This window comes from Anabrus simplex, chromosome 7 (assembly GCF_040414725.1).
Source record: "Anabrus simplex isolate iqAnaSimp1 chromosome 7, ASM4041472v1, whole genome shotgun sequence".
In the NCBI taxonomy this organism is placed as follows: domain Eukaryota; kingdom Metazoa; phylum Arthropoda; class Insecta; order Orthoptera; family Tettigoniidae; genus Anabrus; species Anabrus simplex.
This window is the reverse complement of record NC_090271.1, coordinates 71,727,899-72,881,331: the sequence shown is the minus strand read 5'-3', so window position 1 is coordinate 72,881,331 and position 1,153,433 is coordinate 71,727,899. Positions and strand designations below refer to the sequence as shown.

The window sequence follows — 1,153,433 nt, the reverse complement described above, 5'->3', positions numbered from 1 at the left end:
AGTCTATTCGCATTCATTGATCTTCAACCCTATAATACAGTGCTATAGATGTGTGAATGAAACAGTTGATATATCTTCAATAGATTAGTCTTTTGATGTCTTGCGAGTGATCTTAATACAAGTAGGGATTTTAGATTGGGCAAAATTGTAAGAGCCCATAACTACCAATAAGAAGAAGAATGAGTGTTGCGGAGTGTTGTAACTATAATCCTACTTCACGAGAAGCACGTCGTTAGCGTCGTTTGGCTACCTATTTTCATGGAAACAGCACGGAAGTTGCCGACATCTCAAGAACAACGAATTGGCTTGACATGTTTTCTACTTGGAGCGGTAAACACGCCAACATATTAAAAGTGTTGACCTCAACAATCTGAGTTAACATGAAAAGTCAATTGGAAGACACAATCACAATATACATGTCAATTGTAACATGTTAAATTGAACATGTTGGTGTTAAATATTAATCAGTGGAGTCCGGCCTTTAGGCCAGCAAGTCTAGCAATGCCTGCAGCAAATGCCTCAAAGCAGTGTACAGAAAAAGTGCACGAAAAATAGTTGTATGTGCAAAATGTGTTTAGGCTGTTTTTATATTTTCTTAAGATATTTCGGAAAATGTATCATTGTTGCAATGTGGACGACTGACTAACAACAGGTGTTCAATTGGTTAATTTTGTGAAAAATTATTAGAGGAACAGATTCACGATGCATTATTCCTTGTAGACGTATTATCGCGATTACGGCTACATCATTTACACAAGTGTAACACGAATTTTATGTACATTATTTACATTATTTACATGTCCTTCAGTAATAAAAAGGTCCAAACACTAAAATCAGGTCTTTGTATGTACGATAAATTTGTAAAAGCACAGTAGAACAAAATACATCTCTTACCGAGATCTAATTTGAACATTTCCGAGCATTACTTACGATGGGTCAAAATGGCCCCTTATCGCTGTTCTAGGAATGTAAGGTTCATAGCAGTTCTAGTGCTAAAGAAATCTTAACGGATAAGGTTATGTGTGATAGGAAATAGAATGAAAAATGATAAATGCTTGTTAGTAGAGATAATGATCTATGCATAGGGTATAGTGAAAGGAAAAAGAAGTAAAGATGCTAGATAGAAAAGAAATGCTTGGAAAGCTGTGACAGAAAAATTCAGTGCTTGCTAATGATGGAAAACGCAGTGAAGGGCAACTTACAATTCTGTGGAAGGACTTACAAGCGAGGGCTAAAGAGCAGAAAGCCATGGACACCCGGTAAAAAAATTAAACTGGTGGTGATCCACAGGCAACGCACGTTGATGATGTATCAAAAATAATCATTGAAATATTGCTCCACGTGTTTGCTGGTATTAATTCATTTTACGACGATGACGCGATAGCAGCAAATCACATCGAAGGAAAGGTCAGTAGCATACAAGGAGCTGATGACACGAATGTTGGTATCCTAAAGGTGCTCTGTACAAGGATAATTATCTTAAATGTTGTGTTCCCCTTTCTTCCGTGTATAGCCTTCTGACTATATAATATTGCTTAAATTTTATTCCTTCTGACAGTATTAAGTCACTTAAATGTTACGCCATGAAATTTGTACATTATGTGAGATGTTCCGTCTTAAAGTTACATAAAGTAACCTAACTGAATTCGAACCGTTTTGTTATTATTGTTTGAATAATTTCTGATTTTAAAAGTGTAATTTGGTTGGTCATTTGCGCGTTTATTTCCATCTAATTTTTTTGTAAATGTATACTAAGTTTGAATCACCATTGATTTCGCTTCTTCAGCATTGCCAATACCCTCCACCACATGGACATGGTTCCTAGCCGCTTCCCTCTAATCCTTCCTTAGCCGTCATATTGCTTAACCTGACCGTTTCTGTTTGTTGTTTTAGTGTTTTTTTTTTTTTTGCTACGGGCTTTACGTCGCACCGACACACGTGCGTGTGTTTTTAATATCTTTAACTGGGTATAACATTTCTAACCTGCATTATTATTATTATTATTATTATTATTATTATTATTATTATTATTATTATTATTATTATTATTATTATTATTATTATTATTATCATGTATCGCTGCGTTCATTTATGTTTGAGTGCAACGACTGAGGTTACAAATGGTAGCATGTATTATTGTTATTATACCTTGTAGATGTATTATCCCGATTACGGCTACATCATTTACATAAGTGTAACACGAATTCTATGTACATTATTTACGTAGGAATCCTGACTTAATTAGTTATTCCATTATTTTTAAACATGGTCGGGTCAGTAAGCAGTCTAGGAAGCCAAGAATAACGGCCGAAAATATTCGTCGTGCTGACCAAAACACCTCGTAATCTGCAGGCGTTCGGGCTGAGCACCGGTCGCTTGGCAAGCCAAGGCCTTTCAAGGGCTGTAGTGCATTGGGGTTTGGTTTTGGTTCGGGTCAGTAAGATTAGGTAGATGACTAATGTACATTAGCATAATCAACTTAATTAGTGACCAGTAAGCGAATTGGAGTTATCACTTTCGTTGAAACAATCATTTGAGAACGACGAAAATCCATGTAAATTCCAGAAAATTATTCGAAGTTTCAAATAGAATTAAACATTCATTACCATCATTTGGGTTATTAAGTCGCAAATGCATAGTTCGTGAGCCTCAATTAATTTATTGTTATTCCCTACACTTATGAAATACATTCAACATGTGCTCAACATTTATTACAACTCACTGTGTTCCAAAGAGACAAGCAGCAAATTATTCAAATTATATCCCTCAGGATCACCAGTATTTCAGGCGCAATTGGTTAACAGAGCACATCAAATATCCTATTCGACAATGTCTAATTCATTTTATGGGTAAAAACCATGAAATTACCTTTTAGCCCGGTCTCATACTTGAATAATTATTATTATTAATATCATTATTGTCAATGATTATTAAGTCTGTCAGTCCTCCTGAATTGTCATGAAAATGGATGACACGACCCTAAAGAATTGTAAGTAAGCATGGATGACACCCAAGTCGACTCTACTTCTCAAAATTAATGTACTAATCCATATCACGATATTTCAAATATCACGTGTAAATCAGGTAAAGTTTAACGCGAGGTCAATAAACTTTTACCCATAAAAAATCCCACACTTTAGAAACCATTCAAAGATCAACTACAGAAACTACTCTAATAGAGTTCAAAATTTTCATTCACACAGGTAACTCATCTACCTCGCCACCTTTAAGAATGGAAAATGGAAATAAATCACACTACATCAAATACTAATAGACTTCGATCTAGGGAAGAAAAATCTCCTAGTTATTACATAGAAGAGAAAGATATTATACAATAAATGGCTACTCAAATGTTAGCTGGTATTGGACTCCTGGCTGAGGTCCAATTCATTCCGGCATCTCCCTGTCGTTCACCTCCCCCATGCCAGAATCGCCTTACATAATTAGCCGCTCATCGAGACATATCGGTTGACGTCCCTCGATGAAGTTGCGGTGATTCTTGAAGAAAGAAAATTCATTTTGAGGTGTCGACGATCTGTTGAGCTGGGTCTTCGCCACGTGAACGAACAATTAAGCTGTAACTGACACAACAGGCATTAAAATATGCACACACCAGTCGAAATGTTCACTAATCGCGTGGAGAAATAGACTTAACTGGTATCCTCTAAATTTTCAGTACCACTCAGTGAAGTTATTTAAAATTATTACAGTCACAAGTAGCGTAGAAAGTATCGTCCGTAGGATTTAATTAAGCTCCTCGTAGTTCGGCGAACAGCAAGTACGTAACATCAGCAGCGCAGAGCAGAATAATTCAGTAAGAGTAAGTAAGAGAAAGATTTAATGTGCGCACGAAGTTTTATACCTTCGGGCTCGAGGGTGTGTCTTTTTCCAAGACGACTATTAGTTCGCCAGTGTCTCTTTTAATTGCATACAGCTATTCCAGAAATTAGTAGATTGACTTGCTTGCTGGTCGGCATGCGCGCTCTAGCCTCGAGGAACCTGTCCGTCACGTGATCTCCCCCTCACTCGATGGAAGACAGATCAGTACTTGCACCTTTTGAACCGGTAAAAACCAACCTGACACACTAACACGGCTCGCTGAATGACAAAATCCCAGGTTTTGGTAAACAATAAAATTTTCCAATGCAGGCCCGTAGCAAATATTCTAATTATGACCAAATTTGATGGGGAAATTTCTCCCTTGGTTGGAGAATAAATTCTTTAGTAGATGAAGTTATTTAATAATGTCCACTTAATGTTGTTCACGAAAATGTGTAATACAGGTTGTATTGAATTAACACCCTTGAGCTCACAACAGCTGTCCAATCTTCATGAGACTCGAAGTTCTCGGTTCCGCTCCTTGCATATGGTAGCCTAGGACTTCCACACAGGAAGTTCCGTAAGCTTGACGTTCCTCCGGTGACCAAATTTTCTTCAACAGATGATTATCTGGATATTACTTCACTGTTTAGGGGTTCGATATACCCTCAAATCAGCTGCATTGTGGACCGCTTCATAAGATTTATCTAAACTTTGAATTTTGTAAGAGTTGTTGCCAAACACTTTGATAATGTTGTAGGGTCCTACAAACAACGATGCAAACTTAGCGCAGAATTTGCTGGTCGGTTCAGACACGGCGGGTTTCTTTAGTAGCACACATTCATTAAGTCTGAGAGGTCGGTGGAACTTCCTCATTTGAACTCTTTTATGTCGTCTTTCGGCATGCCACCTTAAAAACTTAGCTGCTTTCTCGATGTTTTCCTGCGAAGTAGGCTTCAGAATGCCGGGGCATTGGATAATGTTATCCCACGGTCTTACAGCATACTGATTGAAGTGGAGTACTGATGGAATCTGGGAAGTAGCCTCATGGATAGTGCCATTGGAACATTCCATGGTAATGAGGAGTACATCTACCCATTTCCAGTGTGCATTTCCACAGAATGTTCTACAGAACTTAGCCAGTTCTTGCATTACACATTCCGCTGGATTGCTGGATGGATTTCTTACTGAGTTCCTAATATATTTAATATCTAGTTGGATCATTGCTTGCTTGAATTCTACGGGGGTAAACTGTGGTCCGTGATCCGTTAGAATAGCCTTAGGTTTTCTCATATGAGGAATTATGTTCCGAGTTTTTCTCCATAGAACAGACTTTGAATTAGCCTTCTGAATTGGGTATAGTGTTACATACCTAGAGAACACATCAATGGTCACGATCACATGACGGTTGCCTCTCCTTGAGGTCGTAATTTGGCCGAATAGGTCCATCGCATACATTTCTTTAGGACCGGAGGGAAAAATAGGAATGGGACGTTGTTTCAATAAGTAGGAACTTTGTTTGACCCTCTGACATGTGTCACAGGTCCTTGTAACATTATTTACAAAGATCCTCAATCCTTCCCACGTGAATGATTCTTGGATAGTGGCAAGAGTTTTATCCACACCACCATGATCCGTAATTCGATGTGCGTGCCAACTAAGAGGTTCCTGCACTTTAAGTCGGATGACAGCTCTTAATTTTGTTTTAGCCGAGTCTACAAAATTGTACAGAATTGCACTGACATATCGGAAATTCTTGGCTTGCCTCCTTACTTTCCTAAACTCTGGCTCGTCTGGAGTAAGCTTGTTTTCGAGACAGTTGATGATGGGTCGCAACATAAAGTCTCTTTTCTGTGCTTGTTGAAGATCACCAAGCCTGCGTACAAATTCGTGGTCTTCGAGTGCTAATACGATCTGATTCACTTCATGAGTTTCAGGGTTAGGGTTTCTGCTCAGACAGTCTGCTAGTAGATTACTCTTCCCTGAACAATGTTCAAGTCGAAGAATGAACTGCTACACCAAACGTGTCCATCTGAAGACACGTTCAGAAGCCATTGTGGTCTTTAACATGAAAGTTAAGGCACGGTGGTCATTTCTGACGATGATGGTGATCCCATAAATCAATTTCTGCCAATACTTGAGAGCGTAAATTAACGACTATATCTCCAACTCTGTAACAGGGTAATGTTTCTCGTGTTTCCTGGTTTTTCTACTGACGAAAGCCAAACATGTCCTATTCTCTGGGTTTTTCGTTTCTTCTTGGAAAAGTATTGCCCCAATTTCGATGTTAGATGAATCAGTCTGTAGAATGAAGGGTTTGGTGAAGTCAGGGTATCGTAGCTTGATGTTGTCCAGCAGCATTTATTTCAGTTTTACGAAGGCCTGATCACACTAAGAGTTCCATTTCCATCCTCAGAAGATCTTGCAACGGGGTAACTGTCTGAGAATATTGCGGACAGTCATTTGAAAAGAATTGAAACATTTCCAAGAATTTCCTCACTTGTTTGAATCTGACTGGCTTGGAGAAGCTGCTGATGGCTTCGATTTTAACTGGATTAGGTTTCACTCTATCGCCATCTATGATGTCTCGTAAGAAAAGTATCTCCGGCTTACGGAAATGTGATTTCTTCAGATTGACATGGAAACCAGCATCAGATAAGTTTTTTCAAAAGTTTCTCCAGTATTACCATGTGTTCCTCTAAAGTTTCTGTTGCTAGGAGCAAATCATCTATGTACCTCGTAGTAAAAGGTTTTACCTCATCAGTTTGGCATCGATCAAGAGCTGTGATGAGTGCGGCTCCAGCGTTACGGAGTCCGAAAGACAGCCGACAAAAATCATACGTCTGTTGGTCATATATGATTCCTGTCAGTAACCTAGATTTTCCCCGAGCACAATATGGTAGTGTGAGGACGTGAAGTCAACCGAGTAGAAGTGTCTCATATCCTTGAATTTTCGGGTGATGTAGTTGATCGTTGGAGCTTTATCATTCTCTGGAATTAGCTTCTCATTTACGGCACTTCCATTTAGGCACACGCGTAATGATCCATCCGGTTTAGAAACCACCACAAAGGGTTAATGAAAAGACTTCGGGCCTCCATGATGATCCCGTCTCTCTCCACCTCTTCTGTAATTTTGCCTACCCTGGAATGGAATTTTCGGGTATCGGATATGGCTTTATCTTAAACGGTAGCCAGTCCGTCACAAGAAGTGAGTATTTAAAATCTGGAATAAGGCCAGGTTTAGAATCGAACAAGTTCTTGTATTTTAATAATAAATTCTGAAGTCGAATCTGATCCTCTTCTGTTACCATGGCTTGCCTTGACTTTATTGAGATTAGATCCAAAGTGTGTGTATTATTCTCGCCTTCTTCTAATATTTTGTCCATGGACATAAGAATTTCTTCGGAAGCCTCCTGGTCTTGGTAGTGAATATTGAATTTTCACGACCGCATTGTAATGGAAATAGACTTTCAACCTATTAGGTCGTGTTACGTACATAAAGCACGTGTTGAAGAGATGTTAATTACAGAAAAAATGTCCAACCAGACACCAATAGGTTCATTCTCACATATAGGAACCGAGGGGGACACCGCTGGGTAGCCATTATGATGGATTCCCAAAAGGCATGCGATTCAGTAGGTGTACAGAACCTCTTCTCTACCCTGCGGGAACTAGGCCTAGATGAGAAGACCACCAGACTGGTCCAAAGTGCCTTGACGAACACCACCTCCAAAGTCAAGTTAAGGGAGAGATCTCTGAGAGCTTTCTTATCCAGACAGGAGTCAGACAGGGAGATGGTCCCTCTTGCACCTTCTTCAACTGTGTACTAGAGAAGATCATCAGGGAATGCACCGCCACATTGTCATCAGAAACAGGACTGAAGCTTGAGTACAAGAAAGACCTACGGAGCCTCTACAGTATTGCAGCAAAAACCGGATTGAACGTCAACCTACAGAAGACGGTGTTTATCACTAATTTAAAGCAGGCACCTTCTACAATCCCACTAGGAAACAACACCGTAAAAAAGTTCTTGCTGTAAAGTACTTAGGAGAATGGATCTCAGCAACAAACGAGAGCGAAACTTGGCCGTAGACACCAGGTTCACCAAGTTAGAGAGGGCCTATCATTCCTGTAAAAGCATCTACACCTCCGAGTACCTCTGAAAGAACCTAAAGTTGAAGCACTAGAACTCTGTAGTCCCTCAGTACTCTATGCTTCTGAGTGCCTGTTGATGAATGCAAAGGACCCACCCACTCAGGAAACTAGAATTTAAAGGTAGGGAGATCTTGAAGAGGATACTAGGAACCGTAAGAGGGGAGGATGGCACCTACAGGATCAGGCACAACAAAGAGCTCCACGAACATCAGGAAGACATAGTCACATGTGTGATGAAAAGACGACTGATTTTCTACGGCCACATGGGCAGCCTGAAACTCTGTAAGCTCACCAACAGAATCCTCACAGTGAACAGAAAGGGAAAGGCTTCCGTGACCAAGTGGATTGCCTCAGTAAAATCAGTCCTAGAGGAACTACAGATCCCATTAGAGACCATACAGAACCGATCTCAGTACCGACAGGCCATCCTACGGGAGTCTTCCCACTGTTCCTCACGAGCAAAAAGGAGTATAGGGACCACCATACCTAAGTGGACGAATGGAAGGAAGCAGGCACACAGCCAGAAAATGAAAGCATACTGGGCCAAGGAAAAGCAGAGTTAAGGCGAGCCCCGTCGTCCAGTAGGCCAAAGGGAACCAAAAAATACATGTTTGAGAAATTAATAACTGGTTCGATAGAAGGCAGTTCGAGTTTATGAAAGGTTATTCCACCGAATTTCAACTTGTAGGATTCCAGAAAGGTATGGCAGATATCTTGGAATATATCGCTGCAGACCTATCTATGGCATTTGATGGGGTAGATCATGGGAGACTGCTGGGGAAAATGAGTGCAATTGGACTAGATAAAACAGTGACCGAATGGGTGGCTATATTTCTAGAAAATTGATCTCAGAAAATTATAGTAGGTGAAGCTTAAACTGACCTTGTAATAATTAAGAGGGGGATTCCTCAACGCAGTATCAATGGACCTTTGTGTTTACTTATACTTAGCGTATATAAATTATATGAGTAAAGAAGTGGAAATAGGGATAAGACTTTTTGCAGATGATGTTATTCTGTATCGAGGTCCACTCAGCCTACGTGATAACATATGAGGAGCTATCTGACTGTGAGTTAGGCGCCCTGGTTTAGAAGCCAAGAATAATGGCCGAGAGGATACGTCGTGCTGACTACACAACACCTCGTCATCTATAAGCCTTTGGGCAGAGCAGCGGTCGCTTCGTAAGCCTTGGTCTTTCGAGGCTCTTGTGCCATGTTTTTGTTATTCTGTGTAGTGTAATGAATAAGTTACAAAGTTGTAGGAAAATGCAAAATGTCCTCGGTAATGCTGTGAGATGTACGGAAGGCAATGGTGTGATGATAAACAGGGTTAAAAGCGAGGTTGTGAGTTTCATAAATAGGAAAAAGTAGTCTCAGTTTTAATTACTGCATTAACGGGCTGAAAGTTCATTTTGGGGATCATGGTAAGTACCCAGGTGTTAATATAAGAAAAGATCTTCATTGGGGAAATCACATAAATGGGATTGTAAATAAAGGTTTCAGACCTGTGCACATGTTTGTGAGGGTACTTAGGGATGTAGAAAGCGTGTAAATGGAGGGCATATAAGTCTCTGGTAGACCCCAACTGGAGTATGGTTTCAGTGTATGGGACCCTCGCGAGCATTACTTGATTCAAGAACTGAAAAAAAGTCCAAAGAAAGCAGCTCGATTTGTTCTGGATGATTTCCGACAAACAAGTAGCGTTACAACAATGTTGCAAAGTTTGGCCTGGGAAGTCTTGGGAAAAAGGAAACGAGCTGCTCGGATAAGTGGTATGATCCGAGCTAACAGTGGAGAGATGGCGTGGAATGAAATTAGTAGGCGAATATGTTTGAGTGGTGTCTTTACAGTAGGGAAGATATCAATATGAAGATAAATTTGGAATTCAAGAGGACAAATTGCGTCAAATATTCGTTTATAGGAAGGGGAATTAGGGAATGGAAAACCTTAACAAAGGAGATGTTGAATAAATATCCAATTTCTTTGCAATCATTTAAGAAAAGTCTAGGAAAACAACAGACAAGGAATCTACCACCTGGGCGACTGCCCTAAATGCAGATCAGTAGTTGGTCATTGATTGAGTATTGGTTAATTGATTTATATATTTATTGATTGATTAGTTAATGGATTGATTGATTGATTGATTGATTGATTGATTGATTGATTGATTGATTGATTGATTGATTGATTGATTGATTGATTGATTGATTGATTGATTGATTGATTGATTGATTGATTGATTGATTGATTGATTGATTGATTGATTGATTGATTGATTGATTGATAATTTACTTTAATACTATAATTCTTTTAGAATTATGAACACTGGAACTTTAAGGTCTGCCGCTATAATTGGACGTACATCGAGGCGCACAGCACATACGATCCATCTACTTAAACTATAAACATACTCGTAGGAAAGTGAAAAAATAAAGAAAACATATTCTGAGAAGAAAATGAGCACAATCACATCATCACGGCCGGAACTGTTCGAATACATAAGCTTTTTATGAACAAACAGCTTCTTACTGCATTGAAAGAGGCTTTCCTGTCGTGCGAGCCTAATACGATGTCATCTGCGTAGATGTACACTTTCACCGAGTCCTTTTGTAGGATGTCTGTGACGTCTGACATGACGATGTTGAATAAGGTTGGGCTAATCGGGTCTCCTTGTAAAACGCCGTTGGTCTGTACTATGTTTTCTGAGGTCGTCACGCCATCTTTGATTATGATTTTGTTGTAGGTGAGCTGGGTTTTGATAGCAGCTGTTGTTGGATTATCCTTTCCTGTCATACTTTCAAGTTTCATAAGTATTTGTCTGTTCAGCAGGCTTTTGTGAAATCTACGAAGACTGTGTAGAATTTCCTCGACGGGTGTCTTAGTGCGTCATGTTTATCTTCTAGGAGGTTAGCAACTGCGTGAAAGGTTCCTCTTCCCTTCCTGAATCCGAACTGTGTTTCCGGCATTAAGGCGTCTGTTAGCGAGTAGAGTCTGTTTGTCAGGATTTTGGAGAATATCTTGAAGATATTGTTCTCATGTGCAATTCCTCTTCATGCCTTTAGGTCTTCTACGTCACCTTTGCTCTTGTATAACAAGATGATGTTCGACTTCCTCCAACCCTCTGGTATTTTTCCTGATGTCCACAGCTTGGCGAGTTGTTCAAGAGTTTCTATGGGGTTTTTGTTGAACACCTCATCTGGTCCTGCTGCTTTTCTTTTTTTTTTGATTCTGGGATGGCTTTCCTTACTTCATCTTCGGTTATTGGTTCAGATTCTATAGTGTGTGTCTCTTCGGTTTCGTATGCTTGTTCTAAGTTGTTCTTGTTGTAAAGCTGAATGAATAGCTATTCCCAAAAGTTCATCGGGATTCCTGCCACCTCTGCTCCGCTTTTCTTCTTGAACGCTATAAAGGGATACTTTAGGGCTTCGTCTGCTTGTCTTTGTGCATCTGGTTCCGTGTGATTTGCTATTTTGAGCAGGTTTAGCTTCTTGTATTCTTTCCTCTTTTGTGCATATGCGTTCAGGTTGTCTAATGTATTTGTGTGTTTCGCTCTGTGGAGGAGGGGTAGGGCTTCTTTTCTGGTGCGGTAGCATTCTGCGTCAAACCAGGGCTGTGCTATTCTTGTTTTCTTCAGTAATTGTGCACTATGTATATACAACAGAATGGAGTCCAGTGCGGGTTGGAGCAGTCCATCTTCTATTTGGCTTGGAACATTTCCTAGGAGTTCCTTTCTTTTTTCTAATGCGTCATTGTTCAGTTCCCTTGAGATCTTCTGTGTATGAGACGTTTTCGGCAATGCGGACGCTTCTGATATAGCAGATATGGTGCAGACTGGTAGGTGCTTTTTCAGTGGGGCGACTGCTAATCTTTCCATCACTTGTGTTTTTATTTTAATTTTCTTCCTCTGTAGGTATCAGGTCTATTGTACTGGATCCGTTAGGCGCAAGGTATGTCTTTTCTTCCTTTTTATTGACCAGTGTGAACCCTTCTTCCTGTAGTAATTCCAAAACCAGAGCTGTTTTTTGGTGAGGCTTGTCCGGGTATGATTCGCAAAGGTATCACCCAAATATCACTATAAAATTTGTCACAAATGGAACATAATAATTGCTTTTACACATATCAAGTGAAAAATCCCTGGCAAATTAAGAAATACCGTCGTTATTTGAGAAATATGAAAACATACTTAAGGCTTGTAGACAGGACTGGTTTATGTCGTACTACGCTGCTGGTGCCGTCTTTTGTTACTTTCTTCAGTTCCAGGGCTAGCACCGTGGAATGGGAGGGCTATGTCTGTAGATTCTCATTATGTTTGTCCATTCGCTGCTGGTGCCGTCTTTTGTTACTTTATTCAGGTCCAGGGCTAGCACCGTGGAATGGGAGTGCTATGTCTGTAGATTCTTATTATCTTTGGCCAGTACAAACAGCAAAATGGAGGTCAAAAGAAAAATAGCATGATCCCTGGACCAATAAATATTTTTATTTCTGTTCGAACGAAATCACTAGTCCACTGAGTTTTTCTTATGTGCATTGGCCATATCATTTTGTCGCCTATTAAATATTGCATATCGCGATACAATTCATGAAATGATGTCATTGACAAGTGAAGAATGAAACAAAAGCAAAGAACTTCAGTGAACACAGATATCACACACGAAATTGTTCAAAGTGTAAGACAAAAGACATACGTGTGTCACCGTGAGCGCAACACCAAATGTACTTGTAAAGTAGTAAAGTACGTATTCATATTCTCCAAAAAACATATATTTCTTAATTTGCCAGGGATTTTTCACTTGATATGTGTAAAAGTAATTATTATGTTCCATTTGTGACAAATTTTATAGTGATATTTAGGTGATACCAATGCCCACTACTGTTTAATCTGTACATCTCTGATCTTCCAGAAACAATATCCAGAAAGTTCTGCTATGCTGATGACTTGACCCTGGCCACACAACACAAGATCTTTGAGAAAACTGAAGACATTTTGACTCAGGACTTATCCACATTGGCAGAATATTTCAGGAAATGGAGACTCAGACCCAGTACAACCAAAACGGAGGTTTCTTGCTTCCATTTGAGCAACCGGCTCGCTAACTTAAAACTAAATATTACCTTCTCCAATCGAGTACTTAATCACAATAGGTATCCAAAATATCTCGGTGTTACCTTGGACCGGACTTTATCATTCAGACAACATCTTTTGAACTTGTCGAAGAAACTGAAAACCCGAAACAATATTATTCAGAAGCTAACTGGTACTACTTGGGGATCTACTGCAAACATCCTACGCTCTTCAGCCTTAGCACTGGTTTTCTCTGCTGCTGACTACTGTGCTCCAGTGTGGATTAATAGTCCGTATACAAAGTATATTGACCCACAATTGAATACCAGCATGCGTCTTATATCTGGCACCATCAGATCAACTCCAGTTCACTGGCTCCCACTGTTGTCAGGAATAATGCCACCTGACTTACGAAGATCCAGAGCTCTTGTTCGAGAGTACAACAAGATCTGCAAGAATCCTCTGCTACCTGTTCTAAATGACATACCAGCTCTTAGTCTCAAAAGACTGAAATCACGACATCCACCCCTTTGTGATGCTGCTCTGAAGACGTCCACCAACTTCAATGCTTCGGAGGAGTGGAAAAGCCGCTGGAATAACTCTCCCGACGTGCTCCTGCATAACATCTTCAGAGGGGAAAATATTGTAAATGGATCCCAACTGCCACGTGCAACTTGGTCCAGACTGAACAGGATCAGGACAGGTCATGGAAGGTGCAAGGATTCTCTCTACAAGTGGAATTTTGTACCATCTCCAGAATGTGACTGTGGAGCCCCTCGCCAGACTATTCCCCACATTGTAAGCGAGTGTCAACTACGGGCATATCCAGGTAGTTTGGAAGACTTCCTATCTCCAACAGCGGAAGCACTACAGTGGATTGATAAGCTGGACATTCAGATATAAGAGATAACACTAATGCCTGAAGTGAATCAATGTTTTTTGTTATTGTGTATATATTGTATATTATGTATATAATTTCTTTGCCATACGCTAATAATAATAATGATACCAATGCGCACTATACCCGGCTTTTCCAATCTACAGTTTAGGTCTCCTCCCAGAATCACATTTTCTTCTTCCTTTGTCATTGAGATTGCATTAATTATCTGTTCTACTGTATCGTTGACTGATTGCGCTGGACTTGTGTAGAGTCCTATGATAGTTAGTCTGTCAGCTTTTATGATGAATGTTTTCTTCTGTGTGTTTTGCTTTGAGTTTTCCTATGGTGTTGTTATACATGACGGTTACGCCTCCTTCTGGTCTACCGCGTTCTTTTGTTTTTGCCAGTGCATGTGTACTGTAGAAGAAGGGTTCGTCGATGGGCACTGAGAGGAAAGTTTCAGTGGCTATTATTGCGTCGAATTTGTTCCAAAAGTAGGTAGGTGTTGCTGCTTTTAGATTCTTTAGGCCTTCTACTTTCTATAGGAATAGTTTTAGTGTATTTTTGTCTTGTTGGTTCGTTTGGGTTGAGGTCTTTCTAGTCAAGTCTCGCTCCTGTGGACCGACGAAGACGAAAACGTCTGACCGTAACTCCTCTTGGCCAGAAGTTTGTGTCGGTCGCTTTTTCTAGATCTTCTATTGGTATTCCTACGCGAAAGGCCTTTAGATGGCCAACTGTCGACAGCGCTTTCATTTCGGTAACGCCTTGTTTTTGTAAATGCCTTTCAATTTTTTCTTTCGAGGTTTTACGATGTAGTTCCCAATGTACAGCCATGCATATCGAGGGCCTGTGTGTAGTTCTCCTTCTATTGGTTCATGTATTCCTACTGTTTTATGGGGTTCTTTAGGTTTTTGTGGGCTTCTGGCAGCACTTGCGTATGTCCCGTTTCTGCTTTCCCGCGCGGGTTTTTGCTCTGGGCGAGATGCTGGTATTTCGTTGCCATCCATTTTTGTGATTCTTCCTGTTGTGATATTTCAGAGGTTTGCGTCTGTTGGGGCACTGGTGAGCCTGCCTCTTATTGGATTCCTTGATCACGGTTGGCCTTTCATCGAGTTAGAGCGCCTTCTCGACTGTTTTCGTGATCATGATAGTCATGTCTTTTGCCAGAAGTTGATGATATTTTCCACTTTCTCGTTTAGTCCCTTCAGGTCATTTCTTTCTTTCGGCTTTAAAATTTTTGGTTTGCATGAGTCGCAGAGCCAAGTGAGTTTACATTTGTATCTATTCATTATGTCGAATTCTCCGTTTGTAAGTTTCGAGCATGTTTTGTGTGTCCATGAGCTACATGGTCCTTCGCATTCAATTGCGTCACAATACTTATCAAAGACGTTTTTGCTTTTTCCGCACAATTCTTCTTTCCCTGACGAAGGGTTATTTGGAGATGTTGAATTACTGTTGGCAGCCATGTTGTCTGTGTTCGTTCCTGTTTTCTCTATGAGAGCCATCTTGCCAGTTCTCTCGTATGCAAGACACTGCAGATGTGATTTCCGGAAATAACCACGAACTTACAGAATTATTACACTTATAAAATGGTCCTAATCGGAGATGAGAATTAAGACGTTTGAAAAAAATTGAACACGATATAAGTTAATTAATAATTAATTAATTAGTTAATTAAATGTTAGACCACTGAACATTGTCCCATTCACATCTGTATCTTTCCAAGCTGAGTAATGCCGCACTGTTATTTCTCTTTGGTTTGATAAATTGAAACGGAGAAAGTTTATTCCTTGATATTTAGTATGCTGTTATTCACAAGCGGGTATTCTCAATGCTGTTATTCTCTTTGGTTGATTATCTTCTTGAAAAGAGTTGAGTTTATTCCTTGATATTTAACAGGCTGTTATTCACCTGCAGAAAATTTCAATAATACGCAAAACATCGACAGATAACTAGTTTCTGACCAGAATTGAGTATTAATAACTTATCACACGTATTAGTACGTTTATACACTTCACAATAACGCAACTGCACCTCACTCGCATAGGTATATATCACCACAATGGTGTCCGACTCGTTGGCTGAACGGTCAGCGTACTGGCCTTTGGTTCAGAGGGTCCCGGGTTCGATTCCCAGCAGGGTCGGGGATTTTAACCTTAATTGGTTAATTACAATGGCCCGGGGGCTGGGTGTATGTGTTGTCTTCATCATCATTTCATCCTCATCTCGACGTGCAGGTCGCCTACATGTGTCAAATAGAAAGACCTGCACCTGGCGAGCCGAACCCGGGATATCCCGGCACTAAAAGCCATACGACATTTCATTTCATTACCACAATGGTATTCAGTTTGCACATACATTATAGGCAAGTATCGATGACTTTTTGAGTGTAGTGGCCCCTTGAATTCTATATTTAGACGACCGAATTGTGATGTTGCTTTAATAAGCCAGTCTACTGTTTTGTAGAAGCGAGGTTTAATGTCTGCACACACCGGGCACGATGCCGTCATTTTCTTGACATCTTCCAAAGAGTGTGGGGAATTTCTACAGTGAATGAATTGTGCCACTCGCGTTACACCCGGATGGCAGAGCGACCGATGAAGCTAATAAAGCGGACGAATTCTAGCAGATGAACAGATTCTGGGCAATGTATCGGCTACAGTATTATCTTTCTCGGGGCGATAGACGACATCAAATTTGAAACTTGATCATTGCAAGCTCCAGCGTCCGATCTCCTCATTTTTAATTGTTCCGCGTTTGCATTTAAGGTAAATAATAATGATTATTGATCAGTCAATAGTAAAAGTCCTATAGATAATGCCTCCATTTGTGTAGAGATTAAACCAGGTTATTTTCAGGGGAACGTGGTGGTACGCGTGCCCCTTAAAGAAAAAAATGTTGGTACATTTCTATCCAATCCGGGAAATATTACTTCCGATCAGCTAGCAAAAACGTGCAGTTCACAACAGCTCGAGCTTCATTTATGTGATTGATCCTCGACTTCTTCACGTTTTTGGGAACCTTCAACACGCAGTGCTAATTCCTAAAGTGTTATATAGTGCTTAATTAACAGCAACTGGTGAAAGATTTGCATTGTTTTTAATATTTTAAGTGATCGGCTGATGATGACTCGGAACAGTGTTCGAAACCGGTACCGCTTGTATTCAACTAGGGATGTAACATTAAATTTATATTCCACTTGTATTCAAAAGTTTGAAACACTATATATCTTATTTCAATGTAATTGTGAGCATATAATGTAGTCTAGAACAATTAAGCCTTCCACGATTTCCAAACTGAAATTGACGTGGAGGAGTTGGATGGCGATGATATGGGCCGCATTTTTCATTCAACTAACTCATGCATGAATGTTGTATCTCTTATCGCACAGAAATGAGACATAAGGTAGCAAACGTGATAGTGCATGGGAATAGTAAAACTGCCCTCCTTATAGGTGAAAGTACCACACTCAATCAGTTGTCATCACTGATAGTGTACTTGAGGACGACACTTCCAGATAAGGATCAGCCAACCAGCATTTTTTAGAATTATCGAATCACGAGATGTCACTGCTGAAGGTGTATTTATTACATTGAAGATTTAATTGGGAGCACAGGGGTTCAATTGTGAGTTTCTGAAACAGAAACTTGTCACAGTCTCTACTGATATGGCTGCAGTAATAGTGGGAAAGAAGAAGGATGTAATTACTTGAATAAAGCAACGGTTTCCCAATGTTTAGTTCTGTGCATTGTTTCTGTAGGTGATGTTGGGAACAAGATTTCCCCTCACCTGTAAACCACTTCAGATCTTTCCTTGATAAACTGTATACAGTTTACCTCCAGGCACCAAAAATGACAGGGAATTTAAAGTCCTTGCAGAGGAATTTGAAACCATATTCCTAAAAACTGGAAGGATTCTAGAAACAAGATGCGTTTCTTCTAGTTTTAGAGCAGTCTAAGCTATGTGGAAAATTTATGAAGTTTTAGTTCTATACTTCAGAAGTTCCAAAAACAATCCCAAAAAGACAAAACTGAGCAAGGCATGTATGAAGGATCCCTTAAACGCATAATCGAAGTCAACTTTATTTTAGAACTTGCATTGATGTGTGATGCTCTTCAGGAGTTGGCAATACTTATTGTTGACTTGCTATCCTCATTTCATCCAGTCAACCTAGCACTTCTTTTACTCCTGACTTACCTGATGCGTCATCACCAACCAGAAGGTACACAACACGGTCAGGACGAAGAGTTCGCTTTGCCCGTCCATTTGATTTGTGAAATGTCCTTCTCGGTGGGGGGAGGGGAGTCGTGTGGGGGCATCGGGAAGAACGAACTCGCCCCACATACAGAACGCACCCTTGTTCACGATCCAACGTTGCATCAGGGTGTAGCTTCTTGAACTAGCGTCATTCGGCGGCGTCGAGTGCATATGAGCTTGAGCATCACGTCTCTTTGTGTCTCGGTTTAGTCAATGTATTTTATGTGCAAAAGTGTAAAATTGTATACGGTGTTTGTATAAATAAACCTGTTATCCATGAGGGCTGATGTATTTATGGAAACGATGTGGAGCCGCCTTCAACCTAGACACAATAGTACCAAAGGGCTAATAATCGTACTTAAAGTAAGTAATGTGTCATGACGCTAATACTTCCTGGGATCATGGATCTAACTTCGCTTTTTTACCAGTACCACACGTGGCCTTAAATCAAACATGACAAATTCAGCACCGTGGTTATTTTGAAAATCGGAAAATTACTCCTGGAACCCAGACCGAGCGCACGTTGTATGTATACTCCCTGCTATAGCAGTCAGCCCAACTTAAGTCGCGCGCGGCAGGCCAGCTTTAAGCGTGTATACAATCTTATATGAAATCTTACCTGATAAAAATGCTGTGTCAACCTTCATTATGATGAACTTCATAAACACCGTCAGGATTTTCCCCTCACCAATAGCGAGAGTTATGATTTTCACACGAGCGTTAAGATGAAACCGCGCATAATGCGAAAAGAACATATAAGCTGTGGTTCGAATAAACGAACATTCAGTGATGTAAGATACCAATCACGACGTCTCACTCTTGTGGTTGGATCATCAGGTGTTAAATAATGGGCCCGTGTAAACCTGTACGGTTTGCTGTGTAACAGGTTTGAAGCTCTGTGTGCGGAAGAAACCGAAATCCCTACTTGTGTTAATTTTATGAGTGATTTATTTGGTGACTGTTCAAGATTCGCACCAAAGTCATCTAGGTTTTCTTGTGTTAAAACTTTTGGTGTGCGCGATGATTTTTATTAAGCACTGAAGTTGTTTGGAATTTATTCACAATTACGTGAATCTGTACTCGTGAAGGTGGAAATTCGCCTGCAAAATGCTGAACAAATGCATCGCGTACCTGTCGAACCGAATCGAACTTAAAATTTTACATATAAAAGTACGGCGTTGTAATGTTAATTGTCTCACCATGTTTACAGCTGGGACTCAGACTGTCTACTGATGCTCGGTCGAACACGTGCACGCTACTTACAAGGTCAAGAACTACGCGCGCGATTCCCATACAGCTGCGTAAGCCTCCGAGAGTAAAAACGCAGCTGGATGGTCTGTGTTAATAAGAGAGGCCCTGTGTAATAGCAGTACTGCTACCTCTTACATAAGAAACAAGAGCTGGCGATGTCATTGATAGCTGTGCATTGATATACTGTTCATTACTTACCACTGCACACTTTTAAATTTGAAATTTTGTCACACATTTTATGGAATTTATGTAAATATTATAGTCAATAGCCATATGTTAGAAGAAATACAGAATAAATAGCTCTTCGCATAATTATTTCAAAGACTTCCTCTTCGTATCGAGATGGTATCGATCACAAGTATTATCGAAGAGAGAGCATACACAGTTCACGGTAGGTGTATGAAACTTTGCTGTGCGGCAGATGTTATGCTGAAAACCATGTACCGTAAACCTAGTAACAAGATGTACGCGTACTTGGAAACTGATCATTCTCTGCTGATCATAGCGTCAGTAGAGTGAAAGTCACTCAACATCTCTGGGTTTTTTTTCGATAATGCTCTGGCTGTAGTTCCTGATGTCGTAGATGGCAGACACACCTGAATCTCAGGTCTTCCAAGAACATTGGTTCTCGACATAATTCATAGACAAGTCTGGATGGTGTCTACCCTTTTCAGAAACGTAGCCATAAGCATCTCGATATTTTTCAAATTTGATTTCGATTGTTGCGCCTGGACAAGCAATGTTATTGTGAATCGAAAAGGAGGTGAACTTGTAAGTTAAGTTTTAAAAATGAAGACGAGAGCCCCTTGTTGTGCTATGTGATTGATGTAAAAATTAGCTGAATCTCTAAATATACGGTTGAAAATTTAGAAGAGTGAAACGGGTATTTTCATTGCTGTTTCAAAATAATATGGTGATCCCTACTGTTCTTTATTCTCGTTCCAGTGCAAAAGAGACGTAGAACCCGTGCAATAATTATCCTCCAGGTGTAACGATTCGAGACTCTTCTTGACCTGTAAGGCCAGTTGAACCACAATGCAACATGCCATTAATTCTAATCTTGGAATTGTCGTGTTCTTCAGAGGAGCAATTCTTGATTTTCATTTCAGCAGTTGAACTATTATATTGGCACTATATTTAGAGCGTAGGAATGCCGCAGCTACATACGAAAACTATGAAGCATCGTAGAAAATTTGTACAGAGCATGAATAATTTTCTTCAAAGGAGATCCATCTAGGCACTCTTAACGTTATTAACTTTGCAGCTCTTCAACCGACTTGATGAATTCCCTGTGCAACTCCACCGGAATCTCATTTTCCAATCCAAAATTGGATTTCCCACTTTCCTGTAAGAGCAGCTTCGGACAAAGTGTAACTGGTAAGTTGAAACCTATGGGGTCAAACATATGTGAAGCCAGCGCTACATAGATTATAACCACAAATACTTTAGAAGAGCGAAGTTCTGTTTCAGAGGTTTACCCGAGAGAGAGCGCGATTCAGCCACTGCCATTTGGCCCAGCAGTCGCTATTCACAATTCATCAATCAACACAGCTTCAACAGTACCTACTCCATCACCAGCACAGCTTCAATAGTACCTACTCCATCAACCAGCACCAGTTGCGTAGCCAGGATCGGCCAATGGGGGGGGTTGCAGTTACAAAATTAAGATATAACATAATGAAAGTGCTTGTGCTTGTGCGTCTCTGGTACGCGCATGCATGACTGTCATAAGGATACTGATACAAGAGTGAATTACTGTATGTGATATTCAGATTGCAATACACTACAAAATTCTTACTTTAAAATACAGAACAAGAACAATATGATCGAGGTCAGCAGTTTTATCTCAAACGGTATGTTCAGTTTACAATCTAAAATCTAATTTTCGAGGCTTCCTAGAAAATACATCTGTTGGTTTTACAACTATGTCTCTGTGAATGTTCAAGGGAGCCAACCCGTTGAGTCGACTTTCACTTGTGGTATTTCTGAGGTAGGTTTTAAGGCGTCTTAATGTTGAAAATGATCTCTCACTGGCTGCAGTGGTGACAGGTAGGGTGGCAAACACTCTCAACAAGCAGTAGATTGCAGGGAGTTTATCTTGATCACATAAAATAAGTTTATTGTTTACTGTCAGTTTCTATTTATTTTCTTTTTGTGAAAGTTCAATGGGGGGGGGTTCTAACCCCCAGTAACCCCCCCCCCTGGCTGCGCCCCTGACCAGCACAACGTCGACAGAAGTGCAAAAAGCCTGTCAGGTAAAGCCACGGTTATGTCAAAGTTCAATTGCAACATGCATACCAAGAAAAATGACCCTCTCATAAAAGGAACTGAATGAACTCCTTGCACAAATGGTAATACACTGACTGACAGAGCAAATGCAACACCAAGAAGGAGTGGTTCGAAAGGGATGAAAGTTCGGGGAAAAACAGAGACGGCACGGACGAATAATTGATGTTTATTTCAAACCGATATGCAGGTTACACAATGCGCACGGCATCGACTCAGTAGGGTGTAGGACCACCGCGAGCGGCTATGCACGCAGAAACACGTCGAGGTACAGAGTTAATAAGAGTGCGGATGGTGTCCTGAGGGATGGTTCTTCATTCTCTGTCAACCATTTGCCACAGTTGGTCGTCCGTACGAGGCTGGGGCAGAGTTTGCAAACGGCGTCCAATGAGATCCCACACGTGTTCGATTGGTGAGAGATCCGGAGAGTACGCTGGCCACGGAAGCATCTGTACACCTCGTAGAGCCTGTTGGGAGATGCGAGCAGTGTGTGGGCGGGCATTATCCTGCTGAAACAGAGCATTGGGCAGCCCCTGAAGGTACGGGAGTGCCACCGGCCGCAGCACATGCTGCACGTAGCGGTGGGCATTTAACGTGACGTGGAATCATACGCAATAGCGCCCCAAACCATGATGCCGCGTTGTCTAGCGGTAGGGCGCTCCACAGTTACTGCCGGATTTGACCTTTCTCCACGCTGACGCCACACTCGTCTGCGGTGACTATCACTGACAGAACAGAAGTGTGACTCATCGGAGAACACGACGTTCCGCCATTCTCTCATCCAAGTCGCTCTAGCCCGGCACCATGCCAGGCGTGCACGTCTATGCTGTGGAGTCAATGGTAGTTTTCTTAGTGGACGCCGGGAGTGCAGGCCTCCTTCAACCAATCGACGGGAAATTGTTCTGGTCGATATTGGAACAGCCAGGGTGTCTTGCACATGCTGAAGAATGGCGGTTGACGTGGCGTGCGGGGCTGCCACCGCTTGGCGGCGGTTGCGCCGATCCTCGCCTGCTGACGTCACTCGGGCTGCGCCTGGACCCCTCGCACGTGCCACATGTCCCTGCGCCAACCATCTTCGCCACAGGCGCTGCACCGTGGACACATCCCTATGGGTATCGGCTGCGATTTGACGAAGCGACCAACCTGCCCTTCTCAGCCCGATCACCATACCCATCGTTAAGTCGTCTGTCTGCTGGAAATGCCTCCGTTGACGGCGGCCTGGCATTCTTAGCTATACACGTGTCCTGTGGCACATGACAACACGTTCTACAATGACTGTCGGCTGAGAAATCACGGTACGAAGTGGGCCATTCGCCAACGCCGTGTCCCATTTATCGTTCGCTACGTGCGCAGCACAGCGGCGCATTTCACATCATGAGCATACCTCAGTGACGTCAGTCTACCCTGCAATTGGCATAAAGTTCTGACCACTCCTTCTTGGTGTTGCATTTGCTCTGTCAGTCAGTGTATATGAACTTTAGCCTTTTCAAATAGTTGAAAACAAGGGTTTTAAGGTATTTGTCGCAGCACTTAATCCAGGATATGTACTACCAAATCGACGGATGATATCAAAAACTTAGATATCAGCGTTACTTGAACAGTGTTTGAATAAGATAAAAAATATGATGGAAAATGTTAAGAAGGTGTGTATTACGACTGATTATTGGACTTCCAAAGCAATTAAAGTTTTCTGGCCATTACTGTTCATTTCTTGACGGATAATTTTGAGGTGAACTCTGTCCTCCTAGAATGTTGTGTTTTAGAAGGAAGCCATACAAGTGAGAATTTATCACAGCAATTACAAAAGATTATTCAAGAATACAAATTAGAAAGTAGAATCGTGCTTGCAGTATCAGACAACGCAGCCAAATAAAAAGAACTATTACAGACCTTCTTCACTGGAACCATTTAGGCTGTTTTGCTCACCAGCTCAAGGCTATCCACTTAATCGATGGGCTCCTGAACAAAATAAAAGTGATAGTGGATTTTTAAAATTAGTTCTCAAGCAGCTGAAAAATTACTGAATTTCCAGAGAAACTGTGGTGTCACTTAAGTAAAGAAGTTAATTTCTGATGCACCAGTAAGATGGAACTCCACAATCTATATATTAGAACGGTCTTGTGAGTTAGAAGATGCCATCAAAATGACTACAGCACTCATTGACGAAGATCGACGTGTTCTGAACTCCCAGGAGTGGAAATTTATCAATGAAATGTGTAAAATATTAAAACCTCTTGAAATTGTGACAAAATCAGCTAGTGGTGAAAAGTACGTATCTGGATCACTTGTCATAGTTTTAGCTAATGGGCTACAGTCAATTTATGAAAAATTTAGTACTGAAAATTTTACTGCCTTGTCAGAAAATATACAAACACTGAACTCTGGGGTCAAGGAGAGATTTGGCCATGCTGAATCCAACAAAACCGGGTGAATGCATCTATACAGACAAAGATGTGTTTCCTAGAGAAGACCGAGGGAGGAAACCTACGAAATCGATGAACAGCATTTCCATTGGACGGGAGGCTTGTGACGATGACAACAAAGCCACACGGTGAATTAAATTAGGTTTGCTGATGGCACAGTGTTTACAGGATTTTATCATGTTTCGGATGTCACTGTCCGTTTTCTTCCAGACAAAGAAATGACTAATTTTCTGTCTGGCTTTGAAGTTACCTAAATGACCTCAATGAGAGAGCAGTGTTAATACCTAAAGATGACTCGTAACAGAACTTTTGGGACAACATTTTTGAAGTTGTGGTCCTTGTGATACTTACAACAGAAAATGCCCTTGGATAAGAGGTAAGGTTTTACTTCGGACCCACTATTAATTGTGTCGATGTTGCTTTTCAATTTCGGATCAGATTTTTGATGTTCCCCAAATTCATGGCACAACAAAGGAAGATGGGTAAGGTTGGCACTAACACCAACGGCATTTACTGGAAGCTCATCGACATCCGCGTTCACGTCAGCACAATAATTACCGTCAAACATCCTGCTCAAACTATCGGCATTGACATTCTCGGAACCACGGATATGCCTACATTGACATTAAAAGATCAGATGTGAAGAGCCCATCGTGTTATCCTTACGGACTTTTGGGCCGATTTAACACCCAAGAAAGTGCCTGATTGTCGGCCTCCATGTCAAAGTTCACATGTTCGATAAAATGCCTAAACTTTCTTTGGAAATATTACAGCTAGACACTCCAGGTTCTAGATGGAGTATTTACTCTCCAGATTAATGAGGACCCTGGATACATAAGCTACCCGCCTACGTCCATCTTCATGTTCCTGTAGGAGAACACCAGATATAGCTGGCCCAGAGGCATCAGCTTGAACAATGAAGCGCTCCTTAAAATCTGGAATTTCTAACACTGGGGCATTGGTCAATGCGACTTTCAACGAATTAAACGCTCCCTGCTGGGCACTATCTCAAGTGAACTTAACACCTTTCCGCCTAAAATAGTTCAAAGGAGCTGCAAACTTTGCACAGTTAGAGAGAAATTTTCTGAAGAAGTTCACCATACCGATGAAGCGGGTGACACCTTTAACATCCTTAGGTGGTGGGAAATCCCTGATTGACTGAGTTCAAGAATAATCAATTGAATCACCTTCAGAGGAAACTATATGCTCCAGGAAGGACATGCTGGGTCTAGCGATCGCAAACTTTGATAACTTCAACGTCAATCCGGCCTTCTTTAGCCGTTGCAACACTTCCTTAACGTGGTCCATATGTTCCTCAAAGGTATAGGAAAAGGTAACTAAATCTTCCAAATAATTGAATACAAACTTAAATTTTATGTCCGAGAGAATGGAATTTAACAGTCTAGTTAAAACTTCGGCACCGCAAGATAGGTCAAAGGACAGTCTCAGAAATTCATACAGGTTCCAATCCGTTATGAAAGCAGTAAGGGGCATGGATTTCTTGGATAAGGTTACTTGGTAGTACGCTTGGTTCACTCTAGCACAGTGAAAATTTTTCTCCTGAAAACCATGCAAAACAAGTATGTAGATCGGGTAACGGGATAGACTGTAACACAATCTTGCTGTTCAGGACTCGATAATCTGTAACAGCGTGAAAGCCGCCAGTAGGCTTGGGTACCAAGAACACTGGGGACGCGGAAGGTGAAATAGAAGATCTAATTATGCCACCTCTCCCAATTTACTCAATAATATTCTTCAATTCCAACATGCGAGGTGGAGAAAACAGTAAGGAGGAGATCGAACAGGTTGATTGATTACGACAACTCAATATCGTATTCCAGAATATTGGTCAAGCCTAACTTGCTCGTGAAAACTTCCGGAAACTCCTTACATAGAGCGCGGACTTGGCAGGCTTCAGCATCCCCTGAATGATTCAAGTTAAGGCGATCAGTGTCCCTAGGATCATCACACTGAGTGTAACCCACATACGCACCAATAGGGATATTCAATGGAACATTAATCAAGTCAAATTTTATATTAAGTGAAAATTTGAAAAATAAATTTCGACTTTGTAAATCCAAGACAAGTCCGGCCCTAGACATAAAATTGGCACCAAGAATCAAGTACAGGAAAAGTTAGGTGTTAACAAGCACTTGATTTTCCAAGTAAATTTACCTACTCTTAACTTGAACTTCACCGAACCCAAGATTTCCAAGAACTGGCAATTGGCGGAAGCACATTTTACGTTAGTAGGTTCCAACTCAGGTAACTTACATGAGGTTTTCTTCCGATGGTACCAAGCAGAATTATTTAAACATACCACACTACCAGAATCGAGCAGAGCATCTACCGGTTCATTATTAACCTCAACAAAAAGCGCAAGTACCAGTAGAGGGGACCATGATCTGGTATCTTATTTCACAAGGGCGGATAGACAGACTTTTCAGAAGATTCAGAATTTACAGGTTTAGAAAGCTCAAACACCCTCTTTGGCCTGTAGTCATTGACCATTACTTTAAATTGACAAGGAGCAGTTCTTTTTAAGATGTTGTTTCGAGCCACAGGTATAGCAACCACCAGAATTAAGTTTTGAAGTCGGTCAATTGTTTTTCACATGATTCTTGGACACACAATTGAAGCACTTACGACGATTCTTCTCTTTAGAGGTTGGAGAAACAACAGGATAAACGGGCATAGTAGGAAGGGGAACACTGGTAGGTCTCGAAGCATCCTCGTGTTTCACATCTTCCCCAAACGAGCACGCTTCTTCTAACTCTTGGAAGTATTTAGGACACCTGGATAATGAGAGATATGAGCGGTATTGACAGATACCATTTAGGATTCTAGCTACCATTTCCTTTTCGCGAATAGAAATTTTAAAAATTTTGCAGTGGAACATTAAATCCAGAACATGAGTAAGCAAGTTTTCATTGAGAAAATGCGTTCTAAAACAGTGCTGTGTAACTAAACTTTGAAGAGCAAGGGAGGGGATGAATTTGGATGAGGGAAGCTCATGAAATGAATTTATAGTCAAATTTCTAGATATGGCTTCCGAAATTTCCCCATTTAAGAATCCCTTCACAATGAGGCAAGACGGCACGGAAAATCCCCAAGTCATCAACAGAATAGACGTTTCCAGTGTCGGTTAAATCTACAAGGAATCGTAAGAACCTAATCCTTTCGTCGATTGAATTAACCGAAAAGCTTTTCACTCCACGAAAAACTTCCTTTAAGCAGTTTGGGGAAGAAACAGAATTTAACCTAGACACTAAATGTTCCAAGAAGGGAGCTGTTACACAGCATGGACCTTGGCTCTGGGAAGAGGACACAATGTGGTTTGAGGGAATATTGGAGGTTGGTACAACAGGATTATGACCCACTGAAAGAGAGCAATTCCCCATATCCCTGCTGACTAAAAATAGGTCCAGGTCAGCAGTAATACCTGAGACAACAGTCAACAATCGAGGACATTCAGAGATAAATTCAGCATCGGGCTTGATTGATAGTAGGTCCTGAATTCGGCCCGCTCTGGCCATCAGGCGGTTTACTTGTGCCTTCGATGGAGGCATCTCGATAAACTCTTGCCTAATTATATTTATCTCATTTAAAGCATCGCTAATTTGATTCATGTAGTCACCAACTCGGCTCCTGTTAATTACCGATAGATTAATGAGGAGCTGGGAGTTAGCTGATAGCAAGGCAGCACACTCGGCAACAGTACATGCAGGTTCAAGGCCGCAAATACATAGTTCGTATTCCAACTCGGCACGACGTAGATAGCTTGCAAAAGGGGCAGGGCCCGGTGTGGTAGTGGGCATGAAACAAAATTAAGGAAAGAATTACACAAGATACTTGCACTTCCTTTCACAATTATAACACTACAACACTTTTGTTGTTTATTTCCATTCACCTTCAAATCAACAAAGTACTGCACTGTACATATCAAGGGGGATGCGGAGGGGTATTTCGCTGCACACAGCGTAAACAACTGTTAGAAGAGCAGAACAGCAGATAAACAAAAAACAACCGCTCTGTGGCCACTCAAACCAGCACCATCCTCAAGGCCACACGAATAATCCTTCGGATAATGGGCTTTATAACCTTACACACTTAGAGGTGAGACCACCAAGTGAGAAGGTTTGTAGCGTATTCGCCCCAAAAAGGTAGTTAAAGCGAACACAAGGGAGAGGCCGAAAACAGTCAGGAAAAATGCAAACATAAAAATAAAATCCCCAAGATAGGAAGAAAATACACACTTACCAAAAAGGTGGAAGGAAGCAGCTAAAGGACGTGGTCAAAATTTCGAAAAGGAACAGTCACAGTGCTTCATTGATTGAGTGAAATGACAATCCACGTTTTGTTACACAAATGACTTTAATTCATAAGAAAAATATTTTGCAACAATTTAAAAGAGAAAATAAAAATTCTAATGGAAATTAAAATTCTTTGAAAGCTTCTAAAACCTTGTGGATAATTTTTAGGAACATTAAAACGTCATTTAGTTTTGGATTGCTTTAAAAAGAACAATAAATTGAAAACCAATTAAACTTTGTTAAAATAAAGTAAAATGTTATTTACGCTTACTAGCTTTAAAGGAACAATAAAATATAAATCAATTAGAGTTGGTTGAAAGAAAATAAAATGCTGACCTCGGTAAGGATACCAATAATAACAGGAAGGATTAAAGTTTACTAACGTGACCGGTCATCTACCTTAGAATTAACTAAACTTAACATCTAGAAAATTATTAGCCCTAGGTTGCAGTAAAATTTCACAATTAATAATCCCTTTCACATCAAGGCGAGCCGACGCAATGATAGTATTTGCACCAGACAACACCACAGATCCCGTTTCATAATTACGAAACCGAGGAAAATAGATGGCAGAATAAAATGTAGGATCACATCACATTTAGTGCACACGAAAATCAAAACATATCCAAAATCCAAGGAATCCCAACAATCGAATCAACAACACGTTGCTAAGGCAACACAACAAACATGTCCCCCAAAGACGAAACGACACAGAAACAACCCAAAAAGAATAATACATTGTAAGTGCCAAAATAAGCAGAACAGAGTAAGATTAAATAAACCCAAAAGCCCAACAAGAATAAAATTTATAAAGGTTAACCAGAATTAAATATGTCCTTGTGCGAGCTCCCGATTCACAGAGAATTCTGGGAATATTTCCGGGCAAAAAATCATAGTAGAACTTAAAATTAACTTTGAAAAACTGCACACCGCGCTTTTCTCTTAAAACACCAAGATGAAACTTCTTTTGTTGAACCCGTGGTAATGTAACGAACGTGCAGTCATTATAAGAGTCGAAGATTATTATTAATTTCATTACTCCGGACATAAATCACTTTTGAAACACATAACCAAAATAATTCCTTGGAATTTTTTCTTAGCAGAGTTCTTCTGAAGGTAGAAATCTCATGAGTAATGAAAATATGGAACTTACAGTTTTGAATCCATCAACAACGCTCAGGCCACATAATGTTACCTTTCACAACTAGTCCAAAAAGAGAAGAAAATGCAGATTAAATGTTCGTAGCGCGCATGAAGCAATTATCGAGGCCAACTACCAGGTTAAAAGGCTCAAAATGCTCACAGAGGCCTGATTTTATCCTGGGTCAAAGCAGCCGACCCACGCCATATCGCAGCTCAACCACATACACCCTTCTCTCATGGCCTTTCAACTCGCACTATAGGCATCCGAAGCCAAGAAGCATTGACTACCCTTGCTGCAGCCAGCACGCGCGCAGATTGCCTCAGGCGGTCTCGAAAGTCACCAACCACGACAATGAGTGCTTCGGTCTCCATTGTCTCCTCAGTTGAGGGCAACTTGGAGACTGAACTCTCCACAGATGGTGAACACTCAGTTTTGCAGCGGTGGGCCTTCTTTCTGAGAGAACTTGGTTTCCCAGAAAGGGATCGAAGCGGAAGTCGTCCGGGCCTCTAACTCCTCCCACCGTTTCTTTAATCTTCGAAGGAGAGCCAGCAGATGGATTGCCGGCCTTCTTAGGAGATCCTGCGACCGCCAGTGAGGTTGGAGAAGGCTTCTTCTACAACTTTTTAGGGGAGCGCTGGCGCTTCCCCTTCTACTCCATTATGAATATCTGGGCTTTGGTAGGAGGGCTTGAATTTTCGAAGGAGAGCCAGAAGATAGACTGCCGGCCTTCTTAGGGGATCCTGCGACCGCCAGTGGGGTTGGAGAAGACTTCTTCTCCAACTTTATAGGGGAGCGCTGGCGCTTCCCCTTCTCCATTATGATAATCTGGGCTTTGGTAGGAGGGCTGGAATGACAGCCCTATTTGGGAAAGTCTTTTCTCCCGCCCTGGTAGGGTAAGTCTTACCAGCTGAAGGTGCCTGGGAAGGGCCCTTCCCAAGCAACGTTGGCAATGACGCTCTTGGTTTCCCAGAAGGTACGAGAACCTTCTTGGGAGCTTCTGTACTTGTCGTGGCAACACTTTTTTCTTGGCTCGTTGATGGAGCTTGTCTTTATAAACTAGTTATTTCAGGATTAAGGCCTTGTGGTGTGATCCGTACATTCGCGAACTTTTCAGCGAATGAGATGGAGAACTCCGGAGCAGCCATAATTTTAATCTTTCTCCGGGCATCTGGATAGGAAAGCTTATCCAATATTTTTATCTCCCTGATCTTCTTCTCCTTCCTGAACGTTGAGCATTCTTTGGATATCGGAGCATGCACGCCAGTGCAATTGACGCACATTGGCGGTGGTGTACAATCAAAACCAGCATGCTCACATTATCCACACATAGCACAGGTTGACGAACCACGGCAACACAATGAGGTGTGGCCAAACTTTTGACAGTTATAGCACCTATTGGTGCTGGAACGTATGGGCGTACAGTTAAACGGTACATCGAAATTAATACGTTCAGGCAGTGACTTGGCGCCAATGGTCAAGATGAAAGCGCACGTATCGAGCAGCTTAGCACGGACACACCTCTTTAATCTCCGCTCATCGATAACGCCCCGACGTGCAAGATTTCGAATGATAACGGCATCGGCGTCCTTATCAAATCCCTGTGGAAAATAACCCCTTTTCTGGAGTTAAGAGATGTGTGTTTCTCAATTTTAACTGCCACATTGCCGAACATTTTAGGGTCAAGTAGCCGTCGACTCTGTTCACCCGTCGTGTCTTTGTTAGCACGGAGCCATCACGAAGCTTACGCATTTCATCATCTTCACCACGAACAATATCTGCAAATGCATTGCTAATCATGAAAGGACATTCTTTTAAGAAACTCTGACCATCGATCCTGGAAGCGACCAGGAATCGAGGGAGCCGTTCGTCACATTCATATTCTAATACCAGAGGCGTATATAGTTTCCTCTTTCGCACTTTACTAGACCCAGATTTTTGGAGGGTACCAAAACCAAAATAAAAAGCCATGCATTGTCGCACGAGTACCCGGGATATAAAACGTCGACTTTCGGCAGAGCGCTGATGTCCCAAAGGCAAGTCTATATAAAACAGAGGGCGCGCGGTATCTGGAGGTGGTCCCTAACAACTACTCTCCCAGTAGCCATGCATCATTTCGCTACGCTACGACTCGAAGCTTGTGATTGGGGTGGTCCGCTAACAACTACTATCCCAGTAGCCATGCATCACCTCACCACGACCCGAAACTTGTGATTGGGGGAGGACAAAACCACCGGACTAACCTATTCTACCTGAGGCAGAGAGGTTGTCTAGACAGGAAGAGGAATGAAATTTAAGAAGGTGAGAATAAAAGGTTAGAAATAGTTATGAAAACTAAAGAGCACAGACACCTCTCAGAAAACTCGGACCTTGTTAGTATGACTTTACACCGAGGCCAATCCAGCATCGGAAAACCTGAGCTGGCTCAGCCGTAGGGATCGACAAGCACACAAACCCCCTCATCGACGTCAAGATCTTGATGTCCCTAGAGGGAGAAGAAATTGAAACGTCTAAAAGTGAACCATACAGTTTACTCAGACCAAGAATACCGGAATTCTCTCGTGACATTCCAATGGAAACCTGGGCTGAACAGTTCTCTAAGGTCCTCCGAGATAACGATACAATACCTGCTAAGAGATTTGACAAGATATTGGAATTTTAGAACTCTCTCCTAGTCACACAAGACGAAGTAAAAGATATAATCGACATGCTGGATTTGAAGAAAGCTTGCGGACCAGATAACAATTACTGTGGACACATAACGAGTGCAGCTCCTGTTCTTCTGGAATCGTGGACTTCTCTTCAGTGAAAGCTTACGACAGGGTTGTATTCCGGATCGTTGGAGAACCTCTAATCTAAAGCCCTTTTACAAAGGGAAAGGGGATCCTCGTGATCCTAATGCTTACAGGTGTATCTCCTTGGAATGCACTCTTTTGAAATTACTAACCAAACTTATAACAGGAAGGCTAAATATTCTATTAGAACCTTTTCTTCCTGAGGAGCATTTAGACTTCGGAGAAGGTCGATCGTCTGTTCATGCAATTTAGTGTTTAAAAATGATATTCACGAGGCTCTCCTTTCTAAAAGAGGGAAGTTGACTACGGTGTTTGTGGCTTTCGACTCAATTACCCGGGTAAAACTGATGAGTAGTTAAATTAACAAATGTATTGGGTGAGAACAACTCTTTAGTTCGTTTAATCAATAACATTTTGACAGAAAACAGACTTCATATTAACGACTCTGTATTCATATTTTCAAGAATTGATCAGTTAATTGGGGTATTACAAGGGGATACCTTGAGTCCTATATTATTCAACACTGCGACCCACGATGTGATGTAAGCAGTTAAGACGAATGGAATTGCATACCTATACTGTATATAGGCTGATGATATGGTTCTCGCATCAGCTTCTAGAGATTCACTTCAAGAAGTCTTCGAAAAGTTACTATTTTGGGCTCCAATCAACGAATTGAATATTAACAAAAGGACAACCGTAATAATGACTTGCAAACGAAGTGGGAGACGCAGTGGAGTCTAAGATCATTATGTACGAGGGTGAAGAGCTGGAAACAGTAAACAAATTTAAATATCTAGGCATTACGTTTCAAATTCACGGAAGAACATTCACTATCCATGTTAAGGAGAGGATTTCGGCAGCGATTCTTACTATTCATGATATTCAGCACCTGTGTCACATCTTTTAATGTCCCAGTTTGGGATACTATTGAGTGTGACTTTTGCTCCATGCCCTTAGGTAACAGTTTTTTTTTTTTTTGCCACCTTTGCAACGTTTGCTCAATTATATCACGGGATGTCTTTAATTGGTAATATTGGACCATTTGACAGTTCGGAAGAAACTTGGTCAACCTACTTGGAACGCTTTGAACTTTACGTACAGTGTAATGACATTCCGAATGCTAAAAAGGTCAGTACATACCTAAAAGTGGTCGGTGTTAAAACCTACGATTTACAATTTTACACCTGATAAATCTTCTGACAAACATTTTGATACTATTGTTCAAATTGTAAAGACCATCTCCATCCTAAACCTTTCTTTATAGTTGAACGATATAAATTCAGCAGGCGAGATCAATTGGAACATGAGACTGTGTCAGATTATATTGTTCAACTAAGGCAGTTGTCCAAGCATTGCGAGTTCGAAAACAAACTTCCTGATTATTTACGGGAAAGATTAGTCAGTGGCATCCGTGACGAATCCATCAAGAAGCGACTGTTGTCGGAGGAGAACTTCACATTCCAGAAGGCGGAACATCTGGCGATATCGCTGGAGGCAACTGACAAGGATGCAGTGTCCTTAGCCTTAGCACGGCATTCTCCACGCAGCAATGTACCTAATGTGTTGTCACGTGTTGTGAAAGTGCCTCAGTGTTTTTGTTGTGGTCATGAAGGTGGGCATCCTATCGCTAAGTGCCGATATTGTGAATAATTTTGCAATTTTTGTCGGAAGAAGGGTCATTTAGAGAGGGTTTGCAAGTCAAAAATAAGAGCAAGTCTCAATTCCATGTAAAACCAAACATGCTTACAAACAATCCTTCTTTTTCTAAGGTAATTAATAATCAGCAGGGAAACAGACTTAGACCCAACCAGCACTATGTAAACTTACATGAACCCAATGTTAGTTAAGAAAAATTGTGTGATGAAGTTTATGATATTTCTAACACTTTTCAGTGTGATGAATATAAGCAAATCATTCAGCCTGAGTTAGGTAAAATAACAAAAATTGAGCCCATTAGCGTAAATTTAATTGTTAACCCTGGAACCGGCAAGCAGTTTACCTTCAAGCGGCAAGCATTTAGGCGAGTTTTGCAAGCAACTTTTAAAAAATTCATAAAAATGTTGTTTTTCAATTTATTTTTACGTATAACAAGTATTTTTATTCAGAAAAGGACGAAGATTACTATAGTAGGAAATTAAACTTACCAATTTAGTATCCTGAAGCAGTATAGACGAAGTATCCAACACACGCTAAATATTCCAAAATAATCCGAAAGTTCTGGGCAACGTGTACGTAAAAAGTAATATTATATGACAGTTTTACTATATACAAGATTTTCACAATTTTATGCTTATTAAAAATATGTGCAAAAGGTTTCACTACATTGAAGTATTGTAAGGTAAAGTAGAACTGAAGTAACACAGCCACATCGCACCAAGACGTGAGTCTACTTAGTCAGATTCATCCTCGCTACCTTCGAAGTGGCTCATCTTTCTTCCTGCTTTCATAAGCCTCCAAAAATGTTCTAATGTATGGTAGTACTGTTGATGGACATTACATCCTGGGCACAAGAAGTGGGTGCGTGACTTTTTTTCTGCAGTCGAACAGACAGTTTCTTTCCTGGGAGGAGTACCAGCTGATATCACTTTTCTCCTGAAGGTCCAGGTGGAATGTTTTGAAGAGTTTCTTCATCTACAAGACCTTCGACAATACTAACCATAAATTCCTCCTGTTCAAGTGGTTTGTCGATGTTCAAACTATAGAGTATGTAGGCATCAAAAATTACCATTACCAACAGGTAATAAGAATTTCGTGTGGCTTTTTCTAGCCGAGTGCAACCCTTGTAAGGCTGACCCTCCGATGAGGGTGGGCGGCATCTGCGATGTGTAGGTAACTGCGTGTTATTGTGATGGAGGATAGTGTTATGTGTGGTGTGTGAGTTGCAGGTATGTTGGGGACAGCACAAACACCCAGCCCCCGGGCCACTGGAATTAACCAATTACGGTTAAAATCCCCGACCCGGCCGGGAATCGAACCCGGGACCCTCTGAACCGAAGGCCAGTACGCTGACCATTCAGCCAACGAGTCGGACACCAACAGGTTATAGAATATTTCTTTGCAGTCGAAACGTTTGAATGACATGACTTTAGAAAAATGGAAATAAGTTATTTGCGATTTTGGAATGTATCACTATTTTTCAATGTTGTTATTAGGGTTCAGACCCATATTTATAACTAGAGAAATTATTTTTTTCATTTCTTATACTGTAACGTCAACCCATCTTTGCAGACGTGAATACGGACCCATATTTTCGGAATTCGTTTTATTTCGTACAATTTCCTGTGCGTATGTATTTATTAGTTTGTCACTAAAAGATTCCGGATAGCATTGGAGGGAAACAAATAGAAATATGTTAGAGGAGGACTGCTCCTCGGAGGGCAATTTCATATACCTGCGTTTCGAACATTGAACTTCTCTTCCAATTCTGGCTCTGGAGGATAAACTCTTGTCAACTTCGGTTCTGTTTTGTCAACTGCATTACCGTCATTAACATTATCATCATCAGTGGCTGGTTCATTGTGTTCCACATCATCGTCAATAACAGTGTCGAAATCATTTAGCTTAGGCTCATATAACTTGCCACTACCTGACGAGTTATTGTCAACATCATCGTCAATTCCTTCTAAAAGTACGCCACTATCACCTTCGCCGTCCAGATCAAATAAACAACTACGAATTTCACAACTTCCCTGCCAATTCACTCATTTTTCGCCACGAAAGCTAATGCACATCGGACAACCACATCAAGCAAAACACAATGACCGTCTGCAAAGCGTTCTCGTTTTTCCACGTGTATACAGCACACTCTGTCACACTAAACTACTTCAGAATTGTGGTGTATTTATAGAGAAGAGTTTCCTCTTCAATATGATGCAAGATATGTCATAAGGATGTTGAGTGTCAAGGCGCTATCTCAAAATTAGTCAGTGGTGGCGTAATGCATCTCGATAGCGACTCTGCCGGTTGAGTAACAGGGAAATAAGTCGCGATCGCGACGATTGCCGGTTCCAGGTTTAAAGGAAAGCCAATTAATTTTGAAGTAGACCCTGGTGCTTGTTTGTCTGTGGTTTGTGAACATTTTTATAAGGCTAACTTAAGTCATGTAACATTGATTCCCACAGACTTATTTTTAAATTCTTACACCAACCAGAAAATCAAGCCTGTGGAGAAGTTAGAAGTAAATGTTAAATATCAGTCCCTGGAAAAGAGTTTAGATGTCTATGTTATTAGCATTGGATCTAATCCTCTCATGGGGCGTGATTGGATAAAAGAGCTCCAAGTTGTTATAAGCATTCCCAGCAGTGTAAACAACGTAAACTTAACGAAACTAAAAATTAATACAGAGTCTAAATTAATGCAAGACTTATTTAATTAATTTCCAGAGGTATTCACTAGTAAATTAGGTTGCTTTAAAGGAGACCCAGTAAAACTAAACCTGAAGCCAAATGCAATACCTAAGTACCATAAACCTAGGTCAATACCATATTCTTTAAGAGAAAAGGTAGAACTAGAGCTGAAAAGTTTAGTGGATGAGGAAATTATTTCCCCAGTATCTTCAAGTGAATTGTTCCAGTATTAAAAAAGAATGTTAAAATCCGTATTTGCGGAGATTTTAAGGTCACTTTAAACCCCTTTCTAGAAGTAGATAGACACCCAATACCTACAACTGAAGACATCTTTGTTGTCTTACAAAAGGGAATTCAGTTTTCTAAAATAGATTCGTCATCAGCTTACATGCAGATGAGGTTAGAGGAAGAAAGTAAAAAACTATGTACTATAAGTACATATAAAGGGTTATTTGCTTACAACCGTTTTTGTTATAGAATATCGTCAGCACCGGGTATTTTTCAAAGAGTTATTGAACAAATACTACAAGGTATACCAGGTGTGGCCTCATTCATTGATGATATTATTGTGACTGGAGCAGATACAGCAGAACAATTGTCAAGATTACGAGAAGTTTGTAAACGCCTAAGTAGTAATGGGTTGACTGATGGTAGAGATAAGTGCAAGTTTTTCTGTGACAGTCTAGAATATTTAGGCTATGTCTTAAGTAAAGATGGTTTAGCTACAGCCAATGATAAGGTCAAAGCAGTTGTTGAGGCTCCAGTTCCCAAAGATGTTACACAGCTTAAAGGATTTCTCGGTCTTGTGAACTACTATGCTAAATTTATCCCCAATGTAGCCACTGTTCTTACACCCTTGTACCAGCTTCTTAGAAAAGATGCGGATTTTCACTGGAATTTAGCTTGTCAAAAATCTTTTGAATTAGTCAAAGAAAAATTAGTTTCGGCTAAGGTTAGATTTATTATTTTTTTTTCTTTAGATCTACAGTAATAATACCCATTTGATCCGTTATAAAGAAAAATAACAATGTCCAGCCTAAGCCAAATTACATACTACTAACTTGGTGGACCCTACACAGGCGGAATACCGGGCAACCATGCAAGGTTCCACCCCTAGCTAAATCTGTTAAGCTGCCTCTAACATGGACGGATGACCGGCTCACATGCTAGGGCACCCCCTATCTCTAAATTAAGCCTATAACTAATTACAACATTAAATCTATACTAATCTATCTTAAGCTGCCTCTAACATGGACGGATGACCAGCTCACATGCTAGGGCACCCCCTACGTCTAAATTAAGCCTATAACTAATTACAACATTAAATCTGTACTAGTTCTAAATCTATACTAATCTATCCTAAGCTGCCTCTAACATGGACGGATGACCAGCTCACATGCTAGGGCACCCCCTACATCTGAATTAAGCCTATAACTAATTACAACATTAAATCTATACTAATTCTATCCTAGTACCTCTTATCATTAACTAATAAATCAAAACCAATACTGTCTCAATACACATAAATACACCTTCACTTGCATAAATACCCTCTAAACTTCGCTATCTTTCCTAATATCCATAAATACACCTTCACTTGAAAAAAATACCCTCTAAACTTCGCTATCTCTTTTAATATCCATCCATCGAACTCAACAATCATTCACTTCATTTCCATGCCACATATCATTACATATCTACCTCTTATCATAAAGACACCTTTACTAGAATAAATACCCACTAAACTTCGCTATCTTTCTTATCATCCATTCGCCACCATGCCCCTGCTGAACATACACACAAACCTTTGCACATTCCATTCCTCCTACATTTCCTCTACTTGTCTCTCTCAGGGTTGCTGATTCCATGCTTCAGCGGTATTATGAATGTCACAGACCCCATACACGCTAACCTTAGCACATTCCATTCCTACTACATTTCCTCTACTTGACTCCCTCGTGGTTGCTGATTCCATACTTCCGTTACACTCACATTCTGCTAATACGTACTTTAACCATTACAATGCCCTTCGAACTCAACAATCCATCCATCTTATATCTCAAGACACCATTATATGAATAAGTGCCATACAATTACAGTACACTTAAAAACACCTTATCACCTCGCTACCTCTCTTATCATTCATCCATCATATATCTATTATCATCACCTTTCATATTTAACACTTCAATTCCAGTAGATACCATCCAACCTCCTTTATATCTCCAAACTCGTAACAATTACACTACACATATAGACATCATTACTTGAGTAAGTACCATCTAAACTTCGCTACCTCTCTTATCATCCATCCATCTAAACTCTGATCCAACTTCTAAACATCAATACATATCTACCTCTTATCATTCTTCACTTGAATAAATTCCCTCTAAGCTTCACTACCTCTCTTATCATCCATCCATCGCACTCCACAATCATTCTCTTCAATTCCATACCACATATCCTTACATATATACCTCTTATCATTAACTAATAAATCACTCACCAATACGATCTCCGTCATGCCATCACTTGAATAAATACCATACACTTGGTCTATCCATCTTCTACCTAAAGACACCATCACTTCAATTACAATTATACTACACATACAGGCACCATTACTTGAGTAAATACACACATACAAACACCACCATAACTACGCTTCTGTCCTCCATCATAGGCAAACTATGTTACTTACTACTGTTACTTGACTTTTTACTTCTCGTAATTATTCCTTCCATTTTTCCTTTTTTGTCCCATAGGTCCTTCAAACTCAAGCTTCTCCCTTTGATCACGGCACTTCTTACTTCTGCTTCCTCCCTCAATCCATTATTCTCGCTCCGATTCTGTCCGCTTGTCTTCCCCTGTGGTTCTTTTTCTTCCCTCGCGCAGACTTCCGACACTAATTCGTCCATTAAATTCCTAACTACTTCCATCCTTCTTGCATTTACTTTTTCTTCAGCTCTTTTCATGATCTCTTCCCAGGAACCCCATCTACTCAGTGTTCCTTCATTTACAGTATGTACATCAGCCCTGGTAGTTTCTTCTTGCCTCGAACTGTCAGCCCTGCTAGTTTCTTCTTGCCTCAAACTCTCATCCATTAATTTCAGTTTCGATATTGTCCACTTACGGGTCCAATTCCTGTCGCTCACCACGAGTATCTGACCACTAATATACGCTTTCAATCCCTGAATTTTTGCTTTCACAAGATGTTTTTTAAGAATTTTAAAATTTCTACTCTCTTCTCTTCCGAAATCTCTCTTAATTCTAATGTTCTCACACTGTAGATTACCAGCGTTCCTTATCACTATGTCTGCCATCAATGAAGATAGCAGCGACACTTTTATGGGCCTGTGCCCTCCCACCTTGCCAACTCTCTCCACATTGTCTATATCTACCTCACTGAAATTTATTTTCATTTTTTTTTGTATAACATCTACCACTTTGTAAATAATGTCCACTTTAGATTCTGCCTTGTCTTCCTCCACCCCATAAATAAATATGGATTTCTTCTTGCGCTCCTGTCTGCAAAATTCGATTTCTTTCTTCAGGTTTACCATCTCTTCATCCATATTTTTTTATTTTCTCTCTTAGTGACACCAGTTCTTTCTCGCTGCCTTCTATCATCGCCTTCGTATTCTTCATATAATCCTGGATCCACTGTCTCGTCTTTTCTTGCTCCTGGCCTTGTTCTTGAAGCATTTTCTTTAATTGTTCAAACGGACATACCTCCTGTATTACTTCTCTTACTACTTTCCTCATAACCTCTACGTCTACCCAATTCATCGTATCTATCTCCTTGCCGACCGCTTGACCTTACCGCTTCCTCACTCTTAATCCACTCCACTCAGCAGGCGCACGCCACACGACACGTCCGTCCTCCTCACTGGCTTAAGCTAGACTGTGTTCGGCTAAGGTACTAGCACATTACAACCCTGACTTACCAATTAAGTTGTCATGTGACGCGTCACCTTACGGCATTGCGAGTGTTTTTAAGTATAAGAGAAAAAGGTGGTGCCGAGAGACCAATTTCTTTCGCAAGTAGAGTCTTAAACTCAGCTGAAAAGCTACTCTCAAACTGATAAAGAAGCCTTGAGCATTGTTTATGGTGTAGAGGAGTTCAATCAGTATTTATGGGGAAGACATTTTACTCTGTGTACAGATCACAAGCCGCTTCTAACCATTTTTGGTCCAAAAAAGGGTTTACCAGCCTTTGCAGCAGGTAGATTGCAACGCTACGCGTTGTTTCTGTCAGGTTCTGACTATGATATTCAGTGTGTTAAATCTCAATGCCATGGCAATGCAGTTGGCTTATCTAGGCTACCTTTATCAGCTAATAATTTTGAGGATGTTGATGTTACTTTAGAGTACGTAGGTAGTTACTTACAATGCATAATGGAATCTGATGTTCCCATAAACTTTAACGATATACGTATTGAGACCCAAAAATAACAGGAGTTAAAGAAAATCATAGGTAATGTGTTGTACGGATGGCCTACTACGCCAGATCCAACTTTAAGCAACTTTGTTAAAAGGCAAGCTGAGCTAACTGTTGAACAAGGAATTTTGATGTGGGGCTACAGAGTCGTAATTCCAAAGTCCTTGAGAAAGTCCTTATTAAATGAATTACACATTGGACACCTTGGGGAGGTTAAAATGAAATCATTAGCTAGATCGTACTTATGGTGACCTTCAATTGTTAAGGATATCGAGGCAGTAGCCAGCAGTTTCTCAGCGTGTCTTTCCCAGCGAGAAAGCCCTAATAGAAGTACACTTCATATATGGAAAATTTCCAACCAATGTATGGCAAAGAATTCACGTAGATTTTTTAGGACATTTCAAAGGAAAACTGCATTTAACTGTAATGGTCGCTCGTAGCAAATGGTTGGAAATTGAAACAGTTAACTCAACTTCAGCTAAGCAAGTCACTGAGAAATTGCATCCTATGTCTTGTAGATTTGGTCTTCCCGAACTCATTGTTAGTGATAATGGTTCTCCCTTTTTCTCTGAAGAATTTTCTCAATTTTTGAAACAAACAGGATAAGGTAAACATTGATAGTACCATGCCATACTGCTTCTAACGGGCAGGCTGATAATGCAGTTAAAATTGTTTAAAAAAGTTTAAAAAGTGCAATTTTTTAAAATGAAGATGTACATTAATCTTCGAGTAGATTTTTAATAGCTTATCGTAACACTGTACATAGCACTACTAATGAACCTCCTGCTAAGCTAAAGTTCAATCGTCCTTTGAGAACTAAGTTGGATTTGATCAGACCTGATTTGCAGAAAGCTGTAGCAAATAAGCAGGACGAACATATAACTAATGCAGGAGGTATTTGCACTAGGCAATTAACTATAGGACAACCGGTATTAGCTAAAGACTACAGAGGAATAGATAAGTGGGCAGAAAGTAGGATTATATATAGACTAGGCCCAATTACGTATTTAATTCATCTCGAGTCTGGGTGGACTTGGAAAAGACATATTGACCAGCTAATAGGGTTACAGTCAGAGCCCTTTGTTTTTAGCACTGACCGCTGTAGGGCTAATCCTTTACAGCGAGCGACGTCACAGTTAGTTGACTCTCACTCACTGACCACTCCTCTGTTGACACCAGCCTCTGAATGCCAACAGAGTTCTCCTAATTCTCGCTCCTCGCCTCCTCCATCACAACCTGCATCACCAACACGTCATAGTCCAGTTGCATCTAGCAGACGATCTCTGCAACCCTCACAGCTAACTGTCACGTCACCTGTCGCAACTAGACGCTATCCAATTCGAGACAGGAGACCTATTATAAGGTTAGATTCAGAATAGGTCACTCTTTTGTATTGTATAGTACTGTATAGCAAGATAGTATGCTAATTTTAAAAGACGTGATTTTTCAAATTGTATGGTTGTTTATGAATCATACACAGATATTTAGTTACATAATCACTTTTTGTATTTAGTATATATTGGCGTGTTTTCTGTGTTTTCTAATGAATGCGTATGATACTACATTGGCCTGATCTGTTATAGTCAAGATCTTAAGGAGGAAGGAATGTAATATATTCTGTTACAATTTTCAGATTTATTTCTAGAACTAACGATTGTAAACCATGCGGTTAAAATCAGTTGTATTAGATTGTATTGTATTACGTCAGGATTGGACGATGTGGCCGTTCAAATAAAGCTCCCTCATTGTCTACTCCCATCTCGCCTATCCACAGCCTAAGCTTTCCCCTGACCTCGAGTCTGTCGTCATGTAGCTTGCACCTGTTTCATTCCGACTCCTTAGCTGATGTGGTACTTTGAAAATAACGTGTTGTTACCACTACTGATTATCTACCTCTAGATGTTTCATGCGTAAAACTACTGTAGGCGATATTGGTTTTAGGCACCCGCAACTTTATGAGGAAGTGCTGAATAGGGATTTGAAGGACTCAAACATGAAGTCATTCAGTTGATCAACAGGGTTCCACTATGCTTAGCTAATATTTCTTTTTGATGCAACTGAACACCGAGGGGGAATCCGACAAAACCAGAATAATTTATTGTTATGCATAATACGCGTACGGTACCTAATTGGATACGCAAGCAAAGGCACATCAAAGAAATATTTTCAGCAGTCTTTAGCAAATATTGAGGAGTTGTAATTTGTTGATACAGTTTCACTGGGGTTTGGTGAATATTTAATTTATTTTGTGAAAGCTGGAGATGTTAAATTTAGACTTACGTTCCTCGACAAGGGGTACACGGAAATAAAAAAATTAAGACGCTTTTAGTATTTGCTTAGAACGCGATTATCACCAATATTATTTAACTTACGATTATGTTTAATGGCTCAATTCACAGATCTTGGCAATCTGTTGGAAAAAATTAGATTGAAAATCTGATATTTTTTACGAAATAGCGTTTCAAAATAAGGCAACATTTGTGCTAAGGTCACATCATCAAACACATCATCATCATCATCTTCTTCTTCTTCTTCTTCTCCTTCTCCTTTATAATTTAATGGGCTTCACGTAATAGCGGTTTACCCAGTCACTGGCCGTATAAATAACACTAAATTATGGAATAGACGAACACACAAGGGATAAAGTTAGGAATAGAGGATAATAAATCTAATACGAATATATAACACACAACGTACAAAGCGTGTTGGTTTCGGAATGGAAGTTACATAAAGCCACCACCGTACTGAGCGTGGGATTTATTATCCAACATTATAGTTGAGTGGGTAAAGTGAATTGTTGCCTAAAGGGCGCCTGCAACCCTACTGATATTTTTTTCTTCAAAGCATTCCGTACTCAGTTTCCGTTAGGAGGCCTTCATGTAGGTTGTTGATAGCAAATATAGTAGAGATAATACCCGACACTCTGCGACATATCGAGGGACAGCGATTAGAGCTCTGTCTAGTGGAGTGATCTGGAGTTAATCTTTCCACCATAAGAGCACGTGTATTTGTTTGTGAGAATTTTTGGCGATATTTATGCGTTTGCAGTAAGTTGACATAAGTAAACAGTAGCGTGTGTTATTTCTTTATATCTCCTCTCAACATCGTTCCCTCGTGACAAAAAATGTAAGTATATATTGTGTTTGTATATATATTCTTCAAGTGACACGAGATTTTTGTAGTACTTCCTTAACTTCTGACCTGCGCGACCCATAATTTAACAGCCTACAAATATAATACGTTTATTTTATTGTATAGTGCAGCAGTTAACCTTCAATACCGATGTGTTGTTGTAGGAGCGATCTATGGGTTTCGATTTAATTCAGGAAAATGCATTGTCAAGCACTGAAGAAAATATGGGTGACGTAAGAAATGTACATATTTTGTTGAAACAAAGTGATGCAAATTTGTTTTACCCTAATGTAATAGCAAGTATTGCTTATAGGAAAATTCTGAATGTTTTTGAGGCAAAAGTTTGTAGATTTTCTTTCTGTTAGTAGGCTTCAAGTTAAGAGGAAAATTGTCCAGCTCATTGAATCATGTGTGTAAGGAATGTGCCGATATTTCTATTGACGAGTGTCTTAATGTGATGACACAATGTTTTTAAATGAGGTAAAAGACAAATCTAGCCATAAAAGTTCAGGCATGAATGCTAAAGTTGAAAATGTAATGCAAAAATGAAAGATCAAACCCTTTCACTGCAGGCCATTTCACATCTTGATTATATGTCTAATTTCAGTCTTTAAATAATAAACTGTTTAATAATTCTTCACTCGTTTATAAAGAATTGCTTTACCAAATTTGAAGTTACTATCTTAATGATACTTTCTTTCTAGAGTAATTTATTTATCCATTTCCGTATATGCATATGAATGCATATGAATTGCGTTGTTGGATGCGCTTGTGAACGGTTGGCTGTTGAGAAAGCTCTTGCATTATTCTAGTGAAAAACTAATTAAAACCTATTAAAATTATTTAAATTTTGTGTGTGCGTGTTCCATTCAGTGCTATTTATATATTGGTGTTTAGTGCTTGTTGGTAGAAATTGGGAGTAGTATTATTTATTTGAATTTTATAACAAGTAATTCAATTGGTGTTCAGTAGATTACGCTTTCTAGGTTAAGTAGGCTAACTAGGTGTACTTTATTTCGAATTTAGGTTTAGGAAATTCTTTAGGTAATAATATTAACTTTTAAAACAATATTTTTAAATATCTGTAGGTTCTTTGGTATAATATTTACAAAGGCAGATTATTAGAGATGGGCACTATCGACTGAAGACCACTATCGACTAGTCGGGCGATAGTCCCTTCGAACTATCGACTGACTAGTCGAATGTTTTCAGTCGAACAAAAGTATTCATTGCCTCCTGTCGAGAAGCCTGAGCAGTCGAATGATTTCAGTCGAATGAAAGTATTCATATAACGCAAGGAGTCAGTCCATGAAAAATATTCGAAAGTTTCCAGTCGAAACTTTCCGTATCAAAAGAGGAGAGTCGTACTTTTACGAATTCGACTCATTTTAACGCAATTCACCAATAATTAGAAATCACTTGTATAGACACCCATTAGAACAAAATTAATGTTATATTGAGTGACTTACAAATTTATTCACGTTCGTAACCGAGGAGTCCACTCCGCTCCACATTAGGAATAAGAAGCTGCACCACCTGGATATCCCAGGTTCGTATTCCATTTACTGACAGCGGAAACCATATCCTTAATGCAGTTTTCCACGGGGTTTTCTACATTCATTCCTGGCAAATGCCACAATAGTACTGTACCTTGGGCGCATAACCCAATCCCGGATTATATAATCACACTATCGAGGAATTCACAGTTGCGCAGGTTAAAATCCGATTTACGCACTCGTCCGTACACGGGGCGAATAAATAAAGAGATGCCCTTAATACGAACCAACATAATACGAATGGCCTTTCTTGGTGCTAAATGGACAGTGAAACGTAGAAAGACGACAACGAGGCTCTATTCCCGAACAATACTAACAATACTAACAATAACTATGAACTCATGTATTAGATTTATCTTTTCCTTACGCTATGATATTCATGTTACCCCTTATTATCGACAACTTTCCCTTCTAAAATTTGAACAATATAGAAACCTACACGTGGCAGTATTAATCTTTCGAGTATTAAAAGAGAATATCCCATACTACTTATCTTCACAACTCAATTTCCTATCCTCTTTCCACCAGCATAACACACGCTCCGGCAGTATACTTGCTATCCCTCTCAGCAGGTCAGCAGCATTTAGCAGTTCCTTTGTTGCAAATGGAGCTAGAATATGGAATTTTCTCCCCCACAACATTAGAGCCATAAATTCCTTAAATTTCTTCAATTTGTCTTGCCGTGAGCATCTCCTCGATGTGTGCCGCCAGGCTGAATGAATCTGGTAGAGTGAATCTGTGTATGAATGTACGTTTACTGTGCTTATGGTATTTTGTGTCATTCAACTTTTAATTTGTAACGATGGTTTTAAGACATGACTAAGAATATTTATAGAGTTTATGTTATTTTGTTTCATACTTTGTTTCTAGTTTGGAATGGTAGTTGTAAGATAAGATTTTGAATATTGCTCTCAGATGTACATTGTTAATGAAGTGTGGTTAAGTGTAAGAGAGGACAATGAGTCCTAACTTCGCCACTACAAATAAAGGCAAATATAATATAATATAATATAATATAATATAATATAATATAATATAATATAATATAATATAATATAATATAATATAATATAATATAATATAATATAATATAATATAATATAATATAATATAATATAATATAATATAATATAATATGTACAACTTGTTGCTGTAGTACACAATCAAGATATATATGAAAATAGCCAAACACACTACTACTGTATTTTCTAGATTATTATAGTTATGCAGATTATTTTATAGTTATGCCTTATTTTCGAATAACGTAATTAATATAAACAAATATATAACGAAATAAAGAGCACATAAACGACAAGAGAAAAGCGCCATATTAAGTAGGTACATATAAAGTTAACATTATAAAATTATTACATATCCGATGTGACCATAAACCGATAGTTCCATTCGCCTCCGCGTCGCTGTGACGGGAGTGCTACTAAACTGTCAGAGTGTAGTAAATAAACAATTAAAATTCGGTACATTGATGGAATCTTATGAGACTGATGAGGTGATAGGAGTAGAATCATGGTTGAGAGAAGGGGTGGGTAATAGAGAAGTATTTCCAGAAGGGTACACAGTCTATCGTAGAGACCGAGGAGATAAAAAGGGAGGGGGGTGTTTATTCTGGTGAAGGAAACTTATTGTTCACATGAATGGTTTACCGATGAAAGGGATGAAATATTAGGGATAAAATTAGTTTGTCATAATATGAAGGAGGTGGGAATTGTAGGAACATACAGGCCTGGAAGAGAGGAAAGAGACATGGAAATATTTGAGAAAATAATAGATTATACTCATAAAAACAATAATAATGATATGGTAATAATTGGGGGAGATCTAAACTTGCCTGAAGTTGAATGGAATGGAGCTGCAAGTGAAGCCCATGAACAGAAACTGGCAAATAAGTTAATTTGGGAGGGAGGATTTACACAAGTAGTACAAGAACCGACTCGTCTCAATAACTTACTAGATGTATTCTTGGTTAAACCATGGGAAATTGTTGATAAAACTGAGGTAATTGAAGGAATAGGTGACCATAAGGCTGTAATAATGGATGTAGGACTGGTACCAAAAAGGCTTAATAAGAGGGTCACACAAGACAAGAAATTATACAGAAAAACTAAAGTTGATGAATTTGGGACTTACCTTAAATCACAATTCAGTTGTTGGATAAGTGAAGGGAGTAATGTGGATACACTTTGGGCTAAATTTAAAGGAATCATTTGGGAAGGAGAGAAGAGATTTGTACCTGTTAAGAAGGGTAAAATGACCTCAGACCCTGTTTATTATACAAGGGAAATAAGAAAATTAAAAAGAAAATGTAGAATACTAAACAGGAAAATCAAAGAGGGTAGGGAGAATAGAGAAACTAGAAAACAGCTAATGAGGGAACTGAATAGAGTGAAAAAGGAAGCAAAAGAGAATTATATGAATGACATTCTTCAAGAGGGTAATGACCACAAGGGGAAATGGAAAAAGCTGTATTCATATATTAGGAATCAAAAAGGAAAAGGAATCCAAATTCCTACAATGGTGGGAGAAGGGGGTGAACACTATTTAACAGATACTGAGAAAGCAAACCTCTTCAGTAGGGAATTCAGAGATTCAGTAGAAGATTGTCAGGACTTGGAAACCATAACAGAAGAAAGAGAGGGAGAGACACATAGGGAAACAAGAAGCTTCTCATTCACAAATGAAGATATTTTCAGAGAAATCCAACTGCTTCAGCAAGGAAAAGCAGCAGGAAGTGATCAAATTACTGGGGAGGTATTAAAGACGATGGGGTGGTATATAGTGCCTTATTTAAAATTTCTCTTTGACTATGTCATCAATAATAGTGTAATACCAAAGGAATGGAAAGAATCTATAATAATACCAATTTATAAAGGAAAGGATGATAAAAGGAAACCAGAGAACTACAGACCAATCAGCCTGACCAGTATAGTTTGTAAAATACTGGAGAGTTTAATAGCAAAGTACATCAGAGGGATATGTGATGATAAAAATTGGTTCATGAGGAGCAAGTATGGATTTAGAAAGAAATTTTCTTGTGAGGCACAACTGGTGGGTTTTCAGCAGGACATATCAGATCAGTTGGATTCAGGAGGCCAGTTAGATTACATAGCCATAGATCTTTCCAAAGCCTTTGATAGAGTGGAACATGGAATATTATTAAAGAAATTGGAGGGAATAGGACTGGACGTAAGGGTTATACGTTGGATAAGAACGGAACATTTCTAAATTCAAGGGTTCAGAAAGTCAAAGTAGGAAACTATATATCACAGGAAGAGAAAGTTTGGAAGGGAATTGCACAGGGTGATATAATCGGTCCGTTACTTTTCTTAATATACGCAAATGATTTAGGGAACAATATAACATCGAAAATAAGATTGTATGCAGATGACATAATTGTTTATAGAGAAATAAATAACATTGAGGATTGCTCAGAATTACAAAGGGACATTGAGAGTATCCAAGAATGGGTTGAAGAGAATAATATGAAGGTTAATGGAGGCAAATCAACTGTTACAACATTTACAAACTGGAGCTTTAAAACTGAATTTGAATATACTTTGGATGAGGTAGTTATCCCTAAAGATGGCAAGTGCAAATAATTAGGTGTGAGATTTGAAAGTAATTTGCACTGGAAGGGTCATGTTGATGACATTGTTGGGAAAGCATACAGATCGTTACATGTCATAATGTGGCTACTTAAAGGATGCAACAAAGAATTAAAAGAGAAAAGTTACTTAAGTATGGTTCGTCCATTATTGGAATATGCAAACAGTGTTTGGGATCCTCACCAAGAATACCTAATAAAAGAACTAGATGGTGTGCAGAGGAAAGCAGCAAGGTTTGTAACAGGGGATTTCAGGAGAAAGAGTAGTGTATCAGAAATGTTAAAGGAACTTGGTTGGGAACCTTTAAGTAAGAGAAGGGAGAAAACTAGACTTATAGGATTATATAGAGCCTATACAGGAGAAGAAGCATGGGGAGATATCCGTGAGAGGCTTCAGTTGGAAAATAATTATATTGGTAGAACTGACCACAAGAACAAAATTAGAAGGAATTTTAGCAGAAGCGATTGGGGTAAATTTTCATTCATTGGGAAGGGCGTGAAGGAGTGGAACAGTTTACCAGGCGTAGTGTTTGATCCTTTTCCAAAATCTGTACAGATATTCAAGAAGAGAATAAACAACAACAGAGAAAATAAATGAAATGTTAGAGGGCATTCGACCAGTGCAGGATATTGTAAATAAAAATGTGTGTGATTAAATTAATTCCATCCCCTGGTCTATGGAGTTTGGACAGCCCAAGTAGGGGACTGCCTGTAGGGGTGAAGTACAGTGGGGACATCGAGGGCCCTGGGACCGCTACGGTAGCTGTGAAGGCCCTTCAGGAACTCTGAAAAGTGGTAACAAAAGGGGCTCTGGTTAAGACGCAGCAGGTCGTTATGCTACTTATGTTCCAAAATGGGTAAAATATAAATATGTAAATAAATTCAATGTTAATTTTAATCTTATACCAGTTGTATATTATTTTAGAAGTAATTTCACATACTGTATATGAGTTGACTATGTTTGTCAGATATTATAAGTAGAATTTTGTAAACAATATAAATTTATTAAGGATGATGTATGTGTTTAATAGAACAAATTATTAGCGTAAATTGCATAATATTGTATTCTAGGAAAATTTTCTTTGTCTCTTGTTAATTTAAAATTTAGTGCTTGACAATAATGTATTTTAGTGTACCATTTGCCACCGAGGTAGACACCTCATTTGCAAATAAAGAGATTTTTTTTATTTTTTTATTTTTTGAATTCAGTCGACTTGTTTTGTGCTGACTGGACAGTCAAACGTGGAGAGATCCGTGACGGGAATGCGACTGAATTCAGCCGACTTGTTTTGTGCTGACTGGACAGTCAAACGTGGAGAGATCCGTGACGGGAATGCGACTGAATTCAGCCGACTTGTTTTGTGCTGACTGGACAGTGAAACGTGGAGAGATCCGTGACGGGAATGCGATTGAATTCAGTCGACTTGTTTTGTGCTGACTGGACAGTGAAACGTGGAGTGATGTGTGACGGGGACTGAGACTGAATTCAGTAGACTTGTTTTTGAAAGTAGTCGTCTGTTACGATAGTTTAAACTATCAACTAGTTCGATAGTTATCAGTCGATAGTGCCCATCTCTACAGATTATCATAAGGAGTTGCAACTCATTGTAATTTCCGCCGCTACTTTTCCGGTATTTCGTACGGATATCCGGTCAAACTGTCGCGAAGGTGATAGTTTGTTGCATTGAATAACACGATAAGCCTGTAAACATCGATTTAAAGAGAAGTTAAAGATTATTCACGGTAATTTCTCTGGATAATTACTGTACTTAACAGTTTTTTGGATTGTTGACGATTGTTGCTACATGCACATGATAGTTGTGTAAATAAATACAAAGTCAGCTGATTCATTATTCCCATAATTTGTAGTCTTAGTTCCCTGCATACTTTGTACTTTCCACCTTCGTTTATTCATCGAGTAAAAGTTAATGATCAAATTCCTATATCCCAACAATACTGCATTTCAAGCCCCCGGCGTGGTTTTGACAGAAATTATAGTAGGCAACCTCTTATTCTCAGCATTTAAGGGCACTTTTAATCTCCGTCCTGCGTAGCAGGGAAAATAATACTAATCCACCAGCGGTAAAAGTACATATAACCACACTTCAGCTGAAAATTGTAGTGTAGATACATTGTAGTGTAGCCTAGATACAGTATATTTAGATAGTGCCGTGTCTTGCCTGCTATATTCCTTTGTTATCTTTCGTGTGTATCTATTAGAGCGTAGTTCTAATTGGTTCTAATAATAATTTGTCTAAGCATTTAGCTTTGTTGGTAAACTTTTAGCAGAGTTGTTCTTGCAAATTTCATTTCTGTTTGTGCTTAGTAGTGACATATGGTACCGGTATTGTAACTAGAATACGTCTAAAAGTAGTTTAAAATGACTTTAGTGTACTGTACAGTACTATACGAGTAGGCTAATATCCTATCAGAATTTAGTGTGCTTATTGTATTATTGTAAAATATTTGTGTAGTACTGGTGTAGCAGAGGTATCCGTAGAAACTCTTACTAAAATTCTGCTGTTGTAATTGGGATAGGCTTAATTGCAGTTTGGAATTGTGTAGTTCTTGCGTATTCCTTTAGATATTCAGTAATTAACAGCAGTTTTTATCCTGTTAGGTGTTGTAGGATAAAAAATAAAGTAGTATTGTAGTGTAGTCGTATATTAATTACCTTATTGTAGTGTGATCTTTGTGTACTATCCCAGACAATATATCCCTCCGTTCATTTATTTTTTGCAAATAAGTTATTTTATTTTTATTTTCAAATTTTCCATAAAGAATGGCCAAGGAGCGCGAGTGTACGAACTGTGGGTGTGGCGAGGTATTGAGGGGTATGAGGGAGGAGTTGGGCAGTTTGAGGGAGATAATTAGGATTCTCATAGAAGACAGGAAGGAAGATAGGACTCCCTCAAACAATGTACAGTTTACTGTATATGTTCAAGAGGAAGGGGAAGGAAAGGGGGGAGTTGTAGAAGACAGGTGGTCTAATGTTCTAAGGGGAAGGAGATTGCAGGCTAAGGGCTCTATTCAGGATCAGAATTCAGGACAGGTGTCTGTGCGGAATCGGTACGAGTCACTCCAGGTAGAACAACAGAGGGAAGATGAGGGACAGGGAACTGTTGCTGGGATGTGTGGAAGTAGGAGGAAGGGAAAAGGTAGGAAGGGGAAAAGTAGAGTAGAGGATAGGAAAAGACAGGTGGAACAGGGTCATGGGAAGGAGAAAAGGGAGGAGGAAGTAGCTTCTGCAGCTATCAGGAAAGATAGGGCTGACCAGGAGTGGAGGGGATCAAATGAAGTGGGTAGGGTTGAGGCTTTGGTCATGGGGGATTCCATCGTTAGACACGTGGGGAAAGCTAAAATACCACCCCTAAGCATGAGTGCAGAATTCAATACAGCTGTACTCATGTATAAAATAAAACATAAATTTATACAACACAACACTACATATACTCTGAATTCTGACAACCATCCATATAGTACTAGGCATGCAAATGACTTTGCCTTATACAATGTTTGCTCTTATAAATATGGTATAAACAGCTTGAAGTTCTCTGCGATCCAGTTATTTAATAACATCCCTGTGGAGATAAAAACAGCACCAACTTTGTCAAAATTCAAACAAAGAGTCAAGCATTATTTTTGGGAAAGGTACAGTCCTGTTTAAATCAAAATATCAGTTGTCATTTAAGGCATTCTCCCAAACAATCTTGCAAACTGTCCGGAACTATTCTTGAACCTCTACAACTTTCATGTTATGTAAATGTAAATACTCTGTAATCTGTTCTTGTACCTCTGCAACTCTGTGTTATGTATATATACTGTAAATACTCTGTAATCAATTCCTGTACGTCTGCAACTTTTATGTTATGTAATTGTAAATAATCTGAAATCTATTCTTGTACCTCAGCAACTCTTATGTAAATGAAAATACTCCATAATCCATTCTTGTACCTTTGCAACTTTCATGTTATGTAAATGTAAATACAGTCAGAAATAATTCTCTGTAATCCTCATATTGATGATGTACATATTTTATATATTGTATGTGTTTATATGTTCAACCATTTACTAATTATCTTATATACACAAACTATATTTTGATGTGTAAGTGCTCGCCAGTATGTAATGTCCTGTACAATTCCTATGTATGAGCCTGCAGGCTCGTTGGAATTAATTGAAATAAATGAATGAATGAATGAATGTATGAATGAAGTGTGTGGAGGAAAGGGAACCAGGATAGACTGTTATCCAGGAATTAGGTTGAGGCAGATGTTGAGGAAAGTAGAAGAGAGGGAGGAGGGGAAGGAGAAGGTGGTAGTGTTTCACGCTGGTACCAACAACGTAAGGTAAGCTGATATAAGAACCAACATAGTTGGAGATGTGTGGGATCTGGTAAATACAGCACGGGTGAAGTATAAGAAAGCGGAGATTGTTATTAGTGGAATACTGTGTAGGAGGGATACTGACTGGAGGGTGAGTGGGGAATTAAATGTGACTACGGAGTGAGTATGTGGGAAACTGGGAGTGTAGTTTCTAGATCCTAATGGGTGGGTAGGAGATAGGGATCTGCGCTCAGATGGCCTTCACTTCAACCGCAGTGGTACGTATAAGTTAGGAAATTAGTTTAGAAGGGTAATAGGGAGGTACATTCAGGGAAAAGGGGTGGCCTAGGGAGCGGTGGTAAGGGAACAGCGAACTGGAAATCAAGTAGGGATGACATAAAATTGTTAGTGTTGAACTGTAGAAGTATTGTAAATAAAGGAATAGAATTGAGTAATTTAATAGATATATATTTACCGGATATTGTAATAGGAGGTGTATCATGGCTGAGAAATTATATAATGGATGCAGAAATTTTCTCACGGAACTGGAGTGTGTATCGTAGAGATAGGATAGGAATAGTGGGAGGGGGAGTATACATTCTGGTGAAAGAAGAATTTGTAAGCTACGAAAAAGTTGAGACACATGAAATTCTAGGTGTAAGGCTCATTTCTAAAGATAATAGGCAACTTGATATATTTGGAGTGTACAGACCGGGAAAGGGTAGCACTGACACGGACTTAGAATTATTTAATAATATAATGTGCTATATACGAAACGACAAGGAAAGAAATGTGATTGTAGCGGGAGATCTGAATTTACCAGATGTCAATTGGGAAGGTAATGCGAACGCCAGGAAGCATGAACAAATGGCAAATAAGTTAATATCGGAAGGACACCTGATTCAGAAAGTGATGGAACCAACCAGAGGGAAAACTATTCTGGATGTGGTGCTGATAAAACCAGATGAGCTCTATAGAGAAACTGGAGTAATAGATGGTATTAGTGATCATGAAGCTGTTTTTGTCATAGTTAAAAATAAATGTGATAGAAAGTAAGGTTTTAAAAGTAGGAGTATTCGGCAGTACCATATGGCTGATAAAGTAGGCATGAGGCAGTTTCTAAATAGTAACTATGATCGGTGGAAAACGGTAAATGAAAATGTAAACAGGCTCTGGGATGGGTTTAAAGAAATTGTTGAGGAATGCGAAAACAGGTTTGTACATTTAAGGGAGGTAAGGAATGGTAAAGACCCACATTATTATAATAGAGAAATAAAGAGACTAAGAAGGTGGTTCAGACTGGAAAGAAATAGAGTTAGAAATGGCTCTGGAAGTAGGGAGAAATTGAAGGAAGTTACTAGAAAATTGAATCTAGCAAAGAAGGCAGCTAAGGATGACATGATGGCAAGCAGGCAAGCATAATTGGCAGTCATGCAAATTTTAGTGAAAAATGGAAGGGTATCTAAAGGTATTTTAAGGCAGGAACAGGCTCCAAGGAGGACATTCCAGGAATAATTAATGAACAAGGGGAGTGTGTATGTGAGCATCTTCAAAAAGCAGAAGTATTGTCAGCAGTATGTAAAGATTGTTGGTTACAATGATAATGTCCAGATAGAGGAGGAGACTAAGGCTGAAGAAGTATTAACATTTACATATGATAACAATGACATCTACAATAAGATACAAAAAATGAAAACTAGAAAAGCGGCTGGAATGTATAAGATTTCTGGGGATATACTAAAGACAATGGGTTGGGATATAGTACCATATCTGAAGTACTTATTTGATTATTGTTTGTTCGGAGGAGCTATACCAGATGAATGGGGAGTTGCTATAGTAGCCCCTGTATATAAAGGAAAGGGCGATAGACATAAAGCTGAAAATTACAGGCCAGTAAGTTTGACATGCATTGTATGTGTTGTTGTGTTATGTTTCAGTCATCAGTCCATAGGCTGGTTTGATGCAGCTCTCCTTGTCACCCTATCCTGTGCTAACCTTTTCATTTCTACGTAACTATTGCATCCTACATCTGCTCTAATCTGTTTTTCATATTCATACCTTCGTCTACCCCTACCGTTCATACCACCTACACTTCCTTCAAAAACCAACTGAACAAGTCCTGGGTGTCTTAAGATGTGTCCTATCATCCCATCTCTTCTTCTCGTCAAATGTAGCCAAATCGTCCTCCTCTCACCAATTCGATTCAGTATCTCTTCATTCGTGATTCGATCTATCCATCTCATTTTCAGCATTCTTCTGTAACACCACATTTCAAAAGCTTCTATTCTCTTTCTTTCTGAGCTAGTTATCGTCCATGTTTCACTTCCATACAATACCACGCTCCACACAAATGTCTTCAAAACATCTTTCTAATTCCGATATCAATGTTTGAAGTGAGCAAATTTATTTTCCTAAGAAAGCTGTTCCTTGCTTGTGCTAGTCTGCATTTTATGTCCTCCTTACTTCTGCCATCATTAGTTATTTTACTACCCAAGTAACAATATTCATCTACTTCCTTTAAGACTTCATTTCCTAATCTAATATTTCCTACATCATCTGCCTTCGTTCGACTGCACACCATTACTTTTGTTTTGGACTTATTTATTTTCATCTTGTACTCCTTACCCAAGACTTCATCCATACCATTCAGCAACTTCTCGAGATCTTCTGCAATCTCAGATAAAATAACAATATCATCGGCAAATCTCAAGGTTTTGGTTTCCTCTCCTTGGACTGTGATTCCCTTTCCAAATTTCTCTTTGATTTCCTTTACTGCCTGTTCTATGTAAACATTGAAAAGGAGAGGGGACAAACTGCAGCCTTGTCTCACTCCTTTCTGGATTGCTGCTTCTTTTTCAAAGCCTTCGATTCTTATCACTGCAGACTGATTTTTATACAGATTGTAGATAATTCTTCGTTCTCGGTATCTGATCCCTATCATCTTCAGAATCATAAATAGCTTGGTTCAATCAACATTATCGAATGCCTTTTCTAGATCTACGAATGCCATGTACGTGGGCTTGTCCTTCTTGATTCGATCCTCTAAGATCAGACGTAAAGTCAGGATTGCTTCACCTGTTCCTACATTTCTTCTGAAGCCAAATTGATCTTCTCCCAACTCAGCTTCAATTTGCTTTTCCATTCTTCTGTAAATAATACGTGTTAAAAATTTGCAGGAATGATATACTAAACTAATGGTGCAGTAGTTTTCACACCTTTCAGCACCGGCTTTCTTGGGAATATGTATAACAACATTCTGCCGAAAATCGGATGGGACTTCTCCTGTCTCATACATCTTGCACACTAAATGAAATAACCTTGCCATGCTGGTTTCTCCTAAGGCAGTCAGTAATTCAGAGGGAATGTCATCAATTCCAGGTGCCTTGTTCCTATTTAGGTCACTCACAGCTCTGTCAAACTCTGACCTCAAAGTTGGGTCTCCCATTTCATCAGCATCAACAGCCTCGTCATGTTCCAGAACCAAATTATCTACTTCTTTACCTTGATACAACTGTTGGATATGCTCCTGCCATCTTTCTGCTTTGTCTTCTTTCCCTAGAAATGGCTTTCTATCTGAGTTCTTAATATTCATACACCTAGATTTCCTTTCTCCAAGGGTTTCCTTGATTTTCCTGTATGCAGCATCTACCTTTCCCAGGACCATACAGCCTTCGACATTCTTGCACTTCTCCTTCAGCCATTCTTCCTTAGCTACCTAGCACTTTCTATCCACTTGATTCTTTAATCGCATTGTATTCCTTTCTGCCCTCTTCATTTCTAGCATTCTTGTATTTTCGTCTTTCATCAATCAGGTCTAGTATCTCCTGATTTATCCACTGATTCTTAGCTGATCTTTTCTTCCTTCCTAACATTTCTTCAGCAGCCCTACTGACTTCATTTTTCATGACTCTCCACTCTTACTCTATAGTGTTTCCTTCAGCCTTTTCATTTAGTCATTGTGCAACATGTTCCTTGAAACCAACCCTCACACTCTTTTCTTTCAACTTGTCTAGATCCCATCCTTTTGCATTCTTTCCTTTCTTCAATTTCTTCAGCTTTAGATGGCATTTCATGACCAGCAAGTTGTGGTCAGAGTCCACGTCTGCTTCTGGGAAAGTTTTGCAATCCAACACCTGGTTTCTGAATCTCTGCCTAATCATAATGAAGTCTATTTGTTACCTCCAGTGTCTTCAGGTCTCGTCCACGTATACATCCGTCGTTTGTGGTGTTTGAACCAAGTATTGGCAAGGACTAAATTATGATCAGTGCAGAATTCAACCAGCCGACTTCCTCTTTCGTTCCCTTGTCCCAATCCAAATTCTCCTACTGTACTACCTTCTCTTCTTGGCCTACCACCGCATTCCAGTCTCCCATCACAATTAGATTCTCGTCACCTTTTACATATTGTATTAGATCTTCTATCTCCTCATATATTCTTTCGATTTCTTCATCATCCGCTGAACTAGTAGGCATATAGACCTGCACTATTGTGGTGGGCATTGGTTTGGTGTCTATCTTGACGACAATAATTATTTCACTATGCTGGTCGTAGTAGCTTACCCGTTGCCCTATTTTCTTATTCATTATTAAACCAACTCCTGCATTTCCCCTTTTTGGTTTTGTGTTGATAATTCGATAGTCGCCTGACCAAAAATCTTGTTCTTCCTGCCAACGTACTTCACTTATATCAACTACATCTAACTTTAGCCTATTCATGTCCCTTTTCAGATTCTCTAACCTACCACAACGATTCAAGCTTGTAACATTCCACGCTCCGACTCGCAGAATGTCAGTATCTATCTTCCTGATGATCGCCCCCTCTCGTGTAGTCCCCACCCGGAGATCCGAATGGGGGACCAGTTTACCTCCGGAATATTTTATCCGGGAGGAAGCCATCATCAGCACATCATTGATACAGAGAGAGCTGCATCTCCTCGGGAGGTGGTTACGGCTGTAGTTTCCCGTTGCTTTCAGTCGTGTAGCAGTATCAACACAGCTAAACCATGTTGAGTATTATTACAAGGCGTATCAGTCAAACATCTATACTGCCGCCCTTGCAACTACCGAAAGGCTGCTACCCCCCTTTCGATGAACCATTCGTTAGTCTGGTCTCTCAACAGATACCCATCCGATATGGTTGCACCTGCTGCTCGGCTATCTGCATCATTGGGACCCGCAAGCCTCCCCACCGCGGCAAGGTCACAAGGTTCGCCGAGGAGGGCATTGTATGTAAGCTTTGGGAAAGCATTCTTTCTGATTATATTAGACATGTTTGTGAAATTAATAAATGGTTCGATAGAAGGCTGTTCGTTTCTAGGAAAGGTTATTCTACTGAAGCTCAACTTGTAGGATTCCAGCAAGATATAGCAGATATCTTGGATTCAGGAGGTCAAATGGACTGTATCGCGATGGATCTGTCTAAAGCTTTTGATAGGGTGGATCATGGGAGACTACTGGCAAAAATGAGTGCAATTGGACTAGACAAAAGTGTGACTGAATGGGTTGCTATATTTCTAGAAAATAGATCTCAGATAATTAGAGTAGGTGAAGCTTTATGTGACCCTGTAATAATTAAGAGGGGAATTCCTCAAGGCAGTATTATCGGACCTTTATATTTTCTTATATGAGTAAAGGAGTGGACTCAGAGGTAAGACATTTTGCGGATGATGTTATTCTCTATAGAGTAATAAATATAGTTACAAGATTGTGAGCAACTGCAACGTGACCTCGAAAATGTTGTGAGATGGACAGCAGGCAATGGTATGTTGATAAACGGGGTTAAAAGTCAGGTTGTGAGTTTCACAAATAGGAAAAGTCCTCTCAGTTTTAATTACTGCGTTTATAGGATGAAAGTTCCTTTTGGGGATCATTGTAAGTATCTAGGCGTTAATATAAGGAAATATCTTCATTGGGTTAATCACATAAATGGGATTGTAAATAAAGGATACAGATCTCTGCACTTGGTTATGAGGGTGTTTAGGGGTTGTAGTAAGGATGTAAAGGAGAGGGCATATCAGTCTATGGTAAGACCCCAACTAGAGTATGGTTCCAGTGTATGCAGTGATGTAGTTGGAACAAAATATTTACAGGAACTCACCTTATTAATTCAGAAATTTCCAAATGGTCTAGTAATAGGTGTCAAAATCAGCGGCCTTATGTTTCCGACAAGTTGTTTCATCAGCTGAACGTTTCCCCTTTCGTAACCATGACTTGACATATGGTTGTGGGTTAAATATATGCACAGGGGTCCAACGCTGCTTATGAAAATAAGTCCGCTTGATCTTGCAACCAGCAGCCTATTTCTCTTTTCGACGTGGATCTCATTGTACACTCATGACGTTTCAGCGCTATGTATAGATTATAAGATGTTCTTACTGAATGTAAAACTTTTACCTCATTCTAAAGCGGCAAAATATTTTCCGGAACGGCGTTCCGGCCCGTTCCGGTCCAACTAAACCACTGTGTATGGGACACCAGCATTACGTGATTCAAGAACTGGAAAAAATCCAAAGAAATCAGCTCGATTTGTTCTGGGTGATTTCCGACAAAAAAGTAGCGTTACAATAATGTTGCAAAGTTTGGGCTGGGAAGAATTGAGAGAAAGAAGGAGAGCTGCTCGACTAAGTGGTATGTTTCGAGCTGTCAGCGGAGAGATGGCGTGGAATGACATTAGTAGACGAATAAGTTTGAGTGGCGTTTATAAAAGTAGGAAAGATCACAATATGAAGATAAAATTGGAATTCAAGAGGACAAACTGGGGCAAATATTAATTTATAGGAGGGGGAGTTTGTGACTGGAATATCTTACCAAGGGAGATGTTCAATAGATTTCCAATTTCTTTGAAATCATTTAGGAGAAAGCTAGTAAAACAACAGACATGGAATCTACCACCTGGGCGACTGCCCTAAATGCAGATCAGTATTGATTGATTGATTGATTGATTGATTGATTGATTGATTGATTGATTGATTGATTGATATGCATTTCCATTGATATTTAAATTTAGCGCGAATTTCCAGGTCACGCCACTAGGAGCGCCACTTTTGAATTGTCTCCCATTTTAAGAAGGTTAAATCCGGGAGTGTCGCGTATTGTCTCTAGCTCTGCTGTATTTGATGATAGGGAGCATAAATCGTTAGGACTGTATCTTGGCAAATACAGTAGAGATAATACGCGACACTGAGCGAGATATCGAGGGACAGCTACTGGATCTCACTCTAGCGGATAGACCTGAACTGTACTGATTCTCTCATAAGAGCACGTGTATTTTTGTGTGAAGTTTTTGGTGTTATTTATGCGTTTTCATTGAGTTGACATAAATAAATAGTAGTGTGTGTCATTCCTTGATATCTCCTCTCAACATGAGGGGAAAGGTATGTGTGTGTTTGGCAGTTGTTACTATGAAGTAGAGAAGAATGCGCGGTCGTTCTTCAGGTTCCCTCGTGACAAGAAAATGTAAGTAATATTGTGTTTGCATGTACAGTATATTCGTCCAGTGACAGAGATCTTTATAGTACTTCATAATCTTCTGACCTGCTCGACCCATATTTTAACTGGCTTAAAATATAATACGCATATTTTATTGTATAGTGCAGTAGTTGACCTTCAATACCGATGTGTCGTTGTAGGTGTGATCTGTGGGTTTTGAAATGTCACAGAAGTGATTTGGATAAGGTGTACAAGAAAGAAGGGACGTTACGCTTATATAAGAATTATAAGGTCTGTTCAGATCATTTCCAGGCCAGTGACTTTAAAAATACTCGACTATACAGCCAAGGGTATGTTACATTTTTATTCTAATTGTACGTAAAAATTCCTCAAAGCATCACTATCGACAAGATTTTCATACTTTTCTTCCTTTTATCCCTCTTCTCAGATTAAAACAGGGATTTTATAGATTTTCTTTCTGTTAGTAGGCTTCATGTTAAGAGGAAAATTGTCCAGCTATTAAATGTTAATTCATTGCATCATATGTGTAAGGAATGTGCCGATATTTTTATTGACAAGTGTCTTAATGTGATGATACAATTTTTTAAATGAGAAAAAAGACAAATCGAACCGTAAGAGTTCAGGCAGGAATGCTAAAGCTAAAAAAGTAATGCATAAATGAATGATCCAGCCTTTTCACACCAGTCCATTTCACTTCTTGTTTATATGTCTAATTTCAGTCTTTGAATAATAACCTTTTGAATAATTCTTCATTCATTTATCCAGAATTGCTTTAGCAACTTCGAAGTTAATATCTCAATAACACTTTCTTTCTATATGTAATTTATTTATCCATATCCGTATATACATTTCCATTGATATTTGAATTTAGCGCGATTTGTTTAGGCCAAGTCACTAGGAGCGCCACCGTCGAATTGTCTCCCATTTTAACAAGGCGGAATCTGTAAGTGTCGCGTATTATCTCTACTGTATTTGATTTTGGCTAGCGGCGCTTGTGAATTGATGTTATTCCGAAGTAATTCAACGTTATCTTGTAATTCAAGAAATCATTTTCTCTGCGTTTCGTTCTCATCGTTCATTACTCTGGTCACAGAGTATTTTGCACGCTCCGTCTTCAAAATATAAACACAGATGATTATTTTATTCATTGGCAGAAGCTACTCTGAGTGCTCATGAAGGAAGGTCAATTACTTGGCTAGTATTTGTAGTTATAACAGCGGTGTCATTTATAGTGGAGTGGTAGCATTTTCTTCGTATAGTGGTAGTTTAATACTGAATGTGATGGCGAAAGATAGTGCAGAAATAGATGGAAAACTGGCCGACTTGCACTGTGCTTTGAGTATGCTGGTAAAACCAGCTGATGAAAGTGAGTACTCTTACGTTCATGATGTATAATTGAAGCATCTAGCGAGTTCTCCCAAAAGTGCCTAAGTACAAAGTATTTTGAACTACCGGTATGAAAATGAATTCTTTAGTTCACACATCATTCTCATTAGAAATGTTCTGTATATGAACACCCAGCATACTACCTTGGTAACATGGACATCGAGTTCTTGGCTGGATGAAGCCTATTTACTTACCTGTGGGGAAGAATCTGATGTAGAGCCATAAGATATGTTTTTCTATATCTTCGTGTAATTTTTCAACCTGTGTTGCAGATTTAAATAATATAATTATTTGCAAAGTAGTTTTAAGGGCCAAGTTATGGAAGATATTTTTGAGAAAATTGTTCCAGAGGGTGTAATAGAAATACTACTGATAGGAAAGCAAAGAGAGATCTTTGTGAGCAAAGGAGATGCAGAACATTTCTTAATATGTTAATTTCTTGATTGAATTTTCTTCAGCTATTTCTGGGGTTGCTGGAGTTGCCCAGGCTCATTTTAGTTTTTGCTGGGGTTTAATGCTGTATGCCCTACCTGACCCCACGCGGATTTTGAGATGAACCGTGGGTCAACCGGTATTCGAACCTTGGCCTTCTTGGAGGGAAGTCGACAACAAAGCCTCTGAACTAATTATGTTCTCCCCTGTCAACTTCTTGATTGGCTGTTCATTTCTTAAATTAACAGTATCTGCTTGGCATTACACTCAAGTGACCGAGCTCGATAACTGCAGTCGCTTAAGTGCGGCCAGTATCCAGTATTCGGGAACCCCACTGTCGGCAGCCCTGAAGATGGTTTTCCGTGGTTTCCCATTTTCACACTAGGCAAATGCTGGGGCTGTACGTTAAGGCCACGTCTGCTTCCTTCCCACTCCTAGCCCTTTCCTATCCCATCGTCGCCATAAGAACTATCTGTGTCGATGCGACGTAAAGCAGCTTGCAAATACACTCGTGATTCAATGTCTTGTAGATTATTTTAAGCCTTTCAGTTGTTTAGATTAGTATTGAGAGGTGTTTTGACATCCTCTAAGCTATCAAGGACAACTTTCTAGCGAGTATTCTCAACAAATCATAGGCAATAGACCATCCGGTGTAGGCCTAATCATTGAAATAAGTTTGTCATGCATCTGTCACTATAGGCCTGCCTCTTGCCATGCAGGTGTATCTGCCTGTTGTAATTTTCCTTTCAGAACTTGCATTCAATCTTTTCAATACCCAGGCTGTTAGTTGTAGGCATTGAAGTGCCTTTATTGAATCAGATTTCCTCAATTGGATGCCTTTCATGGTGATAAAACCCCCCAAAATTCTTACCTATCCCACTTTCTAAGGCCCGGAAGGAGGCATTTGTAGGAGTGCCATTGTTTAATAGGCTGTTTGTTTAGAGTGCTCCTGATATGTTGCATCTAATTCATAACGCATTCCAGTATTGGTATTGTAATATCTTTCATAGTTGTTCATGATGAGAATAGATTTAATCTGTATGAAGGAAAAATAGAATATTCCAGATTACCGGTAACTTAATATCTTTTATGTCCTAAATAATTATGTAGATAGGATTTGACTTTTCTTAAGGAAGTCTACATTTTTCAACTTGACACTTCTAAGATGTCTAGCCAACTAGTAAGTGCTAGGCTACAGATAATATTTCCTTGTGCATACTGTGTTTGCATTGCCTTACCGAAATCCTGTGTAACCTATAGGCTACAAACACACTTGGCAAATCTGAGAAGCAGTTCCTTGCATCATTAGTGTTTTTGATGTAGAGAAAGCATATTATTGAGATGTAACTTGCACAAACTCCAACACTTCCTCTTAAGTTTAATTTCTAAGATCCACAATCTATTGATCTGTACATACTAGGATAGATAAAACCCTTTTAAGAAATTTGTTTGGACTTTGTGAGTTGGCTACACGGTTTGGGACACGTAGCCGTACGCTTGCTTGCGGGAAATGCTGGGTTCAAACCCCGCTGTTGGCATCCCTGAAGGTCCATTTTCACACCAGTCAAATGCTGAGGTTGTACATTAATGAAGGCAACGGTTGCTTGACTCCTAGTCCTTTCTTATCCCATTGTAGTCATAAGACTTGTCTCTGCCAGTGTGATGTAAAATAAATAAATTTATTAAGGGATAATTTGATACAAGTTCTATTTGTTTGGGATTGTTAGCCACTCTGAGAAATGAATCTCTAGTATCGTCCGCGCACCTATTAGTGATATTACTTTGTACAGGGGTGAGGAATAAGGAGGGAGCTCTCCCGGTTCTGGTTATACTGCCAACTGAATGGAATTGAAATCTGAATTGAATCGATAATATGATCGTTCGATATGAATTTTCTGAACATTTATTATCTTACGCCAACAACTGTGTCACACATACATTATTTAACATTATATAACATTTCTTGATGCGAATCTTGTTCCTAGCATGAATTCTATAGTTTGGCTTTGCTGTGTAAACAACAGTACTAGTACTAAAGTGTACGCCAGGTGTCGCACAGCGACGCATAAGTGATTCATAGTTTGTGTTTCAAAGGTTGGCAATACGAATCTCAAAGATAACCGAGGTCGACCGATTCAGCACTAGGGTGTGCATGTATCACTAAAAGGTGTGTGTACTACATATTTTCTTTTCTATCTAATGGCATATTCATGTGGGTAGTATATTTCCACAGTAACGATGTTACGCAAAATTCTGATAAAGACTCTTACTATTGTGTTTTCCTTTTCACAACCTGTACACCACTTTTTAAAGGGTTTTGAAAATGTAAGAAAATACATAATTGACTCAAAATGCAAAATTTATACTAAACTCAAAACATAATATATATTATATAAACTCAAAACATGATTTTTTTTCAAGTAAAACTTACAGTATATCATTTTATATGTAAGTTTAGAGTTCGAATGATAGAACAGGATATTCATGTATGTTGTAAGATTTCCTTCAGCAGTGTCACTAATTCATGAAAATGACTTTAAGGTACATTTTTTACATTTTCCTATTCTGTTTTTGCATCTGTATCACTTTATAAGAAATATGCATTTAGATATTTTTATTTTACGAATAGTGCTGTGTGAATGTAATTTTAATTTCAAATTAATATTACTAAAAGGACATTGCCTATTAATCAGAATTAACTCAAATTCTTTCTTATTCAAAATGCTATAAAATGCTAAATGTACAAATAAAAACCAAATCTCTGATTTCAAAATGCTAAAGATCAGTGCTGCCACATATTAGCCATAATTCTCAAAACAGTGAATATATGCTTGAAATTATTTTGGCCCTGTGATCAATTTAAATTTGTAACATGAAGATAGCTCCAACATTTTGCACAGCTTTGCCTGTATACATCATGTGATAAACCTTGCTTGTGGATACTGGTATGTATCATTGTGTTATATCTCCTAGTGCTAGTTAGGGGGATGCTTGGTAGATTTGGAATGGGGTGATAGTGGTATTATCCCACATACTTACAGCTAATGTCATACATTGATGTCTTGTGATAAGCGCTGGCACTTACTCCCAGGATCGTAACCTCTACTCCATTCTCGATATGTGTGGGCAGTAATTAGGATAAAGAATGCTATTCTTGCTTACACAATAGAAAACAATGTATACAAACAGTTTGTACAATAATCTGTTTTGTTAAATTTGCAGCTGTATTACCTAACTGGATATTCTTAGGCGTGATAGGCCTACTGTAAGGATAATTTTGAATTTGAGTAAACTCCTTTTTGGATCTGTCACCATCATGCTGTCTTCCAAGATAACTTAGGCATGTTAATTTGTCTATTGTTGCTTCCGTATAAGCTGTGGTACTGCCACGCCTACCCCATGCCCCAGAACCAAATATTTATCTTGCATTTTCAGTGAAGTGGAAAGAAATTTTTATAATTTTTCCTTAATTTGATTATTATAGGAGATTTTTATTACGACTTAGTGGTATTTATAACTTAGCCCATCAGTAAAAGGATACAAAGTGCCATATTTAAAAAATCTTACGATTTTCTCCTAGAAAGGTGCAAAGGGCTGAAGAGCATTAGATATCATCAGGGATAGCTCCAGAAAAGACGCAATGGTTTGTAAGACCAAGACAGGGCAGTGGTGCCGAGTCCCCAAGTTCTCACATATGAAAGGTGCAATTGGGTTATTTGAAAGTATAGAACAACCGTTTGTTGTTAGTGGGCATAGTTTCCTTCCTTGTAATTTTGATTTTGCTCTTGTATAGACAAGTAAAGTAGTCACAAAGTATAATATGTTCCCAGTGATCTTCATGAAATAGTGTAAGAAGCCAGTTCAAAGTAGTTCCCATGAGTGGTGCAAATTTCTTTAACATTGAAACTGTGGTATATAAAATTGTCACTGCAAGAACCCAATGAACATTCCCAAATTTATCAGCTAAGACTCGTCAAAATTAGCATGTTTCCGTCTGAAAGAATCATACAGTGAGATTGAGACGGGCGGTAAGGTAAAAGTTCTGAAAAAAAAAAAAAAAAGGGAAACTTGTAAAAGATATACAATCAGCAATGTTAGAAGTTGTCTTCTGTGAATGTTTGTGCACTCAGAAAAGAAAAAACAAAGAACTATTTCAATGTCATAATTTCCTAATTGGCCAAGGAAGAATGTAAAGGATATTATTTGCAGGTCTGTGAATAATAAATATAACAAATCCTATATTAAATGTCTGCAAGACATAGCATCTTCCATGTAAAAAAAAAAAAAGATGACATGACTATCATGATCATGAAAAGTCAAGAAGGCGCTGCAACTCAAAGAAAGGCCGACATTGATCAAGGAATCCAATAAGAGGCAGGCTCGCCCAGTGCCCCAACAAGCGCAACCTCTGAAGCATCACAACAGGAAGAATCACAAGAAATAAGTGACAACGAAATACCAACATCTCGCCCAGATCAAGAACCCGAGCCGGAAAGCATAAACGGGACATATGCAGGTGCAGCCAGGAGCCCACAAAAACCAAGAGAACCCCAGAAAACAGTAGGAATACAGGAACCAATAGAAGGAGAACTTCAAGCAGGCCCTCGATATGCATGCCTGTACATTGGGAAACTACACCGTGAAGCCACAAAAGAAAAAGTTGAAAGGCATTTACAAAACCAAGGTGTTACCGAAATGAAAGAGTGCGTGGAGCTCTCAACAATCGGCCATCTAAAGGCCTTTCGTGTAGGAATACTAGTAGATCTAGAAAAAGCGACCGACGCAAAATTCTGGGCAAGAGGGTTTTCGTCGGTCCAGAGGAGCGAGACTTGACTAGAAAGACCTCAGTCCAAACTAACAAAAAATGATTAAAACACACTAAAACAACTACTATGGAACGTAGAAGGCCTAAAGAATCTAAAACCATCAACCCCTACCTACTTTTGGAACAATTTCAACGCAGTAATAGCCACTGAAACTTTCCTCACAGAGCCCATCGACGAACCCCTCTTCTATAGTGCACACACACTAGCAAAAACAAAAGAACGTGGTAGACAGATGGAGGCGTAACCGCCATATATAACAACTCAAAGCAAAACACACAGAAGAAAACACAGTCATCATAAAAGCTGACAGACTATCATAGGACTCTACACAAGTCCAGCTCAAACAGTTGACGATACAGTAGAACAAATAATTAATGCAATCTCAATAACAAGGGAAGAAGAAAATGTGATTTTGGGAGGAGACCTAAACTGCAGACTGGAGAAGCCTGACCAAAAAACAGCTCTGGTATTGGAAATATTACAGGAAGAAGGGTTCACACTGGTCAGTAAAAAGGAAGAAAAGACATACCTGCGCTTAACAGATCCCGTACAATAGACCTGGTCTTCTACAGAGGAAAACATTAAAATAAAATCAGAAGAAGTGCTGGAACGATCAACAGTCGCCCCACTGAAAAAACACCTACCAGTCTGCACCATATTTGCCATATCAGGAGCATCTGCATTGCAGAAAACCTCCCACACACAAAGATATCAAGGAAACTGAACAATGGCACATTAAAAAATGAGAAATGAACTCCTAGGAAATGTTCCAAGCCTAATAGAAGAAGGACTGCTCCAACCCGCACTGGACTCTATTCTGTTGTATATACATAGTGCACAGTTACTGAAGAAAACAAGAATAGCACAGCCCTGGTTTGACGCAGAATGCTACCGCACCGGAAAAGAAGCCCTACACGTCCTCCACAGAGCGAAACATAAAAATACACCAGACAACCTGAAAGCATATCCACAAAAGAGAAAAGAATATGAGAAACTAAACCTGCTCAAAATAGCAAATCACACGGAAGCAGATGCACAAAGACAAGCGGAAGAAGCCGTAAAGGACCCCTTTATAGCGATCAAGAAGAGAAGCAGAGCAGAAGTGACAGGAATCCCGATGAATGTTTGGGAACAGCACTTCATCCAGCTTTACAACAAGAACAACTTAGAACAAGCATACAAAACCGAAGAGACATACACCATAGAATCTGAACCAATAACTGAGGACCAAGTAAGACAGGCCATCCTAGAAACTAAAAAAGGAAAAGCAACAGGACCAGATGAGGTGTTCAACGAAAACCTCATAGAAACTCTTGAACAACTCCCCCAGTTGTGGACGATGTTTAACAAATGCCTTACATCAGGAAAAATAGCGGAGGATTGGAGAAAGTCAAACGTTATCTTGTTAAACAAGGGCAATGGCTACATAGAGGACCTTAACGCATATGGAGGAATTGCACTTGAGAACAACATCTTCAAGATATTCTCCAAAATCCCGACGAACAGACTCTACTCACTAACAGACGCCTTTATGCTGGAAACACAGTTCGGATTCAGGAAGGGAAGAGGAATCCTCCATGCAGTTGGTAACCTTCTAGAAGATATACATAATGCACTAAGACACCCGTCGAGGAAATTCTACGCAGTCTTCTTAGATTTCGCAAAAGCCTTTGACCTGCTGAACAGACACTCATAAAGAAACTGGAAAGTATGGCAGGAAAGGATAACCCAACAACAGCTGCCATCAAAAACCTGCCCACCTACAACAAAATCATAATCAAAGATGGCATGACAACCTCAGAAAACATAGTACAGACCAACTGTGTTTTACAAGGAGACCCGATTAGCCCGACCCCATTCAACGTCGTCATGTCAGATGTCGCAGACATCCTACAAAAAGACTCGGTGAAAGTGTACATCTACGCAGATGACATCGTATTAGGCTCGCACGACAGGAAAGCCCGGCAGGACAAGGTAGATTGGTTCCAGGAATGGGTTGAAAACAAACTACAGCTGAATACCAACAAGACAGTGCAAATGATCTTCAGGAGGGGAGGAAGAACCTCTGCACAAGACGAAATATACTACGGAGCGGAAGAGTTAAAGATTGTAAACCCTTTCAAGTACTTGGGCATCACCCTACAACTATCGGGATCATCTTACAAAATTCGTATAGAGGAGAGGGCAGCCGTTGCCATAAAAGCCATTTGTGTATGTATTTATGCAAAGATAATGCCTGTTCTGACCTATGGCATTGAGCTCTTATAGAACATCCTGACAACTAGAGACCTCTCGACCCTTGAGTGTGTGAAAGCAAGATACCTAAAGAGAACTTTGGGAATATTAAAATACGCCCCTTCGAGACTGGCTTACGAATTTGCAAAAACGTGCTTTCTCATAGAAGACTTGAGGTTCAGACAACAGCTGCCGGCGACGAAACAAGAGCCTCGGGACAGACAAAGCAAGAGAGTGGATATCTGGCCCGAATTGTATGCAATGGATGCAATGCTAGATCGGAACTGGATGGGACCAAACAAGGACTTACGAAGCGCCATAACTAGGCTCGCGGTGCACAGTTTCCACCACAAGCTATGCACAAGAAACAGTTTCCATGAACCCTCACCAGAGTGTGTATGTAGCCTCTGCGGGAAGGCCTGCAAGCGCTACCACTTCAGCGAGTGTCACAAGCGCACTAAATCACTAACGGAATATAGCAAAGAACAATTAACTTTAACTCTTCGCATGTTTGTGCGCTGTTCTTATTAATAATAATAAATTGTAATTTTTGTTTTACTTATTTTAACTTTATCATCAATCTATTGTTGAAGATTGATCAAAAGTTGTCATTTGTTCCTTTGGTTTAATAAAATAAATCCCTTAAGTTGTTTTTCAGAGACAATTTTTTATCAGTAACTTTCTGTTCATAAGTTTGGCACTTTGCACCTTTCTACTGATAAGTATCGAATTATCTTCCTCGAGCATTGGCAGTCCTGTATATATTAAGAGCGCCTCTAGTGGACATGCCATAACAAGTAGATCAAGGCGGTCATGATACTAGTAAGCTTCTCTTTATTATTTGTGGTTTTATTTAGTAGTAATAGCAAGTAACTTTTAAAACTTAACCATTAGCCAAAAATAAGAAAACTTTATTTGACTTAAATATTTATAAACAGGCAGGAACTAGCGCTAAGTTAGTACTGATAATTCTGACAGTTAATCCGTATCGACTGCACTTACCTTTATGGTTGGTGAAAGTGTAGTAGCGTTGCCTACTAATGTAACTAATGACGTTAGACGGTTGAATCACATTATTTTGACCACCACCTAGAAGTGGCATCTGCGTGTATAGCCCATGATGTATGGTTCATGATGTGGGTTGGTGAAGTGGTATGTAAGACATTTGCTTTTCCTGCTGTCATGGGTACACGAGGAAAGCGATATAACAGAGTTGCAAAAAGGGATGATAATCGGCATTAGGACCAAAGGGGGTAGCATTTTGGACAGGGTTATGTTTATGAATTGTTAATGTGTCTCTTATGTTTATGAAGTAATAATAATAATCGTATGGCCTCAGCTACCATGTGCAGACATTTCAATTTGACGCCATCTGGCTGTCTGCTCGTCAATTTCGACGTTCCGTTTTACTCTAGGCCCCCACTAGATGGCAGACCGAGTAAACCAAAGCTCTCTTGGGCGTCTATGGCTGAGATTTTAATGAATTTTGTCGGGTAAACACCAAATGTGTCACCAGAGATCTTTTGCATGCCGACATCGTACGACATGGAGTGTCGAATGGACTTTTTTCCGCCCTTCAAAAATCCGACTGCCTCTGCCGGGTTTGAACCCGCTATCTTGGGATCTGGAGGCCGACACTCTATCGCTGATCCACAGAGGCAGCTATGTTTATGAACTGTTCATGTGTGTCTGTGGTAAAGGTGTATCATGAGTGGACGAATGGTATGGACGAACGGTACCATTGGGAATAACTGTCGCGAAAACTGTGCAGCTCCACATACCATTGATGTCTGAGGTGAATGTTGACTATAACGGAGCATTAAGGCCAACCGAGAGGCTACAGTGGAACGGCTCATCCGAATGAACCCTGAGGCACCCAGACATGTTTCTACCTTAACAGTTCAGCAAATCCTTCTGCGAATGGAGTTCCAGAGTAGACAGAGGATGACTGCACTCTTGCTAACACAGGTGTATTGTTGAAAACAACTGGAATTTGGTAGACAGTATGGCGACTGACCACTGCTGATAGTGACTGGTAGCCTTTTTGGATGAGTCACGTTTTCATTTGCATAAAATGGATACGGACATCACTGTGTCTGGTGAGAAACATCCGAGAATCAGCAAGCACCCTGTAACTATTGTTGGATGAACACAAGGCGGTGGAGGCAGTATTGTGGTCTGGGGAATGTTCTCGTGGTGTTCTCTAGGTCCCATCATCTGCGTGGAAGGCACTTTTAATTGACTTCATTATGAATCCACCCACGGCAGTTTCATCCATTCCATTCATACATGCTTGTCTTTCCTCGGCAGGATGGAATCTTCCAGCATGTTAATGCACCTTGCCACGTGGCTAGAAGTGTCTGCATGTGGCTGGAAGAACATAAGCTTTGTTTTTTCCCTGGTTTCCAACAGTCCCAGTCTCGATTGAGTTTAACATCTGTGGGAACACCTCGATAGTCATGTTCGTGGTCTGTCTCCTCTGCTGCGCACTCTTCAATAGTTTTGGGATGCATTGTAGACAGCGTGGCTAGATACCTGTAGAGACCTATCATCACCTGACTGAGTCACTGCCAGTACGTCTAAGGCAGTTACTTGGATACTAACAGGTGTTTAGTTTATTCACAAATACACTCGTACGTGACTATGAGATACTTAATGTGTTGAATAATGTTTGAGTGTCTTCAGAAACTTCCAATTTTCCTTCCAAAGAATGTGGGAAACAAAGTAGGAGTTTATGCATCATTGGTTTGGGAAGTTTAGGCATCTGAGTTAATTGAAAACAGTTCAGTGTTCTCCCCAGAAATTTTCATCAGCTGGGTGGCAGGTATGAGTAGCCGGGCGGGGAATACTACGTAAAAAATGAATGTGATAAAATTTCAATTTAGCCCCTCAGAGCATTAACCAGGGGCATAGCTGAGGGGGCGGGGGGTGTTACTCCCCTCATGGAATTTTCACAAAAGGAATAAATATAGTTACGACAGTTTTTCAGTATGTACCTCTACAAATTCACAAAACCTAAAAATGTTCATAGAACATACTGAAGGAGCTTATGCATGTGTGGTGCGCACATGCATGAATGTCATTATAAGGACACGGATACAAGTGAATTATGTTAATATTCAGATGGCATTACTGGTACACTACAAAATATTACATCAAAATACAGAACAAAAACAAAATGAAGATGGATATTTTTACAGTGAATGGTAGCTGATGTTAACATTACAATCTAAAATACAACTTTAGTGGCTTATTAGGAAATAGATTCAAGAGATCTGTTCATTTTACAATAATGTTTCCATGAATGGTCCATAATCCGTTAGAGGAGAGATCCTCACTTGGACTATGTGCAAGTAGGGTAGCATCCTGCTTCATGACTTTACAGAGCTCAGAACACTTTAAGCAAGCCTCGGACCTATGGGAGTATCGGAGTCCTACTCCCATTCGACAGGCGAGGGACTCCTTGGAAACAACTTGGCGAACGAAATGGAATTCGATGGGGAGCTATCAATATTAATGGGGCTTATGGAAGAAAGTAGAACTGGCTGAGTCAGCAAAGAGGCTGCATTTGGATGTGCTAGGAGTAAGTGATATTCGGGTATGGGGAGATAACGAGGAAGAGAGAGGAGATTATAAAGTGTACTTGACGGGTGTTAGAAAGGGAAGGGCAGAGTCTGGGGTAGGGCTCTTTATCAGGAATACCATTGCACGCAACATAGTTTCTGTTAGGCACGTAAATGAGCGAATGATTTGGGTAGATTTGTCAGTTGCAGGAATTAGGACTAGAATTGTGTCGTGTATTCACCATGTGAGGGTGCAGATGAGGATGAAGTGGACAAGTTTTATGAAGCATTGAGTGACATCGTGGTTAGGGTTAACAGCAAGGATAGAATAGTGCTAATGGGCGATTTCAATGCGAGAGTTGGGAATAGAACTGAAGGATACGAAAGGGTGATTGGTAAATGTGGGGAAGATATGGAAGCTAATGGGAATGGGAAGCGTTTGCTAGACTTCTGTGCTAGTATGGGTTTAGCTGTTACGAATACATTCTTCAAGCATAAGGCTATTCACCGCTACACATGGGAGGCTAGAGGTACCAGATCCATAATAGACTATATCTTAACAGACTTCGAATTCAGGAAATCTGTTAGGAATGTACGAGTTTTCCGTGGATTTTTTGATGACACAGACCACTATCTGATCTGTAGTGAACTAAGTATCCCTAGGCCTAGGGTAGAGAAAGTGAAATCTGTCTGCAAACGAATAAGGGTAGAAAATCTCCAGGACAAGGAAATTAGACAGAAGTACATGGATATGATTAGTGAGAAGTTTCAAACAATAGACAGTAAGGAGGTTCAGGATATAGAAAGTGAATGGGTGGCATACAGGGATGCTGTAGTAGAAACAACAAGGGAATGCCTAGGAACAACTGTGTGTAAAGATGGGAAAAGTTGAACATCTTGGTGGAATGATGAAGTGAGAACAGCTTGTAAACGTAAAAAGAAGGCTTATCAGAAATGGCTCCAAACAAGGGCCGAGGCAGACAGAGATTTGTACGTAGATGAAAGAAACAGAGCGAAACAAATAGTTGTTGAATCCAAAAAGAACTCGTGGGAAGATTTTGGTAACAACCTGGAAAGGCTAGGTCAAGCAGCAGGGAAACCTTTCTGGACAGTAATAAAGAATCTTAGGAAGGGAGGGAAAAAGGAAATGAACAGTGTTTTGAGTAATTCAGGTGAAATAATAGATCCCAGGGAATCACTGGAGAGGTGGAGGGAATATTTTGAACATCTTCTCAATGTAAAAGGAAATCATCCTTGTGGTGTTGCGAACAACCAAGCTCATGAGGAGGAGGAAAATGATGTTGGTGAAATTATGCTGGAGGAAGTGGAAAGGATGGTCAATAAACTCCATTGTCATAAAGCAGCAGGAATAGATGAAATTAGACCTGAAATGCTGAAGTATAGTGGGAAGGCAGGGATGAAATGGCTTCATAGAGTAGTAAAATTAGCATGGAGTGTTGGTAAGGTACCTTCAGATTGGACAAAAGCAGTAATTGCACCTATCTATAAGCAAGGGAACAGGAAGGATTGCAACAACTATCGAGGTATCTCATTGATTAGTATACCAGGCAAAGTATTCACTGGCATCTTGGAAGGGAGGGTGCGATCAGTCGTTGAGAGGAAGTTGGATGAAACCCAGTGTGGTTTCAGACCACAGAGAGGCTGTCAGGATCAAATTTTCAGTATGCGCCAGGTAATTGAAAAATGCTACGAGAGGAATAGGCAGTTGTGTTTATTTTTCGTAGATCTAGAGAAAGCATACGACAGGGTACCAAGGGAGAAGATGTTCGCTATACTGGGGGACTATGGAATTAAAGGTAAATTATTAAAATCAATCAAAGGTATTTATGTTGACAATTGGGCTTCAGTGAGAATTGATGGTAGAATGAGTTCTTGGTTCAGGGTACTTACAGGGGTTAGACAAGGCTGTAATCTTTCACCTTTGCTGTTCGTAGTTTACATGGATCATCTGCTGAAAGGTATAAAATGGCAGGGAGGGATTCAGTTAGGTGGAAATGTAATAAGCAGTCTGGCCTATGCTGACGACTTGGTCTTAATGGCAGATTGTGCCGAAAGCCTGCAGTGTAATATCTTGGAACTTGAAAATAGGTTCAATGAGTATGGTATGAAAATTAGCCTCTCGAAGATTAAATTGATGTCCGTAGGTAAGAAATTCAACAGAATTGAATGTCAGATTGGTGATACAAAGCTAGAACAGGTCGATAATTTCAAGTATTTAGGTTGTGTATTCTCCCAGGATGGTAATATAGTAGGTGAGATTGAATCAAGGTGTCGTAAAGCTAATGCAGTGAGCTCGCAGTTGCGATCAACAGTATTCTTTAAGAAGGAACTCAGCTCCCAGACGAAACTATCGTTACATCGGTCTGTTTTCAGACCAACTTTGCTTTACGGGAGCGAAAGCTGGGTGGACTCAGGATATCTTATTCATAATTTAGAAGTAACAGACATGAAAGTAGCAAGAATGATTGCTGGTACAAAGGTGGGAACAATGGCAGGATGGTACTCGGAATGAGGAGATAAAGGCTAATTTAGGAATGAACTCGATGGATGAAGCTGTACGCATAAACCGGCTTTGGTGGTGGGGTCATGCGAGGCGAATGGAGGATAGGTTACCTAGGAGAATAATGGACTCTGCTATGGAGGGTAAGAGAAGTAGAGGTAGACCAAGACGACGATGGTTAGACTCGGTTTCTAACGATTTAAAGATAAGAGGTATAGAACTAAATGAGGCCACAACACTAGTTGAAAATCGAGGATTGTGGGGACGTTTAGTAAATTCACAGAGGCTTGCAGACTGAATGCTGAAAGGCATACTGTTTTATTCCTTTTGTGAAAATTCCATGAGGGGGGGGGGGGGGGGGGTCTAACCCACTATAAGTTGATCCTGGGTATGCTACTGGCATTAACAATAATATTAAAGCCAAAATTGAGCTATTTTAGTGTTATCATGAACAAGACATAACCGAGTATTTTAAACTTCTGGTGTTCTACTGTTCGTTCATAATCATGTAACACCGGGGCTTGCCACTTGCTTGCTGTGGAATGCCTTACCAAGACCAATTACAATATTAGGTTGTAGTTGGTCATGGCCATACGGGTTTGTGACGTCGGGCGGAGTAGAGTGCTCGCATGCGATTCCACGCTAATACAGACACTGCTCGCTCACAACACTACGTGATTATCAAGCTAAACATTGAAACTGCAATGTAATTGATGCAATTATGCTGACAATAATGAAGATTTATCATTTTAATAAACAGTTTTACAGTATTTACATTTTCATTTGGAACACTTGATGATTCAAATATATATTATGTAACTAGCACATATCTATGGTAGGTTATGTTAGCCGGGTGGTCTGTAAACACGGCAGGGCAGTGCACCCATTAAAAAGGTCCTAGGGAGAACAGTGCAATTCATACTGTACCATTTGTGTGTGTGTGTGTGTGTGTGTGTGTGTGTGTGTGTCTTTCTCCTGGCGAAGTTGAAATATAGTCCTCACAAAAAACGTGCAGTTTGGTGAAAGTACACTTCATTGGATGGAAAATAACTCTGGAATGTTTTGAACCTTCATCAATGGATTTATCAACAGATAATTTCTCTCTTTCAAAGTGACATGATGCAATACTGTGATTTCTCAAGGTTGAAGAGAATTCAAGCCTTAGAAAATAGCAAATAACTCAAGCCAATCATTGAAACAGTTATACTAAGCAGATGATAAGGTGTGCCATTACGTTGCCATAGGTACTATGGTGGGTTTGATATAAATAAGCCCCCAGTTGAGAATGAAGCAACCTTTAGAACTGTTCAAAGAGCACATTTTGATATAGGAGAAAGTGTGTTTAAGGACCGTTTCTCAAGTTGTAGTAGGAATGGTAGTTATGTAAGTTGGAATAAAGCAAATTCATCTCCGTACAGGCCATGAAGGCCCTGGGAGGGATCGAAGATAAAGGCTTCCACTATCCGTAACCTTGGCACTTGGTGGGATAGAGTGGTTAGCTCTACGCCCGGTTGCCTTTGTCGTCAGGAATTAACCTGGAACTCATTTTTGATATAGGATGAGTGAAGTTCAGGACCATTTGCACATCCGGCTGGTGAAATCTTGTTTCTTAAATTTTTTGATTTCCTGATGGGGAATCGAACCACGTCCTGTACTGAATACACCTTTATCTCCCTCAGCTAGGCAGTCCTTGTAAGTAGAATAACTGAAACCAAATCATAGAATCAAAGAATCATATGATACTGTGATGAAAAGAAAAATTTCAGCTTCCCAGCTTCATCAGCAAGATGGGCATCAACACTCATTGGGAGGCCATTTTGAATAATCATGTCTTTATGCAGGAAGTGTAGGATAAGAAGGCTGGATAAAAACAAGAAAAGGGAAGAAACATAAGGTAAGGATAAATACAGATAGTAATAGATTAGAAGGTGTCAGGGTAGCGTGCCTGCTTCTTACCCGGAGGCCCCGGGTTCGATTCCTGGCCAGGTCAGGGATTGTTACCTTGATTACAATTGAGGAGCTGTCTGACGGTGAGATGGCAGCCCAGGTTGAGAAAGCCAAGAATAACGGCCAAGAGGATCGTCGTGCTAACCACACGACACCTCATAATCTGCAGGCCTCTGGGCTGAGCACCAGTTGCTTGGTAGGCCAAGGCCTTTTGGGGCTGTTGCGCCATGGGGTTTGGTTTGGAAAAGATCAGAAACAGGACAAACACAAAAAGAGAAAAGGATCCAAACGAGATAATATTGCACCCTCTGAACGAGACTGTCGTAACTCCCAAAAGTTGAATTTTGAGTTACGAACACATTAAAAACTGATATTTTGTCCTCTATTGAACAGTAAAACTGTTGTAACTGTAAGTCATACCATACCATTCAAAACACGCAAACAACAATTTTTAGGTTTTGTGAATTTGTAGAGGTACATACTGAAAAACTGTCGTAACTATATTACAACAGTCTTCCTGTAGAACATTTTATACATGTACAGGCATACTGAGGTACATAGGTCATTGTGTGTGGGGCACATTATTATTGTCTGTATAGTGTTGATGGTGTTATGGTTTCTATAGAAAGTATTGTACCAAGGCACTGGCAAGTTGTGATTGTGTAGGGAGTAAAATTTCACCAAGTGATATAGATGCAATGATGTCCTGTCGAGATTGCAAACATGTATTCCCAAGTAGAGGGTCATTACTATGTAATATTTCTTCTGGCGAATGTTATATTGGTGTCATTGAATGAGCAGAAGAAGTGAATGCTTCAAACTCGCATCGGATGCATGTTGACACCGATAATTTGCCATCTCAAAGAACATACATAGATCTACTGCCGTGTCCACTAGAGGCCAAGAGAAATGCTGATTTAGAAAAAGCACTTGAAGGTAACGATATTAAAGTATGCGATTTTGATCTACAGTCTGTCCTTCAGGCACCGTGTGGTGACCTATCAGTGTTTTATTATAAACGACGGCTAAATGTGCACATTTTCACCATTTTTGAATATGCAACCAAAAAAGGTTATTTCTACCGTTGGAATGAAGCATCTGGTAAGAAAGGAGCAATGTTTAAGAATATCCCAAATCCATTGAGTGTAAAGACGTTATATTTTACAGTGATAATTGCCCTGCACAGAACCAGAATAAGTTCCTGGCAACAATGTGTCTGTATGCAGTGGACACCATTCCAAACCTACAATCCATAACCCACAAATATTTAATTTAGGAGATACACAGAATGCTGGTGATTTTATGCATTCCTGCATAGAGAAGCAAAAGAAAAGAGCTTTAAAGGGTGGTCCAGTGTATGTGCCTACGCAGTGGACTGGAATCATAGAGTGTGCCACGAAAAGAGGGACAGAATATCAGGTCAGAGAGATGAATTACAATTATTTCCATTACTTCAAGAGATTAACTGAAGAAATGGGTAGCAACTACACAGTGCATGGTAAAGGAGAATCAGTCAAATGGAATGAAATTAGAGTGTTGAAAGTTGAAAAGGGGCAGAAGTATACTCTATGCTACAAGACAGACTTAGAGTGTGAAGAGTTCAATTACATTAATATTAGGGGCCGTCACAGGGGAAGAAGGTCAACTCGAACACATCCAATTACTCCTGCCTACACACGAAAACCGTGTATCTCCGCTGAAAAGAAGAAAGACCTAATGTCACTGTGATGGAAATATAATACCAAGAGTGTATCATGCTTTTTACCAAACATTGCCAATTTCACAAACTAAATTTTATAATACCATTTATTCTTTGTATTTTAAGCATTTATAGCCCATTTAATATTAGGACATATGAATTGTAATATTATTCACTTTTATAACACTGTATTTAAATCCTCATGATGTCTCAACTCACTTCTGTGCATTTCCTACTGTATCATACGACTGATGTAACTATTTCATTTCAACAACGTACCAACACATAAACTGTCGTAACTATAGTTTGTTGTTTATTTTATGCCTATTTTTATTCATTGAAGGTAAACAGTTACATTTCTGGGTGCCAGATTGGTATATAACTGTGAGTAAAAAAATTCTGGTGTCTATCTTAAAATTAAGGGTTTTGAACTGTTTAGGATCCAGACTTTTCTCTAACGCCCTCAACCAGCACAGGGCGCTGCTTTACAAGATTCAACGTAGCAATTTGCGTTCTTGTAGAACTACCAGTATGCAACTTGTTACCACATTTTTTGACAAGGACATTCAAGAAAGTGTATAAATTACGTCTATTTGTATGTAAGACTTTATTAAGACTTTATTTTTAAGAATATCTTAACTATTTCCTACATCATCCTCACATTCATTTGTAATTTATTTTTTAAAAATCAACCACAATTAAGAACAATCAGGATCCTGATTTTTTATCTTTCAGATTGAGATTTAGGCTGAATTTGCCCTTAAATAAAGGGCGAAACATGTCCCTATAATTTAAAATCACTTTTTATGTATCGAATAGGTGGAATAAATAAACATTACTATTTCTTTGACTTTATAATAAAATACCTCTCGCGGACTAAACACACTACCCCCTGTGGGTGGGGGATGCAGACAAAGAATACACCCATGGTATTCCCTGCCTGTCGTAAGAGGCAACTAAAAGGGGCGACCAAGGGATGATTGAATTCGAACCATACAACTACTTGTGATTAATACCACCACGCGGGAAATACCATGGGCCGCTTTTACTTACGCATAGTACCACTGTGTTAGGTACCAAATGGGTTTGTGATTAGTAGCAAAAGAGTATGATGCTGGCTTTTACGGTGCCTGTGATTAGTACCACTATATGAGCGACACCATGGTTCTGGCTTGCCTATGATTAGTACCCACTATATGAGGAAAACCACGGGATAGCGCGAGTCCCTGTGGTTAGTACACTTACGTGATGAACACCATAGGTTTGCGTTGTCTGTAAATGGTGCCGCAATGTGCAAAACACCATAGGTCTGTATTACATGTGCGAATTTCATTACCTGTGAGTAGTACCATACTGTGTGTAATACCACGAGTCTACACTATTTTTGATTAGTACCGCTACATGACAAATAACATGGTTCTACTGTCATAGTGATGAGTACCATTATGAGGGTCCGATGACTTGGATTTTGGACCCCTTTAGACTAAAAGCCTCATTGATTCAGTATTATGCTATAGACGTCCCTTGGTCAGTAATACTATTATTTCACATCAGTTTCTGTGAATGCGAGACATTGCCTGTCGGATCCAATGATTGTTTTAAATTCATATCCATCCATTCATTCTTCGTCCTCACGTTTTGAATTCTGGTCAGTGGAGGATTTTGGAGTTTTAATTTGTCATTCCATTTCGTCTCATTTCGTACCATTAGGGGTCAATGACCTAGATGTTAGGCCCTTTAAACAACAAGCACCATCATCATCATCGTACCTTAATTAAGGCCACGGCCGCTTCCTTCCCACTCCTAGCTCTTTCCTGTCAATCAATCACTACTGATCTGCATTTAGGGCAGTCGCCCAGGTGGCAGATTCCCTATCTGTTTTCCTAGCCGTTTTTTAAATGATTTAAAGAAATTGGAAATTTATTGAACATCTCCTTTGGTAAGCTATTCCAATCCCTAACTCCCCTTCCTATCAAGGAATATTTTCCCCAATCGGTCCTCTTGAATTCCAGCTTTATCTTCATATTGTGATCTTTCCTACTTTTAAAGACACCACTCAAACTTATTTGTCTACCGACGTCATTCCACGCCATCTCTCCACTGACAGCTCGGAACATTCCACTTACACTTAAAATTTAAAAGTACGGTAGTTCCACCTTTTCAATACAAATTCAAGAATTAAAAGTCTCAAGATTCTTCGACACCCAAATTGATCATTTGAGTTCTTCCTTCAACGAAAGCTAAGCGCATTATTTTATGTATTATCTGAAACTTTTATCACAATTGTGACTATTTATTCATCTTTATAGTGTCAAATCCACTATGTTGTGACTATTTTACAATTTCTATGGACTAATTGATACATTGTACAACTCGTGCTTTTGGCTGATGATGAACCTGATAATGGGTCGAAACTAGTACCTAATAATGTTTCTTCTGTAAAGTAACCCACTTTACTTGAACTATTGTACTTTTAATTTTAATTGTAATCGCAGTTCAATACGGACCATTCACAATGTAATTTAATCCCTCAACATACCACTTAGTCGAGCAGATCGTCTCCTTTCTCCCAAGTCTTCCCTGCCCAAACTTTGCTACATTTTTGTAACGCTACTCTTTTGTTGGAAATCGCCCAGAACAAATTGAGCTGCTTTTCTTTGGTTTTTTTTTTTTTCCAGTTTTTGAATAAGGTAATCCTATCCCATCATCGCCATAAGACCTATCTGTGTTGGTGCGACATAAAGCTAATTGTAAAAGAAAAAAAAACTGGTTGTGCTGAGAGAGATCCTTCTCTATAAAAGAATACAATACCGGGTGAGTTGGCCGTGCGGTTAGGAGTGCGCAGCTGTGAGCTCGCATCCGGGAGATAGTGGGTTCGAACTCCACTGTCAGCAGCCCTGTAGATGGTTTTCCGTGGTTTGTCATTTTCACACCAGGCAAATGCTGGGGCTGTACCTTAATTAAGGCCACGGCCGCTTCCTTCCCATTCCTAGGCCTTTCCCGTCCTGTCATCACCATAAGACCTGTCTGTGTCGGTGCGACGTAAAGCAAAAAAAAAGGAGAGAGAGAATACAATATGCCGGATCAAGACCGTTGGGATACTTCCTTGTATTTAGTTATTGAAAATTAGGTGATTTTAATGGTAGATAACTAAATATATAAGGTTCCAGCTGGGAGCTGTAACAAAATATAGGCTACTGGACTATAATAATAATAATTATAATAATAATAATAGCTTGTGGTCTCTTTTCGAGTTGACGCCTTATAGGCGACCTGCGCTTCTGTGAGGATAGAGCCCTACCTGTGATGAATTATAATGCTGAAGACAGCACACACATCCAGCCCCCGAGCCATTGAAATTAACCAATGAATGTTAAAATCCTCAGCCCAGCCAGGTGTCGAACCTGGGACTTTGTGGGCCAAAGGCCAGCATGTCGACCATTTAGCTATGCAGCTGTATGACTACTGGACTGTTGGCTTGGATTAATCCCAGACCACATTGATAATAAATTATATGAGTAACTTCTCAAAGGATAATTTTTTTCTGTTTCAGGCAGCAAAGGAGAGCTCCATGACATTTTAAAACTCAACATCCAAGATGCATTATCCAAGTTAGGAATTGAGGACTGGTCAAAGTTGCAAACACTTCAGAGCATCAAGTGTTCTGTTACAGCTAACAGTAGTGTCAGGTAAGACCTTATTCTATTTCATGTTCTTACAAGAACATTATAAAAAGTAATTGGATCCCTTAATGGATTAAACATTTGCAATTTATGTTTTCAGTGTCATTGCACAGATTTTGATCCTATCGATGACTGCAATGAGACTATTTCACTTATGTTTCTGTTAAGTAATATATTTGGAATATTGTACATGAGGTGAACAAGCTGCGTGTTATAATTTTGGGAAATAAGTAATCCAGTAATACGTGTTAGTCATGATGGTCTATATTCTACTGCATGCCTCCCATAAGGGAACAACTTGCTGCAGGCATATCCTGCAAAGCACACTGGATTCTTTTAACCTTTTGCACCATGAGAAGACCACCATTCCAAAGATATGACATTCTTTAAATCAGTTGTACATTAATAAACAGTGTTTCAGGTGATGCAAAGTGATTCGGTACCAGATGTCCTATTAACATGTTCGTTGCTATTGTTGCACTTTCGACATTAATTGTACGTGTGTCACTAGTCATCAGTGTCTTGCACCATACTTCGCTGGTGTGCGTCACGAGGCACGTGTGACTCCTGGTACGGAAGTAGTTCTGCAGGCTGCCGGTGGATGGTGAAAGTGTATTACTTCCAAACAATGAGATTGGCAGCTGCAAGCCATGTCAAATTCTTACATTTCTCAGCATGGAGATCCACCAGCATTCGGTTTAGCGGAAATAATCATCAAAGTCCACGAGTCACCCGTGCCTTGCATAGCATAGAACAGTGCATTAACATCCCTTTCTACATGTTGGTAAAGGTAGATTTACATGAGTATAAATGCATATTTAGGCAATGAATGAACATATTTACTTGCTCTGTAATAAAGGCACTGCATTTAAAATTTAAAGTAATATTTTTAAAAATACTGTTCTCTATTTGACTCCAGTTGTCTATTTTCTTCACTGATCTCGAAATTCTATAAAATATTTTGCACTCATGATTTCACTAATTTTATTATTAAACAGCAATTTTTATTTTGAACACAGTAGGTTCAATTTCAGCATGTATGAACTTAAAACATCCAATGCTCATGAACGGTTTGTTTGGGCATTCCTCACAGTACATTGTCATCTGCTTTGTTTTCTTGTCAGCGTCTTTCTATATGCCACATTCTCGCTGAGCTTTATAGTAAACTACACATTGTCTTCAAATTTTTCTGGCCTTCATTCGTACACAGTTTATACGCCTTAACTCCATATTTGTGGGTTTTGTTAGAAAACTATATGGCCTCTCCAAGGAACCATTGTTTCATCTATAACTATTTCTTTCCCTATTGTCAAGGCATTCTCAAAATTCTGGTTTAATTTATCAAGGAGGAGTTGAATTCGATAGAGATGATGGCCTGGTTGATGGTTAACTTCGTTGTCAGTGATGTGCCAGAATCTCAAGAGAAGAAGGAAACTATCCCGTCTAATAAGTTGCACATATGTCATTCTTGGACTAGTATGAGTTGATAGTTAGGCGAGGAACAAGACCCATATACACAATAATTCCTAGAAACTGTTTAATTTCTTCGATATTAGCTTCCTTCCATTTCAAACTTTTGGACTTGCTTTTCTCATTATGATTTTGCTTCAATTGTATGGCACTTCTTTTGGTTTCCTGAACCGTCATTTCTAGTAGACTGTCATCCACGAAGTGAGAGTATATATCAATGGGCTGTCCCTCTTCTAACTGCAACTGAACCTTTACTTCGCTAGGAAAAACAGTGAGGCCTAAATCATTCTTCTTTATATCACCCCAATTGCAGTCTGATTTTCCTGGATGTGTTTCAGCTTTTTCACTTTCACTGTGGCTATCATTTACCTCTTGATTAACTTGAAAATAAAAGATTGGGATCCTCAATATTACTGCATTCGATATCCTTATATCCTAAAAGATTTTCAATATCAAACTCCTCTAATGGTTTTTCTAAACAAGATCTCCTGGTTTGTCGTGAAGAGTCTGAACTGGAACATACTCTGCGTAGCTGGCAGTCTGATAATCTACTTTTCATATGAAACAATTCTCTCTCTCTCTCTCTCTCTCTCTCTCTCCATAACTTTCTGTATTTATAGTTGAGAATAAGATGAAATCTATATATGAGTAAAATTTTTACCGTGATGCTGCATAGAGAAGATGCCCAGTTGTAAATCTTTTATGTACTTCACACTCTGACTAGGGCTACAGTATTGACACTGTCACAACAGATAATGGAAAAACCTCTGGAAAGGAACAAGGAAATTGTCTTTGTATTTTTTAATTTGGAAAAAGCTTATGATACAGTTAAGAGAAAACATGTATGTGAATGCCTACTGAAAAAGGAATGTACCAAAATCATGAATTAACAAGATAAAAATGTTATATCATGAGATTAAAAGCAGTGTACAAGTGGGGAGTGGTGACTGAAACATTTTATACAAAAAATGGTCTCAAGCAAGGAAGTGCACTGTTGCCATTATTGTTTATTATATTGGTGGCTGAAATCATGAAACTTGTAAAACAGAGTATCACTAGTGATGAAGTGAATGCTTTGGTATTTGCAAATGATGATGTGATTTGGGGAAAGGGAGAAAAGAAAGTACAAAGGAGACTTTACATTTGGAATGAAAATCTGAACAAATTTGGAATGGTAATTAGTAAAAAGAAAACTGTAGTCATGCACTGTGGAAAAGACAAAAAGAGAGGCCAAGACGGAGAACTGCTAGAGAATGTAGAACAGTTTACATATCTGGGTAGCAATATTAATGGAAGTAATGAAATCAACCCTGAAATTAATAAGAGACTAAGTAAAGGTACAACATTTTATCAAGTCAGAGAGCTTTTATGGGATGACAAAGTACCCAAGAGAACGAAATTAACATTATATAAACAGTATTTCATACCAAATGTAACATACGAATTAGAAACGCTGGTAACTAATAAGAGACAAGATAGTAAGATCCAAGCAGTAGAAATGAAATTTTTAAGAACATCGGTTAAAAAGACAAGAAGAGATAGAATTCAAAATATTAAAATCAGAGAAGAGCTAAACATTGAACCATTAGTACTGCACCCGCCCCCTACCCTATGGTCTCCGGCGTTAAATCTTCAGGGTCGCTTACGGGTTAAAATCAAGTGGGCATCAAATATAAAATAACTTAGCGGCATAAAGGGTACGAAAAGATGGGTATCATATCTATATTGGAATGAGACATTTTTATAAAGTTTAAATTAAATCAAAGGGGTTTATTAAATCCTGATGATTATGAGGAATGATACACATACACAAGTGATTTACAATAATTGATTCTAAGTCATTGTGGATTGTTTTAAAATCTGATATTGAGGGATAAGTCCGAGTACCCACCATTCATAAAGCAACTATGTCACAACTTGACGTGTACGGAAACATTCAACATAAATCACTGAAGCTATTCCCACATTACTGGGCAATTAAACACTCAATGCAGACAAGTCTGAGTGACACCTATCCTACCACAAATTGGTTTCCCAATGGAATAACTTGACATAATGCGATACCAACTACACAGGCATCACAAGTCTTGGGTTCGGCCGAACCCTCACTTGAATACACAATTTTGTCGCACCAATGGAGAACAACCATTGTCGGTGCTGAATGAACAACACAAGCAAAACCCGAAACACACACAAAAAAAAAAAAATAACACATGAGAAACACACATTTAAATGTACACAAAGCATATGAGATGCACATCATTTATCCCAACACTGTGAGATAGCTGTTCACAAGCCCAGGACCGAACACAGGTCCACGATGTCTCCAGGGATCCTGAAACCTTACTAGCTATTTAATATGCAAGAAAACTATAATAAAGAAAATAATAAGTACAGAACACTGGGTCGCTTATTTCTGAAGTTTATCTAAATCAGCTGAGGCAATAAATCAATCGAATCGTTCGCAAGAACAAAATGCCAGTCAGCCTAGAGGTTCACGTTGGGGTCGAAGCTCACACAAAAAAATACTGCACAAGAGTGTTGCACAAAAAAAAAATTGGTTTCCCTCTGGATCAGCCACCCCTCGCAGCGGGCGGGGCTTAGGGATATCCAGTCGCTCGTTAAAAGAAGAACAAATATCGTCCTTTTAAAGTACCACATCACATCAAATCGCAATATATCATAACTTTGTCATTACCACGAGGTAATTCCTCGTTCATCTCTCAAATCATAGGCATCTACATGTACCATTACAATCTGACAATATCTCACACCATGAGTCCTGACTTCGAGTCATCCTAACTTCGTAAACCACATCTCCGCACGTAATCTTACGCATAGCTGGTCAGATGGTAATCAAATGCGTAATCTGAACATCAAAACACCGGCTTCTAATAATATTATTATGGTTATTATTATTATTATTATTATTATTATTATTATTATTATTATTATTATTATTATTATTATTATTATTATTGATCCCTTCAAAATTGGTCTACTCTCCATCTAACGTGCCTATGTGATTTACATATCACACACACGTTAATCAAACAACACACACGGTAATTAAAACAACACATGCGTTCATAAAACAACGAAAACAAGCACAATGATTGTTTCACATGGTTCAAAGCGTAATATCAAACACATGTTAAGTGAACACAATAAAATTAAATAGTCCCTAGCTCAATATCTCATTGGAGGTCAGGTGATTCTCACAGTTGAATTTCTTCTTTCACACAACTTATTCTACCACAATACCACTAAGCATACATACTAACTCTGCTGGTTATATACCAGCTTCCCATACATCATCAAGCCCAGAATCTATCAAAACTACTCATCATATCCCTTTCAGACCTGAAAGAAAACTGGCGGTGTGAATTTTTGTTTGTACGTCAAAAACTGACTAAAATGCTCTTAAATACATTTTGTTCTACAAAATAAAAATTAACATCTGAGAAAAAAAAAGCACCCACACAATTGTGCATATCAGGACTTAATTCACTACTTACAAAAAAGAAAAAGTTACCTCTGTCCATGTGTTTGTGTGTGTATATATATATATATATATACACATGATAAAATGTTCTATTTTACAGCGTGAAATAAGTTAAAACAATTAAAATGTTTGTTCAAACACAAGTATACATTACATTTTCTACACTGAGGAAGAGTTTTGCTTTTACAGTCCTTTTGGCGGCAGCACTTTGTCGTTAGACCTGAAAGAAAACAGGAGGTGTGAATTTTTGTTTGTAGTTCAAAATCTTACTAAAATGCTCTTAAATACATGTATTTACTGTTTATTTTACAAAATAAGAACTATCGTCTGAAAAACAGCAGCCACACAATTGTGCATGTCAGGACGTAATTCACTACTTACAAAAAAGAAAAATTACCTCTGTCCATGTGAATATATGTATGTACATGATCAAATGTTCTATTTTACAGTGTGGAACAATTTTAAACAATTAAAATATTATACATTACATTTCTCACGTAGAGTACGAGTTCAGCTTTCACAGTCCTTTCGGTCACAGGACCCAGCACTCCCGCATGCATTGCCTGTAGGGAAACCTAGTCCGCACAATTGTGGATATCATTTTCAAAACCTCATGGTATTACGTACGATATTGTAAGTTCACAATTTATATTCGCTAAACAGTTTACACACTGCATTGATTACATTCTGATATTCAGTAAAGCTTCTAGATTAATGTGAATGCAATAAATAAATAAATAAATAAATACTTTAGTCATTACTGCTTTCCGCCATCTTGCCGATGAACTGTATATTTAAACTCTTCTTCCTGCCCCCTGGTGGTCAAGCGTTAAATAAAAACAACTGAAGTACATGCTACGTGTCCTGCACAAGCACTGCAGTCCGGTCTAGAGCCAAGAACATGTCAAATAAGCTCAGACATAAATGAAATATGAATCCGCACAATTCTGTGTACACGGTCTGAAAGGGATATATAATGCTTAGCGAAACGTAAAAATCCCCAAATAAAATAGAAAGTAAACCGCATTTCCCCACAAATAAATTTACCCATATTTACAATTAAAACCATTCAGACGTGTTACAAAGGAAAAACTCTGCTCTGCTTAGTCACATTTAATTTATAGAAAATTGTATCCCTGACATTTTATAGCTAGAGTTTAAAAAGAAATGCCTGTACCCCAATGTCATGCATAAAGAATGGTGCTACTCAGCCTTATATCCCTGGATACACCTTTGTCAGCTCAGATGGCCCACCTAGTAGGTTTAACGCCGGCTCATCTCCGTTGTGGCTGTCGCTGATTCCACATGTTGACTGCTGGAGTTAATCTCTGTTGTCCTTGGCGAATGGAAACTCTTCAGTTATCTAAATACAGAATATGCACTGGTTTAATCCATGTTACGCACGTCTGTTTCACCACGCACAACCCGACACGATCTTTGATTAGCAAGTCCCCGAAACAAAGATTACTGATACAGGGTATTATGATACGACCCGCACGAAAGTATATACGACTCAACCCTGAGTTAACCCTGTATCGTAAATCGGAACAGTGCCTTTATTTTTACGCGTCCCCTGTGTTATCTTGGGTAAGCATTGAAGTTATAATAATGATAATTAAAAAAAGTTTACAAGTTTACACAATATGTTCAAACTCGACACTGTTTGATCACTCACTTATTTAAGTCTCGCGTATTAATTCAGCACACATTTCACTTGAATTTAGCAGTGTTTCAAATTCAACAATTCACTAGACAAAGAAAAACTGGGAGTTCTCCTGGACATAGGTCCGCCCCTCGCGAGAAGAAAGAACCAAGTGTGTGGGGTGACGCTTCTACAGCCTTATAACAACTAAGAAACTATCCCCTCTCAAAACTCGCATACAGCCTGTTCTTGGCCTAACAGAGGCAAAATAGTGCGATAATTAGGTGACCAGTGACCTCCTAATGTAAATGAGACATATTCGTACGAAATCAGACTGTGGGATCTCTAGTAATCGATACGTATCTTTCCTCAATTTCTCCCATCCTCGTGGGAATCCCCTTGTAGATTAGGTGTGAACAGATAAACCAGATGGCCCCCGGTAACTTTCCGTCATTACGTAACCAACTATTCCTCCTTTTAGCAGCAGATTATTACTAAAAAAGACATCACACACTTTAAATAAATTCTCTAATTAAGACCAGCTCTTTTGGATCAAAAGGCAATGCAGTAATATGAATTTCATTAATTCTTTCAGCGTAGATGATCAAGTTGGTCATGCTGATTTAAAGATAGCTCCCATATTTCGATTTGAAAAAATTTACCTCTCCCACTCGGCTACAGCATGACGTGGGGGTAACTTCTCCTAATGTTCATCTTGGTGCTTCCCTGGCGCAGGCCACACCCATAGCGTCACAAGTTTCGAACTCCTGCGAGCTCGCTGCTAGACAAAAAAATGCTTGCCTAACTAGATCATAAAGATTTTGGATAAAATTTATAGGATTAATTTACATACCTGCCAACACTTCTGATTTTCTGCTTTATTTTTACTTCTTCCTATTTTTGATAAATATAACCTCCAGTCCGGTCAATACTCTTCCTCTAAGATAAATTATTGTGTGCTTATGTAATTTATGCAACCTTATTTTCAGCTGTATTTGTTTGATGCTTTATTTGGCGAGTGTATCGTTCGTCGCCTTCGTGTGTCGTGTTTCCCGCTCACTACAGCAGCGTATGTTTTAAAGCTGGGAATTCGGGATGCAATCGTCCTACAAAGTGAGATGCTAGAGCGTGCTGGCGACTCCGTTAATCGGGACGAAAGATTGAGTTTCTTATTGTGTGGTTCGCGCGCTGTGCGTAATTTCGCTGGAGTTGTAGACCACGTGATTTTCTTGCGATTCTGTGCTTTTCCCCATGTCGAAGTTGTATGTTAATAATGTATGAGATATATTCATCTGTTTTGTATTTGGTAGTTTTTTGTATTGGTAGTTTTGCGCATTTCAATGCATTTGTGTACATTCTTGGTTCATAATTTTAATGACTTAAATGTATTTCAGAGAGTTGTGTCGGTGACAGTTTCTGGTATTTTCTTTTCACATTATTTTCACGAAACATAAAAAAAGTTATCTGCAAGTTTTCAGATATACCTATAAAATTGAATATCCGTTGATATTACAGTCTAATAAAGAAAACAAATGCATTTTGTTCCATGTTTGTTACATTTTGTTGTAACCACTCTTATGTTTTCTTAGTTTAAGATTTTAATATTAATGATCAGTTCGCCTTGTGACTATAGGTATGTATGCCTTTTATGTTGTCCTTTTTTCATCGAGACCATGGCGCAATGTACGTAATGAAATCCAAGAATTAAAAAATATTTTTATTTCTGAACGTTGGCAGGTATGAATTTATCTCTTGCCAGGATGTTGGGAGCTTTTTATTTTAAGTTTCTCTTCTCAAAATAGCATTACATCTGTGACTTATATGATTAATCTCGACCATAGGTCCTCGGTTCGTGTCCCTGTCGTTTAGAGTACAGAACGTACTGAAAGCAAGACTGAGATGGTTCGGACATGTAAAAAGAATGGGAAACGAACGGGTAGGAAGAAGGGAATTAGAAAGAGAAGTTAAGGGAAAGAGACCAGTTGGAAGACCGAGTAGAAGGTGGATGGATCAGATTTGGAATGACATTGGAGAAGGTAGATTGGATGTGGTGGAAGGACTGAAAGTAGTGGAGGAGGCTTGTTAACCACACCTGGGCGACTGGAGTGGGACACATGATGATGATGATGATGATGATGATGATAACAGATGTCCGCAAGCCTGTAATGTTGGCTACAGCACGATAATACTCAATCAACAATGTATAGCTGCTATTGTCCACCACATTTGAGCGAGTAAAAATGAGAGGCACTGGTGACCCGTTTAGCAAATAGTAAAAGCTGTTACACTCATGCGTCATGAGTCACCAGTGCCTCGTGGTATAAGGTGGTAGTTAAACGTACACCTATGCTATAGATCATCATAGATACAACCTGTGACTCTGTCATACTGTTATGCAAAGTTATCACTCTAGCAACATTGGAATAAAACGTGTGTTTTTTCCACCACCACATTTTAGTGCTGTATGAATCATAAGTGACTAGCAAAGCAGTGAACGTGTTAATGCTTAAAACCATGTACCATTTACATGACAGTTATGAAACACCCAGGGGGAATTGCATATTAGATAACCTTAACACTAGCTCCATGCACATCTGTTCCATAATTGAATGAGATGAGTATCGGAATGCTAGTCAGACCACAGTAGGCTTTGGTAGTTCGTCCCAAATTGCATAAATATTTTTACTTGTACATGGAGCTTTAGTTTTCAAACACAGGCTAGTTAATGCCACGTTTGACCTGTAAAACACCATTGTTACTTTTGTATGCTATACGTTGTAGGAAATCTTGGCACAGGCCGAGTGATACGTTTGCTATAGGTTGTAGGAAACCTCTAACATCTGTACAGGCTGATGTAATTTCACCGCGCTTGGTGAACCACAGCCTTTCAGTACGACAGCTATCGCCTTCAAAGGAATTAACATGTGCCATTATGCTCACTGCTTATTAACACTATGGTTACATTCTGCTTGATCCTAGGTTTGAAGACAGGAAAAAATACTGAAATTAGACACATTACTATGTCCTTGACAGAGTTTCTTTAACATTCATTTTGTATTATTTGTGTACCTATAGGAACCAAAATTCTCAGGTAGTTTGTCAACAGCAGGTAATGTAAAACTATATTATAAAAAGTAGCTGGTTCACCCTGTATACATTTTGATAGTACTGTCTTAATGATGTTAATAGTACTTCTTATGTCCTATAATAAATGAAAGAATGCAAATTTTGGAAAGGGAACTTAAGCATTGTTGAGATGCAATAGTTTGCTATTCTTTAATATCTAAACTGGTATGAGGATTATGAGGGTGGTGATAATGGTGTGTTTTTAGTCATTTGTTTGTGTACCATTGGTCAGGAGATCTCGAGAGGCAGTCTGACCGCCAAGTGCTGATGTTCATTTCAGTAATGGAAATTTAATTCCAACTACCTTAGCAGGGGCACCACGGGCTGGAATCGGCTTCACCATGAATCATAAGTGTAAACCAGAGTTAACACTTTCCTGGCCAAATTTTTTAAGAAATGAGTTTTTGCAAACTAAACATGTTTTTGTAGTGATGGAATGTCAAGGAATGACAGACTATTTAAAAAAAATTCAAAACACTGGAAGTGTGAAAAAAAAAAAAAAAAAAAAGTGGGAACTATATATCCCAATGGCTGTCGGTATGCCTAAGGGCCTGTACTACGACTGTCAGGTAAACAGCCAGATACGTAGGCTGCAGTTTTGCAAAATAGAAGTTAAAATATTTTCTTGTGTACTACCAACGGATTTTAACGATGGTATTGTAATGCGGAAGATGTAGTAACATTTTTATTGGGTTGGTAATAAGGTTACTGAAAATATAATGAAATTTAGCGCGGTGGTAGACGTGTTCCCTGGTGTTTTCGTTTGTTCAGCTCTATTCCTTTTGAAATTGTATTCTAGAATCCAATATTAGACTCTTCTTAAACTATAATGTGGAAGATCAGGTCAAAAACAGAATTAGGACTGAAATCTACACATACGAAGAAATGCTAAAATTAACTGTATAACGCAACTGAAAGTGTTATAGAAAATAAAAAGACTGAAAATGTAATAAAATGTAACCTGGGCGCAAAAGTTAAGATTCAGGTTATGTATCTTTTTTCTAGTACTATTTACGAGTAAGCGCGTTACGGCAAAAGTAAAGTTTCTATTCGTAATTAATGCCACTGATGCAGCGTAGGATCATCAATTTTATTATTAATTCAATTTATTGTTTGCTCATTGAATAAGTAGTTAGTTTCTTTCTTTTCAATACAGTGTGAGAATAGTAACTGGCAAGCATTTATCTCACTTTAGTGTAAATACTTAATAGCAAGTTGTTATGAAGTCAAAGAAATATAACCTCCATAACATCCTCATTCGACGGATGAATCGTCATGAACAGCGTCGTGTAACTTCACTCCATATGTGCATCACGGATAGATTTGGAAAAGAACCCACGCTTTTGACTTACATTCTAATGATTAGGAAATGTGTACTATCACCTCTAGTACCCTACCGACTAACATTTAGAAGGTAAAAAAAAAATGTAAGACAGTTGGGGCTCAAACCCACGAAGAACTGTATAGCAGCAAGCAGTGTTGCCCTAATGACCACAGCTACCCATGAAGCTTGCTGTAGACTTGCTTGTGTGCAACTCATATACTCAGTAGCAACAACTTGCTAGCTTGGAAAATCTTTAAGAATTTGGTGATAGCTGGACAGGAAGCATGCCATACTTTATAAATATATACGTAGATTACATTGTAACAACTTAATTCCATACAGCATCATGCAGATGTAGATTCATCTTGATGTGTAGCCATCTTGATTCTTACAATAGCGTCCCCGATAGGAGTGAAGTCCCAGATAAGAGCGTTAACTGCCTCTACAACTTCGGCATAGCTATCCTCGAGAATATTCTCCCAGATTGCACTTAAACGGAAGTCGTAGTATGCGTTTTCAACTGAACTTGCAGTTAATGTGCAAACTGCCAGATAAATTTAAATCGTACTTTTATCTGGCTGTCGTAGTACAGGCCCTAAGTGACACAAATGTGGTAACTATACTTCCCAATAACCAAACGCTAGCACACACAAATCATTATATAGAATGTGAATATGTGCATTCATCTTATACCACACAAAGTATAAATAATTTACACTGAATACAGCTGTAACCATCATTTCAGGTAGAATAAGGGGTGAACAAAGTGAAAGCCTAATGATTAATACATCCACAATTATATATTGGAAAGGTAATCTGAAATCATTTGTCATGAAACAAGCTACTAATACGTTACATTTTAATTTTCATGGGATTTCTGGAACTCGGTAACATAATAAAATTAAAAAAAAGAATTCTGGAGATGAATAATCATGGCAAGATGAAGAACTTATGTTCCTGTGTTTGACCTTTACATAAATCCTATTTATTTACCCATACTGAGACAGAAAATATGCACAATCTGTCTGAAGCACTACAGACTAATTTATGATAACGTAAATAGCTTAGAATTATTAAGATCCATCTTTCTGGTGCAGAAAATCACTTCCCAAAAATGCATGGTCATGGCAGCCTTTACACTACATACATGTGAACAAACATGTCCACCAATTTAGAAACTGCAAATATGCCAGAGCAGAATTTTTTTCTAGATTTTCTGATGTCCACACCAGATAGCAGCGCAAATTAAATGTGGGAATCAGGTTACCTAGTGGCCCAGTAGTGGAAAAAATTTAGTGGGAATTATATCGCCCACTGTGCCAGGAAAGGGTGAAGAGATTTATCTGGGAAGTTCTTATACTTACTTTTTAATCTTATCTATGAATTACCAGTCTTCTTTGAGTTGTCTAATCAGCATCCTTGGAATATGTCTGCATTAAACATTGCTGGAGTTTGTCTAAGAAGAGAGCATTTGTAACATCATTTTAGTTAATGAAGATGTATTTATCAGATAAATTGTAAAAGAACTTGAAGTAGAATTGATTGTTTTCTTATGTAACAATCAGTGTAGTAGGTTTGTTGATGTTGACACATTTTTTTCCAGGATTAATGGAGCTTCTATAAATCATTTAAATTTAAATACCTATTCTCTACAGCATTAGTTTTGAGATATTATGTTTGCTGCTCCACAGACACAGTGGCTGGGCTCTTAATTCTTGGCCCATAAAATTTCTTCTTCTTCTACTTCAGTGTTTGTCCCTCCTGATGGCAGAGTCTGCTACATGCATTTGCTTATTTAATTCTGTCCAGGGCCATGACAGAGGGGAGTTTGGCGCTCTTCAGATCTCTGTGAAGAGTATCGGCACGTCGCTTTTTAGGTCACCCCTTTGGTCTCCTACCGACGACTTCAAAGGTGTAACCTGTTTTTGCAACAGTATCAGTCGCTTTCCTTAGTACATGTCCAAACCATCGTAGATGGCTGTTTCGCATTTTCTTGAATTGGTGCAACACCTAGTCTTTTCCTGATGGTTTCATTGGAGATGCATTCCAATTTTGGGGCGCCAGCTGTCCACTGCAGCATCTTTGTTTCCATGACCATGAAATTCATTTGCTGTAATCCATGACCCCTAATCGGCGTTCCGCCTGTAAACTTAAAAAAAGAGAGAATTTACTTCAAGTTCAAAAATGGATGAAGAGGGGCAAGCCAATTATTAGATGAATGAAGCCCAATGATGCTACCTATACTGGGTGGTCCGCCAGTCCCTTGTGACCTAGTTTTATGCATCCTGCCGCTTTTTCTAGAATTCTGAAATAGATCTCCCTAAACCACGGTAATAAGAGGAGATGTGTGGTTACAGGCTAGAAGAGAGCAGAAATTGTGAATGCCACTATTCATTCATTATGGGTACCATGAATGAACCTGTAAAACAAGCACAGATACAGAGAACATGGACCTTACATCAGGTGGTATCCATATAACCGAGCTCAATAGCTGCAGTCGCTTAAGTATTCGGGAGATAGTAGGTTCGAGTTCCACTGTCGGCAGCCCTGAAAGTGGTTTTCCGTGGTTTCCCATTTTCACACCAGGCAAATGCTGGGGCTGTACTTTAATTAAGGCCACGGCCGCTTCCTTCCCACTCCTAGCCCTTTCCTGTCCCATCATTGCCATAAGACCTATCTGTGTCAGTGCGACGTAAAGCAACTAGAAAAAAAAGACCATGAGCAGGTATTGTATAGGTTGGGAACTGCGCACTGCATGTTATGCCTCGCACTAGCTCATATGGCAAGGGTATGGTGGGAGATCTTATAGTAGACAGTGCTCGAAGGTTCGAATCAATCACTACTAATCTGCATTTAGGGCAGTTGCTCAGTTGGCAGATTCCCTATCTATTGTTTTCCTAGCCTTATCGTAAATGACTGAAAATAAATTAGAAATTTATTGAACATCTCCCTTGGTAAGTTATTCCAATCCTTAACTTCCCTTCCTATCAACGAATATTTGCCCCAATTGGTCCTCTTGAATTCCAGCTTTATCTTCATATTGTGATCTTTCCTACCCTTAAAGACACCACTCAAAAACTTATTTGTCTACTGACGTCATTCTACGCCATCTCTCCCCTGACAGCTCGGAACATACCACTTATACCCAGTTTCATCAACGTAGTTTAAATATACTCTAACCCTGGGTTTGTTAACTAAGGGTTAATATTTTAACTCATTCTTGCGAGTCACGCATTTCACCAAGCTATTTCGGCAGAGGGTTAACTAACACCACATTAACCCTCGCTGGAAACAGCTGCCGTACTAATCAAGGAGGCAGTGGCTAAAAATCGAAGATTATGAACACACTTCTTGTGTGGTTCTTTTGTAGATTTCTTGCACGGTATTTTGTTTTCTTCCTCAGATCCATGGTAGATATTATTCTTTCGTGATCGTGATCGAAAAATGGAAGAAGTGTAGAAGAGAAATAGTGGCACGAATATTTCTGCTTTAGAAAAAGCATTACTTATTGAATTAGCCACCGAGTACCAAAGCTTTATAGAATGCAAGAAGACTGACGGTGTAAAATTAAAAGAAAAGGAGGACACATGGGAAAGAATTACAGGGGAATTTATTAGTATTGCCCATGTTACAGTGTGATCTACGAAACAACTAAAACAGTTCTATAAAAATTTTAGCTTCTCTGTGCTAAGAGTTGTTTTTTGAAAGTTTCACCACCTTCACAGCAATAACACACATGAAAGTAAATGCACAGTTTAGTTTCAAAGTGCATTTATGTATAACCACTACCTAATACACAGTATAATGGTCATAATTGTTGTACTATTGAAGTGGTGTTGTGCAACTGCATTCCTGTATGCCACTGCAGTGATGTTATCAGTGTGAAGAATGATGTCATTCTCAATTCCAACAATCCTGTTCCTTCTCCTTCCTGTGAGATACTGATGCAGATTAAAGTTCTTTGGTGGAAGTTCATCTCGGGTCTCCACAGCAATATTGTGTAATATTGCTGTTGCTACTATTACGGTCAACGTAGTTTCTAGTTTAGTTCACAAGCCCATGTTTGTTTCGATCAGCTGTGTATTCTAACCTCTTGCGAACTTCAGTGACAAATTTACTGTCAATGGTTTTTGACAGTATATCTCTTCAGAAATTTTCAAAGTCTTTCCTTCTTATTATAGGCCTATTTCCATTAGGAACACCGTTTAACAAATCTTAATAAAGCAACTCTGCATCAAATGCATGATTTATGGTGGCCATTTTGCTTTTAACCTCGAATGAACCGTTTAACCCAAGTGAAAGGAGGGGTTAACTTAACTCCGGTCTTAACCTAAAGTTAAAAATAACCCTCCCTGATGAAACAGAATGAATAGTCAAATTCAGAGTTAAAACTGTATAACTCGGAGTTAAGGTTTAACCCACGTTGATGAAACCGACCCTTATAATACCAATATAGTTGGTCCATTTATTGGACATTATAACTTTTCCAGCTACCTCATTCCTGGTTGCCAGCGTTTCGCCCCAGTGTGCTAAGTAGGGCTCATCAGTTGGTAAATAGCATGCCTACCAAGACGCATGGCTAGTGCATACCGTGGAACCTACGCATTTGATTTGTGAACCAAAATGCAGTGGCCTCCACGGTATGCACTTAGCCATGATCTTGGTAGGTGTGCTATTTACCAACTGATGAGCCCAACTTAGCACACTGGGGCAAAATACTAGCAACCAGGAATGAGTTAGCTGGAAAATTTATAATATCCAATAATGGACCAACTATATTGGTATTATAAATTTATTCATTCGGGGAACAAATATTTCAGGTTCCCTATGGGAATCAATATCTATCACATACCACTTAGTTGAGCAGCTCGTCCCATTTCTCCCAAGTCTTCCCAGCCCAAACTTTGCAGCATTTTTGTAACGCTACTCTTTTGTCGAAAATCACCCAGAACAAATCGATTGGATTTTTCCCAGTTCTTGAATCGAGTAATCCTAGTGAGTGTCCCATACACTGGAACCATACTCTAGTTGGGGTCTTACCAGAGACTTATATGCCCTCTTCTTTACATCCTTACTACAACCCCTAAATACCCTCCTAACCATGTGCAGAGATCTGTACCCTTTACAATAATATTTATGTGATTTCCCCAATGAAGATCTTTCCTTATATTAACACCTAGGTACTTACAATGATCCCCAAAAGAAACTTTCAACCCATCAATGCAGTAATTAAAACTGAGAGGACTTTTCCTATTTGTGAAACTCACAACCTTACTTTTAACCCCGTTTATCATCATATTGCCTACTGTCCATATAACAACATTGAGGTCATTCTGCAGTTGGTTACAATCTGGTGACTTATTTACTGTATTACTCTACAGAATAACATCATCTGCAAAAAAGCCTTATCTCTGATTCCACTTCTTTACTCATATCATGTATGTACACTTATGTTTATAAAAAACACAACACCTTGAAAAACTAAAGATAGGAAGTTCATATTCACAGGACATGTTCATTATTATGTTCTGCATGAACGATTAGCATTTCAGTCACCTATGTTCAGCATGTGTCCTGTTGCGTAGTAGGAACTTGGTCCTCCATGGGCACTGATAACTTGTTCCATGCGTGATGGCATTGACGCGTATAAGGCGCGAATGGTGTCCTCGGGTATAACCATCCATGCTGCATTCACCTGGTTCCACAGTACATTTTTGGTGGTTGGCATTGGGTCACAGCGCCTCACCAGTTGTTTCACCATGTCCCACTCATTTTCGATTGACGGCAAGTCCGGCGATCGGGCGGGCCCGTGTAACAGTCTGACAGTGTGGGACAACAAGAAGGCACGTGTTTGTGCGGCAACATGTGGTCGCGCATTGTCCTATTGAAATATGGTGTCTGGGTGTCGTGCAGAAAGGGTGTGGCTATGGCTGGCAGGATGTCATTCACGTAGGTCAAACTGGTCACAGTGCTCTGGACACGCAGCAACTGTGATTTGTGGTTGTACCCAATAGCACCCCACACCATAAGGCCTTGAGTTGGCGCTGTATGTCTTGTGCGAATGCAGTCAATGTGATGCCTCTCTCCCGTCTGCGGCAAACCAAAATGCGGCCATCATTTTCAAACAAAACTTGGATTCATCCGAAAACACTATCTGCTGCCATTGCTGTCCCCAGTGACAGCGTTCCATGCACCATTGCAATCTAGCATATTTATGCACATTAGTCAAAGGTAAGCGGAGAACTGGATGACGTGTCGGTAACCCAGACCGTAATAAACGGCGATGGGCTGTCACTCCTGATAGTGTACGATGTGTTACACTGTTCCACTGTTGCCCCAGAGCCAAGGAGGATGCAGATCTGTCCTGCAAAGCTATTCGGATGAGGTGTCGATCTTCTCGGCGGGTGGTCTGGGTAATGCGACCAGACCCATCTCGTACATTTTACAAACTGCATCGTATAGATCTGTATTAATACAGTTAAAACTCTGAAATAATGTTAGGTTTCGGTCCACCCAATCAACATACATCACTTTACAAGTGAAAAACTATTTAATTAAAAAACATATTAAATACCGTATTTACGTGAATAATCCCCACGTTTTTTAATGTTGAGGCACGAAATTGAGGTGCGTGTTTTATTTGCGTCAAGGTTGCCAACATGCTTCTGGCTCACCTAGTTTTCGATGCTGGGTGTACAGTTATGCTTTGTGCAACCGTAGATGGAAGAAAACTGTCCCAATATGTTATATTTAAACGGAAAACAATTTAGACTTTTATTTCTAAACTGACTTTAAATTTTTTTTAAATAGTACCGTATTTTTTGGAGTCATTTTAATTAGAAATTTCTACGCGTCACGAGAGAACGCGTCTTTCGGAATGTGCAGGGGTAGCTTTCTGCACTTTCACTCACTTTGGTGTGTGTATAGTGTGTTTTGTAGTTGAAAATAGAGTGAAATCGTAATTCGTTTGTGTTCAGCGTTTTAAGGAATGCCACAATATCTCATAGCAGGCAGTACACGGAAAAGCAGAATCCGTGAAAACTGGCGAGGGTTGGCATTTCTAAATTACAAGATGGCTGTTAATTCGAAATCATGTAATTGGAAGTCCGATTTCTGTATTACAAAGACTTTGAATTAACGAGGTTTTACTGTATCGCAAAACTAACATCACAAGTGTTTACATTGTACGAAAAGAATTATCCACCACCGGTCGTGTTACTGTCCAGTAAAAAGAGACCACATGTGAGAAGTGTTTTAGACGTAGAGTGCGACGAACTTGTAAATAATTTAGAAGAGGATTCTAGTGAAGCAAGGGACGACGAATCTTCCCATGTACAGGGAATCGAGCCTATTGCAACTTCAGATTAATGACATGCCTGTCACGTAAGTAGGCCTACTCGCTCATTTTCATTTTACATGTTCATATTTGTGTAAAGACCACGTGGACCGCGCGGAGTGATACGAAATGTTTGTTTATGCCTATGTTACTCTTTCGATGAAAGGAATTTTAGTTCATTTCATTTTTTTTTTCAAAATGTCCCTCCTAAAATGAGGGTGCGGGGATTATTCGGGTAAATATGGTATTATGGTATATGGTATGCAGTTATTTTTTTAAATAGCTCTCTTTTTCAATAATTACTTGTGATGAAAGAAGTCTCATCATAGGTTACAACTTTTTTCACGTTTGGTAATAATATATAGTGTGTTTTTGATCTACTGTCCTTACTCTCCTTGTACCGGTACTTGAAGAATGAATTTGCAATTACCTATTAACCTCATATATGCACAGAAACCCAGTGAATGCATCCCATTCCTATGTGCTTCCATATCTTTCCTTCATTTATCCTTCACCTCCTGATGTCTTTCAGTTCTTTTTCCGATTCCTACTTTAACACTGTCCTGTCCTTGCCGTCAACCCTGACTATGATATCACACAGTTCTTCATAAAACTTGTCTGCTTCATCCTCATATGGTGAATACACTGAGACAGTTCTGCTTTCTTATGCTGATACCCTCATTCTTCGAAGGGTCAGGGCTCTTCTAATTTTTCCTCTGAGTAGTGTTTTGTGAGTTAATGTAGTTTTACTTACCCTTAAACATTAATCCTACTACAACATATTTTATCTCACTTTGAAGCGCTTTTAAGAGCTAAGTACCGGTACCCATGATATGATTCCTTCCTGTAACCTTAACCGTAGAAGACAACTATCTTGCCACCTGTGGTATATAACTGGTCTTAAACGAAAGAAAACTTGTTTGATGGAGCGATGGAGAGCATTAATCTTGTTAAACATACAGCAAACTCTCAATGTTCAGGGTTCATGTGGATCAGAGACTGCACGGATAAATGAAAAACATGGATAATCCAAAATATACGTTCTCTTACATGAAACTTACATTTACTGCATTTACAAAACATGCTACTTATTCCATTTACTGTTTATAGATGATTTCTTATTTTCCACCTTGTCGACATGGTGGAAAAATAAAATAGTTGTGAACCCAGGTAATTAGGAGTTTGCTGAACCTAAAACGTGTTTAACTGATTAGCATGCTGGCCTTAGGTCCTATGGGTTCCCATTTGTTTGTGCCATTTTTAACTTTCTAATTCATCCTAGGTAGGACTGCATCTTCACTGACACGCAAGATGTCCATGGGTATCAACTTGCAAGATCTGCACCAGGAGGTCTCTGAAGGTTATAAGCCTGTAGATTGCTAAAATGAATTTTTTTTATAACCTCACTTAACCTTTCAGTGTCATGATTAGGGCTCAGAAGTTGAAGACCTATAAATTGCCTAAAAAGACCCAAAATATCTAAAAAGGGACCTAAAAACTGGCAAAAAGAACATAAAAATGTGATCCAAGTTCATTCATAATTTTAGTTTTAATTATTAGGGTACTTACAGGGGTTAGACAAGGCTGCAATCATTTATCTTTGCTGTTCGCAGTTTACATGGATCATCTGTTGAAAGTTATAAAATGGTAGGGAGGGATTCACTTAGATGGAAATGTAGTAAGCAGTCTGGCCTACGCTGACGACTTGGTCTTAATGGCAGATTGTGCCGAAAGCCTGCAGTCTAATATCTTGGAACTTGAAAATAGGTGCAATGAGTATAGTATAAAAATTAGCCTCTCGAAGACTAGATTGATGTCAGTAGGTAAGAAATTCAACAGAATTGATACAAAGCTAGAACAGGTCATTAATTTCAAGTATTTAGGTTGTTCGTTCTCCCAGGATGGTAATATAGTAAGTGAGATTGAATGAAGGTGTTGTAAAGCTAATGCAGTGAGCTCGCAGTTGTGATCAACAGTATTCTGTAAGAAGGAAGTCGGCTCCAAGACGAAACTATTTTTACATTGGTCTGTTTTTAGACCAACTTTGCTTTATGGGAGCGAAAGCTGGGTGGACTCGGGATATCTTATAAGTTAGAAGTAACAGACATGACAGTAGCAAGAATGATTGCTGGTACAAACAGGTGGGAACAATGGCAGGAGGGTACTCGGAATGAAATAAAGGCTAATTTAGGAATGAACTAGATGGATGAAGCTGTACCCATAAAGCGGCTTCGGTGGTGGGGTCATGTGAGGCGAATGGAGGAGGATAGGTTATCTAGGAGAATAATGGACTCTGTTATGGAGGGTAAGAGAAGTAGAGGTAGACCATGATGACAATGGTTAGACTCAGTTTCTAATGAAAGATAAGAGGTATAGAACTAAATGAGGCCACAACACTAGTTGCAAATCGAGGATTGTGTAAATTCAGGCGCAACAGTCTATAATGATTATGTATGTATGTATGAAAATAATGCTTTAAAATGCAACATTCTGATGGTATGCAAATGCAGTGCAAAAATATGAGTGAAATGCTTCTCCTTTCAGACATCTATTTTTAGATTAACATCATATTAAAAAAGGATTTTTTTGTTAAAAAGGAGTACTTATAGATTTTAGAATGAAATGCTTTCTTCCACCTAGAATGAATTCAGCGAACCCACAATTGACGCCCTGTAGAAAGAAATTGAAATTTGTGCAACTAGAATCATATTTGGCTTAACCTCACTGCGGTTGCAGAAATTGTAATTCGGAAACCTTACCTCGGTGGGCTTTGCAACATATCACAATAGTAATCTTCAGGTTTTTAGGTGTAAAGGATAATCGGTTTTCAGTCAGCATGTTGCAAAATATCGAGAAACTTCTCTCCATATCAGTGGATGATAAGGGTTCATACTGGAAGCAAGTAAGATCTTCTTCAGAAACTCACAACAAGATTTTTCTTCTTTCAATATTTCACTTATCTTGCGCATAATTTGATACCCCTGGATTTTTTCAGGCATGTTACCTATTTCATTTCATTTTCTCCCTTACTACGAAAAAGAGAGAAAAGATGTTTAAGATGTGATGGATGAACCAACTAATGATGATTCGAATTGGGAATGGGCAGTACAAATGTAGTTGAAAGAAGGTGAACTTGCAAAAAAAAGCCATTAAGACCTAAAATGGCTAAAAAGAACCCATAAGCCAAAAAAGCCTGAAAAGGCTAAAAGAACAAATAAAACTCACCATTTTCTGGCCCACAGTGACCCAGAATGAACATATATTACGTTGGGCACTCGAGAAAAAAAATGATTTTTCCTCAATTTCCGAGCCCTAATCATGATCAGTGAACATTTAAACAATGATTATAAGTGCTCTTTGAAATTCGTTATGTCCTCATCAAATTTTTTTTCAGTGAGTTGTATCAAACCTAAATACATTTGTCCTCTGCATCCTTTGGTTGCACTTTCAGCAATTTTATATTTCCTTTTGCAGGACAGAAAATTGTAACACATCGTCAGTACCTTCTTGGCACTGTTTATTACTTTCCCTGTAAACATTAGTTTTTTCCTTGTTATAATAATGTTAAGTATCAAGATCTGTTCAATTGCTATGAATTTTGTGAAATCCTGGAGTGTTGGGTATATTTTCTCCTGGAGGATTTAACCTGCTGAATGCCAACAGTTCAAGGCTATCCCATAAAAATTCTCAGATGCCACCCACCTCCTTTGTTGCAAAGAAGATAACATCTAACATACTGTGCTACCAAGGTCGGTCCTGATCATAGTTCGTAGTTATCAGGAAAACTGTTTTATGTTTGAACCAAAGTTCCAACTCCTTCCATTGGGACATTTTTGACAAATATACAAGACTAGCTGATATACCCGTCCTTCGCTATGGAATTCTACATTGTGTACAGAATTCTAGGTTATATAGTGTACACGTTGTGAGTAAGATTGTAATAAATTGCATAGCTCCACTTGTCTTTTTACATCCCAGAAAACAGCCTTAGTGGTTTTTCCAACTGAAATTAACTTAGGTCATTACAACGACGCAAATAGGAATGTCGCGATTAAAAGCAACGCTATCATATGAAACACTCGATCAAATGAATAACCACACATTTTCTCACTTTTAACGAACAGTAGTACGCTAGGCATAGATATCAAGGATAATTTAATAAAAAACCACCTATTCAATACTTTCCACGTTTAATGTGGTTATTATCTACATGATTTTATGTAGACTTATTTAGGTCAGGTACATGTTTCACCCATTATTTTGGGCATCTTCAGCCTGTATACAACCTTTAGGTCAAGGTTTGGGACCTTTTTAACCAGTATAAACATACCAATATATACAATATGTTCAAAAATTGATGAACTCTTAAGACGGGTAACATAAGTAGGGCCCGGATTTATATGCACTAAAAAACCTGAAAATATGCGTGCAAATGTGCACTAAAAAGTAACAATATATGCACGGAAAATAAGGAAATATGCTCTTAAAAACATGCAATTTTATTCACTTACCTATTTACAGGTATCATTTATTGCAAAAAGAAGCATCACAATAGGTAACTAGTAGTCTTTCAATGTTTTCTGGAGACAAACTGTCTGTTGTCCGTCAAAATGAGTTTATAGACTGAAAATGATCGTTCTACATCAACTGACGTAATTGGACAGTACTTATACATGGGCACCAACGTTTCGGAGCATACATCTGGCAAGGATACCCTAGTTCCACTCAAGTATTGACTAATTAACTTAATCTTCTTCAGTCCTGGGTTTGAATTCAACACCTTTTCTAACTTGCATTTAATCTTCTCTCCAATTTCGCCTGGAGCGTAATTCAACGAAGATGCAGCTTTTTCAATGAGATCAAGTGATTCATGGAGGGGAGTACCAGAAGATTCTAAGCTCTCAATGGCTTTTGGAAGTTTAGAAAAATGTGCATGAATGAAATTCACATCTTGATAAACAGTAGCGGTTTCAAACACACCTTTTGCATCACGGACACACGCAATATGTTCATCTTCAAGTTTTGTAACCACTTCTTTCACTTCATTAAAATGTTCCTGATAAAATGATACTGCAGATAACCATGTCCCCCACCTAGTCAGGACAGGTTCAGGTGGCAAAGGAACTTCAGGTAGACAATCTTTGTAGAACTGGACACGAGCTGGTGCTTTCAGAAACAGTTTCTTCCCACATCCAGTTAAATTGTTAACAGCTGGAAACTGTGCGCGTATTTCTTCTGCAATGCGGTGTAATCCGTGCGCTAAACAGGTTACGTGTATGAGTTTTGGATAAAATACTTGGAGGGCCTTTGCTGCTTTCACCATATACGAAGCTGCATCTGTGAGCATTAGAAGCACTTTACAACAATTAGTCTCAATTTCAGATGGCCACAATAGTCGCAGAGAATCATTTACAAATCTTGCTATTGTGCTATGGTTGGTTTTCTCTAGTACTTTACAAGCAAGAAGATGTGGCTTACCGGGTTCGTCTGGATATAATTTACCAACCACGAAATTTGCTATGTAACGGCCACACGAATCCGTTGTCTCATCCACCGATATCCAGACACTGTTCCTTCCGTTATCAGAATGGATCAATTCCAGGGTAGATTCATATAGCGGAGGTAGGTAATTTTTCTTAAGAGTTGATTCATCTGGTAGTTTTTGATTTACGCAATATTTCTCGAGAAATGATCGCAGAACTGGATTGTTTAATTTATTCCATGGAATGTTGCTGCATACGAAAGCCCTACAAAGATCATTTGAAAATGTATTAAGACTACAGGACTTGGGCTTTACCTGTGTAAGAAGTAGTTGTTGTGGTGTGCTGTTCTCCTCCTCCTTTGCTTTAATATGTGCAGTTGTTTTTGAATGCTGTTCAAGCTGAAATTTCTTTACACATTTCACTTCCTTTGAGCAAAATTGACAGTACACGATGACACCATCTGTTGAATAGTCCCTATTACCCGACACCCACTGATTTAGTAAATCTCTTCTGCTGCTCTTTTCCTTAGGCATTTTTTAAAAACTAACACTTTTAGAAATGAGATGCAGGGCATTAAAATGGAAGGTAACTAGTGAACTGAAGATACTTCTGTCCTGACCAAGTGCCCAGCCCCCTGAGATTATTATCTGCTGTGGTAGAGAAATTTGTTAAAAATGAAGCCATGTTGTGGTAGAGAAAGGAATTCAGGGAAGTCCAGGCTGCCTACCCACACCTAAGCTATCTGTTGCCATTGTCAGTTGTGAAAGTAAAGTGCCGTTACACAGACAGTCGAATATACCAACTAGCGAGGGATGCACATAAAATAGGCAACTAGCTAGGGATGTACAAAACAGATTTATTTTACTAGTTCTTGTAATTATCCTTAAATTCAGACATTATATACCAGAATATGCTGTTACGTCTAGAATATGCACTAACCCTCAAAATATGCAATTGCATATGCACATATGCATTTTTTTTAAATCCGGGCCCTAAACATAAGTTAATACAGTTAAGTTTTTTGGTCCTAATCTATCTAATTTGAAAAATGTCCAAAACTAAAATGGATCTTCTTTTTGGTAAAGAGTATTACATACCGGGATTTATGTGACCCCTATATCATGTTCTTGACGTACCGTGTCTGTTGACAGGATGTGTCGTCAACAATAAGTGGAGATTTGAACTGATTGTTGATTGTAGGTTGGTCAAGATTGAATATATAAATTTAAATTAAACGTGTTTTAACTTGGCAGTTCTATTCTGGTTAACTTAAAATGTTCAGAAATAAAATGAAATGGATCTTCTTTTTTATCATAAGTCTTGAGAAAGGATGATATTAAAACTGGGGCTTATTTGACCCATGATTTTCATTTTCATGTTCTTGACGTAACTAATATTTAAATGTGTTGTCATGCACAAGTGGAGATTTAAAAAACCGATTGTTATAGGTAGACTGGTCAAGAACGTTGTTGTGAATAAAACTGTTAGCGTCTTGACTTTGGGTCTCATGTATCGTCAAGGAATTGACAAGAGTACAATATTAAGCTGTTTGTTAGTTTTAGGCTGCTGCTTAATTGAGAAGGAACATCCTAGACACTTGATACAGTCTAGTATGAATATTGTTCCCGTTGATGTGTTGCTTGGTCTTTGGGAGGGATCTTAAGAATATCTGTAATGAAGTCGAAAAGTAATATTGAATTAAGAATTTAGAGCATGCGTTGTGATAAAATGTATTAAACTAACACCTCTTAACTGTAAAATGACTTACTTGTTCAATTCATACTAGATGGACCTGTCTGTTCCAGCAGCGCCTGTCTTATCAATATCTCTACTCCTGGTGTTGTACTGGTGTGGTAATGGAGGGGCGGGGCATGGAGAGAGGGTGGGGGTAGGCTGGTCTATGGGCGTATGTGCTATTGCTGGAGGGGAGTTTCTAGAAGCGAGATGGGCGGGTTTAATTTTTGGCATGGTGGATGAAACATTTGAGTATGGAGACTTAAAAAATTGAGGGATTTTGTTTTGATTTGAATTCACGATATTAATTAATCTAGGTGTTAATTTGTACAAAGGATTTTTAATTTCATTGACATCGTTGAGATTTTTATTTTTATTGTAGGTTTGGTCTAAAAAGATGTGTAGATTTTCCAGTTCATTCATTAATTTCCCTTTACCTATGCTTCTAATGATGGTAAGATCTTTCTCTATGGATGTAAAGTGATGGCCCGTTTCTCTCATATGATGGCTCATCGCTGAGTACTTATTGTGTTTTTGGGCGTTATATTGTTCCAGATATCTCATGTTGAAGCTCCGGCCAGTTTGTCTGATATAAGAAAAAATCACATTGTGTACATGTTAGTTTATATATGCCGGACCTTGAATAATGGTTGCTATTGTGATTGACCTTGTTGTGGTTAAAAAATATGTTTCGATTGGTGTTAACTGTCCTGAAGGCTATATTAATATTGTGCTTCTTTAAAGTATTTGCGATCTGATGGACGGCTGGGTTGTTATATGTAAATGTGGTGAAACTAGTTTTTTAGGTTTTTCTGGGACGAGATTAGTGGACAATTTAATTTTGATTTTATTAATCAAACGTTTGACCATATCTATTTTGAACCCGTTGAGTTGAGCAAGATTCCTTATGTACTTCAGTTCAATTTTTAAATTGTTGGGAGAAAGAGGAATTTTAAAAGCTCTATAAATTAAATTATAGAAAGAGGCTTGTTTTTGGGACTTGGGGTGTAGGGATGAATTCATAATAGTTAAGCGAGAGTGTGTAGGTTTCCTGTATATTCGAAAATCGAAGGTATTATGTCTGCATGTAACTGTTAAGTCCAAAAAGTTTGAGTTCCTAACCTCATCCTCTTTAGTAAACTTAACACTGGGATCAATTTTGTTTAGGGACTCCAAGATCTCGTCACTATTAGTGAAATTTTTGTCGAAAATTACGAAAGTATCGTCTACAAATCTGAGCCATAAACATACACCTTTTATTTGTGTTATAATTTTTGTGTGTTCTATTGTGTCCATATAAATGTCTGCTAAGATGCCAGAACGAGGGTCGCCCATCGCTAAGCCTTTTTGTTGGTAAAACTTTCCATTGAAAGAAAAAAAATTATTGCTTAAGATAAAATTTAATATCTTCATGAATTCTTCAATTTCCATCTTACTAAGGCTGCTGTGTTTATTGATATTATCATTAATGATTCTTACAGTTTCTTTGGTAGGGATGTTTGAGTACATATTTACGACATCATAGGAGCACATTCAGTGATTGGGTCGCAGCTTAAACTTGTTTAGAATTTCGCAAAAAGTGACTGAATTTTTTAAAGGATGTTTATTATTGAATATGTAATGTTTTTTTTAGGAAGCCGTGAATGAATTTTGATACTTTATAGGTGGGGTTGTTTCTACTGTTTATGATAGGGCGTATTGGGATGTCCTTTTTGTGAATCTTTGGTAAGGCTCTGGCTGTCGGAGTACTAGGGTTCATGTTAAAAAGTTTTTGTTGTTCTTGTTCATTGAAAAGAAAGTTAGAACTTCTTATTAAAGCTTTTAGATTTTGCTGAATTCTCGTGGTTGGATCTTTGTTGACTAATGTGTATATTTTGTCCTTAAAAAAGTCTTCTGTTTTTTGAATGTATGTGTTTTGATCTAGGAGAACTGTGGATCCTCCTTTGTCTGCTTTTGTGACAATAATGTTGTTGTCGTCTATTTTCTTTTTTACGTTCTGGATCAATTTTTTGTGGTTGAAATTTGAATTTGCGTTTTCTTCCGCTAATTTTGATAGTTTCTTTTTTTACCTCAAATCTGGTATCATTTTGTGTTTCCAAAGGGAGTTTAGAAATGTTAGCCTTGATCTCAGCTACTGTATTGATAATATCCGTTTCTTTTTTCTTGCTAGGCCAGTTATGTTTTAAGCCCTTATTCAAGATCCCCATTTCTTCTTCAGAGAACTGTACGTCTGTCAAATTAACTACTGTGGGTGTATTGTTCTGTGAGGGAGCCGCTTTTTGCGTGTCTGAACTACGTTTTGGTAACCGTGATTGGGATGCTTTTAATTGAGATAGTTTCTTGTTGAGAGTAACTTGCTTTCTATCCAACAAAACAATCAATTTATTGTCCACATGTAGTTGGAAAGAGTTCCATTCTAACGGATGTAAAGCCTGAGCTAACGCTAAATGAACTTTATGTAACTGCAGATTTAAAAGTGACTTCTTTTTGTATGACGCTTTAATTTCATTTCTTAACCAAATGTCGTTGACCTTGTTTTGAACTCTATTCAAACTTTGGTTAGTTAAGTTTTTTCGCTGTGTAGGCTTCAAAAATTTTGGGATCAATTTTAGTTCTAGACACTGTGCATGACAACACATTTAAATATTAGTTACGTCAAGAAAATGAAAATGAAAATCATGGGTCAAATAAGCCCCAGTTTTAATATCATCCTTTCTCAAGACTTATGATAAAAAAGAAGAGCCATTTCATTTTATTTCTGAACATTTTAAGTTAACCAGAATAGAACTGCCAAGTTAAAACACATTTAATTTAAATTTATATTTTCAATCTTGACCAACCTACAATCAACAATCAGTTCAAATCTCCACTTATTGTTGATGACACATCCTGTCAACAGACACGGTACGTCAAGAACATGATATGATATAGGGGTCACATAAACCCCGGTATGTAATACTCTTTACCAAAAAGAAGATCCATTTTAGTTTTGGACATTTTTCAAATTAGATAGATTAGGACCAAAAAACTTAACTGTATTAACTTATGTTACCCGTCTTAAGAGTTCATCAATGTTTGAATATATTGTATATATTGTATATATTGGTATGTTTATATTGGTTAAAAAGGTCCCAAACCTTGACCTAAAGGTTGTATACAGGCTGAAGATGCCCAAAATAATGGGTGAAACATGTACCTGACCTAAATAAGTCTACATAAAATCATGTAGATAATAACCACATTAAACGTGGAAAGTATTGAATAGGTGGTTTTTTATTAAATTATCCTTGATCTATGCCTAACGTCATCTTCAATACGGAACAATAATGAGAGTTGTTACTTGTAACAGTAGTACACTGTCGATCGAACAGTCCAAAGTTCCAGAGCTGGAATAACCAGGCCGCAGACAGCCTTGAGCCGTGAACACTCTTATTTTCGGGGGGGGGGGTGAAGAGTGGAGAGTCCCAGGGCAAAAACTATACCCTTTTACTCTCTGTTTCCTAGGAGTACCTGATGAGTTGGAACATCGCAATTTACTACACTGGCGGGGGAAAATCTGACTTGGAGGTAAATTTTTCTTCCATGCCAGAGGAGAAACCCCCACTTGTTTGCTAATTTGGAATAAAATGATTGTATAATTTAATAAAGTGAGGAGGAAGCAGCTTTTCTTAAGAAACGGCTCATTTAAGGGTTGAATTTTGAGTTATGTAGAGAATTGTGGTGCTATAATTTGGAATAGGCCGAAATTGTAATTCTAGACCAGGACATAAGTGAGCCTCAACCATTACTCTGTTTATTGTGCACACTGATAGTTTCCCAGAGTAGGGATCGAATAGCTGGAATACTATGATGAACCAGCGTGTTGCGTACCAGCATTATCGGAAAATGTATGAATCGGAGTAATTGGTAGGCTAGAGAAGGAAGTTATCCAACTCCCCTGCTGTTTCCCGCCAGTATTCAAGTGTACTTGGTACGCAACAGTAATCCCATCTATCGGAGATGAGTGGCAGCTAAGAGACAAAGAACATCACAACAAACAACGGTCAACGTGATGTTTGATCAATTTTGAGCTTTCGATATTGTAGGCCTTCACATTTAGTTTTCTTCAGACTATCAAATACCACTCTTATAGTCAGTACGGTAAAACTGTATAAAACATAATCAGAAAATGTATTCTCTATAAATTGTTATGTAGTACTTTTCAATAGGACGAACAACATAGGTATTTAAGAATTAAATTTTAGGTGGCTTCCCCTAAACTAATAATTTCATCCAAGGTGAATAAAGTTATTTATAGCTTAGACTATAGTTTCTTATTCCCCGACTCTGTATATCGATTTTAATTAAATTCTGTTGATATGCACTTAGCAACAAAAACACAAATTCATTAATATCTCTGTTATCATAGCCGGTACGGGAAAAATGTATAAGACATAAATGATCGGAAATTTAATTCTATATAACTTTAGTTATGCAGTATTTATCGATAGGACCACTAACAACATAAATATTTGAGAATTAAATTTTAGGCCTTCTCCCAAACCACAATTTCGCTCAGCATGAATAAAATGATTTATAACCTAAATTGTAGTGCTTCATTCCCCAACTTTATATACTGATTTTCATTAAATTCACTTCAGCCGTTTTCTCATGATGCGTGTGCTTACACACAGACAGACAGAAATTACGGAAAAGTAAAAAGTACATTTCCTTGTTACTGTGGACATGACCAATATAGAAATACCATTCTTTTTAAATTCTGGGCAATGTACAGACAAAACTCTTATTACCAGCCTAAATACACTTTGTGTCAATGTTGAGAGATTGTATATCCATTCAAATGTGCATCCCAAGTGCAATGGATTCTACAGCTTCCAAACTGTGTGACAGGGACATATCTGAATTTATGATTTATAATGCTATTGGTATGTATACTTGCGAGCAAATTATCTTGTCCATATAGAAACTCGATTAATAGGTTGGTAACGAAAAGTCTCACAGCCCTGCCTTCTTTAGCGTCAGCCTCCTTTTCCCTCTTGATGCTTGATCACTATTTGACAAGTTACCTCCTTTCGAAGAAAAAGTAGAGGGCAACACATGCCCCTCCCTTTACAAGGTTAAATCTGTAACATTTTATCTTGGTCTTGCAGCAAATTTTGTTAAGGGGGACTATTTCTGACCACTCTTCATTTTGCACCAAATGTAACATTGTTCATTGGTTCATATTTGTATCTCCAGATTTATTTCAAACCAGTCAGCAGTAAGGGCTAGGGGGAGGTAAATTTATAAAACTTACTGAAGGAAGAATGCTATTGTGATCTATGGGTATGGGTGTACAAAATTGTAACCTCTGTGTTTGTTTGCAATAGGTGGCAGTTTGTGTGCATAACCTTGCACATCTTGCTGTCCATGAAACACTATTTGAAGGAGAAGAATGCCCAGGCAGACAATAAGAATAAGGATGAGACTAAAGCTCCTCCTGATATCCTCAGTGTGAATCAGCAGAAAACTATCAGGACTTGTCTACAATTTGTGGTTTCCATGGGCTTATTGCCGAGTCTTTTACCAGGAGTGGGAATCTCTCTGGCTGCACGCTGCACCAATGCTCACAACCTTAAAGACGAAGATCTTCTGCTCCTGGAGGTGAAGTATGAATATGAACAACTAGGAGACCAGTCTTCTATAAATCTGTTCAGTGTCTTTAACTCTTTTACTACTAATATTGCTATCACCATAAGTTATTTAACTTACCATTAAATAAAATCATAACATACAATATGCCAAGGTATCAGTATCGATACTTCAGTTAGTACATGCAATACAATCTGTTGAGACTAAGGTAGGAACATGTATTAACATGAATGCAATGACAGGATAGTGTGGGAAGTATAAGCAACAGAAAGAGGAGATGAGGACAAACATGAAAACACAAAAAGTCAACGACATTCTCTACCTCTTCGTACACTGATGGACTCTCTCCTCTACATTGCTCTGGTTTCAAGTAAACTTTTCTGTACAGGAGTGCTACTGCTTGGAATCAGGATATCTTTATCACTGGGTTGAGTTGGAAGTAAGTTACATGAAACTTTCAAGAATCATTTATATAATCAGATGGAGACTACTTGAAACTTGAAGCTAATTTAACCCCTTCAGTCCTGAATTATCTTCTGGCGTCGAAAAAAAATATTTTTGTTGCCTAGCAGACCCATATTAGAACAAAAATCATTTTTGTTGCCATTGCTTCAAAACATATTTTCTTGTCCAATATATTGGACACTGGGTCTGGGAGGTTGTAAGATCATGAAATCTTAAGTGACTAAAATGCAGGTGTAAAAATAACTTTATTGCAAAATATGACTATACATCGTTAATATCAATTCTATGTATAAATAAATCGCAAAATAATAAAGACTGGCTTTCTACTTCAAAAGAAATACTCCCGAGAAACGAAATAACTTGTATTGACTTCACATTTTTACATTTCTTCCTAGAAATTAAACCTGTTTGCTGTCTGTATACCTGTAAAAATGAGGTACTGGTATTTCTCTTTGGGAAAATCGAATGATCATAAATATGTCTTTCAATAACATGTGTAATGCGATGTAACCTAGCAACCGTGCAGGCTGTGATGTGACGTTTTAGTGGATGGCCATGACATAGAGATCTATGGACTGTGCAGCTTCCTTTATACAGGTCCATGACTTATTTCCTACAGCTCAGTGTAGGCAAATCAGTGCTTTAATTTTACTGTCATTGGTACTTTTGAGATTTGTTTTACCGGACTGTAGGGCATAAATATTTGTGTATTTTGCAAAATTTTCAAAATCATCATCTGTGATATACTTGATGAAGAAATTAATAGAATAATCTTAAAAACCTTGAATGTCACTGAAATCATGTTGGAAACGCCTGGCTTGATTTTCAGTGGGGGTTTTTTTTTTTTTGTAGTTTTTCAGCGAGATAATCCTACAGGTGGTCATAGTTTGTTATAGTTGTCTCACCAGTCCGTAACTGTATAAGTAAACCTACAGCTTCTTCCCCACCTTCTGCCATTAGTTGATCTGTCACAATACGTTCACATCCAATATCATCTGCCAGTCCTGTGAATCCCATTTAGGTTTCATGTCTTCCTTGACTGACAGATTTGTACATCCTATCCTGACGCCTTGGCCAACAGCAATTGGAATATCTTCGAAATTATCCCTTTCATCTGACATATCAATATCAAACAGATCTCCGTCTTTGAGCAAGTCCAGTATTCCCTTGGCATGCGTTTCATTCAGAACACTGATGTTTTCCTGCATCCTAGAAGTAAAACAAAATATTACATAATTTCTAAAAATAACCTCACATTTTTATTGTTGAAGGGCAAAACCTAATTATTATACATTTTGGAAGAATTATTGTATAATTTAAGCCTGTAATACTTTGTAAAAATTCACAAGTTGCGAACAGTCATCAGCATCCAGGTCATGAACTTCAGAAGAAGTACTACCATTGTGACCTGATGTCCAAAATTTTGGACATTGAATTCCATCGCTCAGGAAGCTCAAGTAAACTTGTTTTTTCAGTTATCATATTATAAAGCTGAAGCTTATGTTACTCTCTTCCACACACATAATTTTCTGAAGTCATATGAAGCAAATTGCTCAAGTAATTAATACAGAAATGTGACTTACCTGATGATCCTGACAATGAGTCTGCCATCTTGCATGTTTTGATGTTTACTTCATAACTCTATCAACAGAAGGCAGAGATATTCTATGCCTTGCACTAGCCAAACGTCCAAAATAATGATCATGAGGTTTGAATGGTAATTGAGACAGTTTACTGCATTTAAAATAGGATAAAAGTTAGTGTCCAATATATTGGACACCAGGTCTGAAAGGGTTAAGGAATGACCATTTTGGATGGAGCTGTTCTTGCAAACTGGCTCTGTTAGTAGGATCGTGTGAGGGAAATGGAATTTGCATTTGTCCCTTTGCAAACTGGCGCTAGATTCCTTCCTTGATATACATACCCATAAATTACAATTATACAAGTTTGATATTCAAAATTTGCAGTATGCTGCATTGAACTGGTTACCATATATTATACACGAATAATCCCTGCACCCTAATTTTAAGAAGAGAAAGTTTGAGAAGTTTGTATTTGTATAGTTTTATTAAATATTCACCATAATCATTTCCCGTGTCTTTCCATTCTGTTTTTTTCAGTCGTTCTACCACTCCTCATTTGCTACTGTGGTTCAGTACAACTTGCATTTTCTGAGGCTGTTCTTCAGTAATTCTGTGCATGTTCTTGTCATCCTTTCATTGCTCATCCCTTTGGTGTGTTCCAACCATCTCAACCCGTTGCTCGCTGTCTTATCATTCATCATCATCATCATCGGTTTGCCCTTCCAGCGAGCCAGGTAGGGTGTTTGAAAACAAGCGTCTTCCAAAGTTGCCTATTCAAAAAGATTTTGTTGTCCATGACAGATTTCCAATTCCATCCTCTTCTCTCCACGTCTTCCCTCAGTTGGTCCATTCATCTTCTTGGTCTTCTAGCTGGTCTTCTACCTCTTATTCTCTTTTCAAAATAAGTACATGGTAACCTTGTGCTATTCATTCGTTTAACATGCCCAAACCATTTAAGTCTAGATGCCCTAAGCCTTTCCTCCATCGATTCATTTAGACCTAGGTTAGATCGGATCTCACCATTTTTCACGTGATCAAGTTGTGTCTTTTGGAGGGCAGTTCTAAGAAATTTTGTTTCACGGGCTTGAATCCTACTACAATCCTTTGATGTTAGTGTGCAGGTTTCCAGAGAATATGTAAGGAGGGAAATGAAATATGACTTCTACTCAGTCATGTAAAATACCCAGGTAAATACCTGGGTATTTTAGATTTTCATTAAAAATGCTGTGTCGTGGTAAGTTGAAACTTAGAAAAGGGTACCGGTATGCAAACTATTCTACATTAACTATTTAGAAATGTAACAACATTAGATATTTAGTAAAATTAAATTTAATTAGAATTGGGACTTAAAAACGGAATTAGAATTGGGAATTAGATCAAGAGATAACATTCAATAGTTATAACCTGAAAAACTCAGAATTGAATTAGGCCTTTTGCAAACATTGAGATGAAAGTTGGGGGAAATTTACTCAGAGCATTGGCCAAGTTCTACAGAAGGTGTAATATACAGTTTTCAACACACTGTATATGTTTTTCAGAACAGTTTGTAATATCATTCATATATAAAGTAAATAATCAAATAACCAAAAAGAAATAGAAAATTAACAGTTACACTAAAAATGTTCTAAAAAAATAAGTTTAGGTTTAATGAAGCTTAACAAGTGTATTAGGCTATTCATAATCATACATAATGAATCTCTTTAGGCTTAGGCCTGTATTCCAGTTTACAATGAAAAATATCAGTTGAGTAGTACAACTAATCTGAGTTTTCATCACGCTCAGTCTGAGATGTACTCTTCATCTGAGAGCGGAATGTGGCCATCATCGCTGTCCTCTCTATCATCGCTACAGGAAACTTGCATTTGATCATTATTGGTGTTTTCAACTTCCTTTTTGCTGCACCTGCCTTGTTTCCTTGGATTCTTTTCTTTTCTTGGTTTTGAAGTTTTGTTTAGCAGATTCCAGTTTGTGTCAAGTAAGCTATCTGTCTAGCCCTTTCAATTGTAAGTCGGTTTCTTTTCTTACAGTGGATCCAGCTGAAGGTGCTGAACGTTTCTTCGTCTAAAATTCTCATAGCAACATCAGCTAGCACACATGTTCCTTTCAAGCCCCTCCACTATAACATAGGGCTAATTGCTTTCTGTTTGTTTTAGTATCTTTTAATCCTTCCCAAAGAAAGGGCCGCTGCCACAGCCCCCCTTTTTTTCTTTAGTCCACAATGTTTTGCCGAAGTTCAACTACTTTTGTTTCCATGCTACTGCAGACTTCACAGACAAACTAAATAGCATCAAGCAGTTCCACAGGTTTCAAATTGCAACCTTGAAATGAAGGGTTCACTAAGTCGGCAGCCAGGTGAATTTGGCCGACACCAAATTTCACACGTTTCTCCGGTTTGATTAGCACAGTTTTCCTTTCAGATTTTTGAAGAGGCTATTCTGGAATATTTTGCTTGAGTGTTGTGTAGTTTGTGAAACTTTGTGAAAACATTGTAGATTATAGGAGTGTTGGACTCAAAGGCAGTAATAAGTTCAATGATTGGATCAAAATAGTTCACCAGCTTTTGAACTCGAACCCAAAACGCTCCATCAAGTAGCTGCCTTTTCATTTCTGGTGTGATTTCAGCTTCCTCACTAACAGCAAGCTTTTGAAGCACAGATTTTTTTTTTTTTCCTAGTAAACTTTGTAAACAAAACAAGTTGCTTCCCCACCTAGTGTGGCCGGGAAGTTTCAAAGATATTCTGTCTTCAAACTTTTTGTCCAATTGAAGTCGGTCAAATAATGCTTTCAGGATGTGGCTATTCTTGTTACTTTTGACTATGCTAATAACAGTTGCCATGAAAGATTTCACGGTGTTACATTTAAAAATATCTTCGCGTAAAAGATGCAAGAGGTGAGCAAGGCAACCAAGTAGTATGATTGATGGATATTTCTCCTTAACCAAGGCCATAGCAGCTCTCATGTTGGAAGCATTATCTCCAGTTACTACCAGAAACTTCTCAGACCATATCTTTCAATTACATTGATCATCAACTCAGCTAAGTAATGTGCATTGTCTGTTTTCCTTTGTTGCTACAAACTCTACAAAAAGCTGTTCTGGTTTTGTGATGACAGAGTTTACTATTGACTCATTTTTCATATTACTCTAACCGTCACACTGTAAATGTAATTTTTCAAGTCATTTAGCTGGCTTGCGACTTCATTTTGCATTTCTGCATACTGAGCTTTGAGATATGAAGAAGTTAGATGATACCTGGATGGTGGTTTGTAAGATGGACGAAGTTTTTTCAAGAATTCTAACCACAGTGGATGTTCAACCATAGATAACGGAGCTCGCTTATGAAGACTGCTTTCACCAAACTTTGGTTGAAGCTTTCCTATAAAAAAAACCAAATAAATTAAAATTAGGCATGCTATATTGTTCTTATAGCCTACAACAAAACAAGTGTTCTTGAGTAAACATTCCTTTTACAAGACTAGTTACTATTTACTTTCTGATATAAAAAGAGAAGCAAAAACAACAAAATTAGGTATCCCAAACGTGTATCGACATGCCTGAAAGTCCGATAAGGAAATTATTGTCCGCGAGCCTTTATCGCTGAACTGTCCAGCGCTAAACCGCTACAACGTCGTATAGCCCTTGCAGAAGCAACTGCCTCGACAGGCAGTTAGTATCCTTTGCGACAGCTAATTTTACTGTTTTTGGCTTATATTTTCATTACAGAAAGTAAATATGAAAGTATGAAAAAAAATCAAAGGTGATACAGTAATTTTAAACAATTACCCAAATTTGTTACTTAGGCAAATTGATTATGTTCAAGAAGATACTGCAGTTAAATGGGTACCGGTCACCGGACCTAATGTTTATACTGTAACTGAACTGCAGTATATAGTATAAACAAAAGTTTATTTTACTTACATTTGACTGTCCATGTGGTCCAAAAAGGTCAGTAAGTCTCCTCCGCTGGCGCTTGATGACAGTCGAGGTCGACTAAAGGTGGAATGGTCACTGCTTCCAGATAGGCTACATACATTGTCCGGGGATATTAAATTAAAAATTTGGCTGCTACTTGAACTCGGCCCTAGATTTGATTCTTTTTGTTCAAAAGACACATCTGCTTTCAATTCCTCTTTCTGTTGACGATATCCAGGTGTTTTCTTTGTGCTGGATTTATGAATGGAATGGCCTACTTTTGTATTTACAGTGTTTGACTGGACAAGAATTTTCTTCATTTCTTCAGGACATTTAAAGGATTTTCTGATATGATTGGTCATTTTATTAACATTAGCATGTTTGTATACAACATTACAATACTTGCAGACAACACTGCCTTTGTTATTGTATTTAAATAACTGCCAAGGTGGACCCATTTTTCTCACACTAATAGATCACAAAAATGATGTTATCAAGTGTTTTGACATAAAACATCAACTTACGATAAAGATACAAGTTTAGATAAAAGACTGAAATGAAAATCTCTTGCCACTATAAACTAACAACTTCACTACACTGAAAAAGTTTGGTTAAGTACAGTAGGCATCAAACAAAGAATAGAAAATCAGAGGGAAGTACAGTGTCAGTTTGAATTCTGGGTAGGATGAGCTAAGCAATGTTGCCAATCCACATTCTTGCTGGCATACATGTTCACCCATTATAGAGCCCACATACAAAAACTTCCTGACATGCATTTATATTATTTAGAGTATGATTTTCAAAAAAATATTTTTTTAATATTTAAAATTGAATGAAAAATAACTACTAAGCATTTTAAAAAAATGTCCTTTCTATTGAATATATTTTGTTACCTTTTGAGTTTTGGTATACACATATTTCAATTAATATGCACATAGTACTCTTACTACAAAAGTAGCTTTTCCCTCCCACATCTTGTTGCTCATTTCCAGTACCTAATAAAACTCAACCTTCTCAATATCTTGGTATTTATTAAAAATTTTAAACACAAAACAACCAAAAGGTTTTATCCAATATTTTACTTTATTTTAAGGAAAAAAAACCACTTTTAGAACTAAGAAAGATAATGTCACAGTGCCAAAACGTGTAAATACCAAAAAATTACCCAGACGTCCATTTTCCTTTTTTTAGGTTTGGAGGATCAGTATTGTTCCTGAGTTCAATTAAAGGCATCAGATACCTTTGTTTCAGTCCTTGTTTGTCCAACACTTCATCAACACATCAAAAAGTGTTGTACAAAGCTCAAAAACTGAAAATACCCTCATTTTTTGTATGTAAATGACTACTGGGTATATATCCAGATAAATACCCAATTTATATTCACCTTCCCACTGGGTATTTGCCTGGCCCACATTGCTACTTGTACTGGGTCATGTTTGTTCTTTGTGGGACCTTCTCATCATTCATCATTCATATTCTCTACTTAAATTGCTTTATCTCCTTTTTTTGACATGGTCCTGTCTTCTGATTTATACTCCTCAGAAACTTATTTTAGCTGCCTGGATATGGCTTTCTTCTCTTTTTTGATATTGGCCAAGTCTCTGCCCAATATGTTGTTATAGGGAAGAAATGGAGTTAGGAAGTAATTGAGTAAAAGTAATCAAATTACTTGCAACGAATACATTTTAGTAATTCTTGCTTATAATCGTTACTTTTTACAAGATTTTTTTAACTCTTATTTTACTTCTTGAAATAAAATTTATAATTTTTACATTCTAGTAATCGATACAAATCGTTTGGAAGCAGAAATGAGAAAAACTTGTCTTGAAGAAGGTAACTTTTCCAGTTTGAGTATAGCAGAATCAGTAGCTTCACAAGTGCTGGATGAGGTACTTTCTTACCTCTCCAGTACTTCCAGACATCAAGCTTATCCTGCAATATCCATCACTGCTGGGGATGTTCTTAAAATTTAACTCAGTTAATCCTTCAAGTTCCCCTGTAGTGTGTTTTTGTCAGCAACTGCATATATAGTGTGTACTTTTCCTTAAGAGGTCGAATATTTGCTATGAGAATTTTAAGAACCAAGTGGTACTTAATTTAAATGTGAAAAGTGACTGACTAAAAAATTGTATGGAAATATAATTTTGAAATGAATATTGAATTTTCACGACCACATTGTAATTAAAATAGACTTTCAATCTATTAGGTTGTGTAACGAACATTTAGTACTTGTTGAAGAGATGTTACCTACAGAACAAAAATGCCCAACCGGACACCAGTGGGATTCGAAACCACAACCTCCCGATTTCGTGTCGGTTGCTCTATCAATTGAGCTTTGGTGGCCTAGGCCATCCTTGTTCTGTTGGAAAGGATCTAGCTACAGGTCTGGTATTACTGCCATCACACTGTAGAGTGCGTTCAAGTGTATGTGAATCATCTTCTAAAAGATAATATAAGTAACAACATTCCTTTTGTGTTGTTCTTGGGGGAGATTTCAGACAGAATTTTACCAAGTGAGTTGGCCATGCGGTTTGGGGCGTGCAGCTGTGAGCTTGCATTTGGGAGATAGTGGGTTCAAACCCCACTGTCGGCAGCCGTGGAGATGGTTTTCTGTGGTTTCCCATTTTCTCACCAGTCAAATGCTGGGAATGTACCTTAATTAAGGTCACGGCTGCCTCCTTCCCATCCTAGGCTGTTCCTATTCCATCGTTGCCATAAGACCTATCTCTGCCGGTGCGATGTAAAGCAACTTGTAAAAAAATATACCGTTAATGTATATATAAGAACATTAAGGTCTAGTAATGCTACCTTGTGGGGGGACACCCTCCCCTTCCCCCTGTTAATCATTACAGGATCAGGTAATGCTTCACATATTTTAATTGTCTGAGTTCTATTTTGTAGAAATTTAGCCACCCATTCAACGACTCTTTAGTCTAGTCTAACAGTCCTCATTTCATCATTAGTCTCCCATGATCTACCCTATTAAATAGTCACAGGTCTGGCACTACTACCATCACAACTGTAGAGTAGCCACCATAGATCATTTCAAAAGAGCATCTGCTGCAGAATTGGAAGGTTGTAGGTTCAGATTCCTTCGGTGTCTGCATTGGCCAGTTTTGTTCTATACTTAACCCTTTCCACTCATGTGTCGACCTCATCACTTAGCGTTATAGCTTGTGTGTCGACCCTGAGTTGACACAATGTTTCACCGCTTGTGGGCTTTTGTACTTCGTTTAGTAAGTGCTGCTCCTTGTAACATCAGCAAAAATGCACACACACCATAAATGCAGTAACTAAAGCCTGGCTGGAACAGTTGACGATCGCAGCGCCACTCTTCGTGCTGAGCCTCCTGGCGCATCATTGTTACAGTAGTAAACAAGAGGAAGTGCCCACACTTATTCTTCTACATGCTATGGCGCGATCAATTTGTTCTGCCTCTTCAATAATGTGGAGCTTTTCTTTACCCATTAATGACCTATGACGAGTACTCGCACCAGTCATTCTGAGCATGTACTATTACGTAAAATGATACTATATGTGCGTGCACACTTCTCTCTTGGGCCATGGTGTGGGCAGAAAAATACTGACTTCCAGATTTCTGTACATCAAGAGCACTGTATTAACATTACCTCAAATAATAGCTGCACCCCAACTTTTTGTTGTCAGATTTCAAGGAAAAGAATAGAGAATATGCTTGGATTATTTATGTTTATGGACATATCAAAAGAATGAACCCTGAGAGATTGGCAACAGGATACTTCTTCTGCAGGAAAAGTGGAAAAAACAACCGGTATGGCTTACACAGGTGCACAGTGACTCGACAGACATACAGTAGGTATCGAGGAGGAGGATATAAAAGAAAGGACATCATTTAGGAAGAAATTTGCGGAAATGAGGGATGCATCTGAAGAGCAACATGCAAAGCCAAGGAACATCTCGGTGGAAGAGCAAGCAAGAAGAAGTCAAAGACTCAAGAATCTTTGGCGAGAGTGTAAAGAGAAGGGTATCGGTCTGCGTGACAGAAGGAAGATTGTGTAAACGTGGCCCATAGGTGGCTGTATCGATAAATAATAATAATAATAATAATTTATGTATATACAATATATTTCTCTCTCATTGATCTGCTTCATATTCTAATACTTTGTGACACTCTCTGAATTCTTCTCTGTGTACATATTACATCTTCTTGCTCCTATCCACTGAATATATTTAATCATGCAAGGACTAATGGATTAGAGGCATAAGGGTTTAGATCTTAAATGTCATTACTTCTGCAAATAGGCATCTGATTTCTGATTTGATTATAAATTACTGTAGACATTTCTTGAATGCTGTGAAAGCAACATCACTTGTGATTTTAAAAAATACTGTAGAGAAATTATTTGAAAATTTGGCCGCACAACATTCATGAGGAGACATGGCAGTTGCATTAGTCTGCTACATTCCAGATAACACATACTATTGAATTTGATAGGGTTTATTAGTTGATTTCATAACTTGGGGCCAAGAATAGGCACTCTTGTTAGTCTATAACCTTCTTGATATCCTTTCGGTTATGGCCTATGAATTCTGTGTGGTCATCACAATGGTTCCCTCTTTAATATTTTTATTAAATATGTTTTCTAACTAATGGAGTATGCATGTTTTTATTCTGCAGATTGATTTAATGTTCCATATTGATGGTGTTCCAGAAGTATGAACGTTTGGCTGGTGTTACTCGTGGTCTACTTGTGTGCTGTGAACAACAGACACTTCGCAATTTGATCATCGCCAATCATCTTGGGGACCTGATGGCAGCTCTGTCACAGATCAGCTTTGTGCCCCTCAAGAAACCTGTTGGTTCCAAGGGTGGCACTTCTGACTCAGGTTCTGGTGATGAGTTTGTGATGACTCCAGAATTATGGGACAGATTACAGCAGGATAGATCATATTTCAAGAATTATTACATCACCTTCATCTGGCAGGTCTATCAACCTTTGGTGATCAGAGAATTACTTCTGCTTCATGGAGCTGCTGGGTTGAAAAGGGTAATTGTTACTATGTTCAATGTAGATTATTCAACATTAAAAACTTCATATTTGGTCCATATTGAAAGGAGATCACATATAGTAAAGGGAAATTTGATCGATCCACCTTTTTTCAATACATAATATGTTGTTAATATAATCACAACATTTTTTATTCAGTACCGATTTCGATGTCTATGGACACAATCATCAGCTGAAACAGGTTGCATGAACAAAGATATACAAGTAAGTAGTACATATAATAGACCCTTAGTAATAAGTGACATTAATAGGATGAAGTAAAGATACAAAGCTTAAAAGAATATAAACAAGTTATGTGCTTGTTGGTCAAAGTATAAAATGAAAGGGAAGATATTAACAAATGTTTAAAGACTTGATCACTTTGTAATGGTTAAAAAATCTCAAGCGTAGCACTGCTAAACCCTAGGTGAAAATAAAACACGGACATCTAAAAACTGACATAGGATGCAGTCTTTCCACAGAGTATTGATAATAAAGTAACATAAATAGGTTTGATGGTGACTTGTAACATCAACTCATAAAAAGAAGCCACCATTTATGAGGTACTCAAAGAAGTGGATCATATTGCAGGCAAAGAGAAAGTGATAATATGGCCTGAAAGTTCTTGATCGAAGCACGTGCTCCTTGCCACTCTCCACGCATACATCAGGCCGTTTGAGGTTCCGAATTGGATTGAGAACTTTCTGGCCATATCACTTTCTCTTTGCCTGCAATATGATCCACTTCTTTGAGTACCTCATAAATGATGGCTTCTTATTATGAGTATGTTACAAGCCACCATCAAACCTATTTGTTACTTTATTATCAATACTCTGTGGAAGGACTGCATCCTATGTCAGTTTTTAGATGTCCGTGTGTTATTTTCACCTAGTGTTTACCAGTGCTACGCTTGAGACTTTTTAACCATTCCAAAGTGATCAGGATTTTAACATTTGTTAATATCTTCCCTTTCATTTTATACTTTGACCAACAAGCACATAACTTGTTTATATTCCTTTAAGCATTGTATTTTTACTTCATCCTATTAATGTCACTTATTACTAAGGGTCTATTATATGTACAGTCGAACCTGCCCTAACGGACACGCTTATTCAGCGGACACCTCCCTATACGGACAATTTTCCTCGGAACCAATTTTATTTTACCTAAGACAAGTGTAATATTGGCCTAATTTTAGCGGACACCTCAAACTCCGGACAGCGGACATCGTAATTTGTCCTGTCCACTTGACTTAAGCGGACACTTCACACGTTGCCGGACAATTTATTACGCCGGACCACATGTCATCCTTTCTTTTAAAACCATTCTTCAGACATAAGGAAATACCTTTTGAATGTTTGTACTATTTCGCGAGCAAGGGGAGAGGAGGTACATCGGAATGCAGTTCTACCTAGTGGTGTACAGACCTATTCCGAGAATTCTAATTGCCCAGAAATGCTGCCAGAGACTGTTGACTCACAAGTTACCTGGGGATTTTCTTCCCTTCTTGCATCATTCTATTCATAACTCGGATTGTCACTGATAAGGTCGAGCTCAGATAGTCAACTTGAGAAGGAAATGACAGTACAGGCGCTAATTAGTGAGACAGACATACCGTAGCATTTCAGTTGTCTGTTAAACATGAGTAACAGTGGATTACTTCACGAAGCTGTAATGTTTGTCAATGATGTAAAATCACTTACAATAACTCTCTATTAAATACTAACACTGTACACTTATTTATAATTGTTAAAATTGATGAGGTAAAACATTCCAATTTGTCTATTTGTAATTTGGCTCCAACCAAAATAATTCACCCTAGGATTCATGAGGTAGTACAGTAATTATAAATTGTATTTTATTTTGCCAACATTTGTATATACTACGTAGAAATACCATCGAACTCAAGACTTTGATTACTTTCATTGTTATACTGTACATATGATGGCCTCATTTTAATATTAAGAAACCACTAGCGTATTTTACTATGTGTAACTACTCTATTGTTATTTCGTTTAGGATAGGACCTTGTACGTGTTTTTTAATGTATTCTTTCTTACATATTATGTTCATAATTTCCAACCAGACGTCTGGTTTAATTTTGAGGTGCTTTGATATGACTGATGATGCCCCACATGGAGGGTGTAACATGTCTCCATTTTAACGATGTTTAACTAAAAATGTTAACATCCTGTAATGTATTGAATAGGTTGGAGTCCAATAAATTCTCTTATATTATTATTAAATGGGGTAATGCCGATCATTTTTTTCTTTTCTTCTTTTCGTATACATCCTGTGTTTTTAAGTAGTACTTTTGAAATTAAATATATATGATTTATCATTCGTTAGCATTTATTTGATGTAACAATGAATGTGAAGTAATTGAAAATATTGCAAAAAGAAAAAAAGAAAATTGGATGATCGGTGTTACGCCATGGAGTGGGGTGATTCCGGTCAGTCATTTGTTTTGCTTGTTTATCGGTATTTGATTAGCATATCTATAGTGCTGATCATAGTTTTACTTTTTTTAAAGATTTAACATATAAACCTAAAACAAAAATGATCATGTAAAATATTAAAAATAATAAAATTGATACTATTGCACAGAGGATTAAAATGTCTGTACACATATTTTCCAACTAATTTAGTAAGACTGTTCTAACCAAGTTATGGACTATTATAGTTCCGTTTCTATGAGTTTTGACTTGACACTTAACTGGAAGTCAGACATTGGTGCCAAATTGTTATGAGTACAAAAAAGGTGATTCACGACACACAACATGAACGAAAATATATGCAGTACAACCTTGTTAAGACGTTTCTGCAAGGGACAAGAAAAATGAACATTTTAAGCAAGAAAACTTACTACTGAATATACGAATAAAAACTAGCCATCAGAGAGATGGGAACACTAGATACGATTTTTTTCGACATGAGGGCATTTACGTCATGTATCGTCATGTACAGTGAAAACTATATATACTGTAACATTTCTTAAAATGAGAGGAAAGTATTAAAATATGTGAAAAACATGAGAGATCAAATATGAAAATCTTTTCTGCTGGGGCTTATCAAATAAGTGCACTGAAAGGTTTTGAAAAATATCAAACAACAAATATGAAAACAATGCACGGGGGCCAATAAAAATATCCAAGTATTATTGCTGATCTCACACTCTCTTTCTAAAACAAATGTTAGTAGAAGCCTTTTGTTTTGGAGCAGTGGGCTATTAAACATTATTTTCTGGTCGCACTCTTAGACAATGAATTGGAGGTTACACTCGTCCATGTGCGACCAGGAGGAAGCAGGAGGATTGACGTTGACCACCATTTTGAAAACTTCGACCTATAGTCGAATGATCGAGCCTAAACTCGAAGGTGCGAGTTCAACATTCGCGACCTCTCCGTGCTTGAAGATGCGGATGCCAGTCCACTTTCTGGAAGATTTTAACTTTGCCTTCATTAGTTTTTCCGTATCCGTAAGTAAGCTATCTCAAGATTAATATGCACCACGCTAGTCAATTTCATGCGATTATGTTCCTAATCCAGACAGAGGCTACCGTATCACACGACAAAACTTCACAGGACGAAAAGGGTCTTCAGAAGGTGATGGCAAAATATTTTGAAAAACGTTATAATGAGGATGGATGACTCCTCGAAGGAAGGAAAAGATAAGAAAATGGAAATAATAGATGGAGAAAAAGAAGAGAACCTGATAACATGGTTGGAACTTGAAAGGGCTGTGAAAGCAATGACCAAAAGTAAAGCCAGTGGAAAAGACGAATTCAATGCTGATATGATTCAGGCAGCAGGAAGCATTGGACTACAGTGGCTACACAGAGCCCTCAATGCCATATGGAAGGATGAAAGGATACCTGAAGATTGGCAACAAGGAAGCATTGTACCACTGTTCAAAAAAGGAAATTGGAAGAAATGTGAAAATTATAGAGGTATAACCCTATTATCACATGGGCTAAAAATAATGGAGAAAGTCATAGACAAAAGACTGAGGGATATATTTATAATTCTAAAAAAAGATGCATCGGGAAGGCGTTGTCCGATTGTAAGGAAATTAGGTATGCAAAGACATTCAGACCGAACATGCAAATAATTCAAGTTTCGTGTCCAATGAATGAATAGCGGGAACTCCCACGCATCCGAACTGCGCGTGCATCAGGTGTATGTAGGGCACGATTCTGAAGCGTATGCTCAAAGTAGCTGTTGCATTCGACTGCGATATCTTAACGTCGGCTGTAAGAATGCCACACCGAATGATTCGTGCTCATTACGAGCAGATGTCAGAGTTTGAAAGAGGTCGTGTGATCGGATTGAAAGAAGCTGGTTGGTCGAATCGAGCTGTCGCTGGACATTTGGGTCAAAGTGATGCGGCGATGAGACGCTGCTGGCAAATGTGGGTCAGCAACGGCAGGCGTCAGGACAGCAGTGGTCGACCGAGGGCCACAACACATGGGCAGACAGAGCGATTGTCAGAACAGCTATCACAGCACCGTAGTCGTCATTATCAACGATGCCTGAGCGAGAGGAATTTGCGCACGCGCCACCCGTTCCGCCGCTTACCAGGCACACCTGTTCACCGTCAAGCCACATTACAGTGGTGCCGCGCTTGAGCAACGTAGAACTGCGCTGACTCGCGACATATAGTCTTTAGTGACGAGTCCCATTTCCAACGGTGCCCTGGCGACAACCACAGACTTGTTTGGTGACGTCCAGGCCAGCGTGGAGATCCTGCCTTGACTATCGCACGCCACACAGCCCCACAATAGGGGGTGATGGTCTGGGGTGCCATCTCCTCTGCTAGCCGGACCCCTCTGGTAGTCATTCCTGGCACACTGACAGCACAGCGGTATGTTGATGACATTCTATGGCCGGTTGTGTTACCGTGTTGCTATGAACTGTCTTCAAGCTTGCCTATCCTTCCTTGGCCAGCTCGGTCGCCGGATCTCTTCCCCATAGAGCACATTTGGGATGTCATAGGAAGGCAATTGCGCATATTCCGGAATGCTGCCGATTTAGCCCAACAGTTGGAAACCATTTGGCATGAAATTCCGCAGGATACCATCCGGGAACTTTATCAGTCTATGCCACGTCGAATGACAACTTGCGTCCAGGCCAGGGTTGGACCAACACCTTATTGATGTCCTCAATTTGTAATGCTCTAACTCTGCAATAAATCATTCGATTGTTCTGCACTTTTGATTGTTTGTTTTTCTATGTCTGTTCCTCACATCCACGGATTTTTGCCATCAGACAATTACTTCCTGGCAAGTCTTTTTTGTTGTTGTTATACAGTGTAATAGAAACACAGAGGAAGAACAATATGGCTTTAGACCAAATAGATCAACAATAGACTTGATATTTACAGTGCGAACGATAGTGAAAAAACATCTGGAAAGGAACAAGGACATCATATTTGTATTTTTGGATTTGGAAAAAGCTTATGATACAGTTAAGAGAAAACATGTATGGGAATGCCTACTGAAAAGGAATGTACCAAAATCATTAACAAGATAAAAATGTTGTATTATGAGAGTAAAAGCAGTGTACAAGTGGGAAGTGGTGACTCTGTGAAACATTTTATATACAAAAAAAGGTCTCAGGCAAGGAAGTGCACTGTTGCCATTATTGTTTATTATATTGGTGGATGAAATCATGAAACTTGTAAAACAGAGTATCACTAGTGATGAAGTGAATGCTTTGGTATTTGCAAATGATGTGGTGATTTGGGGAAAGGGAGAAAAGGAAGTACAAAGGAGACTTGACATTTGGAATGAAAATCTGAACGAATTTGGAATGGTAATTAGTAAAAAGAAAACTGTAGTCATGCACTGTGGAAAAGAGGAAAAGAGAGGCCAAGTGAACATAGACGGAGAACTGTTAGAGAATGTAGAACAGTTTACATATCTGGGTAGCAATATTAATGGAAGTAATGAAATCAACCCTGAAGTTAATAAGAGACTAAGTAAAGGTACAACATTTTATCAAGTCAGAGAGCTTTTATGGGATGACAACGTACCCAAGAGAACGAAATTAACATTATATAAACAGTATTTCATGCCAAATGTAACGTACGAACTAGAAATGCTGGTAACTATTAAGAGACAAGATAGTAAGATCCAAGCAGTAGAAATGAAATTTTTAAGAACATCGGTTAAGAAGACAAGAAGAGATAGAATTCAAAATATTAAAATCAGAGAAGAGCTAAATATAGAACTGTTAGTACAGAACATACAGAAAGCAAGACTGAGATGGGTTCAGACATGTAAAACGAATAGGAAAGGAACGGGTAGCAAGAAGGGAATTGGAAAGAGAATTTAAGGGAAAGAGACCAGTTGGAAGACCGAGAAGAAGGTGGATTGTTCAGATTTTGAAGGACATTAGAGAAGCTGGATTGGATGTGGCGGAAATAATGGAGCAGGAAAAGTGGAAGGACAGAAAGGAGTGGAGGAGGCTTGTTAACCACACCCGGGTGACTGGAGTGGGACATTGATGATGATGATATAAGCCTATATCGTGTAACAGCTGCGCTTGGTCTTTTGGTGTTCTCCCCCATTCTAACCGTGAGTTTGTGATTCCTCTTTAGGAACCCACTAATCCATTCTACCCCACAGTTGTTACCCGCAAACCTTTTCTCAACATTACCAGCATGATTCAAATGGCTCAGGTTGATATTATGCATATTGTTACTTCTCAGCAGGAAAACCTCATCTAGCACATAGCAGCATCCCTTTGACAAGAGTGTTTTCCTCCTCCCTGGTTAATACTGTCGGTGCACCCACCTTGTGTGAATATCTATTCTTTAATTTATCATTAAGTGTTGTGTATGGTATAGCACACTGTTCACATGCTTTCCGGATACTCAGTTTACCCTGATGGACAGCTTTTACTGCACTCTTTAAGGAGATAGGGTTATATCTACACCTTGCTTCAGGTCCGAGTTTCTTCACATTTCCTCACCAGGATTGGTATTACCCCACAACAAGACAACTTCATTTATAAACAGCTGTAAATTTGAAGCAGTATAATTTAGAAACTAGCGCAAAAGCTTTATATGATACCAAATGGTCGTTGATAGGATTACAGTATCAATTTACAGATTGTGTTTGGTATGTGATGTTCTGAAACTTAAGTTTCTGATGACAACGATGATTTAATTAATTCACTTCTTTAACACCTCACCTAGTGAATTGTAGACAAAGAACTGTACACATTCTTAGCACTCATTCAGCTAGCCTATAATGTTCCCTTTGTTTATACGCCACACTGTGGATTCATTGCTGTCACAGTTTCGTGGGAAGACTGAATGATCGATGCTGCCCAGTTGTATCTGTATTGCCCCACGTTATGGTACATCAGGAAGCAGGCTTTCTTCTCCTTCTGCTGGCTGCTGAGAGTCAGGATGATTCCTGAAGAATCCTGTTTTCAAGAAACAGTTTGAGATGGTACTCTGCTTTACAGCCTTCCAAAGACTTCACATTGAAGTGAAGCGCATCCAAGATTGAAACCTTAAATGATGATGGGTCCTTTCCAACATCCATAAGGAATCAAATACGCTGCACCAGGCTCTTCCTATACAGTAGAGTGTGTGACACCCTAAATCCCTGCTTTGTTATGGAGTTACCAGGCAGAAATTATAACTGAAATTCCTCAAATAAACATCCATGGGATGTGCAGGGCTGTTGTCGATGAAAGGAAGGATCTTGCTGTTTTGTGCACCCATTTTTGCATCCATAGCAGCCAACTGCTGTCGAAAAAGATCTGAGGCCATTCAAGTTTTAAGGTTGGCATTATAGACAGTTGATAATGATTGTACATGCTTGAAGCAACGAGGTGTTTTAAGTTTTCCTATCACAAAGGGGTGGAGCTTCTCAGAGCTGTCAGGATTGGCTCCACTGCGAGCCTCATTTTGCTGTGTTTCCCACCAAGGCATTTATCCCCTTTGAATGTCAAAATCTTGCTGGAAAACACACCCAAAAAAACAGTCCAGTTTCTTCTAGGTTAAAATGCTCCTGGATTTGTATTTGTCAGGTCCTGCAGTCTTCCATTGATCCACTATTCCACAGTTTCATGACAAACTGCATTTGTTTCCCCACAAACAGTTTTATAGGTTATGTTATACCTTTTCCTAAATCTGTCGATCCGGCCATTGGACGCTTTGAAATTTACAATGCCTTCAATGTTTGCCACATTACATGCCTTTTCCCTTAACCCATATGCACCCACCTGCCCTGTGCGCTGACATTGCTAGGAATCCGCCAACTTTTTAGTATGCAACCTTGGTGTTGAAAGTTTCGGTTAAAACAGTATAGTGGGTGATCGACTTCATATATTATCACAGGACCTGCTTTATATTATTGAGAAATTCCACTCTATTGTTCATGACACAAAAAACAGAACAATACAGAAATATAACACATAAAATATCCCTTTGAAAACTTAAATTTTTCATTATCTTGCCTTAGGAAGTTCTTTAGTGTGTGGTATGGCCTTAATTAAACGACTCGAGCCTAACATTTGCCTGATTTGGAAATAATGGGAAACCATTCACGAGGCAGCGAATGATGAGATTCAAACCTACTATCTCCCAAATACGAACTTACAGCTGTATGTCTCACTCGGTATATTATTATTATTATTATTGTTATTATTATTAAGATTCAGTCTGAGGATCAGTGGGAAAGTGTTCGCATCCAGGTATGAAGATCGTAGGTTCAAATCCGGCAGTTGTAATCGGATCTTGAAGCGCGGGAGAAAGTCCATTCGGAATTCCATGTCGTACGATATTACTACATGAAAGATCTCTGGTGTTACATTTCGTGTTCATTAATGCACAGGTTCACTAATAACTTCTTCCTCACTATCACTGCTGAAATCAGAGCCTAAAACATCAAGTAAGCTTTGAATTGCACTATAACTGAGCATATAATACCAATATAAATGGTCTGTTATTGGACATTATAAATTTTCCAGCTAACTCATTCCTGGTTGCCAGCGTTTCGCTCCCGTGTGCTAGGTTGGGCTCATCAGTTGGTACCTAGCACACCTACCAAGACGCTGGCTAGTGCATACCGTGGAGGCCACTGCGTAGGCTACTTAGAGCCACCAGCAGTGCCAGTGCACTATGAGAAACTTTATCTCATTACCAAAAATTGATGCCTGCTTGGCCATCAGATGATACAGATGTTGAATCCCATAGGGAATCTGAAATATTTGTCCCGAATGCGTAAATTTATAATACCAATAAAATTGGTCCATTATTGGACATAATAAATTTTTCTCCAGGGAATGAGTTAGCTGGAAAATTTATAATGTCCAATAACGGACCATTTATGTTGGTATTATAAATTTACTCATTCGGGACAAATATTTCAGATTCCCTATGGGAATCACCATCTGTATCATTACTGAGCAGAACGCGCGAGCTAGCAACTTTCTCCCCAGCCATCTTGTCAACAACAGAATACTGATTTCTCGATCAATATTTTAATCAATTCTCTTTGCCAAAGAGGCATATCAGAGCACTCTGGTGATACTTTGAGACACCAAGAACAGATTTCAAGTAGAAATGTTTCCAAAAAAGGCCAACAGATGTCACAAACTTCTCCAATATGCGACCTTGCACCCCGGCGTATCAGGCCGCTTGTGGAGTCCTGGCACAGCCGCTCGAGCGCATATGAGTCTGCTTATGGGTACGTAGGAGTTAAGAGCACACCATCAGTTGGAATGCCTGCGACTCTTGAAGTTTCAGACCAACATCTTAGTAATTTTCTTTTCCAATTCCTCGTATTTGGAGCACAATGCATATTTGTTTTTTTTGTATTTTTGCTCTCATTTTGAAGCACTTGATGTTTTTCCTTTATTATCCAGAAAAGCAAACACCGGCAAGAAAGCAATGACAAAGAAGGATTAACAACTATATATGAACATAAACAACGCTATAACGGGATTGCAGCAAATGACTTTGGCTGCTCGACTCTGACACCGAATAAAAATAAATGCGACAAATCAGAAACAATAACTTTAACAGCTGTTTACTCAAAGCATTTTAGGTTAGTTGCTACACTGTTATTTCGAGTTTTCCCCCTCACAAACAGCCTGATGTGGCGTAAATGGCAGTAGCATAAAATGTTGCAGACGTAAATTTGATGATTTTAATACACTGTAAAGATGGGAATTCTGAGGAGACCAATAAAAAAAATGTTGTAAATGATGGGGAAAATGTTCTACATGGGAATGTAAAAGTGGGGTGATACTGTATAGCATTCAGTAGGAGTTTTCTTTCTTGTATTGCTCCTCGTTTGGACTTTGCTTTTGATTGGTTGTTTTATTTTACCGTACTGTCCCGGTATATGAAATTATGTTCTTCCAGCCTTATTCTCTTGTCCTTTCTTCTGTGTGAACTGACATCACCACTTTTTTGGAATGGCTTATTTTTACATTGAGTTCTTTGAACTTCTTATTCCAGATGTTTAACTTCTACTACTTTTCAGCTTGTGTGTTCTCCCATACTACCACACATCTGTGAAGACAAGGGGTTTCGACTTTATCTTTGGATACTTTTAATAGTCTTCATTATTATGTACATCTTAGTGAAATTAACAGCAAACCTTTTGTAAGGGAAGCTATTGGAAGAATGACAAGTAAAACGTTTCATTGTAATTTCAGCTGCAGAGTTGCTCTCGAGCTAGCCCCCCAGCATGGCTGAAGAAAGCCTGTATTCAGCTTCTGATCCACTGCCTTATGAGGCCGAGGGGAGTGAGTGCCCTGGTGCGGGCAATCTGTGATTCAAGTCATGACTCTGGCAAAGACTGGACCAAACTGGAGACTGTGGTAAATCTCATTACCACAGTCCATACATCTAACCCTGACCAGTATAACAAGAACATTTGTACTCAGGTAGGGCAGGGCTTATCATGAGTTCCTAAGTGTTGTTGTTGTTGTTGTTGTTGTTTACTACTCTCATTGTATGTTTTATTTCAGATCATGGAGATTCTGTTGATGGGTGAGAATACTTACACACAGCTACAAGTCCAGGTTGCAGTGAAGTGCATTGAGGTGCTTTACAAGCGAGATCCTCTTCTTGTGACCCACTTTGTAGCAGATGTACTCATGAGTTCTCTCCGTAACTGTTGTTATTTGCCCAACAAGCAGGATGCAGACTCGGGCTCTATTATTGTGTCAGAAGAGGAACTGTCATTGTGTATCATCAATATGCATAGGCTGTTTGTAGGACTCAATGGCAAGGAGCCTGCTCTTCCATCCGTTTTGTTCCTGGCCGTCACACCAGTGTTGTTCAACCTTTATTATAAAATTTGTAATAGTGTGTCACACCTCAAGATCAAAGTTGAAGATTTATTGATGAAATTCCTCAGCAGTTTACAACCTGATATTATGGGCTATGCTTTCAAAACATTTCTCTTTGGTGACATGACTCAGGGAATGTTGACTATGAGTGACAAGGTTGAGTTTGTGTTTGGAGAGAGTGGTGGTGTTCAAGCCCAATTGAGGAAGGAAATGGATCCTCCTCCTCTGTCAAGGCTACAGAATTCAGAAGAGGCAGGTAGTTGTTTGTTACAATTGTTGAAGGCTGGCGATAAAGATGGAACTGTAACTACCAACCTCTTTATGACTCTCCTACATGTTCTCTGTGGAGATCCTAAAGAAGGGGAAGCAAAACAAATGTCGAGTGATGAACTCTTAGAGCTGGAGGAAGAACCAACTATCGCAGGATGTAAACTGCGACACTTCGTGTCTGTGAAGCTGCTCAGTGCACTCTCAGAGAGCCCCTACGTTGTTGAACGCATCAACTCGGACCCTAACTATCTCATGGATTATTTTCTCTATGTCCTAGAGAGAGACTTCAAGTTTCTGTCTGGTCATAATATGGATGTTAGTCGGGGGGGAGAGGTGATGCAGAACCTCATCATGGTAGTGATGACTCTGGGTGCTGCTCTCAATGATCCTGGTCTAAAAGGTAAGCCTATTGACTGGAAGAAATTTGAGGGCATATTGGAGCCCCTGAAAATGATCCGTGACAACGTGGCTCATGAGGAACTGCAGATGTTGGCCAGTCAGGTGTACAACACCATTGTGACGCGAGGCTTGATTCGTGAGAGTACTGTTGGAGAAGAGGAGAAGAAGAAGCCTGTTAAAAGTAAGAAGAGGGAAAAAAAGAAAAAAGGTGGTGCTACACCTGTAGTGAGTGAAGACTATCCTATGGAGGATGAAGAACTGAACAAAACTGTTAAGGAGTATTTCAAGGATTTGAACCCATATAAACAAGCTGTACTGGATGTGTGTGATCCACTTGTTCCTGTCCATGGTCATGGCCTTGTTGAATTGGCCAGGCTCATCATGAGTGGTGATGAGGAAGCAAAAGCGAACAAAAATCTTATTTTTAAGATTTTTCAGGTAAGCTAATTTAAAGTCTATAAATTCCTTAAGGTAATTACAAAGTAAGGCAGATTACTGTCAAATATGAAGGTAACCAATTAGGTAGGGAGAATGATACTAAGTCACTCTTCCACTCCTCTCTCCCTCGACTTCCTTATCCAGTTAAGTTCCCTTTCAACTGTTGTTCAAGATTCATGCATTAGGGCTCTAATTACTAGATACCAGAGATCCTATTGGTTTTTACATGATAATAATTTTAAAAATATTAATAGATTTCAAGGCCAAGGAAAGCAAATGGGAAGGGAGAGAGATTAATGTGGTCCATCCCTAATTACTTACAGATCCAACTCTTCTCACATTTCTACTTAAAACCCATAGGGTGTGTTCCACTTATCATTGCATACTAGTGTATACTACAGAGTGGATGAAAAGTTCTACAACATCATTCTTTTATCTTTTTCAAAAGAAACATTTGCATGATAATTATGCAGGTAATACTCGGATTCCTGCTGATGGCAAATAACAACGCACATGGCTTGTCAATAATAATTCGAAGTGGAGGAAAGACATGTTGCTACAGTATGGGTCTACGGGTGGCCATGTACTGGCAAATGCTTGAGGGACATCATGGACGATTTTCGGGCTCCTGTTTTTGTAAGGCACCATCGATGAGAGGTAATTTGTTGAAGTGTGTGGGGAAGCTTTCAGCACTGGAGCTGTTAAACTTGCAACAAAGTGGGAGACCTTCAGCTCAACAGGAAACTGTAGCTGCCATCACTCTGTCTCTGGCGAGATTGGGTATGAAATTGGTAAGGAAACATTGAAAGTTCTAGATCAACTATCGCAACCATGTGAAAAGGACGACTTGAAATTGAAACCTTTCCAGCCTGCGACTGTGAATTATTAGATAAGGATTCGGGCAAGCACCAGACAGAATGTTCTTTGTTATTACAAACATTTCCAACACTGGCAAGGCGGAAGGACATCCCCTTTATTGACAGATGTCCCATTTACTGCTATTCAAGAAGATAAAGATGTTGATTCCCATAGGGAACCTGAAATATTTGTTCTGAATGAGAAAATTTATAATACCAATATAGTTGGTCCATTATTGGACATTACAAATTTTCCAGCTTACTCATTCCTGGTATGCACGGTATGCTAGAGCCATGTGTCTTGGTAGGTGTGCTTTTTACCTGCTGATGAGCCCAACTTAGCACACTGGGGCGAAATGCTGGCAACCAAGAATGAGTTAGCTGGAAAATTTGTAACGTCCAATAACGGACCAACTATATTGGTATTACGTTGTTCAAGAAATTGGATCATCTTCGGGGTTGCAGAAAATCCCCACGTTTATAAAGAAATGGAACATAATCCTCCACATGTGATGTAGGGATGCTTTAATTCAGACCATCTGTTTTTCCCTTATTCCTTTAATGGACCGGTAAATCAAGTGTCCGATCTCGGCATTTTGAATAACTGATTACATACTCAGCTGCAAGTGGCTGGTATTCTCAACACTGCCTGGCTGCAACAAGATGGTGTGCTTACACACTTTACAGTTGCCATCTGTTATTGGCTCAATGAAACATTTCCACTTTATTGGATTGAATGTGGAGATGAAAACCACCTGCACTGTTGCCTTGGTCCCCACACAGCCCAGACTGCACCACTCCAGATAATGCATTGTGGAGCTTCATTAAGGAGAAGGTATGGCAGTGCCGATATATTTCGAATGACGACTTACTGATGCTTATGATGCTCCACAAAATGCATTTGGGCAGGTGTACTGGGACTTTCTGGCCACTCTGTATTTTAAGGAGCTGGTACTCTACCATGTACAGAACTTGATAATTCGAAATCGGTTAATTCCAAGAAGGTCTCCTTCCCGGAAATGTGAGGTACGGTTTTGCATGTTATTTGGTTGTTTAATTCGAAATATGGATAATTCGTATTTTGAAGTACAATGTCGGCCCTATTACCGAAATTCAGACTTTTAATTCGAAACTGCCTTTATATTTTAAAACAATAGTATGTTACAGAGTAATTTAAATCCAAAATTTATCCGCGTCATGATAAAACGCGTTTCGGAACGTGGAGGAGTAGCTTTCCGCACTTCCACTCACTTAGGTGTGTGTACAGTGTGCTTCATAATTGTTAAGTTCAATGAAATCTGAATTCTTTTGAATTCACCCTTTTAAGGAACGCCGTAATATCGCGCAGCAGGCAGTGTGCGGAAGAACAGAATCCGCGAACACTGGCGGTGCCGACAGTTGACGAAAAAGCATGGCTCATATAATCAATTCGTAGGCACCGAACAATATTGTCATTGCCGATGAAACTGCATTGCTTTCTTTTAATGCCGAGCCCAAACGGTCTTATGGTTTTAAAGGAGAAAGTGCCAGCCAGGGAATCGTACAAGGGTGGGGCTCGTACTGTGTTGCAATGCACACAAAATCAAGAAACTTTATCCCCTCGTCTTAGGAAAGTTTGATAAGCCACAATGTTTTAAGGGCGTCAGGCACTTTCCGTACAAGTATGAGGCATCTCAAAATGCAAACAGTACAGTAATTAAAAAAATAATGCTTTTGCACAGGGGAACCAGCATAATTTATCCTCGTCTTTGAATTGTGATTTTTTTTTTTTTCCTTTCGTTGCTTGAGGTTATGTTTGTCAGTGCTTTATCCAAGTGCATTATTTGAACATTGTAAATGCACCTTGTTGGATACATTTTGGAAATAGTTTTTTCCATGGCATTTGAAAGGTTTCAACTGTGAATTCAGGTGATTGCATGCATTAATGGGTCTTAGAATACTTTGTGATGCGGCAAGTTTGTGCATTTCTGAAGTACGAGAGAAGTGCCATGGCGGGAAATCGTATAAGGATAGAGTCATAAGAAAGTTCGATTAGCCACAATGTTTTAAGGGCATTGGGTACTTTCTGTGTAAGTACAAGGCATCTAAGATGCATACAGTACAGTAATCCAATGAATAAAGCACTTGCACATGAGAGCCAGCATAGATTTCTCCTCGCCTTTGAATAGTGCTTTTTTTGTTTTCTTTCTTTCGTTGTGTGAGGTTATGTTCGTCAGTGAGTTATCCAAGTGCATTATTTGAATACTGTAAATGCACCCTCTTGTATACATTTTGGAAATACAGTAGTGTTTTTTTCCATGGCATTTGAAAGGTTTAAATCTGTGAATCAAGGTTAACTGCCTGCAGTAACGGGCTTAGAATATTTTGTAATGTGGCAAGGGTTGGCACTTCTGAATTAGGAATTGGCGGTTAATTCAAAATCACGTAATTCGAAGTCCGATGTTTTAGTCCCAACGACTTGGAATTAACGAGGTTTTACTGTACTTTGGGGGAATATGATTGAAGAACTAGATAAACCGCTTGACATTGCACAGTATCTCTGAATTTTATTTTTCTTCTAATCGGCAAACTCGTATTTGTGATGCCTGCCCCTTTTGTGTCATCTTCTGTTCATTTGTTCGTTACGTTACACAAATTTTCAGATGACCTCGAGCTGTAAGACATGTTTATGTCATATATATAAGACCACTGTGTTTGTTATGAACTGATATAGTAATCAAACCTAGCATGAAACTGGTTATGCAGTGTAAATAGGAACACACATTTATGAGATGTATAATGTTGCCACATTATTTGTTATTAGTAAACTTCAGTACCAGAATATACATACTTATAATTTTGCAACAGAAGTTGGCACTATAAGATCACCCTTTTTCCTTCTTAGAAATATTGTTTCTATTTCAATTTTTTTTTGACTACTGTTGTAGTGTGGGCTATGGCATGCATTTTGTATGTGTGGAGTTTATAGTCTAAAGTTAAATGAGCCCGAAGTGACAGTTATCCTACTTGAGCTGGGACTGATTACAGGAGAATCATTGATGTGGAAAGCTGCATGCATAGGCACTATGGCAGGATTGCATATAGCATCTGCATGGTGCCTTGAAGCTCTGTGGCAGAAACTGCAGCCCTTAATAAACAGCTCAAATGTTTTTTAAAATCGACATAACCGCCTTTGCCGCTGGGGCATTAAGTTCCTAGAACAAGGAAGCCAGCAATCTCACTTTAGTGATTGAGAAGAAATTGCATGTTGTAACGGCAGAGCAATGGAATATATTTAGGGCAAAGTGCTGGAATCACCAATCGGCTTGATAGCATTTTGGGGATGATGACAGATTTCTTGTCTGTGGATAATGCATTTTTTCTGTAATGTGTAATGTTTCCATTGTATTCTTGAAAAAACAGAAACTTTCCATTTGGAAAAAGCTAATGATCATGTATTTTAGGAAATGAAACTCAACGTTATATCAAGGAGAATGAATACTCTATACATCAAAGGAGCTTAACTTGTAGCCACAGCATCTTCAACAACCAAGGCGTACGGTAATGACTAATGTAAAATAAGTGAGTTATTCCACCTTTTCAATACAAATTAAATAGTGTTTATTAAATAAACATTTAATGGGACTAGTTTTGACCTATTTAAAGGTCATCTTCAGCTGTATCGCGTGTAGAACAAAGTATTTGAAACACAATTGTTTTAAAGATGGTCTTAAAACCTATAAGTTTGACACTATGAAAAATTGTTTATAGAATTTCCTGAAAACACATTTGTTGTAAGAAATTAGTTCACTTGGCAATGGGAATATACAAGAAGAAGAAGAAGAAGAAGTCTTAAAATATTCTTCCTAGTGTTCAAGAAAGTACATACAATTCAAAATTCACAGTCTTGATGAGATGTGGAAATGGGCATATATGCATAGTGTTGTTGTGGTAGAGGAGAAGTAGTCTTATGATATTCTTCTTATCACTGCAATGCGTAGATACACTCTAAAATCATTCGTAATCTTGATGAGATGTAGAATTGAGCACATATGCAAAGTATCGCCTTAGTATATGTACTCTATGTACTACGAAAAAGCACTGAAAGGGGGATACACAGAAGTAGTACAGGGACACAAGGTACAAATCTTCACGCCAGAGTGATCAGTCCCGGCGACTTCCTACTTGACAAACAGAACCGGATCAACATATAAGGGATATAACAAGTATAGGAGGAACAAACACAAGTGGGATAGATTCTAAAGGGAAGATATCAAACCATGGTGGAGCCATGAAGCGCTACCAATACAAGGAGAATTATGGAGCGACAACGAAGAAATGAAACGACAAGCTATGCATGACCGGCGTCTGTAAAACAATTGAAAGAAGATCGAGGACCTAATTATTGGGAATATTCAACGGAATATCAAAGTGACTGCAGACAAATGGATCTATGAAAAAACGCTATGACGGAAAGCAACCTATTTTTTCTGCGTCGTATTCGTAGCAGGGATCTTACTAAACGATAAAGCTTAGCTTGGTCAAGAAAGCGATTAATTACATTAATGATAGACGTAGACAGTTGATATAGCAAACATGATATACTGGTTGGAAACGGAATGTGTAATTTTTGCAAAATTTTTTGCGAGGGACATCAAAAAATTTACAGCGAAAAAAATATTTGCATCACTCGCATCTTCACCACACAGACACGTAGCGGATGTTTGGAGATGAAATGTGTGTTTATATTGTAGCGTGAGTGCGTGATTAAATCTTAATCGGATAGTATTTGTTATGTCGATGGGTATAATGTCCTGTGAAATACAGAGGTTTAGTGCGTACAGAGGATTGAATTTCATGATAATATCGTCCCTTGTGTTTGGAAGTGGATTGCCAAAGATCATTCCGCTGCGTATTACTGTCTTGTTTAAGTAAGGTTAGTAAATCACTAGACGGGTGGGTGATATAAATTACTACATCTGTACCTAAGGCCTCTTCTTTTGCCAATTGATGTACAGTAGTATTACCGAAAATACCTTTATGCCGAGGGATCCAAACTAATGTAATATATTACCCAGCCATTTTCAAGTCATAAATTAATTTTTTAACATTATAAACATACTAAATGAGAGATGTATTAAAAGAAGTTAATGACTGGAGGGCGCTTATAGTGTCAGTGTAAATAGTAAACTTTTTGTGATGGGAATCCTTAAGAAATAAGAGAGCCTACCAAATAGCAAAAATTTCTGCTTTAAAAATAGACAGTGTCGATGGTAATGACAATTTATGCGAGATTGCAAGTTGGGGAATGTAAAAGGCAGATCCTACTCCTGTCCTAGTTTTAGATCCATCAGTATAAATGTCAAGTCCAATATCCAAATTGGATAATCGAAGACGCTTAATAGTTACCAAGGCATTTTGATGCATAGTTATACCATTATTGAAGCAATTTATACAAGGGATAGTGATTTGTGGTTTGTAATATATCTAGTGGAAAAGCTAGATGGGGTAGGGTGATACTTTGAATAACCGAATTTCTATAGGGCAAAATTTGCTTATATGCCGTAACCAAGGCGGGCTGTGACGTAGTTCGCTTGATATGTCGTTGGAAATATTCATATAAGAGCTGGATTTTGGGGATGATCACACTTCGTGCCATGGATATTTTCCTTTAGAAAGTATTTTTTTGCTAATAATAATCTTCGTATATGCAATGGTTGCTCGCCAGCTTCTACTAGTAACGCATTTGTTGGAGTTGTTTTTAGGGCACCCAGACAAGGGCGGAGGGCACTGTATTGGATGAGATCAAAGGTTCGTAGCTGAGTCCTGGAAGAAGTGTCAAAAAATGAGCACCGTAATCTAATCATGCTCGAACCGTAGCTTTATAGAATGATAAAGCGACAACTTGGTCAACTCCCCATTGCCGCCTAACGACTGATTTAAGAATATTGACAAAATTATTTTTGTTGTTTTAGCTTTTGAAAATGAGATTTCCAAGATAATTTATGTTCAATAAGTATGCCTAAATAACGATGAACGTTGGGAATAGGGATTGCAAGTGAATCCATCATAACAAGGGAGGTATCATACCATCTGTGATGTGTAAAGATCATGGCTGATCATTTTTCAGGGGAAAGTTGAAAACCATTATATATTATCCAACATTATGGGCAACCTGAGTAGGCCTACTTCGGCCTGGAATGAAGGCGTTTTGGTATTTAGGTAAAAGATTATGAGACGATTTAAAAGTATTTTCAAAAAGACTTTTCGAAGACAGGATCCCAGAACAATGCCTCGATAATTGCGTGAAGTCATGGGATGAATGTTAGTTTTTTGGATTGGGAGTAAGAAAAAGTCATACCATTCCGGAGGGTCAGAGTTGTAAGCAATACATTATTGAAAAAGGCAATAAGAATTTGTTTAGCTGGTGAGGGCAGGGCACGTATCGTGGAGTAAGTGATGTAATCGGGTCCAGGGGACGTAGATTTTTTCTTGTTAATACAAAATTCCAGTTCCCTTAAATGGATGGGCTGCATTAATGTGCTAAAATGAGGACTATGTCTGATTAATTAATGGGGAGGCTGGGAGAACGGTATCTGGCGTTAACTGATTATAAAATTCCTGGAGTGTTTCTTGATCCATAATAGCCGCTCCATTGTTATGATTGACATTAGTCAATGATTTTATGGCCTGCCATATAACCTTGGAATTTGTAGTCGCTGTTAAGTCGGAAATGAAAGGTCCATGCTTCTCTTCGTTTATTATTAAAAATTTGTCTCATGGTGGCAGTATGCTTTTTAAGAGTGAAATAATTTTGTGGTGTTAAGGCACGACGATATACCTTAAAAAGATGCTTTCTCATCATATGCAATTGGTGGCATTGATTATCCCACCAATGTATTTTAGCTACAGTATGAACAAATTTAGGGATAGTCACTAATAAAGGATGAAACGTATCTAAATATTGTTTTATTAGGGCCATTAATTGGAGATATGTTAGCAGGGCAGCATGAGATGCATGTGGGGTCAAAATATAATTATGAAAAGTGTTGGTTAAAATTTTTAAGTGTTCGATGGGAGGATTTGTACGTTTGACACACCTGAATCCGGTTTGGTTTACTGACTCCAACTGTGAGAAAGATCGGGAAATGGTCACTCGGGTGTGTGTCCTTGATGATTTGCCAAGTCATTTTATGAGCTAATGATATACTACACAAGGATAAGTCTACTGCACTTGGAGAAGCTCCCGGAGCAGTTAACCTAGTGGGTGACCCATCATTCAAAATTAATAATTGATGCTTGTAGGCAGCATGAATTATGTTGTTACCCTTAGAGGAGTTGAAGTCGCAACCCCAGGAGGTATGGTGAGAATTTAAGTCGCCTGCTATGATTAAAAATGGATATTCTGCAGATTGGTGAAGAAGTGTAGTCTACTGTAGTCTGGTTATATAAAAGTCAGGTGGACAATATCTATTGACTAAACACACATTTAAAAAGTTGACAGTGAGGACATACAAATTGGGAATATTATGATGGACTGGAGCTAGCTGATATGACAAATTAGAGGCAAGCAAAATGGCTACATCAAGCGATTCCAACTGAGGTGCTCACACGGCCCCGGCAGCAGCCCCGGTGCAGTGCTCTAGCACCGTTGATGTGGTGGGGGAAGGAGGGGAAGTGGCAGAGGCAGAACCACAGGTCGTCAAGTCAGCGCGCAGCTTATGAAAACAATATTATTTATGATAGTTCTGTGAACACACAAACACACAATTTATTCTGTACATACATTGCGTTTGCCTTAATGTACATTTAGCGTTTAAGTCGATTGTTGACATTGTTTTTCGGCAACTAATTTACCAATATTGGGTACAATCGATTTGGCAGTAGAAATTCTAATTACAGCCTCTAACTCAGCATCAGACAGAGAAGTTCTAGTTCTCCATTTATTTAAATTCAGAACTGTAAACCTCTGTTCGCATGCATACATTATACGGAACATCATCATCATCATCATCATCATCATCATCATCATCAGTTTTCCACTCCAGTTGCCTGGGTGTTGTTTACGAGCTCTCTCCACTTCTGTCTGTCCATGTACCACTCTTCTCTCAAGACGACATCCCAGCTGATTCCTCTTGTTCCTATGTCCTCTTTCACTTGGTCCAGCCACCTCTTCCTAGGTCTTCCTACTGGTCGTTTTCCGGCCACGACTGTGTGTAGCCATTGTTTTGCTGTCCTTCCATCGTCCATTCGTTTGACATGGCCAAACCATTTCAAACGGGCCCTTGTCACTTTTTCATTCAGGGATGGGTACACACCAGCTTGCTCCCTTATTCTTTCATTCCTTACCCTGTCCCTTTTTGTCTTCTGTACCATAGTTCGTAGGAACTTCATTTCTGCGGCTTGTAATTTGCTGTCCACTTGTTGGGTTGTTGTGCAGGTTTCTAGGCCATATGTTATTATGGGGGTGAAGTATGATTGGAATAGAATCTGCTTTGATCTTAAGGGAACTTGTTCGTTCCAGAGGAGGTTCCGAACTTGATGGTAAAACTGAGCTGATTTTTTAATGCGGTTGTTAATCTCATGCTGTATTCTGTTATCACTTGAAATGATGCACCCAAGATATTTATATTGGTCTACTGTTTCCAGTTGTGTACCTTCCAGCATTATTTTTCCTTCTTCTGCCTGTTGACAGACATAGTAACAGTTTTCGATTTATTTATTGTTAATCCGTGTGCTTTCAAATGTTCATTCCAGGTGTTCAGCCTCTCTTGGACTTCCTTCTCTGTATTTCCCCAAATTACTACATCATCTGCAAATGCAAATGCATTGATGTCCATATTGTTCTTCTGCTTAATTTCTTTCATGACTTCATTCATGACAGTGATAAAAAGTAATGGTGAAATGGTACTGCCTTGTTGCACTCTTTTAGTGGTTTGGAACCAATCAGAATTACCGTTTCCTATCTGTACGCAACTGCAGCAGTCTTCGTAAAGCATTTTAACTTTCTGGATAAGCCCTTTGGGTACATTCTTCTTTCTTAAACATTCCCATATAGTCTTCCTTGGAACACTATCAAATGCTTTTTCGAGATCCAACAACACTAGTGTTAAGTCTTTGCCCTTCTCCCAGTGCTTTTCTAACAGTATTCTAAGTGCAAATATGAGATCGGTAGTTGATCGGTGTTCTCTGAATCCATATTGTTCTTCCTGTAGTTGTGGTTCTATTATTTTCCTTAGCCTTTTTTCAAGTATTTTCTCAAGTATTTTCAAACCATGAGACAATAAAGTGATCTCTCTATAATTGCTACATTTCTTCCGGCTTCCTTTTGTGAAGAGAGGTATTATTATTCACTTTTCCAATCCTCTGGGACTTTCCTATCCTTCCATATTGCATTAATTACTCTATGAAGCCACTGTATTCCTATTGCACCAGTTGCTTTGATCATACCTGCACTGACTTCATCAAATCCTGTAGATCTTTCTTTGGGCATACTATTAAGGGCCGTCTCTACTTCCTTCCATGTTGGCGGACTCTCTTGGTCAGGCTCATCATTGCAGCTTAAACTGACCTGCGTGGTTACATCATTGGAGTCTTTCCCAGTACTGTTGTATAAATTATCAAAATAGGATTTCATGATCTTCCTTATTTCTGTCTCCTCCCTAACTATGTTACCATCTGGTTCCTCTATTGCTGTTATGTATTCATTGTCTCTTCTTATATTTCGTATTGTTCGGTAAAGTAGTTTAGAATTAGCTTTGCTGTCTTGCTCTAGTTTATCTGTGAAATCAGTCCAAGCTTTCTGTTTTTCTTCGGCCACAATTTTCTTTACTTGTAACTTCTGATCTCTGTGTTTCTGCTGCAGTTCGTTTACTCGAGATTCGTTCCTTTGACTTCCTTTTTGCATTTCTTTGTCTCTGGCTTTCCTGGTTTCATTTTTCACTTTCACAGCAATCTTCACCCGATCGTTCCACCAAGGAGTTTCTTTTCCCTTCATTTTGCTATTAGTTTTACCACAAACTTCTAATGCAGCTCCGACAATGCTTTCTTTGAATCTAGTCCACTCGATGTTGCCTTCTTGTAATGCATCTGATGGTAATTTATTGGTCACTTTTTTTGTGTATTCAACTTGTTTCTCTGTCTTCTTTAGCTCCCATGTCTTAATTTTTGGTTTCCTGTATTTCTGAGGTCTATAAATTTCAATGTGCTTTATTGTTGCGAGGAGAAGTCTGTGGTCACTGTCCAGGCTTTCACTTGGTATAACTCTGACATCACATATGGTCTTTCCTGCTTCATTGTCAGATATAATCTATCAGAGTTTTAGTATCTCCATTCCAACTGTATCTTGTTAGTTTATGACTTAGCTGCTTCTGAAACCAACTGTTGTTTATTCTCAAGCCATTCCTTACACATAGATCTAGAAGACTTTCTCCTTCTGGGTTCCTGTCTCCATAACCATGTGGACCTAGTACATCTTCATATCCACGCCTGTCTGATCCAACTTGAGCATTTAGATCTCCCATTATTATATTTTCCTCTCTTTCTATAGCTTCTTCTAAATCAGTTCGGAATTGTTCTTTTTCCTCTTCGTTACAGCCAGTCTGTGGGGCATACACCTGGACTACTGTCAGCACACTCTTGTTAAGAGAGATGTTCAACTTAATAATTCTTTCATTAACATATATTACCTCACTGATGACATCAATGTCCTCTCTTAATATAAAACCAACACCATTTTTGGCTTCTGTTTTATTTCCATTCCAATGTAGTTTGTATCCTTTTCTTAGCTTTTTTGTTCCTCTTCCCTTCCACTTTGCCTCACTCAGGCCAAGAATACAGAGGTTCCTCCTTTCCATCATATCTATCAGCTCCTCGCTTCTGCCAGTCAGGGTCAGGATATTTAATGTTCCAATTCTGTGTTTAGGACTCTTTCTTTTGGGCTTCTTCTCAGAACATCGTACTTGAACATCAGCCTTACGGTCATCATACGTTGCAGATGTTTGAGAAGACGTGTCTATCCGGTATTTTCTTTGCGTTCCGAGGCTCGTTTTGTAGTTCAAAGCAATCGATATAACCCTTCAGTTGACTTGCTAAGCCTAACACTGCTGGGGATTTTCTGTCAGGGGTATTCTCCCTTAGCCTTTGGCAGTCCCCTACCTCACTGCAAGGCAGCAGCTGATGAATTTGTGTCATTTCCTACACAAGGGTCTCATCAAACCTTCTAGGGGAAAACTCCTCCACCCGTAGCTGTTGGTCTTCCCCTAGTTTGTTGGGTTTGGTGTCGGCCGCCCAACCCTCGGCCAGACAGTCGCAGGTAGTACCGTCTACTGTCGGATACGGTAAATTCTTGTGGATGAATACCTTTGTAAAAGGAAATTAAATCACCGCTTTAGTTGTAGTACCTGTCCTTTAGGATTGCGTCACACTGTAGTCTTATCAGGTCTGTTTGGAAATATGATGGTGATTTTTCAAAATGCGCTGAAAATGGGGTCATAAATATTTCAAATTGAGGTGACATATCATTCATTTCTTTGAATCGGGCACTGAATTCAGAGTGAAAAATCTGTAACAATGTCTAATAGTCTCCAAGATTTTCATAAGTAGACAAATGTAATGATTTTATGAAGGAAAATTGTCAAAATTTCCAGCTTCAAGCTGACTTTTCAATAACAAACTCTGCATTTTGAAAGCCTTAATTTTATCACACATGGTGCTAATCAATTTGTTTCTTCCTTGCAATGAAATATTTAAATCAATCAAATAAGACGTTACGTCTGCCAAGAAAGCGAGGTCATCTACCCATTGTTCATTCCGCAAAGTTGATAAGGAGAACCTTTCATCTCCATGAACAGAGCAATTGCTTCAGTTATTACAAAGAAGGTTGCTAGCACTTCGCACAATACAATAAAAGGGAATGACGCTACATTTTGCCTCGAGATCTTTTAAAATTTCTTTGAACTGCTGATGGTTCAAACATTGCTTTCTGCAGAAATTTATACATTTTGACACAGTATGCATAACAGGTTTAAAGTTGCAAAAGTTCTTTGCTCATAATTGTTTTTGATGTAAAACACAATGTACCGGTACCGATAATATTGGAGGTAATCCAGCATCGCTCACCTTCGTTTTGATGAGGCCTGTAAAACCTTGCCCACCCGACTACTTCGCTGGTGCTCCTTCATTAGCGACATTAGACAGATTTCTGAGTGATAAGCCCATATCGTTCATTGCATCTTGAACAGCTGCAAATATATCTGCGCCGGTGGTAGTATCTTTGAGGGGAATGATGTCCAGTAGTTCCTCAGTTATAGCAAAATCTTTTTCGACACCCCTGACGAAAATAGATAGCTGTGCCGTGTCATTTTTATATAAGTAATAATAATAACAACATAAACGTTTCCACCTTTTCAATACTAAAATATATTCACAAAATTATAAATTACACGGTACTAGTTTTGACCCATCTAGGGGTCATCATCAGCCGTATTGGAGCAAAGATCACTTTTGGCGAAATCCTAAGAAAATGTTATTTTAAAGAATAACAAGTGAAATGAGATGTTATTATGGTAATAGTTAATAATACAAGGAATATACATACTAAGAGGTTTTTAACAAAGAATAAATTATAAATGGGGTGTTGTAAAAATTATAATCATGGAAATCAGTAAGTTCTTGTATTGAAATGACATATATAATTTTATATTATGGCTTAGGAAGAGGGCTTAAGGTGGGGCTGAAGGGTGCGGGAGAAAGTGTAATTGTCTTGGAAAAGTACCTTTTATTAAATTTAGGATTGAGTTTAGGTTGGCTGCATTATTGTTTCTGAGGAAAGTGATAAATAGATCGAAGAGTATGTTGGGTTTCTCTGAGATTTCATTGAGATTGTGACTGGCATTAAAGTATTGGTCTAGGTGTATGTAGTAATTTTCCATTATGTTGAGTAAAGGGCCCTTGTTTGCTAATACGAGGATGTCCATGTCTTGTTCAATATTGGTGAAATTATGGTTATAATCTTGCATGTGTTGGCCGATGGCTGAAAACCTGTTGTATTTTATTGCGTTAGTGTGCTCGTGGTATCTGATAATGAAGTTTCTCCCGGTTTGCCCGATGTAGGTTTTTTTACAGGTGGTACATTTGATCCTATAAACTCCTGATTTTAAAAAACTGCTGGTCTTGTTGATGTGTAAAGTATTGTATAAAACGTTCATGTTCTTATTGTTGGTTTTGAAGGCTATTTTAACACCTTGTTTCTTAAAGATGTTGGTTAACTTGTAGATATCATTGTTGAACGTGAAGGTGGAAAATGTTAGAGGTTTGGTTATTTCTTTTTTGAGGGTAGTTTTTGGGCGATGTTTGTGTTTATTGATTATCCTTTCTATAAAATGATTGCTGAAGCCGTTGAATTTTGCGATTCCGCGGATTGTGTTGAGTTCGTTTTTTAGATCTTTATTGGACATAGGTATGCTGAAGGCTCGGTGAACTAGGCTGTTGTATGTGGCTCGTTTGTGGGACTGGGGGTGCACTGAATCTTGGCGAATGGTGGAGGCTGTTTGAGTGGGTTTTCTGAAAATTTTATAACTGAAAGAATCTGAGTTTCTAGTGATGGTTAAATCTAGAAAGTTGATTTTTTGATTTGATTCGGATTCTAGTGTGAATTTGATATGAGAATCAATATTGTTGAGTCTTAAGAGGGTGGTGGGTGCGTTAATTGATTTCTCATTCATGATTACAAAGACATCGTCGACATATCTGGCCCAAAAGAGAATGTTTTCGAATTCGTTGTCAATTTTGGTGTATTCGAGGAAGTCCAGGTATATTTCTGCTAAGATACCTGAGGCCGGTGACCCCATTGCCAAACCATTTTGTTGATATATGACATTGTCAAAAGTGAAGAAGTTATTGTCGATGACAAGTTTTAATATTGTGATAAAGTCTTGTATCTCTAGTTTGCTTAAGTGGCTGTTTTTGTTTAAATTGTTTATAATTATCGGAATTAATTTTGATACTTGTATGCTTGGGTACATGCTTACAATATCGAAAGAGTGAATGGAGTGATCCGGTTGAAAATTGAACTTGTTTAGTTTTTCTACTAGCTCAGATGTGTTTTTAATAGACTTTTTGTCAGTAGTCTCATGGAAAGCAATCGAGTACTTCTGGAAAGTGCCTCATCTGTTCCGCAATTCTATTTCTAGTCGGCACCAAGTTCCTGTACACAACGAGGGGTCTTTTTTTTTTTTTTTTTTTTTTTACAGGCTTATCGCCTCGAAGTGGGCCACAGCACGTGGACATATTTCCGAGCACTCTATTAAACATTATTTTACAAATTCACCACCAGTAAAGGGTCACCCACTTTTTGCAGGTTTCAGAGCAACAATAGCCCATAACTTGCTCGAACTGCGCATCCTAAAGTGTTGGGTTCAAGTATCTGTAGGACAGGGAGATAAAATAATTATCTTTGTGTTTTCTTAGCAGCACATCTAAGTCTAATTCTAAACAGTTCTGAATAATACAAACCCCAAAACGGAAACAAATCCCCTAAATTGGATGTAAAACAATTTTTAATGAGTAAGTTATTACTTATCTCTGAAGAACTTGGCAATTCCGATTTTAACTTAGCAATTTATTCGGTTCTTGCTGCGCCAACAATGCCATCATAGGTTGGAACATGTTTATTGTGGTAGTGTAGTCGAACGTTTGAAGACTTTACGCATAAAATAACATGACAAATTAAACATTGAGCTTGTCCTGCGGTACTGAGAACAAAATATGAATCCACCTATGAAGGATTAAACGACATTTTTAACGAAGGTGAAACCAAATGCTCCGCTATCTGTTCTGTCGAATAGATTCCACTGAGAATGACACACACAAAGAGAAAATGAGAATGAATGAATGTATTGTCACTTACGCACACATGCACCGACCACTGTGTGGGGTAGGTGGGGAAGGAGGGGAACGGTGCTGCTGAGGGCAGCGCTGGTGCGCCCCAGCACTAAGTGCTCAAGTTGGAAAGGCCTGGGCTATACCATCATAGCCATCTCCATCAAGTCTTTCAATGAATTTGATTTAAATGAAAATGAGATGTATGTTTAAACCATGTTTCTTGAAGGATGATTATATGTAGCAGATATTCTTGTATTAGTAAGAGTAATTCATGTCTCTTGAGTATACTACTCCTATTCCACTGCAGGATTCTTATCGTATAATTTGAGGAAACTGGTTACATTTTCCCTTAACTTATATACCATGTGGGACCATTGAGCATTGGGCCCTAAAATTTGTATCAGTTGTGTGACGTTATTAGAAATTTATGTTTGAAGTTGGTTCTTTTGCACCAAAAAATGAGGGTGATTGCACACTATTGGATGATGGAACAGGTTGAGAGGAAGAAAAAGGCTCTCTAGGAGGTGTGGGATTCAGTTCATTTACGGGTGACGCAAGGATAGTAGCAGTTTGTGTATGTACAGTGTGGCTTCAAAGGATGTTGAGATACCCCTCTCGATCATAACCTGGTAAGTGTGTGGGACCTGGGTCCCGTAAGGTGACCGAAGTAAATTTCCTTTATCTAGGGGTTTCAGGCAATGACTGTGGGTCAGGTACTGAAAGTGGAGGGAAGTGTTGTGGATGGAGTTGGGGGTTATACGGAGGAGGGTTTAATTTCTCGCTGGCCTCCTTAAAGGAAGTATTATCCGTATACATAAGTTTCTTGACATTCACTTGATATTCATGCATAGAACAATTGGAGAGCCCACTTTATGATTACCCTGACAGTGAAGACATAGGAGTAATACCTGTTGACACTCTTTAGTGAGGAACATCTCCTACAGCAAGGGATTCGTTATCTGCAATACACAGCTAAGTCCATAACGCTGGCAAGTTTGACATATGATCGGGTTAAAAATGAATGGCTGGACGTCCAATACTACACTGAAAAGTGAAATCTGGTGGGGCAATTTTTGGGAGCGAAAAGTCACTCTAACTGAACCCGTAGCAAATATTCTATGCCATTTTCAGTGACAGCCCTCCTATTTAATCGTTGCGCACTTTTAACGGGGAAAATAGACTCATTGTGATCCTGAATTTCTTTGATGGTTAATGATTTATCTACACCTCTTATTAATCCAACTTGCAAGACATTCGTTGTTGGAATGAAGGCCTTCAGATTGTTGGCGCATAGGATTGGGCGAGTTAGGAACTCATTAGCATGAAGAGCGTATTTAAAGATGACCTGTTCTCTATTCCGGCCTTTCTGTACAATAGATTTAATTCTGGGAATTTCGGTGTAGTAAAATGGTAATGAGGGAATGGTTTAGAAAATGTCCCCCCAAAATAAAGATTGGCCGAAAAATCAAAACAAATTGCCTGGGTTTTGCTGACGATTTAGCATTACTAGCAGTGGACATAAAAGAAGCAAAAACCCAGATATCAGAACTTCAAAACATTGCAGATAAAATTGGCCTCAAAATATCATTTGAAAAAACAGAAATTATGCCCCAAAAACCAACACAGCTAAAAGAAGTCACCATAAATGGTAATAAAATCAAAATAGTAACTCAGTTTAAATATCTTGGAGAAGTAATAACACATAACTTAAATGAAAAAATCTCAATCCAAGTAAGAACAAATAGATTAGCTAAAGCACAAAAATTAACATGGGATATCTACAAAAAGAAATGTCTATCAATAAATACAAAAATAAAACACTACAACACAGTTATAAAACCGGAAGCTACATATGCAGCAGAAACACTCTTTTACCTGAATAAACAATCAAAGACTGACAGACTTCAGAAAATTGAAAGGAGGATTGGAAGAACCTGTATCAACAAAAAATATCAGAAAGATGGACAGTGGCGGTTAATACCTAACAAAGTCGTGTACAAAGAGCTAGAACCCATTACAGATACTATGCGTAAGAGGAGACTGGGATTCTTTGGACATATCATGAGGATGCAGGACTCGAGACTTCTGAAACAACTAGTACAACACAATCTCGTCTCAAAAAATACCACAACAGGATGTAAATGGATCAGAGAAGTAAGAGAGGATCTGAAGGAAATAGGCCTTACAACAGAAGACACCAAAAATAAGATAAAATTGAATACAAAACTCAAGAATACAAACCTCCGCTTTACCCTTACACAAAACAAACCAACAACACGCACATTTTCAACTGAGGAAAGGGCACGAAGATCGGAGCGTCTGAAGAAGTACTGGGAGGACCGCAAAGCCCGAACAATCCCTTCAAAGAGACCTGAACGACGGACTGACTAAAGTGATCCTGTGGGGTCATAAAATAAGAAGAAGAAGAAAATGTTTTCCTAAGGCCATAGGATGTAGGCTGGCAACGTGTTTGTTAGCCATGGATTCCACATTGACCAAGAAAGGACCAAAATGCGTGCGTGGATAGAGTTCTGATTCTACAATGGGAGGAGTGATCTGTTCCATACTGGTAGATTGATCAGTACTGCTCAGATCGTTAGTAGAAGGCAGGGTAGGGTTATTAAGGTTTAAACTGGTATTCACTACTTCTTCCCGTTCAACTTCGAGATTTGGTGGTCTATTTAACCCTCCTCCTCCACTTTCGGAGTCCATCTTCTAAAGCATAGCAAAGAAAGGCTCTGTCACATGAAAACGACTGCAAGGAAAGAAAAGTACATTAGTATGCGGCGAAACTCCACTACACACACACTCGCGCGCGCGAGAGAACCGTTCTCTTCCAAAGCACTCGAAGAACTGAAGGTAGAAACATAATACATTGTGTAATTTCTGATCCCTATGGGTATATTTACTATTAATTAAATATGTACAAAGTCCTTCCAGAGGATACAGTGCAAACTTGAAAACAAGTAAGAATGTTCTTATAAAATTATGCCAAGGTTGGCAACAGTAATGACAATTACATTGGTAGTTATGAAAGACTGTCAGGTATGAATTAAAAAGATTTAAATACTCCCCCCTAAAACTGCAGCACTATATTGATTTGTTACCAATATTAACTAGCCTCACAGAATTTCTGAGGGAAACCAGTTTCCAGATAGGTGAACAATAGAATATTACATGGGAATAGCTAATCCTTAAAACTCAAAGGTGCAGAGGGGCCCTTAGAACTGAACATTACACAATTTCATAATATTTAACTAATAACACCGAGCTCGATAGCTGCAGTCGCTTAAGTGCGGCCAGTATCCAGTATTCGGGAGATAGTAGGTTCGAACCCCACTGTCGGCAGCCCTGAAAATGGTTTTCCGTGGTTTCCATTTTCACACCAGACAAATGCTGGGGCTGTACCTTAATCAAGGCCACGGCCGCTATCTGTGTCGGTGCGATGTAAAGCAACTAGCAAAAATAACTAATAACAAGAGTACCATAAATAAGCAAAGAAATGGTTGCCATTTAGATAAACTCCTAGCAGTTATTATTTGATAACACAAGCCCCACTTCATTGCTGAGGGCTGAATGAACTTGTTTAGTAACAGGTACAAATTGTTTCTGAACTATTTTTACAATGGAACAATTCAAATTACATAGATAAAATATAAATAAGGAATTACACTGAACTGCTAACAATAAGGTTTAATTTGCAGGATATTCACAACGGTAAAAGGGTTTTACAAAGTAGCTATCCAAAGTTCATAGGCATATCCAAACTTTACAAAAACAGAATGCAATCCTAGAGAAGATAGTAGGGGAGAGGGAAGGAGGAGGAGGAGGATTCCCTAATTTTCTCTGGGAAAAGTCTCTAGCAGACTTCACAATCTGTGAAGTAGTGCAGAAAGTTTCATAATTTGGAAAGTAAATCCTCAGTTAAATGCCACATGGAAGATCATGAAGAGGTAGTCCAAGATACGAAATACCTTCACTTGCTCCCACACTTTGTGTCCATAATGTCAACATTGATTCCATGAATTTCAAAGAAACATAGAAAAAAGGTCTCTCAATCTCTCCCTCCTTGGCTTGATGATAATGAGGCGAAGTTCATAAATAAATAAATACCAAAAAAAAAAAACACCAGCTCTCTCCTTTAGTTATGCCCACAGTGCAAGATCTTCCATTACATTCGTGTAAGTCCTGGCAAGTAAAGGTGATGTCTGGTATTTATAGTGAAAAGAGGGGACGAGGTAGTTTTCGAGAACACACCATGCGGCCAATAGTGTACGAAATCATAGGTAATAAATTTCATATTATTCCATATTTATGAGCAATAAAACAAAAGCTAAAGGTTTCCACCTATTCAGTACTATTTATTGGAACCTTTAAAATCGTTACATACATTTTATGAAATTATTTTCGGTTTTGCTAGAGACTATAATCAGTTGAAATAAACAAAGTTAAGGCAAGATGGGAATTATAGATAAAATTTATGAAGCAAGCGCGTGTTCAGTGCAAGACAAGTAAAGATTTGGATGTTTAACACTAATCACAGTCACACGTCTTGTGTAAGTTCTCCGTTTTCTTGCAAATTGAAGAATGCACTTCACAGAAGCCCAGGTGAAACACTTAAAATACTAGCACTTGAAGAATCTTCTGGAATTCAGTTCAGCTGAAACAAGTGTGAACATAATAATGTAAAATACAGTATGGACAATACATGACACTTCCGGCTTTAGCCTTATTAAAACAGGAGACAGTTCGCAAATGGCGTGACCTGGAAATTCACACTAAATTCAAATATCAATGGAAATTCATATACGGAAATGGATAAATAAATTAAGTCTAGAAAGTGTTATCAAGGTATTAACTTCAAAGTTGCGAAAGCAATTCTGGATAAATGAAACAATTATTTAACAGGTTATTATTTAAAGACTGAAAATAGACATAATCAAGATGTGAAATGCACTGCTTTGAAAGAGCTTGTATGTCACACTACAATCTGCTTTAATTTCAAGCATTACCGTTCACTGTAATGTTTCAGTTCTCTGTAGTTTTCACAAGTACATTTGAAGCTCCCTTAGTGTTAATAGTTGAATGTCACGGCATATCAAAATAAATCAGTGTTTGATATGAGTTTCATATCTGTGGTAGGAGATACTGGTATTCTTGCTGCTCCTGAGACACGAACCCGTGAAATTCTAGTGTTCAGTGATGCTAACTGCAATACATATTCATACTTGGATTGCTTACTTTGCATGAAGTGTACAGCCAAACCTCTGCTTGCTTTAAACTCATTTTTACCAGTTCATTTATTTATTTATTTATTTATTTATTTCTGTATTTGTAACATTTTTATTTTACAGTTTGTTTTACGTAGCACCATCACAGATAGGTCTTATGGCAATGGTGGGATAAGAAAGAGCTAGGAATGGAAGGGAAGCAACCATGGCTTTAATTAAGGTTCAACTGCTGCCAACAGTGGGGTTCGAACCTACTATCTCCTGAATGCAACCTCATAGCTACGTCACCCAAACCATGCAGCCACTTACTCGGAAAATCCCTTATTCCTTGTGATTTCTTGAGTCTTCATTTGTAGCATTTCATAGGACACGCTGTTGCTGTTGTTCCTGGTTTCCTTACCCCTTACCGGCACTTCCTTATCCACTTCAGAACATTAACCTGTTTGCAACCTGAAGGAAGATAAATTCTTTTTGCGACCATTATATTTTCTTTTTGATTTTGGCAATATGTTATTTGGTTATACAGCGAATTCCCATCCTGTGGCCCTTATCCCATTCTTATTGGCAAATGTAAGAACATTTAGTTTAAAACATGCAGAAAAATTAAACACATTTATTGCTGTCAGTACCTATGGCAACACACAGTGATTGAAGGTTGCTTTGCAACTAACTGTTGCTGTTAACAGCTGTGCTACTTGATAGGAATATTGACAAGAACAACAGGGAAATTGATGGTGTGAGTCACTAGCTAGGAATGTGGCCTAGGGTTAGGGGAAGGGGAAAAGTAGTTCTACTGGCAAGTGTTCTCCAACTCAATCTTTCAGCATGAACCAAGGAATGAAGCTTCTTATGTTATAGTACAGAAATGATAGCTTGCACAGTACTGTGACAGCAAAATAGTACATTCACCATATTTCATGGTAATTAATGCAGGAATTTACATGGATTATTGAACCAGAGTCCTGCAGTGAGGCTCACCAAACAGCCCTCCACATCCATGGATTTCAGTAGCCCAGCCTGTGCAGTATCGTTCTCTTCCGATGCGGCTACTTACTGAGCCACGGAGCACTTGTCTCGTACTCTCCACTGCAGTCCATCACACTCAATGGGCTGAGTAGACTAACCTTGACTACTTCTCCCTCAATAACGCGTGCGCCATGCACAACGAAATGTTCCTTCCTTCTATTCAGATTGCTCACTATACGAATTCCCGTATGCTAATGGCAAGTTTGAAAGGAGGCTTATTGAAGTTTGAAATAATACTATAGAGATCTCTCCTGCACTGAAATAATCTTCTTTTTCTTCATTCATTCCCTTTTCCAGATTCTCTCTGGGTAGGGTACCAAAGCCCTCCACCTCACTCGATCTTTCCACCATTCCTCTTCTAGTACGTTATTGCTTTCGACTTCTGTATTTGCAATACAATCCACAACAGAGCTCCTCCATCTCATTGTAGGCCGTCCCTTAGGCCTCTTTGCAGTCTCTGTATCCATGAATGTTCTCTCTGGTATTCTTTCTCCTGGCATTCTCATCATGTGTCCAAACCATTTTAGCTTTGCTATATCAATCTCTTCTTGAAGTTTACACATTCCCACGCTTCTTATTTCCTCATTTCTTATTCTATCTCGCCTTATCTTTCCCTGTATGCTCCTCAAGAACCTCATTTCAGCTGCTTGTTATCTTACTGTGGTTCTGCTTAGTCAAAGTCCAGGCTGCTGAAGCATAGGTCAGTATAGGTTTATAATAGGACGAGTATAAAACCTTCTTGCTCTTCATTGGCCCATCTTTGTTCCATACAATGTTTCTCACACACTGGTAGAAACTTGCAGACTGCTGCATTCTTAAATCAATTTCTCTATCCAAATTTCCATCTTGTGACATTATGCTGCCCAAATATTTAAAAATTTTCACTACTTCAAGAGGTTCATTTCCTATTTTTATCACTTCCCTGGGTGTTCTGTTACCTCTCATCATGATCAAAGTCTTGCTTTTTGCAGTACTAATCTTAATTCCAAAATTTATCACCTCATTCCATAAATTAATAATAATTTAATAACAATAATTAGACCACTGCAGCATGGATTAAGGAAATGAAGACGGATATGGAAAGGTTAAGCATCTCGGAAGTCCATCTGTTAGAAAGGAATAAGTTTAGGAATGCACTGAAGAATTTGGAAGGGGTTCAAACCGCAAGAAGAACTAAGAAGACCGGAAGAGCCTGGACAGATGAACTACGAAAGCAAGCCAGCGAACGCATGAAGTAGTATTGGACACAGAAACTACGCATGAAGAGAAAGAAGTAAAGTTGTTGCATGATCCTTAGTGGTCCATTCGCTTGTAAAAAGGTATAATTAGAGGACATGTAGTGCTCCACAGTATTCATTATGAATAGGTGAATTAATGTGTCTTCATATGAAATTGCTCCATGTGTTGCCCTGGTACTTCCTTGAATGTTTATTTTTAGGATTTATATTTCCTGTTGATTTTGTGTCAAGTGAATTTTTGTAGATTCCTTTATTGTGACAATTTTGTCGTTTTAGAGTTATTGTGTGTTTAATTAAGTTTTAGTTTTTGGTTATTTTGTTTTACATGGAAGTTTGTCTTTGTTGAAGCTCATATTGTCTGGGTAGTAGCCAGTCTTTTCAAACAGGTAATAAAAATAAGCGCTAATTCTATGTATTTATGCATCTTGCTATAGATATTATATTCCAGCTGTCATTGGGACTGTCACCAGTTAGCCTAGCGAATCGAGAACTGTGGATTCAGCACTAATCTCTATCATTTTGGACTTTTTCAAATAGTCTGATTCCCAAGCTGATGGAGGCTGAACTTCGACTTAAATGGCATCCAGAGTGAACCATCTCAGAAATCCCGAAAAGCATGGATCTGACTCTAATATTTTTCAATGAATTTTACATGTCACTCTTTCCCAACCCTCAACTGTAAGGGGTGTTGGGGGTGTCTTAAGGTAATCGCCCACTGCAGGGAACCGCGCTGCGCGGAACAAGCTTGTGGAACATTCCACGGGCCATTTTCCGAGACTTGGCCCATACAGCACATCTCACCGCGCCGTGCCGCCCCTCTTCAGTTGGGGAAATGCAGCTCACACAGCTATATGAGTTCCATTTCCGAGGAAGACTTATTATTTGCGGTTGCGATACTTGCAAATGAGGAAGAAGAAAAACACGAAAGAAAAGTTTGGGCCCACAACATTTATGAGAAAATGGAAACAAACGGAGAGTTTCACCATTTATTTCCTTATCTACTAAAGGACCGAAGTAAATTTTCCCACTGCTTTCGTATGTCCCAAGAAAAATTCTATGAACTATTGAACCTAGTTAAGCCGTGTGTACCGAGCTGGGGAGCTGCAGTCGCTTAAGTGCGGCCAGTATCTAGTGTTCGGGAGATAGTAGGTTCGAACCCCACTGTCGGCAGCCCTGAAAATGGTTTTCCATGGTTTCCCATTTTCACACCAGGCAAATGCTGGGGCTGTACCTTAATTAAGGCCACGGCCGCTTCCTTCCCACTCCTAGCCCTTTCCTGTCCCATCGTCGCCATAAGACCTATCTGTGTCGGTGCGACGTAAAGCAACTAGCAAATAAAAAAGCCGTGTGTAGAGCGAGAAAATATCACCTTTCGCCGAGAAAGGCGTACAGTGCACAATACCACTAACCGCGTGAAGGTACGAGCGTGCTGGCACTAGTCGAGGACTCACGAAGACTGCCGAAACGGCACGAAACCACATTCTTTCCGTTAATCCTTCCTTCTGCCCTCGCCCATACAAGCGCGCCGAAAGGAAAAAGTTCCGTTCCAGAAATCTGGGGGCTTCTGGTGCGGAAATTCCACAATCTTGTTCCGCGCGGCGCGGCTCCCTGCAGTGGGTGTTAAGCCATTTCATTTCACAAGAAGCAGACCATGGAAATTTCTTCTCGGCTGCGCGGCGCGGCGTAGTGGGCGATTGCCTTTACTTCCACAGTATTTTTCTCCAGATAGTAAGTCATATGTGTACAAAGTATGGTTGAGAGCTAAGCTGAGAAACACACACATCCATGTTGGTCATTTTGGACATTTTATTCTTCGTCCCTTTTCATCCCCAATGCTGATAGACTTAAACAGCATCCGGAGTGTCACTGTTCATCTCTGCTGTCCCGAATCTATGGATTCGACGCTAATTTTGGTCATTTTCAATGATTTTTGTCATGTTGCTCCTTCCTAACACCCAACTGTAGGGTACTTGGTGTGTCTTACCTCCACAGTATTTTTCTCCAGATAGTAAGTCATATGGGTACAAAGTTTGGTTGAAATTGCAGATTTGCCTATAGACGCCTGTCATTTTTAATCATTTAGCTTCGTCGACATCTTTCCTTGTAAAGATGTTAGTCCTTAACTCTATGAAACCCGCTAAGTACAGAATAATATATTGTGGGGTAGGGCAATTATTGGAGTGGTTATTAGGGAACGGGAATGTCATTTAAGTCCAAGTTCATGGATGGGTGGATGGACGGACGGACTTTATTTCATTAGTCTATGTTAGTTTAGATTATCAGTAATAGCCAATACGGAAAAAGAAGAGTAAACGGTAACACCAAATTTTAGTATGTTTAAAACTGAAATGCTCGCTGACTTGCATTACTTCTTGGCAAAACAGGATTATTTCCATGAGTAGGGAACTCGAGTCGGTCACCTATTAATTGTAACAAGGATGCTGCAGTCTCTTTCTCTTTGTTAATCATCCTCAAGATACTGTAGATATACGATATGTGATGCTAAATACATTTTAATAATAATGTGAGTTTATATCGCTCACTCACAACTGGTAAGCTTTTAAATTAGATCACAACATTTTTTTATGTATGTAATATACAACTTACTTGTGAGGTTGTATAGCGTACGTTGGCCTTAAAGCCTCGGTTAGCTGCTTAACTGCTCGCTCATGACCAGTTAACCATGTGGTAAAACTTTACAAATTTTAGCACCGGGCTTGATGCAACAGAAATTCAACTTAACCCTCTATTCACTACCTGGAAACCAGTTACGTATACACCTACCCTGAATCCCACGGACTCACTTTTTGAAAGTATCAAAATTAAAATGTAAATGAAAATGCCGTTTACTTCCTTCCGCCTTTTGTCAGCATGTCTTCAGTCTTCTTTCCAAGTCGATCCAACACCTCAGAATTCCGGATTCTGTCTGTCCACAAAATGCGAAGCATCCATCTGTATACCTACATTTCAAATGCTTCAAGTCTTTTACAGAGGGCTTGTGTAAGTGTCCAGCCTTCCATTCCATAAAGTAACATGGGGAAAATGTAGGCACGGACCAGTAAAGTGCACTTATTTACGAATGGAATAATATTGAAATAATTAAAAGTAATGCGATATTTTCCTAATGCACCCTTGTAACATCAAACTATCACTTCTATACACCGTTTTCATAAAAATGATATTTTAGAAAATTCAAAAGCTACAAATGTCAACAGCGTCTTTTATAAAACAACTATTACTTGCTTTAATCAACACAAACAAAATATTGCATGTTATCCTATGAAAACAAGAACCAGCAAAATGTTCAACTACTTCCCTGTAACACAACATTTGCATATTTTCTTCGAGCAAGACAAGCATACAGGTTTCAAACACGAGCAGCAAAGATAGGCAGTCTTTTTTCTTTCCTTATCATATAAATAGCAATACTTTCTCTCATTTCTGAGTAATTTTTGTTCTACTTCTGGATGTTCACTGTGCAGGAATAAATAATTTGACAATTGACAATACCATTGAGCGAATCTGACGTGGCAAATTGGTGTTATATAAACGTGTCGTCAAATTATTCTTGTTGAGATTTTCAGCAACAGCTTTCAAAAATTGCAGTCTGGTAAGCTTAGGTACATTTGATTGTCTTTCATAAATTACTTGGGCGTTTATTACTGATAAATCTACAATTCTGAAGAATACAGCCAAAGGCCATCGAATCATCCGACGATTGCATGAATAAACTGAGCTTTTCTGGTCAACAGTATCAACGCCTCCTTTGGATCTGTTGTAGTATTGAGTGATCATAGGTTTTTCCAGAAATCAAACTGATGTCGCCATCATGATGCATAGAAGAGTACAATATCACTGCTCGATTTTTCCGTGGAACAGAACTAACCAGTGTAAAATCTTTAGTAAAGCCAAACTGAGAAGATCCATCGGTTCTACTCTTGTCTGGAAGAAATTCTTTTGGTATTTCCTGTTTATTTTTTCTGAGAGTTCCACCTGTTGTCAAGCCCTTCTTCAGTTCTTCCAGAAGCTCCATTGACGAGTACCAATTGTCGATTGTAACATTGATGTTCGTATTGAAAATGGGCCTGCATAAACGAAGCACAGCCTGGTTGGAACTGATTTCTTTCATTCCTCTTCATCCAGTCCAGATCCATGAGATCCCCTTTTTGTCTATAAATACATATTGTACATATAAGAAGTTGCCGAATCTACCATGCACTGCATTTTCAATCTGTATTTGCTCGGTTTATTTGGCATAAACATTTTGAATTTCAACCGTCCTCCGAATGGAATCGGCGTTTCATCGACAGTCATGTTGGCTCCCGGTGAATAGTTTTGCTGACTGTTTTGCACAAACATTTCTAAAATCTCAGAAATATGGCAGGATAGATCGGATTCTTTAAGAGCGTCACAATCAGTAAAATTGTCAAACCCTAGTGCCAATAGTAAAGCCATAAATCTGTTTTTTGACATGGATGCTCTAAATAATTCTCTGCCTGAACAATCTGTTGGAAATATTGATAACACACTTTCCCTATTGGATTTAAAAATTGCAGTATATAACAGTAGTGACAAGAAACCTTTCAACTCCACTTGATTTGTATCTCTAAAGTCTGCATCGTTTGGATACTTGCTACGCATGTCCTCAAGTTTTTTGTTTGTCCATGTTAGCCCTAACTGCAACATACGATTATTAAAAATGGTTTGAAATGAATCTATGGGAGTAAGATAATCATTTCCAGCTGGTGCTTGTCTGATTCTGGGCAGGCGTAGCAGGTTGTGTGCAGGTGTACAAACATTTCGAAGAGGAGGTCTATTTGACCAATTGTACCGATTTTTACCGTAATAGTAGTTCTGATCCCTTGCAGATGGTTCATTGTTGCTTTCATCGGATGACATCTCGGAGCATTCAGAGTTAGTGTCATGTTCACTAGGAATATAATCACCATCTTCATCATCTGAATCTATTTCAGGTAAGCCTCGCTGAACTGAACTGGTAAAATATTTCATTTTCTGTTTCATTTCCTTCTTCTTGAAGCCATAAATTCACAACTGATTCTAAATTAGGATCAGTGATATTTACTGAAGAATGTCCTGCTCGATTGTGATTCATATTGAAATTCTGAAACCAAAAATAAGCAAAATTAAAGTTATGAATAAAACTACGAGTTAAAACATAAACATCTACCATGGGTCCCAGGGACTCACTCGGGTTGATTACCCACCTTCAGGACGCCGCTTGCGCACATTCTCTTGGCAACATATTTCAATGCTCGACTGAAAGAAGGTATAGAGTGGCGGGAAAAATTTGACGCGAAAACATGGCGTGCACAAAGATCGAAAAAATATATGCGAGTCCCAGGGACTCGGGTAGTGAATTGAGGGTTAACCATGTTAAACTATCCAGTTTACCATGGTTAAGCCGTAACCTAGGTTGATGCACCCAGTTATAAATATCTAGATGATGATGATAACTGAACATAAACTTTATTAGAAACTCTAATATTCATTTGCAAATGACATAAAGTTAACGGAAAATGAATCTAAATAACACGAAGCATATATCTATTGCAGAAACTATTTAAAATAGTTTGTTGGGTCCACCTTGTCAGTACACGTTTAATGATTCATTATGCACATTATTATGGTGACTGTGGCGATGTAAAATTATTCAATCATGCCAGATAGTTGTGCAATGCCAGGGTGCGTAAGCAACTATGATATGGCTGTTGTTTTCAATTGCCAAAGAATCCTGATCTTCACAGTAAATGGACTCGTTTGGTCTTGAGCATGGGCTGAAATAAACATATCGACAGTGTGTATGGAACATTTTCATGACAGTGACTTGAGTTTTATTGAAAAATAGATCAATAGGCCGGAAAGATGTGTTTATGTGAATGTGGTCAAATCATGTTTGATTAAACCATGGTTTTAGTGAATGTGAACTATGGCTGCCTACCAAATAAAGATTTTATGAACCAATAGTTCAAGCTTGCCAATCTGTAGACATTCTTTAGTTACAGTATGGAGTCAGGAATGAAAGGATAAGAGAAGTAGAATCTGCCGTGCTTTAAAGGTACATTGGTAAGAGACAGTGAGCATGGTTTACGATTTGCTTTACGTTGCACCAAGAAGATAATTTCAAAACACCCAACAGATTAAGATTTTGATTAGTGGGATTTACAACATAACCACCATTTTTCACCGTTTCTTTTATGTTTACGGCAACTTATATTTACAAGAGGGTCATTATGGAACCTTTCACTGCTTTTAGACTTTTAAGTTTCTTGAACACTCTTCTTCTGTAACCATACATTATTTATAGTAATATAGTTCTAGAATTTATTTAGAGAGAATCTGGAGCTCAAGTTGTATTTATTTTGAATATTTAGTGAATAATCACAGAATTAAAGAACTAAAAAGTAATAAGTGTGTAAGTATAAAACAAATGCATAAATATTCACAACCTAAATAAGGAACAAAACTTTCATCAAAGATATATTTTTCCATTTAAACTCTTTGGTCCAGTCTCCCAATATGTCGGCTTTGTTAGAATAACACAGTTATGCCCTGTTCATTGTGGTCAAATGTATTGCTGAAGATGTTTCAGAGCGCTATTCTCGTGAATTTATATTTGTTTAAAAACTGCACTTGGAAGTGATAATACAAAAATGATAGAAAGGAGGTGAGAAGTAGGAACAAACTAGGAGGAATAGATGCAAAAGAAGTGGGATTGATGAGGAGAGACCCAATCAGTTTGAAAATGACAATTCATGAATATTCTGAGTTTATCCTTGTCCTGTTGTGTTGTCTTTCTATTGTTTGCTCTTCCCACACTGACCTGTCATTTTGTTCACCCTATTGTGTGTATCTTTTCTTGTTCATCCCCCTTCCTCCTCCTTCTCTCCCTCCCCCCTCCCCCCACATCTCAGTATGACTTGAATTCAAGCATTGAGTATACTATGCTTATTTCAGTCTGTCATCTGTTGTGGTACAAGGAATTGTTTGTTTCAGGATGACCTCAAGTGTGAAGACTCTTATATCTACCTGTTAGCTATTAATGGCTTGGCTGCAATGGCTAATATCTTCCCTGCCACAGTAATTAGGTTACTTGTGGATGAGTACAGAGATGTTAAGGATAAGGAGCATGAAGATTCCACACAGTTGAGGTTAAAGATTGGAGAAGTTCTGGTCAGGATATCCAAGTCATTAGGTAAGTTGCATCTGAAATAAAGCTGTTTGTGTCTACAGCAAAAGATGGCAACTAGAGCTTGGAACAGAGTGGTGAACACAACATCCTATCCTGTCTTACCATTACCTCATAGGGGCATTTATTTCCATCTCAGCTTCAGCTTTCAGTTTCTGGTGGTCAGAGTTTCTAGGAGAAATAAATTTCTTTGTAAAGCCACATAGGCCTGTCATAGCAAAAGCATACTTGATAATGATACTAAATCTTTCTTATTTAGCAAATAAGTATGTATTAGGTATAGTTTTTATGTATGTCAGGTCTTTAAAAACGTTATCATTCATTCATAATCCGTAGTTTTCAGACTTTTCTAGTGGCATGTTTGCCTTTGTTAACATCTTAACTGTTCTTTTTGAAGAGAGATTTGTCATCCTTTACAGCTGTTTTCACCATCAGAATATTGGCAGACAAGGTAGGAGAGGTAGTAGTATACAATTTCTAATCACTAGATTGCGTGCCAAAAGCCTGGATTCGATTTCGGAAACCTCTCTGAAGTGTTCATATGGAGTGAGGGCATGATGCTGTTGTTGGCCATTTGTCCATCGGATGGAGATGTTAAGCCTTGAGCAGATGTGCAGGTTGCTCATGGGAGTCAAGTAGAAAGACATGCACCAGACAAGCTGAACATGTCCTTTGACACTCCTGGCACTAAAAGCCACATGTTTAAAAAAAATGTTTATCACAGAGGGTTGTTTTGGCCAAGTAGGACCTATGGTAGAAAGATTGTGGCACTTATTTTTTGGACTTCTTGGTAAATCCAACTTCGGGCCGGTTCTACCACCTGCGGGTAAAGTAGCGCGTAACTTGCCCTCCGCGTAAAAGGATACTTCTGTTCGACCACTCAGTGCTATCGGCAGCATAAATCGTAATTTATCGGCCACTTCCGAGTGCCTGATAAGACTTTACCTGCTGGGCAAGTTTTGAGAGCTGAACATTATTAGCTGTATTTCTGGTGACATATAGCTTAAATTAGCTTAGTATATTGATAAAAGCATGATACCATAACAGTGATCGATATTGTATTGCAGGATTTTGAACATTAACGCTTCTCTTGAGTTGCAACGGTCACAGCAGCCTCTTGATCAACAGGATTGGGGACACATTTTTGATGTTAAGCTTTCGCAAAGAAAATCTACAAGGATATAAAATCAAAACCTATTTGGAAATCATCTCAAATGGACTTTAATTTTCTAATTTTAATTTTTCAGTTTTCAGACACCAGGTATAAGTCAGTATATGTATCCCAGGTGTTCTTGTAGAATAATGGCTAACACGCTCGGTTTGTAATATGAGGTATGCAGGTTCGAGTCTTCATTATGCTGAATATTTATTATTAGTATTGTATTAATCTGTATGCCTCTTCATGCGCTCTTTTTTAATAATGTAATTCATTGAAATGTTTTATCACAATATTAAGTCTACTGGGAAAATACTTTATATGTGTGCTACTTATATAGAAAGTGATGTTCTGATTAATTCCAGTCATCATTATGGTAGTAAAGAATATAGCATATAGGACTGTCGCCCGGGTAGCAGATTCCCTATCAGTTTACCTATGTCTTTTCATAAATGATTTCAAATAATTTGGAAACTATTCCATTCCCGAATTCCTCTTCCTATGAATGGATATTTACCCTGATTAGTTCCTTAAATTTACTGTATCTTCCAACTTTATCTTCATAAAGTTAAACATAGAATGAAATGCATTATCAGTAAATGGAAGCATGTGGAACTAAACGAGGTCACAGAACTAGTTGCAAATAAAGGATCGTGGAGATACTTAATCAATTCACAGAAGCCTGCAGATAGAGTGCTCACAGGCAGTAAGTCCAGAAGGGTGTGTGTGTGTTTTTTTTTTTTAAGAACATTGGCAGGGAATGAAAATAAATTTTTTAATGTAAATGAGAAAGACGATGAGAATCTGCGTACCTTCTATTACGGAGCGAGTGACTTGGCCAATCTACAACGAGAATACTTTCCAAAACACTGCCTTACATGACAGGTTATAACTGGTGTAAGGAAATGTAATCTAGAGATTTTAATCCCAATTTGGTATTGATTTTGAAGCTCATAGATTAAAATCACGAAAGTTTGACATAAATCGTTGTCCATAACTCTTAAGATTCCCCTTATTAGGCTTTTTGGTGATAATTAGCAGATGTAAGCAATTAGCAGGTTGTGTTAGGAATATTTACATATTTTTCTGTTCAAACACAGGTTTTTTTGCAAATTAAATAGGGAATTTTAAATAGCGTGTGCCATAAAGTTAGTGAGTTCACATTTTGCATTTCATTGTCATCAGTTAAGGTAACATGTTGTTTCTCTTGATTTGGTCTGCTCTTCTTCTTCCTGTTTTCGAATGGGTCTACTATGGACCACGTTAAGCATCATTCATTTACGGTTCTTCCTCTTTCGATCGGCCCAGTACTTCTTCATCCTTTCGGAGTGGGCTTCTTTACGTTCTCGTGGCCAGTTGTTGCCGGACCGTTTTTTGCTACTTTGATCTTGGAATCCCTTAATTTTGTTGATGATTTTTCTGTATTCCTGTCTGTTGTATACTATCTGCTGTGATATATTATTTTCCTCGATATCCTCCTTGACACCTTTAAGCCAGCTAGTTTGTGTCTTCCTGTTCTCCATGTATTCCAGAATTCGCTTGGCTGTTCTCTCTGGTGGCATTCTTTTAATGTGTCCGTAGAAGCAGAGTCTTCTCTTCTTGAAGGATGTTGTAATTTTTTCGGTCCTTTTGTATAGTTCCTCATTTGGTCGCAGTCTAAATTCTTGACCCACTTTCCTGGGCCCTAGTATCTTCCTCAAGATCTTCCTTTCTGTCTTTTCAATGTTTTCTAGTAAGCCCTTCCTGTTCAGTGAAATACATTCGATCGCATATAGACTTTCTGGTTTGATGACAGTGTTGTAATGTCTGATTTTTGCAGTGAATGAAACTGATTTTTTATTGTAGACATTTCGACATAACTGGTATGCTGCTTCCATCTTTCTTGCCCTTTCCTGTAATGCTATTCCTGGTAGTCCTGTTGGGGTTATCCATTCCCCCAGATATTTAAACTTCTGTACTCTTTTAATTGTTCCATACTTGGTGACTATTTTGGATCGGATCCTTTTTGTCCTGAATCATTAGTTCCGTCTTTTCGAAGGATATCTGAAGTCCCGTCTTTACAGCAGTCTCTTGAAGTGTTTCAATTTGTACCTTGGCTGTTTCAGTGTCTTCTGCCAGTATTGCCATATCATCTGCAAATGCTAGACAGTCAATTTTGACTCCAGATCTTCCCAGTGATATTCCATTTTCCACCCCTAATTCCGTCAGTCTCTTTCTCCACTCTCTGACCACTTTTTCAAGTATAACATTAAACAGGAGTGGTGACATCCCGTCCCCTTGTCGGACACCTGTTTCGATCTTGAATGGTTTTGACAACATACCCATAAACTTAACCTGTGATGTAGTGTCAGTGATGGTTTCTTTGATTAAGTTTCTAGTTTTTTTATCTATCCCAAACTCTTCTAACGTGCTTATCAAGGTTGCTCTGTCGACTGAATCATAGGCCTTCTTAAAATCCACAAATACAATCACTAGATTTTTGGCTGTGAGTGCACGTAGTTGTATTATGGAGATTAGGTTGAAAATTTGCTCGCTGCATGATCACCCTTTCCGGAATCCTGCCTGGTATTCACCAAGTTCTTTTTCTATTATCCCTTCAGTCCTGTTTTGTAGTGCCTTGGATAGAATTTTGGAGGCAACTGGTGGCAATGATAATCCTCTGTAATTGTTAACGTTTGTTCTGTCTCCTTTTTTGTGCAGCGGGTGTATTAATGATGTCTTCCATTCCTTTGGGATGCTCTCTGTCTGCCAAATCTCCTCAAACAGTGCTTCTAGCTGAGTCACTAAGTGTTCTCCGGCATATTTCAATAACTCTGCAACTATTGAATTTTCACCTGACGTCTTATTGTTCTTCAGTCCTGTTATTATTCCCCTGATTTCTTCTTTATTAGGTGGTTCTGAGTCCGGTGTCTGGTTCTTGGGTTTCTCAAACATTAGAGTTTCCTCAGGCTTTTTACAGTTCAGTAGTTTCTGGAAATAATTTGCAAGGTGTTGGCAATTCTGTTCATTTCCAGTGATTAGATTTCCTTCGTCATCTTTGAAGCATAGGGTATCTTGTTAAGTTCCTCCTGAATGTCTGGTAGAAATTACGTGTATTGTTTTTCACGAAATCTTCTTCTAGTTTCTTTAGTTGCTGTGTGTCATAATGTTTCCGTTCACCGCTTATGGTTTTAGCTGTTGTTTTCCTTTGTGCTTTGAATGCCTCCCAGTCTTCTGGTTTCTTAGTTGAGTTCCATTTCTTCCATGTCTGAGCCCTTCTTTGTAGTGCTTCTTCGCAAATTTCATTCCACCACGGATGTTTCTTCTTTTTACTTCGTAGGATTGTTTGTTCTGCTGCTTGTTGTATTGATGTTGCCATCTCAGTCCAACTGTGACTTTGAATCTTATTTATCCTGTTCTGGTATTCATTCACAGTCTGCTGATTGAACTTCAGATCTTCTATTCTGTATCTTGTAATTTTTGTACCACTACTTTTTCTCCTTTCTGGTGTTAATTTCATCTTAATTTTTGTCAGATAGTGGTCAGAGTCAAAGTTTGCTCCTCTAGTTACATGTACATCTTGAATTTCTCTGGAGTTTTCATAACTGATTGCAACATGGTCAATCTGAAATTCGCCCAATAATTTGTTAGGTGATATCCATGTTGTTTGTTTCTTTGGCTTCTTCTGGAACTTGGTGGTCATGATGTTCAAATTGAATTTTTCACACAACTCTATCAACCTCTTTCCATTCATGTTTGTCTTGCTGTGAGCCATGAATTTTCCTGTGGTTCTTGATGGTTCCTTCCAATTTGTGCATTGAAGTCTCCTACCAGAATTACAACATTTTTCTCTGGCGTATTTCCTAGGATTTCTTCCAGACCTTCCCAAAATGTTTCTACTTTGTGTGGATTTTGTTGGTTGTCCTTATTTATTGGTGCATGTGCATTTATTATTGTGTATTTCTTGTTCTTGTTTTTGAAAGTTAGTGTTGACATCCTTGGTGAGGTGGATTTGAATTCCGTTATCTTGTCTGCCTGTGAATTGTGTACTACAAATGCTGTTCCAAACATCCACTTCAGACGAGTGGAGATGTCTATGACCTTCACATAAAAGAACGAACCATCGCAGCAAAGACGGCAATTAATAGCATAAAGAACCTAAGACAACTATCCTTGCCCACAGCTACCACACTGTTTCGCTTAAAAATTGCTCCCATCATAACATATGGACTGGAAACCATCTGGACACACCTAAAGAAGAAAAACTTCGAAGACATAGAAAAGGTCAAAGCCAACTTCCTCAAAAGAGCACTGTGTCTGTCAAAGTACACATTATCCCGACTTACATATGTACTAGCAAGAGAGCAATTTTTCATCGAAGACCTCCGCCTCGACCTGCTTCTACCAGCTACCAAAGCCTACTTGGATGTACTGCAGGAACTCAATAAGAAGAGACAAGAGATATGGCCAGAGTTTTATTCAACGGATGCGATGATATATAGGGAATGGACACAAGCCAGTTATGATCTACGTCATGTATTGACAAGATATGCCGTACACGGTTTCCATCATCGAATATGCCTTACAGATAAATTCCATGACCCGGACGATAACTGCAAGTGTAAATTATGCGGAGCCTACTGTGACCGATATCATCTGATGTTGTGCAACAAAAGACAAAACTCTTTGACAAGTTTCTGTAACAACTAAATGCACATTGTGCGAAATTTATCATATTAAACATCCAAAGACCTTTAGTGTTTTTTATTTTCTCTGCTGGTTTACCTTTATAAATCCTGTAGTTGTGTGTTTGTACCGTATTTTCGCCTCGGTATCTTGTTTCTTGTATAGCTAATATTTTCATCTCTTGTTCATCCATCATTTTAGTCAGTTCCATTTGTTTCCCTATTTTCAACATCGATTTTACATTCAGTGTCCCTATGAACGTTCTCTGTTTACATTTGTGATTTGTCTTTGGGATTCTAAGACCCTCCGACTGGTCTTGACTTGCGCAATGCTGCTGGACCCCCGGATCCGAATGCCCAGCTTCGGTAGCTTCGCCACCACGAGGATATGAGTTACTCGTTGCACCTTTCATGACTGATACTTGTTTAGAGCTTGTGCTTCTAGAAATTTGCATTTCCATCTGCTACGACTTGGTTCGCTGCACCAAGAAGTTTTCAAGGCCGCCCCTAACATGGGGAACAGACGCCACGGGAATGGCAGAGTGCTTTTTAGGCGGCACTCACTCGCCTTGTCACATTGCCGTCACTATTTATGTGGCATTTTTTAGAGACTATAGTGCCCTCCATATCCCACCACATCCTGGTGGCAATGCCTGGGACTGGTTATTTGTCAGGTTTCCCTGCTTATATCGCAGCTGCCCTCCATATCTGGAGGGATGCCCACTATCCGCCACCTGTGGACCCGCCTGGTCGCAGTCAGCTCTGCGTCCCATACACTGGGCAGGATTTGGTCTGCTCTGTTTTTAGTTAGAATTTAAACAATTGTGTACATAGTTCATGCAGAATTTTCTGGTCCCAGGTGATAGTGTTACTGTATATGACCACCATGAAATGACATTTGATTTTAAAATGGAAGACACTTCCTGTTATTTAAAACAGGGGATTTCCATCTGCTGGCCACGAGGCCTTTCTTGTGACAGGAGAAGACATTTTGAAAGTATATTAATGTAATTTTTACTTTTTTACTAAAATGTAAGCCTATTGTTGCTGAAGAACATTTAGCTCTGGTTTAACGCTGAGGAGAAAGGATTATTACAGGTTGGTTTGATTTTACACTGGGTAAGAAAATAAACAGAATTCTGTTTTTGGATTGTGCATTATTCTTCGCTAACTGGAATGAAGTTTCAAAAAACATTACAAAGGTTGTTTAACCAATCAAAACTATTTAAGTACAATATCAGTATTGAATATTTGAGTACCAGTCTTCAGCTCAACATACATGACATTACAGAACGCATTTGACAAACACACTCTGCATGCGTCCTATGACGGTTTCACTTGAAACTTGCTCAAGCCAAGAAACTTTTTTTTTTTTTTTTTTTTCCCCTGATGGAAACAATTAAAATATGCCCAATTGAAATGGCAAATATGTTCAGGGACACTGGTTTTGCTAGAAAATTTGAATCAGTGTTGCTTTCTATCCAAATTATACAAAGACAGTGAGCCCATCCCGCGTCCAGGTATGACACAGCTATCACTCCGACTAGTCAGATGTAGTCTCAGGGTATCATCAAGTAAGAAAAATATTTAATTTTTCTATAGGTTAGGTTTTACGTGAATTCCAAGAAAGACGCAACGACAGTACGCGATACTTTCCGATGAACGTCTCCATCTTACCGCATAAAATCGTAAATTCATAATCGTCCACAATTTCTTATTGCAAATCATACGAAAATCACCTTACAAACTAAGTCAATCTACTAACTACTACTATAAATTATCACTCACTGAATTATGAAATAATGAAGAAACATATTTATTAAACTAATAAATTGTCGAAAGAAATGAGAATTAGTATTATTATGAACTTCCAGAATTGTTGTTTCAAATAAATAATATTCCGTGAAATCCAATATCAATTAATAAAATATTATGATATTATGAATCAATCTTTCTGAAATGAGATCAAATTATCTTTAATTATCCTTGAAAAATTAAATTAATCATTCACATGTATCAATGTGACACAATTACATTAGCATTAGGAAAATTTAGAATTCCTCCTCATAATTTATACACTTGTATGCATTGAAATCTGAATTTGTTAACGTAGAATATCATTCTGAAGAAGCATGTTACGACTGACGTGCTGAGGTTTTCGACCCTACTGCCTATTAAATCACGGCTCCTAACTTACTATCTTCATATTTAAAATTCTATCGTAAATTATAAAACAATACTCAACATATACAATAATCTATTTCCCTATTCTATCTACATAATTCTTAATTTATTGCAATTTGGCTCGATATACCTTCATTCATTGCGTTTAACTCAAATATATCGCGTGTGCAAGTAATTTCAACAAGACGTATCTGCGGTATGATATCTCAATATTATATTTATACGTCGGCTTCACTGTATATAATGCCATGCCTACCTCACATTTCATATATTTTGAGAATACGTCACCAAGCTCATATATCTATATATTAACAGCTGTATTTATTACTATACCACTTCCTAAATCTCAAACATATACGAGTATTCACCATCCATACCTTATTTCAAGTCACTCCCATGGCGTATTTCCTTTCCAGTACTTGCATCGTCTAACTGATTCAATACCATTCATATTTAACGTCTATCATCGATATATATGTCTCATAATTACTACGACGCACATTATAATACTCAAATTAACTCGCATAACTTCTTATTATCTTAGCATTATCTTAGCAATAATGGAAAGGATACTGGAAAGTAGAATAAGGTTGAGGGTTGAGAATCAGATACAGGAAAATCAGTTTGGTTTCAGAAGTGGAAGGTCAACAATAGAGCCCATTTGCAATATGAGACAACTAATGGAAAAGCATTGGGAGTACAGGAATGATATGGTGATGACATTCATTGATATTGAAAAGGCATATGACAGTGTCCGCAGGACAAAAGTTTGGGACAGTCTGGTGCAAAAAAGGAATTGGACAGGGATTAATAAAAATGATCATGGCATTGTACAAGGAATGTTGTAGTTGCGTGCAAACACAAGTTGGCAGGACAAGTTGGTTCAAAATAACTAGTGGGCTGAGACAGGGAAGTGTTCTATCACCAATCCTGTTTACAATAGTAATGGATGACATCATGAGAACAGCAAAAGCAGCATATGGAGGAAGAGAAATGAACATGATGTTATTTGCAGATGATATTGTGATTTGGGGAGTAGACGGCAGGAAGGTTCAAGATCAGTTGAATGTGGTGTATGGGAAGATTGAAGAATGTGGATTGAAAATAAGTGTAGAAAAGAGTAAAACTCTTGTTATGACTAGAGGGGAGAAAGAAGGGAAAGGTCAAATTAGACTTACAGACAAGCTCCTGGAAGTAATGGAAACGTTTAAATACCTGGGGAGTGAATTAATGGAGAATGCTCGACTGGATGCTGAGATTAGTAAGAGGATTCAAGCTGGAAGTTGTTTCTATCATAGTGCAAGAAACATGTTATGGGACAAAGATGTGCCAATGGAAGCAAAGGATACTATGTACAAGATGTATTACGTACCCATAACAACTTACGGAGCAGAAACTTGGACAATGACAAAGAAGGATGAGAGTCGAATACAGGCAGCCGAAATGAAGTTCTTGAGGAGTATGATACAGAAGAGTAGAAGAGACAAAATAAGGAATGAGAAAATCCGGGAAGAAATTGAAGTGGAAAAAATGAATGATAGAATAGAGAAGAGCCGACTGAGATGGTTTGGGCACATAAAGTGAATGAGCGACGAATGCCAAAAAAGGTGATGGAAATGCAAATCCAAGGAAGGAGAGGTCGTGGACGACCATGATTGAGATGGAAGGATACCATCCAATGCAGCATTATAGAAAGAAACCTGGACTGGGACACAGTGTTGGAGGAGGAGTGGTGGAAAGGCCGAAGAAAGTGGAGAGGAACCATATTTGCCCCTACCCGGCTACAGCTGGATAAAGGGAAATGATGATGATGATGATGATGAACTTATTATCTTATACAACCTTCAATTATTTCCATCTCAACTTTCTCAATATCTATTCCCATAACCTTCATATTCTTTGCAACTACTGAGACATAATATTCTTCTCCACGTAAATATTCCTTTACATTGATCAATTCTCTTCTAAAAATTACGATGCATAACCTTAAAATACCGTATTTGTGCACCTAAGAATATTGCTTTACAAGGAATAACTCGATTCTATCTAATCACTTCTCGCACGCGATCCACCTGTGACGTAATCTTTCACTGAATGGCTTCGCGAGATTCATTACTTATATTCATTACATTATATTACTTTCCTTCCTAATCGTATTCTCAACTACCTCGTTGAATCACCTGTTCATACATAATCATACTTGAGATATCTAATTCTACACTGACTTAACATACCCTTAGCAGTTTAAATGTAATGCACTTCACTTCACTTCACTGTTTCACTCCTCTCGAGTTCAGTTTTTCAAGTATATTTTTACAATCTATTCTATTTACTTTTTTTTTTTTGAAACAACTCATTTGACCATGTTCTGTTCTGCACTGCCTTCGAACTGTAGTGGTTTCAAGTAAGTCATGGCCTCCTATTGTGTTTAAATGTTAAGACTTCGTTGTGTACTCTTTTTAGTTTGAGTGGTCTATACCTTCCGTAGGCGCCATTTTGGAACACGTCCGAAAATGCAACGGGCACAACAGATTACTGATATGGAAGAACAAGTTGTCTCGTATGGTTCAAAATAGTTGATATTTTTGTCACATTTGGATGAGAGTATGGATCAATCAGATGTGAGTCGGCTCTTGACACCAAAGAATTATTTGACCTCTGCTTACTTCAGGGATCCAGATAATGGAAGGACATATGATGCAGTAAAAAAAAAAAAAAATCAGTAGATAAGGTTGATATGTTAAGTGTTCTTGTATTGTTACAGATGGAGCGAAAGCGATAACAAAAGGGAAAATCTGGATTTGTAGGGTTGCTTAGAGAAAGTTGAGTAAATTATCAAACTTATTACATTATTCACCGAATGGCTTTATGCAGGAAATTGGTGAAAGTTAGTGAAGTAAGTCCGTAATCCAGAAAACAAACAAGATTCAAGGGGGAACATCGACAATTGAAAGAGATTTTGGAAGCTATGGAGACCAAATAGGATGACTTGCTTCATTTTAGTCGTGTTAGATGGCTGAGTGCAGGGAAGTGCCTACAGAGATTCTTTGGAATTGGACATTAAATTCATGCCTTTGTTAAGCAGTATGCTTCATCAGGTGCAAGACAGCTAGAACAGTTTAAAAGTGTGGACTTTCTTATACAACTAGCATTCCTAACTGATATCTCTATTGACCTGAACGAACTGAACCTGAAACTTCAGGGAAGAAACCAGCAGTTCGAATTAGTGGTATACATAAAAGGCTTTCAATAAATTGAGGATTTTCAAAGTTACTTCAGAAAGAAATGATCTTGCTCATTTTTCGAGCTCTCTGTATCCAGCAGATGATATTAAGAATGGAAAAATTCTCGCATTTTCTGAATTTAGAACCAATATTCAAGACATTATGGATGAGTTTAATACCAGATTTAACGTATTTGAGTAACTATTATGCTGCATCCAGGTATTAAGCAAACCTCTTCATCCCAATGTTGAAGAACAGTAACCTCAATTTCAACTTTAATTGTGCGATGTGCAAAGTGATTAGATAAGAAAAGAGACAAGGGTTTTTCAAACTACTTTCAAATGAATGCTTTCAAAATCTTAGTGGTGGTTTTGGGCTGAAAATGACATTGATGTTTGGCAGTACATACACATGTTGTTTTATTTTCTACAATGACAGATTCTTCACTGCTTCACCTCCTGAGACTTGGAACTACAAATACTGAAGTGGACCTATCATCTTCGGTAAATGTAGCAGTTCGGCCCATCCCACCCAGAAGCGACCATACTCACCAGGCAAGACGTGTTTCCACATCTCAACAAGACATGGATGGAAATGCTATGACCCATTCAATAAATGAAGAGGTCGGGATCACAAGAAACAAAGAAGGAGCAAGGGAACTAGGGCTACACTTCATAAATGTTTCACTAATGCAAATATATGTATTAAATAAACCGAACTGAATTATACATTTACAATAAAATAGAGGTAAAAAAATAAATTAAAATCAATCAACAGCCAACGGCCGTAGCCGTGTTGAAACACTGGATGCCGTGAGATCTCCGAAGTTAAGCAACATTGGGCGTGGTCAGGATTTGGATGGGTTGCCATGCGCTGTTGATGGGGGTAAGGGAATGGAGGAGTGGAAAGGGACTGGCCACCCTACCGTACATAAACTGTGGTCAGGCACACTTCTGCGGAGGTTCAGACCTACCTTCGGGCAGAATACACCCTTACCTTAATGAATTAACAAGCTGGTTCATCAACTTAAATGAGAATTTAAACCTTGTTGTAGCTACCTTTAAACTTATCATTACCTCTCAAACTCGAAAACGTAATTGACAAACAATTTAATAATAAATTTAAATGATATAATTGCAGCATAGAATCTCAGTGTGTCTTCATATAAATGATATAATAAAAACAATATCAGAAAATGGAAGTGACACCAAGACAATTACATTGAGATGCTATACAGATCATAACACGTGAATCTTATAAACAATAGTAGAGACAATTAGCAAAAGCTTCAGGAATTTTAATTGGTCGAAATAAGACAAGAAATTATAGTAGTGAACGTTCTACAGTTGAAGTGGAGTATAGTAAAGGTTGCTCAACAGTGAAAACAAAGATGACTATTAATATATACGGTGTCTCATGTCATAAAGAATACTTTCAACATAATACCATTAGAATCCAAAAGCAATTACTTAAAATATTAGGTGGCCATTACATTTTCAAAGTGCCGGCCCCGTGGTGTAGGGATAGCGTTCCTGACTCTCGACCTGAGGGCTGATTCGAGGTCCACTCAGCCTACGTGATTAGAATTGAGGAGCTATCTGACGATGAGATGGCGACCCCGGTCTTGAAAGCCTAGAATAACGGTCGAGAGGATGCGTCGTGCTCACCACACGACCCCTCGTAATCTGCAGGCCTTCGGGCTGAGCAGCGGTCGCTGGGCAGGCCAAGGCCCTTTCAAGGACGTTTGGTGCCATGGGTGTTTGGTTTGGTTTTACATTTTCAAAACTTCATTATTTCATGTGTAGAGTTCAGTTTTCATTGACAGTTGCTTTTAGTAACAAATATATTATGAACACTTTCCAGAATAAAACAAGTTGGGTAGACTTAGATGTAATCCTGGTTGTAGACTTCAATTTCACGTCTGTAATGTCAGTTGGATGGCATACCAGAACTACCAACGCCTAGAATATCGGTAATCGGTGAGTTCACAATGAGAATTTAGTACATTGATGACACCTTACATGAGATTGTACACAGAATGTATGCTTTAAGAATGAGCATTTACTTCAAAGATAAACATACAATTTCACTGACTACATATTTAACCTTGAAAGAACTAAATGGACCATAAAGAGGTCTCTAAACAAAAACTTCTCTTCATCACATTATGTGGTAAACGTTATCCATTTTCATAGTTCGAGGCAACGGTACCAAACAAGTTTAAAACCATAGTTGGCAAACAGTGAGCTTTGCGCTTCAACATGTCTCGCTCCTCCACTCTGCAACTCACTAGGCGAAGAGCTCCTTCTTCCGTCGGCGATATGCAAGACTCGCTCTCAAGAGGCTGGCATGTAGGCTTACCTACTACACTTCCTTTGCCGAGCTTGATAGCTGCAGTCGCTTAAGTGCGGCCAGTATCCAGTAATTGGGAGATAGTGGGTTCGAACCCCACTGTCGGCAGCCCTGAAGATGGTTTTCCGTGTTTTCCCATTTTCACACCTGGCAAATGCTTGGGCTGTACCTTAATTAAGGCCATGGCCGCTTCCTTCCCATTCCTAGGCCTTTCCCATTGCCTCATCGCCGTAAGACCTATCAGTGTCGGCGTGACGTAAAGCAAATAGCAAATAGACTTCTTTTATACTTGGATACTTGGAACGCGAAAGGCACAGGATGACTTAATGTAAATAGTTCCTCAAGAAGTTCAGTACACAGCCACAGAATAGACGTATTTTGGGAACAAAGTTCCACTTGAGTCACAATTTGAGAATATTATTACCAAATGAAGTCGAATTAAAGCGGTTATATGTTATGTCACAGACCCCAGTTTGCACACTGAACGTACTGTGAAGAATTTTAAAGTTTATGCTGTTTTTTTTTTTTACATTATTCACTAATGCATGTGATTTTAGTGAGAAATGTTAAATGTCCAATTTTAATCTGAAATGCAATTGTTTTTCCTACTTATTAATTTTAGGGATTTAATCATAATTTTCATTTCCCCTTGTCAAGCTCCTGCCAGGTCGCAGTGTTGATGGCACTTCTCCACTGTTGCGTCTCCTTCCACCACTCGTCTTCAGTAATTGTATTCCATTCCAGTCTTTTTCTTATACTGTTCTTGTTAAGAGTCTATCCATCTTTCTGTGGCCCTCATTCTTTCCCTCTATCTTAACCTCTAAGACTTGTTTTGATATCCTTCCCTCCTGCATCCTCATATTATGTCCAGACCGTCTCAGTTTATTCTTCTCCATCCTTTCACTCAGTTGTCCTATCTCTTTTCTGACTTCATAATCTCTCTCTCTCGCTCTCTCTCTCTCTCTCTCTCTCGCTCTCTCTCTCTCTCTCTCTCTCTCTCTCTCTTCCCCCCTGCCATACTTATCAGGAACTTAATCTCACTGGCCTGAATTTTACTTTAAAATCTTGCTGTCAAAGTCCAAGTGTCTGATGAATACATTTATATAGGGGTATAGTACATCTTCTACATTATCTCTTTACATTACATAGGAACTTCTCTGTTCCACACCAGGTTCCTTACATACTGGTAGAACGTATTTTGCACTTGCACCCTAATGCTGATCTCCTTATCCAACCTTGCATCTTGCATTATTTCACTTCCCAAATATTTGAAGTATTCAAACAACCTCAAGGTTTTGTCCGCTGATACTAATGATTCCTTTTCCTTCTCTTTCTCCTCTTGTCATCACCACTGTTTTGCTCTTCTTCACACTGATTTTCATGCCATATTTCTCAGTGTTGTCACTTAAAACCTCTAGTTGGATTTGCACTTCTGTATTGTTAACTCCCCAGATTACTGTCGTCTGCAAACAACAATATTTCCAAATTCCCTCCATGTCTTGCCTTTCTTTCCTTTAGAATTTCACCCATAACCCTTATAAACATAAGTGGACAAAATACACTTCCCTATCTTAGTCCAGTTTGGTTTCTAAACCAATCTGTAGTCCCCACTGGAATAATTCTTATACATTGCTTTCACTAGTTCCCTTCATTGCTTACCATATCCTTTTCTTTCCAGGGTTTCTCACACCTTTTCACTCGTATGCCTTTCCTAGTGCAAGCTGTTCACTTCATGACCGTATCGATGAGTTAAACCAACATATTAGATTAAATTACCACCTAATCGATACTTTATTACATGCACTGTGATAATGTTTTTATAATCTTGGCAAAGGCTAATAAGTTGCCTTTTCTAGATCAAGGAATATCATCACCAGATCATCTCCATATTCTCACTGTTTTTCCATCCCTGGTAAATATAGGGTCTATTGTCCGGCTCCATGGCTAAATGGTTAGTGTGCTGGCCTTTGGTCACAGGGGTCCTGGGTTTGATTTCCGGCAGGGTCGGGAATTTTAACCATCAGCGGTTGATTTCTCTGGCACAGGGGCTAGGTGTATGTGTTTTCACCATCATTTCATCCACATCATGACGTGCAGGTCGCCTACGGCTGTCAAATCAAAAGACCTGCACCTGGCGAGCCAAACTTGTAACCAAACATGTCCTCCGATACTCCTGGCACTAAAATCCATACGCCATTTCCACATAGCGTCTATCATTGACCTACCTTGTCCAGATCCAAACTACCGGGTGAATTGGCCATGCGGTTAGGTTCGCGCAGCTGTGAGCTTGCATCCAGGATATAGTGGGTTCAAACCCCACTGTCGGCAGCCCTGAAGATGGTTTTCCGTGGTTTCCCATTTTCACACCAGGCAAATGCTGGGCCTGTGCCTCAATTAAGGCGACGGCTGCTTCCTTCCCACCCTTAGGCCTTTCCTGTCCCATCGTCGCCATAAGACCTATCTTTGTCAGTGCGACGTAAAACAAACAGAGGGTAAAAAAAAAAGCAGCAGATCCAAACTGCTCTTCTAAATTTCTTTCCACCCTTCCTCTGATTGTCTTTTCTGTTATTCTTTCCATATTTTGGCTACTTGTGACAACAGTGTAATTCCTTAATAACTGTCACATACCTTCCTGTCACCTTTCTTAAATACTGGTATTATTACACCTTTACACCAATTTTCAGGTACTTGCTTTTTCTTCCATATACAACTTAGCAGCCTATATAACCAATATAGACCAGTACATCCTGCTGCCTTTATCATTTCCACACACATTTCATCCATCCCCGCTGCTTTTCCACTTTAAATTTTTTTAACAGCCATTTCCACATCTGCCACCGCAATATCACTCTCCATTTCTGGATCATCCTCATTCTTCACTTATTCTTTATCTCCACTGGGTCTGATATTACATTTCCACTCTGTTCCTTCACTTGTTTTGTGTAGTTTTTTTCTTTTCTCTTCCTTTTTATCAATCCATACAACATCCTTTTTCCATCATTTATATCTTTTTCCAGCTCTTGTGTGAATATCTCCCAACATTTTTTTTCCCCCCTCATTCTTAATTTTAATTTCCTGATACTTAATCTTACCTGCTTCTTTCTTTCCTATCTCTACTCCATTCTTGCCAAGTTTTCTTCTTTTGTTTAACAACCTCCTTCACCTTTTCATTCCACCAAGGAGTCTCCCTTTTCTTCACTCTTGCCGAGGTTCTGCCATAAATCTCCTTCACAGCTTACAAACGTGTTGAAGCTGAGTTGGGAGAAGATCAGTTTGGCTTCACAAGAAATGTAGGAACACATGAAGCAATCCTGGCTTTACGTCTGATCTCAGAGGATCGAATCAAGAAAGACAAGCCCACGTACATAGCATTCGTAGATCTAGAAAAGGCATTTGATAATGTTGATTGGACCAAGCTATTTAAGATTCTTAAGGTGATTGGTATCAGATACTGAGAGCGAAGAATTATCTACAATCTGTATAAAAATCAGTCTGCAGTGATAAGAATCGAGGGCTTTGAAAAAGAAGCAGCAATCCAGAAAGGACTGAGGCACGGCTGCAGTTTGTCCCCCCTCCTTTTCAGTGTTTACATAGAGCAGGCAGTAAAGGAAATCAAAGAGGAATTTGGAAAGGGAATCACAATCCAAGGAGAGGAAATCAAAACCTTGAAATTTGCAGATGATATTATTTTATCTGAGACTGCAGAAGATCTTGAGAAGCTGCTGAATGGTATGGATGAAGTTTTGGGTAAGGAGTACAAGATGAAAATAAATACTGTAAGTCCAAAACAAAAGTAATGGAGTGCAATCGAATGAAGGCAGGTGATGCAGGAAATACTAAATTAGGAAATGAAGTTCTAAAGGAAGTAGATGAATATTGTTACTTGGGTAGTAAAATAACTAATGATGGCAGAAGTAAGGAGGACATAAAATGCAGATTAGCATAGGCAAGGAAGAGCTTTCTTAAGAAAAATATTTGCTCACTTCAAACATTGGTATAGAAATTGGAAAGATGTTTTTGAAGAAGTTTGTGTGGAGCGTGGCATTGTATGGAAGTGAAACATGGACAATAACTAGCTCAGAAAGAAAGAGAATAGAAGCTTTTGAAATGTGGTGTTACAGAAGAATGCTGAAGGTGAGGTGGATAGATCGAATCACAGATGAAGAGATACTGAATCGAATTGGCGAGAAGAGATTGATTTGGCTAAATTTGACGAGAAGAAGAGATAGAATGATAGGACACATCTTAAGACACCCAGGACTTGTTCAGTTGGATTTTGAAGGATGTGTAGGTGGTAAGAACGGTAGGGGTAGACCAAGGTATGAATATGACAAGCAGATTAGAGCAGATGTAGGATGCAGTAGTTACGTAGAAATGAAAAGGCTAGCACAGGATAGGGTGGCATGGAGAGTTGCATCAAACCAGTCTATGGACTGATGACTCAACAACTATTCTTCTTCTACACTTGGTTCCCGAGATAGGGATGTCCTGTTTTAATTCCTCCTGACATTTCTCCTGAGGTCTTTTATCTTTTAATTTCCATACTTTTCTTTGTCCATATCCAAATGGACCAATCACCCCTTCTTTACCAATTCTGTCATTTCCAACCTGCGCATTGAGATCTCCCATGGCTATCACTTCCACATTGATGATTACTTCCTCAAATGTGTCCAAGAATTCCTCTATATTTTCCTCACAGTTTCCAGTTTGGGATGTATAAACTTCGATGAAATCTTTCACTCCCTCTTCCACGAGGAACCATTTTTGAGGATGGCCAACCGGGTGTTCAAACCCAGCAACCTACCGAGGTAGCTGTACCTAGTCGTGCTGCAGCGCACTGACCTAACCTGCTTGTGGTACCTTCTCCCAGACATAGAAACGCAGCTCCATATATGGATATATTTTAGGAAAAGACTTAAACGCATCACCATATTTCATGTTGTAAGACGAGTTTCCCCCAGAAGTTTTACATAAAGTAGGGGCAGCAGCTGCTTATAGGACTTGTTGAAATGACATTGCACTCCGTACTAGTATACTTCATAGGAAAGTTCTTGAAAAGCAACTGAAGATGATGCTGCTCTGTCATATCTGTTTCCCGAAAATCCAGGGACTGGTCCTGATGATCTCCAAGAGCCGTACTTTCAGATCAGTTAATCGTAAAACAAATAATCCTTGTTAAAATGTAACCAAACTTGTGTTACTCTAGTATTCAGCAGAAGATTACCCGGTTGTACATTTCCCCCAAATTTTTAGGATTTTGTCCTTGAAATATCTCTTGCGTTATGCCTATTTATGACCCATCTATGTTTCCTTTGGGGAAGGAATACCTCGGTTTATGGCATTCCAAATTATACATTACACTGGCATATTTCAACGAGTTCTTGAATTGGGTTTAGATATTACGCGCGCGAGCGTGTGTGAAGTAATGTATGTTTTATTTAAACTTTCGTAAGAAATGTACTCATTCATACTCTGATTATTCTATCGGTACCCCTTCTAGGGACACCAAGACCTTGTCATCGGTGTGGGGGCTTGTGCGCTTGTTGATCCCGAGGGCTGTGCCAGCTCAGGTTTAGTCATGCTGGATTGGCCTCGATATAGGGTCAGACTAACAAGATGTCCCTCGAGTTGCCTGAGAGGTGTCTCTGCTCTTTATTTTTCATTACTATTTCCACCCATCTGTTCTAACCTTCTTAAATTTCATTCCTCTTCCTGCCTAGCCAACCTCTCTGCCTCAGGTAGTGAAGTTCTATGGAGGTTTAACCTTCCCCCAATCACAAGTTTCGGATCTTGGTGAGGTGATGCATGACTGCTGAGAGAGTAGTTCTTAGCGACCTTCCTCCAGATACTGGGCGCCGTCTGGAGTATATAGCCTTGCCTTCGGTACGCGAGGGCTCTGCCGAAGGTCAACCTTTTATATCCCGGGTACAAGTGGGACCATGCATGGATTTTGAGTTAGGTTTTGATTCTTCAAAGGCTGCAGGCCTTAAAACTGCATCCTTTAATTGTTCAGTTAGGAAACGTAAGAGTTTCAATCGTGTTGATTTGTCTAGTAAGGAAGTTTCTGAAGGGCGTCTGCCACAATTTCTGGTTACGATCAGAATCAATGGTTAGAGCTTTCTTCAGGAGAACACATTCCTGATAATCAGTGCTGTGGAAGGTCTTGTTGGTGAAGTAGATGAAATGAGGAAATTGCGTGATGGTAGCATACTCATTAAGACCAGTACGCTCATGCAGAGTAAAATGTTATTGGAAGCCACAATGTTCGGGCCAGTACTAGTTAAGATTGTGAGCCACAAGTCCCTTAATTCCTGCAAAGGAGTTATTCTTCATAGGAACTTGATTAAGGCCTCCGATGATGACCTTATCTAGAGCCTTACTCATAGAGGTGTGTCTGACGTTAAACGTCTTAAGAAACGTGTCGGTGACAACCTCTATGACACGGACGCTTTCATCTTAACTATCGATCTTGAGAAACTGCCCGAACATATTAAGCTATCCATATACACACTTACTGTTCGGCCATATTTTCCTTTTCGTATGAGGTGCTACAATTGCCAGTGGTTTGGTCACACCTACCATGCTGCCAGAGATCAGCGATACGCGGGGCATGTGGGTGCGGAGTGCGCACCCCCACCAGTGCACTTACTGCACTGGAGAACACACCCCTTGGTCCAAGGAATGCCCTACATTTAAGCAGGAGAAAAAGATTCAGGAGATTAAGACTCTGGATAAACTCTCCTATCCAGAGGCACGGAAGAAGTATAAATCAATGGGTCTTCTGGAATTCTCCCCCTTCTTTGCAGAGAAGGCCGCTAGCGTATGCATATCCGCCATATGTTTTGTACCCTCTGTCCCACCATCAATTCCGCAAGCAACATAAAGTACCCAGCAAGCAATCGTCAAACCACAGGTAAAACAGTCAGCAAGTGCGTCATTGCCGAAGATGTCTGGGAAGGAAGTCCTCCCTCACAAGGGCAGGGTAAAAGACTTCCTCAACAAAGGCTGGAAAATCACCTTCCAGCCATCCTTCAACTGGCCCGAAAAAGGAGGAGAAAGGGAAGCATTAGGAAGCCTAAATGCTTCCCTACATGTTTGAAAGAAAAAAAAAACCTTCTCCAACGAGATTGGGGGTCCCAGGATCACCCAAAAAAAGCCTGGCAAGTCATCTGCCAGCCCTCCTCCAAAATGTTCGAAAATGGTGGGCAGGTGTGAGGAAACACGATGTCCCTCTACTCAGTCACTTTCTGGGGAACAAAGTTCTCCCAGGAAGGGCGTCCACCGTCGCGATCAATGAGATCACTGTCCGCGGAGTGCCCAACCACAGCGTCTCCCCCTTTTGAGGAGAATGGAGATTGAACCACTCATTGTCGTGGACGGTGACGACAATCCCGACAAGAAGAGCGGAAACTGGCAGGTAGTGAACTGAGCAAAGGGCAAGCAATTGTCCTAATTTTGTTGCGCTACACACAGTGGAACTGCAATAGTTATCACTGTCGCCTAGCTGAGTTACGTCAATTGATATCCATCTCTGCAGCCTCCATAGTCTGTCTACAGGAATCTAGATTGAGACAGAACACGACGATGAGAGGATATCATCTATATTCTGAAGAGAGAGTAGCTGTAGATGGCATTGCGACTGGGGGGCTTTGTACCCTAATCCGCTCCGACATCTTCAGCGACAAAGTACCGCTCAGTACTCAGCTAGATGCAGTTGCTGCTCGTGCTCCGTTGCTAGTAATAACAATGGTATGCAGCGTACACATTCCACCAGACTGCAGTCTTCAAATGCGCGCACTACAAGATCTGATTACTCGGTTACGCCCCTCTTTTCTCATACTGGGAGACATGAACGCTCGTAATTCATTCTGGGGTTCTCAGTCTTCCTGTGCTAGGGGGAGGATGCTTGAGCAATTGATCAACCAGTTCCATCTTTGTGTGCTAAACACAAGGGAACCGACACATTTCAGCAACAAGTATAAAAATCGATACGGTCATGAAGTGGACAACTTGCAATACATTTCAGCAATGCGCATGGCACATTTTCACACCTGGATGTCACTTTGTGCAGCCGTGCGCTAGTTCCCCTGCTACGGTGGCAAGTACACGAAAACCTCTGTGATAGTGACCACTTCCCGATAATTCTATCTCTCTTGAATCAGAGACAGTCTGAAGTACTTAAGCACTGGTTACTTTGGCAGGCAAATTGGCCAGAATTTTCCAAACACGCAGTAATGGTCGATGATATGCAGGAGTCTGTTGACCCCCATGTTTCTTCCATTACTACTGGAATTTTGGCTGCTGCTGAGGGGAAAATTCCTTCCTCGTCCGGTATTCCTTGCTGGAAACAGGTCCCATGGTGGACCGACTAGATTGCAGCAGCCATACGTGAGCACCGATTGGCTTTTAAGCATTATCGTCAGAATCCTATGATAGCCAATCATGTCACATTTAAGCGTCTGCGCACGAAGGTCCTTTTTTTGATTTGAGAAAGTAAGAAAGCAATGTGGGGAAAAGTAAGTGGCTTCCATGACGGCACATACTCAGTCATCACAAGTGTGGACGAAACTCCGCCGTATTGTCGGAGTACTGAATGTGTCCTCAGTCCCCGGAATCTCCATTAATGGAGACATAGCTATGATTCCTTCAGTCATTGCAGGCCCCATCGTGTCACATTTCACAGATACGTCCAGCTCTGGGACATATGACTCTGCATTTCTACCAATTAAGCGCGAAGCAAAGGCACCATCTCTCTTTCTCCTGTAGTGCTTCCCATCCCTACAATGTGCCTTTCACGGAGTGGGAGTTGTGGAGTGCACTCGCACTATGCAGACACACTGCTCCAAGACCAGACAAAATCCACAATCAAATGCTTAAGCAGAAGCATTTGAGTGACAGATGTCTGAAGGATATCCTCAGCCTATTCAACAGAATATGGAGTGAGAGTGTTTCCATCTCAATGGTGTGAGGGAATTGTGATACCAATTCCCAAACCAGGTAAAGATCCAAAACTTCTGGATAGTTATAGGCCAATATGCCTTACAAATGGTTTTTGTAAGCTATTTGAAAGGATGATTAACCAGCATCGTGTGTGGGCCATGGAAAAGGAAGGTCTCTTGTCTAACTACCACTGTGGTTTCCGCTCTCATCGGTCTGCCACTGATCATCTAGTCGGACTGGAGAGCGCCATTCAGGAGGCCATTCTCTAGAAGGAACACCTAGTCGCCGTGTTTTTGGACCTGGAATAAGCTTGCAATACTACCTGGCTATATAGGATTCTCTCCACACTACACCAGTGGGGATTTCGGGAAAATTTGCCAACGTTTATTGAGAACTTCATGTACCTCCAGCTCTTTCGAGTCCGAGAAGGGAATGCATTTTCTCAGTATTATGTTCAGGAAAAAGGAGTACTACAGGGATCTGTAATGAGTGTGGTCCTGTTCGCAATCTCCATCAACGGCATTGTTGCCGCTGCTGGGCCCGCGGTCATTCCATCGCTGTATGTAGACGATTTAGCTCTACATTACAGCTGCGGAAGGGTGGCTGTTTGCTGAGAGACGGCTACAGCAGGCTCTTAACTGAGTCGACAGGTGGGCCCTGCAATATGGTTTCAGATTTTTAGCGGCGAAAACTTCAGTGTACACTTTTGTCGACGTCGGCTTGTGCGGCCATCAAAATCAACGCTGAACCTTTTAGACAGTATTCCCCAGGTGGAGTTAGGCTGGCAATGGGGGCTTTCCGTACTAGTCCCATTCCCAGCCTACTCGGTGAAGCGGGAGTTCCATCTTTATGGATAAGGAGACAGCAGTTACTCCTCACGTGCGCTGCCAAAATTCGTGAAAATGGCCATCGGTCAGGGGCATGCGGCTGTGAGCCTGCATCTGGGAGATAGTGGATTCGAATCCCACTCTCGGCAGCCACGGCCGCTTCCTTCCAGCTCCTAGCCCTTTCCTATCCCATCGTCGCCATAAGACCTATCTGTGTCAGTGTGACGTAAAGAGACTTAAAAAAAAAAAAAAAAATTGTGAAATGCCACTACATCCAAGCTATCAATGATCTTTAGTACCCAGTACCACCAGAGGTACCAAGACCGGCCGAATGCCACACAGCCAATCGGGGTTCGAATTGATAGCTTGTCATGATTTAAATATAGATTTAAATCTAAGAATTTCATTTTTGTCCGTATTGAACTGAGAATGGAAGATAGGAAACTTATAAAAGGGTTCATCTTTTCAATACAAAAATGTTATAGTTTATTTACAACATATATTTACACTTGGAACTAGTTTCGACGCTGTTTGGCGTCATCCTCAGCCAAAATGTGGGAAATAGGCTAGCATGTAGACATTTATATTACACAAGGCGTTATATTAAACAGTACACATCTTACAAGGAGATAAAAACAGGGACGAATATAGAAACAAATGAATCGTTGAGAAAGCAAAAGTTATACATATTAAAAATAACCTTAACCACACATCTTGCAGTGCGAAAATATTTGCCTTGAATGATTCCTGAATACAAAACGCACGCGTACACACTTCTGAAGAGCCAGCAGGCAGGAAAAAGTAAGATGAAACCTTAAGAGTTCTTCTGAGAAGAGTTCATCATTTTCTTTATGTTCGGACTAACTAATGAAGTCTCCCTTGAGTTCCTGATAAACATACACAACAGGAAAATCTCCTTCACTCTCAACAATAGCTATAAAGACCAACGGTAAATTGTATTTTAAATACTGTGCAGAGACGTGAAAGCATGATCTTGAACATGATATAACTTCTTCATTTAACCACCTTTGAAAGTCTCTCTCTATATTACATAGCTTCATTAACACCACCCTTCTGTAGATGCACAAAATAATCTTGTAATCTTCACAGGTCCGGTATTCAGCTCGACAGGAATATAAAATTGGTATTAAGGAATACGTTTTCTGAGAGTCTGGAGGTTGACTGTGCCAGTATTTGTGGTGTATTGTTGCAGCGTTACGTGTAGGGTGGGGGCAGGTTTCTATGATGTTTATTGCGGTACATAAGGCGGTAAAGCTATGGCGCGAGATGAAGAGGAACAGGGCGTGTTGGATAGTTTAGGTCTGGGGAGCGGCCATTGTTGGATTAGGAGGGGAGAGGGAAGGAGCGGTAGGGGAGGAGGAGTGGAAGGAGGGGAAATATGGAGGGTGATGTGGTGAAAGTGTGTGGCGTGACAAAGTATTATGCATAATGTGAAAGACAGATCTGTTTTTCGGGATATTAATGTTTTTGAAAAATTCAATGAGAAAGTCGAATAGGATCTTTGGTTTCTCTGAGATATCATTTAAGTTTAGGTTGGGATTGAAATATTGGTCTAAATGAATATAGAGGTTTTCAGTGACGTCTAGGAAAGAACCTTTGTTTAGAATATCTAATACCTCAAGATCTTGATTTATTTCAGTAAAGTTGTGCTTAAATTCTTTTATATGTAGGCCGACCGCGGAAAAACGGTTGTGTTTTATGGCATTGACATGTTCTGCATATCTGATTTTAAAGCTGCGTCCTGTTTGCCCTAGGTAAGAACTTTTGCAGTCTTGGCAAGAAAACCTATATACACCTGATTTAGAAAAAGGACTACTTTTATTTATTGATGAAGAGTTATGTAGGATCTCTGTGCTTCTATTTGTTAGTACGAAAGGCTATTTTAACTATCCAACACGCCCTGTTCCTCTTCATCTCGCGCCATAGCTTTACCGCCTTATGTCCCGCAATAAACATCATAGAAACCTGCCCCCACCCTACACGTAACGCTGCAACAATACACCACAAATACTGGCACAGTCAACCTCCAGACTCTCAGAAAACGTATTCCTTAATACCAATTTTATATTCTTGTCGAGCTGAATACCGGACCTGTGAAGATTACAAGATTATTTTGTGCATCTACAGAAGGGTGGTGTTAATGAAGCTATGTAATATAGAGAGAGACTTTCAAAGGTGGTTAAATGAAGAAGTTATATCATGTTCAAGATCATGCTTTCACGTCTCTGCACAGTATTTAAAATACAATTTACCGTTGGTCTTTATAGCTATTGTTGAGAGTGAAGGAGATTTTCCTGTTGTGTATGTTTATCAGGAACTCAAGGGAGACTTCATTAGTTAGTCCGAACATAAAGAAAATGATGAACTCTTCTCAGAAGAACTCTTAAGGTTTCATCTTACTTTTACCTGCCTGCTGGCTCTTCAGAAGTGTGTACGCGTGCGTTTTGTATTCAGGAATCATTCAAGGCAAATATTTTCGCACTGCAAGATGTGTGGTTAAGGTTATTTTTAATATGTATAACTTTTGCTTTCTCAACGATTCATTTGTTTCTATATTCGTCCCTGTTTTTATCTCCTTGTAAGATGTGTACTGTTTAATATAACGCCTTGTGTAATATAAATGTCTACATGCTAGCCTATTTCCCACATTTTGGCTGAGGATGACGCCAAACAGCGTCGAAACTAGTTCCAAGTGTAAATATATGTTGTAAATAAACTATAACATTTTTGTATTGAAAAGGTGGACCCTTTTAAGTTTCCTAAATATAGATATCGGAGGTTGTCTTGAACAGACTTTTAGCAAGGTACCTCCGTGGTTAGTTCCGCCACCAGATATACGTCTAGATCTACTCCTTAGACCCAAGGTTAACACAAATTCCTCCATTTATTGAAGATATTTTTAGGACTTCGTTCACCAGTATCCAGCCGCGAGACATATCTTCACGGATGGTTCTAAAGTCTGAGAAAATGTTGGTTGCTCTTTCGTCGCTGATGATATGAGCATGAAGATCTTGCTTCCTAGTGTATGTAGCGTCTATACTGCTGAGCTTTACACCATCTTAGAAACTCTGCAGTTTGCACTGGTTGACGAAAGAAACCATTTTCTTATGGGTACTGTGGCGAATTTCACAACATAAGTTATTTCTGCATAGTATATTTTCATCGCCGCTGTTAGGAAAACAGGATGATTCAAAAGCAATGGTAATAATATATCACCAATTCTTCTAACAAGGTTGATCGCACCAAGATTTTACGTAAACAAAATGGCAACGAGCAGAGTGGCAGGAAGCAACACTGGGGAAATAGAGGGAGAAGTTCCGTGGTAGGTACCCAAAAAAAGACAAGGACCACCATCCGATTGCTCAGATAAACAGTTGCATTTAGAATAATAAGTTTGTACATTACACGCAGATTAATATAGGATCTAAAAAGGTCAGAGATAAACATGGATGAAGACCATTAATGCAATTTCTACTTTCATTAAAGAGAAGAAAGTTCGACAATTCACAAATAAGAGGGGAGTAAAAAGAACTACTAGCCAGGATTTCTTACAATTTTCAAAATAGTTGACACATTATCATGTCATATAACATTCATTTCAGAAAAACAGATGTAAACTTTTCAAAGAACAACATTTTACCATGACATCAATAATATTTGGCCACAATCTAAATAGAACACCTCCAGGGTATTTACAAAAGTCCAACAACCCAAATGAAAGGAGGAGGGAAGGGAAAAAGGAAAACAATAATAGCAAGGATAAGAGAGGAAAAATAAAGTAGGAATCTGACTGTGCAAGCTTGAGAGAGTTCATCTACCCGTTAACTGTCCTTATTAAAAGCTTGAGTAAATTATGTTGACGTTGGTCACCCTTGGTCCACATTAAAACTTTTCATGGCGTAAAATCTTAAACCAGGAGAAAATAGTAAGAGTTAAGGCACAGGTCAAGGCCTTGAATAACTAGAGTGAATAAACGCCTAAAGGGCCTAGCTTAGAGTTCCAATAATCAGCATGTGGAATTTTTAGCTCACCCAGATCCGACGATGTTACGTTTCCAGTTGGACGGAGAGAAATCCGCATCGCACGGCAAGCCGCACGAAGTCAGTGGCCCCTCCACACACACTCACACATACTCACACACACACACACACACTCACTGTACACAAGTCAATGCCAGGCTGGTTAGACGAGCGAGGCTGTCCATTATACGTACGCAAGGAAGCGAAGACTAATCTTTTCAAGTAGGTATAAGTGACGTAGCAGATGACGTAGGTAGTAGAAGGTAGATACAGAGCGACAGTCGGTATGCAGTGAGTTACGGGAGCGGGGTGACGGGTGAGCACAAAATATGATTAAACCAGTAATACGTGTAAGGGTAGATGGCAAAAGCAGGTTAAAATATTTAAAGTAGAAAGTACATGATCCAGTAGAAGCGTAGATACGAAGATATTGCCGGAGTATGTAGAGATGTAGATGCGAAGATCATTCCAGAAACTTGTAGAAACGTAGATTCAGAGGTTATGGCAGTAGCATGTTACAGTACAGGCTCAAGTTCTCTGCAGTCTGTTGAAACCTGTTTCTCGCAACACCCACAGGTGCAGAAGATTCATAACCTTCTAGCCAAGTTAAGTTATGCTGGCACCAGAATCACTTTCGCGTGGCTTCCAAGCCACGTTGGGATAGTGGGAAATGAACTTGCGGATGAAGCTGCAAAGAAAGCGGTACTTTACCTCCAAGACCTATCAATGTACCTGCTGAAAATATTTCTCAGCTATGTCGAACCATCTTGGCGTCCTAGGAATCGAGTGGCTAGCTATCCGAACTCCCAATAAGCTGAGAGCAATTAAGAAGACAACCACTGTGTGGCGGTCCTCTTTCCGGCCTTCACGAAGAGAGGCCATAGTATTGTGTAGGCTGAGGGTAGGTCATGGACGATCTATGCACTCTTATCTCCTAAAGAGGGAAGATCTCTCCCTCCCCTCCCCAGTGTGTTCTTGTGGTGCTAACTTCACCGTGGTTCACATCCTCGCATAGCGTGCCGATCTCTCTGGCCTAAGTCGGAGCCTTGGCCTGCAGGAAACACTCGAACGCATACTAGCCGATGACGCGACTGCTGCTGATCTCGTCATCCGCTTTATGTGCGACAGTGGATTAACCCTTTCCCACGGACTATCTTTCACTCACTGTCTGGCAAAACCTACAGTAATAATTTGCTTGTCAGGTATAATTTTGGAGTACCTTCACCAAATAATTTATTCTGTAAAACCCAAGAAAATATTAAATAAAAATTCATGTAAAATTTTTAAGAAATTTACTAAAACGTGAAAATATGCCTAAATATACCACATACCTTGTTTGGGGGTGGAAATCCAAATTTGAAGCGGTGTGAAGACAAAATAAGTCATAAAATCATTTTTTCATTGGAAGAATGGCACAAGGCACACTCCACTTTATGATGGGACAGTGGTTAACTTGAAGTACACTGTAGTCCGCTATTATGAAATATATGTACAAAAAACTGCTTTCAACGATATTTTGTTTCAATTTTTTGTCTTTGTCTATCAAAAAGTGAAAAAAAACTGCCAAAAAATAGTCATAGCAGTTGAACCTACGCTGTACACAAATAATACCCTGAATTTGTGTCAAGGTGATGGATTCTCAAAACTCATGTTGAGCGATGTATACCTTGAGGCACTTATCTGGATGCAGATAAGGCTTTGAAGCACTAGTTTCGCAAAAATATTATACAACGCTGTTTGTATTATACTATTGGCATGTAATTAGTTTCACTGAGAATATCATCAAATATTTCATCATCAAAAAATAGATGAAAATATTCTACAGGGGGCATATCAGTATCAAAGTGTGATTGTAATATTGGCCCTTGATCAGTATTACGAACAGGAATAATATTTTTTGGCCCAGGGTTGCTATTACTCGCATCCAGTCTGTAGCTATCTATGTCAGTATCACTTGTGTTGTTGTTGCACTCAGACGAGCTGGAGAAAGAATTTTCATCCTCAGACTCACATTCGCTAAAATCAGACACTTTTTTGACCGTATCCTCCAATATTGACACTATGTCTGTGTCACTGATCCATTTTTGCTATGCCATTTTGACAGAAAACTGCCAAAATACGTAAGACGTACACACACGAGAAAACTGCGTCACGCAACGTATGTATTATGTTACTCCCAAAAACAGGAGAACAAACTCGGCAAGATACTGCAGGGATTTTCCTCACCGGAAGAGTTCAGAGAACAGTTCCTACCATCTCTGAGCATTTTTGGGTACCTCCTCGGCCAATAAACCCGTGATTTTCCAACTGAATCCATATATATGTTTCAGCCCAAAGTGTATGAACAGTCGACCACATTTATGTTTCCGCCCGCGAGGAGTTGAGATATTGCAAGCTGTCCACTTCATGACCGTATAGAGGAGTTAAATCAGCTTATTAGATTAAATTACCACCTAATTGATACTTTAACGTGCCTTTGGCAAAATGATAAAAACCTTAACAATCACAGTATACATTTCATCCCTTTGTGGTCATCTTCAACTATGTCCAAAAAAAACCTTAGATGATAATACATGAATAGTAAGCACATTAAAAACCTTGATCTTTTTCCCCATGGGAACTTTATAAAACAATAAAAAAACTATTAACATTTGATATTGAAATAGGAAAGGAAGGGGGGTTGTTGGGGAGGTTTTAAGAGTTGGGTAAGAAAGGATAGATAGAGTATACTTAAAATTAAAATCCGTGTCTACAATACGTTAAAACATATTCTTCCATTAAACATTTTTGAAAACGTCTTTTAAAAATCTATTGTGTAGCTCTTCTCTATGATCACCGAGTGACTTGATCTTGTATACAATAAAAGTAGATTCATATTACAGTCTTCAAGTGTTTAGTGTTTGTATGGTGTGTTGAAAATCTTCCTTGAAGCCTTCATTTAAACTGTACTAGAAGGCTGTGAGAAGCTGTTTGATTTACTGTTGGTTCAAGGTAATTTCATTGTTGTGTTAGGTGGAATAACGTTCTTCTAATTGGGCAGCTTGCCTCTTGATCTGCAACCAGCAGAGGATACGAAAAAATTGTTAAAGTATGTCAACAAACATACAGTAATTTCAAATTAATGTGTGTCATGGAAGGGATGAAAATTAAAATATGTAATCTTAACTCTCCTCTTTCTAGAATGGTGTATTTTATTCCCCGCTACCTTGAGTATGTGTCTGTATACTCGACCTGGTGTAATAGCGAAGTGTCGCGGCCTGTTTATGCACACAGTTCAGCGGAGACTTGGCCCTCTCAAGGGGAGACAAGGCTGTGTCATTTATTGCGTCTTGTGAGGATGAAAGGGGTTCTAGCTGTGCTTCCGTGATGTTATAGTAGAGCCTTATACTTGTAGAGTTTAGAATTTTCCTGTTTACCCATTCCATATATTTACGTATATGCTCATATAGGGGGTTTCCTTACTCATTCATTTAATTCAAATTCCGATCTTTGTTCTCTAGTTTATCGAGAAGAATATAAATGTTTTCTAGATTGTTTATAAGCCTTCCTTTATTAATCCTGGTAATGATTTGAAGGTCCTGTTATTGGTAAATTTACAAAGGGCACTAGGAAAGTTTTGCAATACGCAAGAACAGTTGGCTGGACACCCCTGTTATGATGAGGGATGAAAAGAGAGGTGAAAACTGGTCTACAAGACAGCAGGGCGCGGCCTTCACACCAGTTGTTACCAAGCAGTGGGATTGAAAGCAAGTAAAGATGTCAGTGTGGTCAAAAGTGAATATCGCGCAATTATCCGCTACAATTTTGCTTGTGGATAAACTATTAACCAGCGCCTGGAGGAAATGACTCCTGTGCTGGGTAAAGACTGTCCACATCAGACAACAATTTTCCGCTGGTACAAAAAGTTCCAGAGGGGAAATTTGGGAGTTGAAGACGATCCTCGTTCTGGGCGACCGTCTGAATCAGTGACTGAGGAAAACATTGAAGCTGTGAGGAAAATGTTGCAACAAGAGAGGTGGTTGACATATCAGCAGGTAGAAGAGACCCTCCACATCCCTCAGTCAGCTATTCATTCAATTCTACACGACCATCTCCATGTTAGAAAGGTTTGTTTCCTTTGGGTGTCCCATTCACTTTCAGAGCAACAAAGGGCACATTGAGTAAAAGAGTGCCGAGAAATGCTAAAACATTTTGAAAATGGGACTTCGCGTAACATTAATAGCATCGTTTCAGGTGACAAAACTTGGCTTTATTATTACGATGTCCCAACAAAATCCCGGAACAAGGTGTGGCTGTTTGAAGATGAGGGTACTCCTGTGACTGTGCGAAAGTCATGATCAGTGAAGAAAAGGATGATTGCCAGATCAGGGTTGACTGCTTGATCACCCTCCATACAGTCCTGATCTTGCCCCATGTGACCTTGCACTCTTCCCAGAAGTGAAGATAAAGCTCAAAGGGCAGCATTTTGCATCCAACGAGGAGCTTCTGGCAGCATGGGATCAAGAGTGTAAAAACGTAACCGAAGAAAAGAGGCAAGAGTTGGTTCAGTGACTGGTTTCGATGTATGGAGAAGTGTATTGAGTGTGGTGGAAATTATTTTGAAAAAGTCTAAAGCGTTCACTCACATTGCAAAAGTTTCCTAGTACCCTTTGTATGATCTGCCTCTTTCATATGAGCTCCCATAGCAGAGAACCTCCTATACTTCTCTGCATTGACGTGCTTGTGATATCTTATTAATAAACTCCTCCCAGATTGTCCCACGTATATGTATTTGCATTGAATGCGGGTCAGCCTATAGATGCCTGATTTCTGAAATTCATCATCCTTAATTTTATTAACTTTATTATGATTAAAAAACGACTTGTTACTAAAGTTTTAAAAGGTACCCAAAGGAACAATATTTGCTCAATATTCCAATTTACAACACAAAGAACAGTTAACCGTCTTTGGATCAAAAAAGAAATCAAATTTATGTATAGAAAGAAATCTTTCCTTAATCGTGAGCTTTACTTAGCATACCTCTCAGCTTCAATAACCCTAGTACCGTTAGAATCGGACTCTGTGTTAAAATATAGTAGAGATAAAGTAGAGTGTCTAATGGAAAAGAAACAGATAACCTTGAATAAGAAATTAGAAAACCTAAAAATCAATACCCCAATAAAAGAAAATAAGCCACAATTTAAAGCAACCTTCAACCACGAAAGATTCCTACCTCCTGTTAAAAACTTGTCGAACATGACTTTTACAGGACAAGAGTTAATACTAACTTTAGCAGAAACTGAAGCGGCCATACAGACCCTTCCAGCCGATATTCAAAATTACCTTAGGTACGAAGCTAGGAAAAAAATTCCCTCCTTAATTAAAGGATTAAAATCAAACTTCGACAACACAAAGGTAAATGAAAAACTCCAGTGTAAAATTAGGCAAAGAAACGTAGTTGTAACAAAAGCAGATAAAGGTAGAACAGTAGGAATACTAAGCAAAACCGAATATGTCGGAAACACAAACTTTTTTAACAAGAAGTTGAAGGTCATTGAGAAAGATCCATCCTCAAAAATACAAAGGAATTTGAAGGGGATACTAAAGTAAAGCGCCTTCCCCTTAAACAAACAAGAAACACAAACTCATAAATAAGAACCCAGGACTTCCAAAGGCAAGGGCTGTGCCCAAACTACATAAAAAGGACGTACCTATCAGACCTGTAATTAATTTTCGCGAAAGTCCTACAGATAAAACCTCTCATTTTACTCATAGTTTTTTAATCAAAATTATGTTTTTTTACACCAAAATTTGATAAAAACTCTAGTGAATTTTGCAAGGTAATTAAAGATTTTAAATTAACTTCTCATGTAACATGTTCCCTTGATGTTAAAGATATGTATACTAATATTCCTATAAAAGACACCATCAAGATTATTAAAACAAATCTATTAGATCACAAACGTATCAGTACACCGGAAATAGAAGACTTCAGGACTGTCCTGAAGTTCGTGCTCAATCACAATTCCTTTTCTTTCAGTAATAAAATATACCAACAATACGGGCTCCCAATGGGAGCTCCGGCTTCAGGGATTTTAGCGAACATATACCTAGATCATCTAGAACATATTTGAATATTAGGTGATATCAAAGGACTGAACATTTGGTTACACTATGTTGACGATACTTATGCCATAATAAATGAGGAACTCAATGACAGCCACAATATTCTGAACTTCCTAAATGATTTGGACCCTAATATTAAATTTATAGTAGAATAGTGATGGGACATTCGATTCATTTTACTGAATCGATTCATTTCATTCCGTTCACGTTACTGAATCGATACAGTGATCAGATTCACGGCACATTAGTCACCGCTCCTACTGCATCTGTGGACTATGTGCTGGTAAGACAGCAGCAACAGCATTCAGTGCTCGCAGCTGCCATCTGGTCTTCATACTATGAACTCCTTTCTTAGAAAAAAATTCTAGTGACTCTAATACATCGAAGGTTTCCGAGACGCAGGATGGGAAAGGTCTAGTATTAGGAAGGTAGCAGTCATGGCGTGAATTAAGGTACATTATTAATAATCTTGACCATACAATATCAGGTGCCTTCACATCTATCCAACACAGGCATGCCACACGTAATATTTACATCACACTGACCATTTTAACCTATTTTCAACCTGGCTGCATAATACATCAGCCGAAGATAATGGCAGGACTCCAAGTTCTAAAGCAACTTCATTTAATCTTGTACAAATCCAATTGAACTTCCGCAAGATAGTATTACAATTCCAAGAACACCGTAAATCCACATTGTTATGACGCTGTGTCCAATATTTAAATTTAAATAGACATCATTTTACCACCCATTAACGGTGGATATCGGCAGGACTTCAAGTTTTAATGCAATTTCATTCATTCCTAACTCAACTTTTTTGAACTACGCAAGGCAACTTCAAGGATACTGTGAATTCATATCATCACAAGACATTGTATTTATTTAGACATTACTATATTGTATTTTTAATTTGTACTTGACAAAATGGGATTTTAATTCTATGTTTGTACCATCCAAATTTTTAAGTGTTACATTGTAATACTCATTGTTTTGAATTTTTAATGGGGGCCCCCCTATTTTAGTAAGGTCTTATTGTATACTGAATTTTAATCCACTAGCTGAGGAAGAGAATGCATAATATTCTCGAAACATGTACTAGATGTTAAGGTGAAAGGTAAATAAATAAATAGTATTGACTAGGCGGACCATTTTCCAACATATTTACAATTAAGGTACAGTCGCAGTATTTCCTGGTTTGAAAATGGGGAAACTACCTAAAACCATCTTAACGGCTGCCAACAGTGGGATTCAAACCCACCATCCCCCGAATGCAAGCGCATAGCTACGCGATACTAACCGCACGACAACTCGCTCTGTCATTTTTGAAAATATGTATTTTTCTATCAGCTGAGGATTTTTTTTAAATCGTCATATTTTGTATAGGCTACCCGAGATGTACAGTAGCCCGCTGGTTTTCTGATTCAACATACTGTTGGTTAAGTTATTGCGTCTGTCCACATGTGATTGAAGTCTTGTGCAACGATGTGACATATGAACTGAGAGAATACTGAGCCGTTCTTCCCAATATAAAACGGGTACTTTTCAGTGGTCATGAGCATGACTCTCATAGGGAAGGCTAGAGAAGAGTTTAATTGTCAAATGTCAACTAAGTTATAATACTAAGATTTATTAAACTAATAAATAGTATAACCTAATAGCCTACCTACTTACTAGCTACTTCAGAATTAAGTTTTGACTACCTAACACTGCAAATAACACCATATATTATTTAAACCTCCCTGTAAGAAGACAGTGAATGCAAATGGGTATTATTTTCAAATGAGCTGAGCTCGAGAATCCATTATAGCATACGATTCTTTCAGTGTACTGTACCATAGCTCACTGTATGTCTCGCTGCAGCGGAAGCTCCGCTCCCCGTCAACGTCCAGTGAGTGCGCCACTCAGCACTGTCCGCTGGGAGTAAGCTGAATCGTGTGCCGTGAGCTCGCCGTTCCTGTGAATAGATTCACTCGGACACTTGAATGAATCGATACACCGCTTCGATTCATGCATTCAGTAGCCAACACTACAGTAGAAGTCCGACTCGTTGGCTGAACGGTCAGCGTACTGGCCTTCGGTTCAGAGGGTCCCGGGTTCGATTCCCGGCTGAGTCGGGGATTTTAACCTTAATTGGTTAATTCCAATGGCACGGGGGCTGGGTGTATGTGTTGTCTTCATCATCATTTCATCCTCATCACGACGCGCAGGTCGCCTACGGGAGTCATATAGAAAGACCTGCACCTGGCGAGCCGAACCCGTCCTGGGATATCCCGGCACTAAAAAGCCATACGACATTTTATTTTCTACAGTAGAAGAAGAAGATTCGCTCAATGTTTTAGATATTAAAACAATTCGGAAAAGCAACCAGTTCCAATTTAGAATACATAGAAAACCTACTTTTACATCGACTATGATAAAAAGTTACTCTCTACATCCCATTTCACAGAAGAAATCCGCATACCATAGTTTTGTTATCAGGGCCTTTAAAATTCCATTGACAGAAACAGACAGAAAAAGGAACTAACTTACATTCGCCTTCTTCAACGGTTTCACTTTGAAATTTATCAATAAAATTTTCACAAAATGCAAATATAAACAACAAATGAATTCAATACAACAGTCGGAGAAAGTAAAGAAGTATGTTAAGTTGACATTCAATAACCCGAGAATTCACGAAATTACAAATCTGTTCAAGAAGCACAACACCAAAATAGCTTTCTCAACAAATAATAACACTAAACACAGATTTTTTAAAAATCATAATAAAATTAATATAATTAAGGATGATGAATTTCAGGAATCAAGCATCTGTAGGCTGACCTGCACTCATTGCAAATACACATACGTGGGAAATCTGGGAGGAGTTAATTAATAAGATATCAGGAGCACGTCAATGCAGAGAAGTATAGGAGGTTCTTTGCTATGGGAGCTCATATGAAAGAGGCAGATCATAAATTTACCAATATCAAACATGACCTTCAAATCATTAGCAGAATTAATAAAGGAAGGCTTGTGAATAATCTAGAAATCATTTATATTCTTCTCGATAAACTAGAGAACAAGATCAGAATTTGAATGAAATGAATGAGCATATACGTAAATATATGGAATGGGTAAACAGGAAAATTCTAAACTCTACAAGTAAAAGGCTCAAATATGACGTCACGGAAGCACAGCTAGAACCCCCTCCCTCCTCACAAGACGCAATAAATGACGACACAGCCTTGCCTCCCCTTGAGAAGGCCAAGTCTCCCCTGAACCGTGCACATAAACAGGCCGCAACACACCGCTATTACACCAGGTCGAGTACACGGACACATCCTCAAGGTAGTGGGAAATAAAAGACACCATTCCAGAAAGAGGTGAGTTAAGATTACATAAGCTTTTAATTTTCATCCCTTCTGTGACACAGATTAATTTGAAATCACTGTACGTTTGGTGGCATACTTTAACAATTTTTTTCGTATCCTCTGCTGGTTGCAGTTAGAGAAGCAAGCTGCCCAATTAGAAGAACGTTATTCCACCTAACACAACAATGAAGTTACCTTGAGACAACAGTTACTCAAACAGCTTCTTACAGCCTTCTAGTTCAGTTTAAATGAAGCCTTCAAGGAAGATTTTCAACACTCCATACAAACACTAAACACTTGAAGACTGTAATATGGATTGACTTTTATTGTATAAAAGATCAGGTCACTCAGTGATCATATAGAAGAGCAAGTGTACACTCTTTATCCTTTCTCACCCAACTCTTAAACCCTTCCCAACACCCCCCCCCCCCCCCTCTTTCCTCCTTCAATATGAAATACTAATAGTTTTTTATCGTTTTTTAAAGTTCCCATGTGGAAAAAGTGAAGATTTTTAATGTACTTTTAATGTATTATCATCTAAGGTTTTTTTGGACACAGCTGAAGATGACCACTAAGTGGTCGAAACATGTTCTGTGATTGTTAATGTTTTTATAATTTTGCCAAAGGCATGTAATAAAGTATCGATTAGGTGGTAATTTAATCTAATAAGTTGAAGAGTTAAGATATCGGTTTCAAAGTTTGTAACAAAGGAAAATAGAACATAGTTATTCTAAAATGATTCAATATGATCACCTAATTAGTCACAGGAACCTACCTCCCCCCCGCAGTTCGGAATGATACATCAAGAAGCATCCAACGTGGTGCGAGTTATTGTTAAATTGCTTGTTCTTAAAGTAAGTCTGAATTGCTCGACCTGATGGGGGCTCTTATTTTGTTGGTAATGCAGAGAACACAGGACTTCACCCTGAGTCTCCAAATTTATTTCATTTTCGGGATCCGTTGGATGAAGATATTTAGATAGCAAATCGTATTGCCTCTGGGACATACAAATTATAAACTATTTTTCACTGCATGCGATTGGAAGTTAAACTGATATTAGTTGGAATATTATTTAAATATGTAGAGGCCCATGGTTGAAAACAGAATTAAGTGGGGGATTAAAACTGATAATTATTTTTTGTCCAAGTAGGTCTAATATTTTTAAGGGAGATGGTACCTGAATGAGCATTTCCTGTCCTGTGCAATGTGCCGTATTTTGATTTCCCTCAGGTTCATATTCTGTCCCAACTGCTTCCCACACCATTTTTATTATCACACCTACAACTTCAAACTTGCTACCATTGCATTTGTCAACATATTAATCTGATTTGTAAGAAATGTCCTCTTCACTCAAATGGTTACGTGCAGCTTTGTTGCTGCAGTATGTTTACGTTCAGTCATTTCTCTGTTCTGTCTAAGGAGAAGTATATGAAAACACAATATTTTAGCATTCCATGCTTGTCATTTGCATCTAGAAAGTATAGGGAATTCACCGATTCCAAGAAGTTATATGTTTACCAAACGGATGGCAGAGGAAGTCACTTTGAAAGTCGAATACGCTCTTCTATTGAAAGATAAGAATTTCATTTTGGTCCGTATTAACTGAGATTACAATTAAATTAATAATACTTTGTGGTTTCACCTATTCAGTACAATAACACTTAGTAATGCGAGGTTACATTACAAGTCGATTGACTTGTAATTTAATTGTAATCCCAGTTCAGTACGGACCAAAATGAAATTCTTATTTTTCAATGAACTAGCCAACCAGGCAAAACGTAAAGCCTAGTATTAAGATCGCCAAATTGGGAAAGAACATTGACTTTTTAAAGCAATGCATTACACATAACCTAATTCCTAAATTTCTCGAAGGCGGTGTCAAAAAACATCAATCTTCTCCCCATTCCCTTAAAATCCAAAGAAAAATAACCAACAAAATTTGGTTAAAAAGTGAGATCCATTTTTTATATAAGAAAAAATTGTTTTTAAATAACAGATTATACGAAACTCGCCTTGAAATAGCTAACCTACTCCCGAGTGTCCAATGGAACCTTTTCCAAGCCCAAATCGACAATAGATTATTTAACGAGTTATCAAAAAACAACTAATATTGAGAAAAAATGAACACCGTAAAAAACAATTCCTCGCTATCTAAAAATCTTCTCAAAGAGAATAAAATATCCGACACAACAGCTGAACAATTCCATCCCCAAGTTGTTAATTCAAGACAGTTTTGAATGATGAAGAAAACTGGATTCTATCTAAAGGCCTCAAGCACATTTGGCCTAACCTCTTAACATTGTCACCAACTTAGTAATTGAATCAGAGATGGCTATGAATAAAATGCTGTCAGAACAGCAAGACGAACTAAGGATTGATGTAAAAAGAAAGCTTGACAAGATTTTCACTACTTTAAACAAAAACATTCCTCCCAAGGACTTAATCACTGATCAAAAAAGTATCTTTGATCTTAAAAAGAAAATTAAAGATTATGTTGCAAAAACAAAAGATTTCTTTAAGAATAATATTTTTTCTATAGTTAAAACAGACCCCACCCAAAAAATCTAACATCTACTTTGTTGTTGTTGTTGTTGTTGTTGTTGTTTGAGTCATCAGTCCATAGACTGGTTTGATGCAGCCTTCCTGCCACCCTATCCTATGCTAACCTTTTCATTTCTATGTAACTATTGCATCCTACATCTGCTCTAATCTGCTTGTCATATTCATACCTTGGTCTACCCCTACCGTTCTTACCACCTACACTTCCTTCAAAATCCAACTGAACAAGTCCTGGGTGTCTTAAGATGTGTCCTATCATTCTATCTCTTCTTCTCGTCAAATTTAGCCAAATCAATCTCTTCTCGCCAATTCGATTCAGTATCTCTTCATCTGTGATTCGATCTATCCACCTCACCTTCAGCATTCTTCTGTAACACCACATTTCAAAAGCTTCTATTCTCTTTCTTTCTGAGCTAGTTATCGTCCATGTTTCACTTCCATACAATGCCACGCTCCACACGAAAGTCTTCAAAAAATCTTTCTAATTCCGATATCAATGTTTTAAGTGAGCAAATTTCTTTTCTCAAGAAAGCTCTTCCTTGCTTGTGCTAGTCTGCATTTTATGTCCTCCTTACTTCTGCCATCGTTATTTTACTACCCAAGTAACAATATTCAACAAACTTTTAAAAAATACTTCTTTTCTCTTCACAGATCAAGAAAAAAAGAAAACCTTTAAACTTGAACCTAGGTCTGCCCACTGCTAAAGCCCTCCCCAAGATTCATAAGGCCGACATTTCCATTCGCCCAATAACCAATTACAGACCCAGTCCTTTATACAATACATCCAAATTCATCCATACATTTTTAACAAAAAATTGCAAATTTTTAGCCAACAAATCTATCAGACACCACAGAATTAATTGAAAAACTGAAGAACTTTCACATCCAACCAAATCATTCTCTCCATTCATTTGATATTTCAAATATGCACCCCAGTATACAGACATCAAAGTTATTCCCCATCATCAAAAATAACTTAAATAAATACAGTCACCTAAGTAAACTAGAATTTCAAGACTTTATCTCTGTTTTAAAATTGGTCATTAATAACTTTTTCACCTTTGAGAATACTATATATCAGCAAAATGTTTTAGCTATGGGCTCACAGGCCTCAGTCATTTTTAATACCAATATAAATGGTCCGTTATTGGACACCATAAATTTTCCAGCTAACTCATTCCTTGTTGCCACCGTTTCGCCCCAGTGTGCTAAGTTGGGCTCATCAGTTGGTAAATAGCACACCCACCAAGACGCATGGCTAGTGCATACTGTGGAGGACATGAAATGAGTTAGCTGGAAAATTTATAATGTCCAATAACGGACCATTCATATTGGTATTATAAATTTACTCATTCGGGGCAAATATTTCGGTTTCCTTATGGGAATAAACATCTGTCATCTCAGGCATTTTAGCGGAGATCTGTCTTGATTTCTTAGAATACAGAAAAATTGATAGTAATAATTTTACTAATATCCTCTTTTAAGCCAGATATGTTGATGATACGCTAGTTATGAGTGAAGGAATTACTAACGCAGCTTCTACACTACTTCTTCTTCTCAACAACAATGACTCTCGTATTAAATTTACTCTTGAATCGGAAACTAACAAAGCTATAAATTTTTTGGATTTAACCATTAACAGACATTCTTCCTCTTTATCCTACAAAATTTTTAGAAAACCCACGCAAACAGCAACCACCATTCGACAAGACTCGTCGCATCTGCAAGCACACAAATGTGCAACTTACAACAGAGTGGTCTTTTGTGCCTTTAATATTCCTATGTCTAATAAAGATTTAAGAAATGAATTTAATACTATCCGCGCCATTGCTGAATTCAACGGCTATAACTACTTTTTCATAGATCAAATAATTAACCAATTCAAGCACCATCCCAAAACCACTGTAACGAATGAAAAATTCAACGCCTCCGCATTTTCCACTTTTACTTTTAATAAAGATGTCTATAAAGTCACCAACATTTTCAAAAAGCACAATGTTAAAATAACTTTTAGACCTAACGAGGAATATCTTACATAAAATCCAAATGTTTTTTCAAAATCCGGAGTTTACAGATTTGAAATTTAACAAATGCAGTTCTTCGTATGTGGGGCAGACCGGGCATAATTTTACTATTAGATATTCAGATCACGTTTTTCACCAACATAGAACAGGACATGCAAATACTTGAAATAATAAACAAAGGCCCTCTACTTAGCACAACCGGAAATTGTTACATTCATCTTGACCAGTATTTGAATCGTAAGTTCAATTCAATCGACATTTCAGAGAAACCAAATAATATTTTCGTATTTCTTTTCATGTTTAAAAATGTTAAATCTTTAAACTCAAAAATGATTTTCCACGCCTTGCATAGTACCCATCCATGTCTTTTACCCCCCATTATCTCATCCACCTGCCCTGCCTTAAATTCACTCCCCTTTCCTCCTTTCCTTCTTCCCCACCTTCTCCTTCCCCTCTCCCTTTCTCCACTTTCCCTTCCTGCTCTCTCACAAATTTCCAAATTCAGGCCCTCACTGTTTCACGCTGTGTAATGTGAATTATATATTTTTCTCCATCAGTTCATTGCCTTTAACCCCTCAGTGTCGCAGCCATTTAAAGAGCTTCCTACCCTGCGGCCGGAAGAGATTTCAACTACGCACTACTGAAATACATTGATACACTTAAAGCGTTACTACAAGTATAAGAGTAGCCTGATATTCACGAAATTTGAAATTCCTTGTGGTACAACTATGTACGTGCACATAATTAGATAATTGTTTCACATTACCTTAGTAATTTACTGTAGTTTCGTGTGATAGAGTTCGAGACCCATGTCACGCTCCTGACAGCAGTACCCCGACGTCTTGTTTGTGCCGTGTTTTGAACACACGATAAAACATCTCTGAGGTTTGGATTTCACACATTTGGGTGCTAATTTCCTGATAAAATGTCTTCCCTGCGACCTTGGAACTGTATTATCTGATGCATGCCGGCCTTGAATATTTCGTTCCCCACCCGAGTGAGCGTATTTTGTAAACAAACTTTCCACCAGATGAACCCGATAAGATAACTGTTCAATTTTTGTTCCTGTGCGTTTTCTGAATATTATTAGAGAATTTATGAATCTGAATTCGCTGTTGAAAATTTCCCTTTGACCTCTATAATTATCCATATCCTCCCACCCAAAATTTCCAAGTACTGGTTCCTCTTCATCATTTACCATATCATCTATTTCATTATCACTGTTCCTCATACTGTCACTACTATTTCCGACTAAACTCTCATCTGAATTATACAGTATTTCAAGCATGTTACCGTCAAACCACGGCTGGAGCTAGCCATTGAGCGTGGTGCGTCACATGGACTGATGAAACTGCAGTGAGACCAAAATTAGCAGGACGAAACTGAACGAGGGGAATAACGTTTATGATGAAACAAACCAACTCGATACATATTTCAGATGAAAGGTCGAGACATCGTCTTTCAAACGAGATATACCATGAACAACTGGTTCTCGTATTGTATGACAGAAAGCAGCACTAACTGATGCCTACATAGAGCGCTCGTGGAGAGTTACGAAAATATTACAAGGCGATAAATAAAGATAAATATAATAAATAAACCGCACTCTCAATGCACAAATAGAGCAAAGAACATCACATGTGAAGACAAATTTCTCAGATGAAGCAAACTGACTTTCACAAACAAACAAACAAAAAAACCCAGATTAGTGCTCAGACTTACTTGACAAATATTTCTCCTTGCAAAAACAACTACAATTTAACGATCTTCAGTTCTTACTCTACAACATTGATAAACCCCATAATTTCTTCTTGGAAACAAACAATTGTCATATCAATAACTCAAAAACTCTTCACGCTATAGCCGTAAATACAAAACCATGTATGGGTCTATACCACGTATAGAGATTGGCAGCTACGGAAGAAAAGAGGGTCTATACCACATATAGAGGTCGGCGCTGAGGGGTTAAAATCTATCCCTCACCTAAATTGACCTTTATTACTCTCATTATGTCTTTCTGTTTCTGCATCGAACTGGAAATTAAAATCAACCATGGTTCAAAACAATATGATCTTCAGATTGATCTCTTCGCCGCCTCAAGAATTAGGATGATGATGATGATGATTGGTACCTCAAGAAGTACTCAAGCATTTCTCTTAAACATACCTTCGTTTGTCAACTGTGATTCTCAATTGTTCTAATACTGCACTCTGTTTTACTTGTTTTACTTATTTCTCTTCACAATGGTGTTTAATTTCAACTTCTCTGCATAAGACAACGAGCTATTTGCATCTTAATATATCAAACATACGATTATAAGATTTAACATCGAGCTATTTATTCATCTTCACATCAAGATTTTAAAGACAAAACCTTGTGCTTTATACTCAAGTGTTATATAGCTTCACTTGAACTTTCGTATTGAAAAAATCTTTATATCTTCTACGTTGCTTGTTATTCATCTGTGCATTGCTTTTATCTTGTACCTTTTGTACGATCGGCTGATGATGACCGAGATCTGGGGTCAAAATCGGTACCATTTGTGATCGACTTGTGATGTAACCTCGCATTACTAAGTGTTATTGTATTGAATAGGTGGAACCATAATATATTATTTATTTAATTGTATGCTCTGCTATGCAACCTATGGGAGACAATGTGCGACTCTAGTACACTTTACTACGCAATCTGCGGAAAGAGTTAATCAAGGGTGTATAAATTACAAGTGTACTGTTACTCAGGGAACGCACGTTCCCTTCTGATTCGTTAGTAATTTTTCGGCCTATTTCAATCATTTTTTTTTGTTTTATTTTGTACTGTGTTTCCAAATTCCTTCATTGAATAAATATATTTTTTTTAGAATTTCTTTTCCTCTAATTTGTTCAGAGAGGATGATTACCTAGTTGTACTTCCTCTTAAAACAAAAATCACCACCACCACCAGCACTATTCTGTCAATAATGTAGTAAGCCCTGACCCCATTTTCATCAGGATTTTGTTAACAATCACTCTTATTCCATTCTTTGCCTCACCTCCACTTCAGTCTAGGGTGTACCATCTACTAATCCTTTCCACTCCCTTTTCCCTCCACTAGACCTCACTCAGTCCCATCATTGCAACATTCTCCCTCTCCATAAAATCAGAAAACTCTTCTGATTTTCCTGTCAGGGTCATAACATTTATTATTCCCACCTTCATAATATTAAATGCCGGTTGCCCATTTTTCACAGCTCGCCCAGCAAAAGGTCTGTGCATCGCTTTTAGCAGGGTACGCCATAACCTTTTCCGAGGTTGATAATTACCACCACTCATTTTAGGCTATTGTTACGGTGTTGTCAAGGGATTTAATCCGAGCAAAAATGGCTACACCTTTTTTTCTCTGTTGAAATACTGGTACAATTTAGAAAAAAAAAATTGACTATACCTATCATGATAGTACTATAAATTTTAAATATGTTTTCTGTTCATAATTTAGCATACCAGATTAAGTTCAAACAATTGATGCAGCTATCTGCTTGGTACCAGAATGCTGCTGTAGCCTTCTGGCCTTGAGAAGTTGGAAATCCCCGAATATGATCCATATCAACAAAAATAATGTTCCCCCCTTACACTTAATATATATTTTTAAAAGACATTGCTGTTATAGGCAGTAGCTATCTTTCACAGGATTAAGGTTTAGTTTCATAATTACTATTCACACAGAGCATTTCACCTCAACTGTTTTAGTCCTGTTTGTGAACCATAAATGCTTTTCAGAAGATGACATATTTTTGAAAAGATTTTGTTTGTTCACTTAGTGCTCATAGAACTGATCTGTTGTTGGTAGTTGTCAGGCTTGATTGTGTATACTGTCAATTTATACTTCAGAATTGATGTGTAGTCCTCTGTAAAAGTGATGTTTTTTAAAAAATATTTGTTGCAGATAGTAATATTTCATCCTACAGTGCCATTCTTTTGAACACATTTCTTAATGGGGCCAAAGATCCAGATTCTTTGATCAGAGCATCTAGCATGTCCAATCTAGGTCAAGTTTGTCAGGCAGCTGGCTTCAGAGTGGGTTCCATGATAAATGAGGTGAGTGAAGCTGTGTGTTTATTAATATCTGTCTGTCCTAATATTTCAAACCGCCCTTACCAGCATCTTTCTGTAATTGCAGATCTTGCTTTGTGTCGAGAGCATTGTTAAATCTGATCCTTCTGTTGAGGTTCGAAGGTCTGCAGTTATGGTTCTTACCTTGCTGCTTCGTGGACTTGGATCTGATACATTTAAGGTAATTAACCAGTATTTTAAAATAATATTAGCTTCATTTTGTTACTTGTGATGCAAGTGTAATAAACTAATATAACTTGAAAACAATATTCTTTAACTCATGGGTAAATAATGGAAGTATCGAACTCGAATTATTTATTATTATTATTATGTCATATGTACCAAAGATACGGTCATATTATTTGTGAGATTGTCATGAAACGTGTTGTATACAGTAGAACCTCGATTATACGTTCCCGGGAAATGCATTTTCCTGTATCATCATCATCAATGTCCCACTCCAGTTGCCTAGGTGTGGTTAACAAGCCTCCTCAACTACTTTCTGTCCTTCCACTTTTCCTGGTCCATTACTGCTGCCACATCCAATCCAGCTTCTCTAATGTCCTTCCAAATCTGATCCATCCACCTTCTTCCTGGTCTTCCAACTGGTCTCTTTCCCTTAACTTCTCTTTTCCTTAACTTCTCTTTCCAATTCCCTTCTTGCTACCCATTCCTTTCCCATTCTTTTTACATGTCCGAACCATCTCAGTCTTGCTTTCTGTTTGCTCTGTACTAATGGTTCTATATTTAGCTCTTCTCTGATTTTAATATTTTAAATTCTATCTCTTGTCTCTTTAACCGATGTTCTTAAAAATTTCATTTCTACTGCTTGGATCTTACTATCTTGTCTCTCATTAGTTACCAGCGTTTGTAGTCCGTATGTTTCAATTACCGAGCTCGATAGCTGCAGTTGCTTAAGTGCAGCCAGTATCCAGTATTTGGGGAGATAGTGGGTCCGAACCCCACTGTCGGCAGCCCTGAAGATGGTTTTCCGTGGTTTCCCATTTTCACACCAGGCAAATGATGTGGTTGTACCTTACTTCAGGGAATGGCCGCTTCCTTCCCACACCTAGCCCTTTCCTGTCCCATTGTCGCCATAAGACCTATCTGTGTCAGTGCGGTGTAAAGCAACTTGTAAAAAAAAAATGTTTAAGTATGTTACAGTTAGTATGAAATACTGTTTATATAATGTTAATTTCGTTCTCTTGGGTACTTTATCACATAAAAGCCCTCAGACTTGATGATAAAATCTTGTACCTGTACTTAGTCTGTTATTAATTTCAGGGTTGATTTCATTGCTTCCATTAATAATGCTTACCCAGATATGTAAACTGTTCTACATTCTCTAACCTTTCCTTGTCTTATGTTCGCTTGGCATCTCCTTTTCTCTTTTCCACAGTGCATGACTACAGTTTTCTTTTTTACTTACCATTCCAAACTCCTTCAGATTTTCATTCCAAGCGTCCAGTCTTCCTTGTACTTCCTTTTCTCCCTTTCCCCAAATCACATCATCTGCAAATACCAATGCATTCACTTTGTCACTACTGATATTCTGTTCTACATGTTTTATGATTTCATCCATCAATATAATAAACAACAAAAATGGTGACAGTGCACTTCCTTGTTTGAGACTTTTTTTTTTTGTATAAAAATTTCAGAGTAACCACTCCCCACTTGTACACTGCTTTTACTGTCATGATACAACATTTTTATCTTGTTAATTAATAATTTTGGCACATTTCTTTCCAGTAGGCATTCCCAAACATGTTTTCTCTTAACTATCTCATAAGCTTTTTCCAAATCCAAAAATATGGATATGATTTTCTTGTTCTTTTCCAGAAGTTTTTCCAGTATCGTTCGCACTGTAAATATCAAGTCTATTGTTGATCTATTCGGTTTAAAGCCATATTGTTCTTCCTCTGTGTTTCTATTATATCCCTCAGTCTTTTGTCTATGACTTTCTCCAATATTTTTAACCCGTGTGATAATAGGGTTATACCTCTGTAGTTTTCATGTTTCTTCCTATTTCCTTTTTTGAACAATGGTACAATGCTTCCTTGTTGTCAATCTTCAGGTATCCATTCATTCTTCCATATGGCATTGAGGGCTCGGCATAGCCACTGTAGTCCAATGCTTCCTGCTGCCTTAATCATATCAGCATTGAATTTGTTTTTTTCCACTTGCTTTACGTTTGGTCATTGCTTTCACTGCCCCTTTGAAGTTCCAACCATGTTATCGGGTTCTCCTCTTTTTCTCCATTTATTATTTCCATTTTGTTATCTCTTTCTTCCTCCGAGCAGTCATCCTCATTATAAAGTGTTTTCAAAGTACTTTGCCATCACCTCCTGAAGACCCTTTTTGTCATGTATTGTCGATCCATATTCTCTTCCTAATACCTTGATTTTTCCCTTGATTTATTTTACCGGGCGAGTTGGCCGTGCGGTTAGGACCGCGCAGCTATGAGCTTGCATCCGGGAGATAGTGGGTTCGAACTGCACTGTCGGCAGCCCTGAAGATGGTTTTCCGTGGTTTCCCATTTTCACACCAGGCAAATGCTGGGGCTGTAACTTAAGTCCACGGCAGCTTCCTTCCCACTCCTAGGCCTTTCCTGTCCCATTGTCACCATAAGACCGATCTGTGTCAGTGTGACGTAAAGCAAATAGCAAAAAAAAAATTATTGATTTATTCTTTTCGATTTTATTATTCTGTATAATAGTTTCGGATTTCCTCGATTGTCTTGCTCAATTTTGTTGGTAAACTCTCCCCAACATTTCTCCTTTTCTTCCTTGATACTCCTCTTTACTTGTAGTTTCAATCTTTTGTATTCTACATGTAACCTTTCTATCTTATTCTCATCCCTCTGATATGTTTTTTTGCTTTTCCTTATGCATTTCTCTCTTCACCTTGTTCCTTTCTTTTATTTCTTTATTTATTTTGTCTGTCCACCACCTTGTCTCCTTTCCCTTAACCTTTGCGTTCGTTTTTCTGCATACCTCAATTGCTGCTACCACAAATGTTTGTTTTAAATTGTCCCACTCTTCTTCTCCACTTTGTATTTCTGTGTTAGGCAACTTCATTTTTACACAATATTCGAATGCCATTCTTTCATCCTCCTCCTCCGATTCCAAAATCCTGATCTTTGGTTTCTTCTTTAATACTATTTTAAGGATTCTTGCTTGTTTTAATTCCACAATTAATAATCTATGAATACCTTCCATACTTTCACTGGGGACCTTACCAACACTCCATGCTCATTTCATTATTCTGTGAAATCATTTCTTCCCTGCCTTCCCACTGTACTTCACCATTTCAGGTCTAATTTAATCTATTTCTGCTGCTTTATGACATTGGAGTTTATTTACCATCTTTGCCGCTTCCTGAAGCATAATTTCACCAACACCATTTTCCTCTTCCCCATGAGTTCTGTTGTTCGCAACACCACCAGGAAGATTTCCGTTTACATTGGGAAGATTTTCCAGATATTCCCTCCACCTGTCCAGTGATTCCCTGGGATCTATTATGAGTTCACCTGAATTACCCAAAACACTGTTCATTTCCTTCCTAAGATTCTTTATTACTGTCAAGAAAGGTTTCCCTTGCTGCCTGACCTAGCCTTTCCAGGTTATTACCAAAATCTTCCCACGACTTCTTTTTGGATTCAACAACTATTTGTTTCCCTCTGTTTCTTTCATCTACGTTCACTTCCCTGTCTGCATCAGCCCTTGTTTGGAGCCATTTCTGATAAGCCTTCTTTTTACGTTTACAAGCTGCTCTCACTTCATCATTCCACCAAGATGTTCGCATTTTCCTATCTTTACACACAGTTGTTTCTAGGCATTTCCTTGCTGTTTCTACTACACCATCCCTGTATACCACCCATTCTCTTTCTATATCCTGAACCTGCTTACTGTCCTCTGTTCAGAACTTGTCTTATTCCTATCCATGTACTTCTAATTTCCTCGTCCTGTAGATTTTCTATCCTTATTCGTTTGCAGACAGATTTCACTTTCTCTGTCCTAGGCCTAGAGGTACTTAGTTCACTGCAGATCATATAGTGGTCTGTATAATCGAAAAATCCTTGGAAAACCCATACATTCCTAACAGATTTCCTGAATTCAAAGTTGGTTAAAATATAGATATTATGGATCTGATACCTCTACCCTCCCATATGTACGGTGAATAGCCTTATGCTTGAAGAATGTATTCGTAACTGCTAAACCCATACTAGCACAGAAGTCCAGCAAACGCTTCCCATTCCTATTAGCTTCCATATCTTCCCCGCATTTACCAATCACCCTTTCGTATCCTTGAGGTCTACTTCCAACTCTCGCATTAAAATCGCCCATTAGCACTATTCTGGCCTTGCTGTTGACACTAAGTACGATGTCACTTAATGCTTCATAAAACTTGTCAACTTCATCCTCATGTGCACCCTGATCTGGCGAATACACTGAGACAGTTCTCGTCCTAATTCCTCCAACTGCGAAATCTACCTCATCATTGGCTCATTTACGTGCCTACTAGAAACTATGTTGTGTGGAATAGTATTCCTGATGAACATCCCTACCCCACACTCTGCCCTCCGTTTTTAACATCCGCAAGTACACTTTATAATCTCTTATCTCTTCCTCATTCTCCCCCCTTACCTGAATAGCATTAACTCCTAGCAGATCCAGATGCATCCTCTTAGGTGACTCGGCCAGTTGTTTCTTTCTTTCTTTTTCTTTCTTTCTTCCGTAACCCCCATTAATATCGATAGCTCCCCATCGAATTCCATTTTGGTCACCAAGTTGTTTCCAAGGAGTACCTCGCCTGTCAAATGGGAGTGAGAGTCCTTTACTCCCATAGGTCCCAGGCTTGCTTAAAATGTTCTGATCTCGGTAAATTCATGAAGCAGGATGCTACCCTACTTACACATAGTCCAAGTGAGGATCTTTCCTCTAACGGGTTAGGGGCCACAGTGGCTTGTGTAGTCCTAGCCGCCTGAGCACGTGGAGGGCCATGACTCAGAATATGTCAGAGATGCCCACTCCCATTCTATAGCAACTGGTATCCCGACTCTCAGGACCACTTACTAGGCCACTCGTCGTTGCCCATGGTTCTCGAACCAGGATGCGCCTACAGTAACCCACACCATGAACCATCAGAACAAAGAAACTGTACATAAATGTATTTATCTTGATAAAGTCCATCTTGAAGACAAGCTCATTATGCACCAACACATGCATTTAATATTAAATTGACGGGGCTTGGGATTTCACTCTAATTTCTGGCAGAATGTTTAAATCATATTTGACTTTGAAATCGGTTACTCATCCCATTTCTGCGCACAACATCGCAGTGGAAATGCTAACCTTAAACCTAATTGCTTTGGGGCAAATCCTACAGTAACTATACACAATAGCCTGAGTGGGGTGGCAAGTACAAATACACTAGATTCCCACTGGAGTAAACAAACGACGACGAATCACTCGTGGATTGATACCACATACAGCAAAATCAAATATAAACAAAACTCGCATGTCAAATTTATCCATTCAATAAAAAATGCAACTTGCATTCCAACAAAGATCTCAAATTCTGTGGGAGGAAATAGTCAGATGCAATCCTTGTAATAGAGTACATGACACTCAAGATGTGCCAGATATTTGGACATTAATTCAACCACAATTTCGACGTTGTTCCTGAAATAAAATATACGACACAAAAATATATCGCACTGTGGACATTAACCCATATGTACCCACCCGCCCTTTGCTCTGACATTGCTAGGAATCCACCAACTTTTTAGTATGAAGCCCGGCTGTTCCAAACTTTCGGTTAAAACAGTATAGTGGGTGATCAACTGCGCGTATTATCACAGGACCTGTTTTATATTATTGAGAAATTCCACACTTTTGCTCATGACACGAAAAACAGAACAATACAGAAATATTACACATAAAAAAATCCCTTTGAAATCTTAAATTTTTCATTAACTTATCTCACCTCGTAAGTTCTTTAGTGTGTGTTATGGCCTTAATTATACGACATGAGCCTAACATTTGCCTGATTTTGAAATAAGGAAATAATAGGAAACCAATACGACATGAGCCCAACATTTGCCTGATTTGGAAATAAGGAACTAATGGGAATCAAATCACGAGTAAGTGAATGACGAGATTCGAACCTGTATCCCAAATACGAACTTACAGCCGTATGTCTCACTCGGTGTATTATTATTATTATTATTATTATTATTATTATTATTATTATTATTATTATTATTATTATTATTATTATTATTATTATTATTAAGTCTGAGGATCAGTGGTAAAGTGTTCACATCCAGGTACCAAGATCGTTGGTTCAAATCCGGCAGTCGCAATCGGATCTTGACAGCCGGGAGAAAGTTCATTCGGCATTCCAAGTCATTCGATTTTACTATGCGAAAGATCTCTGGTGATATATTTCGTGTTCATTCATGCACAGGATCACTAATAACTTCTTCCTCACTAACACTGCTGAAATCAGAGCCTAAAACATCAAATATGCTTTGAATTTCGCTATTGCTGAGCATTTCGCACGAGCAAGCAACTTCCTTCTCAGCCATCGTGTCAACAACAGAATACAGATTTCTCGATCGATATTTTAATCAATTCTCTTTGCCAAAGAAGCATACCAGGGCACTCTGGTGACACTTTGAGACACCAAGAACAGATTTCAATTAGAAATGTTTCCGGAAAAAGCCAACAGATGTCACAAATGTCGCCAATATGCGACCTTGCATCCCAGCGTACCAGTCCGCTTGTGGAATCCTGGCCCAGCCGCTCGAGCGCGTACCAGTCCGCTTGCGGGTGCATGGGGGTTAATTCAACCATAGATTCAATGTTGTTCCTCTGAAATAAATGCCATGACACATAACTAACACATTACACTAATCCTCGCTGAATTGGGACGGATCAAATATGATCATGAATACTACTCTAATGAATCATCGAACATAACATCTGTGAACATGAGTGAAAATATACAATTGGTTGCTTAAACACCCACACAAAAAAACCTTGGTATATTACCCTTGCCAGACATTGACGGAATAACAGCTCGGTGATCAACGCTCCTAATGCAGCTAAATAAAACTGGGATTCCAATCTCGTTAATGAATAAATGACACACTGTCCACAACAGCTCCAGGCTCATACAAATATGCTGCAAATCAAAATTATACCGAAGGCAGGTCTAACACAAATATATTTGCATACTCGCATTTATTAAATATTATACAGTATCGTTCAGCTGCCCCTTCTAATGTAGTTTTATGCAACCTGCAGTATTAATTCCGTCCTGAAAACCTGTGCCCTGCCGGTATGTTCAGACAACACAACCGGATATCTTGTTATTTACCGCCTTACATGGGTGGGCGCCGTAATATTATACTCGTATTAAACACTGGATGGCATTGCTTGTGCCTTCTAATGAACCTGACACGCCGGCGAAACACTGAATTGATATTGTGACCCTTGTAAACCTAATTCATGCTGTAAGCTGCACAGTGTGCCATACGGAACCGTAGCGTAGTTGGTAAGGTGTGCCGAGAGGGCTAGCGTGTGACGTAGGAGGTTCGAGTCTGAGGCGAAAATTCCCACCCTAAACTACCCCTCCTTCATTTCCCTATCTTATCCTTCCTCATTACCATCTAACTTCAATTTCTTTCATTCTTTCTCTTATTTCACTATCACTCTTCCTCGTTTAATTTATTCTTCCTTCTCTATTAAAAAAAAAAAAACCCACGACCTTCATTACGGTTCTCCTCTTTCAAATTTTAACTCTTGTCTTGCACCAACTTCGACTACTTCAATCATAACCTAAAAATTTTTCATTTAAAAATAGCGCACTGTGCATATAAGTTTTCATTTGTTTTCCGATATTGCGCTTTTTACTACATTTTTTCTTCTCTCTACAATTGTTTTTTCAATGTCAACTGTTTTCCAAGAACTTAGCAGGAGTACAAGTACTCACTCAATTATTCTGATTTGCGTCGTATATTTTTATATACGTACTTAACTTCCCGCAACCGTGACAAATTCTAGACCTTCAAAAACATTCTCCACTCTACTTTGGCGTTCGACCGCAGCGCATGACCTTGAATGTGCCACGCTGATCACCAGGAGCTGGCGGCTTCTACTACAAATCTATTCGTCTGCGATTTCTAGTTATTTTTGAACTTCGTATATTAGTTGATAGTGTTGTGACTTTGTGCATACAGAATGTGGTGTTGTGTCTTTGTGCCTATCAAAGTGTGAAACTGACCTCCAATATTCATAAACATTGTACATCTTTTTACGGCTGATGATGACCTGGACTAAGGTCGAAACCGGTCCCATTTAAATAGGAATGTGATTACTGCATTTCCTTCTTTTAAGTATTGAATAGGTTGAACCTCCTTTTCAATTATTTAATTTTTAACATCAATAATTTCAATACGGAACAATGAAGTTTTTATCTTTAAATGCACAAGCTAACCAAGTTAAACAAAAAGCCTTCTCTTACATGGGCCTTAAGATCAAGATCGCTAAATTAGGAAAAGACATCGACTTCTTGAAACAATGCATATTCTACAATCTTACCCCCAAATTTCTTCAAAGCTGTACCAGAAAAAACATTTCTTCTCCTCACATGTTAAAAACCCAAAAAATAACCAACAAAATTTGGTTAAAAAACTAAATTCGTTTCTAATACAAGAAAAAATCATTTTTAAACAACAGATTATACGAAACACATCTAGAAATTGCTAATCTTCTCCCGAGTGCACAATGGAACCTCTTCCTAACTAAAGTAGACAATAAATTATTTCAAGTACTGTCAATCAAACAACAAACCCTAGAGAAAAAACTCATAATTCTTAAGAACAACTCTTCTTCACATAAATTCCAGTTTAAGAACCGTAACACATCCTCCAAAACTATTGAACAATTCCACCCTCCCATCGTAAATCTATCTAAAACAACTCTGAGTGATGATGAAAACTCAATTCTTTCGAAGGGCTTCAAACACAATTGGCCCAATCTCAACACTTTCAATGTAGCCACCAATTTAATTATTGAATCTGAAATAGCCATTAACAAAATGCCAACAGATGAACAAGATGAAATCAGATATGAAGTAAAAAGGAAACTTGAAAAAATCTTCATTAACAATAACAAAAACACTTCTCTTAATAATAATAATAATAATAATAATAATAATGATAATAATAATAATAATAATAATAATAATAATAATAATAATATTAATTTAATTAAAGATAATAAAACCATTTCAGATCTTAAAAAGAAAATCAATGACAATAACCTCATTATCACCAAATCTGATAAAGGCAACACTACTGTCATAATGGATAAAACTGACTACTTAGATAAAACCAAAAACTTTTTCAGTGACCCTTCTTTTTCTATAATAAAAAAAAAGACCCAACCACAAAAATCCAACGCCTACTCAAACATACTTTAAAAAATGCTTCCTTTCTCCTCACAGATCAAGAAAAAACTAAACTAATAAACATGAACCCTGGACTACCCACTGCCAAAGCCCTCCCTAAAATTCACAAAACTAATATTCCTATCCGTCCAATTATCAATTACAGACCCAGTCCCCTATACAACACTTCTAAACTCATCCAAACATTTTTACTAAAAAATTATTGATTTTTATCCAACAAATCTATCAAAAACACTTCTGATCTAATCAACAAATTAAAGAATTTTGAAATCCAACCAAATTTTTCTCTCCATTCTTTTGACATTGTCAACATGTACCCTAGTATTTCAATTCCAAAATTATTCCCCATTATAAACAACAACCTAAACAAATTCAGTAACCTAAGTAAACTTGAAATTCAAGACTTCATGTCTATTTTAAAATTAGTTCTTAACAATAATTATTTTACCTTTGACAACACCATTTATCAACAAGATGGCTTGGCTATGGGCTCACCTGCTTCTGGCATTCTTGCTGAAATTTACCTCGACTTCTTAGAAAACACAAGAATTAATAATAATAATAATAATTTCTCCAACATCCTCTTTTGGGCGAGATATGTCGATGACACCTTAGTAATATTAAATGAGGAATCAACCAACTCAGCCTCTACACTTCTTCATCTCAACAACTTAGACTCTAACATTAAATTCACCCTCGAATCAGAACACAACCAAACTCTTAATTTTCTAGACCTAACTATTACTAGACATCCTTCTTCTTTATCTTACAAAATTTTCAGAAAACCAACCCAAACAGCAACTACAACAAGACAAGATTCTTCGCACCCCCAAGCTCATAAACGTGCTACTTATAACAGCTTAATTTTTCGTGCTTTCAACACCCCTATGTCCAAAAAAGATTTAAATTATGAATTAAACACCATCCGCAACATTGCTAAATTTAATGGCTTTAACAACTCCTTCATTAACCGCATCATCAACAAATTCAAACACCGTCCAAAAACCACTTTATCTAAAGACACACCTTTTTCCACCTTCACTTCCACTCAGGATGCTTATAAAATAACTAATATTTTTTAAAAACATAATATGAAAATTTCTTTTAGAACTAACAATAGAAGTCTTGATATCTTACACAACTCTAAATCTCTAAATAAGTCTAATGCTTTTTCTAAATCTGGTGTATACAGATTTAAATGCAACAACTGCAATTCCTCCTACGTCGGACAAACTGGCCGCAACTTCAATATCAGGTACTCTGAACATGTCAACGCCATTAAATACAACAGATTCTCTGCCATAGGACAGCACATACAAGACTCCAAGCATAGTTTCACCAGTATTGACAATGACTTAAATATACTTAAAATCATTAACAAAGGCCCCCTCTTAAACATTACTGAAAATTGCTTTATCCACCTTGACCAGTACTTCAACCCTAATTTCAATTTAAACGACATTTCTGAAAAACCCAATATCCTTTTTGACTTCCTAATTCTTCTTCTCAAAAATTCCAAATTCCAAAACCCCAATTCTATTTTCCATACCTTACATAGTTCCCACCGACATTTTCTACCTCCAATAACCCACCCTCCTAACCCACCCTAAACTACCCCTCCTTCATTTCCCTATCTTATCCTTCCTCATTACCATCTAACTTCAATTTCTTTCATTCTTTCTCTTATTTCACTATCACTCTTCCTCATTTAATTTATTCTTCCTTCTCTCTATAAAAAAAAAAAAAAAAACCACGACCTTCATTTCGGTTCTCCTCTTTCAAATTTTAACTCTTGTCTTGCACCAACTTCGACTACTTCAATCATAACCTAAAAATTTTTCATTTAAAAATAGCGCACTGTGCATATAAGTTTTCATTTGTTTTCTGATATTGCGCTTTTTACTACATTTTTTCTTCTCTCTACAATTGTTTTTTCAATGTCAACTGTTTTCCAAGAACTTAGCAGGAGTACAAGTACTCACTCAATTATTCTGATTTGCGTCGTATATTTTTATATACGTACTTAACTTCCCGCAACCGTGACAAATTCTAGACCTTCAAAAACATTCTCCACTCTACTTTGGCGTTCGACCGCAGCGCATGACCTTGAATGTGCCGCGCTGATCACCAGGAGCTGGCGGCTTTCTACTACAAATCTATTCGTCTGCGATTTCTAGTTATTTTTGAACTTCGTATATTAGTTGATAGTGTTGTGACTTTGTGCATACAAAATGTGGTGTCGTGTCTTTGTGCCTATCAAAGTGTGAAACTGACCTCCAATATTCATAAACATTGTACATCTTTTTACGGCTGATGACGACCTGGACTAAGGTCGAAACCGGTCCCATTTAAATAGGAATGTGATTACTGCATTTCCTTCTTTTAAGTATTGAATAGGTTGAACCTCCTTTTCAATTATTTAATTTTTAACATATTTCTTTAATACGTACCTATTTCTTTAATACGTACCACACGTAATGTAAGTTCAGTACCCACTTTCATGCAAATTGTGTGTGAATGAATGTGTTTGTGGCCCTAAGAAGGGCCGATTAGTTAGCAGGCCAGGCACATGTGGACTGGAAATAATAGGAACACAACTGCCCTAAACATGTTTTATCGCAGCAAATGCTCGATGTGATGACCGTTCGGGTTTATGCACATTTGGGCCCGGTGTCCAATAGAGATCGTCTTGCGCGCTGAAGCGTCCAGGTGTAATTGCTCGGAAGGCGTCCATGAACAGTTACTGGAGCTGATTGTGGTTTTCCAACGTTTGAGTATAAATGACGTTCTTTAAATGCCCCCACCAGAAGAAGTTTAACGGCATTAAATCCGGTGATCTGGCAGTTCAAGAAACAGGGCCTCCTCATCCTATCAATTTCCCTGGCAGTTCGTCGTTCAGATGGTTACGAATGGTTAAAGTCGAATGTGGCGGAGCTCCATCCTGTTGCAACCACATTGTCAAACAATCGCGCAAGGGCACATCCTCCAGCAGCAGTGGGAGTTCCTCACGCAGAAGGTGCAGGTAGCGTATGCCCGTCCAATAGCCCTCAAAGAAATACGGTCCAGTCGGGTGATCCCCCTAGATTCTACACCACACATTCACTCTCCATTATACTTGATGGGCCACCTGTCACACCCAGTGAGAATTATCCGGACTTCAATAGTGCATGTTGTGGTGATTGACGTTCCCATTATTGTGGAAGCGCGATTTGTCTGAGGAAAAGATGTGCGATACAAATGCTGCATCATTGTCCAGCCTGCCTAATAGCCACCGAACGAATTCTATTTGAGCTGCAAAACCCCTCCCATGGAGCTCTTGATGTAGCTCAAGATGGTATGGGTGAAATTTATGTTCCTGCAGTATTCGCCTGACGGACGGCTGGCTGGTGTTCGCCTGTTGTGCAATTGCCCTTGTACTGATATGTGGATTATTATGAGGTGCCTCCAGAATGGCCTCTTCTGTTTCATCCGATGTAACGGGGCTATTGCAGACTGGTGGCTGCTTGGAAGTCACGCTGGTTGTCCTTAGGCGTCTTTCAGCATGGCAGAATGTCATAGCACCTGGGTGTCGAATGTCGGGATACCGTTCCTGGTGCCTCACACACGTTTTGTCTTGACTTCCCCATAAATTAGGAACATGTCAATATATTCCTCTGTGGAAAACATGCCAAATGACAGCAGAGATTACATTCAGGCCCTAACCAGCAGAGTATGCGCAGGGCAAGTCCGATCCTGCGGTGTAGGGGGCAACGTGTCCGCCTGTCACCCGGCGGCCCCGAGTTCGATTTCCGGTCAGGTCAGGGGTTTTAATTGTAAATGATTAATATCCCTGCCCTGGGGACTGGGTGTTTGTGTCGTCCTTAACGTTCCTTTCCTCACATTCAACACTTTACACTTCCATCATTTACAAAATACACGCAGGTTCCTTACATATGGTGCAAGTAGGGGCAAAAGATCTTTGTAGGTCGACGCCCCGAACAAATAGCAAAAAAAAAAAAAAAAAAGTGCAGGGCACAAGATGAATAACAGTGTTCTGCTGTTTGAGTGTGGCAAATGTTTATATGTGTTTACGTATTTGAACATTATACTGATGCAAAAATATTTGAATGATGCAGGATTTGAACCGACAATAACACATTCCGTCGATAGAAAGGCTAACGCTATGCTACACTGCTGGGAACACGCTGGTAGTACGACGAGTGTAGAGTACTTGCGCCATCCGGTTTGGTGTTCAAGACATCAATTACTGCACTGTTACCTAGGTTTGTGCATTGATTCCGCTCTTTGTTACACCCGTTTGTGAAGCACAACACATTAACATAGTTACATGGTCCAAGAACATCGCTATATGATTTCAAGGAGTTGTGTTTTGCGAGCAGATGGTACAACCTGTCGGTAGGGTTTAGAATCATGTGCAAAATGTGCTCTCTGGACATTAGTACCATACAGTAAACCTGCAGGGGAATAGCCACCTGTTAACCATGCCGCATGTTAGTTGGATTGCATAAAACTACATTGGAAGGAATGGCTGAATCACACGGTTTAACATTGTCAATTAACCCACATTAATTAAGTCTTGATAAATGAAATCTACCATACTTAACTCAAACTCATGAATAATGTCACCCCAAAATGGGCAACATTAATGAAAAAAACACATTTAAATCAGTAATAACAAGGATAAAGGGAAATATATCAATGACGAGACAACAGTTGTAACCATTGCAAGTTTCGGAGACACACATGGTTAGATACAAGAAACAAACAGGATTACCAACATGACAACTAGTGAAGGATGTGAGAAAGCGGGCTGGGATCCTTAAGAGGATGGAATATTACTTGAAGTTGTAGGGAAAGAAACGTTAACGCGGTTACCCTTCAGTCCGCATTTTGTTAACAAATTAAAAGAAGGCTTAACATGAGACCAGAACAACAGTGAATTAAAACAAAGGCAACATTGGCGATAAAGATGTAACAAAGAATACTGTAAGTGAACCACGAGGTTCGTATCCATGACTTTCAGAATACACAAATTTAACATTACAAGAATCAATTACTAAAAAAATTCTACCTTACTTTTCTTTAAAGGGGTATTTAACCAGAAAACACAAAACTCTTCACACAAGTGCATGATGAAACGAAATCGGCGGCATCCTCATTACAAACGGTAATCTTTTAAAGTTACATTGTAGAAAATGAAATCAACTTTACAATTTGGTTTACAAGGAAAACGAAGAGAAAAACGAGAATTTAAAACTTGATGCTGAGGCCTTTGGAACTGCTTCAGTGAAAAATGCATAGCTCCAACATGCATACATTAAATCAGAACGGAATTACGGGAGACAATCCCGGAGGAAAATGAGTTTTACATATAAACAACCAAATATGTTAAGTAAAAGAAAAGGCGATTGCCTCCAAAATCAAAAGGATATGCCAAGCTGTAAGAGCTAATGCATTACAAGAAAGGTGGCTAATGCCAAGGTCTAAGGGAAACTACGCATGTAAAAGAAATGTACATTTTATTTTAAAGTTCGATAGGAGAGAACATGCTTACCCCGAGGTACCTGGAACCCGCTGACGGGACGACAACCAAAGTGCGTCCGGCTGCTAGGCCGTAGAAAAACCAAACATTCAGACAAGAGCCCTGCTCCCACCAAGGAGCCAAAGGCCGGAAATTGAGAAACACGCAAGAAGTCAATCAGGGAAGCTCACTATAATTCAGACAAATTTCACCAATAGGTGAGGTCGTTATTCTGACCTATCAAAAGGCTGTTTGAGCAACATCCTTCTGATCAGCCAGAAAGGACAGGAAATGACAAGAAAAATACTCCTAGAAATGTCGCATGCCCGTACACCCTGTCATAAAAGTTAGGTACTGCACACGGTTTTATCCAAGGCCCTACATCGCTGGCTGCGCAGTAACGTGTGACTGCGGAAGAGCTGTCCATGTGCATATCGCCATGTTGCGGGCACTACACTGCTCGCCGTGGAGATCGTAGTGTAACCGTGAATTTCGAGCGTGTACATAAATAAAAAAAAAAATAATAGAGATAGTAAATAACACAGTGGCGGAGTATTGACATCAGAACATGGAAACGTGACAAGTACGCAAAATTAAAGCAAATATAGAAAACACTTACAGGCCTAAAGTGACAACTAAGACAGGATGTGGAACGTGCAGGAAGCCCTTATCGAGGTACATGGAACGTATGACGTTATGGGGGAGGAAAGACTTACATGAAACACCCTCTAGCTCAATTATATTAAAAATAACAAATAACCAAAATTACAAGAGATTAAATTACATAACAGAGCTGCAGATACTTTACACACTTGACTAACGGAATGATTACAAAACCAAAACACAAATGAAAGGATAGTTGATTAAAAGACAGGAGAAAGACTTTAAATTACGAAAGCGAGAATCTAGGGCAAACTCAAGACACGTTGAATATTAAAACTTTGAAAATCACATTAACCAAGAAAATGCCGAAACGTAAAGGAACTAAATTAAATTAAATCAGAAAACATAGATAATAACATGAAAATAGCACTGAAATAACGCTTACCTCGGAAAGGCAGGAGTTCCTGAGGGTAGCCCTCGAGCGCGAACGCTCGCTAGGGCGGTCGGATGAAAAATGACGCCGACCATACGCATAATTTTTCCAAAGCCGTCAAGGAGACCAGATATGGCCCGATTACAATCAACCAATAAGAAACAATTTCCACTAGATTCTCGTTTGCCAATACATTCGCATAACCATATATGGTCATTTCCTGTCTACAGACGCTAGATAAATTACATCAGTATTTCAACATCCCTAACCGCGCGTGCGGTATAGGCTGTTCCAAATTAAGTGTTACCAAATTACATCATGATATACGAATCACTTTATCACTCTTGCAATGTTAACAATCCGATCTTGAAGGTTTCTTAATTTACATTTTACTATTGCCTGAAAGAAAATTATTACACATATATTTCAGCTACATAAACAAATATTCCAGCAAAGTCCAGAGTTCTTTTTTCTTCATTTCTCAAAATATTACGAGCAAAATAAAATCCTTCAGTTATGTTAAATAAAAAAATTTTACATTTTCAAACTCTAACTTCTTGCAACACACAACATCCAGTTCCAGTTCACTGTCCCACCACAGCTTACAGTAGTATGGAATTCATGCATTAACTTCAATTATGCACGTATGAAAACACCTGTCAACAGGTTATTTTTGTTCCTGCGGTACAGGATAACACAGTAAGAAAATATGTTCATTAGATACATCCAAAATAAAATGTTAATTAAAAAGGAGCCACTTTAGAAAGCAGAAGATCCGTACGGAAATGTTGCATTCCCAGCATCAGGGAAACTTAGCTATTCCCAGGTCCTAATTCATTAATAATAAATGGCGCAGCCTACACCGACTAATGTGAATACAATGGAAATTCTTAGTTCCCATGGAGGGAATTAGATATTTTTCCACCAATAGAGCACAAAGGGAACTTAGAATTTCCATTCGGAATTGCTAGGCGGGCATTAATTCCATTGTGGAGTTTTATCTCCCGTGTGCAGTTATCAGAATGTGCCTGTTAAATAGGCTTCTGATAAGTTCACCTGCATGCACCCCAGTGTCAGTGGGTAGGGTCTGACACATCCCACTCTGAAGAGTCTAGTGTCAGACCTAAGACGAAACGCTGGTTAATAGAGCAAACGCCTGAAAAGCCATACATCTAATTTTTAATATATAATGTGAATACACGCAATAAATATACAAGAATCAAGACAGTAATAACACGAAAATGATACTTATGCATACAAACTGAACACATTTGCATTGTTATTGAACAAATCTCCACAAATCATTTGCATAGCTAGTCTATAAGTAACAGGCGTAATAAAACAACATTTAGAAAACTGGATAAGAAGACTTCAAAATACACTACTGTTGATAGTAAATATATACCTACATAGATACACATGTCTTAAATTTAGAGAACACACTCCGGAAACAGAAAAACATTGTATACCAGTACATTAAATAAATAATCTTCAAGAAAGAATATGTAGCTCACATTAGGCCTACTATAATGATCATGTTTGTAACTGATTTGTTTGCATATTCAGAATAGGCACATGTAATTAATTCATAGGCTTGGCAATACCAACACATTTTCAAATCACAGCAGTTTACAACTTCAGTATGATTTACAGATCATGAGAAGAAAAACAATCTTTTACCTATGACTTAGGAGACTGGAGAACATCAATAATCCATCAGTTCTTTCAATATTTACAGTATTTACAAACAGTTGTATCAAAAGCAAGAATCTGTAACATTGGCAAGAATAAAACCTGTGAAATAAAATGGTTTGTATGAAAGTTACATGGCATATAGTTTCTTTCTAATGAGTAATCACAGCAGGTATTATTCAGTACTATGAACAGATTGTTGAAAAGGTACATGACTGCAGAAATCTGTAAAAAAAGAATAGAGCTATGCCCAATTTTCACCACAAGTAACTTTACTTACTTTACTAATTCCCATCTGGCCGGGCTGAGTGGCTCAGACGGTTGAGGCGCTGGCCTTCTGACCTCAACTTGGCAGGTTCGATCCTGGCTCAGTCCAGTGGTATTTGAAGGTGCTCAAATACGACAGCCTCGTGTCGGTAGATTTACTGGCACGTAAAAAACTCCTGCGGGACTAAATTCCGGCACCTCGGCGTCTCCGAAAACCGTGAAAGTAGTTAGTGGGACGTAAAGCAAATAGCATTATTATTATTAATTCCCATCTAAACGAAAGTTTTCTTTATTATTTCCAGGATATGAATTAGTATATCAGGATGAGTATACCTTCAATTATGATTTCTATATGCTTTGAAAAAATCGCTATCTAAAATCTATTGAGAAATACTGAGATTTTTATATGTTTTTTGGTGCTTTCTGCACTAAAATAATTATGCTCAGATGAAAGCCACTGTGTAACAGTACTGACTAAACTGCTACATCGACTGGGATCTATCATGTTGTGTTGATTTGTCCCTCCAAAATCTAACTTCCTTTTTAAAATCCTACAGGGAACCTTTTCAGTCTGAAAAAATAAAAATATATAGGCCTATTGGGTCTACCATAAGCAAAACCTTATCATTGATAAAACAAAAATAAAATGAAGTATTACAATATCTAATCCAATTTACTTGACCTACAAATACCTTTTTTAGATGACTTGGAAATTCAAACAGTGTTGGCACTGCCTCATCTTTCAGAATTTTGTTGCCTTCAGATTTCCAAAAACTTGCTTCTGTGAAGTGAATTGAACATAGTCTGTGGGAATAAGTTGGAACAAACTCATCTCTTATAACAGCAACAAGCCACTTCGACAGAAGATCAGGTTTATTCAATGAAAACCTGTTAGCAATATGTCTAAAAATAATAGCCCTGTATTCCAAATCAAAGAAATGTATTTATTTCTATCTCCTCCTTTTTTTCTCAACCATTCCTGGTTCAATGGCTGAAAATTCTCCCATTGATTTATGACAAAATATTCTTCTGCTTCATAAATAGACCCTCATGTGATATATTTAAGAACAGAGTGGTGGAGCCAGCAATCATATCATATTTCACTACATTATTGAACATTTTGAAAATATTCTTCCTGAAAAAACTCTTTACACTAGTGCTACTCTACCTCATAATTCTAAATGTATCTAACAATGAAAAGAATACCTAGCTTAGTTTAAGTTTCTCTGAATTAAATATATTTTTACCAGTTGGTTAAATTTCAGGGGAAAAATATATCATTTAGGATGCAAAATTCCCTCTCATACTATTCTCATCTTAAATACCAAATAGGCCTACTGATTTTATAAACTCGAACTGAAAGGAGATTTTCTGAGCACAAATTAAAATTGAAAATATGTTCTAACTTTTCTATTACAGGAACATTTTGATTCACATAAGGAAGAAGGTAAAGGAGCTTGAATATTAAGCATGTATGAAAATAACAGTTAAACAGGTAGTTTGATTAGTGTTTTTTAGTGCAAAGTAGGAGTCAGCCTAGTAAAACTTCTCTGGAACAGCATATAAGCCATAATTTGACCAAAAAATAGATGGGTTTACTAAGCTTTATCAATCATATTTTTTGGATTCTAGGCCTGTGTTTATTGAAATTTTAATACTGGTACACAATCTGTAAGAACAAAATGTGCACTTTATCAGAATAGCTGTTTAGTTCTTAAGAATTGTCCCTAATGAAAAACGCCAAGAAGAAGAAGGAGCCTAAACTTTGAGAATGCCACGTCCATACATCCCTGAATCCACCACTCTGTAGCCTTTTCTCGATTATGGTAATTTTATAACATTTCAATTTCTACTCTCTTGTGAAAAAAAATACAAGATCCTTTCTGATACCGATTTGTGCAATTGAAAGCCGCACAAGAGGTCACCATCGTGAATAGTTCTCCACTCCGCACTTACGGCTTAACTTAGGCCTACTCTTCTTTAATATTGCCGATCAATGGAAGTTTGCACTTATCACTAAATAGTTGCCAATACTATAAATTATCACTTTATCACAGATCCACTAACAGATAGGAATCACCATGAAAAACACACAAGAAACTCTAAACATCACCTCGTGTTAACCATGCATTCAAAACTGAAAAGCCGCAACATGGCGATGCGCGAAGATATTTGATTTTCCGCATAGCACTAACGCGCTCTGCGAGTCTAGATAAGTAATATTAAAGTCTTTGGTTTTATCATGTTACCATAATACACAATTAGTTCAAACATCGAACAAACACCACTTCAAAAAAAAATTAGTTCAAACATCAAACAAACACCACTTCAAAAAAAATTAGTTCAGACATCAAACAAACACCACTTCAAAAAAATGTAGTTCAGACATCAAACAAACACCACTTAAAATAAAATTTTACATTCTTCCAAGATCAAAACTTCTTCATAATGTCTCTCTTGATGTTTCAGAATTAAATATTTTAAAAATATATATATATTATGTAACTTTTTTGATGATAATAATAAAATCATAAATAAAAATATATAAATAAAATTACTCAAAAACTTAATAAAATTAATAAGCATAATTAACCGAAATGTCCGTAGTATGGGCGCCAGAGTTCACCAGAATGGATCCCTCGAATTTAGATAAGAGCATGATAAACTGTATATCCCAGGGCGTGTACATAATGCTGCGTACTGGTACATCTGCTGCAGGCCTTACCTAACCTCCTGAAAACGACTAATTAGGTTGGAACTGCACCTAGGTTCATCAATAACACTGATTCTAAAATAGCTAACTATATTCTTAACAAATTCCGTGCATGAGCACCTCATCAACATACAACATTATACATATAATACACACATAAAATATTGCTGGAAGACTCCATATTTACAACATCAACAATAATGAAAATCATGGGAAAACGAAAGCGAGAACTAAGCTACCATTTGTAGATGGTCCGATGAACAATGTACATGTATGAAGATAAATACCCTTCAGTATCTCTATATCAATTCAACTTACCGATCCTCAAAATCAGCAGTTATCACATCACACAGATACTGTACCTTGTAATACTGTGTTCACGTATTTTAACACTTGTTGTAAAGATATATACACACGTCTGTCGATCCTCAACATAAATTATGGAAAGTCTGAGATAGCTTTCACCAACATATAAGGCCAGACCTCCACAAGTACTAACAACACTTAATGCGTACGCCCTCCACAATTTGTTGATCAGCCACTTTCCACGAACATAACCAGACTACGCTCCACGAACGTTTGAAGTCCAGTCCATTGCAGCCGTGTCACTCGAGTACCGTCTATCAGCACCACTTCCTTCCTGTACAGTGTGTCAGTTGTCGTTCCTTCATACAGTGTTCCTGCTTGTAGTTGTAGTAGTTACCTTACCATGTCCTCTGTTGCCGCCGTATCATCAACCTTTATAGACATCAACATCCCCCTCCTCTCAGATGATATGTCTGGATTGGTGCTTGCCAGCCAATCATCAGTGAACCTCTTGTCAAGACCTTGCTCCCAAGAGATAAACAAACTCTGGGGGTTTGCCTCGGATGAGTCAACGAACTTCCCTAATACAACAACAAGCTCATCTCATCAGGCTGGGATATATACATGACTCACGGAATATCCCGACACAAGTACATCACAACAAACACTGGGGTAGGCACATGACTCAACCAAATTACCAGAGTTGTTAAAGCAATATTTTCCCACTCGTGCAAAACAAATTACTCATACGTACATATGTGGATATCTTCCAGCTTACCAATATAAATGGCAAAATATACAAATGAAATACTGATAATTATAATAATAATAATAATAATAATAATTAATAACAAATCGAATACTGACAATAATATCTCTAACTTCTACATATAATTCGGGGGTGTGATATGTGTACTATCACAATTACAATAAATTTTAGAACACACATAAATTTCTCCGTCCTTTCTTGGCGTAAATAAATTTCTTTGTCCTTTCTTGACTGTCACAGGTAACATCTTCCCCTTCTTTAAATTTGAGCTATGCTTGAAACAAATACTTTAATTTCACTGGGAGGGGGGTTGACCACATGCCCTATCAGACACAATAACACTTCTCTTCTACGCATTCTCCCCAGGAATGTCTATCTGGATCAGTGTGTTCCAAGTTTGACCACTGGTTTTGCTGTTTATAGGGTCGCTGGCACCGGCCTGCTGCCAACAACTGTATCCACATTCAGTCCTACCATGGCCTCCAGCGAAGCTTAATTTCAGCTCACCCGTGTAGTGAACTAATAAGCAAGTAGTGAAGCATGGCACAGTACAGAGCAACTGCCACCACCAGGAACTTTTGGTCACAACTCCAGTGTCGGATGCTAATCAGCCAGGAAATTCATAGCGCCCTTCCCATAGACACGGCAGGTTCTCCTTTGGATGGACCCGGTTATCGCTGTCACTGTAACAGAGATCAATCTGCAGCAGAGAAAAGAAGACATAAGGAAAAGCCATCGTCCGGCCATCCAGAAGATATTTTCAAAATAAACAAAGGGTTGAAGGGTGGGTTTTCTATTTTTCTTCACTCAAGGCACCAAACCGGTGGCTCAGTAAGTCGGTGTGGGGAGAATCCTCGGACACTACGATTTCGGGATCTCCAACCCCCTCTCCCTCCCCCCCCCCCCCCCCCCCTCCAGGGCAAGCACATTTAATAAATTTGAAAATATGAAAAATAAAAGATAAGAGAAAGGGATGTTTACCGGAGTTTACCTTAATTCTGAAATTTACACATAAAATCCCTACTTATGAACCTGAATGCAAACCTTACATAACCTAATCTTATAACAAAGTACATTATACTAAAGGAAATAAATACCTAAGAACACCTAGTATGGTCACAAACGACCATTCTCATTCCCGAACAACTAAAACAACTCGTAATTAAAATATAGGGATATCCAAATGTTCGCTGGCCAGCATTTAAAAAAAAAATGCTTACAACTAAGATTTTCTTGTCACTACCAAATTCCTTATAACTAAAACACATACTAAAGGATCAACTCATAACTAAGGGATCTTTACTTGGGACACATGGACTCTGCTGATCCTCTCTCTCTCAGGATCACTGACCAGTAATGAATGACACAGGGGTTAAGAATTCTAAAATTGTGCAGTGACCTTGAAATTTGGGGGCTAACTTGCTAATGACATGGTCCGCAGCACGACTGGATAGGATGCATCTTAATATAAACCTGGTCACCCCCAGACAGATTGTGCGGTCTTCGCCCGTGATTGGTACGTTGAACTTTAGCGTAATATACCTTCAAATTTTTACGCGCATGATGCCAAGCAGCACAGATCTTTTCTGGATTTGCGACATCTGGAAGAAGATAGTAAATGGACCATAGATTTGAAAGTGGAGAATTGGGGGTGAATGCTAGCATTGATGAAGCAGGAGTTTGCTTATGACTTTCATGAACGGCGGTATTGAAAGCAAATGACAGCCAATTGAGCAATGAATCCCACTTTGAGTGGTCAGCCGAGTGGTAGGCAGTAAGAGCAGATGTAAGATTTCGATTGACTCTTTCAGCATAATTTGGCCTCAGGTAATAAGGGGTAGTGGTTACATAAGAAATTGACAAACCAAAACAGAAATTATGAAATTGTACAGAGGTATAAGGTAATTACAGCAGCATAGTAACCTTGATTCAAGCGCCCCTTGAGAAAAGGATGGAGTACTGAAAATGAGGTTAGGACTAGCATTAGACTGCAATGAAACATTCTCACAGCTTTGAGAAACCACCGGTGCATTGACCACTTGTTTAGGGATCGAACAACATAAAGGAATACTTAATACAGGTGGCACTTGGACAAAGGGATGTTTTTGCATAATCGCATGAGAAACAGATTGTGTAGCAACAGTAGGCTGACCCTGAGACACAGTAGAGTTATGAAGTGTCATACGAAAATTAGAAGACATACCAACATGCGTAGAAGACCCATTACATGAATTACTTACACGCAATAAAGCACTTGTAAAGGGAGCAGAAGCAGATCCCAGGGATCCATTATCACTAGTGACCACAGTCCAAGTTGAGAAACAGTAGATATGGAAATACCGGGCAAATTGGCCATGCGGTTAAAGGCGCGCGGCTGTGAGCTTGCATCTGGGAGATAGTGGGTTCGAATCCCACTGTCGGCAGCCCTGAATATGGTTTTCCATGGTTTCCCATTTTCACACCAGGCAAATGCTGGGGCTGTACCTTAATTAAGGCCACGGCCGCTTCCTTCCACCTCCTAGGCCTTTCCTATCCCATCGTCGCCATAAAACCTATCTGTGTCGGTGCGACGTAAAGCCACTAGCAATAAAAAATTTTAAAAAATACGGAAATTGGAGTAACACTTCCACTTTCACCCAACTCAGAAGGGGTAGACTCTTGAACATCAGAACTTGAATTAGGCAATTCATTCCCTTTGAGCAAGGCTATGATTTTATTAAATATCCAAGAAAACTATGTTAATAAAGATTCACACTCCTGCCGCTCATTTACTGGCAAATTGAGAGACGACAAATCACGAAACCGATCCATATAATATTGTAATTGGGCTTTCACAATTACTAAACAATAGTTACAACCATCGCAAGTTTCGGAGACACACGTTGTTAGATACAAAAAACAAACAGGATACCAATATGACAACTAGTGAAGGATATGGGAAAGCAGGCTAGGATCCCTAAACGGATGGAATATTACTTGACGCTGTAGGGAAAGAAACGTTAACGCGGTTACCCTTCAGTCCACATTTACTGACAAATTAAAAGAAGGCTTAACATGAGAATAGAACAACAGCAAATTAAAACAAAGGTAACATTGGCAATAAAGGTGTAGCAAAGAATACTGTATATGAACCATGAGGTTTGTATCCAAGACTTTAAGAATACACAAATTTAACATTACAGGAATATGTGCTACTGCACATCAATTATTAAAACATTTCTACCTTACTTTTCTTTAAAGGCATATTTAACCTGACAACACAAAACTCTTCACTCAAGTGCATGATGAAACTGAACCGGCGGCATCCTCATTACAGACGGTAATCTTTTAAAGTTACATTGTAGAAAATGAAATCAACTTTACAATTTGATTTACAAGGAAAATGAAAAAAAAAAAAAAAAAAAAAAAAAACGAGAATTTAATACTTGATGCAGAGACCTTTGGAGTTGCTACCTTTCCTAAACCGATTCAATGAAAGAAGCATAGCTCCAACATGCATGCATTAAATCGCAATGGAATTACGAGAGGCAATCCCGAAGGAAAATGAGTTTTACATATAAACAACCAAATATGTTAATTAAAAGAAACGGGGATTGCCTCCAAAATCAAAAGGATATGCTTTAGCTGTAAGAACTAATGCATTACAAGAAAGGTGGCTAATGCCATGGTCTAAGGAAAACTACGCGTGTAAAAGAAATGTACTTTTTAATTTAAAGTTCGAGAGGAGAAAACATGTTTACCCTGAGGTAGCTGGAGCCCGCTGACGGGACGACACCCGAAGTGCATCCGGCTGCTAGGCCGTAGAAAAACCAAAGCCGTAGACAAGAGCCTCGCTCCCACCTAGGAGCCAAAGGCCGGAAATTTGGAAACATGCAAAAAGCCAATCAGGGAAGCACGCTACAATTCAGACATAAATTTCACCATTAGGCGAGGTCGTTATTCTGACCTATCAGAAGGTTGTTTGAGCCAGCAAAGACCAGGAAACAACAAAAATACTCCTAGAAATGCCACATGCCCGTACACCCTGTCACAAATGTTAGGTACCGCACACGGTTTGATCATGTTACCAAAATACGCAATTAATTCAAACATCAAACGCCCCTTCAAATAAAATTTTACATTCTTCCAAGATCAAAACTTCTTTATAATAATGTCTCTCTTGATGTCTCAGAATTATATATTTAAATATATATATTACAATAAATTTAAATTTAAATTGTGGCTCAGTCTGGTGGTAATTGAAGGTGCTTAAAAATGTCAACCTCATGTTGGTAGATTTACTGGCACATAAAAGAACTGCTGAGAGACTAAATTCTGGCACCTCAGCATTTCTGAAAGCCTTAAAAGTAGTTAGTGGGACATAAAGAAAATTGTTAAAACAAGGAAATAAAATTAAACAAATAAATCACGCTAACCCACTTGGCTTAAAAATGAAATGACAGACACAATGGCTTCATTCTATAGTCATTATTTACTGTACAATATTTACAGTTTACTTAGAAAATTGACTTTACATTTTAAATAAACAACTAGTACATTGTCCTGTTACATCAGCCTATTTCCTCGGTGATTAGGCAGGGTGCACGCATCATAAAATCATCTAAATTGAGTACTTGTCTTTTGTTGCTTGCCGCTCTGCCTTGGGTCTGGCTATCCCATTGTTTTGGTGACTACACGTCACCACTGAAGCGTCAGCAAACAAGATGAAATACCTCCTCTCCAGCTGCATATCTGCAAGTCTAGTCTCCAACGATCGTACTATTTATTTATTTATTTATTTATTTATTTATTTATTTATTTAGCGTATGACATACAAATACATTATTACAAATGAACAACAATAATCAATGAATTAAACTATAAACATTTAGAACTTGTATGTACTCAATACATTTTGGTGTTGCTAACAAGAAGTCTTCATATGGCCCTCCATGTGCTCTGATGCTGCAGTCCTCCCTAATGTGTTCAATAGTTTGTCACGGTGCACCACAGTTGCATACCGGTGAGGACAGTATTCACCATTTAATAAGTTAATCCTAACATATCCCGTGTTCCATCCTAAGGCGGTATAGCATTGACCATACCTTGCGAGGTTGTCAAATCTTGGAACTGTCTTGCTGGCATTGCCTGGCATGTAGTTCGAGCATTTTGCATCCATTCTCCCCTCCAGGAATCTGTGATGTTGAACCCAGTGTGACGAACGGAGTCGGTTTATTCTGAGGTCCGAGATGTCGGTGTGTACCGGTAGTCCAGGATTTGCTAGGATCTTGTTGTATTCTCTGAGCAAAGCCACTTTCCTTTGCAGGTTAGTGGGTGGTATGTTACTTAGAACAGGCAGCCAGATGGTGGGAGTAGACCTGATTGTTCCTGTAATAATGCGCATAGTACTATTAAGTTGGACATCAACTTTGTTAGTATGGGCGCTGTTGAACCATACACTGGTGCACAGTACTCAGCCGCAGAGTATACCAAGCTCACTGCAGACACCCGCAGAGTTGTGGCAGATGATCCCCATGTGGTTCCACAAAGCTTTTGTGTGATGTTTCTTGTTTTCCGTTTCGCAGCAGTTTTTGTGAGATGTAATTTAAACGACAGGGTCCTGTCTAGTGTGTCTCCCAGATATGTCCAATCCTTACTGTGGGTAAGTTGTGTCCCATCAAAGTAGACTTCCAGAGTCCTATTGGATTGTCTGTCGTTGAAATGGAAGCAAGTCACCTCTGTTTTTGATGCATTTGGTCAAAGCCTCCATTTTCGAAAATACTCTCCAAGCACAGACAAATCAGATGTTAGAGTTTCTTCCATGGGTTCAAAGTGAATGTAGCCTAGTTGCAATGGCCCAATCATAAGCATATCCAAATTTTCTGCTGACAGTCTCTGGCATATCAGCAATGTAAAGGCTGAAGAGCAGTGGGGCTAGAACAGAACCTTGAGGGAGGCCATTTTGGAGGCTTTTCTGGCTGCTGGTTTTGTTTCCCATAATGACCTGAAATCCTCTGCTTCCAATCATGTTATCAATAAGCTTTGTAACTTCTTGGCTTGGAATGATCCTTATCAGCTTGTAGAGGAGGCCTTGCCACCAGACTGTATCATAGGCTGCTGATAAATCAATGAAAGCCACAAATGTTTTCATCTTAACACCTGCTTCAATATGTGACGCAAGTGCCAAAACTTGATCTGCTCAACTTCAATTGGGACGAAAGCCAGCTTGTGTTACAGGGATCGCTGAAAGTATTCTTTGGCCAGTCCTATTAAACAATACTCTTTCCTAGAGTTTATATATCACACTAAGCAATGCAATGGGACGGTGGCTTTGCACATCTGCACGTTTTCCTGGTGTAAGGAGAGCAATTATCTTGGTACGTTTAAGCTCTTGAGGCATATTTTCTGTTTTTAGCATTGAGGTGAAGAATTTTGCTAGCCATGTCCTCATATATTTTCCAGTTTTGATGAGAAACTCGGGGAGTATGCCATCAAAGCCAGGAGCTTTACCAGGTTTTATATCCTTTATTGCTGCTGCAACTGGGGGGGTGATGTCTGAATATTCTGTCGTAGAGCCAGCTGTTGCTTTTAGTTTTTTGAGTTCCTGTTTAATATTGGTTGTAGTCGCACGATGATTTATTCCTTTAGAAGGTTTAACAATGTGTGAAGCAATATTGTTCGGTGTTACGAGATTATCTTCTCATACGATACAACTAGCTCCTCCTAATTTTCGTAGCAGAGACCATGCTTTTCGGCTGGATACTTTGAAATCGATTTTCTGAGTAGTTTCTATCCACTTCTGTCGGCGTGCGGCATCTAAGTCATGTATCAGTTCATCTGCTATTTCTCCCTCACCACTACTTTGAAAATCGTTATTAGAGTTCTTCGCATTTCTTGCCTCAGCCTGGAATATATTCTTTACGGTATCCTCTGGATATATGCTTTTTTGCTGTACTGACAACGGCTCCAACAAATCTGTCATAATTATCTACAGATGGTGGGATCTAGCCTAGACATTTATCAAGGTTTTCAGAGAAGGCATTCCAATTAGCTTTTTGTAAATTCCATCTGGGTCGTGGGATTGAGGTTATCAATGAGATATTTATACCAATTTCTACTATAGCTGGGCGGTGTTTGCTATGAGGGAAGTCTGGTAGAATGTTGCGGGTAGTGCTGACTAGATGATGTTTATAATCAGCTGTGACAAAGCATAAGTCTGGGTCGTATTCCTGTTTCCAACGTCCTGACCGGAAGGAACTACGGTCTGTAGCATAAAAAATAAGATGGATATTATTTTCATCTGCCCAGTTTACTAAGGCCTCACCGTTGGTATCAGATATTCAATATCGCCATTGCATGTGGTGACTGTTAATGTCCTCTACAAAGACTGCAGGATGTTGGTACGTCTGAAGAACGTGAATTGGCCAAGGGGAGCTTGGTGGTTTGTATATATTACATATGATTAGTTCCCCAATTTTGATTGTCACTGAGTGAATATTGTCATTCGTAGAACTTGATAGCAGATGGGCATTTTCAATATCATTCCAGACGTATGTGGCTACTTCATAGGCATGATGGTATTTTGCGCCAATGATGTCATATCCTCGTATTTTCCCCTCTAGAACAAAGTTGATCTTCACTATCTGCACGAGTTTCCTGTAAAGCAACCACATCAATATTATGCTTTACCAACATCTTTTGTAAGATTTTACATTTGGTTCTTCTAATGCCCTCAATATTTAGTTGACATATTTTAATATTTGGTCCTGGTTTTCTAGATGTTTGGCCCTGCAAAAGGCTTTTTATATAGTGTTGTGTCATGTTCTTATTCAGTTGGTATGTATTTGTCGTGTAGCCAGGAGATCTGGAAAGATTGTCTAGCAGCCAGGTATGTTGCCTTCTTAACACCACCCGGGGGACACGTGTAGGGCACTTCAAGGTTAAAACCTATGGACGTGAAGCAACATCGACCCCGCCCTAACGATGACTAAGTAAGAGATGGTTTACTTAGATAGGACATAGATGTAATTAAACAATACAGATTCTGTGATCTAGGCAAGACCAAATATGTAGAGTAGAGTACCTATATGAATCGTGGTTTCTATGGCAATTATGTTAAATCAGATAAGATGGCTGACACTTAGGGCAAGAATTTATAGAGATATATAATAAATTGCCTTTCTATCTAGTGTCATCTCTGGAACCATTATAGTAAATTCAAAATGGCTGCCGCTTCGGGTGTAAAAACTTTCACAAATATAACACCAATAACAGCAAATAAAGACCATAAAACTACTAGACAACACCAATACTAGGTCAGTACATCAAAATAAGCCACAAACACCCACCAGAAACCACAACAGAGACAATTCTTGCATATAGATCGATATATTATGCAGCACAACTTCACTGCAAGTGGATTGTTTCTTGAGTCTCGTCAACTCTGACACTGCCTAGACCACATGGCACTGATAATTTCACGTAATGCACAACCTGTGTGACGTAATAAGAGTTGAATTGCTCTTCCCCATTTATCTGCTAACCTACTAATGAAGTTCCTTCTTATCTGCCCAAACAAGTTCTCGCTTACATAACCTGAGTCAGGTAATTAGCTGTCTATTTCCCAAGTTCATGACCAACTTGTGTCGCATCTATCTGGCGTATCACTGCACCATAATATTTACAAAGTTCCACCTGTATGAAATTATCAAACTCCTTCCCCCTGTCATGCTTACTAATGTCTAAGCAAAGTCAACTGTTTGTTCATAGCTGACTAACCATCTCACTGACAAATACTTTATAAAAACTGTACTCTCTTAACAGGGTCATTAGTTTTCTTCCATAGTTAAATTTTCCTCTCCGAGTTAAATGTTCTCTAACTCCCATGATAATGATTGTCTTAAAATCAAGTTCCCGCATCCAGCTTCAGTTATTAAAACAAAGACCCGTCTCTATCTCCACGACATAAAAGACTTGCGTACACACGTAGACTTGGCACAATAGACACAATTAGACTAAATATTTCCTCTCTTAACTAGTGTTCTAGTATTTATTAATTCATATTCTCTTTTCATCTCATCCTTGTTTGGGGCACTCAAGTCCCACTTGCTCTAATCACCTTTAAATGTTAGAATGATGCCAGCATTTCATCGGGTTGATTTTGCACGTCTGTTTCGTTCACTTCAAAATTTAGACATCAGAGTTCTGCATCAATCAGCTTAGGTTAAGCCCACTTTAGCTTTACGTCGGGCGTCCAGTATTGCATCCGTTAACATTTCTATCATTCTGCCGGGTTTATCCCTGATCTCAAATATAACTTTGTCAAGGTCGTCCTGGCTTGAAACCAATGGCTGCACTCCCTTTCCCTCACAACACAAAGGTCTTAGCCTAACAATCCTGCCATACAGCTGGCGCCATGAGCATCCGGTCAAGTTACCAGATTTCTTACTGAATGAAATATAAAATTATGAGGGCTGTCGTTTCAGTATATTTGGAATTTAGCCATTAATTTGTCATGTTAATCAGCCTGAGCATGGAATAGGGGCTCAGTATCTGCACTCATTTTGATTTTATTACCAAATGGAACTTTCTGGATGTGCTATGCATACCTCAAAAATTTCTCCCCAATCTTGTCAATCCGTGCTGCTTTTCTAGTTTTCAAATACTGTATATTTTAGTAAATATCTTTGTAAGAATAGAAACATTTCAGTATAATGTACTCCATATCGCCATTGCCATATTCCTTTATCTTGAAGTAGTTATAGTGAGAATTCATAACTGAAAAATTGTACTCGCTAGAGCAGATTGTCGTTACATCCAATTTTTTGTAAGGTGGGGGGGGGCACAGATTAATATCAGTATGAAACGACAATTAGTTTGTTCTGGACTCTCATTTTCATGGAAGATATCCACACTATAATTCTTAAGTTAACCATATATGTATCATGAAAACATTTTTCAAGCGCCAGTAGAGAAATGATAAATTTTTTGGTATGAATTTACATCGGAATAGCCTTTCTGAAATTTAACCAGACGCAAAAATATATAAATTTATTTTACGTCACACTGACACACATAGGTCATACAGCAATGATGGGATAGAAATGGGGTAGGAGTGGGAGGAAAGGACCGTAGCCTTAATTAAGGTCCAGCCCAAGCATTTGCCTAATGTGAAAATAGGAAACCACGAAAAACCATCTTCAGGGCTGCCATCAGTGGGGTTTGAATCCACAATCTCCCCGATAGCTACGCGACCCAAAATATAAACTAACCTTTGAAATCAATGATGCTCTGTACCATGTCTCGAGGTGTATCACATTATCGCTTATAGCATTAAAATTAAATGATCGTTTAGTTCAGCCTTTATTTCTAACGAGTTAACAACTGCTATCGGCCATGTTATTTATCCATTTATTACCAAAAACACATTCTCTTTCATTTGGAAATTTTCTGTACAGAACAGCAGTCACCAGGTGTTACTAATAGATTCAAACATTGCCTTTGAATGTCGACGACAGAGCTCACTAGCACACACAGCGAGAAAAGTATGCAAGGATGATTCATCGCATTCTGTGGCAAACTTTTCAGTTTTCTTATTCAAACAGCGTCACCTAACCTATGAAAACAGCGCTAGTAGAGAAAGGACGACTTTTGGCTATAAATTTAAATGGAAATAGCCTTTCAGAAATTTAACTGGACGAGAGAAAATATAAACTGACCTCTGAAATCAGTGATGCACTCTGCCATACATCGAGATGTATCACATTTTTGCTTAATTTTGGTGTATAGCATTAAAATAAAGCAGCCTTTATTTCAAACAAGTTAACAACTGCCATCGGCTACGCAATTTACGCATTTATTATGAAAACATTCTCCTTCATTTCGAATTTTCTTTACAGAATAGCAGTTCATGGATAATACTAATTAATTCTGACGTCGCCCATGAACATCGATGAGAAAGGTTGCTAGTGCACGTAGCGAGAAAACGATACCGAAGTTGATTGAACACATTATGTGGCAAATGTTTCAGTTTTATTATTCAAACAGCGTTGCTTAACCTAACTTAACCATATATGTATCATGAAAACAGCACCAGTAGAGAAATGATCACCTTCTCGCTATCAATTTACATGGGAACAGCCGTTGCAAAATTTAACCAGGTGCGATAAAATATGAACTATCCTCTGAAATTGGTGATGCAGTATGCCATATCTTGAGGTGTCATGTTCTTATAAGCGATCGTTTACTTCAGCCTTTATTTCCAACTAGTTAACTGCTATCGGTCATGTTATTTGCGCATTTATTACCAAAGAAAGTTCTCGTCTTTCATTTTGAATTTTCTTTACAGAACAGCAATTGATAGGTATTATTAATCGACCCCGACATTGCCTTTGAATGTCAACGAGGGAACTCGCTAGTGCACATCGCAAGAAAACTATACCAAAGATGATTGATCGCATTCAGTATAATCGCTGGAGTACATAATAACGGAAAAAATAGCGCGTGCTTAATCGCTCGTAGTAATGGGTGCATCAGTGATACGATTCTCACTGCAACCAAAGGATAATACACAGTCTAATATACAAATAAGAATTTTCAAGGGACAGGAAAAAACTGTCGTTATAACAGGGTTCTTGCTATATGCCGAACTCAGTATAGCGGACTTCTACTATATTTGACTGGTATGTCACCTTCTGTACCTAGATAGTGTCCTTATATCAAACTCTCTTCACATACAACTAGATAATTCTGTTTTCTGTAAATCCTCAAATATATACTCCCCTTTTTCATTAACAATTCCTGGAATGTCCTTCCTGGATTTCTGCCTTAAAGTACCTATACATTGCTTTTCATTTTGTGCTAAAATTCGTGCAGCTGCCAATTATGCTAGCCATCATGTTACACTTATTCTCCCGTCACCGAGAGAACCAAACCTGATGTAAACAAAGAAAAATGTGTATCCGTAAGTATCCATCCGCGGTCTAAACGCTGATTGGAGAATCACTGGGCTACTCCCGGATACATGGCAGTAACCACGTGGGCAGTTTTGAAACTGTCATTACTTCGCTTGATTGCGGCGATTACATCAGGATTACCTCTACATAGACTGTTGCCGGATACCACTGACGTCAACATGTAGTTGACACGCAATTGTGATGCGGATTACGGCACAAATTATATTCACTGTCTACGAGAAATAAACAACAATGAATGATAAATACCATCTCGATATTTAACATATCAGAAAAGAAAGGTAAATTTGAATTTTTGGCCGAAATGTAAATATGTAATAAATCAATCATAACAGTGCATATAAGTAAAACACACATTTAATATTCTAATCAAATAAAATTCTAGCGAGGAACTTATAGAATAGAAAAGGCAATATTAAAACAATAAAATGTACAGTACTTTACCTAATCAGGATATGAGAAAGGACGAACGCCTTCCAAGTCGGCGCTTCTTCGATTTCCCTGTTGTTCTTACCAATCCTTGGTGCAGTCGTTCGCTGCGTGCGGTGTTAATGCTCCACTTCGAAACACAAGTGAACTCAGATGTCAGCTTCGCAAATCCTTTAAAGCTAAAGTCGGGTATTTCTTACAAAATTTATGAAACACATTCAATGCAATTGCCTTCTCGCCACTTTTCAAAGTTTTCCCTTTGCGATGCTTAATGAACTCAACTCGGTGATCCATATTGCACAAGAACAAGTAATGTTCCACTCACTCGCTGTATCTGCTTGCTTCCCAAGCTCACAGCTTAACAAAATGGCGGGTGAAGCATGAGCGCATGCGTCCCTGGTGCTCTTCAATTTGAAATGCTTGTTTATATTAAATAAGATTGAATACACATAGTTTTTTTGTATATTTCTCTGGCTTAAATTATTTGTGGAATTATATTTTGGACATTTTGCATCTAGGATCGCACTAGCCATGATGTGGCTAACGAACTAGTTTCATGTCTCTGCGTAGGTGTCCCGCGGCAGCACTAACCAATAAACATTAACCCAAGCACGTGCTTATGTTTACATCGCGACTGGTTCTCTGGGTGAAATCTGTATAGCTGAATTCATTGCTAAATTCAGTTTCCTGATAAGTTTGTTCAATCCGTCCTACTTCAACAACCATTTGTATTTCTTTCTAACCTCCACCTCTTTAATATGTCTATTTCGTTGTTATAATATAGAGGATCATTACCATTCCTCACCACCTTTAAAAGTACATACCTTTTTATATATATAATGTATGTATTACCTTTCTGTACCATTCTGTCTTGAACTTTGACTTGGTGAATACAGTGGTTGTAGGACTTTCCTTCATGAAAGTCATAGAAATACCCCGTATTCCTAACACTCTTGCATAGTTCCATATGGGCTTCACTATTGATCTTCCACATCTGAAACCAAAAGTTAGTCGTGTCCATGTTTCCATATTCTTTGTAGTATTTTTTCTGTTGTTTTGACCACTTTAAATATGTTTGTGATTCTTATGGAATTAATATGTATCTTATCTCCTTTCTTGAAAATTATTATAGTTCTTTTGGATAATCATCTGAGAACAATTTCTCTGTTATACTCTTGTGCAAGTTGTAATCCTACAATAGCAAAAATCCTGCAGCTTTTATAATTTCTACTACAGTTCATCTGTTCCCACATTATTTCCAAATTTCATCTTTGTAACTACCAGTTCTACCTCTGCTTTATCGGTGCCTGCTTTTATTTTATTTTTTATTTTCTCGTTAATTAATTAATTAATTAATTAAGATCTTTGGAAAATATTCTTTCAAGACCAAGTTGAAGAAGGCTATGTTTATATGGGATTTTTTTTCTTCTCGAATTAAGTTTGGGTCAGGTTTTTGATCAGTGACTTCCATCTGCTTCTATCCTTCCACCACTCCTGTTAAAACACTCCTTCCACATCTTTCACTCTTCTTCCCAGATCTGTATTACTCTGATCCAGCCATCTTCTTGTGGTCTTCCCCTGGGTCTTTTGCCTTTTACCTTTTACTTTCATATCAAAATTTTTATGGAATTAAGATCCTTTGAGGTCCTCTGCTAGCACAATGTAAAAACCTTGTTTGGCACTGTCACTAAAATTGCTCACAGTTTAGGTAATAAAAGCAAGGATAAATTGTCCCCATTATTACACCCTAGGGTGTATAAAATTCCCTGTTCTTGGGGCAAGGTGTACATTGGCTGAACATGCTGGTCCATTGGGACTTGCATCAAGGAACAGCAAAGAAATATCCATCTCGACCAGCCAGACAAGTCGGCAAAAGCTGTGCATGCCCTATCGTCAGATCATGTCGTCGTGTTCCAAGATGTTCAAACTCTTACCCACACTAAACACTACAATTTTAGGATTATCCGGGAAGCTGTGGTAATACGTAAAGATACTAACAATTTCAACAGGGACACTGGCTACCAGTTAAGTAATACGTGGTTGCCAGCCGTTAAAGATTTTCGTAGGTAGTTCTCTTCCCCGTCCTGTGTTATTCCGTTTCAGTGTATTCTAAATTTGTACGTTCGTCATCAGCAGAAGGTTCATTCCAAGCTGTGTGCAGTGTGTTAAGTGTCATACTTGCATAACATGTGTACAATCATTATGCCCACCTCCCACACCATCTCGCATCATTATCATCCTCTGGTTTTCTCCACATATTGTTTTTCCATTCTTCAGCTCTGTTCTATACTATTCTGGTGTCTTTTGTGGCATCTTCTTTTATTAGTTTCGATCCAATTCTACCACATTAGTCCCTGATTTGTCTGATGTCCTCTCTGTTACTTCTCACGCACACACGATGTGATAGAACATCTTAATTGGAGTTTAAATGTTGTTGTCAACTCCCACTTAGAGCACTGTGCCAGCATACAGCTAGCCACGTGGTGACAAATGAGCATACCCCTACAGCTCCAACGGTAAAGCATTCTTAAATTCAAACCCTCATTACTGTAGAAGTCTTTCTTGTGAACAGTCGAAATTTTCTTCTGAAGACACGGAGCAAAGTTTTCTGTAAAACTTGACATGGCATAAGCTCAAAAGCCCATATTGGGATGTCTACAAGCATGCTGTTACCACTGTTGTTCATAATGGTTATGGAGACCTGCCAATCTTTTCAGTGGGAAATCAATCAGGGTAATCACGCAATAAAGAGTAAAAAAATACGATGGATGCCTCAGATTTTCACTTTTATATTATACCTAACCTAAAAGAAATGTTTGTGTTTAAATACCTGTTCCGGTTTATATATAGTGTGTAGTATGTTTCACGGCTTATAACTGCTTCTCTGTGAATATTTTCTTGAAACGTACAGTACTATCTGTTGCCATCTTCAGTTTCTCAATGAGGAGAGATGGCAATTTATTTCTATTTAGTAAGAACCTAAATTCAGTTTGATTTTTAAATTTATTTATTTATTTTTACAGTGTTCAAGATTCTTTCTGTTTGTGCATTATTGTGTGGCAATGATAAATCATCATCTTACTGAGTGTGATATACCTCATTTGACCACTTTCATTCTTTAACCCATTGACATACTCATTTTAATGTACTGAGCATGCACATGTATACCATTTTTTCATGCATAAGATACAGTTTTACTGTTAAGATTCATACATGTAATCCATAACATACTGAATTTTAATCATGCCCTTGTTTTATGTGATGAAGTGGAGCACCCAGAAGAACAATTTGTAAATTTTAATGGTGTGAAACACCCTAAAACACTCATGGAAATGCAAAGCCACCAAATACTTTCACAGTCATATCTCATTACACTTTCTTCGCCGGTTTTGCTTTCCAACACAGTCATGGCATGGTTTAGGGTTATAAGTCTTGTGAAATGTTCCCAGTGAACTCATACAGAGTGAGTTGGGATTTCTTTCTGTGAATAACCGATCGGCAAAACTGTTTCTTTCAGTAGCTATCTCATCCCGTAAAGAGTTGTGAATCACATGTTGAAATATGTGTAGAGGGGAGGGATTTGGAGGCAGGGTCCTGTTTATGATGGGTTTTATTCCATTCCCAGCCATTCTCCTTTGTCTTTTTGTAGGCAGAATTGACTTCATTATCATCACTTTCAAACGCGTCATCACTTTCACTGGAAATTTTTTTGTTGTGCATGTATAATTTTCACTGCTAGTAAATAAAGTTGATTAATTTTCTAAAACTACATCACTGCCCAATTCACTCCCATGATATGTTAAGAATGAAGCCATATTTTTCAGTGTCGACTTAGTTAAATGTAACAAACTGTTCAGTCTGTCAAACACACAGCAATTACAATATAAATTATAATACTATAAACATACCTATAAAAATACACACTATGATACACAGAATGACATGTTTCGTTCTTGGAATATACACTATTGTACAAAGAATGACATGTTTCGTTCTACAAGAACATCCTCAGATTCTATCAAATCGCTTAAAACATGCTTATATATGTACAGTATTATTTACGATGCGTAAACTTGTCAATGATAGTGTTTTTAGTGATAACATGAACCAGTAATGACAAAAAATAAATTTACAAGTATTGATATAATGAAAGCAGACCCAGCCAACAGCTGGAAACTACAGATGATGATGATGATGATGATATCATGAAAATCATACGTACTTATCTAGACTGCCGATGCTAAGTCCATTGTCATCAAACACTATTTCAGGATTGTGGTCATGGAAAATTTTGGGTAAAGCACACTGCTTGCAGAGAGGGGAGGGGAAGCATAACCTAATGATTAAACAGAAAAATCCAGAAAACAATAACCACAACAAGCTTGCTGATTTTCACCCTAGATCAACAGATCAGACACTACCTTTTCAAAGAATGAAATAAATATCCTAGAGAAAGGTCTCAAATTCAGTTGCCAGGAACGTCATAATGAAAACAACTTAAAACAGCTCACGAAAACAACATAAAACAGCTCATCACTGACGTAGAAATTGCTTGCAACGAATTACCCTCTCCACAAGGAGAAATAATTAAAAACGTAGCCACCAACTATGCCCTAAAAATAATCGCACAAGAAAATTCCACCAAACAACCGAATTGTGCCACTCGGTACTCGGCATTAAAAACAGTTGAGAACAAACGACAACCTTATCATCACGAAAACGGATAAAGGTAACACAACAGTCATAATAAAGAGGAGTACATAGAAAAAACAATAGAATTTATCAACAACAATGGTATTCAAGAATTACAATGTGACTCTACAAATAAATTTCAAAACGAAATAAAACACGTTATCAAGGAAACAGACTTTATTTTCACAAAACAAGAAAAAGAAAGCCTCACCATCAAAGATCCCAAACTCCCCATACTGAGACCTCTCCCCAAAATACACAAACATTCGTGTCCCATTAGACCAATAGTAAATTTTAAAGATGCACCAAGTTACGAGTAAAACAAATAACAGCCTAATTCTAAAAGAGAAAATTTCACTTAAAGAAGACAGATCAATTAAAAACAGCCTAGAACTAATTAAAGAACTAAATAAACTTTAAATAAGAGAGCACACGTATGATAACCTTTGGCATCACTAACATGTTCATCAACATACCAATAGATGAATCCATTAAAATTATCGAAAATCTTCTTAAAGAAAATACTTCTCTACAAGAAACCAAAGAAATTATTAGTCTTCGTAGAGCAACACTACATAAATTGCTTTGCATTCAATGACAAAATCTATTGCCAAAAAGAAGGATTAGCCATGAGCTCACCATTATCGGGTATAATAGCAAACTTTTTTCTGAAGAACTGTGAAAACATCTTCTTAATGGGCCAGCATTCAAAAGGAATCTTACACTGGAGCAGATACGTGTATGATGTCATATGCATATATGATAATGGCATCACTAATGCACACCAGTTATTAAACACACTAAATTCTTTACACAAGTCCATCAGTTTCACAATGGAGCCAGAAACTAACAAGAAAATAAACTATTTAGACATCACAATCAACAAGAATAATGACAACCGATCTTACAAAAAGTATACAGAAAGTCCACTCAGACGTCGCACACTATTGGCGAATCTATTACAGAACTTGATAGTTTTCTTTCATTATAAGGTGTATTGACAAGGCGGACTCAAGTAAAACTATTTTAAATAGTTCTGTAGTAGATTCAGACAAGTCAATACGGATCAAACAACCATGCTAACCTATCATGGTTAAGTTTATCAACACCATGGACGAGTCAAACCACCCATACATGCACAAAATAGCAGGATTGAATACAATGATACACAGAACTATTTCCATACCAATGAGCACAACGGATTTCAATGAAGAGATACAAATCATTAAACAAATCGTGAAAGAAAACAACCACCCTCCAGGCACTGGGTAAAGCACACTGCGTCACTGCACGCACGGCCGCCTGGCAGGCGGCAAAGTATGCCAATGAGTTAAGTTTGCTACTTTACTGCAAGCAACATCAGTCCTAGTACAATTAAATATGTCATCAGAGGAAAATATTGCATTAAGACGTAATATCTGAAGCCATTCCTTTTCTCTTTTGACTCAGTTAATTTATAACTGTTAGGTTCTTGAGTCTGCCAAAACTAATTTTGAGTAATAAATTTATAAACTGCCTGAAAAAGGAAATGTATGGTAACAGTATTATACTTGCAAAAGAAACCACTTAATTAAAATAGAATGACCTGTTTCGTTGTTGAAAGAACATCAGATTCTGTCATATCACTCTCAGATATTTAGAATTGTATAAATATTTAAGTTTATTTCTGTTTAAATACTTAGGAACTTGAAATCTGGAACTTATCTTAATGAAGTCCTTTCTCTCCACCCAAGCGTAGAATGCAATGTGTTGAAAAACTGTTGCTGACATGAGTCGAGCTAGCTAGCCAAGCTATCGACATTTCATCGGAAGCAACAGCTGTACAATTTTCCCAAGGAATATTTAGAGAAGAAAATTCATTGTTAACAAGCAACAAAATACGTGCACCTTTATTTTCAGCATTCTCTAACGATAAAAGTAAAATGCATGCCTAGATTATAAAACAAAACAACCCAAGGATAAAGTTTGACATCATTGGGATCATTAGTAGCATCAGTAGCTAAGGAAAATGACGTGCTTCAAATATTGAACTATGTCTTGGTTTGTGTTACTGGCCATAAAATTTACTAGTGCAGAAATTTTTGTTCTGACACAACCATACTTTTGGGCATTTTCTGAATCTGCAAATGTTGCTTTGAACAAATTTCCTGCATGGTTAGAAACTGCAATAGGAACATTATGTTGTATAAGAAATGATGTAAGAATTAACTGCATTTGTAATGCTTTTATGAACTATTGACAGAGACATTTATTGTTGGTTTATTATTTGCCTTATTTTCCCCTTGTGATGAGTGTTTCACAGATTCAATGTGCTTTATACAATTGTCTCTACCGTCATGGGCCACAGAAAAATCACAACACCATAGACTACAGAACACGTGGTTAACACTTTTTTTTAAATATTAAGCATGACCATACTTTTGCAGCACAGTATTTTCATTTCTGCAGCACAAAATAATTAGAATAAGAAAGCCAGGACGAGAATCATGCAAGATCACTGACTGAATGAATATGGCATATTGCAAAGCCGCTAAAGGTAAGAACAGAGACAAACCAAGATGACCAGAATGAGGTACGATGGGAATGCGCATATGCTCTTTGCGCATTGTGATGTCACAATATCACCTTTTTTAATTTTATAACATTCAAAACTGAAAAGAGATGGCTTCAGATATTACAAACAATATCACCTGGTGCTTCATTTAATATTAAACCATTTTTGATCATTTTTCTTTCATTTGAAAAGTAAAAAAAAAAACATTCATTTTCTGTAATAAATTTGCTCTTAACTATAATACTGTAATATTAGCATAAAATCTGTACAAATTATGGAAAATCTATAATTTTTGTCAGGTCTAGTTATGGATGAAATTGTGAAGGAGATAAAGGAAAAGTATGGGGACATGGAACTGAAGGTAATGCTGTTCGCAGATGGTATTATTTTGTGGGGAGCAAACAGAGAGGAAGTACAAGGGCAGCGTGATATGTTGAGTGAGATTATTGAAAATTGCGGAATGAAAATCAATGTGGAAAAGAGTAGGACAATGGTGTTAACTAGAGGAGAAAGGGAAGGGAATTACAAAAATTAGGGGATAAAACCATGAAATTGTGGAAGGTTCAAGTACTTCGGAAGCGAACTGGTGCAGGTTGGGGGATTGGACATGTAGGTGAGTAAAAGGGTTAACAGGGAAATGCAATCTGAGTGTGAGAAACCTTATGTAGAGTAAGGGAAGTACCGTTGAAGTCTGAAGAGGTGATGTATAAGATGCACTACTGCCCAGTACTGACATGTTGAGCAGAGACCATGGACACCTACTAAAAAAAAAAGACAGGAGAATAAAATCCAGTAGGGATGGGCGCGACTGAAGCCTGGAATCGAGAGTGTCGACTCCATCGACTCCTAACACCGGGCTTGCTTCGCATGAAGCCTCACGACTCCAAGCTAACTCGACTCTTGTTGCGGGGCCGCTAGCATGTCGAAGCGCGGAAAATAACATGAAATATCACGCATGTTTATGCTAATTTTCCCTTTGGGATTTTTAAGAGTATTGTAGAATGAAGTGCGGCATCTTTACTAAGACGACGAGCGTAATAGTGTAGTTGAAATAAAACGTGTCAAGTCAGAAAGTATCGCCAGAGTAGACCACGGGCATTTAATTTCGTCTTTATTTGTCGTGATAAGGAAATTGATAAATGTATATCGATGTTAAATAATTATGAATTGCACATGAAAGATGAAAACAAATCTAATATGGGTAAAGCCACTAACATAATTAGAACATAGATGAAACCATTAAAAAACACTGTGAATGAAGCCTTAACCAAACCTACCAATGCTGTCTCCTATACACGTTGAAGGCTATACAGTGCGACAATGAACTTTGAATAATATTCGTTCCACAAAAGACGTTTCACGAATGAACGATACCAATAATGCCCGTATTATAATTTGCGCATGTTTCACCGTCATAGCGAAAGCTGATATTATAAGATAGGAAACTTACAAGGGTCCACCTTTTCAATACAAATAAATGTTATAGTTTATTTACAACATATAAACATAAAAAACATATATAAACATAAAAAACATATATAAACATAAAAAACATAAAAATACTTATATAAATAAATATATGTTGTAAATAAACTATATCATTTATTTGTATTGAAAAAGTGGACCCTTTTAAGTTTCTTATCTTATGTTCTCAGTTCAATACGGACAAAAAATGAAATTCTTAGATTTAAATTTAGCTGATATTATACCCTACTCTATGTACTCAAGTTTTTTTTTTTTGTGTAATCGCAGTTCATATTCGTGATTTTAAGCCTATTTTCTCATAATCTATTATTGTTATTATTATTTACAAAAGACCCTTTTCGCGACAGCCCTGGTGGGCCTTGGCCTGCCAAGTGACCTATGGCCAGTAGATTCCGAGGTGACGTGTGGTCAGTATAATGAATCCTCTCCACCGTTATTCCTGGCTTTTTAGACTAGGGCCTCTACCTCACCGTCATCGCGAAAGCTGAGATACAGGTAAAAATCGCTGACCTGCTCGGAATCGATCCTGAGGTCTCCCTAGACTGCGGAGGCTACTATTATGATGCACTCGCCTTTACTTTTCTGTTTTACATCACCTAAGTTAATATTGGCGGTATGAAATGGCGTATGGCTTTTAGTGCCGGGAGTGTCAGAGGACATGTTTAGCTCGCCAGGTGCAGGTCTTTCAATTTGACACCTGTAGGTGACCTGCGAATATTGGCGATTATTTAAAAGTGTTTTTATTATTTATTTATTTATTTATTTATTTATTTATTTATTTATTTATTTATTTATTTATTTATTTATTTATTTATTTATTTATTTAGCGTATGGCTAGAGGTACAGCGTCTATTGTTACAAGATCCACACTATATACATATGTCCAAATTGTTTATATAGCCTATAGCCTCTGGAGTTGCAAAAGCAAAGTCACTAGCACTGCCATTGTATTTTCTAGTCCTGCATTCTTCGATGATGTGCTTCACTGTCTGTTGTGTAGCGCCACAGTCACATTCAGGCGTTGGGATTCTGTTCCACTTGTAGTGGAAGGCTGCACAGTTCCTGTGGTTTGTTCGGATCCTGTTCAGTGCGGACCATAGTCTTCGAGGGAGGTTGAAACCAGGTGGCGGCGCCTTCTTCACAGAAGGCATTGTCGGGCAGTATTTTTCGTTGAGTCTCTTCTGCCATTCAGCAGAAGTTTGGTAGTTGTTGTTCCACAAGTTCATGGCATCTCTAGTTGGTGGTTTTCTCGAACGCAGACGATTAATATTCGCATCGTCGATGTCATTATGTATCGGGAGTTCTGGGTTATTCATTATTTTACTGAATTCTCTTATGAGAGCATCTTTACATCTGAGATCTGGGGGAGGGATATGACTTAACACTGGTAGCCACTGCGTGGGAGTAGATTTGATTGTGCCAGTGATGAGACGCATTGTAGTGTTCAGCTGGTATCTATGATGTTTGTGTGGGCACTATTCAGCCAAACAGCAGCACAGTATTCAGCAGTCGAGTACACCAACCCTAAAGCTGAACACCTCAGAGTTGCAGCTGTAGATCCCCAAGTTGTTCCACACAGCTTATGAATTATATTGTTGCGAGTTCTTACTTTGGCAGAGACGTTCAGGAGATGTTGTTTATAAGACAGTGTTCTATCCAGTGTGACTCCTCGATGTTTAGGGTACCTATTCTCTCAATTTCTGGTTGTCCATGTACACATTTAACTCCCTGTTACCCATTTTATTGTTTAGGTGGAAGCAACAAACTTCAGTTTTGCTGATGTTTGGTTGGAGTCCCCAAATTTGAAAGTAGTGTGCCAGTGTCTTGAGGTCTTCAGTCAGGATCTCTTCTGTTTTCCCAACTTTTTTGTCCCTGATAGCAAGTGCCCAGTCATCTGCGTATCCGAATTTCCTTGAAAGTGTCTTTGGCATGTCTGCAATATATAAACAGCAAAGGAGCGAGAACTGACCCCTGTGGCAGACCGTTGTTCAGCGGTCTTTGGCTGCTTACAGCTGTCCCATTGTACACACGAAATTGTCTTTGACTCAACATGTTGTTCAGGAGTCGTGCAGTTATCCTACATGGGACCACTTTCAGGAACTTGTAGAGTAATCCATCTTTCCAGACTGTGTCATAGGCTGCAGTCAAGTCTATGAATGCCACTGAGGTCTTGAGTTTTCTTTGGAAGCCTGCTTCTATGTAGGTTGTAAGAGACAGAACTTGATCTGTCGTACTTCTGTGGTCTAAAGCCTGCCTGTTCCACTGGAATTTTCTTGAGTATTTCGGGACCAATTCTGTTGAGCAGAAGTCTTTCTAGTAGTTTATATGCAACGCTGAGCAAGGCAATAGGGCGGTAGCTCTCCGGTTTTTCACTTGGTTTACCTTTCTTAAGCAAGGCAATAATCTTTGTCTGTCTGAATAGTTTTGGTGTCTTGCCTCTTTCGAGGATATCAGTGTAGAATTTAGCCAGCCAGGCACGAGCCTTTTCTCCACAGTGAGCGAAGAACTCTGTGTGTATACCATCCTCACCAGGGGCTTTCTGATTTAGTGTCTCTGATAGCTATCAGATTATTATTACTACTATCATTATCGGCATCATCGTCGTCGCCAAAATAGACCTACAACATTAACGATGATAATAACCCAAAACAATATTTAATGTTTGCTTGCTAGTAATAATCTTGTACTCATCGTATCACAAGTTATCAAGGGAGGAACATGGACTTATAATTCCAAGCGGTTCTGAAAACTGTTGTTAGATGGTGTTAGTGCATCTGTGGAGTCGACACTGGAGTCGGGTGTCTGTTCCAGAGGCAGCCGTCTTGATTCTGCGCGACTCCGTTCGCAACCCATCCCTAAAATTCAGGCCAGTGAAATTAAATTTTTAAGTATGATAGGAAAGGCAAGAAAGGTCAGAGTAAGAAATGAGAATGATAGGAAGGAATTGGAGTTCAAAAGCTTTGGATGTTACGAGGATGGAAGAAGGAAAGATACCAAAGTGGGTGATGGAGACCCAGATAAAAGGAAGGAGGGCAAGAGGGATGACTAGATTGAGGTGGTTGAAAACTATCAAGAATACTATAATTAGAAGAAATCTGGATTGGAACACAGTTGAGGAGGAACAATGGTGGTAGGATAGAGGATATGATGGAGAAGTGCCAGAAACTTGGCAGGAGTTGGGCAAGGGAAATTGATGGTGATGATTGTTATTTTTTATTATTCCATTTGTTTCAGGTTTTGAGTGATGTGTTGCTGCAGTTATACCGTGCCCTCAAGCTAGTATACCAGAAAGAAAAGGATGATGTCATCAAACTCCATGTCCAGTTGGCACTTGATGAACTCAATAGCTCAACCTTGGATTTTGTATTTCCACAGCAAAAACTTGAGAAGAAGTTGTATGTGTTGGATGCTCCTCCAGTGTAGTGTAGAGATAAATCTTGCCACAATCTAGTCTTGTATAGTTAGGAAGGTGATTGGTGAATGCAAGACAAGCTTTCTCTTACTCTCACTGTGCTGCTTTGTTTATCATATTTTAAACAATAAAACTTGACGTGTAATAATTTGTAGTTTCCATGATGTACAAGTTATTACCAAATTTAAATGTAACCTGTAGTCACAGAAGAGAGGCTGAAGATTACTACGACAGCAGGTGATTATGAAGTTTCCTTACACCACAGTCCTTCCTCAATATGTAAAATTTGTTTTTATTATAAAGAAGTTTTATTTTCTTTCTACAGCAATTATAAAGTTTCTTATTTATCATTTTAATATCGTTCAACTGCCTTCAGTTGTCCTTGTATGGTTTCCTTGTTTGTTCAAGTTTTACAGTCCTGAAGATATTCCCATCGTAAATTAGGTTATTAAATGCAGAATTTCTGTTAGTTTGGTAACATGGATGTTACTGTTCTTCCTGTGTGTTATTGTTGAATCCCCTATTACAGATTGTATTTTTCTGTTAAGTTCCCTACATTATTTTGGTATTCTTTCCCTGTTTTTAGTTTAAATATTATGTCTTTATTATTCTTGTTGCTGCATTATTTACTCAATATTTTATACTTCACACTGGCTTCTAGTAATTGTTATGTCTTCCATAGTTTATTTGCATGTGTGTAGTAAAATTGGGGTTCAGCACACAATGATTTTTCTTTTCTTTTTCTTTTGCATTGTGACAATTTCAAAATGAGAGAATGGGTCACAAATCATATATTAGTATTTCTGTGGTTTGGACGTTTGAAAGAAGGTTGTCAGTTGCTTAAGGGTGGTGAATGGACACATCAACTAGCATGACATGGGCAATTGTCGAATATATACCCCCTGCCCCCATTGGGGACTGATATGGAATGATTCAGATAACAGCATGCAAGTTCAAGATAATAGTGTTCAAATTATAGTGGACGACAAGCTTGGCTAAACAAAGCCAGACAGTAAGTTTCTCAGGCTATTGCAGAAGGAACAGCATATGGTAACGTCACTGAACATTATTGGTTTTGTGAAAGTGATACACACCTTCACATGTACACACAGTAACTACAATGCTGATTCTCAATGCGTAATTACGATGAAGTTTATCGTATGTAACCATGCGGATTTGTGGACAAGCTTTACTGCTTTACGATTTGGATACGTACATGAACATGCCACTTGTTTACCTGAGAATCTATCAAAATCCCAGCAAGGAAATAATGTTACACAGTTGTAGTTATTCGCCTAGTGACTGTCATGAAAGCTCGTTGCCCTTCCATGGTTGATACTGTGCCCTAATTGCACTTTTATGGCTGTGGAATGCCCCCTCAAGGGAGACCGAGCTAGCGCTGTTGCAGAACTGCCACACTAGCCTCTTTCGGAGTTGAAGCATCCAGGCCTGGAAGAAGACTAAGAGCTACGGATGAAAGAAATCTGGAAGTTTCAGCGGTGGCTGGAGCCTCACAGATTTGATGTGACTAAGGCTGAGAATGGTTTGGGAATCTTACTTGTCAGCCAGATCTTGGGCTGCTTCGTCCTGTGTAGAGTCATTGGTTGATGTTGTCATAGTTATCTTTCTTGAGATATTACGAAGTCCATGCATTGTATGTTGTTTGGAAACAGGTGCATTATCGTTCAGGAAGAAAGCAGGTTTTACCCATTCTATGGAGTCAGACTTCTTTGATTTGGATAGTTATTGTCCTCTCCAAGCGACTCAGTACTTGGTGAGGACCAGAATATAGAGATCGTAGAGCTTCACTTACTGAATCATCACGCAGGTACACATACGTTCATGTGTCCTTGAATACGAACATGGAGTGTTGACCATGTCTTATGGCTGGTGTTGGACACAATTGGTGCATTTGTTGCCATAGTTTGTTTACAAAGTCGGAAGTGTCTTCTGGTCGGTCGTTTGCTGTATCGCACAGTAGTTCACTGGGGAGACAGAGTGGTTTTCCGTAAACTACTTCAGCAGAGGAAGCACCGGTTGCCTTTGTAGGCACTTGGTAGAGCTTGCAGCCAGACCATGCTGGGATGGCACACGATAGCTGCTTTGAGTTGGCTATTATGGCATGGATGCCAGTTAGTCATACGGGATCTTGAAGTGCCAATCAGGATCCCCAGGCTCCGAAACAGCTGAGATTTGAACTGCCTACTTTGGTCGGTGGTGATCTGAATCATGAAATCCAATATACAACAAATGCTTTGGAAAAGTCTTCTGCAGTACAGAGGTCGGGCTCTGGCCAATGAGAGAATCGGTCGATAGCTGTTGGACAGTAACAGTAATTCCCAGCTGGTGGGAGTGGTCCGATTATACCCATGTGGATGTGTTGGAAGCAAGAAGTTAGCGTTTTTAAGTTGGCCATTGGTGTGTTAGTATGGCGTGTAACCCTGGTGCGCTGACAGTCCTGACAGGTTTGAATCCATGCACAGCAGACCTTTGCCATGTTCGGCCACACGAAGTGTTCTGATACCAAACGGACAGTAGCTCTGGCACCAGGATGGCTCAGGTCATGAAGAAGGAAGAAGGGAAGAAAAGGCTAATCTGCGGTAGGGTGTGGTGATGAAGGATCTGGGTTTGCCTGTTGAGATGTCACAGAAAAGGATGATAGTGGTTCCAAAAACCTAAACTTGCTGCAAGCAAAGTGATGAATCACCGTTTATAAGGGAATGAAGTTAAAATCAAGGTGGTGTTTGAAATTCTACATGAGATAGTGAGTCTATTACTACATTCAAGGAACCTTCAATACGCTCAATGTTGATAGTGAACTGTGCCGTTGATGACTACTGTAATAGTTGTACAGGCAGAAGTTTGTCATGGCATTGTTCGAATGTGTAAGTAAGTGGTTTGTGGTCAGTGTGAACTGGCGAGCTTCCAAGAAATGCTGGAAGTGTTAGATTGCAAGTAATTTGCAATAGCATGCTACCTGCTCCACTCACTTCGGTGGAAACTTCTTGGAGTAGAAAGTTAAGAGTTGACACATCGTTTATGTACTACTACAGACTAGCTCCCATGGCTGTGTTGGAAGCATCGGTAAACAATCGCAGTGGCGCGTTGGAGTTTGGATGAACTAGGAATGTTGCTTGGGCTAGGCTCGCTATTCAAGCGTTAAATGTGTTTTCCAGTTTTAATGTCCAAGGTACAGGTCACAATCCACAGAGACTGGATACTGTTGCGTTGAGAGGCACCTGATATTTCGATACCAAAGGTAAGGACTCTAGATTTTCACCATTCCCAAGAAAGGTCTGAGGTCACAGTTTGTCCCTGAAATAGGGAAGTTTGGCAGGGCGGTGATCTGGACTGGTAGCGGTCAGGTGCCTGCAGCAGAGACTCCATATCACAAGAAGGTGACACATGGAGAGGCTAAAATGCTCTTACTTGCGTTAATAAGAATCCCATAGTCTGACAGTTGTTTTGTGGATGGCGTTTGTGTTCTTCAGGGCTCTTGGAAAAAACAAGTACAGTAAAAATTAAGAAGTTCCAGCATAATAAGATTTCCACCGGGCTAGTTGGCTGTGTGGTTAGGGGCACGCAGCTGTGAGCTTGCATCTGGGAGATAGTGAGTTCGAACCCCACTGTCGGCAGCCCTGAAGATGGTTTTCTGTTTTTTCCCCATTTCCTCATCTGTCAAATACTGGGGCGGTACCTTACTGTAACTAAGGCCACGCCGCTTCCTTCCTACTCCTAAGACTTCCCTATCCCATCGTTGCCATAAGACCTATCGGTGTTGGTGCGACGTAAAGCAAAATTGTAAAAAATTAAATAAATAAATAAATATTTCCCACCTAAGACTTGGGTTCTTCGCCCCGTGACTGGTCGCACACCTGGTGTGCGACTATTCACAGGCTTGCAGCTGGTTCCTGTTTTGAAGGCTCTATAGACTAGGCTGAAAAAGGATGCCTGTTTAAGGGATTTCAGATGAAGGGAATAATTTCTTATTGTAATTGGTCTGTGTGTCGGTTTTCTATATATCTGAAAGTCAAATCCAAAATCTGTACGTATTACGGTCACATCTAGAAAATTTAATGAACCGTTGTTTTCATCCTCCTTGGTGAATTTCATGCAATTGTCTACCCTATTTAAAAATTCTAGAATTTTTGTACTGTTATTTTTTCGGTGGTATATTATTACAAACTTGTCATCCAGTTACCTCAGCCACTTACCTCTATATTTGCTTTCATTTTAGATTCTTGCAAGTTATCCATGTAAATATCTGCCAGTGTCCCTGAGCTAGGGTGCCCCATAGCTAAGCTTAATTGGTGATAAATCTTGTTATTGAAAGAGAAGTAGTTGTTATTTAATACAAATTTTAGTAATTTAATAAATTCTTCTATTTCAAATTTACTTAAATTGCTATATTTGGATAAATTGGATTTAATTATTTCGACTGTTTCATTAGTAAGTATGTCTGAGTACATGTTTGTGATATCAAACGAGATTATTTTGTGATGGGTTTGCAGGTTGAACTGTTTTAATTTTTTACAGAATTCTATAGAGTTTTTGACTAAAGAAGTATTATTAAACTTGTAATTTTTTTTTAATTGGTGTATAAATTTTGATTTGTAAGTGGGGCTATTCCTGCTATTTATTATTGGTCTAATGGGTATGTTGTTTTTATGTATTTTGGGCATAGCCTTTGCTTTTGGTATTTTTGGGTTCATGTTTGTCAGTTTCTGTTGCTCTTGTTCTTTAAATACAAATAAGAATTTTTAAGGATAGATTTTAAACATCGTTGGATTCTAGGGATTTGATCTTTGTTCACCACAGTATAGGACTTGTCAGAGAAAAACTCTTCAGTTTTCTTGATGTAGTCGCCTTCATTTACCAGAACTATTGTTTCGCTTTTATCTGCTTTAGTTACAATCACGTTATTAACTTTTATTTTGGTTTTCAGATTCTTTATTTGCTTTGATAGGGCATGATTAGAGCCAATTTTCATTCCTTTCACTAAATTTGGGAGTTTCTTTATTATTTCAAATTTGACATCATTTTGTGTTTTTATTGGCAGTTTTCCTATATTAAATTCTGTTTCTGCTATTGTATTTGTTAGATGATCTATTTGTATGGGTTGGACCAATTGAATTTCGCTCCTTTATTTAATATATCCATTTCTTGATCAGAAAATTTAGTGTTCGATAAATTAATTGTGTTGGGGGTATTTAATAGTGGTGAAATGGGCTTTTTCTTTTTTGACTTCACGTTTATTTGACCTATTATTTGTTTCTTTTAGTTGTTCTAACTTGTTTACTAGCGTATTTTTCTTTTTTTTTCTAAGATCTTGACAAGTTTCTCTTTGGTATGCTGCTGGGTGGAATTCTATTTCAATGAGGTTGTTAAATTAGCTACATTTAAGTGTACCTATATAGTTGCAAGTTTAATAAGGATTTTTTAAAATATACAATTCCTTTATTTCATTTTTTAGCGATTTTGATTTTGCTTTGTATGTTGTATGACATTGGACTTGATATGTTACTTATTTGAGCTGACCTCAGTAACTAAGGTATTAGACTATTTTTCAGACATTATTTCAGAAACAATAAAACTTTGGTAATTTTACTGACTTTGACCTTGAGATTTATATATTTATTTTATTTTTTGCCTGGTTGAATAACAAATTGCATAAAACTATTACGATGTTTTTTTTTTACCCCTAATGAACTTACTACTAATAGTTACAATTCTTGTTTTATTTTCCACCTAATTCAATACATAAAAAGGTTTGCCTCTAGGACATTTTATTACAATACAAACATTAACAGGTAATGTTTCGTTCGTTACATCAAGCATCTTCCGCCTTTTTAAACGATTATCTCAAGGTTGAGTCTTTACATTGAACCTTCTTATAATTAATTTGTTAATTAAAATTGTTTTACATCCATAAAATATTGTGACTAAATAATGCATAATTAAAAATAAGTAACAATTAAAATATTTCTGTGATAGACTAGACATTGATCATAAAATACTGATGTCCAAGTCATAGCAATGTTCTAAACAACTGTAAGATTTGACTCTTTTTTTATTTTTTATTTTTTTTGGATAGGTTCCCAGTTTTTTTCTAACACTATTAAGTGCAAAGTTATTTTTCTAAGTTAGTCGTATTTGAAATTAGTGATGTTAGAACAAGGGTTTCCAATTTGTAAGGGCTCAAGGGCCATTTTGAAAACCTTAGTCATGTTCGCGGGCCGCACTTGACTAGGCCAATTTTCGTAAAATTCTGCAAATAGTAAAGTTGCACCATTATGAAATAATATGCATAATTCAATTGAAATAAGGGTTTGATCATTTTTATTGCTTAAAACATACATACATACATACATACATACATACATATATACATACATACATTCATTATCATTATAGACTGTTATGCCTTTCAGCGTTCAGTCTGCAAGCCTCCTCAATTTGCAACTAGTGTTGTGGCCTCATTTAGTTCTATGCCTCTTATCTTTAAATCGTTAGAAACCGAGTCTAACCATCGTCGTCTTGGTCTACCTCTACTTCTCTTACCCTCCATAGCAGAGCCCGTTATTCTCCTAGGTAACCTATCCTCCTCCATTCGCCTCAAATGACCCCACCACCAAAGCCGGTTTATGCGTACAGCTTCATCCATCGAGTTCATTCCTAAATTAGCCTTTATCTCCTCGTTCCGAGTACCCTCCTGCCATTGTTCCCATCTGTTTGTACCTGCAATCATTCTTGCTACTTTCATGTCTGTTACTTCTAACTTATGAATAAGATATCCTGAGTCCACCCAGCTTTCGCTCCCGTAAAGCAAAGTTGGTCTGAAAACAGACCGATGTAAAGATAGTTTCGTCACTTCCTTTTTACAGAATAATGTCGATCGCAACTGCGAGCTCACTGCATTAGCTTTACAACACCTTGATTCAATCTCGCTTACTATATTACCATCCAGGGAGATCACACAACCTAAATACTTGAAATTATCGACCTGTTCTAGCTTTGTATCACCAATCTGACATTCAGTTCTGTTGAATCTCTTACCTACTGTCATCAATTTAGTCTTCAAGAGGCTAATTTTCATACCATGCTCATTGCACCTATTTTCAAGTTCCAAGATATTAGACTGCAGGCTTTTGGCACAGTCTGCCATTAAGACAAAGTCGTCAGCATAGGCCAGACTGCTTACTACATTTCCACCTAACTGAATCCCTCCCTGCCATTTTATACCTTTCAGCAGATGATCCATGTAAACTACGAACAGCAAAGGTGAAAGATTACAGCCTTGTCTAACCCCTGTAAGTACCCCGAACCAAGAACTCATTCTACCATCAATTCTCACTGAAGCCCAATTGTCAACATAAATACCTTTGATTGATTTTAATAATCTACCCTTAATTCCATAGTCCCGCAGTATGGCGAACATCTTTTCCCTCGGTACCCTGTCATATGCTTTCTCTAGATCTACGAAACATAAACACAACTGCCTATTCCTCTCGTAGCATTTTTCAATTACCTGGCGCATACTGAAAATCTGATCCTGACAGCCTCTCTGTGGTCTGAAACCACACTTGTTTTCATCCAACTTCCTCTCAACGACTGATCGCACCCTCCCTTCCAAGATGCCAGTGAATACTTTGCCTGGTATACTAATCAATGAGATACCTCGATAGTTGTTGCAATCCTTCCTGTTCCCTTGCTTATAGATAGGTGCAATTACTGCTTTTGTCCAATCTGAAGGTACCTTACCAACACTCCATGCTAATTTTACTACTCTATGAAGCCATTTCATCCCTGCCTTCCCACTATACTTCAGCATTTCAGGTCTAATTTCATCTATTCCTGCTGCTTTATGACAATGGAGTTTATTGACCATCCTTTCCACTTCCTCCAGCATAATTTCACCAACATCATTTTCCTCCTCCTCATGAGCTTGGTTGTTCGCAACACCACAAGGATGATTTCCTTTTACATTGAGAAGATGTTCAAAATATTCCCTCCACCTCTCCAGTGATTCCCTGGGATCTATTATTTCACCTGAATTACTCAAAACACTGTTCATTTCCTTTTTCCCTCCCTTCCTAAGATTCTTTATTACTGTCCAGAAAGGTTTCCCTGTTGCTTGACCTAGCCTTTCCAGGTTGTAACCAAAATCTTCCCATGAGTTCTTTTTGGATTCAACAACTATTTGTTTCGCTCTGTTTCTTTCATCTACATACAAATCCCTGTCTGCCTCGGCCCTTGTTTGGAGCCATTTCTGATAAGCCTTCTTTTTACGTTTACAAGCTGCTCTCACTTCATCATTGCACCAAGATGTTCGCCTTTTTCCATCCTTACACACAGTTGTTCCTAGGCATTCCCTTGCTGTTTCTACTACAGCAACCCTGTATGCCACCCATTCACTTTCTATATCCTGAACCTGCTTACTGTCTACTGTTCGAAACTTCTTACTAATCATATCCATGTACTTCTGTCTAATTTCCTCGCCCTGGAGATTTTCTACCCTTATTCGTTTGCAGACAGATTTCACACTCTCTACCCTAGGCCTAGAGATACTTATTTCACTACAGATCAGATAGTGGTCTGTATCATCGAAAAATCCCTGGAAAACTCGTACATTCCTAACAGATTTCCTGAATTCTAAGTCTGTTAAGATATAGTCTATTATGGATCTGGTACCCCTAGCCTCCCAAGTGTAGCGGTGAATAGCCTTATGCTTGAAGAATGTATTCGTAACAGCTAAACCCATACTAGCACAGAAGTCCAACAAACGCTTCCCATTCCCATTAGCTTCCATATCTTCCCCACATTTACCAATCACCCTTTCGTATCCTTCAGTTTTATTCCCAACTCTCGCATTGAAATCGCCCATTAGCACTATTCTATCCTTGCTGTTGACCCTGACCACGATGTCACTCAATGCTTCATAAAACTTGTCAACTTCATCCTCATCTGCACCCTCACATGATGAATACACGGACACAATTCTAGTCCTAATTCCTCCAACTGACAAATCTACCCTCATCATTCACTCATTTACGTGCCTAACAGAATCTATGTTGTGTGCAGTGGTATTCCTGATAAAGAGCCCTACCCCAGACTCTGCCCTTCCCTTTCTAACACCCGTCAAGTACACTTTATAATCTCCTATCTCTTCCTCGTTATCTCCCCTTACCCGAATATCACTTACTCATAGCACATCCAGATGCATCCTCTTTGCTGACTCAGCCAGTTCTACTTTCTTTCTTCCATAAGCCCCATTAATATTGACAGGTCCCCATCGAATTCCATTTCGTTCGCCAAGTTGTTTCCAAGGAGTCCCTCGCCTGTCAAATGGGAGTGGGAATCCGTTACTCCCATAGGTCCGAGGCTTGCTTAAAATGTTCTGAGCTCGGTAAATTCATGAAGCAAGATGCTACCCTGCTTGCACATAGTCCAAGTGAGGATCTCTCATCTAACGGGTTATGGACCACCGGTGGATTGTATAGTCCTAGCCGCCTGAGCACAAGGAGGGCCAGGACTCAGAATATGAATGAATGAATACTGATCTCCATTTAGGGCAGTCGCCCAGGTGGCAGATTCCCTATCTGTTGCTTTCCTAGCCTTTCCCTAAATGATTTCAAAGAAATTGGAAATTTATTGAACGTCTCCCTTGGTAAGTTATTTCCAATCCCTAACTCCCCTTCCTATAAATGAATATTTGCCGCAGTTTGTCCTCTTGAATTCCAACTTTATCTTCATGTTGTGATCTTTCCTACTTTTATAAATGCCACTCAAACTTATTCGTCTACTAATGTCATTCCACGCCATCTCTCCGCTGACAGCTCGGAACATACCACTTATTACATGTAACTAATCTCATTATTAGACCCGTATTGAACTATGCTATGATATACTAACAATTTGTTGGTTGTTTTGATCCACCTTTTCAATACAAATTACAGTTTGTGTTGCTAAGTTGTAATGTTACAACACTAATTTACCAGGACATGTTTTGCTTTTATTCACAAGCATCATCAGCCTATACAATTGCCTCAAGGTTTGTCATATTTGGATTGTTGTTACAAATTTCATTACATTGAATGTAAATCTAATTTCATTGATAACAATATTTAAAACATAAGAATAATATACACATTAAAAATTATGACAATATGATTTGCAATGTTAAAATGGAGTAACTCTTAATTTTAAAACACATTGACGTCCAAAACACAGTTTTTACAATTTGAAAATGTGGCTAAAAATTGTTTGCAGTGTTAAAATAAAATTGATTCAACTATCTTTTGGCATTTAAATTTGAGTCATAAATATAAATATTGGATGTTAATATATAGGAGCCATAGTTTCTGAAGTGCGTTAGTTTCTAGAATACAGTAACATTTCAGTATTGAGAATTTTAGTTAAGAATTGTGCTCTCTAAATAATGTTATTTAAAAAGACTGTAATTTTGCATTATGCGTGATTAGAGTCATGATGATAATCTAGAATTGAAGTCTTGGGTTCATTGGAAAATGGCTTCTAGCTTTGATGAGGCTTGCTGCTGCAGTTTGGCAATTTGATCAGAGGAAGTATTGACATATTTAATTCTTGTTTGTAGCGACCAGACTCTCCGTTAGAAGTTGATTGTTTTGATGTAAGTTATGGTTAAAAGGGGCTTCAATCCAAATTTTGAGCATCTGATTATGTTTCTTTCGATTTATAGAATGGAAGAAGCATCTGGAACAAATGGAAATGAACTTAAGTAATATTGTGTGTGTGCTGTGTTTGTAATGTGAGTGTTGATGTTGCATTATCACTTACCCCTTTGTCTGCTGCTACAGAATCTTGTGGACCTTATTGCGTTACTGTGACTATTGTCTGTTGTGGTTCTACTCCTTGTGTTATACGTATGAAAGAGCTGTTGTGAAGGGCGGGTAGGGGGTTGAGGGGAAGAGATGTTGGGCGGGGCGTTTGCTATTGACGTGCTATGTGGTAGGGAATTCTTATCTGTTGTCGAGGTGGGGCTAGAGGATGATCCTGCAAGCGAGGCGTTAAGCTTTGGCGTGTTATGTGGAGGGGGACTTTTTTGCGTTGCCGAAATGGTTTCAGTTGTGAGTGTATTTAGATTGAATAATTTAAAGAATTTGCTTTTATCTGATTTGAGATTTCGTAATAATGTTGGCAACTGTTCTATTAACGGACTTTTTATTTCGACCGCGTCATTCAAGTTTTTTCCTTTATTAACCCTTTACTGCATGAATTATTTTTTGTTTTCGTTTGGTGAAAAAAATTTCAAGCTTTAATGTTCAACATACGTTCAGTGTATTAGATGTACCGGTAATTCTTAACTGGGGCTAATAGCTTAACACTCATATGTGATGTGGATTGCCGTAGTTGAATATATATACGAATTTTCACGATTTTACGCTAAGCTTTTAACATTCAAAGACCGAACATTACTACCTACTGGCCATGGGTACGTACTGCAAGGCGCAAGTACAGCTTGCAGAACCGTAGGTCGGTAATGTCTTTGAGGTTAAGCCAGAGGTACTCCTGAAGCCTGTGGTAATGTGATGGGGAGGGCCCACGTAAAATAAACGGTGGTTGGTAAAGGGTTAAGGTATTGATCCAAATAAATATATATGTTTTTGAACTCTGTCATGAGCTTCCCCTTTTCGATTCTTTTGATTATTGTAAGGTCTTTGTCTAATGAGGTGTAATGATGGCCGGTTTCTTTCATATGATTACTCATTGCGGAGTATTTATTGTGTTTTAAGGCATTAAAATATTCCATGTATCTGGTTAGGAAACTGCGTCCAGTTTGGCCAACATATAAAGATTTACACTGCGCATGTTAGTCTGTATATTCCGGAGCCTTGAAATTTGTTATTGTGGGCATTTACTGTGTTGTGGTTAAAAAATAAGTTTTTGTTAGTGTTATATGTTTTAAAGGCTATTTGCATATCCCGTTTTTTGAGTGGGTTTGCTATTTGGTGAATCTTTGAACTGGTGTAAGTGAAGGTTGCGTATTTGGATTTTTTAGTCTTTTCCGGTGCGAGGTTTGTGGCTATTTTGAGCTTTACTTTGTTGATGATTCGATTTACTATGTCTGCTTTATATCCATTGGCTAGTGCTAGTTCTTCTATAAAATTTATTTCTTTTGTAAAATTCGCGGGTGATAAGGGTATTTTGTAGGCTCTGTAGACCATACTGAAAAAGGTTGCTTGTTTGTGGGATTTGGGGTGGAGTGAGTCATTTCTTGTTGTTATTGGCGTGTGTGTTGGTTTTCTGTATATCTGATAACAAATTTGGATTTTAAGCGTGTTACAGTAACATCTAGATAATTCAGTGAGTTGTTTTTTTTCGTCTTCTTTGGTAAATTTTACGTATCTATCGATGTTGTTTAAAAATTTGAGGATTTTTTCACTGTTATTTTTTCGGTTGTCTGTTATTACAAATGTATCATCAACAAATCTCAGCCAAAGACAGATTCCTTCTATGTTTGGTTTAATTATGCTATGTTCTATGTTATCCATATAAAAATCTGCTAATATTCCTGAGCTGGGGTCACCCATGGCTAAACTAAATTGGTGGTAAATTTTATTGTTAAAGGTGAAATAGTTATTTAATACGAATTTAAGTAGTGTAATAAATTCATCTACTTCTAGCTTACTTAAGTTGCTATATTTGGAAAGGTTTGAGTTAATAATTTTGATCGTTTCTTTAATGGGGATATTTGAAGACATATTGGAAATGTCGAACGAGCTCATTCTATGGTGGGGTTGTAAGTTGAAGTTTTTTAATCTTTCACAAAATTCAATTGAGTTTTTAATTGAGGAGTTACTCTGGAACTTATAATGCTTTTTGAGGAACTGATGTATAAATTTTGATATTTTATATGTTGGGCTATTTCTGCTGTTTATAATTGGTCGAATGGGTGTATTGTTTTTGTGTACCTTAGGTAGTGCCTTTGCCTTGGGTAATGTTGGGTTCATGTTGACCCTTTTTTGTTGTTCTTGCTCGTTAAATAAACAAATTGAATTTTTAAGGATTGTTTTTAGATTCCTTTGAATTCTAGAGACCGGGTCTTTATTTACTATAGTGTAAGATTCATTAGAAAATAATTCTTTGGTTTTTTTTGATGTAGTCACTTTTATTTACTAGGACTATTGCTTCGCCTTCATCTGCCTTAGTCACGATAATGTCGTTATCTTTTATTTTTGTCCTTAAATCTTTTATTTGTTTATTTGTTTTCCAACGAACCCAAGACTTCAATTCTAGATTATCATCATGACTCTAATCACGCATAATGCAAAATTACAGTCTTTTTAAATAACATTATTTAGAGAGCACAATTCTTAACTAAAATTCTCAATACTGAAATGTTACTGTATTCTAGAAACCAACGCACTTCAGAAACTATGGCTCCTATATATTAACATCCAATATTTATATTTATGACTCAAATTTTAATGCCAAATGATAGTTGAATCAATTTTATTTTAACATTGCAAATAATTTTTAGCCAAATTTTCAAATTGTAAAAACTGTGTTTTGGACGTCAATGTGTTTTTGAATTAAGAGTTACTCCTTTTTAACATTGCAAATCATATTGTCATAATTTTTAATGTGTATATTATTCTTATGTTTTAAATATTATTATCACTGAAATTAGATTTACATTAAATGTAATGAAATTTGTAACAACAATCCAAATATGACAAACCTTGAGGCAATTGTATAGGCTGATGATGCTTGTGAATAAAAGCGAAACTAGTCCCGGTAAATTAGTATTGTAACATTACAACTTAGCAACACAAACTGTAATTTGTATTGAAAAGGTGGATCAAAACAACCAGCAAATTGTTAGTAAAACATACCACTTAGTCGAGCAGCTCTTCTTCTTTCTCTCATTTCTCCCCAACCCAAACTTTGCGACATTTTTGTAACGCTACTCTTTTGTCGGAAATCACCCAGAACAAATCCAGCTGCTTTTCTTTGGATTTTTTCCAGTTCTTTAATCAGGTAATCCTGGTGAGGGTCCCACACACTGGAACCATACTCTAGTTGGGGTCTTACCAGAGACTTGTATGCCCTCTCCTTTACATTCTTACTACAACCCCTAAACACCCTCATAACCATGTGCAGATATCTGTACCCTTTATTTACAATCCCATTTATGTGATTACCCCAATGAAGATCTTTCCGTAAATTAACACCCAGATACCTACAATGATCTCCAAAAGGAACTTTTAACCCCGTTTATCAACATACCATTGCCTGCTGTCCATCTCACAACATTTTCGAGGTCACGTTGCAGTTGCTCACAATCTTGTAACTTAATTATCACTCTATAGAGAATAATATCATCCGCAAAAAGCCTTACCTCCGATTTCACTCCTTTCTCTTTTACATATATCATTTATATATATAAGAAAACATAAAGGTCCGATAATACTGCCTTGAGGAATTCCCCTCTTAATTATTACAGGGTCAGATAAAGCTTCACCTACTCTAATTCTCTGAGATCTATTTTCTAGAAATATAGCAACCCATTCAGTCACTCTTTTGTCTAGTCCAATTGCACTCATTTTTGCCAGTAGTCTCCCATGATCCACCCTATCAAATGCTTTAGACAGGTCCATCGCGGTACAGTCCATTTGACCTCCAGAATCCAAGATATCTGCTATATCTTGCTGGAATCCTACAAGTTGAGCTTCAGTGGGATAACCTTTCCTAAAACCGAACTGCCTTCTATCGAACCAGTTATTCATTTCACAAACATGTCTAATATAATCAGAAAGAATGCCTTCCCAAAGCTTACATACAATGCATGTCAAACTTACTGGCCTGTAATTTTCAGCTTTATGTCTATCACCCTTTCCTTTATACACAGGGGCTACAATAGCAACTCTCCATTCATCTGGTATAGCTCCTCCGACCAAACAATAATCAAATAAGTACTTCAGATATGGTACTACATCCCAACCCATTGTCTTTAGTATATCTCCAGAAATCTGATCAATTCCAGCCGCTTTTCTAGTTTTCAACTTTTGTATCTTACTGTAAATGTCATTGTTATCATATGTAAATTTTATTACTTCTTTGGCCTTAGTCTCCTCCTCTATCTCGACATTATCCTTGTAAATCAGATCAAAAATTAGATGTATGGCTTATCCGGCGTTTGCTCTAGCCGGATAAGCCATACATCAAATTTTTGATCTGATTTTTGATATGCTCTATTGGTGGAAAAGAATCTAATTCCCTTCATGGGAACTTAGAATTTCCATTATCCTTGTAACCAACAATCTTTACATACTGCTGACTGAATACTTCTGCCTTTTGAAGATCCTCACATACACACTCCCCCTGTTCATTAATTATTCGTGGAATGTCCTTCTTGGAACCTCTTTCTGCCTTAAAATACCTATACATACCCTTCTATTTTTCACTAAAATTTGTATGACTGCCAATTATGCTTGCCATCATGTTATCCTTAGCTGCCTTCTTTGCTAGATTCAATTTTCTAGTAAGTTCCTTCAATTTCTCCTTACTTCCACAGCCATTTCTAACTCAATTTCTTTCCAGTCTGCACCTCCTTCTTAGTCTCTTTTTTTCTCTACTATAATAAGATGGGTCTTTACCATACCTTACCACCCTTAAAGGTACAAATCTGCTTTCGCATTCCTCAACAATTTCTTTAAACCCATCCCAGAGTCTGTTTACATTTTTATTTACCGTTTTCCACCGATCATAGTTACTTTTTAGAAACTGCCTCATGCCTGCTTTATCAGCCATATGGTACTGCCTAACAGTCCTACTTTTAAGACCTTCCTTTCTATCACATTTATTTTTAACTATCCCAAAAACAGCTTTATGATCACTAATACCATCTATTACTTCAGTTTCCCTATCAGCACCACATCCAGGATATTTTTCCCCCTGGTTGGTTCCATCGCTTTCTGAATCAGTTGTCCTTCCCATATTAACTTATTTGCCAATTTTTTGGTCATGCTTCCTGTCGTTCGCATTTTCTTCCCATTTGACATCTGGCAAATTCAGATCTCCTGCTACAATCACATTTCTTTCCATGTTGTTTCACTCATAGCTGACTATCCTATCAAATAATTCCGAATCCGCGTCAGTGCTACCCTTTCCCGATCTGTACACTCCAAGTATATCAAGTTGCCTATTATCTTTAGAAATGAGCCTTACACCTAGAATTTCATGTGTCTCATCTTTAACTTTTTCGTAGCTTACAAATTCTTCCTTCACCAGAATGAATACTCCCCCTCCCACCATTCCTATCCTATCTCTACGATACACACTCCAGTGCGGTGAGAAAATTTCTGCATCCATTATATCATTTCTCAGCCATGATTCAACTCCTATTACAATATCTGGTAAATATATATGTATTAAATTACTTAATTCTATTCCTATCTTTACAATACTTTTTCAGTTCAACACTAACAATTTTATGTCATCCCTACTTGATTTCCAGTTCCCTGTTCCCTTATCACCACTCCCTAGGCCATCCCGTTTTCCTGAATGTACCTCCCTATTACCTTTCCAAACAAATTTCCTAACTTATACGTACCACTGCGGTTTAAATGAAGGCCATCTGAGCGCAGATCCCTATCTCCTACCCACCCATTAGGATCTAGAAATTTCACTCCCAGTTTCCCACATACCCACTCCATAGTCTCATTTAAATCCCCAATCACCCTCCAGTCAGTATCCCTCCTACACAGTATTCCACTAATAACAATCTCCGCTTTCTTAAACTTTCTCCCATGCTGCATTTACCAGATCCCAACTATGTTGGTACTTATATCAGCTTGCCTTACGTTGTTGGTACCAGCGTGAAACACTACCACCTTCTCCTTCCCCTCCTCCCTCTCTTCTACTTTCCTCAACATCTGCCTCAACCTAATTCCTGGATAACATTCTACCCTGGTTCCCTTCCCTCCACACACTTTCCCCACGTGTCTAACGATGGAATCCCCCATGACCAGAGCCTCAACCCTAACCACCTCATGTGATCCCCTCCCCTCCTGGTCAGCCCTGTCTTTCCTGATAGCTGCAGAAGCTACTTCCTCCTCCCTTTTCTCCTTCCCATGACCCTGTTCCACCTGTCTTTTCCTATTCTCTACTCTACATTTTCCTTTCCTACCTTTTCCCTTCCTCCTACTTCCACACATCTCACCAACAGTTCCCTGTCCCTCATCTTCCCTCTGTTGTTCTACCTGGAGTAACTCGTACCGATTTCGCACAGGCACCTGTCCTGAGTTCTGATCCTGAATAGAGCCCTTAGCCTGCAATCTCCTTCCCCTTAGAACATTAGACCACCTGTCTTCTACAACTCCCCCTTTCCTTCCCCTCCCTCTTGTACACCTACTGTAACCTGTACATTGTTTGAGGGAGTCCTATCTTCCTTCCTGTCTTCTGTGAGAATCCTAATTATCTCCCTCAAACTTTCCAACTCCTCCCTCATACCCCTCAATGCCTCGCCACGCCCACAGTTCGTACACTCGCGCTCCTTAGCCATTCTTTACGGAAAAAATGAAATTAAAAATAAAATAACTTATTTGCAAAAAATAAATGATCGGAGGGATATATTGTCTGGGATAGTACTTAAAGATCACACAATAAGGTAATTAATATACGACTACACTACAATACTACTTAGTTGTGCTCTATTTTTTATCCTACAACCCCTAACAGGATAAGAACTGCTGTTAATTACTGAATATCGAAAGTAATACACAAGAACTACACAATTCCAAACTGCAATTAAGCCTATCCTAATTACAACAGTATTTTAGTACAAGTTTCTACGGATACCTCTACTACACCAGTACTACACAAATATTTTACAATAATAAAATAAGCACACTAAATTCTAATATGATATTACTTGTATACTACTGTACAGTACACTACAGTAATTTTTAAACTACTTTCAGACGTATCCTAATTACAATACCGGTACTGTATGTCACTACTAAGCACAAACAGGAATGAAATTTGCAAGAACTACTGTACTCAAAGATTACCAATGAAGCTAAATGCTTAGACAAATTATTATTAGTATTACGGTCTAATACACACGAAACATAACACACGAATATAGCAGGCAAGGTACGGCACTATCTAAATGTACTGTATCTATACTACAATGTATCTACACTACCGGTACACTACAATGAGTTTATTTAAATGCTTAAGTAGTGAAAGGATTACCGTACATAAAGAAAATCACGATTATAACTGGCTAGATACTATCAAATATATTATACCTTATCTTCACTACAATTCTACTGAAATGTGGTTATGTGATTATTACAGCTGGTGGATTACTATTATTTTCCCTACTCCAGGGGACGGAGAATAAAAGTGTCCTTAATTAGGCCTACTGAAAAATACTAGGTTGTCTACAATAATTTCTCGCTCCCATTCCATAGCAACTGGAATCCCGACTCTCAGGACCACGTACTAGGCCACTCAGCCGTTGCCCATGGTTCACGAACTAGGACGTGACTACAGTAACCCACAAACATGAACCTTGCTTAAAACATTATTTTAAAATTGCATAACAGAGTGAAATTTGGAGCGGGCCTGAGTGGTTGAGACGGTTGAGTTGCTGGCCTTCTGACCCCAGCTTGGCAGGTTCGATTCTGGCTCAGTCTGATGGTATTTGGAGGGGCTCAAATATGTCAGCCTCGTGTCGGCTTTCTTCCACATTCTCATATAAAATTTACAGGAAACCCACCCATACAGCAACAACAATAAAACAAGATTCAATACATCCCCATTCTCACAAATGTGCTACATATAACAGCTTAGTTAATCGTGAATTCAAAGTCCCTATGTCAGAAGCAAACCTGAACAAGGAACTCAATATTATACATTCGATAGCTAGATTTAATGGCTATAATGGAACTTTCATCGAACGCATAATCAATAAGTTCAGACATCGATCAAAATCAAATTTGATAAAAGATAAATCTAAACCTAAGTTATTTTCGACTTTCACTTTTAATAAAAACATATACAGTGTCACTAATATATTTAAGAAGCACAACATCAATACCTCTTCCCGCACTAGAAACGGTAATACAAATATTCTTTACAATTCTAACTTGGTCAACAAATCTAACCCTTTTACAAAGTCAGGTGTTTACAGGTTCCGGTGCAACGATTGTAACAGTTCGTATATTGGGTAAACTGGTAGGAATTTTAAGATTAGCTATTCAGAACATCTTAATGTAATCGGGTATAACAGGTTTTCTGCAGTAGATCAGCACATTTATGACTATAAACTCAAGTGTAATGGAATAGATCATGCCTTAACAATATTGGACACGTTGAGTAAAGGCCCCTTGCTAGATACCACAGAAGTCTGCTACATACATTTAAACCAATATGTCAACCCAAATTTGAACTTGAATGACATTTCTGAAAAGCCCAGAATCTTATTTGATGTCCTTATTTCAGTTTTCAATAGTGTTAAACTTCCCAAAAACAGTTTGTTCTTTCAGATTATACGCAACATGTCGCATTATCCTGCCCTACCACGCCCACCTGACTCTGCCCCATCCATCACCCCTCTTCCCCTCCCTCCTGACCCACCCTTTACCCTCCTTTAACCTTGCTCCATGCGTCTAGCAAGCCCAGCACTTAGTTCCTCTCTAGACTCCGTATTCAGAACAGGCCGTTCTAGGTGAGTCCCTTACTAAAGCTTTTAATTTTTTTACTCCCTTTTCCATTGTCTTATTCTAATCTAAAAGCTTTTCCTTTTCAAACTTCAGGTCCCGCATTGGACCGAACTTTCTCGTTTTATAACGACTTTAATATCAATGTCTGTATCAAGATCCACTGGCTTAACTACATCACGGCTTAGTGTTTCACCTTATGAAAACTGATACTACAAGTCACTACTAAGTTTTCACATTTTATCTTATTGTCAACATTCTACAGAGGAAAACATATTGTCAGTTTTTAGATAACAATATTCAAAATCTACAGAGGAACAACATTTTATGTCAGTTTTTAGATGACGACATTCAAAAATATTTCTGTGGTTAACAACGCCACACTTAAGACTCAAAACTTCAAAAATTGATCAAGATTAATTCAAATATTTGTTAATATTTTTCACCTTTGTTTTACAACTTGACCAACATGTTTTTAACTTGTAAATATTTTAGGAACGATTTTCTCTTTTAGCACCATCACGTTTTGTATTTTATCTAACCATTGTTATATCATTAATAAGCGTCCATATTTTGTACTTCAACATGCGTATATCTTTGTTCTTTTGTTCATTTGTCCTATGCTGGGGCTATACCTTAATTAAGGCCACGGCCGCTTCCTTCGCACTCCTAGCCCTTCCCTGTCCCATCATCGCCGTAAGACCTATCTGTGTCGGTGCGACGTAAAGCAACTAGCAAAAAAAAAAAAAAAAAAAAAAAAAATTGTCCTATTTTGGCTGATGATGGTGTCCAAGACATCGAAACCGGTACCAAATAAATAATGTTGTGATTTTGAATTAGCAGCATATTGTGTATTGAAAAAGGTGGATCAATTGCACTCTTCTTTATTGTATGGGAATATCACTTACCCCTTTTATTTTCACGCTTTAATGCCTAGCTGTGTCTGTTGCAGTACTGAGACTATTTATTATCGTGTTTCTACTTCTTGTGTTATATACATGGGGTGGGTGTGGTGGAAGGAGAGTAAGTGGGGTAGGCGAAGGAACTGTGGGCGGGGCGTTAGGCACTGGTGTGACATATGGAGGGGAGTAGGGGACGTGGGGGAAGGGATTGTGGGCAGGATGTTGGATGCTGACGTAGCTTGTGGAGGGAGGTCTGTGTTTTCAAGGTTGGAGTTGTGTTTGTTAACGTGTTGGAAGGTTTATAATTGAATATTTTAAAGATTTTTAGTATTATCTGATTTGAAAACTTGTAGCAATTTTGGCAATTCCTCTATTAATGGGCTTTTTATTTCGATTGCATCGTTTGGTTTTTTCCCCTATTGAAATACTGATCCAAATGAATATTACATCTCGGCTTAGTGTTTCACCTTATAAAACCTGATGCTACAAGTCACTACTAAGTTTACATATTTTTATCGTATTGTCAACGTTCTACAGAGGAACAACATTTTACTTCAGTTTTTAGATCACAACATTCAAAACTATTTCTCATACTCGGTCATTAACTTCCCTTTCTCGATCCTTTTTCTTATCTCGAGATCCCTGTCTATTGTACTAAATTGATGGCCAGTCTCTTTCATTTATTTAGTGCCTCTTTTAACCTCGCTTCAATAACAAACACATCAGCGTAAAAATAGGCTGACTCAAATCAGATGAAGATCGGTGAAAACTACTAGTATGACGTATCCAGTAAACCTTCAATGCGTAACGAAGGAGAAAAACCTTGCAAGTTTAATCGCCTAACATCACTAATTTCAAATAAGACATTTAACTTAGTAAAATAACTTAGCACTTAATAGTGTTAGAATAAACTGGGAACCTATGGGAACAAAATCGTAATAATAATAATAATAATAATAATTTGTAGCCAAATCTTACAGTTGTTTAAAACATTACTATGACTCGGACATCAGTATTATATGATCAATGTCTAGTCCATCACAGATATATTTTAATTGTTAATTCTTTTTAATTATGTGTTATTTAGTCATAATATTTTATGGATGTAAAACAATTTTAATAAACAAATTAATTATAAGAAGGTTCAATGTAAAGACTCAACCTTGAGATAATCGTTTAAAAAGGCTGAAGATGCTCGAAATAACGTGTCCCTGTTAATGTTTGTATTGTAATAAAATGTCCTCTAGAGACAAACATTGTTATGTATTCAATTTGGTGGAAAATAAAACAATGTAACTATTGAAAAAAGTTCATTGTTATTTTTGGGAACTTCTTATATTCCTCGAAATTGACCTTGAACTTGCGGGAACAGCAGCTGATTAATAAACGTCAATGCAGAAACGTTGGTGTGTTGTTTGAAATAGTGTTTATAAGTTCATTGTGTGTTGACTGGAGAGGAATTAATTTTAAGTCGCCTGTAACAAAAGGAGTTCAACTAACTCTATGAATTAGTTTCCAAATGCCTCTTTGTACTCTGAATTAGTGGTCAGTCCACCTGGGGCAAGAACTCTCCTGAGCAACACTTGCTCTTGAACATGTACTTTAACACGGAAATCGTAATTTCCTGGAAAATGATTAGTTACAAAGTAAAGGCGTGACTTTTTTGTAGAAAGCTTAATATTTAAGTCCCATGCTTTTGTGATATGACTGTTTGTCCTTTTTTATTGTTATTTTTTTTTAAATAAAATCTTGGCTATGTTAAGTACATGGTTACATACTGTGCCCGTTCGCATCTCGTAGACCAACAACAAAATGGCGGCGTAGGAAGGTATGGCCCATGCGATCTACTAAGGCAATGAACTTCGTATCAATGCAACGTATAGGAGGCTATGTACGTCACGGAAAGGATAGGTTTCGAAGACACTGGAGAACAGTAGAGGCTCATTTGAATTGTTTTAAAAAAAATATAGCAGCGGGTGAATTGTTTAACGAGACTCTAAAAAATTACTTTCATGTAGACAAGACGCAGATGCGAGCAGATCTACATATTTCAAGAATAGATTTGCCTACTGAAGAAGAATATTAATTATATATATTCGCGACAGCATATAATTAAAGTAATCATCGCTGTATGCCAGTAGATGAGCCGAGAAAAAATATAAATATATAAATTTTGGTGATATACGACGGATTTGGAATATCAAGTAGCAACGTAACGATCGAAAGAATCAGAATTCACCATTGTGAAATATTTAATAACTACACACGAGAAGAGTATAACTATCGTAGCAGTAAAAAAATAATAATTATTTACGGAGAAAACTTTTTACAGAAAGAAAAACTTTAACGATTATTTTAAATAACAGAAAATGCAGAATACCATGACTAATTACTGCGCACAGGGAATTCTTTTCATTGTCAACAGATACATGATGATGACTGTCTGCTAATTCATCAAGATGGACCGAACTGGGGATATGTACCGTCGAATCAGATGACCAGGCGGAGATTATTGGACAGACCAACCAGTGGAGATGACGTTGGATGAGCATCGGCCAGCCGAAAGACCGGATGATACGAAGTGGTCTGACGAGCCATGTAACCAGCAGATGACCGTGAATGTCCAGTTCAGACAGAGATCCAGTTCCAATCTGAGGGTCTAGCAGCAAGTGAAGGACGGAGCAACCACCAGACCAGATGTAGCAACTGACGAGCTAAGTCCATACTTTTCTATAGTAGAGTAGTTTCTAGCAATCTGCACCCTCAATCTATTTTGGCATGTGCTGAGAGTTTGGTGATTTATGAAGTAATTAAGAACGCGTGTGTAATATAAGTAATGTGTGAAATACTTAAGATTTTAAAATTAGATGGAAGTGATGAATTAGAATGACAATATGACATATACTGGATACTGCACTAGCACATCAACAGTGGAAATAATATCCGATAAGAGAAAGGTATGTTACTTGAGTAGAGCTAGAATCAATGAGTCTAAGTTACTAGTAAAGGTTCGATTAATCTCGTTTTACCTGAGTACAGTTTACGTCACGAATTACCTGCGCAATACGATGATCATTGACAAATTAAGTATTCCTTTCGTCAGAGAAAGAGGGCATATGAATTCATATTACTGTTATTAAAAATAGAGGTTATTGATTGCGTATTTTGCTAAGCAATTCTTGAATATTTAGCATATGGTTTCGGAGTTATGGCTATATGCATGCGGCTAAATGGAAGCCGATAGGATGTTAAAGTATCGACGGTAGTGTATTGAAATGTGATTATATATTGATGAATGGTTTAAGTGAAGAGATTTAGTTATATTCTACGGGAAGTGTAAGAATTGCTATTTGACGTGTTAATGATTTATTAGTAATATAAGGTGAGTTTCTATGCCATGTTTGAAAATATACGTCAAGAAGAGAATTCCGCGCAGATGACCATTTCAAGGTAAGGTAAACATGAATTATGTAGAATTGTGTATCGTGACAGTGATATTGTGTTTGACTGGGGTGAATAACAGGTACTGCGTAAGAGAGAGTGTTCATATATATGATGCAATAGACTCATGATTGATTATATATCTAGTATTTCGTGGAGCGGTGATCTTACAGGTTGATATGAAATACCTGCATTCTATACTATCCATACACGTTCAGTAGTACGTATATAAATGAAATATTGAGACAGTGCAGATCATAAGAGTACATTGAGCCACTAATAGATGAGTGTGTAGATTAGAAACTATTCGAAGAGTTAGTTAGATTTTTTTATTTCTACTCAGATAAATATGATTTTAACTCAGTATATAAAAATGAAGAATATTACAATGGTTAGTTAGGAGCCAGATATCGTAGGCACGAGGGTGGTATTGCTTTAGCTCGTAAGTCGTTACTTGTTCACACTAGAAAGATATTACCTAACACTCGGAGTTCAAACCTATGAAAGACTTTAACTTATAAATGGAAGGTCGGTGAACACTGTCACAATTTAATACACGCGAAAGTGTATATTTGGGAAACATGTCTCATATGTTGTGAGGATAACTTTAATAATTAACAGAGCAGTATTTACAATATGAAAATTTTATTTGATTCCTTGAATGCTCAATGATCGCAAATATTATTTAAAAAAATGTAATACTTTCGGAACATGGCTACGAAGGTTCACATGTGTATTTATTGGAATTTGAACTTATAAATGAGAGAATGTTAGCATTTTTTTTAAGTTCCACTATTTTATCTTAAATGAGCCAGTGCTGACTCTAACTTATTTTCAAATGATGAGATAACACGGAATTAATACTACCCAGATTTCACTATATCTCGAACATTAATTTTTGTCAATAAATAATCTTATATATTTTCTTTAGTATGTGACTGAGTTATGATTTCTGTTCTGGTAACGTTTAGAGTTAGTTAAGTTTTCTAGAAGTAAGCAATCGACAAGTTCTTACAAACGAAATGCGAGATGATTTTTAGATATCGGTCGTCATTCTCGTGGATATTGATACTCCCATCACGAGTACCCCAGCGGCAATTTTCTCTTCCGAAACCACGTTAAATAATTACATATAAAATCTCAGATTTTATGGGCGGAAAAAGGATACCCTGAGAAGAATTAATGAGCTACCGGGATAATCTTGCACTGACCGTTGCAAGAGCGGGTGCAAGTATTTAAAATGGCTGCCCAACTGTGGGGCAATTGAAGAGAAACACACCGTGGGAAAGTTATTAAAATGACGCCACAATGTGTGACGATTTGAAGAGAAAGACACCGCGGGATCATTGAATATTGGTTGCCAGAGGTAGTTTTTGACATCATAACGTGATTTAAAATGGAGAAAGATGCCGTGGGAACTGTTGGTTGCCAAAGAATAAAATGCCGCAACAGTGGAGCGAGTGAAGAGAAATACACCGTGTGAACGCCAAATAAAGTGAAAAAAGTATTGGAAACGGTCTTCACTTTGAAATAAATTAAATGTCGCATTAATGGTTGGCGCCTGAAGAGAAACACATCGCGGGAGTGTATGAAAATAGTCTGATAATTTATATTACTTAATAGGCAATCATGTGACGAAGCTCGAAATGTAGGTATCGGGTATAGAAAACATGTCACTAATGTATTGAGTAATTTATTAATTATTACCACATGGCTGAACCTGTGAAGATATATTAATAAGGAATTATTGTATTTATTAGATGAATGCTTCTTTTTAATAATAATAATCTAGGGTAAGGTGATTTTAAGTCAATATGAAATGAAACTTAGTTAATTTTAATTATGGTATAGGCTGATGGCCATACATATAAATATGGAATGCAGCATAACGGAATTTTAATTTATTTATTTCGTAACATGTTCCGAAATGTGAACGAAATCATAGATTTGAACTCTTGGTCTGGTTGTTGTTGGTCTATCTGGTGAGATGGTGCCGATCTCCAGGAAGGTCCATCAATATTATTATTTACTGAAGAGAAAACTTCAAACTAGTGCATATAGTGCAAACCTTGAACTATTTTTAAACCTTGTAGACTAAGTTATTGTGGTGTGTGTGATATAATATTTAATATTTTGTGAACTTAGAGGACTGTTAGGCAAATAAGTGATTTTTAACAAAATAGAGAGCTTAATATAAACTTTGAGATATTATAACGAATATATAGAAAAAGACATAAAATGGCAACACAGGGTAGAGTTCGGACAAGAAGAGAACAAGAAGAGGAGATGAAAAGAGCTCAAGAGAAACAAGAAGGAGCTCCATTATGGTTTCTCGAATATTTGAAACAACAACAAGAAGAAAGACAGAGATAAAAGCAGGAGCGTGAAGAAAAAGAGAGGAAACTGGAAGAAGAAAACAGAAGGAGAAGCAGGAGCGTGAAGAAAAAGAGAGGAAGCTGGAAGAAGAAAGACAGAAGGAGAAACAGGAGCGTGAAGAGAAAGAGAGGAAGCTGGAAGAAGAGAAAGAAAGAAGACGGATAGAAAAGGAACGAAAACAACAAGAATTGTTTAGAGAATTTCAAAAGGAACAAGAAAAGAAACAAGAAGAATGGCAACAAGAACAACGCGAAGAAAGAAAGAAAGAACATTATGAGTTGATGCAAGAATTGCACAAGAAACAAGAAGAATGGCAACAGAAACAAGAAGAGAAAGAACAGGAACGGGAATCAAGATTCCAGAGATGCATCATTGAGATGAGAGAGGAAAGAAGAGAGGATCAGCTAAAACAGAAAGAATCTTTAGAAGAATTCGTTAGAAAAATAGAAGATGAACACAAAGGGATGATCGATGAGCTACGCAAGAAACAAGAAGAAGCGACTGAAGAAACAGCGAAAACACGGTCGGAAGTATATGAAGTTAGGAACGAAATCCAAAACATGCAGACGAGGTTGACTGAAACCATGGAGAATAGAAACAGGGAAATGCACGAGGAAATAAATAAAATAAATGAGATGGTAACAGAGAGCCAGGAAACGATCCGAAAATTGGAAGAAGAGAAAATAAATGATATAACAGCTGGTATGCAAGGATTAAATCTAAGGCAACAAGACTTAGATGAGAAATATGACCAAGCTGCGAGCAAAGTAGCACAGAAAATTGATGAATTGAAGCAGAAAATAGAAGATAACAAGGTGGAATCGGAACGAAAAATCGAAAAGACGGAAGAAGTGGTGAATCAGATCAGAAGGGAAATACAGGAGATGAAGGTGAAATCACACACGGCGAAATCTATGGCCTCAAGCTCTAGTGATAGGCAGAGAGCAGTAGAGGTACAGATTAATGAGAGAGAGAACACACCTTCAGGGATAAGCGACCCAAGTAGAAGAGATATAGAAATATTAAACGGTAGTAATCAGAGTGAAGGAAGTACGATAATTAATATTATTAAAAATTACGATGACCGCCCAAAACATTTTGATGGTTCGGCTAAGACCTCACCGAAACAATTCCTTAGGGACATAGAGGAATATTTTAGGGAAGGAAAAATTCAGGAGGAAAAGAAATTGAGAATTATCGAAAAACATCTGGACGGGAACCCAAATATTTGGTTCCAGGCTTTCAAGTACACATTCTATAACTATGACGAGTTTAAGGTAGCTTTCCTGAAGAAGTTCTGGGATCCTGAGATCCAGCAACAGCTAAGATTAGAGCTGTACTCAAGGAAATTTTCTACTGCAGGCCAAACTCGCTTTAGTGATTTCTTCTCCCTACAATTTCATCGTTTTCAGGACTTAGATTCTCCACCTAGCGAACTGGAGGCAATTAAAACTATTCAGAGGCAATTACCACTCGAAATACAAAGATTATTAGCAGCCTCTGATATACAAACTGCTATTGACATGGAGAGACGATTAAGACAGGTCGACCTAACGTCATCCTGCTTAATAGAGAGGAACCCCAGAAATATAAGACAAATAGAAGCAGTCAATACGCTCAGCTCCGAAATCACTAACCAAGGACTAGATAAGGGTCATGAAATTAGGACAGAAGATTGTGTTAGAGCCCAAAACAAAGAACCAAGAAAATGTTATTGTCAGTATAGTGGTCAACAGCACGGAAGATGTGGGCAAATTGGAAGTAGAAATAGTTTCCAGTATAGGAGTAACATTCGATATGGGAACAATAGAAGTCGACCATATCAGAGGAACAGAAGGCGATACGATGAGAGGAGAAGACCTGCACAATATAATCAAAATGAAGAGAATAGGCGATATCTTCAAGAGCTAAGAGAAGAGACAAAATAGGAGCCGATGGGAGGAAGCCATAAAAAATAAGGATATAAACGGCGACCTCGAAGGCGCAGAAAGTCTCGAACTTCAGAATTATAAACGAAGAAGACAGGAAGAAGGTTGGAAGGAGCAAGAAAATCATGGGAACACAGAAATTTCCCAAACATCTGAGCGAAGAAAAAAAACGCCGATAATGAACTAGTTAAACACGAAATTGTAAATATTAAACCGTTAGTGAATGTTGTCAAAATTCGCAGTTGGGTAGTAGCACAAATAGATCATTGGGACATTCAACCTGAAGATTTAATTAAAGAAGATACTTGTCACGAAACTCAACCTAAATTCAAGTTACCAGTAATAGTTGTGAGAGTGTTCAACACCCGATTGTACTGTTTAGTGGACTCTGGAGCTAGCATAAGTGTAATGTCATATACCTTATTCCAAGAGCTAAATCAGAAAATACAGATACCAATCATACCTGTATCTGGTGTAAAAATCCGAGGCATAATTCCAGACAAGTCTGTTGAATGCAAGATACAAGCCTACTTAAGTATAAAGATCGGAAAATATGAATTTGAGCATCGATTCATGGTTATGAAGAAAATAAAATACGTCATTTTTGGAATAGACTTCATGATAAGCTCTAGGATGACAATTGATATGGATAAGGGTGAAATTCGATTTCCAGTGGTAGAAAATGATGGAAATAGAACTGTAGAAAGAGTTCAAATTAGTAGCACACTTGAAGAAAACGAATGGTTGAAGATCGAGGGAAAAGAAGTGGATCTATTGGACGAAGAGAGCCAAGAACTAGAAGAAAGAGATCTTAACACAGAATTAGAGCCGGAATTGGTCATGAGAATTGAAGAGATAGTTGCAATCGAAGAGGAGAGCTATGACAAATCTGAAATTTGGGAGGCTATTACTCAAGCTGCGGTATCTGCAGAAGAAAAACGAATATTGTACAACATCATAAACAAATATATTGAAGTTTTTAGTGATAAACCAGGGCAGATTCCTAACTACAAGTACAAACTGATAGTTACTGACTGGACGCCATACAAGGGAAAAATATATGATGTGCCAGAGAAGTATTTCACTGAAGTTAAACAAATCATAGAGGAAATGTTAGTTGATGGATTGATCGTGAAGACTACCACTCCATTTCTGAACCCTATAGTAATTGTAAAGAAAAACAACGGAAAACTGCGTTTGTGCCTCGATGCGCGAGTCCTAAATTCCAGACTGATTCCAGAGTATAGTCAGGCCCCTAAAATTAAGGACATTGTGAAGAGATTTCGAGGTCAGAAATATTTTACGAGTATGGACTGCACAGCTTCATTTCACCATATTGTACTTGAAGAAAAGTCACGGTTATTAACAGGTTTTATGTTTAATAACCAAACATATGCCTATTGTCGGTTGCCTTTCGGATTAAAGGTCAGTTCGGCAGTATTGATAAGGGCACTAGACAGAAGCCTAACGAGTGAAGTAAAGGACTTTGTAAATTGTTATGTTGATGATCTAGTCTTTGCGAGCACTACCTTCGAAGAACACTGTGTCAAATTGGAAAAGCTATTAAGTAATTTACAGAGAACTGGCTTCAAAATAAATTTATCAAAATCTAAATTTTGCCAAAGCCAAGTACTTTTTGTAGGTCACGTGATCGATGGAGAAGGGATAAGACCAAATCCCGTAAAAATAAAGGCAATATGCGATTTCCCAAGGCCGACTAAAGTAAAGTATATAAGGCAATTTCTTGGGTTGACTGGATTCTTCTCAGACCATTGTGAAGGTTACACAGATACGGCTGCACCGTTACAGAACTTGCTAAAGGTCAACAATAAATGGAAGTGGAATGATGAGGCAGAAGAAGCATTCATCAACATGAAAGAGCTGATGAAGAAAAGTATCAAACTGGGATATCCTGATTATCAACAGAGATTCATAATTCAAGCTGATGCATCACACGTTGGTGTAGGTGCATGCCTATATCAAGAAGATAATGAAACCAAAAGACGAACTTATTTGGCATTTACCAGTAGGAAACTTAGAAATCATGAGCAACATTATACTACTACTGAGCTTGAACTACTCGCAATAGTGCACGCATTACAACATTGGAGACGTATAATTTATGGCTACCCAGTAACAATACGGACAGACCACAAGGCGTTGACTTTTGGGTTAAAAGCCGTCATGATCAGCGAAAGGATAACGCGATGGATGTTATTCACGCAACAGTTTGACCTAAAGATTGAACATTGCAGTGGAAAGGAAAACATCTTAGCTGATGCGTTAAGTAGAAACCCACATGAAGGTGAAGAACATGTGCTAGCAATCGAACTGTATACTCAAGACGAACAACTACTAAGAAAGAGAATCTGAGAGAATTTCAAGAATCTGACCAGAAATTAAAGATCATCATCGATAATTTGGTTAACAGGGAATCAACGCCAGAACTCACAAAGAAATATGAAATCGTAGACGGAATACTATTGAAAGTAGTGGACAAGATCAGTAACAGCAAAAGAATTGTAATACCGGAAGAGCTACAAAGAGAATTAATCTGGCATACTCATAAGATGACAGGACATGCTGGTATAGACAAGGTTATAGGGACGATAATGGAGAAATTCACGTGGAATGGATTACGAAGATCAGTAAGAAACATAGCAAAAACATGCGATGTGTGTCAGAGAGTAAAGCATAACAATTACACATGCGGACATAAACCGATCCCAATTATACCATCTAGAGCTCAGGAAATTTATGCAATAGATATTTTTGGAAAGTTGCCCACTGCTAGGAAGGGAAAGAAATATATACTAGTGGTTATCGACATATTCTCTAAATATATTTCATTGCAAGCCATACAGAGAGCCAATACTAAACAAGTTTTACACGGCCTCATTAATAAGACATTTCCTGAAATGGGAAAACCTGAGAGGATCCTTACTGATAGAGGAACACAATTTACTTCAGTTATGTTCCGCGAACGAATAAGAAATGAGGGCATCAAGCATACGTTATGCTCAGTTCGTCATCCAGCAGCTAATCCCGTAGAGAGATATATGAAGGAGATCGCTAAATTCGGGAGAATATATTGTAGTCAACAACATTGGAAATGGATAGATATGCTAGATATCATAGCTGAAAGTTTAAACAACACGGTTAATCAATCAATAGCCCAAATTCCTAGCGTAGCCCATAAAAATGTTCACCCACAGAGAACATGGGACAGCATTTTCACTATGCAGCTAGAGAAAAAGCCAGATCCTCAAGAAATAAATCTAAAGATCCAACAGAGACTCAAGGATCAGTCTCAAAAACGGTTAAGAAGACTACGGAATAAGAAGTTCCATCCACATTTCAAACAAGGAGATCTAGTTCTGGTTAAGACTGCACCAATATCAAATGCACCAGCAAAAATGTGCTAAATTTCTGCCGTTATACAATGGTCCCTACAGAATCGAACGCGTACTTGGGAATAATGCGTACGAAATAGCAAGTTTAAATGGCAAATATCGTAACGTACATAATGCATGCAATATCAAGTTGTACTTCCAAGAGAATCAGCAAATGTAATAAGAACTTAAGAGATAAGAAAGTCTAAAGCCATTAAATGACCTACCATTGTGAAATGCGCAAAGAGGAAGGGATAAATATCTTTATTACGACCACTAGAATGAAGAAAAAGCAGTTGCCAAATACATGGTTACGGGACATGTAAACAAATTAATGCAACTAGGACGTAATCGATATCAATCTGCTGATATTCGATAATCGAATAGATAATATCGCAATGGCAGAGAATTTACGAGATGCAAAGTCACATTTGAGATTCAAGTTAACAATGAGAAAATATATCGTGACCAATATATTTTCTTCATGCCAGGGGGATTAAATGTGCCCGTTCGCATCTCGTAGACCAACAACAAAATGGCGGCGTAGGAAGGTATGGCCCATGCGATCTACTAAGGCAATGAACTTCGTATCAATGCAACGTATAGGAGGCTATGTACATCACGGAAAGGATAGGTTTCGAAGACACTGGAGAACAGTAGAGGCTCATTTGAATTGTTTTAAAAAAAATATAGCAGCGGGTGAATTGTTTAACGAGACTCTAAAAAATTACTTTCATGTAGACAAGACGCAGATGCGAGCAGATCTACATATTTCAAGAATAGATTTGCCTACTGAAGAAGAATATTAATTATATATATTCGCGACAGCATATAATTAAAGTATTCATCGCTGTATGCCAGTAGATGAGCCGAGAAAAAATATAAATATATAAATTTTGGTGATATACGACGGATTTGGAATATCAAGTAGCAACGTAACGATCGAAAGAATCAGAATTCACCATTGTGAAATATTTAATAACTACACACGAGAAGAGTATAACTACCGTAGCAGTAAAAAAATAATTATTATTTACGGAGAAAACTTTTTACAGAAAGAAAAACTTTAACGATTATTTTAAATAACAGAAAATGCAGAATATCATGACTAATTACTGCGCACAGGGAATTCTTTTCATTGTCAACAGATACATGATGATGACTGTCTGCTAATTCATCAAGATGGACCGAACTGGGGATATGTACCGTCGAATCAGATGACCAGGCGGAGATTATTGGACAGACCAACCAGTGGAGATGACGTTGGATGAGCATCGGCCAGCCGAAAGACCGGATGATACGAAGTGGTCTGACGAGCCATGTAACCAGCAGATGACCGTGAATGTCCAGTTCAGACAGAGATCCAGTTCCAATCTGAGGGTCTAGCAGCAAGTGAAGGACGGAGCAACCACCAGACCAGATGTAGCAACTGACGAGCTAAGTCCATACTTTTCTATAGTAGAGTAGTTTCTAGCAATCTGCACCCTCAATCTATTTTGGCATGTGCTGAGAGTTTGGTGATTTATGAAGTAATTAAGAACGCGTGTGTAATATAAGTAATGTGTGAAATACTTAAGATTTTAAAATTAGATGGAAGTGATGAATTAGAATGACAATATGACATATACTGGATACTGCACTAGCACATCAACAGTGGAAATAATATCCGATAAGAGAAAGGTATGTTACTTGAGTAGAGCTAGAATCAATGAGTCTAAGTTACTAGTAAAGGTTCGATTAATCTCGTTTTACCTGAGTACAGTTTACGTCACGAATTACCTGCGCAATACGATGATCATTGACAAATTAAGTATTCCTTTCGTCAGAGAAAGAGGGCATATGAATTCATATTACTGTTATTAAAAATAGAGGTTATTGATTGCGTATTTTGCTAAGCAATTCTTGAATATTTAGCATATGGTTTCGGAGTTATGGCTATATGCATGCGGCTAAATGGAAGCCGATAGGATGTTAAAGTATCGACGGTAGTGTATTGAAATGTGATTATATATTGATGAATGGTTTAAGTGAAGAGATTTAGTTATATTCTACGGGAAGTGTAAGAATTGCTATTTGACGTGTTAATGATTTATTAGTAATATAAGGTGAGTTTCTATGCCATGTTTGAAAATATACGTCAAGAAGAGAATTCCGCGCAGATGACCATTTCAAGGTAAGGTAAACATGAATTATGTAGAATTGTGTATCGTGACCGTGATATTGTGTTTGACTTGGGTGAATAACAGGTACTGCGTAAGAGAGAGTGTTCATATATATGATGCAATAGACTCATGATTGATTATATATCTAGTATTTCGTGGAGCGGTGATCTTACAGGTTGATATGAAATACCTGCATTCTATACTATCCATACACGTTCAGTAGTACGTATATAAATGAAATATTGAGACAGTGCAGATCATAAGAGTACATTGAGCCACTAATAGATGAGTGTGTAGATTAGAAACTATTCGAAGAGTTAGTTAGATTTTTTTTTATTTCTACTCAGATAAATATGATTTTAACTCAGTATATAAAAATGAAGAATATTACAATGGTTAGTTAGGAGCCAGATATCGTAGGCACGAGGGTGGTATTGCTTTAGCTCGTAAGTCGTTACTTGTTCACACTAGAAAGATATTACCTAACACTCGGAGTTCAAACCTATGAAAGACTTTAACTTATAAATGGAAGGTCGGTGAACACTGCCACAATTTAATACACGCGAAAGTGTATATTTGGGAAACATGTCTCATATGTTGTGAGGATAACTTTAATAATTAACAGAGCAGTATTTACAATATGAAAATTTTATTTGATTCCTTGAATGCTCAATGATCGCAAATATTATTTTAAAAAAATGTAAAACTTTCGGAACATGGCTACGAAGGTTCACATGTGTATTTATTGGAATTTGAACTTATAAATGAGAGAATGTTAGCATTTTTTTTTAAGTTCCACTATTTTATCTTAAATGAGCCAGTGCTGACTCTAACTTATTTTCAAATGATGAGATAACACGGAATTAATACTACCCAGATTTCACTATATCTCGAACATTAATTTTTGTCAATAAATAATCTTATATATTTTCTTTAGTATGTGACTGAGTTATGATTTCTGTTCTGGTAACGTTTAGAGTTAGTTAAGTTTTCTAGAAGTAAGCAATCGACAAGTTCTTACAAACGAAATGCGAGATGATTTTTAGATATCGGTCGTCATTCTCGTGGATATTGATACTCCCATCACGAGTACCCCAGCGGCAATTTTCTCTTCCGAAACCACGTTAAATAATTACATATAAAATCTCCGATTTTATGGGCGGAAAAAGGATACCCTGAGAAGAATTAATGAGCTACCGGGATAATCTTGCACTGACCGTTGCAAGTGCGGGTGCAATACTAAAGGGAGCAATCTCTGGAATACAAGGTCAGGCACATAAAAATGTTTCAATGAATGTGTGGAAGGTTTGATTGGCAATCCGCAACCCAAATGGCATGAAAGGAAACTCAAATGAAGGGTGTGACTATTGCTATTTTCGGAATGTTGTCCAAGTTCGTGGGAATCTGTGTATGCCTTGACTTCAAATCAAAATCTCTTTATTTGCAAATGAGGTGTCTACCTCGGTGGCAAATGGTACACTAAAATACATTATTGTCAAGCACTAAATATTAAATTAACAAGAGAAGAAAATTTTCGTATAATACAATATTATACAATTTACGCTAACAATGTTTTCTATTAAACACACAGCTCATCCTTAATAAATTTATATTGTTTAAAAAATTCTACTTATAAAATCTCCTGTACTACTTACAAATATAGTCAACTGATATACAGTATGTGGAATTACTTCAAATGATACTATACAACTGGTATAAGATTAATATTTACATTGCATTTATTTACTTATTTACTTTTTTTTACCCGTTCTGGAACCTAAGTAGCATAAACGACCTGCTGCGTCTTAACCAGAGCCCCTTTTGCCACCACTTTTCAGAGTTCCTGAAGGGTCATCACAGCTACCGTAGTGGTCCCAGGGCCCTCGAAGTCCCCACTGTACTTCACCCCTACAGGCAGTCCCCTACTTTCGCTATCCAAACTCCTTAGACCAGGGGATGGAATTAATTTATTCACACACATTTTTTTATTTACAATAACCTGCACTGGTCGAATGCCCTCTAACACTTCATTTATTTTCTCTGTTGCTGTTTATTTTCTTCTTGAATATCTGTACAGATTTTGGAAAAGGATCAAACACTACCTCTGGTAAACTGTTCCACTCCTTCACACCCTTCCCAATGAATGAAAATTTACCCCAATTGCTTCTGCTAAAATTCCTTCTAATTTTATATTTGTTGTCAGTCCTGCCGATATAATTATTTTCCAACTGAAGCCTCTTGCGTATATCTCCCCATGCTTCTTCTCTTGTATAGGCTCCATATAATCCAGGGGTAGTGTTTGATCCTTTTCCAAAATCAGTACAGATATTCAAGAAGAGAATAAACAGCAACAGAGAAAATAAATGAAGTGTTAGAGGGCATTCGACCAGTGCAGGTTATTGTAAATAAAAAAATGTGTGTGAATAAATTAATTCCATCCCCTGGTCTAAGGAGTTTGGATAGCGAAAGTAGGGGACTGCCTGTAGGGGTAAAGTACAGTGGGGACTTCGAGGGCCCTGGGACCACTACGGTAGCTGTGATGGCCCTTCAGGAACTCTGAAAAGTGGTGGCAAAAGGGGCTCTGGTTAAGACGCAGCAGGTCGTTTATGCTACTTAGGTTCCAGAACGGGTAAAAAAAAAGTAAATAAGTAAATAAATGCAATGTAAATATTAATCTTATACCAGTTGTATAGTATCATTTGAAGTAATTCCACATACTGTATATCAGTTGACTATATTTGTAAGTAGTACAGGAGATATTATAAGTAGAATTTTTTAAACAATATAAATTTATTAAGGATGAGCTGTGTGTTTAATAGAGCCATGCTGTTTCTCCTGTATAGGCTCTATATAATCCTATAAGTCTAGTTTTCTCCCTTCTCTTACTTAAACTTTACCACCCTTTAACATTTGTGATACACTACTCTTTCTCCTGAAATCCCCTGTTACAAATTTTGCTGCTTTCCTCTGCACACTATCTATTTCTTTTATTAGGTATTCTTGGTGAGGATCCCAAACACTGTTTGCATATTCCAATAATGGATGAACCATACTCAAGTAACTTTTTTCTTTTAATTCTTTGTTGCATCCTTTAAGTAGCCTCATTGTGACATGTAATGATCTGGTAAATCACAATTCAGTTGTTGGATAAGTGAAGGGAGTAACGTGGATACACTTTAGGCTAAATTTAAAGGAATCATTTGGGAAGGAGAGAAGAGATTTGTTCCTGTTAAAAAGGGTAAAATGACCTCAGACCCTCTATATTATACAAGGGAAATAAGAAAATTAAAAAGAAAATGTAGAATAGTAAACAGGAATCCAATTGATCTGATATGTCCTGCTGAAATCTCATTAGTTGTGCCTCACAAGAAAATTTCTTTCTAAATCCATACTGGCTCCTCATGAACCAATTTGTATCATCACTTGCTCAACAACAGAAAAGATAGTACATTAATACTTGCTGAAAGCGGAAACTTGTCCACTGTGTACGAAAGTTATGGTCCCAGTGCACTAAATATGGCTTTGCGTGTTATTTATGTTGTATAAAGCGGAATCTGTTCAATGTGGAAATGGAAAGAAATTATGAAAATAATTATTGTATAATGTGGAAATAGCTGTGAAATTTATTTAGCTGTGAGCCTGTATCCGGGAGATAGTAGGTTTGAATCCCACTATCGGCAGCCCTGAAGATGGTTTTCCGTGGTTTCCCATTTTCACACCAGGCAAATGCTGGGGCTGTACCTTAATTAAGGCCACAGCCGCTTCCTTCCAACTCCTAGGCCTTTCCTATCCCATCGTCGCCATAAAACCTATCTGTGTCAGTGCGACGTAAAGCCCGTAGCAAAAAAAAAATTATTTAGGCATACCCGGTACTGCAGGTACATAAATATTTCGCCAGGTGTTTACAGACCGTAACACGCTGTTCTAATGAGGCCTGGGTTTCCCAAATTCCTGGTAGAATGTGATTTATATATCCACTAATTGCCTGTCTCTTGCCATGGTTCGTAGAGATCTTTATCTTAATATACAATGTGATCCCAATTCTGAGGTAAACACTTCCCTTCCTTTGTGTCCTGTCAGTAAATTTGTGTCGGTTTTGAAGATAGCATGATGGCTGAGAAATATACGTCACTGACACTGAACGACAAAGTGAAATTTATTTGAAGCAAGTGAAAAAGAAAAGTTGTCTGTGCGTGAAATTGTTGCGTTTCAGATGTGGAAAAACTGAAGTTTGAGACTTTAAAACATAAGGACGACATTACTCAGCAGTGGATGGAGGGGAATGGACAAATGAAGAGGAAATCCAAGGTAACGGGCAATGAAGAAATCGATTTAGTGTGGGAATGGTTCGTCGGTGCCCGTTAGAGCCTTCTGGTTAGTGGACCTATGCTACAGAATGAGGCTCTTGCCACTGCTAAACTGCATCAACTGGATGGCTAGGGAGTTTCAAAACAAGACACAGTATTGTATGGAATGAAGTCTGTGGCTAGTCCAAAGACGTGGATGGAAATGTAGTACACGAGTGGAAATGGAAGCTGCAAAATTTAATTTTTGGCTATGAATCTAAAGATATTTTCAACGCCGACGAAGCAGGATTGTTTTTTCGAGCCTTGCCTTCAAAGTCACTTGCGCTTCATGGGGAAAAGTATGATGGGGGTAAAATGTCAAAAGAAAGACTCGGAATACTGTTGTGTGGTAATATGGAGGGGGAAATGGAAAAGTGTCTGGTAATCGGGAAATTAGTAAAACCAAGGTGTTTTAAAAACTTGGACTTGCGCAAGCTTCTGGTAACTTGGAGGAGCAATGGGAAATCCTGGATGACAAGTGCTCTAATGGAAGAATGGCTGAATTTAACTGTAGCATGAAGGAGGAAAATCGCAAAGGTTTTCTTTTTCTCGACAGTGTCACTTGTCACCCACATGTGTTGCTTTCCAATGTCAAGCTAGCCTGGTTTCCACCTAACGCAACCAGCATTGTTCAACCTATGGACCAAGGAGTGGTTTAAACCTTTAAATCTCACTACAGGCGTTTATTGATACAGTCACTGATCAAGAATGTTGATACAGCTGAAAACACCTATTCCTTTGCACGCTCAGTTTCCATATTGGATGCTGTCAACTGGATCAGTTTGGCTGTGAAGCAGATCAAACCTCAAAAAGTCATAGTTTTGCAAACGTGGGATTTGCAGAAAATGATCGCGTCGGCATACCTGCGGAAGTGACTGAAAATAGTGCACTGATATCTACGCTGAGCCAACAGAATTTTGCATGTAATGTAGACGAAGACATACGCAGCGACGACCAGCTTGCTACTCACTACAGTTCCCAGTCTGCTGTACAGCTTCTGAAGATCCGCCGTACAGAGAATGATGATGATAATCTGAGGGACGAAAACCAGGAAGAGGAGGAGGAGGAAAGAGAAAGTCAGGAAAAAATACGCACTCATGAACGAGCTATTGAGTGTGTCAGGGAAATTATGAAATTTGCTGTCAAGTCGAATTCACCGCGTCTTCTTGAGCTACTGTACAGCGCTTAAGACTGCATTGAAAAAGACATGACATCAAGGAAGATGAAACAGGTTTCTTTATTAATGTGGAAGAAGGAATAATTTGACAAATACAGTATTGTGTGAAATGTGTGTACTGTAGTTTGTTTATTAAACACGTGGAATGAGGCAGAAATTGTGTTACACAGTATGTGTATAGTATATGCCTACTGTAGTTTGTCTATTAAACATGTGGAATAAGGTAGAAATTGTCTGGTTTTCATTGAGTATGGTACATACAGTAAATACATAATATGTTGTGTTATAGCGCAGGCCTGTGCGAGAGTAATAAAACCTACTTTACATCAAGATATTGTGTTACTGAGATTTGCATCACCAAAACCAGACTAATGGATCAGGGGGTAAGTAATTTGTGATTTTTTGGTATAATTTTGTTCAATCCGGAAACTTGCCTGATTCGGAAAAGAAACTTGGACCCTTGCGATTTCGCTTTGAGCAAGTTTTACTGTACATCCGCGTATTTTATGGCTGCAGTTGTAGAGATGATAGGGTGGATACCTGTCTGGGATTGTTCGTGAATTGGGGGATCAATAGTCTCTGCATGGACGCCAATCGCTATTCTTGTTTGGAACCAGGTGGAGAGGTGAACCCCATGGTCTGTCTGAGCGCTGTGCTTAAGTTTCCAGGAGCATCACTTTGAATTCCTTTTTGACAATCTGGAGCAAGGCGACAAACACTCCAGGAGACAGATGGCAATGGTGTAGATTGGATGAAATGTAATGTGGAAAGTTTTATTTCTCTTGGAGTTCTCAGATGGGCGCGTGAGATCGGGAAACTCTCGTAAGATCTCCTGAAAGGCAGTGATGGCTTTGAGCATCTTCATGCTAGGCTTTTCAAGTTCCCAAGCTGTACAGGCACAGTTAATCTGGTGACTCTGTCAGTTATATATTTATTATACAGTCTGGGAGCAGGCAATAGTAGCAAGAAAATCTGATCGTACGATCGGAACTGTGATGTCAGTTACGATCAACCTCCAGGAGAGATCTCATCAAAGTTCAGCTTAAAGGCCAAAGTTCCATACGTGTGAATTGTGGATTTATTCGCTGGAACAAGTTCGTACTCGGTATTTGTCAACGCCCCTTCAGAAAATGTGGGAAAACAGCATAAATTGGAGCAAATGTCAAGGAATGTATGCTTGCTCCTGTCAGTAATAGAGACGCTGTCCACCTGCCATCACTGGTTGCCATCAGGGATAGACTGGTAATTGCATGCATGGTTTTTTCGCATTTCCAAGCATGGTTGATAAACTTAACCATGATAGGTTAAAATGACTTTGATCCATATTGACTAGTTTGAATGTAGTACAGAAATATTTAAAATAGTTATATTTGAATCAGCCTTGTCAGTACACTTATATTAATGAAAGAAAATTATTTATTCAACCAAACATGTTTCAGGAATTCAACCATTCCCTTCATCAGTGGTCAGATCAAAGAATAAAACAACATAACACAATCTTTTGTTTTTACAAATTCAAAAAAGTATTGTATTGTAATACACCATATCAATGAGCAAAGAAAACTTATGAAATATTATAAAAATGATCAATACATAAAGTTTTGTTGAACTGATTGAAAATACTATATACATTTAAGATCTTCAAGTTTTCTTCTTTTTGTTCCTTAAATTATCATATGCTAGTGGGTTATCTTCTGCATTTCTCTCATTTAAACTTGATTCAAAATTATTTTTCTGTGTAAGATAAATTTCTAAACTTTCTAAAACAGTCATCAATTTTCCCTTTTTGGCTGAATGTAATAATTTTATGTCATTAGAAATATCTGTTAATTTATGATCCTTTTCAACCATATGTTCTCCCATTGCCGAATATCTTTTATGTTTAACTTCTTCCAGACTGTTCTATGTATCGTTGTTTACCTGTTTGGCATGTTAATTTGTAAATTCCTTATTTATTAAATATACATTTATTCTCTATCTTATCTGATTGAAAATTATCTTATTAGTATTATCCATTTTGTATGCGACATTCATGTTCTCTTTTTCTGAAAATTTTAGCCAGTTGATAAGAGTGCTTATTTCAAAAAGTTAGAACTGCAGATTTCTTTTTCTCTTTTCGCTCTTTAATCAAAGTTGTTTTTGGTTCATTTTTCACTTTAATTATCATTCTATTAGCAAATCTTTTGGAATATCTGTTGCTACGAGCGATTTGATGGATTATATTTATCTCTCTTTTATAATTCTTCTTAGACATAGGTATGTACATAGCTCTATTAATTAAACTGTGAAATGTTGCCTTTTCATGTTGACCTGGATGATTGGAGTCGTTACTGATAATTGTATCTGTTTGAGTAGTTTTTCTGAAAATTTGAAAATCGAAATGACCAGAATTTCTAGTAATTGTTAAATCTAAATAATTTAAAGTCCTATCAGTTTCAGATTCCATTGTAAAATGCCCTTGTTTTTCGGAAGTATTTAAATACTCTAATATACCATCAAGTTCATTGATAATAACAAATATATCATCGTATCTCAACCATGCAATCAATCCCACTATTTTATTATATTCCATGTATTCCATGAATATGTGTGCTAAAATACCTGAAGCCGGTGAACCCATTGCTAGGCCTTTAGACTTTGTAAATTTTGTTGTCAAAAACAAAATAGTTATTTTCCAAAGTAAATTCTAGTAATGTTAAAAGTTCTCAATTTCCACCTTACTTAATTTGCTGTGTTGCATTAAATTCTTTATTACTATCTTTATTTCTTTACAAAAGAAAATATTTATAAAATCCTCCTATCAATACAAGTCAAGTCATCTGTTAGATGAAGCAAAGCCTAATCTCAAGGCCATCTTCAGTAGTAAAACAATGATTACATAATATACAAACAAATTAAAAATCGTAATGATGTGAAGTGACAGTGATCATGATTAGTGAGTTAAAAACACATTGAGGTACAAAGTCCTCTCGTCTAATAGATCTTGCTGACTGTTAAATAAAAACACTATGCTGAGGTGTGTAGTGAGACCGTCAATACTATGCAGACGTGCCAAGTCTCCCGATTTTTTGATTTTTCATCGTTCCTTCTGATCGCCGGATCCGATCTCCCGATTTTCAGAGCAATATCCGTAATTTTCGTATTATTTTAAACTCCCGCGGATTTCCTCGTTCTGTCGACATATGGCTGAGTATGGCTGGTCGATAGTAGTTCTAAGAATGATACCAGGTGGCAGTACGGGGCACGGTGGCCAGTCGTGCTGCTCTTTGGTCTATAATACAGTCATTCTCTTTGCAAGCAAGTAACATTCTCTTTTGAGTAACCTAACCTCAGAAGTAGCACACCATAGATGTTTTACCCGTAGAAGTGCTCATGTTGTGCCTTAATATTTGTTTTGGCCAAAATGTCAAAAAAGAAATATGATGCAGTGTTTAAAAGTGCTTATAGGGAAGAGTTTCCGTGTTTGAGTGAATCCAGAAAGGGACCAACGTTCACATTCTGTACTATATGTAGGTGTGATTTTTCAGTTGCACATGGCGGGAAATGCGATATACTCAAGCATATGCAAACGAAAAAACATAAGGAGAGTGTCCAGCGTGTAGAAAGAAACCAGAAACTGAACTTTTCATGTAAAAACCAAGATGTAAATCCTGTGACGAGTGCCGAGGCATTATTTACGTCATTTATAGTAGAACATAACCTGCCTGTAAACTGTGCCGATCACGCCGGACATTTGTTTGGCAAAATGTTTCCTGATTCGTAAATCGCTAAACGATATGGGTGTGCTAGAACGAAAACAGCGGCTATCATTACAGAAATGTGCATGGAAGAAAGGGCGAAAATTGTATCACATTTACAGGTGAATGCATTTTCTGTTGCTACTGATGGTGGCAATAAAAGCGACTTGAAGGTATATGCCATTGTCGTAACATTTTTTTAGGCCTGAAAATGAAATTCAGAGTTGTCTACTCTCTGTGCTTAATTTAGAAGGGGATGCTACTGGAGCTAACATTGCCAATCATTTGCTCTCAACTTGTCGGGAATTCTGCATTCCATTAAAAAACTGCCTAGCTCTTGATGCTGATAATGCTCCAGTAATGGTAGGATTAAATAATGGTGTGGCAGGATATTTGAAGCGGGAAAATAGTAACATAATCATCGCAGGCTGCTCTTGTCACCTAATTAATCTTGCTGCCGAGAAGGGTGCGGCGTGCTTGCCCGTAAATGTAGATGAAAGTATAATAGATATATTTTATTGTCTGGAAAGGAGTGCAAAGAGGAAAGAAAAGTCCAGAGAATTTCAGACTTTACACAACACTGAGATCAGGAAAATTCTGAATAATGTGCCTACTCGATGGTTATCACTAAGAAGGTGTTTAGATAGGATTTTGCTTCAGTGGGACCCTTTGGTTACATTATTCAGGAGCGAAATTGTGAGTTAGGATTCTCAGATGGGAACTTTGAAGACTTACAAAATTCCTAAGTACAGTTTAAGTGCAGATGTGTCTTGTTTGTCTGAAAACGTTAAGGAATGTCATAACATTTCACCTCACTCCTCAGTTAAAAGAAAAACCCAGTCATCAGTTTGACTAAAAAAAGAAACTACTGATCACACTAAGAGCCATGCATTGTCACGTGAAGAACGACTTTTCATGTTCCTTTCATCAAATTTACATAAATCTTTTTGCCTTTTTCTCTCAAGTTTTATGGATATCTTTGATAATCCAAACGTAGCTCTTCAGTCAAGTATGCGGCACATCCACTTATTGAGGTCAGTTTTGGAGGAACTATTGAAGAATGTGATGGCAAGGTTTGTGAAACCAGTCGTTATTAAAAGATCCTCCTCTCTCCTTGATGTAGATTATCATACTCCAGCAAATCAAAAGGATGATTGTGATTTGATGATAGGGAACTCTGCGTTTGTTTTAGTGAACACCTTGAAGTCTGAGGAAAAGTGCATATTCTTTAAGTCTGTTAGAAAGTGTTTCTCTTCATTGTGTGACTACATGGTACACAAATTTCCATTCAAAGATGAAGTTTTAATTAATGCAGAAGTTGCAAATATTTCTGCTATAAGTAAGGCATCATTTTCTAGCCTTAGATTTTTCATTAACAAGTGTCCGAACATTTTGACTTGTGAAACGGAACATTTGGATAAGGAAACTGATATTCTGCACTCCCAGTTCTGTAACTTTCAGCTCGAAGAAATAGACCTGGCAAAAGGAAGAATTGATGTTCAATGGGCATTGGTAGGTCCGATGAAATCAGCTGATGGTGTACTTAAATATGACAGACTCTCTAAAATGATGCTTGCTATTTTATCAATTCCACATAGCAATGCAGAATGTGAAAGGATTTTTAGCAGAGTCACAAAGACAAAAACACAGTTCAGATCCCTCCTGTCTGAACAAACTTTGGAGAAACTTTTAACCTTTAAATCAGTTCAGCAAGGCAGGTGCTTTGAGCAAAAATTTAGTTCCGAGTTTCTGAAGAGGGCTAAGTCAGCTACTGATGTGTTGAACAACAATTAGTCGTAATGTGATCACCATGTTGAAGGATGAAAAGTCCCATATTTCTACAGTTCAGGTATGTCCAGTATATATATATGGGCATATAGAATTGTTAATGTATTGAATTATAATGAATTTGTACATGTTCTGCCATCAGTGATGTGTCGTAATACGTCGCGATTCGCTGCGAAATTTCTCCTGATTTTTCACTTTTGAAAGTGAAGTCTGACTATGAATAAAACGTGTATAACATCTGTAATGAGAAAAAAGGAATATATGAGTGGATGAAGAACAAGTTAAAAATGATGTACGAAAAGAAAACTCATGACTTACTTGTAACTAAAAGCTGTCGTCTCGAATGGGGATGACCTTGTCGGTCTCAAGTCACATTGACAACTAGAGTTGGGTCGTTCATGAACTAACTAGTTCATTTGAACTAGTACGAGTTCGTTCAAATATTTTGAACGAGTCGTTCACGCGAGCATACAGCATATTCAAGGAGGTCGAAGATGTAAGCAAGCACCATCTATTGTAAAACTTACGTACTAGCTCAAGTCCGGCACGGAATACTATCTCTCTTGCGCCGCTGGTGCTGTTGCTAACATAGCTTTACCTAGTTCATTTGAACAAAATGCCGCCAGGGCTGCTTCCATGAAGACAGCACAAATGAACGACCTCGTTCATTTGAACGAAATGCCGCGAGAGCACAAATGAACTACCTCGTTCATTTGAACGACAAAATAAGCTCGCACAAAAATGGCCAATGGCGTGCCATGTTAATGATCACATGACAGCACATTTCTCAACTGGTGATGGAGCAGGAAGAAGAGTTATAAAAAATTAGAAAGTTTATCTGTCTCTCGTAGATGCCTTTTCTCCACCTAGGGAGGCTGGCGGTGCCGCTGAGCACTGGACAGCTGTTTTCTGCTCGTGCTAGGCGCTCCGCAAGACGATGAATTACCAAGTTCATAGAATGTCGTACTAGCCGCCTAGCTTTGTAACTGAGCGCATGTTGGTTTGAGTCCGGTCCTATGCAAGATACTGCAACCATACCACCCACGCCTTTTTAGTCTAGAGTCAAATGCCACCTCATCTAGAAAACGAAGAAAAAGAATCTTCAAAGTGATGGGTGAGCAAAAGCTCTTTCGACCGTGCAAGGATCAACTGCACACCTCCGTTCCAAAGAATCAAACCAAGGGCCTCCCAGGGCCATGGTGCGTTCGCGACAAAATATAATATAACACTTAACTAACTTAAAGGCATAAATGAACGCAGGGAAATTTAGGATGCAAAATTTTTCCGGCAAAATGACAATAAAAGAAAAGTTTAAAAACCTATTTATTATTCCTTGATAAAATCACGAATAATTGAACTTAACCCTGAATAATTATACTATAACGAAAATAAAATATACAGTATCCGATGGACTATATACAAATTTGGAAATGTCACTCCTTTCATTAAGAAATATAATAATTCATGTTTGTTAATAATTATCGATTAAATGTCGAAGTTGTTTATTCCATTCCCTTTTTGACATGACAAGAAGTGTTACATTAAATAATCGGCACAAAATCCTTTTTAAGAACAGAAATATCCTTGTAAATGCGACGGTTCTTATTACAAGCCTCCTTCACTATTAGAAGAAACAATTATCTATGCGAAAAATTGGAGACAACTTGAAGTGGTCGCCTAACTAATTAATTATACCACTAAATAAGTAAATAAAAGAATAAACGGACACTAGTGGATAAAATCATAATCATCAAAATAAGATTTGACTGATGTTGGGTCCAGAAATCGAACCCACATCACAATGACTCCGATGACAAATAACGAGACGGAACCCGTTTTTGAATCCAAAAAAAGAGGACGTTTTATAGGGTTCGTCCTCCCAGCTCTTTAGCAGATAAAAAGGACAATTATCATCTTAGAGCAATTTTTTCCGGTGGATAAAGGCGGTAAATAGCTTCTTCTCTCTCAAACAGCTGGTTCATACTCCCCTTAAAACCGCCGAGCTTTAAACAACGTAGGAAGTGGGGTGGGGTAAAGGCTGTATGGTTTGCCATTCAAATAAAGGAATACGAAGACGTACGCTCGCGTGCGGTACGGAAAACTACCTCTGCTCACGTCGCTAGTGCTGTTGCCAAGAGAGCTCATAATAAACTACTTAGTTCATTTGAACGACGTGCCACGAGAGCTGTTTCCATGAAGACAGCACAAATCAACTACCTCGTTCGTTTGAACGACTTCGTTCATTTGAACTAAATGCCGCAAGAGCACAAATGAACTACCTCGTTCATTTGAACGACATAATAAGCTCGCACAAAAATGGCCAATGGCGTGCCATGTTAATGGTCACATGACAGCACATTTCTCACCTGCTCATGAACTACCTCGTTCATTTGAACGACGCAAGACGATGAACGGTATCGAATGAACTAGTTCAAGCAAATGAACTGTCTGGACCCATCCCTATTGACAACTAAGCCTGTGTGTGGCTTACTGTGTATCTGTGTCGATGTGGTTGGCTGGGGTAATGGAGGGGAAGGGGCAGGGAGGGAGGGACGTTGTGATTCGCGGAAGGAGGGTGATGATGGAAGGGCGGGTCTTGTTCTAGAATGTCGGTAGTGAAACTCTTTTTTATTAATGAACTGTTCGCAGATGAGCGGGACAAAGGTTTCCAATAAAATATTTTTCTTTTCATTGATTTCATTTAAGTTATAGACGGGATTGTTATATTGGTCGATATATATATATTCTCTAGTATATTATGTAAGGGACCTTTCTGTTCGTAATGCAGGATCTTTAAATCTTGATCAATTGATGTGTATTTATGATTTTTCTCTCTACAATTTTCGCTCATGGCCGAGTAGCGATTATACTTTAGGGCATTAAGATGTTCGGAGTATCTTACATTGAAACTGCGGCCTGTTTGCCCAATATACGTTGAAATATATGATTGGCATTTTAATTTGTATATTCCAGAGTTAGAAAATTTTTTTGCTGTTGACAGTATGAGAATTAAAAAACATTTTTGTATTGGTGTGGACGGTCTTGAAAGCTACTTTTAACTTGTGTTTTTTAAAGATGTTTGAAATAGGATATATTATTATTATTATTATTATTATTATTAAAGGTAAATGTGGTGAACTTCTCTTTATGTGAAGATTGTTTTTGTAAAGTGGTCTTAGGTTTATTTCTAAATTTATTGAGAATTTTATTCACGAAAGCTTTACTGAAACCATTACCTTCGGCTATTGCATAAATGGTGTTGATTTCCTTTCTAAAATTCTTACGGGATAAAGGAACATTAAGAGCTCTGAAAATCATACTATTGTAAGCTGTCTTCTTCTGTGTTCCTGGGTGTAGAGAAGTTTTGTGGATTGTGTTTATTGTGTGAGTGGGCTTCCTGTAAATATTAAAATAAATGGTTTTATTCTGATTGCGAGCAATAGTTAAATCGAGATAATTAAGGGAATTGTTGTTCTCGGATTCTATCGTAAACTTTATGTGTGGATCCAGGTTATTAAGTAATTCAAGAACGGTGTTGCTGTCAGTAATGTGAGAATCCAGGATAATAAAAGTATCATCCACATACCGAGTCCAACGTTTGATCCCATTAATTTTACCTATAATGTGAGTGTATTCGAGGAAATCTACGTAAATATCAGCGAGGATTCCCGACGGCGGTGACCCCATAGGAAGCCCCTTCTGTTGGTGTATGATGTTATTAAAAGTAAAGAAGCCTTAATTTAATGTAAACTTGAGGATCTGAATAAATTCTTCTATCTCCCCTATAGTCAGTTTACTAAATTTGGAAAGATTGTTTTTTACTGTTTCGATGGTATTATTGACGGGTACATTCGCGTACATATTTACTATGTCAAAGGAGTGAAGGGTGTAATGTTTCGGTAACGTGAGATTTTTTATTCTATTGCAGAATTCAAGGAAATTTTTAACTGACGTGTTAGCTTGAAAGGAATAATGTGTGTTTAAGAAAATTGTGAATAAATTGGGATATTTTGTACGTCGGACTACTTCTGAAGTTAATAACGGGCCTTATGGGGACATCCGCCTTGTGAATCTTCGGTAACGCTTTCGCCGTAGGTAACTTGGGATTCATGATGATCAATTTTGATTTTTCTACGTCATTAAACAAAAATAAAAAGTTCTTAATTAAAGGTTTCAGCTCTCTTTGTATTCTATTAGTAGGATCTTTTTACTGCGTTAAAATTATTGTTAGTAAAGAAGAATTGTGCTTTATTTACGTAGTCACTTTTCTCCATAACTACAGTAGCATTACCTTTATAATAATCTTGGTGATAATGAACACAAGTCCTTTGAACCTGTTAGAAATCTAACTCAAGTTAAATTTGATGTTAGTGAAATGAACATTTTAAGTAAAGGGCCTGAATTCAATTGGGAAAATGAGAATTATAGTAATAGAAAAGATTTGGTAAAGTTAATAGCTGAAACTTTAGTGGCCATAGCTGACCTACCAGTTGAACAAGTTCCTCTTAGATACGAAGTTAGTAGAACATTATCCAATATGATAGAACACACGGTAGAGAACCATAAGGAGTTGAACAAGAATATTACATTATTAAAGAATGAGATTGATAATAATGAAATTGTTGTGACAAAAGCTGATAAAGGTAATACTATTGTGCTGATAGAAAGACAAGATTATATTGAAAAGACTAAGAATTTTCTAACTAGCAATAACTTTAAATCGATAAAAAATGATCCCACATCATCTATGCAGAAAAAAACTTAAACAAATTCTCAATAACATAACTTTTTTATTAGACCCCAAAAATACTGTCTAGTTAACATGAACCCAGAAATACCTACTTTAAGGGCACTACCAAAAATTCATAAACAAGAAATTCATATTAGAGCAATCGTTAATTTTAGAAATAGTCTGGTATATAAGACAGCCAAATTCCTACAAAGATTTTTAAAAGAACTATAAGTTTTCTAGCCAGACGCACCTAATTAATACTATTGACATTTGTAACAGAATTAAAAACATTGAGCTAACAGACTACTACACAATACATAGTTTAGATAACAAAGATATATATGTACTCCAACATTCCTATCGTAGATACTATAAAAATAGTAAGAAAGAATTTAATGCAACACAGCAAATTAAGTAAGGTGGAAAGTGAAGAATTTTTAACATTACTATAATTTACTTTGGCAAATAACTATTTTATTTTTGACAACAAAATTTACAAACAGTCTAAAGGCCTAGCAATGGGTTCACAGACTTCGCGTATTTTAGCAAACATATTTATGGATTACATGGAATATAATAAAATAGTGGATATATATATATATATTTATTGAACGAATCAACGACTTCCCGCAATTACGGGTTGCCACAATGGACAAAGTAAAGCTTATCAGGATACCGGATGTTTTTATCACAGAAATATAGCGATGATACGGATTTTTTAAGTTATGGAGGTCGAACAGGTGAGATTTTAGGATGTGTACAGATCCACGTATGGTGGTGGTAACTATTCTTTCGATGCTGTTCATAGGCAGGTCAAACTTCTTCCAGAATTCTACGAACAAGGCAGGTATTGTGCCACGAGCACCTATCATTAGGCCGATAATCTCCACTTCATTCAGCTGGTATTTATTTTTGTAGAACGGAATGGTGGGCGCGTAAATGTTCTGCTTTTCAAGATGAACTTCAGTAGACTGGCCGCCATGGTGCTCGAATCGGATGGTCGGATCGATAATGAAGCCTATCTTGTCGTTATCCTTAAAGGCAAGTATGTCAATTTGTCTTGTACTCCCTGTCGTAGACAAACCGTGACTTCTTCATATACACGGAAATGTTTGCTACGGAGGCCTTCTGCAAGCAGTGATCGTATTGATTACATGGTTGAGATACATCGATGATATATTTGTTATTACCGATGGTTATTACCGAAGGTTAAACCTGATGGTATTATTACTATTATTTACATATTTTATGCCCACATAGGAGCACTTAAATCAATACATTTGAGTTAATTTCTTCTTTTTCTTCTCCAAGAACTTACTCATCCTCTCCAACCTGGAAGCCCTTTGTGTGTCCGATATAGTATATTGTCTCCGTTCAACTGTTTTTATTTTGAGACTTATGCTTTTGTTCTTCAAAACCCTGTTCTCTTTTCTGTCTTTGATTTGTTGCTGAGTTATATCAAATTCTTCCAAATCATCCTGAACTTCTTTGAACCAATTATTATTCATTTTATTTTTCAAAAAGTAATCAAATAGTTGTTTCAATATCTTGGTATATTAGAGTATTAAAATACTTTGGATAAAGAAGTGCATTTTTTATGGAATCTGAAGATGATAGGACTTAAAAAATTATTTAGATTTAATTACTCGAAATTCTGGTCATTTCGATTTTCAATTTTTCATAAAAGCTACCCAAACGGATACTATTATCAGTAACGACTCAAATCATCCAGGTCAACATAAAAAGGCAACATTTCACCGTTTAATTACTAGAGCTATGAACATACCTATGTCTAAGAAGAATTATAATGGAGAGAAATATAATCCATGAAATCGCTCATAGCAATGGATATTCCAAAGGATTTGTTAATAGAATGATAATTAGAGTGAAAAATGAACCAAAAACAACTTTGATTAAAGAGCGAAAAGAGAAAAAGAAATCTGCAGTTTTAACTTTTCGAAATAAGCACTCTTATCAACTGGCTAAACTTTTCAGAAAAAAACATGCTGAAACATGTATAGACTTTGCTTCATCTAACAGATGACTTGACTTGTATTGATAGGAAGATTTTATATTCTCTTTTGTAAAGAAATAAAAATAGTAAGAAAGAATTTAATGCAACACAGCAAATTAAGTAAGGTGGAAATTGAAGAATTTTTAACATTACTAGAATTTACTTTGGAAAATAACTATTTTGTTTTTGACAACAAAATTTACAAAGTCTAAAGGCCTAGCAATGGGTTCACCGGCTTCAGGTATTTTAGCACACATATTCATGGAATACATGGAATATAATAAAATAGTGGGATTGATTGCATGGTTGAGATACGATGATATATTTGTTATTATCAATGAACTTGATGGTATATTAGAGTATTTAAATACTTCCGAAAAACAAGGGCATTTTACAATGGAATCTGAAACTGATAGGACTTTAAATTATTTAGATTTAACAATTACTAGAAATTCTGGTCATTTCGATTTTCAAATTTTCAGAAAAACTACTCAAACAGATACAATTATCAGTAACGACTCCAATCATCCAGGTCAACATGAAAAGGCAACATTTCACAGTTTAATTAATAGAGCTATGTACATACCTATGTCTAAGAAGAATTATAAAAGAGAGATAAATATAATCCATCAAATCGCTCGTAGCAACAGATATTCCAAAAGATTTGCTAATAGAATGATAATTAAAGTGAAAAATGAACCAAAAACAACTTTGATTAAAGAGCGAAAAGAGAAAAAGAAATCTGCAGTTCTAACTTTTTGAAATAAGCACTCTTATCAACTGGCTAAAATTTTCAGAAAAAGAGAACATGAATGTCGCATACAAAATGGATAATACTAATAAGATAATTTTCAATCAGATAAGATAGAGAATAAATGTATATTTAATAAATAAGGAATTTACAAATTAACATGCCAAACAGGTAAACAACGATACATAGAACAGTCTGGAAGAAGTTAAACATAAAAGATATTCGGCAATGGGAGAACATATGGTTGAAAAGGATCATAAATTAACAGATATTTCTAATGACATAAAATTATTACATTCAGCCAAAAAGGGAAAATTGATGACTGTTTTAGAAAGTTTAGAAATTTATCTTACACAGAAAAATAATTTTGAATCAAGTTTAAATGAGAGAAATGCAGAAGATAACCCACTAGCATATGATAATTTAAGGAACAAAAAGAAGAAAACTTGAAGATCTTAAATGTATATAGTATTTTCATTCAGTTTAACAAAACTTTATGTATTGATCATTTTTATAATATTTCATAAGTTTTCTTTGCTCATTGATATGGTGTATTACGATACAATACTTTTTGAATTTGTAAAAACAAAAGATTGTGTTATGTTGTTTTATTCTTTGATCTGACCACCGATGAAGGGGATGGTTGAATTCCTGAAACATGTTTGGTTGAATAAATCATTTTCTTTCATTAATAAGTGTATTGACAAGGCTGATTCAAATATAACTATTTTAAATATTTCTGTACTACATTTTTCCATGCATGGTCGCAGAATCGGTGGCGACACCTGCAGTGCCATTTCTCTGTGATGGCTTGTGGCTATTGTTGGGATGGTTAGAACAGTTCCAAAAGCGAGGACGTGGGCGAGCAGATGCTTGCAGTGCTGCCAATTGTTGCGAGAGCTTATCTAATGCACCTTGAGAGTTGATTTATTTAACTATTCAGCTGTGTGTGTTGAAGGCATGAACATTGGCATGGAGAAACTTGCATATTTTTATCAGCTAACACTGCAGCTTGATCTAGTGGAATATCAGCTTGGGTTGGCAGTATACCCTGTGCTTTTGTCAAAAGGTGCTGAATCCATAATTGCCAAAAGAGGTTGTCCTGTACCTGAGTGGAACATGCCAAAGTTTATGCCTTAAAAACTGGGACAGTTTCTGGTCACTGAGCCCTTTCGCTATCAATTGTTGACGTATTGTTGAGATATACAATCAAATCAAAATCTCTTTATTTGCAAATGAGGTGTCTACCTCGGTGGCAAATGGTACACTAAAATACATTATTGTCAAGCACTAAATATTAAATTAACAAGAGAAGAAAATTTTTCCTATAATACAATATTATACAATTTACGCTAACAATGTTTTCTATTAAACACACAGCTCATCCTTAATAAATTTATATTGTTTACAAAATTATAATTATAATATCTCCTGTACTACTTACAAATATAGTCAACTGATATACAGTATGTGGAATTGCTTCAAATGATACTATAAAACTGGTATAACATTAATATTTACATTGCATTTATTTATTTACTATTTTTTTATTACCCGTTCTGGATCCTAAGTAGCATAATGACCTGCTGCGTCTTAACCAGAGCCCCTTTTGCCACCACTTTTCAGAGTTCCTGAAGGGCCTTCACAGCTACCGTAGCGGTCCCAGGGCCCTCGAAGTCCCCACTGTACTTCACCCCTACAGGCAGTCCCCTACTTTGGCTGTCCAAACTCCTTAGACCAGGGGATGGAATTAATTTATTCACACACATTTTTTTTATTTACAATAACCTGCACCGGTCGAATGCCCTCTAACACTTCATTTATTTTCTCTGTTGCTGTTTATTCTCTTCTTGAATATCTGTACAGATTTTGGAAAAGGATCAAACACTACCCCTGGTAAACTGTTCCACTCCTTCACACCCTTCCCAATGAATGAAAATTTACCCCAATCGCTTCTGCTAAAATTCCTTCTAATTTTGTATTTGTGGTCAGTCCTGCCGGTATAATTATTTTCCAACTGAAGCCTCTCACGGATATCTCCCCATGCTTCTTCTCCTGTATAGGCTCTATATAATCCTGTAAGTCTAGTTTTCTCCCTTCTCTTACTTAAAGTTTCCCACCCAAGTTCCTTTAACATTTCTGATACACTACTCTTTCTCCTGAAATCCCCTGTTACAAATCTTGCTGCTTTCCTCTGCACACTATCTATTTCTTTTATTAGGTATTCTTGGTGAGGATCCCAAACACTGTTTGCATATTCCAATTATGGACGAACCATACTCAAGTAACTTTTTTCTTTTAATTCTTTGTTGCATCCTTTAAGTAGCCTCATTATGACATGTAACGATCTGTATGCTTTCCCAACAATGTCATCAATATGACCCTTCCAGTGCAAATTACTTTCAAATCTCACACCTAAGTATTTGCACTTGCCATCTTTTGGGATAACTACCTCATCCAAAGTATATTCAAATTCAGTTTTAAAGCTCCTGTTTGTAAAAGTTGTAACAGTTGATTTGCCTCCATTAACCTTCATATTATTTTCTTCAACCCATTGTTGTATACTTTCAAGGTCCCTTTGTAATTCTGAACAATCCTCAATGTTGTTTATTTCTCTATAAACAATTATGTCATCTGCATACAATCTTATTTTTGATGTTATATTGTTCCCTAAATCATTTGCGTATATTAAGAAAAGTAACGGACCGATTATACTACCCTGTGCAATTCCCTTCCAAACTTTCTCTTCCTGAGATACATTATTTCCTACTTTGACTTTCTGAACCCTTGAATTTAGAAATGCTTTTATCCAACGTGTAACCCTTATGTCCAATCCTATTCCCTCCAATTTCTTTAATAATATTCCATGTTCCACTCTATCAAAGGCTTTGGAAAGATCTATGGCTATGCAATCTAACTGACCTCCTGAATCCAACTGATCTGATATGTCCTACTGAAATCCCACCAGTTGTGCCTCACAAGAAAATTTCTTTCTAAATCCATACTGGCTCCTCATGAACCAATTTTTATCATCACATATCCCTCTGATGTACTTCGATATTAAACTCTCCAGAATTTTACAAACTATACTGGTCAGACTGATTGGTCTGTAGTTCTCTGGTTTCCTTTTATCACCCTTTCCTTTATAAATTGGTATTATTATAGATTCCTTCCATTCCTTTGGTATTACACTATTATTTATGACATAGTCAAAGAGAAATTTTAAATAAGGCACTATGTACCACCCCATTGTCTTTAATACCTCCCCAGTAATTTGATCACTTCCTGCAGCTTTTCCTTGCTGAAGCAGTTGGATTTCTCTGAAAATATCTTCGTTTGTGAATGAGAAGCTTCTTGTTTCCCTCTGTCTCTCTCCCTCTCTATCTTCTGTTTCGGTTTCCAACTCTTGACAATCATCTACTGAATCTCTAAATTCCCTACTAAATAGGATTGCTTTCTCAGTATCTGTTAAATAGTGTTCACCCCCTTCTCCCACCATTGTAGGAATTTGGACTCCTTTTCCTTTTTGATTCCTGATATATGAATACAGCTTTTTCCATTTCCCTTTGTGGTCATTACCCTCTTGAAGAATGTCATTCATATAATTCTCTTTTGCTTCCTTTTTCACTCTATTCATTTCCCTCATTAGCTGTTTTCTAGTTTCTCTACTCTCCCTACCCTCTTTGATTTTCCTGTTTACTATTCTACATTTTCTTTTTAATTTTCTTATTTCCCTTGTATAATAAACAAGGTCCGAGGTCATTTTACCCTTCTTAAGAGGTACAAATCTCTTCTCTCCTTCCCAAATAAATCCTTTAAATTTAGCCCAAAGTGTATCCACGTTACTCCCTTCACTTATCCAACAACTGAATTGTGATTTAAGGTAAGTCCCAAATTCATCAACTTTAGTTTTTCTGTACAATTTCTTGTCTTGTGTAACCCTCTTATTAAGCCTTTTTGGTACGAGTCCTACATCCATTATTACAGCCTTATGGTCTCCTATTCCTTCAATTACCTCAGTTTTATCAACAATTTCCCATGGTTTAACCAAGAATACATCTAGTAAGTTATTGAGACGAGTCGGTTCTTGTACTACTCGTGTAAATCCTCCCTCCCAAATTAACTTATTTGCCAGTTTCTGTTCATGGACTTCACTTGCAGCTCCTTTCCATTCCATTTCAGGCAAATTTAGATCTCCCCCAATTATTACCATATCATTATTATTGTTTTTATGAGTATAATCTATTATTTTTTCAAATATTTCCATGTCTCTTTCTTCTCTTCCAGGCCTGTATGTTCCTATAATTCCCACCTCCTTCATATTATCACAAACTAATTTTATCCCTAATATTTCATCCCTTTCATCGGTAAATCATTCATGTGAACAGTAAGTTTCCTTCACCAGAATAAACACCCCCCCCTCCCTTTTTATCTCCTCGGTCTCTACGATAGACTGTGTACCCTTCTGGAAATACTTCTCTATTACCCAACCCCTTCTTTCAACCACGATTCCACTCCTATCACCACATCAGTCTCATAATATTCCATCAATGTACCGAATTTTAATTGTTTATTTACTACACTTTGACAGTTTACCAAGAGCAATCTCAGACCCCCTTCCTCCCTAAAACTTGACTGTTGCAATTGGGTAACTTGAAATTCCTTACTATCCTGAGTTTCTTTTTCTAGTTGACTGAGCCAGCTTGAAGTACAGCTGGCTCTTTCTACTAGTTTTCCTGGTCAGTACTATAACTCAAGGGAGTTGCCTGTTTTACAGTACATATCTTAAGGTTAATAAAATCTAGAACAATATTTGCTATCTTTCGTTTACCTGAATTGTTTAGATGGAGGCCATGTTTTGTATAACTGAATCTCTCAAAACTGCTGCATTCAATAACCTGAGTATTCCGAAAATGTTTACAAATTTTAACAATATCTGTATTGACCTTGTTCACTTCAATGTTCACACACGAGTCTCTACTCAAATCATGCCTGTGGGGCACGTTCACTACAAAAACGTTAGTGTGGGTCAGCTTCCCTAGTGTATGTTTAAGTTGTGATCTTACATTCTTGGCGTCGTCGCGAGCTACGTCGTTCGTCCCACCGATGATAAGCACTGCATCGCCGCTCCCGAAGTTCCTAGTTGCTGCTTCTACGTTTTCCACAACACTGCTGATAGAAGCTCTTGGATATATTTCTCCGGTTGCTGCTGTATTCTCGTCGTTAATCACTCCCGCAATTCCCCTTCCTTGGCTATCACCAAACACAGCTACCTTCGCTGATTTAGGCCTAACTGGGTCTTGAATCTGAATTCTAGGCCTAAATTTTAAACTCGGCACGGCAACGGATCGCGATTATTTGGTTTCACGCGCGCGATCACTTTCTTCCAGGATTAAATTATTTAGGGCAGAAAACCTATTTCTAATGTTTATTTCCGGAAATTCAGTTGTAGATTTCTTCTTAGCCGGCCATCCACGAACTACTTGACACCACGTGCTCGAGTTTGTTACTTATACCGGTATATCACTCGAAGAATGGTCAGTCCCAAATTCTAGCGATCACAGTCTTTCTTTTAATTCTTGATTTTCAACTTTAAGAGTCTCATTGTACTTTTTTAGAATGTTTATAATTTCTAATGCACTTTTATATTCCTCATCGACTGTTTTCGGTGCTTCGTCAACGCCGTCCCCAACAACAACATTCCGAACACACTGCTCACAAATCCAGTCAACGTTTTCATTAGTTTTTACGTCTCTAGGGCAATTTCCGCACTTATAATGCCACCATCGATCACATGAATCACACAACATTCCATTTTTCACTAATTTTGGACATTTTCCGCACTTTTCGTCACATTTTACGGCTAATTTACCTGGAGAATAAAACACTACGTCGTCATTACCGGGCGCCATTTTGAAAAAAAACTATTCATGTTTTTCACCACAAAATTTGCAAAACGAAAACCACGATGACAAATATTATGTTAAATAGTAGTAGACTTGCAGTGTCACCCTGGAATACTCCATATTTGTTTAAATGTATCTGATATTGTGATATCATCGTCAATTTCAATTTAACATCAGAAAATTTTCTATTATCTTAATACGGGAATGTGTTTCACCAACATATTTCTTGATTATCTTAATATTTCCCTGTCTGTTTTCTTGAGTGTCCTCAGTTTCATTCCAAATGTAACCCACAGTTTGCATCCTGCTTCTAATTCTGCTAATCCTAACTGGCATTCAGATGACATAGGTTCCATTTCCTGGTCAAGAACGTCAGTTTAAAAGCTTCAAAGAGAGCTAGACCTCAATATGAGTTCGGGTCGTCTATACGTCCTTTCCCTTCGAAAAATATTTTAATTCTGGTTGTTCTCCAACTATCCAGTATCACCTCTGTGAGTTAAGCATCTGTCAAATATGCCCGTCCAGAGTGGTGTCGAGTACTGTAAACTTTTGATATGTTCCATCTATATGACTTTTGGTATTTTCTTCTTCAGTACTATATAAGGATTGGTTTGCTTCTGCTAACTTCATGGCTTTAAGTTCTATTTTTTTTTAAATATAGTAGGTGGTACAACGGTCACTACACACTCAGGGAAGGTATCAAGGTTGGCACTATGTACGGAATGGTTGGTAAGAAACAAGAAAACCGAGCTCGATAGCTGCAGTCGCTTAAGTGCGGCCAGTATTCGAGAGATAGTAGGTTCGAACGCCACTATCGGCCCCGAAGATGGTTTTCTGTGGTTTCCCATTTTCACACCAGGCAAATGCTGGGGCTGTACCTTAATTAAGGCCACGGCCGCTTCCTTCCCACTCCCAGCCATTTCCTGTCTCATATCGTCGCCATAAGACCTATCTGTGTCGGTGCGACGTAAAGCAACTAGCAAAAAAATACCGGGAATGACACATAGTGTTAACAAATGAATCGTAACTGTTACGGGGTTACCGTGGAGCAGAAAGAGGTTAAAGAAGGTGCCGGGGTGAATGGGTCTATCTACAATATCAAAATTAATTTTAAACTTGAACTGAAGGTTATATTTCTTTTAGAACTTCAAACTTAACAATTTGTCATAACAATGGAACATCAGGTACCATGACAATTTTATAAATTGGAAAATTCAAGATTCAGACCTTGACAATTCTGGGCTACAAGCTCCTAGGTTACAAATTTACAATTGAAAGTGGTATTATTTAGTTAAGGGCAGAAATCCCGTAATTCAAGAGCACTTGCTCCCTAAATTACAATATCTAGCCTCCCAACGGCACACTTTATTGTTACAAAACTTAAAAAGAGCTAACAGGTCTCCCAGTTTCTTACAGCCCACTCAAGGCAATCTTACATTAAAATGTTACACTCTCTGGCCTCACAAGGGACTAATTACAAATGGAAATTGCTTAATACAGGGGTATGTAGTACCCAACCTACAGGGCCTTTGCGAAAAAAGAACAGGTCAAATAAAACGACCCGAACACAAACTGAATGGAGGCGAACACTGCGCTCCAGATAATGAAGTATAAAATCCTACAGGACTCTTGGCCGATGAAACTGGGGCTAGTCCCACACTACTGAGGTGGCTCGGATGGAAATAACTTTAACATATTACAGAAAGGTTACAAACCGTAGTCACCTCAAACCAAGGTGAAGGGGAGCTCGAGAGGGTAACTCATGAAGTTATTACATTAGCCGAAAGAAAAGTTACATTTTAGAAAAGTATTGTTACAGAAATGAAGATTCGGACCTTCCCCTCGAATAAAGCTGCGGCCCCGCCTCCTGCCTTAACACACACACAGATAGACGATGAACAATTAACAAGGAAACCCGAAAGGCCACAGTTTATATACCCTCAGTATAGGTTCGAGAGGATTCTGGGCTAATCCGTACACACCCTCTCAATTTTATTGGTTAAGGCAAAAGTTACACTCAAAATCGAACAAGAAACCTGTGATAGGTTGAAAATTAATTAAAGAAATTTTTGATTGGCTAGATTCAAAACTGGCAGAAAGAAAAAGAAGTGTTGCCAACCCAAAAATAGATTCAGTTATGGAAAACCTAGGAATACAAAACTTTAAGTTATAAGTTATTTCACCTTGCACCAGAGTGGTAGTGTCATCTGTGGAAAGATGTTCAAACTTCTTGATGTATAGCAAACAAAACAAGGAGAAATTCAGTCAGTTTAGGAAACTTCACAATAACAAAATTACTTAATTTGTCAGTGGTGACATCTTATGATTAATGTTCCAACTTCATGTGGTATCAATTTCACTTTCTGACTGATAGAGGAGGTCACTAAGGTGCTTAATTTGAATGCGCGGAATAGAGGTGTACCTCCCGGTACAGAACCCCTCCCCAAATGTCCTTCCTTGGCTTGACACAGAAGAATTTTGATACAAAATTTTCTAAGTTTTTTTAAAGATGTTTTGTAGATCCAAATTTAGTGTGTCCTTGTGTTCGTTGAAGTTAAATACATGCAGAACGATTTGACGGCAAGACTTGCCGGCGCTGCCGATACCCAGGTGAGGTCGCCTGGATGCCCCCAGTACCCTCAGATAGACCCCTCCCGCTATTATGAGAGGGGTAGTCGTGGTGATGGTTGCCACTGATTAAATGTGTATGGACAGTCCCCAGAAGTGTTGCGGTAGGGTTACCGCACTTCAGCCATTGCCGGGAAGATGGACTGCGATGTGCCGTTCAGAAGGAGGCCTTACTAGAGCGAAGTGGGCCATTTCTTCCCTCTCGTGTCCCCCACAAGATGTTACAGTACAGCAGCAGAAAGCTGAGGGGGCACTGAAACTGTAAGATCTTGGCCACAGAGAAATGGTGTTGCTTGAGATTGAAGAGTACGATCTTTATTTGAGAGGCAGATGGGCGGGCGACGGTGGTGGTGGTGGTGGTGTGTGTGTGTGTATGTATGTGTGTGTGTGTGTGTGTGTGTGTGTACGTACAATGCATGGATGCAGGAGACAGGGGCTTGGTAATGGCCACCAAGGAATTGACAGCACGAAAATCAGAGGGGAAGATCGTACATAACAGGTCATATACGAGGCGTGTTTTAAAGTAAGGTCCGTTTGAAAATAGTTACACAACGAAAGGTTATTCCAAAAATGTAAAGTTATATTCAGAAAGTCCATACTTCACTCTATTTTTCGACATAGTTCACAAGTTCGTTCAAACACTTATCATACCTCGTAACCAATTTTAAAATACCCTCTTCATAGAAACTTGCCGCCTGCTCCGATAACCAAGCGTTCACTGCCGTTTTCACATCGTCATCATTGTAATGGTTGCCACTGAGGTGATGTTTGAGGTGGAGGAATAGATGGTAATCGCTTGGCGCAAGATCAGGACTGTAGGGTGTGTGGTCTAAAACTTCCCAGCCAAAACTGTGCAATAAATCACGGGTCTGACCTGCAGTGTGAGGTCTTGCATTGTCATGGAGAAGGACAATTCCCTTTGTCAGCATGCTGCGTCTTTTGTTTTGAATCGCTCTGTGTAGCGTTTGCAGGGTTTGGCAGTATGCTTCTGCATTGCTAGTGGTCCCTCGTTGCATGAAGTCGACCAACAAAACACCATGCCTATCCCAAAACACCGACGCCATGATTTTGCGCTGGGACAGAGTCTGTTTGGCCTTCACCTTTACAGGCGAGTGTCTGTGTCTCCATTCCAGGCTCTGTTGCTTCGATTCGGACGTGATATGCGAAATCCATGTTTCGTCTCCAGTTACGATCTGACTCAAGAAGCCGCCAACTTCTTCGTCATAACGAGTCAAGAACATCGCACACTCAAATCTTTGGTTTTTCTAGTCCTCTGTTAGGAGTTTCGGGACCCAACGGGAGCACAGTTTCCTAAACTTTAGGTGTTCAGAAACAAGTGGGATTCATGAAGCACTGATCTCGACACGTCAGGAAATTCGTTTGAGAGACCTGTTACTGTGAAGCGCCTTTTCTCACGAATCTTCGCTTCAACTGAAGCCACCAAATCGTCCGTAATCAAAGAAGGGCGAACGGAGCGGTCCTCATAATGGACGTTGTCACGGCTATCTTTGAACTGTCGTACCCACTTACGCACTTTGCTTTCACTCATAACAGTATCACCGTACACTTCGTAAATCTGTCGATGAATTTCTGCAGCAGACAGGTTCCTTGCTGACAAAAACCGTATCACTGACCGAACCTCACATGCGGTGGGCGAGTGGATAGTCTTAAACATTTTGAAAGCACAGAACAGAACAGAACTGTACAGGTTAGCTACAGAGCTGAAACTGAACACAATTGTTCCCGAGGCATGCCAGTACACGACGCACGCGCTCGTTGCGATATGCGCGCTAACTACTAGTGTCTACAAAAAAACGGGCCTTACTTAAAAAACACACTTCATACATAATTAAATAAAACAATTGGGGCAGAAGGCCTCGAATTAAAGAATTAATGACATATAACCTACTCCTGCAAAATGAGCGGCTAACGAAAATAGCAATGCAATTATACAGGTTTCACCTGGGAGAGGTGGACCCTAAAGATCCTCTCTATGGCTGGATTGCTTACTAATAATGTAACTGGCGTCAAAAAATCTACTATAATGCATGGCCCATGAAATCTGGGGGAAGATTGCTCGCGGGAACAAAATTCCTAACCATGACTTGATCTCAGACTTTTAAATTGGTGGGCCTCCGTCCACGATCATATATTTCCCTAACCTTTTCATGGGAAACCTTAAGATTGGCTTTAGCCTTTTTCCATAGATCTCTAATATTGCCGGGATTTATTCTCTCCGGTAAGATATCATTAAGTGACCAAGGGTTCGAGAGCGGCGTGTTAAGAACAAATTTAAACATAAGAGAAGCTGGTGTGAACTTGTGGGATTCATGAACCGCCGAATTTAAAGCAAAAGCTAACCAATGCAGGGACGTATCCCACCTGGAATGATCTTCATAATGAAATGCGATTAGAGCGGATCTAAGATTACGATTGACCCGCTCAGCCAGAGATGGTTGAGGATAACAAGCTGAGGTAGTTACATGTGATATAGACAGATCAAAACAGAATTTACGGAATAAGTTGGATGTGAATGCCTTTGCATTGTCGGAAACAATGTATTGACAGGGGCCAAAAGAAGCAAGTGTGGTATTTAAACAAGAAATGGTGGACTGAGCGGTTGCCAGCTTAGTCGGAAATAACCAAGAAAATCTACTGAAACCATCTACACATACCAGAATAAATTTATTGGCGTTCCCCTTTGATTGGGGGAAGGGTCTGACATAGTCTATTTATAGGCGCTCCACAGGGCGCGACGCTTGATGAGAAGATAATAGACCTAACTTAGTGGACAAGGTGGGCTTACTAAGCAAGCAGGATTTACGAGCTTTTACCAATTCACGAATTTCGCCATCCATGCCTTTCCAAATGAACATCTCTCGGATCTTTTCCCGAGTTTTGAAGATGCCTAAATGCCCCCCCCCCTTATGGGGTCTCTTGATAGTACTTGAAGATCATAGGCAAAAGAACAGCTGGAGCCAATACTTCCATTTTTTGGTCATGCCTCGACGGGCAACACAAAACCCCGTTTTTCAATACATAAGAGATGACATGTTCCCCAGAAGAAAGGGTTTCAATAATGGGGGCTAGCACACGATCTTCACGTTGATATTTTTCAATATCCCGAAACAACATGGGGCATCAGTTAGAACGGCATTCATACCCGAAGGTATGGGCGTGGGAAGAGAAGAACTATCTTCCTGTTCGGTGGTGTCCACATCATGAGAAAACATGCGGCTTAGTCCATCCGCAACAACATTTTCAGATCCTCTGTAATGTCTCACATCACACTGGAATGCAGAAATCCTGATGGCCCAACGGGCTATACGACTAGTACAACGCGGCCTAGCTAATACCCAACTTAAAGCTTTGTTATCAGTTTCTAGGTCGAACTTGACATGTTCCAAATAGAGTTGAAACTTCTCTAGTGCAAATAAAACTGCCAAATCCTCTAGATCATAGATGGAATATTTGGCCTCTTGGGCCGATAATGTCCTAGAAGCATAGTCGATGGGTCACCTTCCGAGTTCAGTTTCCTGAAGAAGCACAGCAGCCAACGCCGATTATGAGGCGTCGGTTTGAACAATGAATTTCTTCGAAAAATCTGGCATAGCAAGAACAGGGGCATTGCAAAGAGCTAATTTTAGATCTTGAAAAGCGGCTTGTTGAGACGGCCCCCATTCGAATTTGACGCCTTTCCTACGGAGTAAGTTCAAGGGCGCCGCTCTGTTCGCGAAGTTAGGAATAAATTTCCTGAAGAAATTCACCATGCCGATGAACCTGGCAATTACCTTTGATGTCCTTAGGGGGTTTGAAATCACGGATGGCCTGTGTTCTAGAATGATCAATAGAAACACCATCGGGCGACACAATATGTCCTAGAAATGACATAGAAGGTTTAGCAAAAGCTACCTTACATAACTTAACCATCAACCCAGCCTTATGAAGGCGATTGAGTACTTCTTTTAGATGATCTAGGTGTTGTTCAAAGGTCTCAGAAAATACGACGACATCATCAAGATAGTGATACAGGTATTCAAATTTGATGTTGGAGAAGACCCTCTCTAGCAGTCTAGTGAGCACAGCTTCCCCCGTGGGGAGCCCGAAAGGCACAAGGTTGTACTCATACAAGTTCCAATCCGTGGCAAAAGCAGTTAGGTGTTTCGATTCTTCAGCTAGAGGGATCTGGTTGTACGCCTGATTATGATCTAATATGGTGAAGAACTTGGCTTTTCGAAACCATGAGAAACAAGAATGAAGATCAGGAAGAGGCACAGATTGTAACACCACCTTACGATTTAAAGCCCTATAGTCAATCACAGGCCTGAAGCCACCTTAGGGTTTCGGCACCAGAAAAATGGGCGATGAATACGCCGACATAGAAGGTCGAATAATCCCGTCCTTGAACATCTGGTCGATCTCTTTAAGAGCCTTCATTTTAGGTGAAGACAGCCTATAAGGTGGAAACCTAACTGGGATCGAATCCGTAACCTCAATCTTATATTCGATAAGGTCAGTAACACCAAGAGTATCGGAAAATACATCAGGAAACGCCTGACACAATTTACGAATACTTTAAGCCTGCTCCTCAGGTAGATGTCGAAGGTCTAACAAAATCTCATCCTGGGTAGGCGAAACAGATGAACATGATACAGAATTACACTTAAGCAAAGGAATTTTACAATCATTAGCAAATTTGAAGGTGCACGACTTGCTCTGAATGTCGAGCACCAGACCAGTAGAAGACATGAAATTCGCTCCTAATATTACGGGTGCTTAGCCGAAAACAATTTTATTTTCCAAGTGAATTTAGAAATACGAATTTTGGCAAAGATTAAACCTAAAATTTCTAATGGAGAGGAATTAGCCAAAACGCATTGGACTGAAGACGAACAATAATCAGAAAACTTACAAACAGTCTTTAATTTGGAATACCATTCAGCCAAAATTATCGAACACCCGCACCCAGAGTCTAATAGAGCTGTGACAGGTTCACTATTCAATTCAATTTTAAGAAATGGTACAAGTGGGGGGTCTCCGCCGCAATTCTGAGGCATTCTTTAGGGCATTCAAATGATGGATTAGAACCTTTATCCTTATCAGAGCATTCGCTGGGTTGAACAGAGGCTGAGCCTTGGGAAGATGAACATGCTGACTCAGCCGATGACACTAGTCACTTTATATTATTGGGGCCACATTTAACACATCCTTGAGATGACTCTGCTCCATTCTTTGTCCCACTCGATTTTATCATTGAGCACTTTTTACGTAGATGTTCCGTCGACCCACAAGCGTAGCATTTACGGGTGGTGAAAGTTCGGCGAGGTGAAGGCCGAAAACTATTAGAAGACAGAGGGGTTCCTTCGCAACTCGTAATGTGTCGGCATACCTTACCCCTTCGACTGAGACCGCCATAGCCTCTAATTCTGAAAATCTTTTGAGGGCGCGACGCGAAACACAAATATGACCTATAGGGCGGGGTAATGCCTTCAACAATCGTCTGCATAATTTGATCTTCAGGGAAATGAAGAGTGAATACCCTGGTGTAAAACTGAATATCTTGGATGAAGTCTGCAAGATTTTCATCCAGTCGCTGTATACTGAAATAGTACTTTTGGATTAATGATGACATGGCTCGAGCCGGAATGTAGTTAGCCAGCAGATGGGCGTGGAAGTCTTCTATGGAAGATTGCTCAGATATTGCTTTAACTATTTTCTCTGAGAGGAAACCGATAGAGCAAGGGTAAATAATTTGAAGAATTTGGGAGAGAGAGAAAACACTAGAGTGTGATCTTGCAATTCAACAAGGAAGCTGAGAAATGAAATTACTTCATTAGTGGAATTTACTGAAAATTTAACAATTCCCCTAAGCAAAATAGGCAATGGATGAGGCAAACTACTAAACCCAGGTGACATAATAGATAACAGCCTATAAGGTTGAGAAGACTCTAACACCGCATTATTTAAAAAGAAGGGTGGAATTTGTGTACGATGATCAGACTCATTTTCTAATGGGACAGAAGTTTGTTGAGTTGCCACAGATTTTCTACTTTCTACAACTTTGGAAGAATCTTCCTCAGCAGGCAAGTTGATTAAAGGGGCTTGAATGGTTTTGGGAGCAGCTGCCCCGGTCAACAATTGACTAACTATTTGACATTCCTAATAGATGGTCAATTAAATTACTAGCCTCCTTAGCAGGATCTTCTTTTAACTTTAGAGACAATAGGTCCCTAGCCCTATTATAAAAATGGAACAATCTCTTTTACGTTTGTTAGCAGATGGATGACTTACTTCAAAAAACTTACTATAGATGCTAATTCGGTGGTATAGTGAGTGATAGTGGAGAGAGTGTCATCAATTTCCTTTTCTCCCAAAATTGGGATACAAATAGGCAATTCTAGGGATTCTTTAAGTTTGGCAGTATATGCCGCAACCGTGCCTCCAGATTTAACATTTCTAATGAGTAACTCATGAATCAATTCCTCCCTGCGCAAGTACCTGGGATGGAGGATTTTACGAGGGGCAGACATGATGATAGAAAACTACAAATTTAGAAAAAAAAAATCCAGCGACCGAGAAAAATTCTTAGAGTTCAGATTGGTTTCAATTCTAGCCAACAAAAGGGCTTACTTTAGACCCATTCAACCACGCTCTGCTACCACTTGTTACGGGGTTACCCGTGGAGCAGAAAGAGGTTAAAGAAGGTGCCGGGGTGAATGGGTTTATCTACAATATCAAAATTAATTTTAAACTTGAACTGAAGGTTATATTTCTTTTAGAACTTCAAACTTAACAATTTTTCATAACAATGAACATCAGGTACCATGCCAATTTTATAAATTGGAAAATTCAAGATTCAGACCTTGACAATTCTGGGCTACAAGACCCTAGGTTACAAATTTACAATTGAAAGTGGTATTATTTATTTAAGGTCAGAAATCCCCTAATTCAAGAGCACTTGCTCCCTAAATTACAATATCTAGCCTCCCAAATGCACCCTTTATTGTTACAAAACTTTGAATAAGAGCTAACAGGCTCTCAGTTTCTTACAGCCCACTCAAGGCAATCTTACATCAAAATGTTACACTCTCTGGCCTCACAAGGCATGAAGTACAAATCGAAATTGCTTAGTACAGGGGTATGTAGTACCCAACCTACAGGGCCTTTGCGAAAAAAACAGGTTAAATAAAACGGCCCGAACACAAAGTGAATGGAGGCGAACACTGCGCTCCAGATAATGAAGTATAAAATCCTACAGGACTCTTGGCCGATGAAACTGGGGCTAGTCCCACACTACTGAGGTGGCTCGGATGGAAATAACTTTAACATATTACAGAAAGGTTGCAAAATGTAACCACCTCAAACGAAGATGAAGGGGAGCTCGAGAGGGTAACTCACTCTCTATCCCCGATTTACAGTTAAAGATTTTATGAAGTTATTACATTAGTCAAAAGAAAAGTTACATTTTAGAAAAGTATTGTTTCATAATTAAAGATTTGGTCTTCCCCTCGAATAAAGTTGCGGAGGTAGCAAGAAAGATAGATTTTACGTGGCCATTACCTTATAGATGTTCTGCTGACCGAAGAAAGAGGCGGCCCCGCCTCTTGCCTTAACACACGCACAGAAAGACAATGATCAATTGACAAGAAAACCCGAAAAGCCACAGTTTATATACCCTCAGGGAAGCTTCGAGAGGATTCTAGGCTAATCCGTACACACCCTCTCAATTTTATTGGTTAAGGCAAAAGTTACACTCAAAATCGTACAAGAAGCCTGTGTTAGGTTGAAAATTCTTCTTCTTATTCTTGATATTTGATTGGGCTCGGTATTTAACTAACACCCAGTTCCAATACTGTATGAATGAAACACTTCACAACAATCAGAACCACTTATTTTTGATTATGACACTTTATCTCACAGATTTTAAAGCTGGTGAAACAGTAAACTTCTTGGTTATTATCATGTAGGGATCGTACCTTAGTATATGCAAGTAATGCAACTATTCAGAAACTACTTTAGGACAATGATCACCAGGTACTATATCTTCACGCCAAAGTGACCCATCTTGGCGTCTTGCTACTTTGACAAACTGGAACGGGTCTACAATTGGGAAGGACATAGAATATAACTCAACTACTACAGAATCTAGTATTGGGGATGGGATAACACAAATCAGCGGGTTTTAATGTAGATATTGCTCAATGTGTATGTGAAAATTACCAAGAACGTGTGTTATTATGAACGACGTGTTACTCTAAACCTTACCTACTGAATCTGGATCTTTCTAATAAGAGAACAACGCACTATGGCACATGTGATAGAGTCGACAAATGACAGTAGCAGTGTGAACAAGGGTCTCAATGCCTGTTGGAGTTGTATACAAAACCGAATCAAATCTTAACTAGTCAGAGTCAGCAGTGTGAAGTACGACTTTTTTAAATGACACAACTCTTAATGATTTAGATTTAGATTTATTTATTATTTTTCTTTAGATCTACAGTAATAATACCCATTTGATCCGTTATAAAGAAAAATAACAATGTCCAGCCTAAGCCAAATTACATACTACTAACTTGGTGGACCCTACACAGGCGGAATACCGGGCAACCATGCAAGGTTCCACCCCTAGCTAAATCTGTTAAGCTGCCTCTAACATGGACGGATGACCGGCTCACATGCTAGGGCACCCCCTATCTCTAAATTAAGCCTATAACTAATTACAACATTAAATCTATACTAATCTATCTTAAGCTGCCTCTAACATGGACGGATGATCAGCTCACATGCTAGGGCACCCCCTACGTCTAAATTAAGCCTATAACTAATTACAACATTAAATCTATACTAGTTCTAAATCTATACTAATCTATCCTAAGCTGCCTCTAACATGGACGGATGACCAGCTCACATGCTAGGGCACCCCCTACATCTGAATTAAGCCTATAACTAATTACAACATTAAATCTATACTAATTCTATCCTAGTACCTCTTATCATTAACTAATAAATCAAAACCAATACTGTCTCAATACACATAAATACACCTTCACTTGCATAAATACCCTCTAAATTTCGCTATCTTTCCTAATATCCATAAATACACCTTCACTTGAAAAAATACCCTCTAAACTTCGCTATCTCTTTTAATATCCATCCATCGAACTCAACAATCATTCACTTCATTTCCATGCCACATATCATTACATATCTACCTCTTATCATAAAGACACCTTTACTAGAATAAATACCCACTAAACTTCGCTATCTTTCTTATCATCCATTCGCCACCATGCCCCTGGTGAACATACACGCTAACCTTAGCACATTCCATTCCTACTACATTTCCTCTACTTGACTCCCTCGTGGTTGCTGATTCCATACTTCCGTTACACTCACATTATGCTAATACGTACTTTAACCATTACAATGCCCTTCGAACTCAACAATCCATCCATCTTATATCTCAAGACACCATTATATGAATAAGTGCCATACAATTACAGTACACTTAAAAACACCTTATCACCTCGCTACCTCTCTTATCATTCATCCATCATATATCTATTATCATCACCTTTCATATTTAACACTTCAATTCCAGTAGATACCATCCAACCTCCTTTATATCTCCAAACTCGTAACAATTACACTACACATATAGACATCATTACTTGAGTAAGTACCATCTACACTTCGCTACCTCTCTTATCATCCATCCATCTAAACTCTGATCCAACTTCTAAACATCAATACATATCTACCTCTTATCATTCTTCACTTGAATAAATACCCTCTAAGCTTCACTACCTCTCTTATCATCCAACCATCGCACTCCACAATCATTCTCTTCAATTCCATACCACATATCCTTACATATATACCTCTTATCATTAACTAATAAATCACTCACCAATACGATCTCCGTCATGCCATCACTTGAATAAATACCATACACTTGGTCTATCCATCTTCTACCTAAAGACACCATCACTTCAATTACAATTATACTACACATACAGGCACCATTACTTGAGTAAATACACACATACAAACACCACCATAACTACGCTTCTGTCCTCCATCATAGGCAAACTATGTTACTTACTACTGTTACTTGACTTTTTACTTCTCGTAATTATTCCTTCCATTTTTCCTTTTTTGTCCCATAGGTCCTTCAAACTCAAGCTTCTCCCTTTGATCACGGCACTTCTTACTTCTGCTTCCTCCCTCAAACCATTATTCTCGCTCCGATTCTGTCCGCTTGTCTTCCCCTGTGGTTCTTTTTCTTCCCTCGCGCAGACTTCCGACACTAATTCGTCCATTAAATTCCTGACTACTTCCATCCTTCTTGCATTTACTTTTTCTTCAGCTCTTTTCATGATCTCTTCCCAGGAACCCCATCTACTCAGTGTTCCTTCATTTACAGTATGTACATCAGCCCTGGTAGTTTCTTCTTGCCTCGAACTGTCAGCCCTGCTAGTTTCTTCTTGCCTCAAACTCTCATCCATTAATTTCAGTTTCGATATTGTCCACTTACGGGTCCAATTCCTGTCGCTCACCACGAGTATCTGACCACTAATATACGCTTTCAATCCCTGAATTTTTGCTTTCACAAGATGTTTCTTAAGAATTTTAAAATTTCTACTCTCTTCTCTTCCGAAATCTCTCTTAATTCTAATGTTCTCACACTGTAGATTACCAGCGTTCCTTATCACTATGTCTGCCATCAATGAAGATAGCAGCGACACTTTTATGGGCCTGTGCCCTCCCACCTTGCCAACTCTCTCCACATTGTCTATATCTACCTCACTGAAATTTATTTTCATTTTTTTTTGTATAACATCTACCACTTTGTAAATAATGTCCACTTTAGATTCTGCCTTGTCTTCCTCCACCCCATAAATAAATATGGATTTCTTCTTGCGCTCCTGTCTGCAGAATTCGATTTCTTTCTTCAGGTTTACCATCTCTTCATCCATATTTTTTATTTTCTCTCTTAGTGACACCAGTTCTTTCTCGCTGCCTTCTATCATCGCCTTCGTATTCTTCATATAATCCTGGATCCACTGTCTCGTCTTTTCTTGCTCCTGGCCTTGTTCTTGAAGCATTTTCTTTAATTGTTCAAACGGACATACCTCCTGTATTACTTCTCTTACTACTTTCCTCATAACCTCTACGTCTACCCAATTCATCGTATCTATCTCCTTGCCGACCGCTTGACCTTACCGCTTCCTCACTCTTAATCCACTCCACTCAGCAGGCGCACGCCACACGACACGTCCGTCCTCCTCACTGGCTTAAGCTAGACTGAACTCTTAATGAAAACGTCAACCGGATGGAATTTCTTATAGTATGATTTTCGTATCATCTAAAAATATGTTTACTGTGTATATTACCTCCGTTGTCGGGTTGTAAACAAGACAATCAACACTTGTTGGAAGTGGTAGTCGTAAATGTATTATGGCCAAGTGCACGAACCCCGTTTAGCGTAATCAGCGTTTAAGATTCTTCTTAAACCTTGTTTAAATGAAACTGCGGAGCATCATTCCTGATTAATACTTTAATCCCTGATTATTGTCGGTTAAAGTTAACCAGTAAAGTTCGAGCGGTTACCAAACATAAACAGTGATTAGCAGTGAAGGCAAAATGGCTGCCAGATTTGGAGATGATATTGAAGATGAACTTTTATATTTGGAATATCTGGAGCAGAATGGAAATGAGCGCGAAGGTATAATAGTGGAGAGAGGTGATCCTTTTGAAGAACTTAGTGATAGGAAATTTTTGGAAAGGTTTCGCTTATCTAAACAAACAGTTTCATTTCTTCTGGAAACAATGCAAAATAACCTACAGTTTCCAACGCAGAGAAATAATCCTATTTCTGCTATCAACAGACTGCTCACTGCATTGAGGTATTATGCTACTGGTTCCTTTAACATAATTGTAGGTGATACTACTAATATACACAGAACAACAGCAGCTCGGATTATACACGACGTGAGTAATATTATAGCTTCCTTCAGTCAACGCTATATTTATTTCCCAACATCGCAAGCAGAAAAGAGGGAGGTAATGGAAAGCTTTTTTAATATTGCTAGATTCCCTGGTGTAATTGGAACCATCGACTGCACCCACGTTCGCATCAGATCTCCAGGTGGAGAAAATGCCGAGATATTTCGGAATAGAAAAGGTTATTTTTCCATAAATTGTCAGACAATAAGTGACAGTAATTTACTCATGAGAGATAATGTAGCTAGGTGGCCTGGTTCTGTCCACGACAGTACAATATTTCAGAACTGCAGTAAGAGGGTACATTTCGAGAGAGGTGAAATACAACATGGTTATTTATTGGGAGATAGTGGATATCCGTGCAAGCCATTTCTCTTAACACCTCTACTGAACCCGCAAACCAGAGAAGAGCATACGTACAATAGGGCACATATTAAGACAAGAAATACCGTAGAAAGACAGTATGGTGTATGGATGCAGAGGTTTCCTGCTCTTTCTGTTGGTTTGAGGTGTGAAGTCCATAAAGCTCTAAATATAATTGTTGCTACAGCAGTATTGAACAATATTGCAATTTCAACAAGAGAAGAAAACCCTTCGGATGATTTAATGGTTCAGCACATTATCGAAGAGCTCCAGCAAGCTCGAGGTCCTGATATCGAAGATGGCGAACAATTAAATCCAGTACACCAAATGTACAGAAATGATGACAATGCTGGCACAGCAGTGCGCCAGGCTTTAATAAATGGTCATTTCAGGTGAGTGAAATTTATTAACTTTTAGAAAAACCAAACACTTTAGCAAATTAGTATTCTATCGACCGGTCACACTCCTCATCGTCCTAACCTACTAGCACAAATGAACTTGACTTTTATAGAAAATGAAAATAAAAGTACGCTAATCTTAACACTTGCTGCTTTACAAAACCACTTAGTTTGGCCTATCTTCGTTCTTGTTCATATTTTGCCAGTATTTTAGTTTTTCTTTCATAATGTTTAGTTTTAACTCTTTTATTTCCATTTATTTCTCATGTTCCTTTCTCATTACTTCTAACGGATAATCCAACACTGAAATTCTTCTTTCACAGGCATCTGTAATTTTGTCTCTGGGTGTTGACAGTCTACGCCGACGAGATTTAGCTCTATTTGATAATACAGTATCAGCTGATGTTGAAGGTTGTACTGTTGTATGTGAAGACGGTAGGCATGGTTGAGTCAATGAATTTATGGGAGGTTTGATTAAGGGATTCAGTGCTTCCGCTTGACCTTGACTTTGAGTACAAGTTTCTGCCGCGTCAGTAGATGGTGCTACTACAGCTGGCAGTGTTCCTGTTTCGTGTGCCTCAGTTTCGTTACATCTTTCTTCCAGTTCCACGTCCTCAAACGGAAGGACTAAAACTGAAAAAAGAAGAAAACGTGTAATTAATATGTTCAGTTGGAGGTTAACTGTTAAATGCCTGATACAAATTGCATTAGTGTACTCTGTGTCCATACACTTACATTCATTCACATGTCCTTGGTATAAAACATCTGAATCATGAGCGTTCATAAGTGGTGTGATAGTCGGTTGTATTAGGGCCATAACCTTTTCAGTAGTTTTAGACAATGTGGGCTTAAAGTTACCACCACCAGTTGCGTTCATCATCACTTTATTGTCTGCACATATTTTTCTTGTTTTCCTTTTCAAGTTCTCATAACAGGTCTTCAAATTTCTTGCACTCCTGCAAGAGACACCTGAAAAAAAAAGAACTATAACATGCTGGAGTGACAACACTATTTTGCTTTCACTATTTATGAAATTAAGGAGCATCTACTCTTAATTATAGTTTTGAAGTATTGCTTTTGAAAATAATCTGAATTTAGAAGGCTTTAAATCGCAATAGCACAGATAAATAGAATTATAATATTCGAGTGTATTAATATTGTTTTTTTCGTACAATTTTACGGGAATAAATAAACCCAAGTACTTTTAGTTGTAGTTTTGTAGTACCGGTACTCGTATTGTACAGGAAATAATCTGCCATACTATATATTCTGTTGACCGATTTTCATAACCTAACTCGAAATACTGTATTAATTCACAGTAGTACAGAGAAATATAATGCTTACCTGCAATAGAATTGAATTCTTCTGCGATTTTCTCCCATGTTTCATGTTTCTGCTTTACTGTAACTCCATCTGTCTTTTTATTTTCTATGACATCTTTGTGTCTGATCACTAATTCAGCCACAATATCGGTTTCAAATTCCGAAAAATTGGACGACCTTTTCCTCTTTTCTTCATCCATGTTTCTAATAAGTACTTCCAGCTTCCAGCAAAGAATAAATTAATATTCTTCCGTTTCTTCTCCTTCCTGAGAGGTGTGGTTCTAACAAAAGAAACACGAAATCATCGAAGCGCGTTCACTATTCTTCGCTACCAAGTTAAACATCAGGGTAGTGTTTAATTCTACTGCCAGCTAAACATGCTTAACTAAACATTGATTAAGAATGGTGCTCCACACTTCCCGCTAACCAGTCCTTAAATTTAAACCATGTTTACGTACACACTGGTTAGCTGAATCTTAAACGAGGTTGGTGCACTTGGCCATTAGACTTGTAAGTAACCGTGTTCGAGCCTGAACATGTATAACGGACACTGTAGAATGAGGTGATTTGCATCCGCCTCATTTGAACCACACTGACATATCGGTTGGTTGACAATGTTGAAACGATACTGTACCCTGGCACAGACGAGTTATAAATTTTATTTTATGAGCATACAATTAAGTTACGATGCATGAACAGCTGTGTGAGAGAATGTTCTCGTTTCACTGCGCCGCACGAAGGAGAACGCCAGTCGAGCAAGGTCATGTGACGTCACCGCTGCCTGTAGCTTACCTCCCCTTCAGAACTTTCTAGATTATTTTTATGAACTTTTTAACGCCTGGACCGATCAGCACGAGACCAACGCTGAATTGTATCTAATATTGTGGAAGTAAAACCCTGCAAATTTGAAGTCAATCCGTCCAGTGGTTTTCGAAATATAATTATTTAAATTTGGGAAAGAATTCTCACCCCTTCATCACCTGATTCCGAGCGCTGCTCGCAAGACCCGTATAAATAGGTCACTGGGCCAAGGCCTTAACCAGTGTGCAGAGTGCGTACAGTGTGTGCAGTAAGTGTGCCGTAAGGACAGTATGTTTCGTGGCGATTCGCGAGGACATAGTCGTGGCCACACCCGAACGCTGTTAAAATAATACAACAACGTCGTACGTAAAGTTTCTGCTGCGCCGCGACGACGGAAATATTCTAGATATTTCTCCGACTGAATTGTCGTAATATGCTACTTGTAATTTTATTAATCGAGTGAATCTATAATTGGAAGTGAGAATTGAAGTGTCCAACATTTTACTGACCAGTATACGACATCGTGAACTTTACCAATTTCACTTAATTCTGAACTGTGATAATACTCTAAGTCATTGCGTGTGGTGAACTGAAACGCTAATTTAAGACCATTTCAGTCAATCTAAGACATATTTCTCTTACGATAGTATAACAGTGAACTGTATAAGACATTATTTCACTCGAAATTCGTCCTACAACAGGGCCAGAAGTAACTATTTTTGTGTGCACTTTTCTCGATCTTTCGATCACCACTGTGAGAAACTCAGTGAACATTAAGGACTTTTTATGACTATATTAAGTAGTACAGACTAGTGTGGTGTAAATCTAGCCATAAAATCGCCTTAATCTGTGAATAATATTATTTCAGAGACTGTTATAAATCGGGATTTTTCGAGTGCTTATGGACTGTGTTCATTACTTTACAGTCGAATCTCAGACATAATTAGTGACAATTATGAACTATATTAAATCTCAAACCCATGAACTGTGTATATAAAAACTGTTTTCTGTAGCATGGACTGTGATTTCTAATTCAACACTGTAAAATTAATATAAGAATAGAAGTGTGCATTACAACTTATGTCGGTGTGTAGTATTAATATCAGTGATATTTGTGAGCTCAATAGTGCCAATTGAACTTTCCGTGTTCCGACATTGCCTCCAAGAACAACGGAAATCTTGGCAAAGTGCTGCGAGATCCTGCTACATCGAACGTCGCTTCTAATGAGGGATTTACGTGGTTTCTTCAGTTATGGTACCCATCGAGGGAGATTGACGTGATATCTTCACTGAACGCCGCCGGTGCTGAGTTCGAGCCTTGACCGCACTCTGCGGAATGTTCCAGACACCAAGTCGCCGTACAGCACAACTCCAACACTTTTAAGGGATCTTCTCGTATTTTGAGTGAGTAATCACAATTGACTGACTTTTTACAAAGCACTTAGTTCATTACAGTGCTCTAACAAGTGCTTCGTGTAAATATCAACTCGTAACTTATCATCATTTAAAAGAAATTCATATTTTGCTTTTAAACTATAAAGTTCTTTTCAAAGTCATTAATTAATTGAGTTCACTTTACCTAGATGAACTTTAAGATTTACAAGAGCTCTATTAATTTCATTTTTCAACTGAAACGAACTGTAGAGACATACAGCAAGTCATCAAATATTTTATTTAATTTTTTCATGACAGTGTGTGTTCATTTAACACTCTAAAAATTAGAAAGACTGTAGGTTAGCACCATAAGTGATATATTAGATAATATTCAAGGTGCTAAGTGATATTTTGTGTTTTCATTTAAATTAGATGAACTGTAGGTTGTACATGATCTATGAAAGAGTAATAATTATTTTGGACATCCTCAAGCAAATAGACATCACAGAAGATCGTAACATAAATCTTTTATTTTGCACTTTTTGGCAAATATTAGCTAGAAATTTGAGTTTGCAGTTCCAATTGCAGGGTGATATTTCTGTGGATATTGTTAATAAACTCTATCAAAAAGATTTACCATCTATTATTCGCCCTGTGATACTATCCATCTCTGTACCTGCTTCAAAATCAACCAAACACTATCCGAGATCCTTCCCATGCTCTAGCCCCACAATAATTTCCCGGTACAATACTTATACATGGTCATAAGCGCATGGTTGAAACGTAACCTAATAATATTTATTATATGAAATCAGAATCAAAATCTCTTTATTTGCAAATGAGGTGTCTACCTCGGTGGCAAATGGTATACTAAAATACATTATTGTCAAGCACTAAATATTAAATTAACAAGAGAAGAAAATTTTCCTATAATACAATATTATCATCATCATTAGTCGCTGTGCTCATTACTGAGTGTCGTGACCTCATAACTCCATCATTTCCGTGTTGCAACCTTGACAAGATGTCTCCATCCCGAGCGGTTTTCACATTTCTTTAATATGATCTGAAGTGGTAGCCCAGTGATCTTCTTTGCCTGAACTATCCATCTGCTTGCTGTTCTTCCTCGTGGTCTACTGCCTTCAATTTTGCCTTTTCCAGGTTCTCTCCGTCTCGTCTTAGAATGTGGCCAAGGAACTGGAGGTAACGCTCACTCACACGGGAAGATAGGCGTTTCTTGATGCAGAGTTCGTCCAGAATGGAAACATTAGTTCTTCTATCTGTCCAGGGTACACGTAGCATTCTCCGCCAACACCACATCTCAGTGGCATCAATGCGTTTTTTGTCTTTAGCATTCACGGTCCAGGTCTCAAGTCATACAAAAAGACGGAGAACACTAGTGATTCTACCAAGCGCATCTTCATGGCTTTTGATATTGCCCGGTTCTGCCAGATCTTAGTAAGTTTAGCCATTGCAGCACAACCTAAGACAATACGTCTTTTTACCTCTTTATCACAGCTTCCTGTGTCATTGATAACAGACCCCAAGTATACAAATTCCTTAACTATTTCCAGGTCCTTTAGGCATCCCGTAAGTTGGATTTGACCTTGCCAATCAACTACCATTAGTTTGGTCTTTTTGATATTTATCTCTAGACCATACTGAAGACTAGTGTTCTTCACCCTTGTAAGCAGGTCATGAAGTTCTTCTTCACTACCAGCAATGAGGGAAGTGTCATCTGCAAAGCACAGGTTATTAATTTTTCTGCCACCAATCGAGATTCTACCATTCCAGCCATTGAGAGCTCTTTTGATGACACACTCTGGGTAGATGTTGTAGAGTTGAGGTGATAATATACAACCTTACTCCATTTGTCACATTGAAAATGCCTGAGAGACCGCCATCCACCTTTATGGTTGCTGCGTGGTTAACAGACTTTTCAGTAATGATATTAAATGCAGTAGAACCCCAAATTCCTTTAGCACCTGCCACAACTTGTCCCACAAAACACAATCGAAGGCCTTTTTGTAGTCCAGGAAGCAAATAAAGGCAGAGACACAAAACTCTCGACATTTCTCACTGATCTGTCTCATGTTCAGGATAGATTCTCGTGTTCCTTTACCTGCAACAAAGCCTGCTTGTTCTGCGGATATCTGAGGTTGCAGGAATGGTTTTAGGCGTTGATTTATTATGTAGAGCAGAACTTTGCTTGCATGGAGTATTAATGCTATTTATTTATTTTTTTTTGCCTCGCACCGACACATATGTCTTATGGCGACGATGGGATGAGAAAGGCCTAGGAAGTGGAAGGAAGCGGCCGTGGCCTTAATTAAGGTACAGCCCCGGCATTTGCCTGGTGTGAAAATGGGAAACCACGGAAAACCATCTTCAGGGCTGCCGACAGTGGGGCTCGAACCCACGATCTCCCGATTACTGGATACTGGCCGCACTTAAGCGACTGCAGCTATCGAGCTCGGTGGGATATTAATGCGATAGTACGATAATTGGAACAGTCCCTTATAGACCCCTTTTTGTGAAGAGGGATTAGTATTTATGTTGTCCAGTCCTTGGGCCATTCACAAGTTTTCCACACCATATTGCATACCTAATGTAAAACACGCATGCCCTCCTCCCCCATCACTTTCAGCATTTCTCCCGAAATACCATCCATACCTGGGACTTTGTTGTTCTTCAAATGATTGACAGCATTCACAATTTCAGTGAATAAAATATCAGGTTCTTTGTCATACCTCATAGAAATTTCCTGTTCGGCAGAATTATTTCCTTTGCAATACAGCATTTCACAGTATTGTTTCCACCTCTTTATTGCTTTGTTCTTATCAGTAATAAGGTTGCCATCTTCATCTTCAATCACCCATGTGCGTGGTTTGAACTCACGGATAATGCTGTTGACTTTTTTAAAAAGATCACGTGTTTGATTCAGCCTATGATGTTGGTCTATTTCATCACAAAATACTGGTGAGATACCATGTCTTGTCAGTTCTGCAATTGCGCTGTATTTCACGGCAAAGTTAATCGTATACTTCTTCGTCTTGCTTGGTTTGAATGCCACGTTTCTTCAGTATGCTCCGCTCTTCTATCAGCAGTAGAGTGGTGTTAGATATCCAGGGGTGCTTAGCTTGGGGAGAATTAGTAAATGGTTCAGGGAGAGAAGAGTTAATGATTGACTTGAGCTTATCCCATGTTTGGGAGGCTGATCCTTCCTCCTGTACTTGCTGGAGTTTTGGCCTTATTCTTTCCCCAAAATCTTGGAGAGCATTTTTGTCAGTAATGCAAACCTGTGTCACTCTCTTCTTCTTGGTCAATTTCAGTTTGATCCGCATTTTCATGGATAGTATAATGTGGTCACTACCACAGTCTGCTCCAGGATAGGTTTTGCAATCCAATACAGAAGTCCGCCATCGTTGCCTCACCAAAATGAAATCAATCTGATTTCGAACCCTGTCGCCAGGAGAAATCCATGTGTATCGACGCCGTGGGTGATGTTGAAAGAGAGTATTGCAGATAGACAAGTTATTGCCAACACAGAACTCCAGTAGACGCTCACCATGCTCATTTCTCACACCTAGACCGTGCCTTCCAACCACATGTCTCAAATGATTGTCTTCAATAGTCACACCTATCTTCGCATTAAAATCACCCTGAATGACTAATATTTCCTTCTGGGGAATCTTTCTGATGGTGTGTTCCAGCAACTCATAGAATTCATTGATTTCTTCATCCAGTGCAACTGCAGTAGGAGCATAAACCTGAATGAAGTTGATCCTACACGGAGAAGCATTCATCTTAATGGAGATGATTCTGTCAGAGACAGGCTCATATCCGACGACAGCACTGGCTAGTATTTTAGGAATCACTACAGTGACACCATTCCGACTGAGATCCTCACTTCCAGAAAAATATATGGTGTTATCCGAGTGAGTGACAAAGTGGCCACAACCTTTCCAATGTGTCTCGCTGAGTCCAAGTATATCCAGATCATGTAGGCTCATTTCTCTTTCAACGATAGCCAGTTTTCCTGTCTGTAAGAGACCTTGTATATTCCAGATTGCAATCTTTCTAACTACGCGCAAAGTTGGTTTGGATTGATTTGCACGTTCAGATGCTCCTCTCAACCATGTCTCCCCCGGAGATCCGACTGGGAGACTTACTCCGGACACTGATTTATGATTGAGTAAAGCCATGAGGTTGTCTTGGGAAAATTAACAGTGGTGGTTTCCCATTGCCTTCCACTGACCCCCAATTCCACTCTGCTCACCGACCCAGCTTCCTGCTGGGGTTGTTACCCAACCTTCCACTGGGTTGCTCGACTTAACAGGGGCACCACGTGTAGGTAGGAAATGAAGAATTGAGGTGAGAGAGGCTAAGAGAACTCTCTTGTTGAGTTCTTATATTCGCATCACACCTCCATTTAGCCAGAGTCGCAGAGACTCTCCCTAGGTCAGTTCCCAGGGCCCAATACAATATTATACTCATTACTTGTTGGGACCATGGGGGTTTCACTATTAATCCTGAACCATGAGTGATAAATATTGGAAAGTGATCACTGCTATGGGTATCACTTAATGTATGCCAGGTAGTTGTGGATGCTATATTATAACTGCATAATGATATATCCACTGCACTGGGAGGTGCTCCAGGGGGGGTTAGTCTGGTCAGTGACCCATCATTGAGAATTACTAGGTTACTTTGCTGTAGTGCATTCAAGAAGTTAGTTCCCCTAGGTGTATCTACTTGGGCACCCCATTGGGTATGGTGAATATTCATGTCCCCTAAAATAAGTAGCTGGCTGGTGTCGGGGAATTGCTGAAAAAATTGTTGCCATTGCATATCTATATATATTTGCATATCTATATATATAAAATAAGAGTTTTGTCTGTACATTGCTCAAAAGTTAAAAAAGATGGTATTTCTGTATCAGTCATGTCCATAGTAACAAGGAAATGCATTTTTTAATTTTCCGTAATTTCTGTCTGCCTGTCTGTATGTATGTACATGCATCACGAGAAAACGGCTGAAGAGAATTTAATGAAAATCGGTATGTAAAGTCCGGGAATAAGTCGCTACAATCTAGGCCATAAATAATATTTTTCACACTGAGAAATGGTAGTTTAGGGGGAGGCCTAAAATTTAATTCTCAAATATTTATGTTATTAGTGGTTCTATCTTAATGAAAACCGATATGTAAAGCTCTAAAATAAGTCGCTACAATATAAACAATCTTATTCATTCTGAAAGAAAAGGTAGTTTAGGGGAAGGCCTAAAATTTTATTAGCAGATATTTATGTTATTAGTGGTCCTATCTTAATTAAAATAGGTATGCAAAGTCGGCGAATAAGTCGCTACAATCTACACCATAAATAATCTTAGTCAGGCTAAGAGAAATGGTAGTTTAGGGGAAGGCCTAAAATTTTATTCTCAAATATTTGTTATTAGTTGTCCCATCGTAAATAAAATCGGTATGCAAAGTCGCTACAATCTCGACCATAAATAACTTAATTCACGCTGAGCGAAATGGTAGTTTAGGGGAAGGCCCAAAATTTAATTCTCGAATATTTATGTTATTAATGGTCTTATTGACAATTACTGTATATAAATAAAGTTACATAGTATTAAATTTCCGATCATTTATATCTTATACCTTTTGACCGTACCAGCTATGATAACGGAGATATTCATGAATATGGATTTTTGTTGCTAAGATCATATCAACGCCGCCACGAGAAAATGGGTAAACAGAATTTAATGAAAATTGGTATGTAAAGTTGGGGAATAAGGAACTACAGTCTACGCTATAATTAATTTTATAAGACGGCCTTATATTACAGAGTCGAAAGAAAACTGTATGGGAAGGCCTACAATACAGAAAGCTCATAACAATGATCAGCAGTAACATTACATTGACCACTGTTTGTTGTGATTTGCTTTGTGTCTCTATTGCCATTCATCCCCAATACATGAGATTACCGCTGTATACAGAGTTTTTTAAAATTTGCTCTACGTCACGCCAACACAGATAAGATTGAAATAATTGATAAAGAGATTCAACCTATTCAATACAAAAGAATAAGAAATGTAGTGAATTACATTCCCATTTAATAATAAGTAGAAATGGTACCAGTTTCGACCCTAGTCCAGGTCCTCATCAGCCGATTAAAACATGAAAAACAATGCATAGGAAAAGGAAATAAAAGATCAAGTACACTCCAGATCAGTAGAAGAGGCGGAATAAAAATGAATGGGGGTAGACACTGTAAAAGAAGTAAAATGCAAGTCACTCAAAAGAAAACAGTGTGCAATTCTCTGAGTGGCAGCATGGCACACGTAGCGCTAGGCAAAGTCCCACAATGTTTACAAATAGCGGAGAACGGTTAAATGAGCCAGTTTTTAAACACTGTCAGGCACAAAGTCACATCACAATCGAACACAAATGAAGATCTTCGTATGCTTAGCGCTGCTTGTGCCATGCTGCCGCTCAGATAATTGCGCACTGTTTTCTTTTGAGTGACTTGCATTTTACTTCTTCTGAGTTTTACAGTGTCTACCCCCGTTCATTTTTATTCCGCCTCTTCTACTGATCCGGAGTGTACTTGATCTTTTATTTCCTTTTCCTATGCATTGTTTTTCATGTTTTAATTGGCTGATTATGACCTGGACTAGGGTCGAAACAGGTACCATTTCTACTTATTATTAAATGGGAATGTAATTCACTACATTTCTTATTCTTTTGTATTGAATAGGTTGAATCTCTTTATCAATTATTTCAATTTTAACTGTAATATTCTTCAATACGGAACAATGAAATTTCTAACTTTAAAAGACACAGATAAGACTCATGGCGACGATGGGATACAAAAGGTCTAGGAGTGGGGAAGGAAGCAGCCCCTACGTTAATTACGTTACAGCCCCAGCATTTTCCTGTTGTGAAAATTGGAGACCACGGTAAACCATATTCAGGGCTGTTGACAGTGGAGTTCGAACCCACTGCTTCCTGGATCCAAGCTCTCAGCTATGCACCCCTAACCGCACAGCCAACTCACCCGGTCGTACCAAGTATAACAGCCCGCCTGAAAATTGGCGGGAAGTAGCTGGGGAGTCGGACAAATTCCTGATACTACTGATATGTAACACACTGGTTCATCATAGCATTCGAGCTATTCAGTTCCTACTCTGAGGCACTGATTGGAATGAGCAGTGTGCATATTTAATGGAATAATGACAGAGAAGTGTTCACGGGTGTCTGCGGTCTGGTGATTGCAGCACTGGAATTTTGGACTGTTAGATCGGCACCGTAGTACTGTTCGTTAAAAATGAGGAAATGTGCGGTATATTAATTTGATTGAGTATTTTATATAACATTGCTTTTAATCACTACATTCCTTCTGACGACTTCGGGTAGGAAAACCACAAAGACAGACTTTCTGAGAATCCCGTAGCGAAGCATGGGTACATCAGCTAGTATGATATATATTGATCAGGTGGGCAATATATGTTTATGACATGTATATTGTTAGATATTATACCAAGTACATATGTGTTAGGTATTTGGTATTGGTGATGAAATAGCTGATATGTGAATGATTGATGTATTAGAAATGCTACTCCATCATACCCCGGGCCGTCTTTGCGTTCAATTTGGAAAGAAGGTATAGAAAAAACATTATCGGGCGCAAGCCAAGTTTCTTGGAGGACTACTATTGCCAGTGTTCTTTTTTTAAATCAATATTTGCAATTCATGATATTTATTACGAATACTTCTAGCATTCTATTGAATTATTTTCATTGTCTTGATTGAATAGGAGCTGGAGGCTGTCGCAGAATTGTCTAATCATGGATAACATATTAGGTTGATCCTTAAGTAATGGTGGTTGTAGCATCGTGAGCGTATGTAGGCAATGTAGGACTTGGTCCTTTTGCGTATCATGTTGAGAGGGCAAAGCAGCTGGGTTTACCGCTTGCTGTGATAAGTGTTGTCTCGATGTAGATGGGATCAGCTGAGGATGTGAAGAGGGGTTTTGCTGAGCCGGCATTGATGCGTGCCAGGGAAGTTGATAGTGTTGCAGAATTTGCATGTGTCCCATACAGTCATATCTGGGAGTTGGTTTGGGTGGCAAATCTTGAACAATAACCTGTGTAAACTTCTGCTTACTCGGAGCTTCAACCACAATTGGAGTCGCATGCATATGTAGGGGGGGGGGGAATTTTGAAGAGTATCCTGTGGAGCTATTGTCTGTGGGTATAGACGTGAAGCAGCCTCAGAAAAGGATACATTCTCTAGGCACATTAATTTTTTATTTCGACTTGGCGTTTGTGTACCTCACATTCAGTCGATCCCGATACATGTTGCTTATTACAATGCAAACATTGTATTACATTAGATAGACAATCAGCTGTCACGTGATTTAATGCACAATTCCTGCATCTAAAGGTGGATGATCGACAATTTCTTAGAGTGTGGCCATATCTTTTGCATTTTGCACAAATAATTGGATAAAAAAATAAATGGAGTAACTTTTAACACAACTTGAAAAATAGATACATATTTTGGAAGATGTTTTACACAAAAGACAACTTGACTGAGCCAGTCGGCACATATACTTCCTCCCCCTCTTCTATAGTCTTACGATTTAGCCTTTGTACAGAATGTACCTTTACATCACTTTTAATTAAGGCTAATATGTCAGCTTCTGTAAGGTTTTTCTCAACCCCTCTAATTATACCAATCCGAAATAGGTTTGAATGTGGAATAAATGCATGTAAATTGTGTGAGGCAAGAAAATTACTCTGTAAAAATGAGTTAGCATGTAAGGCAGATAGAAAAGTGATCTGAATCCTGTTTCTCCCTTTTGGTTGAATGGAGTGAACATGGAAATTATTTTCATGTAGAAGTCTTCCGAGTGCCATTGGGTGTAGGTTGCCAATGTTATTCGTATTTTTACCGGACACAAATACGATATATGGTCCTTGGTGATTAGTTGGGTATTTATATGAAGCAAACTTATTGTTAGTGGTTTTAGTAGTTGAATTATGAGCATTATTAGGTGTAGGATTATTAGTCAACAGTTATTTGCTGAATTTTGATTCGTCTTCACTGTTTCTTCATGATCTACATTTTCGTTAGCTGAAGGATCAGGTTCTTCACCTCCGCCACTGTCACTATCCATGTTGTCCCACTCTGTGCACTCTACCACTCTTCAAGCACTAAGTAGAAAAATCTAATACCGACTCGAATCCACCGCACGTGCTATACAACGGCATCACTCAACAGAGTGAACGAGACTGAGGTTGCAAATTAATTACAGAAATTTTTGATTGGCTAGATTCAAAACTGGCAGAAAGAAAAAGAAGTGTTGCCAACCCAAAAATAAATGAACATAGATTCAGTTATGGAAAACCTAGGAATACAAAACTTCCTTAAGTTATAAGTTCTTTCATCTTGCACCAGAGTGCATGACCAGAGTTTTTGATAGAGTCATCTGTGGAAAGATGTTCAAACTTCTTGATGTACAGCAAACAAAACAAGGAGAAATTCAGTCAGTTTAGGAAACTTCACAATAACAAAATTACTTAATTTTTCATTGGTGACATCTTCTGATTAAAGTTCCAACTTCATGTGGTATCAGTTTCACCTTTTGACGGATAGAGGAGTCCATTAAGGTGCTTATTTTGAATGCGCGGAGTAGAGGTGTACCTCCTGGTACAGTAACCATAGTAACAAAAATGTTAGCTGCTATTTGTGTTCAGTTGTCAAGACTGTTAACGAAAGAGAGAATTTTCGCTTTGAAGACCACTTACCAACGCAGTATACTGTACTGAGGGAATGGAGAAAACACGTGAGGCTGTTTACAATGTAATTCATAAATTTGAAATTGAAGGTTCCGACAGTAATGAACTCTATATCTATATCCGTTTGACTGTTACAGTTAGTTCAAAGAGGTCCACAAGATGATTAGCAGCAGAGTTCCCAGACATATCACATCGGTCAATCCAAAGGATATTACATCAGCACAACTTGAAAGTGTACATTCCACGCCTGATACATGGGTTGATGGAAGATGATCCAGACAGATGGCTACAATTTTATGAAATTATGCTTGATCAGTATCGAGTTGAGCAGAATTTATTTCTGAACATTTTGTGATCTGATGAGGCCACATTCAAGTTGTCGACACATGTAAACAGACATAGACACAGAAAACCAGCATGTTGGTTTGGAGCAACCACTAAATCAATCCGGTGTGAATGTGTGGGCTGCAATATCAGCACATGGTATAATTAGGCTGTACTTTATTGAGGGATATCTCACTGGAGCCAGTACTTGGCTCTACTTCAAGAGGTTACACCAGGAATCGCATATATGGACAACTTCGACCAACTCTACTTCCAGCATGATGGGGCTCCTGTGCATTATGCATTAGTTTGCAGGATGTACCTTGATAACATTTTCAAAGGAAGGGTGCTTGGACATTGTGCTGCAATTGAATTGCCATCATGATCCCGCAATGTTACCCCAATGGATCTGTTCCTTTGGGATTTGGTTGAAGACAAAGTCTATGGAAAGAAACCACAAACCCTTGAAGAACTGACTGGTTACATCGAAGACAACTGCCACAATCTGGACAGCAACATTCAGCTGTAGTGCATGTGTTAGCATATTCCAGATAGACTTCAACAGTGTATTGATAAAGAAAGGAGACAGTTTGAACATAAAAGGAAGTGATGTGTACTGCAATATGTTGGTAGTCATGTATTATACACCATGTTGAACTCAAGTGAAGTGTGTAGTGACTTGTGCCTCCCTGTATTTTATTTCAAGAGTTGTTTGTATTCTTTCCTTACCCTAGGAAATAACTGCAGGGAACCGAGCAAGTTGGGTACGCAGTTTGGATCACGTCGCTGTGAGCCTTAAAGTTGGTTTTCTGCTGTCACACATTTTCACAGTGTCCCCAGTTTCTACCATCAAGGTAATCTGCCCCAGACTAGTCACCCGCTCCCAGGCATGCTCAGTTCAAACTATGAAAAATAACTTAAAATTCTACCCTGGATTTGATGGGGAACATACATATTATATGGACAAGGTCAACTAATAGCTATATATGATACAAGGCGAAGCATGACGTCAGTTTAGAGGAAAACGTGTTTATTAAAATAAACAAGGAAATACAAAAAATGTAGCAAAATATCAGATGTGACAAAAAATATATCTCGGATCTTTCTCAATGCTTAGAGTTCATCTTGAGGATCAAATAATATTACATTTTAACAAGTGTATGCCGACACACATACTTAACATTTAGCAAGAAAATTCCTAAACCTTTGCACTTTAACACTGTGACTTGCGTGCTCGCACCATGCTTCTGGCTGGTTTGTCAGTTCTTTCCACTTTACGTATTTCTCTATTCCTGCACACTTTACATTGCAGTGGGGTATATAACCTTAAAGAAAAGACGTATTTTAATGCGCTTTGGGGGTGAAAATGACTAATGTAACTGTACACAATAAAACATACGCAGAGTGGTAAAACGTCCTATCAATACATACACGTCTAATGAGTATACTCATGAACACACACATACACAAAAAAACTGTGGATCGGAACCACACACCAATAAAACTCACATAAATGGCAAAATATACACATATCAAAGAACAAAAACATCTTGTCTTATTTTCCAGGCATCACCAAGAATCAGCACGCCACATTTATGCAACTCACTCGCATACAGTCTCGATGGAAAATATTTATGAGATAAATTTTACACTTTGAGCAATCACTTCCTATTCAACATAGGTTCCTGAAATAGATTACATGACACAAAACAATCATCTGGTGGACCTTACAACATTACGAATAAATCAACGTGGTTACCTGAAATAAATTATATGACACAAAATTCAAGAAAATAGCAACGCATAACTAAACGTTGATCTCTGGACAATATTAAATGACACAAATATCCTCAGTGCGGTCATATCATAAAAGACTTGTCTACAGCATCAACCATAGTGACATGAACAAACAACAATAAAATCAGCACACATAGGCTGCTAAAATAAAACTTTCCTCTGTAGACACACACATCAACCTTGCCTACTACATGACAGAATGACTCAAAAGCAGAGGTTGTCTCCCAAAATTTGCAGAAATTACCAAAAACATCCTGGGTCCACCCCTTAACACACGCTGCTCATAAGTCTACCTGAGGCAAGTTACTCAATCATGGAAATGCAGGTCTTTTAGAATGAGGAATGGTCCCCTTACTCAGCATCATACAAAAATATCACATGTCCTAAAGTTGCCAAAACTGATACAAATAAAAATGACGTCATCTTACTTTTTTTCTCAAGAAAAAAGGAAGAATAACACGCTGATCATATACCAGAGTACTCGCGATAGTCAAGTTAAACCTTAAATAAAATGGCCAACTGTGTAACACTACAATAACTAGAAACTGAGAAATTACCACATAGATATAGATCATGTCTGAAAATCTGAAAGTTACTGAAATATCGTACCTGTTCAACTCAAGAAAATTGAAGGAGAAGAAGAAGAAGAAGATGAAGAATAGCAAGATTTAAGGAAAAATGATTCTAATATTCGGAACTTGGAATACGAAACTGTGATTGAGGAAATCATGAACCAATCACAAATTCACACCCATATTTAGATCCAAATAATCATGAAGATGACGCTAACAAAGGTCGTGGATCCAAGCTTCACCATCTGACATATTTTCATTCACACTTCCTGCAAGAAATTGGAGAAAATGTGACTGCGTGTTTTCGTATACTTTGAAATCCCATTATCTAATGAATCTAGTCCTTCCTAACTTTAATTTAAAACCTTTTTACATTTAAGCCCCGAGACGTTCACTGCATCTCAAACCTCAAAAGTAAACAGATCAATAATAAACAAGGTGAAAAGCAAGAAACTGACTTGTAAAAAGAATGACGTTAACCACTCGGCTATACAATCTCAATTTTAAAACAAAATGCAAGCTGTGACCTTATGCAATCGATCCACATGTACTTTACAGTGACTTACATTTAAATATACTAGCTTCCTTACATTTACTCAATAGGATGTAGTCCTGCCAACCAACAGCTAAACCTACTGGAAATAAATAATAAAAGAAACTAACCTATCCCCTTGACTACATTACAACACGTGCACAAATACATTAAGACATTGCAAATCTACTAAGTAACTTTTGTTTATTTGGCCGCCTGCTATCGAACAGCCAGCTTCCAATCCTTCTAGCCAGCCATATTGATTGTGATGACTTCAAATTGGAACTCGTTCAGTCCATGGTTCTCCATCCTGGCATAGAAAACGTGCTTCCCTGCGTCTTCCTGTTCCTGCTGGTTCGGACCTTGACTATAACATTCCGTTCAATTATGGTATTACAGCTGGGTCAATGCAACCTGCCAGTTACTATTTACAACAGTCAGGGTAATTTCCCGTGACCGTGAAAACCAGTTCCCATTCAGCTGCACGAGAAATCTCCGGTTATCTATCACCGTAACTAGGTTAATTTCCCACTCACTCCGCACTTCAACAGTTTTATGTCATAGCTCTACATCTGGAACCAGTACAAAATGCTGGAATAGAAACTGTGGTGTCTATCAGGTGTTCGCGTCCTTGGAAAATCTACTTTAAATAGGCAGGCAAATATGCGCGTAAATGTTCATATCAAAACTGTTCTTTCCATCTGAAATTTGAAGACACTTAAATGCAAATTTATCAAAGTTCAATTCCACCCAGAAAAGTTAGTGTGTAAAGGTATCTTGGTATTGTTCTTACAGGCCCCCATGCCTTCGAATATTCTTAGCTCGCTCCTAAATCATGAGTAATTAAGTGAAGTCCTAAGCATATTGAGCTAAATGTTAGAAAGTCCCTACACGATCAAGACATATAGTACCTGACTCCGCACTCGCCGTAAGTGCACACTGCTTCTCACAACTTTACTACTTCAAAGACTCCTGCTAAATAAGGGTCACTAACACACACGCTGGTTGCTTTTATTAATTCGCCTCCACAGACGCTGTCCTGTGCTCATTCAGGGTCATCTCTCACTTTAACCAATGTATAGCCAATGTTGGAACGATGCCAGCGGTTCATTGGTTCAAATCATCGCGTCACAGACGCTCACTTCGAATTCGTGTCGTATGATATTCTAGCCTCATGCTGGGCTTCCGAAATGTGGTCCGTTGGTCTAAGCCATTGTCTTCCATCAATTCCTTGTTCTAAAGCAAGCCCGTGAAGGTTGGGTGCGTCATGTAGCAACGCCTCTTTCTTAATATAGGTTGCAAACAAATAGACCCTCGGCTCCAAGCTTCCTGTTGAAATTGTGAAGACGATGTCTTGGTCACTGCAAGTTACCAATCCAGACTCAATAAAATAAAATATTCACTGTACTCTCAATAAATGAATGATCAATTAAATGAGCACTTCAACAAGGGCTCAACACCAAGCAAATGCTGGAGCTGTCCCTTAATTAAGGCCAGTCAATTCATTCACATTCCTTGCCTGTCTTGTTCCATAATCGCCATAAGACTTCTCATATAATAGGAATCAATCGAGGGATGTTCCACCATTCAACACTTTATATAATATATAACATTTAAGTGAAAATCAGTTCAGATTCCCTTAGAATCATCATCAGTTTCCAGCAAATAAATTAAAAGGATCTTAACACAAGCAATACATAGAGCCTGCTATCCTATTTAGTGAAATTGAGAATGCCATCAAACATTCGAAAAACAACAAAGCCCCAGGCATAGATGGTATTACTGGAGAAAGGCTGAAAGTAATGGGAGAAGAAGGCCTCCATGCTTTACATTCAATATGTAATAAAGTGTGGAAAACTGGAGAATGGCCTAAAGACTGGACTACATCTATTCTCATCCCCCTTCACAAAAAAGGGTCGGTTAGGGACTGTTCTAATTACCGCACCATAGCATTAATATCACATGCTAGCAAAGTGCTGCTGTACATAATGAATCAACGACTAAAAACTTTCTTGCAATCTCAGATTTCTGCTGAACAAGCAGGTTTTGTGGCAGGTAAAGGTACACGAGAGTCAATAACAAACATAAGGCAGATAATTGAAAAACGCCGCGAGTTCTGTGTCCCTGCCTATATTTGTTTCCTCGATTATAAAAAGGCCTTTGACTGTGTCAAGTGGGACAAGTTATGGGAAGTGCTCAATGAATGTGGAGTCCCAAAACACTTAATGGTGAATGCTCAGAATTTGTCAATGTGACAAATGGAGTCAGACAAGGTTGCATATTGTCACCCCAACTCTACAATATCTACGCAGAGTATGTAATGAGAAGTGTACTGGATGGCTGGGATAGTGGAATTTCAATCGGTGGTAGGAAAATCAACAATTTACGCTTCGCTGATGATGATACACTCATTGCAGGAAGTGGACAAGAACTTGATGAATTGCTCTGTAGAGTGACAATCATTAGTTCAGATTTTGTTCTAGAAATTAACATGAAAAAGACCAAACTAATGGTTATCAATCGACAAAGTCAAATCCCAATCCAAATAACAGGATGCCTGACAGACTTGGAGTTGCTATTTGCTTTACGTCGCACCGACATAGATAGGTCTTATGGTGATGAAGGGACAGGAAAGGGCTAGGACTGGGAAGGAAGCGGCCGTGGCCTTAATTAAGGTACAGCCCCAGCATTTGCCTGGTGTGAAAATGGGAAACCACGGAAAACCATCTTCAGAGCTGCCGACAGTGGTGTTCAAACACACTATCTCCCGAACACTGGATACTGGCCGCACTTAAGCGACTGCAGCTATTGAGCTTGGTGAATGATTGTGTATATCTGGGCTGCATAATTAGTAACATGGGAAATTATGATAAAGAAATAAAACGACGAATTGTCCTAGGTGTGCCGCAATGGTTAAACTCACAAAGATCTGGCAGAACCGGACATTATCCAAAGCAGTGAAAATAAGATTGGTGGAATCACTGGTGTTCTCTGTTTTCCTGTACGGTTGTGAGACCTGGACTGTGAAGGCTAGTGACAAGAACCGAATAGATGTGGTGTTGGCGGAGAATGCTCCGTATACCATGGACAGAAAGAAGAACAAATGCCTCCATTATAGAAGAACTGAGCATCACAAAACGTTTATCTTCCCGCGTTAGTGAAAGTTACCTCCAGTTCCTGAGACACATTTTGAGGAGAGAAGGAGACAATTTAGAAAAGACCATTCTGCAAGGCAAAATTGAAGGCACCAGACAAAAAGGCAGAACAACAAGTAGATGGTTAGACCAAGCAAAGAAGATCACCAGTCTACCTCTTCACAATATCTTAAGAAGAGCTGAAGACCGCTCAGGATGGAAAAATCTCGTTAAGGATGCAGTTACTAATGAAGTGAAAAAATGAGGTCACGATGCTCAGCAATGAGTAAACCAATTGATGATGATGATGATGATGATGATGATGATGATGAACACATTCAACATGAAATCTGCCGAGGAGTTGTGGGAACCTCCTTCGTTGTTTCGTAACAGCTGCTGTATGTTGAAAATGTCACCGTTGTTGTTGTTGTTGTTGAAGTCGCAAAAGGTGGATGTCTGAAGAAAAAGAAGGTATGAGAGCTAATATGTGCATTCGGACTTCAATTATTGGAGAGTGGTTTGATAGTACTTATTCCCTTACTTCTCGCTCTCGTCACCCTGCTGCTAGGAAAGCTGGAGATGCACTGCTCGCCTGTGTCTGCATTGAGCTTATTGCTGACTTTAAGCGGGGGCAGTGACTTGTTTTGGATTGCCTGTGGTGTGGAGGGGATACGAGAGAGTGGGGGAGTGATCCGTTGATGCGCTCCCTAGATACGTCTTGAGAATAAGAGATCTTGTGTTTTCTCGATAGATTCATTCAGATTGTGATTGAAATTGAAATTGACTCGTTGATCCAAAGATATATAAAACATTATAAATTAAGATAAGACTTCTCTGAGTAGGTGCGACATAAAACAGATTGCAAACTGCAGGGATCTTTCAAATTGAGTAGTTCTTGCCAGATGAAGAGTTACCAGTGTTGTTGTTGTATTTTTCCAGTTTGATATACATTCTCGATCAAACCATTTCTGAGTTTTCCTTTCCTTAATTGGTATGGAATCTTGCTGAAGATATTTTACTACAGTTGTAAGTGCCTCATTCATGAATCTTTCATTCAGAAGTTTCCTTACTTAAGTGATTTCTGTTGCATCTGCCTCCTCTTTGATCATCTTTTATCTTTGTGTCTTTTGTACCGACTGTGATCTTGTGATTATTATATTGATGATTACCTAGCAAATGTTTCCTCTCAGAGGAGTGCTTGAGTGCCGTAGTATTTACTGTTTATTTAAAACTAGCTTTTACCTTCAGCTCCATTTACATCAACCAAGTTTTACGAATCCAAACAGTAGTGATATTCTTAAGTGTATTCGAATAAACCTTTACTATCAGAGGGCAGATGAAACCTTCTGGCAGATAATACTTCCAATGCTGCTGATCGTATCAAAGTATTCTCAAACACTGAAAGTGCTCCACTGTGAAGCATCCACCATAGCTTTATTACCGACTGTAATGAAGTCTTCAAATAGAGTTTCCACATGGCAGTCTGGACAGGGAAATAGATGCTCAAGATCTTGAATTACACTACAGTTGCAATCAGCAGTTTGTGTATAAACCCATCTTTTAAGTGTAGCCTTGGTTCTCGGCACTTTAGTTCTTATCTTGTTAATCCAAGATTGTGAAGTTTGTGCTGAAGTTCTTTCTGTTGGCTGATTCAGAGCGATATTAAGAGTCTGTAGTTTAAGTGGAACAGGCATGTGTCTGTCTAATTCATGCTGGGAACCAGGTGCCATTTTCTGAAGAATTGGTTAATGTTCTCAAGGTCTGCATTGAGAACCCTCTGAATTTCATCCACTCTGGTGTGCTGGGCAACTATTTTAAGATAATCTGCATAGAATGAAAAATTTGCAGAAGGTGGTATCTAGCATATCAACAATTTTCTTCAGACTCCCTGTCGGGTGGGGTAATGTACCATTGTCCACCACCTGTACCTGTTCTTCCACCATTCTTCTCTGAATATCCAGGCCTGTTGACACCTCTACTCTCCACTGCTTCCCCTATTTTAGTTATCCACCTCTTCCTTGGTCTGCCCCTCAGTCTTGTTCCAGTTACATTACAGGCCATCATTGCTCTAGAGGATCTTATTTATTTTCATCCTACCAACATGGCCAAAACACATCAGTCTGTTTTATAGCATCTTTATCCTCAGCCTTTAAACAAAATGGGTGAGTGTAATTTTTCAAATTTGGAAGCCAACCTTTATAAGAGTCGTCAATGCAAGTACACGATCTTCACAGTACCTCTGTGTTTTTTGTTTTGCTATTTTTTTAACATTGCACTAACACATTGAAGGTTCTCGGTGATAAAAGGACGGGAAAGGGCTTGGATTTGGAAGGTAGCAACTGTGGCCTTGATTAAGGTGTGAAAATGGGAAACCACAGAAAATCATCTTCAGGGCTACCGACAGTGGAATTTGAACCCATTATCTCCCAAATGCAAGCTCACAGCCTCTATGGTCTAAATGCATCTTGTCCAGCCAAAGGGTTATTAAGAATCAAGACTGAGTCTATTGTAAATCAGTTGTTCCAGTATCTTGTATTAAACACTTAACAAAGGAACTGACCTGTAGCTTTCTGGAGAGTCAGGATGCTTGCCAAGTTTCAGAACTGCTATAAGTTTAGTCTGTTTAAACTTGGGAGGTAATCTAACTGAAAGCAAAACATCTGTAGAGAATAGAGACAAACTTTCTTAGCATTCTTCCCAAAATGTATAAGAAATTCAGGGTGTGTATTATCATCAATTCCTGGAGCCTTCCCACTTGTAAGCCATTTTAGAACCGTTCAAACCTCATAATCTGAGAAAGGATTGGACAAAGAATTTGAGGCGCATTCTCTTTTCATCTCATACAGCATATTTTCATTACTTGTACTGGTTGGATGTGCAGTTAGTGAAAAATGAGACACAGTCCCTATCATTAGTGGAGAAAAAGGTCAAAAGAAATGCAGAAGATATAAACCTACTGCCATAGCTTGGATAATGATGGCATCAGGTTGGAGATCAAATTTCTAATGCTCAAGATCCAAATCCAGGTATACACAGTTGCACATTTCAAGTGTGAATTTTATTTTCCACATTCACTCCACTTGAAGCAGTAAAGTAGAAAAGAGCTCATTGGGATCTTTGAATGATCAGACCTGGAAGAATTGGGACCGATATGAAAAGGGGCCTATCTATGAAAACAGCAGAGTGTGGATAAGTGGAGTATTAAAATTATAAAATTCTTTTATTAACAAACACCTACTCAATACAATATAATACACTCATTGAATTATAAAATAATCATGGGGTGTCTTAAAAAATGGCTTAAATAACGGAACATAATTTTAATATATTATCCTCAATACGGTTCCATTATGAGATTAATTACATGTAAGTGGAGTATGTCGCTTGTTCTTGTAGTGTTTTCAATTTTTCCTTGTCTCTCCTTTCTCGTGCACTATGTTCTTATTTTTACGTGTTCCTATCTTCATCTCTGAGTATACACTTAATTCCATTACTCGATAAACACTGTGATGGTATCATCCTTCAGATTCTTGATATTAAAGACAACAATCAATACATAAGAAGAACTGTTTAAGGGATAGATCAACAGCAATTAAATTATATTCCAAAAATTAAATTATAGACTGAAAATTTGTCCAATTTAATGACACATTGGCATTTATTTTCAAATGCCAAATAATATTATACACTATTTTTGTTCTGTAATTGACAGAAAATGCAAAATATCTACAAAGTATGTTCTCAAGTAAATTACTTGATACACATAATTATATCATTTGTCATATCTTTCAGCCAGATACCATCTGAATCATTGTAAACATAAAGTGTACACTGAATATTTATAGATGTGTCTCATACCAAAACCAACTACAGTCCTTTAAATCAGCAAACAAGAAAGCTAGAATGTGGAAGTGATACTCTCATTCTTATATGTTCCTCGGATATCCTTCAGACTCGTAAGGAGGGGCATAGAGAGCAGATCTGTAGTTGATTTTAGCTGCCTGGGGAGATCAATTATCTCTGATATTATATCAGCTACCTTCATAGAGAATACTGCAATGTATTTAAAGTATAGACACCCTTTACATAGTGCACACTCAACCACACAAAAACTGACCATTGCAGAAGATGAATCTTTCAAAATCCTCTTGTTTGTACAGGTGGTAGGATTCCAAGTATCATCTCTTCGCCACCAACTATCCACAGTTTACGAATATCTTCAAGTTTCAAAAATGCATAAAATTAAATATTTCTTTACTGGCTAATTTTTGAGCTGATTGTACATGAAAAATCAACATGCTCCTACCCGGATGAAGAATGTAAGAGTAGTTTCATGGAATGTGAATGCTTCAGCTCTAAGACATATTCTTGAAGTCCATTTGGGGAATTTCAGAGAAATTCAGAGAATACTGTGAAACTTAAGATCCAGATCATACTTGTTGGGAGTTACACATTGTCCAGACTAATACAGTTGACTGACCTACATTTTCATTTATTGTGTGATGGACATTTTCCTTCATATAGAAGACAGGCCTACAATGCAGGATTCAGACAGTGGAGAAATTTAAATATGGTATCTTTAGTGGATAGACAACAACCTGTCAGCACTGATATAGAGAATCAACAAGATAAACTTGGCATACAAACTAGCTATGAACACCTGCAAAGATGATGATCTGGATCAATGCAAAACTGAGATATTACCAAACTGACCCATCTTTGAAGCCTTGTATGCAACTGAATATTTGATCCTGACAAAAAATAGGATTGGTCAAGAAGTTGGAACTAGTGCAGAGAAAGATTCTGAGGAAGATAGTGGGACCCAAAAGAACAGAGGATAAATTATACAGAAAGAAAGAAAACCAAGAATTGTACCTCAGGAAGGAAAAGGTCCTGGACACCCTCTACAGACTGGACCCAGGAAAACTGATCAACCAATTAATAGGGTTTTTGAGACCAGGAAATCTATGATTTCTTCAGAAGGTGAAGAACATGAAAGAAATGGGAATATAAGGAATGAATCAAGAACACCAAGAGTTTCCAAGAAAATTTTAGATTCTGGACCCAAGCACCATGGAACAGAGGAGGAGGTTGCAGAATGAAAGAGTACTGGGAAAGGATCAAAGTCCAGAAACTGCTAAAATCAAATAAACATGGTCTACAGTCAGCCAAAACAAAAGAAGACTACTGTTTACAATGCAGTGCCATGCACTGTTCCTGAACTAATTAAAATATGGTAAAAAAAACCAGTATAACATATAATAAACACATTATTTTCCAATCCTCTACTGATGTATAAAATTATTTGAATTGGATGGGTATCAGAGAAGAATGCTCAGTTTAATGAACAACAATAATTGCCCTCTAATAGACATGATTAATAAATAGGGAATAACCTGAAAAACCACTCATTGTTCAGTGTTAGTTTTTATCATCAGTTTGTTTACTCTTTCTACTGCAAGTGCAGTTTTAAGAACATCATCTTAAAAATAAATATACCAAGCAAGTAGGCTATGCGATTTGAACCCCACTGTCAGCAGCTCTGAGGATGGTGTTTCATGGTTTCCCATTTTCACACCAGGCTGTATCTTACATAAGGCCATGGTTGCTTCCTTCCCATTCCTAGCCCTGTCTTTTACCACCGTTGGCAAAAGACCTCTCTGTGTCAATGTGACATCAAACGGATAGACGATAGAAATGCATATTGTTCCATCACAGAAAAACAGAAATGCCAGCACACACAACCAATACTCATGGGTTGTGTATAGCTATATAGGTAAGCCTGTGAAATTGTTATAACAGTATACTGTATTACAACTGTTATTCATATTATTGTAATATTAGTATCTGTATTCACCGAGTTGCAATTGAACCTCGATATCTTGAATCACCTCAGGAGCACATGTAGAATACACCCGCGGCATCCCCTGCCTGTCGTAAGAGGCAACTGAAAGGGGCGACCAAGGGATGATCAAATTAGAACCATGAGACTACTTGTAATTAGTACCATCACACAGAGAGCACCATGGGTCACATTTACTTGCGCGTAGTACCACTATGTTAGGTACACAACAGGTTTGTGATTAGTAGCGACAGTGTGTGAATCAGGATGAGGGTCTTACAGTATCTGTGATTTGTACCCCTATATGAGCAACACCATGGGATGAGTGACACCATGGTTCTGGCTTGCCTATTCTTAGTTTCCACAATGTGAGGAATACCACGGGATAGTTCGGGTCCCTGTGGTTAGTCCACTTATATGAGGAATGCCATAGGTTTGCGTTGCCTGTAAATAGCGCCGCAATGTGCGAAACACCATAGGTGTGTGTTACATGTGCGCATTACACTACCTGTGAATAGTACCATAATGTGTGGAATACTGCGAGCCTACGCTACTTTTGATTAGTACTGCCAAATGACAAATAGCATGGTTCTACTTTCCCAGCGATAAGTACCATTATGAGGGGCCGATGACCTGGATTTTGGACCCGTTTCGACTACAAGCATAATCGATTCAGCATCATGCTATAGAAGCAGTCCCTTGATCAGTAATACTATTGTTTTGTGCCATCCATCTGTCCGTCCATTTACTTATGTTGAATTCTGGTCAGTGGAGGAATTTGGACTTTTAATTTGTCATAACATTTCGTCTCATTTCGTACCATTAGGGGCCAATGACTTCGATGTTAGGCACCTTTAAACAACAAGCATCATCATCACCATCTCAGGAGCTAAATTTTATTGCAGTGTTTGAAATTTCACGATACAGAGAATTCCTGATTTTGAGCATGTACATCACGTAATCAAATCATATGTATCTACAGTTTGATACAGTTTAAAGTATTATTTGACCATATAAAAGCAATACAATAGAATCCGAGGACAACAGAGCCCTTAACTTCTTAGACTTAACAATCACTCGGCTCCCGCATTCCTTTAAATATAAGATCTATAGAAAACAAACACACACCGCTACACCATTCATAAGGACTCCATACACCCACCCAGCCAAAAGCGAGCAACCTATAATAGTATGATACACCGGGCTTTTAGCATTCCCATGTCAAAATCAGACTTAAATAGAGAACTAAAAACAATACATAGCATTGCAGCCCATAACGGCTATAATCGTAGTTTCATAGAACGAATAATTTATAAGTTCAAGCACAGACCGAAATCAAACCTACAAAAAGAAATAACTAGACCAAAAGTCTACTCAACATTCACATTTAATCCTAATGTCTATAGAATCACAAAAATTTTCAAGAAAAAGATCAACATCTCTTTTAAAACCAACAACAGAAATCTTGACATATTTCATAACGCTAAACTAGTCAACGCACCAAACCCATATGATAAATCGGGTGTATACAGATTTCACTGTAACAGCTGTAATAGTACATACATTGGACAAACAGGGAGATCCTTTAAGGTTAGGTATAATGAGCACGTCAACGCCATTAAATACAGGAGATTTTCAGCTATAGGACAACACATAAATGACTATAAACATAGTTTTCATGACATCAACCATGATACTGACGTCGTAGAAATAATGGAAAAAGGGCCCTTACTTGACATAACGGAACAATGTTTCATATCATTAGATCAGTATTTTAACCCGAATTATAATCTGAATGAGGTATCCGAAAAACCCACGATATTGTTTGATACGCTCATTTCAGTGATCAACAATCTAAAAAGACCAATAAATCAACCAGTACACAAAATGGTGCGCAATATGCTCATCTACCATCCCCTTCGTAATCCACGCCCTCCCGACCAATAACCTCGCATTACCGCTATCCCCCTTCCCCTACATAACATGCTCCGCCCCTCTTCTAATACTCGTAGTCTGCTTTCTGCCTTTCTGGTAGACAGTTCCTCGCCAGCTTCATTCTCCACAACATAGTGCTTAAGGTGAGTTTCTACTTAAACGAAAATAATGCCTATTAAACTTAGTTATTCTTATGCTAATACATAGTATATATATCTCTCTTCTTAGGTCCGTCTTGGATCGAGATATTTCTAGAACCTCAAAGACCTCGAATGTAATGGTCCAAGAAATTTCGGTTCACCAGTCCACTTCTATCAAGTCGATCTACATTTTAAGAATATTAGCATAAAAGACGGAATATTACAAATACGAACATTGCTCAACAACATTATATTACGAAATAAGAAATTTATTCAATCCAAAATCCACCTAAAAGAGAGTGAACCTGTAATCAATTCTAAGAGGAACTGTTTTGCTCACTATATATCTTCACTGAAAAAGGGACCTCTATAATGGACAATTAATGTTTTAAAGTTTAAAATATCAGGCGAATTTATAATTTTATTCGACTTGTTATTAAATAACCAAACTATATTAACGCAAGATATAGAATTACTAAAGACTTATAATGTAACTTATCCCCATACCTAGTACAAATAGGTCACTGTTTTCCAATCTGACAGTAGGCAATTTCATTTTAATGCATGTCAGTTTAGTATTTTTGACCAAACAAATGCACTATTATCTTTAATGCCTAGTAGTTATAAAAGTTTTTAAAGATTGAAAATTGTTATCTGGATGCTCAATTAACATTTTGTAATATTTATAAAAACTGACAAAAAGCTTTAACTTTAGTCAAATAATTGTATAAAGGAAATAAGTCATAATATGTCGCATAAAATATGCTACCAATTTTAATCTAAGGTTTTATGGTGTACACCAAATTTTAATAGTCATGTAAGAATATGTTCAATATATATATATATGTTGTAAGTTATGTTAATATTGTACTTAGGCCTTGTCACAAAGTTTCCTATGGCTGATGATGGCATACAAATAATGCCGAAACTGGTCCCAATGTTTGAAAGGTAATAAATATGTGATGTGTTAATGACGTCAGATTGTTTTTGTATTGAAAAGGTGGACATAATTATCCTCAATTTATAGTGTAAATCTAGATTCAATACGGACAAAAATGAAGTTCTTAACTTTAAATATAAAAGCAAGCTCGAAGTATTCTATATTTTCTGCTTCTAGAGAAGAAACGTTTCCTTTGAAAAATCAACAAATTCGTGTAATCGAATTTCAGGTAATGGAGAAATAAATACACGTGAAGAAAAGGACAGACAAGCTGGAAATTGAAGTTACTTCCAGATACTGAAAATTTTAATAATGGAGGTTTGGGATATCAAGTTTCTTCTGTATGTAGCTTCTGTTTCCTGTTTATGGATTTGCATTGCTTTTGTAATAAAGTAGAGCACAACCTCAGTTATTCATTTCATGGACAATGAATAGCAAACAGTTTCAAAAATAAAAACCCCTGTAAAAAGGTTAGCAACTCAACAGACTGCTTGTTGGTTTCAGACTAGTACTAGCTTTTGATCCAGCAACGGCAATATATGCGTCGAGCAGTGGTAAATAACATTTCCCTATAAGGGATCAATGGCTTTGTACAAAAAATGAAATGGGGTAACTTATGGCTTTTAGTGCCGGGAGTGTCCGAGGACACGTTTGGTTCGCCAGGTGCAGATCTTTTGATTTGATGCCTGTAGGCTTTGTACAGATGAGTACCTTCAGGTGGAGTATGGTTCCCACGAAGGAAGATATGATACCCCAAACCAATAAAGCAATGCCTGTTCTCCATGTTAGGAAAGGCTGCCTCCTAGGCTGGACAGCAACTGAAAACCTAGGTATCAATGACAAGGACATTGTGACAGTGCAGGAGAAGGCAGTGGTAAACCAGCCTAGTATTCTTATTCTTATTCTTCTTCTTCTTCTTCTTATTATTATTATTAGTAAAATTGCATGGAAAATTGAAATCTCTCAATTGTTTCAAATGTGGTGCCCAATGGTAGGACCCCCAGGCCAGTAAGTACAATGCTACTGGACCATTTACAAGTAATCTCGGATTGAATGACTCAAATGAGACATTGATAAAAGGAAAGATCTATGCTGTGTGAAAACACACCATATTGCAATATGGAATGTTCAAGGAATGAGTCAAAGGAAACCTGACATTGTTTAAAATGAAATGTTCAGATTAAACTTTGATCTGCTTTCTGTTAGAAGTTGCACTGGACAGGGAGTGGCTACTTCAAGTCAGGCCACTTTACATTTTATTTTGGAAAATTACATCAAGCAGAATGGTGTAGTATCAATTGTTATCACTGACACTGCAGCAACAGTAAAATGTTGTATAACAGTCAGCAACTGCATTTTAGCCATTTGTTTATATGGGAAACTGCTCAGTATGTTGTAAGTCTATGCTCCAACCACAGTACCATCAGACGATGAAATTGAATCCTTTTATTCTATACTAGCAAGATACTTGGGCTTTGCTATGGTTTTAAACTGAAAGTTATCATTCAAAGTTTAATATTTGAGAGTCCAATATCAGCTGAGCCTGTAAAATACACCCTCAGTTCGTAAATTAAATGGTTAACATCTAGGACAAAGAAGACAACATTCATGTCAAATCTTAACTTCATAGATGAAACAGTTTCAGAAGAATGAATATTGTGACTTTCAAATTCAACGCTTACAGCAGAAATATTTTGAAGTTTTGAAACTTGGAATACAAAAGAACAACCTTCTTGTAAAATTACATTTTTGTACGAGATTTTGGAGGGATGAATAATTTTGTTTCCGTAGCTAACCCTATTTAACCCTTTAGAGGTGTAATGTTTTTAAATATTTCCTATTTTATATTTTTCCTATTTTTCCTATTTTATATCTAGGATTTAAAATATAGACAGTACCACCATTTGGAATTTTGTCTTTGTACGTTAAATAATTTAGGAGGAATTACTAATCTTTTCCAGACCACCTAGGATATCATTTGAAATTTTAACTTCGTAAGTCAAACAGATTCAGAGTTTTTTTTTTTTTTTTTTTTAAACTAGACAGCAACCCACAGTCAAAACTCATTAGGGGTGTATTATTTTTAAGTCCACTTATTATTTAAAATCTAAGAATTTTGTGAGAAGGCCGCACCAATTACTCTGATAATAATCAAGATGAAACCTCCTTTAATATTTATTATGATGATGACGCTTGGTGTTGAAGAGGCCTAGCATATAGGTCATCGGCCCCATTTTACTGTATATGAATTAAGCTGGTGGAAATTTGAATAGTAATTTGAGAGTTTTAAATCTTTCAGAATATATACATTCAATGTGGGCGAGTATACATAGGTACCATTAATGATATACCCTACTGTCTCAAAAAAAATGTTCCTTCAGTTGTGTATTAAGTTTAAGATTATTTCAATTAAACCCCTCAGTTTTATAAATCTATTTTGTCCCCAATGAGTTTTATAAATCTATTTTGTCCCCAATGATGAAAAAGGAGCAGAAATTCAGTCCAATTTCTTGCATGTTGTTATGCCTTGGTTAGTTTCAGAAGTTCAACAACTTATGCATGATCACTAGGGCTTGGATTTCTATGGCCTAAACCTCTTGAAATATCCATGCATTTATGCCACAAAAGTACCAAACTATGACCTAAAATCCTCAAAATATGACCTAAAAATAAAATAATAAAAAAATACAGTACTTATTTTTAACTTAATTACAGATGAAATACTTCACACCTCTCTTAGCCTTCATTTTCAGTAGAGTGACACTGGATGACATGCAATTTTAGATGGTCAACCTTGGTGGATCTTCGGGTGTCAGCAGGTAGAGCCTTGTACGTGGAGAAACTTCTTCCTAAATCGCACAATGTAACGGGGGCATTCTTGAAAAAGAGGAAATCGTTAGCGGAAAGTTTCAGTTAATTTTTGTTGAGTTTTGCTTCTTTTCCACACAGAATGTCAGAAACTTTACACAATGTTCTATATCCAGGATTTTGTTCAAGCACACATAGTATTTTTTCCTGACCTTGTCAGCTACTTCACCCTATGTTTTTGATAACTCACTCTCAGTTTCCTTCTCAATGCTTAGTGCATCAACAATTGCATTCCTGCAGTTTCAAGGCAAGTGATGGATTTTGATATTACACTTCTTGACATGTTGGATGAAAACAACTCTTGTACATTTTTTATTGCAGATGAATCATTTGTGTCAAAGTCACTGAAGATTTTCTCAATCTCACTGTAATTTGTGCAGTAGTAGTTTACAGCATCAAACCAAGTCCCCCCAATGTGTTACAATGGCTCAGGGAGTAACAGCAGTGATAGTGCCTCTTCTTTGAACTTCTGAACTAAAATCTTGGCTTTAGCAATGAATTTATCCATCTCAGGGTAGTTCCCACAAACCTCTTCAGCCACTCTATGTAGGGCATGTGTAAGGCATGTTACATGCATCATTTTTGGGTAGAGAATTTGCAGATGTTTTGCTGGTTTTACCATGTATGGAGCAGCACCCGTTACGAAGATAGCACATTCTCTCATACTTTCACTTGGCTACAACAAACTCATTGCAGTGTTGAAAACAACAGCTATGGAGGAGTTGTTCACCTTATCTATTACCTCACATGTCAATAGAAATGTTTCTCCAGGCTGGTCATGTTTAATGGTTGCCCACAATAACGTTTCCACATATCTACTGTCTATGTTTGTGGTGAGTTCAGTTCCATTTACTTTTTAATTTACTTGTCCTGAGCATGTATATAGCTGGTGAGTTCAGTTTCGTTTAATTCCTATACGCATAATCATGTCACTTCTTTTAGAAGACTACTGCGGGCCCTGCTCTTGCTGTTACCGCTACTCTGCGCCCCTATGCCTTGGTATTTTGCTATGCAATCTTAAAAAATACTCCCTGTATTTCACACTTACGGCATGAAGGAACAACCTTCTTGTAAAATTAACACTTTGGTTTGGAAGGATGAATAATTTTTCATCAGTTTTCACCCCTCAATCAAAACATCCTAGAAGTATAGTTTTAAGACCACTTCTTGTTTAAAATTTAGGATATACAGGAGCAAGCATCATGTGAAATTTTAATTCATGAGTAAAACGGTTTCAGAGAAATGTATATTTTTGTCATCTGACCTCACCCCTCAGACAAAACCCTTTAGGGGTGTATTGTTTTAGACCACATCTTATTAAAATTTTAATACATAGAGGAGCAACAATCAAGTGAAATTTCAACGTCATATGTCCAATGGTTTCAGAGAAATGACATAGGCTGTATACTCACACACCCCCACCCGCTACAATAACACATCAAGATACACGGCATAATCACAAATATCTACTTCACTTATCTCTCTTCATAAATTGCCGTGGATGGACTGGAATGATCTAAGACAGTTTGGAGCTTGACCCGCGCATAGCCAAAAATGGGGAGAGAAGGAGAGAAAGGCAAGAACCCATAACCCCCATCAATAAAAGAATGGATAAAAAAAGGGTTTATTATCAACACACAATACTAAAATAAAAACAAGAAAATGGGAAGCTGCTTTGAAAAGTTACTTACATAACTGCAGGCAAAATGCATATCGATTAGGACCATGTTCAACAACATAGTAGGTTTCTGTATTTCTCGGCGAGAGTGCACACAGTCGTCGAATTCAATTTAGTATGACCACAAATGAATACAGTCTTGCTCTGAAAATGCATAAAAATGTGACGTGCAACACGTTACTAAAAGAACCAGAAAATGGAACCACCATGGGATAATATATTCGTATAAATACGAATCACGCACATGTCAAAAATTAGTATTCCCATGCTCCAAACGAGCGTCAACTCGATGCTATCGCGTCAAAACAACAATGCAAAAGCACAACCTCTCAAAGGAGCAGAAGCAATATTCAAGATGATGTTGCCACAGTTACAAAAACAAAACACAAGCGCTGACAGTAGAGTAGATAACGGCCATGAAATTTACTGTAACACATCACACAGGCCCAAACTTTCCAAGTAAAATGAAAGAGAGAAAAGAAAAAGAAAGAAAAATTAAAATTACGAGATACGGGGAGTACTATAAACTGCACTCAGGCAGACAGCACAGGCACGCACACATACATATGGACAAGAACAGAGACCCAATATAAAAATCGACCCAGACTAGGTTGGCGTGTCAAAGCACGTGACGTATACATTTGCGCAGGATGGCGACTGATATCATGGACTCACAAGCTTGGTTTGAACACCACAGATACAATACCGGATCGCCACAAAAATAGGCAAGGCTGATCCAAACATAATTGTAGCAGTCATAACTTTCTTCAACCCACTACCTGCGACATCCAAATTGCCTCACGTGGACAAACATGGATTAAACCCCATAGCGTCAAATCATACAATATACCATTGCTTAACCATGATTCAAAACGACGAGAAAACAGAAGTGCTTGGTCTCAAAACCCACAAACACACAGACCCAAACAAACGGATAGGTAGATACCACTCTCTGCTCTCGCGCGTGTGCACAGAAACAAACAAAGAAAAATTTTAAACACACACAAAATAAATTAACTAAGAGCCTGCAAAGACAGGTAATAAAAGACTATGGAAATGCAATCATATAGAACCGTCCTTGTAACTATGGCACCCTGGGAGCAGCACATCCGTAATCTCAAAATATTTACGTCAATCAAAATAATGACTCCCAGTAGAGAGCCGAGCGTCAAAAGAAATAAATCCAAGATAAGAGTAATTCATAGATCAAGAAGCACATTTTAAATCCCGGTTTGCTCATCATTTTTGATCCCTCTATTGTTGGTTTCACGAGCAGACCAACTTAACACTCGGGAAGCAAGAGACAGACTATCACAATACAGATGGCTAGAGCACCATCTTCAAGGAGAAACTTTAAGTTTCACGTTACATTTTGGTAATGTTATCGCTAATGGTGACAATGACAGTCAAGGAGAAGTAAAAGTAAAGGAAGTGCATCACCAAGGCAGGCTTGGTGCGGCACAATACTGGGACATCTCTTTGTGGCGTGTATCGTAACTGGATAGATTACATCAATCAATCAATCAATGATCTGCATTTACGGCAGCTGCCCAGGTGGCAGATTTCCTAGCAATTGTTTATCTAACGTTTTCTTAAACATTTTCAAAAAACTTGGAAATTTATCAAACATTTCCCTTGATAATTTATTGTAATCCCTTACTCATCGTCTTGGCCGATGACCTAGATGTTAGGCCCCTTTAAACAACAAGCAAGCAAGTACTCATCGTCCTATAAATTAATATTTGCCCCTATTTGTCCTCTTTAATTCCAACTTTATGTTCATATTATGATCTTTCAAACTTTTACCACGTAGGCGAGCATCTCGTCTCCTTACTCCTTTGTCGGAAATCACTCAGAACAAATTTTTGAGTTCTCGTGTCAAGTAGTTCTGGTGAGTGTCCCATACACTGGAACCATATTCTGTGGTCTTATCAGAGACTTCTACGCCCTCTCCTCTACATCCTCAATACAGCCCCCTAAATATTCTCATAACCATGGGAAGAGATCTGTAACCTTTCTTAATAACCTCATTAATATGATTACCCCAATGAAGATCATTCCTTATATTAAGACCTAGGTATTTACTGTGTATCCCACTGATAACAATCTCTGTTTTCTTAAACTTCTTCCTTGCTGCCGTAACCAGATCCCAAACATCCCCATCTACGAGGATGGATCAAATATAAATGGGAATTGCTTTTTAAAATGTATTGCATCAGCCAAAAAGAATACACGTATAGAGATCACTTTTCTACATAGTGTCCTGCCTTCAATACACAATGCTATCTTGGCGGAACGAAGAGGGACGTATGCAGAGCCAGTTGTGCACAAACTCTTCTACACTTGCATCATTATTGAACTGCTGTCCTCCTAGGTCTTGTTTGAGTGGTCCAAACAAATGGTAGTCGCAGGGAAATAAATCTGGACTGTACAGAGGGTGTTCCAGAGGTGTCCAGAAAATTTCCTCCAGTTTTTCCCGCTTTAAAGTGGCAGCATGCGGCCTTGCATTGTCATGGAGAAGAATGATGTTTTGGATCGGTTGCTGGCGTCACCTGTTGCGATATGCAGGTTTTGCTTCATCCAAAAGGTGAGAGTAATAGGCTGCATTAATTGTCCATTGTTCATGAAGAAAATCACCAGCAAAATGGCTGCCTAGTCCCAGAAAACTGTTGCAAGCACCTTTCCTGCAGATGGACAGGTTTTGGCCTTGACCGGACCTGCTTCGCCTCTTCGCTGCCACTCCATGTTTGCTTTCTTTGACTCTGGGGTGTAATGATGCACCCAAGTTTTATCACAACTCACAATACGATGCAAGAAATCCTCTCCTTCCTCCTCATAGCGACACAGGAGTCTCTAAAAAACTTCCTGGAATAAAGTTTTTTGTTCCTGGTTGAGGAGACAAGGAACCTGGCAGACAATTTTCTGAAATGGAGTTCATCTTGGATGATGGTTTGAACACTTCCGTAATTTATTCCTACGGCTAAAACAATGTGCGAAATTTTTATTTGCCGATCTTCACCAACAATGTCACGAATGGCAACAATGTTGTTTGCAGTGACGCTTGTCTGTAGTCTCCTTTCATGAGCTTCATTTTCCACAGCTTCTCCTCCTGCCACAGATCTTTTAGCCCACTCATACACTTTAGTCTGCGGAAGTATTTCTTCCCCAAACTGTTTGCATGGAGCCGTCTCAAAATTTCGGAAGGTTTGGTGCCCTCTTTTGCAAGAAATTTGATAATGATGTGTTGCGCAACAGACATGTGCACCTCTTGCTCACTCATGGCGTACTGAAGCAGCCCAGTTCTCCACCGTCATTCGCACATCCAGACATCCCCACCAACATCCCTACCAACATCCTGGCAAAGCCCCGCCTCAGAATTATTACTAACAGCAGCAGTACATTCAATTTCCCGTTTATATTTGATCCGCCTTGCTTGCCTTATGTTATTGGTAATAACATGGAAAATTACCATCTCTTGACCCTCCTCCCTCCCTTCTATTTTCCTCAACATCTGCCATAACCTAATTCCTGGATGACATTCTACCATGTTTCCCATTCCTCCACATGTCTAACAATGGAGTCACCCATGACCAGAGCCTCAAATTCACCCTCATTAGAATCCCTCCACTCCTGGTCTCTCTTAACTTCCCTGACACCTTCAGAACTCACTTCCTCCTCCCTTTTCTCCCTCTCACTACTCTGTTCCAACTTCCTCTTCCTATCCTCTACTCTACGTTTCCCTTTCTAATTGGTCCCTTTCCTCTTATCCCACCCTTCCTCTCTAACACTTCCCTGATCTCCATCTTCCCAGCAATGACTCATATCAATTCCTCACTGATGCCTCTCCTCCACTCCCTAAAGAAAACACTTAGACCTCAGTTTCCTTGACCTTAAGACATTAGCCCAGCTGCTTTCCACAACATCTCACCTTCCTTCCCTTCCCTCTTGCCTACGTATTGTATCCCGTACATTGATTGAGAGAGACCCATTTTATTCCTATCCACCTTTGCAAGTCTAATTATCTCCCTCAACCTCGCTATCACTTCTCTCAACCTCCTTACTTCCCACTCACACTCCTTGCACCTGCCTCTCTCAGCCATTCTTTTATCTTTTCAATGAAATGTGAAATACAGTGAAACCTCGGAATGCGAGTAACTTGGTCTATGAGTGTTTGCAAGACGAGCAAACATTTTAGATAAATTGTAACTTGATAAGCGAGTGAAGTTCTGCAATACGAGCGTCATTCGTGCCTACGTTTCCCCCCTCCCCCTGCCTCTCTCTTTCCCGGGAGAGTGTGTGTAATCACCTCCCGCGCTGGACTTCAATTGGCGTGACTCGCTCACATTGTCAACACCGTACGAGTGTACATGTTTTGTTTCTTTCATTAGTGTTATAACTGTTCTGCAACAATGGGCCCAGTGAACGAAAAGAAGGCTAAAAAGGAATTCGGTCAGAAGAAGGAGATGATTATGATAGAATTTAAAAAGGAAATGATCGAAAAGCACGAACGAGGTATGCGAGTGGCTGATATTGCGATATTTTATAACAAATCTACGTCAATGATTTGCACAATATTAAAGAAGGAAGAAGAACTAAAAAGGGTAGATGTAGCAAAAGGAGTCAAAAGAATATCAAAGCAACGGCCACGTGATCTGGAGGATGTAGAAAAGTTGCTTCTCATTTGGATAAATGATAAGCAACTGGCAGGCGATACTGTAACCGAGAATTTAATGTGCGAGAAGGTAAAGACGTTGTACGTCAACCTCGTAAGTAAATTACCATGTAGTTCACGTACGTCAACAGAAGTCGAAGAAAGCTTCAAGGCCAGCAGGGGATGGTTTGATAACTCTTCGAGGAGAAGTGGCATCCATAGTGTTGTTAGGCACGAGGAGGCTTCCAGTTCGGACGCTAAGGCAGCTGAGGCATTCACTGCTAATTTCCAGAAGCTTATTGTCACTGAGTGTTACCTGCCACAGAAAGTTTTTAACTACGATGAAACAGGACATTTTTGGAAAAAGATGCCTAAGAGGACCTACATTACAGCAGAAGAGAATTTAATGCCCAGTCACAAGCCTATGAATGACCATTTAACCCTGTTATTGTGTGCTAATGCGAGCAGGAATTTAAAAGTAAAGCCCCTGCTTGTGTATCATTCCGAGAATCCACAAGCCTTCAAGAAATGCAAAGTGCAGAAGAGCCAGTTAAATGTTATGTGGAGGTCCAGCACTAAGGCTTGGGTCACTTGTATTTCCTTTGTCGAATGGATGAACGAGGTCTTTGGTCCCATAGTGAAGAAATACCTTTCAGAAAATAATCTGTCGCTCAAAGTCTTGCTGGTTATGGACAATGCTCTTGCTCATCCTCCAGGCCTTGAGGACGACTTACTGGAGGAATTCAAGTTCATTAAGGTTAAGTTCCATCCTCCCAATACTACTCCACTTCTCCAGCCTATGGATCAGCAAGTCATTTTTAACTTCGAGAATCTATACACCAAAGCACTATTTCAGTGATGCTTTGAAGTGACCGAAGGAATAAACCTTACCCTCCGAACGTTTTGGAGAAATCATTTCCATATCATGAACTGCCTGATCACTTCCTGTATGCAGTTATCAGACTGTGCCTCTTAAATAGGCGTCTGATAAGTTCACCTGCATACACCCCAGCGTCAGTGGGTAGGGTCTGACACATCCCACTCTGATGTCAGACCTAAGACGAAATGCTGGTTAATAGAGCAAACGCCTGATAAGCCTTACATCTAATTTTTGATATGCTCTATTGGTGGAGAACTATCTAATTCCCTCCATGGGAACTTAGAATTTCCATTTGGAATTGCTAGGTGGGTGTTAATTCCATTGTGGAGTTTTATCTCCCGTATGCAGTTATCAGACTGTGCCTCTTAAATAGGCTTCTGATAAGTTCACCTGCATACACCCCAGCGTCAGTGGGTAGGGTCTGACACATCCCACTCTGATGAGTCCAGTGTCAGACCTAAGACGAAACGCTGGTTAATAGAGCAAACGCCTGAAAAGCCTTACATCTAATTTTTGATCTGATTACAAGCATGTTGCCGGAACGAATTATGCTCGCAATCCAAGGTTCCTCTGTAATATGGGAATATCAACAGAAGTAAAATAGCGTATTCTATGAAGAGAAGTAGAGGTATATATGTCAGACAAAGGAAATTATGTACACCACACAAAGATTTCACAATGATAATGAAATCAGGAAACAAACTTTTAGAACAACTACACTATATTATACTAGTTAAACATATCCTGTGATAAAATGCTAGGAATAATTGGCTGACTATAGAAATGTACAACTACACTGTATTAGTTATAGACAAATTATTATTATTACTTGCAAACAGAAAAGGCGAGCAAGATACTGTCTAACAAGAATAGTTATGCTACAATTCTATACTGTAGTTAAGCCTATCCTAATAACAATAGAATGCTAGGAAGAGCCAAATTTCTAGAGATATATTTCTCCTATTACACAAATATTTTGAATAATAAAATAAGCACACAATTTTTAATAAAATACCTAGACTACAGTAATTTTAAACTGCGTTCAGATGTATCCTAATTTTTACAAAACGTTATTAGGTCTACTATGTGCAAACAAGTGAAAATTTCCTTTAACAGTTGAAATTCGGAAGAGCTACTCAAGGATTACAGAATAAAACTAAATACATAAACAGACTGTCATAATTATTGTTACTACTTTATCCTCCTAGGCTCTAATAGAAATGTAAATTGCTGTTAGTTAAATGCTGAAATATCAAAAGGGTAACCATACATGAGGATAACACACAAATATAGCAGGCTACATAATGTCTCTCCCCTGTGGGTGGGGAACACAGTCAAAGAAGAGGCAACTAAAAGGGGCAACCAAGGGATAATTGTATTAGAACCATGAAACTACTTGTGATTAGTACAATCACGAAGGAAAAACCATGGGTCGCCTTTACTTGTGAGTAATACCACTATGTTAGGTACACGATAGGTTTGTGATTAGTACCATTGAGAGATACACCATGGGTCTGGCGTTGCCTGTGATTAGTACCACTATATCAAGCAATACTGTGGGTCTGCATTGCCTTTAATTAGTACCCACTATATGAGGAACACCATGAGAATACTGGCACCCGTGATTAATACACCTAGGCGAGGAACTCCATGGGTTTGCATTGCCTGTGAGTGGCGCCATTATGTGAGAAACACCATAGGTCTGCATTACCAGTGTGAAGTACAATACTTATGGGTAGTACCAAAATGTGTGGAACACCATGAGTCTACACTAGTTTTGATTAGTACCGCAGCATGGCAAATACCACGGATCTACTTTACTAGCGATAAGTGCTATTATGAGGGGCCGTTGACCTGGATTTTAGACCCCTTCAGACAACAAGCATCTTTGATTCAGAACTGTACTTTAGAAGCAGTCCCTTGGTCAGTAATACTATTGTTTATGACAGTTTTTGGGTCGGATCCACTGATTGTTTTAAATTCATATCCATCCATTCATTCTCCATCATCACGGTTTTTTATTCTGGTCAGTGGATGATTTTGAACTTTTAAATTGTCATTACATTTCATCTCATATCGCACCATTAGGGGCCGATGATCTAAATGTTAGGCCCCTTTAAACAAACAAGCATCATCATCATCAGATAATGTCTAGTAAAATAACGACACTAAAATATTCTCAACTCCACATAGGCGTGTCTTAATTATAACAGGTAATGAAACAAAAGAGCTGGAGTTTAAACTAAATACTTGATACTTAGTCAAGTAATTTCTTTCTTTCTACCTACGCCCTAACAAAAGAGAGATTTTCACCCTACTCGACAAATATTACACAATAATGCAGTAAGCTCGATAAGCACATATCCTAATTATAACAGTTTAACTGAAACAATATGACTGGGGTTAAAGCTAACTAAATTGTATGTGATACTAGTTCTAAACTGTATTTAGACATATCCTAATTACAAATTGGTTAATTGAAACAACAGAAAGGTAGTTAAAACTAAAGCCTTAAAGAAAACTTGAATAGCTCTGTTCATTCTGTAAAAACATTTCCTGGTAGAGACAGTGGCTCACATTAACTCATTGCAGTCAAAATCAGAGCAAAATACTGTAAGAATAAAAAGCTTTCTCTTCCACAAAATTGTAACGTCTCTAAGGTCCAGGCTTCATATTCTATCAAGCTAAAGAACAAATTTGAATTTCTTGAGGACTGAGGAAAAGCAACCTGATGAACTGTGGCAAGAAATGGAATCCATCTTCACTGCAACAGCACCACCACGATCAGCTTCCCACAAAGTGCAAAGGCGACACTGGAGTAAAAATCAATATTTTGGTCGTTTTGGCGATTTTTTTAAAAATGACAAATTGAAAGGCTTGAGTTTCTTCTTTCTTGCCCAAAGTTATTCTGTTGAATTCAAACAATTTACCACTTTAATAATGCTTTGTTTGCCAATCTACACACAGCAGAAATTGGCGTGGCATTTGCTGAACTGCTTTGTTAGGTAATGATGTCAATGTCATGTTTCCATTCGATCAAATATGCCTGTTCTTTGTAATTAAGCATCCATGGGATAGGCCAATAGGCCAACCCCCCCCCCCCCTCTCCCGATATATTTATACAGAATCCAGCTGTAAGATCTACCATATTTCTGGATGAATTTATAAAGCCTGTTGTTGTTTGAGTCATCAGTCCATAGACTGGTTTGATGCAGCTCTCCATGCCACTCTATCCTGTGCTATGGACTAATATTTCAGTACTCGACTGTCATTGAGCAACATTGTATGCTTGTATTGGTATTCCTGATGGTACTACAATAGTGCCGACAACTATAAGTTTTGTTATTCTTGTATGTTTATTCTTTCTTGTAAGTTCTCTGATGGTAGCCAGTCTGTTAACTTTTGTGAAGTACGTGCACAAGTAACCTCTTGTAGTTGCGTATCAAGATACTATTATTATTGAAAGATAGTGTGCTGTAATAATTGATAGCTTGTATCCAAGGGAATAAACAATATGCGTAAACATAAATCAGCCTTAGCTAAGCAACGAATTACTGAACTTTTGATAGGAAAGAGATGGGGATCAGCTATTACCGAACAGGAGTCTCCATTAAAGAAACAAAAGTTCATGAAATGTTAAGAATCAGATTGTTCTCATCAGGAAAGTGTTGCATCAAGTTCATGCCATGTAAGTCCTGCACCTATAGCCAACAATCATGACATGACAGAAACTACAATCCCCATAACTTCGACTCAGGAAAAGTTGCATTGTGAAAAACAACATGCAGGTGAATCATTTTCCATTCTTTGGAGAAGGAGAAGAAGAGGAGACAAGCTTCCAGAGTTTCGTACAGAAGCTGCTAAGAAAGAAAAGGAAGGAAAAACATATGGTTTTGGTGACTTTTGGATAATGAATCGGGAAGAAAACGTCACTTGAACTTTGCTTTTAATATTCCCGCCAATTGTAATTTTACATTTAAATCCCGTTTTCTCCCATAATATTCTGCCAAATGTAACAAAATTTGTATGGGATATGTATCACAGCTATATTAGGAAAACTGTGTATGGAAGTTTTGATTGCAGAATTTTTTCACGTAATAGGGATTTTTAAGTCCAAAGTTTTAGAACATAAAATTTACACAAAATTTAGTATGATATATCTTCTTATATAAATTATATACAGAAAAACTGATATGTAGTGGTTTTTAAAGATGTATTATCTACTCTATTACAAATTCCCATTAACAGTTCATTAAATTTCATTAAAAAATGGAATTAAAAATTTTAAAAAGATTATTTTGGAAAAACGATTAATTGTATATGAAAGAAATGTTCGTGATAACTCTACTGTTATCTAAGTAGGTGACATTCCCACAAAGTTTCGTGAAAATCCATGCATTAGGTAAAAATATCTGTTTATTTCAGGAGTGTCACCTTAAGCATGCTGAAGTCTCTTCATGCAGGGCACCTTCAACTGATTAAGGTGGGGTTGCCATGTTAGTCTTTTATCAAAATGGAGTCCTAGAAACCTGCAGGTGTCTACCACTGGAAAGACACTGTTTTGTTAGCAGAGCTCTGGTTCAGAATGCACAAGCTAACATTGACAGAAATGTATAAATGAGGTTGTCATCGCTGAAAATCAAAAACCACATTGTAGGGCCCATCTGTCAATTCGGTTAGTAGTTGCTGTAGCTGGGTCCCAGCAACTGGCATCCTTCCAGAGCTGAAATGTAGATCTAAATCATCTACGTACAGCAGTGGAATGAATGCAGGTCTAACAGCAGGAAGTATGCTATTGACGGCAATTGAGAACAGTGTGGCACTCGGTACAGATCCCCGTAGCACTCCATTTTCTTGAATGTAATACTGAGAATATGCATTTCCTACATGGGCTTGAAAGAGCCAGAGGGACATGAAGTTCTCAATAAATGTTGGGATATTTCCCAGAAATCGCCAGTGGTGCAGGGTGGAGATCCCATACCATAAGGTAATGCCATAAGCCTTTTCCAGGTCAAAAAACGCAGCGACTAGTTGTTCTCTCCAAATAATGGCACTCTCCGATCTAACCAGATGATCAATGGCAGACCAATGAGGGTGAAAACTACTCTGGTAGTTTGTCAAGTGACTTCTCTCTTCCAAGGCCCACACAAGTCGTCAGTTTATCGTCCTTTCTAATAGCATACTAAGGCCGTTTGTTAAGCATATTAGTCTATAGCTATTCAGGAGCTTTGGATTTTCACCGGGTTTGGGAATTGGTATTAAAACTCCCTCACACAACTGAGATGAAAACTCTTCCTCGCTCCATATTCTGCTGAATGGGGTGAGGATATCACTGACACATCGGTCACTCAGATCTCTAAGCATTTGATTATGGATTTCTGCAGTCGTATTCAAGCATTCAACGAGTGCGGTCCGTTCACAAAGTGGATAGCGGTTACCTTTTGTACCATAGTGACCTTGTACTATTTTCAGTGTATTTCAGTGAATTGAATGTAATTTGTGTTAAACATGGCTTTAGAAAGTGGGGAAGGAGGAACCAATCAAGCTCCAAACCTACATGTGGGCGATAATATAATGTATGAAACAGTTGACATGGAGGATACTATGATCCTGTAGGCTCACAAGCGAGTAACACTAATCGCCCACAAATAACGCAATCTAACATCACTCAGCAAATTGTAAATATAAAAACTTATAATTAATAGAGTGATGTTTAACTTTGCAATAAACAACAGTTTACATGAAAACCAATTTGGGTTTATGCCATCAAAATCTACGGAAGATGCAGTACATAAGTTGACACAATGGATGAAATCTATCTACGACTGCAAAGAATTCGGACTACTAGTATCATTAGATATCTCTGGTGCGTTCAACTTTGCATGGTGGCCTAAAGTGTTGCATCAGCTGAAAGTGAAGGGTTGTCTAAAAAATATTTATAGCAAAATTACTTCACAAATATAAAAGTGCTCCTGACCATTTGTGGCACAACTGTGACAAGAAACGTAGATCGAGGATGCCCATAAGGCTCTGCTTGTAGCCTGGGTCTCTGGAACATACTCTATGATGATATTCTTCAACAGAAGCTTCCCGATAATTGTTCGTTAACTGTTTTTTTTTTTTGCTAGGGGCTTTACGTCGCACCGACACAGATAGGTCTTATGACGACGATGGGAAAGGAAAGGCCTAGGAGTTGGAAGGAAGCGGCCGTGGCCTTAATTAAGGTACAGCCCCAGCATTTGCCTGGTGTGAAAATGGGAAACCACGGAAAACCATCTTCAGGGCTGCCGATGGTGGGATTCGAACCTACTATCTCCCGGATGCAAGCTCACAGAAGCGCGCCTCTACACGCACGGCCAACTCGCCCGGTTCGTTAACTGCTTATGCAGATAATGCATTACTACTAGTTAGGGGTAGAACAACAAATACATTAACATCTGCAGCAAATGAAGCACTCAACATACTTCTAAGGTTGGGACAGAACAACAAATTGAAATTCAACGCATCTAAGACTGTTGCTGTGCTAGTCACCAAGAAAAGGAAATTTGAGACACCAGTGGTTAAACTAGATGGCCAGAAATTAGATATTGTAGATAGCATGACATATCTAGGAATAATTTTAGACAGCAAATTTTTATTTAGATCGCACTTTCAACATTTGGAAACCAAAGCAGCCAAATTGTATAGGAGCCTGACAATTGTAGCACGACCCACCTGGGGACTAAACTCGGAAATTTTGAAGATTATATATTGTGGAGCTGTTAAACCAATGGTGCTTTATTGTGTCACTGCTTTCGAACATGTTCTGCATAAAAAATGGGCGCAACAGAAATTATCTCAAATTCAAAGAGGTTTCGTGTTACACATCACACGCGCTTACCGTACAATATCGACAGACGCTGCCCTTATTATTTCTGGTACAGAACCTCTGCATCTCACAGGATTCAGCATGTCAACTTCTGTCAACTGTTAGAAGAACAGAATACATCCGCAGGATTTGGAAGGAGTGGAACTTGAACTTCTTGCACATCAAACTGCCGCCGGACATACAAAGTCTCCCAATTTATTCATAAGTTCTTGACCCAAAACTATGTTTTTTATACCAAAACCTCAGTAAAAAACTCCAAGGAATTTTGCAATGCTGTTAAAGATTTCAAATTAATTCCTTCTCACGTAACATGTTCTTTCGACATTAAGGATATGTACACGAACATTCCTATAAAAGACACCATTAAGATTATAAAAACGAATTTATTGGATCACAAACGTATCAGTAAACCCGAAATAGAAAACTTTTTAACTATCCTGGATTTTGTATTGAACCATAATTTCTTTTCTTTTAATAATAAAATATATCAGCAGGCCGGATTACCAATGGGAGCACCGGCTTCTGGAATTTTAGCTAACATACACCTCGATTATTTGGAACACACTCAGATAGTAGGCCACATTGAAGGACTGGATCTATGGCTATGATATGTTGATGATACCTATGCCATAATAAATGGAGAAATCAATGACAGTCTAAGTATTCTAAATATTTTAAATGGTTTAGACACTAACATTAAATTTACAGCTGAAGAAGAAGAAGATAGTATGCTTAATTTTCTAGATATTCAAACAATTCGGAAAAACAACATTTTCCAGTTTAAAATTTACAGAAAACCTACTTTTACACTGACCACAATAAAAAGCGATTCTTTACATCCCATTTCACAAAAGAAATCTGCTTACTATAATTTTGTCAACAGGGCCTTTGAAATACCGTTAACAGAAACTGACAGGAAGAAGGAACTATCATACATTCGTCAACAAGCCTTGCATAATGGTTTCAGTCTGAAGTTCATCAACAAAATCATCTCTAAATGCAAATTTCAACAAATTAAACTTAAACAGCAATCAGAGAAGACTAAGAGATACGTCAAATTCACCTTTAATAACCCGAGGATTTATGAAATCACGAATTTGTTTAAGAAATACAATGCCAAAGTAGCTTTTTCAACCAAAAACAATACGAAACATAGATTCTTTAATCACAATAGAGCCAGTAAAATTCATGATGATGAATTCCAAGAATATGGCATTTATAAGTTGACATGTACTCAGTGTAAAAAAACATATGTGGGACAATCAGGAAGGAGCTTCATAATTAGATATCAGGAACATGTCAATGCAGAGAAACACAGAAGATTCTCTGCTAAGGGAGCTCATATGAAAGAAGCGAACCACAAATTCACTAATATCAAACAGGACCTTCAAATCATAAGTAAGATCAATAAAGGAACACTAATGAACAACCTAGAAAACATCTACATTATTCTTGATAAATTAGAAAATCGGGAACGGAATCTTAACGAAATGTATGAGCAAAAAGACCTCTTATACGAGCACTTAAGTAAATACATGGAATGGGTTGACAGACAACAAATAACGTTAAAAATTAAATAATTGAAAGAGGTTCAACCTATTCAATACATAGGAAAGAAATGTAGTGATTACATTTTTATTTAATAGTAAAAATAAATGGGACCGGTTTCGACCCTAGTCCAGGTCATCGTCAGCCGTAAAAACATGTAAAACAATGCATATGAAAAAGAAAAAGATTAACTCTGGATCGGTATAAGATGAAACAGTACGTAATATTAAGAATGGTAGTATGGCACACGCAATGATAGGCGAAGTCTCACAATGTTTATGAATATTGGAGAACAGTCAAAAGGGTCAGTTTCCACACTCTGTCAAGCACAACGTCACAACACTGCGACTTCAAGTTATTTATGATCTTCATATATTATTTGATAGTGTTGTGACGTTGTGCCTGACAGAGTGTGGAAACTGACCCTTTTGACTGTTCTCCAATATTCATAAACATTGTGAGACTTCGCCTATCATTGCGTGTGCCATACTACGATTCTTAATATTACGTACTGTTTCATCTTATACCGATCCAGAGTTTAATTAATCTTTTTCTTTTTCTTTTTCATATGCATTGTTTTACATGTTTTTACGGCTGACGATGACCTGGACTAGGGTCGAAACCGGTCCCATTTATTTTTACTATTAAATAAAAATGTAATCACTACATTTCTTTCCTATGTATTGAATAGGTTGAACCTCTTTCAATTATTTAATTTTTAACGTTAATACTTTCAATACGGAACAATGAAATTTTTATCTCTAAATAGACAACAAATAAGACGAAAGAGTGAAATAATCAAGCACGACGTCGCGGAATCACTGCTAAGTCTCCCTCCTCCCTCAAATGACGTACTAGATGATGACACAACTCTACTTCACTTTTCTTCTGTGGATTGCACGAACAATCAAACCGTGTCACATCGCTACTACACTAGGTCGTGCACAAAGACAGATCCCCAAGGCAGCGCGGAATAAACATCTTTGATATACTAACAATTTGTTGGTTATTTTGATCCACCTTTTCAATACAAATTACAGTTTGTGTTGCTAAGTTGTAATGTTAGAACACTAATTAACCGGGACATGTTTCGCTTTTATTCACAAGCATCATCAGCCTATACAATTGCCTCAAGGTTTGTCATTTTTGGGTTGTTGTTACAAATTTCATTACATTGAATGTAAATCTAATTTCAGTGATAACAATATTTAAAACAAGAATAATATACACATTAAAAATTATGACAATATGATTTGCAATGTTAAAATGGATTAACTCTTAATTCTAAAACACATTGACATCCAAAACACAGTTTTTAATTTGGCTAAAAATTGTTTGCAATGTTAAAATAAAATTGATTCAACTATAATTTGGCATTAAAATTTGAGTCATAAATATAAATATAAATATTGGATGTTAATATATAGGAGCCATAGTTTCTGAAGTGTGTTGGTTTCTAGAATACAGTAACATTCCAGTATTGAGAATTATAGTTAAGAATTGTGCTCTCTAAATAATGTTATTTAAAAAGACTGTAATTTTGCATTATGCGTGATTAGTCATGATGATAATCTAGAATTGAAGTCTTGAGTTTGTTGGAAAATGGCTTCTAGATTTGATGAGGCTTGCTGCTGCAGTTTGGCAATTTGATCAGAGGAAGTATTGACATATTTAATTCTTGTTTGTAGCGACCAGACTCTCCGTTGGAAGTTGATTGTTTTGGTGTAAGTTATGGTTAAAAGGGGCTTCAATCCAAATTTTGAGTACTGGTATCTGATTCTGAAAATGAAATGAACATACTCAACAAAGGAACTAAGTTCAATTGGCCTAACCCGTACAAAATGGAAGAATTAACTATCACAATAGCGGAATCTGAAGCAAATATAGGGAAACTGCCGGCTGAAATACAAAATGACATTAAATATGAAGTAAAAAAGAACCTCCCAAGTTTAGTAAAAGAAATGAAAACTAATTCCGACCAGACCCTCCTAAAACAAATAAAAGATTTAAAGACAAAAATAAAAGATAACGACATTATCGTGACTAAGGCAGATAAAGGCGAAACAATAGTCCTAGTAAATAAAAGTGACTACATAAAAAAAAACCGAAGAATTCTTTTCTAATGAATCTTACACTATAGTAAATAAAGACCCGATCTCTAGAATTCAAAGGAATCTAAAAACAGTCCTTAAAAATTCAATTTGTTTATTTAACGAGCAAGAACAACAAAAAATGGTCAACATGAACCCAACATTACCCAAGGCAAAGGCACTACCTAAAGTACACAAAAACAATACACCCATTCGACCAATTATAAACAACAGAAATAGCCCAACATATAAAATATCAAAATTTATACATCAGTTCCTCAAAAAGCATTATAAGTTCCAGAGTAACTCCTCAATTAAAAACTCAATTGAATTTTGTGAAAGATTAAAAAACTTCAACTTACAACCCCACCATAGAATGAGCTCGTTGGACATTTCCAATATGTATTCAAATATCCCCATTAAAGAAACGATTGAAATTATTAACTCAAACCTTTCCAAATATAGCAACTTAAGTAAGCTAGAAGTAGATGAATTTATTATACTACTTAAATTCGTACTAAATAATAACTATTTCACCTTTAACAATAAAATTTACCACCAATTAAGTTTAGCCATGGGTGACCCCAGCTCGGGAATATTAGCGGATATTTATATGGATAACATAGAACATAGCATTATAAAACCAAACATAGAAGGAATCTGTCTTTGGCTGAGATTTGTTGACGATACATTTGTAATAACAGAAAACCGAAAAAATAACAGCGAAAAAATCCTTGAATTTTTAAACAACATCGATAGATACGTAAAATTTACCAAAGAAGACGAAAAAAAAAACTCATTGAATTATTTAGATGTTACTGTAACACGCTTAAAATCCAAATTTGATTTTCAGATATACAGAAAACCAACACACACGCCAATAACAATAAGAAATGACTCACTCCACCCCAAATCCCACAAACAAGCAACCTTTTTCAGTATGGTCTACGGAGCCTACAAAATACACTTATCACCCGCAAATTTTACAAAAGAAATAAATTTTATAAAAGAACTAGCACTAGCCAATGGATATAAAGCAGACATAGTAAATCGAATCATCAACAAAGTAAAGCTCAAAATAGCCACAAACCTCACACCAGAAAAGACTAAAAAATCCAAATACGCAACCTTCACTTACACCAGTTCAAAGATTCACCAAATAGCAAACCCACTCAAAAAATGAGATATGCAAATAGCCCTTAAAACATATAACAGTAACAAAAACTTATTTTTAACCATAATACAGTAAATGCCTACAATAACAAATTTCAAGGCTCCGGAATATACAGACTAACATGCGCACAGTGTAAATCTTAATATGATGGCCAAACTGGACGCAGTTCAATCAATCAATCAATCAATACTGATCTGCATTTAGGGCAGTCGCCCAGGTGGCAGATTCCCTATCTGTTGCTTTCCTAGCCTTTTCCTAAATGATTTCAAAGAAATTGGAAATTTATTGAACATCTCCCTTGGTAAGTTATTCCAATCCCTGACTCCCCTTCCTATAAATGAATATTTGCCCCAGTTTGTCCTCTTGAATTCCAACTTTATCTTCATATTGTGATCTTTCCTACTTTTATAACTGCCATTCAAACTTATTCGTCTACTAAAGTCATTCCACGCCAACTCTCCGCTGACAGCTCGGAACATACCACTTAGTCGAGCAGCTCTTCTTCTTTCTCTCAATTCTTCCCAACCCAAACATTGCAACATTTTTGTAATGCTACTCTTTTGTCGGAAATCACCCAGAACAAATCAAGCTGCTTTTTGGATTTTTTCCAGTTCTTGAATCAGGTAATCCTGGTGAGGGTCCCATACACTGGAACCATACTCTAGTTGGGGTCTTACCAGAGACTTATATGCTCTCTCCTTTACATCCTTACTACAACCCCTAAACACCCTCATAACCATGTGCAGAGATCTGTACCCTTTATTTACAATCCCATTTATGTGATTACCCCAATGAAGATCTGTCCTTATATTATATAAACTTTATTGCGCACAAGTTGTGCAGTATTAGGATAATTAATCAATACAGAGTTCTATGATTGATTTCACACGATTTTTACACGACAGTACGTGATATCGGTCACAATGTTTATCACAGAGTTCACATATGCACATCGAGTCCGGGTCGTGGTATGTCTTCGACCTACAGATTTTGTGATGGTAGCCATGGACTGCCATGGAATTTACAAAATGTCTCAGCTCCTGGTTTGTGCCGGTCCATGCTCTGTTCATCATGGCCTCTGAAGAGTAGAACTCTGGCCATATCTCCTTCTTTTTCTTCTCCCTCTCTAACCGCAGTTTCTTCCAGTTCTCTGTACAGGGCAGATTGAATTTCCATCTCAGGTCCTCTATTAGAAATGTTTCTTTCGCGAGTTCGTACGCTAGTCTTGACTTGGTGTACTTTGAAATTCCGAGGGCTGCTTTCAAGAATCTGGCTTTCACTTTTTCCATTCGTATTAGGTCTTTATAGCTTAACTTTTCCCATGTTATCTCTATTCCGTATGTTAGAATAGGAACGATTTTGGCATCAAAGAGGGCTATAGCTGTTTCCATGGAAAGTTTTCTTAATGGCATGATGTCGTAGATGGCTTTGGTTGCGGCAGCTGCTCGTTGTGTTGTGTGAATTCTGAATGAGTGTGCTGTTGTCTGGACCGTTACGCCCAGATATTTGAAGCTGTTCGTAGTTTGTAGAGGTTCATGTTTGAGGTAAATTTTGTCCCTTGCAGATAGGCGTCCTCCTTTCCTGAAGACCATGTGTACTGTCTTTTCTGCGTTTATTTGCAGTCCGTTGTATTCAGCCCATGTTCCTAGAGCATTTATTCCTTTCTGGAGTTCGTTAGTATCGTGAGAACCTATCACCATGTCGTCTGCGTATATATAAATCTTGAGGGACGGAGCGGAAGTTCTTATTGCTTGGACCACGTCATGTGTGGCTACGTTGAACAGAAGGGGACTAAGGGGGTCTCCTTATATTAACACCTAGATACTTACAATGATCCCCAAAAGGAACTTTCACCCCATCAACGCAGTAATTAAAACTAAGAGGACTTTTCCTATTTGTGAAACTCACAACCTGACTTTTAACCCCGTTAATCATCATACCAATGCCTGCTGTCCATCTCACAACATTTTCGAGGTCATGCTGCAGTTGCTCACAATCTTGTAACTTATTTATCACTCTATAGAGAATAACATCATCCGCAAAAAGCCTTACCTCCGATTCCACTCCTTTACTCATATCATTTATATATATAAGAAAACATAAAGGTCCGATAATACTGCCTTGAGGAATTCCCCTCTTAATTACTACAGGGTCAGATAAAGCTTCACCTACCCTAATTCTCTGAGATCTATTTTCTAGAAATATAGCAACCCATTCAGTCACTCTTTTGTCTAGTCCAATTGCACTCATTTTTGCCAGTAGTCTCCCATGATCCACCCTATCAAATGCTTTAGACAGGTCAATCACGATACAGTCCATTTGACCTCCAGAATCCAAGATATCTGCTATATCTTGCTGGAATCCTACAAGTTGAGCTTCAGTGGAATAACCTTTCCTAAAACCGAATTGCCTTCTATCGAACCAGTTATTAATTTCGCAAACATGTCTAATATAATCAGAAAGAATGCCTTCCCAAAGCTTACATACAATGCATGTCAAACTTACTGGCCTGTAATTTTCAGCTTTATGTCTATCACCCCTTCCTTTATACACAGGGGCTACGATAGCAACTCTCCATTCATCTGGTATAGCTCCTCCGACCAAACAATAATCAAATAAGTACTTCAGATATGGTACTATATCCCAACCCATTGTCTTTAGTATATCCCCAGAAATCTGATCAATTCCAGCCGCTTTTCTATTTTCAACTTTTGTATCTTATTGTAAATGTCATTGTTATCATATGTAAATTTTATTACTTCTTTGGCCTTAGTCTCCTCCTCTATCTCGACATCTTCTTTGTAACCAACAATCTTTACATACTGCTGGCTGAATACTTCTGCCTTTTGAAGATCCTCACAAACACACTCCCCTTGTTCATTAATTATTCCTGGAATGTCCTTCTTGGAACCTGTTTCTGCCTTAAAATACCTATACATACCCTTCCATTTTTCACTAAAATTCGTATGACTGCCAATTATGCTTGCCATCATGTTATCCTTAGCTGCCTTCTTTGCTAGATTCAATTTTCTAGTAAGTTCCTTCAATTTCTCCTTACTTCCACAGCCATTTCTAACTCTTATTTCTTTCCAGTCTGCACCTCCTTCTTAGTCTCTTTATTTCTCTATTATAATAAGGTGGGTCTTTACCATTCCTTACCACCCTTAATGGTACAAACCTGTTTTCGCATTCCTCAACAATTTCTTTAAACCCATCCCAGAGCCTGTTTACATTTTTATTTACCGTTTTCCACCGATCATAATTACTTTTTAGAAACTGCCTCATGCCTGCTTTATCAGCCATATGGTACTGCCTAACAGTCCTACTTTTAAGACCTTCCTTTCTATCACATTTATTTTTAACTACCACAAAAACAGCTTCATGATCACTAATACCATCTATTACTTCAGTTTCCCTATAGAGCTCATCTGGTTTTATCAGCACCACATCCAGGATATTTTTCCCTCTGGTTGGTTCCATCACTTTCTGAATCAGCTGTCCTTCCCATATTAACTTGTTTGCCATTTGTTGGTCATGCTTCCTGTCGTTCGCATTTCCTTCCCAATTGACATCTGGCAAATTCAGATCTCCCGCTACAATCACATTTCTTTCCATGTCATTTCCCACATAGCTGACCATCCTATCAAATAATTCCGAATCCGCGTCAGTGCTACCCTTTCCCGATCTGTACACTCCAAGTATATCAAGTTGCCTATTATCTTTAGAAATGAGCCTTACACCTAGAATTTCATGTGTCTCATCTTTAACTTTTTCGTAGCTTACAAATTCTTCTTTCACCAGAATGAACACTCCCCCTCCCACCCTTCCTATCCTATCTCTACGATACACACTCCAGTGCCGTGGGAAAATTTCTGCATCCATTATATCATTTCTCAGCCATGATTCAACTCCTATTACAATATCTGGTAAATATATATCTATTAAATTACTTAATTCTATTCCTTTCCTTACAATACTTCTACAGTTCAACACTAACAATTTTATGTCATCCCTACTTGATTTCCAGTTCCCTGTTCCCTTATCACCGCTCCCTAGGCCATCCCGTTTCCCTGAATGTACCTCCCTATTACCCTTCCAAACAAATTTCCTAACTTACACGTACCACTGCGGTTTAAATGAAGGCCATCTGAGCGCAGATCCCTATCTCCCACCCACCCATTAGGATCTAGAAATTTCACTCCCAGTTTCCCACATACCCACTCCATAGTCTCATTTAAATCCCCAATCACCCTCCAGTCAGTATCCCTTCTACACAGTATTCCACTAATAACAATCTCCGCTTTCTTAAACTTCACCCGTGCTGCATTTACCAGATCCCACACATCTCCAATATGTTGGTACTTATATCAGCTTGCCTTACGTTGCTGGTACCAACGTGAAACACTACCACCTTCTCCTTCCCCTTATCCCTCTCTTCTACTTTCCTCAACATCTGCCTCAACCTAATTCCTGGATAACACTCTACCCTGGTACCCTTTCCTCCACACACCTTCCCCACGTGTCTAACGATGGAATCCCCCATGGCCAGAGCCTCAACCTTACCCACCTCATTTGATCCCCTCCCCTCCTGGTCAGCCCTATCTTTCCTGATAGCTGCAGAAGCTACTTCCTCCTCCCTTTTCTCCTTCCCATGACCCTGTTCCACCTGTCTTTTCCTATCCTCTACTCTACGTTTTCCTTTCCTACCTTTCCCCTTCCTCCTACTTCCACACATCTCACCAACAGTTTCCTGTCCCTCATCTTCCCTCTGTTGTTCTACCTGGAGTGACTCGTACCGATTTCGCACAGACACCTGTCCTGGATTCTGATCCTGAATAGAGCCGTTAGCCTGCAATCTCCTTCCCCTTAGAACATTAGACCACCTGTCTTCTACAACTCCTCCCTTTCCTTCCCCTCCCTCTTGTACACCTACTGTAACCTGTACATTGTTTGAGGGAGTCCTATCTTCCTTCCTGTCTTCTGTGAGAATCCTAATTATCTCCCTCAAACTTTCCAATTCCTCCCTCATACCCCTCAATGCCTCGCTACACCCACAGTAAGTACACTCGCGCTCCTTAGCCATTCTTTACGGGGAAGAAGAAATTAAAAATAAAATAACTTATTTGCAAAAAATAAATGAAAGGAGGGATATATTGTCTGGGATAGTACACAACAATAAGGAAATTAATATAAGACTACACTACAATATTACTTAGTCATGCTCTATTTTTTTTAATCCTACAACCCCTGACAGGATAAAAACTGCTGTTAATTACTGAATAGCCTACACAAGAACTACACAATTCCAAACTGCAATTAAGCCTATTCTAATTACAACAACAGTATTTTAGTAAGAGTTTCTACGGATACCTCTACTACACCAGTACTACACAAATATTTTACAATAATAAAATAATCACACTAAATTCTAATAGGATATTACTTGTATACTACTGTACAGTACACTACAGTAATTTTAAACTACTTTCAGACGTATGCTAATTACGATACCGGTACCGAACCGTTTCCTAACCAGATACATGGAACACTTTAATGCTTTAAAACACAATAAATACTCCGCAATGAGTTATCACATGAAAGAAACCGGCCATCATTACACCTCAATAGATAAAGATCTTACAATAATCAAAAGAATCGAAAAGGGGAAGCTAATGACAGAATTTGAAAACATATATATTTATTTGGATCAATACCTTAATAAAGGAAAAAACTTGAATGACGCGGTCGAAATAAAAAGTCTGTTAATAGAGCAGTTGCCAACATTATTACGAAATCTCAAATCAGATAAAAGCAAATTCTTTAAAATATTCAATCTAAATACACTCACAACTGAAACCATTTCGGCAACGCAAAAAAGTCCCCCTCCACATAACACGCCAAAGCTTAACGCCCCTCCTGCAGGATCGTCCTCTACCCCCACCTCGACAACAAATAAGAATTCCCCACCACGTAGCATGTCAATAGCAAACGCCCCGCCCAACATCTCTTCCCCTCAACCCCCTACCCGCCCTTCACAACAGCTCTTTCATACGTACAACACAAGGAGTAGAGCCACAACAGACAATAGTCACAGTAACGCAATAAGGTCCACAAGATTCTGTAGCAGCAGACAAAGGGGTAAGTGATAATGCAACATCAACACTCACATTATAAGCACAACACACACACACAATATTACTTAAGTTCATTTCCATTTGTTCCAGATGCTTCTTCCATTCCATAAATCGAAAGAAACGTAATCAGATACCAGTACTCAAAATTTGGATTGAAGCCTTTTAACCATAACTTACACCAAAACAATCAACTTCCAACGGAGAGTCTGGTCGCTACAAACAAGAATTAAATATGTCAATACTTCCTCTGATCAAATTGCCAAACTGCAGCAGCAAGCCTCATCAAATCTAGAAGCCATTTTCCAACGAACTCAAGACTTCAATTCTAGATTATCATCATGACTAATCACGCATAATGCAAAATTTTAGTCTTTTTAAATAACATTATTTAGAGAGCACAATTCTTAACTATAATTCTCAATACTGAAATGTTACTGTATTCTAGAAACCAACGCACTTCAGAAACTATGGCTCCTATATATTAACATCCAATATTTATATTTATATTTATGACTCAAATTTTAATGCCAAATTATAGTTGAATCAATTTTATTTTAACATTGCAAACAATTTTTAGCCAAATTAAAAACTGTGTTTTGGACGTCAATGTGTTTTAGAATTAAGAGTTAATCCATTTTAACATTGCAAATCATATTGTCATAATTTTTAATGTGTATATTATTCTTGTTTTAAATATTGTTATCACTGAAATTAGATTTACATTCAGTGTAATGAAATTTGTAACAACAACCCAAAAATGACAAACCTTGAGGCAATTGTATAGGCTGATGATGCTTGTGAATAAAAGCGAAACATGTCCCGGTAAATTAGTGCTGTAACATTACAACTTAGCAACACAAACTGTAATTTGTATTGAAAAGGTGGATCAAAATAACCAACAAATTGTTAGTATATCATAGCATAGTTCAATACGGGTCTAATAATGAGATTAGTTACATGTAATAAACATCTTTCCAAGATATGATAACGCGAAGCAAGCTTCCCTAACCAGATGACCGCCATATTATAACAGTGAAGATACCAAAGAACTTTTACCAATCAAACAATCAACACAACAAATATTTTTTCCATAACCTAAAGAATAACGCTTGTGCTTATTGTCCAATATTTTTCATCTAAGTTTTCCTTATACAGCTGATGATGACCACTAAGTGGTCGAAACATGTTCTGTGAGTGATAATGTATATTTAATTTTGCCCAAAGCAAAAAATAAAGTATCGATTCGGTGGTTCTTTAATTATACTTGTTGATATTGAAAGCAGTCGAGTGGTGCATAAACAAAAATACGTGTGCGACTATACTCAGTGACTCACAAGCGGCGCTGAACTCCATAAAAGATAAATAAAACTTACACAATTTGGCAGTACATGTAAGAGAGAATATATCAAAGTACAATAAACATATATGTTTCGGTTGGGTGCAAGGTCATTCCACCATAAAAGGGAACAAAAGAGCTGACCAATTGGCCAAAGAAGCTTGTAATTCTAACTTGTCAGAGAGTTATACTAAATGCCCAATTTATTTTGTCAAAAGAACCGTAAAGGATGAAATGCTCCCTCGTTGGAATGAACTGTGGTTAGGAAGTAAAAATGGCTCAGTAACCAAAGACTTGTTTTTTCCAAATGTATATAGTAGGCTGGGATGTATATATATATATATATATATATATATATATATATATAGTGTGCAACTTTCATTTAACTCAAGTGTTATCAGGTCATGGTAAATTCAATGCTTACTTCGAGCGATTCAAAATACCAAAAAATGGCTCACTGTGCTTCTGCACTGAAGGCATTCAAACTGTAGAACACATTCTGTTCAACTGTCCTGCTTTTGAGAGAGCACATTTTGAACTTAAGATGCATTTGTTAACTTGCATTTGCCATTTCGAAAAACCACTAAATTTCATATTTTATAAAAAATGCTGCACTTTTCAATTTTCAGAATTTATTGACTATGTATTTAAACATGTATAATTTGATATTGTCTGCTTATTAGCTGTTTAACATATGTATTGTATATATTATGATCTGGTATTTTAAATATTAGTACTCTAGTATTAAGGATTGTATATATCATACTTTTATCTTTCCATTTCTGTTCATGTCTATTTTTGCTGTCTATGTATTGAATTTTATCAGAGAAATTGTATATTTTGTATAAACTACAACCCTAACATACCTTATGGTAAAATAGGGTTCACAGCACTTTGGAGATTAAATAATAATAAATATAAATTCAGGGCTTGAATTAATACTCATCCCCAAGTGAATACCAGGAGCAAGATTGCATCATCTACACAATATCCTGACAATCATATGGGATCCTACATAGTGTTCGTCAAAGCAAATAACAATATAGGCAACTTACACCCAATGGCCTTCTTTGAACGGAAAATACCGGGCATTAAAACCATATGTATAAAAAGGCGGAACTGTATGCAGATAACCTTTCTCGCAGCTGAAGTGGCTAATGGTTTTATGAAACACCCAATTATCTTGGAAAGAAGCCTAAAAGTCTCGATCCCAACATACACAGAATAGGTTTAGTCAGGGGAGTGGATTTAAACCTATCTGAAGAGGAAATTAAGCTTTACAATGACTCGCCTGTACTGGTTATAAGTGTTCAGAGACTCAATAGAAGGAAATCTACTTAAGACTCGCATGAGTATGTACCAACAGGAACTGTAAAAATAACATTCGAAACCCAAACCCAACAGAGGCAGATTCTCTATATTTATCATCATTCTAGAAGTGCAGGTATACATGTTTAATCCTATCACATGCAAAAACTGCCAAAGATATGGGCACATAGCAACAAATTGTCGTGCACGAATGCCCAGGTGTGGCAGATGTAGCAATAATCACAATACAAGAGACTGTCAACAAATGCATACATTGTGGTAATAACAACACAGTAGGATCATCTCGCTGTGCTATACATAAACAGACAGAAATCAAGAAACAAATATGTACAGACATCATCTCTTTCGAGGAAGCCAAAAATAGTCTTCAACCCCCATCCTACAATCCGACCATTCTACCCAATCATTTCTTACGAAATTAAATGAAAACTTAGTTAACTGACAATGTCAACCTGCGTGAGTGTAAAATACGTAACTACCTTTATATAGGGAGCGTGCATGGCCGCTCTTTGCGCCTCTAGCGGAAGAAATCGGTAACGTTTTGGTGATTTTGTCTTGAGCGGTCAGTCCAGGCTGTGTAACTGTGGGTGTGAAATTGTGGTTGTAGTAGTGTATCAAAATGCCTAAATCAAATAGAAACTGTTGTGCAGTATTTATTTATTTATTTATTTAGCTTACGACTAGTACATTAACTCTACATACAAATACAAAATACAATAAACAATATAACCGTTCAAACAATCAACCAATCTCAAAAACAGATCACAAACTCAAATCTAAACTGTCCAATCATTGTACAACCCCGTCAGAAGCACACACAAACTCCTTCAGCTGACCGGAGTATGACTGTGGTGTGAAGAAACAGACCATCCGTCATATTATTGTGCAGTGAACTGCCACAACACACAACGAAACACGCATGGAAAAGGAATTACATTTCACACATTTCCTGGTCGTCTATGGGAATCGGACAGACGATGGAGTGGATGTTTCAAGAAAGGAATAATCATACTTCACAGGGACAATAACAGAACACAGAGGTGAATATACATAAAAATCCAGCTCCTTACATCCTGTACAATATAATAGTACCTGACACTGACTGTAATAGATATAGCTATTTTTCAGTCTCAAATTACCACCTGAGTTTCTGTGCAAGTATTTAACATTTATAGTGTCAGGAGATTCAATTATTGGTCTATCATTGCACGAAATTGGACACTTAATTTCTAGAACCTTGGAAATATGTCCATCCTTTCCTAGAACCAACCCGTCCGGTGTAGCACAAAGCCAGGGTTGTTTACGGTGTATTACTACCCCCGAGGTTACACATTCCAATCCTGTTAAAGAGGAGTATTCTTTCAGGTCAATGCCCTCAGTAGCCTTGCCATAAATAAGATTTCTATGCGACACGGGAGTTTCCTCAAGGAATTTTTTTGCTAATTCATGAGGGTTTCACATCCTACCGGCCCGATGGCCTCTACTTGAAGCGGAAATGCGTAGTGCCCGCACCTTCAACCATTCATTACCTTCACTTGGAAACTGAATTTTAAATGCTATATCAAGTATTTCTGTTGTTACCGTAACATGAGAAGTATAAAAATCGTCACTTAAAAAAAACTCTCCAGAAGTGAATACTGTGGAATCGTCTTGAAGTTGAAGCAACTCGTTCATGAGTTTATTAAAATTTATTCTTATGCCAATACTGATGCTATTGTTGCACAACTCTTCACACACACTTTTAGCTACTGATTCAGACTCTGTTTTCAGCTCCGCTCTAATCATTTCAGTCCAAGGCGAATTATCTACATCTCTTTTCCCTAGTTCATCGATGGTAATAACAGCACCCTTGTCATTTCTCGCCCTCTTATTGGGAAATAGATCTTCAGCCTTCTTCCCTTTCGCATATTTTACGGACCCTAGAAGATATAACATCTACACTGTATTAATCATATTGTGACCACTTAAATTTATTTTACATAATTAACAGCGATAATATTACATACCAGCTGTTTTAACATTTGGTTTCCCCCATTCTTGCGGCAAATTTGTCTTACTAAATCCTGAATCAGAATTACAGTACTGTATAATGGCACGTATGTGTTTACAGCGCCCTCCGGCACCAGCCACACAGTCACAGTTTGATTCAACACAGTTTCGTTGGTTGTCAAGCTGTAATAGAAATTCGAAGTATTACAGACTTCACTAAATCACATAAAATTAAATTATACAATATAACACTGTATGTTTAACAATGATGAGCTAACGTAATTACCTCAATTGTAAACTTGTACGTGTTTTTGCTAACACTCGTCTGTCTTATGACGAAGCCATTAAGTGTACAACTAGAAACAGTTCGTCTTTCTTCAACTTGTAACACATGGCCACTGTCAACTAGTTTCTGCACTTTATTCACTGTTGACTTGCCACTATTTTGGAAGTGTATGTACTCAAACCCATATTGTATTACAACTTCCGTAGCACTGCTTCATATCTAGAGGACAAGATGCAATGATATTTTTTGCCGTAACTATGGCGCAAGTCTTCACTTCAGCGGAACGCACTCTCACCATATTAATTCTCGGAACTCCGCCAGAGCGCTCTGTTACTAGTACCGTGCACGCTCCCTATACAAAGAGAACCGCACACCTCCACGACCAGGCTATGATAAAGAATCATATCTAAACATACTAAGAACCCCCCATTTAGAACAACATAATGCTACACAGGCGGTTCCTATAAACCAACCTAACTGCAGTGAATCGGGAATGTACCCTTCAACATCAAATACACCCCAAGTAAAAGATTTCGTTTTGCTAGTTGCTTTACGTTGCACCGACACAGATAGATCTTCTGGTGATGATGGGAGAGGATAGGGCAAGGAGTAGGAAGGAAGCGGCCGTGGCCTTAATTAAGGTACAGCCCCAGCATTAGCCTGGTGTTAAAATGGGAAACCACGGAAAACCATCTTCAGGGCTGCCGACAGTGGGGTTCGAACCCCACTATCTCCTGGATACAAGCTCACAGCTGCACGCTCCTAACCGCATGGCCAACTAGCCTGGTAAGTAAAAGATTTACGTAGAAAGATTCAAGATGACTTCATCAGCTTGATAGACATAATGGATCAAAACACACATTGGAAACACCTGTTAAAACTGATCCACGATAAAATACTCATCATTTTGGACTCAAATAACGCAAATTCTACAATGGAACTGTAGGAGTGTGGTGAACAAAATACATGAACTTCTTTTACTCATAAACTAATTCCAACCCAATATAATTTTATTACAAGAAACATGGCTTCAAACCACACTTAAATTTGTTATAACACTGAAAGATTAGATGGCCAAGGACACGGAGGAATAGCAACGCTCATAATGAATAATCTACCTAATCAGCTGTAACAACCAGACCACATCTTAACAGGCACAAACTTCCTCTGCATACAAACCACAGATTTTATCTTTTCTAAATTATACTGTCCCCCAGGAAATCACGGCTCACATCAACACTGGCATAATTTTTTTCAACGAATTCACCAGTACGAAATATAATAGCTGGAGACTTCAACGCCCACCACACAACCTGGGGTAGTGAAAATAATAGAACAAAAGGAACACATATATTTAACTCCTCCATTAAAAACAACCTAAACATCCTTAATGACAGATCTCCAACACAAATAACAGTACCCTCACACACTCTGAGTGCAGTTGATCTAACCATATGTAATAATGATATAGCCCACAAATTAAATTGGCAAACTATAAAAGACACCCATTCCAGTGATCAATTCCCCATCCTTATATCAACAATTAACAATAACAGGCCTACATACAGCAACATGATTTTCAATATCCTCACCTGCAATGGGCAAAATATATTTTATGACCTCTTCAAGCAATTTATACAAGACTATTTATGTCACAGCTCAATATCAAAATCAGAGGAGTATAAATCGCTATTACAATGTTTTTAATCATACTTTGATACTTTTCACCCGATCAAATACAAAAGTCAAAAGACGAATAATCCAACATACACCATCCAATAGTGGGATAAGGACTGAGAGACCTGGATTATGTGAAGAAAGATTGTGTTGAAAAATTTAAGAAACCACTTCGTACTTAATTATATGCAGTATAAAAGAAACTGGAGCCTCCGTCGCTCAGCCTTTCTCGTGGACAGTCGAGATTTCTTCTGAGGACGCAGAGCACAGTTGCCTGTGAAATCTTAAGATTGATTGATGTTTGTTGTTTAAAGGGGCCTAACATCGAGGTCATCGGCCCCTAATGGTACGAAATGAAATGACAACTTAGAAGTCCAAAATTCAAAGCATGAGGAAGAAGAATGAATGGATGGACGGATATTAATTTAAAACGATCAGTGGATCCGACCCACAGTGCCTCACATACACAGGAGCTGGCACAGAACAATAGTTATACTGACCAAAGAACTGCTTCTATAGCACGATGCTGAATCGATTATGCTTATAGTTGAAATGAGTCCAAAATCCAGGTCATTAGCCCCTCATAATGGTATTTATCGCTAGGAAAGTAGAACCATGCTATGTGTAATGTTGCGGTACTAATCAAAAGTAGCGGAGACTCGCGGTATTCCACACATTGTGGTACTATTCACAGGTAGTACAATGGGCACATGTAACACAGACCTAAGGTGTTTTGCACATTGCGGCGCTATTTGCAGGCAACGCAAACCTATAAAGGGCAATGCAAACCTATGGCGTTCCTCACATAGGTGGACTAACCACAGGGACTTGTACTATCCCGTGGAATTCCTCACATAGTGGGAACTGAGCATAGGTAAGACAGAACCATGGTGTCGCTAATCCCATGGTGTCACTCATATAGGGGTACGAATCACAGGTACTGTAGGACCCTCCTCCTGATTCACACACTGTCACTACTTATCACAAACCTATTGCATACCTAACATAGTGGCGCGCAAGTAAATTCGACCCATGCATACCTAACATAGTGGCACGCAAGTAAATGCGACCCATGGTGTTTCCTGCGTGATGGTACTAATTACAAGTAGTTTCATGGTTCTAATTGGATCATCCCTTGGTTGCCCCTTCTAGTCGCCTCTTACGACAGCCAGGGGATACCATGGGTGAATTCATCTGCCTCCCCCACCCACAGGGGGTGTGTGTTTGGTCCGCGAGAGGTATTTTATTTCCCTCAAGTCTGCCGGCAAGCCGGTTAGGACCCCCCTATCCGCCACCTGGGAGACGCCATATGGGAGTATCACCTCTCCCCCAGTGTAGCAGGTTCGTGGGAAATGTTAAGAATTTCACCTTATTTTCTTGACACAGAATAAGCCCAAAATCCTATACAGTATCGTGTTTTTAAGTACGGGCCGTGAAAGCATTAATGACAACCATATATCATACAGTCGTTCGCCCCGTGATACATTGTGGAATGGAATGTTGGCATGCGACAAAGGGTACGTTTATGCTGCAGCCTGGCTGCTAGCACATCGCCAAACTTCGCTGCTCGATGTTAGGCGATGATGAAACAAACCAATGGATCTCAATCAGTGCTTTTACCATGCACCCCGACTCATAGCTATGCTGCTGGCTGCTATCCTCGCCACATCCATGGTCTCAAACACGTTTGATTTTCGAGCCTGGCCCATCGCCGGCTATCCTGTAACTTGGACTGTGATTGGTTCTTTCAAGGTCACCCGCTCTCCCACTCTTCGCACTCTATACACACGTTCAGTTTCAGTGATCACTTGCTCACTCGCTATCTGAACCTGTCTTCGAACGCAATGCGATTTGGAGCCAGCGGCATGCGAATCATCACAAGAGTTTCATATGAAATAAAAGGAGTGATGAGATGACGAGCGGCCAGTAGACCTTTTCCTACATTTTATGACGGAGAGTGGCTTGTTTTATCGTGTTTAAAAGTAAAGTTTCTATTTGTTTTAATTGGTTTATTGTTAACTACTATTTTACTTTACCGGGCGAGTTGGCCGTGCGATTAGGGGCGTGCAGCTGTGAGCTTGCATCCTGGAGACAGTGGGTTCGAACCCCACTGTCGGCGGCCCTGAAGATGGTTTTCCGTGGTTTCCCATATTCACATCAAGGCAAATGCTGGGGCTGTACCTTAATTAAGGCCACGCCCGCTTCCTTCCAATTCCTAGGCCTTTCCTCTCCCATCGTTGCCGTAAGACATATCTATGTCGGTGCTACGTAAAGCAAATAGCATTTTTCTAATCCTAATCAGTGGGTTAATTATAACTTTTAATCCATTTCGTCTCATCTCGTACCATCAGGGGCCGATGACCTACATGTTAGCCCACTTTAAACAACAAGCATCATCATCACCATCATCATCAAACTATGGAATGACGTGGCAAAAGAATGCGGAACGATTACGTCAACTTTGTTCTTTTTATTCTTGCCATTTTGGGGACCTCTATCATTACAAGCAGGTGATTTATATGAAGTACCTCGTTTTTTATGGAAAATTTGACAGTTATTTTTTCAAACTGTAAACACATTTTGTTAAGGAGACCTAACTAAAGTCAAAATGACATACTCCATAACCCCGTATTTTACATTATTCAAAAGTACACTATTAAATTACGAAATGAAGCATTTGTAGCTTCATTCTTCAATCAACTCCCGCAGTAGAAATGCACTGAAAAATCCAGGCGAAACATTTTACACTTTCTATTTCACATTCAATACACCAAATTCTTGTAAGATACACTCGCCAACAGAACTGCGACTCACTCGTTAAAAAAATCTCTGAATTTATTCCGCACTTCAGAAGCTTCAGCTGGAGCTGTGTTGTTTGTCCTCGACAGGGTAGCTCTGGGAAGTACGTCTTCGTAGTCTGTTTGTTTGTTATTTTTGCTCATTGCTGTGCGTCGCACTGACACATATATCTTACGGCGACGGTGGGATAGGAAAGGCATAGGAATTGGAAGGAAGCGGCCGTGGCCTTAATTAAGGTACAGCCCTGGCATTTGTCTTGATGTGAATATGGGAAACCACGGAAAACCATCTTCAGGGCATTTGCCTGGTGTGAAAATGGAAAACTACAGAAAACCATCTTCAGGGCTGCCGACAGTGGGGCTTGAACCCACTATCTCACAATTACTGGATACTGGCCGCACTTAAGCGACTGCAGCTATCGAGCTCGGTAGTCTAAGTGTTCATGCCCTCTATATCTATAATCAAATTATGCAAAATACAAACCGCCTTAACTATCAGTTCCTCTGTTTTGAATTTTCGTCTACAGCTAAGAGCTGCCAGCAGCGTGTGCCCTGGGCTACTGTAGGGTAAAAGCTCCATGGCGAGCAGCCAGGCTATAGCCAGCAGCGAGGTGCTAGGGCGAGCATCCATGAACCAGCAGCAAAGCTGCAGCATAAACGTACCCAAAGAGACATGAGCAGATCCTGGACACGATGGAGATGTGCATGTTTAGATAGATGCTGGGAGTCACTCAAGTAGACCACACTAAGATCGAAGAGGTCAGGAAAGCTCTTAAGAGTTGCCCCAGTGCCCTAGAAATGAGACAGGCAAGACTGAGGGTTGTATGGTCATGTGGCCAGAACTGATGCAGACTCTATTGCGAAGTGAGCACTTAACAATTAGCCCAGATGGACAACGGCCTTGAAGCCAAATAATATTATGCATTTGATGTACTCCTGCAGATAGACTGCAAACACTTCAGCCTAACACTGCCAGGTTATGGCAACAAATATCACTGCCTGGTAGCTTCACTTTATTAGGCCTACATACTATATTTCTGACTACTGTATTGGTTAAATGTTGCTGACAGCTACAAACAAATAAAATATTACAGTAAAAGCAAAACCAACATCTCAGTACAAGCCATGGAGGCCCTGAGCGGGGTGGAAGGTAAAAGCTTCCACTATCCATAACCTCGGCATTTAATAGTTTAGAGCGATTATCACTACGTCCTGCAGCCTTTGCCCTCAGGAATTAACCTGGTACTCATTTTTGGTGTAGACTGAGTGACCCTCAGGGCCATGTGCACCTCCAGAAGTTAACGTATCCACAAAGACGCACACGAAATGCTGTCAGTTGGTACAGTTATTTATTCACATCTATTTACAAATTAACATACACATAACCTTAATCACAGTATCACAAATAAGACACTTTGCTCCGAGAACATCAACAAAGCCGCCATTTTAAACAACTGCCGATCACTTCAACATGGAGACTGCAACCACTGCATGTCACAACAACACGAGGTAACAAGTATATTCTTGCTAAACCATATCTCTGTTAAACAATAACTTGTCGTTACCATCAGGAACAAAGCCTCCGTGGCTCAGGCGGCAGTGCGACCGCCTCTAACCGCTGGATGCCGTGGTTCAAATCCCTGTAACTCCATGTGAGATTTGTGCTGGACAAAGCGGAGGCAGGACAGGTTTTTCTCCCTGTACTCCAGTTTTCCCTGTCATCATTCATTCCAGCAACACTCTCTACTATCATTTCATTTCATTTCATCTGTCAGCCATTAATCACTGCCCCAGAGGAGTGCGACAGGCGTCGGCAGCCGGCACAATTCATATCCTCGCCGCAAGTTGGGGGCTTCATTTATCCCATCCCTGACCCAGTCATTGACTGGAAAACAGGTTGTAGGTTTCAATTTTCACCATCAAGACACCTCCTTATACACGTGCCTGGCCAGGCTTCTAGAAAAATACATTACCAAAATACCTTCTCATAAATTCTCAAGTGCCTAACAACATGATTATAATGTACAGAATATTCTACCATGATCTAGTGCCATTCTGGAAATTTCAGTGGGTTTCAAAATACCATAGTGGATTACAAATTATATATATAGGTAAGAATAAAGTATATAATATTTATTTGCAGGTATTTACATTAACTTATCTCATATAAATATGTGTGCGTGCATATGAAAAGGGACCACATGTCGGGTATTGAGATAAAGGTACTGTCGTGTTCCATAATATGTGACTAATAACACGTAATTGAATTGAATGCCTCTGAAAGAAATTAAGGCCTTAAATTAGCATGTGTCACTTGAGTGCGACCAGTATCCAGTAATCGGGAGATAGTCGGTTCAAGCCCCACTGTCGGCAGCCCTGAAGATGGTTTTTCGTGGTTTCCCATTTTCACGCCAGGCAAATGCCGGGACTGTACCTTATTAAGGCCACGGCCGCTTCCTTCCAATTCCTAGCCTTTCCTATCCCATCGTCGCCGTACGACATATCTGTGTCGGTGCGACGTAAAGCAAAAAAAAAAAAGCATGTAATATCACAACATAAGATTTCAAAACTTTTCAGTAGAGCTGTTGAAATAATTGGTTACATTGTGATACAAATAACTACTAAACTATTTAGAAGTTATGCTGGTGTTTGCATTTTCATGTTCACCGGTATTGTGACATAGATTTTTAAAACAAAAATTACCAACAGATATTATTTATGGTCTAATTTTTTCATGGAGATCTATCTATCGATGCTAAGTCTCTGAGGTTTTATGACTTTCAGGTCACTGAAGACAACTAATTGCAACACTACTGCACTTAACAAAAATAATAACATACCTTAATGATCATTAATCACAGCCAGCATAAGACAGGAACATCAGTTATTCATGCTGAATGCCCTTTCACCGTCTGGTTCCAATGTCCCTGCCTCTCCACAGTACTTGCAGATGGGTCGAGACCTCTTCTTTGGGGAGAATTTTCTCGGAGTTGGTCGTTTTCACTTCTGAGCCTTACTTGTTTTTATTTTTGGGCGTTACACTTTTTGAAGAAGATGATGATGATGGTGTAATTATTGGCAGAGGAGGAGAAACAGAAGTCGGCTCCGTAAGATTTTCATTGAGGTGCTTGGTGGCAGCGTTGTTGGAGCAGAGAAAGATGTTACAGCAGGGCATAGTATATCTTGCTTATCTTCTGATATGAAGGGTCTAATTTTTTCATGGAGATCCATCTGTCTATCGATGCTAAGTCCTTGAAGTTTAATGACTTGCGGAAGGTTAATGAAGTCAGACGGTGGATCTTCTGGAAGGATGGTGTGGGGTACTTCGTCAGAAACTATGGAATTCTTTGTCCACACTACACCAGGGTGCTCTTTCATATACACAGTGATGTATCTGGGTTATTTGTGGAATGTTTTTTATTCCAGCACAGAACTTGTTTTGCCAGTCATAAGTAGGAATTGTTACATTTCCGGATTCTGTGCCAACAGCGACAGGAATAATAGAGCTAGAAACCTGACAACTTTTACGGGCGGCATTAATTACATCATCAATAACTTCACTTTCATTTTTCCGGAATGCTCTCTTGAAAGTACCAAAATATAAATCAGGTTGAAATTTCGTGTGTCCCACTGGCAAAAATGAAAAATTGCAACCGCTGTTCTTTCCTGTCATAACTCTCCATGTAAGGTATCTCATTAAGATGATGTTTTTATTTTGCCCAACACAATTATTAGCATGGAATTCTAAATGCTACTGAAAAATTTTCCAAGAAGTGATGTACAAGAGGTAAGTCAGTATTTACTCCTTCACCCGCAATACAAGCTCCTGGAATAATGTACAAAACTAATTTGTGAAGTGTTCAGATGCTACACCAAAGAGACCCACTTTGTAGCCTGCAAGAAAGAAAATGGGTCCAACTTGTTGCAGATCGTATGGTAAGTTGGGCAAAATCAAAACTTCAGTGCATTGTGCGTTTGTATGTGTTACAGCTATGTGGCCAAAGAGACAAAGGAGTTTCCAGTTCTCTAATCCTATTGTCTACAATTGTCTATGGTGTTTTTATAAGCAGTCTGCTCTGCTTGAACATGATTAAGATGTTGTATAGCCTTCTCCATCAGATTTCTTTTTTCCTCCTCATCCATAATTGACAGTTTCCCTATTACAGTTTGATTGTTTCTACAAGTCATACAAAGATCAGTCTTGGGTTTCTGAACTAGTATGTTACTGCAAATTATATACCAGATGGGATACCAGGATGAGAGTGATACAGAAATTCTCTCTAATGATTTACAACTGTCAGTACAATGTATAAACATTACTTCTTAGAGATGCTAGTTGGGAGAAGCATGAGATCACTTCTTCGTTTTGCAGGGATCCAGCCTGGCATGACAAGTGCATTTTGTTCACTAAAATTATTCATAAGGTTGAGTGCATGTTTACGATCATCAAAAGGAATACATTTTACCTGAGAAGTCTTTAATACATTTCTGTGAATTTTAGGCTGCACCCCTACTTTCTTGAATTGTTCCTTTAAATATTTTAACCTCTTAGAGCCACAAGAGAATACAAATTGAAAGTGACTGACACACTTCCTGCCCTCTGAAGTGATAAATTGTGTAAGTTTCTTTCCTGTCATAATTTTTTCTTTATTAGCTGTTGTCATTGGCTGGTTTCGTACTAATGCATTCATCGCACCCATCATCAATATGTGGTGGTAATTGAGATGTTCTCCACAATTGTAATCCAGTTTCTGACTTTCTATTCTCGAAGAACGATGATGATGGTGATGATGATGCAAAGGGGCCAAACATCGAAGGTCATCGGCCTCTATCTCGAAGAATGAATGATGCTTTCGGGAAAAAGACCAGTGCAATTTCTTGTACAGCCACAACCGTTGTTTACAAATTCTTTAACCTCTTCCGTATATTCGGAGGCTGTTTGAACTTTGGTAACATCATGTAGAACACTTACGTCCCATCAAGTCCTCCTGCAACTCGTCTATTGTGGAAATTTCAAAAGATTAACTTTCCTCAAAATCACAATCCTCACCAGAATTTTCACTTTCACACTCGAGGGGTGAACTGAAGTAGTCCAAAATAACATTTGATAGTTCTGGCGACAAGTCACTGTCTGTATATTGTTTTAAAGCTTTCACAATAACATCTGCTGCATCACTATGCCCTGACATAGTGAGAATTATTACTCCTTATTTTGGAACCTAATCTATTTTAAAACGTTTTAATAAACTTAAATACACAGCTATACGAATAATAAGAAAAACACCACTCTTCTCCACAGTATGAAATACAATGGAAGACTGCATCTATCGGAAATATTTGGAGCAGACAAGATGTTTATGAAACCTATTACCTTTAATAAAAGTGCCTGGCTAGAGTTTATTTATCATAAGATAAGATATCGGAGTCATCTTATCTTATACTCGCGCAGCTCTGAGCGGGAGCGAGTAAATGTGTGGAGCCTTGCTTACAATGCGAAAAGTGGCCCCTTTTCTTAGTATTAAATAAACCTCATGTTTCAGCAGTGATTATTGTCAAGAGTGCTTTGAAATTCATGCAGTGAGTAGATGACGGTCTAAGCAATGCACAGGTATCAAAAACAAAATTTCGAGATTTTACCCCCTTGAGTGTTTCTTTTTTTACAATTATTTCATGAAATGTTGACCAAGAAGTGGTCCCTTTTCTTATGCACGCACACATATTTTTGTACAGCACATGTTACATGACATAACCTCACAAACACCACAATCGTAACATAATAATAACACAAATACTAACAGGATGTAACACTTCATAGCCATACATACAAGTAATGGATGATATGTCATCGCAAGGCAAAGAGTGACTGCGGTATCTGACAGTCCCACAGTCGATGTTCTTTTTCTATCAGGTGGACCCGTAACATCCTTTTCAGCTCCTGGTTTCATCGTTCTGTTGGATTGACCCTTGGGTTCTAGATAGGGGTGGTCCAATGCTCCACACCCCATTATGTCATCATTTGCTGCCACTTCCTTGACGTGAACTGACTCCTGTTGTCTGGCAGAATGCACCATGGATAACCATAGTGGCTGAATACCTCGTCTTGTAGCAGGCTGGTGATGCGTCCCGTCGTGGCTTCAGGTATCAGAAAGGTCTGACTCCTTCTTGTGAAGAGGTTGGTGATTACTAGGAGTCCTGTTTTACCCCGTGGTGTTCTAGGGTAAGGACCCATCAAGTCCAAGGCTATGACCTCCCACGGGCATTGTGGCCGTCTTCCTCGTTGGCTGGAATCTGCCTTCCTGTTGCTCGCCTTGGTGCATGCACAGATGTAGCACCTCTTCGCGTAGTCCAGGATGTCTTTCCGCATGTTGGCCCAGAAGAATCTTCGTCAGTTAGAATGATATATCTCTTTGCCTCCTGGATGTCCGGCTTCAGTACTGTCGTGGAACTTCTCGAGGATGTCGGTTGTGTGCTGTCTGAGGATCACCACTACTGCAGGCATGTCGGAGAGGTGTGACCTGTACATCAAGAGTCCTCCATCAACCCGAAAGTTCTTGTAGTACATCTTGAATTCCCTTGGGACAAGTCAACTATCGGTGTTCTGCCTCCTAATCCACTGCATCATGGTCCTACAGGGCTTGTCTTGTTCCTGCCACTGTTTGATCACTCCCAGATCAAGTTCCTTCTTGATGGTCATAAGGACAGGTTCCTCAGGCTCACTCTGGTGTTTCTGTGGGAACTCCCTCTCGACAATAGTGCTCCTAGCTTCAGGTTCCATCGCTGGGTGCCTAGATAAGCTGTGTGCTCCTACATTCGTCGGTCCTGGGACGTGACACATATCAAAATCAAATTCTGCGATTAACAGAGCCCATCGCATCAATTGAGATTTTGAGATTTCGAGAGTGGTGTTATCGGTGTAGAGCTGGAACTTCCTTCCCTCCAAGTAGCCTCTGAATTTGCCAATGGCCCACACCACGGCTAAGGCCTCTTTCTCGGCAATGCAGTAGCATTGTTCGGTGGGAGATAGCTTTCTGCTGGCATTCTCGATGATGTCCCTTCCACTGTCACTCCTCTCCTGGAATAACACCGCTCCTAAGCTGGAGTCACTGGCGGCCGTCTGCAGGCACATCTTCTGTTGAGGGTTGGGATGGGCTAGACTGGGAGCGTTGTATATCGCAGCCTTAATGCCTTGGAATGCTGCCTCTTCCTTGCTGGTCCATTGGAACGGGCGGTTGTTATGGAGTAGATTGGTTAGTGGTATTGCCTTCTCTTCAAAGTGTGGCACGAAGCTGCTATACCATCCACACAAGCCAAAGAACTGACGTACTTGTCACTTGGTCCACTGGCATTCAGCTTGTTCGATAGCTCGATCCTTCTCCGGTGGCCCTTCTAAGCCTTCAGAAGTTAGGACATGGCCAAGATATTCTATGCAGGACTGGGAGAAGTGGAACTTATCCAGTTCGCAAGTCAGTCCATGAATTTTCAGTCGTTCCAGCACTTTCCTCAGATGTACCAGGTGTTCTTGAAAATTCTTGCTGAGGATTAAAATGTCGTTGAGATACACTTGGCAAAAATCTCCAACATATCCTGATAATACCCTATTATCAGTCGCATGAAGGTGGCAGGAACATTCTTCAATCCAAAGGGCATTACTGCAAACTAGTACAATCCTCTCGGTGTCATGAAGGTGGTCAGTGGTCTAGAACTTTCCTCGACCTCCACTTGCCAGTATCCGGAGTTGAGATCCAGCGTGCTGAAAATCCTAGATCCACTTACTTGTTTCAGGTAGTCTTTCAGGTCAGGCATAAGGTAGGCATCACTAACAGTCTTCTCGTTCAACCTGTGGAAGTCCACACACATGATATAGATTTTGATTCCCATAGGAAACATGAAATATTTGTCCCGAATGAGTAAATTTATAATACCAATTTAAATAGTCCGTTATTGGACATTATAAATTTTCCAGCTAACTCATTCCTGGTTAGGGCCCATGACCTTAGATCAGGGCCTCTCAGGGTGCATGCGCGTGGTGCATGCACTGTGCATGGTGCAAAGACGACTTCGCTTGGTTGACCAGAGTGCAGACCCCTCCACTCCTCTCTCCCCACACCTGTCTCACCCGTTCGGCTTGTCTCCGCGTTCCTCACTTTCACTGCTGTTTCTCCCCCACTGCGAAATGTTTATGTGTGGTGAGCGGAGACGCTCAGTTGTATGGGACAAGGTTACCAGTGTTATTTAAAAAATTAAAAAAGTGAATTAGAAATACACATACATGTTTGAGAGGAATGTAAACATAATTTTAAAAAATGCAGAACCCGTAACCAAAATGAAAATGCTACAGTACTGGAACAAACCTCATTTGTGGATATAGAATGCTCTTCTTCAAGATGTTTCAACTTCCTTAATTCTTTCTTTCTGACGTTTCCTATGATTTCACAATAATTTTCCGAATGTAGTCTGTTGTAGTGTCTTTCAGCAGACGATTTTCTTACGCACGTAATTATCGTCCCTATCGTCCCACAGATTAAGCATTTGGCGTTATCGTCACGACAGAAAAAACCCCCCACAAAAAACAAAAAACAAAACGAAAGTTCCCAGTTCGATTGAAATGGACTTTCGGAAGTCTTTGCTTTCTTCGAAACAGGTTGCTCCATTATTATGTTGTTGCCGTGCGCTTATCTATTTCACTGATAAACACGTCGTCTTCCACCAAACGCTTCGTCGCTCTCAGCACACTACACCATCCGAGTCAAGCCGAGTTGAGGCGAAGCGTACCGATGCACAGTGCACAGAGCCTATGCACCTCGCTCTGCACGCGTGAGAGTTTGGGCGTTTGAGAGGCCCTGCCTTAGATGTTAGGCCCATTTAAACAACAAGCATCATCATCATTCCTGGTTGCCAGCATTTTGCCCCAGTGTGCTAAGTTGTGCTCACCCTAGCCATGCGTCTTGGTAGGTATGCTATTTACCAGGAATGAATAGCTGGAAAATTTATAATGTCCAATAATGGACCATTTATATTGGTATTAGTCCATACACAGTCGATGCTCCCCATTCTTCTTCTTCGGTAGGGTGATAGGTGAAGGCCAACAGGATGTAGTTCGATGAGACCTTGCCCTTCCATCTCTTGAATCTTCTGGATGATGAAGTTGCGCTTATCAGGGTTGATTGGATATGGACATCACTTTCTGGGTGAGGAAGCGCTGCATTCAACGGTGTGCGTTACCGTGGTAGTCCGTCCTATTTTATTGGTGATGACTTCCAGAAAGTCTTTTAAGGTGTGTCTCAGCTCCTCTTCTTCACTCAATAGAAGATGCGTTAACTGGATATCTCCCTGGTCGTTGACTTCCGTATCCTTGTGAGTCCAGAGATTTCCATCGTGCCAGGTGACCCTCAGATGTCTGTCTTTTCCCCAAAAGACCTCATGAGTTGCATAGTCTAGGATCACCTTGTATTCCACCATGACCTAATATGATGTCATGTATCAAGTTCTGAATCACTGAAACATCAATTACAATAGGCATGTTCATGCATTTAGCAGTTAGGTTAGTCTGCCCTTGGATGGAATAAGTTACCCCGTCCGCTGCTCCCACTACCCTTCAGAAATGGTGAGATTTCATAGGTGGTAGTAATCTGGCAATAGACCCGTTGACGAATGAATGGCTTGCTTGGCTGTCGAGTATGGCTGAAAAATTCTTAAGATGATAGCTGGGCGGGGTTGGCCTATTCTATTCACTATCTGACCAATCCCTCTTCTACTTGACCAGGGTTGCTCATCTGTCAGGTCTTGAGGCACCTTCCTGTTCTCGTTCCCATCCCCCCTTAATCCAGAATGGGCCGGACCTAGTAACGTCAAGGTTGGGCACTTGTTCTTCAGGTGTTCCACTCTTCCACACTGGTAGTACTTTCTAACTGCGCTGGTCTCTTACGTAGCTTTGCTCTTGTGTTCTCCTCCAGCTGAGCAATGATTCTGCAGAGATCATCAAAATATCTGGGTTGTGATACATTCACTAGGGATCGAATCTTATTGTGGAGTAACTCTGTGATTTCTGGTAAGATCTCGTTTTTGCTTCCTTCCAGGTGCAGCCACTTGAAGAGTTGGTACTTCTGTAGGACGAAGGTACTTGCTCTCATGCCAGTGGGTTGTGCCTCAGTCAGTAGCTTCCTTATCATGGATATCTTCACCCTTTCGGAATTAATAATAATGTTATTTGCTTTACGTCCTACTAACTACTCTTTTAGAGTTTTCGGAGACACCGAGGTGCCGGAATTTAGTCCCGCAGGAGTTCTTTTACGTGCCAGGAAATCTACCGACACGAGGCTGACGTATTTGAGCACCTTCAAATACCACCGGACTGAGCCAGGATCGAACCTGCCATGTTGGGGTCAGAAGGCCAGCGCCTCAACCGACTGAGCCACTCAGACCGGCCCCTTTCGGAATTAAACCTAGTGAGGAATTCCCTCTTGAAGTCCGTCCAGTTTAGATTTAAACCCTTCAAGTTGTTCCACCAAGTAGTGGCTAGCCCCTTAAATCGCGGTGTGATGAGTTTGAGTTGCACGAAGATGTCCTCTGGTAAATTAGTCCTTCCTAATAGGTTGACTGATCTCTCGACGAAACTAGTAGGGTTCTCCTCCAGTCACCCGTAGTATTCTGAAAGGCTCTCTATAATCACCTTCAGGTCTAGGTGTGCTGTATTGCCGGTCAGGTTTGAGGGGTTTAGAGGTGTGGTGATATGTCCTGTTTGTGTTAATCTATCTCCTACTGTGTGAAGGATGTTTTCCCTTATATTCTGCTTATCTCCCTTGATGGTCAAAAACCAGTTTTCTAAGCTTCCTTCAAGAGCAGATTTCCCTCAACAGCAGAAATAAGACTTTCAAAATTTCCCTCGATGTTAGAAATCCCCCCTCAACCTGTTGTTTTATGTCAGAAACCTGGATTTCCACCCCCTCCTTGAGGTCCAAGATATCCCCTTCCAGCTGGCTTACTCTACTATCGATCTGGTCAACCTGTCCCAGTTTTGACCTGATGTCCATTATATGCTGCATTAATTGATTGGTGATGTTGCTAATTTGTGATTAAATTTCGTCATTTACAGTTGAAATTTTATATTCTAGGCCCTGTTCTACATTGTAAACCTGTGTGTACACTTGTGCTATCTGTCCGGTTAAAACTGAGTTAGCTGGAGAAATTTCACCTGAAAGTCTGTAATTTACATCTGAAATTTTGTTATTTAGTGCCTGCATCATGGTCATTAGGTTAGAACACATTTTAGGAATATTTACCTCATCTTCCGATGTTTTGTCGGCATCTTCGTTGACTTCAATGAAAAACATTTCTGGATCTTCTCCTTTTTCCACGAGATCTTCCCACAGACGTGCCTGTATCGATTTCTTCTTCCCGTTCGTCGGGAGATTCCTCTTGGTAAGTTCATCTTTGAGTTGTTTCAGCGACATATTCTCTACTTTTACTTGCATTGGCTCGTAAATTTTTACGTCCTGTCCCACAGTAGCCAGTTAACATATCCACAAAGACGCACACGAAATGCTGTCAGTTGGTACAGTTATTTATTCACATCAATTTATAAATTAACACACACATAACCTTAATCACAGTATCACAAATAAAACGCTTCTTCGCTCCAAGCACATCAATAAAGCCACCATTTTAAACAACTGCCAATCACTTCAACATGGAGACTGCAATCACAGCATGTCACACAACATGAGGTCACAAGTATATTCTTACTACACCATAACTCTACTAAACAATAACCTGTCGTTACCATTAAGACTACCTCCTTATATACGTGCCTGGCCAGGCTTCTAGAAAAATACATTACCAAAATATCTTCTCGTAAATTCTCAAGTGCTTAACAACATGATTATAATGTACAGAATATTCTACCATGATCTAGTACCATTCTGAAAATTACAGTGTGTTTCAAAATACCATAGTGGATTACAAATTATAAATACAGGTAAGAATAAATTATATAATATTAATTTACAGATATTTACATTAACTGAACTCATATAAATATTTATGTACAGCACATGTTTTATGACATAACCTCACAAACAATGAGATCGTAACATTATAATACAAATACTAAGTGGATCTAACACTTCATGACCATACATACAAGTAATAATAATAATAATAATAATAATAATAATAATAATAATAATAATAATAATAATAATAAAATAATAATAATTCGAGCTCCATACTTGCATTATTTACCCATGGGTGAGAGAATATTGTTTTCAAGTTAAATCTGTTTATCATATTTGTGTCAAAGTGGAAATCTCTTTTCTTAAATTTTTCAACTTCCTGACAGGGAATCAAACCCACGTCCTTCTGGGTGAACCGAGCATGCCTTTACTGCCTTGGCCAGGCAGCCCCTGAAATACTGTTAAATTAACAATGTTGCTTTCACTGGGAACTGCAAATTGTTTACTTTTATTTTATTTCATTCATATTTGACAAGGAAACTCAAATCGAAGATGATAAGTGGATACATTAGGACACAACACAGCATCACAAAGGAAACAAGAATGTTTTAATTCACTTATTAACAATTAAAACATTGTAACCGACAACTTCACATCATGTATTTGCAATCAGCTGTCACAAAGTTATCCACCAGCGATACTAGCACTGCGTAACGACATGAACGTACAAACCCACCTCAGTCAGCACACTTCCTCTTCTATTCATCATGGCAGAAGTTTTGTATCTGGTATGGTAATCAAAGAAGTGTAGTAAAAGGAAATAAATGCCAGAAGACTGGAAAAGAGAACTTAAAATCAAAATTCCAAATAAGGGTGATCTTGTGAATTGCAATAATTGGAGAGGAATATTACATTGTTACTAAACTAAATAAAGGATAATGGGGAAACTAAGATTAGGAGAGAAAAAACAGGATTCCATTTTAAGGCAGTCAAGGATCAGCTAGTAACTATTCTAATATATAGGCTGCATATGTAGCTTAAAACTATGTTCTTTTCTTCTCCACTTTTTTTTTTCTTTGTGAATAAGTAGTATTAGAGTGAAAGTACAAAATTTTTGTATCAAAAAAGAGAAATTATAATTCAAAGGAAGAACAACACTCAATTTCTATCTAATTACAAATTATATTTTGTTTGTTTTTGAAGAATTCCTACACTCAGGTTTCTTCTATTTCAGTTCTTGTAAATAAGTAGTAATGTTCATATTCTTTTTTACTATTTATTTTACGTCACTCCAACACAAGCAGGTCATATGGCAAAGATGGGATAGGAAAGGGCTAGGACAGGGAAAGAAGCGACCATTACCTAATTTAAGGTATAGCCCCAGCATTTGCCTGAGGTAAAATAGGAAATCATGGAAAAACATTTTCAGGGCTGCCGACAGTGAGGTTAAAACCTACTAGCTCCTGAATGCAAACTGAAAGCTACGTGACCCAAACTGCATAGCTACTTGCTCACTTATGTTAACATAAATATAAAGTCAAACAAGCTCCAATACATGGTACTACTACGGTGTCGTAGGAGCGCGGAGAGGTGATATTCTGTTGTGGCGGTCCCAGGTGGTGGATAGGGGGGTCCTCACCGGCTTGCTGGCAGACTTGAGCGAAATAAAATAGCTCTCGCGGACCAAACACACAACCACCTCTGTGGTTGCTCTACTTAAGGTTCATTACCTTCGATGGTCAATGTGGGAAAGTCTTTTAGGAAAATAATTCCACCGTCCTGTCCAATCAGGCTTCAGGAGAAGCCTACTTCAGATTCGGTGGGTAGCCAACTGAGAGACAGCAGTAAGTCGGAGCATTTGCAACCAACTAAACTTCATCATCATCATCAATGCCCCACTCCAGTCGCCCGGGTGTGGTTAACAAGCCTCATTCACTCCTTTCTGTCCTTCCACTTTTCCTGCTCCATTACTTCCGCCACATCCAATCCAGCTTCTATAAAGTCCTTGAAGATAGTAACTATTCTAATATATAGGCTGCATATGTAGCTTAAAACTATGTTCTTTTCTTCTCCAAGTTTTTTTCTTTGTGAATAAGTAGTTTATAGAACTAAATGAGGCCACAACACTAGTTGCAAATCGAGGATTGTGGCGACGTTTAGTAAATTCTCAGAGGCTTGCAGACTGAACGCTGAAAGGCATAACAGTCTATAATGATAATGTATGTATGAATAAGTAGTTTTAGAGTGATCCATCCACCTTCTTCTCGGTCTTCCAACTGGTCTCTTTCTCTTAACTTCTCTTTCTAATTTCTTTCTTGCTACCTGTTCCTTTCCCATTATTTTTACATGTCCGAACCATTTCAGTCTTGCTTTCTGTATGTTCAGTACTAACGGTTCTATATTTAGCTCTTCTCTGATTTTAATATTTTGAATTCTATCTCTTCTTGTCTCTTTAACCGATGTTTTTAAAAATTTCATTTCTACTGATTGAATCGTACTATCTTGTCTCTTATCAGTTACCAGTGTTTCTAACCCGTATGTTACAATTGGTATGAAATACTGTTTATATAATGTTAATTTTTCTTGGGTACTCAGTCATCCCATAAGAGCTCTCTGACTTGATGATAAAATGTTGTACCTTTACTTAGTCTGTTATTAATTTCAGGGTTGATTTCATTACTCCCATTAATAATGCTACCCAGATAATATCCATGTTCACTTGGCTTCTTTTTTTCTCTTTTCCATAGTGCATGACTACAGTTTTCTTTTTACTTAATTACCATTCCAAAATCCTTCAGATTTTCATTCCAAATGTCCAGTTTCCTTTGTACTTCCTTTTCTTCCTTTCCTCAAATCACCACATCATCTGCAAATACCAAAGCATTCACTTCATCACTACTGATACTCTGTTTTACACGTTTTATAATTTCATCCATCAATATAATGAACAATAATGGCGACAGTGCACTTCCTTGCTTGAGACCTTTTTTTGTATAAAATGTTTCAGAGTCACCAATCCCCACTTTTACTTCGCGCTTTCACTCTCATGATACATTTTTATCTTGTTAATTAATGATTTTGGTACATTCTTTTTCAGTAGGCATTCCCATACATATTTTCTCTTAACTATCTCATAAGCTTTTTCCAAATCCACAAATCCGAATATGATTTCCTTGTTCCTTTCCAGATGTTTTTCCATTATCTTTCGCACTGTAAATATCAAGTCTCTTGTTGATCTATTTGGTCTAAACTAAACTTAAGAGGATTAAACATCAACAAATTAACTACACTGCAACACACAATATTAATTCTCTCTGTAAAATTGGAAGGCATAAGACTTTTACAAATGAATTAGATAAACAAAAAAAATTTAATAGTGGCCTTCAAGAAATGAGAAACACAATGGAAGAACCTTTTGAATCACAAGTTATAAAATGTATAATGGAATACCTCACCAAGCAGTTAATGTCCCCAATTTGGAACAGGATTTTTTTTTTTTTTTTTTTTTTTTTTTTTTTTTTTTGCTAGTTGCTTTACATCGCGCCGACACAGATAGGTCTTATGGCGACGACAGGACTGGAAAGGGCTAGGAGTGGGAAGGAAGCGGCCGTGGCCTTAATTAAGGTACAGCCCCAGCATTTGCCTGGTGTGAAAATGGGAAACCACGGAAAACCATTTTCAGGGCTGCCGACAGTGGGGTTCGAACCCACTATCTCCCGATTACTGAATACTGGCCGCACTTAAGCGACTACAACTATCGAGCTCGGTGGAACAGGATTTATAGTGAATTTCAAAGCAAGAAAGATAGCAATATGAAGATAAAGTTGGAACTGATGAGGACCAATTGGGGCAAATATTTGTTTATGGGAAGGGGAATTAGGGATTGGAATAACTTACCAATTGAGATGTTCAATAAATTTCCAATTTCTTTGAAATCATTCAAGAAAAGGCTAGGAAAACAACAGATAGGGAATCTGCCACCTGGGCTACTGCCCTAAATGCAGATCAGTAGTGATTGATTGATTTAAAAATAATAGATTCTATAATTGATTTTCAAGCAATATCTCCAAGAATTGCAACTCTCACCTTTAAAACAACAAACAAAATTTATACAATAATAAATGCCCATGCACCTACTACTGAAAAAAAAAAAACGTTTCCAACGTGAACAAAGAGAGAAGTGGATAAATTTTGCGATCTCCTTGAACACATAATAAACAAAGCAACTAAAAGTACTTAAAATTTTATTAGGGGACTTCAATGCCCAATTAGGAAGGGAAAAAAGTATAGAGACATAACTGGAAAATGGGCTCCACACAAATTTACAAACAAGAATGGCCAGTGACTTGTTGAACTTTGCAGTAAGCATAACCTTATATCTAAATCAACATATTTCAAAAGGAAACCAAACAAGCTTAAAACTTGGAAGCTTCCTGATTGGAGAAAAGGGGAATGGCAGCTAGACCATGTTTGTATGAATACATTTTTCCATAAGGAAATTTATAATGTAAAAGTATTAAGAGGAATAGATACTAGATCTGTTCACTAAAGAAGAAGAATATCAAAACTAATAAAGTAAAGAGGAATTATGACCCACACCAGTTATAAAAAATGACAAACATAAGGGAGTAACAGAAACAATAAAACTTGAAGAATTGATCCCAGTTCTAAAAACAAAAAGCTGAAAATTTAGCTCCATCGAACTTTCATAAAAAACATGCCTGGTGTACGACAGAATGTGATGAAATTCATAGAAAGAGACATCAGGCATGGTTAAAGTTTCAAGCCCAAAAATGAGAAGAAAATGCTATCAACCTAAAAAATATCAGGAAGAAATTCACGTGAAATATTAGAAAAATTAAGGCAGAATTTCATAAGGATATAATAAACTCCATAGAAGGTTTTTTTTTTTTTTTGCTTTACGTCGCAATGACACAGATAGGTGTTATGGGGATGATGGGATAGGATAGGCCTAGGAATGGGAAGGAAGCGGTCGTGGCCTTAATTAAGGTACAGCCCCAGGATTTGCCTGGTGTGAAAATGGGAAACCGCAGAAAACCATTAGAAGTTAATTATCATAACACCAATTCTAGAGACTACTGTAAAATTTTTGGAAAACAATTACAGAAATATGCTCCTCCTACATTAATGGTGAAAGATGAAAATGGAAAAATAGCACATTGCAGTAGTGAAAATGACGAGATTATGGTAAAAGCATTCAGTAAACTTTTGAACTGTGAAGAACCTAAGGAACTATTACATATTAATACAAATACTCCAATAAAAACCAAATTTAACAACACAAACCCTCCAACATTTCAAGTATTAGGAAAAACACTAAACGAACTTTGAAATTATAAGGCATGTGGAGAAGACCAGGTTTTTGTAGAAATGTGGAAATATTCAAGTAATACTGTTTGGATTTCCTTACACATGGCCTTAATAAAAATTTCAATCACTGAAGAGTTTCCAGAACACTGGACAACAGCCTTAATAGACCCTGTTCAAAAAAAAGGAGATAAGAGTAATCCAGACAATTATAGAGGATTGCCTATCTTGGACTGCACATACAAGACTTTTTCCAAGATTTTATATGGAATTTTACAGATCAGCTAGAAAAAGAGTTGGGAGAATACCAAGAAGACTTTAGACCCAGGAGAAGTTGTGCTGAATAGATCACTCTAAAATTAATAATGGCATACTACAGAAAACAAAACAAGCCTATAGTAATAACATTTGTTGACTTTATGAAGGCATATGGTTGTATACACAGCATAGACCTTCAATGCTAAAAATTTTATGGAATTTTAGACTCCATCCTAAATTAATTAAACTGACAAAACTTACTTTAACTAATACCATATAAAAAGTAAAGTTTAGAGGAGAGGTTCCTGAACCATTTTTGATTAAAATAGGTTTAAGACAAGGAGAATGTTTATCACCATTACTATTTAATTGTGCATTAGAATGGTAGAAGGGAATGGTACAAGGTCAATCCAAAGAACATAAAAGTTGGAAGCTCCAAACAGAATTTAAGTTTAAACTGTTTAGGATTTGCTGATGACCTCCCTCTATTGTCCAACAACATTCAGGAAACTAAACACCAAATTAAATCTCTACAGAAAATAGCACAAAAAATAGGTCTTACAATATTCTTTGAAAAAACTGAGATCATGTTTACACATCACACACTGGTAAATAAAATAACAATTGATGGACAAGAAATCAAAATTGTTGATAAATTTAAGTATTTGGGAGAAATCATAAGGTATAATCTTAATGAGAAACTAGCTTGGCATAACAGAATAAATAAATTAAATAAAGCAAATTATATTACCAAGATTATATACAATAAAAAAAAGCTTATCGATAGCAGCAAAATTAAGGCATTATAAAACAGTCACGCAGTCAGAAATAACTTATGCTAGTGAAACCATTTTTAAAACTACTAATACAGGTGAAACAGACAACATACTTAAGACAGAAAGAAGAATAATTAGAACATGCATAAATAAACAGTATCAAGTTAATGGACATCCTCTGTGTTGATTAACTTTTCACATACGTTATCTTCTCTGGTTTTTTCTTTACATCTTGAATATTACTAACCAGGTTTGCTATAGCCATTTAAAAAATGAATTTCTCTGCTATTTTTCCATTTTTCGGAAAGTTTCTCCTTTATTTGTGTGTAAGGAGAATTGAGGACAGTCAGCTCTCCACTACAAATTTCACATTTGTCATAGATGCCAAGAACCACTCAGGAATGACACCTGGGCTCTCTTACTGTATTTGTTAATTTATGATGCTCTAGTACATAAAATTATAATTTCCTTGGGTATCATTGTTCTTCATTAGGTGTATACAGTACGGTAGCAATTTAGGTCCTTGCAAGCATCCACAGTATTGAAAAAAATAAACTCTCTTTCATTTTCTGCAAAATGCATTGACACAACATACTTTTATTCAATAAAAATGCTGCAGAGTACAGTATATTGCTCACTATTCATTAACAATAACAATGTATTCTACCAAATGAATATACACACTATAACTAAATAATCTAGCACCAACATTTTACCATCTCCCTTATATTTAACTTCGAACTATTACAGAATCCAGACATTTTGATTAAAATTTTCTAACTTTCATCAGTTTCCCACTTTAGAATATATTTACTTTCAATATAGAAGGGGGGAACGAATCATTCGACTGTACTTTATTTCTTGGATTATAAGAATTAAAAACCCACAGTTCCTTGTATTATGTGTGTCTGTATTGTCCAGCTTCTTGGCCGAATGCATGATCAGCATTGAGGTTTTTGCATATAAATTATACACAGGAGAGTTTTCCACCTATTCAATACTACGTTGTATTTACAATGTTATTTACATTACATGGGACTAGTTTCAATGCTACTCGAGGTCATCATCAGCCATATTAAACATACACAATATTTGACGAAATCCTAAAGGTCTATGGCACTCAAAATGTTGCAAATGAAAGTGAAATATTACGTGTGACATAGGTGAGCAATAAATAATATAAGTACACTAAACATGCTAAAAAGTCTGGAATAAAAGTACAAATGAGATGCTCTGTGTTGTAGGTTAAAAATTTCAGTATGATTTTAGACTCATGGAATTCAGTAGGCCCTGGTAATACATAACGGTTGTGGACTGAGTGCTATGGTACTGAACACAATGTAAACTGACACATATATAAAAATATACAAGTATGTACAATGTCTGAGTAACAAAATGTGTAGTTGGTACTCTCTAGAAGAAGAGTTGACTATACAATGTATCAGCTTAAGCGGCGAATTTGGTACTTGGTGTATTAAGTAACCAAGTTATGTTGATAGGGCTGCATGGTTGATTGTTGGAATTGTGCAGACTGAATATGAAGTTTTTGATTTCTTCTTGAGAAGAAAGTAGACACTGCGTGTGGTGATATTACTTGGTGGAACTCTCAGTTCATAGCGGAAAACAAACTGGACCTATTAAAATGGAGAAAAGCCAGTAAAATGCAAAGTACACTGAAAGAGGAAAAGATTACCACAAAGCGAATGGACACTCACCTCGCACTGCGGTGTGTATAGTTTAGCTGATAGTGTGCGACTAGTGGCGGAAGGAGAAATATGGGAGGGGAGGAAATCTAAAATCATACTGAAATTTTTCACCTACAACACAGAGCATCTCATTTGTACTTTTATTCCAGACTTCTTAGCATGTTTAGTGCACTTGTATTATTTATTGCTCACCTATGTCACACGTAATATTTCACTTTCATTTGCAACATTTTGAGCGCCATAGCCCTTGCCTACTTCAACCACACTTCATATTGTAAATTATATATTCATAAGATTCTTACTGCCTGGAAACATGTTTTAGGATTTCGTCAAATATTGTGTATGTTTAATATGGCTGATGATGACCCCGAGTAGGATTGAAACTAGTCCCATGTAATGTAAATAACACTGTAAATACAACTTAGTATTCAATAGGTGGAAAACTCTCCTGTGTATAATTTACATGTTATCACAGTTCAATACAGACCAACAACACGAAGTTCATAACCCTTGTTGAGGTTTGTGGTTCAGAAGGTCCCAACTGAATGGAGGACTTTAATTATGTTTGGTTAATTCCCCTGCCTCAGGGACTAGGCATTTGCATTTGTACCAATTCATTGCTCTTCATATACACAAAAACATACCATTATTACCTATCATTACAGAAACATGCAACAGTAAACAGGTTTAGCATCAGTCTGCACTTGCGTTCCCACCAGGGTGTAGTAGTAGTAGTAGTAATAATAATATATATATAAAATACGAGTTTTGTCTGTACATTGCTTAGAATTTGAAAAGAATGGTATTTCTGTATCGGTCATGTCCATAGTAACAAGGAAATGCATTTTTACTTTTACGTAATTTCTGTCTGTATGTATGTATGTATGTATGTACACGCATCACAAGAAAACAGCTGAAGAGAATTTAATGAAAATCGGTTGTGAAGTTGGGGGATGAGCCACTACAATCTAGGCATTAAATCATTTTACTCACGCTGAGTAAAATGGTAGTTTAGGGGAAGGCCTAAAATTTAATTCTCAAATATTTATACTATTAGTGGTCCTATCGATAAATACTCAATAACTAAAGTTGTATAGAATTAAATTTCTGATAATTTATGTCATACATTGTTACCGTACCAGCTTTGATAACATAGATATTCATGAATTTGTATTTTTGTTGCCAAGTCCATATCAACACCGAGCCACGAGAAAATGGGTTAACAGAATTCAACGAAAGTCGGTATATAGAGTTGGGGAATAAGAAACTACAGTCTAAGTTTTAGACAATTTTATTCGCCCTGTATGAAATTGTAGTTTAGGGGAAGGTGCCTAAAATTTAATTTTTAAATACCTATATTATTGGTTCTATTGAAAAGTACTACACAACAAAAGTTATAGAGAATACAATTTCCGACAGTTTATGTTTTATTCAATTTTACGTACCGACTATGATGAGAGTGGTATGTCAGAGTTGGAAGAAAACTAAATGTATGTGAAGGCGTACAATATTGAAAGGACATAACATTGACCAACAATAGCATTACATTGACCATTGTTTGTGGTGATGTTCTTTGTCTCTTATGCTGCCGCTCAACTCTGATAGATGGGATTACTGATGCGTACCGAGTATAACAGCCTGACTGAATATTGGCAGGAAATAGCTGAGGAGTTAGAAAACTTTCTTCTTTACTGTAGCATGTCATTCCTCTGGTTCATACATTTTCTGATACCGCACTGCTGGTTCGTAACTCACTGGTTCATCATAGTATTCCAGCTATTTGATCCCTTCTCTGACACACTGTTTTGAATGAGCAGTGTGCACTCTTAAGGCGGAGGCTCAGTTAGTGGTGGTGGTGGTAGTAGTAGTAGTAGTAGTAGTAGTAGTAGTAGTAGTAGTAGTAGTAGTAGTATGATCTGTTCTAGAATCACAATTTAGGCATATTCCAAATTATAGCACCGCAATTCAATAAATAACTCACAAATTCAACTCTGAAAAGAGCCGTTTCTTAAAAAGAGCTTCTTCCTCTTCACTTTTATTAAATTCTACATTCATTTTATTCAAAATTAGCAGTGAAGAGAGGCTTTCTCCTCTGGCTTTGAGGAAAAAATTGCCTCCAAGTCAGATAATTTTTCTGCCGCCAGCGTAGTGAGTTGAGATTTTTCGACTCATCGGGTACTCCTAGGAAACAGATTAGTAAGAGGGCATAGTTTTTGCCCTGGGACTCTCCACTATTCGATCCCCCTCCCCCAAAAAAAGACTAAGAGTGTTCACGGATCATGGCTGTCTGCAGCCTGGTCATTCCAGCTCTGGAACTTTGGACTGTTAGATCGGCAGTGAAGTACTGTTCCTTAAAAGTGAGAAAATTTGTGGTTTTTCATTTGATCAAGTATTTCATGTGAAATCATTGCTTTTACTCACGCCTTTTCTACTGACGTCATTATAATAACCTATGTTCATTTCAGTTGCGAAAACCACTAAGACAGTCTTTCTGAGGATGTAACAAGGCAGGTGGAGAGTGAGTGTCAACCATTATAATGCAATTTCCCATTACATTACCATTACAATGAAAATTCCCTAACACAGTCTTCATATGAGAAAAGATGTTTGGTGATTTCTCTGTCGCATTTCCAGGGTAACGTTAAGAGCTATGCAATTTAATACAGTCAAGCTCACAACGTGTACTCTACCTAACCTACAATTCTGTATACAATGTAGAATTCCATAGCGAAGCACCGGTACATCAGCTAGTAATAATAATATAGTTAGCAGGTAGGGACCCTCTTTGGAGGCAGTCCTACCCAGGGAGTGGCGCCCCTGCCTATGTGAGTCCCAGAGCACACTAATCTGGTGTGTAGTATCTGGCAAGGGGCCCAGCTCAGGGTTATGAATGAAGACCTCAATGGTCTTGTACATTACAAGTTACTAGTGTGAGTTCTTGTAATGTATGGAGTTGTACATTTCTGTTCCACACAAGATTGAAAGTCTCTTGTATATTACCAGTGAATTGTTACAAGTTTTACAAGTGATGACAGATCAATAAACATACAACGTCATAGCACGAATCAGCTGTTAACCTTCATATTCCATTCATTGAATTAGGTTATGCTTGCCTCATTTATCGTAATATATTTTAAGGCAAGTTATGCAGCACTCTTATATTTATGTGAATTTCTTAATGCTACAATGTTATTTTTCAGTTTATTTCTTTGATGATAGGAAATTACTCAGTTATTAATACCCATTCTGTTCTTCCGCAATCCTCGCATATGTTCCACAATAGTCTGACATACCTTGGTCTGTCATTAGGAAACAGATGCCGCTAATAATGATATTCGGCCGCCAAACTTAATTGTTAAGTAATTGCAAACTCTGCATGAATTGTTAAAATGATGTCAAGAGAAACAAAGTTATTCATTTTCAAGGAAACAGAAAGAAGGAAAGATATTCTTTTCGGTGCATTCAGCGAGAGTCTGAAAAAACAAGACAAAATAAATGGTTGGGTGGAAATATTTGACTTGAGAAAAGCTCATGGAGCTTTCAAGGAGAAAAATTGGACATATCATATGTAAGAGATATTCTGTTCATTAATGATTCCAGGAATGTCCTTCTTGGAACATGTTTGTTCAGTATTTTCAGGCCAACAAACAATTTGAGGAAATTTTATATCATTTATTGCAGCTACCACAGAATGTATTGACCTACAGACTGAAGATTTTGCCATCCCATGCATAGCTGCAATACCATGGTACTGACCACCATTTCCTAGCCAATGTAGTGTTGTTAGTAACTGTTGTTTAGCAGAGAGAGATTTATTTCTGTTCGTAGGATGTTTTAACCTATGCCCAAGTTCTTCCACTTGTATTGTGCTTAACTTAAAATGCTCATTGTATTCAAATACTATGTTAAACTGGAAATTTATTCTTTCCCTGTACAGACAGTAGTTTTCATTTTCATCACCATCACTATCACTACTGCTAGACCACAAATTTATAAAAATGTACCTGAAATAAGAATATTTAAATAGCACTAGTACATTTATATATTATTGTCCTTTCACTGGTAGAGAATACTGTCCAATTCACTAGTAAGTTACAAGTACTAGTACTTCCGTGGAACACACCCACAAAAATTCTCTGGTAATTTGTAAGTATGGAGTAGTAAAGTATAACGGTAGAAAATTCTTTTGTGGAACAGAAAATCTGGTATTTGTACTAGTTACTAGAGAATTTACTTGTAATGTACAAGACCATACTTTTGTGGATTAAGCCCTTGGTCCTACCAACTTCGTTTTACTCCTGGACAGGGCATTGCTCTGTCCCACAAGTGCTATCGCACACAACTATTATGATGGATGCAAAACATTAAGGAAATTAATAACTCCAGCTGGTAAAATCCAGGGCTAACTTGTTGGTCTTAGAACACAGGATTCTGGGGGCCCTAACCAATCATGTTTAGATCATTCAGATGGTCCATCACCCTGCAAGCTGAGGACGAAACAGAAACACTTCTTTGGAACACTCAATGTAAAAACTCTTCTGAAGACACGTACACAGATGGAACTAATAAAAGTACTTGAAAAATAAATTCAGATAAAACTACTAGCCGTCCAGGAAACAAGGTACGTATCAGATGAAACCTCAGTAACAGATAACTTCACGATACTAAAGGGAAAACGTGCCATTAAAGTTAAGAAATCCGAGAAAACCAAGAACACGATTGTAATACTTGGTACATCCTTCTTTGTTCACCACGCAATAGTAGATCCATTGTGGATTTCAGATCTCCATCTCCAAGACTGTCTATACTGACCCTAAAAAGCGGTAACAAATGGTATACCGTGTTCAAAGCCCAGGCCCCTATTAATATCTACAACAAAAAGTTCACGAGTTCTGGTCTCAACTTGACGAAGGAATATTCAGAACTCCAGACAGGCACATCAGGATTCTAATGGGGGACTTTAAATGCCCACCTAGGGAAAGAAAAAAAGTATAGAAAAGTGATAGGTAAATACCCAGCTCACCATAGGACAAACAAAAATGGTGAAAGGTTAATAGATATTTGTGAATCTTTCAACATGAAAATAGTTCAAGAGAACCCCAAAGCAGATGGAAGACATGGCAGTCACCCAACCCTCTGCTAGGAGAATTCCAAATTGACCATGTTGCAGCCAATAACCCCAAAGAAATAATGAATTTTAGAGTACAACGAGAAGCAAACTTTGATTCAGACCACTATCAGACAAGGATCAAAATGAAATTAATTCCTAACACCACCAAGAAGAAAACTTTCAGGATAAAAAAGTACAGAATTGAAGAACTGAAAATAAACAAAGATATAACAGAAAACTAACAGAAAGAACTGGATTTATTGAACACACATAAATGCGATGAAATGGCTAGAAAATTTCAAGAAGCTGCAAAACATACAATATTTCTCACTAAAAGGAAAAAGCATCCATGGTGGAATAATGAGTGTGAAGCTGCTCTGAAGAAACTTTCTGAGGCATGGAATATATGAAACTCCACAATAACTCAAAGGAAACTGACAGCCAAAGTTTTCAGAAACGCCATATGAAAATTCGAAAGAAACCAATTAAGGGATATTGAAGAAAACTTCAAGAACAACAACACAATAAACATTTATAAAATCTTCAAATCAAAATTTAGAAAATATTCTCCACCCACTATCTTCTTCAAGAATGATCCCAGTAAATTGATTCTCAACAACATACAAAATTGTGAACATTTGACCAAATACTTTACAGTATTACTGAACTGTGAACTTCCAAAGAAAGATGTCTATCCAAGAACCACAATCCAAACTTTTCGACTCAGCCCTACCAGACAAAGAAGAAATAAGAGAAATCATTAAGAACCTCAAAAACAACAAAACATCTGATAAAGATTCAATCGTGGTGGAACTTCTAAAATACTCAGGGGAAAAAGTATTAGAACAGTTAGTGAGACTCTTCCAAAAGATTTGGGAAACGGAAAAGATACCAAATGAATGGAAGGATGCTATCATTCACCCGTTACATAAAAAAGGAGACAAAACTAATGTAGAGGCATATCACTCCTGTCAGTCACATACAAGATATTATCCAAAGCGCTCCAAAATAGAGTAGAAAATCACATAGATCAAGAGTTGGAGAAATACTGGAATACCAAGCAGGATTCAGGAAAGGACGGTCCTGTGCAGAGCAGATATTTACTATCAAGACTTTAATCAAAACTAAAATTTTAGCAGCAGAAAAGAAGGTAATCATTACATTGTAGATTTCAAAAAGGTATATGACTCTGTCGACAGGTATACATTAATAAAAGTGCTGAAAGAATTTGGAATTTATGACAAAACAACTAATATAATACACCAGACATTACAAACACTCTGTCACAAGTAAAATTCCTTGGAGAGCTATCGAAACGGTTTGAAATCAAGACAGGTGCGAGGTAAGGAGATGGCCTCTACCCAGTACTTTTTCACTGCATCTTGGAGAAGGTGATAAGGGAATGGCGAAAAGAAATGAGTCAGCAAAATTAGCAGTCCATACAATGAATATGGGGAAGGCACCAGGGGTGGATGAAATTAGTGTGGAATGAAACAGGCTGGTGGACCTGTTGGACTACAAGGGTGTACAGATTGTTAAAGTGCATATGGAAACAGAAATGTGTGCCAGGAGATTGGAAAATAATAATACCAGTATTTAAGAAGAGGGACAAAAAAGTGTGTGATAACTATAGAGAAACCACACTCTTATCACAAGTGGCAAGAATACTGGAAAGGATATTAGAGAGGAGAACAAGAAGAAAGGTCTAAGGAGAGTTGTAAGAGGAACTGTATGGCATTAGAAGTGGACGATCTTCAGTGGGTCCAATCTTCAGCATGAGGCAATTAATCGAAAAGAAGTGGGTCATGATATTCATAGATCTAACAAAGGCATTCCATAATGTTCCCAGGAGTAGGTTTGGGAAAACATGGTCAAAAAGGGACTGGATACACAAAATGTACAAATGGTGCAAGCAATGTACAAGAACTGCATCTGCAGCGTACAGACTCTGGATGGAAAGACGGAATGGTTTAGAAATGAAACTGGACTAAGATGGGAGTGTGCTATCACCTCATTTGTTTCTAATGCTTATGGACAAAATTGCAAAGGAGACAAGGGAAGCAAATGGAAAGAGGGAGATGAAGTTATTACTAAAAAGGCCATCCAATAAATAAGTTTCCCTATTTTTTTTGCTGCAAACAACTTTTTAAAAATTAAGTTGGTACTGTAGGAACTTCCGTTGGGGTATGATGGCTGCGCTTGACCTTCAACAACACGTGCTTGCTCTGCGTTCATCAGTACAGCGCCAGCTGCCATGGAGCTACCAACTGAAAGTGTGTCCACTTGCGAACTCTGTTCTGTTATTCACTTTTCCACGGCGAAAAACGAAACAGCTCTCAATATGTATTGCCATTTAGTGTGTGTTTATGGTGAAGGATGTATGAGCATACAAATGGTTTGCTGCTGGAGTTCGTGGCTCCTGGAAGGACGGCAAAATACGCATGATGACGAGCGCAGCGAGAGGCCCATTACTACTACAGGCAATGCAGCTACTGTTGCAGTTCGGAATGTGGTGGATGAACAAGAACAACTTGATGCACTGAACAAGAAAATTGAAAAGTATGGTACGAAAATCCGTGCAGAGAAAAGCAAGACCATGCTGATATCAAGAGGAGAAAGACGAGGGAAAGTCACTGTGAAAATTGGTGGTCAAAGCCATGAAACTGAGGACAGTTCCAAATACCTAGGGAGTGATTTAATGCAGAATACAGGCTGGACATGGAGATTAACACAAAGGTGCAACAGGGCAATGCATTCTACCACAGTGTAAGAAATCTTGTCTGGAATAAGGAATTACCAAGGAAGTATAAAGAGATAATGTACAGAATGTAATACGCAACCACATTGACTTATGCGGCTGAGACCTAGAGAAGAATAGGAAAATAGAATTGTAGCCAGCAAAACAAAATACCTAAGAAGTATGCTTAGAAAGACAATGAAGGTATTAGAAAGAAAGTCGGAATAGAAAACCTAAATGAAAGAATTGATAGGAATAAACTAAGATGGTTTGTACATGTAAAGAAGATGAAGGAGAAGTTCGAGGGAAAGAGAGCAAGAGGGAGGCGTAGAACAAGGTGAATTGATTAAATAAAGAGGAGTGCAAGAAGAAGAAACTTGGACTGGGACAAAATGATGGAAGAGGAATGGTGGAAGGTGCAGGAGTGCCATAAATTCCCCGACCTGGTAGGAGCTGGATAAAGGGAAAGGAGGATGATTACAAAAACAAGATACAATTCAAATTAAATGAATTGGAAATTGAATAAACTTTAAATTTTATGAAATTTTAAGTGGAGTTATTCTTTTCCACAAGAAGTTATTACTGTTATCTTTGCAGAAATATAAGACATAGTTTTAGAGATATTTCCTAAGTTATTTCTTTATTACATTCCACCATAACCAGGGTGACCAAACTTCCTCCTTTACCTGGGCATGTCCTATATTTTGAACAATTCAATTATTGACAGTTTGTCATATTTCTGTTTTATTTGTTTCAGGTCTTTGTTTTGCTAGAAGTGCGAGAAAGCTGTGTATGTATAATAGATTCACTGATGTTCTGCAAATCTGGAAGCTGTGTATGTATAATAGATTCACTGATGTTCTGCAAATCTGGAAACTTCAAAGAATGCCTAAACATAGATGCCAATTTGGCAAAACTTTGACAGATAAACACAAATCTTTCAAATGTGGAAGAAATTTGAAAGAAGTTAAGTGCTTCGTTTGTCCAATGGGAACAAACTTCTCCACAACCAATGAAGGTAAATTATTAAAAAACTGTGTTTGTTTTTGTGAACCTGTAGTCGCATCAAAAAGAGTACGCACTGAATTTAATATTGAATAAATAGGTTAGTTTCTTCTTCTTTTTTTCTGCTAGTGGCTTTATGTCGCACCAACACAGATAGGTCTCATGGCGACGATGAGATAGGAAAGGCCTAGGAGTTGGAAGGAAGCGGCCGTGGCCTTAATTAAGGTGAAATGAAATGGCGTATGGCTTTTAGTGCCGGGAGTGTCCGAGGACAAGTTCGGCTCGCCAGATGCAGGTCTTTCGATTTGACACCCGTAGGCGACCTGCGCGTCATGATGAGGGTGAAATGATGATGAAGACGACACATACACCCAACCCCCGTGCCAGAGAAATTAACCAATTAAGGTTACAATTCCCGACCCTGCCGGGAATCGAACCCGGGACCCCTGTGGCCATCCAACACGCTAACCATTTAGCCATGGAGCTGGACTTTACAGCCCCAGCATTTGCCTGGTGTGAAAAATGGGAAACCACAGAAAACCATCTTCAGGGCTGCCGACAGTCGGGATTCCAACCTACTATCTCCCAGATGCAAGCTCACAGCCGCGCGACCCTAACTGCATGGCCAACTCGCCCGGTTAGGTTAGTTTCAAAGATTAATTTTGTGTTCTTTGGTCTGTATTTTAAGCATCTGTCAGAACAATATTGTTAAGTACAGTGAAATTGAAGATATAAAATAATATATATACATGTTTATACAATTTGCTTTACATCACACCAACACAAATATATCTTATGGCGACAGTGGGAAAGAAAATGGCTAGGAGAGGGGAAAAAAAAAAGCATCAGTGGCCTTATATAAGGTACAGCCCAAGTATTTGCCTTGTGTAAAAATAGAAAACCACGGAAAACAATTTTCAGGGCTGCCGGCAGTGGGGTTCGAACCCACTATCTCCCGAATGCAAGGTAAGCTACATGGCCCAAACCGCGCAGCCACTTGCCCAGAAAAATTGTTCATTTCAGCTTATTTTGCAGCAGAATGCATTTTTCTTGAATGTCTCACATTTTGCAGTCACCCTGACTGTAAAAAAGATAATTTTACGATGTAATCGTTATACCATCTCACAGTTAATGAACAATTTTAAAAACAAATTTTGTTATTGGATAACTGAAAAAGTGTGGCCAGGAAACAGACAGACAGCAGTGACTAATCAGGTAAGAACATGGTCAGTACAATACTCTTCAAAAAGTGAAGAAATGATTCTATCCTTCACCAAAGAAAATTGACCCAAAAATTTTCAGTCAGTGTAATTTCCTTTCCTAAGAAATTAATATTTGTGTTATTGACCATTTTCTTCCTTGGTACTGTGCTGTTTGATGTTAGTTTACTTCACTTTATCGAACATCAATGGTACTTGAACTGGAACTACAATTTAAGGGTACATATTTTCCATCCTAATTAGATTGTCTATTTAGTCTGCGGTTGAGTTTTTGCATTATATTTTGGATCTTAGCTGAATCTTCTCATTATCAATGACAAGTCATCTATCACTTTTTTCACAAACTATAATTTATGCAATCCATACATGTCAAGAATTAGAAACAGGTGGACCAGAGAACAGTAAACACTGGTTTAGTTGGGAAAAGAGGGATGGACTGAACTATGATCATCTCAGGTTAACTATGAGCAATCAATGGATGAGGCAAACTTCCAGTCTCTTTGCTTAGGAGTCATAAACCTGCTGCAAGGTCTCCCACATTTATCTCCAAAGTATTTCTGTTCAGCAACATATAAATTACTATAATCCAGTGTTGGTTCATCTTGCTGCATCAGGCACTCTGAGTCTATACAGCCAACACTTCCCAACAGTATCCAAAAGTAGGTTAAAATCTATAGTCTGTGTCAAATGGGAACCATTGTGGCCTTGACAGGCTACTCAGAATTGTCCAACAAATTGACTGGTTGGCTGTCACATTATTCTATACCATCAATACGTTGTGCTCCTAGAAAAAATTTCACTACATTAAATATCACTTGCGCCGGGCCAAATTTTTACTTCATAAAGAGGACAGCAACGGAAACGGCTTCCCATTTGACACAGATTACAGTCTTATAATACAGTATCATGTTCTTCAGAAAGGCGCTCAGAAATGGAGAAAAGTCATTTATATTTTTTTTCTATAAAATTAAAAGACTGAGAACTTTATATTTTAGTGAATACAGTATATATAGGTCTACTATATAATTCAAGATAACACAACCGACCACAAAAAACTTTACTACATACATACCTTTCAATAATGTAGTGTTTTACTCTCCTTGTTTACATACAAAGTGTTGTCAATATAAGTTTACTAATATTCTTTTTCAATGGTGTTTGTAACCACTAATTAAACTTTACAAAATTTCATTACAGTGGAATGCAATATGCAGCCCTAATTCAATTCATTCATATAAATATTCTTCACTACAGTACACGATAAGTCATCCCTTAATTACTTAGTTAACGGTATGATCACATATCTTTCTCTTCTCTTGAATTCATTCTCCACTTTAATGGTCATTGTTTGATGGGAAATTGGTCTCCCAAGAGTTAAGACATACATTCCACTAACATTTGAAATGTCCTCTTATTAAAACTCCATCCATCCAGGCCCTATACACATTCTTTATCTTGTATTTCAGAATGTCTTTAAATCGGTCTGGAAATGCACTTATTTTTTTTGGAGCTCCTGTATTATTTGAACTAGATTCTCCTGAGTTGATGCCATTTTTTCCAGTACACCAACAGCAGTGGCTGATAGGGTCTCAATCGCTGTTGCAACTCGATTGAGAGCATCCACTTGCTGAAGTCGAATGTGGTAGAGTTCAGACTGGAGGTCCTCTCTGAAAAAAATAAATAAATAAAAAATAAAATAAAAAATTAAAAAATTCACGAAAAAACCAACAGACAGATAAATAAGATCCCTTTCTCATAATATGAGAAGAATTCAGCAACCACACCATAGCTACACTTGTGATTCTGTAGCTGCATGTAAGTATACTACATATCAGTGGCGACTCCTGACTTCTGGTTTAGGGGATGTAACCGAAAAGAATTGCAAATATCACTGCAAACAGACCGTCATTACAAACACATTATTCAAGAGAGAACAACAATCAAGGCCAACAGAAAAGTTTATTGCTGGGCTGAGTGCCTCAAGACGGTTGAGGCGCCGGCCTTCTGACCCAAACTTGGCAGGTTCAATCCTGGCTCAGTCCAGTGGTTTTTGAAGGTGCTCAAATATGTCAGCCTCGTGTTAGTAGATTTACAGGCAAGTAAAAGAACTCCTGCAGGACTAAATTCTGGCACCTCGGCGTCTCCAAAGACCGTAATAGTAGTTAGTGGGATGTAAAGCAAATAACATTATTATTATTATTATTATTTATTAGAAAAGTTTATTTAAGATCTCACATCCACTAAGCCAATGGTCACTCACTCACTCACTCACTCACTCACTCACTCACTCTGTCCGTAGGCTTCTGAGGGACGTGAAGTTCCCGTGGCGATCTCACAGTCCTCTTCCATCCTTTTCGATTTTGAGCCGGCTCTTCCCAGTTATCAATTTGGAGGTCCGGCATACCTTGTTGATCTCCTCCTTCCAGGTGCTTCGATGTCTACCTAAAGGTCTTTTCCCATTAAGAGATCCCTTGTATAGCTCTGTTGGTGCCCTGTTATCCTGCATCCTCAGTACATGTCCAGCCCAGTGCAGTCTGATGGATTCTATCACACCCATTGTAGTCTGTTGTTGAGAGAGGGTGTAAATCTCATAATTTGACTTTTTCTGCCAGTTTCGAGAGATAGAATCGAACCATGGGCCAAATATTTTTCTATAAACTTTATTCTCAAAGACTTACAACTGCTGCTGCTCTTTCTTGGTTGCACTCCATGTCTCAGAACCATACAGAAGTACTGGTGGAATGATTGTATTGTAGATAATCATTTTTGCATTCCATGTTAAAAACCTGGAGCCTAATATAGGGCTCATAGAGTAAAATGCCTTATTTGCATTCTTAATTCTAGCTTGGTGTTCCTGTTGCCTTTGGTTTTGTTCATCGATTAATACACCAAGGAATTTAAACTCCTCTACTCTTTTAAATATATATTTCCCAATCTTTAAAGGCGATCTGTCAACTTCCTCATGATTCAGTCTCTGTACAACCATGTAATGTATCTTTTTATCATTCACCCGTAAGCCAATTTTCGCTGCCATTTCCTCTACTTCCACAAATAACTGCTTAATTTCGAATCCATTGCGGCCAATAAGAACAATATCATCCACAAATGTAAGGACATATGCAAAACGTTTTTAAAAAGCACGATGAAAGTTTTTAACTAACATTTCATTTTGTGTGTTTCCTATGTTTTTAATTCATTTTACATGTCTTACCGAGGATGACCCAATGCCGGGTTGAAACATGTCTATTTAAGTGTGAAGTTTCATCTTAATTGGACGTAAAATATACAGTATTGACTAGGAGGATTCCAATAGATTTGTACAATATTGTAAGAAGTTCAACCGTCAATTGGATTTAACATGAGATACATAGCCTGTAATTAAGTTGTGTAGTTACATTCAGAGTTGAACGCGATTGTCCTTCATTTATAATTCTGCTTTTCTCCGTAAAAGAAAGTATAATAAGTGGTTCTCTTAATAATCGTTCAATTACATAATGGTTAGAATTCAACATCCATGCCTACTGAACTACTCTCTGATCGGTGTGAAGTCATTTCAAAATTGCATCATTCCTGCATTTTCTTTGTTTGATATTTACACTATACGCACACAAAACTGAATCATTTATATTATAACAACACACATTTGTCACGTATCATCATTTATAGCACAAGAAAAGAACCACTCACAAGCAAGAACTCCAGTATTTCACGAAATAGCAAATCAATCCCAGCCACACGCGATAACTTACAGTAGAGGATTCCACCTTGCACTGCCCTCTTGACGGATGTGGCTGTTTGTTCCGCATTCCAACCCTACGAAAGAGATCAACAAACAACAAGGGTCCAATGCTCGTGCTACCATCTATGGCGTAGTTTGGCAATTAGTAGCAGTCGCTAGCCAGCAATGCTCGTTTCATCCATCTCTGAGTATCGATAACTGTGCGTTTGAAATTTATATAAATAACTTCCAAAATATGAACAATTAATATATATTTTTTGTTGAAAATACAAGGGATGTAACACATCAATCGCATGTATGGGAAATTCACCACTGCTATAATATCCATTTCAAGCACATCCCATTATACTAATGTAGCAATACAGATTACATTTAAACATATAATTACAGTTAACATCTGGTGCAAGTCTCACAACTCATGGATTTGTACATTACATGGTCAATATAAAATATCATTTGATCATCTGGTTCAAAAGTAAGACGTCTCAAAAGAGCTAGTTCTGAGTTATATGAGACTGAAAGTAACGTGTCTCTATAAAATCAGACATTCTTGGTAGCTTCTTATTATTTTGTCCTTCCAAGCCACTGTAGAAAAATGACACATAACATATTGTTCCTGTTCAAAACTACTATATTTCAATAAGGTACAGTGGTGAAAAGTTCAACACGACAATCGTGGACATTTCTATAGAAATGTTTACGGTTCAGTTCAGTTTTGATTAGCGATATGACTTATTGCAGTACTCAACCAGAGAGCTTGGAAAATAGAAGAGAATTATATAAATAATTCAAAATCAACCATTTATGAGTTGTCACACTTTTGAACCAGATGACCGAATTATAATGCGCACTCTAATTTTAAAAGACTTGAAATTGAAATAAATATGTTTGTTGGCAATTATAACGTGCACCTGCAAAGCAAGTGCAAAATGTAATTTTACTGCACATTACAATGAGATACATTTATGGACTTCATTTTTAATCGTACTGTTACAATACAGTATAAGATAGCTTCTCGGAATTTTGTCCCGCAGAAGTTCTTTTACATGCCAGTAAATCTACCAGCATGAGGCAGACATATTTGAGCACCTTCAAATACCACTGGACTAAGCCAGGATCAAACCTACCAAATTGGGGTCAGAAAGCCAGCACCTGAAGCGTACGAGTCACTCAGCCCAGCAACAATAGGTTTTATTACATTTTTGTTAGAAACGATATACTGTACAGAGCTATACTTATAATCAAATAAATACAACTTTAAGTAACACACTAGAATAATGTAACACACTAGAATAATGAAGTAACTACCTAAACATAGTCAGTACTGCTGCTTCCAACCTTGAAAAGCATCTGTGTCAGTGGGGCAATCACTGTTCTTGCCATCATTTGAGATGTTCCAGAGTATGTCATCTTTGCTGCCATCTAATGCATTGGAAGTACAGTATTTTAAAAATAATTTTTGAATTACAGATGGTGTGATGCATTTTTCAGGTGGCAGAAACCCAGTGTGCAAGGTCACTTCGACTACATCCATATCAGAATAACTTGTCCCGATCGTCAGAGGTCTGTCACATATACATCATCCAGGAGGGATTCAGTTGTTACATTTAATACCAAGTAAGCACATATAATAGTGACACTAAAAAGTAGGTGGTTTGTGTGTGTGATGTTTCTTACATTCTTTTTTTGTGGACAATCGTCGTGCTAATTCAGATAAGTTTTCGGAAACTATGAGATAGGAAAAGGCAAGGACTAGGAAGGAAGAGGTGTGGCCATAATAACAACTCCAGTATTTGTCTGATGTAAAAACGGTGAAACTACGGAAAACAATCTTCACGGCTTTTGACATACTGTTGAGAGGAGTCGCAGAGATAGGTTCATACGTTTCACACAGTGATCCACTCATCCAACGGTGACCTTAATTGCCTTGATATACCACGGGCTGATGCCACCTCATTAGCTTTAATTCTAATTGGGTCACTTGTCACAATTTCAAAACCTCTTTGTCTACTCCAGGATGTCTTCCTTTTCGTGGACTAGTGAACTTCTTTCTCGTCGCCTTAGAAGCAAATATCGCCATTTTATGTTACAAGCAAATGTTGCTCTCTGCTACCCAAAAGCTTTTGTAACCAACCTATTTCCATGGATTTCTGTGTAAAGTATTTTCTTTCATTTAACGATTGTTTCATATGAAACCCTTCATTGTTTGTCTTCTATCTATGTCCAACTCACAAGTTACAATGAAGATTTTATTACCAATAACACCTTCAAAAATATGTATTGGTAATAAAATAAAATACAAAGGTAAGCAAAGTGGAAGTACAAAATGACGAGTAACAAGGTAACTTGAACAGAGCCAAAGCACATGTAGAAGCACAAAGTCAAAACACAAGGTAATTATTGAGTTTGCATAAGAATCTAGTGTGCCACCGATTCTAATGTGCACCTTGATTTTAGAGACAAAATTTGTCTAGACAAAATGTAATAGATTTTTATTCCCTTAGGGAGGAAAATTTGCAATAACAGACAAAATTTGCATTAGATTTGAGTACATGTGGTACCTTTGCTAAATGAAGAATTGCAAAGTGATTTATTAGGTTTGGGAATACTCATGGGCACATTCATGATATGACAAGACTTTGAGACAACACACTATCTCCTCGACTATCCAGCCATTACTAATAATTTAAATTTTTTTAAAAAAACTATAGGAATTCATACCACCTACAGAACCATTCAGCTGCAACTCCAGTTCATAAAATTAGGGCAAATATTAGCATAAGAATTTAGCATCATATAAGAGATTCTGGCATCCAATCTACAGAATTATTGAAGTCCATTTATATATAAACCACAAAATTTTTCTTCATGAAAATACTATGTAAACATTTCTCTGATGAGCTTCAAGAAGGACAAAGATTGAACTTGATATATCAGTTGGATGGCTGTGGTTCACTCTCTTCAGAATTTTATAGTAGTGACAATGAAGGGGAGACAGATCTGAAACTTTTAGGATCTGTGGAATTTTTGCTAGAAGAGGTTTGCAATCACTTGTATTTACCAACAGATTCTTGAGATATTGAAGACCTTTATTAAGCACAATGAGAATACGCTTTTGAGTATAACAGATGGCATTTCGTGTGTGCTATAAAGGTTATTGTTATTATTTACTGTAAATATCAACCAATGGTTATATTGTTTATTTAAATTTGAGTACAGTAAGAGGCAACATCAAGGGTACCTTTGAATGCAACATGTCATGTCTCTAGGTGGACTGGGCTATAAAAGTAAATCGTTACATCTCTGTGAAATGTGACCTCGTAAGCGATGCAAGTTACCAGGTGACAAAGTAATGTCTCATTGAAATACTTGCAAAACAGCTTGTATGGGAGGCAACGGAGATTGTGACCACAATAAAGGTCATATGGTGTGCAGATATTTATGATAAACTCAACACACATGTGAAGGTGAACAGGACATCTTTACTGACTCGGGTGACTTGTTGCAAAACACAAGAGTCCTATGACAAAACAGGAAATTTGCTGGCTGATTAGAACAAAGTGTGAGAACATCGGTGGAGATTCTTACAAGATTTTAAATGAGAAATAGCAAATTTCAGATACCAGTGCAATTGAACAAATTGGTGTAACTTAAATCGAAACTGTTTTCCAGTTACGCTATGAAGCTAAGAAAAGCCACTGACCCACATGACCTTGTGGCAGAGGTGGGATGTAGCATGTTGGTTAACATCATTCTTCAACCAAATCTTTAAGGACCAATTAATGCCAGCCTCAGGCAACACAGCATCACTGTACCCATCTCCTACAAGAGATGACAGCAGACCCCTGTGGGTGGGGGTGGTAGGATAACACCCACGGTATCCCCTGCCTGTCGTAAGAGGTGACTAAAAAGAGCCCGAGGGGCTCTGAACTTTGGAGCGTAGGTTGGCGACCATGAAGCCCTTAGCTGAGTCCTGGCATTGCTTCCATTTAGTTGTGCCAGGCTCCTCACTTTCATCTATCCTATCAGATCTCCCTTGGTCAACTCTTGTTCTTTTCCGACCCCGGCAGTATTAGAGCACTCGAGGCCTAGGGAGTCTTTCATATTCACACCCTTCATGGTCCTTGTCTTCCTTTTGCCGATACCTTCATTTTTCGAAGTGTCAGATCCCTTCCATTTTTTTCTCTGATTAGTGTTAATAGAGGATGGTTGCCTAGTTGTAGTTCCTCTTAAAACAGTAATCACCACCACCGATGACAACAGACCTGCAAAATCCAATACCTTTGACCTATCTCTACAAATATGATGTCATTCGAGCCACAGAAAACAAGTCTAATCTCCATGATCAAATCCACGAATGGAATGATCAGTTGGTGCAATACTGCCTGTTACTCAAGAGAAAAACAAATATATGAAGTTAGATCCACAAGGAATTCCACATTCAAATGAAGCCAAAGACTGCCCATGAGCAACAAAGTTCAAGAATCTTGGGTTTTTAGTTGCTGCTGATGGCTAACTAATCAAAGATGTCAAAGCAAGATTAACAGAGCCTGGAGGAAGTGGTTTAACCATATGAGGACCGGGATTAGAAGCATACCAAGAAGGACCATCGCTTGTCTTACAAACCATGAATATAATTACACAACTTATAAAATTAATATGCAGAGTATGCAAGTGTAAGAAAAACAAGTTCTTCATATCCATTGTCTATTATTTCTTCTGAAATCCCAATGATCATCAAATTTCACACAATTAGTTTACTGAACATTGCTGAAACAGTCCAGCTGGAAACTCAATCTGCTGAATACGAGAACATTCTTTTTAACGTTGCCTTGATACGATGTCAATGAACTGTCTCTGGATTTATAAATAATGGAGCTGTGCACAGTACCTATAGAAGCCTTGGCAGATGGTGGCACTTGCCGGTGTGTTCTCTTGATAGTGTCCACCAAACTAGTGCTCTTTTTACTCAAAGAATCGCTGAGATATTCTGAAGTAAAGAAACTGTTGCATATCACATTCTGGCCTTTTGAAACGAATGGTTGCACGAGATGAAAAACAACATTATCTCAGAGACTGTGACTCATACTTCCCCAAATATGGATAGACATTCACTATGTACTTGCTTTTTTGCATTAGCAGTAAGACAAAATTTAATTCCAAATTTATCATGGTCTTAATAGGAAAGTTTTTGGCCTCATACACTCCATGAACATACATTATAGCACTAGCTATTTCTATTTCCTCTGATGACAGAATCTGTCATCCTGAAGTTCTTCCCTGACGCTAGCTTCCAAAGCTTATGCCATGTTTTACCTGCTTTGGCTTCAGGTCTTATCCAGATTTGTTGAGCGTATCTGAGACTTTCAAACTTCTGAAACTTTCAAGCCTTTTATGTCAGTATTTTTAGTCTATTGTTTTATTTTGATAGCATAGACTATCATATGAAGTAGACTGTTAGATATAAGATATTAAGTGTGATATGTCTATCAGCACTTTGTGTATCTTCTAGTGGCAAAAATCAGGAGGTTACTGAAAAAAAGAATGCTTTGATTCCTGAAAAAGAACTTTGTATATAACATCTTATCGCACAAAAATAATAATGATATTCGTATGGACTCTGCTACCATGTACAAGCATTTTTATATGACATCATCTCTAGGCTGCCTGCACTTTAATTTTGACATTCGGTTTTAGTCTACCAGATGGCAGAGAAAAGTGGATCTCCCCTGGACACATTATGGCCGAGTTTTAATTAATTTTGTCGGGTAAACACCAAATGTATCACCAGAGATCTTTTACACACTGACATTGTACAACATAGTGTGTTGAATGGACTTTGCTCTGCTCTTAAAAATCTGACTACCTTTGCCGGGTTTGAACCCGTGATCATGGGATCCGGAAGCCAACAGAAACGCAGATCCACAGAGGGAACATGGGAAAAAACCCACAGCTGATGATAGCCAAACCAGGTAAATAATCACAAAGCAGTAAAAGTGTGGCTATTCTACATTATACATGCATCCAAGAATCATGGAAAGTGAAATCATAACAGAACTGGATTTTACAAAAATCGCTGAAACACTTTGGACTACAGTAATACAATTTTATCCCCACAGTATGGTAATAGGACTTTTTTTACAATTACAATGAATTACTTAACCCGTTAACGCCGTGCGCGTCCATATGATCACAGCCTGCATTCCTTCATTTAGATTGTTCTCAGTGCTTTGTATAGCGCTGGAATTGATTGCTGAATGTGTAGATCAATTCAAGAAGCATGTGGCAACTGTGTGCGAGCATATTGTTACGTGATACATATCGACTCATTATTTCGGCGCACTTTCGTTTCGTGTCATTGTCACAGCAGCTGAATCATGATGGCGCGCTTCAAGTAAGTTTGATATTTCACATATATTTATGTTTAGATTACACAACTCATATGCTTAACAAGTTTGGGAGTGATCTATGTTCACATTATGATCCAGTTAATTTACATTTAACAGTAAATATTACTCCCGTAGACACTTAAAACATTGCGTGATCGTATGATAACGCTAGGCGCTTGTGTTAGCTGTTCACCCTGTGCGTGTATTTGATGGTGGATGTTATGTTACCCGTTACTATTACTGTTATACATCAATTTTCACTGAACAACTTTATTCAATTTACGGTCATCTATTCTACATTTAAATAAATTGCGACTTGTTAACATATATGCAGCTACAAAACCTTGTTTCCCTTTTTACAGGGACATTACGCTCCAAGAAGTATTAGATATTCTTGAATCGGATGAACCAATTGGAGAGGTTAACAGCATTTTTATTGAACCTCTGGAAGCTAATATTCACTCCGACGAAGATTCAGGAGATGAAGATGTTGGTAGTTTGGTTGATAACCTCACAGGTCGCCAGCTTTCAAGTAAGGCAGAAATTGTACTCACTGGCAACGATCGTATAGGAGGAGCAGACGATGATCCCGTTTCAGCAGGAACAGATAGGATGGACCAGAATGTGTCGTACTACAGAGTAGGCATACGTGGAAAGAAATGGTGGTGGTCGCTATTCACATGGCTCCTGGACGTATCCATTCACAATATTCATGGTTACCGCTAAGGAGGTCTGGATGTGATTTGTCACATCTAGAATTCCGTCGCCACATTGTGCAAACATATCTACATAAGTTCAAAATAACGCCAGTAGAAAGAGGGCGCCCTATCACCTCGAGATACAGTATCCAGCAGAGTAGTGTCACTGACGATGTACGACTTGACGGGATTGGGCACCTCGTAGCGCCCTGCAATCGACGACGCTGTGCTGGAAAGGAATGCTCCAGTAATGTTCGCACCGAGTGCACAAAATGTAATGTTGGACTCTGTGTTCCATGCTTTGTCCTATTTCATACAGTGTGAAACATACAGTTCTTATATTTGTTCCTATTCGGTAATTTCTGTGAATTAGATAACTTGAATGTAATATATTACGAATATCTTGAGACTTTTATTGCTTTATTTATGTATGTACATATTGTAATTAATGTATATTCTTCGTAAATTATCATCTTTAGTTTACTTTAGAGTATTTTGTTCGTAATTTATCAATATCAATACATAAAATCTATAAATACCAACGAAATGCTATACAGAATGAAATGCTAACACATCCGCCTAGCGTGATCATATGAACACGCCACCTAACGACGAAACCGTGAAAAGTATGAGCTTAATAATTTGTAGTTATGTTATACTATGGACATGAAGTGATTTAGACGAATTTCAAAGAAAACGGACGAAAAAATAATTTCGGCGTTAAAGGGAACTTAGCCCGCCTGATGGCCACGATTGTTAAGGCGTTGAATTTTAAATGGTCTGACACCGTGGTTAGCCGGTTTGAGTCTCATCGTTTGAAAAAATGTTCACCATCAGAATGTTGGCTGGCAGGGTAGGCGAGGTGGTGGTACACAATTTCTAATCACTAGATTGTGAGCCAAAAGCCTGGATTAAATTCCAAACCTCTCCACAGTGTTCATATGGAGTGAGAGCATATGACGCTGTTGATGGCGATTCATCCGTCGGATGGAGACGTTCAGCCTTGAGCAGATCCCTTGGTGCTATTCGACAGGAGTAGGCTATGTGCCGGCACTGGGTTTCACCCTCTCCCTTCCTACTATCATATATCATTTATTTATTTATTTGTCTTTTTGAAAGTACACAGGCAGTAGGCCCAATACAGTACCTTCTTAACACAACAGTACTTATAATGCATACATGTAAGTAAAGATAATACATAATAATAATGCTGAAGATAATAAAGGCAAGGAAGAAGAATGAATAGAAAACACATATACAGAGAAAATGACAATCCAAAGCACATCAATGATTATTTCTACACTAAGAAAAATACTGAAACTGAAACAAGGATATAACTAGAGTAGTAAGTGACTATAATAATAAATACGTTAAAGAGCACCTATTATATAGAAAAAGGAGTCTGAATTAATAAATTAGAAATTAGAAACACAGGCCTTTAAATGTGTATTAATGACAGTGTGCGATTCAGAAAATAAATCTATTCCTGCAGCAAATGTGTTGTAAAATCGTAGCATTTTAATAAATGGCGAGTTCATGTGATGAGATGTTCTAGATCTTGGAATTTGAAATACTGTGTTCATGCGAACTCCAGCTCGTGGAACATGAAAGGAGATAAAATTGAGCAGTTTTATGGAATTAAATTTATTTCTTATGATTTTATTTAACGTTTTTAGAGAAATAATGATTCTTCTGTTGCGCAACGATGTGAGGTTAAAGTTACTTCTTAAATACTGTGTTGATGTATCAAAAGGACAAAATGTCTTATTTGTTTTATAATACAGATACCTGCAAAAACTTGTTTTGAACAACTTCAATAGTATGTATTTGTTCTTTGGAACACGGGTCCCAAATTAAAGATGCATATTCTAATTTACTCCTAACAAGGCTAGTAAATAACTGAATAACAATCGATGATTGAGTAAATAATTTTTAGAACTCCTTATTATAAACCCGAGCATACGGTTGGCATCATTCGTTATTTTTGTAATATGGGCAGTGAATGTTAATTTTTCATCAAATATTACTCCTAAGTCTCTTATTGCCTAAACTGTATCTAGTTCGGTATTTTTTATATAGTGTGACGCAATCTTACCTTTCTTTTTCCTGGTAAAAGTTACTGATTTACATTTCTTTACATTAAGAGACATATGATTCATATCGCACCATTGTACAACACGATCAATGTCCTGCTGTAGTTCATCCTCATCCTCATCCTCATCCTTCTTGTTATGTATAATTTTAAATAGTTTTACATCGTCAGCAAACAGCAAACAACTGGCATGAAGAAGATTATTCGGCAAGTCGTTAATCAAAATTAAAAATAGAAGGGGACCCAAATTAAATCCTTGAGGAACACCAGAGTAACTAATGAAGTTGTCTGAGATTTCGCCTTTAAAAAACACAAACTGACGTCGATCTTTCAGGTAAGTACATAACATTTGAAGTAGTGGTTCCGAGAACCCAAACTGGTGCATTTTTTGGACAAGAATTTTATGATCTACCTTGTCGAATGCTTTTTCGAAGTCTGTATAGACAACATCCGTTCTTCCATTGTTATCCAATACATCATATAGTGTCTGAGTAAATCCTACAAGATTTGTAGTAAGAGATCTATTAGGTAAAAATCCATGCTGAAATTCTGAAATACCTGCCTTAATGTGATTATAGATCTTAAAATATAGTACAGTATATGCAAGGGCGTCAATAATGGAAACAGGGCGGTAGTTAGATATATTTTCATGAACGTCTGCCTTCGGAACTGGGGTAATTTTTGATATTTTCCACCTTTCAGGGAAGCAAGACTTTTTTTTAAAATGAAGGTTAGCTGTGGAACCAGTATTTCTGCACATCCTTTAATTTTATAAGGTGGGATGTTATCTGGACCGCTAGCCTTTTTAGGTTTTAGTTTTCCATTTATGACTCTTTTCACCTCCTCTTCTGATATAGAAGTAATATTGAGCACATCCATAGTTGGTAATACAGGAATCTCATCCAAGTCCATGTTATCGATATTATAATTATTAAAGTCCGGGATGGTATACACCAATGAGAAATATTGCGCAAATGCTTGTGCAATATTTCCAATTTCATACTTGTTGTTGTTATAGAAATAGGCATTATCACCTATTCACGTTACTCTTTTACTACTAGTAAATGTCCAGAAATTATTAATATTGTATTTTATTCCATTTTCTAAGTTGTGAATATATATTTTATATGCAATGTTTATTTTAGATTTTAGTTCACTTCTAAGCTGCCTAAATCAATCGTCATAATATTTTGAAAACTTTCTCTTCGTGGCACATTTCTTTTTTCGCTTTAGAGTTTGGATAATATCGTGTGTAAACCATACGGGATATTTGGATTTTTGAATAAGATTCCTCTTGGGACTGCATACATCAAAACATTTGTAGAGTGAGGTGTAAAAGAAATCCACTGCAAGGTCAACGTTCTCAAAGGAATACAACGGTTTCCAGTCAAAGTCACGCACTTTACAGTAAAGTTTTATAAAATCTGCATTTTTGAAGTCATAATATTCTCGGCATATGTTCTTAAAAATGGGAAGTTTCCTGGTTGGTAACGAGAATAAAGAGAGTGCGGGATGGTGCAAATCTTTTGGTACCAGAACGAATTCATCATGTTTTATATTAATTGGTATGTTGGCCAAAACCAAGTCCAGTGTTCTAGAGTTAAAATTGAGAACATTATTATACGATTTCAATCCTAAATACGACATGAAATTTGCTAGACTACGACTGGCCGTTGAGGCTTCAGTAAAATTATAATTTACATCATTAATTTCAGCTAAATTAAAATCACCCATAAAGATGCAATCGGACATTATAAGGTGATCAATGTTTTCAACATAGTTAATATACAGAGTAGCCAGAAGAAGGAGTTATATAGACAACATTTATAAATAACTTTCGCTTGTTACCGAGAATTTAAAGAGTAAGAGACTCACATTGTTGACTATTGTAAACAGAGGATAGCTTTACACAGTAACCCTTTTTAATAGCTATTAATACTCCACCTCCACGTGACTTTCCTGTTAGTGATGTTTCCCTATCATTTCTATATACTACATATCGATCATCAAATAATTCACTATCAAATACACCATTTGCCAAGAACATTTCAGTTAACACTAGTACATCAAATGAAAAGCAAAGAAGATTTTGAAGAAATAACTCACACTTGGTTCGAAGTCCTCTAACATTTTGGTAATAAATTGACAAACTGTTCACATACATTTAAACGGCAATAAAAAATGTTAAATAAATGTAGAAGTTTACAAATGACTGATCATTGGAAAATTTTCATACATTAAGGGTAGTAAAGGAAACCAAAACGCATTACAGTTTACCTAAATCTTCGACACTACGAAGGACATGAACAGGACTTCCGTCTTCTTTCCTGATCATTATTTTTCCACTGTTATTAACCCATAGATATTTATAATCTTTGTCATGCTGTAGCTGTTTTGCCTTAGTGAACAGAATTCTCCTCCCTGGGGATAAGGACTGATTAATGTACACAGGATTAGCAACTGTAAAGCCCAGGTGAGAAGTGGATAAGTTTCTTTTGATTTTTCGCCTCTCAAGGAGCCGTTCCTTATGACATCTGCGAACGAACTTCACAATAATGCCTGCAATTGGACGATTGTTGACCTTTTTTAATCTATGGCAAGCATCAGTCATGTCCTCTTTAAGCTCAACATCTAAGACCCTAGCGACATTTATGACTGTCTGAACAACGTTTTCAGTGGGAACCTCGGGAACACCATATATTTCAATAGTATTTACCCTAGAATATTGTTCACTGTCATCACATCGGATTGAAAGGTCATTTCTGATTTTCGGATAACAGATTGTCGATTATCGTTTGCTGTCTTGCAATTATTGCTTGCTGATTATCAAGAAGTTTCTGATGCTCATCTAATCTCTCGTGGCAGACATTGAGTTACCTAGCTGTCTTTCAATATCAGTAGTTGATTTTTTTAGAGCTGTCATATCCTCCTTCAGAGTAACCAGAAGTTCATAGATGTCACCAACAGATGACATATCAGCTACTGATATTTCATCACTCACAGCGCTCGATCTTTTTTTTACTATGACAAGCTTTGCACTTCCATTTATGATCACTAGATGAGAGTAAATTCAAGTCTCTGTCTTGGAGATTCACACATTCAGAATGAAACCATTTACTGAAATTAGAACACTGTATTTTAGCAGTGGTATCCTGCCTGGATACAGATTTTCCACACTCCAAACAGGTGCTCATCGCGTCTCATTAACTCCTCTGATGAGGTTGACATCAGGAAGGGCATCCGGTCATAGAAACCTGCCACGACAGATTCATCTCACCTGACCCCGTAGAGAAACAGGCCAAGGGTTGGGCAAACAAAATTTGTGGAACTTCACTGTATTCAACAAATATTGTATATTAGAGAATTAAAAAACTTTTAAATTGACAAGTTTTTCATGTTAAATGCTCCCTTACACTAAGATCTTGTTCCATCATCATAATGCAACTGAGCTCAGTCTGTCCAGTGTTGTCATAAGCGAATGTTGCCTAATCTGCAGAAAATCCAACATAAGAATGCAATGAGCTTCCATTGTATCTAACGTAACAAAATATATCCATGGACATACCACGGTTGCATCAGTCGCTTTGGTGGGCAAAAAGCAATCTGAAATGACAGTCACTTTTCAAGCCTCATTTACACATGGAAAACACATGGTCTGACACCATTTGATTTTGCAAAATGAAGACACATGAAAATACACAAAACTCCATCAAACTCGATTCTGCCTGTACCGGAAGTACACCTTCTCCGTCCATCTGAACGGCGCGCCTTCTAGAAGGCCACCTGTGTAGTGAACCCTGAACTATGTAACTGAAGGTACTTGGACCTTTAGGGCCGATTACAGAAACGGTGTTTAAACGACGTCTACGGTTAAACAATGCCTAAGTATGGCTGCCGCATTGCAGAGACGTTATTTATCACTTAGACACAGTCTAAAACCGATGTTCAAGCGGTCATGTTTAAACACTGCCAAATAGCACTGTTTAACCTCAAATGAGAGGAGTGAATCACAATCAGAAGTTATGTACCATGAAACATGTAATTTGTATTATAATGTTGAGACGATTTCGGGAAGAAAGGTTACTTTGAGGGCCTCTCTGTAGGTCGCCCACTGCTAAATCGCAACAATACATTTGACATGTACGGGGAGATAGATCTTAAAACAAGATTTTGCTTTTCAAGTGACTTGTTTCTTGAGACTGATAAAGGCAAAGTCTGGTAACTGTCACCTTGAATACAATTCTTGGCAACCGATATATTTTATTATACACATGGGGTAATTTCCATGGAATTATAGGTCACTTCCACTATCAGAATAACCTGTCCCAATCGTCAGAGGGCTGTCACATACATCAACCGGGAGGGAATAACTTATATTTACTGCCAAGTAAACACACATAATAGTGAAAACTAAAAAGTAGGTAGTATGTGGTTTTTATATTTATAAACACATAAGTTTTTGGCAACTATCAGATAGGAAAAGTCAAGTGGTGGTGGTGGTGGTGATTATTGTTTAAAGAGGAGGACTGGGGAAGAAGAGCCGTGGCCATAATAACAGCCCTAGTATTTGCCTGGTGTGAAAATAGGGAAACTACGGAAAACAATATTCAGGGCTGCCGATGATGCGTTTTGAATCTACGATCTCCAGAATGCAAGCTACATCTATATGGTCCGTACAACACACTCGGCTACACATTACTATTGCTTCATCTTCCCTTCATCGAAGCTACCATATTTATGAGTAGATTACACTCACTGTAACATTATAATCAAAGCCACACTTCTTCGTACAGTGGCATGTTGCTTTAGTGTCGATAATATTACGAGATTTAATTTGCACCAAAAGCGAGACTCTTATCTGTGGACAAGTCATGCTCATGCTTATCCGTATTTGAGTAATGTGTAGGAAGACACACAGCTGACTGGCATTCGGCGTGTGCACCGACGAATTTCATTGGTTGCGACAGGCAAAGAGTTGCATGAAAGATACTTCTATCTCCATTTTCAAACCAATATTGAAACTTTAAGCAATGTGTAGTTAAACATCAACGAACATTGTTTTGCACTGGAAGATCGTGCTTGATTTAGATGTTGTTTAGGTAGACAATGTCTAAGGCTTAAAACTAGTCATTGTTTCTGCAATCGCCGTGTGGTTAGGAGCGCGCAGTTGTGAGCTCACATCCGGGAGATAGAGTTCGAACTCCACTGTCGGCAGCCCTGAAGATGGTTTTCCGTGGTTTCCCATTTTCACACCAGGCAAATGTTAGGGCTGTACTTTAATTAAGGCCACGGCCGTTCCTTCCCATTCCTAGAACTTTCCTGCCCCCCTTGTCGCCATAAGACCTATCTGTGTCTGTGCGACGTAAAGCAAATAGTGAAAATAGCATCTGCAATTGGCCCTTAATCTTTAGATGTCTCTACTATCGGTCTATGTGCCCTCTATAGCAGGAGGACGGACAACTAGGGCCGATTGCCGAAACGGTATTTAGACGATGTTAATGGTTAAACAATGTCTAAGTATGGCTGCCACATTGCAAAGACGTTATTTATCACTTAGACACTGTCTAAAACGATGTTCAACTGGCCATATTTAAACAATGCCAAGAACACTGTTAACCTCAAATTTTAGGAGTGAATCACAATTTGAGATTATGTATTATGAAATGTATTACACAAGGGACAGTCCGGTAACTGTCGACTTGACTACAATTCTTGGCAACCGATACATTTTATTATATTTGGAATAATTTCCCTGGAATTATAGGTCACTTCAACTACATCCATATCAGAATAACTTGTCCCGATTGTCAGAGGTCTGTCACATATACATCATCCGGGAGGGATTCAGTTGTTACATTTAATACCAAGTAAGCACACATAATAGTGACACTAAAAAGTAGGTTGTTTGTGTGTATGATGTTTGTTAATTTTTTTTGTGGATAATCGTCATGCTAATTCAGATAAGTTTTCAGAAACTATGAGATAGGAAAAGGCAAGGACTGAGAAGGAACAGGTGTGGCCATAATAACAACCCCAGTATTTGCTTGATGTAAAAATGGGGAAACTATGAAAAATAATCTTTACGGCTGCCGATGGTGCATTTCGAATGTATGATCTCTAGAATGCAAGCTGTATATGACCCGTACAACTCATTCGCTTACACAGTGATATAGTTTCATATTCCCTTCCCAGAAGTTATTTCAATTGCACCTACCATAACAAGACTATAATCAATGCTATATTTCCTCATATACATTGGCGTGTCGCTTTAGTGTCCATAATATTGTGAGAGTTTATTTCCACTGAAAGCGGTATTCCTATCTGTGGGTAAATCATGCTCATGCTTAGCCATATTTGAGTAATATGTAGGACGATAACAGCTGACTAATGTTTGACGCACGCACTGACGAATTTCATTTGTTGAGAGAAGCAAAGAGTTGTATGCAAGATACTTCTATTTCCATTTTCAAACCAATATTGAAACTTTAAACAAAACCAATGTTCAACTGGCCATGTTTAAACACTCCCAAGAACACTGTTTAACATCAAATGAGAGGAGTGAATCACAATCAGAGGTTATGTAGCATGAAACGTGTAATTTGCATTATCATGTTGAGACGATTCCGAGAAGAAAGGTTAGACCAACTCTGTGGGTTGCCCGGTACGAAATCGCAGCAATTAATTTGAAATGTATGGGTAGGTAAAGCTTAAAATAAGATTTTGCTTTTCAAGAGACTTGTTTCTTGAGACTGAAAGGGACAGTATGGTAACTTTCAACTTGAATAAAATTCTTGGCAACCGATATAATTTTCATGGAATTGTAGGTCACTTCGACTACATACACATCAGAATTACTTATCCTGATCGTCAGAGGGCTGTCACATACATCAACTGGGAGGGATTCACTTATATTTACCGCCAAGTAAGCACACATAATAGTGAAAACTAAAAAGTAGGTTCAATGTGGTTTTTAAATATATGATTGTTACGCTAATTCAGATACATTTTTGGCAACTATGAGATAAGAAAAAGCAAGTGATGGTGATGGTCATTGTTTAAAGAGAATGACTGGGGAAGAAGAGCTGTGGCCATAACAGCCCCAGTATTTAAAAGTTAAAAACTTCATTTTTCCGTATTGAATTGAGATTCACAATTGGAATTGAGGAAAAGTTCAACCTATTCAATACAAAGTATGTCGTATAAGATGTTTACAACATGTTATTTGTTAGTTTAAAGTACTGGTTTTGACACACAGTAGTGTCATCTTCAGATTGAAGTTACAAGATGGGCAGGATACATACCATATTACTGTGTACAATATACATGCGATGCAAAGTACAAATGGTTAAAATTTTACATTTAGGACTGAATAAATAGATAAAATATGATGGAGTGATGTAACGCATTACAGCTGTTATAGTCTAGTATGGTATATTGGTGTTGTATAATAAAAGTTGGTGATTGAGAGTAAAAATCTTGATGTATATGTATATGATAAAATATTAATAAAATAAAATTAATATCCACATTTCTGTTAATATCAATGGAGATATAAATCAAAGTCAAGTATAATGTATGGCCATCTGATATTTGTTTTAAGCCAGTACACCTTAAGTTAAAAGTTGGTCAGTGAGAGTAAAAATCTTGGTGTATTTGATGATGAAATAAAATTAATGTCCACACTTCTGTTAATATCAATAGAGATATACACTGACTGAGCAAATGTTATGGGATAGCGGAGCACTGATGCACAGGCGTGTTGTCTGCGCACTACACGCCCCCTGTGCCAGCGGCAGTTGTGTAGGAGACCTTGTGAGCAGCGGCTGTGCATGTGACAGGTGTAACATAGAACGTCGTCGTGAGCTGACACCGTTCGAACGGAGTATGGTGGTCGGTGCCCGACGGATGGGAAATGCGATTTCGGAAGTGGTGCAGGAATTTGGCTTCACACGATCACATACAATTTACAAAATATATATGTTAACCTAGTCAATACTTACAATACCACATTCTGTGGTTAAATAATTATAAAAAATAGAAAGGTTGTGAACATGTTTCACCCTTCTTAATGGGCATCATCAGCACAATGGATAACCTTAAAACAAATAATTACAATTAAGAATGTTTACAATTATTGTTCATATAAAATTGGAATGAGATGCTGTGATGTTAAAAGTTATTTTTGAAATCATGATTAGAAAGTTTGACGCGAATGTTACAAACACAAGTTAAAACTATTGTAGTACAATTTTACAATATTATCTAAAAATATATATATCTGCATTTGTCTGGAATTGAAATGGATCCTCTTCTTTTAATTTTTGGTGAAAGTCAATGTTATTGGTATTCACCACCAAGTAGATTTGAAGAATAAGATATGTATAAAACTTATGTTCCTATTGTAGAAATTAGGTCAGGAATGAACAATTGGTGTTATTTCTTGAGTTAAATTGGTTAAAACATTTTCAGGTGAAAATATATTGAAATGGAATATACGTTGAAAATTTATCCGATGTACAAGTTGGAATGGTTAAGGCTATAACAGTAGTCTTCCAGATTGTTGTGTAAATCTCAATGGTTAGAACTGCAAAGAAATATAAAAACATATTTAATGTGTATGTATAAATAATGTATGTGATTGTACAATGTTATGGGTTACGTAAAAATGGTTACTGCCGGGCTGAGTGGCTCAGACGGTTAAGGCGCTGGCCTTCTGACCCCAACTTGGCAGGTTCGATCCTGGCTCAGTCCGGTGGTATTTGAGGGTGCTCAAATACGTCGGCCTCGTGTTGGTAGATTTACTGGTACGTAAAAGAACTACTGCAGGACTAAATTCCGGCACCTCGGCATCTCCGAAAACCGTAAAAGAGTAGTTAGTGGGACATAAAACAAATAACATTATTATTATTAAAATGGTTACTTACTCGAATGCCGTGGAGTGTCTATCTTGTTCTGTTATTAGCGTTAGTCTGACTGGCGTTCCTGCTACGCGTATTGTATGGGTGTGGCGGAGGGAGGGGAGCGGGTTGAGGGAGGGAAGAATTGGGAGGAGTAATATGTATTGGTATTGGTAAGGAGGGAGGGGGATTATTTGGAGAGGGAATTGTAGGGTTAGTATTCGGGGGGATAAGTGGAGTTGTTGAATTGGCAACTTATATATATATATTCCATATTCCATTTCAACGTATTTTCACCTGAAAATGTTTTAACCAATTTAACTCAAGAAATAACACCAATTGTTCATTCCTGACCTAATTTCTACAATAGGAACATATGTTTTATACATATCTTATTCTTCAAATCTACTTGGCGGTGAACACGACAATAACATTGACTTTCACCAAAAATTAAAAGAAGAGGATCCATTTCAATTCCAGACGAATGCCGATATATATATTTTTTAGACAATATTGTAAAATTGTACTACAATAGTTGTAACATTCGTGTCAAACTTTCTAATCATGATATCAAAAATAACTTTTAACATCACAACATCTCATTCCAATTTTATATGACTAATAATTGTAAACGTTCTTAATTGTAATTATTTGTTTTAAGGTTATCCATTGTGCTGATGATGCCCACTAAGAAGGGCAAAACATGTTCACAACCTTTCTATTTTTTTATAATTATTTAACCACAGAATGTGGTATTTGTAAGTATTGACTAGGTTAACATTAAATGTATATTTTGTAAATTGTATTTAATCACTATCGTCAATACGCACCAAAAGTGAGATTAATGACTTGTAATTCACACGATCAACTGTGTCCAGGGTGTATCATGAATGGTTGAATGCGGGTGTCACCGTCCACAACAGACGAACGACCGGCCGTCCAGCCACCCTCGATAACCGTGACCAACGACATCTGAGACAGATTGTCAATAGTGATAGACGGGCAACTGTGCAACAAATCATGGCTCAATTCAACACAGGTCTCCCAGTGGACAATCCATAGGAATATGGGTTCTATGGGGTATGGGAGCCGGCGCCGCACGCAGATGCCACTGTTAACCCAACGTCATCGGACACAATTCACAATGAAGTATTTATTTATTTTCCACCTAGTCGATACGGACCATGAAGCTGATTTTATGTAATCGGACACAATGACGCGCATTTGTCGCCAGTCGCCAGGGATGGACACTGGAACAATGGCGTAACGTCATATGGTTGGATGAATCACGATTTCAACTGCACCATGCCGATGGGAGGCACCGTGTATAGCGCAGACCACATGAAGCGATGGATCCCGCCTGCCTCGAAGGTGTGGTCTAGGGCACTGATGTCTCTGTTATGGTCGTATGGAATGGGCCCCCTAGTTGTTCTGGAAGAGACTTTGAATGGTTCGCAGTATGTTGAACAGCTCGGAGAACATCTCCACCCATTTTTGGCCTTACAGCGCCCAGACGGTTCTGCAGTGTTTCAAGATGATAACGCGCCGCCACATCGCTCCCACGTCGCCCGGAAATGGTTCCAGGAACATGCAGCGGAGGTCCAACGACTGCCATGGCCACCCAGGAGCCCCGATATGAACCCTATCTAGCATATCTGGGATGTCCTGGAACGCAGGCTCCGTGCCATGGACCTTGCACCCACGAACAGACCAGCATTGGCGGCCGCTCTGCAAACGATTTGGTGTCAGCTGCATCCAGAGGACTAAAAGGGACTTGTCGACTCACTTCAACGGCATCTCACTGCAGTTTGCAGGGCCAGAGGAGGCCCCACACGCTATTAGGTGACTATCCCATGACATTTGCTAAGTCAGTGTAAGTAAAAGTCCAGTATAATTTGTGGTTGACAAGGCCATCTGATATTTGTTTTTAGCCGGTACACCTTAAGTTGAGTGGTTGAATAAGGCTGAATTTAAATTAAAGTTGTCTCAGCTCAATATAGATAGTAAAGCCTAAAAAGAAAGAAAAACTTTGTAAAGCAGGTTGCTTGAAATTGGGATAAAGCAAATTCGTGGCTGCATACGACGAAGTATGGGACTTATCTTGTTCAGTGTACTTGTATGTTGTGAGAAGAGGTGTGTTCTGAGCATGAATGGATGTGAGTGAGTTGCGTGTGTGGTAAAGGGGGAGATGGAAGGGGTGGGAGAGGGAAGGGAGGGGGGAAGGCGGGTCAGTGGGATGGAGTGGTGGTGGTGTGCAGCGTAGGAGAGTGTTGTGCAGAGCATAAAAGATCGATTTCTTATTCGTGGATTTAATGCCCCTTAAAGACTTTGATTAAGAAGTTGAAAAGAATGTTAGGTTTTTCTGATATTTCGTTGAGGTTTAGATTGGGATTGAAAAATTGGTCTAAATGAATAAAACAGTTTTCTGTAGCATCGAACAAACGGCCTTTGTTTATGTTCTTAAGAATTTCTAGGTCTTGTTCTATGGTACTAAAATTGTGGTTTGAGTCATGGATGTGTTGGCCTATTGCCGAAAACCTATTATACTTGATGGCATTGACATGTTCAAGGTATCTAACTTTAAAACTTCTCCCGGTCTGTCCGATGTATGAGGAAAAACAATAATTGCATTTGAAATGATAAGACGGCTGATTTTGTAAAAATGTTGGATTTGTTTATTGACCTGGAATTGTGCACTATTTCCATATTTCTATTATTGGTTCTATATGAAATTTTGATATTATGTTTCTTAAAGATGTTGGTTACACTGTGTATATTTTCGTTGAAGGTGAAGGTGGAATATAGGGCAGGGTTCGGTCTTTCTTTAGATAACATTGATTTTGGTCTATGTTTCCATTTGTTGATGATACGTTATATGAATGAGGAATTATATCCGTTATATTTAGGAATTGAACATATGGTGTTCAATTCTTTCTTTAGATTTTCTTTAGATAACGGTATTTTTAGTGCTGGGTCTACCATACTGTAATAAGTGGTGCACTTACGTGTGTGTGTGTGGGTGTGTAGAGTCTCTTCTGATGGTTTTCTATTAGAAAACCAACACAATCAGCGACAACTTCGTCGTATGCGGCCACAAATTTGCTTTATCCCATTTTCAAGCAATCTGCTTTACTAACTTAGTTTTCCTTTCTTTCTAGGCTTCACTATCTATACTGAGCTGAGAAAACTCAAATATCGGATGGCCCTGTCAACCACACATTATACTGGAACTTGACTTATATCTCCATTGATACTAACAGAAGTGTGAACATTAATTTTATTTCATCATTAAATACACCAAGATTTTTACTTTTATTCACCAACTTTTAACTTAAGGTGTACCGGCTAAAAACAAATGAAGGGTACACAAGAAAAATGAACATTGTCATAAAAAGCAAATTTTACAGGAGAGACATTTTAAAGGTTGAACACTTCTACACAAAATACTAAGAAGACAATTTTTTGTATGTAGGTGTCTAAATTATTGTCATATATATGTGCATCTCATCCATCAATATGATGTTTCTAAGTTAACAAGTACTCATCATCATCATTATCTAAAGGCTTCGCCTTGTCGCTGCAACCATTGATCTCTTCTCTAGTAATAAATTTTTTAGTTCATTAGTGCATGGACTATGTGCGTTTTTCCTCTGGAGTCTCCTGAAAGAATGGGCACATGAATGATATTACACTAATTATTCATCCAATATAGCATTAACCCGCCAGTGCACGGGTCACAAAAAGTTACATGAGTAAACGGGTTGGGTCTCACAGACCCATCATCATATTTATTTTTTATAGTATGCTAATATATTTTTATTTTCAGTATTCATTCTCTCCTATTCCGATAACATTATAAATACATTGCTGTCACAAAACCGTGGATGATTAACACTTACTTAACATTTTACAAAGCAATTCTCTAACCACTGCAAATTTACACACAATATTTTATTTGATCACAAAATTCAGAACTTATCAAGTCAAAATTTAGGAAATCGTCATAACCTAATCTTCACGATCCAGAATGTATACTGGAACATTCACATTTCAGCTTTACATTCACTGCACACAAATACGGAGAGTTCAAGATACATTAACTTTCTGCACAAACAGCACGAGTCTTTCTGTCTCTACAGTATGCACGACGTCCTCTTTTATTTTCTGTATTTTCACATCCTGCTTCTACCGTCAATCCAGATATCCTCCTTGCAGCATCACGAATGCTCTTAGGGAGATATATTCAGACAGCTCTTTCTCTTATTTGTTCTTCAGTTAGAAGAACAAGAGTTTCTTCAAAAAAATTACTATGTTCCTTGCGTCTGGAGAGTTAGAGTTGTTGGCTCTGAATATTAAATATGCGTTAAAGCCTGTAATATTCAGCAACACATAGAAGACCACCATTGTCCAAAGTCTGGTGTTTCGAGCCGTCCTTTCGTCTACATAGCCTACACCACCCTTAGCTGAATTATAGAATGTGACTATTACAGGCTTCCTCTTTCTTTCTATACTTTCCTCAGTTTTATCATCGCTGTGCATCGACGAGAGGAAAACCACAGTAAATTTCATCATCTGATAATGGTTCCTCCAATAATGCGGCAACTCGTTCCATATCACGTGGATTGCTGACATCATAACACTCCTTTTTCTTAGACCTACGAAGAAACGAACTGATTAGCCCAGGTCAACCCATTTTCAGTCTCACCTCTGTACTTAAAACCCAAGGAACTAAGGTTAAAGACAGCCAGGCTAGCTAAACCACGGATTTGGACAAAACGCTAAGATATAATCACCCTATAATCTTCTTTATGTACACGGTTAACATGGAAGGACTAAAATGCTTATGATAAAAAAAAAACTTACACGACTGCACGGGTTGGGTCTCACAGGCCCACAGAGCACTTTAACTTACCACTGCTCACGTACTAAAGCAATCACTCCCATGTTCGTCTGCAGGAATACTACACCGGTGATAAAAGGGAGGTAGCAGAAGCCGGAAGCATGCAGCTATCACCATCTATCAGATAATGTTGGAAATACCAGCGCATGGGTCTCACAGACCCAACCCGTGCATTGGCGGGTTAACAATACTTCAATTAAAAAATAGTTTTGAGAATATGTTACAATGTTTTGGAAAAAATAATAAACTGAACACAACATAACACAAATTGAAATAAAAGCATTATAGTCAATTATGAATTTAATGTTTAGATTACTTTAAATATGCTCATAATAGCTCACATTGAAATGTCTCTATCAATGTCTTGCAAAAAATGGTTCAATTTGTAAAAGTTTGGATTTCGATTTCAAAAATTAAAATAATTGGTAAACAGAATAAACAATAATTTGAACATTTTTCTAACTAAATGTGGCCGTACATATATAAAATGTAATACAAATTGTAATATTTCTCTGTCCTGTTATGTAATGATCGATTTAATTTAAGCCCCTTACCACAGTACTTTATCAAACATCACTATCTTCGTAGTTCGGTTGGTTCTTAGTTGATTCTTTTACGACAGGTAGACGACTAAAGAACTCCTGTGCGTCATCTCAACAAAATTTCTTCAGTATTTGAAGGTCCTTGTACTTCTCTTCAGGTAAAGGAATTGCTCCTGAATATGCTTGAGCAACTTCATGTTGGCCGTGTAACACGTTCTTACGCCTTGTTGCTGTAATAACGGTGGAATTGAAGAGACCATTGTATGTTTCATGGTGTTCAACTGTCTGTGGATATCTGGGTGTAATTCGAAGTTCCAAGATGGACCAGGTTGCAGCATGAAATGTTTTCTTATACACCGGTGTTAGTAAGTTACCCTAGGACTTGAACATATTAGTTTTACAATCGACTACCTCAAAAGGAGAAGGTTTCACTCAAGCACTTCTAATTACTTCCCGCCAGTCATCTGTAATTTCTGCTGGAGATATTTTTGGATTAGGCCCATGTTTTTGTCACACTCCATGTACGAATGTCCTCTTATTGGGAATGTGACAACTACTTGGGCAAAGCGATTCAATGTTATTGCCACACAGTGGAGAAATCTAATCATGGTGAGGTTTTTGTTTTGTCCACTGCATGAATCACAGAAAATGTGGAGTTCACGGAGAGAATGATCTAGGTAGGTTGTTATGAAATGATGTAGCATTGAAACTACGTCGTCTGCTCCCTTTTTTCCCACTGTCTGATCGTAAGTGTAAAACACCGACATACCAGTTGCTAAAACATGTATATTGAACACATGAAATGAAAGTTTACTACGATAATAGGCTTCACTGGTCGATATGTTTGGTAACGGGAGATTTCTACCCAAATCTATAGCTATCGCCTCGTATGTAGCATCTTTTCTAGCTTCTCTTCTTGCGTTTCTCTTCCTTTTGTAGAACCAGTCAGCACTAACTTTGTGCAGTTTCATTTCGTTATACAGTTTCTTCAAATCTTCTTCCATCTTCTTTATTTTACCCAGATTAGATGATGTTTCTTTAGCCTTTTCTAAGTTACTAGCTGATGCTTTCTGTTCATTGCATGCGCTACACGTGTCAGTTTGGGGATACCCAAAAGAGATGTTAAATTTTGTAACAAATGTTAATCTGAATGTCTCATAAGAAATTTGAACATGCGGATAGCGTTGCAGAAACATTAAAAGCAGCTTTTTCACATTCAGTACTTCAGGTAGGTAAACTTTTCCTGTATCTTTTAAACTATAATGAGCTTTGCGTCCCTTAAGAGAACTGAAAAATGTATTCATTGCTTCATATGTTTCCGCAGGAAGTTTACTTTTGCCTCTTTTCTTATGTTTACCCCTTTTGTCAATTGGCGAGTGTCCTGTTGTAGCCAGGGACGATTTAATTGTGTAAACGGTGGGCAGTTACACCAGAAAAGGTTAAGATTGCTTTAAAACAAACATTAATTTCAGCGAGTGTCCCTTCACATGATATAGATGTTGATTCCCATAGGGAATATGAAATATATGTTCCAAATGAGTAAATTTACAATACCAAAATAAATGGTCCATTATTGGCCATTATAAATTTTCCAGCTAACTCATTCCTGGTTGCCAGCGTTTCGCCCCCGTGTGCTAGACTGGGCTCATCAGTTGGTACCTAGCACACCTACCAAGACGCTGGCTAGTGCATACCGTGGAGGCCACTGCGTAGGCTAATTGTAGCCACCGGCAGTGCCAATGCACTTACCAAAAATTGATGCCTGCTTGGCCATCAGATGATATAGATGTTGATTCCCATAGGGAATATGAAATATATGATCCGAATGAGTAAATTTATAATACCAATATAAATGGTCCGTTATTGGACATTATAAATTTTCCAGCTAACTCTCATAGTGCACTGGCACTGCCGGTGGCTACAATTAGCCTACGCAGTGGCCTCCACGGTATGCACTAGCCAGCGTCTTGGTAGGGGTGCTAGGTACCAACTGATGAGCCCAGCCTAGCACACGGGGGCAAAACGCTGGCAACCAGGAATGAGTTAGCTGGAAAATTTATAATGTCCAATAACGGACCATTTATATTGGTATTATAAATTTACTCATTCGGAACATATATTTCATATTCCCTATGGGAATCAACATCTATATCATCTGATGGCCAAGCAGGCATCAATTTTTGGTAAGTGCATTGGCACTGCCGGTGGCTACAATTAGCCTACGCAGTGGCCTCCACGGTATGCACTAGCCAGCGTCTTGGTAGGTGTGCTAGGTACCAACTGATGAGCCCAGCCTAGCACACGGGGGCGAAACGCTGGCAACCAGGAATGAGTTAGCTGGAAAATTTATAATGTCCAATAATGGACCATTTATATTGTCCCTTCACACACGACACAAACTTCACACACATAAGAAAAATCACGCAGACGGGCCTCTTGTGCTGGCTGCCCGGGTCACCTTCGGTTAACAGGAATTACGGTAATTAATCCTGCCAAGTACGAGTTCTGGGCATTTCTATCATCTAATTAAAATCATGTATTAGCTTATTCCGTTCACTTGCAGTGACCCACTTAAAACATTGTAATTGTTTGCAGTCACAGTCTTCGCCAGATTCATACGTAGTATTACGTAACCTCTTCATAACACTTTTCACACTACCGAATTTACGTTTCTTCTTTATAGAACACCCCATGCTCGCTATTTGAGTCTCCTCATCACTTGAACTGTAGACATGAGTGTCCATCACAGCATCCATCGTACTACATACAGTATTAGGGTGGTGTGCACCAACCAAGAGTAAGTTCTACTTCCGTAGTAAAGTACTCCTGAAGTTAGCATTCGGAGACTTCCATACGAGAGTAAATTACTTCCGAAGTATTTTAGTCCTTTGAGATACTCCTGGACTAAATTACTACAAGAGTAAAATGTTGATGAGCACCATCTTGTAGTATATTACTAAAGAAGTAAATAACGCACGAATATAGGTTAGAATTTACTCTCACGTCGTGCGTGGAGTAAACTAGGATCAGACTTGTTGACTAATTGAACACCGTATCGTATACGAGAGGAAGACGTTTCAAACGTGGTTATGGATTACTTGGATTATATTGACGATCTCGACGAAGAAAACGGCGGGAGTATAATAGTGCGTACAGTGCGTGAAAGGCGAGATCCGTATGATATGTACACGGAGAGTAAGTTTAAGGAACGTTTTGGCCTTACGAAGGAATCCTTTACTTTCCTTCTAAATCTACTTGTAGATAATTTACAACAAAATTCAGACAGAAATTCAGCTGTATCTCCCAAATTACAGTTGTTGTGTGCCCTGCGAGTGTTTCGTACTGGAACATTTCAGTTAGTTGCCGGTGATCTAATAAACGTTCACTGCACAAAGTCACAAAGTTGATTGAGTTTTCTGCGGGCATTGAACATATTTTGTTCTTTAATAGTTCTAAAATGTTTATTTTCATTTTGTGTACTTCCTCTTGCATTTCTCTCTCTCTTCATTATTGACATCTTATCTTCGGATGGATAAACAATGTTCAGCTGATGTATAACTAGACATTGTTTAAAGTTTCAATATTGGTTTGAAAATGGAGATAGAAGTATCTTCCATGCAACTCTTTGCTTGTTCCAACCAATGAAATTCATCGGCATGCGCACTGAACACCAGTCCGCTGTTTGTCTTCCTACACGTTAATCAAATATGGCTAAGCATGAGCATGACTTGCCCACAGATGCATAGTAGCGTCATCTTCAGTTTGAAGTTAAAAGATGGGCAGGATACATACCATATTACTGTGTACAATATACATGCGATGCAAAGTACAAATGGTTACAATTTTACATTTAGGACTAAATAAATAATAGATGAAATATGATGGAGTGATATAACGCATTATAGGCGTTATAGTCTAGTATGGTATATTGGTATAATAAAAGTTGGTGAATGAGAGTAAAAATCTTAATGTATATGATAATGAAATAAAATGAATGTCCACACTTCTGTTAATATCAATGCAGATATAAATTAAAGTCAAGTATAATGTATGATCGACAAGGCCATCTGATGAAGGGCACCGAGGAAAAATGAACATTGTCCAAAAATTTAAAAAAATTAGTGATTAGTCCTATTCGTTAGCTTGGTAGTGAAGCTATCAACACAAGAAATATCAAAGAGAAACAATGAACTACTTCGGTTTCCTTCTTCCTTTAAGTTATTAACCAATCAGAAATGTTTGTACATATTTTCGTACCCAATTAAAATTGGGGGTGTGTACAGGCATTCTGCCTATGTCAAGAGAGTTCTGGAAAATTCCCCTCCGAGCATATAAAAGCTGGGTGCTTTAGGGCCGTATTGTCATCTTCATTACTCCGGTCTAAGCGTGTGTAGAGTGGAAGTGGAGGCAGTGGCAGACTTGCCCGCGTCAGAAGGCCCAACGGTTCAAGGTAATGGCAGACATCTTTTAATATGTGATAGCTCCAGGCAGACAACTTGAGGGGAAGGTTTCAAACTTCTTTTTTTAATGTAAAGTTCTGAAGCCCTTGTTTTAATGTAATTTTTTGGCAAGTTGGAGGACTCTGTTCTAATCCCTGCTGGAAAATATGTAAATTAAGGAAACAAAGGGTGTTCACCATCTATTAACTCATTGTGGACCGTGGACGGCGTAAGACGTTTAAGCTTGCTCCTATGCTGCGGGCCGTGGACGGCGTAAGACATTTAATGTTCCGCGCGAAGCAATGCTGTTTATATTCGTCATCTATGCATTCTGACACCGTAGTCAGCGTTACTGGTTGTAGCAGGAAGTTGGTTGACCTTTTTGAGATAACTCTCACGTTGAGTAGGCTCATGTTTACCTTAGCTGTTTTAGCGGGAATATCTCAGCACTTCCTCGCGCATCAAGATGGTACTTGAGATTCCAATGCAGTGCGTGTCGTTCTTACCGAGTGTAGTATAATGGCTTATAAAACAAAGTTTCTTACAGAAGATTAATTATTAGATATTGTTCACAATGATTATTCTGGTGATGAACTTATTCCTGAAATAGACTCAGATAGTGAAAGTGAGAGTGACGAGGAAATTCCGATAGGCCTGCAGAGAAAAGTGAAGTGCCTGATACATATCATCCTAGTTATTGTCCACCCGTTCCACCATTTACAGAGAATTCAGGTATAAACGTTCAAATAGAAATTAAGCAGGATATTTTGAGTTACGTGAGTATTTTCATGAATGACGAATTTTATCAGTATGTGTGTGATCAGACCAATATATACGCGAGTCAAGTGCGGTGCCCCCGGGCTTTCACAAAGAATTTGATCATGCAATTGTGGAAACCGATTAGTCCAAAATCCTGATATAAAAACGTACTGGACTGAGGACCCTGTTTTTCATACTCCGATATTTTCTAATACAATGTTCCGAATACGCTTCCTTCGTATTCTTTCATTTCTTCACTTCGGTGACAGTAATCATTGTGCTGGAAATACAGATAGGCTGTATAAAATTAAACGTATTTTGAAACCTGTGATACCAGATTCACACCCTAAATATTTACTAGAGGTAAGCACAAAGTATTATTTTTCTAACATTTATAGTTTAGAAGTAATTGTAAATTGTATTAAGTGATGCACGTCAAGAGGGCTGGGCATGAAAATGGCTGGTCCAGGCATTCATGTGTCCCGCTCAGAAGCAGGTACTGAACGTGTTAATTCCCATTCAACTTGGTACGGGGGTTGACTATGATTTTCTAAAACTCTCAATTCTTCAAACCATTTTGGAACTTAATAATTCACAGCTAGTAACCCCTCTGTAGTATATGCTTAACCATAACCCCATATAGGATTTTAAGTGTATTTCAAAAGGAATGCAAGTGTTTCGACTCCTAGCATTTTGTTTATGGCCGATCTTCTTAATCCTTTTCTTTTGTACTTCTAGGCCATTTAGTATGGGCACTCACTGCCTCTGTTAAATTGGACTTATTCATATGTGAATGTGTAACAGACTGTCGAGCAGAAATGACAGTAAAACACTGTTTTGAAGTTTATCTAGAGTAAAATTTTGCAGAAAAATCGTGCTTCTGAAAGGAAAATTTTGGAATGGAAGTGAGTGGAGCAATGTGCTCTTTGAAATAGTGTAACTTTAGAGCTACAAAGCTCATTCCTTGTAAATTATTGTGTCTACGATCTTCTCCATTGTACCTGATTTCTGACTTTAAGTCATTGTTGTTATCAGAGCTGATGAGCTCATCATTATTCCATTTAACTGTTATTTGTTGTTGTTCATTCGGATTATCTATCAACACAGGAAAAAAAAGGATAGAAATAAAATTTCAGAATTTAAGTTATACTCTGATCTTTTCTCTGTCCACCCATTTACCCTGGCACCTTCTTACACCTCTGTAAACCAGGGAAATCTCATAACACTGCCCATGGGTGGTCATAATACAGTTATCAACAATACTCCATATTTCTTAATTGGCAATAACTGCTGAAACAAAACTACTCTGATAAATATACACTGCCGAAAAAAAAAAAAAAATAGTACACCCTCTTAGAGTTTTCCAATTCACTCAAGATTTGTTGTTGAAACAGTGAATATAGAGTACATGAAATGATTACATTTACTCAAGTGGTGCTGAGGTACGAGGTGTCGATCCATGTCGAAACACCCATATTAGTACGTGGTGTATCCTCCACGGGCGGCAATGCAGGTGCTGATTCTGCCATCCATTCGATCATACAGATGGTGAATACTATCTTGGGATACATTATTCCACACCTGTTTGCCTGTTCACGTAGTTTTGTATGAGTTGTGGGTTAACGAGTCGCACGTGTCAGTAGTCGTCACATTGTATCTGACACGTGCTTGATGGGAGGCAAGTCCTGAGATCGTGCTGGCAGCAAAGTTGCTGCATGCCTTGCAGGGCATGTTGAGTTTCACGTGCAGTGTGTGGGCAAGCATTATCCTGTTGGAAGAACACATCACCTTCCTGTTGCAAGAACGGTAAAAGAACGGGTCTTACAACATTCTACACATACCGAGCACTGGTCAGCGTTCCCTCCACAAACATCAAAGGTAACGAGAGTTGTAGCTTATCACACCCCAGACCATAAGGCCTGCGGTGAGGTCAGTGTGTCTTGGACGAATGCACTCCACGAGACAGCACTCGCAAGGTCTACGTTGTACGTGCAAACAACCATCACTTGCGTGCAGGCAAAATCTGCTTTCACACGGCCCGCGATTCCATCATCCATGTGATCCTCTGATGGTACCAGACGAGCCGTGCACTTCGATGCTGTGGCATGAGTGGAAGACGGGCTAGAAGTGTGCGTGCCCGTAGTCCCAAAGCTAGTAACTGCTTGGCAACAGTTCGTGTCGACACTTCTGGGCTCACAAATCCTCTCATTTGTGCAGTGGTAACTGTATGATCTGCTACTGCTGAGCTTACAATACAACAATCTTGGTGTATGTCTATGCTGCATGGACGTCCAGAACTTCCTCTACGGGTGCAAGATTTTCACGTGACCATTGCAACCAGCATCATTGCACAACTGACACAGCACGTCCAACTTGTGTGGCAATTCTCCGAAAGGACCATCCCGCCACTCGGAGGGCCACAGTTTGACCCCTGTCAAACTCGCTCGGTTGGCTGTAGGAAGCATGAGTGTGTCTCCGTTGCATGGCGCCTGTTTGCTTCACATGTTTACGTCACACTGAGCCTTATGGCTGTAAAGATTCCCTATTAAAGGATACTCGCAGATGGCGCTCTGGTAGCTGTGTCACTATGCTATCTGTTGGCGGATGACGTTGAGACCATTATCAGTACATCTACTATCCCCCATGTGGCATCTGCCATCATCGGATCAAAATCGGTGTCGTCTTTCCAGGTGTACTATTTTTTTTTTCCCCCAGCAGTGTATTATTAATCTAACTTACCCAAACATCACATTTTGGGTGCTATTAGGTTCTTGAGAGCCATCTGTATGTTGGGTGTCTTCTGTAAAGAAAATAGGTTGCCATTACAAGTCAAATAAAAACATCCTAAGAATAGAAACTACAGTATGTTCATCTCAACAAATTTAAAACCAATACACATACATAACACATCCTACAGTATACATATCAAAAAGTTTGGCATCATCTATCAAGTACGGTATGTGGTTCATGATACCATAAAAACTGGACCATGTTCATTTAAGCACAAGGCACAGTTTCTAAGTACAATTTTTTTTTTTTTTTTTTTTCCAAAATACACAACATTATTTAGAAAATATTTTGTTTTATTTGGATTCTACACATGTAAACTGCCCCTCCACACAGTCACCACCACTTATCATGACAGGGCAACCCATGGCTTCATCATAACCATGATGAAAGCCACCCAAAGCAGAGAGTGACAAAATTGTGTACTGTCTGTCCTCATGAATTTTTGCTTCAACAGTACACAGCAAATCATCTAGGACGAGAGATGATTGGCCACTCCACGAGACAAAATGCATGTTGGCAATCTTCACTGAACATTCAAACCCATTGCATCACCATTCCATCCATCATTCCATTTTCATCATACACCTCACAAACTTGGCAATGAATGACAGCTGGTTTAAGGTTTTGTGCATTCCAGAAAGGAATCATGAACTGCATCTCACAGATGGTGCGTCGATCTATTGTTCTGACTGTTTTAAACACTTACTACAAGATGGCCACACTATGTGAATGTCATGTGGCTTGACAACAGATGAGGGAAGCTATTTTTCTGTTTCTTGACCTTTTCCCACTGGTGCAAGGTCCTCTGTTCTAATCTTGGCTTGGCTCGCCATTTTGCATAGTCTTGGGCATTGTGTGGTCTTAAGTTCAGAGTCTTCATATCAGCACAAGCACAAGGCACAGTTTCTAAGTACAATTTTTTTTCTTCCAAAATACACAACATTATTTAGTCATGCCAGCACTGCTTTGGATGTCCATGTGGTCACTGCCCATAAATTTCAAAGGTGTCAGTGAAATTGGCAACTGTTCTAGGTGCAGCACGCAGGATGTGACCATACCATTGGAGAAGTTTTTTCCTGTGTCTTCTCAGTGATGGGAGATTGCCCATTTGCTGGTGGACAGTGCCATTTTTTACACGATGCAGGAGTGTGATGCCCATCGACCAACGGAGCATATGCATTTCCATGGTGTGTTAGTGCTCTGTAGCTTTGTCAGCAGGTTGACATTTAACACCGTATAAAGTAACAGGATGTACTATTATGCGGTATATTTTGGACTTCAGATGTAGTGGGATCCTTCTCTTGCAGAGTAAGCCTGTGACTTCCTTCCATCTCATCTGTGCTGCCTTTATTCTACTTCGCACTTCATCACCTATCCCATCATCAGTCTGTAGGTGGATTCTAGATACCTGATGCTTACAGTCTTTGTTAAGTTCTCTCCATCAACTTGAATTGACACGTTTCTTGGGATGGTATCGAAGTATTTGGTCTTCTTTTTTGTTTAGTCTAAAACTGTATTGAGAGAGACAGCTGTTCCAATCTTCAACTTGATGCTGCAATCCACTTCTGGTGGTATCGGCAAGTGTGACATCTGTGACATCATCTGCATATAAGAGTCCAAGGGGGACTCTTCTGCAGGTCCCGTGTGACTGTGTCTGTGACGAGGACAAGGAGCAATGGCGACATTGCAAAGCCTTAGTGTACACAACTTTCACTGCGAAGCTCTCCGAGATGCTGACAGCACAAGCTACACGACTTATGGTGTTCATATATAGCGTCTTGATCCAATTGATAAGCATTTCTGGTATATCAAAGTCAAGAAGTGCATACCAGATGACATGATGCACAGCATGGTCAAAAGCCTTTCCAACATCCAGAAAGGCAATATGCAGTGGCTGGTGTTTCTCAAGGTGCTTTTCAATGATCATTCTGGCAGTAAAGATGGCATCAGCTGTTCCAGCACCCTTGACGAAGCCACACTGATTGGTACTAATGTTGACGATGTCATGTAGTCGTCAATTGATGATTCTCGCAAAAATCTTCACTGTGTGTAACAAGAGGTGAACTAGACGGTAATTTGCCCATTCTGCTGGATCACCTTTTTGCTTATAGATAGGCACAGTGAAGCTTGTAGTACAATCACTGGGAACAGAGCCAGAGTCAACTATGGCATTGAAAAAGTTGGTCAGCCAGTTGATAGCAGGTTCTTTTAATTCATGCAACTTCCAGAAGTTTGTCGGGAGATCATCTGGTCCTGGCAATTTTTGGTTCTTCATACTCCTGATGGCGCTGGTGACTTTCTCTGATGTGATATGCAGGATAGGACCTGCTGTTGCATTACTTTCTGGAAAATGTGGGAACTCAATGTTGAAAATCTTTTCAAAGTATTGTTTCCAACATTTGTCCTGTAATTGCAGACTATCTTTGCCTTTTATGCACACATAGTGCTCAATATCCTATGCTGACTTTGTTCTAGCTTTGGTTAGCTGGAAGATAGTTTTCTCTCCTTTCTTTGAGTCCAGCATTGTATACAGGTCATTATAGTGACTGCGCCTAGCTTCAGTGACAGCTTTCTTAGCCTCACGTTTGGCTGTGATATATCTTTTCCTTCTCTGGAATCTTTTGTGAAACCTATTTTTTTTCTATTTGCTTTACGTCGCATTGACACAGATAGGTATTATGGCGACGATAGGATAGGAAAGGCCTAGGAATGGGAAGGAAGTGGTGGTAGTTCCCATCACCGTCATTATTTACTTTTGTTTTTCTTTCCCAAATTAGTACTTTCCTCATCACTAGGATATGTGCCATACATTTATCATTTGTGTCTGCCATTCTCTATATTCTTTTCTTCTTTTTACTCTTGCTTCTTCAAGTTCGTTGTAGCATGTCCTTCCCCTTCGACTCTTACACACTTTTTCTTTTTCCCTTCTTTTACTCACTTTTCATTTTAATCTCTATTCTATTCTTTTGTCCTTGTCAGTCTTTCTTTTTGTTCTTCTTCACCACTCCCTTCTGCTTCTCGGTGATATGCTTCCCAACCATGTTCGGTACTCAGTTCTGTCCCATGCCAGTTCTCTTCTTCTTCTTTTATTCATGTGGTCTCTTTCCGTTTAGCGTCGACCTTGAAGATCTTTTGCTACGATGTGTTTTCCTTCATCCCCACCTAGTTATACTGTACCTGCACCCTTAAAAAAGTTGCAGGTCCTCCTTATTGGGTCTTCTCGGATGTTTCCTCTCTCCTCACCAGGAAAACCCAGTGTGGAGATTCTAATTCTTCTCAGCGTCTCACATTCGAAGAGTATGAGTTCAGCTGATTCTTCTGCATCGTTGCATTTCGTACATACATTGTCTCTTATTAATCCAATTCTATGTAGGTGCTTTTTAAGATGGCAGTGTACAGTCAGCAGTCCTACTACCCATCTTTTATTTTCTCTGCTGAGTTTCAGCAGTTCCTTCCTTAGAATGCTTCTTGTTGTCCGGCCCCACGGTGTAGGGGGCAACGCATCCGCCTGTCACCCGGCGGTCCCGGGTTCGATTCCCAGCCAGGTCAGGGTTTTTTAATTGTAATGATTAATATTCCTGGTCTGGGGAATGGGTGTTTGTGCCATCCTTAATGTTCCTTTCCTCACAGACAATACTTCACACTTCCGCCATTCCAATAACACGCAGGTTCATACAACAGGGTGCTAGTAGGGGCAAAAGATCCACAAGGGTCGACGCCCCAAACAAAAGGCATTAAAAAAAAAAAAAAAGCTTCTTGTTTGGACTGTGTATTAGTTCTCTTGCAAGCCTGCATCCTGGAGCATTTTTTCCACTTTTCCATTTGTTTCTTCTGTACCCTTTTACCTATGTAGAGGCAGAATTGTCTATAAGAGATCCCACATACTGGTTCTGGGCGCACAAAAGGTGTTTCTGACCCTTTTATTACCACTTTATCTGCTTTTTCATTTCCTTCTATGCCTTCTATATTATTTTCACAACATTGTACACTGACAGCTTCAGGAGAAGTGCATGACAATACCAAACAATTTTGGATGTAACCTGGACAGCTTCAAGTGCCTTGATAACTGCTTGGCTATCTGTAAATATGAAAATGTTCTTACTTCTGTAGTTCATTTTCAGGTTTTCCTCAAGGCATGTAGTGATGGCTATCACTTCAGCTTGAAAAACTGTAGTGTGTCTGCCCAGGCTCATTTGGATTGATCTCTCAGACCTTCCCTGTTGATACCTCCTCCTGTTCCCTTCTCAGTCCTTGAGCCATCTGTCCACCACACTATATCTTCCCTATCAGGTTTCCATCTGTTAATGTCCCAGTCTTCCTTTTTAGTTGTCTGGGTCACAAATGGTTTCTCAAAGATATACTTTGGAATCATATAATCAGCTGGCATGTATAAAACTTCCCCTGTTATTACTCTGTTCATTTTACAGTGAACAACATTGGGCCTTTGAGTCTTCCAGCTTCCATTTTGCTCCAATCAATATGAGCTCATTCTAGGCTGTCCCTCTATAAAGTTACTTAATGGAGGAATATCTAGTAGAGTGTTCAAGGCTTCTGTCAGTGTAGTTTTCATTGCCCCAGTTATGGCTATACATGCCATTCTCTGAAAGCTATTTAGTTTTTAGTTTGCTACTGACTTTTACTTGACTTGGTTTCTTCCACCAGATGATTGCTGCATAGGTCATCAGTGGTATAATGATCATTGCGTATATCCACATTACCATGGCCAGCTTTAGGCCCCACGTTGTCCCGACTGCCCTCTTGCATGTATACAATAAGTTCTTAGCCTGGGTTATGTTTCTTTCTATGTGCGGATTCCATGTTAACTTTTTGTCTAATATTACACCTAAGTGCAACACCTGTTCTTCCATATAAATTTCTTGCCCAAAGAGCTTCAATGTTCTCGTCCCCTCTTATTTCTTCCTTCTTGTGAAAGGGACCAGTGTTATCTTGCTCGGGTTGACTGTGAGTTTTTCTTCCCAATTCCAGTTCTCCACAAGGTTAAATGATCTTTGTATGAGGTCCTGAATGACACTCGTCACCTTATCTCTTACCACAATAACTAGATCATCTGCATATCCTTATGTGTAAAATCCCTGTTCGTTGGGCATGGCTATATTTTGTTCACCACAGGGTTCCACAGAAGAGGAGAAAGCACTCCTCCCTGTGCACAACCTTGAGTGGCTCTAACTGTTAGCGTCTCTTCAGAGTTGCCTTTATTTTTCTCCCGTCTAACATGGATCTAATCCATTTTACGACAGTCTTACTCACCCTACTATTTTCAACAGCTTTTATCATTGAGTTATAGGTTGTATTACTGAAGGCCCCTTCTATGCGTAGAAATGGCACCACAGCAATTTCTTTGTATTCTCGGCATTCCTCTAGTTTACAAATCAATTGATGGAGTGCTGTCTCAGTGTATCTGCCAGGTCTGTATGCAAACTGATTTTCATGTAAAGTTGAGTTCAGTTGATTGTTTTCTGGATGTATTTGTCCAGTATTTTCTCCAGTGCTTTTAGCATGAAGGAATTTAAGCATAATGGTCTATAGGCTTTGGCTTGGGCATAGTTCCAGGCTTCGGTATGAATGATTTCGGCATGTACCCCAGAGCTAGGCTTGCTCTAAAAAGGTCTGTCAAGGCCTTGATGATTATCTCCTGTCCTTCCTACAGGAGTATCGGGAGTATCTCATCTGGTCCCTGAGTCTTTATGGGCTGAAACTTGTTGATTGTCCACCTCACATGGTTAGGCTTAATTAATCGGTTGGCACAGTTCCAATCCGCTCTTCGAGCTCTGGCCTCTATTTCAGCCTTTTCTTCCCCTTATACTTCCTCAGCCTCAGGAAAATGACAAGCTAGCAACATCTCCAGCATCTCCTTTCCCGTCGGGGTGTATGTTCCATCGGGTTTTTCTAGTGTTCCCAGTTTCTCAGAGAACAGTCTCCAAGAGTTTCTTTTTGCTCTCTGTATCTCTAGGTTATACTCAGCGAGTTTCCTATAATATACGTCCTACATACCATCTCTTGATGATATTTTGTACTACGCTCTAACCACTTTCTTCTTTTTGGCTAGATTGTTATTCCAGCATCCAACATTTTGGCGGTTTTCTTTTCTCTGAGGGGACAGTTGTCAAGGTATGCAGCTATAATGGCCTCTTCTAATTGTTCCACTGCCTCATCCAATTCCCTCCATCCCCTTACGTTCGTTTGGATCTATTGTACAGTCTGTCCTAGAGCTTCTCTCTCCAGTTACCTTATTTTATTTGGATCTTTTCCTCAGTACTTCGCTGTCCTATTCTGGCTGGGTCATCATTTTGAAGTCTGTCCGGCTTCTCTTCTGTACTGGCTCTGAATGAATCACTCATGTGGATTATTAGCCCTACAATGAACTAGTCTGATGAAGGGGCTTCCTCCTTACAGCCTCTGGACTTACTGGAGCTTTTCTTTCAGGGAGCCTAGCCTTTGGATGTGACCCTAACCACAAGGCAGTGGACATTAATCTCATCTGCTTAAGAACCACTGACCAGTAGTCATTTCTCAAGCGCCCTGTTTGCAGCTATTTTTCAGGGTTCCTGTAGGGCCTTCACAGCCGCCACAGTGGTCTCGAGCACACGAAGTTCCACTGTATAAAGGCAGAACCATACTTCATAATTTCTCTTTGTTTTATTGACGACAAAATCCCAAAATATTATCATGCCTGACTACAAATATGTTTACATTTTGGTTGCTTTATGGTTGGAACAGCTACATATATTCGTAGATTGGTTGGGCAAGGATCCATAGGTTCCAGGTATCGTACAGACTATTACAATTAAGCATGCAGCTAGTCAAGATACTTACCATTTGATTCTTCTAGCTGTGTCACCATCATCTGCTGCATTCGCTCCAGGGCTTGAGCATGTTTCATGCCTGCAGCATGCTTCTCCAATTCACTTTTGCCAGCATTGATGACACTATCGCAAGCTATACAACGAGCTTTGTATGGATTAGTAGGATCTCGATCTAACCAGTCTCGAAAGATGTCGATATTTAGCCATTCTGCACGAAACAATTTAGGTTTAACCTTTCGTTTCTCTGTTTCTGCACCTGATCTTCTTGCCTTGTAGCTACCAGGTGGAATGTAATCATAATCATCTTGTTTTAAGGACATTCTTGGGTTATTCTTTATCTGCTTTTCAGAGGATGAATAGACATGTTCATTATAACCACCATCATCATCATCATCATCAAATTCATCATCTTCATTTCCATATCCGTCTGCCTGAAAAAAGGCTTTTGAAGTATCATCTTCTTCATCGGACTGGCTTACATTTTCTATCTTAATTTTTTTTGCTGCTACCTCTATAGAGGCGTCCTTATCAGTTAAAGGGTCAGTACCAGCTGAACCGGGCACTACAGTCAATTCAACTTCATCACTTTTGACTCTGAGGACAAAAGAAAATAACGATAATATTAATACAAATCAGCATATACAGTACAGTGATAATATTGGTGTTATGCTAAAATAATGATAACATAATCAAAATTACTTTACCAAACAACATGAAAAGCTACTAAAAAAGCAGCCCAATTTTTATCAGAGAAAAATAAGGTATACAGTGAATTAATATTGTTACGGAGTTATCCGTGGTAGTTAGAGGTGAAAGAAGGGGCTGGGATGAATAGGTCTCAATCTACGAAATTAAAGTTAATTTAAAATTTAACAAGGTTATATTTTCTTTTCAAGATCAAGAAATAACAAATATAACAGGTACTTAGTAGCCTAGCAACAAATCGAGAACGTACAATTACAGTAGTTACAGGATTTGGGCTCCGAGAGCCAAATACACAATTCTTGAGCTATAAGCCCAACTTTACCCGTGTACAAGATTCAACCAAGGGGCAGAAGACCCCAATCATGCTCAAGAGCACTTGCTCCCAATTACATAGTAAAAGCCTCCTCGAGGCACACAGAAACAAATTTTAAGAAAGAGCAACTCACTCTGAAAGTTCAAGCCCATCTAAGGCCACACCAAACTCCACATTCAAGCTGACCTCCAAACACATGAAAACAGGGGTAAAAATACCCAACCTACTGAGGCCTATTCAGTAAAGAAGCAGGTTAATTACATGGCCTCCAAAATACCAACTTGAGAGGAGGCGAAACTGCACTCCTAATACACTTTATTAAAACCTAATTTGGCCCTAGGCCGCTTATGCAAGGGCTAATCCCATTCTACGGAGGTGACACGATAGAAAACTTTATGACATTACGAGTAGAAGGGAAACTGTTATGAAAACGTAGTCACCTCAAAACAAAATGAATGGGAGCTCGAGAGGGTTAGGCACTCTCTATCCCAATATGTAGTTTAAAGAGACAGAATTTATACCAAGAGTCTTTTACATTTTAGAGGAAAGTTACATGGTAAAGGGTATCGAACCTGCCCCGAGAGTTAAACTGCTGAGCTAGCAAGAAAATAAGTTATTAAAAGGCCATTACCTTATTGAAGAACTGCTGCCCGACGAAAGAGGCGCTTCCCGCCCCCTGCTACATAATTTACACTATGATAGATGTTACTGAAGTGGCCCGGAGACCCAAAAATCAGCAGTTTATATACCCTCGTGGAACATTCGAGACCTTTCAAGAATAAGAACACCCGCCCACAAGCTTTTTATTGGACGGTCAAAAGATTACATGTCAAAACTGAAGAAGAAAACCAGGATTGGTGGAAAATTAATTACAGAAATTTATGATTGGCCAATTTCAAAACTGGCAGAAAGAAAGGGTTAACGTTGCCAACTTAAACAATGGCAGAAAGAAATTTAATAAAGAACAAACTTATAAATACTAAATTTCTTCAAAGAAAAGTTCCTTCACTTTGCACTAGGGTGCAAAATAGTAGTTCTTAAGTGGTGCCATCTAGGAGAGAATGTTCACACTTCTTGCTACAGAGAAAACAAATATGAATCGAAAAAGACACAGTTCAGAACACTTCAAAATTTATAGTAGGGACATCTTCTGAGATACTTGAGAATTAACCCGGTAGTTAAAGTTCAGGCTTCCTCCAGTAGAGGAGTTTCAACTGGTGCAAAGTTCGAATTAGCGGCGTGGAGGTGTACCACCCGGTACAGGCCTCCGCCCCAAAAAGTCCTTCCAAGGGGTGACACATAAGAACATCAAATTCGTTTGAAAACAAAGTCCAAGTTATAGACATTAATTGCAGAAGAGAAAAAAAAAAATTTCTTAAATGATTGGATCCAGATTCAAAGTTCTTTGTAGTAACTTTTGATGTAATGACTTTATGCTTGTAGAAGTTGAATTCAGAAGGAAAAACTTTTAATTCTTGAAAGGGAAGAAAAATTTTCTAAGTCCACTAAATATTGCAGTTGAATCCAGAAATGTAGTAATTGTTGGTATTAAATGTCCATGTAGCTGATTAAGTACATTCAATGTTGATTAAGTTTGACGGCCAGACCAGTCGCCGCTGCTTGTGTCCAGAGGAGGCCGCTCGGATCCCTCAATTACCCTGAGATACCGCTTGCCCACACTATGAGAGGAGTAGTGGAGTTGAAGCACGCCGCGCCTGCGGCGAACATACAGGTCGCGGGCAAGTCGCAGGTTGTGCGCCGCACATCAGCCTTGGCCGGGAGGAGGACTCCGGCTCGCCGTACACTGGTTGGCCTCACTGGAGAGGGGCGGGCCCATACCCCACCTCAGTGGCGGTACGGCGCCGCGCTGCTGCGGGGACACTGAAACATTAAGATCTCGGCGGCAGAATTTTGTTGGACCAGAATGATTTTAAGGTACATTCATTGTGGTGGAAATGAGGGGCCAGCGGCGTGGAAATATTTATTTCATTCCAATTAGCTACAGTTTTATGTGAGCAGGAGACGGGAGCATGGTAATGGCCATGGCAAGGACAGGATGGCAGTTTAACTGGTCGGGGAAGGTGTACAATATATGCTTAAATACAAAGAACCTGACTCCAAGGGCAGAAGGCCTGAAAATGAAACTAAAATATAACCTTCCGAATTCTTTCAAAAATGTTAAAGTAAAAAAAAAATCGTCTACGTTAGTGCGGAAGTTACACAGGTTTCACCTGCGACAGGTGAACCCTAAATATCCTCTCGGTGGCTGGATTGCTTAGCAATAAGGTAATGGGTGTAAGGATATCGAGAATAATACACGGCCCATGAAATCTGGGGGCAAGCTTGCCCGCGGGAACAAAATTCTTGACCATCACCTGGTCACCTACCTTCAAACTGGTGGGTCTCCGTCCACGATCATATCTTTCCCTAACCTTTTCATGAGACACTTTAAGGTTGGCTTTAGCCTTCTTCCAAAGATCTTTAATATTATCTAGATCTATTGTCTCAGGTAGAATATCACTCAGAGACCAAAGGATAGAGAGCGGCGTGTTTGGAACAAACTTGAACATCAAAGAAGCTGGAGTAAACTTATGGGATTCGTGAACCGCCGAATTCAAGGCAAAAGCAAACCAATGTAGGGACGTGTCCCACCTAGAATGATCTTCATGATGATAGGCAATCAGCGCGGACCTCAGATGACGATTAACCCGTTCAGCCAGAGAAGGTTGAGGATAATAAGCAGAAGTTGTCACATGAGAGATGGACAGGTCAAAACAGAATTTACGAAATAGGTTAGATGTGAAAGCCTTAGCATTGTCAGACACAATATATTGACACGGACCAAAAGAAGCAAAGATTGAATTTAAACAAGTAATGGTGGACTGAGCGGTAGCCAGCTTAGTCGGAAATAACCAAGAAAATCTAGTAAAACCATCTAAACATACAAGGATGAACTTGTTGGCATTCCCCTTTGACTGGGGGAAGGGTCCTACGTAATCGATATACAGGCGTTCCATTGGGGGCGACGCTTGATGAGAAGACAAAAGGCCTACCTTGGTAGACATGGTGGGTTTACTAAGCAAGCAAGATTTACAAGCCTTTACTAGTTCACGGATTTCACCCTTCCATGCCTTTCCAGATGAACATTTCACGAATCTTTTCACGGGTTTTAAAGATGCCTAAATGCCCCCCCAGTGGGGTTTCATGATAGTACTTGAAGATCATAGGTACAAGAACAGCTGGAACTACAACTTTCATCATCTTATCATGCCTCGAAGGGCAACATAAAACACCATTCCTCAGTACATAAGGGACAACATGTTCCCCAGAAGAAAGGGTTTACATAATGGGAGCCAGCACTGGATCTTCACGTTGGTATTTCTCAATATCCCTAAAGAGCATGGGAGCATCTGTTAAGATGGCATTAACCTCAGATAGCATGGACTCGGGAGGTGATGAACTATCGACCGGTTCATGGGTCTCGACGTCGTTGGAAAACATACGGCTGAGTCCGTCTGCGACAACATTTTCAGTACCTCTGATATGCCTAACGTCAAATTGGAAGGCAGAAATTCGGATGGCCCACCGGGCTATACGACCAGTACGACCCAGCCTACCTAAGACCCAGCTTAAGGCTTGATTATCAGTCTCCAGGTCGAATTTGACATGTTCGAGATAGAGATGGAACTTTTCTAAGGCAAATAAGACTGCCAAACCTTCGAGCTCATAGATGGAATACTTGGCTTCTTGAGCCGATAGAGTCCTAGATGCATAGGCGATGGGTCGCCTCCCTAGTTCAGTCTCTTGAAGAAGGACTGCAGCTACCGCCGCCGACGACGCGCCGGTTTGGACGATGAATTTCTTAGAGAAATCTGGCATAGCAAGGACAGGGGCATTACAAAGAGCTAATTTCAGGTCTTCAAAAGTGGCTTGTTGCGAAGGCCCCCACTCGAATTTTATGCCTTTCCTACAAAGAAGGTTCAAGGGCGCCGCTCTATTAGCGAAGTTAGGAATAAATTTCCTAAAGAAATTCACCATACCAATGAATCTGGCAATACCTTTGATGTCCTTGGGAGGCTTGAAATCACGGATGGCCTGTGTTCTAGAGTGATCGACTGCAACACCATCAGTCGAGACAATATGCCCTAGGAATGACATGTAAGGTTTAGCGAAAGCTACCTTGGACAACTTCACAGTTAGCCCAGCCTTACTAAGGCGATTGAGAACTTCCTTTAGATGATCTAGATGTTCTTCAAAAGTCTCCGAAAATACGACGACATCATCAAGATAGTGGTACAGGTACTCAAATTTGATGTCGGAGAAGAACCTATCTAGTAGCCTCGTAAGCACAGCTGCTCCCGTGGGGAGCCCGAAAGGCACACGGTTGTATTCATACAAATTCCAATCCGTGGCAAACGCTGTAAGATGTTTAGACTCTTCAGCCAGGGGAATTTGATTATAGGCCTGATTCAGGTCCAAGATGGTAAAGAATTTAGCTTTACGAAACCATGAAAAACAAGAATGAAGGTCAGGAAGGGGCACAGATTGTAACACCACCTTCCGATTGAGAGCCCTATAATCAATGACAGGCCTGAAGCCACCTTGTGGTTTCGGGACTAGAAAAATAGGCGAAGAATACGCCGACTTAGAGGGCCGAATAATACCATCCTTTAACATTTGATCGATGATTTCTTTCAGTGCCTTCATTTTAGGTGGAGAAAGCCTATAAGGTGGAAAACGGACAGGAATCGAATCCGTGACCTCAATTTTGTATTCATTAAGGTCAGTAACCCCAAGAGTATCAGAGAACACCTCTGGAAACGACTGACACAACTTACGAATACTATCAGCCTGCTCCTCAGGTAGATGTCTAAGATCTAACAACATCTCATCCTGGGTAGGCGAAATAGATGAACATGATACAGAACTACACTTTAACGAAGGGATTTTACTATTAGAAGCAAATTTGAATGTGCACGACCTACTCTGAAGATCGAGCACAAGACCAGTATGGGACATGAAGTCGGCTCCCAATATAATGGGGCAAGACAAATGCTTAGCCACAAACAGTTTAACTTTCCAAGTAAATTTAGAAATACGAATTTTGGCATTTAAGGAGCCTAAAATTTCTAATGGAGATGAATTAGCCGAAAAATATTGAACCGAAGATGAACAATAGTCAGGAAGCTTACAAACAGATTTCAATTTCGAATACCATTCAGCCGAAATAATAGAACAAACACTGCCTGAATCTAAAAGAGCAGTTATAGGCTCATTATTCACATCCATTTTAAGAAAAGGTACGGGTGCGGGGGAATCTGCCGCGATCCTAAGACATTCCTTAGGGCCTTCAAATGATAGATTAGAAGACTGACATTTCCCCGATCTTTCAACATGTTTACTAGGGGCTGAGCCTCGGGAAGGTGGGTTCGCTGACTCAGCCGAAGCCACTAGTCACTTATTATTATTGGCATTGGTGGAAGTTGCGCCAGAAGTTGAGCAGGAGGGGGTGCTATCCGAATTTGGGCAATTCTTGGCGATATGGGAAAACGCGCCGCATTTAAAACAGCCTCGAGATGACCCTGTTCCATTCCTTGTTCCACTAGATTTAATTGATGGACACTTGTTCCGAAGATGGTCAGGGGACCCACAAGCATAACATTTACGGACAGTGATGGTTCGGCGAGGTGTAGGCCGAAAGTTACTTGATGGCGGAGGGGGCTCCCTGGCAACACGTAATGTGTCCGCATACCTAACCCCTTCGGCTGATACAGCCAATGCTTCAAGTTCAGAGAAGGTTTGCGGGCATGCCGCGAAACACAAATATGACCTATAGGATGGTGAAATACCTTCCACAATAGCATGAACGATTTGGTCTTCGGGAAAATGAAGAGTAAATACCCTAGTATAGAACTTAATATCTTGGATGAAATCTGCCAAGTTTTCATCCAACCGCTGTACACGATAATAGTACTTCTGAATAAGTGAGGACCTTGCCCTAGCCGGAATGAAGTTAGCTAGCAAGTGGGCGTGGAAGTCTTCAATAGATGATTGTTCGGCAATGGCTCTTACTATTTTGTCTGAGAGGACACCCACGGAATAAGGGTAGATTATCTGCAAAATTTGACACGGAGAAAGAGAAAAAACAAGGGCATGATCCTGAAATTCAACTAAAAACCTTAAGAATGAAATTACTTCACTGGTAGAGTTAACAGAAAACTTCGAAATACCTCTAAGCAGCATGGCTAATGGATGAGGCAAACTACTGAACCCTGGTGACATAGTAGGTAGAGGTTTAAGTGGCGAGGAAGCTAATTCAGAACGTGCGTTATTCAACGAGGTACAGCGTTCAGACTCGTTGTCCAATGGGGCAGAGATTTGTTGGGCTCCAACGGTTTTCCTATTGACTTCTCCCTTAGGAGACTCTTCCTCGCTACCTACGTTCGCCGTAGTGGGTTGATCAGTTTTGGGAGGAACTTCCCCAGTTAACAATTGGGTAACCTTACTGGACAATTCAGAAAGATTTTCAAGAACCACACTAGCTTCCTTCCTTTGAATGTCATTCAACTTCAGAGACAATAGATCGTTAACTCTATTAGAAAAATGAAATAACCTTGCTTGCACACATTTAATTTGATTAGGAGAAGGGTCATTTTCTTCAAAAAAACTAACTACAGATGCTAGCTCAGTAGTATTGTCAGTGATCGTGGAGAGAGAGTCGTCAATTTCTTTCTCTCCCAAGGTGGGGATGGAAATGGGCAAATCAAGGGACTCTATAAGCTTATTTGGTATCTACCGCAACCGTGCCTCCAGATTGCACATTTCTAATTGTTAATTCATAGATCAACTCCTCCTTGCGCAAATAGTTGAGATAGAGGACATCGCGAGGGCCGGGCATGATGACAAAATTTAACAATTTTGAAAAAATACAAGGAACAGTCCAGCGACAGAGAAAATTGTTAGAGTTCAAGAGCAAAGCAATGTTCAGCCGTCAAAGGGGGCTAATTTGAGACCCATTCAACCACGCTCTGCTACCACTTGTTACGGAGTTATCCGTGGTAGTTAGAGGTGAAAGAAGGTGCTGGGATGAATAGGTCTCAATCTACGAAATTAAAGTTAATTTAAAATTTAACAAGGTTATATTTTCTTTTCAAGATCAAGAAATAACAAATATAACAGGTACTTAGTAGCCTAGCAACAAATTGAGAACGTACAATTACAGTAGTTACAGGATTTGGGCTCCGAGAGCCAAATACACAATTCTTGAGCTATAAGCCCAACTTTACCCATGTACAAGATTCAACCAAGGGGCAGAAGACCCCAATCATGCTCAAGAGCACTTGCTCCCAATTACATAGTAAAAGCCTCCTCGAGGCACACAGAAACAAATTTTAAGAAAGAGCAACTCGCTCTGAAAGTTCAAGCCCATCTAAGGCCACACCAAACTCCACATTCAAGCTGACCTCCAAACACATGAAAACAGGGGTAAAAATACCCAACCTACTGAGGCCTATTCAGTAAAGAAGCAGGTTAATTACATGGCCTCCAAAATACCAACTTGAGAGGAGGCGAAACTGCACTCCTAATACACTTTATTAAAACCTAATTTGGCCCTAGGCCGCTTATGCAAGGGCTAATCCCATTCTACGGAGGTGACACGATAGAAAACTTTATGACATTACGAGTAGAAGGGAAACTGTTATGAAAACGTAGTCACCTCAAAACAAAATGAATGGGAGCTCGAGAGGGTTAGGCACTCTCTATCCCAATATGTAGTTTAAAGAGACAGAATTTATACCAAGAGTCTTTTACATTTTAGAGGAAAGTTACATGGTAAAGGGTATCGAACTTGCCCCGAGAGTTAAACTGCTGAGCTAGCAAGAAAATAAGTTATTAAAAGGCCATTACCTTATTGAAGAACTGCTGCCCGACGAAAGAGGCGCTTCCCGCCCCCTGCTACATAATTTACACTATGATAGATGTTACTGAAGTGGCCTGGAGACCCAAAAATCAGCAGTTTATATACCCTCGTGGAACATTCGAGACCTTTCAAGAATAAGAACACCCGCCCACAAGCTTTTTATTGGACGGTCAAAAGATTACATGTCAAAACTGAAGAAGAAAACCAGGATTGGTGGAAAATTAATTACAGAAATTTATGATTGGCCAATTTCAAAACTGGCAGAAAGAAAGGGTTAACGGTGCCAACTTAAACAATGGCAGAAAGAAATTTAATAAAGAACAAACTTATAAATACTAAATTTCTTCAAAGAAAAGTTCCTTCACTTTGCACTAGGGTGCAAAATAGTAGTTCTTAAGTGGTGCCATCTAGGAAAGAATGTTCACACTTCTTGCTACAGAGAAAACAAATATGAATCGAAAACGACACAGTTCAGAACACTTCAAAATTTATAGTAGGGACATCTTCTGAGATACTTGAGAATTAACCCGGTAGTTAAAGTTCAGGCTTCCTCCAGTAGAGGATTTTCAACTGGCGCAAAGTTCGAATTAGCGGCGTGGAGGTGTACCACCCGGTACAAATATATTTAATTTTGTTACTGGTTTTATGACCCACTGACTTAGACAGTCTCATGGCTACAATGGGTAGGACAGGACTAGGACTGGGAAGGAAGCGACTGTGGTCTTTCTATACATACAGCCCCAGTATATGTCTTGCTTGAAAATGGGAATTCGCTGAAAAACGTCTTCAGCATACGGTTTGAACAATAATGTACTGAATGCAAGTTTGCCACTACACGATCCAAAGTGCATAGCCAATTACAACTTAAAGAGTCCTTTAACCCTAGAACTGCTGCAGGTTTATTTGTTAAATGCTGCAGTTACTTTCCTCAATATACACTATGAAATTAAAATCATCCCTGAAAACTCATATTAATCCCAATAAATCCATATTATGCACCAGCAGAAAGCTGAAAGATTGATCAATAAGAAGATGTCAGAAATAATTTTAAAAATTGTGACGATTTCTAACTATCGAAATATAAAATTATAATTTTCTTTGAACAAAGGGAATTGTCGAAATATTTTGCTCAAAGAAAATAATTTGTGATATATAATTTATTCCTGAAACATAATATCCTGAAACACACAGGTATGTTCTTACATTTTCCCCACACAATTCTTCACTTTTCATTTCAAAAGCTAAGTAAAACACATTTTTTCTTGAAACTGATTTTGAGTTCTTTTCACAAATTTTAGCTTATTTTGGTTTTCTTAGGGCAGTTTTTTGTGTGTGTTGCAATCAAAGTATTTATAACATTATACACAAATATCAACAGTTCACACTTATCCCTTCACTGGTTTCTTCAAATATTGATGTACTGCCAATAATAATATAACCTGCACCAATTTGAACATCATTCCGGTTCTTAGAAGTGAAGCTTCCACGGTGTGAAGAATTATTTAATTTAATTTTTGGGTTGAACCGTGTTGTACCTGTACGCATATCATGTACAGTTTGCCGACGTTTCGAATACATTGCAGTATTCTTTGTCAAGGCGACTGAAATACCCCTACTCGATCCGAGGTAATCAGCCTCCCAGGCAGAAATTACACTACTAGAGTGGCCTTGATCTTGGCCTTTTATATCCTAGCCTTTCTGGCTGACATAAGCCCTGGCTGTCTCGCGAGACTCCTGGAAAGTATATGTCACAGCCAGGTAGTGGGGGCTTGCCCGCGCTGTTATGTAATGGGGTTGCGGCCCGTGTGTTTATGTTGTGGTCTGTATGTCTTAAACTATGAATGATAGGCATCCAAGAATTACTGATTTTGTATCCTTCTTCTAAATTTATGTTGTTCGGATGTTTCTTGATTTCGATAGCCTCGCGGATTTTCCTTTCCAGATTCCAGGGGATAGCTGCTAGGATCTTGGTCTTGTCAACTAATATTCCGTGCCTAGTTTCGTAGGAATGCTTGGCTACTGCTGAAATATCTGTGTTTTGGTTCTTGGTATGACGGATGTGTTCTTTTAGGCGGGTGGAGATCAGATGTTTTGTCTCACCTACATAACAAGCTCCGCAGCTACATTCAATGTGATACACTCCAGGGGCCTGTAATTCTATTGTGTCTTTTACTGGTGGTAGATAACGGGCTAGCTTACGATGAGGTTTATAGATAGTTTTTATGTTGTATTTGTCCAGTATCTTGCCGATCCTGTCTGTGGTGTTTTTAATGTATGGCAGTATCGCTGTTTTCTGGCGGGTCAGTTCTTCTTTCCCGTTGTTTTCTCCTGCGGCGGCCTTTTCTTTGTTCTCTTCTGATTTTTTAAGGACTCGTCGGATGTTATTGAGCGAGTAGCCGTTTTTCCTAAGGGTTTCCGTGAGGTGTTCTTTTTCTTCCTCGACGTGCTCTGCGTCAGATATCGCTATGGCCCTGTTCACTAGTGATGTTAGGACAGCCTGCTTTTGTGATGGGTGATGATGAGACGAGGCGTGTAGGTACCTGTCTGTGTGAGTGGGTTTCCTGTATACTGCACGACTCAGCGTCCTATTGGGGTTACGTATTACTAGCACATCCAGGAACGGTAGTTTTCCGTCTACTTCTATTTCCATGGTGAACTGAATATTTACGTGTATGGAGTTGAGATGGTCGAGAAATAGCTGTTGGTTATTTCTCCCGTGAGGCCAGATTACAAAAGTGTCATCCACAAAACGGAGAAAACATTTCGGCTTCAGGGCAGATGTAGCTAAGGCTTTCTGTTCACCATGGAAATAGAAGTAGATGGAAAACTACCGTTCCTGGATGTGCTAGTAATACGTAACCCCAATGGGACGCTGAGTCGTGCAGTATACAGGAAACCCACTCACACAGACAGGTACCTACACGCCTCGTCTCATCATCACCCATCACAAAAGCAGGCTGTCCTAACATCACTAGTGAACAGGGCCATAGCGATATCTGACGCAGAGCACCTCGAGGAAGAAAAAGAACACCTCACGGAAACCCTTAGGAAAAATGGCTACTCGCTCAATAACATCCGACGAGTCCTTAAAAAATCAGAAGAGAACAGAGAAAAGGCCGCCGCGGGAGAAAACAACGGGAAAGAAGAACTGACCCACCAGGAAACAGCGATACTGCCATACATTAAAAACACCACAGACAGGATCGGCAAGATACTGGACAAATACAACATAAAAACTATCTATGAACCTCACCGTAAGCTAGCCCGTTATCTACCACCAGTAAAAGACACAATAGAATTACAGGCCCCTGGAGTGTATCACATCGAATGTAGCTGCGGAGCTTGTTATGTAGGTGAGACAAAACGTCTGATCTCCACCCGCCTAAAAGAACATATCCGTCATACCAAGAACCAAAACACAGATATTTCAGCAGTAGCCAAGCATTCCTACGAAACTAGGCACGGAATATTAGTTGACAAGACCAAGATCCTAGCAGCTATCCCCTGGAATCTGGAAAGGAAAATCCGCGAGGCTATCGAAATCAAGAAACATCCGAACAACATAAATTTAGAAGAAGGATACAAAATCAGTAATTCTTGGATGCCTATCATTCATAGTTTAAGACATACAGACCACAACATAAACACACGGGCCGCAACCCCATTACATAACAGCGCGGGCAAGCCCCCACTACCTGGCTGTGACATATACTTTCCAGAAGTCTCGCGAGACAGCCAGGGCTTACGTCAGCCAGAAAGGCTAGGATATAAAAGGCCAAGATCAAGGCCACTCTAGTAGTGTAATTTCTGCCTGGGAGACTGATTACCTCGGATCGAGTAGGGGTATTTCAGTTGCCTTGACAAAGAATACTGCAATGTATTCGAAACGTCGGCAAACTGTACGTGATATGCGTACAAGTACAACACGGTTCAACCCGGAAATTAAATTAAATAATCATTCCGGTTATCGGAATTTTCCATTACTTCCGAGCCACCTCGTACTTTCATTACTTTCAGGAATAATTTCCTCGTCGGAATTAACACAATAATCACTATCACCATCAGTACTGTCGCCAAGATCTTCAGAAATCAAGCGCTCGATTTCAGAATAGTCAACAAAGCGGGCTGCCATCTTGATTCTAAGAACATATGAAAATACTTTCACTTCTACAGCTAAATGAACTTCTCCATACTATTGCTTGCTTTTCAAAGACTTTCAAAAGTGAAGATAAAAGTATCAGTATTTAACTGGTATCTGTATTAGTGCCATCTGGCGTCCAGTTATAAATCTGTGGCAGAAGAAAGACACCGTCTGTCAGAAAGACGATCGCACTTGACGAAGCAGTGCACCGTCTTCCAGAAAGACGGTCCGCAGTTCTAGGGTTAACAAAAAGTACATATAAAGGAGAGATGATGACTGTCATGGACAGATAAAGACTCTTTGACTTTGCCTGGTTATTCTGTTCTCAGAGCTATTGTATATATAATCAAGATGTAGCATTAGAGTTTATGTTATGTGACCATTTACGAGTGACTTTCACTTTGAATCACCCACATTTTGGTGCTGAAACCTACAATATTGAATGAAATATGCAATCCTGAAGGGCTTATACAGTATTTAAAGTGGATCTAACATCAAGAGAATGTTAAATGATCAACAAACAAAGATATTACTACAGCCTCACTAGACCACAGCTGAACTCGGTAGCTGAAACTAAAATCTAGTTAAGTACACTCTTCATCATTCACATCAGCAGCCTGAATCTTCTTTAATTAAACTTTGGTTCAATTTCACCAGAAATTAAGACTAAAAATGTTAAGCTCATCTTACAATGTGCACTTTAAAGCTTATGCATTCACTGTTTGTGACATCAAGTTTTGGAATAGATTGATCAACTTCTACTGCTGTCCCACGCCCTCAGCTGTCAGGATTTACTAATCATCATACCTCCTTAAGTTGATACTCCAAACAATTCTCCACGATGACAGAATCACTACACTCTCTGAAATACTAACGATCTACATTACACTACATGGATACGCAGTTCTGCACTGACATACAAGACTTCCATGAATCGACTTCTCTGGACAAACACCACTTAGAGGTTACTCTGATGATATCATTCACAATTTTCTTCATGATAACGAATACTTGGCAGACACATACAATATTATATAGTAGGAAGGATCCACCTTTCAATACTCCGTTGTTAAGTTGAACAGAATAGAAGTTACAACCTGTTCATTTGGGACCAGTTTCAACACATTTGAAGTGTCATCATCAGCCAATTAGCAAAGCAGTGCAAAAATTAAGACATAAAGATCCAAAAACAACTAACACAATGATTACAGACAAAAAATTAACAATATTTCATGTCGAAGCAATTCGAGTTGATGTTCATAACCCAATGATCACAGTCAAAAGAGTAAAAAGAACACCACTATTTCGTGCCGAAACAAATCTAGTTGAAGTTCATAAGCAGGTCTAGTACAATCCTGTTATGCTGCATTCACTTATGAAGACATATGAAGATGTTGTAATTTGAGATCGATAAGGAGTTAAAGGATTTGTTCTAATATGCAGACTTGAAGGAGAACTCGTTATTAAACTGAACTTATGATATGCAGTTATGTATAGTTGTTGCTAGGCAGGTCTTGTAGGCATTTGTTTCTCTGGCCGAGGAGTAAAATGTGACATAATTGAAGTCTTAGGAAAACAGTGTAGAACTTAATCTCGACAATTCAAAGCGGATATATAAATTAGAAAATAATTTAAATCTTTAAAGAGAATAAAACCAAATAAAATATATAAAAAATAGGAAGACATTTTAAAAGAAATGAAAATGTGAGGCTCAACTTGAAACAGCTTGCCATGGTGGTTGATAAATGAATGGGAGATGATAAATAGAGAAAAGGGTGGGGAATAATGAGGGCGGGAGGGAAAGGAAAGGGGGGGGGGGTATCTAAGGAGGATCATGGGGGTGTTACGGAAGGGGGAAGTGACATGAGAGGGTATTGTGTAAATTTTGAAAGATTGATCGCTTACTTGTTGACTTCAGGTTATTTAAAATGGAGATGAGAAAATCAAAAAGGGCATTGGGCTTCTCAGAAATATCACTCAGGTTAAGATTTGGATTGAAAACTGGTCGAGGTGTATAAAACAGTTTTCAGTGATGTCTAGGAGAGGGCCTTTATTTAGAGTGCTGAGAATTTCAATATCCTGGTCTATTGTAGTGAAAATATGTTTTGTGTCATGTATGTGTTGTCCCACTGCCGAAAATCTGTTGTATTTTATTGCATTAACGTGTTCAAAGTACCTAATTTTGAAGTTATGACCAGTTTGACCTATGTAAGAAGAGTTACAGTTGTTGCACTTAAAACGGTATATGCCTGATTTAGAAAAGACACTTGTTTTATTTAAGGAGTTGGAGTTATGTAATAATTCAAGGTTTCTATTATTAGTTCGAAAAGAAATCACGGTATTGTGTTTTTTGAAGACATTAGCAATACTGTAGGCATTTATATTGAATGTGAATGTGGAGTAAGCAGCTGGTTTAGGATTATCTTTTAAGAGTGTTGTGTAAGGACGGTGTTTAAATTTGTTAATAATTTGTTCAATAAAATATCTATTATAACCATTATATTTGGCAATGGAGCGGATGATATTTAGTTCTTTATTTAAGTTTTCCTTTGATAGTGGAATTTTTAAGGCACGGTTAACCATACTGTTGTACGAGGCACGTTTATGTGTCTGTGGGTGGTCAACTTCAGAACTTGAGAATTGTGAAATAAGATAGTTATTGCTGGATTCAATTAATATGCTGTACAAAGACACTGAAGAGAACAAAATATGTTCCATTGTAATGCTGTTGAAACCCGCTTAAAAGGACGAGTTTATTGCAGTTCAAATACTCTTTCTGCTGCTAATGACAAACTGCTGCCAACTTGCTAATCAACAGGAGGGTCCTGAATCTGTAATTGAAGAGGTAAGATTGTAATTCCATTCTAATCTGCTGTGTATTAAAATATTTGACAATTATAGGTTGCACTTAAATACTTTCTTAATAGTATGGTAAAGATTAACAAAAAATAATTAAAAAAAACACATGACCCATTCAATGCAGGCAACAAAATTGCTCGGTATGTAATGCTTGTACAGAAACATTATGCAAGAAAATAATGCAACAAATTCATTGTGAGTGAACACCTTTGAAGATGAAATCACCACATACCTGAAAGAAGATCTGTTATACCTCCTTACTAGTGTTTATGAGTATTGGAAAACAAGGTACAAAATTTCTAAAGCTGTAAAAACTAGCTGGGAAATACGTTTACCACCAGTAATAGTATTTTTTGAGAGGGCACAGCAGGACTCATATGTGACAGAGTCATTCTACAGCCTATCATCGAGAAAACAGTGCATACACACTCGCTACCTACATGCTGGTCTGTCACTAAGAGCTCCCAGACTAGACAATACTGCTCCCATCAAGCTCTTTGATCACCATACAACTAGGTTGTGCATCAAGATCAATTGTTATTGTCTTCAGAACACACCTGTGCATGTCTTTTAATATGGAAATGTTGACACACTACAACAACTGCACGGTTCCTGGCAGATCCAAAGCCTGATCCAGAATCTATGAGGTACATAGACTATGAGATTGTTGCACATTTTTTTTTTTTTTTTTTTTTTTTGCTAGTGGCTTTACATCGCGCTGACACAGATAGGTCTTATGACGATGATGGGATAGGAAAGGCCTAGGAGTTGGAAGGAAGCGGCCGTGGCCTTAATTAAGGTACAGCCCCAGCATTTGCCTGGTGTGAAAATGGGAAACCACGGAAAACCATTTTCAGGGCTGCCGATAGTGGGATTCGAACCTACTATCTCCTGGATGCAAGCTCACAACCGCGCGCCTCTACGCGTACGGGTTGCAGCCTTTCAGAAAGCAGCCAAAATGTAATTCTGTCCATGACATATTGGCATAAGCCATAGGTTATGATTTTCATTTCTGTGTTGACGTATAACTAATATAATAAGGGTTAGAGGGATGTTCCACCATTCAACACAATGTCAAATATTTGAAATTTATTAAGCGAAGACTGGTTTCAACTCCCTTGGAGTCATCATCAGTTCTTGTAGAATAATTAAATCGAAGGGAATTTGGTAACAATCATCATGAGGATTGCCTACATACATCTCAATAGGTTGACATGGGTGTTTCGTGTTTGAAATTTGAAATGTTGACCTATGTTTTAGGCTTTTAAAAAATCTAGGAGTTAGATAATTGAGAAGGCATTCTTTCAAAAAGTTGATATCTTTGTTAATGATCGTTACCTTATATTACAAGAACTGATGATGACTCCAAAGGATGATACAGATATTGATTCCCATAGGGAGCTGTCATTTCTTGATGGATACAGTACTTTTGCATCCATCTCTTGGCACAGGCCAGAGTAAAGTGTAGCTTCCACCGAAGTCCCAGTCTCATCCATGGCTGTGACAATTTGGAAGTTGCTGGGGTATGGGTAGTGCCGAGTAATGACATTCAGAGCACGACTAGTGCATCTGAGTGTTATGAAAGGTGCTGCTCATAGGGTCAGTCGTGCTGCAATAGTACTTTCTGACCCAGTGAGGAAAGCAATGGCAAACTACCTCACTCCTCATCTTGCCTAGTACGCCTCATTTTGGTGCTGCCATTGGTTTTTGGGGTTTTCTTATAACCATATAACCTTTGGTGGTGCTATTTGAGGATCCAACCAGCCTCTGGGCTGATGACCTAACAGACAGACAGGGAACTTGGAATGAATTAGCTGAAAATTTATAAAGTCCAATAACGGAACAACTATATTGGTATTATAAATTTACTCACTCAGGACAAATATTTCAAAAGAAGGTTCTGGATAATAGGATACAGCTGAATGCAGACGAAAGCAATACAAAACCAATACATCCATTGTAATGGCACCCAGAAGTATAAACTCCATGTTCTAGGTACCGCCGATGAGAACATATAGAGCGCCCATCCCTATGGGGATCAACATCTGTATCATGTGATGGCCAAGCAGGCATCAATTTTTGAAAATGAGACAATGTCTCTCTCAGTGCATTGACACTGCCAGTGGCTCCAAGTAGTCCATACAGTGGCCTCCACGGTATGCACTAGCCATGCATCTTGATAGGTGTGCTATTTACCAACTGATGAGCCCAGCTTAGCACACTGGGGCGAAATGCTGGCAACCAGGAATAAGGTAACTGGAAAATTTATAATGTCCAATAACGGACCAACTATATTGGTATGACTCCACGGAAGTGAAAACCGGTCTTTGCTTACTAAATTTCAAATATTTTACATTGTGTTGAATGGTGGAACATCGCCTCTAACTCTATTATATTAGTTATACGTTGACACGGAAATGAAAATCATATCCTATGATAGTACGGACAACCAGACACACAAATAAGCTAACAGATATGTAAATCTGAGGAAAAAGATAATAATCATTAACAAAGATATCAACTTTATGAAAGAATGCCTTCTCAATAATCTAACTCCTAGATTTTTAAAAGCCTATAACATAAAACATAGGTCAACATTCCAAATATAACACACACATGTCAACCTATTGAGATGTATGTAGGCAATCCTCATGATGATTGATATCAGATTCTCTTTGATTTAATTATTCTACAAGAATTAATGATGACTACAACAGAGACAAAACCGGTCTTCGCTTAATAAATTTCAAATATTTTACATTGCGTTGAATGGTGGAACATCCCTGTAACTCTATTATATTAGTGTAAGCACAATTTGTGATACATGCCATAGTAGTCTTGAAGTAAGTAGTACCATATGTTATATGTGGAGTTATAGTTACATGTTTACCATCTTTTCCTGTAGTGTCAGCCATCTTGTTATATATACCATCAATGCCATGGAAACCATGAAGAAGATGGGCGCTCTATATGTTCTCATCGGCGGTACCTAGAACATGGAGTTTATACTTCTGGGTGCCATTACAATGGATGTATTGGTTTTGTATTGCTTTCGTCTGCATTCAGCTGTATCCTATTATCCAGAACCTTCTTTCTACACACTACCACAATATTACCGGTGCAAACTTCTATGACAGTGAATGAGGAGATGGTGATCATCAGTATGGTGGAACTGGCGGAAGAGTCAGCCCTTTCGAACTAAGGCATGACGTTAAACCACATCTACCGAATGATCACCAGTATAAGTGGTCCTCCACTACCAAGTGCCACTGGCCTCCTCGGAGGGCGGATGAGCAGGTAGAAGTCCAGAGCACCCTCCTGTCCTTGGGGTGGGAAGCTGCCCCTAAAGGCGGAAGAGCCACTGGATGGCCAACGGCATAGGATCAGAAAGGCAAGGGGAAACCACCTGATTATCATCCCACGAGCGCAATATGTAGAGTCAAAAAAAATTAATATTGGTGTACTGCATGATCCGAGTAGTGATCGGCATAAGTTTGGGTCCGGGCCGAATGATGTGAAATGTGCGACGAGACGTGCAGAGGTGAACGATCAGGTCTCGCACGGTAAATCTGCCACTGATCAACCAAATGCAGACTAAATTCGCAAATGTAAAACAATGGATACATGGAAAACTTCACATTGAAGAAAGAGAACGAAAGAAACATCAAATCAACATCTGTGAACTGTCAGAAACTCTCTGGAAAGGATGTGGGCATTTTGAAATAGATGACCATGTGATATACATCGCTGGGGCAAATGACACAGGTCAGAATGGCGACGTGTTTCTTGTTGATAAGCGGATATCCCAACATGTTGAGGAATACAGACCTATCAATGAAAGAATACTGACCCTCACTCTCAACACCAAACCATATAAACCACATCTGACCCAGGTATATCTACCCACCATCGCTGCAGACGACCAAAGGATCGAAGACTTCTATGCAGACATGGAAAATACTATAGCAGCACTTCAGTTCTGAAGATATTGGAGGAATACTTTGAACATAATTCTCTGTGACTGAATCCTCAAAAGACTGTTGTATCAACTTTATATCTGCGGAACATGAAAATGAAAATCCACAGCCTGTTTCCAGTCATTCGACCAGGTCAGGAATGGAATGAATGAAGCCCCCATCTAGCGGCGGGGATAGGAATTGTGCCAGCTGCCAAAGCCTGTCGCACTCCTCTGGGGCAATGATTAATGAATGACAGATGAAATGAAATGATATTGGAGAGTGTTGCTGGAATGAAGTATGACAGGGAAAACTGGAGTACCCGGAGAAAAACCTGTCCCACCTCCGCTTTGTCCAGCACAAATCTCACATGGAATGACCGGGATGTGAACCACAGAACCCAAAGGTGAGAGGCTGCGTGCTGTATCTGTGGAACAAACATGCAAATTACAATCCTACAATCAGTTTCAGAGATGAGATTCTCCAATACTGCAGTAACTCTAAATACCTAGGGATGACCCTGGACAGATCACTGACATACAAAATGCATCTCAAGAATGTAGCAGTTAATTTTATTTTTGCTAGTGGCTTTATGTCGCACCGACTCAGATAGGTCTTATGGTGACGATGGGAGAGGAAAGGCCTTAATTAAGGTACAGCCCCAGCATTTGCCTGGTGTGAAAATGGGAAACCACGGAAAACCATCTTCAGAGCTGCCGATAGTGGGATTTGAACCCACTATCTTCCGGATGCAAGCTCACAGACGCGCGCCTCTATTCGCACGGCCAACTCATCCGGTGCAGTTAAAATTAAAACCAAGAACAACATATTACAGAAGTTAACAGGAACCACCCCATTCCACTCCCAACCCTAAGAAAATCTCAGTCATTGCTGAACACATGGAAGAAAATTGAGAACTACCCACTGTTGCCAATACATTTGGACTGTCCAGTATTATTACCACAGCGATTAAAGGCCAGACAACCATCGTGGCGAACAGCAATCAATCTGCATGAAAATGATTTCAAAATACTAGATGCATGGAACAATCAATGGCAGAGCCAAAACTCCCTTACACATCATTACTTAATTAAAATTCCTTGGGACCAGCCCGCAGGCTTTCATTTACCTCGACGACAGTGGTGTGTACTGGATAGCAATGCTGAACAAGAGGGGATGGAAGTCCCTCCTCATTGCGAATGCGGTGAAGAGCAGCAAACCATGGATCATATAGTTTTCGAATGTCCCCTCAGAGCGTTAAGAGGCTTAACGAAAGTTCTCCACAACATTACACAACAGTGTTCTCCCTAGGACCTTTCTAATGGGCGCACCACCGGGCTATTTCTACAGACCGCCCGGCTAACATAACCTACATATGTGCTAGTTACATAATATGAACACATATTTGAGTCACTGGTTGTTTCGAATTAAAATATAAATACTGTGAAACTGTTTATTTACATAAATATTTATTATTGTCACCATAATTACATTGGACTTAAGTGTTTTGCTTGACTATCACGTAGTGTTGTGCATGATCGGCTCTTGGATCAGCGTGAATTCGCATGCGAGCACTCAGCTCGATTCTGTATGACGTCACAAACCCGCACGGCACTCCACAGCACTAGAGTGCCAAGCACGATGATACACGATTATGAACGAGCAGTAGAAAACTAGAAGTTCAAAATTCTCCGTTAATACTTTAATTAATAACGATTATAACAAACTCCATTCAATACAAATGGAAGAAATACACCGTATAATATTGGCCAGGATCGTTAAAGATTATTATAAGAACAGGATAGTGATTGTGATATATTAGTAACATTCTAAAACACAACATTCTAACTACATTCTCTCAATATAGAAATATATTTACGAAACAATTGGAGAGGATTCTGTTGCAGCAGCATTATTGAATCATGCATCCCAATGTGATGTTTGGAACCAGCATCCTCCCAGTCAATTTGGTGAGGTCATTAATGGTGTTATACAACTAACAATAATGTTGTCTTTACGTCCCACTGACTATTTTGGAGACGTCTAGGTGTCGAAATTATGTTCTACAGAAGTTCTTTTACGTGCCAGTAAATCTACCCAGGCTGATGTATTTGAGCACCTTCAAATACTACCAGAGAAAGTCAGGATCGAAGGCCCGCTCCTCAGCAGGGCAACAATATCACTAGCAGCTACAGAGAAATTACTGAAATTCAGTCCTTCAGTACTTAATTTCATGAAGTGGTAAGGCGAATACCTCACTAATCTTAAATGAGATTATCGTAAATTAAGATTTAACCGAGTTTATGGTTGTGTTCAAAATTTTATTCTTGATTTGAAATATATGTTACTTTGCATATATTGAACCATACCATTGTCTTGTAGTCATTAAGCTCTATTTTAAACACACTTCCTTCCTTATATCACGATTTCATTCCTGTTAGTTTTGTTGTTACAAGTAATTTTACGAATGGTCAGAGATACCGGCGCGTATTCCCATGGACTCTAATTCCGAAGCAGTGTCCATTTCCAGGCACATGACTCGACTTGAGACTGACTTTCTCTACTCCACTCCATCACTAGCTCATCACAACGGTTTACCAATTACTTTAATACAGAATTTGGTATTACCAAATACACTATAGACAATATTGGACGCTTCCGCATTCTTCCGTACTAAACCGCGAGACATGTTGACAGTGCCACACCTGGGGGCCCGACCTTAAATGTCAGGTGGTAAGATTGAAACTACATAAGTTGCATGTTAAAATTGATAGAAATAATGAAATGAAATGCGTTGTTCTACCCGACCTTAAATGTCAGGTGGTAAGATTGAAACTACATAAGTTGCATGTTAAAATTGATAGAAATAATGAAATGAAATGCGTTGTTCTACTATGAAAGTTGAATGTTAATACTGATAGAAATAACAAAACTCAATAATGATTTCGTTTTGTCTGAATTCTTGGCTGAATGATCAACATTGAGGCCTTCTGTTCAGAAGGTCACGGATTTGATTCTCGGTGGGATCATAGATTTTAATCAAGTCTAATTAATTCTTCTGATTCGGGGACTGGGTGTTGTGTTTGTTCCAACACTTTCTCTTCATATTCAGTCAACACACTACACTTCCAACAATCACAGAAACATGCAATAGTGATTATTATACCTTGGATTTTTTGGTGTTAAATGTTATTTAGCTGCCTAAAATAGGGTTTCAAATAGGTTCTAAAATATTTTTAGGCAGTTTCAATTTAACATATTTTAATAGGCACCAATTAAAATACCACGTTTATTTTGCTAAATTGACAATCACTTGTTAGGTTGAAATATAAAACAAGTTTCACTCACATGTTTGCTGCAAACATCACAGAATATAATTTTACCATCCGATGTGAAATGGTGAAACCCATGTAACCTTTTAATTAAAGGCGACTTGGAACCTGACACTTTAGGCATAATTCACACATTGAACAAACGGGAATACTGAAATGTTCTCACAGAATGAAATGGAGTTTTTATTCCAGCAGGTCAGCGGATACTGTCTCCAGCCTCGTGACAGACTATGGAAGTGCTTTCCAGAGTGTGTGGTTTACAGCTTTCCGATTTTAAGATTTTGTTTAAGAAGATTTTGTTTAAGATACTGAAAACAAGTCGGCAAATATTATATTTTCTCGGAATATATTAAAAGCATTTTAACCGTTTTAAGGATAAAAATATGAATTATAGAGTAATAGGCAAATATTGGTTCTAACATCATTTTAGGCACTATAGAACCACCTTTTCTAATATTATAAATGCATGAAACATGCAAATATAACTTATTTTTAGTTGTACCTTCAAGAACAAAATAGCCTTTTCCCTAAAATCCGAGGTCTAGTGATCACATCACTCTATATAGGGTTGCTGTGAGGAACGGCATCCGGCCTTAAAATAGGGCCAAATCTACATGTGCGACACTGCTCGCACCCGCGACCCCACAGATCTGAGAAAAACGGCAGAGAAAGAATAATTTTTTTAAATGCATGTTGTTCTAATTTAATTAATCTAACTTAAGAATACTTGATAACTAAATGTTAAACCAAATGTGATGTGTTCACTAATATTTTACAATATTGGAATTTACTTACAATGTTTTGCTCGAGGAAAGCCAAAGAAAGATTTCTATAGCTGAACACGTTCAAAGTTATTGCAGCTAAAAATGGCACAAACCTTGCCAACCATGGTTTAGTGCTTGTATCATTGTAATTTCAAAAACTTTTGTCACCGGATAAATTAAATTTTCATGATAATCTTCTTCTTAACGCAAATCCAAGATCAAAATTTCACACTACATAAGCTGATCGGTATTACTACTACACTCAGTTTTAAGGTCGTCCCGCTAGGTACGGTGGCAAGCAATGTCTTGTGATATCTCGCAAAGTGTCACGTATTCTCTATAGTGTATTTGGTATTATGCATTTGCCACAGCAGCCATTTTGATGGAAAATATCGATTTACAATCTAATATGAAACACAGGAGTCGATAGAGTATATATTAGTGTTCAGTGTCACCAAGTTAGTTGTTTTCGAAGCAAATCTGTTTGTTTGGTGTTCTTTTAGTTTCTTTAACATTTACTACTGCTACATTGGACTTCAGTTGATTTATAGTTCCGATTTAATTACATTTTAACTATTATTAATGTGTTTTCCACTTGTGTTTTACTTTATAATTCATCACGAATATTGGTGTTATTTTAAATTTCTGGTGGGAATGATCTAAATTGAACTGCCTGTTTCATTTCTTCGCGTTCTTGACACCAAATTTTGTGTTCTCAAACTGACCAGGAAATCTCTTAAAGTTTCTTTAAGGAATAACCTAGTAATCAAAGTAATAATTCAACACCAGATGGGATTTCCGAAAAAGACATCTGGTGAAGTGTAAAGTATTCAAACTACAAGTGAAACACTCTTCTAAACACCACTTGTCAGGCATCAGCAGTGACTGGTTTAAGGAATTTACAAGGTCAGTTGTGAAAGAAAATGGTATGTTATGTTCCACATGTATAAAATATTCATTGAAGAAACCGACAAAGAAGAAGGTGACTTAGGTGACTATACCATGTGCAAGACTTCAAAAGGAGAGTTTAGTTGACCATGAACAAATCAAGCTGCATACCGATTCTTGTTCAAGCACACCAGTTACTGGAAGAAAATCGGCTTCTTTAAAATAGATTAAAAAGGCATCAAATAGGCAAATATACTCAAAATAGGCACAAACCCTTGAAATAGGCATTTATAGGCACAATAAAACCAACGAAATCTAGCTTAAAGGACCCCAAAATGGATTTATATCTCAAAAGCCTATGTTTCTGAACACAGGAATAAAATAGGGAAATAGGCGAATTCCCGTCTCTAGTTATTATTATTGAAGGTAAATGTGGTGAACTTCTCTTTAGGGGGAGGTTCTTTATCCAAGGTGGTCTTGGGTTTACTCCTGAATTTTATAGAATTTTGTTCATGAATGCTTTATTGAAACCATTACTTTCAGCTAATGTATAAATGGTGTTGATTTCTTTTCAGCCGGTACAGTGTTTGGTACTGTTAATTTTGCCAAGATGTCAATGTCAATGTTTTTGCTTGTTTCATCGATTACGAAAAGGCTTTCGATACAGTCCGCCACGATGAACTTATGAACATTCTTCGGGAATTAGGACTTGATGGACGGGACATTCGTATTATTGGTAATCTCTACTGGAACCAGTGTGCTGGCATAAGAGTTGATGGTCGTGTCTCGGAAGAAGTCTCAATTATGAAAGGAGTTCGCCAAGGCTGTTTTCTTTTCCCCATGCTTTTCAACATCTATTCAGAAGAGATTTTTCGAGATGCTCTTTACGGAAAGACTCAAGGAATTGTGATTAATGGTTTCATCATAAATAACATCAGGTACGCCGATGACACTGTGCTACTTGCAACCAATCTCCAGGATCTACAGGAACTACTTAATGCTGTCACTGAAGCCAGCAGCGCAATGGGCTTGAAGCTTAATGTAAAGAAGACCAAGTGGATGGTTATAAGTAGGAAAGAAGATGGCATTCGAGGTAATCTCACAACAGCGAAGGAACAGATTGCGAGAGTGGCAACATTTAAATACCTGGGATGTCACATCAATGATGACTGGGACCTTACTCACGAGATCCGATGCAGAACTGAGCAGGCCAGAACTTCTTTTCAGAGACTTAGGAACCTTTTGACAACCCGTGACCTTTCCATTTCACTACGGACACGACTAATCCGGTGCTACGTTTTCAGCATTCTGTTATACGGCGTTGAGGCATGGACACTAACTGAAACCATGTGCAAGAGATTGCAAGCATTCGAAATTGGACGTACCGAAGGATGCTGAAGATACCTTGGACAGCTAAAATGACCAATATAGACATTTTGCACCGTATGAACAAAGAACCAGAAATTCTCACTACCATCAAGAGAAGGAAACTAGAATACTTTGGTCATATGATGCGGAACTCTAAATACCACCTTCTGCAAGTAATACTCTAAGGTAAAATTAATGGAAAACGTGGTCCGGGGAGAAGTAGGACATCATGGCTTGGCAACTTGAGCCAGTGGTTTGGGGTGACAAAGCTTACTCTGTTCAGAACAACTATGAACAAACAACAGATCATGCTACTGATCGCCAACGTTCTGCGAGGACATGGCACATGAAGAAGAATAATGAGTGAGTTCCAGAAAATCAATGTAAATGTCCACGAGAATTCCCGAGACAGAATTATCTTCTCTTTTCTCAAGATCTGTTTACCCCACGAACAAAAATGGGAATTCTCGGAAATCACCAGAAATAGTTCTTGGGAAATTTATATCAGGAGAAACAAGGAACAATTTGACCTCAAAGCTTCAACCCCTCCAACCTTTTAAGACATTTGCGAGAGCCAATCAACGTCAAACTACGTTGCACAACCCATATTCCTTATACCTCCTTCTCGATGTGAACTGTTGTACATGTACGCTTTATCTTCAGAACGTGTTGTGATTTATTGTGAAGAAGAAGTGTGTCTGTGGCAATGCCCAAAGAAAAATCACTGGGCGAGTTGGCTGTGCGCTTAGGGGCACACAGCTGTGAGCTTGCATCCGGGAGATACTGGGTTCGAGCCCCACTGTCAGCAGCCCTGACTATGATTTTCTGTGGTTTCCCATTTTCACACCAGGCAAATGCTGGGGCTGTACCGTAATTAATGCCACGGTCGCTTCCTTCCCACTCCTAGGCCTTTCCCATCGCACTGTCACCATAAGACCTATCCGTGTCAGTGTGACACAAAAAAAAAAAAAAAAATTGTAATTGCAAAGAAAAATTGTCGAAGTTCTACTGGCTGAAGCGGTGGATCACAGGGGATCCCATTTCACTATGGATGGAAGGGTAGTCTTCTGCCAAGCTTGCTGTAAGGAGATAAGTTCGTTTGTTCCTTTTATCTTTTTTTTTTGTGACTAAACTATGATCGCATTTCATTGTAGCATTTATGGGCCTATTAAATTACATATTGTAGAAAGTTGTTTTGTTGCAATGCTGTATTAGTTGTGAACTTTCAATAATTTATATTGCTAAAATTTTAATAATTATTTAATTACTGAACGAGGAGTTAGAACACTGGTGGTCTCTTGTCACAGAGTAGATGAAAATTAAAAATCGGTATTTTGAACTCTGATTCAGTTCCCGTGAAAATAGAGATTTACAACTGAAAAATTTTCTTTCTTTCTTAATCTGTTTACCCTCCAGGGTAGGTTTTCCCCTCGGAATCAGCAAAGGATCTCACCTCTACTGTCTTAAGGGCAGCGTCCTGGAGCGTGAGACTTTGGTTGGGAGGATACAACTGGGGATGAGGACTAGTACCTCACCCAGACAGCCTCATCTTCTATCCTGAACAGGGGCCTTGTGAAGGCACGGGAAGACTGGAATAGACAGGCAAAGAAGAGGGAGGGAAGTGGCCGCGTCCTTAAGTTATCGTTGGTAACATCCAGGCATTTCTCTGAAGGAGAGGTGGGAAACCACTTCGAGGATGGCTGAGGTGGGAATCGAACCCACCTCTACTCAGTTGATCTCCCAAGGCTGAGTGGAAGCCGTTTCAGCCCTCGTGCCACTTTTCAAATTTCGTGGCAGAGCTGGGAATCGAACCAGGGCCTCCGTGTGTGGCGGCTAATCCACACTATCTACTACACCACAGAAGGGGACTGCAACTGAAATTTAATTTTTTAAAATCGTAACTTTCACCAGCGCTATGTGTAGGCTCTAGTGAACTCTATTACGCTTCCATTAAGCCTTCGTGAAATATAGGTTGAAGACTGAATGTGGTGCTGCTAGGACGATGTCACAGAGGCTAGACATACAGGATGGCATGGCTTGGACGATGTCACAGCATGTTTTACAAGGCTGCAAAGACTATCTTTACAAGATCAGGCCAGTGAAAAGACCGTTGGTCTGGATTGGTGAGGTCCGGTTAGTAACCATTGTGCTGGGGGGGGCAAGCAAAGATAGTCTGGGGTGCGTAATCTCTAGCATCCCATCTAGAGTCTTGCTAAATCGTGACAAAAAGTAAGGTTATGGGCGCATGCCACGACAGTTTCAAATCACGCGGTTTTCTAATTTTCAACGAGGGTGGCAGCCTAGAGGGCACACATGATGCAGGAGGTATTGCAGGCAACAGAAAATAGTCTTCATTACAGCTGACCCGGATGACCAAAGCCGGCGAATAGCAACATATAAAATGTTCACAAATCTGAGAGTGATAGTGCCTCCATTTTAATTCTTCTATGTAAGTAAGAATACTGCTAGGGGCAGCTTGGCGAGTCCCTGGCAAGCATATAGGAAGGATGTCTCCTCTACGCTACTCCAGTATTGTTTCACGTCATTTTTATTATTTTTCACCCGGTGAACTCGACAGGAAACTGCCAGATTATAAATGAACATTTTTGAGGACATATTTCCATGTAAATTATGAATTCTCTTGTTCCTACTTTGAAGTTTTGTACTTCTACTAGAAACATCACCTCTAACAGTCTTTTTCTTTTTTTTATGAAACAAATGCATGATTATACTAAGTATTATTGCCAATTAGCCCACCTGTAGAAATTTAAGATATAGGAACATTGTAATTTAAGTCAATTTTATTATTTTTCAGATCAAATGTGAAAGGATACCATACAGATCAACATAAAAATACTGTGATCCATTTGACATGAGTACAGAAAGCTGAGTCAGCACAGCTTTTCTACCTGACACCATGAACAGCGATCAACGACAATTTTCTATAGACCTGTGCACTGCAATGGTGGAAGCAAATATCCCCCTGCATAAACTGGAGCATCTTCAAACTTCAACAAGCTGCTGGGTGCAATCACCGAGTTGGAGAAGAGTGGCTTTCACCTGGTGGTGTCATTTAGGGTTGTGGAAGAAGTCAGGAGAAGTTATAACCGAACCACTGGGAAGGTAGCTGCTGTCAGCAAAAAGTTCCATAAGAGTCCTGCAGCAGAATCCATGATGGAAAGTGACGGTAAAAGTAGTCAGGGTGCTACGAGATGAGGTAGATGAAACAGTTGAACTAAAACCAGATGAAGTGGCTTCATTGAAGTTTTGTCCAATCACTTCCTGCAACGTTGAGAGATCTTTCTCTCAGTGCAAAACAGTCTGCCTGACAGGACAACAAGATTGTTACTGGAAAACATTGAACAGTTGCTTGTAAATTCCTTTTATAGTAATTGAGTGTGTTATTAAATTATAAGTATTTATCATGCCTATTTTGCTGCCTATTTTACACATTAGTGCCTATTTACATGCCTATTTTGGCTAATTTAAGAGCCTATGCCAGCCTATTTTAACTGTTTTTAGTGCCTATAACTCTCGTCTCTAATAATAACATATATTCAATTTCTTTTATTTTTTAAAAATCCAAGTTGAAAATAGCTTTCAAGACCACTCACACCAATGCTAAAATAGTTTTAAATTCCCATACCGTCAATGATAACAGCAAATTTATGAACTCTGGGGTATACAAATTAAAGTGCCAGTCAGCGTATCAACAGTTTGTTGATAAAAATGAGTTTCACGTCTACATTCCAGAACTAGACCTGCCCTTCCCTCAATATTCTCCCTCCCGTATTTTATCCCTTTTCCTTCCCCCTTCCGCTTCACCACCCAACCACATCAGCTCTGACCCGCTGCTAGCTACACACACGCTTAGCATCAATAGAGACATGAGACTGACAAGGTTGTACCATGACAAAGATGTTGATTTCCATAGGGAACCTGAAATATTTGTTCCGAGTGAGTAAATTTATAATACCAATATAGTTGGTCCATTATTGGACATTATAAATTTAACAGCCAACTCATTCCTGGTTGCCAGCGTTTTGCCCCAGTGTGCTAAGTTGGGCTCATTCTACCTCTACATGTTTTTTTAATGTTTTTTAATATGTTAATCATGATCATTGTCTTTTAATTCCACACATTTTTTTATTTGTTTGCATAAATGTAATATTGAATTTCTACTGAGGATGGCCTTTAGATAGGCTGAAACATCTATAGATATTATCCCATCAAATATAGAAGGTTCTTTGTATTGAAAGGGGGACAATATAAGACTTTTTTTTAAAAAGGGATCTTCAACAGCCTGTGTGTGTGTGTGTGTGTGTGTGTGCGCGCGCGCGGTTTTTATGATGCCATCTCTTCCAAATGTGGACTCATCACTGAGCGAAACAGACAATAAAAATGTCAGTATAGTAGTTGCCATGTACAACATCTCTACATAAATACCAATGCATTGTAGGATATATGTTCATTAGGAACATTTTTTTTGGATTTGACTCTAGGAATCAACCCCCAATGTTAGTTATGAATATACTATACAACTGACACCACCACCACTATGATCTACGGTTGCCAATATGAAGACTTATTAACATAAGCTGACCTACTTGGGCTCCTGTGAGAGTTGCATTGATGAGATCTGCTTGCACCTGATGACTCTGCCAAGAGCTGATGGAGGGATGTCTTTAATATTCACTGAAAGAACATGAAAAATGAAAGTCATTTGACATCCTTTAGTGGTCTGGAAAACATTACATTAATATCTACAGTTTGATCTCTATGATCAGGAAGCAAGAGTTACTTCTGTATTTAACATGAGTAAATAATTGATAGTCTTCAAAAAAATTGTAAATGTCCACAGAAGACGAAGGTAGTTGGTTCAGTGTAAACATATTACAGTACTTAACTAAACCTGCATCTCATACAGTCCTTAAAGACAACTGCTGTCAAACCAAATGGCAATCACATATTAGTCAGGCTGCACAAATATCAGTTATGTGCAAGTTGCATGCATATGTTCTGTAACCCAGCAGGCATGCCATCTGCATAACGGAGACCATTGCTGTAGACACATATATGTATGTTGCCATGACAGAAATCTGATAGCCGTAAAATTCCACGTGCATATTTAGAAAGCATTCGTAACTACAATATTACAGAATGGTCTCTTCTGATGCATGGCACATTCAATCCAACCTCAAGACTAGCTTTGTATGGCACCTAACCTTAAATGAACTAATGTTTGTAATTTACGTTAAACAATTATTTTACTGTACGTACACCTAAAATCTATACATACTACAGTATACTCTAGAAACTCTCTCATCCGCAAAAGTTCCAGAATTAAAAGAATTGCAAGTGCAGTAAAATTGAGGTTAGTTTTCAAAACCTACTCTCCAAACTCATGCACAGGTAATTTTAAGACATTTTATGATTTTGCTACATAGGAAGGAAATTATGAAATGATTATGTAAATATTAAACTACCTACTATACAAATTAATAGCTGTAGTAACCTACTTCATACAATGCCTCTTGCACTACTTGCTGAAGATACTCCTGTATTCATTTATTTTGAGTAAGCACTTGGTGAGTAACTGTAATGATCACATCATTCTTCCGCTAACTGTGCTAGTCTGACATTAAATTTAGGATTGTTTCTCATGTTTTGATGAAGTAAATACAAAACTAGACTGCTTCAGACCTTCTGTTGCTGTGTAGCATATGTAAAAAGCTAGATGCCATCTGATGATCTGCAGTACCACATGCACATCAGTGACGACACTGACGCTTCACCTGACAGTGTGTGGTACTCCATTTAATACTATGGAGGTAGCTTCCTGCTGTCATACAACTGGCGTGCAGTCTGTGCAATACTGACAAGAGTGCGGCCTGCCTTAGGGTGGTACATGATCAGTATGAAGACTCCTTCAACTGTACTGCTAGACGTACACAAGTTAATTCAATGCTTCACATGTCAGACTCCTTAACTGTACTCATGAGGTAGTGTGCACACTATTCCATCCCTCAGATATTTGGACAGGCCAGAAAGTGACTAAGGGCTCTTGGGTAGGAGGTAGAAATATCACCTCTACATAATGGAAATTTCAATAAGCACAGAAATGAACAGGTGGCAAAAATACCTTTTTGTGGAATAAAGTCAAATTACTTAACTCATTTTAAAGAATAAGATAAAAACAGATACCAGTTAGTTGATAGATATTTGACCCCTACAATAAATATAACACTAATTCTCTGTAATGCCGGCCCTGCAGTCTAGGGGTAGCGAGCCTGCCTCTTTCCAGGAGGTGCCAGGTACGATTTCAAGCAAGGTTGGTTTTTTTACCTGGATCTGGTTCAAGATCCAATCAGCCTAGGTGAGAACAATTAGTAAGTTATCTGAGGGTGAGATACAGTCTCCAGTCTAGAAAGCCAAGAATAACAGCCAGGAGGATTTGTTACCACATTGTCCACGTCACATCGTAATCTGCAGGTCTTTACGCAGACTAGCGGTCGCTTGGGAGGCCACGGCATTTATTTTTGTCAAATTCTCTGTAATCAAATCAACTGTAATCATACAAACCAGGCTAGAGAGTACAGCAATTGATTAGGTGCTTATCTCTTGAACCTATTAATGGTAGTGAGATTGAATCCTATCAAAGTCAGCATTTAAGGTAAGAGACCCTTACAAGTAGATATAGAAGCATTTTAAAAAACTTCTCTGAAAGTGACGTATGAAGACAAGGATGAGGAATGGCTATAGGAAAGGTAGAAGCTGATCACAAGAAAAGGCAAAGAAACTTTAAAGAAAAAACAAAATAGGTGCATGAGTATTAAAAGTTCAGATTAAATATAATTTGTGAGGGAGAAAACAGGGCAGAAAAGTAGCAGGAATAATACAAAGTCCATGCCTCGACAGACAGCAAGTTCAAACCCGGCAAGGGATTTTTTAAGGGTGGAAATAAGTCCATTCAACACTCCATGTTGTATGACGCAGTATGTAAAAGATCTTCTGGTGACACATATGGTGTTCACCCAAAAAAATTAAAACTCAGCCATAGATGCCCAAGAGGCGTAGAGTAAAACGGAACATCTAAATTGACGAACAGGTAGTCAGATGGCATCAAATTAAATGCCTGCCCATGGTAGCTGTGGCTAAACCATTATTATTATTACTACATGCCTTGATGTTTAGTCCGTTGGTAACTGCAAATGAAATAAGCCAACTCTTTAATTCTCTACTACAGTGACGGGCAGGCTTAGCCCTCTTGCACCAGATCTCACTCTTCCTGCAGTGTCAAATATACACAGGGCTCTCTCTTTGGCTTTGGTCCATCGGTAACAAGCAGTGCTCACAACGTGAATTATGTTATTCATGAAGGAACTAATATAATAAATGCATATAAATTACTAAATTAAGGTACAGCTCCAGTATTTGCCTGGTGTGAAAATGGGAAACCACAGAAAACCATTTTCAGGGCTGCCACAGGGGTATGAATCCACTATCTTCAGAGTCCAAACCCATAGCTAAGTGGCTAAACTGTGTAGCTATAATAGTCCTAATATTTTATTTATATTTATAGATTAGCCATAGCAAACATTTTAATATTTTAAGTACTGTACTTTCAAACTGAAACAAACTTCTTCCACATTTCTATAAAAAAAAACAAAAACAATATACTCTTGTTGAAAACAACATGCTCATTAAAAAAGAATGTATTACTCTTTTAATGGTTGCATAACAACATGCTCATTTAAAAAAATGCATTACTGTTTAATGCTTCCATGTCATTGCATGTTCAATATTTGGAGTTATATTCTGTCCCCAATTTAACTTAGGAATAGGTTTCGGCTTCTCATCATACACATTTTTTTTTGGGACCAGATTTCCATAGTTTCTAAAGCAAAAATAGCTGCTCACACAAGTATGATGTACCAAATATACATAACATTTTCACTGCATGATTACATAAACACGAGGACCTTAAAACAAGGAAATGTTTGGTAGGAATTGATTCGAAAATTGTCCTTTTGCTTCCTCTCACACTGGAAATCAATAATTTCTAGCATTAGCAGTAACGAGATAGAATCAACATTTTCTGAGAATCGATTTGCATATTTGTAAAACTGAGATGCAAGATTGCCCATATCCTGGAACCTTGATCAGAACTGTCCCTGTAGTCCAACAAGTATGTCAGAATATTCTTCAAGATCACAGTGTGAAACAGAATGTTTCATGGATGTAACCCTTGGAAAGTTGTCAACAGGGCATGGATTTTGATGGCATGTCATTTTTCAACTAGTTCAAAATACACATTGCTAACTAATACATAAATCCTGTCCATGGCCCTCTGATTATAGGAATGCATATTTATGAAGTCTTTTTTCTAATTTTTTACTTTCAGGTCTTTTTTTTCAATTCTGCCTAATTATTTTGTCATTTCCTGCAATTTATTACATTAATTTTTATTTGTTTTCAAGTTACTGTTCTTTGTTCTGCATTATTTCATTTTTTATGCATTTATGTTGGGTAATTAACATATCTGAATAATTATCAGAGCTTTCAATAAACGAGAATGCTCAAACATCAAAAGGTACTAGTTTGAAAACTATGAAATAAAGTTGTTGTTGTTTAAGTCAACAGTTCATAGACTGGCTTGATGCAGCTTCTCCATGCCACCCTATCCTGTGCTAACCTTTTCATTTCTAGGTAACTACTGCATCCTACATCTGCTCTAATCTGCTTGTCATATTCATACCTTGGTCTAACCCTACTATTCTTACCACCTACACTTCCTTCAAAAACCAAGTGCACAAGTCCTGGGTGTCTAAGATGTGTCCTATCATTCTATCTCTTCTTCTTGTCAAATTTTGCCAAATCGATCTCCTCTCACCAATTCGATTCAGTATCTCTTCATTCGTGATTCGATCTATCCATCTCACCTTCAGCATTCTTCTGTAACACCACATTTCAAAAGCTTCTATTATCTTTATTTCTGAGATAGTTATCGTCCATGTTTCACTTCCATACAATGCCACGCTCCATATGAAAGTCTTCAAAATTATCTTTCTAATTCCTATATCAATGTTTGAAGTGAGCAAATTCCTTTTCTTAAGAAAGCTCTTCCTTGCTTGTGCTAGTCTGCATTTTATGTTCTCCTTACTTCTGCCATCATTAGTTATTTTACTACCCAAGTAACAATATTCATCTACTTCCTTTCCTAATTTAATATTTCGTGCATCACCTGTCTTTGTTCGACTGCACTCCATTACTTTTGTTTTGGACTTATTTATTTTCATCTTGTACACCTTACCCAAGACTTCGTCCATACCATTCAGCAGCTTCTCGAGATGATCTGCAGTCTCAGATAAAATAACAATATCATCGGCAAATCTCAAGGTTTTGATTTCCTCTCCTTGGATTTCCAAATTCCTCTTTGATTTCCTTTACTGCCTGTTCTATATAAACACTGAATAGGAGGGGGGGCAAACTGCAGCCTTGCCTCACTCCTTTCTGGATTGCTGCTTCTTTTACAAAGCCATTGATTCTTATCACTGCAGACTTATTTTTGTACAGATTGTAGATAATTCTTCATTTTCGGTATCTGATTCCAATCACCTTCAGAATCGTAAATAGCTTGGTCCAATCAACATTATTGAATGCTGTGTTAAATATGTGTAATATGTGTTAAAATTTTGCAGGCATGAGATACTAAACTAATGGTGCGGTAGTTTTCACACCTGTCAGCACCGGCTTTCTTGGGAATAGGTATAACAACATTCTGCCGAAAATCAGATGGGACTTCTCCTGTCTCATACATCTTGCACACTAAATGAAATAACCTTGCCATGCTGGTTTCTCCTAAGGCAGTCAGTAATTCGGAGGGAATGTCATCAATTCCAGGTGCCTTGTTCCTATTTAGGTCACTCACAGCTCTGTCAAACTCTGACCTCAAAATTGGGTCTCCCATTTCATCAGCATCAACAGCCACTTCTTGTTCCATAACCAAATTACCTACATCTTTACTTTGATACAGCTGTTGGATATGTTCTTGCCATCTTTTTGCTTTGTCTTCTTTCCCTAGAAGTGGCTTTCCATCTGAGCTCTTAATATTCATACACCTAGATTTCCTTTCTCCAAAGGTTTCCTTGATTTTCCTGTATGCAGCATCCACCTTTCCCAGGACCATACAACCTTCGACATCCTTGCACTTCCCCTGCAGCCATTCTTCCTTAGCTACCTTGCACTTTCTATCCACTTGATTCTTTAATTGCCTGTATTCTTTTCTGCCCTCTTCATTTCTAGCATTCTTGTATTTTCGTCGTTCATCAATCCGGTGTAGTATCTCCTGAGTTATCCACTGATTCTTAGTTGATCTTTTCTTCCTTCCTAACATCTCTTCAGCAGCCCTACTGACTTCATTTTTCGTGACTATCCACTCTTCCTCTATTGTGTTTCCTTCAGCCTTTTCATTTAGCCCTTGTGCCACATGTTCCTTGAAACAATCCCTCACAGTCTTTTCTTTCAACTTGTCTAGATCCCATCTCTTTGCATTCTTTCCTTTCTTCAAGTTCTTCAACTTCAGATGGCATTCCACATCTGCTCCTGGGAAAGTTTTGCAATCCAACACCTGGTTTCTGAATCTCTGCCCAATCATAATGAAGTCTATTTGATACCTGCCAGTGTCTCCAGGTCTCGTCCAAGTATACAGCAGTAGTTTGTGGTGTTTGAACCTAGTATTGGCAAGGACTAAATTATGATCAGTGCAGAATTCAACCAGCCGAGTTCCTCTTTCGTTCCTTTGTCTCAATCCGAATTCTCCTACTGTATTACCTTCTCCTCCTTGGCCTACCACTGCATTCCAGTCTCCCATCACAATTAGATTCTCGTCACCTTTTACATATTGTATTAAATCTTCTATCTCTTCATATATTCTTTCGATTTCTTCATCATCCACTGAACTAATAGACATATAGACCTGCACTATTGTGGTGGGCATTGGTTTGGTGTTTATCTTGACGACAATAATTCTTTCACTATGCTGTTCATAGTAGTTTACCCGCTGCCCTATTATTAAACCAAGTCCTGCATTTCCCCTGTTTGATTTCGTGTTGATAATTCGGTAGTCGCCTGAGCAAAAATCCTGTTCTTTCTGCCAACGTACTTCACTTATACCAACTACAGTACATCTAACTTTAGTCTATCCATCTCCCTTTTCAGATTCTCTAACCTACCACAACGATTCAAACTTCTAACATTCCACGCTCCGACTCGCAGAATGTCAGTATCCATCTTCCTGATGATCGCCCCCTCTCGTATAGTCCCCACCTGGAGATCCAAATTGGGGACTAGTTTACCTCCGGAATATTTTACCCGGGAGGAAGCCATCATCAGTACATCATTTATACAGAGAGAGCTGCATGTCCTCAGGAGTTAGTTACGGCTGTAGTTTCCCGTTGTTTTCAGCCGTGTAGCAGTATCAACACAGCTAAGTCATGTTAAGTATTATTACAAGGCCATATCAGTCAATCATCTAGACTGCCGCCCTTGCAACTTCCAAAAGGCTGCTACCCTGCTTTCGATGAACCATTCGTTAGTCTGGTCTCTCAACAGATACCCATCTGATATGGTTGCACCTGCGGCTCGGCTATCTGCGTCACTGGGACATGCAAGCCTCCCCACCGTGGCAAGGACACATGGTTCATAGAGGAGGGAGATAAAGTAACTTTATATAAATCATTCATAATCTTTGGAAGCCACATCCCTAAAGAGCATTGAGACACTGCTTATAATCTGGATGGTTCAGCAATGAGAGTGGGTGATAATATCACTGTAATATGTACAAATTTACATTTCAGTAAGGTGCTGAAGTGCACGAGTACTAACATATATATTTTTTTACAACTGGCTTTACGTTGCACTGACACAGATAGGTCTCGTGGCAACGATAGGATAGTAAAGAGCTCGGAGTTCGAGGAAAGCTCTGTGGCCTTAATAAAGGAATAGCCCCAGCATTTGCCTGGTGTGAAAGTGGGAAACCATAGAAAACCATCTTCAGGGCTGCCGACAGTGGGGTTCGAACTGACTATCTCCTGAATGCAAGTTCACAGCTGCGCGCCTCTAATCGCATGGCCAACTCGCTCGTTGGTACTAACATACATACACGTGCTGGTTAGTTTCAATAAACATATAGTGCAAATTTTATTTATTGATGCGTGATTCACTTTAAGTGTTAGAATGCCAAAGTCATCTAAACCTGTCCACGGAAGGAACATCATTTCACAATTCGGAGAGAATATTTCTGCATATGGTCAGATACCTTTCTGAAAAGTATGCTAAGTGAAAGGGGCAAAAGATTTACCATTCAGCAACATGTAGGTCGCAACAAACAAGTGATATTCAGATATCAGTGGATTGCATAATATCCTAATAATGATGATATATAAATGGTCAGTTATTTTGCTTGTAAGAAATGCATTTTAAAAGTGACTGAAATTATTCTTTCAGATGTTTCTGTGTCTATTATTATATATATATTTATTGAACGAATCAACGACTTCCCGCAATTACGGGTTGCCACAATGGACAAAGTAAAGCATGCCAGGATAGAGAATGTTTTTATCACATAGATATATAGCGATGATACGGATTTTTTAAAATTATGGAGGTCCGAACAGGTGATGTGTACAGATCCACGTATGGTGATGGTAACTATTCTTTCAATGCTGTTCATAGGCAGGTCGAACTTCTTCCAGAATTCTACGAACAAGGCAGGTATTGTGCCACGAGGACCAATCATTAGGCCGATAATCTCTACTTCATTCAGCTGGTATTTATTTTTGTAGAACGGAATGGTGGGCGCGTAAATGTTCTGCTTTTCAAGATGAACTTCAGTAGACTGGCCGACATGGTGCTCGAATCGATAATGAAGCCTTTCTTGTCGTTATCTTTAAATGCAATTATGTCAATTCGTCTTGTGCTCCCCGTCGTAGACAAACCGTGGACTTTTTGCTACGGAGTTCTTCTGCAATCAGTGATCTTATCTTGTGGTGACATGAGTTTCTCAGTACTTCGCTGTAGGAGCAAGAACCCAGAACGTGAGCCAGTGTTTCTTTCTCTCTGTCACATCTGCGACAGAGGTTTCCGTCCTGAGTTCTGCCCGGAATATTTCGTACTGCAGAAACATTCGATGTCATCTTGATTGCCTCTCGCCATTCGCTACAAGAAAGTCCCTGGTGATGCCTAATCCAATTATTGGCTGGAGTGTACTCTTTATACAACTCTACACCGATCCCCTTCTGAGGCAAAGAGCACCAAGTTGCCATTTCACGACTTCTTAGTTCTTAGTTCTTGGCGGATTTTTCTTGGATGTGGAAGGTCACTGCCTTTATTGGAGAATCGGTTAATATCTGTTATGTTGAGGGCCTGTAGACAATGCGTCGTTTCGAATGTCAGATCACGCATCTTTAAAACGTAGCTATTGCTGGCTCAGCGAAGAGCGTTGCACGCGCTTATTTGTTGCAGGTGTACTTCCTAGGTTGCTTTGAAAAGTCCAAGGCCTTTGAATCTTAAATCAGAATACAGAGCACTATCGGGTGTATCCGTGGGTAATTGCAAAATTTCCTTTAGGGAGCTCTTTATCATTTTGTCAGCGGTTTTCAGGAAGCTAAGCGGTACTTGTCTAATTTCAGCAGTCTAAAAAGCATACACGAGAGTAGGGCTGACTGCTTTGTTCGAAACAATGAACTTTTGATCTGCCTTTAACAAAGGTGAGTCTGTAAGCGCATCTCACTTCTTGTGCAAGGTTTTTAAAGAAGTGTTCGCATCAAAGGTGAGTGTTTTGTTAAAAGTGACACCAAGGTATCGAATTTCTTCTCTTTCTTTAATTGTACTGACCTTAAAATTGTCGTGAATATCGAGCACTCCGTCCACGAGTTTCCCCTTTTCGATACATATGCCCACACATTTGTTGGCATTTATCTGTAGACCGATTTCCTGGAACAACATGATAGCGATGTATGTCAACTCAAGAGTCGCTTCCTTATTTTTGCCAGCAATGAGTGTGTCATCTGCGAAACCTATAATACTAAGAGGGGGGTAATTCTGCAGAAACTGATTTGCCAAATGCTTGTAGTAGGTTTTCTTCTGTTATCTCATCAAAAATGAAGTCTGTGGCCAGGTTATACAATGCTGGCGATAATGACGATCCCTGCATAAGTCCTCTCAACAAGCGAATTGGCTTCGTTTTACCCTTAGTGGTTTCGATCTGTGTTGTATTGTCAGTCTGCAGATTGATGATTAGTTCCTTCAGTTTAAATGGAAGTGGCTCGGCAGCTAGTGTTAGATTTAGGTGCTGATGTCCGATGTTGTCAAAGGCTTTTGATATGTCTAAAAAAATCATGGTAACATCTTGCATATCTGTCTTTGCTGTCCTGAGGAGTCCTCTTAGAATAGAAGTATTTATAAGGCATCCTGGCTGGTCGTTAAAGCCTCTTTGGTGTTCATTGAAAGTTACAAAGGAGCGCAAATGCTGATCTAATACCCTTTCAATAACACGTCTAATTACCGAACAGATCGTTACTGGTCTCCGGTTTGACAGACATTTGACATCGCCTTTCTTATGTATCAACACGGTTCTAGCGCTCTTTAGACACTTGGGTATTTTGCCTGTTGAAAGCATTCTAGTCGCAATGATTGCTATGATTTCGCATACCGAGTCATCCCTGATGACACGTACTAAGACACGGTCAGGACCAGGAGCGGTATCTACTGCAATTCGACGTGTTGCTGCGGAGATTTCTTCTTTTGTGATTCTGGGGCTGTACGTTTCATCTAGCTCTACACGGTCTACGTCACTGTTTTACTCCACCCTAAATATTCATTTTCCTTCATATTTTAGGTCATTTTCTTGCTCATTTTACGTCATTTTTTTTGTGGATTTTTATGCCATTTAATAGGTCTCTTTTTGGCATTTATTAGGTCATCAAAATCCGGGCCCTGGTGGTCAGTTGTTACTATAGCAGGCAGATATGTGGTATCACAAATGCCAGCCCATAGACTGTGCATGTACGTGCTTCAGCCACTCTTGGCCAATTCATAGCAACCCTGTCTGTCGCTGCTCTCCTGCAACTTGCACCCGGGAGCCTCCTTTGCTCCTTATCTTGAAATTAAATGTCGAGTTGACCATCTTCCTTTGGCTTTTCCTCCTATTTTCTTACCCTCCATGTCTGAGTTTGTGATTCTTTTTCTTCTTAGTAACATGTCCTTCATTCAACTCATCTTGCATAACCCCAAAACAAAGCCAATTCACACATATAACTTTGCCTCTTTGTGAATTCCTTCCTCCAGTCGCTCCCATTGTTCTCACTAATGTCTATTATCTCAAGCTTATGAAGATGATAATCCCGAAGTCTACCCACCTTCCATGATCACACAGAGAAATCAGCCTGAATAAAAGGTGATGTAGGGACAATTTAGTCAGTAAATACATATCTTTCATTAATCATGCTGCAGACTTGTTTCATTACCTTTGAAATGGCTTGGTTAAATTTCTCTCATTAAACAATTATCCTGGTAGAAAAGATATCCTGAGCACTTGAAGTACCCATGTACGTAACACTTTCAACACTACCATATGTTAACATGGATCCTGGCTGTGAAGGTCTTTTTGCTAAATTTTAATATGTTATTATGGAACAGTGAAGCATATTACATGCCTGATTTTTGTACCGTATGAAGGTGTCAACCATCCAAAATGAAGATATTAATCAACAAGTGAATATCTGAAGTAATTTAATTATACTAGTCTTATGAAAAACATGAAAAAATAGTACGGAAATTTTTTTTACATTGAGGTTATACCAATAAGGTTGCTCAAACAATAAAAAATAATAATTTAATGCGACTACTTAGGCCACAAATAAACACAAATGCAGTGGAATAAAATATTTACCTATTTAGGAATAGTTTGTTTTCGTATGGTAGTCCTCAAAACATTGGACTATACTGTACACAGTCCTACTTTGCACCACCATCTACTCTCTTTTCTGATGCTTCTTGCCCCTTTCTGAGAATACCTTGCAATAATGAGTAGCATTCAATTCATTATTCGTTGGAGGAACCTTTTCTGGAAAATGGCGAGATGGCGAGCAAAAGTCCTGTCAACACTGGGGGAGGGAGTAGGTTCCTGCCTTGAGATGTCTTCTCCTCCTCTAGCTGCTAACCGCGAACTGATCACTCTCATGTAATCCACAAGAGATATCTTTGATTTTGAGATCTCTCTATATAGAATGAAACCATTCACAACAGACATAAGGAACAAATGGAAAAAGAGCTGGAAGACAGGTAGCTGTGGTTGGTCATCTGTTTCTGACCATTCAACATCAGGTTCAGGTGATCTAGCAGATGTTCCCGGCACAAGTGAATCATCAGACTGCGTCTCTTCGTCTGAACGACAAAAATAAACCCAAATTCCTGTAGGCGAAGTATTTCTATCGTTTGTATTCGAAGTAAAATAATACAGCTAAATACTTACGTTCCAAAGTGTCGTAATAAATAAAAATCTTACCTGAACTATCGCCTGATACGTTATCCGGATCATAAGCAGGGTCGTCATCAGTTTGATCCATCTCTGAACCCGCTTCTCCCGATAAAATATCCAAAATATCACTATGATTGAGCCGGCGTGAAGATAAGTTTACACAATAACACAGCTGACAGCGTGACAGATTTGGCGCTCGCAGCACACGGCACACCGAGTGCTTCGGTAGAGGTAACGGCAAGGAGAAAATACCCCGTTTATCATCATAGTTCGAAATTCCCGATAACGGCTGCATTCTAGTGGTCACTAGATGAACTATTACCTCCAACCAAGGGACGGGAACCGTACGTGATACATGCAGCTGGATATGAACACACGAGAAATTCACGCCCGTATCACATACAGGCACCGTCCAGAAGCAGGAAAGCAGCGCGCCCGTATCTTGTACGGGCATAGTGTTGAAAGTGTTAAATTTAATTTTCCTATCATTCAGTCTTCTAAGATCTTCTCCAAATCAACATCACTTTAGTCCTGACAATACTGATATTTCTATTATACTCACTGCATTTCTTTAAAGTTTCAAGATAACAGATTATAAGTTTTTGATGCAGGCTGCCATTAAGGTAAAAAGCCAAAATACTTACTACAATTTCACCCAACTGAAGCCCTGCCATTCAATAGCTTTTGGTAAATGATTCCTGCACCAGTGAAACATATATAAAAGATATTACAACCTTGCCTGACACCTGTAACATTTTTGAACCAAGAACATAAACTCATACAAGTCTTAATGAAAATAAGGCTTTAATTATCTGTAATAATCTACTGAACCTAGAGTCTATGATCCTTCAAGCATGAATAACATACATTTACAGTAGTTGGTGCCAAATATTGGATTTGTAATGCACGTAATGAGTATCTAGTCCTGATAACCTTTTATAACGGTTTTCATTCATTAGGTTCTCCACTAGTGACGACACTCTCTTTTTCAAAACAATTATAACCTCTTTCCTTGGATGCTGATTTAAGAAATAATTCCACCATTGATGCAGTCCTCCTTGTTATAGATAGGTGCAATTATTGATATGCCTCGTTTCTAAATATACAAACTGCACCGACAATGACAAGTCAGCATAAAAAATATTAATAATAAATAATATTATTTGCTTTACATCCCACTAACTACTTTTACAGTTTTTGGAGACGCTGAGGTGCCGGAATTTAGTCCCGCAGGAGTTCTTTTACGTGCTAGTAAATCTGCCGACATGAGGCGGACATATTTGAGCTCCTTCAAATACTACCTCTGAGCCAGGATTTAACCTGCCAAGTTGGGGTCAGAAAGCCAGTGCGTCAACCGTCTAAGCCATTTGGCACAAAAAATATTAATGCTGTGCATCTTAACCAGTTTTTGCCCATTGCTTTTTACGTGTGGCCAATTGCAGAACTTCTCAAACTGGAAACTGTATTCAAATGTGATTTTTATAATACTATCCCCATAGAAAATCACTGAGAGTGGTCGTATAATACCACAATTAGTAAGGAATGCTAGTACAGGTGCCTTCAAGCAGTACACCATCAAAACTGACTTGTCAGAATGTGTACGGTGTTAAAATTTGGTACTATGGGTGACTTGAATTTTGTGCTATGAATTACAATTGAAAGTGAGAATGTCTACACTTTAATATGGAGCCACTATTGGAGCTCGAAGTGATAAACCACTGAAACTGAAGTTACACATGTGTGATGCTAAAATTACCACTTCCTTTTTTGCTCATCACCTTACAGGACAACCTGAAGTTTTTCTACAGCTGTACAATTATGGTATCGAAAACTTAAATTCAAAGATCACAGTGAAGCAATTATCAAACCACCAAGGAAAAGTCAGTAGTAGATTGGATAGTCTACAGAGAATGGCATGCATAGCCATAACAGGGGCTATGACAGGGCCATCCAGCCATTGCGCTCCGAGAGCGCGTCCGCGCTCGGGGAGCGCTGGGCAGTCAGACTAGCGCTCCTTCCCCTACCACCACTACAGTGTGGCAGCGAGGAGACCTGAGACAGACGATGTTCGGACCGCGCTGACCAGATACGTACGTACAGTCTTGCGTCCGACGGCTTTTGTGGGTTTGTTGACATCATATTGATAGGGCTAATTTGCCGTAAAAATATACCGCATCTACAAATCGAAAGGTACTCCGATGTATGGAATATGCAGGAAACGAAATCAAGTGCTAAGTAAAGAATACAGTAATGTGATTTATTCAAAACTGAAATTTGAACATATCTGAGAGGAAAATTCAACAACGTTTTACCGATATGAACAGATAGTACAAACATTGAGTGACTTTTGGTCAGTCGTTTTCACGAGCTTTTACTTTTGGAGCAAACAATCATCTCCAAATTGAGCAGGCCTACAATATATCTGTACACAGCTATTCTTAAACAATTCCGCAAGCTTCTATCGCTTATCGTTTCACGATGTTTACTTTTGGTAAACTTAAGAACCGAAAGGAACACTCAAAAATGCACGTTGAGCCGAACATTGACAGAACTTTACATGCATGTTTATACAAAAGGGGCTATTCTTCTTGCGGAAAGCCGCTGCAAAATTCTTCTAAACTTCGTGACATTACAAAGCGGTCTTTAAGACGAACATTGCACTGCAGTTTAAGCAACTCTAATTGAAATAGCTGTGGAGCACTCTCTGCACTAAGAGAAAATGGTCGAACAAATACATCTAACACCGCTTGGAGTTCTGTATTCTGAAAATCTCTTTTCAAACTCTTTTTGTAATTGGCGAATTACCTGCAAATACTCATCAAAGTCGACACCGTATTTCACTGTTTCAAGCAATGGAAAATGTCCTGTGTTCCTTGCACGCAACTGGTTTTCCCACAAAATCAATTTTCTTTCGAACGCTTGAATTTTTTCCACCAAATCGGAGATTATGTGCTTGTCGCCCTGAAGCGAAGTGTTCAAAGTATTCAGATGGGCAGTAAATTCACTTAAAGGGGCCAAGTCCGCCACCCACTTAGGATCATGCAAAAGAACTTCGGGCCACCCTTTCATGTGATAAAAGGTATCTATTGCATTCCGCAAGCAAAAAGCTCGATGAAGCACTTTGCGTGGCTCAGCCATCTTACTTCTGCATGGTACGGGATATCCGGATACTCCGCTTCGATGTCATCCAAGAACTCTGATTTTTTCTTTTGTTACTTGCTTTACGTCGCACCGACACAGATAGGTCTTATGGCGACGATGGGACAAGAAAGGCCCAAAAATGGGATGGAAGCGGCCGTGGCCTTAATTAAGGTATAATTAAGGTACAACCCCAGCATTTGGCTGGTGTGAAAACGGGAAACCACAAAAAACCATCTTCAGGGCTGCCGACAGTGGGATTCGAACCCAGCTCACAGCTGCGCGCCCCTAACCGCACGGCCAACTCGCCCAGTACTCTTTGAATTGACGGTGCGTGAGTTCATGGGAGCGAAGAAAATTTACCATTCGCACAACTGTTCCCATTATGTCTTTAAGCTTGGCGACTTTTGCACAGATTGCCTCCTGGTGTATAAAGCACTGGATCGCCGCCATTAGGGTACTACCGCTCTCAGCCATATTTAATTTTACATAGCTGAGGAACCCCGTGGGTAGACCACGTAAAGCAGGAGCTCCATCCGTCATTACACTCGTCAACCGTAATCCCATTGACTCAAAAACACCCTCCACTGCTTGGAAAATATCGAAACCGATAGTGGTGTCATTGAGAGCTACCAAGTCTAGGAAATCCTCGGTAACACGAAGATCGTCATCCACCCCTCAAATGAAAATAACGAGCTGAGCTTTGTCCACAATGTCGGTTGATTCGTCGAGTGCGATGGAAAATGATACAAAACTTTCTGCCTTCTCCTTTAATTGCTGTTCCATATCAACGGCCATGTCGTCTATTCTGCGAGCCACAGTTTGTGGAGAAAGAGAGATTTTGTCAAATTTCTCAACTAGCTCCATAGGACAAATACATGCCGCCAAATCCATTAGGCACTCCTTGATTACATTCCCTTCCGTGAAGGGTTTCCCAGCTTTGGCAATTTGCGGCGAACATTTGTAGCTTGTTCGTAAAATGGGTCCACCAACCTCGCTCTCTTCAATCATCTGTCAGACAAAAATACGGCAAGTCAAAATTTTAGTATTTTTCAGATAATTCAATCATTTCTTCATTCCCGTTTGTAAACAAGCATTTAAAAATAAAAACAATAATATTTACAGAACAGTGCTACTTGAAATTTTACAGTATTTCAGTTCTTCCAACTTCGAACACTAAAAACACATTAAATCTCGGTGGCACACTAAAAATTTGGCATGCCCTTTATAAGCTGTACAGAAAAATGAAATTTCCCATTCTGCTTTACCACTCCCTTTTTTTTTTTTTTTTTTTTATGATGTTCAGCCATGACAACTGCGAAACTGATTTAGTTATTTAGTTACACGCTGTTAACAAAGAGCATTGGGCTAGACTACAGTGACACTACACTATATGTATAGAGTCACTGTAGACTAGACTACGACTGATAGATCGACTGCTCTCTTCGGCGCGGCGGGCAGACCGCTCGCTCAGCCAGCCAAGCTTCTCCCACCACTACCTTCCCCAAAGCGCTCGGAGCACTGGCTTGGAGCGCGGCCAGAGCGCTAGCGCTCGGGGAGCGCTGTTTAGATGGCCCTGGGCTATGAGAACTACGCCGACCGAAGCCTTGAATACTTTACTAGACCTCCCATCACTATGCAATTTCATGAAAGGACAGGCTAGAATGAGTTCATATAGACTGGCACAATCAAAGTGCTGGAATGCACAAAGACCCAATTTAGGACACTGTAAAAATAACAGAGTAATAACAGAGGAAGTTCTACACATGTCTTCTGATCATATGATACCAAAGTACAACTTCGAAGAACCGTTTGAGACGCAGATAATAAAAAAAGAAGACTGGGATATCAACAAATGGAATACTGAAAAAGAAGATATACTGTGGTGGACTGATGGCTCAAAGACTGGGGATGGCACAGGAGGAGGGATCAACAGGGGAAGACCTGAGAGATCAATCCAGATGAGCCTGGGCAAACACACTACAGTCTTTCAAGCAGAAGTGATAGCTATCACAACATGTCTTGAAGAAAATCTGAAAACTATAGGAATACGAACATTTTCATTTTTACGGACAGCCAAGCGGCCATTAAGGCACTAGAAGCAGTCCAGATAATATCCAGAATTGTCTGGTATTGTCATTCACTTCTCCTGAAGCTCTCAAAGTACAACATTGTCAAAATAATATGGGTACCAGGGCATGCAGGTATAGAAGGAAATGAAAAGGCAGATAAACTGGCCAGGAAAGGGGCAGAAACACATTTTGTAGGCCCAGAACCTGTATGCAGGATTTTCTATGGACAAGCCCGACACTACATAGGAAATTGGGTTCAAAAGAAATAAATGGAGAACTGGAAAAATACTCAAGGATGCAGGCTTGCAAAGGAACTGATAAAAGGACCAAACAAGAAGCATACTAAAGAACTGTTGAAACTCAGCAGAGAATATAAGACAGGGCACTGCAATCTGAAAAAACACCTACATAGAATTGGAGTAATAAAAGACAATATATGTAGGAAATGCAATAAAGCAGAGGAATCAGCTGAACACATATTTTTCGAATGTGAGGCGCTGGGTAGAATCAGACTCTCCACTCTAGGACTACCAGGTGAAGAGAGAGAATAAATCCAAGAAGACCCAATAAGAACAACCTGCACCGGGCGAGTTGGCCGTGCGCGTAGAGGCGCGCGGCTGTGAGCTTGCATCCGGGAGATAGTAGGTTCGAATCCCACTAACGGCAGCCCTGAAAATGGTTTTCCGTGGTTTCCCATTTTCACACCAGGCAAATGCTGGGGCTGTACCTTAATTAAGGCCACGGCCGCTTCCTTCCAACTCCTAGGCCTTTCCTATCCCATCGTCGCCATAAGACCTACCTGTGTCAGTGCGACGTAAAGCCCCTAGCAAAAAAAAAAAACAACCAACCTGCAGCTTTGTGAAGGGAGCAGGTATATCTAGGTGGGAATGAAGGAAAAACATAGTAGCAAAAGATCTTTTAGAGGTCGACGCTAATTAGGAACTAATAATTAGCAACCGCATGAAGAAGAACTATCAAACCAGACAAAATCTTGCAGTCATTGCACATTGAAGGATGTTAAAGAGTTTAGTTTGAATGGCTTTGCATTTTGACGATGATGACCGATGCTTTAAGGGGCCTAACATTTAGGTCATCGGCCCCAACTTTGCATTCTAAATAGCAAGCAGAAGGCAAAAAAATACCACACTGAGCTGCTATTGTCAGCAAGAAATCAACAGTGGACCTGAGCATGGAATAGGTGGCCCAAGAGGGAAGGCGCTGAACTCATTTTTTGCTTCTCTCTTACTGAGATGCCATATTCTCTAGGTTCTGTTAAGAGTCTACAACTCTACTGATTGGCATATTTCTCAGCTCATACTTAACGAATTGAGACAAAACCAAGGGTAGGAAATTTCTGGATGTGTCTAATTTAGTGAAAAAACAGATTAACAGCTCTGTGTTCATTCAATTTAAACAGAATGACAAACAGAAAAACTTTCAAAATAGATGGGTATTGTCTCTGCATCGTATATCAACCCTCTGAAAATTGCAACAAAAGAATTAATGTACACAGACACTAAATTATTAGGATTTATTTATTGATTAATTTATCTATGGTATGGCTTTTAGTTAAATGAAATAAGTTTCATAATGATAGATCCATATTGAACTGTGATTACAATAGAGTAAATTAATGTATTATTTGGGTCCACCTTTTCAATAAAAAATGTAGAGTTTAAATTACATAAATGATTAGGGACTAGTTTCGACCTAGTACTAGGTCATCGTCAGCCTAAAGCAAAATTAAAACACAAATACCGAAGAAATTAAACAATGTAAAGACACGTAAGGTCTCGTAAAAGTACATACCAGGTGAGATATTGTGCAGCACTATGTTAAAAAATAACTCTCTGAAAGAGATTCATAATAAGTCCAGTGCACATTAAAAAGATGTTATAGATAGGAATCCTTGAGTTGCTGAATAAGGAGATTACAGTATGCTGGCTCCTTTAAGATGCAGGTATCCAATCGAAGAACCACTGAGCCGAACTTACGTCGTTTATTTATGAATAAAGTCCAGTGCGACGTATAGCATTAAAAAGTCCTTCTTCTTCTTCTTCTTCTTCTTCGTTTTGCCTCATGACTGAGGCGTCGTGACTATCATAATATTCAGCCCTCTAGCCGATGAACCATACTCTGCCATTCTTCCCTATCTAAAGCTTTCAATGTGGTACACAGACGCTAAAAAGATGTTATAGAAAAGAATTCTTGAGTTGCTGGATAAGGAGATTAGAATATGCTGGCTCCTTTAAGATACTGGTATCCAATCGAAGAACCACTGAGCCGAAGTCACGTCGTTTATTTACGATTAAAAACCAGTGTGCCGTATAGCATTAAAAAGTTGATAGGGATGGAAATTTTTCAGTTGTGGGTCAAGGAATTCAACATATGCTGGCTTCTTAAATTTACTGCTGTATATTCGAAGAACAACTGAGATGAAGTTACGTCATTTTTTAAGATATTCATAGACGTAAAAACACATGGATGCTGGAAAGGGTCTTCAGATTTTTGGAACTTGAAGGAAGGTAATTGTTGCGTGTGGAGGCTTAAGAATCCAGAGATGCGCTACATTATGTTAAAAAATAGAGATAAAAAAAAAGGGTCCAGTGCGCCGTATAAAAGTAACAAGTTGTAAAAGTAATCCTTAAGTTGTTGGTCATGGAAATAGAAAAAGGTTGGTTTTCAAGCGATGCTGTTGTTCATTCAGAGATCAATTGAAATTACAGTACCGTAACATTGTCTTCTCAAGATGTTTATAAACTTGAAATAAATGTCGATGCGAAGTAAGATGCTAGAAGAAAGCTTTTCTGTTTCTAGAAGCTTGAAGGACGATGGATGTTACGCGAGGAGGATTAACATATATGGAGTTAAATAAAGGTGGATATAAATTTGCACTTCAACATTTGACTCTGAATAAATGACAGCAAGGAAAGAAAGAAAGAAAGAACTGCGAATCAGGAGATTTAGATATGAAAATCAGGCAAAATCGGGAGGAATCAGGAGATACAATTGGTCAAAACTGCTTGTTCTACATGTCTTGCGCAATTGCTGGTATAACACTTATTGTCTCAAAAAACGACTGTTGCTATACGAGGTTACAAGGTTAAAAATTACACATCTCTCTCCCTCACAGGAAGTATGTGAGTGAAATGATCGGTTTCTGATAAGTCTTCTGAAAATAGTATGAACTCATGCTCCACGCATAGAATATATTGCATCAAGTGCCTGCATGATTATGCAAAGCGAAATGTTATTTTTATCAAGCAATAAATTAAAATTCGCCAGAATTGTCTCCGAATGGCTCCCAAAATCTCTAGAAAAGTCACTAGTCGCTATCTTTGAAATTCTGTCACTAAATTATTAAAAAAGATTACAAATCTAGTGACTAGTCTCTAGAATCAACTAGACTGATTGAATGAACATGAATATAGCACGCGAGAACGAGAGATTTACAATCGATACACGTGTCGGGATATACCAGCTTCAATAAACATTGTTCATTCGCGCGTATTTCTTGTTATTAATAAACGTCGATATTTCATTTGAAAGCGACAATGAGCGAAGGACTTCCAGACACTTGTGTACAAAGCTGAAATGGTGGGATTTGAAAACACACTTTTTAAGTTCAGCAAAAAATATGCTAAAACTGGGAGTCTCCCACCTAAATCGGGAAAGTTGGTAGGTATGCATGATGATTCTGATTGAAATTTATAGCAAAAATTTCACTTTTGCAAAATATGTCATAATTTTCTAGAAAGGTGCTATTATTAATTCAGTTTGAATTCATTGGACTTATACCCGGTAGTTGAAAACCATACACTAGCGTCAACAGATTAATACTGAAGATGAATGCTACCTACTTCAATTTCCTACATAATTGTTCAATTCCCTGGAATTAATATTTAGCCTCCATGTACTCTTATTCTAAAAATTGGAACCAGAGTTATGCTCCTTAGAAAACTGAACGTTTCTCAATGGCTCCTAAACGGAACCACATTAGGACTCAATAGTGAGAAGTATGTACTAAAATTGTTTAGATTTGGAAATAAAGCTGGACAGAGAGCTTTAATCCCTCGAACTGACTTAACATTTGATAAACCGCATCCATTTTCTTTCAAGGGGCATCAATTTCCAATTTGCTTGGCATTTTGTATCACAATTGATAAACTTTAAGGGATTGAAGGTTTCTATTTATTTATATACGGGACTGAGTAGTTCAAACGCTTGGCCCAAACCTAGCAGGTTTGATCCTGGCTCAGTCGATGGTATTTGAAGGTGCTCAAGTACATCAGCCTCATGTCGGCAGATTTACTGGCACGTTAAAGAACTCCTTCGAGACTAAATTCCAGCACCTCGGCATCTCCGAAAACCATAAAAGTAGTTAGTGGGACGTAAAGCCCTAAAGATGGTTTCCCATTTTCACACCAGGCAAATGCTGGGGGGCTGTACCTTAATTACAGCCACGTCACTTTCTGCCCACTTCTAGCTGTTTCCTATAGCATCGTCGCTGAAAGACCTATCTGTGTCGGTGCGACGTAAAGAGAATTGTAAAAAAAAAAAGGAATGTCATATGTAAGGAAATCTCTTCATAAATATTTACTCCATTAACCATCATGTTTTGCCAGTTTTCAGCTAGTTACTATTGAATACATTTGTATAAGTATGTTGACTGCATTAATGAAAATTTTATATATTTATATATATATATATATATAGACAGAGTTTCCTTAATGAGTATTTTGATTCCTTTAACCATTTCTGTATATTCTTAAACAAAATTTCAAAATTCATCCTACCTGTCTCACCTTCATTGTCTTCAACTTCCATGTGTGCACAGTTTGCTAAATGACTTTTTAATCTGACAACTTTGTCCCACACTTCATAAGCACATTTTTTGCATTTGGCCCTTACACCTTTCTTGATTCTTTTTTAACTTCATCAAATAAAACTAGCATGGTCTTTTAAACTCAGAAAGCGTGTTATATTGCTTCTCATGAGATTTACAGGCAACAGACAGGGATGCCGACCTTCAAAGGTGGTCATCAGTAGTGTAAATCTCAGAAGATGTGATGGGAAATATGACACCAGGAGAGCATTAAGAGAACTTGTATTCGAATTCGGTCAAAAGTCAGTGTGATTCTTGCAAACAATACTGAATATTTGCTCAGTTGAAGTACTGCTGTGAGGTATCACTAAAATGGCAAGCAACACCTATGGAAGAACTGAATATATTTAATGTTTCCAGAAACATCTTTCAGCTTCAAACTTTTAGCCCATGTTACATCCATTGCTTCATGGTTTGAGATGTCTTAATTTTTCTCAATTGTGTTTCGAAACAATTCAACAAAGAAAGCACTGACGAAAACAACGAAGAAGTTTTTCTCAATGAAACATCCACTACTTCTGCATGCTTCATCACAGCCACAAAAAGGGAATTTGTCCAAAACGTAGTTGCATGCTGAAGTGAAGAAACTGGTAACAATTTGAAGAACTGTCTCATGTCATCTCCGGATAAACCACCAGCCTCATTTCCTTGCTTAATGTGCTGTCTCGTAACTCCTGTTCAAAATCCCTGTTATCTTTCTGACAACTCCTGCTATTGAACTTTATATTGGTAATGCATTTCAAACTTACTTCTAACTCATTTCCAATCTTTTCAGCTTTCACAAACCTCACCATTAAATCCATCAACAATCTATTCACTATCTGGCCACTTTATGTATGGAGGGAGCTTCTACTTGCGACATGATGTTGTACTTTGTGAAAACGAGGAGTTTGGTCTTCAGAAATAACAATTTTTGTGGCTTCCTTTTCCATTGCTGCTTTCGCTGCAAGAAATTTACTACTATTGCTGGTTTCTTCTGATTTGACTTCTTCACCGATATAAGAACAACAATTTCAATGTCTCCCACTGTTCTAATATCCTGTTTATTGAATCAGTGAGAGAAAGCCATCTTGTGCTGACATGTTTCAAGATTTTGTGGCTTTTGAGCTCAGGTCCACTCATTTTCTGATACATCTTCAATTGTTTTCTTTTTTTTCATTTTGGTGCTCCTTTCAAGAAAGAAATGTACGTCTACTAACAATGCTTCTATGTTTGCACTTCCTTCCAATGTTTTTTAATAGCCTTCTGAGAGCTAAGTGAAGTACATGACAAATACAGCCTCGTACTGACAATGAAAGATTCTGCTGTTTCAAAAATGCTGACACTCCCTTAAATTTACCTACCACTGTATTTGCATTGTCACAACCAAACGATAAACAGCTATTCCATTTCAGCATCTTGATCTTAATTTTTCTATCCTAAATTAAACCCCATGGTACAAAAGACCCGAAGGGTCTTGGCCTACCAAGTGACCGCTTCTCAGCCTGAAGACCTTCAGATTATGAGGTGTCGTGTGGTGAGCACAACAAGTCCTCGCTGCCATTACTCTTGGTTTTCTAGACTGGGGCCGCTAGCTCACCGTCAGATAACTCCTCATCTGTAATCACTTAAGCTAAGGGGACCTCGAAGTAGCCCTCAGAATCAGTTAAAAAACCTTGACCTGGCCAGCAATTAACCCTGGGGCCTCTGGGTAAGAGGCAGGCACGCTACCCCTAAACTATCGGGCCAGCAATTTTTCTATCCACCACATGAAATATTCCTTCCATAATGTTATTATCACATTCCACCATAGCAAGCAGTAGAGTAACAATCAGTTCCTTTTTTCTCACAAAAGTTAAATAAACATCAATGAATACAATTTGCAGTCATTGTTATCATTACTACCATCAGTAGACAATAGTAAGGTGCATTTTGAGGGCTGTTGACTATTTCATAATCCGATGACTCAGACATGCTTCTCACTATTGCAGTGGTCTTGGTTCGGCCACATCCCTACTTTTTAGCAGTTTCCAGGAAACATGGCCTTGAATAATGGTCTAGCATGGTCTGTTGCAGCTAAGGGAAGGTTATGTTCAATCAAAAAACTTGTGAAATAACATTTAATCCATATAATACTGTTACCATCACTTTTAGTAGTACAAAAAGATGAGAGCATCTGGCATCGCCCTTTGATGCACCCGTAATCTTTATGCTTTTAGATTTCACATGACATCAACAGTCATCATGTCCTCCATGTTTAACTGAAAAATCACACTTGCATTTTTCACAAAACATATGATTCGGTGAAAGTTTAGATGGTCCTAGACATGGAAACTCTCCCGTATATTGCTTCTAGTAATACTGATTTACTGCAAATTGTTCTTGTCTATTGTCTTCATTGCTTTTATGCTTACACATCTCATTTCAACAAAGAAATAGGCTTGCACTATGCAACATCAGCATCACTTTGTAACACTTTGTGTTTTGTAACAAAAGCAGGCAACTTATTATTTTTAGAGATGAGCTTAACCAATATTTCAGAATATCGGTGACAGGCGTATCTGTGACACAATAATATCTGTGACTTTTATCGGTGATTCTGTCACAGGTAGCACGAGCATATGATTATCGGCACGCTCACTCTTTGGTCGCAGGGTTGGAACTTAAATAGTGGCAACACTGCTGTGGAGACGCTATGCAACGGAATCTAATATTGTCGCTGATAGCACACGTTGGTTATATACCTACCTTACCTCAGAGCAAATGGACTTGCCCTTCCCACCACCTGTGTGCGCACAAGCGAGAGGAACACAGTCACTTGTGAGCTAGCGGTCTAATGTAACGTTGTCACTATGTTTTCCAAACAGGAACAACGGAGTTGGATCAAGATTGAGTGTGCCAGACCTGGAACAGAACGACAGTGTCATCAAGATCTTCAAGAGGCTTGCGGGGAATCTGCATTGCCTCACAGAACAGTGGCACACTGGGTAAAAGCCTTCACCGATGGTTGGCAAACTGTGGCTGACATTCATCGGGCAGGTCATCCTACGAGCGTCAGTGAAGAAGAACTGCATGCTCTTGCCACGTTACTAGACAGTGATCAAAACCAGACGATTCGTGAGCTCGCCCAAGAAACCGGATTAGCACATACGACTGTGCTTCACATCCTGAAGGTACGCCTGGGCATGCAAAAAATTGCATTACGATGGGTTCCGCGTGATTTGATGGAAATGCACAAATGGTTGCGTTATGACGCTGCTAAGATGCACTTGGAGCGCTATGAGCGCGAAGGAGAGACTTTCTTATGCCGTATCATAACCCTGGAGGATACATGGGCCAAATTGTACGAGCCAAAACTGAAATGACAATCGAACGAATGGCGTCATAATGGATCACCATGAAAGTCAAAAGTTTGTCAGAGCCCCAGTATGGTGAAAGTTATGGTGATCCTGATGTACAACTGTGATGGTGTTATCCTAACGCATTACATTCCTCCACGGCAGACCGTCAATGCACAGTATTACTGCTCATTTTTGGAGCACCACCTACGACCAGCTTTGAGAAAGAAGCGGCAACACTTTCTGCAGAATCCACCCATCATTTTGCATGACAATGCTTGGGCGCATACAGCGCAAGCTGTAGCTGATTTGTTCGGTCGATGGCACTGGGAAGTACTGTACCATCTACCGTACTCCCCGGACTTAAGTCCTTGTGACTTCGATTTGATTCCGAAGATGAACGAACCACTTCGTGGCATTCGTTTCAGAACTGTTGCAGAGATTCGACAGGTAGTAGACCGCTCCATTCGCACCATCAACAGAACAGGCTCTGCTAAGGGTATACTACGACTTCTTACACCGCCGGCAACAGGTTATACACAATGCTGGTGATTACATTGAAGGACAGTAAAGGTTGCTAACATGTAACTCTTTTGTATCTGTTGTAAATACATAGTTACCACTATTTAAGTTCCAACCTTCGTACTATAGTTGATATGATGACTAGGTCGGGCAGTATTTTTTCGGAAGATTCGGGACATTAGAAGTGGGGAAAGTAATATTCACCTTTATAATTTTAAAGTTTTAATAATGCATAGGGAAAAGGTTGTTAACATGATGTGCAATAACAAACGGAATGTAATTACCCGTGTCGTGTCTCCGGGATACCAATTGCTTACAGTACTTAAATGTAGGTTTAAGAATAAAATGACTAACTTTCATGACGAGTGTTAATTGTACAATATAATGTCACACAGGTACAACAAACAACAGCGATTGATACTCAACCTTGAGGTTCGTTACAGAAACAATCTTAACCTTTTTTATGTTATACACCTACAATGAGATACCTAAGTGCAATGAAAATTGAAGAAAATGGAACTGAAAAACCAAGGCATATTATATTCATAGTTCTTTTGCTAACAACGAATAAGAAATTGATGACTTGATACAAAGATTACTCCCATATTTATATTTATCATTCAATACTGTGTTAGTGTAAACTTTTGCACACTTCTTAAAGCTTACCATATCACAGCTGCAAAGTACTGTAACAAACATTCGTCAGCTTAAAATTTGACACACTTGCTGTTCTGCATCATAATTTAAGTCCTGCCACAAACCAGTTTCTCTCTTTATATCTCTATAAACCAACAACATTTACAGGTATTGTTTCTTTGCTTGTTAACTGTGCATTTCCAACATAGGGCCTACTTTATCACAGAAGGTAAGAGTTGTAAATATTATGACATGCACATCACTGTAAAAAGCAGCCCTACCCCAAAATAAATTGAAAATTCACTGTACTTCCCATATACATTTCTTCTTCTTCTTTTCTGACCACATAGGATCACTTTAGTCAGTCCGTCGTTCAAGTCTCTTTGAAGGGATTGTTCGGGCTTTGCGGTCCTCCCAGTACTTCTTCAGACGCTCCGATCTTTGTGCCCTTTCCTCAGTTGAAAATGTGCGTGTTGTTGGTTTGTTTTGTGTAAGGGTAAAGCGGAGGTTTGTATTCAATTTTATCTTATTTTTGGTGTCTTCTGTTGTAAGGCCTATTTCCTTCAGATCCTCTCTTACTTCTCTGATCCATTTACATCCTGTTGTGGTATTTTTTGAGACGAGATTGTGTTGTACTAGTTGTTTCAGAAGTCTCGAGTCCTGCATCCTCATGATATGTCCAAAGAATCCCAGTCTCCTCTTACGCATAGTATCTGTAATGGGTTCTAGCTCTTTGTACAAGACTTTGTTAGGTATTAACCGCCACTGTCCATCTTTCTGATATTTTTTGTTGATACAGGTTCTTCCAATCTTCCTTTCAATTTTCTGAAGTCTGTCAGTCTTTGATTGTTTATTCAGGTAAAAGAGTGTTTCTGCTGCATATGTAGCTTCCGGTTTTATAACTGTGTTGTAGTGTTTTATTTTTGTATTTATTGATAGACTTTTTTTTTGTAGATATCCCATGTTAATTTTTGTGCTTTAGCTAATCTATTTGTTCTTACTTGGATTGAGATTTTTTCATTTAAGTTATGCGTTATTACTTCTCCAAGATATTTAAACTGAGTTACTATTTTGATTTTATTACCATTTATGGTGACTTCTTTTAGCTGTGTTGGTTTTTGGGGCATAATTTCTGTTTTTTCAAATGATATTTTGAGGCCAATTTTATTTGCAATGTTTTGAAGTTCTGCTATCTGGGTTTTTGCTTTTTTTATGTCCACTGCTAGTAATGCTAAATCGTCAGCAAAACCCAGGCAATTTGTTTTGATGTTTCGGCCAATCTTTATTTTGGGGGGACATTTTCTAAACAATTCCCTCATTACCATTTCTAGAGCACAGTTAAATAATAGTGGTGAGAGCCCATCTCCCTGCCGTAGTCCAGTTTTAATTTCAAATGTCTCTGATGTTTCACCCCTCAACTTCACTTTTGACTTGGTATTGGTGAGAGTCAATTTTATCATGTTTATTAATTTGGGGTGTAGTCCAATGTGTCTTAAAATTTTAAACCGAGATTCTCTATGGATGCAATCATAAGCTTTCTTGAAATCTACAAATGTTATCACCATATCTCTGTTTCTTCTCCTGTTATAGTCCATAATCAACTTAAGACTCATGATCTGATCAGGACAGCTCCTCCAGGGTCTGAAACCTCCTTGATATTCTCCTAGTTCTTTCTCAAGTTGTAAACTTATCCTATTAAGGATGATTATTGAAAATATTTTGTATGTTATGTCTAGGAGCGAGATTCCCCTGTAGTTATTAGGGTCGGTTTTGTCCCCTTTTTGTGCAGAGGATGAATGAGGGCTGTTGTCCAGTGTTCTGGTAGTTCTTCTTTAATCCAGATAGAGACAAGTTGTTGATGGAGGGCAACTTTTGCTGAGGTTCCTGCATATTTCCAGATTTCCGCAAAGGTCTGATCTTCTCCTGGCGCTTTGTAGTTTTTAAATTTATTCAGAGCTTGGTAGACTTCCTTTATTGTGGGGGGATTGATGTTTTCTGGTGATGTTTTTATCGGGGTGTTGGTGTCCAAATGAAGGAGTTCTGTAGGTTCCTCACAATTTAAAAGCTTGTTGAAATGTTTAGCCAGAATTTCTGCATTGTCTTTATTGTTATGGGCCAGCTTACCATCTTCATCCTTCATCAGTAGGGTCGGGGGTTCATATTTTTGGAGCTGCTTTCTGAAGGTTTTGCAGTAGTCCCTTCATTTAGTTTTACTGAACTGTTCTTCAATTAACTGCAGGGTGTCCTTATGATGTTGTCTTTTTATTATTCTTAAGACTTGGGTAGTTTCTTTTCTCTGTTTTGCTAGCTTTTGATAGGATATTTCTGTCTTTTGGGACTGATGTAATAGCCATGCCTGATGTCTTTTCTCCACTGTTTCATCACATTCACTGTTCCACCATTGGTGTTTTTTACGTGGTTTAATTCGAGCTAGGTCTTCTGCAATTTGTTTAAGGTTGTGTACTAAGTCTTCAAGTTTGTCTGTGATTTTTATTTTTTCAGTTGCTTTCTGGTAATTTTTGTTGTTGATTAGCTGGGTAGGATCTATTTTTCTTTTAGTTTTAAGGGCTTGCTTTTGTTGCCTCCTCTGGCGAGTGAGTTTTATTTTAAAGTTTAACTACGTAGTGATCTGAACCTGTGTCTATTCCTCGGAGGACTTTGATGTTATAGATCTCTTTGTGGTGGTATTTGTCCATGCAGATGTGATCGAGTTGCCGTTCTCCTTTAGTGTAGTCAGGGTGTTTCCATGTTTTGAGTTTTTGAGGTTTCCTCTTAAAACATGTAGATTTTGAGATTAAATTATGGTTTCTACACAGGTCAACTAGTCTCTCTCCATTTTTATTTGTTTTCTTGTGTGCTGGCCATTTTCCGATGATGTCACGGTATTTTCTTTCTCTGCCTAGTTGAGCGTTGAAGTCGCCTATTAATAATTTTATATGGTGTTTGGGGATGTTATCTATGGTCTGGTCCAATAGGTCCCAAAATTCTCCTGTATCCTCCTGGTCTTTTGAGGAGTTGTTTTTATCATTAATGGGAGCATGGGCATTTATTATAGTATAGATTTTATTAGATGCCTTTACGGTGAGCGTTGAGAGTCGTGGACACTGTGATCTGAATACTTGAACTGAGTTTATTATTTTAAGGCTGACCAAAAATCCTGTTCCAAATTGTGGGACATTCTTCATCACTCTCTTCCCAGGTATACCTTTATAAAGTCTGTACCCTTGAGATTCCAAGGCATCCTGGTCAGTGTTTCTAATTTACTGTAATCCCATGATAAGAATTTTGTGTTGGTCCATTATGTCGGTGATCACTTTTAGTTTACCGGTTTGCATGAGTGAGTTTATGTTGTGTGTAGGTGCTTTGGTTTGATTCTTGATTTTGTCTCATTCGTGTTTGTAGTACTGGAAGATATACAATATTATAGGGAAGGATCCACCTTTCAATACTCCGTAGTAAAAAGTAGTTACAACCTGTTTATTGGGACAGGTTTCAACACATTTCAAGTGTCATCATCAGCCAATTAGCGAAGATCTTAAAACAACTAATATATTGGACACAGGCAAAATATTAACATTGTATCATATCGTAGCAATTCAGTTAATGTTCAAAACACAATAATCACAGTCAAGAGAGTAAACAGAACATCACTATCTTGCGCCGAAAACAAATATATTTGAAGTTCATAAGCAGATCAAGTATGCACTTATGTAAAGTCGTTGCTAGGCAGGTCTTGTAGGCATTTGTTTCTCCGGCCGAAGAGTAAAAGGTGACGTGAATGAAGTCTTAGGAAAACAGTGTAGGATTTAGTTTCGTCAAAATCAAAGTGGATATATAGGTTTTAAAATAATTTAAAACGTTAAAAAATATTTTTTTTTTTTGCTGGGGGTTTTACGTCTCACCGACACAGATAGGTCTTATGGCGACGATAGGATAGGAAAGGCCTAGGAGTTGGAAGGAAGCGGCCGTGGCCTTAATTAAGGTATAGCCCCAGCATTTGCCTGGTGTGAAAATGGGAAACCACAGAAAACCATCTTCAGGGCTGCCGATAGTGGGATTCGAACCTACTATCTCCCGGATGCAAGCTCACAGCCGCGCGCCTCTACGCGCACGGCCAACTCGCCCGGTTTAAAAAAGAATAAAGCCAAATAAAAATATATTAGAAAATGGGAAGATATAATGAAAGAAATACGAGGTTCAACTCTAAACAACTTGCCGTAGTAATTGATAAAGAAATGATAAATAGAGAAAAGGGGTGGGGAACGTTTATTAGAGGGTGGTGATGGTGGTTATTGTTATTAGAGGAAATACAATTGGGCAACAATCCTTTATATAACACTAATTCGAGGAAAAAAGAGGAAGAGAACCGACACTTCGAAAAATGAAGATATCGGTTAAAGGAAGACAAGGGCCACGAAAGGCGTGAAAATGAAAGACTCCCTAGCCCTCGCAAACCTAATAGCATTGGGGTCAGAAAAGAACAAGAGTTGACCAAGGGAGGTCGGACAGGATAGATGAAAGTGAGGAGCCTGGCACAAGTAAGTGGAAGCAATGCCAGGACTCAGCTAAGGGGCCCGTGGTCGCCAACCCACGCTCCGAAGTTCAGAGCCCCTGGGGGATAGAGGGTGGGAAGGAAAGAAAAATGGAAGGGATCCGATACTTCGAAAAATGAAGATATCAGCCAAAGGAAGACAAGGGCCACGAAGGGCATGAAAATGAAAGACTCCCTAGCCCTCGGAAACCTAATAGCGTCGGGGTCGGAAAGGAACAAGAGTTGACCAAGGGAGGTCGGACATGATAGATGAAAGTGAGGAGCCTGGCACAAGTAAGTGGAAGCAATGCCAGGACTCAGCTAAGGGCCCCGTGGTCGCCAACCCACGCTCCGAAGTTCAGAGCCCCTGGGGGATGGAGGGTGGGAAGAAAAGAAAAATGGAAGGGATCCGATACTTCGAAAAATGAAGATATCAGCCAAAGGAAGACAAGGGCCACGAAGGGCGTGAAAATGAAAGACTCCCTAGCCCTCGGAAACCTAAAAGCGTCGGGGTCGGAAAGGAACAAGAGTTGACCAAGGGAGGTCGGACAGGATAGATGAAAGTGAGGTGCCTGGCACAAGTAAGTGGAAGCAATGCCAGGACTCGGCTAAGGGCCTCGTGGTCGCCAACCCACGCTCCGAAGTTCAGAGCCCCTTGGGTGGGGAGGGGGGGGGGGAAATAAGGAGGATCAAGGGGGGTGTTGCGGAAGGGGGAAGTGGCATGAGAGGGTATTGTGTAAATTGTGAAAGATTGATTCCTTATTTGTTGACTTCAGGTTATTTAAAAAGGAGATGAGAAAATCGAAAAGGGCATTGGGTTTCTCAGAAATATCATTCAGATTAAGATTTGGATTGAAAAACTGGTCAAGGTGTATAAAACAGTTTTCGGTGATGTCTAGGAGAGGGCCTTTATTTAGAGTGCTGAGAATTTCAATATCCTGGTTTATTGTAGTGAAAGGATGTTTTGTGTCATGTATGTGTTGTCCCACTGCCGAAAATTTGTTGTGCTTTATTGCATTAACGTGTTCAAAGTACCTAATTTTGAAGTTGCGGCCAGTTTGACCTATGTAAGAAGAATTACAGTTGTGGCACTTAAAACGGTATACACCTGATTTAGAAAAGACACTTGTTCTATTTAAGGAGTAGGAGTTATGTAATAATTCAAGGTTTCTATTATTAGTTCGAAAAGAAATCATGGTATTGTGTTTTTTGAAGACATTAGCTATACTATAGGTGTTTGTATTGAATGTGAATGTGGTGTAAGCAGCTGGTTTGGGAATATCTTTCAAGAGTGTTGTGTTAGGGCGGTGTCTAAATTTGTTAATGATTTGTTCAATAAAATAAGAATTATAACCGTTAAATTTGGCAATAGAGCGGATGATGTTTAGTTCTTTATTTAAGTTTTCCTTTGATAGCGGAATTTTGAAGGCGCGGTTAACCATACTGTTGTATGAAGCACGTTTATGTGACTGTGGGTGAAAAGAGTCTTGTTTTATGGTATTAGCTGTATGTGTGGGTTTTCTATAAATCATATATGATAATGAGGAAGGTAATCTGTTTATTGTTATGTCTAGAAAATTAATTGATTTGTTTGATTCTGTTTCAAGAGTGAATTTAATATGTGGATCAATTTTATTGAGGCTATTAAGAGTAGAAGCTGCATTGAAAACTATCATCCAGTATAACAAATGTGTCATCCACATATCTAGCCCAAAATAATACATGTTTAAAGTCGTCATTGTTATCAATGAAACTGTGTTCTAAAAAGTCTAGGTATATTTCTGCAAGGATCCCCGAGGCTGGAGAACCCATAGCCAAACCATCTTGTTGATAAATTATATTGTCGAAGATGAAGAAGTTGTTAGTAACTACTAATTTTAAGAGGGTCATAAAATCATTAATTTCAAGTTTGCTTAAGCAACTATATGTATTTAGGTTATTTTCAATAATAGGAAATAATTTTTTGATTTTAATACTGGGATACATATTGACAATATCGAAAGAGTGTAGAGAATGGTGTGGTTGGATTTTAAAGTTATTTAATTTCTCAACTAGTTCTATGGTGTTTTTTACAGACTTATTCGATAAAAATTTGTAATTATTCTTAAGAAATTTATGAATGAATTGTGCTAATTTGTAAACTGGGCTGGGTCTGTAATTAATAATTGGTCGAATAGGGACGTCAGTCTTATGAATTTTAGGGAGAGATTTAGCGGTTGGTAGGCCTGGATTCATGCTTAATAATTTTGTTTTTTCATGTTCAGTAAATAAGAAAGAAGAGTTCTTAAGGGTTTGTTTTAGGAGACGTTGAATTTGTTGGGTAGGATCTTTCTTTGTTATAGAAAAGGAATTATTACTGAAGAAATTTTTGGTTTTCTCGATATAATCAACTTTATCCATTATTACTGTAGTGTTACCTTTGTCAGCTTTTGTGATAATGAGGTTCTGGTCTTTAATTTTCTTTTTAAGGTTAAGAATGTGTTTACGTTCAACGAAGGGAACAGTGTTGCTATTATCATTAGATGTGTAAATCTTATTAAGTTTTCTTTTTACATCAAGTCTAATTTCGTCCTGTAGTTCTAAAGGCATTTTTTTTGATAGCTAATTCAGATTCAGTAATTGTATTAAAAACACTGTTATTTTTATTTAAGTTAGGCCAGTTATGTTTAGGGCCTTTTGATAGGATTAAGTTATCATTATCATCTAGGATTGTTTTGGATAAGTTTATAACAGGGGGGTGAAACTTACTAATTATATTGTCATGATTTTTTGGTTCATTAGGTAATTTAGTAAAAGGTTTCCTTGTCGTAGAGATATTTTTGAGATTATTAAGTTTTCTGTCGAGAGTTGATTGCTTTTTGGAAAGTGTGAAGAATAATTTATCGTCTATATGGGATTGAAATAAGTCCCATTGAGCACTTGATAGTAGGCGAGTTGCTTCGAGGTGAGATTCGTAAAGACGAATGTTTAGGAAAGTTTTCTTCCTACAAAGGAATTTAATTTCATTGGTTAACCAAATCTTGTTAACTTTCTTTTGTGTTCTTGAACAATCATAAGAATTGCGATGTCTAAAACTGGTAGGTTTTAGAAAATTGGGGGTTAAATTTTGCGCGATACACTGTTTGAGAAAATTAATATCTTTGCCTAGCTTAGCAATCTTGATTTTAAGGCCTAAGTAGTTATAGGCTTTAGATTTTGCTTGGTAAGCGTTATCATTTAAAGTTAAAAACTTCATGATTGTTCCGTATTGAATAGAGAAATAAGAAGATGTACAATATTATAGGGAAGGATCCACCTTCTCAAACAGTGTATCGCGCAAAATTTAACCCCCAATTTTCTAAAACCTACCAGTTTTAGACATCGCAATTCTTATGATTGTTCAAGAACATAAAAGAAAGTTAACAAGATTTGGTTAACCAATGAAATTAAATTCCTTTATAGGAAGAAATCTTTCCTAAACATTCGTCTTTACGAATCTCACCTCGAAGCAACTCGCCTACTATCAAGTGCTCAATGGGACTTATTTCAATCCCATATAGACGATAAATTATTCTTCACACTTTCCAAAAAGCAATCAACTCTAGACAGAAAACTTAATGATCTCAAAAATATCTCTACGACAAGGAAACCTTTTACTAAATTACCTAATGAACCAAAAAATCATGACAATATAATTAGTAAGTTTCACCCCCCTGTTATAAACTTATCCAAAACAATCCTAGATGATAATGATAACTTAATCCTATCAAAAGGCCCTAAACATAACTGGCCTAACTTAAATAAAAATAACAGTGTTTTTAATACAATCACTGAATCTGAATTAGCTATCAAAAAAATGCCTTTAGAACTACAGGACGAAATTAGACTTGATGTAAAAAGAAAACTTAATAAGATTTACACATCTAATGATAATAGCAACACTGTTCCCTTCGTTGAACGTAAACACATTCTTAACCTTAAAAAGAAAATTAAAGACCAGAACCTCATTATCACAAAAGCTGACAAAGGTAACACTACAGTAATAATGGATAAAGTTGATTATATCGAGAAAACCAAAAATTTCTTCAGTAATAATTCCTTTTCTATAACAAAGAAAGATCCTACCCAACAAATTCAACGTCTCCTAAAACAAACCCTTAAGAACTCTTCTTTCTTATTTACTGAACATGAAAAAACAAAATTATTAAGCATGAATCCAGGCCTACCAACCGCTAAATCTCTCCCTAAAATTCATAAGACTGACGTCCCTATTCGACCAATTATTAATTACAGACCCAGCCCAGTTTACAAATTAGCACAATTCATTCATAAATTTCTTAAGAATAATTACAAATTTTTATCGAATAAGCCTGTAAAAAACACCATAGAACTAGTTGAGAAATTAAATAACTTTAAAATCCAACCACACCATTCTCTACACTCTTTCGATATTGTCAATATGTATCCCAGTATTAATATCAAAAAATTATTTCCTATTATTGAAAATAACTTAAATACATATAGTTGCTTAAGCAAACTTGAAATTAATGATTTTATGACTCTCTTAAAATTAGTAGTTACTAACAACTTCTTCATCTTCGACAATATAATTTATCAACAAGATGGTTTGGCTATGGGTTCTCCAGCCTCGGGGATCCTTGCAGAAATATACCTAGACTTTTTAGAACACAGTTTCATTGATAACAATGACGACTTTAAACATGTATTATTTTGGGCTAGATATGTGGATGACACATTTGTTATACTGGATGATAGAGTTTTCAATGCAGCTTCTACTCTTAATAGCCTCAATAAAATTGATCCACATATTAAATTCACTCTTGAAACAGAATCAAACAAATCAATTAATTTTCTAGACATAACAATAAACAGATTACCTTCCTCATTATCATATATGATTTATAGAAAACACCCACATACAGCTAATACCATAAAACAAGACTCTTTTCACCCACAGTCACATAAACGTGCTTCATACAACAGTATGGTTAATCGCGCCTTCAAAATTCCGCTATCAAAGGAAAACTTAAATAAAGAACTAAACATCATCCGCTCTATTGCCAAATTTAACGGTTATAATTCTTATTTTATTGAACAAATCATTAACAAATTTAGACACCGCCCTAACACAAAACTCTTAAAAGATATTCCCAAACCAGCTGCTTACACCACATTCACATTCAATACAAACACCTATAGTATAGCTAATGTCTTCAAAAAAACACAATACCATGACTTCTTTTCGAACTAATAATAGAAACCTTGAATTATTACATAACTCCTACTCCTTAAATAGAACAAGTGTCTTTTCTAAATCAGGTGTATACCGTTTTAAGTGCCACAACTGTAATTCTTCTTACATAGGTCAAACTGGTCGCAACTTCAAAATTAGGTACTTTGAACACGTTAATGCAATAAAGCACAACAAATTTTCGGCAGTGGGACAATACATACATGACACAAAACATCCTTTCACTACAATAAACCAGGATATTGAAATTCTCAGCACTCTAAATAAAGGCCCTCTCCTAGACATCACCGAAAACTGTTTTATACACCTTGACCAGTTTTTCAATCCAAATCTTAATCTGAATGATATTTCTGAGAAACCCAATGCCCTTTTCGATTTTCTCATCTCCTTTTTAAATAACCTGAAGTCAACAAATAAGGAATCAATCTTTCACAATTTACACAATACCCTCTCATGCCACTTCCCCCTTCCGCAACACCCCCCTTGATCCTCCTTATTTCCCCCCCCTCCCCACCCAAGGGGCTCTGAACTTCGGAGCGTGGGTTGGCGACCACGAGGCCCTTAGCCGAGTCCTGGCATTGCTTCCACTTACTTGTGCCAGGCACCTCACTTTCATCTATCCTGTCCGACCTCCCTTGGTCAACTCTTGTTCCTTTCCGACCCCGACGCTTTTAGGTTTCCGAGGGCTAGGGAGTCTTTCATTTTCACGCCCTTCGTGGCCCGTGTCTTCCTTTGGCTGATATCTTCATTTTTCGAAGTATCGGATCCCTTCCATTTTTCTTTTCTTCCCACCCTCCATCCCCCAGGGGCTCTGAACTTCGGAGCGTGGGTTGGCGACCACGGGGCCCTTAGCTGAGTCCTGGCATTGCTTCCACTTACTTGTGTCAGGCTCCTCACTTTCGTCTATCATGTCCGACCTCCCGAGGTCAACTCTTGTTCCTTTCCGACCCCGACGCTATTAGGTTTCCGAGGGCTAGGGAGTCTTTCATTTTCATGCCCTTCGTGGCCCTTGTCTTCCTTTGGCTGATATCTTCATTTTTCAAAGTATCGGATCCCTTCCATTTTTCTTTCCTTCCCACCCTCCATCCCCCAGGAGCTCTGAACTTCGGAGCGTGGGTTGGCGACCACGGGGCCCTTAGCTGAGTCCTGGCATTGCTTCCACTTACTTGTGCCAGGCTCCTCACTTTCATCTATCCTGTCCGACCTCCCTTGGTCAACTCTTGTTCTTTTCCGACCCCAATGCTATTAGGTTTGCGAGGGCTAGGGAGTCTTTCATTTTCACGCCCTTCGTGGCCCTTGTCTTCCTTTAACCGATATCTTCATTTTTCGAAGTGTCGGTTCTCTTCCTCTTTTTTCCTCGAATTAGTGTTATATAAAGGATTGTTGCCCAATTGTATTTCCTCTAATAACAATAACCACCATCACCACCCTCTAATAAACGTTCCCCACCCCCTTTCTCTATTTATCATTTCTTTATCAATTACTACGGCAAGTTGTTTAGAGTTGAACCTCGTATTTCTTTCATTATTTCTTCCCATTTTTTAATATATTTTTATTTGGCTTTATTCTTTTTTAACGTTTTAAATTATTTTAAAACCTATATATCCACTTTGATTTTGATGAAATTAAATCCTACACTGTCTTCCTAAGACTTCATTCACGTCACCTTTTACTCTTCGGCCGGAGAAACAAATGCCTACAAGGCCTGCCTAGCAACGACTTTACATAAGTGCATACTTGATCTGCTTATGAACTTCAAATATATTTGTTTTCGGCGCAAGATAGTGATGTTCTGTTTACTCTCTTGACTGTGATTATTGTGTTTTGAACATTAACTGAATTGCTACGATATGATACAATGTTAATATTTTGCCTGTGTCCAATATATTAGTAGTTTTAAGATCTTCGCTAATTGGCTGATGATGACACTTGAAATGTGTTGAAACCGGTCCCAATAAACAGGTTGTAACTACTTTTTACTACGGAGTATTGAAAGGTGGATCCTTCCCTATAATATTGTACATCTTCTTATTTCTCTATTCAATACGGAACAATCATGAAGTTTTTAACTTTATATGTAGTACTGGGGTATTTCCGTGCCTCCGACTTCACGGTATCTTTCAGGTGGCAGCCCACCGTATCCGAATGCTGCCTTCTCTGAACTCTTGGTTCAGCCGGTGGAGTATTCTGTAAAAGACCTTCCATGGCTGACTGTCAAGGTGTCACCTGTGTGGGACTAGGTCCCGAATTACAACTCTGGATGTGATCCAGTGAGGTGATAATGAGGCCGCTCCTCTGGAGTACAGACGCCTTGTGCAGCCGCCCCTAACCTGGAGAACAGACGCTGCATAATGGATTCCAGTGGCATTTCCTCCACTGTGGGGACCTCACCCCACCCAAAGGGGCTCATTCGCCCGAAGCAATTGGCCCCCTTAGGGAGTCAGGTTATTTCCCGCCGCCCAACACTCTGTGTTGGCAATTTTACAGCTGGGTGCCAGACCAGCAAACCCTCCTCCTTTCTCAATCCGGACTTGGGACAGGACAATGGCGCCATATACATTTATGCATAGTAAAAAAAAAAAAATTAAAAATGTGTATCAGTACCTATTAAGTTATAACACTGTACAATTTTAGCAAGTACTGGTAATTACAACCTGGAAGAAATTTTTCAGCCAATTTTACTCTTTCATGCATTTAGTTCTGCAAAAAAGGGTTTATTTGAATGGAAATAAATGTGCTTTATAATGTAGAAGCTTTATCTGACCCTGTAATAATTAAGAGGGGAATTCCTCAAGGCAGTATTATCGGACCTTTGTTTTCTTATATATATAAATGATATGAGTGAAGGAGTGGAATCGGAGGTAAGGCTTTTTGCGGATGATGTTATTCTCTATAGAGTAATAAATAAGTTACGAGATTGTGAGCAACTGCAGCGTGACCTCGAAAATGTAGTGAGATGGACAGCAGGAAATGGTATGTTGATAAACAGGGTTAAAAGTCAGGTTGTGAGTTTCACAAATAGGAAAAGTCCTCTCAGTTTTAATTACTGCGTTGATGGGGTGAAAGTTCCTTTTGGGGATCATTGTAAGTATATATGTGTTAATATAAGGAAAGATCTTCATTGGGGTAATCACATAAAAGGGATTGTAAATAAAGGGTACAGATCTCTGCACATGGTTATGAGGGTGTTTAGGGGTTGTAGTAAGGATGTAAAGAAGAGGGCATATAAGTCTCTGGTAAGATCTCAACTAGAGTATGGTTCCAGTGTCTGGGACCCTCACCAGAATTACGTGATTCAAGAACTGGAAAAAATCCAAAGAAAAGCAGCTCAATTTGTTCTGGGTGATTTCCGACAAAAGAGTAGCGTTACAAAAATGTTGCAAAGTTTGGGTTGGGAGGAATTGAGAGAAAGAAGAAGAGCTGCTCGACTAAGTGGTATGTTCTGAGTTGTCAGCGGAGAGATGGCGTGGAATGACATTAGTAGACGAATAAGTTTGAGTGGCGTTTATAAAAGTAGGAAAGATCACAATATGAAGATAAAGTTGGAATTCAAGAGGACAAATTGGGGCAAATATTCATTTATAGGAAGGGGAGTTAGGGATTGGAATAACTTACCAAGGGAGACGTTCAATAAATTTCCAATTTCTTTGAAATCATTTAGGAAAAGGCTAGGAAAACAACAGATAGGGAATCTGCCACCTGGGCGACTGCCCTAAATGCAGATCAGTATTGATATTGATAAAAAGATGACATGGTGCATAAATGCATAAAACTAAAGTTGCACGTGGAAGTTGCTACTTTACCCTTGTAAAATCAGAAAATAGCATTACACAATCTTTATGAACTGAATTTCAAGTATAAGAAACAAATAGCAATCAAAATCACTTAAGTAGTTCTTTGAGAAAAATAACACACATACTATGAGAAGTTGTATTCATAATAAAAAAAAACATATCAACAGTACATGTCCATATTTACAAATGTACACAAAACATAGGAAGAACATTAGTATATTTCATTACTCTTCTTCATGGCACTTTCTTCAAGATGACAAAAGCAGTCACTGAAATAGTTGTTTTACTAATCTTGCAAAACAATACCTAGCTTCACAAAACCAGTAGTACAACAGCAAAGGTGCTGCTGCAACAAGACCACAACCCAAATGAACTGGGCAACAAACATTGTGGTCATCATGACGTGCGAGGAAAGACAAGTGTCCATAACCAAGTTTTGTATCAGAGACTAGTGAAAACATTATTTACAAGCTTACGTACATTGTACAAATGTCTTCTTTTTAACAATAAATACTGAGGCATAGGGGAATGAATATACAAGCAAACATGATTATATAGAATAATATAATAAATATGAAACGAATACGCTCAGAATATAAACATTGATTATCACATAGTAGCAGGTAAAAAATACATTAAAATATATAGAACTGCAAATGTAGGATGTTGCTAGGTTTGGAAGTTGCAGTATGTAGATTTACACAAGACAATGAAAGACTCCTTTTCTAGACTCCAATGTTGGAACTGAGGAACAAGATTTGTTGTCCTTTTTTTTCCACGCAGTCTCGTTCTCCTGTCATTGAAGACTAAGCTCCCCTTGGAGAAGACTCGTTCACAGAGTACCGAAGTAGTTGAAACACACAAAATTTCTTGAGCTATTTCACTCAAGAAGGTAAACTGAACTTTGTGTTCATACCACCATTTCAATGCATCTTCAGTTCTACTTAGAATATACCATTCTAAGTAACTCTGGACTTCAATAATTGACCTGGATGTAGGAGTCCCTTGTGGAAGTACTTGAGAAAGGCATTTGTCTAATAGTGACCATGGAGAAAATTCATCTCTGTTTTCAACAGTGGGAGTTTGGGGTTTATCACCTTCCAGAGACCTAATTCTCAAAGCTATCAAATTTTGTAGCTTCCTTTTACAGTTTTCCAGTGCTTGGTGATTTTGGAAAGCAAAGTTTTTAAATCTTGGATCAAGAAAGGTACATAAACAAAGAGTGTTGGTCTCTTCAACATGGCCAAATCTCTCCTTGAGCCCAGAGCTCAATGTTTGTATGATATTTTCTGACAAGTCAGTAAAACTTTCAGTACTAAATTTTTCATAAACTGACTGTAGCCCATTAGCCGAAACTATGACAAGTGATCCAGATATGTACTTTTCACCACTAGCTGCTTTTGTCAAAATTTCAAGGGGCTTTAATATTTTACACATTTCATGGATAACTTTCCACTCATGGGTGTTCAGAACAGGTAGATCTTTGTCAATGAGGGCTGTGGTGCTTTTGATGGCATCTTCTAACTCACAAAACTGTTCTAACATGTAGAGTGTGGAATTCCATCTTATTGGTACATCAACAATTAACTTTTTTACTTGAGCGATTCCACTGTTTCTCTGGAAATTCAGTAATTTTTCACTTGCTTCAAAACTCCTTTTAAAAAATTTCACTATTATTTTTATTTTGTTCAGGAGCTCATCGATTAGGTGGATAGCCTTTGTCAAAATAATATTCAGATGGTGAGCAAAACAGCCGAAATGCTTGAAGTGAAGAAGGTCTGTAATACCTCTTTTGATGTTGGCTGCATTGTCTGACACTGCAAGCACGACTTTATTTTCCAATTTGTATTCCTTCATAATCGTTTATAATTCCTGTGATTGTCGGGCTGAGTGGCTCAGACGGTTAAGGCGCTGGCCTTCTGACCCCAACTTGGTGGGTTCGATCCTGGCTCAGTCCGGTGGTATTTGAAGGTGCTCAAATACGTCAGCCTCGTGTCGGTAGATTTACTGACACGTAAAAGAACTCCTGCAGGACTAAATTCCGGCACCTCGGCGTCTCCGAAAACTGTAAAAGAGTAGTTAGTGGGACGTAAAACAAATGGCATTATTATTATTATTATTATTAATTCCTGTGATAAATTCTTACTTGTATGGCTTCTTTCTAAAACACAACATTCTAAGAGGACAGATTTCAGCTCAAAATGATTATATTATATTATTATTATATTAATGAGTAGAGTCTTAAAACTTTCCGCTTCAAATTGTTATTGGTGTTTTTTTATTTTTCACAGGTTCCACTTTTGAACTGAGAAACATAGTTCCTGTTTACATCTTAAGGAGTTATTTATATGTTTGCACCGCACATGCCTTAGTTATAGAAGAATTCCTCCATACCCAAATTTTATTCAGCAGTATTCATGATTATTTTAAGATGACTCCACAGTTTATGAACCACAGTTGAATTCAGGTGTAAATATGTTTTAAAACACAAGATATTTTATTATTGTGAATCGCTCACCAAATTTATTGGGCTTACTACTGTATGTCCACAGGGACATGAATCAACTTGAGAACTATTATTCAGCATTCAGTATATGTTTGACTAGCAAGTCTTTAACTTGTTCAATAAGGTTGTATTATGTCACATTGTTTTAATGTAGATTTCACAGGGTTTTTATATCACGCACAATTCAATATCTATCATGAGTTTTATATAATTTGCCTATTTTCCGATTTCTTTGTACAACCGAGAATGATGCAAAAAGTGTTGAAACTAGTATTGAATATAATTAGAATGTTGTAATTACAGCTATAAACAACATTATTATTGTATTGAATAAGTGGACATTAAAAGTTTATTCATTGTAATTCTCAGATCAATACGGACAAAAAATGAAATTTCTTATGTTAAATTCCATCATATTTTTTACCTTATTCAGACACTGTTCATGTAACGCAGGTATCAAAGTTTTTGAAATCGTCCGTCGATTTGGTAGTACATATCCTGGATTAAGTGCTGTGACAAATGCCTTAAAACCCTTGTTTTCAACTATTTGAAAAGGTTGAAGGTCATGTAGTACCATTTGAGCAAGTAGTTCATCCAGTTCCAGTTCCTTTTTCTTTTTTAGACGAGGTCACTTTTCTCGGTATGTATGTTGCAATTGAACTTTGAGATAACCGCGGCTGAACCTGACAGACTTCTTGCACTTCTGTCGAAGCTGTGCTGGTTGACGGAGTAGGTACTGCTGAAGCTGTGCTGGTTGATGAAGTGTGTGTAGCGACTGCTCGGCTCAATGACAGTGGCTGAATAAAAATAATGAAAAATAGATATGGTACCCATATCATGGCATTATTGGTATGTAATTGGCTTCATTGAATTTAATGTAACATAATGAATATAATTACCTCATCCTGTCTTACAGTACTGGTACTGGACCTGTTGACTTCTGTTGTTCTATACGGATAAGATATAGTTGGATGTTTTCTCTGCATGTGTTTTGTTAAATTGGTAACAGATGTTCGGTAAGACAGTTTCTGGCTGCATATATCACACCTGGCATATTCATTGTCAATAGCCATGAAAAAACTCCACACAGGACTATTATGTTGTCTCTTACTAAACATATTTGTCTATTAATCTATTTATTATTATTAATCTATCTATCTATCTACCTATCTATATCTATCTATCTATCTGTGTGTTATTATATGTATCTATTATAAAGAATTAATTAAAATTATTCACTACACGACGCACTTGTGAGTAAAACAGAACTGATTTACTGAGAGACCAACCACATAAAAACAGGAATGGAAATGGTGACTCCCTTGATCTGTGAGGCAACTGGGAGATTTTCCCGGCTGTCACAATTTTTTTAAAAACTCAATGCGAAATAAATTGAACATTAATGAAAAGTTATTTAACAGAGAGTTTCTATTCTATAAATATATTCATGAACCATAGGTTTCAGTAATTAAGGTGCTTAGGTAGAAGAAATCGAACATACATACCCTATTCTCATTTTAAAACGCTGCCTTGTTATCTGTGTTTAAAAATACAATCGCGCTATCTCTCGGGTAAACTCGTGAAACAGAAGTTCGCTCTACTCAACTAGTTGGTGGTTATAACCTAGGTAGCACTGGCTTCACACAGCTACAGCAAATATCATAGACCTGTGAGCGTGAATCAGGTAGATGACGTAAACGATATTTTGTCACAGATACTTCAGTCACAGCGTATCTGATATATCGGTGACAAAGTAGTAGGGTGTGATTTATCGACCATCTCTACAATAACTGAACACATACGCAGGGAATGCATTCTGTAAAAATGTTACACTCATGGTCACAGGTTGTAAACAAATGTCTCCAACTTGTAATTGTTTTCACCAACTATCTTTTAATCGTAGTTAACAATCTTTTAATAGCGAGTTTCCTACATGATGTACCGTATGAAACTTATGTTTTTCATATTCATAGGGAAAATTTCAAAACAGTATTTATATTAGACTCCTCATCCATGATAGAGCTACCTACAGCAGCATATCTTTTTAACCTATTTATGCCCAGGTGGGTTGTTTTCGACCCATCAAATTATATTATCCTTCTTTAAGCTATCATATTGTTGACACTTATAAGATCAATTAAGTTAACCATTATATATTTCGTCATACATTTAGGCGGAAATTTGATTCATTGTTGGCGTTATTCTTGATCTGGAGTCAATGGAAGAAATATGGATTGTCAGCCCACTGCACGCAGGAGAAGAATGTGAGTAGAATTGACAACTGTCATTGGCATGCCATTCATTGCAATATTTACTACCGGCATTTAAAACTTCAATAATATATGTACATAATTGGATATCCCCATAACTTGCTTAGAATTTCCGGTATTTTCAATAGAACCTAGTGAGGGTCACTTACCACCCGCTGGGCAGTTACCCGACAACTATCACAGACTTTTGAATTCGCTCGAAAATTACCATATATTTAGTTTAAATCATACATAATTAGTCTTAGTATTCCTAATTGCTCTGTAATTTACTGCAGAGCACAGCAACTAATAGTTGCAGAAATTCTGGATGAGCTCGAAGCGGCCGATCCTTCAGATATCCTCGACTCAGGTGTTGATATCTTTATTGGGCTGCCTGAAGATGGAAGACAAAAAACAGATGCTGACTCTGGTATTGAAGATTGTTCAGATCCCGACAGACTAAATCGTGCTCAGCTTCAAGCTCCAGCAGAGTTAGATGCAGGTACCAATGAAGAGTGACTTCAATTCAGGACTTCCTCCCGAATTCAGTGATGAACCTGAACCACAGGTTGAACATGTTGAAGGTAGAGACTTGGACACAAATTGTACAAGTGGGACAGCTTAATCGTACTCTTTCTATTGGGAAATAGGTGATATGAAATTCCCACCCTCTTCTTCGTCCAAAGTTCGTTATCCAGGTAAAAGAAACTTTACGATCCAATCACACCTTATAGATTTTTTGGATGCATTTCTTGAAGCAGATACAGTTCTTCAAATATTGAAATATACCGTTGGTTATGCTTCTTACACTAATAATCCACAGTTTCAATTATCATTGGAAGAGATGTACTCTTTCCTCAGCATACTTTTTCTGAGTGGAAATGTACCCCTACCACGAAGAAGGATGTTTTGGGAGAACTCGGATGATGTTAGAAACGAACTTGTTCAGAACAGCGTGTGTAGGAATAGGTTTGAGGAAATATTCCGATTTCTTCATGGTTGTGACAATTTTCATCTCCTGGGAGGTGACAAAATGAGTAAATTGAGAAAGTTTATAATTATCTAAACAAGTCATTTCTTATAAATGCTTCCAATGAAGACAAAATATCTATTGATGAGTCTATGATCCCGTATTTTGGGTGCCATGGGTGTAAGCAATTCATCCGTGGCAAACCAATTCGTCTTGGCTTCAAATGCTGGGTAGTCGCTCAGTGGACAGGCTACTGTCTCCAGGCTGACATTTACCAAGGATATAAAGGAGGAGAAAGGAGAGAGAAAGGAGTGGGATTAGGTGAAGCAGTAGTGATGACATTTGTGGATATTCTTTCTGAAGTATTTCCTGGGACGGCTTTATCTTTCTATTTCGACAACTTTTTCGCGTCAGCTAAGCTTCTATGTAGAATCTCTGAAAAAGGCCATCATGCTACAGGAACTCTCAGGAGCAACAGAATGTTAATTATGTCAAATCAGTTTGGTGTATCTCCCATTCAAGAGGTCACAAGATACTCAGTCAGCCAACGGGGTAAAATGAAAGTCAAACAGCCACATGTTTTCCGTAAGTACAACCAAACCAAGGGTGGAGTTCATCTCATGAACCATAACGTGTCAGATTTACGAATTTCAATTTGTGGCAGAAAATGGTACATTACTATTTTGAATTGGTTGCTCGATTTATGCATGAACAATGCCTGGATTCTTAACAGAAACTATGGTACATCTCTTGATGCCCTAACTTTCTGTCGGGAAGCAACCAAAGCAATTTTCTACAAATATGGGACAGCTCCAAAGGGAAGAGGTAGACTTACATCGCTTGACATTATCAAGGAACACCAGAGGAAGGACCGTCAAGGGCTGATATGTCAACAACCTAGGCGCCGATGCAAGATTTGTTGCAATAAAACAGTGAAGGCCTATGCAAGGCGTAATGTTCCCCTTCACGACAGGTGTTTTGTAAATTACCATGAGTGAGTCTCAGTTCCACTGTCAGTTATGGGATCTGAAGTTACGTGTTTAGGGTGCTAAATATTATTATAATTAAACAGAACAATGACAATTATTGCTTTTTGTGCCATTATAATACTAATTTCTAAAAGTAAGTGAACTGTAAGTCTGTAGAAATAAATTGTTGCTAAGGCTGATGTTCAGAATATCCTCTCTCCCTGTTTCCCAAGCAAGTGTTTAGCGGGTCGTTAACGACCCATGTGTTTATGTAGGTTCTAAACACGTAATATGGTTTTGTTCATTTGTACATGAATAATGGGTCGTATTAAATGTTTATATATACAAGTTATCAATATCGGAAGAAAAAAATAATTTGGGCATAAATGGGTCAAGAATATTATTTCCTATTAAGATGAGAACGGGCAATTTCTTCAAGGCAGCCGGTGTGAACTGTATCATCTTTTGCCTTAAGGTATATACATTTGAAATGTTACTGCTTATATTGGATTACCATTGCTTATTTCACTGCTTATTTGCTCAGGACTGTTTATTGTCACAGTGTTGGTATACAACTGGCTGTATTGCATTCCTGGAGTGACTCTGTTCCCTTCAAAATTTCAGCCAATGGTACTGTGTCCTTAAGTTTGCATTGCACGATTCTTCTAAACATATTAACTAGGGCTGTATTGGAGGGTTGTTGGCTTTCGGAATGAAAACATTTGCCTCTTACAAGTTACGGTACACAACTTCATATTTGGACATGGTATAATGAGTTACGCCTAAGTGAAGTTTTAACCCATGTTTAACCCATGTGGGAAATCTGCAGAAACTATGGAAAATCCGGAGAAGTTGGCATCTCTGCAACAGAGATAACCAACATGTTGTATACCAGGCTCAGACATTATTGATAACTCAAAATGAACTACACACAGGACCAAAACAGAGGAATACTCAGTTGCTAGCGGTGGCATGCTTACAAGGAAGGGTACTCAACTGTTCTTGCGCACATTTTGAATCTATATAGTGTGTTGAATAGACAATATCAAAATATGTTTAGGGCAAGAAACATAGCTACGAGCTGCCAAATATAGACTAAGAGTACACATAAAGACAGGAATCCTCATGCAGATTAGCCCAAACGCTGCTGAATGTTGTAGATAGGCAAGCAAATGCATTCAGTAACGTTGAAATACTGGAAATAAAATACCGGGTGTCCATAGTTGAAGTTATGGTATTCAGTGTGGTACAGCACGGGCTGTATTGATCATAGGAGTCTGAAATTTTTAACAAACATGCTGGTGTAATCAAAGGCATCTAAAATTTAGTATACGATCAATTAGATGGAAGGAAAAGAGGAATCTGAAATACACTGTAAAGTGATTTTACATTTCGTATGTAACACTGAAGCTACACAAATTTAAAATGTACTGCAGATATCTAAACGTTCCAATTTGTGTGTTGTGTGGCATCTCTTCAAGATAACCTACATTCATACCTTTCACTGTGTTTCGGACATCGCCTTAAAGTTGTCGCGTATAATTAAACACAATTGTACATTGCACCGTCATATACTGGAGTACCTAATTATGGCACGAATACTCTATAACATTGTAAGAAATTATTTCCTTCGTCACCAAAATATTGGTAAATGCAAGCACTGGTCATGTGGATATTGAATGTGGGGTCTGATAACAATGTACACCTACAGTCACCATCACTTTCTGTACTTAGCCTACTCATTTGTGTTCTTACAATGCCAGAATGCGTATCCTTTATAATTATGTTATACTATGTCAAAATAGACCTCGGTAGAAATGAACACCCTAGTCGCTTGCTGACCCGTATTTACGGAATGGTTGGCCCAAGTGTGGTATAAATGCCTGTCTCTAGCCTTATATCAAAGAGTAAGTTCCCAGAAGGTGTGTCAGTCAAACTGTTGAGCCCATTGCCACACTTGGGCGCAACTCTCATTTTCACGATTGGAAATATTTAAAGAGTTTGCTACTTCAACATCATTACAATTACTTCCTGAAGGTGATAACCAAGATGCTGTAATGGTTCAAATCCCGTTACAAATATTTCTCTGTATTATTATTATTATTATTATTATTATTATTATTATTATTATTATATGTCCGACTAGTTGGCTGAATGGTCAGTGTACTGGCCTTCGGTTCAGAGGGTCCCAGGTTCGATTCCTGGCCGGGTTGGGGATTTTAACCTTCATTGGTTAATTCAAATGGCTTGGAGGCTGGGTGTTTGTGCTGTCCCCAACATCCATGCAACTCACACACTACGCATAGCACTATCCCACCACAACAACACGCAGTTACCTACACATGGCAGATGCTGCCCACCCCCTCATTGGAGGGTCTGCTTTACAAGGGCTGTATCTGGCTAGACATAGCCACACAAAATTAAAAATTATTATTATATTTGTATTATTATTATATTATTATATATTATTATCTGTATTATTACTATTATTGTAACTATTATTATTGTTTGGTTCAATTCTATAATCTGATTTTGCTATTATTAATTATTTAAAGTTAAAAACTTCATGACCGTTCCGTATTGAATAGAGAAATAAGAAGATGTACAATATTAGAAGGATCCACCTTTCAATACTCCGTTGTAAGTTGAACTAAAAAGAAGTCACAACTTGTTTATTTGGACCGGTTTCGACACATTACAAGTGCCATCATCAGCCAAATAGTAAAATAGGGCAAGATATAAAGATCTTAAAACAACTAATACATTGAACACAGGCAAAAAATTAACATTGATTCATATCGTAGCATCTTCTTATGTATTAATTAATTACTGCTTGCTGTATTGTATTTAATTATTATTATACAATCTTCCTGCAACAGCTGCAGGTTGCCCAAAGACAAAGAGTACCTTCACAACAATAATGGATGTGGATACAATAGATAATGTGTTCGTATGATGTTAAATGTAGGCAGTCGAGTGAGGCATGTCAAACATTTATTTGAGGTCCGCAAGCATGGTTCTTGAAGATCATGACGGACTTCTTGAGTGTGGTAATGGCGATGTTATAGATAAAATCTCTATTTAGCCCAAAGGTATTGCAGAAGTTGACAAAAAATGCAGGTATTGTTCCTCGAGCACCTAACATTAAAATCATGTAGAGTGAGACTTACTGCTTAATAGTAGACATGGATATATTTTGTGAAATAACTTTAAAACATTGCAACATATGGTGTAACACTGCTACAGTAACTGTCGAGTCATCACTCTGTCATTGTATGCTTCTAGCAATGAGATAATATTTAGGGAGTTCCTAATTTGCCTGAGGCTATTTCAACACAATATGTAACATTTGTAGCTGAGTGGGAGTGGTGACATGGCTGTTTTTAGCTCTGACATGGGTGTTATACCATGTGACAACTAATGTATATATAAAGGGCTGTATCCTATAGCAGCTAGTCAATTGGAAGGAGCCGGATGGTGAACAGTGAGATAGTTGTATGGAGAGTGAGGCCACAGTTGGTCAGTCTATCAGTTGAAGATAGAGCAGTGACGTGGATACGTAATCATCAGTGACCAAATGGATTATATGTTCGGAGTGTGTTTCGTGTATCGGTTCGGTCGGGTTCTTATGTCAGTTCGGTGACAGCCGAATATTGAGTCGTCATAATGCAGACTAACAGTTATTAGTGCACTACTTGTAAAGTTGATTGTGAAGTGTGAATTTAATTTCAAGCCATGCTATATCTCGTTTGTGAAACTAATTTGGTGATGTAAAAGGATACATCACCAAATCAGGTTTGAGACACCTACAGCTAATACCAATTCAAAGGAATATGTTGTAATAACACTCAAAGTGTTCAAGGTACATTTAAGTGAGGGATAAATTTCTTGTACAACTTTTAAATGTCTGACCAAAAGGATTACAAATTTAATGCCTACAGTTTCTTTCAGTTGTACTTTCAGAACTTTATATTATCTATATTATCGCAACAAGTCTTGCCATTTCAATTATAAATTTAAAGAGTATATTTTGTTTAGTATCAAATACAATTGTTTTATTTCAATAGTAGATCAGATAACCTCAAATTTTTTTTAATGGGGAAACCAAACATCAATGTCCTTTTCCTAGAACCTATGTGTTATGCTGTCGAAGTAAGCTTATTACCTCACACCCTGGAGATATTTAAGATTTTCATTTTTTACCCCCTGCGGGTAGGGGACCCACATGTAGAATACACCCGTGGTATGCCCTGCCTGTCGTGAGGCGACTAAAAGGGGCCCAATGGGCTCTCAACTTGGGAGTGTGGATTGGCGACCACGGGGCGCTTAGCTGAGTCTTGGCATTGCTTCCACTTACTTGTGCCAGGCTCCTCACTTTCGTCTATCCTGTCCGATCTCCCTTGGTCAACTCTTGTTCTTTTCCGACCCCCACGGTATTAGAGCATTCGAGGCCTAGAGAGTCTTTCATTTTCACGCCCGTCGTGGCCCTTGCCTTTCTTTGTCCGTTACTTCATTTTTCGAAGTGACGGATCACTTCTTTCTTCTTTTTTCTCTCTCTTTACCCCCTGTGGGTGGGGACGCAGAAGAATAATACACCCATGGTATCCCCTGCCTGTCGTGAGAGGTGACTAAAAGGGGCGACCAAGGGATGATTGAATTAGAAGCATGAAACTACTTTTGATTTGTACCATCATGCGGGGAACACCATGGGTTGCCTGTACATGCGAGTAGTACCACTAAATTAGGTACGAAATAGGTTTGTGATCAGTAGCAGTAAAGAGGCTGGCCTAGGGGTTTCCAGTACCCGAGTGTCGTACCCATGTGAGCAACACTGTGGGTCTGGGCGTAGCCTGTGAGTTGTTCCGCTATATGAGCGGCACCGTGGGTCTGCGTTGCCTGTGATTAGTACCCACAATGTGAGGAACACCACGCGATAGTGCGAGTTCTTGTGGTTAGTACACCTAGGTGAGGAACCTTATCGGTTTGCATTGGCTATGAGTGGCATCATTGTGTAAGAAACACCATAGGTCTGCGTTCCCTGAACGAAGTGCAATACTTGTGAATAGTACTATCTTGTGTCGAACACCGTGAGTCTTTGCTACTTTTGATTAGTACCCCAACATGACAAATACCATGGTACTACTTTACTCGCGACATGTACCATTCTGTTGGTCCCTTGGTCAGTAATACTATTATTTATGATCTTTTTTTGAGTCTGATGCACTATTTTCTGTTGGGTTCATGTCCATCTATCCATTCATTCTTCCTGACATTTTTTATTTTATTTTGGTCAGTGGATGAATTTGAACTTTTTGTTATTTCATTTCGTACCATTAGGGGCTGATGACCTCGATGTTAGGCCCCTTTAAACAACAAGAAAGAAAAAATTCTCATTTTATTATTACTACATTTATTTGTAGCTGGCGCCCATCAAGAATTGTATGTTTAAGTAATCAGTAGGCCATATTTTTTAGTAAGAGCGATATGCACTCATTTTTTCATATCTCCTTTCTTGACTATATATGACCTTCTAGGTACCGTACTTAAAGTACTGTATTTTAGCAAAATGTACTCATGAAATATCGTGAAATCTGATTTGTTGAGCGAATTGCGCTAATAATCACGAAATATACCCCACTTGGTACGATAAGTGCGAAGTAGTATTGGAAAAGCTCTCCAATAAACGTTTAAATGCTTCTGACAACTTTACTATTGTATTTTTCTTTTCAGTTGGTTGATAGTGCAGTATATTCTCTACACGAACGCACACAAAGCGGTGCGCATTGTGTATCGGAAGTATGTGTATTCACTTCCGCGATCTCTAACCCAATTGATAAAATCTATATCTGTTATCGATCACATCAAATAGCGATGTGGTCGTAACAAGACCGGTCGTTTTGGCAGTGAGAGTACGTTTTGATTCTGCAAGAAAGATTCTAATGCGTAAATAGGCCTACTGTAGAATAATGTTCGTATTACATGGAAACGAAAAGACATGTGCGATAAACACTGCAGAGAATCAGAAGTCTTTTAGTATTCTTCATAGTATTTAGCGGAGAGGTGGCGTGGAATGACATTAGTAGACAAATAAGTTTGAGTGGCTTCTTTAAAATTAGGAAAGATCACAATATGAAGGTAAAGTTGGAATTCAAGAGGGCAAATATTCATTTATAGGAAGGGGAGTCAGGGATTGGAAAAACTTACCAAGGGAGATGTTCAATAAATTTCCAATCTCATTGAAATCATTTAAGAAAAGGCTAGGAAAACAACATGTAGGGAATCTGCCACCTGGGCGACCTGCCCTAAATGCAGATCAGTATTGATTGATTGATTTATCTGCACTCATTATTGATAACTCGGGCTGTTTACTTCTGAGAGAATATTTTTTGTCTGTAGCATAGATATGTGCATATTATAGTACTGTACCAACATGGTCACAACTTCACTGTGCAACTAACTGCAACTGCCGAATTTTCTTCTGCTATCGTTGCAATTCTTCATCTTGTTCTTAATATCTTTCTAGATGCGTGGTGACTATTCAGATGTGCCATACGTCATTGATGACGTAACTGTGGAAGAATATATAACACATTACTTAATTATGTAATTTCTCATTTTTTATAAATACTGAAATACTGCATGTATGTGAGCTTTAGAACACATGATTCTTCACTATAACTGCTTTAGGCCCCTTCACATATTTCTGAAATTGATTTATGCTCTAAGCACTGGCTTTGTTGAACGGGTTTTAATTTTAAGGTTAATATTTTCCAGTATTATTTTTGGGGAGGCTTTTATCTGAATTGAATTTTTGTCCTTGTAAGTATGCTAAAATAACTGTCTCACAATTGGCATTGCTATGTGGAAATGATAAAATAAAAAGCATTACATTAGAGATTCTGTCATAAATAAGAACACCACCAGCATTAGCATCTGCATCTGCGTTGCCAGTCCCTGCTGAACAATTCTCTCCATCTACTTAAAGAACAAGGAAAATCCTGGGATTTTTCAGAAAATACAGGAATACTAAATCTGCTCTCAAAATCACGATACAAGTCTCTGCAAATGAGAGAGAGGGAGGATGGACCAAAAATAGATAGTATACCGCTTAAATTGGGGGATTCGGCGCGTCTGCTATAATTGTATGTTGGTACGTTGGCATGTAGCGCATGTCGTACTGCTCCTCACCATCGACTACGGTGTTCAGCCAGCCGGGTTGCTTGCTCCAGGTTGGTGTTGAGTACAGTTTCTATAAGGTCAGTCCAAAGGACTGGCGGCCTGCCATGTCATCGCTTCGCAAAAAGGACTTCCCCTGGACCACGAGCTTCTCTAAGTGGGGGCTGCGAGCAATATGCCCAAGAATATATACCACACACTGATTTCTGTTTTTTTTTTTTTTTTTAATGTCTCTGTGGTAGCATACAAATGCATGCATGTAAAGAAGACCGTATTAGAAGAACTTGACTGCAATGAGGAGAAAATTAGTTTCCAGTGGACATTATAGAATCTTCCAAAGATGAGGAAGATATATGAGAGTGATAATTTCTCTCAGAGTGAACAGTCCGGTGAAGAAGGAACTGGCTGTCAGATATGCAAAGAATTTTTTCTTGGAAAGGAGAACTCAACCAAATGGAATATGCACTCACCTCCAAGAAATGTGAGAACCAGGAGGCAAAATATTGTTATAAATCCACCGGGATGAAGGGAATCACATGTAATGCCACTAGCCTGTCAGAAAACTGGAGTTTGTTCTTCTCAAATCCCATGATTAATGCAATTGTTACCTCCACAAAAAAATGGATTGAGAAGCACATGACTAATTTTCAGTATGATAAGATGCAATATATACAAATTATATGAATGTAACTTAGGCAGAATTTGGATTTATGGCCAGGAGTGCTGTAATCTTCCTAACAAAATCTTGATGACTTGTACGCCACAGATTTCACAGATGTCAAATTCTTTTGGATAACAATGGCTCTCAGGAGGCTCGGATTTGACAATGTCGACGACAGGTAACAGACGTAAGAACAAGATAAAGGGGCCCCATGGTCCCCAATAAGAGGAATATTGGAATAGTTCAATTCCAACTCCTCACATCATTATTCTGTTGGAGAGTGCATAACAACAAATGAAATGCTATAGCCATTCAGAGGAAGGTGAGGGTTCAGGCAGTACATGAAATCTAAGCCAGAAAATTATAGCTTGATAGAGTTTGCCCTCAATGATGCAAGAAATTTTATGCCCTCAAAACATAAGTTTATGTCAGAAAGCAAACTGCAGGACCATTTGAATGTGGTTCTCAGGTTGATAACCCCAATATCATGCACAAGACACAATGTAACAATAGACACTTGGTACACTTCCACACCGTTATGCAAACAACTCCTGCACCAGCATTGGTTGACATTTGTTGAACCCCGCAGAAAAACAAAAGGGAAATTCCACCCCTATTTGTTCTGAGAAAAAACTGTGAGGAGAAATGTAGTCTTTCTGGATCTGAAGAAGATCCTATGTTGAAAACAAAATGGAGTTGTACTTCTTCCTTTCTCAAATACATTCGATGGTTGTGGAAACTGGTGAACAGGAAAAGCCAGAAATGCTCACATTATACAACAAAATGAAGGGACCCTCGATAAAATGAAAGTAACATACACTGTCAAAAGAAAGTGTAATCAACGGTCATTAGCTTTTCTGGAATTATGAATATTGGTGGCATCAGAACTTACGTAGTATTACAGGCGAACACAAGCCAAACAATGAACAGGCACACGTTTCTCACGACTTTCTCAAAGGAACTCTGCATGGACTTTCTGAAAGCAAGTTACAGTTGAAAGCCTCCTTCGGCAACTGAAAGTTACAGTTGAAAGCCTCCTTCGGCAACTGAAAGGGCAACTCTGGCTGCTCACCGACATTCCTGACAGGCAAAAATCATCAAAGCCACAGATGCACCTAGAAGATGCAGTGTCTGTACCTGGCAGCAGAATAGGAAGTTGAGTGCTATGTGTGCAATCTGATGATAGTACATTTGCAAAGAGCACACTTCCAGATAAACAAAAAGAATCCACGTATGCTACATTTACATACAATAATCCTAATATTTATCAAGTCTCAAACCAATTTAAAAAACAGGATTTTAAAATCACTTTTAAAACACAGAACACAAATCAAAGTATATCTCTAAACCATAATGTTGTTAATTTTAATAATGATCAATATTCAGGTTCAGGGATTTATAAGCTCACGTGTGCTTAATGCTTCGCATCATATATTGGACAGACAGGACGTAGCTTTTCAACAAAATTTTTGGAACATTTTAATGCAAATAAACAAATAAATTTTCAGGTATGAGCATACACATGAGGGAAACCGGACACAATTACACAACAATAGAACAAGATATTATTAATTCTCAAAATTTTAAGAAAAGGCAAACTAATGCATGAGTACAAAAATATCTACACTTTTTTAGACAAACATTTCAATAAAAACCTCAATTTAAATGATACACCTACTATACGAACTAATTCCGCAATTATCGCAAATATTAAAAATAAAAGAGAGTACCTAACATCAACAAAGCTCCCCTCATCAAGGTTGCACGCCCAGTAAAACTCCTCCAAGACCAACCAAAACATTGTCCACCCACCCCTCCCCTACCCACCCCCTCCTCAGGTAGCACACAGATACAACACTAGGTGTACAGTTTCAGCGACAGTCAGTCAATCCGGTAGTGCCTTCAAGACAAGCTGGCTGCAAGAGAGATGAGAGGGTAAGTAATAAAGCTAAAGCGATTCCCCATTAAATTAACAATACACACTTCGATATTAAGAAATACATTTTTATTCTCATTTCAGATACTCATCAACTTCATTCTTCAAATCGAAGCTACTGAATTCCATCTTTAACACAACAAATTGAGTAGTGCCCATTCGATCCTCGTTAACGACAAGCGGCATGCCACTTCAACAGCTAAGCAACCCAACAAGCAACTCAACAACTAAACAACATCCCATTAATAGGCTTGCTAAATTAAAATTTCTGAGTGACGCCAGATTTGATAACATAATAATAAAATCAAGAAACAGTGACTTTTAAGGATTCCTTTAAAAATTGACAGGACAGCACTGTTAAACACTAAAATTACTGTTTTAAGTTACAAACACTAGCTATTAGTTCATTTAATGTTATTGTTGTTTACGTACGTTTGTTTACAAAACTTATTAGACATATAACAACTTTGCTATAGAATTTTCCAATGGGAACTAAAATTATATCTTCAAGAGTACGTTTCAAAAATAAATCAACACAACAGTGGACAATAAGACTGTGTGCTAAAATCTGCCAAAGTTGTTAAAACTTTTTTTTTTTTAAAGTATAGTTTTTTAGTGTTTTTCCAATTTTTTAAATTAGGTTTAGTGCAACTCATTATATATGTATAATCCCATTGGCCATCTTTATCTAGCCAAATATGGACACTTATGTAATGCAATAAGCACATTTTAACATATCTTCCATAATATAGCCTTTTATAGAAATACTACAAGATTAATATGAACAGGATCCTGAATATATTTGTACGATTTTGAGGTAAGAAACATGGCTGATGATGCCCAAAAATAAGGGCAAAACATGTCCAATTAATAGAATCGACAATAATGTAAGGTTATAATGTGGAAAGAAAATATATTGTATTGAAAAGGTAGACAATTTTCTAATAAAAATTAGATTTTAATGTTAATTTGAAGCTCAATATGGATGAAAAAAAATGAAATTCATAACATGTAATAAGCGGTATGTTCTAGGCTGTCAGTGGAGAGAAGGCATGGAACGACATTTGTAGATGAATAAGTTTGAGTGGTGTCTTTAAAAGTAGGAAAGATCACAATATGAAGATAAAGCTAGAATTCAAGAGGACAAATTGGGGTAAATACTTGTTTATAGGAAGGGGAGTTAGGGATTGGAATAACTTACCAAGGGAGACGTTCAATAAATTTCCAATTTCCTTGCAATCATTTAAGAAAAGGCTAGGAAAACAACAAGATGGGAATCTGCCACCTGGGCGACTGCCCAACATGCAGAGTAGTAGTGACTGATTCATTGATTCATGAACAGCATTCCCGGGGATGTTTTCTAACAGGATAATGCATACCTCCATGCAGCTGTTGTAACCCAACGTGCTCTAAAGTGTGTCAACATGTTGCGTTGGCCTGTTCGATCCCCCGATCTGTCCTCAATCGAGCACGTATGTGACATCATTGGACAACAACTCCAGCGTTATGCACAAGCTACACTAACCGTCCCTGTATTGACCGACCACGTGTCAACAGGTATGGACGTCCATCCCACAAGCTGACATCCAGCACCTGTACGACACAATGCATGCCTTCATTCAACAGTCAGGCGATTACACCGGTTATTAATGGACCAGCATGGTACGTTTGCAATGGCTTTTCTTGCGCGGATATTAACCTGAAGTCTTGTACCTTTAATCAATTAAACACGTTACTTCAACAAATATATTGCAAAACTTTCTGTATTCTACAATCCTTATTTAATGGTGTTCGGATATCTTTTTCCGTCAGTGTATTTTGATGTGTAACTCTTCTGCCCTTGCTCTATAACCCCACCAAAACTGTGCCGAATCCCAGATGACACGTGCAGTGTCTCCTTGTAAGATAGTGGAGTGTGCTGTCACCTCTTTTGTTTCTAATGGTTAGGGACGAAATTATAAAGGAGACAAAGGAAGCATATGGGAATAGGGAGATGAAATTATTACTAATTTGCAGACGATATTGTGGTCTGGGGAATGAACAGCAAATAAGTACAAGAAGTTGATGAACTGAATGAGAAAACTGTAAAGTACCTATGGTATGAAAATCAGCACAGAGAAAAGACCATGATGATATAAAGAGGAGAAAGACAAGGGAAATGCAATGTGAAAATTGGTGGTCAAAACCTTGAAACTGTGGACAGTTTCAAATCCCAGGGAGCGAATTAATGCAGAATACAAGGCTAAACATGGAGATTCGCAAGAAGGTGCAACAGGGCAATGCATTCTACCAGAGTGTAAGAAACCTTGTCTGGAATAAGGGAGTACCAAGAAAGTGTAAAACGATAATGTACAAAATGTATTATGCACCCATACTGAGTTATGCGGCTGAGACCTGGACAATGACAAACAGGAAGGAGGGTAGAATTCAAGCCAGCGAAATGATATACCAAATAAGTAAGACAGGACAGACTAGGAAAGACAGAGTGAGAAACAACACCACATTAGATGATACACCTATCTGTTGCACCAATCTCCACATAATTTGCATTTACACTCTGTACTTGGTAAGTGGTAACTTGCTGTGCTGCAGATCCAGTGATGGAAACCATGCACTGCAAATCTGATAAATTGCTGTTATTTGCAGATATTTTCCTTTTTTAAAATGGAGATATAATGAAATGTCGTATGGCTTTTAGTGTCAGGATATCCCAGGGCGGGTTCGGCTCGCCAGATGCAGGTCTTTCTATTTGACACTCGTAGGCAACCTGCGCGTCATGATGAGGATGAAATGATGATGAAGACAACATATACACCCAGCCCCTGTGCCATTGGAATTAACCAATTAAGGTTAAAATCCCCGATCTGGCCGGGAATCGAACCCAGAACCCTCTGAACCGAAGGCCAGTACGCTGACCGTTCAGCCAACGAGTCGGACTTTCATGAAGATGACACTGAAGAACAAATAATGGATAAAGTACAAAGAGATTTAGATACTCTCATATAGTGGGTCACTGAAAACAATCTTGTTTTAAATATGTTTTTCTACAAGCCATCTTATAAAGGACACATATCTCATATAGAACATAAGATAACTGCTATTATAGGAGTGTTGAAAAGATTACAGGACATAGGATTAACTACACAGTAGCTTATAGTGCTATTAAAACAATATGCGTGTTCTGACAGCTTCCAGCACAGTAGTAAGTGGTGGCAGTTACTATGGCAACCAGTACAGGTGTCCCATTTAAGCCAATCCCAGCTTGACACGTGCTCTACCTTTTCCTACCCCCTCTGCCTTAAAGCTCCGAGAGGATTTCGATCCAAGTTCCACGTTGCCAATATAGTATACTGTAGCACATGTGGCTGGGCTATATAATAGTGTCTGCTTTGAGTGATATGATTATCATTTAAAGTTAAAAACTTCATCACTGATCCATATTGAACTAATAGTTACAATGCTTTTTAGCATTGTAAATATGATTATCTGTATAGTGTTTTTGAAACCAGCTTAATATTTATAGTACTATTGTGTTCATGTACATAACTGTATTGTTATCAAGGCTGGCATTTTAGTGTAAAGAAAATTTTAGTATTGTGTGGTACAGTGTCACTTTAACACCTTGTCATTTTTTGAACTATAAAATGTTGCAACCTATTAAGAGCGCCGCTAAACGACGAGGGCGACCAAGAATTCATTCCCTCGAAAAGAGGCAAGCGTAATGACGAGGCGTGGCTTAGTTATTGTTGGTCAAGCTCGCGATATGCTGTGTGCCTTACGAGAATATTTTGAGGCTGAAAGGGAAAATGGAGGCCCACTGATAGACGTTAACAAAGTTGTAGACAGAACAGCAGCAGCGTTAAAGATATCTCGAGCTACAGTAATTAGAATAGGGAAATTAAAATAAATAAAAAATGGAGTCCTGCAAACAAAGTGAAGGGGAAAGAGAGGGGGTGAATGTATCTGGACCATCCCATGACGGTGTTCCCTGCACCCTTCGAAATTTTGATAATGTTTATTATTTTTTGTTTCGTAAAATAATAATTATACATTATTCTTCTTCTGTGCTTTCTTCTCAAAGGTGGACAAAGTATGTGAGATTTTAGAAATTAAGAATCATGACCTGTGGTTAGATTATATAAGGCTCTTTGTTTCAGATTTCAATCAGAAAGAGGTTCCATGACTAATGATCGCAAGTTTAAAGGCACTCAAAACGACATGGTGAAAGATGGACTTTTACCTCTCACAACTTTAATTTCAATTATAGCTGGCATTTTAAATTGTGCTGACGCCTATGACAGAGTCCGATGAATTTCTCCTCTTTATATATACAAAAATCTCTTAGATGTTTCTACCATCCTCACCAGGATTTGAACCCAGAATGTTGAGGGCACGCCAGTCAAAGTGCCATTCTGCTACAGGAATCTACATAAAAATGAAATAAATCTTCCAGGGATAGACTGATATAGGCCTCAGAGGAAGGGGAATGAGGAGTATGTCTTACAATATTTGAGCTGATCAAATTACTGCTGAGCTACCTTGGTATAATAGCAACAATATTTAATGTTATTCTAACGCTCTAATGATGAATATTATTTTCCGCATACAGTGCGAGAGGCTTTCCAGCTGGATCATGTGGCAACGCAGCGCTCCCACTCCTTTGCTCGGCGCCACCTGCTGCGAGCTGTCATAACACGCACGTTGTTTTAATAGGCCTATAGAAGCATTTATTTCTCACTTATTCACTCGCATGTAATTTAGGGTTCATGCAATAGAGAAGAAATAAATGAACTTGAAATACTTCAAAAAAGGGTCATAAGATTAATTTATGGATACAACTTTTCAAAATGTTCCATTGAGATATACAGGGACACGAACAGAATGCATAAGACATACTCTGAAGCACTACTCATGTATAAATTTTAAAATGATATGATCTCCTTAAATACAGAAATGAGGTACATCAAAGACATTCATAACTACCAAACTAGGTCAATAAATTAGATATACACTGGCCATGTATCCTCTTCAAGGTATGGAATAAAAAGTACAGCAAATTCTGCCGCAGCATCACATAACAAATTGCCAATTGAGTTATGGGGTATTAATAAATGTTCATTATTTAAGAAGTCTGTTTATAATTCTTCTTTTTCTTTCATTCCGGCCTTCTAACGACCACGTTACAATTTCAATTCTTCCTCCTTAGTTGTTCTTTCCTTTTCTTCCAGTATTCTTTCATTGTTTCACTGTGCTTCTTTTCTTGGCTTCAGTCCACTTTGTGCCTGTTTTCTTTTCCTTCCTCCCTTGGAATCCTTCCATTTGTAAGACTTTCTTATTGAAAAATCTTTCTTTCCAACAATTCTTCTTCTCATATGTTGTTTCTTTTCAGGTCTTTTTTGAACTCTTGAATCCAGGTGGTGGTTGATTTCTTTTCCCAAAGGTACTTGAAGATTCGTTTAGTTAGTCTATTGTCATTCTATAATAGCAATCTCCTTTTTCTTATTGCTTCTGATATGTTTTCTATGTTCTGGTAAATTTCATTGTTACTTCTTAATTTCCAAAACTCGGCAATTCTTAGAGGACCTAATATTTTCCTTATAATTCCTCTTTCTAATGTTTCTAATTTATCAAGCTTCTAGTTCAGTGCTAGACATTCACTGGCATACAGGCATTCTGGTTTCACTACTGTGTTGTAGTGCTTTATTTTCAGTTTTGTTGATAATCACTTTTTGTTGTAAGTATTCTTAGTTATACCGTAAGCTCTTTCCATCTTTTGTATCCTCTCCTCTATAGCAGATTTTCCTACACCATTTTCTTGAATTGTCTTACCCAAATATTTGAATTTCTTTACCTTTTCTATTTGACCAATATCCGTTACTAAAAACTTCGGGGCACTTTTTATATTGGTCAAAAATTTTGTTTTCTTGGCAGAGATTCTCAAGCCTGTCATGTTGGCCGTCTTTTCAAGGAGAATGACTTGCATCTGTTTATAATTATTTTTTTTACAAAAATATATAGAAATGTATTAATTATTATTGCCACAGTTAAATATAATTATCTCTAGTGCACTGCCAACATTGTTGTGATCAACGGATATTAAGAATATTAAACATTTTTACCATGAACTGTAAAGCCAGAACTGTAAAAGGCAGTCTCTCCCTCGAGCTAATAGCTCATTGGGACAATATTCAGAATAAATAAATACGCCTTAGCTCAAGATTTGTTCCTTTCCAGTCTTCATTACCTCAACATAGCTCGGGGTAGCTGGGAGTAGTAAATTTGACCTCAGCTCCTCAACATGAAATTGTCCTCTCGCCAGGACATATACCAGGCGAGACTGTGTGAACATGGACATACATAGTATATTTTTGAGGAAAATTACCTTTACTTTATCAAGTTCCTTCAGATGAGTTTTTGTGGGATGCTGCCAGATATTTTCTAGTCCATAAATGGCGACTGGGGACACTTTAACCTGGAAAAGCTGCATCGCAGTTTTTAGAGATAATTTCCTCAGTTGATTTATATCGTTGATAGCTCTTGATGGCAGCAGTGAATCTGCCTTTAATGTGTAGTAATAATAATGGCGCCTGGCCTCCGAAGAGGCCTGGTGCAGGTCTTTCGATTTGACGTCATATAGGCGACCTGCGCGTCTGTGAGGATGGGGTCCTCCATACCTAGGATGATTTCTAATGCTTAAGACAACACATACACCCAGCCCCCGAGCCAGCAGAATTAACCAATTAAGGTTAAAATCCCTGACCCTGCCGGGACCCCTTGGACCAAAGGCCAGCACTCTAACCATTTAGCCATGGGTTTGGTAATGTGTAGTAAGAATTTATTTCCACTTGGTTACAGAATTGCACCTAAATATTTTATGTGCGTCTCAGCGGCTAGGGGTTTGTTCTTGTGTATAAATACCCTTTGGTTTCTGCCCTTTCTGAATGTAATGCATGCAGTCTTTTCTCCATTTACTTGCAACTCATTCCTGTCCGTCCTTTCTGCTAACTGACTGAAAGATGCCAGGAAATCTTCTGACGATATTGAGGTTACTACTATATCATGTATATAAATCCTGACCCTTTCCGAGATCGAAAGTATGATGTCTGCTGTGGCTATTATATATAAAAGGGGACTAAGGGGATCTCCCTGTAGTACTTGTATCGTCTTCCCCATGGGTCTTGATCTAGAAATTTCATCATCTATCTCGATGTAATTTTCATTTAGGATGCTCCTTATGAAGTTGCATAGATGTTGATGATTTCTTATATGACACTCTAATTTTTCTATGCTGTTATTCTTGTTCATGGTATCAAAGGCTTTGGAGAAATCCACAAAAATAGCATGCAGTTTACCTTTTGGTCTTGAGAGTGCCTCCTTTATATTCTGTTGCAGGCAATGTATTGCTTGTAGTGTCCCTGTTCCCTTCTAGAATCCAAACTGTTCTTCAGGAAGATGAGCATCTATCAACTCTCAACTTTGTGAGTCTGTTTGTTAATACGAGCGTGAGGATCTTACGTAGAGAACATGCAAGGACTATTCCCCTGTCGTTGTAGGGGTTTTCTACATTGCCTTTTCCTTTATAAAACATCTTTACTGTTGATTCAATAAACAGGAGTACAAGGAGAAGAAACCTGGGCTGAGACAAAATGATGGAAGAGAAATGGTGGAAGGAGAGAGGAAGGTGAACTGCCATTAATGCCCTGACCCACCAGGGACTGGGTAAGGGGAAATGAGAAGGATGATTATTGGAAACTAATATTTCCAATGCTCTGAGTCTCAACGTACACCATAATAATAATACATGTTAGCTTTCAAGAAAATAAATCTTTATGGAGAAATTAATGATATGCTACTATCAGCTATTGATGAGGCTTACTTCAAAAGTCATGAGAGAAAAGGAAATCACATTAAGATATTCCCAGGTGATGTGACAAATTTTACCAAAAGGGGATATCAGGTACGATGCAAATTGCTATGATGCATGTAAGTTTAGATGATAGATTTCCAGCCTGGTGAGCGAAGTTTGAATCTTTGTGGACCCCGAGTTGGAATTTTTAAATTGAGCTACAAAGTGTAGCTCTTTGGCCAAAACTCAAATTGACCCGAAGTTGCTCTAGGCAGTGGTGGTGGTTGTTACTGTTTTAAGAGGAAGTACAACTGGGCAACCAACCTCTATTGACACTAACCAGAAGCAAAAAAGGAAGAAGTCTGACCATTAGAAGAATGTTGTTGATGAAAGCAATGTCAGACTCAGCTACAGGAACTGTAGTCGCCAACCCCCACAATACACTGACCATCCATTCTTTGATGAACATATTTGTAGCCGTATAAAAAGCATTGCAACCAAACTACATAAGTTGCAAACAAAGAGCTGAATAACTAGCAAAATTTTGTATAAGTGACTTTGTAGGTTAACTATAATGACTATTTAAAAAAAAAAATCTTTCAGTTTCTGAATGACAAATCTCAGATAAACATCATCCAAACAATTTAATTGTAGAGGCTTCACAGTGATCAATACGAGTTCAAATACTGCACAGTTGGGCCTGTAATTACAGTACCAAAACAAGTAACAACGTTATGGTGAAGTCAACTGAATCTTATAATATATGCAAGCTTCCAACATAGTTTCAATAAACTTATTTCTTCTGTATCATCCATGAAATCTTCGTTCATTAATGTCGTGTATGGCAAACTGCTGAGATACTGAAAAGTTCTTAATAGTTGTAGTAAAAAAATGTAGTTCCTAAACATGGAAACCCTGCAAATATATTCGTTCGAACAATCCACCCACTTCTGCTCATAAAATAAATTAGTACTCCTGAGACGTTACAAATAATACAGCGCAAGTATTAATGATACCATATATATATTAATTCTTTACAGTGATAAAATGATGTACAGGTTATACGATCATGCAGTGCACATACTTGAGGGAAATAAACAGTAGGAACAGAGAAGGGCATTTTAATGAGAAATAATTTCCCTAAAGGAATGGGCTCAATATTTCGAGGTAAAAGTCGCCAAACTTCTCCCATTCGAAGGATGTTATATGTCTCTGCACAGAAAGCTGCAGGATATAGATACGCTACAACCTAGCAAATATTATCTATAAATCTACAAGAGTAAACTGTATTTCTCTTACTTAACCTAGACATGTCAGTTAATACAATTTTTACCTTCATAATTACCTTTTTTCAGGCAGACTTTCTTATTTGGTTGTGAGAGAGTAAGCACATATTTCACACCGTTTTCATCAGTGTGTGAACTCATATTAATGCACGAACTCCAAAATCTTTATCAATAGCAAGATTTTGAAACTACAGAGCGATGCACTTTATACGCTTCCTAAATAAATGTTGAGGGAAAATTGTCTACATCAAATTGCCTGCGTTTGTTCCATGGTTTATTCGCCGTCATAACAAAGAATGGTGTATATATATATATATATATATATAAATCGGTAAACCAAAGCAACGCCAGAGGGCTACAATTCGGGAATTGTGTGGATTGCTCAAGCATAATGGGGAGCTCTCCTTCACCATCAAAGAATAGCATGTGTAGAATGAGTGAAAATTGTTAAGCTTTTAACAGACTCAAAGTTTTAAATGTCTTTAATGTTTAAATACAGTAGCAAATACAGTAGTTGACAGTAGTTAATTTCATAGATTAACATCTTTATTCATAGAGTGTGCGAATGTATCATATCACTTTCGCAGATGAGTGCAAAGTGGTAAATATCAAAGAGAATAAGTGGTAAATATACATGCGTGAATTTTCTCCTTGGATATTTTTGTTTTCCATTCACGCGTCTTTGATTGTGTTATTCCTTGCTTGTTCCTTGTCCAAGATGTCCGTAATTGTTGATGGAAGTAGTAGTTAATCTTCTGAGAAGTTTGTTTTTGCTGTTGCTATGAATATGTTGTAAATGAAAAAAGCGAAATCGTACAGATTCAACTTTTAAGAGGTATGTATCTTCCAACCAAAGGGATTGTAAACATTTTTTTCCCCCCCTCGGAACAGATGCTAACTCGGTGCAGATCTGATCTGTACAGTGTTTTGCCCTTGAAAATAACTACGAATTTGTTGTAAACTTTTATAAATTATTCTCTGTTTAGTAATTATTTTGAGTTCTCTACATGCATTTGAACATTTGGTTATATGCGTAAGATAATGTTATGGTTCGTCTTCGTCCGGCACTTAGCTCATTTTGGTTAAAGTACGTCAGCGTGATTTTATGGATTGTTTGATTCTTAAAACAGTTTTAATCGTAATCATTTGATGAAATTAAACGAGAACTTGTACAATGTAGTAGTGCGAAAATTTAGTTTATATTGAATGTGTTTTCATGTACCAGTCCCAAGTTCTATTTGTGACGTTTAGAATTTTGAAATCATGTAGACCTTTTACAGTTTTGCATTTGATTTATAATACGAGTCCTTTCCAGTGTGGTAATTTAGTGTCCTACAGCTGAAGTGCATTGCTATGCTTTATGTGGTTGCAGTCGTAATAGTTGTATGATGATTTGATATGATTTTTTCCCCCCTTTATAACGATCCATTACAGGCTTTGCTTATGCAGGGATTTGTGTTTGTTACTGATCTGCTTTTTCTTTAGCTTTCTTCATTTTATGACATGGGACATTGTGGTCACCTGCCTCTATATTAAGCCTTTGGCTGTGTTCTGTATGCTACCGTAGGAATTTTGGAATTAATTGGAGCCAGGATTGTGCTGAAAGCAGTTGTGGCATATATATATTATCCGCGCACTTTTTAGTGATAGATTTTTGTACTCGTTGGAGAAGTAAGAAGGGTTCCGTAAATACTGCCAACTGAATGGAAATGAAATCTGAATTGAATCGATAATATGATCGATCGATATGAATATTATAAACCTTTATTATTTTAAGCAAACAACTGTGTCACACACACAATATTTAATACTATATAACATTTCCCGTTGCGAAACGTGTTCCTAGCATGAATTATATAGTTTGGCTTTGCTGTGTAAACAACAACAGTACGAGTACTTAAAGTGTACGCCAGATGTCGCACAGCGATGATAAGCGATTCTTAGTTTGTGTTTCAAAGGTTGCCAATACGAATCTCGAAGATAACCAAAGTCGACCGCTTCAGCACTAGGGTGTAAATCTATCACTAAAAAGTGCGCAGATAATATTACCTTGGCATTCACATGTAGGTAGAGCGGGAAACCATAAGATAAGAATTCAAACCCAGCCCCCCGCCCCCTCTTTTCATGAGATGTGTGAAGATTCGTATCAGGAATTAAATCCTGCATGGAAGAGTTAAAAAAGGTAATTTTTAAAAAATTCCTGGGGGATGGTAGCAGCATCTTATTTGTGCTGCAGTATCAGTTATGTGTCAGTGGATTGTAGACCCCTGTGCATGGTTTTCCATTTTATTATTAAGGAATAAGTATGCACAATGTGCATTACATAAAACTATTTACATAATTGTGTTATCGATGACATCCTCTTAGAACACACAAGAGCATGATATCTATCAGGCCTTTGTACATAATTTACAGATGAACTCTGGTGTGGGCGCATGGAACACCTCTGTTTCACAAATCCTATGGTGTAAACCATGCACCGCAAAACGGGTCACTGTGTGTCTTAGTTCATAGGCAGTGCACTTCCATTCTGTTGACGTCATGGCTGTTGTGGAATAGAAATCAATTGGAATCTCCTTTTTTTGCTAGTAGTTCTTGTAGTATTCGTACTGTCTTGTAGACAGTAGTTGGTGATGCAGTCGAAGTTTTTCGATAAAGAAAGGTTCTGCTAGTTCAGATGTCAACCTCAAAGGGGTGTATTTCGATAGGGAAAGCAGTTTCTTTAAAAATGTAGCTGTCACTTTCTCTGTCTTTCAGATTATTTTTGCTTAAATTAACCCATATTTTATCCAACCCATACGTTGCGTTGGTTGTAATTGCTCTTTAAAGAGTCTATTGCTGATTGCAGAGACATGTCCCAGAGATGACTAATGTCATTCATTGTTCTGACAGCATATATCACCTTATCTTTCACGTGACGTGTGAATATTTTCCCTTGCATCTGAAGAGTAATTCCTAGGTATTTGAAGTGACAGGTTTGAATCAATGGCTCATCTCTGAGATAATGTCATCCTTGACTGTTCTTCTGCCCTTTCTAAAGATCATTGTCATTGTTCACTTAAGGTTTATGCCGGGCTGAGTGGCTCAGACGGTTGAGGCGCTGCTCTTCTGACCCCAACTTGGCAGGTTCGATCCTGGCTCAGTCCGGTGGTATTTGATGGTGCTCAAATACGACAGCCTCGTGTCAGTAGATTTACTGGCACGTAAAAGAACTCCTGCGGGACAAAATTCCGGCACCTCAGCGTCTCTGAAAACCGAAATAGAAGTTAGTGGGACGTAAAGCCAATAACATTATTATTACTTAAGGTTTATATCAAGATTGTTGTTTTGGGTCCATATTGCTAATTGATTCAAGTTTCCCTGAAGATCCTCTTTTGATTTGGAGGTCAAGACCATATCATCAGCACATCATGCAAATGCTGGGGCTGTACTTTAATTAAGGCCACGGTCCATAGTGCGGCGACATATGGGAGGAATGGACAAAAATCAGAATTAAGTTTTCTTCACGTGTTTATTGTCTGTGACCAGTTCATTGACCAGTTAGACCTAACAAACATGTTTGTCGTTGTTGAACTTTACAATTGTAAATATATATAGAAAATATCTCGTCCAAGAGTCCTGTATCAGAAATTACAGGGCACTTGTAAACGTAAGTAATAACACTGAAAATATAGTGAAAATGAATTAGCATATATGACTTCATAGAGATATGTAACACAGCCTTCAGTAACATAAACAAGAATGAGCCCTTCATAATGACTGGTGATCTGAACTGTACAATAGATTATCAGACTACTAAGACAAAACTCATTCTATATTTCCTAGAAACAGAGGATTTGAACCTTCGTAATGATCCAGAAAAGAATATATACTACTCATATAACGGGACCAGCACAATCGACCTCTTCTTCTCAAACATGAAGGGACTCGACCTCAAGAAACAGATAGTTCTTGAAGACATAATTGTCAGGAACCACTTACCAATAGAGACGACCTTCATATAGACAAGAGGATACGATGGGATTTTACACTCACGACAAGAGACGAATTCGAGGATGATTGATTGCACCCTCCTAGCTGAGGAATTAGCAAGAACACTAGATATTTTAGAGGATGTGTTTGGGAAATCTGAACGAAGCAGTACATATCATAGAAAATATGCTGGAAAACTCAAAGGTAACAGAATGATCAAACAAACATAGAGCTAAACCATGGTTCAATGCTGTTTGCTACCAGGCAAGGAGGAATGCATTAGATGCTCTACATAACGTGACCAGATTTCAAACAGAAACAAATGTACAAATATACTCAACACTAAGGAGGCTTTACAAGAAGGTGATTAAAGAAGCCAAGGAATCATCCCAGCGTATAACTGAAATTAAATCGATAGAAAGAGTGGAACTAAATCTCTACAGGGTTCTGCAACCAAGGGAATCAAAATTCCCAAGGTACATGACAATGGAAATGTGGGCATCGCATTTTAGCATGGTATTACAGGCCATCCAAGAACGACAATAACAACAATACCATTACCCTACTGTTCACAGAAGACTAGGTAGAGGAGGCAATTCAGAAAAGTAAAGACCACAAGAATTGTGGTCCAGATAACCTATTTAACGAACACTTGTAACAGAGCATTACAGAGCTCAAAGCCGCTTGGACATCCGTCATGAATCAATGCCTCATAAGAGGATCCATTCCGGATAGATGGAGATACGCCACACTAAAGGTACTAAAGGATCCACATGCTTACAGGGGTATTGCATTAGATGCATTCCATTTGAAATACTGACCAAGCTCCTTGAAGAAAGACTAACAGAACTTGTGGACCGTGTGATACCGGAAGAGCAATTTGGGTTTCAAAGGGGCAGATCTACTCTACAGGCTGTTCCGTGTTTACAAAATGACATACACAAAAACCCTGTTTATCCGGATTAAGTGAGACTGGAACTGATCCGGATTATTGAAAATCCGAAAAAGTAAAAACAAATACAGTACATGTTATATAATCTGTTAATATAAGTTTAATTGAACAAAAAAATATAAGACTCATGTTTTGTGCTTTGAAATGATGTGAGTTTTTTCTGTTTTACATTTGTATAGCGTTTGGGCTTAGCACGAACACAAAGACTTTTTACTAACAATAGTTCTGCCGTGTGGTTTCAGTCAAGGATTCTAAATAGGCCATCAGTTTGTCCAGCTGCATTGTTGCCCCTCCATGAGTCATTGTTTCTTCTGATGGAGTGCCGGTTTCACTTTCGGTGAATTAATAGTGCGTTGCATTCAGAAGAGCATGGGTTCGAATCCCACCTCGGCCATCCTGGGAGTTTTTTTTTTCACGGTTTCCCATTCTCAATTGCAGGCGAATGCCGAGACGGTACCTTTAATAGACCGTGGCCGAATTACTTCCAATTCCTGTCCTTAACTATCCTTGACGGAAAAGACATTCAAGAAGAGTAAACATAAACTTTTATTATTTTTGATCTGGATAAACCGGAGATCCAGATTGAGGGCCGGATAAACGAGGTTCTTGTGTACTAAAAACAACAGGGAAACAGAAGCAGAAACTACATCTTGCTTTCATCGACTTCTCAAAGACCTTTGACTTGGTCAACAGAACGTTACTGATAGAAAAACTAGAGCAGCTTATTGGAAGTGATAATGCCCTATTTGTTCTGATACGAAATATACTTGCAGAGAACTACGTGCAAGTTAACGACAATTTGAGAATGTCCTTTCCTATAGAACAAACAATGAGGAGAATGTAAAACTTTATGTGTATGCGGATGATATGGCAATTGTGTCTTCGTCCAGTGAAGATCTACAAGCAGCGTTTGATAGATTAGTGGAATGGGCAGGTAGAAACGATTTACAGCTGAATGCAAGTAAAACAGTAGTCTCGACATTCAGGCGAGGAGGGAAAATTACATTAAAAGACACAATTTATTATAAGAATGAGAGATTATCAATTCCCGCATCCTTTAAGAACCTGGGAATGACTACAGGTCACGGGTACCACTTTCACACTACTTATAAAAGACAAGGTCGCTGTTGCGGTAATAGCCATGAATGAAATCAAGCATCTGCAGAGTCTCTCAGTGGATACAGCGATGAAGCTCTTTTTCGCCATTAGTGAGTTATGGACAGCTAATATGGGACCATCTTACGAAGAGTAATTTAAGAGTTTTAGAGAAGACAAAAGCTGTTTATCTAAAGAAAGTTCAAAGCCTATTGCAATTTACTCCCTCACGATTGGTATACGAACTAGTAAGAGAAAGGTTCTTCTTAGAGGACCTACGAGAATGGATGCTACTGCATTCTACACCTGCCTCTGACAGTGTTCTACAAGAACTTTATTCAAAGATAAAAGGAAATATGGAGCACGTTTTATACCACAGATGCCATGATGACTCAAGATTGGCGGCAATTGAATTATGAGCTATGACATGTCATGACACGATTTGTGGTACACTGCTTCCTTCACAGAATATGTGACAGTACGAAACATAATGATCCGTAGGAGGATTGTATGCGTCGGCTGTGCAAGAATAATTGTGATCGCTATCAACTCCAGGAATGTGGAAAAAGAGTGGCGTCCTTGACCAAATTTTGTAGTGTTTGACACAGAAAACTACATATGTTATTCTAAGTGAACATTTATCCATGCATTTATGTATATATCAATAAAATTATTATATATGACTTCAATATATCTAGATTTTCCTCATATCAGTTATCACCATCTGCGAAATCATAGTTGTCCATAGAAGAATGGAGTTGACCAGTATCGTTTCTAAAATAAATTCCCAGATCTGTATCTATCGTCCTTTTCTTTGCGCAGTGTTCTCCTAGGACCTTTCTAATGGGCGCCACTGTCCAGCCGTTTTCACTGACCATCCGGCTATCATAACCTAGATATGTGCTAGTTACATAATATTTGATGTTGCTTTACATCATACCGACACATATAGGTTTTATGGCGTCGATGGGATAGGAAAGGGCTAGGAATGGAAAGGAAGCGGCCGTGGCCTTAATTAAGGTACAGCCCCAGCATTTACCGGGTGTGAAAATGGGAAACCATGGAAAGCCATCTTCAGGGCTGCCGACAGTGGGCTTCGAACCCACTCTCTCCTTAATGCAAGCTCACAGTTGTGCGCTCCTAACGCCACGGCTATCTCGTTCGGTTTATGTTATATTAATATCAAAATCAAAAATCAAAATCTCTTTATTTGCAAATGAGGTGTCTACCTCGGTGGCAAATGGTACACTAAAATACATTATTGTCAAGCACTAAATATTAAATTAACAATAGAAGAAAATTTTCATATACGGTAATACAATACAATTTATTATTATTATTATTTATACAATTTACGCTAACAATTTTTTCTATTAAACACACAGCTCATTCTTAATTTATATTGTTTACAAAATTCTACTTATAATATCTCCTGTACTACTTACAAATATAGTCAACTGATATACAGTAGGGCCTATGTGGAATTACTTCAAATGATACTATACAACTGGTTTAAGATTAAACTTTACATTGCATTTTCTTTTTTTTTTTTAAACCCAGTCTGGAACCTAAGTAGCATAACGACCCGCTGCGTCTTAACCAGAGCCCCTTTTGCCACCAATTTTCAGAGTTCCTGAAGGGCCTTCACAGCTACCATAGCGGTCCCAGGGCCCTCGAAGTCCCCACTGTACTTCACTCCTACAGGCAGTCCCCTACTTTGGCTGTCCAACTCCTTAGACCAGGGGATGGAATTAATTTAATCACACACATTTTTATTTTATTTTTTTAATTTACAATAACCTGCACTGGTCGAATGCCCTCCTAACACTTCATTTATTTTTTCTGTTGCTGGTTATTCTCTTCTTGAATATCTGTACAGATTTTGGAAAAGGATCAAACACTATCCCTGGTAAACTGTTCCACTCCTTCACACCCTTCCCAATGAATGAAAATTTACCCCAATCGCTTCTGCTAAAATTCCTTCTAATTTTATATTTATGGTCTGTTCTGCCGATATAATTATTTTCCAACTGAAGCCTCTCACGGATATCTCCCCCTGCTGTTTCTCCTGTATAGGCTCTATATAATCCTATAAGTCTAGTTTTCTCCCTTCTCTTACTTAAAGTTTCCCACCCAAGTTCCTTTAACATTTCTGATACACTATTCTTTCTCCTGAAATCCCCTGTTACAAATCTTGCTGCTTTCCTCTGCACACTATCTATTTCTTTTATTAGGTATTCTTGGTGAGGATCCCAAACACTGTTTGCATATTCCAATAATGGACGAACCATACTTAAGTAACTTTTTTCTTTTAATTCTTTATTGCATCCTTTAAGTAGCCTCATTATGACATGTAACGATCTGTATGCTTTCCCAACAATGTCATCAACATGACCCTTCCAGTGCAAATTACTTTCAAATCTCACACCTAAGTATTTGCACTTGCCATCATCCAAAGTTTATTCAAATTCAGTTTTAAAGCACCTGTTTGTAAAAGTTGTAACAGTTGATTTGCCTCCATTAACCTTCATATTATTTTCTTCAACCCATTGTTGGATACTTTCAGGGTCCCTTTGTAATTCTGAACAATCCTCAATGTTATTTATTTCCCTATAAACAATTATGTCATCTGCATACAATCTTATTTTTGACTAGCTGATGTACCCGTGCTTTGCTACGGGATTCTCAGAAAGACTGACTTGGTGGTTTTCCTAACTGAATTCAACATAGGTCATTACAAAAACGTCAGTAGCAATGTAGCGATTGAAAGCAATGTTATCATGTAAAATACTCGATCAAATGAAAAACCGCACACTTTCTCACTTTCAACGAACAGTACTACGGTGCCGATCTAACAGTCCAAAGTTCCAGAGCTGGAACAACCAGGTCGCAGACTGCCATGAACACTCCTCTGTCATTATTCCGTTAAATATGCACACTACTCGTTCCAATCAGTGCCTCAGAGTACGGATTGAATAGCTCGAATGGTATGATGCTTTCTTTTTTTACGTCGCACCGACACAGATATGTCTTATGGTGACGATGGGTTAGGAAAGGCCTAGGAAGTGGAAGGAAGCGGCCGTGGCCTTAATTAAGGTACAGTCCCGGCATTTGCCTGGTGTGAAAATGGGAAACCACGGAAAACCATTTTCAGGGCTGCCGGCAGTGGGGCTCGAACCCACTATCTCCCGATTACTGGATACTGGTGAATGCTATGCTGTAGTATCAGAAAATCTATGAGCCAGAGGAATGGCATGCTAAAGAATAAAGTTTCCCAACTCCCCAGCTATTTCCCGCCAATGTTCAGTCAGGCTGTTATACTCGGTATGCAGTAGTAATCCCATCTATCGGAGTTGAGCGGCACCATAAGAAACGAAGAACATCACAACAAACAATGGTCAATGTAAAGTAATTGTTGATCAGTGTTAAGCGCTTTGGATATTGTAGGCCTTCTGAAATACCACTCGTATCATAGTCGGTACAGTAAAACTGAATGAAACATAAATGATCGGAAATTGTATTGTCTATAACTTTTGTTATGTAGTACCGTACTTTTCTATAGCACCAATAACATAGGTACCGGTATTTAAAATTAAATTTTAGACGCCTTCCCCTAAAGTACCATTTCATCTCGGGGAAAATAAAATTATTTACAGCCTAGACTGTAGTTTCTTATCCCCGACTCTATATAGCGGTTTTCATTAAATTCTGTTAACCCATTTTCTCGTGGCTCGGCGTTGATATGGACTTAGCAACAAAAATACAAATTCATTAATATCTGTGTTATCAAAGCCGGTACGGTAACGATGTATGACATAAATGATCATAAATTTAATTCTATATAACTTTTGTTATGCAGTATTTATCGATAGGACCACTAATAATATAAATATTTGAGAATAAAATTTTAGGCCTTCCCCTAAACTAGCATTTCACTCAGCGTGAATAAAATTATTTATAGCCTAGATTGTAGAGGCTCATCCCCCAACTTCACGTACCGATTTTCATTAAATTCTCTTCAGCCGTTTTCTCGTGATGCGTGTACATACATACATACAGACAGACAGAAATTACGGAAAAGTAAAAATTGCATTTCCTGGTTACTATGGACATGACCGATACAGAAATACCATTCTTTTCAAATTCTGAGCAATGTACAGACAAAACTCTTATTTTATATATATAGATGTTATATTGTTCCCTAAATCATTTGCGTATATTAAGAAAAGTAACGGACCGATTATACTACCCTGTGCAATTCCCTTCCAAACTTTCTCTTCCTGCAATACATTATTTCCTACTTTGACTTTCTGAACCCGTGAATTTAGAAATGTTTTTATCCAACGTGTAACCCTTACGTCCAATCCTATTCTCTCCAATTTCTTTAATAATATTCCATGTTCCACTCTATCAAAGGCTTTGGAAAGATCTATGGCTATGCAATCTAACTGACCTCCTGAATCCAATTGATCTGATATGTCCTGCTGAAATCCCACCAGTTGTGCCTCACAAGAAAATTTCTTTCTAAATCCATACTAGCTCCTCATGAACCAATTTTTATCATCACATATCCCTCTGATCTACTTTGATTATAACTCTCCACTATTTTACAAACTATACTGGTCAGGCTGTTTGATCTGTAGTTCCTTTATAAATTGGTATTATTATAGATTCCTTCCATTCCTTTGGTATTACACTATTATTTATGACATAGTCAAAGAGAAATTTTAAATAAGGCACTATGTACCACCCCATTGTCTTTAATACCTCCCCAGTAATTTGATCACTTCCTGCTGCTTTTCCTTGCTGCAGTTGGATTTCTCTGAAAATATCTTCATTTGTGAATGAGAAGCTTCTTGTTTCCCTCTGTGTCTCTCCCTCTCTATCTTCTGTTACTGTTTCCAACTCCTGACAATCGTCAATCATATATATTTGAGTTATTGTGTGTTCCAAATTAAAATGTAAATTCTGTTATTTAAATGAAGAATCTTCATTATTGTCGGCATAATTGTACAAGTTACCTCAGAGTTTAAATGTTTAGACTATCGTTTAGTGTCGTGTGCGAGCGGTGTCTGGATTAGCGTGGAATGGCATATGAGCACACGATTCTGGTGGACGCAACAAACCCGTTCCGCACTCCACAGTAACCAACTGATTATGAACGAGCAGTAGAACACTAGAAGTTCAAAATATTCTGTTATATCTTGTTCGTGATAACACCAAAAATGTTCAGTTTTGCAGTTAATGTTTACCTGTCTAATATTAATGTTAATGCCCTGAGTGGAATAAATTGAAATTTGACCATTTTTATATTTTACATAGTATTCCCTGTCAGGCTACTCATTCCTGACACCCATTTGACGAAAATTTATGGGGAGAACACTGTTGTGTACTTTATGTATGAGGATACAGTAGGGTCCAATACAGTGAGCATGTGTGTGTTATTTAAACACATATTGGATTGAGAAGTTTTTTGTGTATGCTTCAACCTAGTGTGGGCCGGGCTGAGTGGCTCAGACGGTTGAGATGATGGCCTTCTGACCCCAACTTGGCAAATTCGATCCTGGCTCAGTCCAGTGGTATTTGAAGGTGCTCAAATACGTCAGCCTCATGTCGGTAGATTTACGGGCACGTAAAAGAACTCCTGTGGGTCTAAATTCCGGCACCTTGGTGTCTCCGACAACCATAAAAGAGTAGTTAGTGGGACATAAAGCAAATAACATTAATTAATTAACTAACCTAGTATGGCTGAAGACCTTGTGGAGGGCTTCAAAAGGCTCTTCCAAAAACAGTCCTACGGGTAACTCAAAAGACTGTAATATATCAACTCCATGGACTAGCAACCTGTGCAAACTGCTTGGCACGTAATACCACTCGTATAACCTTAGTTACAAGCCTTTGGTATCACAGATAATACTTTTAAGCCCTACATCAATGACTGCCACTTGCAACTATCCGTAGAATCTCAGATAGGTTCCTAATAAGTGTTTCATCAATGCCTGTTATTTCAAAAGCCTTCTTAGGATCAGGTAAGAAACTTCTAGCCATATTACCATTGTTGAAGAACCCAAAGCCTTGTTTGGGTTTATCAGCGACGAGACCCATTTTCTTTTTGAATGCAGTTTGGATTCTTTTTTCTTTCTCCAAAAGTACCTTTTTTCTGGATCACTAGCCTGCCATTATTTGAAGGTTAGACGATACACAATATTTAATAAATATTCAACTGTTCTTATTATGGCATGAATTGGAGATAGATCGAATGAAAAGAGAACTTTTTTTTGTTTGCAGGCATATCTCAAGGTTTAGTAGAATTCATTTTTGTTGGTTTCGAACCACAAATGAAACAATTTGAGGTTGTGTTTGTTCCACTTAGAATGTTACACATGCTGCCATCTATTATAGTTAAACGAAAATCAACGGTGACTTCTAATGTACAGTCACCAAGAACCAAGGTACAGTTCACACGATTCCTTATACTAGTCTTCATGTCATATTCTTCATTCAGGTAAAATTTTCCACCTATTCAATACAGTAAGCTTTTTGCAATGCAGTTATTACATTATAAAGTTCGGTACTAGTTTCGACCCTAATCGGGGTCATCGTCTGCCATAAATATTCAATTATACAATTAAGTGAAAATATCCTAAAACAATACATTTTAGTTAAAATAAGCAATATTACATTACCCAGCTTAAAAGTTAATGGTGAAGAAATACAAAGATAATAAAACAAATAGTAACTAATATTCCATTGTAAAATGGCTAAAACAATACATTTTAGTTAAAATAAGCAATATTACATTACCCAGCTTAAAAGTTAATGAAGAAATACAAAGATAATAAAACAAATATTAACTAATATGCCATTGTAAAATGGCTTCAACTGGAATCAAGTGCTATAGTTCTAACTGTATATCTCTCATGTGAGTTCTAAAAGTATCGTTTTTGCCACAGCACTGAATAAAATGAGCACAATTGTGATGAAAGTTCATAAAATAAATGCTTCAAACTATACTTTGTAAATATATTTCTAAGTACTAATAGTCTAAAAGTGAGTCTTTCTGGTAGAATTCTAATGATATTGGCCTATGTTTTGGCACTGTTGAATTATACACTATTTCAAATGCCATATCATTGAATGAACTTCCAGTAGAATTCTGAGAAACTGAATGTCTGGTGGTTGAATAATTGAAGGGCTCGGTAGAATATAGTCATAAGCCACAATAACATAGTTCTGAGTAAATGACAAATTAAAGTTCAGCTCACCTGTAAATCATCCACTACATTTGTAATAACTTTCCTTGTATAAATGAACACCTGTATGTGTTATAAAACATATGGGAGACAGTGAAACAACACTTTGCCCTAGTATATGATTTAAGAGCATTTTTGATGAATGAGGTAACTAACATGGGCTTATGACTTTATTTCCCAGAAAGAAATTTAAGTACTTGAGGGCGAATAAATTTTTATTTATCAAGAATAGCAAAATATTAGAGAATTAATAAGCCTACACTTAATTATAAAGACACAATATTTGAGAATGAACACACTTAATTTAAGAAAACACAATATTTGAGAATGAATACACATACTGTAAAGAAAAATAACGTGTATCTCAAGGGAATTCTTCCACATCATTATCTTCAAAATTATATCCAGTAAGGGACATGAAAATGAGTTGATTGGCTACAGGAATGAATGCCATGAGAGACATGACATTAGTAAATTTCTTCTGGTTGACAGGGAGTTGATTTCTGTTCTGAGCGGAAATGAATAATGTTCCACAAATCTTCCTTTCTTCTTGGTGCGAATGTTTGCATACCGAACTGGCCCTAATGTAGTATAACAAAGCTTAACACCTAGCTGAAAAGCAAAGCAAAGTCACCTCCGTACAGGCCATGAAGGCCCTTGGAGGAGTGAAAGGTAAAGACTTCCACCATTGTTAACCTCACCACGTGATGGGGTAGAGTGGTTAGCTCTACGCCCGGCCGCCTTTGCCCCCAGGAATTAACCTGGTACTCATTTTTTGTGTAGGCTGAGTGAACCTCAGGGCCATATGCACCTCCGGAAGTGGAAATCTCGTTTCTTAAATTTTACTACTTCCTGACGGGGATTCGAACCCACATCCTTCCGGGCGAACCGAGCACGCCTTTACCGCCTCGGCCAGGCAGCTGAAAAGGGTCTTTGAAATTCAATTGAAATTGTGTAGCTTCACTGAAGTGAACTGAATCTCTAGTTGTGAATTTAGTGGGTATTGATAGCAATGACTTGAGATCATCTAAAGTTTTGAAGTCATCTCCTTTCATTTTTGTCACAATGAAGTTTCTGGACTTGCTGACTTCACAACATCCACCCATTTATCTAGGGTATATACTATTGGTGAATCCTCAGGCATTCTACTAACTTCAAGCTCTAAAATTACGAGTAACAAATTCAGATAATTTCAGATGAACATAGTTATAAGCTACATCAACAGATATTTAACTGCTAATTGCTTTCACATGGTATGCTATGTAAATATTATTGTTAATATTAATATTTCTACTAAATTATTATTCTATGGTTATCAAATATAATGCTATTGTTCATGCATTTTCATAAGATACGAGTTATTTGTAAATTAAATAAAATGAGTAAAATACAGTCACAAGCCACAAACTAGAGGTTATCCATGATCAAATTTGTCTATACTCTTACCAAGTTGTCATTAGAGCTGGAACTGTTGCTTGATGGCTGCCAAGAATCATCACCATCTGTATCAAATGGATCTGACTCTTCACTTTCAGCTTCATTATTCTCAAAAGTCCTCTGAACAGGAGATAAATCGTCATTCACTCTTGATTTCGACGCCATTTTAGTGTGGCTTATGACTGTGTTAGTTCTGAAATTGTCACTAGATGGCAAAGTAAAGAACTTCCACCTAGCATATTCTGCAATCTTTTATAAATACAAGAAACTTCTTAGTGTGATATTAAAGAGGGAAATTTAAAGAATACGATGGCATGAACATCTCAAAAAACACAATGGTAGCTTATGACTGTATTCCACCGAGCCCTTCAATTGTTTATTAAACACTTATCAGCCACGCTTAACACACTGGGGTGCAATGTCCAATTGCTCCGCAATGAACTGAAACTTCAATCTTCTCACAAACAGTTATTCAACTACCACGTGCAGTGCTTGCATTCAGTTTCTCAGAATTCGACTGGAAGTTTATTCAATGATATGGTTTAATCAGTTTACATTAAGTACATGAATTATTCTCCTCACTTCAAGGCCATTTATTATTAGAACTCTAATGAAAAACTCGATTCCAAAGTGTCAAATTTTTCTCTGACATATACATGCCAACATTTTGAAATAGTGTATAATTCAACAGCACCAAAACATAGGCCAATATCAATAGAATCTACCAGAAAGACTCACTTTTAGACTATTAGTACTTTGAAACATATTTATAAAGTATAGTTTGAAGCATTTATTTTATGAACCTTAATCACAATTGTGCTCATTTTTTTCAGTGCTACAGAAAAAACATTACTTTTAGAACTCACATGAGAGAGATACAGTTAGAACCATAGCACTCTTTTCCAGGTGGACTTAAATAAACATCTATATTTCTTTGACTTTAAGTGGTACCGGTATGTTCTGAGCTGTCAGTGGAGAGATGCTGTGGAATGACATCAGTAGACGAATAAGTTTGAGTGGTATCTTTAAAAGTAGGAAAGATCACAATATGAAGATAAAGTTGGAATTCAAGACTACAAATTGGGGCAAATATTCATTTATAGGAAGGGGAGCTAGGGATTGGAATAACTTACCAAGGGAGATGTTCAGTAAATTTCCAATTTCTTTGCAATCATTTAACAAGAGACTAGGAAAACAAGAATAATGTTATTTGCTTTACGTCCTACTAACTACGCTTTTGCAGTTTTCGGAGACGCAGAGGTGCCGGAATTTAGTCCCACAGGAGTTCTTTAGTGTGCCAGTAAATCTATGGACACGAGGCTGACATATTTGAGCACCTTCAAATACCACCGGACTGAGTCAGGATCGAACCTGCCAAGTTGGGGTCAGAAGGCCAGCGCCTCAACCGTCACATAAATATGATTGTAAATAGAGGGTACAGATCTCTGCACATGGTTATAAGGTCACTCAGTCCAGCAGGAAAACAAAAGATAGGGAATCTGCCATCTGGGGACTGCCCTAAATGCAGATCAGTAGTGATTGATTGATGATTGATTCACCATTAAATTTTAAGCCTGGGTAGTGTAATATTGCTTGTTTTAACTAAATTGTATTGTTTTAGGATATTTTGACTAAATTGTGTTCTGGAATATTTATGGCTGATGATGACCCCAAGTAGGCTCGAAACTAGTACCAAATCTTATGATGTTGCATCTGGGAGATAGTAGGTTCGAATCCCACTATCGACAGCCCTGAAAATGGTTTTCCGTGGTTTCCCATTTTCACACCAGGCAAATGCTGGGGCTGTACCTTAATTAAGGCCACGGCTGCTTCCTTTCAACTCCTAGGCCTTTCCTATCCTATCGTCGCCATAAGACCTATCTGTGTCGGTGCGACGTAAAGCCCCTAGCAAAAAAAAAAAAAAAAAACCTTATGATGTAATGTAATAACTGCATTGCTAAATGCTTACTGTGTTGAATAGGTGGAAAATTTTACCTGAATAAATCACATGTAATCTCAGTTGAATACGGACCAATTAGAATGAAACTTATAACGCTTAATGTCAGATTCTTCACGTAAAATCAACTCCGGCGATTCTTTCGAGAGCAAGAATCTGATAGGTCTACAGCACGATTTTGATCCAGGGCAATCGTTGCAACATAGAACCCTTCCTGATATTACATCAATCAAGTGAATAGGAACGAAGGCAGTCAAAAACATGTATTCATCCATATATTCTACGTCTGAATTATTGAATTTCTGTTTGGAAATACTGTGACCTCTGCTGCTGTCAAATCCCCACTTACAGATCAATTTGGCTGTTATGTCTTGTTTCTACATTCAACGATTTGGAGGTGCTTTCAACAGTTTTACACAAACGTTCTTGCAGGTCTACTCGTGCATATGTGTCCATGACTGAAATACATTGGGCCAAAAGTCTTTCTTTGCTTGCCTTACACTGTATAGGCTAGGGGAACAGTCTACATGAATCATTCTCTTCACAATGACCTTTCATACCAGCCACATACTGCAATTGTTTGTTGTCAGTGTCTTTAGAGTCTTAAAGTAGGCTTGGGGGAATGAGTTGGAACAATTTTGAATTGAGAGCTCAAATGTTGCCCCAACACGTTTCAACTTCCATAAGCTATTAAGACCAGGCAAGTTGGCTGTACGGTTAGGGGCATGCAGCTCTGTGCTTGCATCCAGGAGATAGCAGGTTCGAACCATACTGCCCTCAAGAAATTGTTTGTCCATGGTTTCCGAATTTCACACCAGGCAGATGCTGGGGCTGTACTTTAATTAAGGCCAAGGCCGCCTCCTTCCCACTCCTAGCCCTTTCCTATCCCATTGTCGCCATAAGATCTGTTTGTGTTGGTGCAATGTAAATCAGTGTGACATATAAAAAGAGATTGAACCTTTGATGTGTTGGTATGACATTAAACCACTAGCAAAAAAAATATATAGTGTTGCACTTCTACTTTGTCATGGCAGTGAAAACCAAAAGAAAAATGTCAGTGAATTTAGGAAGGTAGTGGTAATTGGGTGCCACTTCTCTGTCTGGTGTGCATATTTAGAAAAGAGAAAGGGCTTGAAAAAATTTTGTGTAACAATGCCTTAAATAGCAGAAAGCAGAGATCCTTCCTTTGTGCTTTCCAGGATCCTACCATACCACACTAAGAAGTAATCTTACTTAATAGAAGAATAAAAATAGAGACTGTGTAAATTGGCAAAATGCAACAGTTTTCTGTGTTACTGTTGGCCAACCAAGTTTCCAAAAGTCTCAGAGAGATCTTCCATTATATCTTGCCACTGGGCTGTCGTCGTCATCATCATCATTTCCCTTTATCCAGCTGTAGTCGGGTATGGGGCAAATATGGTTCCTCTCCACTTTCTTCGGTAGGGGATGCCCTAAAATTTTCCGAGGCACCATATCTGCTAATCCATATAGGCTTTTGTTACGATGGGCTCGCCACACCCAAAGGCATTTTATTACGTACTGCCAGGTTCAAAATTAGGCCGCACCTAACATGGAGTCAGACGCTTTTCGTAGCCACTCCTCAGGAGTAGACACTACAGGTTTACCACTGGGCTGTCATATTCGTTAAAAATAGGACTGTCTAGACCAATGGACTAATCATTCCACACCAGTGGTTTTGACATGGGATATTAGAGGCCTTTGTACTCTCCCAGACCCCCTTTGTTTGCAAGTTGAGGATGGCAAGCCTGCTGAGTGATGACATAGTTCGAGCCATGCCATATTGGATCTGTAACTTTATTTTTGCCCATGGATACGAAAGCTTTACCAGTAATTGTTGCGGCAAAAGTTCAGTTACTGCAGCATTTTTTCAGCGCCGACATCTATGCGCGATTGCATTTTCATTTGTTTCTTTCTTGCTGTGGATGTGATCAATTGGTGCACAAGGCTGCGAACTTGTGAACTTAACAAATTTATGATGGCTAGTGGCAAAGCCATTGGTCTGGATTGTTTAGGTCTAGCTAGTGACAAAACCATTGGTCTGGATTGGTTAGGTCTGACTAGTGACAAAGCCATTGGCCTGGATTGGTTAGGTTAGTGACAAAACCATTGGACTGGGATCGAGCAAACGGGGTCTAGGTTAGGGCCGCGAAACGGCTGTTAGGCTTCTTAGCATTCTGTACGGTGAGAGCAGCGCATTCAGAAAGCTGAAGTAATTTATCCTACCTGCTACTGACAAAGCTATTGGTCTGTATTGTACATTGTTTAGTTACAGATTGCATTTAGTTGTGTTTTTATTGTGCGCTGGTTGGTAATGGAATGCATTTCACTTGATTGCTAAGATTTAGTCATATCTGATTGTATCTCGGCCAATAAAATGCTACAGCGCACTTGAGCCATAAATAATGGTGTGTGATAAATTATTTTAGGTTATGAAAGTAAATGTAATTCTAGGGGATGGAGGGTGGGTCCCTGGCAGTTTCAGTGAACACATCTCTCCTCTACAAGGTATTCCACATAAAATAGCAGCACTGTGGCTGTACTTCGAGAATACTGTTGCATGAAAAGACTGCAGAGGGAGCCCTGCTTTACAAAACATGAAATAGAAGAAAGTGGAGATCTAGGTGTCATTTGAGAAAGAGGCTTGCAATTGGTTGTGCGACAGATGGTTTAGAAATCTCGGCTGCTGTGGCAGCCAACGCATGTACAACCAACAATTGAGGGGCTCCAGCTCTAAAGCGGCGTAATGCATTTTTGGGCACTTTGGGTTATTACCAGTGTCTGGAAGTCCAGAACATAAGCTACTGAAATACGCAAACATCTGTATCAAACTCATGTATTTAGCCATGTTAAAAAGCTGTTGAATGTGAGGCTCCGCTGCAAAACCTGCTTAATGCACAAGACGCAACGAATAACCATATCAAAACCTGCTTAATGCACTTACAAATTAGAAGCCATCTGTCAGGATTTGTTGAACAGTTAGACCATTTCATATAATTTTAAAATAACAAATGTATTCAAATTAATTACACATACAGAGAGAGAGTGTGTGTGTGTGGGGGGGGGGTGTCATAAACAAGTCAGCCACAAACTTAGCTAAATGTAATATGGATTGAGTTTTTTCAAATTCCTTTTAGGATGTTATAGACATAGGAGCCTCCATGGCTCAGGCGGCAGCGCACCAGCCTCTCACCGCTCGGTCCGGTGGTTCATTTCCCTGTCACTCCATGTGAGATTTGTGCTGGACAAAGCGGAGGCGGGACGGGTTTTTCTCCGGGTGTTCCAGTTTCCCCTGTCATATTTCATTCCAGCAACACACTCCAATTCATTTCATCTGTCATTCATTAATCATTGCCCCAGAGGAGTGTGACAGGCTTCGGCAGCCGGCACAATTCCTATCCTCGCCGCTAGATGGGGGCTTCATTCATTTCATTCCTGACCCGGTCGAATGACTGGAAACAGACTGCGGATTTTCATTTTCATAGACACACACGTTTTGCAGGAATCGGCCTTCAAAATGTCCACCGTTAGCATGTTGTACACATGCTTGGAGTCTCTTTGGCCAATCATTATCACGGAACACTTCAGACTTTCAAGCAGTGATCTCCCCAGAAATTTTTATCAGCTGGGTAATGGGAATGAGTAACTGGACGGGGAATACTACATAAAAAATTAATATGATAAATATCATATTCGAACCCACTATCTGCAGCCCTGAAGCCTGTCTGTGGTTTCCCCATTTTCACACCAGGCAAATGCTGGGACTGTACCTTAATTAAGGCCACGGTAGCTTCCTTTCCATTCCTAGGCCTTTCCTATCCCATCGTAGTCATAAGATGTATGTGTGTCAGTACGATGTAAAGCAAATTGTAAAATAAAATTTCAGTTTATCCCCCTTAGGGTATTAAAATAATATAGACAGGTAAACTTTAACTGCAAAATTAAACTATTTTAGTGTTATTACGAACAAGACATAAAAGTAATTTGAACTTCCAGTATTCTACTGCTCATTCATTATCATGTAATGCTGGGACTTATCACTCGGGTGTTTAAACTGTCATACGCGTGTGTAATGTCATGTGGAATTGAGTGCTCGTATGTGGTTCCACGCTAATACATACACTGCTCACGCACGATACTTCGTGATAGTCAAGCTAAACATTTGAACTCCTATGTAATTGATGTAATTTTGCTGACAATAATGAAGATTATTAAATAAACAGTTTTACAGTAACTTACGTTTAAATTTTGAACACGCAATGACTCAAATATGTATTGATGTTATGCGACTAGCGTATATCTAGGTTATATTAGTCTGGCAGTCTGTAAAAGACGGCAGAGGGAGAACACTGGGGTGTCTTTTCTACCTCTAACTCTGACCACAGTTTGAACTCCAGGGGATTGAGATCAGGACTACAAGGCCACTTGGCAGTGGAGATTAAGTCTAGAACATTGGGCTGCAACCATCTTTGCCTTATGAGCTGATGCACAAATTTGCTGGAAGGTTCAGGACTCATATTTGAACATAATGCTACTCAAGTCTTTCAGGAGAGGGATCCGGAACCGTTTCCACACACAGTGGTGATGGTGATTATTGTTTTAAGAGAAAGTACAACTGGGCAACCATCCTCTATTAACACTAAGCAGAGGGAAAAAAAGAAGGGGTCCTATACTTCGAGAAAGAAATGTACTGGTCAAAGAAAGATGAGGGTCATGAAGGGCGGGAAAATGTGACTTATTGCTTTGTAGGCTATATTCTTCCTTTCAGTTATTTCTGCACACTCTTTATCAAATCAGGTGCTCCTTTTGTTTCTGCTTACTTCACCAATTATTTCCTCTGCAGTATCTTTTTATCATTCGCTTACAATCCATGCAACTTACGTCATTGGCTTTTGCAGCAGTTTCAACCATTGCAAAATGCTCTTTATCCGCTCCTGATAGAGCGTTTTAGTTTCTGGGTCTTATAGCTTTTCCACATCATATTTCTTTAATTTGCTTTGTTTCTGATGTCTATAGTTGCTATTAATTTTACTTCTCAATTTGACAATGACTAAGAAATGATCCGAGTCCGCATTAGCTCCTCTAAAGGTTCGTACATTTTCCAGGTCAGTCATGTGGTGTTTGTCAACAAGAATGTGGTCAATCTGATTAACTGTGTTTCCATCAGGGGAAGTCCACGTTCCTTTATGAATGTTTTTGTGCGGGAACATTGTACTTGTTATTACCATGTCAGCTGAGGCTGCAAAATCAACTAGCCTCATGCCATTTTCATTACTATCTCTGTGAAGACTATACTTGCCAATTACAGGTGCTAGATGTTCCTCTTGACCCACTTGGGCATTAAATTCCCCCAGCATCAGCACAATATCATGTCTGGGGCACTTTCCATATTCTCTTTCTAGTTCATAGAAGGAATCCTTTTCCTCTTCATTCTTTTCTTCTGTTGGTGCATGAGCACTGAATAAAGTTTCTAAACCTTCCTCTGATACGCAGTGTGCATAGTCTTGGTGTGATAGGTTGAAAATAACTAGGTTTCTTTATGTGATACCGTCAGAGTCAGAAAATAAGTGTTGACCAAACGATGTTGGATAGATGAAAATGAGGAGTCTGGCATAAGTTAATGGAAGCAATGCCAAGACTCAGCTAAGGGCTCCATGGTCGCCAACTCATGCTCCCAAGTTAAGAGCATCTGGAGCTTTCCACACACACACTGGCACACGTTTTCACACCTTTTTCACAAAAAATGGAACCTGGTGGGAGCCTCGTAGCTTGCACCAAACCATGATTGAGGAGATGATGCTTGTTGTTTAAAGGGGCCTAACATTGAAGGTCATCAGTCCCGATTGAAGAGGTGTGATGACTCCTCTGGACCTTGAAAACTCTTTTAAACCCTCTCGAGAACTTGCAGCTTTGTTCTAGCTGATGAAGCTGTCTTCAGTGGTGAAGACTTTCTCATTGGTTAAGAGAATTCTCTGATACCTATTGCAGGTGTACCGCTGCAGAAACTGCCTTGATTTTCAGTTTCCTCTGCTGCTTCAGCTGCAGTGTTACGAAATGTCCGGTGCTCTGCCGATAAGCTCTGAGCCCAGTGCCTTAAGAGAGAATACCCTGAATGTTAAATGAATTGAAACGTTGAGCTTCGGTGCCATTATGGCACTTTGCCGGATACAGGCCAACATTGCTTTGACCCTGGAGCTGGTAATATTAAATCTTGTGATGGCAGCTATATTTGGCACCTTTTACTTGTCTAAATAAAATACAAAATATCTGCAAAGTTTTAAATATTTACGTAAAGCTAATACACTGAGGCTACTCGATGTGACACGGATGCTGTGGAAATCGAGAATGACAAGAAGTGGACTGTCATGACATCTGTTGAAGAAATTAGGAAGTTACGAGAAGAAATACGAACATGTCGAATATTCGACAGTGCCACTTCAGCAGGGACCAAAGCGTCGAATATTCAACAGTTGCCTGTTCTAGGGTTAACAGCTGCTACTCTTCTCACACAGAAAGGTCGACCAACCCTCATATGATCTCTTTCACATTGCCTGTCTTATTAAATCAGTGCATTGTCTGGTAGATGAACTTTCTGCTGATTTTCAACTGCTTCAGTGTTTGAAAAATCTCAGTAGTGACATATCCCAACCCTTTGTAAGGCAATTTCGGCTACGTTGTTTTCATATTTGCCCCACTTCATGTTTAAGCCAATGAGATTCACTCTTTCACTACTGAATATAAAGTTCAGGACTAACTGTCAGTGCAAAATGTTGCTTACTACATGAAAAACTGGTTCTGCAGTTCAGGCCAAAAGTTTGTGATGGTATTCATGGCAAGACTAGGTACTATACGCGAACCTTTTCTTGAGCCCGATTTTTACGGGGTGAGGAGTAAGGAGGGAGCGCTGCCGGTTCCGGTTATACTGCCAACTGGTTGGAAATGAAATGTAAATTGAATCGATAATATGATCGATCAGTATGAATTTTCTAAACATTTATTATCGTATGTCAACAACTGTGTCACACATACATTTTTTAACAGTATATAACATTTCTCGATGTGAATCTTGTTACTAGCATGAATTATATAGTTTGGCTTTGCTGTGTAAACAACAGCAGTATAGACAAGAAATGTGTTTTTCCACCAATCAATACACGATTTATTATAAATAGATTACACTAGTACTGGTTTTGGCCCTTAACAGCCATCATCAGCTAATACATGATTAGTTTCCAGCCATTAGACAAATCGCAGGTTGTTATTGTGTTAGACATCCGGATGTCTAATGGAGGATGGAAATGCAGTATACAGTGGCATGAAGTTAAATTATCTGTGGTCAAAGGTAAAAAAGTTACAATAAGTTAGGACATGAGTATACAGAACACATTAAAACATATGGGCCACAATATAAAACACTTATAAAGTTTTAACACATTAAAATGCTTATTAAAAGTTCATGTTGCTTAGATTCAATTCTTCTATCTTCTGTGTGGTTCCTTTGCTTCTATGTCATGTTGGTTTAGCTGTGTGAGGTAATCTTCGAGAATGTTCTGAGGCTGATATGTGTCATGTTGGTATGAACCTTCGTCATGAAAACCTTTTGTGTTATATGATCCAACTGTGATGTACTCCAGTAAATTTTAATATAATAAACTGCAGGTCATGAGTTTGAATTTAGAAGCTGTTGGTGGCAACACCTCTCTCGTCTATGTTCGTTTGTGGTGTAGTCTGTAAAAATAAGCTAATATAAGTATAGTGTATGTATGAAGGATTGTCTGGTGTGTATATGGAAATATTGTTGTTGTGGAGGTCTTGTACCAATATGTCTGAAGGCTTGCTGTGTTCTACTACGAGTGCGTCTGGGGCTCATGTTAGCTGTGGAGGGGGATGTAGGTGGAGGGAAAGAAGGAGTGACTATTGGAGAAGTAGGGGCGGGGTCAGGCTTGTGATTCGTTGGTTTGTTAGAGCGTGTGTTTACTATTTTGAGGTAATCATTCTTTAATGCCGGAATGGCGTTATCAAAAATGATGCTGGTTTTCTCTGTAATATCGTTAATGGCTGGAAACTAATCATGTATTAGCTGATGATGGCCGTTAAGGGCTGAAACCGGTACTAGTGTAATCTATTTGTAATAAATCGTGTATTGATTGGTGGAAAAACACATTTCTTGTCTATACATTGAATCTCAATACGGAAAATTAAATTTATAAACAATAACAACAGTATTAGTTCGTAAAGTATACGCCAGATGTCACACAGTGATGAATAAGCGATTCATAGTTTGTGTTTCAAAGGTTGCCAATATGGATGTTGAAGATAGCCAAGGTCTACCGATTCAGCACTAAGGGAGCTCAGGCCTCAAGAAAAGGTTCGCGTATAGTATATACAATTGTATTTCTTTCATTTGTAAAATTTACGACTATATCTTTTGTTTCCAATCAGTCATTTTTTAAAAACATTGCATATATTTAGATCATTGAAACCTTATCGTTAACCATCCTCCTCCAGTAACCTTAGTAGCAGAGGCTGCTAACGTTACTGGGGAACTCTTGGTGTCAAAGAAGATAAGATAGATTGATGCTGCGATGGTGGACACTTTTGGTGCATTTTGAGATTTTCAGCACAATACGTGCTTTTTGGCAAATAGAATTTAACCATTCACTATTTGTAATTTTGTCATTAAGAGTTACCTGACCTTCCTATATTAATTTTGACATCGACGGTAATGTGTATAAAGGTCACGGTGCAATCTAACCAGTCACTGACAGAAAAGCAACTCACTCTTAGTAATTTGTCACCGGTAGTGGTGATTATTGTTTTAAGGGGAAGTACAACTGGGCAACCATACTCTCTTAACACTAACCACAGGGAAAATGAACGAGGTTTGATACTTCGAAACATGCAGCTATCAGTGCAAGAAAGGAAAGGGCTACAAAGGGTGTAAAAATGAATGCTGTTTGCTTTTTAGGTCGATACTTTTGCCGGCCCCGTGATATAGGGATAGAGTGCTTGCCTCTTACTCGTAGGTCCCGGGTTCAATTCCTGGCCAGGTCGGGGATTTTTACCTTGACCTGAGGGCTGGTTTGAGGTCCACTCAGCCTACGTGATTAGAATTGAGGAACTATCTGACGGTGAGATAGCGGCCCCGGTCTAGAAAGCCAAGAATAATGGCCGAGAGTATTCATCATGCTGACCACACGACACCTCGTAATTTGCAGGCCTTCAGGCTGAACAGCGGTTGCTTGGTAGGCCAAGGCCCTTCAAGTGCCATGGGTTTGGTTTGGTTGATACTTTGTATGTGTGTTTTTTTTTTTTTTTTTTATGGAAACAATTTTATCTTACAACTGTTTGCTATTTCTACCCTGATGTCTTTTAATAAAAATGTATGGGTCTTTGGAGCGTGGTTTAGTTACTGCTACACAGATACTAGGGTATTGCTAACAAGTGCGAGTACTGGAGGTTTAACTTTGGCTTAATCTGTCAGTCGTTAAAGTTTAGGGCCTAACTGAAGGTCTCTCTATTTGATTAAGACCAAGACTATTCACTCTGTGTAGACAACTTTAAATTTTCTTTGCTCGCCTTTTCTGCAACGTCTTATACTTTGGTGCTTGCCCTGATGTACTCTGTTGGTTTGATGTATAGGTCTTGATCTGGGGATATTGTCACTTGATATCTACATATTGTAGTTAATGCTTAGGATTTTACTGATGAGTCTGCCTAGTTTTCTGCACCTACCATTTTCTTCAGCTTACCTTTAGAGCAATATAAATTTAATCTTTCACCATTTTGTCCTAAGTGTCCCTCTGCCTTTCCTACCTTCTGTTATCTTGTAGATAAACCACCTTCCTCAATTTATGTCCTATGGCTCCATTACCAAAGCTTTTAATATGCATGGCTTTCTCTGTCGATTTCACTCCTTACATAACCTTTTATCTTTTTTGTTGTAAACACTACTGTCATTGATATCACCTGTTTGTACCAGCAATTATTCTCAGTACTTTCAGATCTGTTTTCTCTCCTAATTAAGAATAAGATATTCTGAGTCCACCCAGCTATCACTCCTGTATTACTATGATCAAAAGTCAAACCAGAATGGTGTTGCAGTGGCTGTAAACAAGAATCTTCGAGGCAGTATCACTGAAGTTAACCACATCGCCGACTGGCTCCTTGGAATCAAGATTGAACGACAAGAATACTGTTCGTGTAGTCTTTGGTTACGCACCTCAGGCGAGCTTTTCGGATGAAGAGAAAGAAGAATTCTGAGAGAGAATCCACGAGCATTCCAGGATTATTCACTCAGATGAGCTTGTGTTCATGGGTGAAGACTTTATCGACATGTATCGACAAGGAAAGGATGTCCACAGTGTCATAGAGGTCAAGGCTTTGGCACTTTTAACTATAATGATTGCCAAATTCTTGATTGTGCAGAAGCCCAGATCTTACTGTCTCCAACATCTACTTAACAGGCAACCAGATGACCTACTCTAGTGGCTGATGCATCGTACAGATTGATTGGTTACTTTGGCAAAATTACCTCAAGCTGGAAATGAATGTGAAGGTCATCCAGTTGGACAACATTTCCTCTACACCATATCATTCTGGACCACTTGACTCGAGACAAGAGAAGAGATCTGACATAACTGGACTGGAATGAATCAAGAGCTTGAAGCTTTCTGAATATGAGAGTGGATTGCTGGCTGCTTTTATGCTTTTGACTCCTGCCAACTTGTGGAGGAAATTTGGAACGTGATTCTAAGCCATTTACATGCTGCTGCAGGTGAAATGTTTGGAGAGACCAAGTCTGGAAAATGTTCCATCCACAAACTAATCTAGTGGAGGACTGACTGAACAGCAGTGATAAAAGAGAAGTTAGCCTACAAGACCTGGAATGCTTCACATCTCAGTGCCAATCTCAAACAGTATAAGCTCTTGAGATCTGCAGCAAAAAGTGCTGTTGCTACAGCCAAGACTCAGCACTGTAAGAAGCTGTAATAGCAGCTGGACATACATGAGAGTGAAAAAGATAAGCTGCCTTGCCAAATCTCTCAACCACTCAACAGAAGACATAGGGAACATCATTCATGTCAAAGATGATCACTAGGTCCTTCAAGGATGTACTGCCATCTTGAATTGAAGAGGAAACTACTTCATAAGAGCAGTAGTGAAGAGTTTGCCCACTCACTGATTCGTAATGCTAGGTGCACCTTGGGCAGAAGTTTAGCGGGGTGAAGAATGGGAAGGCATCTGGCCCTGAAGACACTCCAACTAAAACCTAGAAGATACTTGGTCAGCATGGTGCTAAACTTGGGCATCCTTGTTCAGTCGGATGTGGAAGAAAGTATAGTCCCAACACTTGACCACCTACTTAGGAGTACCCATCTGGCAAGACAAGGAAGATGTCGGTGAATGCATCAGTTATCGAGCTGTCTGCTGTATCACATGAAAAATTATCAAATGTTCTTGATTGCCATGTCAATAGCATAGTCAATATATCAGCTAAACAGTATGGTCTCTTTGAAGAGAAACGGTACGTCAGATGTTGTTAATGCTGCCACTCTGCTCATGTAGAAGCATCAAAAGAGGAGCAACCAATTGACATTGCCTTCGTAGATCTGGAAAAGTCTAGACCCATCAGAGTCAACGGTCAAGATTTCACCAAAGTTTACCTTGGCTCACTCATCTTTACAGATGGCGACAATTTGCCCAATCACTTGTCGGTGCGGCTTAACGGAGTCAGGTCATTGGAGTCTTTAGCAATCATCAAATGCTTGAACATTTGAAGATCAAGAATTTTGTGTGCCCTCTATCGTTATAAATGATGGTCACCTTCGTGAAACATGAAAGTAAACTACATGTCATTGAAGCGTGTATGTGGTGTGATGGGCACTTGGTCTCATGTGACTGGACCACATTAGAAACAGTGGATATATGAGGAGTCATGGGAGTGGTGACCATGAAACAAGAACCGCAAGAAGTCCTTCTTTCTATGGTTGTGCTTTGCACAGCAGTGAGCAGTCTGTGGCCGGATCAGCTTTGAATTTCAGCATGGAAAGGAGCCGTCCCCATGGAAGACCCGGAAAATAGTGGCTAGACCTTCTGAGAGGACATTACAACCATCATTGTGTCCTTTATCAGTGCTTTTGATCGGCATGCAGAAAAGTGGACCCTGCACCAAAGGAGGTATGCTAAGAAGAAGTACCAGCTTTCACTTCCATGCAGCAAGAACAACATGAAAGCAGAACTAAGTAAGGATAGTTTTGTCTGAAAACTTGTTTCCTTCTGACCAAATTCTATTGACCACAACTTGCAAACTCATGGCAGTAGCTGTGTTGTATCTTGATAAATTTCATTCAGTGCACTACTAATGCTGTGAGAATTCATATCCTAAGTATTTGAAATGATCCATCTGTTCCTGTTTTGTATTCCAAACTTACCATTCAGTTCTCTTTGGTTCTTCTAAGCCAACATCACTTTCATGTTGGAATAATGAATTTTCATATCACACTCACTGTATTTCTTTTTAACGTCCAAAATACTATATTACAACTCAGTCTGCAATTAAGACCAGAATATTAGCATAAGCCAACCTACATACTACAATTTTAACCAACCAAATCTCTCCCTTCGATCTTATACCTAATCCTTGTGATTGAATGAACAATAATCGTGAAAGACTGCTGTCTTGCCTGACTTCTATACCTACCTTGATCCAGAGAATCATTTTACTATCAGGGGTGTGATAGCAAAGTGGTATTGTCATTCTCTTCTCTCCAAGGTGGCCATAGTTTGAATCCTCGCCAGTGCACATTGGATTTTTTAAAGTCATGTCCTTGTGGTTCAGATTGCACATAAAACTGACCGTCCTGAAGCTACAATAACAATCGACCTTCGCATAAAACTACAACCTCACTTTATCCTAACATCAATTCTCACTGCAACTTGACTGTCAACATATACTGTATGCCTAGAATTGCTTGTAATGACGTACCCTTGGTCTCAAAATCCCTCAGTATGGCCAACAACTTTTTCTTTGTTACTCTCTTACATGCCTTGTCTAGATCTACCAAATGTAAACATATGAAGGGTACAGAGAAAGAACGAACAGAGTCAAAGAACGCTATTTTTTAGTTATTTGTACCGTCGGATTCATCACTATGTAAGGCATAACCACGTGACGTGCAGGCAATCCAGAGAATAAACAAACGTAGTCCGTGTTATGCGCTGGAAAAGATTTTGTGCACAGAGAAGTATCGATCAGAGTCAACCTCAAACAGCGAAGAAAAGCACAGAGTCAGGATATTGCCTAGCCTGCCCCTGCATACTGCACGTGGCGTCATAGCTTGCCAGTTGAAACTCATTCTGAGGTTATGGTGGTTGTGAATTGAAAAGTAAGGGCCGATTGCAGAAACAATGACTACTTTTAAGCCTTAGACGTTGTCTACCTAAACAACGTCTAAATCATTCACGATCTTCCATTGCATAAACAATGTTCAGTCGATGTTTAACTAGATGTCCCTTAAAGTTTCAATTTTGATTTGAAAAGGGAGACAGAAGTATCTTTCATACAACTCTGTGCTTGTCGCAACCAATGAAATTCGTCGGTGCGCGTGCCGAACGCCAATCAGCTGTTTGTCTTCCTACACATTACTCAAATATGGCTGAGCATGACTTGCCCACAGATAAGAGTATCGCTTTCGGTGCAAATTAAATATCATAATATTATCGACACTAAAGCGACACGCCACCGTACGGGGAAGTGTAGCTTTCATTATAGCGTTGTTACAGTGAGTGCAATTTACTCATAAGTACAGTAGCTTCGACAAAGAGAAGATGAAGCAATAGTAATGTGTAACCGAGTGTGTTGTACGGGCCATATATGTAGCTTGCATTCTGGAGATCGTAGGTTCGAAACGCATCATCGGCAGCCTTGAAGATTGTTTTCCATAGTTTCCCTATTTTTACACCAGGCAAATACTAGGGCTGTTATTATGGCCATGGCTCTTCTCCCCCAGTCCTCCTTAAACGATAATCACCACCACTTGCCTTTTCCTATCTGATAGTTGCCGAAAACCTATGCGATTATATATATAAAAATCCCATACAACCTACTTTTTAGTTTTCACTATTATGTGTGTGTACGTGGCAGTAAATATAAGTGAATCTCTCCCGGTTGATGTATGTGACAGCCCTCAGACGATCGGGACACGTAATTGTGATATGTATGTAGTTCAAGTGACCTCAATTCCATGGAAATTACCCCATGTATTTAATAAAATATATCGATTGCCAAGAATTGTATTCAAGTTGACAGTTACCGGACTGTCACTTTGTCAGTCGCAAGAAACAAGTCTCTCGTAAAGCAAAACCTTATTTTATGATTATCTCCCCGTGCATGTCAAACGAATTGCTGCTATTTAGCAGCGGGCGACCCGCAGAGAGGCCATCGGACTAACCTCTCTTCCTGGAATCGTCTCAACATGATGATACAAATTACATATTTCACGGTACATAACCTCTGATTGGATGATACAAATTACATATTTCACGGTACATAACCTCTGATTGTGATTCACTCCTATCATTTGAGGTTAAACAGTGGTCTCAGCAGTGTTTAAGCATGACCGGTTGAATATCGGTTTTAGACAGTGTCTAAGTGATAAATAACGTCTCTGCAATGCGGCAGCCATACTTAGGCATTGTTTAACCATAGACATCGTCTAAATGCCGTTTCTGCAATCGGCCCTAATTGTTTAGAGACTGTGTTCATTAATCTGTTTATACACAGTTTTGTAAAAGTTCGCAGAGATGAGTACAGGCTCAAGTGATGGTGAACAGTGTAATGTCAGTTATATAAATGATTCTTCCAAAAAGAAACGTAAATATGGAAGTATCTTTCGTGCATCATAAAAGTTAAGAGACACAACGCATGAAACAGGCAGTGACTGTGGCTGTAAGCGTTATGAATGTTTAAAAAATGTTTCAGAACATGACCGAGATGTCCTCATTAGGGATTTTAATGCACCTGGAGATAGAAATTCTCAAAACGCTTCTTTATCAGGTTTGATCAGTGTAAATGCAGTTAAACAAAGGTGACCTAGGCAGGATGAACAGAATGCCCATTTAAACAGCTTCTCCTACACTTACAAGATACAAATTTCCCAAGGTGAAGAACTTGCTGAGATTCCGGTTTGTTTTAAGGGCTTTTTGTCTATATTCGGTGTAATACCCCGTCGGCTTCATATAATTAAAACATCATTATCAAGGACTGGAAGAGCTCCAGTGGATCAAAGAGGAAAACATGAGAATTGGGGGGGGAAATAAATTACCTCAGTTAACTTATGAGGCGATGGACACTTTTTTTCAAATCTCTGAAAGGGTGTAAAGCACGCTACAGTCTTAGTGACACACAGAAGGTATACCTACCTGAGGATTGAACTGTCAAAAAGCTTTCGGGAATGTTTCTTCAAAGTAACCCTAGTATTTAAATTTCATACGAAAAATTTAGAGAACATTTTGTAACGCATTACAACTTTTCCTTTGGGTACCCACGTTCCGACACCTGTGGCACCTGTGATGTTCAAAAGGCACAAGAAGTTAATATAGAAAAAGCCGAAAGTAACTCTGCAGATCCAGAGAAAATTAAGGAATTTGATCAACAATTGAAAACCCTTCACAATGAGATGCAGCTTTAGAAGAGCATCGCTGACTGGTTTTACCGTATGAAATGGAATGCCAGAAAGCATGCACAGAAGACTGAAGGATACGAAGCAATCACTATAGACTTTGGTAAAAACTTGCCTGTTCCAAATATAACGATGAATGATGTGCACTACAAAAGACAACTGTCTTTTGATCTTTTTAATGTACAAATTCTTTCCAATGGAACAGCTGTTTTTTTACACTTATGATCAAACAGTTGCCAAGAAAGGGAAGTGATGATGTGGTATCTATGCTTCACCACTTTTTTTTTACAAACTTTCTAAGCCCTGAAGTCCGTGAAGTACACATTTTCTGCGATGTCTGTAGTGGACAGAATAAGAATTTTACAGTTATTTGGTTTCTGCATTACACAACGGTTGTGTTAAAGAGTTTTGACTAAATTACAATGACTTACCCTGTGCGAGAGCATTCATATATGGAGTGTGACCAAAATATGGCCCTCATTAACCAAAAGACGCCAGCCGAAACTCCAGGAGCCTGGCGCGACGCAATTTCTAGTGCCAGGGTCAAACCAACGCCCTTTGGGGTCTGGAATGTGCTTCGGAAATGTTCAAAGCTTGGGGAAATGCCTTGCAACAAAACTACAGCAAGAAATTGGCAGTTGCTACACGCCCTATAAAGCAGATTGTGGTTACAGCTGAAAATACTCAAACGATTCAGCATCGGGACACGTACAATGGTGCATACAGATCAACAGTCATTGTGTAGAAAAAAAAAACAGGTAAACAAAGTAACAAACAACCTGATCACCTTCGGCACATAGAACCCGAAATGTTATATTAAGAACGTATTCCTTTGAATGCAGCAAAATACACACACATTCAATCCTTGAAAAAATTCTGCAGACAGGAAGCACAACATTTTTTCGACACACTTCCACTTTCTTGCAAACACTTCCAGTAGTCTGAAACTGAGAAGAACCACCCAGAGGAGAGGGACAGCAATTACTAGAGGTATAAAATTTTACGTCACTCTTCACTTCATCACTCGGAACTTCCCAGAGAATAAAAAGTAATATTAAAATTTTTTCCATTTCAGACACAAAAATCAAGATGCGTCTTCTAAAACAGTAGTAAGAAAGAAAGAAAACATGGACATTCAAGGAAAATTTAACATTCAAATTATAATATATATGTAGTTCAATCGTCAGTTTATAACTGCTATCATTAACATAATAACAAAAATTATTGCTAGTATTTTGAGTGATCTACAATCTCTATACCTAGTGATACAGAGAAAGAACGATCAGAGTCAATGTAGAGGTGGATTAAAAAAAATTATTTTGTAATGTATGAACTTCCAATAATGATGTGTTTTACTAAAAACTTATCACCGACAAGTTCACACACCCAACGAAATGATTAAAACTGTGATATATTCAAAACTACAATCATAAAAACATTTCAAAGTTTAAAAATGTTCTCCTTGAAAATGTGGTTTCCTTGACTCTGTGCTTTTTTCTCTGTACCCTTCATATGTCTTCTCTTGTATGATTTTTCAATTAAGCATTTGAGAGATCTGGTCCCGACTGGCTCTTATGATTAGAAATTGCACTGGTTTTCATGCAACTTATTTACTGCCAATGATCACACTCTTTTCTAAATTGCCAGTAAATATTCAGATATTAATTAACAAAGTACCATGATAGTTGCTGTGAACATTTCCATTACTTTTCTTATGGAGCGGTGTGACTTTCTCCTAATCTTCACATATTTTATTTGTTTTTAATTACTTACAGTAGCATATTTTTTTACATCAATTTATGTGGAGTTATGTTATAGTTACAAATACAACCTTGTATTCATTCTTTATTTTGTGAAAGAAAGCATAGCACATGTTAAAATGGAGATCTCTTTCATTAGTTGTCTCTGGTCATTGACAATCAAATTGTATTTTGGAAAAAAAAGAAACTGCATCAACAGATGAACAAGGAACCCAAATGGATTTTAATGCAGCATTTGTAAAGTTCAAATGCATTAATTTCAAAGCTTACTGTGACTGAAATATTTAAACTTGTTGACTGAGATTTTCTTCAGAATTATATCTTTAAAAGCCAGGTATCCAGGAATAATATCTGGCTGTTTTTAACATTTTAAAACCAGGCAATTTTTGTGCTTTTTATCTCATAACTGAAACATTTTTATAACTTGACTGAATTATGTTAAGGATGAAATAAATCATTGAGAAATCTAACTAAAATGTTGGCATCATTTGGGGATGGGTGCTTTCAGTTTTGCTTTCAACCAAGGAACCAACATTTTGCAAGAGGAGTGTCGCATGAGTCACTAAATCTTTCAGTAATATCAACTAGTTCACAGCATGTCCAGAAGCAATAACATTCATCCTACTGTTCATTTTTGTTATTTGTGTAACCAAGCTACAGGAATATAGATAATTAGACCCTTTAAATTCCAAAATAACAGTTGCAGTAAACACACAATTTTCAAAAAACAAATGCTGTGTGGGATTTTACCTGGTTTCAAAATATGGTAATTTCATTTCTGCCAATCAGTTTGCCACTGCAATTGATTTTTCTGTAGATTTTGTTAGTTTTGCCCTTTTTGCAAAATAACCACATAACCACATTTCTCTTTAAGTTGACCTAATTTGCAAAAATAATATCACTGTTTTCTTTACCAGGCTTATGATTTATTAAGATATCTCAAAATTGCCTAAAAATATTCATCACCTTTATTGTAAATGCAAAAAAATCATTCCTCTACCTATAGGAGAGTCGAGAGGTATGTGATTCAGTTAACACCCAATACATTAAGTAGAAATTTAATACCCAATACATTGAGTAGATCTAATTATTGCTCTGTTTGAATATTAATTTTATGTAATTAGGTAATTCCTTACATTAAACCACTCCTCATATAAGAGCACAATTGAGATGGTAGCTGCTGTACTAAGGGCCCATAGGCCCTTTTTCAGGAATTTGGCTAAATTGGGTCTCCATAGTTTATTCTGTAAATGTACAAAAGTTCATGGTGTAACCTCGAGCTGTTAGTTTGGTATGAGATGTTGATTCGTGTGGTGGCATTTGTTCTTTGCAATACAGCATCTGTTCATTGTTTTCATTTGCTGTACACAAAGTTGTTGGTTTGTATTTGTTATGTTGAATTTAGATTATAAATATAAGTGGAAGTATATAAACTACTAGACACTTGGTTTTTGAAATATTAATGAAAAAAGATGCAAAATATAAACCAGTGAATCAAACTGGAAGAGATCTTCAGCCAAGCCAAGAGACAGTTGGAGAAGGTTTATGTTTCCCAGTCCACTAATCAAGTTCTGAGTAGAAGGTTCTGTTTAGTTACAGTGTGTTGCAACAAACTTGACTTCAAGTCATCTTCTGTCACAGAACAGAAAGACATTTTTGATTAATTATGGAATAGACGATGCAAAGAATCACAAGATACATTCTTTGGAGGCTGTTTGCACATATACACAGAAATAGACAGTTGCTGTCCAAAAGTATAAAGAGATCTACAGTGGCAGTATGTTTAAAAAAAAAAAAAAAAGATCTAATACATTAGCCTGCAACTCTTTCCTTGTTAATGTAGTAAGATGGTTTAAAAAAAAAAAAAAAGGATCATTCAACAGAATGTAGTTGCAGGGGGAAACATTTGAAGAGAAGAGAGGGAAGCACTGTAAACATCTCAATAAGTCTGAAACGTTTGTGTGAGTGAGAGCTTGATATCTAGCCATGGTTCACTTGTCAAGTATACCTTACTATGCCAGTCACCATTGTTGGTGTAAAAGCAACAGACTTCATTTCGATAACCCATATACTGTATATCAGCCATGGATTCATCTCTGTTTATTTATCTTGATTATCACTCTAAAAAGGACACAAATACAGAAGAATTTAAAATATATTTTGAAGAACATCAGTAAAGAAAGAAGCTCATCATGGCTTCCACAACATAGCATTTAAAAAAAAAAATTTCCTTTCAGGAACCGAAATCAGATACCTGCGACTTATGTATGGAGTGTGAGATGAAGTTACGAAATTATCTCCGTGATGAGTGCCTTCTAGCTTACAGGGTTCACGAAAAGAAAGCGGTTAAATATTACTAATTGAAAACAAGAGTACATTACTAGATCAGAAACCAGTGATGTAATAATACTTGTTATTTAGTTTAACTACAACAAAAGTCTGCCACTTCCTAAACTGAACTGAATGTAACAGAGTGGTTTTATTAACTATTTTTTGTTGTTGTTGTTGTTTAGTGTACATTTTCACAATGATTCGTTTTTTCTTTAAATCTTATCTTGTTTATCGGTCTCGAGAAGGGCACAAATAATTTTTATTTCATTGCTTTCAAAGAAGATACAATAGAAAAAATTAAAGCAGATTATCTTCAACCTGATGCAACTCGCAGCCAAAATAAAACCTCAGTGATGTTAAGATTTTATTCCTAGCTTTCCAAAACGTATGATGTTGATGTACTGCAATTGTTTCTGGTGAGAGGTCATTCCTTCAGACAATTTTGCAGAAATTTTGTACTAATGAAATCCAAATTTAAAAAAGAAAGAATTGAAACTCCAGCACCTTGAGAACATTGTTGTTCTACATAGAGATTTCCGTTCTCCTTCTCAGCTTCTTCATAACCTATCACTCATTTGTGACTCATAAAGCATTACTTCGTATTTCGGAAAACCCCTTCAGCTAAAGGAGCCGTATTTAAAATACAGCAATGCGTGGTTAAAGTTTACAAACTAGTTTGCAAAAGAGAGGTTATGGCGTGGCTTGCATGACAAGTCTGCCCACTTAGGTCAGGGTAGTGACAAAAACATGACAACATACAATTTGTCCAATTAGTGATGAGCCCATTGGCCTGGATTGGTTAGGTCCGACTAGTGATGAAGATCATTAGGCTGGATTTGTTAGATCCAGCTAGTGACAAAGACCATTGGGCTGGGAGCAAGCAAATGGGGTCTAGGGGTGTTAGCCTCTAGGTTAGAACCGTGAAGAGGTCCTCCAGTATCCCATGTGACAGCATTGGCTTGTGACCGGACCATTCGATAGTTATGTTATGGATACTGCTGCTACATCTGGCACATGACGTGACACGTCACTTTCAAACTCCACAGTTTAATTATTTTTACGGAATCTCTGTCGGAGATGATTGGAATTACCCTGCAGCCAATAGGAACACAAAGTGGCCGCATTTTAGACAGGGTCAGTTTTAATTTTTCTGTTTAAGTAATAATACTTAAAATAATACTTAATGCAGTGAGCTCGCAGTTGTGATCAACAGTATTCAGTAAGAAGGAAGTCAGCTCCCAGATGAAACTATCTTTACATCAGTCTGTTTTCAGACCAACTTTGCTTTATGGGAGCGAAAGCTGGGTGTACTCAGGATATTTTATTCATAAGTTAGAAGCAACAGACATGAAAGTAGGGAGAATGATTGCTGGTACAAACATGTGGGAACAATGGCAGGAGGGTACTCGGAATGAGGAGATAAAGGCTAATTTAGGATTGAACTCGATGGATGAAGTTGTACGAATAAACTGGCTTCGGTGGTGGGGTCATGTGAGGCGAATGGAGGAGGATAGGTTACCTCTGTTTTGGCGGGTAAAAGAAGTAGAGGGAGACCAAGACGTCGATGGTTAGACTTAGTTTCTAACGATTTAAAGATAAGAGGTATAGAACTAAATGAGGCCACGGCACTAGTTGCAAATAGGGGATTGTGGCAATGTTTAGTAAATTCACAGAGGCTTGCAGACTGAACGCTGAAAGGCATAACAGTCTATAATGATGATGTATGTATGTAGTAATAATAATGGTTGGGGGTCCCCTGGCAAGCATAAAGGAAGGATCTCATTTTTGCATGATAATTGCCTTCCCAGAAATGCGAACAAGCTAATAAAATGTAATCCAATACGTTAGTACTTTATCTTTAAGTACAAATCTTGATCTTGTGGGACTCTGTTCTGTTCTAAGACTTAAAATGAAATGTTTCAACCATTCGGGTATATGTAAAGCCATCACAAAGAGCTCATTCACTCTTGAACCTGCTCTGCGCACTGCTTTAAATCAAACAAAAGTAAAGGATTTGAGTACCATGTTTTCTTACCTTTCAGAAGAAAGTAGGAACTTCGATGAGAACCTCTTCAACTTAACAGTACAGTAATGCCCAAGCTGCAGAGAGTGAAGGAATCACTACAGATCTGGAAGTGGATGATGTCGATCATATGGATACCCATTGAAGAGTGAAATGATCTATATATTGTAATTTTTTGTTATTAAGAGTGATACAGTTTGTTTTAAGATTTCCAATTTGATTTTTATTACAAATGTTTGGAAACTTTTTTTTTACATAAAATTGTTTAATCATTTAGTATTTTAAGTGTATAAATATTCCTTTATTATTATTATAAGTTGTAATACATCACTAGTGTTTTCCACAATAATTCTCCATATTATAATTAAATATACTATATTTCTGAGAAAATTTTAATGAAAGTATTTTCCATAGAAGGGCTTGTGACATGCATGTATATAACATCATTTTTTCTCAAATGGAATTTACAGTAAGTTATAGAAAACTACATATAATTTCAGAACAAGCCAACCTATTATGTAATCATTTATTGTCTGTCCTATTGAGTGTTCCAGGTAGAAAACTTTCAACCTCAGTATGTACAGATTTTATTTTGGAGTATGGACCCTTATTGCAGCTACTGACTCAATTGCTAATTTGATCATATTATTGAAGTTTTAGACTTATTTCAACCTCCACTAAAGTCTTTTCAAGTAATACTCCATTTAACTAAGTGGTCTATATATAAACAAAACAGGCTGCAGTGGTGGGACAAACTTCTATGATTCTAATGGGAACAAAACCTACGTGTAGTCAAGAGCTAGCTCTGCACACTGCCAACTTATGGATGTTTTAACACTAGAACGGACAAACATTAGTCGTACCTATAAAGGCTACACATAGTCATTTTGCACGCTGCTGTTTACAGATGTATATCTGCTATACAGGGACTGGGAAACATTTGAAAGTAAAATATGTTTTAAAGCAACTTGAGTAACATTGAGATTTATTGTATCCAGACCAGCCTATTAAATATTTACTTTGTGAATATTATTTCGCTACAAATCTGTAAAAATGAACTTGTGACATACCGTATTTGCAATCAGTTTGGCTTTGGGAGAAGGTTGATTTAATGAGAAACATAAAATATGTAAATATGTTTCTATTTGTTTAGAGAGCTTAATATTCAAATGCTCAAATTCTTGATGAGCGCCGGGCTGAGTGGCTCAGGCGGTTAAGGCGCTGGCCTTTTAACCCCAACTTGGCAGGTTCGATCCTGGCTCAGTCCGGTGGTATTTGAAGGTGCTCAAATACAACAGCCTCGTGTCGGCAGATTTACTGGCAAGTAAAAGAACTCCTGCGGGACTAAAGTCCGGCGCCTCGGCGTCTCCGAAGACCGTAAAAGTAGTTAGTGGGACGTAAAGCAAATAACATTATTATTATTATTATTATTATTATTATTATTATTATTATTATTATTATTATTATTATTATTATTATTATTATTGATGAGCAGTTTATGTAAGTGATTGCCTTACACGAACATTTTCCATGGACTGCATTATTGCATGGAGAACCTGTACCAGAGGTTTTGTTCTTTTTACAGTTGTAGTTCAATTGACATTGGCATCACTGACAAGTGGCACCTTGGGCCTGAGGCTGAAGGTCAAGGAGTTGAATCAGTCTGGATGTTTTCTACACAAAATCAGCTCTTGGGTTTTGTATTACTCTAAGAATAAAATCACATCGAGGGATTATCTCATAATTTCCTCATAGACTATTTATGAATTGATTGCTCCTAGATCAGGTAGTGGAACAACGAATGTGAGTAAACAGTGGAGAAAAGACATCAAGCATGGCTATTATACCAATCTAAAAAATCAGGAATATCCTTCCACAATGTGGTATAGCAAAAAAAGGAAAGCACCCAGACTTTAAGGAGAATTAAGAGAAAACACCATAAGGATGCATTGAAATTAATTGATGAATAATTCAACAAAACACAGTCGAGAGATTGCTACAAAATCTTCAATAAAGACACTCCAAAAATACGAATCCTCATCTCTACTAATGATGGATGAAAATGGTAAGCTGGCCCATAACAGTGAAGATGATAATGCACAAATCCTGGCTAGATATTTCACATAACTCCTAAAATGCAAGGAACTGATAAAACTCCTTAACTTGAACTCCAATAACTGCACCCCCCCAGAAAACATCAAACCCTTACATTATTTTATTATATGAAATACCTCCTCTCATGCAGAGGCTGCCTTGCGACAAAGTATACTTTTACATTTATTTTTTAGAAGAGAAATAGATATATACTGACTGAGCAAATGTCGTGGGATAGCGGAGCACTGATGCGCAAGTGTGTCTGCGCACCACACGCCCCCTGTGCCAGCGGCAGTTGTATAGGAGACCTCGTGAACAGTAGCTGTGCGTGTGACAGATGTAACATGGAATGTCATCGTGAGCAGACACCGTTCGAACAGGGTATGGTGGTTGGTGCCCGACGGATGGGAAGTGCGATTTCGGAAGTGGTGCGGGAATTCAGCTTCACACGATCAACCGTGTCCAGGGTGTATCGTGAATGGTTGAATGCGGGTGTCACCATCCACAACAGACGAACGACCGGCCGTCCAGCCACCCACGGTCCTTGTTAAGAGCCATTTCTGATAAGCCTTCTTTTTACATTTACAAGCTGCTCTCACTTTATCATTCCACCACGATGTTTGCTTTTTCCATCTTTACACATAGTTGTTCATAGGCATTTCCTTGCTGTTTCTAGTACCGCATCCCTGTATGCCACCCATTCTCTTTCTATATCCTGAACCTGCTTACTGTCCACTGTCCAGAACTTCTCACTAATTATATCCATGTACTTCTGTCTTAATTTTCTCATCCTGGAGATTTTCTTCCCTTATTCGTTGGCAGACAGATTTCACTTTCTCTATCCTAGACCTAGAGATACTTGGTTCACTACAGATCAGATAGTGATCTGTTCCATCGAAAAATCCCCGAAAACCCCATGCATTGCTAACAGATTTCCTGAATTTGAAGTCGGTTGAGATATAGGCTATTATGGATCTATTACCCCTACCCTTCCATGTGTGGCAGTGAATAGCCTTAGGCTGCTCATCCACTGCAAGCGACTACACACGGTTACGAGATGATGCGACTATACGTGACTGGGGTCGTCCACTGCAGGCAAATTTGTGCGACTGTCTGTTGGCGTCTGTACTCCGTACGGGTCTGTGTGTGTTCTGCTGTAGGCGTTGTCATGTTAAGATCATTAAAGATTCTGTGAGACGGATGATAAGACTTCAATTTCCTTTTTGGAGATTTACTACCTGATGAGGCGTCTGAGGGAAAGTAACAAAAGAAGGCATCGGTGTTAACGCTATCCAGTAGCATGATTAAGATCGACCAATGGGGGGGTGGGGTGGGAGTGTATATAATTACAAAATTATGACCAAACATAATGAAGGTGCTTGTGAGTGAGTGATGTGCGCATGCATGATTGTCTTTATATGGACACTGGTACAAGTGAATTATGTTGATAGATAGCAGTACACTACAAAATCTGACATTAAAATATAGAACAAGAACAATATGATCAAGGTCAACAGTTTACAGCGAATGGTATGTTCAGATTACATTCCAAAATCCAACTTTCGAGGCTTCTTAGAAAATAAATTCAAGAGATCTGTCGGTTTTACAATTATGGCTCTGTGAATGTTCAAAATAGCCAACACTTTGAGTCGACTTTCACTTGTTTATTGCCGTTTCCATTTCTTTTCTTTTGTAAAACATCCATGGGGTGGGGGGGTTTCTAACCCTCCCAGTAACCTCCCCTTGGCTACGCCCCTGGCACTAGTCAAAAGGAAGCCAATGGGAGATTCCACCATCTGTTCGATGATTTGAACAAAGAAGTTCTTTGATTATTATCGGATGCTTCCAGAAATATCCGGAAACTACATTCTGAATGCAGTAGACCAAGAATAGCCAAAACGCCTCACTTCAGTTAGACAATAATGCCTCAATCAATCAATAACTACTGATCTGCTTTTAGGGCAGTCGCCCAGGTGGCAGATTCCCTATCTGTTGTTTTCCTTTCCTAGCCTTTTCTTAAATGATAGCAAAGAAATTGGAAAATTATTGAACATTTCCCTTGGTAAGTTATTCCAATACCTAACTTCCCTTCCTATAAACGAATATTTTCCCCAATTTGTCCTGTTGAATTCCAACTTTATCTTCATGTTGTAATCTTTCCTACTTTTAAAGACACCACTCAAACTTATTCGTCTACTGATGTCCTCCCACGCCATCTCTCCTCTGACAGCTCGGAACATACCATTTAATCGAGCAGCTTGTCTCCTTTCTCCCAAATCTTCCCAGCCCAAACTTTGCAACATTTTTGTAACGCTTCTCTTATGTCGGAAATCACCCAGAACAAATTGAGCTGCTTTTCTTTGGATGTTTTCCAGTTCCTGAATCAAGTAATCCTGGTGAGGGTCCCATACACTGGAACCATACTCTAGTTGGGGTCTTACCAGAGATATGCCTCCTCCTTTACATCCTTACTACAACCCCTAAATACCCTCATAACCATGTGCAGAGATCTTTACCCTTTATTAACAATCATATTTATGTGATTACCCCAATGATGGTCTTTTCTTATATTAACACCTAGGTACTTACAATGATCCCCAAAAGGAACTTTCACCACATCAACGCAGTAATTAAAACTGAGAGGACTTTTCCTATTTGTGAAACTCACAACCTGCCTTTTAACCCCGTTTATCATCATACCATTGTCCACCGTCCGTCTCACAACACTATCGAGGTCAACGAAACTCCAGATGCCATGGGACGTTTTATAGCCAACGTTGTGATCGGAACTTAGGTGAAATATTTTTATTGATTACCGAAGTGTTAGAAAAGACCAATTATTCTACCATATCAAAACTGTTTGATAGTGCTATATTTCTCCTGTGGCTGAGGGCATCAAACATGACAATGTACTTATTTTTAATTGATGCTGCACCGTATATGGTATGAGCAGCTAATTCATTGAGGGCACTTTATTCTAAAATGGTCCATGTTACATGCCTTGCCCATGGACCGCACAGAGTTTGTGAAGAAGTAAGGGCTCTTTACCCCAGTCTAGACAGGCTTATAGTGAACGTTAAGAAAGTTTTCTTAAAAGCACCCTCGCGAGTCACACATTTCAGAGTTGACGCTCAAGACATTGCATTACCTCCACAACCTATCATAACACGCTGGGACTCGTGGTTAAATGCGTGTATGTATTATTGCGAAAACTTCAAGTTAGTGAGGGAAATAGTGCAGAGTTTTGACAGTGAAGAAGCTGCAGTAATAAAAATTTCCCAGGACATGCTATCTGAACCAAACACTTGAAGGTAGTTTGGAATTCATAAAATCAAATTTCGCCTTATTGACAGCAACAATCGCATCATTGGAGGATACGGGCGAAGAAAGCGTCGATTCCATTTCCTTAATCAACCGGGTGGAAACTAGTCTTAGCAACAATCATGGCAAAATTGCTGCGGGTATTGCATCAAAACTGAAAAAAGTGCTGGACAAAAACACTGGGTATAAAACATTATGCAAAATCTCAGACATTCTTTCTGGTGAAAACTACTGCGTGGATGGGATTGAGGAGGATTTAGCAGCAAACGACCTTCCTTGCTTCAAGTATGCTCCGATCACATCAGTTGATGTTGAACGCAGCTTTTTGAGATATAAAAACTTGTTGGCTGATAACCGCAGATCATTTACAAAACGCTCAACTGAAAATTGTTAGTAAGCTATATGAATACTTTTTTTTTAAAGCTTTGAATTTCAAAAGAATTAAGGGTCAAATTAAGTATATAATTTAAGATATCAGTGCAACATACAAAAATAAGTCAGTAAGATCAACATAAGAAGAATTAAGCAGAAGAAATATATATCATTTTCAGTGATTTTTTTTTTTTTTAGCTCAACAACATTCACTCCCTAGTTATAAGTATTGTACTTGCATGTTAAATGCTTCTAAATGATGTTCCTGTAACATTTGGCACATAATGAAGTCTGAACCTTCCTTCTGCCTTCACAAATGTGCAGCTGGAAGGCATTGTTAACTTTTGCAAAGCAAAGAGTTAAGTCATCTCCTTCCAGGCCATGAAGGTCTCTGGATGGGTGGAAGGTAAAGGCTTCCACTATCCGTAACCTTGGCTTTTGGTGGGGTAGAGTAGTTAGCTCTTTACCCGGCCGCCTTTGCCCCCAGAAATTAATTTTTGGTGTAGGCTGAATGAACTTCAGGGCCATGTGCACCTCCTGAAGTGGAAATCTCATTTCTTAAATTTTACGACTTCCTGAAGGGGAATCAAACCCACGTACTTCTGGGTGAACCGAGCACGCCTTTACCGCCTCGGCCAGGCAGCCCCTGTTGTTAACTTCTGATTGATTCTAATAGGAGAGATGTTAAATACATGATGATGGATGTATGAAGTGGGTAGGTAACATGGGCTTGCTGTGAGAAATCTGAAATCCCCAAAAGTCTATGTGATTTAGTTTGGGTTAATTATTTTGGTGTTTTATTACCTTGTGAATTGTTTTCTGAAAGAATGTGCCTAAGTTAGCATGGCATATAGTGTCTATATATGATGCAGATAACCTCCTCTGTGTAAGTACATCTTTTCTGCTGGCTTACTTTTAACAATTAGTATGCTGTTTGGGAGTGGTACCCATCATTTTTGTAGCTTAAGGTGAAATTTCTATATTTAACGTATTTTGTAGTTATAGGGCCAAAACATTGTCAGTTGAGCTACAGGTATGCTGTGATCTTTCCTGGTGCATGGTTTCTCATCTTTGTGAGATTGATATCAAGGATTAACAATTTTAACTTTTTTCCTCTGAGAAGGATAAACATTTAAAAACATCTGCAGAGAATTACTGATAGTATTTCCATAACTGACTTAAGGAACACAGATGATAATAGGAAGAATTGTGTTGTTCAATCTACCTGTGATAAATTCAGTCACTTCTTTCTGAATGGAATTTTTCCACTCTATACTTGTGACTGTACTGTATTACTTTATTCATTTTTAGAAAATAGGTCCCTTTCATAGCCACACAACAATAATTTACTGTGCATCTGCAGTTAATTTCTCATTATTCACAGAATAGCTGACTCCCATGTACTTGTCACTTTCACATAATATAATTAGTACATGTAATTTGCAGTCAGTGATGGTAGTAAATCTTATTTTTTAATAAATTTCTTTCTCTCAGCTTTATTACTGGTTTAAGACAAAGTCTGTGCAAATTACTGATAAGGAAGTCGTGGGAATCACAATCATATTAAGCTATACCATCACTGTTTGCAGTTCACCTTCTACACTCTTATGACTGTCAGTTCTAGTCCTGAATTCATTTTGGGAATAATTGTTATCTCTTTTGTTTTAGTGACTCACCTTATCTCACTTTAATAGCATTTGTTCTTTTGATATAAACAAAAATGAAGAGAAAAAGTGAGAAAAGTCGAGATAAATCATACTCTGATCGAAAATCAGAGAAACCCATGAGAAAATCTCGGAGATATTCCAGGAGAAGAAAGAGGTCTGCTTCTTCATCTGCTGAGCGTGATGAGTCTGGCACAGAAGATAATGAGACAAGTGTGAGAAGTAGTCAAGAGGATACAGAAGAAGAAGTTCCTCCAAGCTCAACTGTAGATGTTGGTGCTGTTATAACTGCGGAGGATAATTCTGATGAGGAGGCCAGTGAAGCCAGGAGGTCCTCTAAATCCGATAGTAATGAACGAATAACTAAGTTGGAGAATGCTGAAGAGGATGACTGGAAGGAAGACGATCGATTCTGGGAAGAAGGGGACCTCCCAGTAAGTAACCTGCGCTGTGGATGAAGTTTGTGTTAGTGCAAGTTTTTCCTCAATTCTGTTTTGCACATGTTTATTTTGCATTATATTTTTATATTTTGAAGTGTACTGTAGAGAGTAGGATTATGGTAGATATGCACAATTTTCTATTTCAATGTCAATAAACATGCATACACTAAAGGTGCGCCTTTTCTTTATTATAGTCTGTTGCTTTTGTAACTGTATTGATATCTAAATCTGTGTATTGGTAAGTAGTAGCAAGCAGGCAGTTGCAGGCATGCAGTAATATGAATTAATGTGGTGTGTTCACCTGTGCCCGGTGCACTTCAAATTATTCATAAACCTAGTTATAGGAGACAAATGCAAACCCCAGAGTTATAAATTATTTTATACTTACCCATGGAAGCTGTTGATTAAGATATTATGTTACTTAACAATATTATGTAACTGAATCTTTTATCCTTGCAGAAAATATGTAATGTGATAACCTTGGATTTGATGAAAACATTGGGGATGGTTGCTTAAATTCTTCCTTTTCTTTGCCAAAGACAAGATATCTTATGAATCTGTGAATGATGAAATAACTCACACCAGCACATGGTTTGTTTACCGTATAAATTGGCACTTTTGTTTTCTGTTCTCACCTGAAAGTAATACTTCCTTGTCACTTAGTGAGGCTTTAACTAATGGTATGGAGCTTCAAAACGTTTTATTATTTATTATTTACATTTTATGGCCTTCATTGGACCACTCAAGCCAATTTTATACAAATAATTTTATTTCAGTTTCCTGTCAGCCCAGTACTTCTTCATTCTCTCTGATCTTATCCTTCTTTCTTCATCAGAAATCACCCTTCCTATTGTCTGTTTATTGATTCTGATTTGCAGTTTGGTTTGTTTGTCTGTGAGTTTCGTGATTTTGTTGGTTTTGTTTCTTAGGTCTTACACAGTAATTTGTAGTTTATCCATATCTTCTTTGATTTCTGTAATCCACTTAATGTTGCACTTACTATTCCACAATTTTTCTATTGTTCTCCTGATGATCCTGTTCTCTGGTGTCCTGATTAGATGTCCAAAAAATGAAATGCATTTCTTCCTGATTGTGCTCATTACTGGTTCTATTTCCTTGTAGACTATTTCATTAGAAGCTACTCTCCAGTGTCCATCTTTTTGGTATGATTTGTTGATGCACGTTCTGATGATTCTTCTCTCTATCTTGAGTATTTTGTCTATTTGTGCAGTGTTAGTTGTTTTGAAGATGGTTTCGCTTGCGTATGTTATTTCTGGTTGACTATTTTGTAATGTTTTAATTTTGTTGCTATTGACAGGCCCTTTTTGTTGTAGTTATTCTTGGTGACATATTGTGCTCTGGTCAATTTATTTATTCTTTTATGCCATGCTGGCTTTTCATTGAGGTTATATGTTATGATTTCTCCCAGATATTTAAATTTATCTACAATTTTGATTTCTTGGTTTCCTATGGCAATTTTGTTTATGAGTGGTGGGTCAGTAAACATGATTACTGTCTTTTCAAAAGATATTGCAAGACCAATTTTCTGTGCTATTTCCTGTAGTGATATAACTTGTCTGATTTCCTGAATATTGTTGGACAAGAGAGCAAGGTCATCGGCAAAACCTAGGCAATTTAAACTTGTTGTCTTTGGGTCTTCCAATTTGTATGTTCTTTGGATTACTCTTGTACCATTCCCTCATTATATATTCCAAGGCACAGTTGAACAGCAGTGGTGACAAGCAATCTCCTTGCCTGTTTTTATGATGAATGGCTCAGAGAATTCCCCTCTGAACTTGATTTTTGATTTAGTGTTGGTTAAGGTGAGTTCAGTCAATTTGATTAATTTCGGATGGAGCCCAAAATTTCTTAAAATTTTCAACATTGATGGTCGTAAGCTTTTTTAAAGTCCACAAAGGTTATTGCAAGAGGTTTGTTTTGCTTCTTGTAATATGCCATGGCTGATTTTAAAGTGATGATTTGTTCTGCACTATAATTTTTATGAACTGTCTTTGTCCTTCGATATGCACAGAAAACACAGTTAAGTGGATATCTGTGTATTTACGGCCTACACAAAAATAGGAAGCTGTTCTGCTATAATATCATTAAATGAGAGAAACCACAAGTATGCTCCCTAAGTGATCAGATATGTATATGAAATATCTGTGAAACGAAGTTGACATTGCGACCGTGTTAAAACTATCACATGAACTGTAATCTACACACTTTGTGGTACTGGGCGAGTAGAGGCGCGCGGCTGTGAGCTTGCATCCGGGAGATAGTAGGTTCGAATCCCACTATCGGCAGCCCTGAAAATGGTTTTCCGTGGTTTCCCATTTTCACACCAGGCAAATGCTGGGGCTGTACCTTAATTAAGGCCACGGCCGCTTCCTTCCAACTCCTAGGCCTTTCCTATCCCATCGTCGCCATAAGACCTGTGTGTGTCGGTGCGACGTAAAGCCCATAGCAAAAAAAAAAAAAAAAAAAAAAAAAAAAAAAAAAAAAAAAAAAAAAAACAACTTTGTGGTGCAGTGCAGTATGGCATAGAGAGGAAGAGCTAGCTGAATGCATGTATTTGATAGGTTCGACTCCAGGGCAGAGATTCTCTTTGATTTTTGATTTATTTAGTATTTACAATCTCCTGATCTACATGAAGTACCCTCTTTTATGCTCATTTTCATTGAATGAAAGTGTATATGTTCCAAAGAAGGGCCGATATGTCATTAGGGTTGGACAAAGATGGGATAAGTAGTTAGGGTGGGGGGCAGACTTTACTAACAATGGTTTATGCACATTTGAACACGCCACTGAATGGATATTGTAGTGCGCTGTATTATAGCCAATGTTATTCACATGCAGGTTTTGGCAGTGAGTTGTAGAAGGCATTCAGGATTTTCTGGGTCCTGGGTGTAAATTCTTTGTTTCAAATGCTCCTGCAGAAGTAGTCTAACAATGTTAAATCTGGTGATATGGCGGGTCAGGAGACAGTTTACCTCTTCCTACCCATTTTCTTGGATGTTCATACTCAGATGGTTGAGGATGGTTAACGCCTAATGTGGTGGAGCTCCATCGTGTTGAAATCACATCATTAAACATTCTCAGAGTGGTTTATCCTCCAGAAGAGGTGGTAGTTAAGGGTGTAGAAAGTGCAGGTAGTGACCACCTGTTAAATGGCTCTCAAAGAAATGTGGTCCAAAAAGACTATCACCCAAGGGTCCATACCATACATTAACTCTCCATCACCCTTTATAGGCTGCCTATTGCATCCAGTGGGGGTTTTCAGCACTCCAGTGGTGCATGTTGTGGTGGTTGATGGTACCATTGTGGAATCTCACTTCTTCTAAGAACAGGATTTTGTACAGGAATGCTGCATCATTTTCCATATTTCCTAACATCCACTAACAGAAATTCATTTGAGCTTTGAAATCCCACCCGTAGAGCTCCTGTTTTAGTTGTGTAGATGGTAGGGGTAATATTTATGCACATGCAGTATTCGTAGTACAGTATGGAAGCCTGACTTACGTTCACCTGTTGTGCAATTGCCTGTGTACACGTGTGGGTTATTGAGAAATGTCCAGAACAGTCTCCTCATTCTCACTAGATGTTAGCCATCTCTTGAACTGGTGATATCGTCTGAAGTACCTCTGTTGTTCATAAACTTTTTTCAATATTGCGTAATGTCTTTGCAGTTGGATGTTGCCTGTCCAGATACCTTTCCTGATAAAAAATTTATTACCTGCAATGAATTCTTTGTTGCTTACCTGTAGATATGGAACATGTCAACATATTTGTCCGTGGAATGCATGGTTAGCAGCTACTTCTTTCCAACCGTATAGTATTGTAATGCGTGCAGCGCACAAGAACAATAATAGTAGCATTGTACAGCTTGGATGTGGCACACACTGGTCTGTGTTTAAGCTGTAAAGCTTCATACCAATTTTGAAATTTTTGTATGTTGTAGAATTCGAATTATCAATACTACATTCCCTTAATTGGTAGCATTAGGCTGCATGCGCTTCGTCACAGCTGTGGGCAAGACTTGTATTAAGTGTGCCTTACAGTACGCCACTCCACCATTTTACTGTTTTGTACAAGCTACATGTCACTGTATCATAGTTTTAAGCGTTAATTTTGTGTTTTGCTATACCCAGTCGCTTGGTGTGATATCATAACTTATTTACATGGTAGACTGACTTACACTAAATGATTGAAAGAATGTCATGTTTTTTGAAAGGTTTATAGTCAAATGGCAGGAACAATAATAAGTGTTCAGAATCACCTGAAAAAAAGTCAGAATCACCTGAAAAAAAGTACTTACAGCGTATTTGTATCATACGGGATGGTAGGAGAGATATATTGACGTCACGACGATCTCACACCTTTGTGGTTCTGCAGAACAAAATATTGGTTCAGTAAAACCTCGTTAATTCAAAGTCGTTGGGACGGATATCAGACTTTGAATTACGTGATTTCGAATTAACCGGCAGTACATACTTCGGAAATGCCAACCCTTGCGGCATCACTTTATATTCTAAGACCCATTAGTGCATGCAATTAACCTTGATTCACAGTTTAAAGCTCTCAAATGCCATGGAAAAAAACTTTTTCCAAAATGTATCCAACAAAGTGCATTTACAGTATTCAAATAATGGATAATTCACTGGCAAACATAACCTCACGCAATGATATCAAAAGAAAGAAAACATGATTCAGAGACGAGGAGAAATCTATACTGGCTCCCCTGTGCAAGTGCTTTTTTCATTGGATTACTGTACTGTATGCATTTTAGAAGCCTTGAGCTTGCACGGAAAGTACCCGATGCCCTTAAAACATCGCCGCTTATCAAACTTTCCTATGACTGGGGAAAGAAGTCTCTCACTTCCGTGTGCACTGCATAGCAGCTCAGTACATTTCCCGGCTGGCAATTGTCTCCTTTAAAACCACATGTCCGTTTGGCCGCAGCATTTAAAAAAATAAAACAAAGAATGCAGTTTAATCGGCATTGACAATAATTTTTGGTGCGTACGAATTTATTATAGGCTATAAGCCACGCTTTTTCGCCAACGCCAACTATCGGCATCGCCAGTGTTCGCAGATTCTGCCTCTCCGCGCACTGCCTGCTGTGTGATATTGTGGCGTTTCTTAAAACGCTGAATAAAAATTAATTACGATTCCGCTCGAACATTGCATATATGAAGCACACTATAGACATGCGGAAGTAGGTGAAAGTGTGCAAATTTACTCCTGCACGTTCTGGAAGACACATTCTTTTATGATGCAGAGAAATTTTGAATTTAAATTACTCTTGTAAACTACTATTTTTTTTTTTCAAAATATAAAGGCAGCTTCGAATTTAAAGTCTGAATTTCGCTAACAGGACTGATATTGTTCTTCGAATTACGAATTATCCGTATTTCTAATTAAACGATTTAAATATCATGCAAAACTGTACCTCATGTTTTGGGGAACGAGAGCTGCTTCAATGAACCGATTTCGAATTATCGAGGTTCTACTGATATACTAAAGACTTGGAGCAGTCGGTTAGTGTTGCAGAATGCAGGTTATAAGATGATCATTTGTAATTTCCTTGATATAAACATTTTAATCTGGAGTTATCATTGATAGCTTTCACGGCCCATATTTGTGGACATGATATGGGCTTTTGGGCATATGCCTTGTCAAGAAAATAGGTCACTTGTAGTTAAAAGGAAAGGGTTAATAGATTAGCCGTATCTCGCCGGGCTGAGTGGCTCAGACAGTTGCGCTGGCGTTCTAACTCCAACTGGCAGGTTCGATCCTGGCGCAGTCCAGTGGTATTTGAAGGTGCTCAAATACGTCAGCACATAAAAGAACTCCATGTGGGACTAAATTCCGGTACCTTAGCGTCTCCGAAAACCATAAAAGAGTAGTTAGTGGGACGTAAAGCCAATAACATTACAAAAATTAGATTAGCCTGAGAATAACTTATTTAAACTGTTGTTTTCCTTTTAGCTAGGACATTGGCCTAGTTAAAATCTAGTGTCTTTTTGGGCTAAACTCCATACTTTCTTTACAATATAGATTTCTTCGTGCAGCTTGTTCATGATGCTGCAAAAACAAGAGAGTTCTACAACATCTTCACAATCACAATTAGCCAGTTCTATCAGTAACTGATGTGGCCTCTTGAAGTCTGAAACTTAGATAAGTATTTAGGAGTTGCCTCCACTTCCAGCAATCTTGAGCGATGTTTTGCCAGTTAACTCCGGCAATTTTACGGATGTCTTTATCCCAGTGATCCGGTGGCCTTCCTCGTGGTCTCAGTTTATCTCTTGGGCTCCATTTGAGAACAACCTCTGTCCATCTGTCATCCCTTCTTCAGGCCATATGTCCTGCCCATTGCCACTTCAAGGTTGATATTCTCGTTATGTCAATGACATTTGTGACTGCTCTTATGTCAACATTCTAGGTAAATTTATATCAGTAAAATGAGTTGTGTCTTGAATTTGTTCAGGTTTTTTTTTTTTAAATTGTGTTTCTGTAATGTCCAGAATAAAAGGAATACAATTTTTAAATTTTAATCATGTCTGTACGTAGGCACATGTGAGAACGGCTGAATGAAATTTAATGAAAATTTGAGTTTAAGGCAGGGGAGATGGCACTACAATCTAGCCTATAAATAATGTTGTGTGGCCCTATCAATAAATGTAACATAACAGGAGTTGTAGAAAATGAAATTTCCAGTCTTATACACAGGATGACTGTCTAATTGGTGAGTTAGTTAACTTTCTTTTTTATCTTGCTATTCCTCTGGTTATTGTATAATCTGATAACTAATGGTTCTTGACTCACTGATCCATTATAGTATTCAAGCTAGGCTTATTCATTGGATGCTACGAAAATGCTGATTGGAATGTGGAGTTTACACATGGAATGAAACACTGCAGAGAAGTGTGCACCGCCCTCTGTATCTCGGTCAGGTCATTTCAGCACTAGAACTTGGCAAGCTTAGTACTGTTCATTAAAAATGAGATTTTGTGCTTCTTTCCATTTAATTCCTCCATTTTCTGAACCACCAAGATGGTGGACCTGTTAAGGAAGCGGTCCTATAGCTGTTGAATTGTAGAATTATTTTGCAATACCATAATTAATTAATTAATAAAAAGGATTAAATTGATGTAAGGGGGCAGTACTGGCTATATGTATGGTCCCTGAAGATAGGTACTGATTTCAAGGAAGATTCTTACATTAAACCAAGTGTGATGATAAAATATGAGTAGTTCCTTGAGCGTGGATCATGAGACAATGATGCTTACTAATTGCATACACCATCATTGTCTATAACTTCTTTAATACTCTTTTTTGCTAAGTCTGCTTCTTATAATTGGTTCTATTTTGTAGCCTACTGGCAATTTTCAAGGCTCTATAGCATTAATATGTACTTCTCTGCAGATGCCATTGAGAGAGAGAGAGAGAGAGAGAGAGACCATGCATTTCTTAATAGACTGTGTAGCCTTTAATTTGAAGAGCTTTGTCGAGTACTGACTTGATAGTACAGTGATAAAAAATATACAGCAATTACCAAGGTTCCAGTGCATGCAGAATTATTGTTTCAGGTTCTCTGTGATATTGACATAGGCTGTTAATCTGACTTTGCCTTGATCAGCTTGTAAAGTGTTTTAGGTTGGAGAAGCTGTTAGTCTATTCATTGAAAGAACTAATCCTTTTGAAATTTTTTTTTTGGTTTACTTAGAGATGCAGAATACACCGTCAGAAATTCTGATGTAATATTCCGGAGGACCTACTGTGAAAACTGTTGTAAAGGCCACCCCTATTAGCAACCAATCCTTCTTCCAAGAACTGATTTAAAACCCCATAAATGCAATGTATTTTGTACCTCTCTTTCCAACCAATGACCGGGCATTTTATTTGTTTCAGTTCTTTCAAAAGACCATTTTCTTGGTTAAATTTTTTGTACACAGTACGTATCTAAAATTACTGTAAAATTATGTCTTGTCTGCCTTCTGAAACAATTTAGGAGTCTTGGCATTACAGTACACTTCCAGAGGTGCTATACTTTCCATTCTTGTATAGCTGGGTATTCAAATTGTTTCAGTTGTTCCATCAGCGTTTCACTGGTTTGGATTTTTTTTTTTCAATTTGATTTACGTAGCACCAACACAGATGGGTCTTCTGGCGACGATGGGACAGGAAAAGCCTAGGAAGTGGGAAGGAATTGGCTGTGGCCTTAATAAGGTACAACCCCAGGATTTGCCTGGTGTGAAAATGTTAAACCCTCGTCAGGGCTGCCGACAGTGGGGTTTGAATCCACTCTCTCCCGGATACGGATACTGACCGCACTTAAGCAACTGCAGATGTTGTGCTCGGTGGAATAAAATTATGTGCAGTAGTAGTAAGTGAACTGGTGACTTATCCATTTCTTTCTGCAGTTAACAGTACAGTTCCGTTCTCATGTTGTGTAAGATAAAACCGTTTATTTTGACTACGCATGAATACAGTGACTAGGATCATTACTGCTCTGGTTTCCCAGGTTAAAGACTATGTGTGTTTCCCAGTTTAAAGACTATGTGTGTTTAGTTAGGAAGGAAATCTGTGGGGGTAACGTTTAGAAGTTAAAAGGCCAATTATCTTAAGGTTGGACTGCTACTTGTTGCTGGATTAAACCACAAGGCATTTTCATGCTGTAATAGTTTGTTCATGTTAATGTATGCGGCATGACAACAACATATGTAGCAAAAAAGAGTGAAAGTGATCTGCGAAAATGAACTTTGAGAAAGAAAACTAACTGAAAGATTTAAATCCGCACCCCTTTTCAAGAGACCACCTCTCTAAAAGACCATTTTTTCATGGAATATCACCACTCGTCGCTTAACACAGGTTTCACAGTATTCATGAAACCAAGAGGGACCTATGTTCCTGTAAAACATACTGCATACCGACTTGTCAGCCATGAATTGTCACTTCGTGAATTGAATATCTTTCGAAACTCTTGTATTGGCTGTTGTGATCGTATAAGTTCTTAAAGGAAACTTCCCATTATCAGTCAGTTGCAAAGACATATTCTTGATTAGTGTTTTCTAGGGATTTACATAGTATGGTAAACTGCTGGTTCTTAACTGTATCTCAAATTTATAGTTCAAATTGTGAAATGCAGCCTGGGATTAGTTGTACTGTATGTCGGTCATTGTTTGATAGTGTGCTTTACAACAGTTACCCTTAATTACATGAATTATGGGGAAACAAATAACCTGGAAGTGATGTTATAGATAGAAGCAAAGGGAGGAGAGATTATGGAAGTTACAGTATGTTCCATATTTATTGTTGACAGAAACAATGGTTATCTCTGCTTGCATTGAAAGTGCTACAGTAAGGGAAACCATCACTATTGTACAAGGACACAGTGTTTTGTGTTATCTGATCAAACTGTATAGTACAGTTTAAGATAAGGCATACGAGTGGCTGATCTGTTTGAGTGTTGTGAGACACCACAGCACAAAATATCCTGGTTGGGGTTTGTTTTATGTATATTGGCAGCTTTGATTTTTTTGGAGGGCTGTATTAATTTACTGGTTAGGTAAGATACATAGATGTCATACATTTATACATGAGGGGACTTCTTGGTGAATGTGGTTTATTAGGTACTGTACAGGAATGGACAAATTGGAGGGGTTCTCATGTAATGACTAGGGAGCAGACTTTTATGTAATTACATATTTCTTCTTTTTTAACACAGTTAACAAAATTTATTACTCCTGTTATGCATCCCGAAACACAAAAACACATATTTTCATAATTTTTTAATGTAAATACATACCGTAAGAAAGTCCATAATAAGCACATAAATCGGCAATAGTTGTTACTCAATTAAAATTTAAAATACTTCTGTGTTATTAAACGAAGCTCATATTATTTTTTTTACAATTGTGATATTTTTTTTAACAGTGTATCTTAACATCATATTTCTGAATGTTGTGTTTATTTATGGACTTCCCTCTGGAAGTTTGAAGACTTGCTGGTCACTGGCTTCGTCGTTTCCTTTATACAGCGATTTGATTTGCTGCAAAAGACGTTTCCCTCCATGATTGAATTAGCTAGCATTCTAAATCATATTAGTCAGCCCGTTCAGGTTTTCGTTACCGAATGTCAACAGAAAGCAATCACGAGGAATACCATAGATAAAATTGTGCACTTGGGACTGAGGAAATATTCCCGGTGGGATTGTGTCACTTCAAAGAGTAAGGTTAGTTGTTCAGGATATCATGGTCATGTGATTTTGCCCGAATTTCTAAGGTAAAAGAGAGATTTCCTTTAGTCTCTGTTGCTATTCTTTTTATTGAAACTGTGATTTACCGTAAGTGCATGCGTCTTAACCTGCAAATCAATGCCGAAAGCAGAGTAGAGTACAAGATCGTGTCTTCAACAATATGTAGAGGAATAAAGTCCTATTTTGCCAATAGTGTGGTAAAACAATAAGTGCAGATCAACGTTTTCAAGTAACCCAGCATTTGTCTGGAAATAAGCACACTGCGGCTGCTTCGTTTATGCATTTGTGACAATTACTCATAGATGAACCAGCTATTTCAAATGTAGGGCCATGTATGTATGTAGAACATTTGTTTGCACTGACATTTCTCTTGGCAAAATAAATAATCCAGGACTGAGAAATTTCAGACAAACTACATTAATTTTGAGCCTCCACGCGATGCCACATTAATAATGCAAGTATGAAGAATTAAGGAAAAACTATCGCACAAACTGTTACGAAGATACGTTACAAAGAATTAGGGCAGTATGTGATAGCAAAAAACTGTGGGTGACCATTGTCAAAATCACTGATTCAAGTGGCAGAAAATGTTGTAGTTGGTGTACTGAAGAATGACAAAACTGCTTGTGAACACTCTTATTTGCTAACGTGTGAAGAAATGCCTGCTGCAAATCATGTCACTGTAGCTAGGTTGCTTAATGAAGCCATGCACTTACCTTTGCCAAAAGGTGTAAAATATGACAGTGTATTGCTTCTACTTACTGACAGTGCAGCTTACATGAAAAAAAAAAAGAAGCCAAAAGCCTTCTGTAAACTTTTAGAAAGTGATACACGTAACTTAAGTAGTTCATGCTCTACAGAGGTTATGTGAAACGGTACGGGCTCATTATCCTAAAGTGGATAAATTAGTTTCTAATGGCAAAATAATTCTTTGTAAATGCACCCTCAAGAATCAATCTGTTTAAAGAGGAAAACCCAGGTCTTGTGCTTCCTTCTCTGCCCACTGCCATGTGGTGTGTTACCTGACTTAGCACTATGGTATACTATACAGACAATTTCAAAAGTTTCGCATCTATTGTGAATGCAGTAGATGAATAGGACGCGTCTCAATGGAGATTCTTCAAGAGTTATTGAGAGACTGCTATATGAAAAATGAATTGGCATTTATCTCTGCCAATCTTAAGTTTTTTGTGTAAAACCGTAGACATACTTGAAAAATCCACTACCTGTTGTCCAAAACAGGGAAGGTTGTGTGTACCATCTTCAGGCCTGTCGACAGTGGCGTTCGAACCCATTATCTCTTGAATACTGGATACTGGCTGCACTGCAGCAATCAAGCTCGGTAATTAATTAGATTCACACGGCTTCACAGGTATGATTGTTAAACGTCAAATATTAACATTTGTTCTGAAGAAAAAGAAGGGTTTAAAAAAATGTGTGAAGTTGAAGTATTGGAGGGTGCTCATGTTGGTGAAATTGATGGCGTTAGTGTTTGCGACATTCCTTTCTTTAACTATGCATGTCCGACGTCCTGTGATGTGAAGCGATTGTTTTTACAGTATACTTTAAAGATAAAAGTTTCATAATGTTCCATATTGAACTGTATCACAATTAAATTGAAACAAGAAATAAATTGGTTCAACCTATTGAGATCTGTTGAATAGGTTGAACCAATTTATTTCTTGTTTCAATTTAATTAATGGTATAAAGCCCCATTCACAATGCAAACGTAACTTAGCGTAAACTTAAAATTACCGTTAACTTAGAAGTGTGCGACCATGTTATCTGATGGAACCATTCACAATGCGCCGACGTAAACTAAACTGCGAGTCCGTAAAATTAAGAGACTGCAAACTCCAAGCTCTTGAGGTTAATTTTACGTTAAGTTTAAGAACCAGCCAATCAGAGCAGACGTAAACATTGTATTTTGTGAGCGATGTAATGACTTCTTTCGACGAAACACTTGTAATTCTCTTTCAAAATAATCTTTGTATGTATGATAAAAGGAAAAAGAATTACAAAGACGCTGTACCGAAGGAGAATATGTGGAAATAAATATGCTGTAGCAATGAAATCTGACGGTAAATGGCGGTAGACAAGCTCGCAGCGCTGGCGACCGGGCGAGTGACAATCCCTGTCATAAATAAAACCAGATAATACAGTGTCCCTGTATATTTCTTAACATTATGACAGACTACTAGTTTACAAAAACGACATCAACCAAAGAAATAGATTCAAACATCTCATCGGGGTATGATAGATAGGGGCATAGATGTCGGTAAAGGAGACCTTACATTTCTGTTTATTAGAAAACGGGAAGCAAATAGTAAGAAAAGCAAACAGTTCAGGTTTCATCCTCATGTACAAAACGAACTGATGAAGGTAATTTCTTACAGTAGATTACCGAAATCGCCCTGAGATAACCTTTGATTCAAGGGATGAACCCATTTTCTGCACCGTTGTTTAGATCGCCTTTTCGGGTACACAGCTCCCAGGAGCAAAGCAATAGATGTTTGAAGTAATATAAATTCCGCTACCATGTTGTTTGATTCCATCGAGGTATTGAAATATAAAACTTTGAGATAGCCCAAAATAAAATGCTAAATAGCATGGCAGTGTTTTGATTGGCTGCTGTGTACTCTTTACGTTAATGTTACGTTCCCCCATTATGAATACCACCAATTTTTCGTTAATTTTACTGTTACGTTACGTCGTTAAGTTTAAGGTGACGTTTGTATTGTAAATGGGGCCTAAGGCATTTTTTAGAGATAATTGGCATGAATTTGTGATAGACAATTTGGAGATCATCATCTTTGGTCACACTGCAATTGTGAGACTACTTCTAACAACAATCTTTTCAAAGATTATGGGTTGCTTTTGCCACATTTAGACAAAACATCACCTTTTTGTAAATACTGTAATATCTACTCTGGCACATCATACTAGACTTTACATTTCATCAAATATTTTTAGGGGTTTTAGCACATGAAAATCTGTTCCCTAGTAATGATGTGTATATGCCACATTATGAATGCTACAGTGCAAGCTTCAAATCCTAGTTACAGACTATCTGGAAATGAGTCTGGAATTGAATCATATTTTGCTTATGCAACCACCATTTCTTCCTGCACTTTGCACAGCCTTGTACAGAATATGCTACACAGATGTCAGATCCTTGGACGTGGTTCTAGATGCTCAAAAATCCTTTTTAACACATTACGCTTAACAAATTGTCATTTGTTGTTACGTTCGACATTTTATATGAAATGGAATGTAGCCACAATCTGTTGATAAACTTTCTCTAAATTATCATAGTACACATGGAACTTTTTATTCATGCCATGTGGCAAATGTCCTTGTAATTCTCGTGTGATGAGACTTCATGCAATGCAAAATTCATTTGTTTTATGTTTGACCATTAGCTACTTTTGAGTTATTCCAGAAAGCCATTAATATTATAAAAATTTAATACAAAGTGACTTTAAACAAAAGGGAGACTTACCAGAAACTCACCGCATGGCTCATGCTGTAGTCACCACCAGGCTGAATTACCGTAACAAGTTGCGCTGATTGAGCTGGAGTGGTCAGACTGGTTTCTGTTAGGTGTAGCTTCTGAATGAGCTGCATTGATTGAGTTGCCGTATTAAAACTAGTTCTTGTTTAGAGTGTGCTGGGAGCATGGGGTGGCTTGTCAAGTTATGGTTGGTATTGGGTACCAAATTCAGTTTAGTTACAATATCTTTGTTCTCACATTTTCCTCTGTGAATGGATTTATAAAATTTATTCATGGCATCCTCTGCCTGTCATTCGAGGCGATAGAAATGGAAAAACCCCAGGAGCTTATATCTTGGGAGCATGGGTTGATGACCGCGGGGCCACTAGGTGAATCTTGACATGGCTGGCATTTACTTGTTCCAGGCTCCGCACTTTCATCTTTCCTGTCTGGCCTCCCTTGGTCAATTTTTCTTCTGTTCTGATCTGATGGTATTAGTTTTCCAAGGCCTGGGGTGTGTGCAGCCCTTTTCTTTCTTTTGCCAATACCCTCATTCTTAACGGGTGGACCTCTTCCATTTTTCCCCTCTGATTAGTGTTAGGGAGAGGATGTTTACCCAGTTGTACATCATCTAAAAACAGTAATTACCACCCTACCAGATACATTACTTGTAGAGCTTAGCAGCACCAAACTTTAGTCAGGTATGATGTTGAATGAGTGTAGTGGGTAGGACCTTAGTGACCTAAATATAAACGTAATGAATTCCATCATGAAGAGAATGTTAAGTTTTTGCCAATTTTTCTTGTTGTTTTCTGTGAAACATTGTGAATAATAGTGACATTCTGCACCTCGAGAATAAGTTATTCTATATAACTTACAGAGGGGTCTTTGGGACTTTCAGCAGATTGCTGCATGTTTCAGCAGTTGCTGCATTGGTTTAATAATTTTGAACCACAGCCACAATATGTTCGTGCTCCTAGCAAATTTTGATCAGGAACCTTTTTGTACAATGTTTGATGTTTTTACAAAAGGGTGAATTGTTTTGAAATGCTTAAGAACCCAGAGCATTGGCTACTAAATGGTCTTAATATTTTGATGCACAATCAAGATAGGGTCTGATTGAGGGGATCTTATTTGTTCATGAATTTGTATAGTAAATTGATATTTCAGAACTCTTTTTATATGTATACTGAACCTTTGGAGCTTATCTCTGGTAATACAAAGTTAATTGTGAGTATTGATTATCTCTATGCCAACAATTTGTATTTAATTTTAAACTTTGTATTTACAGTTTTAGAATTCAATGTGTTTTAAAAAATGTATTTATTGCTTTAATTTTAGTGCTGTGTGCCTCATAGTAGCTGCTTCCTGCTCATTGTTTTTGCTTTGGCTGCTTTATGTTGACATTTTCATAGAAGCATGATGGGCGCTTTGGTGCTCTTGTGAGAGGTCTTTTCCCGGTAAAGAGTTTAAGAACTTACAACCACCAATGAAGTTGTTTGCACGTGCATTTAGAAATCTTGCTGTTTAACTGGTTTATATATTTCATTGGTGGTAATGTGTTCATTGAGCTGATTCTTGTTCCCAAGAACATTAATTAATCTCCAGTCATGGTTATGGTTTTTCTGAAGACAGCTATGTTATTCACATTTACATGTAAAGGAACTATGCTGCACATATTAGATGCCCATCTGGCTCAGTTCATAGCCATTATATTCTAATATTCTACCTAGAGTTTTCAGTTTAGCCCTTTATGAGTTGACTTGTGTGGTTCAATCCTGTGATTAAAATTTTTTGTATTTATTTATTTATTTATTTATTTATTTATTTATTTATTTATTTATTCATTCATTCATTCAGCATTGCTGTTTACAGAGCTTAGTTATAATTACAAAAGGCATTTGCAAAATTTCAACAAACAACAAAAGCTTGACAAAGAGGAAGAGACAAGTAAATGATCTCTGTCTTGCAAACAGAGCATCTTCACGTGCAAATATTATTAGTTTTTAAATTCTAACTGTTGTTGCCTCTCCTGTTCTTTGTTATTGTGCCATGTTCAGAATAGTAGCATATCGCTTTCATGACAAGCATGTTGCTGAATTTCCGTTCTGTCTTCTGTGCAAAGAACCCAAGTTGAAATCCAAATTTTGCAAGAATGACAAATGCTGTCTTTTATTTACATCATTGAAGGCTACAGTAGCTACAAAAGCAGCTAATTTTACTAAATGGCTCTGAAGAAAGGTCTATGGACATCTCTTCCAAAGTATGGCAAGCTGATCTAATTCTTCACTTGGCAATTATAAACCTATTAATCTAAATCCTGCACTTCCATCCAAGTTACTGGTAAACTCCTTGTTACAGAGTGACAAATTTTTCCACAAAGTACTGGTAGGACTGTCGGTTCTTACCTCATTGTTGATTTTGCCTCTTGGTATATTGTGCATATATATCTTCTTTACTGCTGTGAACACTACCAAAGCCTATCCATCATGAAATACTTTCTTTATGAGTCAGAACTGTCATATAAATATATTTTTAATAAATACATTTTCTACCATCATATCCCCTTAATATCACATCACACAAAATGCAGTTTTTTATTTTGTAGATTAAAATCCGTAAAACTTTCGTAGAAACACCTATCAAAATAGTTAGAAATGAAGTTTTCACCTTTGTTTTTCATTGTTTACATGGATCTACAACACAAGAAATACAAGAAAGGATCTACCTTGGTGCCCTCGGTAAGCCTATATGTTATTAATAAGTTATAAGTAACAGAAATGAAAGTAGTGAAAATGATTGCTGGAGCAAACAGATATGATCAGTGGCAGGAGAGAACGTGGAATGAGGAGATAAAGGCTAAGTTACAAAGGTATAAGGTGGCAGGGAAGGATTCAGTTAGGTAGAACTGTAGTAAGCAGTGTGTCCTATGCGAATGACTTGGTCTACTGAAACCGTGCAATCTAATATCTTGCAGCTTGAAAGAAGATAATTTCAAGTCCCGGTAGGTTTTTAGGATGTTTATTTTCCAAAGATGGCAGTATAGTAAGGAACATTGAATATAGGTGCAGCAAACCTAGTGGAATGAGCTTGCATATGTGATCAACAGTATTCTGTAAGAACGCAGTCAGCTCCTGGACTACTAGTATCTATACACCGGTCTGGTTTCAACCACCTGTGTTGTACAAACCTAGTGCAACGAGCTTGCAGTTGCGATCAACAGTATTCCGTAAGAAGGAAGTCGGTTCTTGGACAGAACTACCAATACACTGGTCTGGTTTCAGACTACCTGTGCTGTACAACTGCTTACTACATACACAGAGAAAGGACCTACTACCAGTATTTCAAAATATTCCTTCATTTTTAACCATACATGTTCTGCCACATAAAATATACATATTAAGATGTTGAAATAATGCTATTACCCAATAATTAATGAAAATTGGAGGTAAGGTTACTTTCCCATCAGCTACTAATATATATAACTCATGAGGATTCCCTTTCAGTTTCTTTTCTAAATATTTACTTAACACATCACTGTCACTTTCACAGTTCCTTTTGTTTTGAGCTGCTGGCAGAACTTTGTGTAGAAGCAGAAGTCACTGGACTGGAAAGTCGAAGAGTTAGACCCCTCCAGCACAAACTCTATTTCTGCTTCCTCCATTTCAGCTTGGTGAGAAGGTTCTCCTACACCAGGTGCCACTTCCATAGGTGTGTTCGTTATAGAACTGAAAAAATTAACAACATATTAATGAAATTCTACTAAATTGGAGCTGACTTTGTCTCCACACAAGCGTTCTGTTTAAGAAATTGTTGGGGATTCAAGATGAACAGATAAAGACTACTTTCAAGAGTGACATTTCTTTGTACATCCTGCTCTCTGAGCGGTAGCCATCTTGTAAATAATGTAGTTGAATAAAACAGTGTGCAGTGCAAGGTATACGTAACTTATTCCCCATCTATTCACAACATTTATTTTGTATTAGTTTCAATAATTATTTTAGTATGATGATTGTTAGGTTAGCTTATTATTCTTCTTGTTTTATGACCGCATAGGATCACTTAGTCATTTCATTGTTCAGGTCTTTTTGAAGGAATTGTTCAGGATTTGCGGTCCTCCCAGTACTTCTTCAGACGCTCCAATCTTCTTGCCATTTCGTCGGTTGAAAATGTGCGTTGTTTGTTTCGCGTAAGGGTAAAGCGGAGGTTTGTATTCCTGAGTTTTGTATTCAATTTTATCTTATTTGTGGTGTCTTCTGTTGTAAGGTCTATTTCCTTCAGATCCTCCCTTACTTGATCCATTTACATCCTGTTAATGTATTTTTTAAGATGAGATTGTGTTGTACGAGTTGTTTCAGAAGTCTCAAATCTTGTATCTTCATGATATGTCCAAAGAATCCCAGTCTCCTCTTACGCATAGGATCTGTAATGGGTTCTAGCTCTTTGTACACGACTTTGTTAGGTATTATCCGCCACTGTCCATCTTTCTGGTATTTTTTGTTGATGCATGTTCTTCCAAACCTCCTTTCAATTTTCTCAAGTCTGTAAGTCTTTGATTGTTTATTCAGGTGAAAAAGTGTTTCGGTTGCATATGTAGCGTCCTGTTTTATAACTGTGTTGTTTTATTTTTTGCATTTGTCGATAGATATTTCTTTTTGTAGATGTCCCATGTTAATTTTTGTGCTTTAGCTAATCTATTTGTTCTTGTCTGAATTGGGATTTTCATTTAGGTTATGTGTTATTACTTCTCGAAGATATTTAAATTTTATTACCATTTATGGTAATTTTTTAGTTATTGGTTTTCGGGGCATAATTTCTGTTTTTTTTTTTTTTAATGATATTTTGAGACCAATTTTATTTGCAATGTTTTGAAGTTCTGCTAGTAATGCTAAACGTCGACAAATCCCAGGCAATTTGTTTTGATTTTGGGGGCGCATTTCCTAAACCATTGCCTCGTTACCATTTCTAGAGCACAAATAATAGTGGTAAGAGCCCATCTCCCTGCCGTAGTCCAGTTTTAATTTCAAATGGCTCTGATATTCACCCCTAAACTTTGCTTTAGATTTGGTGTTATTGAGAGTCAATTTTATTATGTTTATTAATTTATTAATTTGTTTCTTCTCCTGTTATAGTCCATTATCAACTTAAGACTCATGGTCTGAAACCCCCTTGATATTCTCCTAGTTCTTTCTCAAGTTGTATACTTATCTTACTTAAGGATAATTATTGAAAATATTTTGTATGTTATGTCTAGGAGCGAGATTTGCCTATAGTTATTAGGGTAGGTTTTGTCTCTCTCTTTTTTTTAATTTTAAATAGTGGGTGAAATAGGACTGTTGTCCAGTGTTCTGGTAGTTCTTCTTTAATCCAGATAAGGACAAGTCATTGATGGAGGGCAACTTATGCTGATCTTCCTGCACATTTCCAGATTTCTGCAAAGGTCTGATCTTCTCCGGGTGCTTTGTAGTTTTTAATTTATTCATTGCTTGGTAGACTTCCTTTATTATTGGGGGATTGATGTTTTCTGGTGGTATTTTTGTTGGGGTGTTGGTGTCCAAATGAAGGAGTTGTATAGGTTCCTCACAATTTAAAAGCTTGCTGAAATATTTAGCCAGAATTTCTGCATTGTCTTTATTGTTATGAGCCAGCTTACCATTTTCATCCTTCATCAGTAGGGTCGGGGGTTCATATTTTTGGGGCTGCTTTCTGAAGGTTTTGTAATAGTCCCTTGATTGCATTTTATTGAATTGTTCTTCAATTAACTGCAGTATGTCCTTATGCTTCCTACTGTCATTTCTTGATGGATACTATACTTTTGCATCCATCTCTTGGCACAGGCCAGAGTAAAGTGTAGCTTCCATTGAAGTGCCAGTCAAGATCCATGGCTGTGACAATATGGAAGTTGATCGGGTATGGGTAGTGCTGAATAATGATGTTCAGAGAATGACTAGTACATCTGAGTATTATGAAAGGTGCTGCTCATAGGGTCAGTCGTGCAGCAATAGTACTTTCTGACCCAGTGAGGAAAGCAATGGCAAACTACCTCACTCCTCGTCTTGCCTAGTACACCTCATTTTGGTGCTGCCATTGGTTTTTCGGGTTTCCATTATAACCGCTTAACCTTTGGTGGTGCTATTTGAGGATCCAACCAGCCTCTGGGCTGATGACCTAACAGACAAATGTCCTTATGCTGTCTTTTTATTCTTCGTAAGACTTGGGTAGTTTTGTAGGTTCCTCACAATTTAGAAGCTTGTGAAATATTTAGCCAGAAATTGTGCATTTTCTTTATTGTTGTGAGCCAGCTTACCATTTTCATTCTTCATCAGTAGGGTCGAGGTTTTTTTTTTTCCGAAGCTGTTTTCGGAAGGTTTTGTTGTACTACCTTGATTGAGTTTTTTGAATTCTTTAATTAATTGCAGTGTGCCCTTATGATGTGCTGTTTTATTCTTAAGGCTTGTGTTCTTTTCTTTCCTTTATTAGATTATGATAGGATATTTCTGATTTTTGGGACTGGTGTAATAGCCGTGTCTGATGTCTTTTCTCCACTGTTTCATCACATTCGCTGTTCCACCATTGGTGTTTTTTTACATGGTTTTATTGAAGCCAGGTCTTCTGCAGTTTGTTTAAGGTTGTGTACTAAGTTTTCAAGTTTATCTGTGATTTTTATTTTTGCAGTTGCTTTCTGGTAATTTTCATTGTTGATTAGCTGGGTAGGATCTATTTTTCTTTTAGTTTTAGGGGCTTGCTTTTGTTGTCTCCTCTGGGGAGTGGGTTTTTAATTACGTAGTGATCTGAACCTGTGTCTATTCCTCGGAGGACTTTGACGTTATAGATCTCTTTGTGGTGGTATTTCTCCATGGAGATGTGATCCAGTTGCCGTTCTCCTTTAGTGTAGTCAGGATGTTTCCATGTTTTGAGTTTTTGTGGTTTTCTCTTAAAACATGTAGATTTTGAGATTAAGTTACGGTTTCTACACAGGTCAATTAGTCTCTCTCCATTTTTATTTGTTCTCTTGCGCACTGACCATTTTCCGATGATGTCACAGTATTTTCTTTCTGTGCCCAGTAGAGCGTTGAAGTCGCCTATTAATAATTTTACATGATGTTTTGGTATGTTATCTATGGTCTGGTCCAGTAGGTCGCAAAATTCTTCCGTTTCTTTACGTGCTTTTGAGGAGTTGTTTTTATCATTAGTGGGAGCATGGGCATTTGTGGCATTTGTTATAGTATTGATTTTATTAGGTGCCTTTAAGGTGAGCGTTGAGTCATGAAGACTTTGATTTAAATTCTTGAATTGAGTTTATTATTTTAAGGCTGACCAAAAATCCTGTTCCAAATTGTGGAATATTCATCACTCTCTTCCTGGGTATACCTTTATAAAGTCTGTGCCCTAGAGATTCTAATGCATCCTGGTCAGTGTTTCTCATTTCCTGTAATCCCATGATAAGAATTTTGTGTTGGTCCATTATGTCGGTGATCACTTTTAGTTTACTGGTTTGCATGAGTGAGTTTATATTGTGCATAGAGAAATAGGTTATCTGCTTTGGATTTTGTCTCGTTCATGTATGTGGTACTGGTGTATTTCCGTGCCTCCAACTTCACGGTATCTTTTAAGTGGCAGCCCACCGTATCCAAATGCTGCCTTTTCTGAACTAGGTTCAGCTGGTGGACTATTCCTTAAGATCTTCCATGGTTGATTGTCAAGGTGTCACGTGTGGGACTAGGTTCCTAGTTACAACTCTGGATGTTATCCAGTGAGGCGATAATGAGGCCGCTCCTCTGGAATACAGATGCCTTGTGCAGCCGCCCCTAACCTGGAGAACAGACGCTGCATAACTGATTCCAGTGGCATTTCTTCCACTGTAGGGACCATCACCCCACCTAAAGGGGCTGATTTGTCCAAAGCCGTTGGCTCCCTTAGGGAGTCCGGTTATTTCCCGCCGCCCAACACTCGACTTTGGCTCTTTTATGGCTTCGTGCCAGACCAGCAAACTCTCCTCTTTTCTCATTCCGGACTTGGGCCCGGAGAATGGTGAAGTTAGGTTAGCTGATATTAGTTTCAGTTATATCTGATACATTAATGAACAGATGGGTAGATCTTATGGCCTACAGACTGCATTTTCTCCCCACTCTTTCACAACTGGAACACTGGTCTGTACTATAGGCCTATTATTAAAAATAAATATTACAGAATTGTACCTTCTTCCAGCAATGAAGGGTTCCAGAAAGCCGAGGGCATCAAGATAGACCCATTTTTTGTTTTGTGTACAACAGAACCTGGGGGGAGGGGCTATGTTTTCTCTCTGAGTTCAATGCCCTGCCCTCAGAATTTGCTATTTTTTGGCACAACTTATTCCAGAAACAATGAATGACAATATTGTGACAAAAAAATTCACATGAATTACTTAATGGTATACACTTATTTGTCATTAATGCGAACAATGGTGTTCATTTCATTACGTGCGAGATGGAGGTTAGGTAAGCACTGCTTATGTTTTTTCCGAACATTTCTTCAATTAAGACATGAGGACGGTAATTACTACTCCTAGTGTATCTTTCTTTACCAGTCTATTCCGTATAACATATTTTACCAATAATTAATCTAAGGTAACACTACTCAACACAAACATAATAAAGCTAATAATTACTTACCAGTTTTTAAGCGTGAGGAACTTCATCTTATTTGCCCGTATTGAACTGAGATCACAATTAAAATAAAAATCTTTAAGGTTCGACCTTGTTCAATACAAATACACTGTTGTTAGATGACTTTTTACAACATATATTTTATTGCAGTACTAGTTTCGGCACTATAGGATGCCATACAAAATTCAGGGAGTCTAGGATTCTACAACACTTTGTTTTCATACACTAGGCAAATTGTTTTGATTTCATCAACAGACCACAATGTTACATCCGCCGTTATTAATAGGCTGCCACTGAAAACGGGCACGCTTGTTCTTACAAACCAGTTGATCTTCTTCGTTCTTAATTGATTGCTGACGATCGATGTTGTGTGACTGGTACGACTGCCCTCTGTAGGTTTAATTCTTCAGTCAGTTGATTGCAGTCATTCGATCGGTCCAGTGTGACAGCCCCCTAATGTAGGAGGATAGGCTACCATGGAGAATAATGGACTCTGCCATGGGTGGTAAGGAAAATGGAGAGAGACGAAAGGGATGATGATTAGATTAGGGTTCTAAATTTAATAAGATGTGTAGAACTAAATGAGGCCACAGAGTTAGTTGCAAATATAGGATTGTGGTTGAGCTGCTGAGTGATTTGTAGAGACTTGCAGGCTAAAGGGCAGCCAGCCCTGCCTATCTTAGCAGTGTTATATTGAGTAAATTTGGTGTGTATGTATGTTGGGTATTCAGCCTGAAGGCTGGTTGGATCCTCAACAGTTTCACCATTAGCTGTCATAGATGGCCTAGGTGTCACTGAAGAGGCGTACTAAGGAAATGAGGAGCGAGGTAGTTTCCTGTTGCTTTCCTCACTGAGCCAGAAGTTGCTATTGCACATCAGTCTGCCAAGCCCACTGAAATGCATGCACCAACCAACCCTATGAGTGACATTTTCACACCATTCATAGCAGGGACTGGCTGCATAAGGAATGGCCTTACTAGCGTCACTCATATCTCAGCCACTTTCATATTGTCAAAGCCAAGTATAAGACTGAGACAGGTCAATGAAAGTAACAATTTTATTTTAGCCAATACCAGAAGACATAGTGCACTGTAAACACTACATCTTTGGATTATGTCATTAGGTTACTAAAAAAAATTTCAAACAGAATTTTTTTTTTCACATTTTCTACCCAGTTTTGATATATAGTATAACTTTTCAACAAATCATGAAATTTAGGAAAAACCTGTGTTAGAATGTAGCTGGCTATCATAATGATAAATGATGAAGGTTTCACGCCTCTGTCACTAATAGCTACTGAGAAAAGGTGGATTGAATTTCAAAAAGAAAAAAGTTCTGGAACACAATTACATTTTTAGTGTATTTGTATTCTGTGTGATGGAATATCTGGATCCTCCATTTCATCGCTCGTTTTCTGAAATGGTGTCACAGTGTTTCTTCCACGTTCGATTCCTAGTTTCCTCAAGAGTTCTGCATTCCACTATATGTTCTTTCTTGTAGGAAGCTCTAGCATCATAGATACCAAAGTGAAAGAATTTTAATGCCGACAAATACATTTTTTAAATTAGAGATCCATATTATACTATGTGATCAAAAGTATCTGGACACCTGGCTGAACATAACATACAAGTTCGTGATGCCCTCCATCGGTAATGCTGGAATTCATTATCGTGTTGGCTCACCCTTAGCCTTGATGACAGCTTCGACCCTCGCAGGCATACGTTCAATTAGGTGCGGGAAGGTTGCTTGGGGAATGGCAGTCAATTCTTCATAGAGTTCTGCACTGAGGGTAGGTAGCTATGTCGGTTGGTGAGGCCTGGCACGAAGTCGGCGTTCCAAAACATTCCAAAGGAGTTCTATAGGATTCAGTTCGGGACTCTGTGCAAGCCAGTCCATCACAGGGTTGTTCTTGTCCTTCACAGGCCATGCATTATCAACAGGTGCTCGATCGTGTTGAAAGATGCAATCACCATCCCCGAAGTGCTCCTCAACAGTGGGAAGCAAGAAGGTGCTAAAAAAATCAATATAGGTCTGTGCTGTGATAGTGCCACACAAAACAACAAGGGGTGCAAGGCCCCTCCACGTAAAGCACGACCACACCATAACAACACCGCCTCCGAATTTTACTGATGGCACTACACACTCTGGCAGATGACGTTCACCGGGCATTCGCCATACCCACACCCTGCCATTGGATCGCCATATTGTGTACCGTGATTCGTCACTCCACACAACATTTTTCCACTGTTCAGTCGTCCAATATTTACACTCCTTACACCAAGCGAGGCGTTGTTTGGCATTGGCCTGCATGATGTGTGGCTTATGGGCAGCTGCTCGACCATGAAATCCAAGTTTTCTCACCTCCCGCTGAGCTATCATATTACTTGGAGTGGATCCTGATGCAGTTTGGAATTCCTGTGTGATGGTCTGGATAGATGCCTGCCTATTACACTTGAGGACCCTCTTCAACTGTTGGTGGTCTCTGTCAGTCAACATACGAGGTCGGCCTGTACACTTTCGTGCTGTACGTGTCCCTCCACTTCACTATCATATCAGACCTAGGGATGTTTAGGAGTGTGGAAATCTTGCGTACAGACTTCTGACACAAGTGACACCCAATCTCCTGACCACGTTCGAAGTCAGTGAGTTCTGGTCAGCGCACTATTCTGCTCTCTCACGATCTAATCACTACTGAGGTCGCTGATATAGAGTACCTGGCAGTAGGTGGCAGCACAATGCACCTAAGGTGAAAAACGTATGTTTTTGGGGGTGTCCGAATACTTTTGATCACATAGTGTATTATTCACCCTATCTTCAGGAGTTTGAGTTTTTTCTTCCTAAGAGGCCAGGATCAGACAAGTCTTTAAAAACTGATCTTACCTCTTCAATAACAGCAGATGGTAAATTGTGAACATTCATTTTTCATGCTTCCAAAAGAACGTTCTATTCAAATTGTACAATAAATACGTCAGGAAATTCAGAACTATTTTTTAAGCCAAGAAAAGATAAATTGTCACTTTTCCAGATTTTCCAGGTTCGCTCCACTTAAAGGCATTAGTCCACGATGCATTTTAAATCATTTGCATCTTTTCTATTCTGCAACACTCGCACACATATTGGCATATATTGTTCACACTCAACATGCAAATTTACGTTTTTCTTCGTTGTGCTACTCAAAAAGTGGCACACACAAAGAAATGTTGCATTTAGTATTTAAAGTACATGAGTTTCATGACTCATTTTTCTGCATTTGCAACTGTTATGGTTAGCTTTCGAATGTGCTTACTTAGGTTTTCTGATAGTGAGGTGGTACTTGCAGCTTGCTTGTCGGTTATTTTAATAGGGCAACGAAGATAAAGCCGTAAGAAAATGTTGGGTGAAAGAATGGATTTTTACCTTGTGAACTTGGTGAAGTTGTCACTATTTTGCTAATGAGCTGCATCTGGAAGACCAAGCATGTATAAAATTATTCTATTAATATCAAGAAATTTCTATTCGGCATATGAATACCTGTTCCACCTATTCAATACAATGATAAACTGGTTTTTTTTGCATTGTGATTCTCAGTTCAATACGGACCAATTATGAAGTTTTTAACTTTAAATATGAATACCTGCCAGCAAAAACGTTGTAACCCTAAAAATGCAAATTTTTCAGGAGAGTAGAAAAGCAAGCAAATGGTTTGTGAATGCTTATTCTGCCATTGATAATTAGTTTGAGTTTACTAGTTATTAATGCTTAATAATTTTGACAATGTGCGACTTCAAAATCAAGATATAAGAGATGGTCGTTGGGCGTCCATGCAAAAAGGTTGTGACTAATGGATGTAGCACATTTTTGCGGGTTACAACGTTTATACTATTGAAAATATTTATAGCTTTTAATATTATTTATTGTTTTTATTCTGTATAAAAATAATGAAACATAAATCACGCTTTGAATTTGCAGTACCCATTGTTAGAGCTTCCCATTGTTTAACAGAATTCACTGAACACCAGCAATGTTGTTGTGAGAATGTTTTGCAATGACGAATAAACATTACATGTCACTTCACTTTGTCTTTAGGTTCTCATAAAAACCTCGATATTTTTCACGAATGTATCGACACATGTCCAGCAGATTAGCTTTCTTTTCCACAGATACAGGCAATGCCTCGTTTAATGAATACAATGAGCAATCTGTAAAGAGAACAAGACATATTTATATGCATCTACAATATATATAATACATTATATACGTACATAATACAGTCAAGAATAAAACCTCTGATTATGCATACATACATACATTACATACATTATCATTATAGACTGTTATGCCTTTCAGCGTTCAGTCTGCAAGCCTCTGAGAATTTACTAAACGTCGCCACAATCCTCGATTTGCAACTAGTGTTGTGGCCTCATTTAGTTCTATACCTCTTATCTTTAAATCGTTAGAAACAGAGTCTAACCATCGTCGTCTTGGTCTCCTTCTACTTCTCTTACCCTCCATAACAGAGTCCATTATTCTCCTAGGTAACCTATCCTCCTCCATTCGCCTCACATGACCCCACCACCGAAGCCGGTTTATGCGTACAGCTTCATCCATCAAGTTCATTCCTAAATTAGCCTTTATCTCCTCATTCCGAGTTCCCTCCTGCCATTGTTCCCACCTGTTTGTACCAGCAATCATTCTTGCTACTTTCATGTCTGTTACTTCTAACTTATGAATAAGATATCCTGAGTCCACCCAGCTTTCGCTCCCATAAAGCAAAGTTGGTCTGAAAACAGACCGATGTAAAGATAGTTTCGTCTGGGAGCTGACTTCCTTCTTACAGAATACTGCTGATCGCAACTGCGAGCTCACTGCATTAGCTTTACTACACCTTGATTCAATCTCACTTACTATATTACCATCCTGGGAAAACACACAACCTAAATACTTGAAATTATCGACCTGTTCTAGCTTTGTATCACCAATCTGACATTCAATTCTGTTGGATTTCTTACCTACTGACATCAATTTAGTCTTCGAGAGGCTAATTTTCATACCATACTCATTGCACCTATTTTCAAGTTCCAAGATGTTAGACTGCAGGCTTTCGGCACAGTCTGCCATTAAGACCAAGTCGTCAGCATAGGCCAGGCTGCTTACTACATTTCCACCTAACTGAATCCCTCCCTGCCATTTTATACCTTTCAGCATATGATCCATGTAAACTACGAACAGCAAAGGTGAAAGATTACAGCCTTGTCTAACTCCTGTAAGTACCCTGAACCAAGAACTCATTCTACCATCAATTCTCACTGAAGCCCAATTGTCAACATAAATGCCTTTGATTGATTTTAATAATCTACCTTTAATTCCATAGTCCCCCAGTATAGCGAACATCTTTTCCCTCGGTACCCTGTCATATGCTTTCTCTAGATCTACGAAACATAAACACAACTGCCTATTCCTCTCGTAGCATTTTTCAATTACCTGGCGCATACTGAAAATCTGATCCTGACAGCCTCTCTGTGGTCTGAAACCACACTGGTTTTCATCCAACTTCCTCTCAACGACTGATCGCACCCTCCCTTCCAAGATGCCTGTGAATACTTTGCCTGGTATACTAATCAATGAGATACCTCGATAGTTGTTGCAATCCTTCCTGTTCCCTTGCTTATAGATAGGTGCAATTACTGCTTTTGTCCAATCTGAAGGTACCTTACCAACACTCCACGCTAATTTGACTACTCTATGAAGCCATTTCATCCCAGCCTTCCCACTATACTTCACCATTTCAGGTCTAATTTCATCTATTCCTGCTGCCTTATGACAATGGAGTTTATTTACTATCCTTTCCACTTCCTCAAGCATAATTTCACCAACATCATTATCCTCCTCCCCATGCGCTTGACTGTTTGCAACACCACCATGATGATTTCCTTTTACATTGAGAAGATGTTCAAAATATTCCCTCCACCTCTCCAGTAATTCCCTGGGATCTGTTATGAGTTCACCTGAATTACTCAAAACACTGCTCATTTCCTTTTTCCCTCCCTTCCTAAGATTCTTTATTACTGTCCAGAAAGGTTTCCCTGCTGCTTGACCTAGCCTTTCCAGGTTATTACCAAAATCTTCCCACGACTTCTTTTTGGATTCAACAACTATTTGTTTCGCTCTGTTTCTTTCATCTACGTACAAATCCCTGTCTGCCTCGGCCCTTGTTTGGAGCCATTTCTGATAAGCCTTCTTTTTACGTTTACAGGCTGCTCTCACTTCATCATTCCACCAAGATGTTCGCCTTTTCCCATCTTTACACACAGTTGTTCCTAGGCATTCCCTTGCTGTTTCTACTACAGCATCCCTGTATGCCACCCATTCACTTTCTATATCCTGAACCTGCTTACTGTCTACTGTTTGAAACTTCTCACTAATCATACCCATGTACTTCTGTCTAATTTCCTCGTCCTGGAGTTTTTCTACCCTTATTCGTTTGCAGACAGATTTCACTTTCTCTACCCTAGGCCTAGAGATACTTAGTTCACTACATATCAGATAATGGTCTGTATCATCGAAAAATCCCCGAAAAACTCGTACATTCCTAAAAGATTTCCTGAATTCAAAGTCTGTTAAGATATAGTCTATTATGGATCTGGTACCCCTAGCCTCCCATGTGTAGCGGTGAATAGCCTTATGCTTGAAGAATGTATTCGTAACAGCTAAACCCATACTAGCACAGAAGTCCAGCAAACGCTTCCCATTCCCATTAGCTTCCATATCTTCCCCACATTTACCAATCACCCTTTCGTATCCTTCAGTTCTATTCCCAACTCTCGCATTGAAATCGCCCATTAGCACTATTCTATCCTTGCTGTTCACCCTGACCACGATGTCACTCAATGCTTCATAAAACTTGTCAACTTCATCCTCATCTGCACCCTCACATGGTGAATACACGGACACAATTCTTGTCCTAATTCCTCCCACTGACAAATCTACCCACATCATTCGCTCACTTACGTGCCTAACGGAAACTATGTTGCGTGCAATGGTATTCCTAATAAAGAGCCCTACCCCAGACTCTGCCCTTCCCTTTCTAACACCTGTCAAGTACACTTTATAATCTCCTATCTCTTCCTCCTTATCTCCCCTTACCCGAATATCACTTACTCCTAGCACATCCAGATGCATCCTCTTTGCTGACTCAGCAAGTTCTACCTTCTTTCTTCCATAAGCCCCATTAATATTGATAGCTCCCCATCGAATTCCATTTCGTTCGCCAAGTTGTTTCCAAGGAGTCCCTCGCCTGTCAAATGGGAGTGGGACTCCATTACTCCCATAGGTCCGAGGCTTGCTTAAAGTGTTCTGAGCTCGGTAAATTCATGAAGCAGGATGCTGCCCTACTTGCACATAGTCCAAGTGAGGATCTCTCCTCTAACGGGTTATGGACCACCGGTGAATTGTGTAGTCCTAGCCGCCTGAGCACAAGGAGGGCCACGACTCAGAATATGTCCGAGATGCCCACTCCCATTCCATAGCAACTGGTATCCCGACTCTCAGGACCACTTACTAGGCCACTCAGCCGTTGCCCATGGTTCACGAACTAGGACGTGACTACAGTAACCCACAAACATGAACCATTCTGATTATGCATTAAAATATAAATCATATGAATCTCCCATTAAACACGTTGACTTTCTTACATTGGCTTACAACGTTTTTGCACCCGCCTGTTCAGCAAGGATTTTCCCAGGCACTGATTTGTTATTGTGGGCCAAATATCTTCTTCTTCTCCTTATGACGCCGTCTCCCTTCGAATGTTGGCGATCCAATTGATTATGATTACACGCGAAACGGCAGGACGGAAGATTTCTATCGGCGTATGTCCATACCACCGCCGCAAGTCTTTCAGCCAGGAATTTCTCCGTCTTCCCACAGATCTTTTCCCATCAAGCTTACCTTGAATGATCAGTCAGAGAAGTTCGTATTGTTCACCTCTCATGATGTGCCCGAGGTAGCTGAGCTTACGCTCCTTGATGGTTATGAGAAGCTCTTGTTCAAGATGTTGAGGACTTCATTTGTCTTCTTTTCAACCCAAGATATTCGGAGTATTCTTCTGTATAAGTACATTTCAAAAGAGTCAATACGCTTCTCCAATAAAGGGCTAAGCGTCCACCCTTCGAAACCATACATAAGGACAGGAAAGACATAACACCATAGCATTCGAACTCTGAGATGGAGGTTGAGTTCTCGGCTGGTGAATAAGGTCCTCATGGTATTGAACATATTTTTTGCTTGTCCAATCCTGGATGAGATTTCGCATTTTGAATCACAATGCTGGTTAACTAGAGTTCCAAGATATTTGATAGAAGATGGACGATGTTGTTGTTGTTGTTGATGTAAAGGGAGGCCTGTTTTGGTGTTTTTAAGAATACAATCGGCTTGGTCTTGTTAATATTCAAGGATAAACCGTAGGTTTCACTGGTCCTCACTATGTTGTTTATAATGATTTGAAGATCACTAGGGTTGCTGGCTAACACAATCGCGTCATCAGCAAATCGGATGTTACTAATGACAAAGCCATTGATCTTGATACCTAGGTTAACATCTTCCATAGCCTCTCTGAACACAGCTTCAGAGAAGATGTTGAAAAGGAGTGGGGACAGGACACATCCCTGGCGGACACCTCTTCGTATAGCTATGTCCTCAATAGTAGTTCCTTCTATTTTGACCTCTGCCGTTTGATTCCAGTACAGATGGGAAATGATACGAAGATCACCAACATCTACACCAGTAGATTTTAAAATCTCAAGAAGTTTTGCATGAGACACGCAATCAAATGCTTTTCGGTAGTCGATGGAACAAGCGTGCACATCTACATTCATATCTAGGCATCTCTGGGTCAAAACATTCAAGGAGAAAAGAGCCTCACGAGTACCCAGTCCATTCCTAAAGCCAAACTGAGTACGTCCAACTTGGTGTTCGCATTTGAGGTAGATTCGAGTGTGGATAATACGCAGAAATACCTTTAGTACATGGGACATTAGGCTGATCATATGATAATCATCACAAATATGGTTGCTCTGAATTCCGCTTGTATTTCTTTTCATTCCTCTTCCATTTACTATATTTAAATTTGCGTTTTCGCCCCCTGTTTATATCATTGCACACATTCGGACTTAGTGACACATGACTTTCCTCCTCCATTGATACGTTTCTGCACCCGCACGTCCCGTGGTGAAATTCAAACAAAAGAAAAAAGGCGCTTAATGTACTTGTTTGCCAACGTAACTTCCTACATACTTCATTCTGACTGCATACATCGTTTATACACGGAAACCCAGCATTCTAGAAAATTGAGGGTTACAACGTTTTTGCCGGCAGGTATTCCTATATTGTCTGTACTCAAAACAATCTAATCCGCTGAGGCCCGGTTTCACAGTTTGAGTTTAAGCCGAAGCTTTAGTAAGCCACGCACGCCGCGTAAGCAAGGCTTACTCTTTGGCTTAAACACTACGAGTTTCACAGTAGGGGGACCATGTGCAGCTCTACTAAGCTGAACATCTCCGAAGTTGGTAATGCTTGCGCATGCGCAATGATTCAGTTCTCATCTTTGTTTACATCCGTAGCCTATGATTGATTGATTTGTAGGTTATACATCGTTTATCAGCCAAGATGATTTAGAAAAATGAACGGAAAATGTGATTCCAATAATAGTAACAAAAATAAAGTTTAAAAAAGGTCGCTCGCCCGTCCTGCTGACACGTATTACCACTACAGTCTAAAATGGCCATAACTTCTGAACCATTCATGCAAATAATGTCCTGACAAGGTTATTGTAATCCTTATAAAATACTGGAGGAGGTCAAACAATTTATTTCGATGAGGAATTCGAGGATAATATCGAAATATTTATTTAATGTTAAGGAGTTATTTTTTTACCGCTGAGTATAGCATAAAATCGCTTGTAGAGGGCAAACGGTTAGAAATAGGTATATACCATCGTGGACTTTTTTTGTAGAGGTTTCTATGCTCTACAATTCGTACACTTACACTTGGGGTCTATCGTTGATGGTTCACGCAGCGTAAGCCAAGAAATCAAGTGACCAACCGACATTTTTGTCTCTTTTACTGTATATCGGAACACAGAAACTGTATTATTTCATGAGCCTCGAAATATATTCAGAAATATAAGTTATTTAATATTATTGGTTTTACGTCCCACTAACTATGAATTTGAGCACCTTCACCACGGGACTGAGACAGGATCGAACCTGCCAAGTTGGGCTATAAGAAGGCCAGCGCTCTACCATCTGAACTGAATCCTTAGCTTAAACCTCAGTTTCATACAGCTTAAGCCAGTCACAGATAAGCTCGCCTTACCACTTGCACTCCCCACTGTGAAACTCGTCCAGAGTTTAAGCTCCCGCTTAAGCCCGATCCAAGGCTTAAGCGTATACTGTGAAACCGGGCCTAAAAGTTTATTTCAAGTACAATACGGTCATGAAAGGTATATCTAAAGTTCTCACTTGATTTAGGATTTATCTTTTCTGCCAATTTCTGATTTTGTTGCTTTCATTTTATTATTCTGCACCCGCACGTCCCGTGGTGAAATTTAAACAAAAGAAAAAAGGTGCTTAACGTAGATGTTTGCCAACATAACTTCCTACATACTTCATTCTGACTGCATACATCGTTTATACACGGAAACACAGCATTCTAGAGACCTCAGTCTCTGTATAACTTTTTAAAATTTCATTCGGTTGAGCTCGGTTCCAATTTCATTTAAAGATTTATGCCCCTTTTATTCTGACAGTGTACTGTTTTGAATTTCCATAAATACGAGGGCAGATTGCCAAGTGTTGCACAATAATTTTTTTCCCCCAGAAAGTTTAATGTGTACCAAAATCAAATCTCAAATGTACTAACATCTTTGACCTACTGTTCTACATAGTCACCAAGTTTCTCAACACATTTCTCCCATCGTGGTACCAGTTTCTATACACCCTCTTCGTAGAAGTCCATTTATTTTGGAGTACGTTTATAGCCATCTGGGGACTGCTAATTTCATTTCCATATCGGTTCCAATGTATTTGTCGACCAGGAATTTCTTCATGGGACCAAACAGATGAAAGTCCGATTGTGTCAGGTCTGGACTGTATGGTGGATGCTGGAGCACCTCCCACCCAGATTTGCCAAGTTTCTCACGAACAGGAGCAGCAACATGGGGACGGGCATTGTCATGAAGAAGTTTGACACTGTCGGCATTAATGTTGCGTCGTTTGTCACAAAGGGCACGACATAATTTTACCAAAGTTTTTATGTAGGCTGCAGCATTCACAGTAAGAATAAGAATATTTATTCACCATTGATCATTTACATGAAATAGGTTTTGTCATCCAATGCTACCGTATTATTTCTGCTATCTCTATACAGTTATTAAAAGTCAATATTAACCCATTACCTACCAAAATTAATTCAAACTGAATTTTACCCTATAATTGACTTTATCTAAATATCTGGGGCAAGAATAACCGAGAAAATGGGATTTTATAATATTTTGATGCAGGATCCTGAAATTAAGGGGCGTCCCAATTTTGGGACATTGGCTACTTATGATAGCTGAAGGTTACACTATTTTATTTATGCAAAATAACAGTTACTGTGCATTCATATGCACTCATTTATTGTTTCACAGCATATTTACAAATTTTATGACTACATCTATTCACTGACGAATTTTATAACCATAGGATGTACAAAAAGTTGAGATAGGATTTTCACAGCATCGCAGAAAATTGGTCACAAAGTGGAATTCTGCCACAAGAAATAAACCTTCGTCTCCAATGAAATATGCAACAGGATTTAGTAGGCGCTCAGATTTATGGCAGCTAAATTCATCGGATGTGGAATGGAACAAAGTGGCACATTGTAACGTACACAAACCCTCGTCGTCTTCTTCTTGCAATGTCCACATCTTCTCTGAGTTGCAATCAGTGTAATGAAATTATATCCTGAATGGAACATGACTTCAGTGCTTACTCTGACTCCTAAGAGTTTGCTGCTTTGATGGCCTCTGCTTTTGGGTGTTGAATCTGTTTTAGAAGGATACACTAGCGCTATCTTCCTTCGTACATCTAGCAGAGATTCATTATCTTCTTCATTGGCAGTTTGGTATGCTTTCCAAGTATTTACTGCTGTAACATCCAACATGTGGACGAAATTTGGCCACCACCACTTTTTGGAGCGAATTCTTGTTTGTAAACACACAAATGCATCAAAGAAATTTTTTTCAAATACATCAGCAACAGACTTTCCATGTGAATTGTCAGTGATATGACCAACTGCTCTTGGTGAGCAACTTTCTATAGAGTGGGTGTAGCTACACTTTGAGTATGTTCTGTTTAATCTGTGGGCTTACAGTTGGATGTCATCTCTGCTAAACGGCATGTTTTCTGCCCTTTAGGCTGCTTTCTTGCTGCAGAAGGCTATGGTAGATAATCTAACTGTATTTCCGTTTTCTTTGTAGTCGCATTGGTACAAAATACTTCTAATGTCCCTGCTATATCACGTATATCAGTGTCCAAAAGTTCATTCTCTAGCACATCCTCCTCATCAGTTTCCTCGTCAGAATCAGGCGGTAAAATTATTACTCCGATATCATCCACTTCCTGAGAATCATTTTCCAGCTCTTCGAGATAGCTTCGTATCTCTTGAACTGTCAGGCGTATAGTATATGATATTGTATTTGCCTAGAACACAAGAAGTAACGCGAAGTGTTGTACTACACAAGCGAGAATACATTTATTGAATAAATATTCTCTAACTATGCTGATATATTGTACTAAAATCAGAGAAATGCAGCTTTGTAGGTGATGAAGCATTCAACAATGAATTAATGTAAGTGCTACTGCTTTATACCAATGTCCCAAAAATGGGACGACATGAAGAAACACATGTGATTCTTACCTATATAATAATAATAATGGGCAGCTGATGCACCATTTTCATTCCGGAAACTTAGAACTATAATTGTGATACCGGAATGAGCTTCAGAAATTCAGTCTAAGGAAATATGCTCAGCTTCAAAGATCAGTTGCAGAACCTAACAAGAACACATATAGATAGAACACTCGTGGTGGAAGAGTATGAAACTAAACATAATGGTCTTCTGTTTTCTAGTGCAACAACAAACAGTTTGACAAATATGACAGAAAAAATACTCCTAACTTTGTAAGCAGTGTTTCAAAAATAATAAAATATTTGCGTCCTATAAATGGGACATTGGCTGATAATGGGTTAACAGTTTTCAATTCTAGGATTCTTCTATGTCATAAAATGGATTTTCCAACATCCAGTTATACATTTTTCTTTTAAAATTATTGATGGACACATCCTGTGCAGAGAATGGTAATTTATTAAAAAATATTATACTATTTACGTTATGTGAGTTACCTGTTTTCACAAGTCTATGTCTTGGGACATCAATATTACCCTTATTACGAGTATTGTGTTGATGGATGTTTTCCCTGATGGTAAATTCTTTCAGATGATTTTTAACATACAATAATAAGATAAAAATATATAGATTCATAACTGTTAATATTTCAGGCCTGATAAAAAGGGGACGACAGTGCTCAGAAGAACCAGCTTTACACATTACACGAACAAGCTTCTTCTGTATTAGCAATACATTATGGACATAAGGTGAATGTCCCCACAATAGCAGCCCATATGAACTATGGGACTGGAAAAGTCCAAAATATGCCATTCTCAAATAGTCTGCTGTTAGTAATTCCCTCAATTTTTACATTAGATATGAGACCCGTGATACCATTTTACAGACATGATTGACATGTACTTTCCAGCTTAATTTGGTATCAATCAATATGAATACCCAGTAGCTTGACTGACTGAATTTCTATATTATTGGACAATCCTAACAGAATATGTTGGGTTTTATTCTCGTTGCAGAGTAGTTTATTAGATGAAAACCATTTCACTGCAGTCCTAAGAACTTCTTGTGACATCTCTTGCAGATTTAATACGTCCTGATGCATGTTGATTAGTGTTGTCATCTGCATATGATACAGCTGATTGTGACATAACATTTTGTTGTAGGTCATTAACAGCAACATTAAAGAGAAATGGGCCAAGTACAGATCCTTGTGGAAAGCCTGTAGTAAATGTTTCAATATAACATCTTTCAATATGGAATGTCTATTTCTAATTGCAACAAACTGGCATCTGTTACTTAAATACATCTTAATTACATCCAAAGTGGGACTATTTATGCCATAATACTGAAGTTTTCCCAACAAAATGTCATGATCTATACATTACAAGTTGTCCATTTCATGACCGTATCAATGTTTAATCAAGAAGTAAGTATAAATAACCACCTAATCGATACTTTATTAATGCCTCAGGCAAAATTGAATAAAATTAAAACTTACAGGACATGTTTCGACCACTTAGTGGTCCTCTTCAGCTGTATAAATAAAGAACTGAAAAGAAAAACATTGACAATAAGCACAAATAAAAGTTCTTTGGAGACTCCTTTGATAAAAATGGAGGTCATCAGAATAGGTCATCTTGCCTCTCGTTCTTGTTTGGAAAAGATGTTTATTCTGCGCTGTCTAGAGGGTCTGTCTTTGAGCGCGACCTGGTGAAGTAACGATGTGATACAGTTTGACAGTTCATGGAAAGCTCTGGAGAGAAGGGAAGTAGAGTTTTATCGTCATCTAAAATAACATGTGAGGGAGGAGGGAGATTGGGCTGTGCTTCTGCGATGTCGTGTTTGATTATATCTCTTGTTCGTCTAGTCTGTTTCATGTCTACCCATTCTAAGTATTTGCTAATATTCTCATATAAGATGTTTTTATGCTCGTTGTTTTCGTTGAAATTCTCTTCACCGTTTTCCAATTTATCAAGAACGATGTGGATGTTTTCCAGGTTGTTCATAAGATTACCTTTAATAATCATGCAGATAATTTGAAGGTCCTGTTTTATATTGGTGAATTTGTGGTTGGACTCTTTCATATGGGATCCCATGGCAGAGAATCTTTTGTATCTTTCAGCATTGACGTGTTCTTGATATCTAATTGAGAAGTTCCTTCCAGATTGTCCCACGTAAGGTTTTTTTTACATTGAGCACAAGTCAGCTTATAAATACCCGATTCCTGGAATTCGTCATCTTTAAGTTTATTAGCTTTATTATGACTAAAGAATCTATGTTTCGTGTTGTTGTTTGTAGAGAAGGCTACCTTGGTATTGTGTTTCTTGAATAAGTTGGTGATTTTGTAAATCTTCGGGTTATTAAAGGTGAATTTTACATATCCTTTTTTCTTTTTCTGAATGCTGTTTAAGTTTAATTTGTTGTTGGTATTTGAAATACCAAGGTAGCCTTCTCTACAAACAACAACACGAAACATAGATTCTTTAGTCATAATAAAGCTAATAAACTTAAAGATGACGAATTCCAGGAATCGGGTATTTATAAGCTGACTTGTGCTCAATGTAAAAAAACTTACGTGGGACAATCTGGAAGGAACTTCTCAATTAGATATCAAGAACACGTCAATGCTGAAAGATACAAAAGATTCTCTGCCATGGGATCCCATATGAAAGAGTCCAACCACAAATTCACCAATATAAAACAGGACCTTCAAATTATCTGTATGATTATTAAAGGTAATCTTATGAACAACCTGGAAAACATCCACATCGTTCTTGATAAATTGGAAAACGGTGAAGAGAATCTCAACGAAAACGAGCATAAAAACATCTTATATGAGAATATTAGCAAATACTTAGAATGGGTAGACATGAAACAGACTAGACGAACAAGAGATATAATCAAACACGACATCGCAGAAGCACAGCCCAATCTCCCTCCTCCCTCACATGTTATTTTAGATGACGATAAAACTCTACTTCCCTTCTCTCCAGAGCTTTCCATGAACTGTCAAACTGTATCACATCGTTACTTCACCAGGTCGCGCTCAAAGACAGACCCTCTAGACAGCGCAGAATAAACATCTTTTCCAAACAAGAACGAGAGGCAAGATGACCTATTCTGATGACCTCCATTTTTATCAAAGGAGTCTCCAAAGAACTTTTATTTGTGCTTATTGTCAATGTTTTTCTTTTCAGTTCTTTATTTATACAGCTGAAGAGGACCACTAAGTGGTCGAAACATGTCCTGTAAGTTTTAATTTTATTCAATTTTGCCTGAGGCATTAATAAAGTATCGATTAGGTGGTTATTTATACTTACTTCTTGATGATCTATACAGTCAAATTCTTTACTCAAGTCACATAAAACCAGAGAAACCATTTTCCTATTTTCAAAGGCTGTTAAAGTTTGATTAACAATTTCCAGAGCCGCAGAGGTAGTACTTTTACCCTGTCGGAATCCATATTGATTACTAGACAACAGGCATGATTATCAAAGTAGTTACTAAGTTGACTATAAATGACCGATTCAGTTATTTTAGATAATATGGGAACAATTGTGACTGCATGATAATTTTGGGGAAGATCTTTGTCATCGCTTTTGAAGACCGGAATAACTTTTGAAATTTTAAGCATATTCGAAAAAAACCTAATCTTTAAACATTTATTGATACTAAACGCTAGTGGTTCACAAATCAGATATATTGTTTGTTTAATAATGTAATTGGATAGCCAATAACAGTCCATACTTCTAGTATTAGGTAATTTTAAGACCGTCTTTATGATTTCATTTGACGTAATGTCAACCCATTGGAAAATATGTCCCCCTAATTGATGTGGACCAGGCCCAGTGATAGCAGATGTACCTGTTGGATTAACTTTATCACCTATTTCTTTCACTGTGTTCAAAAAGTAATCGTTCATAGTATCTGGATTTAGTAATATATCATGTGTATGATTAGGAGTATTCTCTTGCACTATAATATCCCAAGCTGCCTTGCATTTGTTTGATGCACTTTCAATGTATGTTTCACTTGCCAATTTTTTTTCATGTGCAAGTTTAGTTCTGTAGAACTTTTTACACCTGAGATATACTTCATACGCATCTTTCTGCACACTCCCTTGCACCCAAGAATTTTTATAAACTCCATACAGAATCAACATCCTTTCCCTTATTTGGGTCAGTTCATCAGAATCCAGTTAAGTTTTTTATTCCTAACTGTGCGCACCTTTACCGTGGGCGAGCAAGAATGCCACAATTCAACATAAGTTTTAAAGAAAGTTTCAATAGCAATTTCAGCCTTCGCTTTGTCAGTTTGATTTTCGTATAGAAAATTCCAGTTTACTTTCTTCAATCTTTCCCTGAATAAGTTAATATAACAATCTTTCTCTGTTCTTATCCATGAAATGCCAGGCTCCCTATTTGTTCTTTTGTCTGTGTAAGACAAATTCTTCTGGCAAAAAGAAAGTACCAATGGTTCATGATCAGCAAAAGACCCTCCAACGAGCTTGACATTATACATACTTCTTGGGAAATTGACGAGAATGTTATCAATGCATGCATTATTGCGTGTGTTTATTTTGTTTGTACAGGTTAAATTTAACAAAATTATTTAGTAACAAAATTTAGCAGGAAATGTCGACTAGCCCGCTCTAACGTAATGTAGTGGGAGTAACATAAATTCTAGGGGATTGTTATGGGCCGAACCCCTAATGTTTATGCAAACCTCATAGCATTACCGTCGTGCGAGTAGGCTCTACTTGTTACTCGCTTCAGTAAGTTTGCATTCTAACCTATTACTGGATAAACATCCGTGCCTTAGTGATAAGGTATATTGCTTGGCTGGCATTGCTCCCCCAGATAATATAAGTGAAGTAGCTGCGAAACATAAAAAATCTAAAGTAGACATTTCCCAACACATCCTTTACATGATTATCAACCTGCTCAACAACAATTGAAATCGAGAAGTTTTCTTCATTCTACTGAGTGCCTTTCAGAGTCACCTCAATCATCAAGACTAACTTCCTGGAGATCCTGAAACCCTCATCTCAATGGATGGACGGATCCATCTGAAACTCTTCCAGCTGGTTATGAAGAGTCGTGGTCTACATGGACAGTCTGGGGTCGGTCGATCTAAGAACAATATGAAGAAGTGGGGTCTATCTGAAGGGTCAACCCTCTGTGCCTGCGGAGGAGGACAAACCATGGCGCAACTCCTGCTCTCTCATTTGCACCATGCAAGATTTAGTGAAGGCCACACCAAATGGTTGAGATCTTGCCAAATTCTGGTCCGATATTTTATAATTGTTACTTGGAATGTACCTCTAGTATGTTTTTACCAGTTAGGCCTATATATTTATTTCTCATTCTTAACTAATAATATATTTGATGTATTGCTTCTGATACAATTAAATAAATAAATTAAGTCTAAGAAGGGTGGTGGTGGCATCAACTGATTTTTCATCCATAATTACAAAAACATTGTCAACATACCTAGCCCAAAAGTGAATATTATCGAATTTTTTATTATTTTTGATTTTGTTATGTTCGAGAACTTCCTCTCCACCTGGGACAGTTTCTACAGCTTCAGTCACTATATTAATTGTATCAGCTTCATCAAATGTGAGAAATTCATCATCTTCAGAAATACCTGGGATGATTTTTTTTCAAGACCTCACAATTGGGAACATGCATCATTTTCAAAAATATTTTTTTTGAAAAGTACACCAATGAAATAGTATGTAAACGTATTACATTGTGGTATGTTGCCTTGTTTTCTACCATTAAAAAAATATTTAATAGTGCCTTTCCGCAAGGCGAGTGAAACGGCCTCTGACGTAAGCGGCGCGCTGTGACGTCACGATCCAGTACCGCATGGAGCTCAACCAGCCGTTGTGCATCAGCCGTTGTGCATCAGCCGTTGCTAAAAGCCGATTGTTTATTATTCATGATCGCGAATAACTTCGAAATGACAGAAGAAAGGTTCAAAACAGCACAGTCAGACAATCTACCATGTGTAGATGTCGTCATTCTTGAAAAATAGTGACTTTTGTGGCCGCAGAATTTCGCGGATAAAAAACAAGTTTGTAAGTGGCATCTTTTATATACGTGCAATGTACTGTAACCCATAGTATTAGGATAACAACTGAACCTGCATAGATATCACATCACTTTCAACATTTCCTTCTAGACTGATTCCCCTATTAAAGAATAACATTACATTTTCGGGCTTTCAGCATTAGTAAAGTAAGAAATCGGATTTCAGCACTAACATGAACATATAGGTAGCATTGTAGTACTAGTCCGCTTCTGTGGTGTAGTGGTTAATGTGTGCCACTCCCGGAGGCCCGGTTTCGATTCCCGGCTCTGCCATGAAAGTTGAAAACAAATAGTACGAGGGCTGGAACGGGGTCTACTCAGCCTCGGGAGGTCAACTGAGTAGAAGGGTTTCAAATCCCACCTCAGCCATCCTCGAAGTGGTTTTTCGTATTTTCCTACTTCTCCTCCAGGCACCTAAGGCCACGGCCGTTTCCTTCCCTCTTCCTTGTCTATCCCTTCCGATCCTCCCATCCTCCAACAAGGCCCCTGTTGAGCATAACAGGTGAGGCCTCCTGGACGAGGTAATGGCCCTCCTCACCAGTTTCATCACCATACTCAAAGTCTCACGTTCCAGGACACTGCCCTTGAAGTGGTAGAGGTGAAATCCCTCGCTGAGTCCGAGAGAAAACCAACCCTGAAGGATAAACTGATTAAGAAAGAAAGAAAGAAAGAAAGAAAGAAAGAAAGAAAGAAAGAAGGAAAGAAAGAAAGAAAGAAAGAAAGAAAGATCATAGTACTATAGGGCTATAATCTATCATTCCCCAAAAAATATATATTTATAGTTGGGACAACTGGCCTACCCACTACCGGGGCCCATGAAAGAGAATTAAATATCTTTGTGGAGGGAAAAAGTTAAACATGATAAAGGTAAATATGACTTCATCTAGTTTTCACAAGTCGGGCTGAGTGGTTCAGACTGTTGAGGTGCTGGCCTTCTGACCCCAAGTTGGCAGATTCGATGCTGGTTCAGTCCGGTGGTAGTTGAAGGTGCTCAAATACGTCAGCCTCGTGTCGGTAGATTTACTGGCACGTAAAAATAACTCCTGCAGGACTAAATTCCTGCACATCGGCGTCTCCGAAAATCGTAGAAGTAGTTAGCGGGGCGTGAAGCCAGTAACATTAATTACATTTGGCTTTTAACAAGCTGAGCATATCAGGAAAGAAAAGTGTCCTGGTGACATTTTAGTCGCTCAATACAGGAATGTCTTTGGGTGCTGTGACTTTAATTTTTTTCTGTTTGCTTTACGTCACACCGTCACATAATGGCGACGATGGGACAGGAAAGGCCTAGGAATGGGAACAAAGCGGCCGTGGCCTTAGGTACAGCCTCAGCATTTGCCTGGTGTGAAAATGGGGAAACCACGGAAAACCATCTTCAGGGCTGCCGGCAGTGGGGTTCAAAACCCACTATCTCCCGGATGCGAGCTCGCAGCTGCGCGCTCCTAACCGCACGGCCAACTCGCGCGGTATTTTTACCCTTTGTTTTTACCAATTAAGCTCTTCAATAAAGACATACATAACTGTCCCATGCCAAGATATATTGGTAGAATTAGAGCTGTCAAAATGGTTCATAACCCCTTTGATTTATTATCTTGACATGGATCACCCAAAACATAAGTTAGGTTTGGAGAATACTTTAATAATCAGCATTATTTAATGCACCATTTATTACTTTCATATTCCAAGATGTAATTGAAGCATTTAAATAAAGCATCATACATTAAAATTTAAAGTTTTACCACTAGAACAGCTGACATGGAAAAGTTATTTGAAAATTCAAACAAATTCATCTTACGTTAAAATCTTCAAAAAAATAAACTGTAGACTTTTCCGATATATCACCAGCATTTCTCCAGCTCGCCAAAATCCATTTCTCCCTAGTTTTAGCGTCTTTGGAACGTTTATAAACAATTTGTTTGGGATGGTATGCGATGTGCTATTGCACATCGGAACTCTACACCATTTATAAGTTTTCTGCCTCACTGTCTGCGCAGGATTCATTTAAAGTCTAAAATATACCACTCAGATTATTATACAATGTATAGACCTCGAATTTAACCATACTAGACACTAACGTAAAGTAGAAATACGCGAAGTGTATCCTGCTTCTCACAGCACACTACGTGTTATTTCGTCTGCTAATTCAGTCAACCTGTACGATGACGTCAGGCCAATGAGATCGCGTACTTGCGTGACATGACATTTTCGTAGATTTTTATCATGTTTGGAGTTATTATTTGTACATTCTGATCACATTTTTGAATTCTACATGTAATTTTGTATCAGATTAGCATATTTTTAATTAAAACCCCGGATCATGCATGTTCCCTATTGTCAATGGTTTTGTTTTTTCCCAGGCCGAGTCGTGGTTAAGCTGCAACACGGCTGATCCGATTATGGTAAATCGGGAGTTGAGTGTATGTAATAATAACTACAAAGTGGTGCTTTGAAAATGTTGAGTGTGTCTTATATTTGCAATATGCAGGTTTTGAGATACTGGGGGAACTTTGATACGAGGGTGACAGGTATCAGACCATACTCAGACTGTTTTGTTGATGACTGTAAAATCTGGAAACTTATCTATCAGTGAGGTTGTAATCCTCAAAATGTGTCAGCAATTTTAGTGCATAAACTGCGCCGATGGATCATTAATGTCGCTAGGTATATTCGAGGGAATGTCTCTGTTGTTTCACTTGTGTCTATTGCACTATTGTAAGACTATTATACAATGATGTATTACTGACAGTATTTAACTACACAAAGGCAGGAAAGTACAGGTAATACCAAAAATGTAATGTGAAACTGCTTCCTGTTTTAACGGCAAGTTAATTCAATGTATCATAAATGACCCCACAGTGCAGATTTAGGGTTAAAGTATTAGAAATGTCTCTGTAGCACCCATTCTTGGATATCGGTGTAAATTTACTCTCCTTGAAGGTTTGAATCAATTAAAACGTGATTGTTTATTGTACTGAGCCAGTACATTGGGATGACAAGCATATCTGTAGAGCTGAAAATAGGAAAATGAGTTTCACAAGCACTTTAGGACACACTTTGTTTTAATGTAAATGATATTTAAAACCTTAAAAACGTGCATCTTGACAATAGAATGAACTTAAGAGTATTTGATTTTACTAGCAATATTGTTTTTTCAGAGTGAATCTGCTGACCAGAAACACAAGGAAAAGGAAAGCAAGAGTGACATCTGGAAAGTGAAGAATCCCAATGGTGGTGGGGGTCAGCTGAAACTGTGTATAGTTCGACCGCAGGAACCTTTAGAACGCAGTCCAAGGAGACGGAAGAGGTATGATGGCCAAGCTATTTTAAGATGTTCTAAAATGGGTTGTCTAAACCCTTGAATACTTACGTAGGTGGTTTGAAAAGTTCTCGAAATGTACTAGAATTAAGTATTTTACCTCGGTGGAACTGCTTTTATTTTTCAACATAGTCTCCCTGTAGACTAATGCATTTGGTCCAGCGATGTTCCAGTGCCTTGATCCCATCTCGAAAATTAGATTCCTCCAGGCCTGCAAAATACCTCTCCAATTCGGCTGTCATTTCTTCCCTTGTAGAAAATCTCCGTCCACCAAGGAAAATTTTCAGCTTGGGGAATAGATGAAAGTCTGATGGTGCTAAATCAGGTGAATAAGGTGGATGTGGCAACAATTCGTACCCCAGTTCATGAAGTTTTGCCATGGCAATAACACTTGTGTGCGGCGGAGCATTGTCCTGATGAAAGATGACCTTTTTCCTTGCCAAACCAGACCTTGTTTTGCACGTATCTTTTCCTGTAGTTGGTCTAGGAGGTTTGCATAGTATTGCCCCATAATTGTTTGGCCAGTAGGAAGATAATCTATCAGCAGAATGCCTTTTGTATCCCAGAAAACTGAGGCCATGACCTTTCCGGCCGAACGCACTGCCTTTGCTTTCTTTGGTGATGGTGAATCAGCATGTTTCCACTGCTTTGACTGTTGTTTTGTCTCTGGGGTATAGTAGTGGACCCAAGTTTCATCTGTAGTCACAAACTGGTGAAAAAAGTCTTGTTGGTTGCACTGAAAAGGGGCCAGACTTTGTTCGGACATTTCCAATCTGATGCATTTGTTGTCCAGTGTCGAGAGCCGCGGCACCCATCTTGCGGATAATTTTTTCATACCCAATTCTTCGGTTAAAATATAATATACCCGTTCAGAAGACATCCCTACAGCTTCAGCAATCTCCCGCACTTTGTCGACGATCCTCCATGTCCATTTTATGCACTTTTGCGATAAATTCTGGGGTCGTAACACTTTTTGGCCGTCCACTACGCGGATCATCATCCAAGCTCTCCCGACTAAATTTAAACCCGCTGGTCCACTTGGCAACAGTTGAAAATGAAGGAGCAGAGTCCCCCAATGTGTTTTGAAAGTCGGCATGAATTTCCTTTGCTTTCATACCTTTCTTTACAAAGTATTTAATCACTACTCGAATCTCAGTTTTTTCCATTGTCACAAATCACGACGCAGGAACAACAACAAAGAGTCATCACTACCACACTCCTGCAGCTAAAGCACTGACGCGTCACGTGTTCACTCACAAAGGATGCATGATTATTGAGCGGGAACCTCATTGCTCTAGCACTGACATCTAGCGGTGATTCCGAGAACTTTTCAAACCGGCCTCGTACCTGTTAGCTGACCTACTAAAAAGATTTATATTTAAAGTTTAGTTAGATATGGCCTACTAACAAAGACTTCTTTCTTTAATCCCTTCTCTTCAGAGGATGGTTATTTAACCCTTCATTTTAGAATCCTGGTATATCAGTATACGCCCATTTGTTACTCGCAAACACGTAAGTAATGAGGCACATACTTTAGGAACAAAATGGCGTAACACCTGATACACCATTTTCACTCTGTTATTTTGTTTATTCTCTATGGAAACGTGTGACTAGTATGTGTTAGGCATATTACCGTATTCTGAGGTGAATTAGTTTCTCTGTTTTCGAGCACTATAAGAGTAGTGAAATACTTGATAGTGTTTTTAAACTAGAATCATACTATCTGTGACCTCTACAACAGTGGTTACACAACACAAGGCACAAACACAGCAAAGGGGGAAGGTAAGAGCAACTACACAATATCAGAAAACACTACACACTCAGAAAAGCATTAGGTGGCATTACGCGGATCTCCAACAACATATACATAAATATCAGTACGGCCAACTAGTGGACAACAAACCGGGAAGGTGGAAAAGGCTGGGAACCTACCAAAGGCATGGACATGGCTTAGATTTCGGATTCCGAAATAAATCGCCGTGATCCTTAGATTTGAAAAATATTATTATCAAAAGAATTTTACAAATACATTTCAAATACAATTCCAACTTACGAAGTATAAGTTCTGTGATATACATTACTTAGAGGTTCTTTGATAATACCTTCGTAGCAGTGTAAATTCAAATTTCAAATCAACTATACATCTAGTTACCAATGCAGTTGTACAATGCAATTTACAGTGAAGTGAACAGTTTCTCCAAAATCTAGTGTACCTCAAGTGATACAGAACTACCAGAGGCAAAGCCCAAGGTAAATATATTAAATTACAATCTACATATTTTGTGAAATAAGAAAAGGAAATGCCTCGAAAACAAACAGGCAAGCCCAGCTGAAAAGCTAGGCCGTCCTAAATAATTAATTTGACGAATCTAGTTTAGGCTAGGGCAGACTCCTATATGAAAAGCAAATCGGAACATTACGGAAATTTTAGCAGGAACGGAATTCAAGGGTGCTTACCCAAAGGTGTGCCATCCCGGAAACCAGGCGACGTCAACCAGATAGGCTGCTCACAGACAGATAGACCAAGACCGACAGAATTCAGAATACCGAATTATTGTGAACACTGCCTCTCTCTCTATATATAGGTAAACTCCGGCCTTGGAGCAACCAATCAGCATGCATGAGTTCCCTATTGCCACCTAGACTCACCAATCACAACCCTATTTTCAGTCGTGAACTTTGACAAACATTCTAGAATACGCCTGATCGCGAGCGTCGTATTTCCAGAACAGTCAGAAATGTTGTTTGAGTCATCAGTCCATAGACTGGTTTCTAGAATACATTACCCACAAAACAACACATCCTGTTCAACAATTCATGTAACTTTCTGGTTCCTTCCAGTAAATATAGAACAGAATTCTACTATTTTCTACTATTTACAAATCTTACACAGTACAGGTTAGGTCATTACATTATATCATACTTTACAAATAAAGTCTTCAAAAAAAAAAAAACCCACTTTCCACTTGCACTACATAGTTCACTTGTGACACTATCAATGAAGAAGGTGAGTCTAAAATATGAGCTAATCAAATTAGCAAAGTGTATTAGTAGGCTAATGAAGTGTGCATTTCTATCATAACCTATGATACTGACTAGTATCAGGATATATTTTCTACTTTCACTATTCACATTACAGATCTCAAAATCAACATGAGCTAAGATTAATTCATTATAATGATAATTTTAACTTTAACTACGTTGATTTTCTCCTATGTTGTCACGAGTCATATTTATCACCATAGTCAATACATGAAGTTATTCAACTTACCGTCTTTTCAAGTTTTAATCATTACTTGTATTTACTAATGAAATGTAGCATTTTCTCGTGGAGAACTAATGGTTCGAATGGCACTAAGTAAACAGTCCAAATCTTGTTTACAATTTAAAGAACCAGCACTGGAAATATCGCACGGCTCATTACTTAGTAGGAGAAAACATCCAAATTTCACTATCTCAGAAGATGAAACATCCTTCAACCCTCAACAAATTGAAGTGAATGAAGAAGAAGCGAGTGGTGATGTAGGAAGTTTGGAATCGACTGACTCACTGTTTGATACATCTCTGAATCGACCGCAAAGTACAGTAAATTACGATGATATTAGTGATGGTGTTGGTAATACTAACCTGTTACAGAATTTGAGAAATATTTGTGTTGTATCCGATTTTAATGGAAATGATATTGTTACTGAGTCATTGTGTGAAACTGAATCATTACAGCTTCCTATCACTTTAGATTCTTCTGAGCAGCTTTTGTTAAATGATGATAATGTTCTTAAAGAGTTTAATAATAGTGGGGCCACAGAAAGTGGTTTGTATGTTCATGCCAGTGGACCAGAGCTTAAGGTGCAGTCAGGTAGTGATATGGATGAAAATGATGTTGGAAATACAGCTTCTACTTCAGCGAATGGAACTGAACCCTGCTCCCCTCATAAGAAAAGAAGAAGACTGCTGATCCTAGGAACTGGAAGAAAAATAAAGGAAGAGACAGACGACAAGCTGGAAAATATGTATCAGTGAAAGGAGTAACAAAACCAGCCGTTGTTATGAAGCCAGTGCCATGCCTTGATAACTGTGTGAGGTGTTGCAGTGAAAAAGATAAATGAATTGCAAACGAAATCCATATTTTCAACTTTTTGGAAAAACTTGAAATCAAACAGCAGATGTCAGTATGTGAGCTCTCTTCTGGATATGCATCCAAAAGCTATGGTGAGAACAAACTCTCAAAACACTAGGCGATCATTATCTATTTCCTACTTTTTAATATGTGACAATGAAAAAGTTGCTGTCTGTAAATGGTTTTTTTTTCTAGCTATGCTAGGTGTTTCAGAAAGATATGTTAGATGTTCAATAGTTGAATAACAGCAATATAAAATAAAGTAACATATTTAACAGGGAATATAAAATCAATTACAACAGTCTTACAAGGAAAATAGAAAAGGAGATTTACAGAATATTATATATCCTCTCACGTGACATCAGATGACAAGAGAGGAAAAAACAAACCTGGAATAGCACAACCACAAGATGCCAGTACAACCAGATACATTGAGGACCATATTAATTATTTTCCTAGTATGCCTTCACACAACAACAGATCAAACTCAAATAAAGAATATCTCCAAGAAGGTTTAGCTGTAAAAATTATGTACGACCTTCATGTTCAGCAGTGTAGAGAAAGGAATATTATTCCAGAGGAAGAATGGCTATATAGAGATTGTTTCAATAAGGAATTTAATGTAGCTTTTCATTGACCAAAGAAGGAGATGTGTGACTCGTGCTACAGTATAAGCATAAGAACGCATTAGATACAGAAGAACATATGGAGGAATTCCAAGCTCATATAAGAATGAAGGAGACTGCAAGAGCCAACAGAAGTTTAGACAAAGAAAGAGCCACCAGAGGGGAGTGCTTATTCATTGAACTTGATTTACAAGCTGTTCTGTACAGTCCACATATGAATGCCAAAGCATTGTTTTTGTAATCCCCCCCTTTTGGAGCTGGTCACATTAATTTAAAGTACTTATAAATCAAGGTAATAAGGTAATAATCAAAGTAATAAACCTGAAGGAACATATGTCAACCAATAAGACACCAATTATAACATCGGAAGTTTCGAAAACATACATACATATAGCTAGAAGCAAAGATAAGGAGGATTACCAACATGACAACCAGAGAACGGGTGTGGGAAGTGAACTGGGATCCCTAAGAGGATGTGATCTTACATGACATTGTAGGGAAAAAGACGTGCGAGCAGTTACCCTTCAGTCTGCATTTACTAACAAATAAGGAAATTTTAACATAGTTGAATAACAGCAATATAAAATAAAGTAACATGATCAATAAAGAAAAACAAAGGCGAATTGAACCACGAGGTTCTTATCTAGTGTTCTTCAGAAAACAAAAATGGTAATAAAATATTAAGATTACATTTAAGAAAATGAGATCAACTTCTGCAATTAAAATTCACAAGGAAAATTTAACAGGGAATATAAAATCAATTACAACAATCTTACAAGGAAAATAGAAAAGGAGATTTACAGATTATTACATATAATTTACAAAGAAAATGGACGCCTTTAGAGTTGCTGTCTTCCTGATACACATCAGCGTGAGACACATGGCTCCAAACAGCATGTACTAAATTGATGCAGGACTACAGGAGGCAACCCCGGATGGAAAATTAAATTTTACATTGCACATTAAAATATGTTAATAAAAGGGAATTGCCTTCAAAAGAAAAGGGGTTAATAAAAGGGAATTGCCTTCAAAAGAAAAGGATACGCCTAGCTGACGAGCTAAGCCATTACAAAAAGAAAGGGGAAAAACCAGGGTCTAAGGTAAACTCCGAAGCGAATAAATTTACATATTCATTTAAAATTTTAGAAAAGGAAACATGCTTGCCCTGAGATGGCTGGAGCCGCTGACGGACCACACTCGACTGTGAGGACGTACGAAAACCAGAGATCCGGACCATAGCCCTGCTCCTACCTTGGAGCCAAAGGCCGGAAATTGAGAAACATGCAAACGGCCAAGCAGGGAAGCTTACTAGTGTTTGACCCAAAATTTTCGCCAATGAAGCAGGTTGTTATTCCGGCCAATTAAAACAAATTACCATATACGGACAAATTCTGGAGGTTTCGATTGCGAAACGCGGCAATTTCGTTATCGAAGCCTCCACGTGGCAAATACAGGGTGATACAAAATGTTGTTTAACAGATTGCAAGTTACAAGCACAACTACAGGAGATCTCTAATACCAAAATAAATGTCTTTCTTCCAACACTCATAATGATTAAATAAATAGAATTAAATGTCTTTCTTATGAGTCCTGAAAATCCCATTAATATTTTTTAAATAAATTCACAAATTCATTGACTTCCTCGAAAATGTCTTTGAATGTTCCTTAGTTTTTCGATTGCGATTTCACAAAATTTTAGCATAATAACAAGACAAGAATTAAATGATCACATCCACATTATGAACTTCTCACTACCAGCGACAGTTTTACAAAAGAAGACTTGCATTCTACAACCTAACATTGTTAAATGTAATTGCAAATAGTGCTGTCTGTTACATGTAGGATGTGACTATAGCTAAGAGAGGGTGATTTGAAATAGCATCATGTGTGTATAAGTTTCTTAGTCAAAATGCAAATGGAACTTAATACTAAACTTAAATTAATATCAAATACTAAATACTTTGGTCTTATGCTTATTACAAAGTTGTGTTTTAGGTGCTATTTACATAGTTTACAATATGTACATTAACTAAATGCCAGAATTTGTGAACAAGGAATCAATAAAATATTTTATTTTAGAACGACTAGAATACGCCTGAAACGCCTGGATGAAAGTTTATGCAAATGTGTACGTATTGGCTAGAGATTGATCACAGTGTGAATTGGGGCTTCTCCAACTTTATGGATGAACATTAGGTTGAAGGTTTTACGGCTGGTTCGTTCAAAGGTGGTTATGGTCATTATCATAAGAATATTGTTGCAAAACCGGAACCATGGTTAAAGTCGATCGTGTTGGATTTGAATATTGCTTTAGAAAGAAGCATGGTTGGACGGTAATGTTTAATAGGTTAAAGCATGTATGTTGGAAACATATTGTTGGTATTGTTTATTGGTGCTCTGATAAATTTTTTAAAAATATTGTGCCATTCTTGTCAATTAACGTTCCCATTGCATACCTGCCAACCCTTCCGATTTACCCGGAAATTTTCCGGTTTTTAACTCGTCTTCGCATTTTCCGATTTTTTTTTACTTCTTCCTATTTTTGACGAATATAACTTCTAGTACGGCCAATACTCTTCCCCTACGATAAATTCGTATGTGTTTGTGTAATTTACGAAACCTCATTTTCAAGAGTATTTATTTGATGCTTTATTTCATGAGTATTTCGTCCTGCGCCTTCGTGTATCGTGTTTCCCGCTCACCACAGCAGCGTGTCCGCTTTATACAGTTGGGGATTCGGGGCGGCAATTGTCCTGCAAGCAAGACAGGCTGGCGCGCGCTAGCGACTCGGTTAATCGGGATGAAAGAATGAGTTTATTATTGTTGTTCACGCGCTGTTAACATCGTTTCTGTGCGTAGTTTCGTCGGAGTTTTACGCCCCTTTTTTTCTTGCATTTGTATGCTTTCCCCCACTGCCAAAGTCGTATGTTAATAATGTATGGGACATATAGAATTGTTTTGTATGTGGTAGTTTCGCGTATTTAAGTGCATCATTTTAATGAGTTGAATGTTTTTAAGGGGGTTGTGTCGGTGACAGTTTCAGGTAGTTTATTTTCTCGTTAAGGCCAAAAATATAACAAACGTTATCTCCAAGTGTTCAGAGATACCTATAAATTTCCGTTCATTTTACCGTCTGATAAAGAAACGGTACCATATTCTTTCGCGTAATTAACGCCCTTGCATAATTTACGCATCCCAATATTTTTGGGTCCAAAGTGGACAAAAAACAAATGTTCACGTATTTGACGTTCCCACAACTTCGAACATCCATCACGCAGCTCCGGATGCGTTTCGAAATAAAGATGTCAACTACTCAAGTAGCAGGCTTCCTATTGCGAAAGCGGGCATTCCAGATACAGGGCAACGTGCTGTTATTAGCCGGCACTAGTTTTACGAGTGTTTCGGGTACGGGACATTCTGTGATCTCAAAATTGTCAGTCCACAGTATTCGAGTAATACTGCATCATACTAATTCGCGGTGATCAGTTACGCCGAAACATACGGGAAGAGGGCAGCAAGTATTCAATGCCCAAATGAAACGTGTGCTACCGCGGTAACAGAAGTGCACGTCAAGCGGCCAACATGTCTCGCAAAGCATTTCGCGGACCAAAAAGCGGCAAGTTTCCGCAAGTAGAGAAGGATCTGCTTAAATATATGATTTTGTGACGCAACGTTGGATAAGCAATTTCTCACGAAATGCAGTATTTTAAAGAATGTGAAATAACCGCTGCACATGGAATCAGTGTCTCGAATTTGAAGGTTAGCCGAGTCTTGATTAATTTTATGAAGAGAAATGGTCTTCCTCTTCGGCGAAGAACATCATCATGACACAAAATTACGAATGAGTTAAATCATTTTCATCGTTTTGTGATTGAGAAGCGTAAAGTGAGGAATATTTGAATCTCCCTTATAGGAACCGCAGATCAGATGCCAATCAGTTTCCATATGCCACAAAGCAAGACCGACTACAATATATCGGACCAAGACTGACTACAATAGTCGGTCTTGCACAAAGTCGAACAATCGATAAGAAAGGATCATACAGTGTTATCGTACGCGCTACCGGAAGCAAAAAACAACGATGTACTGCAATGCTTGCTATAACAGCTGATCTCAGAAAGCTTACACCTTACATTGATCTAAAACGAAAAACAATGCCCAAAGCAAAATTTCCGCGTGTGACCCACGTTCGCATTCAAGAAGAAGGATGGATGGACACGTCACTCGTACAAGATTGGATACGAACGGTTTGGGGTAATGTAGCAGGGTCCCTCCTTCGATGCCCGGCCCTTCTCGTGTTGGACAGTTTTTTTTGCCGGTATGTCATTGTTATGGCATTACATGAATTGTACTTTTATTAGTTCATGTTTTCACTCCAGGTCGTATTGTCAGCTCGTAATGCGAAGAATATTTTCCAGTCGGTACTTCAATCCCACGTGTCTAACTTACCTGATGAACCTTATTTGAATTTTCAGGAAAAATCTCACTCCGGAATTTTACGCCAAATGACGATAACCGCAAACGAGTTGAACCAGTTGTGTTTTTATATTATATTTGATGTATCTTTTAAATGTAAATGAATTGTAAATATCTTAATTCCTTGAATAATTTATGCATCCGAAGTTTTCGCCTGTATTTTTCGTCAAAAAGTGTGATAATTACGCGAGAAAATACAATATTATGCATTTTGTTGCATGTGTCGGTGTGACATAAATATTATTATTCGTCATAAATGATAATGATAAGGTACATTTTCTTGTAACCATTTTTATGTTTTGGTGGTTTAAGATTTGAAATTTAACGGTCAATTCGCATTGTAACTGTAGATATGTATGCCTTTTATCTTGAACTTTTTTCACCTAGACCATGGTGGAATATATGTGATGAAATCCAGGAATTAAAAAATCTTCCTATTTTTGGTTTCTAAAAGTTGGCAGGTATGCCATTGGTGCATTGTTCAACCTTGGGAGGAATTATGAGATGTCTGTAACTGAATAAGAGAAAAAAGGACTTTGGATTGTGGTAAACACTTTCACTTTAAATTATGATTATAGTGGACTCTACATTCACATTCTAAATTCCTTCTCCGTGTAATCAGCAGGCAACTTTTTTGGCTTTGTGTTGTTCTCCTTCCAACTGACAGGTTGTGTCGTCGCATGAACCCTTTAATCCACCCACGACTTGCCTTAAAGTGAGTTATGTTGTGTTTGCGCGCTACCCCCCATACCTTAATTTGTAACATTTCATATGATACACTGCAGCCATTGCTACATATTTCATCGACGTACATAAACACTTCTTCGTCAGTAATAGGAAACTTCCCTGTTTTAGGACCTCTAAACGTGCGTCTAGAAGGGTTTGTGCTTTTTACCTTGTTTTATTTTATTTCCGCCAGTCACACACCAACTTTTCACTCACTGAAAATTTTCTTTCTGCAGCTCTGTTCCCGTGTTGTTCAGCGAAGGCAGTTACGCTTAGCTTGAAGCCTGCTATTAAAACAAATTATTTCCACAAACACCTGCAAACACCCCAAACACAAATTAAAAATTCTCACTCACACATGTCTACAGTAATCACGTCAGTCACAGACAAATAAATGCATCTGTGATCTGTCCATTCCAGAGCAGCCAATACTGTTAGGCAGCAAGGAAGCATGCAGCAATTTGTTATCAGTTGAGCTCGTTGGTTGCGACAGACTAGCAAAGCTCGCAAACCGGAGCACGGACGTCTTCATACATTGCTCTAGCTAGCACGGTGTAGATCTACTGTAGTTGACCGTGTTCCGAGACGTCAGTAACAAACATTCATTTTTTTCAATTTCTTTTAAACATACGGTAATTAGGTTAATATTTCTTCCCAGTTATTGAGGATTTTACATTACATTACTGACGAGTTTATAAGATAAAACTTTAATACCATTGGATAATAATTATCTTGACTGCTCACGTAAAAGTTTTCATCCCATGCCCGGACACTTATGATGTATTAGTAAGATAAGAGTCTAGCGATAACTGAGACATCGTAAATAATTCGGCTGACCGTGAGCTGAAATTCCGTGGAAATCTGCGTTATCGTCTTGGATTTCACTTCGTGCACAATAACGCAGTAACCGGCCCCATTGTGCAGGGGTAGCGTGCCTGCCTCTTTTCAATTTACAGCCGGATCAGTAAATTTTACCTGTATCTAAGGGCTGGTTCGAGGTCCACTCAACCTACGTGATTACAATTGAGGAGCTATCTGACGGTGAGATGGTGGCCCTGGTCTAGAGAGCCAAGAATAACGGCCGTGAGGATTTGTCCTGCTGACCACATGACACCTCTTAATCCGCAGGCCTTCGGGCTGAGCAGCAGTCGCTTGCTAGGCCAAGGTCCTTCGCGACTGTTGCGCCAGGGGGTGGGTGGTTGAAATAATGCAGAATTCTATCAGACCTCTTGTCTACTAGAAGATGAGTGTGTGTTGGAACCGGTATTTCCTGGCGACGTTGCCGATAAGCGATAACTTACAGCCTTACGTATTTCAAATGAGAACTCATAATATGTAGTTGGTGAATAAATTGTACACTGTCTTGCTACCACGTTGTCAAACTGCCGATAGCCTACCGGTAAACCATGCTTCGTACATATACCGGTATTATTTATTTATACGTTGTGCAACATCTTGCAAATGTGACTGTGTTGCCAAATTGCCCATAAACCATACACATATCTAAATTGCGCATTCATATGCAACTTACATTGCAGTTCCATTTACCTTTTAACCAGATTGGTGAACAAAATTTGGACATGCGACGATTATGCGATTAAATGTTTAAAGTCCGATTATTGTATTGAAAATAAAGAATGTGACGATTATGCCGGGAAATACTATGTGAAGCGAACTGTAGACATACCAAAGTGAGTGAAGGCAGTGAAATCTACCCCAGCATGTTCTGGAAGACGCGTTCCATCGTGACGCGGATAAATTTCAAATTTAAATTACTCTAAAAATAACCTATTTTTTACATATAAGGGCAGTTTTGAATTATAAAACTGATTTTCTGTAATGGGACCGGCATTGTTCTTCAAATAATGAATTGTCCGTATTCGAATTAAACAATTTCAGTAACTTGGAAAACCATACCTTATGTGCCTGAGAACGAGAGATTCTTCGAATTAGACAGGATTTTGAATTAACCGATTTCGAATTATCGAGGTTCTGCTGTATATGTTTCCCTTCTATTTTTCCTTCTTTGGTCAGTTACATGACACTACAATGTCAGGTTTCCCATTGTCAGTGCTTTAACATCTAGGTCATCCGCTACATAGGTACAATAGGAAAAAAATTTAATCTCTTGTAAAATAAAGTTGTCAGGTTGAAAACAGAGGGCCATTGAGGTCAGGAAAAGTGAGGACTTTCTCTGAACGTTTATGTATCTTAAAACACTTTTGATCAAGCAGGTAAAAACACATTTCTATTATACTTCTTAGTCTTGTAGTTTAAAATTCAGTGGAAAAGTCAAGTTCACAACAACGAACCCTCCATCTAGCGGCGAGGATAGGAATTGTGCCACCTGCTGAAGCCTGTCACACTCCTCTGGGCAAATGATTAATGAATGACAGATGAAATGAAATGGTATTGGAGTGTGTTGCTGGAATGAAATATGACAGGGAAAACTGGAGTACCCAGAGAAAAACCTGTCCTGCCTCCGCTTTGTCCAGCAAAAATCTCACATAGAGTGACCAAGATTTGAACCATGGAACCCTGTGGTGAGAGGCCACCCGCCTGAGCCATGGGGGCTGCTCCTTCGATATGCTGTGACAGTTCACATCTCCTATGAAAAGCTTCACCCTTCGATTCTGAATGTTTCACAGCTTACTGAAGGCGAAATTGCTGTTTGGTGATTTATGAACTGGTATCACTATTCTTGACTGGAACTAAATGGCCAGAATCGCAGTGTTGCTGTTGGGAGTCATGTCAGCTGAGCTTTTTGAAACAAAACTCTTCGTAAAAAAAATTGCACTTCCTTACTGGTCATGTGAACTCTTTCAAGATGTTCTGATGGAATATAGGACGCTTGAAATGTTATGATTTCTCTGAACACAGAAAGTAAACTGGGTGTTTGGGATGTTCACAACTGTTTTCAATGTTAATTCCACGAACCTACTACGCTGGCATAGCAGGGGGAGAGGTGATACTCCCACGTGGCTGATATGAAGCTCCTCACCGGCTTGCCGGCGGACTTAAGGGAAATAAAATACCTCTCGCGGACCAAACACACAACCCCATTGTGGGTGGGGAATGCAGATGAAGAATACACCCAGGGTATCCCCTGCCCGTTGTACGAGGCAACTAAAAGGGGCAACCAAGAGATGATCAAATTAGAACCATGAAACAACTTGTGATTAGAACCACCACACGGGGAGCACCATGGGTCGCTTTTACTTGCGCGTAGTGCCACTATGTTAGGTACCGAATAGGTTTGTGACTAGCAGCAAAAGAACGCGACAGCTTTTACAGTACCTGTGATTAGTAGCACTATCTGAGCAACATCATGAGATGAGGGAACCCATGGTTATGGCTTGCCTATGATTAGTACTGACTATATGAAGAACACTACGGGATAGCGTGAGTCCCTGTGGTTAGTACACTTGTGTGATGAACACCATAGGTTTGCGTTGCCTGGAAATGGCGCCGCAATGTGCGACGCACCATAGGTCTGTATTACATGTGCGAATTTCATTACCTGTGAGTGGTACCATAATGTGTGTAATACTGCGAATCTGCGCTGCTTTTGATTAGTACCGCAACATGACAAATAACCAAATACCATGGTTCTACTTTTCTAGCGATATGTACCTTGGGGCCAATGACTTGGATTTTGGACCCCTTTCAACTACAAGCATCATCGATTCAGTATTATATTATAGAAGCAGTCCTTTGGTCAGTAATACTATTATTTTACGCCAGCTTCTGTGAGCTTCTGTGCATGTGAGGCACTGTGGGTCAGTTCCACTGATTGTTTTTAATTCATGTTCATCCATGCATTCATTCTTCGTCCTGATGTTTTGAATTATGGTCAGTGGAGGATTTTGCACTTTTAATTTATCATTTCATTTCGTCTCATTTCGTACCATTAGGTGTTGATGACCCAGATGTTAGGCCCCTTTGAACAACAAGCATCATCAATGTTAATTCTCTAATTTGCTGCCTATTTTGGACTTCATGCTGCTTTATAGAATAAGAGTTTGAAACACAAATAAATAATGAATAGTATAAGTAATTGAAAGGAAGAGAAAAGTGCAAATCGAGTCGTGCACAGAAAGGTCGAAAAGTCTGATCAGAAAACAATGTTTCCTAATAACCCAGTATTCCAAAACAATAATGCTTCCTCTGATATTAGTTTTTAGAAAGAGTGTGTGATCTGCGATAATGCGTTGATACTTCTGGGCTCCAGTGCAGATATTTTTTGTAACCGCTAAGGGACAATTACGGTTACCATAATAATAATAATAGAATAGTAATAATAATAATAAAATAATACTAGTAGTAAATAATATAATACTTAATAATCTGACTAAGGACATTATAAATAACGCAGTGGCGATGAATTCCCATCGAAACGTGACAAGTATCCTATGATACGCAATATTAAATCAAATACAAGGGAACACTTACAGGCCTAAAAATGACAACTAAGAAAGGATAGTGGAACGTGCTGGGAAGCCCTGTCTATGAGGTCCATGGGAACATATGACGTTATGGGGGAGAAAAGACTTACAATAATACAACCAACAGACAAATAATTATTAAGAAAATGAACATACAATTATAAATGAATAAATAAATGAACTGCGGATTAACTGATACTTGAGATACAAAACAAAAGATGTGTAAGTGAAACAATTAAGGTCTTCGATCACGAACAAATTTGGACATAAGAGTTTCAGAATTTACAGAATGAAAGGAGGCAACCTCGAACCAAACAAAATTAATTACACAATTCGAGAAAGTGATACAGTTACTACAATTACAACTAGAGTTAGAAAAGGTGGTCTGCCTCATAAAACAACGTTGCGGACTAGCATAAAAGGTAAGTCATATAAATGCTCTATTTTGGAAAATGTGGAAAACTAGAGGAAACTCCGGCACACGAGATGAACTTTTACATAATTACTGAATTTACATTAAGTGGGAATTGTCCGAAACATATGAATGCATTTAAATAGCATAAGGCAAAATGCGCTTACCTTTGGCGGCTGACGACCATTGCGGGACGGGCGCTAAACACGCCCGCCCGCTGTAGTGATCCAAGTTCAAAGACGCAGACAAAGTGACTCGCACGTGCGAGGAGCCACGAACAGGAAATATGGACAGCAGGCAATGGTATGTTGATAAACGGGGTTAGAAGTCAGGTTGTGAGTTTCACAAATAGGAAAAGTCCTCTCAGTTTTAATTACTGCGTTGATGGGGTGAAAGTTCCTTTTGGGGATCATTGTAAATATCTAGGTGTTAATATAAGGAAAGATCTTGATTGGGGTAATCACATAAATGGGATTGTAAATAAAGGGTACCGATCTCTGCACATGGTTATGAGGGTGTTTAGGGGTTGTAGTAAGGATGTAAAGGAGAGTGCATATAAGTCTCTGGTAAGACCCAACTAGAGTATGGTTCCAGTGTATGGGACCCTCACCAGGATTACCTGATTCAAGAACTGGAAAACATCCAAAGAAAAGCAGCTCTATTTGTTCTGAGTGATTTCCGACAAAAGAGTAGCATTACAAAAATGTTGCAATGTTTGGGTTGGGAAGAATTGAGAGAAAGAAGAAGAGCTGCTCGACTAAGTGGTATGTAACAGTTCAACAGTAATAAAGGTGTTTTAATTTATTCCACCTATTCAATACTTATATTGAATATAAGTATTGAATAGGTGAATATAAGTATTGAATAGGTGGAATAAATTAAAACACCTTCATTACTGTTGAACTGTTAAAAATTTTTCAATACGGACCTAAAATGAGGTTTATAACATGTAAGTGGTATGTTCCGAGCTGTCAGCGGAGAGATGGCGTGGAATGATATTAGTAGACGAATAAGTTTGAATGGCGTTTATAACAGTAGGAAAAATCACAATATGAAGATAAAGTTGGAATTCAAGAGGACAAACTGGGACAAATATTCATTTATAGGAAGGGGAGTTAGGGATTGGAATAACTTAACAAGGGAGATGTTCAATAAATTTCCAATTTCTTTGAAATCATTTAGGAAAAGGCTAGGAAAGCAACAGATAGGGAATCTGCCACCTGGGCGACTGCCGTAAATGCAGATCAGTATTGATTGATTGATTGATTGATTGATTGATTGATTGATTGATTGATTGATTGATTGATTGATTGATTGAGTGATAACAAATGACCAATAGCAACACTCCAGTTTGCCACATTCACTTATTAAAAATCCTAATATACTGACCAATAAAAACACTTGTACTTTTGACCAATGACAATATTCTTCAGGAATCGCATATTGCATATTAGCGGATATTACAAAACGACAGGAAGGGCCACTTACATGTGGCACACCCTGCCTCACAAGTCATGTATAAAATTTCCACATCCCTTTCCATAGTTAACAAAATAATACAATTTAAATCAGGAAATGTAACAGAACATAAATCTTCTCCATAGTCCATTTCTTCATAGGCTTAAATATGGAATAATAATTCTTTTAAATAAGAAAGCTTCATACAATAATTTACTTTGCATAAACACTTCAGTTCTTTAAATGTTTTTGTTTACCTAAAATGATGACAGACAAAAATTTACATATTACATAATAAGGACTTCTGTTGCTTCACTGATTTCTGCTCACCAATGGCCACATTTTTATATGTGTTGTCTGGTGTTTTACACACCTTTTAGTACACTCTTATTATTTAATAAGCCCCAGTGGAAAAGGTTTTCGTATTTGTTCTCATCTTTTTCACACCTTGTAATACTCTTATCTCATCTTTAGAAACGGTAGATAGCCTGTATCTGTCACTGTACCTTACATAGGGGGCGTAAAATACACACGTCAGGAAAAAATCTAGTTATTACGTATGTCTGTTGGATAATGTTTTGTGTGCGTGCGTGCGCCTATTATTAGTCGACTCCGACGTCATCTTCGAGTTGAATGTCGATGAGAGAGCTTGCTAGTGCACGTAGTGAGAAAAATATAGCGAAGAGATTGATCGCATTCAGTATAATTGCTGGAGTGCATAAATATTGATAACGGAAAAATAACCCACACTTCATCGCTCGTAATGCCGGGTGCATCGGTTACACAGTTAAATACGAGGGCTGTTTTTTATTAAGGGTCTTTTAAAATAGAAAGAACCAAACATTTTATTTTCAAACCACATTTATTTTTAGGTTTTACATATGTTTCTTTATTCTTCTACATAGTTGCCTTGTTTATTTAGGCACTTGTGATACCTTAAAGCAAAGTTTTGACATTCCTCTTTAAAGAAGTCTGCCACATGCTCTGACAGCCAAGAGTTTTCACTACTTGATAGTCTTTGAAACGCTTCCTGCCAAGATGACGTTTCATCTGCCATAAAAAGGTGGAAATCGCTCTGTGCAAGGTCAGGGCTGTATGGTGTGTGATCCAATATTTCCCACCTGAAAGAAACAGTTCCCGGGTCTGGACAGCAATATGAGGCATTGCGTTACCGTGAAGGAGCGAAATTCCCTTTGTCAGCATGCCACGTCTTTTCTCCTGAACTGCACGTCAGAGTCTGGTCATGGTTCCGCAGTAGGTTTCTGCGTTGATCGTTGTTCCTTGTGATATAAAGTTCACCAGCAAAGCACCATGCTTGTCCCAGAACACGGTTGCCATGATCTTGCGCTGTGACAGAGTTTGTTTGGGTTTGATCTTGACAGGAGAGGTTGAGAGTTGCCATTCCATTGACTGTTGCTTGGATTCAGGAGTGAAGTGGGATACCCAAGTTTCATCTCGTGTGACGATTGGACTCGCCATGCCATCCCCTTCTTGGGCGTAACGAGTCAAAAAAGGTGACAGAACTGGTATATCTCTTTTGTTTGTGGTCTTCTGTGAGGAGTTTGGATACCCATCGAGAGCACAATTTCCTAAAGTTTGTTTTCAAATACAGTTAAATACAGTACAGACCTAGACACTTCAGGAAAATCCATTGAGAGAGTTGTTATTGTCAATCTTCTGTCCTCACGAATTTTCATGTCAATTACAGTCACGAAATCTTCTGTGATCACAAATGTTGGGCTTTAGCATTCTTCGTCATGAACGTTTTCATGGCCACTTTTGAACTCTCTTACCCATTTTACCTTCGCTCATTGCATTATCACCATACACCTCACAAAGCTGACAATGGATGTCTGCAGCTGGCATGTTTCTTGCACTCAAAAAATCGTATTACAGACTGTATCTCACACGCGGCAGGTAATTCGATAATCTTGAACGTTTTAAAGATGCACAGTTCAGCGTACGGGTTAGCTACACAGCTGCAACTGACACCTGTTAGTTTGCAAAGGATGCCTGGAGGTAGCGCGCACACTTGTTGCGGTGTCTGCACTCACTGCGGGATTATTAAAAAATGGACCATATTGAAAAACATACTTTGTATAGCAATTTTCAAGGGAGAGGAAAAAACACCTCATTGCAACGGAGTTTTCGCTATATGTTGTACTCGCTATAGTGTACTTCTACTGATGTTTCATAATACAGTAGACTCCTGACTATGTGGCCTTTGAATATGCAGTAGGTCCTGGATTATTTTTGAAGATGTTTTGGTGAGCAAACCTACCAGGTGTACGACTTCCCAAAGTCTACTACAGTTCTCTCTGTGTTCACACAAATTTATGAATAGTTTCGTCCGTATGACCAACACAAAGAAAACGTGTGAAAGTCATGCGGCACATCTGTGTTTCGTAGTTAAGAAATGTCCCACCTCAGTAGTGTAGGCCTACTGCAGCTCTGATGACATCGCACAAATAGGTGAATCATTTCTTTCCGACCTGCACATTGCAAGCACACGTCAGTCATGTACTGATGACATCTCACAAATAGGTGAATCATTTCTTTCCGACCTGCACATTGCAAGCACACGTCAGTCATGTACTGTATATATGTGTCTGTTTTATAGTTAAGAATATTCACCAGAGTAATGGTTAGCACAATTAGCTACCACTCTCTGGAGCCTTAGTTTGATTCGTGGTACCATATTGCCAGAGATTTACAAATGGCAGGAAGGTCATTTGTGGTAAAAATGTTACATGCTACTCCCTTCCACTGGGAGCCTGTCTAAAAGGAGCTGCACCACCTCAGGGTGAGGGAACGAGTTTACTTTAGTTAAGAAATATTCAAATATTCACGGTTGTTGCTATTAATATAGCAGGTGAGATCATTAACAAGGTGATCATTTAATATCTCGTAACACTGGCCATTATAGGTTTTTTTAGAGAAGTGGGTTTAAAATCTGATAAAAACAATCCCATCATAACTGTTTGTGATTGACCAGAGCGCCACTGCATTGGCTCTGCGCCACTTGCTGGGGTTGTTTTTATGTCGGCAGTGATCGGGCACCTTCGCGTGCTATCGGGTCAGCGAGGGGTTGACGGGAAAGCAGCATGGCTGCCGGACTATGTTAAAATGTGCTATGCGGACAACTTCCGTAAATATCTAAACCATCGCGTGAGCGACTGGTTAAACAAATGTATCACGATGTGTATATAGTGTAATAAACCTAATATATCTATAATTAAGTACAGTTCATCTTTCTATGTGTATGAACCAGCATGTGGTTCCTAGCACTACATGTTCTCAGGGACCTGTCCGTATGATGTCGGAACATGGTCACACCGGTCCGGATTCTTGAAAGTGTCGTAATGCTATAATATTATGTGGTCCTCCGGTGTTTGTGAGTGTATGTTTCGAGTGCTGACAACCTGTGGAGAGAATATTGGAGCACATGTATCATCATCCCTACGGCATGCTGAACTGACGAGGCGGACAAAGGATAAGTGCACATCAGAGCAGTATACCAGAGGTCAGTCATTCCTTTAATTTTTCCTGTCTTTCCTAACTCATATCATGGAGTCTAGTGAGAAAAACCTGTTAGTGAAACGAGCGGTCATTAAAGGGTCACTGACACGTATCAATAAATATGTAGAGAAGTTTGTGGCGGGCTCCGATATTAATGCAGTACGTAGCAGGTTGAAACAATTGCCTTCACTCTGGGAGGAATATAAGCATGTTCAGTGTAAACTTGGGATTAATGACGACGAGAACTACGAAAATCATGAACGGGATAGGGAACAATTTGAAGAAAACTATTACGATTTAGAGGCGAGAATGACTACACTGATAGAAAAGATCACAGCCCCCGAGCAGAATATCGATCAGTTGTCTCAGCATTCTTGCGGTAATTCCCAACAGAATTCCATGGAAATACGATTGCCCGTCATTGACCTCCCTACATTTCATGGGCTGTGTGGGACTTGGACTCATTTTCAAGACACTTTTCAGGCTTTAATTGTTGATCATTTAAAACTATCAAACGTTAAGCATTTTCATTATCTACTTTCAGCACTCAAGGGCGAGCCTCATCAATTAATTCAGAACATTCCTGTTTCTAACTCTGACTTTGTAGTAGCTTGGGAAGTCGTATGTAAGAGGTACAACAACAGAAAACTGCTAGCAACACAACATATCAAGGCTCTATTGTCATTACCTACATGTCACAAAGATATAGCATCAGACCTTAGGAAGTTGAACAACCATGTAGTAAGCAATTTAAATGCTATTCAGAACCTCAACCTTTCAGTGCCTATACAAGAAGCCTTACTCCAGCAGCTGATGTTAGACAAGTTAGATCCCGTTACCCGTAAAGCTTTCGAAATGAAAGCTCCAAGCAATGATTTTCCGAGACTCGCTGAGGTATCCACCTTTTTGGAAGAAGTGTTAGAATTGATGATGGCAACACGGGAACAGAGGTGGAGCGCGGCAAATCCAGCTAAGCACCAGTATGTGAGAAACAATGAAAGCCCAATTCGAGTTAACTCAATCGTATCTACAAGGGGAAAGTGTGACTTTTGTGACTTAGATCATCCGTTACATCGGTGCGAAGGATTTCTGCAAGCTAACACAAGAGAACGGTATGATTTTGTCAAAAGAAAGGGCTGATGTTTTAACTGTTTTTGGCATCATAGTGTCAACGTGTGCAAATCTGATAGCTGTAAGACTTGCCAGCGTAGACATCACACTTTGATTCACTTTGACAGTGCCACACACAATCAAACGACTACAAACAAGGATACCCAAGCTAGTAGATGTACCGGTATTAGAGACGATGAACAGGGTCAGAGTAATGCTAGTTACTGCACACCAAAATTCCACAGTCTCAAGTAATGCTGTCCACTGCAATAGTAGGAGTTGCAGACAACAATGGTCGAATTCACCAGTGCCGAGCTCTACTTGACAATGGATCGCAACCACATTTCATAACCGAGTCACTTGCAAGTAAGCTGAGGCTGCAACGAAATAGAAACTGTATTCCAATTAGTGGGATAAATAACACTGCTGTCACCGCATCTCAAAGTGTTGACGTTCGTACCATTTCTAATGTGTCCAGATTCGAAACTGTTTTAACGTGTTCCATACTCCCTCACATAACAGGCGATATTCCAGCGAATCATATTGATTGTAAATCGAGGAACCTGCCTGAGGATATCACATTGGCGGATCCTCACTTCAACAAGCCAGGACCACTGGACATGCTCATCGGTGCAGAGATTTTTATGCAGTTGTTGCAAGAAGGGTGGCGGAAAAAGTGCGATGAGCTACCCATCTTGAAGAACACTGTATTGGGATTGATACTGTCAGGTTGAATAAAGTCGCGGGCTCGGACTAGTGAGAGAGCAGAAACTCCACCCACTTCATCATTTTTCCTCAGACAGGACGACTTCAGTAGGAAGATGGAAGAATTCTGGGCAATAGAAGAAGTGACAACTAGAAAAATGTCCCTAACCAAGGAGGAGCAGTACTGCGAGGAGCTTTTCATAACTCACACCAAACAGGACAACAGTGGACGTTTCATTGTGAGGTTGCCTACGAAGGCAGAAAGTCTGCAAATTGGGAACTCTTACAAAATAGCGGAGAAACGAGTTAGACTACTGGAACAGAAGCTTGAGAAGAGTTACGTGAACTTCATGGAGAAGTATGAGACCTTGGGTCATATGAAGCTGGCCCCAGATATATGCAAAGACGAAGGAGCATTCTGCTATCTCCCACACCATGCAGTTTTGAAGGCAGAGAGTACCACTACTAAGACACGGGTTGTATTCAGCGCGTCCTGCAAAACTGACAATGGCGTTTCCCTCAATGACACACTCGGGGTGGGACCTACTGTTCAACAAGATCTACTATCAATTGTGATAAGGTTTCGCACACATCAGATTGCGATGACGGCAGACATTACAAAAATGTACCGTCAGATCAGAGTAGACGACAAGGATGTTAACTTACAGTGCATAATCTGGCGAAAACATCCATCCGAGTCTCTACGCACCTACCAACTGAAGACTGTAACATACGGTACATACTCAGCGTCCTTCCTAGCCACAAGGTGTCTACCTCAACTGGCTGAAGAAGAAGCCCTCGTGTTTTCTACAGCATCTCGCATGTTGAAGCGGGACTTCTACATGGACGATGTATTGTGTGGTATCGTAATCTATAATCTTCATTTCCGTATTGACGAATTACACAATTAAAAATAGGACAGAATTTCCACCAATCAATACTTGTTTATTGCTTATATTAAGCTACAGGACCGGTTTCGACCCCATATACAAGGTCATCTTCAGCTGAACCATGAATACTTATTTATATGATGAAGCTTTGATTAAATTGCATTGTCAAAGGAATGTCATATGATGATGTGCATTTAGTCACAAATGGGGCATGTCTTAACGCGAATTGGCATATATGTCAGTATGTACAATATTGCAACTGTATGTTTAAAATATTATGTTGAGGTCCTAAAATTAGTGTATAAAACATATCTTCACTTAAACTAACTTATATATATATGTACAGGATGAAATACTATATATAAAAAACATTTCGTGCACATGAACATTCGTATCTTGCTTGTTGGTCAATTCATCAACTCTCGTATTTAAGTCCCATTTACAGTTGTACACTCAGCTGCTGTTCTTGGAGTTTAAAAGATATGGTTGTAAAATTGCATGAGTAAAAGATTTAGTCTTCATGTGGGATAAAACACTTTCCTATTAAAAAAAAAAAAAAAAAAGTTGCCAGATGTATGGATAAAATTCGGCTAAAATATGTTCAGCCCTGCTATGTATGTTGCCTTATGTTAGAATCAAATCTTGTTGTCCTGTGGCGTCCGTAAAATTGGGCTCAAAGTAATGGCTCCTTTCCCATTTGTAGCTGTGCAATGGTGTTATGTTTATCTGTGGAAGATAAGATTGAGCTATGAGAGATATATGTTGGAGGAATGTCTAAAGGTTATGTGTGTAAATTGAATATGTACTTACTATTGTTGGTGTAGCCGAGTTGCGTTTGACGTGCGAGCTTGTAGTGTACTACTTCGTGTTCTTCTTGGGCTCATACTAGCTGCTGTGAGGGTAAGGGAAGGAGGGGTAGGGAGAGTTGTTGTTGTGGGGGTAGGGGTGGAGCTGGGTGTGTTGTTTGATGTTTTTCTGTTACGTGTCGCGTTCTGTTTGTCAATTAACTTAAGGTAAGAGTTTTTTAGAGCGGGGATAACTGTGTTAAAGACGAATCCAAGAAAGATTACGCACTATTCACCTTCAATAATGAACACATATACCCCATAACCAACATTTTTAAAAAACATAACCTAAGAATAGCTTTCAGAACTACACACAGTAGTACCAACATCATACACAACGTCAGAACAATCAATAGCAACAACAAATACAACCACTCAGGGGTATACCGTATCAAATGTAATAATTGCGAGACAAGCTATCTCGGACGCACCGGTAGAAACTTCCTAACCCGATATAACGAACACATAAATGCGGTAAAACACAATCATTTTTCCTCAATAGGACAACATGTCGCAGACTATAAACACAGTTTTACAAACATCGATGACAATATGCAAATCCTAAACATAAACCCCAAAGGCCCCCTGCTCAACATAACAGAAGAATTTTACATTACTCTAGATCAGTACACCAATCCAAATTACAACATAAATGAAATCACAGAAAAAACTAACATCATCTTCAATACAGTTATCCCCGCTCTAAAAAACTCTTACCTTAAGTTAGTTGACAAACAGAACGTGACACGTAACAGAAAAACATCAAACAACACACCCAGCTCCACCCCTACCCCCACAACAACTCTCCCTACCCCTCCTTCCCTTACCCTCACAGCAGCTAGTATGAGCCCAAGAAGAACATGAAGTAGTACACTACAAGCTCGCACGTCAAATGCAACTCGGCTACACCAACAATAGTAAGTACAAATTCAATTTACACACATAACCTTTAGACATTCCTCCAACATATATCTCTCATAGCTCAATCTTATCTTCCACAGATAAACATAACACCATTGCACAGCTACAAATGGGAAAGGAGCCATTACTTTGAACCCAATTTTACGGACGCCACAGGACAACAAGATTTGATTCTAACATAAGGCAACATACATAGCAGAGCTGAACATATTTTAGCCGAATTTTATCCATACATCTGGCAACTTTTTTTTTTTTTAATTGGAAAGTGTTTTATCCCAAATGATTAAATCTTTTACTCATGCAATTTTACGACCATATCTTTTAAACTCCAAGAACAGCAGCTGAGTGTACAACTGTAAATGGGACTTAAATACGAGAGTTGATGAATTGACCAACAAGCAAGATACGAATGTTCATGTGCACGAAATGTCTTTTATATATTGTATTTCATTCTGTACATATATAGATATAAGTTAGTTTAAGTGAAGATATGTTTTATACACTAATTTTAGGACCTCAACATAATATTTTAAACATACAGTTGCAATATTGTACATACTGACATATATGCCAATTCACGTTAAGACATGCCTCATTTGTGACTAAATGCACATCATCATATGACATTCCTTTGACAATGCAATTTAATTAAAGCTTCATCATATAAATATGTATTCATGGTTCAGCTGAAGATGACCTTGTATATGGGGTCGAAACCGGTCCTATAGCTTAATATAAGCAATAAACAAGTATTGATTGGTGGAAATTCTTTCCTATTTTTAATTGTATTGTGTGGTAGTGATACAGTGGAAAATGCTATACAGCTGCGTGGAGAACTACAAGAGTTGGTGCAAAGCGGAGGCTTCCCGCTCCGCAAGTGGACTTCGTATCACTCCGCTATACTTGAGACAATGTCAGAAGAACTGAGAGAATCAGAGTTACCCTTACGATTTGACAAGGAAGACAATATTAAAACACTAGGATTGCTGTGGCATCCCTTGCTTGACAAGTTCCAGTTTGAGGTTCACATCAAGAACAATGGAGGCCCTACGAAACGAAAGGTGCTTTCAATTATAGCCTCTATATTTGATCCACTAGGGCTGATAGGACCAGTAATCGTAATGTGTAAAATTTTCATGCAGCAGTTGTGGCAAGAAAACTAGGGTGGGATGAACCACTACCATCTTCTTTACTTGAGGGCTGGATTAAAATCTTTACTGATCTTCCAACACTGAACAACATTCATGTCGACAGGTTGATTCTTTGCACGGGAAGAGTCGTCCAGATACAAGTTCATGGCTTCTCAGACGCTTCTGAATGGGCCTACGCAGCGTGTGTGTATATCCGTAGTACCAATCAACACGGTGAAGTTTCAATACATTTGGTATGTTCGAAATCCAGAGTCGCTCCTCTGAAACAACAATCTCTAGCTAGATTAGAACTGTGTCTGGCTCTTTTGTTGGCACGTCTGGTGGATAAGACTACAAACACCCTGAATCTGAAAATTGACAATACTTTCTTGTGGACTGACTCGACCATAGTACTCTTGTGGCTTGCAGCTGAACCAACATGATGGAAAACGTTTGTTGCAAATTGTGTCTCTGAGATACAGCAGTTGACTGGAAGAGCCATGTGGGATCATGTTATGTCAGAAGACAATCTGTCCGATGTTCTTTCAAGGGGAGAAGGACCACTCAGCCTACAACATAATAAACAATGGTGGCATGGACCTGCATGGTTAGTGCAAGACGCAAGTACCTGGCCCACTAAGGATTCAAACGATTCTGCAGACGAACTTCCAGAAAGAACGGATACGGTACAATGTTTAGTTAGTGCCACTCCATCTGACGAAGTCACGACGCGGTTCTCATCTCTCTGTCGTCTACAGAGGGTGATGGCTTATTGCAACAGATTTGTTTTCAGTTCCAGAAGACACATCGTAAGAATAACAGGACCATTATCTGCAGAAGAGCTAGCAATGGGACTTCAGATATGTATCAAACTTGCTCAGCGTGTGACATTCGCAAGGGAAATAGGCGAGTTGAAGTCGAACTCCTCAGTTTCACCGCAAAGTTCAATAAGATATCTGGACCCATTCCTAGAAGGGAACGATGTATTACGAGTAGGGGGACGCTTATAAAACTCTTTGAAACCATTTGCAGAAAGGCATAAAATCATATTACCTCAGCGTCATAATATAACCAAGTTGATTGTGGCTGACGAGCATATTTGGCTGCTACATGCTGGTGCGAATCATGTAGCAGCCTCTCAGGTCCAGATATTGGGCAGTGAGCATAAAGAAAGTGGTACGGAGTGTCATTCACCAACGTGTGAAGTGTTTCAGACTACGAGCCTCAACAGCAACGCAGCTCATGGGGCAGCTACCTTCTCCTCGAGTGACTCTATCGCGGCCATTCTTGAATACAGGAGTTGATTACACTGCCCCGTTGTACATTAAACAGGGTGCAACCAGGAGCAAGGTCAGGGTAAAATGCTACTTAGCATTGTTCGTTTGCTTTTGCACCAAGGCAATACACTTGGAATTAGTTCATGACTTGACCACACAGGCCTTTATTGCTGCCTTACGGAGATTCGCGGCTAGGAGGGGGAGGTGTACAAACCTATGCAGTGACTATGCTACTAACTTTGTAGGAGCTAGAAATTAATTGTTGAAGGTGCACCGGTCGAAACAGTGGAGGACAGATATGCTGAACAATGCAGCGCAAGAGGGATTCACGTGGCATTTCATTCCTCCTGATTCGCCTCACTTCGGGGGACTCTGGGGAGCTGGGGTGAAATCCATAAAACATAATTTGCGAAGAACCGCTGGCAATGCTTCCTTGACATACGACGAGATGTATACCCTACTTTGCCAAATAGAGGCATGCCTAAACTCAAGACCGCTCGTTAGATTCTCAGACGACCCTGATGAACCCTCATACCTGACTTCTGGCCACTTTCTGATCGGAGCTCCCTTGCTATCCTTCCCTGAACCTGACCTTAGTGATGATGTGCACTGTTATACTTCCGGATGGCGCTACATTCAGGAGCTGCAGCAGAACTTTTGGAAACAGTGGTCTAATGACTATCTTAATAACTTACAACAGCGGCGGAAATGGTTGACGAGTCAGCCGAACCTTCAGCCTGGAACTATCGTCTTAGTTAAGGACATATGAATAGTAACACAGTAAAGGTTTCCACCTATTCAGTACTAATATTTATTTACAATGTTATAAATTACATGGGACTAGTTTCGACCCACCTAGGGGTCATCATCAGCCATATTAAAGCATACATAAGTTTTTGTCGAATCCTAAAACCTGTTATTTTTAACTGTAATAATCGTATGGATTTATACCTTCTTCTCAACCAGAACTTCAAAAATAACTTCACGTCCAACAATCAACAACGCAACCGATCAACACAGCTTTAATACACCAAATGCCTAATTTCTCCGCTTACGTGATCAGTGTCAAGCCGACTCAACATCAAAAGAGTATCACTCTTTACTCTCCAGACTTTGTACATACTTGTATATATGTTTATATGTGTTATTTTACATTGATTCTTTAGTACGAGGACTACTGACATCCACGAGGTTATATTTTTACAACTCTAAGCACCCCACTTGTACCTTGTTCCAAACTTGTTTGTATATATATATATATTATTTACTACTCACCTGTACCTATTAACATTTCTCATCTCATTACCACACTTCACTTTATAAATTATAAATCCATACGATTATTACAGTTAAAAATAACATGTTTTAGGATTCGACAAAAACTTACGTATGCTTTAATATGGCTGATGATGACCCCTAGGTGGGTCGAAACTAGTCCCATGTAATTTATAACATTGTAAATAAATATTAGTACTGAATAGGTGGAAACCTTTACTGTGTTACTATTCATATGTTATTCTCAGTTCAGTACGGACCAACAACATGAAATTCATAACCCTTGATTAGTTAAGGACGACAACATTCCTCCTCTCTCTTGGCGACTTGCGCAACGGTCGAGGAAACTCATCCTGGGAAGGACGGACGAGCGCGTACGGTTACAATTTGCACCAGCAATGGAATTTTAAGGCGTTCTGTACATAAGTTATGTCCATTGCCAGCTCAAGACTGATACTTGCAAATACATTCAGTGTCTCATTTCGTGTTGTGTCAAATTCTTTGCTCTTGTATTGTAAGATTTTAATTATGATCAGTGTCTTTTATTTTTTGTGTTTAGTGCTGTACTTTTTATTGTAGGATTTGAATTTGTTCATTTAGGTTTCATTATTTGAACATCTGTGTACATTTTTGCTCAGTTATTTTGGTTGAAGTTGTGCGTGTCTCGTATCGGCATATGTATTGATGGTGAAAGAACTTCATAATATGACTAGGTGTTCAATTTAAATTCAACATTTCTTGTAATTGTTAAATGTGATACATTTAGGTGTGGCAGTATGTTTGTGATTGACCAGAGCGCCACTGCATTGGCTCTGCACCACTTCCTGGGGTTGTTTTTATGTCGGCAGTGATCGGGCACCTTCGCGTGCAATCGGGTGAGCGAGGGGTTGACGGGAAAGCAGCATGGCTGCCGGACTATGTTAAAATGTGCATTGCGGACAAGTTCCGTAAATATCTAAACTATTGCGTGAGCGACAGGTTAAACAAATGTATCACGATGTGTATATAGTGTAATTAACCTAGTATACGTATAATTTAAGTACAGTTCATCTTTTCTATGTGTATGAACCAGCATGTGGTTTCTAGCACCACGTGTTCTCAGGGACCTGTCTGTATGAGGTCGGAACAATGACGATTGTTTTACTTGCCAACGTACCTCACAAATAATAATAATAATAATAATAATAATAATAATAAAATTTTAAATCCCCACTTAACGATTTTCAGAGACGCCATACAAAACATACTATACGTTAATAAAAAATAGTCCAACGATTGTACAAAATTAAAAAATCATGATGGTATAACGCATTACCGCCACACCTGTAGATATCAAAAAATGCGACACAGTTTCCTGTTATTTATTTTTAAACCTCCCTTTGTGGAACTTCTGGCAATATACGGGCACTTGATAGCATACCTAACCTAAACAATGCGGCCTGTGTTATCTTATCTACAGCTGTTTAATTAAATCCTGGTGTGATAAATGTAGAAAACAAGCATGAAATATACTTTAAAATAAGGGTTTGGCTTTCAACAGCCGCAGTTATCCAAAGAACTCTTCGTCACCATGTATTACATTCGGAAGTACAACTCGTAAACATACGCTAGTTATCAGCTGGTGGTTTGGCACACACTCTACAGCACGGCTTTATTCGGAAAGAGTGGTTTCTGCTACACATACAGTGCATAACAGTCTTGTTTGTACACCAGTTTATTGCAACGAAATAACGGTTAAACTTTTGTATACAATTATTGTGATGTATTTTATTACCCATATCGTAATAGGTACATTAATAAACAATTTAAATAATAAAGAAACAGATACGTGACCTTACAATTTAACACAAATACAAGCAATGTACCATAACCGGGCATTTCATCGTGCAACAATCTTGTTTGTACACTTGCAGAAGAAAATGAAAATTTCACTCAAAACACTTGTTTCCTTGGATTTAATACCCCGATGAGTATCCTCTGGTCTTGAGAACGGCCTTGCACCTTTGGTGTATGGAATGAACCAGTTTGTTACATCTTTCTGGATCGGTCTTACCTCTTCTTCGTCAAGTACACTTCTTAACTGCTCAAATGATTGACATTTCCTTTCATGAACCCGTATTTTTAGGTCGACCAACAAAATTTCTGTGGGTTTCAAGTCAGGGGATTGGGCAGGAGTTCCCAGTTGCGTTGGTAAGTTCTATATCAGCCACTGTTTGCAAATATTAGCTGTGTGCTTGGGGTCATTGTCTTGCTGAAAGATGTAGTGAGACCCCAACCCCATTTTTACTGCACTCTGTTTGACATCGGTCTTTAAAATGTTTAAATAACCTCATCTGTCCATGATGCCATTGATGATTCCGATATTTTCCACTCCACAAGACGGCATGCACCCCCAAATCAGAATTGATCCACCTCCATGTTTTGCGGTGGCTAGGGTATTTGCAGATTTATTGGCTGTATTTACTTGTCTTCATATAGAACTGTTTCCATTCGAACCGTATAGAGATATTTTGGTCTCATCTGACCAAATAACTTTGTTCCAGAATGTACAATCCTTGTTTTCACACTCTCTGCAAAAAATTCATTCTGGCTTTTCGATTGTTTTAGTAACAAACGGCCGTTTCCGTGGCCGTCTACTGTGATAATCATATTTCCATAATATGCTACGAATTGTCTGATTTGATATTTTCTTCTTCGTACTTCCTTCCAGCATTATGTGGATCTTATGTGCACTTAATTGTGGATTCTGTTTTACTTGTTTCACAATATAACGTTCGTCTCTCCTGTTCAGTATCTTTTCTTTTGCTTTTCTTGGCAAATTATTTGTGGTTTCTCTATATCTGAATTTGTCCAACACATAGCGTACTGTGGAATGCGGTTTATTTACTTTGCATCCAATTTCAGGCAAAGAATACCCTTGCAATCCAAGAGATAAAATTACATTTTTTAGTTCATCACTTAACTCTGTTATTTTACCTATTAGGCCTATGTAACTCACGGCCTGGTGCACAAACTGCGAAAATATACACACTAGCACAGCACAGATACACACCAGCTAACTAGGAGTGTTCCCGAGCAAATACGAGGTAGTGAACGTGTACAAACAAGACTGTTGCAAGCAAGTAGGCCACTACACAACATATTTCACTCCCATTCTTTAAAAATGATGTACCGAGACTTTTGATCGCTAACATCAAGTTCTCAACACCTTGTGCAATAACTTATCCAAGTCTCGTGCATTGGTTATGTACTATTTAGAAATTATAAAGACATATCTGTTAAATGGGGTATACAAACAAGACTGTTATGCACTGTACACCAACTGGGAATATCAGAGACCATCTTCAGAAACCATTTCGGAATAGATTCTCACTGTTTGAATATAGTCGGAAATGAAACTTTTTTTGAAATTTCAAAAAAAAAAAAGATGGGACCTCGAATGCTCTCGTTGTATAGCTGATGAGATGCAGTTAAAATGACGTCATATAGAATGACGACAAGCCGGTAGCAGGGAAGTTGTCAGCACAAGACGATAATTCAAATGCAAGCAGTGATTAGGTTTACTCAGGTTTACTGTGTGGTAGGCCTAGTGCTCAACTGACAGAGACAAATGACTGGCCATTAAGTTCTTTTGTATCAATGTTGCATAGCGCTTATCCCTTTTCTCTACGGGATCGAGTATGAGACAAGGCAAATCTTCTTGGCGAGTTTTTACGACTGTATGTCCTTCGTGACATCAACCTAATCAGAGCAATTAATGGGATGAAACGAATGACATGATACAAGTAACTAAAATGGACTATATTTACCTTATATGTAGGTCTAAAAGTTGTGTTCACCATTTATTGTCTCTGTACTATGAAAACAGCCGCTATAACTCAAATACATTCATAAGTTTAGTTAAAAAGTAGTGTAGGATGTTTACATGTATAATTTATAGCTCTTTATAGCCTAGAAGCCATGTCTTCACTGCACAAAATTTGAGGTTATCACGTATTGGACTCCTCCTTACTTTTTTTTGGCTGTAAAAGTGGAAGGAAAAAAGGGGGTCTAATATGCAAGTAAATATGGTAATTTTTCTCAAATGACCTGCATTAGCAGAAATTTTTTGGGAAGAAGAAGAAAAGGGAATTTTTTTCCACTTTTATTTATTTGATATTGTTACTCTCATAATTGATATCTATCATTTATCATTTCCATGACCAACGAAGAATTAGAATTAGTAGAGCATCTCTTCTTAGAGTACTGATCTGTTACTGGATGTTTGTGGTCCACATGGCAAAATTACTTCTGTTGACTGCAATTTGAAGTAGTTGTGTCGAAGTATTGAACCAAAGCTCCAAATTTTTTAGCCGGGTCATCCGATGTCTTCCACGCCCGTAACTGCCAGCCACTTTCCATTCGTGTATTAACAGAATGTCTTGCTATGTCTCCCAGATATTCAGTTTTTTTTTTTCTTCACAGTTGTAATAATTTCTGTGTCCTTTCAGCATTTCCCCAATACTTCATCATTTGTTATGTGATCTGTCCAGGAGATTCTTATTATGCATCTTTAGACCCACATCTCAAATGCCTCTGATTTTTGTAGTGGTTGCAGTCGGTGTCTATGTTTCTATACAATTGAATAATAATGTTGAGATAAAATATGGGCCCTAATATCATTTTGACTTTGTTACAGGTTAAGCAGAACTCCCAGTAACCAACAGAGGGAAAGGAGAGAAAGTGTTGAAGATACTGAACCTGAGAAAAAGGTATCTAGAGAGTCTTCTGTGGAGAAGCAGAATAGTTCTTTGGATGAAACTCGACAGAAAGGAGAAGGATGTGATGCAATGGAAGAGAAAGGCTCTGAAGATTGTAAAGCTCAGGGGAGTGTGAGCAGAGAGTCTAATGCAAAGGAGATTCAGCCCTTGAAAGAGAAGACGTCACCAGCAGAAATAGCAGAAATGAAAACTGTGGAAATCCCTCTGCCGGAAGGACAGCCCTTGTCTCTGAGTGAATCTGTGGGGGATACTCAAACTAAACAAAACAGTGGTGATATACCAAGTAAAGTAGTTGAAGCAGAGGACTCTTCCGAAACAAAAGAAAATAAAAGTATTGTCGATAAACCATGTGTCGATAGTAATACTGAGAAAGAGAAACAGGCAGCCTCTGTTGACGACAAAGCAAAGGGGGGTGGGGTTCTTGGTGAGGTGAAAGATCAAATTCAAGAAGAGGACAAGAGTAAATCAGAAAGTCCAATTGACAATAATGAGGAGAAGCATACTAGTGAAGGAGAGCGAGGATCTTCTGAAGAGAAAATTCAAGATTCATCCCCCTCTGGAGAGAGACAAAAGTCGAGGAGTCCTGTATCGCAGAAACATTCAGAGACAAGCAGCTCCAAGGAAAAGAGCAATCGTAGGAAAAGTAGGGAATCTTCTAGTAGTGCGGATGGTCGACATCGTTCGAGGAGCAAGGAGTCATCTTCCCGAAGTCATCATTCTGATGTTAGAAATTCAAGGAGAGAAGGACGGCGCCGTAGTAGGCCACAAGAGACACGGCGGAAAAGTCCAGAGAATCTGAGTGTGTCAAAACACAGAAGAAAAAAAAATTCCCGTAGTAAATCCTGCAGTCCTAAGCAGCGACGGGAGAAGATTTCCTTAAGAAGATCATTGTAAGTATAAATTTTATACAGTCAGTATTGGAATACCTGTTGAGCCTCAGCCCCTTCTCAAAATCTGGTTGATAGTGATAATTTAATGTTTTGGGTGCAGACATTTCCACCATTATCAAATACAGTAGGACCTCGATAATTCGAAATAGGTTAATTCAAAATCCCACGTAATTCGAAGAAGCTTTCGTTCCCGGAAACAGAACGAACAATTTATGGTAAATTGTTTCATTCAAAATACGGATGATTCGTAATTCAAAGAACAATGTTTGTCCCATTGCCGAAATTCCGACTTTTAATTCAAAGTTGCATTTTAAAAAATAAATAGATTTTTGAGAGTAATTTAAAATCAAAATTTCTCCAAGTCACGATAGAATGCTTCTTCTGGAATGTGCAAGGGTAACGTTCCGCACTTTCACTCACTTCGGTGCGTCTACAGTGTGCTTCATAGTTGCTAAGTTTGAGAAATTGTAGTTTTTTATTCTTGCAGTTACTCATCTTACTTAACTTTTAATGTACAGTTGTACATTTAGTAGTTACAGTGGAACTTTGTTAGTACATTTTCGAAGGGACGGAAAAAAATTGGATGTCAAAAGCAGGAAAATGTACTACTGAAAGTACTATACTGTATTTACAATGTGCGCTCCATAGACGTTTGTGTGAAGTTGCTGACCTTAAGAATTAGTTACGTGCACTATTACAGTCATAACAAGAACATACGTTTGTCAGTAACGTAGGGTCGTATTCATGAACGAGACTTTGACTTAGACTTAGAAGGCGGTAAGTCGCCATTTCCATTTCGTAATCGCTACTTGGAGGTAAGTAAACTTAGATGGCGACTTTACTTCCAAGTCGCCGATGTTCCGTACTTAAGTAGACTTGGAGATCAGAAAAATAATAAAATGGCAGATATTGCTGGTGTAGTTAATTTTGTAGACGAAATTGAAAAGAGATCCAGGAAATTATTCAGTACGTTGTGCGTAATCCTCAGCGTGTTGTAAAGAGATGCATGGAACCCAGTTGAATTTAATACAGATAATGAGTTCAGAAGATGATATAGATTCGACAAACGTACAGTACAGTAGAGTCTCGCTCATCCGACCTTCGCTTATCCGACATTCCGTGTTATCCGACACTGGTAGACTTAATTTGAACTTTTGGTGGAGACTGAATTCAGGCACACCCGATGTGGAGGGTGCGACCATGGGACAAGCACTGGCCTGACCGCTGGCGGTAGGACCGTTTTTTTTTCTCAAGGACAGGTGCAGTGAGTCTTCAGTCATTGTTCATTGTAGTATTGGTTGGGTGCGGATGTTATAGTTTTCATATCCTCTGTGAGTATAGCGAGTAAATGGAAGAAAGTGATTGTTTTTATGGAAGACAAATTGAATGCATTAAAGAGATTGGGCAAAGGGGAAATTCTTCAAGATGTGGCTTCAGATTATGGTGTTGGATGTGTTACAGTGGGAGTCTGGAAAAAACAGAGGGAAGAAATTGAAAAGTGGTGCTCTACCAGAGCAGAGAGAAACCATGAAAAATGTGAGTACGAAAAAGTAAGTGAAGCACTATTTCTTTGGTTATCTCAACACCGGGAAAAGGGCCTGCCAATATCTGGCCCCATTCTGCAGGAAAAGGCTGTGTATTTCCAGCAGGAGTTTAATGAAAGGGACCCTAATTTTCCTGCCAGTGCTGGGTGGCTTGATCGGTGGAAAAAAATGGTACGGCATTAGACAGCTTAATATCTGTGGAGAAAAGTTCCTTTCGTAAGACATCTGGAATGTTTTCGTTCAATATTGCATGTACTGTACAATTGAATTTGTAATTCAATAAATAGAGTACCGTAAAACATGTCGTTTTAGTACTAGAGTCTAGCCTTCCTGTTTCAGTTCATTTTCAAAGTTATTCTGTATTATCCGACATTTTCGGTGATCCGACGTATTGCAGGTCCCGTTTAGGTCGGATAATCGAGACTCTACTGTATTAGATGTACTAACCATGTTTGAAAACGAATTACAGAAATATAATAATTGTGGATCACCCATACCTCCAATAATACAGTTGCTAATTTCGTTAAGATTATTTTTTAACTTTACGTCACATCGACACAGATAGGTCTTATGGCGACGATGGGATAGGAAAGACCAAGGAATGGGAAGAAAGCGGCCGTGGCCTTAATGAAGGTACAGCCCCCCCACCAGTATTTGCCTGTGTGAAAATAGGAAACCACGGGAAACCATCTTCAGGGCTGCCGGCAGTGGAGTTCGAACCCACTATCTCCCGGATGCAAGCTCACAGCCGCGCGCCCCTAACCACACTGACAAATCGCCCGGTCGTTAAGATATTGTGCTACAGGTAGGAGTAAAATTGTTGTTACTAGAGCGCAAAGTTTTTGCACTTTCTACTCATCGTGTTATCTATTTAGGTTAAGGGATGATCAGCACAGATTAATGCATTCTTATGATAAATACAATAGTCTTTCACACTTCCATGGTTTTCAGGTAACTTCCAAATTGATTCCCCTGATTTATAAGGAGTAAGCCAGCCCTCAATATGTAGAATAATCAAAAGAATATCGAATATCGATCCTGACTGCCCGAAAGAGACCACAGTTTGTTTCGTTCCCAAATGAAGCTGAATGTCGAAATAATGCGCGACGTGTGTATGAAAGATCCTGATTCCCTGGAGTGGTTGGAGCTATTGATTGCACCCATGTACCAATAATAAGTACAGGTGGCAACCATGCTGAGTTTTTCCGTGATAGGAAAGGGATTTTTAGTTTCAATTATCAGGGCATAGCCAACCACGAGATGAAGTTTATTGATTTCGTTTTCAGCTATATCGTTCTTCTCTTTCACTAGTTCTAGTAACACGTTCCTTTCATAGTTGTTGAAGGCAATTTTTCTTTCTATCCATCGTCGAGAAATAAAAATTAACTGGATTGGATTGAGTTTAGAATCAAATGCGATCTATAACAGCTGAATTTCTTCTTCTTCTACCCCTTTATTAAGAAAAAACATTGAGTGATGGGAGATGCTACACTGCTTTTCCATTGTTTTCATTGCTAACTTCATACCTAATTCTTCACATCGTAACTTACCAAAGTCTACTTTGTAAAAGTTGTGTTTATGAAACAGACTTCCATGAAACTCAACTAAGCGAACTTACGTAAGTCAAATTCACGTTCATGAATACGACCCTTAGAGGGGGAATAAAAAACAACATAAAAATTAGTTACAGTATATGAATTTTAATTCTAATAATACATCTTACCTTGCAGTCAAACACTAATATTTACACTGGTTTGAAATACATTTGTATGGTTGATTGTTTACTTGGTTTTAATTTTAAAATTGTACTGCCCATCCTGTTTAACAAAATCATTAATTCATCATCAACTTTGAAAATAAACACGTGTTGCTTAACTATGTCCATTGTCTCTATCTTTTGTCACCATGGAAACTGGCTAGTCATCACTTTCATCCTGCACTGACGCTTTTTCCATCTTTCGTTCTTCAAGCATTTCATCTGTTGTCTTAGTTTTACACACTGGAACATCGTCGTCAGTGTTGACGTATCTTTCGAAAGTGACCTCTCGTGGTATTCGGCGCCATTCTTCACTCTCAGAAAAATCCTCTAGCGTGACATCATCAGCGCGAACATGACATAAGCTGGCTGTATTGAAGCAGTTCTGAATAGTCTTTTGCTCCACAGAATCCCAGGCAGCCTTAATGAAATGCATGGCATCTAAGACGCTGAATTTTCTCGTTATCGATTCCACTGCAGCCAATCTTCTCTGTACCAGCCTCTTAAGCATACTTCTGCTTCATGCACTGTATTATGCCATGGTCTAATGACTGTAGCTTACTCATGCAAGTTTTCTGGGAGGAAAATGAACATTATGTTTATCAAATTAGAAACATTTTGGGGATGATCAACGAAGAGTGCAATTTTCCTGTTCCTTACGCCAAGCCTTGCATCCCATGCGTGTAAAAAAATTTAAAATAGTTCGCAAGTTATCCATGCTTTCATGTTAGAAGTGTACTTGCATGGAAAAGATCGCACATTCTTGAAACATCGCGGATTGCATGCTTTTCCAACTTCCAGTGGTACCAACTTCTTGGTTCCACTTTCATTACAATATAGGAGAATTGTAAGCCTTTCCTTGTTAAGTTTGGCATCCTGACACTTCGCACCCTTAAAATCCAGGGCTTTATCTGGATGAAGATGGAAAAACAGCGACATTTCATCTGTATTAAAAATATCATCAGGAGTATAGTCTTTCAAAGTTGCAGGAAGATGAAAAAAAGCCCCATTTCGTCTGTATTAATTCAAAATTCCAGGAAGCGTTGTAGTTTTCTGTGTTTCAATATTTTCGCACAGCGTAGTGTCATTATCCAGGGCAGCAGCTTTGCTTCACATACATCTATAAACTAGGTCATTTCGATTCTTGAATCTGACAATTCAGCCTCACACACACACACCCCAATGGCGCAACAGCCCCGAAGGGCCTTGGCCTACCAAGCGACTGCTGCTCAGCTCCGAAGGCCTGCAGATTGAGGTGTTGCGTGGTCAGCACGACGAATCCTCTCGGCCGTTGTTCTTAGTTTTCTAGACAAGGGCCGCCATTTCACCATCAGGTGGCTCCTCAGTTGTAATCACGTAGGCTGAATGGACCTCGAACCATCCCTCAGATCCAGGTAACAATCCCTGACCTGGCCGGTAATTGAATCTGGGGCCTCCGAGTTAGGGGCAGGCATGCTACCCCCACACCGTGGGCCAGCGCCAATCCAGTCATTCATTTATTCATTCATATCCTAAAGGCAAGGACTTGTCGCTGCAACCACATTTGTCTCTCCTCTGCTGAGCGTTTCAGGTCAGCATATTTTTTCAAATTCAACCTGTCCATCCAGATACTTCTTCCTCAGTCTTCCTCTTCCCTTCTTACCCAGAACTTTTCCTTCCAGCGGTGTTGTGAGGAATGTGTTATGTCGACGTGTGTGGCCAAGGAATTTGGTTTTCCTCTTTTCTATAGTGTTGATCAATTCCCTTGTACTGGGCGATTTAGTCGTGTAGTTAGAGGCGCGCGGCTGTTAGCTTGCATCCGGGAGATAGTGGGTTTGAATCCCACTGCTGGCAGCTCTGAAGACGGTTTTCCGTTGTTTCCCATTTTCACACCAGGCTATACCTTAATTAAGGCCACGGCCGCTTCCTTCCAAATCCTAGGCCTTTCCTATCCCATCGTCACCATAAGACCTATCTGTGTCGATGCGACGTAAAGCCACTAGCATTTCCTTTGTTTCGCCTATTTCCTATGTTTGACTTTTTTCTCTGTCCAACTAATTTTCAGCATCTTCCTCCATATCCATATTTCCATTGCTTGCAGGCGTTTTATATCCTGTTATGCTAAGACCCATGTTTTGCAACCATATAGCAAAACACTCCACACAAACATTTTGGCAAATTCTTTCCTAACTTTAATATTAATGTTGCTTGTCAGAAGCTGTTTCTTGTTACTGAAAGCTTGTTTACCTAGAGCAATCCTCCTCCTGATTTCTGTGGTACACTTGTTGTCCTGAGTGATAATGCTTCCCAAGTAGCAAAATTGACTTACTTGTTGTACGTTTTCATCATCTACCTTGATGTTTATTGATATTTCCTCAGTTGATTTCTTGACAACTAATACTTTTGTTTTCAAGGTGTTCAGTTTCAATTTTGATTCTTGTAGTGTTGATGTTAAAACTCGTAGCATTTTACTTATTTCAGCAGTATTCTGTAAGAAGGAATGAAGTCAGCTCCCAGACGAAACTATCTTTACATCGGTCTGTTTTCAGACCAACTTTGCTTTACAGGAGCGAAAGCTGGGTGGACTCAGGATATCTTATAAGTTTGAAGTAATAGACATAAAAGAAGCGAGAATGATTGCTGGTACAAACAGGTGGGAATAATGGCAGGAGGCTACTCGGAATGAGGAGATAAAGGCTATTTAGGAATGAACTTGAGGGATGAAGCTGTACGCATAAACCGGCTTTGGTGGTGGGGTCATGTGAGGCGAATGGAGGAGGATAGGTTACCTAGGAGAATAATGGACTCTGTTACGGAGGGTAAGAGAAGTAGAGGGAGACCAAGACGACGACGATGGTTAGACTCAGTTTCTAACGATTTAAAGATAAGAGGTATAAAACTAAATGAGGCCACAGCGCTAGTTGCAGATAGAGGATTGTGGCGACGTTTAATAAATTCACAGGGGCTTGCAGACTGAACGCTGAAAGGCATAACAGTCTATAATGATAATGTATGTGTATATGTATTTAGCTCTTCTGTTGTCATTGGTATGTTGAAGGCTCTGTATACCATGCTATAGTAAGCTGCTCTTTTATGTGTGTTGGGGTGAATGGAATTGTTTTTTATTGTATTTGAAGTATGTGTGGGTTTCCTGTAGATTTTGTTAGATAAATGTTTGTCATGTCTGGTTATTGTTAGGTCCAAGTAATTTAAGGTGCAGTTATTTTCAGTCTCTTTAGTGAATTTTATCTGGGGGTCCAATGTGTTGAGTTTGTCTAATATGGTGTTTGCATCGGTGGATCTATTGTCTGTAATTACAAAAATATCTTCAACATATCTGCACCAGAAGTATATGTTTTCTATTTTATTGATTGATGTATATTCTAGGTGATCTATATAAATTTCTGCTAGTATCCCTGAGGCAGGGGATCCCATAGGTAGGCCTTGTTGTTGGTATATGGTATCGTGGAATTTAAAGTAATTATTATTTATGGCAAATTCAAGTAAATTCATGAATTCTTCTCTTTCTAGGGTGCTCAAATTGCTACAGTGTTTTAGGTTGGATTCGCATTATTTCAATTGTTTGTTTAGAGGGAATGTTTGGATACTTGTTATATCAAATGAAGCAAGAGTGTGGTGTTGTTCAATTTTTAATTCTTGAGTTCTATTGCAAAATTCTATTGAGTTTAGTACTGTCTTGTTTGCTAAAAATGAGTAATGCTTTTTAAGGAATTTCTGAATGAACTGCGAAAGTTTATATGTTGGGCTAGCTCTGTAATTTATGATTGGTCTCGTGGGTATGTTTTCTTTATGTATTTTAGGGTAGGCTTTTGCGGTTCTTCCTTCTTGCCCCTGTCTGAGCATACCTTGCAATAAAGAGTAGCATTCACTTTTTTGTTCGTTGGAGGAACCTTTTCTGAAAAATGGCGAGCAATAGTCCTGTCAACACTGGGGGAGGGAGTAGGTTCCAGCCTTGAGATGTCTCCTCCTCCTTTAGCTGCTAACTGCGAACTGATCACTCTCATGTAATCCACAAGAGATATCTTTGATTTTGAGATCTCTCTATATAGAATGAAACCATTCACAACAGACATAAGGAACAAATGGAAGAAGAGCTTTTTCTACCATTTCATTGTCTTACATGCAAATGGGTAAGAACTGTTCAGTTGATCTGCTCTATCAACACCAGTTTTATTTATATTGTAATTGATGACTACATCAGGCTTTAGTTTCTGTACGACACCACCCTGCGATCTACCAGAAACAAGTGTAGTGGAAGCCTTATGTTTTGTTGAAAGGCATAAAACATCCCACTTGCTCTTCCACTTCACAGTAAGAAGGTGCCCTTTCCTCAAAAATATCATCTCGTCCTTCAATTTCTTTGTCTTGAACGTTGGTGGTAAACCCTTCCTGTTTTTCATGACATTTCCAACAGCCAGGGTTTTCTTTTGCCACAGCATATTCAGTAGGGAGGGGCTAGTATAGTACCTGTCCATATAAATACAGTGGCCCTTACTGAAAAACTGTGAGCATAATCTATCTACAAGAGCATGAATGCTGTTGTCAACATTCCCTGCGGATCCCGTATATATTTCACAATTCAGTATGTAGCCTGTTGCCGATTCGCAAAGTAGATACATTTTTATACCGTACTTATTGGGCTTATTCTTCATATAAACCCTAAACCCTACTCGACCACGGAAGGGACATATAGCCTCATCTATTGTTAGGTTCTCATACGGCTGAAAACTGGCAATGCATTTGTGCAAAAAAAAAAAAAAAAAAAAAAAAAAAAAAAAAAAAAAAAAAAAGTCCTGAGTTTATGTAGTGGGTCATGATTAGGTTCCCCCTTCTTGATGAAGGTGGCATTGTCATTTAGATGCAACATAAATAAAATTCCAGAAAAATCTATCACGACTCAACAATCTACTGGAAAATCCTGTCTGATAAAAGGGATCAGTAGACCAATAATCACTAAGTTTGGGTAGCTTCACCACACACATATGCAAAATTGTTTCAAAAAACCAATAAATTTCGTGAAGTTTTACTGCAGACCACCGGTGCCACATGGAATTTTCCTTTAGTTTGCCCTGACGTTTCATTGCTGCAATTGTTGTACCTGCATATCTGTTAGTTTCTGTTTTCATATTTTTGATCACATCGTCACTTAAAAAAATGACTGAAACAATCCATTTCGCCACTTCCCGCGCAAAACTGAGTAGAACCAGATGCCGACTGGAAGACAGGTAGCTGTGGTTGGTCATCTGTTTCTGACCATTCTTCATCAGGTTCAGATGATCTAGCAGATGTTCCCGGTAAGTATTTCTATCGTTTGTATTCGGAGTAAAATAATACAGCTAAACATTTACTTTCCAAAGTGACGTAATAAATAAACATCTTACCTGAACTATCGCTTGATATGTTATTCAGTTCCTAAGCGGGGTCGTCATCACTTTCATCCATCTCTGAACCCGCTTCTCCCGATAAAATATCCAAAATATCACTATCATTGAGCCGGCGTGAAGACATGTTTACACAGTAACAATTGACAGTGTGACAGACTTGGCGCGCCCAGCACACGGCACACCGAGTGCTTCGGTAGAGGTCACGGCAAGGAGAAAATATCCTGTTTATCGTTTCAGTTCGAAATTCCTGATAACTGCTGCATTCTAGTGGTTACTAGATGAACTGTTACCTCCAACCAAGGGACTGGAACTGTACGTGATACGTGCAGCTGGATATAAACACACGAGAAAATCCAGAAGCAGGAAAGTAGCGCGCCCGTATCCCGTAAGGGCATAGTGTTGAAAGTGTTAAGGTCTTCTTTCCCAACAGAAACATAGATTAGCTGGTAGTACCAAAACACATTTGATTCTTTTCTCCAGTCATTCTCATAATGATCTTGAAGCCATAGCACAAGTAGTTTAGGCATACGGGAACATTGTAATGAGCAACAGTGCGAAGATAATACTTAACACTGACGTGTTTTTGGGTTGTTGTCTGAGACTTGCCACTAGGACGACGTCGCTGAGGTTCTCAAACGTTTAGAAATAGTGCCAGGGTTTGGTCCTGAGTTTTAGTTTTCTTATCAAGTACTTTGTAAAATGTTGCACGGTTCTTCGCTAGGTCGGCATTTGTTACACTTCTGCATCCAAATTTTCATGTCTTGGAATTGTGAGTACAAGGGCGGTCTGGAAGTCTTTGCAGTCGTGGGTCAGAATCTTCATATTTCTTACGTATCTCATCTTTCCTCTCTGCTGTACACACACATGGATATTTCCTGTACCCCCTCTTTACATTTCCAACTTCTGCTTCCGTAATAAATTCTGAACAGATTATAAATCAGCACTATGCACAGTCGGATTCTTCGTCGACCTACTTACAGCCAAGACTGTGGCTGAACTAATGGCAGTGCCCTGTTACAATAATGTGCTCCAGAGTTGCGCGGGGTCTGGCAGGTGCAGTATCATTAGATGTTTGTTGGGATTGTAACAATACGCTCCAAACGATGTTGGGGAAGCCTTGCAAGATTAGTAAAATACATTGTTTGAAATACAAATGTTTCGAGCCATCTGAAAGCAATGGATTTATTGAGTTTTGATCACAACAAACATGCACATGGAGATATCAAGTTCTGATTAAAAACATCATATTCTGGTCGTATTTATGATGGAAAATTTTGAGTTTCATTACAAAATAGTAAAAAGGTTCGATGCAGCTCAAGAAACCAAGCATAATTCGACATAAAACAGGATTTTGAAATTTTTGGAGATATTGAGTTTTGAAAGTTAGCTCCTCATTTGCAGTTTCCAAAATTTTATTTAAATTGTGAGCAGGATTGCATTTTTGGCCTATGTTAATGAAAATGATTTCTATGTTAATTGCCCTTATTATTGAAGCAAAGAATTTTTAAATCCTGTTCAATGGAAGTGAAAGGTTGGTTGGATTCTGTTGCGTGGATACTCATGGTGAAATATTTTTTGTGTCTGGAGGCGTTTACTTGTTCTTTATGTCTATTAAAAAAGTTCTTCCAGTTTGACCAACGTTGCTTGCTGGACATGGGTTACAGTGTAATATGTATACCTAATATTTGGTATTGGTGTTGACTTTTTACTGGTTATAGAAGAGATTAGCATTGTTATTGATTGTTTATAAGCAATGTTGACATGTTTGTTAGGATTGTTTTGGTGTAAGAGAAAGTGGCATATTTGTCTGCTTTCTTTTTATTCTTTCTGAGCAGAATACGATTTTACTGATAGTCCTATCTATGAAATGTCTGCCAAAACCATTTTTACTTGCAGTAAAGTAGATGAGGTTGAGTTCTTTCCTTTGGTTCACGTGAGATAAAGGGATGTTAAAAGCTCGATAAATTAGACTATAAAATGTCGCTCCTTCTTTGAGAGACTTGACGAATGGTGTTTACGGTTTGGGTAGGATTCTTATACATATCAGAGAAAAGTTTATTCAAGCTGCTTTTAATGGTGAGGTCTAAAATGTTGAGTTATTGGTTTCAACTTCAGAAGTGAATTTAGTCCATGGGTCAACTGCGTTTAATTGTTCAAGGATATCACCGTTGATGTTGTGATCTATTAAAGCAAAAGTATTGTCAACATAACGCATCCAGAACGCAATTCCTTTGATTTTGTTATGAATCTTGGTATTTTGGAATTCTTGTAATTCGGGCTATTTGTATATTTAACTACGGGTCTTGTGGGAATGTCTGCTTTCTGCCATTATCGCTGAAGCCCGTAAGAAGACAATCTTGCTTGTAAAATTTACCATTAAAAGTGAAGTAAATGTTAGAAGTTACAAATTCTAAAATATTTAAGAACTCTTCATTTTCCTGTGTGCTTAATTTGCTTTGTTTCCAAAAATCATCCTTGATTATCTCTAAGAAGGTTTTGTGACCGGTATGTTGGAATACATTTCTTTTTATGTCAAAAGAATACATTTTATGATGTGGTTGTAAAACTAAGTTTGTGGTCAATTTACAAAATTCCTACAGAATTTCTAATTGAGCTGGTGTTCTCGAATTTATAATATTTGTAATTTTTTTTTTTTTTTTTAAGTTTGTGAATAAATTTAGAATTCTTGTAATTCAGGCTATTCATATAGTTAACTATGGGTCTTATGGGAATGTTTGCTTTCTGGACCTTGGGCAATGCTTTGGCTGTAGAAATACTGGGGTTGAAATTGATTAATTTTTGAGAATTGTAATTACTAAGAATGAAGAATATTTGTTTCGGTATTTGTTTTAATTTTTTTTAAATATTCTTGGTTGGATCTCGTTTAAACAATTTAAATGAATTTTCTGAAGAAAAAGTTTAGTTTTTTGAACAGGTCTCCTTGTTCATAATTACTGTAGCATTGCTGTTGTCCTCTTTCATTACTATAAAATCATTGGCAATTAAACTAATCAAATCATTCTGTTTTAAGGAATCTGTGGCCTTTTTCGTGAATAAAGGAGCTGTCGTTTTATTGATTTCAATTAGGTTGGAGAGTTTTCTTGAATATTGAATCTAATTTCTGTTTATCAATTGGCAATTTCTGTATAGCATTCTCAGCTTTGGCTGTAATGGCAATGGCATCTTTTAATATAAAGGCAATAGGCCTATTAAACTTAGATTCTTTTTCCAAGATGTTTATGTCAGAGGTGCTGAGTTGGGTGTCGGAAAGATTTATGACAAGGTCGTGAAACTCCATGTTTTACGAGAGAGACTCATTAGCATGCCTATTGTGGGAGGGCGAATTTTTACCAGATTTCTTATTGCGCATAAGTGTATTGAATTTGTTCTCTAGACTGGTCTGTTTCTTGGTGATTATATTGGCTATTTTATCAATTGCAAATTTCTGAAAGGAGTCCCATTCTAATGGGGTTAGGGGTTAGGGTGAACGAAGCAGACGGATGTGAGTGTTGAGTAGAAATTTAAGATACATTCAAAGATTCCACCTTTACAATAGTAACCTATGACCTTCGATGTTAGGCCCCTTAAAACAACAAGCAACAAGCCTTTACAATACTAACATTTTTTGTTTTTTGTTTAAATGGCAATTAACAAACGTCGGGACATGTTTCGTTCTTCCTGGTGGACATCATCAGCCAAAATACTTATAAGTAAAATAGTCAAATACACATTAAGCTACGATTCGGGTTACCAAATTAGTCAAGGTAAATTCGAAAGTTCGATAAGCCACGATATTTTAAGGGCATCGGATACTTGCCTTGCAAATACAAAGTGTCTAAAGTGAATACAGTACAGTAATCCAATGAATAAAGCACTTGCACAGGGGAGCCAGAATAGATTTCTCTTCGTCTTTGAATAATGTTTTTTTGTTTTGGTGCGTGAGGTTATGTGTGCCAGTGAATTATCAAAGTGCATTATTTGAAGACTGTAAAAGCACCTTGTTGGACACATTTTGGAATTCGTTTTATTTTTTATTTTTTTCAAGGCATTCGAAAGGTTTAACTCGTGGGTGGAAACATATTTATATGGTCGACTTTTCTTACACTCTGCGCGGAAACATATATATATATTTTACCCAGATATGCTCAGAGATGGCAGGAGCTGTTCTCTCAACTCTTCCGGTAAGGGAAATCCCCTCAGTATCTTGCTGAGTTTGTTCTCCTGTTTGTGGCAGTGACGTAATACATATGTTGCATGACGTAGTTATCTAGTGTGCGTACTTCTTACATATTTTCACGGTTTTCCAGTAAAATGCATCGTGAAAACGGATCAGTGATACAGACATAATGTCAATATTGGATGACACAGATAGCAACAGAGCGGACGACTGGATGGACGTGAGTAATAGCAATCCTGGGCCAACAAATATTATTCCCATTCGTAATATTGATCATGGGCCAATCATACCATCACACTTTGATACTGATACGCCCCCTTTAGAATATGTTCATCTATTTTTTGATGATGCAATATTTGATGATATTCTCAGTGAAACTAAATTACATAGGGACAAAAGGTAAATACAGACAACACCAACCACAAAAAAAAAGCAGAATGAGAAATTGGCATCACCCAACTTTGCGTAACATACGGGCATTTATTGGTGTGATCATCAACATTGGGCTTCACCTTTTATCAGATGTCAAAGAGTAATTTTCAACGGCCTAGGTTAACAAAATGCAATTTTTGAGTGATGTTTTCTCCCGGCATGAGTTTTTACTTATTTTCTGGTATCTCTACTTTGCTCATGCGGAAGGAAATATGCCTCTGAAAAAGAGTGAACGCATACAAGGTGTTCTAGAGAAAATTAGGAAAAAATGTATGTTATTTTATCAACCAGGTCCTGACGTCTCTGTGGATGAAAGCACAATTAGTTTTCACTTCCTGATGGACAAACACAAAAAATTAAACCAAAATATCATTGAAAGTAGTTTTTTGTACATATATTTCATAATAGCAGACTCCAGTGAACTACAAGTTAACCACTGTCACATCATAAAGTGGAGTGTGCCTTGTGCCGTTCTTCCAATGAAAAAATTGATTTTACGATTTTTATTTTTTCCTTCAAACCGTTTCAGATTTGGATTTCCACTCCTAAACAAGGTATGTGGTATATTTAGGCATATTTTTATGGTTTTAGACTGATGCTTACTTAGTAGAAAAACGCAGGGTATTTAACTTGGAAACTCGCATACCATTTGTTGATTTTAAGAAAGCCTTTGACGTAGTTAGCAGGAACAGACTTCTTAATATCTTAGCAGAAGATAATGTCCCACATTACTTAAGAGATAACGTATACAGTCGAACCTCCCTTCTGTGGACACCGTCGGTTCCGAGGAAAAATGTCTTTTCCGAGAGGTGTCCACTAAAATAAGTTTGAAAAAATAATCGAACATTTTAACGGCAAAGAACATCCACCTTAAATATAAGCATACATATCTTTATTTTTATTATTCTAAGTCATATCTGTGTTAGTATTTCATAGAGAGTTATTATAAGTGATTTTACATCATTTACAAGCATTACAGCTTCATGAAGTAATCGTGAAGCTTCGTCTGTGTAAATTTAGCATGTTTTCTTAACTGCGATATTCTCGAAAACGGAATAAAGTCTGTTAAATGGTTCCATAGTTCCGTACTCGTGGTCCAGCATGATACACAAATTCTTAAGCATATTTAGTCCCTGCTTCATTGTCAGAACTTCTTGTTCTTCTTCCGCCTCACCGTCATCGTCACTTTTCGTTCCTGGTTCGGCTCTGTAAAACAAGAAAAAGTTTTACTGTATTCAAAATTTTCCTTTTGTACGACTAATGAAGGCTGCTGTGCATAGCTAGAAATATTTACGAAGTGCAGTGAATTAAATGAAAGCTGAAAAGTTAGCTTAAAGGAATTAAAAGCTGTCTATCACAAGAAGAAAATGAATGAGGAGTTGAGGTGCAAACAAACATGGACCTTACGATACATGCAACACACAATTACTGTATAACTTGATAACACAGAAAGCTTACCGTAAAGTGCGTCCTGGATTCGGGACTGCCAGTCGCCCTCGAGATTGTCACAGCAAGGAATATTCTCTTCTTCCGCTTCAATATCATGCGTCAGTCCAGCTGTCGTTGCTAAAGTCTGAAGTTCATCATATTCATTTCGAACCTCTGCTTGTTCTTCAACTGTAGAATTAACGATGCTGCATTTTGCAAAGCATTTCCTGATTGTGATTTCGCTGACTGCATTCCAGGCTGCCTTTGTCCACGAAACTGCATTGCCAACATTGATCTTCTTCATCAAATCAAAAGCTGAGTCTGCTTCATCCATGTGTGCCACTAACGACCGTAAAACCCTCTTACGATAGTCTAATTTGAATGCTTGAATGATTCCTTGATCCAGTGGCTGAAGACGAGAAGTATTGGGTGGAAGGAAAAAGAGTTTTACATTTGAAAGCCGTATTTCTGGATGGCACGTAGCATTATCTAGCAATAAAATCACGTTACGGTTTAGGCTTTCATCTTGGAATCCAAAGCTAGGAGCCAATTCTCGAATATTGCTGACGTCATCCATGCCTTTTTATTTGCATGCCATTCAACACCAAGACAATTTAAGTCCATGTTTTTAAAGCACCTGGGTCTCAAGGATTTACCGATTATTAGAGGATTTTCCTTTTCACCGAGTGCGTTACAACAAAACATGATGGTGATTCTTTCGTTTGACATTTTCCGACCCTTGCAACTTTCATTCGGAAAAGTCAGTGACTTCTTCGGGATCGCCCTAAAGAACAGACCAGTTTCATCAACATTCAAAATGTCTTTCAGTTCATAACTATTCAAAATGTCTGGTAACCTATCTTTCCAGTCCGCTACTTCAGTCGCAGACACATCACCACCTTCTCCACAGACTGTTTTGAAACTAACGTTATGACGTTTTCTAAAACAATCTAACCAACCATTGCTAGCTACGAAATTCTCAACTTTCAGATTATTTGCGATTTCTCGATCTTTTTCTTGTAACATTGGTCCACTCACACACAGTTTCTTCACTCAAGCACACTTGAACCACTCATATACCGCAACGTTCACTTCTGAAAAAATTGACTCCCGCTTTCTTTTCACTCCTCGATTCCTATTTTCCTCCCACTCCTTTAAAATTTCAGTTCTATTCTTCACAATAGTGTTTATTTGAGTTTTCCCGCAGTAGAATTTTTCTATTTTCACCATTTTGGTCCGTATTGACTTATGTACAAATTTCTATAAAATAATTTTCCACCTTGTCAATACTTTATACACTTTATTCTATTTAATTACCGTACATGTACATGTTTCGAGAGCCTCTGCTCTCTTCCTCAGCGGTGCCAATACTAATTATCTTAGGTAATGCACACGACAACAAAAGGAAAACTAATGGACGTTCTGGAGAAGATAAATATATATATTGATCAGAAAAACAATAATGAAAACAACTTAAATGAACTATTAAATGAAGAAAATGCAATGTACAAATTGGCATACAATCTTATAAGGAAGGAAAGAAAGAGAGAGAGAAAGAAATAGTTCTGAGCCACAAGTACGCTTCCCCTCCACCCCCTACATTACGTAACCGGCAGCACAGCGACTAGTAGCAGCGAGCACAACAAGGTCATTGACAGCAGAGATTAGAACACGTTTTTTTTTTCAAACTAGCACAAATATATATTGAGAGCGAGGTTAAAATTTGACAACAAGACGAACTGAAGTAAGTGAATTCTCTGAACATCTAGATATCGTCTTTTTATACAACACGTTGCTAAAGGTTGGTTGTTAGTTTGTTTATTTAAGGAATTTGACGGTTAGAAACAACGAGCAGATCACCGCGCAACCAATAGCAAAGTAGCAACAAGGAGGGAAGGAGGACATATTGTTTGGATTCAGACAAACATCGCATCATTTCAATTTGCGGATAAATTAAAGGAATGAAGTAAGTAGACCTAAATGAAAATTCTCCAAATATCTGAGTCGTCGTTTTTCTTTTTCGTAAAAAGTCTCTAAATTTTAGTTTGTTTGGTTTTGTTTATTTTAAGGAATTGGAAGAGAGTAAGAGGAGAAAATTTCTGATTCATAAGAAGTCTAGAAAATTAAAGCAGACGTTAAGAAGAGAGAAGAAATATTTTTAAAAAATTACGTTCATAAATGTAGTTTATTAATTTAATTTACAAAGTGGCTATTTATTATTTGTTATTTTATAATTCAGGATAGAGATAGATTTTATAGAAGATGAAGAAAGAGTTACTATTTTCAGATATCAATAAGGACATAAATTAACGTAGGGATTAATTTAATTAGATTTTATCATTTATGATTGGTAAAATTCTGGTAAAATATGTGACAAATGACAATGTAAATGGGCAAAAGAAAAACTTAGAGTAATATTGTAACTAATTTAAAATTCATATATTTTAATATATAATTGAAATATGATACCAATGAACCATAGTCCTAAGATAATTAGTATTTGGCACCGCTGAGGAAGAGAGCAGAGGCTCTCGAAACATGTACATGTACGGAAATTAAATAGAATAAAGTGTATAAAGTATTGACAAGGCAGAAAATTATTTTATAGAAATTTGTTGAATTTTTTGGCAAGCTTTCTCACTGAAGGTCCCTTGCCACTTTCTATAATTGCATTTCTTCTTGCCTCGAGATCTAAACACGATCGTCCCTTGTTACTCATGTTTAACAGACAACTGAACTGCTACGGTATTTCTGTCTCACCAATTAGCGCTTGTACTGTGTTTTCCTTTTTAAGTTGAGTACCTGAGCTCGACCTTATCAGCGACAATCTGAGTTATGAATAGAATGATGCAAGAAGGGACGAAAATCCCCAGATAACTTGTGAGTCAACAGTCTCTGGCAGCATTTCTGGGCAATTAGAATTCTCGGAAAAGGCCTATACAGCACTAGGTAGAACTGCATTCCGATGTACACTCTCTCCCCTCGCACTCGAAATAGTACAAACATTCAAAAGGGATTTCCATATTTCTGAAGAATGGTTTTAAAAGAAAGGATGACATGTGGTCCAGCGTAATCAATTGTCCTGCAACGTGTAAAGTGTCCGCTTAAGTCAAGTGGACGGGACAAATGGCGATGTCCGCTATCAGGAGTTTGAGTTGTCCGCTTAAATGAGGCCAATTTAACACTTGTCTTATGTAAAATAAAATCGGTTCCGAGGGAAATTGTCCGTATAGGCAGGTGTCCGCTGAATAAGGGTGTCCATTAGGACAGGTTCGACTCTACAACATGTATAGTGATAACCTTATTGCAATAAAGTTAGGTAATCATCAGACTGAACGGGAACCGATCAGAGGTGTGAGACAAGGTTGTGGACTTTCTCCTTTGTTATTCATAATCTATATGAACAACATAATGCAGGAATGGAGGCATGAAAGGCATGGATCAATCCTAGTCAACAGATATCTCGCACATTTTGATGCCATACTCTTTGCTGATGATGTTGCATTGGTAGCACCACAAAAGAGCAAAATAATGTCCTTTAATGGGAAAGACCCTATTCCCAGTAAAATCTGTTTAGATAATAATATTTTAGAGTCAACAAATTCAATTATCTGGGATACAATTTATCTTACCAAAAAATAACCAAATTTACCAGAACAACAGGAATCGTAAATCATATTGTGAAGCCATCTCTTGTCCAAAACCACACTCGCCTACGTCTTTATAAGACTTTAGCCAGACCAACCCTTTGCTATGGCAGTGAGGCATAGACACTAAGAACTCAAGGCATTTCCAGAATTACAGCACATGAAATGACGTTCATGCGCAGAACAGCAGGCTATACAAAATGGGATCATATAAGAAATGAAGATGTGCTTAAGGGACTGAATGTGAAACCAATAATCAATTCTATGATTACCAAGAAAAATGTAAACGTCACGTTCAAAGGATGGAATCTGGAAGACTACCAAAGGAGATCCTACGCTATCAACCAAGAGGACAGAGACCTATAGGACGTCCAATGAAGTGATGGAAAGAAAATGCTAGACCGTAACGGGTCACATGGTTGGAAGGATGATGATGACATATCCTCTCCTGCCCAAATGCCAACCTCACCTTCCTGGGATGAACAAATTTGTTGGCACAGATGAGGCCCTTTTGACCGACTGAGTCACGGCGGTATAACCGTTACATCAGTTACGGAGGAAATGCTGTAATTTCAGCTAGTCCTTCAGGCTAGCAACCCATCGGAAGGACATTAGATTGCTTTCAAGTCTTGCGAAAAAAAATTGCAAGACTGTAACGGGACACATGGCCCAATATTTGGAAGGAAGATAATGATGATATTAAATTTCCAAAAATTTTGCATGCATTTTTATTTTTTATTTTCTTAGCTGCCTACAGCCATAAATAAACGCCGTCCACGAAGGGTTAAACTGTGAATCAAGGTTATTGCATGCATTTATGGGTCTTATAGAATATTTTGAGATGCAGCAATGGTTCGTATTTCTGAATTACGAGTTGGCGGTTAATTCAAAATCACGTAATTCGATTCAGATTTCTACATCCCAACGACTTTGAATTAACGAGGTTTTACTGTATTTATGAGAGTTGCATTATTTGTTTTTCACTATTTCATTCCCTTTTTATTTTTTGTACTTCCAGCTCCACAAAGAACAATGGAGAAAGTAAATCCTGTAATGAAGATAAGACTGAGAAGATTGAAACAAATGAACAGTGTGATTCTGGCCAGAAGGAGGACAAGGTATTGTATCTAGTTGTCAAATGTTGTTTAGAAATGGATATGCATGTGGTTGTATTCTAATGTGGCAATCCTCTCAGCTAATGAGGATGATGATTATATAATTTTCTCATGCTTGGACAAATTCTTGTGTTCAAATTATTCTTTCCCAAGATAGCAAGTATGATCCCAGCTGAAGCCTGCAGAATTTAAGGTTGTATAACTGTAAGAACAGGCTTCTGGCTTGTGTGATAAAATTCTAACATGTCATATCTGTTCAAATCTGTAGTAATTAAAAGGATATTAAGTACATTGTGCTGTACACTGGAACCATGTTAGTACATTTTTGAAGGAACTGAAAAATTTGGACTTTAAAAGGGAAAATGTACTACTGGAAAATGTAATACTGTATTTAATAACGTATAAAAAAGAATGCAGCTTAGACATGCACGTTAAATCACCGACCTTAATAATTAGTTTCATGCGCTACTACAGTCACCACACAAACATAGGTTATCAGTAACTTATACGATGAATAAATAACGTAAAAATGAAAATAATCACCTGTATGCTATAATGTATTCCAACTATGACACATTACATGGTGCAGAATAATGTGTTCCTACTACTGCACATTACACAGCTTTTAAAAACATAATCAGAGTGGATTGCTTTTTCTTATGTCCAGATTTACATAGAACCAAATCCATCTTTGTCATAAAGCCATTAGCATTGTTATCATCAACAACAAAATCTTTTCCATTGTGTCGCACATTGTCCATTGCTTCTAGAGCTTTTGCAAGTATAGGCACTAGTTTGTCATCTTCTTCACTTTCTTCTTGATGCTAATTTGCCATCTGTTGATCAAGAATTCCACCAGTCATCATAGACTGACAGACCACAACACTGTCATCAGTCTGTATAAGCATCAAAGCTTACATTGTTGTCTTCGCCTGTTATCTGTCGCCATTCATCAGTCGTTGCAAGTTTTCTGTTTAATGTCAAAAATTTCATTTTTGGTCCGTATTGAAACGAAATTTACAATCAAAGATAAAGGTAGGATTTTCCACCTGTTTAATACTACAAAATAGTGAAATTATTAAAACATCACATTTTTGTTGTCATTTTTTGTACCGGTTTTGGCAACTTTATTTGCCATCATCAGCTTAGGAGATTGTTGCAGGACATTTTTTAACTACATAAGTTTTACGGTATATACGTAATTGTAAATAACATAACTTATTTTAGAAGGTTCTGTTTATGTACATACATATGTAGCTATCAAAATGTCCTGCAACAATCTCTTAGGCTGATGATGGCAAATGAAGTTGCCAAAACCGGTACCAAAAATGACAACAAAAATGTGATGTTTTAATAATTTCACTATTTTGTAACATTGAACAGGTGGAAAAACCTACCTTTATCTTTGTAAGTTTTCTGTCCACAGGCACTATGTGAACCACAACACCACCAAAGAAACCAACCATGTTTTAAAAAAAAGAAGTTCTTGATGGTGTTCAGTTCAACTTCAACTGACTCCCAGGCACGTTTTTCAAAATGCATCACTTCCAGTACTGTTGTTTTCTGTGTAGTGGCTTGAAGAGATGCCAACTGCTTCTGTACAACCGCAGTTCCTATATTTTGTTTCATGTATTTGTTGATGCCCTCATCAAGCGGCTGCAGGTGACTAGTGCAAATAGCCGGATGTTTTGCATACTTTAAGAGCTGGCATGTTGAAATGAACACTGGTAAAAGAAAGCGGCTACAGTGATTTACAGTGAGTAAGAAAATGGAATGTTACTGCTAAGGCAGGATGAAAGTACAACATGAATGAAAGCATTTGCCAATGAAGATGTTTTAGTAGGTTATTATTTATCACTGAAAATTATGTCTTACAAGATACTCTTTATTTAAAGTTCTTAATTTTATTTAATCAAAATTAACTTACATTTACTGTATTTACTTGCATATTAGACCCCCCCTCCCTTTTTTCCCACTTATACGGTCCAAAAAAGTAAAGGGAGTCCAATATGCGATCTTAGTTTTGTGCAGTGAACGCACAACTTCGACAGGCTGCTCAAGAGCTATAAATTGTACATGTAAATGTTCTATGATATTCTTCAACAAATTTGTGAATGTATTTGAGTTATACTGGCTGTAAAAGCTATTTACGTAGGAAGGCAGTATTGAAAATGTAAAAAGAAAATAAATGGTGAACATGACCATTAGGCCTACCCTAAAGTAAATATAGTCAGTTTTAGTTACTCATATCACATTATTTGTTTCATCTCATTAATTCCTCTTATGAGCTTGACGTCAGGAAGGGCATAAGGTCGCAAAAACTTGTCTCACTTCATGCTCGACCCCGTAGAGAAAAGGTATATGGGTATCTTGTCATATTACGCATTATTGATACATAAGAATGTAATGGCCAGTCATTTTTCTCTGTCAGCTGAGCAGTAGGCCTACCAAACAGTAAACCTGATCATTGCTTTCATTTGAGTTATCATCTTGTGTCGCCAACTTCCCTGTAGATGTTAATGTTCTACAATATTCAACAAATTTATGAATGTATTATACTGGCTACAAAAGCTATTTTCCCGTCCACCGATCAAACAGGCTGCTCAAGATTCTAAAACCCCATATTGAAGTGAGAATTATTTCTTTGGGTCTAGCCGAGTCCATCACATGCATGTTTATTTTTTGGAACCAAACCACAGATCAAACAAAGCGTCAACTTCACATGACATTAAGACTCTGCAGCGTATTTTTGACAAGATTAAAGAACTAAACACATATACAAGCTTGACAGACCACCATGTGTATAAAACAAAGGAGTCATAGTCATTTTTAGAAGGATTTTATACTAAAGTGCAATATCATCATGTACCATATTTTATTTAATATTCATCTATGCAGGTGTTACAGTGTGTTTTAAAATTGTTTTAAGGTTGTTTGTGTTTGCCTGATTTGACTCGGCTGATGATGGCATGAGCTAAGTGCCGAAACTAGTACCTCATGTGAACGACGTGTGATCAGTTCACATTAATAAATATCTTTGTATTGAATAGGAGGACCCCTAATAATTTCAATTATTGTAATCCCACTTCAGTACGGATCATAAAATTTCTAAATACTGTATCTACTTCCCTGCTATCGGCGTTTTGTCATTCCAAATCGCATCCCCTTCACTGCCATCTCGTCAGTCTTGCACTGCCATCAAGAGCATTCGAGGTCCCATGTTTTTTTAACTTTTAAAAGTAGTTTCGTTTCTGACTATACGGTCCAAATAGTGAGAAATCTATTCCCAGATGGTTTCTGGAGATGGTCTCTTGATATTCCCCATTGGTGTATGTGTAGCAGAAACCACTCCTGAATAAAGCTGTGCTGTAGAAAGCATTGTGACAGGAAGCTGTTGAAAGCCAGGCCCTTATTTTTAAGTATATGTTCTCTACATTTATCACATCAGAATTTACCTAAATAGCTGTAAATGAGATAAGAGAGAGACCACATTGTTTAGGTTATGTATGTTATAAAGTGCTCGGATAGTGCCATAAGTTCCATGACGGAAAGAATAAAAATAAATAACAAGAAAATTTGCCGCATTTATTGATATCTACAGGTGTGACGGTAATACATTTTATTCTTATAATGTTTAATTACGTACATTCATTGTCTCCATTTTTTTTTTACTAACGCATAGTATGTTTTGTTTGGCATCTCCGAAAATCATTAAAAGTGGGGACGTAAAACCATTATTATTAGTATTTGTTAGGCATGATGGCGGGCAAGCAATCGTTACGATAGGATTGTTTTAATCACGTTTTAAACCTACTTCTCTCCAAAAAATATGTATATTGGCCCAAGTTGCAAGATATTAAATGTTCACTTTGTTACTGATCTCACCTGCTATATTAACAGCAACAACCGTGAATATTTCTTAACTAAAGTAAACTCGTTTCCTCGTCCCGAGGTGGTGCAGCTCTTTTTAGACACGCCCTCAGTGGAGGGGAGTTGCATGCACCATTTTTACCGCATATCAACCTTTTCGCCATTAGTAAATCTCTGGCACTACAATACCAGTAATTAAACTCAGGCTCCCAAGAACGGCAGCCAATTGTGCTAACCATTACGCTGGCGTACATTCTTAACTACAGAACACGGACATATAGCATGACTGATTCGTGCTTGTAATGTGCGGGTCGGACACGAAAGTATTCACCTATTTGCGCGACGTCATCAGAGCTGCAGTAGGCCAATGCTATGGAAGCGGACATTTCCTAATTAAGAAAAACAGATGTCCCGCATGGCTTTGACGCATTTTCATTGCATGAGTCGTACGGACGAAACTATTCACAAATTTGAGATGTCATCAGAGCTGTAGTAAGGCTTGTGCCCGCTTCGAAGTGGAATCATTGTTCTTCTCTGAAGAATTACGTCAGTGGAGGGTCTTGTGTGTGAGATTTATATTTTTCATTTGCACAGTTATTGCCTGCATCCGCTGCAACAATATTCAGTGTTACCCTGTTATTACATTCCCATATTCAGTGTTTTCCTGTCATTTACAACATACTTTGTTCATCTCCTCAGATTTCATATTAAAATCCTCAAATTTACGTTTGCAACATTTTAAACTTCCCACCATTTACACCTCGTCAGTCTGTTCAAGATTTGAGGGCGGGGGGTCGAAGTATAATGGTGCTGAAGTTAACCTAAAACACTTTTAGGGACCACGGCATGATTATCAAATCAAACAACCCTGGTCTGGCTCTTACCACAGAAACACTTTCCCTATCGGCTACCCATGCAGTGACGTTTAACATGCCCATGTTCATTCTTTGAGAAGCTACATTAGTGAACAGTCTTGATGTTATCAAGTGATTCAGTGTTCATCTTGCCAGACTTTGTTAGTTTGTGGTTATTGTTTTACATTTACTTACTTTTGTTGTTCCAGATGTTATTGTTGCCGATTCTTCACATTTATTTTTGTTATTTGTTACAATGGTGAAAAACAGAGAGTGCATAACATTGGGAGCTTCACAGTGTGGACCGAACTCTTAGAAAAAGGAAATGTGTATCATATTCAAAATATGAGGAATTATAATAAATAGTAAAAAGTAAGTTTGAAACTTCAAGATCTGCAGTAGATGGAATGCTCTTAAACGAAAGGGCGCATGAAGTGGCAAACATTCGTGGCATCGAAAATTTTCAGCGTGTCCAATGGCTGGATTGATTGATTTAGGAAATGTATAACTTAACCTATAAAATAGTTTGCGTAGTATCGCGTGCAGTTAGTGATGAAACTGTGTGTGCCGTTTTTCACCATTGTAACAAATAACAAAAATAAATGTGATGAATCAGGAACAATAACATCTGCAACAACAAAAGTAAACGTAAAACAATAACCGCAAAATAATGAACTCTCCTCTATTTACAATATACCACGTACCTTTTAGTTATTCTTCTCGTTTTGTTGCACCAACACAGATAGGTCTCATGGCGACGATGGGATAGGAAGGGCCAAGAACTGGGAAGAAAGCATCCGTGACCTCAATTAAGGTACATTGTTTGTCTGATATGAAAATGAGAAACCACAGAAAACCATCTTCAGGGCTGCCAACATTGAGGTTCGAACACACTATTTCCTGAATGCAAGAAACGGGAATCTGATTCTGTATCTTGGTATTGTATTACCCCACCCTGTTTAGTGAAGCCTGATCAGACCCGTCGTGGCCTGCTGTCCTTACGGTGGTTAAGGCTGTTCTAGTTGGTCCTGCCCCACTTTTTGAGAGCAGCCCTCTTGAGGTCGGCCATGATTAGAGGTGGATTCGTTCGTCATCGCTCTGCCTGTTTTAGCATATCCTAGGCACGTTTAATTGGATTCATTTCCAGAGCCACTCTTGGTCAGTCCATCCGATGGATGTGGGCCTCCTTGAGGAAGAAATTTACAGGATTGGAGTAGTGGGGACGTACGTTGTTATCTTGCAGAATGAATCTGTCGCTGAAATGTCTGTATGTTTGAACAGTGGGTCCGAAGATTCTGTTCCGATATTGTGTAAGATTCGTATTGCCCTCTGCGACGATGGATGGCGTCGGACGTGCATATATAATGCCACCTCTAAGCATGGCTGATCCTTTTTCCTGTTGGGGTGGCATATAGGACTCGTCTTTCTTTACCTAACTCGCTCCAAACCCTCCTCCAACAACCATCCAGTGTCAGACACTTTTGGCACTCGTTTGTAAAGCGGGCCCTTTGCCACTCTTTCAGAGTTCAGTCCAAGTGCTCCCTTGCCCATTTGTGTTGAGGTATACATGCAGATGCTCGCCATGGAACTAGTGTAGGTGGTCCTTATGGAGACTATTTCTGATTGTCTGCATAGACACAGCCCTACCAGTTGCCTGCCGTAAGACATTACGCATTTCTCTTGCGTTGTCTGCCGGGTTCCTGCGAGCTGACGGTTGTCAGCTGCTGTTATTAACAGTGGACGACCACTGCGAGGACAATCTTCAACATTTTGTGCCACACTTAGCGACTATATGTGCTGACAACATCACTGTAGTAAACACCAACCAGGCTGGCAATTGCCCTCATAGATGCCTTGCCGACAGTGTCACTATGCTTGTACAGTCAAAATAATAACTAAACTTATATTTTTGCTCTTTTGCTCAGGATAATCTTTAAATACGGAAGGAAAAACATTTTGTTTCAATTACCTTATTTTTAGTTCGGGACAGTAATCTGTTTCAGCAAAATGCAGTCTACACACATATTATGTTTTCAGTTCATTTTTTTGAACAGAACTGTCCCGTGGCACTTTTTTTTTTAAACCATTTCTGTCTTCGGTCTGCATCACATGGGAATTTGTGGTTCGAAATGCCTCTACTTTTGTAACATCTGCAAGCTATAGAAATTATTAAATGTATAAATGGTGACTAAAGTAAGTATAAATAACAAGACTAATAATTAATTTTGTAGAGCCTTGAGCAACTTCCTCTCCCAAGGCGACGGTCATCAGGCTGACGAAGCGCCAGACTTACTTTACAGCCTTACCTATTGTTTACCCCTGAAATTAAACTTGGGTAGCATGCCAGGTTCATCCTTACTCCACCAATAAAATATTTACCACGAGTTTCGCTACACCAATTTACTCCCAAAACTATATTAAAGCAAAACATAAACCAACAATTCTCATCACGTGATGAAACCAGTATAAATCTACACAAACAACATCTACAAACTATATACTACAACTGTACATAATTCTGAAGGCCAAGCTTCAAACTGATTATCCTACTGGTATGAAGATAGTCCCTTCCTAACCTTAAATATATTAGCGCAATGGCATCATCACCGTGGACTCTTACCACATGTCATAACTGTACCAAAAAAAAAAAAAAACCAGCCACCTCACTATACTCTGTTACTAAGCCATGAACATCCACCATGTAAAATGTCTGCTGCGGGATTAATAAATAACGACAAGCATGTCGTATTATTCAAGGAATGAGCAAGTATTAAACACTTCGGCTATGTCGTAATTAGTTCTGTGCACAACATATTGCCACCAAATTACACATATAACAGACTGCGCACAATGTGCATTTCCTTGACGAGGAATCCATAGCCTTACTCACAAAAGAACACCATGTAGCATCTTCCACCAACTGCTCATTGGGAATGTGAATTAACGAGTACTGCACTCGTTATGACTCGGTAATAGTGCAGTATTGCACCCGTGAAGAACTTGCACAGCAAAGACTTTGCCGTGGCAGTTGTCTTCAACAGCAACCTCAGTATCAGTGATCAGTAACCGCAAACTCGTGCACATTAAAAATAAACTCATATAGCACGCACGCACAATGTTTTGTCCATCACTCCATAACAAGCAAGCTGAGAAACTTGTTGCACGCACACACATATATAGGCTCGTTCCATGGGGCGTAGCGTCTACTAAAATCCACAGGAAACAACGCTACCACTGCCACATCTTCAAGCATCTCTTGGTCAATGCAACTTCGTTTGAAATCGGAGCTTTCAGATCGGTTACCAAGCTGCCGATCCACAAATGGCGAACTTGCACATTTGTCCACATTGATGAATTTGCATCTTCAGCATCCAATTCTCGGCCTAAGCCCGGGTTTCTAAACCACATGTTGTAACACTTCGAACTGACTTCAACCGTCTTTCCCTATGTAGCCACTGTTTTCCGTATTGCACAATTCTTGAGCAACCTACACTGCCATGGCATGTGCAGACACTTACACAAATTAAAGTTAAACATATACAAAATTCCCTACTACAAATCCTTCTTATAATATTATGTTTTTACATTATAAATGATCAAAATTACATGATTTTCATGACTTCAATATTACAAACTATATTATGAAATTTTCCTAACCTAAAGATTTGGGGATCGTACATTCGTACGTTACACTTTTCCCGATCCTCCTTTTCTAATATGGCACACAGCAATAAACCATCGTGTAAATAATACGGTGGTACTGTTATCTACAAGTGAAAAATTATACTTTCTAGATGATTGCCAGCTTTCATTTTATAAGTACAGTCATCATCATGAGTCGTGTAACTCATTGCTAAGCATCTTGACCCCATTTGACTTCACACAACATTCTTGATTAAGCAGCACCAACTTTGACGATGTCCAGCTTCTCTTAAAGCCTGCTGAAGAGTCACACCGGTGGTACGTAGAACTTGATCAATCCACCTGTTCGATGTCCTTCCTTGTGGTCTTCTGCTGACAACTTTGCCTTCCATGATATACTTCTCCAGATTTTCACTATCCCGTCTTACATTATGTCCAAAGAATTGGACGATTCTCCTTATGATGCGAGAGGAGAGACGTTCGGAGATATTCAGTTCTTGAATAATAGATGCATTAGTTCTTCTTTCCGTCCAAGGTACACGGAGCATCCTTCTCCAACACCACATCTGAAAGGCGTCGATACGGTACTTATTTACGATAAGATATCTATTAGGTTCAACCTTTTTGATACTAATTAGGTACGTGTTTGTTACAAATACCTTTTATTCAATTTGGGGACCGGTTTCGACATATATAATCTCATCATCAGCCATAAGATCACAAATATATAAGCAAAGACATAATCTCAGTTCAATACAGAAACATTAATGAAGTTCATATCTTTATATAACGGTCAGTGGCGGCCGGTCAGTACGTGCTACCGGGCTCCAGCACGTAGCTTGGAACTCTAAGGAATATTATTTATGTACCGTACAATTATCCTGGTGCCTTTTCGTTGTTTTGAGTACGATATGAATTTGTGTTTTGTGAAAATCAGGACGAGATCTGTCGAACACCTAGCGCCGTTCTCCCGGGGAACAAGGCTCGTGCTCATGTGAAGTGAGCCCTTGCCTGTAGCCTGAAGGAAGCAATACGCAGGCGCAGCCAAGCTTGCAACACTCCCCCTAGCCGGCGGAGTATACCATAAACCGGGATCAACTTTCACTGATCCCGTTTATAGTTACTTCCTCTCCCGCAAGGGGGTAGAATTACTCGATGTCTCCTGCTACCCGGAGCGCAGCGAGGGATCCAGTCGGCCGTGCTTATGTTGAACGTCGTAAGCGAATCTGCCACTAGAGAGTAGCATCGTCTGGGTTCGAAAGTAAAGCGTAAGTGGAGGCAATCTATCTCACACATGCTTATTAAAATATCCATCTTCCTTTTGTGTCAAAAATAAGGAATTCGTAGGTGAGTCAAAGAATCTTTGACTGACCCTAAATGTTATCCCGCATTACAATGTAATTTACTCTGGTGAAATGAAATAGCGTATGGCTTTTAGTGCCGGAAGTATCCGAGGACATGTTCGACTCGCCAGATGCAGAGCTTTTGATTTGACACCCGTAGGCGACCTGCGAGTCGTGATGAGGATGAAATGATGATGACGACAACACGTACACCCAATGATGGTTAAAATTTCAGACCCTGCCGGGAATCGAACCCGGGATCCCTGTGACCAAAAAGGCCAGCGCGCTAACCATTTAGCCATGGAGCCGGACATTTACTCTGGTAACCTAATAGGGGAGGTCTCAATGAATCAGTTGGCAGCTCTTTCAGTTGCTTTGTGCAGTTTTTAATCTCGCGGTTATATTACTGGTGCGTGTTTTTCCTGTCATTGTGTTAGTGCTAAAGTTTATACGAAGATTTATCAAATTATTTATCCACTGCAGTGTATATAAAGTGAAATTAAATTAGTGGGGATCTATATTCCCACGATTCTATTTGCACTGATGTAAGTTGCGCCATTAGGTTAGTAAAAACAATATTTCTTCAATGAATTATTTATCTGGTAGACAGTTGTCGAAGAATTCATCTGCTTCCAAATTAATGTTGTTTTTGTTTGTTCTGAGTAATAAATTGCGAGAAAAGTTGTATTATTATTATTATTATGATTATTATTATTATTATTATTATTATTATTATTATTATTATTATTATTATTATTACTATTTCTATTATGATTATTAGTAGTAGTAGTATTATTACCAGGTTTGAACTATGCGTTGTTCATCATGGCAATATGCAGATTTAAAACAGCGTATTTAGCTTGTTTTTTGTAGCACGTAGGACGATTTTTTCACGAGCCGCCACTGATAACGGTACTTATCTCTTGCCTTGAGGGTCCATGTCTCGGAACCATAAAGGAAGACAGAGAACACAAGAGAATCAACTAGTCTAATCCTTGTACTGTTTGTGATTGCTCTGCTCTGCCATATTTTTGTGAGTTTGCTCATAGCAACGCGCCCTAGGTCATACGTCTCCTAATCTCTTTGTTAGAACTTCCAGATCACAGATGGTCGACCCAAGGTATATAAAGTCATTTACCATTTCCAGTTCCCTTAATCAACCTCTCAGCTGGATCTGTGCCGTTCCGTCAGTTTTCATTAGTTTGGACTTGCTCAGGTTGATCTCTAGCCCATATTATAAACTTGAATCTTTTACCCTTGCTAGTAATTCTGCAAGTTCATATTCACTACTGACAAGGAGAGTGGTGTCATCAGCAAAGCGCAGGTTACTGATTTTTCGTCCACCAATTGATATGCCTCCAGTCGAGTCATTAAGGGCTTTCTTCGTCACATATTCGGCATAGATGTTATATAGAATAGGACACCCTGTGAAATACTGAAAAATTCTTAAATGTCGCCATCCACCTTTATAGTTGCAATGTTGTTTCCATACAGACTTTTCAGTAATGATATTGGATGTTGTGGAATGCCAAATTCACCAAGAACCTGCCATAGTTTATTCCAGACAACACAATCAAAAGCTTTCTTGTAGTCAAGGAAGCATGTTAGCACAGGAATATAGAACTCACGAGATGAGTGCATCACGTGCAAGCCTTCTTCTACCAATTCTTTAACCATCTCTCCAGAAATACCATCCAGTCCAGGGGATTTGTTTCTTTTCAAATGGTTAATGGCGTTCTTGATTTCACTTTGTAGAATGGAAGGTTGCTGGACTGCTACATCATCATTTCTTCCAGAGTACAGCTTTTCACAGTCTTGTTTCCACCTCTCTAGCACTTCTTTTCTATCTCCAATTAGGCGTCCATTCTCGTCTTCTATACACCATATGTGTGGTTTAAATTGACAAGTAATGCTATTGATTTTGTTGTCGAGATCCTTTGTTTGATTGTGGTTCTGGTTTTGTTGTATTTCCTCGCAAATGCTGTGGATGAACTGTGATTTATCATTCCTACAATTACGCTTTATCTCTCTGTACAGGATCTTGTACCTATTTTCATCCTGAATGAATTGGATACCATGTTTCTTCAGACGACTTCTTTCTTCAATCAGTTGTAAAGTCTTGTTTGATATCCAGGGATGTTTTGCACTCGGGGTCCTCGCCAACACAAAACTCCAGTAGCTGTTTTCCTCGTTCATTCCTTTCGCCTAGGCCATAACGGCCAATCACAGATCTGATGTCAGTGTCTCCGGTAGTGTCCGATATCGTAGCATTGAAGTCACCTTGGATTATTACTATTTCCCTATTTGGCAACAGATTGATGGTATGTTCTAATAGTTCATAGAATTCTTCTGTTTCAGCATCTGATGCTGTAGCTGTGGGAGCATAGACCTGCATAATATTAATCCTGAGAGGGGAAGCATTCAGTTTGATGGTAATGATTCTATCACTGATTGGTTCATAGCCTAGGACAGTATTGTTTAGTTTTTCAGGAACAACAATTGCAACACCATTTCGACTGATATCATTGCTTCCTGAAAAGTATACAGTATTCCTTACATGAGTTACAAAATGTCCATGTCCTTTCCAATGAGTCTCGCGAAGGCCAAGGATATCCACATCATATGAACTCATTTCTCTTTCTATTATTGCGAGTTTCCCTGGCTGTAGGGCACCATGGACGTTCCATGTTGCAATACTTATTATAACTCTCATAGAGAATTTACTATGACAGATTAAAATAGGGGCTTCTCTTAATCCTGTCTCCCCCAGAGATCTGACTGGAAGACTTACTCTGGAACATTTGGAATTAAGCAAAGCCATCATGGGGTTGTCGAGGAAAAAGTACAGTGGTGGTTACCCGTTGCCTTCCACTGCCCCCAAATCCATTGGCTCACCGACCCAGTTTCCCGCTGGAGTTGGTTACCCAGCCTTCCACTGGGTTGCTTGGCTTAACAGGGGCACTGCAAGTAGGTTGGAAATTGGAGGATTGAGGTGAGAGAGGCTAAGAGAACTCGCTTGTTGAGTTCTTATATTCACATGACACCCCCATTTTGCTAGAGTCTCAAGATGTCGTAGAGACTCTTCGTAGGTTATTTCCCAGGGCCCTATGAGTACAGTAAAACCTTGTTATTTCAAAGTCCCTGGGCCGCAAAACTCAGACTTTGAATTGCGAGATTTTGAATTCACATCCAACTTGTGATTTATAAATGCCAACCCTTGCCATGTCACAAAATGTTCTAAGACCTGGTACTGCATGCAATTAACCTTGATTCACAGTTTAAACCTTTCAAATGACATGGAAAAAACTATAAAACATTTCCAAAATGTATCCAACAAGGTGCACTTACAGTATTAAAATAATGCACTTGGATAACCTACTGAAAAACATAACCTCACGCAACGAAAGAGAAAAAGGCATGATTCAAAGATGAGGAGAAATCTATGCTGGCTCTCGTGTTCAAGTGCTTTATTCTTTGGATTGCTGTACTGTATGCGTTTTAGATGCCCTGTACTTGCACGGGAAGTATCCGATGCTCTTAAAACATCGTGTCTTCTTGATCTTTCCTATGATGAGGGAAGAAAGACACTTGCTTCCTTCTGCATTACATCACAGTACAGTGACTCTATACATGTATGACTTCTCAGCATGGCACTTCTCTCGTAATTCAGAAAAGCCAGCCCTTGCCATGTCGCACAGTATTCTAAGACCCGTTAATGCATGCAATCACCTTGATTTACAGTTCAAACCTTCCAGATGCCATGGAAATATTTTTGAAATGTACCCAACAAGGTGCTTTTACATTATTTGCATTATGGATAAATCACTGGCAAACATAACCTTACGCAACGAAAGAAAAATCACACGATTCAAAGACGAGGACAAATTATGCTGGCTTCTGTGTGCAGATGCTTTATTCTTTGGGTTACTGTACTGTTTGAATGTTTCAAATACCCTGTACTTGCACGGAAATTGCACGATACCCGTAAAACTTCATGGCTTATCAAACTTCCCTATGATGAGGGAGGAAGTCTCGCTTCCATGCGCATTGCAACACAGTACATTGACCCCACCCTTGTATGATTTCCCAACTGGCACTTCTCTTCTTTAAAACCGGAAGTCTGTTTGGTTTTGCCATTTTAAAAAAATGCAATTTTATCGGCATTGACACTACTGTTCGGAGCATACGAATTGATTATATGAACCACACCTTTTCACCAGCTGTCGACATCGCCATACTAAGTTTTACAATATTTAAAATTCTTCCACCGTTTTGATACTTTTTTTGCCTTTTGGCAAAAAATTTTATTTGTCAACAGTACATGTTTCGCTCCTTATTTAGGAACATCCTCAGCTGTTATTGTAGCTTAGGTGAATTGCTAAGATTTAAAACACGTTAATTTGCAGGTACGGTACATTGATTCATTTAAAAACTACTAAAAATACCAATTAAATTAAATGATATTAAAAACAATGTAGGGGTTAGTGTGTTAATGATGTGAGAGCGGATGATTACATAGTTGGTCAGCTTAAAAACTATGTCTATTCATTTGAATAGTTGTTAAAAATTTCATTTTGTTACAATAAAAAGTCTGTTTGCGGTTAAAAGTTTTAAAAAATGTTTGACATCGTAACACTGTTCAAATTATTGAAATTTTTTATCTTCTGTTCCTTCCAGGTAAGTTGTTATGTATTATGAGTTTGCTTATGGTGCCTTTGATTGAGTCTAATGTGAAACTTTGAAGCTGATTGCTGAACAATATTTGTGAAGGGAGCTTCGTTTCAATTTCTTGCTATGTTAGACTCCAATTCTACTGTGACCTTGGAGGGACGTTTGTTGCTGCTTTGCGTCTTGTATAGTAATGGTGTGTGATGGAACACGTGAGTCAGAGGAAAAGTCGTTCCTAGGAACTTCCTCACAATGTGGCAAGTGCTCAGGAGGGTGGCTTTCTGTAGTTCTACGTATGTGTGATGATGCAGGTTTAATGCGGCCAGAGAGCTGTGCAAGCATTTTGGGATAACACCGGTACATGATATTACTATTGGAACTCTGGTGACTGATTCTAGTTTCCACAGGCGTTGTATTTCTATTGCCAGTTCTGTGTATTTTGATATCTTTGTGGTTATTGTTGTTTGCAGATTGGAGGTGTTTGGACAAGCAATTTCTATAAGGGACGCGGATCTTTTTGATTTATCGATTAGAATAATATCTGGCCTATTGTTGCTGAGCGTGACATCGGTTATGACTTCTCGGCGGTGGAGGTATATATTTCCAATATGCAATATGCAGTTGATGACTGAAGAAATTCACATTTTACAGAAAGTTTCAGGTGAATGATTTTTGCTACCTGATCATGTCAGTGCTTATAATCGGTGTTGGCCAAGTGTGAGCAACCAGAGGTGACGTGCTGTATGCTCTCTGTAGTTCTGGAACAGCGGCGGCAGTTGTCAGTTATTATTATTATTATTATTATTATTATTATTATTATTATTATTATTATTATTATTATTATTATTATTATTATTATTATTATTATGTTATTATATTATTATTCAATGATGGCGGCTGTGTGAGAGGACGTATCGTTTGCGAGTGATAGTGTATTGGTACTTATAAAGGCAATATTGCACAATACAGACTGTATTAGTTGTGAAGAGTGTAAGAAGCAAACACTGATCAATGGACAATAAAGGTGAGTCTGTGTGAAGTATTTAGTGTCGTTAAGAATCACGAACTATGGTTGCATGAAGGTACTTAACCTAAACGAATAAAAGTTAGGATCGAAGCTTAGACAATATCGAAACGTAATAAGTAGTTCACAAGATCACCGCTAAAGGTGTATTGGAGCAATAAGTTTGTGGAACTATCACTTGAGTTGTGAAGAAACAACACTAGAGCGCAGTTATACACCTAGCGCTAATGTGGGTCGTTTGAGTATTGTTCTGGTGATAAATTGAAACATCTACTAACACAAACACGCCTGATCAAAATCAAATGGTTACTCCGAGCATCAATTCATCGAATAAACTGAAAGAATCAAACGATGTCTCGCGAGATACCGACCTAATAACCATGTCTACAGCTGTACAGCAAGGTGAGTGAGAGGGGGAAGATGACCCAAACATGGTCGAGGCGGCTGAAGCACAAAACAAGGAGCTTGTATTTGTAACATTAGTCAATGAGATTAAAGAATACGACAAAGTAAAATGGATCGAAAGATTGCAGCAGATGATTGATGCACGGTTTAGCAGGATGCCCCTAGGATGGTGGCCGAAAATAACCAAAGAGTTTCAACAACGCTTTGACCAAGGAGCTCGTCAAATTGATGTCAGGAATTTATACAATCGATTCAGACACAAGAGTCGGAATATTAATGCATGTGAAACGGATAACCTCAAAGAAAATAATGCAATACAAATGCCATCTATGGTGAAGAACACAGACTTGTTTCTCAAAGTGAAACGAACGTTATTGACAAGTATTGATTAATATTGTAAGAAGGAGGAGGCAATAACGAAAACTAAGAAAATATTTAGCCAGGAAATAAATCAAGAAATACTCGAAATGATGAATGTAATAATAAAATCGGAACAAGTAGAACAGCAAATGACCACGATCGCCAAAATGAATGATGTGTTGTATGCATGTCAACAGACGTATGAGTTGGTGACAGCTAAAGAAAAGAAGGTATCTGGCTGGAAAAGCTCTATTGAAGCCAAGATCAACAAATTGAATAGGAAATTGGAAATAATTGATGCCCACTGCCCAAATGAAAGAGCAAGTAAAGAGTTGATTAGAATGTGTAGAGAAAATCAAATTCATCCAAACAAGAGTAGTGATATTCAGAAGATGCACGATACGATTCTTGAGAAAATAGCTATTTACAAGAAGAAGGTAGTGATAGCTGAAAATCGTATAGCATCTAGGAACGCAAACCGAAAGTTTGAGTTTAATAGGAAGACCTTCTATCGTGACCTTGAAGGCGATAGATTTACAGTAAGTGAAGATATTAATCTTGAAGAAACCAAACGCTTTTGGATTACAGTTAGGAAATATGATGAAAGAAGATTATGAACAACTGATCCAAGAACTAAGTCCAGCGGACGTGGAGGTAGACATGGACAGAGAAAAGATAAAAGAGGTCATGTCCAGATGTATAAAGTACCTAGTGAACTGAAAAGCAACAAGACCTGATTTTGCATATAATTACTTTATTAAGAGGATGTATGCATTACATGAGAGGTTAGAACAACTATTCTACGAAATAGTTCAAAACCCAGACTTGATCGATGAAGAGCTTTATGCTGGGATAACATATTTGATTCCAAAAGTCCCGAATGTAAACATACCGCAACTCCTGAGGCCAATTACATGCCTTTTGAATTTATTCAAATTAATCAGCAAAGTGTTCACGGTAATAGTCAATGATTTCTGTGACGTGAACAAGTAATCAAATGGGAACACGCAGCCGATGTCAAGGCGCTAAGGAACAAGCACTTATAAGCAAAACCATAAATGAAAAGTACAATAATAAATTGTGTACTGCTTGGGTGGACATTCAGAAAGCATATGATTCGTTGTCACATGCATATCTAATTGAATGCCTATGGAAGATACATATGCCAGAAAACATCATTAAATTTGTCAATAGAACACTTGACAAACAGAGAACAACATTAATATGTGGAAACAAAGTGGTCGGTGACGTGAAAATAAATAGAGGAATATTACAAGGAGATGCTCTGTCACCCAAGTTGTTCGTAATTGCTATGGAATCGTTAAGCAGAATCTTAAATAAGAACTGCGAGAGGATCCAAGCAGATGAACATGGAAGAATTGAGTGCAACCACCTCATTTTCATCGATGATATCAAATTGTTCACCAAAGATGCGCAGACATTGATCGAGCTGGGCCAGTGGACGACTCAATGTCTCAACAACATGGGTTTTACAATCAATCAGCAAAAGTCAGCGAACAACATCAATTCGAACCATATCTTTGGAGAGAAGATAAATGACGTGGAAGGATACAAATACCTAGGAATATTAGAAGACTCGAGGAATGTAATTAAACCCGAGAATAAAGTTATCATAGCCAACAAGATCGAATCACGGGTAACAAATGTATGCCAAACAAAACGCGAGAAACCTGTTTGGAGCAATAAATGAGTATGCGTTGTCAACTATTAACTATTATATTGGCCTGATTCCGTACGAGCACGAAGAATTTAACAACATTGATCTGAAGGTGAGAGGAATCTTGAGAGAGCATAATATCATCAGAACAGCAGGTAATATGGAAAGACATGAGTTAGGAAGAGGATTACAAAATGTTTCTGAGAAGGCCGAATTGATTTTACTTGAACTATGTAAATATTTGTCACCGAACACAAGATCGAAGTTTATCGCAGAAAGTGAAGGATGAAATGCAACCCATCTGGGACTGATTGAAGAACATCTGAAACGGAAGTACCTAATTGAGGACAGAAACAATGTAACGGTAAAAGTAGTTAAGCAGAAACAAAAAGAGATGCGAATGGATCAAATCGTGGCTAAGTCAATGCATTCCACATTGTTCCGTGAACAACAGGAGAAATTTTTAGACGTAAAACAGTCATCGTTATGGCTAATGAGGGGGAATATATCTCCACATGAAGAAGGAATGTTCTGTAAGATACAAGACAGAAACATCTTCTTTAGTCATGGGAGTATATTCCAGAGGTGCCAAAATGACGCCAGATGCTTGCATTTCATGTTCACAAAAAAGTATGGGCTGAATAATTCTAAGAAAATAAAGAACTATAAAGTGGAAAATGTCATATCCAGTCAGCGGATTAGAAGAAAGTCAGACGTCATCATACAAACTGAGCTTCGCATTGAACACAACAAACCGGATCTGATGATACATGACCTTTTAAAGAATGAAATCCTGTTAATTGAAGTTGGAATCACAAACTAAAATATCCTAAAACAGACTGAAACCACTAAAGGAAGAAAGTATGAGATGCTAGCCAACGAACTCTCACTTATGTACAATGGAGCCAAGGTGACGATGGTCCCTGTGGTAATAACGTGGGACGGGCTTGTTACCAACTTGTTCAAGAAGCACATGGACAAATTGGAAGTGAGCAAACAGCTACAGGTCTACCTATAGACCATCGTACTAAAAGGAACGTGTGAGAGTGTAATAATCGACTTCAGACGAGGCAACTTGGATAACGAGTTGTGGACAGAGGATTTACAAAGAAAGATGGACCAGATGGAGGCGGTCCTGGTGCCGTAAATGGTGTGCAAAAAGTGTGTATATAAATGCGTAGAATCATTGGATGTAACATGGACTTGAAAACTAATTGAATAAATTTATTATTATTATTATTATTATTATTATTATTAATTTCGACTTAAGGCCACGGTTTCTAATTTAAGTAATAAGTTCCCTAGATCCTATACATGCAGAGAGATGACATCCTCCTAGTGCTTCTGCGGAAAATACAGTAATCATCATGTGTTTCCTTGAAAGCACAGGAAACGTGGAGAGGCGTGTAGTGCATAGCAGGAGGCGGTGTCCCGACTCTCAGCTGCCAGCTGTGGAAGAAGGATAACACCTGCTTCTTGATGTATTGAGAAGTATTTCAGTCAAACTGCTCTACTGAAGACTTTGTTTGGGTGGATGATGCTATGATAAGTGCAGAGGAAGGAAGTGTAGAGGGGATAGTTGCAGAACAAACAGTAGCAGAACCACTAGCGGCAATGAAGGAGGAGGAGGAGAAGAAGAACATACTGAAGTGATGCACTGATGCTGAGGCAAGTGCAACAGTGCGCATCTTACGTAGATGTCTGTCATCTGTATAGGGTGGTAAAAATAATTTCCGTAACCTTAATGCTCTTTGAAAAACAAATAAAGGACATTAGAAAGAACTAGTGTAAACAGAGATTAATTCTGGACTACACTGATATGAAGCAGTATTTATGAAGTTTTCCATCTATATATATAAAAGAACATACCCTGACTGACTGATTCATCATCGCCGAGCCAAAACTACTGGACATAAAGAAATGAAATTTTGAGGATACATTTTTATTACAATGTAGGTGCTTGGGAGGATTTTTGGATATTCCATCACTAAGGGGGTGAAAAGGGGGGGGGGGTAAATTTTTAAAATGAGTGTATCTCAAAACTTTCAAAGTTTACAGCCGTAAAAATTGGTATTTACAATCTCCTGTAAAAATAAAGAAACGCATATTTTTTTGTTTTAGGAAAATCTCACTAGGAGGGATGGAAAAGGTTGATAAAGGGGTTGATTGCCTTTAATGAGGATACTTACATCTCAGAAACTGAAAATGAGTGTTTGGAATCTTTAAAAATAAAGAAACACATATTTTTTTTAGAAAGACTGTTATCTACAGTATATCTCAGAAACGTAAAATATTACAGACTTAAAAATTGGTGTTGGGAATCTCCTGTAAAAGTAAAGAACATAGGTGAATTGTTTTCGGAAACTCCACTTAAGGGGAACTAAAAAGGGGGTGAAATTTTAAAATGAGCATGTCCACAGTATATCTCAAAAACTTCACATGTTAGAGAAGTGAAAAATGGTATTCTTTGTAACTGTTCAAAATAAAATGAAGAAAAACTGCTTGGGTGGGGGGTAATAATGACTGAAAATGGGGTTGAATTCTTTTTATTAGGATACTGGTATCTCAAAACCTGAAGATGTTACAGACGTGAAACTTGGTAATTGGAATATCGTTTAAAAGTAAAGAAATACCATGTACTTTTTGTTTTCAGAAATCTGCTTAACCCTTTCTGCTCGTGTGTCGACCTGAGGTCGACAGCCGTCACTTAGCGTTATAGCTCGTGTGTCGACCCTGAGTCGACACAATGTTTGGCCGCTCGTTGCTAGGTTATCTGGCAAGCCAGGACTTTTGTACTTCGTTTTGTAAGTGCTGGTCCCTTCCGGAAATGGAAATAAACCAAATAGGAGTCTTAATTTCTCTTTGCTCGGCAAAATTGCTCCGTTTCCATGACAATGGAAAGCAGTCGCGTGAAGCAACATGGCGGCGCACAGTCTGACCGAAGCTGAGATTCTTGAGTCTTTTTCGGCTGATTTTGTTGATAGTGACCATGAAAGTGACGAAAATTTTGAATCTGGTGATGAAAGTGATATGTCCCTTAGTGATTCAAGTGATGATATCGATATCAGCGTCGTAAGAAATCATAGAGGAGGCGGTAGTATTATGACTCGTCCCGGTCCCAGTCATACAGTGCTGACTTCAAATATACCTTACAGATCGTGGAGTACTGGTAATGCAGGATTACCCAAATTTCCTTACAGGTTAGTCAGTGGATTCTTAAGTTGTGGCAATAGACCTAAAATAGAACTAGAGTACTGGCAGCTATTTTTTACTGATCAGTTGCTAACTTCTATTGTCCATGAGACGAACAAATTTGCCGAAATGAAAATGCAGCAAAATACTCTACTTCAGAAGAGATCTATTTGGTTTTCTTGAAAAGCTGAAGGCATTTATTGGTGTAATTATCAACATGGGGATGAACAGTAAGGCAGAAATGCAGGATTATTTTAGTGAAGACTGGTTGGATAAGCAGGTGTTCTACAAAGATGTGTTCTCTAGAGACAGATTTCTACAGATGTTCTGGAATCTCCATCTTTCTTTCCCTGATGCTGATAGGGCAGGCCCACAATCTATAGGTTTGAAGGTCAGAATATATAGTGTCGTACCTGGACACGAAATTCAGGGAACACTTCTTTCAGGAAAGAATCTGAGTGTTGATGAAAGCCCTGTAGGCTTCAAGGGTCATGTTGTGTTCAAGTGTTACAATAAGCAGAAACCAACAAAGTGGGGACACTCCGTATTTATGTACTGTCAGACTCGAGTACTGGATACATATGTGCTATTGAACCATATTACGGTTCAATAACCACACTTTTACTTGTTAGGCAAGATTTACTCTTCACTTGCAGGATAGTTATTCATTTGGTTACAAAAGTTTTGCAAGCCGCCGCCGAAATTGGGTTTTGTGTCTTTACGGACCGGTTTTATACCAGTTACGACCTAGCAGCTGAGCTATGAAACTAAAGGTCCATATTACAGGCACTGTAATGGTAAATGGGAGAGGTCTGGCATTACAAGTGAGAAAAGCCGCAACAAAGAGAATGAAACAACATGACATTATTACACTCTGAACAGATAACACTTCTTACTTGGTTTGGGAGGACAAGCGAATTATTTCTATGCTGTCCACTTTCTATGACATTTCCACTCAGCCTGTGCAAAGAATAAGACATCAGTGTGCCGAGGAAATTATAGAGAAACCTCCTGTCGTATGTGCTTATAATCAATACATTGGGGGGGGGGCATTGATCTTTCTGACCACTATACTATCTCATACCCATTCACACGTAAATCAGTGAAGTGGTGGAGAAAAATGTTCTTCTGGCTTCTGGAGATCACTATAGTGAATGCCTTCCTACTCTTCAAAGAAGGTAACAATGGAATCACCCATCTGAAGTTCATGAAAAACTTGGTAAGACAACTTGTAGGAAATGTGCAGAATACACAGCGCAGGAAAATGAGAAGACCTTTCTCAACAGATGAAGAAGTGAGGCTGAATGGCAAGCTACACCTGCTGTACCCCCATACTGAAGGAAAAACTAAGGATTGCAAGGTTTGCAGTGACAGGAAAGTTGATGGAGGGAGGAAAGAGAGAGTCCACTTCTGTAAAACCTGTGGGAAACAACCAATCCAGGCATTTGCTTTGAACACTTCCACACATTCAAGGCATACCGTTAAGAAAGTGAAAAACATTATTTTGTGCATTGAAAATACCATAAATTAATTAATTTTGTAGTTCCTTCCTGTATAAATTGTTACAACCAGTGCTTAATACAAGGTTTTAAAATATGAAGAATGCTGACAGAAATAAATACGAGTGGGGAGAAATCAGGGCTTACAAATAATTCGAGTGGAAAGGGTTAAACGGGTGGGATTGAAAAATTGAAAAATTTGTCGAATTATTTGTATGAAGATACTATTATCTCAAAGACGAAAGATGTTACACACGTGAAAATTGGTATTTGGAATCTGCTTTAAAAGTAAAGAAACACATATTCCTTTGATTACGGAAAATCCATCGAAGGGGTGGGAGTGAATGAATTGAATTAATTGTATGAGGATACATACATCTAATAAAAACTAAAGTTGTTACCGACGTGAAAATTGGTATTTGAATCTCCTTTAAAAACAAAGAAAAACACATTTTTGAGGGAAAATCATCTTGGGGAGGCTGGGGGTGAAAAGGAGTTTAATTCCTTTTATGAGGACACATATCTCAAAAACTGAAGATGTTACAGAAGATCCTTTACTAATAAAGAAACAAGTTTTTTTTAAATTCACTTAAGGAGGGAGTGTGAAAGGAAGTGAAAAGAAGTGAACTCCTTTTATCGGGATACTAAGTCTTGTACCTCACAACTGAAAGTAACAGATGTGAAGATTGGTATTTGGAATCTCCTTTAAGCATAAAATACATGCCTTCTTTTTTGTGGGGGAGTTGGGAAATCAGCTTAACGATGGTGGGGTGAAAAAGGAGTTGAGACCAATTGATTTTACTGTTCATAATGTACTTGATTCTGATCATAAACCAATCATTTTTAATCTTTCCTTGGTTCGTTTTCAGGAGTCATCTTTTCCTTTGGAGAACTTTAAGTTAGATTACAGTTTAAGAGCACTCCATCAACTGCAGATCTTGAAGTTTCGAACTTACTTTTTATTATTTATTCCAATTCCTCATATTTTGAATATGATACACATTTCCTCTTTTTTTTTTTTAAAAGAGTTCTGTCCACACTGTGAAGCTCCCAATGTTATGTGCACTCTCTGTTTTTCACCATTGTAACAAATAACAAAAATAAATGTGACGAATCGGCAACGAAATTGATTGCTGGAAAGAAAGATTGAAAAATGAGAGGAATTTTGCCATCAGATCGCAAATTTTTGCGGATTATATATAAAATGTTAGGCATTCAATTATACATTTCAGTATAATACCGTAGTGAAGCACGGGTATCTTGCTAGTCTCGAATTAATGTGTGTTAATGTTGTAAATAGGTACAGTATCAATAATTAAAATGTCCCATCCAAAGAAAGAAAATGTATTGCATCTTGCATAATTCTGTAGCCATTCTAAGGAAGATGACCAGATTAAAAGAATATGTTACACACTATTTTAACTACCTAGAGGTACGCTTCACCTGGTTAGTAGATGAGCAGAATTGCAAAGGCAGTGTGGTATCAACCGTTAATTTACATTGGACCTTTATTGAGGTAAATAATAGGAATGAGATTGAAATACTTTATAATTGCATGCACTTATGTAGTGTTTACCTCGTTTTCCAGAGCATGTTTACATATATAGGTTGTTTCCGATGATTTACACTTTCCCTACTATTTATACCAGTATCCCTTGGGTCCCTTGAAAAGTGTAAAAGAGGGGTTATACTGTACGTCTGCAACGCTTCTCGTACCTTGGTATGATTGACACATCTAGAGAAGCAGCCCCTGGGAGAGTATGTTGTACTCTGCCTTGTGGAGCCGTTTCTAAACCGAGGAAGAAACTTGACAACAGACAAAATGTTTTATTATCTCTTCAACTTACAAAGAAGCTCCAAGACAAAACTTTGTTGGTTCAGTCCTTATTCTTCATAAAATTCCTAATGAGGTGAAGAAGTCCAAATCTAAATTATACTTCACAGATGATGCAATAACAGACTATTCATTACTCATTCGGGACAAATATATCAGGTTCCCTATGGGAATCAACATCTATTTCACATGCTACTTACTCGCTAGCGCCTATCAGTCTTCATGTAACAGCTGAATTGGCATGCTCTTATCATTCCTGTCATAAGTATATTGATTAGTTTTAAAACTTCCTTTGTAGATTTCTTATTCATTTTGCAATTTTTAATACCACGTGCCTGTCATCTACATTTTAAAATCAAGACAACTCAGGTATGTAGATTTTTACATTTTAATGATTCACTGATTATGGAAATAAGATTCTACAAACTGGTTATGAATTAAACATTTTAATGTGTGCTGATATAGACTGTTTTTAATTTTAATAAGTGTAGACTGGAGAAACACTGTGCACCTTGACTGTGTACCAAGGGAAGAAGAACAAGAATGTCATCCTTAACACACAGCACGCTTAAGTAACAGTCGGCACAGAAGGAAAGAAACAGCCTGAAACTATAACTTTCTATAACATCACAGAACAGGGCGTAGATGTGGTTGAACTAATGTCTTGTAAATACATTACCTAGGCTGCATGCAAGGATTGGCCAATGCATGTCTTTTACAATATCTTAGATCTAGGTGCTAGGTGCTTGGTTCATTTACAAGCAAGTAGCAGGTAGGAAGATTAGACGGAAATAAGTTCATTCTTCAGCTGGCAAATGAACTAACAAGAGGAAAAGAGCAAGGGCAGCATTAAAAAGAGGGGGGCTACAGCACCAAAAGAAATGCCAAAGTGGTCTGCGTAAAGGCAACAAGTCCAGCGATGTCTGCAGCTAATTTCTCGAAGCAGTCTGCGAAGATGTTTACAATGAATACAAGTCGTGCAGAATGTGTTTAGATTGTTGTTAAAAGTATTTCAGAAGCTTTAGAAGTATGAGAATGTGGGAACTATAACAAAATGTGTTCAGTTGGTTAATTTTATGAACGTTTTTTAGAGAAACAGAAGTGTGGTACAATGGCTTGTCATTATGCATATGCCAATCAGCAATATAGTATTCCCATGCAATCCTGTCGGATCTTTGTTTGTGAAATAAATTTCAAGAACTATAGAGCAAAAAATATCCTTTATTTGGATCGAATTTGTGTATTTTCTAAGATTCGCTTTTATAAGGATCAAAATTACCCCTTGCAGCCATTCTAGGAATGCCAGGTTCTCCACTGTACTTGTGATAAACCAGTTGAATTTAAAATACAGTAAACCTCGTTAAGACATTTCTACACGGTACAAGGAAAGGAGAACGTGTTAAGCAAGCAAAAAGTGTTGAATACACAATTAAAAACTATCCAACAGGGATATGGGAAACTTTATATGTTTTTTGACATTAGTGCACTTTACGTCTTTTATGTGCACATTCAGTTAAAGCTATACCTGCCGTTTCTAAAGATAAGAGTAGGGTATTAAAAGGTGTGAGAAACACGAGAGAACAGGTATGAAAACCTTTCAGGTCCCATTTTTTGTCCAGGTTCTTTTTTGACCAAGTCCTCTCTTGTACTTTTTTAAAATGGTGAGATGTCCAATTTACATTTCATTCACGATATCGACATTGCACGTGTTAAGAGCATTAGAATATCAGTCCATAAGAAGAAGAATCCATGGATGATTTTAAACAGTTCAAAGAAAATAGAATGTTGGTATTTCCAACCATTTAGGTGGCAGCACTGACAGATAATATTATCCATATACAGTAAAATACCAGTATAACAAAATTTTGGGGACCTCAGAAATTTGTTACAGTGAAATTTTGTTACTGAAATAAGTCAGTTCTTAAGAACTCGCCTATTGCTAAACCTGTTGAAGAATCTACGTTATTTCAACATGAATTTACACATAAAAAACCTCACTACTATATTTATTAAATGTGAGGAAAATTAAGTTACAATTATTTACATGAAGTAATGATATGAAGTACAGGTACTTGCGGCAAGTTTTTTTTACCCTGTACCAGTACATTATCTCCTCGACTATATTTTTTGAAAAGTCTTTGATTTTCTTCTGAACACTCCCAGACACAAACAAATATTGAAGGTATGCAGCAACTACTGCACTTGAATTTAACATAAATTTAATTCAAAACTGCCTTTACATTAAAACAAAATGGTATTTTACAGAGTAAATTAAATTCAACATTTATCCACGTCATGATAAGATGCGTCTTCCGGAACGTACAGGGTAGCTTTCCGCACTTTCACTCACTTCGGTGTGTTTACAGTGTGCTTCGTATTTGCTAGGTTCGAGAGAAATCGTAATTCTTTTTTATTCGCAGAGAAGTAGAATTCGCACACACTGCCGATGCCGACAGTTGGCAAAAAAAAAAAAGTGGCTCATATAATCAATTCGTATGCACCGAACGATATTGTCAATGCCGATGAAACTGCGTTGTTCTTTTCATGCCAAGCCCAAACGGACTTATGATTTTAAAGGAAAGAAGTGCCAGCCCGGAAAATGTACACAGCTTGGGGTCATTGTACTGTGTTGCAGTGCTTACATAAGCGATAGACTTAATCGCCTCGTCATAGGAAACTTTGATACAACGTTTTTAAGGGCGTTGGGCACTTTCCGTGGAAATACAGGACATATAAAATGCATACCATACAGTAATCCAATGAATAAAATACTTGCTCAAGGGAGCCAGCATAGATTTATCCTCGTCTTTGAATCACATGGTTTTCTTTCGTTGCGTGAGGTTATGTTTGTCAGAGCGTTATCTGAGTGCATTATCTGAATACTGTAAATGTACCTTGTTGGATACATTTTAAAAATAGCATTTTCCATGACATTTGAAAGGTTTAAACTGTGAATCAGTTTGCAGTAACAGGTCTTAAAATATTTTGCGATACGGCAAGGTTTTGCATTTCTGAATTACGAGTTGACGGTTATTTCTAACTCCGATATTTTTGTCCCAACAACTTTGAATTAACGGGGTTTTACTGTAATGATGTTCAGTATCGGGACATCAAAACTGAATAAGATAATCTTCATGTGCTGTTGGGTAGGCAACCCGCTTGTCAGAATTGTAATGTGTTTGCTTACTTTCCCCTGATTTGTAATCGGGTAGTTTCGCCTGTGTGTTGCATAGAGTGTGTTGTCTGGTATTAGCTGTACAGAGGCATGTTGTGCGAAAAACCTGGCAATTAAAACAGGATGAATGTCAATTATATTTTGAAGAAAAATGCAACATTTTAAGTCATTATACTGAAAGTTTGAAATTTGTTACAGTGAAATATTCAAACACATGTTAAATGTGGGCTATAATGTAACTATTTAAAACAGTTTATTTGAATCCACCTTGATCAATACACTCATTAAATGAAAGAAAAACTATTAAATCAAACATGTTTCGGGAAATCTCAACCGTTCCCTTCCTCAGTGGTCAGATCAAAGAACAAAACATTATCGCACAATCTTTTGTTTTACAATTTAAAGAAGTATTGTCCTAATACACCTTATCAAAGAGTAAAAAGAAATATTATAAAAATGATCAATACATAAAATTTTGGTTGAACTGAATGAGAATACTATATAAATTTAGGATCTTCAAGTTTTTCTTCTTTTCTTCTTTTTGCTCCTTAAATGATCATGTGCTAGCCTGTACAGTGGGTTATCTTTTGCACTTCTTTCATTTAAATTTGATTCAAAATTATTCTTTTGTGTAAGGTAAATTTCGAAATTTTCCAAAACATTCATTAATTTTCCCTTTTTGGCCGAATGTAATAATTACATGTCATTGGAAATGTCTGTAAATTTATGATTCATTTCAATCATATGTTCTCCCATTGTCGAATATCTTTTATGTTCAACTGCATTAACATGTTCTTTGTACCTTATAGCCAAACTTCTACCAGACTGTTCTATGTATCCTTGTTTACATGTTTGGCATGTTAATTTGTAAATTCCTGATTTATTAAATATACATTTATTCTCTATCTTTTCTGAATTGATAATTATCTTATTAGTATTATTATCTGTTTTATATGTGACATTGATGTTCTTTTTCCTGAAAATTTTAGCCAGTTGATAAGAATGCTTATTTCGAAAAGTTAGAACTGCAAATTTCTTTTTCTCTTTTTGATCTTTAATTAAAGTTGTTTTTGGTTCCTTTTTTACTTTATTTATCATTCTATTAATAAATCTTTAGGAATATCCGTTGCTATGAGTGATTTGATGGATTATATTTATCTCTCTATTATGATTCTCTTAGACATAGGTATGTTCATAGCTCTATTAATTAAACTGTAAAATGTTGCCTTTTTATGTTGACCTGGATGATTGGAGTAATTTCTTATAATAGTATCTGTTTGAGTAGCTTTTCTGAAAATTTGAAAATCAAAATGACCAGAATTTAAAGCAACTGTTAAATCTAAATAATTTAAAGTCCTATCATTTTCAGATTCCATCGTAAAATGCAATTGTTCATCCAAAGTATTTAAATACTCTAATATACCATCAGGTTTAACCTTTTGTTCATCAATAATAACAAATATATCATAGACGTATCTCAACCATGTAATCAATCCATCTATTTTATCCGCTATTTATTATAGTCCTGATGCTTAATGCATACCCACGTGGTATCTTCTGATCTCAAAACTTGGCCCACCCTGGTAATAATGAGGATTGTCAGTCTGCCCGCCCTAGTGATAATGAGGGTTGTCAGTCAGTTCCTTTCCTCTGGATACAAGGGGCGCGTGTCGTTTAAAAGGCAAGTGAGCGCTGTGAAAAGCAAGGTTGTCATATTTTGCGTCGATTATTTAAACATGTTAAGATTTAATTTATTCTAAAGTCAAAATATAAATCTAATAACTTGATCATGAACCACGAACCAATATCGCAGAATAATTTGTTTTGTGCTTAACCCATGCGGTGGTCGCAGAATTAGAAAGAAAGAAAGAAAAAACCTTAAGAAGGAATTGGCAAATAAACTCGACAAAGACTAAATTTAAATTGGTACCAAAGTAGGCCTATTAAAAAATTAATTTTATGCTGCTAATATCTGTGTCTCGCTATCAGTAAAGAAAGGAAAAGTACAACAATTTTTTACAATTTGTTTTACGTCGCACCGACACAGATAGGTGTTATGACGACGATGGGCTAGGAAAGGCCTAGGAGTGGAAAGGAAGTGCCCGTGGCCTTAATTAAGGTACTTCAATAATAATTGTCCGCCTCTGTGGTGTAGTGGTTAGTGTGATTAGCTGCCACCCCCCGGAGGCCCGGGTTCGATTCCCGGCTCTGCCACGAAATTTGAAAGTGGTACGAGGGCTGGAACGGGGTCAACTCAGCCTCGGGAGGTCAACTGAGTAGAGGTGGGTTCGATTCCCACCTCAGCCATCCTGGAAGTGGTTTTCCTTCTTCTCCTCCAAGCAAATGCCGGGATGGTACCTAACTTAAGGCCACAGCCGCTTCCTTCCCTCTTCCTTGTCTATCCTTTCCAATCTTCCCATCCCCCACCAAGGCCCCTGTTCCGCATAGCAGGTGAGGCCGCCTGGGCGAGGTACTTGTTCTACTCCCCAGTTGTATCCCCCGACCCAATGTCTCACGCTCCAGTTCACTGCCCTTGAGGCGGTAGAGGTAGGATCCTTCGCTGAGTCAGAGGGGAAAACCAACCCTGGAGGGTAAGCAGATTAATAATAATAATAATAATAAATATCGGAGTACGTAGTTCGGACAAAAAATTGCCAGCAAACTTAGCTACTTTTAAAATAAATGCCGTATTAACCTTACCTCTATTCGTCGTCCTCGTCATTGTCTGCTAGGTGAATCACAAATCTATCTTGGTTGCTATCCGTGTCGTGTTTCATGTACTTCTCTTCTGTCTTAATGGTGCTGCACTCAAAGTTGGCGTAACATTGTTTTTCCTAACATGCCCTCAGCTGAGACCAGATCATTTCTATGGGGTTTAAAGTACAGTGATATGGAGGGAGTTGCAAAACTTCGTGTCCACATGAGGCTGCGATCTCCTCTACAGCGCACCTTTTACTGATATTGGCTGATTTGATTTCTTGCAACATAACTGCCTTGTTGGGTACAGGTTTTGGCACAGGAATGTCATTGTACTCCATAAACTTAATAATGTCCTTAATAGCTTGCATTGTCCATCACGATTACACATTTTCGGTCACGTGATAGGTTCTGTAGAAGATGAGACCTAAACCAGTTTTCGAAAACTTGAGATGTCATTTCGTCATGGATATCAGCTTTGCAGTCTCCAATGTTTTTAGCCGATAAATAAAGGCAATTCACAACCCAGCCCTCACTGCCTCCGGCATGCAATACCATAATACGCTTGCTTCGCGATGTTGGTGCTTTCAGTATGCAATTACAAGTTCCATCATCCCACCCTTTCTTCACAATGTCATGAGTATCGTACCAAGTTTCATCTAGATAGACAACTCTGCACCCCTCGGAATGCAACTTCCGGAGACGGTCTCTTAATTTATATCGCCAAGCTACTATTCTAGCAGATTCCATTACAATCTGTTTTTTCCTCAGAATATGGAAACAAAACCCGAGTTTTATCAACAGCTGTCGTAGAGTAGTCTTTTCATAAGGAAAGCCACACACATTTTTCAAATGTTTTAACAGTTCCTGTACGGTTGGTGACTTACCTTTAGTAAAGAATGCATATACCTCGCGTCTCACCAAATCACAGCAAAAATCATCAATTTTATTAAAGATAACCCTATTATTATTATTATTATTATTATTATTATTATTATTATTATTATCATACTTTTCGGAGTTGTAGTTCCTCTCGTTACTATTTTACTTATAGTTTTCTTGTTAAGTTTCAACATTTTAGCTGTCTCAGAAATATAACCCTTGCGAACGTTGTTCTTCATAACGTATTTGTATGCGTTACATACCAGCCGTTGACTTTGCTTACTGAAAGTTTAGTCGCCTTTCTTTTCTCTGCGGAACGACTACTACCCGGCTGAATATCACTCGCGGGCGCGGTAACACTGCTACCCGGCTGAGTATCACTCGCGGACATGGAACCAGTACTACTCGGTCGAATATCACTGTTACTGGTGCTCGGTTGAAGATTGTTTGTGTGCACTGGCAGATTTAATTTAGGATTTTCTGATGCGATAATTTCCAGGTGTGATTCCCGCGGCCTCCACATTACTGCATGAAGCGAAGGGAAAAGCAACACACTTCACAAATATTAATTAACGAAGCAAAGAAATAATCCAAAAACTTTCAAACAGCGAACAAAGCAAGTGTGAATTGTCTTAGCTGAAAAAAGAGGCTGACGACTGTTTAACAAGAGGTGCATTGGCAACAGAGCTGTGAGGATTTCTGAAGGGGAATGCGAACTTTCGTTTTAAAGCCCACTGCCGTCATAAATCACCCCCTGCTAGGACAGTGAGTGGCCAGGGGGATCAAACATTTGCCGAATTGTTTGAATGCCGCTGGGTACGGGTTGCCCGTCTCAGCTATATATTGAATGTAATACATGAATACGTTAGATAAAATACCTGAAGCCGGCGAACCCTTTGCTAGGCCTTTAGACTGTTTGTAAATTTTGTTGTCAAAAACGAAATAGTTATTTTCCAAAGTTAATACTAGTAATGTTAAAAATTCTTCAATTTCTACCTTACTTAATTTACTGTGTTGCATTAAATTATCTCTTACAATTTTTATAGTATCTACAATAGGAATGTTGGAGTACATATCTTTGATATCATGTAGTTTGGATATCCAGCAGGAATATTTTTGTGATGAATCGTCTTATTGTAAAAATACGTGAAACAGGTATTGCCAGCAAATTTTTGACGGGTTCTTGGCGATATTACGATGCCAATTTTAACTTGGATCCGCCCAGCGTGTCATGTATGGCACAGCAAACTACACCGACTAGACTTAATAAAAATAAAAGTCTTCCACCTTTTTGATACATATACACTGACTCAGCAAATGTCGTGGGATAACGGAGGACTAATGCGCAGGTGTGTTGTCTGCGCACCACCCGCTCCCTGTGCCAGCGGCAGTTGTATAGGAGACCTTGTGAGCAGTGGCTGTGCATGTGACAGGTGTAACATGGAATGTCGTCGTGATCTGACACCGTTCGAACAGGGTATGGTGGTCGGTGCCCGACGGATGGGAAGTCCGATTTCGGAAGTGGTGTGGGAATTTGGCTTCACACGATCAACCCTGCCCAGGGTGTATCGTGAATGGTTGAATGCGGGTGTCACCGTCCACAACAGACGAATGACCGGCCGTCCAGCCACCTTCGATGACCGTGACCGGAGACATCTGAGACGGATTGTCAATAGAGACAGACAGGCAACCGTGCAACAAATCACGGCTCACTTCAACACAGGCTGTGCTAGACATATATCCCAGTGGACAATCCATAGGAACATGGGTTCTGTGGGGTATGGGAGCCGGCACCACACACGGGTGCCGCTGTTAACCCAACATCATCGGGCACGACGACGCGCATTTGTCGCCAGTCACCAGGGATGGACACTGGAACAGTGGCGTAACGTAATATGGTCGGACATGGCGCAGACCACATGAAGCGATGGATCCCACCTGCCTCGAAGGTGTGGTCTGGGGTGCATTTTCCTGGTACGGAAGGGGTCCCCTAGTTGTTCTGAAAGAGACTTTGAATGGCACACGGTATGTTGAGCTGCTCGGGGACCATCTCCACCCATTTTTGACCTTCCAGCACCCAGACGGTTCTGCGGTGTTTCAAGATGATAATGCGCCGCCACATCGCTCCCACGTCGTCCGGGAATGGTTCCAAGAACCTGCAGCGGAGGTCCAACGACCCAGGAGCCCCGATATGTACCCTATCGAGCATATCTAGGATGTCCTGGAAAGCTGGGTCCGTACCATGGATCCTGCACCCACGAACAGACCAGCATTGGCGGCCGCTCTGCAAACGATTTGCTGTCAGCTGCGTCCAGAGGACTACCACGGACTTGTTGACTCACTTCCACGGCGTCTCACTGCAGTTCGTAGGGCCAGAGGAGGCCCCACACGCTATTAGGTGACTATCCCATGACATTTGCTAAGTCAGTGTATATCAAAAAGGTGGAAAATTATTATTATTATTAAGTCTTTGTAAATAGTATTTGATACAGAAAATGGAGCTGATTTCTTGCAAAATGGAGTCTTATTATCGAAACCGCGCACATTGTATTGTTTACTACGGTATTGTTGAGTTCGGATAAGTCTCGCCTAACATCTTACGTGGTTTATTTTAGCATATTATGCTCATTGGTATGGTATAGCTACATAAAAAGTCGTCTTGTTTTCATGACTGCCAGTAATGGCCGCACGTTTGAAATTAGTAATTTCTGTTTTGCTTCTCTAGTTATTTATATGGACCCTGTTGTGGTATATTTTTCTCTAAGGTGCTTAAATGTAAGTGGATTAGCTATGTCTTGGAATGATTGGTGTCCTTTCATTTGAAGTAGAAGTTTGGTGGTACTTTCTGGCACGCAGGGCGGAAGTGCTGTCTTTCTGCCTGGTATAACTCAGCCTATAATTGTTATAATTTGTGATAGTACATATATCACACCCTCAAACTATTTGTAGAAATGAGAGATATTATTGTCATTATTCGATATATTATTATTATTATTATTATTATTATTATTATTATTATTATTATTATTATTATTATTATTATCAGTATTTTATTTGTATATATTTTCATTTATGTTTGTAAGCTGGGAGGTCTCCATATATGTAGTATGAGTGATTAGTTTTGACCATACGGCTGGGAAAACATTGCTATATTGGAACTTGGAAATTTTGCATAAGTCACGTGAGATGAGATTGTTGTTGTACTAGGAATGGTCTATGACTCATGTGAAACACCCCAGAGTTTGTTTATGTCTTGGGACCAAGAAGAAATTCAGGGCATGGTCTTGACAAGAGGATCTACCATGATTAGCTGGCGAGGATCAATCTCAGCGTATCATGTGAGAGGAAGGGGAAAGCTGATGTCTGTAAAGGTTGATCATGTGGCAGGAACCAGAGACACTGTACGAGAAGGAAGGAGACCACACACATGGTACGGGAAAGAAGGAGTGCAGACACACGGTATGGGAAAGGAGTGCTGACACACTGTACAAGAAGGAAGTAGTGCGGGCGCACTGTACGGGGATGAAGGAGTGCTAACACACGGTAGTGAAACTGGATATACGGTAGTGACACAGTTGCAATGTACTGGACTGAACTTGAAACTTTCGTGGAACATAGTCTTGTTATATTCGTGGAAAGTGGCTGATCGACTAATTGTGGAGTGCTTACGCATTAAATATTGTAGCAGTTGTGGCGTTCTGGCATTATATGTTGGTGAAAGCTATCTCAGGCTTTCCATAATTTATGTTCAGGATCGACAAGCGTGTGTTGCTCAAATGTATATATCTTTACAAAAAGTGTTAAAGTCGGTGAACACAGTATTACGAGGTACAGTATCTGTGTGATATTACAAGTGCTGATTATGAGAATTGGCAAGTCGTGTTGATACAGGGACAGTGAAGGGTTCTTAGCTACATATATGTACATTGTTCAACGAACTAATTACAAATGGTGGATTAGTTCTCGCTTTTGTTTTCCCACTGTTTTCTGTGTTGTTGTAAATATGGAGTCTTCCAGTAATATTTTGTTTGTGTATTATAAGTTTATTTTGGTGTGTTGATGAGGTGCTCTTGCACGGATTTTATTGAGAATGTAGTTAGATATTTTAGAATCAGTGGAGTAATTGATGAACCTAGGTGCAGTTCCTATGTATTTTGTCGTTTTCAGAAGGTTAGGTAAGGCCTGAAGCAGATGTACCAGTACACAGCATTATGTACACGCCCTGGGATATAAAGAATTATCATCCTCTACCTAAATTCGAGGGATCCATTCTGGTGAACTCTGGCGCCCATACTACGGACATTTCGGTTAATGTTCCTTTCCGTTCATTTCATTCTTCTTTATTAACCTAGCAACACATAATAGTGTAGGCTAAAAGTTGTATGTTTTAATTTAACAATTTTTAATCACACATAGTAAAACTTTCACATAAAATTGACACATTGCGGTTTTCTTGTTGAAATATATCTTTTATGCAGTTATTCATCCTGTATTTTCATGTGCCTCACATTTATGGGTTCATACATTTTTCCAAGAGAATTTCGTTATGAGAAGTACTTGACTTGTTGGAAGATGATTAACTTTTCGACGTAGAAAAGGTATTCATCGATCCTCCAGATGCTGCAGTTTTGTTGGATGACAATGGAGATGAATATGGAGCTGGCTTTGTCGACAATTTACCTGGTAGCCGGCTTCGAGCGAACACAGAGAAAAAAGTGGTGGTGGGCAATATTTGCCTTTCTCATCGATGTAGGAATGCATAATGCATGGCAGCTGAACCCCATGTCTCGAGAAGGCATTTATCAACTTGATTTTCGACAAGCAATTGTCCACACTTATCTCACATGCTACAAAGCTGCTCCCATGATCAGCAGATCTCATTGTTTTGGACATAATGCAGTGCAGGAACTTCAGTACAATGAAATGCATCACTGGCTTTCTACAATTCCAGGAGCAAGAGAAAATTGCCTTGCTAAGCCTAGAACCCAGTGTACCAAGTGCAATGTAGGTTTAATGTGTAGACTGTTTTACTGATTAGCATACGCACAAAGGTAATAAGTAGCGTATACTTGACTTTCAGAACATCACCGTTAGTGCAGTACTTACAGTACATGAACAGGTGACTTACATACCACTGCTATAAATCCTTATACAAACTGTCTGATTGCCTCCAGATGAAATAAGTGATTTGGGTAACTTGTGAGATTTTAGCTTTATTACTTAAAATGTAAATTCATTTCCTCATACAATTAACAACTCAGGTCATTTACAACCCCTATTAAAATCATCCCTAGCACCAAAAGTCAAATGGTTCGTGCCCCACTGTCGGCAGCCCTGAAGATGGTTTTCCGTGGTTTCCCATTTTCACACCAGGCAAATGCCAGGGCTGTACCTTAATTGAGGCCACGGCCACTTCCTTCCAATTCCTAGGCCTGTCCTATCCCATCGTCGCAATAAGACCTATCTGTGTCGGTGCGACGTAAAGCAAATAGCAAAAAAAAAGTCAAACATCTAGATATTTTTAATAGGTTTGGAAAAGCATTAGTTTTGTAATATATCAGTGGCGGCTCGTTTGGGAGGCGCTAAGGCGCGTGCCCCCCACGGGGTTCCATTAAATTAGGGAATTTTAATCTTAAATGTTAACACGCGAAATATTTTACTATTATTATCAAGGGCGCGAGTTGTACTGTACTGCGGCCCGATGCGCTGCTGGCCCAGTGCAGGAGGGCGCTCTCTCAGAGCGGACCAAATACTCCGAGTCTCGCTCGACTGGCCTTGAGGGAGCCAATCAGAGGCACAGTAGAGATGTGCTGTTCTAACGGAGATTCCGGCGCGTTTCTGCCGCGACCCATGGTTGCAGCCAACCTACCCGAAACATTGCTGATTTGATTTCTATTTAACAGGGGTCAGTTTGTGCCATTTCTCTCCTAAAACTAGGAACTATTTTACTGAGGCACTTACCTGAGTTAAATGTGCCGGTATATATTTAAAATAGTCTTGTAGTTTTTAGGATTATTAACTAACGAAACGAGTAACGACTGTAACTACTGTCTCCTCGCACTTGACTCATGTTGGCCATACTCACTGGAGAGCGCGATGTTTAGCTGTGTGTTGATGAATGATCTCGCGAGGCGACTGTGACGAGGTGAAATTAGGAGAAAGGTTGTGATTTATATGTAGGCGTAGTGTTATGTTTGCATTTCGTACAGTATGATTACCATCGAAATATTAAAGAACTAACGTTTTCTTCTCTTTCTATCGAGAAGAAAGTCGAACTGAAGGAGTGTGGTAGGCCGACACCAGACTTCTCATTGAAAAGACCGGAGACCAAGGAAAATGAAAATAGAGCTTTCCAAAGACAAATTAATTCTCCTGACGTATATAACAAGAACGCGCGGATATGTGGAAGTGATATCTCAGAAATCTTTTACTGCATTCCTTGCCTGCTATTCTCCCGTTCTAGCAAAGGAGATAAATGGATAACCACAGGGGTGATATCAATAGTACCATGGACTTTGAAATGCTTGGTAAAGTCAATGTCGTGTCTTGTTTGAGTGATCACTACAGCAAAACTATTCGTAAACATAATTCGATCGTGGACAAGAACAGGCAAATGTTAATAATAATAATAATAATAATAATACAAACAAAAGTGGACATGAAGAACGCACAAATTCAACCCGAAGACATTTTGAATCGAAACATATATAGAAAGAAAATTGACACGTGGGAAGTTACTCCAGAGAATGAAGTACCAAAAAGAGCAGGTACCAAGTGGACGTAAGAAAGGAAGAGGATCTTTAGTCAACAGATGAAAGCATATCATAAATAAAGCTTCGTGTGTTCCAAAAGGGACCATTCACGCATAATAATAATAATAATAATAATAATAATAATAATAATAATAATAATAATTGCATATGCATTGCACCGTATAGTGTTCGAAGTGTGTATCTTGATGACATGGTTTGAAGAACTTGAGATATATTATGGAATTATGAAACTAAGGCGCGCCTCCCACTGCTCATATCCACGAGCCGCCACTGTAATATATGCAAATATTGAAGAAAAACTTGTATATTGATGATTTACAAAAGAAAGTATTGGATAAAAGCATACAGTATCTGTAAGCCAAATGCAGAATAACATCCAAATTTCCATATTGTGAAACAAAAGACAGCACTACCGCCCAGCATGCCATATATGGCACGGGCCTTTCCTCGAAAGTTTCATGTCGAATAAATAAAATGAAACATTTTCCGGGATCTTCATGTGCACATTATCCAACGCTAAAAGTTGCAAGATGATACTCAAAAAATAAAATCTTGGGCGGATCAAAGTTAAGTTAATGTTTATGGATAATTTCCAACCTTCTGCTGTGTTTTGTGGGCCTAATATTTTCCTCATGATTCGCCTTTCTAGTATTTCTAGTTTATCTAAATTATAGTTCAATGCCAGACATTCGCTTGCATATAGGCATTCTGGCTTCACTATTGTGTTGTAATGCCTTATTTTTGCATTTTTGGATAGGCATCTTTTATTGTAGATATCTTTGATGACACCATAAGCTCTCTCCATTTTATGTACCCTCTCCTCTACTGCAGATTTTTCTAAACCATTTTCTTGGATTATTTCCCCTAGATATTTGAATTTTTTTTTTACCCTCTCTATTTGGCCAATATCTGTTTTCAGAAATTTTGCTGCATCCCAAATATTTGTTAAAAATTTTGTTTTTTCTGCAGAAATTCTTAAGCCGGTTCTGCTGGCGATTCTTTCCAAGACGTTTACTTGGGTTATAGCAGATGTCACATTTTCAGAAAGTATTGCAAAGTCATCTGCAAATGCAAGACAATTTATTTCGGTCCTTTTGTTTCCTCTTCCTAACCTTATCGGTGAAATGTTGAGTTCAATAAGTTTTTCGTTCCAAATTCTCACTATTTTCTCTAGGACACAATTAAAAAGAATTGGGGATAGTCCGTCGCCTTGTCGTACACCAGTTTTAATTTTGAAAGGCTGTGATATCTCTCCCAGAAATTTCACTTTAGAGACTGTGTCTGTAAGTGTTTCACGGATTAGATTTGCCAGTTTAGACTTCATGCCAAATCCTCGAATTATTTTATATATAGTTTCTCTCTCAACAGAATCAAAAGCCTTTTTGAAATCTACAAACATGACTACAATGTCCTTTGAATTAAGTAACCTGTGGCGAATTATTGATTTAAGATTAAATATATCTTCCTTTCCTGAAACCACCTTGATATTCACCTAAATGATTGTCTAGTGTTGTTTCTACTCTGTTTAATAAAATCTTGGAAAATATTTTATATGCCACTGCTAATAAAGATATTCCTCTGTCTTTATTAACGTCCTGTTTATTACCTTTTTTGTGGAGTGGATGTATCAAGGCTACTTTCCATTCCTCAGGAATTTTTTCAGATTTCCAGATTTCTTCAAAGAGTAATTGTAGCTCATTTGCTATATCTTCTCCGCTAGCTTTGTTGTTTTTGAGGGTTTTAATTACTTCTTCAGTTTCTTTTATAGTTGGTGGTATCTCTTCTTTCAAATTTTCATCAATATCTTGAAATTCTAATTTATGACTTGGTTCAGGAGAGTTCAAAAGTTGATCAAAATATCTTGCTAATATCTCACAATTTTCAGTATTGCTTAGTCCAATTCTGCCGTTTTCATCCTTGAAACTAACATTTCTAGTTTGGTACCCCTTTGATTCATTCTTAAAAGTCTGATGAAAGTCACGGATGTTATTTTTTATAAAGTTTTTGTCCATTTCTATAAGTTTCTCCTTTTGAAAGGCTCGTTTAGTACTTCTGATTATCCTTGCTGTTTCCTTCCTTTGTTGTTTAAACTGATCAAAATCTTCAATTTTCTTTGAGCATTTCCATGTTTTAGCCCTCTCTGCTAAAGCTTCTTCACATTTCATTCCACCATATTTTCATTTTATTTTTTATTGGCCCAAATGTTTTCTGTGCTGCATAATTAATTGCGTTGGATATTTCTTGCCAGTTGCCTTGTTTAGCCACTTTAATTTCGTCTTGGTAGTTTTTAATTGATTCTTTTGTTATAGTAAGTCTGTCTACATTATATTTTATTAACCTCTGTGGCTTTCTTTGTTCTTTATTAGGTAGGCGTTTAGCTTTAATTTTAGAGAGATAATGGTCAGAATTAAATTCACCATTCCTTACTACTTTCACATTCATAATTTCTTTTGTACTTTTTTTTGAAACAGCCACATGATCTAACTGAAATTCTCCTAACATTGGGTTTGGAGATATCCATGTTTTACCTTTTCTGGGGAGTTTTCTAAAGAAGGTTGACATTAGTTTCAGGTGATAGCTTTGACACAAACTGATTAGCCTAATTACCATTTGTATTTGTTCTTCTGTGGGCTGGGTAATGTCCTACTACATTTCTAAATTTCTTTTTTCTCTACCTATTTGTGCATTGAAGTCACCTAATAGTAATATGGTGTTCATTTTTGGAATTTTGGATATTTCATTTTCCAAACGAACCCAGAATTCCTCTGTTTTTTGAGGGTTTTTCCTATTGTCTTCATTTATTGGTGCATGGCAATTAACAAGTGTGTACGTTTTGTTTTTGCATTTAATTGATAGGAGAGATATTCTTTCCGAGTTGGATTTAAATTCTGTTACATTTCCTATTATACTTTTATGAATGTAGAAAGCTGTACCAAGTAGTGGCATCCCCTTCATAATTTTGATTGCTGGTTTGCCTTTAAAGATCCTGTAGTTACAAGTGTCTATTACATTTTCATCTAGGAATCTAGTTTCTTGAACTGCCAAAATTTGAATTTTGTTTTTCTCTAGAAGTATTTCTAGTTCTTTTTGTTTACCAGTCTTGAGTAGTTTTATTTTAATATGTTCGGAAAAATGTTACTTTTCTCATTATAAGTGTACTGTCAGTCAGTGCCTGACTTGTTTAAATTTATGGAGGAAATGTTAAGTATAATTTATTAGTGTATCATAACTTCATTTTCAAGGAATGATTGGCCATTGTTTTCTCTTTATTTGCAGGAGAACCAAGGCAAGAAAAATTCTGAAGTTGGTAAGTAGGTTAACCTTGTATCATTTCAGTGATGAATTTCTCATAGGTAGAGAGTATGAGCAGGATCTGTTTGTGTAGCAGACTGCCAACATGACATTGTTCCTTTTTGAAACAAAATTGGATAGCTTTTCATATTTCTTAAGCTTAAGGTTACATTAACCCTTTTATGCCGGCATTCATACATTGTGTAGGCCTAGTTTTATTTACATGTTGCCGGCCTCCATGTGTGGTATAGACCTCTATAAGTCTAACATCATTTTGTTCTAGCTTGTAAAGTTTTAATGTTGTCAAGATGATGTTACCATATCTTTAAAGCTAAGAACTCTTCTTTACTTCTGTGCTGGAATCTGCCAAAATTTGTGCTCCCTTGTTCTGCTTTTTAAAAATGTTTTAACTCATTGTGGACCGTGGACGGCGTAAGACGTTCAAGCCTGCTCCTATGCTGCGGGCCGTGGACGGCGTAAGACGTTTAATGTTCCGCGCGAAGGAATGCTGTTTATATTAGTCATCTATGCATTCTTACACCTTAGTCAGCGTTACTGGTTGTAGCAGGAAGTTGGTTGACCTTGTTGAGATAACCCTCTCGTTGAGTGGGCCCATGTTTATCTCAGCAGTTTTAGCTGAAAAATCTCATAACTTCCTCGCGCGTCAAGGCGGTACTTGAGATTCCAATGCAGTGCGTGTCGTCCTTACCGAGTGTAGTATAATGGCTTATAATACAAAATGTCTTACGGAAGATTAAATAGATATTGTTCACAATGATTATTCTGGTGATGAACTTATTCCTGAAATAGACTCAGATAGTGAAAGTGAGAGTGACGAGGAAATTGCGATTCCCGAATTCGATAGGCCTATAGAGAAAAGTGAAGCGTCTGATACATATCATACTAGTTATTGTCCACCCATTCCCCATTTACAAAGAATTCAGGTATAAACGTTCAAATAGAAAATAAGCAGTATATTTTGAGTTACGTGAGTATTTTCATGAATGACAAATTTTATCAGTATGTGTGTGTGCAGACCAATCTATACGCGAGTCAAATGAGAAGTGCGGCGCCCCGGCCTTTCACAAAGAATTCGATCATGCAATCATGGAAACCGATTAGTCCAAAATCCTGATATAAAAATGTACTGGACCGAAGACCCTGTTATTCATACTACGATATTTTCTAAAACAATGTTCCGAAAACGCTTCCTTCATATTCTTTCATTTCTTCACTTCGGTGACAGTAATCGTTATGCCGAAAGTACAGATAGGCTGCATAAAATTAGACGTATTTTGAAACCTGTCACACCAGATATCGCACCTTAAATATTTACTAGAGGTAAGCACAAAGTATCATTTTTCTAACATTTATAGTTTAGGAGTAATTGTAAATTGTGATAAGTGATGCACGTCAAGTGGGCCGGGCATGAAAATGGCCGGTCCAGGCATTCAAGTGTCCCGCTCAGAAGCAGGTACTGAACGTGTTAAGTACAGTAGAACCTCGATAATTCAAAATGTCGGTCCCATTACCGAAATTCAGACTTTTAATTCAAAACTGCCTTTAAGTTTTTAAAAAGTAGTATTTTACAGAGTATTTTAAATTAAAAAATGTTTCCGCGTCGTGTAGAATGCGTCTTCCGAAACTTACAGGGGTAGCTAATCGCACTTTCACTCACTTCGGTGTGTTTACAGTGTGCTTCATATTTGTTAAGCTCAAGTGAAATCGTAAGTCTTTTGTATTCAGCGTTTTAAGGAACGCCAGAATATCATGTAGCAGAGAAGCAGAATCCACAAGCACTGGCGATGCCGACAGTTGGTGAAAAAGAGTGGCTCGTATAATCAATATGTGCGCACCGAACAATATTGTCATTGTCGACGAAACTGCATCATTTTTTTAAATGCCGAGCCCAAGCGGACTTAAGGTTTTAAACGAGAGAAGTGCCAGCCGGGAAATCGTACAAGGGTGTGGTTCATTCTACTGTGTTGAAACCTTAATGCACACGGAAGCCAGAGACTTCCTCCCCTTGTCATAGGCAAGTTCGATAAGCTACGATGTTTTAAGGGCGTCAGGCACTTTCTGTGCAAGTATTAGGCATGTAAAAAAAGCAAACAGTAAAGTAATAAAAAAGCACTTGCACAGGGGAGCCAGCAATATTTGTCTTAGTCTTTGAATCATGTGGATTTTTTTTCCGTTGCGTGACGTTATGTATGCCAGTGATTTATCCAAGTGCATAATATTTGAATAGGACTAATGTCAGTGCACTTTGTTGCATACTTTTTGGAAATAGTTTTCTCCATGGCACTTGAAAAGTTTAAACTGTAAATCAACGATTGAATGCATTAATGATTCTTAGGGCCGTTTTCTCCAAATGAGTTTAAACTAGGTTTATTTTAATCTGGTTTAAGTCTGAGTTTAAACTGATATTCATTTCCCCATATTGGTTTAAACTTTGTATCAAGTTTAAACTTGGTTCAAAGTTAAACCTTCTATATTGTAGGTTTAAACTGCTGTTTATATTCAATCTTCTTGACATTTTATTAATGTATCTGTGATTTTCCTAGTAGAAGGGTTAGTTTTGACTACCAGTACTGCAGCACTTTAATAGAAAACATACTAAAATTATAACCTAGTATTAGCATTAGAAAAATGGGAGAATTTATTGAAGTCTTTGGTTAAATAGGAAATAATTTTGATGTGCAAGTGAGTTTAAGAAGCTGCATTCCAACAAAAGTTTACAATCTTGGAAAATTGGATGTAACGGAGTTTTTTGATGGATTTATAATTCATAAGCGAACAGCAAGGATTGTCTAGTATTGAAGAAGGATTCATTTAAAACGTCAACTGCACGAAATAATGCTATTTCACTAGAAGTATTGATTCTGGTTGCTTTAAGATATGATGCAGCAGGCATTTTTCTTATTAACAACGGGGACCACAGACCTTAAATTGCAGTCTCCTTATAATATTATATACTGTAAAATACTGTTGGTGGTATGAATACTGTAATGTGAAGCATAAACATATTCCTACATAAGTCGTGTAATACGCCTGCCCTCCATGCCATGTCTGGTGGCTGTGGTCGTTAAAGCGTTAGGTCAGCATCGTCCGAATCTGTGACTAGACGGTTCGAATCCAATTTGTCGAAAATATTTTTACCATCAGAATGTTGACCGGCACGGTAGGAGAGGCGGTGGTATACAATTTCTAATCACTAGATTATGTATTTATAGGATCAGAAAAACAATAAAGTGTTTCATGCTTGCTAGTACACTTGTAATAGAATAAATTATAGTTAAGAATGTTTCGTCGTAACTATTGCCAGCATACCAGCAATAGAAATATTAATGCTATAGGGAGAAGAGTATTATGCATACAGTACGACATATCGCGAACTTGGTTATGTTATAAACGAATATGGAATCAAGTAATACATCTTCAAATAATATATCCTCAGTGGTCTGTCTGCTGGATCCAAGGTTTGTGAGATTGATCCCGGCCGAGGGCGATGGATTTTAATAGGAGATAGATCCCGAGCATGCTTGGAATTTGTTTACTTGAAATTCACATAAATGTTGATTTTCTGAGGAAAGGAATACCGTAGGCCTATTGCTGAAAGACCAGGATTTTAATATTACAACGTTCCCGTGTGTTCCGTAAGACAATGCAGACATCAAAAGACACGTATTAGGCCCACGGTACTTATTTATGGTGAAGCATGACAGAGAAAAATAAGAAATAAAAGTGCGTTCCAAGAAATTGTGGACAGAAATGGGTAAAATTATATGACACAACACTTCGCACAAATGTAAACAATTTATTTGTCAGTAAAGCCAATATCCCGCCGAATTTCTTCTTTATTCACTACGTACGATAGCATTAATTCACCACAAATAGCTGATATTATTACAAAAATGTCGTTCATTGAATTACTTGGCTCTGATTGGTCAATTCCAATCGACCATGCCTTCGACTATTCCTTCAGTGCAGCCTACGTTAGCACCAATGACAGCTCGCCCGTTTAAACTAAACAAGTGTCAGAAATTGGTGGAGAAAATTTATGCAAGTTTAAACTAAGTACTAAAGTTAAACGGGTTTAATTTATACCAGGTTTAACTCGATTTGGAGAAAATGGCCCTTAGAATACTTTGTGAGACCGAAAGGGCTGACAGTTCTGAATTTTGAGAGAGGTGCCGTGGCGGGAAATCGAAGTATGTTGTAATGCAGACGGAAGCAAGAGACTTTCTCCCCTCTTCACAGGAAAGTTCGATAAGCCACGATGTTTTAAGGGCATCTGGTACTTTCCGTGCAAGTACAGAGCATCTAAAATGCATACACTACAGTAGTCCAATGAATACAACACGTGCACAGGGGAGCCAGCATAGATTTATTCTCATGTTTGAAACATGCAGTTTTATTTGTTTCTTTCATTGTGTGAGGTTATGTTTGTCAGTAAGTTATCAAAGTGCATTATTTGAATACTGTAAATGCACCTTGTTGGATACATTTTGGATATAGACTTTTGCCATGGCATTTGAAAGGTTTAAACTGTGAATCAAGGCTAATTGCATTCAGTAATCGGTCTTGGAATATTTTGTGATGCGGCAAGGGTTGGCATTTCTGAATTAGGAGTTGGTGGTTAATTCGAAATCATGTAATTCGAAGTCCGATTTGTGCGTCCCAGCGACTTTGAATTAATGAGGTTTTACTGTAGTCTCATCTCTTTCTGTTTGTGCGCATATAGACTTAACTTCTGTCAAATTCTTGTAGGTATGTAAATCACTACATGATTGATAGTATAAATAGTATAAAATCATCATTTTATTGATATTACTGTTGACATGAGTTTGAATTTCACAAAATCTGTGCTATTCCTCCTTGAACACGCATAGCTATAGCTTTCTGATACATTCTAGTGGACCTGTGACTAAACTAATGAATTTTCAAATTTATGTAGTTGGTGATATGTAGACTGGTAGTCAATATATACCTGGTCTTATCATAAATACTATTAACAGTTTTTATTGAATACAGACACTTTTTTGAAGACAGAACAATATCCTTCATATACTGTACATCTAACTTGTATCCATGGGTAACATATAGCACCTACCGTTTCTCAAAATATGTCAGGTCAGGAGAAATCCCGCTACTGTATGTGACAGTACACGGTACAACCTGCGACTGTCTGGCTGAGGGTGGGGCAGCCAGTACCAAAGCTGACAACCTAAGTGTGAACCAATGGCTATGGGTGGAAGAGTTCCCCTTGGGATATTTGATGAAACCTTTGTGTAGGAAATGACTCAAATACATCAATGAATTGCTCCTTTGCAGATGTGGCAGGAGACTGCTAAAGGCTAAGGGCGAAAAACCCTGAAAGAAAAATCCTTTTTGGCGATAGGCCTAGCAAGTCGGCTGGAAGAGTACTTTGCAAATTGCTTTCAACCAAAGAACGAGGCTCGGAACGAAAAATAACTCAACTTAAGACCAAACTTTGAGTATTTTTGGTAATAATGATGACTCAAACAAGTCTGAAGCTCATCCAAACAGTATAAGAAGAAACACCAAAAGGATGCAAAGTAACAGAAAAGCCATACTCCGAGTTGCTACCTTGAACAGTTTAACACTGGCTGGAAAATGTAACGAAATAACAAATATGATGAAGCCCAGGCGCATTAACCTCTTAGGTGGAAGGGATGCAACACAAAACTACCGAATGATGGACACAAACTGTACTGGTGTGGAAATAAGACAGAAGCAAGAAATGGAGTTGGCTTTGTTCTTGACAAGGACATTAACTGCTTTTCTGATGTAACTTTCATTAATTAAAGTGAAGGTGTGTTTGAAAAGAGAATATCTAACAGTTGTGCAGGTCTATGCCCCTCAGCAATTTTGTAGTGAAGAAGAAAAGCTGAACTTCCTCCAACAACTAGAGGACGGTATAAATGATGATAATAATTTTGTGTGGCTATTTTTAGCTGGGTGCAGCCCTTGTAAAGCAGACCCTCTGATGAGGGCGGGCGGCTTCTGCCATGTGTAGGTAACTGCGTGTTATTGTGGTGGAGGATAGTGTTATGTGTGGTATGTGAGTTGCAGGGATGTTGGAAACAGCACAGGCACCCAGCCTCCAAGCTATTGGAATTAACCAATGAAGGTTAAAATCCCTGACCCAGCTGGGAATCAAACCTGGGACCCTCTGAACCGAAAGCCAGTACGCTGACCATTCGGCCAACAGGTCGGACGGTATAAGTGATGAGAACCTATTACTAATGGGTAGAGGTAGGGGATAGTTTCGATGATAATGCACCATTTGAGCACTAAATTACTAAATTATGTAGAATTCCCTACTACGAATCATACTCGCTACCGATATAACAGGAGGCAAATGTAGTTCGCAATTTTAACAACAATGGCATAACTATTTGGAGGTAGTCAGCCAAACAATTCACGCCATGGGATAACAACTGTTCACCACCGGCCATGCCGCTACTATCCAAGACTTACTCCAATACTCCAGTCGCCGCGTAACGAGACTGTCAACAATATATCTTGGTATTGATTGCCCATCGGGAAACAATACAATACATCATTCACAAATTTATACCACACAAATTCGAACATCGGCTTGTGGACAAGAATGTTCGAAGCGATTAGGGGGAAAAATTAGAAAAAAAGCTTTTATTTCATAGATTGTTGTGTTGGTGGTATTATTCACAAATTTTGCAATATGTTGCGATTTAAATTCACTCTTGGACAACCCGGAACTTGTAAATATGTGAAAATAAAACCATTGTAACCTCTAAATTTGATTTTTTGTTTAATACTAATTAACAAAAACTAACACCTCTACTAATGGGTGATTGTAATGTCCAGGTAGGAGTAGATACAACTGGATATGATGGGATTATGGGGCCTTTCAGGTACTTGATTTGTGCTTAAGGAATAACTTGCTGATAAAGAACACATGGTCCTAGAAGAAAGAAATAAAATAACAGGCTACAACTGGGATGGTAGCTATAAGTCTGTAATAGATTACATGATAACTGACATAAGGTGTGGAAAACGAGTGTGAGATGTGATATTCCTAGTGAATGTCTTGATAGTGACCATAAGCTTCTGGTGGCTGACCCGACAGGAATCCAAGTGCAGAAGACGAAGACCAGGAAGGGGATACCAAGGTTTAAAGACTGGAAGCTAAAGGAAGAGGACTGTAAATAGAAGTTCCAAGAAATGATCAAAAGCAAGTTACCAATGTCAGAGTCCAGCTGTAGTGATGTGGAATGGAATGATTTTAAAACTAGTTTAATCAGTAATGGAGAAGAAGTGTGCAGAAGAACAAGCAGGAAAGTAAGTAATAAAAGGATGTCCTGGTGTAATGACAGAGTAAGAGAGTCAATAGAAAGACGAAATAAGGCCAAGAAAGTGAGGGATGTTGAAAAAAACAGAAATGGTGACAATTCAACTGAGAGATGAGAAAACACATAACCTAGACCAAGAATACCGAAATAGGAAATTAGAAGTAAAAAGTATTATGAGAGTAGAGATGGAGAAGTGTTGGGGTGAATTTACCCTATAAACCAGTCTGCCATAGCAGAACATTTCTACAGTACAGACCATGAAATCCTCTTTGACCAGGCAAAGGTCATTGCGCCTGTAAAAGACTTCTATGCTCGTCTTGTGAGGGAAACCATAGAGATAGAGCTGTGCCCAAATAATATCAACAGGGAAGACAGCTTCATGTTATCAACTAAGTGGAGAATTGTACTGCAGAAATACACGCATAACACCTCCACAGCACAGCGGGACGCACTCAAACTGTCGACAGAGGGCGGTGAATCAGTAACTTCCCTCCCAACCACCTCAGCGCAGCGCCACGACCCTTGAGTCCAGTTAGTGGGGTAGGCCGTGGATAGTATGGGCATGACTTCCATGTTCCTTCAGAGAATTTCTTTGATCACTGTCGGGGGCAAAACTTCACATGCCCTGATGAAGGCCAATGCAATTTGGCTGAAAGCTTGGCTTTATTATTAAATAAATATATATATATAGTGGGTCCAGTTCATTTATTTCTTGATGTTAATACAATGAGCCACAAAAACCAACATTCATTAATTACCCCAAAACTATTGGAAGATGATGAAGGAACCATGAAGATGCTGTATAGCCTGGTTAAAAGCAAGAGATTTGACAAAGAGGACATCATAGCACCACAAACAGTAAATGGGAATGTAGTCAGGAGCGAACAAGAAATTGGAAAAGAAATTATGACCAATTTGGATACACTCCTGAATAAGGGAGAAACTACTGAGAAGGTGGAAAAAAGGCCGAGGACAGATGATGCTCCACTTACTTGGTCTGAGTTGGAAATTGCTCTAAAAAAGGGTGAAAAGTGGTAAGTCAGCTGGGGTCGACATGATCAAACCAGCAGGAATACAGGAATACCTGGTATGCAGTGGCTATCGACAGCAATATGGTGTGAAAATCTGGTTCTAGATGACTTAGGTAAAAGGTATTATTATCCCCTTATTTTAAAAAGGAAGCAGAAGATAGTGTACCAACTCTAGGGCTACCGGTATCACACTTCTCTCCCATGGCCTGAAAATAATGGGATTTTTTTTTTATTGAAACAAGACTGCAAGCAGTGATAGAACCTGCCCTGAAAGAGCAGCAGCATGGATTTAGAACCAGTAGAACAACAACAGACCTGATCTTCACCCTAAGAATGTTAATGGAACAGCACTGGGAGAGAGAGAGAGAGAGAGAGAGAGAGAGAGAAGGACCTAAATGTAGTATTCTTAGACCTAGATATGGTAGGGTGCATAGACGAGTCATATGGGAGTACCTTAGAGAACTGGGAATGCCTGAATATATTGTAGGCAAGGTTCAGATGATGTACCAGAACTGTAGCAGCTGTGTGCATATTAGGGATGGCCATTCAGAATGGTTTAATACCACACAGGATGTCCAACAAGGTAGCACACTCTCACCATTGTTATTCATTACTGTCGTGGACAGTATTATTCAAAATCTGGGAAGAGACAGAAGTAGAGGTACAAACTAGGCGGGATGAATGGGTAGCAAAATTCAAACAGTATCAGATGAAAGCACAAAAAAAACTGTTGCACTGAAAAAGAGTAGGAAAGATACTGGCTGCCACATCAAGCAGGAATGTACCACCACCGTCTCGATCCTCCTATACTGTCTGCTCTGTGCAAGGCTTCTTGCGAATAGGCTGCGACAAAAATTCCCCACTAAATGCAGGCATAGACACACAAAGTTCTTAATGCATTATTATTATGGCAGCCTAGAAAACATTACTCAGTATAGTCATATGTTCATTGAAGCTCGTAAATTACATCAGTAATATTACATTTTGGTAAAGTAAACTCGTGTTCTCAGCTCTTTTCAGGCACACCCCCAATGGAGGTGAGCTGCATGTACAATTTTAACCACATACCAGCCCTCCTGCCATTCTTAAATTTCTGGCAGTACTGGGAATCGAACCAAGGCCTCTGAGGATGACAGCTAATAGTGCTAACCGTTACACTGCGGAAGTAATATTACCTGTATCAAGTCGTAGTTGAATTTTTCACGTCGCAATTTAAAGATTTTCCTGGACGAAGGCTTGGAGCGATACACTACGCGGCTAACATTTTGTTCTTGCCAACGCAATATAAATTAATAAAACGTCTTATGAACTTGGTTAGGATAATATCACTAACGATTTGCTGATCTTCCTTGACCTTTTTTTTTGCTTTACGTCGCACCGACACAGATAGGTCTTATGGCGACGATGGGACAGGAAAGGGCTAGGAGTGGGAAGGAAGTGGCCATGGCCGTAATTAAGGTACAGCCCCAGCATTTACCTGGTGTGAAAATGGAAAACCACGGAAAACCATCTTCAGGGCTCCCGACAGTGGAGTTCGAACCTACTATCTCCCGAATACTGGATACTGGCCGCAATTAAGCGACTGCAGCTATCAAGCTCGGTCTTCCTTGACTTCACACTGTAACAGAACACATTATGAAAGGGAAGAAGTAGCAAGTCCTCGTATTATGCTCATAATTTTGAAGGACTTCCAATATTAGGGTACAGCTGCTTCGACAAACTCCTGTAGATGCTGTATCAGAGCAACTAAACAGGATTTTCGGTATCCAAGTCCTCCTCTGTCCTGATACATAACCAATTCCATTTAGTTGTGTCGAAGCTCTAGGCATTGAGATTGTTGCTGACACATAAGTCACATTCCATCCTTTCTTCAACAACATGAACAAAGTACCTGCAAATTATGATTTGATTTTCTGTTTATAGAATGATTGGGGCATTATTATTTGGATATTTGATGTTATCCAAAATGTTTAGGCCTAAACATAAAGACTTTTGTTTTGTGATTGTCCGTCACAATTCTAACCACAAGGAATCCACTAACCTTCTGAAATAAGGTGTAAAGGCTGTACAACTACTTCCTTTATTAGGACCTTGCCTGAATATCGCCTACAGCTACTTTTCTCTTAATTACCTTCTAGACGGTACTTCATGGAATTGTATCTCTTCTGGCTGCAAACCACTTTGCTGAGATTTTCAAAATGATACACAACAGATACTTTCATTTTTCGCCATTGTAAAGTATTAGCCTACTTTGACTAGGTAGAATAATCAAATAAATTTTTGTGAATACCTTCCTCAAATTAAATAAAATTATTTTGAAAATTAAATTAGCTTCCTCTGTAATTCATTTATTATTAATGATCAAATTATCACTTTCTATCAGTAATTGAAAAATAAAATAAAATTTTTACCGATGAAATTATTTTCAAATCATTTTCTCAGATTTTAAAATTATTAACAAAAATTGCGTAATTTGATGCCGCGTCAATCACAGTGTTGCTCATTGACTCCAAAATTAATGGTTGTGTAAGGTTAACAATACTCAGTTAGTGATTCCCATCCACGGACATGGACCTTTATCCATTTTTTTCTAAGAAATAAGATCCTATTCTAGCTTATTTTTCAATAAAATTCACTAAAGGTTCATAACTGAATAAATTATGTCCACAACAAAATGACACAAAATCGATCAAAAATACGCACGCAGCGGAAAGGATATCACATCAAATGACTACAAGAAAAATATTACAATTCACAAAATATGGATAAATCACTCACACAACACTCACACAAGGATACACGGTAATATTAAACAAATATTTATCACGAATACTAGTCCTTGATTTTTATTTTAGATTTTAATCTAAGTCGAGGAAAATTTTATGATGATGGTATCGGCTAAATTTCATTGCGACGAATCGGATGAGATTGAGTTCACAACGATGTCCAAGAGAATGTTGATGATAGATATCATCAGAAAAATAACCTCCAAAAACACCTATAACACAGGTCAAAATTAAGCATACACGCTTACGGTCCATGAGTTGTGACACTATTATTACTCCCTAAATATTATGGCTCTCAATTAATACGTGCTCCATCAGAAGAAATTATGTTGGGCAACATACTCTCTTCCCACTAGACTCAATTAATGGATTTACAAAATAATCCTCAAATAATAGATCCATTTCCAAGTCCAAAATATCACAGTGCAGTAAATGTAATAACGATCCGTCAAGATACAGCCATGTTCCAGGCTCACAGTTACATAATCTGAGCACACATTAATCTTATACAAGAATAAATAATATTTACACTCTTGACCTTACTAATATTTTTAACCCATCATGAAGGTTGAATTATTTTTATTATTATTATTATTGACCGTGCATGGTCACATCTGTGTAGGCTACTGTACGATAAATTTTGAATAATCTTGAAGACATTCACTCAAACTAACTAACTAATAGAATCCAATACACATTTACACAACATCACAAGCTACCTTGCACCACGGAAAGAAGGAATGAAATCTCTAACTACTGAAATACTACGAGAAGTTACTGTAAATGAATAAGAAAGGACTATGTTTACAGTAAGTGTACAGAAATAGATAGAAATTAATTTTTAAATATGGTACTCAAGTGAATGTTGAAGACTGGATTTTGGCGGATGACCTAGGACTTGGTCAAGTCACCCACCATCGAACTGTATCCCTTTCCATGTCTGAAGATGCCTCACATGTTTAGAAACTCATTGGAGCTGCGAAGACGTACAGGAAACAGCGGTGGATTTCAACTTGCAGGTGTACTGGCATCTCGAAATATTGTCGAACTCCAAGTAGTCTTCCTCTTCTATTTCTCCAGTAAAATGAGCTGAAACTGATAAACAAGCCTTAGAATATGTTCAGAACCCACACTCGATGATTAATAAGTTGGTTGGAATACGTAACTTTTTGATATTCTTCTAAAATTTGTAGACAGATTTTATAACATGTCTGAACTGCCAAGTATTTAATATTCAAGGAGGTTGGCGAAGTAAAGTTCCCCAGTGAAGTGAAGACGTCAGAAAGCAGCAAACGAAGCAGTCAGAGTCCAAGTTCAGAATAGTCAATTCTTTCGGAAATACCGCAACATAATTGTCTTGAGACAGAGGTGTGCCTTCTTAATCATTTTTGATTGGTTGATCACCTGCATTCAGACGGGTGTTATCTTTTTATTGGCTGATACAGTTAGACGTGAATCGGCCTTGGGTTTATCGATCGGCATTCCTGCTCTCCCCCACTGGTCACGTGGTACACAGCTGACTGAAGGACACATAAAAAATTCCCAACTCACACCTTGCCTGCTCGACCGGGAAATCCAGCTCCAAGTAGCTCGCCTCTCGACGACACGGAAATGATAAAATTCCCGTCCTGGCTGTTGCAATACTGCCTCTACCCACTGATTAAAATATTACTTCTGAATAAACATACATACATACATTATCATTATAGACTGTTATGCCTTTCAGCGTTCATTCTGCAAGCCTCTGTGAATTTACCAAACGTCGCCACAATCCTCGATTAGCAACTAGTGTTGTGGCCTCATTTAGTTCTATACCTCTTATCTTTAAATCGTTAGAAACCGAGTCTAACCATCGTCGTCTTGGTCTACCTCTACTTCTTTTACCCTCCATAGCAGAGTCCATTATTCTCCTAGGTAACCTATCCTCCTCCATTTGCCTCACATGACCCCACCACCGAAGCCGGTTTATGCGTACAGCTTCATCCATCAAGTTCATTCCTAAATTAGCCTTTATCTCCTCATTCTGAGTACCCTCCTGCCATTGTTCCCACAGTGGTAGCTCATTCGCCTGAGTCGCCAACAGATGAGACTTGTCGTTACTGGTTATATTCGTGTCAAGTTATTGGAATTTATATTGCTCTCCATTGACACAGTTGAGAGGTTTTGGCATTTTATATTATTGCTGTATTCATTGATGAATAGTGTTATATAAACAGTTGATTACATTGCAATTATGTTTGAAGTACTGCCACAACATGCCGACGAGTTTCATACCCAAATGCAGATCTGCATATGACCGATCATCTTCTGGTAGGCATTTTTTTAGACCCCCTAAATATAATCGTGTTCTCCTGCGAAATTGGAAAAAGCTGTACGAAGAAAAGACTGAAAGTGACTCATTATTTTGTGTGTGATATTCATTTTTTGCGATAACTTCTTAATAAAAATTAGACTCGTTTAGAGTGAATGGTGAAAGAGTAGAGATACCAAGACAATGGTGGAAATTAAAATCAGAAGCCCCCCATATATTTCCTAATCTGCCCGAATATCTTTCTACAGCACTTATGAAACATAACTCTTGTGAAGAGGCAGTCCACATGAACTGATATCTCTATTGAAAGCTCTAATTGAGCAAAAGTTTAATTCAGAGTTTCAACAGTGGGCTAAAGCCAGCTAACATTGAGGAGTCTTATTCTGAAGCTCAGGTACATGCACTATTTTATTTATAAGTAAATAAAATATAAAAAATTGATGAAAATATTTACAGTAAAATACCAGTATAACAAAATTTTGGAAACCTCAGAAATTAATTTGTTATTGCGAAGTTTTGTTATACTGAAATAACTACCAATTACATACATGTACGGAAAACGGCTAATGTATATACGCTAATAATCTGTGTGCAATAATTAGCAGATTTTTTAAAAATTGAAAATTAACTTTAACTTACAACAAATTAATCCTCCATAGTGATGTACTCCAAAACTGACTTAAATTTGTTTTAAGAAACTCATCATAATCTTCACATGCCGTTGGATAGGTAATTCACTCGTCAAAATTGTCATGCGGTTTGTTTACCTTCCCCAGATATTTGTAATTGGCGCGTTTCGCCTATGTGTTGTAATGAGCGTCTGGTATTAACTGTACAGAAAAACAATATATATACAAATCTCCACCTTATCAATACAAATTTATTTTACATTAAGCAAGTAAATATAGTCAAATAGTCAAGACTAGTTTCGACCCCTAGGGGGTCATCCTCAGTTGACATGCAATAAAAATTGTATTGTGCATAAAAACATCACATATAGTGGTAAAAGTTTGGACTAATTTAGACTGATCATTAATGTTGGTATGTCTAATGCATGACTAGTGTGCATCGTTCATGAAGACACATATCACCTTACTGCTACTACCATCCAATTTTAGGTTATATAATATGGAACACACATATGTTTGTGTAACTCAACAGTGGCAAGTTCAACTATGTACACAATTGGCATATTGATTAGTCACATGAAAGTACAGAACACTGGCTTGAACATTTCTGATTTAGGTATCAATGCAACACCTTGCTTGCATACATCCTAGAAGCTAAATTCAGTTTGTAAGGCCCATTACTTCTGATTGAAACTTAGTATGAAGTTAAAATTTGAATAAAAATATTTGCTAATGTAGACATTAAAATGTTGTTAAAATGGGCATATAGTCAAAAACAGTGGTATGTATGCCACACATGTCTAGTTAAAAATACATTACATTAATGTTGTTTATGTGCGGTACAACATGTACACTGATTTGGAATAAATGAGGTTTGTATATATAGTGTTCCAACAAAATGGATCCATAAAAATATTATATGTAAAGACAATTGGTATTATAATGATCCGCTGCAGATCAGGTAATGCTGTTTATTTATCTGGAGATATTATTGGCAGCTACAGATATTGGAGTTATTAGAATATTAATGGAGCATGTTTTCTTCCGTAGTCGCGATGTTTATAGTTGGTGGCATTAGTCAAATATGTTGAAAGTTATGCATCTTGGTGCACGTTGATTTGTCCTGAAAGCTTATATGTTGTAAAAAACAAGGTGGAGTGTGTAAAATGTTGGAACCGTGCGTTCTTTGTAGCTGCCTGTTGGGATCTGTTGTTTTTTACAACATATAAGCTTCCAGGACAAATCAACGTGCACCAAGATGCATAACTTTCAACATATTTGACTAATGCCACCAACTATAAACATCGCGACTACGGAAGAAAACATGCTCCATTAATATTCTAATAACTCCAATATCTGTAGCTGCCAATAATATCTCCAGATAAATAAACAGCATTACCTGATCTGCAGCGGATCATTATAATACCAATTGTCTTTACATATAATATTTTTATGGATCCATTTTGTTGGAACACTATATATACAAACCTCATTTATTCCAAATCAGTGTACATGTTGTACCGCACATAAACAACATTAATGTAATGTATTTTTAACTAGACATGTGTGGCATACATACCACTGTTTTTGACTATATGCCCATTTTAACAACATTTTAATGTCTACATTAGCAAATATTTTTATTCAAATTTTAACTTCATACTAAGTTTCAATCAGAAGTAATGGGCCTTACAAACTGAATTTAGCTTCTAGGATGTATGCAAGCAAGGTGTTGCATTGATACCTAAATCAGAAATGTTCAAGCCAGTGTTCTGTACTTTCATGTGACTAATCAATATGCCAATTGTGTACATAGTTGAACTTGCCACTGTTGAGTTACACAAACATATGTGTGTTCCATATTATATAACCTAAAATTGGATGGTAGTAGCAGTAAGGTGATATGTGTCTTCATGAACGATGCACACTAGTCATGCATTAGACATACCAACATTAATGATCAGTCTAAATTAGTCCAAACTTTTACCACTATATGTGATGTTTTTATGCACAATACAATTTTTATTGCATGTCAACTGAGGATGACCCCCTAGGGGTCGAAACTAGTCTTGACTATTTGACTATATTTACTTGCTTAATGTAAAATAAATTTGTATTGATAAGGTGGAGATTTGTATATATATTGTTTTTCTGTAAAGTAATATCCATCAATACGGAAATGAAACTTATAAATAACAGTGGTATTAACTGTATACGATTGTATAGTGTGAAATGGAATAGGCGAGCGAAGCCTTTGGCTTAGTAAAGAAGGCGAGTTGACACTAGGGTTATTAAGAAGAAGTAAGTGATAAGGTAATTAATAGTTACGGTGGAAAACTTTTAAAATTGTGTGAAGTCGGGAATTTCTTCATCCTGGTTGGTTACTGGGAGGGGGACAGAGAAGGCAAAATGGCCTTTATTACTGAACAAGCGGGGAGTGTTACTGGCATAGATGCAGTTAATATGACCCAATCGCTATATTCAGAACAGTCTTTATCAAGACCAACGCTAACCATTATATCTGTAAATATTGAAGGTTTATCTCCATCTAAAGTAGGAATGTTATATCAGCTTTGTCAAACGTACAAATGTGATATATTATGCCTTCAGGAAACTCACAGGGATGTGCAACTACGGCGACCAAAAATAGCGGAAATGAGACTTGTAGCCGAAATTCCCCACAGACAGTATGGCAGCACTGTTTTTGCCAAGCCAAATTTACAAATTTTGTCTGTTGCGGCCACCACTGAAAATTAAATCGAGATAATAACTGTGGACCTCAGTAACTGCACCGTTTCGGGTGTCTACAAACCACCAAATGTAGATTTCTCCTTCAATATTCCAGATAACTACTACAAGCTAAAGACAAACTTTGTGATTGGAGACCTCAACAGCCATAACAGTGCATGGGAGTATACAGATGATGATGATAACGGAGAAGCTGTGTTAGAATGGGCTGATGATTTCCAATTACAACTTATTCATGACTCCAAACTACCTCCATCCTTCAACAGCAGTAGATGGCGACGAGGCTTCAACCCAGACCTGATATTTGTGAGTGAACACGTGGCATAACAATGTGTGAAATCAATGTGCAATCCCATTCCAAATACCCAGCATCGGCCCATAATGTGTCAAATTTTCTCAGCAATTCAACCAATAAAGGTTCCGTTTCAAAGAAGATATAATTTCAAAAAAGCAGACTGGCAGAAGTTCAGCTCAACTCTTGATTAAAAAAATAATATCAGATATCCACCCATCACCAGAGTTTTATGATCAGTTTGTTGAAACTGTGAAGGAAGCTTCCCGTGTTTCCGTACCACGAGGATGCAGATTTAACCACATACAAGGTCTAACTTCAGACGCAGCTGCCCAAATGTACACATATATTTCACTGTTTCAGGAAGATCCACTAAGTGAAGATACCATCTCAGCTGGAAGGAAACTGCTTTCCTCAATTGCAGAGGCAAAGAAAGATACTTGGATCAAACTTATGGAGGAAACAGACATGTCAGGGGATAGCCGAAAGGCTTGGAAGCTTCTCAAACAACTTAGCAACAATACAACAAAGGGACCGGTCCATGCAATTGTTACGGCAAACCAAATCGCAAATCAACTTGTCATCAATGGAAAAACAAATCGCCCATTAAGGAAACTGGAACATAATATCCTAAGAAAACGAGGTAATGAAGTCGAGTAACCTATCCCGGCCATTTCAAATAACGGAACTACAGAAAGCGATTCAATGTAGCAAAAATGGAAAAGCAGCGGAATTAGATGATATCACAATAGAACAGATAAAACACTTCAGTTCAACCACATAGGCATGGCGTTTTAACTTCTTCAACTGTTTTACTTCCCTAAAAATTCCAAAAATATGGAGAAAATCCTGGGTGATCGCATTTCTGAAACCTGGAAAGGAACCTTCGGACCCGAAAAATTTCAGACCAATCTCCTTACTCTGCCACCTGTACAAAATAATGGAAAGAATGTTGCTCAATCCCTTAATGGGAGTAGTAGACAAAGTCCTAATCCCTCAGCAGTGTGGCTTCCGCCCAGGAAAGAGTTGCACAGCACAGATTTTACACATTGAGGACGGGTTTGAAATGAGGAAGAGCACTGATGTGGCTTTTGTGGATCTCTCAGCCACCCACGATGCAGTAAATCACAGGATACCATTACACAAACTGTATAGAATGATTACAAACATCAAGGTAACCAAGATGATAGCTACTCTCCTGGAAAATCGTCGCTTTTTTGTTGAATTCCAAGGACGCCGAAGCAGATGAAGAAATCAAAGGAATGGACTACCGCAAGGCAGCGTACTGGCTCCTATTCTTTTCAACATCTACATCAACAGCCATTACAAAAAAAATTCCAAATGCCTTATCTATGTCGATGACCTTCAATCAATCAATCAATCAATCAATCAATCAATACTGATCTGCATTTAGGGCAGTCGCCCAGGTGGCAGATTCCCTATCTGTTGCTTTCCTAGCCCTTTCCGAAATGATTTCAAAGAAATTGGAAATTTATTGAACATCTCCCTTGGTAAGTTATTCCAATCCCTAACTCCCCTTCCTATAAATGAATATTTGCCCCAGTTTGTCCTCATGAATTCCAACTTTATCTTCATATTGTGATCTTTCCTACTTTTATAAACGCCATTCAAACTTATTCGTCTACTAATGTCATTCCACGCCATCTCTCCGCTGACAGCTCGGAACATACCACTTAATACCAATATAAATGGTCCGTTATTGGACATTATAAATTTTCCAGCTAGCTCATTCTTGGTTGCCAGCGTTTCGCCCTCGTGTGCTAGGGTGGGCTCATCAGTTGGTACCTAGCACACCTACCAATACGCTGGCTAGTGCATACCGTGGAGGCCACTGCGTAGGCTAACTGGAGCCACCGGCAGTGCCAATGCACTAAGAGACTTTGTCTCATCACGAAAAATTGATGCCTGCTTGGCCATCAGATGATATAGATGTTGATTCCCATAGGGAATCTGAAATATTTGTCCTGAATGAGCAAATTTATAATACCAATATAAATGGTCCGTTATTGGACATTATAAATTTTCCAGCTAGCTCATTCTTGGTTGCCAGCGTTAGCCTACGCAGTGGCCTCCACGGTATGCACTAGCCAGCGTATTGGTAGGTGTGCTAGGTACCAACTGATGAGCCCACCCTAGCACACGAGGGCGAAACGCTGGCAACCAAGAATGAGCTAGCTGGAAAATTTATAATGTCCAATAACGGACCATTTATATTGGTATTATAAATTTGCTCATTCAGGACAAATATTTCAGATTCCCTATGGGAATCAACATCTATATCATCTGATGGCCAAGCAGGCATCAATTTTTCGTGATGAGACAAAGTCTCTTAGTGCATTGGCACTGCCGGTGGCTCCAGTTAGCCTACGCAGTGGCCTCCACGGTATGCACTAGCCAGCGTATTGGTAGGTGTGCTAGGTACCAACTGATGAGCCCACCCTAGCACACGAGGGCGAAACGCTGGCAACCAAGAATGAGCTAGCTGGAAAATTTATAATGTCCAATAACGGACCATTTATATTGGTATTATAAATTTGCTCATTCAGGACAAATATTTCAGATTCCCTATGGGAATCAACATCTATATCATCTGATGGCCAAGCAGGCATCAATTTTTCGTGATGAGACAAAGTCTCTTAGTGCATTGGCACTGCCGGTGGCTCCAGTTAGCCTACGCAGTGGCCTCCACGGTATGCACTAGCCAGCGTATTGGTAGGTGTGCTAGGTACCAACTGATGAGCCCACCCTAGCACACGAGGGCGAAACGCTGGCAACCAAGAATGAGCTAGCTGGAAAATTTATAATGTCCAATAACGGACCATTTATATTGGTATTATAAATTTGCTCATTCAGGACAAATATTTCAGATTCCCTATGGGAATCAACATCTATATCATCTGATGGCCAAGCAGGCATCAATTTTTCGTGATGAGACAAAGTCTCTTAGTGCATTGGCACTGCCGGTGGCTCCAGTTAGCCTACGCAGTGGCCTCCACGGTATGCACTAGCCAGCGTATTGGTAGGTGTGCCAGGTACCAACTGATGAGCCCACCCTAGCACACGAGGGCGAAACGCTGGCAACCAAGAATGAGCTAGCTGGAAAATTTATAATGTCCAATAACGGACCATTTATATTGGTATTATAAATTTGCTCATTCAGGACAAATATTTCAGATTCCCTATGGGAATCAACATCTATATCACATACCACTTAGTCGAGCAGCTCTTCTTCTTTCTCTCAATTCTTCCCAACCCAAACATTGCAACATTTTTGTAACGCTACTCTTTTGTCGGAAATCACCCAGAACAAATCGAGCTGCTTTTCTTTGGATTTTTTCCAGTTCTTGAATCAGGTAATCCTGGTGAGGGTCCCATACACTGGAACCATACTCTAGTTGGGGTCTTACCAGAGACTTATATGCACTCTCCTTTACATCCTTACTACAACCCCTGAACACCCTCATAACCATGTGCAGAGATCGGTACCCTTTATTTACAATCCCATTTATGTGATTACCCCAGTGAAGATCTTTCCTTATATTAACACCTAGATACTTACAATGATCCCCAAAAGGAACTTTCACCCCATCAATGCAGTAATTAAAACTGAGAGGACTTTTCCTATTTGTGAAACTCACAACCTGACTTTTAGCCCCGTTTATCAACATACCATTGTCTGCTGTTCATCTCACAACATTTTCGAGGTCACGTTGCAGTTGCTCACAATCTTGTAACTTATTTATCACTCTATAGAGAATAACATCATCCGCAAAAAGCCTTACCTCTGATTCCACTCCTTTACTCATATCATTTATATATATAAGAAAACATAAAGGTCCGATAACACTGCCCTGAGGAACTCCCCTCTCAACTATTAGAGGGTCAGACAAAGTTTCACCTACTCTAACTCTCTGAGATCTATTTTCTAGAAATATAGCAACCCATTCAGTCACTCTTTTGTCTAGTCCAATTGCACTCATTTTTGCCAGTAGTCTCCCATGATCCACCCTATCAAATGCTTTAGACATGTCAATCGCACTTTCTACTCAAAGTACTGATACCTTTGATGAAGCAGAGATCTCTTTAACTGCTGCATTAGAAGAGCTAGATACCTATTATGAGAAAAACCAACTCAAACCAAATCCATCTGACTCAAATCTGTGCGTTCCATCTGCGGCATGAAACTTTTTACATACACAGGCCTCTCAGAAACTCAAAGTGCTATGGAAGGGGAACTTACTGGAACACTGCTTTACACCAAAGTACCTGGGAGTTATGCTGGATCGCACATTAACATATAAGAAACATTGACAAAACTTGAAACAAAAGATAGTTGCTAGAACTAACATTCTACGAAAATTATAAGGAACATGCTGGGGAGCACAACCACAAACAAATAGAACATCAGCTTTAGCTCTATGCTACTCTGCAGGAGAATATGCCTCCCCGGTTTGGTACAGGTCAGCTCATACGAAGCAGGTCGACATCGCTCTAAACGAAAGCTGCAGGATCATTACTGGATGTTTGAAACCTACGCCTGTTGAGAGGGTCCAACCTTTAGCTGCTATTGCTCCCGGTGAGATTCGTAGGGAGGTAGCAGCTAACAAAGAAAGGCTCCAATCATCATCTTCAGAAGCACACCCTCTCTATGGATACCACCCAGCCACACAGAGGCTAAAATCTAGAAAACGTTTTCTCCGCATATCAGTTAACCTTGAGGGGAAAGCAGAGAATGCTAGGGTCAAAATGTGGAAAGAAAGAATCAACCCCCTTTCCAACTGGATAGAGCCGAAGGAAAGTCTTCCATGTGAACACCAGGAGAAGTGGACAATATGGAAAGCCCCTAACAGACTCTGTACAGAAGTTGGCAGAACAAAAGTAAATTTGCAGAAGTGGGGTTTCTCAACTGATTCATCACTTTGTGATTGCGGAGAGTAGCAGACGATCCAACATCTATGTCGGTGTGTTTTATGTCCTTCAATGTGCACTATGAAAGACTTGATTGCAGCCTCCCCCAATACTGGGCAAGAATTATCTAGCTCTTGAACTGTTGCTTTATCTGTGACTGTATAATAGACCTGTATATTTGTATAGTAGGAATGTAGATATGTTTTTTTTTGTTTTTGTTTATTAATATCTGTAAGTAAGGTTGATACTTCTGACACGAATAAAGAAAGAATTGACATAGTAATGGGTTCGGAAGACTTGCTAGAGAACATCAAAAGTATAGGGGTGGAGGACTGAACTGAATCACACCATGCTCCGGTATGGGTTAGATTGGTGAGAAGAAGAGTGGAAAGTAAGGAGGAAGGCAGAAAAAGTCCTGTAGAGTGGGGTAGTGCTTTTACTAAATATATATGGATAGAGAACTCCGAAGGAGAGCTAGACGCACTTATGGATAAAGAGATACAATTAATTAGAATTGGTCGGGAAAGGGCACTCGAGGAAAATAATATAGATAGAGTGCTGGAGTTAAAAGAATATCCTATAAGGAAAGTGGCACAGGCAGTCGAACGCAGCAGAAGGAAAAAAATGGAAGGTGGTGGTTGGTATAACAAGGAGTGTGAGATCTGCAGAAAGGCAGCAATAAGAGCATTACGAGAATATAGAACAAAAGGAGGAAGCCAAGAACGAGAAGTATTTTGAAGGCTGAGGAAAGAGTACAAGAGCAAAATCGCGGAGAGGAAGAAGCAGTGGTTGAAGGACCAATCAGGGCTAATAAACAGGAATGCAGAACGAATCAAATTGAAAGAATATGGGAGAGAACAAATATTATTAATAAAGGAGGGAAGGCACTGAAGAAAATTAATATTGATTATGTACAGTCGGTGACATATTTTAACAAGTTATTAGGAGGAAGAGACAAATGGGAGTATAAGGAAAGAAGGCTGGCCATGTGATCTAATATGAAAGTAAGTATATACGAACTGGATAAGGAATTCACGCTAGAAGAAGTCCAGGGGGTGATTGGTAAACTGAAGATGAAATCAGCGGGGGGTGGGGAAAGGAATGGTATCAGCAGTGTATTTTGGAAACAAATAAATACAACCAGATGGGAGAGGGAATTGTAAAACTATTCAACAGGATTTTTAAAGGGGGGGAAGGTACCAAAGGAATGGGAATATGGGATTTGTCTAGTATATAAGAAGAAAGGGAATAGAAACTTACCTAACAACTACTGAGGAATAACTCTTTCAGATTCATTGAGCAAAATTTATACAGGAGTCTTGGCTGATAGACTAAGGGATTGGTCTGAAAATAATGGTATAATTTCCAAATACCAAGGATGATTCAGGAAAGGGAGGCAAACAATAGATAATATCTGATTGTAAAGCTGATAGCAGAAAAATACACAGTTCGGGAATGAGGTTGCTTGTCTCTGGCAGGGTCGATTTTGAGAAAGCGTTTGACACCGTAAAAGAGCGTTAATAGAAAAATTAAGGAGGCTGGGAGTTTCTAGGAAGATGATTGTGCGATAGAAGTGTTGTATCGGAAAGCATATAGTAGCGTCAAACTAGAGGATAATGTAATAAGTAAGCTGATAGAATGCAAGCTGGGTCTAAAACAAGGCTGCAAATTATCACCCATATTATTCGTATTATTTATAAATCTACTGGACGGGCACGGAGGGGCTAACTGGGCTGTCCTGGCGGTGAGGATTATAGAGATTCCAGGCCTGATTTATGCAGATATTTTGTTAATGACTCTAACTAGTGGGGGATTGCAGAAAAGCTTGGTTAAATTAGCAGAATACGTAGATAAGTGGTCATTAAAAATTAACTGTAACAAATCAAAGGTGATGATTATAAGTGGAAGAGGGCAATAAGGTAAGAGAATGGGCGATACAGGGGGTAAGAATAGAGGAAGTAGATAGATTAAAATACCTAAGAATGCTACGAAATAGTAGAGGAGGATGGGATGTTCACATCAAGATATGCAAATTTAGAAGGATCGCAGCTCTTGCTGCAATAAAAATTCTAGTTGCTAAATACCGGGGTAAGCTACAGAATACTGAGGCTAGTGCTAAAAACATTAGTCTTAAGTAGAGCTTTATATGGGGTTGAATTATGGGGATTAGAAGAGAAAAGGGTTAGCTTGAACCAAATAATACAAATTCAGCGAAACTGTTATGAAATTACTGCAATGTGCAGCCAATGTGGGGGCATTAATAATATGTGGAGAGATTATCGAGGTGGATTGCTTTAAGAGTAATGAATTATTGACCAAGACTGACAAGGGGTGACAGCGGTATTTTGCTGCAGGAAGCATATAAACAAGAATTGAAAGGAATGTATGATGATTGTTGGCTAGCAAAAATTAAAACCTATGTTGAGAATCTGGGTATGGGATATATTTGGAGGCAGGGGTGGAAGAGAAAAAATAGCAGAACACAGAGGGCCTTGACAATGAGAATTAAGGACACACAGATAAAAGAGCCGGGCCCGCGGTGTAGGGGTAGCTTGCCTGCCTCTTACCCAGAGGCCCCGGGTTCGATTCCCGACCATGTCAGGGATTTTTACCTGGATCCGAGGGCTTCTTCGAGGTCCACTCAGTCTACGTGATTACAGTTGAGGAGCTATCTCACGGTGAGATAGCGGCCCCAGTCTAGAAAGTCAAGAATAACAGCCGAGAGGATTCGTCGTGCTGAACACACGACACCTTGTAATCTGGAAGCCTTTGGGCTGAGTGGCGGTCGCTTGGTAGGCCATGGCCCTTCGGGGGTGTTTCGCCATGCCGAGGTGGGGGATAGGGAAAAGGGAACGGGCCAAAAAATAATTTTTGTAGTTCTGAACTTTTCTTTATAGTGGCGTTCGTTACAGTGACATTTGACTGTAATAAGGTAGAGTTAGAAATGAAGATGTTAGGAAACCTAAATGAGAGAACTGATAGGAGTAAACGAAGATGATTTGGGCATGTAAAGAGGCTGGAGAAGAAAAGAATGCCAAAACTGATGATGGAGATGAAGTTTGAGAGGAAAGAGTGGGAGGGAGACCTAGAACAAAGTGGAGTGATTCACTAAAGAGGAGTACAAGAAGAAGAAACCTGAACAAATTGGTGGAAGGAGAGAGGAAGGTGCATAAGTGCCATAAATGCCCCGACCTAGCAGGCTGTCATTCTGTCAACAGCCACAGTCGTGCAATAACGACTGAAGATATTTGTATGGAACATTGTACCCTATTAAGTGACCCGGAGAGTCTGCTTAAAAGTTGCTTTGGAATAGAAGTGGGCATCTTGGATAAGAGGAAAGGAGAAGGATGATGAAGGTAGTGTGTGTTAAATATTCTTGAATTGATGTAACGTGCGTGTTGCTATATCTTCTTAAAAATCTCCTAACGTTTGACTTTGATAGTTGGCACATCTGTATACTTTAGTAACAGTGAGTTTTTAAAAGAGATTGCTGCATTTTTGTAGTGCTTGTACCTGAATCGCCTCTGTCTGCTGGGTAATGAGGCACTTAAATTGTCCGCAGCACTGAGGGGACCTGTAATAAGTTATTTCCAAGAAATACCAACGGCAAGTGAAATCTGGCCTGTAAGACAGTCTGAAGTTGAGAGTTCAGTTGTTTCTCGCCTTAGTAGCATGTGTGTGAGATAATCCTACTGTTTATTTAAGCTGTAGAAAGCTATAGGAAACAATGGATATTAATTTATTTATGTTGTGCCCACAGTTAGCGATACAAGTCGGGAACCTTCTGCTGCTGTACCTCGGAAAAGGCGTTGGGGCCAGCGTAACAGTAGTCGCCCATCTAAGAAGCCTGTGTTATCTATATCAACAGATTCTTTAAAGGTCAGTATATTTTACTTAAATGAGGTTCCTTGGAATTTTTTTTTTTTTTTAATGTCGATCTGCAGCTGTTGAGTTAAATGATTCATCAAGTTGAGATTAAGAACATAGTTTCACTATCATGAAAGAATAGAGATCTATTTTGGGGAGGATATAATACTCAAGCTATACTAAGTAGTCACTGTTCTAACAAGGAATGTTTGTGATGTTCCTGATAGTGGTATAATCTGTAAGAATGATACAGTAGTGTCTTATCTATTTCTTTGCACCTTTTGTTTCTTTTTACATGCTTCACGTATATTCAGGTAAGATGGTGGCAAAAGAATTATATACAGTATATTTGACTGTCGTTCTGTTAACTGCCACAGGCGTGCTATAACAACTGATGATATTTTTATGAAACATTGTATTCTATTAAATGATCCAGAGAGTTTTGTTAGAAGTTGCTTTGGAATAGGAGTGGGCATGTTGGACACATTCTGAGTCATAGCCCTCTTTGTGCTCATACAGCTTTGAATACCCAATCGTGTGAAGCACCTGCCACCATTTTCTGGAAGGTCTTTTAAGGAGCCATTTTGTCCTATCTGACAGTCCTAATAAATGGCACAAAAGGTAATCAAAAATGTGTCCATGGATTTAAAAAATAAATATTACACATTTAGAACTATATTTATAAGTGGCACCAGAGGCAGTGTTTTGAATTTGAGTGCTTTCAAGCAGCACGCAATACTTTACTATTTGTATAACAATATACATAATGAATCAGCACATATAGACATGAGATAGGCTTTTGGACTTATGCCGTATCAAGAAAATAAGGTGAAATTCTTTACGTTTCGCAGAGAACTTTGCTCTCCATCATCAGAAGAAAATCTCGACTGTCCACAAGAAAGGCTTCTCAAACAATGAGGTTTGAATTTAGACGTTATAATAGAAGTGGAAATGGTTCCTCATCGCCAAGCGTTTCATTCCAGGCTTGTGTCAATGTCATACCTTCATATGTGTGTACACGTTATGTGACCCCCTCAGACTGATTCTGATGGTTCCGTCAGCTTCTCCTTCGAACGCGACCACTGTCCCGCACCCAGGGAACGTACTTTCACCAGGATTTCTTGAAAAATTAAGAGTACGCAATATCAGAGGAAACCCATTGCGACTCATACTCACTGAATTCCCTTTATAATGGAATGAAGCACCTTTCTACCAATAATGCTGTAAACTGTATATTTTCACGATACTCATCTGGAGAAACACACCTTAAGTACCAGCAGTTCTTCTACAGTTACCGTGTGAACCTTTGTGATTCGTAAGGACCTGAAAAAATCGCATTTACGATAAATACAAATTTTTGAATCTTGTACTGAATCCAAGCCTACGGTAATTCTAACGTGGAATAAAATAATTTTTACGCATAAATAGAACAGCAACAAAATGCGAATTGTGACCCAAAATGCGTAGTTAGTACGAATATCCGATTTTGGTGCGAATTCTGCCAAAAATGTGCTATTTTACTGGCAAAAACAACATATTTGGGCAAAATCATCAGAAATACTCAAAATATGATGCATAAATCTTTCGACCGTTCTGATCGATGGAGAAAAGTAGCCGATCGATTGCTGCTTGCTGACTTTAATTGATATTTACAATGAGAATAGCAAGGGGAATAAGATCTGTATCGATTATTATAGAAATGTAAATCGAGTGTCACGGAAATAACGAGATAGACGCAGCGTTGTTTTCCTGTTGTTCAAAATTGAAACTAGTGAAGAGTAGAAAGTCAAGCGATCGTTTAGGTTATGGGGCGCACAGCAAAAACTGCGCACAAAAGGGCTCGGCAATATGCAAAGGATGGTTTATATGCCAGAGATTCAGCGAGTGTTTTGCAAGTATTGTAATTGGCGAGTTGGGTGGGGGAAAAAGAGATAGCGTTGTGAAACATGTTAAATCTGAAAAACATGTGGGAAATTGACGCGATAATGAAAGTTCAACCCCTGCTGCTTGTACGTCTTAAAGAAAGCTCTTTTCTGTGCTTACACAGATAGTTGTAAACGACGAAAAATTTGCAGAGATAACTTCTTGAAACGCACAGTTGAAGAATTTGCCGAAGCAAATATACCTCTGGAAAAGCTGGAAAGCAAAGAGCTAAGTGCCTGGATTACTGAGTTTTCAAATGAAGAGCTGCAATGTGTGAGAACTCTACGTGAAGTATATTTACCGGGTAAGATTCGATTTCATTGATCGGGTACGGTTTAGATATTACGACATCGAAACCATGTACAAAATTGAAGGATTAGAATAATAACAGTAAGTTATTTATTAAATTGACCACCTAATCAATACAATAAGTCATTGTCTTCGATGATTTACATTGATCTATTATCTAAAAATGGTACATGTTTCGCCTAGTATGAAGGCATCATCAGCCATTGTCTTAACCCCGAATAAAACTAGCACTTGATTAACATATAATAAGATGAAATTAATTTTTAAAATCTTGAAGAGACTTAAACTAAAAATAACATTAAAAATAACAATGTTGGTTTAAATTTTTATTTTTATTTTTTATAATGTGAAGTATTACAAAGGTAAAAGTAATAAAATTATTGACATTAAAAGGCTGCTTTTACAAGTAAAATGGACAAAACAACAGATTGTAATGAACAAGTAGTAAGATTGCTGTAAAATTAAGTTGAGCGATTGGCGGTTATAATTAGACTCTGACGAGAATGACGATCAGTCATATTTATTCAAAAAGTAATATTGAGAAAATAATGTTGAATTACATGTAATAAATTGAAGGATACCGAATTTTAGTGCGATTGCCTTATCGACCTATCTTATTTTGTTATAATTTGAGGTCTTTCTTCCTTTCTAGAAGTTGCATCTGACCACCAGAAAAGAACAGCAGAGGCTCTAGTGGGAAAGAACATCAACATACTCTGTTATGAAACTACAGATAGAATGGGCTGTTGTGTTTTTATCATCATATTCCAAGTCCCAGCCGGATCGAAAAGAGAGCTACAAATTGTTTCTGTGAACTATCTTGATGCAGGAAATGCTACAAACTGCTCTCGTGCTGTTTTAGAAGCTCTGGGCAGTTGTAGTGTACCATATGATGCAGTTAAAGTGTTTGTTAGTGACAGTGCCCTGTACATGACCCGGTGTTATGGAGCATTAAGTGTGGTCATAGGGGATAATTTAATGCATGTACGGTGCTGGGCATATAAGATCAGCTTGGTTGGCAATAGTTGGGTTGCAGTGATGACAGATTTAAATCATGTGATTGCGATGGTAAAGTCTACATTTTTGAACACAAGAAAGCGAAAATATAATTATTTACAATTCTTAACATCAAAGTATGGTGCTTCAAAGGAAGCAAAGCTTTTTCCTGCAACTGTCATAACCCGATGGAATAGCTGGTTTCAGGCTGTCTTCTATTTGAGTGCTTACTTTACTGATGTTACATTTTTCAAGATGTCTGATATGAAAGACCTCAACAACTGTGGTATGAAGTACCTGACTGATCTGAATGACCGAGAAGTGAATAGGCTTCACTCCCACATGGTTTTTGTCACAGGTCATGCAGCTGGATTGGTTGACCTCCTTACTGAACTTGAAGGGTCTCTGTATTGTAATGGTTATAGCGTCCGCCATGCCAACTTGCTACGGGCCGAGCTTGTCACCCATCGCCCTACCCCCCTTACGCTCGACCACACCAATCGCGAGTAACACTTAAGCGCTGGGCCGGCCCTTCTCTCTTCCACCCGTGGTCGCGCCGCATGGGACGACGGAAATTACTCTACTATTAATCTGGAGTGTTCCATCTCGCGAGGTTCCTGGATCCATGGAGCATCCGGACGATTCTGGAAGGGCCAGCGCAGGTATATAAGAGAGGAACGACCTGCCTGCAGTGAGTGAGAGTTAGACGGAGTGAGTGAGAGCGAGATTGAGTCAGCTGGTGTGAGTTAGCGAAGAGCGCAGTCAGTGATAGCCTGGGCTGACATCTGCCTGTTGGAGCCGAGGACTCGTTCCTGTTTCCCTGATGTCGTGTGTGTGAGTCCCTTGAGGCCGGCTGCTGGAGAAGAACCTTGGGTGTACTGGAGCAGCACGAAGGGAACACTGGGTGACGACGTGTGCAGACTGCGAACGGGGTTCGACGGGTTGAGTGAACAGCGGATACTTTCCCGATCTGCGGGACTGATGTGTAGGCTGTGGACCGTGACAGCGCTAAGGAGTGTGACTGAGTGGCTGAGAGAGTGTAGAGAGAGAGAGAGAGTGTGTGTGTGTCATTGTAGATGGAATATGAGAAGCTAAGAGAGAGAGCGCGCGAACCGTGTAAGTGTGTGACCGTGTACTTGTGTGAGTTGTAAGCTTGGCTATCGCGAGCGTGCGCGCGTGTGTGTGTAAATCTGTAATTGTAGTGCTTAGTTAATAAATCTTAGAAATAGGACGCTACCAGGTTCTGTACTCATTTATTTACTTATTTACCCTGCCAACACGCTACCTCTTCATCTCCTTTACCCCAAACTGCATAACCTTGATGCCAGTTTTACCTTAATTTGTGAGGGGAATTTTTCTTACCTTAATTTGTGAGGGGAATTTTTCTGCAGCAACTAATGATGCTTTGATTAAGCACTCTCCGCTAGAGCAGGCTGCATGTAGAGACACATTTGTCAAAACTGCTCATTCTTCACAGTGCAAGCTAGCCACATTGAAAGCTATAGACCCCAACCATAAGCATTTTGTGTCAATTTCTCAAGCTTGGTATCCAAAAAATATAATTTTGAATAATGCTGATAAATTAAATGAGCTTGAGAAATTCTTTGGAGTAACAGATATGTGGTCTGGTTACTGTTTTCTGAAACATGCAATTCAAACCGAGATAAAAGTGAAAAATATGATGTCATGCTTGCATTAACTGCAGTTCAGACAGAGTTCAGCATATTTGCTAAATACTGTTTTGAGTTGTTGTGGACCCCAACGAACAGTGTAGATAGCAAGAGCATGTTGTCTCATTACAACACAGTGGTTACAGACAGACGGTGCAGTTTGAAAAAAAGCAATGTCGAAGTACTGACAATGCTTTCGTTTGCACAATTAATTTGTATTGTGAACCATGGACAATAATTGCGCTTCATAAACTTGGAATTATTAAAATTTTTAATACCATGCAATTATTTTAACTTTGTAAATAGATGCTAATTTTGGAAAAATAGATTTTAATTTTGAAACAAATAGATGCTAATTTTTCAGGTCCCTAGTGATTCCCCATGCTTCGGGCGGCCGGTAACAGCTTCAACTCTGCAAAATGTCCGCGCCATTGAGGCAGCAATTTTGAATGACAGGTGTGTGCACCTGCGAACCTTATTACAGACGCGTAACATTTCCTATGGTGCGGTGTACGTCATTGTTCATGACATGTTGAAATTCAGTTAGTTGAAGCCCGCTGGGTGCCGAAGAACCTGACAGACAACCATAAGGGCCAACAAATGATAAGCATGGATCAATTAACTCGTTGTGCCGGAGAAGTGCACGACTTTCTGAAAGGAATCGTAACTGGTGATGGTCATGGGCATATCACTACAAACCCGAAACCAAGCAGGCCTCTTTGGAGTGGAAATGTGGAGTTCCCCAGTACAAAAAAAATTCAAAGTGACTCAATCTGCTAGGAAAGTGGTTGTGATAGTTTTCCGGGATATATTTGGTGTGTTATTGGTGGACTTTGCTGAACGTGGCACCACTGTGAATGCTGCACCTTACATTAAAACTTTGGTTAAGTTGTGTCGTGCCCTTCGTGACAATCACCGCAACATTAATGTTGACAATGTCCGTCCCCATGTTGCTGCTCGTGTTATGAGAAACTCTCCAAACTTGGGTGGGAGGTGCTCCTGCATCCACCATACAGCCCAGACCTGGCACCGTCGTACTTTCATCTGTTTAGTCCCATGAAGAAATTCCTGGCTAGCTAACACTTTGCGACAAATGCAGAAGTGAAATCAGCAGTCCACAGATGGCTATACCCAGCCAAATGGACTTCTACGTATAGGGCATGTTGAAACTGGTACTATGATGGGAGAATTGTGTTGAAGCTTGGTGACTACGTAGAAAAGTAGGTCAATGATGTAAGTTTATTTGTGATTTGTTTGGTTTTGGTACAGGTTAAACATTTTGGAAAAATAATTCTTGTGCGTTACTTTCCCATCTGCCGTCGTATATACATCATATTTTATTAGTTTCATTAGCCCGTATTGATAGTTCCAGCAATCACAATTACGAACTTGGATTTCCCACCTAATCAATACTTGATTTATTTCTGATGTATTTAAATTACAAATACATTTAGCAGTACGGATTTCGGTCTCTATTAGAGGCCATCTTCAGCTGCTGAAAAATCTTATTTGATAAAACAGCATATACAATAATATTTAAAACACTACTTATTTCTAAGTCTGTATAACACAGTTTGTGATAAACTCACATCAGATCAAAGTTATAAAGTTTCAGGTCTAAAATTATGTTTAAAAGTTCATTTGGACTGTTCTCAAATACATTAGATCTATTCTATCGAAAAATCCTTGTATTGATCATGATCTGTAATATGATAGCATGAAGTTTCACTGGTATGGCCTTGATGCTCTATTGACAAGCACATGATGAATCTACAGTTCTACATTAAAACAGGTGTGAATTGTTTTCATGTTTTAAATGATGCAGACTTTAGTAAAATGAGTTAAAATCTTCTTATCACTATACTTGTTTGTCGGAATCAGATTTGTCTAGTGGGTTTAATTGTTCGATGTTTTGAAGTAAAATGGTGGGAACATCCCTTTGATTTTGGTTTACATTGTACGACACACTCCCAATAAGCACACAAGTGACCGGCTGTATGCAACAAGAAAACATTCCAACACAATTCAGTGCCAGCTTCCAACAGATCACAATTTACATAAAATGAAGAGACTTTCACTTACTAATCTCGTGCGGAAGTGTAGTGTAACTGTTAAATTTGCTGTGGGTTGGTGGCACTGGCAGTTTGTGTCTTGCATTTGCAAGTGTTGGGGCGAGCCCGCCAATACAGCAGAAGACAGTCTAGTAGCAATAATGGCTGAGTTAATGTTATCATTTGTGGTACGCAAGGCTGTATTGAAGTGGTTCTGGAAGTATGAGAACATTCACGAGGTTCAGCGACAGTGGCAGAAAGAGTTCGGAACATGGCCACCAACACATGAACAGTAGCCTGTGTTCGTGAGAAGTTCAAAGCCAACGGAACTGTTAATGCTGTGCACAATGCAAGATCCAGTCAACTATGAACGTTCAGTGCTGCAGTGTTACATTTCACCCGATCATCGCAAAAATCTGTGAACCAGGGAGCACGCAAAAATGGGGTGAGCTGGTCAAATGTAAGGCACATTCTTAAGGGTGCATAGTGGAAAGCGTTCATTCCAAGACTGCTACATGCGATGAGCGAGGACGCCGGGATCGAAGGATGGTTGTGAGCAAGTTGTTCACTGTGATGAGGAATTTGCAGGGAAATTTATGTAGTCTGACGAGGCAGAACTCAAACCTAACAGTACTGTGAATTGCCACAACTGTGTCTGTTGATCTGTAAATCTAACAAACCAGCTACAATCAATAGGCTACTTAAAAAATTTGTTGCGTCATGTGCTGCCATTACGCTAGATACACTGACAGCCATAATTCAGTCTGCACTTCGGCGCCATCAGTGTTGTTTAGAAGCTGCTGGTGCTGCTGGTGGTCATTTTGAACAAAACTCTCTCTGTGCCATAAATTGTACCTGCAAGTCAGATGATATGTCAGAAGATATGGACTGCAAACAGTGAGTACATTCCTTTTTTTTAATGCAGTAAAATGCCCTTATAATGAACTCCAGAATAACAAAATGTTCAGAATAGTGAAATTATTTTTGGGCCCCTTCCCTTTTCCCTATTTAATGTGTGTTAAAATATTTCATTGTAACGGATTTTGAACTTTGTATAACAAATTAAAATGTAGCCTTTTTGCTTATATTTAACAACTTTGTCCTTCAAAATATAATTGAAATTCATTCTGTTTTAATTGCACCAGGCAGATGCTGGGGCTGTACCTTAATTAAGACCATGGCTACTTCCTTCCCATTCCTAGCCCTTTCCTATTCCATAGTCGCCATACCTATCCGTGTCAGTGCTACATAAAACACATTGTTAAAAAAAAAGGTTTGATCGCCGCATATTTTGCACACGCACAACGTGTCTTACACAGCTAGTACCAGGCGGCAACACACTATACAACACACAGGTGAAACTACCCCATTACAAATCAGGGGAATGACATACAATGAAGGAGAGTAATGGTAATAAAATCAAAATAGTAACTCAGTTTAAATATCTTGGAGAAATAATAACACACAACTTAAATGAAAAAATCTCAATCCAAGTAAGAACAAATAGATTAGCTAAAGCACAAAAATTAACATGGGATATCTACAAAAAGAAATGTCTATCAATAAATACAAAAATAAAACACTACAACACAGTTATAAAACCGGAAGCTACATATGCAGCAGAAACACTCTTTTACCTGAATAAACAATCAAAGACTGACAGACTTCAGAAAATTGAAAGGAGGATTGGAAGAACCTGTATCAACAAAAAATATCAGAAAGATGGACAGTGGCGGTTAATACCTAACAAAGTCGTGTACAAAGAGCTAGAACCCATTACAGATACTATGCGTAAGAGGAGACTGGGATTCTTTGGACATATCATGAGGATGCAGGACTCGAGACTTCTGAAACAACTAGTACAACACAATCTCGTCTCAAAAAATACCACAACAGGATGTAAATGGATCAGAGAAGTAAGAGTGGATCTGAAGGAAATAGGCCTTACAACAGAAGACACCAAAAATAAGATAAAATTGAATACAAAACTCAAGAATACAAACCTCCGCTTTACCCTTACACAAAACAAACCAACAACACGCACATTTTCAACTGAGGAAAGGGCACGAAGATCGGAGCGTCTGAAGAAGTACTGGGAGGACCGCAAAGCCCGAACAATCCCTTCAAAGAGACCTGAACGACGGACTGACTAAAGTGATCCTATGTGGTCATAAAAGAAGAAGAAGAAGAAGAAGAAGAAGAAGAAGGAGAGTACAAATGATCCACTTTATATCAATACAAAATACAAGATCACAACATTTTTATGAGGGACCAGTTTCGATGTCTTGGGACATCATCATCAGCCACAATAGGTCAAATGAACAAAGATATATAGATATTATAATACAAAATATAGACCATTAGTAATTAAATGACATTAAATGGATGAAATATACGTGATGGTGCTTAAAAGTCATTCTTACAAAATTTACAAATTAACAAATGGTTTGAAAAGTTTTTGTCACTGTGTAATGCCTTAAGGCCTTGAGCATGGCATGAATAAACACTGGATGAATATTGAATGTTGTCATCTGAAAGCTGACGGAACTGTTAATGATGTGCACAAGGCAAGATCCAGTCTACCATGAACAGTTACAAGTCCAGCGTTCTGTGCTGCAGTGTTAACACGATCCACTTGCTTAATTACTTTAAAATTTATTGTTTACCATATGAAAACTGATGATACAGGCCACTACCAAGTTACATATTATCAACAGAGGAACAATGATTTACAACAGCTACCCTACAGCACTTGAAGATGTTGTTCAGTTTTGGTGTACCAGTACTGAATGTCATTATGTAGGATTAATTTGTTATACATAAAACGCAAATTAAAGCCAATTTTCTATTAATAACAGTGTCTTCAAATATTGGGGTGCGCAGATTGGATTACAGGATACAGTTCTGGTAGCCTTTTTCCATACATGTATGCGATTGGTCTAGCTGTATATCGATTTCAAAGTAACCAGTACGTAAGAAGTAACGCTATTGGTGGGTAGAAACGCCACATTTACTATCAACCCATGAACGTTACGGTTTCACATCTCTACACTCTGTACTGCATTTTGTTTATTCATGTCCCATGACACGCTCATTGTTTATTTTTCGTTCGTGAAGCTACGTGTGTATTAGTGTGCCAGTTAACTCTTTCGCCAATATGGATCAAAAGAAGCCAAAGCAGTTTTCTATAAAAGAAATATGTAAAATACTTTGGGAAGTGGAGAAAGGAGGAAAGAAAGTAGAAATAACGAAGAAGTATATCAGCCGTTCAAAGTTGTAAAATTCCTTACTAATGAAGACAAAATTAAAATTTGTCAGAAAGTGGACTTGCTGTCCGCATCTTGAAGCACGCAGAGGTCACAGATGTTGAATTCGCACCTTCGAGTTTCAACTCGATCACTTAATTTGGTTGAAGTTTTGTTTGATTTGAAATGGTGGCCACCATTTGCACATGGTCGCGTGCAACCTCCAATTCATTGTCAAAGAGAATAATGTTTAATAACCCTCTGCTCCAAAATAAAAGGCTTCTACTAACATTTGTCTTAGAAAGAGTGTGATCTCCATTAATACTTTGATATTTTTATTGTCCCCCGTGCATATGTTTTCATAAATATTTAGAAATTTCATGATCCGTATTGAAGTGGGATTACAATATTTAAAAATTAAGAAGGTTCCTCCTATTCAATACAAAGATATTTATTAATGTGAAAGAATCACATATCGTTCAAATGAGGTACTAGTTTCGGCACCAGATATGTGCCATCATCAGCCACAAAGTCAAATCGGGCAAACACAGTAAAACCCTAAAACAACTTTACACACACTATAACATCTGCATGGATGAATATGAAATATGACTTTAAAACAACTTTAAAAACACACTATAACATTTGCACAGATGAATATAAAATAAAATATGGTAGATGAAGTTGCATTCCATTTTAAAATCCGTTAAAATGATGACTCCGTTGTTGTATACCCATGGCGGTTTGTCCAGCTTATATATAACCTTAGTTTTCTAAAACTGTTAAATTATGCTGTGAGATTTATTGTCATATGAAGTTGACACTATGTGTGTTCTGTAGTTTATAGTTCTGTAGTTTGGTGTGTTTTTAAAGTTGTTTTAAAGTCATATTTCATATTCATCCATGCAGATGTTATAGTGTGTGTAAAGTTGTTTTAGGGTTTTACTGTGTTTACCCGATTTGACTTTGTGGCTGATGATGGCACATATCTGGTGCCGAAACTAGTACCTCATTTGAACGATATGTGATTCTTTCACATTAATAAATATCTTTGTATTGAATAGGAGGAACCTTCTTAATTTTTAAATATTGTAATCCCACTTCAATACGGATCATGGAATTTCTAAATATAAATGAAAATTCCTACCAGGTAAAAAAGAAAAGCCTATCAATATATGGGTTTAAAAATTAAAGTCGCCAAATTGGGCAAAGATATTAGCTTCTTGAAACAATGTATTATGCACAATTTAACACCGAAGTTTCTGAAAGGAACGCTCAAAAAACATCGTACCACACCACATTCCGTCCAAGCCCAACAAAAAACGAACAAAATTTGGTTGAAACACGAACTTTGTTTTTTATATAAGAAAAAATCGTTTTTAAACAGTAAACTTTACGAGGCTCACCTTGAAGCAGCCAATCTGCTTCCTGGCATTCAATGGAATTTATTTCTAAATCAGGTTAATAATAAAATGTTTGACATACTCTCACAAAAACAGTTTACGTTAGAGAAGATATTAGCTGCATTAAAAATGAACAGAAATGCATCAAAAACTCAGCCCAAAGAAATTAGTTTGCAAAGAAACTCAATCGAGAACTTAGATCCTCCTGTTGTCAATCTTTCAAACGTAATTTTAACCACGGAAGAAACTGCCATTTTAGCGAAGGGTCCGAAGCATAATTGGCCTAATATGAACGAAATAAACGCAGTTACTAACTTAATGATTGAGTCGGAAGCTACAATCAATAAAATGCCGCTAGAAGATCAAGACGAAATTAGATTTGAAGTAAAAAGAAAATTAGATAAGGTGTTCAGTTCTAATAAAGTAAATAAAAGAAATCCCCCTATCAATTCTAATGCCAATAATTTTACTTCCGAACATAAACAAATCGCGGAACTCAAAAAGAAAATTAAAAATAACGATCTGATTGTCACAAAAGCGGATAAAGGAAATACTACAGTTATCATGGACAAAACTAATTACATATCTAAAACCAAAGAATTTTTTAACAACAGCACATTTACAATAATCAATAAAGATCCTACACAGAAAATACAGCGACAGTTAAAACAAACATTAAAGAATATATCTTTTCTTTTTACAGATCAAGAAAAATCAAAACTATTAAATATGAATCCAGGTCTACCCACAGTTAAAGCCCTCCCTAAAATACATAAAATTGACGTCCCTATCCGGCCTATTATTAACTATAAACCCAGCCCCCTATATAAAATTGCGCAATTTGTTCAACGATTTTTAACTAAGAACTATCAGTTTCTCTCTAAAAAATCCATCAAGAACACTACTGAACTAGTTGAAAAAATGAAGTCATTTAATGTACAACCCAACCATAACCTTCATTCTTTCGACATAGTAAATATGTATCCAAGCATACCCACAACCAAACTTTTCTCCATTATTGAAGACAACTTTAACAAACAGAGCTCTCTCAGCAAATTAGAAATACAAGATTTTATTTCTCTTCTGAAACTGGTCATCAACAATAATTTCTTTAAATTCGATGAAACCATCTATCAACAAAATGGACTGGCTATGGGATCACCCGCTTCGGGAATTCTAGCGGACATTTATTTAGGTTTTCTGGAATATACAGAAATAAATAGCAATACTTTTCCAAACATCCTCATGTGGGCCAGATATGTTGACGACACATTTGTTATAATGGATGAAGAAATCAAGAATGCGACCTCTACCCTGCAAGAACTAAACAATATTGACCCCCACGTCAAATTTACACTTGAGTCCGAAAATAATAAAGTAATTAATTTTCTGGATTTAACTATTCTCAGAAATCCATCTGCTCTTTCATATAGAATTTTCAGAAAACAGACACAAACTGCCAATACTATTCGTCAAGATTCCATACACCCTCAAACACACAAACGTGCAGCGTATAATAGCATGGTTCATCGTGCATTCACGATACCTATGTCTAAAAAAGACCTCAATAGCGAACTCAACACTATAAGAGCAATCGCCAAATTCAACGGTTACAGCAGATCATTTATAGAACAGATAATCAATAAATTTAGACACCGGCCCAAGACTACTCTCACTAAAGAAAAACCTATAACTAACATTTCATCTACTTTTACATTCAACAACGGTATCCATCAAATCACCAATGTTTTTTGAAAACACAACGTAAAAATCTTCTTCAGAACTAATAAAAGGACCTCAGAAATTATACATAATTCAACATCAGTCAACACCTCTAACAGATTTTCCAAATCTGGAATCTATAGATTCAAGTGTATCGACTGCAGCGCCTCCTATGTGGGACAAACAGGACGCAACTTCATAACCAGATATTCAGAGCACGTCAACGCGGTAAGATATAACAAGTTTTCTGCTATAGGCCAACACATTCACGACTCTAATCATAAGTTTACTAATATAGAACATGATTTTGAAATACTTCAAATAGGAAACAAAGGGCCAATTATGAACATCGTCGAAAATTGTTTCATTCATTGCGATCAATATTTCAACCCTAACTATAATTTAAATGAAATTTCCGAGAAAACTAATATTCTTTACGATCTCTTAGTTAAATGGCTAAGAAATATTAGACCACCTAAAAACAATTCGATCTTTCAATCCATACGCAGTACATATCCACATCATTTACCCCCACTACCACATCCTTCCGCTCCACCTTAGCTCCGTGACAGTTGCTCCGCCTCTACCCCTCCCCTCTCCTCCCGTACGCCTCGCCCCTTAACCTTATAATTGCATCCATCAGTCCATCTCTGTCCGCCGATCACTCAGGCTGCTCAAGGTGAGTTCGTTTCTAGTATTCTCTGGGTTTTTCTAGACTTTTCTTTTTGATTTTTCCTTCCGATCTTTTGCCTAATTCGACTTCTAATTTCTTCCCCAGGTTCCTCAACCCATATTGAAGTGGGAATTAATTCTTTGGATCTTACCAAGTTCATGTTTACGTTTATTTTCCGGAACCAAACTACAGAACACACATAGTGTCAACTTCATATGACAATAAATCTCACAGCATAATTTAACAGTTTTAGAAAACTAAGGTTATATATAAGCTGGACAAACCGCCATGGGTATACAACAACGGAGTCATCATTTTAACGGATTTTAAAATGGAATGCAACTTCATCTACCATATTTTATTTTATATTCATCTGTGCAAATGTTATAGTGTGTTTTTAAAGTTGTTTTAAAGTCATATTTCATATTCATCCATGCAGATGTTATAGTGTGTGTAAAGTTGTTTTAGGGTTTTACTGTGTTTGCCCGATTTGACTTTGTGGCTGATGATGGCACATATCTGGTGCCGAAACTAGTACCTCATTTGAACGATATGTGATTCTTTCACATTAATAAATATCTTTGTATTGAATAGGAGGAACCTTCTTAATTTTTAAATATTGTAATATGTTTTCATAGCTGTTAGGTATTTTTCACAACTTTCATTGCACTTATCTTATGACCCTCAGCAGAAAAGGTTTTCATTTTAATTCAAGTTTGTAAATTGTACATTGCAGAACGTCGCACTAATGCAAGCAAGCTGTATGAGGGCTATCTGGCAGGGGACAGAGGGAAAAATGTTGTGGCATTAGACAAATTATATCTGTACTTTAGTGATGTAACACACCCCGCTCGATTCAGTACCGCCGTAGACACAAAAAAAAATTATATATATATATATATATTAACAGACTTTATATAAAGAATGCCAGGAAAGTTTTCCAAGGGGTTTCATGATCATCGCTGGATAGTGCTGCAATGGCAAGTTAAAAATGCCTTGTTGCTAAACATGTGAAGGTGAACTCTTACATACTATCAGCAAGAGATTTTAACAGTCATTTACAACACAGATGTCCCAGCACTGATTGGAAAGGTGAAAAATCCAGTATGGGTATATCAAGATAAGGCATCCAGCCACACCTCTATTTCGACTCATCTGTTCTGTTCTTAGAGAATGTAGATGGAAACTTGAATCCAGGCAATTCCTTTTACTTACATTCCGGTGAAGGCTCCTGGTGGGTCACCCATGGACTTCTGTGCATTTAGACTCCTAAAAAAGGGTCGTAAGAAATAGACGTCCACGCACTATCAATGGCCTCTGGAAAACGTATCAGGAGGAGTTGGATAAGATTAACATGCTAGCTCTGCGATAAAGCCTGCTGTAATGGAAATTACATTGTCGGGCTATACCTAAGAAATGCTGTATTTCCAATTGAGCACGATCGTTGGTGGAAGTATGGCTTTTCATAAGCTAATTACCCTTTAAACATCATCTCCAGAGATTCCAAATGATCTTTTGTATTGCTTAACTCTGTACAGTTTGTTCTGGTAAAATTCGCGAAGTTACTTTTGTGTGCCTAATTAGATGTACATTACAGCAAATAAGTAGAAAATGACATATGTAGTTATATCTTGTGAAGATTCTGATTTAAATTTAAATTTTTGGAGTTTCATTCCTCTGTATCTTAGCTGATAACCTGTTCATTGTAGTGTGCATAGCAGTAAGATTCGATAAATGAATAGCTCTCCTTTTCCAGATTGTCTGTTTTCTTTCTATTCTAGAACTTAATTCCTGGAGCAAAGCCAGTTCCTATAGGTGAAGTGCAGTTAACGCAAGATGAGGACTCGAAGAGGGAGAAGGACCCAAAAGAGAATGAGAAAGATGATAAAGAGAAGTGGGATAGAGAGAAGAGCAGAGAAAGAGACAGCCAAGAACGCACTTCTGAAAAAAAGACTGTTGTAATGCTGCCAGATGCTCCTCGACTAAGTGTTGCTGTTACTGATGATCGAGGTAAGGTATTTATTTCTATGGTCTGGTAAGTAGTTTGTGATGGTGAAGGAAATTTAATATCTTAACTTGTGCACCATTCCGAATCCAAATCTCGCAGCTTTTAAGAAAAATCCACAGCTAGTGTCGGTGAACATCTCAGGGATTACAGCAAATATTTTAATTTTTTTTTTTACGTGAGTTCGAATGAGACTTATTCAATGCAGCACTTCCATTTACGCCAGACAATAGTCACGGACATTTCAGATTTATATCGACCACAAAAATCAGCAAATATTTACTAGCTATTCCATAATATTAACTTATGTACTAATATTATAATCTATAAATAATATTAATAATAGTGAATTAAATCTTAGTAACTATTATTTATTCAAATATATAGAATGTGATGGATAAATTAAATCTATGAAAATTCGAATATTTATCAATATCAATATTTACAACAAAATTCCTTTAAAAGCATTGGTTGAATATCATCCTCTTCATCTTAACTATCATAGCATTCAACATAAAAAAATATAAATCTCAGCTTCTCTCTAAGCTTTTCATTTTAAAATTAAATATATAATTCATCTCATACAAGTTTTCATAGATTGGAATTATTTGAATACAATTTATCCTATCTTATCACAAATTGTTTCTCACATCTTCGAGGATTAGGCTTCTTATTATAAAGTATTAAACATTCAAGAGCTTGTAATGTCAAAAGTAAATGAATAAAATGTTTGAAATGTTATGAAATAAAATATTTTTGATACCGGTATTAAGAATGAATAATATTTTTGACAGCAGTATTAAGAAAGATTTTGTTTCTTTTTTTTTTTTCATATCAGGCGTAGACAATTAGACGTACTCAATTAGGCATACACAGAAAAAGATCAGTTTCAAATATGTAGCTTCCAATGGCTACCTACCATAATATATATATATTTTTTAAAACTAATCATAAACAATTATATTCGAAATATCTTTCTGGATATAGTTGAAATTGCCCTAAATAGATTCTGTAGTTTCATTGTCAGGTTGCAATTATGTCTTACCATCTCATAAAATTCAATCATTTTATTACAAGTTAATAAGGACTACATGGATGAAATTTCTAACTCCACATTAGTGATAGACTGTTATTTAAAGAAGACACTAAGATCATATATCCTATTAATATCCTGTTATTTTAACATAAATCTGTTTAAACCATATATATAATATGCATTTCTCTTCAAAATTGTCATATGAGTGCTGATTATATGTTAATGGAATTTTTTTTTTTTTTTTTTTTATGACCTAGCTCGCAAGTTCATTACCAAGTTGCCATTTACTATGTGTTATGGATTATTCAGTCTCTAAACATCATTACCGCAACTCAATCTAACACTGATCCACATTTGCGTTACTTAACTACTCATTATTTAATCACACATGAAAAATCCTTCCTCATATGTCTTCACATTTATCATATTTCATCCAACTACTTTCTTTTATACAACATATTTCCATCATTTCATCTTCCCTTTCTCATATTTTCTTCATATATTTATACTGCACCATATGCCAGTATTACTTACTTGATTCTACGTAACACACAAATCAGTTCACTTCACATATACTTAAATTATCACTTCATGAAGGATCAACAACTAAATCATATGCCTAGCACTGTAAAATTCAGAAGTAGAAGGTAAGTCACTTAAAAGAAGCAAGGCGCAATCTTCTGAACAGCAGCATAGCACAGGTTGTTTTATTTTGCCTCTTCAACTGTTTTTGTGGGGACTTGATCTTTAATTTCTTTCTTACCTATGCATTGTTTCTTGCGTTTTATTCTGCTGATGATGACCCGGATTGGGGTCGAAACCGGTACTGCTTTCACTTATATTTAAATAGGAATGCAACACTACATTTTGTATTTATTTGTATTGAATAGGTTGAACTACCTTATTTATTATTTCAATTTCATTGTGATATATTTCAATACGGAGCATTATGAAATTTTTATCTTTAAATAAATTAACAACTGTTATCAGCCACATTATTTATTACGAAGTCGTGTTACCCTCTTTCATTTTAAATTTTCCTCCAGACATCGCCTTTGAATTCACAATTAAGTATTTATTTATTTTCCACCTAGTCGATACAATGATTGCTTAAGGCAATTTGTAATAGTTAAAAGTGGTACATGTAAATAAATACTTAATTGTGAATCTATTGAAGTGCAATATGGACCATGAAGCTGATTTTATGTAATCGCCTTTGAATGTCGGCGAGAGAGCTCGCAAGTGCACATAGCAAGAAAACTATACCAAAGGTCGCATTTTGTGGCAAACACTTCAGTTCTCTTATTCAAACAGCGTCACCTAACATAACTTAACCACTTATGTGCCATGAAAACATGTACTGAGCGCCAATAGAAAAGTGATCACTAGGGCCCGGATTTTTAGGTGGCATAAACCTTCACTTTAGGTTTCCTGTATTCTTAAAATAGGTTATTTTAGATTTTGCCTCCAGGATCAAAACAGGCAGAAATAATTTTCTGTTTTCGTAGATCTGTAACATTTATTTATGTACTTATTTCACAAAAGTTTACATTGTCATACTCATAAAAACACACAGAGAATACACATTACTGTCTCCTTTGTAAGTTATTTTGTGGCATTGCAGTAAATAACAACGTACATACCAAATTGTCTCGTATAAATTATTTCCTAATGGAAAATTCTAAATTCCCATGGAGGGAATTAATTTTTTTTTACAATAGAGCATGTCAAAAAATGTCAAAAACATATCAGATGTAAGGCTTTTCAGGCATTTGCCTGGCCTGAAAAGCCTTACATCTGATATGTTTTTAAATTATTTCCTGTTGTCACGTAACACATTCTTATATGACAAAATAGTTCTTTCAACGGAGCATGACATCTTTGGAGCATAGTACATAAATGCTAATGCAGCAGGTTGTAAGAGTAATTTTCCTGAATATTTTTCTCCCTGTATTACTGAATTGATGACTTTCATATCTTCAAAACCAGGATTGAGTTGAAGAATCTTCTGCAGCTTTGAAGAACATGCCATTCCCGGCCAGGAAGCTTCTGTTTCATCCAAGTCATTGATGACCTTTTTAATTCCTTTTAGGTGCTCAGCATAGTAAATAGTAACAGACATTCAAGTTCCCCAGTGGGTAAGTATCGGCTCAGGTGGAAAAGGTGTTGCCGATAGTTTCTCTTTGAACAACTATATACATGTTGGGGCTTTTAAGAAAACTTTCACTTTCTTGACTGAAGAAACCACGCTGTTCATGTCACTGAAGTTGCTCCTCCTCAAGGCGGTGCAGGCCGTGGGCCAAGCTCCTAACTTGTATGATGCTCGGGTAGAAGGACTGTAGAACCTGTCCTGCCTTCAGCGTGTAGGCAGCACTGTCTGTCGCTAACAAAAGGAACTTACTATCTTGATTCTCAGCTGGCCATAATGTGTGTAAAGCATTCCTCACTGCGCAGGCTATCGTGCTGTTAGTTTGTTCTGTTTCTTTACAAAGAATTAGATGAGGGTTATGTGGTTCATTTTGATCCAGCTTACCTACTACCACATTCACAATGAAGTGACTGCTACTGTTTCATCAACAGAACTCCAAATATAGTGATCGCCTATATCTTCTCTTAATTCATCTAATGTCTTCTGGTAATCGGGGTGCGAATAATTCTTCTTTAAAGTGGCTTCATTAGGTATACTGTAGCCACTGATGTCTCCCAAGAATGTTTTCATCATCAGGTTACTTAGCACGTTCCATGGGACGTTTGCAGACACCAACGCCTGACATAGGCGGAAGTTAAAGTTTTCTTCAGGCCTGCCAACTGTGGAAGAAATAAACGTTTGCTTACTGTCGCGGCTGGACTTGTTTCTCCTCGCTACACTAGCCATGTGAGCAGCTGCAGATTTATGCTGCTCAAGATGGGATTTCTCCTCACATTTAACCTGAAATGAAGAATCCAAATCCTAAGTACTCGTCAGTAAGCGAGCTAGGGGTATTGCAGTGCAGGTTTTAGGTCAGTTACGGAAAACTTACTTCTTTGGAGCATGCCTGACAAGACTACTCAACCATCCGTAGTGAAGTGTCCATCTCTAGCAATCCATTTTCTCAATAAGTGCGATTTACGCATTGTTTCGCTGTACAGTTATGGTTAGAAAATACTGCAGGAACCATTCACCACACATTCTGCTGGCTGTACTCTCTGTGGATGACTGAAGGTGAAACTGTTTACGTTCCTCCTGACCTTCTTATCAGGTGCATCAAGGAGCCGCCAGATGTCACATGTTGTGGGAAGGCTGGGACATGCCGCATTCAACAGTAGTAACCTGAACTATCTCCGTCCTACTGCTTGTAATCCCGGTGGAAATAATTCTACAGTGCATTTCAATGGAGAAATAACTTTCTTTCTTTGAAGAAGGTAAAACAGCTATTTAGGTTATTTTAGGTGTCAACCCCTCATGTAGGTTTTTTTAGGTGCAATGAAATTCACATATTCTGCTCCAGGAAGTGTGAAACGAATGAATATATTGAAATCGAAACAGACTTTCAGCGTATTAGGTTGTGTTACGTACATGTAGTATGTGTTGAAGAGATGTTAAGTACAGAACAAAAATGGCCAGCCGGACACCAGTGGGATCCGAACCCACAACCTCCCGATTTCCCGTCGGTTGCTCTACCAATTGAGCTATGGTGGCCTAGGCCATCTTTGTTCTGTTTGAAAGGACCTAATACGTTGAAAGTCTGTTTCGATTACAATGCGGTCGTGAAAATTCAGTATTCATTGACATGCCCCACAACGGGCGACTTAAACGCACTCTACAGTGTGCTAGCAGCAGTGCCAGACCTGTAGCTCAGATCCTTTCAAACAGAACAAAGATGGCCTAGGCCACCATAGCTCAATTGGTAGAGCAACAGACGCGAAATCGGGAGGTTGTGGGTTCGGATCCCACTGGTGTCCGGCTGGCCATTTTTGTTCTGTACTTAACATCTCTTCAACACGTACTACATGTACGTAACACGACCTAATACGTTGAAAGTCTGTTTCGATTACAATGCGGTCGTGAAAATTCAATATTCATTGAATATATTGAAATTTGTGAATTAAATAGCGAGGGAAAAGAAATAGTTTAAAACCTAAATATCCGGGCTTTAGTGATCACCAGTAGCTATAAATTTATCAAAATTTAACCAGACGCAAGAAAATATAATCTAACCTCAAAAATCAGTGAAGCGCTCTGCCATTTCTTGAGGTGTATCGCATTCTTACTTAACTTCTGTGTGGAGTATTAAAATTACGTATTAAAATTAAGCGATCATTTACTTAGCCTTTATTTCTAACGAGTTAACAACTGCTATCGACCACGTTATTTACGTATTTATTGTGAAAGAAACCTGTTCTCTTTCATTTCTGGTTTTCTTTATGGAACAGCAGTTGACGGATATTACTAATCGACTCCGACATCGCCTTCGAATGTCATCGAGAGAGCTCGCAAGTGCACATAGTGAGAAAACTATAATGTACAGAAGATTATCGATCGCATTTTGTGGCAAACGTTTCACATTCTTACTCTAACAGCATCACCAAAGCTAACCTCACTGTACTATATGTATCATGAAAACATATTCAAGTGCCTGTGGTGAAATGTTAACCTTTTCGCTATAAATTTATCTATTTCCGAAATTTAATCAGACGCAAGAGAAATATAAAACTAACCTCTGAAATCGTTGATGCACTCAGTATCCCATTCTTACTTAATTGCAGTCTTTAGCATTAAAATTAAGCGTCCGTTTACTTCAGCTTTTATTTTTAAGAGTTGACAACTGCTATTGGACACATAATTTACGCATTTATTACGTAAACATTTTTTCCTCTTTCATTTACATTTTTATTTACGGAACACCAGTCGACGGGTGTAACTAATAGTCTCCAACATCGCCTTTGAATGTCGATGAGAGAGCTTGCTAGTGGACATAGCGAGGAAGCGATCCCGAAGATGATCGATCGCATGGTATTTGATTGCTAGTGCATAAATGTCGGTAACAGGAAAAAAAATTGTGCATGCTTAATCGTTCGTAATAATGGATGCATCAGTGATAGGGTTCTTGCTGTACTCGAAGGAAAATACACAGTTTAATATAGGAATTTTGAGTGGACATACAAAAACTGTCATAATGGGGTTCTCGTTATATGCTGTACTCGTTATAGTGGACTTCTACTGTAGTTTGTCTCTCTAGAGACCATCTTCAGCCAAAATTACATTGTTAAAAACAACTCATGACCTTTGCATATATATAAAATAAGAGTTTTGTCTGTACATTGTTCAGAATTTAATAGGAATGCTATTTCTATATCGGTCGTGACCAAAGTAACAAGGAAATCCACTACTTTAATTTTCCGTAATGTCTGTCTGTATGTATGTACACACATCACGTACTACGCCTGAGTCAACTTTGCCACACATAGGACCGTCACTGCCACCCAGATTTGAGCTTCCTCGGAAAACCTGGTCCACTCTTAACAGGATACAATCGGGCCATGCTAACTGCCCAGATTTCCACTACAAGTGGAAAAGAATTCCTATGCCTGACTGCAACTGTGGTGCCTCCAAGCAGACCATCCTGCACATTATCAGCGAATGTCCAAGAAGAAAGTACAGTGGCGATATCGGCGACTTTGCTCATGCGCTTCCAGAGACAGTTAGCTATATAAATAACCTGGATATAAATATATAGTTTGTTCTTCAAAATCATTGTGTGTTGTATCTGTAAAGCCATACGCTGAATAAATAAATAAATACACATATCACGAGAAAACGGCTGAAGAGAATTGAATGAAAATCGGTTTGTAAAGTCAGGGAATGAACTACTACAATCTACGCTCTGAATCATTTTATTCACGCTGAGTGAAGTGGTAGTTTAGGGGAAGACCTAAAATGTAATTCTCAAATATTTGTTAGTGGTCCTATCGGTAAATACTACATAACTAAAGTTATATAGAATTAAATTTCTGAATATTTATGTCTTATACATTTTTACCGTACCGGCTGTGATAACAGAGTTATTCATAAATGTGTGTTTTAGTTGCCAAGTCCATATCAACGCTGAGCAACAAGCAAATGGGTAAACAGAATTTAATGAAAATCGGTATGTAGAGTCGGGTAAAAACTACAGTCTAGGCTATAAATAATCTTATTCACCCTGGATGAAATGGTAGTTTAGGGGAAGGCGCCTAAAATTTAACTTTGAAATACCTATGTTATTGGTCCTATAGAAAAGTACTAAGTAACAAAAGTTACAGAGAATACAATTTCCGATCATTTATGTTTTATTCAGTTTTACCGTACCAGCTATGGTAAGAGTGGTATTTTAGAGTCTGAAGAAAACTAATTTTGAAGGCCTACAATGTCGAAAGCTCATAAAACTGATCAACAATAAAAGTACATTGACCATTGTTTGTTGTGAAGTTCTTTGTCTCTTATGCTGCCACTCATCCCCAATAGATGGGATTTCTAGTGCGTGTCGAATATAACAGCCTGCCTGAATATTGGCGGGAAATAGCTGGGGATTTAGATAACTTTCTTCTTTAGCATGCCTTTCTTATGGTTCATAAATTTTCTGATACTATTGGTACGTAACATACTGGTTCATCATAGTATTACAGCAATTCGATCTCTACTCTGACACGCTGATTTGAATAAGCAATATGCAAACTTAACGGAATGTAGCAACACAGCTGTCTGCGGCCTGGTCATTCCAGCTCTGGAACTTTGGGCTGTTAGATTGCCAGCATACAGTAGGACTGTTCGTTAAAAGTGAGGAAATGCGTGGTTTTTCATTTGGTTGCGTATTTCATATGATAGCATTGCTTTTAAGCGCAACATTCCTACTGATGTCATTCTCCTGACCTAGGTTGAGTTCAGTTGGGAAAACCACTAAGATAGACTTTTTGAGGATGTAAAAAGGCAGGCGGAGAGTGAGTGTCTGATATAATAATGAAAATTACCCGACTTGATTGTGACTGATGGTAGGCAAGATGGCCTACCATTACCAGAGATGCCAACTATTATGATTCAATCGTAATAATTACGAATTACCCATCATAATTACTCCTTTACGAATCACACACCACAAATTACGATTTTTTGTTGATTTTTAAATCTAACTGTAGGAAGTGTTCAAAAGGATACACAAGGAATGCCATTACAGCTTGAATTCTTAGAATTTTATTTTTGGATTTCTCAAGTAATCATTTATACCCCTTTCCTGTCCCTCGTTTAAGAATATTTCGAGTTTTCACGCGCCAAACGCAGTGTGTGCTTCCAGTACCAATAAATAGGCACCTGTGAAGTGGTATACCTTGCGGAGATGTTGTCTTTGTTCCTCACATGATCAGACTTCCATGCAAGTCATGAAAGTTCTTTCGTCTTTGTTTTGGCAGCAAAGTGGTGACGAACTAAGTTTCATTGTGAATACTGTGTGCGTGACTGTTGAAGAAGTATTTATTGCGATTTTGGTTTCCAAATTAACATATGTTGCTCTTCTAGGCTATATGCTACTCGTTTGTTACAAAATGCGAAAGGTTTGAAATAATGAAGCGATTTGTTGTGCAGGAAAATACGTGTGATGACGTTACCGTTACTAGTGACGCTAGTAATAAACAAAAAATAGTTGAAAAAATATAGGGACGAATGCTCAAAAGAATGGCCCTGTTTACTGCGTTCTTTAAAATATCATTCACACGTGTTTTGTAGGGTGAGTAGCCGCGATTTTTCAGATGCGCATGTGATGAGGAGGAACAAAACTGAATTCTGTGCTAATATGAACTCCGAACTGTTAAGTGCTCTGTTATTTTAGAGGATGTACATGATATCAAAAGAAAAAGCACATCACCAGTGTACGCTTACCAAACAGGAATACAAGCTCCTAAGGGAGCAACTACATTACTCAACAAAAGAAAGTATCCTTCAACCTTCACTCAGATATGTACTGCAGATCACCTGTTACTTCAGGTAAGAATCATACACTCTATATGCCAGTCTTTGAATATGTTACATTTGGTTGGATTCAATATTGTTAATTGATTTTTCAACGATATTAAAGTTACAGTACCAGTCAAAAGTTTAGGACCACATTAAGAAAACACGAAATGTCATCTAGAACCTAAAATTGTGCCACTAGACCTCTGTAATTTTCTTTCTGAGCTCTCATATCTAATAGGATATATGTTGCCTGATTTCATTGAGTTAGTCAAAATACTGTAGAAGTTATGTTTTAACTTTTGGAAGGTCACACCAAAAAATTTTAAAAAATGGTAATATAATGTACTGAATACTCTAATTGGTTGCAAGTATCACCAACAAGATTTTTTTGTAGACTTAGCAATAGGTGGGGGCCATTTTAGTATAAATATAAAAATTCCAAAAATACGCGCACCGTTTTTTTTTTTTTTGCGTGTATTTTTTTTTTTTTAACCAGGACCAAAATTGTTTATTTTTCTTTGCCTTTGTCATGTATGGCCCAAGGTCTCAGGACGAGCTATCGCGTCAAACTTATCTGCCCTGATAGTTTCATTTGCACTTTGGCGCTGGTTTGAAAAAAAAATAAACACACAAAAATGGGTGCCGAATTTTTTTGGAATTTTTATATTTATACTAAAATGACCCCTAACTATTGCTAAGTCTATAAAATAATCTTGGTGGTGATACTTGAAACCAATTAGAGGATACAGCACATAATATTTCCAAAAATGTTGACTTTCTGATGTGACCTTCCAACTGTTAAAATTGTATAACTTATACAAACCTTGGCATAAATTACTGATATCAGGCGATGTATATCATATTAGATGCAAGAGCTCAGGGGGGAAAAAAAATACAGAGGTCTAGTAGCGTAATTGTAGGTTCTAGATGGAACTTCATGATTTTTTAATGTGGTTCTAAACTTTTGACCGGTACTGTAGTAAGATCTCGGGGGGGGGGGGGGGGGGGGGGGCAATCTGCGGCCGTCACCGCCTCTTCCCCCCCCCCCCCCCGTGCCCTACAGCTGCATTACGAATTGCCTTTCTTGAAAGTTGTCATCTCTGCATTACAATGATAATTCCCTAACTGAGGCTTTACATAAGAAAAGACGTTTTGTTTGGTGATTTCCGCATCATGTTTCTAGGGTAATGTTAAGAGCTATGCAATTTAATACAATCTTACCCACAACGTGTACACTAACTAACCTAAAATTCTGTATACAATGTAGAATTCCGTAGCGAAGCATGGGTACATCAACTAGTACAGTGATAAAATAAGTGTTATACAAGCTAAAAATCACAATGTAAGAATGTATTGTCAAAGTTCTATACGTGACAATTAAAAATATGTTTAACGGAAGACATTCTTGATGATTAATGTTGGTTCGTATATCTGTATTTGTTGAATTCTGGTGCTAGACCAGATTATTTAAAATGTTCATCACAGTTTGAAAGTTGCACTTCTTGAAAGTGTCAGTTTAAAAACTTAAAATTCAGATACCTAGAAAGTTCTTCTTAATACAGTTTATCGAATGTAAACAGAACCCAAACACACAGTTGAAGCATGCAAACGGTGTCGAGTTTTAGATCACACTGACATGCCTGAATGGAACTGGGTTGAAGTGAGGATGGAAGAGGTAAGGTGAAGGAAAGGGAAGGGGAGAGAAGGCATAACGTTGCCTAAGGCGGGGCCGAGGGAAGAGGAATTGTGGTTGATTGCTGGAAGGGAGATTTGAAAACATTTTAGAGAAAGGATATTTGATTACTTGATTTCCTTCTATTGAGAATAGGGATTATTAGATGAAATAAAGTGTTGGATTTTTAATCATCAAGGGTGTCTTCCATTCAACATACTTTTAATTGTCCTGTATAAAACTTTAACAGTACATTCTTAGATGGTGATTTTTAGCTTGTATAACACTTATTTTATTATTGTGTGTCATGACTTGTTTTTAACACAATTTTGGCTCAGGATGATTTCTAGAGAGACCGGGACTAGTCCCAAATCGATGTAATTATTATTACATTAAATGAGTATTGAATGGGTGGAAACTTTTTAGGTCTTGCATTTCACATTTGTAAATGCACGCATGTCGGAAAAAATATATCAAGTGCTTACATATCCCTGTTGGATTATTTGTATTTGTGAATTCAGTAGTACCTTTTCCCGCATAACACATTCTCTTTCCTTGCCTCCTGCAGAAATGTCTAAACGAAGGTTTACTCTATTAATAAATCGATACATAAACTATAATTACATCAATATTTCTATCCTTTAGGGAAAATTTGAAATGTTATGAAATGCAAATCACAGGACATAGCAAAACCAAGTGTAAATTAACGCAATAATTAATCTAAACTATAAACAAGGCATTTTTACCTTAACTCTTATAGTGCCAGGCGGCCTGATCTATCGGCCATATAAACTGCTGCTAAAAGTGCTAGGGGCCGATCTGATGGCCATGTTTTTCTTTCACCAGTATCTTTAATTCATGCTGCACAATGACAGCATAAGTAATACCGCTGGAAAGATTGAAGCTTTTACTTTCTGAAAATATAACATGCGAATTCGATATCAGTGAAGTTTTATAAAAGGTTTCTTTTGATGCATTGTATGTTTCACGTGTGTAGCCCTGAACTCTGCCACTTTGTGTCACTTGTTTGTTATGTCGTTTGTTTATTTAATTCCAGTAGTTGCGGGGGTGGATATCCTCCACATCAGTAGGCCGGTATGAAGGAGAGCTAAGTTCAGCAGGGACCCAGTCTTACAGGGTTACAGGTGAAGACCTTAACATCATCTTAGGCAGAGAAGGAGACCTTCGGAATGACAAAGATGGTGGATAAGCCAACCCATCCTCTCTGGGAAAAATTAGAAGAGGAAACAACTGGCTTGTGGAGAAGAGGGATCTTCAAAGGCTAAGGGAGTAAACCCCGAAAGAAAATGCTCAGATGGGTTAGGCGTAGCAGGTCAGCAAATGAGTAAATTTGTACTTGCTTTCAACTACAGTACAAGCCTTGGATGGAAGTTTAAAAATGAAAATGGAATTGACAAGTATCTGACTACAGTTGCACCGTACGATGGTAATGCTGATGTTCGTGCAAGTGTTAGATCAGAGAACAAAACCCGATTTGGAACAATAAATATTTTAACAATGAATAGGAAGGAAAATGAATTGATTGACCTAATGGAGAGATGAAAACTCAACATCCTGGGATTAAGTGAAATAATATGGAAAGGAAAAGGAATGAAGAAACTAAGAAAGGGGTACACCTTTTATTGGATGGGTAACAGTAAATAGAAAAGAAATGGAGTGGGATTTGTAATGAATCAGAATGTTGATTCAGTAGCTGGAGTTAAGTATGTAAATGAAAGAATTATAATAATGCACATACATGTAAAGAAGGAACTACTGAAGATAATACAGGTGTATGCTCCACAGACAGGACGTAACATGGAAGAAAAAGATGAGTTCCTCAATGAACTAGAAACACACATTGTTGGAGATGAGATCATTATAATGGGAGATCTCAATGCTAATGTGGAAACTGATAGAATGGGATATGAGAATGTTTTAGGCCCACATGGGTATGGTGATAGAAATGAAGATGGAGAGAACTTTTAACTTTTGTATCAGAAATAACCTGATAATAATAACACATGGTTTATAAAGAGGAATAGGTGTAAGATCAGCTGATATAGTTGGGATGGACAGCATGGAACACTCATCAATTTTATAACAACAGACAAAGAATGGGGAAGATATGTCATGAATACAAAGATAATCTGCAGTGAAAGTATGGAAGGTGTTCATAAATAATTAATTGTGGAATTAAAACAAGTAAAAATCCCTAAAATTGTATTGAAGAAGAAACCAAAGATCAGGATTTAGGAATTGGAGGAGGAGGATAAAAGAATGGCATTCCATCATTGTATAAGAAGGAAGTTGCCTAACACGGAATTACGAAGTGGAGAAGAAGAGTGGGACAATTTAAGACAGACAATTGTGGAAGGAGCAACTGAGGTGTGCGGGAAAACAAAAGCAAAGGTTTAGGGAAAGGAGACACGATGGTGGACAGACAAACATTTTTTAAAAGTAAAAGGAACAAGGTGAAGAAAGAAATGGATAAGGAAAAGCAAAAAAAGTATCAGAGGGATGAGAATAAGATAGAAAGGTTACATGTGGAATACAAAAGATTGAAACTACAACTAAAGAGGGGTATCAAGGAAGAAAAGGCGAAATGTTGGGGAGAGTTTATGAACAAAATTGAGCAAGATAGTCAAGGAAATCAGAAACTATTATAGAGAGTGATAAAATCGAAAAGAATAAATCAAGAAAAAATCAGGCATTAGAGAGAGAGAGAGAGAGAGAGAGAGAAGATGGATACATAGTACAAACTTACACATTCGGGACAAATATATCAAGTTCCCTATGGGGATCAACATCTATATCCATAGTACATGATGAAAAGGGTCTTCAGAAGGTGATGGCAAAGTATTTTGAAAAACTTTGTAATGGAAATAATAGATGGAGAAAAAGAAGAGAACCGGAACTTGAAAGGGCAGTGAAAGCAATGACCAAAGGTAAAGCAAGTGGAAGAGACAAATTCAATGCTGATATGATTAAGGCAGCAGGAAGCATTGGACGACAGTGGCTATACACAGCCCTGAATACCATATGGAAAAATGAAAGGATACCTGAAGATTGGCAACAAGGAAGCATTGAACCACTGTTCAAAAAAGGAAATAGGAAGCAATGTGAAAATTATAGAGGTATAACCCTGTTATCACAAGGGCTAAAAATAATGGAGAAAGTCATATACAAAAGAATGAGGGATATACAGTAAAACCTCCCTATAACGGACACCTTCGAGACCGAAAAAATGTCCGTTATGAAGGGGTGTCCGCCCGCGAGAGGTTATAAAACCGGTACCATTAAACATAAGTTGGAACACAATAACCCATGTATTGTATGTGTTAACAATTCTCGTAAATGTACCTTTAATTGTATACTGTATACAGTATTGTACAATATACTGCACTGTACTCACATGAGAAAGTTGTAGATGGGCTGCTGCAGCTGCGATGCACTGTATTAAAGAGACAAAAACACTACTATGGAAACCTCTATTGAGCACACTGTACACTATTACCGTTCACCATGTTAAAATTAAGAAGAACGTATGAGTTTTTGAAACTTCAAATCAGTATGTAGATGTAGCAATATCTAGCACAGTACAGTAAAACATTAGCACTTGAAAAAATCCTTAATGTTCGTTTGTTTTGTCCATTTCAGTTCAGCAATGATGTTTTCACTATGTGCGATTAAATCCTGGGTCAAATTTACACCTTTTTCATCGTTTTGTTTATAATAATATTCTTTCAGTCACTTAACAATGCCGAGAGCCTCACTGTACGAGGTTATTGGCAGCACATTCATTTCTGTATTTTCTTCAAAGTTGTCATTAGCATTACCTTCACTCCCGCTTTCGTCAGAATCTTCATTTTTGTTCTTCTTCCCTTGGATTGACTGAAGAATCGTTTTCGTGTCTCCACTCTCACACTCTGTTGGAATATCTGAATAAATTTCGATATAGGTGTTCACTTGTACACTGTAACCTGCTGCATTAATCAACTCTTGTGTTGTTTCCATGCTGTCAGGAAGGATATCCGATTCTATTTCGGGATGTCCACCACTAGCGGGAAACCGAGCTTTCAGAAAGCAGTTACGAATTGTTGAGCCCATGACTTTTTTCCATGCATTGGTTATCCATGAAATTGTTTGGAGAACATTCAGCCCCTTTGTCTGTGTTTGAAGGGTTACTTCAGTCCCGTTAAGTTCTGATACTATGTGCTTCATCACTAACTGTCTGTACATAACCTTGAAGTTCTGGATCACTCCTTGGTCAAGCGGCTGAGAAACTGATGTTACATTTGGTGGGAGAAAGACGATCTTCACATTTTGCAACTTAATTGTATCCGGATGCGATGCTGCATTATCGAGGAATAATAACACTTTTCGCTCCTGGCGTATCATTTTTCTGTCCAATTGTCCTAGCCACTCTGTCATTATTTCTCTGGTCATCCATGCTTTCCTGTTCGCTTTCCATTTAATGCCAAACTTCGTAACGTCCATATTTTTAAAACACCTTGGTTTTGCAGCTTTTCCTATCACAAAGGGCTCTTCCCGTTCTCCACTCATACTTGCACATAACAAGACCGTAAGACGTTCTTTCGCAACTTTTCCACCAGTATAACGATTTCCTTTGAAACGCAAAGTTTTGCCGGGTAAAGCACGGAAAAATAATCCAGTTTCATCGGCATTCAAAATATTTTCCGGAGCATACCCGTCTATGATTGAAGGTATTTTTTTCTTGCCAGTTGTCAACAATCTCCATATTAACACTGGATGATCCTCCTCAAATCACTCTGAAGTTAATACCATGTCGCTTTCTGAATCTTTCTAGCCAACCATTCGAGGCTTTGAAATCTCCAATACCTAATTCTGTCGCAAATTCTAATGCTTTTGCTTGTATCATTGGTCCTGAGACAGGGACATTCTGACTTCTTATTTTAGCGAACCACTCTAGCGTTGCCTTGTCAATGAGAGCTCCACTACCACTTTGAAACAGTTTAATGCACTGTTCGTTCCCATTTAAATGCCATTCTTTCACTAGTTCCTCTTGCTTTTTCACAATTTCAGCTGCCTGTGTCTTTCCAATCTTAAACACTTCGGACAGTTTACGCACACCACACTTGTCACGTTTATGATAGTCTATTATGCCTACCTTTTCTTTTAACGTTAAAAACTTCCTCAGAGCCATGTTTACACACACTTACTAACGTAAAATTGAACACATCGAAAGCCCGCGAGTCAATGAAAAGTAACCTGACAGTGAAGGTACGAATTCCAGGGCTGTCGAGCATGTCAGATCACACAACTTCCGGAAGTGATAGCGTAGCTTAGTGTTGCCTTCCAAGAATGTGTACAGCCAGGATCAAAAGTTACAGTGTCTGTGATTCTTGGAAGTACCGGCTGTGCAAAAAGTAAGCGAATACATACTGTACAGGACACATCTACAGAATTTTTTGAAAAAGAAAGTGTCCGTTAGGAGAGGTTTAATTGGAGTTTCTCGTGGCTATGGTGTGTCCGTGTCTGTAATAAAGGGTGTCTGTATATGAGGGGTAAATTACTCATGCACAACATGGCATTTAATTACGGACCTAGAAAATCGTCCGCCAATGAGGGTGTCCGCCGGTGAGAGGTGTCTGTTAAGACAGGTTTTACTGTAATAGAAACACAGTTAGAGGAAGAACAATATGGCTTTAGACCGAATAGATCAATGATAATGGAAAAACATCTGGAATGGAAAGGAAATCATATTCGTATTTGTGGATTTGGAAAAAGCTTATGATACAGTTAAGAGAAAACATCTATGGGAATGCCTACAGAAAAGGAATGCACCAAAATCATTAATTTAACAAGATAAAAATGTTGTATCAGGAGAGTAAAAGCAGTGTACAAGTGGGGAGCAGTGACTGAAACATTTTATACAAAAAAAGGTCTCAAGCAAGGAAGTGCACTGTCGCCATTATTGTTTATTGTTGAACCGTGACCTTGGACAGAGCTGCTTGAGAGCTTCGATGATGTGAGGCAGACAAGTCTTATTGTACCACTTCACAGAAACTGTCCTTTGTGTTTCTAGCACAACCCGAGTCAGGATGCTCCATTTAGTGAAGAATACTGCAATCATCTTTTTCTTCACTGACCTTGACTTTCGCACAGTCGCAGCAGTACCTTCATCTTCAAACACTCACACCTTGTTCTGGGATTTTGTTGGGACATCGTAATAATAAAGCCAAGTTTCGTCACCTGTAACGATGCTATTGGTGTTACGCGAACTCCCATTTTCAAACTGTTTTAGCATTTTTCGGTACCATTTCACTTGATGTGCCCTTTGTTTCTTTGAAAGTGAATGGGGCACCCAAAGGGAACAAACCTTTCTAACATGGAGATGGTCGTGTAGAATTGAATTAATATCTGGTGCAGGGATGTGGAGGGTCTCTTCTACCTGCTGATATGTCAACCACCTCTCTTGCTGCAACATTTTCCTCACAGCTTCAATGTTCTCTTCAGTCGCTGATTCGTACGGTCACCCAGAACGAGGATTGTCTTCAACCCCAAAATTTCCCCTCTGGAACACTTTATACCAGTGGAAAATTGTTGTCCGATGTGGATAGTCTTTCCCCAGCACAGGAGTCATTTCCTCCATGCACTGGTCAACAATTAATCCACGAGCAAAATTGTAGCGGATAATTGCATGATATTCACCTTTAGACCACACTGACATCTTAACTTGCTTTCAGTTCCACTGCTCGGTAACAACTGGTGTTACGGTCGCGCCTTGCTGTCTTCTAGACCGGTTTTCACCCCTCTTTTCATCCCTCATCATAACAGGGTTGTCCAGCCAACAATATTTGTGTATTGGAAAACTTTCCTAGTGCCCTTTGTAGAACAGTTTACATATCTGGGTAGCATTATTAACGGAAGTAATGAAATCAACCCTGAAGTTAATAACAGACTAAGTAAAGGTACAACATTTTATCATCAAAACAGAGAGCTTTTATGGGATGACGAAGTACTCAAGAGAACAAAATTAATATTATATAAGCAGTATTTCATACCAATTGTATCATCATCATCATCATCATTTCCCAACTCCAGTTTCCAGGGTGTGGTGTACAAGTGCTCGCCATCTCCTTCTGTCTTCATACATCTTCTGTTCCAGTACATACTCCCATTTGTATTCTCTCCTCCACATCTGATCTTGCAGTCTTTATCCATCGTTTTCTTGGTCTTCTCTGGGGTCTTCTTCCTACGAGATTAAGGTTAAAATATTTTCTGGTAGGTCTTTCCCTGTTCATTCTCATTATGTGCCCATACCACTGAAGTCTGCGTTTCTTTATGACACTGGTGATAGGAACTTCAATACCAGCTACTTTTCTATTCACTTCATTTCTGATCGTATCCTGTCTGGTAGTTTGGTTCATGGTTCTAATAAATCTCATTTCAGTTGCTTGGATTCTATTGAAGTCTTTGTTTAGTAGGGTACATGTCTCGAAACAGTACGTGAGAATTGGTACGAAGTAAGTTTGGTACATGATTGTTTTTGCTTTTTGTGGTACCGAGCTCGATAGCTGCAGTCGCTTAAGTGCGGCCAGTATACAGTATTCGGGAGATAGTAGGTTCGAACCCCACTGTCGGCAGCCCTGAAAATGGTTTTCCGTGGTTTCCCATTTTCACACCAGGCAAATGCTGGGGCTGTACCTTAATAAAGGCAATGGCCGCTTCCTTCCCACTCCTAGCCCTTTCCTGTCCCATCGTCGCCATAAGACCTATCTGTGTCGGTGTGACGTAAAGCAACTAGCAAACAAACAAAAAATAGCTTTTTGTGGTATTTTGCAGTCCCAGAGAAGATTTCTGACTTGACTGTAGAAGTTTGATGCTTTCTGTGTCCTGCTGAGTATATCCTGCAAACACTATTGTCTTTCGAGATTGTGCTTCCGAGGTACTTGAAGTGGGAAGCTGATTCTATTTTTGCTCCTTCCAGAAATATATTTGAGCTTGTTCCTTCCCTGTTGATGGTCATTTCCATTGTCTTTGTTTTACTCATCTTCAGTCCAAAACTTTTGAATGTGTTGTTCCATTCATTGAGTTTCTTCTGAACTTCAGCTTCTGTCTCTCCCCATAAAAGCACATCATCAGCAAATACCAGGGCGTTTGGTTCACTGTCCATTTTCTTGATAGGTTTGATGACCTTGTCCATTACTATTACATACCTGCCAAGTATTCCGGTCTTTCCGTAAAATGTATGGATTTTGAGTGTGTTTTACGGTTGTACGGATAAACAACGTTATTGCGTGGATTTTTAATATCCGCGTTTAGTTTCGCTTTCTGCGGTCAAATCGGATTTGTTTGACTTTCGATAGTAGCTGGGAATATGAGATACAGTGTTTGAATTTTGATCGGTAAATGTATCGATAATCGCATTATCGATTATCACAGTGCTTTTGTCACCTTTTCGACCTCAGCTGCTACTTCATTCAATCAGATGTTCCCAGACAAGTAGCAGGCTGCGATTTTGAAGAAAACAATTCCGAGAAAAGTAGCAGGCTGTGAATTTATATAAAACAACTAGTAACTGCGTTGTGCTTCGTAGCAGCTGAAAGGCTTTGTTTGTGCGCGTGTGTAACATTGGCAGTACTTCTGAAACTTGTGGAATTGTGTGACGAATTTCTAAGCGATTTAGTATTTTTTGTTGGGTTCGTAATTATAGGATATAAACTTCATGGTTCTGATCCATATTGAATTGTGATCACAATAATAATTATTAATTTAAAGCACACAAGGTGGACCATTACGACATTAATTTAATAATTATTATTGTTCGTAATGAGTTACTAAGGAACAATATTATCAGTCTTTTTGTTAGGCATATTCTGCTTGTTTTGTATGATCACGGAAAGTGTTCCCAGTGTAAAGTGAAAACAGATGAGCACTCATCAAGATGTAACTTCGTGTATTTAATTTGAGGGTTGATCATAACATATACAGTAAAACCTTGATGCATCATTTTTCGGGGGGCAGGGGAAATATGACAACAGATGTGGGGAAAAGTATAAATGCGGCCAACATAAAAATAGGGGGATAGCAAAATAATAAAATACGGGTACTGTATTGGTACATTTTTCGTTATGTAAATATATTATCATTATTACATTATTGTTATTACAACTATAAGAACAACAATAACGGCGTCTAGCCTCCGAAGCTGGGTGCATATCTTTTTAGTGCGCGTGATAGGCGATCTACGCGCATATGAAAATGTGGCCCTATCTAAGATCAATTCTAATGTTTAATTTGGCAAACAGGCAGCCCCGAACGTTTAGAGTTAACCTAGGAAAGTTAAAATTCTCGACCCAATCGAGACCCCTTGAACCAAAGATCAACACGTGCTAACCATTTAGCTCATACTATACATAATGGTATCAAAATATTGCAACCATGATATAGGCCTACGACGTAAAAATAAAAAGCATGACTTTTACGCCGTTTCGTTTCACTTTTCTTTACACGTTTTGTAATAATTGAAAACCTTTAAGTTCAGTTCTCTTATTGCAAATTAAATATATACATGGATATTACGGCGATAACCCGTATTTAGGAAAAGATTCTGTAGACACTTCGCGAACGATAGGTTAGGAACCCAACACTATGTAAAGAGAGATCAGCTCACTATAATAAAATGAAGTAAAATAAAGTAAGAACATACCAGGTACAAAGCCATCTTTCGTTCCAGCATGAACAAAAACCAGTCTTCCTCCTTCAGACACAGGTCGATGAATTACTCCTTGAACATCATATCCAGATTGTGTGGTTTGTTCCAGGAGTATGTGGGTGATTCTGAAAGAGAAATGCTCACTTGAAACCGAAGACACCTGATGAAGATAAATTATTATTCTATGATTTTTATGTAAAATGTAATATGTAACATATATATTCACCATTCATAAAAATCCAAGTCTCATTCAAAAAAACAACAGATTTTGGTTTCTCACTGTCCTTATTCCGTATGTATTCCCTCAGAAAACAGGATCTCTTAAAACAAATGTCTTCATTTTCCCTAACATTCGCAGAGAGATCCCCTCACTGTCCTTATTCCGTATGTATTCCCTCAGAAAACAAGATCTCTTAAATCAAATGTCTTCATTTTCTCTAACATTCGCATAGAGATCCTCTTTACTCCACACAAATCCCATGGCCTTCATAATTCTTCTTAATGATGTTTCTGAGCCCTTGTACAAATAAGTGTCATAATTTGCTTTCATGTGGTCGAAAACTTTTCTTACATTTACAACTTCTCCTGTGGGGATAAAAAAGAGAAAAAAGTGTGTTACAAGGGGCTCAAAAGAACTGTATGTCTATACATGCACAAAACATTTCTGGGAGGTTATCTCACCTGTGTGCCAATTTCTATATATGATGTTGCAATAGATTCCTTTTGAAGTTTCCTTAATGTAATTTATCATAAATAAACCTTTCTATCGCTTCCTTAGAAAAACTGTCTATGCTGGTCACTGGATGTTCACGCTTCCGGCGTTTACCTGGGATAGAAAATTCAACTTCCTTCTTGAAATTTCCAATTACTTCTCGGACTAAACTGAAACCACGCTGTAATAATACACACAAGGATATATATTACATACACATATACCTTAAGTAAATATGAATACACAAAGGTTTAAGTCTACAAACCGTATCAAAGTCGAGACAAGACAAGACATGGTATACATGACTAGGTTAGGTTAGGCTCATAATGAAATATTCCTCCATTTTTCAACCGATTGTCATCATGTCAAAAACTTATCATAGAAACAAGATTAATAAACACTTACCCTAGTTAATTTTGAAACTCTTATCATTAGGTCCATATCAGTACGACTGAAACTTCCTTCGTCTTCGTGTTTCAATTGCTCGTAGCAATGTATAAGCCTTTCTTGACCTGATTTTTTAAAAGGACGTAACGTTGCTTTCCTTTTCGGAGGAGTTCTTGCAGATTTTTCTTGCTTCTTAGACATCCCAATCGAATATTGTACGTAAGTATGAGACGAAATAGGACTGTAATTAATAAAATGGTTTGTTCATTATTTCACACAAACTATGTTATTAAATGCATTATTCGAACATGTCACAATTCTACTTACATGGTGGTAGCCAAATACATTTACAATCCCACTGAAGAATAAAATATACTTGCAAATGTATCACTGGTGACTTTAACAATACTGCAGTTGCAGTACGTAATTCAGGCAACAACCATGACTGAACGTTGCCAACGTGGCAGTTTAACGGTAACTTAAGAGGTTGTATCGGCTAGTAGGGTCCCTAAACTGTATAGTTAGCAACACTGCAAAAAAAACAACAGCAAGAAAAGTAACTATAAATCACTACCTGAACATTACAGGGGAGAAAGAGTAAGGTTGCACCCTTAGTGTATGGGCTTAAGTGCCCAGGAGTATAAACTTGTCTCATTAAGCTATAAGCTTTATTGACTGTTCTGTAGCACATGGCATGAATTAATAATGTCCAACGTATGACACTTGTGTTTATAAGTAAGCCACACAAAATGTTTAAGTGTTCGAATGCTCTACATGAATCCTTTAGAAAGGACGGAAAACTTTGAATGTAGAAGTGTACCGCTGTCATAGTTAAAGTTCTAGACCGTAGCTCACCGGTACTGAATTCGAAGTTCGGAACTTGGCACTCAAACACTAAGTTAAGTCACACAATTGCCGGCACGATCATCTGCAGCAGACCATCACCAGTCCGTGCTGTCAGTCGCTGTGTCGTTTGAGAGTTTAGGCTCGCCTTATATACTAGAGCTTGACCCTGAGCGGAAACGTAATTGTTATTAACTGATACTTTAAAATCTCGGTAACTCTTCAGATAATATGGCTATCAACTGGAAACTTGAACACTAGCTATTTGTTATCACCAGCTATACGGTCTTGTTATCCATTTGTTGATATTCCATCAGGAAGTGGAGATATAAAAAAGCTTCCAGATGATTCTGTGACGTGCGGGCCACATGTTCCGTGACGTCATGGTCGTGCCTTAGCAAGCAGCAAGAAGTTTGCTAGCAGGAAGCGTTGCATCACAGTCCACAACGCGCACAATTTAAACTGATGAGAGATCAACTTGTGAAAATTTAGATTTTATAATTCCACCTTTACAATACTGTAATAGTCTTTATTACAAAGACTACAAGACAGTTACAGTATTGTAAAGGTGGAATTATAAAATCTAAATTTTCACAAGTTGATACTTTGACAATACGGGCACTAATATGAAATTTATAACATGCAATGATGAGAGATGCCGTGCAGGTCCCAGTTTGATCACGGGCAGTTCCTGTTTCAATATATAGAACATGTAAATGTCTGAAAAAACAACAGATTTTGAGCAATGAACCAATGCAGGGTAGATTTCAATCAATCTTTTACCTCCATAGACCAAGACCTTGATATTTTGAATAAATAATAAAAGGTGAGTTGCTCAACATTTTTGAAAATGTACACATACATTTGTATTAGAAATACAATCCAAACCTGAATTTAAATGAAATTTTTGATAATGTTAACATTCTTTATAAAGGCATATTTCATATTACCAATAAACAAAAACAAAAGAACAACTCCCAGAAACCTCCCCTCACTAGTAGTAGCAACACACACTCTCTCTCTCTCTCTCTCTCTCTCTCTCTATATATATATATATATATATATATATACACACACACACACGCATTAATTTTGATCCGTTTTGGCAATGTCCATCACAGCTGCTCTTTTATGTATTTATTTTAATTCTACGTAGTGATTGATGTCTGAACAAATCCACTCTTCATCTAATAAATCATAATCATCAGCCCTTGAATTAGATCTCTGCAGTTTGGTCCGTAAGAATAGAGTATAGCAGCTGTCTTGACCAGTAACCCTTGCTTAAATTCCCGAAAGTTATTTTAGGCTATTAAAACTAATAGGTCATAAACTACAATTTGTGGACCCTTGAGGTAGTTCTCTAGTTAGGTCTATACGAAAGAGTATAGCAGCCATCTTGCGATCGTTGGCAGTGATCATATTATATTTAAGCCCCTATGTGATAAAGCTAAGGATGGGTCCAGTAGGTTCATTTGCTTGAACTAGTTCATTCGATACCGTTCGTTGCTTTGAGTCGTTCAAATGAAGGAGGGTGCTCTTGAGGTGATGTCATAGAAACAGCTCTCCCGGCATTTCGTTCAAATGAACGAGTTAGTTTATTATGAGCACGAGCAGAAATCAGCTACCCAGTGCGCTGCCTCTAGCCTGCCTAAGTGGAGAAATGGTATCTACTAGACGGAGAGACAGATAAACTTTCTAATTTTGTATAACTCCTTCTCCCCCAGTTGAGAAGTGTGAGAGGAGATGTGCTGTCATGTGACCATTAACACGGCATGCCATTGGCCATATGCGTGCGAGCTTATTTTGCCGTTCAAATAAACAAGCTAGTTCATTTGTGCTGTCTTGATTGAAACAGCTCTTGGGGCACTTTGTTCAAATGAACAAGGTAGTTTATAATGAGCTATCTTAGCAACAGCACTAGCGGTGCGAACTAGTACATACATTTTCCCAGATGGTGCTTGCCTATTAGTAATGGGAAGAAGCAGTTCACCTGTGGGAACTAGTTCATTCACTCTCGCTCCCAAGAAAGAACTACTTCACGAACTACTTCGCGAACTACTTCAAAATGTTTAACTTTCCCGCTAAAGCACTCTGCAACCGCTGAAGTAGTTCGTCCGCGAACAAGTTCCTTCTCATTCCCTTCATACAAGGCTTCATCGCTTCGCGAGCTTTCCAGAACGAGGAAGTACACAAAGTGGACAACAGGTAGCACGCAGGTGCACTTCTCTATAACATTCGTAGATGCTACAGAAATGAACGTTCCTATTACCGGTAATGTCAGTTCACACTCTCTTCCCCCGCCCCCAAACCCTCAGGAATGTATAGGAAAAATCTATTTCTTTTCAAAGATAATAAAAATGTCTGTGAAATATTGTTGACTTGAAAATGAGATGTTTTAAACGCTGATCAGTTATCGCAAGAGCACCCTTTTCTTGGTGGTGATTTCATCCCCTGACTGAAACAAATTTAGAACATCTGAGCGTTGGTCAACTTTTTCTCGCCGGTGGCGCTAAACGTCAGACTCCAACACTCTCGCTCCCAAGAAAGAACTACTTCGCGAACTACTTCAAAATGTGTAATTTTCCCGCCAGAGCACTCTGCAACCGCTGAAGTAGTTCGTCCGCCAACAAGTTCCTTCCCATTCCCTTCACACTCGTGAAGTTCTACAGTTCGAGAAGTAGTTCTCGAGAGACGAGTAAACACTTCACAGTTCGTGGGAGTGAAGTAGTTCCCGAGAACTAGTTCGTTCGCGAACTACCCATCATTATTGCCTATGTCTTCATCCTCCTTTAACATGCTGTATGCTCGCGAGAACGACTCGTTCAAAATATTTGAACGAACTCATACCAGTTCAAATGAATGAGTCGTTCAAATGAACTAGTTCATGAACGAACCAAATCTAGCTAAAGCCCATTCTTTGAATAGAGGGAATAAGAAAGCTTTGTGTGAAAAAGTAAGTGTCTTCAATTATAGCACAAAACACAAAAGAAAAAATACGACAGGTCGGCTTGGGAAGCGCGAGGGAAAACATGAAAGGGCTGGGACAATCTCCACCTCTTCATACAATGCCATCTTCAGAAGATTTGCTTTCTCCTCATCAATACTTCTTCTCCATTCATTTCTTCTCAGCCCTCAACAAGCTCGTTTCTACTACCCAGCTTCGTGAGGAGGGAAGGCTTCAATACTCATTGAAGGGTCATCATCGCAGATCTTCAGTTTTCAGACGCCGGAAACAGGTCACATGGTGGACCAAAAACTTGCCGGAAACAGGTCACATGGTGGACCAAAAACTTGCCGGAAACAGGTCCCATGGTGGACCGTAGACTGAGTGGAAGACTGAGGATCTGTGAAGATTCTCACTGAGTGTTGAAGCCTGTCCTAATGAAGCTGGGTAGCAGAAACGAGCTCATCAGGGCTGAGAAGAAATGGACGTAAAATTGGGATTGATGAGGAGCGAGCCAGTCTTTATGAAGTGTGTTTTGTGTCTCCTTTCTCCCTCTTCCCACACTAATCTGTCATTAATTTTTCCCTGTTATATGTTCCTTTCAATTTTCCTATATTTCTATACATGATTTGATTTTCTCTTTTTGTTGCTTTCCATTACTTGAACATATAGTTGATTCCGTCAGTACCGGGCGAGTTGGCCGTGCGCGTAGAGGCGCGCGGCTGTGAGCTCACATCCGGGAGATAGGGGGTTCGAATCCCACTGTCGGCAGCCCTGAAGATGGTTTTCCGTGGTTTCCCATTTTCACACCAGGCAAATGCTGGGGCTGTACCTTAATTAAGGCCACGGCCGCTTCCTTCCAACTCCTAGGCCTTTCCTATCCCATCGTCTCCGTAAGACCTATCTGTGTCGGTGCGACGTAAAGCCCTTAGCAAAAAAAATGATTCCGTCAGTCGTTGCAGATCACATTACCCGTGCTTTTCTGCCAATATAGTATGGGGCAATGTCTCAGCGACTCTCTTTTGCCTCTAGTCCGTAAAGTTCCTTTAACATACCTATTACTGAGTGGAAATTATGGAGTGCTCTCGCTCTGTGCAGGGCCATGACTCCTGGCCCGGACAAAATCCATAACGAAATACTCATTCGAGTGACAGGTGTCTCAGTGATATTCCCTCACCTCCCTGTTTTATAGAGTATGAAGTGAGGGGCAATTTCCTTCTCAGTGGCGTATGGGAGTTGTAATACCAATTCCAAGCCAGATAAAATCCAAAATTTCTGGATAGCTATAGGCCAATATGACTAATAAATGGCGTCTTTAAGCTGTTCAGAAGGATGTTGACCCAACTACATGTGTGGGCGTTGGAAGAGAGAAGTCTCCTGACTAACTACCAGTGCGGTTTTCACTCTTATCGGTCTGCCACTGATCATCTGGACAGATTGGCAATTGCCATTCGGGAGGCCTTTTTTCAGAAGGAACACTTGGATCACCATGTTCTTCAAACTGAAGAAGGCATGCGATACTATCTGGTGGTATGGGATCTCCACTGTCCACTCTACACAAGTGGGGATTCTGGGAAAATTTGCCAGTATTTATCAAGAATTTCATGTCACTCGAACTTTTTCAAGTCCAACTGCAGAGGGCATATTCTGAATATTATACTCAAGAAAATAAAGTACCGCAGGGATCTGTGCTGAGTTTTCATACTCTTCACAGTCGCCCCTCCAACGCCATAATTGCCACCGCTGGGGTTGCAGTCATTCCATTGCTTTATGTAGATGATTCAGCTGTATATTGCAGCTCGGGGAGGATGACAGCTACAGCAAACTATTAACCTAGTGCTGAGATAGGCCCTCAACACTGTTTTCTATTTTCAGCAGTGAAAACCTCAGTTGTACTCTCCTGCAACACCCGCCTGTCCATCCTCAACTGGAACTCTGCTTACCAGTGGTAGACACCTGGAGGTTTCTGGGTCTCCATTTTAATAAGAAACTTATGTGACATGCGCACGCATGTGCACACCCCAATCTGTCAGTTAAAGGTTAGAGAGACTTAACATGCTTAAGTTACCGAGCTCGATAGCTGCAGTCGCTTAAGTGTGGCCAGTATCCAGGATTTGGGAGACAGAAGGTTCGAACCCCACTGTCGGCAGCCCCAAGATGGTTTTTCGTGGTTTCCCATTTTCACACCAGGCAAATACTGGGGCTGTGCCTTAAGGCCACGGCCGCTTCCTTCCCACTCCTAGCCCTTCCCTGTCCCATCGTCGCCATAAGACCTATCTGTGTCGGTGCGACATAAAGCAACTAGCAAAAAAAAAAAAGATAAAACAAGTTTCTCAGCTTCCGGTAACTTGAGCTTTTCATACTAACCTGATTCCCAGCATACTTGCTGAATCAGCAGTTCCACCATTATGGCAAAGACGGTAGCAGATAATCCTCGTGTATGCTGCCCAAATTTTTGAAATGCCGTAACTTCCAAGCTTTCAATGCCTCTTTGATATACAATACCACCAGAGATAACAAAAAACCGGCCGAATGCCACTCAACGGGATATAGTTATATCTACACAGTGGATGAAAAGTGAACATGTGCGCCCCTGTTCATTGGAGGTATTTCTGCGACTTCTTTCACCAATATCCAGCCGCACGACTTTTCTTCAGACGGGTGTAAGATAGGAGAGAATAAGAATGTCGGTTGCTTGTTTGATTTTGATGATGTTGGCACCAAGGTCTCGCTTCCTAGTCCCTCTAGCGTATATAATGCTGAGCTCTTCACCATCTTAGAAACTCAACAGTTTGTACTCGGGTACAAACGTGGTTACTTTCTTTTACGTACCGACTCGTTAAGTTCTCTGCAATCTATTTATACTTGTTTCTCGCAATACTGCTGGTACAGCATATTCATAACCTTCTAGTAACGATTATGCAATGATGACACTAGAATCACCTTCACATGGTTTCCGAGCCATGTTAGGATTACAGGCAACAAACTTGGAGATCCAGATGCAAAAAAAACTCTACTTTTAACAACTGCACCTATGAATATATCTGTTATGGCTTTTTGTTCTCAACTATGCGAACAATCTCAGAGTCCTGGGAATCGGTCAGGCTAACTATCTGAATTCCCAATGAGCTGAGTGCAATTAAGAAGACAGCTACCACATACCAGTCTTCTTCCAGCCTTCATAGAGAGAGGCCATAGTTTTATGTAAAGCTGAGGACAGGTCATTGAAGATTTATGCAGTCTTATCTCCTAAAGACGGAAGACCCACTCCCCCAATGTGTTCATGTGGTGCCAAATTCATCATGACTCACATTATCACAGAGTTTGCCGGTCTTTCTGGGCTAAGATGGAACCTCAGCCTGCAGGAAACACTCAAACTCATACTAGCCAATTACAAGAATTCTGCTGATCTCGCCATTTCCTTTATGTGTGAGAGAAGATTAGTCAAGCACATTTATAGAGTATTTTAAGTGTTCAGTTACTCTGGGAACTTACGTTCCCTTTTGATGAGTTAGTGTCCATTTCAATTTAATAAAATAAATTTTAATTTCCTCTTAAAGCAAAAATCACCACCAACATCAGAAATGACAGAGAAATTGGCAGTCGACCCAGTTCTTGAACATTATGCTAAAGTACGTGCGTGTAGCTGCTAAAGTTGCATTCTTTATCAGGAGATTATGGGTCCCAGTTGGTTTGTCATCACTGTGACCTTGAGGATGGCTTTGTATTTTAGTTATTGTGCCACATTTTTCATAGCGGCTAGCCACAGCGTAATGCATATCACTAAGACCATATTTCTTGCATTATTCAACAGATGAGTTATGTTTAAAAATGCCCTTCTAGCTGTAGCCTTAAGATGTCCATGAATGTGCATTTTGCAGTGAATAAATAGAAAAAACCCTGATTACAGAAAACTTTTACATAATCATGGTGGGAATTAAAAAGAAAATCTCTAAGTTTTCATTTCAAAATTCAGGTTGGGAAAATTACATGGGTAGATACAATGGTATTTAATGCATACAAATACTTACATAGCTCATGATAGACAAATTTAGTAACTGTGTTTCATTGACAGTGGCATCCAGAACTTTCAAACATAAGTACTCATTAGCTTCAAGTTTATGCACACTATGGTTTTTTTTTTTTAAGATTGAGTACCAAAGTACAGTACAGTCTCCCTCCCAGCCACTGACTGTGGCAGTGTGTGTTCATATTATTCAAATATTGACGTTTGATGTGAAGAAAATCGTACATAATTCCACAACCGAGTTAACTAAATTTCTTTCTTCGTCCAAAATTCATGCCATGATTTTTCCATTTATTTTCATGGCCTGTTCATTTTTTTAACTAAATTAGCTTGTTTAGAAAGCAGAGGTGCCTACTATTACGGATCGTCCATTATTATTACGGATTTCACCCTGCGATTACGGAATTATGTTCAAAGGGGATACTGTATTACAGAAAAGCTGACATTATCATGAAAAAATAATTTTCTACGGAAAAAAAAAAAAGAAAAGGAAAAATGTTCAATCCTTTCGAGCCTTTCTCCTAAATCGTTCTCGTTTCAATGCTTGTGAGTTCGATCGTGACTTCCTTTTGCTATCCATAAGAGTTGTAAAATCCATTGCGAATGAAGGAGCTCAGGTCTTGCTCTTCTCCACTATAAACCCTTCAGTAATGTTGTATTTGCTGTGTTAAGTGTACCTGACAGTTGACAGAAAGATGTGAGACCTACATTAAGCACATCTGAACTGTATCGCTTATGGTTCAGAAGACAAAAATGTCATCACAGTGGGAAGGATGCCTTAAGAAAAACTACACTGAAAAGCAGTTGCTGCATGAGAAACAAGCTACAAGGAATGTGTGCAAATGTTATTGTGTAATATGATATACTTTCAAATAGATTGCTAGAGGGAAGGGCAAAAGGGCTGTCATTATCGAGAAAGAAGGAGCGTGCTTTAGACTTGACATGAAATTTTTCTCGTGGGTGGAGGGCGATTACTGATAATCCACTTCAAAGGTTGGCACCTCTGAGAAAGCCATGTAATTCACCGTGGATATTATGAATGTTGTGGGAAAACACTGTCAATTAACACATCCTGAGCAATGTTAGCCAATGATGTAATATTATCAGTAGAGTCCTGTAATGTTCTGTTTCCTGTTTTTATTAATGCCTCTCTGAAATCCTCTTCTCCTTGACCATCAAGTAGCAAATGCATAAGGCTGTTCCACTCAGCAAGGTTCCTCTCTTAGACAGGTCATGCTGACATCTGCTCATGGCTCACTTTGAGCCAGAACAATGCATCCTAGAATCTCGAGAGTGGTTGACCTTTCTTGACCTAATTCCTATTACTCCTGGGTAGAGCATAGGGCACATACAAGAGCTCTCCATCTGACTCGACTTGCTGCCACAGTTCTGATATTCTTCCAGGACTTTCCAACTGACGCCGTCTCCGCTTCCACTGTTCGACGCCATGTTATCCTTTTTCTCCCTCTTCTAGCCCCTTGTGAATTCCATTCAAGAGCCTGTTTTGGAATGCTGTCAGGACCTTTACGTAGTTTGTGTGACTTATCCATTTCCATTTACGTAATCTAGATTTCAGCCTTGCGTTGTTGGGTACGCTCTCTCAATTCCTGATTAGACATCTGGCCATCGCACTCCTAGGATGGACCTTGCGTGTTATCTCCCCAGTCATCTTCCCTGTCTCATATCTGTAGAAGAGCACTGATTTCACATTTGTCTCAAAAGATTCTCAATATAGTCTTTGTTCTCAATTTTGTGGACATCCACACCAGCCAGAGCTGGGCAAAGGCCTCTTTGGCCTTGTTTACCCTATTTTGGACATCTTCATTTGCCCCTCCACCTCTAGAAATAATACTTCCTAGGTAACAGAAGTTGTCAACTCGCTCTATCTCGTTCTCTAATACTAGCTAATACTCTATTTGAAAGGTCTCCATCATGTTCCTCTTGGCAGATGTAACCTCTGTATAGCATTTTTACCATGTTGATGATTTTCGTTGAAACCCCATACCCCTGCATTGCTCTCCAGATTGCTTGGTGCTGTACGCTATCAAAAGATCTTTCATAGTCAACGAATGCCAAGTACAGTGAAGATTTATATCCCATGGACTGCTCTACTATAATTCGTAAGCTTTTTATTTGGTCTATACAGGATCGGTGTTCTGTAAAACCTGCCTGCTCTTAGCCTCCAATGGTTTTCTCAATCGGTTCAGTATGATTCTCAAAAAAGCTTCACTTGGTATAGCCAAGAGTGTAATTCCTCACCGGTTGGTGCAACAAGTCAGATCCCCCTTCTTTGGTAGTTTTATCAAAATGCCCTTCTTCCAATCCTCTGGGAGTGTCTCCGTCTTCCATGTGTCTTCGAACAATGGCAAAAGCATCTCAGTTGTCAACTCGTAGTCTGCATTCAACACCCCCGCCACAGTATTATCCTTGCTAGGTGCTTTGCCTGCCTTGCAGCTTTTCAGTGACTTCATGATCTTGCCTTTCATCAGCAGGTTGATATTTACTCTCAATTCCGGCACTTCTCGATAGTCTTCCTTTCCTCGATCCTCCTGTACCATGACTTTGTTTAGCACTTCTCTGAAATTCTCTTTCCATCCTCTCATTTGTTCTTCACTATTCATAAGCTTCTTACCTTCCTTAGATTTTATTGGCTGCGCTGATTGAATTTCTTTTGAGGCAGCTGTTTTGTAATATTGTAGAGCTGTTTTGAGTCTGCTTTCTACCGCGATAAAAATGTTTGAAATATGGATGTTCAGAATTTACTATTCGTACAACACACAACACACTCTCTGTTACAAAGGTTTCTTTGGCATGATTGATATTAACAACAGCAGGCCGCAGGAAATAAAATAAAATAAAAAGTCATAAATACTTCTGTTATTATTCATTGTAAAATAATTTTGTGTAGTACATGAGATAGGTAATTTTTTTGACAACTTTTATTCTGTATAATTGAGTCGTATGCGCGAACAAACGTCTATGTTACATTCCCTACATATTGAGAAAAACTGCAATAAAGATGATTGTTGACCACGGGACATGCCTATGCGATAGAATGTAACATAGACTTTTGTTCTGTAAACCAACAGCTTAGAAGTGCACGTGCTCACTCATTCGCAAATAATGGACGCATACAGAGGAGAATAGTATTATTTTAAAGTTTTAGCCTACTTATAATGATCTGATGCATACAAATACTATTCCATTAAATATAAAACTTAATTGAACTCGTTTCTTTACAGTGGTTAATATTTTCTTAGAAAGTAACTACTGTGCTCTTCATTCTGGTACTTCAACACATTAATTTGCACATCTTTATAATAATTATTATTACATCATCTGGTTACACATTAATGGCAAAATTTGAAAATGTATAACAAATATATTCAAATTGATATACACAGAAAAGAATAATAGCAACATGGTAAGTTATATTTTTCAACTCACTTGTAGTTTATATTCTGATGTTATTCTGCTTTTAGGTTTGCGTAGAAACTATGATACTCCTTCAAGTATTTCACCATATCTTGAAGACCCTTCTTTTTCTTCTTCGTAATTGGCAGATCATCTGGATACAAAGGAACAAGGTCAAAAATTGAAAATGTCTCACCAATGATGACATTTCTTGGTGTCACAACTGAATAATATTGGAATGGTCATATTGTATTGTGCGATTTTCTAACGTATACACCACTAGGCTCATCTTTAGTAAATTTTATCCACATAGCCTCCGTGATTTTTAGTTCCTTATTCTTCATGATACCCAAGGTCAATGGTTCAAAACTTTTGAAGTCATTTCTGTCCATCACTACTACTTAATAGTTTCTTGAAATAAAAGATTCTCCTATCACATACTTCCATTCAGAAGGAACATGGACTGTAGAAACCTTTTTCTGTTTTTCAATTAATGCAAAGTCTCTGTCGCATGGTAGGAAGCTGTGTCCCGAACAGAGAAATTTTTTATGAACTTAATCAAATTTCCTGAATAGTACAAGATGTAGCCAGTCATTATTTTGTCCTACGCATTGATCGGACCACACAATAAGTTTTCTGCTCTGCAAACTGCTTGGTTGAAAGTTGTCATTGATGTGTTTTAGTAAACATGATGCTATTTCTGTTGATCCCCTCTTCCCAATTGTTTCATTCCAGAGATAGGAAGTTACTTTATTTCGTCCCATGTCATGTATAGCAAAATTGTAGGAAGACAGCTGGCGTTAGTAGTACATGGATGAATGGGTGAGTGTAGGGTAGAACAGAACTTGTTGCAGATAGACACAAAGCATAGTTACATTTTCATTCCTTTCGGCAATTTCACCATCGTTGTGCATGGCTTTATACGCTTGATCGGCTTTGTAATGGTGCAGCATACTATCAGTCTGTATTTTCTTCCGCTCTTCTTTCGTTTGAGCAGCTTGAAGTTTGTTAAACAATAAGTCACCGTATTTACAAGTGTCACTTCATGGAGAGCCTATTTTCAGATTCATTTCATAAAAGGTTGATTGATAGCCTCAGGGTGCTTTGATTTAAAGGCTCTGTACATTTTAGCTAAGGTAAAATCAGGTGACAAGTACTCTTTCTCAGTTTTGTATTGAGAATAATGGCTGGCCTTCCTAGGGAAGCTGTTTATATGTTCTGTAACTTTGTTTTTGATTTCATCTGTAATAGAGTGAGGACGATTGAAATGCTTGCCCCTCTGGTCTTTAGGAACACTAACCCCGTCTTTCTTATTTCTCTGCAGAGTTTGGATACGTCCGTGTGAAATTGAAAATGTGTGCATAAGGGTAGTTTTACAAACTTGCAGAGAGCCTAATCTGTAACGAAATGTAGCTTTTTTTTTTTTTTTCTCTCTCTCGAGAAGTTGCATCTGTTAGTCCTTCCCTTCGTCTGTTAGGTTCCTCTAAGACAACACATTTCATTAAATAAAGAGTCTGTTCATCATAAGATAATTTATTAAATTCCAGGAAATAGGACAGTTTTAATTTGCAACTCAATTCTTTACACCCAGACCTCCTTCATTTACAATTGAAATTATCTGTTGGTTTCTTATGTTCTTCTACATGCTTACCTCTTTTACTGATGTAAGCTTTCCCACTGTCCCTTAATTGTTTATGTTTCACATCTTTCCACTCACTGGAGTCACTTTTCCTTTCCTGCATCTGTTTTTCGTCAACTTGTGTACACTGCTTGGGGATAACAGTACATTACGATCACTACTATCGTCTGATTGCATGACTATGGTGTCGATGATAAACTAAATAAACTCAGTAATATAAAACTGAACACACCAAAACAATCTCCGTACTAGAAAGTGTTCATTACATTGCATTCAATTTGTGACATTGTCAAACGCTCGTGCGGGAAACGATGTAACGTAGACTTTTGTTCCATTATTTTTCAAGTGCATTTCTCGTCACAATTTTGGGAATACTATAACCATCTGTTGAGATATGCTCAAACTACCTGCAAATACAGATCCAGGACACATCATAGATGTTTGTTCCGTGAATATCTCAAATGCCACAAAAAATGTTATGTAGATGTTTGTTCGTGCATACGACTCAATTTATCAACGGGACCCATATTAATGGAGACATTTCAAATGTTATTTTTCAGCCTTCCCCTAAACTACTGTCAGCCAGTGTGAGTGAAATGATTTCTAGCCTAAGTTGTAGGATCTTCTCCCCTAAATGCAAATTTTATTAAATTCTGTTGAGCCATTTTCTTGTGATGTGTGTGGTTACATACAGACATGACAGAAATTTAAATATGGCATTTTCTTTTATTCTGGCGATGACCGACACAGAAATCCCTTTTTTTTTTTTTAATTCTGTTTGAAGTGCAGACAAAACTTTATTTTATTTATATGGATTGTCATTTGTACAAAGGAAACTGCTCGTTTTTTTTTTCTTTTCTCAACAGATTGTGTTGTATTTTATATTTATTTGACTGAATAGTGGCAACCTCTAATATAGTACCATACTACAGTATCTAACTGGTACATACACTCACCAGCACAAAAAATGCAGCACGTAATAATGCTGAAGAATTTATTTGTAACTATTAGGGACTGGAAAAATTAGCATCTATTAGATGCTTGTTGTACAGATGGATTAATTTGGTTAATAAATCAATAATAATGGTGAGAATAAAGTTGCATGTAATGAAAATCATTGTGGTCTGTATTGAAAGTATCATATAGGAAATATTTTATTTTACTGCCACCTATTCAATACATTACATACAGGGTGAAGCGTAATTCGCGCACTCCTTTCATGCCAGCAATAAAATAATCTCTCTTACAAAATTTCGTCTTGCGAGTATATCCGGCAGAAAAACGACGTTGAAGAGTAACAATCTGGCAACACTGTAAGCACATGTAGGGTAACTAACTCTGTCAGCAGACGTTAGTCGTACTGTACAGTTGGTGCAATGGATAGAGTTTTGGGTTAGCATGCAGGAGGTCGAGTGGTCGATCCTGGGTTGAGGCGTGTGTTTTTTATTTCGTAAATGTAGTCCAGGTGGTATGGTATCTGGCATCTTAATCGTCAACAGCGATTGCAGCGGGTCCTTTAGAAACCATTTGCACTTATATACTACGATCCTAGAAATGGACGAACAATCGTTTTCATTGGTCAGCTTTGAAAGGCGCCCTTTCCACGTCGTGGGCGTGAATTTTTTCGCTCCACTTCATCTACTAGATGTGTAGCCTGTTTGTTTCAGCTGTCTATTTCTTATTAGTCTAACCAGGTATTTGTTGTTTCAGCGTTACAAAATGTTGTAAATGTAGGACACATGTGACCTCAGAAACGGTGTCTTACTGTATTACAGTAGGTAATGTCAGATGGAAATTAGCAAATAAAAAATGCTCCTCAACCCAGGATCGAACCATCGACCTCCTGCATGCCAACCAAAAACTCTACCCACTGCGCCAACTGTACGGCACGACGAGAACATGCTGACAGCGGTAGTTACCCTACATATGGTTACAGTGTTGCCAGATTGGTGCTCTTCAACGTCCGTTTTCTACCGGATATACTCGCAAGACGAAATTTTGTAAGAGACATTTTTTTATTGCTAGCATGTGAGGAGTCGCGCTGCGACGCCCGAGTGCGCGAATTACGCTTCATCCTGTATATTATAGAGAATAGAGCTATCAGTTTTTTCTTTCGGAAAACATATTTTTCATAAATAAAGTAGCGCATTTATAATAGATTAATTACAAATTTGCCTGTATTTGCTAAATTCACATTTGAGTCAAAATTTGCATTTCAAATTTTGATAACACTGTTTCACCACACCTTCTACTATAAATAAAGAAACTGAATTTCAACTTTTAAAACAAAAATTTGGAGTTATCACAAATGCAAGTGGCCGTGTGGGGGTCGCGCAACTGTAAGCTTGCATTCGGGAGATAGTATCGGCAGCCCTGAAGATGGTTTTCCGTAGTTTCCCATTTTCACACCAGGTACCTTAATTAAGGCCATCGCCGCTTCCTTCCCACTCCTAGACATTTCCTATCCCATCATCGCGATGAGACCTATCTGTCGGTTGCAGCGTAAAACAAATTGTTAAAAAATGCTGTATTTTCCAGTCCTTAGTAATTATCTGTTTAATCAAAGTTTAGCACTTATTCCTATATTCTTAGAAACTGTTGGTTTTGTTTTCTGAACAAACAATGAAGTATGGATTGTTTATGTCAGTAATCTTTAACAAAAATCTTGCATAACCTGGAAAACATCACTGGATGTGAGGCAGTAATGTTTTCCCACTCTTCAAACACTTATTGCTGTAGTGTTGTATTGTATTCCTTCAATCACATGTGTTTGCAAGATTATCGTAATCAGTTTTCAGGGGTAAACATGCCATTTAAGTCGTGAAGATGCTGTAAAAGCTGTTGCTTTGGTGGAAGTGTAATCATGGCATGCATTACATTGCAGAAGTGCTGAAGACTACACCTTCTACAATTTTCAGAACCGTAAGAAGGTACATGGAAGCTGGGGCTATTTAAGGAGACCCTGATCAAGTCTGAGAACAGCAACATCGGCAAGAGATCATCACTTCTTATTGCTTCAAGTTCTTTGCAACCATCACACCATCGTCTTTGAAGCACGAAATTGACTCCGCCAAGTTTGAAGCATTGTTATTATTCAGAGAACTGTCGGAAGAAGTCAATCTTCAATCCAAAAAACCTACCAAATGCCCAGAACTCACCAACAGCATTGCGCAGCTCAACTGTGTTTTGCAGTGGAACATTGCCGCTCTACAGTACAAAAATGGGAGCAAGTGCTGCTCACTGATAAGTCACGATTTGGCCCATGATCACCTGATGTTACAAGGTATTCATTCCCCTTGCCCATTCTCACTGAGCATGCCTTCTTGGGGATTCTCCGATTGTGTGGGCAGGGCACAATATGACTGCAAGGTTGGAATTAATCGTTGTGGAGCATGTTGTGCCTTTCACTCCATTTATCGATGATGGTTTTACTCTGTTGCGGGACAGTGCTTGTCCACATCTTGCGAGATATGAAGGGTATGGGGAAATATAATGGTAACCCAACCCACATTGGCTTGAATGGAGATATTGAATTGGAAAGGTTTAAAAAAATATTTCATACAAAAGTTATTGACATTTTATTAGTAATGCAACTGGCATTTACTGTTCAAAGACTGAAGCATACATTTTACATAGCATAATGGTACTTAATGACATACATATCAAATAGTGTCTGCCCAGAATTTTGCCAAATCACGGGCATTAGGTGTCACAGCCATCAAGTCCTCTATTGTGCAACTTAAAGGACACTTGCTACAGTTCATGAAATGGGCTGTGGTTTGGTCTTCACCACATTCACATTGCCTGGATGTGCCAGGAAAGCCCCACTTTACCATATTGATTCTTGATCTACCAACCGCAGTGCGAAGCTTGTTCAACGATTTCCACGTAGACCAATGTTCCTCGTGTCCTGGAGGGAGATGTTCAATTGGTAGCATCCAACCAGCAAGTTGAGGATTTCTAGTTCTCCATAATCTCAACCTTGTGGATTAAGCAGATTCGTTTAAATCTTCGGTTGTATTCAGGAAACTCCTCCTAGACCTCAATCTTCGGTGGGCAGGTTCATATCCATACAATGGGTGTGCACATGAGGCAAGTGTTTTGTTCTCTCATTCATGGATGGAACTTCTCTTCTTATATCTGGTGGGGCGATTCCAGCCAAACAGTAGATTCTATCTCATGGAATTGGTCTCAAGCAGCCAGTAATGAGTTGACATGTTTCATTTAGAGAAATGTCAACTTGTTTAGCATGACTTGATCTGTACCAAACAGGGCAAGCGTACTCTGCAGCGGAGTAACACAGAGCCAGGGCTGTAGTTCTCAATGTCTTTGGATGTGTACCCCAATTGGGTTCCAGACAACTTGCGAAGGATGTTGTTTCTAGCCGACACTTTCTGCTTGATGTTCATGCAGTGTTGTTTGTAGATGAAAGCATGATCCAATGTTACACCTAGATATTTAGATGTTGGGCAGTGATCTAGTTGAATATCTTCCCATACTACCTGCAATTTCCTTGACGTCTGTCTGTTCTTTAAATGGAAGGCATATACCTGAGTTTTAGATGGGTTAGGCTTCAATTGGTTTCCTGTGTAGTGGTAGGATAGTTCAGAAAGAGCCTCTGATAACTTTTCTTCTACAACCTCAAAGCAGTTTGCTTGAGTAGCAATAGCTCGATCATCCGCATATATGAAGCTTCTGGTGCCAACTGGATGAGGTTGGTCATTCGTATAGATATTGAAGAGCATAGGGGCGAGAACACTGCCTTGTGGCAAACCATTCTTTTGTTTCCTCCATCGACTTTTTTGATCCTGAAATTCAACGAAGAACCTACGATTTTGGAGAAGATTGCAAATTACTTGAGTCAACTTGTAATCTTTTGTCATGTTGTATAATTTGCACAACAGTATACGATGATTAACTGTATCATATGCAACAGATAAGTCGATAAAAGCCACCCCTGTGATTTTATGATTTTCAAATCCATCTTCGATATACTATGTCAGATGGAGGACCTGTGAAGTACAACTTTTCCCTTTACGGAATCCTGCTTGCTCTGGGATAAGAAGTGGTTCAATGATCACAGTAAGTCTTTCCAGGATCATCCGTTCTAGGATCTTGTAGAGATGACACAACAGTGAGATAGGTCTGTAATTTTGCAGATCATTTGGGTCTTTTCCTGGTTTAAGAATTGCGATTACTCTGGCTTTCCTCCACACACGTGGTAACTTGCAGGTGTTTATACAGTTGTTGTACAGTACTAGTAACCATTGTTTAGCAACAGGTCCAAATTGCTTAATTTGCTCAACACATATTTCATCTAGGCCGGCAGCCTTACCATTCTTACACTGATTTATTGCTCTGTTCAGCAATGGTAACTTATTTTGTGGCATACCATTGTTTTCCTGCAACTAGCACAAGACTGCTGAATGTTGTCACATCTCATCTGCAGAGGCATCTACATACTCATCCTCAATTGTAGATGACTCCGTAGTGTTTATGGCGCTGTAGAAGTCGTGGCAAATAGGAGGTATACATTTCAGTGCAGAAATGAGGTTGTGTTTCTTCTTTGTGTCAACTTGTAAACTGGAAGTGACCCGGAATACTTTCGAAGACTGGTACTTTGTAAGGTTGAAGGACAACCTCATTTGTTTAAGTTTACTTTCTGCCAGTCTTCCCCATTAAATGTATTTGATTCCAACATGATCCCTGGCTCGTCTGCAGAGAGGATGAGACATACGCTATCTCGGAGTAACTTCTATGCCCTTCTTCTGAGAGATTCTTCCGATTAAACAAACGTCTCGTGTCGCTGCAGCACGCAAAATCTTCTGATTTCATAACATGGACACAAAACGGTCTCTTTTGGCCACACTTCTTCAAGATGTCCACCCAGTCTTTAGGGGTGTATACATACTGCACATGTCGACGAACGTACTTTTCCACAACACCGAAGTCTCGGTCACTTTGAAACATGGAGTGTCCAGAAAGAGGTAAGTGGTGCTCAATGGAGGAAAATCTTCCTGTTGCAACAAGCAGGATCCAAACATACACAATATTCCAGTTTTTGTTTTGCCCGGAGCAGTTGTCTGAAATTGCAATCAACTTATTCCCTCGTATATCGTGATCTTCAAAATACTTCAATAAGCAGCTGTCTATTTCATCTGAACCCCTGGATGCTACTGTTTCATCCCAAACAAAGAAATGACTGGGTGAGGAATTACGGGGGTGAATGCTGAAGTTATATGTCCACAATTTCCTCTTATAGAACATTGGTCCTGTAGAGAGTTTAGGAGTGGGCAATGCCTGTTGTAAATCAAAAGTTATTACATGGATATCTTTATCTAAAACTGTCCGCTCTGTTTGTACTTTTAGATTATCTTGGCCTGCCTGGGCTTTTCTGAGATGTAATTCCTTCTGTACATTTATTTGTTTTAACTTTTTCCATGTTGTTGTCGTTTCTCACAGCCATCAGTTCAATTTCATTTGAATCGCACGTTGGGCAAGTATCTGATTTGGGCAATGTGAAATAAATATTGAAATCTTCAATAAAAAAGTGATGATACTTATCGAAAGATACAGTATTTGCTTTGATATCAGGACAGTATTCATCTTTATAGTGGTTGCAGCAACTGTGTATAGAATATTCCATTGACACATAGAATTTATCACCATTATCTTTTCTACTATAATGGCTTTTGTATTTTGGAATACTTTCTATATGTTTTACTAACTGTATGTCTTCCTCTGAGTAGGCATGTGGTCTGTGCTTGTGTTTGCCTCTTCTATCGTCTGGTGGAGTAGTAGCCCCTGTTTGCATTTTTGATTGTATATTTTCTACCCTACCTCTGTTGTGTTGTAAACCATGGATGCTTAAAAATGCAACTTTACAGACATCAGTGCTTCTGCCATCTTTTATTACACTGTATCGCACAGTGTTGTTACATCTACTAATCTCATTGCCTGTATATCTTCTTTTTATGGATTCTAGCCGCATGCGACCAAAGAAATAAGCATTTCGTCTATTGAAGTCCCCAAAGTTCCAGAATGACTTGTTTATCTGTATAAGCCCCTCCCCAATCCATTCAAAACACTTTTTAGCACATTTACAAGAAGCACAAAGTACATTTCTCACCTGGATCACTGTACCTTTTTAGTAGTGTACTCAAGTCCACTATTCTTTGCAAGTTTCTTCCTTTTTGTTTGTTCACTTTCCTCTTTCTTTTTCTTGATGTCTTCATTGTGATGTATTTATTCTGAGGGTCAATCCTGTTGTGGTTCATTCTGGTAATGAAATGATATTGTATAGAAAGTGGCATTTTCAATTATTAGGTCCATTACATCAATAAAATGGTAACCTCTTCAATGAAATGATGAATAAAATGGTAATCCACAAATACAAGTACACTGCTGTTTGTAAGCATCGTACGATTTATACAGTACAGTATAGTTGTATGAAAATGTATATTAACTGTATCTCAGTATCATGATCTCATATAATAATTCAATATGCAAATAAAAAAGCAGCTTAACTAGCCCACACAAAGATAATGGTAACCAGCAAATAACAACATGTGGTGGAAAACAAAACTAACCTCACTTGTACTAGAATTAATATTAGTAGATTCTTCCATCTCCTTTTGTAAACTGAAGTCTGGAACATTAATGTCATCATCAAAACAGTTAGAATAACTGGAATCACTAGACAATTCACTTAAAATTGCATTAATATCACAACTTCCCTTACCACTGCCAGCTGCTGCCTCCATTTTGAATTTGAAGGTTACCATTGTCTCTCACTAGAGAGTGTGGGTTCCCATAGAAACAAATCTATTGTGCTGCCATCTGTCATCAATAAGACGAACTTGTAACACCAATTAGTTTAGATATGAGTTACCAATGTAGTACTGTACTTACTTTGAAATATTCAAATTGGAGGGTTACCATTCTCTTTCCCCATACCCTTCCTATGTGGAACAGTTCTTGGATGAAGTGGAAATTCATGTTATGGTTGGAACCAACTGGAGAGAACGGGGTCCATCAGCACTATCCAAACACCCTATAAGACCTACGGGAGTACCTCCTGGAAGAGTGGGAGATGGTTCTACGAAAGTCGATCAAATATAAATGGAATTTTAGTTCCTGAACATCAACAGTTGGTAGGACTAGCCCCGCGTTTTTGCTATGCTTAGGCGGAACCGTTAGGAATGGGGAGAGCGTGCTGTTAGGTATTTCCCACTGTTTTGTCAGTAACGCTCATGATGTTAGAGCAACAGGTGCACCCCTTCACTGCGCAACGCATAATTATAAAATTTCTTGCTCGTGAAAGAGTTACAGCAGCGGAAATTTGCCAGAGATTGACTGCACAGTTCGGTGATCAAACATTGTCAAGGGCGTGTGTGTTTGCCTGGCATAAAGAGTTCAAGGAAGGACGACGTGTGGAAAATCAGCAACACTATCGCCGTCCTTGGACCAGCATTACAGACGAAAACATTTGTGCGTTTTAAAGACATTATTAATGACGATTGATGGGCGATAGTATGAGAAATTGCAGAATAACTCCGGATTGAGTTATGGGACCTGTCAAGCAATCATCACAAACAACCTACAGTTCCGTAATGTATGTTCTATATGGATCCCCATACTGCAGCTCTTGTGTCCAAGCTACAGGGAATGCACTGGACTACACTTGATCATCCTCTTTACAGCATGGACTTATCGCCCTGTGATTTCCATTCGGTCGGACCGCTTAAAGTAGTTCTAGGAGGGCAACGTTTTGAAGGTGATAAGAGTGTGGAAGACAATCACAAAGTTTACGCAAGGAGTAATTTTTATACCACCTATTAAATTAAAATTACTCCTTGTGTAAACTTTGTGATTAGCATTTTTCAATACGGAATAATGACGAGAATAAGGGTTTGTAGTGTGGAAGACTTTGTGCGCAACTGGCTGGTGACACAACCCTATTTATATTTGTCATATAAAGGCTGGTCTCCACTGATTAACATTTAACACCAACATGTTAAATTTAATATGTTACAATTACATTTTACATGTATATTGTGATTGTGTCTTCCAATTGACTTTGCATGTTAACTCAGTATGTTGTGGTTAACACTTTTAACATGTTGGCGTGTTTTCTGCTCCAAGTGGAAAACTTGTCAAGTCAGTTTGTTGTTGGTGAGATGTCGGCACAGCTTCAGCAACTTCCGTGCTGTTTCCATTCCAACAGATAGCCTAAACGACACAAAGAGCATACTTTTTGTGAAGTAGGATTATAGTTACAACACTCCGCAATACTCATTCTCCTTGTTATAACCTACAAATACAGTATGCGCACATATGTCGTTCTCTCTGCACTATACGGGTACTAAAATTTATAGTCAGAAATGGAGTGGAGCAAGGAGATTACTTGGACTTAATTAATGATATAATAGAAAGTCCTTATTTGTGGGATGTCTTATCAAAGGAAAACAGAGGTAAAGCGAAGAAAGTCGACAGTTTCCAGAAACTCGAAATTATATATCATTGTTCCCGCGAGTGCGTAAAAAAAAAACTAGCGTCCCTCCGCTCCCAGTACGGTACAGTCGAGAATTGTAAAAAGTTTGGAAAAGTTGGGGACGGGAGCGGACAAAGTTTATACTTCAAAGTAGTTTGCTTTTGTAGCCTTGAGGAGGATGTGGGGAAGAAATATGCCTAATGAAACTGAATTTCTAAATCATAACAAGAAGCAACAGTGGCAATAACAAAGGCCAAATACTCATCTTCGTTTTCTTTTTGCTAGTGGCTTTACATCACACGAACACATAGGTCTCATGGCGACGATGGGATAGGAAGGGCCTAGGATTTTGAAGGAAGTGACCATGGGCGACGATGGGATAGGAAGGGCCTAGGATTTTGAAGGAAGTGACCATGGCCTTAATTAAGGTACAACCCCAGCATTTGCCTGGTGTGAAAATGGGAAACCGTGGATATCCTTCTTCAGGGCTGCCGACAGTGGGATTCGAACCCACTATCTCCTGCATACAAGCTCACAGCCGCATGCCCCTAACCGCACAGCCAACTCACCCGGTAATCCTCTTCATCCAAGTCCATTGCCCTTGTTTGAAAGTACTAGACACCACCTAAATGTATTACCACAAATTTATATAATGAACTAACTACCTGTATATAGAAAAAGGAAGTCAAGTTGAACATGTTTATTAAGTGTGGAGACAATGTTAAATGAAACAGTATTCAACATTTAACATGTTGATGGTGTCACCAGTTAACATTTAACACTTTTAACATTCAACATCTTGTTGTTAAATGTTAATCAGTGTAGACCGGCCTTATGAGGACATTGCAGTGTTAATCAGGATCATGCCTGTAAGGTTGGATGCTGCAATTCGTGCATGAGGATATAATACACATTTTCAAGGATACGAAAGGATGTCCATGATGTGTGAAGTGTAAAAAACCAATACTGGGGGGTAATTAACTTCTTGAGCTTCCTCAAAATTTGCTTGGAGTGTAAATCCATGTGTGTTACATATCTCTGGCATAATTCAGTCAATTATTGTCACACATCTAAAGGAGTCCATACTGTATAAAATAGTGTCCTAAAAGTGATTGGAATTAAAAATAAATTTCATTGTTTTTAAGGAATTGAAGTGAGTTTTTTGTGCCGGTGAGTGTAGTTCACATTTAAGTTAGAATTGTGGGAGGGTTTTTTCTTCATATCTGAAATCATTGATGTGGGTGACCTTTGTAGACCTAACTACTGACTACGTACCGTATTTACCTGTTTGTAAGCCGACCTTGTTTATTTTTTATTGGTTCAGAAAATTCCCCTCAGCTTGGAATTGGTATCGTTAATATGGCCAGTACGGTAGACGCAGTCCGGCCCCATGGTGCAGGGGGCAACGCGTCCGCCTGTCACCCGGCAGCCTCGGATTCGATTCCCGGCCGGGTCAGGGTTTTTTATTTTTAAATGATTAATATCCCTGGCCTGGGAACTGGGTGTTTGTGTCATCCTTAACGTTCCTTTCCTCACATTCAACACTTTACACTTCCGCCATTTACATAATACACATAGGTTCCTCACATATGGTGCAAGTAGGGGCAAAAGATCTTCCTAGGTCCACACCCGGAACAAATAGCATTTTTTTTTTAAACTGGTAGATGCACTAGGAAAAAAGTTTCAAAAAATAATGCCTGTAGACACCATAGGTAAGTTTTCGCCATCGTGTATTGATTGAGACCTGTTTCACTAACAGTTGTTAAATGATATGCTATAAAATTATGTTTCTTCAAACTTTTCCTGATAAATGTTGTCTAGCTAACATGTCAACTCTCACAAGAGTTACGAACCATGTGAATCTGAGAAGGCACTGGCATAACCAAGCCTTTTTTTAGCATGATCCAGTGCGATTTTAGTTTGGATACAGCTATAAAACATTACGCGTGAAATTACCATAAACAGGATGTTTCAACATTTGAAATGCAATTGCCTGCTGAGGATGGGAAACAGTCTTTTACAGACCTCTTAGCCTTTCTATGCTGGTTAGGATCCCTTTGTAACTTGACCCTACTTCAAACCACGCTCAGATATGGGAGTTATTAAATATTATACTGTCGTTTACAAAACCTGGCCAGAACTACTCCCTGATTTAGAGATCAGGATCATTAATCACTTGGAAAAGTATCCCTTCCATTTGTGGCATTTTTCAGCTTGAATGTCTTCAGGGGATTGTATTCTTGTGAGTATATACGTCTGTTGTACCTGAAACACCAGCAAAATGTCATATTTCATAGGAGTCGTGGTTAAGCTGTTGATGTTCTTTACTGATGAAAATACTAAGTAATATTCTCAAGGATGCTATAGCTGCAGAAATTCTGCTAACAATATTCTACTAATTGAAGCTTTTGAAATTCTAGCATTGTCTCCTAACATTCCATGAAAAATTGTCAGACGTGTGTACTAAGGCAGTCGCAGTGACAAAGAAATGTTACTATGAATCTTAATCATTTTATGGTAACAAATGATCAAACAATCGAGTGGCAGAAAATGCATTCCTTCTATGTGCTTCATTATTTTATTCTTTTTAAATTTCATTTTTGATTTCCCAGGCGTCAGCTTACAAGCGGTATCGGCTTATAATCAAATGAATACGGTACCGTACTTACTGGAAGTCAATTACTTCTCTTAATTGAAATCTTTATTCATTTTATGTTTTGATATTCCCATATAACTCTCACAGTCAGTAAAAAATTAGGGATATCCAACTCCAGTGAAGGTCCAAAAGGTGATCCTTGGATTAGGGTTTGAAGACAGTTTTTTCTCCAGGTCAAGCAGTGACACGCAAAATTTCCATTGTGTCAGATGATGCACGCGTGCTGCAGCGATCTCCAAGCCCTCCTCGACATAAGGTGTCCAACGTGCTGTTCATCACCAATCTGGTGCGGCCATTCACTGTCAACCAGCTGAAGGAGTTGCTGGCTCGAACGGGCACGATCGTCGAAGGTGGCTTTTGGATTGACAAGATTAAATCAAAATGCTATGTAGAGGTATGTGCTCTTCTGTATTAATATTAGACTTTTAGACTTTCATATATTATACCAGGCAGTGGACTGCACCTGTAGGGAGGTCCCTTTTCTTTTATCATGGACAGGGACTTTGTTGTTTGGCCCCATAAAACAACCTCAGTCTTCACAATACTACAAATCTTAGCGGTATGTCATTATTCACCATCATTATCATCATCCTTCTTTCCCCTTGTCCATCTCTGCCAGGTCAGGGCATTTTAGGCAATTTTCTACCTTCCTTTCTCCTTCCACCATTCCTTTTCCATCATTTTGTCCCAGTCCAGGTTTCTTCATCTTTCAGTCCTCTTTATTGAATTGATCTACATTTCTCAGAAAAAGTTTGAAGAAACAAGAATCTTGTTAGTGAACACGTATTAAAATGTAATGTTTTTAGATTCTTGTTTCTTCGAACTTTTTGTGAGAAATGTTAACTATATAGCACGTTGTTTTGCCTGAGTTATGAATCATGCAAATCTAGAAGACATTGGCAGAACCAAGCAGTTTTTGAGCGTGATTCAATGCAATTTTGTTTGACTTTTACTGCAGCTGTAAAACATGGCATGTGGAGTCAGCATAAACAAGTTGTCTCAACATTTGAATATTTTTAATCATAATCGCTAGCTAGGAACGGGAAACCATTTTTTAAATATATTTTTTATCATCCTTTCCACTCTGTTCAGTATCCCTTGGTAACTTATCCCCACTTCAAACCGTGCTCAATTACGAGTTATTAAATATTACAGTGTCATTCACTGAACCTGGCCAAAACTACTCCCTGATGATCGGGTTAGGCTCTTGAATCACCTAGAAAAATGTATCCTTTCCGATTGTAGCATATTTCAGGTCTGTTGCCTCAAGGTGATTGGATTCTTCACTCAGTCACTACTGATCTGCATTTAGGGCAGTTGCCCAGGTGGCAGATTCCCTGTCTGTTGTTTTCCTAACCTTTTCTTAAATGATTGCAAAGAAATAGGAAATTTATTGAACATCTCCCTTGGTAAGTTATTCTAATCACTAACTCCCCCACCTATAAACGAATATTTGCCCCAATTTGTCCTCTTGAATTCCAACTTTATCTTCATATTGTGATCTTTCCTACTTTTAAAGACACCATCCAAACTTATTCGTCTATTGATGTCCTCCCACGCCATCTCCACTGACAGCTCGGAACATACCACTTAGTCAAGCAGCTCGTCTTCTTTCTCCCAAGTCTTCCCAGCCCAAATTTTGCAACATTTTTGTAACGCTACTCTTTTGTCAGAAATCGCCCAGAACAAATCGAGCTGCTTTTCTTTGGATGTTTTCCAGTTCCTGAATCAAGTAATCCTGGTAAGGGTCCCATACACTGGAACCATACTCAAGTTGAGGTCTCACCAGAGACAAATATGCTCTCTCCTTTACATCCTTACTACAAACCCCTAAATACTGTCATAACCATGTGCAGAGATCTGTACCCTTTATTTACAATCTTATTTATGTGATTACCCCAATGAAGATCTTTCCTTATATTTATACCTAGGTATTTATTACTCTGTACAGAATAACATCATCTGCGAAAAGCCTTATCTCTGATTCCACTTCTTTACACATATCATTGATATATATATGTAAGAAAACATAATGGTCCAATAATACTGCCTTGAGGAATTCCCCTCTTAATTTTTACGGGGACAGATAAAGCTTCACCTACTCTAATTCTCTGAGTTCTATTTTCTAGAAACTGAGCCACCCATTCATTCACTCTTTTGTCAAGTCCAATTGCACTCATTTTTGCCAGTAGTCTCCTATGATCTACCGTATCAAATGCCTTAGATAAGGCAATCGCAATACAGTCCAATTGACCTCCTGAATCCAGGATATCTGCTATATCTTGCTGGAATCCTACAAGTTGGGCTTCAGTGGAATAACCTTTCCTAAACCCAAACTGCCTTCTGTCAAACTATTTATTAATTTTGCAAACATGTCTTATATAATCAGAAAGAATGCTTTCCCAAAGCTTACTTACAATGCATGTCAAACTGACTGGCCTGTAATTTTCAGCTTTATGTCTATCACCCTTTCCTTTATATACAGGGGCTACTATAGCAACTCTCCATTCATTTGGTAAAGTTCCTTCATGCAAACAAAAATCAAACAAGTACTTCAGATATGGTACTACATCCCACCCCATTGTCTTTAGTATATCCCCCAAAACCTTATAAATTCCAGCTGCTTTTCTAGTTTTCAACTTTTGTATCTTACTGTAAATGTCATTGCTGTCATAGGTAAATTTTAATACTTCTTTAGTATTAGTCACCTCCTCTATCTGGACATTATCCTTGTAACCAACAATCTTTACATACTGCTGACTGAATACTTCTGCCTTTTGAAGATCCTCGCATACACACTCCCCTTGTTCATTAATTATTCCTGGAATGTCCTTCTTGGAACCTGTTTCTGCCTTAAAGTACCTATACATACTCTTCCATTTATCACTAAAATAAGTGTGGCCACCAGTTATGCTTGCCATCATGTTATCCTTAGCTGACTTCTTTGCTAGATTCAATTTGCTAGTACCTTCAATTTCTCTTTACTTCCACAGCCATTTCTAACTCTATTTCTTTCCAATCTGCACCTTCTTCTTAGTCTCTTTACTTCCCTGTTATAATATAGTGGATCTTTACCATTCCTTATCACCTTTAAAGGTACAAACCTATTTTCACATTCCTCAACAATTGCTTTAAACTCATCCCAGAGTCTGTTTACATTTTTATTTACCGTTTTCCACTGATCATAGTTGCTTATTAAAAAACTCTTATCAGCCATATGGTACTGCCTAATATTCCTAATTTTAATCTCTTCCTTTCTTCCACATTTATTTTTAATTACCACAAAAACAGCTTCGTGATCACTAATAGCATCTATTACGTCGGTTTCTCTATAGAGCTCATCTGGTTTTACCAGCACCACATCCAGAATATTCTTCCCTCTAGTTGGTTCCATCACATTCTGAATCAGGTGCCCTTCCCATATTAACTTATTTGCCATTTGTTGGTCATGCTTCCTGTCATTCGCATTACCTTCCCAATTGACATTTGGTAAATTGAGATCACCCGCTACGATCATGTTCCTTTCCTTATCGTTTCCCACATAGCTGATTATCTTATCAAATAATTCTGAATCAGCATCTGCGCTACCCTTTTCTGGTCAGTACACTCCAAAGATATCTAGTTGCCTATTATCTTTAGAAATGAGCCTTACCCCTAAAATTTTGTGCTTGTCATCTTTAACTTTTTCGTAGCTTACAAATTCTTCTTTCACGAGTATGAATACTCCCCTTCCTACCTTTCCTATCTCTACGATACACCCTCCAGTTCCGTGAGAACATTTCTGCATCCATTATATCATTTCTTAGCCATGATTCAACTCCTATTGCAATACCTGGTAAATATATATCTATTAAATTACTTAATTCTATTCCTTTCTTTACAATACTAGTTCAGTTCAACACTAACATTTTTATGTCCTGCCTACTTGACTTCCAGATCTCTGTACCCTTATCACCGCTCCCTAGACAACCATTTCCCTGAATGTACCTCCCAATTCCAAACAAATTTCCTAACTTATACGTACCACTGCGGTTTAAGTGAAGGCCATCTGAGTGCAGATCCCTATCTCCTACCCAGCCATTAGGATCTGCAAATCTCACTCCCAGTTTCGGGATCTGCAAATCTCACTCCCAGTTTCGGGATCTGCAAATCTCACTCCCAGTTTCGCACATACCCACTCCATAGTCTCATTTAAATCCCCAATCACCCTCTAGTCAGTATCCCTCGTACACTATTCCACTGATAACAATCTCCGCTTCCTTTAACTTAACCAGTGCTGCATTTACCAGATCCCACACATCCCTAAACTATGTTGGTACTTATACCAGCTTGCCTTACATTGTTGGTACCAACGTGAAACACTACCACCTTCTCCTTTTCCTCATCCTTTTCTTCTACTTTTCTCAACATCTGCCTCAACCTAATTCCTGGATAACACTCTACCCTGGTTCCCTTTCCTCTACACACTTTCCCCACATGTCTAACGATGGAATTCCCATGACCAGAGCCTCAACCCCACCCACCTCATTTGATCCCGTCGCCCTCCTGGTCAGCCCGATCTTTCCTGATAGCTGCAGAAAACTACTTCCTCCTCCCTTTTCTGCCTCTCATGACCCTGTTCTACCTGTCTTTTCCTATCCTTTATATTACATTTCCCTTTCCTAACTTTTCCCTTCCTCCTACTTCCACACATCTTAGCAACAGTTCCCTGTCATTAATATACTACTACACTACAATACTACTTAGTCGTGCTCTTATTTTTATCCTACAACATCCTAACAGATAAAAACTGCTGTTAATTACTGAATACCGAAAGGAATACACAAGAATAACACAATTCTGTTCTGCAGTTAAGCCTACCCTAATTACAAGAGAATTTTAGTAAGAGAGTTTCTACAAATACCTCCACTATACTACACAATTATTTTACAAATATAAAATAAGCACGCTAATTTCTAATAAGATATTTTAAACTCCATTCAGGTGTATCCTAATTACAATACTGGTATCATGGGTTCCATCTGTACTACCCCCAGAGGAATGGGTTGCCTCCTCTGCCAGCTCCGTCGTACTGAATCATATTCTCCGATTTTGCTGCCGTTGAAGTCTTCACTCGTTACCGTGACTTGGGGCCCTTTCTTTACCAGATGTTCCACACCGGGTCAGTGTGATCTGGGACTCACACAGGGAGGGGCAGCACTCCCTGGGCAGGTCTGCCTCTACGAGGGTCCCTACCTGTTACCTGTGATGTTGTGATTAATTCCTATCATCACTTGATCTGCATTTCGGACAGTCACCCAGGTGGCAGATTCCTTATCAGTTGTTTACCTAGTGTTCGCGTAAGTGATTTCCAAGAACTCGGAAACCTATCAAACATTTCCCTTGATAAATTATTCCATTATCAAATTCCTCTTCCTATAAATGGGGTATTTACCCCAATTTATCGTCTTGAATTCCAACTTTATCTTCATACAGTTAAATGTTAGAATTAATTCAAGAAGCCTGCAGATAAAATGCTCAAAGGCAATAAGTCCACATGCAAGAATGGCAGAAAATGAAAATAAATTTGAATATAAATTACATAAAAAGACAAAGCGAACCTGTGTACCTTCTATTTCAGAGCAAGCCTCTTGACCACTTTGCAACGAGAATGCTTTCCGAAACGCTGCCTTACACAGTAGCTTATAACTGGTGTGAGAAAATGTAAACGCTATAGTCTCGAGAATTTAAGACCAATTAGGTAACTTTTAACCTTACAGATTAACCTCGCAAAACTTGACATAAAAATCTTTATCCATAACTCTACATACTTGCCTTGTTCCGCTTGTTGGTGATCAGTAGATGCAAGCACAGGGAAATAAGGCGATTAAAATGAGCTTCATACATGTGAGGATAAATAGCACCTGTCAAAAGTGAGAAGCCGCTGAAAATCAGTCTAGCCAACCCTGTATATCGGTGTCCAGCTCCAAGTAGCTATCTGGAGCTTACACGGAGATGGTAGCACGCAGGTCGAAGAACAAGCTGATTTACACCCCTGAGTAGTTTACCTCCAGCGTAGCTGTCATCTAGTTTACCAACGGATTGTTGAACCAGCCCCTAGTTACATTACATAGTCTCTCTCTCTCTCTCTCTCTCTCTCTCTCTCTCTCTCTCTCTCAGGGGGCACTGGTTAAGGAAGCAATTGAAGTTTGTGGAAAGACAAGTATGAAAACGAGGGAGAAGGAAACAGTCTAGGTGGAATGAAAGAGTGAGAGCCGCAATCAGGGAAAGAAACCTCTTGCGGAAAGAAAGGGATTGGGAGAAAAATAAACCGGATCTTACTAGAGACGAGGCAAAGATCAGAAACCTTGAACAATTATACCGAAACAAGAAAGTGAACGTTAAAAGAACAGTTACGGAAGAAAAGACCAAGGCATGGCATATGTTCACTCAGAAACTGGAGTAAGACAGCAGAGGCAATAAGAAACTACTGTATAGTGTTATCAGAGGTAAAAGAAAACCAATGAATACCACCGTACAGGCACTTGAATACGAAAATGGAAATCTGGTTAGGACAGAAAGTAACATGAGAGAAGTCCTGAAGAACCATTTTGACCACCTACCGAATAGACCACGAAAATCCAAGCCTACAGTGAAGAACCATCACCTGGACAAAAACTGAGACAGCCTTAAAATCTATGCCTAAAGGAAAATCTTTAGGTGCAGATGAAGCGAATGCGGACATGATGAAGGCAGCAGGCATCCAGGGTATACAATGGCTGCACAGAGTACTAAATGCCTGCAGATTGGAGCAAGGGCATTATAATTCCCCTGTTTAAGAAAGCCACCAGACAGAAACCCACCAACTATAGACTGCTGTCTCATGGGCTAAAAATTCTAGAGATCATAGAAAGGAGGTTGAGAACAATCATTGAACCACAGTTAGAGGAGGAGCAATATGGATTCAGAAGTAACAGATCAACAATGGATCTTATTTTTAGCACCCGCATACTGATGGAAAAGTATCGGAGAAAGGCAAGAACCTGGTCATATTCCTGGATATAGAAAAGGCTTGTGATAGTGTTATAAGAGATAAGATCTGGGAGTGCCTGAGGAAAAGAAATGTGCCTGAAGGACTGGTAAAGGAAAATTCAGATGTTGTACCAAGATTGTACTAGCTGTGTGCAAATTGGGGAAGGTCGATCATCATGGTTTGAGACCAAGAGTGAAGTTCAGCAAGGACTTGCTCTGTCCCCACTACTGGTCATCACTGTTATGAATAATATGTGTGCGTGCACATGGAAAGGGACCACTTCTTGGTCAACAGTTCACGAAATAATTGTAAAAAACCACTGAAGGGAGTAAAATGTTGAATTTTCATTTTTGATACCTATGTATTGCTTAGACCGTCGTCATCTTCCAGCTGCGTGAATTTAAAAGCCCTCTGACAATAATCACTGCTGAAACATGAGTTTTATTTAATACTAAGAAAAGGGACCACTTTTTGCATCGTATGTGTGGATCCACACACTTATTTAAATTTAAGAATTTCATCTTATATCCGTATTGAACTGAGAACGTAAGAGAGGTAACTTAAGGGGTCCACCTTTTCAATACAAATAAATGTTATAATGGTTAAGTTACAACATGTTTACTTGGAACTAGTTTTAATGCTATTTAGTGTCATCTTCAGCCAAAATGTGAGAAATAAGCATAGGTATACATACAAACATATACAGTACACAAAATATTATAACATTATGATTAAATAAGAGTAAAAAGGAGGAATAAAATAATGAATGGATATTCAGTCACAAGTTCAGAACTTAGCAACATTATCAAAACAACCCATGGAGGGTGAATTAAAATAGTAATCTAATTGTACAAACACGAGTTAGGACTCAAACACAATCTTTTAAAAATACATATAACACTTTAAAATTTTGCTTAAGTCCGAGATGAACTTGAGAAGAGCTGCAGCCTAAAATTCACCGAAAACTATTAGACTTCTCAGATATAATCTATTCCTTTTGATGATCGTAAACATGCAGTGAACTTTATGAATAATTTCAGTGAACAAAATGCACTTGTCATGCCAGGCCAGATCGCTAAAAACAAAAGAAGTGATCTAATGCTCCTCCCAACCAGCATGTCTAAGAAGTACGTTCATACATTATAGTCTGACTGTTGTAAATCAATAGAGAGAATTCCTGTATCACTCTCGTCTTGGTATTTCATCTGGCGTACATTTTGGAGTAACATAGTAGTTCAGAAACCCAAGACTGATCTTTGCATGACTTGTAGAAGCAATCAAACTGTAATAGGGAAACTGTCAAGTATGGATGAGGAGGAGAAAAGAAATCTGATGGAGAAGGCTATATACATCTTAATCACGTCCAAGCAGGGCGGACTGCTTATAAAAACACCGTAGATAATTGTAGACAAGGAATTAAACAACTGGAAACTCCTTTGTCTCTAGGGCCACATAGCTGTAACACATAGAAAGGCACAATGCATTATAGTTTTGATTTTGCCCAACAGGTGCACTTACCATACGATCTGTAACAAGTTGGACTCATTTTCTTACTTACAGGCTATAAAGTGGGTCTCTTTGGTGTAACGTGTGAACCACTTAACAAATTTGTTTTGTACATTATTCCAGAAGCTTGTATTGCGGCTAAAGGAGTAAATACTGACTTATCTCTTGTACATAACTTCTTGGAAAGTTTTTCAGTAGGTGAGGAGCATTTAGAATTCCATGCTGATAACTATGAATAAAAACAACTTCTTAATGAGATACCTCATGTGGAGAGTTATGACAGGAAAGAACAGCAGTTGTAAAATTTTATTTTTGCCAGTGGGACACACGAAATTTCATCCTGATTTGTATTTTGATTGTTTCAAGAGAACATTGCAGAAAAATGAAAGTGAAGTTATTGAAGATGTAATTAATGTCGCCCGTAAAAGTTGTCAGGTTTCTAGCTCTATTATTCCTGTCACTGTTGGCACCGAATCCGTAAATGTAACCATTCTTACTTATGACTGGCAAAACAAGTTTCGTGCTGGAATAAGAAACACTCCACAAATAGCCCAAATACATCACTTTGTGGTAGTGTTGACAAAGAAATCCATAGTTTCTGACGAAGCACCCTACACCATCCTTCCAGAAGATCCACCGCCTGACTCGAGTGACCTTCCGCAAGTCATCAAATCTCAAGGACTTAGCATCGATAGACAGATGTATCTCCATGAAGAAATTAGGCCCTTTGTATCAGAAGATAAGAAAGATATACTATGTCCTGCTGTAACATCTTTCCATGATCCAACAATGCTGCCTCCAACCACCTCAAGTGAAAATCTTACGAAGTCGGCTTCTGTTTCTCCTCCTCTGCCAACAATTACACCATCGTCTTCTTCAAAAAGTGTAACACCTAACACAAGTAAGGCTCAGAAGAGAAAAACACCAACTCCAAAAAAATTCTCCCCAAAGAAGAGGTCTCAACCCATCTGCAGCTACTGTGGAGAGGTAGGACTTTGGGAACAAACGGTGAAAGGGCATATAATATGCCCCAAACGCAGGCTTCAGCATGAATAACTGATATCCCTGTCTTATGCTGGCTGTGATTAACGATCATTAAAGTATGTGATAATTTTTGTAAAGTGCAGTAGTGTTGCAGTTAGTTGCCTTCAGTGACCTTCTGCAAGTCATAAAACCTCAGAGACTTAGAATTGATAGATAGATCTCTACGAAAAAATTAGACCGTAAATAATATCTGTTAGTAATTTTTGTTCAAAAAATTCTATGTTAGAATACTGGTGAACATGAAAATGTAAATGCCAGCATAACTTCCAAATAGTTTAGTAGTTATTTGTGTCACAAAGTAACCAAATTTTTAAACAGCTCTACTGAAAAGTTACGAAAACTTATGTTGTAACATTACATGCTAATTTAAGGCCTTAATTTCTTTCGGCGGCTTTCAGTTCAATTATGTGACATTAGTTACATATCATGAAACACGACAGTATCTTTATCTCAATACCCAACATGTGGTCCCTTTTCATATGCACGCACACATATAATGAAGAACGTCAGGGAAAAGTTAGGTGAACTGAATGCAGTGGCCTTTGCTGATGATATCATGATTTGGGGTGAAACAGAAGAGGAAGTACAGACCTGAGTCAGCGTATGGAAGTCCCAGTTCCAGAAATATAATCTCAATATCAGCGAGACCAAGACAGTGGTGATAGCAGTCAACAGAGAAGGGCATCCAACAAGTGTAAAATTAGGAGACCACCAGCTAGAGTGTGTGGATAGTTTTCCTTACCTTGGAAGTGTAATCTCCAGTGATAAGTTGGTCAGAATGGAAATTACAAACAGAGTGCAAAAGGGATCAGAATTCTACCAAGTAAGAACACTTTTATGGGATGATATGATTCCAAAAACAGCCAAGCTGATGATGTTCAACATATTGACCTATGGTATTGAAGCGTACACCCTCACAAAAAGAGATTCATCAAGACTGCAAGCATGAGATGAAATTTCTTAGATCTGCCATCCAGAAGACCAAGATGGAGAAGTTAAGAAATGAGGAGGTGAGGAAAGAAGCCAGAATAAAGAGATCCCTATTAGACCGAATCGACACATCCAGACTACGGTGGTATGGGCATGTGATGAGGATGGAGCCTACAAGAACTGCCAGAATAAATTTGGAAAGACAGGTGGAGGGGAGAAGACCTGCAGGAAGACCTAAAACCAGACGGATGGACATGATCAAGGTTGATCTAGTTACCAGAGGATGGACAGTGGATGATGTTCTCCAGGACAAGTTGTATATGGACAGGAAGAAGTGGAAGAGGCTCATTAACAGTACCTGGGAAACTGGAACTGTACGTTGATGATGATCACTTTCTAAAAGTAGCAAATATATAAAGTATTTTCCTAATAGACATGATATTGTGATTAAACATTTCAATAAATTATATTATCTACAAAAGAATGCATCTGCAAAAGGACTGTGGATGTGGCCAGGCATTAAGTAGTATCAGGGAGGAGTTAGAGTTTGAGGGAGATAATTAGGATTCTCTCAGAAGACAGGAAGGAAGGTAGGCCTCCCTCAAACAATGTACAGGATACAGTAGGTATGAAAGAGGGATAGAAAGGAAAGGGGGAATTGTAGAAGACAGGTGGTCAAAAATTCTAAGGGGAGTGAGATTGCAGGCTAAGGGCTTTATTCAGGATCAGAATTCAGGACAGGTGTCTGCAAGAAGTCGTTACGAGTCATTGCAGGTAGAACAACAGAAGGCAGGTGAGGAACAGGGAACTGTTGCCGAGAAGTGTGGAAGGAGGAGGAATGGAAAAGGTAGGAAAAGGAAATGGAGAGCAGAGGGCAGGAAAATACGGGTGGAACAGGGTCATGTGGTGGCGGGGGGAAGAGAGGAGGAAGTAGCTTCTGCGAATGTCAAGAAAAATAGGGCTGACCAAGAGGGGAGGGGATCAAATGAGGTGGGTATGGTTAAGGCTCTGGTCATGGGGGATTTCATTGTTGGACATGAGGAGGAAAGGGAACCAAGGTAGAGTGTTGTCCTGGAATTAGGTTGAGGCAGATGTTGAAGAAAGTAGAAGAGGAGGAGGAAAAGGAGAATGTGGTGGTGTTTCACGTTGGTACCAATGAGGTAAGGCAAGCAGGTAGGTATAAGTACCAACATAGTTGGGGATGTATGGGATCTGGTAAATGCAGCAGGGTGAAGTTCAAGGAAGCAGAGATTGTTATCAGTGGAGTACTGTGTAGGAGGGTTACTGAGTGGAAGGTGATTGGGGGTTTAAATAAGACTATAGAGTGGGTATGTGCGAAACTGGGATTGAAATGTCTAGATCCTAATGGGTGGGTCGGCGATAGGGATCTGTAACAGTTGTAACAGAACTTAATTCGAAGGCCGATTTTTTAGTCCCAACGACTTCGAATTAACAAGGTTTTACTGTATATACCATGAGTTCCCTATTACAAGGTTGTTCCTCAGGCAGATATCAAGTAGTCTAGTTCCTTCTGGGTTTTGTGGATCCCATCCATGTGCTCCTAGAATACTTTCATATCCATCTCTCACAGTTCCTACTTGAGCATTCATATCCCCTATGATAATCATTCCATCTCCTCTTATTCTTTCCTATGTCTTCTTCAAAATGTTATTTTTCTTCATCTTCACAACCAGTTTGTGGTGCATAGCACTGAATGATGTTTATGTTCTGGGAAGAATCCAATTTCAGCATTATGTGAAGAATCTGATCAGAAACATATTTTACTTCTACTGCATGATCTTTCATTTGATGATCCATAACAACACCAACTCCATTTTTTGTTTGATCTCCACCTGACCAGAATAGATGATATCCCTCTCTGAGTTCCTTTGATCCTTTTCCCTTCCACTTGGTTTCACTGAGACCCAGTATGTTTATGTTCCTTGTTTTCATTAAGTCTACACATTCCTCTATTTTGCCAGTTAGTGTCAGAATGTTTAGCGTGGCAATTTTGATTACAGTCTCATATTGAGTTTTGTGTGTTCTCCTTTTTGGTTGTGATGGAGCGCCAGGTATTGAACCGTCATTAATGTCATTACCAATGAGGGAACTAGAGTCATTATTCTGGTGATTACAATATTTCCATCTGAAGCCTCGTTTAGTTTTGAAAGCAATTCCAAATTATTCAGAAGCTGGGCCTATCACTTCCGAAGAATTTTCTGTCAGGGTTATCTCCCAGCCTTTAATAATCCCCTATAAGCCTGCAAGGGATCAGAAATTGCCTCTTCCGCCATATCCACAGTACCAGTGATTTTCATTTCCGCCTTCACTGCCGTTGAGGTTTTCACCCGTATCCCTGGGCATGGGTTCTGTGTTATACCCCACAGGACTGCGTCCCCGACTGAACTCAGCCATCCTATCACTCCAGCCTACTGAAATGTAGGGTGCCCACCACTGCGATGTGGACGCGCCGGACAGGAATTACTCAAGTGGAGGAATAGGGAAGGTGACCCTATCTCCCTTGAGCCGAGTTAATGGTTGTGTATGGTGCCACAACCAAAGGCTCTATTGAGTTGTGGTGGTGGTGGTGGGTTTTTTTTTTAAATACTCGTATCAGCAGATGCATTAATGTTCAATTTATGTTCATATTCTAAATGTGATTTAAATTATTCAGATAGTGGTTACAGTGGAAGCAAGGGACTAAAAGTAAGTAAAAATTGTTGCCTAGTCATTTCACCAGTTCCTATTTTCTTACACAGGACAGCCCTTTGCTCAGGGTAATACTAATCTTTCAGACATCCACATCAGTGGACTTTATTGTGGTCCTGCCATTTTCAACAACAACAGAGCTCATAAAACCAAAATGTCGTATCTCATCTCTCTCTAGCTGTTTCCAGGAGGTGCAGAAGGGAAAATTGTTTAATTTGAAGCATATCATTACCTAAATGTGCTGTGAAAAGACTGAAGTAAGTCAGAAGACATCATTTAACACTATGCGCCTGGCAGTAGTAATATTACTACCCCGCGGCGTGCGCCTGAGTGCCGCTGTTAGTAATACTACTACCACGAAATTTGAAATTCAGTCACTTGAAAGCTATTCATGGTATTGAATTAATTTTTGGTTTAACGTTTCGTCAATTTCCATTACTATTGATAGGTGGGTGTAATCGTTCAATAATGATTGTTGGTGCAACTTAGGGACGATGTATCATAGCCTTGGGCGCTCAGCTAGATCTTACCTAATTGCTGACATGTGCTCCTCGCGTGCTCCTGTTAGATAAGCTCAAATTTATGCGCGAGTGTTCTAATAATGAATTATATTCCACAGATTTAGAATGAAAGTGTAGTGTGTCAACAGCCTGCAGTGTAATGTGTCAACAATCTGCAGTCATCTCTCAAGTAGTCAATTTATACTGTACGTAGGTGGTTTGAAAAGTTCTCGGAATGCACTAGAATTAAGTATCTTACCTCGGTGGAACTGCTTTTATTTTTCAACATAGTTTCCCTCTAGACTAATGTATTTGGTCCAGCGATGTTCCAATGCCTTGATCCCATCTCAAAAATGAGATTCCTCCAGGCCTGCAAAATACCTCTCCGATTCAGCTGTCAGTTCTTCCCTTGTAGAAAATCTCCGTCCACTGAGGAAAATTTTCAGCTTGGGGAATAGATGAAAGTCTGATGGTGCCAAATCAGGTGAATAAGGTGGATGTGGCAATAATTCGTACCCCAGGTCATGAAGTTTTGCCATGGCAATAACACTACTGTGCGGCGGAGTGTTGTCCTGATGAAAGATGACCTTTTTCCTTGCCAAACCAGCCAGGCCTTGTTTCACGTATCTTTTCCTGTAGTTGGTCTACAATGCTAAAAAGAGAAAAATGTTCCACCTTTTCAATACAATAACACTGTTGCACGAATCAATTTAGCAACATATTTAATTTATTAAGGGACCGGTTTCGACATCTGTCCATGTCATCATCAGCCTACACAAAAATGGCAAGAAGTTAACACAATTGTAGCACTTATGACACTTTTCTTGAATTAAAAATAGAAGTTCATGTAGGGGTTCTTGAGCACTCTTGCTGATCTTGAGGTTAAAAAAATGATGGACAGATGTCAAAACCGGTCCCTTAATAAATTAAATATGTTGCTACATTGATTCGTGCAACAGTGTTATTGTATTGAAAAGGTGGAACATTTTTCTCTTTGTAGCATTGTAACTATTAGTTCAATACGGATCAGTGATGAAGTTTTTAACTTTAAATGTAGTTGGTCTAGGAGGTTTGCATAGTATTGCCCCGTAATTGTTTGGCCAGTAGGAAGATAATCTATCAGCAGAATGCCTTTTGCATCCCAGAAAACTGAGGCCATGACCTTTCCGGCCGAACGCACTGCCTTTGCTTTCTTTGGTGGTGGTGAATTAGCATGTTTCCATTGCTTTGACTGCTGTTTTGTCTCTGGGGTATAGTAGTGGACCCAAGTTTCATCTGTAGTCACAAACTGGTGCAAAACGTCTTGTTGGTTGCACTGAAAAGGGGCCAGACTTTGTTCGGACATTTCCAGTCTGGTGCGTTTATTGTCCAATGTCAAGAGCCGCGGCACTCATCTTGCGGATAATTTTTTCATACCCAATTCTTCGGTTAAAATATAATATACCTGTTCAGAAGATATCCATACAGCTTCAGCAATCTCCCGCACTTTCAGTCAACTATCCTCCATGACCATTTTATGCACTTTAGCGATAAGTTCTGGGGTCGTAACACTTTTTGGCCGTCCACTACGCGGATCATCATCCAAGCTCTCCCGACTAAATTTAAACCTGCTGGTCCACTTGGCAACAGTTTAAAATGAAGGAGCAGAGTCCCCCAGTATGTTCTGAAAGTCTGCATGAATTTCCTTTGCTTTCATACCTTTCTTTACAAAGTATTTAATCACTGCTCGAATCTCAGTTTTTTCCATTGTCACAAATCACTACGCGGGAACAACAACAAAGAGTCGTCACTACCACACTCCTGCAGCTAAAGCACTGACGCGCCACGTGTTCACTCACAAAGGATGTGTGATTATTGCGCGGGAACCTCGTTGCTCTAGCACTGACATCTAGTGGTGATTCCGAGAACTTTTCAAACCGTCCTCGTATATTGAGATACGGATCCCGGACCTAGTACAAGTAAAGGAAATCCTATGCGTGCATACAGCCCACGGATAAGTGAACAGATTATTATGGAACTTGTAAACAATTCTGATTCTGATCTGTATGAAAGTGATTGACAATAACCTTGGTATTTCTGCAGAATTATCACCTCTACATTTCTTTGGTTTATGTTTTGACAGTAATGTACTTTGCTATTTGCTTTACATCGCACCGACACAGATGGGTCTTGTGGCGACGATGGGACAGGGAAGGGCTAGGAGTGGGAAGGAAGTGGTAGCTGCAGTTGTTTAAGTGTGGCCAGTATACAGTAATCAGGAGATAGTGGGTTTGAATCCCACTGTCGGCAGCCCTGAAGATGTTTTCTGTGGTTTTCCATTTTCACACCAGTACCTTAATTAAGGCCATGGCCGCTTCCTTTCCACTCCTAGGCCTTTCCTATCCCATCATCGCCATAAGACCTATCTGTGTCGGTGCGACGTAAAGCGAATAGCAAAAAATAATATACTGAATGTTATCCGAGTGAAAAGTAACAGATATGCGCTAAAGCAAATAAATCTAAAGTAGCAAGAAGGCTCTCTGAAACCGAAATCAGTGTGTGCACAGTGGAAACCAGTGCCATTGAATGAACTAAAGTTATTTTTTTGCAGTAGTAATTTATGTGTGTTTGATTCGTAAACGTTTTCTTTGGGACTGCTGGAGCACAATACCAGTACTTAAAAACTGACTGCACAATGTCGTCGTAATGTGGAGAGACCGATTTCTTGCTATTCTGACAATGTTACATCTGAACGACAATGATAAACACAAACAAAGGGGCCATTCAGGCTACGATCCTCTGCATAAAATCTGAAAAATACTAGACTGCCTGAAAACAAATTTTGTGAATCATTGGCAATCGACGAAGCAATATGCCCATTTTGGGGGCATATATTTTTTCATGTGTTCATGAGAAGAATGCCACAAAAGTATGGAATCAAGATCTTTCAACTGTGTGAAGCGAGTAGTGGTTATGTGTGCAATATGGAAGTGTATTCTGGGCCCATGTCACAGTGGAGGATTACAATTCTTCCTTCAATATTGTGGACAGACTGTGTGAACCAGTAGAAAATAGCGGGCTCACAATGTATATTGACAGTTGGTTTTCAAGCCCTACCATTTATGCTCATTTGTGAGACTGTCAGACTAAAGCAGCTGGCACTGTGATGCCAAATCAGAAAGGAATGCTAGAGTCAGAGATTACAAAAAAACTGAAAAAGGGTGAAAAAATGTCATTGCAGAGAGAACGCCTTTTAACAATAAAGTGACTAGATGTTCGAGATGCCGAGCACTGCACATGATGGTGACATGATTGAAGTACCTGCAACAAGAGGGTGTCACAAGAAATCCAGACCGGTTGTGCTGTGAAAAAAATTATAACTGTATATTGCCTTATATGTGAAGTAGGTCTTCGCATTGGAGATTGTTTTGAGTGTTACCAAACCAAAGCTAGGTATTGGGAATAACAATGTGTAATTCTGTTGTTCAGTGACTGAAAACTATCAAACTTTTCTGAGTGAATTAGAAATTCAAGTGCGTGAACAAGGATAACAGAATGTGCCAATATTGTAGCCTGAGTTTCTTTCTAACTGTGAAGGGAACCATTTTTGAATTGATTTCATATGATAGTCCACTATTTCTAGAATACGTATATGAAATGGTTTTTTATATATTGCAAAAACTGACAGAACTGTGATTTTTTTCTGAGGGTTTAAATTACGCCGCACAGGGTAGGGATGCTATCTTGACTCATCCAGGCTCGTAGTGTTAATAAATTATTTCAATATTATTCATTATACCAATGAAGCACAGAAGGCCTGTAGAGATTTCAGACAAATTAAGAACACTGCGATCAGAATGAAAGAATGAAGAAGTACTGGGCAGATAAAAGGAATCAAACAGTACAACCTTCAAAGAGAAAGTGTACATGGAAGACTCAAGTGGTTCAATGTGACCAATAAAGTTAATGATGATGATGATAATAATAATAATACCAATTATTTAAATCACTGTATTTTCTTTAGTGGTTTGCCGTACCATGGAACTCGTATGTCCGACCCCTTGCTTGTGACAGATAACTACAACACATTTGAGTGTGGCATTCGGGGAGGATGAAGTTCATAATATATATCAAATGGGTGTTTTGCGACCCTTGGAAATGATTTGTCTGTTGGTGAGGAGCTTGCAGATGAAGGTACCTTGGTCTGTGTTATCAAATTAGACATTGATTGGGAGACCAAGGTGGTTTAAGCTTGTCAAAAGAATGAAAGCAGACAGTATACCAAGAGAGCCTGGAGCAGATTTGCAAGGGAAAGAAGCCAAGAGGGTGACTGAGAAAGAGGGACCAGATTAAGGAGGAAATTGGAAGATGACAAGTTGAGGTGGAAACAATACACAAAGAGGAGTGGTGGAAGGAGAGGATAAAATTGTGATCAGTGATCCACTGCCTGAACGAGGATCTCCCTGAAAAAGAGTGATGGAAGAGATCTTTAGGAAGGACCACTGCTCACATCAGAAAAGAAGTTTGTTGAGAAACAGAAGAATGTAATGGGTCTCCATTTCATTGCTCAGTAAATTTACACTCCTTGAAATGAATTTCCAGAAGTAGATAAAATCTTCAGATTATTTTAAGAAGATACCATAACATACTTGTATATTTCACTGAAAAGACTTTTAGTGGTGTTCTCTCTCTCTCTCTCTCTCTCTCTCTCTCTCTCTCTCTCTCTCTCTCTCTCTTCCTCCCCCCACCCCCCAACCCCCAAATTTATCTCTCTGTCATTTTAAAACCTATTTATTTTTCAGAAGCAACCACACTATTTGGAAAATTACTGTAATTTCTGTGCACTGTATGAGAAAAGAGTCTTAGAACAGTTGTGCATGACATTTGGTTAGGGAAAAAGGAAATTAATGGTGTAATATGTTCCATTGTTCTGTTCCAGTACGAAAAAGAATCAGAAGCTCGGGAAACGCGCCATGCCCTACATGGAGTGCGTTGGCCAGTGTCCAATCCTAAACAGCTGTGTGTTGACTTTGGCAAGAAGGAAGAAATGGAAATGGCTCAGATGTTTGCAGAAACAGATCAGATTCCCAGAAAGACTGAACCTCTGAAAATGGACCGCTCAGTGGAAGGCTGGGTAGCAGAGCAAACCCGGGAGAAAGAACTTGAGCGAGAGCAGCGAGAGAGGGAAAAAGAGAGGGAGCAGCGGGAGCGAGAAAGAGAAAGGATACGAGCTAAAGACAGAGTCCATCAGGTGCCTTTGGAGGCCATGGAGCACAACCGGAATTCTAAGGTGAGTTGGCCTGCACTGTCATATTTTTCTGCAAATAGTAACTACAAGGGAAAACATTTAGGCCAAAGAAGGAACCCACCGAGTGCCTGTGTTTCACAGGTGAACAGAGCTCTGAAGTGTTACTTGTTAGAGTCCCGTATTTAATCGGTTATAAGCCGACCTCACTGGGAAAACAAAATGAAAATTAAACAAATTCAAATTGATTAATGAAATACAGTGAAACCTTGTTTCTCCATTTTTGAAGGACCACGAAAAAAAAATAATCTTAAAACACGGGAAAATGGAAAATCTGAGAATGAATGAAGCATCAACTATTTGGCTAAAAATTACAAAAAAAGGAAAAATATTTACTTATAATCTTACAAACACCCCTAAACCAAACCAAACTATAGTGCCTTCCATCTACCAAGCGACCGCTGCTCGCTCCGAAGGCCTGCGGATTACGCGGTGACGCATGGTCAATGTGACGAATCTCTAGACCGGAGTCGCCATCTCACCATTAAATAGCTCCTCAATTAAAGGTAACCTTGGAATGAATGAACCTGGAACCAGCTCTCATATCCAGGTAAAAATGCCTGACCTGGCTGGGAATAGAACCCAGGCCCTCCGGGTGAGAGGCAGTTAAGTTAGACCGCGGGGCCGGCTTCAAACATTAATTACCGGTGTGCGACTTAAAAATCTCGAAACTTTACATTTACCAGGAAAACTTTGTCAGTTTCTTCTGAAAACTTCTTTCAGTTCAGCAACTTATCTTCGAAAAATCTAACACCTGTAACGCCAAGCCAAACAACAATCAACCATAAGTAGTTTTTAATTCTCTGATCTAATAAAATAAAGCACATTAGATACAAAAGGTCCCAACATGATGGCAAAATCCATTTTTTTAAATCTTCCATTGTAAGTCACCGGCATACTGTTCGTAGTCAATTTATGGAAATCTTGTACTGCGTAAATTAGACCTACATCGACTTTTAAAGGTTGAGAGGAATGGCTATCTTATCGTATCTTTAGAAAACCAACTCAGACGGTTAGTACCAAGGTTCTTAAACACTACTAAAGGTTGGGCCCAGCGCGAGCCGAGCTGCTATTGGTTAACGAAATGACGTCACAGTAGGAGCAAAGCAGCCGAGCCCAGAGCGCGCAAATCAGTAGGAATCTCATAACATCAGCAAACATTACAGTTTCTCAGAACTAATTGCAGACCAGACATAAAGATTACTGCTGTTATAAGATTGAAAAAGAGTACAGCATAGTAACTTTTCATTATTTCCATTACGAATAAGGCGTAAATGTAACGTGACGCCACACTGACCAACTCTTGAAATTTATTAACATTTTCAAGTTCCTCTATTTAGTTTGAGGAAGGTTACACGCTTTCAAATCTGTAAACATAAATATTTAGAGATATGAAATTTTTGTCATATTCAATCTTTACAGCAGAAATTCCGTGATGGAACTACCGTATGTTAACATACGATATACTGACTCACTTCCGCAGGTATCGAGTTTAAAGCTTAACACACATTATAACAGCAGCAGAAGTAAGTTCATATTCGAAACCGTGCATAGATAATCCTGGAAAACCTACAACCTGTTTTCCAGTCTTTGACCGGGTCAGAGATATAATGAATGAACCATATATAGGCTATTATTACAATGGGGTCGCCACTTCCAATTTGATTTATTAATGACTGATAAATGCTATGAAATGATAATGGAGAGTGTTGCTGGAACGAAAGGTGACGGGGAAAACCGAAGTACCCGGAGAAAAACCTGTCCCGCCTCCGCTTTGACCAGCACAAATCTCACATGGAGTGACCGGGATTTGAACCATGGTATCCAGTGGTGAGAAGCCGACGCGCTGCCGTCTGAGCCACGGAGGCTCCGCATAGATAGTCTACTTTTAAAAATTAAACAATAAGAAAGAACAGGAAAAACACTTCATTAGAACACTGTTCTACCAGTGAGATTAGATGTCATGGAGTGGTTGCTTTTGAAGATGAAATCCACTGTTGTGTCTTTCGCCGATGAGCTGCTATGGATTTTTCAGTTCTTGTCCGAATGTTCATTTGTCGTATGCGTATAAATATTCTCGTTCTAACATACATTTTTAATATTTCCGGTGGCACAGCGGGGAATTTACTGCTAATTATTTGACACACTTTGCGTATAATATTAGGTAGATTCACAATTAAGTATTTATTTTCCACCTAGTCGATACAATGATTGCTTAAGGCAATTTTTAATGGTCAAAAGTGGTACATGTTTCGTATATTATCAACATCTTCAGCCACATAACACTGTTTAGATGAAAAATGTATAAAATTGACAAAGTAATGCTTTAGAGGAAGTGTCCTTAAAATTAACATAAGATTGACAAGATTAAAACAAACAAATAACTCAAGAGAAAATATATAAATTATTTCTACAATAGAAAGCATTCGTCAAGGAAACACTTGTACAATATTCCATAGAGAAATTGTCCTAATAAATATTCTTTTCTTAATAATTCATGAAAAAAGATCAATTTATAAATTAAAAATTATACAATTTATAAGTAATTATCGAAATGAAGAAATCCTGATATCACAGTGCGGCTCTTATTATTAATGTAGATGAAGATATAACTAATTCCTAGTTGTCAAATCTTATTAAGCCTGCTTTCCTTTGGAACAGTAACTCCTGTCATTCTTTCACAGTTTTGCGCCGGGTGTAATATTGATGATGCGTACCACTTTTGACCATTAAAAATTGCCTTAAGCAATCATTGTATCGACTGGGTGGAAAATAAATACTTAATTGTGTATCTATTGAAGTGCGATACGGACCAGTTCAGCACATCCTTGAGTGTCCCTGAAAATTAACTCAAATTTCTTTATTTGGTTTACCATTCTAACAATGGAACGAGTAGACCTCCCCGAGATAACATTTCTATCCACCCCACAGGGGCTGTACCAGAAGAAATGGAAAGCATTTCCTCAGTGGGACTTCGCATTGACCTGTCATATTTTCTTTCACGGTCGGCGATGTAGCCGGGGAGGTACCGAAATCCCTCTGCTGAAAAATCAGGTGTCGCAGTAGATTGCATGAAATCTTTTTTTGTTTTACGTCGCACCGACACAGAAAGGTCTTATGGCGACGATGGGACAGGAAAGGCCTAGGAATGGGAAGGAAGCATCCGTGGCCTTAATTAAGGTACAGCCCCAGCATTTGCCTGGTGTGAAAATGGGAAACCACGGAAAACCATCTTCAGGGCTGCCGACAGTGGGGTTCGAACCCACTATCTCCCGAATACTGGATACTGGTCGCACTTAAGCGACTGCAGCTATCGAGCTCAGTCGGTGAATCATTAACGGCACAGTTTTCTATTGCAATGATACTGTACAATGAACACATAAATTTCAATCCAGCTACTATTACACTGTTCACGCAACTAACGAAAAGAAAATAAGTGCACCTCACTGCACGAAACACAGCCACTTAACAGAGATCTCACAGAAACGAACTACGACACACACTCCGCAAAATACAGTAGGCCACTATATAAACCAACAGCAATATACGGAAAGAAATTACGTATAGTTATTACGTGGAAATCCTTTCTTTATAAGACAGACATATATAAACAACGAAATGAGATACACGTGCGGTTGTATGCTACACAGTCACGGTGCTCCTGTGATGACGTCACGAGCAGGACGAGGAAAAGCTAACATCTACTGCGCAACCAATCTGGGCCACCTGTGGTTAGTACAATCCAAAATGATTCTCTCCATCCGCAATCCTTTAAAAAAAAAAAGAAAAAAAGCAGCATACTCTAGTATGGTAAATAGAGCATTCACCATCCCCTTATCCAAAGGAGACCTTCAAAATGAACTAAATGTTATACGATCAGTAGCTAAATCAAACGGGTATAATGCAGAAATTATTAATAAAATAATCAACACAACTGAAAACGGCATCAAATTTCTACTTTAAACAGAGAATCAATGGACAAAAAAAATATTCTTCCTTCACATTCAATAATAAAAACATATACCAAACAAGGTAAGTGCTGGGGCTGTACATTAATTAAGGCAAAGGCCCCTTCCTACACACCCTAGACCTTTCCTATCCCATCGTCGCCAGAAGACCTACCTGTGTCGGTGCGATGTAAAGCAAATTTTGTAAAATACTCGGTGCGCAGCAGTAATCCTATATATCGGGGATGAGTGGAAACAGAAGACACAAAGCACATCACAACAAACAATGGTCAATGTAATGTTATTGTTGATTGATTTTATGAGCTTTCTATACTGTAGGCCTTCACATTAGTTTTCTTTCGGCTATGTAATATTAGGGTGTCTTATAAAATTATTTATATCGTAGACTGTACTTCCTTATTCTCAGACTTTACACACCGATTTTCATTAAATTCTGTTTACCCATTTTCTCATGACTCAGCGCTGATATGGACTTAGTAACAAAAATCCAAATTCATGATTATCTCTGTGATTATAGGCGGTGCGGTGACAATGTATAAGACATAATTGATCGGAAATTTAATAACTTACTACGTTACTACTGCTAACTTACTACATAACTAAAGTTATGTTTGTTACGTAGTATTTATCAATACGACCACTAATAACAAATATTTGAGAATTACATTTTAAGCTTTCTCCTAAACTACCATTTCACTCGGCATGAATAAAATTATTGATGGCCTAGATTATAGCGACTTACTTCCCGACTTTGCATACCAATGTTCATTAAGATACGACCACTAATAACATAAATATTTGAGAATTAAATTTTAGGCCTTCCCTAAACTACCCTTTTTCTCCTCCTGAATACAATTATTTATAGCCTTGATTGTAGCGACTTATTCCCCGTCTTTGTATATCGATTTCCATTAAGATACGACCCCTAATAACATAAATATTTGAGAATTAAATTTTAGGCATTCCCCTAAACTGCCATTTCACTCTACGTGAATACAGTTATTGGTAGCCTAGATTATATCGACTTATTACCGCGACTTCACATACTGATTTTCATTAAGACATGACCACTAATAACATAAATATTTAAGAATTAAATTTCAGGCCTTCCCCTAAACTACCATTTCACTCAGCGTGAATAAAATAATTTGTAGCCTAGATTGTAGCGGTTCATCACCCGACTTTACATACCAATTTTCATTAAATTCGCTTCAGCCGTTTTCTCGTGATGCGTGTACATACATACAGACAGACAGAAATTACGGAAAAGTAAAAAGTGCATTTCCTTGTTACTGTGGACATGACTGATGCAGAAATACTATTCTTTTCAAATTCTGAGCAATGTACAGACAAAACTCTTATTTTATATATATATATATTACTAATATCTTCAAGAAACATAACCAACAGATGGCTTTTAAAACTAATAATAACGATTTTTCCAGTTTCTTTTATACACGTACTATCAACCAACCTAATAAATTTTCTCAATCAGGTGTCTACAGCTACAGTGCAAAAGCTGTGAAAGTACATATATAGGACAAACAGGATGTAATTTTTCAATAAGATACATGAAACATGTCAATGCTTCAAGGTACAATCATTTCTCTGCCATGGCACAGCACATGACAGACTTAAAACATAATTTTACATCAGTTGACCAAGACTTAAGCATATTGAAAGTGTACAAGAAGGGCACCATGCTCAACATATTGGTGAACTGTTACATTCATTTAGAACAATACTTCAACCCTAACCATAATATAAATGAAATAAATGAAAAACCGATTATTCTGTTTGATATAATCATTCCTAAATACGTAAAGTATAAATGGAAAAAAAGACGTGGTAAGTCCGCCAATCGGTTCAAACCTACCTACCCATCCCCCACCTGCTCCTCCTCACACGTCCCTCCTCCAAGCCCTGCCATCATAAGCTAAACTCCTGCTCCCTCTCAACAGTCAATCTGATGATGGTGTCCGTACCAAATGCACACAATTTACGAATAACATAAAGGTGAGTCTCATACAGCTGTATATTAATCTCGATCTTCTAGCTCCCCTTCTTCTCTCAATAATTTACTTTGAATATTTTCTTTTCAGACATTCACTTCAAACCAAATAACCAATAGATCACTACATCTGATGATAAGGAATACCTATTCAAATTATGAAAGTTCCCCTTCAACAAACCATTACCCATATTACTACTTTCATCTTCATCATCATCATCATCATCATCATCATCATCATCCTAAACCATCTCCAATTTTCCAGGTGTGGTATATGAGCCTCCTCCATCTCATCCTGTCCTTGTACCATTCCTCCTCCACCAACTTGTCCCAATCATGACCTCTCAGCAGTACATCGTTCTTAACTAAATCTATCCATTTCCTTCGTGGCCTTCCCACGAGTCTTCTTCCTTCTACTTTTCTGTCAAATTCCTTCCTTGCAGTTCTGTTAACTGGCATCCTCTTCATGTGACTCAAACCACTTCAGTCTTGATACCTGAATCTTGTTGAGAAGAGAATAATCTATTCCTACTTCTTCTCTAATTTTCTCACTCCTAATCTTGTCCTTCCTGGTTTTCTGGATCATAATGCGTAGGAATTTCATTTCAGCTGCCTGGAGTTTGGAATTATCTCTATTGGTCATTGTGGTTTCGAGACTGTATGTAAGAATTGGTTGTATAATAGGACTTGTACAATGTCATTTTTGTTTTCATAGGTGTTTGCTCATCCCACAGCAGGTGTCTTACCTGGTGGTAAAATTGTGTTGCTTTATTGATTCGATTGTTCACCTCATGTTTTGCTACGTTGTCATTTGATAGAATGCTACCCAAGTATTTGAAAACTGGAATGCTGTCCAGTTGGGCTTCATTTAACATAACTATTGGTTCTGCTCCTTCCCCTTACACTTTCATCACCACCGTCTTGGTCTTACTGATGTTTAAACCATATTTCTTAAACTCCTCATTCCAGCTTTGCATTCTCTTTCCCAATTCCTCTTCTGAGTCACTCCAGATCGCAACATCATCTGCAAATGTGAAGGCTTTGATATTTCCATGTTATTTCCTTTTAATAGATTTCATTTCTACATCCACCACGATAATAAATAGAAGTGGTGACAATGAGCTGCCCTGCTGCATTCCTCTCTTTGTTTCAAACCAGTCTGACAAACCACGTCCTACTTGAATACAACTATTCCCACTATACAACATTTTCACTTTGTCTGTGAGGCTGTCTCGTACTTGAAGTTCTTTCATGCATTGCCAAATTCTTTCCCTTGATACACTGTCGTGGGCTTTCTCAATGTTAAAAAATATTAGAAATAAAGGCTTGTTCTTCTCCCAGTATTTTTCCATTGACATCCTAATTGCAAATATAAGGTCTGTAGTTGACCTTCCTGGTCTGAAGCCATACTGCTCTTCTTCCAAAATTGGTTCAACAATATCTCTGATTCTGGTCTCTATTTTTTCCAATATTTTCAGGACATGAGACAGTAGTGTAATACCACGATAATTAGTACATTTTCGCCAGTTTCCTTTTTTGGGTGGCAGGGTAGGGGAGATGGTGTATACAATTTCTAATCACTAGATTGCGTGCCAAAAGCCTGGATTAAATTCCAAACCTCTCCGCAGTGCTCATACAGAGTGAGGGCATATGATGCTATTGATAGTTTCTTCCGTCGGATGGGGAGGTCAAGCCTTGAGCAGACCCCTTTGTGCTATTCGACAGGAGTAGGCTCACCCTCTCCATTCCTAGTCTCACATCACGTCATTCATTTCATCTCATGAACTCCTCTGATGAGGTTGACATCAGGAAAGGCATCCAGTCGTATAAACCCGCCACGGCAAATTCATCTCACCTCTCCTCACCTCATACCCGACCCCACAGGGAAACAGCACAAGGGTTGGACAGACAAAAACTAGCTTGAAAGATCTGATTGTGACATGCCCATAAATTGTCACACTATAGAACATAGATTCTGATAATTCAAATTATTACTTTTAATTAAAACATTTCCATGGTTACCTATCCAAAATTAACGGTAGTTCTCTCTTGTAAGGTGATTGGGCGCCAGACCAAAGCTGAAGGCTGTAGGTCAAAACTTATATTTGAGAGACACAAGATAATCTCAGGAGTAGGGTGATAGGACACTAACCATTAAGTACTATCTTGAGGAACAACGATAATTAATGTAATCCTAATTAATTAAAAAGCAAAGAAAACAATTTATTTAGGAGAAAGGGAAATGCTGGTAATGTACCAAGAACTGAAAGATTACTGATTGAAAAGTGACGTATTAACTTTGACTCCGCGAATGCTTGCTGCAATTTAATCATTTAAACCTAAGAATTTCATTTTTGTCCTATTGAACTGAGAATGGATGATAGGAAAACTTAAAACGGTCCACCTTTTCAATACAAAAATGTTATAGTTTATTTATAACATGTATTTGCACTTGGAACTAGTTTCAACGCTGTTTTGCGTCATCATCAGCCAAAATGTGGAAAATAGGCCAGCATATAGGCATTTATATTACACAAGGCGTTACATTAAACAATACACATCTTACAAGGAGATAAAAACATGGACGAATATAGAAACAAATGAATCATTGAGAAAGCAAAAGTTATACATATTAAAAATAACCTTAACCACACATCTTTCAGTGCGAAAGTGTTCTTCTTGAATGATTCCTGAATATAAAACACACGCGCACACATTTCTGAAGAGCCAGCAGGCAGGACAAAGTAAAGTGAAACCTTAAGAGTTCATCATTTTTTCTATGTTCCGACTAACTAATGAAGTCTCCCTTGAGTTCCTGATAAACATACACAACAGGAAATTCTCCTTCACTCTCAACAATAGCTATAAAGACCAACGGTAAAATTTCATTTTAAATATTGTGCAGAGACGTGAAAGCATGATCTTGAACATGATATAACTCCTTCATATAACCCAATTTTTTACACAAGGTGTTACATTAAATAATGCACATCTTACGAGGAGATAAAAACAGGGACGAATGTAGAAACACATGCATCGTTGAGAAAGCAAAAGTTATACATATTAAAATATTTGCGTTGAATGATTCCTGAATACAAAACGCACGCGCACACACTTCTAAAGAGCCAGCAGGCAGGAAAAAATAAGGTGAAACCTTAAGAGTTCTTCTGAGAAGATTTCATCATTCTTTCTATGTTCCGAATAACTAATGAAGTCTCCCTTGAGTTCCTGATAAACATACACAACAGGAAATTAAACAATACACATCTTACAAGGAGATAAAAACAGGGAAAGTTATACATATTAAAAATAACCTTAACCACTCATCTTGTAGTGTGAAAATATTCGTCTTGAATGATTCCTGAATACAAAACACACACGCACCATTTCTGAAGAGCCAGCAGGCAGGAAAACGTAAAGTGAAACCTTAAGAGTTCTTCTGAGAAGAGTTCATCATTTTTTCTATGTTCCGACTAACTAATGAAGTCTCCCTTGAGTTCCTGATAAACATACACAGCAGGAAATTCTCCTTCACTCTCAACAATAGCTATAAAGACCAACGGTAAATTTCATTTTAAATATTGTGCAGAGACGTGAAAGCATGATCTTGAACATGATATAACTCCTTCATTTAACCCCATTTTTTACACAAGGTGTTACATTAAACAATACACATCTTACGAGGAGATAAAAACAGGGACAAATGTAGAAACAAATGCAACGTTGAGAAAGCAAAAGTTATACATATTAAAAGTAAGCTTAACCACAAAACTTGCAGTGCGAAAATATTTGCCTTGAATGATTCCTGAATACAAAACGCACGCGCACACATTTCTAAAGAGCCAGCAGGCAGGAAAAAGTAAGGTGAAACCTTAAGAGTTCTTCTGAGAAGAGTTCATCATTCTTTCTATGTTTCGACTAACTAATGAACTAATGAAGTCTCCCTTGAGTTCCTGATAAACATACACATCCCTGTTTTTATCTCCTTGTAAGATGTGTATTGTTTAATGTAACGCCTTGTGTAATATAAATGCCTACATGCTGGCCTATTTTCCACATTTTGGCTGATGATGACGCAAAACAGCGTTGAAACTAGTTCCAAGTGCAAATACATGTTATAAATAAACTATAACATTTTTGTATTGAAAAGGTGGACCGTTTTAAGTTTTCCTATCATGCAATTTAATCAGTCACTCAAAGATTGTAGACTAGTTCATTTGGACTTCCTTCTGAAATGGGCTGGTTCCATGGTTGTGGCCTTCCTTCATGTGGGCTGCTCATCTCGTCATCTTAGTCTTGGCCTGCCTGTAGCGTGCGTCAATCAAGAGTTGAAAGACATCTTCTCTAACACTGCCACTCCCTATTACACCAATATCTATAAAGCCGATATCAGTTGTACTGAAACAGATCACCAAGGGTACTTCACAGTGGAGAAAATTCCAAGATTGGAAATTTTCCAAATTAAAATGGTGCTTTCTCTATATAAAACATCTATCTATGTTGTTTGAAACACAATAGGTCTCTTGTCCGTTCCAATCTAGAAAATATGACTAAAAAGATAGTCAATTGAAGTAACTCAGCATGAGTTAATGTACAAAGTACAAGAAATAAAGTACAACAGCTCTGCCATTGTACTGCAATAAGTCATTGCTACTGCAATTCAGAAGTAAGTCTCTCCACTGATCTTATATCATGTGGCTCTACCTAAGTTAAAATACCAAGTGAGACTCGAAATACTAATGCCAAATGATACTGAGGGTCCTTAGTCTCTCGTATTTATCATCTAACTGGAATCCTCCATAGATATATTCCATGTTTGTCATATTAAAGTTTACTCTCCCTCTCCTACATCATTCAATCCCTCCATTAAATCCATTCTTATAGCTTCTTCATAATAGGTCGAGCTTTCTGCCTCGTACATAGCGCCCCATGCTAAGAGGCTCAAGGGGTGTTGCCATATTCAAATTGAAGCAAACACAGGAAGTCTTAAACGTTGGCCTTGGCTAGCTACTGTCTTGATATTCCAGGAATAAGCTATCTTCCATTTGGGGTGAGTAAATAACACTTGCTGTTGTCGTGAGCACTCAAGTTAATTGTTTAGTTAATTTTACCATGTATGTTGCAATATGGAAAACGGCCATAGTTTGCCCGCTTCTGAGAATAAGACTGGCAAAGGACGTCTACGACTATCAGCCGATTAGCATCTTATGCACATTGTCAAAAGCATTAGAATTCATAGTTCACAAGCACTTTACCAACTATCTTACTCAACACAATCTCTTCGATATCCACCAGTTTCTACAGTAACATGGAAATACTTGGAAGTTCACTTCAATGACATAATCTGGCAGTCCCAGGTTCGATGTTCCAGCACCAGAGGTAAACTAAACTGAGAAGGCAGGTCAGTACTATTCATTTAAGGCTCTCCTTTTCTCCTTGTTATTGTCTTACCCCCTCCATCATGGAATCCTCAACAAGGCAAAAGCTTCTTAAGCAGAGGTCACGATTTAAAGTGCAACTTACCCGCTCGTAAACTTTCGTTGAGAATTTCATCGTTCAACAACGTTCAAATTTGCATGAAATTAAACTGTGATACGAAGACATGAGTGCATTAATGTCGAAGTTTGATGACGTGCAGTCAGAATTAGAATTAGGAGACGCTGAAAACGAGCAAGCTCATGATCAGGCGCGTGCCGAATTCGAAACCAAGTACTACAAGGTAAAGGGCGAAATGAGTAAAATAATAGCGAACCTTGAAGAGGCATCACGCGACACGGTAGATTGAGGAAGAACTCAGGTCAGCAATGTCGCGAGTTTAAAGTTACCGGCTATTAACATTCCACATTTCGATGGAAAATACGAAAACTGGCTCTCATTCGCAGACAGTTTACAAGTTATGATTCATAACAACAATAATCTGCCAAGTGTCCAGAAATTTCACTACTTAGCATCTGTTCTCAAGGGCCCAGCCAGCCAATTAATTCAAAATTTACCCATCACAGAGGCAAATTATGAGGTAGCGTGGAAAATGTTGAAGGACAGATTTGAGAACAAAAAACTAATAGCAGCTACTCATGTTAAGGCACTCTTAACTTTAAAATCAGTCTCCAGTGAAACAGCCACAGAACTGTTAAGGTACTCTAACACTTTTAATAGTCATTTGAATGCACTCAAGGCCCTAGAACTTAACATTCCACTGCATGAAGTTATTTTGACTCAACTGTATGCTCAAGGACTTGATGCTTGTACTAGACGAGACTGGGAATTATCACAAGCAGACACTCGGGTTCCATCACTTGATGACTTGCTGTCATTTGTTGAGCACAAACGGCAAGCTCTGGAGAACTTGCCTAGCTCACAGCACACTGCACCATCGCACAGACAACAAGCTGACAGAAATAAGCCTAAACCTCAAGGGGATACTCAACCACGTTACACTTACACCACTACCAGTCTCACAAAGTGTCCCTGCTGTCATGGTAATCACCCGATATTTAAATGTGAAGAGTTTGCAGCTCTCAGTGTGGAAGATAGACAAAGAAGGGTTAAGGAAATGGATTTATGTTTTAACTGTTTGCGTACAGAGCATTCTGCCAAACAGTGCAAATCACGTGGTTGTAAGTTATGTAGTAGGAAGCATCACACCTCATTACATAATCCATCAGGTAGAGAGGGAGGTACAGCCCATCAAACTGCATCCAACTCCTCTCACACATACTGCAATACAAAAGACCCTGTAGGGTTTCTGCTGTCCACTTCCATGGTCAAGGTACTAGATTCTAGGGGGCAAATGCAGGTCTGCCGGGCACTTCTTGACAGTGGCAGCCAGGTTAATCTTTGCACTGAAAGTCTAGCACAACGATTAGGCCTTAAGAAAATGAAGAATCCCATACCAATCAGCGGCATAAATGATTCCATTTCTCAATCAAGGTACAGCGTTCAGTTAGAATTGCAATCCACTGTAAGTAACTTCACTGTGAGTATGACTTGCTCTGTCTTTCCACGTATCACAGGTAACATGCCCAGTAGCTACATTCAGCATGAGCACTGGAACTTGCCCACTGACTTGAAGCTCGCTGACCCCAAGTTCTTCCAGCCAGGTGACATTGAATTGTTAATAGGTGCAGAACATTTCTTTTCATTACTGAAACCTGGGCGCAGAACTCGATCACCAGATTATCCTATCCTTCAAGACACTGAACTAGGATGGATTATTGCTGGACACTACCATCGTAGGGAAGAGAAAAATCCTACTCTAACTACATGTTTCTTGAAGTCAGAGGACAGGTTAGACACCCAACTACAACAGTTCTGGGAAATAGAAGAGCTTACGTCACGAGTCATGACAAGAGAAGAGAGAGCCACCGAAAAACACTTTACAGAGAATACTACTAGGGATGCTACAGGTAGATTCATAGTTCGCTTACCCCTCAAGCAGAAACCTGAGTTTCTGGGAAACTCCTTCAATCATGCCATGTCAAGACTAACTCAATTAGAATGGCGTTTCAGCAGGCAGCCCTCACTTAAGCATGAGTACTCTAATTTTCTTCACGAGTATGAGGCAATGGGGCATATGGTTAAGGTGGATACATCTACTCGGTCAGGGAATGAAGGTGGAAGCTATTATCTACCCCATCATCCAGTTTTTAAGCTTAGTAGCTCGACTACCAAAACTAGGGTTGTATTTGATGCATCTTCTAAAACTTCTAACAATATTTCATTGAATGACATATTAATGGTTGGAACGACAATACAACAGGATCTTTACTCTATCATTCTAAGATTCAGAATGCATACCTTTGCCTTCACCGCAGATATTGCTAAAATGTATCGGCAAGTCATGGTTCATGCAGATGATAGGAAACTTCAGCGGATTATCTGGAGGGAATCACCTAGGGACCCACCCTCTCACTATGAACTGACAACTGTAACATATGGTACAGCATCAGCACCCTTCCTAGCTACCAGATGCCTGCAGCAACTTGCTGAAGATGAAGAATCGAGGTTCCTCAGAGCAGCACAAGTTGTTCGCAGAGATTTTTATGTTGACGATTTATTAAGCGGCTGTGACGATATCCAGGATGCTCTTCAGTTGCAGCCTGAAATTATTAATTTACTAGAGAGTGGAGGATTTCACCTCAGGAAATGGTGTTCAAACCACCCAGCATTACTAGAAGCAGTTTCAGAAGAGGACAAGGAAACCCAGCTGCCTTTAAGTCTTGATGAAGGCACTAGCGTGAAATCTTTAGGCCTATTATGGCATCCAGTTACTGATCATTTTCTCATTTGTGGCAATCTGTATTCAGACAGTCCCTATCATGCTGACTCTCATGTAACAGTTGATGTTATTGCATCAATATTTGATCCACTTGGGTTGGTCAGCCCTTTGGTAATTTCTTACAAGGTTTTTATGCAGAAACTTTGGCTAGTCAATCTGAACTGGGATGACAGACTACCATCTCAACTAGTCAGAGAATGGGAAGAACTTCACTTTAAGCCACAGGCAGTAAGAGAATTTTATATTGAGCGGTTAGTCACATGTAAGGGACCTCCTGTTGATATACAAATTCATGGTTTTTCTGATGCTTCAGAACAAGCTTATGGAGCTTTTCTTTATGTACGGTCTGTTGACAAAGGGAGACAGACCTGTGTCAGATTATTATGTTCTAAATCCAGAGTAGCACCGGTGAAGAAACTGACACTACCAAGACTTGAACTGTGTGGAGCGCTACTACTTGCCCGACTACTCCACAAGACCCTTCCAGCTTTGTCTCTTCCAGTCAGCAAGCTGTACCTATGGACGGACTCCACCATTGTCTTAGCCTGGATCGCATCTCCTGCTACTCGCTGGAAAACATTTGTGGCCAACCGAGTCTCTTCAATTCAAGAATACACTCACAAGGCTGAATGGAGACATGTTCCTACCAGTTGTAATCCAGCAGATTTAATATCCAGAGGTGTTGCTCCAGAACAACTACGAGGTATGAACCTGTGGTGGCACGGACCATCCTGGTTAACTGAGCCCACTGAATCATGGCCAGACACAAGCTCAGCCCATGCAGAAGAGGAACCACCTGAGTCACGAAGCACACTTCCTGTAGTTATGTTGATAGGTACAAACTGGGATGAACTTATGCTGAAGTACTCGCCACTGTCCCGACTGACTCGAGTTACTGCATATTGTTGGCGATTTATTCACAATAGTGCCAATCCTCAAGACAAGAGGTTAGGGATATTAAGTACATAAGAGCTGCAGATGGCCTTGCACTCCTGTATCAAAATTACACAACAAGTGTGTTACGCTCAAGAGATAGCCAGTCTCAACCCTAAGTGCTGCATTTCAAGGAAGAGTAAAATTGCAGATTTACATCCTTTCTTAGACGATAAGGGAATGCTAAGGGTAGGAGGAAGACTAGTAAATTCAAAACTACCTTAGGACACTAAGCACCAGCTTATCCTTCCTCCCCAGCATGCTCTCACAAACCTTGTTGTGATGGCAGAACACATTAGGCTTTTACATGCAGGTGCTCAATTAGTAATTGTATCATTAAGAGAAAGATTCTGGATTCCCACTGCTAGGGCAGTTGTTCGAAGAGTCATCCACAAGTGCCTGACCTGTTTTAGATTCAAGGCGTCAACAGCTGAACAGCTGATGGGACAGCTCCCTGTGACCAGAGTGCAACAGAGTCGCCCATTTCTTAATGTAGGAACTGATTATGCTGGTCCTTTCTTCGTCAAGAGGGGAAATGTGAGGAGCAAACAGACAACGAAGAGCTACATTGCGTTGTTCACCTGTCTGGCTACCAAGGCTCTTCACCTGGAGGTGGTGAGTGATCTCTCTACTGATGCCTTTATGGCAGCCCTGAGGAGATTCATAGCTCGACGTGGGAAATGCTCCATCATCTATAGTGATAATGAGACTAACTTCATTGGTGCCAATAGAAGAATGCAGGATCTCCAAAAACTATTCCTTTCAACCAGCTTTTGTGAAGAAATAAGGAATTCATTAGCGATGGAAGGCATCACGTGGCACTTTATACCTCCCAGCTCTCCACACTTTGGCGGACTGTGGGAAGCAGCTGTCAAGTCCATGAAGTACCACTTGAGAAGAGTTGCGGGTAATGCACTACTGACATTTGAGGAGCTATGTACCCTTACTGCACAGATAGAAGCCTGTCTTAATTCTCGCCCCCTATCTGCCTTATCTAATGACCCCAGTGACCTTAATTATTTATCACCTGCTCACTTCCTAATTGGTGCCCCCCTTATAACCATCCCTGAGCCTGACATTACTGACCTGCCCATCAACAGATTGTCTCGATGGCAGCGTATCCAGTCAATGCAGCAGCAGTTGTAGAACAGGTGGTCTGCCGATTACCTGAACTCACTGCAGCAGAGGAAAAAATGGACCTGTCCCAAGAACCTAGCTACTGGAACAGTTGTTCTTCTGAAGGAGGACAATCTTCCTCCTCTCTGTTGGAAGTTGGCTGTGGTGGAGACTGTTCACCCTGGGAAGGATGGACTTGCACGAGTGGCTACCATCAGAACAACCAGTGGTCTTTTTAAACGACCTGTTAACAAGTTAATTCCATTACCTATTGAGAACTAAACAGGATTGTTGTGGCTAAAACATAATGTGTTTCATGTGAATATTTTTTTCTTGTTCATTTCAGAGTGTAATTATGGTGTTGTGTGTGTGATTTGAACTGAGAACTTATAGTGTGCTTAATTCATACTGCATAATAATGGATGAGGACACAGTCAACCTACTTAGTACCTTCTGTTAACAGTGTGTAAATATTTTGTTGCTTATGATTCTGTTTTGCCTATGTTTATATGTATATTTTGTTGAATGATCAACTCATTTTGGTTACTGTACATGAACTCTGTGTGATATTTGAACTGAACTCTCATGAGGGCATATCAGGCAATTTAATTCGGTTGAATCGTGGTGATTCAACGGTGGGGAGCATGTTCTGGCCTAGCTATGGCTAGACCACCTAGTTGCTCGCTACCACTTCCTAGGACAGATAGCAGCACCCTTCAGCACCCAGCCGGAAGTGGTGTGGATGGAAGGGGATGAGAGACTGTTATGCTTGGGTGCCTCGTGCGTGAGGAGACGGGAACATGTGACTGACTGTTATCGAGGGCATCTGCCCATCAATACGCAGTATTATGTATTATAATGTGTTATAAAAGTGTCGTAAATGTAATAAATATTGTTATTTAATCAAGTGAGTGAATTTACGTTCAAAATACCTTGAATGCCATATTTGTTAAGTTTTAACTACAGTTGTTGATGAGTTACATGATCAAAGCCCTTACTCCAGTCGAGAGTTACGCAGTCCACTTAGGAGGTGTTAGATAGGTCCAGGGAATGTTGCCACTCATCAATTACTGTTGTTAAAAGTGTAGTACAGGATTTTCCAGGGAGGAATCCATGTTGGTTGTTATTCAACAGGTTTCTCTCATTCAGAAAATCCAGTACATTTTTAACAATTAGGCATTCCATGCATTTACATAAACCAGATGTAATAGAGACTGGGCGATAGTTTTCTACATTTTCATCTGGCACAGTCCCACTATTCATTGAAATGTTAAATATTGCACAAAGAGGAGGTACACATGCATTTGCACAGTGGTGGAGAATTCTGGCCGGCACGTTATCTGGGCCGTTCGCTTCGTGGGGTCAAGTCCTCCGAAGACTTCCTACGACCTTGTCAGCAGTGAAGTAGAGGCTAGTTAGGGGCGGAGAGGGAAGGGTTGTCCTTTTAGTGAACATGTCTTCGTCCTTGTGAGCCGTGGTGAAGTTATTTTTAAATTTACTGTTAAATGTGTCTGCTATTTCTTGGGGAGAGGAAACTGATAGTCTGTTGTACTTGAAGACTGATGGAGTACTGTTACTGCTTTTGTTTCTTATGAAAGCCCATAGCTCTTTACTGTGGGATCTAAGGCTGTGGATATATGAACTGTACGCATCACGGATTAAGGATTTGATTTTGTTCCTAGCTAGTCTGTACTCCTCCCACCTACTGTCATTGTATTTTCCTTCCGTTGCCTGTGTAAATCATTTCTCTTTTGAATACCTGATGTTATCTCGTTAGTGATCCATGGCATTTTACCAATAACGGACCAACTATTTTGGTATTATTAGAGTTGGAAACTTTTGGCACCACTTGATCGACACATTCGAAAAATATTTTTTTCCAGATTTCATTAATATGTATATTGCCGGTGAAGGATGTGAGGGGAATAGGAAGATTTTGTGATAGAACAGAGGAAGGATCATTCCAGTTGGTGCGGGAAAAATTATATTATATTTTTCTGGAGCGGAGTTTTGGGGAGGGTTTTCTATAGGTCAAAGTTTTAATTATAGCTTAGCTTGGTGATCACAAAATCCAGGTATTATGTCCATGGACTGGACGGATGATGGGGAATTAGTAAGTAACAGATCTAGCGTGGAATGGGAATTTTGAATAATAAGAGTTGCTTCAAACACTAACTGATGGAGAAAAAATTCATAGAAGGTGAAGAAAAAACTAGTAGCAAGAGGATTGTTTGGCACTGGGGAGGCATTTATAGACAAAGTAATTTCTAGATTGAAGTCACCGGCAATATAAATTGCATCATAATTATTCTGTATTTGTTGTACACAGTCCAGAGATGAGAGCAAGGCATTGTTCATTGTTTGTGAGGACTTCAGAGCACAATATACTGATCCAATAAGAAATGTATTTCTACCACACGCCATTCCTACTAACATGGCTTCAGCAGTCGTCTCCAACTTAGGACATCTTGTTGGATTACACTCTGGTTTTGCACCAGTAAGAACTCCGCCTCCTATGATTAAGATTCGGTCCTTACGGAACAGGATTAAATAATCTGGTAGCACTACTGAGTCATTAATTGTGTCTGAAAGCCATGTTTCATTAATACTATAGTGGGATTTAAGCTTGAGAATGAAGCGATAATTATTCTTTTCTATCTGGGCGCAAAGTGCCACGTGCGTTAAACGCTAAGAGATTTAGATTATTATTATTAACGTATTTACAGTTGTAGCTATATTCAGAGTCACTAGTATTGGAAAAGAAAGAGTTTTTTAGTGGCAGCATTTCACATTGCTAACAAGTCCCCTTCTTTAATTTCCTATATTCCAAAGTTGAAACTTTAGCACATGTCCTGTGACGACTTGGCGAACAACTGTTACAGTTCACAAATAGTTGATTACGACATCCACTGCTTTCACATATTGTACACTGCTGAGGTCCGGGGTTCAGTTCAGTGTCTCCAGTTAATGGGAGAGTTAGGCACCACAGTGGCTGCCCAGGGACAGGAAGTCTGCCAACTCTGCTCTCCCCATCACGACGCGGCCGCCCTACTGCCAGCAGCCCGAGGCTTTCACTGCCATACTAAGTGAGACACTTAAAAGAACATTTCTCACTTACAAACAGGTTTTCCAATAGATGAATCTTCTTCAAATCACCGCAAGACTTATCTGAATGTACTGTTAACACTTTTCGAGTACGTCACGACACTTGTTACCAACAAAACTATAGTATTAATGCAAGGAGAACACTTGTAACCACTGGCATGCACGCCGCTATATTAACAGTCTTCTCTCTCCTTTTCAGAGGTTTCCCTTTCTTTATGTTTTACACACGCAGGAACTGCTCCATGCATAAACATTGAAGCGAACCGAATCAAGGTCGTGCGTTTGTGATCTCCGCAGCTGCTACAGCTAGCAGATAAGTAGGGGATTTCCGCAAGCAAATATTGGATACTTAAGATATTCACTAGAAACGTAGAACAGTAGACCCAGTATTAATTTCGCACTCAATACTTCATACTTTAAACTTTCATAAACTACTCATTACAATCATACAAAATTTAGAAATGTACTATTTACTGTGCTGACAAAGGTAGTGTGAAGCTGTTGAAATCATGTGGTTTTTGTTTACACGTATTTTATTGTCTGGTTGGAAAGTGTGGCTTTTTGACAAGTTATGAAGGCTTAAATAAAAAAATATAAACAGTACATAAATTAGCAAATAAAATTTATAAATAGTACATAACTCAGCAAATAAAAATTATAAACAATACATGAATTAGCGAAGTGCAGGAGTCACATAAAGCAAAAATTAGTAAACTCAATATGCTACGATTGTAGCAGCAGCGTCCAGCATCCTGCACTAGAAAAACCGTAATGTTCGTAGCATTCGTCATCACTGGCAGAATCACAGTCTTCCTTGTTGTCACCATCGTTCTCCCACGGCACATCATCCTCGGTTCCATCCAGTAAATTAGAGAGCCCACATTTCTTGAAACTCTTCTCCACCAGTTGCAGAGGAATGGAATCCCAAGCACGTTTTATCCATTCTCATATCTGCCGCACTTCGGGGCACTTGATTTTACCAATAGGCATAAATTTGTGTGCTTCGTCTGCCATCCAAACTAGGTGAGCCAGGAACGTGTTGCCAACCTTAACAGAAATAAATCCTGAACCCCAATTTCTTACTTCGATTTTTTTTATATGTGGGGATTCTTCGTGTAAATATGTTATATACATGAATAATCCTTACACCCTAATTTTAGGTAGGGATTTTTTTTTTTAAGGTTTTAAATAGCTTTGTTAAATAGGCCTATTTGCATTGAAAACCATGTATACTACAGTGCAGTAAATTACAAAATTATTAAGCAACTGATTGTGTGATAGTACAGCGGCACCTCAAAATATTTTTGCGGCTGGTCTACTTTACCAATTTGTGAGAGTAAATACGGATTTCTCTGGTGCCAACCAATAAAAAATTGTGGAAATTCACAATCTTTTCTTCATAATTGGCTGAAAAGTGTGCAATACTGATTTTGCTATGATAACTGAAGTTATTTACCGTAGTTCAGAAACACACGAGCCATCCACGGCTAGCATTACAAACCATAACTTTTAACTCTCTGGCTATTGCTACAGCTTTCATGAACATATTTCACTCATGACCTACATCTAAACTGCCTCTTTTCTGTTACATATTGACATATCCTGTTTTGATTTCTGCAAACTTTACTTTTTTGTCCAAAAAATGCATGGTGGTTACAATTTGTCTTTTCAAGACAAGCATTATTTTTCCTCCAGTTACATACTTCAACTCTCGTCCACATTGTACTATCTTCACGCATCGCAGTTGCCAGTTTCCTCCACCTCTTCAATAATATGGAGCTTTTCTTTGGCCACGACCAGCCATCATGAATACATACTACTATTAACACTGGCACCACACAAATGCCACAATATATAAGCGACATACTTTTCACTTGTGGCAATAACAGTTACTAACAGAGTGAGTGGAAAAAATATCAAGTTCCAGATTTCTGCATATCAGGAGCACTGTCCAACCATGTTGCAAATAATGCCAAATTTTGAAAAAGATATGCGGGTATATTATTCACATGTATACGTTATATACATGTTTCAATGGTGCAGCTTCATATGCTTTTGTGTGGCCTGAATGCCAGGTTCTGAAGGGCAAAATGGCAGCTTTCGATTGCTATCATCTAATTAGGTGCACCTGGGGAGCACATATAGCTTAATGAATGCTATGGATGCTGGTAACTCTACTTCCTAGCCAATGTTGTGACATTAGATTCCTTCCATTCATCATAAAAGAAATATGTTGTTTGCTTTTAATTACAGCTATCAGCTTCCGTACGTGAATGGGACCTTGGTAAAATTGGCCAAATATCTCCTAATGAAAGAGAAAGAGATTTGAGGTATGAAGCTGACAGAAGTAGAGAGCGGGAACGAAAAATGCGCAAAGAGAAAAATCACCGTAGCAGAAGCCCGTCCTTGACTGAAGTGACAGGTAAAGGATCTTTGAATATTTTTATATTTTTTTGCTAATATTGTGATAGATTTGTATTCTTATCGGGATTGTGTTCCAGCTCGAAAATCTAAAAAGAAAGAAGAAGATGCTCCTGCAAAGCTCCTAGATGATCTATTCAGAAAAACAAAGACCACTCCATGTATTTATTGGCTTCCTCTCACGGCTGAACAGGTAAAGGCATATGCTAATTACATTATTTAAGGTTATAAAGAAAATGTTCGTAACGTGATTTACATAGTTAACCCATGAGGATTTTAATGATTTCTCAGATTCTGAATGGAGCCCTTCAGACCCAATATACCGTTAAAAGTAGTTAGTGGGATGTAAACACCAATATTATTATTATTATTATTATTATTATTATTATTATTATTATCATCATCATTACATGTCAGCACTATCATAAGTCTTTTCTAGAACAATAAATTACCTTGTAATGAAGAGGGATTCCATCGATCTTCCATATCAGAAATTTATCTGTTCTTGTTGAAGTTATATTTTTCTAATTCTCATTTCTTATCGTTTTTCTTAAGGCATGTAACAGCTGAGAGACATCATCAGTAGTTTGAATCCAAGCCAATTCATGTGAAATTTTGGAAATGAAAAGTCTCGTCCTTTGGGTTCATATTCCACATAAAACTGGAGGTTCCATAGCTACGTTCACAATATCATTTAAAAGTTAAAGCTTGCTTGTTTTGGCACCTTTCCTTTGGCAACTTGAGATTTAATCATTGTAATTCCTCTTTTGTCCTTTCTTTTAACGAAGGCCATCCGGAAAGTGGTACCCGTTTGCGCAATAAAGACACAGGAGTAAATATTAACAAATAAACAAATTTTTATTGGAAAGAGCATACTTTACACTACTTCTCCACATAATCTCCAAGCAGATTTAGGCATTTGTCATAACGTGGGACGAGTTTTTGTATTCCAGCGTCTTAGTCCGCCGCCAGCGTATTGAAATAGTCACGGCTCGTTTAAGTTCTTCATCGCTGTCAATTTTTTTTCCCACCAGAAAGTCTTTAAGCTTCGTAAAGAGATGAAAATCCGAAGGTGCCAAGTCTGGGCTATACGGGGGATGGTCGAAGGTTTCCCACTTGAATTGCTGCATAAGTTGTTGTGTTATCACGGCTGCATTCTCCTTCATTGTCATGAAGGAGAATGACGCCTGTAGACAATAGACCTCGCCGTCGATTTTGTATTGCCCGCTGTAATTTCTTTAATGTTTCACAATACACATTAACATTAATTGTGTCTTCACAGGCCATAAAATCAATGAGCAGTACACCTCGGCAATCCCAGAAAATGGTTGGCATGAGTTTCCTGGTGGACAGAATTGTCTTGAATTTTTTCGGTTTGGTTGGTGAATGAAAATGATGCCACTCCATTGACTGTCATTTACTCTCAGGTGTTGCATAACAAATCCATCTTTCGTCCCCAGTAATGATGCGAATCATGAAAGACTCTCCTTCATCGGAATAACGTCCCAGAAACGTCAGTGGTGCAGCCATACTCTTGGTTTTGTGATCCTCTGTAAGCATGCGAGGGACCCACCTTGCACAGATTTTTGAATAATGTAGATGGTCTTTGACAATTTCATGAACAATTGTTCGAAATACATTAGGAAAATGTTCACGGAGTTCATGAATTGTGACACGCCGATCGTTCCTCGCGCATTCATCTGCTGTGCTCAGCAGTTGGTCTGTAATGACAGATGGTCTACCTGAACGCTCCTCGTCATGTGTATTCCTCCTCCCCAGATTGAAGTTGCGACACCAGCGCCGAACAGGTGACTCGTCCATCACATTGTCTCCATACACCTCCGTTATTTGGCGATGAATATCACAAGGTCGAATGTTTCGTGCATTAAGAAATTTAATCACGGCCCTCACTTCACAACTGGCAGGGTTCTCAATTTGTTTAAACATTTTACAATTAGAAATAGGAAAGGACTTCCACCTATCCATACCTGCCTACCACACTTATTATGCTACAGGACCAGTTTCGACCCGTTACATAAGGTCATCTTCAGCTGAACCATGCATACATATCTATGTGATGAAGCTATGATTAAGATAGTATTGTCAAAGGAATGCCATACGATAATAAACATTAGGTCACATCCAAATGGGGCATGTCGTAACGTGAACTGGCATATATGTCACTAAGTACAACAATGCATTGTATGTCTAAAATAGTATGTTTAAGGTCTTAAAATTAGTTGATAAAACATCTCTACTTAAAACTACGGTTTCCATGGTAAATTGTTATGACCTTACGTAAAGGGTCGAAACCGGTCCTGTAGCATAAGTGTGGTAGGCAGGTATTGATAGGTGGAGGTCCTTTCCTATTTCTAATTGTGTAGTTCGTCAATACGGAAATGAAGATCATAGATTACGATACCGTAGCCAACCAGGCAAAACGGAACGCATATAGATATCGAAACTTAAAAGATCAAACTAACGAATGCGGTTAAGAGCATTGCTTTTCTGAAGGAATGTCTAAAAAATGACTTAACACCTAAATTCTTGAGAAAATATAATAATAAACACAGGCATACCATACAAACTCGTAATACACCAAAAAAAAAAATCTGGCTGAAAGAAGAAATAAAGTTTTTATACCGTAAAAAACAACATCTCAACAACAAACTATACCGAATACATTTAAAGGCATCTAATGAGTTTCCACACAACTACTGGGATGGTTTTCAGCAGATCACGACAGAAAAAATAAAAAACTTAGCCACTAACAAACAGAATACACTAAATAAGAAATTAGAAGCACTTAAACAACCATCCAAACCAAACCCAAAAACCAAAATTCTGAACATGAATTCTCCAACCCTTCCCAACGAAATCACTGAACACAAATTCCACCCACCCATAAAAAATCTTACAAATACGACTTTCAATGAAATGGAAACTGTTATCTTGAGCAAGGGACCCAAGCACAATTGGGGTAACACATCAACCTTTCCAGAACATTACAACCACTATCACTGAAATAGAAAACGTCATACAGAAAATCCCACACGAGCTACGAGATGAAGTCAGATATGATATTAAAAAAAGGCTCCCACAATATATCGACAAAATTCACAGTAACTTCCAAAACAATAACTCAACCAATAAAACACACATAAACAAACTCAAAGATAAAATAAAACAGAATAATTTACTTATAACGAAAGCCGACAAAGGCAATACCACAGTCATTATCGACAAAGACCAATACATATCGAAAACTAAAGAATGTTTTCAAGATAACACTTTCCTTATCAAACGTGAAGATCCGACTAATAACATACAAAGAAACTTCAAAGCCTTATTAAAAAATACACACTTTCTTTTAACTGAAATAGAATCCTTTAAACTTATAGTAATGAATCCTCAAATACCAACTGCTAAAACTTATCCCAAAATACACAAAGAGCAATGAGACCTATTATTAACTACAGAGCAAGCCCAACCTATAAACTCTCGCAATTTATTGAAAGATTCCTCAAAAAGCCCTACGTATTCTCAGCTAATAAAACAGTACGGAATTCAATAGATTTTTGTAATAGAACGAAAGGATTAAAGATTGAACCATATCATATTCTCGCATCATTTGACATAATAAACATGTACCCGAACATTCCCACAAAATGAACAATAGAAATCATTGAATCTAATTTTAAAAGTCACAGCACTCTAAGCACTTTAGAAATAGAAGAGTTCATTAAATTACTTAATTTTGCCATTAGTAACAACTACTTTAAATTTCATGATACTATTTATCAGCAACAAGGATTACCGATGGGATCTCCCGCTTCTGGAATACTCGCCGAAATTTACATTGACTATTTAGAGCACACATCAATTAATAAAATAGACAATATCTTTTTTTGGTGTAGATTTGCTGATGATATTTTCGTCATCATCGACAATAGATCCACAAATGAAACTGATATATTAGATAAACTCAACACAATAGACTCCCATATAAAATTTACCGTGGAAACCGAAAACAATCGCAATCTAAACTACTTGGACATAACGATAACTAGATATGAAGACCACCTTTCTTACAGAATATACAGAAAACCCACGCATACCTCAAATACAATTAAAATAGATTCCGTTCACCCCAACACACACAAAAGAGCAGCTTACTACCGTTAACAAAAGAAGATCTAAACAAAGAATTAAAACTAATTCACGACATGGCTAAAAACAATGGATACAAGAAAGAAATGATCAACAAAATCATTCACAAAATAAAATTCCAATCCAAAACCAAACTAACAAAAGCAGACGAATCCACGAAAGAGTATGCACTATTCACCTCCAATAATGTACACATATACCCCATAACTAACATTTTAAAAAAACATAACCTAAGAATAGCATTTAGAACTACACACAACAGTACCAACATCATACACAACGTCAGGACAATCAACAGCAACAACAAATACAACTAGTCAAGGGTATACCATATCAAATGCAATAACTGTGAGACAAGCTATGTCGGACGCACCGGTAGAAACTTCCTAACCCGATATAATGAATACATAAACGCAGTAAAACACAATCATTTTTCCTCAATACATAAACACAGTTTCACAAACATCGATAACAACATGCAAATCCTGAACATAAACCCCAAAGGCCCCCTGCTCAACATAACAGAAGAATTTTACATTACTCTAGATTAGTATACCAATCCAAATTACAACATAAATGAAATCACAGAAAAAACTAACACCATCTTCAATACAGTTATCCCCGCCCTAAAAAACTCTTACCTTAAGATAATCGATAAACAGAACGCGACAGGAAAACATCTAACAACACACCCAACTCCACCCCTACCCCCTCAACAGCAACTCTCTCTACCCCTCCTTCGCTTCCCCTCACAGCAGCTAGTATGAGCCCAAGAAGAACACGAAGCAGTACACAACAACCTCGCATATCAAACACATCTCAGCCACACCAACAACAGTAAGTACATATTCAAATTAGTACACACAACCCTTAGACATTCCTCCAACATAAATATCACTCATAGCTCAATCTTATCTTCCACAGATAAATATAACATCACTGCACAGCTACAAATGGGAAAGGAGCCGCTACTTTGAACCCAATGTCACTCAAATTTTATGGATGTCACAGGACAACAGCAGAGCTGAACATATTTTAGCCTAATTTTATCCATATGTCTGGCACCTTTTTAAAATTGGAAAGTGTTTTATTCTATGTACATACATGAAGACAAAATCTTTTACTTATACAATTTTAAAAGCAAACCATATCATTTAAACTCCAGGAATAGCAGCTGAGTGTACAACTGTGTAAATAAGACTTGAACACGGGAGTCAGCCAACAAGCAAGGCACGAACGTTCATGTGCATGAAGTGCTCCCATATATTGTATTCATCTTGTGCATATATATATATATATATATATATATATATATATAAGTTAGTTTTAAGTAGAGATATGTTTTATCAACTAATTTTAAGACCTTAAACATACTATTTTAGACATACAGTGCATTGTTGTACATAGTGACATATATGCCAGTTCACGTTACGACATGCCCCATTTGGATGTGGCCTAATGTTTATTATCGTATGGCATTCCTTTGACAATACTATCTTAATCATAGCTTCATCACATAGATATGTATGCATGGTTCAGCTGAAGATGACCTTATGTAAAGGGTCGAAACCGGTCCTGTAGCATAATAAGTGTGATATGCAGATATGGATAGGTGGAAGTCCTTTCCTATTTCTAATTGTGTAGTTCGTCAATACGGAAATGAAGATTATAGATTACGTTAAACATTTTAAACGATCACAGACACAACACAGGCAATGCTAGCGTCATACAACCTCTCAGAGAGCAGGCAGAGAAGCCACTGACGTGATCTGAGCTTGCCCCGCGGCTACCCGAGTCGTCAGTGCTTCATGCGGCGCTAACGGGTACTACTTTCCGGATGGCCCTCATACTAAAGCTTCATTTATATTGTTTTTAGGGACCTGAACAAAAAAAAAAGTGCAAAAAATTTGTAATTGAGAGTGTATCTGCATTATATAAAGACATAGGAGTGTATTGCAGTGAAAACTATATACCGAACCCTATGGCACAACAGCCTTGGAAGGGCCTTGGCCTACCAAGCGACCGCTGCTCAGCCCGAAGTCTTACAGATTACGAAGTGTCATGTGGTCAGCACGACGGATTCCCTCAGCCGTTATTCTTGGCTTTCTAGACCGGGAGTGAAAACTACATATTTTAGGTAATATCAACTCGATGAATATTGAATTTTCATGACCGCATTGTAATCGAAACAGACTTTCAAGCTATTAGGTCGTGTTACATACATTTAGTACGTGTTGAAGAGATGTTAAGTACAGAACAAAAATGGCCAACCAGACACCAGTGTAATGGCAGTTGTGCCAGACCTGTAGCTTAGATCCTTTCCAACAGAACAAAGATGGCCTAGGCCACCATAGCTCAATTGGTAGAGCAACCGACGCAAAATCGGGAGGTTGTGGGTTCGGATCCCACTGGTGTCTGGTTGGCCATTTTTGTTCTGTACTTAACATCTCTTCAACACGTACTAGATGTATGTAACACGACCTAATAGCTTGAAAGTCTGTTTCGATTACAATGCGGTCGTAAAAATTCAATATTCATTGACTTGGCCCTCAACGGGCAACTTAAGCGCACTCTACAGTATGATGGCAGTTGTGCCAGACCTGTAGCTTAGATCCTTTCCAACAGAACAAAGATGGCCTAGGCCACCATAGCTCAATTGGTAGAGCAACCGATGCGAAATCGGGAGGTTGTGGGTTTGGATCCCATTGGTGTCTGGTTGGCCATTTTTGTTCTGTACTTAAAATCTCTTCAACACGTACTAAATGTACGTAACACGACCTAATAGGTTGAAAGTCTGTTTCAATATCAACTTGCTGTATACATTGTACAAAATTCTGTAATATAAATAAACTATGCAGAAAATATTTTTGCTGCTATGGCATAAACTACGCTCTCAACTCGCAATAACTTTTCAAGTATTTCACAGACACGTTATGATATGTCACCTAACATTTGAAAGTTTCTAGGGCACTAAGATCCTCATTAAAACATATGACCGAACTTGATAGCTGCAGTCGCTTCAGTGCGGCCAGTATCCAGTATTCGGGAGATAGTGGGTTTGAACCCCACTGTCGGCAGCCCTGAAGATGGTTTTCTGTGGTTTCCCATTTTCACACCAGGCAAATGCTGGGGCTGTACCTTAACTAAGGCCACGGACGCTTTCTTCCCATTCCTAGGCCTTTCCTGTCCCATCGTCGCCATAAGACATATCTGTGTCAGTGCGACGTAAAACAAATAGCAAAAAAAAAAAAATTTTTTTTAAATAAAACATATGGGATTGTTTAAACGACTGACTGTCGTCTTCTTCCTGGCCCAACTCCTGCAGAACTCCTTCAGAATTTTGCTGATGATCATGGACTTTGTAATAATGACATTCTTATCAACATCTGTGTATTCATCAAACAATGCCCATTCCTCCATACTGTCCAATTCTTCGTCACCATCAAGAGTATCGTCGTCATCTTCATTGCCCAAGTCTTCAAAATCATGAAATCCGCTTTACAAAACGGTTGCGTATGGTTAATTGTGATACTCGTTGCCACGAAGCTGTGATATATTGCATTACCTATTGAGTCTCAGGAGTTACATATTTGTATAGTTTTGGAACTACAGTTAGTAGTGTCAGAAAAGAAACTGTACAAAAATTTATTGTGTGGAAGCATCTGATGTGTATGGACTATCATGAAAGATGAATACAGGTCATATAACATAGAAATTCACATTTTAAATATGAGTAGTAGAGTCAACAGAGAGAATTTTAATTCCAGGGGTAAGGGTTAATCTTAAATTTTGTAGCCAGCCTGACGAGGCATGAAAATCTTCTACACCAAGCTTGGTCACTAATTTAGTTGCTGTATCACTTAGCATAGGCTGTCTAATAGGAATGTTTCTACTCTGTGTTGCCAACAATCCCGGTGACAGTGAAGTATATGTACTGATGCATACTGAGCTGTGAACAGATTCCACGGATATCTTCAAGGTCACTGCTTGGGCAAACTGTTCTCACCCCCTTGACGTCAAGGTATAGTTTCCAGGAAAAGTAGCCTGTGGCCAATTTTTTTTTTTCTAACTTACATTTTTTTTTCTTTCAGAAAACTCAACGTAAATCAAAATATTTAAATGTACAGTATAAGCAATGTTTTATATCCCTAGGGACTTAAATGTTCACATAGGTGTAAAAAATGAATGCAAAATGTACATCCAAAATAAATTAACATGGGAAATATAGACATGTAATGGGACCCAGTGGCAGGGCGGGGGGGGGGGGGGGGGGGGGGGGGAGAAGAGGAAGCATAAAAATTTATAAAAGATGGATAGTTTAATTCCTTTTTTCCTAATTTCTAGACCTGTTTCCTTTTTCCATACACTTCTCTTTAGTCTGTTTATCCATTGTAGCCCTAAAAGTTGAGCAAAATTGGTCTCAGCCCTAACCTTTCTGCTCAGCAAAGAGTAAACACTATTGTAATACAGTAGTAAGAAAAATCACTTAGTGAGGTGGTACTTATAGGTTCCACTTGGCCAAGATGCAGTAGTTGTCACTTCTATCCTCTTCTCTCGCTCACGTGCTCTTTCTTGAAACATGCACATACAGGCCTGGATTTTGGGTGCTTGACATCCTGGCACAGCCCATTTTGAAACCCCCTCTTACAGTATATTGTACGAGAAGCGTATAGGATAATAATAAAAACTCAATATTTAATGATTAAGGGCATTTATAAATTTAGATTATGAAGTGAGTTGTTGAAAACATGTTTTAGTAATACAATAATAAATGATTAGTCTACTTAGAACATTAATTAGAACTGTGTGAGCAGCATAGATATAGCTCCCAAATATTAGTTTTGACACTTGAAAAGCACCAGTGGGTGTCATCAAATCATTTATATATGTAAAGTTTGTGAATTTTGGAGGGTACATATGCCCATTTATTTACAGGGTTGGGTATGAAGTGAGATGAATCTTCATAGCGAGTTTTTATCACCGGGTGCTCTTCCTGACATTGACCTCATCAGAGGAGTTAGAGATGAAATTAATGATCTGATACATGATAGTATGAAGGGGGAGGGTGAAACTCCATGGTGGCACATAGCCTACTCCTACCAAATAGCACCAAGGGGTCCGTTTGAAGCATTTCGTCCCTATCCAAAGGATGCATCACCATCACCATCAACAGCATCATATGCCCTCACTCCATATGAGCACTGCGGAGAGGTTTGGAATTGAATCCAGGCTTTTGGCACACAATCTAGTGATTAGAAATTGTATGCCACCAGTTCTACCCTGCCGGTCAGCATTCTGATGGTGATTTACTTTTACCAGCGGCACCCAAACTGGCTAACCACGGTGTCAGACCACATGACTTGGTGCCTAGACAGGCTTTTGTAAATTATGGAAGGTAGGATAAACTCATGCAATTCTGTGATGGCGAATAAATGAGCTCTCACGGAGTAGGGTACATATTGAATGAACTTTCAATGTTATCCATCATGGCACCACCAATCAGCAAGACTCAAGTGTGTATGGAAGGCTTGAAGTGGATTCATTCTTAACAGGAAATCATCTGATATCAAGGTGTTGTTAAGAAGCTTGATTTCTGCTTTTTGCTTTTTTGTTGTGTTGTCATACATTTATTATGAAAAACCAGCTATGTCCTTAATTTTTATTATATACCGTACCAATATACACTGACTTAGCAAATGTCATCGGATAGTCATCTAATAGCATGTGGGGCCTCCTCTGGCCCTGCGAACTGCAGTGAGACGCCGTGGAAGTTAGTCGACAAGTCCCTGGTAGTCCTCTGGACGCAGCTGACACCAAATCGTTTGCAGAGCGGCCGCCAATGCTGGTCTGTTCGTGGGTGCAGGAACCATGGCACGGAGCCTGCATTCCAGGACATCCCCGATATGCTCGATAGGGTTCATATCGGGGCTCCTGAGTGGCCATGGCAGTTGTTGGACCTCCGCTGCATGTTCCTGGAACCATTCCCGGGCGACGTGGGAGCGATGTGGCAGCGCATTATCATCTTGAAACACTGCAGAACCATCTGGGCACTGGAAGGCCAAAAATGGGTGGAGATGGTCTCCGAGCAGCTCAACATACCGCATACCATTCAAAGTCTCTTCTAGAACAACTAGGGCGCCCATTCCATACCAGGAAAATACACCCCAGACCATAACAGAGACACCAGCGCCCTGGACCACACCTTCGATGCAGGCGGGATCCATCGCTTCATGTGGTCTGCGCCGTACACGGTGCCTCCCATCGGCATGGTGCATTTGAAATCGTGATTCGTCCGACCATGTCACGTTACGCCATTGTTCCAGTGTCCATCCCTGGTGACTGGCGACAAATGCGCGTCGTGCCCGATGACGGGTTAACAGTGGCACCCGTGTGCGGCGCCGGCTCCCATACCCCATAGAACCCATGTTCCTAAGGATTGTCCACTGGAGACGTGTGTAGCACGGCCTGTGTTGAATTGAGCTGTGATTTCTTGCACAGTTGCCCGTCTGTCACTATTGACAATCCATCTCAGATGTCACGGTCATCGAGGGTGGCTGTTGTGGACGGTGACACCCGCATTCAACCATTCACAATACACCCTGGACATGGTTGATCGTGTGAAGCCAAATTCCGGCACCACTTCCCATCCGTCGGGCACCGGCCACCATACCCCGTTCAAACGGTGTCAGCTCATGACGATGTTCCATGTTACACCTGTCACATGCACAGCCACTGCTCACAAGGTCTCCTATACAACTGCCGCTGGCACGGGATATGTGGTGCGCAGACAACACACCTGCACATCAGTGCTCCGCTATCCCATGACATTTGCTCAGTCAGTGTTCATTCATAAACAGTTGAAATATATAAATACAACTAGGATAAATGTAATCGCTTGGCCAATCAGCACTATAAATAAGATGGCTTTGATATTTTATAATGATTATAATTTAGTTATTTATACAATTTCTTCTCAAATTTAATACTCGGCAGTCATTGTATTATGGAATTAAGTGAAATGTATACAGAAGTAAAATTAAATGAGCAGATAATAGTTGGAATGACTATTTACCATCTACAGTGAACATAGAGTATTGTTCAGGCAGAAGTGCTGGTAAAACTCTCACCTAAGGGATGGATCAACTGTGATCTCATCCTCAATTGGATGCACCACTTTGTAAAGCTAATTGGATGCACCACTTTGTAAATCTATTCCTTGTGGCATATGAGAATGCAGTGTCACCAGCAACTGTCTATACAGAATTTTTAAATACGGGTCTTCATCCATTGAATCCCTCCTCCGTACCAGATGTCGCTCTTATTGCCAGCAGATTAACAGATAAGGCTGCTTCTAGCAGTCAAAAAATCCAGAATGTTGTAGGGAATGAACTGGTTCGTCTCCCTCTATCAACACCAGAGAAACATCATAGGGCCATAGCAAATTTACTCCAAACCCCTAGGTGTGATCCTTCAAAGACAAAGAGGATGATGATGATGATAACCCGCAAGACGGTTGTCAGAAGTGAAGTGTCTAATGCCTCCTAGCAAACCTTTATCATATCAACCACCACAAGGGTCTGCAAATGCTGCTCACAAAGATCCATCCACATTGCAACTGAATACAGGAAATGATGACCAGTGTGTGAAGTACGCAAGGGATCATACAATGCTGACGTTCAAAAAAGAAACAGAGCAAATTGGATATGTTGCTCTTTCTGTCGGATACCTTATCACGAAGATTGTCTAGTAGGAGAAACTTATATCGAAGTGTTCACGTGTGACAACTGTGCTAGTTCTGGAATTGACAGTTATGCTGACTGAAGTTTGTAATGGAATCATCACTTTTGATAAATGCAAGAAATAAAAATCATTAACTAACAATATTAACTTATTAAAAATTTGTTAATTAACCATATTAATATAATATGTTAATAGAAATCAAAGTGTAACTATCTAGCTACCATCCCTTATCCTTATACAGTCCAATAAATGCATTTATTATACCGGGTGGCACAAAAGTCACTACACACTTCAGTTAAGTTCAACATGGTACATAATACTATATGCACAAAAGTCACTACACACTCGGGGAATGTTATCTAGGTTGATACTATGTACGGAATGTTTGGTAAGAAACAGAAAATGACACGTAATGTAAACAAATCAATCGTAACCATAGCAGCTAGCTGTTGTTTGTGTTGTGTTGTCAAGACTATGTTGACGAAAGAAGAGAGAATTTTTGCTTTGAAGACTGCTTACCAAAGCGGTGTAAGTGCTGTACTTAGGGAGAGGAGATAACATTTTGAGTCAAATCCACCAACACGTAAGTTCTGTTTACAATGTAATTCATAAATTTGAAACTGAAGGTTCTGTTTTGCATGTACGTCAAAGTGGGTGACCTAGGACAGCACGAACTGATGATAATGAACTGAATATCCATTTGGCTGTTACGATTAGTCCAAAGAAGTCCTCAAGACTATTAGTGGCAGAGTTCCCAGACATATCACATCTGTTAATCCTGAGGATATTACATCACGCCTCATACATGGGTTGATGGAAGATGATCCAGGCGGGCGGCTACAATTTTGTGAAATTATGCTCGATCAATATCGAGTTGACCAGAATTTATTCCTGAACATTTTGCAGTCTGATCAGGCCACATTACAGTCAGTTTCAGCTTCTCTTATTGGTGAGATATCTTCCTTTGTTTTATTATTATATGCTCTTAAATTTTATAAGTGAAAATATTCCTCCTATCTGTTCTATTTTTCGTATTCATATTGTTCATATTTCTCATTTGTTCTTCAAATATGTAATGATATAATTTTCACTCTTCCTGTTTTTTCATAGTTTCTGTGCAAAGAACTTTAATACTAATATTTGTCTTACACAAAAAAAACTAAATTTAAATAATACTAGTACATACCTGCCAACTTTTATGGTTTATCCATACAGTTACGGAAATTGCAGCATTTTACGGTTTTATGGATGACTGTGTCATTTTACGACTTTGCAGACAAAAATTTGAAATGTTAACATTCGATAATTACTCCACTTCCGTACAATCATTTGCTTAGGTTGAAGGCAAGTCTACGACAGTCGATAACTCATTCTTTGATATGATTGGTATTTTTAACCGTGTGATGTTTGTGTCATTATTGGAATTGAATTTAAAAGCCGGGATAACAGTTCTTCCGTGTGAATCTTCGGTGTCGACAAGCTCTGCTCTGCAAATTCTTTATTGTGCTCCGTTCGCATGTTGTGATTTAACCCATATTCTTTGACCTCGTGAGTGTTGTTCTTTGTTCACGAAGTTCATGTTTCTTGAATGTTTTGGCCTTTTAAGGTTTTGACATATTTTAATGAAGTGTTCAAGTTTTTGTGGTATAACTTCATGCTTCGCCGTTTATTATATTCGTTGGACTAATTACATTCGTTCCCGTGACTGGGTATACCGCTATTAGCAAAGCCCATTAAATTATAAAGAAGAAGAAGAATTACATTTGTTCCACATGTGTGTGTGCATATTCTTTGTTCACGAGGTCAGAAGTGAAGTGTCTAATGCCTCCTAGCAAACCTTTATCATATCAACCACCACAAGGGTCTGCAAATGCTGCTCACAAAGATCCATCCACATTGCAACTGAATACAGGAAATGATGACCAGTGTGTGAAGTACGCAAGGGATCATACAATGCTGATGTTCATTTAATGGTTTGAAACTTTGTGTGCTTTGACATGTTTTAATGAAGTATTTCACTGCCTTGGGTGTTTATGTTATAATTTTATGTGACGTTCAGTGATCCAGATTCCCAGAAAAAATTGCCTTTTGCACGGTATGTGGGTGTGATATTAATATTGCACATGGTAGAAGAAACGATTTGAGTGGTGATAATTTAGTTATAGGCATTTAGACTTCGAACATAGTTAATGATCTCCAGGATACAGATTAATCCCTTTTCTTTTCATCAGTGAGAAACTACTTTTGTACTGCGTGTGAGTACATCATCAACAACTTTCCACTGAAGGATGATGTGTTAAAGCATGCTAAAGGTGCTAGGTTAGACAAAATTGAAGATGCACAGTTTTCTTCCATTCGTTTTTTTCTTGGAAAAGTTTCCTATCCTGTTATGCAAGGAAGAGAACGAACCTACAGATGAGGTGGTGAATGAGCTTCAGAGGCAGTTCACAGCTCTTCAGGTAGATAACACTTCGGCTGCAAATCAAGATGCTGCAAGTGATTTCAGTTGGGCATAAATATCAAGAATTCATGGAGGCGATGGACTTCTTAAGTATAACCAAATTTCTAGAGTAATGCTCTCTATTCTCCCCATACCTCATAGCAGTGCAAAATTTGAACATGTTTTCAGCCTTGTGAAGAAAAATAGAACAAAGTTCAGATCATCCATGTCCAGTGAATCTCTGGAGTCTATTTCCATTTTGAAGACCAGGAATTCTGGTCCCTATTATGACAAAACATTTTCTCAAGACTTTTTGCAGGAAGCTAAAAAATTCACAATTATGACTTTACAGTCGAACTAACGGGTGATATGGAGTGTTTATATTTCTTGCCTGTGTTACATTAAACAAGTTTTACTGTGTAAAGCCTTTTTCAGTTATCGCATATCTGCTTAATTAATCAAGCAAGTCCTGTCATGTTGCTCCAAACTAATATTCACCACACCTGCTGCTGTTTAACTTGGAATTCTCCTTGATAGTTATGTTCGTCTACAAATCATTAATCTATGATGTAAGTAGATATGATTTCATTGAAGTATCCTGTTTAAAGCATGAATTATTGTATTTTGTATTATTATTTTCATCAAGCCAGGGTATGTCGAAAATTGTTAGGTTTTTTTGACGCGCCTGAATTTTACTGATAGCCCTTTTCAAAAGTTGGCAGGTATGCTAGTATACTTACGAAGCATGGCGATTAGTCCGCACGGCAATAATCTTGTCCAGATCCTATCATAATCGTCCAGACCAATCGTGTTTCCTCACGAAACTAATCCTATCCTTACCGTCCGCATGGCAAGAATCTTGTCCAGATCCTATCTTAACCGTCCGCACGGCAAAAACAACTCCTCACCAATGGTGTAACAATAATACCCCCCCACCAGCTATCGAAGCATAGTTCCTAGGTACAGAGGTTGGCAGCACTGAGCACTGCTGGAGAACATCCTTTCCGAGAAGAGACCGTGAGCGAATAAACAAACGGCATTCAATAACGCGTGAATGAAAGTCTTGGCTCCCGGGCTGTACTAATGATTAAAGAACAGGTTAAGAAATTTAAAGTGATAAACTACAAATTGAAACCTGTATACATAACACAATGCCTTTGCTGGCGATATGTAGTGTTTACAGTGCACTATGTCTTCTGGTATGGGCTATATCAAATTTGTTCCTTTCATTGACCTGTCTCAGTCTCATCCTTGGCTTTGGCAATATGAAAGTGACTGAGGTATGAATGATGCTAGTAATACCATTCCTTATGCAGCCAGTCCCTGTTATGAATGGTGTGAAAATATCGCTCATAGGGTCAGTTGGTGCATGCATTTCAGTGGGCTTGGCAGACTGGTATGTAATAGCAACGGCTGGCTCGGTGAGGAAAGCAACGGGAAACTACCTCACTCCTCATTTCCCTAGTACGCCTCTTCAGTGACGCCTAGGCTATTTATGACAGCTGTTGGCGGAGCTGCAGAGGATCAAACCAGCCTTCGGGCTGAATCCTCTACATACATACATACATACATACATACATACATACATACATACACACATAACACAACTGGCATTTGCAGATATTGCGCTTTTAGCAAAATCTCCCAGGGATATTCAATACAATCTAGATATTCGGAATCGAGAAATGAAAAAGAGGGTCATGGATATAAACCCAGGCAAGACAAGAGTGATGGCTGCCACAAGGAAGAAAAGAGAAAAAATCCAGGTTGATGACACAGAATTGGAAAAGGTAAGAATGTTCAAATACCTGGGAGCCATTATGAGTGAAGATGGTAGGATTGATGATGAACTTAACAATCAAATTGCCTCTGCTGGACGCCTATATTTCTCTCTCTCTCTCTGGCAGCTTTGTCAATAAGAAAAAAGTGAGTAAGAGGACCAAACTTATATAAGTCAGTATATTTACAACTACTCACATACAGATGTGAATCATGAGCACTTGGTATAAAACACCTGAGCAGGCTGCAGGCAGTTGAAATGAGATATCTGAGGAGGATACAACACAAGACGAGGAGAGACCATATTAGGAGCAGCACTATTAGGAAGACTTTAGGAGTAACACCATTGAAAGACACAATAGAAGGAGCGCAATTACATTGGTTTTGACATGTGATGAAGTCGGAAACATGACTGCCATGCAGAGTGTAGGAAGCCTGGAGTGAAGGACCTAGAGGGATAGGACGACCCCGCATTAAGTGGAAAGATAATATGAAGTCCAGCCTAGAAACCAGATGTATCCTGTGGAGGGAAGCTCAGCAGATGACACAAGATAGGAAAGCCTGGCGGTCTCTCTGCCAAACCTCGACACCGCAAGGTACAAGAGGAATGACTAAGTAAGCAAGTCATTTCCAATCTCTTTCTTGTCCTGCGACACTTCACACAGCTCGCAGTGTGTGATTACGGGTCGCGGTGGAGCACGCCACTGCAAGTAGTTACATTTTTAAGTTGAGTGCAAGAAAGTGCACGTGCTGAGTCATTGGCCTTAAATGTTCATGAATTGCTCTATATTATGGTACCAAAATGCAGGCAGGAATGTTCTGATACGTTTTTATAACACTCTGTGAATTTTGTACTTAGAATTTCACACGCTATTCACATTACATTATATAAGTATTTGGCGTAAAATAGTGATGAAAATAGTTAGTTTCAATTAAATTAATATGAAGTTGCATGCTTGTAGCATTCTTTTCCATACTTCAGATATTCACTGATGCTACGTTAGTGACCGGCACAGTTCACTGCTAAAACACAACTAGCAGTAAAGATAAGGAATGTTATTTCTATTCATATCTGTTTATATGTTGTCAACTGGGGTTGAAATTCATTATCCCTGATTATTTACCTACACTTTGGGAAGGAAGAATTGAAGACAAGAAAATGTTGGTGTTTTGTAATTTTGTCCCGTTACATTACAATTCTGGTCCACTGTGATGTGGTAGAAATTTGCCGTTTGACCATCTTAGAAACGCTGAGGAAAGACCTGTTAAGTTATTACAATTTTCAGGTGTGCAATATTTATCAGAAAGATTTGACATTCTGGAACTGAGTCATTGGTCTTCCCTCAGGCTTCATGCATCAGCCTTTATTTACAGACAAGGCACCTTTCATGAAGAGGTACCTCTCCAATTTCCAAATCTCCACATGTGGTCAAAAAAAAAAAAACTTCCCCCTTCTATGCAGCAGTCCCATCACCAAATGCATCATGTTTTGTTTACAGATGAGTCAGCTTTCATAACACATGACCTCTTCAGCCTCCAGAAGTCACACGTATGGTTAAAAAAAAAAATCCATCTCCTGTGCAGCAATTTCTTGACTCAATTTGTTTTTGTTTTTTCTTTCCCTGAAGGTACCGAGCATATTACTGCTAATGGTGAATTTTTCAGAGATCTAGTTTTGAAAAGTTTAACACTTTCTGCAAACATTCTGTTTGAGTTTAACCCAAGATGCACTAACTCTACTGGCTTTTTAATATTCACAAAAAAAATCTCATTGTGGTTCATCATTTTGGCAGGAAACATTAATTTCCTTTTGTTGGGGAAAACTTAAGTGTGCATTTATTTAGATACTGTGGGATTTAATTGATATTTCAGAGGATAAATAGTTAACACATTGCTGACCGGATGCTGCTTGTCACATACCCTGTGGGCCAGACATTTTTCTACGGAGCATACTAGAGTGCACATTTCTACTCAGTGTGCAAGTCCGAAATAGTTCAATACTAGTCAAGGGATGTCACAGGGAGACCAAAAACAATGTCATGAATAAAACCGAGATTTCTCGGGGCCCGTCACCCATGTATTAAGACACAAGCATGTCGTGTCATGTATTAATGTTCTGTATAAATTTATTTTCCAGTTTATATAATAGTGTGCATTACTTCTGCTAAGTGAGACATGTTTGTTTGTGGTTTTTTTTTTACAGATTGTTGTAAAGGAGGAGATGCGCCGGAAACACATGGCCGAGCATGAGAGACGCATGGCTGAAATGCGAAAGGCTGAGAGAGAGCGTGAGAGGATACGCGTTCAACAGCGGCAGCAAAGGCGAACCGGTGAAAGAGACAAGCGGAGACGACGTTCGGGTAGCGGTAGTCCCAAGAAATAGTATGACCCCATATTAGGTGCGACCAGAGGCCTATGACGGCATGTGCTTGGAGAATCATCGACGTCTTTGGTGGAATTAAAATCTTCCACCTTCGTCGCAGTGTGCGGTCTGGGGGAAGAATTCCACACTAAATCTGTCAGCGAGCGAATCGCACGTGTTCAGCCGCTTTCAGTAAATGGTCGGTTCTTATTTGAATTTTCATTTAGTCATAGCCCATTATTGTATATACAATATTTTATATTCTCTGAAATTAATCTTATCAAATTAATTAGATTTTTATTTTACCGTTACAACCGTTTCTATAATTTATATTGCTGCGTGTGGACATTCCTAGCTTCTTTATTGATTTCTTTAATGCGAAAAAAGGGAGTTATATTTGTTGTTGGGGTAGAAGTGTTTATACACTGCTATACACTGACACACATACAAACACACACACAGTTGCATGCATTTGATTGTCGTACTTGTTGAACCTCGAAGCACCTAGTCCCTTATCCCTTTCTCTCTTGCAGCAGTTTTCTTTCCAGGTACAGCGGAAGTAGAGAGTGTGCAAGTTTTGTAGTTTTGTATTGATGTCAGCTGATTGCTTTTTATCTCATCAGGCAAGACGTGTGGCCCCATTGCCAGGGCTTTGGGGGGATCGAAACTGGGGCGCCAACCCCCTTTGAAATACTGCGGAATGAATTATTAAGTCAGGTGTAAGTCACGAGTGAAGAAGCTCCTGAGAAGAAATCTCCAGTCTTGGACTGAAGTAATCCTATGCCTTTTTAGGATATATCCAATGAGAAACAATGCAACTAGTTTCAGGATAAACTGAGAACTGCCACATTGATATGATTGCATACACATTTGCTACAACTCTTGAACAAAATTGTGCATCATGTGGTGTTGCAAGTGAAAATGGTTTGTTCAATCATCATTGTGCTGGAAGACCTCTGACTCTTTGATTTTTCTTTTCTTTCTGGATCTTGTTGGACTTCCCAGAAGAGTGCAATACCTTTTCTTTTTGGTTGCAGTTGTCATTAGAACTAGACTTGTGAGCAAGTTATGAAAGACAGTGGAGTGTTCCGTACACAGCACATCAACTAACTATTGTTCAGACAATTGCTCAACAGATCTTTGTCTGGATGCCTATTAAATGCCATAGACCAACCAGTGGCATATATTGTATGAATCCATTCATTTTTGACCTTGAATATTTGATACAGAATAAAAGTTTTATGCTTGTTTTAATGCTCAGAACAGGTGTGTGTGAATTATACATTTATGATGCTGTACGATGTAGCGCAATAAATTCTTAATAATTTCTGAGAACACCGTGTTGCATAATTATTGTACATATAAAAGTAGTCCCTTAGACTTCTCACTCTTGTCGTGAAGATGAATGCCTCAGCTGTGTGTTTGTTCTGCTGCATCCTTGCTGCTGGTACAGCAGGAGAGGGGACATATGACTTTCTTAACATGACCAGCACTGAAGGAAATGATGACACATTCATAATTCCACGACCTGTCCTGCAGCAACTTTGCCCGAGGGGTCTTCGCATTTGGATTTCAGGTATGTATATGTTCAGTAGCAATGTCTCCACAGAAGATTGTGAAGCAATAGTATTATCATAGCGAGTTGAAGGTAAAAGTGTGATCTCTCACCTAGTTCATTGGTTCCTCCGCTAGGCTGCTCTTCCAGTAGTAAGTGAACTTGAGCTTACAAGTCATTATACGAATAAAAGACGATTATTGATGCAAAATATTATGCTTTTGCTTACAATTCCAGAAGTCAGTTGTCAGATAGTTTAGATAGCTTCCGGGTAGACTTTGTAGTCTTAGAAGATTTCATTCACTTCCTTTCTTATCTGTCTTGTTACGAAAGAAAATCGACACTTCACATAATGTAACTAACACAAGTTTAGGGATAATACCCGCAACATGGTCATCGCAGCATCCTAATTCTTACGAATTAATAGTGATCCTGTGCAAACTATCCAAACACTCGTAAAATACCTCACCATAGACTATGTTCACAGGAGAGTTTTTGTTCGACTACACTTTCAACTCGCACGAACACATTATAAATTGCTCTTGAAGGATGGGTGAAGAAAGTGCTGTCAATGCAAGTATTTCTTCTGTAGGCTTACCGTGAAGTAGGCTGACACATTTATGACGTTTTGTGACCTTGGATACGATGCGTATTATATATCCTCCCAGATAATGAATCAAATACTCCTTAGTAAGACTGTGGCTATCACTCTTAAGTAGGCCTAAATTGTTCTCCCAGTCCGGTAAGAGGTCATCCACAATCTCAGTGAAGTCTAGTGCTTGCCTTATTTTATTTTGTGCTTTTTCTGCTACAGCCTTATTTGTCTCTTCTGTCTTTTTAGCCAATGTTCTCAGTGGTGGTGGTGATTATTGTTTTAAGAGGAAGTACAACTAGGCAACCATCCTCTATATAACACTAATCACAGGAAAAAATGGAAGGGATCCGACACATCAAAAAATGAAGACAAGGGCCATGAAGGGCGTGAAAATTAAAGACTCCCTAGCCCTCGCAAACCTAATAGTGTTGGGATTGGAAAAGAACAAGAGTTGACTGACAAAGAGGGGTCTGATAGGATACATGAAAGTCAGGAGCCTGGCACAAGTAAGTGGAAGCAATGCCAGGACTCAGCTCAGGCCCCTGTAGTCGCCAACCCACACTCCAAAGTTTAGAGCCCCTGGCGTCCCTTTTACTCGCCTCTTAACGACAGGCATCGTGGGTGTTATTCTACCGCCGCTACCCACAGGGGGACCAGTGTTCTCATTTGATTGATGAATGATGTCAATGTCGGTTCTAATTGGGCTCACAATTACTGCCCGATGACAGGGCAAGTTTTGTTGGCATATAAATAGATTGTAGCATGTGTAAATTCAGAAAATCTATTGTTGAATAGTAGTCGCCATTCTAGTGGATCTTAGGCATTCAAGAGTTCTTTCTGAAGCAAAAGTATTTTTCTTCCCACTGAGGTTATCTCTCCATTTTATTAATGTTTGGTGCCCTATTGGATCTGCTGGTGTAGAAGTATTTAATATCAGTTCCCTAGTGAACGTTTCTGTCAGCTCATTGTCTTCAAATCCCTGTGAGTTTATCTGTCTAAAAAACTTTATGCCATTTGAAACAATTACTAAACTACAAAGCTAAGCTCACGTTCATGCTCTGAAATGAAGCAGGGTCTGTATTTGCAGACATTAGCTTATGGCAAACTTTCAAACCTGCAAATTTATGGCAGTTATCCAGTTCAAAAACCTGCCGATAGAATTTTAAGTCCACTTGTCGTGGAAATTATTTCTGATGCTCTTAATTATATGTGCAGCATCTGAAAAGGCCCAGAGTCTCCTACTAGAATCAAAAATATTAGAAACAGAGCACAAAACCTTGCTTTTTTTTCCCATTAATTCTTAGACATTTCCACACCTTTCTATTTGACTGACTTCCGTCTGAGGTGAAACCAATAATTCTGGCGCCAATTTGATCCAGTTGTAAGACCACCTGGATTAAAATTCGTGATAAAATATCACCAGGTGTGGAATTTCTGCGTGCATACACAGCAACCGGTTGAATCTAATTATGCAATAGCGGCACAGAAATGAACACTAACTTTGGGAGTTTATTTTTCTTGTGTTCTTGGGTGTGTTCTCCTAAATTTACGAATCCATAAACTTGAATGAGTTGGTATTAAACTGAACCTCTTCTCTTACTTTTTCGTCAAATATGAGAATTCCCATGCAATTGTTTTCACACTTCTCATCGCAGATGTGACCGTAAATGAGATAATTACGCCTACAATACTAATAATAATAATAATAATAATAACAAATAGAATAAGAATAATGTTGACATAAAATGTGAATAAAGAAATAGTAAAATGACGCAGTGGCGGTGAATGCACCTCAGAGCATACAAACGTGACGGATAACTTTCAATACGCAAAATTAAATCATATACAAGGGATCACTTAAAGGCCTAAAAATGACAACTAAGAAAGGAGAGTGGAAGGTGCAGGAACCCTATGAGGTCCTTGGGAAGGTATGACGTTATGGGGCAGAAAAGACTCACAAGAAACACTCTCTAGCCCAATTATATTGAAAATAACAAAGAAGGTTTACAAGAAGCAAGTTAAATTACATAGCAACTGATGCTTGATTCAATGACAGATACAGGTTGACTAACCAAAGCAACAACATAATCAGGATGCTTAAATCCTTTAGTAAAACGCAACTTAAGCATGTAGAATTACACATGACTTGTCAATTAAAATGCAGGTAAAAAATTTGAATTTACAACCTACGAGAATCTAGGGCAAACTCGGACACGTTAAAACAAAACTTTAAAAATTATATTAAGCGAGAAAACACCGAAATGCAAAAGGAGTTAAATTAAATCAGAAAACCTTGAGAATAACATGAAAATAGCAATGGCACTTACCAATAAGGAGGTAGGGTCCCCAGAGGGGAAACCCTTGAGCACAACTGCACTCAAGGACGGTCAGATGGAAAAGACGCCGAGCGCACGCATCATTTTCCCAAAGCTGGCAGAAGACTGGAACCACAATTAACCAATAAGATCAAACTTACACTAGTTTCTCATTTGCCAATACAATTACATGACCATATACGGTCATTTCCTGGCCTACTGATGCAAGAGGAATTACATCATCTGTTTCAACCTTGGTAACCGTGCGTGCGGTATAGGATGCTTCAAAATAAAGCACCTTACAAAATTTTACATCAGATTACAATTTTGACATACAGAATTACATAAAATTTACATACAAAAAAAAAATCACTTCAAAACACGTTTGCATCTTGCAATGTTCATACTGTTCAATATATCTTGCCTTTTCCCTAAAAATTATTACACACATATTTAATTTAATATTTCTTGCCGTTACATAAAATAATTCCAGCAGAGTCCAGAGTTCTTATTTCTTAATTTCTCACAATACAGAATATTACAAACAAAAATGAAATCCTTCAGACACGTTAAATAAAAAACTTTAAAATTATATTTCCCATAGTTGTAGTTCTCCAGCAGACATAGTTCTCAATAGCACTAATGCATGGGTGTTCAGCACGTAAGGGCACTTTAGATCTTAGACTAATTTTCGCATATGAACTTCTGAAGGAAGAGGAAGCATTTCATGCCTTAAACAGTGTTTGCCTTGTATTACAAATTAATCTGATTTAATTATACATTCATCAGAAAAATGTGAATCGCATACATAACACTTATCAGAAAGCTTTTTGTCTTTTCTGGGAATTGCCTTTTCCCATTTTGAAAATTCTGCTTAATATTTAGGTGGTTTGAAGAAATGTTTACCTTTCGTACTTTTATAGCCAGACCTACAGCCTGGAACGAAGCAAGTAGGCACTTTTTCCTCTTCGAAGTCCAGCACTATGTTTACACTAAATAAATGAATGCAATCACCAAATCAAATGCTCTTCACTTTTACTTAACAATATTGCACGACACTTCAGTTTTTGCCTTCACAGAACAACACTACCAAACATAAACTTATTACAACTACAGATACCAACCCTCAGATAGCAACGGTGCTGCCTCTAGCGGACAATTCATCCCAGTCCCTATACTAGCCAATAGGGAACAACTTAAGTGCTCACACCTCTTCCACTCATTATGATATTATTTTTAAATGGTTAGCAGTGAATCTAATGTCTAATTCCTTAATTTTTACGATAGGTCTAAGAAAGTAATCTATTACCAAAACATCTAATGTAAAATGGAGTCCATCCAACACTTACAAAACTTCAGTCGTGTACAGTACTTCTATATCCAACTTCCTGCGTTGTCTGAAATTGTGAAAAGTACAAATTGTGAAACAGGTTTTGACTCCTAGAATGTTTTAATGGAGAAAATTATATATTAATATGCAGTGAAGTTCCTACAACCGTGGTACATGTATTGAAAAGGAAGTTCAACCGTTTTTAATGTTCCGCTAGTGGCTCAGCTTGAATTTTGAGCCTGTGGCTTAAGGTGCTTATGAATAGTTTAACCCTTAGCGCCCAAATAAGTTTTTCCGTTCACACACATCTACTCAACAAAAACTGAAATGAAGTTCTTTATGTGATTATGTAAATCTGGAAATGAAGAATTGTAGGGATGCTTTTATTGTTTACTTTTACCCTCTTTATAGCACATCTTTAAGCAAACATCTCGATGAAGGCCTAGTTTCATTGCAGATATTTTGAAGAAGTGGGTTTCTGCTCTATTGTATTCTAAGTAAAGGAGGTCGGAGGTCCATGGTTAATTTAGCTGTATTGTGAAACCTTGTATATTAATGATTTTTAAGAATATTTTTTTATGGATTGTTGAAATTTCGTCTATTACAATGTATATTGTGTAATGATAAATTCTATTCAAGTTGCTGTAACGTCCTTCCAAACAATGGAAAATGTAATGACAAGGTTTGTTAAGCCTGAGTCATTGCAGTCTTCAGGAAACATACTCAGAATTAATTTAGACAGTAAGGAAAAACATCTGCCTGCATCTAAAGTTGACATAGGTTATGCTGATATGAGCAGCATTTCATGGCACTCCTGGATTAAATGCTAAAGATGTATTGGTCTTTCATACAGATTGTCTAAGTGGAAATGTGCATGAAATTGTTGGAGCGGTCACTCTGGCATATGAATAACAAACTGACTAAAGGAATTGTTTTGTTCAAGCGAATATAAGTAATGGGGAATGGATCAAGCATTTCAGACGGCTATTAGATGGGAAGGATAGTTGGAAACCCAACATAGAAAAGACTGGGATTTTGAGAGGATTAGCGTGCACCTTGCGTACCTTAGACCAGGAAATTTCAATTAGTGAAGTAAAAGAGTAAATAAGGAAAGGGCAAGAAAGTAAAGGTGGAGCCATTTCAGGTATTAATAATGAATTCTGGAAAGAAGTAAACACAGCTTTATCCTCGAAAGCATAGTAAAAATATTCAATAAGATATTTGCAGAACTGAGAGTACCAAAATCATGGCAGGAGGGAGTTATTTGCCCTATATATATATAAGAAACACGTTGGAAGATCAAATCCAGGTAACTATAGATGGATAACGTTACTAGATTCTGTAAGTAAGATTTATACAGGGATGTTGGCAAAATGACTAATGAATTGGGCAGAGGGGTGCTCAGTCCTATCAAGACTCCAATCTGGATTTAGGAAGGGAATGAGGACAAGTGACAATATTGTGCCCTACAGGACTCTATGTTTCCGGCCAGGCGAAAGCCGGTCTCGAACCCAGAGTACAGTAGTGAAAGAACTCTCACAAACGTGAGCTTGTGCACATAGTCGTACCTGAACACACATCCTCGCTCGGCCGTACAATAGCGCACTTCTCAGGGATAACATGGGTGAACAATGGGCAACATTAAGATAAAACACTAGGATATGTGACTAATCAGGTAAGAATCTGCTAAATTAAAATAAAAAAATATCTAACAGAAAACATCGCTGCATTCAAAGTTTTACAATCAGGGATTTATTACATAAAAATATACTATTTACAAATGTAAGAGCTTTCAAATGCTTGGGTAAAGATAATGTTGAGCCGATGACAACCAGTTCACTGCCTTCACGACACAGCTGTGCTGTAACAAGCATGTTACAGTTGTGTAATGAAATCTAGAAAAATGGATAACTGCTGAAATACACATCGAACAGTAATTCCCATAAAATTTACTATGCCTCGTACCATCGAACCCCGGTGCAAACAAATATAAACACATAATGTACCGTGTCCTGACTCAGTCACGAACCCTGGTCCCATGAAAAGTAAGGCGTAGAATACTCCTATACAAACAATATACACTGACTGACAGAGCAAATGCAACACCAAGAAGGAGTGGTTCGAAAGGGATGAAAGTTGGGAAAAAAACAGAGACGGCACGGACGAATAATTGATGTTTATTTCAAACCGATATGCAGGTTACACAATGCGCACGGCATCGACTCAGTAGGATGTAGGACCACCGCGAGCGGCGATGCACGCAGAAACACGTCGAGGTACAGAGTCAATAAGAGTGCGGATGATGTCCTGAGGGATGGTTCTCCATTCTCTGTCAACCATTTGCCACAGTGGGTCGTCCGTACGAGGCTGGGGCAGAGTTTGCAAACGGCGTCCAATGAAATCCCACACGTGTTCGATTGGTGAGAGATCCGGAGAATACGCTGGCCACGGAAGCATCTGTACACCTCGTAGAGCCTGTTGGGAGATGCGAGCAGTGTGTGGGCGGGCATTATCCTGCTGAAACAGAGCATTGGGCAGCCCCTGAAGGTACGGGAGTGCCACCGGCCGCAGCACATGCTGCACGTAGCGGTGGGCATTTAACGTGCCTTGAATACGCACTAGAGGTGACGTGGAATCATACGCAATAGCGCCCCAAAACATGATGCCGCGTTGTCTAGCCGTAGGGCGCTCCACAGTTACTGCCGGATTTGACCTTTCTCCACGCCGACGCCACACTCGTCTGCGGTGACTATCACTGACAGAACAGAAGCGTGACTCATCGGAGAACACGACGTTCCGCCATTCCCTCATCCAAGTCGCTCTAGCCCGGCACCATGCCAGGCGTGCACGTCTATGCTGTGGAGTCAATGGTAGTCTTCTGAGCGGACGCCGGGAGTGCAGGCCTCCTTCAACCAATCGACGGGAAATTGTTCTGGTTGATATTGGAACAGCCAGGGTGTCTTGCACATGCTGAAGAACGGCGGTTGACGTGGCGTGCGGGGCTGCCACCGCTTGGCGGCGGATGCGCCGATCCTCGCGTGCTGACGTCACTCGGGCTGCACCTGGACCCCTCGCACGTGCCACATGTCCCTGCGCCAACCACCTTCGCCACAGGCGTTGCACCGTGGACACATCCCTATGGGTATCGGCTGCGATTTGACGAAGCGACCAACCTGCCCTTCTCAGCCCGATCACCATACCCCTCGTAAAGTCGTCTGTCTGCTGGAAATGCCTCCGTTGACGGCGGCCTGGCGTTCTTAGCTATACACATGTCCTGTGGCACACGACAACACGTTCTACAATGACTGTCGGCTGAGAAATCACGGTACGAAGTGGGCCATTCGCCAACGCCGTGTCCCATTTATCGTTCGCTACGTGCGCAGCACAGCGGCGCATTTCACATCATGAGCATACCTCAGTGACGTCAGTCTACCCTGCAATTGGCATAAAGTTCTGACCACTCCTTCTTGGTGTTGCGTTTGCTCTGTCAGTCAGTGTAAAAGAACACAACCAACATGTCCAAGGGGTCAATATCAAACGGGCCAGTGTTAAAATTAAAGTAGAACAAACCAAACAAAAATCTCTCCCCGCGTTCAAAACATCAAGGTCATCTTCTCCCCCCTACACACTCGACAAGCTGCAGACAGCAATATAACCGAGTTTCAAGACTGTGACGTCAGACACAACAACCCTCATCATTCGAAACACTTGACAAGCGGCAGTCCCCATAATTTACGAGCTCAGCTGGCTGCAGGCTAAGAAATCTCGCCTTTCAAAACACCTCACGTAATCTGGCTGCTAAAAGCACTCTTTTAAATACACCTGGGTGATCCGCCCTCATCTCAATATCACCAGCAATATAACAAATCTTATTTCCGCCTCCCATGGGCTCAACCTTGATAATACAAAGACACAAATCATTAAGCTATAGTCACATGGCCATAATAAGGCATCTCACATTCATCCAATACACTCTCAAACTGTGCTGGGCTTTCTCATATCAATTCATACAGTCAGCTACATGCATAATGCTCACATCTCTCAAACATTCGGACTCGCTCGCCCTGTCAGTGAAGCTAGGTGAATTACGGGTTGAATCCTGGTCTCAACTATACAGCCTACGTCTGCAGTGACAAATGCCTAAACGCGACACAATAAATAGTGCCTGCCAGTTAGACTAACCTACCATGACCAAGGGAGTTCGACCTGACCCATGAAGATAACACGTACGCTAATATAATACTATCGAAATGAAATATAAACACACCAACAAGGAATCTACAAACTATCATCTACCCTAATGTACGGGGTTCGAGCTTGAGGCCTAGCTCTTTATTACCAAGAATTTTCCTACCATAACTAACCTGTTGGCTGACGGCCCCCCTATTCCTATCTAAATTTAAATGACATGCTTGAAACAGAATTGGAAAGCTCTGACCTTATGTGATTGATGACATGACGGAGCGGCCCTCCCTGTGGACCACTGAATTTACCACATCATGACAAACTGCGACGCTTGCAGCAGATACTGGTGAACACTTGGAGACATTCTATCTTGCGTGAGTCCTTCGTACAGCTCCTTAGGTGGTTGGAAGATGTCCCCTTCGACATCGCGCTGATCAGGTACACCCAACGTTCCTGGATCGATTCCCGTTGTCGTGTCGGCTTCAGCTCCGGTTGTGGCTTCCTCGCACTGATGATGTAAAAGCTCGTTCTGGCTTGATGCAGGGGTAATTCCTCGCAGATTCAGTAGTACTAGTTGTAGGTGCAGCTCGAAGATAAAATGTTGTTCTCAGTACCGAAACGCAGCATGATGACTTCGTTCAAGCAGCCTTACGGTCAAAGAATGAGGCTGATGTGCCAGGCGGCCTTGCTTTTATAACCAGGTTAGCGTAACCACGCCGCTTGATCGCGTGCAGGATACGCGCGCCCGCGACTCGAAGTTTTCCCGCACAACACACGTCAAGTACCCTACTTAACGAATGCATTTATGATTGCAGCCCTAATGCATATCAAAATTAAGGAGAAATTATGCAGGTTGCAATTCTTGTATCAAATCCAATGCAACTCTTCCGTAACCAAAGATATTAATTTAATTCTTTCTTCCCTCCGAAGGTAAGTTTTGCCGGGATCCGGGAAGCGTCCCCAATCTTCATTAAGAGGCTTGGCTTGGGACATAACTCCCTTTAATGAGGTTCTGGAGATTTTCATAATGACGCTCTAGCTCTCTTCACACGAGAACGCTTCTTCTGGAATCTTTTATGAAATAACTATAAGACTGACTTCGTGGGTGGTCTCATGTAATCCCAATATCCAATACTAAAATCTATACTATTGGTCCATGAACAGAACGGTTCAATATAATGGTTGTTAAACAATAATGAATAAACATGAAGAAGAAAAGAGGCAAATTGTACATCACAACAATCGATTTAGAGAAAGCTTTTGACTCTGTGAGTAGACGGACTGTAATCTATAAGTTGAGTCATTTCAGAATATCAAGGAAGATGATAAGAGCAATTGAAAGTACATATGAGGAGATATTTTCAAAACTGGGTCTCAAACAGGGTTGCAAATTCAATATTGTTTATATTATTTATTAATGACATTTTCCATTCCGAAGGCTTTGAGAAAGGAGCATCTCTCATGTCTTGAGAACCAAGATATTCCGGGTCTTATCTTCACAGACGATATCCTGCTGCTCACATTAACCCATTTCAAAATGCAAAATAGTATTAATGGGATAGTAAATTACTGTAAAGAGTGGAATCTAAAAAACAATCTGCAGAAAACCAGAGTTATGGTATGAAAAAGGGATGAAAACTCTTAAAAAGTGAACAGTGGTGGATGGGTAAGACAAAATTAGAAGTTGTTAAATAAAATTGAATACTTAGGGACGATCATAAGCAGAAATGGCAGATGGTCAGAACAGATAAAAAGAGCAAAAATTAAGGGAGTAAGCGCTCTGGCTACTATAAAAAATACTGGACAAAAATATGCCGAACATCAAATATGAAGTTCAGAAAAATGTATTGAATTCAGTAGTTAAAATGAAGTTATTGTATGGAGCAGAAATATGGGGAGTAGATGATGGAATTGTAAGGTTAGATACAGGTGTAAGTAAATTTTGCCAAAATAAAGGGACAGCCAAGCTGTACTGCAAATAGTGGAGTGAGAAAGATATGTGAAGGAATGAGTATATGGGCGGATATTATTAAACGAATAATTAAATATTGGTTGTGGCTAAAGATGGGGTCAGGGGGTAAAATTCTAAGGATAGCATACCAGCACCAAATGAAACATCAAAATGAGGGTTACTGGATGGATGGAGTGAAGAAACTACTGGATGACACAGGAATGGGGTACTTTTGGGAAAGAAATGTATCAAGAAATGACAAGGGGTTGTGTAAAACGGTGGTTCAAAGAGTGAAAGACAATGAGGACAGAATGTAATAGCAAGAGAACGCTGGTGAATTTTGTAAAATAAGTGAAAATATGACAGCAAGGACTGAAATGTTAACAAAAAGGGAAATGAGAGGGAGAATTTGGTGGCTGATGGGAGTATATAAGAATAAAGCTCTCTAAGACAAAAAAAATGAGGAAAATCTTTGCATTTTATGGAATAAAAACATGGAAATTGCTCTCTTACTAAAAGACTGTAAGGAAACAAGAAAGGTAAGAGAGAAATATATAGACGGAAAGGATACAAGTAAGTTGGTCATAAAACATATATATATATATGGAGAATCCTAGACTCTCTGACGTCGTCAAAAGTCTAGGCAGTACCTCAACTGTTAACTTTATATAATGTATGCTGTAACTTTTTTTAAATACTGTATATTCTAAGAAAAGCTAACTGCATGTATTATATCATGATTACAATAAATGAATACTCTCTTCCCAGTTGGTGGTCATCCATAACTGGGAGAGAAGAGTTTTCTATTCATTCATTCAAATTGTGTTGATTTGATCGAAGTGTAGCCAAGCAACTACTACCAGCAAGCAGCAAACTGCTAACCATAGCTTTAAATGCCTTTGTTGAAAGAAAAAAAAGAAGAAAAAAATGCATCTCAGGTAATGAAGCTGATCATATACAGTACATGTACGAAGAGAGTTCACTTCTGTGTGTGTGAGAATAATACCTTCAAAGTAGTAATGAATTCTTTGTCTTCAAAAGATGAGAGGTTACATAACTTCTGCCTCTACACTCTTTTCCCAAGAATAAATTTGTAAACAGAAAAGTTGACTTCATTTCTACAAATAATACTGATATTGTTCCTTTCAAATGCTTCACTTGAACAGGGTTTTTCTGTAAATAAAGAAATTATAGTAGGAACATGCTACAAGAATCCTTTGTAGCACAAAGAAGAATATATGATGCTATTTCAAACCTCAGTAGAGTTGAAAAGGTCTTCATTAATAAGAACTATAGCTATTCTCAGAAAAGAGATGGAGGTATCTACCTCTCAGCTGAGGGTCCACATAGAGAACAACAAGAATCTATATTCAATCTATGATGACTTGGAAGATGGAAAAGAATGAAAACCTAATTATTTGTATACTAAACAGCTACTCATTGTGCAATAAGAGCAAATAGCAAAGAAACAGCTTTGAGCATCTTTGTCTATTAATGAGAGAATGGAGTCTGACCTACAAGACACACAAGGTAGTACAGGAACACTACCAAGACATAAGAGAGCATGGGGAAGGACCCAGCGAGTGGAGGATGCAAACAAGTAGCAGTAAGGAAAGAGTACAGGAACCAAAATACAGGAGAGCATGAGGAAGGATCCAGAGAGTGGAGGATGCAAACAAAGAGCGAGAACAAAAGTCTGATGAACTTTTCAGACCAGCAGAATGTAAGGTCTGGGTCTACATAGGTAGATTGAGACAGCAACAACAGAATTGTCACTGGCTATCTTTCAAAGAATGAAATTTATGTCGGCGTACAATATGAACAACTACAGCCGATGGGAAGAACTAAACAGAGGACAAGCAATAACTGGGAGTCTATCTCATCAGCTACTGAACATACTAATATGAAGACAGCAAAAGTTGAAAACAGACAACTAAGGACACTATTATGGAACATAAAAGGTATCAAGAATGCAGTTACAATGACTCCTGTGAACATGGTGAACTTTCCAGTGTCAACTCAGTTAAATGTAACTTTACCGGGCAAGTTGGCCGTGCGGTTAGGGGCGCGTGGCTGTGAGCTTGCATCCGGGAGATAGTGGGTTTGAATCCCACTGTCGGCAGCGCTGAAGATGGTTTCCCGTTGTTTCCCATTTTCACACCAGGCTGTACCTTAATCAAGGCCACGGCTGCTTCCTTCCAATTCCTAGGCCTTTCCTATCCCATCATCGCCATAAGACCTATCTGTGTCGGTGCGACATTAAGCCACTAGCAGAAAAAAAATTTACACTCCACATATATTTGCAGAACAAGGATTTTTTTGATGTCGCACCAACGTAGATAGGTCTTATGGCGACGACAAGGATCATTTGAGAGACCGAAAGGAGGAATCACATGCATGCTCAAGTCAAAATTATTGCCTTTTAAAATATTTTTACTAGTATAAAGACCAAACAGTTTATGATTGTCAGTATATATTTTCAACTGGAATTCACTGCCGACATAATTGGATGCTGTTATACATCAACAGACTAAATGCCTTTTTAAGAAAATAGAGATTTTTAGTGCTATCATGTAGAGGAAAGATTAAATACAGCAAACTCTTGATTATCCGGGATAATCACAGACACATTCATACAGATAACTGAAAACAGAGATAATATGATTTCATGCATTTTAATGCACAACGAAACTTTTTAATAATACAAACATACAATACTGTTTGTAAATGCAATAATGTCAATCAATTAACACATTCAATAACCACTTTTATCAACAAAGTAGGCCAATATAAAAATTACTTACAGTGTCTAATTTTAAGAGTTTCTTTTTTCTATTTGTAATGTCTCTAACTGAACACCAATTTCATAATCATTTGTTGATTTCTTAACTGATTCTCCTTTCTCGAACCTTTCAATTCAAGCTTTTCTTTTAAAGTGAAATGCACTTTCTTTCACTTTGTAGCCATAACTGCCATCACAGAACACCAACAAAGAACTGCTGTACAGTACATTGTCAAGTGTTTAGTTCTCGAACAAAGCATGCTCCCAGCACGCTTGCAGTTGAGAGCTCGATCGAATTTCTAGTGCACAATTTACATGTATTCAATATGCAATGATAAAAATAAACTAAAAGTAATAGAATAAACTTTGGAGGTGCACAGATATCCCACGAACCAGATAATTGGGAATTTGCTTTGCTTGTAAAATATTCCCTACTGCATTACAAGAATATATTAGGTGTCAGTTAACTGAAAACCTAAGCAACATAGCAGAAAATAGTTCAACTGTAAATTGCATCAGTAGACTATGCAATGTTCTACTTTACATCATTAGACTAAGCACCACATTCCTCACATTGCATCACGGATGACAGCAAGGGAGCCCGTATTTTCAATAGTGCTAAGTTTATAACATATTGATACGTTGATTGGTTTTTGGTTTTATCAGTCACGAAATTCAGCAATGTTTTCTGAAAGTAAGAAGCCAAGGAAAATTGTTGTGAATCATAAATAGGATGTGGATGGTTGTAAGATAAACTGACAAAAACTAAAGGAGATCTAACTCTTGAAATATAGCCATCTTGTTATGTATGTCAAAACTAAATTTGAACATGAATCTCAGAAGGTAAATCTGGGAAAGTCAAGACTGGGACAGACTCGGGAAACTAAAGTTCTTACAATTCTTGTATTTATTATCCATACCAGTTCAATACATAAAATGTTTATTGCCTTAAAGGGACATTACAATACAAACGTTAATTGATACATGTTAGCTCGCTGTATCGAGCATCTTCAGTCATCTTTTATACGATTGTCTCAAGGTTAAGTCATTCATTAAGTCCTATTTACAATAAATTGCATATTAAAAATGTTTTACACAATAAAATGTTGTCACGCTTAAAGAATAAACAAGAAAAATTGACAATTAAAATGTCTCATTAATGGACTAGACGTTAATTACATAATATTGATAAAGTTGTCACTACTTAAAAAGTAAAAACACAACGACAAATAGCCTTAGTACTGCAACAAGCGCAACTAAGCAAAAAAGCATGAAACAAAGGGACACATTCATCCTTAACGTTGCATTATACAACACATCACGTCTATATAATAATTTTGACGTCCCTTTAAATCAAGCTTAAGAACAAACTGACCAGTAAATACAGGCTGACTCAAATCAGTTGTAGATTGTGATGAGTACAAGTATGATGCATACAACATAGTATAAACATCCAATGAACCATCCATTAATAATGGCGTAGATCTGAACTAACGGAAACATACCGCAAGTTTAACCTTTTAATTTTTACTATTTTCGTATGAACATTGAAACTTTGATAAATACACTAATAGTGGTTGGGAAATCAAGAATCAAACGAGAATTAGCCAAATCTTCCAATTTAATTGGCATATTTACTATGACTTAGACATCAATATTATGTTATTAACGTTTAATCCATTAATGATACATTTTAATTGTCAAATTCTCTTGTTTACTTTTTAAGTAGTGACGACATTTTATCAATATTATGTAATTAACGTCTAGTCCATTAATGAGACATTTTAATTGTCAATTTTTCTTATTTACTCTTTAAGTGTGATGACATTTCATTGTGTAAAACATTTTTAATGTGCAAATTTATTGTATAATGTCCCTTTAGGACAATAAACATGTTAGGTATTGAATTGGTATGGATAATAAATACAAGAATTGTAAATACTAATAGTAAGTTCAATACGGGTAAAAACATGAAATTGGTCTTATGCAAAACTAGAGTTCTCTTTTATCGGACATTAATACCTTTGTAGCCAAAAGGGAAACCTATGTCTGAAGCGAGACTTGGTGATCTTAAGTCATTGATGTACCTAATACCTGCAGATACCAAACAGTTTTACCAGAAACTTGCAGGAGATTCTGACATCCTGGACAACATAGATGGATTCAGTGGAGATCCTGATTTTGAGTTTGAATGAACGGAGCGTAACAACTTATTACCTGTCCTGTGTTTTGTGTGAATACTGGTTCTTAATCACATATTTTGATCCAGTATTTTGACTGAGATAAGTAATTAAAAATTCAGTACTTTCTTTTAGAACCACTTTTTTTTTTTTTTTTTTTTAATGACCATATCCTATACTTAGTTGAGGGGACTGCCATTCTACTTAGCAACTAACATGTGTCTAAAGGAAGACAAAATTTTCTCATAGGCATGAAAATATCTCATCAGTACTGTACTGTCAGAACATAACATTTTTAAAAAATCCATAAAGAAATGATGGACATTGCGTTGTGGCTCGTTTCTTAACATTTGTATTCATTAGGCTTAGATCGCATGAAATTCTTCAAATCAGTATGGGGTTATAGAAATGACTTTAGGGAATAGCTCCCCTTCTAGAGTGTTTCCATCTAAGACTTGAATAATGTGCCGGAGTTTTGGTGTGACTCGCAGTGGTTCAAGGACTTAGTGCGCATGCCTGGACAGTAGGAGATTCAGGTTTGAATCCGGATTGTGGTCACATTATCTTTTTAGTCCTACTCTGCAGATACTCGACAGTAAGGGGTTATTGGTGTTGGTATTGTGGATTTTTTCATGTGTCAAAAATACCTTAAATTGCACCAGTAGACTAAGCACCAATTTAAAAAAAAAAAATCTATGTACTACAAGTATAAAAATGTTGAAATTTGGAGAGAAGGTACAATATATTATCCTGCAACACCAGGAATTCCAGATTTGGCAAAATTATGTTTGCTTGAATTTACACATGAACCAAAAGTTAAACATGAATATCTCGAAACGAACTTCTGGTGCTTGGTCTAATAATGCATAACCTTAAATACCTTGCATTAGTAGACTAAGTGCCATTTAAAACATAATCTATGTACTGTGAGTATAAAAATGTTGAAATTTGGAAAGAAGGTACAGTCTATTATCCTGCAACACCAGGAATACAAGTTAAGCAAAATTATGTTTCCTTGAATTTGCAACCAAAAGTTAAATGCAAATATCGCTAAACCAACTTCTGGCGCTTGGTCCAGTGATGCATAATGGCAACCAGTTACAGATGATATAAACCAGTGCCTAAACCAAACAGCCAGTGATGACACAGTGATCGCAGTATATGCTGTATTTAAATGATGATAAACTCATTCTCTTTAGCAAGAAACTGAAATGCAGAAACACATACTGATCACTTTTATTTTATAACTCTTTAAATATATGTATTCACTGAGATCTGTTTTATGTTTTATTTCAGAATGTCTTCTTTTTACATTGTAGTAGACATTTGGAAGTGTTGTAGTGACAATTGTGACAGGAAACATATTAGCTGCTAATAAATCACCCTGTGCTTGAGTGTCTAGGTGGTGCAATTTATGTGTTACACTTCACGAAATGGACTTCGCTAACGTTCACAAAATGTTCAAAAGAAACCTTTTACATGCAGCATGAGCACCAGATTAAAAATGATGCACCACACTAATTACTAAAGTTAGCACCAGGAGTATGATTCAGTATGATGAGCTCTTACAGAATGCATAGATAATCTTATTGATATAACGTGGTGACGAAACTGGTGGAAAGTGATGGCATGCAAGCAAATGTGAAGCAATCTCTCATGCAGTTTTTTTGGTAAAACTGGGTTATCCTTTATGGCGGAACTGCAGATGGTGCGATTGTTTTTAGACACAGGAAAATAAGACGTCCAGAGGTTGAGTTTGTCCCGTGGTTCTAGGTGGTATGAATTGTATTGTCACACGCTTTCCAGGAGGGATGGTTTTCTCAAACACATGCTTCCACTTGTGCCAGGCTCCTCACTTTCATCTATCCTATCCAACTTCCCTTGGTCAACTCTTCTTCTTTTCCGACTTTGATGGTATTAGAGCAATGTCCACCAACTGGCTGACGTGTGACGTCGGAGAGCCCATGTGATGTAAGAGCACAGAGTGGTCAGGTGCTTCAGTCATAGTCATAAAGTAGGACAAAGGGACTGCCTAGCTTTGTAATAGGCACATGCTGTACCGTACATAGTGGTGTTAGTAGTAGTACATAAGCATGGATGAACCGAGCACATCACAGTGCAGCAAGCTATCTATGCCTCCAATCTTTTTATCTTTATGGAAGATCTATATTTATTTGTTGAAGATGATAGGAATGCTACAACTCAATGTTTAGTTTGTAGAAAAGAGCTACTGTATGTAAAAAGATATAATTTACAATGCCAGTACAGTTTGTGTTACACTACAGATTATGATCAGTATCAAGGCAAAGAATGGGTACTTGTAATTGCAGAACTGAAAGATAAACAAAATAACCCTGTCGAACATTCGATCAATGCGTCAGCAGTTCGATTGAGTTTTAAAATTTCATATTTAATTGCATTTGTGCTATTTGATGCCCATAATGTAGTAGGTCACTATCATACACATTGTGTAGCTTGTCTCGAGTATCCTTAAGTCACGCAAACAACAGTCTTTATAATAGGTTAACTTTGTCCTTCATTTAAGTACCATAGTTTTTCTTAAGCATCACACAGTCATGTTGCTACAGACTTATTTAAATTCTCCTAGTAATTGTTTTTTTACTATGTTGTGGATGAAGATTATTAGATTACTAGATTATACTAGATTATAAAATTAATGTACTTACTTACATGGCCTTTTGGCTGCAATAAAACTATTATTATAAATTATTAATTGCAAAGAAACTTAAACCGTTCAGTGATGGTAAATTCGTGAAGGAATGTTTAATTCTAGCCAGTGAGGAGTACTGTACTGTACTACTACTAACACCACTATGTACGACACAGCTTGTGCGTACTACAAAGTGAGGCAGTCCCTTCACCCCACTCTACGACTGAAGCACCTGACCACTCTGCGCTCTTATGTCACATGTCAGCCAGTTGGTGGACACTGTTTTAGAGGATTCAAGGCCATTTTCATGCCCTTTGTGGCCCTTTTTTTTTTAATGGGCCAATACCTTTATTTTTTGAATTGTCGCATTCCTTCCATTTTTCTCTCTGATTGTTATATATAGAGGTTGGTTGCCTAGTCACCACTACCACTTTCTCTTCAGTGACGCCTAGGCTGTTTATGACAGCTCTTGGCGTAGATGTGGAGGATCGAACCAGCCTTCGGGCTGAATACCCAACATACATACAGCAAGATGGAGCACCACCCCTCTACCATTGTATTGAACAAGTGGAATTCATAATCTAGTGTTATTATTTGACTTTAAGTACATTTCAATACGGACCATAACATGAGATTTATAACATGTAATGTTGTGGATGGTCATTCATGTACGTAATTATGTCTTGTAACCATTGCTGGACAATGATTGTACTTCACTGGAGCTGGAAGTTGTGGCTCCGACATGGACGATGAACTACATGGTTGGATATCTTATTTCTACAGGATGTCCAAAAATGTACTCATTAACTGCTTATGTATACGGCAAGCAGCTCGTGAGATCTGACTCCCGATTTTGAGGATTTTCAAGTGTGTACATTGGAAAAGTTACATTCTAACATCTACCCACACTCTAAATGAATTTTGTGAATGGTACCGGGACAGATGTGTAAAAGATAGTGGTGAGCTACATAAAAGTTAAATGGTTCCATTAGTCAACTTAACTGCACTGTGGTATACTGACAATCGAAGAAGTAAAACCACAATACCACAGCCCAAGTCCTCGACTGTCGGCGTGGCCACCAAAGAGATAAAAGGCACTTCCCAGCGTGAATCACGCCAACTACAGAGAGAAGTGCCTCAATAAAACACAAACGCAGGAAGGGGAAGCGATGGGAATCTGGGCGAGGCCAATAGGTCAACGACCATAACAGGATCTATAATGACACTGTATATAAACTCTGTGGAAAAGGATTAGTAAAATGGCGGCATGTGTGTGTAACTGTGTCTCATGTTAAGAAAACTGTAATCTGTAATTAAGTACAATAAACATGTGCAGAATCATAGTTTAATATCAGTGCATTCTTGTAATGTGTATTCAATTTTCCATACTGCAATAATTACTAACTCTCTTACATAATGGCAACCGTAGCAGGACGGGAAAAATTGAAGAAAGAAAGATCTCATGTGAGACGCATGTTTACGCGGGCTATTGGCCAAGTGAAACAATATCTACAGGAAAATATCGTAGATAAAGTGGAATTGGAGTCGTCGTTCAACATATTGGAAGATAAGGTAAATCGTCTCTTCAAACTGGACGAAGAAATCCGTGAATCTTGGTTGTGTGAGAACAAAGCAGAAGAGGAAGCCTACCAGAAAGACTAAGATGACGCAGAAGCCTACAGAGATGAGTATATTATTATCAAAACAAGGTATGAAAATGTTATTCAAGTTCATTCTGTAGCTGCAGACCAGGTCTACGAGATAAATAGTGCCATAGAACAGTCACCTAACAGAAATTTCTGTCTGCCGAAACTGGAGCTTACAAAATTTGACGGAAATGTAAAGAACTGGCTTGGAATTTGGGGTCAGTTTAATAAAATTGATGCCGACAAATCTTTAGACGATGATTATAAATTTCAGTATATTTTGCAATCGATGGTACCGGGTTTGAAAGCTAGAGAGCCAATTATCGTCATGCTATTGAACCGTTAAAATCTCGCTTTGCAAAGGATGAACTCCTTATTGAAATTTATGTATGTGAGCTTTTGTTCCTTGTTTTAAATCAAGCTACTGGGGGGGGAAAGTATGGCACTGAGCACTTTACATGATAAACTGGAAACTCAGCTGTGAGCTTTGGAAACCTTAGGAGTTACCCGGGAGAAATATGGTGCCATGTTATACCCTCTAGTGGAATCTTCATTGCCAGAATATTTAATGTTAGCCTGGGAAAGAGCACGAAACAACAGGAGTGAAGCAGATGACCAGGATATTCTAGCTAGCCTACTGGCATTTTTGAGGTTAGAAGTTGAAAGTGAAGAACGCTTTGCACTCGCTAGATCTGGTTTCAGCTTAAGTTTTGATGCTAAGAGTTCTGCATCAAAGATAGATAAAATGCCCATTGCTGCATGTATTTTAGCAAGTGAGAGTAAGTGTTGTGCTAAGGATGCATGTCTATGGTGTGATAAATCATCTCATATTTCTGTAGAGTGTTTTAATGCCAAGAAGTTAACGTTAGAGGCCAGGAAAAATTTGCTAAAGCAAAAGGCAAGATGTTACGTGTGTCTTAGAGCAGGGCACAGTGCTAAGAAATGTAAATGTTTTGTGAAATTTTTGATCTGTGATAAGCGCCATATTACAATAATGTGTCCACAGTTGTGTACGGAAGTAAGACAAGTGTCCAACAATACACCCAGGGATTCACAAACCAACAGAAGAGACAGTTTGCTATCTCAGCAGGGAGGACAGACATTGCTACAGACACTTATCGTAATTATAGTCACTGGTAGGACGACACGCTTGGCAAGGGTTCTTCTAGATTCCGGCTCACAGAGATCATACATTGTGGATCACATACCCAGAGAACTCAATCTGAAATACTTAGGGGAAGAGACATTAAGTCATAACCTCTTTGGTGGAGGCGAATTGAGGGAGCGGGAACATAAGGTCTACGATATCAAATTACGAAGCTTAGACCAGAAATTTGAATGTTCAGTGACGGTGTTAGATCAAAGTAAAATATGTAATTTTGTTCCTCGACTGAAAAATCAGAAAATATTTCCACAGTTGAAAGAGGCAAACATCACACTCACAGATCAAGGTCACAATGCACCAGACATTGAAATCCTATTAGGAGCAGATGTCTTCGGTAAACTTTGGACTGGCAATACCATGAAAATTGATGATGATATTACGGCAGTTGAGACACTGTTAGGATGGACCATCATGGGATGCAGGAAGAATATAAAAGGTGGACAAGTGGTTGGGCTCACCAATGTGAATTTCAGTCTATGGGATCTGTGGAAACTAGATGTCATAGGAATTCAAGACCAAGCAGAGCTGAAATCTAAGACGCGAAAAGAAGAAGAGATTTCAGAATTGTTGCAGCTATCTACAGATGAAGACAACAGATATGAAGTCTGCTTGCCATGGAAGAAAGGACATCCTGAGTTAACAGATAATTGGACAACGGCTGAGAAGAGACTACTGTCGGTGACAAGACATCTTTCCAGAATTGATAAGCTTAATGAATATCATGAAGTTTTTGAAAATTGGTTGAAGGATGGCATCATTGAGATGGTTCCAGACACAGAAGACAGCAGGTCAGAATATTTTCTCCCACATCATGCAGTGATCAAGGAATCTAGTGAGACAACAAAAATACGCCCAGTATTTGATGCCTTTTCTCGAGGTACTTGAGGCAACTCGCTGAATTCTTGCTTGGAAATAGGACCAAATTTAATAGAATTGATTCCGTGTCTACTACTTCAGTTTAGAAAGAATGCAATTGGAGTTATTGCAGACATAGCCAAAGCATTTCTACAGATCAGCGTAGCACATGAGGATCGACAGTTTTTTAAATTTCTTTGGTGGAAAAGCTGTGACTCACGAGAAGTGATAACATTAAGACATTGTAGGGTGGTATTTGGTGTTGCGCCAAGTCCTTTCTTGCTAAGTGCTACTCTGCGCCATCACTTGGAACAGGCACCAGAGAAAGTAAAGGAAACGGCTGAAAAACTGAAGAAATCATTCTACGTTGATAATTGCGTTACAAGTGTTGATTCTGAGCAGGAGTTCAGAAAATTCATTGAATAAGCAAAGGAACTGATGTCCACTGCAAAATTTGAGCTCCGAGGATGGACTAGCACACAACTTCATAAGGACACGGAAAAGACTGGAAGCAGTACAGTACCATTGCTGGAACTACTATGGGAAACTAATGCAGATGAGATCTTCTGTGATGTCGATACTATAGGGCTCACTAGTAACCAAAATACAAAAAGTGCTGCTGCTGTCAATCGCTCAGAAAGTCTTCAATCCTCTTGGTTTTGCTAGTCCAACGATGTTAGTGCCGAAACTACTCCTACAGGAAACTTGGAGATTAAATACCACTTGGGATGGAGAACTGCTGACAGAGATATTGGGCAAATTTCTGGCATGGCTGAAAAATGTGCATTGGTTTGGGAAATGTTGGGTAAAACGAAGATTAGCAGAGGACACGATTAAGCCAGAAACAGTTAGCCTACATGTTTTCAGTGATGCCAGTAAGAAAGCATATGCTGCTTGTGCTTTCTTGCATACAGAGCATGACGGGAAGACAACTGTGCGTCTCGCACAGGCCAAAGCAAGAGTGGCACCTTTAAAGGACTGGTCTATCCCTCGACTTGAACTGATAGCAGCCCTTATTGCGTCGAGGTTGTGCTGTGAAGTGAAGAAGAGCTTAGGAATAGAAGGATGCAAGACATATTGGTGGAGTGATTCGCCGGTCGTTCTTGCATGGATAAGGAGAGAAGATGATTGGAATGTCTTTGTCAGTAATAGATGCAGAGAGATCAGACGAAACACTTCTCCAGATGAATGGTACTACATTCCTGGTGCTCCCAACCCGGCCGACTTGCCTTCCAGAGGGTGCGATGCAAAGGTTTTATTCCTCAGTCGATGGTGGGAAGGCCCTGCGTGGCTTCAGGAAGAAAAAGGACAGTGGCCACAATTAGAGATACTTGCTCCAGAACAAGATGTGAACAAAGAAAGAAAGAAGACGACTCTGTGCACTGTTTCCAGTGGCAACCCAAGATTCAGTGGTGATCTTCATTATTTTTCCAGTTATGTGAAGATTCTAAGAATGATTGCTTGGATACTGAGATTTCAACATAACTGTGCCAGTTCGAGCAAGAGGACAGAACTTCACTATGAAGAAGTAGAAAAAGCGGAAATAACTCTGTTACAATGCATCCAGTTAGAGCACTTCAGAAATGATGAATCCAAAATCCCGAAGGCACTCCAGACATTCAAAGACCAACATGGGCTGATTAGAGTCAGAACAAGGTTATTGCTTAGCGATGAACCAGATGAATTTAAGCACCCAATACTTCTACCACATGAAGACATCATAATCCATCGAATGGTATTTCAGAAGCACTGTCAAATGCAGCATGCTGGATGCCAGATAATGATCGCCAACATCATGGAAAGGTTCTGGATTATTGGCATCAAGAGATTGGTACAAAACATAGTGAGGAAATGTGTAATTTGTAGACGATATCAAAGCAAACCAGTGGAACCCCCTTCGGCACCATTACCGAAAAACCGCGTTAAATGTGCAGCGGCATTTGAAGTGACTGGCATCGATATGGCAGGTCCCTTATACCTGAGCTCGGGAGATAATGTGTGGATTGTACTATTCACGTACGCTGTCTACCGAGCAGTGCACCTTGAGCTTGCCAGGTCCCTATCCACAGAATGCTTCATGATGGCCTTGAGAAGATTTATTGCCAGACAGGGAAGAGTACAGGTCATATACACTGACAACGGCACCAACTTTGTAGGTGCGAGCAACAGCCTGAAACAACTGAATTGGCAGGAAATAATTGCTATGTCCTGCATACCGAAAATCAAGTGGATCTTCAACCTTCCGGCCGCACCATGGTGGGAGAGATTAATCTGCATGGTAAAAGAACCCCTGCAAAGAATCCTAGGCAGAAAGGTTGTAAGTTTTGAAGAGTTGGAAACCATACTTTGTGACTGTGAAGCCACATTAAACTCTAGACCATTGATCTTCATAGAAGACACGGCAAAGACGCTGAACCCATTGACACCAGCTATGTTTGTGCAAGGTTTACCAAGAAATGATGTCGTAGACTTGGATGAAATGGATGCCCGCAGCCTGAACAGAAGGCTGAGATATCTTCAGAAGCTCCGAGATGACTTACGTCAGTGTTTCCGCAATGAATATTTGGCCATGCTGGTCCATCAGAGGGTGCAGAAGCCGGGAACTCTGCAGGTGGGAGAGATTGTGCTGATCGAGTCAGATGGGGTTAAGAAATTCAACTGGCCCCTTGGTCTGGTGTTAGAAACCTACCCAGGAGCAGACGGCAACGTAAGAGTGGCGAGAGTAAGGACTGCTCATGGTGAAAGGATTAGGCCACTTCAATGCCTTTATCCTTTGGAGGTGTGTGCAACAATGAAGCCGCTGCTTGTGGAACCTGATTCCTCATTGAACGTCCAGCCAAAAGATTCCAAGGTGTCTGAGGTTGGAAGGAAGATACGTACAACTACAAGATCGGGGCATTGTGTGAAAATATCTGACAGACTGAACTTGTGAGGAAACTAGAAACGGTTGCAATTTTGTGTTACTTTTAAAATTGCAAGGTGGGAGGATGTATATAAACTCTGTGGAAAAGGACTAGTAAAATGGCGGCATGTGTGTGTAATTGTGTCTCGTGTTAAGAAAACTGTAATCTGTAATTAAGTACAATAAACGTGTGCAGAATCATAGTTTAATATCAGTGCGTTCTTGTAATGTGTATTCAATTTTCCATACTGCAATAATTACTAACTCTCTTACAGACGCTCTCCGTCACACTTAAAAGACCAAAATTGAATATACTGAAAAAGAATAAGTAGAGTGGGTGGTGCAATTTAAATATATAAGAAAAATGAAAACAATTAAGTTTAAAAAGAAAGGGGAAAAACTAATGACAAGGCTCACTTACAGAATTACTACCAATCGTAGTCACCATACCAACAATTACAACCAAATTTTTTTTAAAAATTCAACAATATTTTCCAGACTGAATTAACTTCAGTTTGACTTAGAGGTTCATTACAATTTACTGTTCATTACGATTTGCTTGTATGAGCTCAAAACCATCTTTCTTTAAGGAAGTTATAAGAATGATAATTTTCAGTCATTAATAACTTAGGTGCACCTGTTTGTGGGTACGCGCGTCCCAATAAAATTACCCAAACAATAAATGATTACATGTTTGAAATTCCTCAGTGAACACGGAAGTGTTTCAAATTAAAACATTTAACCACGTCCTCAAATGGACCGACAATGACCTCAAGAAACATTAAGGAAGGCAAAAAATTAAGAAAGAGCCCACATCAAAAGAAAAACAATGAATGATAGAAGGAAATTAATAATAAGGTAGCACAATAATATAGAAGCAATTTAAACTCATCTCGTGACCCAGTTCATCACATCAACAGCATAGGTGCGCCATACGACAACAAACGACAGCACATCACGAGTATTGTTACAACACCCTTACGCCGTGACAATGCAAACTAATCACACCGTTATCAAGCAAACAAAAGATGGAAGCATACCAACAACAATGCAATTGAAATGGAGTGTAGCTTCAAATCAGTCACAATTAATCAAAATTTAAAGAAGGGAAAATTTAAATATAATTATAATTAAAGAAGCAAATAAATTTAAAAAAGAAAGAAAATGGAATTAAATTAAATTCGACCCAAAGCACGCTTCAGTATTCACTAGAGTTGAAAATTAATTTTAAATATTCAATCGCCTTTATGAGGCTAATGATACAAGAGACAGCACACACTTTCGCTTGTCACAGCTCCTGTTAAAAGAGCAGGTCACTTGAAAACCACACTGTTCTCATGGCGCAGAAGTATGTCCGTCAATAGAAATTATTCACTTTTTTAAGTATAACATAATTGGTAGGGCATATTTAGATTGGCGGAATTCAATAATGAAAAATGAGACCGAAAATCATAGATAAGATCAAGATAGTTCAACCCAACGGTAATAAGATCGATATAACAATGCATACAAGGCAAATAATATTAAGAAAATTAGCAACTCCAGTATACTTCAGAAGGAAGAAAATATAATGAATCTACCTAAAATTTCACCTTATATGAGAGACTGTCCAACAGCTAATATATTTATCAAGTAGCTTCGAAAATATTCCGTTTATTAATGCCTGGAAACCCATCTTTATCACATCACCAAGATGCAACACAATATTAATATTAACCCAAGCAGATTTGTTCTTTATGCGAATCAGAAGTACAATAGAATAATACTACATTTAAAAGAAACAAACTATATACACAAATATATACAAGTAAAAGGCCTACAACAATATATGTCATACAGATTCGGCCCAAAATTTGGCCACTTCAAGAGCATTTGGATTAGCCAGCACCAAGTCTTCCATTGTGCAGTTTGATGGACACAAGGGACAACATAGCAGGTGATCAGTTGTCTGAAGTTCACCACAGTCACAAAAGGCCGTATCGATGGGGAAGTCCCATTTCTGTAGAGTCGCTCTGGTTCTACCCACTCCAGATCTAAGTCTGTTTAAGGACCTCCATGTCAACCAGTCCTCGGTGTGACCGGGAGGCAACGCTTCCCATGGTTCCATCCATTTCAAAAGGCCAGGTGTCTTTTGTTTCCATTTGGTAATGCTGGCTTTGTCCGATGATCCTTCCAGGTGTTCTGAAGATGTTAAAAATGCTTTCCTGGACTTCAATCTTCGCAGATTTGCGAGTAGAAACCCACATGAATGTTTACGGAACCAGCACATTGCTCTCAACTAGATTTTATGAGTTCTCGACAGAAAACAGGTTGTGTTGTTTTTTGTTTTTATACATCGAGTTGAGCCTCTATGGACTGCGTGGTAACAGCCAACTTCATTTTAGTGTCTAGGTCTTGTTCTTGTTCTGGCTTTGACTTCCTGCCAGTATCTTCTGAGCCCAGCGACGAGTGCCTGTTTATGCTCTTTAGACAAAGGTCCTTTCCGTCTTCTGGAAGTTGATGCCATTTTGAAACCTTGATAGTTGTTCACCAATCTTCTGAAAGCGTTCCTGTCATGAATTTCTTGGTCTGAAATACCAATCTGCCTCAGATCTTTTTCGCATTCCTGGAACCATCTCGGTCTTGTTGCCTTAGATTGAATAAAATTCCATATTCTTTTTGTTAGTCGATCATCAGTCATCCTCAAGACATGACCGTAAAATAATAGCTGTCTCTTCTTAATTGACGCTGTGAGAGGTTCTGTCTTGCTGTACAAATCCTCATTTGGTCTCATTCGCCACTGTCCATCAACCCACCTATTACCTAGGATTTTTCTTAGTATCCTATGCTCTCTTTTTTCCAGCTGGTCAGCTTGGCTTTTACTGCTTAATGTCAAAGTTTCAGATGCATATAATCCCTCAGGTTTTACAACTGTGTTATAGTGTTGGAACTTGGCCCCTATACTCATAGACTTTTTATTATAGATATTCTTTGTCATTTGATATGCCTGGTCTTACTTCCTCATCCTGACATTGATTGCTTCCTCTTCTAATCCATTCTGCTGGATGACTTCACCAAGATATCTGAAATTCTTGACACGACCGATTTTTCAGAGATTAGTGATCAGTTCATCCATTCAGGTCCATCACAAATGTTTGTCATATATTTTGTCTTCGGAGTCAAAATCTGGAGTCCTACCTTTTCAGCAGCTTCTGACAGCCTATTGATCTTGTTGACTGCTAAATCTATGTTGTTAGCTAAATGGCCAGATCATCCGCAAAGGCCAGGCAGTCAACGGACACCCTTTTGTGCTTAGGACCAAGTCTGAACTGATCTTACTTTGTTTCTTCTTGGTCTAACAACTTCCTCCACTCTCAAATGACTTTTTCCAAAACACAGTTGAAGAGACGTGGGGATAGTCCATCTCCCTGTCTGACACCCATTCTGATTGTAAACGGTTCTGAGATCTCACCCATAAATTTTACTTTCGACACTGTGTTGGTTAGAGTTTGTTTGATCAAATTTCTTGACGTATCATCCACTCCAAACTCTTCCAAAATATTCATTAATGACTCATGGTCAATGGAGTCATATGCTTATTAGTGACAAATTTAAATACCAGTTTTTTTGAAGGGGATCACACGAGAATCTTTCCAGAACATAATTTGGCGAATAAACATTGCTTTCCTGTAAGTAGTAAATTGAGATTGTGGTTCACAAGACGTCTCCCAAAAAGAATTAATTCACAACATCGATGAAGGTAGCCATGTTGGCATCTTACTCACTGCAGAATAATACCCTGTAGTTTGCATGGAAAGTCTGTTGGAGTTAGACGATCACTTACCAGACTGTGTGATAACAATTTTGAAGTACTCACTCACACCATTTCGTTCAAAATATTCCCAAGTATAATATTATAGTCAGCTGCAGGCACTCGGAATCACACATAAGGTTGCATTCCAAATTTACACACAAGTTTAAATTACACCACCAAATAACAAAATGTAAATATAAAAGCCTTTACACAGGCCTACGCCTTCCTTTCACAATCACCTTACAGTGGTTTCAAATCATTCTTGCCTGCCATCGCGAATGGCAGCAAACCAAGCGACATGACGCATGCACACTCGTCAAGCACTGGAACAGAAGTCGCGGTTTGGAATAATGGCCGCTAGGGAGGGCCGTGCAGAACAGTTGACTATCAAGCAGCGAAGCTACCCAATAACAAGCTCATAGACAACAACGTACAATAAAAGTCCAATGGCGAAGCAATTGCCCACAGTTATATTACAATTTGCACCAATAAGAATCTTAACTGTACAACAATTAGTTATTGCAGAGTTCCGTTTTATTGGGCAAGATTAAACAATAGTTTCCATTCACCTTTTCTTATAAATTCCACACGAACAAATTTCCGGTGTAGCGGTGATTTCACATAGTCCTCAAATTATACCGCTACAGCACCTACTGGGCGGCTGAAAATCCATGCGACTGTTGTGAACACCAAGTTATTACACTACTGTAAGTGACCATTGCCACCAGGATATTCCCCATTTGTGATGTATTTGTTAAGAATAAAAATCGAATAAAAAAGTGAACCTATCAGGGATTACCGTGTGGTGTGGAATGTCTGCATTAGGCATCCTAGACCATTCTTTCTTGATCAAACTGTCACGGGGACATTTACCTAAACTTGTTGCAGGAATCCATTGGTCCACATGTTACAGAGATGTTTGGTGATTAGTGTTACTTCCACTGCCTCTTTTTTGACGCTGTTGGCGCAGCTGTGGAGGATCAAACCAGCCTTCGGGCTGAATACCCAACATACATACAGCAAGATGGAGCACCACCCCACTACCATTGTGATGTCAGGGGCTATCTCGATGCCACGCTTCCAAACAGATGGATTGGGTGAAGAGGAAGCATTGAATTCCCTGCACGTTCCTCCGACCTCATGCCAATGGACATCGGGCTGAATACCCAACATACATACAGCAAGATGGAGCACCACCCCACTACCATTGTGATGTCAGGGGCTATCTCGATGCCACGCTTCCAAACAGATGGATTGGGTGAAGAGGAAGCATTGAATTCCCTGCACGTTCCTCCGACCTCATGCCAATGGACTTTCTCTTATGGGGATATGTCAGAGATAAAGTTTAAGGTGCAAAACCTGCAACAGTCAATGTATTGAAAGAAGAAATTGCAAGATCAAAATGCAATGGTTTGCAACATTACCAACTCCATTGGTCCACATAACCAGCTATGTCTGGAAAATAATGGTCATCAGTTTGAACATTTACAAATATGCAGAGGACACTAGACTCATTTTTCTTTCTTTTCTAGACCTGGTTACTTTAATTTCCTGCATTTGATGGTTTTTAATTTAAATGAAACCATTAACCTTGTATCTATATCATCATCAGTGCTCTCTCTATGTGCAGTGTCCGCATTTCACTGACTCATCTCACAGAAAAAGCTAATATGTCATCTGCCACTTCCATCTCACTCTGCAAAATGTCTTGCATTCCTTTCTGATGGAGTGTCATCATCCACAACTGTTGCTGTTTGCTTTGTTTATGGTTGATATTGATTCCAGTGATTTATATGAAGACTACTAGCAGTATAGAACTGTTGTGATATATGTGCCAAGTTTGCCGCTTAACTGTGTTCACTATTGGATACCTACAGTTCCGCCCCCCTCTTGCCATTAGCAGCCAATACTACGCATGTGTGGTAGACAATAGATGGGGCTTCCAACACATTCACTACCATTGGCCATTCAAAACCTAACACTGTACGAGTCCCTTGTGAGAATTAAAATTTTTATGTAAAGTAGGAGATTCCATTTGACTCGTATTCACTGGTTGATCATACATTCAATACAGACCTAAGATAGGTGACCATTATGGTTAAAATAATTCATTTACAGGTTGAGGCACAGTCATTATTTATGCAGTGTCACCCTCCACTCACTGCCATCTTACAACTAGCATGGTAAGAAGACTGACCTTCATGCCCTGGGCCAAGGCTTGTGGCTGTTTTTGACAACAGTGAACTAAAGAATAAAGCCAACATGTCAAAAATATATCACATTTAGAGGTTAATCAGATATGGTTTACTCTGGCACAGAGTGCTTTTATTATGGGTGAGCAGGTGCTTCTTTGCTACATGCGGGTCAAGGACAGTAGTGGGAAGGTAAACTCTGCAACAGTAACTAATGCAAACAATTTTAAGAAGTTCACTGCTTACCAAATTATGAAAGGTGGTGTTGAAACTGCCCATCTTCATTCTTCGCACATTTTGGACACTTGTTAGAATGTTATTCATCACTTGCTGTAGTTCATGTTGAGGAATCCTGGCAATTTCCTGACAAATATCATTTACAAAATACTTTGTTAAATAAGGTCAACCTAATCAGTATTTGTATTACTCATGATTAGTTTCAGTTGGCCGGTATGTGTTTCGACTTGTTTCAAGCTGTCAGCTGACAAACAATGGTAAAGAATAATCTTCTGCCGAGCTTGATAGCTGCAGTCGCTTAAGTGCAGCCAGTATCCACTAATCGGGACATAGTGGGTTCGAGCCCCACTGTCGGCAGCCCTGAAGATGGTTTTCTGTTGTTTCCCATTTTCACACCAGGCAAATGCTGGGGTTGTACCTTAATTAAGGCCACGGCCGCTTCCTCCCAATTCGTAGGTCTTTCCTATACCATCGTCGCCATAAGACCTATCTGTGTCGGTGCGACGTGAAGCAACTAGCAAAAAAAAAAAAAAAAAAAAGGAAGAAGAAAATAATAATCATCCAATCATTGACTGATTCGTTATCGCCGAGTCAAAACTACTGGACATAAAGAAATGAAATTTTGGGGACCCATTTATATAACAGTGCTGGTGCTCACTAAGGGAGGATTTTTGGATATTCCTTCACTAAGGGGGTGAAAAGGGGGGTGAATTTTTAAAATGAGTATGTATTTCAAAAACTGAACTATTTAAAGACATGAAAATTGGTATTTGGATTTTCCTTTAAAAATAAACAAACACTTTATGTTTTTGGAAAGTTCAATTAAGGGGGGTAAAAATAAGTGAAAAGGGGGTTGAATAGTCTTTTTTATGATGATGCTTATATCTCAAAAACTGAAGATATTACAGACGAGAATATTGATACATGGAACCTCCTTTGAAAAATAAAGAAATGCATATCTTTTGGTTTTTGGAAAATTCACTTAATGCGGGGGGAAGGGGGAGGACTGAAAATGGGGTTGAATCCTTTAATGGGATACTTATATCTCAAAAACTGAATAAGTTACAGACGTGAATATTCGTATTTGGAATCTCCTTTAAAAATAAACGTGTACTTTTGTTTTTGGAAAATCCACTTAAAGGGCTGAAAAGAATTGAAAAAGTGGGTAAATTCTTAAAATAAGTATATATGTAATACATATATTACAAAAACCTATCATGTTACAGTCATAAAAATTGGTATTTGGAATCTCCTTTAAAAGTGAAGAAACACACATTTTTGTTTTCAGAAAATCCACTTAAGGGCAGAACGTGAGGTGGAAAGAACTGAGGAAGAAGTTGAATTTTTTTCATAAGGATACTTATATATATCAAAAGCTGAAAATGTTACAGACGTGAAAATTAGTACCTGGAATCTGCTTTCAAAGTAAACATGTTTTTATTGTTTGTTTTTGGAATGCTCACTTAATGGGGGAAAGGGGTGAAAAGAAGTCAAGGAATGAATTCCTTTTATGAGGGTACATATATCTCAAAAACTGAAGATGTTACAGATGTTAAAATTTGTTCTTGGAATCCCCTTCAAAAAAGAAACTTGTATTTTTTTGTTTTTGGTAAATACACTTAAGGGGTGAAAAGAATTTTTAAAAAAGTGTGAAAGTATAAAATGACTATATGTAAAGTACTGGTATACCTCATAAACTTAACATGTTACTGTGGTGAAAACTAGTATTTGAAATCTCCTTTAAAAAGAATGACATACGTATTTTTTGTTTTCGGAAGGTCAACTTAAGGTGTGGAGTAAAAATAAGTGAAGAAGTTGAATCCTGCTTATGTTATTGTTTTTATGTCCCACTAACTACTTTTGACGGTTTTTCGGAGACACCAAGGTGCGGAAATTTTGTCCCGCCAGAGTTCTTTTACGTGCCAGTAAATCTACCGACACGGGGCTGACGTATTTGAACATCTTCAAATACTAACGGTCTGAGCCAGAATCAAACCTGCCCAGTTGGGGTCAAAAGGCCAGCGCCTCAATCGTCTGAGCCACTCAGCCCGGTCTATGAGGACACTTATATCTCAAAAACTGAAGATTACAGACGTGGAAATAAGTATTTGGAATGTCTTCTGAAAATATAGAAACACATATAGAGTTGCATGTCGCGAGTTCCGGAGTTAGCTCTGCCAGTAGCCTGGTCATCTTAGCCCCAAAAGGCAATACCACAAACTTGGTTGACAAAGAGGTTGTATGGTAAATGTAGCACAATTTTTTGGTGTGTTTTTATACTTTGGGGATTTTCAGATAATGCATTAGTGCAGTACTGGGGAACGATTAATTTTATCAAATTATGAAATCCTCGTGAGTGAAGCTTTATACTTTGGGGATTTTCATATAATGCCTTAGTGCAGTACCAGGGAATGATTAATTTTATCAAGTTACGAAATCCTCGCGAGTGAAGCCGCGGGTAACAGCTAGTTCTCTTATAAACTAAAATACACATTAAAAACCTATGAAACTTCATAAGGTTCCTTAAAGTGAATGTCTACTGAAAAAAAGTGGAATGTCATGTTAAAATCAATGCAGATTAAAATAATTTACCTTTCTTAGGAATTCTTAAAATTAATGTCTCTTAAAAAGAATGTCATGTTAAAACACTGCACATAAAAATGGTGATGAGTAGAGACAAGAATCATAGGCACTAAAAACAGTTAAAATAGGCAGTCATATAGGCTCTTAAATTAGCCAAAGTAGGCATGTAAATAGGCACTAACATGTAAAATAGGCATGAAAAAATACTTATAATTTAATAACATGCTCGTCTGACTCTCCAGTGTAATGGGCAATGCGTCCGCCTATCACCCAGCGACACCGGGTTCAATTCCCGGCCGGGTCAGGGGCTTGCAATTGTAAATGATTAATACTCTGGCCTGGGGACTTGGTGTTTGTGTCGTTCTTAATGTTCCTTTCCTCACATTCAACACTTTACACTTTCGCCATTTACAAAATACACGCAGGTTCCTCAGATATGGTGCAAGTAGGGGCAAAAGATCTTTCTAGGTCGACGCCCTGAACAAATAGCATTTTAAAAAATAATAACATGCTCAGTTACTATAAAAGGAATTTACAACAAGCAACATTTCAATGTTTTCCGGTAACAGTCTTGTTCTCCTGTCAGGCAGAATGTTTTGTACTGAGAGAAATCTCTCAACATCACAGGAAGTGATTGGACAAAACTTCAATGAAGCCACTTCATCTGGTTTTAGTTCAACTGCTTCATCTACCTCACCTTGTAGTACCCTGGCTACTTTTACTGTCGTTTTCTATCATGGATTCTGCTGCGGGACTCTTATGGAACTTTTTGTTGACCAGCTATGTTCCCAGAGGTTCGGTCAAAATTTCTTCTGACTTCTTCCACAACCCTAAATGACTCCAACAGAGGAAAGCTACCCGTCTCCAACACGGTGATTGCTCCCGGCAGCTTGTTGAAGTTTGAAGATGCTCCATTTTATGCAGTGCAAAGGTCTATAGAAAATTCTTGCTGGTCGCTGTTCACAGTGGACTGGTAGAAAAGCTGCGATGACAACGCTTTCTGTACTCGTGTCAAATGCATCGCAGTCTTTCTATGTTGATCTATACGGTATCTTTTCAAATTTGATCTGAAATATAATAAAATTGACTTCAATTATAATGTTCTTATATTTCTACAACTGGGCTAATTGGCAGTAATGCTTAGTATAAACATAATAGGGGTTGTAGTAAGGATGTAAAGGAGAGGGCATATAAGTCTCTGGTAAGACCCCAACTAGAGTATGGTTCCAGTGTATGGGACCCTCTCCAGGATTACCTGATTCAAGAACAGGAAAAAATCCAAAGAAAAGCAGCTCGATTTGTTCTGGGTGATTTCCAACAAAAGAGTAGCGTTACAAAAATGTTACAAAGTTTGGGCTGGGAAGAATTGAGAGAAAGAATGAGAGCTGCTCGACTAAGTGGTATGTTTACATAAAATCAGCTTCATGGTCCGTATCGCACTTCAATAGATTTACAGTTAAGTATTTATTATTTTCCACCTAGTCGATACAATGATTGCTTAAGGCAATTTAATGGTTAAAAGTGGTACATGTTTGTGTATTATCAACATCTTCAGCCACATAACACTGTTTAGATGAAAAATATATAAATTGACAAAGTAATGCTTAAGAGGAAGTGTTCTTAAAATTAACATAAGATTGACAACGTTAAAACAAACAAAAAACTCAAGAGAAAATTATAAATTATTTCTACAATTGAAAGCAGTCGTCAAGAAAACACTTGTACAATATTGCATAGAGGATATGTCCTAATTGAATATTCTTTTCTTAATAATTCATGAAAAAAGGTCAATTTATAAATTATAAATTATACAATTTATAAGTAACTGTCGAAATGAAGAAATCAAGAAATCACAGTGTGGCTCTTATTATTAATGCAGATGAAAATATAACTAATTCCTAGTTGTCAATTCTTATTAAGCCTGCTTTCCTTTGGAACTGTCATATATCCTACAATTAAGCAGTTATCAGATATCCCCTTTATCCTTTTTCTATAAACTATACTTTATTATTCCGTCCCATACTATGTGAACAGATCTTCAAAATATACAGCTTTTTATTATAAAGGAGATTACACACAGAAACAAAACACACTAGCTCCTCCCAAAGAGGTCCAAGAAGTACAATTAAAGTTCTGTGATTCACGCTGGTGCTGCCACATCCTCCCACCTAATTTTCTGAAATGAAAATTACTAAACATAGTGACAAGGTATCTTCCTTTTCTGCAAGTCTAAACGATGCGGCGCTTTCACCAGTCTTCCAGATCGAGTAACTTGAGGGTCAATACTAAGACCTGGCGGTATCTAAACGACACTGGTGACTCGGTATGATCACAAGAATCTGAACTAGAAGCCGCAACAGGATGCAACACCTCTTCACTATCCTTGTTAGACTGGCCTTCTTCCTCAATGTATGTACAAGATGACAGAGGCCAAGAATCGTGATGTTGTCTCAACCATGGGGGCCAATCCCACCAATGTGAAGTGATGAGATGCTCAATTGTACATCCTCTAGAAGGGAGGTCAGCGGGATTCAAAGGTCCAGGAATGTGCTTCCACTCAACCTCCTGAGTTAATTTTCGTATCTCCTTAACACGATTCCTGACAAAGACTGGCCACTCTTCTTCTCTTCGGATCCAGGCAAGCACCGCGCTCGAATCACTCCATGCATGAATAGGTTCGGTGGTCCAACTAATGGCATCTCGAACAGAATTTAGCAATCTCGCCCCGATGGTAGCTGCCATCAACTCTAATCGTGGCATCGTAAGTTTCAAGGATGGCGTAACCCTCGACTTAGACAGCACCATATTGACCTTTACATCTCCCCCTTCAGCTTCACTGCGCAAAAATACACATGCAGCATACGCCTTGTAACTTGCCTCAACGGAAAGGTGCAGTGAACGATTGTGAGAAGTCCCAATATTTCGAGGGATGTTTATTTCTTTGAGTAGAGGAACTCGTTGAAGCCAAGCTTTAAAAATATTTTCGTTTTCATCATCTATAGGGTCATCCCTGTCCAATTTCTTCTCCCATAGGTTCTGTAACATCAGCTTCAAACTCAAAGTTGCAGGTCCACTAAAACCAATTGGGTCGAATATTCTCTGTGTTGTGGAGATAACGTTCTTCTTTGTAAGACAGCCCATCTGAGTAGCTTTCTCCCACCAACTGATGTTTAGACTGAGCTTGTCACTCTTACAATCCCATTTCAGTCCTAGCACAGGAGCCGACTCTTCAGAAGAGTCACCTAAGAGCTCCCACCCTCTGAGATTAAATCCTGCTTTAGCCGTAACACATGTAGCAAGAGTCGGCAGATATTCAACCTCTGAAGGACTGTCTACACTCATAGCTAAGTTATCGACATAGAATCTGGTCTTCAGCTTGTTCAAAACTGCACCATCTTCTACAGGGTAACTCTCAACACATTTACTGAGATGGTGATTGAGAACTGCAGCTAAGATGAAAGGGCTACAGGTCACCCCGAAAACCACGCAGGAGTGTCTCAATGTCATTAACCTGCTGTCACTGTCCCACCACAGGAACTTGAGATAGTCTCTATCATCAGGATGAATCACAATCTCTAGAAAGTCTTTCTCTAGGTCCGCTGAGACACCCACGGTTTTCTTTTGAAATCTCATCAAAATGTCGGGTAACAGTTCGATGAGATTCGGTCCTTGTTCCAAGTATTCATTAAGAGAAGGAAAACCAGCAATTTTTGCAGAGGCATCAAAGACGGGGCGCACCTTTGTGGTATTGCTAGTCTCTTTTATCACTGGACGTTGTCCGACTCGTTGGCTGAATGGTCAGCGTACTGGCCTTCGGTTCAGAGGGTCCCGGGTTCGATTCCCGGCCGGGTCGGGGATTTTAACCTTAATTGGTTAATTCCAATGGCCCGGGGGCTGGGTGTTTGTGCTGTCCCCAACATCCCTGCAACTCACACACCACACATAAAACTATCCTCCACCACAATAACACGCAGTTACCTACACATGGCAGATGCCGCCCACCCTCGTCGGAGGGTCTGCCTTACAACGGCTGCACTCGGCTACAAATAGCCACACGAAATTATTATTACTGGACGATGGGGCAAGTAGTGTCCCTTACCATTCTCCTTCGCCTTTTCAAAGTTGTTAAGCTTCAACCTTTCATGAAATAATGAATCGTAATCTTCAAATAAATTGTTGGAACGGCGCATCTTTCTTGTTGTTCTCACCAGCCGACCCTCTGGCACTTCAAGATTAGAGGGCAATTCTGAAACAAGGGACCACGGAAGTCGAACCTGGTATCGACCGTCCACATATTCAACAGTACTCTTAAAATGTTCCAAAACAGTTAATCGCTTAGCTTTTCGATCTTGCTTCTCAGCTGGGTCACAGATACCAATGGCCTCAAGTTTCCACAGATCAGCAATGTCCCCATCAACTACAGTTGTCATAGTGTAGGTTGTGGCAAGATTGGTACAGCAGCTGGCAATGGGTGTCTTCCTGCCCATTAGAGTCCAGCCAAATAAAGTTTCAACAGCCACAACACCAGAAGAAAGAATTACTCTGTTGCCTGACCAGATCTTGCCCGCTATATCAGCTCCTATCAGTATATCTATGGGCCCAGGCATGTCTTCAATGAGCTTGAAACCTAATTGTTGAAGCTCTTCCTTCATTTCCATGCTGGGCCTGGCCAACGGGATAAACGAAGCGATGCTGGCTTGGTCCAGTACTGAAAACCTACAGGCAAAGTCTCTATCTTACCCTCGTAGATGAGCTTTATAACATTGGTGCCTCACCAATCCGAGGTTACAGCCTCCAAACAGAGAATGAATCAGACTTTCTTCACCAATGACATTATACTTCATTTCTCTCGCCAAGCTACTTATGATATAGGAGCGTTGTGATCCACTGTCTATTAAAACATGAACCCTTCGCTGCATATCACCATTGTACAGAATAGCAGTGAAGGACTGCAAGAACACTTCATTTGAGACACCAAACATCAAGTTATGATTAGTAGCAAGGAGATCTAATTCCGAAGAAGGACGTGCCACAACGTTTCCCTTTTCTACCTCTGAACTCGCCGTGACTTTGCTACACATCACCAGAATGTGTCGGCCTCTACAAGAACTACACCTGGCCCGACATCGATTTGCAAGATGGCCCTTCTTGGTGCAGGCGAAACAACAACCAGCCTGAGCCAGAAGCTTCCTTTTCTCATCAATAGACATGGTCACGGCCTTCTGACAGTCAGTGGTACTGTGTTTGCCTTCACAAAATAGGCACTGATTCGTAAGACTGAGATTGGCTAAGTCAGCTGCGGTAGCACATAGCTGAGTCTCACAAGAAGAATAATTTCCTCTATCCATCGGTTGTGAGTTAGAAGTACCGAAACGAGTATTAGCAAGGGCCACGCGCTCTTCCGCCTGTACTTCTCTCTTGACAAAAGTAATTAAATTATCCATCTGTTGCTCTAAGGTCCTATCACAATCTCCATTGGTACTCTCCCACTGCTTCAACGTTTCTAGTGGCAAACATGACTCGACTAACGGGAAGAGAATGGCAGCGTAATTATCGGATTTTATCTGCAATGATTCTAATGCACGTAATTGTGTTTCCAATCTGTCATAAAGTACTGACAGTTTCATGTTCCTATGATCAGTAACTAGTTTTAACAATTCCCTAATGTAATGTTGTACCAAGATATCCTTACGACTGAACCTCTCCTTAAGTGATTGAACTGCTTTCTCATAATTCTCGCCTGAAGGCGGAAAACTTTCTACAATGAACCTGGCCCTAGATTTAGGTACTGTAGCCTGCAACAGGTATTGGAATTTTTCCTCGTTACTAAGTTCCGGGTCGCTATCAATATGGGAAAACTGTGCCCAGAATCCAATCCACAGGGAGATCTCGCCACCGTATCTAGCCAATTCCAACTTCGGTAACCTAAGCCGATTTCTTCCCGAATCACATGACTCGGAAACAGATCGTGCCACATTTACTTGGGACTTCTTCAGTTCATCAACCTTGCCTTTCAGTGTACAATACTTCTCTTTGTACTCATCAACTGTCTCAAACTCTTGTAAGATTTCCTCGTCGGTACACTCACTTAAATAAAGTAAATCCTGTATATCATTATCGAGAGCCACAATATCGTCATACCTGATCTCAAGTACAGAAAACTTAGAGACAACTTCGTCTACAGCGACTTTCTTACTAATCATTTCTATGACGGCGTTATAGTGCTTCGTGAATACTGACCTTAAAATTCTACGCTTCTTCACGGCCGATTTCCAAATGTCTTCTTTTTCCACAGTCGTCATCGCGATGGTCGCAAAATAAAATAAAAACTACTCCGGAAGAATAGACGACAGTCAATAACAACCGAACCTGATAGCACAAACAAGGTTCAGTGAAGCATCAACTCCAATACAACAGACGAGTCCTGTCACGGTCGCCAAATGTCATATATCCTACGATTAAGCAGTTATCAGATATCCCCTTTATCCTTTTTCTATAAACTATACTTTATTATTCTGTCCCATACTATGTGAACAGATCTTCAAAATATACAGCTTTTTATTATAAAGGAGATTACACACAGAAACAAAACATACTAGCTCCTCCCAAAGAGGTCCAAGAAGTACAATTAAAGTTCTGTGATTCACGCTGGTGCTGCCACAGGAACAGTAACTCCTGTCATTCTTTCACAGTCTTGTGTCTGGTGTAATATTGATGATGTGTTCTTCCTTGCTCTTGCACCTGAGGAGGTGGAGGAGCAGGGGATATAGGTGTGTCAAGAACCTCCTTGCTATCACCTATAGCTTCAATTGAGGAGGAATAAGTTGTAGGGCTATCTGTAGGTGGAGAAATTCCAATTCTTTTTTCGTGATCTTTCTCAAGCATTTTCAAATAAACTAGAATTTGATAATATAAAGGATTCTTATATTCTACAGCCTCATTAAGGTTATCATTTTTCTTTATAAGTTGGTCTAGATGAATGTATAGATCTTCATATGTGTTCATTAAGCTGCCCTTCTTTAATTTCTTTATGATGGTCAGGTCTTGTTCTATGTTGGTAAATTTATGACCTGTGGCAGTCATGTGTGATCCCATAGCTGAGAATCTTCTATGTTTTTTAGCATTCACATGTTCCAAATATCTAACTTTAAAATTGCGGCCAGATTGTCCTATGTATGTATTCTTGCATTCAAAGCATGTGAGTTTATATATTCCCGAATCAAAAAATTTATTTTTTTCGAGAGATTTATTGTATCATGGTTGAAAATACTATGTTTCATGTTGTTATTGGTGGAAAATACAATTTTGAAATTTTTTCTCTTAAATAAATTTGTTATTACGTGTATGTTTGGATTATTATATGTGAACTTGATGTATTTTTCAGTTTTACTAGGTTCGATTGCTAATCTGGATCGCTGCTTCTCCGAAAATTAATAAATTAATAAATTCTCAGCTATGGGATTACACATGACTGCCACAGGTCATAAATTTACCAATACTGGGCGAGTTGGCCGTGCGCGTAGAGGCGCGTGGCTGTGAGCTTGCATCCGGGAGATAGTAGGTTCGAATCCCACTATCGGCAGCCCTGAAAATGGTTTTCCGTGGTTTCCCATTTTCACACCAGGCAAATGCTGGGGCTGTACCTTAATTAAGGCCACGGCCGCTTCATTCCAACTCCTAGGCCTTTCCTATCCCATCATCGCCATAAGACCTATCTGTGTCGGTGCGACGTAAAGCCCCTAGCAAAAAAAAAAAAATAATAATTTACCAACATAGAACAAGACCTGACCATCATAAAGAAATTAAAGAAGGGAGCTTAATGAACACATATGAAGATCTATACATTCATCTAGACCAACTTATATAGAAAAATGATAACCTTAATGAGGCTGTAGAATATAAGAATCCTTTATATTATCAAATTCTAGTATATTAATAAATAAATAGGTCTTATGGGGATGATGGGATGGGAAAGGCCTTGGAGTGGAAAGGAAGCGACCATGGCCTTAAGTAAGGTACAGTCCCAGCATTTGCCTGGTGTAAAAATGGGATACCACGGAAAACCATCTTCAGGGCTGCTGACATTGGGGCTCGAACCCACTATCTCCCAGATGCAAGATCACAGCTGCGCGCCCCTAAGCGCATAGCCAACTCGCCCGGTGATTTTTCTTTGGGTATTGCCACAGACATACTTCTTCACAATAAATGCAACACGTTCTGAAGATAAAGCATATGCGTATAAGAGTTCACATCGAGAAGGAGGTATAAGGGTTCGACATTGATTGGTTCTCGCCACTGTCTTAGAAGGTTGGAGGGGTTGAAGGCTTCGAGGTCAAATTTTTCCTTGTTTCTCCTGATGGAAATTTCCCAAGAACTATTTCTGGTGACTTCCAAGAATTCCCATTTTTGTACGTGGGCTAAACAGATCTTGAGAAATGAGAAGATAATACTGTCGAGCACATCAGTTATAATATAATGCACTGGAAGAAAATTGGCTTCTTTAGATTCAAAAGGCATAAAATAGGCAATTATACTTCAAATAGGCACAAATCCCAGAAATAGGCATTTATAGGCACAATAAAACCAACAAAATCTAACTTAAAGGACCCTAAAATGGATTTATATCTCAAAAGCCTACGTTTCTGAACACAGGAATCAAATAGGCAAATTTCCATCTCTAGTGATGAGTGTGTGAATCCTCTGCTGTATCATAAGCACTCGTTAGATTAATTAACATAAAGGGAGGTGTGCCTTTTCATGTGGTTTGAAGTTAAAGTATTTGTGTGTTGTTCAAGGGAATGGGGCTAAAACATATTAAAACACACCACATCTTAGGAAATCCTTAAAAATGAATGCCACTAATTTTTAAGGATTCCTTTTTTTAAGAGACATTTGTTTTAAGGATCCTCATGAAGGTCCATATGTTTTAATGCATATTGTATGTATGTCTTTTAGTTTATAAGAGAATGATCATTCTTTACCATTGTTTGTCAGTTGATGATAGCTTTTTTTTTGCTAGTTGCTTTACGTTGCACCGACACAGATACGTCTTATGGCGACGATGGGACAGGAAAGGGCTAGGGGTGGGAAGGAAGCAGCCGTGGCCTTAATTAAGGTACAGCCCCAGCATTTGCCTGGTGTGAAAATGGGAAACCACGGAAAACCATCTTCAGGGTTGCCGACAGTGGGGTTCGAACCTACTATCTCCCGAATACTGGATACTGGCTGCACTTAAGCGACTGCAGCTATCGAGCTCGGTGATGATAGCTTGAAAGAAGCCAAAATGTACTGACCAATTGTAATTCATCACGTATGTCTTTTAGTTTATAAGAGAATGATCATTCTTCACCATTGTTTGTCAGTTGATGATAACTTGAAAGAAGCCAAAATGTACTGATCAATTGTAATTCATCACAAGTAATACAAATATTGATTAGGTTGACCTTAATTAACAAAGTATTTTTTAACTAATAACTGTCAATTCGGATCACAATGAAATTTGTAATGATTGATGAATATCATGTTTCAGTTTTTGTAAGATGTGTAGGTTTATCTTCGACATGGCATTTTTAATTTACCCCAAATATAATAATCACAGGCAGAGAACTCAGGGGACAGAGGGGGCCCACAAATCCCTACTAATAATTCTGTTCTGTGGAAGCACTTTGTGAATTTCTCTCGTGGAATTATTCACAGTTTGAGCAGTGGCAGAGTACTGTTGAAAAATTGGTTAGTATGATATTCACATAAGTAACAGAATCAACCATATTCTCAACAACAACAAAATTGGTCCTATGATTCTTTCACCACTGATGGCACATCATACACTGATTTTTACATCATAAAGGGGCAATTCATACACAAAGTCAGTTAAAAAGTACTCTAGAAATGATTTTGTACGCACACAGAACCATGGAGGTAGAACCAGACCTCATCCAAGAAGAATATTAAATGAGGATCTATTTGTTCATTGTACAAATTTTCAGTCTCCACTCTCAAAATGTGCACCTACTTACAAGGTCACCTGGTTGAAGAGCATGTGCCACAGTTATTTTAAATGATTAAGGGTTGGTTCAACCATCTGCTGGTAAACTAGATGGCAGCTATGCAGGAGGTGAACTACCCGGGGGTTTAAATCAGTTGGTACTTAGGCTTGCGTGCTACCACCTCCGCGTAAGTGCTAGGTAGCTACCCAGAGCTAGACATCGATATATGGGGTTGGCAAGATTGCTTTTCAGCAACTTCTCGCTTTTGACTGAGGTGCTATCTATCATTAGAGGTATGAATGTCTTAATTTCCTGTGCTTGCATCTGCTGATTATCACCAACGAGCCTAATAAGGGGAGTCTGTAGAGTTATGGACAACGATTTATGTCAAGCTTTCGTGAAGTTAATATATGAGGTTCACTGAGCGAGTTGGCCATGCGGTTAAGGGCGCTCACCTGTGAGCTTGCATCCGGGAGATAGTGGGTTCAAACCCCACTGTCAGCAGACCTGAATATGGTTTTCCATGGTTTACCATTTTCACTGTACCTTAATTAAGGCCACGGCCACTTAATTGATAATGGATTTCATTCTAATGTTTATTATGAATATAAAGTTGGAATACAAAGGATAGTATGCTTTTTAAAGGTACCATCAAAGGTTCCACCTTTACAATACTAAAAAAATTATGTTTAATTAGCAATTAACCAGTGTCAGGACATGTTTCGTCCTTCTATTTGGACATCGTCAGCTGAAAATACTTGTAAGATGAGTAAAATAGACAAGGTCACAAATACACATTAAAATACGATTTGGGTTACCGAATATGTCTAGTTAAAACACTTGATAAAATTCAAAGAATGTTCTTAAAATGCTGGAACTCAATTGCTTTTTAGTTCTGTTGAAAAGTGTTGAATACACATAATAGTTCCATTAAAAATTAGATGATCAAACTCATTTTATGTTGACGTGATGATGTGTTGTTGTTGATAATTCTTAGTTAAGTGGTTATGAGACAGATGGAATATTTGACTGTAAGCGCACACATGGAGAAAGGTTGTGCCATAGTTGAATATTCGTCCTCGTCTGCTCCACCTTCAGTCAGCTGTAACACAAGTATCGAGCCTCACCTCTCTTATTACATCATTTTCTATTTCACTTTTAATTTCATTATTTCCTAATTGTAGTAGCCATGCTGCAAATTCCTTTTTGGATGGCTTTGCATGCATATTTGTTTCCAAGTGTAATACTTCAATTTTTGGCTATATTTGAGTATTCTGGATACACTCCTCAATCATCTGAGTTCTTCCACCTTCGGATACCACAGGAAGAAATAAGCAAAAATCTCCCCCAAATATGACAGTCACCCATTTCTTTTTCACACCTCCTAATGTCATTTCCTTCCCTGCGGACCATGCAACCTTGTCACAGTGGAGATGCTTGTGTGTCCAAATGTAGCAGATAGCCAAGCCGCAGGTGCAACAATATCAGATGGGTATCTGTCGAGAGAACAGACTAACGAATAGTTCACAGAAAGGGGGGTAACAGCCTTTCGGAAGTTGCAAGGGCGTAGTCTAGATGGTTGACTGATGTGGTCTTGAATATTACTTAACATGGCTTAGCTATGTTGATACTGCTACACGGCTGAAAGCAACGGGAAACTACAGCCGTAACTAACTCGCTAGGACATGCAGCTCTCTCTCTATGAAGGATGTACTGATGATGGCTTCCTCTCGGGTAAAATATTCCGGAGGTAAACTAGTCCCCCATTCGGATCTCTGGGTGGGGACTACACGAGAGGGGGCAATCATCAGGAAGGTGGATACTGACATTCTGCGAGTCGGAGCGTGGAATGTTAGAAGTTTGAATTGTTGTGGTAGGCTAGAGAATCTGAAAAGGGAGATGGATAGACTAAAGTTAGATGTAGTTGGTATAAGTGAAGTACGTTGGCAGGAAGAGCAAGATTTTTGATCAGGTGACTACAGAATTTTCAACATAAAATCAAACAGGGGAAATGCAGGATTTGGTTTAATAATGAATTATAAAATAGGGCAGCGGGTAAGCTACTACGACCAGCATAGTGAAAGGATTATTGTTGTCAAGATAGACACCAAACCAATGCCCACCACAATAGTGCAGGTCTATATGACTACTAGTTTAGCAGATGATGAAGAAATCAAAAGAATATACGAAGAAATAGAAGATTTAATAAAACATGTAAAAGGTGACGAGAATCTAATTGTGATGAGAGATTGGAGTGCAGTGGTAGGCCAAGGAAAAGAAGGTAATACTGTAGGAGAATTCAGATTGGGACAAAGGAATGAAAGAGGAAGTCGGCTGGTTGAATTCTGCACCGATCATAATTTAGTCATTGCTCAGATTTGGTTCAAACACCACAAATGACTGCTGTATAAATGGACAAGACCTGGATACACTGGAAGGTATCAAATTGACTTCATTATGATTAGGCAGAGATTCAGAAACCAGGTGTTGGATTGCAAACATTTTCCCAGGAGCAGACATGGACTCTGACCACAACTTGTTGATCATGAAATGCCATTTGAAGTTAAGAAATTGAAGAAAGAACTAAAGGAATGCAAGGAGATAGGATCTAGACAAGTTGAAAGAAAATAGTGTGTGGGACTGTTTCAAGGAACATGTTGCACAAGGACTAAATGAAAAGGCTGAAGGAAACACAATAGAGGAAGAATGGACAGGCATGAAGAATGAGGTTTCTAAGGCTGCTGAAGAAATGTTAGGAAGAAAGAAAAATCAACTAAGAATCAATGGTTAACACAGGAGATACTAGACCTGATCGATGAGCAACGAAAGTACAAGATTGCAAAAAAAAAAAATGAAGAGGGCAGAAAATAATATAGGTGATTAAAGAATGAAGTGGATAGGAAGTGCAGGACAGCTAAGGAAAAATGGCTGAAGGAGAAGTGCAAGGATGTTGGAGGTTGTATGGTCCTAGGAAAGGTAGATGCTGCATACAGGAAAATCAAGGAAACCTTTAGAGAAAGGAAAACTGGGTGTATGAATATTAAGAGCTCAGATGGAAAACCACTTTTAGGGAAAGAAGACATGGCAGGTGCTGGGCGAGTTGGCTGTATGGTTAGGGGCGCGTGGCTGTGAGCTTACATCCGGGAGATAGTGGGTTCGAATCCCACTGCCGGCAACCCTGAAGATGATTTTCCATGGTTTCCCATTTTCACACCAAGCAAATGCTGGGGCTGTATCTTAATTAAGGCCATGACCGCTTCCTTCCAATTCCTAGACCTTTCCTATCCCATCGTCGCCATAAGACCTATCTGTATCGGTGCAACGTAAAGCCACTAGCAAAAAAAAAAAAAGAGGCAGGAACATATCCAACAGTTGTATCAGTGTAAATACATAGATGGTATGGTTCTGGAAGAAGAAGAGGCTGTTGATGCTGATGAAATGGGACACCCAATTTTGAGGTCAGAGTTTGACAGAGCTTTGAGAGACCTAAATAGGAACAAGGCACCTGGAATTGATGACATTCCCTCTGAATTACTGACTGCCTATGTTGTTACACCTATTCCAAAGAAATCCGGTGCTTACAAGTCTGAAAACTACCACACAATTAGTTTAGTGCCTTATGCCTGCAAAATTTTAACACTTTTTATTTACAGAAGAATGGAAAGACAAGTTGATACTGAGTTGGGAGAGGATCAGTTTGGCTTCAGAAAATATGTAGGAACACATGAAGCAATCCTGACTTTACATCTGATCTTAGAGGATCAAATTAAGAAGGACAAGCCCACATATATGGCATTTGTAGATCTAGAAAAGGCATTTGATAATGTTGGTTGGACCAGGTTATTTGAGATTCTTGAAGGTGATCGAGATCACATACCGAGAACAAAAATTATCTACAGTCAGTATAAAAATCAGTCTGCAGTGATAAGAATCGAGGGCTTTGAAAAAGAAGCAGCAATCCATAAAGGAGTGAGGCAAGGTAGCAGTTTGCCCCACCCCCTCCTAATCAATGTTTATATAGAGCAGGCAGTAAAGGAAATCAAAGAGGAGTTTGGAAAGGGAATCACAATCCAAGGAGAGGAAATCAAAACACTGAGATTTACTGATGATATTGTTATTTTTATCTGATACTGCAGAAGATCTGGAAAAATTTCTGAATGGCATGGACAGAGTCTTGAGTAAGGAATATAAGATGAAAATAAATAAGTCCAAAACAAAAGTAATGGAGTGCAATCGAATGACATCAGGTGATGCAGGAAATATTAGATTAGGAAATTAAGTCTTAAAGGAAGTATTCTTGTTACTTCAGTAGTAAAATAACTAATGATGGCAGAATTAAGGAGGACATAAAATGCAGACTAGCACAAGCAAAGAAAGCCTTTCTTAAGAAAAGAAATTTGATCACTTCGAACATTAGAAAGATGTTTTTGAAGACTTATGTCTGGAGTGTGGCGTTGTATGGAAGTGAAACATAGATGATAACTAGCTCAGAAAGAAAGAAGATAGAAGCTTTTGAAATGTGGTGTTACAGAAGAATGCTTAAGGTGAGATGGATAGATCGAATCACTAATGAAGAGATACTGAATCGAATTGGTGAGAGGAGATCGATTTGGCTAAATTTGACCAGAAGAAGAGATAGAATGATAGGACACATCTTAAGACACTCAGGACTTGTGCAGTTGGTTTTTGAGGGAAGTGTAGGCGGTAAGATCGGCAGAGGAAGACCAAGGTATAAATATAACAAGCAGATGTAGGATGCAGCAGTTACATAGAAATGAAAAGGTTAGCACAGGATAGGGTACCATAGAGAGCTCCATCACACCAGTCTATGGACTGATGACTCAAACACAATGTCCTTTAATGGACAATCATTGCATTTTATTGCTAATACGGGAATCATCAAAAGTTGGTTCGAACTCAATGGAACAGACCAAGATACACACTTTTCTTTACAATTAAATTCCAAATCATTATATTTTCACCACTCTGAAGATGGTTTTCCATGGTTTCCCATTTTCACACCAGGCAAATGCTGGGCCTCTACCTTAATTAAGGCCACGGCCGCTTCCTTCCCAGTCCTAGCCCCTTCCTGTCCCATCATTGCAATAAGACATATCTGTGTTGGTGCGACGTAAAGCCAATAGTAAAAAAAATATATATTTTCATCAGCACATGGAGGAAAAGGAAGCAAGGTGAAAAACAAGTTATCGGCAGAATGTACACTGTTTCTCCTAAAGATCCAGAATGGTATTTTCTATGCCTTTTATGCTGCTTGTTAGAGGGACTACGTCATTCAAACGCATGAAAACCCATTTGAATTCAAAATGATTTTGTTCATGCAATACCTTTTGTTTGGATCGTGTACTGTTATTGGTTTCAGCAAAGTCTTCAAATAATTGTTCCTTAAAGACATTCCATAAAGCCAATAGTGAGGATGCCTCACAAATCCAACATAAACAAATATGTTATTGGATTTGTTTTGGCATTCTGAAGGAATCAGCGTATTTCAAAAAGTTGTACCACACTCTGTTATCAGTGACGAAACCCCTGGCAACAGCAGCATCTTGGTAGCTTGGATAAATGCAGTCATTCACCAAATGTTGATTTCTGAACATTGTCACTAATAAAAAATGCCATGTTTGCAGCATTATATCCCTTATAAACATACTTAAAGAGACATTTAATGCTTTTCACACTGGAACATATTTTTACATTAACATGAGCCTTGTGTGTTTGAGTCATCAGTCCATAGACTGGTTTGATGCAGCCCTCCATGCCACCCTATCCTGTGCTAAACTTTTCATTTCTACGTAACTATTGCATCCTACATCTGCTCTAATCTGTTTGTCATATTCATACCTTAGTCTACCCATACAGTTCTTACCACCTACACTTCCTTCAAAATCCAACTGAACAAGTCCTGGGTGTCTTAAGATGTGTCCTATCATTCTATCTCTTCTTCTCGTCAAATATAGCCAAATCGATCTCCTCTCACCAATTCGATTCAGTATCTCTTCATTCATGATTCGATCTATCCATCTCACCTTCAGCATTCTTCTGTAACACCACATTTCAAAAGCTTCTATTCTCCTTCTTTCTGAGCTAGTTATCGTCCATGTTTCACTTCCATACAATGCCACGCCCCACACGAAAGTCTTCAAAAACATCTTTCTAATTCCGATATCAATGTTTGAAGTGAGCAAATTTATTTTCTTAAGAAAGCTCTTCCTTGATTGTGCTAGTCTGCATTTTATGTCCTCCTTACTTCTGCCATCGTTAGTTATTTTACTACCCAAGTAACAATATTCATCTACTTCCTTTAAGACTTCATTTCCTAATCTAATGTTTCCTACACCACCTGCCTTCAATCAATCAATACTGATCTGCATTTAGGGCAGTTGCCCAGGTGGCAGATTCCCTATCTGTTGCTTTCCTAGCCTTTTCCGAAATGATTTCAAAGAAATTGGAAATTTATTGAACATCTCCCTTGGTAAGTTATTCCAATCCCTAACTCCCCTTCCTATAAATGAATATTTGCCCCAGTTTGTCCTCTTGAATTCCAACTTTATCTTCATATTGTGATCTTTCCTACTTTTATAAACGCCATTCAAACTTATTCATCTACTAATGTCATTCCACGCCATCTCTCCGCTGACAGCTCGGAACATACAACTTATAATACCAATATAAATGGTCCGTTATTGGACATTATAAATTTTCCAGCTAGCTCATTCTTGGTTGCCAGCGTTTCGCCCTCGTGTGCTAGGGTGGGCTCGTCAGTTGGTACCTAGCACACCTACCAATACGCTGGCTAGTGCATACCGTGGAGGCCACTGCGTAGGCTAATTGGAGCCACCGGCAGTGCCAATGCACTAAGAGACTTCGTCTCATCACTAAAAATTGATGCCTGCTTGGCCATCAGATGATATAGATGTTGATTCCCATAGGGAATCTGAAATATTTGTCCTGAATGAGCAAATTTATAATACCAATATAAATGGTCCGTTATTGGACATTATAAATTTTCCAGCTAGCTCATTCTTGGTTGCCAGCGTTTCGCCCTCGTGTGCTAGGGTGGGCTCGTCAGTTGGTACCTAGCACACCTACCAATACGCTGGCTAGTGCATACCGTGGAGGCCACTGCGTAGGCTAATTGGAGCCACCGGCAGTGCCAATGCACTAAGAGACTTCGTCTCATCACTAAAAATTGATGCCTGCTTGGCCATCAGATGATATAGATGTTGATTCCCATAGGGAATCTGAAATATTTGTCCTGAATGAGCAAATTTATAATACCAATATAAATGGTCCGTTATTGGACATTATAAATTTTCCAGCTAGCTCATTCTTGGTTGCCAGCGTTTCGCCCTCGTGTGCTAGGGTGGGCTCGTCAGTTGGTACCTAGCACACCTACCAATACGCTGGCTAGTGCATACCGTGGAGGCCACTGCGTAGGCTAATTGGAGCCACCGGCAGTGCCAATGCACTAAGAGACTTCGTCTCATCACTAAAAATTGATGCCTGCTTGGCCATCAGATGATATAGATGTTGATTCCCATAGGGAATCTGAAATATTTGTCCTGAATGAGCAAATTTATAATACCAATATAAATGGTCCGTTATTGGACATTATAAATTTTCCAGCTAGCTCATTCTTGGTTGCCAGCGTTTCGCCCTCGTGTGCTAGGGTGGGCTCGTCAGTTGGTACCTAGCACACCTACCAATACGCTGGCTAGTGCATACCGTGGAGGCCACTGCGTAGGCTAATTGGAGCCACCGGCAGTGCCAATGCACTAAGAGACTTCGTCTCATCACTAAAAATTGATGCCTGCTTGGCCATCAGATGATATAGATGTTGATTCCCATAGGGAATCTGAAATATTTGTCCTGAATGAGCAAATTTATAATACCAATATAAATGGTCCGTTATTGGACATTATAAATTTTCCAGCTAGCTCATTCTTGGTTGCCAGCGTTTCGCCCTCGTGTGCTAGGGTGGGCTCATCAGTTGGTACCTAGCACACCTACCAATACGCTGGCTAGTGCATACCGTGGAGGCCACTGCGTAGGCTAATTGGAGCCACCGGCAGTGCCAATGCACTAAGAGACTTCGTCTCATCACTAAAAATTGATGCCTGCTTGGCCATCAGATGATATAGATGTTGATTCCCATAGGGAATCTGAAATATTTGTCCTGAATGAGCAAATTTATAATACCAATATAAATGGTCCGTTATTGGACATTATAAATTTTCCAGCTAGCTCATTCTTGGTTGCCAGCGTTTCGCCCTCGTGTGCTAGGGTGGGCTCGTCAGTTGGTACCTAGCACACCTACCAATACGCTGGCTAGTGCATACCGTGGAGGCCACTGCGTAGGCTAATTGGAGCCACCGGCAGTGCCAATGCACTAAGAGACTTCGTCTCATCACTAAAAATTGATGCCTGCTTGGCCATCAGATGATATAGATGTTGATTCCCATAGGGAATCTGAAATATTTGTCCTGAATGAGCAAATTTATAATACCAATATAAATGGTCCGTTATTGGACATTATAAATTTTCCAGCTAGCTCATTCTTGGTTGCCAGCGTTTCGCCCTCGTGTGCTAGGGTGGGCTCGTCAGTTGGTACCTAGCACACCTACCAATACGCTGGCTAGTTTATACCGTGGATATCATGATATATCATCTGATGGCCAAGCAGGCATCAATTTTTAGTGATGAGACGAAGTCTCTTAGTGCATTGGCACTGCCGGTGGCTCCAATTAGCCTACGCAGTGGCCTCCACGGTATGCACTAGCCAGCGTATTGGTAGGTGTGCTAGGTACCAACTGACGAGCCCACCCTAGCACACGAGGGCGAAACGCTGGCAACCAAGAATGAGCTAGCTGGAAAATTTATAATGTCCAATAACGGACCATTTATATTGGTATTATAAATTTGCTCATTCAGGACAAATATTTCAGATTCCCTATGGGAATCAACATCTATATCATCTGATGGCCAAGCAGGCATCAATTTTTAGTGATGAGACGAAGTCTCTTAGTGCATTGGCACTGCCGGTGGCTCCAATTAGCCTACGCAGTGGCCTCCACGGTATGCACTAGCCAGCGTATTGGTAGGTGTGCTAGGTACCAACTGACGAGCCCACCCTAGCACACGAGGGCGAAACGCTGGCAACCAAGAATGAGCTAGCTGGAAAATTTATAATGTCCAATAACGGACCATTTATATTGGTATTATAAATTTGCTCATTCAGGACAAATATTTCAGATTCCCTATGGGAATCAACATCTATATCATCTGATGGCCAAGCAGGCATCAATTTTTAGTGATGAGACGAAGTCTCTTAGTGCATTGGCACTGCCGGTGGCTCCAATTAGCCTACGCAGTGGCCTCCACGGTATGCACTAGCCAGCGTATTGGTAGGTGTGCTAGGTACCAACTGACGAGCCCACCCTAGCACACGAGGGCGAAACGCTGGCAACCAAGAATGAGCTAGCTGGAAAATTTATAATGTCCAATAACGAACCATTTATATTGGTATTATAAATTTGCTCATTCAGGACAAATATTTCAGATTCCCTATGGGAATCAACATCTATATCATCTGATGGCCAAGCAGGCATCAATTTTTAGTGATGAGACGAAGTCTCTTAGTGCATTGGCACTGCCGGTGGCTCCAATTAGCCTACGCAGTGGCCTCCACGGTATGCACTAGCCAGCGTATTGGTAGGTGTGCTAGGTACCAACTGACGAGCCCACCCTAGCACACGAGGGCGAAACGCTGGCAACCAAGAATGAGCTAGCTGGAAAATTTATAATGTCCAATAACGGACCATTTATATTGGTATTATAAATTTGCTCATTCAGGACAAATATTTCAGATTCCCTATGGGAATCAACATCTATATCATCTGATGGCCAAGCAGGCATCAATTTTTAGTGATGAGACGAAGTCTCTTAGTGCATTGGCACTGCCGGTGGCTCCAATTAGCCTACGCAGTGGCCTCCACGGTATGCACTAGCCAGCGTATTGGTAGGTGTGCTAGGTACCAACTGACGAGCCCACCCTAGCACACGAGGGCGAAACGCTGGCAACCAAGAATGAGCTAGCTGGAAAATTTATAATGTCCAATAACGGACCATTTATATTGGTATTATAAATTTGCTCATTCAGGACAAATATTTCAGATTCCCTATGGGAATCAACATCTATATCATCTGATGGCCAAGCAGGCATCAATTTTTAGTGATGAGACGAAGTCTCTTAGTGCATTGGCACTGCCGGTGGCTCCAATTAGCCTACGCAGTGGCCTCCACGGTATGCACTAGCCAGCGTATTGGTAGGTGTGCTAGGTACCAACTGACGAGCCCACCCTAGCACACGAGGGCGAAACGCTGGCAACCAAGAATGAGCTAGCTGGAAAATTTATAATGTCCAATAACGGACCATTTATATTGGTATTATAAATTTGCTCATTCAGGACAAATATTTCAGATTCCCTATGGGAATCAACATCTATATCATCTGATGGCCAAGCAGGCATCAATTTTTAGTGATGAGACGAAGTCTCTTAGTGCATTGGCACTGCCGGTGGCTCCAATTAGCCTACGCAGTGGCCTCCACGGTATGCACTAGCCAGCGTATTGGTAGGTGTGCTAGGTACCAACTGACGAGCCCACCCTAGCACACGAGGGCGAAACGCTGGCAACCAAGAATGAGCTAGCTGGAAAATTTATAATGTCCAATAACGGACCATTTATATTGGTATTATAAATTTGCTCATTCAGGACAAATATTTCAGATTCCCTATGGGAATCAACATCTATATCATCTGATGGCCAAGCAGGCATCAATTTTTAGTGATGAGACGAAGTCTCTTAGTGCATTGGCACTGCCGGTGGCTCCAATTAGCCTACGCAGTGGCCTCCACGGTATGCACTAGCCAGCGTATTGGTAGGTGTGCTAGGTACCAACTGACGAGCCCACCCTAGCACACGAGGGCGAAACGCTGGCAACCAAGAATGAGCTAGCTGGAAAATTTATAATGTCCAATAACGGACCATTTATATTGGTATTATAAATTTGCTCATTCAGGACAAATATTTCAGATTCCCTATGGGAATCAACATCTATATCACATACAACTTAGTCGAGCAGCTCTTCTTCTTTCTCTCAATTCTTCCCAACCCAAACATTGCAACATTTTTGTAACGCTACTCTTTTGTTGGAAATCACCCAGAACAAATCGAGCTGCTTTTCTTTGGATTTTTTCCAGTTCTTGAATCAGGTAATCCTGGTGAGGGTCCCATACACTGGAACCATACTCTAGTTGGGGTCTTACCAGAGACTTATATGCACTCTCCTTTACATCCTTACTACAACCCCTAAACACCCTCATAACCATGTGCAGAGATCTGTACCCTTTATTTACAATCCCATTTATGTGATTACCCCAGTGAAGATCTTTCCTTATATTAACACCTAGATACTTACAATGATCCCCAAAAAAAACTTTCACCCCATCAACGCAGTAATTAAAACTGAGAGGACTTTTCCTATTTGTGAAACTCACAACCTGACTTTTAACCCCGTTTATCAACATACCATTGCCTGCTGTCCATCTCACAATATTTTCGAGCTCACGTTGCAGTTGCTCACAATCTTGTAACTTATTTATCACTCTATAGAGAATAACATCATCCGAAAAAAGCCTTACCTCCGATTCCACTCCTTTACTCATATCATTTATATATATAAGAAAACATAAAGGTCCGAAAAATACTGCCTTGAGGAATTCCCCTCTTAATTATTACAGGGTCAGATAAAGCTTCACCTACTCTAATTCTCTGAGATCTATTTTCTAGAAATATAGCAACCCATTCAGTCACTCTTTTGTCTAGTCCAATTGCACTCATTTTTGCCAGTAGTCTCCCATGATCCACCCTATCAAATGCTTTAGACAGGTCAATCATGATACAGTCCATTTGACCTCCAGAATCCAAGATATCTGCTATATCTTGCTGGAATCCTACAAGTTGAGCTTCAGTGGAATAACCTTTCCTAAAACCGAATTGCCTTCTATCGAACCAGTTATTAATTTCACAAACATGTCTAATATAATCAGAAAGAATGCCTTCCCAAAGCTTACATACAATGCATGTCAAACTTACTAGCCTGTAATTTTCAGCTTTATGTCTATCACCCTTTCCTTTATACACAGGGGCTACTATAGCAACTCTCCATTCATCTGGTATAGCTCCTCCGACCAAACAATAATCAAATAAGTACTTCAGATATGGTCTTTAGTATATCCCCAGAAATCTGATCAATTCCAGCCGCTTTTCTAGTTTTCAACTTTTGTATGTTATTGTAAATGTCATTGTTATCATATGTAAATTTTATTACTTTTTTGGCCTTAGTCTCCTCCTCTATCTTGACATCATCCTTGTAACCAACAATCTTTACATACTGCTGACTGAATACTTCTGCCTTTTGAAGATCCTCACATACACACTCCCCTTGTTCATTAATTATTCCTGGAATGTCCTTCTTGGAACCTGTTTCTGCCTTAAAATACCAATACATACCCTTCCATATTTCACTAAAATTTGTATGACTGCCAATTATGCTTGCCATCATGTTATCCTTAGCTGCCTTCTTTGCTAGATTCAATTTTCTAGTAAGTTCCTTCAATTTCTCCTTACTTTCACAGCCATTTCTAACTCTATTTCTTTCCAGTCTGCACCTCCTTCTTAGTCACTTTATTTCTCTATTATAATAAGGTGGGTCTTTACCATTCCTTACCACCCTTAAAGGTACAAACCTGTTTTTGCATTCCTCAACAATTTCTTTAAACCCATCCCAGAGTCTGTTTACATTTTTATTTACCGTTTCCCACCGATCATAGTTACTTTTTAGAAACTGCCTCATGACTGCTTTATCAGCCATATGGTACTGCCTAACAGTCCTACTTTTAAGACCTTCCTTTCTATCACATTTATTTTTAACTACCACAAAAACTGCTTCATGATCACTAATACCATCTATTACTTCAGTTTCCCTGTAGAGCTCATCTGGTTTTATCAGCACGACATCCAGGATATTTTTCCCTCTGGTTGGTTCCATCACTTTCTGAATCAGCTGTCCTTCCCATATTAACTTATTTGCCATTTGTTGGTCATGCTTCCTGTCGTTCGCATTTCCTTCCCAATTGACATCTGGCAAATTTAGATCTTCCGCTACAATCGCATTTCTTTCCATGTCGTTTCCCACATAGCTGACTATCCTATCAAATAATTCCGAATCCGCATCAGTGCTACCCTTTCCTGATCTGTACACTCCAAATATATCAAGTTGCCTATTATCTTTAGAAATGAGCCTTACACCTAGAATTTGATGTGTCTCATCTTTAACTTTTTCGTAGCTTACAAATTCTTTCACCAGAATGAACATTCCCCCTCCCACCATTCCTATCCTATCTCTACGATACACACTCCAGTGCCTTGAGAAAATTTCTGCATCCATTATATCATTTCTCAGCCATGATTCAACTCCTATTACAATATCTGGTAAATATATATCTATGAAATTTCTTAATTCTATTCCTTTCTTTACAATACTTCTACAGTTCAACACTAACAATTTTATGTCATCCCTACTTGATTTCCAGTTCCCTGTTCCCTTATCACCGCTCCCTAGGCCATCCCGTTTCCCTGAATGTACCTCCCTATTACCCTTCCAAACAAATTTCCTAACTTATACGTACCACTGCGGGTTAAATGAAGGCCATCCGAGCGCAGATCCCTATCTCCTACCCACCCATTAGGATCTAGAAATTTCACTCCCAGTTTCCCACATACCCACTCCATAGTCTCATTTAAATCCCCAATCACCCTCCAGTCAGTATTCCACTAATAACAATCTCCGCTTTCTTAAACTTCACCCGTGCTGCATTTACCAGATCCCACACATCTCCAGCTATGTTGTTACTTATATCAGCTTGCCTTACGTTGTTGGTACCAACGTGAAACACTACCACCTTCTCCTTCCCCTCCTCCCTGTCTTCTACTTTCCTCACCATCTGCCTCAACCTAATTCCTGGATAACATTCTACCCTGGTTACCTTTCCTCCACACACTTTCCCCACGTGTCTAGCGATGGAATCCCCCATGACCAGAGCCTCAACCCTACCCACCTCATTCGATCCCCTCCCCTCCTGGTCAGCCCTATCTTTCCTGATAGCTGCAGAAGCTACTTCCTCCTCCCTTTTCTCCTTCCCATGACCCTGTTCCACCTGTCTTTTCCTATCCTCTACTCTACATTTCCCTTTCCTACCTTTTCCCTTCCTCCTACTTCACACATCTCAGCAACAGTTCCCTGTCCCTCATCTTCCCTCTGTTGTTCTACCTGGAGTGACTCGTACCGATTTCGCACAGACACCTGTCCTGAATTCTGATCCTGAATAGAGCCCTTAGCCTGCAATCTCCTTCCCCTTAGAACATTAGACCACCTGTCTTCTACAACTCCTCCCTTTCCTTCCCCTCTCTCTTGTATACCTACTGTAACCTGTACATTGTTTGAGGGAGTCCTATCTTCCTTCCTGTCTTCTGTGAGAATCCCAATTATCTCCCTCAAACTTTCCAACTCCTCCCTCATATCCCTCAATACCTCGCCACACTCACAGTAAGTACACTCGCTCTCCTTAGCCATTCTTTACGGGGGGAAAATGAAATTAAAAATAAAATAACTTATTTGCAAAAAATAAATGAACGGAGGGATATATTGTCTGGAATAGTACACAACAATAAGGTAATTAATATACGACTACACTACAATACTACGTAGTCGTGCTCTATTTTTTTTAAAATCCTACAACCCCTAACAGGGTAAAAACTGCTGTTAATTACTGATTATCGAAATTAATACACAAGAACTACACAATTCCAAACTGCAATTAAGCCTATCCTAATTACAACAACAGTATTTTAGTACGAGTTTCTACGGATACCTCTACTACACCAGTACTACACAAATATTTACCAATAATAAAATAAGCACACTAAATTCTAATAGGATATTACTCTTATACTACTGTACACTACACTACAGTAATTTCAAACTACTTTCAGACGTATCCTAATTACGATACCGGTACCGTACCGTACGTCTCTACTAAGCACAACAGAAATGAAATTTGCAAGAACTACTGTACTCAAAGATTACCAACATAACCTTAATCACTGAAAGAAACCACCATCTTTAACAAATGCCTATCATGAAGTATCTTACATGGAAACTGCAGCCACTGCATGTCAACTACCAACTTTACTAAACCAATTCACATACTTCAAACACTCGTTAGTATGACGCTCATCTGGTCAGAACAACTCCTGTTAAACCATGAGACTTACTAAATAATAACTCGTCTCTACCATCAAGACCACCTCTTTATATAGTGCCTCGCCATGCTTCTAGAAATATACATTTCTCATAAATTCTAGAGTGCTTAAGGCCCAGATATAATGCACAGTATATTCTTCCGAGATCTCGTCTAGCCAGTACCATTCTGGATGTACAGTGTGTTTCACAATTCTGTAGTGGATTACAAATCATTAATACACGTAATAATAAATTATATGTAGGTTCGTACATTAATTAAACTCATATAAATATCTATATAGAACAAATGTTTCATGACATAGCCTCACAAATAATGTGATCATAAACTAATAATGATACAAATAAGTGGATGTACATCACAAGTCATAATAATACTAATTAGAACCTGGATTTCCATGCACTATCAAATCTCAAAATATGGATGCATTCCTCAACTATCATATGCCAAACATCAAAATTCAGTTCCTTTTGAAACATTGTACAACAACTAATTTCTCCAAATTGTCTTGATTTAAGCTCGTCCATTTATCTGCCAGCACATTCTTAAGCACAGAAAATGATCTTTCTACATCACAAGAAATAACAGGTGCATACTTAAATGAAGACATTTGGGACAAAGTGAGGTCAAATTGTACATCTTCTGAATTTTCACCAAAATACGTCTTTAATAAGCTCGACGGATTCAAAATCAGGATTTGAACGGATCACTTTGTTCAGTTTATCTCTAGCTGCCGCAGCTATTTCTCCGTGCGATGATAACAGACACATTTGACTGTCCTCAATCGATTGCCTGCTGCAATGACAAAGACGTGAGACAAGTGAGAGTTCCAGGTAAGAAAATCCAGGATAACAACGGAAGAGGGTCAGTGCAAAACCAAGATTTGTAAGCTACTACCTCAGTAAAGCAGCGTCACAGAAGTGCGATAAACGTTTTGTTTTGTTTGTCTGACATAGACGAAAAAATAAGCTGTCACTGAGCCAATTTTCGGTTCGATTTATAGCAATGTATAACTGGGACAGCCTATTCCTAAAAATTACAGAAATCAACATGGGGCCTTCCTGCTTACGTCAATGTTTACTCAAGCAACAGATAAGAAAGTGTTTGGTTAATTGGATTATAGGACCTCTACTTTGTGCACTAACTTGGTTGTCACATAGGATGTCAGGAATACATTCCTCACCATCTCTCAGAAATAGACATACTGTATAATGTGGAAATATTTTCCCAAATTCTGCAAACCAACATTCATAAAAGGCACTATCATGCAAGTTAACATTATATATGAGCCAAAGTCGCAAGAAAAGTCACATTATGCAATATTAAATGACCAATATATTCACTATAAAAAACCAAAATCGTCAAAATATGCATTATTCATTAATTTTCTCCTAAAGAGGCCAAACATGCAAGGAGAAAAAGAACGGTGGAATCGTTGAGCCACAAAAGGAATATTTGCAAAATTTGAGAGTTGTAACTGGCTTACTTAAATACATCCATTTGCATGGAAATACTTACTTACTTACTTACTTACGTACTTACTTACTTACTTACTTACTTACTTACTTACTCCTCGGCGCTACAGCCCTTGTAGGGCCTTGGCCTCTCTGACGATTGTAGCCCAATCTTCACGATCTTCTGCACGCCTCCTCCATCTTCTTATTCCCATCTTTCTTAAATCCTCCTCCACATCATCCAGGCATCTTTTCCGGGGTCTTCCTTTCCATCTTCTACCACCTGGATTTCCCTAATAGATCTTCTTGACAGCCCTATTATCTGGCATTCTCTCCACGTGTCCCAACCACCTTAATCTGTTGCTTTTTATTTCGGTTACGATACTTGGATGTCCATAGTTTCTTCCAATTCCTTGTTTTTCCTTATTCTCCACAATTCCCCTTCCTTCACCGGGCCAAAAATCTTTCTCAGTATTTTTCTCTCCCATCTGTTCAACAGTTCTTCATCTACTTTGCTCATTGTCCATGTTTCAGAGCCATAAATTACCACTGGCCGTAATACTGTTCGATAGACTGTCAACTTTAATCTTCTACCAAGGCTGCGTGATCTAAACACTTTCAATAAAGCTAAGTAAGCCCTATTGCCCGCAGCAATCCTCGCTTTTATTTCCTCTTTCATGTCATTATCTTTTGTCACCAGCACTCCTAAATACTTAAACTTTTCACATCTCTCGTAGTTAATCCCATTTAATTTTATGCACTTGTCTTCCCTTACTACGGTCCTCCTAGATGCAAACAGGTAATGAGTTTTGGCATTATTCACTCTTAGGCCCATTTCACCTCCTTCCTTTTCTAATCTAACCAGTCCTTCCTCTAGGTCTTTCAATCTTCTAGACAGCATATCAACATCATCAGCATAAGCGAGATTCTGTGTTACACGGTTGAACAGCATACCGCCTGGATTACTGACCTCCACCTTTCTCATCACACGCTCCAAAACCACATTGAAGAGCAGGGTAGATAACACATCCCCTTGCCGCAAACCTTGGTTTACTTCAAACTCTTTAGTAAGATTTCCTTCTATTTTAACCATGCATTTAGTACCTGTTAGGGTCATTTGTACCAGTCTTATCAATTTAGTTGGGAATTCCATGTCCATCTTTGTTTGATACAGTTTCCTTCTCTTCACACTATCATAAGCCTGCCGAAAATCCACAAACAGCTGATGCACATCCACATTATATTCATAGCATTTCTCCATTATTTGCCTGACAGTGAAGATGTGATCTGTTGTTGATCTAACCTGTCGAAAGCCACTTTGGTAGTCTCCTAGTATCTGCTCAACCAGTGGAGTGAGTCTCATAGACAAAACCTTGGCTAAGACCTTATAAACCACACTAAGCAAAGATAAATTTCCAATTTCTTTGAAATCATTTAGGAAAAGGCTAGGAAAACAACAAATAGGGAATCTGCCACCTGGGCGACTGCCCTAAATGCAGATCAGTATTGATTGATTGATTGATATACCTCTATAATTTGCACAATTTGCTTTATCTTTCTTCTTATGAATTGGGCAAATAATTGCTAAGCTCCAATGCTCTGGCATTTGTTCTGTTTCCCAAACTTCCACAATTAGTTGGTGAACAAGTTGCGTCAACTGTTCACCCCCGTATTTAATCATCTCAGCTGAAATGTTATCACTTCCTGGAGCCTTATTATTCTTCAAGTACTTAATTGCCGTCCTCACTTCTTCTATAAATGGTACAGGCACTGGTTTTAAATCTAGACTAGGATCCTGCCAAGGCTGCCCATCCTCTTCTTCCAATCTCACCGTGTCTGCAGCCACATTCAACACTTCACTAAAGTATTCCACCCATCGGTCAAGAATCCGGTCTCTTCCCCAATCATGTTTCCTTCTTTATCTCTACAGAATACAGCATGTGGTTGAAAACCTTTCTGTACGTCCTTTATTTTCCCATAGAACTTCCGTACTTCTTGCATATCATATTGTTCCTCCAAATCTGTAATCCATTTCCTCCCTGCCTCTCTCTTCTTTCTCTACAAATTCTGTCTGCCTCTTTCCTCTTCTTCCTAAATTCTTCTACATATGTTCTTGTTTTCCTGCTAAACATTTTCTTCCTTGCTTCATTTCTTTCCTCAACTGCTCTTCTGCAATCATCATCAAACCATCCTTGCCTTTCGGTCTTTACCTGAACTCCTAGTACTTCCTCCGCAGTTTCCTGCAATGCATCCCTCAATAAAATCCACTTTCCTTCGATGTTTTCCACTGCCCAGCTTTGTTGTTTAGCCTCCAATTTCTTCTCCATCCTGCATTCATATAGTTGTGCAGTTTCTTTATCTTTCAATTTTGAGACCATATATCTCCTTGGAGCTTTCCCTTTCTTAGCAGATCTGTAAGTTGCAATACGTTGCCTGTATTTTACCCGTACCAAGTAATGGTCCGAATCACAATCAGCTCCCCTACAACTGTCAACTTGTAGTATGTCAGATGCATGTCTCCTATCGATTACTACATGGTCTATTTGATTAAAGGTGACACCATCTGGTGAACACCAAGTGGCTTTCCATATATTCTTTCTCTGAAACCATGTACTCTTCACCACCATCGAGTTTCCCAAGGCAAAATCAATTAGCCTCTGTCCATTATCATTTGACTCGTCATGCAAACTTTCCTTCCCAACTGTCTCCCTATAGGCTGCTTCTTTACCCACTGTAGCGTTGAAATCTCCAAGTATGATTTTTACATCTTGTCTTGGGATGCATTCTATTTCTTGTTCCAATTGTCCATAGAACATATCTTTCTCTTCATCCTCAGCCTCTTCTGTAGGTGCATACACACACACAAGGGTGATTTTGACAAAATGGGCCTTCATCCTTAGAGTGCATATTCTTTCATTTACAGGTTTAAAATTCAAAACTGCTGACTTATATCTGTCATCCACTAGGAAGCCTGTGCCACCTATTGTACCTCTGGCTCCGCCACTATGCAGAACTGTATATCTACCACTTCTAAAAACACATTTCCTTTCCATCTGACTTCCTGAATTGCTGCTATTCCAATATTATATTTCTCCATTTCTTGTTTTAGATTGTTTAGGGCTCCTGGTATATTCAGTGTTCGTACATTCCAGGTTGCTGCATACATATCATATTTCCGTTTGCATCTTCCATTTCCTTGCGTGGGTCGTTTACCATTATCATCAGTCCGGCTATTATTGTCTGTGAGTTTCGTAACGAGTTGTTTTTCCGATATAGGGTTGTTAGCCCCATGATCAACCCCCAACCTGGAGGACCAGGGTATCCCTCTTAGTCTGGCCTATCACCTTTGACCTGTCCGGCTTGGGTGGCTCTACCAGGAGCTTATGCTCCCGCCGGCATAGCTCTCAGGATCACTTAGGCACGCAAGCTCCCACATCGCGACAAGGTGAAGATACCAGCGTGGGAGATTTGCATGGAAATCCGGGTCCTAATAATAATCATAATCGTAAAATAATAATAATAAATCGAGCTCGATACTTGCATTATTTACCCTTGTGTGAGAGAATATTGTTTTCAAGTTATATCAGCATACCTGCCAACCCTTCAGATTTACCCGGAAACTCCGTTTTTAACTCGTCTTCCGATTTATTTTTGATCAATATAACCTCCAGTACAGTCAATACTCTTCCCCTAGGATAAAGGATAAATTCTTATGTGCTTGTGTAATTTACCCATCCTCATTTTCAAGCGTTTTTATTTTATGCTTTATTTTGCGAGTGTATCGTCCGTCGCCTTCGTGTATCGTGTTTCCTGCTCACTACAGCAGCATGTGTGCTTTACGGCTGGGGATTCGGCACGGCAATCGTCCTACAAGCAAGAGAGGCTAGAGAGCGCTAGCAACTCAGTTAATCGGGACGAAGGAATTAGTTTCTTGTTGCGTGGTTCGCGCACTATTAGCATCATTTCTGTGGGTAATTTCGTTGGAATTCTATGCCACGTGTTTTTTCTAGCGGTTTTCCCCGTGTCAAAGTCGTATGTTAATAATGTATGAGACATACCTGTCTGCTTTGTATATGCTAGTTTCGCGTATTTAACTGCAGTTTTTTTTATTATTATTTTTTTTTTTAATTCTTGCTTCATAATTTTAAGAGTTGAGTGTATTTCAGGGAGTTGTGTCGGTGACAGTTTCTGACATTTGCTCTTAGCGTCATGGCCAAAAAACATAACAAACGTTATCTCCAAGTGTTCAGAGATATAAAATTAAATTTCCGTTCATTTTACAGTCTAATAAAGGAAACTATTACGTGAATCACCTTGGGAGATAAATTTTATTTCGAGTTATCGAAATTTCGAGATATAGAGAATATCGTTTTTGAGCATGTACAGCACATAATTGAACCATATGTATCTACGGGCTTTTACTGTATACATTAAGGCCGGTCTCCACTGTTTAACATTTAACACCAACATGTTAAATTTAACATGTTACAGTTGACATGTATATTGTGATTGTGTCTTCGAATTGAATTTGCATGTTACCGGTAACTCAGAATGTTGAGTTAACACTTTTAACATGTTGGCGTGTTTTCCGCTCCAAGTGGAAAACATGTCAAGTCAATTCGTTGTTCGTGCGATGTCGGCACCAAAGACTTTAATATTACTTATCTAGACTCACAGAGCGCGCTGATGCTATGCGGAATATTGAACACATTCGCGCATCGCCATGTTGCGGGCGCTTCAGTTTCGAATGCATGGTTAGCACGTGGTAATATTTACTGTCCCTTGCATGTTTTCGTTTTGAATCATGTCTGTTAGTGGATCTGTTGGAGTGATACTATATTGTCTAATATCGTCAAGGAATGTGAGAACTTGTACGACACGCTAGTTAAATTTTTCGGGAATATTAAATGGAAGTAAGTTAGGCCTTACGCGTGGAATGGAAAGGTACCGTATTCACCAGGGTGAATTCGTGTGCAACCTTTATTTGAACAGATCGCTGTCAGAAGGGATCTGGTATTTCTTTTCACATGTGAGTAAAAATTGAACTGTTATAAAATGACTTTCAATGACCATATTAGAAAACTAAACAGGTTACAAGGTGGTTGATTCAGACAACGTATGGACATTAAATTTAGAATTTTTAGGCCTCTTCTTTTCCCTCTTCGCCTCTTTCCAATTCATCGAGGATAACCTTTTAGAACTAAACAGCTTTTCTGAAAAAGCACACATATTTTTCGTACACACGGTGTACCGGTTTTACAAATTTGATAAACTTGGGCCTAGAATCCGTAAGATATGACTGATAAAGCTTGATAAAACCCTTTTAATATTAGGGTAAGGTATTGCTTCAAATTATCATCAGTTATCTGAAAAATGATTTATTGGTGTCGTAACTTATATCTTAAGTTCTCCTAAATCCAAATCACACAGAAATGATCATTTAAGTTCTACTCATACTATTGCGTTATATCATATATAAACCAAACCAAACCTAAAGGCCATGGCCTACCAAGCGAGAGCTGCTCAGCCTGAAGGCCTGCACATTACGAGGTGTCATGTGGTCAGCACGACGAACCATCTCGGACTTATTCTTGGCTTTCTAGACCGGGGACGCTATCTCACCCGCAGATAGCTCCACAATTGCAATCACGTAGGCTGAGTGGACCTCGAACTAGCCCTAAGATCCAGGTAAAATTCTCTAACCTGGGTGGGGACTGACCCCGGTTCCTCCGGGTAAGTGGTAGGCACGCTACCCCTACACCGCGGAGCCGGTATTTCATATTCAGAAAATGATAAATGTATCTAATATTTTATAAAGATTTTCGCAGTTATGTGCTTTTTAAACAAAGTGTGCAGAGACTTGAGTAAAATTTGCTGTAATGACTTATCAGAGAGGAATTATAAGCTATGTAGGCCTACCGTTCATAGAAATATTTTATTTCACAGATTTCTTTTTGTTGATACTGAAAATTATTGTTATCGGTACAGGAGTTTGTAAATATTTAACTAATGTGTTCTCCAGTCTGCTGAGAGACGGGCAATTTTTCTCTCGTGATATGTAATCGTACTTAAGTTGTAGACCGCTGTCATCTGAACATGCCTTCGTATTCTCAATAAAGCTAAAGTGTAGAGCCTAGGTTTCAATTACATGTATCTGTTCCGAATGTTCAAACATATCAGTTACAAACATGACCCTTATATTAAAATGAGCGACATGATTATGTTTAAGTACCGCTAGGCCTATATACTGCTTTTTTTCTGTTTTCGGGGACTGAATTTCAAATAGGAGTTATGCATATTTTTTTTGTGGTGTATTTTTCAGTCTTCGTATTCAGTCTGCTAAAGGTTTTCTTATTTTTAAATTTTCTTTTATGTGGGCCACTTATACGCTATCCAAAGGATTTGTCTAGATTGTTCAGTACAATGCAAAATGTGTTCAGTTTTTATACAAAAGTATTTTTTAATTTTACCGCAGTCTTGATATTATGTACATGGTAGTCTGTGTAGGCTGTCATTAATTTACTAGGGCAGGTGTTTTCATATGTGCGAAATGTAAGTTTATGCATGAATTCCATACTACGGTCTCCACAGCGAGCTGTGGAGTGCCCGCAACATGGCGGTACGCGCATGGACATATCTTCCCCAGTCACACGCTTCTGCGCAGCCAGCGGTGTGGGGCCTTGGTCGGCACAGCTTCGGCAACTTCCATGATGTTTCCATGCCAACACATAACCTAAACGACGCAAACGACGTGCTCCTCATATAGTAGGATTATAATTACAACACTCCGCAACACTCCTTCTCTTTGTTATAAGCTACAAATACAGTACACGCACGTGTGTCGTTCTTTCTGCACTATACTAAAATGTATAGTCAGAAATGGAGTAGAGCAAGGAGATTACTCTGGACTTAATTAATGATATAATAGAAAGGTCTTATTTGTGGGATGTCTCATCAGAGGAATACAGATATAAAGCGAAGAAAGCCGACAGTTTCCTGGAACTCGAAAATATCTATAATTGTTCCCGCGAGTAAATCGAAAAAAAGACTAGCGTCCTTCCGCTCCCAGTACAGTCGAGAATTGCAGAAAGTTCAGAAAATTCTGTAGTCGGGAGCGGACGAAGTTTATACTTTAAAGTGGTTTGCTTTTGAAGCAATGAGCAGAGTGAGGGGAGAAAAAGTGCCTAATAAAACTGCATTTCTAAATCATAACAAGAAGCAACAGTGGCAATAACAAAGGCCAATTCCTCTTCATCTGAGTCCATTGTCCTTATTTAAAAAATACTAGACACCATCTAAATGTATTACCATAAACTGATATGATGAACTACCTGTATATAAACAAAGGATGTCAAGTTTAACATGTTTATTAAGTGTGGACACAATGTTAAATAAACAGTTTTTGACATTTAACATTTAACATGCTAATGGTGTCACCAGTTAACATTTAACACTTTTAACATTTAACATGTTGTTGTTAAATGTTAATCAGTGGAGACCGGCCTTTATATTTAACGGTACAGGTACGGTACTTAAAATTCCAAAGAAACTCTTTTACGGTATCACTTTAATTATAAACCTTATTATAGTAACTTTTTAGAAGACAGGATACAGTACATACAGTAGTGAAACAAGAAACATAGCTCAGTTAACTCGTTTGGAAAAAAATCCGTTAGTCTCTTCTGTTTGTTGCGGTTAACCTTTCCTCCCTTTTACGTTGAAACGTTTCGTTAAAACCACGCAGTCGAGTTTCATAAATGGAGATTGTTATCCGCGACTTCTCGGCTTGCTTTCGTACGTGACCGGTAATTAATTGACACCCGAGAAACGGCGAGGCTTTTCCGATCACTAGAAGTTAGTTTTCCGATTCCCGTCATATTAGTTTCCAGCTTCACTGGAACCCTTTCTTTACATGTTAACTGTTTCTCACAAACCGCAAATGCCGTATTGCACAGTTAATGTTGCGCAAAAATCGAGTTACATAGTATTTTTTTCTTTATGGGAGGACATGTTTGTTTCGAGAAATTCGTATAACCGAATTTCGAGAATAGAGAAATAAATGCACCTGAAGAATAGGACAAACAGCCGGAAAATCTAAGTTAGTTCGGGATACTGAAAATTCGAGTAGCGTTTCGAGATATCGAAGTTCGACTGTATTATTATAATTATATTTATAATTATACAATATATAATTATAATATATATATTATATAATATCTATATAATTATAATTTGGATTGGGACAAAGGAACGAAAGAGGAAGTCGGCTGGTTGAATTCTGCACTGATCATAATTTAGTCCTTGCCAATACTTGGTTCAAACACCACAAATGACGGCTGTATACGTGGACGAGACCTGGAGGCACTGGAAGGTATCAAATAGACTTCATTATGATTAGGCAGAGATTCAGAAACCAGGTGTTGGATTGCAAAACTTTCCCAGGAGCAGACGTGGACTCTGACCACAACTTGTTGGTCATGAAATGCCATCTGAAGTTGAAGAAATTGATAATGTTGATTGGAGCAAGCTATTTATGATTCTGAACATGATAGGGATCAGATACCGAGAACGAAGAATTGTATTGTATTGTTTGTATTGTATTGTATTTTATTTCGTCCAACTGATCATACAGTGATATGGGACACGTCAATAATTATGTTTACAGTAACAAAGGATAAAACAGTAATATACATGCCATGATAAATAAAGAGAAATATACAATGTGGTAAAGAGGCACAGATTTAAAAAAAAGTGATACATAAGTTAATTTTCAAGAGCTAAGTATTCTTCAATAGAATAAAAACAATGGTTAGAAACAAATTTGAATAATTCTTTCTTAAATTTTGAACATGGTTTTATCTGCTTAATGTTGTCTGGTAATTTATTAAATAAATGTACTCCTGCATAACTCAAACTTGATTCATATAGCTTAGTTTTGTGTGGTTCTATGTGCAGACTGTGTTTATTTCTAGTATTATACCTATGTACATCAGAGTTTATGGTGTAGCTGTTTACATTCTCCTTCATATATACAAGTGTATGGAAGATATAAAGGCTAGGCAATGGTAAAATAAAATAAAGTTTAAAGTATTTCTTGCAGCTTGTCCTCCTGCCGACACCGGCCATTCCTCTAATTATTTTCTTTTGTAACTTAAAGATGACTTCGCTATATCGTGAATTCCCCCAGTAAATGATTCCATAGGTTAGTATGGGATGGACATATGCAAAATACATAATTTGGCAAGCCTTTAAATTAAAACTATTTTTCAAAGATATTATCATGAAATAAATTCTACTAAGCTTTTTCCCTATAAACTCTGTATGTTTATCCCAGGTTAATGATTCATCCATCCACAAGCCAAGAAACTTTGTTGATGATGAGTACTCAATTATGGTCTCTCCAAATGATATTGGACTAACTTCCATATTGAAATTAATCTTATGGTGAAATCTAATCACAGAAGTTTTCTGTTTACTTAAAATTAATTTATTATCTTCAAGCCAGCTCAGGATATTACTCACTATATTGCCTGCCTTCAATTCTAACCCTTCAGAACTTTCATCAGCTACAAAAACAGTAATATCATCTGCAAACAAAGTTAATTGCACTCCTTGAATATCATCAACAATTTGGACGATATCATTAATAAATATTAAAAATAATAATGGTCCTAAAACTGACCCCTGTGGAACACCATGATCTATGTTTCTGGCACAGGAATACACATTCTTAATTACATTTTTGCTCAAATCAGTACCGGTATATGATATTTCAACAATCTGTCTTCTATCCCCTAAAAATGATTTGAACCAGTCATAAGCCATTCCCCGAACTCCATACATGTATAACTTTTCTAAAAGCAAGCTGTGGTCAATTATATCAAAAGCTTTTGTTAAGTCCAAGAAAATACCTAAACATGCACCCTTCCCATCTAGTGTGTCATATATCCGTTCAATAAAGTTAATGAATGCTGTGGTAGTTGATCTATTTTTACGAAAGCCATTCTGGCAACCAGCTAATATATTATGCTTCTCTAAGAATGATAACAGTCTATCGTACATAATTCTATCCAGTATTTTGGAGAATACAGAGGGGAGGCAGACAGGCCTATAGTTACCAGCATCTTCTTCACTACCCTTTTTATGTATCGGAACAACTTTGGTTACCTTGAATTTGTCTGGAAATTTACCAGTGGTTAGTGACAAATTTATCAAGTAACAGAGAGGCTTGATTATGTATTGGTAACAGCATTTAATAAGGTAGTTTGAATAACCATCTAATCCAGAAGACTTCTTTTTACCCATCTGTTTTATTACCTTATCTATCTCTTGCTCAGTCACAGGAGTAAGAAACATGGATGATACATTCCTGTGAACTGTATTCAAGTTTGTTCTTGTCACTGATGTTTGAAAATTTTCTGTTAACCTCAGAACTGCTTCTATAAAATAGTTACTAAATATTTCTGCAACTTCTTCTGGATCACTGATTTCTTTCCCTGCATCTGTAAGAGTAATATTATTTTTTAATGGAAATAGAGTACCTTTCTCCCTTTTTATAATGTTCCACATACATTTAAACCTGTTTTTAGAATTTTTTAGCTCATTTTCATTATGCAATCGTTTGGCAGCCTTCAAAACTTCTTGATATATGTTCTTATATTTCTTATAATAATCCTTCAATTCAGATGAGGTGTTACTCCCTTTCACACATTTGCTTAAAAACCTTAATCGTCTACTTGAATTTCTAATTCCTGTTGTAATCCACTCATTCCTATAATTCTTTACAATCTGTATAAAAATCAGTCTGCAGTGATAAGTATCGAGGGCTTTGAAAAAGAAGCAGCAATTCAGAAAGGAGTGAGGCAAGGCTGCAGTTTGTCCCCTCTCCTTTTCAATGTTTACATAGAACAGGCAGTAAAGAAAATCAAAGAGAAATTTGGAAAGGGAATCACAGTCCAAGGAGAGGAAATCAAAACCTTGAGATTTGCCGATGATATTGTTATTTTATCTGAGACTGCAGAAGATCTCGAGAAGTTGTTGAATGGTATGGATGAAGCCTTGGGTAAGGAGTACCAGATGAAAATAAATAAGTCCAAAACAAAAGGAATGGAGTGCAGTCGAACGAAGGCAGGTGATATAGGAAATATTAGATTAGGAAATGAAGTCTTAAAGGAAGTAGATGAATATTGTTACTTGGGTAGTAAAATTACTAACGATGGCAGAAGTAAGAAGGACATAAAATGCAGACTAGCACAAGCAAGGAAGAGCTTTCTTAAAATAAATTTGCTCACTTCAAACATTGATATCGGAATTAGAAAGATGTTTTTGAAGACTTTCGTGTGGGGCGTGGCATTGTATGGAAGTGAAACATGGACGATAACTAGCTCAGAAAGAAGGAGAATAGAAGCTTTTGAAATGTGTTGTTACAGAAGAATGCTGAAGATGAGATGGATAGATCGAATCACGAATGAAGAGATACTGAATCGAATTGGTGAGAGGAGATCGATTTGGTTAAATTTGACGAAAAGAAGAGATAGAATGATAGGACACATCTTAAGACACCCAGGACTTGTTCAGTTGGTTTTTGAAGGAAGTGTAGGTGGTAAGAACGGTAGGGGTAGACCAAGATGTGAATATGACAAGCAGATTAGAGCAGATGTAGGATGCAATAGTTACGTAGAAATGAAAAGGTTAGCACAGGATAGGGTGGCATGGAGGGCTGCATCAGACCAGTCTATGGACTGATGACTCAAACAACAACAACAATATTATTATTAGTAATGTATGTGTCATAAATGAGAGTGATTAGGTACATTTTCTTGTAACAATTTTAATGTTTTTACGTTTAAGGTTTTAAATTTAATGATCAAATCACATTGTAACTGTAGGTATGCATGCCTTTTATACTGTCCTTTTTTCACATAGACCGTAGCGAAATATATGTGATGAAATCCAAGAATTAAAACATCTTCCTATTTTCGATTTCTAAAGGTTGGCAGCTATGTATCATTTTATCCCACTTGCCTCAACCTCCCCTATGTATTGTAGCATTCCACAGGCTTGCTTTAATGCTATATATAACTCTGTCACTCTGTTTCTTCTGAAGCCAGTTACTTAAACTATCAACATACAAGTGTTACGGATATTTTCAGGGAAAACTCTACAATACTTTGATACTGTTCTGAAAAGAATTTTTTTTAAAGTATTGTAAAGGTGGAGTTTACCTTCAAAATATCCTTAACACTTGTTCAAGGTTGACAACACAGATGAATTATGAAGTTCATTTCTTGTAACTATCAACATACGATATCATCAAATTTTGCACAGTGTGTCCATATTTGATTGAGTGAGCTATTTCCACGTTAACAAGAGTATGCAAACTCCTCATTAAAATTATTGAGACTGCTGTTTTCTTCAATTTCTGCTTTTTATTGCTACTGTAGGATAGAATGAATAGTTATCTTCCGTGCAATTTATGGAGATTTTCTTCCTCAAATGTTTTTAAATGATATTTAGATAAATTATATATTTTAGTTTTTTGTAGTATCTGTTGCTTTCTTATAATTAATGAAAACAATTTTGGTTTTTTGAAGTAAATTTGCATAATTTAGATAGAACCTAGAACAAATACAACAAAAAGCGCCACCCCAATTTTTACCAAAACAAGCCACTTATCTGTCAAAAATTCCATAAAGTGATACACAGTTTAGAGCTTCCTTCTCTCAAAGTTTCATGTCTAGATGGACCAAGAGTTTGTATTGGTACTACAGCTTGAGGTGTTGATGTGATTATTTGAATAAGAGGACAAGTAGTATGTTCAATGAGTTCAGTATGGCTGATGATATCTGTGCATTTTCTAGGAAATTGTGCAAGCATCAGGCTTCACTTTTTTGTATACGTAAAATATAACAACAGAGTACGCTTTTCACACGTCAAGTAAGCCAGGTATGATATAGCTTTTATTTAATACTCTTCACTAAACAATACAATACATTTCGTATCAAATGCATTGATCCCAATAACACAAACTAATTTAGATGCAGAATGAAGAATTCATTTCCATGTTTGGAAGAAGCACAGTAATTAACAATTACACACATGAAAGAGACATTAATCCAATCTCTTTGTTGCTACAACGCCTGTTTAAGATTTCTTGACGTGGCGTATGTCAATTGTGAAACGGTCAGGGAGCAGCAACGTTCTGAGGAGAGACCAATTACACAGCATTGCCAACATTGAAAATTTCTATACTGATTTTGTCATTCTTGTTATTTATATAGTTATATTTTCAGCTATAAAACAATAATTGTATATTGATATACAATTCTGGACGTCAGAGTTAAACTATCATAAGTGACATTTCACTAACTTTACAGGAGAGCAGAGAGAAGCTACTGAAGCACATATTTCACTAGCTTTAAGGCAGGTTGAATCAACAGTTCTGACCATGATAAACTATCGTAAGTGCCAATATGCAAAAAGTGTGGTGGATGACATAAGGCCGAAATATGTACGATCACTTACCATTGTTTATTGCTGGTTTTCTTGGCACGTACGATAGTACCACACAGCTTATCTTTGTTTCTGTGAAACATACACGTACATTAATGTACGCATAAGAAGGCAACACAAAAATAAATCAAATATGATGAAAGCTTTAAAATCATTATTTTTGAATTTACGATAGTTTTCCTCTGACATCCAGAATTTAATTACAAGGTTATTAGAATTTCCTCCGAGGGTGGGTATCTTATACATTCCAGGGGGGATGTTATACATTCCATCCCCTCCTGGCTAGCTAACCTTTGAAAGAAGCACTGAACACAGAGCATGAACTTGACTATATCTGGTTCTTTGACATGACCTTGAAAAGCAACAGGTAACTGCACTTCCTTCACACACAAGATCGAACAAATACACAATGGATTGACAGAAACTTCAACTGAATTCCGCATACGAAAATTTGCATGGAAAACCGTTACAAATAAATGAATTTGAACATGACACAAGTAATGAATCAACCTTCCTTCAGCACATATCAGCTGACTAACAAGCCTGTCAACTACAAAAATAGCAATAATTTTTAACTGGTTGTAGAGTGCGATTCATGTTGAGCTGTCTTCATGTGACACAAAAGGGGTGACTCTATCATTCGACAAGACATCCGTAACAAATCATAATATCTCCAGGTCGTCTTAATGGAAGTACAACAGAACTGGGATTAATCGACACACCGTGATGAAATAAAAAAAATTCCCAAGAATTAGCAGCGTACACACTTAATCCTTGTCTAGTCGTACGGAAATGATTGCGTTACTGGTCGCGCACGGAGGTAACCTCTGGGGTTAAAGATGCGTGTCACTTTCGTCCCTTGGTTTTGGCATGCTCGTTTGCAGTATTCTTCGGTAAAATTAAAAGAAACCCTTTTAATACTTGTAGGTTATTTTTACACAATATGTTTAATCTAAAAGCAGAATAATGTAGACCTTAACTATGTCGAATGATCTTATGATATCAAATTCGTGAGACTCGCCATTACCTACGACGATCACGTCATATGAAATAATATTTTTATAAGGGGTCATAGACCTCCAAAATCAAAAACCATGCACTAAAATATAAGGTAATGTATTTAATCGCGCACGGAGGAAACGTCCAGGCAGTGTCACTCGTCACAACAATGATCCCACACCCTCACGCAGGATGCACGATCGCGCCGAAATGCTGACAAGACGAGTCCAAATGAACAAGGGGAAAGGTATCGGGATGGGGAGACCCACAGTTCAACTGGGAAGTTCAGTACCGTGCAAAATGTAATCGGCCCGGAGGAAATCTCCGTGAGCGACTAATTAAAGGTTAATGAACCTTTCCATAAAATCTGACTGCTTTGTTCAACACCTCAAATTCTAATAACCACGCTCTGCTACCACCATGTACTGCCTCCGAGCGGGTACAATAACACATAAATAAATTACAATAATGGGTGGGAAGCAATGATGAGGTATCAGAACATAAAGACGAGAATAATTACTAAAACATTTCACTCCATTTTCCCCTATCTGATTAGTGTTAATAAGGTTGCATAGTTGTACTTCCTCTTAAAACAATAATCACCACCAGCACCTTGCCTTACAGCTCTTTGACATAGTTCCTGCACAGGCTGTCCACTTTTTAAATTTGCCATTTATAAAATATGCAGGCCAGTAAATGAAGTCTATAATATTGAAATCATGCATTATCTTGATGCACAAGCTGGTCATTTCATAATTTGGTAAAAAAAGTCATTGCAGGAACATTATTGAAGAAACTATACCGTAAGTTGTTGAAGTTAAATTCCCATTGCGACTTGAGGTACGGTTTTGTTAGACTGCACATGTTCCCACGGTTCTTTTGAAAACTTTTTCATAAGGTGACGTCACTGTCTCTGCTTTTATCACGTAGTTCAAGGATCATGCTAACAGATAGCGTTCAAATCTATACATCGATAGTTCTCTCCCTTCTCGTCCTTTGTAGTGTAAAATAGTTACACGGCTTAAAATATGGTTTCCTGGAGAGCATCACATATAGAGAAAGGAGGGTTGTCTACAATTTGGAAAAATAGCTATATGTATATTTGCCGCACTTTTTAAATGTTTGTTAATAATTTCGTTGCTAGCCGTTGTAGGGCTTACGGCGCTCGATATATATACAGTGGACGCCGCTTATTATGATCACTCTGGGACGCAGATAATTTGATAACATTAACCGGCTGATAACAGTAGCCGAAAAATAAAAATTGATATTTAGCCTACTGTATTTATTCATAACCTACATGCACTACAATGAAACAGATAACGGTACACAGCACTGCAATACCTTTAACTGTTTTCAGCTATGTAAAATAGTCTCTAATCGTTGTTTGCTTCTGGTTGTCTCCCAAAAGTCCATTAATATCTGCCGCCTGTCGCATTTCAGCATTCGTTGTTGTTCGGGAAGTTTCGGCAACATCGTCATCATCAGTATCGCTATCTTCTGCTCCGTGTTCTTCACCTCCCATTTCTAATTCTGCAGATATAACTGCTTCACATAAATGTCGTCTTTGTCTGTTTAGCATCAGCAATGATGCCCTCATCAATGTTCATCCATTCCTGAAATTCATCTTTCGTTAAGCCTGTTGGACAAATTTCAACATCCTCGTCTACTTCTGGTAACTCTCTTAAAAATCACCCATACCGGAAACAGTTTGTTATTTTATGTGCTCAGACATTATCCTATGACATGGCTAGAAGATGAAGGGTATCGAGAAGGCTGGTTGTTTTGGCAAGGGCATTGGCACTAGTTTTATGTGAGTCCTCTAGGTTTTCTAAGATTCTTGTGGGCATTTCATCTCCATAATACGCTTTCAGAGTGTGAATGATTCCTTGATCGCATGGTTGAATTAATGAAGTCGTATTCGCCGGTAAGAAAACCACGTTGATGTTCTTGAGCTCACAATTCACAATGTGTGCTGCACAGTTGTCAACCAGCAAAACTATTTTACGACTCAGCCTATTATCTCACTTCAGTAACCATTCCTTGAAAATCAGGACAGTAATCCATGCATTAGAGTTGGAATGATAGTCCACTGGAAACTTATTGATGCCTTTAAAGCAACGTGGGTTTATACTTTTCCCAATCACTAACAGTGTTTTCTTTTCACCAGACATACTCGCACAATATGAAACTCTTTCTCGTTCCTTGGAGGTTTTACAGCCTTTAGCACTTTCATATTTGAAGAAGTGTGTTCAAGCAAGGCGCGATAATACGCGCATACTTGAGAACGAAATCCTCGAAAACAAATATGATAACATAAACCGAATTCATGATCACAATAAAGGGAAGATTTCCAATGTTATAGTATTTGTCCGTACGGGACTTCATAAAAGTGATTATATAATACGGTTGAATACATTATCCATGATTACAATAAACGGCGTCCACTGTATATATAAAACCTGCGAGGATAGGAATTGAGGGATTTGAAGAAGAAGCATTCTTCCAGAAAAGAGTGAAGTAAGGTTTAGTTTGTCCCCTGTTCTTTCCAACCTTATACAGGATAGGTTTGAAAAGATTATATCAAAATTATGAAATGTTCAGATGATATTGTTATTTAATTTGAGTCTGCAGCAAATATGGAGACATTACTTAATAGTGTGAACACACCATTGGAGAAGCACAAGATGAATAAAAAAGTTTAAAGGGAATAAAATGCTGTCAGGTCATGCAGAAAATATCAGATAAAGAGGTGGTCTTAAGTAAAGTAGATGATTATGGTTATTTAGTCAAGTAGAATAACTAACAATGACAGAAGTAAGAAGTATATAAAATATATATCAGCAAGGAAGGCCTTTCTTAAAGAAATTTGTTCAGTGAATATATAGATATCAACCGAGCGAGCTGGCTATGCGGTAAGGGGTGCGCAGCTGTGACCTTGCATTTGGTAGATAGTAGGTTTGAATCCCACTGCTGGCAGCCCTGAAAATGGTTTTCCATGGTTTCCCATTTTCACACCTCGCAAATGCTGGGGCTGTACTTTAATTAATGCCACAGCCGCTTTCTTCCCGTTCCTATCCCATCATCACCATAAAAGCTAGAGCTGGCTCTACGTCAGAATATTCACACATCACCCCCGAAGAGGTTGCAGCTGCAATAAAGGATATAAAACCCGGTAAAACTCCTGGCTTTGATGGCATACTCCCGGAGTTTTTTTATCAAATCTGGAAAATACCTGAGGACATGGGTAGCAAAATTCTTCACCTCAATGCTAAAAACAGGAAATATACCTCAAGAGCTTAAACCTGCCAAGATAATTGCTCTCCTTAAACCAGGAAAATGTGCAGATCTTGTGCAAAGCTCCCGTCCTATTGCATTACTTAGTGTTATATATAAGCTCTCCAGTATGCGACTGTGGTGCACCGCGACAAACTAATAAACAACTCAGGGAAGAATGCAGCATCAGAGCATATGGAGGGCCGTATGAAGACTTCTTGATGGCAACCACAAAATGTATTGAGTACATACAAGATCTAGATATTTGTTTGTAGTTTGGTTCATTGGTTATTGTTGTTCATTTGTAATAATGCATGTGTATGCCATACGCTAAATAAATAAATAAATAAATAAATAAATCAGCATAAAACCTATCTGTGTTGGTGCTACATCTAAGTCATCAGCCTTTATGAAAGTTAAGCACAGATATTTTATTTATTTACTCGTGTCAGAAGCATACTGAATCATACAGTGAAAATAATAATTTAACTATTTACAAAAATTAACAGACAAAGGAAATTGACCAAATTTGTTGTACATATAGATGGCGTTTTTCAAAAACTAAGCCACACATAGGGCGTTGTTATCAGCAAGCATTAAATCTTTCTATGAGCATGAAATGGGCAGAGAAGACATTGATACATATGGTTCATTGTTTGTTCTTCACCGCAGTCGCACTTGCTATCCTCTGATGTAAAGCCCCATAACTTAAGTGAGGACTTAGCCCTGCCGACACCAGTTCTTAATCGGTTAAGAGACATCCAAACTCTCCATTCTTCATTGAAGCCAGCCGGAAGTTGTTCACGCGGCTGAAATGTAGAAAGAGAATAGAAATATTTGAAATGTGATATTACTGAAGAATGTTGATGGTGGGATGGGTAGATCTATCATAAAAGAAGATGAATTAAAAGAAGTTGGTGGGAGGAGAGTGAAACCAAACCCCATGGCACACCAGACCTGATGGGCCTTGGCCTACCAAGCATCCACTGCTCAGATAACGAGGTGCTGCATAACCAGTGTGATGAATTCTCTCAACCGTTATTCTTGGCTTTCTAGACAGGTCTGCTATCTCACAGTCAGATAGCTTTTCAATTGTAATAACATAGGCCGTGTGGACTTCAAATCAGTCCTCAGATTCAAGTAAATAATCTCTGACCTAACCAGAAATTGAATAAGGCACCTCCATGTAAGAGGCAGGCACACTACTCCCAGACCGTGGGGCTGGCTTCAGAGGAGATCATTTTGGTGGAATCTGACCTGAAGAAGTGGTGGTGGTGGTGGTGGTGGTGGTGGTGGTGGTGGTGGTGACTGTTGTTTTAAGAGGATGTACAACTAGGTACCATGCTCTGAAGAAGAGTTATGGGTAGGACACACCTTGAGACATATTTTAGGTTGTTTTTGTGGGTTGTGAAGTTTGTAAGTATGGTAAAGAGGTTTAAGTCACCAATATGAAAAAAGATTGCCATAGATGTAGGTTGCAGTAGTTATGCAAAGAGAAGTTAGAATAGGACTGAGAGGTGCATCAAAGCATCTGTAGACTGAATGTCCAAACCAAAACAACAGTTTAGAGGTGGAAAAGATGGATTTATTTATTTGTTTTTGTTTCCATCGTTGAGAGGACGGTCACTTAGCATGTGTGTGATCACAGTTTTGTCGACCCCTCATAGGGCAATCATACCAGTGTTTGACAGGGGTGGCAGTAGTTAACATATGTGGAATCAAAACCATTTTATAAGTTCCTTGGAAATGGTGGAGCGTGTAGCGGTTCACTGTACTTCCGTCTGAGCCCACTGGAGTGAGCTGCTGTCCCTTACGCCACCAGAGCACTCTGGCTAGTCGGGCATTCTTAGAGTTTAATGGTGGCGTGGCTTGCTGAAGCCACACGGCGTGTTTTCTTAGCGATTTTGATAACGAGCAGTGGTAAGTAAATCGCCTTACATTTATTTTTCATAGGTCATTTTTTGGCTGTTATAAGCTACAAATGTTATATTCATTAAGCACAGACATCATTCTATTTGTAGTTGTTTACAGTGAAGCTTTGAGCACTAACACTGCGTGTCAACGACTGGTTCTCAAGATGCCATGAGTCAACAGTCATTGACATCTCCTGTCAACTACTGGGTCTGGCCATTTTTATATAGAGTTATATGGACAATGGCTTATCTGCATAATTTGTAGTGAGTTATGACCTTTGCACTGGGTCCCATTTTAAATAAATTATTCCGACCAGTAGATGACAGGGAGTGTCAAGTACTGGTATTCTACCATGTCAACGACTGGTTCTTGCTAACTATAAGCTAATTTTTAATGAAATTTCTTTCTTTCCAACATAGGCTTATTGTTTCGGAGATTTTGAGGCACGTAAGTGGACAAGCCTCTCCCTGTCAGCAGCTGGTAATGAAATACTTCCTAGCTCTCTCTGGCCCTTGCAATTTCATCTCTTTGCATTATTACTGCTCTTGATTTGACCTCTTCCTTCTGGCATAAAAACTAAGCATCAGCCTAATATTAAAAACAGTACAGGTAGATGCACAGTACAAAGTCAAACATTTCCACAGTTATCTCCATAGCAACTCTTTATAGAGTAAGTTATCAGATCTTAGACTTAAAATGTTTTCATGAACAACTTCCTCTAAACCCAACTGTAAAAGAGATTTTCATTTTTAGGCCCCTTCTGAAAGTTGAAGTTTTTAACAATAGGTCCAATTTGCCCTTCTAATCTGAAATACCAAACCAAACCCCATGGCATAACAGCCCAGAAGGGCCATGGCCTTCCAAGAGACCGCTGCTCAGACCAAATGTCAGCAGATTATGAGGTGTTGTGTGGATGATGTGACGAACCCTTTTGGCCATTATTCTTGGCTTTCTAGAAAGGGGCCACTACCTCACTGTTAGGTAGCTCCTCAATTGTAATCACGTAAACTGAATGGACCTCGAACCAGCCCTCAGATCCAGATAAAAATACTTGACCTGGCTGGGAATTGAACCCGGGGCCTCCAGGTAAGAGGCAGATATACTACCCTACAAAACGAGGCTGGCTAACTTAAGTACCAAGTTTCACGAGAAGCCACCAATCCAGTTTCCCGTGATGCTGTAACAGACAAAATTAAACTGAACCCAATGTAGACTATTATTCACATGAATCCTGAAGTATTTGTCTTATCCGGTATAAAAATATTTATGTCTACCCATCAGTCCTGTTTCCTGATGCGGGATGGATGATGAAATGAAATTATAGAGCATGTTTTATGGCCAGATGCCCTTCATACGTCAACCGCAGTTGAGGAGCTAATTAAGATGAGATGTATGGTGGTGAATGAAATTGCGGAAGGGGGTGGAAGAAATCGGCTGCGGCCTATGAATAGGAAAACTGTCTCAGCATTTGCCTGGAAGTAAAGTAAGCTCGTGTCCACATCCTGAGGTGGTGCAGCTCTTTTCAGGCACACCCCCGAGTGGGGTGAGTTGCATGTACCACTTCAGCTACATACCAGCCCTCCTGCGATTCTTAAATTTCTGGCAGTTCTGGGTATCGAACCCGGGCCCCTGAAGACGGCAGCTAATAACACTAAACGTTACGCAACGGAGGCAGACTGCCTGGAAGTGAAAATGGGAAACCACGGACAACTGTTCTCAGGACGGTCGGTGGTGGGCCTCAAACCTACTCGTCCCCCAAATTCAATGCTTGGCTCCATAACTGTAGCGCGTTAACATATGCAGCCACACTGCTTAGTCGTAAAAATCAATTATAAGGTCAATATTAAAAAAGTAGAGGCAGAAATACGATTCTATGTATATAGGTTTATTCATTCATTCTATGATATTTTCTGTATACCTCCTTTTGGAAAAAAAAATAACCTGAACAAAATTTCAAAACAAGGAACACAGAACACATTCGAATATAACATAGAATCTGCCTTTGCCATCAAATTATTACCCACAACACATGAATGCACTGGCATGAACACAAACATGTAAATTTTTCACATAAGCCCAGAGGGTCAGAGTTTTAACACTCTTCAACAACACAAATATATAAAGTGCACATACTCCTCCTCCCTCTTATCTCTCTCTGTGAAATTTTTTGAACATAAGGTCTTATTTGCCCTGTTAGTTAGGCCTACCATATTTCTGAAGAAAAAAGATGAGGACACCTTTTACGTTTTAGTAAAACGCACTACTATCGATGACTACTCGTATATATTTTCACTAGAAGCACATACAATATAATAACATGTAGAAATATGTACACAGTAATTCTCCATTGAAAATTGATCTGTCAAGTGGTATCTATATAAAACTTGCCCAACTGAATTTTATTGCATTCATAATATTGTGCCCATTTACATCTCGAAGACAGCTTTCAAAATTGCGCCGAGTGAAGGTATGGCCCATCTGATCTATAAGATGCAAGGAATAGATATCAAATGCGATATTATATAAGGCCATACACGTCACGGAACGGTCAAATATTGAAGGCACTACGGACAGTGGACTGTCAAGTGAATTGTTTTACAAAAAAATAGAAGACAACTGGATTGTTAAAAAACTCCATCTAAAAATTTTCATCGGAGAGTGAAGACGCAATTGGCGAACGCGCTACGTAATTTGAAGAAGACTGAAAGATTTAGTAGAGGTACGTGAGAAAAAGGAATCGTCGTAGTAAAAGAAACGACGTAATTCACCAGCCGACGAAGAAGAGCTGATAAAAAATATAAAAATAAGCAAGATACGACGAAATACGCGTGGGAGGATCTCGACAGCAACTGAGCTACATTCTACAAGGAAGAAGCAAGTGAAACCTAGGAGAAAGATTCTCTTACGGGAAGAAGACTACCTTGGTCTTGTTTCAAGAGAAGAAGAACAACTTTTCGACGTTTTCAAGAAGCAGCCGATATAGATATATATATATATATACGCAGAACTTAAACCCGACGAAATTAAATTCACCTCTGAGAGCAGCAAAAAGAAATAACAATTGAGGAATTATTATCCTCGAATGGATCATACCATGGCTATTTACTGCTCTGAAATCTGCATTTTTGTTACTAACAGAAGTAGCATGATGATGGCTTGCTAAGTACGCATGGTGGACCAAGCTGGGGAGCAGTACATTCTTACCGGAAGACCAATCCATGATGAGGAAGGCAATGGGAAACCAGACCACCAACCCATGATGAGGAAGGCAATGGGAAACCAGACGACCAACTCATGATGAGGAAGGCAATGGGAACCAGTTGACCAACCCATGATGAGGAGGCCGAGGACCTACCAGACGACCAACCCATGACCTGACCGCAGAGCCAACTACATCCGAGTGGAGGCGGAACAGCTGGACCAGATGTAACGATAAGCGAGCTGAGTCATTTACATTATTTAAATACATAGTTTTTGGTTCGAGTACACAGGTGCTTTTGGCATGTGCCGATAAGTTGGTTATAGAAACCGTGGAATTTAAAGTGCAAGTGAATAATGAATGTGATGTGTGAGATATTTAAGTCCATAGTAATACGATTAAGCAGTGTAGAATAAGATTCTTGTATGTTATATATATACATCACCGCATATTGGTCAGAATAACACGTGAGTCACTACAAGTTGAAAGAAGTGTCTTTAATAACAGCTGATGGTAATGACAAATTGAGGAATTGCAATTAATTCATATTGGTTATGCTATATGTCTACGTCCTGTTTGGTATGCGCAGTGGTAATTAATGCATAGAATCACGTACCCTTTGCTTCGTAATAAGTGCATTGAACTCAGCTTTAGGGTTATGATAAATAGCGATATTGAAATGCGTTTATGAAAAAGGAATTGTGGCATTTTGTCATGGTAAAATGAATATAATCGCAACATGTTGTTATGGAGCCTATGATAATTAAGATGTTAAGTGAATGTGGAAATATGGTTACAATAGTGGTAACTCGACGCAGTATGTTGTTGTACATGAAATGCGAAGGTTTATTAATGTATTACGTAGAGGCCAAGGAGTGCCTGCAGCTTAGGATATGCCATGCCACACTTATAATAAGGAAGGAATTATGTGAAAGGATACAAGTACGTAAAATTGACCACACCGCGGAGATGAGCTAAACCAAGGTATGGATGGAATTAATTGAAGTAGAATTGAATTTATGACGGGATTATATGTCAATTGTAGATGCTTTGTTCCAATTACGAGAATATTATGATATGTTTTATGACGGTGATCTTGACCAGATGCATTCATGATACCTATAAATGCGGTAATATATTCCCAAGTACAAATACATATTATTTACATTACGACTGCGCATATGAATTCAGTAACTTGCCTAAACGAGAAATGTTATGGAATATAACAGAGAGAGGGCACATTGAGCCTCAAATACTTGTGTATGTCGACCAAAAATTTATGTTGAAGTTAGATAGATAGCTTATTTATTCTGAGACGTAGTTTATTGGAATTGACATTCTTTCAATGAGTAATGGTTAGGGAAATGATAGGCTAGGAGCCAGATTTAACAGGCACTAGGGAGAAATGCCTTAGTCCGTAAGTCGTTAGCCATGCGCAACTTAGAAGAAAGAACAAATAAATGAGTTCAGATTTATGATTTGCAACGTATAATTTAAATATTATTTATAATTCAAATATAATTGAGATATATAGTTCGAAGTTATAATTCAGAATTATATTCAAGCTTAGATCTATTTGTTGATCTTACATTCACTTCAGATTAACTATACGTCTATTCAGATCTACTTAGCTTAAGTTTATAATGAAACTGAGAAATCTTAACAACATAATGATATTGGTGTCGTCTCAAGGACTTGATTTCAAGGAGGACCGTAGATGTCCAGTGATTAATTGTAAATATTAATATCCGATTTTGAATTCATGACGGAACTGATGTACATAACCTAACATTATATTTATTTTCTTTTTCTACGAGCCAGCGCTGACTCTGAACTTTACCTGTAAATAATACCCGACCAAATACTACCCCGAATCAGATTACATTTTCATAGGGCATCTGTTTATTCAATAAATACTATTATTGTGCGTTTCTATAATTTGGTGTGTTATGAATTCTTTCGTCTTGACATAGTTGATAAGTTAGTTGGTAAGATATGCGAACTAACGAATGGGTAGATACCTGATTTGAATATATTGAGTTCTCGCGTCGTTGGTACAATAGTTAGGAGAAATAATTGATTGATATTATGTCTATATCAAACGACCGCAGATAAGTTTACCGTGGATCGCCATTCTCTTCGACCTCACGTAAAGCGAAACCTAATGTAGAATCTCCAGATTTTACTTGACAATCGGATACCTGAGAAGAAATTGAGCTGTTGGGAAAATGTCCGGTCAACGACCGTGTTCAATATCAACAACACATCACTTCATGCAAAATACACAATAAATTATGATTAACCTACTGAGTGGTATCGATATAACAGTACTATAAGAAATACATTGACGAGAGGTTCCACCTTTTATTTACATTATATTAATTAAATAGTACCGTATTACATTAGTCTTGGGACTAGTTTTAGCCATTTAGTGGCCATCATCAGCCAAAATAAAAATTAGGCAGATCATATGATAACAATTATAACATATGTATATCAGAGAAAGACAATGTTGTAGGAATAATTAGAACATCAAAAAAGATATCAGAACAAAAGTTATGGGTGTGACCTTTGTGTTATAATATGATGCTGTCTTTAAATTGAATTAGGCAAATCAAAGCGAATCTCAGGCAATGAAGTAAATATGGAAATGATAGCGAGAATTAGGAATGAACAAACTAACAGAAAGAAAATAAAAAGGAGAAAAATCATTTATGAGATTCACCTTCGGTGTGAATTATACTTCTCATGTCCGATGGTACAGCTGAAGAACAAAACACTGACATGCTGGAGGAAGGAGGCAGGCCATGGAAACAAAGGAGTAGATAGGGAAGAAACACCGACATGCTGGAGGAAGCAGGTCACGGAAACAAAGGAGTGGATAGGAAGGGGAGGGGACAATAGAGAAGGGAGAAGGAGAGAAGGGGTGTCTAAGGTGGGGTTGAAGGATGCAGAAAAAATTGCTGTTAAGAGGGGAATTTAAAGAGATTATAAAAGAATTATATTTATCTGAGACATAATTAATAAAGACACGGATTAAAAGGTCAAATAATATGTTTGATTTCTCTGAAATTTCATTAAGGTTGAAGGTAGGATTGAAAAACTGTTCCATATGGATAAAACAATTTTCCACAGTTTTGGGCAGGGTGCCTTTCTCTGTAACTTCAAGAATTTTCATGTCTTGGTCGATACTGGCGAACTTATGTTTACTATCAAACCTGTGGTCTCCCATGGCCAAAAATCTGTTATATTTCAGGGCGTTAACATGCTCTAAGTATCTTGTACGGAAGCGCCTGCTTGTTTGACAGATATAAGATGTGTCACAATTAGTGCAATTGAATTTACAAACCCCTCACTTGGTGAACTTGTTGCTATGGTTAATAGAACAGGTATTGTGTAAAATAGAACCTGTGACAATAAAGTTCGGTGAACAGCCCTGTACTATCAACATAGATGAATGATGCTTGACAGTGACCTTACTGTCCTTCGAAATAGCCCCTCCCGTAACTATGCACTGCTGAGATCGGCGATACATGCCCTGGAAACTGTACAGGAAGGCTTCTTTGGGATTGTGTTCAAAAGCCTCATCACGTTTCATTGGATGTCATGATTATTGTCAAATCTCTTTCCTTTCAAAGCGAGTTTGAGTCGTGGGAATAGGGAGAAGCCTGGAGGATTGAAATCTGGAGAGTATGGGGTATGTTCAAGTTACACCACCCCCTTTTTTGCCATGAACTCTTTGACGATATTGGCTATGATTAAAAGAAATAAATTTCATTATGATAGGTCCGTATTGAACTGTGATTACAATAGTATTTAAATGATATATTATTCAGGTCCAATTTTCAATACAAATTGTATAATGATTCTAAAATACATATACGTTCAGGGACTAGTTTCGACCTAACTGTAGGTCATCATTAGCCTAAAGCAAATCAAACACAAATGCATCGAAGAAATTAAACAATGTAAAAACACAAAGGTCTTAAAAATGTACATACCATGTAAGATATTAAGATAAGAATTCGAGAGATGCGCTGCACCACGTTAAAAATAGCTCTATGATAGAGACTCATAAAAAATCCAGTGAGCCGCACAACATTAAAAAAGTTCAATAAGAAAGAGATCTTTTAATTGCTATTCAAGGATATCAATATAGGCTGGATCTTGAAGTTGCTGCTTTCCATTCAAAGATCAACTGAGCCGAAGTCACGCTGTCTTCTCAAGATGTTCATAAATTCAGTACACATGGGTGCGAAGCATGATGTTAGAAAGTCTCTTCTGTTTTCAGAATCTTGAAGGATGATGATTGTTGAGCGCGGAGGCTTAATACATAATAGTAAATAAAGGTGGTTGGATTTCGCAGTTCAATGCGGATCGTACAGTTGACATAGAATAAATAACAGCTAAGATAGAAAGAGTTGAGTTAGGTGGGGGAAATAAACATAAATGAAATATGCCATTTGGGAAATATTTCGCGTTGTAACAAGCTGAGCGGTGATGAAAATGAAGCGTGAATGAGGAGTGGAGTAGGTGAGGATCAAACGAAGTGATTGTGAAGGCGGTGCGGGGAGAAAGAGAGGAGAGAGGAAGGAAGGGAAGCGGAAAGAGAAGAGGGGAGGGGGAGGAGGTTATCAAGGCGAGGCTGAGGGATGCAGTAATGCAGAAGATTGCCTAACTAAAGTACTGTAAATAGAACGAAAAATCATACCTTGACTATTTGATTTTGTATTTCTGAAAATGTGAATGAGCAGGTCAAATAGAATATTCGGCTTTTCGGAAATGTCATTAAGATTGTAATTTGGATTAAAATAGTGTTCCATATCGTACTTAATATCAGTAAACGTATGATTTTAATCGTTCATGTGTTGTCCTACTGCAGAAAATTTATTGTATTTCAGGGCATTGACATGTTCTCAGTATCTTAAGTTGAAGCTCCTTCCTGTCTGTCCAACGTAATTAAAATTACAGCTGTTGTATTTTATCCTATATACCCCTGATTTTGAAAAGCAATCAGTCTTGTTAATAGAAGTTGAGTTGTGTAAGTTGGTTGCGTTATTATTGATGGTTCTAGAGGCTATTTACACATCATGTTTCTTAAAAACGTTAGTGACTTTATAAATACCCTCATTGAACATGAAGGTAGAAACTTTAGGTTTTTCTTTTTTCAGAGTGGTTAAAGGGCGCTGTTTGTATTGATTGATAGTACTTTCAATGAAATAACTATTGTTTCCCTTAAGTTTAGCAATCATACGAATATTGTTCAATTTTTTGAAGATCATCTTCGGGTATTGGTACAGTAAAGGCTCGTCGAACCATACTATTATATCCCGCTCGTTTATGGATTTGGGTTTGTGAAGAATCTTGACGAATAGTAGAAGCTGTTTGGGCAGGTTTTCTGAAAATATTGTATTTTGAGGAGTTTGGTTGTCTAATGATGGTCAAGTCTAAAAAATGTATTCTTTGTTCATTTTGAGACTCGACTGTAATTTTATGTGTGGGTCAATATTGTTTAGGTTAAGAAAAGTGGTAGCAGCGGCTGTTGTGCTCCCATCTAAGCTTACTAAAGTATCATCCACATATCCAGCCCAAAAATGAATGGAAGTTTTTATTGTTATCAATCTTAGTATGTTTCAAAAATCTAAATAAATTTTGGCTAAGATACTTGAGGCCGGCGATCCCATGGCCAAACCTTCTTGCTGACAGATAATACCGTCGAAAGTGAAATAGTTATTATTTAAAACTAATTTCAGGATATAGATAAAATCTTGTATTTCTAAAGCATTTAGGTGGCAGTATTTACTTAAACTGCTTTCCATAATAGTGTATAATTTACAGGTTTGAATACTAGGATACATATTTACAATGTCGAAAGAGTGAAGTGAAAGATTAAGTTGGACATGAAACTTATTTAGATTCTCAATCAGTTCTGTAGTAATTCTAACAGATTTCTTGGTTAAACATGATAATAACTTCTTAGAAACATTGGAATGAATTGAGACGTCTTATATAGAAGGCTTGGTCATAATTGATGATCGGGCGAATGGGGACTGCGGGCTTGTGTACCTTAGGAACGGCTTTAACTAGTGAATTCATACTGGTTAACGAAGTATTCTTTAAAGTTTGCTGAAGTAGGCATTGGATTTTTTGAGTAGGGTCCTTTTTAACTGCAGTAAACGAACTGTCAGAAAAGAATTCTTTAGTTTTACATATATATTCATTTCTTTCCATTTTAACTGTTGTATTGCCCTTGTCAGCTTTTGTGACAATAAGATTATTATCAGAAATCTTCTTTTTAAGAGCGTGTATCCGTTTCTGATGAATGACTTATTCTTTATTGATATTAGAGTTAGTGGAACTGCTGTTATTATTTGAGTTAACAATGTTATTAATGTTTCTTTTACTTCGAAACTTACTTCATCCAATCTTTCAATTGGTAATTTATTGATGGCTAGTTCAGCGTCTAATACCATGGTGGTAGTGGTGTTAAGTATATTAAGATTAGGCCAGTTGTGATTAGGACCTTTGGATATAATTGAATTTTCCACATCATTCAAAGGAACATTGGATAAATTGATAATCGGTGGATGAAAATGAATTTTTGCTAGTGAAATTTCTATTATCATTAACAAGGTTGTAGCTACTTTTAGAATTCTTGAGTGTAAAAAGCTTTTTTCTAGAGTTTCTTGTTTCTTAGCTAATAAGGTGAAAAGTCTATTATCAATTAGAGATTGAAATAAATTCCATTGAGCACTTGAAAGTAAATTTGCAGCTGTGAGGTGAGTCTCATAAAATCTATGATTTAGGAAAGTTTTTTCTTGTATAGGAATCTAATTTCTTCTCTTAGCCAAATCTCATTCGTTCTAATTGGGTCTCAACTATGTGAGGAGAAGGTCGATATCTTTTCGAGTTACCTTTGAGAAAATTAGGTGCCAAATTATACGTAATACATTGTTTAAGAGGCTTGATATCTTTGCCCAATCTGGCCATTTTAACGTTTAAACCTAAGTATAAATAGGCTTTACGTTTTGCCTGCTTGCCCATGTAATTAAAAGAAATATATTTATTATGATAGGTCCGTATTGAACTGTGATTATAATAGTATTTAAATAACATATTATTCAGGTCCACCTTTTCAATACAAGTTGTACAATGATTTTAAATTACATATACTTTCAGGGACTAGTTTCGACCTAACAGTAGGTCATCATCAGCAGTTCGTTTACTGCAGTTAAAAAGGACCCTACTCAAAAAATCCAACGCCTACTTAAACAAACATTAAAGAATATTTCCTTCCTTTAACTGATCAAGAAAAATCTAAATTAACTGGTATGAATCCAAGCCTTCCCACCACTAAAGCCCTTCCTAAGATACACAAGCCCGGCGTCCCCATTCGCCCGATCATCAATTATAGACCAAGCCTTCTATATAAGGCGTCTCAATTCATTCCAATGTTTCTAAGAAGATATTATCATTTTTTATCCAAAAAATCTGTTAGAAATACTACAGAACTGATTGAGAATCTAAATAATTTTAATATCCAACCTAATCATTCCCTTCACTCTTTCGACATTGTAAATATGTTTCCTAGTATCCAAACCTCTAAATTATACTCTATCATAGAAAGTAATTTAAGTAAATACAGCCACATAAGTGCTTTAGTAATACAATATTTCATGTCTATACTGAAATTAGTTTTAAATAATAACTATTTCACTTTCGACGGTATTATCTATCAGCAAGAAGGTTTGGCCATGGCACCGCCGGCCTCAGGTATCTGAGCCAAAATGTATTTAGATTTTTGAAACATACTAAGATTGATAACAATAATACCTTCTATTCTTTTTTGGGCTAGATATGTCGATGATACTTTAGTAATCTTAGATGAGAGCACAACAGACGCTGCTACCACTCTTTTTAACCTAAACAATATTGACCCACACATAAAATTACAGTCGAGTCTCAAAATGAACAAAGAATACATTTTTTAGACTTGACCATCATTAGACAACATAACTCCTTATAACACAATAGTTTCAGAAAGCCTACCCAAACAGCATCTACTATTCGTCAAGATTCCTCACATCCCCAAATCCATAAAAGAGCGGGATATAATAGTATGGTTCATCGAGCCTTTACTGTACCAGTGCCCGAAAGTGATCTTCGAAACAATTGAACAATAATCGTATGATTGCTAAACTTATTAGATACCATAGTTATTTCTAGGGCTCGGATGTTTAGGAAAAGTAATATTTTTTCTTTGTCTCTATTTTCCTGTCTGATTGAATTTCGGTGCAAATCAGGTGATTATCGTCACAATTAAGTTATTTTCATTTGTCATATAGATGCATATTTTCGCTGTTTTTGCCATAAGGTCATATTTTGAGCTATTTTAGTAGAAACGCCATATTTCGGTCATATTGCGGCGGTTTGACGACAGGTGTAGGTGTGCAAAATCATCTTTAACTTACCGAATGCGAACTTGTGTTCACAGAACTGCTTCTAGGTATCACGCTGATGATACAAGTGGAATATCCTTTGTGTACAATGAAGGTCATAGATTTCACCCTAACCAACCCGCTGTGCTCGGCAACCCGGTCTCGCAGGTGGAGACAGAAATAATCCGAAAAATTACTTCCAAGTAGTGAGCTAATTACTTCTGGTGATTGCTCACTTGTCTTTGTTCGAATATTAGATCCTCAACCTCCTTTCACTTGCACTAGCGTCAATTTGCAGTACATTGTATCCCAGCACGCATTCCAGTATGCCTAAGGAAAAGTCTTCTACTAGTGTTAAGTTACGAAGCTTTGTTAAGGAATTTGGAGAAGAATACAGTGACTGAGCAAATGTTATGTGATAGCGGAGCACTGATGCGCAGGTGTGTTGTCTGCGCACCACACGTGTCCTGTGCCAGCAGCAGTTGTATAGGAGACCTCGTGAGCAGTGGCTGTGCATGTGACAGGTGTAACATGGAACGTCGTCGTGAGCTGAAACCGTTCGAACTGGATATGGTGGTCGGTGGCCGACGGATGAGAAGTGCGATTTCAGAAGTGGTGAGGGAATTCGGCTTCACACGATCAACCGTGTCCAGGGTGTATCGTGAAAGGTTGAATGCGAGTGTTACCGTCCACCACAGACGAACAACCGGCCGTCCAGCCACCCTCGATGACCGTGACCGGTGACATCTGAGACGGATTGTCAATAGTGACAGACGGACAACCGTGCAACAAATCACGGCTCAATGCAACACAGGCCGTGCTAGACACGTCTCCCAGTGGACAATCCGTAGGTACATGGGTTCTATGAGGTATGGGAGCCAGCGCCGCACGCGGGTGCCACTGTTAACCCAACGTCATCAGACACATGGACGCGCATTTGTCACCAGTCATCAGGGATGAACACTGGAACAATGGCGTAACGTGAAATGGTCGGACGATTTACGATTTCAACTGCACCATACTGATGGTAGGCACCGTGTATGGCGCAGACCACCTAAAGTGATGGATCCCGCCTGCTTCGAAGGTGTGGTCCAGGACGCTGGTGTTTTGTGATGGTCTGGGGTGCATTCCCTGGTATAGAACGGGCCCCCTAGTTGTTCTGGAAGAGACTTTGAATGGTACGCGGTATGTTGAGCTGCTCGGAGGCCATCTCCACCTATTTTTGGCATACCAGCGCCCAGACGGTTCTGCGGTGTTTCAAGATGATAACGCGCCGCCACATCGCTCCCACGTCGCCCGAAAATGGTTCCAGGAACATGCAGCGGATGTCCAACGACTGCCATGGCCACCCAGGAGCCCCGATATGAACCCTATCGAACATATCTGGGATGTCCTGGAACGCAGGGTCCGTGACATGGATCCTGCACCCACGAACAGACTAGCATCGGCGGCTGCTATGCAAACAGTTTGGTGTCAGCTGCATCCAGAGGACTACCAGGGACTTGTCGATTCACTTCCACTGCGTCTCACTGCAGTTCGCAGGGCCAGAGGAAGCCCCACACGCTATTAGGTGACTATCCCATGACATTTGCTAAGACAGTGTATTTCTGTACAGATGGTTTAATTCTATTTTGCAAGTTGTGTGAAGTGAAAGTCGTGGCTGAAAACCGTTTTAATGTGCAACAACACTGTAATGTTGCAAAACACAGCAGCAATGTCAAACGACAACATGTCGATAAGAAGAGGCAGCAATTGATATTCGATAAGGCCGTTATATATCCAGCGATGCACAGATGTTCGGATTTTTCAAAGGAACTTTGTGAGATGATGGTGTCTGCAAACATTCCTCTAAACAAGGTGAACAATCCCCATTTCAAGAATTTTCTGGAGAAATACACTAAAAATGTCTGTTCCTACAGAATTAAGAATGCATGAAAACTATTTATCGCGTTGCTATTAAAGATACTCTAAATCGATTACGACACAATGTAACTGATAATGAGATTTGGATATCTATTGATGAGACGACGAACACTTCAGGTAGATATATAGGAAATGCAATTATCGAACACTCCGTGCTGATCACCCTGGGGATATTTATCTACTAACCTCGGAAGTTTCAGAGAGAGCAAATCATTCAAGGATTGCAATTCTTTTTCTGTTAATGCACTAAAAATTTTGTGGAAGGATTAAATTAAACGGGAAATAGGTTCTTCTCTATGTTACTGATGCTGCTCCATACATGGTGAAAGCTGCTGAAGGCTTCAAGCTGTTTTGTCCAAGAATTATTCACGTCACTGGCCTTGCGCATGCTCTGCATAGGGTGGCAGAAGAAATTCGTGGAGAATTTCCTGAAGTCGATAAATTAATATCTAACGTAAAAAATTGAAAGCGCCAGTGCTGGTTGCGACTTTCAAGGAGTTAGCTCCTTCGATAACACTCCCTCCACAGCCAGTTCTTACTAGATGGAGGACGAAGCTCAATGATGCCGCGTATTATTTCGAAAACAACTCTACTATCAAAACATTGTTCACGGCATCAGCAAAGATGATGCCTCCTATATCAAGATCGCGCAGGAATTGTTTTCCAACAGTTTGTCAGAAAGTTTAACATATATTAAGTCGAACTTCGGAATTATATCAAGTGAAATTACTCATTTAGGATCTGCTGGTTTCGAAATTCATGCAAGTATTGACATTGTGAGAAGTGTTGAACTTTCAGTACTACAATCACATGGAATAGTTGGTGACAGTGTAAAACAGAAACTTCAAAATGTGCTTAATCGAAATGATGGTGGTCACCGTGTGTGCAAGATACAGGGTGTTCTTAGAGGAGAAGGTGTACACTTCAAGATGAGTGCATACTCAACAGTAGTGATTTAACATTATTTAAATATGCACCAGTAACGTCTTGTGACGTAGAAAGTAGCTTTTCTTCTTACAAGAGCATGTTAAGTGATAATTGGAGGTCTTTCGCGCCTGATGCTTTGAAGATGAATCTTGTCATACAATACAATTCCACCCCTGGAGAAGAACGCATAAAGTATATGAGTTTGCACTATAGGCTCTGACGCTCTACCATAATGTATTGAAAGACATCTACTTAATTCATTACTTTGTGTTCAATTTAAACTACAACGCATTTGAATATTGTTAATGAAATCTGGGCTTAAACGTTCCAAAATATATTTTTCCAAATAGATTGATTTCTAGTTTTCTCATATTTCAAACCACCAATGCAGAGTGCAAACATGTTTTGACTTTTAAAATGTGTGATTTCTCATATATCAAACCACCAATTCAGGGTGCAAACATATTTTGACTTTTAAATGTTGTGTGATTTGATAATCTTAGCAAACTTAGTACACTATAGGTACGTATTCACAAACGTTTGATAAGTGAATCAAGGATAACAGACTGTGAATAATTGCTGCACATGTATATTCGGAAAAATAATATTAGAGTAATAATAAAGAATTTAGTTAACACATATGTATCAGAGGAATTGCCGTTTCGATTTATAATTTATTTTAAAATGGCCGTATTTTGATTAATCATTTTTGGGTCATATTTTGTAACTTTTACGTCATATTTTGTCACATTTGAGGTCATATTTAATCATTTTTGATGTCATATTTGCTTGCTTATTTGGGCTATTTTAAGTCTTAAACATCCAAGCCCTAGTTATTTCATTGAAAGTCAATAAATGCAAACATCGCCCTTTTACCACTCTGAAAAAAGAAAAACCTAAAGTTACATTATTTCCTACCTTCACATTTAATGAACATATTTATAAAGTCGCTAACGTTTTTTTAAAACGTTATGTTAAAATAGACTTTAGAACCATCAATAATAACGCAACCATCTTATATAACTCAGGAATATATAGGACAAAATGTAACAGCTGTAATTTTACTTGTGTTGGACAGACAGGAAGGAGCTTCAACATAAGATGCTTAGAACATGTCAATGCTCTGAAGTACAATAAATTTTCTGCAGTAGGACAACACATGAACGATTACAATCATAAGTTTACTGATATAAGCATGATATGGAAATCCTCAAAATTATGAATAAAGGACCCCTCCTTAACACAGCAGAGAATTGCTTTATACATTTAGAACAATATTTTAATCCAAATTACAATCTTAATGATATCTCCGAAAAGCCGAATATTCTATTTGACCTGCTCATTCACATTTTCAGAAATACAAAATCAAATATTCAAGGTGTGATTTTTCGTTCTATTTACAGTACTTTACTTAGGCAATCTTCTGTATTACCGCATCCCTCAGCCCCGCCTTGATAACCTCCTCCCCCTCACCCTCTTCTCTTTCCGCTTCCCTTACTTCCCCTCTCCTCTCTTTCTCCCGCACCTCCTTCACAATCACTTCGTTTGATCCTCACCCACTCCACTCCTCATTCACGCTTCATTTCTATCTCCGCTCAGCTTGTTACAACGCGAAGTATTTCCCACATGGCATATTTCATTTATGTATATTTCCCCCCTAAACTCAATTCTTTCTATCTTATCTGTCATTTATTCAATGTCAACTGTACGGTCCGCATTGAACTGCGAAATCCAACCACCTTTATTTACTATTATGTATTAAGCCTTCACGCGCAACAATCATCATCCTTCAAGATTCTGAAAACCGAGGAGACTTTCTAACATCATGCTTCGCATCAATGTGTACTGAATTTATGAACATCTTGAAAAGACAGCGTGACTTCGGCTCAGTTGATCTTTGAATGGAAAGCAGCATCTTTAAGAGCAAGCCTATATTGATATCCTTGAATAGCAATTAAAAGATCTCTTTCTTATTGAACTTTTTTTAAATTTTGTACGGCGCACTGGATTTTTAGGAATCTCTATAATAGAGCTATTTATAACGTAGTGCAGCACATCTCTCGAATTCTTATCATAATATCGTACATGGTATGTACCTTTGTGTCCTTACATTGTTTAATTTCTTCGACGCATTTGTGTTTGATTTGCTTTAGGCTGATGATGATCTACTGTTAGGTGGAAACTACTCCCTGAAAGTATATGTAATTTAAAATCATTGTACAACTTGTATTGAAAAGGTGGACCTGAATAATATATTATTTAAATACTATTAATCACAGTTCAGTACGGACCTATCATAATAAATATATTTCTTTTAATTATATGGGCAAGCAGGCAAAACGTTAAGCCTATTTATACTTAGGTTTAAACGTTAAAATGGCCAGATTGGGCAAAGATATCAAGTCTCTTAAACAATGTATTACGTATAATTTGGCACCTAATTTTCTCAAAGGTAACTCGAAAAGATATCGACGTTCTCCTCACATAGTTAAGACCCAAGTAGAACGAATTAGATTTGGCTAAGAGAAGAAATTAAATTCCTATACAAGAAAATCTCTTTCTTAAATCATAGATTGTATGAGACCCACCTCGCAGCTGCAAATATACTTTCTATTGCTCAATGGAATTTATTTCAATCTCTACTGGATAATAGATTTTTCACCTTGGTAGCTAGGAAAAAAAACCCTAGATAAGAAGCTTCGTACAATCAAGAATACTAAACCTAGCATCAACCTTGTCAAAGATAAAAGAAATTTCACTAGCACAATTCATTTTCATCCAACCATTTATCAATGTATCCAATGTTCGTTTGAATTATGAGGAAAATTCTATTCCAGCCAAATGTCCTAATCACAACTGGCATAATCTTAATATAAATAATACCACTACCACCATGGTATTAGAAGCTGAACTAGCCATCAATTAATTACCAATTGAAAGATTGGATGAAGTAAGGTTCGAAGTAAAACGAAAAATTAATAACATTCTTAACTAAATAATAACAGCAACCCAACTAACTCTCATATCAATAAAGAATCAGTCAACGAACAGGAACGAATACGCACTCTTAAAAAGATTACTGATAATAAACCTTATTGTCACAAAAGCTGACAAGGGCAATACAATGGTTATAATGGAAAGAAATAAATATATAGGTAAAACTAAAGAATTCTTTTCTGACAGTTCGTTTACTGCAGTTAAAAAGGACCCTACTAAAAAAATCCAACGCCTACTTAAACAAACTTTAGGAATATTTTGTTCCTTTAACTGACCAAGAAAAATCTAAATTAACTAGTATGAATTCAAGCCTTCCCACCACTAAAGCCCTTCCTAAGATTCACAATCCCGGCATCCCCATTCGCCTGATCAGTTATAGACCAAGCCCTCTATATAAGAAATCTCAGTTCATTCACAAGTTTCTAAGAAGATATCATTTTTATCCAAAAAATCTGCTAGAAATACTATAGAATTGATTGAGAATCTAAATAATTTTAATATCCAACCCAATCATTCCCTTCACTCTTTCGACATTGTAAATATGTATCCTAGTATTAAAACCTCTAAATTATACTATATCATATAACGTAATTTAAGTAAATACATCCACATAAGTTCTTTAGTAATAAAAGATTTCATGTCTATTCTGAAATTAGTTTTAAATGATAACTATTTCACTTTCGACGGTATTATCTGTCAGCAAGAAGGTTTGGCCATGGGATCGTCGGCCTCAGATATCTTCGCCGAAATTTATTTAGATTTTTGGAACTTACTAAGATTGATAACAATAATAACTTCAAGAATATTTTGGGCTAGATATGTGGATGATACTTTAGTAATCTTAGATGAGAGCACAACAGACGTACCACTCTTTTAACCTAAACAATATTGATCCACACATAAAATTTATGCACGAATCGGAAAATGTACAAACAATACTTTTTTTAGACTTGACCATCATTAGACAACCAAACTCCTGAAAATACAATATACCGGGCGAGTTGGCCGTGCGCGTAGAGGCGCGCGGCTGTGAGCTTGCATCCGGGAGATAGTAGGTTCGAATCCCACTATCGGCAGCCCTGAAGATGGTTTTCCGTGGTTTCCCATTTTCACACCAGGCAAATGCTGGGGCTGTACCTTAATTAAGGCCACGGCCTCTTCCTTCCAACTCCTAGGCCTTTCCTATCCCATCGTCGCCATAAGACCTATCTGTGTCGGTGCGACGTAAAGCGCCTAGCAAAAAACAAAAAATACAATATTTTCAGAAACCTACCCAAACAGCTTCTACTATTCGTCAAGATTCTTCACAACCCCAAATCCATAAACGAGCGGCATAGTATGGTTCGACGAGCCTTTACTGTACGAATGCCCGACAGTCATCTTCAAAAAGAATTGAACAATATTCGTATGATTGCTAAACTTAATGGAAACAATAGTTATTTCACTGAAAGTATTATCAATAAATACAAACATCGCCCTTTAACCACTCTGAAGAAAGGAACCCTAAGTTTACTTTATTTTCTGACTTCACGTTCAATAATGATATTTATAAAGTCACTAACGTTTTTAAGAAACATGACGTGTAAATAACCTTTTGAACCATCAATAATAACGCAACCATCTTACATAACTCAACTTCTATTAAAAAGACTGATTACTTTTCAAAGTCAGGAGTATGTAGGATGAAATGCAACAGCCGTAATTTTACATATATTGGGCAGACAGTAAACAGCTTCAACACAAGATACTTAGAAAATGTCATTGCCTTGAAATACAATAAATTTTCTGCAGTAGGACAACACATGAACGATTACAATCATAAGTTTACTGACATTAAGTATGATATGGAAATCCTCAAAATTGTGAATAAAGGACCCCTGCTTAACACAGCAGAGAAATGCTTTATACAATTGGACCAATATTTTAATCCAAATTACAATCTTAATGACTTTTCCGAAAAAAACAAATATTCTATTTGACCTGCACATTCACATTTTCAGAAACACAATATCTAATAGTCAAGGTCTGATTATTCGTTCTATTCATAGTACTTTACTTAGGCAATCTTTTGTATTCCCGCATCCCTCAGCACCGCCTTGACAACCTCTTCCCCCTCTCCTCTTCTCTTTTCTCTTCCTTTCCTGCCTCACTCCTATCTTTACCCGCACCTACTTCATAATCACTACGTTTGATCCTCATCCTCTTCCCTCCTCATTCATGCTTCATTTCCCGCTCCGCTCAGCTTGTTACAACGCGAAGTATTACCCATATGGAATATTTCATTTATGTATATTTTTCCCCATAACTTAACTCTTTCTATCTTAGCTGTCATTAATTCAATGTCAACTGTACGGTCCGCATTGAACTGCGAAATCCAACCACCTTTATTTACTATTATGTATTAAGCCTCCACGCGCAACAATCATCATCCTTCAAGATTCTGAAAACCGAAGAGACTTTCTAACATCATGCTTCGCATCCATGTGTACTGAATTTATGAACATCTTGAGAAGACAGCGTGACTTCGGCTCAGTTGATCTTTGAATGGAAAGCAGCATCTTTAAGAGCAAGCCTATATTGATATCCTTGAATAGCAATGAAAGGATCTCTTTCTTATTGAACTTTCTTAATTTTGTACGGCGTACTGGATTTTTTAGGAATCTCTATCATAGAGATATTTTTACCGTAGTGCAGCACATCTCTCGAATTCTTATCTTAATATCTTACATGGTATGTACATTTTTAAGACCTTTGTGTCTTTACATTGTTTAATTTCTTCGATGCATTTGTGTTTGATTTGCTTTAGGCTCATGATGACCTACTGTTACGTCGAAACTGGTCCTTGAACATATATGCAATTTAAAATCATTATACAATTTGTATTGAAAAGGTGGACCTGGTAGTATATTATTTAAATAGTATTGATATTGGTGTCGTACCCTGCGTAGCCATTTACTGAAACGGGTCAAAATTTCAATGTACCGTGCAGCATTCAACGTCGTTCCCTCAGGTAGTAATTCCTTGTTGATAATTCCTAGACTACATATAATTTACAAAGTTTATTCCACCTACTCAATAGTGTACAGTACTTGCAATGGCTATAAATACATTACAAACTATTATCACGGGACTAGTTTCGACCCTATATGGGTCATCATCAGCCTAACTAAGATACACGTATGGATTTGCCGAAGTCCTAAGTCAGAATTACATTGTGGAAATAAAATTTAAAAGAATGAACTGTGTATGCGATGCAATAATGTACATATAAAATGGTGGATTGATGAACTGTTATAGATAAAATAATGCTAAACTGTTGAGTGACAAATTAAATTTTTAGGATTTACGTCAATTACAATCAGACTGTAAAACAAGTTATACAATTTTTACAATGATGAATAAAATATGCCCTTGTTAGTGAATACTCTAAAATTGCACTTTATAAACGTAATATGCCGGTTGAATGTAAAGTCGAGATGCTTCTATTGAGTTCTAAAATTCCGAGTGTATCTTCAGGTGGAGAATTGAAAGTTGAACATAGGCGCAGAGGGTGTCTGTCTTGCTTGAGGTTCAATATTTCTGATACAGAAATTAAATATAGATATAACCATGCGACATTCTTATAATATAATGGATTCTTGCTGTAGTGTGAGGAAGATTCCCAATCCAAGTTGGAATCAATAAAACCTGATGATGAAAAAGTTAAAATCAACGCGAGATATTTTGAAGGAAGGGAATGGCGAAAAACGAAAAGAGAAAACAACGAGTAGCGTACTCACCTTGCGCGCAATGCGAACAACTTTACCGGTAGAGTGCAACTAAGGGAATGAGAATGGCTTGGAATAGGAGGGGAAGAAGTTGGTGAAGGGAAGAGCAAACCAGTGGAGCGGGTGATGTGCGAAGGGATGGGTGGGGAAATGGGAAGTGGCTTTAGGCGGGGCCGGCGGGTGGGAAAATGGTGGTGGTTGTATCCGCCGAGGACCTTTTATTAACTTAAAGATTTTTGATCTGCTAACTTGTTTTTTCTGAAATATTTAATGAATGAATCAAATAAAATATTAGACTTTTCTATTATTTCGTTGAGGTTATACTTAGCGTCTAAGTACTAGTCCAGGTGTATATAAAAATCTCAGTTGTATTAAGTAGAGGGCCCTTGTTAGCTATTTTAAGAATGTCCATATCTAGTTCAATGTTCGTGAATTTATGATTGTAATCGACCAGATGTTGGCCGATAGCTGAAAATCTATTATATTTGACTGCGTTGATGGGTTCCAAATATGTTATATTAAAGCTTCTTCCAGTTTGTCCTACATAAGAAATATTAGTGCAGGAGTTATATTTGAGCATGTAAACACCTGATTTTTCATACCTGTTGAACTTGTTAATGTGTGACGTGTTATGTAGGATGTGTGTACTCTTATTATTGGTTTTGAATGCTATTTTACGCGTTTTTTCTTGAAAATATTAGCCATTTTATGAATTTCCTTATTAAAAGTTGAAGTGGAAAAGGATTCGTATTTCGGTAGTTCTTTCTCAAGTGTTGTTTTGGGACGAAATTTATGTTTATTGATAATACTTTCTATAAAGTGGCTACCGAAGCCGTTGAATTTTGCTATACAGCGAATAGTATTCAAGTCAATGGAAAGATCTTTCTTGGTCATGGGTACGTTGAATCCTCGGTGAACTAGGCTATTATATGTTGCTCTTTTATGAGGTTGGGGTGAGTTGAATCTTGACGAATACTAACTGCGGATTGGGTGGGTTTTCTATAAAATTTATAGGTTAAAGAATCTGGATGTCTTATGATGGTTAGATCTAGAAATATGATATTTTGATCTCTTTCTGATCCCAGGGTAAATTTGATAGAGAGTCGATGCTATTTAGCCCTTGAAGGGTGGTATGAGCGTCTGTTGATTTTTCATTTATAATTACTAGAACATCATCAACATACCTGGCCCAGAAGAGGATATTATCAATTTTGTTGTTAATTTTAGTGTTCACGAGGAAATCGTGCTAAATTTCCGCATGAAAACCTGAGACCGGTGACCCCATTGTCAGACCGATCTGTTGGTAGATGATGCCATTTAACGTGAAAAAGTTGTTGTTTACGACAAATTTAAGTAACGTAATAAAGTCTTGAATCTCTAATTTCCTCAAATGACTATTTTGTTCAAGTTATTTTTAATGATGGGAATTAACTTGGAAATGTGGACGCTGGGGTACATGTTTATTTTTTTTCTTCCAGATCTACAGCGATGAGGCCTTATTGATCCATTAAGGGAGAAAAATAATAGTGCCCAACCTAGGCAGCTTAAAATACTATACACATAGAATAATGCTCGTATAGTAAACATAGCTAACACCAAATGTGGAAAAACAAAGTTGCTGGAAATAATAATAATAATCAAATGTCCATGAGTCAATGTTATCTTTTCAGATATGAACAAAACCTCAAAAAATCTCAATATTGCTAATAAGACCAGGGATAAATGAAAGCTAGTAGGTACATGTTTATAATATCAAAAGAGTGGAGTGAACAATCGGGTTGCATGCTGAAATGATTTAGTTTATCTATTAATTAATGTGTGTTTTTAATGGACTGCATGGATAAGAATTGGTAGTTATTTCTTAAGAACCTTTGGATAAATTGCGATGTTTTGTACAATGGACTTGGTCTATAATTAATGATTGGTCGAATGGGAACACCGCACTCATGTATCTTCGGGAGAGCTCTGGTAATAGTAAGACCCGGGTTCATACTTATAAGTTGACTTTTCTCCTGTTCTGTAAGGAGAAAGGAGGTGTTTTAAAAAAAAATTTGAGAAGTCTTTGGACTTTTTGCGTTGGATCTTTTTAATTACGGAAAAAGAACTATCTGTAAAGAAATCAGATGTTTTACTGATGTATAAATTTTTATCGATAATTGCTGTTGTGTTGCAAACTGCAAGGAAGGAATTTGACAGAAAAGTAGAAGGAAGACCACCCGTGGGAAGGCCACGAGCGAAATGGATAGATTTAGTTAAGAATGATGTACTACTGAGAGGTCATGATTGGGACAAGTTGGTGGAGGAAAAATGGTACAAGGACAGGATGAGATGGAGGAGGCTCATATACCACACCGGGAAACTGGAAATGGTTTTGGATGATGATAATGATGTATTACTGTTGTGTTGCCTTTGTCGGCTTTAGTCACAATTACATCGTTTTCTTTTATTTTCTTATTTAGGGCATGCAGAAGTTTTTGCTCGCCTATTATTTTCTTGTTACCAGTGTTGTCAGAAAGGTTGGGTGAATTATTATGAGAAAGGATGTTGTTGAGCTTGTTTTCTCGTCGCCATAAGACCTATCTGTGTCGGTGCGACGTAAAGCAACTAGCAAAAAAATAGCTTCTTTTTTACCTCAATACTTAATTCATCTTGTGTATCTAATGGCAGTTTTAGATAGCTAGCTCTGATTCTGTAATCATTGTAATTGTAATTGTTGAACTAATTTTATTCGAATTGGGCCAGTTATGCTTGGTTACCTTGACTAAAATTACTTGTTCATTTTCACTTAGGGGTGTCTTGGATAAATTGATGATAGCTGAATGGAACTGCTTGCAATCGGCTACCGGGCTGCTAATGTATCTAATTTGATTGTCGTACAGTTTAGAGTTCTTTAATTTATTCAGTTTTTGCTCTAAAGTATGTAGTTGTTTTGGCTAAATCTTGAAATAGGTTGTTTTCAACTAGTGATAGAAAAGTGACCGGTGCGCATTAGAAAGTAGTTTTGTTGTTGCAAGGTGAGTCTCGTATTATTTGTGGTTTTGGAATGATTTTTTTCCTGTATAAAAATCTGATTTCGACTTTCAACCAAATTTTATTAGACTTATTTTGAGTTTTAATAGTTTGTGACGTTATCCGGTGTTTATTTTTGTTGTTTCTTAGAAATTTTGACGTTAAATAAAATAAAATGCACTGCTTGAGAAAATCGACATCTGTGCATATCTTGGCTATTTTTAGTTTATATGCCCAGGTATTGGAAGGCTTTTTGTTTTACTTGGTTAGCGTCATCATTCAAGGTTATAAATGCCATTATTCGTTCCGTATAGAATTAAGATTAAGTTATAATTTACAAAGTTTATTCCACCTACTCAATACTGTACAATAATTGCAATGTCTAAAAATGCATTACAAAATATTATCAAGGGACTAGTTTCGACCATATATGGGTCATCATCAGCCTAACTAAGATACACTTATGGATTTGCTGAAGTCCTAAGTCAGAATTACATTGTGAAAATAAAATTTAAAAGAATGAACAGTGCATGTGAAGCAATAATGTACATATAAAATGGTGGATTGATGAACTGCTGTAGATAAAATAATGTTATACTGATGAGTGACAAAATTTTTTTTTAGGATTTACGCCAATTACAGTCAGACTTTAAAAATAGTTATACATCTTTTACAATGATGATTAAGCTGCCTCTGTGGATCCGTGGTAGAGTGTCGGCCTCCGGATCCCAAGATAGCGGGTTCAAACCCGGCAGAGGTAGTCGGATTTTTGAAGGGCGGAAAAAAGTCCATTCGACACTCCATGTCGTACGATGTCGGCATGTAAAAGATCTCTGGTGATACATTTGGTATTTACTCGACAAAATTAATTAAATCTCAGCCATAGACGCCCAAGAGTGATCCGGTTTACTCTAGGTCCGCTAGATGGCAGACAGAGTAAACCGGAACGTCGAAATTGACGAGCAGTCAGCCAGATGGCGTCAATTCGAAATGTCTGCAAACGGTAGCTGAGGCCATACGATTATTATTATTATTATTAATGATGATTAAAATATGCCCTTGTTAGTGAATACTCTAAAATTGCACTTTAAAAACGTAATATGCCTGTTGAATGCAAAGTCGAGATGATTCTATTGAGTTCTAAAATTCCGATTGCATCTTCAGGTGGAGAAATGAAAGTTTAACATTGGCGCAAAGGGTGTCTGTCTTGCTTGAGGTGCAATATTTCTGATATAGAAATTAAATGTAGGTATAACCATACGACATTCTTATAATAGTCATTTGAGTAAATTAGAGATTCAAGACTTTAATACGTTACTTAAATTGGTCGTAATCAACAACTTTTTCACGTTCAATGGCATCATCTACCAACAGAATGGTCTGGCAATGGGTACACCGGCCTCAGGTATTCTTGCGGAAATTTACCTCGATTTCCTCGAGAACACTAAAATTAACAACAAAATTGATAATATCCTCTTTTGGGCCAGGTATGTTGATGATGTTCTAGTAATTATAAATGAAAAATCAACAGACGCTCATACCACCCTTCAAGTGCTAATTAGCATCGACTCTCATATCAAATTTACTCTGGAATCAGAAACAGATCAAAAGATCAAATTTCTAGATCTAACCATCATAAGACATCCAGATTCTTTAACCTATAAAATTTATAGAAAACCCACTCAATCCGCAGTTAGTATTCGTCAAGATTCAACTCACCCCCAATCCCACAAAAGAGCAACATATAATAGCTTAGTTCACCGAGCATTCAACGTACCCATGACCAGGAAAGATCTTTCCATTGAATTGAATACTATTCGCTGTGTAGCAAAATTCAACGGCTTCGGTAGCCACTTTATAGAAAGTATTATCAATAAACATAAATTTCTTCTCAAAACAACACTTAAGAAAGAATTACCTAAATTCGAATCCTTTTCCACTTTTACTTCTAATAACGAAATTCATAAGATCACTAATATTTTCAAGAAAAAAGGCATAAAAATAGCATCCAAAACCAATAATAAGAGTACACACATCCTACATAACACGTCACACATCAACAAGGTCAACAGGTACGCTAAATCAGGTGTTTACAGTTTCAAATGTAACTCCTGCACTAATATTTCTTGTGTAGGGCAAACTGGAAGAAGCTTTAATATAAGATATTTGGAACCCATCAACGCAGTCAAATATAATAGATTTTCAGCTATCGGCCAACATCTGGTCGATTACAATCATAAATTCACGAACATTGAACTAGACATGGACATTCTTAAAATAGCTAACAAGGGCCCTCTGCTTAATATAACTGAGAATTTTATATACATCTAGACTAGTACTTTAACGCTAACTATAACCTCAACGAAATAACGGAAAAGTATAATATTTTATTTGAATTATTTATTACCTATTTCAGAAAAAACAAGTTAGAAGATCAAAAACCTTTTAGTTAATAAAAGGTCCTCAGCGGATACAACCACCACCATTTCCCCACCCGCCGGCCCCGCCTTAAGCCACTTCCCATTTCCCCACCCATCCCTTCGCACGTCACCCGCTCCACTAGTTTGCTCCTCCCTTCACCAACTTCTTCTCCTCCTATTCCATGCCATTTTCATTCCCTTAGTTGCACTCTACCGGTAAAGTTGTTCGCATTGCGCGCAAGGTGAGTACGGTCAACACCACCTATAGAGAAGGCCTAGCAATACAAATACGATCCTCGTGTGACGTCATGCTGCTACCTCCTCTCCGCACTGTAAACAGCTAGCAGCGTGTTTTGAATGTTATTTTGTTGGATGTATGAACAAGTGTAGTTTTTGACTACTGTTGTGAATTTATTTTACTTGGTGGTAGGCCTACCTAACATAGTAAAAGGCATAATGCCTCATAAGTGCAGTGTGACAAATTGTAAAGGCAAGTATTTAAGCGGACCAAAAGTGAGTGTGTTCTCTTTCCCTGCTAATGAAGATTTGAGGTTAAAATGCATAAGAGCTATTCATCGGGAGGATTTTATTCCTACGAAACACTCTAGGGTATGTATAGTTTTTGTTTACTAAATCCTTTTGACACGGAAATCACATTAAGACATTACGAACACCATAGTTTACGAACATGTGCATTCACGTTTCAATGTCATTGTATTTTAGGTATGCGAACTTTATTTTAAAGATGATGAGATTGAAAGATCCACGAGCATTTTCGATGAAAAGAACGGGAGGTTACTAACTGCTCCTTTGTCAAACCCCAGATTGGTGAAACGTAAGTTCATCATTCCTAGATAGAACACAATGATGTTTTAGGCATATCTTTGTTTCTTAATAGAATGCCAGTTTCAGTATAACTGTGTAACAACTAATTTTAAACATTTTAGATGCAGTTCCATCACAGTTTCCAAACTGCCCTCAATATCTCTCTGGAATCACTTCTGCCTCCCGTGAATATCCAGAAAACAGGAGGCGCAGAGTGGAAAACCAGTGTTTAGAAAATGTTATTACTGACAGTTTACGTACATATAGTGAACATGCTGAGGCAATAACATTTAAAGACTTTGAGGAATTAAAGCTGAAACTGAATGACATTACATTTAATACTGAATGGGACTTGCTCAAGAAGGAATCAGGTTTATATTTCATTTTAATGAAAGAGGAACGCAACCCCCATATTTCTTGTTGTGTTAAAATAACACAAGATTTACATGCTTCATTATTTGTCAATAATGTAGAAGTTAAACGCTGTAAAGGTGTGTCCTTGCCCAAGCATGTTAAGAATCTTACTGAAACTGAAACATTAATACAGAATGCACATTCTCTGTATGTATCTTCTACTATGTCTAGCAGCCAGGATATAGAAGAAACTTTGACTGTTTTGATGGTTTATTGCAACACTTAGAAAATAAGTTTCCTGAGAAGAAAAATATGTTGAATTTCTCAAAAGAACAGCTGTTCCTGTTACCTAAGAAGAGGGTGAAGAATTATTCCTGGGAGTTAATGGTATTTTCTTCATTAGCTCATTCAATTTCTCCCCATTGTTACAAATTTATTCGAGGATCTGTTAACTTGACACTTCCTGTTCCACGTACGTTGCAAATAATGTGCTCAAAGCTTGTAACAAACCCTCTGCAGGAGAAGAATGGCAATTATCTGCTCTATATGAAGAGTAAATTTCCATTACTCTCTCCAGAAGACAAATTAGTGCCATTGTCGATGGATGAGGTTCATATCAAACCCCAGTTAGATTTCAAACAGGGCAGGGTAGTAGGTACTGCGATGAACAGTGATGAATGTGCCACAAGTGCATATGTTTTCATGGTCCATAGTATACTTTCACATTATAAAGATGTTGCTCATATTGTACCTGTCACTAATATTCCTGGTGAGGAATTATTTAACACTATGAAAACAATAATCCTTGGTTCGGAAGAAATAGGCTTTGAAGTAGTAGCAGTTATTGCAGATAACAGTGCTCTGAACAGGAAAGCAGTGTCTCTTCTTAGTGATTCGCCTGAATTGAAGCATGTTTACAGCCATCCCAAAGGCAAGAACAGAAAGCTCTTCTTTATCATAGACACCGTCCACATTTTAAAATGTGTTCGGAATAACTGGTTAAATGTAAAGGACCAGCAACTCTATTTCCCAGACATAACTGACTATGGGAAGATGCCTATTGCATGTTTTAGTGTGTTGAAACATCTGCATTCATTAGAAAAGAAGAATTTTCTAAAATATGGGTTCTCCCTAACACTGAAAGCTTTGTATCCAACAAATTTGGAACGTCAAAATGTTTCTTTGGCATTAGAAATTTTTAATCATCCACTAGCTATTGCCCTGAAGGAAATAGGACCTAAGAAGAACTTGGAATGCTGGGAAAGTACAGCAAATTTTATAGAAATAATCTCTACGTGGTGGGACGTAGTAAATGTCAAAACCTTATGGAAAGGTAAACGTCTCAGGAATCCTTTTCAGGAGCCTATAACCATAGTCTCGTGTCATATTGAGTATTTGGAGAAATTAGTGCAATGGTTAGATAATTGGAGGTCGAGTACTTCTTATGGAAGACTCAGAAAAGAGACACACACTGCATTGACTCTCTCTACAAAGGGTTTATTAGAAATGGCAAATTACTTTCTTATTGATAAAGGCCACAGCTTTTTCTTGCCTGGAAAATTGCAGACGGATAACTTGGAAGCTCGGTTTGGTAAATATCGACAGCTTGCAGGTAGTCAGTACAATATATCTTTCAGACAAATATATGAAGTTGAAAATAAATTGCGACTTCGGTCTGTTATGGATTTGGATGCTGCTATTGCTGACTGTGTAGAAGACAATGAATGTGACGTTGGTGTATCTGTGGAATGTACAGCAGATGAAAATGATGTGGATGGGATTGAAGAAGAATATTGGCCTCTGTTACATTACATCAGTGGATACGGTTCCTATGGTATAATGAAAAGATACAGCTGCGATTACTGTGAAGTTTTTATCTGCAGTGAAACAGGTGATAGTGCTGCTGCCCATTCAATCTTAATAAATGCAAACGACAGGGGAAGATTGTGTCATCCGCACAGTGATGTGGTACTGTGCACATCATACTGTTTCATAATTATGAATAAACTATTACAGAAGGATTTCAAAACACAGTTTTTACATCATTCTAGTCACTTGAATGTGTTGTTACAAGTAACTATGAAATGTTTGCCCTCTGACATTTTTATGGGCCACAAGTGCCCCAGTCAGACAACAGATCTCATTCAACGGAACATTCTTCATACAGCTAGCAATATATTTATTAATAATTTTGTAAAGGACTTCAATGATGATGCTAAATCTAAAACTCTCGCCCAGCATAAAAAAAGAAAACTAATGCAGTGAATTATAGTGTTTAGTGCTGATTATGAAAAACATTTTGTAAATAGAGTACAGACTGTTTTTAGTGTAAGAACTATGACTTAACTTAAAAGCAGACAACTAGTTTGTAAATTAAATTATCTGATATGTTTCTGTAAATGCTGTACGCAACTGTCAGTAATTGGTATTTTAAACTTCTACATTGATGTCTAAGCCATGTAGGCCCCTACTGGACTACATTCATTGATAAGGTAATTATAGTATGATTGAGTGTGATGCCAGTTTTTAGTTGGTGTGTTTTAAGTTGTTCATGTTTTAGTGGTAAGCTTGTGTGTCATGTAATGTATTTTGTTATTAAGGCAAATGTGTGGAGTCATTTACTGTGCATGCCGTTCTTATAGTTGGTGTGTTTTAAGATGCTGCTGTTCTTGTTTAGAAATTGTTTTGTAAAATACACTGACTGACAGAGCAAATGCAACACCAAGAAGGAGTGGTCAGAACTGTATGCCAATTGCAGGGTAGACTGACGTCACTGAGGTATGCTCATGATGTGAAATGCGCCGCTGTGCTGCGCACGTAGCGAACGATAAATGGGACTCGGCGTTGGCGAATGGCCCACTTCGTACCGTGATTTCTCAGCCGACAGTCATTGTAGAACGTGTTGTCGTGTGCCACAGGACACGTGTATAGCTAAGAATGCCAGGCCGCCGTCAACGGAGGCATTTCCAGCAGACAGACGACTTTACGAGGGGTATGGTGATCGGGCTGAGAAGGGCAGGTTGGTCGCTTCGTCAAATCGCAGCCGATACCCATAGGGATGTGTCCACGGTGCAGCGCCTGTGGCGAAGATGGTTGGCGCAGGGACATGTGGCACGTGCGAGGGGTCCAGGCGCAGCCCGAGTGACGTCAGTACGCGAGGATCGGCGCATCCGCCGCCAAGCGGTGGCAGCCCCGCACGCCACGTCAACCGCCATTCTTCAGCATGTGCAAGACACCCTGGCTGTTCCAATATCGACCAGAACAATTTCCCGTCGATTGGTTGAAGGAGGCCTGCACTTCCGGCGTCCGCTCAGAAGACTACCATTGACTCCACAGCATAGACGTGCACGCCTGGCATGGTGCCGGGCTAGAGCGACTTGGATGAGGGAATGGCGGAACGTCGTGTTCTCCGATGAGTCACGCTTCTGTTCTGTCAGTGATAGTCACCGCAGACGAGTGTGGCGTCGGCGTGGAGAAAGGTCAAATCCGGCTGTAACTGTGGAGCGCCCTACCGCTAGACAACGCGGCATCATGGTTTGGGGCGCTATTTCGTATGATTCCACGTCACCTCTAGTGCGTATTTAAGGCACGTTAAATGCCCACCGCTAAGTGCAGCATGTGCTGCGGCCGGTGGCACTCCCGTACCTTCAGGGGCTGCCCAATGCTCTGTTTCAGCAGGATAATGCCTGCCCACACACTGCTCGCATCTCCCAACAGGCTCTACGAGGTGTACAGATGCTTCCGTGGCCAGCGTACTCTCCGGATCTCTCACCAATCGAACACGTGTGGGATCTCATTGGACGCCGTTTGCAAACTCTGCCCCAGCCTCGTACGGACGACCAACTGTGGCAAATGGTTGACAGAGAATGGAGAACCATCCCTCAGGAAACCATCCGCACTCTTATTGACTCTGTACCTCGACGTGTTTCTGCGTGCATCGCCGCTCGCGGTGGTCCTACATCCTACTGAGTCGATGCCGTGCGCATTGTGTAACCTGCATATCGGTTTGAAATAAACATCAATTATTCTTCCGTGCCGTTTCTGTTTTTTCCCCAACTTTCATCCCTTTCGAACCACTCCTCCTTGGTGTTGCATTTGCTCTGTCAGTCAGTGTATCTTAGCCTATGAATTCATCAGTAACTACTGTAAAATCTGTGGGTTACTAATTATTTCACTTTTGTCTTGAACAGAGTATGAATATTTTGGAAACTACCAAACGAAGTATAGGGATAGCCGGGTACCTATTTGCGTAAAATTTCGTTATTTAAATATTGGTTGTTTTTTTTTTTTTGCTAGGGGCTTTACGTCGCACCGACACAGATAGGTCTTATGGCGACGATGGGATAGGAATGGCCTAGGAGTTGGAAGGAAGCTGCCGTGGCCGTAATTAAGGTACAGCCCCAGCATTTGCCTGGTGTGAAAATGGGAAACCACGGAAAACCATCTTCAGGGCTGCCGATAGTGGGATTCGAACCTACTATCTCCCGGATGCAAGCTCACAGCCGCGCGCCTCTACGCGCACGGCCAACTCGCCCGGTATTGGTTGTTTTTGCCGAATAATCTTTACGATAGAAATGATCAGTAATACATCTTACATGGTTTGGTACGGTAACTGCTCGGTAAAAATAAAGATTGAACTGTAAATTCGAACTGAAATAATCCGGTCGAAGTGTTCAAGTTGCGAATGGCTTGACGTACACCCATGGACCGTTCTCGGCCTTAGCGCTGTGACGTCACGAATCGTATTGCGAGGCCATTTATATAGGTCAGGGATGGCGAACCTTTTGTAACTAGCGTGCCATTTCAAGTCTGGACTATTATTATCAACTGTCTACTGTGCCACTTCTTATTTTCGTTTGTAATGGATACAACCCCCGCCCACACTCACCACCGCCACCACAGACTTTCATCCCTAATTCCAAATTATGTTTCATAATATGTTATTATATATATAGTGTAAAATACCAAATACATGTGAATGCGTGTTTCATGGTCGCATTTTGCGAATACCGCAAAAAATACTTAGTGGTTTGTCATTTATGTTAGGTTCATAACTTGGCTTCACAACGTTCATTGTAGAAAATAGCTGCTTGCAGGCGTATGATGACCCAAAGTAGGTAGCGCTATAGCAAGTTTCTTCATGGCCGAAAACTTTTGTGGGAGACTGTTCCACTGTTCAAGTATTAAGTTCTCTGGCTTCTGGAGAGAGTATTCACCATCCACAGCACACTATTTTCACTAATGCTTCATCAACTTGTAAGAAATTTTTCACCCATACATGCTTTCTTAAAATTCAGTCAACTCCATTTCTAAACTGTCAATATCTAACCACTAAAAAAAAAACCTCATTTGTGCAATATGAAGTTTTGAAATAAAGTGCGATAGTGTCTCCAAATCTCGAAATTTGGTTAATTTATTGGCAACTATTTGTCTTACAAAATTCACAACAATAAACAGTTACTCACTAAGAATAATTATGCGATGCTGGCAACTACACAGAAGCCAAACTTCACTAATTCACTGATGTGGGTGAGCGAATGGCTCGTCGGCCGCATCTGACATTTATTTCACTTGACTTCCGGACCTATCAGTGTTCTAGTGTTGCCATAATGCAGGTTCGAATGGAGCTAGAATTTAGATTTTCGGGATTTAATTCTTAAACCTGAAACACTATGACTGTACGATGCACGAGGTATGTATAGTTTATAGTACAAAACGTACATAAAAATTTAAATATGTGCATGTGGTGTGCCACCGAAATCATGTTCGCGTGTCACCTAATGACACGCGTGGCATAGGTTCGCCATCTCAGATATAGGTGGTGTTGGTAAGGTACTCCGTTGCCTACGCTATAATAGAAGGCCTGGACAAGCCGACACATTTCTGGGCGAACGAAATAGTTCAGGCAATGGCCGCTAGGATCGCGTTTATGTCCTGTTGTTCTCATGTTCTGTCTATATCCTTATATTGAAGATTCATACAATAACGCGAAATAATACATTATTATTATTATTATTATTATTACTATTATTATCATTATGCCCGGTGTGAATCAGGTATAAATATATAAAATAACTTAAAACACACTACCGTACACTTCATTGATTTCTTCATTTTGCACTTGTTTATCACACAAGAATAAAGTATAGGGAAATAGCCTAAATAGAAATACTCGCTTGATTTTTCCCTATTTCTATAATTTCAACACTTTTCTGCTCGGAGGCTTGCTCTTAAATTTGTTTAATAAATCACAGTCATTAGTCACTTTCTTTGCAATGTTATCAAAATGTTGTAAGTATAACGTATGTGATGTGTGCTTGATAACAGTCGTGGTACTGAAACGTCTCTTTAAACTTTGGAGCGGCTAGTAGCTTTACGTCGCACCGACACAGATAGGTCTTATGGCGACCATGGGATAGGAAATGTCTAGGAATTGGAAGGAAGCGGCCGTGGCCTTAATTAAGGTACAGCCCCAGCATTTGCCTGGTGTGAAAATGAGAAACCATGGAAAACCATCTTCAGGGCTGCCGACAGTGGGAATCGAACCCACTATCTCCCGGATGCAAGCTCACAGGCGCGCGCCTCTAACCGCACGGCCAACTTGCCCGGTGAACTTTGGAGCGGTAAGGAATTTCAGCTTTCGGACAAGGTTACATTTTCCGAGATATCCTAACGTCCGCGTTGTAAATATTAATACATTTTTAAAAAGAAGACGAATTTGCGTCGGCACTTTGTCGGGGAGCAGAATTCCTCTCACAGTACTTACACTGCAATCTGATTCGACAAAGAAAAGAAAAATGAAATGGCGTATGGCTTTTAGTGCCGGGAGTGTCCGAGGACAAGTTCGGCTCGCCAGATACAGGTCTTTCGATCTGACACCCGTAGGCGACCTGCGCGTCGTGCTGAGGATGAAATGATGATGAAGACGACACATAAACCCAGCCCCTGTGCCAGCGAAATTAACCAATTAAGGTTAACATTCCCGACCCTACCGGGAATCGAACCCGGGACCCCTGTGACAAAAGGCCAGCACGCTAACCATTTAGCCATGGAGCCGGACATTCGACAAAGTGCAAGCTACATATCCTGGAGTTATCATTAGGAGCCTAAAGAGATACTTTTTCTGCTGCCCTGTTGAGAAATAGCAAGCCTCCATTTCTCCCATAAACTCGGATCTTTACGAAAAAGATGAAAAATGTATATTTGTGTATATTTTTTTGCTTGTGTCAGATGTGCAGTTAGGCACGCAACGATAAACCATCTTAACCTACAGAATGGAAAGAGAAACTTGAAGGTAATTGGCCCCAGGGACTCTGAACTTGGTAGCGTGGGTTGGCGACTACGGGGCCCTTAGCTGAGTCCTGGCATTTCTTCCACTTACTTTGCCAGGCTCCTCACTTTCAACTGTCCTATCCAACCTTCCTTGGTCAACTCTAGTTCTTTTCCGACCCCGACACTATTAGGTTTCCGAGGGCTAGGGAGTCTTTCATTTTCACGCCCTTCGTGGCCCTTGTCTTCCTTTGGCCGATACCTTCATTTTTCGAAGTGGCGGGTCCCTTCCAGCTTTCCTCTCCGATTAGTGTTATACAGAGGGTGGTTGCCTAGTTGTACTGCCTCTTAAATTAATAATCACCACCACCACCTTGACGGCAATGTGGAAGCACATAACTAAACAAATGTTAAATGCATCTCAGCAACCATCCATATATTGCAAATCGTGAGACCAAATAAATTAAAAAACAACAACTCTTCATATTTCATGTTAGACAAGGCCTTGCCTTATAAAATGAAGTTTAGTATGTTATTTATTCTCATAAAACATGTTGCAGTAACACACATAATCATAGAATTCGCGCCAAACAACAGAACATAAACGCGAACCTAGCGGTGAAAAAGAGAAAAACTATTACCCCGCTTTTAATGCAAAAAACTGGCTTTCTATCCAGGCCTTCTAGTATCTAGTAGGCTTTGGGTACCGGTACTCGTTCTTTTCTCTTTTTGTTTTTCGCCATTCCCTTCCTTCAAAATATCTCGTGTTAATTCTAACTTATACATCATCATGTTCTATTGGTTCCAACTTGGATTGGGAATTCTCCTCACACTACAACAAGAATCCATTATATTATAAGAATGCCGCATGGTTATATCTACCAGTGGCGTATCCTGGAATCTTCACTGAGGCATGCAACTAGTAACCATGCAGTTAACACAATGTATTAAGTAAATTTCAATTCTACTCACCCTAATTACATGTAAGTGAACTCGAGCCAAACAGTTTTACTGTAAGTTCTTGGATTGAACGTGCGTACACAATTCTTGTTTTCTATTTTTAAATTTACGAGAGTCCGCCTCTGTGGTGTAGTGGTTAGTGTGATTAGCTGCCACCCCCGGAGGTCTGGGTTCAATTCCCGGCTCTGCCACGAAATTTGAAAAGTGGTACGAGGGCTGGAACGGGGTTCACTCAGCCTCGGGAGGTCAACTGAGTAGAGGTGGGTTCGATTTCCACCTCAGCCATTCTGGAAGTGGTTTTCCGTGGTTTCCCACTTCTCCAGGCAAATGCCGGGATGGTACCTAACTTCAGGCCACGGCCGCTTCCTTCCCTCTTCCTTGTCTATCCCTTCCAATATTCCCATCCCCCGCAAGGCCCCTGTTCAGCATAGCAGGTGAGGCCGCCTGGGCGAGGTACTGGTCATCCTCCCCAGTTTTGTCCCCGACGCAGAGTCTGAAGCTCCAGGACACTGCCCTTGAGGCGGTACAGGTGGGATCCCTCGCTGAGTCCTGGAGGGTAAGCAGATTAAGAAGAAGGAGAAGAAAAAGAAGAATTTTTTTTGCTACGGGCTTTACGTCGCACCGACACAGATAGGTCTTATGGCGACGATGGGATAGAAAAGGCCTAGGAGTTGGAAGGAAGCGGCCGTGGCCTTAATTAAGGTACAGCCCCAGCATTTGCCTGGTGTGAAAATGGGAAACCACGGAAAACCATCTTCAGGGCTGCCGATAGTGGGATTCGAACCTACTATCTCCCGGATGCAAGCTCACAGCCGCGCGCCTCTACACGCACGGCCAACTCGCCCAGTAAAGAAGAAATATACGAGGGAAGGTAGAGGTCTCCCGGCTTGAACTATTTGAATCTTTTCATCAAACGAACGGCCAGGAAACTGATTTACAATTATATCCGTTTTAGACTCATCCATCGTTAATACTACAATAAGCGCAAAATATAATAAAAGACTGAAAACGACGAATAGCACAGGAACAGCACACACAGAATGAACTCACTAATCAGCAAAACACACAATGAATTAACTCACTAGTTAGCCACAACTAGCACTGGAGTCACCTCAGTGGCATTGGTCAGTTTCGTCATGTTGGGTTCTCGCTGGGGGATAATCTGTGGGTCCCGTTCGCTGTAAACATGTCGACTTTCTCCAAGTTGCTAACAGATGGCAGAGGGTAGCACGGGTATCGGGTGACAAATTCTGACCAGGTTTCAATTGCAGCGACATCGTTCGGAGGGTTTCAGAACTACGTCTGCCACCGAATGCAATTTTAAGATTGAATGCCTTGCATCCTTAACTCCGCCATGCTGTCTCTTTCTTCCTAGAGAGGAGTAGACGGCGAGACTACACCAGCACCACACGTAGTCAAGCAACGGAACTAGTACAGTTGCGCGGACCTTTTGAACTTCTGAGAGATGAAATCGTTAATATTTGACTTAAAACAACCTAAAATCGTACATCAGACAGTTCTTTGTGTTATCATAACGCATGCAGAGAATGCCTTGCATTCAAGGAGAATACGCCCCTGATATCTACGTTTAATTTCTGTATCAGAAATATTGTACCTCAAGCATGACAGATGCCAACAGCGCCAATGTTCAACTTTCAATTCTCCACCTGAAGATGCACTCGGAATTTTAGAATTCCATAGAAGCATCTCGACTTCGCATTCAACCTGCATATTACGTTTTTAAAGTGCAATTTTTAGAGTACCGGTATTCACTAACAAGGGCATATTTTAATCATCGTTGTTAAAGTTGTGTACCGGTAACTGTTTTTACAGTCTGATTGTAATTGACGCAAATCCTAAAAATTTTATTTGTCACTCATCAGTATAACATCATTTTACGTATAACAGTTCATCAATCCACCATTTTATGTGTACAATTTTGCATCATTCTTTTAAATTTTATTTCCATAATGTAATTCTGACTTAGGACTTCGGCAAATCCATAAGTGTATCTTAGTTCGGCTGATGATGACCCATATAGGGTCGTAACTAGTCCCTTGATAATATTTTGTAATGTATTTATAGACATTGCAATTATTGTACAGTATTGAGTAGGTAGAATAAACTTTGTAAATAATAATAATAATAATAATAATAATAATAATCGTATGGCCTCAGCTACCGTGTGCAGACATTTCAATTTGACGCCATCTGGCTGTCTGCTCGTCAATTTCGACGTTCCGTTTTACTCTAGGCCCCCACTAGATGGCAGACCGAGTAAACTGAAACTCTCTTGGGCGTCTATGGCTGAGATTTAATTAATTTTGTCGGGTAAACACCAAATGTGTCACCAGAGATCTTTCACATGCCGACATCGTACGACATGGAGTGTCGAATGGACTTTTTTCCGCCCTTCAAAAATCCGACTACCTCTGCCGGGTTTGAACCCGCTATCTTGGGATCCGGAGGCCGACACTCTACCGCTGATCCACAGAGGCAGCCAACTTTGTAAATTATATGTAATCTTAATTCAATACTGAACCAATAATGAAATTTATAACTTTAACTAATGCCTTGACTATCGAAAAAGGTGATGAGCATCGTTTTGATGCGTGACTTTTCGTCTCTGACCTTTTTCCGACGAGGGGATCCCAGAGAACGCCATTCCATGCTTTGCCATTTTGTTTCAGGATCTTACCTGAGGCACCAGGTTTCGTCCTCAGTGACAATACAGTTCAAGAAATTTGGTGTTGCGTCCACCGTTTCTACAAAATCATTTGAAGCCTCTAAACGTGCCTGCTTCTGATTGTCAGTCAAGTGATGTGGCACAAGACGAGAACACGTTTTCCTCTTCTCTAACTTTTGGGTAACGATTTGTCGCACAGATTCACGGTTAATCTCCAGTTCATCCGCTATCATGCGCACAGTTATTCGCCGACCGTTCATGATTAATGTCCTCACCTTCTCAATGTTTTCGTCACTGACAGCGGTCATGTGGTCTTTTGTCAAAAACACTTTCCCGGCCTCCTCAAAAACAGGCGAACCACTCGTAGACACACTTCAAGGACAGTGCTTGATCTTCATAAACACGTACCGGCATCGCATGCATTTCTTTCGGAGTCTTGCCAAGCTAAAAACAAAACTGTACATTGATCTTTTGGTCGTTCATGTTCCTGTTCGCAGTTCAGAACCAACGCACTAAACACGCACTGTGTCAAGCAGGTCTTTCACGGCACACACACGATGCTCAACTGAACAACGTTGGGAGCAGGTGGTCAAAACCTGCTGCTATGCTGGTGCAGCGGGGTGTGTCGCCAGCGTTGCCGGATCGACCATTCTGACTTCATTCGATGATATAGATGTTGATTCCCATAGGGAACCTGAAATATTTGTCCCAAATGAGTAAATTTATAATACCAAACTTTCACCGAACCTAACTGTCTCAGGTTGTATCTGTGTTTCTGTTATAAGTTTTGAAGGCTATTTTGATGTCATGTTTTTTAATATGTTGATGATTTGGTAGACTTGTTTATTACTAAACGTGAGACTAGGTATAAAAAATATGGAAAAGAATTAAATTTATAGCTTACACCTGAACTGTGACAAATTGCTACATTAACATACCATCACCTGAACTCAATATACTCCCTGAACTACTGCTGACTGACTTCAACACTCTTTATATACCTACTGGTTATGATTCTAGATAATTCTGGTTCCTTAGAACATAATATTAATACAAGTTACCTGGAAGGTTCTACAACTAACATCGAGAAATCTTTGGTAAGTTCTTGTTCTACAATTATCTTGAAACAAGTTTATCATAACAGCATATTATCCAAAGATATTTAGGAACATCTAGAATGCTATATACGGTACATATTCTTGGTACATCAAGGTTTTAGAGTTTACCTAAGTCAATATACATAGGCTTACAACTGGAAGTTTCCTGAGCAAGTTGGAACACAAGAAAGATAATTTACAAGTGATAAGCATAACATATCCTTAATCTAAAGTTCTCTTGAGTCAACACACAAAGAACAAGAAGTTTCCTGATCAACTTGGAACACACGAAAGATTATTTACAAATGATGAACATAGCCTAAACTATAATCATCATCAGCTGCAACTCATATATGAGTAAACAATTTCTTCAGCAGTGTATATTTTCACACTCACAATGCTAAATATACACGAATAAACCTAAATTTCTTTTTTTTTTTTTTTTTTTTTTGCTTTACGTCGCACCGACACAGATATGTCTTACGGCGACGATGGGATAGGAAAGGCCTAGGAATTGGAAGGAAGCGGCCGTGGCCTTAATTAAGGTACAGCCCCGGCATTTGCCTGGTGTGAAAATGGGAAACCACGGAAAACCATCTTCAGGGCTGCCGACAGTGGGGCTCGAACCCACGATCTCCCGATTACTGGATACTGGCCGCACTTAAGCGACTGCAGCTATCGAGCTCGGTAAACCTAAATTTCAAACCTAACTTGCATCATTCTTCTTATTGTTTAAGCAATTACATGTCATTTAGTCAATGTTCTCTTCAGACTAAATAGATCATCATTATATGCATTATATACACTGCTGAAGAAATTGTTTACTCATATATGAGTTGCAGCTGATGATGATTATAGTTTAGGCTATGTTCATCATTATGGCCTTCTTCCCAATTTTTTGGTGTTGGCACTTCATGTGGATCTGGCCTAGTTTTGCATCCGGATGCTCTTCGTGATGCTGATCCTATGTAGAGGGATGTAGGTATTCATTACTGCATTGTTTCTGTGGTGGTTGCTAATGTGACGTGTGTGTATGGAGAGAAGCAAGGCCATAATCAGGACTTTTCGGGGAAGGGCGGGGGATAGAATTTTTTGGGACGAGGGTGCTGCATGAAACAAAAACTATAGGAGCAATTAAAAACATTATATTTTATGTTATGAAATATATTTTAACTAATAAAATAGTTTTCAAGCATGTTTTGAGCAGTACAATAGCTTTTACAACTCAACAGGTTAAGTGGAAAGGTCAATTAATTCATAGCTGTATGATGGGCACTTTACCACATGCATGCAGTGCAAGACATAAAGTTCTGTCATTTGTTTAAATATAAGCAAAATACTTTTTCACTATAATTATTTTAAATGTTTACAGGTTTGATACATTTTTGACAAATCTCCCACCAGCTTGATAACATGAAAATATGTCTCTATGTTTAATTTAAAAATATTATTTAAATTTAGGACAGGCCATCTAAGTGAATATTTTTTTATTTAATAGTTTGTTCATGTTTACGTATTAGGCTTCTATGTAAATTTCACTAATTTACAACTTTCATTTTAAAAGTTTTGAATTTAATAAACACTTCATAAAAATCCATTTGTTTATCACTTTTAAAATATTCTGAGTTTTGAAAAATTAAGCCAAAGCATCTTTCAGTGAGTAGTCTACTATCATTTTTATTTTTTGTATATTGGTAATGTTAGTGAAACAGAGAACCATCTCACATATTTTGTCTCATTTATATTTACATTATCATTATCACTTTATTCTTCAAGTCTGTCCATCACAAAGTACTGTAATTCCTTTTAAATGTGTAGATGAGGTCTTTTTTTTTCTTTTTGCCATAAGTACCTACCGAATATTGTCTTTTGATATAGTTTTGTAAGGGAAATTTTAGTATAAATAATAGCCTCTACAATAATATAGCTATGCTTTTTCAATTTGAGTTATTAAATACAGTACACAACAGTACATTTAATACCAGGTAACATGTCCTCTTGCATCGATATATACCTGAATTCATCTTGGCAATCTTTACACTAACTCATCAATGTAAGGTTGGTCCAAATTATCCCACTCCTCAATGGTGATTTGGCATAGATTTTTCAAAGTGGTTGGTCGGTTGTAACATCCATGAACAGCCTTCTTTACTTTATCACAGGCATGTGCGTTGTGCGATAGGTTTCATTTCCGAGAACATGGTGGATACACTAGTCAGGCGATATCATGATGATGAAGGAAATCATTATCGAGAACTGCATGATGGATGCGTGCATCATCATCCATTAAGACAAATTCTCCTCCAAAATGCTGGTAATATGGTGTCACTGTGGGTCGGAGGATGTTGTCCCTGTATTATACAGCCTTGAAATTGCCCTGCATGACTAGGAGTGGTGTAGTGTACAGTGGCCCCACATAATGTCACCTCAAAACATCAGGGAACCACCACCTTACTGCATGTGCTGGACAGTGTGTCTGAGACATGAATCCTGACCAAATTGCCTGCAAACCGATGGTCAATGATTGTCAGGATTGTCAGGTTATAAGCTATAAATTTCATTTTTGTTCCATATTGAAGTGCAATTATAAGTTATAAATTGACAAGAGGATCCACCTTTTCAATACAATATATCAAGTAAATAATATTACATTAGTCTTGGGAATAGTTTCAGCCACCTATACTTACACTCATCGGTGAAAAGAGCTTTATGCCAATTCTGAAGAGACCCTATCTAGGGTGTCAAAAGTGAGATTGTACATTGTGCAACCTATTTCTCACAGTTTGAGTTGAAACACAGCAACCTGTGGCTGTCCAAAGATCATTATTCAGCATCGTGGCATTTCATTCATTCATTATTATTATTATTATTATTATTATTTGGCGTAGGGTTGTGGCGACCCCATTGCCCAGTGGGAAAACACTGAAGTCAGCCACCCGAGTATTGGCAGGAAAGCCATAACCTTTTGGGTTAGGAGGAAATGCCTACCCACAGCCACGAACATCTCGAGGCACCTCTCGATCTCAACAATCGAGTTGTATTTTTGTGATCTTTCCCAAAAGATCACCACTAGTTGTATTTTCAACTTGTAACCTTAGCATGATGGAACACACACTACCAATGCAACTACCCCAAGCCGCGGACGCAGGTCCGGTTTCTCCCGATCATCGGATTCTGGGAGATCGGGAAGATCATGCTTCAGAGAAGGATCGGAGTTTCTCAAAATCTCTTCTCCCTCAAAAAAAGGAACTTCCTTGGTACTATTAACATCAACACACTGCTGAAAACTGGAAAGCTTGAATAACTGACTGACAACGTGGGCAAATTTGATATTCAAATCCTAGCGATCCAAGAAACCAGATTCTAATATGAGAACCACTTTGACTCTGAAAACTTCAGGACATTTAAGGGTAAACCAGCCATAAATATCAAAGGGAATTTATCAACACTTGGAACGGCCTTTGCAGTAAGGAAAACCATCTTAGATTCAGTCATCGACTTCACATCACCATGTGAAAGAATCTCAGTGCTTACAGTGAAATCAAGCAACAAAGCATATGCCTTGATATATGCCCATGCCCCCACTAACATAGACAATAAGAAAAATCCTTAGAAAGTAGAAGATTTTTGGGAACTGCTTGAAGAAACTACTAGCAAGATCCCTAAACATCACATTAAAATCTTATTAGGGGATTTCAGTTCACAGGTTGGCAGAGAGAAGAAATACAGATCAATTGTAGGACTTCATCCTGCACATTGGTGGGCTAATGAGAATGGAGAACGTCTAATAAGCTTTTGTACATCATTCATGCTGAGACTCATGTCCACGTACTTTATGAGACCTTTACATAAAAAGAAAACTTGGAGATCACCTAACCCATTACTAGGGGAATTCCAGATTGATCCTGTTGCTATTTCTGTAAAGAATATGCTTGAGATTCAGAATGTTAAAGTACGGAAGGGAGTTGTCGATTCGGATCACTACCTTATGCAAATCAAGGTTAGGTTCCAACCAAACAGATCCAGACCTAAAGGCAAGCGATTTCCAAGAGTGGATCCGGACTGCCTGATAAAGAACGCTGACGTTTTCGTACGTGACATACACGATCATGATCCTAAGGTGTGGCCAGACATTCGCAACACATTACAGTCATCAGCAATGAAATTCGGACAGCCACCCAGGAAACGTAAACACAGATGGTGGAACACAACCTGTGATGAAGATCTCAATGACAGCATCAAAGCATGGAATCAATGGAATGGACACAGAACAGTCAACAAATGGCAGAATTTCCTTAAGACTCAAAAAGTGACCTCAAAAACAATCTGCTGCTAAAAATGTACATACAAGAAAAACAGACTCACAGAGATAGAACAGGATTTCCAGAAAAACAACACTCGAAGTTTCTACAAGACATTTCGTGAGGACTTATCAGGGTACAAACCACCAACATTAAGTTTTCGTCGACCCAACAGATCACTAGAGACAAACAGTAAAGAGAACAACAAGATACTGGCTGACTATTTCCAAAATCTACTGAACTGCGATCCACCAATTGAAAGACTACAGTTTGAAAAACCTCTACCAAACCCAGACTCACAGCCCCCAACAACTCAAGAAATAACAGAGATAATCCAATCGCTGAAAAATAATAAAGCCCCTGCAGAAATGTTGAAAATAGGAGATGACCTCATCAGACGAATTCATACACTGTTAACAGAAATATGGGAGGCCATGATGGTTCTGAAGGACTGGAAGAATGCCATTATCCATCCGTTACATAAGAAATGCGATCGAGCGGACCCAAACAACTACAGAGGCTTATTCCTTTTACCAGTTATATACAAGGTTCTATCTAAAGCACTATTAAACAGAGTAGAACAACAAACAGATAATTTGACTGGTGAATACCAAGCAGGCTTCAGAAAAGGTAGATCGTGTTCTGAGCAAATTTGGAGTCTGAAGACGATATTAAGCACACGCTGCAGTACCACCACATTTGTTACCTTTGTGGACTTTAAGAAGGCGTATGACTCTATTGACAGACAAACTGTTGTGGACATCCTAGGAGAGCTCAGTGTGGACAAGAAGACCACAGAATTAATCCACCAGACTCTCATGGACACAACATCTCAAGTGAAGTTTCTAGGTGAACTATCAGAGCCTTTTGAGGTGTATACAGGTGTTCGACAAGGAGATGGCCTCTCCTCAATCCTTTTTAACTTAGTGTTAGACAAAGTCATCAGGGAATGGGGAAAAGAAATCAAAGGTATAAACATTGGTACTCGGGGACAAAGAATTAACGTGAAGTGCCTAGATTTTGCTTGGTATAATTAATTCAAAGAAGGTCAAAATAAGCTGGTTAGCGGAAATAAAGCAGGACTTATCATCAGGGATGGAAAGTCTTTAGGGAATCTGGTTGCAAAGCACACGTTCACGGAAAAGGCTAAAAGAACCACAGGGAAAAAATGGATGGAAGAACGCAAGAAACAGCATAGCGAGTTCATGAAGAGATTTTGGGAGGAGAAGAAGAAAGGAAAACCATCATCAAACTAACAAGTTCCAACGTGCTCTGTAAACGGGCATAATGAAGAAAGAATAATAATAATAATAATAATACTCTGCAGTAATCTTAAAGCTAATATAATTTATTGTTTCCCTTTGACAAAAAATTAAAGTAATATATTGCCTGCTGCTATTCAAAAGAAATTGTCAATTGGTAGTACTGCAGCTTATTTCCATTATGTGCTCAGATGACATTTACTTAAATACGGAACTTTATTTTACAGATATTAAAGAGTAAGATTCATTCACTCATTTAGTTTCAACATTTGGAGATTCATTTGAAAAAAAGGCATATATTTTTTGTAAGAGTTAATCTATTTGCTTATTTCAGTCGATTATCCATTCAACACATCTAAGCTGAAAACTTTATTCATGATGTATTAGATTATTCTATGAGATACAACTGGATTATATTTGAAACTCATTTGATTATTTATTTGATTATTGAAATTATCGGATGAAGGTTATTCGATTACTAAATTTTTTCATTATTCTGTCACTAAACTGAATGATATTTGAAACACATTTGATTATTTTATTCAATTATTTATTCAATTATTTAAATAAACTTGGATGGAGCTTATTTGATTATTAAAAGTATTTGATTATCCCATCACTAGTCTCAACTCTTTCAGTGTCCTACTAAACTTATCCCAAATAGCTGTCACACTCGTGTTTACTTTTGGTCACTAAAACAAATTATTTCATAGTTTTGAATTTAGCTTTGAGTAACTGTAATTGTAAAACCCTTGCCTGAGTCAGCCAATTATCATAAGGCTAGACCCTGACTCAGAAGGATGAAAGTAAGGCTTGCAAAGAGAGCATCAAATGCAAGGAAACTCAGCAGACCATATTTCTTAGCAAAATTTTAAAAAAATCATTTACTTTTTCGAGTAAAAATTATTAACTACATTCATAAAGAAATATTTAAAGGTGACAGATTTTACAAGTTAAATTCAATTGTTTTATTTTCTAAATGCTTGATTTCCTAATAGAACTGAGTTAATGGCTTGAATTTTTCAAAAACCTATATGTGTTGCTTAAATTTGTCAAGTTCTATTTTATTTCCCTAGTGGGGGTAGAGGACACATGGCTACAGCCTTGAAGAGAAGAGTATTAAGACAAACACAAACACTCAGTCCTCCAGCCACAGGAATTAACCATATTCAATTAAAATCCTTGGCCCAATCAGGAATCAAACCCGGAACCCTGTGAATCGAAGGTCACAATGCTGACCATTCAGCCAAGTAGCCAGACAACCATCTTCTCTTAATACCTTTACTTCTATAGAGGAGTATGATCATTTAAGCATGCCATCTTCTGTGACCTATAGAGGATTAAAGTCGTTTAGCACTCGTTCAGTGTAGCGTGCTCCAATATGCCTGTGTTTACAGAGACCAGAAGAGTTTCACCTAGATGTTTCTTTTTCTTCTGGTAGATGACTCGAGCATCCTCTTTTCTCGACGCTGTAAACCCTCTCTTTGTGTTCTTTTACTCATTCATTGTTTACCAGCCAATTTTGGCGCCGAGTGAAATTAGCAAGTGACGGTAGTTGTGTATTAGACAAAGCTTCAAATATGAGTAAATTTTGTAGTAACAAAGTAACTCTGGAAGAAGTAATATGTGATATTTTGCACAATAACAAGTCAGACATTGATCTGTAAGCTTCAGATAGTGAAAGTGAGTGTGATTATGTGCTGGAAGGGTGAATAGTGATCTGGACAGGAACAATGACAATGAGTTTCCTTTCCATCATCCATTGACATATGTATCGGTGTAAATAAAAACAGTAAGGAAAATGCTTGTATGTCTCGTAAATATTGTTTTCAATAATAATTAAATATTTGTGCGAGCAAACAAACTTATTAGGTGGCTTTTTATAAACTGCAGGTCTCAGCAGTGGCAAGCTGCTCAGGCAACTGATAGTGAAAGTGTTAAACAGTAATCAGGAATGAATTTGGAAGAATGAAACCATCAGCAGAAGAGGCAGAAGGGCATGAAAATGAAAGATTCCCTCAGTCTCACAAACCTCATACTATCACAGGTGGAAGAGAACAAGAGTTGACCAAAAACTGTGATCAAAGATGAAAGCGAGGAGCCTGGTTTAAGTACATAAAAGCAATGCCAGACTCAGCTAGGGCCCTCATGCTTGCCAACCCATGCTTCTTAAATGAGAGACCCTGAAATTTCCCCTTTAAGTTACCTCTGACAGTAGACAGGGAATACCGTGGATGTATTCTACTGTCCCCATCCCAGGGTGAATATGAATTTTACATCATACATATTCAATTACATGCATCTTCAAATTAGAACTTTTTCTCTGAACTGAATGGTAACCCATATTATCCTCTTGACTTTATTATTAAATCTCCACTTGACCACTTTATTCCACTTTTTAATTAATAATTTGTGAAGCAGACCTATGAAGTAAACTAATTACTGATACAATTTAAACAATATATATTAATTGCTGTTTCATTTAATCAGACTACTTGAATGTGAGGTTCATTCATTTCTTCATTTGCAGATTCCAATGACATCCGCTTTGTGGCATTCCATGTGAGTGTAAACAAACCTCTGCATGGTGCCTCTCCATCAGAATATAACGTAGATCTAGGTCGCCCGACTGAAGGTCACTGGCAGTATGACATACCTGACTTATACTTGCAGAAAGGAGATAAAGTCTATTACTGGTTGCACATAGTTCATGGTGACAAGAGTTATCTGTCTACAGATCACTCCTGGATGATACCTGGTAAGTAGCAGTAGTAGTACATCTATGCTTTAGTCCTGTTTCTTGATATGTGGTCAAGAATGAGGTGAGGTAAATTTCTATGGTACTATATGCCTTTACGGCCAGATGTCCTTCCTGATGCCAACTTTGGTTAAGGAGCCAATGAATGATGGTGAATGAAACTGTATAACAGGTGGAAGGAATGGGCTATGGCCGATAAATAGGAAATGTCCCAGCATTTACCTGGAAGTGAAAATGGGAAACTATAGAAAACCATTCTCAGGACAGCCGATGATGGGTTTCAAACACTTGTGTCTTTCGAATGCAGAGCTTGGCTCCATAGCCATAATGGGTTAACATGCGCAGACACTCCACTCAGTACCTGGTAAGTATCACTTTCCAAAAACTATTGACTGGTAAGAATGCTGGACTAGGACCAGGGCGAGATTTAGCTGTACGGTAGTGCTGTTTCTAGGCAGTGCTAAAATTTGCTCCCCGTCCCCACTTCCAGAAGTAAACAAATGTACAAATGGCTGTATATGGCTCTAGTTCAAATTATTTATGATTCAGAAAAAGTTAAATTACTACTGTAGAATCAAAATGCATGCATTTTGTGATAGTGACTTGTGAAAAATTGAGTTTACTACCAAAGTGCAAGGAATATGTTACATGTTGGCATATCGACTTTAACAGAAATGGTTCAGAACATATTAAAATTTATTCATAATTGAAATAAAATTCCATTGCAAATAGATATGGATCAATTTTAAGCATTCCAAGTAATAATGACATTGTTGATATTATTTCTTACTTCAACAGAAAATATAAATTAAATAGAAAAATAACTTTGTACAATAAACTTTTCATATTTAATTAAAGATCACACTTGTCATTTGCTGAAAAGTGATTATATTGTGGACATTTTATTCTTAAAATTTAACTGAGAATTAGAGTTCCTATTTATAAACACCAGGAGAGTTGGCCATGTGGTCAGGGGCGCGCAGCTGTGAGCTTGTATTCAGGAGATTGTGGGTTCGAACCCCACTGTCGGCAGCTCTGAAGATGGTTTTTCGTGGTTCCACATTTTCACACCAGTTAAATACTGGGGCTGTACCTTAATTAAGGCTATGGCTCTTCTTTCCCACTCTTAGGCCTTTCCTATCCCATCGTCACCATAAGACCTATCTGTGTCAGTGTGATGCAAAGCAAATTGTGTAGTGATAAATAGTAAACATGTACCCAGTTTGATTTTCAATGGTGCATTCTTGTTTACCACAAGCATTTCCATGCTATAATTATGTAATAATTAGAGCTAAGAATTTTAGGTGCTGCACTTTAATATTTTTTTTGCTATTTAAATGTTCAAATTGTCTTTTCCTACAGGGAAAACATGATATAAACAATCTTAACTGTGTTTTGGTTGCATATTTTTGCAACTTTCTTCAGTGCCAGCACCTTTTTGTATCTTAACTCAATGTCAGCACCTTTTAGCATTCTCTCCCAACTCATGCTTTTGCTTCTTTGCCGTGTTTTATTCCCATAAAAATTATTATTATTATTATTATCATCATTTTAGGAAGGCTCGGCTTGTGTCGGTAACATAATGGGCTGACTCGGCCTAAGCAAGGAGTCACCCTCTTGATTATGAAACTACAGGTACATATATGTACAAATATTTACAACAGAAATAATTACAACATATACATTTATACAATAAATACAAACAACTTCAGACTTCTTATGTCCCCGTTTTGGGAATCTGTTCTTCAGTATTACTGGAACTGCGGCCTGGATCTTCATGCTGTTTGGCGTGAGTCAGAGGAAAAGTCGTTCCTAGGAACTTCCTCACAATGTGGCAAGTGCTCAGGAGGGTGGCTTTCTGTAGTTCTACATATGTGTGATGATGCAGGTTTAATGCGGCCAGAGAGCTGTGCAAGCATTTTGGAATAACACCGGTACATGATATTACTATTGGAACTGTGGTGACTGATTCTAGTTTCCACAGACGTTGTATTTCTATTGCCAGTTCTGTGTATTTTGATATCTTTGTGGCTATTGTTGTTTGCAGATTGGAGGTATTTGGACAAGCAATTTCTATAAGGGATGCGGATCTTTTTGATTTATCGATTAGAATAATATCTGGCCTATTGTTGCTGAGCGTGACATCGGTTATGACTTCTCGGTCCCATAGTAGTTTGTATGAAGAGTTTTCGAGAATGGGTGGAGGTGTATATTTCCAATATGCAGTTGATGACTGAAGAAATCCACATTTTACAGAAAGTTTCAGGTGAATGATTTTTGCTACCTGATCATGTTGGTGCTTATAATCGGTGTTGGCCAAGTGTGGGCAACCAGAGATGATGTGCTGTATGCTCTCTGTAGTTCTGGAACAGTGGCGGCAGTTGTCTGAGACAACTGTTGGATCCTTCATGATAAATCTACGGTAGTTCCGTGTAGCAATTACTTGATCTTGGATGGCCAGAACAAATCCTTCTGTTTCTGGGAAAAGACCGGAGTAGGTCAGCCAAGCGTGCGACGCAGGTTTGTCGATATGAGGCTGATCCAGTTCATGGGGGTATTTCCCGTGAAGAGGTTTTTGCTTCCACATGGCCATATTCATCTCTTTTGTAGGTGGGGTAGAAACAGGCATTTCTGGCGACGACAGATTGAGAGGTGTATAGTTTATATCAGCTCTGCAAACAGCATGATGAAGACACGATGTATCAGCTCTCGAGTGGAAATATTCTCTTAGACTTGATATCAGATTGCTATGTAAATTGACAATGGATAAGAAGCCTCTACCACCTTCTGATCTCGGGAGTGTAAGACGTTCGGTTGCAGATTTAGGATGGTGCATATGGTACCGGGTGAGTGAAACTGCTGTTTTCGTTTGTAACTGCTGAAGTTCTGTTTGGGTCCATTTTATGATACCAAAGGAGTATGTGAGCAGTGGTACGGCATACGTATTGACTGCTTTGGTAAGATGTTTAGCTGTCAGTTTTGATGATAGTACCTTGTTGAGACGTGTTATATATTGTTGCGTGACATTTCTCTTGATGTCGGCATGTTTCATACGAGTGCTCTGATGAAAACCGAGGTATTTGTACATTTCTTCTTCCTCCAGCTGTTGTATGGATTCGTCGCTTAAACTCGAAGGTGTCCCTTGTGCTGAGTAGGATCCTCTGATGACAGTTTGGGTTCTGCATTTGTCCAATCCAAACCGCATGCCTATATCTGAAGAAAACGTCTTGGTAATTGAGAAGAGATGTTGGAGATGGGGTTTGGTGGAGGCATACAGCTTAATGTCATCCATATAGAGTAGGTGGCTGATTTTTAAAAGCTCTTCTCGCTTATTCTTAATGCTAAATCCATACCCACTTGTGTTCAGTAGGTAGGATAGTGGATTTAATGCCATGCAGAACCATAATGGACTCAGTGAGTCCCCTTGGAAGATCCCTCGTCGTATTGGTATGGGTCTCGTTGCAACACTACAGTTTCTTAGAGAAACGTGAAGTGAGGTGTTCCAGTCTGCCATTACTGTCTTCAGGAAGTGAATTATTGAGGGGTCAACTTTATATAGTTCCAGAACATGTATGAGCCAATAATAATAATAATAATAATAATAATAATAATAATAATAATAATAATAATAATAATAATAATAATAATAATAATAATAATAATAATAATAATAATAATTATTGATTATTATTATCATATGGCATTTACAAGCATAATGTGTAAAAATACACAATGAACATATAAATTAAAATATAGAAGTAATTAAACAAGACTGTCCAGCTTCGAAAACCAGTCCACTGCACTTGGTGTCAATTCATGCAGAGCCTGTAAACCGTCCTTAAATGCTGACAGTGGACAGCTCTCAACAACATGAAGCAATGTCTGCTTCTCAGCACCACATTCACATGCAGCACTTGCACAATATCCCCACTTTTTCATCAAATATTGGCACGTGCCATGGCCTGTTCTAAAACGGTTGAGTTTTGACCACTCATGTCAAGGAAGATCGAAACCTGGCACTTTCTTTGTTGGGTCTTTAATCAGAAAGGCGTTGGTGGGTGGACATTGTTCCCATCGCTGTCTCCATTCTGCTGTTACACTGAATTTTTCATAGGAGTGTAGATCAGTCTAGAGTGGATTCTGAGATTTTAACCTCATCACAGGTGGATCTCGTAAGGCATTGAACAAGAGTGAGTTCCTGTGTGCAAAGGTCTTCTTGAGCAACTGTACTTTCGCTGCTTTTCTCCTCAGATCTGGAGGACCAATGTTTGCTAAAACAGGCAGCCACTCAGTAGGAGTGGACCTCACTGTACCAGTAACAACTCTCATGGGGTCATTGAGTTGTACGTCAATCTTGCTCGAATGTACGCTGTTTTCCCACACAGGAGCACAGTACTCACCAGCTGAGTATGCTAGAGAAAGTGAAGCAGTGCGAAGAGTGTTTGTATCTGCACCCCAATTGCTGCGCGCTAGTTTATGCAGCAGATTTACTTTTGTACTCAGCTTCTTTGACAGATTCAAGCAAAGCTGTCTGAACGACAAAGATCGATCCAGTGTGACACCTAGATGTTTTGGGAAGAAGTTGTGGGAGACTTCTATTCCGTTAAAAACCACATGTAGCTTCCGATTAACTTTCATATTATGCAAGTGGAATGCTGGAACTTTCGTTTTACTACGATTTGGCTGGAGTCTCCATTTGTGAAAATAGTCACACATGGTAGCTAGGTCCTCTGTAAGTACATCCTCACAGTGTGCCAAATCCGTACTCTGAATAATTAAAACTAGATCGTCTGCAAACTGTATCTTCTTTTTAAGTTGTTCTTCGCAGGTCATGGATGTAAAGATTGAATGGAATGGGTGATAATACTGACCCTTGGGGTAAACCATTATTTAGAGATCTCCACCTGCTTCTTTCACCGTTCAGAAATACAGCAAGTCGACGGTTGGATAACATGTTGTTTAGTAAGCATGCTAGCTTCTGACAAGGGATGACTTGAACAAACTTGAGCAAAAGCTGCAGCAGTCTTCAGTCTTTTCTGAAATCCTGCTTCAGTCTGTGTTGTCAGTGTTAACACGTGATCACAACAACTACGATTCTTTCTGAAACCCCCTTGTTCAATTGGGATGACTCTTTCTATTGCTTCCTGGATACAGTTAAGTATCATTCTTTTGAGCATCTTGCAGATTACGCTAAGGAGTGAAATTGGTTGATAATGTGAAGCATCAGTTCCTTCCTTTCCTTGTTTCAAGACTGCAATTACTTTGGCTTGTTTTAACAACTTAGGTAATTTACCAGTTCGTAGAATTTCATTGAAGAAGTTGACTAGCCAATGTTTTGTACCAGGGCCTATGGCCTTCAGAAACTCATCCAGACCAGCATTAATTATCTTTATCTTGGATAAAGCCTTGCCAGTTCTTCAGTACTGAAGTCACAGGAATACTCTGGATGGGATGTCAACTGTGATCTTCTCGTTCTTAGTTGCTTCCTAACACTCCTTGCGTGTACCTTATCCATCTTCGCTCTAGAGATTTGTGTCAGTCTGGAGGCAATGGTGTTTGGGTTCATTGGCCAACTTCTGTGTTTCATGGTAGGGTCACTACCAAGTTTTCTTATGAGGTTCCAGGCTTTACGATTAGAATGTGTGAAGTCCATCTCTGCTGTAGTTCTGTGCCACTTCTCTCTCCTAAATTTATTTAGAGCCCTTAGCAACTCATCAGCTGTCATTTTATTAGGAGAGTTCTGATATTCGGTGTAGAGCTGATTATATTCTTCTGACCATTCTGGTATATCGTCGTTGCCGGAACAAAACCTCCAATGTGATAATATTCTTGGAGATATACTGACCCGCAGCACATACATTATGAAGAGCGAGAATGCCTTGACAATATTCACACAATATTGTACCTTAGATGACAGAACCTTACCGGCCAAAGTTCTATGCTAAAATATTTCACATAGGAGGTTTTGTCCCGGCAGCGACGATATACATCTCACGATATCCCCAGGGAATTAACTTCCTAGCATTAGCTTTTATGATGTTGACAAATCTACTGTAATTTTCAGGAACTGGTGGTATCTATTGTACAGTGTTTCAACCCCTTTTGCAAATTTATCGCACTTTGCTAGTCGAAAATTCCAACAAGTTTGTGGTACTGAAGGCACAAGAGGGATATCTGTGCCATAGTGAATAATAACTGGTCTGTGTTGACTGTGAGGAAAGGAACTGATGACCTCTCATTGTACCATGTGTTGACTCTCAGGAGTTGACTCTGACACTATGCACAGGTCAGGAGAATAATCCTTTTGCCATCTGCCAGTAAACCAAACGTCTGCTGCTTAATCTACTTTTCTCCTGTTGTCTCTTTTATAAACGGACAAATCTCCCACTTTCTGTATGTTTTTTGTTAGAATTTACTATCTTCAGAGTGGTATCGCATTACCTTTCCTTCAGCGCAGTCATATTAGATAAAAGCTTTCTGATAAGTTTGCGCTCACGAACTCCCATTAGGCAAAAGGTCCACAAAGCAGTTTGCTCTTCATCGTACTACAGGAAGAAAAGGAGGAAGGTGAAGTCAGATTGACCAATTAGCAATCCCATCAATCAGTATCATTGACTGCTTGAGTGGCAAATGAATTTAAACTGTTGTAATTTTTCTTTCTAGAAGTGCCATGTGACACTGGTTATTCATGTTACGACACACAGTAAAGTAATGAACTTCATAATTGTTTCATACTGACTTCCAGCTCATCATTAATCACAAACATTTAACGACAAGATTATATTCTACATCAATCTTTTACTATTTATCAAGATTTTTTTCATAAGAACATTCTGTTTTATGAATTGAGATTGTATGTATGGTGTATACTTAATAATTTTTAATATTTATAGCTCAAGAAGGTGCAAAAGAACCGATACATGTACTGTTTTAGATTTTTATTATGATAAAGATTCTCAATTTTTAGGTCATAAAATTGAAATGTGATAGTATTGAAAAGGTGGAAAATCCAATATATATTCTATAAGAAAATTTTGTATAACAAGACACACAGCCACATTATCAGAAGTGGAAACAGTGTTGAAGGAAAAACATGTAACAATTCAATTCTGTTAATAGTAGTGGTCATCAGTAAACAGTAATAGCTTGTAGCTGCATCAGCCCACCTTTTATCTGACAGGGATGATGCAGTCTTCGATCCCCTCCCTGCTGTAGCCCACTTCACTAGACCACTTTCTGTGTATGTATGTTAGATCCTCAGTCCGAATGAGCTACCACCAAACTGGAGGAAACCAAAGCAAAGTTAACTGATGTTAAAAGAACATTAATTTACATAACCGTTTATCCATGCATTGTTAATGAACAACGAAAATTCACACAGCCTGTCGTCAGTGAGTTAAGTATAAAATAGAATATGACTGTTCTCTGGATTGAAATCTAAATCTTTCACCCATGACAAACACATAGAGAGAAAAAATAATTCAATGAGTGTTCCTAGTCTTTTAACTTTTGTATTCATCTTTATTGTTTTTGTGTCTTCCCTTTTTCTGCATTATTTGTCCTAATCGTATACCTGTCTTTTTATATATGACCTAATTCATCAAAAATATCAATAAATCCCACTAGAATATAGCAGATTACTTACCCTGCTAAAAATTCTTTAATTATCCTAAGTTAATGCTTTAATATCCATTCCTAAATTAAAATATTCCAACCATGAACTTAAATGAAAAGCTGAATTGAATAAGGTTAGGCATTTGATAGCTTAGTCTTCTTCTTCTTTATTTTGAATCACCCATCTTTGGGGTACTTCAGATCAATCACTTCTTGTGCTCTTTTCTTCTCCCAGTAGTTCTTCATTCTAACTGATCTCCTCCTCCTTTCCTCCTCTGATATCTGAATCGGTTTTCTGGTGTTGTTCTTAACTTGGAACTTCTTAGTTTTGTCTTTGGTCACGGTTCTGGCTGTACCATTCTTTAACATGAGTTTGGTAATCTTAAGATCTCTCAGATCCTTTTTAACTTCCTTAAACCAGTTGGGTTTAGCCTTTATTTTGTAAAAGAAGTCAAAGATCTGTTTAGTTAATCTGTCAGGATTCATTCAGAATATGTGTCAATCCTTCTTTTCCTCATGGTATCCGAGAGTCCCTCCGACTTTACGTTAGAGGGATTCGTTTCTTTAAAAAACTTGTTTGTTATTTTGCAATTTGGGACCCATGATCTTCCTCAAAATTTTCCTCTCCTTGATTTCCAATTTCTCCATTTGTCCTTTCCTCCCCATGACTAGTGTCTCTGCTGCATAGAGTGCTTCCAGCTTAATTACTGTGTTATAATGCCTTATTTTGGTGTTCCAAAAGAGGGCTTTCTTATTGTATGTTTTTGGTTTTCTGGAAAGCTAGTTCTATTTTGGTCCTTCTTGCTTCCATTGCTTTCCCTTCAAGGTTGTTCCATTCAATCCATTCCCCTAGGTACTTGAAACTCTTCACCACCTCTATTTTTTGAGCTTCTACTTTAATTCTCTTAGGAGTGTCAAGTATATTTGTCATGATCTTCATCTTTTCAAAAGAAATCTTAAGTCCTATCTTCCCTGCCTGCTCTTGTAATTCGGCGATTTGTTCTTTTGCTTCCTCCCACATTTCTGTGAGCAGCGTCAAGTCGTCAGCAAATGCCAAACACTTAATCATGATTCCTTTGTTTTTTGTTCCAAGTCTTATTTCCCCTCTCGTTCTTGCATTCAATTCCGTCACAACTTTTTCAAGTGCACAGTTGAACAACAGAGGGGAGAGACCATCCCCTTGCTGGACCCCTGTTCTGACCTCAAAAGGTTCTGATAGTTCGCCCATGAATCTGACTTTAGAGGATGTATTCGTGAGCGTCTCCTTGATGATGTTTAAAGTTTTCCCATCCAAGCCAAACTCCTCCAAAATATTGAACAACGACTCTCTGTCTATGGAATCGTAGGCTTTTTGGAAGTCTACAAAAGTCACTATATATGGTTTCACCCTCTGCTTCTGGTATGCTAAAATGTTTCTGAGGTTTAAGATCTGTTCAGGGCAAGAACTTCCTTTCCTAAACCCTGCTTGATACTCCCCAAGTTGGCGATCCAACTGAGGTTCAGCTCTTTGCAGTAATGCTCTGGACAATATCTTGTACACTGACTGACAAAGCAAATGCAACACCAAGAAGGAGTGGTCAGAACTGTATGCCAATTGCAGGGTAGACTGACGTCACTGAGGTATGCTCATGATGTGAAATGCGCCGCTGTGCTGTGCACGTAGCGAACGATAAATGGGACACGGCGTTGGCGAATGGCCCACTTCGTACCGTGATTTCTCAGCCGACAGTCATTGTAGAACGTGTTGTCGTGTGCCACAGGACACGTGTATAGCTAAGAATGCCAGGCCGCCATCAACGGAGGCATTTCCAGCAGACAGACGACTTTACGAGGGGTATGGTGATCGGGCTGAGAAGGGCAGGTTGGTCGCTTCGTCAAATCGCAGCCGATACCCATAGGGATGTGTCCACGGTGCAGCGCCTGTGGCGAAGATGGTTGGCGCAGGGACATGTGGCACGTGCGAGGGGTCCAGGCGCAGCTCGAGTGACGTCAGCACGCGAGGATCGGCGCATCCGCCGCCAAGTGGTGGCAGCCCCGCACGCCACGTCAACCGCCATTCTTCAGCATGTGCAAGACACCCTGGCTGTTCCAATATCGACCAGAACAATTTCCCGTTGATTGGTTGAAGGAGGCCTGCACTCCCGGCGTCCGCTCAGAAGACTACCATTGACTCCACAGCATAGACGTGCACGCCTGGCATGGTGCCGGGCTAGAGCGACTTGGATGAGGGAATGGCGGAACGTCGTGTTCTCCGATGAGTCACGCTTCTGTTCTGTCAGTGATAGTCACCGCAGACGAGTGTGGCGTCGGCGTGGAGAAAGGTCAAATCCGGCAGTAACTGTGGAGCGCCCTACCGCTAGACAACGCGGCATCATGGTTTGGGGCGCTATTGCGTATGATTCCACGTCACCTCTAGTGCGTATTCAAGGCACGTTAAATGCCCACCACTACGTGCAGCATGTGCTGCGGCCGGTGGCACTCCCGTACCTTCAGGGGCTGCCCAATGCTCTGTTTCAGCAGGATAATGCCTGCCCACACACTGCTCGCATCTCCCAACAGGCTCTACGAGGTGTACAGATGCTTCCGTGGCCAGCGTACTCTCCGGATCTCTCACCAATCGAACACGTGTGGTATCTCATTGGACGCCGTTTGCAAACTCTGCCCCAGCCTCATACGGACGACCAACTGTGGCAAATGGTTGACAGAGAATGGAGAACCATCCCTCAGGACACCATCCGCACTCTTATTGACTCTGTACCTCGACGTGTTTCTGCGTGCATCGCCGCTCGCGGTGGTCCTACATCCTACTGAGTCGATGGCGTGCGCATTGTGTAACCTGCATATCGGTTTGAAATAAACATCAATTATTCGTCCGTGCTGTCTCTGTTTTTTCCCCAACTTTCATCCCTTTCGAACCACTCCTTCTTGGTGTTCCATTTGCTCTGTCAGTCAGTGTATGTCACATCCACCAGTGAAATCCCTCTGTAGTTGTTGGGATCCAATTTCGAACCTTTTTTGTGAAGAGGGTGTATCAGGGCCATTTTCCATTCATTTGGAATAATCTCATTCTTCCGTATCTCTTCAAAAAGTTTTTGGAGTGAGACAATTGCATTTTTGCTTGCATACTTCCATAATTCAGCTGTTATCTGATTTTCCCTCGATGCCTTGTTATTTTCCATATGAGTTAGTATTGTCTGGATCTCACTTATAGATGGGGGTTTAGAGTCAGGGTTGGGGGATGACTTCGGTCACCATCGAACGCCATCTTTTGGCGTGGTTCTTTGCAATTCAGAAGTTCCTTGAAATATTCTGCTAGTATCTTACATTTGCCCCTATTACAATATGCCATGTTCCTTTTTTTGTCCTGAAATTGGAGAGTTGGGGGGTTGTATCTGTTTAGCTTCTCTCTGAAGATCCGATAATAGTTTCTCATGTTGTTCTTAGCAAAGTCATCATTTATCTTCCTGAATAGTTGGTCTCCTTGTTCCTTCTTAACTTTCTTAATCCCCTTGGACACCATCTTCCTAGTTTCCACAAAGTGTTGCCAGGCACTCTCGTCCTTTTTGGTTTGCCAGATGTGCCATGCCTTCTTCCTCATATCAAGTAGTCTATCACACTCTTCGTTCCACCATTTGTGCTTCTTTGTTCTGGTAATAGGCGCAAGCTGCTCCAGAGTCCTGCAGCCAGACCCACCGCGCAGCACTTCAGACCCACGGGCCCCAGCAGCTCAGCCCGTGCAGTGCCGTTCTCTTCTGATGCGGCAGCGTACTGGCCCACAGCACTGGTCTCATACAGCCCACCGCAGTCCACCGCTCAGTAGAATAACCTTGAGTACGTCTCCACAATAACATGTGCGCCGTGCACAACGAAATGTTCAGGTCACACTACTATTTGTATCATTCACTCCACGAATTCCCGTACGCTAATAACATATTTTTATACTAATCACATTTTGAAATTAAACAGTAGAGATTTCTCCTGCACTGTAATAATAATAATAATAATAATAATAATTGAAAACAAACAGAAACTTTATTATAAACTAATATTCGTTTGCAATTGACATCAAGTTAACTGACAATGAATCTAAATAACACGAAGCATGTTCATAGGACTTCATTCGCGTTTAACTAAAAAAATAATACAAACAGAAATGACGTGCAATATGTCAACAACAAAAACAAACCTGAACATAGCTTTTACTTAGTGTCACAGTTTATTGGTCATTGTTAATGAGGTGGAATGGAATTACTGTGAATGAAATGAAGAGCATCAGCATTGTCTGGTTATAGAAGAGACCGTCGTGTGCTGAGAATGAGGCCCACTGTACTGAAATTTCTCTCTGAAGCTGAACTTGATGCTTGCATACATATTACTTTCTTAGCGATCTGGTGAAATTTTGGATAGTTTTGTCCATTTGTTTCCTAATAGGACGCTATATCTATCTTCTTCCATTCCACTATTTTGCTTTAAATATCTTTCCAGCTCATCTGTTGGAATAGGTGCATCATGAACATCAGTCCACGAAGAAAACTTAATTACTTCGGCAGGTTGTGGCATAGTCATGGAGTCTGATGACACAGAAACATTAGAATGCTCATCATTCAAGCACACCTCGTTCATCGTAAGTTCTTTATCTAATCATAAAAGGACAAAATCAGTCCGACTCCTTTAATCTATACTAATATAATAAAGAGAGAGCGCGAATTTTGTTAGTTTGTGTATATCTGGAAGGTAATCTCAGAAACTACTGGACTGATTCTAAAAATCCTTTTACTAATGTAAATATACATTATCCCCGAGGAACATGGGTTGTATTTTATTTTCAAAACAATTCGAGGTGGGGGGGGGGGGTGACGGGGGAGATATAAAAATAATAGGCTAATATAGACGAAGTATCAAATTTGTCGTGCAAGGACGAAACTAAGCTCATTTTAAGCCCCTTGACCCAAAGAACAAATTTTGGCTAGCCCTACGGGCCTGAAAACCATGTTTTAAGGCCCTAAAACTGACTGTTATGGAGATATTGGCACCACACTACCCCTGCTCTCGGAATCGGATAAGGAAATGAACTGCCGTAACCATGGCAACACCAGCTCCAGGATTCTACAGCAGAGAGATTATGCGTGTATGTTTGGGCATAGCTGCCAACCAAAATTTGTACACATAATCCCTGAGCATATATACAATATATCTCAAAAACTAAACATGTTACAGACATGAAATGGTATTTATAATCTCTTTTAAAAATAAAGAGACATGTATTATTTTGTTTTTCGGAAGAGACACTTGGGTGGGAGTGGGGGGAGGACTGAAATGTGAGTTGGCGTGAATTTTAAGATGAGCATATCTACAGTATATCTCAAACACTTAACATGTTACAGGTGTGAAAATTGATATTTTTAATACTTAAAAAATAAAAAAGGTATTACTTTGTTTTTTGAAAACCCACTTAACGTGGGGGGTAAGAGAGACTGAAAAGGGGGTTGAATTAATTTTATTAGGGTACTGATATCTCAAAAACTGAAGTTGTTACAAACGTACAAATGAGTATTTAGAGTCTCCTTTAAAAAAAAGAAATATGTATTCTTTTGGTTTTGGAAAATCCAGTTAAGGGGATAAAAGTACTGAAATATTAGTTGAATTATTTGTACGAGGATACTTATATCTAAAAACCCTAAAGATGTTGCAGACGTGAAAATGGGTATTTGAAATCACCTTTAAAAGTGAAAAAGCACTCATTTTGGGGGGTAAAATTAACTTCGGAGTGGGGGCAGGGTGAAATAGGTGTTGAATTCTTTTCATGAGGATACAAATATCTCAAGAACTAAAGATTTTACAGTCGTGATAATTGGTATTTGGCACCTCCTTTATCAATAAACAAGGAATTTTTTTGTTTTTGGAAAACCACTTAAGGGACTGAAAAGAATTGAAAAAGCAGGTGAATTTTTAAAATGAGTACCAGTATATCTACAGTGTATGTCAAAAACTTTACATGTTACAGACATGGAACTTGGTACCTGGAATGTCCTTTCAAAATAAAGGAACATATCTCTTTGTTTTCAGAAAATCCAGGTAGGTGGGGTGGAGGAAGGGCTGATAAAGGGGTTGAATTATTTTTATGCAGATACTTATAGCTCAAAACCTGAAGATGTTACAGATGTGGAAATATGTATTTGTAATCACCTTTAAAAATAAAGAAAGCTTTTTTTTTTACTTGAGAGAAGGCGTTCTCACGTGTACAGTTCTATGTTGCATGGTCATCTCAGCCCCAAAAGGCAATACCACAAACTTTGTTTACAAAGAGTTTCTAGGGTAAATGAAACTCAAATTTTCAGTGAGGTTTTATACTTCAGGGATTTTCTGATAATGCCTTAGTACAGTACCGAAGAACGATTACTTATTTCAAATTACGAAATCCACGCAAGAAGCCGCGGGTAACTGCTAGTGTGTACATAAAGTTCACTGCAGATCGTACAGCACACAAAATTAACGTCCTTCCCATCACTGTCAACTGCAGACTTGAATACCAACCAATTACGACTTTTGAGTTTAGGATCCGGTTCAGAAGTCTTGTATTGTGCGGTTTTTAGTTCATTTGTTGCTTCTTATTTTTACTTCACAATTTTTTGCCATGGATTCGTTTCTTTTGGAACTACAGTCCACATTCGTTACCGATAACAGGATAGACGGAGAAGTCAAACTGAAAACCACAGCAAATTTGATTGGCTCCACTCGACCGTAATGCAATGCACTCTGCTGGCACGCAGTAGTAGACTGTACACATTGAAGCAGTCAGCCCATAGAAATACCACAGCGCTGTCCTTGGCTCACCGCGTATGAATGACAGAGCGCTGCCCAGACCGGCCCGTGTGATGACGTCATAGGCTTCGTATGTTCGAGCCTTTCAAAGCCCATTGCAATCTACTGCTAAAGCAGCTCATGGGCTGGGCCTGTCTGCAGGACTCTGACCTGCTCTGCCTTGGTTATAAGAATCTTCTCCATTTGCTTCCACTCCTGACCTCCTAGGTCGCTGGTTAACTTGCCCCAGTCCTCCTTGTTCTCTTTTATTTTTTCCGGATCATATCTCCTTCGTGCAAGGTTTTTCCTTTGAAAGTTACTCTTGGGGATGATCTTCAGTTTCACTTTAGATAAGTAGTGGTCCAAGTTGAGGTTGGCCCCTCTGAGAACCCTAACATTTTGGATTTCCTTATAAAATTTCTGCTTTATCGCAACATGATCTAACTGGAGTTCTCCCAGGAGAGGGTTAGGTAATACCCACGTCTTCTGTTTTCCTGGCAATTTCTTAAAGCTAGTTGACTTCAGGACCAAATTGTGTGCTTGGCATAATTCGATGATCCAGACACCATTTTGGTTGGTCCTGTTATGTGCTGGGTAACACCCCACTATATGCCTGAACCTTTACTCTCTCCCCACGTGGGCATTAAAATCCCCTAGAAGGATGACGTTATGTTTATCGGGTATCTTCTGGATCGTGTCATCTAGTTTATCCCAGAATAGTTTCACCTTCTCCTTATTCTTTTTGTTGTCAATGTTTATAGGGATGTGAACATTCACAATTGTATATATATTGTTGGTGGACTTAAACGTGAGTGTGGATAGCCTTTCAGATGTAGACTCAAAGCTTGTAATGGAGTCTAATACTTTCTTGTCCATTACGCTAGTTATTTTATGTCGCACCGACACAGATAGTTCTTATGGCGACGATGGGACAGGGAGGGCTAGGAGTAGGAAGGAAGCGGTCGTGGCCTTAATTAAGGTACAGCCCCGCCATTTGCCTGGTGTGAAAATGGGAAACCACGGAAAACCATTTTCAGGGCTGCCGACAGTGGGGTTCAAACCTACTATCTCCCGAATACTGGATACCGGCCGCACTTAAGCGACTACAGCTATCGAGCTCGGTTGTGCAACTACTGCAATTTATTGAAATACTGAACAGATAAATGTTGACTCAACTAAGTGTAAATAACAAGGATAATGGGCGCCACCTGCAAAACAATTGCAGGAATATTTAATTATGTAGAGCAACAAGCCACTCCCTCTCCCAAGGCGACGGTCATCAGGCTGACGAGGCTCCAGACTTGCTTTATAACCTTACCTGTTGCTATATAACCCCTGAAATTAAATTTGGGTAACATGCCAGGTTCACCCTTACTCCACTGACAAAAGACTCACTTTAAGTTTGATTCTATGACTTTACTCCCAGAATAAGAACTAATATGTGACAAACACCAACAAAATCAACACTAATGCAACCCACTTAGTGCTGGCCGTTTACATAGAGCTAATATACACAATACTACCCAACAAAATCATCTCTTCACGAGATTTACTCGTTTGCCGTCTACAAAGGCAAATTACAAATCATTAAAATCACCAATAAAAATAGAACATCGAATAAGAACTAATATGTGACAAACACCAACAAAATCAACACTAATGCAACCCACTTAGTGCTGGCCGTTTACATAGAGCTAATATACACAATACTGCCCAACAAAATCATCTCTTCACGAGATTTACTCGTTTGCCGTCTACAAAGGCAAATTACAAATCATTAAAATCACCAATAAAAAATAGAACATCATTATACTTTTTAACATACCTCCAGGTAAGAGCCCCACTGCACTCCACTGTTACCGTGAATCCTAATCTGGTAGAGAAAAGTACGACGACTATTTCTCTACATTTGGATGCAACCTTCTTTACTAACAGCATCCCTAACCTTATTTACACTTCTTCGTCGACGTCTTGAATCCTTTCCAATTGCCGGCTGGACAGAAAGCGATACATGTCCGGAGACAAGCAAACAGCAAAATTCTCCATGAACTGAAGCTGCATACCCGGCTGACAAGTTACAAACAAACACTTTCTTTTTCAGAAAGTCCACTGCAAAGCCGGAAGTCGCTGCGATTATACCATGTTCACTCCGCAACAGATACGAACAATAGCAGATCGTATAGCAAACTGCGCAAATCCGTAGCTCCCGCAGACCAGTACAAATGAGAAACACACAGTATCAGCATCAGAGTCAGAAACAGAATGAGAATGAGAATCAGAAGAATTCGCCGCACACGCGTACACACTTATATATGCTTGCTACACGTGGTTATGGCGTCCTGAAAAGTTTACTGGTAGCAACGCTCACACCGGCACTTCTTCCCGCGTCACTCTGTCAACCCAAACCTCGCTCAAAACCAAGCCCTCGCATTGGCTATCGAGTATATGATGTGACAGAGACCGTCCACTCATGTATGTCCACATTGATCTACTCCAATTCTTCAACCGATACAACCACCCCCTTCTCGCGCAACTCGAAACTTGACTGCCTTATTCTCTGCGCATCTCCAATTACTTTTTCTTCGGCCTGGTGGCTCACCAACTCTAACTTTGCTGCCTCGCCGAACCCAAAAAAGCATATCAGGCTGACACCAAGATGGAAGTCGGCCTCCCCACTCTGTATATCTGTCTCGCCAGGAATGTCAATCCAGCTATCCCCGAAGAAGAAATTGAAGCAGAACTCCGTGCGATTGGCATCCACCATGCCATACGATCTTCCGCTGGCCCAGGACCATCAACTGATGTGCTACTCTATACTCCATCTGCAGCTGACTTCTGGAATGCTGTTGATAATGGCGTTTATATCCAAGGCAAGCTCCATCGAGTAGAAGAAATTCCGGCAACAACTACGTCAGCCCAGCCAACTGCCTATACCACAGCCGAGCCTACAACTACGCCATCACAGAAACCACCACAACTACAGACTTCGTCCAATTTCTACATCACTCCCATTACCACCATCTACACCACCACGACCACCACTGTCACCTCGACCACTCCAACATCTACCCTCCGTACTTCCCAGATCGCTGTTACAACAGTTGTCCCATGCCACCCACCTTCACTAATGACCTCTTCACTCCTCACTTCGCCCTTCCCTTCACATCCCTATGTATTTCCTGGAACAACGAATACCACAGTCGACGCACCGCCTTCGCCAGCTTCACCCAGAACAGCAGCCTCCGCAACATCATCGCCCTCGCAGCCACCAACAACTTCTCACAGAATGTCCAGCTGTGTCATCCGTGGAGTGGACCCGGCTCTCTCCGAAAGGACCATATTTCAGCAACTACAAGCTAAAGACATCCCAGTCCGCCGAGTCTTCCGCATCAAGAATGCCACAGGGCCAACATTCATGGTACGCATCCATGTCCCGAGCGCCACAGATGTTCAACACCTCATTGACCACGGAGCTTACATATATGGCCAACGTCATCGAGTAGAACCGTCCATCTCTCCCCCTAATCCTGTCAGACAACACACCAACAATTCTCCCCGCCGCCCCCAGGCAGCCAACTTCTCACCTAGTCAATCTGTCAGTCCACCTCCTCACCCATATAGCTTCTTTCCTTACCCACCTCCGCCACTCCATCTCATCCGGTACTTAATATCTTCCCTTCATAATCTCACTACGTCCTTGCATCTCCTCACCTTTCAATGCTATCCTCACAATCTTCTCTAAATTTCAATCCTAGCGAAAATCCCCTAAAATTCGCATATCCGTAGCCCACCTCCTTAAATTTGTCACATCGCTCCTCCCATCTCACTCATTCCTTGCTCCTCACAGTTATCATCGCTCCCCTTGGCCCGAGAGATCGCGACACGATCTAGGGGGCCCGCCCCGTCCTTCGGGCGGGGAATGAAAACTCTCAAGCAAGCAAGCGATACAACCTGCCGTACCCCGTGTTTCAAAGCCACTTAGTTGCAACACACACAACCGACCTCAACCGTCCTTCCCGATATAGTCGCTGTTTTCCCGGTTGCACAATCCTTACGGCTAGGCCATATTTACAGACTCTTACCCAAACGGAAATTTATACAAAATATAATGATGAACATATGCAATATTCCCTAACTATACATTCTTCTTATAATATTACGTTTTTACATGGTAAATAAACAAAATTACATGATTTTAACATTACAAACTATATACGAAAATTTCCTAACCTAAAAACTCGGGGATCGTACATACGTACGGTTACAATACCTCCCCTTGATGTGTGAAGATTATATACAATACATCTGAGCAAGTCACAGTCTTTTCAGTACAGCAGCCTACACAGTCTGTCAAAGTCACTCAGGATTTAAAGAAAATTCACATATTCTTCTTAACATACACAGAACATCTGAACTTACAATACTTCACCTTACATACCTCTTAAGATTGTGAATATTGTGTGTACCAATCATGTCACCTTTGTTATTCAACAGGTGATAAGCACACTTGCCAACTTTCTTACCTACTGTGTAAGGTCCCTGATACAATTTAAAAAACTTATGAATTTCTTTGTTGTCTGCAGATGAAATGTGTGGAACCTTTAGCAACACCTCCTCCCCTACTTCAAAACTATCTCCATGATGCCTCCCCTGCTGCATCATTCTCCTATCAGCTGACTTCCTTAAATTCTGCCTCGCTAAATCAATCACCTTTGAAGATACCACTTCTGCTGAGGGTAGATCTACCATGGTTGCCAATCTCACATAAAAACTCTCTTCCCATTCTTTCACACACAACTTACACAGACTTTCATTCGGAACACATATACATTTCACAATCAAAACATCCCTCCTATTCTAAAAACACACCACAATCGCACCTCTTTCATCAATACTCTTCCACACTTCAATGAAATCATTCGTACGATCTTCAGCATCAGATATTCCACTCAACATACGTTTGAATCGACCTCCTGTTCTCTCATACACATTGTCACTCTCAATTTCTTTGAACTTTCTCCAAATACCAAAAAGCTTTCCAACACAATTATTCCTCATAAAATCTTCAAACCCTGAATCCCCATAATATTCACAACCACTCTTATGATTCTCATTATGCACAAAATGTGACCTAACCTCCACTTCACAAAGAATTTCACCCACAGCATCGACAGTTTTCCTCCACTCATCCTTATCGGACATACCAGCTTCACTCACCTCAATCTCATTCACACAACCCTTCTCACACTTTCCTTCACTCACACACTCTCTCTCTTCCTGAAATCACTACTATCACTGAACTCGAGATCCCGACCATTACTACTAAATTCTCCCACTTCCATATCTTTCATCGCTGTTCCCACTCGCACATCATTCATGCCATCAACACTGTTGCTCTTGACCCTCTTAACGGAAGTTTCATTAATCTCAAAATCATCACTACTCAGACACATTATCGACGTAACATTAATCTCCTCAATTACACCATCCTCTACAACATGATATGTCTTCCTCAAAGACTCCTCCTCCACAAAATAATCTTCATCACCTTTACAACTAATTTCCTTTTCAATTTCTGCAACTTCCCAAAGAGCATCAATTACCACAGTGTTATCACTATCAATTTTAGCACATAGTAGGTCCTCCGACAAATCCTCCTCCTTTTCTTCATACCCCTTACCCCCAAAATCCCTCAAATCATCACCTTCCCTCCCTACATTATCAATTCCTTTCTCCACACTACTACCCCAATCATTAGCTGCCGTGCAATGCTTATCAATTAAATTACTTACCTCCTCCCCTACATTACTAATTTTATCACTTAATTCCTTCCCCTGATTACTAATTTGACTACTTAAATAATTCCCTTGATCAATCAATTTGGCCAACTGCTCCAATACTAACTTCATAAACTCATTATTACCCCCCACGCTACTTTGATTTTGATCACTACCTTCCCCTTCAACCCCCATTACAATTCCATACACTTTTTCCATAGACATATTATCACTCTGAAAACTACTTTCATCAAACTTTGTGTGCTTGTGCCACAACTGCTCTCCCCATCATTAACTGACATACTTCCTTTATGCACTTTTCTCCTTCTCAAATTCATTACACTACTATTACTCTTACTATTATTCATATTCCACTGATAAAACATAGAACTCAAAACATGACAACACCGATACATAACTCCTAACACAAGCTCACTAAAACACTGGACCAAATGTGCCTACCAAGGTCATATAGCAAGTCTGGATATCATTCTGCTTCGCGTTGGCGGCGCCAATTGCAACTACTGCAATTTATTGAAATACTGAACAGATAAACGTTGACTCAACTAAGTGTAAATAACAAGGATAATGGGCGCCACCTGCAAAACAATTGCAGGAATATTTAATTATGTAAGAGCAACAAGCCACTCCCTCTCCCAAGGCGACGGTCATCAGGCTGACGAGGCTCCAGACTTGCTTTATAACCTTACCTGTTGCTATATAACCCCTGAAATTAAATTTGGGTAACATGCCAGGTTCACCCTTACTCCACTGACAAAAGACTCACTTTAAGTTTGATTCTATGACTTTACTCCCAGAATAAGAACTAATATGTGACAAACACCAACAAAATCAACACTAATGCAACCCACTTAGTGCTGGCCGTTTACATAGAGCTAATATACACAATACTACCCAACAAAATCATCTCTTCACGAGATTTACTCGTTTGCCGTCTACAAAGGCAAATTACAAATCATTAAAATCACCAATAAAAATAGAACATCGAATAAGAACTAATATGTGACAAACACCAACAAAATCAACACTAATGCAACCCACTTAGTGCTTGCTGTTTACATAGAGCACATATACACAATACTACCCAGCAAAATCATCTCTTCACGAGATTTACTCGTTTGCCGTCTACAAAGGCAAATTGCAAATCATTAAAATCACCAATAAAAATAGAACATCGAATAAGAACTAATATGTGACAAACACCAACAAAATTAACACTAATGCAACCCACTTAGTGCTGGCCGTTTACATAGAGCTAATATACACAATACTACCCAACAAAATCATCTCTTCACGAGATTTACTCGTTTGCCGTCTACAAAGGCAAATTACAAATCATTAAAATCACCAATAAAAAATAGAACATCATTATACTTTTTAACATACCTCCAGGTAAGAGCCCCACTGCACTCCACTGTTGCCGTGAATCCTAATCTGGTAGAGAAAAGTACGACGACTATTTCTCTACATTTGGATGCAACCTTCTTTACTAACAGCATCCCTAACCTTATTTACACTTCTTCGTCGACGTCTTGAATCCTTTCCAATTGCCGGCTGGACAGAAAGCGATACATGTCCGGAGACAAGCAAACAGCAAAATTCTCCATGAACTGAAGCTGCATACCCGGCTGACAAGTTACAAACAAACACTTTCTTTTTCAGAAAGTCCACTGCAAAGCCGGTAAGTCGCTGCGATTATACCATGTTCACTCCGCAACAGATACGAACAATAGCAGATCGTATAGCAAACTGCGCAAATCCGTAGCTCCCGCAGACCAGTACAAATGAGAAACACACAGTATCAGCATCAGAGTCAGAAACAGAATGAGAATCAGAATCAGAATAATTCGCCGCTTTTTTTTTTTTTTCGGGGGGGGCCCCGAAGCCCGCTCCCCCCGCGTGACCAACGACTCAATCTACATGGCCTCCGACATGCTATTATTTCTAAGAAGAAGAAAGAGATAGCAGGGAAGAGTGGGAAGTGATACAAGGAGTATCTGCCTGTTTCCATGTCAGACACGCTACCAGGCGAGATTGTATTAGGTATATGGTGTTGAAGTATGGTATTGAAGGGTCAGGGAAAAACCACATAGGCAGAAAGAAGAAAGAGCCTACATGTAAAACCTGACATCTTGTGATAGCACATGCAAGGATGTGGGCTGGAAAAAAGACCAGAGGTTGTGTTAGTTAGGAACAGGTAACATGCACAATACATAAACCAATTCCTTGCCTTTCCATCACCTGGGGATCAGTCCGTCTGGGCACTGCTGTGACTAGCGCGGTCCTTGCCGGCTGCGGAGCCATGCGTCAAGTACCACTAGGGCCTGTCGCACGACTCCACCTCCTTGGGGTACCTCGTACCCAGTCTCCGATCCCGGAGAATGAGGCCAAGCCCGCCGAGGCGGGGGCCTCCTGGAAGGGGGTGGGTCATGGCGCCGGGCCTCCTTCCTCTCTGCCCGCGCCATGGCCCGGTAGACAGGGCAACTGCGATGGGAGGCCGGGTGGCCCCCCGAGCAGTTGGCGCACACCGGCGCGTCTCTAAGTGTTGCGCAGGCCGTGTAGTAGTGATCACCACCACAGCGGTTGCACCTCACCTCGAGCCCACAGCTAACCTGACGGTGGCCCCACCTCAGACAGCGGAAACACTGCAAGAGCTGCTGAGGGGGACGTTTCACTCTCACCTGACTGCTGCTACCCGCTGAGGTCCTCTCCTGATTGGCTCCTCGGTTGACTGCTGTCCTGGGAGCAGTCCTGGGTTGCTGCTTGGTGGTCCTCTCCTGGTGAGCCAGCGTCGCCTTCTGCTTCCTGGTGCGGCGTCGTCTTCTTCTTCTTCCCGGGGGTGGCTTCTCGGCGGGGGAAGAGGCCTCGTCCTGGTGGCCCTCTTCCCGGCCTGGTGACCCCGGGGTAGTTGGTGGCTCCGCTGCGTCGCCATCTTCTTCTTTCCCCTGGCTGGCGGCGGCGTCGGTCGTTCCCGAGGTTTGCTTCTCGGCGGGGGAAGAGGCCTCGCCCCGGTGGCCCTCCTCCCGGCCTGGTAACCCCGGGGTAGCTGCCGGCCCCTCTGCGTCGCCATCTTCTTCTTTCTCCTGGCTGGCGGCGGCGGTGGCGTCGGTCGGTGCTAACACTCGACTGCGTTCCCTGTCCTGGGGGGCGCACATCGAGGTCTGCAACTCGACAGACGTGCAGGCAGGCTGGACCTGGGCAGCAGTATCAGTACGCCAGGGGGCGTCCTTCTCCACCGCTGTGCTGCTCTCCACCAACACGGGCGCGTTCCTGGTTTGCGCCCGGGTAACAGGCCCTTCCTGGTAGGCCTGCGTCTGCGACCACTTCGCCCTGGTTGTCGCCTTGTTGGTCTGCGTGTACTTCGTGGAGTACAGCTTTCCAACTGGAGTCGCGCCGTCGCGGCGCTCGGGAGCGCCGCCGTCGTCCTCGGTCGTTGGCTCCGTCTGCGAGGCTGCCTCCTGGTAGCCCGAGACGTCCAGGTGCTCCTTGAGTCCTGGTAGCCGGGCAACCTGGAACTGCTGGGACGCGCGCTCCTCGTAGACCCTGAAGCTGGCTGCGTCGTTAGGGCGGATGATGATCGCCCAGGAAGCAACCATAATGCCGATGATCGGCAGGAGTGGCTCTCCGATGAACTCCGCAGTCGCATTCAGGTGGTCGAAGACGCTCAGTGTCCCTTGGTAGTCGCTTTCCCCCGGCCGGTTGAACACCACCAGTCCCGGGCGTTCATAGCTGGGGACATCCGCCGTGTCGAGCGCGTCCAGCAGCTTCTCGACGGCTCCCTGGTAGTCGTAGTCGACCAGTCTCACTGGTAGGGTCGGCTTCTCCATCTTGGTCCTCCTGTAAAATAACCTGAAACAGAAGAAAGAGCGAGCACTAAGAAGTGCTACAGCTCAGACAATGCTCCTTCGCCGCACACGCGTACACACTTATATATGCTTGCTACACGTGGTTATGGCGTCCTGAAAAGTTTACTGGTAGCAACGCTCACACCGGCACTTCTTCCCGCGTCACTCTGTCAACCCAAACCTCGCTCAAAACCAAGCCCTCGCATTGGCTATCGAGTATATGATGTGACAGAGACCGTCCACTCATGTATGTCCACATTGATCTACTCCAATTCTTCAACCGATACAACCTGCCGTACCCCGTGTTTCAAAGCCACTTAGTTGCAACTAGTGATGGATCGAACTAGCTCTTTTGAGGGAGCTAGCTCATTCGCTCCCGCTCCTAACTGAGAGTCGTTCAAAAGAGTCGACTCTTGGGAGCGGAAAGGTAGGAGCGAGCCAGGAAGTCAGAGGCCGCTCTCCGCTCCAGGTTCGTTCGTTCATTCGTTCATCCGGTTTAGGGCAGACCATCGAGCACAGAATAACACAGAATAACATAGAGATGGCAATGTGACGTCTGAGTTGAAGTCAGTGGACAAAAGCGGCCGCCATATTGTTTGTACCAAAACATTGGAGACCAGTTAGTGTAACTAAGTGAACAGTGCACCACGTGTGAAGTAAATAAAGGAAGTTTGTGTTATGGTTTTAAAATGCCGACTTGTGTAGCGTATGGATGTGCAAATAGAGCTTCAAAGAAAATACCAGGGATAACTTTTCACAGGTAAGCAATATATTTTTGCGAATATTCAGTGCCGAATTGTTTTCCCCTTGCACATGCAGTATAGGTTAAGAAGCCCCTTTATCATTTACAGTTTTCCTAAAGATAATGAACGACGGAAGAAATGGATAAGAGCTATACGAAGGGAAAATTGGTCCCCCACACCTTTCAGCACTATATGTTCAGCTCACTTTACTGAACGTGATTTTGATCGTACTTCATTGTGTGTCGTAAGACTGAGGGAATGGGCTGTGCCATCTGTGTTTGCTGCTTTCCCAAAGTACCTACAAATACAATCAAAGGTTAGTTTCTCTTCATTTTAGCATTTGATTGAGAAATATGTCGAAATACATATTTATAGAGTAAGCCTACTATTTCTTAAATTTATTTTACAGGAGAGAAGGGTCCTTAAAATCATAAAGACTGTGGAAATGCCTTCATTAGACTCCTCTACAGCAGTCCAGGAAGTACCTGTTGTGGAAAAATCTATCTGTAATAAAAGTGCAGAAACGTGTTTTAGTGCTCAAATAGATCATATGAAAACCAAAGAAATTGCGTACAGAAAGAAAATAAAATTATTGCACCAGAAAAAGAGGCGAATGAAGAAAAAGGTGGCTGAATTAAGTACTGTTGTAGATAGTCTTAAAAAGAAGGCTCTGATAGATAATGAGTACTGTGAAATGTTAAGTGGTTTGTCAGATACCTCATTGTGTTTGTATAAACGACAACAAGATAAGGCTTCATGTAACAAAGTGCAAAAGTTGTATGATGAGAAGTTAAAAGCATTTGCCATTACTCTTCATTTTCTTTCTCCAAAGGCATATTCATTTGTGAGAAACACTTTTGACACTTGTCTTCCACACCCTAGAACATTATCTCGATGGTATCAAAGTGTAGATGCTAATCCTGGGTTCTGTGCTGAAGCTTTTCAGGTACTTAAATCATACACAGGCACTAAGATTTGTGCCCTTTTATTTGATTCCATGGCTATAAGGAAACATTTGGAATGGGATGGCAATAAATTTCATGGGTCTGTGAATGTTGGGATTAATAATGAAGATGACACAGCACCATTAGCTTCAGAAGCCTTAGTTTTTCACTTAGTATTTGTGAACAATTCCTGGAAGATTCCTTTAGGATACTTTTTTGTGCATGGCATAAAAGCTGCACAAATAAGTGCTCTTACAGAACAGTGTTTGACATTGCTGCATGATTCTGGTGTGACAGTGACTTCACTGACTTGTGATGGTGCTGCAACAAATATTGCTTCAGCTGAAAACCTGGGTTGTAACTTCGATGTAAATAACATGGTTACTCATTTCCTCCACCCAGTTACCAAACAGCCAGTTTATTTCTTTCTGGATGCTTGTCACATGTTGAAATTGGTTAGGAATACTTTAGGTGACAAGAAATACTTACGTAATGGGTCAGGTAAGGTAATAGAGTGGAATTTTATTGAGATGTTGAACGAGTTGCAACAAAAGGAAGGTATGCATCTAGGGAACAAAGTCAGGAATTCACACATACATTATAGGAAAATGAAAATGAAGGTCAAATTAGCTGCACAAGTTTTAAGTCAGTCTGTTTGTGATGCTCTGCTGTATTGTTCAAGTAAACACATTGAAGGTTTCAAGGGTTGTGAGGCTACAGCAGAATTTATACAGATATTTAACATTCTCTTTGATGTTCTAAATTCTAGGAGTATAAGGGGTAAATACTTTAAGAAAGCTCTGAATTTACAGAATATTTCTGAAATCAAAGATTTCCTTTTGAGGGCCAAACAGTATATTATGCAGCTGCAGGAGGGATTCAGTAACAAGCCCATGTACTTATCCACCAGAAAGACAGGATTTTTGGGGTTTCTAATTGATATTGAGAGCACCATTTCAATGTATGATTTCTTTGTTGGGGACTCATCAGAAAACTTTCCACTGAAGTATTTTCCTTTGTATAAAGTAAGTCAAGACCATCTTGAGAGACTGTTTAGTTATATTAGATCTCAGGGTGGACATAATAATAACCCCACTGCCAGGCAATTCACTGCTGCACTGAAGAAAATATTAATTAGTTCTGAGTTACATGAATCCAGAAATGGCAACGCTCTCCCACTGGACAAAATCAGTATTTTGACTGCTCAGAACAAGTCTCCTGAGGATGTGATAAATGCATCATTTCCTAAAGCAAGAATGCTAGAGTATTCATCTGAGGTATTGTCCCAAACATCTCCTCAACATTGCCTTCTGGATCATGACTATATTGCATTACCTGGAAAAACAAACTACAATGACATGACATGGGACATCTCTGAGTACATTGCAGGGTTTGTAGTCAGGAGTTTAGAAAGTAAGATTCTATGTCCAGAATGTCTCAGCATCCTTATAGACACTAGTGACAAGTTAAATGGCCTTATTTCAGTCAAAGATAGGGGTGGTTTAATGAAACCATCACGAGATGTTTGCAAAATTTGTAAATTTTGTGAAATTGCGTTCAGGCAAAGTATGAGTATTAGGGATATGAAAGTTCCTTCTGCTCAGAGTTCATTTAAGGTCAAGCATCTGGTTTGTAAAGTGTTACAAGAGTGCATAGGAACTAACATTTTTGAGGATATTAAAAGCCATTTTCTTGACCAGGAACTTGAAACTAATCATTTCCCATTGTTAATTGAAGCAATTGCCAACAAATATTTGACCATAAGGTTTCACCACTTTTGTAGAAACTACAATGATCAAATACATCCCTCTCAAATTCGCCAACATTTCACCAAACTGATATTGTTTTCTGGACAATAGGAAAAAATGAATTCCTTGTCTACTGGTATGCAACACACATACTGAAATATACTTAATCAGAATGTATTTTGTGTGTTCTGACTACTAAAATATTAGGCCTAGTCATGTGCACATTATTTTATATAATGTGAATGTCATTCAAAGTGTTATTTTTGTGGGTGTTGTATGTACCTTGTTTTATCGCACTTGTTGTCCATATAGCTATATAGTTATTTAAGGTATGGTTATTCCATTACATTACAAAATAGCCTACTCCTTGAGATGAATTAATTTCATCAAGTGTACTAATGTAAAAATATTTATCTATTTTTTGATATGATTTACTTGGCTTAACAATTCTGTAATAATTAAGCCTATTTACCTCATACTGCTCTTCCAAGATATTTTTATTATTGACTGTGTATTTATTTATAGGCCTACAGACTTTGTATATTTTATTGTGTGTGATATTCTTTGTGGATGTGTACTGTATATGGTATCTACGGTATATAAATATTCTTTCCCTAAAATGGGTCTTTATGAATGTTACATTATTTTTAGCTGCACCTTGCAATCAACAAATTAATTTAAAAACCACCTAATCGATACTTTATCCAAAGTATCCTTTGTGCATGGCATAAAAGTTGCACAAATAAGTGCTCTTACAGAATAGTGTTTGACATTGCTGCATGATTCTGGTGTGACAGTGACTTCATTGACTTGTGATGGTGCTGCAACAAATATTGCTTCAGCTGAAAACCTGGGTTGCAACTTAGATGTAAGTAACATGGTTACTCATTTCCTCCACCCAGTTACCAAACAGCCAGTTTATTTTTTTCTGGATGCTGCCACATGTTGAAAATGGTTAGGAATACTTTAGGTGACAGGAAATACTTATGTAATGGGTCAGGTGAGGTAATAGAGTGGAATTTTATTGAGATGTTGGACGAGTTACAACAAAAGGAAGGTATGCATCTAGAGAACAAAGTCAGGAATTCACACATACATTATAGGAAAATGAAAATGAAGGTCAAATTAGCTGTACAAGTTTTAAGTCAGTCTCTTAGTGATGCTGTACTGTATTGTTCAAGTAAACATATGGAAGGTTTCCAGGGTTGTGAGGCTACAACAGAATTTATACAGATATTTAACATTCTCTTTGATGTTCTAAATTCTAGGAGTATAAGGGGTAAATACTTTAAGAAAGCTCTGAATTTACAGAATATTTCTGAAATCAAAGATTTCCTTTTGAGGGCCAAACAATATATTATGCAGCTACAGGAGGGATTCAGTGACAAGCCCGTGTACTTATCTACCAGAAAGACAGGATTTTTGAGGTTTCTAATTGATATTGAGAGCACCATTTCAATGTACGATACCTTTGTAGGGTACTCATCAGAAAACTTTCCACTGAAGTATTTTCCTTTGTATAAAGTAAGTCAAGACCATCTTGAGAGACTGCTTAGTTTAGATCTCAGGGTGCACATAATAATAACCCCGCTGTTAGGCAATTCACTGCTGCATTGAAGAAAATATTAATTAGTTCTGAGTTACATGAATCCAGAAATGGCAACGCTCTCCCACTGGACAAAAATTAGTATTTTGACTGCTCAGAGCAAGTCACCTGAGGATGTGAAAAATGCATCATTCCCTAAAGCAAGAATGCTAGAGTATTCATCTGAGGTATTGTCCCAAACATCTCCTCAACATTGCCTTCTGGATCATGACTATATTGCATTACCTGGAAAAACAAACTACAGTGACATAAGATGGGACATCTCTGAGTACATTGAAGGGCTTGTAGTCAGGAGTTTAGAAAGTAAGATTCTATGTCCAGAATGTCTCAGCATCCTTATAGACACTAGTGACAAGTTAAATGGCCTTATTTCAGTCATATTTAGGGGTGGTTTAGTGAAACCATCAAGAAATTTTTACAGAATTTGTAAATTTTGTGAAATTGCATTCAGGCAAAGTATGAGTATTAGGGATGTTAAAGTTCCTTCTGCTCAGAGTTCATTTAAGGTTAAGCATCTGGTTTGTAAAGTGTTACAAGAGTGCATAGGAACTGACATTTTTGAGGATATTAAAAGCCATTTTCTTGACCAGGAACTTGAAACTAATCATTTCCCATTGCTAATTGAAGCAATTGCCAAACAATATTTGACCATAAGGTTTCACCACTTTTGTAGAAACTACAATGATCAAATGCATCCCTCTCAAATTTGCCAACATTTTACCCAACTGGTATTGTTTTCTGGACAATAGGGAAAAATGAATTCTTCGTCTACTGGTATGCGACACACATAGTGAAACATATTTAATTAGAATGTATTTTGTGTGTTCTGACCAGTAAAATATTAGGCCTAGTCATGTGTACATTATTTTATATGATGTAAATGTCATTCAAAGTGTAATATTTGTGAGTGTTGTATGTACCTTATTTTATCTCACTTGAAGTCCATATAGTTATTTAAGGTATGGTTAATTTATTTCATTACATCACAACAACTATCGAGGTATCTCATTGATTCGTATACCAGGCAAAGTATTCACTGGCATCTTGGAAGGGAGGGTGCGATCAGTTGTTGAGAGGAAGTTGGATGAAAACCAGTGTGGTTTCAGACCACAGATGGGCTGTCAGGATCAGTTTTTCAGTATGTGCCAGTTACTTGAAAAGTGCTACGAGAGGAATAGGCAGTTTTGTTTATATTTCATAGATCTAGAGAAAGCATATGACTGGGTACCGAGTGAAAAGTTGTTCGCCATACTGGAGGCTATGGAATTAAAGGTAGATTATTCAAATCAATCAAAGGCATTTATGTTGACAATTGGGCTTCAGTGAGAATTGATGGTAGAATGAGTTCTTGGTTCAGGGTACATACAGGGGTTAGACAAGGCTGTAATCTTTCACCTTTGCTATTTGTAGTTTACATGGATCATCTGCTGAAAGGTATAAAATTGCAGGGAGGGATTCAGTTAGGTGGAAATTTAGTAGGCCTAAGCAGTCTAGCCTATGCTGATGACTTGGTCTTAATGGCAGATAGTGCCGAAAGCCTGCAGTATGGTATGAAAATTATCCTTGCGAAGACTAAATTGATTTACAAGTCGTCCATTTCATGACCGTATCAATGAGTATAATCAAGAAGTGAATATCGATTAGGTGGTTCTTTATATTAACTTCTTGACTAAATTGATGTCAGTAGGTAAGAAATTCAACAAAATTGAATGTCAGATTGGTGATACAAAAGTAGAACAGGTCAATAATTTCAAATATTTAGGCTGTGTTTTCTCCCAGGATGGTAATATAGTGAGATTGAATCAAGGTGTAGTAAAACTAATGCAGTGAGCTCGCAGTTGTGATCGATAGTATTCTATAAGAAGGAAGTCAGCTCCCAGACAAAACTATCTTTACATTGGTCTGTTTTCAGACCAACTTTTCTTTACGGGAGCGAAGGCTGGGTGGACTCAGGATATCTTATTCGTAAGTTAGACGTAACAGATATGAAAGTAGAGAGAATGATGGCTGGTACTAACCGGTGGGAACAATGGCAGGAGGGTACTCGGAATGAGGAGATAAAGGTTAATTTAGGAATGAACTCGAAGCTGTACGCATAAACCGGCTTCGGTGTTGGGGTCATGCGAGGCGAATGGAGGAGGATAGGTTACCTAGGAGGGTAAGAGAAGTAGAGGGAGACCAAGACGACGATGGTTAGACTCGGTTTCTAACGATTTAAAGATAAGAGGTATAGAACTAAACGAGGCCACAGTACTAGTTGCAAATAGAGGATTGTGGCGACGTTTAGTACATTCACAGAGGCTTGCAGACTGAACGCTGAAAGGCATAAGTCTATAATGATAATGTATGTGTGTATACATTACAAAATAATCCTTGAGATGACCGGCTCCATGGCTAAATGGTTAGCGTGCTGGCCTTTGGTCACAGGGGTCCCGGGTTCGATACCCGGCAGGGTCGGGAATTTTAACCATAAATGGTTAATTCCGCTGGCACGGGAGATGGGTGTATCTGTCTTCATCATAATTTCATCCTCATCACGATGTGCAGGTCGCCTATAGGCGTCAATTCAAAAGACCTGCACCTGGCGAGCCGAACTTGTCCTCGGACACTCTTGGTACTAAAAGCCATACGCCAATTCCATTTCAATCCTTGAGATGAATGAATTAATTTCATCAAGTGTACTAATGAGAAATATTTCCCTGTTTTTGATATGATTTACTTGGCTCAACAATTCTATAATGATTAGGCCTATTTACCTCATACTTCTGGTCTTCCAGGATATCTTTATTATTGACCGTGTATTATTTTGTTTATAGGCCTACAGACTGTGTATATTTTTATTGGGTATGATATTATGTGTGGATGTATACTGTATATGGTATCTCTAAAATAGGTCTTTATGAAAATGTTCCATTATTTTTAGCTGCACCTTGCAAATCGGCGATTCGTTTGAGCTGAATACAATCTGATATAATAACAGGCTATTTGTGCTCATATTTCCGAATTTTTAACTACCATTACTGCGATTAAAACAGTGTTCTGGATTGTCCCGTGCTTATAATTATGACCAAGGCGCTTTCCTACTGCGTTAGATATGTTAACCAATGAAATAATGTTACAGAAATCTTTTAAAATGACAGACTCTGATAGGAATTAACGTGACTCGGATAAGAATTAACTAACACTGCGGGTAATACCAACATGGCGATGCGCGCAAAACTCGGCTTCAGCGAGCCAATGCGTTGCGGTAGGCATTGCCATCTCTATGTTATTCTGTGCTCGGTGGGGCAGACGGCTCTTTATGACTTCCGGTCGCTCTTCATGACTTCCGGGAACGAACGATATAGCGCAAATAGTTTATATTTTCCACAACAGATGGCAGCACAACGTCTAGTTCAGAAAGCTTCTCTTGAAATAAAACAAATAAACAAATGCACTCCTGGCAAAATTGGCAAATAATCTAACTATAAAGCTTTATATACAGTAACGAAGAAATGATTAACAAATATGCAGTATTAATGGATAACATCTAATATTACTTTGCCCATGTTCCTTTCTTCTTAAAAAGATGCTTTTCAAGACTGAATGCACCGTGACGAGACGTATGTTCATGATATTGGCAATACTTACACGTTAATAAATAATTGTTTAAGAATGTAATGGGATGTAAGTTACTATAGTATACACTAAGCCATGGGTTTTTTATTCAGAAACGCCCAAAATAGCGTGATTTTACATCTTCTAGATTAATCATGACTCCCGTTTTTATTTGAAGGAGCGAGAAGGTGCGAGATAGTTCACCTTTTACACAACAGATGGCAACACAATGTACAGTTTGGTACGCTACTCTTGGAATAAAACAAATGTACATCGCTGCTAACATTCGCAATTAATCCAATGATAAAGTTTTATACACAGTAACGGAGAAACGTGTCGCAAATATACAGTGTTGATTGATAACATCTAATATTACTTTGCCTAAGTTCCATTCTCCTTAAAATGATGTCTTTCACGATTGAATGCACCGTACGGGACGTATGTTCGAGATATTGGCAATACTTCCGTTCGACCCCGGCAATCCAGATAAGCATAAGAAGAATATTCCTGTGCACGTAGTTTACATTTCACTCAAAAGATGTCATCAGAATATCCTCTTTCGACTGGAGCTGCAGAAAGTTTCTCACTTAAAACACTCCGCGTTGGGACAACAGATTCTTTCATTCATTAATGCAGCGTAGGAAACATAACTAATTAAACGCGATCTTTAACGAAAACAATGGAAACTACTATCAGCACAAATGTACATATAACCAAGTATACTACAGTACGCATAGCATTTTGCCTATTTTTCGTGTACAGTATGGTCACACTCTCTTCTATTTTTTTTTTTCAAGAACGATTAAACCGTATGAGTCGTATATGTTCAATATATTGGCATTCCTTACACTATCTAAACTTACTTCTTCTTCTTCCTCTTCGACCACTTTTCCTACACTTGTGGGTTCGCGGGTGCGAACTGTTCCGCAAATGTGGATTTGGCCCAGTTTTATAATAAGTAATAATGTTACTGGCTTTACGTCCCACCAACTACATTTACGGTTTTCGGAGACGCCGAGGTGCCAGAATTTAGCCCCGCAGGGGTTCTTTTACGTGACAGTAAATCTACCGACACAAGGCTGACGTATTGGAGCACCTTCAAATACCACCGGACTGAGCCAGGATCGAACCTGCCAAGTTGGTGTCAGTAGGCCAGCGCCTCAACCGTTTGAGTCACTCAGCCCGGCTGGCCCTGTTTTATGACCGGATGTCCTTCCTGACGCTAACCTTATGCGGGGGGATGTAATCAATATTGCGTGTTTCTATGGTGGTTGGTATTGTGGTGTGTTGTCTGAATATGAAGAGGAAAGTGTTGGGACAAACACAAACACCCAGTTCCCGAGCCAGAAGAATTACATTCCCGACTTGGCCGAGAATCGAATCCGGGACCCTCTGCAGCGAGGGTCTCAATGCTGACCATCCAGCTAAGGAGTCGGACTTCTTACACGTCAATAAATAATTATTTGAAAATGTACTGCGGTATACACGTTGGTATGAGTTATTTAGCCTATATTTTAAAGCCAAAACTAGTGTTATTTTCTATTTGCCTTAATTCGATTTAAAACTACGGTATATTATTTTATCCACTGTACCGTAAAACCGAAAGATTTTGGCAATATGTTAATTCATAACTACGAACTCATTTAAGAAACAGATGAGGATTTGTCAGCGTATTTCTTAATTATTTCAGACAGAATAAAACTACGCCGTTTCCACTTGCCGAGTGGTATATTCAGTATTCTAGATAGCGACTGTTTGTTCGTGCTTAGTTGAGGTTAGTTAACCCGAACTTAGTGTCGTTTATTTGCTCCTAACCTACTGGATCTATACTAGGCCCTACATCCTTCATAGATTATGAGTGCATACAGGAAGTGAACAGGTAAGTATTGCTCAATAACATGTTGTTTATTTCATTTCATTGTTTCGTTACGTTGCAAGTTGCCAGAACTATGGCACAAAAACGTACCTAACAAACTGACCAGAACCACTGCACTCAGAGCACTGACTGAATGCGGGAAGAGGCTAGACTGGGCAGCCTATAAAAAAGAAAGCGGCTTCAGTACGTCACGTGATTATCTGAGGCATGGCATTGGCTAGAAATGAACGAGAGTCGATGTGACGAGCTAGCTCTTTCTTGGAGTCGCTGCTGATAAAAGAGTCGGCTCGTGCTAGCTCTCAGGGAGCAAGGAGGGAGCTAGCTCATGCAAGAGCCGACTCGTAATTGAACGACTAGCTGTTGATAAAAGAGTCGGCTCGTGCTAGCTCTCAAGGAGCAAGGGGGGACTCCACTGATCTCTATACCTGGATGGCTGGTAGCTTGGGTAGCAGTAAGCCGAATAGAAGATGACTGGCGTACTAAGATGGCAGCGAGCGCACGGTGCAATAGACCACGAGGAGCGCGCTTGCTTTGTTTATGCTTAGTTCAGTGACGCCAGGCCTCTTGATTGCAGTTCCACGAGTGTCCTGTGCTGTGTTATTGCAAAGTAAATAGTAGTGTATTTTACGAATTTAGGTTCGTTGCCTTGTAGTATACTTGTGGATTACAAGATTCAATTTAAATATGTATGTGTTTATCTGAAATATGAATGAAGAAACATACTACGGGGTATTAACATACCGCAGTGTTCAGCCTATGGATGTACAAACAGAACCGATCAGCAGAAGGAGAAATCATTTCGGGGAGTTTTATACTGTACATAAGAATCTTCCTAGGGTAGTGTTTTCAGTTTTAGGTTTATTGTATCTTATTTCGCATATTCCGGGAGCAAAATGGCAACTAATTTTTGTAGGTTTCCTATCTCGGGACCCGAACATCTAAGGTCATCGATTAGGAGTATCAGGCGGGAGAATTGGGAGCCTTCTAAAACAGCTGTTCTCTGCTCGGATCACTTAGAGGAAGGCTGTTTTGATAGAAATGGACAAACTGTACACCTTAGAAGTGATGTTCAGCCAACTGTTTTCAATTTTATTGAACATTTAACTTCAAGTAAAGATTTACTTATATATTTTTTATTTCTCATAATTAAACTGACGGTTTCGATGAAATAATTGACGTGACCTTATAACAATCTTAGAAAATGAAGTCTGGAGGAATTCTAGACCTTATTTACATCACTAATAATTATGGGTTTCAGACACTGGAGTGGTGGGAGAAGGCAAAGTGTGGTGGGTGTTTTAGGCTATCCCATTATACTAGTTGTGGTATTTGGGGCTCATTTATCGGGTGTTACATATTTCTGATGATGACCATCAATATTTCTTTGGTAGCTGAATTTAATTAAAGAGGTCTGTAATAGTAAATTAAGCTGCAGGTAATGTGATATATTGACAAGTTTTGAATATTTGCTGGTTTTATAAATGTGTACATTTGCTTCAATTATATCTTAATTTGATAAACTGCGCGTTATTTCATGGAAAAAGGAAACAGAAATGCATTATCAAGCACCGATTACGATATGTCGAATCTAGGCCTGTATAGTGAGCTACGTTTATAGGTACATCATTTTAAGAATGCATAATTTCGTGGCATACATGTATACAATTTACAGCAATGTTTCCAGAAACTGGTTTTCACTTGTATTGTGTTACCGATCGCTAATTGCATGTATTCAGCATCTAAGTTAATATTTGTCGGCCGTTATTATACACTCATGTTTATTGCTATCCCGGAGATTTACTGACCTCGGAATGACGTGTCAGTGATCCCAATGTCCTTATGCTTTGCGTGAACATGTCTATATATTTTTAATTATTCTAATGCGCCATTAATTGCGACTTAAAATTGGCTATATTATCATTGCTTCCCCATAAGGAGAGCTCTAGGTTGGGTACGCCAACATGGCGAACCGCGCGCTCAACTTGGCGTACTTTCTCCTGCAGCGGAGCCCTGCCATCAGCGATCCATGTATAGAGATCAGTGGGGGACTCTCATTGAGAGAGCTAGCTCTGAGCTAGCTCTCTCCAATGAGTCGTTCAAAAGAGTCAGTTCGTTCATGAACGACCCATCACTAGTTGCCAAGGTCTGTCTACAGACAGACCTTGCTAGTTGCAACACACACAACCGACCTCAACCGTCCTTCCCGATATAGTCGCTGTTTTCCCGGTTGCACAATCCTTACGGCTAGGCCATATTTACAGACTCTTACCCAAACGGAAATTTATACAAAATATAATGATGAACATATGCAATATTCCCTAACTATACATTCTTCTTATAATATTACGTTTTTACATGGTAAATAAACAAAATTACATGATTTTAACATTACAAACTATATACGAAAATTTCCTAACCTAAAAACTCGGGGATCGTACATACGTACGGTTACAGTTGTTGATTATGAAACCTGTCCCAAGATGGGGAACATTTTTTATAGCTCTTGTCCTCGTCTTCCCCTTAAGTATCCTGAATCCTCCCGATTCAAAGCTGTCCTCATCCAAGAATCTGGTCTCTTGCACAGCCGTTATGATGATTCTATGTTCATTTAATGTGTCTGTTAGAGTCCTAAGTTTCCCCACTTTCAAAAGCGAATTTGCATTAAAAGTGGCTAAGTAGTTTGCTTTCCTGTATTTTATTTTGTTTGAGCTTCCAAGATGCTCCAATTCATCTTTGCGTGATGTTGCAGACTCCCCAGAATCTGAATGTCTGCCTGCGCACTTTTGTGCACCTGGGGTAATTAGTTTCACATCACACTTTTCCAGGATTGATATTTCTTTGAATTCTGGGGGTGACTTCTAGAGTCACCTTTTGTTACAACTGAGGTTGTTAACCCCGGAGGATTATTCACAGCCGCCTCTTACTTGGAGATAGGCGCTGACTTAAGGCCGCCCAATTTGGGAACAGTTGCTTTTGGATTTTGGATTTTGATTTGATTTTTAATTCGTGGTGAACACTTCAAATCAGCTGACTACACCTACACTTACACCTAATGACAAAAAAACTTCATTCCTAACTTGACACATTGGGAATCAGATTCCTCTTCTGCCGTTGAGACTGTTGACCAGGTTTCACCTAGTAACCCTAAGCAGGGGCCCTTACAAGGTGCTACCATCCAGAGCCAGATGGACCCTCGTTTTTCCTCATCACTGGAAAGTACTTATTTATATAATAATTTAAGTTATCTCTGTGGCCTACTAGCGGCCATGATGCTGGCCGTAAAGTAACATTGTAATGTTGAAAGGTGGAACTAGTGAAGCGAAGATAACTAGTAACCATGTTGTTGGCCGTAAAGTCTTAACTGACAAATACATTATTGATATTGCTTAGTCACATATAGTCATATATACAGTATATCTTAAAAATTGCAATCAGAATGATATTATTCTAGTCAGGGATTGGTATTTTTAATAGGAAACTAGCTTAGAAATTGGTTCAAAATGGTTCTCTGACAATGCACTTCAAAGCAGCTGACTACACCTAATGACAAAAAAACTTCATTCCTAACTTGACACATTACATTTCTTGCATACTACTTGAAACATATACAGTAATTGGTGTTTGTTAGGGTTTTTTACCAGATGCACTGTTAAGACCTCTGGTTTTCACCAATAGCCTATAGGTTTGCTTCTGAAATTGGAAGGACTATCTACTCTACATCCTTACCTAAATTATGAACATACGCAGTTGAGGAAAAATTCTTGCCATAAACAAATTTCACTACAATTTTAGCTTATCACCGACTATTGATTCATGCAGGAAGAGCTATAATGAAGTGAATGGGAAATACATGTGTACATAGACAACTAACAAAAATTATGATGTTATTTGTCATTTGAAATCATCAAGCATACTGTCATCATCTTCTCTACACCTCCTCTTTCTGGATTTAATTTCCACATGCAAATGTAAACACAAAGTACCACTGACAAGCACTCTTACGATGTAATGTGTATGTTAAGTACTCATCCTGAAGGCTGGTTTCATCCTCAACAGCTCTGCCATCAGCTGTCAAAGATGGCATTGAAGAGGCACACTAGGAAAATGACAAGTGAGGTAGTTTCCCATTGCTCTTCTCACTGAGCCAGAACTTGCTGTTACTTATCAGTCTGCCAATCCCATCAAAAGCCAGCCCCGTGATGTAGGAGTAGCATGCCTGACTCTTACCCAGAGGCCCATGTTCGAGTCCTGGCCAGAATCTGAGGGTTGGTTCATGGTCTGCTCAGCCTACATAATTACAATTGAGAAGCTATCTGATGACGAGATAGTGGACCTGGTTTAGAAAGCAAAGAATAACGGCCAAGAGGATTCATCATGCCAGCGACAAGAACCCAATCTGCAGGCCTTTGGGATGAGCAGCTGTCGCTTGGTAAGCCGTGAGTCTTCGGGATGAGACTGAGACAGGTCAATGAAAGTAACAAATAATTTCTAGCCTATAGTAGAAGATAAAGTGCACTGAAAACACTAGATCATGCCAGCAAAGGCATATTCTAAAGTATATCTATGACATCTAGAGTTATGTAAGGAAATATTTGAAAATCATTGATCTTTCAGGAGCCCCATGCTCTGGAGTGAACAGCACTAACTCGAACTGCCAGCCCTCCTCTACAATTGCCTCCTCTGGCTTCGTCTGTTCTGGTCAGCTTTTGTTCGAGGAAGAATTTAATGCATTGAACTTTGAGGTCTGGAAGCACGAAGTCTCTGCATCTGGTGGAAGGGTAAGTGAATCATTATAAATACAATGACAGGTCAATGTGGGAATAATAATAAATGGTGGAGGAAAGAGTTCCTGGAATGTGTTGTTCTTACATGTTTTGACAAATTTTTGTTTGTGGAGTGCAGTTTTGCCAGGGAGGACTGGCAGTGTGTGTAGTTTTTCTATTTCTGTTTATGTAATGTGAATTCCTGTTCGTTGAAGCTGTTAGTCAGGTTAACTTTTATGTGTGTCTCTTTATGTGATTGTCGCTTGTTCCGTAATTCAGTATTCCGTTCCCTCATTAAGAAAAATCAAGTCATCATGGAAGTTAGAAGATAGCACCTGAAAGATCACATAGTTCATGTTTATTCTTTCCTGGTTAATAATGTTTCAACTCTTTGGTCACATTTTTAACCAAACAAAATTTATCATTTGAAGTGTTACAGAGTAACATCTTCTGGAAAGTGTTGTATCCTCATCATTGTATTTCTATATCAATAATGTATTTAACATTTAAGGCTTTACGGCCAACAACATGGCTACCAGTTATCTTCACTTCACTTCTTCCTCCTTTCAACATTGCAATATTACTTTACAACCAACATCATGGCTGCTAGTAGGCCAGAGAGATAATTTAAATTATTATGTAAATAAGTGCGTTCCGTCCAACAACATGGCTCTTGGTTTCCTATAATTGTTTTATCAATAAGTGTATCACCCCAAATAGGAAACCAATCAACGGTCTTGGAAATTGAAGAGAAAGAAATGACTAACGTTGGACAAGGTGGAAGACCAAAAGAAGAATCTACCGCCACCATCAGTGGTGCAAGAAGGCCTAAGGGTTCTGGAGAGCCTGCACCACAACGTGAGAGGAAGTTGGACCCCCTGGAAACCACAAACTCAAGATGAAACGAAGATACTAGTTAGGAACTTTGAATGTGAACTCGCTTTTTAAGGTTGGGAAACTCAAAGAGCTAACAAAAACCTATAAAGATCATGGCCACTCAGGAAACAAGGTGCAAAGGTGAGGATCAATTTGAGAGTGGAAAGTGTAGGACATACAAAGGGAAACCAGCGATTGGAGTTGCTATCTGTCTCTTTTGTTTTTCATTTGTTCATTCATTATGTTTTTGGCACATTTTTGGCTTGTATTATCTAGATTACTTTAACCCCCCCCCCCCCTGTTTCACTGAGGATGGCTCAAACGAGTTTAAACATGTTTGAATTTTATTGCTCCATCTAATGATGGAATTAAGTTTTGTATTGAATTAGGAGGATACATTTAATTTTTTTGCTGTGTAAAGTGAAAACCGTCAATACGGAATGATTCTAATATCCTGTAATCAGAATAATGGGACGAAATGCGAGACAAGATCAATGGTGCGGCTGTGAGGACACTCTTCCACGCAAAGCTAAAGAGACAGGAGTGGTGGAATGAAAAGTGCGATGAGGCACTCAGACATAGGGCAGAGGCATGGAAGAGATGGAGCACAACAAAAAAGGAAGAGGACCCATTATCCTTCAGAACCCAGACGAAACTAATAGCCCGAGTATTTCGAAGGATCAAGGGACAATATGAAAAAGATCAGTTGAAGAAAGCATAAGATGACTTCCAGAAGAATAACACTTGAAACTTCTACCAGACACTCTGCTTCAGAGATAAAGAAGGGAAATTAGGGATGAGCAACATGGAAAATTGTGATATTCTTGCCATATAGGCTACTTAAAAAACCTACTGAACTGTGATTGTCTGCAAGAAAGGTTGGAAATGGAGCCACCAAAGACAACATCTAATTCAGTACCACCTGATGAAGAGGAAGTGACCCGGATTTCAAGGGTTAAAGGACAACAAAGCTGCAGGTGAAGATGGCATCATGGCAGAACTCCTGAAAATGGGGCCTACTGAAGTCATAAAATCTCCGACTCTATTATTTGGGAACATATGGGAAATGAGTAGCTGCACATCTTTGTCGGTGGGCAGATGGAGTCAGACCATATAGGTGGGACCAGAGGCATTCATAATTCGGGAGGCTCGGCGAGCTGGAACACCTGCCTGTAGTTCGTGTAGTATGTCCCGGTCAGAGAGGTTAGGATCAACTCCGCGGATTATGCAGCTATACATGGCTTGAGAAGATGGTGGTGTCAACGGTGGTTGTGCGGAGCCAGCTGATGTGGTGACATGCGTGGCAGCTCCTTTGTCTGTGGCGAGAGAGGATGGCGGTGGCGGTGATGATATCTGCGGTGGTGCGGTTGCTCCGATGGCGGAAGCTGCGTCGAGTGGCTGAAGACTAGGTTGAGCAGCGGTTTGAAGGTTAGGGAGAGTGGAAGTATTTGCTGGTGACGGGCGTTGAAAGTAACTGGGCGGGTCAGGGTATGGAGGCAAGGGACATGAAGTTGTAAGTAGAGGCGAAGGATAGGAATACGTTAGAGTCGTGATGGGAGGGTAGGTAAAGTGGAAGATGGAAGTCATCATCGTAGTGGTGGTGGTGGTGGTGGTCATAATGGATAGAGAGGTAGATAAGTTGGGGAGGCTGACTTCCAAGTTTTGGTGTCGGCCGATTTGTTTTTTTGTAGCCGGCTGGGAACTGAAGTATAGATGTGGAGCCATCCGGCTGGGCAAAAAATATCAGGAGAATTGTCTGCGAAGAGCTGAGATATCCGCGTCCTGTTGTGAAGCGGTGTGTGTCCTCAAGAAGCGATGAATGTATACTATGGTAGCTTTATTAAACCTGAGCCAGTTGTACATTGTCTTAGAGAATTTCAGATTAATCCACTACTGTGTACAGTTTTTAAAACAGTTATCAATTCAAAACTATAGAATCTGTATTGGTCAAGATAATAACCAAAGTGTCACACTTAACAGAGAAAATGCTTGATGATATCAGTAAAAGGAAAACCTTTATGGTAAAAAAAAAAAAACCTGCATATTGCAGTTTATTCTTTTCTTTTAGAATATACTTTTCTCAATTTGGTGAAATAAAAATTATTATCTGTATTACTGTACTTAATATATATTTAGTATTCTACATTTTTAATATTTTGTCAGTGTCACTGTTGTCATTCTTTTGTTCTTGTTCCTGTGTTAGGTGAATTTGGGCATCAATGATGTCAACAGAAAACTTGCTCCATGGTAAGGGCACATATGGCAACAACTCAATGTTCTTTAGTTTTGCATGATATGTGGCAATTGGACAGTCATACAATAATATGAAGACATGGATGGAAGAAGGGCGTAACTCAAAAAACACACTTTTGAGATAAATGAGTTTAAAGAATTATAACATTAATCACTTTTCTCAGAAATACAGAATTTTGGAATATTATACTTAACTACATTCTTGATTATTTCATAATATGTACATCAAAAATATTTATAAATTTTGTGGTTTGTTGTCAGTTTTTATTGTACGCCCTTATTCCATTTTCAAGAAAAATTTTCATTGAAAATTAATGTTATTTACATTGTTGGAAGCATGTAGACATTTTTTACAGGTTAGAACATTTGACAGGTCACAACATGTCATTAGGGGAGTCACTATATCGAGAATTTCCTACTCCCACAGATTCAGCTTCGCGGAAAATATTTTCAAACCATGCATGTGCATCTGTGTATACAAAGCTTACTAAATCTTTAACAACTTTTAATTTCCCGGATCTAATACCTACATGAGGGACTGGGATACTACCCAAAGTATCTACAGACCTTATATTCTTCAATAACTGAAACTTGTCATGAAATGTAATATTATAAGTCTGGCTTCCTGATACAATTCCTATTGTCGCCATAAGACCTATCTGTGTCGGTGCGACGTAAAGCAACTAGCAAAAAAAAAGATACAGTTCCTTCAGGAGAGTAACAAAATATGACATACTTTTGAACTGAGAACTTAAGTCCTTTTGTTTGTGGTGTTGCAAATGACACTGGGTTGAGAACGGCAGACCATTCGGATAGTAAGGATTTGGTATCCGAATCATCTGAGGTTCCACTTGGTATATATTCACTGTCATCTGCTGAAATATCAGATGTTTCTCCTCTCGAGACTACTCTTGCGTCAGCCGTTTCACTTCTGATGAGTGATGAGTGTTGGCTCGCTGTAAGTCAGCATTGGAGTGTATTTTAAGTCAGGCACGAGCAATATTTGGAAGAATGGCGTAACTCAATATAGCACATCACACGCCATCTATTGACACTACCGAGAAGCCATTTAGGTGGTATTTAGAACAGCCTCCAAGGAACATACATATATGCAATTTACTGAATAACGACACAACCTGACTTAAGCCCTTCTTCCATCCATGTCTTCAATTGCATATTATTTTCATTTATAAGACAGAATTTTTCAAGTTCATAACTTTTGGCCTCACCTTTTTTTTTTTTAATAAGTTTAACTAGTGTTTTCAATTCTAAATTATATTCAATGGAGCATATTGACTTGAGCAACTGAAGAAGAGGATATGGGTGGACTCAGTAAAGCATAAATAGATGCTCATGTAAACAAGGAGGAGAGCTGTTGAGATCATCCTTTGTACTCAGAGTTACATTGCTCAAAATCTTTACTCAGTTTTCTTAATTGCTTTTTATCAAAAGTGTAGCAGTTGCGCTGATTGATTATGTAAATGTAATAATAATAAATTTATGAACACAGTAAACACACAAAAATAAACTTAAGTTTCAATAGAAGCGATGCACTACAAAACGTAAACAACAGGTTGGGAAACATGACAACTACAGACTGGATGTGGAAAGCAGCATGGAACCCTATGAGGTTTGGGAATGTAGCCTTTGTGAAGGAAGAAAACGTAGAGGTTAATTGCCCTTGAATAAAACACATTTATTTTTAAAAAGGAAACAAAGCAAAACTCGTAATAGAAAAAGCAAAACAAAAACTCAAAGATATTTTAAAAGTAAATTTAAGTATTAACCACGCTTGCAGCAATCTACACAAGGTAGAAAAAGGTCCTAACACAGAGGCACAGAAAACTTGCATCACTACCTAAAACGCTTCCAGTAATGAGCGCATGTGTTAGGAGTTGCAGAAGAGCGAGAGGCAAACCCGAGGAATAAGTTAATTACATTACTAGTTACAAGATTTAAAAAAAGGAATTGCCTCCAAAACAAAATGTACATGATCTTAACTGAAAAGCTAAGTCATTGTGACAATTTTAGCAGTGAATGTGAATCTTGCGGAAAAAACTCCTGCGCAAGCAAAGAAATTATTACATTTAAATTAAGTTAGTAACCGAAATAAAAGAAGAAACAGTGCTTAACCTGAGACCAGGTATCCTATGACAAGACCGATGGGGAGCGTGTCCGCTCTCTAGGATGGCAAAAAATCAAAGATGCGGAGAGTACCTCGCTCCCACCAAAGGAGCGGGTAAGATTGAGAAACAGGAAATGGTGCAACCACCAAAGAGAACCAATCAGGATACGGAATTTACCCTCGACTTTTACATTCACCAATTACATGAACCCTTATTTTCTCCAATCAAAGTCTCTTCTTTCTTGCTGACCAATATTCGAGAACATTCTTTTATGCAACAGGAAATGCACTTCTAGAACGGCACGCTGTTTCACAATTTTGATAAACAAAATATTAAAATTTACATCATCATCATCATCATCATTTCCCTTTATCCAGCTGTAGCCGGGTAGGGGCAAATATGGTTCCTCTCCACTTTCTTCAGTCTTTCCACCACTCCTCTTCCAACACTGTGTCCCAGTCCAGGTTTCTTTCTATAATGCTGCGTTGGATGGTATCCTTCCATCTCAATCGTGGTCGTCCACGGCCTCTCCTTCCTTGAATTTGCATTTCCATCACCTTTTTTGGCATTCTTTCGTCGCTCATTTGCTTTATGTGCCCAAACCATCTTAGTCGGCTCTTCTCTATTCTATCATTAATTTTTTCCACTCGGATTTTCTCATTCCTTATTTTGTCTTTTCTACTCTTCTGTATCATACTCCTCAAGAATTTCATTTCGGCTGCCTGTATTCGACTCTCATCCTTCTTTGTCATTGTCCAAGTTTCTGCTCCGTAAGTTGTTATGGGTACGTAATACATCTTGTACATAGTATCCTTTGCTTCCATTAGCACATCTTTGTCCCATAACATATTTCTTACACTATGATAGAAACAACTTCCAGCTTGAATCCTTTTACTAATCTCAGCATCCAGTCGAGCATTCTCCATTAATTCACTCCCCACGTATTTAAACGTTTCCACTACTTCCAGGGACTTGTCTGCAAGTCTAATCTGACCTTTCCCTTCTTTCTCCCCTCTAGTCATAACAAGAGTTTTACTCTTTTCTACACTTATTTTCAATCCACATTCTTCAATCTTCCCATTCACCACATTCAACTGTTCTTGAACCTTCCTGTCGTCTTCTCCCCAAATCACAATATCATCTGCAAATAACATCATGTTCATTTCTCTTCCTCCATATGCTGCTTTTGCCATTCTCATGATGTCATCCATTACTATTGTAAACAGGATTGGTGATAGAACACTTCCCTGTCTCAGCCCACTAGTTATTTTGAACCAACTTGTCCTGCCAACTTGTGTTTGCACGCAACTACAACATTCCTTATACAATGCCATGATCATTTTTATTAATCCCTGTCCAATTCCTTTTTGCATATAAATGATAATTTTGATACCACATATACAGAGGAGTTTCTAAATCAGAATTCTTCCAAGTTCAAAACAAGATAATATCTTATACAACACCAAAAAAATTTTTTTTAAACAATAAATTAAAAAACTGTCATTGATTCCCCCTGCTGTCTTAACCCTGTCACAAAAAGGGAAGAAGTGTGAATTCATAAAGTTGACTCACATTACTGTTCTCCATAGTTCATAGTTTAAAAAAAAAAAAAAATTCCCTTTCTGTCTTTTCTTCTGAGTTCTGTACTATTTCCTCAGCATAACGAGTTCCAGATGTACACCAACAGTCGCTCCAACAGCTTTGTGCGGGATGGAGTACTCCATATACGGCCCACACTTACTGAGGACCAACATGGGAGAGATTTTGTCTACAATGGAGTTTTGGACCTTCGAGGATCTTCAGGGTGAGACTTTTCATATCTCTTCAAACTACGTATGTCTTAAACTATTCAAGATCTTTACGTCATTTCAATCGTGAAACCACCAGTGTTTCAACTGAGTGTGACAGTGGACTTATCAGATGAATTGCCACACCTTCCGAAGTTGTTGGCAGCTAATGAACCATTGAGATACCACTGCAAGGACAATGCAGTGACATTGCACTAGGGGAGATATGTACCTTCATAGACTTACTGTCACATTGCAGAAAAATACTGATAATTTCACTAATAATGAAAAGGCCTAAAGAACTCAAATACTTCAATGTTTGTAATCTGTGAAACTAAATTTTGGTTCTCTTCTGGGAACGTAATTTTTGATATGCTATCATAAATCTTGTGAGTACAAATTTAACATTATGAAAGTTTGAGTAAGCAAGAAATGATAAGTTAGCAAGTGAGCTTCTAGTTTTAGTTGTGATCATAGCCACAGTTTTCACATAGAATCCAAACCACAGGAACATGAACTTTCATTTCATAAGTCCCATATGCTCTGGCTGGGATTCAAACTGTGGCTGCCTCGTTGAGAGGTCAATGGTGATATCGCTCAGCTCTCACACTTCATAAGAGAGAGAATACTTGTTAGTGGTCATATTAAATCATGGATATGTCTCAAAATAAAGGTGATGTCTGCAATATGTCTTGGCCATCTGAGACAAAGGGCACTATATTCTTACTCAGAACCTTTACAGTACATACCAGTATGTAGAAAGGGAGCCACCCTATTTAACAAAGACAAAGTATGTTTTTATCCCAGGCCATATCATTATTTAACCTCTATTACGATGGCACCAGTGAGAAACAGATCATGCGACGTATTCTGCTGGGATATGTAGCAATGGAAAAACTACAGAGTGTGTGGCAAGACAAAACAGTAACCATGAACACTAGAAAAAATTAGTCAGTTCAGTTGCCTTGTCTTTTCAATCTTTCCATATGGTCATGAAACTGAACAGTGAAGGGTAAACACAAAAACCACATTGCTGTCTTCAAGATGTGGTGTTGGTGGCATATGTTGCAAATACCACTGGCAACCAAACAAATGAATTATTGTTTCCATTGATGCTTTCACGGCCCATACTTATAGACATAATACTGTATGGCTTTTGCGCTTATGCCGTGTCAAAAAAATAAGGTGAAATTTTGCCATTGATGCTTTCACGGCCCATACTTATAGACATGATACTGTATAGGCTTTTGGGCTTATGCTGTGTCAAGAAAATAAGGTGAAATTCTTTACGTTTTGCAGAGAACTGTGCTCTGCATACTCAGAAGAAATCTCAACTGTCCACGAGAAAGGCCATGGCATAAGCCCAAAAGCCTATACAGTATCATGTCTATAAGGTGAAATTCTTTATGTTTCACAGAGATAATAATAATAATGTTATTTGCTTTACGTCCCACTAACTACTTTTTAAGGTCTTCGGAGATGCCGAGGTGCCAGAATTTAGTCCAGCAGGAGTTCTTTTACGTGCCAGTAAATCTACCGACACGGGGCTATCGTATTTGAGCACCTTCAAATACCACCGGACTGAGCCAGGATCGAACCTGCCAAGTTGGGGTTAGAAGGCCAGCGCCTTAACCGTCTGAACCACTCAGCCCGGCCTGGTTTCACAGAGAACTGTGCTCTGCGTCATCAGAAGAAATCTCAACTGTCCACGAGAAAGGCTTCTTAAACAACGACTCTTTAAATTTAGACATTATAATAGAAGTGGAAATGGTACGTTCATTCGCCACCAGATGGCTCCCAGGACATGGCACAGCGCTAGCGTTTGAAGCAGAAGCTGACTGAACCATCAGAATCAGTCTAAGAGGTTCACATAACATGTGTACTTAACATATGACATTTACAGGTGTATGACATAGACACAACCCTGGAATGAAACATCTGGCAATGAGGAACGTATGAATTTGGAAAACACCGGATGAAATAACAATAGTGAAGGGACAGGGAATGGAACTACCTACATAAATTCTTAATGGCTGGCAACCAGGTATTACTTAATTGATAGCCGGTGTCCCTGTTGAAATTGTTAGGATTTCTATGTATTTCCACAGCTTCCCGTATAATCCTGGACCTGTAGTGTCTAGTGTGGGTGAGAGCTCGAGCTTCTTGGAATATGACATCATGACCCGACGATAGAGCGTGCTCAGCTATTGCTGATTTGTCTGGTTGATTGAGACGAATATTTCGTTCATGTTCCTTGATACGGGTACCAATGGACCAGCATGTTTGGCCGATGTATACCTTACCGCAAGTACAGAGAATTTCATATACCCCAGGATGTAAAAGTGGGGACAATTTGTCCTTAGTTTTACTCAGACTGTGAGCAATTTTAGTGGCGGTGTCAAACACGGTTTTTATATTGTGTTTGCGGAGTAATTATTCATGGAAAAGTCAACAATAAAAGGTTACAAGGATGAGCCGGAGAAAGTTGAGTCAACCAGATCAGTGAGTACTAAGTCCTATACACAAAAGTGAAGATCAACTCATTATTGTTTTAAAAAAGCCCTTGGGGCCACGATACCCAAACGTGAGTGATACAATGAGAGAGAGAGAGAGAGAGAGAGAGAGAGAGAGAGAGAGAGAGAGAGAAGGTTTATCCTGTTTAACACTGTAGTACAAATTGTTCACTTGTCTTCTTCCAAAATCGCTACCTATTCAAAAACACTTCGTTATCCAAGACAGATTCCCAATTCCATCCTCTTCTCTCCACGTCTTCCCTCAGTTGGTCCATTCATCTTCTTCTTGGTCTTCCAGCTGGTCTTCTACCTGTTATTCTCTTTTCCAAATAAGCACATGGTAACCTTGAGCTATTCATTCGTTTAACATGCCCAAATCATTTAAGTCTAGATGACCTAAGTCTTTCCACCATCGATTCATTTAGACCTGGGTTAGATCGGATCTCATCATTTTTCACATGATCAAGTCGGGTCTTTTGGAGGGCAGTTCTAAGAAATTTCATTTCACAGGCTTGAACCCTACTACAATCCTTTGATGTTAGTGTGCAGGTTTCCAGAGAATATGTAAGGATGGGAATGAAATATGACTTGTACAGGGTCATTTTTGTTCTTTGTGGGACCTTCTCATCCCATAGTAGGTGTCTAACGATACTGTAAAAGTTAGAGCCTTTGGTTACTCTGTTTGTTATTTCTATCCCAGCTCTGTTATTACTAGCCATTACACTTCCTAAATAACTGAATTGGTGTACTACTTCAACTTGGTGGTCCTGTATTTTTATGTTGCATTCTGTATTGTGTCTGCTGATTTTCAATGCTATTGTTTTTGATGGGTTCAATTTCATTCCATAATCATCAAACTTCTTACACCATGCATTCAGATTATTTTGCACTCCCTTCTCTGTTTCATCCCATATTGCCACATCATCTGCAAACACCAGAGCCTGAAGATCTTTATTCCTTTTAGTTCCTTTAAAATGGTATCCATAACTGCTATGAATAGAAGAGGTGATAAGGCACTTCCCTGTTGTACTCCTTTGGTTGTATTGAACCATTCAGAGTGACCATCTCCAATTCTGACACAGCTTTTACAATGAGTATATAGCATTTGGATCTTCCTAATAAGGTACTCTGGTACACCAAGTTTTCTAAGACTTTTCAAAATAGTTGATCTAGGAACATTATCATACACCTTTTCAAGGTCCATAAACATAATAATTAGGTCTTTTCCTCTTTCCCAGTGTTTCTCTGCCAACATCCTCAAAGCAAATATCAGATCTGTTGTGCTTCTTCCAGTCCTAAAGCCATGTTGTTCCTCTTCTAAGATAGGGTCTAGTATATCCCTTACTCTGGCTTCAATGATCTTCTCCATAATTTTAAGGCCATGTGATAAGAGGGTAATGCCTCTGTAATTTTCACTTTTCCTTCTATTCCCTTCCTTAAAGATAGGAACTATCACCCCTTTTGTCCAATCTTCAGGTATTTTGTTATCCTTCCATATTGTTCTGAGAACTCTATACAGCCACTGTATTCCTGATGGACCAGCAGCTTTAATCATGTCAGCTGTAATTTCATCAGCTCCTGCTGACTTACCACTTCTCATCCTATGGAGAGCTTGCTCTACTTCTGTCCATGTAATTGGGATATCTTCCTCTATTGTTTTCTGTCCTACATCCTCAACAGAGATCTCTTTAGGGCCATTTAGGAGCTTGTCAAAATACTGCCCCATTGTATCTGTGATATCTTTCATATTGTGAACTATATTCCCATCTGCTGTCTCCAGAGCTGTAATTGCTTCTTTATCTGATCTTTTACTTTTTACTATTCCATATATCATTTTCATATTCCCTTTACTGTCTTCTTCCAGTTTAGTTGTAAATTCTTTCCAACTTTTCTCTTTTTCTTCCCGTACAATACTCTTGACTTTCAACTTTCTGTATCTATATTCCTTTGCCATCTCTTCCAATTTATTGTTGTCTATTCGGATGCTGTTGATTCTTCTGTCAGACTTAGCCACATCAAGAACTTTTTTGACTTTATTCCTTTTCATTATGGCTTCTTTCACTTTATCATTCCACCAAGATGTTCTTTTCTCTCTCACTCTTCTGCTTGTTCTTCCACATATTTTATCTGCACCACCAACCAGACTTGCTTTAAAAATCATTCCATTCTTCATTACCTTTCTTTGTGTCTGTTATTGGTATTTTAGCTCTGATTTCCTCTTGAAACTGCTGTTTGACTTCCACCTCTTTCAATCTCCAGTCTTTAATTAGTGGTTTTTTCTTCTTGTTTACTTTAATAATAGGTTTGGTGACTCTTAGATCTGCAATGAGGAGTCTATGGTCACTATCAAGGCTCTCACTAGGTATCACTTTTACGTCATGCACCTTTTCTACACTTGACCTATCTGTGATGATAAGGTCTATCACTGATCTATACTGACCATCCCAGCTGTATCTCGTTATCTTGTGGCTATCCCATTTCTGAAACCACGAGTTCTTCACCAGAAGTTGGTTTCGTGTACATAGATCAAGCAGAAGTTCACCCTCCTCATTTCTATTACCAAATCCATATGGACCAACAATTCCTTCATAACCTGACCTATCAGTTCCTACCTGGGCATTAAAATCCCCAATTATCATTATGTTCTCATCAATGATGTCCTCTCGTTTTTCTAGGAAGCTTGCTTTTTGGTCATCGCTACAACCCTGCTGGGGAGCATAAACTTGGATTACAGTTTGAGTTTCTCCATTTAGGCATATTTTAGCTTTGATTAATCTCTCATTGATGAAGGAGACATCTGTTACACTATCAATGTCTTTATGGAGTATAAAACCAACTCCATTCCTCGCCACTGCAGGATTACCACTCCAGTATAATTTATATCCGTCCTCTAACATTCTTGTGTTGCAACCTTTCCATTTGGATGTGAATATGTCTACGGTTCATTAAATCCATGATTTCGTTGCATTTTCCTGTTAGAGTCATAACGTTTAAGGTTCCAATCCGAAGCTTGTTTCTATGATCGGTTCTTCCCATGCATCTTGAATGAACATCAGACATGACATCGTCATTAGTTCCAAGAGTACTTGAAGTACCTGTCGAAATTCAGAATATGTTTCTTTCCGAGGCTCGTTTTCATTTTGAAAGCAAGTGCATTATACTCCTGTACTGACTTGCTAGGCCTAACATACTAGAGGATTTTCTTTCAAGGTGGTCTCCCTTAGCCTTTGGCAGTCCCCTGCCTCACTGCAAGGCAGCAGCTAATGAATTTATGTGTTATTTCCCACACAAAGGTCTCATCTTATCCAACCTTCTAAGAGAAAACTCCTCTGCTCACAGCTACTTGTTTTCCCTTAGTTTGCCTGGTTTGGTATCGGCCGCCAGACCCTCGGCCAGTCGCAGGTAGTACCGTCTACTGTCGCATACGATAGCAGAATATATTCTGACCTGACTCTGAAGCTACCTTTTATTGAATGGCCTAATATGCCCTTCTCCTGGAACACTTCATTTCACGTTGCCATTGTCCAGTCTACATCTCTGGAACTTCCAGCCAGATTCATGTAACTATCTTATGATGAGCACAAAGAGGTTCCACCACTTTGCAGTAAAATGATGCCTCAGACAAAGGACTTTTAAAATGAAAAGTCACATTACTGCAGGTCGAATTGCTTGTAAAACTGGCTGGCCCAATGGCTATGATCATGATCTCAAGAGTTGTGGAAAACTAAATGCCTGCTTTTTTAAATTAAAATGATCTTTGGAACTAAGTTGCATTACTAAAAACTAATTTGTGAAGAACATAGAATTAATATGCATGACGTAGCATATACAAGATGAGTGTCTCTTCTATGACAAAAAGCAAGAAGATAATAAGGAAGATACCACAGCCAAGATATATAGTCCAGTTCACTACTGGTTTTGTACTACAACTGTATACTGCACACCCAGGCCTGCATCTGATGATGTTAGAGTAACTGTCAATACCAGTGGTGTATGCTGGGATCAAGACATGGGCTACCACTAGACTTAGGTTACCCCTTTTCAATGGTTAGTTTAATGAACGTCAAGCATTCTAAGCATCTTGAGATCCTGCCAATAGCCATGGAGAAACCTGCTGTGTTGTCAAGGCTACTTCAAAAAGCTACTGCCCTGGCCTCTGTAACCATCAATTTTCAACACCTGATGCGTGGAGATGCTAGCCTAAGGTTTAGCAAATTAAAGTCCTTAGCAAAAGTCTGGCTTTGTGGCTAAACAGATAGATGCTTGCCTTTGGTCTGATGGCCCGGGTTCAATTTTCAGATTACATGTTATAATTCAGAATCAACCCCCTCGTACTGTTAATTCTCCTGGCTTGGGGACTGGGTGTTTATGATGTCTTCACACATTCATTTCATCCTCATTAGTGTTGTATCCCGGCCAACAGGTGAGACGCCGAGCGGTGAGTGGAATCACCTGATGGCTAACAACAGTACTAAAAACGAAAGGGATATAAGATGGTAATTTATAGGCATTAGGTAAGTTGGTTGTTAAGAGTTGAAACTCATATGATTTCCTATATATGTGCGTATATTGACAGATGATGTACAAAGAATATACACGTACAATTGAAGTCGGTCACGTAATGTGACGTACTGGAACTAGCCTTCCTCAGAACGGCTACTCCAAGTAAATGCAAGTGGACCCTAAAACATTTAGAGAGCCACTAAAATGCTAAGTGATGTTAAAAACAGAGTATCGTGGAGTCTCACAGAGATTCCTCAAGCTTTAAGTTGCCAACTACGATAAAACCGAGAAGAACTAGGGCTTAAGTCGAGAATCAAAGTATGAATGGTGAATACCAAGTGTTAGCACCACCGTTCAACCTGATCTACTAAGAAATATTCTAAGTAGCGAGACCGCTTGAAGAATCAATCGTGATTCCCTAACGTGAGCGGAAGGCAAGGCTTCCAAAGCAAAGACTAATGCAATAAGACGCTCGTTCCTTCAATTACATATGTATTTAAAGGGACTAGCAATATGATATGAGGGTCTCCCCTCCTCTTAGATAAAGCCTTACTGGCTTACCATTGGTGCTACCACCTCCCTCATGTATCACAAAATTCCACACTATGCACATGGCAATATTTATTAACATGAACTTGACTTCTCGCCCTTAAACCTATGCTAATAAAATAACTCCCCCATTTCTAATACTTGTCATCATAAACTACCCCCTTTTCTTGCCATCTCCAGACGACAGGACGTGACTATTTAGATTTGTCCTTATCGACTTCCTCGTGAGACCTCTTGACCTCACACAACTCTGTTTTTAACTGTCATTCTTTATTACCCCCAACACATGGCTGCTCAGACAGCACGGCCAATGGACTGAGTTACCAAAGTAATCACTATGTATTAATTATGTACTGCTACTTGATGAAGGTTCGTGTCCCTGGACATGACATTAGGTCACCACCAAACCTATACAGGTGCCATGCAGCATTATTATGATGATTATCATTATTATTAAATACAAATATTGAATTTCACAATATTACCAGCGGTTGTACCCATTGTTCACTGGTTTATTAGCTTCCTTGGGAGATCAGTGTTGATTCAAATTTAAGAACTTCATTATGTATCCATATTGAACTGAGAATAGAATAGGAACAAACTAATGGGTCCACCTTTTCAATACAAAACAATGCCATAACATTTAAATAACAACATTTTAATTAATAAATGGAACTAGTTTCAACGCTTTTTCTGTGTCATCTTCAGCCACAAAACTTAGAAAAACAGACATTGACATTATATAAAATAAACATAGAAAGCAATGCACAATACAAATGAACCATATGACTAAATTATGAATGAATTACCGTGATGAGAGATCACTTCTTACAACACTAAGTTACATATTATTTAAAAGTATAACACCATTTCTTGAATCACTGCATAACATTGTTTTCAATTTTAAGATAGCTCTCTTTTGATCATAAGGAAGTTGAGGACCAAGTTTAATATTTAGTCTAAAAATGTTGATTATAGGCTTGTGACTTGTGGAAAATATAAAATTTATTTTTATAACAAGATGTGACAAGTAGAAAATTTAATCTATAAGCCTGATAGGAACTTGAAGTTCCGGGTTGAACTTTGAGTTGCCAAAATGCAATGTACGAAAAGAATTTGTATCACTGTTCAATATGGCCATATTAAGTGGTTAAATGGACTGAGAGCTAAAATGAGTATCACCTTATACAACACTAAGTTAAAATTTTCTTAAAAACTTAACACCGAGTCTTGAATCACGAATTTCAGTCTCAAAATTGTATATTATATACCTATAGTTTATGTGAGAGTGAGTTGGAACAGTACCAGATTAAAATGTAACATTCCTTCTTAAAACACGCCATAAAACTTTAGGCTATGTTTATCTATAAGCCTAAAAGGAACTTTGAGGGTTCAAAGTTCGACTTTGCGTTACCAATTTTCAAAGTGCGTTGTTCATTGTATTATGTATGTTTTTATCCTCTTCAAAGTGCTCATACTTCTTTTAGACGAAGCCATGATCACAGGAAATGTTAATATTAAACGAATCAATTTGACACTTCTATGTACACTGGTTCGAGGTCGTTGAGGACCATATATTGTAATGTAAAAGTTTTTGAGGGGACAAATGTTTTTTGCATATTGGAATAAATGTTAATCAATTCATTTTCCAATCTTCCTTTATTAAAAAAGGGGGTAAATGTTCATAAGACTGTTCAGTTTAATAGCAGGGAAGCTCTCTTTGTAAACTATGAAGTGAATTGGATCTAACAACTCAACAAACTGGATGCTTTCAAAATCGCCAAACCGCATTTCCATTTCCATAACTAAGGTGTTAAGAACTTCATATCTTAACATTTTGATCGTTTGGAATGTCCTGTCATCTACATTTATCTCACTATTTATTTTGCGACATTTTTCAACGCAAGAGGATACTGTGTTTTCTGATCTCATGTGCTTGAGGATACCAGTGATTTTTCTAATTTCAGTATTGCACAGAATTACGTCAGATGTTCTTTATGTTGGTCCGACTCATTGGCTGAATGGTCAGCGTTGAGGCATTGAGTTCAGAGGGTCCCGGGTTCGATTCCCGGCCGGGTCGGAGATTTTAATTGCCTCTGATTAATTCTTCTGGTGCAGGGACTGGGTGTTTGTGCTTATCCCAACACTTTCCTCTTCATATTCAGACAACACACTTACACCACCAACCTCCACAGAAACACGCAATAATGATTACATCCCTCCATATTGGGTTGGCGTCAGGAAGGGCATCCAGCCGTAAAACATGGCAAAATCCATACGCGCGCGCGCGCGCGTGTGTGTGTGCGACACAGTTCGCACCTGCGACCCCACAGGTGTGGAAAAAAAGCGGTAGATGAAGAAGAGAGTCCTTTATGTTGCAGGAGAGCAAGGAGATGACCCGTATAAATAAAAAATTCTCTATAGAGACAGAGCAAATAAATGAATTGGATCTTCTTGAGTATGGTAAGCAATCTAACAACTGAATTGTATGACTCACTGCCCCAACCCTCATCATTCTCTACAGTGCCTGTCTTAGATCATCACAGTGTGAAAATATTGTGTGGACTGCTCTGATGTGAAAGTTCCAACGGGTAGTGAATGTTTGTGGAAGCCTGAATCCTTTGGATTCCAGAAGATGAGCTCTTTTTGAGGATCTACTAAAATTTGAATGAAAGACTGTCAGATTATGATTGAAGAGCCTAACTGATTTTATTGTTTTGGAGCAATGGAGGAGAATGAGGTTTAACTTGTGGGCGGAACAGTGTAGAAATATTGCCCATGGGCAAACTTACTTAACGTAACGCTGAACACCCCCATACTTTCTTGCCATTGTGGAGCACCCATCATATGTTTGTCATACGACTTCATCAATCACTCCCCACTTTCGCAGACTATTGACAATTAATTCTGATAAGCCTGATGCAGTCTTATCAATCGAAACATCATAAAAGCCTATGAATCTTTCTGCGGGACCCTGTTTTGAGCAGAACCGGAATATTACACACTAACTTGAGATCTTTTTGATACATCTAAGGTCTCACCTGCCTGAATACCAATGAAATCACAAGAATCTAACTCCGCTTTGATTGTCTCCTGAATTATGGCAGTTACAGACTCAATTCATTTTGTATTTCGCTAGATGTGTCTTTAAAGCCCAATGTGGGCTGGAAATGATCTTGAATGTACTGTTTCTGTTTTGAAAGATGATCTAACAACTCTAGGCAATTGCCCCTGTTGATCGAGTCTTCCCCTTCAAAATGACCTCGAAATCCAAGCTCCTGTTTCCCAAGAAAACACAAAATGCCAACAAGTCTGTCAACAACAAGCCGATTTTGTTTCATGACTTCGTTATGTTTAACGGCTTGAATTCTTGCACCTTCAGACAAAGAATATTCTATCCTCCCAAGCCCCAGTAAACGGAATCTCTCTTCATCGATATATATAAAATAAGAGTTTTGTCTGTACATTGTTCAGAATTTAAAAAATAATAGTATTTCTGTATTGGTCATGTCCAAAGTAACAAGGAAATACACGTTTTAATTTTCCGTAATTTCTGTGTCTGTATGTATGTATGTATGTATGTATGTATGTATGTATGTATGTATGTATGTATGTATGTATGCACAAGCATCATGAGAAAACAGCTAAAGACAATTTAATGAAAATTGGTATGTAAAGTCGGGGAATAAGTCACTACAATCTAGGCCATACATAATATTACTCAGGCTGAGTGAAATGGTAGTTTAGGGGAAGGCCTAAAATTTAATTCTCAAATATTTGTTATTAGTGGTCCTATAGATAAATACTACATAACTAAAGTTATACAGTATTAAACTTCTAATCATTTATGTCTTATACATTTTTTTTTTTTTTTACAAGTTGCTTACGTTGCTTTAGGTCTTATGGCGACGATGGGATAGGAAAGGGCTTGGAGCGGGAAGGAAGCAGCCGTGGCCTTAATTAAGGTACAGCCCCAGCATTTGCCTGGTGTGAAAATGGGAAACCATGGAAAACCATCTTCAGGGCTGCCGACAGTGGGGTTCGAAACCACTATCTCCCGAATACTGGATACTGGCCGCACTTAAGTGACTGCAGCTATCGAGCTCAGTTATACATTTTTACCATACCGGCTATGATAAGAGAGGTATTCATGAATTTGTATTTTTGTTGCTAACTCCATATCAGCGCCGAGTAATGAAAAAATGGGTAAACAGAAATTAATGAAAATCAGTATGCAAAGTCAGGGAATTAAGGAGCTAGAGTCTACGCTATAAATAATTTTATAAGATGCCTTAATATCACAAAGTCGGAAGAAAACTAAATGTGAAGGCCTACAGTATAAGAAGCTCATAAAATTGATTAACAATAAGATTACATTGACCATTGTTTGTTGTGATGTGCTTTGTGTCTTCTGCTGCCACCCATCTGTGATAGATGGGATTACTGCTGCGTACCGAGTATAACAGTGTGCCTGAATATTGGCGGAAGTAGCCGGGGAATTAGATCTCTCTTCTTTAGCTTGCTATTCCTTTTGTCTGGTTCATAAATTTTCTGGTACTACTCGTACGTAATATACTGGTTTATCACAGCATTTCAGCTATGCAATCCCTACTCTGAGGCACTGATTAGAATGAGCAGAGTGCACATTTGACGGAATAATGACAGAGGAGTGTTTGCGGCTGTCTGCTTCCTGGTCATTCCAGCACTGGAACTTTGGACTGTTGGATCGGCAATGCAGTCCTGCTCGTCAAAAGTGAGAAAATGTGCGGTTTTTTATTTGATCAAGTATTTTACTATGATTGCCTTTAATCGCTACTTTCCTACTGATGTCATTTTAATGATCTATGTTGACTTCAGTTGGGAAAACCACAAAGACAGTCTTTCTGAGAATTCTGTAGCGAAGCACGGGTACACCAGCCAGTTCTGAATATGTTTATTTGAATTTTGACGTTTCTCTGCTTTTCTAAGAAAGTTTTTTGTAACAATTACCCCATTTAAAGTTCATTCCTTTTCGCCACCAAACAAAACACGTGTATAACAAAAAAAGCCTCTTGCTTTCGGAACAAACTGTTAACCAAGAATATCGTGTGCTACTTTACCGTCAAAATACTTAATATCCAAATAAGGCACACATCTTTTGCTTTTTGATTTCACATTTCTCTTTGTAAGCCCAAGATGAGAACGGTTTACGTTCTAAAGAGTTCAAAAGACTCGTTATATTCCCGAAGGGGCCTACTTCACTCATTATTTCAACCGGATGATGTCAGTCTTGTTTTATACAACTAAAAGTCCATGTCTGAATTCTGAATTGTCAGAAATACAGCCATTAATGTACTAATTGCCTACTCATTCGAAAGAATAAAATACAATTAACAATACGGTACTTCATTTCACCTTCGCGCAGAGAGTTTCTACACTCTCAAATAGCAGAGGAGGCATGCCTCTCTGGGGTCTTGACCTTGCGGAGAGAAGAGCACAGACGGTAACCTATCTTTCCTCCACCACCCCGCTCCAATCACCAAGCCTGCGGACGGGAAACAAAATAAAAAGTCCTGGGTGAGGCAAGTTACAGACTGCCTCCCTGAGCCCTGTCAGAACAAGTAGTCTGCTGTCATCTACTAGCAGGGTGATCAGAGAAGCACATCATCTGCTGTCATCATGTAGTACAAATCAAATAGAGATTATCATTGATTTAACACAATAACAACAGCAGATAAATTTGTTACAATATTTATTTTAATCGTATTTCTTAGGGTAGGCATTGCCTCAAATGACTCCGAGTAGTTTCGCCACTGGTATTTTCTAAATGATATCTTTCAGCACCTCCCAGAATTTATCTGTTCCATCTGGATCTTCTTCTTCATCTGGTTGATCAGCACATGTATATTTATAAACAGGTAGACTTTGTTCATGCTTCAAAAGCTAAGCATTGAGACTCAGGTATTAGGAGAGGTTAAATCTGTGACAGAGTCTAAAATTTTCTTGCTGACAATAAATCCTTTGCTGAGGTGTGGAACAGTTTTCATCACACATTTGCCAGTTTTGCCTTTGAAGATTCTATAACCTTGTCATTCAAAGGCATGGTCATCAATAAATCTTGTTTCTTGAATTGCTGCGATTATGATTTCATGATGAGAGAGGATGTCCGTGAAGTGTTTTAGTTTACTGATCTTCAAGAGTGAGTCGACATTGAAGGCTGCAAAGAATTTTTGGTGTCTCTAGGAGTCTCCAATATTGATATTATTATTATTATTATTATTATTATTATTATTATTATTATTATTATTATTATTATTATTATTATTATTATTATTATTATTATTATTATTATTATTATTATTATTAAGTTCTTTGCAAAACAGAAAATATTTTGTTGCCATGTTTCCTTACATGGCAAAAGCCCAAAAACTTATAACAATGTCTGCAATTACGGGCCGCGAAAGCATTGATCTAAATTATTATTTTATTATTATTATTAGCGGCAGCAATTCATTTTTCCTCTCTCTTCTAGTTTTCTGAATATTATTATTATTCTAGCCGAGTGGCATAATCACTAGGTTCTCACCATTGAAGCTGTGGTTTGATTCAATCAATCAGTCATCACTGATCTGCATTTAAGACCGTCACTCAAGTGGCGGATTCCCTGCCATGTGTTTACCCGGTGTTCTAGCACCTCAACAATGCATATGGAATTTTTTTAATGAAAATTCACTTTGCTGTGGTTTGGATTCCATTTGGCTATGATCAAAATACCAATAGTAACAGAAAACTAAAAATGCTTGTTTGCCTTTTGTTATTCTCATGCATGTTTAAGAATTTGTAGAAAAGAACAGATACTAATTTATGTACCTAGTGGAGTGGCCGCACATGTTAACCCACTATGGCTATGGAGCCAAACTCGCGTTCGGGATACAAGCGGGTTTGAACCCACCATCGGCTGTCCAATGGTTTTCTGTGGTTTCCGATTTTCACTTCCAGGCAAATGCCGGGACAGTTCCTGTTCATATGTCACAGCCAATTCCTGTGTTTTTTTTTTACAAGTTGCTTTATGTCGCACCAATACAGATAGGTCTTATGGCGACAAAGGTACAGGAAAGAGCTAGGAGTGGAAAGGAAGCGGCCCTGGCCTTAATTAAGGTATGGCCCAAGCATTTGCCTGGTGTGAAAATGGGAAACTGCGGAAAACCATCTTCAGAGCTGCTGACTATGGGACTCGAACCCACTATCTCCCAGATGCAAGCTCACAGCTGCGCGCCCCTAACCACATGGCCAACTCACCCGGCACACCCAATTCTTTCCACCTCCTTACCCAATTTCATTCACCATAATTCATTTCATCTTGATTAGTTCTTCAACTGAGGTTTGTGTCACGAAGGGCATCCAACTGTAAAAACATGCTACATAATTTTATCTCGCCTCATCGCTGACCCTGTATCAGCGAATGGTACTAAGGGGTACACATGCTAATTTATGTAAGAATCTGTTCGGAGAGGAAGAGGGGGTTGGGAATTACAAAGGAACACATATAATAGGACGAACACGATGGCAGGACAGAGGGAGCAACAGAAATAGGAGACTAGGACAAACATGGAAACACAAAAGGTGAAGGACAATCTCCACATCTTCAAATAAACAGGTTCTCTCCTCAAGTATCCCAGTTCTTCTACATCCATCTCCTCCCAGCCCCAACAAGCTCATTTCAGCTTCCCAGCTTCATCATGAGGGCGGGCATCAACACTCATTGAGGCGTCATCGTGACAGATCTTCAGTCTTGATGTGGGAAGTGTAGTTAAAGAAGAAAGCCAGATAAGTATAGGAAAAGGGAAGATAAATACAGGTGATAAAAGAATAGGAATACAGAACATCTATCAAGATGGCCTCTCAATGAGTGTTGATGCCCATCCTCCTGATGAAGCTGGAAACCTGAAATGAGCTCGTCAGGAGCTGAGAACGGGAATTCATAAGGAGAGACCCTATCATTAGAAGGTATGGAGATTGTCCTTGCCCTTTTGTGTTTCCATGTTTGTCCTAGTCTCCTTTTCTGTTTTTCCTACTTCCCACACCGACCTGCCATTGTGTTCATCCTATTATATGTGTTTCTTTTTTATTGCCCCCCCCCCACCACCTGACTTGATTTGACACATGTTTGTTCCTTTCCTATACTTATATTATTATCCCATTGAGATCCTTTTTACCTTTTTTAATTTTTTTTTTTACAATATTGGCTATACATCGCACCTACACAAATAGCTCTTACGGTGATGATGACACAGGAAAGGGCTAGGAGTGGGAAGGAAGTGGCCAAGGCCTTAATGAAGGTACAGTATTTGCCTGGTGTGAAAATGGGAAACCACAGAAAACAATCTTCAGGGCTGCCGACAATTGTGTTTGAACCCACTATCTTCCGAATACTGGATACTGTTACAAGTAATGAAAATCATTTTTTCCATATTGAAAGAATCTCAATAATAAATGTGAGAAATTTATTTTAACTTCAACCTATTCAATACAGTACAGTTATTTCCATTAGACCATATCATGAACGTAATATTAAGATCAAATTTAAGTGAAATTAGCACAAATTTGGAATGCTTTTCCACATTATTTCACATGTAAAATACATGCATAGTATTTGTAATTGTATGTATTCTGTATTCATTCCCAATATTTGTACATAAATTTTAAACTGTCTTCGAACTTTAGCATCGCATAAGATTTTAGACCATCACTATTGTCACTTACTATACATATGACAGCCTTGTTTATGTGAAAATTCATAAGCATGTGCAACATATTTTAAATCAATTGATATTTTTTTAATGATAGTATATTGTAAAAGTTTTTCAGAGTGTTCACTTATGCAACATGTTTTACAATTTTCTAAGCAGACGTCTGGTAGAACTTTGAAGTATTGATATGACTGATGATGCCCCACAAAAGGGGCAAAACATGTCTCAACTATTTCAATGAAGTTTAACTAACACGTTAACATCTTGTACTGTATTGAATAGGTTGAAATTGAAATAAATTTCTCACATTTATTACTGGATACTGGCCGCACTTAAGCGACTGCATCGAGTTCAGTCATTGGGATCGTATTTTTTTAAAAATTCAATCATTCAATCAACAATGATCTGCATTTAGGGCAGTCGTCCGTGTGACATATTCCTTATTTGTTTTCCTAGCCTGTTCTTAAATGTTTGCAAAGAATTTGGAAATTTATTGAACATCTCCATTGGTAAATTATTCCAATCTCTAACTCCCCTACCTATAAACAAATATTTGCCCCAATTTGTTTTCTTGAATTCCAATATTATCTTCATATTGTGATCTTTCCTACTTTTAAAAACACCTCTCAAACTTATTAATCTACTAATGTCAATTCCACGCCATCTCTCCACTGACAGCTCGGAACATACCATTTACAAACCATCACTCTCATTTTTGTTCCGTATTGAAAACAGCGATCTCACTTAGTTTACAAAAGGAGTGTATTAATTACCCCACCTATTCAATACAATTAATACCACGTTATGTGGTTAAATAAACATAGAAATCCTAAATTTTAAGGGGACATGTTTCGCCCTTCTTTTATTGGGCATCATCAGCCATATTTAATCTTAAAATAAGCATAGTGTAGAGGACATTGACATTTAAAATTTATAAAAGTTGAACTGTGATTTCTTAAGGTAATAACACTAAGGAATTTTATGACAAATTTTCTTTTGGACAAAGATTTTAAATTTGTTTAAAATGATTTTTACATGGGTTGTATATATTATGTCTCAACATCATATTTGATATTACCTTAAGAAATCACAGTTCAACTTTTATAAATTTTAAATGTCAATGTCCTCTAAACTATGCTTGTTTTAAGATTAAATAAGGCTGATGATGCCCAACAAAAGAGGGACAAAACATGTCCCCTTAAAATTTAGAATTTCTATGTTTATTTAACCACATAATGTGGTATTAATTGTATTGAATAGGTGGGTTAATAAATATACTCCTTTTGTAAACTAAGTGAGACATACCATTTAGTCGAGCAGCTTGTCTCTTTTCTCCCAAATCTTCCCAGCCCAAACTCTCCAACATTTTTGTAACGCTACTCTTTTGTCGGAAATCACCCAGAACAAATCGAGCTGCTTTTCTTTGGATTTTTTCCAGTTCTTGAATCAGGTAATCCTGGTGAGGGTCCCATACACTGGAACCATACTCTAGTTGGGGTCTTACCAGAGACTTATATGCCCTCTCCTTTACATCCTCACTACAACCCCTAAACACCCTCATAACCATGTGCAGAGATCTGTACCCTTTATTTACAATCCCATTTATGTGCTTACCCCAATGAAAATCTTTCCTTATATTAACACCTAGATACTTACAATGATCCCCAAAAAGAACTTTCACCCCATCAACGCAGTAATTAAAACTGAGAGGACTTTTCCTATTTGTGAAACTCACAACCTGACTTTTAACCCTGTTTATCAACATACCATTGCCTGCTGTCCATCTCACAATATTTTCGAGGTCAGGTTGTAGTTGCTCACAATCTTGTAACTTATTTATTACTCTATAGAGAATAACATCATCCGCAAAAAGCCTTACCTCTGATTCCACTTCTTTACTCATATCATTTTTATATATAAGAAAACGTAAAGGTCCAATAATACTGCCTTGAGGAATTCCCCTCTTAATTATTACAGGGTCAGATAAAGGTTCGCCTACTCTAATTCTCCAAGATCTATTTTCTGGAAATAGATAGATAGTCAAAAAGTCTAGTCCACTTGCACTCATTTTTGCCAGTAGTCTCCGATGATCTACCCTATCAAATGCCTCAGATAGGTCAATAGCAATGCAGTCCATTTGACCTCCTTAATCCAAGATATTTGCTATATCTTGCTGGAATGCTACAAGTTGAGCTTCAGTGGAATAACCTTTCCTAAACCCGAACTGCCTTCTATCAAACCAGTTAGTAATTTTGCAAACATGTCTAATATAATCAGAAGGAATGCTTTCCCAAAGCTTATATACAATGCATGTCGAACTTACTGGCTTTTGTGTTTGTCCTATATTCCTAACTTTTTACCACCTGTATTTATCTTTGCCTTGTGTTTCTTCCCTTTTTCTGTACTTATCCATCTTTCTTCTTGTCTTACACTTCCCACATGAAGAGTGAAGATCTGTCATAATGGCCCCTCAATGTGTGTTGATGCCCACACTCCTGATGAAGCTGGGAAGCTGAAACGAGCTTGTCGGGGGCTGAGAAGAACTGGAATTCATGAGGAGAGAGCCTATTTATTTGAAGGCGGCAGTGTATGAAGATGTGGAGATTGTCCTTGTTCTTTTGTGTTTCCATATTTGTCCTCGTCTCCTATTTCTGTTGCTCCCTCTTCCCACACCGGCCTGTCATTGTGTTTATACTGTTCCTTTCTTATTTCCCTCTCCCCTCTCTGACTTGATTTGACACTTATCTGTTCCTGTAAGAAACTGATATTGACTGGTTAAGATAGCCTATATTGCTTATTCATTTAGGTGCACCAATGGCTATAACAATGGCTGCTACAAACGAGCTATCGGAGCTCATATTCTGAATCCTGTGATATCAGCCCAAGTGCAGACAACTGAGGCATTCAGTTTCCAGTATGGAATCATAAAAATTCGTGCTAAGATGCCACGAGGAGATTGGTTACTGCCAGGTAGGTGTGTCTCAATGTCATGTCTCTTATTGTCAATTAATAAGCCAGCTACTCTTGGTTTATAGGATTGTATTTTTACAGAAAATTAATATCAGACATCTGTACCTGTGTCCTTGAGCATTTAGCACTCTCACAAGCTTTTAAGACTAATTTTAAAACCGGCTAACAAGCAGCTAACCCTGTAACTCTATGTGGCTGACGATGATGATGATGATGATAAACTTAGATCCAACAAAAGCATCGCAGCACAAAATGTAAACAAACAGGTTAGGAAACATGACAACTATGGAATGGATATGGAAAGCGGGATTGAATTCTGAGAGGTTATGGAACGTAGCCTTTTGCTATGAAAGAAAACTGAGAGGGTAATTGCCCTTGGATTACAACATTTATTTTTTTAAAAGAAACAAAATCAGAAACTCAAAACTGAAAGACTTTTACAAAGTGAAATTGACCCATTTGTGCCCAAATTATTTTTTTCTTGCAATATTGATAACTTGTATATATAAACATTTAGTATGACCCATTATTCATGTAGAAATGAACAAAACCGTATTTAGTTGTTTAGAACCCATATAAACACATGGGTCGTTAATGACCCGCTAAGCACTTGCCCGGGTAACAGGGAGAGAAGATATTCTGAATATCAACCTTAGCAACAATTTATTTCTACAGACTTACAGTTCACGTACCTTTAGAAATGAGTATTATAATGACACAAAAAGCAATAATTGTCATTGTTCTGTTATATTATAATAATATTTAGTACCCAAAAAAACGTAACTTCAAATTCCATAACTGACAGTGGAACTGAGACTCGCTCATGGTAATTTACAAAACACTTGTCATGAAGGGGAACATTATACCTCGCACAGGCCTTCAGTGTTTTATTACGAAAAATCTTGCATCGGCGTCTAGGTTGTTGACTTATCAGCAGGTGCCCTCAGTGGTCCTTCCTCTGGTATTCCTTGATAATGTCCAGCGATGTAAGTCAACCTCTTCCTATAGGAGCTGCCCCATACTTGTAGAGCATTGCCTTGGTTGCTTCCTGACGGGAGTTAGGGCATCAAGAGACATACCATAGCTTCTCCTAAGAATCCAGGCATTGTTCATGCATAAACTGAGCAACCAAAACAAAATAGGAATGTACCATTTTTTGCCGCGAATTGAAATTTGGACGAATTGCTTACACCCGTGGCACCCAAAATACGGGATCATAGACTCATCAATAGATACTTTGTCTTTATTGGGAGCTTTTATAAGAAATGACTTGTTTCTTAATTTATCCATTTTCTCACCTGCCGGGAGAGCTAAATTGTCACAAACACCAAGAAATCGGAATATTTCTTCAAACCTATTCCTACGCATGCTGTTCTGGACAAGTTCATTCCTAACATCATCTGAGTTCTCCCAAAACATCCTTCTTCGTGGTAGGGGTACATATCCACTCAGAAAAAGTATGCCAAGGAAAGAGGCATAACCAACGGTATATTTCAATATTTGAAGAACTGTATCTGCTTCGAGAAATGCATCCAAAAAATCTATAGGATATGATCAGATCGTAAAATTTCTTTTATCTGGATGATGAAAACTGGACGAAGAATAGGGTGGGAATATCATATCACCTATTTTCCAATTGAAAGAGTAAAATTTAGCTGTCCCATTAGTACAATTTGTGTCCAAGCCACTATGGTGAACTTGTTCATTTTCCCGAAGTGGTTCAGGTTCATCCCTGAATTCGGGAGGAAGTTATGAATTGAAGTTACTCTTTATTAGTACCTGTACCACTAACTCTGCTGGAGCTTGAAGCTGAGCATGATTTAGTCTGTCAGGATCTGAACAATCTTCCCTAGAGTCAGCATCCGTTTCTTCTCCTCCTCCTTCCAGCAGCCCAACATCTGATTCGGGGATATCTGAAGGATCGGCCGCTTCGAGCTCATCCAGAATTTCTGCAACTGTTAGTTGCTGTGCTCTGCAATAAATTACAGAGCAATTAGGAATACTAAGACTAATTATGTAAGGTTTAAGCTAAATATATGGTCATTATTAAGCGAATGTGAAAGTCAGTGATAGTTCTTGGGTAACTGCTCAGCGAGTCGTTAGCGACCCACACTAGGTTCTATTGAAAATACTGGAAATTCTAAGCTAGTTATGCGGATATCAAATTATGTATGTATATTATTGAAGTTTTAAATAGTAAATACTGCAATGAATAACCTGCCAATGACAATAGTTATCAATTCTACTTACATTCTTCACCCACGTGCAGAGGGCTGACAATCCATCTAACTTCTATTGACTCCCGATCAAAGATAACGTCAACAATGAATCAAATTCCCGCCCAAACGTATGATGAAATATATAATAGTTAATCGATCTTACAAGTGTCAAGAATGTAAGAGCTTAATGAAAGAAAGCATAATTTGGTGGGTCGAAAACGACCCACCTGGGCATAAATGGATTAAAGAGTTATTAAGCTTGCCTGCAGACATGCGCAGTGCACTAAAGGAAATATATCACTAATTGCAAACCTTTAGGAACCCTAATCCAACAATACATGTCGACTAAAATGAGGGCTAGTTTCATTCAAGGTGACACAGAAATACCAGGAAGCAAACCTGAGGGATAGTTACAACTTAATACAAAGATTAAGCAAAAGAGTATTGCCTCCAAACAAATAGTATATGATCTTAGCTGAGAAGCTAAGTCATTTCGACAAATTTAGCGGTGAATGTGAAACTCCTGCGTAAGAAAAAGATAAATTATCACATTTGAATGAAGTTGAAAACCAAAGTTAAGTTAGAAACAGTGCTTACCCTAAGACCGGTTTCCCATGAGAGGACCGAAGGACGAGCACATCCGCTCGCTAAGACGTTCAGATGATCAAAGACACATCCTACCTCGCTCCCACTGAAGGAACGGAGTAAGATAAAGAAACAGAAAATGGTGCAACCACCAGAGAACCAATCAGAATATAGGATTCACCTTCAACTTTCACATTCACCAATTACATTTACTCTTATTTTCTCCAATCAAAAGTCCCTTCTTTCTTGCTGACACAGTGATAATAAGTGTTCAAGAAAAGTCTTTGTTTCTAAAAGTTTCTAAAACAGAACTCAAAATGATGTGGATAGGTCCAGGTTCAAGAGATCGAAACAATCCCTCCAAGTCCAAAACTTCAAACAGAATAAAATCTTACACATCAAAAAATAATTTTTAATACAATAAAATAAGAAATTTCAATCAATTCCCACTGCTGTCTTTATACTGCCACAAACCCCACACTTTCAAATAATAAAACCTATTAGTGGACTTCTGGGAGATATGTAATCTTTCTCAAAGGATGGGAGACTACATTAGATTGTGAGAGACTTCCAGCACGCAGACAAAATTAAATACATAAAAATAGCAAAAATGGTGAGACTAAAAGCGTTTGTTGTCATTGAGTTTTCTCGGCCAAAACTACGGAATAAGAAGTAAACTCGCTATCTTTGTACTTTCATTTCGTCAACTGCAATAGTCATCCCTCAAGTCAATACTGAGCAGTGGGCATAGTTTCAAAGCTCAAAACTGGGCTATAATATCCTATGGAATATACATTTTGGGTGTTGTTTATTTGTCTCTATTTTCATCTCACACCTATTTTGTTGAAATTCATTTTCTAAGTTCCATATCCAGTATATATTAGTTAATACTTTCCCAAAGAATGGCATTGTTGAAGTAATTTCCTTTCCACTGCAAAAATAAATGTAAATACTACCATTTAAAAAACTGATTAGTTACCTTGCAAGATATATTGTAAGTAGGTTAATGGAAAGGAACTAGGCATATCTCGTTCCTTGGGTCATTCAGGGCTTAGCGCCACATGAAAATCCCTATATGAATTCATTATAACAGTCTTGCCAACTCTCCCTGAATGACCAGGAGTCTCCCACAATCAAATGTAGTCTCCCATCTCCTCGGAAAGATCATAAAATATGAGGGTCGAATCATAAGTCATGGCAACTATTTTTTTTCTTGTGACTAGGACACAACACGGAAAATCTAAGATATGCATTTGGAAGTATAGGGCATGTACTTGTGCATAGTGCCTGAAGACAAATTCTGACTTCAGGAGATTTTCGTAGGAAAGTGACAGAACACAGGCCATTGGTAAATATTGTTTTATTATGGTATAGACAGCAAATACACAAGACTACGTACAAAGGACAGGTCTCCAGTGGTTACAGTCCTTCGAAATAATCACCCAAGGTTTCCACTGTGCCTTGCCAGTGGTGGGGCAGGCGCTGAATACCATTCGCTGCATGTGTATCGCTAATGTGTGACACCTCTCACCAAAATGCTGTTACAATGTCCTCTTTGTTAGCAAACCGTTGTCAACGTAATGGCTTCTTCACTTTGGAGATTAGATCATAGTCACATGGGCTCAGAACAGGCGAATAAGGCGGGTGTGGAAGAACTTCCCATCCCCACCGTTGTAAGCAACACTGAATAATGGCTGCTGTATGAGCTGTCGCGTTATCGTGTAGGATTATGGCGTTGTCCAAAAGATCTGGACATTAGGAAAGTGTGAAAGCCATCTTCATGCCTGCCGACAGTGGGGTTCGAACCACACTATCGCCCGAACGCAAGTTCACAGCTATGTGAACCTAACCGCATGGCCAGCTCTCTCGGTTTGCTTGTTTCTGAGGTAGTTTATAGTATGAACTAGCTGTTACCCACGGCTTCGCTCGGGAGGATTTGGTAAGTTGATAAAAATTAATTGTTCCTCAGTACTGCACTAAGACATTATCTGAAAATCCCTAAAGTATAAAAACTCACCGAAAAATTGCAATTCATTTACCCCAGAACCTCTTTGTAAACCATGTTTGTGGCATTGGCTTGTGGGGCTAAGTTTACCAGGCTACATGCAAAGCTAAATCTGGAACATGTGACATGGAACTCTACATGCGAGATAAGTCCTCTTTCAAGTTGGAAAAAAAAAGAAGGAAAAAAGGTTTCTTTATTTCTTAAGGAGATTCCAAATACCAATTTTCATGCCCGTAACATCTTAGTTTTTGAGATATAAGTATCCTCATGAAGAGAATTCAACTCCTTCACTTATCTTCAGTGTAAGTTGATTTTCCGAAAACAAAAAGTATGTGTTTCTTTACTTTTAAAGGGGATTACAAATACCAATTTTCACATCTGTAACATGTTAAGTTTATGAGATATACTGTAGATATACTCATTTTAAAAACTGCCCCACTCCTTGGCTGAGTGGTCAGCGTTTAGCCCTTCGGTTCACAGGGCTCCGGGTTTGATTCCGGGCTGGGTCGGGGATTTTAATCTCATGTGATTAATTCATCTGGCTCGGGGACATGTTGTTTGTGTTTGTCCCAACACTCTTCTCTTCACATTATTCAACACACCACATTGCCAACCACAACGAGAACACGCAATAGTAATTACATCCCTACACACGCGGTTGACGTGAGGAAGGGCATCCAGCCGTAAAACAGGGTCACATCCACATGTGCGACACAGTTTGCACCCATGACCCCACAGGTGTGGGAAGAACAGTAGAGGAAGAAGATACTAATTTTAAAAATTCACCCTTTTTTTATTTTTAACCCCCTTAAGTGGATTTTCAAAAAAAAGTGCATTCATTTATTTTTAAAAGAGATTCCAAGTACCAGTTTTAATGTCTGACATATCTTCATTTTCTGAGATATACGTATCCTCATATAAAGAATTCAACTTCTTCCTCACTTCTTTTGAAACCCTCCCAACCATTTAAGTGGATTTTCTGAAAACAAAAATGTGTGTTCTTTTTATTTTTAAAGGAGATTCCAAATACCAATTTTCATGTCTGTAACATGTTAGGTTTTTGTGATGTATTGTAGATAATCTCGCTGCTGTAAGAATACTGGAGCTGACATTGCCATGGTTACGGCAGTTCATTTCTTTATCCAATTCCTAGTGCAGGGGTGGTGTAGTGCCAATATCTCCATAACGGTTGGTTTTTGAGCCCATAGGGCTTACCAAGTTTTGTTCTTTGCATCAGTGGGCTCAAATTGAGCTTTGTCTCATCCTTGTACGACAAATTTGATATTTCGTCTACCCTAGTATTTTTATATCTCCCCCCGAGCCCCCACCACCCTCAAATTGTTTTGAAAATAAAATACAGCCCATGTCACTCAGGGATAATGAATACTTACGTTAGAAAAATAATATTTAGAATCGGTCCAGTAGTTCCTGAGATTAGCCATTACATACAAACAAACTTTACCTCTTTCTTCTTCTTTCTTCGTTATGCCTGTTTACAGAGCGCGTTGGAATTTGTTAGCTTGACGATGGTTTTCCTTTCTTCTTCTCCTCCCAAAATCTCTTCATGAACTCGCTATGCTGTTTCTTGCGTTCTTCCGTCCATTGCTTCCCTGTGGTTCTTTTAGCCTTGTCCGTGAACGTGTTCTTTGCAACCAGATTGCCAAAAGCCTAGCGATCCCTGATGACATCTTCTGTGATCTTCATTTCTTTTAAAGTCCTGCTTTATTTCCTCTAACCAGCTTATTTTGACCTTCTTTGATTTAATTATACCAAGCAGTTTTTTTTTGCATATCTAGCGTCGTCCATTTTACTGATGTGGCCATAGAATTTCAATCGTCTCCTGCGTACGGTATCGTAGAACTTGTCGATTGCTTTGTACAAATCAACAGTTTTCCTTTTGATCCATATACCATTTACATGAACGGAGCCATATATTTTCCTAAGAATTTTTCGTTCTTGTTTTTCAATTTCATCAGTTTTAGAGTGGCCTCCTAGGGATGTGGTTTCTGAGGCATACAAGGCTTCCAGAAGAACAACAGTCTTGTAATGCCAATGTTTTGCATTTCGTGACATCACTTTTTTATTGTAGTGGTTCCATGTTATTCGGTATGCTTTCAGGAGTTTGGTGGCTCTTTCTAAATTAGATTTCCTGTCCAATCTGGATAGTACAATGATTTATCTAGATAAATTAGTTATAGTAAGTCTTTTTTTATTTTTATGTGTAAGGTGTTTATATTATGTTTTAGCATGTGATTTTGATCAAGCCCTCAAGATTTTTAAGAGATAGTTTTAGCTGATGAAGAGAATGTACAAAGCATCTATGATTAAATAATGTTTTTTGAACAGTATTGACAAGGCAGAATAGTGAGACTGTTAGGTCAGTATGGACCAAAACTGACCAATGAAAATGGTCAAAGTAATAAATCTATAACTGTCTCGTGCTCACTCACAATTGACTCAACTCTCATGGGCTTTACTCTTTGTATAGGACAGTATAAGATTCTTACAGTTTCCACTTCCATATTGCTCTGGACACCTGCTCCATTTTTAACCAGCTTCCAGCTTCTCCTAGAGCTTCTAAACTATGAGCATTAACAAATTGCTGAGGCTACTGTTTTATTCGCCACTGGCCCCATGCATATCATCACTGCTGCTCCAGCATTCTAAATATTTGATCCAAAATTGTCAGGAAAATCAGTGAAATCCATCAATTATGCCTGTTTGTTTCCTCTTCTTGTTCTGTGTTCATTATCTTTGTCACCTGAATTCAATATTCTTTGTTTCTCCTTTTTTCGTGTATTCATCTGGCTTCCTCTGTGTCTTATATTTCCCACACTAAGAAAACAAAAATTATCAAGAAATGATTCCCTCAATGATTGTGTATGCTTGCCCTCCTGGTGAGGCTAGGAGGCAGAAATGAGCTTGTCGGGAACTAAGAAGGATACAGGAAAACTGGGATTGATAAAAATGTGGTCTTATCCTTGTTTTCATGTTTCTCTCTTCTTTCTGTTGCTTCTTCTACCTGCACTGGCCTGTGTGGGTGATTTGGAAAATAAAAAGAATATTTGCACAACTGGTCTCGAGTAAGCTGTGTTAAGTAATGTATTCAACTATTGACTGCAATTATCTTTAAAAATGAGAATACACTTTGATAACCCTGCTGACTGTGAAGTTCATGGTTATTCATTTTTTAAATGTTGAAAACATTATTATTATTTTTTTTTTTTTTTGCTTTACGTCGCACTGACACAGATAGGTCTTATGGCGACGATGGGATAGGAAAGGCCTAGGAGTTGGAAGGAAATGGCCGTTGCCTTAATTATGGTACAGCCCCGGCATTTGCCTGGTGTGAAAATGGGAAACCACAGAAAACCATCTTTAAGGCTGCCGACAGTGGGACTCGAACCTACTATCTCCCGATTACAAAAAAAAAAGCAAAAAAAAAACACATTAGTCTTATTGATATTTGCATGGGACTTGAAGTTGTCAATGGAGAAAGTGTTATGAGTGAGACCAATGTTAAGACGGGGTGCATACAGGTTATAAAGAGAGAACAAATGTTCATGGCAGATTACATCTCTGTCATCAAGAATGAACTGAAACAAAAGGTTGATTGCCTCATTTGAGAGAGTTTGCTCTGTACAATTAGCAAGATGCACGCATGTCTGGAAATGTCTCGTATAGTTGTTGTGCCACAGATGTTCACAAATGGGCATAAAGCTGAACAAATGGGTTCTGCATTGACTTTCTTGGAATGTTATCAGCATTATGATGTCAAGCTCATCAACCAATTTGTCACGTTGGATGAAACTTTTGATTTTGCACAAAACCTCTGAAAGGAAGCAGCAGTCATTTGAGTGGCATCATTCAAACTATCCACAAAAAAAAAAAAGCTTTGCAAAGTCAAACAAACTGAATCATTGCAGAAACTGATGGCATTTGTTTCCTGGGACCTTAAATAATTCTTACTCACTGAAGTCACGAAATAGGACTTTTAAGTTTTCAGTTTGTCGAAACACGAAATGTACTTTATACAGTATAACATATTTGTGAAAAATAGACAGTCATAATTGTCTGAATAGACTGAAAAGCTTATAAGTTCTGTTAACTGTGTTTACACTGAAATAAATGACTTCCATCTTAACAAATCATTGAATCCATGCCTATAAACATCATCATAAATGCTCATGCCTACTACACTTCTCTAAAACATCTTCATCCGGCTATTCAGAGCTGTAGCAGAGACATTCTTTCATGTGGAATTGTTCTTCTTCGTGAAAATGCTCGACCCCGTACTGCCAGGAAGACACAGGACTTGATGTAGGAATTTCATTGGGAGACTTTTCCATACCCACCTTACAGTCCAGATTTTGACCATCAAATTTTAACCTGTTTCCTAAGGTGAAGGAGCACCTCACTGAAAAACGACAACACACAGGATGCTGTCATAGGCTGGTTAAAGCAACAGGCAGCAACTTTCTATGATGAGTGAACATTTAAACTGATCTTCAGGTACAACAAGTGCCTACATGTCCAAGGTGACTATGAGGAAAAGTAGATTAAGGTATGAGGCAATATTTGCATATTCAGTTTCTGTAATATTATAGCAATCTTTTTGCAGCAAAACATTCTTTACTTTCTGAATTGGCATCCAAGTAGGTGTATGGATAAAGCGCCGGTAGCATCTCAGGTTAAGAAATTCATCTCGTCATTAATATGTTAGTATATCGTAGGTTCTGAAGAAGAATATAGGCACGTCCTCTAAATATTATTTATTAAACGAACTCTGCCGGTGGACGTCTCCATTCAACATATGATGTGAATTCATTCCTACCATCCATGACTACAATTCCTTATTGGTACATATCTTATACTATTTTCCAAAAATAATAATTCAAAAATAATTCTTACACATGCTAATCTGAATAAAAATGAAATTAAATTATAATCTGTAGAGAAAAGAAAAAAGGATGCTTAATAATCATTCAACACTTATTTACATTGCTTTCTGTTGATAACATAGCTGAAATGAGATCTCTTCTACTAACACATTCATTAAAATGCAAAAATCTCTTTACTCAATTAATTAATATCATCACACAACTTCAGAACTTGTAATTTAACTCAACTGATGAAAAGTTAAAGTTTTACTAGGCTATGTGAACAATGTGCCTACTGAAAATTAAATGCTCACAAATTGATTAGTTTCCAAATAAATTCATAACTGATCTTTGGGTTGTCCCTACACAGGGTTTTTTATTTTTATTCATTATGGGGAAAACTTCATGTTGGGTCTTCTTGTTGTTGACATTTTTGACTTATGAGAGATGGGATATTCAATAAATTTCCTTATTATGGCTAATAATTGTTGCCATAGCCTTAAAATATCATTATAATTTAAAGTATTTATTTATCACTGCTATATTAACTCATTTGCAACACTGGTACACATAACCAGGCCAAATAAACCTTTCATTAAATATTCCATTAATATATCAACCGAGAAATTGTGCCAAATTTTTATATATTATCCTACCATCGGTCATGATTTAATCTTATTTCATATACCACTGTGCCATTAATTCAATTTAATTCAATACATCAATCCACTGTTTGCTTGGGAAAGAATGACTCTCTCTAAGATGATAATTCTTGACATAAATCCCTGCATCTACACCATTAATCATATTCTGTTACACTATGTCACAAATCGACATTGAATCAGCTGGTCTCTTGCTATTACGTTCATCTTAACATGACCTAACTCTGCAACATTCATTTCAAATACGCTCTTCTACCAACATGTATCATACGAATTCGTAACAACTTCTTTCACATAACCTCTCAACGAAATAAACATTACAACTCAAAATCTCTATTAACACATAATTCGAATCCATCTCTTCTTATTAATCACTCTTCATATATAACATCTCATTACTCTTCCCTTTAATGTCATATTTGTTACGATACAACTTTCTCTCGATGATATATTTTCTATAATATACTCACATTCCAAGCAGGATCCATTTCTTCTTATTACTCAAGTAGGTACGGTCATGTCTGTCAATCTGGTTCCCTCTTAAAACTCAACTATGTTCTGTAATAAATGTATTATCCGCACACTTTATCTTGGTGCATTTGTGTACGGGGGTGAGGAGTAAGGAGGGAGCTGTCCCGGTATCGATAGTGCTGCCTGGTGCTGCCAACTGAATGAAAATGAAATCTGAATTGAATCGAGAATATGATCGATCGATATGAAATTTCTAAACCGTTATCATCTTAAGCCAACAACTATGTCACATACACATTATATAACATTATAAAACATTTCTCGATGCGAATCTTGTTCCTAGCATGAATTCTATAGTTTGGCTTTGTTGTGTAAACAACAACAGTACTAGTACGTAAAGTGTACGCCAGATGTCGCACAACGATGCTTAAGTGATTCATAGTTTGTGTTTCAAAGGTTGCCAGTATGAATCTCGAAGATCGCCGAGGTCGACCGATTCAGCACTAGGGTGTAAATGCACCAAGATAAAGTGTGCGGATAATATTCTTCCCAATATCTCCCAGTTCATAGCTGACTAGACTTTCCATGTAGATTGGTACGTTAAATCGATATACACTCATGACATATGTCAACATAACCATGTCACTTCATATTTGAGTATATCTGTTACTTAAATTAATGAGTATTCGAAGTTATATGGTCACGACCTACCACTAACATTTAGAATTTGGCACATATAGTTCATATAAAATAAATATTTCACTAACATAAATTATTTCTATCAAATACTACAAATAGTTTTACACAGGAAACTTATCTTATATCTCGTCTCTCCTCTCGGGACAGTTGGCTTCTGCTTGCTCGTTATGCCATCTCCATGTGGCTGGATTCCACCTCTCGAAACGTCATCTCTGGTCCCACTGCATGGTAATGCTTGACCTAGTTATGGTATCCCAGGCAATCTTCTCCCAACAATTTAGGCGGATCTCATGATGTCACAGTCACTCATGAAAGTAGAAAATGACATTATACTGACAGAATATATAATTGAATCATTCATTTCAGCCTCTCAATAAATATATATATAAAATTGTCTTTGTATTGAAACTGTGTCTGTATAATTATTCTAATCTGGCTTCTTTCAATAAATATATCTTTTCCTCAGGCTCTCCATGGATTCCACTTGCTACTTTGAATATTCTTCAGTGTTTTAGATTGCTTGTAGCATGGAAATTCACCCTTTCTCGTTTTCTTTCAGAGGCTCTAATATCTTCCTTCTCTAATATTTTGAATTTAAAGATCTTTAATCCTTTCCGCAACTTGTTGTTCTGCAGTTACGTAGCTCGGAATTCTATTCCAATCTTCTTATTTAATCTGTTATTTATTTCCTTAACAATGTTAGATTGCCTCTTCTTGCTTCTGAGTTGATTTTTCCGAATTATCTTTTCCTTCCAGTATTAAGAATTAATTGGTTTCAATTATTTTCTAAAACAATACTTGTTCCATCTTGAAGCTCCTTTGCAAGGTCTCTATGATTCTGCGCCTTCTAGACTTAGATTAATCTGCATCTCAGTGAGAACTTATATGCATTTGTAATGCTTGAAGCTGCCACGCACCATTTTATCCACTCCTTTTCCGTGCATATGAGCACCTCGAATGTAACGTAATGGTACAGTACATACTATGTGTGTTCCTCTCCTCTTTACTAACTTCATATCTTTTGTGATCAGTTTTCGTATTTTTGTTGAGTCCTCAGTCCGAAGGCTGGTTGGAACCTCAACAGGTCTGCCATTAGCTGTCATAGATGGCGTGTGCGTCGCTGAAGAAAAATACTAGGGAAACGAGGAGTGACGATAGTTTCCTGTTGCTTTCCTCGCCAAACCCATTAAATGAATGCACCAACTGACCCTATAAGCGACATTTACACAACATTCATACCAGGGACTGGCTGAATAAGGAATGGCATTACTAGTATTGCTCATACCTCAGTCACTTTCACCTTGTCAAAGCCAAGCTTGAGACTGAGATAGATCAACGAAAGCAATAAATTTTGGTCTAGCCCATACTAGACGAAATAGTACTTTGTAAACTTCACATCTCACCAGGAAAGGCTTAAAATTTCATATAACATACTTATTTGTTCTATTTCCATTATAACTAAGAAAAGTAGTTGATCAACAAACATTTTTATAAGCATTTGATTGTTGAAGAGGAAACTGTATTGTAAGCTTTCCAGTCAGTCATAAAAAGATTTCTTCAATGACTGTGTGCCAAATAGCAGAAAGCAAAGGGTCAATATGCTAATAACTTACAATAAAATGTGATTCAAAGATGTATTACCAAATACATACTCACCTCTCCTGAAACTCTTAGTGCACTAAACAATGAAGAAGGCAAATATCTTCATCAAGATATTTCTTTAGAAAGACACTGGCAGTATAAGTGTAGGTCATCAGTGTTGGCCACCTACTCCAGTCATGGATTAGAGATACCACTGAGTTAAAACACGAAATAAAAGCTAAAAAACTCTGTGAAATATAAAATAATATACAGTACCATATATATTTATTGAGGAAAGCAATGGGAAACTACCTCACTCCTCACTTCCCTAGAATGCCTCTTCCGTGACACCTAGGCTATCTATGACAGCTGTTGGTGGAGCTGTAGAGGATCAAACCAGCCTTCGGGCTGAATACCCAACATACATATATATATTTCCATGATCAAATTTAAAGAAGATATTTTATGAAGTTCAAATAATGTTTTACTAAGTGTTTTTATCAATTTTGAACTTAATAGTTAAAATACAATAGGATTGATGGCCTGTATTCCCACTACATTCATATTAGTACAATTAGTTGTCTACAGACAGGCAAAGAAGAATGTAAGAGAAACAATGCAGCAGCACTTTATTTTCTTGCTTAAGGCACCTCCCACAATTTCCAAAATTCTGCCACTATAATAAAAATTTATTTTGACCTATGATACAGTATAGCACAGACTATACTTGGTAATGTTTTGGAGTTGATATCCTTACATACAATGTCCTTATGTGCAAGTAGCAGTGACATAGCCTCAGGTTCCCAGCTAGGCTTAGATAACAAATTTACTATGGATATACAATACAACTTGCGAGTTAAATATGAAAGGTTATCAGCTTAACATTGGACATTTCAGTCCTTTACCTCACATCATCCCCTCTCGACTAGTGAGCATAGCGGGTTGCACCAGCAGAGGACATGTGATATTAGTGATCACTGCTACAAAGATGACTTGTACCATGTCTATCAAATAGAAAGGTTCTACGTTTTCATTAAAAGAGGCGCTTGACATGCTGATGAGGCTGGATGGTCTACAGCAGGGATGGCGAACCTTTTCCAACTAGTGTGCCAGTTTAAGTCTGCAGTATTATTCTCAACTCTCTACTGTGCCACTTGTTATTTTCGTTTGTAATAGCTCCAAATCATTCCCCCCACCCCCATCCCCACCCCCGACTTTCATCCCTGATTCAAAATTGTGTTTCATAATACGTTTTTACATTATGTACATTACAAGTTACAAGTAACAACTAACTAAAGACATAGCCTTTCTAAAACAGTGTCTAGAACTAAAATTGATCCCAAAATTTTTGAAACCTACACAGCGAAAAAACTTATCTAACCAAAGTTTGATTAGAGTTCAAAACAAGGTCAACGACATTTGGTTAAGAAATGAAATTAAAGCGTCATATAAAAAGAAGTCGCTTTTAAATCTGCAGTTATATAGAGTTCATTTAGCGTTAGCTCAGGCTTTACATCCGTTAGAATGGAACTCTTTCCAGCTACATGTGGACAATAAACTGATTGCTTTATTGGATAGGAAGCAAGTTACTCTCGACAAGAAACTATCTCAATTAAAAGCATCCCAATCACGATTACCAAAACGCAGTTCAGACACGCAAAAAGCGGCTCCCTCACAGAACAATACACCCACAGTAGTTAATTTGACAGACGTACAGTTCTCTGAAGAAGAAATAGGGATCTTGAATAAAGGCTTAAAACATAACTGGCCTAGCAAGAAAAAAGAAACGGATATTATCAACACAGTAGCTGAGATCGAGGCTAACATTTCTAAACTCCCTTTAGAAACACAAAATGATACCAGATTTGAGGTAAAAAAGAAACTACCAAAACTAGCGGAAGAAATAAACGCATATTCAAATTTCGACCACAAAAAATTGATCCAGAACGTAAAAAAGAAAATAGACGACAACAACATTATTGTCACAAAAGCGGACAAAGGAGGATCCACAGTTCTCCTAGATCAAAACACATACATTCAAAAAACAGAAGACTTTTTTAAGGACAAAATATACACAATAGTCAACAAAGATCCAACCACGAGAATTCAGCGAAATCTAAAAACTCTAATAAGAAGTTCTAACTTTCTTTTCAATGAACAAGAACAACAAAAACTTTTTAACATGAACCCTAGTATTCCGACAGCCAGAGCCTTACCAAAGATTCATAAGAAGGACATTCCAATACGCCCTATCATAAACTGTAGAAACAGCCCCACCTATAAAGTATCAAAATTCATTCACGGCTTTCTAAAAAAACATTACATATTCAATAATAAACACCCTTTAAAAAATTCATTCACTTTTTGCAAAATTTTAAACAAGTTTAAGCTGCGCCCCAATCACTCAATGTGCTCCTATGACGTCGTAAATATGTACCCAAACATCCCTACCAAAGAAACTGTAAGAATTATCAGTGATAATATCAATAAACACAGCGGCCTTAGTAAGATGGAAATTGAAGAATTCATGAAGATATTAAATTTTGTCTTAAGCAACAACTTTTTCTCTTTCAATGGAAAGTTTTACCAACAAAAAGGCTTAGCGATGGGCGACCCTCTTTCTGGCATCTTAGCAGACATTTATATGGACACAATAGAACACACAAAAATTATAACACAAATAAAAGGCGTATGTTTATGGCTGAGATTTGTAGACGATACCTTCATAATTTTCGACAAAAATGTCACTAATAGTGACGAGATCTTGGAGTCCCCAAACAAAATTGACCCCAATGTTAAGTTTACTAAAGAGGATGAGGTTAGGAACTCATTAAACTTTTTGGACTTAACTATTACACGCGGACATAATACCTTCGATTTTCGAATATACAGGAAACCTACACACTCTCCCTTAACTATTATGAATTCATCCATACACCCCAAGTCCCAACAACAAGCCTCTTTCTATAATTTAATTTATAGAGCTTTAAAAATTCCTCTTTCTCCCAACAATTTAAAAATTGAACTGAAGTACATAAGGAATCTTGCTCAACTGAACGGGTTTAAAATAGATATGGTCAACCGTTTGATTAATAAAATCAAAATTAAATTGTCCACTAACCTCATCCCAGAAAAACCTAAAAAAACCAGTTTTCGCCACATTTACATATAACAACCCAGCCGTCCATCAGATCGCAAATACTTTAAAGAAGCACAATATCAATATAGCCTTCAGGACAATTAACACTAATCGAAACATGATTTTTAACCACAACAAGGTCAATCACAATAGCAACCATTATTCAAGGTCCGGCATATATAAACTAACATGTATACAATGTGGTTTTTCTTATATCGGACAGACTGGCCGCAGCTTTAACACGAGATATCTGGAACATTATAACGCTCAAAAACACAATAAGTACTCAGCGATGAGCCAACATATGACAGAAACGGGCCATCACTTTACATCCATAGAGAAAGATCTTACCATCATTAGAAGCATAGGTAAAGGGAAATTAATGAATGAACTGGAAAACCTACACATCTTTTTAGACCAAACCTACAATAAAAATAAAAATCAAAATCTCAACGACGTCAATGAAATTAAAAATCCTTTGTACGAATTAACACCTAGATTAATTAATATCGTGAATTCAGATCAAAACAAAATCCCTCATTTATTTAAATCTCCACACTCAAATGCTTCATCCATCATGCCAAAAGTTAAACCCGCCCATATTGCTTCTAGAAACTCCCCTCCAGCAACAGCACACACACCCATAGACCAGCCTACCCCCACTCTCCCTCCATGCCCCGCCCCTCCATTACCGCACCATTACAACACCAGGAGTAGAAATGGTGACAAGACAGGCGCTGCCGGAACAGACAGATCCATCTAGTATTAACTGAACAAGTAAGTCATTTTACAGTTAAGAGGTGTTAATTTAATACATTTTATCACAACGCGTGCTCAAAAAAATTTTTAATTCAAAATTATTTTCTACTTCATTACAGATATTCTTAAGATCCCTCCCAAAGACCAAGCAACACATCAACGGGAACAATTTTCACACAAGACTGTATCAAGTGTCTAGGATGTCTCTTCCCAATTAAGCAGCAGCCTAAAACTATGAAACAGCTAAATATTGTACTCTTGTCAATTCCTTGACGTTGCATGAGACCCAAAGTCAAGACGCTAACAGTTTCATTCACAACGTTTTTGACCAGTCTACCTACAACAATCGGCTTTTGAATCTCCACTTGTACACGACAACACATTTAAATATTAGTTACGTCAAGAACATGAAAATGAAAATCGTGGGTCAAACAAGCTCCAGTTTTAATATCACCCCTTCTCAAGAAAAAGAAGATCCGTTTCATTTTATTTTTAGTTTTGAACATTTTAAGTTAACCAGAACTGCCAAGTTAAAACACATTCAATTTAAATTTATATTTTCAATCTTGACCAACCTACAATCAGTTCAAATCTCCACTTATTGTTGACGACACATCCTGTCACCAGACACGATACGTCAAGTACTTAATATGATATAGGGGTCACATAAACCCCGATTTGCAATCCTCTTCACCGAAAAGAAGATCCATTTTAGTTTTGGACATTTTCCATATTAAATAGATTAGGACCAAAAAACTTTACTGTATTGACTTATGTTTGTATATATTGTATATAATGTATATGTTGTATATAGTGTATATATTAGTATGTTTATATTAGTTAAAAAGGTCCCAAACCTTGACCTAAAGGTTGTTTACAGGCTGAAGATGCCCAAAATAATGGGTGAAACATGTACCTGACCAAATGAGTCTACATAAAATCATGTAGATAATAACCACATTACACGTGGAAAGTATTGAATAGGTGGTTTTTTATTTAATTATCCTTGATATCTATGCCTAATTATGTACATTGTAATAATAATACATTTGATTGCATGCTTCGTGGTCTATTTGGCCAATACCACAATAATTCTTAGTACCCATGTCATTTATGTTAGGTTCATGATTTCTTGTCTTCAATAACACACGAGAAACACTTAGATCTGAACATTTTTTTTAATAACTGGATTTACGTCGCACCGACACAGATAGGTCTTATGGCGACGACGGGATAGGGAAGGCCTAGGAGTGGGAAGAAATCGGCCGTGGCCTTACTTGGTACAGCCCCAGCATTTGCCTGGTGTGAAAATTTGAAACCACGGAAAACCATCTTCAGGCTGCTGACAGAGGGGTTCGAACCCACTAGCTCCCAGATGCAAGCTCACAGCTGTGCGCCCCTAGCCGTACGGCCAACTCGCCCGGTAGATCTGAACCAAGACGGTTTTTAACTGTTGACTTCACGACGTTAATTGTAGGAAAGAGCTGCTCGCAGGCGTATGATGACCCAAACAAAGTAACTAGCGCTATAGCAAGTTTGTGAGAGGCTGTTCCGCTGTTCGGTTTGTGGAGAGAGTATTCATCATCAACAGCTTCACCAAGTTGTACGAATTTGTTTAACCATGTACTGCTTTCTTGAAATTCAGTCAACTCCATTTCTAAACTGGCAATATCGAACCACTCAAAAAATTGGCCTGAATATCACTCATTTGTACAATATGAGGTTCTGAAATAAAATACGACAGTTCCTCCAAATCTCGAAATTGGGGTATTTGGCAACAACTTGTCTTACGAGATTCAATAAACAGTTGGACACTAAGAATAATTACGCGCTGCTGGCCACCAGATACAAGCCAAAATTCACTGATGCTAGTGAGCAAATGGATTGTCCGCCGGATCTGGCATTTATCTGACCGAGCCCAATAGCAGCAGTCGCTTAAGTGCGGCCAGTATCCAGTATTCGGGAAATAGTGGGTTCAAAGCCCACTGTCGGCAGCCCTGAAGATGGTTTTCCGTGGTTTCCCATTTTCACACCAGGCAAATGCTGAGGCTGTACCTTAATTAAGGCCACGACCGCTTCCTTTCCACTCCTTACGCTCTCCTGTCCCACCGTCGCCTTAAGACCTATCTGTGTCGGTGCAACGTAAAGCAACTTGTAAAAATAAAAAATTATATTCATCTCACTTGACTTCCGGAACTATCAATGTTGCCATAATGCACGTCCGAATGGAACTAGAATTTAGATCTTCGGTGTTTATTTTTTAAACCTGAAACACTATGACTATACGATGCACATGGTATGAAAAATCTATAGCACAAGAGGTACATAAACACGTTAATATGAGCATGTGGTGTGCCACCGAAATAGCGTTCGCGTGTCACCTACTGACACGCGTGGCATAGGTTCACCATCCCTGGTCTACAGTGTACACAAATACAAAAAAAAAAAAAAAAAAAGAATCAACGAAGGAGAGACCTTGCAACTTCTCTTAATGGTTCAACTGTTCACAAGATTTGAGAATTAAATATTATTGTAATTATTGTACTTTTTCATGAACAATTTGTAAATAAATATGCCTTACACTTTCATTATATGAATAAACATAAGGCAAGCTACTATTACTTTTACATATTAAACCAGTAAGTAATGCATTCTAAGGCATATATTGACATTCAAGGTTATAAATTTCATAGTTTGTTCCGTATTGAGTTAAGATTACACGTAAAATAAGTACAAAATTTTTAAATCCACCTTCTCAATACTTGACAATCATGCGATATTTACAAGAACATTACAATGTGCTATAGTCCTATAAGGATTATCATCAGCCTAGCCAAGATACATAAGTGTATACCATAGTCCTAAAACAGAGTTATGCGGTGAGATGAGAGATGAAAGAATGGACTGGGGATGTGGTGGAATGATATACATATAAAATGGTGAAAATATGAACTGTTGTAGATATAGCAAAGTTATGTTGAATAGTGACAAATAAAATCTTTTGGTATATGTCTCGTAAAATTACAATACTAAACAACAATTATCTCAAAATTGTATAAAATAATCTCTAGTTGACGAATAGTCCAAGGTTGCACATTTAAAAATTGGTTTATGTCAGATTTTAAACAATGTCCAATGTTTCTATCAAGTTCTAGAAGATATGAAGTTCAACATTGGCGCAGAGGGAATTATTTTGTCCAATAAATCCACAACAGAGGTTAAATGTTGACAAAACTGTTGGACATATCTTGTGGTAGATTGAAATCTTGTTGTGTTACAAAGGAGCAATCCCAATTCAATAGGAACCAAATGAACCTGGAGAAAAGAAAGTTTAAGTTAACGCAAGAAAGAATTGAAATGAGGAGACGAGACTGGCGAAAAAAAGAGAACAAACATTGAGGGCTCACCTTGTGCAATGTGAAACAAACTTGCCGGTTGAGTGCAACTAACAGAGTGAGAACAGCATAAGGCAGGGAAGTTAGTGAGGGGAGGAGCATAGAATGATGCAAGTGGGGAGGGGTGGGGAAATGGGAAGTGGCTTAAGGCGAGGTAGGCGGGAGGGAAGATGGTGATGTTTGTGTTGGAGGGGGACCTTTAATTGACTTGAAGAAAGAATTTTGGTCTACTGACTTGCTTTTTCTGAAATAAGTGATGAAAAGATCAAATAAAATATTAGGTTTCTCGGTTATTTCATCGAGATTGCAGTTGGCATTAAAGTATTGGTCCAAATTTATATAAAAAATCGCACTCAACCGGCAAGCTTGTTTCACATTGCGCAAGGTGAGCCCTCAATGTTTGTTCTCTTTTTTTCGCCAGTCTCGTCTCCTCATTTCAATTCTTTCTTGCGTTAACTTAAACTTTCTTTTCTCCAGGTTCATTTGGTTCCTATTGAATTGGGATTGCTCCTTTTTAACACAACAAGATTTCAATCTACCACAAGATATGTCCAACAGTTTTGTCAACATTTAACCTCTGTTGTGGATTTGTTGGACAAAATAATTCCCTCTGCGCCAATGTTGAACTTCATATCTTCTAGAACTTGATAGAAACATTGGACATTGTTTAAAATCTGACATAAACCAATTTTTAAATGTGCAACCTTGGACTATTCGTCAACTAGAGATTATTTTATACAATTTTGAGATAATTGTTGTTTAATATTGTAATTGAGACATATACCAAAAGATTTTATTTGTCACTGTTCAACATAACTTTGCTACATCTACAACAGTTCATATTTTCACCATTTTATATGTATATCATTCCACCACATCCCCAGTCCATTCGTTCATCTCTCATCTCACCGCATAACTCTGTTTTAGGACTATGGTATACACTTATGTATCTTGGCTAGGCTGATGATGGTCCTTATAGGACCGAAACTAGTACCTTGTAATAGCACATTGTAATGTTTTTGTAAATATCGCATGATTGCCAAGTATTGAGAAGGTGGATTAAAAAATTTTGTATTTATTTTAAGTATATACTGACATGCCAAAATTCATGGGATAGCACTATTTAAAAGTCATAGTTGGTGGCACCACCATACCATGACATTTTGGAAATGCCCAGACCTGTATCAGTTGTGATCTGATATCTTGAGCACAAGTGTAAACACCATCAATGCTGGTCTCAGAATGTAACGAGGATACTGAGAGAGTTGGCTGCACAGTTCAAGTCACGTACCTGTGAGCTTGCTGTCGGGAAATAGTGGGTTCAAACCTCATTGTCATCAGCCCTGAAGATGGTTTTGCCATGGTTTCCTATTTTTACACCAGGCAAATGCTGGGGCTGTACCTTAACTAAGCCATGGTCGCTTCTTTCCAGCCCTATTCCATCATCGCCATAAGAGCTGTCTCTGAGTCAATTTAAAGATGTGAAGTGGATAAAACATTGTTTTGAATCACCCAGTGAGAGGCATTCTTGAGAGGTATGAAAGTTCTAAATTCTACTGTATAATGTTTATAATCCAGGATATTTCTGATGATGAATCTCATGTAGTCTACTTGTAATTGTCAAACTACTTAATACTACTGCTATTGTGGACTCTGTGGTAATGTGAGTAACTTAAGTTTAGCCCTTAGGATTGGAAAGGCACCTTGAACACTGGCCCAATATTTTACTGGAATTAATGTGGAAAACATCCACTGCAGTCAGTACCAGTATTCAAACTGTATTTTCAGGTAGTACAACTTGCTGGATTTGTTTAGCACTCTGTTACAAAGGCAACTATTAGTAGGAATAACTGTGAGTTTTTCTGACCTTTGTACAGTACTTCTGTGGATATGCCCAGGCGTACATTGGCATTATGCTCATTACCTGGTAAAATTCAATTTATATTTATGAAATTTGTGAAGCATTTACCAGCTAGTAAAATGCTTAGAAATTGTAAGCATGCCCTGTTTAAATGATCATTTGTGTAGGGATATACCTGGTACCTCGACACAATGCATATGGAGCGAGTCTCCAGTCTGGCCGAGTAGTGATCGCAGAAAGTCGAGGTAATGAGGGCCTGCTACTCGATGGAACACCTTATGGCATACAACGTGTAGAGGTGGGTATACAGTATGGTGCATCACGCGAGAACAACAGCATTATTAAGGCATTCAACTCGGGAGACCAGCGTGACTGGGCAACTGGCTTCCATGACTACGAGGTTGAGTGGACACCAGGTATGTGCAGTCTTTTTTCCTTTCTCAAAAATAAAGTATATTTTGAATTGAATAAACATTATATTGGACTTATTTGTTCTCTCATTCCAGATCACATCCAGTTCAAAGTAGATGACAGAGAGGCCATTAAGATAACTCCTCCAGTTGGTAGCGGATTTCTTCCTGGTGACATGTTCCACTCGGATTCCAAATTGACTCCTTTTGATAAACCAGTAAGTAACGCATGCTAACGCATACACTGACATGCCAAAAATCATGGGATAGCAGTTGGTAGTGCCACCATACCATGACATCTTGGAAATGCCGAGACCTGTATCAGCTGTGATCTAACATTTTTAGCATGAGTGTAAACACCATCTGTGCTGGTGATAGCAAGGCAAAGTGAATCATCATTTTTCAAACGGTGCACAATAGTGGTGGCTAGATGGATGGAACACTCCATTACTGAAGTTGTGCGGATATTTAATATTCATCGGTGAACAGTGTGATGTTTGTATCATGGAAGGGATTATCACCCACAGTGAATCGTGCAGAGGGCAACCATGGATGTGATTAGCAGTGCCTGTGGTAACAGACAAGCTACAGTGGCTCATATCACATCCACATTCATTGCAGGAGATACCACATGCATATCCAGCAGGTCAGTGCAGCATTCTTTAACATCAGTGAGATATGGGAGAAGAAGACCTACCTGAGTGCCTTTGTTAACACCTCGACACTGGGCACAGACTCTCACTTGGGTGTGCGATGTTGTTAATTGGACCCTGGAGGACTGGAGACATGTACCTTGGTCCGATGAGTCACTGTTCCAGTAGTTTTAAGCTAATGGTATGGTTTGGATATTGCACAGGCCCCATGAAGCCATGGATCTCAGTCGTCAATAAGGCACCATACAGGCTGATGGTAGCTCTATAACGGTGTGGGATGTATTCACATGGCATGGACTGGATCCGCTAATCCACTGATCCATCTGTACTGACCAGTGACTGCTAAGCTGAACTGCTTGGTGAGCACTTGCAGCCCTTTATAAATTTCAAGTAGCCCTACAACAATGATATATTCCATTAGGGTAATGCACCGTGTCATTGGGCCCAAGTTATCCAGAAGTGGTTCAAGGAATGTTCTGAAGAGTTTCAACAACTGCTGTAGTCACCTGGTTCGCCTAATATGAACCCTTGCAAGTAATCAGCTTCATTTTCTGTATCAAAATCTAATCACTAAATTTTACACTATTGAGATTCTTCCACCGTTTTGATACTTTATTTTGCCTTTTGGCAAATTTTTTATTTATATGTCAACAGTACGTGTTTCGTTCCTTATTCAGGAACATCCTCAGCTGTTATAGTGGCTTAGGTGAATGGTTAAGATTTTAAACGCATAGATTTACAAATACATTGATTCACTTAAAAACTAAATATGAATTAAGATAGATGATATTAAAAACAATGTGGGGTTAGTGTGTTACTGGTATGAGAGCAGATGATTACATGGTTGATTGACTTAAAACTATGTCTATTCATTAGAATAGTTGTTCAAAACATTTTTCACTTTGTTACATAAAACGTCTGTATGCAATTAAAATTTTTAAAAAAATGTTTAACTTCATAACATTGTTCGAATTGTTGAAAGTTTTTCTTCCTTTCCTTCCAGGTAAGTTGTTGTATGTTGTGTGCTTGCTTATAGTGCTTTTGATTGAGTCTAATGTGGAAACTTTGGAGCTGATTGCTGATCTATTAATGTGAAGGGAGCTTTGTTTCAAATTTCTGAAATGAAATAAAATACGGTAGTGGGAATTTGTTCGAAAGCATGTGTCTTTGCGTAATAATAGAATGTATAAAAAAGTTCCTTTACCTTGCTATAGCTGAATTCCAATTCTACTGTAACCCTGGAGGGACGTTTGATGCTGCTTTGCGTCTGGTGAAGTAATGGTGTGTGTATTCCGTTGTATGCTCCTCCCAACGGGGAGGTGGGGCTGCGGAGAGGGGAGGGGGCGTGTCGGTTACAGTCATGGCATCAACTCTGGGAGGGCTGGGTAGAGGGGATGTACAAAATGGCGGAGGCTCTGTCTTGTTTATCCTTCTACTATTTGTATTGTGTTTTTTGCCTAATGCTTCGAGACTTGATAATGTCCCTTCAAATAAAGGGTTTCTATTATCAATAGTTTCATTGAGGTTATTGTCTTGATTACTTTTTTGTTCTAAATAAATATATAGATTTTCTAAAGTATTAAGGAGAGCTCCTTTGTTTATTTTATGTAATATAGTTAAGTCCTGCTCTATGGTTGTAAACTGATGTCCTGTTAAACTCATGTGCTGGCCCATCGTGGAAATTTTTTTATGTCTTTCGGCATTGACATGTTCTTGGTATCTTACAGTAAAACTGCGCCCAGTTTGTCCGACATAACTTTTTTACATTGATGGCACTTTAATTTATAAACCCCTGATTCAGAGTGTTTGTTTTTACCCAGGGAATTGACACTGTTGTGATTAAAAAATTTTTGCTTCGTGTTGTTGCTGGTTGAAAATGCGGTCTTATAATTATGTTTTCTGAATAAATTGGTTACTGTGTATAGGTTGGGGTTGTTGAATGTGAACTTAGCGTATTTGTCTTTCTTTTTTGTTTCGGGTGTTAGATTGGTTTGTAATTTTTGTTTGAATTTACCAATTATTTTGTTTATTATCTTTGGTTCGAAACCGTTATATTGGGCTTGTTTGCGAATAAAGAGCAGTTCTTTTTCTCTTTCTGTGTGTGTAAGGGGTATGTTAAACGCTCTGTATATGTAACTGTAATAAGCTGACCTTTTTTGCGATTCTGGGTGCAATGAGTAGTTCTTTATTGTGATGGGAGTGAAAGTAGGTTTTCTATGTATCTTGAAGACGAAGTCTTCCTTTTTTCATGTTACATTTATTGAGTTTTCTTTTTCTTTTTCTTTTTCTAATGTGAACTTTATTCTGGAATCAGGTGTATTTAATTTATTGAGGATATCGTCACTGTTACTCTCTTTTTGATCTATTACGGCAAAAATGTCGTCTACGAAGCGTATCCTCCCCGTAGGGAGGAGTATACAACGGAATACACACACCATTACTTCACCAGATGCAAAGCAGCATCAAACGTCCCTCCAGGGTCACAGTAGAATCGGAATTCAGCTATAGCAAGGTAAAGGAACTTTTTTATACATTCTATTATTACGCAAAGACACATGCTTTCGAACAAATTCCCACTACCGTATTTTATTTCATTTCAGAAATTTGAAACGAGGCTCCCTTCACATTAATAGATCAGCAATCAGCTCCTAAGTTTCCACATTAAACTCAATCAAAAGCACTATAAGCAAGCACACAACATACAACAACTTACCTGGAAGGAAAGGAAGGAAAACTTTCAACAATTCGAACAATGTTATGAAGTTAAACATTTTTAAAAAAATTTTAATTGCATACAGACGTTTTATGTAACAAAGTGAAAAATGTTTTGAACAACTATTCTAATGAATAGACATAGTTTTAAGTCAATCAACCATGTAATCATCTGCTCTCATACCAGTAACACACTAACCCCACATTGTTTTTAATATCATCTATCTTAATTCGTATTTAGTTTTTAAGTGAATCAATGTATTTGTAAATCTATGTGTTTAAAATCTTAACCATTCACCTAAGCCACTATAACAGCTGAGGATGTTCCTGAATAAGGAACGAAACATGTACTGTTGACATATAAATAAAAAATTTGCCAAAAGGCAAAATAAAGTATCAAAACGGTGGAAGAATCTCAATAGTGTAAAATTGAGTAATATGAACCCTGTCGATGTGGTGGTGACCCTGCACCTACAGATAGCAGGAAGCTGTGGGTAGCTATCCAAACAGCATGGGTCAGAATTGCTCCATTTGTGTAATCAATGCCACGAGGAGTTGCTGCACTTGACTGAGTTAGAGGAAAGCCTACATGACACTAGACCCTGATCCCATTACTTTTGATATGTCTTTGTACGTTCTTACAAGTGCATTACATAGACAGTACAACAACCCTTCCTCATCAAGAGTATGGTTCACAGCAATCTACAAGGTAGGTTGTTTGTTGCAGGTGTGTATTATAATGTTAACTACTTTGTGATGTCATATTTCAGCTTCACTGAGCGAGTTGGTTACATAACCATGAAGACATTGATTTCCACAGGGAACCTACTCTCCAGAGGCCATACACCATTATTATTACTAGAGCCCAGAAGTCCAGGCATATATTTTGACTAAAATAGGCAGGCAAATAAGCACTGAAAATTTAGGAAATACAGTAAAATGTCATTGTAATGAACACCAGTTTAATGAAATGTTCAGAATAGCAAAATTATTTTTGGGCCCCTTTCCTTTTCCCTATTTAATGTGTGTTAAAATATTTCATTGTAACGAATTTCGAACTTTCAGTATAACGAATTAAAATGTAGCCTTTTTCTTCAAAATATAATTGAAAATCATCCTGTTTTAATTGCCGGGTATATCGCCCAACATATTTCTGTACAGCTAATACCAGACGACACACACTATAAAACACACAGGCGAAACTACCCAATTATGAAACAGGGGAAAGTAAGCAAACACATCACAACTCTGATGAGCAGGTTGCCTACCCAATAACACATGAAGATTAGCTTAACCAGTTGTGATGTACCGGTACTGAACATCATTACAGTAAAGCCTCCTTAATTCGAAGTCATTGGGACGCAAAAATCGGACTTCGAATTAACCGTCAACTCTTAATTCAGAAACGCCAACCCTTGTTGCATCACAATATATTCTAAGACCCGTTACTGCATGCAATTAACCTTGATTTACAGTTTAAACCTTTAAAGTGTCATGGAAAAAAGTATTTCAAAAATGTATCCAATAAGGTGCATTACAGTATACAGATAATGCACTCGGATAACTCACTGACAAACATAACCTCACGCAATGAAAAAAAAAACAAAGCACGATTCAAAGACGAGGAGAAATCTATGCTGGTTCTCGTATGCAAGTATGCAGAGAAAGTGCCCAATGCCATAACAACATCGTGGCTTATCGAAGTTTCCTATGACAAGGGGATAAAGTCTCTCACTTCAGCGTGCATTGCAACACAGTACAATTACCTCAACCCGGCTGGCAGTTCTCTCCTTTAAAATCATAAGTCTGTTTGGGCTCAGCATTAAAAGAAACAATGCACTTTCATCGGCATTGACAATATCATTCGGTGCATACAAATTGATTATATGAGCCACGTGTACTTCTTCTTAAAACAATAATCACCACCTCCACCACCTCACCAGCTGTCGGGATGGCCAGTGTTCACAGATTCTCCTTCTCCGCACACTGCCTGCTATGTGATATTGTGGCGTTCCATAAAATGCTGAATACAAAAGAATTACGATTTCACTCGAACCTAGCAAATATGAAGCACACTGTAGACACACCGAAGTGAGTGAAAATGCGGAAAGCTACCCTGTACGTTCCGGAAGACTCGTTCTATCATGACGCAGATAAGTTTTGAATTTAAGTTACTCTGTAAAATTCTATATTTTTTTTTATTTATGTAAAGGCTGTTTTGAATGAAAAGTCTGAATTTTGGTAATGGGGCCAACATTGTTCTTCGAATTATGAATTATCTGTATTTCGAATTAAACAACTGAAATAACATGAAAAACTGTACCTCATGTTTCTGGAACGAGATCTCCATCTAATTAGATGAGGTTTTGAAAGAACCGATTTTGAATTATTGAGGTTCTACTGTATGTGGGATTAATTTCTTATACACAAAAAGCAAATTTTCTATTAATAAAAATACCAGTATCTTCAAATAGTGAGGTGAGCAGATTGGATTGCAGTATTCACGTTTACATGATACGGTTCAGGTAGCCATTTTCTATACATGTACGCAATTGGTCGAGCTGGATATTGATTTCAAAGTAATCAATACGTAAGAAGTAACGCTATTGGCTTGTTAGTAACACCACATTTACAATCAACCAATGAACGTTACGGTTTTACATCACTCCCTTCAGTACTGCATTCCGTTTATTCGCGTCTCACGAGGCGTTCGTTTTTTATCTTTCGTTCGTGAAGCAACGTGTGTATTAGTGTGCCAGTTAACTCTTTTGCCAATATGGATCAAAAGAAGCAAAAGCAGTTTTCTTTAAAAGAAAAATGAGAAATACTTTGGGAAGTGGAGAAAGGTGGAAAAAAAAGGAGAAATAGCAAAGAAGTATGGCATCAGTCCTTCAACACTATCTACTTTTCTAAAACAGAAAAGTAAGATAGAGCAGAATATTGATGCTGATGCCCTTGGCCCACAACAAAAGAAGATGAGGACGGCAGACTATAAGGAGGTGGACAAAGCCGTTTATACGTGGTTTACATAAAATCAGATTCATGGTCCGTATCGCACTTTAACAGATTCACAACTAAGTATTTTTTTATTTTCCACCTTGTCGATACATTAGTTGCTAATTGTTTTTAATGTTGTCATTTAATCTTCTTATGCTACTTTTAAGGACACTTTCTCTCAAAGCATTGATACTTTGTCAATATGTGAATTTTTCATCTATACTAAACAGTGTTATGAGGCTGAAGATGTTAATAATATACTAAACATGTACCACTTTTAATCAATAAGATGCCTTAAGCAACTAATTTATCGACAAGGTGGAAAATAAAAAATACTTAGTTGTGAATATATGTGGTTTGTCAAAATGCGGACCAGAAACATTCCTGTCAATGGCCCACTGTTATGCGAGCGTGCATGATCCTTTGCACATCTGCTTGGATTTCTAGAATTTATCGGGTGTACTGGTTGGCTTCATAGGTTGCGGGAAAGATATGGCATTTCCCACAAGGTTGTAAATGGTGAAGAAAACAGTGTCCCAAAGGAAGTTGCATCTTCATGGTGGATGGAGACACTATCAGGTGCCTTGAAGGAATATTCGCTGGCAGATATTTATAATGCAGACGAGACTGCACTATTCTACAAATTAATGCCAAATAAAACCCTTGAATTCAAGGGAAATAAGTGTTTTGGGGGCAAAAGCTCAAAAGAACGGATAACGGCTCTTTTGTGCACCAACTCCACCGGGACGGATAAACTGAAGCCTTTCATAATTGGGAAGTTTGGGAAGCCAAGGTGCTTCAAGCGAGTACAACATCTTCCCTGTGAATATAGGCCCAACAAAAAGGCATGGGTGACATCAGTGATTTTCGAAGAATGGCTGTTGTGCCTGGAACGTCGGATGAAAGCCAAAAAGAGGAGAATTCTTCTCATCCTAGACAATTGCTCCTCTCACAATTGTGTACCTCACCATTTGGCACATGTGAAAGTTTTATTTTTGCCTCCAAATACTACCTCAGCTCTGCAGCCACTGGATCAGGGGATAATTCACGCGGTGAAGCGGCATTACCGAGCTTGTGTGGTCCGGCATATGCTATCTAACATTGCCTCAGAGAGAGACATTAATGTGAACTTATTGGAAGCAATGCAGATGTACAGTGCTGCATCGAGATCGCTGAAAGAAGAGGTAATCAGGAACTGCTTTAGAAAAGCTGGAGTGGGTTATGGAGAAGACAACATCGCAGAAAGTGAAGAGCTGGATACAGAAACAGAGGAGAACTGGAAGCATTTGTGTGAAAAGTTGGATGTACCAACAAGTGTAAATCTTTCTGATTATGTCAACGTGGACTGTGATGTGTTAGTGAGAAGGAAATCACTGAAGAAGACATTGTGGCAGATATTATATGTGATAGGAATCCATGTGATGGTGAGGTGGAAGAGGAAGATGTGCCTCAAAGTGTTCAACAGAGTTTGACTCTTGTGCAGGCAACAAACATGGCACGTAGTCTCCAGGATTTTCTTCTGTCATGAAGTGATGTGCCAGAATCTGTGTTTACATTCAAGTGCAGTGGTTGCTGACTACCTTGAATATTCGTTTGTGTCTGGGAGTGTTCAGAAGAAAATCACAGACTTTTTCAAAAAATAAAGTTGGGGAGATAATGTACTGGTAAAGGGTAAAATTTGAGATGCTAAAAACTTCTTGCTAGTACTTGTACTGTATATCATTACTTCATGTAAATATATGTATCCTAATTTTCTTCTCATTTAATTAATACAGTATTAAGGTTTTTATGTGTAAATTCATGTTGAAATAACATAGATTCTTCAACAGGTTTAGCAATGGGCGAGTGCTTAAGAACTAACAAAATTTCACTATAACAAATTTATTTCTGAGGTCCCCAAAATTTTGTTATACTGGTATTTTACTGCAGACAGTAAAATAATTAAAATAAGCATTTATAATGACAAAAATGGACATTAAAATAATAAATATGGTTTAATGTAAGCTACGTAATACACATCTGCATCCCATTTTACTACTTAATCTTAAGTCTTATTGGGGGTGGAGGTGATAGAATAACATCAAGGGTATCCCGTGCCTGACGTAACAGGCTACTAGAAGGGGCCCCAAGTTGGGAGTGTGGATTGGCGACCACGGTTTCCCTAGTTGAGTCTGGTGTTGCTTGTATCAGATTCGTCACTCTTATCTTTCATAGCCGAACTCCCTTAATCAACTCCTGTTCTTTTCCGCCCCCGATGGTATTAAGTTTTCAAGCTTAGGGAGTTTTTCATTTTCACACCCTTCATGGCCCTTTGCTTTCTTTTGCTGATACCTTCATTTTTCGAAGTGTCAGACCTCTTCCATTTTTCTTTCGATTTGTGTTAATAGAAGATGGTTACCAAGTTGTTCTTCCTCTTAAAAGAATAACCACCACCACTTAATCTTACATAGCAGGGACGGGACCTGACAACCCTCTCGACCATTTGGCTTGTGGAGTGAGTTTTCAGTACAGATTTGTTTAATATTAAAATACTGTTTGTGTAAATGTTATTTTTTATCTATTAAGTTAAAATGAAATTGTCTTCTTTATTATTAACACAGTGCGTTGGAATTGTATTTTCTTTACTTTCCATTGATTAATTTTAATATATAATGTGCCCTTTCAATTCTTAGGGTTATAGGTGCAATAAATAACAGCAAAAAATATCCACAACAATTCAAAAGGAGGCAAAAAAGGCGTTAAACTATCAAATAGGCAAGCTAAAATAGGCAAGAAAAGACAAAATAAAAATTGGCCCTGCCGTTCCCAAACATACTGCACCTGTCCCAGGGTTCAGGGCATCACTAAATCAACTCAGTTTCACAAAACATATTTGAGTGGAAATCTGCTGAAAGAGAAATTAGCCAATCGATCCCAGGCATCGAAGTCCCATCCTCCCTACTTTCATTGTCTCCACGGCTAAACTTAAGAGCATACGGGTCAATGGTCTGTTTGGATAAAATGGACACTAATTTAAATATATTGAAAGTAGGGTGTCCTATAACAAGAGAGGAATACGCTAACTACTAAATGAGAAGATTTCTGTTCCCAATCAAAAACATAAAATTTTAATGAACTGATAAGAGTCACAAGGGTAAAAATACATACATGAGACAATGCCATATAAACATACATAATAAATCAATTATCTGGGGAGTGTCTCCATGTTCACGTTAGTCTGTTATATATCTGACTCTCATTTGACACTTCCAAATCATCTTGTACACACGCACTTAAGAACTTACATTTTTCTTTGAATAAGGTCATCCCCTTTCTATATTACCGATACCCGCTGGTATTCTTACTCTACTGTACAACAAACAAACGATTAAATATATACTTTTGGATGGCACTTCTCACGAAATGACACAATCATTGGTGTCTCTCATGGTATTGAGGCATCTAATGAGATACTGTTACTCACATTCCCATATTCATGAAAATCATATCACCGTATTTGCATATTAGATTTTACCTAACTACCTTAATGATTTACTACAATATCTGATAAGCATGTTTCTCCAGGATGTCTTACTCTAATATATCACAAGGTGGACCCAAGCAACGTTGGTTTCCTGTATGACACCATAACACCATCAAATAATACAAGCACATAAAAATAACATAGAGATAAAAATAAATCACCTGAAATTATGACAACAATATATACACTTCACACACAAGAATGCATATAGAAGCTGCAACCCTTCCAGGTCTCCTGGTATTGATCCATGGTCATCACTCTACATGGAATCGAACCCATGTTCTTCAGACTATGGGGTACACGTCTGAAACCCTACCTTTGATCTCATATAATAAAGATGGGTGGAATCACTTCTTCTCATAAAACATCGAGTCTACAACGCTGGCAGTGATTTATAATTTGCATGTGGCCATTAATGCCAGCCCCGTGGTGTAGGGGTAGCGGGCCTGCCTCTTACCCGGAGGCCCCGGTTTCGATACCCGGCCAGGACAAGGATTTTTACCTGGACCTGAGGGCTGGTTCGAGGTCCACTCAGTCTATGTGATTAGAATTGAGGAGCTATCTGATGGTGAGATAGCGGCCCCGGTCTGGAAAGCCAAGAATAACGGCCGAGAGGAATCGTCGTGCTGACCACATGACACCTCGCAATCTGCAGGCCTTCGGGCTGAGCAGCGGTTGCTTGGTAGGCCAAGGCCCTTCAAGGGCTGTAGTGCCATGGGGTTTGGTTTGGTTATGTGGCTATTAATATAGTGTCGAGATGGAGTGAACATCGTATGAATGTTCCACGCACTTGACAGCCAAGTGAATCCTGTCTCTTGGCTCAATGTTCTTTCACACAAATGGGTCGTAAATATGTCACTGAAGAGTCGGCTGCTTTGTCAGCTGGGAGGAACCACTTTCACTCTCGTTTCCAGCCCCTGTGCAGAATTTTCCCTTTGCACAACATTCGCCTTGTCTAGGCACACATTATTATTATTATTATTATTATTATCATCAAATATCTTTTTATCAACGACCCGGCTTCTTTCAGCCTGACTATAATCGTAACATTCATCTTATTCCTTTCATCTTTCCAGTCTGTCATTTGAAACAATGGCATACGAATCGTACCTCCCTCTCTCACACACAAATATCTCAAACCACATTGCTCATTCAGTTAGAAGACTCTATGTCACCAGGAACTTTAACACAGTAACACTTGCGTACTAATTAAATTATGGATCGTACCCTGTGTCACATTTTGCCATCATCAACTTAATAATACAAGGAGGAATCATATCTGCATTACTTGTGAAGCATTAGAACAAATTAACTTGAAATATTCTGATGACTCATAAAGACTAATGGAACTGTAGTGACTTAGAACGTATATTGAAATATAAATCCCATCTTAAAATGTTTCACATTTAACAACACTAGGGGTCTTATAACGAATTTATGCATAAATTTCATGGAATAAAATTGTGATCACCCCAATCACAGAAGACAAATCCTTATAAAACCTTATTAATAAAAATCTTGCAATCCCTTCAAAACACGCTTATAGCACTCACCTATCCTTTATATATTTACATTCTATAGAAAATTTTATGTACATAACTTTAAACATTTTACAGGATATGAAATTCATGCTTAGAAACTGGCATGTACTTAATGCCTCTGCTTGTAGTCATCTGTCATTGGAAGGCACATATGGGGTGTTTAAGCTGTCATCACTGCAGCCTTGTTAATGTAAAGTTCTCGGTTTGTCATCTGCTTGGTCCCGTTCATGATTGCTTGATCTGCAAACTGCCGTGAACGTTCTGGGTGGTTCCTGAAGATCACAGGCGCATTCTGGTTTTCCTAATCCTGGAGATTCAGGCATACAGTGAGTTCTAGTCAGCCCCTCGTGGGTTCGATGAACACGCATATACACATGGACAAACGGGAAAAATGGTTAGTGGAATACTGTTTGTATGTATTCAAAATTACTTATTACGGATAGATCCACTCATTAAGTTGAGTAATCTACCCGAGCAGCAAATAAGTTCCTGGAGATCGCTACTTCTTTCCCCTTTATTGTCACACAGCACTAGTCAAGAATATTGCTTTTTCCTATGTGTGCGCTACTTGTTTAACTAGACAGCGCTCCCTGGCTTAATCTAGCATTGCCTACTGTCTCGTACAATGTCTCCCAACACTGCAGTTTCCTTGATTACGACAGGTTAATTACTCGTAGGATATGTTTACATCTCACTTCGTAAGAGCGATTTGCAAGTAATCAGCTTCATTTTCCGTATCAAAATCTAATCACTAAATTTTACACTATTGAGAATCTTCCACGTTTTGATACTTTATTTTGCCTTTTGGTAAATTTTTTATTTATATGTTAACAGTACAGGTTTTGTTCCTTGTTTAGGAACATCCTCAGCTGTTATAGTGGCTTAGGTGAATGGTTAAGATTTTAAAATACATAGATTTACAAATACATTGATTCACTTAAAAACTAAATACGAATTAAGATAGATGATATTAAAAACAGTGTGGGGTTAGTGTGTTACTGGTATGAGATCAGATGATTACATGGTTGATTGACTTAAAACTATGTCTATTCTTTAGAATAGTTGTTCAAAACATTTTTCACTTTGTTACATAAAAAGTCTATATGCAATTAAAATTCTTTAAAAAATGTTTGACTTCATAACATTGTTCGAATTGTTGAAAGTTTTTCTTCCTTTCCTTCCAGGTAAGTTGTTGTATGTTGTGTGCTTGCTTATAGTGCTTTTGACTGAGTCTAATGTGGAAACTTTTGGAGCTGATTGCTGATCTATTAATGTGAAGGAAGCCTCGTTTCAAATTTCTTGCTATAGCTGAATTCCGATTCTAATGTAACCCTGGAGGGACGTTTGATGCTACTGGTGAAGACTTGAAATTTGAAACGAGGCTCCCTTCACATTAATAGATCAGCAATCAGCTCCAAAAGTTTCCACATTAGACTCAGTCAAAAGCACTATAAGCAAGCACACAACATACAACAACTTACCTGGAAGGAAAGGAAGAAAAACTTTCAACAATTCGAACAATGTTATGAAGTCAAACATTTTTTAAAGAATTTTAATTGCATACAGACTTTTTATGTAACAAAGTGAAAATTTTTTTGAACAACTATTCTAATGAATAGACATAGTTTTAAGTCAATCAACCATGTAATCATCTGCTCTCATACCAGTAACACACTAACCCCACACTGTTTTTAATATCATCTATCTTAATTCGTATTTAGTTTTTAAGTGAATCAATGTATTTGTAAATCTATGTATTTTAAAATCTTAACCATTCACTTAAGCCACTATAACAGCTGAGGATGTTCCTAAACAAGGAACGAAACATGTACTGTTAACATATAAATAAAAAATTTGCCAAAAGGCAAAATAAAGTATCAAAACGGTGGAAGATTCTCAATAGTGTAAAATTTAGTAAGAGCGATTTGTCGGAAGCTTGACCCGTTCTTTTACTACTATTCATGTGAGCCACCACTGTTTGTTAACAGTCTGCACTCCCTTAATATGCAAATATGTGAATATGGGAGTTACAAGCACCTACATTTGCACACCTGCTTTCATCCCGTACGATCGGATCATATTCCACGTAGAACTGTCTGATATAGAACAGACGTCACTTGAACACTATTCTTCAGATTTGTATAGCACCTACTATTCTTCAATATCACTGCACAACACTTAGTCTGCTATGAACCATGAAGACTACTTCCGAATACAATAACGAATGAATGACTGAGTAGTGGGCCTAGTCTGGCCATTTCTTTTATAGAGATCTGGTCATTTGGCAGTGGAAGTAGTAAGCTCAGCCCCCTTCTGAAAGATCGCTCCGCTAAGAGTCGCGTAAGCGCTCAATTTGTAGCCCTTAAATTCTTCTATGTACTGATTGAGTTTCATTCAGATCGCATCGTGGGATCGCTCGTAATCTCGTAGGCTTTCTATTATGGCACTTTAGCCATTGTGTCGCGAGAAACCCCACGTCTCTATTGCATGGTTAGACCTTCAACATCTGGTTCCTATTACCCGCACCTGCCTAAAGTGCGTCATTACTGATCCACTCATTATGTATGTCACCGGTCGGTGGGACGGAGAATTGGAATTACAGTGTGTTTAGAAATATAAATTTTAAAGTTTTTGTGTGGCTTATCTGAAGGATTTCATTTTTGTTTGTAATATTTTGAGAAATGAAGAAATTGAACTCTGGACTCTGCTGGAATATTTTTTTATGTAACTGAAATATGTTTGTAAATTTTTTTAAAATATGGAAACATCACGATAATATGGAACTGTAAATGAACATTGCAAGATACGAGAATTGTTTTCGAAGTGATTTTTTTGTATGTAAATTTTATGTAATTTATAATTTAAATTAATGTCAGCACTGTAGGTTGATTTGATGTTTGTAATGTGATTTAAAAATGTAGAAGGTTATTTAAATTGAGTCACCCTGTACCACACGTGTGGTTTCCAATGATGAAATTTTGGTGTTGTAATCGTAATGTTCCAGAACTTGTGCAATTGCTAACGATGTTAAAATGACCATATATGGTCACGAGAGTTCCTATTGGCAAAAAGGTCCAGGAATCAAGGGTAAGTTTAATCTTATTGGTTAATTGTAATCGGGCCATTTCCGGCCTGGTGGCCGGCTTGGAAAAAATGATGCGTGAGCTCGGCGTCAATTTCCATCCAACCGCCCAAGCGAGCGTTCGCGCTCAAGGGCTACTACCCTCGGGAGCTCCATCTTTCCGCGGTAAGTGTTATTTCAGTGTTTTTGCAATGTTATTCTCAATGTTTTCTGGTTTCGTTTCATTTAGTTTAATTCCTTTTGTGTTTCGTTATTTCTTTGCTTAATGTCATTTTAAAAGTTTAATTTAATGTGTCCGAGTTTACCCTAGGTTCCAATTGCCGTAGTTTCAATTCTTTCGTCCATTAAATACTTTCGCTTTAAACTATACCTTTAATATAGCATCACCTTCTTTGTTAAATCATATTTTATGTTAAGTTACTTAAGTATGTCTTGTTTCCGTGTCGTGGAACTGTATTCTGTAAAACTTTCTTGTCATTTTTAATATAGTTGAGCTAGAGGGTGTTTCTTGTAAGTCTTTTCTCCCCCATAACGTCATACGTTCCCATGGACCTCATAGATAGGGCTTCCCAGCACGTTCCACTATCCTGTCTTAGTTGTCATTTTTAGGCCTGTAAGTGTTCCCTGCATTTGGTTTATATGAATTCTCCGCCACTGCGTCATTTTCCTATCTCATTATTATTATTATTATTACTCTTATATTACTTAAGTCTTTTCTCCCCCATAACGTCATACGTTCCCATGGACCTCATAGATAGGGTTCCACTAGCCTGTCTTAGTTGTCATTTTTAGGCCTGTAAGTGTTCCCTGCATTTGGTTTATATGAATTCTCCGCCACTGCGTCATTTTCCTATCTCATTATTATTATTACTCTTATATTACTTTCTATTATTATTCTTATTTTATCATTATTTTTTCTATGTTATTATTATTATTTATGTGTAACTGTAGTTGTCCCGAAATTACGGTTACATTTGATTTGGTAGCAGAGCGTGGTTCAGTATCATTGATTAACATAAAATACACTGGTTCAAAAGAGTCCTTACTCATAAATTTCCATAGGTTAGATCCAAACCTTTATTATTATTTTATTTCTTTTAACAAGTGAAGATTGTGTGTTGGCACCCGTGAATCTGCGGGAAAATCGCTGAGATTTTCTAGTTCTCGCGTTAACACACTGTGATAAACTCCGCCTTCTGACCTAAATATCCTCCTGAGCATGGCGTACTATCCCTTTTCTCTGTCTGCGGAGTGAGAGCGTTATTCTGAGGATTGCTGTATTTAGCGCCTTTTCTCTCGGTGCGCGTAACGAGACCTCTGCTCTCCGAGCTGGCACGGCGCCATTCGTGTCCCAGACTAGGTGAAAAATATTCATTATGACATTATATGTCGCAGAATATCACGGAAAATGGCATATATTATCAACTGGACCTCATGATATGCCTATGGCGTGGTGATGAACGGTTACAGTACAGAAACATGTTTGCCTCTATTTGACACTTCGATATAAACACCTAAATAAAAAAGGCATTTTGCCTAACTTCCGGGTTCTAATTATTATGTATGTGCCAGCCCATAGTCCAGATTTAAAATACTTGTATTGGTTGGGAATCAATCTTGGGACCTCCAGTTAAGAGGTATGGTCAGTACCCTTACAATCCTACACTTTAATGCTAATACTGTTCTTTATTTCATACAGAGAAACATAGAAAGAAACACATAGCAGGACGAACATGATGACAATCAGTGTGCGAAGAGGGAAAAAAGGAAAGAAGACACAAAATGGTAAGGACAATCTCCACATCTTCAAAGAAATGGGTTCTCTCTTCTTCAATCCTAGTTTTTCTACATCCATTTCTTCTCAGCCCATGATGAGCTATGTCGATGTTGAGACTGTCCTTGTCCTTTTGTGTTTTCTTTCCTTTTATACCTCTTCCCACAATGACCTGTTTTTACCAAGCCATAAAGAGAGAGAAAGAAGAAGAAAGGGAACTCAGAGGCAGGTCAGTGTAGGAAGAGGGAGCAACAGAAGAGGAGACAAGAACAAACATGAAAACACATAACGACAAGGACTACCTCCACACTGCCGTCTTCTAATGGATATGTTATCTCTTTATCAATCTCAGTTCTTCTACATCCACCTTTTCTCAGTCCCCGACAAGCTCATTTCTGCTTCCCAGTTATATCAGGACAGCAGACATCAGCACTCATTGACAGATTTTTGGTCTTGATGCAGGAAATGTAGGATAAGAAGAAAGCCTGATAAATACAGGAAAAGGGAAGAAACATAAAGATTAATACAGGTGGTAAAGGATCAGGAACACGGAGTGAAAGGATTCTAGTGGGAAAATGTACGTATTGGAAAGGAACAAAAATTGTGTGTTCCTTTTGATGTTCCTACCTTTTTGTGTATGACTTGATTTGCACTTTTCTTATCCTTTCCACTACTTATACTATTCTTTATATGTTTATATCTCAAGCTCCTGCTCTATAAAGCAGTATGAAGTGCCAAATAGGCAGCAAATTAGAGAATTAACTTTGAAAACAGTTGTGAACATCCCAAACACCCCCTTACTTTCTGTGTCCTGAATAATTGTAAAATTTCAAGTGTTGAATATTTGATCAGATCAACAGGTCTTGGAAGAGTTCACATGGCCAATAAGGAAGTGCAATTTTTTACGAAGAGTGATGTTTCAAAATGCTCACCTGACATGACTCCCACCAACAGTACTGAGATACTGGACATTTAGTTCCAGTCATGAATAGTGATGCCAGTTCACAAATCACCAAACATCAATCTCACCTTCAGTTAACTGTGAAACATTTAGAATCAAAGGGTGAAGCTTGTCACAGCATATCAAAGGGCTACAGCCAGTCAGGTGCTAATAGTGAAGAACTTGTAAGTTGGACAGAATGGTATGAATTGAGACTTTTGCATGATCCTAAGCTAAGCTGCCAACTTCATTGTTGTGAACATGACTCTTCCACTGAATTTTAAACAACAAGACTAAGAAATATAAAAGAAATGTGTTTTTAGCTGGTTGACCATTTTTTTTTGCTACTTGCTTTACGTCGCACCGACACAGATAGGTCTTATGGCGACGATGGGACAGGAAAGGGCTAGGAGTGGGAAGGAAGCGGCTGTGGCCTTAATTAAGGTACAGCCCCAGCATTTGCCTGGTGTGAAAATGGGAAACCACAGAAAACCATTTTCAGGGCTGCCGACAGTGGGGTTCGAACCTACTATCTCCCGAATACTGGATACTGCCCGCACTTAAGCGACTGCAGCTATCGAGCTCGGTAGCTGGTTGACCAAAAGTGTTTTAAGATACACAAAAGTTCAGAGAAAGTCCTCACTTTTCCTGGCCTTAATGGCCTTCCGTTTTCAACCTGACACCTTCATTTTTCAAAGAATTAAAAAAAAATCCTATTGTAGCTATGTAGTTGATGACCTAGGTGTTAAAGCACTGAGCTCGATAGCTGCAGTCGCTTAAGTGCGGCCAGTATCCAGTATTCGGGAGATAGTAGGTTCGAACCCCACTGTCGGCAGCCCTGAAGATGGTTTTCCGTGGTTTCCCATTTTCACACCAGGCAAATGCTGGGGCTGTACCTTAATTAAGGCCATGGCTGCTTCCTTCCTACTCCTAGCCCTTTCCTGTCCCATCGTCGCCATAAGACCTACCTGTGTCGGTGCGACGTAAAGCAAAAAAAATTGTTAAAGCACTGACAATGGAAAACTGACATTGTACAGCCTGATGTGACTGACCATAAAAGGAAAGATAGAAGAGAAACATACATGTGGAAAAAGATGAGTATTCTGGGTTCGAAACCACCAACAGCGGTTTGACATCCATAGTACAGCAACCCTGATACAAGAAACACACAATAGGAGAGATCACTCCATAATGGTCACTGACATGTGAGGAGATGACACTATAAGAAGAAGAAGGAGGAGATGGTGGAGGGGGGGGGGGGGAAGTTTTAGGGTCACCATTGAGATTCTTCGCCGGCCTTGTGGTGTAGGGGTAGCGTGTCTGCCTCTCGCCCGGAGGCCCTGGGTTTGATTCCCGGCCAGGTCAGGGATTTTTCTCTCTACTTGAGGGCTTGTTCGAGGTCCACTCAGCCTACGTGATTAGAATTGAGGAGCTATCTTACGGTGAGATGGGAGACCGGATTCGAAAGCCCAGAATAACGGCCGATAGGATGCGTCGTGCTAACCACACGTCCCTTCATAATCTGCAGACCTTCGGGCTGAGCAGCGGTTGCTGGGCAGGCCAAAGCCCTTTCAAGGGCATTAAGTGTCGTGGAGTTTGGTTTTGGTTTATTAAGATTCTTCATTTTATTTCTGTGCCCGACAGCTATTCCATTTCAAATTCTAATTTTTTAGAAGGTTTCACCATCTCTTTGTTTTTTTATGTCGATATGATTTGTAGTAGGTCTTTACCAGTTTGTGTTGTGTGCACAGAGAAAGGGACATTTTTTGAAAATCTATTCATCCTTAAGCAGAATTCTTTAATCCTAATTAAGCTCTAATTTAGGCTGTATGGCAGTCCTTTGGAATATTCCAAGTCTTGACAAAATTATCCTGTTGGGCTTTCTTAAAAGTGAAATGAGACTATCTCTGGTTTGACAGCTGCTTCTAAATAACATACGATAGCTCAATGTTGTGTTCTTGGAACTGATTTGCTACATACTTGGTAGGCAGTATAGTCGCTGATAAAAATATTCTCTGGATTTTCTCATCTCCAATGACCAATGCCCACTATTAAGGGAAGAAAACTTGGCATAAATGATCTGACAGCAAAGTAACTTCACTTGCTTGCATTGTAGGTAGACCTACTGTATAAGTAAGTTAAATTTAAATGCCAAGTTACTTAATATGAAATTAATGGGATGTGAAGGAATGATATTAGGATTGATACTTAAGAGAAATAAGTGATGGTGGTAGTTGTTGTAGGTTTAAAAGGAAACAGATTATATTATCAGACCCTTTCGAAATGAACAGGAAGAAGAATAGGAAGGTGCAACTTCTTAAAAATACAGGATTTCAGCTAAGGGAAGAGCTATGGAGAACAAAACTAAATGAATTTTTCTAAACAAACTAATGCTGCTGGTGTTGGGAAAACAATAAAGTAAAGAAGGTTGGACAGAATAGATGAAAGATGAAAGTCTACCACTAGTAAGTCAAAGAATGTCAGACGTAGCTATAGTTAGGCATACCTTACAAGTTTTGAGCCCTTAGGGAGTGTCACAGGTATAAGCAATTTTAAAAGTAGTACTAGAAATAGAACTTTAGCACATTGTTCTCTCAGAAAAATGGAGGATAATTTAATTACAATTTTGCTTCCTACTGTATACTAGCCTGCCTGGTGGCCATGATCGTTAAGGTGTTGAAGTGTAAATGGTCTGACACCGTGGCTAGCCGGTTTGAGTCCCATTGGTAAAAAAAAATGTCACCATCAGAATGTTGGCTTACAGGGTAGGGGAGGTGGTGGTATACAATTTTGATTTACTAGATTGCATGCCAAAAGCTTGAATTAAATTCCAAACCTCTGTGCAGTGCTCATATGGGGTGAGGGCATAAGACGCTGTTGATGGTGATTCCCCCATCGGATGGGACATTAAGCCTTGAGCAGACCCCTTGGTGCTATTCGACAGGAGTAGGCTATGTGCCAGCAGTGGGTTTCACCCTCTTCCTTCCTACTATCATATCACATCATTCATTTCTTCTCATTAACTCCTCTGATGAGGTTGACGACAGGAAGGGCATCTGGTCATAAAAACTTGTCGCAACAGATTCATCTCACCTCATATCCGACCCCGTAGAGCAACAGGACAAGGGTTGGACAAACAAACTGTATACTGGCATGTATTTTCTTGAGAATATGAAGTTTTCAAACTTGCCAATCAAGTTTCGGATACCAGGAATATTTTCAACAAACATGACTTTCCTAAAATAAAAATCGCGGGTAAGAATGAATTGTTTTAGTACTTCCCAATATGCATGATCTTTAATAATAAGTTAAAATAATAATAATAATCGTATGGTCTCAGCTACCGTGTGCAGACATTTCAATTTGACGCCATCTGGCTGTCTGCTCGTCAATTTCGACGTTCCATTTTACTCTAGGCCTACTAGATGTCAGACCGAGTAATCCGAACCTTTCTTGGGCGTCTATGGCTGAGATTTAATGAATGTTGACGGGTAAACACCAAATGTGTCACCAGAGATCTTTTACATGCCGACATGGAGTGTCGAATGGACTTTTTTCCGCCCTTCAAAAATCCGACTACCTCTGCCGGGCTTGAACCCACCTGCCAACTTTTAGAAATCAAAAATAGGAAGATTTTTTTATTCTTGGATTTCATCACATATATTCCACCACGGTCTAGGTGAAAAAATGTCAAGATAAAAGGCATACATATCTACAGTTACAATGCGAATTGACCATTAAATTTAAAATCTTAATCTACCAAAACATAAAAATAGTTACAAGAAAATGTACCTTATCATTATTATTTATGACACTTAAACGAATAATAATATTTATGTCACACCGACACACCAAACAAAATGCATAATATCGTATTTTCTCGCGTAATTATCGCACTTTTTGACGAAAAATACAGGCGAAAACTTCGGATGCGTAAATTATTCAAGGAATTCAGATATTTACAATTCATTTACATTTAAAAGATACATCAAATATAATATAAACACAATTGGTCCAACTCGTTTGCGGTTATCGTCATTTGGCGTAAAATTCCGGCGTGAGATTTTTTCTGAAAATTCAAATAGGGTAAGTTACATCAGGTAAGTTAGACACGTGGGATTGAAGTACCGACACTGGAAAATATTCTTCCCATTACGAGCTGACAATACGAACTGAACTAATAAAAGTACAATATTCATGTAATGTCATAACAATGACATCCCGGCAAAAAAACTGTCCAACACGAGAAGGGCCGGGCATCGAAGGAGGGACCCTGCTACATTACCCCAAACCGTTCGTATCCAATCTTGTACGAGTGACGTGTCCATCCACCCTTCTTCTTGAATACGAACGTGGATCACTCGCGGAAATTTTGCTTTGGGCATTGTTTTTCGTTTTAGATCAATGTAAGGTGTAAGCTTTCTGACATCAGCTGTTATAGCAAGCATTGCAGTACATCGTTGTTTTTTGCTTCCGGTAGCGCATACGATAACACTGTATGATCCTTTCTTATCGATTGTTCGACTTTGTGGCATATGGAAACTGATTGGCGTCTGATCTGCGGTTCCTGTAAGGGAGATAAAATATTCCTCACTTTACGCTTCTCAATCACAATGCGATGGAAATGGTTTAAATCATTCGTAATTTTTTGGCATGATGATGTTCTTCGCCGAAGAGGAAGTCCATTTCTCTTCATAAAATTAATCAAGACTCGGCTAACCTTCAAATCCGAGACACTGATTCCATGTGCAGCGGTTATTTCACATTCTTTAAAATACTGCATTTCGTGAGAAATTGCTTATCCAACGTTGCGTAACAAAATAATATATTTAAGCAGATCCTTCTCTACTTGCGGAAACTTGCCGCCTTTTGGTCCGCGAAATGCTTTGTGAGACTTGTTGGCCGCTTGAAGTGCACTTCTGTTACCGCAGTAGCGCAAGTTTCATTTGGGCATTGAATACTCGCTGCCCTATTCCCGTATGTTTCGGCGTAACTGATCACCGCGAGTTAGTATGATGCAGTAGGTATTACTTGAATACTGTGGACTGACAAACAATTTTGAGATCACGGAATGTCCCGTACCCGAAACACTCGTAAAACTAGTGCAGTGGGATTTCCTGCCGGCTAATAACAGCACGTTGCCCTGTATTTGGAATGCCCGCTTTCGCAATAGGAAGCCTGCTACTTGAGTAGTTGACATCTTTATTTCGAAACGCATCCGGAGCTGCGTGATGGATGTTCGAAGTTGTGGGAGCGTCAAATACGTGAACATTTGTTTTTCTCCACTTTGGACCCAAAAATATTGGGATGCGTAAATTATGCAAGGGCGTTAATTACGCGAAAGAATATGGTAGTTTCTTTATCAGACGGTAAAATGAACGGAAATTTATAGGTATCTCTGAACACTTGGAGATAACGTTTGTTATATTTTTGGCCATAACGAGAAAATAAACTACCTGAAACTGTCACCGACACAACCCCCTTATAAACATTCAACTCATTAAAATTATGTACTTAAATACGCGAAACTACCACATACAAAACAATTCTATATGTCCCATACATTATTACGATACGACTTTGGCAGTGGGGGAAAGCATACAAATGCAAGGAAAAAAGAGGCCTAAACCTCCGACGAAACTACGCACAGAAACGATGTTAACAGCGCGCGAACAACTATAATCAACTCATTCTTTCATCCCGATTAACTGAGTCGCTAGCGCGCGCCAGCCTGTCTTGCTTGCAGGACAATTGCCGCCCCGAATCCCCAGCTGTATAAAGCGCACACGCTGCTGTGGTGAGCGGGAAACACGATACACGAAGGCGCAGGACGAAACACTCACGAAATAAAGCATCAAATAAATACTCTTGAAAATGTGGTTTCGTAAATTACACAAGCACATAAGAATTTATCCTAGGGGAAGAAAGAGTATCGGCCGTACAAGAAGTTATATTGGTCAAAAATAGGAAAAAGTAAAAATAAATCGGAAGACGAGTTAAAAACCGGAAAGTTTCCGGGTAAATCGGAAGTGTTGGCAGATATGCACGATCTTGGGATCCGGAGGCTGACACTCTACCACTGTCTTTAGACATGTATATGCTTCATAGAATATGGCTATTTCTCTGTGTGTTGAGGAGCAAAATGTGAACTATGAATGTTTTTATTTTTGGCACCAGCGTTGTTTAGAAAATGACTTGTATGCCTTCATTGTGTCTACTACTCTTTGATCCCTTGTCTCTGTAAAAAGTTGGTACCTGTAGTAGTTGATGTTGTTTGAGACCTATCAGATGTTATGTTATGGTAATGACAGATGGCCTTCATCTTTTACAGTTCTTTATTGCTCTCTCCTTGGCTGTTGGAGGGACATCTGGAGTGTTTCCTGATAATGCTGCCAATAAGCCACATCCTAAACCATGGAACAACACATCTCCATCTGTAAGTTGTAAGACCAGGAACATATATGATATTGTAATATGATTTGTCAATCTGTTTTAATAATTTTGGACTGTAAGATTGAATGAGGGGCATTAATGCATTGAGTTTCCCATCAATTGCTTCTAAATTCTGGTAATTTAATGTAGTTCTGACATTATGAATGTAGTTTAAAAAGAACACCATAAAATGTGACCCATTCCTGCATTTTTAGTTTTCTGGAGTATAAAGTGGTTGGTGAACTTATCTGAAGTAGATGGAGGATTAACATAAAGTCACTCAATAATTAACCTGAAGGAAAAAAAAAAGGACTTGCATGAAGTTGGGGTTACGTTTTCCTTGTACGGTGTTGGGAGAGAGTACAAACAAAAATATCCAACTCATTCCACATTTTGTTTGTTTAGTACTAATGGCATATGAGCTTGGAAAACTGGTATTTTGTTAACCCTAGAATACTAACATTTGCCAGATGTCCAATACTAGCATACGTAACATTTACGTATATGTCTATATCTCCACTAAAACAATAAACAAACTCCACATATTTGCCAGAAGTAACATGTTATTTAAAAATTATGAAGTACAGTTTGCATGTTCATTGTAGCTTGGATATGAACTATGTTTCTTTTTTTTTTTTTTTTGGAGGTATTTTCCTGTGTTTGAATCAGTCATTTTTCCATATATTCCCATCCTTACCAAAGACTTTATCCACTTCACAGTCAACAAAAAGCTGTTCTAGAGGTTGAGAGGCTGAAGCTGTTTGAAGTAGTCGCACCGGGCAAGTTGGCCGTGCGGTTAGGGGTGCGCAACTGTGAGCTTGCATCCGTGAGATAGTGGGTTCGAACCCCACTGTCCGCAGCCCTGTAGATGGTTTTCCGTGGTTTCCCATTTTCACACCAGGCAAATGCTGGGACTGTACCTTAATTAAGGCCATAGCCGCTTCCTTCCCACTCTTAGGCCCTTCCTATCCCATTGTCCCCATAAGATCTATCTGTGCCGGTGCGATAGGAAAAAAAATAGTAGTCACTTCTGATATTCTCTTCCTAGTTCCTCTTTGAGATTTACCTTTCAATGGCCGCTCAATTTGCTGAATTTCAACAGACGTTTGTAAATCTGGATCACAGTCTAGATTATCTCTGGGACCATCGTGACTGGGTGAATGGTTCAGATCGTCATCATAGAGTCTTTGTGCTCAGATTTAGTTTCTAAACGGTTGTCTTTCCCGCTTTCATCTTGATCCACCTTGTCAAGAATGCAGTAAATGAACTCCTCCTATTTCACTCTTCATTTATCCATTGTATTCTGAACAGCCACTTGCCTAATAACTATAAAGCAACCATCCAGAATAAGCAACCTACTTGCATGCGTCAACATCCAAGTATCTGTTGCATGCATACCAAGGATAATGCGTCAATACTAACAATACTATTTTTTTTAAAGCGCAGTGACTTACCAAAAATGAACCCTCCCGGCATTCACTCCTCACACATGCATATAAATTCTATGGTGACATCATCTACATTGATCAGTGGATGCATGCATGGTAGTGATGGGCAGTCTGAGATGAGGTCTCGAGATTTCTCGGGATTCCTCGAGATTAGCGCAGGCACTATTTCTCGCGAGAAATTTCGAGAGATCTCGAGAGCGTTGTCCCTGCATTGTGCGGCGAGCAGCATGTCGTAGGCCTACAGGTAGTTAAAAAAAATATTACTAGAATGTATTAGAATCAACCTATTCAATACAATTGAGTTCCTAAAGTTAGGATTTACATCTTATTACACTAAGATTTGAAGGGACATGTTTCGCCCGTTATAAGGGCATCATCAGCCTTTTTACACTCATACCTAAAAGATAAAAAATCAGGATCCTGATTGTTTTGTCCAAAATATAACATTAAGAATGAGTATTATACAGTGTGAAATTATTATTACTTAATTGATAATTTACAGTTAAAGCTTGTTTAAAATGTTTGCGAAGAAATGAATAATGTTGGTATGATATTACACTGGTGATTTAAAATATTTTATAAAATAGACAACTAGTCTATATCCACATAATAGTAAGAAGGTCTATGGCTAAAGTTGAATCTTGAGGTGCAGTATCATTGTGCGAGTGAAATTCAGTTAAAAGCAACTGGATTTAGATTTTGAAGAAAATGTTAAAATGGACCTTTAGTAGCTTAATTAAGATGACATTGAAACTTTGTTATTGAAAAGTTGTGATCTTAAATTGTAGTATGGCACTGTGTAGGTGATGAAGTTGTTGGCTCCATTAATCTCGTTGTTTACGAAGTGGCTCCACGGTCTTCATACTTTTGTTGAAGAAGTAATAAAAAGTTCACAACTGAATGTTGCCGTGTAGGTCTTTGCTAGTTGGAGTGGTTATTTTCTCTTATACCGATAGTTAAATGGGAACATTCTTGCTTGTTGTTGGCTGTAGCTTTAAATATAGATTGGCTATTGAAGGATATTTGGTGAGGAATCTGTAATGAAAAAGAGGGTAAAAAGATATGAAGTTTAGAGAAAAATGGTTGTGTTAGACGGAATGCTATGTATTTATTTACTTACCCTCTAGATTTTTGTGGTGTGAACTGGTTGTCCATGTGGTGTCAGAATTAATGACATTTGAATTTCTAGTATTGTATCTAAACTTCATATCTTTCTACCCTCTTTTTCATTACAGATTCTTCACTAAATATCCTTCAATAGCCAATCTATATTTAAAGCTACAGCCAACAACAAGCAAGAATGTTCCCATTTAACTATCAGTATAAGAGAAAATAACCAATCCAACTAGCAAAGACCTACACGGCAACATTCAGTTGTGAACTTTTTATTACTTCTTCAACAAAAGTATGAAGACTGTGGACCCACTTTGTAAACAACGAGATTAATGGATCCAACAACTTCATCACCTACACAGTGACATACTACAGTTTAATATCACAACTTTTCAATAAGAAAGTTTCAATGTCATCTTAATTAAGCTACTAAAGGTCCATTTTAACCTTTTCTTCAAAATCTAAATCCAGTTGCTTTTAACCGAATTTCATTCGCACAATGATACTGCAACTCTAGATTCAACTTTAGCCATAGACCTTCTTATTATTATGTGGATATGGACTAGTTGTCTATTTTTAAAAATATTTTAAATTACCACTGTAATATCATACCAACAGTATTAATTTCTTCACAAACATTTTAAACAAGCTTTAACTGTAAATTATTAATTAAGAACTCGTAACAATTTCACGTTGTATAATACTCATTCTTAATGTTATATTTTGACCAAAACAATCAGGATCCTGATTTTTATCTTTTAGGTATGAGTGTAGAAAGGCTGATGATGCCTTTATAACAGGAAAAACATGTCCCTTCAAATTTTAGTATAATAAGATGTAAATCCTAACTAGGAACTCAATTGTATTGAATAGGTTGATCCTAATAAATTGTAGTAATATTTATTAAACTGATGTACATTTCAATACGGACCAGATATGAAATTTGTAACATGTAAGGCCTACAGGTAGTCGGAGCTGAATGTTGTTTGTGCCGAGTATGCGAATAGCCAACCACGGGCCTTCTCAATTTCGTAAACATGTGTCAACAAGCTACTAGGACGTTCATTTCTACCAAGGTCTATTTTGACGCAGTATAACATAATTATAAAGGATACACATTCTGGCATTGTATGCACTGGTAGGTACACGAACCTGGATACTAGAGGTGTGCATTATTCGAACTCGAGACGAGGCAAAATGCGCCTTGTTGCATATGCAACCACAATTACACATGAGTGGAATGTGTAATCTAGTGATAGGCAGTCTGAGACTAGGTCTTGAGATTTCTCGGAATTTCTCGAGACTAGCGCAGGCACTATTTCTCGCGAGAAATTTCGAGAGATCTCGAGAGCGTTGTCCACGCATTGTCGCATTGTGCGATGAGCAGCGTGTCGTAGGCCTACAGGTAGTCAGAGCTGAATGTTGTTTGTGCTGGGTATGCGAATAGCCAACCGCGGCCCTTCTCCATTTCGTAAATACGTGTCAACAGGCGACTAGGGCGTTCAATTCTACCGAGGTCCTTTTTGACGCAGTATAACATAATCATAAAGAATACGCATTCTGGCATTGTATGCACTGGTATGTACACAAATGAGTGGTTTAAGTACAGAACCTGACGGCTACTGTAGGTACACGAACCTGGATACTAGAGGCGTGCATTATTCGAACTCGAGACGAGGCAAGATGCGCCTTGCTGCATATGCAACCACCATTACGCATGAGTGGAATGTGTAATTTAAAATGCTTCAGTTTACTCCAATTCTTTCGACAGATAGGTGTACATCGTTATCAGACCCCGCATTCAATAACATGTCCGACTCGTTGGCTGAATGGTCAGCGTACTGGCCTTCGGTTCAGAGGGTCCCGGGTTCGATTCTCGGCCGGGTCTGGGATTTTAACCTTCATTGGTTAATTCCAGTGGCTCGAGGGCTGGGTGTCTGTACTGTCCCCAACATCCCTGCAACTCACACACCACAAATAACCCTATCCTCCACCACAATAACACGCAGTTACCTACACATGGCAGATGCCGCCCACCCTCATCGGAGGGTCTACCATACAAGGGCTACACCCGGCTAGAAATAGCCATACGAAATTATTATTATTATTATTATTATTATTATTATTCAATAACATACGACCACTGCTTGTGTTTACCGATATTTTGGTGACGAAGGAAATAATTCCTTACAATGTCATAGAGTATTCCTGTCATAATTAGGTACTTCGATATATAACGGTGCAATGTGAAATTGTACTAGTTATACGCGACAACTTGAAGACAATGTCCGAAACGCAACGTAAGTCGTGGATGTCGGTTATTTTTAAGAGATGTCACATAGCACAGCCCGCTGTGTTGCTTGTTCAAAAGAAGTAAAATACGTCAGCAGAAATACTTCTGGGATGATCCGGCACTTATAAACGCATAATATCAATGAAGAGGAATCGTCACGGAACACCTTCGGCCCGGTCTGAATCACAAGAAGCTACCCTATCGACAAGGATTATAAGGCATCCAGGTAGGTTTACATCCTAATAACAGTTATTAACAAATTATACGGGTTATTCAGCTAAGAAGTCCACCTGAAATAACTCGTAAACAGTTTAAGATACTGGCATTCTATCTTCACTTTCGTTGATGGTGCTAAGGAGCTTATAGTTCAACATGCAGTGCTTTTCTAGGCTTTTGACAAAGTTTATCGCCACACACGTTTCCATATGAGAACTGCTGATGATAAATATCAAGCTTACACTCGTAGTTACTGGGACGTCGCGTCGCACAGCTCGCAGCACACGAGAATCGGTCTCGACAGCGTTGTCCATTACCCCTGCTGAAGGAATTGGAGCAAGTCGGGCATTTTAGATTACACGTTCCACTCATGTGTAATGGGGGTTGCATATGTAGCTAAGCACATCTTCCCCGTCTCAAGTTCAAATAATGCACTTCTCTAGTATCCAAGTAGGTGTATGTCCTATCTACAGTTATTCACAAATTATGCAGGGTTATTCAGCTAAGATGTCCACCCCAAATATTTCGTGGACAGTTACAGATACTGACATTCAGTTTTCACTTTCGTTAATGGTATTAAGGGGTTCATAGTTGAACACGCAGTACTTTTCCAGGCTTTTGAAAAAATGTATTGGCTCACACGTTTTCATACGAATACATTATTTCACGCAATAACTGCAAATTATATACTATCAACTTTACAGTTGTAGTTACTGGTTTGTGGCACAGCTTGCACTACAGGGGGTTCGGCCTCGAGATTCTCGAGATCTGCGACGTCAGTCTCGAGAGTCTCGAGCGAGAGCGTTGCCCATCACTAGTGTAATCTAAAATGCTTCAGTTTACTCCACTTCTTTCGACAGGTAGGTGTACATCGTTATCAGACCCCGCATTCAATAACTTAACAAATTATACGGGTTATTCAGCTAAGAAGTCCACCTGACATAACTTGTAAACAGTTTAAGATACTGGCATTCTGTATTCACTTTTGTTAATGGTATTAAGGAGCTCAGTTCAACATGCAGTGCTTTCCTAGGCTTTTGACAAAATTTATCGTCGCACATGTTTCCATATGAGAACTACTGATGATAACTATCAAGCTTACACTCGAAGTTACTGGAACGTCGCACAGCTCACAGCACACGAGAATCGGTCTCGACAGCGTTGCCCATCACCCGTGCTGAAAGAATTGGAGGAAAGTCGGGCATTTGAGATTACACATTCCACTCATGTGTAATGGGGGTTGCATACATAGCAAAGCACACCTTCCCCGTCTCACGTTCGAATAATGCACGCCTCTAGTATCCAAGTAGGTGTACATCCTATCTACAGTTATTGACAAATTATGCATGGTTATTCCACTAAGATGTCCACCCCAAATAAGTCGTGAACAGTTTAAAGATATTGACATTCTGTTTTCACTTTCGTTAATGGTATTAAGGGGTTCATAGTTGAACATGCTGTACTTCTCCAAGCTTTTGACAAAATGTATTGGCTTACACGTTTTCATATGCGAACGTTATTCCACGCAATAACTGCTAATGATATACTATCAAGTTTACAGTTGTAGTTATTGGTACGTCACACAGCTTGCATTACAGGAGGATCACTACTGCATGGAGGTGGTCTGTTGGGGGTAACATGGGAAGGAGCAGTGCACAGGTATATGATGCATGCATGTTAATTTTACATATAATAGTATTACAGGGTTAAATTAAATAATATGTTTTTTAAATTCCTATAAATTACTGTCCTCCAAGTTACTAGAAAATTCTTATTCTTCAGAAAAATATTTTCTCCCCCTACCATAATTAGTCAAATTATCAGGTGTTGCTAAATTAAGAACTAAAATTTGTATGACAAACTTGAAGGGTCTTTGTCCTATTGTCCAACTACTACACTTTTCTTAAGGTTTGGCTGGATGTTGAATGAAGAGCATAATGAATTCCTAATGCTGTAAAATTCCTTAGGGTTTCTTAAACAACAGTTTGCTATATCAATAGCTACTGCACTAAGAAGTTGGTCATTAAGTCAAAATAAAATATTTTACCCCACACTCATCTCTTCTTTCTTGTTTCCATGATATGAGCTCGATGCTATTAAGGATTAAGGGGAGCTCTAATAAAATGCCATAAAATTATTAAACTAACAACCAAATTATTATAGTTGTTATTATTCATATTAATGTGTGTTGGGCCCAGTGGCCTATTATGGTCTTACATTCCCTCCCTGCTGCTTCATCGGATGTCCTATGTATCTTCCTCCTCAGGGTTGATAGCAAAGAACTTTCTTTGGTGGTCTTCCAGCTTCCATCCTTTGAACATGGAGTTCCCAGTTTGCCTGATAATTGTAGATGTTAACAGTTACCGGCAAAACTTGAAACTTTTTTCAGCATGTTCTCGTTTCTTTTATGGTCTTGTTTTGTGTAGCCTGCTGTTTGGCACATACATTTCATTTTGCATGCTGTGATTCTAAAGGTCCATGGTTCTTATGAGTTCATGCATCACTGGTCTAGCAAGAGTATTATGTAGGTGCAAATGAGTGTGTTTTGCCGGGCTGAGTGGTTCAGACGGTTAAGGCGCTGGCCTTCTGACCCCAACGTGGCAGGTTCGATCCTGGCTCAGTCCGGTGGTATTTGAAGGTGCTCAAATACGTCAGCCTCGTGTCGGTAGATTTACTGGCACGTAAAAAGAACTCCCGCGGGACTAAATTCCGGCACCTCGGCGTCTCCGAAGACCGAAAAAGTAGTTAGTGGGACGTAAAGCAAATAACATTAATGAGTGTGTTTTTGCACCATAGAACACTTCATTTTATGGTTCAGTATCCCTGTTATTCTTGTATACTTTATTATCTTGGTAGATATGTCTAGCTCCCTCTTATAGGACAGATTATATCCCAGATAGGCCCTACTTAAATTCTTTATACCTCTCTAAAATGTTTCTTTTCTAAACATATTTTACTTTGTATAATATCCTTTCCTTTGAAGGCCATTATTTTGGTTTTCTTCACCTAACATATTCTTGTTGTTTTGAAGAGACATTCTGAAGATTGAACACAGATCTCTGGAGGTCATCTTCCAATGTTGCTGACAATGCTAAGCTGCCAGAAAATAATATGGCATTTAGTTGTCCGAGTTTTCTTTTAATTTTTATGGAGCCACACTTTGTATTTTTCAGTTCTTCTATTAAGGCATTTATTTACTGTAAGTGATAGATAATAGAAGTGAAAGTCCAAACCATGATGCACACTTCTGTTAATTGGTTTCCATTCTGTCTGTTTCTTATCTAGTTTTATTGAGATAAGGTAAGAATTGTATATGTTGTCTATGATTGTTAAGGTACATTATTCTTGGCTAAAATTTTAAGCATTCTATTTCAGTCAACTTGGTCAAAGGCTTTCATGAAATCAATAAATGCTATGTTGGTTTCTATGGTAAATTCTCTGTTTTTCTATTCATATTTTCATAGTGAAATAGGCATCAGTGCATGATGGGTCCTTCTGTTCATTTCCAATTTTGTCTTTGTAATACTTTTGTGTTTAATTATATTTGCATAAATTTTGTATCCTGAGTTGACAATACTTATATATCTATAGTTCTCATAATCTTTTTTATCACCTTTCTTATGAACAGGAATAACAATACCATATTAAATTTAGAAATGTGAGAAACCTTTGTATGATTCTTTTGTTACAAAATGTATAACTTTTAGTTGCTGATCTTAGTTTTTTTTTTAAACCATGAGCATGACTGCTGTTTGTGTTCTATTACTTTTCTACATTTTGGAGTAAAATTGCAGATAATAACAGCCTTTTTTCTATCCCTGAAGCTTTTGTTTTGTTTCAGAAATTGCTGCTATAGAAATGTCTTTCTTTGAGAGGATGTCGTTTAGCTGATCATTATGGTGTGTAATGCCTTGAATATTGCATTTAGCACATCTTATAATATCCTATTTCTTCCATCCATTTTCTTTTCTTTGTGCCTTGGTCATCATCATTATAATCCATCTAGCTATTCCATTTGCAAGACTTGAAAGCAGGCACATGTCCTTCCAATGAGTTGTTGACCTGGAGGAAAGACCACTAGTGGGGCTGTCATCTCTCAGCCCATGGTCTGGCAATAGTACAGCATTTCCTCCATACTAGATGGAATGCTTACACCACCTTGATTCGGTCTCTGATGAATTTATATGTCATTTCCTACGCAAAGGCTTCATCACACCACATATGCAAGAACTTCTCTGCTTGTAGTTGTTGGTTCACCCTTAGTTTGACATGTTTGGTATTAGCCACCTGACCCTGGGACGGACAGTTGCAGGTAGTACTAGCTACTGTTACATACGGTAGCAGGACACACCTGACCTGACCTAATGATGATGATGATGATGACGATGATTATTATTATTATTATTATTATTATTATTATTTATCGTATGATGAATCTATGTACACACATGTATATAGTTCAGGGTAAATGTGCGTAGTCACAAGTCCGTACAATACTATAACTCTAGGTCTAGCATTTTGACCCAATCAACTGCTTCATCCGATGTCCGGTGAATGTCCATCAGCGTTCCTTTGAAAGCTCGAATTGGGCAGTCAGCAACAATGTGGTGGATTGACTGAGAAGATGCACCACAATCACAATCTGCAGACCTAGTCCAACCCCATTTGCACAACAGATAACCACATCTGCCTTGTCCACTTCTTATCCGATTGATGATTCTCCACTGTTGTCTTGGAAGATCAAATCCTTGTACTCGTTTAGAAGGATTCTCAACCAGATGTTTGTTCACTACCGAAGAATTTATATGTCATTTCCTACACAAAGGCTTCGTCAAACCATGTCCGTAGGTTTAACCACTACACTGCCCTACACGTGTCCCCCGGGTGGTGGTAAGA

The 1,153,433-nt window shown here is 38.6% G+C and overlaps 3 protein-coding genes, 1 long non-coding RNA gene and 2 other non-coding genes across 14 annotated transcripts; 4 read left to right on the top strand and 2 right to left on the bottom strand.

Moving 5' to 3' along the window:
* Nucleotides 1-62,414: 62,414 nt before the first annotated feature.
* Tango6 (transport and golgi organization 6) lies at nucleotides 62,415-260,600 on the top strand. The gene is made up of 10 exons (XM_067151139.2): nucleotides 62,415-62,618; nucleotides 83,415-83,550; nucleotides 114,534-114,807; nucleotides 125,445-125,780; nucleotides 136,463-136,693; nucleotides 136,778-138,208; nucleotides 168,437-168,635; nucleotides 213,979-214,130; nucleotides 214,213-214,326; nucleotides 260,275-260,600. The coding sequence occupies exons 1-10, from the start codon at nucleotides 62,534-62,536 to the stop codon at nucleotides 260,461-260,463; spliced, it is 3,147 nt and encodes a 1,048-aa protein (XP_067007240.2). The 5' UTR covers nucleotides 62,415-62,533; the 3' UTR covers nucleotides 260,464-260,600.
* A 168,065-nt stretch (nucleotides 260,601-428,665) lies between these two features.
* On the top strand, nucleotides 428,666-501,683 carry LOC136877261 (uncharacterized). The gene is made up of 3 exons (XR_010860745.2): nucleotides 428,666-428,921; nucleotides 435,359-435,484; nucleotides 501,260-501,683. It is a non-coding gene; the product is annotated as an uncharacterized lncRNA (long non-coding RNA).
* LOC136877259 (uncharacterized) lies at nucleotides 431,059-569,006 on the bottom strand. Of its 5 annotated transcripts, none has more exons than XM_067151136.2 (6): nucleotides 568,788-568,924; nucleotides 556,250-556,392; nucleotides 503,052-503,139; nucleotides 472,208-472,791; nucleotides 465,323-465,383; nucleotides 431,059-431,795 (listed from the first exon to the last, which is right to left on the bottom strand). In XM_067151136.2, the coding sequence occupies exons 3-6, from the start codon at nucleotides 503,072-503,074 to the stop codon at nucleotides 431,624-431,626; spliced, it is 840 nt and encodes a 279-aa protein (XP_067007237.2). In that variant the 5' UTR covers nucleotides 503,075-503,139; nucleotides 556,250-556,392; nucleotides 568,788-568,924; the 3' UTR covers nucleotides 431,059-431,623. The 5 variants fall into 5 exon arrangements, with proteins under 5 accessions (XP_067007237.2, XP_067007238.2, XP_067007239.2 ...); XM_067151137.2 differs by having other exon boundaries at nucleotides 556,254-556,392; XM_067151138.2 differs by lacking the exon at nucleotides 556,250-556,392 and adding an exon at nucleotides 527,807-527,962 and having other exon boundaries at nucleotides 568,788-568,878.
* Nucleotides 569,007-569,434: 428 nt separating this feature from the next.
* Acn (Acinus) lies at nucleotides 569,435-903,170 on the top strand. Of its 5 annotated transcripts, none has more exons than XM_067151131.2 (14): nucleotides 569,435-569,563; nucleotides 607,229-607,376; nucleotides 614,665-615,094; nucleotides 659,678-659,826; nucleotides 692,449-693,420; nucleotides 712,807-712,906; nucleotides 754,076-754,106; nucleotides 779,935-780,053; nucleotides 795,815-796,043; nucleotides 842,701-842,921; nucleotides 861,147-861,497; nucleotides 883,177-883,345; nucleotides 883,425-883,537; nucleotides 901,677-903,170. In XM_067151131.2, the coding sequence occupies exons 3-14, from the start codon at nucleotides 614,717-614,719 to the stop codon at nucleotides 901,854-901,856; spliced, it is 3,012 nt and encodes a 1,003-aa protein (XP_067007232.2). In that variant the 5' UTR covers nucleotides 569,435-569,563; nucleotides 607,229-607,376; nucleotides 614,665-614,716; the 3' UTR covers nucleotides 901,857-903,170. The 5 variants fall into 5 exon arrangements, 4 of the variants coding, with proteins under 4 accessions (XP_067007232.2, XP_067007233.2, XP_067007231.2 ...); XR_010860744.2 differs by lacking the exon at nucleotides 607,229-607,376 and having other exon boundaries at nucleotides 569,440-569,563; nucleotides 901,677-902,034; nucleotides 902,459-903,170; XM_067151132.2 differs by lacking the exon at nucleotides 607,229-607,376 and having other exon boundaries at nucleotides 569,440-569,563; nucleotides 842,737-842,921.
* Nucleotides 800,677-800,753, bottom strand: TRNAS-GGA (transfer RNA serine (anticodon GGA)). Its single transcript has one exon. It is a non-coding gene; the product is annotated as a tRNA-Ser (tRNA).
* Nucleotides 889,858-889,931, top strand: TRNAL-CAA (transfer RNA leucine (anticodon CAA)). Its single transcript has one exon. It is a non-coding gene; the product is annotated as a tRNA-Leu (tRNA).
* Nucleotides 903,171-1,153,433: the final 250,263 nt, after the last annotated feature.

Excerpts from the sequence above, each read along its gene's own strand:
- Tango6 (XM_067151139.2), top strand. The coding sequence starts at position 62,534 with ATGGCGAAAGATAGTGCAGAAATAGATGGAAAACTGGCCGACTTGCAC. Across the intron at positions 83,551-114,533 it reads ACAGCTAACAGTAGTGTCAG|GTGGCAGTTTGTGTGCATAA; the intron begins GTAAGACCTTAT and ends TGTTTGCAATAG. Across the intron at positions 136,694-136,777 it reads ACAAGAACATTTGTACTCAG|ATCATGGAGATTCTGTTGAT; the intron begins GTAGGGCAGGGC and ends GTTTTATTTCAG.
- LOC136877259 (XM_067151134.2), bottom strand. The coding sequence starts at position 568,869 with ATGAGTTCACACACTGATGAAAACGGTGTGAAATATGTGCTTACTCTC. Across the intron at positions 472,792-503,051 it reads CAACTCTCACAGGAGCCCAA|AGTCAAAAGTGATGAAGTTG; the intron begins GTAGGTCAGCTT and ends TTTTGTCCTCAG. Across the intron at positions 465,384-472,207 it reads ACAGCTAGAAGAATCAAATG|AAGACACCCAACATACAGAT; the intron begins GTAAGTATCTTG and ends TTTTCTTTACAG.
- Acn (XM_067151131.2), top strand. The coding sequence starts at position 614,717 with ATGAAGAGAAAAAGTGAGAAAAGTCGAGATAAATCATACTCTGATCGA. Across the intron at positions 659,827-692,448 it reads AGTCCAAGGAGACGGAAGAG|GTTAAGCAGAACTCCCAGTA; the intron begins GTATGATGGCCA and ends ACTTTGTTACAG. Across the intron at positions 883,346-883,424 it reads GTCCTTGACTGAAGTGACAG|CTCGAAAATCTAAAAAGAAA; the intron begins GTAAAGGATCTT and ends ATTGTGTTCCAG.